Source organism: Pochonia chlamydosporia, chromosome 3 (assembly GCF_001653235.2).
Source record: "Pochonia chlamydosporia 170 chromosome 3, whole genome shotgun sequence".
NCBI classification, from domain to species: domain Eukaryota; kingdom Fungi; phylum Ascomycota; class Sordariomycetes; order Hypocreales; family Clavicipitaceae; genus Pochonia; species Pochonia chlamydosporia.
In genome coordinates, this window is record NC_035792.1 from 599,267 (window position 1) to 1,608,543 (window position 1,009,277).

The 1,009,277-nt window shown below is 49.9% G+C and overlaps 333 protein-coding genes and 3 non-coding genes across 336 annotated transcripts in view; 171 read left to right on the plus strand and 165 right to left on the minus strand.

The window, feature by feature from the left end:
• VFPPC_04090 (Pfs domain-containing protein) overlaps window positions 1-4,477 on the minus strand; it is a gene marked incomplete at both ends in the record, with an annotated part of 5,969 nt that extends 1,492 nt beyond the window's left edge. The window contains 5 exons of the mRNA XM_022428381.1: window positions 1-1,462; window positions 1,528-2,246; window positions 2,389-3,104; window positions 3,201-3,976; window positions 4,087-4,477. The exon at window positions 1-1,462 is cut by the window's left edge and continues 1,492 nt beyond it. Of these exons, the coding sequence (XP_022284446.1) occupies window positions 1-1,462; window positions 1,528-2,246; window positions 2,389-3,104; window positions 3,201-3,976; window positions 4,087-4,477 (4,064 nt within the window). The remainder of the gene's footprint in view (window positions 1,463-1,527; window positions 2,247-2,388; window positions 3,105-3,200; window positions 3,977-4,086) is intronic.
• Window positions 4,478-6,154: 1,677 nt separating this feature from the next.
• On the plus strand, window positions 6,155-6,803 carry VFPPC_04091 (phosphoglycerate mutase family protein; the record flags this gene model as incomplete). The annotated part of the gene is made up of 2 exons (XM_018283500.1): window positions 6,155-6,422; window positions 6,469-6,803. The coding sequence occupies 2 exons, from the start codon at window positions 6,155-6,157 to the stop codon at window positions 6,801-6,803; spliced, it is 603 nt and encodes a 200-aa protein (XP_018144591.1).
• A 1,158-nt stretch (window positions 6,804-7,961) lies between these two features.
• On the minus strand, window positions 7,962-10,101 carry VFPPC_15725 (maltase; the record flags this gene model as incomplete). Its single annotated transcript, XM_018293478.1, has 7 exons — window positions 7,962-8,384; window positions 8,437-8,530; window positions 8,592-8,933; window positions 8,990-9,407; window positions 9,477-9,606; window positions 9,668-9,831; window positions 9,903-10,101. 7 exons carry the CDS (start codon window positions 10,099-10,101, stop codon window positions 7,962-7,964), a joined length of 1,770 nt encoding a protein of 589 aa, XP_018144592.1.
• A 425-nt stretch (window positions 10,102-10,526) lies between these two features.
• On the minus strand, window positions 10,527-12,319 carry VFPPC_04093 (amylase cluster transcriptional regulator AmyR; the record flags this gene model as incomplete). The annotated part of the gene is made up of 3 exons (XM_018283501.1): window positions 10,527-10,844; window positions 10,908-11,430; window positions 11,505-12,319. The coding sequence occupies 3 exons, from the start codon at window positions 12,317-12,319 to the stop codon at window positions 10,527-10,529; spliced, it is 1,656 nt and encodes a 551-aa protein (XP_018144593.1).
• Window positions 12,320-15,313: 2,994 nt separating this feature from the next.
• VFPPC_04095 (FreB protein) lies at window positions 15,314-17,116 on the minus strand (the record flags this gene model as incomplete). Its single annotated transcript, XM_018283503.1, has 1 exon — window positions 15,314-17,116. One exon carries the CDS (start codon window positions 17,114-17,116, stop codon window positions 15,314-15,316), a length of 1,803 nt encoding a protein of 600 aa, XP_018144595.1.
• A 1,207-nt stretch (window positions 17,117-18,323) lies between these two features.
• On the plus strand, window positions 18,324-19,299 carry VFPPC_17765 (glycoside hydrolase family 61; the record flags this gene model as incomplete). Its single annotated transcript, XM_022429451.1, has 4 exons — window positions 18,324-18,563; window positions 18,709-18,877; window positions 18,962-19,200; window positions 19,255-19,299. 4 exons carry the CDS (start codon window positions 18,324-18,326, stop codon window positions 19,297-19,299), a joined length of 693 nt encoding a protein of 230 aa, XP_022285511.1.
• A 3,585-nt stretch (window positions 19,300-22,884) lies between these two features.
• On the minus strand, window positions 22,885-24,690 carry VFPPC_04098 (dextranase precursor; the record flags this gene model as incomplete). Its single annotated transcript, XM_018283505.1, has 1 exon — window positions 22,885-24,690. One exon carries the CDS (start codon window positions 24,688-24,690, stop codon window positions 22,885-22,887), a length of 1,806 nt encoding a protein of 601 aa, XP_018144597.1.
• Window positions 24,691-28,016: 3,326 nt separating this feature from the next.
• Window positions 28,017-29,666, minus strand: VFPPC_04100 (sugar porter (SP) family MFS transporter; the record flags this gene model as incomplete). Its single annotated transcript, XM_018283507.1, has 1 exon — window positions 28,017-29,666. The coding sequence occupies one exon, from the start codon at window positions 29,664-29,666 to the stop codon at window positions 28,017-28,019; it is 1,650 nt and encodes a 549-aa protein (XP_018144599.1).
• A 1,784-nt stretch (window positions 29,667-31,450) lies between these two features.
• Window positions 31,451-33,649, minus strand: VFPPC_04101 (ankyrin repeats (3 copies) domain-containing protein; the record flags this gene model as incomplete). The annotated part of the gene is made up of 1 exon (XM_018283508.1): window positions 31,451-33,649. The coding sequence occupies one exon, from the start codon at window positions 33,647-33,649 to the stop codon at window positions 31,451-31,453; it is 2,199 nt and encodes a 732-aa protein (XP_018144600.1).
• A 1,090-nt stretch (window positions 33,650-34,739) lies between these two features.
• VFPPC_13572 (ankyrin repeats (3 copies) domain-containing protein) lies at window positions 34,740-36,932 on the minus strand (the record flags this gene model as incomplete). The annotated part of the gene is made up of 1 exon (XM_018291347.1): window positions 34,740-36,932. One exon carries the CDS (start codon window positions 36,930-36,932, stop codon window positions 34,740-34,742), a length of 2,193 nt encoding a protein of 730 aa, XP_018144601.1.
• Window positions 36,933-38,816: 1,884 nt separating this feature from the next.
• VFPPC_04102 (hypothetical protein) lies at window positions 38,817-40,361 on the plus strand (the record flags this gene model as incomplete). The annotated part of the gene is made up of 5 exons (XM_018283509.1): window positions 38,817-38,936; window positions 39,024-39,159; window positions 39,226-39,904; window positions 39,953-40,278; window positions 40,336-40,361. 5 exons carry the CDS (start codon window positions 38,817-38,819, stop codon window positions 40,359-40,361), a joined length of 1,287 nt encoding a protein of 428 aa, XP_018144602.1.
• A 300-nt stretch (window positions 40,362-40,661) lies between these two features.
• On the minus strand, window positions 40,662-43,036 carry VFPPC_04103 (transcription factor; the record flags this gene model as incomplete). Its single annotated transcript, XM_018283510.1, has 7 exons — window positions 40,662-41,142; window positions 41,193-41,330; window positions 41,386-41,560; window positions 41,618-41,795; window positions 41,895-41,961; window positions 42,013-42,825; window positions 42,891-43,036. The coding sequence occupies 7 exons, from the start codon at window positions 43,034-43,036 to the stop codon at window positions 40,662-40,664; spliced, it is 1,998 nt and encodes a 665-aa protein (XP_018144603.1).
• Window positions 43,037-43,566: 530 nt separating this feature from the next.
• VFPPC_04104 (para-nitrobenzyl esterase) lies at window positions 43,567-44,901 on the minus strand (the record flags this gene model as incomplete). Its single annotated transcript, XM_018283511.1, has 1 exon — window positions 43,567-44,901. The coding sequence occupies one exon, from the start codon at window positions 44,899-44,901 to the stop codon at window positions 43,567-43,569; it is 1,335 nt and encodes a 444-aa protein (XP_018144604.1).
• Window positions 44,902-46,044: 1,143 nt separating this feature from the next.
• Window positions 46,045-47,448, minus strand: VFPPC_15726 (FAD binding domain-containing protein; the record flags this gene model as incomplete). Its single annotated transcript, XM_018293479.1, has 3 exons — window positions 46,045-46,370; window positions 46,430-47,155; window positions 47,205-47,448. 3 exons carry the CDS (start codon window positions 47,446-47,448, stop codon window positions 46,045-46,047), a joined length of 1,296 nt encoding a protein of 431 aa, XP_018144605.1.
• Window positions 47,449-48,038: 590 nt separating this feature from the next.
• Window positions 48,039-48,860, plus strand: VFPPC_04105 (Dioxygenase; the record flags this gene model as incomplete). Its single annotated transcript, XM_018283512.1, has 1 exon — window positions 48,039-48,860. One exon carries the CDS (start codon window positions 48,039-48,041, stop codon window positions 48,858-48,860), a length of 822 nt encoding a protein of 273 aa, XP_018144606.1.
• Window positions 48,861-50,036: 1,176 nt separating this feature from the next.
• On the plus strand, window positions 50,037-54,350 carry VFPPC_15727 (ribonuclease H-like protein; the record flags this gene model as incomplete). Its single annotated transcript, XM_018293480.1, has 6 exons — window positions 50,037-50,284; window positions 50,681-52,133; window positions 52,186-52,235; window positions 52,324-52,878; window positions 53,033-53,197; window positions 53,252-54,350. The coding sequence occupies 6 exons, from the start codon at window positions 50,037-50,039 to the stop codon at window positions 54,348-54,350; spliced, it is 3,570 nt and encodes a 1,189-aa protein (XP_018144607.1).
• A 1,641-nt stretch (window positions 54,351-55,991) lies between these two features.
• VFPPC_13573 (sulfatase domain-containing protein) lies at window positions 55,992-58,589 on the minus strand (the record flags this gene model as incomplete). Its single annotated transcript, XM_018291348.1, has 1 exon — window positions 55,992-58,589. The coding sequence occupies one exon, from the start codon at window positions 58,587-58,589 to the stop codon at window positions 55,992-55,994; it is 2,598 nt and encodes an 865-aa protein (XP_018144608.1).
• Window positions 58,590-64,296: 5,707 nt separating this feature from the next.
• Window positions 64,297-65,034, minus strand: VFPPC_04112 (amidotransferase domain-containing protein; the record flags this gene model as incomplete). The annotated part of the gene is made up of 3 exons (XM_018283514.1): window positions 64,297-64,719; window positions 64,768-64,963; window positions 65,027-65,034. 3 exons carry the CDS (start codon window positions 65,032-65,034, stop codon window positions 64,297-64,299), a joined length of 627 nt encoding a protein of 208 aa, XP_018144610.1.
• A 1,253-nt stretch (window positions 65,035-66,287) lies between these two features.
• VFPPC_04113 (CorA family metal ion transporter) lies at window positions 66,288-68,186 on the plus strand (the record flags this gene model as incomplete). The annotated part of the gene is made up of 3 exons (XM_018283515.1): window positions 66,288-66,880; window positions 66,973-67,989; window positions 68,042-68,186. 3 exons carry the CDS (start codon window positions 66,288-66,290, stop codon window positions 68,184-68,186), a joined length of 1,755 nt encoding a protein of 584 aa, XP_018144611.1.
• Window positions 68,187-68,307: 121 nt separating this feature from the next.
• On the minus strand, window positions 68,308-69,486 carry VFPPC_13574 (hypothetical protein; the record flags this gene model as incomplete). Its single annotated transcript, XM_018291349.1, has 1 exon — window positions 68,308-69,486. The coding sequence occupies one exon, from the start codon at window positions 69,484-69,486 to the stop codon at window positions 68,308-68,310; it is 1,179 nt and encodes a 392-aa protein (XP_018144612.1).
• A 762-nt stretch (window positions 69,487-70,248) lies between these two features.
• VFPPC_04114 (nad dependent epimerase protein) lies at window positions 70,249-71,061 on the minus strand (the record flags this gene model as incomplete). Its single annotated transcript, XM_018283516.1, has 1 exon — window positions 70,249-71,061. One exon carries the CDS (start codon window positions 71,059-71,061, stop codon window positions 70,249-70,251), a length of 813 nt encoding a protein of 270 aa, XP_018144613.1.
• Window positions 71,062-71,897: 836 nt separating this feature from the next.
• On the minus strand, window positions 71,898-73,579 carry VFPPC_04115 (choline oxidase; the record flags this gene model as incomplete). The annotated part of the gene is made up of 2 exons (XM_018283517.1): window positions 71,898-73,279; window positions 73,339-73,579. The coding sequence occupies 2 exons, from the start codon at window positions 73,577-73,579 to the stop codon at window positions 71,898-71,900; spliced, it is 1,623 nt and encodes a 540-aa protein (XP_018144614.1).
• Window positions 73,580-74,229: 650 nt separating this feature from the next.
• VFPPC_04116 (aldehyde dehydrogenase) lies at window positions 74,230-75,788 on the plus strand (the record flags this gene model as incomplete). Its single annotated transcript, XM_018283518.1, has 2 exons — window positions 74,230-74,395; window positions 74,470-75,788. The coding sequence occupies 2 exons, from the start codon at window positions 74,230-74,232 to the stop codon at window positions 75,786-75,788; spliced, it is 1,485 nt and encodes a 494-aa protein (XP_018144615.1).
• Window positions 75,789-75,921: 133 nt separating this feature from the next.
• On the minus strand, window positions 75,922-77,953 carry VFPPC_04117 (fungal specific transcription factor domain-containing protein; the record flags this gene model as incomplete). The annotated part of the gene is made up of 4 exons (XM_022428382.1): window positions 75,922-76,648; window positions 76,715-76,845; window positions 76,906-77,195; window positions 77,248-77,953. The coding sequence occupies 4 exons, from the start codon at window positions 77,951-77,953 to the stop codon at window positions 75,922-75,924; spliced, it is 1,854 nt and encodes a 617-aa protein (XP_022284447.1).
• A 530-nt stretch (window positions 77,954-78,483) lies between these two features.
• Window positions 78,484-79,882, minus strand: VFPPC_04119 (amino acid transporter; the record flags this gene model as incomplete). Its single annotated transcript, XM_018283520.1, has 2 exons — window positions 78,484-78,969; window positions 79,202-79,882. 2 exons carry the CDS (start codon window positions 79,880-79,882, stop codon window positions 78,484-78,486), a joined length of 1,167 nt encoding a protein of 388 aa, XP_018144617.1.
• Window positions 79,883-81,725: 1,843 nt separating this feature from the next.
• VFPPC_04120 (NUDIX domain-containing protein) lies at window positions 81,726-82,424 on the plus strand (the record flags this gene model as incomplete). Its single annotated transcript, XM_018283521.1, has 1 exon — window positions 81,726-82,424. One exon carries the CDS (start codon window positions 81,726-81,728, stop codon window positions 82,422-82,424), a length of 699 nt encoding a protein of 232 aa, XP_018144618.1.
• Window positions 82,425-83,368: 944 nt separating this feature from the next.
• On the plus strand, window positions 83,369-84,841 carry VFPPC_04121 (flavin-binding monooxygenase; the record flags this gene model as incomplete). Its single annotated transcript, XM_018283522.1, has 1 exon — window positions 83,369-84,841. The coding sequence occupies one exon, from the start codon at window positions 83,369-83,371 to the stop codon at window positions 84,839-84,841; it is 1,473 nt and encodes a 490-aa protein (XP_018144619.1).
• A 588-nt stretch (window positions 84,842-85,429) lies between these two features.
• VFPPC_04122 (hypothetical protein) lies at window positions 85,430-86,176 on the plus strand (the record flags this gene model as incomplete). Its single annotated transcript, XM_018283523.1, has 1 exon — window positions 85,430-86,176. The coding sequence occupies one exon, from the start codon at window positions 85,430-85,432 to the stop codon at window positions 86,174-86,176; it is 747 nt and encodes a 248-aa protein (XP_018144620.1).
• Window positions 86,177-86,682: 506 nt separating this feature from the next.
• On the minus strand, window positions 86,683-88,348 carry VFPPC_13575 (hypothetical protein; the record flags this gene model as incomplete). Its single annotated transcript, XM_018291350.1, has 2 exons — window positions 86,683-87,205; window positions 87,255-88,348. The coding sequence occupies 2 exons, from the start codon at window positions 88,346-88,348 to the stop codon at window positions 86,683-86,685; spliced, it is 1,617 nt and encodes a 538-aa protein (XP_018144621.1).
• A 1,803-nt stretch (window positions 88,349-90,151) lies between these two features.
• VFPPC_15728 (hypothetical protein) lies at window positions 90,152-90,452 on the plus strand (the record flags this gene model as incomplete). The annotated part of the gene is made up of 3 exons (XM_018293481.1): window positions 90,152-90,179; window positions 90,232-90,317; window positions 90,369-90,452. 3 exons carry the CDS (start codon window positions 90,152-90,154, stop codon window positions 90,450-90,452), a joined length of 198 nt encoding a protein of 65 aa, XP_018144622.1.
• Window positions 90,453-92,816: 2,364 nt separating this feature from the next.
• Window positions 92,817-94,991, minus strand: VFPPC_04123 (cholinesterase; the record flags this gene model as incomplete). Its single annotated transcript, XM_018283524.1, has 1 exon — window positions 92,817-94,991. One exon carries the CDS (start codon window positions 94,989-94,991, stop codon window positions 92,817-92,819), a length of 2,175 nt encoding a protein of 724 aa, XP_018144623.1.
• A 1,325-nt stretch (window positions 94,992-96,316) lies between these two features.
• On the minus strand, window positions 96,317-98,752 carry VFPPC_04124 (hypothetical protein; the record flags this gene model as incomplete). Its single annotated transcript, XM_018283525.1, has 4 exons — window positions 96,317-96,579; window positions 96,640-97,166; window positions 97,229-98,107; window positions 98,172-98,752. 4 exons carry the CDS (start codon window positions 98,750-98,752, stop codon window positions 96,317-96,319), a joined length of 2,250 nt encoding a protein of 749 aa, XP_018144624.1.
• Window positions 98,753-101,121: 2,369 nt separating this feature from the next.
• Window positions 101,122-102,339, plus strand: VFPPC_04125 (hypothetical protein; the record flags this gene model as incomplete). The annotated part of the gene is made up of 1 exon (XM_018283526.1): window positions 101,122-102,339. One exon carries the CDS (start codon window positions 101,122-101,124, stop codon window positions 102,337-102,339), a length of 1,218 nt encoding a protein of 405 aa, XP_018144625.1.
• Window positions 102,340-105,169: 2,830 nt separating this feature from the next.
• Window positions 105,170-108,717, minus strand: VFPPC_04126 (isoleucyl-tRNA synthetase; the record flags this gene model as incomplete). Its single annotated transcript, XM_022428383.1, has 6 exons — window positions 105,170-106,278; window positions 106,329-106,891; window positions 106,943-108,093; window positions 108,144-108,436; window positions 108,514-108,519; window positions 108,588-108,717. The coding sequence occupies 6 exons, from the start codon at window positions 108,715-108,717 to the stop codon at window positions 105,170-105,172; spliced, it is 3,252 nt and encodes a 1,083-aa protein (XP_022284448.1).
• A 1,235-nt stretch (window positions 108,718-109,952) lies between these two features.
• On the plus strand, window positions 109,953-110,492 carry VFPPC_04127 (hypothetical protein; the record flags this gene model as incomplete). Its single annotated transcript, XM_018283528.1, has 1 exon — window positions 109,953-110,492. One exon carries the CDS (start codon window positions 109,953-109,955, stop codon window positions 110,490-110,492), a length of 540 nt encoding a protein of 179 aa, XP_018144628.1.
• Window positions 110,493-112,134: 1,642 nt separating this feature from the next.
• On the minus strand, window positions 112,135-114,636 carry VFPPC_04128 (hypothetical protein; the record flags this gene model as incomplete). Its single annotated transcript, XM_018283529.1, has 3 exons — window positions 112,135-113,927; window positions 113,971-114,099; window positions 114,183-114,636. The coding sequence occupies 3 exons, from the start codon at window positions 114,634-114,636 to the stop codon at window positions 112,135-112,137; spliced, it is 2,376 nt and encodes a 791-aa protein (XP_018144629.1).
• A 1,498-nt stretch (window positions 114,637-116,134) lies between these two features.
• Window positions 116,135-116,380, plus strand: VFPPC_15729 (hypothetical protein; the record flags this gene model as incomplete). Its single annotated transcript, XM_018293482.1, has 1 exon — window positions 116,135-116,380. One exon carries the CDS (start codon window positions 116,135-116,137, stop codon window positions 116,378-116,380), a length of 246 nt encoding a protein of 81 aa, XP_018144630.1.
• A 1,203-nt stretch (window positions 116,381-117,583) lies between these two features.
• On the plus strand, window positions 117,584-119,462 carry VFPPC_13577 (hypothetical protein; the record flags this gene model as incomplete). Its single annotated transcript, XM_018291352.1, has 8 exons — window positions 117,584-117,867; window positions 117,999-118,225; window positions 118,282-118,341; window positions 118,436-118,579; window positions 118,641-118,736; window positions 118,792-118,832; window positions 118,900-119,063; window positions 119,135-119,462. The coding sequence occupies 8 exons, from the start codon at window positions 117,584-117,586 to the stop codon at window positions 119,460-119,462; spliced, it is 1,344 nt and encodes a 447-aa protein (XP_018144631.1).
• A 1,647-nt stretch (window positions 119,463-121,109) lies between these two features.
• On the plus strand, window positions 121,110-122,043 carry VFPPC_04129 (oxidoreductase, short-chain dehydrogenase/reductase family; the record flags this gene model as incomplete). The annotated part of the gene is made up of 2 exons (XM_018283530.1): window positions 121,110-121,216; window positions 121,284-122,043. 2 exons carry the CDS (start codon window positions 121,110-121,112, stop codon window positions 122,041-122,043), a joined length of 867 nt encoding a protein of 288 aa, XP_018144632.1.
• Window positions 122,044-122,275: 232 nt separating this feature from the next.
• On the minus strand, window positions 122,276-123,688 carry VFPPC_04130 (hypothetical protein; the record flags this gene model as incomplete). The annotated part of the gene is made up of 2 exons (XM_018283531.1): window positions 122,276-123,404; window positions 123,567-123,688. 2 exons carry the CDS (start codon window positions 123,686-123,688, stop codon window positions 122,276-122,278), a joined length of 1,251 nt encoding a protein of 416 aa, XP_018144633.1.
• A 450-nt stretch (window positions 123,689-124,138) lies between these two features.
• Window positions 124,139-124,649, plus strand: VFPPC_13578 (20S proteasome chaperone domain-containing protein; the record flags this gene model as incomplete). The annotated part of the gene is made up of 2 exons (XM_018291353.1): window positions 124,139-124,321; window positions 124,383-124,649. 2 exons carry the CDS (start codon window positions 124,139-124,141, stop codon window positions 124,647-124,649), a joined length of 450 nt encoding a protein of 149 aa, XP_018144634.1.
• A 1,135-nt stretch (window positions 124,650-125,784) lies between these two features.
• On the plus strand, window positions 125,785-128,738 carry VFPPC_04131 (importin beta-2 subunit; the record flags this gene model as incomplete). The annotated part of the gene is made up of 3 exons (XM_018283532.1): window positions 125,785-125,886; window positions 125,942-128,566; window positions 128,637-128,738. The coding sequence occupies 3 exons, from the start codon at window positions 125,785-125,787 to the stop codon at window positions 128,736-128,738; spliced, it is 2,829 nt and encodes a 942-aa protein (XP_018144635.1).
• A 9,544-nt stretch (window positions 128,739-138,282) lies between these two features.
• VFPPC_13579 (C6 transcription factor RosA-like) lies at window positions 138,283-140,506 on the plus strand (the record flags this gene model as incomplete). The annotated part of the gene is made up of 6 exons (XM_018291354.1): window positions 138,283-138,317; window positions 138,389-138,463; window positions 138,605-138,907; window positions 138,986-139,213; window positions 139,283-139,319; window positions 139,469-140,506. The coding sequence occupies 6 exons, from the start codon at window positions 138,283-138,285 to the stop codon at window positions 140,504-140,506; spliced, it is 1,716 nt and encodes a 571-aa protein (XP_018144638.1).
• Window positions 140,507-146,598: 6,092 nt separating this feature from the next.
• On the minus strand, window positions 146,599-148,230 carry VFPPC_04134 (protein SSH4; the record flags this gene model as incomplete). Its single annotated transcript, XM_018283535.1, has 3 exons — window positions 146,599-147,539; window positions 147,600-147,905; window positions 147,972-148,230. The coding sequence occupies 3 exons, from the start codon at window positions 148,228-148,230 to the stop codon at window positions 146,599-146,601; spliced, it is 1,506 nt and encodes a 501-aa protein (XP_018144639.1).
• A 1,268-nt stretch (window positions 148,231-149,498) lies between these two features.
• Window positions 149,499-149,783, minus strand: VFPPC_15730 (hypothetical protein; the record flags this gene model as incomplete). Its single annotated transcript, XM_018293483.1, has 1 exon — window positions 149,499-149,783. One exon carries the CDS (start codon window positions 149,781-149,783, stop codon window positions 149,499-149,501), a length of 285 nt encoding a protein of 94 aa, XP_018144640.1.
• Window positions 149,784-150,302: 519 nt separating this feature from the next.
• On the minus strand, window positions 150,303-151,406 carry VFPPC_04135 (endosomal SPRY domain-containing protein; the record flags this gene model as incomplete). The annotated part of the gene is made up of 1 exon (XM_018283536.1): window positions 150,303-151,406. One exon carries the CDS (start codon window positions 151,404-151,406, stop codon window positions 150,303-150,305), a length of 1,104 nt encoding a protein of 367 aa, XP_018144641.1.
• Window positions 151,407-153,583: 2,177 nt separating this feature from the next.
• VFPPC_04136 (hypothetical protein) lies at window positions 153,584-155,480 on the minus strand (the record flags this gene model as incomplete). Its single annotated transcript, XM_018283537.1, has 2 exons — window positions 153,584-153,675; window positions 153,743-155,480. 2 exons carry the CDS (start codon window positions 155,478-155,480, stop codon window positions 153,584-153,586), a joined length of 1,830 nt encoding a protein of 609 aa, XP_018144642.1.
• A 355-nt stretch (window positions 155,481-155,835) lies between these two features.
• Window positions 155,836-156,039, plus strand: VFPPC_15731 (hypothetical protein; the record flags this gene model as incomplete). Its single annotated transcript, XM_018293484.1, has 1 exon — window positions 155,836-156,039. The coding sequence occupies one exon, from the start codon at window positions 155,836-155,838 to the stop codon at window positions 156,037-156,039; it is 204 nt and encodes a 67-aa protein (XP_018144643.1).
• Window positions 156,040-160,908: 4,869 nt separating this feature from the next.
• Window positions 160,909-161,847, minus strand: VFPPC_04138 (endonuclease/Exonuclease/phosphatase family protein; the record flags this gene model as incomplete). Its single annotated transcript, XM_018283538.1, has 1 exon — window positions 160,909-161,847. The coding sequence occupies one exon, from the start codon at window positions 161,845-161,847 to the stop codon at window positions 160,909-160,911; it is 939 nt and encodes a 312-aa protein (XP_018144644.1).
• Window positions 161,848-163,258: 1,411 nt separating this feature from the next.
• On the plus strand, window positions 163,259-163,630 carry VFPPC_17764 (hypothetical protein; the record flags this gene model as incomplete). The annotated part of the gene is made up of 1 exon (XM_018283539.2): window positions 163,259-163,630. One exon carries the CDS (start codon window positions 163,259-163,261, stop codon window positions 163,628-163,630), a length of 372 nt encoding a protein of 123 aa, XP_018144645.2.
• A 2,805-nt stretch (window positions 163,631-166,435) lies between these two features.
• Window positions 166,436-167,188, plus strand: VFPPC_04140 (hypothetical protein; the record flags this gene model as incomplete). Its single annotated transcript, XM_018283540.1, has 1 exon — window positions 166,436-167,188. The coding sequence occupies one exon, from the start codon at window positions 166,436-166,438 to the stop codon at window positions 167,186-167,188; it is 753 nt and encodes a 250-aa protein (XP_018144646.1).
• A 5,117-nt stretch (window positions 167,189-172,305) lies between these two features.
• Window positions 172,306-176,358, plus strand: VFPPC_04142 (hypothetical protein; the record flags this gene model as incomplete). Its single annotated transcript, XM_018283542.1, has 1 exon — window positions 172,306-176,358. One exon carries the CDS (start codon window positions 172,306-172,308, stop codon window positions 176,356-176,358), a length of 4,053 nt encoding a protein of 1,350 aa, XP_018144648.1.
• Window positions 176,359-177,331: 973 nt separating this feature from the next.
• VFPPC_17272 lies at window positions 177,332-177,441 on the minus strand. Its single transcript has one exon. It is a non-coding gene; the product is annotated as a tRNA-Met (tRNA).
• Window positions 177,442-177,778: 337 nt separating this feature from the next.
• VFPPC_04143 (acetylornithine aminotransferase) lies at window positions 177,779-179,140 on the minus strand (the record flags this gene model as incomplete). The annotated part of the gene is made up of 3 exons (XM_018283543.1): window positions 177,779-178,280; window positions 178,355-178,947; window positions 179,003-179,140. The coding sequence occupies 3 exons, from the start codon at window positions 179,138-179,140 to the stop codon at window positions 177,779-177,781; spliced, it is 1,233 nt and encodes a 410-aa protein (XP_018144649.1).
• A 1,495-nt stretch (window positions 179,141-180,635) lies between these two features.
• Window positions 180,636-181,757, plus strand: VFPPC_04145 (fungal specific transcription factor domain-containing protein; the record flags this gene model as incomplete). The annotated part of the gene is made up of 3 exons (XM_022428384.1): window positions 180,636-180,719; window positions 180,988-181,670; window positions 181,724-181,757. The coding sequence occupies 3 exons, from the start codon at window positions 180,636-180,638 to the stop codon at window positions 181,755-181,757; spliced, it is 801 nt and encodes a 266-aa protein (XP_022284449.1).
• Window positions 181,758-187,273: 5,516 nt separating this feature from the next.
• VFPPC_04146 (flavin-binding monooxygenase) lies at window positions 187,274-188,758 on the plus strand (the record flags this gene model as incomplete). The annotated part of the gene is made up of 1 exon (XM_018283546.1): window positions 187,274-188,758. The coding sequence occupies one exon, from the start codon at window positions 187,274-187,276 to the stop codon at window positions 188,756-188,758; it is 1,485 nt and encodes a 494-aa protein (XP_018144652.1).
• An 895-nt stretch (window positions 188,759-189,653) lies between these two features.
• On the plus strand, window positions 189,654-191,840 carry VFPPC_04147 (fungal zn(2)-Cys(6) binuclear cluster domain-containing protein; the record flags this gene model as incomplete). The annotated part of the gene is made up of 1 exon (XM_018283547.1): window positions 189,654-191,840. The coding sequence occupies one exon, from the start codon at window positions 189,654-189,656 to the stop codon at window positions 191,838-191,840; it is 2,187 nt and encodes a 728-aa protein (XP_018144653.1).
• Window positions 191,841-192,977: 1,137 nt separating this feature from the next.
• On the plus strand, window positions 192,978-194,710 carry VFPPC_04148 (choline transport protein; the record flags this gene model as incomplete). Its single annotated transcript, XM_018283548.1, has 5 exons — window positions 192,978-193,548; window positions 193,601-193,934; window positions 193,985-194,259; window positions 194,308-194,541; window positions 194,604-194,710. 5 exons carry the CDS (start codon window positions 192,978-192,980, stop codon window positions 194,708-194,710), a joined length of 1,521 nt encoding a protein of 506 aa, XP_018144654.1.
• Window positions 194,711-195,070: 360 nt separating this feature from the next.
• Window positions 195,071-196,400, minus strand: VFPPC_13580 (glutathione s-transferase gst3 protein; the record flags this gene model as incomplete). The annotated part of the gene is made up of 6 exons (XM_018291355.1): window positions 195,071-195,307; window positions 195,376-195,400; window positions 195,460-195,722; window positions 195,812-196,026; window positions 196,098-196,185; window positions 196,245-196,400. The coding sequence occupies 6 exons, from the start codon at window positions 196,398-196,400 to the stop codon at window positions 195,071-195,073; spliced, it is 984 nt and encodes a 327-aa protein (XP_018144655.1).
• A 4,088-nt stretch (window positions 196,401-200,488) lies between these two features.
• VFPPC_13581 (fungal specific transcription factor domain-containing protein) lies at window positions 200,489-200,816 on the plus strand (the record flags this gene model as incomplete). The annotated part of the gene is made up of 2 exons (XM_018291356.1): window positions 200,489-200,715; window positions 200,786-200,816. The coding sequence occupies 2 exons, from the start codon at window positions 200,489-200,491 to the stop codon at window positions 200,814-200,816; spliced, it is 258 nt and encodes an 85-aa protein (XP_018144657.1).
• A 1,043-nt stretch (window positions 200,817-201,859) lies between these two features.
• On the minus strand, window positions 201,860-203,250 carry VFPPC_04150 (protein arg-6, mitochondrial precursor; the record flags this gene model as incomplete). The annotated part of the gene is made up of 3 exons (XM_018283550.1): window positions 201,860-201,915; window positions 201,970-202,019; window positions 202,070-203,250. 3 exons carry the CDS (start codon window positions 203,248-203,250, stop codon window positions 201,860-201,862), a joined length of 1,287 nt encoding a protein of 428 aa, XP_018144658.1.
• Window positions 203,251-206,793: 3,543 nt separating this feature from the next.
• VFPPC_04151 (metalloprotease 1) lies at window positions 206,794-207,802 on the minus strand (the record flags this gene model as incomplete). The annotated part of the gene is made up of 3 exons (XM_018283551.1): window positions 206,794-206,872; window positions 206,939-207,471; window positions 207,536-207,802. 3 exons carry the CDS (start codon window positions 207,800-207,802, stop codon window positions 206,794-206,796), a joined length of 879 nt encoding a protein of 292 aa, XP_018144659.1.
• A 992-nt stretch (window positions 207,803-208,794) lies between these two features.
• VFPPC_04152 (Mob1/phocein) lies at window positions 208,795-209,930 on the minus strand (the record flags this gene model as incomplete). The annotated part of the gene is made up of 4 exons (XM_022428385.1): window positions 208,795-209,341; window positions 209,397-209,508; window positions 209,565-209,857; window positions 209,908-209,930. The coding sequence occupies 4 exons, from the start codon at window positions 209,928-209,930 to the stop codon at window positions 208,795-208,797; spliced, it is 975 nt and encodes a 324-aa protein (XP_022284450.1).
• A 1,563-nt stretch (window positions 209,931-211,493) lies between these two features.
• On the minus strand, window positions 211,494-212,453 carry VFPPC_04153 (hypothetical protein; the record flags this gene model as incomplete). The annotated part of the gene is made up of 1 exon (XM_018283553.1): window positions 211,494-212,453. One exon carries the CDS (start codon window positions 212,451-212,453, stop codon window positions 211,494-211,496), a length of 960 nt encoding a protein of 319 aa, XP_018144661.1.
• Window positions 212,454-214,410: 1,957 nt separating this feature from the next.
• On the plus strand, window positions 214,411-218,126 carry VFPPC_04154 (tetratricopeptide repeat protein; the record flags this gene model as incomplete). The annotated part of the gene is made up of 5 exons (XM_018283554.1): window positions 214,411-214,535; window positions 214,640-215,457; window positions 215,530-216,216; window positions 216,274-216,570; window positions 216,622-218,126. 5 exons carry the CDS (start codon window positions 214,411-214,413, stop codon window positions 218,124-218,126), a joined length of 3,432 nt encoding a protein of 1,143 aa, XP_018144662.1.
• Window positions 218,127-218,549: 423 nt separating this feature from the next.
• VFPPC_04155 (phosphoesterase) lies at window positions 218,550-220,559 on the minus strand (the record flags this gene model as incomplete). The annotated part of the gene is made up of 4 exons (XM_018283555.1): window positions 218,550-218,928; window positions 218,978-219,501; window positions 219,568-220,416; window positions 220,545-220,559. The coding sequence occupies 4 exons, from the start codon at window positions 220,557-220,559 to the stop codon at window positions 218,550-218,552; spliced, it is 1,767 nt and encodes a 588-aa protein (XP_018144663.1).
• A 1,395-nt stretch (window positions 220,560-221,954) lies between these two features.
• VFPPC_04156 (nacht and ankyrin domain-containing protein) lies at window positions 221,955-226,510 on the minus strand (the record flags this gene model as incomplete). Its single annotated transcript, XM_018283556.1, has 3 exons — window positions 221,955-224,484; window positions 224,536-225,409; window positions 225,463-226,510. The coding sequence occupies 3 exons, from the start codon at window positions 226,508-226,510 to the stop codon at window positions 221,955-221,957; spliced, it is 4,452 nt and encodes a 1,483-aa protein (XP_018144664.1).
• Window positions 226,511-228,040: 1,530 nt separating this feature from the next.
• On the minus strand, window positions 228,041-230,047 carry VFPPC_04158 (amidase; the record flags this gene model as incomplete). The annotated part of the gene is made up of 1 exon (XM_018283557.2): window positions 228,041-230,047. The coding sequence occupies one exon, from the start codon at window positions 230,045-230,047 to the stop codon at window positions 228,041-228,043; it is 2,007 nt and encodes a 668-aa protein (XP_018144665.2).
• Window positions 230,048-230,654: 607 nt separating this feature from the next.
• On the plus strand, window positions 230,655-231,536 carry VFPPC_04159 (class II aldolase/adducin domain-containing protein; the record flags this gene model as incomplete). The annotated part of the gene is made up of 1 exon (XM_018283558.1): window positions 230,655-231,536. One exon carries the CDS (start codon window positions 230,655-230,657, stop codon window positions 231,534-231,536), a length of 882 nt encoding a protein of 293 aa, XP_018144666.1.
• A 3,934-nt stretch (window positions 231,537-235,470) lies between these two features.
• Window positions 235,471-237,545, plus strand: VFPPC_15732 (amidase family protein; the record flags this gene model as incomplete). Its single annotated transcript, XM_018293485.1, has 10 exons — window positions 235,471-235,737; window positions 235,821-235,922; window positions 235,973-236,093; window positions 236,138-236,250; window positions 236,308-236,584; window positions 236,615-236,703; window positions 236,757-236,880; window positions 236,954-237,073; window positions 237,123-237,314; window positions 237,370-237,545. 10 exons carry the CDS (start codon window positions 235,471-235,473, stop codon window positions 237,543-237,545), a joined length of 1,581 nt encoding a protein of 526 aa, XP_018144668.1.
• Window positions 237,546-238,217: 672 nt separating this feature from the next.
• VFPPC_04162 (pantothenate transporter) lies at window positions 238,218-239,753 on the plus strand (the record flags this gene model as incomplete). Its single annotated transcript, XM_018283560.1, has 2 exons — window positions 238,218-238,332; window positions 238,390-239,753. 2 exons carry the CDS (start codon window positions 238,218-238,220, stop codon window positions 239,751-239,753), a joined length of 1,479 nt encoding a protein of 492 aa, XP_018144669.1.
• Window positions 239,754-240,017: 264 nt separating this feature from the next.
• On the minus strand, window positions 240,018-242,453 carry VFPPC_13582 (fungal transcriptional regulatory protein; the record flags this gene model as incomplete). The annotated part of the gene is made up of 3 exons (XM_018291357.1): window positions 240,018-241,116; window positions 241,195-241,829; window positions 241,935-242,453. 3 exons carry the CDS (start codon window positions 242,451-242,453, stop codon window positions 240,018-240,020), a joined length of 2,253 nt encoding a protein of 750 aa, XP_018144670.1.
• Window positions 242,454-243,302: 849 nt separating this feature from the next.
• Window positions 243,303-244,956, minus strand: VFPPC_04163 (cycloheximide resistance protein; the record flags this gene model as incomplete). The annotated part of the gene is made up of 3 exons (XM_022428386.1): window positions 243,303-243,557; window positions 243,608-244,637; window positions 244,724-244,956. The coding sequence occupies 3 exons, from the start codon at window positions 244,954-244,956 to the stop codon at window positions 243,303-243,305; spliced, it is 1,518 nt and encodes a 505-aa protein (XP_022284451.1).
• A 1,556-nt stretch (window positions 244,957-246,512) lies between these two features.
• Window positions 246,513-247,305, plus strand: VFPPC_04164 (DNA-binding SAP; the record flags this gene model as incomplete). The annotated part of the gene is made up of 2 exons (XM_018283562.1): window positions 246,513-246,663; window positions 246,755-247,305. 2 exons carry the CDS (start codon window positions 246,513-246,515, stop codon window positions 247,303-247,305), a joined length of 702 nt encoding a protein of 233 aa, XP_018144672.1.
• Window positions 247,306-247,936: 631 nt separating this feature from the next.
• Window positions 247,937-248,101, minus strand: VFPPC_15733 (hypothetical protein; the record flags this gene model as incomplete). The annotated part of the gene is made up of 1 exon (XM_018293486.1): window positions 247,937-248,101. The coding sequence occupies one exon, from the start codon at window positions 248,099-248,101 to the stop codon at window positions 247,937-247,939; it is 165 nt and encodes a 54-aa protein (XP_018144673.1).
• A 1,469-nt stretch (window positions 248,102-249,570) lies between these two features.
• VFPPC_15734 (hypothetical protein) lies at window positions 249,571-250,041 on the plus strand (the record flags this gene model as incomplete). Its single annotated transcript, XM_018293487.1, has 1 exon — window positions 249,571-250,041. The coding sequence occupies one exon, from the start codon at window positions 249,571-249,573 to the stop codon at window positions 250,039-250,041; it is 471 nt and encodes a 156-aa protein (XP_018144674.1).
• Window positions 250,042-254,029: 3,988 nt separating this feature from the next.
• Window positions 254,030-258,139, plus strand: VFPPC_04165 (methyltransferase type 11; the record flags this gene model as incomplete). Its single annotated transcript, XM_018283563.1, has 1 exon — window positions 254,030-258,139. The coding sequence occupies one exon, from the start codon at window positions 254,030-254,032 to the stop codon at window positions 258,137-258,139; it is 4,110 nt and encodes a 1,369-aa protein (XP_018144675.1).
• Window positions 258,140-259,129: 990 nt separating this feature from the next.
• On the minus strand, window positions 259,130-260,432 carry VFPPC_04166 (tRNA (adenine-N(1)-)-methyltransferase; the record flags this gene model as incomplete). The annotated part of the gene is made up of 2 exons (XM_018283564.1): window positions 259,130-260,271; window positions 260,339-260,432. 2 exons carry the CDS (start codon window positions 260,430-260,432, stop codon window positions 259,130-259,132), a joined length of 1,236 nt encoding a protein of 411 aa, XP_018144676.1.
• Window positions 260,433-261,922: 1,490 nt separating this feature from the next.
• Window positions 261,923-264,823, minus strand: VFPPC_04167 (clr5 domain-containing protein; the record flags this gene model as incomplete). Its single annotated transcript, XM_022428387.1, has 3 exons — window positions 261,923-263,195; window positions 263,257-263,438; window positions 263,501-264,823. 3 exons carry the CDS (start codon window positions 264,821-264,823, stop codon window positions 261,923-261,925), a joined length of 2,778 nt encoding a protein of 925 aa, XP_022284452.1.
• A 2,041-nt stretch (window positions 264,824-266,864) lies between these two features.
• On the plus strand, window positions 266,865-267,242 carry VFPPC_04168 (hypothetical protein; the record flags this gene model as incomplete). Its single annotated transcript, XM_018283566.1, has 1 exon — window positions 266,865-267,242. One exon carries the CDS (start codon window positions 266,865-266,867, stop codon window positions 267,240-267,242), a length of 378 nt encoding a protein of 125 aa, XP_018144678.1.
• A 5,001-nt stretch (window positions 267,243-272,243) lies between these two features.
• Window positions 272,244-274,377, minus strand: VFPPC_04169 (CAMK protein kinase; the record flags this gene model as incomplete). The annotated part of the gene is made up of 2 exons (XM_018283567.1): window positions 272,244-272,803; window positions 272,877-274,377. The coding sequence occupies 2 exons, from the start codon at window positions 274,375-274,377 to the stop codon at window positions 272,244-272,246; spliced, it is 2,061 nt and encodes a 686-aa protein (XP_018144679.1).
• A 2,071-nt stretch (window positions 274,378-276,448) lies between these two features.
• Window positions 276,449-277,540, plus strand: VFPPC_04170 (protein kinase-like domain; the record flags this gene model as incomplete). The annotated part of the gene is made up of 1 exon (XM_018283568.1): window positions 276,449-277,540. One exon carries the CDS (start codon window positions 276,449-276,451, stop codon window positions 277,538-277,540), a length of 1,092 nt encoding a protein of 363 aa, XP_018144680.1.
• A 1,075-nt stretch (window positions 277,541-278,615) lies between these two features.
• VFPPC_04171 (hypothetical protein) lies at window positions 278,616-279,089 on the plus strand (the record flags this gene model as incomplete). The annotated part of the gene is made up of 1 exon (XM_018283569.1): window positions 278,616-279,089. One exon carries the CDS (start codon window positions 278,616-278,618, stop codon window positions 279,087-279,089), a length of 474 nt encoding a protein of 157 aa, XP_018144681.1.
• A 2,320-nt stretch (window positions 279,090-281,409) lies between these two features.
• Window positions 281,410-281,987, minus strand: VFPPC_15735 (hypothetical protein; the record flags this gene model as incomplete). The annotated part of the gene is made up of 2 exons (XM_018293488.1): window positions 281,410-281,688; window positions 281,862-281,987. 2 exons carry the CDS (start codon window positions 281,985-281,987, stop codon window positions 281,410-281,412), a joined length of 405 nt encoding a protein of 134 aa, XP_018144682.1.
• Window positions 281,988-282,462: 475 nt separating this feature from the next.
• VFPPC_15736 (extracellular membrane protein, 8-cysteine region, CFEM) lies at window positions 282,463-283,986 on the plus strand (the record flags this gene model as incomplete). The annotated part of the gene is made up of 4 exons (XM_018293489.1): window positions 282,463-282,594; window positions 282,657-282,798; window positions 282,884-283,565; window positions 283,632-283,986. 4 exons carry the CDS (start codon window positions 282,463-282,465, stop codon window positions 283,984-283,986), a joined length of 1,311 nt encoding a protein of 436 aa, XP_018144683.1.
• Window positions 283,987-284,307: 321 nt separating this feature from the next.
• VFPPC_13583 (F-box domain-containing protein) lies at window positions 284,308-284,991 on the minus strand (the record flags this gene model as incomplete). Its single annotated transcript, XM_018291358.1, has 1 exon — window positions 284,308-284,991. The coding sequence occupies one exon, from the start codon at window positions 284,989-284,991 to the stop codon at window positions 284,308-284,310; it is 684 nt and encodes a 227-aa protein (XP_018144684.1).
• Window positions 284,992-285,260: 269 nt separating this feature from the next.
• Window positions 285,261-286,929, plus strand: VFPPC_04174 (DNA primase large subunit; the record flags this gene model as incomplete). Its single annotated transcript, XM_022428388.1, has 4 exons — window positions 285,261-285,450; window positions 285,512-286,053; window positions 286,102-286,709; window positions 286,767-286,929. The coding sequence occupies 4 exons, from the start codon at window positions 285,261-285,263 to the stop codon at window positions 286,927-286,929; spliced, it is 1,503 nt and encodes a 500-aa protein (XP_022284453.1).
• A 2,044-nt stretch (window positions 286,930-288,973) lies between these two features.
• On the plus strand, window positions 288,974-289,267 carry VFPPC_15737 (hypothetical protein; the record flags this gene model as incomplete). The annotated part of the gene is made up of 1 exon (XM_018293490.1): window positions 288,974-289,267. One exon carries the CDS (start codon window positions 288,974-288,976, stop codon window positions 289,265-289,267), a length of 294 nt encoding a protein of 97 aa, XP_018144686.1.
• Window positions 289,268-292,437: 3,170 nt separating this feature from the next.
• Window positions 292,438-292,758, minus strand: VFPPC_15738 (hypothetical protein; the record flags this gene model as incomplete). Its single annotated transcript, XM_022428979.1, has 1 exon — window positions 292,438-292,758. The coding sequence occupies one exon, from the start codon at window positions 292,756-292,758 to the stop codon at window positions 292,438-292,440; it is 321 nt and encodes a 106-aa protein (XP_022284454.1).
• A 2,029-nt stretch (window positions 292,759-294,787) lies between these two features.
• Window positions 294,788-295,384, minus strand: VFPPC_17763 (hypothetical protein; the record flags this gene model as incomplete). The annotated part of the gene is made up of 1 exon (XM_022429450.1): window positions 294,788-295,384. The coding sequence occupies one exon, from the start codon at window positions 295,382-295,384 to the stop codon at window positions 294,788-294,790; it is 597 nt and encodes a 198-aa protein (XP_022285512.1).
• A 1,335-nt stretch (window positions 295,385-296,719) lies between these two features.
• Window positions 296,720-297,247, plus strand: VFPPC_17762 (hypothetical protein; the record flags this gene model as incomplete). Its single annotated transcript, XM_022429449.1, has 2 exons — window positions 296,720-297,040; window positions 297,101-297,247. The coding sequence occupies 2 exons, from the start codon at window positions 296,720-296,722 to the stop codon at window positions 297,245-297,247; spliced, it is 468 nt and encodes a 155-aa protein (XP_022285513.1).
• Window positions 297,248-297,480: 233 nt separating this feature from the next.
• VFPPC_17761 (hypothetical protein) lies at window positions 297,481-297,960 on the minus strand (the record flags this gene model as incomplete). The annotated part of the gene is made up of 1 exon (XM_022429448.1): window positions 297,481-297,960. One exon carries the CDS (start codon window positions 297,958-297,960, stop codon window positions 297,481-297,483), a length of 480 nt encoding a protein of 159 aa, XP_022285514.1.
• Window positions 297,961-299,328: 1,368 nt separating this feature from the next.
• VFPPC_17760 (hypothetical protein) lies at window positions 299,329-299,754 on the plus strand (the record flags this gene model as incomplete). The annotated part of the gene is made up of 1 exon (XM_022429447.1): window positions 299,329-299,754. The coding sequence occupies one exon, from the start codon at window positions 299,329-299,331 to the stop codon at window positions 299,752-299,754; it is 426 nt and encodes a 141-aa protein (XP_022285515.1).
• A 3,366-nt stretch (window positions 299,755-303,120) lies between these two features.
• On the minus strand, window positions 303,121-303,897 carry VFPPC_04175 (fatty-acid amide hydrolase; the record flags this gene model as incomplete). The annotated part of the gene is made up of 1 exon (XM_018283571.1): window positions 303,121-303,897. One exon carries the CDS (start codon window positions 303,895-303,897, stop codon window positions 303,121-303,123), a length of 777 nt encoding a protein of 258 aa, XP_018144689.1.
• Window positions 303,898-304,545: 648 nt separating this feature from the next.
• Window positions 304,546-305,418, minus strand: VFPPC_04176 (alpha/beta hydrolase fold protein; the record flags this gene model as incomplete). Its single annotated transcript, XM_018283572.1, has 1 exon — window positions 304,546-305,418. The coding sequence occupies one exon, from the start codon at window positions 305,416-305,418 to the stop codon at window positions 304,546-304,548; it is 873 nt and encodes a 290-aa protein (XP_018144690.1).
• A 751-nt stretch (window positions 305,419-306,169) lies between these two features.
• VFPPC_17263 lies at window positions 306,170-306,253 on the plus strand. Its single transcript has one exon. It is a non-coding gene; the product is annotated as a tRNA-Ile (tRNA).
• Window positions 306,254-307,173: 920 nt separating this feature from the next.
• VFPPC_04177 (EGF-like domain-containing protein) lies at window positions 307,174-308,379 on the plus strand (the record flags this gene model as incomplete). Its single annotated transcript, XM_018283573.1, has 1 exon — window positions 307,174-308,379. One exon carries the CDS (start codon window positions 307,174-307,176, stop codon window positions 308,377-308,379), a length of 1,206 nt encoding a protein of 401 aa, XP_018144691.1.
• A 265-nt stretch (window positions 308,380-308,644) lies between these two features.
• On the minus strand, window positions 308,645-310,767 carry VFPPC_04178 (aorsin; the record flags this gene model as incomplete). The annotated part of the gene is made up of 5 exons (XM_018283574.1): window positions 308,645-309,101; window positions 309,154-309,431; window positions 309,493-310,004; window positions 310,066-310,499; window positions 310,562-310,767. 5 exons carry the CDS (start codon window positions 310,765-310,767, stop codon window positions 308,645-308,647), a joined length of 1,887 nt encoding a protein of 628 aa, XP_018144692.1.
• An 816-nt stretch (window positions 310,768-311,583) lies between these two features.
• VFPPC_04179 (hypothetical protein) lies at window positions 311,584-311,889 on the minus strand (the record flags this gene model as incomplete). The annotated part of the gene is made up of 1 exon (XM_018283575.1): window positions 311,584-311,889. One exon carries the CDS (start codon window positions 311,887-311,889, stop codon window positions 311,584-311,586), a length of 306 nt encoding a protein of 101 aa, XP_018144693.1.
• A 2,734-nt stretch (window positions 311,890-314,623) lies between these two features.
• On the plus strand, window positions 314,624-315,373 carry VFPPC_04180 (polysaccharide lyase family 7; the record flags this gene model as incomplete). Its single annotated transcript, XM_018283576.1, has 1 exon — window positions 314,624-315,373. One exon carries the CDS (start codon window positions 314,624-314,626, stop codon window positions 315,371-315,373), a length of 750 nt encoding a protein of 249 aa, XP_018144694.1.
• An 883-nt stretch (window positions 315,374-316,256) lies between these two features.
• VFPPC_15740 (hypothetical protein) lies at window positions 316,257-316,489 on the plus strand (the record flags this gene model as incomplete). The annotated part of the gene is made up of 2 exons (XM_018293493.1): window positions 316,257-316,340; window positions 316,382-316,489. The coding sequence occupies 2 exons, from the start codon at window positions 316,257-316,259 to the stop codon at window positions 316,487-316,489; spliced, it is 192 nt and encodes a 63-aa protein (XP_018144695.1).
• Window positions 316,490-316,582: 93 nt separating this feature from the next.
• VFPPC_15741 (glycoside hydrolase, family 25, active site protein) lies at window positions 316,583-317,311 on the plus strand (the record flags this gene model as incomplete). Its single annotated transcript, XM_018293494.1, has 2 exons — window positions 316,583-316,732; window positions 316,778-317,311. The coding sequence occupies 2 exons, from the start codon at window positions 316,583-316,585 to the stop codon at window positions 317,309-317,311; spliced, it is 684 nt and encodes a 227-aa protein (XP_018144696.1).
• Window positions 317,312-317,591: 280 nt separating this feature from the next.
• Window positions 317,592-318,578, plus strand: VFPPC_04181 (Fructose-1,6-bisphosphatase, active site protein; the record flags this gene model as incomplete). Its single annotated transcript, XM_018283577.1, has 1 exon — window positions 317,592-318,578. One exon carries the CDS (start codon window positions 317,592-317,594, stop codon window positions 318,576-318,578), a length of 987 nt encoding a protein of 328 aa, XP_018144697.1.
• A 152-nt stretch (window positions 318,579-318,730) lies between these two features.
• VFPPC_04182 (nonribosomal peptide synthetase) lies at window positions 318,731-321,998 on the minus strand (the record flags this gene model as incomplete). The annotated part of the gene is made up of 3 exons (XM_018283578.1): window positions 318,731-320,882; window positions 320,930-321,005; window positions 321,050-321,998. 3 exons carry the CDS (start codon window positions 321,996-321,998, stop codon window positions 318,731-318,733), a joined length of 3,177 nt encoding a protein of 1,058 aa, XP_018144698.1.
• A 425-nt stretch (window positions 321,999-322,423) lies between these two features.
• Window positions 322,424-323,081, plus strand: VFPPC_15742 (hypothetical protein; the record flags this gene model as incomplete). The annotated part of the gene is made up of 2 exons (XM_018293495.1): window positions 322,424-322,548; window positions 322,796-323,081. The coding sequence occupies 2 exons, from the start codon at window positions 322,424-322,426 to the stop codon at window positions 323,079-323,081; spliced, it is 411 nt and encodes a 136-aa protein (XP_018144699.1).
• Window positions 323,082-323,263: 182 nt separating this feature from the next.
• On the minus strand, window positions 323,264-325,272 carry VFPPC_13584 (MFS transporter; the record flags this gene model as incomplete). The annotated part of the gene is made up of 10 exons (XM_018291359.1): window positions 323,264-323,381; window positions 323,435-323,519; window positions 323,598-323,867; window positions 323,929-324,025; window positions 324,089-324,218; window positions 324,270-324,397; window positions 324,458-324,543; window positions 324,601-324,869; window positions 324,922-325,077; window positions 325,142-325,272. 10 exons carry the CDS (start codon window positions 325,270-325,272, stop codon window positions 323,264-323,266), a joined length of 1,470 nt encoding a protein of 489 aa, XP_018144700.1.
• A 716-nt stretch (window positions 325,273-325,988) lies between these two features.
• On the plus strand, window positions 325,989-327,932 carry VFPPC_04183 (succinyl-CoA:3-ketoacid-coenzyme A transferase subunit A; the record flags this gene model as incomplete). Its single annotated transcript, XM_018283579.1, has 7 exons — window positions 325,989-326,229; window positions 326,291-326,575; window positions 326,636-326,822; window positions 326,882-327,189; window positions 327,242-327,471; window positions 327,521-327,742; window positions 327,798-327,932. 7 exons carry the CDS (start codon window positions 325,989-325,991, stop codon window positions 327,930-327,932), a joined length of 1,608 nt encoding a protein of 535 aa, XP_018144701.1.
• A 221-nt stretch (window positions 327,933-328,153) lies between these two features.
• On the minus strand, window positions 328,154-329,041 carry VFPPC_04184 (hypothetical protein; the record flags this gene model as incomplete). Its single annotated transcript, XM_018283580.1, has 2 exons — window positions 328,154-328,825; window positions 328,883-329,041. 2 exons carry the CDS (start codon window positions 329,039-329,041, stop codon window positions 328,154-328,156), a joined length of 831 nt encoding a protein of 276 aa, XP_018144702.1.
• Window positions 329,042-329,386: 345 nt separating this feature from the next.
• VFPPC_13585 (mitochondrial dicarboxylate) lies at window positions 329,387-330,749 on the plus strand (the record flags this gene model as incomplete). Its single annotated transcript, XM_018291360.1, has 9 exons — window positions 329,387-329,427; window positions 329,498-329,529; window positions 329,599-329,623; window positions 329,686-329,753; window positions 329,815-330,174; window positions 330,227-330,245; window positions 330,298-330,457; window positions 330,513-330,601; window positions 330,653-330,749. 9 exons carry the CDS (start codon window positions 329,387-329,389, stop codon window positions 330,747-330,749), a joined length of 891 nt encoding a protein of 296 aa, XP_018144703.1.
• A 1,069-nt stretch (window positions 330,750-331,818) lies between these two features.
• Window positions 331,819-331,986, minus strand: VFPPC_17759 (hypothetical protein; the record flags this gene model as incomplete). Its single annotated transcript, XM_022429446.1, has 1 exon — window positions 331,819-331,986. The coding sequence occupies one exon, from the start codon at window positions 331,984-331,986 to the stop codon at window positions 331,819-331,821; it is 168 nt and encodes a 55-aa protein (XP_022285516.1).
• An 894-nt stretch (window positions 331,987-332,880) lies between these two features.
• VFPPC_17758 (MFS drug transporter) lies at window positions 332,881-338,201 on the minus strand (the record flags this gene model as incomplete). Its single annotated transcript, XM_022429445.1, has 11 exons — window positions 332,881-333,566; window positions 333,621-333,694; window positions 333,744-333,823; window positions 333,885-334,023; window positions 334,074-334,598; window positions 334,652-335,188; window positions 336,308-336,492; window positions 336,568-336,710; window positions 336,758-337,079; window positions 337,129-337,646; window positions 337,712-338,201. 11 exons carry the CDS (start codon window positions 338,199-338,201, stop codon window positions 332,881-332,883), a joined length of 3,699 nt encoding a protein of 1,232 aa, XP_022285517.1.
• Window positions 338,202-338,895: 694 nt separating this feature from the next.
• Window positions 338,896-339,529, plus strand: VFPPC_04186 (protease inhibitor (Tfs1); the record flags this gene model as incomplete). Its single annotated transcript, XM_022428389.1, has 3 exons — window positions 338,896-338,995; window positions 339,054-339,458; window positions 339,522-339,529. 3 exons carry the CDS (start codon window positions 338,896-338,898, stop codon window positions 339,527-339,529), a joined length of 513 nt encoding a protein of 170 aa, XP_022284455.1.
• A 1,112-nt stretch (window positions 339,530-340,641) lies between these two features.
• On the plus strand, window positions 340,642-341,615 carry VFPPC_15743 (glutathione S-transferase II; the record flags this gene model as incomplete). Its single annotated transcript, XM_018293496.1, has 5 exons — window positions 340,642-340,737; window positions 340,786-341,007; window positions 341,061-341,118; window positions 341,171-341,338; window positions 341,404-341,615. The coding sequence occupies 5 exons, from the start codon at window positions 340,642-340,644 to the stop codon at window positions 341,613-341,615; spliced, it is 756 nt and encodes a 251-aa protein (XP_018144706.1).
• A 474-nt stretch (window positions 341,616-342,089) lies between these two features.
• Window positions 342,090-343,709, minus strand: VFPPC_04188 (phosphatidylserine decarboxylase family protein; the record flags this gene model as incomplete). Its single annotated transcript, XM_018283583.1, has 5 exons — window positions 342,090-342,760; window positions 342,813-342,984; window positions 343,050-343,128; window positions 343,204-343,566; window positions 343,654-343,709. 5 exons carry the CDS (start codon window positions 343,707-343,709, stop codon window positions 342,090-342,092), a joined length of 1,341 nt encoding a protein of 446 aa, XP_018144707.1.
• Window positions 343,710-344,815: 1,106 nt separating this feature from the next.
• Window positions 344,816-346,544, minus strand: VFPPC_04189 (TeaA receptor TeaR; the record flags this gene model as incomplete). The annotated part of the gene is made up of 2 exons (XM_018283584.1): window positions 344,816-346,312; window positions 346,443-346,544. The coding sequence occupies 2 exons, from the start codon at window positions 346,542-346,544 to the stop codon at window positions 344,816-344,818; spliced, it is 1,599 nt and encodes a 532-aa protein (XP_018144708.1).
• A 2,433-nt stretch (window positions 346,545-348,977) lies between these two features.
• Window positions 348,978-349,307, minus strand: VFPPC_15744 (hypothetical protein; the record flags this gene model as incomplete). The annotated part of the gene is made up of 1 exon (XM_018293497.1): window positions 348,978-349,307. The coding sequence occupies one exon, from the start codon at window positions 349,305-349,307 to the stop codon at window positions 348,978-348,980; it is 330 nt and encodes a 109-aa protein (XP_018144709.1).
• A 2,859-nt stretch (window positions 349,308-352,166) lies between these two features.
• Window positions 352,167-352,679, minus strand: VFPPC_17757 (hypothetical protein; the record flags this gene model as incomplete). Its single annotated transcript, XM_022429444.1, has 2 exons — window positions 352,167-352,566; window positions 352,612-352,679. The coding sequence occupies 2 exons, from the start codon at window positions 352,677-352,679 to the stop codon at window positions 352,167-352,169; spliced, it is 468 nt and encodes a 155-aa protein (XP_022285518.1).
• Window positions 352,680-358,698: 6,019 nt separating this feature from the next.
• On the plus strand, window positions 358,699-362,635 carry VFPPC_04192 (ABC multidrug transporter; the record flags this gene model as incomplete). Its single annotated transcript, XM_018283586.1, has 13 exons — window positions 358,699-358,936; window positions 358,987-359,220; window positions 359,269-359,803; window positions 359,861-359,984; window positions 360,046-360,208; window positions 360,269-360,536; window positions 360,656-360,778; window positions 360,837-360,908; window positions 360,961-361,011; window positions 361,094-361,158; window positions 361,210-361,828; window positions 361,888-362,310; window positions 362,395-362,635. 13 exons carry the CDS (start codon window positions 358,699-358,701, stop codon window positions 362,633-362,635), a joined length of 3,156 nt encoding a protein of 1,051 aa, XP_018144712.1.
• Window positions 362,636-366,011: 3,376 nt separating this feature from the next.
• On the plus strand, window positions 366,012-367,706 carry VFPPC_04195 (DnaJ domain-containing protein; the record flags this gene model as incomplete). Its single annotated transcript, XM_018283587.1, has 1 exon — window positions 366,012-367,706. The coding sequence occupies one exon, from the start codon at window positions 366,012-366,014 to the stop codon at window positions 367,704-367,706; it is 1,695 nt and encodes a 564-aa protein (XP_018144713.1).
• Window positions 367,707-369,538: 1,832 nt separating this feature from the next.
• On the minus strand, window positions 369,539-369,635 carry VFPPC_17271. The gene has a single exon. It is a non-coding gene; the product is annotated as a tRNA-Phe (tRNA).
• Window positions 369,636-369,909: 274 nt separating this feature from the next.
• On the minus strand, window positions 369,910-371,569 carry VFPPC_04196 (allantoinase; the record flags this gene model as incomplete). The annotated part of the gene is made up of 2 exons (XM_018283588.1): window positions 369,910-370,986; window positions 371,054-371,569. The coding sequence occupies 2 exons, from the start codon at window positions 371,567-371,569 to the stop codon at window positions 369,910-369,912; spliced, it is 1,593 nt and encodes a 530-aa protein (XP_018144714.1).
• A 1,279-nt stretch (window positions 371,570-372,848) lies between these two features.
• On the minus strand, window positions 372,849-374,269 carry VFPPC_04198 (decaprenyl-diphosphate synthase subunit 1; the record flags this gene model as incomplete). Its single annotated transcript, XM_018283589.1, has 2 exons — window positions 372,849-373,010; window positions 373,082-374,269. 2 exons carry the CDS (start codon window positions 374,267-374,269, stop codon window positions 372,849-372,851), a joined length of 1,350 nt encoding a protein of 449 aa, XP_018144715.1.
• A 702-nt stretch (window positions 374,270-374,971) lies between these two features.
• VFPPC_04199 (ATPase, vacuolar ER assembly factor, Vma12) lies at window positions 374,972-375,868 on the plus strand (the record flags this gene model as incomplete). The annotated part of the gene is made up of 2 exons (XM_018283590.1): window positions 374,972-375,262; window positions 375,326-375,868. 2 exons carry the CDS (start codon window positions 374,972-374,974, stop codon window positions 375,866-375,868), a joined length of 834 nt encoding a protein of 277 aa, XP_018144716.1.
• A 478-nt stretch (window positions 375,869-376,346) lies between these two features.
• VFPPC_04200 (zinc-finger of acetyl-transferase ESCO domain-containing protein) lies at window positions 376,347-377,181 on the plus strand (the record flags this gene model as incomplete). Its single annotated transcript, XM_018283591.2, has 2 exons — window positions 376,347-376,370; window positions 376,438-377,181. 2 exons carry the CDS (start codon window positions 376,347-376,349, stop codon window positions 377,179-377,181), a joined length of 768 nt encoding a protein of 255 aa, XP_018144717.2.
• A 2,534-nt stretch (window positions 377,182-379,715) lies between these two features.
• Window positions 379,716-380,588, plus strand: VFPPC_15746 (methylitaconate delta2-delta3-isomerase; the record flags this gene model as incomplete). The annotated part of the gene is made up of 1 exon (XM_018293499.2): window positions 379,716-380,588. The coding sequence occupies one exon, from the start codon at window positions 379,716-379,718 to the stop codon at window positions 380,586-380,588; it is 873 nt and encodes a 290-aa protein (XP_018144718.2).
• Window positions 380,589-381,111: 523 nt separating this feature from the next.
• Window positions 381,112-381,993, plus strand: VFPPC_13586 (spherulin-1B precursor; the record flags this gene model as incomplete). Its single annotated transcript, XM_018291361.1, has 2 exons — window positions 381,112-381,224; window positions 381,285-381,993. 2 exons carry the CDS (start codon window positions 381,112-381,114, stop codon window positions 381,991-381,993), a joined length of 822 nt encoding a protein of 273 aa, XP_018144719.1.
• Window positions 381,994-383,396: 1,403 nt separating this feature from the next.
• On the plus strand, window positions 383,397-384,152 carry VFPPC_04202 (hypothetical protein; the record flags this gene model as incomplete). The annotated part of the gene is made up of 1 exon (XM_018283592.1): window positions 383,397-384,152. The coding sequence occupies one exon, from the start codon at window positions 383,397-383,399 to the stop codon at window positions 384,150-384,152; it is 756 nt and encodes a 251-aa protein (XP_018144720.1).
• Window positions 384,153-385,139: 987 nt separating this feature from the next.
• Window positions 385,140-385,886, minus strand: VFPPC_04203 (extracellular soluble lytic transglycosylase; the record flags this gene model as incomplete). The annotated part of the gene is made up of 1 exon (XM_022428390.1): window positions 385,140-385,886. One exon carries the CDS (start codon window positions 385,884-385,886, stop codon window positions 385,140-385,142), a length of 747 nt encoding a protein of 248 aa, XP_022284456.1.
• A 651-nt stretch (window positions 385,887-386,537) lies between these two features.
• VFPPC_04204 (chitosanase) lies at window positions 386,538-387,342 on the plus strand (the record flags this gene model as incomplete). The annotated part of the gene is made up of 3 exons (XM_018283594.1): window positions 386,538-386,633; window positions 386,686-387,030; window positions 387,082-387,342. 3 exons carry the CDS (start codon window positions 386,538-386,540, stop codon window positions 387,340-387,342), a joined length of 702 nt encoding a protein of 233 aa, XP_018144722.1.
• Window positions 387,343-388,983: 1,641 nt separating this feature from the next.
• Window positions 388,984-391,173, minus strand: VFPPC_04205 (sugar porter (SP) family MFS transporter; the record flags this gene model as incomplete). The annotated part of the gene is made up of 5 exons (XM_018283595.1): window positions 388,984-389,343; window positions 389,407-390,457; window positions 390,527-390,928; window positions 390,997-391,089; window positions 391,160-391,173. The coding sequence occupies 5 exons, from the start codon at window positions 391,171-391,173 to the stop codon at window positions 388,984-388,986; spliced, it is 1,920 nt and encodes a 639-aa protein (XP_018144723.1).
• A 5,836-nt stretch (window positions 391,174-397,009) lies between these two features.
• On the plus strand, window positions 397,010-397,510 carry VFPPC_13587 (hypothetical protein; the record flags this gene model as incomplete). Its single annotated transcript, XM_018291362.1, has 1 exon — window positions 397,010-397,510. One exon carries the CDS (start codon window positions 397,010-397,012, stop codon window positions 397,508-397,510), a length of 501 nt encoding a protein of 166 aa, XP_018144724.1.
• Window positions 397,511-401,995: 4,485 nt separating this feature from the next.
• Window positions 401,996-406,170, plus strand: VFPPC_04207 (kinesin; the record flags this gene model as incomplete). Its single annotated transcript, XM_022428391.1, has 4 exons — window positions 401,996-403,079; window positions 403,261-405,650; window positions 405,730-405,890; window positions 405,960-406,170. The coding sequence occupies 4 exons, from the start codon at window positions 401,996-401,998 to the stop codon at window positions 406,168-406,170; spliced, it is 3,846 nt and encodes a 1,281-aa protein (XP_022284457.1).
• Window positions 406,171-407,939: 1,769 nt separating this feature from the next.
• On the plus strand, window positions 407,940-408,125 carry VFPPC_17756 (hypothetical protein; the record flags this gene model as incomplete). The annotated part of the gene is made up of 1 exon (XM_022429443.1): window positions 407,940-408,125. The coding sequence occupies one exon, from the start codon at window positions 407,940-407,942 to the stop codon at window positions 408,123-408,125; it is 186 nt and encodes a 61-aa protein (XP_022285519.1).
• Window positions 408,126-408,757: 632 nt separating this feature from the next.
• VFPPC_04208 (WD domain-containing protein) lies at window positions 408,758-412,208 on the minus strand (the record flags this gene model as incomplete). Its single annotated transcript, XM_018283598.1, has 3 exons — window positions 408,758-410,709; window positions 410,766-411,134; window positions 411,191-412,208. 3 exons carry the CDS (start codon window positions 412,206-412,208, stop codon window positions 408,758-408,760), a joined length of 3,339 nt encoding a protein of 1,112 aa, XP_018144727.1.
• Window positions 412,209-413,059: 851 nt separating this feature from the next.
• VFPPC_04210 (AMP dependent CoA ligase) lies at window positions 413,060-415,032 on the minus strand (the record flags this gene model as incomplete). Its single annotated transcript, XM_018283600.1, has 5 exons — window positions 413,060-413,446; window positions 413,495-413,983; window positions 414,030-414,278; window positions 414,324-414,704; window positions 414,751-415,032. 5 exons carry the CDS (start codon window positions 415,030-415,032, stop codon window positions 413,060-413,062), a joined length of 1,788 nt encoding a protein of 595 aa, XP_018144729.1.
• An 884-nt stretch (window positions 415,033-415,916) lies between these two features.
• On the minus strand, window positions 415,917-416,966 carry VFPPC_04212 (class II aldolase/adducin domain-containing protein; the record flags this gene model as incomplete). Its single annotated transcript, XM_018283601.1, has 3 exons — window positions 415,917-416,486; window positions 416,537-416,781; window positions 416,834-416,966. 3 exons carry the CDS (start codon window positions 416,964-416,966, stop codon window positions 415,917-415,919), a joined length of 948 nt encoding a protein of 315 aa, XP_018144730.1.
• A 41-nt stretch (window positions 416,967-417,007) lies between these two features.
• Window positions 417,008-417,208, plus strand: VFPPC_17755 (hypothetical protein; the record flags this gene model as incomplete). Its single annotated transcript, XM_022429442.1, has 1 exon — window positions 417,008-417,208. The coding sequence occupies one exon, from the start codon at window positions 417,008-417,010 to the stop codon at window positions 417,206-417,208; it is 201 nt and encodes a 66-aa protein (XP_022285520.1).
• Window positions 417,209-418,371: 1,163 nt separating this feature from the next.
• VFPPC_04213 (basic proline-rich protein) lies at window positions 418,372-420,405 on the minus strand (the record flags this gene model as incomplete). Its single annotated transcript, XM_018283602.1, has 1 exon — window positions 418,372-420,405. One exon carries the CDS (start codon window positions 420,403-420,405, stop codon window positions 418,372-418,374), a length of 2,034 nt encoding a protein of 677 aa, XP_018144731.1.
• A 3,867-nt stretch (window positions 420,406-424,272) lies between these two features.
• VFPPC_15747 (hypothetical protein) lies at window positions 424,273-424,473 on the plus strand (the record flags this gene model as incomplete). Its single annotated transcript, XM_018293500.1, has 1 exon — window positions 424,273-424,473. One exon carries the CDS (start codon window positions 424,273-424,275, stop codon window positions 424,471-424,473), a length of 201 nt encoding a protein of 66 aa, XP_018144732.1.
• Window positions 424,474-428,039: 3,566 nt separating this feature from the next.
• VFPPC_04216 (ERV2 protein-like protein) lies at window positions 428,040-428,781 on the plus strand (the record flags this gene model as incomplete). The annotated part of the gene is made up of 2 exons (XM_018283603.1): window positions 428,040-428,299; window positions 428,349-428,781. The coding sequence occupies 2 exons, from the start codon at window positions 428,040-428,042 to the stop codon at window positions 428,779-428,781; spliced, it is 693 nt and encodes a 230-aa protein (XP_018144733.1).
• A 446-nt stretch (window positions 428,782-429,227) lies between these two features.
• VFPPC_13588 (proteasome component PRE3 precursor) lies at window positions 429,228-430,234 on the plus strand (the record flags this gene model as incomplete). The annotated part of the gene is made up of 6 exons (XM_018291363.1): window positions 429,228-429,261; window positions 429,339-429,384; window positions 429,444-429,458; window positions 429,514-429,548; window positions 429,603-429,843; window positions 429,916-430,234. The coding sequence occupies 6 exons, from the start codon at window positions 429,228-429,230 to the stop codon at window positions 430,232-430,234; spliced, it is 690 nt and encodes a 229-aa protein (XP_018144734.1).
• A 649-nt stretch (window positions 430,235-430,883) lies between these two features.
• On the minus strand, window positions 430,884-431,321 carry VFPPC_15748 (hypothetical protein; the record flags this gene model as incomplete). The annotated part of the gene is made up of 1 exon (XM_018293501.1): window positions 430,884-431,321. One exon carries the CDS (start codon window positions 431,319-431,321, stop codon window positions 430,884-430,886), a length of 438 nt encoding a protein of 145 aa, XP_018144735.1.
• A 2,700-nt stretch (window positions 431,322-434,021) lies between these two features.
• On the plus strand, window positions 434,022-435,662 carry VFPPC_04217 (cyclin-dependent protein kinase complex component; the record flags this gene model as incomplete). Its single annotated transcript, XM_018283604.1, has 2 exons — window positions 434,022-435,434; window positions 435,495-435,662. The coding sequence occupies 2 exons, from the start codon at window positions 434,022-434,024 to the stop codon at window positions 435,660-435,662; spliced, it is 1,581 nt and encodes a 526-aa protein (XP_018144736.1).
• Window positions 435,663-436,460: 798 nt separating this feature from the next.
• Window positions 436,461-437,545, minus strand: VFPPC_04218 (hypothetical protein; the record flags this gene model as incomplete). Its single annotated transcript, XM_018283605.1, has 2 exons — window positions 436,461-436,954; window positions 437,056-437,545. 2 exons carry the CDS (start codon window positions 437,543-437,545, stop codon window positions 436,461-436,463), a joined length of 984 nt encoding a protein of 327 aa, XP_018144737.1.
• Window positions 437,546-443,469: 5,924 nt separating this feature from the next.
• VFPPC_04219 (threonine aldolase) lies at window positions 443,470-444,797 on the minus strand (the record flags this gene model as incomplete). Its single annotated transcript, XM_018283606.1, has 3 exons — window positions 443,470-444,286; window positions 444,367-444,625; window positions 444,707-444,797. 3 exons carry the CDS (start codon window positions 444,795-444,797, stop codon window positions 443,470-443,472), a joined length of 1,167 nt encoding a protein of 388 aa, XP_018144738.1.
• A 2,703-nt stretch (window positions 444,798-447,500) lies between these two features.
• Window positions 447,501-448,367, minus strand: VFPPC_13589 (ADP-ribosylation factor family protein; the record flags this gene model as incomplete). The annotated part of the gene is made up of 4 exons (XM_018291364.1): window positions 447,501-447,909; window positions 448,037-448,056; window positions 448,113-448,185; window positions 448,318-448,367. 4 exons carry the CDS (start codon window positions 448,365-448,367, stop codon window positions 447,501-447,503), a joined length of 552 nt encoding a protein of 183 aa, XP_018144739.1.
• Window positions 448,368-448,882: 515 nt separating this feature from the next.
• Window positions 448,883-449,239, plus strand: VFPPC_17754 (hypothetical protein; the record flags this gene model as incomplete). Its single annotated transcript, XM_022429441.1, has 1 exon — window positions 448,883-449,239. The coding sequence occupies one exon, from the start codon at window positions 448,883-448,885 to the stop codon at window positions 449,237-449,239; it is 357 nt and encodes a 118-aa protein (XP_022285521.1).
• Window positions 449,240-449,405: 166 nt separating this feature from the next.
• VFPPC_17753 (hypothetical protein) lies at window positions 449,406-449,771 on the minus strand (the record flags this gene model as incomplete). The annotated part of the gene is made up of 1 exon (XM_022429440.1): window positions 449,406-449,771. The coding sequence occupies one exon, from the start codon at window positions 449,769-449,771 to the stop codon at window positions 449,406-449,408; it is 366 nt and encodes a 121-aa protein (XP_022285522.1).
• A 2,288-nt stretch (window positions 449,772-452,059) lies between these two features.
• Window positions 452,060-454,729, minus strand: VFPPC_04220 (hypothetical protein; the record flags this gene model as incomplete). Its single annotated transcript, XM_018283607.1, has 2 exons — window positions 452,060-452,751; window positions 452,851-454,729. The coding sequence occupies 2 exons, from the start codon at window positions 454,727-454,729 to the stop codon at window positions 452,060-452,062; spliced, it is 2,571 nt and encodes an 856-aa protein (XP_018144740.1).
• Window positions 454,730-458,306: 3,577 nt separating this feature from the next.
• On the plus strand, window positions 458,307-462,062 carry VFPPC_04224 (DNA-directed RNA polymerase I polypeptide 2; the record flags this gene model as incomplete). Its single annotated transcript, XM_018283609.1, has 2 exons — window positions 458,307-458,777; window positions 458,838-462,062. The coding sequence occupies 2 exons, from the start codon at window positions 458,307-458,309 to the stop codon at window positions 462,060-462,062; spliced, it is 3,696 nt and encodes a 1,231-aa protein (XP_018144743.1).
• Window positions 462,063-462,324: 262 nt separating this feature from the next.
• VFPPC_04225 (trehalase precursor) lies at window positions 462,325-464,347 on the minus strand (the record flags this gene model as incomplete). Its single annotated transcript, XM_018283610.1, has 2 exons — window positions 462,325-464,131; window positions 464,178-464,347. The coding sequence occupies 2 exons, from the start codon at window positions 464,345-464,347 to the stop codon at window positions 462,325-462,327; spliced, it is 1,977 nt and encodes a 658-aa protein (XP_018144744.1).
• A 1,486-nt stretch (window positions 464,348-465,833) lies between these two features.
• On the minus strand, window positions 465,834-467,097 carry VFPPC_13590 (Inorganic pyrophosphatase; the record flags this gene model as incomplete). The annotated part of the gene is made up of 7 exons (XM_018291365.1): window positions 465,834-466,175; window positions 466,224-466,285; window positions 466,330-466,396; window positions 466,443-466,503; window positions 466,550-466,736; window positions 466,782-466,941; window positions 466,990-467,097. 7 exons carry the CDS (start codon window positions 467,095-467,097, stop codon window positions 465,834-465,836), a joined length of 987 nt encoding a protein of 328 aa, XP_018144745.1.
• A 506-nt stretch (window positions 467,098-467,603) lies between these two features.
• Window positions 467,604-468,215, minus strand: VFPPC_04226 (hypothetical protein; the record flags this gene model as incomplete). The annotated part of the gene is made up of 1 exon (XM_018283611.1): window positions 467,604-468,215. The coding sequence occupies one exon, from the start codon at window positions 468,213-468,215 to the stop codon at window positions 467,604-467,606; it is 612 nt and encodes a 203-aa protein (XP_018144746.1).
• A 581-nt stretch (window positions 468,216-468,796) lies between these two features.
• Window positions 468,797-469,319, minus strand: VFPPC_04227 (hypothetical protein; the record flags this gene model as incomplete). Its single annotated transcript, XM_018283612.1, has 2 exons — window positions 468,797-469,143; window positions 469,217-469,319. 2 exons carry the CDS (start codon window positions 469,317-469,319, stop codon window positions 468,797-468,799), a joined length of 450 nt encoding a protein of 149 aa, XP_018144747.1.
• Window positions 469,320-471,028: 1,709 nt separating this feature from the next.
• VFPPC_04229 (hypothetical protein) lies at window positions 471,029-471,376 on the plus strand (the record flags this gene model as incomplete). Its single annotated transcript, XM_018283614.1, has 1 exon — window positions 471,029-471,376. One exon carries the CDS (start codon window positions 471,029-471,031, stop codon window positions 471,374-471,376), a length of 348 nt encoding a protein of 115 aa, XP_018144749.1.
• Window positions 471,377-472,645: 1,269 nt separating this feature from the next.
• On the plus strand, window positions 472,646-475,059 carry VFPPC_04230 (C6 zinc finger domain-containing protein; the record flags this gene model as incomplete). The annotated part of the gene is made up of 3 exons (XM_018283615.1): window positions 472,646-473,854; window positions 473,919-474,030; window positions 474,092-475,059. The coding sequence occupies 3 exons, from the start codon at window positions 472,646-472,648 to the stop codon at window positions 475,057-475,059; spliced, it is 2,289 nt and encodes a 762-aa protein (XP_018144750.1).
• A 745-nt stretch (window positions 475,060-475,804) lies between these two features.
• On the minus strand, window positions 475,805-476,625 carry VFPPC_04231 (iron sulfur cluster assembly protein; the record flags this gene model as incomplete). Its single annotated transcript, XM_018283616.1, has 4 exons — window positions 475,805-475,941; window positions 476,013-476,078; window positions 476,188-476,396; window positions 476,498-476,625. The coding sequence occupies 4 exons, from the start codon at window positions 476,623-476,625 to the stop codon at window positions 475,805-475,807; spliced, it is 540 nt and encodes a 179-aa protein (XP_018144751.1).
• Window positions 476,626-478,324: 1,699 nt separating this feature from the next.
• On the plus strand, window positions 478,325-481,147 carry VFPPC_04233 (dipeptidyl aminopeptidase; the record flags this gene model as incomplete). Its single annotated transcript, XM_018283618.1, has 2 exons — window positions 478,325-480,971; window positions 481,020-481,147. The coding sequence occupies 2 exons, from the start codon at window positions 478,325-478,327 to the stop codon at window positions 481,145-481,147; spliced, it is 2,775 nt and encodes a 924-aa protein (XP_018144753.1).
• A 669-nt stretch (window positions 481,148-481,816) lies between these two features.
• On the minus strand, window positions 481,817-487,106 carry VFPPC_17752 (clathrin heavy chain 1; the record flags this gene model as incomplete). The annotated part of the gene is made up of 3 exons (XM_022429439.1): window positions 481,817-482,173; window positions 482,240-486,913; window positions 487,020-487,106. 3 exons carry the CDS (start codon window positions 487,104-487,106, stop codon window positions 481,817-481,819), a joined length of 5,118 nt encoding a protein of 1,705 aa, XP_022285523.1.
• A 1,538-nt stretch (window positions 487,107-488,644) lies between these two features.
• Window positions 488,645-489,713, minus strand: VFPPC_17751 (hydrolase; the record flags this gene model as incomplete). The annotated part of the gene is made up of 3 exons (XM_022429438.1): window positions 488,645-488,818; window positions 488,895-489,248; window positions 489,348-489,713. 3 exons carry the CDS (start codon window positions 489,711-489,713, stop codon window positions 488,645-488,647), a joined length of 894 nt encoding a protein of 297 aa, XP_022285524.1.
• A 1,243-nt stretch (window positions 489,714-490,956) lies between these two features.
• VFPPC_04236 (hypothetical protein) lies at window positions 490,957-492,347 on the plus strand (the record flags this gene model as incomplete). Its single annotated transcript, XM_018283620.1, has 3 exons — window positions 490,957-491,151; window positions 491,231-491,709; window positions 491,771-492,347. The coding sequence occupies 3 exons, from the start codon at window positions 490,957-490,959 to the stop codon at window positions 492,345-492,347; spliced, it is 1,251 nt and encodes a 416-aa protein (XP_018144755.1).
• Window positions 492,348-494,908: 2,561 nt separating this feature from the next.
• Window positions 494,909-496,902, minus strand: VFPPC_04237 (MFS multidrug transporter; the record flags this gene model as incomplete). The annotated part of the gene is made up of 6 exons (XM_018283621.1): window positions 494,909-495,453; window positions 495,516-496,016; window positions 496,061-496,331; window positions 496,381-496,432; window positions 496,477-496,553; window positions 496,600-496,902. The coding sequence occupies 6 exons, from the start codon at window positions 496,900-496,902 to the stop codon at window positions 494,909-494,911; spliced, it is 1,749 nt and encodes a 582-aa protein (XP_018144756.1).
• A 414-nt stretch (window positions 496,903-497,316) lies between these two features.
• VFPPC_04238 (RNase P, subunit Pop3) lies at window positions 497,317-499,212 on the minus strand (the record flags this gene model as incomplete). The annotated part of the gene is made up of 4 exons (XM_018283622.1): window positions 497,317-497,942; window positions 498,005-498,276; window positions 498,337-498,558; window positions 498,629-499,212. 4 exons carry the CDS (start codon window positions 499,210-499,212, stop codon window positions 497,317-497,319), a joined length of 1,704 nt encoding a protein of 567 aa, XP_018144757.1.
• Window positions 499,213-500,929: 1,717 nt separating this feature from the next.
• VFPPC_04239 (hydrophobic surface binding protein A domain-containing protein) lies at window positions 500,930-501,469 on the plus strand (the record flags this gene model as incomplete). Its single annotated transcript, XM_018283623.1, has 1 exon — window positions 500,930-501,469. One exon carries the CDS (start codon window positions 500,930-500,932, stop codon window positions 501,467-501,469), a length of 540 nt encoding a protein of 179 aa, XP_018144758.1.
• Window positions 501,470-502,554: 1,085 nt separating this feature from the next.
• VFPPC_13591 (hypothetical protein) lies at window positions 502,555-503,277 on the plus strand (the record flags this gene model as incomplete). Its single annotated transcript, XM_018291366.1, has 1 exon — window positions 502,555-503,277. One exon carries the CDS (start codon window positions 502,555-502,557, stop codon window positions 503,275-503,277), a length of 723 nt encoding a protein of 240 aa, XP_018144759.1.
• Window positions 503,278-505,286: 2,009 nt separating this feature from the next.
• VFPPC_04240 (spc97 spc98 family protein) lies at window positions 505,287-508,043 on the minus strand (the record flags this gene model as incomplete). Its single annotated transcript, XM_018283624.1, has 2 exons — window positions 505,287-505,619; window positions 505,680-508,043. 2 exons carry the CDS (start codon window positions 508,041-508,043, stop codon window positions 505,287-505,289), a joined length of 2,697 nt encoding a protein of 898 aa, XP_018144760.1.
• Window positions 508,044-509,892: 1,849 nt separating this feature from the next.
• On the minus strand, window positions 509,893-511,245 carry VFPPC_13592 (DNA mismatch repair protein; the record flags this gene model as incomplete). Its single annotated transcript, XM_018291367.1, has 2 exons — window positions 509,893-510,546; window positions 510,622-511,245. The coding sequence occupies 2 exons, from the start codon at window positions 511,243-511,245 to the stop codon at window positions 509,893-509,895; spliced, it is 1,278 nt and encodes a 425-aa protein (XP_018144761.1).
• Window positions 511,246-514,548: 3,303 nt separating this feature from the next.
• VFPPC_04241 (hypothetical protein) lies at window positions 514,549-515,719 on the minus strand (the record flags this gene model as incomplete). The annotated part of the gene is made up of 2 exons (XM_018283625.1): window positions 514,549-514,712; window positions 514,765-515,719. The coding sequence occupies 2 exons, from the start codon at window positions 515,717-515,719 to the stop codon at window positions 514,549-514,551; spliced, it is 1,119 nt and encodes a 372-aa protein (XP_018144762.1).
• A 3,033-nt stretch (window positions 515,720-518,752) lies between these two features.
• On the plus strand, window positions 518,753-519,064 carry VFPPC_17750 (hypothetical protein; the record flags this gene model as incomplete). Its single annotated transcript, XM_018283627.2, has 1 exon — window positions 518,753-519,064. The coding sequence occupies one exon, from the start codon at window positions 518,753-518,755 to the stop codon at window positions 519,062-519,064; it is 312 nt and encodes a 103-aa protein (XP_018144764.2).
• A 5,452-nt stretch (window positions 519,065-524,516) lies between these two features.
• VFPPC_04246 (2-ketogluconate reductase) lies at window positions 524,517-525,714 on the plus strand (the record flags this gene model as incomplete). Its single annotated transcript, XM_022428392.1, has 4 exons — window positions 524,517-524,560; window positions 524,647-524,861; window positions 524,911-525,314; window positions 525,373-525,714. 4 exons carry the CDS (start codon window positions 524,517-524,519, stop codon window positions 525,712-525,714), a joined length of 1,005 nt encoding a protein of 334 aa, XP_022284458.1.
• A 645-nt stretch (window positions 525,715-526,359) lies between these two features.
• On the minus strand, window positions 526,360-527,778 carry VFPPC_04247 (adenosylhomocysteinase; the record flags this gene model as incomplete). The annotated part of the gene is made up of 2 exons (XM_018283630.1): window positions 526,360-526,808; window positions 526,878-527,778. The coding sequence occupies 2 exons, from the start codon at window positions 527,776-527,778 to the stop codon at window positions 526,360-526,362; spliced, it is 1,350 nt and encodes a 449-aa protein (XP_018144767.1).
• Window positions 527,779-529,107: 1,329 nt separating this feature from the next.
• VFPPC_04248 (eukaryotic translation initiation factor 3 subunit H) lies at window positions 529,108-530,359 on the minus strand (the record flags this gene model as incomplete). The annotated part of the gene is made up of 3 exons (XM_018283631.1): window positions 529,108-529,669; window positions 529,750-530,216; window positions 530,306-530,359. 3 exons carry the CDS (start codon window positions 530,357-530,359, stop codon window positions 529,108-529,110), a joined length of 1,083 nt encoding a protein of 360 aa, XP_018144768.1.
• Window positions 530,360-533,042: 2,683 nt separating this feature from the next.
• On the minus strand, window positions 533,043-534,137 carry VFPPC_04249 (glycosyl hydrolase; the record flags this gene model as incomplete). The annotated part of the gene is made up of 1 exon (XM_018283632.1): window positions 533,043-534,137. The coding sequence occupies one exon, from the start codon at window positions 534,135-534,137 to the stop codon at window positions 533,043-533,045; it is 1,095 nt and encodes a 364-aa protein (XP_018144769.1).
• Window positions 534,138-535,823: 1,686 nt separating this feature from the next.
• On the minus strand, window positions 535,824-536,841 carry VFPPC_13593 (mitochondrial S-adenosylmethionine transporter; the record flags this gene model as incomplete). The annotated part of the gene is made up of 3 exons (XM_018291368.1): window positions 535,824-536,539; window positions 536,606-536,783; window positions 536,827-536,841. 3 exons carry the CDS (start codon window positions 536,839-536,841, stop codon window positions 535,824-535,826), a joined length of 909 nt encoding a protein of 302 aa, XP_018144771.1.
• Window positions 536,842-537,197: 356 nt separating this feature from the next.
• Window positions 537,198-538,322, minus strand: VFPPC_04250 (5-azacytidine resistance protein azr1; the record flags this gene model as incomplete). The annotated part of the gene is made up of 1 exon (XM_018283633.1): window positions 537,198-538,322. One exon carries the CDS (start codon window positions 538,320-538,322, stop codon window positions 537,198-537,200), a length of 1,125 nt encoding a protein of 374 aa, XP_018144772.1.
• Window positions 538,323-539,486: 1,164 nt separating this feature from the next.
• VFPPC_04251 (succinate dehydrogenase iron-sulfur protein) lies at window positions 539,487-540,491 on the plus strand (the record flags this gene model as incomplete). The annotated part of the gene is made up of 3 exons (XM_018283634.1): window positions 539,487-539,844; window positions 539,938-540,089; window positions 540,168-540,491. The coding sequence occupies 3 exons, from the start codon at window positions 539,487-539,489 to the stop codon at window positions 540,489-540,491; spliced, it is 834 nt and encodes a 277-aa protein (XP_018144773.1).
• Window positions 540,492-542,085: 1,594 nt separating this feature from the next.
• Window positions 542,086-543,593, minus strand: VFPPC_04253 (pH-response regulator protein palC; the record flags this gene model as incomplete). The annotated part of the gene is made up of 2 exons (XM_018283635.1): window positions 542,086-542,361; window positions 542,415-543,593. The coding sequence occupies 2 exons, from the start codon at window positions 543,591-543,593 to the stop codon at window positions 542,086-542,088; spliced, it is 1,455 nt and encodes a 484-aa protein (XP_018144774.1).
• A 449-nt stretch (window positions 543,594-544,042) lies between these two features.
• On the plus strand, window positions 544,043-545,878 carry VFPPC_04254 (glucosyltransferase; the record flags this gene model as incomplete). The annotated part of the gene is made up of 2 exons (XM_018283636.1): window positions 544,043-544,280; window positions 544,344-545,878. 2 exons carry the CDS (start codon window positions 544,043-544,045, stop codon window positions 545,876-545,878), a joined length of 1,773 nt encoding a protein of 590 aa, XP_018144775.1.
• Window positions 545,879-549,211: 3,333 nt separating this feature from the next.
• VFPPC_13594 (60s acidic ribosomal protein domain-containing protein) lies at window positions 549,212-549,609 on the minus strand (the record flags this gene model as incomplete). Its single annotated transcript, XM_018291369.1, has 2 exons — window positions 549,212-549,388; window positions 549,451-549,609. The coding sequence occupies 2 exons, from the start codon at window positions 549,607-549,609 to the stop codon at window positions 549,212-549,214; spliced, it is 336 nt and encodes a 111-aa protein (XP_018144776.1).
• Window positions 549,610-550,572: 963 nt separating this feature from the next.
• Window positions 550,573-551,740, plus strand: VFPPC_13595 (Chromatin SPT2; the record flags this gene model as incomplete). Its single annotated transcript, XM_018291370.1, has 2 exons — window positions 550,573-550,578; window positions 550,652-551,740. The coding sequence occupies 2 exons, from the start codon at window positions 550,573-550,575 to the stop codon at window positions 551,738-551,740; spliced, it is 1,095 nt and encodes a 364-aa protein (XP_018144777.1).
• Window positions 551,741-552,430: 690 nt separating this feature from the next.
• Window positions 552,431-553,583, minus strand: VFPPC_13596 (zinc finger domain-containing protein; the record flags this gene model as incomplete). The annotated part of the gene is made up of 3 exons (XM_018291371.1): window positions 552,431-553,289; window positions 553,352-553,497; window positions 553,566-553,583. 3 exons carry the CDS (start codon window positions 553,581-553,583, stop codon window positions 552,431-552,433), a joined length of 1,023 nt encoding a protein of 340 aa, XP_018144778.1.
• Window positions 553,584-555,065: 1,482 nt separating this feature from the next.
• On the plus strand, window positions 555,066-555,871 carry VFPPC_13597 (RNA polymerase III subunit Rpc25; the record flags this gene model as incomplete). Its single annotated transcript, XM_018291372.1, has 5 exons — window positions 555,066-555,077; window positions 555,140-555,238; window positions 555,296-555,392; window positions 555,443-555,593; window positions 555,649-555,871. 5 exons carry the CDS (start codon window positions 555,066-555,068, stop codon window positions 555,869-555,871), a joined length of 582 nt encoding a protein of 193 aa, XP_018144779.1.
• A 90-nt stretch (window positions 555,872-555,961) lies between these two features.
• Window positions 555,962-556,909, minus strand: VFPPC_13598 (hypothetical protein; the record flags this gene model as incomplete). Its single annotated transcript, XM_018291373.1, has 4 exons — window positions 555,962-556,140; window positions 556,191-556,352; window positions 556,403-556,797; window positions 556,863-556,909. The coding sequence occupies 4 exons, from the start codon at window positions 556,907-556,909 to the stop codon at window positions 555,962-555,964; spliced, it is 783 nt and encodes a 260-aa protein (XP_018144780.1).
• A 358-nt stretch (window positions 556,910-557,267) lies between these two features.
• VFPPC_04256 (signal peptidase complex component) lies at window positions 557,268-558,039 on the plus strand (the record flags this gene model as incomplete). Its single annotated transcript, XM_018283637.1, has 3 exons — window positions 557,268-557,304; window positions 557,367-557,650; window positions 557,701-558,039. 3 exons carry the CDS (start codon window positions 557,268-557,270, stop codon window positions 558,037-558,039), a joined length of 660 nt encoding a protein of 219 aa, XP_018144781.1.
• A 262-nt stretch (window positions 558,040-558,301) lies between these two features.
• VFPPC_04257 (DNA repair transcription protein) lies at window positions 558,302-562,065 on the minus strand (the record flags this gene model as incomplete). The annotated part of the gene is made up of 6 exons (XM_018283638.1): window positions 558,302-559,312; window positions 559,363-560,970; window positions 561,023-561,609; window positions 561,664-561,726; window positions 561,780-561,917; window positions 561,978-562,065. The coding sequence occupies 6 exons, from the start codon at window positions 562,063-562,065 to the stop codon at window positions 558,302-558,304; spliced, it is 3,495 nt and encodes a 1,164-aa protein (XP_018144782.1).
• A 593-nt stretch (window positions 562,066-562,658) lies between these two features.
• Window positions 562,659-563,642, plus strand: VFPPC_04258 (F1F0 ATP synthase assembly protein Atp11; the record flags this gene model as incomplete). Its single annotated transcript, XM_018283639.1, has 1 exon — window positions 562,659-563,642. One exon carries the CDS (start codon window positions 562,659-562,661, stop codon window positions 563,640-563,642), a length of 984 nt encoding a protein of 327 aa, XP_018144783.1.
• A 2,083-nt stretch (window positions 563,643-565,725) lies between these two features.
• VFPPC_04259 (hypothetical protein) lies at window positions 565,726-566,320 on the plus strand (the record flags this gene model as incomplete). The annotated part of the gene is made up of 2 exons (XM_018283640.1): window positions 565,726-565,741; window positions 565,794-566,320. 2 exons carry the CDS (start codon window positions 565,726-565,728, stop codon window positions 566,318-566,320), a joined length of 543 nt encoding a protein of 180 aa, XP_018144784.1.
• A 2,013-nt stretch (window positions 566,321-568,333) lies between these two features.
• VFPPC_04260 (hypothetical protein) lies at window positions 568,334-569,473 on the plus strand (the record flags this gene model as incomplete). The annotated part of the gene is made up of 1 exon (XM_018283641.1): window positions 568,334-569,473. One exon carries the CDS (start codon window positions 568,334-568,336, stop codon window positions 569,471-569,473), a length of 1,140 nt encoding a protein of 379 aa, XP_018144785.1.
• Window positions 569,474-570,845: 1,372 nt separating this feature from the next.
• Window positions 570,846-571,494, plus strand: VFPPC_13599 (hypothetical protein; the record flags this gene model as incomplete). The annotated part of the gene is made up of 2 exons (XM_018291374.1): window positions 570,846-570,861; window positions 570,914-571,494. 2 exons carry the CDS (start codon window positions 570,846-570,848, stop codon window positions 571,492-571,494), a joined length of 597 nt encoding a protein of 198 aa, XP_018144786.1.
• A 4,284-nt stretch (window positions 571,495-575,778) lies between these two features.
• On the plus strand, window positions 575,779-576,259 carry VFPPC_13600 (hypothetical protein; the record flags this gene model as incomplete). The annotated part of the gene is made up of 2 exons (XM_018291375.1): window positions 575,779-575,900; window positions 575,959-576,259. The coding sequence occupies 2 exons, from the start codon at window positions 575,779-575,781 to the stop codon at window positions 576,257-576,259; spliced, it is 423 nt and encodes a 140-aa protein (XP_018144787.1).
• Window positions 576,260-578,757: 2,498 nt separating this feature from the next.
• VFPPC_04261 (hypothetical protein) lies at window positions 578,758-579,621 on the plus strand (the record flags this gene model as incomplete). Its single annotated transcript, XM_018283642.1, has 3 exons — window positions 578,758-578,789; window positions 578,840-579,101; window positions 579,181-579,621. 3 exons carry the CDS (start codon window positions 578,758-578,760, stop codon window positions 579,619-579,621), a joined length of 735 nt encoding a protein of 244 aa, XP_018144788.1.
• Window positions 579,622-580,331: 710 nt separating this feature from the next.
• VFPPC_04262 (transposase protein domain-containing protein) lies at window positions 580,332-581,226 on the plus strand (the record flags this gene model as incomplete). The annotated part of the gene is made up of 2 exons (XM_018283643.1): window positions 580,332-580,363; window positions 580,416-581,226. The coding sequence occupies 2 exons, from the start codon at window positions 580,332-580,334 to the stop codon at window positions 581,224-581,226; spliced, it is 843 nt and encodes a 280-aa protein (XP_018144789.1).
• Window positions 581,227-581,464: 238 nt separating this feature from the next.
• On the minus strand, window positions 581,465-583,394 carry VFPPC_04263 (phenylacetyl-CoA ligase; the record flags this gene model as incomplete). Its single annotated transcript, XM_018283644.1, has 6 exons — window positions 581,465-581,799; window positions 581,852-582,026; window positions 582,080-582,499; window positions 582,549-582,692; window positions 582,749-583,221; window positions 583,301-583,394. 6 exons carry the CDS (start codon window positions 583,392-583,394, stop codon window positions 581,465-581,467), a joined length of 1,641 nt encoding a protein of 546 aa, XP_018144790.1.
• Window positions 583,395-584,804: 1,410 nt separating this feature from the next.
• On the minus strand, window positions 584,805-586,946 carry VFPPC_04264 (ab-hydrolase associated lipase; the record flags this gene model as incomplete). The annotated part of the gene is made up of 1 exon (XM_018283645.1): window positions 584,805-586,946. One exon carries the CDS (start codon window positions 586,944-586,946, stop codon window positions 584,805-584,807), a length of 2,142 nt encoding a protein of 713 aa, XP_018144791.1.
• Window positions 586,947-588,126: 1,180 nt separating this feature from the next.
• Window positions 588,127-592,462, plus strand: VFPPC_04265 (peroxisomal biogenesis factor 6; the record flags this gene model as incomplete). Its single annotated transcript, XM_018283646.1, has 3 exons — window positions 588,127-588,298; window positions 588,393-591,774; window positions 591,841-592,462. 3 exons carry the CDS (start codon window positions 588,127-588,129, stop codon window positions 592,460-592,462), a joined length of 4,176 nt encoding a protein of 1,391 aa, XP_018144792.1.
• A 211-nt stretch (window positions 592,463-592,673) lies between these two features.
• VFPPC_04266 (thioredoxin-like fold protein) lies at window positions 592,674-593,911 on the minus strand (the record flags this gene model as incomplete). The annotated part of the gene is made up of 2 exons (XM_018283647.1): window positions 592,674-593,600; window positions 593,666-593,911. The coding sequence occupies 2 exons, from the start codon at window positions 593,909-593,911 to the stop codon at window positions 592,674-592,676; spliced, it is 1,173 nt and encodes a 390-aa protein (XP_018144793.1).
• A 2,892-nt stretch (window positions 593,912-596,803) lies between these two features.
• VFPPC_13601 (hypothetical protein) lies at window positions 596,804-597,196 on the plus strand (the record flags this gene model as incomplete). Its single annotated transcript, XM_018291376.1, has 1 exon — window positions 596,804-597,196. One exon carries the CDS (start codon window positions 596,804-596,806, stop codon window positions 597,194-597,196), a length of 393 nt encoding a protein of 130 aa, XP_018144794.1.
• A 9,407-nt stretch (window positions 597,197-606,603) lies between these two features.
• On the plus strand, window positions 606,604-607,713 carry VFPPC_04267 (phosphotransferase; the record flags this gene model as incomplete). The annotated part of the gene is made up of 1 exon (XM_018283648.2): window positions 606,604-607,713. One exon carries the CDS (start codon window positions 606,604-606,606, stop codon window positions 607,711-607,713), a length of 1,110 nt encoding a protein of 369 aa, XP_018144796.2.
• Window positions 607,714-608,000: 287 nt separating this feature from the next.
• On the minus strand, window positions 608,001-609,500 carry VFPPC_04268 (argininosuccinate lyase; the record flags this gene model as incomplete). Its single annotated transcript, XM_018283649.1, has 1 exon — window positions 608,001-609,500. The coding sequence occupies one exon, from the start codon at window positions 609,498-609,500 to the stop codon at window positions 608,001-608,003; it is 1,500 nt and encodes a 499-aa protein (XP_018144797.1).
• Window positions 609,501-613,048: 3,548 nt separating this feature from the next.
• Window positions 613,049-614,836, plus strand: VFPPC_04269 (hypothetical protein; the record flags this gene model as incomplete). Its single annotated transcript, XM_018283650.1, has 1 exon — window positions 613,049-614,836. One exon carries the CDS (start codon window positions 613,049-613,051, stop codon window positions 614,834-614,836), a length of 1,788 nt encoding a protein of 595 aa, XP_018144798.1.
• A 222-nt stretch (window positions 614,837-615,058) lies between these two features.
• VFPPC_04270 (sugar porter (SP) family MFS transporter) lies at window positions 615,059-616,705 on the minus strand (the record flags this gene model as incomplete). Its single annotated transcript, XM_018283651.1, has 1 exon — window positions 615,059-616,705. One exon carries the CDS (start codon window positions 616,703-616,705, stop codon window positions 615,059-615,061), a length of 1,647 nt encoding a protein of 548 aa, XP_018144799.1.
• A 1,883-nt stretch (window positions 616,706-618,588) lies between these two features.
• Window positions 618,589-620,985, minus strand: VFPPC_13602 (alpha-xylosidase; the record flags this gene model as incomplete). Its single annotated transcript, XM_018291377.1, has 1 exon — window positions 618,589-620,985. One exon carries the CDS (start codon window positions 620,983-620,985, stop codon window positions 618,589-618,591), a length of 2,397 nt encoding a protein of 798 aa, XP_018144800.1.
• A 920-nt stretch (window positions 620,986-621,905) lies between these two features.
• Window positions 621,906-623,669, minus strand: VFPPC_04271 (aflYd/ sugR/ sugar regulator; the record flags this gene model as incomplete). Its single annotated transcript, XM_022428393.1, has 4 exons — window positions 621,906-622,238; window positions 622,301-622,751; window positions 622,804-623,416; window positions 623,492-623,669. The coding sequence occupies 4 exons, from the start codon at window positions 623,667-623,669 to the stop codon at window positions 621,906-621,908; spliced, it is 1,575 nt and encodes a 524-aa protein (XP_022284459.1).
• Window positions 623,670-625,967: 2,298 nt separating this feature from the next.
• VFPPC_04272 (cyclopropane-fatty-acyl-phospholipid synthase) lies at window positions 625,968-627,871 on the plus strand (the record flags this gene model as incomplete). The annotated part of the gene is made up of 4 exons (XM_018283653.1): window positions 625,968-626,084; window positions 626,298-626,784; window positions 626,844-627,595; window positions 627,653-627,871. 4 exons carry the CDS (start codon window positions 625,968-625,970, stop codon window positions 627,869-627,871), a joined length of 1,575 nt encoding a protein of 524 aa, XP_018144802.1.
• A 4,453-nt stretch (window positions 627,872-632,324) lies between these two features.
• VFPPC_04274 (O-methyltransferase) lies at window positions 632,325-633,107 on the plus strand (the record flags this gene model as incomplete). Its single annotated transcript, XM_018283654.2, has 1 exon — window positions 632,325-633,107. The coding sequence occupies one exon, from the start codon at window positions 632,325-632,327 to the stop codon at window positions 633,105-633,107; it is 783 nt and encodes a 260-aa protein (XP_018144804.2).
• Window positions 633,108-633,837: 730 nt separating this feature from the next.
• On the plus strand, window positions 633,838-635,211 carry VFPPC_04275 (acyl-CoA dehydrogenase; the record flags this gene model as incomplete). The annotated part of the gene is made up of 2 exons (XM_018283655.1): window positions 633,838-635,046; window positions 635,128-635,211. 2 exons carry the CDS (start codon window positions 633,838-633,840, stop codon window positions 635,209-635,211), a joined length of 1,293 nt encoding a protein of 430 aa, XP_018144805.1.
• A 1,045-nt stretch (window positions 635,212-636,256) lies between these two features.
• On the plus strand, window positions 636,257-638,820 carry VFPPC_04276 (cytochrome b561/ferric reductase transmembrane; the record flags this gene model as incomplete). Its single annotated transcript, XM_018283656.1, has 2 exons — window positions 636,257-636,410; window positions 636,482-638,820. The coding sequence occupies 2 exons, from the start codon at window positions 636,257-636,259 to the stop codon at window positions 638,818-638,820; spliced, it is 2,493 nt and encodes an 830-aa protein (XP_018144806.1).
• Window positions 638,821-639,651: 831 nt separating this feature from the next.
• Window positions 639,652-642,882, plus strand: VFPPC_04277 (phosphoethanolamine N-methyltransferase; the record flags this gene model as incomplete). The annotated part of the gene is made up of 1 exon (XM_018283657.1): window positions 639,652-642,882. The coding sequence occupies one exon, from the start codon at window positions 639,652-639,654 to the stop codon at window positions 642,880-642,882; it is 3,231 nt and encodes a 1,076-aa protein (XP_018144807.1).
• Window positions 642,883-644,253: 1,371 nt separating this feature from the next.
• On the minus strand, window positions 644,254-646,288 carry VFPPC_04278 (ABC transporter; the record flags this gene model as incomplete). The annotated part of the gene is made up of 3 exons (XM_018283658.1): window positions 644,254-645,709; window positions 645,761-645,998; window positions 646,096-646,288. The coding sequence occupies 3 exons, from the start codon at window positions 646,286-646,288 to the stop codon at window positions 644,254-644,256; spliced, it is 1,887 nt and encodes a 628-aa protein (XP_018144808.1).
• A 1,965-nt stretch (window positions 646,289-648,253) lies between these two features.
• Window positions 648,254-650,458, minus strand: VFPPC_04279 (C6 transcription factor; the record flags this gene model as incomplete). The annotated part of the gene is made up of 3 exons (XM_018283659.1): window positions 648,254-649,063; window positions 649,125-650,081; window positions 650,231-650,458. The coding sequence occupies 3 exons, from the start codon at window positions 650,456-650,458 to the stop codon at window positions 648,254-648,256; spliced, it is 1,995 nt and encodes a 664-aa protein (XP_018144809.1).
• A 1,726-nt stretch (window positions 650,459-652,184) lies between these two features.
• VFPPC_15753 (hypothetical protein) lies at window positions 652,185-652,385 on the plus strand (the record flags this gene model as incomplete). Its single annotated transcript, XM_018293506.1, has 1 exon — window positions 652,185-652,385. One exon carries the CDS (start codon window positions 652,185-652,187, stop codon window positions 652,383-652,385), a length of 201 nt encoding a protein of 66 aa, XP_018144810.1.
• A 174-nt stretch (window positions 652,386-652,559) lies between these two features.
• Window positions 652,560-653,345, minus strand: VFPPC_17749 (hypothetical protein; the record flags this gene model as incomplete). Its single annotated transcript, XM_022429437.1, has 2 exons — window positions 652,560-653,138; window positions 653,184-653,345. 2 exons carry the CDS (start codon window positions 653,343-653,345, stop codon window positions 652,560-652,562), a joined length of 741 nt encoding a protein of 246 aa, XP_022285525.1.
• Window positions 653,346-653,369: 24 nt separating this feature from the next.
• VFPPC_04280 (protein kinase, catalytic domain-containing protein) lies at window positions 653,370-655,384 on the plus strand (the record flags this gene model as incomplete). Its single annotated transcript, XM_018283660.1, has 2 exons — window positions 653,370-653,448; window positions 653,532-655,384. The coding sequence occupies 2 exons, from the start codon at window positions 653,370-653,372 to the stop codon at window positions 655,382-655,384; spliced, it is 1,932 nt and encodes a 643-aa protein (XP_018144811.1).
• An 862-nt stretch (window positions 655,385-656,246) lies between these two features.
• Window positions 656,247-656,468, plus strand: VFPPC_15754 (hypothetical protein; the record flags this gene model as incomplete). The annotated part of the gene is made up of 1 exon (XM_018293507.1): window positions 656,247-656,468. The coding sequence occupies one exon, from the start codon at window positions 656,247-656,249 to the stop codon at window positions 656,466-656,468; it is 222 nt and encodes a 73-aa protein (XP_018144812.1).
• A 2,103-nt stretch (window positions 656,469-658,571) lies between these two features.
• Window positions 658,572-660,379, plus strand: VFPPC_04281 (peptidase S33, tripeptidyl-peptidase; the record flags this gene model as incomplete). The annotated part of the gene is made up of 3 exons (XM_022428394.1): window positions 658,572-659,399; window positions 659,447-660,305; window positions 660,375-660,379. 3 exons carry the CDS (start codon window positions 658,572-658,574, stop codon window positions 660,377-660,379), a joined length of 1,692 nt encoding a protein of 563 aa, XP_022284460.1.
• A 1,699-nt stretch (window positions 660,380-662,078) lies between these two features.
• Window positions 662,079-662,872, minus strand: VFPPC_04283 (hypothetical protein; the record flags this gene model as incomplete). The annotated part of the gene is made up of 2 exons (XM_018283662.1): window positions 662,079-662,440; window positions 662,536-662,872. 2 exons carry the CDS (start codon window positions 662,870-662,872, stop codon window positions 662,079-662,081), a joined length of 699 nt encoding a protein of 232 aa, XP_018144815.1.
• Window positions 662,873-664,196: 1,324 nt separating this feature from the next.
• Window positions 664,197-665,862, minus strand: VFPPC_04284 (cytochrome p450 oxidoreductase; the record flags this gene model as incomplete). Its single annotated transcript, XM_018283663.1, has 2 exons — window positions 664,197-665,238; window positions 665,291-665,862. 2 exons carry the CDS (start codon window positions 665,860-665,862, stop codon window positions 664,197-664,199), a joined length of 1,614 nt encoding a protein of 537 aa, XP_018144816.1.
• Window positions 665,863-667,461: 1,599 nt separating this feature from the next.
• VFPPC_04285 (C6 transcription factor) lies at window positions 667,462-669,657 on the minus strand (the record flags this gene model as incomplete). The annotated part of the gene is made up of 5 exons (XM_018283664.1): window positions 667,462-668,008; window positions 668,064-668,405; window positions 668,463-668,785; window positions 668,831-669,379; window positions 669,463-669,657. The coding sequence occupies 5 exons, from the start codon at window positions 669,655-669,657 to the stop codon at window positions 667,462-667,464; spliced, it is 1,956 nt and encodes a 651-aa protein (XP_018144817.1).
• A 124-nt stretch (window positions 669,658-669,781) lies between these two features.
• Window positions 669,782-670,066, plus strand: VFPPC_15756 (hypothetical protein; the record flags this gene model as incomplete). Its single annotated transcript, XM_018293509.1, has 1 exon — window positions 669,782-670,066. One exon carries the CDS (start codon window positions 669,782-669,784, stop codon window positions 670,064-670,066), a length of 285 nt encoding a protein of 94 aa, XP_018144818.1.
• Window positions 670,067-670,605: 539 nt separating this feature from the next.
• Window positions 670,606-671,960, minus strand: VFPPC_04286 (hypothetical protein; the record flags this gene model as incomplete). Its single annotated transcript, XM_018283665.1, has 2 exons — window positions 670,606-671,582; window positions 671,669-671,960. The coding sequence occupies 2 exons, from the start codon at window positions 671,958-671,960 to the stop codon at window positions 670,606-670,608; spliced, it is 1,269 nt and encodes a 422-aa protein (XP_018144819.1).
• A 1,531-nt stretch (window positions 671,961-673,491) lies between these two features.
• VFPPC_04287 (NAK protein kinase) lies at window positions 673,492-676,648 on the plus strand (the record flags this gene model as incomplete). The annotated part of the gene is made up of 3 exons (XM_022428395.1): window positions 673,492-674,401; window positions 674,470-674,567; window positions 674,621-676,648. 3 exons carry the CDS (start codon window positions 673,492-673,494, stop codon window positions 676,646-676,648), a joined length of 3,036 nt encoding a protein of 1,011 aa, XP_022284461.1.
• Window positions 676,649-676,963: 315 nt separating this feature from the next.
• On the plus strand, window positions 676,964-678,418 carry VFPPC_04288 (MAK11-like protein; the record flags this gene model as incomplete). Its single annotated transcript, XM_018283667.1, has 1 exon — window positions 676,964-678,418. The coding sequence occupies one exon, from the start codon at window positions 676,964-676,966 to the stop codon at window positions 678,416-678,418; it is 1,455 nt and encodes a 484-aa protein (XP_018144821.1).
• Window positions 678,419-680,560: 2,142 nt separating this feature from the next.
• Window positions 680,561-682,075, plus strand: VFPPC_04289 (hypothetical protein; the record flags this gene model as incomplete). The annotated part of the gene is made up of 1 exon (XM_018283668.1): window positions 680,561-682,075. One exon carries the CDS (start codon window positions 680,561-680,563, stop codon window positions 682,073-682,075), a length of 1,515 nt encoding a protein of 504 aa, XP_018144822.1.
• A 948-nt stretch (window positions 682,076-683,023) lies between these two features.
• Window positions 683,024-684,531, minus strand: VFPPC_15757 (NADH-ubiquinone oxidoreductase b12 subunit family domain-containing protein; the record flags this gene model as incomplete). Its single annotated transcript, XM_018293510.1, has 3 exons — window positions 683,024-683,177; window positions 683,234-683,338; window positions 684,371-684,531. 3 exons carry the CDS (start codon window positions 684,529-684,531, stop codon window positions 683,024-683,026), a joined length of 420 nt encoding a protein of 139 aa, XP_018144823.1.
• Window positions 684,532-685,094: 563 nt separating this feature from the next.
• Window positions 685,095-686,638, plus strand: VFPPC_17748 (CCR4-NOT transcription complex subunit 7; the record flags this gene model as incomplete). The annotated part of the gene is made up of 2 exons (XM_022429436.1): window positions 685,095-685,541; window positions 685,613-686,638. 2 exons carry the CDS (start codon window positions 685,095-685,097, stop codon window positions 686,636-686,638), a joined length of 1,473 nt encoding a protein of 490 aa, XP_022285526.1.
• Window positions 686,639-687,518: 880 nt separating this feature from the next.
• On the minus strand, window positions 687,519-688,872 carry VFPPC_04292 (negative regulation of gluconeogenesis; the record flags this gene model as incomplete). Its single annotated transcript, XM_018283669.1, has 3 exons — window positions 687,519-688,145; window positions 688,203-688,742; window positions 688,822-688,872. The coding sequence occupies 3 exons, from the start codon at window positions 688,870-688,872 to the stop codon at window positions 687,519-687,521; spliced, it is 1,218 nt and encodes a 405-aa protein (XP_018144824.1).
• Window positions 688,873-692,098: 3,226 nt separating this feature from the next.
• VFPPC_04294 (Helix-loop-helix DNA-binding domain-containing protein) lies at window positions 692,099-693,085 on the plus strand (the record flags this gene model as incomplete). Its single annotated transcript, XM_018283670.1, has 2 exons — window positions 692,099-692,678; window positions 692,748-693,085. 2 exons carry the CDS (start codon window positions 692,099-692,101, stop codon window positions 693,083-693,085), a joined length of 918 nt encoding a protein of 305 aa, XP_018144825.1.
• A 5,250-nt stretch (window positions 693,086-698,335) lies between these two features.
• VFPPC_17747 (hypothetical protein) lies at window positions 698,336-698,677 on the plus strand (the record flags this gene model as incomplete). Its single annotated transcript, XM_018293511.2, has 1 exon — window positions 698,336-698,677. The coding sequence occupies one exon, from the start codon at window positions 698,336-698,338 to the stop codon at window positions 698,675-698,677; it is 342 nt and encodes a 113-aa protein (XP_018144826.2).
• A 2,428-nt stretch (window positions 698,678-701,105) lies between these two features.
• VFPPC_04297 (kinesin) lies at window positions 701,106-703,284 on the minus strand (the record flags this gene model as incomplete). Its single annotated transcript, XM_018283671.1, has 5 exons — window positions 701,106-701,890; window positions 701,974-702,204; window positions 702,276-702,728; window positions 702,818-703,001; window positions 703,066-703,284. The coding sequence occupies 5 exons, from the start codon at window positions 703,282-703,284 to the stop codon at window positions 701,106-701,108; spliced, it is 1,872 nt and encodes a 623-aa protein (XP_018144827.1).
• A 2,242-nt stretch (window positions 703,285-705,526) lies between these two features.
• On the minus strand, window positions 705,527-705,865 carry VFPPC_17746 (hypothetical protein; the record flags this gene model as incomplete). Its single annotated transcript, XM_022429435.1, has 1 exon — window positions 705,527-705,865. One exon carries the CDS (start codon window positions 705,863-705,865, stop codon window positions 705,527-705,529), a length of 339 nt encoding a protein of 112 aa, XP_022285527.1.
• Window positions 705,866-707,998: 2,133 nt separating this feature from the next.
• On the plus strand, window positions 707,999-708,163 carry VFPPC_15759 (hypothetical protein; the record flags this gene model as incomplete). Its single annotated transcript, XM_018293512.2, has 1 exon — window positions 707,999-708,163. One exon carries the CDS (start codon window positions 707,999-708,001, stop codon window positions 708,161-708,163), a length of 165 nt encoding a protein of 54 aa, XP_018144828.2.
• A 2,051-nt stretch (window positions 708,164-710,214) lies between these two features.
• VFPPC_15760 (hypothetical protein) lies at window positions 710,215-710,397 on the plus strand (the record flags this gene model as incomplete). The annotated part of the gene is made up of 1 exon (XM_018293513.1): window positions 710,215-710,397. One exon carries the CDS (start codon window positions 710,215-710,217, stop codon window positions 710,395-710,397), a length of 183 nt encoding a protein of 60 aa, XP_018144830.1.
• A 1,548-nt stretch (window positions 710,398-711,945) lies between these two features.
• Window positions 711,946-712,323, plus strand: VFPPC_17745 (hypothetical protein; the record flags this gene model as incomplete). Its single annotated transcript, XM_022429434.1, has 1 exon — window positions 711,946-712,323. One exon carries the CDS (start codon window positions 711,946-711,948, stop codon window positions 712,321-712,323), a length of 378 nt encoding a protein of 125 aa, XP_022285528.1.
• Window positions 712,324-713,850: 1,527 nt separating this feature from the next.
• VFPPC_17744 (hypothetical protein) lies at window positions 713,851-714,264 on the minus strand (the record flags this gene model as incomplete). The annotated part of the gene is made up of 1 exon (XM_022429433.1): window positions 713,851-714,264. The coding sequence occupies one exon, from the start codon at window positions 714,262-714,264 to the stop codon at window positions 713,851-713,853; it is 414 nt and encodes a 137-aa protein (XP_022285529.1).
• A 1,939-nt stretch (window positions 714,265-716,203) lies between these two features.
• On the minus strand, window positions 716,204-721,159 carry VFPPC_04300 (cadmium factor; the record flags this gene model as incomplete). The annotated part of the gene is made up of 5 exons (XM_018283674.1): window positions 716,204-716,529; window positions 716,596-716,664; window positions 716,718-719,844; window positions 719,932-720,747; window positions 720,848-721,159. 5 exons carry the CDS (start codon window positions 721,157-721,159, stop codon window positions 716,204-716,206), a joined length of 4,650 nt encoding a protein of 1,549 aa, XP_018144832.1.
• Window positions 721,160-723,035: 1,876 nt separating this feature from the next.
• On the minus strand, window positions 723,036-724,070 carry VFPPC_04301 (esterase/lipase; the record flags this gene model as incomplete). Its single annotated transcript, XM_018283675.1, has 3 exons — window positions 723,036-723,318; window positions 723,399-723,646; window positions 723,717-724,070. The coding sequence occupies 3 exons, from the start codon at window positions 724,068-724,070 to the stop codon at window positions 723,036-723,038; spliced, it is 885 nt and encodes a 294-aa protein (XP_018144833.1).
• Window positions 724,071-724,744: 674 nt separating this feature from the next.
• On the plus strand, window positions 724,745-728,001 carry VFPPC_04302 (HEAT repeat protein; the record flags this gene model as incomplete). The annotated part of the gene is made up of 2 exons (XM_018283676.1): window positions 724,745-724,792; window positions 724,861-728,001. The coding sequence occupies 2 exons, from the start codon at window positions 724,745-724,747 to the stop codon at window positions 727,999-728,001; spliced, it is 3,189 nt and encodes a 1,062-aa protein (XP_018144834.1).
• Window positions 728,002-728,067: 66 nt separating this feature from the next.
• On the minus strand, window positions 728,068-729,365 carry VFPPC_04303 (NADH pyrophosphatase; the record flags this gene model as incomplete). The annotated part of the gene is made up of 2 exons (XM_018283677.1): window positions 728,068-728,756; window positions 728,816-729,365. 2 exons carry the CDS (start codon window positions 729,363-729,365, stop codon window positions 728,068-728,070), a joined length of 1,239 nt encoding a protein of 412 aa, XP_018144835.1.
• A 1,645-nt stretch (window positions 729,366-731,010) lies between these two features.
• Window positions 731,011-732,459, plus strand: VFPPC_04304 (PQ loop repeat protein; the record flags this gene model as incomplete). The annotated part of the gene is made up of 4 exons (XM_018283678.1): window positions 731,011-731,069; window positions 731,344-731,366; window positions 731,419-731,561; window positions 731,617-732,459. The coding sequence occupies 4 exons, from the start codon at window positions 731,011-731,013 to the stop codon at window positions 732,457-732,459; spliced, it is 1,068 nt and encodes a 355-aa protein (XP_018144836.1).
• Window positions 732,460-733,790: 1,331 nt separating this feature from the next.
• Window positions 733,791-734,559, plus strand: VFPPC_13603 (mitochondrial import inner membrane translocase subunit TIM23; the record flags this gene model as incomplete). The annotated part of the gene is made up of 2 exons (XM_018291378.1): window positions 733,791-734,432; window positions 734,500-734,559. The coding sequence occupies 2 exons, from the start codon at window positions 733,791-733,793 to the stop codon at window positions 734,557-734,559; spliced, it is 702 nt and encodes a 233-aa protein (XP_018144837.1).
• A 1,039-nt stretch (window positions 734,560-735,598) lies between these two features.
• On the plus strand, window positions 735,599-736,797 carry VFPPC_04305 (hypothetical protein; the record flags this gene model as incomplete). Its single annotated transcript, XM_018283679.1, has 2 exons — window positions 735,599-736,250; window positions 736,325-736,797. 2 exons carry the CDS (start codon window positions 735,599-735,601, stop codon window positions 736,795-736,797), a joined length of 1,125 nt encoding a protein of 374 aa, XP_018144838.1.
• A 439-nt stretch (window positions 736,798-737,236) lies between these two features.
• VFPPC_04306 (glycosyl hydrolase family 47 protein) lies at window positions 737,237-739,077 on the minus strand (the record flags this gene model as incomplete). Its single annotated transcript, XM_018283680.1, has 2 exons — window positions 737,237-737,365; window positions 737,428-739,077. The coding sequence occupies 2 exons, from the start codon at window positions 739,075-739,077 to the stop codon at window positions 737,237-737,239; spliced, it is 1,779 nt and encodes a 592-aa protein (XP_018144839.1).
• Window positions 739,078-739,187: 110 nt separating this feature from the next.
• On the minus strand, window positions 739,188-739,484 carry VFPPC_15761 (hypothetical protein; the record flags this gene model as incomplete). The annotated part of the gene is made up of 1 exon (XM_018293514.2): window positions 739,188-739,484. One exon carries the CDS (start codon window positions 739,482-739,484, stop codon window positions 739,188-739,190), a length of 297 nt encoding a protein of 98 aa, XP_018144840.2.
• Window positions 739,485-740,082: 598 nt separating this feature from the next.
• On the plus strand, window positions 740,083-740,635 carry VFPPC_04307 (cyanate lyase; the record flags this gene model as incomplete). The annotated part of the gene is made up of 3 exons (XM_018283681.2): window positions 740,083-740,115; window positions 740,188-740,422; window positions 740,481-740,635. The coding sequence occupies 3 exons, from the start codon at window positions 740,083-740,085 to the stop codon at window positions 740,633-740,635; spliced, it is 423 nt and encodes a 140-aa protein (XP_018144841.2).
• Window positions 740,636-741,246: 611 nt separating this feature from the next.
• Window positions 741,247-744,684, plus strand: VFPPC_04308 (NACHT domain-containing protein; the record flags this gene model as incomplete). Its single annotated transcript, XM_018283682.1, has 1 exon — window positions 741,247-744,684. One exon carries the CDS (start codon window positions 741,247-741,249, stop codon window positions 744,682-744,684), a length of 3,438 nt encoding a protein of 1,145 aa, XP_018144842.1.
• A 1,538-nt stretch (window positions 744,685-746,222) lies between these two features.
• Window positions 746,223-746,726, plus strand: VFPPC_13604 (hypothetical protein; the record flags this gene model as incomplete). Its single annotated transcript, XM_018291379.2, has 1 exon — window positions 746,223-746,726. The coding sequence occupies one exon, from the start codon at window positions 746,223-746,225 to the stop codon at window positions 746,724-746,726; it is 504 nt and encodes a 167-aa protein (XP_018144843.2).
• A 1,714-nt stretch (window positions 746,727-748,440) lies between these two features.
• VFPPC_04309 (hypothetical protein) lies at window positions 748,441-749,607 on the plus strand (the record flags this gene model as incomplete). Its single annotated transcript, XM_018283683.1, has 2 exons — window positions 748,441-748,497; window positions 748,552-749,607. 2 exons carry the CDS (start codon window positions 748,441-748,443, stop codon window positions 749,605-749,607), a joined length of 1,113 nt encoding a protein of 370 aa, XP_018144844.1.
• Window positions 749,608-750,463: 856 nt separating this feature from the next.
• Window positions 750,464-751,557, plus strand: VFPPC_04310 (emopamil binding protein domain-containing protein; the record flags this gene model as incomplete). The annotated part of the gene is made up of 5 exons (XM_018283684.1): window positions 750,464-750,671; window positions 750,737-750,763; window positions 750,840-750,976; window positions 751,115-751,349; window positions 751,475-751,557. 5 exons carry the CDS (start codon window positions 750,464-750,466, stop codon window positions 751,555-751,557), a joined length of 690 nt encoding a protein of 229 aa, XP_018144845.1.
• A 1,269-nt stretch (window positions 751,558-752,826) lies between these two features.
• VFPPC_04312 (hypothetical protein) lies at window positions 752,827-754,112 on the minus strand (the record flags this gene model as incomplete). The annotated part of the gene is made up of 2 exons (XM_018283685.1): window positions 752,827-753,980; window positions 754,064-754,112. 2 exons carry the CDS (start codon window positions 754,110-754,112, stop codon window positions 752,827-752,829), a joined length of 1,203 nt encoding a protein of 400 aa, XP_018144846.1.
• Window positions 754,113-756,058: 1,946 nt separating this feature from the next.
• VFPPC_04313 (nuclear pore complex protein An-Nup82) lies at window positions 756,059-758,822 on the minus strand (the record flags this gene model as incomplete). Its single annotated transcript, XM_018283686.1, has 2 exons — window positions 756,059-758,404; window positions 758,478-758,822. The coding sequence occupies 2 exons, from the start codon at window positions 758,820-758,822 to the stop codon at window positions 756,059-756,061; spliced, it is 2,691 nt and encodes an 896-aa protein (XP_018144847.1).
• An 820-nt stretch (window positions 758,823-759,642) lies between these two features.
• On the plus strand, window positions 759,643-760,222 carry VFPPC_04314 (RNA recognition motif domain-containing protein; the record flags this gene model as incomplete). The annotated part of the gene is made up of 2 exons (XM_018283687.1): window positions 759,643-759,708; window positions 759,761-760,222. The coding sequence occupies 2 exons, from the start codon at window positions 759,643-759,645 to the stop codon at window positions 760,220-760,222; spliced, it is 528 nt and encodes a 175-aa protein (XP_018144848.1).
• Window positions 760,223-760,474: 252 nt separating this feature from the next.
• Window positions 760,475-761,002, minus strand: VFPPC_04315 (ribosomal protein subunit L31; the record flags this gene model as incomplete). Its single annotated transcript, XM_018283688.1, has 2 exons — window positions 760,475-760,649; window positions 760,698-761,002. The coding sequence occupies 2 exons, from the start codon at window positions 761,000-761,002 to the stop codon at window positions 760,475-760,477; spliced, it is 480 nt and encodes a 159-aa protein (XP_018144849.1).
• A 43-nt stretch (window positions 761,003-761,045) lies between these two features.
• Window positions 761,046-761,831, plus strand: VFPPC_04316 (trafficking protein particle complex subunit 2; the record flags this gene model as incomplete). Its single annotated transcript, XM_018283689.1, has 3 exons — window positions 761,046-761,051; window positions 761,095-761,426; window positions 761,525-761,831. 3 exons carry the CDS (start codon window positions 761,046-761,048, stop codon window positions 761,829-761,831), a joined length of 645 nt encoding a protein of 214 aa, XP_018144850.1.
• A 439-nt stretch (window positions 761,832-762,270) lies between these two features.
• VFPPC_15762 (histone H4.1) lies at window positions 762,271-762,834 on the minus strand (the record flags this gene model as incomplete). The annotated part of the gene is made up of 2 exons (XM_018293515.1): window positions 762,271-762,572; window positions 762,825-762,834. The coding sequence occupies 2 exons, from the start codon at window positions 762,832-762,834 to the stop codon at window positions 762,271-762,273; spliced, it is 312 nt and encodes a 103-aa protein (XP_018144851.1).
• A 1,463-nt stretch (window positions 762,835-764,297) lies between these two features.
• VFPPC_04319 (protein bimA) lies at window positions 764,298-766,849 on the minus strand (the record flags this gene model as incomplete). Its single annotated transcript, XM_022428396.1, has 2 exons — window positions 764,298-764,372; window positions 764,438-766,849. The coding sequence occupies 2 exons, from the start codon at window positions 766,847-766,849 to the stop codon at window positions 764,298-764,300; spliced, it is 2,487 nt and encodes an 828-aa protein (XP_022284462.1).
• A 1,358-nt stretch (window positions 766,850-768,207) lies between these two features.
• Window positions 768,208-768,693, plus strand: VFPPC_13605 (hypothetical protein; the record flags this gene model as incomplete). The annotated part of the gene is made up of 1 exon (XM_018291380.1): window positions 768,208-768,693. The coding sequence occupies one exon, from the start codon at window positions 768,208-768,210 to the stop codon at window positions 768,691-768,693; it is 486 nt and encodes a 161-aa protein (XP_018144854.1).
• A 223-nt stretch (window positions 768,694-768,916) lies between these two features.
• On the minus strand, window positions 768,917-769,613 carry VFPPC_04320 (hypothetical protein; the record flags this gene model as incomplete). Its single annotated transcript, XM_018283692.1, has 2 exons — window positions 768,917-769,425; window positions 769,481-769,613. 2 exons carry the CDS (start codon window positions 769,611-769,613, stop codon window positions 768,917-768,919), a joined length of 642 nt encoding a protein of 213 aa, XP_018144855.1.
• Window positions 769,614-770,303: 690 nt separating this feature from the next.
• Window positions 770,304-771,806, plus strand: VFPPC_04321 (lipase, GDXG, active site protein; the record flags this gene model as incomplete). The annotated part of the gene is made up of 4 exons (XM_018283693.1): window positions 770,304-770,430; window positions 770,535-770,788; window positions 770,862-770,940; window positions 771,031-771,806. 4 exons carry the CDS (start codon window positions 770,304-770,306, stop codon window positions 771,804-771,806), a joined length of 1,236 nt encoding a protein of 411 aa, XP_018144856.1.
• Window positions 771,807-772,097: 291 nt separating this feature from the next.
• On the minus strand, window positions 772,098-772,340 carry VFPPC_17743 (hypothetical protein; the record flags this gene model as incomplete). Its single annotated transcript, XM_022429432.1, has 1 exon — window positions 772,098-772,340. The coding sequence occupies one exon, from the start codon at window positions 772,338-772,340 to the stop codon at window positions 772,098-772,100; it is 243 nt and encodes an 80-aa protein (XP_022285530.1).
• Window positions 772,341-775,121: 2,781 nt separating this feature from the next.
• Window positions 775,122-776,015, plus strand: VFPPC_04322 (histone-fold domain-containing protein; the record flags this gene model as incomplete). The annotated part of the gene is made up of 1 exon (XM_018283694.1): window positions 775,122-776,015. The coding sequence occupies one exon, from the start codon at window positions 775,122-775,124 to the stop codon at window positions 776,013-776,015; it is 894 nt and encodes a 297-aa protein (XP_018144858.1).
• Window positions 776,016-777,907: 1,892 nt separating this feature from the next.
• VFPPC_04323 (phosphatidylinositol 4-kinase PIK1alpha (PI4-kinase)(PtdIns-4-kinase)) lies at window positions 777,908-781,130 on the plus strand (the record flags this gene model as incomplete). Its single annotated transcript, XM_018283695.1, has 5 exons — window positions 777,908-777,987; window positions 778,080-778,266; window positions 778,352-780,776; window positions 780,830-781,034; window positions 781,091-781,130. The coding sequence occupies 5 exons, from the start codon at window positions 777,908-777,910 to the stop codon at window positions 781,128-781,130; spliced, it is 2,937 nt and encodes a 978-aa protein (XP_018144859.1).
• A 1,140-nt stretch (window positions 781,131-782,270) lies between these two features.
• Window positions 782,271-784,927, plus strand: VFPPC_04324 (fungal transcriptional regulatory protein; the record flags this gene model as incomplete). The annotated part of the gene is made up of 2 exons (XM_018283696.1): window positions 782,271-782,428; window positions 782,563-784,927. 2 exons carry the CDS (start codon window positions 782,271-782,273, stop codon window positions 784,925-784,927), a joined length of 2,523 nt encoding a protein of 840 aa, XP_018144860.1.
• A 471-nt stretch (window positions 784,928-785,398) lies between these two features.
• Window positions 785,399-788,306, minus strand: VFPPC_04325 (pre-mRNA-splicing factor 38B; the record flags this gene model as incomplete). The annotated part of the gene is made up of 5 exons (XM_018283697.1): window positions 785,399-787,278; window positions 787,351-787,651; window positions 787,709-788,028; window positions 788,093-788,202; window positions 788,266-788,306. The coding sequence occupies 5 exons, from the start codon at window positions 788,304-788,306 to the stop codon at window positions 785,399-785,401; spliced, it is 2,652 nt and encodes an 883-aa protein (XP_018144861.1).
• A 1,032-nt stretch (window positions 788,307-789,338) lies between these two features.
• Window positions 789,339-790,204, minus strand: VFPPC_04326 (rab5-like GTPase; the record flags this gene model as incomplete). Its single annotated transcript, XM_018283698.1, has 3 exons — window positions 789,339-789,898; window positions 789,972-790,035; window positions 790,127-790,204. The coding sequence occupies 3 exons, from the start codon at window positions 790,202-790,204 to the stop codon at window positions 789,339-789,341; spliced, it is 702 nt and encodes a 233-aa protein (XP_018144862.1).
• Window positions 790,205-791,042: 838 nt separating this feature from the next.
• On the plus strand, window positions 791,043-793,045 carry VFPPC_04327 (ribosome biogenesis protein Kri1; the record flags this gene model as incomplete). The annotated part of the gene is made up of 2 exons (XM_018283699.1): window positions 791,043-791,214; window positions 791,277-793,045. 2 exons carry the CDS (start codon window positions 791,043-791,045, stop codon window positions 793,043-793,045), a joined length of 1,941 nt encoding a protein of 646 aa, XP_018144863.1.
• Window positions 793,046-793,838: 793 nt separating this feature from the next.
• VFPPC_04328 (C6 transcription factor) lies at window positions 793,839-797,253 on the minus strand (the record flags this gene model as incomplete). The annotated part of the gene is made up of 2 exons (XM_018283700.2): window positions 793,839-796,059; window positions 796,127-797,253. The coding sequence occupies 2 exons, from the start codon at window positions 797,251-797,253 to the stop codon at window positions 793,839-793,841; spliced, it is 3,348 nt and encodes a 1,115-aa protein (XP_018144864.2).
• A 7,260-nt stretch (window positions 797,254-804,513) lies between these two features.
• On the plus strand, window positions 804,514-804,756 carry VFPPC_15764 (hypothetical protein; the record flags this gene model as incomplete). Its single annotated transcript, XM_018293517.1, has 1 exon — window positions 804,514-804,756. The coding sequence occupies one exon, from the start codon at window positions 804,514-804,516 to the stop codon at window positions 804,754-804,756; it is 243 nt and encodes an 80-aa protein (XP_018144866.1).
• Window positions 804,757-805,110: 354 nt separating this feature from the next.
• VFPPC_04330 (hypothetical protein) lies at window positions 805,111-805,484 on the plus strand (the record flags this gene model as incomplete). Its single annotated transcript, XM_018283702.1, has 2 exons — window positions 805,111-805,316; window positions 805,400-805,484. The coding sequence occupies 2 exons, from the start codon at window positions 805,111-805,113 to the stop codon at window positions 805,482-805,484; spliced, it is 291 nt and encodes a 96-aa protein (XP_018144867.1).
• A 2,907-nt stretch (window positions 805,485-808,391) lies between these two features.
• On the plus strand, window positions 808,392-808,658 carry VFPPC_04331 (hypothetical protein; the record flags this gene model as incomplete). The annotated part of the gene is made up of 1 exon (XM_018283703.2): window positions 808,392-808,658. The coding sequence occupies one exon, from the start codon at window positions 808,392-808,394 to the stop codon at window positions 808,656-808,658; it is 267 nt and encodes an 88-aa protein (XP_018144868.2).
• A 1,759-nt stretch (window positions 808,659-810,417) lies between these two features.
• Window positions 810,418-816,803, minus strand: VFPPC_04332 (separin; the record flags this gene model as incomplete). Its single annotated transcript, XM_018283704.1, has 2 exons — window positions 810,418-813,571; window positions 813,643-816,803. 2 exons carry the CDS (start codon window positions 816,801-816,803, stop codon window positions 810,418-810,420), a joined length of 6,315 nt encoding a protein of 2,104 aa, XP_018144869.1.
• Window positions 816,804-817,171: 368 nt separating this feature from the next.
• Window positions 817,172-817,857, plus strand: VFPPC_15765 (hypothetical protein; the record flags this gene model as incomplete). Its single annotated transcript, XM_018293518.1, has 2 exons — window positions 817,172-817,604; window positions 817,664-817,857. The coding sequence occupies 2 exons, from the start codon at window positions 817,172-817,174 to the stop codon at window positions 817,855-817,857; spliced, it is 627 nt and encodes a 208-aa protein (XP_018144870.1).
• Window positions 817,858-817,912: 55 nt separating this feature from the next.
• On the minus strand, window positions 817,913-819,109 carry VFPPC_17742 (SIR2 family histone deacetylase-like protein; the record flags this gene model as incomplete). Its single annotated transcript, XM_022429431.1, has 1 exon — window positions 817,913-819,109. The coding sequence occupies one exon, from the start codon at window positions 819,107-819,109 to the stop codon at window positions 817,913-817,915; it is 1,197 nt and encodes a 398-aa protein (XP_022285531.1).
• Window positions 819,110-819,235: 126 nt separating this feature from the next.
• Window positions 819,236-819,676, minus strand: VFPPC_15766 (hypothetical protein; the record flags this gene model as incomplete). Its single annotated transcript, XM_018293519.1, has 1 exon — window positions 819,236-819,676. The coding sequence occupies one exon, from the start codon at window positions 819,674-819,676 to the stop codon at window positions 819,236-819,238; it is 441 nt and encodes a 146-aa protein (XP_018144871.1).
• Window positions 819,677-820,536: 860 nt separating this feature from the next.
• On the plus strand, window positions 820,537-822,468 carry VFPPC_04334 (cation efflux family protein; the record flags this gene model as incomplete). Its single annotated transcript, XM_018283705.1, has 2 exons — window positions 820,537-821,785; window positions 821,861-822,468. 2 exons carry the CDS (start codon window positions 820,537-820,539, stop codon window positions 822,466-822,468), a joined length of 1,857 nt encoding a protein of 618 aa, XP_018144872.1.
• A 273-nt stretch (window positions 822,469-822,741) lies between these two features.
• VFPPC_15767 (hypothetical protein) lies at window positions 822,742-822,927 on the minus strand (the record flags this gene model as incomplete). The annotated part of the gene is made up of 1 exon (XM_018293520.1): window positions 822,742-822,927. The coding sequence occupies one exon, from the start codon at window positions 822,925-822,927 to the stop codon at window positions 822,742-822,744; it is 186 nt and encodes a 61-aa protein (XP_018144873.1).
• Window positions 822,928-823,320: 393 nt separating this feature from the next.
• On the plus strand, window positions 823,321-825,124 carry VFPPC_04335 (D-xylulose kinase A; the record flags this gene model as incomplete). Its single annotated transcript, XM_018283706.1, has 3 exons — window positions 823,321-823,378; window positions 823,426-823,871; window positions 823,922-825,124. 3 exons carry the CDS (start codon window positions 823,321-823,323, stop codon window positions 825,122-825,124), a joined length of 1,707 nt encoding a protein of 568 aa, XP_018144874.1.
• Window positions 825,125-825,145: 21 nt separating this feature from the next.
• Window positions 825,146-825,987, minus strand: VFPPC_17741 (short chain dehydrogenase/reductase; the record flags this gene model as incomplete). The annotated part of the gene is made up of 4 exons (XM_022429430.1): window positions 825,146-825,199; window positions 825,254-825,427; window positions 825,476-825,907; window positions 825,955-825,987. The coding sequence occupies 4 exons, from the start codon at window positions 825,985-825,987 to the stop codon at window positions 825,146-825,148; spliced, it is 693 nt and encodes a 230-aa protein (XP_022285532.1).
• Window positions 825,988-826,965: 978 nt separating this feature from the next.
• VFPPC_04336 (protein kinase-like protein) lies at window positions 826,966-828,248 on the plus strand (the record flags this gene model as incomplete). Its single annotated transcript, XM_018283707.1, has 2 exons — window positions 826,966-827,148; window positions 827,226-828,248. 2 exons carry the CDS (start codon window positions 826,966-826,968, stop codon window positions 828,246-828,248), a joined length of 1,206 nt encoding a protein of 401 aa, XP_018144875.1.
• A 128-nt stretch (window positions 828,249-828,376) lies between these two features.
• VFPPC_04337 (major facilitator superfamily transporter) lies at window positions 828,377-830,141 on the minus strand (the record flags this gene model as incomplete). Its single annotated transcript, XM_018283708.1, has 4 exons — window positions 828,377-829,394; window positions 829,446-829,652; window positions 829,725-829,764; window positions 829,814-830,141. 4 exons carry the CDS (start codon window positions 830,139-830,141, stop codon window positions 828,377-828,379), a joined length of 1,593 nt encoding a protein of 530 aa, XP_018144876.1.
• A 750-nt stretch (window positions 830,142-830,891) lies between these two features.
• Window positions 830,892-831,258, plus strand: VFPPC_17740 (hypothetical protein; the record flags this gene model as incomplete). The annotated part of the gene is made up of 2 exons (XM_022429429.1): window positions 830,892-831,042; window positions 831,092-831,258. 2 exons carry the CDS (start codon window positions 830,892-830,894, stop codon window positions 831,256-831,258), a joined length of 318 nt encoding a protein of 105 aa, XP_022285533.1.
• A 1,091-nt stretch (window positions 831,259-832,349) lies between these two features.
• Window positions 832,350-832,733, minus strand: VFPPC_15768 (hypothetical protein; the record flags this gene model as incomplete). Its single annotated transcript, XM_018293521.2, has 1 exon — window positions 832,350-832,733. One exon carries the CDS (start codon window positions 832,731-832,733, stop codon window positions 832,350-832,352), a length of 384 nt encoding a protein of 127 aa, XP_018144877.2.
• Window positions 832,734-833,573: 840 nt separating this feature from the next.
• Window positions 833,574-834,866, plus strand: VFPPC_04339 (chitinase; the record flags this gene model as incomplete). The annotated part of the gene is made up of 4 exons (XM_018283709.1): window positions 833,574-833,653; window positions 833,720-834,006; window positions 834,060-834,283; window positions 834,348-834,866. The coding sequence occupies 4 exons, from the start codon at window positions 833,574-833,576 to the stop codon at window positions 834,864-834,866; spliced, it is 1,110 nt and encodes a 369-aa protein (XP_018144878.1).
• A 2,351-nt stretch (window positions 834,867-837,217) lies between these two features.
• Window positions 837,218-838,353, minus strand: VFPPC_04341 (short-chain dehydrogenase; the record flags this gene model as incomplete). The annotated part of the gene is made up of 5 exons (XM_018283711.1): window positions 837,218-837,324; window positions 837,375-837,468; window positions 837,515-837,586; window positions 837,635-838,228; window positions 838,276-838,353. 5 exons carry the CDS (start codon window positions 838,351-838,353, stop codon window positions 837,218-837,220), a joined length of 945 nt encoding a protein of 314 aa, XP_018144880.1.
• A 692-nt stretch (window positions 838,354-839,045) lies between these two features.
• On the minus strand, window positions 839,046-840,482 carry VFPPC_04342 (C6 zinc finger domain-containing protein; the record flags this gene model as incomplete). Its single annotated transcript, XM_018283712.1, has 1 exon — window positions 839,046-840,482. The coding sequence occupies one exon, from the start codon at window positions 840,480-840,482 to the stop codon at window positions 839,046-839,048; it is 1,437 nt and encodes a 478-aa protein (XP_018144881.1).
• Window positions 840,483-841,760: 1,278 nt separating this feature from the next.
• On the plus strand, window positions 841,761-842,709 carry VFPPC_04343 (3' exoribonuclease; the record flags this gene model as incomplete). The annotated part of the gene is made up of 2 exons (XM_018283713.1): window positions 841,761-841,924; window positions 841,992-842,709. 2 exons carry the CDS (start codon window positions 841,761-841,763, stop codon window positions 842,707-842,709), a joined length of 882 nt encoding a protein of 293 aa, XP_018144882.1.
• A 310-nt stretch (window positions 842,710-843,019) lies between these two features.
• Window positions 843,020-843,718, minus strand: VFPPC_04344 (ADP-ribosylation factor family protein; the record flags this gene model as incomplete). Its single annotated transcript, XM_018283714.1, has 2 exons — window positions 843,020-843,609; window positions 843,670-843,718. The coding sequence occupies 2 exons, from the start codon at window positions 843,716-843,718 to the stop codon at window positions 843,020-843,022; spliced, it is 639 nt and encodes a 212-aa protein (XP_018144883.1).
• A 1,598-nt stretch (window positions 843,719-845,316) lies between these two features.
• Window positions 845,317-847,601, plus strand: VFPPC_04345 (mitochondrial sodium/hydrogen exchanger; the record flags this gene model as incomplete). Its single annotated transcript, XM_018283715.1, has 5 exons — window positions 845,317-845,362; window positions 845,437-845,457; window positions 845,552-845,698; window positions 845,804-846,460; window positions 846,517-847,601. The coding sequence occupies 5 exons, from the start codon at window positions 845,317-845,319 to the stop codon at window positions 847,599-847,601; spliced, it is 1,956 nt and encodes a 651-aa protein (XP_018144884.1).
• Window positions 847,602-848,351: 750 nt separating this feature from the next.
• VFPPC_04346 (MYB and HSA domain-containing protein) lies at window positions 848,352-853,045 on the minus strand (the record flags this gene model as incomplete). Its single annotated transcript, XM_018283716.1, has 3 exons — window positions 848,352-852,579; window positions 852,754-852,906; window positions 852,984-853,045. 3 exons carry the CDS (start codon window positions 853,043-853,045, stop codon window positions 848,352-848,354), a joined length of 4,443 nt encoding a protein of 1,480 aa, XP_018144885.1.
• Window positions 853,046-854,370: 1,325 nt separating this feature from the next.
• On the minus strand, window positions 854,371-854,589 carry VFPPC_15770 (hypothetical protein; the record flags this gene model as incomplete). Its single annotated transcript, XM_018293523.1, has 1 exon — window positions 854,371-854,589. The coding sequence occupies one exon, from the start codon at window positions 854,587-854,589 to the stop codon at window positions 854,371-854,373; it is 219 nt and encodes a 72-aa protein (XP_018144887.1).
• A 678-nt stretch (window positions 854,590-855,267) lies between these two features.
• On the plus strand, window positions 855,268-856,194 carry VFPPC_04347 (DExH-box splicing factor binding site domain-containing protein; the record flags this gene model as incomplete). The annotated part of the gene is made up of 1 exon (XM_018283717.1): window positions 855,268-856,194. The coding sequence occupies one exon, from the start codon at window positions 855,268-855,270 to the stop codon at window positions 856,192-856,194; it is 927 nt and encodes a 308-aa protein (XP_018144888.1).
• A 316-nt stretch (window positions 856,195-856,510) lies between these two features.
• On the minus strand, window positions 856,511-858,391 carry VFPPC_13606 (yap-binding protein; the record flags this gene model as incomplete). Its single annotated transcript, XM_018291381.1, has 2 exons — window positions 856,511-857,491; window positions 857,549-858,391. The coding sequence occupies 2 exons, from the start codon at window positions 858,389-858,391 to the stop codon at window positions 856,511-856,513; spliced, it is 1,824 nt and encodes a 607-aa protein (XP_018144889.1).
• Window positions 858,392-859,038: 647 nt separating this feature from the next.
• On the minus strand, window positions 859,039-862,531 carry VFPPC_04348 (DNA polymerase gamma; the record flags this gene model as incomplete). Its single annotated transcript, XM_018283718.1, has 2 exons — window positions 859,039-862,298; window positions 862,363-862,531. 2 exons carry the CDS (start codon window positions 862,529-862,531, stop codon window positions 859,039-859,041), a joined length of 3,429 nt encoding a protein of 1,142 aa, XP_018144890.1.
• A 1,212-nt stretch (window positions 862,532-863,743) lies between these two features.
• VFPPC_13607 (hypothetical protein) lies at window positions 863,744-864,067 on the plus strand (the record flags this gene model as incomplete). The annotated part of the gene is made up of 1 exon (XM_018291382.1): window positions 863,744-864,067. The coding sequence occupies one exon, from the start codon at window positions 863,744-863,746 to the stop codon at window positions 864,065-864,067; it is 324 nt and encodes a 107-aa protein (XP_018144891.1).
• Window positions 864,068-865,493: 1,426 nt separating this feature from the next.
• VFPPC_04349 (hypothetical protein) lies at window positions 865,494-866,093 on the plus strand (the record flags this gene model as incomplete). The annotated part of the gene is made up of 1 exon (XM_018283719.1): window positions 865,494-866,093. One exon carries the CDS (start codon window positions 865,494-865,496, stop codon window positions 866,091-866,093), a length of 600 nt encoding a protein of 199 aa, XP_018144892.1.
• An 864-nt stretch (window positions 866,094-866,957) lies between these two features.
• On the plus strand, window positions 866,958-868,306 carry VFPPC_04350 (SLX8 protein; the record flags this gene model as incomplete). Its single annotated transcript, XM_018283720.1, has 2 exons — window positions 866,958-868,047; window positions 868,110-868,306. The coding sequence occupies 2 exons, from the start codon at window positions 866,958-866,960 to the stop codon at window positions 868,304-868,306; spliced, it is 1,287 nt and encodes a 428-aa protein (XP_018144893.1).
• A 408-nt stretch (window positions 868,307-868,714) lies between these two features.
• VFPPC_04351 (hypothetical protein) lies at window positions 868,715-873,951 on the minus strand (the record flags this gene model as incomplete). Its single annotated transcript, XM_018283721.1, has 5 exons — window positions 868,715-868,771; window positions 868,830-869,251; window positions 869,315-873,028; window positions 873,091-873,702; window positions 873,762-873,951. The coding sequence occupies 5 exons, from the start codon at window positions 873,949-873,951 to the stop codon at window positions 868,715-868,717; spliced, it is 4,995 nt and encodes a 1,664-aa protein (XP_018144894.1).
• Window positions 873,952-874,610: 659 nt separating this feature from the next.
• VFPPC_04352 (ataxia telangiectasia mutated (atm)) lies at window positions 874,611-883,781 on the plus strand (the record flags this gene model as incomplete). Its single annotated transcript, XM_018283722.2, has 8 exons — window positions 874,611-874,653; window positions 874,708-874,755; window positions 874,811-874,853; window positions 874,914-876,305; window positions 876,354-876,691; window positions 876,744-881,211; window positions 881,264-883,704; window positions 883,762-883,781. The coding sequence occupies 8 exons, from the start codon at window positions 874,611-874,613 to the stop codon at window positions 883,779-883,781; spliced, it is 8,793 nt and encodes a 2,930-aa protein (XP_018144895.2).
• Window positions 883,782-884,223: 442 nt separating this feature from the next.
• VFPPC_15771 (hypothetical protein) lies at window positions 884,224-884,406 on the plus strand (the record flags this gene model as incomplete). The annotated part of the gene is made up of 1 exon (XM_018293524.1): window positions 884,224-884,406. The coding sequence occupies one exon, from the start codon at window positions 884,224-884,226 to the stop codon at window positions 884,404-884,406; it is 183 nt and encodes a 60-aa protein (XP_018144896.1).
• An 855-nt stretch (window positions 884,407-885,261) lies between these two features.
• Window positions 885,262-886,095, plus strand: VFPPC_13608 (killer toxin, Kp4; the record flags this gene model as incomplete). Its single annotated transcript, XM_018291383.1, has 1 exon — window positions 885,262-886,095. One exon carries the CDS (start codon window positions 885,262-885,264, stop codon window positions 886,093-886,095), a length of 834 nt encoding a protein of 277 aa, XP_018144897.1.
• Window positions 886,096-887,089: 994 nt separating this feature from the next.
• On the plus strand, window positions 887,090-889,521 carry VFPPC_04353 (ubiquitin ligase subunit CulD; the record flags this gene model as incomplete). The annotated part of the gene is made up of 2 exons (XM_018283723.1): window positions 887,090-889,416; window positions 889,464-889,521. 2 exons carry the CDS (start codon window positions 887,090-887,092, stop codon window positions 889,519-889,521), a joined length of 2,385 nt encoding a protein of 794 aa, XP_018144898.1.
• A 358-nt stretch (window positions 889,522-889,879) lies between these two features.
• VFPPC_04354 (hypothetical protein) lies at window positions 889,880-892,204 on the minus strand (the record flags this gene model as incomplete). The annotated part of the gene is made up of 1 exon (XM_018283724.1): window positions 889,880-892,204. One exon carries the CDS (start codon window positions 892,202-892,204, stop codon window positions 889,880-889,882), a length of 2,325 nt encoding a protein of 774 aa, XP_018144899.1.
• Window positions 892,205-892,958: 754 nt separating this feature from the next.
• On the minus strand, window positions 892,959-893,111 carry VFPPC_17739 (hypothetical protein; the record flags this gene model as incomplete). Its single annotated transcript, XM_022429428.1, has 1 exon — window positions 892,959-893,111. One exon carries the CDS (start codon window positions 893,109-893,111, stop codon window positions 892,959-892,961), a length of 153 nt encoding a protein of 50 aa, XP_022285534.1.
• Window positions 893,112-894,194: 1,083 nt separating this feature from the next.
• VFPPC_15772 (hypothetical protein) lies at window positions 894,195-894,551 on the plus strand (the record flags this gene model as incomplete). Its single annotated transcript, XM_018293525.1, has 1 exon — window positions 894,195-894,551. One exon carries the CDS (start codon window positions 894,195-894,197, stop codon window positions 894,549-894,551), a length of 357 nt encoding a protein of 118 aa, XP_018144900.1.
• Window positions 894,552-894,662: 111 nt separating this feature from the next.
• Window positions 894,663-894,872, plus strand: VFPPC_15773 (hypothetical protein; the record flags this gene model as incomplete). The annotated part of the gene is made up of 1 exon (XM_018293526.1): window positions 894,663-894,872. One exon carries the CDS (start codon window positions 894,663-894,665, stop codon window positions 894,870-894,872), a length of 210 nt encoding a protein of 69 aa, XP_018144901.1.
• Window positions 894,873-898,983: 4,111 nt separating this feature from the next.
• On the plus strand, window positions 898,984-901,501 carry VFPPC_04355 (DNA repair and recombination protein pif1, mitochondrial precursor; the record flags this gene model as incomplete). The annotated part of the gene is made up of 2 exons (XM_022428397.1): window positions 898,984-900,142; window positions 900,195-901,501. 2 exons carry the CDS (start codon window positions 898,984-898,986, stop codon window positions 901,499-901,501), a joined length of 2,466 nt encoding a protein of 821 aa, XP_022284463.1.
• A 935-nt stretch (window positions 901,502-902,436) lies between these two features.
• VFPPC_04356 (FDF domain-containing protein) lies at window positions 902,437-904,794 on the plus strand (the record flags this gene model as incomplete). Its single annotated transcript, XM_018283726.1, has 2 exons — window positions 902,437-902,554; window positions 902,651-904,794. The coding sequence occupies 2 exons, from the start codon at window positions 902,437-902,439 to the stop codon at window positions 904,792-904,794; spliced, it is 2,262 nt and encodes a 753-aa protein (XP_018144903.1).
• Window positions 904,795-906,465: 1,671 nt separating this feature from the next.
• On the plus strand, window positions 906,466-906,838 carry VFPPC_15774 (hypothetical protein; the record flags this gene model as incomplete). The annotated part of the gene is made up of 2 exons (XM_022428980.1): window positions 906,466-906,494; window positions 906,547-906,838. 2 exons carry the CDS (start codon window positions 906,466-906,468, stop codon window positions 906,836-906,838), a joined length of 321 nt encoding a protein of 106 aa, XP_022284464.1.
• Window positions 906,839-907,346: 508 nt separating this feature from the next.
• Window positions 907,347-909,722, plus strand: VFPPC_04357 (pH signaling pathway protein; the record flags this gene model as incomplete). Its single annotated transcript, XM_018283727.1, has 1 exon — window positions 907,347-909,722. The coding sequence occupies one exon, from the start codon at window positions 907,347-907,349 to the stop codon at window positions 909,720-909,722; it is 2,376 nt and encodes a 791-aa protein (XP_018144905.1).
• A 1,768-nt stretch (window positions 909,723-911,490) lies between these two features.
• Window positions 911,491-912,819, plus strand: VFPPC_04358 (sphingosine N-acyltransferase lac1; the record flags this gene model as incomplete). Its single annotated transcript, XM_018283728.1, has 1 exon — window positions 911,491-912,819. One exon carries the CDS (start codon window positions 911,491-911,493, stop codon window positions 912,817-912,819), a length of 1,329 nt encoding a protein of 442 aa, XP_018144906.1.
• A 1,936-nt stretch (window positions 912,820-914,755) lies between these two features.
• Window positions 914,756-918,002, minus strand: VFPPC_04359 (heavy metal tolerance protein precursor; the record flags this gene model as incomplete). Its single annotated transcript, XM_018283729.1, has 3 exons — window positions 914,756-915,155; window positions 915,225-917,422; window positions 917,565-918,002. The coding sequence occupies 3 exons, from the start codon at window positions 918,000-918,002 to the stop codon at window positions 914,756-914,758; spliced, it is 3,036 nt and encodes a 1,011-aa protein (XP_018144907.1).
• Window positions 918,003-922,111: 4,109 nt separating this feature from the next.
• Window positions 922,112-924,125, minus strand: VFPPC_15775 (hypothetical protein; the record flags this gene model as incomplete). The annotated part of the gene is made up of 7 exons (XM_018293528.1): window positions 922,112-922,279; window positions 922,367-922,457; window positions 922,558-922,795; window positions 922,857-923,015; window positions 923,059-923,343; window positions 923,429-923,753; window positions 923,799-924,125. 7 exons carry the CDS (start codon window positions 924,123-924,125, stop codon window positions 922,112-922,114), a joined length of 1,593 nt encoding a protein of 530 aa, XP_018144909.1.
• Window positions 924,126-927,542: 3,417 nt separating this feature from the next.
• VFPPC_15776 (hypothetical protein) lies at window positions 927,543-927,821 on the minus strand (the record flags this gene model as incomplete). The annotated part of the gene is made up of 1 exon (XM_018293529.1): window positions 927,543-927,821. The coding sequence occupies one exon, from the start codon at window positions 927,819-927,821 to the stop codon at window positions 927,543-927,545; it is 279 nt and encodes a 92-aa protein (XP_018144910.1).
• A 3,955-nt stretch (window positions 927,822-931,776) lies between these two features.
• Window positions 931,777-932,314, plus strand: VFPPC_13609 (hypothetical protein; the record flags this gene model as incomplete). The annotated part of the gene is made up of 2 exons (XM_018291384.1): window positions 931,777-931,904; window positions 931,975-932,314. 2 exons carry the CDS (start codon window positions 931,777-931,779, stop codon window positions 932,312-932,314), a joined length of 468 nt encoding a protein of 155 aa, XP_018144911.1.
• An 880-nt stretch (window positions 932,315-933,194) lies between these two features.
• VFPPC_04361 (cell division cycle protein 48) lies at window positions 933,195-936,004 on the minus strand (the record flags this gene model as incomplete). The annotated part of the gene is made up of 6 exons (XM_018283731.1): window positions 933,195-933,787; window positions 933,852-935,343; window positions 935,408-935,657; window positions 935,723-935,778; window positions 935,839-935,866; window positions 935,961-936,004. 6 exons carry the CDS (start codon window positions 936,002-936,004, stop codon window positions 933,195-933,197), a joined length of 2,463 nt encoding a protein of 820 aa, XP_018144912.1.
• A 6,863-nt stretch (window positions 936,005-942,867) lies between these two features.
• Window positions 942,868-945,579, plus strand: VFPPC_13610 (protein kinase LKH1; the record flags this gene model as incomplete). The annotated part of the gene is made up of 6 exons (XM_022428884.1): window positions 942,868-943,908; window positions 944,064-944,142; window positions 944,212-944,559; window positions 944,682-945,144; window positions 945,201-945,288; window positions 945,352-945,579. The coding sequence occupies 6 exons, from the start codon at window positions 942,868-942,870 to the stop codon at window positions 945,577-945,579; spliced, it is 2,247 nt and encodes a 748-aa protein (XP_022284465.1).
• Window positions 945,580-946,746: 1,167 nt separating this feature from the next.
• Window positions 946,747-947,718, minus strand: VFPPC_04365 (carboxyphosphonoenolpyruvate phosphonomutase; the record flags this gene model as incomplete). The annotated part of the gene is made up of 1 exon (XM_018283733.1): window positions 946,747-947,718. The coding sequence occupies one exon, from the start codon at window positions 947,716-947,718 to the stop codon at window positions 946,747-946,749; it is 972 nt and encodes a 323-aa protein (XP_018144915.1).
• Window positions 947,719-948,095: 377 nt separating this feature from the next.
• On the plus strand, window positions 948,096-949,815 carry VFPPC_13611 (MFS transporter; the record flags this gene model as incomplete). Its single annotated transcript, XM_018291386.1, has 6 exons — window positions 948,096-948,316; window positions 948,364-948,447; window positions 948,495-948,678; window positions 948,727-949,119; window positions 949,167-949,222; window positions 949,275-949,815. 6 exons carry the CDS (start codon window positions 948,096-948,098, stop codon window positions 949,813-949,815), a joined length of 1,479 nt encoding a protein of 492 aa, XP_018144916.1.
• A 230-nt stretch (window positions 949,816-950,045) lies between these two features.
• Window positions 950,046-951,173, minus strand: VFPPC_04366 (elongator complex associated protein Kti2; the record flags this gene model as incomplete). Its single annotated transcript, XM_018283734.1, has 1 exon — window positions 950,046-951,173. One exon carries the CDS (start codon window positions 951,171-951,173, stop codon window positions 950,046-950,048), a length of 1,128 nt encoding a protein of 375 aa, XP_018144917.1.
• Window positions 951,174-952,150: 977 nt separating this feature from the next.
• VFPPC_04367 (transmembrane protein) lies at window positions 952,151-953,018 on the plus strand (the record flags this gene model as incomplete). The annotated part of the gene is made up of 2 exons (XM_022428398.1): window positions 952,151-952,949; window positions 953,014-953,018. The coding sequence occupies 2 exons, from the start codon at window positions 952,151-952,153 to the stop codon at window positions 953,016-953,018; spliced, it is 804 nt and encodes a 267-aa protein (XP_022284466.1).
• Window positions 953,019-953,641: 623 nt separating this feature from the next.
• VFPPC_04368 (Smr protein/MutS2) lies at window positions 953,642-954,524 on the minus strand (the record flags this gene model as incomplete). The annotated part of the gene is made up of 3 exons (XM_018283736.1): window positions 953,642-954,268; window positions 954,322-954,422; window positions 954,491-954,524. The coding sequence occupies 3 exons, from the start codon at window positions 954,522-954,524 to the stop codon at window positions 953,642-953,644; spliced, it is 762 nt and encodes a 253-aa protein (XP_018144919.1).
• A 5,456-nt stretch (window positions 954,525-959,980) lies between these two features.
• On the plus strand, window positions 959,981-961,360 carry VFPPC_04370 (guanine nucleotide-binding protein alpha subunit; the record flags this gene model as incomplete). The annotated part of the gene is made up of 4 exons (XM_018283738.1): window positions 959,981-960,098; window positions 960,260-960,602; window positions 960,688-961,244; window positions 961,317-961,360. The coding sequence occupies 4 exons, from the start codon at window positions 959,981-959,983 to the stop codon at window positions 961,358-961,360; spliced, it is 1,062 nt and encodes a 353-aa protein (XP_018144921.1).
• A 3,279-nt stretch (window positions 961,361-964,639) lies between these two features.
• VFPPC_04372 (hypothetical protein) lies at window positions 964,640-965,887 on the minus strand (the record flags this gene model as incomplete). Its single annotated transcript, XM_018283740.1, has 1 exon — window positions 964,640-965,887. One exon carries the CDS (start codon window positions 965,885-965,887, stop codon window positions 964,640-964,642), a length of 1,248 nt encoding a protein of 415 aa, XP_018144923.1.
• A 359-nt stretch (window positions 965,888-966,246) lies between these two features.
• Window positions 966,247-966,807, plus strand: VFPPC_13612 (pre-mRNA splicing factor CWC21; the record flags this gene model as incomplete). The annotated part of the gene is made up of 2 exons (XM_018291387.1): window positions 966,247-966,476; window positions 966,534-966,807. The coding sequence occupies 2 exons, from the start codon at window positions 966,247-966,249 to the stop codon at window positions 966,805-966,807; spliced, it is 504 nt and encodes a 167-aa protein (XP_018144924.1).
• Window positions 966,808-968,269: 1,462 nt separating this feature from the next.
• VFPPC_13613 (mitochondrial substrate/solute carrier) lies at window positions 968,270-969,181 on the minus strand (the record flags this gene model as incomplete). Its single annotated transcript, XM_018291388.1, has 2 exons — window positions 968,270-968,993; window positions 969,075-969,181. The coding sequence occupies 2 exons, from the start codon at window positions 969,179-969,181 to the stop codon at window positions 968,270-968,272; spliced, it is 831 nt and encodes a 276-aa protein (XP_018144925.1).
• Window positions 969,182-970,210: 1,029 nt separating this feature from the next.
• VFPPC_13614 (feruloyl esterase B precursor) lies at window positions 970,211-971,999 on the plus strand (the record flags this gene model as incomplete). The annotated part of the gene is made up of 5 exons (XM_018291389.1): window positions 970,211-970,553; window positions 970,603-970,738; window positions 970,798-971,344; window positions 971,389-971,876; window positions 971,933-971,999. The coding sequence occupies 5 exons, from the start codon at window positions 970,211-970,213 to the stop codon at window positions 971,997-971,999; spliced, it is 1,581 nt and encodes a 526-aa protein (XP_018144926.1).
• Window positions 972,000-972,727: 728 nt separating this feature from the next.
• On the plus strand, window positions 972,728-972,952 carry VFPPC_15777 (hypothetical protein; the record flags this gene model as incomplete). The annotated part of the gene is made up of 1 exon (XM_018293530.1): window positions 972,728-972,952. The coding sequence occupies one exon, from the start codon at window positions 972,728-972,730 to the stop codon at window positions 972,950-972,952; it is 225 nt and encodes a 74-aa protein (XP_018144927.1).
• A 2,851-nt stretch (window positions 972,953-975,803) lies between these two features.
• VFPPC_15778 (synaptobrevin) lies at window positions 975,804-976,917 on the plus strand (the record flags this gene model as incomplete). The annotated part of the gene is made up of 3 exons (XM_018293531.1): window positions 975,804-975,980; window positions 976,040-976,192; window positions 976,243-976,917. The coding sequence occupies 3 exons, from the start codon at window positions 975,804-975,806 to the stop codon at window positions 976,915-976,917; spliced, it is 1,005 nt and encodes a 334-aa protein (XP_018144928.1).
• Window positions 976,918-977,093: 176 nt separating this feature from the next.
• VFPPC_15779 (brct domain-containing protein) lies at window positions 977,094-978,346 on the minus strand (the record flags this gene model as incomplete). The annotated part of the gene is made up of 5 exons (XM_018293532.1): window positions 977,094-977,402; window positions 977,460-977,690; window positions 977,743-977,843; window positions 977,891-978,088; window positions 978,142-978,346. 5 exons carry the CDS (start codon window positions 978,344-978,346, stop codon window positions 977,094-977,096), a joined length of 1,044 nt encoding a protein of 347 aa, XP_018144929.1.
• Window positions 978,347-979,032: 686 nt separating this feature from the next.
• VFPPC_04375 (anthranilate synthase component II) lies at window positions 979,033-981,398 on the minus strand (the record flags this gene model as incomplete). Its single annotated transcript, XM_018283741.1, has 2 exons — window positions 979,033-980,995; window positions 981,079-981,398. 2 exons carry the CDS (start codon window positions 981,396-981,398, stop codon window positions 979,033-979,035), a joined length of 2,283 nt encoding a protein of 760 aa, XP_018144930.1.
• Window positions 981,399-981,935: 537 nt separating this feature from the next.
• VFPPC_04376 (nucleoporin) lies at window positions 981,936-987,605 on the plus strand (the record flags this gene model as incomplete). The annotated part of the gene is made up of 4 exons (XM_018283742.1): window positions 981,936-982,006; window positions 982,079-983,000; window positions 983,058-986,192; window positions 986,253-987,605. 4 exons carry the CDS (start codon window positions 981,936-981,938, stop codon window positions 987,603-987,605), a joined length of 5,481 nt encoding a protein of 1,826 aa, XP_018144931.1.
• Window positions 987,606-988,163: 558 nt separating this feature from the next.
• Window positions 988,164-988,527, minus strand: VFPPC_15780 (Tim10/DDP family zinc finger containing protein; the record flags this gene model as incomplete). Its single annotated transcript, XM_018293533.1, has 3 exons — window positions 988,164-988,352; window positions 988,401-988,470; window positions 988,520-988,527. The coding sequence occupies 3 exons, from the start codon at window positions 988,525-988,527 to the stop codon at window positions 988,164-988,166; spliced, it is 267 nt and encodes an 88-aa protein (XP_018144932.1).
• A 271-nt stretch (window positions 988,528-988,798) lies between these two features.
• Window positions 988,799-988,990, plus strand: VFPPC_17738 (hypothetical protein; the record flags this gene model as incomplete). The annotated part of the gene is made up of 1 exon (XM_022429427.1): window positions 988,799-988,990. The coding sequence occupies one exon, from the start codon at window positions 988,799-988,801 to the stop codon at window positions 988,988-988,990; it is 192 nt and encodes a 63-aa protein (XP_022285535.1).
• A 4,693-nt stretch (window positions 988,991-993,683) lies between these two features.
• On the plus strand, window positions 993,684-996,648 carry VFPPC_13615 (rho-GTPase-activating protein; the record flags this gene model as incomplete). The annotated part of the gene is made up of 3 exons (XM_018291390.1): window positions 993,684-993,834; window positions 994,071-994,229; window positions 994,298-996,648. 3 exons carry the CDS (start codon window positions 993,684-993,686, stop codon window positions 996,646-996,648), a joined length of 2,661 nt encoding a protein of 886 aa, XP_018144933.1.
• Window positions 996,649-997,399: 751 nt separating this feature from the next.
• VFPPC_04377 (GPI mannosyltransferase) lies at window positions 997,400-999,349 on the minus strand (the record flags this gene model as incomplete). The annotated part of the gene is made up of 3 exons (XM_018283743.1): window positions 997,400-998,797; window positions 998,859-999,089; window positions 999,158-999,349. The coding sequence occupies 3 exons, from the start codon at window positions 999,347-999,349 to the stop codon at window positions 997,400-997,402; spliced, it is 1,821 nt and encodes a 606-aa protein (XP_018144934.1).
• Window positions 999,350-1,001,571: 2,222 nt separating this feature from the next.
• Window positions 1,001,572-1,003,064, plus strand: VFPPC_13616 (ornithine aminotransferase; the record flags this gene model as incomplete). The annotated part of the gene is made up of 3 exons (XM_018291391.1): window positions 1,001,572-1,002,066; window positions 1,002,156-1,002,857; window positions 1,002,927-1,003,064. The coding sequence occupies 3 exons, from the start codon at window positions 1,001,572-1,001,574 to the stop codon at window positions 1,003,062-1,003,064; spliced, it is 1,335 nt and encodes a 444-aa protein (XP_018144935.1).
• A 3,126-nt stretch (window positions 1,003,065-1,006,190) lies between these two features.
• Window positions 1,006,191-1,007,147, minus strand: VFPPC_15781 (hypothetical protein; the record flags this gene model as incomplete). Its single annotated transcript, XM_018293534.1, has 3 exons — window positions 1,006,191-1,006,438; window positions 1,006,489-1,006,785; window positions 1,006,826-1,007,147. The coding sequence occupies 3 exons, from the start codon at window positions 1,007,145-1,007,147 to the stop codon at window positions 1,006,191-1,006,193; spliced, it is 867 nt and encodes a 288-aa protein (XP_018144936.1).
• Window positions 1,007,148-1,009,277: the final 2,130 nt, after the last annotated feature.

A 1,009,277-nucleotide genomic window follows, 5' to 3' on the forward strand; every position in this document is an offset into this window, starting at 1 on the left:
TGCTGCTTTGGAAGCTTGGCCCATTTCTCACAGACATTCGGGCCAGCAGGCTGGATAATGTCACCAAACCCGCGGCCAATCAATGTGACAGCGTGAATGGACCTCGTAAAATCGACCCATCCTCTCCCAGCGGCGGTTAGATTAGCCACGCACGGATACAACGGATCTCGCTTTTTGGCCAAATCCTCAAAATCCCAGCCCTCGAGATATCCCCGTGGGGTTTCACTCAGGTTTCGGCCACACCGTCCGGCAATATCCATTTGATGGTCAATCATCTTCTCCATCACGTTATAAAAGCGTTCAACCAGGCTCTGGAGAAGAATATGGCCATCCCCCTCGCGGTACAATTTCAGACCCAAATTAAGTGGATTGATTAGCACGTCAACGGCCGCGTCAGCTGTAAAAGGCCTAGGAGAGTCTTCAAGATCTTCCCCGCTACAAAGGAGCGCCGATCGGAATTTGCCCTTGCCAGTATACTCCAAAGAGGCTCGTAAGACATGTAATAATGCGCTTGCGCCGTTCATGAGCCATCCTCGTTTATCATCCTCGTCCCACAGGAGGACGAACTTGGTGGATATCCATTCAAGCCCAGGAATATACCCGCCTCGGGACACTCGAGCTGGCATGTCTTTATTACCGATACTAAAAGCCGGCCCACCTTGGATCAGTCGTCCTGCCGACACCTCAGTGTCAGCGAGTGCGCAGCCTTTATGAGGCTTGGGGAGCCTTAAGTAGGTGCTAGGAAACTCTGCTTTGGCCGAGCCTGTCAAATGCTTAATGTTACTAGTACTACTCAGATACATGTTGAAAAAGTTCTTACCAGCATAGAGGTTGGCTTCTGAGCACCAGCCTAAGACATGGCGAAGGGCATCCAGATCCGCACTGTGAACGTGCTGTTTTTGGTCCACATAGTCGTCTAGGTAGGATATCCGCCCCTCGTCCTCTTTGTAAATCAGATGCCAGTAAAGCATATTCCCATTCCTCTTCGTGGGAACTAGCATTGTTGAGAACCCCTTGATGTACATAAGATCTTTAAATCGGTCGAATCGCTCAGTTCCAGCCAGCCCTGCCATTATGTTGAGTGACACCTCCAGGCCTGTCTCCCTCTCAACTCTATGAGGAATGGGATAACCTTTGACTATTACCGGATTTCTGAAGATGTTGTGCCAGCACTGGCCATTGCCGTTGCTAGCATGCTTGGAGACTTCTTCCATTGTGAATCCGATTTCACATGTGATGTCAGCTAAAGTCTCCTCTTGCACGGTACTGTACTGGCGGATATTCGTGATAGTTGGCGTGCAGTAGACAAGCCCGCTCCGCCGTGGCGAAGCTCTAAAAGCAGCCCCGAGCCAGCCAAGCTGTTCTGCAGCCTCCACAACGGAAATATTATCCCCGTCAACTTCTACCACGAATGTCGATCTTTCGCGCCATGCGACAAGTATTGTTCCATCTGACATTTTGCCTATAGTCAGGTCAGATAGTTATCACGGCAGTCTTTTGATTCCTCGATACTAATCGATCACTTACACGAATGCGGACGGCCCTCTTCCTCCAGGAGGACCCCTTTAAGCAGCCGAATCATTGCCTCTCCTGTCGATGGCCAAGTCTGGCGTAAGTATTGCGCACAAGTTGCGGCCTGTGCATCTAGGCATGATCCAGTTAGGGTGATGACGCTCTCGAATACCCGGTATGGCATTTCCGAATACCCCTGGGTCTCAAAGAATCCAAGAATGTCCCACTTAAGCTCATATCTCGCATAACATCTCTGCACAGTCGTGTCTCCACCTATGGTACGATTGAATGGGAGCGATGACATAACCCCTTCCCGGATCGCCCGAAGGCTGTTTGGCTCTGTTGGACAGAGACGGTATTCGCTGTCTAGTCGCGAAAGTAGCCAGGCATAAGCCCTAGTCTTGTAGACAAACTCTCGCAAAGAGAGAAGCCAAATCTCAGGCATTTCCCCATCCTGGTTTTCGATCATTTCGATAGGCCCCTCACTTGGGGACCGATTAACCCTAGTTTCTGGGTTTGGTTGAGTAAAACTTATATGACTCTCCTGGGGGCGGGGGCCTTCTAGTTCAGGCTTATTTATCTCTTCCGTATGCTGGGGCATTGGAGGGTTATCATTCGTAAGCCAAAGGTTCTTGAGTCTTTCCAGGTAGGTGTCATCCGAGTCAACAGGGCCTGCCGCGGCGTCCTGCTGATCTCGTTCGAAACAAAACTCAGCAAAAGACTTGGCAATCTCACTATATAAGCGCATCAGTTAGCATATCTAAATCTAACATGCGAAAAACCCGGCCCGTCAGACTGGCGGGAGGTCCTCCGAAAGAACCGTAATCCCGTTGAATGGGTGAGAAGGGTTCAACCGCCTCTCGCAGATCAACTCACAATTTATGACAAAACACAAAATACGCGACATCTCGATGCTTTTTCGATGGGCCATCAAGCCCAAACTTTATCGCAAAAGCCACTAGCAGGTCGGGGAGACTCATAGAGACCCTTTTTCGTATCGCTTCATCCACACTTCCTGAACGGGTCCTGCAGAACATGTCGTTTGCTAGCTCCTGTACGAAAACCTTCGGCTTCAGAAATATTATACTCCACGAATCTGAATTCTCAGCAGTCATATGGTTAACATCTTCATGGATTGAAACTGGCTCCGGGTTCTCGAGCAACGACCTTGGGGTGGCTTGGGGTCCATTGCAGTGTGAAAGCATTCCCCAGTCAGCAGACGTGGTGCCAGTTGTGGGCTGGCGCTGTTGGACGTGTGTCGTCTGCTCTCCCATGAAGCTGCCTGTGAGTGTCTCCCAGTCACCGAATGAGAGTGGTTCGGGGCGGATCTGGGGGTATATGGGACATTCGCCGGCGGCCATAGCTGGTGGTATTACTGAGGACTGCAACTCAAGACTGCCATCTAAGCTCGGAGTTGACCCCAGCATTGGGGGTACTATTGGAGACCTGAAGCGGGAGTGCGAGATGCCGTCTGAGATAGAGTCTGGTGAGGGTTGCAACGTTGTGGGATATGGCTGCGAGGGGAACAGGCTACGGTCGAGAAGGAATGTCCAGAAGGGATCCTCCGGTGCCGAATCTGGTGAGAATATATTCTGTTGATCACGAGCCTAGATTAGTGGAGCTATAGAATGGACCGAGAACTCGAATACTTCCGAATCAGCATTAAGTGCGGGAGCGACAAAACTCACTGCTAAGTCGTAAGCTAGGTGGGCGACCTGACGGGCCTCGCTCTCGTCACCAGAAAAGAATTCAAGAATATCCTGTAGCTGATGGGGGCCTCCATTCTCAGAATAGGCACGGCGGGTCTCGCTGTATACCCAAGAAAACCGTTCTCGGTTCTCATTATGTTTTGGCCGCTTGCTCTCAACCAGGCGGTCCCAAGCTTCACGAACGAGAGGCTGATGGAGAAGCCCATAGATGACGCGCGAGTGCGTCCAGTCACCCTTGGTCAGGCCAGACTCGAAGTGACGGGCAACGTGCTCTACGTGACGTTCGCGAGCGGGATGCAGAGCGCAGCAGAAGCCACAAGCCCAGTACTTGCGCTTGCGGAGATATCTGACGATCTGTTCGGCATGGGTGCAAGGATTGCAGCCATGACAATTTTTGTGGTGATAGGAGAACGAGTTAGAATCCCAAAAGCTTCGCGTACAGTCAGGGCATGGGTACTTGCGCCAGCGCTCATGATACTCATCCTCGTGGCGCTTCCAGTCATATTTGCGCCTAAAGATGCACTCACAAGAGGTACAAAAGTAGATACTCTTTCTGCTCGTTGTGCTGGTGGGACGGCCTACGAGGCTATTGACGACTGAAGCTGGCGAGAGAGGGAGGGATGGTTGGATTTGGATAGTTGGATTCGAGTACCGCGATGTGGAAGACTGGCCGGAACTCGTGGACCAGATGGAGGCACGGCCAGAAGATCGAGATGAGACAGAGTAGATAGAGGCTGGGTAGTGGCTAATAGATGCTGATGAAGGCAAACAGTAAGTTACACAAACAGCCAGTTCATACCACAGACTTAAGACACACAGCATTAAAGACGAAACGGGGAAGTGAAGACAAGGGATCTCAACATACACGAAGGCCGCTCAGGCGACATCTCACTCTTGATCTCAGCTTTGGGTGTGGCCGTTGTTGAGGTGGCGCTGCTGCTGGATGCAGACACGGGGAGATTCGTGTCACTCGCAATTGCGGGTATCAGAGAGCCAGGAGCAGGAGGGAGCGGCGCAATATCTGACTGTGGTTGCTGAAAGGGAATCGGACGCGGCTGCAGAGACTGTTCTTGCTGCCACCCCGTGGCCGTGTGAGCTTCATCCACCCGACTGAGAAGCATATACGGAGAGACTCCCGAATCAAGCAAGGCCTGGAGGTTCTTTCTAGCCTGAGTGAGAACATCATGTGGATCATCATCATCTTGCTGCTGCGGTGGGCATGGCGGCGACGAACTCCGGCTCCGCCTTTGCGACATGTTCGGCGGCTGGTTATAGACTCTGGCCAGACTGGTAACCCACTCTGAGTGCTCAGATGGCGAAAAGGAGAGAAGAGATGGAGGCCACGTTGTTATGTTTTCAGTGTTTCGGGAGCCTGTTGTATGGATTTCGGCGTCTGCAGGATAGCCCAGCCAGTCGTGCTACAGAAGGCATCTTTGACTTATGTGGCTTGGTTGGGTGAGGCAAGCTGCGCTGCCTTGGAGGCAGTGAGAGCACTTGAGGCGCGAGTGGGGATATGTACATATGTAAGGGAGAACCCCGTGATGCTGGTCGACTCTCACCAGGCCAGTCGACCAGAGAATGAGGCGGGAGGGAGCCTGGAGCCTGGAAGACAATGCATGGCTGGGGGCTTAAACTCCAAACACACCAGACATGCATAGGTGACACATCGCCGCATGCCTCTGAGAATGCCTGTCGGGGCAGGATAGCAGGACTTCTTGCGTCCAACCAGACTCCTAGGACCCTGAGGCAGTACATATACCAATACCGGCACTTACCATCCTTTGGACTGTTTCCCTGGTGGGGAAGGCGACATGGAACATTGAAGTCATTCCATGCCCATCCGGCGCTTCAATGTTGGCCGGCCCGTGCGGGGTCTGGTCATCTCGGCGCTGATTAGACAACATTGAAGATGGGTGGTACACATGCATGCAACATTGAAATTTAGGTTCCAAAGAGGGCTGGGGGCTTTCCGCGCTTACAGCCTTGCACGAGTATGCATATGTATTTACGGAGGTTACCCTGGAACAAGCCCCATTTCCTAGCTGAAATCAGGGGTAAAAGTTTATGAAGCTTGATTGGCCTAAAACCTGGAACGGGGCGGCGCGTTCCAACCCACAATACTGGAGACGGTCCAAGCGAAAAAATGACCATGAGCTAGGAGAGGATGAACAAGTACCAGCAGCGATATCCAAAGCTAAGGAGGAAAGAAACAAGAGAACAAGAAAGGAAGAGCTAGCTATGTATAAAAGGGAGACTTAGTCTTAATTGCTGTATAGTGCATAATAGATTTTCGCTGCAATTTTACTGACTTATTGCTTTGCTTGTTAATTTATTACGTGTAAGACTTGCTATTCTACGCGCGGTACATTCTACATGTAGGAGATTATTTTAGTCTCTGTATGCTTCTATGAGCTTAAATATTACAAAAATTACTTCTAGGAAGCATTTAATCTTCGAACAATCCCGTACCAAGCAAAAGAGAGAGTCGTGCAAAAGCATCAAAAACTTGGGCCAGAGTGATAACTGGCCAAATGATGACGAAACTGTCTGGTCTCCCGGATTCCGAGTTCACACAGCGAGAAGTCGGAGTCCCAGCCCAAGGAGACATTTAAGATCTGCAGGGAAACACCCTGCTTGCGCTGCTGCAATTTGCCGACCGGATTTCGGACACCCAATTAAGGTTTTGAATACTAAAATAAACTGTCACTGCCACATGTTACTGTAATGCAGGGTCTAAAATTAGTGCTTGTAAGTACAGTAGCAAATGACATTTCCTTCACAATGAGGGTAGGAATGGCGTTAGAACCTTGGGGTATGGCGTCAACGGCGCCTGTGCCTCATATTATCGCCAGCGGAAGCGTTATTCAAACATTGAATGTAAATACTTTACGGTCCGCGCCTTTGGACGAGTTCAAACGTTGGATTAACACGAAATGGAACCTTTCATTTATCTCGTTCGCCACGCTGAAGCGGAGCACAACATTTCCAAACAATTTTCGCAGCGAGACCCGCCTTTAACTCAAGTCGGCATTGAGCAGGCATCATCTTTGGAGACGACATTTCCAGAGCCCCGCTCGATTGCTATTGTTCTTACGTCGCCTCTTAAACGCGCTCTACAAACTACATTGGCCGGATTTTCGCATGTCATCGCCCTAGATCGTGATGACACCGACAACGGAATCAGAAATGCCAGACCTAATGGTAGATCAAGACTTGCAAGAAAGAAGCGATCTACCCTGTGACACAGGCTCTAAGCGCGCTTTGTTGGAAGAGGCTTTCCCAAGCGTCGATTTCAGCATGTTGGACAAAGACTGGTTTCTGAAGACTGGAATTTACGCAGCAGATGAAGAGAGCGTTGCTCTAAGGGCTAAGGCATTTCGCGAGAAGCTATGGGGCCTTGCTGATTCTGTGCAAAGGGAACAGCCGATGTCTTCGAGCCACAGTGCAATTGTAGTTGTCACACATGGGGTGTTCATGAAATACTTGACACTAGATAAGAATATTGACCTTCCCAAGGCAGGGTGGCAAACGTTTCGCTTGGTCAAAATCACCAATGGCGAAGTGATTCTATCACCCGTTTAGAACCAAGTATTATAGTAAGTACTATTCCGGCATAAAATCTTTGCAAATGCTCGCGTGAGCAGCGCCAATAATAATATAGTACACAGTGCTGTGACTGCATATCGTTAATGGGACACAACGGCGTACCATAGTAATCCAAGCACGGCTCCCATAATAATTGCAACAGGAGGACTAACACCAAACCAATAGCCTCCAACATAACTAGACGCCGTAACTACCACCCACCACGGCTCCAGTCCAAGACTGGCCCCCTGTTGAAAACCTTCGTCAATGTATCCGATTTGCCAAAGTTAATAGACAGCGGTGTAGATGAGCCCAATAGCAGCAGCGTTTATACTCATAAGCAAAGATTTAACAGACCAAAGTCCACGTACTGCACTCCATATACCTATTGTGCTATGCACTATAACCAGACTAGGGGTAAAGATGGCAATAAACCCTAAGACTGCTCCAAGTGCTGAGTTATACCCGCCGTTTATGGCAGTAAGAGCTCTAAGATAGACCGCGAAATTGAAATTTAGTCTAGGAAAGCTCTGCTGAATTGCCAAACCAATCAGAAAATCTTGTGGACTTACCTAGTTCTTGGCCACTATATATTCGCGGAGAAGTGGAATAACTACTGGTCTACCACTAAAGATAATTATACCGGCCAAATACATATTAGCGAAGAAGCTAAATAGAAGTGATTTATATGGTAACTGTCACACGGGACGGTCCGAGAGCCTTTGAGGCCCTTGATATTGGTTACACAGGATAACCACAAAAGGAGTTGGTTACACAACGGCATCACGAGGACAGGATCAGAGCCTAAGGCAGGGCCGGAAGGTTGGGTATAAATAAGGATCCTTAGGAACAGCTAGATTAAACAGAACCAAGGACCTTTGATACCAAAAGAGATTATATCTGAATAGAGTCTATTAATTCCAAGCCTGAAACACTGCCCTTGTCACACATCGGCAGCTACTTTTACCACGAACAATCAACGGACTCAGCTGGAATTGGGTCGCTTAAGACGCCTCAATAATTTTCTTTATGCAAAATTGTCCGAGACACACAACAGTAGGCTAACAAGAATACTGTATAAGCAAACATTGCAAGCCGTCCTTCAACAGAAAGCTATGCCATTGTGTAACGTATGAAGTAACCAGGTGTCAGTTCTCAGCTTCCTTCAAAAAAGACCAAAGCCTCAAACGGCCGCAGCAGCATTTTCCCGGGTTGTAATGCAGCCTGAACTGGGTAATTAGACAGAACAACATCTTGCATTCTCCAAGACGGTGGTAATCTATCGAGTGTCTCCCATGTAAGCTGTTTACCAGTGAAATTTGTTACTACGGTAATCACTCCTTGACACCCTGTGCGCTGATAAGAGAAGACGGCATCGTGCTCGAGATCTAGGAGCCTGAAATCGCCGTATATAACAGTGTCACGAAACTTCTTGCGAGCCCGCAGCACTCGTTTCCAATAAGCCAACACACTACCCGGATCAGACAGTTGTTGCTTCGCGTTATGATGCGTGTAGTCGTCATTGACGCGCATCCAAGGTGTTCCTGTGGTAAAGCCTCCGTGTCTCTCAGAGTCCCACTGTTACCACTATTAATGATTGGCACTCCATATGGGGGATTCACGAGTATACCTGAATTGGGGATCTGCTGTGGTCTCTTGCTTTGAGCCTGATCTCGTTCAAGAGTGCGTCCAGCTGATTCTTTTCAAGGTCTTGCGCCAGCGCTCTACCACCGAATTAGTCAAAACAGCGGCAGACAACCTAGGTGACAAAAGTGAATTACTCACAACTGGTAGAGATTTTGTGTCTCCACGTCCTTGTATTCGTTCATGGGCCAAGAAGCTGGCAGGTTCGACATGCCCAGCTCTTGACCCTGATAAATGAACAAGGTGCCCGCTTGCATGCCGATGAAGGTAGCCAACATCGTCGCCGCGGCTGTTCTGTGAGCAGTCTTGTGCGGCGTAAACCTTGACACTGATCGGCTCTGGTCGTGGTTTTCCAAGAACAAGGCGTTCCATCCGTCATGGCGATACATGCATGTTTGCCACCTGTTGACTATCGAACGTAATGTGTCGAGCGTCCAGTCCTGAGGCGAGAATTTTCCTGCTTTGCCATTATCCATGGACACCCTATCTTGGAGTCAGTCATGACGTCTCGGGTCCCAATGTGATTTGCACCTACGAACATGTCAAACTGGAAAATCATGTTCAGTTCCTTTCGGTGGGAGGCTACAGAGCGGAGGACCTCTTGTTCGTCAGCTACAAAAGGCATTTCCCCGACAGCAAAGGCGTCATATTCGTCTAAAATTTCGCGGAGACCACGCAAATATTCGTGGAGACGGGGACCGTTGGCAAAGAACAGATCTGCTGGCTGGAAATCCTGCTCAGGAATGGTGATTGGGGCATTTGGAAGACCGGGCTCTTTACTAATTAAGTTGATGACATCCATTCGGAAACCGTCAACGCCCTTGTTGAGCCAATATCTCATGACTTGATGCACTTCATCGACGACGTGGGGGTTCTCCCAGTTCAAGTCCGGCTGCTCAGGGCAGAAGAGGTGTAGATAGTATTCACCTGAGATGTCATCGAATGTCCATGCGCTCCCTGAGTTGTGATGCGAATCAGTCAGACCAGATAACCCCTAAGCCTTACGCCGACATACAGCTGACATACCTCCAAAGATGGAAGCCCAATTATTCGGGGGGTGCATATTTCCTTCTTTGTCGATGACTGGCTTCCTCCAAATATACCAGTCTCTCTTGGTGCTCTGAGGCGATGAACGGGACTCTTGAAACCAAACATGCTAGTATTGTTAGACATGATTGGCCAAAGGTGTTTATTACAGAAGAAAACGTGTTTCTTACTTGATCTGACGTGTGATTCACCACCAAGTCCATAACAAATTTCATATCCCTGTCGTGCAAACCTTCAATCAGTGCTTCAACATTTTCCATGGTCCCATATGGGGCATGAATGGCTCGATAGTCGGCTATGTCATACCCCATGTCCACCTGGGGTGACTCGTATACTATGTGACGGCCCAGGCCATTAGCAAACATGAATCAATAACTCTCTGGTTGGTTGGGTTAGGAACTTTACCAGGGCATAGCCAGACGACATCCACGCCGAGATCTTTAAGATAGTCAAGCTTATTCACGATGCCGGGGATATCCCCAATGCCGTCGCCATTACTGTCGGAAAATGATGCTGGATATATTTGGTAGACTGACGCCTCTTTCCACCATACTCGCTTAGGATTCTTGTGGTTCCTTCCTGCTTGTCCAAGTTTTTGGGTCATTGTTGTCAAGAAGGGATGAAGAGCAAGGAATAGGTAGGTTTGTCAGGGTTGGCTATTACAATGTTTGATCAAAGCTACAGAGAAACAAGAATCAAGTTTCAGCTCCTTATGAAATCGATTTATATCTGTTAGCCATGTCGCTCCCGGGGTGAAGGATGCCGAGTCGGACTCCGCCGGCGGAACTTTGAATGTGGATCCGCGGTCAATTACTGAACTTGGCAATGCTCCCTCAACCAGACTGGTTTTCAATGTTTGCATTTTTAGCCCGGGCCAGACCCATTGAGGCGGGGTAACATTAATGGAAGTAGTGAGGCATTGTGGGGAACAATGCGTACAAGTACAGCCTGGGTCTGGTGAAATTGAAAACGTCGGGTGGTTGTGAAGAGCATCAGAACAAACCGTGCATTGATATATGACATTCAATGCTAACTGGACGGGCTAGCTTCTTCATCAGCATAAATCTGGCCGCCACCGCCGCCTTGACAATGTGGTGGCATCTGGTCAACTGAACAGTCATGCATTGGCAGGCACGACATGTGCAAGCCTTGCGTCAAGACCAAGCCGGCCTTTTGCTGTAATGGCTGGAAATATTGGCTTTCATGATTACGAAAGAAAGACAAGAAAACCATGTAGCGGTGCAGCAACTCAGGAGCACGATGGCTCATTTCATTGCTAATATCGCTGGCCGCCTGTCTCGTGAGAACGTCACAAAGACAATTTGCCGCGTCTGATATCTTTTGTTCCTGATTTTGTTGCGTAACTCGTAAGTGCGGATTCATTGTCGTAATCACTTGACACACACTTACCATGCCTATGCCGTGCGCTTCGAGCAACACTCTATTTGCCCTGGAGAGCACCTGCATCAAATTCTTGCAAGTATCGACAATGTGGCGATAGTCAAACTTGCTGCTAGCGAGCTTGGGCTTTTTCCCCCGTGCCTCGGATGTGTTTTGCTCAAGGTTGGCTGAAGATGAAAATGAAGATGGTGGTCGTCGGAGGTGGATCTGATACACAAGAATGCGAAGCCACTGTTGAGTGACCAAGACGTCCAACTTTTGCGTATCATCTATTTCTGATATCGAAAGAACGCCTGCTAGATCCGAGTCATTCAAGAGACTTGCCGTTGTCTTGTGATAGTCCACCACTTCACCACGGTGATGGTCATGGGAACTTCTCCACCGTGAAATGAAGTCGTCATCGATGGATTTGAAAACCTTTGTAAGCGCCACAAAGCCATATATGAGCTTTGGATTGTGTGAGTCGAACACCTTTGGGAAATCAATCGACGGCCGTAGCACAACTTGCCGTCGGTGTTGAATGGCAAATGCTCTGTGGAGAATATGGTTAGATTTGGTCGTGTTAGAACACCAGACATCTAAGATGGGTTGACATTTGCACCAGACCTTTCTGAAATGAATAGAAGCCAAAATAATCGGCATCTTTGCTGCTGCATTGCTGTGCTCAAGTCAATGTAGGTTTCGGGGTTGTCCAAACCCAGCGATTGGGCAAAGCCAATGGCTTCATGTAGATAGTACCAAGCCAGTCGACTTTGATCCAAGTTACCATAGTAAGCAAAGAGGAAAAAAGATGTCAGAATGGTTGATTCGTCCAGCTCTTGGATAAAGTCATATTCTTGGCGCGTCTGTCGACACTGAGAAACGAAAAACTGCGCCGACGACGAAGGCACTTGGATACCGTGAGAGCCGGACCGGTGATCAGATTCGTCACCACACGGACTAATAACTCCTGGTACAGTTGAAGAGTCTTCCATGTTGAGCTGTACAATGGTTGCGGCGGTGAGAGACGACAGGAGCGCATACTCGGCTTTTGTTATCGATGGTGGTTCTGCATTGTCATCTAAATGCACTACTAGGCCTAACAAGTACTGAGAGTCAAGGACGGGGAAAATTGGGTATAATCTGTCGACGAAGAGTCGCACATAGGGCTCAAAGAAGGTTGATGGCAGCTGAAGTGATGATGCTTCTTCCATACGTGGCCAACTTGATAGAGGCGTAAGGATGTTGCAGGCGCTGGCCGAGTCCGACCTGGACTGGAGAGCCTCAAAACCTCGCCCATCAACATCACCTTGATTGATCCGCATAGAAGCAGGGCTTTCATACGATGCTGACGATGCAGTGACGCTATCACTCGGGACAGAGGACTCCGCGGATGTTGGAAGCCCGTGCCAGTTTGGCGTATCCAGGTTCGCAAACGACATCTGATCAAAAGAGTCGGTTTGGACATCAACACAAGAAGCGTTGTAAATGGCGTTTAGAGGCAAGATGTCGCGTTGATAATAGTTAACATGAGTATAACCTGAGACTGCCTGTGGCTTTACTGTCGAATGCGTGTGATTGTTGCGCGGACGTGGCCCTCGTCTCTTTGGCGTTGCATGGTATGTGCAAGAGGACTTGGTCCTCACGCAAGTTCCACAGCCTGGGTGATGCCGATCGCATTTCGACTTTCGTTGGCGGCACTGGTCGCAAGCCGGGCCTGGTGCCTCAATCAAACTTGAATGGCCGTCCTCAGATTTCGTCTTCCAAATTCTGAACTGGGGCATTGCGAGTGTCTGCGAGATGGCTGGATTTCTTAGTTTCCGCGCGCATTGGGGTCAAGTAGTAATTGATAAAGAGGTAATTGGCCGTCAGTTCGTGTCAGCAGTGGCGTGGCACGGGCACTTGTCAAAGGCATGATTGATGAAATACATTATTATTATTGATGAGCTAGGCCTCATGTGGCTTGATTTCTGGTTCAATGTTGGACTTGCTACGCCGAATCGGCCCTAATGCTTGGTCCATGTCGGCCAACAGAACCTAAACCAACCAGACCAGACCAGACTTGACAAGAACGGCTAAAGCTGGAAATAACCAGACATCACAGGGCTCTTCCCCATGTTTCAGCTACGACCAGACCAGACATCGACCAGTCCATTAATTCCAGCCAGGCCCCATCAACTACACAAGCCACCGGGGAATTACCGGAATTGGAAGTGGGCGGCAACGAACATGAACCTGCTTGTTCAACAAGTACACCACCTTCGAGGAAGAATGCAAACATCTCACGCAGTTAAATCGACCTGAAGTCAAGACAAGCCCATATATCATGGTATAATTGGGAGGAGTCCCGGGGTAGGGAAATCAGATCATAGGCAACGCAAGCCACTGATTCTCTGTTCAGGGTTCAAATGTTCCTATAATCACACGAGTTCTAATGTTATAGAAATGCTGTGATTCTTCGCAAAAGCCACCGCCGATTTCTAAGAATGTCCGCGCACATTTGTCCCCATTGAAGGATTTCACTTTGTGCATTCCTTTACACAATGAAGCTAATTTCGAGATCCTGCGACGGATGTGCCTTCCGGAGAGTCAAATGTGATACGGAGAGACCCTGCCAGGAGTGTCGAACTCGAGACCTAGACTGTACCTCTCTTCGCGCGAAAGTCAAACGAGGACCTAAAGGCGGCCCTCGACCGGCCACACGCCGGAAAATAAAAGAATGTCAGAGATTTCTATTATTGGAACATCACCTCGATGGTTGGTCTATGGGGTAATTGGGTACTGACTTGACATTTAGCTCTCAGCCCATTGACAGGCAACCACGATATGCCTGCGGGCTTCATGGTTTCTGGATCCAGCCCCGAGTCAGCATCAGCACCTAGCCATGAATCCTGTATAGGGCCCGATATCATGGCGCCTACATGCCATCAAAGGCTACCTATTGATGCATGCTGCAAGTACTTGGAAATATTTCGGGAGCGCTTATACCCTACCTGGCCAGTTGTGAATGTTGATGACCTGATTTCAAAACTCATTTTCGATGTGAACGATCTCGAGTCGTACGCTTTAGCAGCATCGATTTGTGCGGCAACTATGGCGAAACTCGGACTATCTGAGTATGCAGAGCCTTGTGAGGCAACAATCACGTCCTATCAGTTCGCTAGAGGTGCTCATATCGTCCGTGAGCAGTATAACTACCAGGAGCGCCAAACAGTACCATCAATATTGATACCATTTTTCTTGCATATTTACTTTGCAAACACATCAAAGATTCAAACCGCAGCAGTGTACTTGAGAGAGTCAATAACTTGGGTGCATTGGCTAGGCCTTAATCGACATGAGACTTATAAAATCCTAGATCAAAAGGACAGGTCGTTAAGACTACAGATCTTCTGGATGGTCCTCATATCTGAGAGGTGGGAATTCTTTTCCATTACATGTTGCATAGTACTCATATTTTCCAGGACGTTTTGCGAGCAAAATTGGTTTCCGGCAGTCCTAGTGCCTATCGAGGAGATCCTACCATACAAAGAACCAGCCACCGCCTGTGTTCAATTGCGCTGACATTTTCTCATCTTATGGAGCAATATTATGGAGATATCAGCATCAAACTGGCCAGTCATAAACCCTGATTCAGTGGCCATTCCGTAAACCATCTTAACGCGAATACACGACATTCCTGTCCATCACCAATGCGCAATAATGGCCACGACCGCTGACATGAGTATGCACAGCGCGGACAGTGCACCATGTCGCGGGGATTCGTTAAATCGAGCGATTTCATTCTGGTACTAGTAACAATTGCTCAGGAAACCCTGTGGTGCAATGTCAAGTTACCGAGAATATAGCCTATGACATGGATTGTTACCTTGAAACTTATGAAGATGAGTAGGATTTCTGGTTTGTTTAGCAGTCAATGGAGCTTTTATGATATGGGGCTAGAAAGAAGCTGGCCGCTCTCACTTAATGCGAGAGTCATCTAGTTGACGATTATAATAGCTTCGTGACAATGGAAAATAGACCAAATAGAGTAGAGTACGGAGCGATCGAGCAAGCCATAGTCCCACTCTATCTAATGTTCCTTGTCTTCTGCATACTATTCTGCGTCCACTGCTTCCACATTCCCTTCTTGTCGCAAACTGGTATTAATAGCTTCACGATGTTTGGTTGAACCTGATTGGGTACGAGCTAAAAGTGCCTGTGCACAGCGTGCCGAAGAGTCAGTCACCGAGTGTATGCACGAGCCGTCAGTCGCAGCATTAAAGTGTGCCTTCAAACTAGGATAAAATGATACATATAGGGCTTGAAAGCGAACCTCTTCAACTCTTAGGTCTGTTTTCGTGCAAGTCTTGCATGGTTTGCTCTCCACGTCCCTGGAACATCAACTTTGTTCGGAATAATTCACGCTCTCACAACAGATTGGCTCGTCATAAACACTACCAGGTAAAACTTTCATCGCAAAAGTCAATGACTGTTTGCCCTTGCATACTTCTGACCGCTTGTCTCACTTCATCAGCCAGAGCACCAGGCCCACAAACTGTGACGCACATCGCCCCGATCTGCCTTTGGACCTCTCCTTTCAAGATACTCAACACATCCGGTCTTCCTTTGTAAAAGCTGATTCCAGTAGTGGATTTTGGGGGAGAAACTGCGCTCTCCCTGGTTTCGCGTGTTGTGAATACCTTGATCCTCAAGATCTCGCCACAATCTGGGACGCGCAACAAATCAGGCATGAAAGGTTTAATCCACTCAAAACACTCTTGCTTCCGAATGGCCCAGATTAGAAGTATACGTCTCGCACTAACCGTACCATCTCCGTAACCGTTCATGAGATGTCTTATGTAAGATAGCTGGTATGTTATCCCGGTCGATCCAGCGACGAGGACGACATGTCCATATGAATCAAGAGTACAAGTATTGTTATATGGCCCCTCCAGACCCACGGTCAGGGGTGTCGGCAGCTTAGACTTCAACACTTTCTCATAGAGCTGACGAGTCATGCCATTTCGGGCGCCGATAATGAAGGTCACGTCGGTCGTTAGCCTGCATTGGCCATCATTTGAAGATTCGACATGACAAGCGGGCGACGAGCTCTTGGCGCGGTTTTCGACCCAAGCAATAGAAAATGGGTGACTTTCCCAAACTCGCAAACTGCGGATGCGTAAATAGGCGTGTGATCCGGGCCTGACACGTAGACACCTTGGGAGTTGCGCTGTCACCTTGATTGCTTCGCCGGGCAATAACTCACATGACGCGATGGTAAGTTGACCGCTCCGCCAGTTCACGAGGACAAGCCGGACTACACGGATTAGTCTTTCGCAAAGCCACATGGCCGCTACCGCTCCAATCCAGGGCAACTGCGGTAATACTGCTGGAAGGTCTGCCGTTGCACAATGGATCCATGTGCAAGCCACGGCCATGAGCGCAAGTACAATGTGTGCAGCCAGGAAAGTCTCATAACACGCCTTACGTATCAACGAGGCACCACTAACGAATATGAGCAACATCGCAATTGCGCCTATTGAACCAGTGGCTAAGAATACGCCTCGAAAAGCTTCCTCTCCGAGTTTTCCCCAGCCTGTTTCAGCGGTGCTGGGAATCGCCCAGGCAATTGCGTGAACCAGGACCTCAGCAACTACTAACCTGCCAATCCATCGATGTAACAGGTTGTAGCTGTCAGAGTTGATTGCTAGCAGCCTGGTCAGGGGATTATTCCGACTGGCCATAATAATAAGGGGAAGCAGGTTAGCAGTTGCTAGCGTGCCCGCACGGCCGCGAAGCTCAGCACAAAGCGCATAGCGGTTTGGAACGTTCCAGTCCAGAATGCACATATATGCTGTGTTGCTACCGACATATAGAGCTATAATCAGAGTTTGTAATCGAGAAGGCAAGGTTCCGACGCTAACGGCAGATAACATCTGAATGTTCTGATGGTGTCGTTTCTTCCATAGAGGCGCATAGAGTAGGTGCTTTTTCAGTGGCGGCATCCAGGACCACTGCGAGCGTTTCCAGTACGCTTGATCTTGATGGTCATAATTGGGCATTTCCTTGAATCTGAGCCGTGTCATGGTTGATATTTGTCGGATACTGACCCACAAAGTCCCGACGACTCGGAAGATGAGGACGATGCAAGCAATGCAACCCAAACTCCACCACAAGGCGCCGCCAAGTTCCAAGTTCATCTTTTGATTCACCCCATTCAAGCCGCTGCGGTAAGGTGAGATTGTTGAGTTTTGCATTGTTGTTTCTGACAGGCACAAAAGCCAAACTGTATGTAATGACGCTACAGGTCTTGTAATGACACCTTCCAAGCGCCTGCGAGTGTCAGGTGTTGGGGAGTCTTGTGTGATGAAGGAGATCAATGGCAATATCTAGCAAAAAGCAGTCCCAAGTCGTCCCGGAAAGAATTATCTCCCCTAGTTCATCCCGGCAGTTTTGAGACAAGACACCCTTGGCTCAATATCACTGCTTCCCGCCTCCTTTTACCCCAAACAAACATGCACTACAATTACTTCATGTTGAAGTGATACTGTCAGCGAGGACACAATACTCCAGGACATTCCATGCGTAGATACACTTCCTCTTCGAACCTGTCGGTGAAATCGTGACCTGAAATGCCGCAAACTGAAACCAAACGATACACACCGATTAGCACGGATAAGGCAATTCTCCGATTCCATAGAACAGGTTCCCCATGGGGTTTGCCGCTTTCTGCAGACGCATCTCTACGACGCATCTCCGCACTATGATGAGCAAGGATTATTCTAATGCCTACAGATGCCGAGCCCTTGTCAGCTGGAGTGAGTTTATTGAACACGCGGAGCCCCTGACTGGTTGGAAGGGGTTCGAACACGGCGACTTACAATTGGAAGTGGCATAGTCACACAAAGGGGAATATAGGACTCTTACATTATTTGGGCAATGCTCCGAAGTCTTTGTTGGTGGCCTGTATCCTGTCAGATCGAGCGGGTGCCCGCTCGAATACAGTAGTTCGGTTACATTTGTCATGACATAAGCCTTCCATACGGAGATTTACTGGATGTGGCAGGGACATTCTCTTTTCCGGATGAACTGAATGGTTTAACTCTAAACAGGCTAGGCAGTCAGCGAATAAAGAAAACAGTGTCGCCATATACCGCGAGTAGAACACCACAAACAGCAAGCTCGACAAGGGACTGAAGACATATGCCCTAGAATACCCATGTAAACTACTGGATTATCAAACAGACTGACAAACAGCGACAAAACAATACCCCGCAAGCATTATGACGGTTACTTAGTTAAAATTATGCACATATAAAGCCGCTGTGCTCATCCTTGCCAACATGATAGTCTTGTGCGAGAGGTACATATCTATGACATTGGAGCCAAGAGTCCAGTACTGCAACCAACAAGAACCATAATTTTTCTGAAAACTAAACTTAAAAGCTCGAAAACGCAACAAAAATGAAGGCATTAACGCATCTAGTCAGACTCTTCTTCTTGTTGCCAGTTGTCTCAGCACATTACAAATGGCCAGCTATGATTATCAACGGTGAAGTCACTGGCGACTATGAATACGTTAGGAGAAACACGAACAACATTAACCCTGTCATGGACCTGTCCTCGACGGATCTTCGCTGCAATGAAGGTGGCCTAGACTCAGGCGCCGGGACTGAAACTGTCTCAGTAACTGCTGGATCCAAAGTCAGTTACTCCATCTCCAGTTACATACTAGCAACTCTGTTCCACTTCCCCGTTTCGTTTCGTTCCCGTCTCCAACATACATCAGATCCCCCAGTAAAAAGAAACTCTCCTTGGCTTTTTCTCCATTGCTGACAAACCGCGCCAGGTGGGATTTACACTGAGCAACTCAATTAGCCATATCGGGCCAGTGCTGGTCTACATGGCCAAGGCCCCGGGGGACCCGTCTCAATGGGACGCGGCTGGTGAAGTGTGGTTCAAAATCAACGAATGGGGTCCAGACTTCTCTACTGGGACCATTAACTGGCCACAGCTCGGTATGTCTGCCCTTTGCAGTTGTATCTGTGGTGCTTGAGATTGCATACGACGCCCGACTTCTAACCTACCTTCAACCGACACAGGCGTCATGAGCTATGAATTTTCCATACCCAGCAGTGTACCCAGCGGTAAATACTTGGTGCGCATCGAACATTTAGCCGTGCACAATGCTGCTAATGCTGGAGGAGCTCAATTTTTCGTTTCATGTGGTCAAGTGGAAGTAACTGGAGGAGGGTCAGGCACGCCAGGGCCGTTGGTGGCATTTCCTGGCGCCTACCGATCAGATGACGCTGGAATTCACTTCAATAACTACTACCCGCCTGTGAGCTTAGCCTTTCCTAGGGAATTCTGCAGCAATGCTGACTTTTAATAACAGCCAACTTCGTATAGTATGCCCGGACCCTCGGTTTGGACTGGATAGACTGACGAGACGTCGTTACATATGTACCCGGGCTGAATCGAACTTGCAGGGTCTTTGATGCTGACTACTGGGTCATGCGGCCTTCATTTGAGGTAGTCGATCACAGAGGCATATGCCATTCGGTTAGCTATGGGAGTTCACTTCTTACATTCATTTTGAGTAGTTAACAACTCGTTACTTGGCAAGCAATGTGTGCTCATTGTTTTCCCGTCCGTTCATACACAGTAGCACATTTATGTCTGAAAATATAAGTTTTTCTACCTTGAGTAAGTGGCACGGCCAAACCTTGCGCAGGATGCCCGGCCGTTGGAATATCAGCTGGGCCACCAGATCAATCCTTCATCATTATGCTTGTACACTACACTTATTTGCGAAACGTAGCAGGGGCTTTGGCCCTTCAGTGTCTAGTTGGAGTCTAAGATGCCTAATTTACCCCATTGGAGTCAATTCACAGCTCCAATACCTGATGGCGCCGCCATCCAAACAGGAGTCAATAATGTGGCTGGGAGGCAATGACTACCTACCTAGGTAACTGGTGACGCCGCCAGGTACCAGTTGACATCTTGTGGTACATATGTATATGTAGCCCCATGTACACGGGGATTTACTCAAAGCAGAGTAGTGTAGTTCCATGGCCGGCCATTGAAATGGCGCACTCTCTTCCCCCAGCGCCACCTTTGCAAAGTCTCACAAGTCAAAGTCATGCATTGGTGCGAAATGAAATATGCCGTGCTTTCATCTTGGCTAGACGCGAAGAGGCTCATCGCTGGACCTACAGTATAATAATACCTACTTGACGCATCTGAACACAGTCCTCCCCCCGGCCCCCAGATCCCCCCAGATCCATACAACCACGTTGCGACATGGCCCATCCGTTTCTAAATTTACCGTCAGTGGGGAAACTTGAGACCCTGCAAGGTCTGGTTGATGAAAAATCACGACAGCTGAAAGTGGCAAGGAAAGAAGATTCTTCACGAAACATTACGCTGCCCAAGAAGTCACTTTTTGGGAGGAAGAAGAAAAGCCATCTGCTACTTGACACAGATTGCATTGGTACGGAAGTAATTATCCCTGAGACAAGTGAAGCATCATCGGGACAGCCCTTCAGAGATGAAGCCCTTGTTGACCATGTGCCAATGGCACTACAATGCACCTCGCAAACTTCCGGATGTGCATATGGTTACAGAACGGGAGAACTCACCAACATGAGCGCTGACGATGAGACAGTTCGTGACAAAGCCAATACCACACTGGATTTGCATCGTGTTTGGCATGGCTAATGTGATAGCCAGAAAAATGCAGCGGACGGTCGGTTAGATACCCCCCGCGTAAAATCACCGCTGATCATCTCTCAATCCGTGTCTGAGATTTCAAAGACTGTGAAGCCGCAATTTCATGCAGACACGAATCACTCGCGACTGCAAGCTACTGATCTTTTTCGAGCTTGCGCTAAATCTCTTGTTTCTCCCTTTAGCCGGGAGTTTGTTCTTGATCCAATTAAGCTGAACAGTCCACAACTGCTGTTCACCGCTGTTGTTACAAGAAAGCAAAATACTTGTCAGCCACTAAAAATCTTGGATATTGGCGGCGCAGTCACAGGTAATATATCCCCCAACGGCGCTGTTGCTCGGATTAATAACAAGTGTAGATCGATACACGGCTACGCTTGCGGCAATTCAGGGTGCTCAGCTTCATAAGATCATTCCGACGACCAATAGTCAGTGTCTGAGTACGAGAGAAGTAAATTCAGGGGATGTGGTTGCTCCGACCGATGAGATTGGTTCTGCCGTTGGCGCTGCCTTTCCTGTCTTCACACATGACCTGGCTCGACTTCCATATCTGGACGCGTCTGTAGATGTAATTTCTGCTCGTTCATTATACAAAGGAGTGCGTGCACCGTTGCAGTTATCTACGCGAGATTTGACGTCCTGTTTGACCGAGTTCAATAGGGTTCTGGTGCCTGGGGGTTGCCTGGAATTCGTCTATTTCCAAAGCGAGTTGGAACCCTGCGGTTTGTTGACCTCCATGCTCGGGTTCTACTTGCTGGAACTATTTGCAGTTGAGGATATAAGAAACGAGGTACTTTTCTTCCCCATGACTCACTCTGGCCAGTCACCTTTCAAAATGCTCATCACCGCATCAAGGCATCATCCACCTCGGGGTTGGGGGAGTCCCTTCCCATCGCCCCAGCAACGGTTACCACTGCTCAGTTTCTGCGCATTTTGAGACAGACAGGATATGAGATAACCCAGCAAAGCATGATTCAGTTTGGCCCGTTCACATTGTCACAGTTGTTCGACCACAGGGGTAATAACCGGCCTGTTGCAGGTAGCGGCCAAGCACAAGGCCTAACTACAGCAACAGTTTCCATGTCGGCGTTTGCCCCATCAACATACCCTACGGCATCAGTCTCCCAGAGTCAGAAGCTCCTGGACCGGGTATACGAAGAGTGTCGTGCCATGAAAACCGGCTGGAAGTGCATTGTGGGCTGTGCCTCAAAACCTCACAACACATGAAGGACGAGGACGGTGCTGGACAACTTTTCTAGCGCGACAAATTGCACTCTGGCTGTTGGGTTATCATAATGAGGCGCATTCGTATTCTCAACCTCCTCAAATTTACGTCATCCCCTTACATTCACTCATTTATTCATTCTGCCTGCTCTCTTGCAGTTGATTCGTAACAATTGCAAACAAAATGGTGCCAAAGTTAATTCTGCCCAAATTGTATAATAACCATTCAACAACTGTGTATTGCATTGTACGTTTTGCGATGTACGTATTATTTTTTATTGCCGTAGTATTGACTACAGTACCAACCCCTGCTGTTGGTCAATTCATTAGCGGACCAAAGAGTTATATCATTAGTTGTATTTTAACCTGGTTGGTTGTTTTGGAAGTGGAAATACATAATCTGTATTTGGGATTAGCCGCCCGATGCTAGTCATCGCGTTTTTGACATTGGTCATGCGGTGGCACATGCTGAAGGTTGCCTCTGGCTAGAGTTGACACTTGGATGGTTTGTTGGTGGAGAACTAACCCCCAGCAAGTTATGGACAACCGCGACACGATTAAGTAGGTAAAAAGGTACAGCACTCATTCAATAACAAAGTTGTATTCATAGGCCGATTGGAGCCCTGAAGCAGATACTATCCTTCAATTTAAATCATAGTTATCAGAGTATTTATAAAACGCATCGCATAAAAAAATGTGTCTCGTACATGCTTGCCGTTCCGTCTGCGCATCACACTCCAAATTGGCTATGCAATGAGATATTCGGAAACCCGCAATTCCACTGACAGACGAAGAGGAACTTCAGCCATCGCACTTAACAAAGGCACGGGACGGTGTGATGTGGAGATTGAAAGACGTACTGCCAGGTACGCAAAGAACAGAAGGGGAAAATAACATGGTCAGGACTCGCGGCAGAAGGGACTGTAAGCCTGGTGAATGTATTCCATCGGGAGTGCTGGCATGTATAAGAAATCAACTAACTTTGACGGGGTGCCGCTCCCGCAACCACCTCAGTCAGACATTGAGCGCTCCTCACGCTGAGGGTCGTGTTTCCATGTGCTTGCTTGCTTGTTTACGTTATCTTCCACTGCCCCCAATAACTTCCGTCAATATTGAATTGGCCAAGCTGATCTGCCTGGAAGTTTTGCATGGTGACTTTCTCGCCACCCACAGTCCAGTTGTCAATTGTCACGTCCATGGTCACACCAGGTTGAGCAGGAATGATACTCTGTCCGATACCGATGCTATTTTTCTGCAGTCCGTCGGGGAATGCAACATTCTTGACGACAAAATTTTTGTAGTTTTGCAATGGAGTGATTCTCATCAGAGCAGGACAGGGTCCCTCGCACACAACATTGGAGATTGTGGCACTGATTGCCTTGCTCGTATCGGGCGTTTTCCCACTCATGTAGAATGGAGACGCTCCAATGATTGCCGAGGGCACCACAGTTTCCGACTTGTAGTACCGTGCGTGGATGACATTCAGCGTATCGACGTTGATGCCGTTTACGTTCCTCGTGTCCCAACCCATCTGAATGATGGGATCGTTGTGGCACTTCCAGATCGTTGCACGAGAAAGCGATACACCAGAGTAGTATAGCTTGATTCCATCGTCATTAACATGGTAGAAGATATCACGAACGACGCTATTCGGGTAGACCGCTGGGCCGTCCGTCTGGAAGAAGAATGCTCCTACTTGCTTATAGTCGGCAACGTCTGTTGATATGTCGGAATTTCCATTAAAGTCCATGGTATTGAATGGCGGCGCAGTTATGGTAGGACCCCGACATGTCCACTTTTGCCCTTGACCGATGCTGTTATGCCACCACATCCGGAGGCCATATTGATCACTCTTTTCTGCAACATAGGACTTTGCAGCATTGGCCATGTACACATAGTGTTCGCCAGAGAGTACGCCATGCCCGGTTGCATAGAAGTTCTGTTTTGTGAAGTACTCAATGGCGCCCTTGATGTACGCACCTGGTGCCAAGTGCACCCAGTATGTATTGGGTGACAAGCGAATGTGATTCGCACCAAACTTGCTGGAAGCACCAGATTGGTCTTGATTCAAGTAGTACACTCCAGGTGGGAAATACAAAATCGGCTTGTTCCCCCAATCGCCGTTGTTGATGGGGCCGGGCTTCATTGTTTGTGTATTGCTCTCGGTCATTTGAGGCACGAGGTTGGAAGGCAATGGCGGGCTAGCAAATACAACGAGAGCATTGCGCGGCTCGACACCAACAACGCTCCCTCCGGACGTAACATATTGATTGCCATCAGAGCGGAACGTGTACAAGTCCGAATCAAACTCAACCGAGATGCGTCGCCCATTGGTGTCCTTTGGAATCCGAACCGTTATGCCACCGTCATCAGACTGGGAAATAGCATATCCCGTTGACACAGGGCGGATGACGACCTCATTTGCCTTGAGAGACGTTCCATCTCTCCGGTTGATTTTCACATCAACATCCTGGCTGTACTCGAATTGTGTCCAAGCCATGTTGAGTCCGATGCTTGGCTCAATAGTAATGCCATCATCTACATCCCCTCCCAAAGTATTGCTGTTCGGGGCGTCTCCCGGAGCATAAATCCTTCCATTACCGTTTCTGGGAATTGCTTCGTAGACGAAAGAGTCAAAGAATTTGTTCGCGCCGGCCACGCTGACCTGCACCAAGTACTGGTGAGATTGGCGGACGTTTCCTGGTTTCACAGGAGTGGCAGTGTTAATCTCTGCTTCATTGTGCCACCAAGTGCAGAAGTTGGAGTCACAATTTGTGTTATTCGTGGCACGCGGCAAGCAATCCTTGCGAACCAGCTCACTGGAGGGCAATGCAAGGGCCTGCGTAAGGAGGATAGCGGTAATCGTTGCAGTACGCATCATGAAACAAAAGTCATGCGTTGGTTGACTGTAGCTAAAAAAACAACTTGAGACGATTGTGCCTCAATAGCCAAGAGGGTTGATTGCTAGGACAAGGCAACGTAATATTTGATAGAATATATAGACTGACGCAGTTGAACATGCCCCCTCAATGGTATGTTATTACCACCCTTGTCCGGTCGATTAGTCTTTTATCGGCAATTGCCCGCCCATCTTTACACCTTTCGTAAGTATTGAAAAGCTAGACCCTGCTTCGTGAGTTTTCTTCAAATTTTCGGTAAATTTTGTGAAACCAGGCGTGGACGGAGAGGAGTTGAATTGAAAGTTTTCCTCCTTTGCCGACTGGACCGTTCATGCACGCTTGCCTTGACCCCATGGGGAACCCCAAATCCGAATGTGGGATAACTAGATGGAGCCCCTCAAATTTCTTATTTGGAGTCTACCTTCTCCAATATTGGCCAGGCACCCCACATTTGTAGACTCTCGACCTGATTGGACCCAATTAGACCATCCAGACATCAGCCACACTGTCAGTCACAATATGTGGCCCGGACATTTACTAAATGCAGATGTAGTCGTCACTTTGCCGTGGTCTAGTCCTGTCAGTTGGGCGCAGCCAAGACTTCTCCTTTGCAGGCACGTTTATAATATAGGAAACATTGTGAATGAGAATACCGTAACACCTGGTCTGGCCATTGTACCCCCCCCCCCCCCAACATGCAGTCCTGATCCATATTCCTTGGAGCGAGGGATAGGGACGGGAAGAGCGGATTGCAACCATTTACCATAGTGTGCGCAAATTATTTCCTGTCGATGTAGCGTGAAGAGGGTTCTAGCTCCTAAAAAGAAGTGGCATAGACTTTAACACTTGATTCGCTTTGTACGCGTTTGCGAGCCGACCTCCGTCTGCCTGCTCAGAGGATGGAAGAACAAGCCAAGACTAATAGAAATTATCCACCGTGTCTTCAAAGTGAAGCTTGGCTATAGAGCTCGTAACCATGAGTTATGCTGACGCCTTGTAATAGGCGATAAAGAAATTAAGCCGTGTTTGGTCATCACGAAGCCCTTCTCCGGTAAGAGACGAAAGAAATGCCCTGAAACTGTAAACTTGTCAATTACCAAGGCTAGAGCCTTCAATTTCTTTCGGATTTGAATCTTCGTCTGATTGCACAATAACAAAGTCCCCAGCCAACAAGCGAATTGTTGGATGCTGAGATCCGTGGGTTGTTATGAACAGATGTTTACCCTCAGGAACATCGTGCCAGTTATATATACCCAAGCTCTGCAGACCATCTGAATCTACCACTTGAACTCGAATGTTTTCCTTGATGAGAACCACGCCGGTCGTGTGATGGAGACAAATCCTTGCCGTCCACACTTGTTTACTGTGCTTCCAATCGACCCAACGGCCACCTCGCGAAAGCTTTTCTTTCCATGTTGTGAATGACATGAATGGCATGAAATCCAAAATCTGGCAACGCACACGCTCGTCAAGTTGCACCAACGAAATAACCTCAAGCCCTTGCCTTCGTACACAATTCGTTTGTTTTTGCTCGCCTAACAGTTTATTCAAAGGCGCAACCCACCACGTTGGGTCGAATCCTAGATGCAGGTACCTCCAGCGACACGCCTGACCTGTGTACCTGTTAAGGATACTGGGTAATCCATCGCCGGTATCGCTTGGAAATACCCGACGCCCGCTATTGTTGAACACAATCAACTCTGGGGAGAGCATAGACGGTCGACAGGCCATGAGATAGCTTGTTTGTCTCGGTCGCGTAAAGGTGCCTGCTGGGTTGATGATAAGATCAAGTTCCCTTCCAGCATCCCATTGATGTTCCTTCTGTCCTTGCTCGGGTATTAGTAATTGCCCGTAATAATCGAAGGGTATCTTACCTCCGACAAGAAGCTTGGCGGCCATTTCAAGCGGCTGGTCGGTGCAAATACATTTCACAATGCTGTGTACATAAACCCTGCTTTGCGTACAATAACTTAAGCCATTGATATCTTATGTGTTCTCTGTTTGGATCAGAATGTTTGTTTGTTCAATATATACTAATATGAAACAACGTTGGCCCGTTTTGGCAGAAAGTGCGAGGAAACCTTGCCGTAGTTGGCAATTGGCCGCTACTACAGTCTCCGCCAAAGGGCAAAACCACTGGCTTTGTTTTGGGTGAAGTGCTGGTGCCAATGAGGTATGAAGGGTGTGTGTTACGCCTAATCTCTTCAGCATCAATCTATTGTAGGCCAGGTTTATGGGCATTATTTTGTTGTCCGTTCCTGATGGCCTGGCACGTCCGTTGGCTCATGGCGGTGGTGTCGCGCAGAAAGCTCAAAGTGAGATGAGATCGTAACGGGACGAACCCTCCAGACAGGGGTGTTAGTCTGAGCTAACCGGAGGTTTTCGCCCTTTCCCCATAGCTATTTTTCTCGCCAATTCCTCTGCCTGGACTTCCCCCTACTTTACCACTATTTACTGCCACCAGCCTCCGCAACAAAAAACCTGTAATCGTCTGCGTGTACCTATTTGTTTCAGCATACTAAGTCCCGAGCTCAGCAGACTGCACAACCAAGGCTGACATGCACAAAACAGCTCGACTTGTTCAGGTGAGCTGCTGTGTGAATGGAAGTTGGGGTTTATAAGACGCGATGTAGGACTTGTTTGGGACAACAAGAGGAGACCGTCAGTCTCGGCGATCCCAGCGAATGTGGTAAAACACAATGGAGTTCAAAATGCAGACTATAAATATTGGTATTACGTTACGAGCTAGATCTCTTTTGGACAGTGGATTTTTTCGGTCCTCCCCCGACTGTATAACTAGATGGAATCTTCCTTCCTTTTATAGTTGTCTTGAAATTTGGTGAAAAGGAACTGCCGAGACTTTCCTTCTAGTGGCATCCGATAGCCCCCTCAATATAATTGCTTTTGTAGTCAATATATTGGAGTTTCTTGTGCTAGAATTCCTGTATTCAGTTCCATTTTTATCCGAGCATTCCGTGTTGTATTTTCCTGTAATGACTGATAATGGTATTATTAGATGTCTGTTGACAATTGGTCTTCACATTTTTATGAGAAGTTCATTCACTCACCTCCAACAGGCAAAACTGTCACCTAATAGATGGGCACTAGAGTATATGATACCAACTGTATTATGAGTGGATATTTAAGTACTATAAAAAAGGAGGGCTTCTGCCTCTTTACATAGGAGGATTAAGTTTCTCGGTACTAAGTAGCCACAATATGGCATGTAATCCTGTCCTTGAAGCAACTAGTCCGAATGAATGTGATTTGTAGAGCCAAGACTCCGCACTCGCTGTCGGACACTCTACTCCTTCAATTTCTCAGTCGCATGGTCACCAAGATCAAATGGATCCACCACGGTAGTCCTGAACTTCCTTGCGGGAATTTTCTGTTCGAAGAGAACATCGAGCTCCCCGAAAGTGCGGCCCTGTGGTTCCGGCAGGCGAAAGAAGGTCCATACAACGCATAAGAAACAAAACCCAGCCCAGAAAAAGCCTGCCTTTCCACGCCAGTTCCAGGCCGTTGGGTTCAACATATAGGGGAAAATGATGGCATTGACGATTGAAAACACATTATACGCGTTCCGAGACAGGACGATCGTTTTGGTTCGAAGACGGGTTGAGGACAGTTCCGACACCAGAGAGTAACAAACTGGTCCCACGGTAGAGTCGTAGACAAAGGTATAAACCAAGAGCATAGAACCAATGGCCCAAGAAGCCCCTGAGTTATGATCACCAGCCAATGAGGTGAAACCAACGACTAAAAGGAGTACGTTGAGTGCCATCAAGCCACCTACGTACAGAGTTCGTCGCCCAAAATGTGTCATGAGGACCCATGAAAAGAGTGTGCCGAGAATGCCTATACCATACTGTCCTAGAGACATGCTGAACGAATTTGTTGCGGCAAGTCCAGCTTGAACGTAGAAGTAGGTCGAGTTGGCCATCAGACCAGCACCACACAGATTTTGAGCAACCCAAGTGAGGCAGACTATTTCGGTACGGCGGAGGTTGACGCCTTTGAAACAGTCCAGGTAGGTTGTACCTTCTTCCATCTGTCTTTCCAGCTCATTGGTATGCACCATCATGGCGACCGTTTCCTCGGCGCTGCTATTCCCCTCGAACACACCGCCAGTCAGCCGCTGCAGCGAGGTGATGGCATCCGCCTTGCGGCCTTGTCGAACTAACCACCAGGGGCTTTCCGGCGCTAGCAAAACTCCAATGATGATAGGAACAGGCCAGATCCACTGGATGGCAAAGGGAATGCGAAATCCCCATTCATCCGTCCTCTCAACGAAGCCTCGAAGAACGCCAGAGGCAATGAACTGACCAATAACCCAGCACAAGTTGACATAGGTGGTCAAATAGCAGCGCAAAACCACTGGACAAACCTCGGACGCATAAGTCACAGTAACGGTCTGGAAAGCGCCGAGTGGTATGCCCATGAGAATCTCGCCCACGAGAAGTGTTGGGAGGTTCTGGGCAAAGAAGAGGACGAATATGAATGCAATGACCAGCGTGAGGGATCCCAGCATAGACTTCTTGTAACCCAAGCGCTCAACAATGATTCCATTGACGAAGAGGCCCAAGATTTGGCCCACGTTCATGGCCATACTTAGACCAGCCTGCCAGGGAGCAGTGAGCTGATAGGATCCATCCGGCTGAAGGTTGCCAAACTTTTTGTTGAACTCTGGGTAGGCATAGAAAGAGCCCAGCAAGACGACATCGTAGCCTTCCATAATGATGGCGGTCGAAAAGAGAATTGACCAACCAATTGCGCGGGGATACTGCCTGAGGCCATGCCAAAGAGACATGGAGTGCTCCTTTTCTGTCGCAATTTTGGCGTCGAGAATGGTCGTGGAAAAATCTGCGTCATTCCTGCCCATGTTTTCCAAAGTTGCCGACTCAACGGTAACAACTTGCGCCTTGTCGGCATGCGGCGCGTTGACGGAAGTCATGGCGATTTGGAGGTGACTGGAAACGACTAAGAAACCCGCAGAAGAAGGGGATGACCAAGGTATAGGTTGAAGCTGTATTTGATATTGGATCAATGATGGACAACAGACCTTCGAAGCAGCTTTGCCCTTTGCCCGGTATTTATCTCGGCAGCACGGCTCGAGACGTCAAGCGACGTATACAATTAATTGACTCCATTTTAGCACCTAACTGTCTGGCTAGCCCCCATGGGGTATTTTGACCTTCTCCAGGAACCTGGGGATGTGCCCGTGTGTCTAGTTCCTAGTCTGGTAATTGCCCGGTGGCTCACATCAGCTGGAGTCGACGATAAACGCCACCACAGAAAACCAATTCCCGTTATAACCTCAAGTGCTCCAATGTTGGCCCACTTGGGCCAGGGACTAGGAAGCGATTTGCTGATCCCAGGACCTGCGTGCAAGGGGAAATCGCCACAGCGGGCAATTGCTTGTTGCAAATGTCTGATAGTACTCTTCGCTGAGTCTTTTCAAGCGCAGGACGACGGTTTCAAACTTGTCCACATTTATGCGCTGGTTCAGTGTTTGTCGCATGGAACCTGATTTTGGCCATTTAATTAAGTGCTAGTTAGATGTGTGACCTTCTAAGTAGTTAACTCAATAGCCCGAGTAAGTAATGAGTGTCCTGAGGTAAGACATCGTTTGGCGACACCAACAACACAGTAAAATCTCTGCACACGTCAAACAGTTGAGAGAATCCGACGGCATACAAGTAGTTTTAGGTAGAAAGCTCCATTAAAGCTATCGGCAGCTTTCTCATCTGTAATGATGATGTTATTCAAGGAATCATGACGATGTTGGATGTTACCAGCTTTGTGGAGAGTCTGTCAACTAAATCAACACCAGACATCAATAGAAGACGCCACCAACACAGGTGGATGTGCCACATTGAGCCACTCTGCACTTAAATTCAGTGTTAGATTCACTGGGACTCAAACCAAGAAGTGACTATTGCCCTGTTCGGGCCGACAAATGGAATCTGGCCAACACGCGGACAATTACCTCTTCGTCAAAATCTAACGGCGAAAGGCGATGAGACTGACAGACCATACTCATACTGCACAGTACGATCAAGCTCGTTTCCACTTCCAAGGCGGCCAGGCACGTTAGTATGTATTTCCTTTGTCGTGATGACGAAGCCGGATTTATTTTGAGTTACGATAAGCCAGAAATGCGGCATGGTTTGCCCGGCTGTCTTCCGACAAGTGTGAACTGGGGACATTGGCTCAGCTTTAGGTCAGAACCGTGTAATATTATTGGAGGCTGGCCCGGCAGATATACATTACCTGAGACTACTTCTCATATTTGTCGTGTTAACATTCTCGCAATTGATGTTTTCTTCTCGTTTGCAGTTCATACAGAGCTCTTCACGTACGGCACAATGAGACTGCTGCAAGGTTAGACGGCAATGACAGCCATACCATTAGCGTAATAAAAATAGTTGTATAATTTCAACCTTATCAGTCTAAAACCTTCGATATAAACTAGCATAATTCATGGACCGCCTTTAGAAAGGAAGTTAGGTCTATGAGGATTTATGTTCTGCTCAAGCCAGTCGCTTGTCGTAAATTCCACACGTTTAGTGCTACAAATATCAAGAAGTAAGAACAGCACTAGTGATTATGACTTCACCCTCGTTGGAGTCTGTGTCTTTGGTCAACCACAGACTTGTTGCGCCAAAGACGACAGCTTTATGCCAACGACTAGGTCAATTAATATTGAACTCTCCATGTTCACCAACAGTCGCTATCTCAGTTTACCATCCTCTCAAGAGCGTTCCGCATTCTCCCTTTGGGGTCCCGCTCTGCAATTTCGAAAAGGAAGGGTAGAATCTTTGGTTTCGGTTCCACACGACCCAAGTACAAGTACGCGTACAGTGTCCGTACCATCCGTATATCCCTCGTCGTTCCAACAGCGAGTTCCAGCCCCCTGCTTGCGTCTAGGACATTCACGCGTTGGCCGTCAAGTAGAAGCTTCACCATCTCAAGGTTGCCGTCGTATGCCGCCCTCGTAATCAACCCCCTATTGTCAAGTGGAAAAGTTCCCTGACCCTGTGTCACATGGGACGGTCTGAACACTTCCCTTGTCACACCCTGACATAGCCAAGCAGATACCGCCTCGGGGTCGTATCCCATCTCGAGGCATTTCCTGGCGGCGGCCACTTGCCCTGATGCGACGGCCAACACAAGTGGATGGTCCATCTGGAGGCGAAAGTTGGAGGTATCGTGTTTTAGTTGATAGTGGCCGTGCTTAAATAGGTAGTCCATGGTTTCTATATCTCCCTTGGCGACAGCATTCAGAAAATATTGGTCAAGACTCAGGTGGATGTCAAATTTTTTCAGTTCCTCGACCGCGTCACATCTTTTGGCGGCCCCATCATTAACACCCAGCCCAAGGGGTGGGATTGGGATCTTGAGATGCTCCAACATGATTCGGATAGCTTCAAAGTCCTCACGTTTCCACGAGGCATTAAACGCTGTGAGATAACTGCCACCCAACGGCTTCCTCACTGGTTCGGCTCCGTACGTTAAGAGCAGCTTGATCATGTCGTGCCCAGCTGATTCACATGCAGTCTGAAGCGGTATTTCGCCACGTTCAGACGGAGAGTTCGGATCTGCTCCATTCTTTAGCAGCAGTGCGGCTATAGCAAGATGGCCGGTGGTATTTGCCACGCACGCGTGATTCAGAAACCGATGCCTGTTAGAACTCTTGGTCACCGCTTCCTTGACCTCGGGGTCATTGTCAAACAAGAATTGAAACAGTTGACCTCGGCCAGATGTGCAATTAGATCGGATTACCTCCTCCACATCACACTGCCAGGGTGAAAAAATATCTTTGCTAGGCGACAGTCTTCTCCAAAGTCGTTTAGCAATGTCCACGGCGTCGTCGCCACGCCCGGAGCAAAGATCGTTGAAAAGGCGCTCAATTTCCATCGTATTCTTTCTATAATACCCTTTGTCCAACAGGTATCGAGAAATATTGGCCTTTCCGTCTCGCAAAGCAGAGTTGATCGGCAAATGATCAAAGTCATCCCCGATTTCCATTGGGTCGCACCCGGCTTCAACTAGCATCTTGACTAGCTCCGGGTCGTCGTAGTATCCTAAACAAACTTGATGAAGGGATTTTGGCCCTGAAATACTCCAGCGGCGGGTTTTGATGTACTCTAGGACCTGCTTCATTATTGACTTGACTGCGACGCTCTCCTTTCCCGGGGTGTCACATATGTCGCGAATGACACTGCCCACAAACCAAAGTTTCATGTTCCCTTGCACTTCTTTCACTGGTCCGTCTTTGTCTTCGTCCGATAGGTTATCGTAGTTATCTTTTAGGCGCTCTAGGAGTTTGCGGAAAATTTCGTCATGCCCCTGACGGGCAGCCACGACCAGACCTGGGAAGACTTGTTGGGTTGTGGTGAACCTGTCATGCTGTAGCAGGCTCTCAGCTATCTCGAGCTTACTATTCTGGACTGCGACTTCCAGGATAGACTCAAAAACAAAGTCATTTTCATGGAAGTGCAGCCACTTGTTCGGCCACCTGGGGACTCGCCACCACCGTGCCTCCGGCTGAGTAGCGCCGGCGTCGAGGAGCACTTTGACAATATCCCCGTGCCCGTGATAGACGGCATGACAAAGCACTCTCGAATCTAAATCATAGCATCCTTTTAGGCGGGGTAGTTCGTCAAAATTATCATTTACTGACGCCCCGGCCTGAATTGCTTTTGAAACTCCTGGCGTGCAGGCTGCTTGAACTGCCGAAGGCAAAGCCAGACGGTCGAGCTGGATCCTCCGCTGCTGGGGATCGTATAACACGGGGTCAAACCAGCAGTGAAAGTGACGATTGACTCTGCTGAGGTGCGCAATATCTGCTACAAGTTTGAGGTGGCTGCCAATCAGCAACAGTACCTCTCCTGGCATATGATGAAGCGATAGACCTTTCGTTTCGGCATCCATTTTCTCTAACAACATTTCAGGGACTGAAATAATGCCAGTGCGCAAAGATGAGGACGTGTCGATGCCGTGGCAATGAAAAGGTGATTACAAAATGCTAGAAATACCACCCAACATGGGCCATGTGCGGTACTTAAATATGAGTAGCTGACATGACGACAAAGAGTCACCGGGCAAACAGGGCAGTGAACTAGTCTGGCGGGATGTACACCATGCATGTTAGGTTGGCGCTTAGCGATGAAATAACCTTTGGTGAATGTATGTTTTGCTAGTGTTCGTTGCCTTTCAGTTCCCGCCATAAGAACACAAGCCCCTGCGGCGTGAACGGTTGTTGGAGAAAATGCGCTTGGAAGGACATAAGGGTGAGAATTTGTAATACGATGCTATTATTTACTCCATTTAACATGGGGGTTCCATTTTTCAGCCAGAAGGAGTACTTTTACCGGTGATCTTCAGCCAGGGATGACTTTGCAGCTAACAGTTCACGGGCGATTGTCAAACAACTTAATTTGAACTCTGCTTTGTAGTCATTTTGTGGCGTTTACGGGGTTTGTTCTATGTTAGTTTCCACACTTGAAAGACGGCAAGTAGGAACAGCTACTTCTGAAACGTGCATGCAAATTTCTTTATTGGAACAGAGTTCTATGACAGGTCCAGGGTTGTTCGAACAACATTCAGTGTTCCAGGAATCATATATCCACGACTCTATCACTCGAAAGGCGTTGCCCGAACTTCACTCCCAACCACGCCAGGCTCATCGTCTGCCAATTGTCCCAGCATTGGCTGTACGTTGCCAAATGGAGAGACTAGACGACGTAAATTCTCCTCCTGCGTGGCGCAACTAACAACCATGAAAATGGCAATGTCGCAAGGCAGCCATTAGCGCTGTAACTGAGAATCATATTTCTCGTCTAGTATTTACATATTTTAAGCGTATTATGGTGACCAATCCTGTTCCTATTCCCTTTTCAACGCCAATAACCCCGTCCCAACTAGAGATATACATTTAAACCAAGAAATCTGTCAAAGGGTATAACCAAAACCATCTCTCCGTATCTTCGGTTTCCTTTCTCCACACTCAATGACCCAGCAGTCATCTTCTTTTGGGAAAATCACACACATATTTCGGGTTATCATGTCTTTCCGACCACCAAAACTCTCCATCATACGGTGCCCCCATATCATCCAGAGCATCCATCATTCTTGCATTCTTACGCCCCCTTGCATAGTTAAAGATCTTCCGTAGAATAACCTCACCTGGATTACTCTTGACCAAATGCATGTATATCCTTTTCACCATCTCTACATTATTCTTGTCGATGGCGAGTTTGAGCCCTTCAACGATGTCGTGTTCCCGCTGCGGCATACGTAGTATGACATCAAGCACCTTAACGCTGTCTCTGTAGCAAGCCGCCACGATTAAGCCGTCTTCGCCTTGTGTCTTGTAAAAGTTGCTCACTGAAAGAGGATCATAGCCCATGTCAAGGCATTTTTGCACAGCCGCTGGATGGTTATTTGCGACGGCATTCATAAGTGGATGGTCGAAATATCTGTAGATCCAGGCATTTTCCAAGGGTGGAAAGATGCGCTTGTCAAAGAAGTCACTCATTGTCTTGACATCACCTTGACCTGCTGCTTCGGTGAAGTAATAGTGAGGGTTTATGATAACGTCGTTTGAATCAAGACTCAACAGTGCTTGGAGTCCGCCGGCTGGTTCGTCACCAGCATCCTGTCCACGGCGCGACTTCTCAGCTTTCGCATATTCAAGCAACATCTGAACCGTTTTCGAATCCCGAATCGCCAAGGAGATGTCAAGTGTGTTAAATGGAAATACGTCGCTAGCCTTCCCCGTCGGTTTACCCGTGTACTCCACCATGACCTTGATAGAGTTACGTTTTCCGCGCGTACATGCGAAATGTAGTTGCGGTAACTTGGGGTGTAAACGCGACCCAGAGTTAGGCTTAGCTTCCTTGTTGAAGACCACCTTCGTGAGGGCAAGATGACTGTCCGTTTCGTCTTTGCAGGCATACCGCAAGAGATTTGGTGACTTGTCCAAGACGACCCTATTGAATTCGGGGTCGTTGTCGAGAAGTAATTGAAATAGTCGACCATTTCCGTACCTGCACAATCTTCCTGCCGCATCCTTGACTATTCTTGAAGGTTCATGTAGTGCTGCCCCTTGGGCAAAAAGCCATTCAGCAATCGCAATATACTCGTCTTCTTTGGTGGGGTCCCCGAAGCAAACCTCTTCAAGAAGGTATTCAAGGTCAAATGGATGGTTGCTAAAGTGTCCCTGGTCGATGAGATGCTTCACAATCGTTGTGTTTCTGGTCTGCATTGCGGCAGCGATGGGTAGTCGATCGCGGTAATCATCGTCCCGTAGCATCGGATCTAACCCATGAGAAATAAACAATTCGAGCAGCTCAGCAGAATCCATATGCCCACGACAAACTTGGTGTAGTGAATTGTGAATGTTCATCTCCCAGTGCTCTTCTTTAATACGCCTTAGGACGTAATCCGCCATCGACATTACCTCGGCTAGTTTCTTGTTCTCCTTGTCAATTTCGTACTCAGGTCGACAAATATCGATTATGGCTCGGTTCACAAGCCAATCCTGCACCTCAGGACTCGTTTCGTCTTCTAGATGTGATAAAAGCTCAAAGAATATGCCACTGTGTCCATTGCTCGCCGCCGCTCGCAGAGAAGCAATAAGCGATCGCGTCGTAGTAAAGCCCCCATGACTTAGAAGGTCCTGTGCTATGGCATAGTGACCCATCTGTACTGCCGTTTCGAGAATATGCTCCTGATCAATCCGAAGATTGGGATATTGATGGTGATATGTGTCTGGTGGCGTGCGTCTCCTTTGCCGTCTTGATACGTGTGGATGTACAGCACCGGCATCCAGCAGCAGCTTCACAATACCACGATACCCATGAAAAACAGCATGGTACAGTAGGTTTTCATCCAGACCCGTGGAAAATCTCGGATTCCATCGCATTTCTGGGAAGGAACTGTTGACGAGTTCCCTCGCACCGGCATTCAGTGCCTTGACAACCCCAGCTTCGCACCCCTTCCGAACTGCGCAAGGTAGAGCACGTTTGTCGAGACGAGTTCTCAGTTGAGTATTGTATAGAGTGTGGTTGAATACTTGGTGAAAATGGCGATTTACCCTCGCTAGTGAACCTATATCCGCCACAATTCGAAGATTATTGCCAACCATCAGCAGTAGTTCATTCGGCATTCGGCTAAGCCAGTCACGGCCTTCAGATAAATGCGGTGTATCCATGACTGCAGGGTTGTAGTGTTGACTGTGTCGAAAATGGAATCTTCTAGTAAGCAATTGTTGAGCTGTATTACAGAAGTACAACTCGGGTTTGGCAAACCCCTATGGTTAAGTATGGGGTTACCGTAATTGAAGACGCAAAGGGGAATTGAACTGCAAAAACCATAACGGAAGCCACTCAAGACGGGCTTTAGTGGTGGAGTGAGTGGGAGCATTTGGTCTTCCGAACACTTGATAAAGTGATGTTCAACAGTACATTATAACGTAGGAAGGCTGAGAAACCTTCTGAATAAATTACATTCTCTGCTCCTGAAAGACAATGCCATTGAGAGAAATGGCAGTTCGGAGTGCCTAAGCTATGGCAACCCAGATGTTAGGTGAACACAATACTAGGAAAGTCTCTTGTAAATGTCAAAAACCCATAACAGTTCATTTTAACATGGCCAGATCCAGGTATTTGCTTGCCGCCTGTTCAATAGATACTATGGCACCAAGTTCGATATTCACAACCCATTTCTAAATGTGTGTAAGATGAACTGCAATAACCAGGAGATGGTGAGGCTGGCCGTTTAACACTAATTATCTGTCTGTTTGTTCTGAAGCGCCAGTCAAAGGTTAGTTTTTCAGTTATGCCTAATCAGCCGAATCTGAAACTTGGAATGCTCTGCACATCCACATACCAGCACTTAGAGCAACTCTCCATCCATACAAACACACAAAGCTTACCCCTGTTTGTGCCACCTCTCCAAGAATCGTCGGCACTAAGAGCAGTACTTTGTTCACCTCATCTCATAGAAGCCAGATTATAGCCTTGTCACTCTCTTGTTTTGAGCTGCAAGCGGCAACAAAGACGCCACATGCAGCTGCGTGCCCATGAGTTCCACTTGTGGCTGCCTCCTTATGTACTTACCCTTTCACTATCTCTTTCCAGATCTCCCCCGAACATAGTGGCGAGAAAGAACCTGACACGATGTGTATCCTTATTCAGCACTCAGGGGGATAATTTCATTAGTTCTTATTATTGGTCCCAAGAAAATTAGGTTACACTAGCCAGATTTGAAGAATGGCCACACAGGAGCTATTTCTCCGCAGATCGCCTGCGCCTAACGAACAAGGGGCATAAATTGGCACCCATGTGATTTTCTCCTTTACAGATCGTCTGATGTTGCAAAAACCGCGACCAGACAGCTGGTAAAAAGCCCTGGATTGTCAGAGCCAAGGGTCTCAGAAGAAAGCACCAGTTCAGTAAGGCTGAGAGGGATCGTCGTGGCACCGACTCGTGATTGCGGCATCCGTGCGAGTGCCACGCATTAGTTTCTTCACTAGACAGGGGTAACGGCATTCAAGAGTCAAGACTCAGTCTCGTGCTGACTGCATGGGAAGTGGGATTTATCAAGTAACAAAACCAACGCTGAGATGGGTAAAAGACTTGTAGGAGTATCTGCAGCAGGTTTAAGTAGATAACCTGAATTCACTTTTTTTTTTTTTTTTTGAGATTTCTGCTCAAGTTCCCAAACGTGGTGTCAACTGAGTTGAGTGTAGATGCGTTTTTTCTTTCCCCTTTCTGGACCCAACCCTCGAACGGTCTGTGGCTTGAATCATGGGTACTGGTTTATGGCTGTCGATATTTCTTAGCTTCCCGCACTGACACCATCCAATCTCCATCGTCAATTGGAGATTTTTGACAGCTAAACTGGGTATGTTGAAGCTAAACAAGCCACGAATTGCCGGCGTACAGATTCTCTTTATGTGAAGACAGTTGGGCGCGATGTGGCATTTTTCTTTCTTCCAACGTCCAACTTGTTCAAACCTCTTCTTCGTTCGACTTGCTTGCTAGTACTGATGCTGCTTTGATTGTTTTACCTTGCTTGATTTCGAACCGACAAGATGCGTCTCACTAGGTGGCTAGTAGCAGTGCTACCATTTGGATGTTACGGGAGCCAAATCGTCAACAGAGACGCCTTCGAATCCCCATCATCAGTTTTACAAAGGCTACCACCTTGTTCTGTAAGTAGACGCGTTGGTTTCCGCTATGAGAAGCAGCATGCAACTGGTGATTTATATATCTATAACTGGGCAACTAACAATACACAGGCTACTTGTTTAACATCAGCTGTTTTGAACTCGACTTGCTCTCCTATCGATGCAGCCTGCATATGTGCCAGCGAGGAAATACAAGCGTCTAGTGCTAAATGCATTCAAGCAGCTTGCTCTCTCAAAGATGCACTTTGTAAGTGCTCTGCAATTTCAGGGATAATAATTACATTGCGAAATACGAACTAACTACATACCGCAGCAACCAAAAACACTACATTGGCTGCATGCCATGCGCCCGTCAGAGACAAGACCGCCATATACAGCACACTCTCCATAACGTTGGGCACGACAACAACTGTCATGGTCCTTGCTCGCATCATCTTCAAACAGTTCTTTAGCGCGGCGCAGTCGTTAGCACTCGACGATAAAGTCATACTGGGCACAGTGGCGGTACGAATAGTCGGAACCGTACTTAACGTCGAGGGTCTCTCAGCTCATGGACTCGGCAAGGATGTCTGGACAATCTCTCCGGAAACACTCACGACATTCGTCATGTACTTTTACATTATGGAAATCCTCTATTTCGCAGAGGTGTGCCTCATCAAACTGAGCCTGACACTTTTCTATCTTAACATCTTTCCTGGCAAAGGAATTCGTCGCCTTCTCTGGGGAACTGCCATTTTTAATGTCATCTACGGCGTGGCTTTTGTTCTCACTGCAATCTTCCAATGCACCCCGATTAGTTATTACTGGACGCAATACTTTGGAACAACGCCTGGTCACTGCGTCAATATTAACGCATTCGGTTGGGTTAACGCTGCAATCAGCATTGCCGTTGATGTGTGGATGATTGCTCTACCCTTGAATCAGATTCGAAAGCTCAAGCTGCATTGGAACAAGAAAATAGGTGTAACCATCATGTTTTTGATCGGCACATTGTAAGTTTCAGTCTATCCGTTACAGTGAATCCTAGTTAACATGGGTAGTGTGACGATTGTCTCCGTGCTGAGACTGCAATCGCTCATCTATTTCGGAAACTCAACGAACCCAACGTGGTATCTATGGCCAGTGGCATACTGGTCCACTATTGAAGTTAACGTTGGAATGATGTGCACTTGCCTTCCTGCCATGCGCTTGATCTTGTTGCGCTTGTTCCCACAGTATCTTGGCTCTGGGACGACAAAGCAGAGCGCTTCTTACGGTGGCTATGTTAGAAGTCAGAGCAGGGTTCCTACAAAGGTGTCTGAATATAAGCATAATGACCAGAATTCGGAGGTGGAATTGACCGGGAATCCGACATTGACGCGCACAAGTAAGATACTATGCCTGCTCGATTTTACACTGAGGGTCGTTGCTAACTTTGTTTCAGACTCGGAATCCAAGTTTTCAGTCTAGAAGACCAGGTACACGGTACGAACCCGCAGATGGCGCAGTCTAAGAATGGTTTTGGTAATGGAGAATGTCTATCAGACCCAGTTTCGCAGGCGCGGGAGTGATGAAAAAATCTTGGACACAACATAATACGCACCGGCCAGTTGTCTGGCTTAGGTACAGCTCAATCACATAGCAAATGAGAAAGGGGCTAATAGTTCAAGATCACGACGGGGTATTTAAATACTATACAGAAACCATAGCTAATAAAAGGCTCCCAAGCGCTGCTACATTCCCCAGCCATTCTCAATGGCAAAGGGTCACTTACAAACAATTATTACTAATATCCAAGAGCCAAGCGTCCGCGTCAATGCCCATTTCCTCAGCTATATTGCCAAAAGAGAACAGAGGCATCACAGGTGTATGAAAGCCGCTCACAAAGGGGTGCGGCTCCAGATGTTCCTCAGCAGAAAGATAAGACGCGTTATCGGCGTGTGTTGTCATGCCTTCGCCAACAGCACTCGCACTATTATACTGTGCCATTGCAGACCTTCCAGGTTCTGCGTGAGTTATGGGTGGCGGTGTATGCGCTTTGTCTGTCTCTCTGGAGACATCACCGGATATACTGTTGAGGAGGGAGTCTAGCAGGTGGCGTGTGCAAACGACGAGAGGCCAGGAGTCTTGAAAACCCTCCAATATATGCATGGCTAGTCGTACTCGGTGCTCGCATAGAACCTTTGTGCAGTCATCGCCTTTGCGCATCTGAATTATGTGAATAAGTGTTGAAGCAAATATGGAAGGGAAACTAGGCACATTAGCTATGATGCTGTTTCGCGGATCTCAGTAGTAACATACATGTGGATGGGCGCTCTGTATAGCAATCCTGACGCAAGGACGTCCTCCAGCAGTCGCATGGCTTTACTTGCCAACGAAAATAGAACATCGTTCTCCGGACGATCACATAGCAGTCGGTAAAAGACTATTTGGTAGTCCCTATTTGGGTTTGTCAATTACTAGTCTCGAAGTGGTGATGAAGAGGAGGTCATACAAGTGATACAAGTGTATCAAGGCTGGCCAGAAGCCATGTTTCAATGTGATGCTGGACGGCACACTGGAGAACTCTGGCGGGAGTTGACTTCCAAAGTCTACCAGTTCCTCATGACGCCTCTGTGCCAGACTGACTTCCGTGGCTGGTGAATACTTGGTAGTGATGCAAGTAGCCGCTATAAGGACGAGTCAGTAACATGGCCGACGCAGAAATGGCCTGCTTGTCCACAAACCTCGGGAAGCTAGTTCAGCAAAATGAATGAGATAGAGTTTACTCTCATCTCGGGCACCGTTTATTGTTGCTGAGTCGTAGTCTTGGAAATCTTCGTCTGTCAGGGGACGAATATCGCAGAAACTAGGGTTGATGTGTGGAGGACGGCCATAAACCGCTGCGTGATGAACGTCATTTATCTAACAAATGTCAGAAGATCACACACAATTAATAGATCATACAGATTCTGACCTGTGGCACAAGCTGAGGGGATTTTGAAATGCCAGCATCACACTTACAAATAGAACCCACCAAGTCCGACGCCAAATCGTCTGCTGTGACCACGTCAAGTAGGAATACGACCGTCTAGCCATGTGATCAGCAGAATAACAAGCAATACGAATAGATACAACTTACGTCCGGTGCATCCCCAACGATTGTGCCATGGCCGACGCAACACCAAGCCAGTGCCACGTATCTTTTTGTTCCATCGGCCCACCACTCCAGTTTGACATCAGAATCAGAGCCTGAACAGTAGCAGTGCCATCCGGTTCATATCCCGCGTCATAAAGAGCCTTTGCCCGTCGGTGAAACGTCAAACTCGCAATATATCTAGACTCAAAGCCCATTGACCGCAGCACTGATGCCGGGCAATGTAAAACGGCCATGAATAACACCGCATTCAAAATAAGCGGCGACAAACGACCAGTTACGTGTAACTTCATGAAGTGTTGTCGGTCAAAAATCGGACACGCAGGGTGAGAGATGTCGAAAAAGCTATGAATCAGTTTATCTCGGATGTCCTTCTCGGGATAATCGAAAACGCCTTGCTTCCTCAACCATTCGTCTTCATCAGAACGCATAGCCCGTAGTGCTTTCTGCGCATCATGGCCTACATGGTCCATGACGGCTTGTTGCAGTTTATCGCCAAAGAAGGCCGGTTGTGCGGATGCCTTGAACGGGTTTCCAAGCTCACTTACGCAGTACTTGAAGTTGGCTGAATCACCCATGTAGATGACCTTTTCGCCAGCGCCAACGGGATCCTTTTGCACTGCAATTTCTGATAAGGATGGGCTGACATTTCGATGAAATTGCGGTACATTGTTTTGTGGATGGTGATTTGTCTGTTCTTGAAACGATGATGCCTCACTCGGCGTATCTAGTGCTACAACTGGCGGAGGCGGAGGAACACGATTTTCCAGCTTTCGACCATTATACTGTCGCTTATGCCTGACGAGTACCAGTTCAGATGAGCTTTTCAGTAAGTCAAGAATATGTGATGAGAAGCGACTTACTTGCCACGTTTCGAAACGATCAATTCGCAGGACGCATTTGCTAGTTGACAATTGGTGCATGCATCGGCGTTCCCGGGTCGATCGCAGCGGACGCGCCGTGAGTTGCAGAGTTTGCAGGCAACCCTCGCCCTCGCGGTGTTTTGCATGTTCTCTCGTTTTCAATGTCAACTAGATGGCTCAACGGTTAACATCAATAGTGGATGCCTTTACGTTCCCGCTTAGTGCATGCTTAACGTTGATGTTAGTGATCGTCGTTAGACCTGACATGCGCGATGGATGGTGTAGTGAGTTGAGCGTTGCGGTACAGAGACAGCTCGGCGCTCATTGTTGATGCCAAGTTCACAAGACAAGCTCTCCTAACAAGAAGATAAACTGTTGTATCTCCTGGCCTCATTATCTAATCTGTCCAGGCCGGATAACCCAAGTTCATAACCGCGGATGAGGGGGTGGCGGCGGGGATGGTCACTAGGTTGTTGGCTAAACTTTCCCCAGGAGTTGAACTACAGGGATCAGTGATAACAAAATTCCAGAGTGGTGTCAAAGTAGAGTCTTCTAGTTTCCGAAGGGTTCAATATGTGATTAGGTATTTCATTATTTCGAACCAAGGATCCCCAGCGTCGTCTTCCAAGCCGTTCGCCTTGCTCTCGTTCCACTCTCGCAAATGTTTGTTTACTATCTAAACACGAAGTCGGTCGCCATCTATGTTAAAATGTTCCCTGAATGGAGTTACCTCGCCACGTATAAAAGCAGCCCACAAGTCCTTGACCTGGTCCCCAACACGCTGAATCGTCTCTTGAGATCCCTCTCCTTTAAGCATGGGAGCGTCCTTCCAAGACTCCCATGATCCAAGAATAAAAGGGACATCGATACAGTGTACAGCACGCCGCCCACTACCACGAGGGTGCCATTGAAACACAAAAGTCGACGAAAGCCCCCCGTTTTGGATATACTTCTGGTGAAACTCCCGGGAGGGCCAGATGAACTCTTGCCCACCCGACCACCAAATCATGGCAGAGGCGAATAATGGCCCAAAGAGCGGCAACCGTGACCAGTAGGAATACGAAGATGCCATGGGCGCAAAGGCTGCGCCCTCGTCCTTCACCCAGCCGATCAATATGGGACATTTGGAGGCGGCTTGGCAGAGTTTTTCTTCTACTTCGCGCAACTCCGGGAGAGGATCTTGACCAAACCGTGGCCAGCAAGCAAACGGCACGTCCAAACGCTTCCCATCCATCATGACTTTGCCTTGAACCTCTAGCAAGTCTTCCATCGACGCCGAGTGGCCGCGGCCTGCTAACAATGAGCCCGCCGTCTGAGCTAGAATATCCGACTTTTCGTCCGGCACCGTTGGCCAGCCAAAGCATGCGCTATGCAGGATCGCACGCTGGAAAAGATTTCCCGCGAAGCCGCAGGACATCATGCAAAATATGCTGTATGCACCGACCGACTGGCCGATGATGGTGACTCGCTTCGGGTCGCCTCCAAGGTGAGATATGTTCCGTTGCACCCATTTCAAAGCCGTTATCTGGTCCAGGAGGCCCAGGTTCGGTGGACACAGATCTTGTATCGGGCAGAAGCCAAAGATGCCCAGTCGGTATGTGACGACGATGCTAACGATTCCCCTGTTGGCAAGGGCTCGTGGATTGTAGCAGTCGAGATCACCACCTCCGGAGAGATACGCGCCGCCATGGAGAAAGACCATTACCGGTAGCCGGGCCCCCGTTTCGATTGCATTGAATGGAGCGCATATTGAAAGATGAAGACAATCCTCGCTCATAGGATAGCCTTTGATGATATCCCCTGTGACGAAGTTCAGCCGCGATGGGAGCTGCGGGCACACTGAGGCTGGCTTGGTGCCATCAAGGGTCGCTTCCCATTTCTCAAGAAGTGCTGGTTTCTCAAATCGATTTCCAATCGCGTATTTGATACCTCTTGCGTGAAAGATGTTTCCCTCCCGAATTCCCTTGATGAATCCTCCGCCCAAATTCACCTCGTACTCTCCGTCGTCCATTGTCAGTAGATGGTTCTGAACAGCGGCAAATGGCTGCGGAAACGCAAGGAAGACCGGCGGTGGCGCTAGCTAGCGGATATATACCACCAGCATTAGCATTCAATGTCAATTTCCATTCGCCGATAAAAGTTGTGGGGAGTCTGGGGAAGCAGGATGTTATGGGTTCCGAAAATCCCGATGTGACACGAGTCGCCGAGTAAAGTTGACCAAACAAAGTCTTGCGAAATAAGGCCGAATCGGCCGAAGGGAGTTTGCCGACATTTTATTCAAAATTTCGAAAAGTTCCTGATCCCTTTCACCAGGAGAAAATATTGATAGTAGATAATGCCCCGTGCTTTATATGACTGATCAGATAGCAACATTATAGAATGGTCTAAGCACGCCACGTGGTGAGTCGAGCGAGGAGCCAGGGTATGAGGGACAATCATAACCCAATACAATTACACGAGATATCACAGACCACACGGAGAAGTCTAGTCAAATTTGTCCTGATATTTCAGCCAGTATTACAATGGTGAAACAATAGTACCGACAGGCTAGGATACGATAGGGGGAAGTTGAAGGGCATGAGCGACTGCTCTTGGCATGAGGAACATAGGATATCATATCATGCTTGTTGCCAACAGAGGCCCTTGCCTTGAAGACATTTCCGAGGTCTAGGCAATACATATACCAGAGTGCAGAAACAGGCTATGCTCTGCCTCGAAAGCTGGTCAGGGCGCGAATACTGTCGCAGATCAAACCGACATTATCAACAGTACAGTAATACATGATGAAATTGCGAATTTCATCCATTTCCCGACGCAACTACATCGCATACTATGCAACTAGACCAGTTACTGGTTTATTAACATGAGACGCGTCTAACATCGGCCGATAATGCCAAGGCTGATCCTAATTTCGGCTGTTGGGCAGCCAAGATGTAACCCAACCACTGTCTTGTTGCCATGTTCCAGAACAAACTTCCCCATTGGGAAGGATACTTAATGTGAACAGCACGTGGCCAACACGGGATAATAGGTCGTGGCCATGACTTGCAGCTTCGGCAAAGCAAGAGGCAAATCAAGAAGAAGACTTCATTCCAGAAAACAAAAACACCAAGGAATTTTAGTCGCAATTTCAGACGGACCACGAAAACATGGTCTATGCTGTCACACTAAGCCCGTGGTTGACCATACCGCTATCCACTTTCCGAGACTCCAAGACAAATGCAGGTCTGTCCTCTCTGACATTGGCATTGAACCCAGATACCTGAAAAATTGCGCTGCTAGCACTGAGGGTATCGATATCATGGCACTCCAAGCATGCGGAGCGACTCAAAAAGACTGCTTCGTACGTGCGAGTAACAACCTCATGTTGATAATCTTTCATGGCCTGCTCTAAAGGTTTGCCAATGTCCCTCCACTGAATAAGTTGGTATATCAGCCCGGCTGCATCGTAAATGCCATGATTGGCTGCTTCACCTCGATCTGTGCGTAATAAGAGTTAGCCGAGAGAAACTTTAGAATCAATGCAAACGAATCCTTACACATAGTCATTGTATGAGCGGCATCCCCGACCAAGGCGACTCGACCGCCAAGAGAGGGCCACGACTTGGACGGCCAATCCTCAAGCTTCAGATTTAGCATTTTAGAATCATCTGGAATTCCCAGAATAGCCTCCTTGAGCATTGGGAAGAATCCGCTGTCGGCCTGCACCGCAGCTTTCACCCGCGCTATCTGGTCTTCAGGTTTCGGCAGTGGACCGTTTCGTTCAATCAACCAGCTCATGTTAAACTGACCCTCGTAATACTCATCACCAGTTTCAACACTGCCATTAGATTCAGGGGTAGAAAGCATTGAAAAGAAGACATAGTATCCAGATCCCGGGTGCGTGCCCTGCCAAAGAACAGGATCGATGTCAATGAACGGTTGCATCTTTGCCTGCGGCAGACGCAACGTCATTCCGGTGAAAGCAACAGGGAGCTCATTAAGCTGTGTATTGCCCTCGCCAAGCAGTGTTCGTCTGGTGAGGCTGTTCTTGCCCTCCACTCCCAGAAGCATGGATCCTTCAACCCGCGAGCCATCGGCAAACTCCACCGTAACACCATCGTCGTGAATTTGAAACCCGGTACATCGCGATCCCCAGTTGACTTCTATATCTGTGCTGAGCAATTGGCGAAGTAGCTTTCGGTTCAGGCGCAAGTGAGGACCGGAAGGCACACTAATTCTCGTCTCACCAGTAGCCAAGTCCAGAAATTTAAAACTGGGATTTTCTGATTCCATGTTAGCTGGTTTTCTCGCCGTTTTCTTGAGTACACGTACCTATAATTGCTCCAGGATTCACCTGAATAGAGGGTATCTGTGCAAAAAGCTCAGGCGGCAAGCATGCCTCCAAGGCAGCGAAAGCCCAGTGCACAGTGATGCCCCATCCTGCTGGTCTTTCATCTAGGCTGTTGTCTCTGTCGTAGACTTTGAAATTGAAACCATGCTTCTTTAGGCCCTGCGCCAGTGTGAGGCCAATAAGGCCAGCGCCAAGGATGATAATGGGCTTGTCTTGGGACGGCATGTTTTGTTAGAGCTTGGATTTGGGGGAGGGATAGCGTAGAATACAGAGTATGTTGGTCTATTGAAACTGCCAACATTCTTATCTCATGTACTGAATCTCATGGCAGATAATTTAATACCGAGTCCCCTTGTGTTCTTTAGTTCATCGTGAGTCGGCAGCCATGAATGTGGCTTGGAAAGTCGGCGAAGTTGGGATTTAGTATATCGGCGACTTCAAGACCCACCACACGAAATAACAGAATGGGCAGTGATAGCTCTAATCGTCCGCGGAGTGTGATAAAGTGCTAATTATCGCCTGATACGCCAAGAATATCGGCTTTAGCAGCAGCAATAAAGTTCCGTTAAGATACTGGTCAGGTTCGTAAGTCGGCGAACCTGTCGATTTGCGACTTGCGTACACCAGTCCGTCCTCCACAGGTTTATTTGAGTCTTGTTGTCTTCCAATTAAGAACCAGTCAAGAGAAAAGACTGATCGCACCCTATTTCTGGTAAGACGTCTTTGTCTGCTCTGCTTCCCGTTCATCTCGCCTCTTTTCGTAATCAGCCCTGCCCAACCACCCCCAACAATAGTCTCCAGTTAGCCTCACAAACATGCTGCTTACAACCACGGTCAATGGCGTCGAAATCGCTTATGACCAGTCTGGCTTCAATGACGGCCCTCCGCTTGTTCTACTCACCGGATGGGCACACGACATCAACCTGTACGATCAACTTCTGCCCTTCCTGGCGTCAAAGCATCGTGTAATTCGCTTCTGCTATCGCTTACATGGCCCTACTCGGCAGCCATTTCACGAATTTGGCGTCGCAGAACTAGCAGATGACACTCTGGCTCTGCTTAAGACACTTGATATTGATGACTTCTACCTGATTTCTCACTCACACGGTGGCTGGATAGCGCTAGAGATCGTGGACAGAATTGGGCGTGAAAGAGTGCGAGCTCTGTTAATGCTGGATCAAATCATGACGCACCCGCCGCCAGAATTCGCTTCATCACTCCAGGCAATACAGTCCAAGGATACATGGATTACCGCCCGCAAGGAATTATTTGAAAACTGGCTATCTCACAGCACCAACAAAGTCGTACACGATCATCATCTTTACTCGCTTGGCAGTTTCGGCTTCGATATGTGGGCTCTCTCGTGTAAGGTCATTGAAGAGGCATACGCTACTTGGCGCAGTCCAATGGATCGAATGGAGCGTATCAAGAATCCTCCCCCAATCAGGCATATATTTTCGCATCCTTTGGACAACTCGGAGTATCGGCGCTTACATGAGGACTTTTCGAAGAAGCACAGCTGGTTCTCATACACAGACTTGAAGGGGGAATCACACTTTCCAAGTTTGGAGATTCCAGAGCAGGTCGCTCGGGAAGTTGAAGACTTAATAAAGTCAGCGTCGGCTCAAAGGGATTAGTGGCCATTGAGTTTATACGCAAGGATCAACTTTCTTGGCGCACAACGGGATCGCGACACTTGAAACTTGCGTCAGCGGCAACGACTGCCAGATGATCAGGACAAGGAAGAAGCTGAACTGTGTGATGAGGTACTAAGCTATCAATAGCTGGTAAGAACTAAAATAAGAAGTATATTGCGTATAAATTTTCATTGCTGTATTTAAAAGCGGTTTGCACTCTCAACATTTTTGGCTATTGTTGTTCACGGTTATAACCATCAACTCTCCGTTTGCAAACAAACATGGGAGGATTCGACTTAATATCGAAAGCGGATGCCAAATTTAGCTTGGCCGTGAGATAATCTGAGGGTAGCCTATTATTTTTGTTTCCAGTTTCAATCTATTTGGGGCTGTAAACTGTCAATCGTCCGATCTGGTGTCCGACACTCAGGAGTCATTGCCCAAGGACTTTCTCAACACGCAATAGTGAACGCATTATGAGTAATAGATCGATTTCAGCATAGAGGCAGGCCAAAGTACATGGAGTTACCCAAAAGATTTTCCTAGACTGGTCGTTGAACATAGACTTCATGGAGAGAAAACAGCTATCGCCCTCAATAATGTCTACAGTGGAGTAAATTGCCTCCATGCAACCATACTGAAGCACTCAAAGCCGCAAAACAACTAAAAAAACTCAATGATAACCATTAGAAACTAGAACATAACAGCGCATATACTTCCACAAGGAAAAGCAGCCTGAACATTGTGAAAGCCACATGGCTAACCTGTGGTTCGGATTACCGGATCGGGTGTAATAGTTCTGAATATCTACGAAACACAAAAACTTCTGCGCCAGTACTCGTCATGAACCACAACAACTCAGCAATAGTTAAAGACTGTTGGAATCCAATTGCTCCTCGGCTTCTAGTTCCCCTCAACAGCCTCCCCAGCCAAGATGATAACAACTCGTGGTTCATTGCGCCCATATCAATAGCGTGGACCAACTAACGCCACATTATACCTCCAAACTCCGGACGCCAATCCGATCCGAAGGCCCAAGTCGCCGATATGACTACCCCAACCAATTCTACTTCCAATAGCTGTATCACCAGACATGATAAGTAATTGATTGCGTCGCCAAACTTGAGAGAGGATGTTCTGACTCTCCCGAGATCTCAATTGATCTACTCTGTTACAATGGAAGAGAAAACCGCTCGTTCAAGTGAAACTGACTTGCCGGTAGTGCACGTCGAAAGCCCAGACAAGGGAGATGGCCCCTTTGAGGAGCCCCCTCGCAAGTCATGGTTCGGTACTATCGTGAACAAGCTCGTTTTGTCGGGTGTTGAGATGAGAAGCCTGGAACCTGTTCCGGTCGAACAGCGCACACATACAAAGTATTACAATATTTTGACACTATTCGGAGGATCATTCATGTCGCTTTTACCGTAGGTCAATGTGTTGCATCACGCTGCACCAAGATGCTAACTATTTGGCAACAGAATCAGCATTGGGACCAGGCTTGTCAGCAATATTAGCTTATCAATCAATATATTGATAACTATCAATATTTTCAAAATTATCAATATCAATGTTGTTCTTATCAATCAATACTTATCAATCAATATCATGTGACACCGCGAACTCGCGTTTTTCGCGTCTTTCCTGGCGCGTCTGAAGTTCTGCCTTTAGTCTCCTATCGTGTTCCTCAATCACCATAATTACTTCAAGCTTTTGCTATGGCTTCTGGAAATTTCTCCAATCGGTCTATAAGAAGCCCCTCTTCCTCCACGCCCTCCACTCCACAGACACTTAACTCCTAATGCATTCTCCTTCCTCAACAGCCGTCCTCCCAAACCTGACCGTGCTCGAGAAGACATCATCTTAAAACAAAGAAAAAGACGTGCTGAGGACGTCTGGGACCACTTTCGAAAGCCACAAGAGGACGAAGACAAGAGAGGAAAGGATGGACAGTCATTAATGTACTGCAAAATTTGCAATGGAAGGTGGTCTACTGCGATTACGACAAATGCACGTGGCCATCTTGCGAACAAGCATCAAATATACATTGAGGTTGCAGAGCCAAAGGGCAAGAAACCACGCCAATTAGCCCTCGATATCTCGTTTCAAAATGCTACACAGAAGCTAGCGGAAAGGGACAGTTTCGAGTTGAGAGAGAAGCTCCGCAACGCTATTGACAGGGACGCTTTTTATGAAGCACAGATCCAGCTCATTACTCGCCGCCGGATGGCCTTTAATTGTGTTGAATGGGCTGAATATCAAGCACTCCTCATGTCTATTAACCCAGAAGTCGAAAGCCTCCTTGTCGAATCACATTCAAGCATCCCAATCCATATTGAGCGCAGCTTCCGCAAGCATTATGGAACCGTCAAGAGCCGGCTCCAAAATGCTAGGTCTCAAATTCACTATAGTATCGATCTCTGGAAATCACCAAACCGCAAATCATTCCTCGGCATTTGCGCACAATTCGTTGATAATGAGTACGTTCTTCGAAAGGCGCTGTTGGCACTTCTACAGTGGCGCTTTTCACATAGTGGTGAGACAATGGCAGCCCACATTCTTGATGCGATCAAAGCTTATGAGATTGCCGAAAATACTGGATATATTGTTGGGGATAATGCTTCAAGTAATGACACTTGTGTTGCGGCCATTGGAAGAGAGCTTATCAAACTGGGAATTGAATTTGATGGGAAGAAGCGCCGTATTCGTTGTTGTGGTCACATCATCAATCTCTCTCTTGAAGCCTTTCTTTTTGCAAGCACTGTCGAAGCACTCGAAGCTGCTATCGAGGCTGCAAAGGAAGAGGCAGACCTCACCATTGTAGAGGCATTACAAGAACAACTTCGAGAAAAGCAAGGTAAGAAAGGCAAGAAGAAACGACTGGGTGATGAGGCTGGATGGCAGTCAATCAGTGCACTCAGTAATCTCCATACTATCGCCGTCTTCATTCGCTCCTCATCGATCCTTTCAGATGAATGGGAGACCTTAGCCGGCAAAACGTTAGGCATTGATAATGTCACCCGATGGAATTCATGGTTTAATCTCATTAAAACAGCGGTTGAGAAGCAAGCAAAGTTGATGATCTTCTGTCAAAACCATCATAAAGAACTTGGACCAGCAGTTCTCTCGCCTCAAGATTGGGAGACTCTTAAAATTACTCTGGAGTTCTTACAGCCCTTCTCTCAAGCGACGCTTATTCAAGAGTCAAAATGGTCATCTCTTGATCAGGCACTCTGGACGATGGATGTACTGTTTAAGCATTACGAGCAAGCGAAGGTACGCTGTAACAAGTATTAACTCATTAGTATGTTGCTAATAGATAATACAGGCCAAGTACGCCCATAACTCCCATATAGTCAACTCCATCAATATGGGCTGGTACGTACTTGACAAGTATTACAAATGTTCTGACGAAGCTCCCGCCTACACTACTGCTCTCCTCCTCCACCCTATGCGCCGAAAAAAGTATATTGACCTTCATTGGGATCCATCTTGGTGTGGGCCAGCCCTCAGAGCAGCGAGGGAGGTCTGGGCAAAGTACAAAGATCTGCCACTTCAAGACAAATGCAAACCGGGGGGCGAACGACAGCCATGAGCTCTCAGAGTTTGACAAGCTTGCGCAAGAGCTTGATGTTACTGAGGATGACGGTGAGGATGAATTTGAGAAGTTCGTTACATCGTCGCCACATAAGATTACCTGCTCCCCTTTACAATGGTGGTGTAAAGAAGAACAGAGATTGGAGTACCCTCGTCTCCACAAAATGGCTATTGACATTCTCTCTATCCCGCCAATGTCAGACGAGGCAGAACGTGTCTTTTCAGGTGTTAGACGTACAATCTCTTGGGATAGGGCAAGGCTAGGCGCTTGGATTGTGGAGATGACAGAGCTTTTAGGGAATTGGAATAAGAATGATCTTATTCGAGTTCTGCATGTACTAACTGGCGAAGATGATGAAGTTATTAGCCTTTCAGAGACTGGCGGCAATGAAATTGACATCGTCGGCGGTGACAACTCGTCACAGTAATGAATACCTGGACAGCTGCAACTGTATCGTGATGGAGGCGAAAATCACTGGCTAATTATCAATAATTATCAATATCAATATCAATATTGGGTAAATCTTCGTTATCAATATCAATGCTGCCCTTATCAATCAATATTGATTGCTGACAAGCCTGATTGGGACTACACCAACGCTTGTTTTTGGCCTATCGTTCCGCGATGCTGCCATTATGATTCCTACGATGCAGCTGATTCTGATATGTCCCACCCTCTACATCCTCACGCTTGCTCCTCAACTTGGCATGCGACAATCAGTGCAACTACGATACGCCTTTGGGTAAGTTCAGACACTGCAGATCATACGTACTGTATACTAACAAATACCTTGCAGGAGATATCCCATCGCTCTCGTCTCCGTCATAATCATCATAATGACAGGCATATTCGGCATCCTCGCTTCAGTCGGAGGAGCCGAATGTCTCTGGGCAGTCCGCCCAGGCACACTCCCCATCGAAGGTGCCGTAGGTATAATCTTCATCGGCGCCTTCATTATCGGCTTCATCGGCTACGGCTGCCTCCACTTCGTCTGCCAATATATCTGGATACCCAATATCATCGTCCTAATTGTTCTTGTCTGTTGCGCGGGACCGCACTTAAAGCATCAAGCTCCCGCAGCCGTCACCGGGGCAAGGCCCTTTCTTGCCACGATCTCAATCTGCGCATCAAACATGATCACTTGGGGAGTTCTTGTGGGGGATTACGCATGCTACATGCCTCCAAAGGCGCCCAGGCTTCGACTTGCACTTTACTGTCTTATGGGCTTGTATGTGCCGTTCTCGCTGCTCATGATCTTGGGAGCTGCCATTGGCGGTGCCATACCGGCTATTCCTTCCTGGACTGTTGCATATCAACAGGGGAGTTTTGGCGGCGTCCTCGGTGAGATTTTGACATCTCGAGTTGGTGGTTTCGGTCGGTTTTGTTTGGTCATTCTAGGGTTCTCAATTGTCACAACATCGGCTCGGGATATGTACAGCATCTCATTGTACCTGGCGTCAATTATTCCACGTCTTCATCGGGTACCGCGAGTGCTGGTCTTGATAGCAACGGCTGGAGCTATGACGGGCATTGGGATCGCTGCCTCCAGCTCGTTTCTCCCGTCGCTCAGCACGCTGGTCAGTATCGCTGGCTACATGACTGGTCCCATTGTCGGTTGTTTCCTCGTTGAGTATCTGGTGTTTCGAAAAGCATATCCCACTAGTATGAACCCGACTATTTGGAACAATCCCAAAGCTCTACCTACTGGAATACCTGCACTCATCTCAACATTGGTCCCGTGGGCGTTGATCGTTCCGTCAATGGATACGGTATGGTATTCAGGTCCTATTGCAAAGGTTGTAGGGGATTTGGCATGGGAGCTCGGAACTGCGAGTGCTGTGGTTCTCTATCTGCCGTTGAGAGCAATGGAAATTTCATTTCGGGGGCGCTTGTAACACTCTTTCTAGTCAAGCTCTGGACGATGGTGAATTGTGTTTGATAACTTTGGCTGCTGTTTTTATAGGGAAATAAAATACTAATAAGTAACTAGCAAGCATCCTCTGATATTCTTGAGCACTAAGCAATAAACTCGCCGTCCCCCCGTACTGAACTGAGGGAAAGGATGTTTACTCTGCTGCAATATATGCCAATAAAAACCAAGACTTACATGATTCTGCAATTTCCAGAAACAGTCCATTTGTTGGGGCTTTCTTGTGTTGGCAATTGGCACGCAGCTTTCAAAAAGATCATCTATCTGTGCAACACAGGAGCCGCCAAGCTGGCTACAGAGTAAACAACCGCAAATATAAACATATATGGTCCAATTCACGTGCTAGTTGTTCAGCAACCCGTGAAAATGACCAATAGTTTCATCCATCAAGTTAATAACGCCAACCAACAAAAAAACCAAGCCTCTTCACGGCCCAACATGAATTCATCTACAACTTTCTAGCCCACACGACACTGATAATTCACCAACCCCAATACTTCATCGACTTCCCCTGCAAGACATTCCTCCTCACAAGCATAGAATCATAATCCATCATCCTACCTAATTACATCCCAGAACCCAATTACAGCCCAGCAACCGGGTAACACAAACCAACAAACCAACCAGCAAAGCCACGCCAAGCAACACCACTGTCTTACACAGCCCGCCGACAACAAACCAACGTTGGTTCAGCCCTGTCACGTCTCACCTCCACGCAATGACGTTACACTCTGACCACGCACTGATCAAGTGTTGCCTATTTCTAGCGCGGGCCAACACGCGAAAATGCCATATGGATCGACACTTACTACACAGACACCTTTAGCCCGTAGTTGAAATACACTGTGCTCCACAGGTCACAGCTTCTGTTCCCTGGCAAGTTCCAGCATTCTGTCAAGTCCATGATGACGAGTTCTCCACAGAATATTGTAACGACTAACAAACCGGGCAGTGCATGTTGATCGTTCGACTGAGTATGAGTCTAACAGTACGACCCGGTAGGGGGAAACGGAGCGTGTTTCAATGTGAGCACGCCGTTGCATCTGCATGCGGTTTTGACTTTGATTGTCAACGTTGGTGTCCCAATCGGGTGGTATGCCTCACAATCTAAGACATGACCTGACCAAAGCTTATATCCGCATAATAGAGTTTCCACGTTTACTATTCCGGGCACAACCACACGACAATGAATTGCAATGAGAAATGATCGCTGAATGTAAGAGATGTGAATCTCTTACTCTGTATGAATTGACCCCGACTCCTCCATATTCGCTATGGTACAGTAAAATTGTATGAAACCCCGGTTTCCGCCAATACCTGTAATTCCCTGAACAAATAAACAAATGTCTTACAGCAAAACACACAAGTAAAAGCTGTGCCTGATTTAAACAAGGCCAAAAATCTTTGCAAAAACACACAAAAAAAAAAAGAGGGGGAGAAAGCCAATTAACCAGTAGATGCAGTGTAATAGGTAGCCAAGAATCAATTGCAACCCTCTCCGATGCTTATGACCCTCCTGCCAACGTAAGAAAATATTAATGTAGTGAGTAGCTAGGATATGAGAAATGGACTTTTGCAGCCATTTCCGAGCTGTGCTTTGATATAATCACGGGGTATAACGCCATCGCTTTGCATTTTCATCAACCCACCACCTCGTCATGAATGCGGCTTCTTCAGCCCACTTAGCCGCATCTGCTCCGTACTTCTTCTCTACGCTGTGTAGGAAAGTAACAAAGTCAAATGATAGAACACCATTCTTCTCATAAGGGTCCTTTTCGAGATTCGTGAATCGCCACTCAATATCCTTAATCACTGGAACAACCAGGCGCCACTTGGGATCTCGTGCACTTCGGGTCGCAATCTGCGCACGGCCAGTGTTCATAACGGTGAACTGCCAGTCAGCCTGGCCAGTGTGCTTGGACGAAGTTTGAAGCGGTCGAATAAGAGACTGGCCCTCATAATTGCGAACCAAATCCTGGGCTGCTTGTCGCTCAGAGTGGGACAACGAACCAGTCTCGATGAGCAAGTCCAAAATTGTGGGTAGGATAGCGATCGAGTTCACAGGAGTGTTGATGTCGATAGGAGGAAGATTCGGGTGCGACATGACCAGAGGGACGTGGAAGTTACCGACATTGGGCTGATAGTAAGGTGTGACAGCTCCTGTTTCGGGAACAGACAGGCCGTGGTCGCCTACCATGACGACCAAAGTGTTGTTTGTTGAGCCCTCTTCCTCAATAATCTGCAAAATCTTTCCAAGCCAGCGGTCGACGAATCCAATCGTGTTCACATAGTGGGAAAGATCCTCGAGTTTTCCCTCGGGAGCAAGGGGAACATACTTTTCTTCGTCGGGCATCTTGAACGGGTGGTGAGCAGTGCTGGTTAGGTGTGACAGAAACAGTCGCTCGTTCTTTTCGTTTGCGGTCTTGAAGGCATCCCGAATGTATTGCTCGACAGCTGACTCGGCCATGCCATAATAATTGATTTCTGGCATGGTGTTCTTTCCGAACTTGGCGTCCTCGCTCTGCAGGTACTCCTTGTGGACAAGTTCCTCCGTCTTGTAACCCAGCTTGGGCATCAAAAGATCTTGCTTATCATAGGTATTCGTAACCGACATCATGAAGGTGTTGCTCCACTTGTATTTGGTATATTCGTCCGTATTTTTCGCGGAGTCGTTTGAATGGTCCAGGGCGTTGAAGGCGTTGAAGATGTGCGGCAGACATGGTTGGTAAATATGGTTGGCATACTCGACGTTGAAGTCGGCAACCAGAGGCGTGATTCCGCACATGGTTCCTGGAAGACTCTTGAGAGTATAGGTACCAGTGGTGTGGTCGTTGTTTACGTTCAGGCCACCACGTCGTGTAGTAGCATTATGCTCAAATCCGTCATTATAGTCACCAGTCAAAAAGTTGGCGTTCTGTGTCAGAGTGGCAAGTCGCTCTTGCACCTCATCAGGTAGTGTGCCGTTTTCCCAGGTGTCAGCAAGCTTTTTCCAAATCTGTCCGTCCTTTTTGATGGGGAAAACATCCTTGCGAGTACTCTCAAGCTTAATTAGTACGACGTGCCGGATGTCGACGCCACCAAGCTTGCCTCGGAGAGGGGCCAGCAAGTCATCTTCCAGGTTGGATATCTTGAGAGGGTCGTGAGCGGAGTTGTAGTGGTCCTTGCCCGACTCGTACCAATCCTCAAATCCGGGAAGGGGGGTTTCCATCTTTGGAAGCCATTTCCAGCGGATAGGTTCGGCCAAGGCAGTCTCATTATCCCAGCCCCAGCCAATACTATGGCCATAGAACGGGAGAAGACTAGCGAGAGTGGGTGAGGAGTGGGCAAAATCGATGAATGGGAGCAAAATTGGAGTCCAGGACATGAAGATGAGCGAGCTTTCGATGGGCCGAACAATCGACAAAACTACTTGTGTAATCAAGAGAATGCCAATGACTGTGTAAAACAGCCACATGAGTTTATTCTCGCGGAGCGTTGCCGGAGCAGAGTTCTTGCGTTTTCCTTCACCGCTGATGTCCTCTTCGCCGTCCGATCCATCTTCAAGATCTGCTTCCTTTTGTGGAATATAGTCGTATTTCACCGTCGCAGTCGGGCTTCGGCTGCAATAGGGTATCTTGCTGAACAAGAATGTGAAAGGCAACTTGACGATGTCGAGAGCCATGCCGGCAAAGACGAAGCTGAAGTCCTGGAGAACCCAACCAATCACAAGTATAGCCATAAACGCAATCGAGCAGGACACGAGCCCAGTCAGAAGCACAGACCAGGACGATGAGTCGCCCGCCAGACCAATGTTTCGCCAGTGAAGCTCAGATCCAGCGACAACAAAGAAGGAAATATTGATCGCCGCCAGGGCATGCTGGAAAAAGGTGATGACACACGCTAGGCTGGTGGCCAAAAAACGCAGACAGCTTACAGCCGCAAACAATGGCAGCTCAGCATCCAGTAACAATCGGAGCATCAGCAATAAAGCTGTGTCTTGTGCGAAAAAAGACAGTCCCCATCGAACCATTTCTGTTGGCGGGAGCGCCGTAATATGGGCATATATGTGAATCCATTTGGCGCTCAGTATTGACACGGCAGCAATAGAGAAAACCAGCCGTCTATTGGCGAATCGAGAGGCAAAAGCCAAAAACAGGCGTCTATTGGGGAAGACGCATCGTCGGGAGGCCAGGGAGCCGACAGCGCGGCGAGTTGAGTCAATCATAACGGCGCGAATCCACGGTTGGAAAGGTATCTCATGCTCGAAAGTAGGAAAATTCGGAATATGCTTAGGTGTCAAGCGTGTGTGTTTGGCGATTCGAGGCCAGTCTGTTGCACACCAGTGCCGCTGTTGAAGCGGTCTTGCTTCGTTCGCTCGCTCGCTTGCTTGCTCTGTTGGAGCCTGTAACTTGCTGCTAGACAAAATAAGGAGTGGAGAACAAAGAGTGAGGATTTGCAGAGCAAGTCAACAGGACAACAAGAGACGTCGAGATTACAAGCAAGCCGTTGAGAGGGACAATGGGAAGGGAAGAAAGAAAAGGAAAATCGTGGACAAGGTGAAGATGTGCAAAGATGAGCACCAAGAGGGCGTGGGGAAGAAGAAAAGGGCAGAATGAAGGCCAGGATGACAAAAGTCAAAGGAGGGCACAAGACTCGAGAAGGAGGCGACGATGGACCAGGGCAAGTGGAGTAGAGTCAAAGGCAAGGTCCCAAGTTGCAAAGGAGGAGTCTGGTCTGGTCAACTGGTCCGGTTCGGTCAAGATTGCCAATGGAATATCGAGGGGAGTGCGAAAAGGGCATGGGAGGGTGAGACTACCAAGCAGGCCAAACTTCAGCCCAGAAAAAGAAGCTTCCACTTCCATGAAAGACCGGACCAACAGACATTGACTGGACCAAAAATCCGCAAATGCTTGTCCTTCCAGCGTCCAAACGATCCCAGCCTTACTCGTTTATGAATGAGTGAATCCACCCCAGTTTGCCCCGGTTCCCGCTACTCCACCAAGCCGTGCGAACTGCCTTTGTTCTTGGCGGAGGAAGATACAGCGAGAGAATGGTCAGGTCGGGTTGGCCGAACCCTCTCACCTCACAGCGCGACCTCAGACGCTTCAATATTCGTCAATCCGTCTGGTTAATCCTTCGGCTGCCTTGCCCTTAATGTCCCAATATCGCACCAGACAGCTCGCATCCACGGCCAGCACATGGAGCAGGAACAAAATGCTGTTTCGCGTCCCTTGCTCTGGTGTCAACCTGTGTGGGTGAAGGGAATGCAAGATCCAGACTACGGCCAAAACCAGAAATTGAACACACGATCCGTGCCCCCAAGAGGTTAACTGGAGAGGAAGCGGCCAGGCCAACCAGACTAATGTCTGCTGTAGTCATGATGACAACATGGAGGAGCGGGAGCGGCAGGCATGCGAAGTAACAGACCACAGGCACATCATATCTCATCCAACAGACAGTTGAGATCAACCGGGCGCATTGACGATTCCGTCCTGCAATGAAAAAAGTTGGGGGTACATGTACGTCCCAAGAATCCACCGTAGAGGATTCCATGGGTTCGCACAGTGTCGCGTGAGCACTTGCTGGTAGTGAAAGGACTGCTGGAGCTAACAATTTCTCTACCACACACCACCGGATATCTTCCGAAGCTCTGACAGCCTGGAGAACCATGAAGCTAGAAGAATAAAGCAGCACCAGTGAGTGGCGATCATGAATCTAATTGGCAATGTCCGGAGTGCTTTTGCTCCCTCCCGTAAATTGCAACCAACAGGCGGGTCAATTAAGGTCAACTGGTTCAATTGCATCTTGGCCTGCCTGCACTGCCAACCCGCTGCTCCTATCCCAGAATGAAAGGGGGGAGTGGAGACAGCTTTAGAAGATGTGGATGGCGGGAACAGGGGTTTGACATGCCTTCAATGTTCTTTGTCATTGAGTCTGGTCTAGTGCAAATTGCGCCTGGATGAGAAACATTGGGGAGCGCATTGGTGAGCCGCAACGAGACTGGAGGCCAGAATAGAACGGCCAAGTTGGAGAAAGCGCTCTTCACATTTCGCCAAATGGACACGCTACCCTACCCGCCCTTGAAGAAGCGCGCAGGAATGAAGACATCGACATCACGCTGGTCCATGCTCGCGTTGCAGAAATCGGCACAAGAATCACAGACATGACACGGAATAAGAGAGCAAACATGCCCTGGTGGCCATGGATATCTCTTGAGGAGAACAGAGGCCTGTCTGGTGTGGTTGACTCCGCTCAACAGTGAGCAAAACCCAAGGCTTCCGCCTCCTCCTGCTGCTCCCCCACAGTCTCCCGCACCGTGTCATGTTGAGGCGCCATGGATAACGTGCTGAGATCTCTCAGTCACCGTGGCCCAAGATGACATGACGGGCGGCGGCTGACGGGTGTGCAGGATTTGAGTTGATCTAATTGTGGCGAAAGCGTCAAGTCCGGAATGGTGCCTGCTGTCAATGTTGAAACCATGGCGGCGCCAATGTTACCACTTGCATCACAGCACCAAGTTGGGCATGATTTCGCCGTCACAATTGGCGCAGTGGCTTTTGAAGAGTAGCACTGCAAGATGCCAAAATGCTGTCGGGATTTCTGTCACAAATTCCTGGCGAGTGTGTGATTGCTGGGTATGGCACTGAAAGCTGGCTCACTACAGCGTAAGTGCACTCTGCATCTCCATCTTATGCGAATTCCTTCACTCTCGTGGCCGAGAGCCGCTTTCACAGTCCAGAACATTTCCACTTCTGATGCCCACCGGCATATCCAGTGGTGGATCTACCTTGGCATCACAGAAAGCTCCATATACCAGCGGAGATCAGAGTTTGAGACTCGTATCATGAACTCGAGTTTTCAAGGGACCATACTTTACATGGCACTTCCATAGCCAGACTTGCAAAATGGCCGAATATTCTGCGTTGAACTTGGATAAAAATGAAGCATCCCAAAGTTCTGTAGGCAGGGCATAGCTGCCTCTAATGTGCCCGCTCATTGACCAACTCGCCAGCGAACTCATAGCGGCAAGGCAGATGGAGTTGAACTGGCTACGGGACGAGAGACATCATGGACCATTCACAACGATAGCCGCGCTGTGCCTTGTGGCCCCTTTCCTCGTGTTGGATCGTAATGCAGGCGACCCCTGTGGGCCAAGGGTGTATCAGAAACCGAAATGACATTGAGCTTGAAGGCAATCCAGGCTATCAGTATTTCACCGCTCTACTGAAGAAAAGCAACTACCAAAAATCGGCACGATAGGGCCGGATACGACAGTCAACAATGCGAAACAACGGCACCAGGTCACAGATGAAAAAGCCTTGGAAAAATGCGAAATCCGAATTGGAACGCACCAGTCCGAGGTGGCATGGGATGATTGGAAAAATCAAAATACGAGCCACACTTGGGTGGCCAATTAGCCATCGACACCGATTCAAGCATGCCAGGGAGCCACAGGTCCATCTCACCACGTTGAGATTTTCCGCACTTGTCCGACTCTGGCCATTCAACACGCGACCCGCTGGTCCCCTTGTCACACATGCACAGTGTTGCGATCACCCTTTTTTTTTTTTTAAACAGTCAATGGCTCGACTTGATTGGTCACAGCACGGAGAGCATTGTGGTAAGATTATGTCCTGCATGTATGTCACCCCAACCCCGACCACGAGCGCAGGTGGGGTGCAGGTGCCAGTCAATCCAGTCCATCTGCTCTTTCTGCTTTTGCTCATTGCTGGTGATGCTTTGGCAATTGAGCAGGTTCCCCGCAATGTGCATCTCGCCCGAGCGGCTCAAATGCCAAGACAGCTCGGCAAGAGCCAGTGGTACCTACCTTCCCTTCAATGTCGCGCTTGGTCATGTCTGCCGTCTGGTCTGGTCGCCAATGGTCATGCATGACCAGACCTGACACCACCATCACGCTGATGGAATTTTGCACACTTGCTGACACATGCCCGTTGTGAAATTGCAGCCATGCAACCGACCAGTTGACACACCGGACCGCGATGCAAAATCTGGCAACTCGATACAAAGCTGGCGCTCTTTGGCAATATTGTGGCCGTCTGACGGATTCTTGTGCCCAATCGTCACCTCTATACCCCTGGCGGCTGAGGACCAGGTTCGGATCTGGACGCCGATTTTTGGACGGGCAACACGCCCCTTTTCTTTCTTTGCAAAGTCACCAACTGAGGCGCTGGGCAAAGTGCAAGCCATCACAGTCAGATCAAGCTGAACATGGTCCATAAACCAGAGTGCTGAGGCTTGGTCTCCTCAGACTTCCATCACGCGACCTCTTGCTAATTTGGCCCAAGGGAGCCCATGAATCCGCTATGTCGCACCTCCGCAGCCCATGTCTGAGGATTATTGAATCGACGGCAACCCCCAAACTCCAACCTACAGAAGAATAAAGATTAGCGCAGTCGTTCTGCCCCTGAGGCTAACCTTTCATGCCTCCCGCTTGCACTAGTCGAATAGGCAGTCCTCGACTCATCACAGCTTGGCTCTGATCTGTGCCGCCATGCTGAGCACCATTGAGCTTTAAAATTCCCGGTCACGATCAAGGGAGAGTCCCCTTCCTATTACATGGCCTTGCTTGCAGATAAGAATATGCAGCGGGAGTTCACTTGCCGAGTTTTGCGGTCCAGTCTCGGCGGATGCCTGAGAGACTCAAGGGCAGCGTGTAGGTGTGTGAGTTCTAAGCTGGTGAAGTATATTGACGATCCGTTGATGGATTTCTTGTGCTTCTTTCAGCCGTGCTGTGTTATGCAGATCGTGCTGTCTGTCCCACGTCGGCCATCAGGGCATTCTCAAACAGCTTGTCAGCATTATGTCAAGCATCAGAGTAACCAAGCAAGTCTCACACACTTTGCAGGGCTTTCTCAGGGCATAATCCTTCAAGCCAATATCACGTAATTGCTGTGAGGATTACCGACTAGCCTGGACTAGTTGCCTGCTGGGAAGAAACCTAAGCTTGCGCCCATCGAACTCCACGCCGTACTTGTAACTTCCAAACAATTCTGATGACTTCATCTGGCCAAGCTTGAATGGCTTCATCAAGTCGTACATATCTACTGGAGACCTTTGGCAACTTGTACTCACATTGAGATCCATACAACTAAAGTCTTTTTCGGGACCTTGGCCTTGGCATTCATCTTGCCCCTGGGCTACCCGAGTCCCGCCAGCATGCCACAAGCCACATTCTCAGGTGCCAGACCCTTCAAATACCTGACTTGACTCGATTGAACTAATTAACCCCTGGAAGATTCAGACCCAAGTCTGGGGCCGGCCTAGGCCATACTACTTTTGTCATGACATTTTTATTTTCTCGACTGAGAAGTGGAATAGTTCGATAGCACGGGTCTTGGCTGAAATGAGCCCCGTAATTTCATGCACCTGTTGCTGCCCGATTTCCCAGATGGGCCATCGAATGCTTCTTTGAAATCAGACGGATGGGGCCTTTTGGCTGAGATGCCGTTGGCGCCGAAATGCTTAATTGGTGCTGGAGTTTTGACCCGATTGGTGGAGAGAAGGCTCGTATGGTAGGTAGTGTCGTCCATGTTGAGGCAAAGTGACACGATGAGAAGCTTCATGAAATTGTCATCTTTAGTCTTGAACCAGAGGGGAAAGTGACATGCATTTTCTCCTGAAGTTACCATTCCCCTTTCTCTTCTTTACATACCAGGTAGGCGGATGAAGAAAAGCACTTGACCTATACCATACAAAGGGCATTAAGGCGGAAGCAATGGTAACTCACGTTTAAAAAGGTTGGTGCTATAACCACATCGGAAGACTCTTCACTCCACAAAACAGGCCCAGGAAATAACCTCTATGCACGTCAATAGGCATAAAATACATCCAGAAATAGCAAGAGTATATATTCGTATCTGTAACCGTACCAACGAGTAGAGAGCAGACATCCTAAAGCCATATCGCACCAACTACCTCCCATCCGTATAATCCACCTCTCTGCCAACCCAACTCCCTCCGTTGACCAAAAACCCAAGCAACTCCCTTCTATCCCCCCAAAACTCCTCCACAAACGCCGTCCCCAAATCCAACCCATTCAACAAGGCACCACTAGTCCAAAGCTTACCATCTCGCACCCACCGCTTCTCAACCCACTTCACATCCGGCGCCTTCTCCCTCAACATCTCCAGTATAAATCGCGGTCCCGTGGCCCTCTTTCCGGAGAGTAGACCCGCACGAAGGGGTACTTCCACGCCGCCGCAGACGGTGATGAATGCCGTGCAGGAGTCGTATGTCTGGCGGACGAAGGCGAGTTCTGTTTCGGACGGTTCGTAGCCGACCTTGTGAGCGCCGATAAGCGCTATATCCAGGGGTGGGCAGTTTGCAAAGGAGTGCTGTGGAGTTAGCTTTTGTTGCGAGTTTGTAGATTGTGGTAGATTTACAGTTGGTGTTATGTTGAGGCCGGAAGTGAGGCTATTCTGGCCGGGAGGTCCTTTTTCAGAAACCCATATGAATTCCATGTCCATTGCTTGGGATTTCATGGCTGCGGAGAATAAGACGTCGGGCATGTCTGCGGTGAAGGACTTGCTTAGGCCGTGGAAGAGGTCTACTGGTGCTATGTCGAGGAGTTCAGTGACGCTGTGTGCGGGATGTTAGATTTGATATGTTTGTTTGTGTGTGGTTGGTTCATGAGTTTGGTACTTGCCCATTCATGAGGATGACGCCAATCCGGATAGGACGATCGGGGTTGGACAAGCTGAAAGACATCTTTTGAATTTGATTTCAAATTTGATTTGAGTTTGATATGCGTGGGTTTTTATTGTGCTTGCGGGGGTGTTTTCAGAGTTGGTGGTGATGGCTTCATTTATAGATGGCGTACGGAGTACATCCGAAGTGTCCCGGTTATAGGTACCGCACGCGCGTCAGTTGCGTAGGTTGGGAAACTAGTTGTTTGTGCCAATGAGCTTATTGGTTCTGTTCTACTTATGGCTTTGATTCATTGTTTGGGCTTGCAGTTGTTTGAAAAGCTGGTTGGAGAGTGTAGAATGGTTGGCTTGAGATCGGTATGGGTGATGGGACGGCTTATGATGATGCGGTCAAAAGATGAAGGATATTCTAAAGATGACTATCATTCGAATAATGAAATTATATGAGGCTATCAATGATTTGAAACTGAAACTCTTTTGCAAATGTCCACAAAGATGTTAGCGTGAGTCGATGGAGTGTATCATGTAGCAGATTCCTTGGAGATGAAAGATACAGCACTTTAAGAGGCAACAAAACAAAGCAAGAAATATAACAACAGAAAAGATACTCATATAAATAAATACTTCTCTACATGCTTAAACTTAATCCATCTTGGCTGTCCTTCGACATTCCGCCCGAGCAGCAAAATACACGGCAAGTGTAGGGTAGCTAGTTTTTGACCAGCTGTTGGAGCTTGCGCAATCGACTTGAACTCAACAACAACAACACGACGGCACGACAGCTCTTTTTCTATCTTCCTTGTTTTGCCGGACAGTCCAATTCCACAGACATCATCCAATGCACATCATACGATCACACTCATAAATCACAAAGGCTGCTCTGCCACCTCCGACTGGTGACTACATGAGGCAGCCGTGGCTTACACTGACTACCGTCATTGGTGCGTGGGTCTGAAAACGTGGTACCTTCCTTAACGTCATCAATTGGTGTGAAACGCGGGTTGGAGATGATCAGGGCTGATCGCCATCCTGTCCTCGCATTTCAGCTTGACCACCACAAAAACAGGAACACGAGACTGTGGCCATGATTCCCGACTTACGTTGTCGAGGCGCTCTTGCGCACTTATAGCAAGCAGCCTGGACGAATTTAATGTTGCGTCAAGCCATAGCAAGCGCTGCGTCGTGATACTTCATTTTGAAGCTACTTCATCATTTGCATTGAGACTCAATAATTGCACCAGCATACCTACAAAGCCATGACCTCAGAGAAGAAATCCGACGAGGAAAAAGCCTCGCCAGACCCTCCACGACCTCGAACATCGTCCGACCTCCGCGTTACATACGACCTTGGCATCAACACGCAGAATCTCTCGCCACGCGGTGCCGAGACGCGCAAACGCTCATCTCGCTCCGACACGGACATCTATCGCGAACCGTTCTCACCTGTGCTTCTTCGTCGCCGCACCTCCCGCGCCGGGACATTCAAAACCATTGACGACTGCGATGAGTTTGACACATATGGCGCGTTGCCGGGCTGGCAGCCTGGTTCTGAGCCCGGATACGATCCCGAACTGCCTGATGGCGGGCACGCATCTATGCCTACACTCAGTGCGGAGTGTGACATAACCGTGGTGGACTTCTCGTTGGAGCGCATGGTGAAGCGGCAATTTGATAATGATACGTTTATTGCGTTTCTGGAGAAGCCAAAGGAGAGCTGGGCAAAGTGTAGGTGGATCAATGTGAATGGCTTGAGCTGGGATGTTATTCAGGCGGTGGGAACGAAGAAGGGGTTGCATAAGCTTGCGCTGGAGGATATAATGAATGTGCGGAATAGAACCAAGGCTGACTGGTAAGTTTTGCTGTGAAGGAAGTTGACAAGCATGTTTGCGAAACGAATCATCCAGTTTCTTGTGCCTGCTTCTAACTGCGAATGTGAGACAGGTACCCGAACCATGCCTTCATCATTATGACTCTTCAGAAGCTAGTACACATTGTGGACGATGACAGCAGTTCGACCTCTTCAAGCAGCAACCGAACTTACTCGACTATCAAGCAGTGGTTCAAAAGCCTTGGCCGTAAGCCGCCAAAACAAAGTGAAATGGACCCAGAGCATCACATCCGCGATGCAAATGGCGCCCCAATCCTATCAGACGGCTCAACTCTCCAAGAAACACACATGATGCGCTCCATCCAGCGGTACCACGCTTCCGGAAACGAAGCCCGCACCGAATACATGGAGCGTCACTCGTCTCTCGCACCGTACAACATGGCCGTCTCAGCCGAACAAGTCTCCATCTTCCTCACCAACGACAATACCGTGATATCCTTCTTCGAGACCTCCGCAGAAGACGTTGAGCGCCCAATCGTCACCCGTCTCTCCACACCAGGCACCATCCTCCGCGAATCTTGCGACGCCTCCCTTCTCGTGCAAGCCATCATCGATGCCATCATCGATCTCGCCATCCCCCTGACAGCGGTGTACACCGACATCCTCGGCGACATAGAGCTCGATGTGCTCACGTCGCCCAGCATCAGGCAATGCCGCCTCCTGTACATATGTATCAGCGAAATCAACAAAATGCTCCGCTACCTCAACCCCATAGACAACCTCGTCAACGTCCTCCGCGACCACCGCACCTACATGTCGCAGGAACAGGCAACCAGGGAATTGGAAAATCCAGCCAGCGGCGTCATCGTCACACCACTTACCCATACGTACCTGGGCGACGTGTTGGATCACTGCATCATCATCACAGAGGCAATGGGCCAGCTGAAACAGAGCTCGGAGAATCTGATCAATCTCATATTCAACACTATTTCAGCGAACCAGAGCTCATCGATGCAGCAGTTGACCATGGTGACCATCATTTTCTTGCCATTGACATTCATCACTGGATTTTTTGGACAAAATTTCGCAGAGGAGGGGTTTCCGGAGATTCATCACGGGATATGGTACTTGTAAGTTGATTTGCCTCCTGAGCTTTGTGAGTTGTTGCTGATACTGGACTAGTTGGGCGTGTGCTGTCCCGACCGCCTTGGCAACCATGATTATTCTCATGCGGGAAATGATTTATGCGTGGTTTGTAAAGGTTGTGCAGAGGCAGCGCATCTTGTCGAGCCGGAAGAAGAAGAAGAGGCGGCCGAGGAGGCTGTAGGTCCATGAGCAGATTTGTATATTACGCAGTATTTCTGAAAGCACAACTTCAAGCAATGTATAAATGTGAACAAGGTAACTATGTGATATAACGCTACACGATTGCGAACTCAGTATTGACACTACATTACCTCTTCCCCATTGTTTCTACACTCGATGATGATCTTGTCCCACTCTTTGCACAGTTCCTCATCCATCCCCAGCGCCTGCATCACCTGCTTCCGATGACAAGACTCATCCACGCTTTCATCCATGCGATAACTGCAATTCAGCCGATCAATCTCCCCTACCAGCTGCTTAAAAGGTTCGGGAGCCAACGACACAGCCTTTCCAAGCGCCAATACCAACTCCGTCCACAATCGCGACGTGGCCAACCCATCCTGAGGATGCAATGCGCATCGAAAAGACGCAACAGCACAAGAAGAGGCGTTGCTATCTTCCGCATCGTCATCGTCGTATATGTATAGCGCAAATGCCAGTGCATTTTGGTGTCGATCGCGAAGCGCACCAGGTAGACGGCGGAGGTTGGGACACGCCCACAGTCTGCGCAGACACCCGAGCGCGACGGTATCCTTCATTTCCGAGGGAAGATGTGAATTCATAATTCCTTCTAGTAGCGGATCTAGGAATATACTGGTATCAGTGTGGCGGAGGCGACATGTTGCTGTGATGGAGGAAGCCGTCACGGTTTTGGGGTGGACGATTGAGTCGCAGTCTTGGTTACGGAGAGGAACCAGCAAGTCCTGTTCGGTGAGCCATACCAGTGTTGCTAGTTTCTTGGCCTGGACGAGCGTGAAGGTGTCGCGATGGAGTGCTATTTTGAACTTGCACGTTAAGTTGATATGGATGCGGGTTGAGTTTCGTATGGTCTCGAGGCATTTGTCCATGGGGGAGGTGTTACGTAGTTCGTCTTCGCTGATAAGCGGACTACGCAGTCGGACACCACACCAGTCATAGTCTTTGGGGCTGCTTGCGGATGCGTGTGCCGTTTGAGAGGGCTGTAATACCCAGGAGTTGAAGCGAGCGGACTGCCATGATCGCTCTGTGAGGTGCGCTTCGTTGTGGCGGATGATGACGCTCTTGTCAGCTTTGGATAAGACGGCCTTGCATTGGTAGAGGGCCTCGGACGAAGGGTCATCGGTTTGGGACGGACATGCCCATTTGTGATTTGAGTCGATGTTCTCAGCATCGCTGGACGGGTTGCCCGTGTTGTAGATTTGGTCTTCTTTTTCTATGGCCACGAGAAACTCAAACTCGACTGAGACATTGAGAAGTGTGCCCCCGGTGGTTGAAAAAGTCATGACGATTGCGATTTATTGTGAATCTACGGGGCCTGGTGTGATTTCTGCCTGATCAAGATCGAGATGCTGGTTCTATATATGAATGGGGGGTGGTACAGACCCGATTGCGCAGGTCTGGTGAAACGCGAGGTGAACTGGTCGGCTTGGTAGGACAACTTGAATGGCTTGAGCTTATTGGTGAAATGGCAAAGTTGGTTTCTGTTGACGGTCTCGTCTCTGCGAACTGGGCAGCCTGGGGACAAGGATGACGTGAAATGCATGGCGTAGTGTGACAGGTGAGGATGGTGAATACGATGGCATCCTGGGCCGGTTTTGTCATGATTCAAAGATGGGAGACGCAATTAGATACGATATTGAGGTGGGACGGAGGCGTTTTGTCTGTTGTGGTTACGTAGAATGGGTGTATGGCGCCAGTCAAACGGGTTATGTATTTTCGTGTTTTCATTGACCGTGTTTGCATTTCGTTTGAAATGACGACGTGAACAAGGTGAATGGAAGGTGTGTAGGCATAACATATGGAGGGGGAACTGGGTCAACTTTTACCATTGACTCTTCACACGAGATGAAAGTCTATGCTGACTGAACTGAAGGAGGAAATTAATTAACCTCTCCCTACTCACCTGACACAGCAATATTGAAGGTCGGGCGACGACATGGGCATCACTGAGCAAGAGAGCTAAAACAACAACATCCTCGCACTCGCTTGAAGTGGCCAAGTGGAACGTATAACCACGAGAGTCAAACTCATCACAGCAATTCATCTTAGTTAATATTTAATCTTTTTGCTATTGCCGTTGTAACAAAGTTTGGCAAAAGCACCTTTCTTGCCGCCTCAAAAAGCTGTGACTTGAGCATCTGAACAGTCTTTCCTTTAAGTTCATCCGCTTCATTCACCCACGGAAACTCCATGTCTGGGACCGGCTTCCCCAAGAATTCACATAGAGGCGCCCAGCCATCACCCATCTTGTACACCAACAAGTTATCAGGCAGTACCATCTCTTGAATCTGGCGATGATGTCTGTCGTATACCTCCCTTGCATTTTGACGAATCTCATCCACGCTATTCGCCGCAAAGAAACCCAGAGCCACTTTCCGCGTCACTGCGATGCTGGAAACACCAATAGTCGGCTGCACATAGGAAGCAAAAAAGTTGGCTAGCGGGCTCCAAAGGCCTTTTAGGAGTGTTTCGTCTAAGCTTTTGTACCAGGCGTCGTAGTCGCGGATGACGAGAATCACCTTTGCCTCTGGATATGCTTGGATGAGCTGTGGAGCAAACAGGCTGGCGACCTCGGTTGCGGCTTCGGAATTACCAAAGACTTTATCCCAGTCACCTCGCGTCATCTCCTTCTTGCGGTCGTATGTTTTGAGTGTTGGGAATGAGCCGTCCGCGGCACGATTGATGATGGGGTGGTGGTCTTCGACATTTGGCGTTCGCAAAGAGTGGTATACATTTTGGTAGCCCAGTATTGTGAGAGCTTCGGCGATGGAAAGAGTAGCTGTACGTGGCAAGCCGACTGAGAGGACCTTCATTTCACGTTGGGCTTGCGGTTGAGTTGTTTCGTTTGAGGCTTCCATGATAGCGGACCTGGGCTCTATTCGTCGGTATTTCGCTTATGGGAAGTTTCGGATCAGAATTCCGAATTCTGTACCGCTTTGTTTGCTCTGTAACTAGAAGCAATGTGTTCCCTCGTTGAACGCCGAAGAAGTTGCCCGAGTGTTGTCTGGGTCTGGTGAACTTCTTTCAAGGTGACAGGCCAGCTTGATTATAAGCAACAGCAACCCAATTATGGTCGGTCGGATGGCGCATTGTACCTTGCAACGAAACACACAACCTACCAATGTAAAGTGTGTTCGTGGGCGCCTTTTACATTTGTAAAACATGTACATCACATTGTACGGCCCGTCGCTCGGCCCGACTATGTCACTATCCGCGACTTGTTCAATGAAAATAGTCTAAAAGAAACCCAAACCGCATCCGGGTATTAACAAAGGCCAGGCATCATTTCTCATGACTCGCTGGACTATTGGGTGGTCTGTGGAATTGATGGTTGCGGCATTCCTCGCGCCGTTGTGGCTTTGGAATGCGCCAGGGACTGAGCATCGTCACATTCCTCATGTCACGGTCTCCCGCTACTTTTCCAAGCCAGTGAAAAAAACACACACACAATCGAATTAAAAAGGGCATAGATATTCCCAGCGTTGTGTAAAAGCGAGAAACTCGTGGCTGAAGAAGCAGGGTACACGGGGTATGACACGCGATAGGTGAGACTTGTTTATTGCTGATCTCTGCATTCGGAAGTCTGCATGTAGGAGCCTTTGGAAGATTTTCTCTCTTTGATTTCCAGTTTACCATGAGGTAACTAATGCTGGATTGGCTAAGTAAATGAACCTGAATCACTCCATTCATGAATCTACAGCCGAGGGCTCAACCCAGTCCAGCCAGCATCCTCAGCAATCAATTCTGCCGCTCTCTCGCCAACCGCCAAAACAGTCAACATCAAGTTCACCGAGATCATGATTGGAAAGACACTAGCATCAGCAATTCGCAAGTTCCTGACACCACGCACTCTCAGTCGCGAATCAACCACCGCCATTGGATCCTTCTTGACATCGCCCATCTTCGCAGTACATGCAGGATGGTAAATGGTGCATGCAACCGACCGGGCATACTTGTTGAGATCTTCGTCCGAAGTGATGTGCGGCCCAGGAGCAACTTCTCGCTTGATGTGACTCTTTAACGGTTGTGATTCTGCCATCTTTCTCGCCGCCTTGATACCCGCCACAATAACTTCTGCATCGTAGCCTTCAGGATCCTCAAAATATTTAAAGTCGAGAGCCGGCATCTCCTGGGGATCATTGGACTTTAGATACAACCGCCCAGAAGTTTGCGTACGCAGCGCCACTGGTAGGAAACAGAAGGGATTCTTTGGTCTGTCATAGCCCAGCTTCGAGGTCTCATCGCACAAGTCTAGGGCCCACATGTGCAACAGGATATCTGGAATGCTTCCGTCGTCGCCAGCCCAGTTGAATGGCTTGTGCCGCAGGAAAGCTAACACGTCTGAGTGTGTGGCGGTCGTCTTTGGAGCCGGTTCATGAAGATCGTACACCACCACCGAACTAGGGTGGTCCTGGAGATTTTGGCCGACACCAGGGATATCCTTAACAACCGATATATTGACAGAATCAAGGTGTTCTTTAGGGCCGAGTCCCGAGAGAAGCATAAGCCGTGGCGTGTCAATGGCGCCTGCGCAAAGAATAATTTCTGATGTGGCGCGAACGGTATGCTTTGTCCCTGCTTTTGTAACAACGTCAACGCTTACGGCGGTGTCGCCTTGCACGTTGACTCGTGTTACCCATGAATTCGTCAAGATGGTGAGATTCTGTCGCTGAGTCTGCCCAGATAGAATGGGGTGGATGTACGACACACTCGCGCTGCCTCGCCATCCGTTATCCGGGTTGTAAGACAATGGAGTCCAGCCGACGCCTTGGGTAAGACCACCAGACGAGGCAATGTTCTTGTTGAAGTTCTTGACAAAGGGGAGATCAAGGGCGCGGTGTGCCGATAGAACCCAGTCCTTGCTCAGTTGGTTTTGATCACGGGGGTGAGCTGATGGGTATGTTCTAACGAGAAGTTGGTCCTGCAGACGATTGAATAGCTCGAATGACCAGCCGTCGCAGCCTAGTTTCTGCCAACTGTACGTGTCGTACTCTGGCGTTCGGAATGATACCATGTCATTGTGACTGGAACAGCCTCCAAGAATTTTTGCCCTTGAGTGGATGATGTTGCTATTTCCTATAGTCCCCTTAGTATAAGTGGTTGAATCTGTGAGTTTCTGTTGTGTGTTGGCTTACCCATTGGTTGCTCAACTGTCGTGTATCTCAACTCCAGGTCAGTTCCCTGCATTTGCACGCGATCTTTAAGGATCAATGCGCGATTGTCCCCGACATCACTGGGGCCGGCTTCTATGACTAGTATTCGCTTTTCGGGAACATAGCCTGAGAGGCGATTGGCAATCACGCATCCTGCTGTTCCGCCGCCAACAATGACATAGTCAAAGTGGCTTTGTTCAGGGAGACTGTCTACTGTTGTCATGACTGTAGGCAACAACTTTGGCACCAACTGTATTGGGCGGGTAACGAAATAATGCGTTGATATGATGATTCTTAGTTAATTATTGTCTAAATAACTGTCCTTATATTGCTAGTAGCTAGCTCAAGTGGTGTTGAAGCTGTGAGCCGTAAGCCACCAACTTTGATTATCCTAATGGGGAAATTTTGCCAAAGAGACGCCACAAACACCATTTCCCCAGAAGTCCCGGCAACAGGTTCCAGATCAGCGTCGTCATATGGCTCTTCGTTAATTCCGCTCTGGTAATATTGGATTATGAAGCGGGGATGTTGGAACTGCATGGAGAAAGTGAACTCGGCTGACCTACTTTGTTCCCTCTCAAGGATCAAACAGTAACAAGAAGATGAGCATCGTCTCTGCCCCGCCCATGGAAACTCCATCCACTGTCGACAAGATAGGAAAATCGGAGTTGCGGAATGACTTGACTGCAATCCGGGATGGATCGTTTAGCAAAGATGTCTTTTGCTGTATGGGGAAAGTAGAATGTAGGCTATGTGACACGACTGTGGTCGAATATAGTAATTCTTGCCGGCGAGCTATGTCTCGATAATACCCCATGTTTCCGCAATTCCATCCTCATGAAAAATAAGCCTTTGGTCAACTAAACCGTCATCATGGCGTTGTCTCAGACTATCACTACTCCCACCGTTACGTACGAGCAGCCGCTTGGACTGTACATCGACGGGAGATGGGTCAAGGGCGTTAATGGAAGCGTCTTCGAAACCATCAACCCAGCCACTGAGGAACCCATCGTCTCTGTCCATGAAGCCACGGCCGAGGGTAAGTTGATGGTGCAAAAAGTGCAGCGGTAATTGTGGTATAACTGGTATGATCTAACCTTCAATTGTATGTAGATGTCGACCTCGCAGTTGCAGCAGCCCGTAAGGCCTTCAACGGCGTTTGGCGTCAGACAACCCCAACGGCACGCGGCGTACTGCTGTCTAAACTGGCCGATTTACTAGACGAGCAGGCTGATACCCTTGCTTCCATCGACGCACTTGACAATGGCAAAGCTATCGCCATGGCCAAGGTTGATGTGCAAATGGCGTCTGGCTGCCTCCGGTACTACAGCGGCTGGGCAGACAAGATTCACGGCAAGACCATTGACACCGACCCAGATACGTTCAACTATACTCGACACGAGGCCATCGGTGTCTGCGGCCAGATCATTCCATGGAACTTCCCTCTCGTCTCGTGGGCGTGGAAGATCGGTCCTGCTCTAGCCGCAGGCAACACTGTCGTCATGAAGACGGCCGAACAAACACCGCTTTCCGCTTTATACGCCACCACGTTGGTAGAAAAGGCAGGCTTCCCAGCAGGAGTAGTCAATACTCTCTCCGGCTTTGGCAAGGTCGCCGGTGCAGCCATCGCCTCACATCCAGGTATCGACAAAGTGTCCTTCACTGGCTCGACAGATGTAGGGAGAAGCATTCTCCAAGCGTCTTCCAAGTCAAACATCAAGAATCTCACCCTTGAGTTGGGCGGAAAATCTCCCAACATCATCTTCAACGACGCAAACCTCGATGACGCCATTCACTGGGCACACTTTGGCATCTTCTACAACCACGGGCAGGTGTGCTGCGCGGGGACCAGGATCTACGTCCAGTCCGGCATCTACGACAAGTTCGTCAAGGCCTTCAAGGCCAAAACATCAGACATAGTTGTCGGCGATCCATTTAGCGCGGATACATTCCAAGGACCGCAGATTAGTAAAGCGCAGTTTGACCGGATTATGGGCTACATCCAAAGTGCCAAGGACGATGGAGCGACGGTCGAACTGGGTGGCCGGCGTCACGGGGAGAAGGGCTATTACATCGAGCCCACTATTTTTAGTAACGTGAATAGCGGAATGAAGATTGTTCAGGAGGAAGTGTTTGGACCGGTTTGTGTTATTTGCAAGTTTGAGACGGAGGAGGATGTCATACAGGCGGGTAACGATACGTCGTTTGGACTTGCGGCGGCTGTGCATACGACGAACTTGAAAACGGCGATTCGTGTATCGAACCGTCTTAATGCCGGGACGGTTTGGGTTAATGGGTATAATATGATTAGTTATCAGGTGCCGTTTGGGGGATTCAAGGAGTCTGGTATTGGTCGTGAGCTTGGGAAGTATGCCTTGAATGAGTATACTCAGGTTAAGTCTGTTCGTATCAGGCTTGCTGACGGGATGTAACTGGTTAGTGGGGATGTAGTACAAGACAGGGTGCAACACTGTTGTTAAATTTGTGCAAAGATGTGTTCGAAGCTTTGTAGGATCTTTTTACGGCTCGCATATGACAGCTTAGCAGCTTGACTCAATGCCATGTCTAACCAAACAAATATTCACGCCCATCTGGTCCCCAATTCCCAACTATACTCCCCCACCAAATCTTAGAATCATTCCTGCTCACATCCTTCATCGCCCAAACCTCATCCAGAACCCCAGCCGCCTCCCTAAACATATTATACCTACACTTCCTGTACCACTCCTCACAGTACTCCTTGACAAACCTCCTCGAATACAAATCCATAGACTCCGCACCTGCAACAAATACCGGAAACAGGAGCTGTTTCTGCATATTCGACTCTGGTCTACAGCAACGTACACTATCCAAGAGCAGTCTTGACAACGAGGTGATTTCAGCTAACGGCGCTTCAGTTCTTCTATCCCACTTGAGAACGCGGGCAATGTACAGCAGCAGTGCGTATTTCCACGCATTACTGGCATTTTTGTAGTCGTGCCAGATTTGGATGAAGTCGCCGCCAGCTTCCATGCCTTGAGGGGTCATTTCTTCTTCCGTGTACTCTTGGATGCACTTCTCGAGTTCATGCACTGGTTCGATGGCGAAGGTGGCGTATTTCATTCTTGCTACCTGCTCTTTTTCGGAGGCTAGTTGGATTAGTTGTCGGAGATATTGGAACAACTGTTTTGGCACACCGGAGAGTGTGAAGATGTTCCATGCCGTGTCGTCATCGCAATCGAGGACGTAGTCGTAGTATGAAGAAGGGAAGACGGATGACGATCGAGCAAGAAGAGCGATACTACAATCCCACCTATACATGATATGTTAGTATCGCAATTCTGAGCCGCTACATAAGAGAAGCGAGACATGTACTCACCAAATAAACATTGCTAGCTGTGCGCGAAACCTTTGTGAGGGCTGTATAGCGCTCAAGCCGCCAACTGATTCAATCTTGCGATGCGCACTCAAAAGCCTCTCGTTCCACGGTCCAGTAGAGGATACTAGGGTCTAACAATGTGTTCCGGAGTTAGCGATCTTACAATGAGAGAGACGGTCAGGGTCACCTACATCTAAAGAAAACAAGATAAGTATAGTGTCTAATACGAGGCCCTTTTCCTTCTCGGGCCCTTCTAGTAACGCAACCGCGTTTAGTTGCGACGCAGATTGCTTGTACGAGGCTATTTGTTGAGCCGTTGCCTCGGACTGAGTATCCTCGTTCATCCTACTGACATGCTGTATAGATATCGCAAGTAGAGCGTGTTCCAAGTATTTGGGTCCTTGCGAAACATACCGTCTGCAACGAAAGGGATTTGCATAGAAGTCAAAGGTCAAAGGAAGGGAGCATAGCTCCGTATCATCTGGGAAAGTCGTTAGAGCAGCTCATCTTGGGTTGGAGCGAGAATGACTCACAGAGTGTAAGTAAATCGGAAGGACCAGAGTCCGGCACGGAGGGTGTCAAGGGAAATAATTGTGGTTGAGCATTGTGAGAAACAGTCGTTGCGATGGGCTGATCCAACCATGATGCTTCAGACGATAGCGGCAACAGAAGATCAGTGCCGTCGCTCTCGGAGAGCGTCTGATTCTGGCTAAAAGACGGGTAGAAGATGCTGCCCATACTATCCACACATTCGAATGGGTTTGCGACATGGCCGAGATCTCGAATATCCGTGGAACTGAGGGCCGAGTCCACATCCGTGACCACTGCAGGTGAAGCTTCGACACAAGCGCCAGGACTACCATCTGGTGCAAGACATCCAGGTGACGTTACAGCGCGTGGGGATGCTCCTGTCGAGCTTTTTGTCCCTTGGTTTCGTCGTCTTGGACTCCTAGCCTGTTTAAATATGAAGGCATAGTTTGTGGGTGTGGTAGACTCCCATTCCCGGTTTGAAGCCTTGATACTAATAGACTGGCCTTTGCGCTTTCCGCGGGACGTCACACCGGCAAGCCATTGCAGTTCTCGCGGATATCCTTGACAAATTTCAGAGCCTTTGTTACAAGTGTTGCACCGATGGCGAGTTCTGTCACAACGGCGCCGCGAGGCAGAGCAGTTGAAGCAGTCTACTGCTTCTCTCCGCCTGTGGCTTTGCTGGCTTTGAGAAACTTCAACTTGGCTCATGGTGCACGTCGAGTGATGCTCCTGGTGAAGGTTAAGTTTGAACAAATGTTCCTAGCCATGTGTGGCCGCGATGTGAACGTGTAGTCGTCGTGATGGGTTGTGTTTGGTGTAGCTTGCGGTTTCGGCACAACCAGATTGTCGGAACTGCTTCAACAGCAAAGCTGGAGCCTGAATGACAAAACAGCGTTCATTTGCCTTGGCAATGCGCTAGCTGTTATAATTCCTGGCCTAGACCTGCGTACTTATGAGCTCTCCAACTTTCATTCCCCGCTTCTCCGCAAAGCCATGTGCCACTGTTGAATCCATGACTTGGAGGGTGCCACACAACTCTGACAGCGGAATATGCCCGCCGTAAGTTTAGACCTCTTAGGGGTGGTGGGAAGTTCCTGGGTTCTGGCTTGATGGCTGTCACACATGATTGAAGCACTTAGATGAAGCGAATACTGTTACAGTACCTAGAATGTGAACACAACTCATGCAATGGTTGGATAGTAAAGTGAATAAAATGACCCTAATTAAATATATAACCGTCACTCTCTCTCCGAAGTAGTAGCATTACTCCCCTTCAACTCGGACCTGGCAATGGACCCTGTCTCCGGCACACCAGCAACATCCAACTCCGTCTCCAGAGCCGCCAAGCGCCTCTCATTCATCAACTCAACATTGATGCTAGGCCCCGTGAATTTACCTCTTTTGGTAGTAAACCACAAGATTATTACAAATCCCACGAGTCCAACACATACCACCGACACGTAGCTCATGTTCTCCTTTGTAACGGGCATAAAGATTGGGAAGCAATAAACTACGTCGAGAAAGACGACCCAGGCAATGGCGGTACCATTGATAACGGCGCCAAACTTACCGAGGTCAAAGTATCGTCTGGGTAGAACTTGGCTACGTCCTCTATACAGAAGGATTGCCTGTGGGATGACACAGGATGTTTGGAGAAACATGATTGCCGCGTTGACCATGGCTGAGAATGCGGTTGTTGAACCGAGGAAGATGAGTCCGTATAGCTGGAGGCTAATGTGTCAGTTTGTTCAACTGTACAAGCATAAAGGGAGGCTAGTTACATACCGAGACACACGTTGCGGTAAGAAGCATTGCATTCGAGGGCATCTCAAACACTGGATGCACTCGACTCCAAAAATGCGAGTATGGCAAAGCACCATCTCGAGATACTGCCCACAACGTACGAGAGCAAGTTGTGCCTGTCTATAGTTAGCCTACCAATGTTGACTTAGAAGCAGAAGCAGCAGAGAACAAATACGCACCAACAGCCACCAAACACCCGAAAAAGCAAAACGCAAACAACGCAAGCAGCGCAGAGGCAGCAGCATAAGAACCAGTCGCCTGGTAGTAAATCTCGAGCAACGGCAAGCCCGTTGCCGTGTTCAGCACAGCAGTAAGATCCGTGATAGAATAGAGCAAAGCAGCAGCAAACGGAAATGCCGTCAAGAGGCCCATAACCAGCGGATAAAGAATAACCTTGGGTACGTTCTTGGACGGGTTTGCAATCTCCTCGCAGAGATGAGCACCGCAATCGCTACCCAGAAACCCGTAGACGGCGTTGCTAATCGCCAGGACGAATGCGAAGCCCTGGCTCGACCAGCCGCTCTGGCTGGTGACGTCGGCGAAGATGAATGACGCAGGCGCATGGTGATGTCGACCTGTGACAAAGAGGGCGATGACCGTCGCAGTGAGTGTGCCGATTGACAGGAGAAAGATGAACTTGTTGAAGTACGGTAGCCATCTGGAGCCTAGGATGTTCAGCGCTGCGGCGAGCCAGATGAGTCCGGTGTACACTAGCCATTGCTGCCAGTTTGTTGGTGTGTAATCTGGATGCCAGATGGTGGCAATGGTTAGGATCATGGATGCGATGAAGTTTGCTGCTGAGCCGGAGGCGAGCCACCATCCGATGATGCTCATCCAGCCGTTACTGAATGGATCAAACGTCGGTGAGTGTTTGCTGGACTTTTTGAGAAGGGCAACTTACACGAATGCTGCGAATGGCTTGTATTTTTCGCTGGCGACCATGAATGACCAGTAATACTGCGCCCCGGCAACAGGATACGCAGATGCCAGCTCTGCCATTCCTGCGGAGACGATGAGCGTCATGAATCCTGCTATGGGGAGAGACCATAGAGCTCCAGAGGATGCTTCAGTGATGCCAATGCCAATAGAGGACCCTGTTCCCAACCAAGTGCAAGTCAGTGTGAAGGACAGCGCTCCCAGTGACCATATCGAGAACCGGCGAGGCATGGCCTGCGTGTAGCCTGCCGCCTCGAGCTCGAGGTCGTCGAGCCTGTTGATGCTGCTGGACTCGTATGGACCCATGGCGATCAAATGTTATGCTGATTCATAAGTGAGATAGTGATGTGGTTGTGGAGGTATGGATGAGGCTGGTGGAGCTTGACATGGACAAGATGAGATATTTGAAGCTGCTGGGAGTTTCTGTTCCAATGTCCTCCTGGCTGTGATGGATTACACTGCCCTTATGCCGATATAACAATGGCGATGGGTTCAGCGAGTGGCATCAAACGGGACACAGCTTGGCTTGGCAATATCGGAGCGTAGCCTCGATCAACCCCATGGGGATTTAGTTCCATTGCTGGTCCAGGCCGTCACCATTTCCCCCTTAAGGAAATGAACTTGGAAGCCACATCCTGTTGCTCAAGAGATGCGGCATCAGGAATACTCGACTCAAAGGGATTCTTCAACATCATTTTGAACAAGTATTGACTCAGATGTTTTCTGGGGGTGGAGATGCTTGATCACCGGATCCGAGGCAAATAGCGCCAACAGTTGCTCCGCCAAATTGCCCAACTAGGACAATGCAGATACGCCACACTCTTGTTACCTCTTTGGGTGAATGAAAGAACGGAATTTGGTTGTGCACTTGAAACAGTTGGTATTGTTAGAGAAAGGCTTGGCATCTATGTATAGTGTAGTTGAGTGCCAACATTTACCTTTGCGAAGAACACAGAGATGAAACTTGGCCATTGTAATGACTAATGCGTCCGTGGAAGACGGAACTTGCATGACAGAGAGGCAGTGATAAATGAAATACTTGCATCCAAGTACTCCGTATAGACTGACACATTCGAATGTATTAAATATACCATGGTATATTATCCGATATGTGACATGTCATTGTTGGTCAAACGCCTTGACCTCCCACCATATTACGTTCAAACTCGGGCCTCATCGTCACAACTCAGGTGACAGGTCTGTCGTGTACACAATTTCTTGTCCGTCCTAGATCGTGAATGGGCCCGAAACCAAGGATGTAGTTCGGCTGTCTGACAAAAGGAAGCGCGAAAGTCGTTGTGATAGACCTGGGCTTCAAAGTTTGAAAGTATTGGAGTTCATGGAACATTGACGCATATCGTGGCATCTTCGAGCAGCATCGTTAGCACCAGTTTCAGTGGTCCAAACCTACTTTGCCCTGTACTTGCTGACTCTGTGCCCGAGAATTGGGGTAAGCAACGCCTCATGGTTGGCGTCATCCGCCACAACTCAAATGCCTCATTACCAAACATCTACGAGTAGATGAAGTCCTGGTCGCTCGTCACGCTCAAAAAGCTATCGGAGTCGCTGAACACGGAGTTAGCTGGCAATTTTACAACTGTACCAAAACGTCATTGGTCTATGTCGATGCTGAATATCGACGCCATATCGGCAGAGTAATCAGCCCTGGTTTGATGACCACCAAAACACTAGGGCCAGTCCCATCTCGCTTGGCCTTCAGCATTTGTCAAATCATCTCGAAATGCCCTTAGCGAGGAAGAAGTCGCTTCGCACATCTCGAACACCACCGAGCCTCATTGCTAATCAGTTTGTCTCTCGTTTCATCGCTTCCGAAAACGCCCTCATCTGCAGTGGATGTGTCGCAGTCGATCCTAAACGACACAAGGTCGCATTTATTCACGATGCAGCCAAGGGCATCAACCAGCTCCCCAAAGGTAGGAAGAACATCGGCGAAGACATCCATGCCGCTGCATTACGGGAGACGCAGGAGGAGACGGGCTTGACTGTTACGCCTCTTACCCTTCGGGCTGCCACTCGCGCAACACCCACAGAGGATATGCTACGTGAATACGTGGACCCAGAAGAAATAAAGCAGGAAACAACTGAAGACGAGGAAGGTTGGGAAGATGTACATGAAGACACCATGGCGAGCTTGCCTGGGGCCAGCGGTTTGACAAATTGGGTACAACACTGTGAGCCTATTGGCATAACTACGCATCTTTGTGAGGAGACTCTTGCGCACAAGGTGATTTTTTGGTATGCTGCACAGGCGGATTCGACAATACCTCCGCGGCAGGATACAAGGGAGCATTGGGAGCAGCAATATGAGTTGAAATGGGTAGATGCACGGGAGGCGGCAAAGTTGATGACGTTTGAGGCAGATGGCCAAGCGATTGAGAAGGCACTCTCTGATATGCGTCGCTCAGGATATGAGATTTAAAGAAACGTGTTTAGTAGATGGTACTCAACTGATAGCTCCGGTGTTTGCGTTGTATGACCAGAGGCGATCGCTATCTATCAACTGTGCCGCTTTTCGCACACAACCTGCCATAGAAGTTGGCAAGCAGTATAATGTCAGTCAATTGAAGATGTTCAGCCCCTCTGCGACAAAACCCCAACTCGAGGTAGGATGCTGCTGAGGCATTGCCAACAAGATGGTTGCTGTCGGATTGATCCCGACATTGAAACTCCACCGGGCAAGGAGCTTTGCAAGATTACTGAGCACAGCAATTGAGACTAGAGACCCCACGAACGGATCTTGCTGGGTAAGGTTACTAGGGCATTCACCATTGGGACAGGTGCGGTGGCCTGGGATGGTGGGCTTCTCGGCGCATGGGATCAAACTGTGATCCAAACTGGGAAAGTGTTTCGACTTGATTGCAACGAGGCTGGCCACGTAAACTAACTGACTAAGGAGACAAACATTACGAACAAATTAGAGATGTTTCTGATGTCCCGGTTGCCGACAGGGGCCGGACGAGCCTCGGCAGCGACTCCACCAGACAACTCCCCAAGGCTCAAGACTCAGACTCAGACTCGATAACTCCGCTTCATCAAGGGCAGACTCCATCCCCTTGCCCCAGAACCCAAGAAGAGTCAAATACATCTTGCGTCTGGTTGAGCAGTAAAATACCCGCTAGATACACGCGGTTCCCCGGACTCCAAGACCGGGCCGCAATCTGTCTCTCCGACTCTGACTTGATTCTGGTTGTGCCGGGTCCTTTCCGACTCCACCATTTGCCATCTGGGCTAGTTTGATGATTAACGTGTCGTTTGCATAAAGAGGTTGTTGGTCGCGCTTGCTCACAACTTGGCGGGCGACTTTCCAAACTTCGATTAAATCTCACCGAGTTCAGTCCCTTAAGTTCAACTTCAACTAGCAACATGACGGACGCACCAGACTTTGACGTCGTCATTATTGGCGCAGGCATTTCTGGCATCAACTCCGCATATCGCATCCAGACCAACTTCCCCAACTACAGATACTGCATCCTCGAGGCGCGGGACGCCCTCGGAGGAACGTGGGATCTCTTCAAGTATCCCGGCATCCGCTCAGACTCTGACCTCTTCACATTTGGCTTCCAATGGCACCCGTGGGGTGGAAACAACCCCATTGCTACGGGCGAGTCTATCCTCTCATACCTCGCCGAGGCGTCTTCAACATACGGCATCGACAAACACATCCACTTCCAACACAGGCTTCAACACGCATCCTGGTCCACGGAATACCAAGAATGGACGCTCTCCGTAACTCGTGGCAGCAAAGGCGAAGCCGCAACCATCTCCTCCCGATTCGTCGTCTTCGGCACGGGATACTACGACTACAGGACGCCTTTGGAGACGCATATCCCTGGGATCGATAACTTCGCCGGCCAGGTCGTCCATCCGCAGTTCTGGCCAGAGAAACTCGATTACACGGACAAGAAGATCGTCGTCATTGGCTCCGGCGCGACGGCAGTTACCCTTGTGCCCAAGCTAGCCGAGAAAGCCAAACTCGCAACCATGCTTCAACGGAGTCCATCGTACATTGTCCCTTTGCCCAATCGCTCTACGAGCTCCTTTTTCGACTATATCTTCCCGCGGGTCATGGCCCGACGACTCGAGCGGTTGCGCTGGATCATCAGGTCCCGCCTCTTCTTCCTATTCTGTACAACATTCCCTTCCTCTGCGCGATCGCTACTCAGACGCGGCATACTACGACTCCTGCCAACAGGCATGCCCTTTGATCCGCACTTCAACCCATCCTACAACCCATGGACACAGAGATTATGCGTCTGCCCCGACGGAGATTTCTACAAAGCCCTGCACACAGGACACGCCGACGTCGTCACCGGGACCATCAAATCCGTCACACCCGCCGGCATCCAACTCAACTCAGGCAGCTTCCTCGACGCGGACATTATCGTCACAGCCACAGGGCTAAAGATCCAGCTCATGGGCGGCGCAACCATGGACGTGGACGGGAAACCGGTCAGCCCAGGAGACAAGTTCATCTGGCGAGGCGTCATGCTGCAGGATGTGCCGAATGCCGCCCTTGTCATGGGCTATACCAATGCCTCGTGGACTCTGGGTGCCGAAGCCACTGCCACATTGGTTGTGCGACTGCTCCGAGACTTGCGGCAGAAGGGGTTCACGAGCATCGTGCCGAGGGTGCAGAATCCGGAAGAGCTGGACGAGGTGCCGTTTTTTAATCTGAACTCGACGTATGTGAAGAAGGCGACCGGGAAGATGCCCAAGGCTGCGACGACGGGAGCGTTTGCAGTGAGGTCGAATTATTTGGCTGATGAGTTGAAGGCTAGGTTTGGGGGTTTGGATGACTTGGAGTGGGTGAGTGGTGGTGGGAATGAGAAGGCGTGATTGCAATTAGCATGTAGTAACGAGATGTACTTTAGCTATGACTATTGATTCGGCGAATGCCAGTTTTGGAATTCATGGAATTTGATCTTGGGTGAGTTGGCGTTGCATGACAATCAGCCTATCCAGGCATATTCACACTTCAATGATCCTTCGTCCTCGCCGAGATTGCATCTCAGCCCTGCTGCATCGCCATGCCCAACGGCAGAATGAGATCCATCTGGCGCTCCATTTGTCCCGATTAGGTTTGGGGCCCGATGATCATCTTGAACTCTAGACCCTGATTAAGCTTGGGGCGTTGCAGAATGACGTCGCCGTAAGCAGCACCTACATCAAGTTGATGAGCAACCAATGAGACATGAGGAAATCATGATGAGTGGTATTGTTGGCCAAACCTTTTTGTGATATCTCTTGACGCAGGTGTACTTGAGATGACGAGTATAAAGTTGCTGATCGCCCATCACAGCAACACCAGACATTTGTAGCTCATCTCCAAACTTGTTACAATCTCATAACCACAACTGCTCATTGCCAAACCTGTCACAATCTCATAAACACAACTACTCAGTCTCATACTACCAGCCTCACAAAATGTCATCTTTAAGCACCGCGCCTCCTGCGTACGCCGAAAAGCCAGGCACTCACATAGCTCCCCCAACAGACATCAAACACACACAAGACTTATCAGAGTCTACTACCCGAGTCCCCAAGCACGACATCCCAGCCGCAGTAACCACCCTCCAAGTCGACTACACCTGGAAAAACCTCACCGCACGCATCTCCGAACCGTCCAATCCCTCCCAACCAATCTACATCGTCGACTACCGCACCTTCAAGTCACCCCATCTCCTCTTCAAAGACGCAGCCGACAACACCTTCGGCAGCGGCACCCTCCACGCCGTCTCCATAAATGCCGACTACGAACTCCACGGCCAAAAAGGCAAACTCAAAGCCCTGCGACACTTCCACACCGAGTACACCCATTTGTCGAGGGTGTACTCCAAGAACGGGGCCCCCGCGGCGATGAACTGGTCTAGCGACTGCGACTTTCGAAACTGGGACTTTACGTGCAAGGGTGAGGATGGCGTGCCGGTGGCGAGGTTCGTGTCGAATTGCTGGTCGTTGAAGAAGGTGGGCATGATTGAGTTTTACGGGCCATTGGGACAGAGCAAGGAGGCGAGGGAGGAGATTGTGGTTACGGGGTTGACTTTGTTTTCGTGCATGGTGCTGAGGACGACGAGTTTGTTGTCGTTTTTTGGTGGTGTGTTTGCTAGGCCTGGGCCGTTGCCTAATCCTGAGGCTGAGAAGGTGAAGGGTGAGGGTGAAGATGGGAAATAGAGGGAAACTTGGGGCTGATTTGTTGATTTAGTTTGAATAGCGATTTGAGTATAAATGACATTTGGATACAAAAGCTGGCTGTCGGTGATAATGTGCGTAACCATGTGGTTGGTCTAACAGTCTTCACTTTAGATTTCAGTTAATAACCGAACATCTTTACGTAACATATGGAATGAAGAGCAATATGTGATATATGTATCAACGGAATATAACGTAGACCATCTCTCTGCATCAGCGGATCGTTCCCTTTGCCTTACCGGGTAATCTAGCGGTCATTTCTTTGATAACATGCGGCCCACTGGAGAGACTGCGACCACTCCCTTCTAATTACCATCCGCCTAGGCCAAAAAAGTTGAAAGGCACAACACTACTAACCACGGAGGTACGTAGACCATCACAACTCACTCTGTATCGCTGCCGTCTCAACAGGGTCTCACTTTCTTCGGTGAGTGTGTCTAGCCCACAGTGAACGCGACCACCGAGTGCCTTTGGTGGTGCTAAGAGTATCATGAATCTGAAAACTCCGCCTCTCTCCCCTCGTATTCGACCCTCGGCTCGTCAGTCTCGGCCCCAGACGTTGTACTTGAATCCCCTGAGTTGCTGGCCAAGGACGAATCTTCAGGTAAGGATATAAGCGCAATAGACAGCATATGTTGGGCCATACACTGCAATGACAAATTGTGCAGTTGCTCCTCGTCATGGTTGAGTTCTCCCGGATTGTCGACACCAGCTGAGCCACATAGGAGACACTGGGTGAACTTTGCCCTTCGTTTCCAACTATCGGCCGTGACTTTTTCCATGTCTCCATCTGATAGCAACTCATCGTGGTACTCTCTCATGTGATTTTGAAACGCAGTTTCGGTTTCAAATTCGCTTGCATCACGACATTCCCGACAAGTCAACCTTGGTTGAATATGCTCAGCCTCTACATGACGAGTCCAGTCGTCAAGTGAGTGATACATGACATTTGGCGAAGAACACTGTGCGTAAAGACATATATGCGGGGCCAGATCGCGAATGGCATGCTTCCTATAGACTAGTTAGCGTAATTCAAGGAGAACAGAGACCGATGACGGACCTCCAGGATCGCCGGAGCTCGTCTTGGCCGCCAATAACCCTCTGAGGAATATGGCAAAGAGGACAGACGAATTCGAATGTATCTTTAAGGCACCGCATGTCAGTTGGTCCCGGAATGCGTGTTGAGTCGTCCATGGCAGCAACAGACGTTGGTGCTGTCAGTGCAGAAATTACCAACGGATTTGCTGTGTTGACTGAACATCTTAGTGTGGACGTCTTTTTTTCTGTCTGTAAAGAGGATTGCTTTTGGGGGGTTTCGCTGCAGGAGGCTTGCGCAGCCCTAGGCGTTTCAGCAGCCTCAATGAACCTTTCCGCTCGATACCGGCAATAGCAGAGGTTTCTCCATCTTTTCAAAATGGCATGTTCAAATCGAGCTCTCAAGTTGTCCGCCGTGGCGTATTTGGGATGCAGCCCTGAAGGCTCCGAAAGTTCCGAAAGCTTTCCATCTAGAGCCCTGCGAGCTGATGCCATGAAACTTGGGATGAGACTCTGCCCAGACTCGTCTTTGGGTTCATATCCGTCCGCTCTGAAGTCGTACAGCCACTTGTTTTGCGATTTGATGAACGCCGCGTAGCTGATTAGGCTAGCAAGAACATTTTCTATGAGGTCAGCAGTGTCTGGTCGACTCGACTCAGGTTGTTCGCCTTCACCATCCTGGTCGGCCAGTTCTCCCTCATTTTCGCTAGTAGAAGGTGATCCCGGTGCAGTTTGAACTCTTTCTGAAAGCTCGCTTTCATATTCAGAGTCCTGAAGAATGCCTAATGCATTGCTAGATAGTTCATCTAAACTCTCTGGATCGTTCCCTAGCGACTCATGTTTGCCAAGGCTTATCCATAGCTGGATTTTGGAAGAGACCGCTTCGAGAAGCAGAGAGAGAACGTATTTTTCGCTCGGGTTTGTGAGCAGTCGGTGTTCAACAGATATGTGGCCGTCGTCGCATACGCCAAGTAGGTCTGAGAATATTCGTAGCCTAAGCTGGCATCTGCGGGCCCACGAATATTGATCGTCAGGGAGCTCTGAGTTCAGTATATCATCGAGGTTCTTAAGGCACAATTGGACCAATGCTCTGATTGTAGGATGCCCTGGGACAGTCATGGCAACAGCGCTCTTGTCGTGTGTAGTTGGATGATGGCTCGAAATTCTGTAGCATGAAGAAGAATTGTCTAGGTAACATATTTTCCGAATAAGCTCGGTAGGGGAGTGAGAAATGATGAGAGATCAATTCGAGTTGCGGGAGTTTGGCGTTTCATTTCAAGAAAGAACAAAGGATACTGGCTGGTGAGGCTGCAAGACGGCTCCATGACACCTATGGAAGAGCGCTCCCGCGTCTTTCTTATACAACAAAAGGTGTCAACGGTCCTTTGTTCCATATTTGGGTGCTCCCGTAAAAAGATTGATTGTTAACGGAATAGAACTTGCAGTATTTCTCTGCATCAACGAAACGTCCCTTTCCATTTTACCTGGCCAAAATGAGGAAGCGGTCACTTCTTTCACACTGAAGAACTACTCGGTTCTTAGGATTCCCCCAAAGTTGGATGTCGTCGGACCGCGGAGAAATCAGAATTCGCGCTATTGAATGACTTCACAGCCTATGGCTCTTTCTGGATGCCATGAAGTTTACCTCAGATCAGATCCGGTCGCACAATCTTTTGGCGTCTGGTGGTAAAAGTACATGACCCCAGGAAGCAACTGTGTGTACAGTTGCTGTGAACGCTGGACTGGCCATAGGTAAGTCTCTTCGTTGCCGAGTGGCAGCCCAGACGCAACGGACTCAATGCTTTGCCGCTTGGCCGTGTTTTGGAGAAAGAGTCGTTACAATTTTCAACGGCGAAACAGAATGTTCATTCTGTAATTTTCTCACACTCGGGCAGAACCCAGTACCTCATCCAACCCGATTCCAATACTTGCTTGGCAGTCGGACGATCATTCGGCTTAAACTTGAGCATCCATCGCATCATGGTGAAAAAAGCATCCCTCTCCTTGACGTCGAGGGTCGCCATTTCCACTCGATGGCGAGGCTCTTGTATACTGTCCTCAAAACGTCGATCCCACGACCACACGGATCGACCTCTACGGGCCGGCCAGGATCGGCGGCCATCTTTCCCACCACTCCAGCGGAAGGCAGCCCAGACCTTTACATGCTCTACGATTTCATCGTGTAAGGGGCAGGCTAAAAACACAGAAATGGATAACTAAAGAGCGCCTTATACAAGTTAAATTACAGAAAGTGCGAAGCCAAACGACAGTCATGTTAAGAATTTGGTAATTTAAACGCTCTAGAGCTATGCAAACTATATTTTATAGTGTGTTTAGTTTATAGCTTTTCTGGGAAAGACAGCATTAACACAATCTAGCTACTTACTTTGTCTCAGACAATTTAACAGCAGCTGTTTTAAGAATTAACAGGTTAATAATACTAAACATTAAAGTTGTAAACATTAAAAAGGCCGCAATACTAAAAGCACAGACTAGACAATGCACACATCTATATACCTTGCATTAAGGTTTTGCGCGAATTAGTATTTAAACAATTAATAGTTTCTCTGTTAAATAACGCAACTAGCAATTACTATATATTAACATTTACATGCTAGCTGGACACACAACAATAATACTCTTAGCTAATGTAGCATAACTCTAAGCGCCCTATGTTGCCAGATTAGTAATAACCAGACCCTACAGCAATTACTAAACTAGACAATAACAGACCGCCGCGCATTCAAAAAAAAGTCCCACTGCGCGTTTATATAGTTAGGGAAAGGTATATAAGAAGTCTACTCTTTCTATACTAGCACTACATATTTCTTATGTAACAGTAGGAGCTTAATTCTCTTAATTAGCTATTATTAAACCTACTATACTAGTTCTCGACTTATCCACTGGTCTTACTACAACAAAATGGTCCGCATCGCTACTATTTTAGCTTGTAAGTCTTGGGAAAATATTACCTGTTTCTGTGATTAACACGCGCTGGATAGTTGCCCTTGGCGTCAACGCCTTTACAACTACGGTTGGGTTTCCTCGCAATGCGGCTGAGAAACTTACATGTACGGCTGAGAAACGTGTAGGTTAACTTTTGCTAGCAATTTAGCAACTATACTAATGGTTTACTTAGGTAGATACAGGCGATGTCAACTTTAATAAACAGAGTGAGATTAAACTTTTGGCATTTAATGTTCTTGTGAGTCTCTGCGGTTAATGTCGCTCTCTGCACGCTTTTAACACGTATTCCGAATTAGCGTTACTAATACTTGGTCTAGAAACGGGGACGGAGTGATAAGGTCAAGGCCGGGGATGGTCAACCGAGGAGAGGGGACCGGAAACACCCTCGTCCTCCCTCTTCTCCTGGCAATGGTGAACCGCCAAACAAGAAGCAGAAAAACAGATCCCCTTCCCCTCCCCCTCCCCCTCCTCCTCTGCCTCCTCCTTCCCCAGAGAGGAATTATCGCCGCCAGTCGCCGAAAGGGACCCCGAGATCCCCTTACCGCCCATATGAGATCCCCCCTTCTCCTCCTCCTCCAGAGAAGTATCGCCGCCAGTCGCCGACAGAGAGGCCGATATCCCCTTACCGTCCTTATGAGATCCCCCGTCCTCCTCCTTCCGAGACCTCGAGATCTAGATCCCCCTACCGCCCTTATGAGATCCCCCGTCCTCCTCCTTCCGAGACCTCGAGATCTAGATCCCCCTACCGCCCTTATGAGATCCCCCGTCCTCCTCCTTCCGAGACCTCGAGATCTAGATCCCCGTATCGCCCATATGAGATCCCCCGTCCTCCTCCCGGTCAACCTCCTCCCCGTAACCCTCAGCCTGGTCAACCTCCTCCCCGTCAACCTCCTCTCCGCCAACCTCCTTCCCGTAACCCTCAGCCTGGTCAACCTCCTCCCCGTCAACCTCGACCCCGCCAACCTCCTTCCCGTAACCCTCAGCCTGGTCAACCTCCTCCCCGTAACCCTCAGCCTGGTCAACCTCCTCCCCGTCAACCTCGACTCCGCCAACCTCTTTCCCGTAACCCTCAGCCTGGTCAACCTCCTCCCGGTAACCCTCAGCCTGCTCGTCCTCCTCCCGGTAACCCTCTTGTGCAGTCTCCTCGTCCTCCTCGTCGTCTTCCTGCTCCTGTTCGAAAATATAGGTATCGCAACCCCGACATGCCGACAGGGACCCCGACATTGATATCCCCTTTTCGCCCATTTCAGACCCCCGGTCCTCCTCCCCCACAGAGGGATCGTAGCGAGTCGCCGAAAGGGACCCCGAGATCCCCTTACCCGCCATATAAGCCCTTACCTCCTCCTCCCCGTCCCCCTGGCCCTGTTCGTGGCCCTTACCCTCCTCTTCCGAAGTATCGCACCCCTTACCCGCCACCAACTTCGCGCATCCCTCCTCCTTACCCTCCTCCTACGCGCGATGGAGCACGCGGCGTTAACTATCCCGACGGTATTTGCAGACCTTGGCCGTGCCAGAATGATAATGGGTGCAGGTACAAACCGGGCTGCCGCAGGTGTAGTAGTGGGAAGTGCGTAAGTTAACATTGAAGAATGTTATCTGCCTAGGCACTGGTGGCAAAAGCGACTTAGCTTGCGGTGTATTCTCCCGAGTACACTAGACTTTATAAAAACATTTGAAGTTATCCACACCCCTAGGTTGGGTAGCCAGCTTATGAGGATGGGGGATATTGCTCAGGTTGGATACCCTTTTAATATTAAGTCTTTGCCTTAACTATCGGGCCGCTCGCGCATGCGCACTTCTAGCACATTAGAAAGAACCAAATATTTAAACAGGAGCCAAGTGTATAGTAGCTATGGAAGTATCGCATAACAGCTATAGACACTTGGGAAATTAAGGAAGTTGAGAAAATAACTAACTATTTAACTATGTATCTAAAGAAATAATAGAAATAAAGGGGAAATAACTCTCTTTATAGACTAGTTTAAGGGATATTCCTAATGCTAAGAGAAAAGATAAAAGGAAAGTTAAAAAAGCAATAAATATTAAACCTTTTTTTGTTAGAAAGAAAGAACTATTAGAAAAGAGGTTAGGAAAAGGAAGCAATATTAAACAACCTCTCGTAAACACATTGCAATTTAACGTTGATGGCACTGGCCAAGAGGTAAAGTCATTAAGCATGCGCAGTACTCAAGCGACAGATTCAGCTGTCACATTAAACGTTGCAACGATTGTCACGGTGCTAGTAGAAGTCAACGGGGTAGCCTTTACTATAATCTCTTCAGGCGACGGAGCCATGTTAACAGTGTCATGGTGCATTATAACGGCATCAATACATTCAGTTCACAAAGATGCCACTGCCTTCTCCAACTTGTCTTAGTTTTTTCCGAAGTAGAGAAAATAGTATTAGAAGGAAATAATTTGGAGACAAGGTAGGTACGCCTGAGAAGGGTATCGCGGCAAGACTGCAGCTTTAGTCCATGTGTTGAACCTCTACAACCTCTTTGCAACCCCATCATCGTGGACTTGAATTCCGGGTATGCTGATGCTCCTCCAGTGTCTTCGCTCTAATGAGGCCAATACCTCTAAGGGTATTGTGTCCCCAGCAGCCCTGTTCAGCCTGCTATCCAGTCTCAACCTTTGCGTTCTGAAAAGTAAAGCCGTGCTTCTCAAAAACGGCACACTGCTTCGACTGCCCCGGATTATCCGTGACAGACGGAGGCATGCTCAACAATGCAATCTGTTTAGCGTTCTTCTTATACTGAGAAATGCGGTACTCATCGTGACCAAAAATCTCGAGTGTAGACGTATATGCCGGCCCCCTTATCTTGAGCATCTTAGTATCCGGGTTCGGATCGCCAGTCCTGATGAATGCGCCCCAGATATCATTAAGAAGCTGCGAGTGTAAAATGTCATCTTCACCAAAGTACGGCTGCACGCCTTTAGTCTTGCTGTTTAGATTGCCCCAGACAGGAAGAACGTCCGCCGAATGACAGGTAGCGTTGTAGTTGTCGTTCGGGAAGCATACGCTCGTGGTATTAGTCGACGACTGTTGATGCCCCTGGCCGATCTCAACCTCATAGAGGGACGAGAACGCATACAAGCCGCCATTGTCTAAGAGATAAGCCTGTGGACATGTCCACTGTGCCTCTGTAACCGCCTTGCTGACCATGTTGCGGACGGAGTCGGGGTCTTTCGGGTCAGTTTTAAAGGCGCCAGATGCAATCATGCTGGAAGCAAGATCCGAGGGGAAAGCAATTCCGAAAGTCGAGTCCAGCAGAGCTTGTGTATTGCCGATGCTAGATGTGAGAACGCGGTTCACATACATTGTTCCTTCGTCCTTGACCGTCGTAAACATAACTGGTACCCGTGAAGGCACCTTGCCATTCTTGAGGAGCTTGTCGAATTGGTCGTCAATGACACCCGTACCCTTATCATCAACCATTGGTAGAATGGGCTCCGTTTGAGCTTGGAACAGGCCAGAGTGAAAGTAGTTCTTGGCCACAACCTGGGCAATTCCAGAGAGCGCAGTAGCATAGTTCTTATTGCTCGCTATGAAACTGGTCGCAGGAACAGACTGCAGGCAAGAAACCAAGTCTTTTTCCGTCTTGGTGTCATTACATCCCACAGCAGTAGCCACAATAGGCGTGATCATTTTGGAATACACATCCCTAGTAAACCAAGGCAAGTCAACCGGGGCAGACTGAACAATAGCGCCATGAAAGAGGCCCTTAGCCGAAGACGACGACAAGAGAGCAATGCTGCTCTGCCCACCAGCTGACTGACCGAAGATAGTCACTTGCTCGGGATCGCCACCAAAAGCAGCAACGTGGTCTCGTACCCAGCGAAGAGCTTGGATCTGGTCTTTGATACCAAGGCTCCCGTCGAGCATCGACTCACTAGCCAGGAATCCCAAGGCGCCTATGCGGTAGTTGACCGTGACGATGACAACATCGTTACGACTGGCAAAGTTGCCTCCGTCGTAGTCGATAAGTGAGTTTGCGCCTACGACAAACGCACCACCATAGAAGTAGACTGCCACAGGGCGACGAGCCGAGCTGCGTGACACTTTGGCCGGCAGAACAGGAGTGAAGACGTTGAGGTAGAGACAGTCTTCGGATATGTTGGTCGAGTCGCCAAATGGACTGACGGGCTGAATGCACGGCGCACTCACTTTTGTTGCGTCGATACTTCTGGTTCCCGTGTAGTTCTGAGGTGGCATGAACCTGAGTTTCTGAACCGGCGCATCCGCAAAGGGTATTCCAAGGAAACGGAACGATCTCTTGTCTCTGTAGCCAGTGATCTTGTAGTCGCTGGAAGTAACCGTGACTTTTGAATCCTTCATAGGACTGGTATTTTTGTCGGTCGTCGGCGCAACTTTGGAGGAGCACAGCGAAGGCAGTTTGGTGTCACAGGAAACTTTGGACACCCGCCTAGATCGATAAGAGTACGCCATACACTCATCGTCTTCGCTGCTTTGAACCCATAGCGAGTCTCCTTTTGTAAGACCGCCCGTGGCAACGAGGTAGTCGAGCTCAAACTGAATATCAGTGACTTTGCAGTTGCTGCGCACCGTGGAGATGGGGAGAAGCGTCTCTCCGACGGCGGCGCAACGTCTCAATGCATTCTTGTGGTTCAAGTGATCGTGAATGAGCAATGCAGCTCCGCCGCTGTTTTCCGGTCTGAGATTGTTATAGTTGAGGACTTGGACAGTACCAACCGAGCTGCTGTCAGGGGATGAAGCCAAGGCAGCGTGTCCGCATAGCAGCAGCACGCCGCTGACGAACTGGACGTGCATTATGACTAGAATCAACGAGTGATGGTCAACAGTTTCCGTGTCGCTCCTTGAATAGGCGAGGGATCAGCCCGCCTAAATAGAAAATGAGTTCCTACATAGATAGCTCGCTTGGAAGAACAGGTATTTACCCCGGATCTCTCGGGGCCGAGGCAAGGTAACCCGTACCTTGCTCCCAGCATCACCACTTGCCTGTGATGTTGAAGGAAGGAATCTACAATTCATCATGCAACGTTCCCCGCCCCCAAAAACACAAACTTATGATCCTAGTGTTATTATCCTTGACATGTTGTCATCCGTCTCATGTCTGATTTAAACTCGCGTGTCAATGGTTTGGGTTAGCCTCGAATCCTATACCCGATCCAGTTTAGCATTTAGGAGCCTGTTCGATAAATTACCCGACAGCCAGTCTAGTTTGTACTAATTGGGTGGAAACTTGGGGAATAGCCGACCGTCGGGTACTGCCATATGGACTTTAATCAGGGCGAAATGGGTCAAGGTATCGGCTGCGGACAAAGGCGTTATGGCTTCAATAGGAAATTAGTCACTAGGCTAGCACGTAACAGTTACTTTATCACTGAACGATAAAGGGGAAGTTTTGTATTGATAACTACTGAAAACCCCGAACCTGTCCGCTTTGATGTCACTTGACTTGCATGTTTGTGCTGAAAGCCAACAACCCGACTTGACAGTATAGCCCTCAATGCCGACTTTTGCTGAACTTCCTTCAACATGTAGCCCTACGTCTCAACTAACTGCTCTGGCAAATGTCTACGGTCGCACATTAGCTAAGCTCCGCAATTCGCTGTCAAATTGATTTTGGCAAAAATCGCAAAATGCACTCAACAGCAGCAAATAGCCATATTCTTAACTAATAGCACATTCTATAGAAAAAGAGTTATAGTAAATATAGTAACCAGAGGCACGCAATAAATATATATAAAAAATTTTTGCTCTTAATTGTGGTACATTTTTCCGCCTAGAGGTATAGCCAGAGGTACAGCCATATATGTAAGGTGCAGCTAAAGTCTAGTTGCCTGTAACCCACCATATGTGCACCTATGCCTCTGTGCTTGCACACATGCATATACCTTTGGCTATACCTTTTGGCCTTAATGTGCCACCGTAAAATGTCCGGTAAGTTAACCTTCCCAGCGGCTCTTTCGGGGTTACCTCGTCTGGTGCCTGCGGGATTGAAAGAACCTTTTTGACCCTCTCGCAGTTTGCGCTAAATGAGATCAAGTCCAAACGACTTCTAATTTGAACGCTACCATCCACGGTCCTCATGAAGCATTTACGATATATCATTGTCTTCGGGCATACTATTGCTATCGATATTTCAGCCCCTCCTTCGGCATTCGTATCTCTACGTCAGGGGCTGTTGTGAATGCGCATTTTCCAACACCACCTGACCTCTTAACCACTCCCCATTGCACTGGCATCAAGTATCCATTTTCACGATCCTCTTCTAAAACATGGCACGCCGCGCTAATAGCCCTACTATTCGTTGCGACCATTCTCATTGTCCCATCATACTTTCGAAGCCCCAACAGTCCAACGGCGGCAAGCAGGCCGGCTCCAACAGCCATGGCTAATCTCCCATCAGTCAAGGAACAGTTCCAAACGGTATACATGCAGCTGTGAAACTCACCTGTAATCATAGCAATAGGGCTGTAAGCACATGTAGAAAATGTCGCATATCTATCCACAGTTCCATCCGTATACAGAGCAGTGATTCTTGCAAGAAAAAGACTCTGACTCAGGAGAAAGTGCATGACACCCGATGTAATATACAGCGGCACGCCATATCGCAACGGCAGTGATATAAAATAACTTGATCTCTGAATGCCAATGGGCTCAGAAACTCGTAGTGGCTTACGCTTAACGGTCTTGTATAAGAGGCTGAACTCTCGCTGCACCAGCATCGTGCTCATCATTGCGTTGTACATGACGTATACGATGGAGAGCACCAGCTGGGGGAGGTTGGCTACAAGAACGTTCGAAATCAGTCCGTTCGGATCACTGCGCGGCAGCGATGTTACGAGATATGTGTACGGTGTTAATGCGCCGAACCCTAACTTGACAAGATCTGATATTCTGGTCGGGATCTGTCGATGATGCAGACTTTTGAATGCCGCGATGAGCAATATCCCACCGATTAGGATGACAAACAGTCCCCTATATCGATGATTAGAATACCCGTAGCTTCAAGGGAAATATTTCCATGCCACAATACTCACGTAGCAATCAGTATGATCCATCTTGTCGTGCTCGCAGCCTGCATCCACATCTTCGGCTCATTGCGAAACTCTCTCGGCGCATCCGTCGGTTTCGGAGGCATCTTTCCAAAACAAACCCGCGGTCTCTTCCTAGAAAAGTCTTCCTTGGTCGCAAGGCACATATCAGTGGTAGTGCGGTCCGGCACTCTCATAAAGGAGGCAATAGCGTCGCCGAGCGTATACAGAGTCTGAGACTCAACTGGTTCCGTGGCCTTTGCATCTCTACGCCGCGCCACCCACGCCCAGAGCATGAGGGCCGCTTTGACGAAATTCATGAGGCATATCGTGACGAGGATGTGAGGGGAGTACTGAAACCGGCATGACAAGTTGATCTGCGTGGGATCCTGGACGAGACAGCGGGACACTTCGTAGCGCGGCGGTCCCAAATACCAATTCGTGACCGCCGGTTGAGATGGCGATGACTGTGCTACAAACTTTCCTGTGCCGTTGCTCAATGCCCACAGGTTCTTGCCCCAGTCGTCCCATCGAGGTACGACATAAACATACATTAAGAGACTGTCGGCTGATGGACTTTGAACGGTCTCGTTTTTGACGAGGATGATGACGTTTCCTTGGGGTTTCCAGTAGTCGTCATATAGGTCGAAGCAGGATGAAATGTTCATTTCTTTGTACGTGCTCGCTTCTCGTTGTATATCCGAAAAGGTGGTCAAGTAATTAACGTAGTCGGGATTGACGTGGGAGTAATCCCAACCGGGATCGTCGGCGCCGTTATTCGCCGCTGTGGTTAAATTAAATGGGCTTCCAGTCAGAAACGAGTCCTTCACCACAGCAACAGCATAATCATTAGAGGAAAGAGACTGGAATACTGCCGAGTTATACCTTGACATATATCATTAGGAGTGCCTCCCAAAGCTAGGTCAATATCTCTATAGAATGGACTCACAACAGGTGGATGGGAACTGAGCTCAGAGCAAGAAAAAGCCAGGTCAGAATCCTCTTTCGACCTAAATGCCTAATGTTTCGCAAACTAGGCACACCGATGTCTAACCATGTCCCCTTTGCATGCGCTTTATCCACGTTGGCTCTGGTCGGCGCAGCTTGTAGCTGCATGCAGTAGTTGCTGGCGCTGAGCATTCCTGTGCCAAGAAGGTTGATGAGGAGGTGAATCCAAAGAGAAAGCTTCTTGACGGTGTTGCAGTCGCCTTCATATATCAGCCCCACGCCATCTTGGCTACCATATTTAGACACTGCAAAGAGTGTCACGGACAGATTCGTGACTAGAATGATTCCGATGGTTAATATCTGAATCATCAAGGCGCGAGACCGGCGAGACGCCCAGATTCGCCATGACTTTGTCTCATCGTCGTCGATTCGAGGGAACCACCAGGAAAGAAGTCGTCTCTGAGCAAAGTGGCGAGCTCGGAAGCTTTCGGCTGCACTGGTAGTAGAAGGAGAAGTTGGCAATGTACTCGATTCGTTTGGACTCGGTATGGAAGGGGAGGACACCCGTCCGATCTCGTTCATGATGGAAACATAGGTTGCGCTGAGTCAGTAGAAAACTGAGGGAAGACAACACAATGCTGTATTCGACGATTTGGAGATGGGAGTATATCTATTGGAATGTTCTTATGTATCTTAGGGGCGGTAGCCAGGTTATTTCCCATCAAAAGTCTTACGCGAAAACGGAGTCCACCGGAAAGGCATAAGGATAGATCATTTTTTGACGCAGGACGTCGGACATATAGGCCATATGGGGATTAGTCTCTACACGGAATTATTATTAGGGCTGTAAAGTACCAGGCTCTTGGACATGAGAATCCCGTTGATTGCCTGAAGGCTTTCATACCCACAAGACCCTAAAAACCCCTCAGGTCTATCCTTGTCAACGTAGTACAGTGGGAGGTCAGAAGTATTTAAACAAGGAAAGGTATCGCATATCGCGTTGTGTGGTGAGGCATATTAAGCTGTGTTAGTGTATATTTGGATATGTTCAAATATCTTTGACCACAGACTGTAGGTATCTTAAGAAACTTGTCATTAGACTCAGATGCTACTACTACTGCAAGACTCAACCAGCAAAAGTTGTATCGATCTGCTAATGGCTCTAATGGCAAAAGCCCCTGAGGAGGCATTGCACAAGCAACGGAATATAGCTGAAGAGTTGCGGCCTATTTCAGACTGTGATTGCGTGGCCAACTCCTCATTGGTTGCTAGAGGACGGGAGTATCCTCGTCTGCGCTAATGAGCGCGTAATCCTTGCTCGATCTGCAACGTTCATTGCAGTTGATCCGCTTCGTTTCCGCTTTGTTTCCGCACTTGGTTGATTCACGGGAGCGTGTCAGCATAATCCTTGCATTTTTGAGAGCAGTTTGACAAATACAATAGGGTCCTTGGATGACAAACCCCCGTTCGGTTGTCGCAAAGGGTAATAGATTCAACCCGTCGCTTCGACATCCGGTAAGTGCGTCCTGCGCCTCTCGTTTATCTGCAAGCCTCTCAACGGGAGATCCACTCCTCTTCAGTTGGTTCTGTGCGAACTTGAGTTGCATTAGGGTTTCCTTCAATCTTGGTAAGATCTGATTTGTAATTATCTTGGTAATGAGATGGAATGGCGGCAGTTTGTGATTGCAGGGATTCAGCGGTAGCTAACCCAATCATCAACGACACTTTGGGGGATTTTGAAGCTGCAAAGATACAGTGGGGGGTCAGAGGTATTTGAACAGGGAAAGGTATCGCATATCTCGTTGTGTGCTGAGCCATATTGAGCTGTGTTAGTGTATACTTGGATATGTTCAAATACATTGGACCACAGACTGTAAAGAGTGGCTTGACATTTGAGAGAGTGAGGGCAACGCGTAGGTCAAGTTAGGTGTCGAGAAACCACTCATCCAAAGTGTTCCTTACTAGTTGCTATGTATCCAACTCCCACGCTCGCCTATGAAGGTTCCCACAATCAGGGGGAGACTACCCTGTGCTATGGTTGCTGTGGGATGTTCAGGCTTCTCATGACACGCAGATAGGGTTCAGGAGACTGCGCCCGGACGAGCTTTTAGACTGGGCGGGAAAACGTTGAAACCAAGGTTACGTTAAGGTTGAGATGGTGTAATACTATTAAAATCTTGCCTTCAAACGTGCATATAAGTATGCACACATTTGCCAATTGTGCATAGCAAAACAGGTTGAGCTTGTACCCAAGTGGAACAGCTCAGGTTTGCTGCAAGTATGGCTCTGCCACCGTATATCTTGGATCCCTTTTTGGAGGATCAAGGCCGCAGAGTATTGAGACTCGACAGTCCCATTTAAGAACTTGAGCATTGAACTCGACCGATAGCCAAGCTGAGCTGGCTGCGACGGGCCGAGACGGCCCCACCTCGACTGGCGCCTCCCGTCCCGTCCCGTCTCGTCCCCGTCTCGTCGCCGTGTTGTCTTTTGGGTACATGTACATACCTTGACATATCTTCCAAGTTCTCAACCGTTAGTCTGCATGCCTCATCAATCAACCCGCCATTTCCAGCTCTCATTTCGCATTTTCAGCCTCTCCTGTCTCCGTGTGTCTTTACACTCACTGCCCAGGTCTCACTCACGGACAGGATGAGCAGAGAAACTAGGCACCGAAGATCAACCCGATACTGGCAGGCAGCGAGAAACGGAAGTCTACATTGGGACCAATCAGTCATCCTTAGCCGCGTATTCCACCTATACATGTCTGTCACTCAAAAATGTGATGACGACAGACTAAATGCGATGCAGTTCGTGACTGGGCATTATATATCTTGCGACAATGACATTCCAACTATTGGGGGTCGTGTCCGCCTGCCACCTGTTCCTGCCAGCAAACAAACGTTAAATTGGTGAAATTTGCAGGCAAATGCTGGCCCAGAGAACCGTTTTCAATGTCTCGTGAAGAGTTTCCATGCTATTTAAGCGCTTTGGTGCCCGAGCTTATCGAAAATGTCCTACTACATATCGACTCAGTGCACGCCCTTGGCAACTTCATCCTTGCCTCCCGCTACGTCCGTCGAGCTTTCAAGACCCGAAAACGCCACATCATCTGGCGCGTTCTGCACAACGAAATCGGTCCTGTTTTGAAGGATGCTGCTTTCCTTGGCCTCTTCCCTTATGCTGACCCCGGCAGCAGCTTAGATGTAAGAGCGAAGTTGGATTATTGGGATGAGGTTCATGACAAGGCTGCTCTATACAGAGACATGTTAGCCACACGGGTCGAAGATATGACGATACCCAGTTCAGCGGAGCTAACCCAAATCTGCCACACACTCCATGACATAGATTTCCTTGTCAAAACTTACATCGCCACGCGTCTGCCCCCATTCAACGGCAAGGACCCGGCAACCGCGCCCCCATCCGGCACGGAGAGATTGCGGTTGTTTCGAGCCTTCTATCGGCACCAGATCATCTGCAATGCCTGGGCACCGACAAGGCGGGAAGCGAGCTGGCATGAAAGGGACACATGCGCCATCGGTAACACTAGCGAACACAATGGTCACCGTCTGGGTCTCTATGCAGCGTTTGAGACTTGGGAGTTACAGCAGGTTGACCACGCCAACTATTTCATTACGCAGCTGTGCGTGGCACTCTGCCTCGCTACAGATAAAGCAAATCAGTCGATGAGCGAAGCCACGTACAGTGAGATTTTCTCACACGCTGACTGCCTTGTGCAGTACATGCGAGAGCAAGCCAATATCACCGACAATGCCCTCCGCGCCCTGTTACTACCAACGCGGATACGCAGCCGACGAGCTTCCGGTCAAATCATTTCTTGTGATGAATATTACAGGCGCTATGACTTGATCTGTCTTGAATACGCCGTGCAGACCCACAGGCTGGAAATTTTCCCAGATCCAGAAAGGGATCACCATAACGTACAACAGCAACAGCAAGATGAGGGTCGGGCATCAATCAACTTTGCCGGGGACGCCTTGAACAGCCCGCCATACGGTTGGGTGGATGCTCTGGACGGACACTACGTGAACTTTTTTGGACAAGCACTGGTCGAACTCGTTTCGCCGCCACCGCTTCCCGGCCATGAAGATGTGTATTTCGAGCGACATTCGTTTCTAGAACTGTGGAGGGGTGCTGGATTTGCTCTTTGAGATGAGGGACGAGTTAAAGCTATAAAGGAGCTAGATCTGCTAAAGACTCTAGAGACAGGATGGCTTGTGTATTAGGCCGTTGCAGATATTATATTCCGCTCGACAACAAGTCGGGCTACTGTCGGACAAATGGTTAGCATTTTCAGGACGTCAACATTTACAATTTAAATCTACAAATCTGCATGTACCCTAGCGTAGGGGTCCCCCAACCCATATTAGGATTGCCGCAATGACAGACATCTATGCAATGGTTGCCATTCTATTGTAAATTCCTCGTTGCAGTCATGTCCGCTGTACCAAAGATAGCAACCGTAATACCTTTAGAGGACTCCCTAAGGATATTGTACAAAGTCTTCCGCAGGCCGACCCCTGAAATTCCAAGAAATTCCAGAAGGAAAATACACTTTAATATAGTCAATCAAGTCATGACATATCTGGTAGTATGAACGAATCCACCTCGCCTCCAAGGCCTCCCTGCAATCAAGTGTAAGTCCGTGGTCACATTAAATTCTTAACTCTGCGTTGACTATGCCATACTTATCTGTTTGACCCTTGAGAATTTTATTCCCAAAGAACTGTGCTGATTCGAGCGACTCTTCTACGCACATGAATGGTCGTAGTTGAATATTAATCCACGCAAGCATCCTAATGCCATCCGCTACAGCAGTAAGGTGCGTGTACATGGGGTCAAACCGATTTGAGAGCTGCATTTCCATCACCGCAGTGATTGCATCGGAGACAGGCTTGAGCATATTTTCCAATATAGACTGTGCTGGTTTGGTAGCCATTGTTGAAAGTACTAGGAATCGTCGTTGTTCTTGGAATCCTTTGAGAACCTCTGCAGCCTAGAGCGGCGGCGTCAGCATTTTGGCTACGTTCCCAGCTAAACCATTACGAACCTGTAAAGAGACTAAGCCGCCTAATTCGTCACTCAGATCAACATATTTTTGAACTGAGGAACTCAAAAAATTGTCAAATGCTACTATCGACTCGGGCAGCTCATCTGTTTGGTTGGCCGATGCAGTTGGAGGACTCGCCTCGTAGGCCTCACATATATCCTCTAAGCGTGCCACCACAGCCTCTAGCCTATATGAGGTCAGTCTGGTCTTTCTTTCGTAATAATGCGTACCGACCTTCGTAGCAGAGTGGGTAAGTTGTGTATTCCATCCCTGCCCGCCATATTCGCGACCCTTAAAACTATCGTCGGCGCAGTAGTACAGCACTCAATATCCGGAAACGTTCAGTCGCTTAGTGAAACTAAATCTCAATTATTGGATTTTTTTTTTTCGTTCGGTTTCTCATGTAAATCTTGCGGTGTTGTTTAACAGTGTCCACCATTTTAAATACTTCAAGTCAAAACAGTTCTCGTTGCCTGCTAGGCAACATTTTGAAGCATTTGTGGAGTCAGTCTTCCCCCTTCCCATCTCACTTACGTATCACCAAACTAACTCGATGTTACAGACAGGCATCTACGGTTTAGGAGCAGTCGAATCTTGCACTAACCAAGTGTTCGTCCAACCCTGCCAGGAGGAGCTCGTTCAGGCAACAAAGCCAGGTACACATTGCGCGGCAACTGGCTCGTAGTAACGACCAATCACATGCAACATGTATCATTGGATTATTTCCGAGGATTCAACATCCTTCTGTTGGCAATTGCTCGTGTGTTGACCTCACTCATCTTCCGGTCCCTTGCTGATCAGTCGCAGAGGTTTACTGTGCCTGAGCCACAGAATTCGACTACATCGAGAAACCCGTACCAAGCCATTTTAGCCATTAGCGTGACAATGGGATGTACGTTGGGATCCTCACTTGTGAATGCCTTATAGTTCGTATATGCTGCTGAATGAATAATCCACTGAATCTTTGCACACACTGCACCCACGACACCTGTTGTAGAACTCTATTACACTTGCCGATGTATGCTTCGAATCAGTCTGACACACGCCGTTCCACATACATAAACATATTATTTGACACTTACGTTAAATCTCACTTGAATCGACCACTACTCGCTGTGTATAATCACCAAGTACCGCCAACTTTGCGATATTCACTCAACCAGACCTCACACTCACCGCAACAGTCCATACCAATACCACACCATCCATTCAAACACCCCCAAGCATAGCAAACACATACCTTCCACTAAATCACTAACCCTCACCAGTCTCCTATCATCACCAGAAGCCCAACCCCAACACTGAACAACCTGTGCAACATACCTATATATTCCACCACCGCCCACCATGGTACGACAACACCACCCCAATACCAATCCCAAGCGCATCAGGCACATTCCCACTCAAATCCTCAAACCACAGCCAGAGCCACGTCTCACGCATCCACGATGGGCGACCTAAGCGGCCTCATCCTCCAAGCGCAAGCACGCATCGCCGAAACAACCCGCGAAAAAGACGCCATCATGTACAGCATCGGGGAGCTAGACAGAGAAATTGCCGAAACGACGAGATATCTCGCGCAGAAGGAGACTGACCGGGCGACTGTGCAGTTTGCGAGGCCGAGAAGCGCGGAACTAGACGCCGACCTGGAGAGGTTGAATTACGAGGTTACTATGCTGGTGGATGGTTTGAAGGCGTTGGAGAGTTCCAAGGCGGCTTGTTTGTCGAAGATGCAGGAGTTGGATTTGAAGTTGGCGGGGGATAGGAGGGTTGTTGAGATTTGTAGTAGGGAGGGTTCGATGATGGATCTGGGGGAGTGATGCGTGTTAATGCGGGGAGATGAGTATGAGCGTGATGATATTGAGATTCAGAATTGGTTCTAATCTACTCTTTGATTCTAACGCGGGTATTATGGCCTTGCTAGTCTATCGTCAAATCTTGAATAACCCCAGTTTGAGGGTCAACTCCCCAACTGTACTCTCCTCTTCCAAAATCACCTCTCTATTGTCAGTTTGGTCTGACATCTTTTCCAACATGCCACGAAGGGCACCCTCGAATAAGTCTCTTCTAGATGAGACTACCGCATCTACATCTATGCCTTCGGGGTTGGAAACAACAGCATACCCCATGTGGACATCATCGGTGGGAACCAAGCCTCCCTTCTTTCGAAGTCGCTGAACTCGGTTGATCATCTCTCTTGCTAAGCCTTCGTCAACTAGTTCTGGGTGCGGTGCAGCGTCAAGCAGCACAATAGCCTCGTCGGCGAATGCTGGCTCCCATTGAGGACCTGATCCGACAGCCGTAGCGGATGAGTCTTTGTCCATTATTCGTACAATCGTCAAGTCATTCTCGTCGAGTTCAATATTCTGAATGGTAATCTTCTTCTCACGCTGGTACATCCGCAGCTGGTCCTGTGACAATGTTGGCAGCGCCTTTCGAACCGTCTGTACGTCCTTCTTGAGCTTCTTTCCCAGAGTGGGCCAATCTACCCTAGCTTCAAGCGATATGCCATATTGCTCTTCATCGGTTGTCAAGATCACATCGCGGATATTGAGCTCCTCTTGTACATAGTTCTTCAACGAGTCCACATCAGATATGAATTGGCTGTCGGCGATCACCACAAGGCTCAGGAGCGGAGTCTTGAGGGACACATTTCGCCTCTCACGGGCTACGCGGCCCAATTGAATCACCTTTTGCATGGCTGCCATCTTGCGTTCAATATCTTCGTCAAGAAGCTCCTCTTGAGCAGTGGGGAAAGGTAAGAAGTGCACGCTTCGAGAGTCTTTAAATGACGCCAGGACTTCTCCCAGGAACGGCTTCAGCAAGCCGTATATGTGTTCAGTGATAAAGGGGGTAAATGGAGCCAATGCTCTAACCAAGGTGAAGAGAACTTGTAGCAGCGTGTTCAGACCGGCAGTGGTGTCGGCTGTTCCAAGTCCTGCGGCTCCCTTGAGTCGCTTTCGGTTGAATCTAATGTACCAATTCGTCAAGTCGTCAATAAGTTTTAGTAGTCGAGGCACCACAGTGTACACTCGGTATCCTATTCCATGTTAGAGCCCCATACCTTCGCGGAGAAAACTGTGTACATACCTCGCATCTCCTGCTCAATGAATTGGAGGAGACTTTGGCATTCGGCCAGCACCCATCGATCCATGACGTTGTTTAAGCCACCAGCAGAAAACTTGGCGTCCGCAACAAAGTCATTGCCAGTAGACTTCTTGTATAGAGCAGCTTGCTCGGAGAAGAAGCGATAACTATTCCACAGAGGAAGTAACACCTTGGAAACAATCTCTTTAACGCCTGTCTCTTTGAATCGAAGTGGTTCAGCCCTCACGACTGGGGAGCTGATCATGTACAACCTCAGAGCATCGGAGCCGTACTTTTCGAATATGAGACTCGGGTCGGGGAAGTTCTTGAGACTCTTGGACATTTTCTTTCCATCCTCGGCAAGCACCATGCCATTGACAAGTACATTTTTAAAGGGCGACTTGCCAAGCAGCTTGTTGCCTAGCACCGTCAGAGTATAGAACCAACCTCGAGTTTGGTCCAATCCCTCGGCAATAAAATCGGCGGGGAAGTGTCCCCCGTGAAATTCGTCCTGGTTTTCGAAGGGATAGTGTATAGACGCGTAAGGCATTGCTCCGGATTCGAGCCTTGGATGGTTAGCATCTCTTGATACTTGGCATGGTCTGTCCCTCACTTACCAGCAGTCAAAAATTTCTTCAACACGCTTCAAATCTCCTTTCCCTTTCTTTGAGGGGATCGTAATGTGGTCAATCTTATCCCGATGCAAGTCGTTGATCTCTCCAGTGTAGCCACTCAATCGTTTCAGTTCCTCCACACTTCCGACGCAGACAACCTCTTCGTAGTCGTCGCTGACCCAAAGAGGGATCGGAGTTCCCCAATATCGGTTGCGCGATACATTCCAATCACGGGCGTTGGCGATCCAATTCGCAAATCGCTTCTCCTTGACAAATGAAGGTGTCCAGCTCGTGCCCTGTAGGTTTTCCATCATCTGAGGTATAGAGTTCTCGACTTTGATGAACCAGGATGAAACAGCTTTTCTGATGAGCTGTGTATCTGAACGCCAACAGAACTTGTCAACGTGCATGATCTGGCTTTCGACCAGGAGGCGCCCGGTAGGTCTCAGGTCCTTCATGATGGCTTTGTCCGCAACTTTTACATGGACACCCGCGTATTCAGGTATTTCAGCAGTGAAGCATCCTTTCTCATCTACCGGGCATGGTGGCAGTCGACTGGGACCGATGAATCCAGCTGCAACGGCCGCATCATAATCTTCCTGACCAAATGCAGGCGCCTGGTGAACCAATCCCGTTCCCTCTCCTGCTTCCACGTAATCGGCTGCTATGACCTGGAAGCAATCGTGAAAAGTCTCGTTGAAGTATTTGAAGAGCGGTTTATACTTCCAACCCACGAGTTCCCTACCCTTGAGTTTGTTGAGGACCTTGTATTTGGCCTTTTTGAGATCTTTGTAGAGCATGCTGAGACCACTCTCCATCGTTATGTATTGGTTCCCGCTTTGTTCGTCGAGAATCTCGAGGTACTCGAAATCGGGATGCACTGCGATGAGCAGATTTGACGGCAGAGTCCACGGGGTAGTTGTGTATACCACGAGAGACGTGTTCTCCTTTCCCTTCACACCAACTACCGGAAACGAAACCAATATAGCGGGATCTTGTGTCATTTTCTCGTTGTCCTTGGACTCCATCAGACTGAGGGGTGTGCACAGGGCGGTGGAATACGGCATGATGCGATATGCTCTGTATACTTGGTCCTTGTCAAACAACTGCTTAAACACCCACCAAACTGACTCCATAAAGGACGGATCCATGGCCTTTAGGAAGGTTAGTACACTGAAACTGTTTCTTGACAAGCCCTACGCACCTTGTAATCGTTCTCCATGTCAACCCATCGACCGAGTCGTTCCATGATCTTCTTCCAGTCCTCGGCGTATGTCATGACGATGGCCTTGCACTCGGCATTGTACTTTTCGATTCCCATCTGTCGAACGGCATCAGGGCCGGAGATGCCAAACTTTTTGTCAATCTGATACTCGATGGGAACACCGTGCGTGTCCCAGCCAAATCTTCGCACGACATGGTATCCCTTCATGGACCAGTATCTGGGAATAATGTCTTTCAATGTACCAGTCAAGAAATGACCGTAGTGAGGGAGGCCTGTAGTTCAGTTAGAGGGCTGGTTTTGGACCAGAAAGCTCGAGATCGAAGTCTCGGAAAACTCGGCGAGCACAAACCGGTGGCTGCCATTTCTCACAGTCAGCAATTGTGTTTCATCGGTTGCGAAAAGAAAGACAAAATCGGTACATACCAAAAGGAGGACCATCGTAAAAGGAGAATCTCGGCCCTCCCTCCGTCAATCGAAGCTGGGTCTTGAAGGCGTCGACTTCTCGCCAAAAGCGAAGTGTCTGCTCCTCGAATTTTGGAAAATTGGCAGTCATGGTGACAGGTGCAATGAACCAGTTACGAAAGTATGCATGCAAAGACGGCGATTGTAGGCGTCTAAAGCCTCAAAATACGTGTTGTTGTTTGAATCACAATTTTGTGTTGCAGTCGTTGCCGTTTTCTTTTTTCTTGTATGATTTTGTGTTGTGTTGACATTGGGGTAGGTGAGTCAGACCAGAGGCGATTTCGCAGCATCGCCGACTCGAGAGTCAAGAAAGACTCCAGTCAGTGCTCAACATTACTCCGACATGGAGTCAGCGACAAGTCCCCCCAGACTAGGCCGCAACAAGCTTGGTATTGTGTCTCGAGATCTGGAGTCGTCCAGGGCACCCAATAGGAGATGCTTTCAAGGTGCCAGAACAGATTCCATGTCCTTCTTGGCTTCTGTTTTTAATCGGTTTGTGGGTCAAACCGACTGAGGCATAACGGAGCCGCAATCGGTGGAGGCGCGTGGCTGTTGTCAGTTGTAATGATCTGTGAATGTGCATGTGGCTTGTCAAAACAATCCAAGTTTGAGAGGTTGGACAAACAGCTGTCAAACTTGAGGCTCAGTCAGTGTTGGCCGTATATCTGCTTTCACAGCAACATGGTTGAAATTTGATGACTACCACAGGTCGCCCACTATGAACTGGTGTCTACATTGTTTCACACCAGCAGTCTGTGCAACCTCCAAAATGCCAAACTTCGCACCTGCAATTGCATGCTCAAAAGCGGCATTCGCAAATCAGGGGAACATGCGTCTGTAGAGATACCAATTGACGATCTTGAGATGTAGGATTCAAACGCACTCCGTAGAGACATGGCAATTGCCAGTCTCGAGTGCTGTTTCCATACAGTAACTTCCTGTGTTGACTCACCTACCCTGGGTTACATTATGTAGGGAAGGTGAATTGGTCATCTTGCACTTGCCATATCATCAACTTCTTCAGCGGATGGGCAAGAGCGAGGCCATCCCGTCAAACCAAAAACATGCAGCATGATCGAGCATCATTGCCGTTTGTCCCTTGCAACCATTTGCATCCTTCACGCAGGTTACATCCTGGAATCAACAACTCCAAACATTGCATAAATATTGTTCGCCAAGACCATTATCTTTACTTCACATCAAATACTTATAATAACTTTGGCAAGATCGGTGCCTGGTCCATACTCTTTGCCATCGTCGACTTCTCAACTCTCATCCCTCCAGTCCGAATCTCGTCTCCAGACTCACTCGGGCAACTCGGTCCTGATGTCGTACCTTTGTACTACCCTTCCAGCCATCGAGTCTAACAAACGTCGCGGCTGGAACAGAGGCGTAGTTCTCGATGAAAGGAGAGCGCTAGCAGAAGAGAAGAGGCGAAAGTCGATGCGCAATCAAGCCCTCTCAACAATCTATTCTCCGCCGGCAAGAAATGTAGATCAAGCAAGTCCACCGACTACATACGCCTCTCTGCCGTCAGGTCTCACAATCCCAAAATACATTGCACCAAAAGGCTATTTGAAGACTGACCCGTTGTCGGTGAAACCAGACAACACGGTCGGTCCCTCTCGAGCGGGCAAATTCAAGCCCGTGACAGTCATCGAGGATACTCCGTGTCAACAAAAGTCGGACTGCAAGAAGAAGCATGGAAAGGACGCACAATGCAAGAAGTGTGACCAGCAACAGGGCACAAGCGGCTCGGAATCGAAATCAACACCAAAACGAGCTCGAAGCTGGTTTTTTTGGTGGAGGAAGTCACCACCTACGGAGAATACAGAGGAACCCAAGGAGGGATGGAGATGCTTTTGAAGTTAATCCCATGTTGAGGGCATTCGTTACACGTCGACTACTTGACTTGAAGATGGGACATTACGGATCCGATGGGCGCCTACATTTGATCATGAGTTATTGAATCCTACTTGTCAGCATCCTTTTTAGTATAATATACTCTACTCCTTCGCTTTCTTACATTGGTGCAAAGTATGTGACTGGCGATGGAGTCTTTCAAATGAACAACTACGTAAGTAATCGCAGCTGAGCTTGAGTCTCTGCTGCCAAGATACCCAATGCAATGGCATGGCGCACCACTGGGACATGACGGAATGGCATGGGATAATATCACCGAGAGCCACGGAGATCCTTATTCCACCTTCCATCACCAGTCACGTCACACCAACTCCCACTTGCAACTTCACCCCCAGCTTCCTCATCGTCATTCACGCCAAAATACTTCCCCGCATTCTGGTGCAACATCCCATCAAGCAAGTTTCCATCTCCAGCATTCACAGCAACACCGATACGAAGTTTACGAGCCGTTGATGCCCTCACTACGCCGTCAGTTTGACAATACACTCAGTATCTTTACACTCAGAATCCAAAAACCGTCACGTCTACTCATCCACTTCACCTGCCCAGATCCGACCTCATACCAAAATCTTCAGCATTTATCCGATCCGACCCGAATAAATAACCTCAGTCATCTTTGAAAACGCCATCCAGACTCAAATACCCGAAACCGCCACCAATATCCCCCCGACGTCGATAGTACATGTGCGACATCACATGCCTCACCTGTCCAGCCTATGATGTGTCCTGCGCGGCCACCCTGGGCCAAGTAGCCGTGTATGGTATGAAAGGTGCTTGGGCTGCGAGTGTCACGGAGCTTTTTGAGCTTGGGCTGCGACCGTGACGCTCATTGACCGGGGCATGCGGGAGCTAAGGCGGGGAGGCGTGGCGGGCGGAGGTATGGACGCCATCGATGGAGTTGGGTAGATGTGCTTGGGGGCTGACTAGACGGGAGATATTACATTCGGAAAAGCGGAAGAGATTTAGAGAGAACAAAAAAAGTAATTGGATCTATAGATTTGTAGCCATTAAACACCGGTGTCAATCTATCGTGTCTGCCATTGTGGATGGCTGACACTGAAGGGTACCCTGAGAAACGAAGCCAGAAATTTTTGTGTCGTGAAAAAGAAAAGAAAATACAGGCATGCACACTACAGGTACAATGTATCCCAAAATTGTGAAAGATGCGAAAAAAAGAAAGAAAAAAAAGGGAAAATGAGAAAACACAAAACAACCCATGATTCCAGCTCCAACCAGCCGTACTGTTAAATAACATTGGGTATCAAATTTTGGAGCGTGTCGCAGACTCCTTCCTCTCCAGCTCGCCAACTCGTGTTCTGTTGATTCCAGGTTTGGGGCTGTGCAGTTTTGGGTATTCTGAACATCTTAAATGAAAATTCGTCGTAGGTTTCGTCGTACGGGCCGCGTCGCCAACCATCGTCGTGGCAATGAGAGAAATGTGGAAGTGAGAACTTCCACTGCAAGCATCATCCCAAGACGCCAGTTTCAAAATTACTCAAGTAATTTGAAGCTGGGATCGGCTGAGCAGCTGAGGAAACCTTGAACATTGTGTGACAACCACTTGGTGCGTACTCCGTACTTTCCATCAAATGAATCGCAGCATCTCGCTGCTCTTGAAGTGCCGCGGTGATTTGGTTTTGGGCTTCCAATGGAGCTCACCGTCAGACGCAGCTCTTGACTGTTGAGGGGTTCCTTGTCTTGCAGAGTACTCTGACATCTCGCTGACGTATTTCCCTTGGACGCCTTCCTTCTCAGCTGTGGTGTCATCCCTCCACCAGTAATACAAGACGTCGCATTGCCAGCGCCACAGATCACGGATCTTAAGCCCGCATTCTGACCCAAATACAGTCTGCAAAAGCAACACGTTCAAAGGTGACTGCCTGAGCTGCTGAAGTATCCAGCGGTTGACCAGGTCTGCCTTGTTGTCGGAGTCATAGCTTTGAACGAGAGTCTCGATTGCATATTCTTTAGCGGCAATACGTTGCTTCACTGCCTTGTTGGGGAAATCGTTTGGCAGCCTAGCTGCCGCCAGTTGGGCTTGTTTCGCTGTGAGGGGTTCTGAGCCCTCTAGCAGATGACTCTGTTGGGCGAGCAACTCGGAGTAACGAGGATGCGCCATAATTTTCTGCTTGGCTAGAATGTCGTGAGTGTCGCCCAGGGCCATGTCTTCGTGCGTCTTGTCAGGGTCCAGTATATAGGACATATGAATAGATAGAAACTTCTTCATGACACCCTTTTCGTCGCAAAGTCGTCTCAGTCGCGCAACTTCGTCTTCAAGCTTGCCAATGATGTCTTGCATCCGAGATTTCTCGCCGGGCAACTCGGTGAAGAACTCTTCGGCTTCAGGATTTATTCCGCGTCCCGTGCCCTCTCTGAGTTCTCGGTCCTCTTCATACTGAGAATTTACAAACATCAGATCATCGTACTCCTCTTTTGCATTCTCCAGCTCGCCCACAGCAGTCGCAAAGTCCTGGTAGAGCGGGTGGACATCTTCTAAAGGCTTGTCCGCAGAAATGCCTAAAAGATAATAGGGAGTCTCGGTATCAACGCTAGAGGTTGTCTCGGTGGTGTTCTTGCGGATCGGTACTGACAGTTCGGCATCACGATCGTGTCCCGCAGCCAAAAGACTGAAGAACTTAGTCTCCAAGCCACTAAGCTCCCTCTCTTCCTCATCCAGGGCAAGCTCTAGAGTTTCATAGCTTGCTTCTCGATAATGATATTCTTCCCTGAGCTTCAGCATCGCGTCCATTCGACTGTCGAGAAGCTTAAGCGATGATGAGAATGTGTCGCTTCGTTGGCTCACCAACAACGGACGAATAACCTTCATGAATGCATTATCAGAGTCATCCTTTCGAGAACGCAGATCCCGTAGATCTTGTCGAGTTTGTGCCATATGCTCCCTTATGTCATGTAGTTTGGCCCTCTTTTGCTTCAGCTGTTGCCATAGTTGCTCTACCTCGGCATGGGATGACACTCCTGATAGCTGCGATGCTGTTGCCTCGGACTCGGAATGGTCTGATACTTCAGGAGTAACCGTGTCTTGGGTCCGAAATCTAGCGGGACTATGCGACTTTTCATACTCGGATACCCAGTTCGTAATTCGATTTGTGGCGGACGACCGGCCTCGCCTTGTTGACAAATGGGTGCCGTGTTGAGCTGGAAGCTGAGGAGGGAACTGCCTTGCATTCCGATATGCAAAGGTATCCTCCTCGGAGCTATATCCAGAGCTCCACGACCGGTCGCTCTGGTTTTCAGATGATGGCACAAATGTGAGGGACTTTGTCAAATCTTGGTCCCAGAATCTTGGGGCCCGTGGTTGCACGCTGCTTCCGTTGGATGTGCCAATGCTTGGAAGGGCATCGCTCTGCAGCAATCTATCTGCATCGCAATCAGATTCTGTTTGTGCGCTTCTGTGCATTACCGGTAACGAAGTTGTGCGATGAGTCGACGTCAATGGCTCTGCGGGCGGCAATAGGCGCAATGGGAAGGCATGCGGGGAGGGTGCCGGTGGCCTTGAGTCGAGACGAAAGCCATCTGCAGAATGAAAAGACTGTGGTAGAACAGGTGTGTGGTCTATAAAATTGTCAGTTTGACGTTGAGAAATACATACAGGAGGCTGGGATCTTTGCGAACCATTGCTGTTGTGTATTGGGCCAGGAATGAGGTGGCTAGGAAACTCGGGAATCTTGCGAGGCTGATGGATATGTTGGAGGTACCGAGGGTATGGATGACGCGGTGGAAGAGGCGGTGGTGGCACGGCTCCAGGAATGGGTATTGCAGGCGTTCTGCTGACATGAGGAGTTTGAGTTTCCGTTGTGCTCGAAGAAAGAGGTGGTCGCGATCTCGGGGGTTGTGGATCTGGGGTAGTTACTCTGCTCGACATGGTTGACGCGTCGCTATGCAGCCTCCAACTATCACTCCCTTTCATATCATCATCATCACGCGACGATGCGGTGGTTGCCAGCTTCTCCATAAGTCGATCTGAGTTGACAGACATGTCAGGCTGGACGTCGTGATTCGAGGTAGTTATATCTACATGGTGAGGTGCCTTCGAGGCGGCGATGCCTCGAAGGGTGGCGGATTCCATGATGGGAGACAGGTCCTGATAAATGTTTCTGAATCACTCGCTCTTATTGCTGCTGCACCTCGCACTGAGCAGGGAGACTGCGTCAGCGACGGGCAGCGGCCATATCTCGCCTGGAATGAAGGCATTCGAGCCTGGCGAACAAGGCCAAGAAGGTCAAGAAACTCAAGAGCAGAGAGCAAACTTGATCCAAAATGCAGTTGGTCGCGCCGATTTGAGTGCGGACGTGGTCTCTCAGGACTCAGGAGTAGGGCTGTGGCCTCACCTCCTTTCGCTTGTTACTTCCCTTGTCTCTCAGGCTCATTGACTCTCGGCTCGTAAATAGGTGTCAAAGTGACTGCTCTGTATTGTGGTGTGAGGCTTCGCCAGCGTCAGGCATCATCTGCCCGCCCACTTACGGCCGCTGACACTTATTCCTGGTCCTGAATGTGACGGAATTTCGGTCAGCATTTGCTTTGTTTATTGTGCAACACTGGCATTTGACTCCTGGACAGCCCGGTCCAGTCAGGGCACATCTCTTGGGGAGTCTGGGACAAGAGTGTCTGGTCTGGTACCAATAAATGCCCGTGCTAATTCTGGTCGGTCGGAAGACAGCGTCTTCTTTAATTTGCGGGGCGTTTCGATCATCCTCAAAAGGCACGCTGTGTGGTAATGCTCCTCTGTATTCCATACGAAGCCAAGGAATCACGCACACACACCTCTCTGGCGCATCCATGTCTCTCCCGTTGAAGCACCTGAAGCTGCGAGCATCAGTGACTGGTTGCCAGCCATGGTCGGACAGCAGAACGAGAAAAGACGGGGGTCCCTGACAAGGGCTGCCTGTCCTTGGTGATGAATCCGTGCTCTGGTGGTGGTATGGTCTCCTGGTCTTCCCGCCAGTCTAATGTCCCCCAGACTGACACCCATGCATGCCCGATTGTAGTGGTGCATAAAGCTTCCTCCGGCCTAAGCAAAAGAACCCAGGAAAGAAACGTCAAGAGGTGGCCAGCGATGGCCCCAGTCAACCTTGTCCCTGGACAGACACACAGACGACCAAGACAGGTTGACATTCTTCAAAACGTGAGTTGACAAGATAGGCCGAAGAGAAAATGGGGCGTTGAGACGGATGGTCGCGCCGGTCCATTGAGGAGAGCGATATGGGTGCACGGGTTGTGGGTCTCCCGCCACCACGCCGCCAGGGGGGGAAGGAGCCAACGGGACGGTCCTTCCAGGACATCTTCGGCCAACTGTGAGGAAGGAAGGGGGGACCAGATTTCTGTTCTGTGGTCTGTCCATCTTGCCATTGTTGGAGGGAAGGAGGCAGAGGCGGGGCCAGAGCTGGGTGATGTGATACTTGGGGGCTATTGCTTCAATGTTCGTTCTTGGTCTGGGGGCCATCACCATCATTACCATCCTCACCTCTCACGGCCCTTGAGTGCTCATCTTCTCCAGCTTTGCGATGCTTCCCGAGCTTCATGGAGCTGCTCCCTGCCGGCAATAGAACTAGCTAAGTAGTCGGGCTATGCTTCCCTCAACACATCCCGTTCCCATTGCTCCGGTTCACATCCTTTCCATCTCGACCTCGCCAATCTGTGTCTGCACAATGGCCACCATCCCTGCCATTTCGATTCAAACGCAGGCCAACGTGTCCTCACCTAAACCGACGCCGACGCTCTGCACGATCACTGAGGCTCTGCAAGAGGTGCATTCACAAGGCTCTGTCTTCTCCAGACTACTCCGTACCCAAGAGGCGAATGCGATGCGGTAAAGCATGGACCGCTGAGTCACAGTCAATAAAATTGTTTCATATCTTTACGATCGATGCTTCATATAATCAATGCAATCCTGCATATATTTTTAAGCACATAGGTCCACCTAATGAGACGATTGCCCACCATTAACTCCTAAAACCCTCAGCTGTGGGCCATGGGTTCAACTTTGTCCAATACAACGAGCTGTGTCACCTGGATCCTGGAGTGTTGCTTCATCAATGTGGCTCCCGTAGGCCTAAAATGTGCCGGTGTACGACATCAGACGCAACCGCACCAGGTGCAGTGGGCTTGACACGGCAAGCTGGTTGAAAAGCAACCATCTGTGTCTCTGCGTGTCTGCGTCCACCACAAGAAATTATCGCTCAAGATTCACCCGCCCAGATGAAGAATATCCCCTGCACTACTCCATTGTTGACTTGCTTTCGGGTCAGCAACACAAACAGAGTCCTGTGCTAGTTCGTCAGAGTGGTTACACGCCTACTGGAGCATGACGAGCATCGTATAATACGATACCAGACTTGACCGGAGCATGCAACCTCCAGTTCACCCGGGTCCCATACTGGGCCTCAAGGCCGACATGTGCGTGGCCTGTCTGTCCACGTCCTGCACTCCACTCTGAGGCATCTCATCCTATCCTGCCAGGACCTTTGCTGGGCTTGTCTGCGTCTGTTTGGAGATGCCGTCAACCCACTTGATGCGGCACCATCAGATGCCAACCAACCCAGAATCGCGGCTGCATTGGCACCACCGCCGCGTGCGCTGAAAACGCCAGAGAGGGGAAACATTGGCCCATGGCCAGCCCACGTCTAGCGGCAATGTAGTTCATTTGAGTCGAATTCTGACCCGTGCGGCGTGGGATCCTCACTCTCTTCTGATGTTGTATCCCAAGCCCAGTCACCAGATTGTCAATGGCAACCAGAATGCGGGTTCACTTGCTCATGGCCTCCTCCACTTTGAGCCTTTGAGCCTTTGAGCCGCACACGCCCATGCGCCTGATTTCCCCTTCCTACAAGAACCCCTCTTGACCATCCTAGCATAGGTTGTGGTGTTTGTTGTTGCTAATATTCGCATTTCCTGCCGTGTCAGTGTTTGTGTCTCGCCCTGCTTTCGAAGAAGCGCCTTCGTGCATATTTACACTTCAGACCTGGGCAACATATCGGCCTAGAGCCTTTTCATATGTTAGCTTCCCCAGCGTCAAAATGGACGACGCATGGAGCCCTTGGTCAGAATGGGCCTACGATGAGAAGAATAAGACAATGTATCGAGTTCGCCAGGACCGATATGGTGTGCTCCCCAGAATCCCAGACTCAACCACCAAATTCAACTCCAATCCTAACCCGTTCCACAGGAAATTTAGACTATCAGACCAGTACCTCCACGCCCCGAGAGACTGGGGGTGTTGCAGCAATAACACAAACCTTGGGGACTACTACTCTGTCCTCCCCATCCTCAAGCTACGAAAATCCTCACTCGAGTTTACCAGGTCAGTCATACCACTCGACATGCTTTGCATTGGAAAGTATCCCAAGGCGATTGCTTCTTCTTTCCCACATTATCACTTATAGCTGATCATACGACGCCGTTGCGCCCAGCAGAAAACTACGTTGTTTCTAGTCACAAGGACAAGGACAGATCGTCCAAACCCTCCAAGTCCAAAAGCAAGGACAAAGACAAAGGAAAGGAGAAGAGCACCAGCAAGCACCATTCTCATGACAAGAGTTCCTCACATCGTAAGGGACATGTCGGCACCTCATCGGCGGCGGCGGCGCCCTCTGGACGTGGAAGCTCTTCCACTGCATCCTCGTCAAAACAGCATGCTGACTTATATGATCCGTCCCAACGTAAGGCCATCTACCACTGATGACCAATTACCCGGTTTCCATACTGACTGAAGCAGTAAGCATCGATCCGCAGACGGGACAGTACTTTTATCACCGTCGCGAATCAGTGGACTCGAGTATGTCGCGCCTAGAGCATGATTCATTGCACCCAACCAAATCAACCGGTGACACAAATGCGGATGTGGACTAGATTTACTGATAGCTGAGCAGCTGGCCAAGACTCTGAGTATCCTGCAACAGACGAACAACAACATGAACTACTGAATGCCGCCGAGAATGCAGAAGCTTCGGCATACCCTTTTGGTCAGGGTATTGCTGGACCTTCGGATCCGAGTTATTCTGCTTCGGCAAACAGTGCGCTACGGCCCTCTCTAACGAAACCCTTTGCTTGTAGGGACTGACCATGTGTCTGTAGCTTACGAACTCGAAGATGATGGCTCCTCCACTCCCCGGAACCACAATCACATTGCTGCTGACCAGGAAGATGACACTTTTGAGCAAATGGACCCACGTAAGACACCGTGCTCTACTCATCCTTTTATATTGCTCATGTCTTACCTCCTTAGGGTACCGCGTTGAACACTCTAGTAGATTTGAACCCGGATCGGTGAGTAATTGAATATGGGTCATTTGAATGAAAGGACAGCTGAGTGATGCTAACGCCGACTCCCTAGATCTTCAAGGTGTATTGGTCAGAGCCTCAAGGCTCCTCAGATAATCATAAACACCCCAGCGTATCCGGGAAGCAAGAGATTCAGGACAAATTTGGCATGCCGTTTTATGTGGGATTCCGCCGCTTTATTGTCATTGCTAATGACCAAGGACACTGTACCTGCGTGTAAGCACCCAACCCTTTGTGGATTAGAACTAGGCTTTTACCGGACCAGAGAATGTGCTAACGGGGTATAGACCGATTCTCACTTACGGTAGCAGAGGCTGCAGAAAGTCAGGTGTCAAGCCCAACAAACACGGAATTGTTCACGAGGTTGGGCGAAGCGCGCGCAGGGTCGATGGCGAGCCGCCGCTGGGATTTCCTCCGGTTCAGGTCCAATTGACCCAAGATGGCGAGAAACTTTCCAAAGAGTCCCGCGTGAACTATTCTAAGCTGGTCACGGTTGAGCACAACGTTGCTGTTTTCTTTATTGGATCTGTCGTACATGCCAGTTGGCCTATCGTCGAGGACGCCGTCAACCAATGCTGGGATCAGAAGGTCCATCACCGCCGGCCAAGGCATTGAGGCACTGTTACAGCCAATTCAGTCGCATTTGGCTCAGGTTTTTGCTTCGGCCAACCGACACGTTTATCTCGAAATCCTCTCGACTTACATATTCACTGCGATATTGCTATATGAGCGTCATCGCAAAACACAAATACGTTCCTCCCTGCAATCGTGCAACACAGCCGGATTGCATCCATACGACGGATATGCCCTTCATTATTTAGCTTTCGGTGTTACCGGCCGCTGAAAGAAGTGGACACAACCTGAGAAAGAATATTTGAAGTAGCATCAGGCAAAAATGCTAAGGGTTACCAGCGACTTTTTTTTGGTCGTGACACTTACCTCTGTTACGCCCCCTTTTTACTTTTCTTTTGCTGGTTACTCATACCGATGACAGGAGACAGTTTGAACAGAATACGTTTTTTTTTTTTTTTGTTGTTTGTTTTTTTTTTTTTGTGCATTCGGTGGAACAAAATGCAGTCGAGATAGTTGGTGATTATCTGCTGAGGGATTCATTTCATCCATCGTCATTCGTTGCATCTCCTAGCATTTCCTTGCATGCCACGGGCCGCATATGAGCCATCCGCTTTTCTTTACTTTTCCTACTTTCCTCAGGTTTTATTTCCTACTGTGGAGGTACAGCACACATAGGTTACGACAGCTACATGTTGGTAACGCAACGCATATTGGTAGCCGAGTACAGATGGAAGGTCGTGGTAGTATACCCCCTCTGCTGATTGTTTAAGATTTGGTTGGCATCAGACAGTTTGTTCTGGGTGGAATCTCCTGTGTATTTCTTAGCGCATCTTTCAATACACGTAGTTTATACCTTGGATACCAGTATCTTGTATTCATCTTGTCATTTCCAGTCTAGCCATCGCGTTGGGCTAGCATTTCCGATGGATCGATGGAATGACCAGCCACGCTTTACCAAAGTGCTCTCATACTCTTATCAATGCAGCACTCCTGCGCCACTCGGCCTGCACGATACTTGTTCGACGATCATGACACTTCACCGATATCTCGCACTACAAGATTCCCGAGCTGGCTGTATATGGACCATTTATATTCAACTTGACGATTGACTATGGTCTTTGTGCAGCGTGTCCCTTTCGTTCTTTCGGAGCTCACAAAGTCACGGACCAACATCTCAAGTTGTCAAAGTCCCGTCCCTCAATTTCTCCCCCCACATCGTTCGGCCCCATGCAGAACCTCGGCATCTCCCCCACAAACTCCGTGCATCATTGGAGAAGACCGACTCCATCAAGCTCCAACCCCAGCACCGAGGTGTGTTTCCGTCTGCCGTATCATCTTGTACGATCCTGGAGATTTTAGCCTTGAATGGCTTCCCATACCCAGGTTAGCCGGCGCCGGAGATTTCAGTAACACAATCTCAAGGCCACTGCGGATCCGCTCCAGCAAAGCACTGATCAATGTTTGCCGCCGTCCCAAAGTCCGCCCAGGCTTTGTAATAATCCGTCGAAGAAGCTCGCAAACAGCCGGATTGGACCGAGGAACGACCTTTGCTGTTGGTTTGGCGAATACTCCATACTTATACTAGCTTTCAACAGCTTTCCTGGTCGTCCACCATCCAACACCCATACCTCTATTGACTTCACCCATTTTCAACCCAGGAACAACTTCAAGTCAACAAAAGTAACCAACATGGCCGAAGCTCAATTAAACGACTTCCCCTCCCTTTTCTCACTTAAGGGCAAAGTTGCAGTCGTAACCGGCGGCTCTCGCGGTCTCGGACTCCACGCCGCATCTGCGTACGTTCCCCAACTCCAATTCTCCTCCCAACAACACACCACCCCAGCTAACAAACCACCCAAAAAGCTTCCTCCAAGCCGGCGCCTCCAAGGTCTTCATCTCCTCTCGCAAAGCAGCCGCCTGCGACGAGGCCTGCAAAGCCCTCAATGCCCTCCCCAACCGACAGCCCGGCGCAATCGCCATCCCCATCCCCGCAGACTCCGCCAACATCCAGGGCGTAACCCATCTCCTCGAGGAAGTCAAGAAGCACACCGACCGGGTGGACATTCTGTTTGCCAACGCCGGCGCCACATGGGGCGAGGCCTTTGACACGCACCCCGACCAGGCGTTCGCCAAGGTCATGGACCTCAACGTCAAGGCTGTGTTCAACACGGTCCGCGTCTTCACGCCGCTTCTGGAGAAGGCGTCGTCCCGTGCGGACCCCTCGCGTGTTATAATCACGGCTAGTGTTGCTGGTTTGGGGATTGGAACTATCGGCAAGCAGGGCACGTATGGGTATTCTGCGTCGAAGGCGGCTGTTATCCATTTGGGTCGCAACTTGGCTATTGAGCTGGGTCCGAGACAGATTACGGTGAATTCGATTTGTCCTGGTTTCTTCCCGAGTAAGATGTCGAATGGGCTTTTGGAAATTGCTGGTGGCGCGGATAAGATTGGTAATTCGAATCCTATGGGGCGGTTGGGCGTGCCGGAGGACATTGCTGGTGTGGTGGTGTATCTGGCGAGTAGGGCTGGTTCTCACGTCAATGGTGAGGCTATTGCTATTGATGGTGGTGCCTTATGGGCGAGGGGCGAGATGTCTTTCCACGGAGATAGCTCCAAGCTGTAAAGTTCTGTTGCAGGCAATGGATATACGAAATGACAGAATTTGCGGACCTACGTGCCTTTTTTGTACGCTCTTTGTGGTAAGAAACGAGATGAGCTGCGATATGAAAGTGAACCGCCATTCTATTCATGTTGATGCCTTGTCCAACCTATTAACATGTATGTCTACTAATACGTGCGTTCCTAAAACACCACCACCCCTGACAAGTCGTTTCTCATGCATACTATTTGGTCCTTTATTCCGGCTTCCTCGCCACCCATACCGCCGCCTCATACACCGTACGCAACATGCTATCCCTATCCTGAATATACGGTGCCTGCACCCCTGTTTTCGCCCATTCCACCTTGAACCCCATCTTCTCCAACAATGCCATCACCTCATCATTCGAAAGCTCAAAACTTCCGGGGTCAGCAATCCCAGACGAGTTGTTGAAATCGTGCTCGCCGTCTCCGTCGTCGTCATGCCCATGATTTCCAGGTGCCTGGTTCTCAAAATGCCATAGCAGAGGACCGATGTTAATGAGAACACCACCAGGTCGCAAGCAGTGGTAAATGACTTCCAAGTAGCGTATCAAATTCGGCGCCGTGTCCAAGAAGAACAGGCTCGCTACAGCGTCATACGTCTCCTTGTGCTCATCATCTGCGTAGAGGCACAGAAAGTCCGCCGCGCACATGGACATGCTTCCAATGGTGGGTGAATCGGCCAGCGTAGTGGCAGGGTGGATGTCGGGGACTCTGTAGCTGCGCAGGTGGTTTTCCCGTGTGAGGTGGTTGGAGAAGGTGTGCACCCATGGGTGAATATTGAACTTGGCTGCTCTCTCGCACTCGTTCAAGATGTATGACGACGCGAGAAGCTGGTGGTACGAAATCTCATTTCCCTCGGTTTCGTATCCCTTTCGACATAGCTCGAATACCAGTCTTCCTAGTCCTGCGCCAGGCACCAGCACTTTTGGCTGTCTGTCCTCTCCTATCCTTTTGCGCTCCTCGTCCAGGGTCGTCAAGATGGGAGCATAGCAAATGTCACGCTCCACGGCGCCTTCCTTGGTCCAGTCTCTGTAGAATTGTCTAATTGTGCTTCTGGCTTTGTCGATGTCGCCGTGTTTCGCTACGCCCGTCCACTCCAGTGGTATCATGGGCTCGCCTTGCGGTGAGACGGCGGCCAGATTGTGGAATGACCGTAAGCCATGAGACACAATGGCACGAGCTAGCTCAGCATTGGAGTCTATTGCGTCGTCTGTTTTGTCTAATGTTTCAAGGAAATTGAATGGCGGCGCTGCCAGCATTTTCCAGTGTGCTTGGGGGAGAGCGTAGAATGAGCGCCGTCGGAGGTGAGTAACATTGAAGTGTGCGACTTTTGGATATTGTCTGAAAGAGAGATTGATTGAGTCAATGACGGGAAAGACACTTCGTTAAAGCATATGGGTTACAGAAACGAGCGAGGGACTGTCATGAAATCGATCCAGATAACAATCCACATCACCTGCTCAACCAAAAGTGACTGTTGTGTAAGATGAGAAACATACGTACGAGAAAGAGTCGAGAGCACAGAAAACAACCTTCACTTCCTCTGGGTCGTCCATGTTATCTTCTGTTCCGCGCCAGGCAGAGGCATCCGAGTCTGAAGCCAACTGCTCGCCTTGAGCAGCCATGATTTTATGTTGAGATATCTAGGAGGACCCTGATTCCATGACAAATTCGGCGAAATGTGGCCACCGTCACCGAAGTCGGCCAACTTGGATTCTGAATACGTGGTCAAAAGGATGCCCAAGTGCTCACCAGGATTACAAGCCCTGAGAACAAAACTTACCGGAACAAAACGAAACTTTAATAACTACGGCTAGGAAAAGAAGCACTTAGCATGGTTTTTCTTTTGGAATCGCGGAGGGGGATGGCATTGATAGCGGAGCTCGAGATAAGTTCACGATCCAATCAGACACAGTTGCAGTTCGTTCCAACCAATCATGTGATTTGTCTGCTGTGCTCGCCTTCAACTCCACGGCTGTCTTCCATCCCAAAAGAATTCCAGGATATACTTTGCAAACATCTATTCGCAATATATTTGGGGTATTTTGCCTTTTGCTTCGACAACAGTCGTAACCATGGCTGCCGTTCAAGATGACACCCTCAACATATCGATACCCCTCCCCCGCTCACTGGACACCCGCATCTACATCCGCCTGAGTACTCAGGCCAAAGCCATCGTGCTGTCTCTCACAACATCAACACAAGACGACCTAGCGAGCGCTAAGCCCATGGGCTCCTTTGTTTATGCTTTGCCAAATGTGCGTCTGCTGCTCGCAATAGCTGTGGTACGATGAAATGATGGCGCTGACGGTGACGTAGAGATTCGATGACAAACAGCCCCTCTCGACTACACTGTTCAGCTCGGAATCCAGCGTCGAGATTACTACTCGGTTGGCTAAGCTGCTTGCACGGAGGACACAACTGCCTGTTTATGTGACCAACTCAATGAGTTTCGCCAACGCGGGCATGGGAGGCACCGTAGAGGAGGAGATGGAGGCCTTCAAGAACATAGTGTCGGTTACGGTCGACAAGCTCAGAGCCGCCAGAGTTGGCGCACTAGCTGTGAACGGGGAGCCGACAGTGTGACTGTCAAGTATTGTCGGGAGTACAGTGTACCCTTTGGCAGATGCATGGGCGTCACTTGAGAACAGCGACTCACCAACGCATCGGACGTTGGTCACCTTTTTATAGGAAGCATGTCGATGACGAGGGTTCGTAACCACCAAAAGAACTAAGCCAGTGAACAAAGTTACCTTTGCCTGGCATGAGGGAAGCAGGAACAGTGCATACGCAATCTCGAGGTGAGAGCTGATTCACACATGCCAGTAATGCGCTGTGAAGTTAAGGATGCAGCTCCAACAATTGAACCTCGGAACAATGGCGATGCCAGACTATGCAAGGTGTATCACTCAATCACAGAGAAAGGACGGAAAAATTCCAACAATCAATTCTACTTCATGTAAAAGGCTGCAATTAGCAAATATAACAGACTTCAAAATCTAGTACTCCGCGCAGTAGACAATAACTGCTTCTGAATGGATGCATGAGTGGATCGAACAATGGGGAAGGTGCGACTGGTGTTCTCCACAGAAGCGAAGAAAAAAAAACTTGATGCTTCTCGAGGCTGCCCTGGGACTCAGCCAGGGGAATGAGCCTATCCGGAGCCAAGAACGGCCCGGGTTATCGTTATCGCACCCCGCCACGCCGAAATTTGGTGTCTGGTGGCATGTCCACGACCCCAAAGACCAGAGAGCGCTGATTCCCCCGCCAGACGCAGACCAGCGGACCAGACACTACTTTGCGCACAGGTTGGATCTTTGCCGCGCCGTCTAGATTCGCAAACAGGCCTCGATCGTCGTTCGGCTTGCATACAGGCAGCGGAATCCGCAGGCGACTGCCCTGGCGCATCTGACAATTGCTGCTCAATACTTGTCCTCTTGCTGCATCGCCTGCGAGCTCTTGCTTGGGCCTTGAACTAGCCCTGACATCCCGCCCCACGACCCTGGTCCTTCGCGGAGGGGCAGCAGACTTTGGAAATATCGATGTATGTCATTAAATGCCCCTTCAAACGGCTTCGTTATTTTGAGCTAACCGGCTGCTTCACACCACAGACGTCTCCCGTGGAAAACCTTGCAGCAGGATCTGTTCTGCTGGCGGCTTCAATCCGTTTCTGACACGCCTCCGGCACTGAATCTATCTACCCACCTGAAAGCTCTTCATCATGTCGTGGCAACCATCCCAGGACTCTGTGAGGCAGCTCGCCGCGTGCCTCAGAGATTCCTTAAGTGGCTTTGACAAGAATGCTCAGAAGAATGCTGAAGTGGTCGGTACCATCCGCCCCTCGATCCGTAGCGAATTGATACTAAGTCCTTGACCAGATGCTTCAACAAGCAAAAAGCTCTCCCGACATTAACAATTATCTCGCCTATTTGTTCTCGAGCACCCAACCCCCAGAAGGTTTACAATGCAGCGACTCTGACTACCACCTCGTGCGATCGGCTGCCGGAATCATGCTGAAAAACAATGTCAAGTCTGAGTGGAAGAACATACCAGAGGAGAGCTTAAACTTCGTCAAGATGGCTGTCCCAATGGGCCTGCAAGATAAAAACGCTCAGATTCGCAATTATGCTGGAAATATTGCGACTGAGGTCATTCGCAGAGGTGGTCTTCTCACCTGGCCCGACTTGCTTCCCCAGCTCATGGACCTGATTGGAAACACAAGCGGCCAAGTAGCAAATGAAGGGCAAGAGGGAGCAATGTCGGCCATGGCCAAGATATGCGAAGACAACCCCCGTGTATTCTTGAGAGAGGTCAACGGACAGCGCCCATTGAACTTTGTACTCCCTCAACTCATTGCTGCTACCAAGAGCCCGCTACCCAAGGTCCGCGCTGGGGCGTTGGCGGCCATCAACGTCTTCACTCCCCGAGCCTCTCAAGCTATGCTAAACTCTATTGATGAGCTCTTACAACACCTCTTCGTCCTCTCCAGTGACACCAGCCCAGACGTGAGGCGACAGGTTTGCCGCGCATTTGTTCATCTCGTGGAAAGGCGACCAGACAAGTTGCAGCCACATATCACGGGCCTGGTAGATTACATCATTTCACAACAAAAGGGCGACGATGAGGAACTTGCTTGCGAAGCTGCCGAGTTTTGGTTGGCGGTAGGAGAACATGACGATTTGTGGCAAAGCCTGCAGCCGTATCTGGGCAAGATTATTCCTGTTTTACTGGAATGCATGGTTTACAGTGGTGAAGATATTGCCCTCCTGGGTGGTGAATCCGACGATGACGACGAAGAAGACAAGGAGCAAGACATTAAGCCAGCATTCGCGAAAAAGAACTTGAACAGGAATACCAATGCAAACGGCGACTCAGCCAACCAGCAGAACGAAGCGGCCAACGCTCAGGAGAAGCTCGCTGGCATGGACGACGATCTGGAGGAAGGTGAAATCGACGAGCTCGATGACGGAGATGAGAATCCTGACGAACGGTGGACGCTTCGCAAATGCTCAGCCGCTGCATTGGACACATTTGCCAAGGACTTCCGGAACCCCGTTTTCGAGGCTATTTTCCCTTACCTATCCCAAAACTTGAAACACGACGAGTGGCCGCATCGCGAGGCCGCCGTGTTGGCTTTGGGAGCAGTGGCAGAAGGCTGTATGGACGTTGTCGTACCCCATCTCCCGGAGCTGGTACCGTACCTCATCTCACTCTTGGAAGACCCTGAGCCAGTTGTCCGACAAATTACTTGTTGGACACTTGGGCGATATTCGGAGTGGGCAGCCGAATTACCGGATCAGAGCCAAAAGGAGCAATACTTTGTGCCTCTCATGGATGGCATCCTTCGAAAGATGCTTGACAAGAACAAGAAAGTCCAAGCCGCCGGAGCGTCCGCGTTTGCCAACATCGAATTCAAAGCCGGTTCCCACCTTGAGCCTTACTGTGGCCCTATTATTCAACAGTTCGTTCGTTGTTTTGCCAAGTACAAGGACAAGAACATGTACGTTCTCTACGAATGTGTCCAAACGCTGGCCGAGCGCATTGGGTCTTTACTCTCCACACCAGAACTCATGAACCAGCTGATGCCAGCACTCACCGAGAGATACAATATCGTCGCAGATCAGTCAAGAGAAGTTTTCCCGCTGCTAGAATGTCTCTCCTATGTAGCATTGGCTCTTGGACCCGACTTTGCGCCCTATGCGCCCCCTATCTTCGTCCGGTGCATCAACATCATCCACATGAATTTGGAACAGAGCTTAGCCGCCGCAAGCAACGGCGGTATTGATACACCAGACAAGGACTTCTTAGTAACGAGTCTGGATCTCCTGAGCGCAATCATCCAATCACTGGGAGAGGAAAAGTCGACAGAGCTCGTCAAAACATCTCCCCAGCCGTTCTTCGAGCTGCTTACCTTTTGTATGGAAGACCCAGCCGATGAGGTACGACAATCTGCATACGCTCTATTGGGCGACTGCGCAGATTATGTATACCCATTAATGCAGCCACATCTGAACTCAATCATGCCCATTGCTATCAAGCAGCTGGATTTGGACTCCATGTTGGACGATGAAGTCGGCGATGGCTTCGGGGCATACAACAACACGTGTTGGTCCCTAGGCGAGATTACCATGCGACATGGCAAAGGCATGGCACAGTGGGCTCCTGCTCTTCTCAAGCATCTGGTCGAGATCATGTGTAACGCACGTGTGCCCAAAAGCCTTGCTGAGAATGCTGCCATTGCTCTTGGCCGGCTGGGAATAGAGAACTCTGAGATCCTTGGCCCTGCTCTGCCAACATTCGCGGAAGATTTCCTGGGCTTGATGAAGAAGATCGATCCTACCGATGAAAAAGCTTCGGCATTCAAAGGCTTTTCCATGATTGTCGGCCAAAATCCACAGGCAATGGAAAAGGTATTGCTAGATTACTTTGTGGCAGTCGCTCAGTATGAGGATTCGGAATTGCAGAACCCGTTGAAGCAGGAACTTCACGACGTCATTCAGCATGTAAGTGTTTAACGGTCAGAAGTGCTCACTAAATCTCTGCGTATGAAGCTAACTATGATGCGAATTTCAGGTCCTCAACCAATACAAGCAAATGATGCCGCAATTCAATGACTTCCTCAGCCAGATGCGCCCTCACGACAGGCAAACTCTTACGAATAATTATTCTGTTTGATTGCCCTGAACTATGGCGGAACTTGAATCACAGGGCGGCTTGCGAACAATGTCGGTTGGGTTTTGTCCCTACATGGATATTGCACTACCCTGTACCTTGAATTTTTAATTCCACGCAAGTTCTGAGGCGCGCCAGTATGGAGAGAAAATGGAATGGAGAGTCGAACGGGATGCGAATATGGACGAAAATAAGATGATGAAGATGGACAATGATGGGCTGGGATCACTTGAGCATGTTTTGGAGGCTTATTTGTGCTATGGATGCAGGTATACCAGTGGTTATGATACATTGTGTGGAGAGATGGGTACTCATGGCATCGTCAAGTCTCCTGGGACTTAATTTTATACAAGCATTTGCGCGTCCATTTATTAGATAGCTTTCACGTAGATAGAGGCGTCTCATTCAGCCACGTAAACCTGAGCGAAATGAAAAGCCAAATTTTCTTTTTTTTTGCCCTGATTGATCACCTTGGAAGCCCAGATGACTTCCTGCTTTGTGTTTGGTGAAGTTTCCTCGGCTGGTTCTTTTGCCGAGCCGATCAGGGAAGGAGCGTTGTAGCACTTGGTTGTTTTGGGCCTTTTCCTTTCATCTTGGAAAGTGCAGGTTTACGAGGGAAGGTACGAATCCAGCACACCAGTTGGCAGTCTACGGCCATCGATGACCGACATTTTGAAACACATCAACTCTCAAATGCCGTATTCTGAAAACACGATGTTGCGGTAGAGGCTTCAGCACCGATTCTATTCTCATGCGATCTGAAACGTGTGTCCACTGAAGAAATCGATGTACGTTGTCCCGAGGCAGCGAATTGATGGGAAGGCGTACGAGACATCTGGAGGTGTGCTTGCCAGCGAAACCGTATCCCATCTGGCATGTAATGCCAACCAGACGTCTTTAGCACAAAGTAAGCTCCCACCGTGATGAGCTTGAAACTGTAAAATGTGTGCCCGACTAAGACACCTACCAGAGCTGTGCCGTAACACATCATACGTCCGAACCGGCCGGCTCAAGAGATCCACGACCTCGAAAATGTCAACCAAGCACGGAATATGCGTTCGATCGATTCGGTGCACCCAGTGTCACTTTGGCTAACTATTGGTATCTGTGGATGCCCGCTTGCCGCCGACAAATTGGGTCTGTCATGCATGCTGCTTGACGGAGGTCATGTCCGAGAAGCACCCTTCAATTGGCGGAAAGTGTGAAAGAGTCCTGTGGGAACACCATCATGCTGCTAGCACATCAGCCATATTAAGCCAAATTTTCAACAATGACGGACATCTTTACAAAGATCCAAGCCAGATCTCGCCTCAACAGTAACAGCTTCGCTTCTTAAAGTGGAATTTTCTTTCACACTCTCCCTTTCTAGATGCTTCAACCACTCGCCCTTATCCAAACGGGTCTTCAAACGGGTTTCATTACACCCTGGAACCCAGGCATCTCGGCTATCAGGACGAGACGGTCTCGGGGTAATTGCAAACGAGGGCTTGGCAGACACGCTGGGAATCAGTCGAATGGCCAGTCCTCCACCGTCACATGGGACATCCTGGTGCATTGTTGTGTGCCAAGCACTAGAAATTTTTGGGCAAGATGCCCAGTTCTAAATTTAGGGCTATATCACCTGCGTGCCAGCAAAGCGGACGAAGCTAGCTCTTCTTATACTAGCTTCTATCTTTTGTGGGTTCGGCAAACCGGCTCAATGGGAAAACGGTCATCGTCATATTTCGTCAGAGACGCCCATGGTGTTTCCCATCCAGTCAGCCATGCCATTCTTGCCCTAGCTCTGGCTCTAGCATGATGGAACAGAGAACCTGAGTCCAGTGATACCAAAGCCTTGTCTTGGCGTTGATCATCAACCACAAGAGCATTAAGGCCAAAGGAAATCACCAGCATAACCCTTCGTCAGCCGCAGATCACATCAGGGCAACAGTGGCCCTTGCCAGGACATCCACTGTCAGCTTTCGTGTGGTGATGTCGAATCTTCCACTAACAACCCAACTTGTGCTACGGCCGTAACTGACCTGGCAAGTTCAGAACTTTGGAATGTCCGACGCTGTCGTTTGATTGTACGGTAGTGCCGGATTTCCCTTGGGCGTCGGGAGCTGCATCAGAAACCCGGTGGCATGAGCGAGCTGAGGACTTCATAATGTTCATTGACGCACCATAACGTGGTTGCTATTTCCAGCCTGCGTGAACGACCCTTCTCACCGAATGCAATGCAGGGAGAGGGCAAACCACATCATGCATACATGGAACCATGCAGAGACACACTGCTGACCGCTACATGGTTTGACTTTCACGCCCCATCGGATGATGCCGAATACATCCATCAAGTAGGGCAGGGCAACTAGCCATTCAATGATTCGATTTGGTGATAATGTGAGAACTTTGCCAGTTTTGACACTTCGGCCCGTCAAACCACAACGCTGACAACCGAATCATTTGCTGTTTCCTCTTCTCACTTCCAGATTGAGTGGCCTGTCGGCCCATTCGGTAGCGTAGTTGACCCCTCTCCACCACCGGTTCAGTATGGGTATGTGTATTTCTTTGTTTTTATTGTTTTATTGTTTTTCTTTTTACTTTTATTTATGTTGAAATCTCATCCTTCTACAGTACTGGCGATACTTAGCTATAATCGGATCCCTTCCGAAACTGCAGAAAAGATCAGTGACTGTCACATAGTCCTGGTAGGCTTTCCAATCAGGCGTTCACGCCAGACTGAGACAGTGCGATGGGAAATCTGCACAGATCAGAGCAGCCTGAGACAAGCCGGACGTGCAGACCAGAACTTTTGGTGATGGCTGGGTGGTAAGTCAGCCACGGCTGGAGCAACGCTAGTGGCCATGAAACGTTGTATTTTGCCTCTGCTTCGCCCCAACAGCCGTGGCAACACGGCAGAGCTCATTCTTCGAAAACGCTTCTCGAACTCTCAAAGAGTTGGAGATGGATATGGAAAGAGGTATGTATTACCAACGTACAATTCACGGCAGCCTTGAAGCCGTCCACTTCTGCTCAAACTGGATCCGCATACCGAGGTAAAAATTGATGAGAGTGCAGATTTAGGGGGGGCGTAAACAATCCAGCAGTGCAGATCAACATGAGATGATGACTAGCCGAGCACAGCTGTATTCGGTGTTGCAGCTAGCCTGGGATAGTGATTGCGGCAACGCAGTCGTAACTGAAGCGGCTCTTGGCAGCAGATAGTCGCCCTCAAACAAACTAGCACACACACGGGGCACAAATATCTGAGGCTGGCAATAACACACAGGCAGTACTGGCGATCTGAGGTAACTGTTTACCCTATGCCTGCCTACAGCGACCTGTATTAGAGATTTTGCTTTGGCATTGGCCAGCTGTGCGTGAACCTATTGCCTAGATTTGGCTCAGTGCAGTCGGACTGGATAGTTGATCGTATGTTTGCACAGTTTACCACTCACAAAGAGCCTCGAAACCTTGAACAGTGCTGCTCTGGTTCTCAACCAGCCACTACGCCGTACGATTATGGCGGATTGAGTCACCAGGCGAGATTTGGTTCGATACGGTTTCCGCGGCAATGCCAGCCACCGACCTGAAGAGTGTTTCTGATAGGGCTACGCATTGTCTTGAGCAACCAAAATGGTGGATCAATTCGGTCTGATCCATACCCTTCACGGAGATATTTGGCGAACGCCTGCAAGAAGGCTAAGTGCACAAGAAATTATCATTAGCACGGGATAGAAACACCATCCATTCTGACAATAATCCTGGGCGAGAACAATTCATGGGTAAAAGGGGTCCTGGCGTCGTCATGCGGAGACATCCAGGGTTGGTGCCAATTTTGGACACGAGCTCTTCCTTCAGCGAAAGAAGCAACATGGGCAATGTGATACAGATCTTGGGTCATGCCCAAGTTTGGCTGCGAGCGACCAGGGTCATGCTGTGCTTTCAAGTTTGCATGGGTGCGTGGTCTGAGCTAGCTTCATGCGCCAGTAATATCCAGGGCCATGTTCATGTAATCAACCTCATATCCGGAGTACGGAGTACGGAATACGGAGATATGCTTCTGGTGTTTGAGAGTTTCGTCATTGAGTGTTTGTCGAAGGTTTAAACGAACAAGAGTGCGCCGCTTTTCAACGAGACAAGACAAAGCGCTGCTAAAGGCACAATATCCTGGAGAGATACAAATGGATTCCACATTGGAGAAGGAACAAAAAAAAAAATCATCGCTCAGAGGGTCCAATGTCTTTGTTCCCCGACGCCTCTTGGCAGATGATCTCATAGCGTCTTGGCCTGCATTTTCACTAGGATTACGGGAATCTGGGGCTTGTCTTAGGTCTCAACTCCACCTGACTGACTCTGAAAGGAAGCATTCCAGCGACAACTTGTTCCTAGAGGCGCATGCTGCTTTTTAGCTTGTCCCTTCGCTATACCTTTCCTTGTCGAATTTAGCGGCCGAACCAAGACTGGGGTGCCGCGGAACTTGGCCAGAACGCTGCCAAACTAATGTCATTCAGCGCTTGGCGATGGGGAAAAGAGAGAATTGTAGTGGGTGTTTGGAAGCGGCCCTGAAGCCGGAGATTGCCCCAAGGGTCCTTTTTGTCAATCACTCACAATATGTGACCTTCTTCTGTCTCAACGGTTACTGGAGCAGGCCTAGTGCTAACTTCTGAGTATGCACTTTTACATTTGAGGTAGCGATCAAAGAAGCAAGGACTGGTGTACGTGGCGATGATAACTGGTCCTACACTCAACAATAGCTGTGCAACAAGTCACGCTCATCCAAAGTGTTCCGTTCGGCAGCCCGACTGAAATGAAAGACCCTTTTGATATCCTCATTGGCACGGCTGGTAAAAACCCACAGGGCAGAATCGAGCTACCTAGCTACAGCCAAGCGGTTTTAGCTCTCAATATGGGTCGCCCAAACCACAAATGGGAAAGGGTGAGATTCCCAGATCAAATTCTCACGACGATCCACGGAACAGAATGCTGTTTTGGAGGGCTTTCGCCGTCAATTGAATACCTCTCAACGGACGTATCGGCAATATGTGGGGTATCAATCTCTGACAAGAACAAAAAGAAGAATATTGCCAAGGATGAAGCACCAGGCGCCGGGTTTGACATTTTCCGTCATTGACAACGACGATTGCGCTTCAGCAAGAAAATGCAAGTGTTTGTTGAACCCGCCATATGCTCCAACTCACGATGCCACAAGATGCCTGGATTGGGGGCACGCCCGGACGGAGTGAGGTTCGTCGCCGCGAATCATGGGGTGAAGAATAACACCGAGCGATGTGACGATGAGATGATCACGGCATTCGTTGGTTACTGTGATTGAGTCGAACCAACCTACCTGGCCCAAAGGATCTTCTGAAATGTTGTCTCAGTGGTGTCATGCAGGGCTTTCTCCGCAAGAGCCTATTTCGGGAGCAGTTGGAGGCATCGACTTCGGCAGTGCATTCCTAGGCGGATAAGCTTCGTCCACCAAGATAACACAATGCAGTGTATTGTGTCAGTGCCACTGGTCGTCAAATTGTATCACATTGGGTCGTCGGCGGAATACGTCGAGCCAGGTCTGACATAATTTGGTCGTTGACATGGACGGCGAGAATGAGAATGCGAGCGCACAGGCCACAAGAGTGATGAGATCTGGGACTAGACAAGCAAGGTACAATACAGCATTGGCTAGTCTCATGGCGTCTAGCTTGGGGCTGAGCTTCGTCTTATGTACTGTACACTGACTGAGGCCTGTAATTATCTGGTACCTGTTACGGGGATCTGCAACGGGGGCATGATACAGCAAAGTATCAGAATACGCAGCACTGCCGAAAGCTGTGCAAGACACTTTTTAAGTTTCCGTTCTGTGCTTTTGTCACCACGATATGGCTGGCTCAGTGGGGGCATGCATCGGACCGTCTCAAGACAACCTGAGTGTGTACCAAACAGGGTCGTCTTTCGACCATGCAGATGGAGCAAAAAAGCAAAGCGGGAGATGCTGCGATAGGAGCCACGATAATGGGGAACTACCATGCACAGATCCTTTGTTCCCAACCATGATGATGAGACGTCCAGAATTGATGACAACGGCATCTACCCAGAAGCAACATTGCCGGATCCGAGCTGAGTAATCGGGCCAATTGTCCGAAGAAATCAGGGTCCTCGCCACCTGCCGATGGCGCTCCAATGAAGCACGCTCATATTGTACCTTCGTTGGAGGAGGATGAGATGATTCGGTGTTTTTCTTGGCCCATCGTTTGGTATTGTCACTTTTCTGTTTCTGATCCAAAGCTACCCTAGCGTGATCCGTCGTGGTGGGATGGCATGACTGTGTGGATGCAAGAGTCACGGCATCCGTCTAGGAACTCTGCCCGGGACCATGAATGCAACAGACAAACGAGACGCATGGCGGAATGGAATTGATGGATTGGCAATCGACCTTGGTGGAACAATCGTCCCTGTGAGCCGTCGGGCATTCTGGTCACTCTGGTGCCAACCCTCCCCACCAAAGTTCCCCAAGGGCCCGAAACAAAAACCATGCTCCCGGCTTGCTCCAGTAGTTATTTTTACCACGACTTCTGTTTGGCTGGAGGATCCTTGTCTCGCATGCACCCTTCCGCCGAGCGATGTGCGTCATGGCTCCATTCGCGCACCATGGCGCCGAGAGAGGCATCGAGCAGGACAAGGGGGGTTGCGAGTTGCCAATCGAATCGCGTGTCTGGCATGGACACCAGACCACAGAAGCAACAGACAGCCAGCCTCTCTGATGAGAGCTAGTTTCTGGAAGCTTATTGGATGAAATGCGTCGTTTCTTGTCATCGCCGCCTGCATAGAGGTGGCTGTACAAAGGCAATAGTGTTAGGGTGTTGCCTGCAGCATTCCGGCCCATCTCTGAATTGAAAGTCTCCAGGACAGCTGAGACGAGATTGAAGCCTGCAGTCACAGCTCTGGGGTCTTTTACTCCGTACATTGATGAACGTTTGATGCCTGAGACTTGACCGCCGACTTCGCCAGCTGGTCACCTGGTTGCCGGAGGATGTGCTTGTTCTGCGAGTGAGAGGTCACCGCCCAGCAATGTACCAGAAACAGTAGTCCAGCCCACAGGACAAGGCGAATAACCCACAAGTCTGCCACCACCACAGCATGAAACCACATGGACCACGCCTATGTACTCCCTGACGTTATGACCGGGTTGGCGAAAGAAAAGGCTCAGATCGTCAGATGGGTAGCCGTCTGTTTCGCGCGGATAATGTGCGATTTGCCGTTCAGAATGGACATCGGCCGAGTGAAGGAGCGACAGCGCACTCGATCGGTCGATTCGCTGCAACTCTTGATGGGCTCTACTTGACAGTACAGTCTGGTGCTTGGAGGCTTTGAGAAGAAGGAAAGTCATTTGTGGTGGTCTCCTCGCACACACCCCTCCCCAGACGCAATGACAACCAGACTCGACCACAAACCACCTAAACTCCGCCCAACAATCCCTCCATCCTTCCTTCAATACATGTAGCGAGACACAGGCCGGTGGGAGACGGACGGCAGACATGCCGGCCTCCACTAGGCAGTCCCTTACCCAGGTATCAGACCAAGTCCAGCCTTGCGTGAAGCAAGGAGTGGCCTTTGGTTCCATTGTGCAAAGTCACAAATCCGCCAGAAAAATGCTCTTCTCTCCATGGTCATGGGTTTCTTCCTCCTCATGCCGTTCATGCCCTCACCATCCCCAAAAGGCCACAGGTGCTTGGGTACCTTGTAGCCATTGCTGGGACCTATATCCCCAGCAGGTGTCCAGCACAGTCCTGGTCGACCCCAGCCGCAGTCAGCGGCGGAATTTTCGGGGCCCGCAAGGCCAAGACGACTTTCGCACTTGGATTTCCATTCTGGGGCGGTTTGGGTGGTCGGGCAAGTTGACTAGCTGGTTTGGCCAGGGACCCCGTCTTACCCTTGGCCCTGTTCGCTGCGCCGCGTTGGTGTCAGTCAGTCATCCCTCGTCTAGGCGCTATGAGTGGTGTTTATGCAGTCAGTGTGAAGTCAAGTGGACGTGGATGTGGACGTGGACGTGCTGCTTCGATGTGGCGGACCAGACTTGGACATGTCTTGTCGAGTCCCAATGAATCCTAATGGCGTCTGGTTTGGTTTGGAAGGACTTGACTGGTTGCTGGAGTTGTGTGGTCAGTCGGTCGGCCTGGCTGTCGGACTGGCGAAGGCAAGTGCGCTCCGCTCGGCCCCATCCTCCTTCCTGCCCTACCCGTTTTGCCTTTGGTGCTAGTCTTACTGGCTGTTGCCCGTTGCCAGTTGGCCACTGCCACCCACCCCCCCTCCTTTGTGTGGTGCGTGCCCATTTGTGCAGACCGGACGGAGTGTTGTATATTTTATTTGTCCATGCATCCTGTCACCACGAGTGTCTGGTGTCTGGTGTCTGGTGTGTCCTGGTACATGCACGGAGTAAGAGGTAGTGGGTACGTACCGTGTACCCAGAGAGAGCATAGCATAGCATAACCCACCCCAGTCCAGCCCAGCATATCGACCAGCCAGCATCAGCCCGTCCACCGCAAACTGAACCGTTGGCCTTGCGCCGCCTCAGCCCATTTCCATCCGTCTGGTCATTCTGGTCAGTCCAGTCCGTCTATCCATTGTGCATCCCTCCATTTTTGTTGCATTGCCCGTTTTGCTGTATTTAACTTTCGCCGTTCCCCCCCATCTCAACCTTTTCCGTTTCCCCCGACCTGACATCTCGTCTCATCCATATCTCGACTCGATCTACGTACGTGCTAAACACACGCTCGCTCTCCCCAAACTCTCCCACTCTCGCTCTTCTAGGAAGTCCTCGTTGACTCCTGTCATTCGCTTTATCGGTGTTGTTGTGCTTTTTGCTACCACGCTCAAGTCCTCCTCCTACTACGCACTTGACTCCTCCGCATCCTCCGCAGTCAACCTACCTGAATCCATCAAACGCCCTATCAGATTTCGATTTGGTTTCGATTGGAAAGCTGCCTACGTATAAGACGACGTCGATTTAAATAAGGGTCTGAAAAAATTAAATAAGAAACCAGGCATAACACAGTTCAGTTCGAACGAAAGGGACACCGTCTATCAGAGAACGCTCGTTGGGCCACGACCCATCTTTTGATCGCCTTCCTCATCGACCGCCTGCTCCTCAAGAGGCGTCCCTCGAGAAACTGCAGAGTTTCGACTAAAAGCCAAATCTCAAAGAAACAGACACACGCATCCATGTTGCTGTGACCGTGTTGAATTGTTTTTTTCTTTTTCAAACCCACACTCGCTTCCAAACAAAAACCCACAATCGTTTATCTTCCAGTCACACTGGAAGATACAGAGTCTAGTAGGAGTTAATAGCTCAAGACACCACACCACGATCGCTACCCGTTGGAATATCAAGGAAACCACGACGCTGGCGGATTAACCCATCTTCGGTTTCTCTCGCTTCTTCGTATACTTGCTCCAACAAACGCATTTTTACGTTCGCTACGACTAATCACACGGCTGTTTACGCCTTGTGTGATTAACGTTTTACGACTTTCGCTTCTTTTTTCTTCTTCTTCAGATCCAAGCATTCAAAATGGCTGGCCCTGGCGGTGGTCCTCCTCGTCGCAGGTTGGTTTTCACCCGTCCTACCTCAAACTCTGTACTAGCATCATGTTGAGACTAACTCATTGCTCACTTAGCCACACCAAGTCCCGTAAGGGCTGTGAAACCTGCAAGCGTCGACACATTCGTTGTGATGAGAACTTTCCTCAATGGTACGTTGAACCTGAACTTAGTGTCTCTGAGTTTGTGACGCCATTTGGCTACACACAAAACGCTGCCAAGATGGGAGACAAAGATATACATATACACAGAAAAACACGAAGTTCCAGCATACTGACATTGCTTTGATTCAGCCGCAACTGTACCAAGCACAAGATCCGCTGCCCGTACAACGACGTACAGGTGCCCGACGCAGACCGCTCTACCACCCCCGATAAGCCCGATCTCATGTGGACTCCCCAGGTCGAGGCATCTATCGCCGAGTGGCAGGCAACCGGTGTCTTCCCATTCCCGTCCCTGCATGTCTACCCGGCGCCTATGCCGCACCTGTACTCGCTTGAGGATTTGCGCCTGATCTACCACGTTGCCAACTTGTACCATCAGCTCTCTGCCATTGACGCCAACAACTTCACTCTGTGGACTCGTCACATTCCAACGTAAGTGAGAGACTCGTAATGTAGTCTGTGTGAGAAGACGTACACACCTGACAGCGAGCTGACATGTGCCTTTTCCAGTCTCCTCAGAATCGGTGCCACCACGCCTTATGTGATGCACGCTCTGCTCGCCTTTTCTGCTATGCACATTGCTTTCCTCACCGACTGCCCTCTGGTCGGCAGCATGGCCTTTGAGCATCGTGGCATCGCCCTTAGCGGCCTTCATGAAGCTATTGGTACTTTCTCCCGGGAGACTTCGGATGCCATCTTGGCGGCTTCTCTTGTCCTGTCCTGGCAAGCTACGGATTGGTAAGCAAATAGTTTCCTGCAAGGTGCCGACTTGTACGTGCCAAATACAGTGTCTAACAACGTTGATAGGCGCAGCTGGACCCAGCTCATGCAGGGAACCTCAACGGTACGTAGCCAGAAAAACAAAAATGCAAGACATGTTGATCTTGGCAGCATTTAAGCCTTTGTGCTATGCTCGTGGCATCACCAGCTCTCGAGCTTGCTCTCTTATGCACTTTGATTGGACCATGACTAACACGACATGGTCACACACAGGTTATTGACGCCATGGATGCGTGGAAGCACGAGTCCCAGTTTGGTGACTTCATTGCTGAAAGCAGCACATTCCCAACTGCTCCGCCATCTCCTGGACCCGACCACAGGCCGACACAGCCTCGTGATGAGGACATTCAAGCCTTCCAGCGCACTCTCGAGCAGGTCCAAAAGGTGGAATCCCACCTCAAGCATCACAAGGAAGAGACCACTCAAGTCCAGCATCTCATTGGCTTCCTCAAGGGGTCTCGCAAGATCAGCCCGACGCTCTCCATCGCCCAGCAGTACGAGCGTCTCCAGCCCCTGCGCACCTGGCTCTTTTGGATGCCCGTTGGATACCTTCAGAACTACCACGGTTCGGCCAACTCGCTTGTCGTCATTGCCCATCTGTACACTGTTGCCCTCTTGATGGAGCGTCTGTTCCCCGAGATTGGTGCCGCGTACTTTGGCAGCTTGTGCATTTCCCCCATCGAAGAGATTGCCCGCCGCCTGATGTCCATCAGCGTCGCTGGCGGTTCCGAGGGTGGTGTTCAGCGTGAGACTCCTCTCACTCTCATGGAGTTCCCCATCAACACGGTTGGCGAGTTTCGCTCCCGCATGGGCTGGGTTCACCCAGAGAGGACGCGGTCCTTTCCCCAGTTCCATCCTCCCAACTTCCCGGTGCACGAGGAGTACTCTATGCCCAATGTGCCCTATGGCAACGTCGCCTTTAGCTATAGCGCCGAGGAGATGCCCATGCTCAACAGTGCTGCCATCCCAGGAAGTCAAGCTCATTCCGCCAGCCCACTGATGCTGTCCTCACCCTTCTCGAGCCAACAGTACCTCAACGTCCCGTCTCCCTCGTACGCGGCGGGAGCGTACAGCCCTGCCTCGTCAACCTTTGAGGGCTCGGTCACCTACAGCGACACGGAGGAGTATGGATCCTACGACTTGCGAGGAAGCCCTGCCTACCACACTTCTGGTCAGCCGTCCATGTTCAACGAAGCTCATAGCAGCTACGGCCTCGGGTTCGTCACTCCCCACCAGCCTGTGTGGATCTAGGCTCCTTTGCATGGCATAATCCTACACTACGGCGCATCACACATTCTCTGCCGCTCTTTTTCGAAGGGGACACAATCGGATTGACTCGTTTTGTTTTTCTTACCACTCAGGCACTCAATCACAAATACACCGACGTACCCGCCATCGGAAGACCCTGCGCTTTTCGCAGCTGGCCTCTCAGGAGCCCCGTCCCCGTTTCTCAACACGGAGCACTTCGGGATGCTTCCTATGCCAGAGTCACCGGTCCCCTCGCACAGCACGCCGCACTTTCGACACCGCCATACGACGTCGATGTCCTCGGGCCCTCATCCTCCGTCACCGCTAGCACAGGCTCCCCTTGTCCCTCCTCCCGACATGCCCTACACGGATCCCAAGGGCAAAGGACCGTATCATCAGGGGCAAGGCCCAGTACAGTGACTACGCGACAGCTGCTTTTGACGTTGAGACAAACAGACAACAATGACAACACAACAACAGACAACCTCTTTCTGCCTTGGATCTGAAGAAATTTTTTCTGCTTCTTTTTTACGACTGGTTTTGACTTTTATCAACGCTATCTGGTTTATTCTATTCTTTTTATTTGACGCAGACGCGCCATGTACACTACATTCCTTCCACACTCGCTAAACAACCACAACCACCAGTGATGGAGCACACTTTTCGTCAGCCGAGGCTGATGATGACTTGTACTTCCACCTGGACGACGACACTCCTTTATACCGAGTTGATCTCGACGACAATCCTTACGAAACTAATAATATCGACAGCCATCGACTACCTAATGTATTATACTTAATACGCGACATTCCTTTACGATGATGATACCCACTATCGACACTCCTTTGATGAAACAAGATACCCAACACAAATAATATAGACACTCCTTATGACGACCAACAATCATGACCACCTACAATCATGTATAGATATTCACTCCTTACGGAACATACAAACATTTAGCGAGAACACATGGCGACGGATTACCTCCCACTGCATTAGCGAAACACTTTACGGTGGTGCATCTGCACGCGCAGATTCATTGACCATTTTGGAACACAGCATGGAGTTATAAGGAGTTTTGATACTTGATTTTGATTTTGCTTTGAGACAAGAAGTTGATTTTTTTTGAATTTGGAAATACGAAGCTAGCATTTGGAACTGGAGTTTGCAACAAAGTACCTCTGGGTTTTTGTGACGGACGGAAAATTGGTTTTGTGCCGAGCAAGCTGCTTCCTTGCTCAGGCTTGCTGCGCAGAGTGCAATCGAGATAGTTGAAACGGTGAAGGGCAGGTTTGCCAGGATGAATAATACTAGTACGCTGCGTGTTGGCTTGTCTCTACATACTGCTCCCTTGCAAACTTTCCAAGTGACTGATGTTGTCTAGTATCTAGTGCTTAGTGTGATAGTTTGATTTTGAGTTTGGGTTTGAACCAAGTCCCACGCGGAGCTCTGGCCGAAGTCCCCGACCTTTACAGCCACACTTTACGAGGTACAGGTCGAACGTTCGATAGCCGTTTCAAAGTCTAAAATTCAATGGTCATGCTGCTATTTGCCCGAGTAGAGCACAACTGTGGAGTAAATGGGAACGGCATCCTACAAGCTTTGATCATCCCGCGAAAATCAACACCTTACAAAAACAGCTCACTGTCCCTGTTAAAGCCACCATATCCACCGCTCACCTGATTTTCCGTACAGGGCAGTGCAATTGCTCTATTTTTCGGGGTCTTTTACACCGGTGGCGTTTAAGTTGCACGGGATTTGCCGGCGCTTAAGGGAGCATTTGGGAAGGGTTGTGTATTTGGATGGAGGTGTTCAGTTTGTAAGGCTGAGGCAACGAACGGGTAATGTATCGTGAAGGGACGCTCGGGCTTGCCGTGGAAACGGACGGACGGTTTTTGATACTCAGAGCATGTGACGTCAGGTACATTGTTGTTGTTAGGGGGGGAATTTGGATGTGAATACGAGGTTTTAAGCGCTTTGCTGGGGTGGGGGCTGGCTGGGCTCGTACTGGCAAATTGCGATGGCCTGGGAGGCTGGGCTAGGTTTTTGGAGGTTGTGAGAGGGATAGCTTTGGATTGGGATGTGATGCGGTTGTGTCATAATTTGGAAGATTTATTCAGGGGTTTGGGAGTTGAAGGGATCACGACCATCTCGGACTATCTACTCCCTCGTCAAGAAAGGAGACTATCCACACGAATTCACAAAATTCACAATTTGCCCTGGCATCTTAGGCGGATATTGTCCAAGGCTAAGCAAAGATCATCACTCCACGCACACCCGGAGGAAAATATCAAAAGGGGGAGGTCTAACTGCCCTGCCCGTTGGCCAGGCTAACCGAGCCCTAAAGCGGATGGTACATGTATAGCAGGTTATCACGGCGGATAAAAACGGATAGAGGAGTCGGTGACGGTGAAACAGGGGTGAACACGAGGTTTGTTGTCCTGGGGTTGGTTGATCTGCGCTGATGGTGTGGTTGGGTGCGTGCGGAAGCAGAGGGGAGGCAAGGAGGATGGTATTCCAGCTGTGGTATTCCGTGGTTGACTTTTCTTAGGGGTAACAGATGTGTAGGAGCAAAGGGGAGGATGATTTCCGTTAGGTTGTGTTATTCCGGGTGAGTTTTAAGGGTTTAGTTGTGCAGGCGTGGCAGGAATTTTGTTTTGGAGGGCAGGTAACTTGGTACTTTGGTGACTGGATTGTGCGTCTGGAGGAACTTGATACTATGAGCTAATTGTTCTAGGTCAGAGTTGTAGGTTTCATACACGTTATGTCTCTCTAATTTACAGAAACTACTATTAGGAGTCTAGGACGATAACTACGTCGAGATAATGTAACGAGCCACGGACGAGACGAATGATTTTATATTGTGCTTCGAACTCGATGTACTCTGCAACTTCGAACTGCGTCGAGTGTCACAGAACATAAGGGGCTAACGCGCACAAGAAGGCTCGTTACCACCTTTTGTGTGACTTCGAGCCACCAGAAGCATTGCAAGAGCTAAGAGTTTCAGAATCTGTCATAATTGAATTGGAGACAATTACTATACAAAGCAATATCCGTTATGTTTAGTGAGGGTTCTACCAAGTGGCTTCTGGTGAATACATACTGGGCTGAAGTCGTCGACTGGGGTAGTCGGGACAGTTTGTGTCACTGCTACAACCAATTTCTGGCTGGAGTGAAGGTTCCTGCCGCCGATTCGGGTCTTGTAATGTAATTCGATCTGCCTTCTTGCTGAGGAAATCCTGTTGAGTATATAGGCCTTTGGTGTGCTAACGTGCCATGTTGTAATGCAGATCTACGATTCCAAAGGCGACTCAATCAGCTGACAACATATGGACAGCAGCGACATCGTCGGTTGCGACTACAATATCCCAAGATGCCTCTACTGATCGAATACACACCGATGAGCCTCCTGCTTGCGCTAATCGCTCCCCCTTCCGCGAGACGGTGCCCTTGACGCATGCCGTACTTTTTCCAAACTTGCTTCGTAAAGAAATTTCAGCGCGACGATCCTATTCTGCTCTGGATTTCAATTGACGTGTGTGTTTATCTGGCACATATTAATCCTGTGCCCTCGCTGAGGCTCGCTGTATGGTGCCTGTGGTGCCCAATATTGATTACCATGACACTCTTGCATGAAGTGCTTGGTCTTCTACTATTCGGCGATTGGAGACACCGGCATATCTCGTTTGCCCCCCCATCAGATGTATCTCTGGATGGCATGGCCTGCTGGGCACCGTAAGAATAGCATTGCTCTAGGGACATTTCAGCTATGCGATAACCAGTTGCTACGGCCAGCTTTCACGTTTGTCAGTGCGAGGCCAGATCTTAACTCGACGAATCTGTGAATTTGTTTTCAATCATCTCCCGGCGGCTTTACATACAATAAGGTGAATTCCTCGTTGTTTCACATCAGTGCCTCTTTCGTATTATGGCTACTTTCTCTTTAAAAGCGACGGCGCCGGATTCCAAGGCAAAGATATTAGTCCAGACGCGATCAACGGATATAACTATGACTATCTCTTGCACCTGTGGATCGTTTCCTTTGCCAGGTCGAATAAACCAGTGGTCACCTCTTTGATACATCGGAGCTGTGGCGGCGGAAGATTGCACACGTGCTCTGGAATTAGTGCTTTGACAATACCGTCCTCTGAGTTGGTCGGTAGCTTGGCGTTCTTTTAGGTCTGCTTTTGACGAAGCGCTTCTTGCGAGGGTTCAATCGAGCAATGTACTGGCCATTGTCCTTAACGCGATAGAGCTCTTGTTGATCGAGCTACTTGACAAACTGGTAATAGTCTCCATGTTGCACTAAGATGAATATGAAATTGCTTGGGAGCAGCTTTTCTCTGTGCCTTTGAAAGAGGTCGGAAGGCGTCTTGATTTTGCGAAAGCCGTTGATAGTGGCGCTCGTTGCTAATTCCGTGTATTCGACGCGGGACTCGGAAAGGGTGTTTGTTTAAAAGCACTGGCACATACCACTAATAGAATATTCTATAAATTTAAAGAAAGAAGTAAGCTAGCTCGAATACCATGCGTTACAATTAGGCTTACGATTCCTCCTAAAATAGTTCTTGAATTGTGCAAGGGCTCAAACGAAGCCAGGCCTATCTCTCCATCTTTCATCTCCGCCGTCTGTTTTCCATTTCGCCAAGACAGTGTACTTCTTGCAAGCCAAGTGATATTGCTTTCCCGTCCCGTTTCCCATTGTCATCAGTGGATATACACCAAACACCGCCGATAATATATCGCGACGTTCCCTGCTATAAACGATTCAGATCACACCTCCAACCGATCGGAAAGCAAACAAGAAGGCTATATCATCTACGACATACCAGAATATCCGTGTCAACTTGTGATACGAATACAGCAAGACACTAAAAAGGCCCCGAATCTTATAACTAGGAAGCTACTATACCCTTTGACTATTTCTATTGCATTTTCGTGCGTGGCAAGTATTCCTTCTACTAGCATCAGGAACACTTCAAGAAGAAACGGGTATAACTTTTTTATTTGATATGGCTATCACACACTTATGGTTATACCTCGCTCAGCACTCAGCTAGCCAAAAGCCAGGTATCTTTGCAAGTAAATCCCATTTAATTACCCTGCACATAGGCATGATCTTAATCACGTACATCATTCCCAACAATAACGACCTTGATGACAGCCAAGGGAACGGTGTTCCTCATATATCAGTCTATCTGTCAAGGGACAACTTTTACTCTCTGCATTGGCGAAGTGCTCCCTTTGTTAGACCAAATGACCTAGCGATGATTTCATATTAATATCAGCCTGATATTATTATCCTGATATTACCCTTACTTTTTTGTACAAGGATTACCAACTTCGTAGAGCAACAATCTAAACGAAAACAGACATCTCAGTATTAGCCATGTTTAGAAAGCGACTTGAGCTAACACAACCGGAACATACCAACTTCTATGTGGAAGTGGTCAATAATTCCAGTTTCCTAGCTCAGTATGGTTCCAATTACAGGTGTATGTATTCGTTCTCTACGCACCACTTCACACAAAACATGCACCAGTCAAAAACAGCCAAGCACATAAACATCATAGTTATTCATACCAACAGTTACCATCCATCCATCCCACCCAAACTCCTCAAGGAATGCAGGCAAGGCCAAAGGTATCACACACCCACCGCAATAACCCATCCGCAATCGATCTAGGGAATGCCCAAGGCAAACAAAAAAAAAACCCCCCAAGTCCAACGACAAGAAAAGACCGTCTGTACTGCTAACTGGATATAAACCAGCGAAACTCGATAACTGGTGTATCTGATGTAATTCAAAAATGCAAACTTGCTGATCCCAATGCTTATACAAAACTCCCGGGCGCCGAGTCGCGTCATCTGTCGTGATGCTGCACTCTGTGGAACAGAAAAGGATAAAAGGAAAACGAAAATAGTCTTCAGCTGGCCGCCGATTAAACACCCAACTTTTGAGTTTGGTCAAGTAGACCAAAAGTCGACCTGTTAGTCGAAGCTCGTACATGTTTCTCACTGTCTTCGCGTTGCTCAAGATGAAAGTCTGCGGATTGAATGCTGCGCTTGCTAAGTCAAGGCACGCGGTTTCGTCATGACCTGTTTGACGATTCTGATTCGGGGCTATCCCGTCGCTGTAATCCGGCGCCATCTCGAACTGCGTCACTGTAGCTTGGAACTGGTCCGTGATGTGGTTGCTGTTGCCCGGCGTTTTGTGTCCGTGGTGTTACTGTAGCAGACGAATCACCACGGTTCCGGTTCATTACTCGTATCAAGGGTGTATTCTCCTCGCTATCGGTGCTGTATCGTCGACCATCTTCGGAGTCAGAGTGTGTTGGGCTCGCATAGTCTGGAGGCGGGTTGGTGGCATCTTCAAGGTGTAAATGCAGAGGATTCTCATCGTGATATTCCTCTTGATGTTCGGTGCTGTTGCTAGCTTCGCCGCCTTCGTCGTTTGGAACAAGCTGCGCAAGGGAGATGTCCGTTGGGCTTCGAACAGGGCCAGGGCTTGTTGGTGGAAGGACCCGAAAGTTTCCGCTTCGTGTACGACCATGGCTAGGATTCAAGTTGCTGCTGCCGCCAGTGACCCTGTAGGGCGAACCGCTGACGGATTGACGATGGGGATGCGTTTGGCCTGACGTTGCGCCATCCTTGGTACCCGTCTCCAACAGAATGCTTCCCTGCTCTGAGCCGTACGGCGGTGGTGGTGCCAAACTACCAGTAACAGGAGCCAGACCCCATTTCTTAACGTTGGCCTCGATAAACACAAAGCCAGACTGTCCCAGGTTGACGTGCACGATGGCAGGGCCATTTGCACCAATTGCCGGAAAAAAATTCTGCGATTTTAACCCATGAACCACCTCTTCATATCGTTTGCCGTTTCGAGTGAAGAAGACGGCCCCAGTCCTAGGTCTGTATCCAACGCCAACAACATCGCCCTGGACCAGCTTCGGGGCATACGCCGTAGAGCTAAATGGTTGATTGTAGTGTCTAGAGCCGTCCGAGTGATAGGCAACCGAATACTTGTGATAACCTAGGAGATATGTTAACACATGACGACGATCAGTTAGGCAACATAGCAACTGAGACATACCAGGCAATCGGAACAGCGGGTAAGGCTTCGTAGCCATCCCGATGCTCAACAGGGTATTTTCAGGCTTCTCGTATATCTTGGCTTCCCAGTAATAGACGTCATTTTGCTTGGGAACAGGCAAGTTGCACATGACGGTACACTCCGAGTCAAAGAACTCGATCTCAGTACGCGCCTCGACGAAACAGTTGGCCACTTCCAGCTCGGGCTCAAACTCCCAAGCCGAAACGCCCTTCTCCTGAATAGCCAGATATTGCGAGAGCGAAATGTCCGTGGGAAGCGACTCGGGGGGATTTGCAGTGACAAAAGCTGCACAATGCGTCAGTTATAAGAACCGGTATGAATGCAAGGAGCACGCAGCGGAATACGACCTACCCTTTGCTCGGAGATACTCTGTCCGTGCCATGTCATCCATTGTCTCCAGGGCCTCTGCCTCTTCCCTCAAAAACGCCTGCTCGTCATCATATTCACCTGGTCTGCCTAGCCGATCGAGGATGATGCGCCCAGAGCCCGCACAGCCAGACGCCCAAAAGATGAAGACGACGAGCGCGATAAGAATTATAGACCCGAAGGAGGAAACCAGTCCGATGATGACGCCGGTAAAGGCAGAGGAGGGAGGATTGCTCAGAGTCATGATGGAGAATTTGATGCGACCACCAGGCCGTCGCCTAGAAGATTACGTCTGGCCGTGCAAGACGACAGTGGCGGTGGCCGCGGCAAAAAGAGAATAAAAAGAGAAATGTTTGCAGCGCTATTTGATTGCTAACGGGACGCAAGATGCACGAATAGGTTGGCAGAAAGGTAGGAGTTGGCCGGTCGAGTGACGGGGGGATCACGAGGCTGGGTCGCTGGTCGTCGTCACCCAACAGCTGACTGTCGTCACTGGCGGTGGAGAGTGGGTGAGGCAGACGTCGTTCGAGGACGGAAATGGATCGAAATTCGATGGCGAGCGAGGCGGAAAGGAAGATGAGGAATGAAGCGACCGCCAGCGGGATAAGAAGGAATCGGACGATTGTTGAAGGATTGCGAGTTGGAGTCTGGTGGTCTGAAGCGGATTGGGGATTGGGGATTGAGGAATGGAAAGCTGAGGTGAATGCGAGTGACTGGAGGTGAGGTGAGGTGGATCGTGGATGACGGAGGGCGGATTGGCCGGATTTGCCACAGACGAGACGAGTGGCAGAGCAGACTGGAGTCGAGGAACCAGTTGAAAAGGTCTGGCTGACTGGATGTCCGGTGGGCGGAGGCTGGTTCTCTAACTTTCCGCCAAGACTTAACCCAAGGGAGCACTTGAGATATGGATTGTGAAGCTAGGGTTGATGGATTGATTGAGTGACCACGTCAAATTGCAGCAGCCAAAACGAGCGACAAACAAAATATCAACAAAAGAAGGTTTGAAAGAAGAAGAAAAAAAATTGATTCAGCCAGCTCGGCAGCTGCACGGCTAGGTTTGAAGAAACAGGAGGTTGATGGAGAGACGAGACAATGGGCCAACATTGAGACCTGGACGCATTGACTGGAATGGCCAGTGAGGCTGGTGAATGCATGTGCAGTCCCAGCACCAGACCTCCGGCCAGACTCGGACCAGCCAGGCCACTCTTCAGCGCCCAACACACCGGCCGGGGCACCTGCATCCCCTAAACATTCCCCTACGGCTCCTGTATCCCTCCAATGCTCAATGGTTGGCCTGCACGCCCCGCCAGCCCAACAGCCCCAAATGTGGAACCCGGGAGCTAAATCGTCAAACACAACCCTCTCGATACATTCATGCCCCACTATCCGCTAGCACCACAATGAATTTACCATACATTCTCTATCATGTCTCCACAGCCACAAGTACCGGTAACATGGCCCTCGAAAGCGGGGCATCATCCATATCACTCCAAGCTGTGCCTCTTGCATTACTCAGTATGATGCCAACATGTCAATGAGATGAAAAGCCCTAATCAATATCCTCGCCGCCAACATCATCCCCCATCTAATAAACCCAATTCCAAGAAATTCCTCCCTTCCAAATGCAGCACTACTCGTGCCACTCCGTGCCAAACCGCTCCGGCAACAAACGCCAGACTCATGTTTCAGCAAGCGCCCTAGTTTCACCAGCCAGCCAACATGTTCGCGACCATGACAGCGAGCAAACTTAAATATAGAACATGTCTCGTTACATCTATAGTGCTGTCGACAATTCATGCGTAGCTAGATGTCCCCGGCTTTGACAGTGATTTGGACGACTGGAACTAGACAGGCCGTATGGTGCCAGCGAATACACCATACGAGCGTGGCATCTCCAGCACCAATTGACCACTTTGCTTGATACAGGAAAGCACCAGGACCAGGCTGTCGATACCAAGCAAGTACGTGGCATTGCTGTGTGGTCTAGTCCAAATTGCATTCATGCGGCACCATTCCCGCCCAAATTAGTTCAACTCCCGGGTCGGTTCGACGATAGTTACTTCCCCTACCATGTTTATCATCATGGGCGTCGGGCGAGATTGGTTGATAATTCAATTCACTAAATCTAATCCAATGCATTGCTCGTGCTATCGTAAAGCATTGAACATAACCTACATGGTACAAGTTCCCGTTTATGACATCGCCAATTTGATCCATTTCCGAAAGTAAATCAAGCAATGCCTGCCAATCTGTTGCAAAAGCTGCCGCTTCCTTCATCATCCACTTCTCCTTCAGCACATGCATTTCCCACCCCTCTTACAAGCCATCATCCTCCGTCCTTCCACGTCTGTAGCCACCACGTCTGGCTCTTCTCTCCTCACGCTGCTGCTCTCTATAAGCTCTGGAATCGGGCGAGTGGTGTGGCCTCACGCCCAAGTCACTTCCCTCCAACAAGCTTTCACTGGCGTTGCTCTCCGAGGCTCCAGGTCGATTGTAGCTGAAGTCCCGTCGTGAAACTCTGCTCTCGTCCCTCAGGCGCCGAGCTTCGGCACGGATACGTTCTGACTCTCGCTCAGCGTTGCGGTCAGCCGTAGAGTACACCTTCCGAATGGCCGCAGGCTTCTTGGTAGGAGTTGTGGTCGGCGTAGTTTGGCGATTGGAAAGCAGTTCAGATGAAACAGTCGAGTCCGTAGGGTTGGTCGAGCCGTCCCATTGTGAACCCTCCGACTCCTTATTCAACCCGCCAACACGGGCTGGCTTCTCGTGTCGGTAGCTACGCAGCTCCTTCTTGGCTTCCTTCTCAGCCATCTCATCAGTCACGCCTTCGTTGCCAACGTGACGCTTTGAACTGCGCTTCTCGCCCCGCCTCTTGCGGCGTTCCCTGTCTCTCTGATCCTGCTTCATCCTACGCTTTTCCCTGGCCGCAATATCGCTAGCACCAGCTGTGACACCGCTCAGTGCCGTGCTCTCTGTAACCACCGTAGTGCCATCGTCGTCTGCCACATCCTTGTATACGCTCCCGCCCCCAAGATTCGTGGACCGTGTGGCCCCAGACAGAAGCGTGCCGTTGGGACCCTTCCGTCTCAAAACTGTCGACTTGTATTCTTCCCAGTCATTTTCTTTGAAGTGGAAGCCGCCATTCTTAGCCCAAAAGAAGAACCAAATTCCCGTAACAACGAAAGCCACACCGATGAGGGCAAATAGAACAAAAAACCCAACGTTGCTTATATCATGAGGATCCAACACACCGTGCGAAGGATCTGTAGTTGGGGTGTGTTTTTCGTCTCTAGCAAAGACACGACGAGCCTCTCCAAGAGGGCCATCTACTGATCCCGAAGTGCCATCAGCAGCAGTAACGACATCGGCCGTAGTCGTGATCACGCTCCGGAGAGATCGCGCCAAAGTGAACACTGGAGCCATAATGCTATTCGTCCAGATTCAGGAATGTAGTCGTCTCTCCGGGTCGCAGGATTGATAGTCCCGAGTTGTCGGTACAGAGAGCCCCCCGGAGGGTGCTCTGGAATGTCAAACGAGGATCAGTCGCCGTATACCCTCGTCCGGAAAGTGGAGGGAAAATGTGGTCGATAAACTGGCTGCTTCGATTACACTTGTGGATTTGTGAAGGAAATGTTGATCGTGTTGTAAAGGATTGAACCCTCAAGTGTTCAATAATAGAATTGATGTTCTCGTAACATTGGAGAAAGGATGGTGCAGATGACCAGTCGCTCCTGCCTGGGGTCTGCTCTGTTCCTATAGAAACCGCCGGTGGTCAAAAGTCTCGGGGCTGGGGTCATCGGCCTGAGGAGGTTGGGCGCACCAACTTGCACGCGTCAAACTTCACCCACGCAACTGTACGCAGTGACTGAACACAAAATGAGCTATCCTATGGATGTATCATCTATTAAATGGTTGCTGTCTTTTTTTACTCTTCTTTTTTACTTTTGCCCATTGAAACTCCGAAGTTTACTACGCTGTGCAGCTCAAAACCGGAACTGCTCTGCCTGCCTTGCTGCATCTTGTGCAGGCTCATGGACCCACGGATGACGCAAAAGTAAACAAGGCAGGGGCTGACCGGGCAACCGCCACACCAACAGCAAGACATGCACCGTCAAAATGTGTAATATGCAAGCATCTATTCCGCACATGCACGGAGTTCGCTTCCAACAATGCCGCAGCAGATAATTAACACATACTCTTCATGCATAGGGCGTAGCGTGACGGTCTGGCATCTTATTTATCGCACAAAATACTTTTTCTACCACGCCAGCCGCCGTCCATTCTCGCAACCACCACTCCACAAACAAGTTCTTGCACAAATGGTATGCCATCTACCCAACGGGTTACCTTCATTGGCCCTTCTGCCCAAGACCTCATGGCAAACAGCTCGCTACTTTGCCAGACTTTGGTTTCAGCCATCGCCTCCGTGTCAGAGAATATGAGCAACCAAGGTCCGCCATTTCGCAAGGCATCCCGCCATTATCGTAGCTGCCAATGAATATCAATCTGAACCTCCACTGTATCTGACAAAATCATCTATCAAGCCCCGGAGCTTGGCAGCAGAACAATAGTAATAGAGAAACATGAAATAATGTAGATGGCTTCCCAGTTGTAGCAAAAACAAAACGCGCAACGGGCCCTAGAGAGTGAGAGGGTGTGAACCCCCATTGCCCATACAGTCTATATCGCTATGGTGGTATGGAGTGGCAAGGAAATACATAACGAGGCTCCTCACCAGAGTCTGCCGACTCTTGCATCGCATCGCATCGCATCGCATCGCATCGCATCGCATTGCTGCTCTCGCAATCTGACGCAAGCACACGGCCTGACTCTGGAGCGGTCAGAATTATGTGACTCATAGAAAAACAGGTAGAAGTAACAAAATGGTGGAAACGAAAAGAAACCAATCACGGCCAACGAAGCACCGCATTTGGCCACCAAGTTCCAGCTTTCCCCCGGGAAAGAGAATCGCCATGCACATTGGTGCTCAAACCATTACGGCTTACTTCTATCCGTCGTACAATCTGATACTCGTCGTACAATCAACCAAATCGCATATCACCCCTAAACAACCTGAGTTGTGTAGTGAAGACATGAGGGCGATTGACAGAGAGCGTTGCCGTACATGTCCAACATCTTTTTTTGATGATAAACGCAAAACAGCCAAAAGGAAAAGTGACAAATGAAGAAAATCAGACAATAGGAAAATATATACCAGAGGGTAGAAGAAAAAAAAACGTCCTCTTTCATTGCCAATAGTTGGGGTATCAAGCTTTCCTTATCTGCCATTAACGGTGCCAGGGAAATGGCAGCCAATAATATTATCAGTAGGGCGAAATCGTGCATGTGACAAGTGGCAAGAACCATTTGCTCGAAGACCAGCATCGATATCACAATCGCCGAATGCCCAAGTGTTTTGCAGCAGAAAAGAGAACAGAACCGAAGAAAATAGCAACGCTCGCTTTGGCTGAGAGTAAAACAAGAAAAGGGGGAAGGGGCATATCCCAAGGCTACCCAGCAAGAATAACTAGCATTGATGAAATCGCACAAAAGTGGAATTGAAGCAAGTCGCCTTTTGAATGTTTGAGTCGTCAACATCATCATCGAAATCGTAAATCGTCGTCGTCGAGCGGTTTAGTGTCAAAAATATCCCCCGGGAAAGTCATAAGGAGCATGGCTTGGCGCATATCCTCTGCTCTGCGAATCAGACTGGCTTGGATCTCGCGGGCGGTGAGGGAGAGCCCGATGATCCAACCGACTACGCGAATCCTCAAGTTGGGGATAAATCATTGTGGCCCTGTCACTCCCAGTGCGTGGGCCACTCTGCCGGGTGGTAAAGGTAATCTCGCCGCCGTCCTCGCACTCAATCTCAGCGCCGGGCACGCGAACCCGGGCACCTCCAGAGACTTTGATGGTGAAGTCGTCGCTGTTGAAGGAAGTCCGTGTGAGTCCGGTTGCGTTGCTTTGCCTGTACTCGCTGTCATCACGGCTAGCACTGCTACGGGTGGAGCGGCTGCTAGCTACTGCACCACGTTTGCTGGCTTTGCGCAATGTCTCAGCAGTTAATTTCACCGGCGCACCCCCACTGACGGCTTCCTGATACTTCAAAGCATCAGTATATTTCTGGTCCTCAAGACTAACACCACCAGAAGGCAGGGCGGATCCATACATGGACGCTCGTCGACCTCGGCTTGTGGCTGGAACGATGTCATAATCATGATGATCGTACGCCACAGAGCTGCGTCGTGAGCGAGGCCGAGGCACAACTGCATGCCTTTGATCGAACGAGGCATTCGGTGAGATATCATGGAAGAGACCGTCATCACCCAAAAAGTCGTCATCATCATACGGCGATTGGTCGACAAATCCTACGGATCTTCGGTGAGTCGGTGGAGGTCTAGACTGACTTTGCCGTGAAGGAGGACGTTGTGATGGTGGCGGACGATACGGTGTCGACTGTGGCATTGCAGACTGCGGGCGAATGGGAATATGCTCTGGCGGTGGCATACGTTTCCGGTCGTCTTCTGCCCGCTTTGCCTTTGACGGTCGATGAGTTACTCGGGGTGGGGGAGGCGTTTCGTCGAATATCTCTTCGTAATCATAGTAGTCAAGTGCCGGGGGAGGGGGTGGCGGCGGCGGTTTCTGATATGCCATCGCAGATGATGGACGAGTTTCAAACCGGGACCTCAAGTGACTATGAGGATTTGCCGCAACCCCGGCAGCATCAAAATATCCCGCTGGAGGCCCAACAGGAGATGGCGGAGGAGGCCCAGCGAAACCACCTGGTGAAGCTCCCTGTCCTGGCCACGGAGGAGGGGGATATGACCCGATGGGAAACCCCGCAGGCGGATGGTGCGAAGGAAACCAAGGCATATTCATAGGACCTGGTCGGGTAGGTTGGCCGGCATAATAGCTCGCAGGTCGTGTCTGCGCCCGTGGCCGATTGCCTGCAACGGCAGGTTGCTGCACACCGTAATTTGCTGGATTATCGACATGGCCTCGTTTGTACATCTGCTGGATGACTGGTTGCGTGGCGGTTTGCTTCAAGGAAGTTGGGCGCTGCTTCCGTAATGGTCGTGAGTCTTGATCTTTTGCCTTTGCCTTTGACCTTGCTGGGGCGGCGGCTCGCCTATCCTCTTCTTCCTCCCTCAATCTGCGTTCCATTCTCTTTCGTTCTTGGTCACGAGCTCTGAGTTCTGGGTCACCGCTTTCTCTTTCAGAGGGTCGCCGAGAAAGAGGTCTACCCTTCTTATCTGGCAACGAGCCGTGCGAGCCGGATTCGTCGAAGCTGACGCTGGCAGAGGAAGATCTTGAGTTGACCGGCCGTCTGTCGGAGCGCGATTTTCCAGTGTTGGGCTGAATTTTGATCGGGCTCATGCGTGCTTCTGACATTGCATATTTGCGAGTGGCTTCAATGCCATTGATGGCACTTCCCGAGTCGTCGTCCACGTCCTCTACATGTGCTACATGGGAGTGACTCCTAGAGCTCGAAGACATGATGAGGTTTTTGGGGGGTTCAGGTTGCGTCTAGTGGTCCCCCAGACGAGGCGTGTCGATGTCAAGACAGCCTGTCGACATGCAAGGGAGAGGGTTGCCGCACAGGGGCGGGAGAGGGGAACGTGGACGGTATTCTGCCCAGAATAATACAGTCGACTTTTTGGCGGTGGGTGTCGTAATAATGGTGGGACCTGGGCTACCTTTTTTTCTGCCCTTGGGCTCTAGGCTCCTTATGGTCCAGGTGCCTTTGAGTCGGGAGCGAGGGAGGTCCCGTGTGTGGGGGAGGGGAAAGTAAGAGTCTGGGAGAGTAGCGAAAAAGGGCGATGAGCTTTTGCTACCTTGTCAACAAGGGACAATGCCGACGTTGGATGACGACCCGCAGGTGCCAGTATCCGGAAGCAACGACGTACGAGTAAGAATATTAGGCGCAACAGCGCCCAACGGTGAGCGGAGACCCCAGTGGGCACTAGCAGTACTAAGGATGACGAGTGCTCTGAGATTTTGCTTCGCGGCTGGAGCAAAGACTGTGGTGGAAATGACGGGATTCTTAGGTTCGTAGATGTCTTGTCAACAAGAGGTGAGGTGGAAGAAAGAAGTGGGAAATATGCAGCTGGATGAGAATCAAAAATAGATTGCTCGATGAGTGATGACTGCTGCGCTGCTTCTCTGTCAGCAAGTCGGGGTGATATGGCCATGTCATGACACAGAACGGTCAAGGACATACCTTAGTGGCAGACGTGAGGTTTTATTAGGCGTGGGCACATGCTTCGTGCTTGGGCAGTCCAATCGAATGTCTGCCCGTCTCAGCACAATGCCTCCCAGTTCCCAAGGCCGATATGGCTGCCCGCACTCCTCAAGAGGGTGAATGGCAAGAGGAATGACTGGATCAGAACGGTGCTGCTACCACGCCGCGCATTTGAGTCGAGACAGGATTGACCAAGATGGAGGAGGGTGGACAGTGGTGTACTGGTGAACTCGTTGTTGTTGAGAGGGTGTGGGTTTATTACTGCTCCTCCCAGTTGCCAGTCTGAACTCCACCTTCAAACACCATGCAGTTCAGTCAGAGGACGCGAGGACACTGAGCAGCAAGTGTGTTGCCAGCTCAGAGTCGTCGTGCGCATAAATTGGTGTCTTGCAATTGTGCAGATGCGGTTTTGCCCTTGGTTGATCTCGGGGTTGAAACTGAACCTGAGCCATTGATCTTCTTTGGATCTTCATCAGTACTGTGATGCGGGAGAAATGGATATCCTCAATACTTCTATTTTTGAGAAGTTCGCCATCATGACTGTCGAATTGTCCGAGACATCGGAACTGGGCGGGAGATTGAACATTGGCCACCATTGAAAGGAAAAAAAAAAAAAAAAGATGCGCGAGTTCTCCGTGGTCCGAAGCTGGGCAGACTGTCGTCTTCGTCTGGCGGGGTGTGTTCGAGCATGGGGTGTGATTGCAGTGATTGCCAACGCACAGAGGCAGTTGAAGCACCAGCCTGTGAGAAGATTCCTGAGTCTTCGCGTGCGGCCATGCTCTCTCCGTTGACCACGATCAAGGATGTTGTGAGCTGCTGCTACTTTTCACGGAGATTAGGTATTGGGTGACTGGCTTGTGGTGATAAAGTAAGTTGACCAAAAAGAAGACCAGACTTGTGAACAACGGCCGAGGTGCTCCCAGGGGCGTCGTTCCTTCCGCATATGACGGTTTCGTAGAACAGGCAAGTGCGATCTGCCGAGGCGATGAGTCCGACACCAGACCAAGATCGCCAATCTCATCTTTTCCCCCCTCACATCTCGTTCTGCTCAACGAAAGAGGCATAGAGCCGCAGAACCCGGATCTGTTGCTTGCTTGCCACACATTTCTGCTGAGCTGAGTGCTCGGGCATCTCCAGACATGTTATTAGAGGTGTGATGACGATGCTGCCATGAGCTACCATCCGCAGAGCCTCCAATCTAGTCAGTCAAGTCTCTCGCTCTAGTGTCTATTTTTTGGCCATTGAGACTAATAATCCTCCTCTTCCAGACACGTAGTCCTCTTGTCATTCGCTCAAAAGCCAAGCACGAAGGCCCAACTGTGGATCTGTTGACGCAGCATTCAGTCCTTGTTTTCCTACGTCGATTCTGCTGAGCCGCTTGCCACATCATGCTTGGGGAAAAAAAAGCTCTTTGTTCGTTACAGTAATGTGCTGAATCGACTTTACCTTGCGGTCCGTGTGTACTGTATGATTCATAAAGGAAATATCGTCAGACGAAGGTTGGAGCTGCTGGCTGGGATGAGAACAGATGGGTACAGATGCTGCAAGGCTCATGCCAGTCGCAAACCAGGGTTTGCATTACACAATTGGCACAAGGATGCCACCACGAGCGCCAGCAAGTTCTCCGTCCATTCGCGATTGCCATCCCCAGCTGCCATCGGCTCCAAGGTTTTTGGTTTCCGCACGCCTGCGTTTATGTGTTACTTTCCTACTGTGGTACGGGAGCATGTTGACAAAATAGGGCTCCAGCAAAAATGTTTTTGCCACCGCGATATGCTGCACATAGTTGAACTTTGTTTTCGCCTGACCTTCGTCCTGTGGAAAGGACTCTGCTTTCCCTGCCCGACAGACTCTCTGCCACAATCTGGGACGTATCGGGTATCAATCTGATTCTTACTTTTTCCCGCAACTCTGCTTCATTTCCACGACACAACGATGGACCTTCACAGTGTGATTTTTGCGATAATTTTACAAAGAAATCTCCCTTGTTTAGATTAGAGAATCGCGTCAAAAGGCGGAGATCATCACCAACTACGCTTTGATTGGGAGCGGTCACGCAGCAAACGAAAAAAAGCCAACACCACCACAACTATCGTCATGAGCCGTTGACATCCAATCGTGGAAGAGCCTGCAATGCAAGCCCCTCCGTACCGCATAAACATCCTTTGGGGCACTGGCCCGGCCCCGTACTTATCCGAGTCATAGGCATCCTTGACTACTCAAAGGGTAGACTTCGTCTGGGACAATCCTACCGTCTCATGGCCAGTCAGAGACATTCATCTTGGCTACCTCCTGTCCTTCTGCGGCAATTCATCAACAATCAATTTTCAGCTGCACGTTTGCAACTGGCTCGGAGGACAGCTACGCACCCCGCCACGATGCTCCGAAGGCGCCGCCTGGCTGTTCGTGCAGGAGATCTGGAGACATTGTCCCCGGCTCATGTTGTTTGATGGCCCACCAGTGATATGTGTTTGCTCTCTCCCCGTAAATAACCCGAATACAGCGAGCTGGTTATGCATGATGCCTTCGACAGAAACTGATCCATACTTTAGCACTCCCACGCAAAGTCACATTGAAATCCATTGATCATTTTGAAACTTGAGTCAATTGGCCCGTTCTCGTGAAGGTGCTAGAGAGAATGCAAGCTAGTTGGCACACATTATAAGCTCTTCACGAGCTTCGTAACCCATGTATCTGGATAACTAATAAGGGCGGCGAGTTAGGTACAACCCCAGCATACACAATGATGGTACTCAAGTTGCCCGAGGATGCAGTCCTGTTCCACGGAAACTGTGGCCCCAATGCACTATTCCCGGCCAAAGATACAACTATAACTGCGATATCAGCCGATAAGCTCACTGTGTCTCTGGTAGGTCCCTTTTCTCGGCTTTACACCGTAATCCAAAGCTAGGAGTGATTGCATCTTCGGTAGAAGCTACTTTCCCGCCTAAAACTAGTCTGACTTCGGGGTCATGAGCATACAGTAGTCACAACTGCGAGGGCATACCAAGCCAACTACGCAGGTAGTTAGGAATCGCAACCTTAGCACATTGAGCTTCCTAGCTAAAGAAAACGTCAATTTGAAAGCATACAAACAGATCATTTTAAACGGCAAGCTCTTCAGGGAAACCCACCACGTGAAGAGCACAGAGCGGTTTCACCGATCTCAACGCCTCCATATCCGTCATCCCTAGACCGATGTACTAATGCATTCTGCAATATTTGCCATCCCTCAAACGAACTACATACTACATGGCCAATGTGGAAACATTTTTCACACATCATTGGTAAGGTTTTTTTTGTTGCCACTTTGGCAGCATAGACTTCCCTGTGCTGCGAGGCTGCACATCGACGCGGACCGCCAGCTTCATGTTGTGTCTCTGCAGTTCTCCATCTGTATTATTGTCAAATTCGGTCAAGGTAGGGACATCCATTGGCCAAGAGCAGTGTTCCGCTGTACTTCTCGCACCCTCATTCTTGCGGGTCGTTAATGTGGCCACGACTTCTTGCGTAGCCCAGCAAGCTAGTAGACGAGACTTTTTGGCTATGGCCTCATCTTGGAACGCCCACTCACTCATCGCCAGCTTCATATTCGGCTTGAGATGAACCAATACAACGGAGATAGATGGGAATTTGGTGGGAGAGGATCACCTATCTTGACGCATAAGAGCTGAAGCTCACCGATGAGAATGAACTCATATGGGGTGTCAAATAGCCGGACTCATCAGGAACCATGGTATCAAACAGTGACGCACAAATCAACTCTGACAGGCTTGAGACTACATATTTGACACAATTTCTCACACTACCATTCTCGAACTTATCTCCCTGCCGCAAAAAAACTAAACGTATTCTCATTCCCCGTCTCCCAGCAACGTCCACCGCAAGCGAGATAGTGGCCACGGTGATGTGTATTGCAGCACAGCGAGCCATGGATTAGTGCCCAACATGGTTACTCCGCAGCATTCCATATTATGCCAACTAGGTTGAAACGGATGTGAGCGAGTCTACCAAAGCAAATCTCGACTAGAAGCTATCACAGAGCAGTCCTTGACTCGGTTGTGAGCTCGCAACTTTTGCCACCATTTGCTTCCTGGGCATGGCATGAACACACACAAAACACTTGAGACATTGAAGACACTCAACTCGTTTTTGGCGCATGTTCACCGCTTCTTCAAAGTCCAGCACCTACTGTCGACGCGTCGCTGCATCTCGAGCGAACCATGCATTCGCACAATGCGGTGGCGTGACGCGAAATGGTGTGCAGGATCGATGTCGACAATGGTGCTAATGCAAACGCGGGAGGCACGCGGGAGGCTGACACAGCAATAAAGACGGGAGGGCATTTCATCGGACACTAGAAAGGGTGTTTTATGCACAACCAGGACGTCTGGATGTACTACGGCCGGCGTGCTCGCCGTCGTCAGGCCGTCAAATCAGAATTCGTATGAGACTGTTGCTGCAATCTTTGGTCTGCTCCAAGATGCAATCCTGTTCGTTTGAAACTCATGTTCAATGTAAATGCACATCTAAATACATACTTGCTATTCCCATAATAAGCGTTTCTAGCATCGATTCATAGTCCAAAAGCAATTACACGGTATTATGCCGAGCCGTATTTCACAAATAACACAAAGACCGTAGCAGACGCCCATTGGAGCAAGAGTTTCCCTACGGATGAATCTAGACTCGAACCAGCAAGTCACTCACCACAGGCCGATGATCAGAGAACCGGATCTGATCGTCAAAGCTGTTCGCCAGCACCCCAAACGTCTGCACACTCGCCGTGCGAGGCTCCTGGATAAACAAAAAGTCAATCCGCTGCGGATACTCATTCGGCTCCCCGAAACTCGTGTACGTCAGATGATTCCCATAGTGTTTCTCCTCGGGCACAAGATCCGAGATATCAGACATGCCGGACCCCGGCGCCGTCATCATCCTGTACGCCTCATCGTCAGGCTGGCTGTTGAAATCGCCGCCGATGAGAACCGCCGACGGCGGCACGCCCTTCCCGTGGCTCCATTCATCCGCAAACTTAATAAGGAGCCTGGCGCTGTTCCTGCGAGCCTCCACGCCAATATGGTCGAAGTGCGTGCTCATCACAACGACTTTCGTGCCGTTCCCTCTATGCGAGAACAAACCAATAGTGACGATTCTGTTGAGCGCGGCGTCCCAGCCGCGAGACGGCTTCTCCGGCGTGCTGCTCAGCCAGCGCGTCTCGCTGTGCTCGCAGGCCCAAGTATCAGACCGGTAGAAGATGGGTGAGAACTCCTCGTCTGTTTCGCCTTTCCCCCGTCCACGACCAATGTGAGCCCATGGCTTGCCGAGGTGGGACTGTATGTCGTTGAGCTGCGAGTACAGACTCTCCTGGAGACAAATGAATGGGCTTTCGTGGCCGGCAGAAATGAAGCGCAGCTGCGTGCAGACCTTGGGACAGCGCACCGGCCACGGCTGCTCGCCCAGAACCCTTTCGCTCTTGCCGGTCGCGTACCGGATATTGAAGCTGATGAGCCGCAGGGGCATAGTCGCATGTTTCGTTTGAATGTCCATCTTGAGTGACGACCCGGAAGAGATGTCCTGTTGCGGCTGAAGGTGTTGTTGCAAGCTCTGGGAGTCAATCATTGCGTTCTCGTGCTGTGAGACAGATCGTCGGGAGGGGCTTAATTGTGGGTGACGATGTAATCCTTCGTTGCTGGAGAAAAAGTGGCTACTACACCATGATAGAAGCACGCAGAAGAGGAGGCAGGACGCGATGCCGACTTGGAATGGGCTAGATGAGCGGGCTTCGCGTCTTCGTGCCGCCAAGCTGGTTGTCCTCATGGACTGGATGTGAGTGCAGCAACCGGTCTCATGACGGTGCCGTGAGTACAGGGTAGCAAGGCGTTGGGCTGCTTTTCTCACGTTTTGTCCATCACGTGGTGGCTTTGATGAGAGGGATGGGATGAGGCGGCTGAGGTTTGGAAATGCGCCGTGCTCCGTATTTAAAGACGGAGAAGTGATTCCTCATCCGTTTCGTCCCGAGCACACTCCACATAGGGGATTGTGTGAACTTGGCGATTTGTGGGTTTGGCTAGAAGGTTTAGGGGTCAAAGTCAACTGCTTGGATGCGGCCTAGGTTGATAGGGGCAGGTATGAAGGGAAAGTTATGAGCATGGACTGGAAATGTGTCAAGGCTTGTTGTTGGTTCATGGTGAACGTGTGATCTGGAGTCGTATGCAGTGTGGTTGTCCGTGCATGGCGCTGCGTCATTAAATTGGTTGGATAATCACAATCAGTCAACTCCATTACTGAGGCTACATTCTACTCTGTCATTCGACGACTAAGAATTGGGATTTTCACTCTAGAAATACCACAGGCAGGATGGGCGATTGGCCGAATCTGTTTGCTCTCCGTGGTGGAACTTGAGCCGTCGTAAAGATCTTCACGCCTCAAGCCACACCCGACAAGCCGTCGTCATATTTTGTCCAATCCAACTTATCCATGAACCGGCCGATAAACTGATGATGAACCATCTAAATCTGACATTAAGAAGTTGTGGGGTTCTAGGCATTTCCTGGTTTACATGGGCCATTTGACGTGCAGCCTTGAGACAAGAAGCATCGGCGCTTATCCATCAGCCACGGAGTTCCGTACAAGGCATCGAAGTAATGGACGTCTGGTAAAACATCAAATGAGAATGGAGTCGATGAAATAAAAGGCATGAATATTTGAACAGGGAGGCGGTATGCAACACGATATCAGCTTAGCTACTAGGTACCTATTGTTCGACTGACAATAGCTCTACTTTTATCGATTCTATCCGATCACAAAAAAGTAGAGTATATGTCGGATAAACTTAACACAAACAGAGAATACTTCCCTCACTTGTAAGGCACATGACAGCATGCCACAGCAAGTATTTAATTAAGCAGGGCAGCACTTTTAAAAGCTAAAGATATCAGCGACAACATGTCTCATCCAGCTACCTCTTCTCCATCAACACCAGCAGCACCGTCTCAAACATAGTCACGAAACTGCCAAACCTCCAAGAAAGATGTTCCGAGCCCCGAGCCAAAACAGCTGGTACTGGCGCATGATCGAAAAGATCTACGCCATACCGGTACCTGCTCCCCGTAAACGCACCAAACCCATGGAAGTGATATGTGTCGGCATGCCTCGCTCCGGCACAGAATCCCTTCAGCAGGCCCTTCTCATACTCGGCTACGACTACACCTTCCACGGCTGGGATCTGGGGTTTGAGGAAGAGATGCGTCTGCCGGGCTGGACGGCGCTGCTACGAAGGAAGTGGTACGGCGACGACTCGGGAACAGCGAGCATCAGCGCCGAGGACTTCGATGCTCTTTTGGGGCACTCTGTTGCTGTTACGGACGCGGCGGCTAGTTTTTTTTGCCGTGGAGCTGATTGATGCGTATCCCGAGGCGAAGGTGGTGCTGAATATGAGGCGGGACCTGGATGCGTGGCATCAGAGTGTGCAGGATACGGTGCTGAAAATTTGGGAGAGCAATCTGTTTTATATTGCTACTTGGTTTGACAGGGAGCTGTTTTGGTGCTGGCACAGTTGTTTTAGAAACTTACTTCCGATTCTGTTTCGCGCCCCGGATGGCGATTTGGGTGCTGCGATTAAAAAGAATGCCAAGTTGGCCTATCGAGGTGAGTTTTCACTGTTTCTTTCACCATGTGTCATGGCATCACCATTTGTCATGACTTGCAAGATGCTGGTGCTAACATGGTAGACCACTGCAACATGATTCTCGGCCTCGTCCCTAAAGAGAGACTGCTAGAGTGGAATATAGGCGATGGCTGGGAACCGCTTTGCAAATTCCTCGACAAGCCTATTCCCGACGTTGAGTTCCCCCACGCAAACGCCGTGGGTAAGGGGTGGAACGAGAGAGAGAAGCAGATTTCGGCGAAGTGGGTGAAGGGGGCGTTGAGGAATATGCTTCTTTTGGTGGCAACTATCGGTGTCACAGGCTATGCCATTGTGTATAAGTGGTATTAGCCAAGTGTGTTTGCATGTGTGTATCAGCTTGTACTCGCTGGTATAGATGAAGCGACAATACGGAACAAGAGTCGTAATCGCATAGTGCAAGTACGCAAACCGCTGAGCCTCAAAGAAAACCACGTGCAAGATACCAACGTCATGGTGCATTTCCCTCTTGCAGCCGACTTGGTTCAACTTGCAGCTACTGCACGTAACGCTCCCATTGTATAGGATGCTCACGCGTCACTCGCCGAGACGAGTTCATGCACCAGCGGCTGCTTCCTACCGTTGTTTCCATTGTTACGACATGATCCGAGCAGACCACAGATTGCAACGAGTGCCAAGTTATTGGGTGGGATTGTGTATTTGGAGGTGGGTGGACGACTACTCCATTGACACAGGCTGAGTGTGACCTTGCGGAGGTGGACTGGAGATTTGCCAAGGACGGGGATGGGGATGGGGAGTGCTGCCTTGATACGAGCAGGCATCGAGTTTTGGTATATTTTCGGGGCTTACTTGACTTGGAGTTGCCTTGTTGCAAGGCTGTGAGTCAAATGTCAAGGACCAATATTTGATGCCTTGTGGTCATTGATGGTCAAGCCTCGAGTCTTTTCAAGCGGCGAGCCCAGTCATATTGTTCAGGGTTCCAAACTGGCACAAGCAAGGCATATAGGCATATGACAACCTTGAGCAGACCATTTCTCTGAGGGACGGCGATGCAAAGAGTAGTCCAAACTCCAACGCCACATCCGGATAATGCAAGGAACATGGACACACGGCAACCTTGCATATTCAAAGGGGCCGATGCAGTCGGTTTTTTCCGATCCCGCATCCAAATCATGCAGAAAGTGAAAACCGCATGCAAAAACTCCAGCATGACCTTTCATTTCCCAGGCTCTGCGCGCATTTAACAAAATGAGGAATTGCATGCATGGCCATTTCTGCAAGGGCAGCGGCACTTGAGAGGTCATGCAAGGCCGCAGGTTGTAAGTTGTACCACGGGATTGGAGTCAGATGGTCGGGCCAATGGGGCTTTTGGTGGTGGTGTGTCTCACGGCGTACGAGACATGCAACAACTAGATCAGGAATAAATCAGCTCTAGCTTGGGAATACTCCAGCATCAGCTCACACTTGAATGGTTTATGTGGCTGACGGCACACCCACTTGGCTCCCGCCGCGGACGGGGCGAACGCCTCATGCAGCTTGGATGGAGTTGAGGATGAAGTGCGTCTGCGTCGACTCCGCGAGAACTGAACTCACCCGGATCGTCTGGACCTGCATTCAGCTCAAGATATCTTCTCTACCGTGTGGTATGCGGCTCGTCTGCTTCATGTAAATACTGCGCTTTTTTTTTTTTTTGTTGTCCTGTGCCTTCTTCGTATGTTGGGCGCTCCGGTTTGCTGGCACTTGGTCAAAATTGCTGCCTCTTTTGCCGCTCAACTTCTCTCTTTCGTTCCATCGACGAAAACCCACAATGACTGCACAATCTGAGGAGAACGTGCGGATTCATACTCATCCCGCAGAAGTGCCCCAGACAAAACGACTCTCTTATCCATCCCGTGCAGAAACCCTCCACTCTGCTCTCCCATTCGTTGCTTCACGTGGGCGCAGCTCTTCATCCACACTCTGCTCCTGACCACCCCAGCTTCCGCCTCACAAGGCCACCCTGGTCGGTAGCCTCCTCGATATGTGACTGAACTAGTTCAATGGCAGTCTACTAGCTCCTCGGTGTGTGGTGTGTGTGTTGCGTGTGTTGCGTGTGTGAGTCCTACGCAGGCTGTCGAAAACCATGGTGTGTGCAAATGGGCCTGTTGTTTCTTTTGGTTTCTTGATGTCTCTCCCTGCTTGCCTGCCTGCCTGGTCTCATACGCCTCAGGTGAGGCTATCAGATGTGTATATATGTGCTCGTCTCGCCCTCCCCAAACACGCATATTATCCTCCTCCTCCTCAAGCTTCTTAATACTTGGCAGCTTCCTCAGTTTGGACTTCTTTCCGCCTCACTGAGAATAATTGTCGCCGGCTTGGCCGGCTTGACTCCCGGAGTTGATTTAATTCTTCCTGTCGCTTCTTCTATTTTCTTCTCACGGAGCTGGCTGCCAATACCTTGATTGGGAACCCCATTCAGAGAGTATACAGCATCTCTGTTGGCTTTTGTTTCCATACCTGCTAAACAAACACAAACCGACACAGCAAAAAAAAAAAAAAAAAAAAAAAAAGGGACTAGCCATCATGCCCGCATCGGACATTTGGTCTCATCGAAACTCTTGGCCACCTACTCAGGTGCGCCTGGCTCGTTCGTCCTCAAACAAGAGCGAGCCACGTCCTCTTCTTGAAGATATTGACGAGAATCCACTCACCTACTTTCTCACGCCTGCTCCGGATAACAACGACGACCTCGACGACTTCAACGCCGACGATATGCTCTTTGATGCTGGTATCGAAGACTCTAACAGCCCAAAAGAAATCGTCCGCTCAGTGAGCCCTTCGACCCTCGATGGGCTATCCAAACTCCGAGCCAAGACTGTCTCCCCAGATTTTGATTCCGATGTCGTTACTACAGACGAGGAAGGTGACGATGAAGACTATATTCGCTTCTCGCCTCCTAGCTCCTCATTCCTCACCCCATTCAGGAACATATCCGTGGAAAACTTCAAGCTTCGCTCCAAGAGCCCGCCATTCGGTCGTGCCAACGGATTCTTGTCTCCAGCGGCCTCATTTCCCGCTCCGTCATCTCCGCCTAGGGGTAGACCTCGTCAGGCACTTACCCGGAGTTACTCTGCTGGAAGTAGGCTGCCACCACGGGCACGACGGCTCTGGCGCGAGCCAAGTCCAGATGTGTGGTCTATTGAGGAAGAAACTGAGGAGGACTTAATGGGCGTGTCGACTAAGACGCCCGCTTTTGCTCAGAATGCTATGGGTGTACAGAAGGAGGCTGCAAAGCCCAAGAAGAAGGTCCGATTTCTGCTTCCACCGAGGGAGTAAGTCAAAGTCAGTGCCTGATACGACAAGTATACACAGACACTCCACCTTCTTCTTGTCATTTTTATTACTGCATTTTTGGCGTTGGTGGGAGGATGTGAGCTTTCACTGATTCCAGCTTATTATTGCATTTTGTGGCGCTAGTAGGGCTGACTGTTGCATTTCTCTTCTCTTCTTTTGCATTTGTTGGTGGGCGTGGAGGATGATGGGTAATACTGCTCAAGTAGCAGCTTGCATAAGTGGTGTTGTCGGCGTTTCCCGGTGGTGGACTTTTCTCATTCCTCCTTGGTGGCTCTCGTGTGCTTTCTTTTGCATGGTCTGGTACCTGCTTCCCAATTTCTTTTCATTTGATAGCTAGGCAATAAAACCCATATGAAATACCATCTCCTTGACTGCTCACTTACAGTGATGCTGGAGTATATGTTTGTGGCCAAAGCCATCAGATCCACGGCGTGGCTTCGCTATCTGTTGGCTTGCATCAATAGATAAAGTCTACCTCGCTTCTTGTCATGGAAGCTGTCCGAGACGATGAGAATGTGACCTGCCCAGATCTTTTCACGACACATTGGCGGTTGGACATAAATTCCATTCACAGAAAGGATGTTGTGGCCAAGGCCAATATGGGAACAGAAGTGTGGGGCAACCCATCTTCTGCTGGTGGCTCACCTTTGCCTCTGCCCGTATTTGGTGGGTGGGTTTGTGACGACGACGCGTTCGCAGCAGCCATGAAGACCAATGTGGACATGGTGGGTGTGAGTGGAATTAGACCACATGAACGGGAATAGACGCCCGAAGCGGACGGTCCGGATCGTTTTGACAAAGAAGTGGGAAAGTAAATGGGAGAGGCGTCATCCTGCGGGAAGACTACCATTTGGTGCTGAAAATATTGGCGTCAGCTCGTGTGCCAAAGAGGGCGATTTGTTTGGAATGAATGTTCAATTTCAGCTGAAGCTGTTAGAATGCAGTTAGACTGCAAAGTGGTGAGATACGCCAATCAATATGACAGGGCTGAAAGTTGATGCTGTCGTCTCTCAAACCAAGAAGTGGCGTAGCTGCAAAGTCGCCCTCACCGAACCAATGATGGTGATGGTGATGAGACTGTCGGCTACGCAACCAAAAAAGCTCTCTCACGTCAGCCACTGCTGAGGAATAGGGGCCCGTTCGCTTTGATCACTTCAAGGAGGGACATGAGGCCAAAGCCTCGCCAAATTGGTCGCATTTAGTACACGAACAATGATTTACGCCATCGCCGTGCGCCGAACCACATCTGCGGGTTTGCCATGATCCGCAAACTCTTGGAGTTGGTGGATGGCACCGTGTGACCATTTTGGTGCTACACCAAGATCCTCTTGGTGGTGTTGTGTGGAGGCATGGCGCAAGCAAGCACTCAAGAAGAACACAAATAGACTGCTTGTGGCCCCCTTCAACGTCTTCTGGTGTAGAGAGGAGTCAGTTAAAAATATGAGACAAGGTGCACTGTTCGAGCATCTAAATGGTTGTCATGGCTGGAGCGATAGTCATGGAGGCTCGGAACATCCCCTCCCGGATCAAAAAGCCTCCTCGCTGAGGGCTGTCATTTGATGGCAGCCTTGCCCACGGGGTTTTGTTCGGGGAAGCCATCTCGAGCCTGGTTGTCAGCAGCGGGGAAGCTTGTGAGACACGAGGATGCAATATCGCCACAGGAAGCTGTGTGTGGGAGGTAAGACATATCACAGCCAGAGAGGCCATAGAACTGTTGCATTTTGCAATCCGAGTGGTGTCGTTGTGGGATAAGAGCAGTGGAACGTCGCCCAAGGTAAAGATCAAGTTGCAATATGGTCGAACTCTCTGTTGTCGCGGCACAACTTGAGGACAATTTGCACTGTCATCGTGCTCATGCACGAGTGATTTGGTGGACGTTGGTTATCAGCTTCAACATCCATCGCTTCCAAGGCTACTTTGGTGATTTGTGGTCTTTGGCGCTGCAGAGAGTTATCTGTGTCGGCCACTGAATCTCTGATAACAGAGCCAATGACATCTGTATTGGAGTTCAGGTGCATTTTCGTGGCAATGAGACCCATTCCCCCAACCCTTTGTGTAAAACTTGAGATGGTAACCAGTTCCTCAACGGGCCGCGAAGAGCCGGAACTCGTTCAGAATCACCATCCATGCCGGTTGAAACATCAGTTCTCATGTTTACAGAAAACAAAAAAACGCGACGCTATTTTTGCCATCATAGCCGTGAACCAACACAATATTGAAGCACTTGGGGCTGGCCAATTCCATTGATATGATAGGCCGGGAATGTCTTTGGTGACCACCATGGAACGCTTCGCCATGGCTAGTGGACGTCTTCGGCAAAAAGGCCGTAATGCAAGGTTAGCATGGGCTGATCCCCCACTACCGCTACAACTTATCTGAGATGAAGGTGCCGCTGGATGGTGAGCGAGTGGTGGTTGTCATGATTGACTGCTTGGAGCTTTGCCCATGAGCGGCCTGGTTGAAGTCGAAGTGGGTGGACCCAAGTGAGGAGCGGAGGGATCGAGGGATCCCATCATCCATTCATGAGATCCATCCATGAGGGTGTTGTTTACCTGCATCAGCACACGCATTGAGAGCTTGGCTGCACATGGGTTAGACGACTTGACAATGACATGGATGAGGGGACAAACGAACATGGGTACAGCCCGCCATCTCGCCCATCTCCAATCTGAGTTTTACCTTTTGGCTTGCTTCGGGTGCAAGAAATCCAAGACACCGACGCTAGCTGGCGGGCCCCATTGGTTACTCCGGCATCCAGATCCAAGCCAAACCAAGGCAGAGTATGATGGGCATGATGGGCGTCGCGGCTCAAGCTCGAGGTCATTCGCCCAGTCCTTCCGATTGCTCTTTGCGCCGCAATGCCATTCGCAATTCTTTGTCCAACAGCCGATTGAGACCTGTCACACAAGCAGATCTACTTTTTGCCCACCGCTGATCAGTAACATATCGTTGTTTTCGCAAAGATTTGGGGATCGAAACAAGTCGATTTTTGCAAAGCATCTTTGATCTCTCCAAGGAACGGTCGGACGTCGTCGAGTCTGGATTTTGGTTTGTTTTGGTTTTGGCTTGGCAGGCGCCACCGGTCGCTCCTTACCCAGTTGTGACGTCGCCCAGCCACTCTCCGTTGCACCCGACCCAGGAGCTTGAGAGTAAACACAGCAAGACAACGACAGCGAAAACCCGAGTTTGACTGTGAAAAGGACGACAAAAATTAAGGCACCTAGACAATCGCATGGCTGACATGCTGGCACGGTAGTGCGCATTGTTCTGCCATCGGCCCATCCATAGATGGCATGGTACTTCTCCCATGGTAAGCTCCTCAAGCTCCATGCCACGCATGTTGTGATTGCAGAAATGCTCCAGTTTGGGCTTCACCGATGCACAAAATCACTACCCAAAGTGCTTGGGACGAAAATCAGGGCCTATTACGCACTCAGAAATGGCAGATGCACTTTTGCCTGATTATAGCGTCTTTGCGCTGACCATTTTACATCAGATTGAACCACCATGCCACCATCAATACCTCCAGACGACGACGATGTGTCGCAAATCCCCGTCACTCCTTCCAAGACCAGCGGCACAAACAGCAATGCGACTGCAGAAACCCCGACGAGAGATGATTCGTGTCTTCCCGGAGAAGGCCCCGAATCCACACCCGTCGTCATAATAAAAGCCCGCGCCAGGTCAAATTCGAAAAGAGAACATACCTTGCTGACCGATTTCCTCCGTGGCAAGCAATCGCCAGCCCGTCTAGCCGCAGACCGCAAACGACGACAAAGCATCGATGCCGTCAGAGCTGAACTACGACAAGAAATGAGACAAAGCTCCGTGCGGAAGCTGCAACAGCCGGGTGGCGTAAGAGAACGGGTTCAAAAATGGCAAAGAGCCCATTCAATGGCCATGGTGGACGGAGATCCAGATGATGCGGCAACTGAGCCAACAGATGTTGCATTCAATGGCGAGGACGAAGAAAGCGTGACTGAATCTGACCGGATACGAATCAAATTCAGACAGCAAAGAAGAAGCATGTCAAAGCCGAAGTTAAGCCCTGCTGTTATAAACCATAGCGATACAGCTCCTTCGGGGACTAATAAGACTGACACTGATGATGTGCAATCTTCGTCGCCGCCAAAAAAGAGGGTTGTTAGCGATGAACACTGGAGAAAACCAAGAGCCCGCAAAAGTCCGCCCAGAAGAGTTTCTCCCTCGAGGAAGAAGGCTTCACCGGGCTCCAGTGGCCTTCCTAGCGACTTTGTTCAGCGATCTGGAGGAAATCCTTTGGTATCGAACAAGATCAGGGAATGGGCTGCCAAAGTTGACGTAGCCGACTCAACACCACCGCCGCCCAGAAGCAACCGGTCGTCTACATCCAGGGGCAGGGGCGCTCGATCTGATGGGGCTAAGAGCGAGGCGGGGGACTCTGCCAGTGATATTACCGCAAGATGGGTTTCCAAAAAGAATTCACGAAAAGATGACGGCATTCGTATCAAGCCAACTATGCCGAAAAAGCTGGATGATGACGGCATTCGAGTTACACCAATAAGTTCCACTGCAACAATTTATGATGACGGAATCAGGATCCGTCCCTTAAGCGAGACTCCCCAATCAACGGTTTCATGGAGAGATGGCAGGAAAACGTCTCGGTCGAGAAGCAAAACGACATCGGGCTCTGGTCGCCCAAGCTCGCCATCAAATCGAACCGAAGTCACACAAGACCCATCTGACCTCTCAGAGCAAACCGAGAGCCAAGTTCGCGATGAAGTTTGTAAAATCAAAGCCGACGAGGTGCCAGTCTCCGCACCCGAAACTCCTACCAGAGGCAAAGCGTCTCGGCAACTACGTCCAAAAACACAATACTCGGAACTATCGAAGGCTACCGATGAATCCTCTTTCCTGAGCGAGGAGCAGTCCAATCTCAGCAGTGCATACAATACAGCCTCGGATCTGGCATCCAGTCTGGCCAACAAATCTATTGCAGATATTCCAGGGGATATTCCGTTTGGCCACTCGGATTCAGTGAGCTCGACTTGACAATCGAGGGTCAGCCGAGGAGTCGCCCCAAACGCACCAAAGTCGACCGAACTACCAGCCTCAAATCTATGCCCAAAGTTTTCAAAAAGGTCGTTGAAGAGGGCAAGAAGATTATTCATGAGATGAACGAACCGCCAAGACAAGCTATTCCTAACAAGCCTCCAAGCATCGAAAAGTGGCTTAATAACACAGTCGACCCGTTTGTTGATTCACGACCTGGGAATGAATCCAAATCACAAGCTCCGACGGCAAACGATATACAAGAGAATGAAGAGCATGATGGAGCGGTGAAATCACGCAGGCGCACTTCACACAGCACCAGGACCTCGCCGCAGTCCACTCCCAGCGGCCGTAGCAGAGACGACAAAACAATCAAGGAACAGACAGTTGCGGACGACCATGAGACCACTGTGGCTGCCTCTGAGTCGACAAAGGAATCGATCACGCCAACATCTGCAGGGTTGAAGCGAAGCCGGGCAATGAGGAGCAATTCTTCACCGCTTAGAGCCGACAATGGCAAGCGGCAACTCTTTGGTGCTTTGAAAGAAGCGTTCCAGGGAGAATCCAACACAGGGCACTCTGTACGGCCGAAGAGCTATCAAAGTTCTGATCGAAAGTTTTCACACTCGGAAGATGTACCACAGCCCCTGCAAATACGAAAGTCTATGCCGCCACTGCCAGCTTCCAAGGCGCAGTTCGCCATCAGCTCGGCCAACGATGCAGGTGCTTCATCGCCCACGCTGGCAGCACCACGACTACCCCCTCCTACGAAAGGAGATCACGAGCTGTCAACTATTTTGTCAGAAGATAGCTCGAGCGTGATTGATTCTGATTTAACTTCGGATGTCAGCCAATCGACTCTGACGCAATCAACTATTCTTACAGGGGAGAGTGATTTGTCAAAGTCTCGCACAAATCATGCGCCGGGGCTGAAGAGGAGACTTACAAAACACTCTGATCTTGTGTCAGTATTGTCGCTGCCTGATGACTCAAGTATCCCAAACGCCGCGAAGAGCAATCGCTCCAGGCCAAGCTTGCGCAAGAGACGAACCGCCTCTGGGGGCGTCACCTCACAGGAGCTGTTGCGCGAATTCCTCGACGATGAAAACCTGTACATCCGGGAGCTCAAGACGTTGGTTGATGGCGTGGTGCCGGTTCTTCTATCGCATGTTGTCAATGGCACCAACGCGACGGAACTTTTTGGCCCGTCTCAGACAGGTAAAATACCAGATAATGTTGCCAAATCAGTTGTCAGTATGGGTGTGTCCTTGGAGAAGCTCAAACACGCCCACAAGAAGGCTCCGACAACGGACATTCGCAAAATGGCCAACTGGGCACACGGCGTGGTACCTATGTACAATAGCTATCTCAGCGCATGGAGGCTGGGTTTCGACGACGTGGTTGTCAACCTAGCTCCAGCAGCAGACGGTGCGGACGATGGTGATTCGCTTCTTGAGGCGCTACCGAGAAATGAGGATGGGGATGTTGTGAATAGCAATGGGGAGCGCGTGGCAGTAGCCCATCTTCTCAAACGACCCCTGATTCGTGTGAAGCAAATCACCAAGCTCATGAAGTGCGTTGACTCTATCATCGCCTCTAATGATACCCACGAGCTTCTACGAGACTTTGAAAATCTTCAAGAAAAGGCGCGTCGCCGTTACAGAGAAGAGAGTGCCAGGGTCGTCGACGAAGAGGCTATCAACACTGATACGTCAAGATGTCGGGACCTATGCAACTTGGAGAGTTGCCAAATAGTGTCCATTGACGCCCGGCGTCAAGTCAGCGCCAAGGACATATTTACTCTCAGTCTGTGTCATTCCAATAGCCAAAGACTGGATTGCCAGGTTGAACTCATACACCGAGACAACCAGAAAGACAACACGGACGAAGGTGACTTGTTGATCCGAGAGACTGGAGAGGGTCGTAAATCCTATCTTCTTTTCCCGCCTATTGCCATGTCAAAGATTTCCGCGCGAACTGGCGACAGCCATTTTGAGATGGTTGTCATGGTCCGAGGCACGAGCAATGGCAGGCTGTGGCGTGAGCTTTTCACACTCACAGCGGATGATGAGGACCAAATCCTCGATTGGCTTGATATCCTTCCACTACAGCCTGTTCCACCCCTCGAATTTGGTAAGTCCGTGGTTCTTGAAACTCAAGAGCCGCCTCAAGATCAACCGAGCACTCCGACACGCCGTCGGGAACCGTTGATTGCGCCTTCAACAGAGCCACCGACAGAAAAATCGCCTCGCTCGCCGATTGCTAAGGATGTGTCTATTTCTACACCTACGAGCGTGAACAAGAAGACGACCCCAGCCCGGTACCACGCTCGTCCTCCGACAGTTGGTCCAACTCAGTCCCCGCCGGTCACACAACCAGCGGAGCCCGACTTGGAAGATTTAGACAAGACGCCAACGAAGGATGACTACCATGCAGGCCCAAATCCTGAGAGCAGAGGTCGTCCTCTCAAGGAGAGCATGCGGCCGGATCCTACGTTGCTTCAACCTAAGAGACAACAAGCCCAGACCCCAAACACAACACCGTATAGGGAGGATGGAGCCCCTCCACCACCCATCCATAGAACCCTCAGCGCCAGCCCGAAGATTGCGGGAGGAGATGCCAACAAATCTACACCAGTCATGCAACCGCCAACGACAGAAAACCATGGCAATGATCGACTTAAACGGCGGGGCTCATCGCCATTAAAGCACGAGTATTTGCCATCAGACCAGTCATCAACTTCGGAGGCATACTCAACGGAAAACTCCGAGGCCGAGTCATCTGATGACGAGATTGAGAGCCTTGACATCCCAGAGACTGAGTTGGGCGTCAGCATCAAAGACAACGACAGTCGACGCCAGCAACCTCCGTCTGCTCTTATGCCCGAGTCTGAGTGCAGCCTCTCACCATCTAATTCCGCGTCTCAGGCCGGGCTGTACAAGCACAGTGTCTTGGGAAATGAACAAATTGCGCGATACATGGCTCGCATTTCTCGATGGTCAGACAAGGGAATGTGGAAGGACATCATAACAGACCCATGCTCCATCGTCGTTACGAATGGTCTCATTGAAGCATACGCTTTCCGTACGGTGTCCGACAAAAGCGACCTTGACCCTCCGCTTCTCGCACTTGACCTTACTCCTTTGGTGCTGATTCGGCAGAGCACCGCGGTCGACTTGGAGATTCGCTCCACCGTTCAGTCTCACTCCAAGCTCTATCAATCGCAAAGCGGAGGAAACTTCCGGTTCCGCTGTTTCGCCGCTCCTGACTGTTACAGCTTGTACATGTCTGTACACCAAGCGCGACTCCAAAACCAAAAATTCATTCAGCTTGAGAATGAAGCGAGATTCAAGAGCTTTGGCGAGCGACAGGCACCCGAGAATGACGGTGATACAAGTAGCAAGCGACGAAGCTGGTTCGGTAGGAAGAACAGCTATCGAAGCTCGGTCCGCGCCCCTTCACAGTCCCATGATGGAGCTAGTACTACACCTTCATCTACACCATCGGCGTCCAGTTTCCTCAAGCGCCTAACTGTGAATGGTAACATGTCATTCAATATTGCCAGATCATCCATTGACAGGCAAAGCCGGGCCGGCAGCGGCGTAAACAGTTTATACACATCGGGATCTTCATCAGCGAGCGGCACTCCTCCCCGCTCTCCTTCCGTTAGTGTGGAAAATAGTGGCCAGCATTCTGTCAATGTAGGTGCTGACATTATCCGAATCCGACTTCACCTGCTCGTAACTTCTGCCAAATGGGAAGACTACGGAAACTGCAGCCTGCAAATTAGGCGACCGCCGCCGGGCTGGCGTCAGGCGCTAAGGGCTGATCATGGCCTTGAAAAGCGCATTACGGTAACAACATTACCAAAGAAAGACTCAGAGGAAGCCAAGATTGTGCTAGACGCAGTCTTGGGTAGCGGTTGCTTCTCAGCGATGGGCAGTCGTGGCATTGTCTGTGGTGTTTGGGAAGAAGTAAAGAATGGAGATGGTGTGGTTGGCATGGTTCCAGAAACCGGTGCAACTGGCGGAAACATCAAGAAGTGGTGTTTCCAGTTTTCGAATGCTGCCGAAGCCAATGGTGTGCTCAGGCTTGTACATCAGGAAGTGTTGCGGGCCTAGTACGGAGTTTGTGGTGTTGTTGTCTTCTCATTTTCCTTGGCTTTATGAAGCTGTTTTGTCGCGCTGCTCCTGCAGTTGGACTATCCCCATTGTTTCTTTGGTATTATTTTTTTTTTTTTTTTTTTGATATCCCTATAGCGTCTGATACGAGATGCCAAAATTTTGGCAATAGTGTGTGGCCGGTGGAGATGAGAGCATGTAATTTACGGTGTTGTGTGGTCCTTGGACGTTTCAAGCGAAGCGGCCTGGTTGTATTTCTTGTTTATCATATAGGGATGCATATAGACAAGACGTCTGTGTTTATATGGGGCTGGTGTGAAACGGAAGGGGAGGATACTCACGAGCAGTAGTGTGCCGTGTTGATTGACTTAATACAGGTTCTGATGAATTGAGATGCGTGGAACTGAGTGCGACGATTCATGTTACCCTAGAGGGTACTTCATCTTTGTCTTTTCAATAGACATAATGCAACAAGACATCAAATATAAGGCAAATTCAAACATTTATGTCGGTTCACAGTGAATCTGAAGTCAGTGTAGCGTGTTTGACTGCTTTAAAGAGCTGAGAACGCCTTTGTGAATGCAGCAAGAGGGAGGTTAAAAATGACCAGTGTTCGCAAAGCTCCTGACGAAGGGGCGAAGACGATCACACAAGACATGACCGGTTAACCGAAACTGAAATTACATCAATTCCTTAACAAAGGAATCAAGAGGATATTCCTGATAAACTGAATGCTGGTTCTCATTTTCACACCCCTCGTTTTGTTGAACAGCACCGCCACCCAATACTTGCATCCACGAGATGGTTTTACAAGATAAGCAGGACAAGCCAATACAATGGATGAAGCACTGAAAACTAAAAGGAAAAAAAAAAAAAATTAAAATAAAAACAATTCCACGCAGAGAATCGCTCGTCAAAAAGAATGGCAGATAAATGCACGGTTAGTGCAGGCAAAAATGGCAAAAAAAAAACTTGTCCTCAGCGAGACTCGAACTCGCGACCTTTGGATGGCCCAGATTATTCATCTGATCATAAACAAGAATTTATGAGACCAACGCGCTAAACCAACTGCGCCATGAAGACTGCGCTGTTGAACGAGTGGAGTCTTATTTGGCTTTATACGGGAAGACAAATGTGGGACTTTGGATAATTGAGTTGCTAGTGGTGCGAGGATGCGCACGATTATGGATTGAGATTCTTGCACGTGTGAAGTGAATTTGAGGGGTGTCATGGCTTGTAAATTGTGTTGTTGGGTGTTTTGTGTGCTTCAAGTTCAGGGGATGCAGCGCAACTCAAATGACATTTGACTGTATGTCTGCCTTGAACCATTGAACTGAAAGCGCTCTTGTACATTACATTCTCTGGTATTCATTGGAATACAAGTCTTCATGACATAATAAGGCATTTCTCGACTGTATGGCTAACATGGGAAGCGTTCTCCAGCTATGCCATCATACTGATCAATCTCATCCAGTGCCTCCAAAATAATGGCAGCCCCCGCCTCCAATTCCTCGACTGTCAGAGTCATCGGGAAGCTAAGTCGAAGGCCATCCGGCCGCGGATAGGTAAATAATCCTTTGTGCATACATAATGCCGCAAGTCGTGACACATTCGTATCCTTCAAGAACAAGTTTGAGTCCGCGCCTATGGATGCAACATAGTTCACCTTGGGATGGTTCCAGCTCTCCACGATGGCTCTCCACCGTTTACCCAATTCCATTGCCCGATCCATCAAGTTCTCGTTGTCAATCATCTCAAAAGTTGCTTCGGCTGCAGCAACTGCCAGCGGTGTTGACGCATAACTAGATGCCATCTGGTACGGTCCCACGAGGGACATCACATTTGCAACACCAAGGACAAACGACTGAGGATAAAGCCCACCTGTGATGGACTTTCCCATAGTCACAATATCGGCTTGCAGTCTTCACCCAGGTAATAGTGACAAAGAAATTTCCCAGTCTTGCCAGCACCCTGCCGTGTTTCATCCGCTACAAACAGCACGTTGTGCTTCTTGCAAAGGTCATACACGCCCCTGGCGTAGATAACCTCCTCTTCCACAGTTCGAGACGTCCCGTGAAGGCACTCCATAATGACTGCTGCTACTCGTTGGTGTTCCTGCTCCAGGCACCGCTTCATCGCGTCTAGATCTAGGTATGCGAGACTCTCCCCAGTAGAGGGATTCACATTCATTGCAGTTTTGCTATTCAATCCGTATTCTGACCTCGAAGGTCCTGGATCCATCAGACTCCAGACCCCAGACCCGAGGCCGTGGTATGAGCTCCCAACCCCTAGAATGACGCAGTTTTCTGCATTTATGCCCTTCGACTGGATGCCCCATTTACGCGCAATTTTGCAAGCAGTGTCCACGGCTTCAGTGCCAGATGTCATTGCAATGATTTTGTCGTACCCGAATCTGCGACACATCATTTCGGCGAATGGCGGCCACGATGCATTGTGGCCAGCGAGATTGATCATGCTTGCTTTGTGCATTTGCTTGGTCATTCTTTCAACGATGTAGGGTGGGCTGTGTCCAAGGTTTGAGGCACTGAACATGGAGATGAAGTCGATGTACTCTTTTCCATCTACATCCTGGTTCAGAAGTTAGTCGCAACTCCAAGATATGTTGAGGGTGGGTTGACTTTACCCAGAGTTTGCTGCCTTGTGCCCTTTCGAACATTGCTGGGACTGGTTGGAATCCGCCCGCCGAGTAACTCATTTCTTGGTCGAGCAGATGACTTGTTTTTTGAGATAGTGTTAAGGACTTCATCGTATTGGAACCCATTGTGCTCTTGACGTATATGGATGTTGTGCTTGTTGCAGAGCCTGTGTTGCAGGGTTGAAGACACAGTTATGTATTGTAGCTGTGAACCATGCAGTTATGGACAAAATATCACAAACTAGCTACAGTACTGTTTGCATAGATCTAGTGCTTCTGAATTAAGTTCTCTGAATGGGCAGATGACTCTTTATAATTGAGGCGCGGAGACTACGAGCGGCGGTAGGTTAGGGATGGATGAGCCGCAATGCTAGAAGGAAGAGAAAAGTAAAGGCCACTGTTCCCGTTCACACGGGCAAATGGGGGCATTGGGGTGATGACACACGAAACAAATTGCTGTGCAGTCTTCATGATTTCTCTCAGTGTGTCACACCAGCACTTTGCGCCGACTCCAATTCATCCCCGCAAATCCACTTGCATCCAAGAGCCAGGTTTCTCAATGTTGGTGCTTCTTGTTTTGGATGGCAGGCTGCCATAATCTAGCCGCGATATCTATCCGCACTCTCCCCTCCCACCACAACACCCCGCGACAACGCGGCGCTGAGGCATCACGAGAGGTTGATTCTGCGAAAGTGCGGCTGTGGGAAAGGTCAACATCTTTCCTAGACACTGGTCGAGGAGAATAAAACTTGGAAACAGCCATCACCCTTATCCTCAACTCATTCTAATACATCTAGCCGCGCAAAGACTTCGGCCCGAGGAGGATTGCCGACTTGGGAAGTGAATGCCGACTGCCGAGATTTTGCTCCACAATCCGGACCTCCACCTTCGGCCGCAACACCTCCATGTTTACGGCCCAGGTCATGATTCCATCTTTGTTTTCTGCATCTCATTCATACGTCCAGGAGCTTATGCTGAATCATCGGGAAGCAAGAATGGAAGTTCCTGCAGGGGCATTGAAACAACACACGGCTGTGCTGAGCCGAACTTCCAGCCGAAGCATGACCTCAACCTACTCCGCGGAGCCCGTCTTTGAGTCATCGCATCGCAAGCCATATGATTACACCAAGTTGCGACCTCGTTACCATCGATCTAGAACGAGGTGTTTATCTTGCCGCTGTCGCAAGAAGAAATGCGACAATGCCAAGCCCGAGTGGATAGGCTGCTGTCGAAATGGTTCGACATGTAGGTGGCCGAGTGCCTCTCATGTTGCCGCTACCACCCCAGATCGGTTAGGAAGTTACCAAAGGCCAGCATTGCGAACCTCCAAATCTGAGCACGGTCTAAGGCATTGATTGAAGACGGCCCACCTGCTGTGCCATCCAACACCCCTTCGGTTCCGCATGGTGTTACCACTCAGTCCCCATGTACAGTGGGGGGTCAGAAGTATTTGAACAAACAAAGGTATCGCATATCGTGTTGTGGGCTACGGCGTATTGATCTGTATTAGTGTATGCTTGGACATGTTCAAATACCTTTGACCACAGACTGTACATCATCATCGACATCCTTCTTGATCCTTAGGCATTATGTGGAGCATACAGCAAGTCTACTTGCCACAATGCCTCTCGCGAAAAACCCTTTCATTACTGTCATCATGCCACTAGCATACACGGATCACCTCTTCATGAGTAGCATCCTTGCCGTAAGCGGAGCGCACCTGGCTTGCTAGCATGCTTCTGTCAAGTCTTTAGCGAGCTCAAGCTCACATTCTGCATTAACTGAAGCCGCCGTAGGACATTATGCGAAAGTAATTGCCGGGATCCGCGCTGAACTGGCTAATTTGGGCTTGCAAGATGCACCAGCATCACTTACACTATTCTTAATCTTGATTAGGGTAGCGCATTATGAGGCTTGTGGGACGGACCCCTTCTAATGCCTCCCGAGTACTGTTTACTGACGAGGAACCGTAGGCAATAGCAGGAAATACTACCGGTATGCTGCGTCAACATATTCGCGCTGCTCGAGAGTTCATCTCACACCTCCTCTTGCGGCCTAAAGATGTTGGCGTAGACGCTGAGAGCCTCGACCTTGGCCTTGAGCTATATGTATACATACACATGGTTAATCCCTTTACCTCATATGGACCTGATTCGACAAGGAATGCCCTCGATGTTCCATTGGTCACCATACTCGACAACCTACAGACTTGCTGCATTTTCGAACGCATGTTTGATGGTTGCTACTCGCTCTTTGAGTTTATACCACAAGTTGATGAACTTGCAAAATACCGTCTAAGAGAAGAGTATCTGTTTCCGGGAGATTCGTCAGCCAGTGAAGTGCTTGTCGAGAGATTCTGTGAGTTACAGCAACGCATTGAAGGCTGGAATCTCAAGCCACCGCGGTCGGCAACACAGAGCGAGTGGGATACAATGTTTGTGGCGTCTGAGGCTACTCGATCCTCGTTGCTTATATACCTACAGACTGCTTTGCCCGAATTAGTAGTCCGAAGAAAAGAGCCTCAGGAAACTATCCAAGAGCACGTAGATAGAGCTTTACGGCTGATAAACGCGACCGTGAACTCTAGATATATGACACTGACGTTTTGGCCAACGCTTGTTGTGGGGTCGTGTGTGGTTCAGGATGCTCAGAAGAAGTATGTGATAACATCTAATATAACTCTTAAGTCTGATAACCTTGTGTTATAAGTTTCAAATCGCAACGTTCTCCCGAGCACAGGTAAATTTGTGGGATTACATCACACCACCCTTATATTCTAGTGTAGCAGATACAAATGCAAGTCGATTTCCTATGCACTACTAACTGCCCTTAACGCAATGCTAAAACCTCTAACTGCATTCTGCGTGTCCCCCTCGCCAAGTACATTTATTCATGTCTGCAGTACACTAGGAAAATAAACTAGTTAGCATTTTGTAACTTTAAAATATATAGTTACTTATCTATTAACTTACAGGCGCATAATCACCACAAGTAATTTTCTTTAACTTGCCCCCTTTCTTTAACTTGCCCTCGAAAATATAACAGGTACCATATTTATCGTCCTTTGTAGGGAGAATGCATGTCTAGCGAAGCACAAGTTAGTTAGTTTATTGCTTAGCATTCTGTATTCCCTTGCTTAATATTACGAACCCATCTGCGGCCTGTGATATTCGTTTGATCAGCCAATAGGACGGTAGCAAGAATTGCGATTAACTTCATTTTTTGTAAGATATATATATATGTAGAAATTTAGTTCTTTTAGCTTAATAATTGTCTAGGGGAAGAAAGAGAATAATAATATAAAAAGAGCAAAAAACTAGGTTATTAGTTGTCTTTTAATATATACTTCTACCTTTATAAATAGCACGTAATATAAGAGCAAGCTATTATTTATATTATCTATTAATAGCAGAGGTAGTAAGCTATAAAGTAGCCTAGTAAGACATTAAGGCTTTACGAGTTAGCAAACACGTTTAATTAGAATTATTTATAGAGTAACTTAGGGAATAATAGATAGTTATTTTATATAATAGATAACAGATTAGCCTAAAGTTTATAGGCAGTTAAAAAGTATCTAAGCGCACACTAACACATTTTACTATGCCTAAGTATATAACGCAATATATAATAACTTTCGCTAGAGCATTGCTTGTATTGTATTTATTATAGTTTTTACGGTTTGCCTGTATTTGTATTGTGTTTTCTGTTGTATTGTATTATATTGTATTTATATTTTTACCTAACTAATGTATTGTATTGCATTAAATACAATACATTATAAAAATACAATACAATATAAAAGCCGGCGGCGCAGCTCAATCGCGAGGGCCGTTAAGATGAACTCAAAGTGAGCCCAAGGTGAGTCACACACAAACGGCTATCGTATTACGATCCCAGTTTACTGGCTGTGTAAAGGCCGCAGGATAGGCCAACTGGAAACGTCGCCCCACGCTAAGAAATAAATAGCGCGGGTAAAGGTTAGGCAACTATACCAATTAAGGGAGGATCACTCAGTAAACTAAGAATAAACAAGTGATCCTACGCGCAACTGGATTGTATAGATCACAGGGAGCATCATAATAAGCCAAGTAATCTATAGTAAGCTATACAGTATATAGGCACCCTAAATTTTCTCTTTCTTAGATAGCTCTTAGTCTTTAACTTTTAATATAATTATTACATATAATCCTAAGTAATACTTTAAGTAACTACACTAATTACTAGTTATAGTCTATAATCTATTACTAACATAATATCTAACCGCTTAGACTAACTGATATAATTATTTCTGCCAACATAAACCTCGCCTGGTTTACCCGTTGGGAACCCCACAGTAGTAAACCCAGAAGGGGTATTGTACGGTTCAGGAAAGTTGTACCATACAAGTCACGGTACAATTATTGCTGTACGGTATAGGTACGGTACAGAACCCAATTTGGTATAGGAAAAGTAGGGCATCTAGCTAATTAGAGAAAAGAGCTAACTTAGTCGCAGAAAACGGCAAAAAGGAAGGCAAGAAAACCGCACCTTCTAAAGGGAAGGAAAGGAAGAAAGAAAGGAAGGAAGGAAAAAAAGGTCAATTAGTTAATCCGGGAATTAAACTTGTAAGCTTACGGAATGGGAAAATTACAGTACGTTCTACATTACCACTATACTACGGAGTATCACGATTACAGCGCGCAATAGATGCTCTGTAATTCTACTATTATGTGGGCGGAATTGCTCACACCTGGTGGCTTGACAAGGGATAGGAAAAAGGGACTTGGTGTTTTCATTTGATCTTGTAGCTACCGCACAGATAAAAGGGAGGTTCTGCCCCCTCTAGCTAGACAACACACAATCAACAGACTTAACTGCGATTTTTCTTAACCAGAGCTATTTACTTGATGCATTTAATGCTTGTTTACTAAATCCCTTGTTAACTAAGAGCGCCTTCCTTTGCCACAGGTTGCACCTCACGGAGGTGCACCACCAAACGACATTAGGAAAGTCTTCCAGGAAGACTAAAGCAATTAAGGATTAAATACCATTTAATCTAAGCAAGCGGGAGACTTTTGACCACCCGGCCTAAAAGCGCCTTCCTTTGCTACGTGCTGCACCTCGCGGAGGTGCACCACCAAACGACATTGGGGAAGTCTTCCAGGAAGACTAAAGCAATTGAGGATTAAATACCATTTGATCTAGGCAATTGGAAGGATTCTGACTACTTGAACTAAAGGGAAGTGATAATCTAGACTGAATTGCTGACAAGTTGCGTGTAAGTGCGGTATTTTGCAGGGCGCTCTGAGCTCTTGGGTGTGTTCGTTTTGGGCCAACAAACTATATAAACCTCCCTTAAGCTCCCTATCCCAATTAGGGAATGCCTGTACTAATTAGCAGGCTTTGTACTGTGCCGCAGTCTCTGTACCATACGGTGGGCTCTATACCGTACCTGTACCACAAATCGACCTCTGCACCGTACTGGGACCGTAAAACGCCCCCCCTAATTTTTACTACTGCAGTCGTTACATATAGCGCACCGACCCTCTGCCGCCCCAACCACGCCCAGGCAGCCTCCTACAGCTGCAGGAGAACAATAAACGCGAGATATAGCCTACTATATATGCCCTGCCACCTATATGCTGCCACCGCAGTATTAGCAGAAAAGTAGCTCTTAAGGGACCTATTAGATAACCTGGGATATTACTAGCTATAAAGGCAATAACTTCTACGTAACAATAGAAGCCCTGCTTCTAGCTAGAAACTAGGCGCAGCTGTACTACTACTGTAGCGTAAGGGTTTTTCTTTCTATTATAGGTTTTCCCCTACAACTAAGCTAGAAGAAGTACTAGGTTATATAGCTTCAAATAGCTAACTAGGGTAAATAAATAAATAAATAATAATAATAATAATAATATAATATAAAAATACAATACAAAGATCAGAGCATTGCTTGTATTGTATTTATTGTATTTTTTGGGGGTTGCTTGTATTTTGTATTGTCTTTATTTTGTATTGTATTGTATTTGTATTTTTTACCTACTCTATGTATTGTATTGTATTTTGTATTGTATTAAATACAATACAATACAAAAATACAATACAAAAATACATTGTATTTTAATTAGAAAAAAGAAATACTAAAAAAATCCCTAGAAATTCTATTTTGTAACGGTCCAAGCGAGTATATTGACAACTGGCTAGAACGACTAGAACGAGTATCCAAAGCTAAGGAGAAAAGGAAAAGGAGAACAAGAAGGAAAGAGCTCGCAGGGCTCTTGTGGGCTTGTGAGCTTGCTTCTGCTAATCTCGCTTGTTGCTGGGGGTTACCAGCGACAAGGCTGGGGACGAAGGCGAGAGTGCAAGCCGAGCCACCATCGGGCTCAGCCCGTTACATATTTAGCTATAATAGTAGCTAAAAATAGCTAATAAATTAGTAATAGGGCTAGAAATAGCTATATTAGCTATAATTAGCTTCTAAAAACCTACTTTAAATTAGGCTATATTTTTGCATTACATGGAAATTAAACTTAGAACCTTAAGAAGTTACTATTAATAGTAACTACCTATAAATACAAAAATACAATATATTTAAATACAATACAATGTATTTTTTGCCTAGCCTATGTATTGTATTTTGTATTGTATTTAAATACAATACAATACAAATACAATACAAAAATACATTTTGTATTGTATTTTTTGGCAATGCTCTGACAAAGATACATTATATTCTAATTAGATAAACAAAATAGTATAAAAATTCCTATAAATTTTATTATAGCTATAATGGTGGCTAAAAATAGCTAATAAATTAGTAATAAGACTAGAAATAGCTATATTAACTATACTTAGCTTCTAAAAACCCACTTTAACATGGGCCGTTTTTTTGCTCTATTGTTATGGATTCGAGCGTAGTGCTCGGATCTTAAGGGAGAGGGTAGCAAGTGCGCTGACGGAGGGGCCCCTCTAAGAACCTGCCACGGGTTCCCACCAGAGCTTAGCTGGGTCCTATAAGGGCTCTCTACAAATCTCTCCCCCTCTTTCTCTCCTCTCTCTATGAGAAAAGTTACTACTAGTAACGCTAGCTCGCAATTGCCGCTAGGCTAGCCCCTTATATAATATTAGAAAAGATATTTATAAATTAGCACAATAGTACTAAGAGATTTAAAGAAGAAAGAAGATATATATACTTATAATAGAGCAGTAATAGTAAAGTTTCTAAGTATGTACTATTATAAGTAGAAATTATATACTAATTATACTTCTTTCCACTCTAATTTTCTGATGTATTTTATTGGAGTATTTTTAAAGCTAAGTAAATATTTAAAAATAGCTTAGAAATAGCTTAGAGTAAGTTAGAGCAAGCATATATAAGCTTCCTAAGCAGTAGGTAATTTGCGCCTAAGTTATTGTGGCTAAAAGCAGCGGTGCAACGCGTTGTGATTCCGGTTGTATAACACATCTGGAGACCAGTCGATTTCAGATGGGGCACCTAGCCGAGACTAGGGAGGCATTGCAATTGCTTTGGGAGGATGAGGACCCGAAGCCGTACGGGCCTTATGGATTTAATCTCATTGCTGAGAAGTATGGTTTGTATGTACCTATTTTGTGATAAAATTAGCTGTTCACGGTTTGGGCTAGGAAACAAAATTTGTGATCTGATTCGGCTACACGATGCTGGCTAGCCGCCATCTATGCCAATAGTCACGACCGATGCGTTTATCCGTGGCAGTGGCCAGAATGAAACTGTGACATAAGCCCGTCTAACGTCTACGTTTCGTGATGAGACTTCCCTCGGTAACTGGTGATTAGATATTCAAGGCAGTATGGTTATCTGAGTTGAGACGTGGACTGTTAAATTGCAGGAGCCCGCGGGTTACGCATACCGGATTGAGTCTGTCCAGTCACTTATCATGGCTTTCTGTATTGGTATCCGTGGTTGTTAGTTCAGCCACGTTCCGTAAGCCCGGCCCAATGAACGCAACAGCACGGCGATCGACTTCTCCTAATCTAGCCGCCGTGACGGCTATTCTCTCCAAATGCATCGGCAAAGTCCTTCCTGTCCGCAAAACACAATGATTGTTTGACTAATAGCTAGGCTTACGGATACAGCTAGCGTATTAGTGAGTGTATTGCAACAATGAGGCGAAAGCTCTGACTAGCATGATGGGAAGCTTTAAAACCTGAGTAACCGTTTCTAGCTCATTAGCTCCCATCCCGAAATTTTCTTATTTTGTAGTCGCAGCACTGATACGTCCGTCCTTCATATGCACCATCATGGCAAAAAGATCTTTTATAAGCTCATCAACTAATCTCGACTATGATGTGATCATAATTGGTGCCGGCATCTCCGGCATCAATGCTGCCTATCGATTACAAAACCAAGCTCCGCCAGGCACGACTTACATCATCCTCGAGGCACGAGACACCATCGGCGGTACCTGGGATTTATTTCGCTATCCAGGTATTAGATCTGACTCAGATATTTTCACTTTCGGATTTTCATGGAACCCATGGCCAAAGCAAGAGACCCTCGCCATGGGACCAGAAATCAAGCAGTACATGATTCAATCTGCCAAGGCGGCCGGGATCTACGAGAATATTCATTTCAAAAATAAGATGAGGTCGGCGAATTGGGTCTCACAAGATGGCTGCTGGGAGTTATCTGCCTGCATCAACGGGAATGAACGCACTGTGGTCTATCGAAGTCGTTTCATCTTTCTCGGTACTGGCTACTATGATTATGAACACCCACTCCAGGCACCTATACCGGGCATTGGCGACTTTCAAGGCAAGGTAATTCACCCGCAGTTCTGGCCCGAGGATTACGACTTCATTGATAAGAATATGGTTGTTATTGGCAGTGGAGCGACTGCAATATCTATTGTTCCTGCTGTTGCTGGCAAGACGAAACACGTCACGATGCTGCAACGGAGTCCGACATACATTTACCCGCTTTCTAATCGCCTCAAGTCTACCACTGTATTATTTCATATGTTCCCAAAGAGGGTCGCCGAAGGGGTAATCAGGATGCTTTGGATACTTGAAGGTTATGCGATGCTTGCTCTTTGTCGCAGCTTTCCCAATGCCAGCAGAAAGCACATTAGGTCTATCAACAAGAAACTGCTACCGCCTGACTTTCCAATAGACCCCCATTTCGAGCCGCGTTACAATCCGTGGCAACAGCGCCTCTGCGTCTCTATGGATGGTGATATATTTGCCGCAATACGATCGGGCAGAGCTAGCATCGTAACCGACGTTATTGAAACAGTCACCAAGGATAGCATTCGGCTAGCTTCTGGGGCCACATTACACCCTGATGTCATTGTAACCGCGACTGGGCTTAAAGTCAAATTTGGGGGTGGTATACAGTTCTCCGTTGACAACAAGCCTGTTGATCCAACTGAGAGCCTCGCCTGGAGAGCCTGCATGCTACAGGATATTCCAAACTTGATCTTTTCCTTCGGCTACGAGAACGCGTCTTGGACTCTTGGCGCAGACTGCGCCGCTCAACTTCTCACTCGTTTCATGTGGGAGCTTGACAAGCGCTCGCTTACGGCCGTGTCGCCGCATCTTAGGGAGGGAGATAAGAAGATGGAAGCTAGACCTTTGTTTAGTCTATCTGCGACGTATCTAAAGAATATCAAGGGTAGTCTTCCGATGGCAGGTACAGAGGGCCCTTGGAGACCAAGATCCCATTATGCGGCGGACTTTATTGCTGCCAAATGGGGAAGCCTTGAATCCGGTTTGCTTTGGGAGTAGATATGATTGTCCTGGTAGATTCATCGAGGGTGATGTAGGGTGTTTTATGTCCTTAGTATTCAAATTTTGCGGAACTGATAATACATTCCAACTTTTGTTTCAATTTGGCATTTCGCCCTTTTATCTGCAGCCCATTTTGGCCCCTCATAGATTGAATCTTTGATACTAGTATGGCCTAGAGGCATGTCCTGATTGTCAACTCTACTTGAGCATCCGGGCAGTTCTGTTGGAATTTAGCTGGGTCGATCGTTTCCGAGACTCTCAATAACTTTGTGAAGGAACCTACTTTTGAAGTAGGGCAGGACGCTTCAGGGTTCAACACACCGGCAAAGCCACACCGTTACTTGATCCGCACGATAAATTTACGGATATTGGGCAATTTGACCTGAGGCGAGGTCCCTAACAACTTCCAAGGATCTACACAAACACGTATTTTGACATCGAGAAATAATCTTGAGCATGAAATGCCGAGGTACGCAGCTCCCCACTCATACACCGTCCCTAGCGTCGTTTTGGCCAGTATGTGTCTGCAGGGCGAAATATACGGGACTCGGTGAAGCCTTCGGCAGTGATAAGGCGGAGTGGGTAGCGCGGCGGTTAGATAGTCGACTCCACGAATTTGCCCCGGGTTCTTCAGTCAGGTCCGAAATGTGCCTTTACGAAGCTTTCCCAAAAGGAAGTAGAGATGCTCTTTGCCATGTTGAGGCCAGACAGATCAAAATATCAATGGGGTTGGCCCCAGAGAGACAAGATCACTGGCTCTGAATAACTGTAGTTCAGTTACCCAAGTCTTTAAATCTTCCGCGCCGGCAATATTGGGAGTCCCAGGCTATCGGCTCATAAACCTGACACGCCTGCTCATATAAATTATATCATCAAGTCGAAAGACAAAGCCATGGTGCAAGACGTCCTTGATCTCTTGAATCAACCCCTACTGGACGAGCTGACAACTACCAACGATCAATTCAACCACATTACGCTGCGGAACGACCCAGAGCGCCAATACCAATCACCCGAATCTGAGTCCGACCTGCCGAGATATGCGGACTCCGTTAACTCGATATGTTCTCAACGTCAGGGGAATTGCCACCTTGACGCCGACAACTTCAACAGAAATATTCCAGCAGGCACAGGGGTAGGGAAGGATGCAGCAGCGCCAGAAAGCTATGTCCGTGGAGTTTTGAGAACAGGACCACTAAGGCGGCAGAATCACGCTTGCGACACCTGTAGGTCGTCAAAAAGAGCTTGTGACCTACCTGTTGATGGGACTGTCTTGCAAAAGCATGAAACTCGCCAGAGTTGTACGACGTGCAGAATACGAGGTGTTCCGTGCACCACCATATGGCTGTCTAAGAAGCGCTCACAGCGAGCCAAGAAGTGGGCACAGAATGCAGCACGAAACTCGGGTGTCAATGGGAGAAAGGCTGTCGAGTCCGTGGCTGTTGCTAACGACTGCCCTGTCCCAAAGTTTGGTACAAAGCAAAACGAATTGGCAACTACAGTACTGGCTGGTGCTCTTTGCGAAGAGCTCTGTCATGTATACATAAGCGTCTGGGATATACCAATCTCGCAATGTTTACTTCAAGGAAGCTTGCCACCTCAATATTCTCGAGGTATTAGCGCTTATGGTCCATTGTGCAGAGAACTTCGCGAGTCGGACCGTATTCCTCAAGGCAAAAGCTGGATCCTCACTCACTGGCCGTTGGAGGACTCCAATACTGCTTCACCCATGAAGATGGTAACAGATTCTCGCCCTCATCTATTTAACACCGCATACGTGCTTGATGTGTTCTTTTCTGAGTCAGGGCACAGTTCCCTCCCTCCAAATTTGAGATTGACGCGAGATAAAACTATCGACGACGCGTACAAATGGGCGGCCGTGGCAACAGCTGCCCAGTTTGTAGTGGGAGAGTCCGAGAAAACAAATGACCGCAGTGAGAGATCCCGCAAGAAGGCTCTTTTATCACAGAGTCGTGATGTCGCTGCCTGTGCATGGCATAAAGCTAGAGACGCTGCGTTCCGGAGCATTGCCGCTACCACATCATTTAGGCATGCTATAGCGCTCGTCATCTTTGGAATGATACCGACTTCGGGGAATTCGGCTCACGATGGGAGATTATACGAGCAGGACTCTGTTTATGCCCTTCGAGAGGGCTTGCAGCGCCTTTGCAATTTGTGTAAACGGGCACGACTACGTCTTGCCGCTACAGACACCACGAATAGAGCTCAAGATTCACCTCGCGATGAACGGAGTAGTAGCAGTCATGAGCTATTCCCAGGAGTGACTGAAAATTTAATCGAATTGCTTGGTGCAGTGGAATGGATGGTGTCCATGCTCAACTCTTTGGCCATCGTCACATCCAAGGGAAGTAATTGCCCTTTACCGATCGACAGGCAGCATACCGAAACTCCCTGGGAAGACAGTACCTGGTTGAATACCACGCCGATTAGTTGGCCATACGACCCAGAGATCGACCACTCAATTGTAACACGAGCTGAAGTACAGTCCACAACGGTCGCAATGTACCAAGACTTGGGATTTGACGAAGCCATGCTGCAGGCTGGTAGACAAACGACGTGCCTTGCTTTTCTTCTCTGGAAGCACGTGGCTCAATTTGTTCTGGCCACTAAAGAAATAGGAGATTCAACAAGGAGCTGCAACTTTGACACGCTTTGCCGGCATTACAAGACTATTGCCTCGCTGATTGCGCTTTGGAGTAGATCATTTGGCTCTGTCCCGCCTGGGACCAGTTTAGATCTAAAACAAACCAAATGCGGAAGAATGTTTGCATTCCATGCCAACACTGGCAATTTCGCGATTCTACTGTTCTACGAAGTGGCACGGGAGCTTGAAGACAGACTCTCTGCCTTGCCTCCTAATAGAGCAGGGGATGGTCTTACAAACGCTCTTCGATATGCTCGCACACGTCTTAAGAGCCAGCGACTCATGAGTGCAACAATGACTTCTATTATAATTTCAGGCTGCACTAGTGGCTCTGATCTCGAAGTTGGTTCTTCCACTCCACAGCTTAAGGGAGTACCACATATCCCGTACGTCTCCCATTCGACTCTGCGAGTTTAATCCATGTCTCTTTGGAGTATACGATTGACTAACTAGCGCAGTTTCCCTCGATGATAGTTCAACTGCATGGTCTTGCTGCCCAGGTATTCGCTGACGAGTTACGTACCGCCGACATGTATCCATGTGACGAGAAAGGAGCGAGGTACCTGGCGGAGAGTTTAGAAATATGTTTAAGTAGTGTGTACAGGTTACATAGATTGTGGTAGATCTCGAAATATAATCAAAAAAAAAACTAAGAGATGCGTCCTCAACCTTGGCATGAAGAATTACCTGTACTCTCGGGCGTTGCTCGCCTCAACTGGTTCCAACAACTTGTTCGGGCTCTTTCGGCGTTTCCATCCCTTATATGTGATTGGTATCGGTACTGGTACTTGATAAGCCAGCATGAGTAACAACAAGAAATTGATCCTAAGCCAGCATCATGGCATGTGATCAACGAAATGGCAACTCCGCATGCGACTGTTCCTCGATTGAAGCTCGTCATGAAACTCAGGGTTATGGATTGAAGCCACAGTTGAAGATGCTGGCTCATTACGTTCCGTTCTTTCCCGTAGTCTCATGCCGCAACCAAGTGCCTCAAGATTATATTCATGCTACTGCCGTCCTTTGCTTCGCTATCGTTGTGTGGCAAATATATGTTTCCTGTCGACCAGCCACCATATGAACACTCGCATCCATTGGCGGCGGTCACCTAGACGATTGAGTATCGAATCGCCCCTTAGCTTGTGTGAAATACCATTGATAGCTCCACTTAGTTGAGAAAATCTAATACTTTGCGGGGTAGATTGAGTTGAAAGCGATGTAAATTCGAGTGTTTGATCTTATCTAGCCGCGCAGGCGCGGTGGCGTACGATTTCTCCCCGCCTTTTATCAGAGCCTAGATTTACCCCGGATTCTCTGGTGCTCAGAAAGGAACACAGAGGAGTTGATTGGAGGTAACATTCTGAAGTGCTTAGACTATTGAATACCCGTGTTATATAAACATGTTGCAGGAATAAAAGATACATATAGGAAGACACATACCCAGAGATCAGAGTGCAATCAGTTCCTTGACCTCTCAAATGCGCTACTGTCTCTTCACTTAGCAAACTACTTCACTTCGCACTAATCTTCTCATTGACAATAATCCCTCCCATAATGGCCACTCCAATTGAGATGGAAGAATCCAACAACACTGAAAAGGAGGACGTACTCTGCCGGACATGTTCATCAGACAACGTGGCCATCAAGAAAGACCTCGGTATAGTAACAATGGTTGCTGTAGGCTTCAATATCTGCAACAGTTGGGCTGGCCTATTGGCAAGCACACAAGTTGCACTCGTTCAAGGCGGCCCTGCCACATTGGTATTCGGGCTCATCTTCAGCTCCATCCTGTACGTGTGTATTGCTCTCAGCATGGCGGAATTAGCCAGCGTCTATCCTACAGCAGGCGGACAGTACCATTTTTCATCTGTTCTATCACCGAGTGGTTGCAACCGAGTCATTTCATATGTCTGTGGTTTCCTGACTGTTTTCTCATGGGTTGCTATTGGCTCTGCTGTCGCGATGATCTTCAGCCAGCAAGTCCTTGCTCTCGCTCAGTTTTACAACCCGAGCTTGATCCTGCACCCTTGGCAATACTTTGTGATATATCAGGCTTTTGGGGTCTTTGTCTTGCTGTACAATATTTTGGGCCTGAAGAGGCTGCCGCGAACCCACGATGTTGGATGTAAGTGAAAGTAGTCCACGTTCATCATGTGCTATGCTAATATGCCTTCCAGTTCTGGTGACTATTGGCCTCTTCCTAGTCTCTGTTATTCTGTTCATCGTGCGACCGACTGAAAAAGCAAGCAATGAGTTTGTATGGACGACTTTTCTAAACTACACGGGCTGGCCAGATGGAGTCTGCTTCCTAAGTGCCCAGTTGACCACTTGTTTCATTTATGCTGGGCTGGATGGTGCGCTCCATCTTGCTGAGGATGCTTTGAATCCACGACTGGTTGTACCGAGGGCTACTCTGACTACGATTTCAATCGGTTTCTGCACTGCATTTGCATATACGATAGCTATGCTCTACAGCATCTCTGATTTTGAGGCCATCCTTAGCCTCGAAGGGTTCGTCGTCTCTAACCAGCGTTTCCAGAAATTGGCTGACGCAAAGACAGCTATTTCCCGTTTGAAATGAGTAGACAAGCCTATAGATCCGACAAGATAGCTGCAGGACTTCAGCTAGGAGGCATCTTCATGGCGTTCTTCGTTTTTAATGCTGTTATGCAAACATCATCGAGGATAACATGGTCACTCGCCAGAGACAATGCTATTTTTAAATCTCGCATACTGGCAGCTATACACCCATCTCTAGGTATACCTCTATGGTCTACTGTTGCCTCGTGGTTCATGATTTCCCTTGGTGGTTGTGTATTCTTAGCGTCGTCTACTGGTACGTCTTGGAGATTCATTTGTCTAACACTTAGCTTACCCCTATTAGCTTTCAGTGCTCTCCTAGCTTCCTGTGTCATACTCCAGCAGCTGTCGTTTGCGATCCCTTGCGCTCTCATCTTATATCAGCGTCGTTCAGAAGTCTATCTCCCCAAGAATCGCTCTTTCAGGCTTGCTCATTGGCTTGGTTGGTTCATAAATGGATATGTCGTCGTGGTGACGCTCGTTTTGACCATATTTTTCGTGTTGCCCCCGTATTTGCCCACAACTGCGTCAAATATGAGTAAGTTCAGTCCCCGATGGAAGGTTCTGACTCAGGGCTAATGTCTCTCCTCCTATCTTTAGACTACAGCGCAGCGATTCTCGCCGTTGTTGCAGGAATCGCTACAGTTAACTGGTATCTATATGCCCGCCGACACTATCAAGGGCCGCGTATACAGTTTCAAGACTAGATACGGTGGCTGCATGAGGCAACTGAGAAACTGACGAACCCATGAAATATGCCCACGTGGTTCCATATGAGACCTATCAGTGCCCGTAAGTAGTATTTAGCTAGCAAGATTACGTAGAAGCGCATAACAATGGAGAAGATGTTGATGGAGTACTGGAATACTAGCATTGTACGCCAATACGGCCACATTTCTGTATGTGCATCTCCGGCTTTCATGTGACTCCTGTGCTTAAATTGTTCGGAAGCTGTTTAACTCGCGAATCTTTCAAGATCTCGCAGCTAGTGAATCTCAAATACATATTATTGAAAGACTATACGCTCCGAGAAACAAATCGCCAGTCTAGAAGTTTCCAGGTTTTGTTTAAACGGAAACCTCTTCATCTAGCGGCAGGATATGAGGAAGCGGTCCCATTGCGGTAATACCCGAAGGATTAACCGGGACATGACTTCTGGTGTAGTGATACTTGATGTGCAGGAAGTCGGTCGTTTCTCTAAATGCAGGGACATTCCAGTAGAGGTTTCGTAGCCATTTATGTATATACGGGTAACCGGATCGGATATCGCAAATATTGCACTTGAAGTGCTGGACGTATACAGGCTGCATCATACGTTAGTCACATCGTTCAACAAAGCTCAAGATTACATATCTGTCCCGGGGTACCATACATCAAAGCGAATGATTGTGACAAACCTGTATGTAATTATCAGCCTTGGGCTCAAGTGGTGGAGACTGAAAGACGCATTACTTACAGCCGTATGTCTACTTCTGAGACATTCTTACCAAACCAGAATGGGCCATCGACAGTTTTGAAATGCGCCTCTACACGGTCGAGGGCATGGAAAAGTTCGGTGACAGCGAGATCATACATCTTTTGCGTACTAGCAACTCCGCATTTATATACGCCGTTATTAAGATCGGTATATTGCCATTCGTTTGCCTCATCAATTTCTCCTTGGAGGGCTTCGGGATACAGGGATATTTCGGGATGTGGATCGTCGATAACATTGTTAAACTAGTATTTTGTAAGCATAAAATAAAGATTATGATAGTTAAAAAAACATCACACTTAAGGAGACTTTTGTCTGAACCAAAGACACTCACCTCTGTGCCAAACATTCGAAGTATCTCGCTACTTTCATTGTTGACAATCACTTTGTTGACTGAATCATAGAGTGCTGGAACCGAGAATCTAGCTTGATAGGAAGGGTCCGACTCGTAATAGACTTGTCGGAGATGAGTGAAGCTTTGGTGATCCGGATGTGGAAGACGATGTCCTTCGTCGACGCCCTCGTCATCGAGGTTTGCGAATCGCCATCCTTTTGTGAAAGTGGTCAGCAAACCTGGCTTCCTTCTCATGCTTAGATACCAAAGAGCAAGATGAACATACCACCATCTTGAATATGCCAATGAACCACGGTATATGAGATTGTGTCTTCCAAGCGGTATAACTTTCGAGCAATTAGAACCCTGTGTGCCTAACGTGGGGATTAGCTCCATATTCTTAAACTCCAAGACCAAGGTTGAATTCGCGTACCCAAGGACAAGCATAGCTGACATAGAGATGGTATCGACCTTTCTCGGGTGGAAACCTAGATCCTGGCTTACTGGAAATCCATTCGTGGAAAGTCGTTTGCGGGCGTTCAAACTTTCCGGATTTGTCGACAAACTTGCTCCAATCAGTGACATTCATCCTGTACGGTTGCCTTTACAGTACGATCTTCATCAAGCTCTTCCTTGGATGATTTGTTTCTTCAGAGACAACAGAGTCAATTTCTCGAATAATTGGGTTTACGTTGTCGACAATTTATCTCCGGTTAAGTGAACACAACTTCTATCTGTAATTATGGGTACCCAGAGGGACTTTTAAGGATAGTGAAGTATCTTACAAATCGACTTTTGGCTTCTGCGGGAGATGCTAGGTCGTGTCATCTTTCATTTGGCCAAACTCGTCCACACAACCGAGTGGCTTACAGGATCACTCCACCCCATCTTAAGCTTCCCTGACTCGGGCTCCTGTAAATACGGGGACCTCAACCAAGGTCCATAAGGTAAGGAGCGGTTGTCAGGGACGTTCTGAACTGGTCTGGTTTATTTTTGTCGTCCGTTTTACACAGAAATGCATTGTAACAAGCTCGGCACCCAAGTGGTTTGGAGACCTGGGCCACAGTCAATCATTAGCTACAGTAGGTTCATTTAGGTGGCTGGCCACACATACAAAGCCCGGCTGAATTGGGACACAAAAAGATGCAAAATTACTGCTATGTATACTGTACTACACGCAGTGAAGGAGAATCGATTTACTCTCCGAGCACCCTCCGACTTAGCAGACGCTTCTTGGCTCCTTTCAGCAAATAGGAACGGAGCAGTGCCTTGAGGGCTGTAACGAACACGAAGGGTCACCGCAAATACTATGGAAGCTGTGCCTCGAAGCGGCGCCGTAGGGTGGTAACACTGCTTTCAGCTGCAAATGCGACGTGACTGTCCACTGTCACGACATAATGATGTCCAGTCCCAACATGGCCACCTATCATTATTAGTCTTACAGCCAGCCGGGCTACAAGCGGGAAAAAGCTGAAAGCGATAGTTTCACTGAAACAAGCATTGATCTCCGCAATTGAGGCCCTACAGTTACCGGTTCCCCTGTTTGACCAAGTCAAGGAGAAATTGTCACGAAATCCAGGACACGCCAACGTTCCACAGTAAGTCGTTAGACGACAGCTACTTGTGTGCTTTACCAAAACAGCTTAATTGCTCTCATCAAGTACTTCCCGTGCTTCCAGCATTTGCAGATACATTCCTGGATCTATAGTAAGCTTGTTGTCTCAACAAGGTTCAAGTTTGCGGCCCACCTGCTACTTTCCATCTCGAATCAAAAACAACCAATGTCTGCCGCAGTATGTTGAGAGTATCGGCAGACTCCAGTGTAGGAGTTTCCCGGTTAATTCTCATACATGTGACGCTTGCTTGGTATAGTAGTTGTAAGCCCCAGGGCGACAGCCTTGCCGTATTGTGCTTCAAATCGGAGAGGTGCTGTAAAGACTCTGCGGTAACTATCTTTGCTATTTCTTGAGTGACAGACTTTGATCGGGAATCATAGCCCGAATCAAGTATTGACGGGTCACTCGAGGACAGGTGGTGGCCATGGAGAGCCATAAGAGCGCTACAGAATGTCAGTTGAATCATCATATAGGCTCTGACTATATACCTGTAACAAATCCCTATCGGATCACATCTTGATGGCTTGACCTCTTCAGCGGCGTTTATTAACGCATGTAGAGTACGGTCTAGTTGGATGGCTTCCCTCTCTCGACGAGCCTGGTCTGGGTCACTCCGACTGATATGCCTGAGGGCTTGGCCGAGTAGCCCGGCTGCCTGGGCCAGTAAGGCGAAGTGGCTCATGTGGCTGCTTGACGGTGAGGATACCGTACAGGTATCGTGATACGGGACAGACTATGGTTCCAGTAAGCATCCTGGCTGCTGATAAGGTTAGTTTGTCTTACGCCAATGTCCCATGCCGCATCGTCGGTTGGTAACAGATCGTGGGGTTTTGGATCCTCTGCGGCAAAGCGCCTTCCTGGGCACCCGAGGCTTACGAAACTAAACGTACTTGTTGTTAGCTTGTTGCGCCCTTATATAGTGCTACTGTTTCGAGTTCGAGAATTTAGGGCTTGAACTGCAAACCATGCACTCCCACGAAAGCACAGAGGGTGTTGGCGGGAGGGGGTGTCCGCACCGATCAAGTATCACAATAGCCCACCACACTCGTCTCCTCTCTTCTTTCTCAACCCTTGTAAAAGGAATGCTGATTGGGATTATCGCACCCCCGTTGATACCTAGCGCGTAGGCATATCTAGCACACGCCCCGATGGACAAGAAAGCTGACGGATATATGGCATGGCCGAGCTCATAAAGGGATATCAGAATTCCGGCTTGTAGAACCTGGATTGACATGAATCCTGCCGTTTCCACCTCCAGGTAAAACTGTTTTGCGCTAAAATATTCAGAAGTCTGTGGACATTTTGTCTCCTCGGGTAGCACTTTAGAAAGCAGCCTCATGCAAAAGATGAGTAGTGCTAAATCTGCACGAGAAGGTGCTAAGGGATGGCGGCAGTAGTCGTAAAACCTCTTTTTGGAGATAACAGGCATCCACAGCTGGACCGTATCGAAAAAATGAGAGGCAATGGCGTGAACAGTCGTGGGGTCGCCGACAAGGCTGGCAATATGGTTTGGAATGGGAATACTAGGTTCCGCAGTTTCGAGCCTGTTATGCTGCAACAGACTTGAATCCAGGAAATACACGGTTGAGATGTCAATGGACTGCAGATTTCGTCGACTCTCTCTAATAAGCGAGGCGAACTGCTCCGACACTGAGATGCCTATCTTGTTTGGATCAGATTGTGTATAGTCGCAATCTAAGTGTTTTCTAGCCCATCATCAGCACTGTTATAGTCTTTAACCAGGCACACTAACTTGGCACATGAAGCACACTTCGGGAGCTCCTTGGTACACTTCTTCTTTCGTGCCTTGCAAAACACACACGCTTGTCCAGCGAGACTGCCGTTGGACGGAGGTGTGGAGCGCGGCATGGGCGGGATTGTTCCAGAACTTGGCTTCTGAAAGTTTGACAACAATTGTAATCAAAGTTGTGTAGAAGAAGAAAGATGATGCGGCCGACTAGAACAAGAGGCTCCGGTCACAGGGGCGGCGATGGCGGCCGACATGGCGGCCGACGATGTTTGCTGACAACGCCGGAAGTGGCGGCAACAGGATCCGTCAAATCTTGAACAGGTTAGACCGTGTAGGTCCCTGACCATCACAAAAGAAGCTTAAGAAAATTAAACCAATGAATACGCTGACTACTATGCCCCTGAGGTTTGTGGCGTTTGATACTAAAGAGAAGTGGGCAAAACGGCAGAAACGGGTGGAGCGGAAGTAATGACACCTGCAGAGGGCATTCAGTATTGAAGATAATTGAGAGATGAGAGATGGAGATTCGGATAGTTGAACGGCAGTGGTGAGTGGCAACTACCGAATGCGCCGGGATCATTGAATTCTTCCTGGAAGAGACATTCGATTGACAAACCCAATTTGTAAGCTGTCAAAAGAATTGATTATGCACCGAGGCTTTTACTCTTCGTGTGTGAGAGGCGTGAGAAGCGCCTCATCAACATGTCGTTACCTAAAAATGCTTCCTGTTTCACATATTCCATCATGTCCGAATATTGTCTCGTGAACACTGAGTTGACAAGGAAACACAATGTCTACAGCATCTATCGTCCTCCGTCGGAGTCACAGGAAGTCAACCCAAGGCTGTGAAAGCTGCAAACGCCGACGGATAAAATGCGACGAACTACGTCCCATCTGGTTCGTTTGCCTGCCCAGTTTCATACACGCACATACCTTCGTGTCATCCTAACGCGTGCTCCAGCCAACGGTGTCAGAAAGGGAGCCGGACGTGCATATACCCAATCCCAGAGAGAGTTCAGGGGGCGGGCAAGGTCTCTTGGCCATCCGTTATTGAAGACACTTGCAAGAGATGGAAGGAACATGGGCACTCCCCTTTCCATCTCTTGACGCTGACAAAGTCACTCCATTGGCACACTATATCCGTGGCTGAATTGAAGTATCTCTATCAGATGGGTCTGGTAGAATCCATACTTCGGTTAACCGGAACAAGCAGTCTCTGTCCCCCTTGGGATGACGTACCCGCGTAAGTCGTCAGAGCGTCATTGTACAAAACTATGAATCACTTTACCGTCTCTAAATACCCGCCTTAGTATGTTCCAGTTGGCAAACAGCTTCGACTTTGTTGCCTACGCTCTAGTTGCTGCCTCGGCGACACGACTCGCCACAATAAGCAAGTCCGAAGAGGCTGCTCAGGATGCAGAAAAGTATTCTGCGATGGCTATCAAGGGGATGCTTGCGGCGTTTCAAGCGCTAACAGAAGAGAATGCTGAGGCGATATTGGGTGCAGCACTCAGCTGCTCCTTTACGGTGTCGAACTAGTATGTGTCAACCAGCATGGCAATGTAGTCATACTAATGTGTTTATATAGCCGTTCATTAATGGTTATAGCGGAATGCAGTTCGAGGGCAAGAACAACTGAATCTCATGATCCATGGTGTACTTAGCTGATCAATATATCAGGTGTCTTTTGAAATGAGAAAATGGTCGAAACCCTTCCTATTTCACCATCCATTCCCCGATATACACGTCGATCACAACGTCCAAGCCCCGAAGCTCTCGCCGCGAACAGCATCAATACGATGGCGCGATAATCTCAGAACCACTGAAATTTCCAATCTTCTTACAGAAGGTATAAATGCATTGAACAGAGTAGCACGCTGTTTCCGAGACGACTTAAGCCATTCCGCCGTTATCAGGACCATGCGCGACACACTGAGGGTCGCTCAGGGGCGACTCCAAGCTGACATCACTCCAGCAGAGCAATACCGAATGATCCTCCCATTTACAAGCTGGTTCTCCAGAGATGACTCGGCCTGCTACATAGCTGTAGCCAAGAGAGATCCACTTGTGCTCACCTTTCTGTTGCACTTGTATGCTGTTATTCTGACGCTTTTGCTTGCCTTGCCGGCTACCGACGTATCATTATTTGCATCTGTTAGAGGGAAGGGCATTCTCTACATATGCGAGACACTAAAACAGAAGCAATCTTTTTGGTGTGTACCGTGTAATGAGTTTAATTCTGTCAATCGATTGACAGTGTTTCCGCTCAATGCTGTGAGGGTATATCAGCGACACGGAAGGGGATGTCAGGAGGTTGTTACTCTGTTCGACCGATGATTGTATATATTGGTGTTTCTTCATCAATCATGGCCGACAGGTTTGGCGCATACGGTACGAATACCTGCAGCTTCATCCGCACAAGTTACTGCAGAAGAAGTTCACACAATCCCGAGATTTTCGCATTGCATATGAAGCGGTGGCTCACAGAGGTCACTCTGAATGTACAACAGTTGTAAATATCAGATCACTTATTTCACGCAAAGTAATAGAATATATTTACCAGACCGTGGGGTCTGAACGACCAAGTCTTTCTACTTTGACCCAGAGATAGAACCAACCCACAGCTCTTGAATATCCGAGCCAACTCCATGGACAATAATCCGTCTAATATAAGTGGCACTTTTACATGGTGGGAATGCCCTCAAACTCCGCGTAACCAAGCGCAAGATTCATATTCTCTGCAACACCTCGTAAGCAAGCTGATAATATCTGATGAGGAGAGAGACACTTACGCAAACACTGAGTACTGGCTCCCTTGTTGAGGTTATCTATCGATGAGCAGCTTCGCTACGTTAGCATAATATGTAACCCCAAGAGTTGTCTATCACTTACACAACTACGCGCTTGCCAGTGCTGTCAACAGCGAACCCTCCAATCTCACAACCATGCCGCTTGTAGATCGACTTCACCAGAGGTGCTTCTCCCACAACCTTAACAAGCTTTTCGCCAGCATAGCGATCCTGATAAATTTGGCGGATGTCGCGTGAGTTCATTCTCTTGTTAAGAGGAATGTTGATAGTAAGGTGGATGCCACGGAACCAAGAAGCCACATGGGGGATAAATGCAACAGGCGTGCCAAGATGATGGCTAATCTCATTTTCATGAATGTGGCCTGTCAGACTATATGGCATGAGGTTATTTGTGAGAAGCTCAACATCGTTCTTAGGCGATGGCTTAGTACCAGCGCCAGAATACCCTGACACACCAAAGACGATAGGCTCGCCTCCGAGGTGGTCTAGTATAGGAGCAATGCCAAGCTGAGCACCAGTGGCAAAACAGCCAGGATTAGAGATTCGGGTAGACTGGTAGATCTCAGAGCGCTTGGTCAGCTCAGGAAGACCGTACGCCCAGGAGCTCTCAAATCGGTAGTCGGCGGAGAGGTCAACGATCACGCTGCCCTTGGCACCACCCTTCTGAGTTTGGACTTGGTCCAAGGCCTCAACGTAGGGTTTGCAAACACCATTTGGGAGCGCCATGACCCAGCAGTCGACCTTGCCGTCCTTGTCCAATTGAGCGACATCCTCGGGTGACAGGTTTTCGTAAATAATCTTGCGCTTGGTATATCCGGCGAGCTCTTGACCAGCCAGCTCTCGAGAGGATACGTGCCGGAGATCCATCAAAGGATGCTCATTGAGGAGATCGATCAAGGCTTGGCCAGTGTATCCTCGAGCTCCAATCAAACCAATGCGGGACGGAACATCGTTCGAGGCATTCTTCTTGCCCAGGGGCGGGTTGGGGTTGGTGGTCGCGGTGTAGTCTCGTCGTTGCAAAGACAAGTGCTGGCTGCCAATGCTTCCTAGGCTCTTCTGACCGATTCGCCTCGGGGAATTGATACGATCGCTACCGGGCAAAGCCGACAGGTTTCTTGTGGATGACAGGCTGCGAGCCGTGATGTGAGTGTGTCGTGAACTGGCGAGGCAAACATTCGGGGTTGGTGTAGAGCCAATTGGCGCGGTCAATCGGACAACTCGACGGGCGCCGGCGCGCATGGCCACGGGAGTCACTGAGGGCATGATTTCGAGTGTTTCTTGGCCCAATTGACTCGATGGTGAGTGTAGATTGATGTCGCGGTGATGTCAAAAACTTGAGTCTGCCCGAGATCGGCGATGGTTCTCTGAGTGGGGCACGTGACGAGAGATTCTTGTGTTGAGGACATCAAGCTCCGAACATCTTGGCAATGCATGTTTAGGCACATAAATTTGGAGTATAAGATGAGAAAGAGGACTCTCATTTAAATTAAGCGAAATTGAAAGGTAATGTAACTCAAGAGTTAATTCTACGATGTGTATAAATTTTAACGCTCCACACAACCCAGTATACCATTGGGAAATATTCATGCAATAGGGTGTAACATGTTAATACTACTTGGTTTAACAATTGACTTTAAACTCTAGATTCATTCTGGTTTGATCTTCATAAAAGTCTACTGCTGCCCTTGATATGTTGCTTAGTGCCTCTGGTGGTCTCGATATGACAAGCTGTCCATTGATCGAGGTAGTTTTCCAAATGATGCCTCTTGCCATACTTCTAAAATAGTTTGCTCATATACCCCAACCGCAAGCCTTCCTCGTGTTACTACTCACTCATCACGTACTTTTCCAGAACTTTCCAATGTCTCTGAGGTCCTCGGCAAGTGCAACAGGGTTATCAAGCGCAGGGAAATGGCCCCCAAAATCATGATCTATGACCTGGTTAAAATACATCGAGTTCTGTCTACGGAAGCCTCACTTACACTTATAAGACACCAGGTTTCCTACTTTGCCAACAAGTGCTTTGGGCCAGAAACCGACATTATAGCTGAATGTAGAGTACAACAGCGGGGCGTCCGTGTTAGCCTTCGTGTATTCAGTAGAAAATCCAGCCTGATTCTGGTAATACGTGTACACAGATGATATGAACGTCTGTGAGAGATAATACAGAGAAACGTGGCGAAGAATCTCGTGGTGGTTCAGTAATGACGGGCCAGTTCCTTGCCGGGGGTCAGACCCTTACAAATGACAACTATCAGTACTTTCGAGCGCTCGAATCATGCAATGCGATTACTCACAAAGAATCATCTTTTCCCCTATCCATGCAAGTTGACCGACGGGATTATCAAATAGGGAGAGACCGATGGTATTTGGCTGTGAAAGAGTGAGCTTCAGTCCCACCTCGCTACTCATCTGACACATAGTCAACTGACCTTGGTGGCCTGCTCAACAAAGTATCCGTTACCCGAAGTCTGCCAATCAATAGCTCGCTGCTCTGCCAAAGTCTTGTCCGGGGAAATTTTGATGTTCAGATCCGCTAGCTGCTTGAAGTTTAAGGGGTAGAAAGGTAGGAAGTTCAAATGCGCAGCGCGCACAGTTGTATTATACCCGTTGTACATATTGTAAGCGATTCCGCTTCCCCAGTCTGTGCCATGCACAGCGTACTTCTTGTATCCCAAAACGGCGTGCATAAGGTGATCAAAGATTCGCGCCGTATCCTTTATCGTCCATCCGTCAGGCGCAGGCGAGGAGAACCCGTAGCCGGGCAAAGATGGTATTATGACGTTGAAAGATGTTTTATTCGAGCCGTGACTCCTGATAGTAAGCAGATCTATTAACGGCTCCATTTCCAGAAAGGAACCTGGCCATCCATGGAGCAGAATAATGGGAATTGCGTCCGGCGCATTAGACTTTTCGTGGATGAAATGTATTTTCAGTCCCTCAATATTGGCGATATAATGCTTTCGCCTATTTGAGCTGTTACTGCGTTGCACTTGAATTCGCCAGAGTCCTTGTCACATACTTGTTCATTATAGCTTGTTCCTTGTTCCAGTCAAACCTTGTGATCCAGTCCTCTTTCATACTCTTAAGAGCTGATAGGGATATACCAGACGACAGACTGCTGTTCATACTTTCTTTCGCTGCGGGAACTTCTGTGAGTGGAAGCTGCGTCCGACGAATCAGGTCGAGCATATGAGGTACACGATCACTAAGATCGATCCTGAAAGGCTTCACAGATGGGTTCAGTGGTGTCGCCGCTGCCAAAGCCGGCACCAAGGCAATCATTAACAATGAAGAGTGCATCATGATGTTGCACACAGCTTAAAACAGCAGATAATGGCGAAGCCTAACTTGTTAGTATGTCATGAGTCTAGTCTGCAGGTTAGATGCTGGAGTTGGCGAGAGTAATATATATCATAACATAGCAAGAACCGAGCTGAAGAGTCAAATAAAGTCTATTCGCTCATAATTCCTACATTTTCATGTTGCATCGCATAATTAATGCATCTCCACGGACCTCAATGCACTAGAAGCCATTAATCAGCATGCTATTGATGACCAATTGGGTAGATGCATGTAAGCTCATGCAGAAGCCTGTGAGCAAGTATGACGCGCGCGGTAATGTTGGAATCGCAAGCATGGCCAAAATGAGCCAATTATGTACTAGTCCCGATATTCGGATACAATGTTCACCGTTCGCTAACAAAAAGAAAATGCCGAAATATGGCTTCTTTGTGATGAAGCAGTTTCCAGGAATCGGTCCACTGGTACACTTAGCTACTCACTGGGACAGCAAACTGGTGCGGAATACAGCACGATTGTATTTTTCGACTTCTGAGCCTTATGGAACCGGTACCTTGCTGCATATACAGATTCGAAGTGCCGGTCTGCGAGACGGAAATGTCCATTCGTCAGTAGGGTGTTTGCATTCAGACTATACGTGGTTCAATGTGTTCTGTCAGAAATCTCCAATTTGTCGCCGAAGGCTTTAGCAGAATCGAATTGAAAACAGTTCCATTTGTGTCTGAGCAGCACCCAGAAAGATCGATCAGTATCTGTCAACGGAATATAACTCATACCATCTCTCTGCATCAGCGGCCCGTTCTGTTTTGTTGGCCAAATGGGTCAGTCATTTTCTTGTACAGTATCTCCAACCGTAATGCTTCGTAGCGCGTAACTCTTTACTTGTACAAATCTGTCCATTATATGCGTAATGCGGCATCCTCAAGCAAGCAGCCATCTAATAACTGCAAAGCAGATCCCACGATCATAATTACTGCACTTCGCAAGACCAGTCTACTTGAAACCCGCTCAAAATAACGTAGTTCACATCGTAAAGACTACGCCCACCTCTAACACCTCATAAAATGACCACCGAGGTTCTACTCGAAGGATTGCCTCGCTCGTGGCCCTTGCATCTGTTCCCCGCAGTATATAAGAAGCACAGGCTCCTAATACCGCCGGGATCATTAAATTGACGCATACGTCGGACTTGGGACAGAATATCGGATACTTCACAAGGTCAGATCAACAGTGAGAACGCTACAATAGCAAGGAATCCATCCATCATTTTCACAAGCAGCGAACAATTATAATCACATAACGACCTCATCAATCGAGCGAAACTAGATTTTCTTTAAATGAGTGTGGACTATTTCACAAAACACCATCTTCAAAACATCGTCATCCAAGAAGTAAAGAATATCAAACGCAAGTTCAGGATCAATCTTCGCATTTGCCGCCAACCAAGTTCAGGCATCGTTATTGCACGGCCAGGTTCCTCAATCCGAGGTCCAGCCGGCAAATCTACATGCCCTTTCGCCAAAGGTTCCAGAAGCTCTTCATGCGGTTGATTTGGCCGACGGTAAAAGAATTCATGCACACACTACAGCATTAATTAGCACCATGTTCGTCCAGGGGTCTCAGTGCCCAAGAGCAGTAACAAACTTACTCGTCGCTATAGTCCATATAGTTGTGAATGGGATCCAGGCCTGGAAAATCGTCCCCAACGCAAGTATCCGGAACTTGCTTGGGACAACCGAAATTCGGGCGATCCTGAGCAGGAGTGTCATCCACAAAATCGCCCTCGATGCAGCCGCCCTGGAAGGTGTGCAAAAGACCAAACCAATGGCCAACCTCGTGAACAACAACGTAACCCAGGTTGACCTCTTCGAACTTGCCCTCGGGCAGCGTTTCAGCGTGCACAGTGCAGCCATCTACCTTAAACTCTGGGGTCCATTCCGCTCCATACGTTGGAAACGTGCACACACCGAGCAATCCGGGCATTCCCATTGGTGCCTGGGTAATGTATATGTTGAGGTCTTGGTACCTTCCCTTTCGGAGCTTCGTCTTCATCTCGGTGTCGTTTGAACCCATTGCCCAGTCTGGGTTGATAGTGTAGTCAATCTTTGGGAGGGCAAAAGACATCCCCGAGCCGCGGAAGGCAGCGTTGAGAACGTCATGCTGTCGACGGATTAAGTAGTCCTATGGCCAAATCCATATTCATTAGCTACTTCAACATGTGTGGAGCATTGGCAAGATCACATACAGGGACATAGCCATTCTCCTGGCTCTCGTCAATTGCGACAACGTGGTAGTATACTTTGACGATAATACTCCCAGCTGCGACTAGGTCCTGTGAAGTGAGGCTTTGTTCCGCGACTTGAAATGCGCTAGCTTGTTCGATGAGCGCCTTAGGTGGCTCTCCAAGGCCGCATCTTAAGAAGCTACCCTTACTTGGACGGCCATTATGTTTTTCGCGGAGTGCCAAGCTTAGGACTGCTAAGCTAGAAAGAATAAAGGATTTAATAAGCATCTTGTTAGTTTTTTATGTTAACTGAACTGAATCTGGAGTTGGATGATTACGTTGAATGATTGAGCTGGATGATTGAGCTGGATGATCCTTCATATCAAACAGCAGGATGAGGAATTAATGCCTCTTTTATAATTCGCATTGGCACGTCAACGTAGCACCACTTTGCCTCCCATCAAAGCGGTCTCTCGCCTTCCAGCTCGAGAAGAACCCAGAGTCAATTTCCTGATCATCCAAGAGCCCAAAGAGAGGAGGTGATGATGGCCAAGACATGATGCCTCACTTTTACCCCTCTGCAGCTGCGGCCTGAAGCTTGCAAATATTTCTTGGTTTTGTCCAAGCTTTCAAACAAACATTCTAGAACAGGAATGTGTACTTATTAACGACGTGATTTCCAGGTGTCACCATCTTCACCTTCCCGGTTAGACGGAATCGCTTGTTGCCGCGTCATCAGTGCAATTTGAATGGGATCAATTTGCAGGCCGTGCTTCCTTTTAAGCTTATTTTTCGTTAGAAAATGACTCTGCGTCTCGGTAAAGAGGACAGTGCTGATCCGGAGCCGAGAATCCCCCCGTCATGTCGTGCAGGCGTTGCTACAGACGCTTCTCGACCGGAACCTATAGCAGTCGGGCCTTCAGGTCGGCGAACGTTTCCAGTTTAAGTACCCTAGACTAATAGACATGTTTATAGTAGCAATTGGCGTGATGAATACAAGTTTCAGCTTGATTCACAGACTGTCTTTTGAAAACTGAACGGAAGCCGATGTCCCGACGACCGATGGTTTGACGTTGGTCCTGACATGATGCAAAGTTGACGAGGTAGGATTGGGAGTGGGTCTTCAAAGTTGACATGTCTGGCCAAAGGGTCGACATAGCTTTTGCATTAGAAGGAATCTATATCCAATGACCTTACGGGAAATAACAGTGGTGTCGCGTCATGTTCCGCCAAGGCGAACTCCGTACTATGTATAGTTCTGTCAATTATGACCGGCTGTTTCAAGCGCCGGCCCCCAATGCCAGAATATATTTTCCCCTCTCCACGTTTGCATGCGAATATGGCCTGGACGCTTGTGGGAATGTCCCGTCGGCAGCCCAAAGATCAATGAGGTACTGCATCGGCTCCAGCTCTTCAGGTCGTAGCATATCGAGGGTTGTTGCGGTGAGGACGAAGTGACTGAAGCAGCTGTTCAATTGTTTCTCCAAATTTAAGTGATAGAATGGATCAATGAAGTGGTTCCAGTATAGATGAGCATATACGCGGAAGATCTGGCGAAATATGAGCTGTGCCGTGGCTGCAAAGTGTTTCGGAAACCCGCTGCGGCTCCCGGGCCACTCCTCGCTGGGATCAGAAGGGAAGAGATGTGCCGCTGCTGGTGTGGAGTAGTCTTGATGTAGAGCAAAGGATACTCCATCGGGGTCACTGGGAAACATGCTGTTGTCGTCGATTTTGCCTGAAATCCAGCGCTGCATGAGCGTCATGTACTCGTGGGCAGGGAGGTCCACGGGCTCGTGGTTCTTGTTGAGCCAAGTATAGGACCGGTTTCTGTCTGTTGTTTTAGCAGAGGGTGCGAAGTGGGTTATATCTTCCTGATGCTTACGCTCCAGCTGACATCTTGGGACATGTCGACATGTTGCAAATGGTTTTGCCGTTGTCTTCCTTCTCGTGGACTACACGAACAAAGTTCCACAAGTTGCGATAATGTTCGACCACTACCCAGCATGAGTCATAATATATAATGACGAAGTATTTGACGAGCGATATCTACCCTGGTGTGCTATCCACTCGCCCTGTTCAACCGTTTTTGGCCGAGCGCTAAGCGTCATGAAGTTTCCCTTCACGATATGCTTCGAGTACGCAGCATTCAGCCATAGTGGTAATGGCCGAGGCCAATCGATCGTCGGCGGCGAGACACCGATAGATTCACTCAGCGATGGGGAGTGCGGTAGCGACACTCTCGGCGCTGAGTTGGACGGCGTTAGCCCCCCGAGAATGGGTTCATCGCCGGGGATAATGGGGTTTGCTTGTTCAGCTCGAGGGGTTGCCCTGATGCGAGCATTCCTGCCCTGGGTCAGCGGCGACTCTTACATCATGGCATGAAAGAAACTTACAGCCCAGAAAATAGATTCGACATAATGCTCGCTTTTGACTAAGAGTCAGTTGATAGCTTGGTCAAAGTGACCAAAAGGGATGGGAACATTGAAAAGTAAAACAGGAGCCATCTCGGAGCAGAGCACCAGCCAAAAGCAAGTCAAGCTCCGCGCAGGCCCGACTGAAAGATTGGCCATGGTAAGTCGCAATCGAGTCACGGAGGGGTAACGAGGGCCAATAGCTTGGGTTACGTTGTACGGCGTAATTTGAGACGTCAATGGGATTTGCCAGTCGTGACGGTGAGGGTACGCTAAGAACGTCGAAGGTGACGGTATTGTGCAGCTAATTAAACATGGAGGTTGCAATGTCGGCTGATGTCAGGACTGGACTCGGCAGACCAGAGTGGAAGGAGCGATTGGTGCTTGTTGCTTGGTGCTGGCTTCAAGGTGAAACAACAAGTCGTGGCGAATTGATAGGAATGGCATCTGCTGGACAGTGTATTTGGCGAACCTGAATCTCTCGCGTTGTAGCCATTTGTTTCGAATGCACACGAGCTGGTTTGAAAGGCAGTACATGAGAAGGCACGTCCAGTCTGGGGATAAATTGTTGACTGTCGGTGGAGCTCCAGATCGAGCAAGGTTTGTCCTGGGAGCCTGGGAAGGGTCGGATCGAGGGTGGAGCACAGGTAACAGGAGCATCTTTCCGCCAGGCTCTTACTGCCGGCACTGTTTCAATGTTGACTTTGACAGCATCTTCGTCATTGAAAAGTTCGGATTGTAGCATAATAGGTCAACACCCTGTATGCCAATTTGCTGAAACTACGGCGCATTTGGTAAAGTCTGGCTGTCTCTGCATCTATTGACATTGACATTTGTGCAGCGGCACTTTGCTTCTCGACTATGTACCTAGGTACGCTCGATAAGGGCTAGCGCTAATACGGAGAATAGTTTGGTCTGTGGTAAAATATTTGGTACCTGTGTTTGCTCATTTTCAAGTATGCACTGACACTTTTCAATATGTGTCAGCACATACTGCGATATGAGGTACCTATTACGAGTTAAATTACGTCTAAGAATGCAAATCTTGCTATATTTTGGCCATTAGATGATGCTAGCATGGTACATTTCCCATATGCTTGGAGGTATATGAAACTCTTAATTGCTGAGTCCTAGAGACACTGGCCAGCATAGCCATGACATAAACTTTACAGTGTGTAACCAAACTTCGTTCTAATTGCCCAGTGTTCACTTCTGTTAGTGATCGAGTCATGAGTCTCAATCAAAGGTGAATGTCTGGTGTAACACTATAGACATATGTTCTTGCCATGTAATCGCCTCTTTGTGTCTACAGCAGGGGATCAAAAGTAAGTAAACGCGAAAAAGGTATTACATATCGTGTTGTATATTAGAGTGTCTTGGTGTGTAGGCAAATACCATTCACTACAGCCAGTTATTGACGCGGCTACTTTGCTCATAATCTCATTTCAACCGTAATATATATCTAGCAATGTCCGTTCCTCCAAAATATCCTTCACGCGTAAATAAATTGGTATCTCATGCAATGCAAAGCAAAAAGACAGATGCCAACTCCTCCACAACCCCATCACTCAGCCGTCCCTCGACGAACCTCCTTGCTGTGCGTGGTCCCAGCCGACGACAGGGTCAAAGCCCAATTCCTCTGCTATCGCATCCATGGCACTTCCAAGCTCATTCTCCTCTCTAGCTTGCCTCTCTAGTTCCTCACGCTCCGCCGCTGTTGTTTCCTCACCAGGCGTCTTTGGTACATCCCCGAGGAACGGTCCGACAGTGCCTGGAACTGGGCCCTCGACCAGCTGTGGTGCATAGTCGTGTCTATCCATGATGGCCACTCCGTGCTTGGGGCCCTGGAACATGCGGCGCAGCTTGGCGCGGGCACCCGTCACCTTTTCCAGCTCGATCTTGCGGTATCCCATAAACACGATGGATTCGCCTTCGTAACACGCCGAGTGACCCTTTTCACGGAGAACGCCGAATTTCGCCCCGGCGCCGACTTTGATGCCCGTGCTTGGATCCACGGGTACTTGGACCGAGGCGCCTGCCGCCTTGCTAGAACCGTGAATCTGCGTCTCCTCAAGGTTGACCAGCGTAACGATGTCTGAAATGAAGTATCCGACGCCGTGGTTGCTCTGGAGAAGCTCGAATAGCTCGTCGAAGTACTGCTTGTTCCGCAGGAGATCCTTGAATTTCTCCCCCGGGGAGTCCATGTGCCAGACTCGGGCGACAGTGGCGACGTTTTCGTTGCTGTGCTCCTTGGCTCGGTCGACGAAGGCATTGATGATGTCCTGTACGGTGGTCTTCAAGGAGGCATCGTGGATGTTCCTTTCCCAGAAGCGCACATTCTGTACCTGCACGGGCTTGGGGTCCAAATCGGGCACGATTTCTTTGGGCAGCTTCGGAGAGCGATAGGGGATGCGGCGTTCGATAGGGAGGTCAGGGAATTTGACGACGCTTCCCATTAGCTTTTCTCTGTATTCTATAGCATCGAGGCGGGGGGAGACAAGCCAGAGCGGCTTCCCCGTAGCGTGCATGTCGACAGCGGTTGCTGATTCTGTTGTGGTTTGTGGTTATGTGCAGCTTGTAAAGAAGCGAATGTCTGGAGATGGAGGTTGGAGAATAAATAGCATTGAAGTTCACATGCAAGTAGTGAAAATATGTGGGGGCTGCGCACTTGACAGTTGAGCTGCCTTGCAAGTGGCAGTGCTGGTGGGCCTGTGACTCTTGCCCCAGCCACATGTGTAGTGTTAGTGCCTGGACCCTGAATGGGCTGAGGCCGGTTCAGGCCTGGACTGGACACCTCAACATTGAAACTGGACCTGGAGCGGTAGAGCGGGAGAGGCAGCCCACCAGCCCCAGCCAGTCCATCAATTGATGTCTGGTCGAGGCTGACTGGGCAGCCTTCTCTTGCTCTGTGGTTGCATGTGTGCTTCAGTCAGCGTGAATGTTGCTCTGTTGGTGCGGATGGTAGGGCGTCAAAGTATTTAAACCAGGTTCGTAAAGAGTCTGGTATGTCATGCCGTAGTGTATACTAACACATATTGAGATGTAATATGAATTTGATGTGTTGGTATATATTTGGATGTATTAGTGTAGACTGGAATATACGCAAATACCCTGTCCCACAGATTGGGACCCCAATTCTCAGCTTCACATTCAAAAGCTCCAGGAACAGCGGACGTCATCTATTGCCAACATTCATGACAAAACTTATATTTTGGGTGTAAGACTCAGCCTCATGGAAGAGGCGAGAAACTGGTGATGAGGAATCCGCGGATGGCGTTCGCCTGATCTGGAGTCATGTAGGTTGTGGTCACTGGTGACTGTGCCGACTACTTCTGATAACTAACCAACATGATCAGTGTATAGCTGAGTTGTTGTTGTGCAGTACAGCTTAGCGCCAATTCATCCACCAAGGGTATACACGACGCAATGACTTGACGAGGTTTCGCATGTCTTGAGGTATCAAGACACTGAGCATTTGGACTCGGCAAGACTGCGACCCTCGATGGTGCTGGCAGACAGCAAGGATTCTCAAATCGTCACCATGCTGTTAAAGGGGACAAGTTTCATTAGCCGTCTGATGTGTAATAAAGCCAAGATCAAGGCGGAGAAAGACATTGACGTTGTATGCACATCCACTTGCGCTGAAGGCCTCCAGAAAAGCACCAGACCAGACAAGTTACCCGGTAAATCGTCAAAGGACAAAAAATATGGCCACCAACCACCATTTCGGTGCCACATTATGCGAGATGCGACACAGAGTTTGATGTCCTGCAACCAACGGACTGGACTGATGTTTGCAAGTCTCAAGAGGCTGTGAAGCCACAAGCACCAGACCGAGCAAGGACTTGACGGCCTGGCTTCAGTGACCTGACAATCGCCCGATGTGTATGACGGCTGTTCAGTGCACCTCGGGGGCGGGTCTAGTGCACCAGACTCCAAGTCTTTCCACCTTTAGTGGGGGCGGGAGCCAATTTAGCGCCGGGCTTATTCATTTGGCCATTGAACTCAGGGCCTGACCTCTCAACTTGGTGCGACCAGCTTTGCCCCATAGCACCAGACCTCTCTCAAGCTGGTATATGTAAGCCCCGGACGTGCCCCAACCAGGCCAGACCAGACCAGACCAGACCAGACCAGACCAGACACAACCGTAGGCATCAAGGTCAGCAAAACAGCGCCACTGCATCTGTTGATCAGCCAGACGTTCATTCCCACACTCACAACCCTGGCTGCCACGAGCTGGCCTCGAGTCATCCTTCTACTTCAGCCGCTCCTGCGTGCTTGTCCCTTGTGATCCCTCCATTTCATACTTGACGTTTCTTCTCCTGCATCTACTTCACCTTTAATCCGCATCCTTCCTGCTGCCGTTTTTTGTTTCCGTCGCTGACGTCGCTTTGACGACTTTTGACATGGTCCTTCGTTGAATTTATCTGTAACCTAACAGACCAGACCACATCACCAACCAGACGTTTGCGACACTGGGTTTGAATGGCGGACGCGCTGGAACCCCTCAAAGGCATCATCCACCGCATGCGAGGAGCCGTCTCCCGACGCAGACCCGGCGAGATCAGTGGATTAACAGTAGTTCATGATCCCGCAAATGCAGAGATAGAGTAAGATTTCCCGCTTCCAAGTCTAGGCAGCCACTTCGTTTGCCTGTCGTCTACGGAGCACCAGTAGACCTTTACACAACCATCAGCTGATATATGCGAACCAGCATTGTTGCCGTTCATGGCCTTGGTGGCCAAGGCTTCCGTTCATGGATTACCTGGGACCCGAGGGGCGGCAAATCCAAGTCGTGGCTTGAGGAGCTGCTAGGCGCTGACATTCCCAATGCTCGAATTATGACCTATGGCTACATCTCCGATGGTATCAGCTATAGTTATGTCGTTCGCAATATTGTCTACGGCCGTGCGCTCCACCTGGCCAAGGTCCTCACCGCCAAACGTCAGCAGGACAAGGCTAACCGCCGGCCGCTGTTCTTCATCGCTCACAGCCTGGGCGGATGGATTGTGAAGCGGGCGCTTATTATCTCGAGTGAGGCTGCCAGCATGGAGTTGAAAGACATTGAGCTGTCCACCTGCGGCGTGGCCTTTTTCGGAACTCTTTCGCCTGGCCGTCCGTCGTCACCGTCCCCGCTGGCGAATGTTATCCGCAGAACCACTTCAAACCTAGCTGACTATGACGTCTCGCGTGCTGAGAAGGCTTCCTCATCTCAAGAGCGTCTTGCTAACGATGTCGAGTGGCTGGAGCATCAAATGGAGGCTTTTAAAGCCATCACGGCCAATTTACCTAGGCTATCCTTTTACGAAACCAAGAAAACCCAGGATGGATACGTTGTGGAACAGAGGCATTCCATGACTGGATCGGATGGTGCACAGATTGCGCTCAAAGCTACTCACTCGGAACTTATCAGGTTCCATGGGAGAGATGCCAACTATCAGACCTTTATCGAAAATTTCCGAGAGATGGTAGATACAAGCATCTCCTCCGGGTTGCTTGAATCGAAACAGAGGGCCTTTGACTTTGCTGCTGGTAAGTGAGCCTCTGCAAGCAAGCATATCCCCCTACCCGAGTTACCTGCGTACGGAAAACTGATTTTTGTAGTGCACCGTCTCGAGTATCTGGCCCGAGGTTACTCGATCCCCTACCGACTCCCTGGTGAGCCACGTGCCATCATTGCTCGGCAAGATCTTCTTGACAGGTTAGAGCACATCCTCACGCCGGATGTCGATCCCATAATTGTGAAACTCGGGATAGTTAGTCTTTGGGGCTTGGCAGGCACAGGCAAATCCACACTTGCCAGACATTATGCGGAGATCAATCGAGAAAACCTCTCCTTTGTCTTTTGGATTAGAGCAGAAAGCTGGCAAACCGCTGCAGCCAGCTATCTAGAGTTTGCAAACACCATCGTGGAACACTATGCCAAGGACACATCAAGAGGCCAGGTCGAGAACGACTTGGGATTCGCCGGCGTCGAAGACATGTTGAAGGTGAAGAGCATCATGCACTTGGACCCATCTCGCGTCAGATCTGTTGTGCGCTCTGTGAAGGACTGGTTGCTTCGCCCAGAAAATACCCGGTGGTTACTCATCTTCGACAACGTCGAGCCATCCTACGACATTTTCGATTTCATCCCGCTAACACTGTCTGGTAAAATCATTTTGACATCCCGGGACAGCAACTGTTGCTCCTGGGGAATAAAACTCCATGTTGACGCTATGGAGGAAGAGGAGTCTATCAACCTTCTAGATGCCATTGTGGGAGGCAATGCCTCGCAAGACCCAATTCAAGGTGAGAAAACCCATGTCCTCGCTTGTTTACGCATGAATCAAGACTAACTCCTAGTAGCCGAAGCAGCCTCTCGAGTTGTCCAGCACCTTGCGTACCACCCCCAAAACATAGCCATGGCGGCTTCTACCATTCGAAACAAGGGCCTGAGCATTCTAGACTACCAGGCCATGGTTGAAGCCTCAATGCCTATGACCTTGCTTGGATCCACTCTTCACCAATCTCCATTGACAAAGACAGTTTTGCAAATCAGCGCCATGCTGTCGACATCCATCATACCGGTTGCGTTGTTTAGTGCGACCTCGTATGTAAAACAGGTCCCAGAGCGATTCAGATCCATCCTTGGGGAAATGAGAGGTACTTTCTACCCACTACTGACAACGGTATGCCGGCTAACACAATTATCAGCATTCCAAGAGTCCGACCATTTAGACGATGTGCTACAATATCTTCTCGACCAGAATTTTATTCAAACCCCAAGCACCCCGTCTGACACGGCCTCGTCCCTCGTTCCTTCATCGCCATCCTCGCTTCCCTCTTCTCAAACATCAACATACTTTGATGCCTTTGTGGTCGATCCGAAGGCTCGAGACTTCGTTCGCGGGATGTTGTCAGATGAAGAAAAAGTCGATCATGCATGGATGGCATGTAACGTCTGCGTTGATGGGATCAGAAGAAAAGAAGCACAATCAACCAATGTCCAGGAGATCCATGACTTTGGCAGGATTATGGGTCCTCATGCCAAGACATGTTTTGACGACTGGTCAAGCATCCTAGAAGCGTCGGCTGATGAAGACGATGTTGCCTGGCACGTCCTGGGCGAGGTGTGCATGATGCAGGGAGCGATCGATCAAGCTATCGGATGTTTCGAGCTATCACTCCGACAACAGTCGAACCAAATGGACGTAAAAGAGCGCATTCAAGCTGCCTTGTTCCTGTCGTCTCTATTACAGCAGACGGGTCAGTACCGAAAAAGCAGTGATGTCCTCGCTGACATTGACATTGCCTCCATCGACCAGGCACTCGGCTTCAAGGTTGCGCTAGCTCGAGCATCGGCTACGGCAGCGCAGGGTGAACTAGACTGCGCAGAAGACCAGTACGAAACACTTGAGCTCGAGCAGGAAGAGGCACTCGGACCGCTCGATATTGCTACCGTGGGAACGGTTCATAAGCTTGCGTCGACGCTCGAGCGAAGGGGCAAACCGGAGGAAGCGCAGGCTCTCTACCGCCGAGTGTACATTTCGTATCAGAACATTTACGGCCACAACGACCGTATGACTCTGGATGCTTTAGATGACTTGGCCAACAGCTACAAGGAAAGCTTGGCTCTTGATGAAGCCGAAACACTATACAAGCAATCAGTCGATATTCGCACGCGCACCCTCGGGGCAGATCATCCCCAGACAGCGTACGCCATTCAAAACCTTGCCGAGATTGACGACCTTCGCAGTCGGTATGCCGATGCCAAGACAAAATACCAACAGACACTCGATATTATCGCCCCTACCCTTGGCAAAGCCCATCCGTGGTATACCACGACGCTACAAAAAATGGCATTTTCCTCCCGCCGGCGGGGACACTTCCTCCTCGATAGTCCACTGCCCACTCGGCCCCCCAGCTCGCGTACATCATCCATATCGGGGCGCAGTAGGGCAATCAAAGTCAAGGAAGAAGCATTATCAAGAGATGTTAGCTGTCGAAGAGCCTTTGAGGAAGCAGAAAAGCTGTACCTTGACGTCTTAACCATCAAAAAGTCTGCCAGGGAGCTCTACACTGAAGAGCAGGTTGTTGCTACGGGATCAGAACTAGCAAAGATGTATGAAACCGAGAGATTCTTTGACGACAACAGAGATGAGAAAATGGAGATGCTGAGGACCATGTTGAGAGAGAGTCGAAGACGGGGGACGATATGATTTTTTTTTTTTGTGAAAGGGTAGTCAAGGAAACATTTGGCGTTTTTGGTGTCTCTGTTACAACTCACGACGTTTAGCCATATACCCTAGCCTATGTTTCATTCATCGTATCAATCGGATTCAAGTCAGCAATCATATCGTATTGAGTTTGTGTTCCCTATCCTAACACTCCCACCTGAACCCGGTCCAACCAACCCAACCCGTGTGTGTCCTATGATACAATACAACCCCGCGTAATTTTTTTCTTTCTCGCCAACTCCTATCGGATATTGTAACAACGCCATATATGCAAGAAAATCAAGTCGCTTATTACACGTATTAAGAGGTCCGTATATCTAAATCCCATCCCGGTGATGCATCTTACACAGCATCTCCACAAGACGGCTCCGCAACCCGTACCACCGCAACAACATCAAATATTGTTTATTCATGAATATCTTGCACGGGAGGTGGTGGCGGCGGGGGCGGTTTCTCAGAAGGAGATGGCGGCGGTGGTGGTGGTGGAGGTACAGGTCTACCGCCATCAACGATGATCTGCATGTCAATCCTGTCGGCTGTCTTGCCGTGCTCGACGCGCTTCCATGTCGTTATGCTAGCTACGTTGGTGTCGATTTCGAAGACACGCAGACGACGGACATAGCCGCCGTAGCCTGCGTAGCCGCCGAACCCGACGCCGCCGGCGTAGCACATCCACAGAGCGGGTTTTTGCATCTGCGGCGGTGGTTGTTGGTCGGGATGGCCTTTGGAATCTGGCTTGGTGACGTTTTGGAGGGAGAGGAGGCAGTAGTCGTTGCAGTGGTCGCTGGGGTGTATTAGCATGGATGTAGATGTGAGAAGGGGGGAAAACGTACTGTCCTGCGCTGACCATGACGACGCCCTGCTCTACGAGGGCATCGCGGAATCCGGAATTGTATACTGGTGCTGTGACGCCTTCTTTCCATTCTCCTACGCGGGGGAGCTCGGGGCTCGCGTATTCGGTGAGGGGGATGTGGACAAAGGCAATGTCCATGTGGGCGTGGCTGTACTCAGAGTGAGCCTTTTTGAGGCCCGAGGCTGTTTTGCGGAACCATTCAATCTGGTTGGGTTTGAGCCAGTCGTAGCCGGGGTACTTGCGCTCGTCTGGGGAGTAGGAGTGCGTGTCCATGAGGTACATTGTTATGGCGGAGTGGGAGCCGCTGCGGGCGAGAATTTCGATGTAGTAGTTTCCTACGCCGTCAATGTCGGCTGGTCCTGCGCGGGACAGCGAGAAGGGGAGGGTTTCCATGAGGGCCATTTGGCGGGCGCGCGACATGGTTTTTTCGTCGTCATGGTTGCCGAATATGCCGGCGTATGGAATGCTGTGCTTGATGAGGAGGGATATGATTTTGAACATGGCCTGTTTTTGCGGGTGGTCAGTTTGAGTGCAACTTTGAGTGATGGGTGACGGATGAATGGAGCTTACGGTTGGTGCGTCGGGTGCGGTGTCGCCATTGACTTGATCACCGCTGAGAACGACGAAATCGGGTTTTTCTTCTTCGAGCATCTTTCTGACAAAGTCGAGGGTCCGGGGGTCTGCTTCGCATTTGCCGCCTGCGTAGCCATCGGGGACGGGCTCACGGCATTCGCCTACGCCGTTGCTGAGATGCAAGTCGCCAATCTGCATGATTTTGAATTTGCCATTCGACTTTATTCTCGGCTCGGGCTTCTTGCGCTCCTTGGGCGTGCCGCGGCGGACACTGAGATGGACGCTGAGAAGCGGTCCGCCAGTGTCGAGAAGGAGCGGCGTTCCGATTATCGACCATCCGTCACGAGCTTCGGCGGCGTCGTCGCCAAAGAGGACGTCAACGTCGGTGATGACGTCGTCGGAGTCGCTGGACTTTTTGCTGCCGGATCGCTTGATCCAGAGGCCGCCCGGTCGGGACTCCCACTCTTCAGCCTTGGGTGCCTTGCCCTCTTGCGCTTGCGCCGGGTTTAATCGTCCGACGGAGATGTCCATGACGACCTTGTCTTCGGACGTGAGATCCTCTTCATGTTTGCGATTGATGTAGAGATATGCGGTCGTCGTCCAGGCCCGTCCGAGGTAGAGTTCCTTGTCGATACGGTGCCATATGGTAGGATCGAGATCGCATGACGAAAAGACGTTTAGACTTGAGCATGTTACGACTGTCACGTCGGTGATGACGAGTCCGGGGTGGTGCGTGGGCATGTACCCGTGGATCGCATTGGGCAGAACTCGATAGTTCCTGTCGAGGAAGAAGATGACAACGAAGGTGAATGTCAAAGCAGCTCCAAGCTGTGTAAGGGTGCGGACCTGGAGGGCACAATGTTAGATACGGAAGTCGGCTGCGCAGAGGCAAATTGCAAAACGTGGCGGAAGATTTCAAGATTGGCCATCGCGCTGGCAGGAGATCAGGAAGAGTGAAAAGGACAGCAACGTACTATTCTTCGCGTCATCATGACGGGAAGGTAGACCACTGACACCGGCGGGTGCCTGCGGTTTCGTGTCTAGCAAGAGCAGCGATGGCGCTGATGGGTGTTTCGTCGTGCCCAGTGTTGAGAAGTGCGCTGATGTGGAGGTCTGAGGTCAAGTTGACTTTGTGGGCATCTTTCGCAGCTGCTTATGACATGTCGAGGGTGGATGAACAGGGTGTTTTGAGTCAGCCAGAGATGGCTGGTGTGTCGACTAGACGGCGCTGATATCGTCGACGGCGATGGATGACGAAAAGGTAAATGTCGATAGGGGTCAAGATGGAGAAAGATCTAGCTGTTGCCTTGTGATGGACGACAGGACAAGGGGTTGAGAAGCGACAAGGTGTGGAGTGGAGACAATTGACACGAGAGGGACAAGGAATCTGGAGATGGAGATGGAGTCTGCTTTGTATGGTTCTACCAGTAGTGGGGCGGGAGTACATGAGACGAATGGGCTGGCATGGTACAGAATAAAGTACCAGTTGACATGTAAGTTGTCAAGGAGGCCAGGTTTTTATTACTGACGATGCCCCTGTTCAATGCAAAAAAAAAAAAAAAAGAAAAAGGAAAGAAAAGAAAAGAAATTCACTGCACATACAAGATATTCAATCCTTAGCAATAGGAAGAATTATCTTTGGTTAAATTTTAGATAAGTAAATAGGTACCTTCAAACAAGCCCATATTGTCCAAGATGCAGCACGCCAAGTCCAAAGCCAAATAGTGATCTAATCGTGATCAAATGGTGACGGGAGTTGCATCGGACCCCTGCTCCCTAAAAAAAAACAAAATAGAAAAGCCAAATAGTTTGGTCGCTGGTTTAATTGCAAACTTCTGTTCAAGATGGTAGATTAGCAGCTCGTAGACCAGGTTTCGTGTATATAGTGTCTGCCAGTCAAGAATAAAAGAGGATATGCGTTTTAGAGAGTTTGCCATCCGCACTTTTATTATCTAAGTGGCTCTACTAGTTTCCGCCTATTAAGCTAGTCTAACAGCTGATAAATTCAAAGCTTAGGGGCCAAGTATTAGATAATAGTCTAGAAAGTATTAAAAGTGTTTTAACTTTCGTGTTTAAAGCTTCAAGGTTAACATCTAGAGAGTAGGATTATCTCATCATCCTTAAACTACAGACTTGGTATTTGCTTTTAGGTTTATTATATGGCTGATAAATTTTACCTCCTATGCGATTCATCTGGATGTCAACTACGTTAATCCCTTGCACGTATCTAGCTGATCTGGTACACATCGAATACTTGGGCAGCTATGAAATTTCAGCTCCCATGACGAGATGCACGATGTCAACTATCATAATGTTGTCCTTGTCATGCTTGCTGCATGGGAACAACGAATCCCGCCACCTCCCAGCTCTGTAGGGAGTCTAACTCAGGTAGACTCCGCGCCAAGTAACATATCTTTCGTCCGAAGCCAACGGCCCGAGTCATACACATGCGGATCATGTTTCTCAAGACTCCGCAAAGTCGCAAGATCGCGTGGTGTCATATCTCGAGCATCCTTACCTGCAATGGGTAATCCAATCTCATTCTGCAAGAACCGCAAGACAGGCAAAGTGAGAAAGCCTGATGCTGCAATGGAGTGTAAAATTGTACCATCATTTGCATCTTTGAGATGAAGGTCCACGCCGAATTCGGATAACGTGCGTAGGAGTTCCACATTAACACCAGGAGATTTGGCGGCCAAATGCCCCAACCCGATCTTTTTACTTCCCAAGGTTTGCAGCGGATCTGCACCTTGTTCAAATAGCTTGCTCACAACTTGAAGCTTCTCATCATCCCAACAGAAAGAAAACTGGCTCAGGTAGATAGCAATAGGAGACATGCCTTCATTGTCAAGATCTGCGGCGCTTACTTGTTCCTGACAGAGAAGATTCAAAGCGCCTGGATCAACGCAGATGTCCCTCTTGACCAAATGATGCAGCACATTGCGTTTCTGGCTGTCTGTGGATGAAATAACAGCTTCCAAGTTGTTATCTTGAAGTGCCTGAAGCATGTACTGGAGTACGTTCCGATTCCCACCTTGTGACGCATAATGGAGAGCATTGAGACCATCAGTATCGACATCGGTGACGCTCGCGCCGTACTCAAGCAGAGCGACAACAGCCTCAATATCTGTATTCAAACAGGCCAGGTGCAATGGCGATTGTCCTCGGTTGTTTCGTAGAGAAATTTTAGCACCTCTGTTTACGAGGATATCAATGGCAACTCGCGACGTGGCTTCCCCGTATCTTACACAATGCAGAGGGCTGGCACCCTTGCTGTCTTGCGCATTTGGATCGATGCCGGAATGGGCCAAAAGAAGTTTAAGTACGGACAGCCTCTGCTCATCCACGAGAGCTTTTGTTTCCCCATATTCGTCATCGTTGTCATCACCATCAACGATCGGAATCATTTGGACCGACACCTCAACCCTGTGGATTGAATCCGTCCAATGGTCGACAAAATCGGGATACTTTGGTCCATAGAGATCCTGCTTTAGTGCCAGATGGAGAGGCGTTTCTCCGAGCTCTGACTTGGCATTTGGATCAGCGTGACGGTCAAGTAAGAACTTGGTCATTCTGTAGGATCCTGACAATGTTGCAAAATGCAAAGCCGTTAGGCCGGTTTCATTTGTGGATACATTTTTGGACTGCGCGATGTACCTGCCTGGGCTGTAAGTGAGCCTGTTGTCTCGGTGAGATTGACGCCAAATCCTCCTTCTTGCCCGCACATCAACCCGGCATTGAGCATCCAGCAAGACTTTGACTATGTCCTCGTCATTTTTCGAGACTGCAAGATGGAAGGGTGTCATATTGTCGATATCTGTATCCATCTCCGCGCCGCGACTAAGCAACAGACGGCAACAACTCGCAGCGCTTGTTGTTACTGAGTGATGCAAGGCAGATTGCCAACTCACATCTCGTGCATTGACATCGGCGCCGTTATCCAGCAGCATCTCCACGATCCTGTCATGCCCTTGAATTGAAGCAGCATGGAGGGCGTTGCAGTATTGCCCGCCTTGCGCGTGAATGTTGGCGCCATTTTCCAGCAACATCTTTACAATCTTCTCGTGTCCTCCCCATGAAGCAGCCTGAAGGGCATTGCCGTATCTTCCTCCCCTAGCGTTGACGTCGACACCTTTACGGAGCATCTTCTGAGCGGAGTAGTATAGCCCACCCAGTGACATGTAGTATAAAGCTGAGGCGATATGGTTGTTCTCATTACGAGGTTGTGACACCTGTGGATAATCAGGGTCGTGTAGCTGATAGCAGCTCGCCCTCGCATTTCCACACGAGGAAAATTCCTCTATTAGCGCGCGGACTTCTGCACTGTGTTGTTCAGCTACCACAGCATGATCCACCCAATAGCTCGCCGCATAATGAGCCATGGGGAATAACCGTTGAAGGGCCGTCTTCGAAAGACCTTGATCCAGCTCGAGCAGATACGCAAGGCAAACTTGTGTGATGGAAACCTTGGCAGCAACTTCCCCCAAGTACATAGCGATGCCTGGGTGTAGTCTGTCAGACATGAGGTATTCCTGCACAGAGAAATGCGCAAGCTTCAACTCCTTCACGACCTGTCCCCCTTCTAATATATTCTTACTCAAGACAACAAGGCTAGAGCAGAATCTTGCTATCTCCAGAGGAACGGGCATTCTATTGCCGTGGTTAAAATGAGGTTTGTGGTCTAAGTCCACAGCAATCGCGTCAACGGCCTCCTCAATAAGTAGTGGTCGTTCAGAGAACGTAAGGAACTGCAAAATTCGCCTTGTGTCAGGGGCATATGCATCGGGCAAGTTGCTCAGAATTCGAGCATACGTCTCGTCCAGAGTTTTTGGCAGAGACGCTAGCTCTTTTTCCAAGACGGATAGGTTAAGACACTGAACAAGCCCATCGAGCTGGCAAGTGACCCAGCGAAACCTGCTTCACATTAGAAATTTAAGCACAAATACACAGAAGTTTAGAACCTACATTCCATTAGCTTTCTCATTCAGCACGGCTTCAATCTTTGCTTGCACGTCTGGCCGCGACCGCCACCTTTCAAGACCTTTATTCTGATGTACTCCCGTGTGGATATAATCACGTATGTCTTTGGCAACCAAGTCACTCTGGATAGGGAGGATATCTCGATCACCTGCCCAGTCCTTGATTGCAGACTCAATCTCCTGTTCAGGCCGGCTTGTCACGAGGAGGCGAAGTTTTGTGCGCTGTGGCTGAACCAACGCCTTCATCCAGGTCAACAGATCTTCATTCACAGATCTGTTTCGCGTCCGGCATTCATCAAGCGCATCGAAAACGATGTAGACATTATCAGTCTGCCGGATCATCTTCTGCAATGTCTCACATAGCAGATGAATGCTTGGCTGACGTTTCCCTTTATCATGGGACTTGTACAATGCGTCCAAGTGGACTCGGGCATTCTCGTTCTTGTGATAGAGTTGGACAACAAGCGAATGAAGTGACTTCTCAAAAGACTGCTTATTCACATCCGAAAAATCAAAGTAGAAGTAGAGAATGGTACGAGCACTTTCATCTCGTTGCAGCTCGTGGATGACGGTGGAAGCGAGAACCGTCTTACCGCATCCGGGGATGCCATAAAGCCACAAGAAAGTGCTTTCGCCTTTTTGTTTCCAATCTCTGTATCTTTCGCTATTGAGAAGCCATTGGCATGATCCCTCATGGCGTAGCTTTATTGCCGTATTGTAGTTCGTTGATGGGTTTGGGGGGGAGAGCCAGTGCTCAAGTTCTTGGTAGTGACAACTCGTCTCTAACTGCTGAACGGTGTTATGGGTTTCTCTATTTATAGAGGCCATCTGAGCGACTTCTTGTTCGACTGGTAAATTGTCTGGTGTTATTAACTAGCACAAAACGCGAGGTAAAGATGAATGTGGCACTAACGCTTTTTGATGGTTTCTTGCATTTCAGGCGTTCTCTCGACATCCACCGCATCCAGGTCTTCCAGCAATTCCTTGGCGAATGCGGCTGCCGTGGCGGCTGCGTAGTTCTGCCACTGGTCATTCTTGTGTGTGTCGGCATAGTCACAAATCCCTCGGATGACTAGACAAGGAATGTTGTTCATGAGACCCGCCGCTTCCATCTCGAAGCAGATGCACACCTTTTCCAAGCGCTGCAGAATAACATCACGGGATATACCGTCCTTCACGACGCAGTTCCCCGAGGCGATGACACCATAGTGGACGAGAGGCTGAGGCCGTCGGTCTTTCCGTCGGATTTCTTCAGTATCGTCACATTGTGCACATATCCTGCCCTGTTCGCGGCCTTCATTGTCAGCGACTGGAACATTTCTGTGGACAGTGGTCACTTCAAACAGTCTGTCATTGTGACTCCCCTGATAGACAAATGCAGCATCTCCATCTTGCTCTTCACACAATTTCGGATACTCGTCGGTCATTTCTTTCAGGATACTGGGTATTCGAGATCCCTGCAAGCGATGCGCTGCCCTTAGGAATTGCAACCTTTTGAGCAGGACTTCGGGAGGGGCATCGAGCTGACCAACTCGCTCAAACGTCTCACTACTTCTCAGTTTCCCCATATCATATTGAATCACGCCACCGCTCGTGCCAGCAGGATGACTGACGACGACATCCCCGAGGCGGATGTCACGATTTGGTCTGGGAATACCTGCGCCAATGCCGACCATGAGGCCAAATCGAAGATGCGGAAGAGAGCTCATCATGCTCCCTGCCGTCGTCGCTGCGGATACTGTACCATACCTACCCGCAGCTAACGAGGTAATAACGATATTGTGTTCTCCGATGCGGCCCCATGCGTAGGAGTTTGTGTCTTTTGCATGTTTCGTGAAGTTGAGCGGCTTTTCGTGCTTTTCGTCAAGAACAGCAATTGCTACCGTCAACTCCTTTTCGAGTGCAGTGATCCAGCCAATTGTGTACAATTTGGGGTCTGGCAGCTGCGTAGTCCGCTTCATGGTGTCCAAAGTTTGGAGGAATAAACGACTGTCGTTGGAATTTGAGGTGGACAAGTTCGATTATTTCACATGCCGCGTTAGTCATGAAGACGAATTCTCTGCCATTGTTTCTTGTCAGCTCGACACGACACGCAATGCAGACTATCGTTGACCTCTGATAGGTAGGGAAGCGTTGGTCAGTCCGTATCAGACCTACGTTGAATTGCTTCTTTCACCACTATACTCCAAGATTGCGAGCAGTTTGCTTCTTGTTGAGATAATTGAAAGGACATGGAGTGTGGGCTTTGGAGGTACTTGGCTGGGTTAGGCACCACGCACGCTACCTGGATACTTGACATTTTGTGCTGATGGAACATGGAGGCATGTCATGTTGTGTTGACAGGATGGAACAGAGTCCAGCCTGCAAGTGAGATCAATTTGATTGGCATCAAACAGATCAAGGATGCCTAGCACTTGACGCTCATTGGTGAGCCAGGCGCCAGGACTATCAGTCATACATGCTGGCATCAATCGACAGCGCTAAGGGTCGGACCGTTGCGTCCTTGAAATTCGTAGCTGTTTCAACAGCCCAAGCATTTGATGCTCGGGTTCTCGGCTGATTGGCCGTTGCAAGTTGTTGACAAATTTTGAAGGGTGTGTTGCCAAGGAGAGCCCGACGCAGCCCAACACAGCCTCATGTTTTGACCTGACCTGACCTGATCTGCCAATTGTCAGAGATGGTGGTGCCAGTTGTAATGCTTTGTAGCCCATGTGGTAACATTATCATCGAAAGTTGGCCTGTCGTTCGGCCACTCTGGATGCCTTTTCTTCCAACTTCCGCCATCTAACCAGACTCGATTGGTAGTTTAAGGCGCTCGACCAGTCCGACTCGATGTCGCTAGTTGGTTTAAAACTGTGACCAACAAATTCACACTCCTGGTTGAGTCTGGGCTAGACTGGACTGAACCGGCCCAAAGAGATTTGAAGTTGACAACAGTAAAAATAGGAGGGGGTCCCTTGTTTGGTGTTGGCAGGGTGCAGGAATCGTGAACAGTGCAGAGGTGGCGCAGAATAGGCTAAGCACATGCGCCACAAGACGGTTCAGGCGGCAGAGAGCGTGTGGGAGGTTTCAATACCAATATACGGAGGAATTACAGAGCATCTTCCGTGCGTGCTGTAATCATTGATCTGTGATATGCCGTAGTAGCAATGTAGATGTAATTGTTTGTAAATGACTGTAAGTCTGAATCCTCCCTGTTTTTCCGAACCCTTTTTCGGGCTTGGGACCTATCGACAACTTGACAGGCGTGGTACTAAAAAGCAACCAACGTTGACTGCAACTGAAAAACAGGAGCGGGAGAATTCGACTGTCTGGTTACCCAACAAATCCGCCTCGCTGACTCGTCATCTACGATAGGTCACTTGGGCGGTAACACTCAAATTGACACAATGGACGTCACAATATAACGTTGTCTCCGGCCATTTTATGCAGAATCTGTCTTAGAGAAGTTTATTTTGCTGAATATTTTTATTAAAACACCAGACTACCAGTTATCCCAACAGCCCATAACATCCCGACACCGTCCGTTGACGCCGCGCCAAAACAACCACCAAAGTTCGATCCGCAAGTATCACAGCATCCTTACCCTGCGGCCTGCCCTCAATGACAGGCGTGCTCTCGATACTTGCAGCCCACGCACCATTTTCTGTTCTTTGCACAAATTCATCATCAATTCTCTTCCCATCAACAAAAACTTCAAGCTGCGTCTCATTACCCGCACCAACATCACCACCAATACGTATCCTATAAGTCCCAGGAGCGATCTCTACTCTCTCACCCTCAACGCTAACCACCACTCTCTCACCTCCCTCGCTCACTGACTCTGCCATCCCCTCAATAACATCCGACTTCAAAGCCGGCGTCATTGTCGGCGCAACCCTCCGCTTTGTGCTCTCCTCAAACGCATACGCATACCTCAACAAATGTCCATCTGAATACGCCTTACCGGCAAATGTGAGGTTCACAGGAACCCCCGTATCATGCATCACGCCCATCGTCACACTCACAGTCGGTATGCCAAGGTGTCGTAAAGCCCGATTACCATTCGAGTACTTGACGCCATTGAGGTGTGCGAACCTGGCGCTCTCCTCATTCTCCTCCAGGTCCGCCATCCCTACGCCTCCGTTGGCAGGGAATATCACGGCATCGAGAGAGTGCTGGTCCATCCAATCTTCCAAGTCTCGTTTCCGTTGCGCTTCGAGCGCTTTGAGAGTTTGTTCCATGCCAGGGATGTCCAAAACAGGTGTTCTGCCGGCTTTTACAAAGTCCACTAGACCGGGGTAGGATATTACGTTTTTGGCTTCGACGAATTTGTCGGGGAGGTAGCCTGGTGGCTTGGGGAAGAGTTTGTTCCCCTCTACGGCGGATAACGTGCGTATGTCAGAGTCGTTGTTGGCGATGAGAAAGTCGTCCCATGTGTAGGCGATGATTTTGCCACGTTCAAGCTGGTTCCAGTCCTCGGGGGCGCCGCGTACATTATTAGGCTGGTTGGAGATGGAGTCGTCCTCGTAGTTTGTTACTACGGGGAAGTCTGTCTCAATCACCGTTCCGCCCAGGGCTTCAATGTCGGACTTTGCTTGAGAAAAGAGCGTCTTGACTGCAGATGAGACGTATGTTGGTTTGGCGTGAGGATCGTGTCCTCCAATGTACATCCTGGGAATGGCAAAACGTTTTCCCTTGAGGGAGTTTGGATCCGCATATGTAGAGTGCGGCTTGGTTGAGACTGGTAGCTTGACGAATGTTTGCTCACGCCAAAAGTCGCCCTTTGTAACGGCATCCTGTTTCGTCAAGACGTCCAAGATGGTGAGCATGTCAGACACTGTTCTTGTATGAGGTACCATGACATCGCAGGTTGGATACAGCGGCCACACGCCGCGACAAGATATTACTCCACGGGAGGGCGTGTATGCTACGAGGGCGTTATTCGATGCGGGTGAGCGACCAGATGATACTGTTTCTGTGCCGATGCTGAATGCTGCAAAGCTGGCTGCTGCTGCTGTTGCCGAACCATTTGACGAGCCGGACCAGAATGCGGCGGTGAGATAGTCAGGGTTATATGGCGATTCAGCACGTCCGTAGAGACCGCGTTGCATGCCGCCTGCTGCCATGGGCGGCATGTTTGTCTTTCCTATGCATACTGCGCCGGCGGCTTTGAGTTGCCCGGCGAGAAAGGCGTCTTCGTTGGATATTAGGTCCTTGAAGGCAGGTGATCCGGCGGATACAGTCATCCCTTTGTACTTGAAGCCATCTTTGAGAAGATATGGGATTCCATCTAGCGGTCCAAGAGCCGCTCCGTTGGCGCGTCGGTCATCAGATGCTGCTGCTTCCGCAAAGATGTTCGGATTAATGTGGACAATGGAGTTGAGAGCTGGACCACGGGTATCGTATGTAGCTATACGATGGAGATAACGAGCAACGAGGTCTGTCGCTGTGATTGAACGGGTGGACAGGGCAGTTTGGAGATCTTGGATGGTAGCTTCCACTAGGTTGAGCTGCATCTTGGGTGTGACTGACTGTGAAGTATTAGTTGCGATGTCTCGCAAGATTGACATGGGTCAAGACTTACTGTCATGATTGTGGGGAACGGAGAATTTGCCGAAACCAAAGCTTGTAATTGACTTAGTGGCGATTCGGTCAACTATCCATGTACTAGGTGTTGGACTTTCTAGAACAAAATATCCATTCATCCGGGCCATTTCTCGATCTTATACTGGCCCCCAAGTAAAGCCATTACGTTTCGAAATATCCTCCGTCTTGGGTCGACCGGCGCCCGCGGATGATGGGGAAAGTATTGCCGAAGTCGGGAGGCGTCAATGGCGGGTGGCTTCGGGAATCCACAATTTCTCCAATCTGAAAACAAGATGCACGTTCCTGAAAGGAAAGTGGAGGAGGCGGGATGAGATGAGGCTCGGGGTGACTTTCCTTTGTTGTGTGCGGGGAGGCAACTTACACCGAGTTGGCTGTGCTTTGCTATCCACGATATCTAGTTTATCTTTCGTAACATCTATAATAGGCACGAGTATTACTGTAACTACATCTCCTGCATCCCTTGTAGCTCCGGCTATTACAATTCCTGCATCCGATAACAACCGCAACACCAACGCCATGACGCCTCATTCCACAGACACCAAGACCTCAAACCCTACTCAGAATGAAGAAACCAAAGAAGTCAAGGCTAAAACAGCCCTCCAAATCATCTCCCATGGCCCAACCATCCCCGGTCCCCCATCCTTCACATCCATCGACAAACACCGCGCCCACATCCTAGAACACATGGCCGGCGCCTTCCGCATCTTCGCTCGAAAAGGCTTCACTGAAGGCCTCGCCGGCCACATATCCGTACGCGATCCCGAAAACCCACACACATTCTGGACAAATCCCCTCAACCGCCCATGGAGCCTCATCCGCGCATCAGACATGGTCCTCGTCGACTACACCGGCAACCTCCTCGGCGGAAATACAACCCGCCCCGTCAACGCAGCAGGCTTCCTCATCCACGGCGCGATACACAAGGCCCGACCAGATGTAAATGCCGCGTGTCACGCACACTCCCCCTACGGGAAAGCGTGGTCCGCGTTTGCCAAACCCCTCGAGATGATCAACCAGGATGCGTGTGTCTTCTACGGCAAGGCGCAGAGTGTGTATGCTGACTTTGGGGGCGTGGTGTTTAAGCAAGAGGAGGGGGAGAGGGTTGCCAAGGCGCTGGGTGGTGAGGGAAAGGTTATGGTGTTGGCGAACCATGGGCTTTTGACGGTGGGTAAGACGGTGGATGAGGCGGCGTATTTGTTTACGTTGATGGAGAGGAGTTGTATGGTGCAGTTGGCGGTGGAGGCTGCTGCTGCGAATGGCTTGGAGAAGAGGGTTATTGGGGATGAGGAGGCGAGGTATACGTTTGAGATGACGGCGGATCCGGACGGGTTGTGGTGTGAGTTTCAGGGGGATTTTGAGGTTGAGGATGTGTTGAGTAATGGGGATTTCCGAAAGTAGGCTGTTTCCTAGATTAACAATTTATATAAAGTATAAATCTAAACATACACCACGTTATAACCGTCACAACCATTATCAAGTCAACACCAACGCTGGCCTCACCACACAACTCCAATCCACACCCAAACCCATATCCCTCTTCATCGCCCACACACTCTCAACAACATCACACGCCACATCAAAGTTTCTCATCCCCGTAGCCCTCGCGCAGCCCCTCAACAACACCCTGCTCCTCTCCCGGAGTCCCTCGTCCAACGCCTCCGACGCAGCCATAAACCCCGGCCACACGATTCCGCAATTCGTCAAACACAGACTCCTCTTCTCAGTTTCAAACTTTTCCAGGCTGGATATCGTCTTCTCAGCGTGGTGCTGCAGCATCAGGGGATGGACGTTTCGAATCCTCCTGTAGAAGAAGATTATGATGGCGCTGTGGATGGCGCTGATGAGGTGTGGCATCATGATTTGGTTGGCGAGCAAAGAGAACGGGTCGTCTGCGTTGGTGGCGGTTTGTTTGGGGGAAGTCCATTCGCATATTTCGGATTCGAGGTGTCGGCACTGCTGGTCTAGAGAGGTAGATGGTGCGCAGGTGGTTGCATTAGAGAGGTACGTAGTTCGTGAGATGAATGAGACAAGTTGTTGCGGGAAGCCGTATATTTCGGCGAATTCGTCTTTCTGAATGTTGCTGCAGTCTCCGAAGAGTAGAGCTTCAAAGTTGCCGCCGCATAGGGTGTCCATGTCTCTGCCAAGCCGTAAACTGTGTGTTCGCAAAGATGGGTATAACATGTTTTCGGTTTCCAGAGATGGCTGTGCAGCTTGTGTGTTACCAGTGTATATGTGTGTACTTTCCTCAATGACCCGCAGATAAAGGTAAATGTAATGCAATACCCTAACTTTTCTCGACTTTGCCTTTCCCGCTCCTCTCTGGACTATGAAGCTCTCTGCTTGGAGCAGCATCGCTCGAGCATCCTCTTGCTGTCCACTCACCACCTACTCACGTTAGCGTCATCCACAAACTCCGCTCACAGCGACATACAGATATAGTTACCATCTTTAGCATCGCCATCAAAACATGCAGATACTTCCCTCGCCGGCTTCCTATTTCCGTTTCCGCCGTCCTCCACAACTCCGTCTGCGCCTGTCCCCGCAACTTATCGCCCACGACCCACCAGTAGTTCGTGCTGTCCATTTGCCCCGAGACTATTCTATCCAGGTTGAACGCGCTGACTGCCAGGATCGAAAAGAGGAGAGATGTTTTGGAATGTGTGGCGGTTTTGCAGATGCTCAGCTCGGAGAGTGTTGATAAGGCGAGGGGGAAGTGGAGGAAGCTCCAGGGGGGTTGGCGGACGCGGAGGGGAGAGAAGAGTGTTCCTAGTTGGGTTTTGTAGTATTCTAGTAGGAAGGAGGTATGTTGGGAGAGGGAGTGGTTTGTGTCTAAGCTGAGTTGGATTTGTAGTCGCACTGGTGAAGAGAGCTGCATTGATGCTTCCTGAAATACTGCCGATGAGGAGGTGGCTTCAAGCCCAGACGTCTCGGGCGTGTAAGAGTCTTGTTCTCGTGTGGCATTGAGCTCGTGAACCTGCGAATTCGAATCTGTCGACAATGTACATCCAGCTTCGGGAATGAACTCATCTTGACACACAGGTAGTTGCTCCGTGACGCCAAGAAACACCCCAAATGGACCACATTGGAACAAGGCGTCTGAAATGTGCATCTCTTTCGAGTCCAACTCACTCATCACCTCATCAATTCTATTCTCATCAATCAAACTCCGCAATTGTCCTGACATGCGAGCCCGTTCATCATCTACAACTCGTCAGCCGAAATTCCACCATTCACCCTCACGAGCTGAGACAACGAGATCAAAGTAGACTCACCTTCAAACAACACCCGTCGACCATGCCTATTCTCATCCGGAACAGATGCCCCCTTCCTCACCAACTCACCATTATCGCCATAAAAGACAAATCGCACAGTCGCCCCGTAGCCACCACATTCAATACGTGACCGTTTACACGGCGCACAAGATGGTTGGCCCTCGTCGCACTTGATCTTGCGTCTTCTGCAGGTAACGCAGCCGCCAAAAGAGCGGGAACGCGGCCCACACGATTTGCCCTTTGTCTTGGGCATGTTTGCGTGACTGGTGACACTGCCAAAGTGTCAAGTCGAATTGTGGATGGACGGGGGAACCAAAACCAGGGGAAACGGAGGGGAAGCGGAGAATCGCGGGGGCGAGCCGAAGACTTGGCTCTGCCGATGCCGGTGATAGACCCACTTAAGTCGGCTTTTGAGGGCTGTCTTGGGAGTTGCAGATGCCTTTTTGGGATGCAAGTCGGTCCGGGACGAGAGTTGCGAGGTGGAGGTTTGCTATTACTGACTATCGCATTGAACTATCTGGTCACCTAGCATATCGCATTCAGTGTATATACAAGTTCTTTCCCTCGTAGGAGTAAATGATCCCTCCTTTGGCTCTGTCACTCTGGGTCGGGCACCCTGACCCTGGTCCCTCCCATGTCTGGCCAGGCAGCAATTCCATCTCCGTTTGCACGAGGCGAAGCTTCCACAGTTCAGGAAGACCATTCACTTGGTAAAGCCCATTCAAACAAGCTTCTTTTAAGTCGTCATCGTTGGCCGTTTCAAATTTTCCATAACTCGCCTCTGTTTTCTCTCCAACACTGAATATTCAGTCAACTCGACGTCGCGAAAAACCCAATGTCCTCAACATTCCCCCACTTTCAAAAACTTCCCCCAGAAATCCGCCACGAAATATGGCGTATCGCCCTGTCACAAAGCTGGTCATTTGGCGCCTTCAAAGGTGGAAAAGGGCGGCGCAAATTCCGAGGCGTCATTCATCGTGAGGTTAGCCACTCGTGCCACGAAGCCCGGCAAGTCTCCAGAACAAGCGCCACCTATCTACATCCTCTCGACATCTTCATCGACTTTAGCAAGCTTCTCCTTGAATTTCGTCAGTACCTTTTCTCCGATATTTCTGGACAGGCGCAACATGTCGTCCTCAACCCTCGCGACTGGGAGGCCCTTTTTGCAATGACCCGAAGGGCTGTCATTCACTTCCGCAAATTGCGTACTCTTGTAGTCGTGGGCCCTTGGTTTGACCCAAAGCACATGTTTGCCACGAATTCGCGCGACAGTTGGCTATGGTCGCCTTGGGAGGATTGGAGTCCGCTTCCAAGGCGGTCACCTAATGGAATAGACTGGAAGGCATTGTTTGACGATGTAGATGCGGATGCAGCAGAGTATGAGAGGAGACATGCAGAGTATCGTGCGCGGGTTGATGCGGCTGTGAGGGATGCTCCGTCGTTTCTGCCACAAGATCTACAAGTGTTTCCCCGGACTCAAAATGCAATTGAGAGGCTTGAAAAGATGGTGGAAGAGGGCTCCTGGACAAATGGAGTAAAACCGAGACTCTATTTGTGTACTGTTGATCAAGAGGGAAAGATTTGTTTAACATAAGATTATCCATTGGATCTTGTTGGGAATTTTGGAAGTGAACTGGTTCTGTCTAGAGGGCGATCATGATATATTATGGCAATGGAAGTGAGACTTTAACTACATAATACAATACAAAAAGGCACAGATGAGACTCGGCTACGAAGTCACCGTGCATGGGCCAACACTTTCACACCACTGTTCAGCCACGGCCTTTGTTCACGCCTGGCCGCACTTCTAAGCCAGACTTACAGACTGATTCCACATTACCAGAACCGGTCAATTATCTACTGCTGCCCCGTGCCCAATTTTCTGTGTCTAATTCTGTCCCCGCCTGCTCCGGCGAGGTCATCGTTTTTGCACATTGCTCACAACCACCAGAGTAACTGCATCAAGCATGTTTCCAAGAGGACTACTTGGTTCACTAATTTTTGCCCTCACACTCTTACATTTATTTCTATACTACCCACACTTGCTCATTCCCAGTGCTATGAGCTTGACGAAGCACGATACGAGACTGGATCTTCTCGTTGCCACCGCGGCGGATATCCAAGCCCTTCTTCAAGCCGGATCTCTAACCAGTGCCGATCTAGTCCGTTTGTATCTCGAACACATCGATAAGAACGATGGCTATCTGCGCGCAGTCACTTCTACACCGCCACGAGAATGGCTGTTTCGAGAGGCTCGCAGACTTGATACCGAAAGGGCAACTGGAACCACGAGAGGTCCTTTACACGGCATACCCATACTGATCAAGGTTGGATAAGAAGACACGAGTTTGCCCGCAGTTGAAGTTTGCTTTCTCTGAAGGTCATGGCTGACGCTGCTTTTTGCTATTAGGATATAGTTGACACAGAACCCGCTCTCAACATGAGCTCCACCTGGGGTTCGTTGGCCCTCGCTGGGACACACCCGCAGAGGAATGCTAGAATAGTAGATCTGGTTTGATCTCACCGTTATTTGAGTAATTTTCCAGAGCTGATGTATTTCAGTTGATTGAGGCGGGTGCCATCATCTTGGGCAAGACGAGTCTTTCTGTGAGTCGTAACTTTGCTGCTGACAACGCGAAAGCAAGACTTGAGCTAAGTTACTGTAGGAATGGGGATGGTTCCGGTAAGTAATTTTGCCGCTTGTAGGAACAAAATACTCAATAACAGGGGACATGAGAGGGACAAATCTCCCATCCGGTTGGTGTGCCGTTAGTGGCCAAGGCCAGAGTCCATATGTGGATGGGGGATTCAAGAGTACAGACTCTCCTTCAGGCCACAGCGTGAGTCTTTCCATTGTAAATCTTTTCAATACATAAATTTTGCTAAAATAACAGCAGAATCCAGCCGGATCGTCGTCCGGATCAGCCATTGCAGTTGCAGCGGGCTTCGCACCCGTTTCAATTGGAGCGGAAAGCACAGGTTCACTTATGATGCCTGCATGTCGAACAGCGCTTTACAGTATCAAGCCAACCATCGGTATTGTCCCTGGCGATGGCTGTCTTGCGATATCACTTCATCATGATACCCTGGGCCCAATGGCCAAAAGTGCTCGAGATATTGCAGACTTACTAGATGTCATAGTCGACAAGGATAAAACACAGATACCTAAAGGAGGTTATGTCTCTTCACTCACTGGGAACTGAGGCAATATTCGCGTTGGTGTCATTGATCCCACGGACTGGATGCTTGGTCTGCCGTTTGTTAAGCCGGTTCAGGAGGTCAACAGCCAAATGGTAAGCTTCACTCATCGCTGACAACTTAGCTTGCGAGGCTTATGTCACATTAGATGGCCGGCTGGAAGGAAGCCTACAAGCTCCTAGAGGCGCACGCAGCTCGATTCAAGCGCATTAACTTGATTTCTGTCGATGAGGCCACTGCTAACGCCAGTAAAAGCATTCTTGACTTGGCAAGTATGATTGGTCTGGACTGTAGTTTCGCAGAAGCACGCGAGTTTCTCGCTAACATATTCTCGTCCAACTCTAGAACGCGACTTTAAAGTTCTCTTGAAAGAGTATCTTCGTGGAATCCCGGACTCGCCTATTCATGACCTGAGCAACATCATTCAGTTCAATCGTGATCACGCAGATAAGGAACTTCCACCAAGTATGACGCATGAGAAATTTTGAAGTGTAGGGGCTAAGAGTTTGAACAGATGCGAATAACCAAGATAACTTCCTAGAAGTCGAATCCTTTGAAATCACCGACGAAGAATATCAGAGTATTCTCGACTTCGGTCGAAGAAAGAGCAGGGATGAGGGTATTGACAAAACTTTGAGAGAGAATGATATCGACATTATCGTCGGCCCTTCAGACTGTTCCTTGTTCTTACTGGCGTCTCTTGCTGGTAAGTTGATGCTAGCACAGTCAACCTCCACTGCTAACACCGGACGCACTCGCAGCTTACCCCATCGCCGCCGTTCCTTACAGTAATGTTGACTTTGAAGGAAATAACCGGCCTTATGGTCTGTTTGCGCTGGCATCAGCGCACAAAGATGCCTTGCTCGTGGAGTTTATGAGCGCTTGGGAGCGGGTTGCTCCCCCGAGGCAGCCGCCACGAAAGAGACACTTTGCATGAGATGCACAACTTCGCTTTAGAAGCGATCGTAGAATTTTGCCATTTATTGACGGCATTATTGGGTCATGGAATTTCGTGCATGATAGACGGATGGAGATGAAGGGGCTGCGACCTATTTGAAAGCAGGTCCCCTACTATAGTAGTATAGTGTTAGTATGAGAAAATGAAATGTTGCAAGGGGATAGCTTCAAGTTTCTCCTCAAGTATTTTATAAAAGGGTCCTTGTTCTACGTCCGCGTAGATTCATCATATTCCGCCTTATCAATTCGTCCCCTCAACCTCAGATCATTATCAGCCAGCCCCTTACTTTACAACTCGCCGACAAGAAAACCGGGGAGCTTCGCCGACACCAGCGCCGCTAATGCCGCCGATGCCGGTATCAAATGGGCATCATCAACTCCAGACCCACCAAAGTTCGCGAAAACCTTCCCAGTTTCCAAGATTACACTACTGTACCCCACGTTTTGGATGGGACCTGATAAAGACTTGATCCATTTCCCTGACCGGGGTATCACTGCGGAGAAGTGTCGATCATCGTGTAAGACAAGGCATGAGATGGGGAATTAAAAAGGCCCCAATGTAACCAAACAGCAGACTTGAGTTTGTCATTGTCCGCTTTAATAGAGTTACTTTAAACTCAAACCCTGTGTATCTCTAAACATAACCATAATCATGGTGGAATCAACAAATGCAATGGAGACTTCCAAAGACCTGGAGGCCAGTCCCTCAGGCACCCTTCATTCCGCTCAAGTTACACCCATTGACGTCAATGCCGAGCGTTCATATGGTAACTAAACACACAAACTCACAAACACCCACACCCAACATACTAACAAACTAGCAGTTCGAAAGCTCGACACCTATCTCCTCCCTTTTCTTTCACTCATGTACTTTTTCAACTCAGTCGACCGATCCAACCTCGGCAACGCCAAAACAGACGGCCTAGAAAAAGACCTACACTTTGTCGGCAACGAATACAGCCTCCTCATTCTCCTATTCTACATCCCCTTTGGCCTGCTCGACCTGCCCCTCAACATACTCACCAAGAAATACTCCGCAAAATGGACCCTCCCTTCACTCATGGTCATCTGGGGCGCAATAGCTACATTGCAGTGCGCCGCCAAGAACTTCGCCGGAATGCTTGTCCTGCGCCTTATCCTCGGAGCCTGTGAGGCCGGCTTCTTCGCTGGTGTAGTCTTCTACTTTACATTATTCTACAAACGGTCTGAGCTGGGATTCCGCATCTCCGTGTTCTTTGGAACGGCGCTTCTAGCCGCTGCATTTAGCGGCCTCATCTCCTACGGCGTGTTTCAAATATCGAACACACACGTCTACGGCTGGCAGTGGCTCATGATGATTGAGGGTCTTTTGACCGTATTGGTGGGCGCCGTATCATTCTTCTGGCTGCCTGCGTCTCCAGCAACGGCGTGGTTCCTCACCGATAAAGAAAAGGCTGCGGCGGAGGCACGCTCCCTCCGCGACGCTTCCGTCAAGGTCGGCGTCAAGTTTAACCTCAAGGAGTGTTTCGTGACCTGGAAAGACTGGAAGTTTGCGCTCTGGTGCATCATTTGCTTCACGTACCCCGTGGCCTTTGCAACAACGTCGAATTTTCTGCCCCAAATCGTGGCTCGGCTAGGATACAGCGTCGTCAAAACAAACCTGTGGACAGTTGCTCCTAACGCCGTGGGCTTCGTGGTTCTTCTCGTCGTGTCCAAATCCTCGGACTACTACCACGAGCGTACTTTTCACATCTTCATTTCGCTGGCGATATCCCTGGTCGGCATGCTCATCCTCATCACGGTGGATGTGCTCAAGCAGAAGGGAGTCGCGTACTTTGCTTGCTTCCTCATGGCAGCTGGAGCGTATATTCCCACGTGTTTGGTACAGTCCTGGCACAACAACAACAACTTGAATGAGAACAGCCGTGCAGCCACGACGGGTCTGCTCGTTGGTTTGGGCAACTTTGCGGGAATCATGTCTGCAGCAACGTTTAGGACAGAGTACGCGCCCAAGTACATCCCGACGCTGATATTGACTTGTTGCTGTAATGTGATTGCTATGATTTCTGTGCTGGGACTGGGCGGCTGGATGAAGATGCAGAATCGGAGACGTAATCGGGAGCAAGGCGTGGAGTTGCGCCCTCAGGATGTAAATACGTCTGAGCTGGGAGACGGAGAGAAGTCACCCAATTTTCGTTACTTCACATGAGGCGGATTGTGGTCGCTGGCCAAGTGTTAGATGTTCTCTGAGGCTTCAGATACGTGTTGTTGTCGGTTATTTATAACCACAGCTGTGAGGAAGTTGAACGACATGTGATATCTACGGTCTAATGACTGTTCGCAGATCCCGCGGCTCAAATATAAAGATATGATAATAAAAGTCTACAAGTTTAAGTCAACCGAGACGTGATTTACCATCCGTCGAGCTTTCCAAGTTTCGCACTTCACCATCAGGGACGCCGCCACATTCCCGTTAGAACATGGATGTTGAGCTCATATCAGAAAATATATGATCCCACGGAAACCCATCAAGGTCCATCAAACCTCCTAGACTCTGCAATAGTGGATCGTAATAATCCGATACCTGTCCTTCTGCGTCATCCAGGCCACGCTCCGATACACTCACAGCCGCTCCCTCGCGCGGTTGCATTCTGAAATCACTCCCAGCGGCCGAAAGGGAATGCGATTGACACAACGGCGGCTCGGACGCCTGTGGTAGTGGTGCCCCCATCATTGTTGCAATTGGTGTTGCTGAATATGTGGCCTCCAGAGACTTTCCCGTGGCCAGCTGTTCCTTTTGCTCGTTACAATGCTTCGCAAGGATCTGCATCAGTGACTTGTGGAGATTCTCTGCTGCGAGTGACTGCTCTCTTGCTGCATCGATAATACGCAGAGCTTCGGTCGTTTGTTCACCATAACGTGACCCGTCTTGCTTCAACCTTCCATTCACGCAATCATCTAGCAGCAGCACAATGGCAGCCATGAACACGCCGTGAAGAAGGCCAGAGAACCTCCGGCGTACATGGACGAAAGGATGCTCCGAGTTCTCGAGTTGCTGTTCCCCACGTATTATCTGATTTGCTGACTCAAGACACATGCTTCGAGATGAAGCGTACGATCGGTCATCCTTTGGCTTGGATGTAAGATAACTAAGATGCAGTTTACATCGTTGAGTATGCATAATGGAATTGATCATGTAGGCCTGAACGAATGCGACGCTTGATGATGAGTCTGAACCGAGCCCATAGCTTTCCATGCAGAAGAAAGACGGCATGTCGTGGATCATCTCTTCCAGTTGAGCATTCATATACATCACATCAATGTCTCTGTGTAGAGGCGAGCCCTCAACTTGGTGGTGCTGCTGGTCAACATAACTGCGGGAGATCTCAGCCAGTCGGATTCTTTGAAGGAAGTACGACATCTCGGTGAGCTGAGTTGTAGGGAGGTCAATATTGAGCCCGCAATCGATCAAGTCGACGTCGTTGATATTTCGCGGCTTTCTGACACTCATATGAAGCGGGTTAACTTGGTAGATGCCCTCTCCGGCGCGACCATATCTCGCAGCTAGGAACCTGGAAAGCCGTCAATTCATGTCAGACTTCTCCGTCTGTCAGTTGTTCACGTTGGTAGGAAGACAGAAGAGGACATACCAATCAGTAGCAGCCAGGTACCACCATGCCCTTCGACCCATCTCAACCCGTACCGTATTCGGAGCCGGTGTATTCAAATCGTAGTCGGTGCGATGGAGGCCCATCTCACGACTCAGCAATAGCCCCGTAGAGATCAAGGAGCGATATCGTAACGAGACACCCTCCAGGTTGCAAACCAGAAAAGACAGGATGATGATCCCTTGGATTGCCTCCAGCGAGAGCGGCGGACCACCCCTGCCGCTATTGAGTACATCGTATGCCAACTTAGCCCAGAGGGATGTCTGTTCATTGGCTTGGGTTGACGATGCGAACAGACTATTTTCGGTGCTTACTTCGTCGCCGAGCCCCCAAACGTGCGTCGCGTTGGCAATAATGCTCAACAGTAAGACAAGGTGGCCTGGTTCAACGTGCTCCTGGTTATCAAGCTGTCGGTATACTTCTTCAACTATGCCCGGTAGCGAAGGATGATGCACTACATGATGGATGTAGCTGACGCTGGTGATAAATTTGTCCAGGAGAACTCTAGCCTCATCATATGGCGGGAGCATCACGCACTGCGGCGTATAGCTGTGTGTCTTGGGAATAGCCCTTACGCGTTTAACATTTACCATAAATTCATCAACTCGGATAGCTTCCTATGCTTCAGCATTAGCAGCGAGCTTTAATGAACGACGCAAGTGCTGTCAGTCCCCAGACACCTTTCCACATCTAGGGGGCGATATGATGTAGATGCAACATACATAAGAGACTTGACCCATGGATACCCGTTCAAGATGAGCTACCACATCACTTATCTGACCAAGGTCAGACGCATCCGCATCTGAATGTTGCGAGGCAAAGCCGGTAGGTGAGGTAGATGTCGACGTCGACGTCGGCAGCGAGGCGCAATTTTCATTCCTGCAACTGGGGACTGTGTTGGTTTGGTTTGCAACACGCCTCTCCAGGTCCTTTGCCAGTTCCTTCAGAGTTCTTATCTCTGCCAGCAAGCTCTCCTGGTCTGCAGCAGTACCAGCAGGCGTCGGAATCTGTTGCGAAGGAGACTCCCTGGGCGGAACATCAGAAACTGCTTGGACTTGTCGCCGTCGCTGCTGCCGACACTGCTCCTCGCCATCTGGAGGTTCGAAAATACACGTTTTCCCACGAGAGACGCAGTTGGTGCAAGGTAATGGTCTATCGCATCGGAGCTTGCGCGACCGGCAAAAGTCGCACGAATAGTGCCCTTTTCTATGGGAGCGTGTGCCGCCGCGAGGTGCTGGCATGATCAGTTGGGGATCTAGAGTCGGATCTAGACACAATTGTATGTAGTTTAGAGGTGACTGAGGAATCATACGCAGGGGTCGTGCATGGTTGTTCGTAGATTCCTTGCAGTCGCCTCTCTACTACGCTTCATGGTCGTTGTTCGTCAGTTCCTGCTGGGTATGTTGCAGGAAGACGGAAGAATGTAGATGCGATATGAATCCGCGTGAAATGCGGTGCCAAGGAATGGGTTACTAGTTTTGTAATACGCCGAGTTTCCAGAATTGGATTCCAAACACATTAAACTGATATTTAACGGCGGGCATGAACACTTGGATGTACGCGCCGTCAGCAGGTAGCTGCTCTCGTTCTTTGGCTGTGCTCTGCGTACGGATTACGTTATCCTTGTTTTTCATATCATACGTTGTTGTGCCATCATTCAACTTTGCTCTGTATTGACTGTGTCGTGTTTCAATGTTTGCCATATCGGACATTGGGCTCGGAGAGATCGGCGGCTTCGGATATGTATGTCAGCCCACACAGCGCCAATAAAGTGCATACTTTATGAACCATACGATTATAAAATTACCAGGTACAAGGACGGGGTTGCAACTGCAAAGAGCTTGCCTAAATTCCAACATTCTTGGCCTTACGCATAGACACGGTACATTACACAGTTGCCAACCCCTCAGCATCAAACATAACTTCTCTACAGTGTGAGTCGCCCATTAATTTGCACAAACAAACGCACTCAGAGTATGCTACTCTATATATCTTGCTAAATCGGCGCTCATTCTCTACAGTACTTGTTATATAAAGTGGCGTATTAGTCCGTAAGTTGCGTAATGCAACTCCAAACATATTCCAATAACTCAAAACTCAATCTTGAACCGCTTCGTCTCCCGAATTCTTTGACCATACACGTAAAAGAAGAACGGTAGAGGTACAAAAGCAACAGCAATGAAGCCGAGAAGCGATGTCCCCCAACCAACTCCAAGCCTGTCGTACATGGCAGGGCCGGCGAGCGGCAGAAACGCCGCACACAGACAGCGAAAAATAGTATTCGACGCAGTCACAGAAGCAGCATAAACGGTATAAGCGTCGACAAGATACAGCGTGGTTGCCATCTACGTATGTCAGTACTGGATTATTGTGTAGCGGAACAAGCGAAACTTACGTATGTAATAATCATGCCAGCGCCTAGGAATCCTGTTCCAATGATGGGCAAAATCCAGTGTAGCCTTTTCTCCGCCGTCCAGCCATACCAAAATAACCCAATGGGTATCAAAATCCCACCGATCAGAATGGTAGGAAGCCGATATTCTGGCTTGACCGCACCACCGTGTTTCTCGGCCAAGTAAGCAGACAACTTATCTGACACAGCGCCACAGAAAAAGACGCCAAAGAAGGAGCCTATTCCCATTCCAAGGGTCGCCAGACCAGATGGGCCGCTCCCAAAGCCGTACTGAATGCCAAAGACTCGAGGGAAGGTCGTGAAGCATAGGTACAAGTAACTGTACACTGTCGCTGTGTACAATGACAGTAAAAATACAATAGGCAACAGAAGCATCTTCAACGGGCGAAAGATGGAGAAACTAAAGAGCTCGCGCGCTGTTTTACCAGTATCAAGCGCTGAGCGAAGCTTCATATTGCCCGTTTGCCGTCGCAGCCGTTCCGTCTTTCGCTCGAGCAACACAAAGGGATATGACTCTCGCATGAACAGGACCACCACAATAGCAAGAGGCGACATGGTAATGGCCATCAGCCAGAATGCCCAGCGCCAGCCTGCCGCAGGAGTCAGGTAACCGCCCGCAATGGGCCCGAGGGAAGGTCCTAGGACGGCGCCGATGACATACGCTCCCATGGCTCCCGCGCGTTTCTCGTGAGGTACCATGTCGGCGATGGAACCTGTGCCTAGTGTTATTGGACATGAACCGGCGATGCCGGCGAGTAATCGGAAAACGATCAGTAATTCGAGGCTGTTCGCTACAGCGCAAGCGATATTGAAGATGATGAATAGGACGATGGAGACCTTGTACAGGATGGCGCGGCCGTACATTTCAGATAGAGGAGCGATGATTATCGGACCACATACGTATCCCAATAGGTAAACTGTTGTCACGAATGCCAAAAGCGTCTCGCTGGTGGATTTGAAGTGTAGCATGATATCTTCTGCGGCCGCGGAACTAATTGTCGAGCCGATTGGTCTGCATGTTGGAAAGGAGAGTCTCAAGTTAGCATCATTTTACTTTCGTTTCCGTTTGTGGGACAGAGTATACTTTGGGGGGCGTACGAAAAGAGTGTCATCAACGTCACCATACCAATGGCAGCTGCCTTTTTGCTTGAGGACCAGTTCATAGGATTATCCTGGTCGTTCGGTCCATCAAAGTCCACGATATCCGGGTCGGGGGCTATACTAGTGGACTTTTGTGCCTCAGCTGTGCGTTCAACATCGGCGGTGCCAAGATCCTGTTGAACCGGTAATGTTGCGCCGGAGGCTTGCGATGCCGTTCCCTCAGAAGTCATGGCGAAGCAAGTTTAGGCTATCAGGTTGATTGTTAGACTTGTAGGAAGTAGTAACTCTTCAATAGACGGAAGACTGGCGGCTGTTAGCACACGGGCCGGTGTATTTGAGCTTGTCGTGGAGTACTCTCAAAGTAACCTTCTTGATCATAGAGTCGGATACAAGGACGCTCTTTTAACAGCAGGCATGTCGGATCATATAATTCCTTTTAACTAGATTCGACGAAAGCAAGCAAATACTGGCAAATTGTGGTTGATGCCTCCGCGGAGCAGTCCCTGCGGTTTCCATGGCAGAGAATGAAGGCCAGGTGGCGAGTAAACTTCCCAGACTACTTGCAATACTTGCAACTGCTGCTATCATATTACAGTAGAGCATGTCTGGCTTACACTTCTTAGTCGACATAGTCATCCATATCGCTCGGGTCAAGCTTTACCTTGACCAGGGTGTGACTCGCGATTTGCAGTCATCAAGGAGGGACTAGTCTGCTCCACGGGAATCCCGCGGCGATATCATTCCGCGGCGGAACGACCATTCTCGCGCCAAATTAATGTCTTATGTGCACATATGTCAAGCAATCGTCCAAAAACGCTTAAGACAGAGTGTATTTAGCGGAAGATCCTCTAGAGCATCCTTGTTGTAGCCCTGTGAGTTCGTCCTTAGGAGTGTATAGCTGAGGCGACTAGCGACTTTCAGGTATTTGGGCTCATTTGCCTTTCTCGGTTGGGTTCAGTAAAAGAAATGGATCATCTCACGAACATGAATGAATCAACCCTTGCAAAAGGATTCTTTCATATCTTCGTTGGCCTTTGTGCGCCTAAATAACCCCTTTGCCACGAAACCAACGTACCATCCCCCTTTCCCAAAACCAACCTATTTTGCCTTTCTCGCATATCTACTGTCCCCATTCACTTCTTTGCAATCAAGATAGCTCCCAATAATCGTCGCCGTACATTTCACATGGTATTCATATTCACAGCCTTCGCCCTGTCAGATTTGCAATCTTTGACGAAGAGTTTGGGTGCGCCTCCAAAGACCAGGTCCCCAAACGAGATATACACGACAGTAGATCTAAGGAATACCATGTGATGAAGATGTTCAATAAAATGACAAAATGGCAAGGTAAAGAATAAAAGCACAATCCATTCTTTTCCCATTGTGTAAGCACAAGGATGAAGATGGATGACTAAGCATTGTACTCGGCCACTCAACGTCTATCCCAGCCACTTGCGCCACAACGCGCCAGGAACGCGCCCAACCTTGCGGAAGCTCCTCGAGCTCAATCATCATCCTTTCAACTACGCCCTCCTCAAACCAAGCACCTTTGTTCCATCCAAATTGCCCAGGGGCACGCCTTTCCGACGAAAGACACAAAACTAAGGTCCTCCATCCGCTGCCTAGCTGGTCAATCCGTTTGTCTGCGCCTCCCAGCCGTTGCGCCAAATATAACCACCGCCCGTTTGCACCGCACCGTTGCGAAACTTTCAGTTCCGCCATTCGGCAAAGTCAGTCTTGCGCATCCAGTACCGTAACCCAAATAGACAGCACGCTTCGTCGCAAGATGACGGATTACAATGCGCTCAAGGTCCCGGAGCTGAAGGCCATGCTGGGCCAGAGAAAGCTCCTGCAGACTGGTAACAAGCAAGCCTTGATTTCGAGACTACAAGAGGATGACGCGAAGGATGCGACTGGTGGTGAGGAGGCCAAGCCAGGTGAGTTGCATTGGCATCTTCTTTATGGCCTGCCAGCCAGAATGAGAGTAAAACCTTCCATCATGCCATAGGACTAACTGTTTGCCTGCAGACGCCTCCAAGGAAGATGAAATCACGTACAGCGATGACGAAGCCACGGCGTCCAAACCAGCCGCAGAGAAACCCGCCCCAGCTGCAACTGAATCAAAACCCGAAGAACCCGCCAAGGAAGAAGCTCCAGCGACCACAGATGCTGCCGCCGAAAAGACCGAGGCTGAACCCGCGCAGTCCTTCGCCATTGGTCTGGCATCCACTGCCGCCGACGATGAGGCTAAGAAGCGCGCAGAGCGGGCGAAGAGATTCGGTATTGAGGAAGACGACGATGCAGTGAGGCGCGCAGACCGTGCGAAACGCTTCGGTCTGGATCAGACGGAACTGGCATCAAGTCTCGACTCTGCACTCCCTGAGCGGCCACGAAAGCGCGGTCGTGGTCGCGAAGCCGACAATAGTCGCCCCGGAAAGCGACAGAGTCTTGATCGGAGGGGTCGCCATGGCAGGGGACCTCGCCAGGGAGGTAACAAGGAGCGCGGCGGAACCATTTTGGACGATGCCGGGGAGAGGGCAAAGGCCGAGAAGAGAGCCGCCAGATTTGCCGCTGCTTAAGCTTCAAGCATGTTCAAGACAGACTTAAGAGAGGAAATACTACAAAGCTTGAATTCGGGTTAGATAAGACTGGCTACTATGTACAACTAGCAATGGGGAAATGACACAATCGGGGACATGGCGTTGAAGGGGCTGGGAGGGTTGAAGCTCACTGACGAGTTAATGCTCAGATCGGGAATTAAAAATGACCAAGATTTTCAGACTTTCATCGAATACAGTAAAGTCACATTGTTCATACTGTCGTGGTACAAATATGCAAGTGATGTGACGGTGTTCATCACAGTGATCCAGACGCACCTCGGGATTCTGGCCATTCTTGTGATCCTTGCTGTTTCCTGAACGACGTCCTTATTAAATGTTTATAGCTGAAACGGGCCACCTCCGCATTATCAGCTAACGCTACGAAACTCAATCTATTATGACGCGCAATGTCCCGTCCCGCTCCTGGCCAAGGACCGCGTTCGACCGGCCGGCGAGACAAGTCCGGTCAGAAATTGATTAAGAGGTTGCCGAGAATGGTGGCGACCGCAGAGAAGCCTATAATATTAGATGCGGTATTATGGTTCTCAATGTAACTCCCCACGTTGCATTCCAGCCTTTCTGCCCAATGCTTCGACGAATTACACAAGTTTCAGGGATGAAATTTCCGGTCTGTACGAGGTTGCATTGGCTTCTCATTAAACTCCTTTATGCAGGTCGTGTGAGCATCACAGAGAGCGAAGAGCTTTGGAAGATCACAACCAAGTGCCGGACGAGATCCTTGATTCCATCGCAATACCTTTGCGGCTTTCAACATAGCCACGGTCAACCAGAGGCGTACTTGTATGTCGTCATCCTCGGACCCGTCATCTTTCCCTTGTCTCAGTCTATCGCAATGTTCAGGTCAGCTGCTCACTTATCGCCAAGAGGCAGCGGGACTTCTGTCAGCACGGCTACGGCCGTCGCTCCACTAGGAAGGGTATGACTTGGTTAGCGCCCGTGTGATCAAGGGGAGAAAGAGATTTCCGTATTAGTCGATGAAGCCCCTGGTCCTGACTGAGTTGCGATACAGCAACCCCTTCTCGCCAAGCCTGTTTATACAGGTTGCCTCTGCAACCGTCTTCAAAACAAGAGGGTTTTTTGGTGACTTGCCGAATTCATCACAAACAGGGCTGCTAAACAAGATGTCCCTGCTATCAATCTGGAGTTGAACAGATGGCCTTCGTGGAATGCCTTTCCTTGCTCTGCATCCAGGGGTGGTGAGATAGCCGCCAAGATGGAGTGGTGGCGTGTGATGAACAACGCAACCCACCAGCCAACTGGCCTTTCATGCTTACAAGGTGTTGCGAAAGTGTATTTGACGACATATGGTGGAATACGCAGTACGGATATGAAGATACTCAATTTGTCAACAGATGCAGTGCGAGTTTGTCCAAGCCTGGCTAGCACTGGTAGCTACGAATTAAGCGGGCAAAATGTCAGAGCCCGGGGCCTATCCCGCCTCTATGTCGCTGCCCAGGTGACCTATTTCTTTGGTCCTGTGTCAGTCCTGTCTGGATCATTCCATCGTCGCGACGTGCTTCCCATTTACTTACTGGGAGGCGCAGCTGGTCGTAAGATTGGTCTGTAAGCAGAAGCGCTTGTCTCGCGAGCGTCTGGCGCCAAGAATCCTGATCCAACAACAGACAGCAATGAGTGCGGCATCTACCCAAAGCGCCGGTAGCATCCAAGAAGGACAGATGACCAATTAGTTTCTCTAGTTGACCACTCCATCGAGCACGTGAAGACTTATGGATGTGAGGAACGACAAACAAGTCTCTGGCCGGATACCATTTAGGTGCTCCATGCCAGAATAGCAAGGTCGACTTGTTAGAAACGTTCAAATTCTTAGCCAATAAGATCAGCATGATCCTTGTTTCGCCGTCATGAACCCTGGTCCCTACCATGCCTTGACTTACGATTGGAGAAGACCTGGTGGGCGAAGGATGGGGACGCTTGGCGGGTTTCTCGCATTGTTGCAACATCAAGATGAATATCGCTGCCTCAGAATTATCTGGCTAGATTTCTTCGTTGGTCTGCCGACAACAATGTGAGGCGAGCCGCGAATGCACTGTCATCATAATGTACTGAGTACTTGGATCGCCAACATGAGATGCGGTGATCCGCACAGGCCAACCATGAGTGACATTCCCTGGTTAATTGACAGGGTTTGCATAAACCAGCCACAACGACGGTGAGTCCCTTGAAAAACTTGAAAACACATTCCGGGCTCCAGCCACAAGTTGTATGCCACGTCAGAGCCGCAACTTGGTTCATATTTGTGGCGAAGCGGAAGCAAAGCGACCAAAATCGCCTCGCTTCTGCAGGCTGCCTCTTGGGCTTCGCTTGCCACTTGGAATAAACGCCAACTGGAGTCCCAGAACATGCACGTCTCGCAGGAAGATCCACGGAAGAAAACCCTTCCTGGTGTCGTTGGCGTGCATGCTCCGTACGCATGAATCAATCGCCACTTTACCACCTGCATCTTTCAGCTTGGTCGGCCCTGAGGAGCAACAACAGATGGTTCGCATTGCCATGGCCATGGCCTCACCGGCGAATATGTCCGTGTCGAATGCTAACGTATTCTATTTTCGGTATATCAACACGGCTCTCAAAGATGCCGACAGGAGTCTCGGCAGATGCCAGCATGACAGGCTGACTCACACTGAGGCTGCGATGATGGCTAGCAAGCTCATCACGAGCAGGTTTGAAGAATGAACGAGGCCATCGGGATGTCTTGGGACAGTGAACGCGCGCGTCGTGGCCTCACCACATATGTTTCGGTGGCCACAAGTTTCAATAGTCTCTTGTCATCCAGGTACTGTCAGAAAGCCTCATGTCAGACGGGAACTCAAGGAGACGTATGGACAGAAACATCCTTTCATTGATACAAGGCGAGACATGCACCGGCACGAGCCTGTGGAGGTGGAGCAAAAAGTGGTGCAAAAGTGGTGCTTTCAATCAAGGAGGAGCGGGTGGGAGAAGCTGGAGTCAAGGCAGGCGTGAGTGACTCGGGACATGCTGGGGTATGGACTCTCATTGGCAGAAAATGAACAGCCACACCACCAATCAACAAGCTCAAAACCTGGACCGGGTCCTGGGTTGGCTGATCATGAGCAATATTGAGCGAATGAGCATTGTGCAAAGTATTCACCAGGACAGGAAGGAACATGCTGCAGTTGTAGCCAAGGCAGTACCAGGCCACGCAGCAGGGAAAGAGCAAATGGCGCTTGAGATATGTGAGACCTTCCAGAAAGTCATATCCGAGTACGGGGTTGTTGTTGGGGCGCTTTTGGCCACAAAATACGACAGACGACGGGAAAGGCACCAAAGATAGACAACCTCCTGAGCGTCTAACTCCGTCAACATGTGCGTACAACTGGTCGTCTGTTGCATAATGCATTGCTTCATAAGCACGGCTTTGATGGTCCGATTATTGATTACGCAGATCAGAAGGCCTCACGACCTCAAGAGAACAACAATTGGCTAGAATTGTGAGTAAATGTCGGTTCAGGAGTCGGGATGGTCTCCTCTGAGCTCCCAGAGCATGCCACGGAGTGATAGCAGGAAATAACAAGTAACAGCCAAGGAATTCGTGGCACATCATACCTTTCCGCCGCTCCCCTCATTTCCTACGATGTGGGAAATGTGTACTCCGTACGAGGCCCGATTGATCACCCTTGACAGAACAATGAATATGCTGAGACAGATCTTAGGCTTTGGACATTCCCATGATTTCATATTGCATCAAATTGTGGTCACGAGGAAGCTTGCTGGAATCTCATCGCCAATAATTCTACTTGTACGCCGCGGCACATGATACTTGTCTGGGGCTTTCATATGAAGGCTATAGGCATGGGCCTTGAAGACGCCTTGTCTGCTGTAGACACAAAATGTGTATGGTTTGGCCGCCACCAATGGCTTGTGGCGCCGATGTTCGCGACGCAAAGAGGATTGGCGTTCAAGGCGAGACATGCACGCCAGATCGCCCTCTCGGAGCCTGGAATATGAGACATGCAGGACACGCATGTCCTAGACATACAGCTGACGAACAATAAGAGCCATCCAATGGACAAGGCAAACGTGGGACCAGAAACGCTCAGCTACAGAAACGAAGGCCCCCTATCCCGTTTAGTCGACAGAGAAAGATCCTAACTGCCTCTAATTGGGCTCAAACCATCTTTATCTCTCGTGCTCAACAACTGAGGCTGGCCATGTTGAGATCCATGGCTCCTTTCTCTCAGCTCTGGGGTTAACCAATGTTGCTCAAGCAAACAAGATGCAGGCCAGGGGATCTATTGTTAGTGCCGCCACGGCAAGCCCGGTCCACCCTGGAATCACCTCCGCCTTCAATGGGTGTTGTCATGTCCATTGCCTTACCCTGCAGGTTGCACCCCCTCTTCAGCACATTCTCAAATAAAAGAACATGTTGCTTGATGGCACCCTTCGTACCGTATGGAGCTTTTCCGTCTCTCCCGGCCAGTCGTCCTCCTGCTGCTTGCTCGCTGGGGAACAAACCAACAGCTCTGCACTCCATCTTACATGCTCAAAGTCGAAGACAACCACTCATATGCTTGTTGCTAATTGATCCCCACAGAGGCTTGTCAAGCCACCAGACTGGTATTGCGAGCGGGCCATTCCTCCCGTTAGCATAGCTTTACGGGACTCGTCAAGTCCATACTCTAATTGACCTAATGCCGTTTTGCCCACGACCACGACTCACCTTTGTCAAAAGCCTGACGACAGCTGTTACTTGGCACTTAGTTTGCCTGTGGCTTCGGCTGGCCCACCAACCTGGGCGCCTTGACGGGGACACATCGCCGCAGTGGTCAAGACGCTGAGGCCAGATGCATGGCTGGTGCCAGGGTTTGACGCCCAATGGTAGCCTGAACGACCATGTCGTCGTTTTTCATAGGGCCAAACTGCATGCAGCTTTCTGGGCCATTTTCACCAGCTACATTGCGGCGCAGTTTGCATTTGCAGACGGTCATTCCAAGAACACCACCACTCACTTTGCACTTTGACGGTTCCACAAGATGGACGAGGGCACGGCGTGGGCTGGTCGTTATGATCTTCTCTACTGGCCCAATCCAATTCGACTCTGGGCTGTCCGAGGATGGCCACTCACTCACTGTTGGGCGACCTGCTCCATGGCAAGTACTTTGTACATGACCATGATCCTGCCCTGGTCACTTCATGGGCCAGGGGCGACGCAAAGCACCGGCAGAATATAGCAACGAAGGAACGACGTATCTGCATGTTGGCCTCCAAGTAGCTGTGACCCTCGTTCCCGCGTCCCACACATCGTCGAACTTGGATTTGGCGGAGATTCACCTAAATACCACGTACTCGTCGACTTCATTGACCCGAGGGTCTTGACACACATCTCATTATTTTGCTTCTGTGAAGTTCGAATACTGCCCTGGCCCTGACTCAGGCTATCGTCTCTTTTCTACAACGCTTCCTCGGTCGGTAATCTTGCCCCCAGCGCCACCAAGGTTAGTCGTCACGGCCCGTTTTCTATCCATCCTCGTCACACGCATAAATCCGACGACACTAATCCAACCAGGAAGTTACAACCAAGCCTCAAGAAATCTCTTCAAGCAGGCGGCAAAGTTCTGTCACTTATTAGACGCGGACCGTTCCCACCACCACCTCAACCAGTCACTGTTGTCGGACTAGCCTTTTCCGCTTTACCCTGGAAATCAGCGATTTTTAGTCTCCCCACTCATCCGTCCTTCAAGCCGGCCGCCCCCTCCACAGCGTCCACACCATTTCATATCCACCCGCTACCCCCATCCTCGTTCATGGTCTCGCTCGTGTAACTACCTCTTCTCTCTCGACTTTTGTTTTATAGTCATCTTTTCAAAGCTTATTTTACTACCTGCATCTTGTGTTTGGGGTTCATTTGTACCCAGTTTAATACTAGCGAGCGAGTTTTGCCACTCTCACACGACCATTACGAGTTTACAACTGCATCGATTCGGAATATACACGCTTAATAGCTCAACCACTTGAGGACCATACGGCATTCCTTACTACACGAGAGCACTAGTATTTGGCAGCAATTGTATTATGGCCTAAATATAGTTGGTATTTTCTTCTGTCACCATTTGAAAAGCCGACTGTTCTCGTTGGCCTTCGAAACGCTGCCAATTGGAGCCGATATAGGATCCATTGTCAACAGGCTGTCTCGGTTTGCCTGCACTGAGCCTGGCTTCCTCAAAACAGCAGTATGATCCCGGCAAAAGCTTAGAGGCATGTTTGAGCTATTAGAGTGTTCCATTCAGGTTGGAATAACATGGCATCCCTCAGGACGGGCTATGGCCTTCCGGCCAGGCCCTCAGATGGATATCGTCCACGGAGGAGCGACGATAGCGCACATCATGGGTCTATACCAAGGCCAATAAATCGAATATCACAAAGGGATGCAGAGTTACCTAGAGCTGCTCGGCAGGTGTCTTCTCCGTCTAAGATATCAAGTAGAGTGCCCCAACCTCACTCTGCAAAAGGATCCGTCCTGCCTAGACCATCCCCTAGGACAGCCCCGGAAACAAGCGTCAGGTCGCCTACGACAAGGAGCAGAACATCATCAGAAACTTCTAGATCGCATAATCAGACCGCCTCAAGTTCCTCATCGTCGGGGAGATCATTGGACATGACGTCAAGGACTACGCAGGCCTCACAGCAGAAACACAGAGTCCCGATGTCTAGAGACATGGGTTCTTTTCGCAAGGATTCGAAAAGTCCCAGCGTATCAAATTCCGCAAAGTCTTTGCAAAGAGCTTTGGATCCCGGACTTGGAATTCAGTTTGATCAAAGAGCGAGCCCAGCTCCTGACGAAGTACAGGGCGCGGAACCCATCGACATTGGAAAGTCTTTGGCACAACCACCAGTGATATACCCGGAGCTCGACCGCTATCGCGACTTTCAACGCCCAGACTATACGTTTGATCGACCTGAGATTGATGTCCCTTATCGTCTGGCAACACAGGATTTGCCTCCACCAACACCAATGTCACAACTCTTCTCCGGTGGGAGTAGTCAAGTTAGTGCCGTGAGTGGAAGCCCTTCAACCAAGTTTTCCGAGTCTCCAGGGCCTGGACCGTATAGTCGGGATACTACGCCAACGTCAATGTCATCTCAATCTCCAGGTTTTGCAACTCCAAGCCGAGCAGGAGTTCCGCACCGGAGTGGTCGTCAACACAGCATGTCAACAACCAGACCTCCTGTTACTAGAAGGCGCGCTGGAAGCTTCCCGAATGAGATAGAAACAACAATCATCGATCCTCATGGGCTAGCATCTGTTAGGGAGTCACTCACCTCCTCTTCTTCCAACTCTACCGTGAAAGATGGAGATAGGGCTACTAGAAAGGACAAGGCAAAGACAAGGCATTTACCGCCACCACCGCCCAGCCCGCCACCGAGAAAATCTTCCCAGAAGTTCCGAAAACCGAAAGAAAGCAGCGAGGATTCCAAGTTGTCAAAGTCCCAAGGTTCTGAGCAAAGAGAGAGCCCCGGGCAATCCAAGCCGCGAAGCCCAAGCCGCTCTGATCGATCGTCCCCGCTTCAGAATGGGCCGCCGGCTCGCCCGAGTCGGCACAACACCCCAGACATGAAATCACAGCTGTTTAGTCCTGTTCCCGTTATACAGAGCAACCTGATATCTACTATTCGGACACCGGAAGGGCGCGGAAACGGTCCCTTGATCAGCACTTCTCTTCCAGGGTCCACAACGTCTCTACCACACGTCCGACAGAATGCGTCGGCATCAAACCTCTCCCTTGGCCACGAAAGCTTTTCTACATCCTCACTATCCCGGTCCAGCCTTGATAAAGGACCCACTACTTTGAGTGAACCAAATTTGTCCGCCCAGCCAACACAGTCGAGTTCAAGATCGTCCTCGCGAAGTAGATTTCCATTCTTTAGCAGAAAGAAGGCTACTTCTAACACACCAAAGCAGGATGAACACATCGAAAAGAAGAAACTCACCCGGAAGGGTCCCGTGGCGGGGACTGGACATGAGGGCTATGGCCGAGTCGGTGCTGTCCGAAGGCGTAGCGGGAGTGGTTCTGCCTTACCACGCAGCGTCACAGACCCTGTCTCGTCCTACGACAGCTTAACAAGTGCAGATTCGTTCTTGACTGATCGAATGAACCCAGTCATAATTTCTGGTGGCGAGGTCATCGAAAACAGAAATGCCAGCGCAGAGCTCTCTCGTTCGGAGACCAATCAGAGCCTGCCAGGTCGTCCCAGCATAGAGTCGAAAGTTTCTTCTGAGGGGTCTTCAACATCCCGCAACGAGTCCAAGTCAGGGCTTCGGCCGTCTGCACTACCTCGGGACCAAACCTCCAGCCCTCGTCGACCCTCTGATAGCAGTGGCTCTGATGAAGTTGGTATGGAATCAACCCTAGCGTTTAGACGCTCGGTGCAGCGACTCCGATCGTCGCCTGATAGTCCCTTGCGACTTCCGCAACCAATTAAAACCACTCGGCATGGGTCTCCATCGCCGCTTACGAGTGTTGATACCAGTCTTCTATCAGATGAATCACAGGTGGATCTGCCGCGAGAAGTATCACAAGACACAACCGGTCTACATCCCGCCCCCAAAAAGCTCAAGAAAAAACCAAAGTCGCCACGGAAATGGAATTTGTTCAGCAGGTCACAGAGTCAGCCGAATACCAAAAAGAGCCAAGATAGCGATCAAGTTCAAGCTACCGTCAAAGCGGTGGACAAACGACCTGTGGCTTTCTACACAATTATGGACAATCCTGAGCAGGATGACAGCGGGCCCTTAGACATCCAAGAAGTTCTCCGACAAGCAGACGTGTACGGTCAGATGCCAGACAGGGAACCTGATGAGTATATGTATCCGTCGATGAATTCCTCAAGGTATCTTGTGGTGGACTCTCCACCTCAGCAGTCGTGGCAGGCATCCTCGGATACCCACTCAGTCACAACGATTGCTTCGTCATCCGCAGCAGATGTCCCTTCCCAAACAGTCACGAGCGATCTGACCAACAGCACGAGACCTATTCGTCTTCAGCAAGTCGGCCGCATTCCCCAAGTCATCAAACAGCGTACCGAGAACCCGTCCCCTCAAAGCTTCTCTCGCCCATTCCGAGCTAGCCTGCAGCTTCCAGCAAAGACCGCAACAGAAATATATGACCCGGAGTCTATTGCCACTGGCCCAACGCCGCCCAAGTCCACAACGCCAGTTCCAGAACTAATTGGAGAAGGCTCGACTTTGGAAAGTGGGACTAATATGTCTTCATCCCGCAACTCGATCTCGAAGGTATCACCAGAAATCGGCCAGTCCGGTCGGGAGTTTCTGTCTTTTTCTCCGCGTAAGAACTCTACCGGCACAATTTACACCAGTTCCAGCAGTTCTGGCGGCGCAAATCCGTTTTCCACAGCCACGGCGGTTATCCCAAGGCCAGAGGACCCCCCAGCCGAGGATGAAATATGGGATGAATACGATGACCTACTCGGTGATGAAGCTACGAAGGGACGCCAGTCTGCTACATCCTCGAAAGGTATTCCCTTTCACCTGGAAACCTACCAACAGAGGTTGGCAAGAGAGAAAGAGCTGGATTCCCCTACCGTTGCGGTTGATAGTCGAAAGGAATCGACATATTCAAGGGCACCTACACACTCCAGCTCTTATAGTGCAGACATGACAGAACGAATCCGTACCGCTTTCCAACCCAAACCGAGTCCTACGACCTTGGGTCCACTGGTTACCCAAGTCGCGGAAACCGGAGCTTCATCTAGCACGTCAGTCGGTCAAAAAGAGACAACTGGAGATAGACGGAATAGCTCATCTTCTTGTCATACTACATTCTCTGACTGTAGCTCATGCTCATCAAATGATGGGTCTCCGTTGGCTCAAGTCAACCTTCGTGTTGGATCCATGACGGTCAGCAAGTGGCTCACTTTCGGACACGTTCTATTCAGCGACATCCGCCACGATCTTGCTCCAGTCAAGACCTCCTTAAGTCGCCACTCTATTCTTGTCATTGATGGCCTGGGAAATGACGATTGGTCTTTCTATGCTGCCGAGACGTACCCAGCTACCTCTTTCTTCAATCTTTCGCCCCGGGCACCACTTCCTGCTGAACTTAAGAATTCCCCGTCGGGGTTCCCCTTGAGTCCCGCGAATCACCACCAAGTGCAATACGCCTCTCACTTGGACAAGTTTCCATTTGCACCGCAAAGCTTTGATGCTGTTGTATATCGATTCCCAACGGCAGCATCGGAGGCTCATTATCGAAACATTTTGAGCGAGGCCCGGCGCGTACTTCGACCGGACGGGTACATAGAGCTTTCGATTCTGGACTCTGACCTTAATAATATGGGCAATCGCGGCCGACGTACTATTCGACAGTTGAAGGAACGCATTCAGGAAAAGAAGCCGGATACGACTTTTGCATCCACAGCCGACTTGATTGTGCGCCTGTTGGGGAAAACTGGTTTTGCAAATATCAAGGCTGCTCGAGTCGGGGTGCCTGTTGCCAGCTCAATCACGAGATCCAGCAGTCACGAGTCAAAGAGAAGTGACAAAAAGAAAGATCCCCCAAGTTTGGCGGAGATGATGAGTGACAATAGCCCGTTGGCAGACCAGAACATTACGAAGATTGTCACTCGCGTTGGCCGCTGGTGGTACACTCGTTGTTACGAGAGTGCCTTCGGTTCTGGACCCAACGACAGCATTTGGAATGATAAGGCACTTCTTTCTGAATGCGAACAAGCCGGCACTAGCCTGAAGCTCATGGTATGCTGTGCAAGGGCGCCAGAACGCATCACCAGCTTCTGAAAATCCCGCGGCTTCCATTTTTGATTCACTACTTGTGTTGTAGAATTTCATCAGGACGTGTGGTTTCATTTACCCCTCTATCTAATGTATGACAAACAATTCTGTCTATTAGTTGGGTTTCATTTTCAAGATGTCTTCATGTTAGGCGCGAGCCTACCTGTGGTAGTAGCATTTCCCACGAAATAGCTGCTACCACGGAATGCACTCCACGAGCCGTGTTTGTCTCCGAATATTATATATCCGCTAAGCGATATCACGAGCTTAGCGATACATCTGTTTTTTTTTCTTATTACATGGCTATAGGCTCACGCCTGGGTCTCTTTTTCGTTTACCCCTTAAAAATTGTTACCATTCATTGCTTTCAGCCGGATTGAAGGATACTACTGGGTTGTTTTCATGATTTCTGATTTCATACCAATTTCTCACTGTTGCCGCGGGACGGATTGGGACATGACTGCACGAAGACACAAGTTGCATTTTAATAATTGCGATGGAAGGATGGATATAGGCAATGCTGGGCATTGTGCTCTCTCCTCACATATTAGGGGATGGCAGAGTGCAGGGAAGAAGGGCAGCTGGATATGTGGACAATGAACCTGGGGAAACATGTTTTATTTGGTGCTGGGCATGAATTGCATGAACGGGATGATTTGATGGCTGATGATGGCATTGGGAAAGCTTAATTACGATATGTGCATGATAGATACCCATCGTCTTTCTTTGATAGCGACAATAATTGGCAAGCGAAATAATTTGGTTCTTCAACAATGGCATTCATTTCACCGCGCCCCGAATTATACATGTGTGCCTACTATCGGACGACTAAGTAGGCGGCTGATGGAAGTAGATGCATCATGATTGTAGTACCTGTAACTATTGTGCGTGAGTGGTATTGTACAAAAAAGCAATTCTATGTTCTAGCTTTAAAGACCCGGTCATGGTGTCTAGATTGGGTATCATGGGCGTTGATGCAGGCTTTCGCCTCGGTCATCACTGGACTCTTTGTTCATTTTCCCTCTCGTCCTGTTCCGTCTCTACTTCCTGCTCGGCCGGTTGCTGATCAACAGGCCATTTGCGCAAGACAGCGACAAATCCTCCGCCTGCAATGCGGTCACCGACTTTGGGGCGCATAACCTGGACAGGCTTCCTATCCTCGCCCTGCGATGCCTTGGGTACCACCATCTTCACGTCCCAGTGCCTACCACCGCCAGCGTCGTGAACGCCATCAGAGGTAGTAGAAACGGGCAGTTCGAGAACTTTTTCCAATCGGAGTGGTTGGCTTGTTTCAGCAAACCACCTTTGAAACTCGGCGATTTGGCTAATGGATGGCTTGAACAGAATGAGAATTCCATTTGGCAACAACGATTCAATCACACGCTGTGCATTCTCGTGTGCTGATGGGAGATCCAGGACCGCGCGGGATAAAAAGGGTTTTCCGCCCGATTCGGCCAGTCGACCCGATAGATGTTCTTCGACACTGCCAACGTGAAAGTCTATTGAAGGTAGGTACTGCGCTCGTCGAAAGTTACGAATGAGCTTGTAGGCAGCATGCGTATGTTTCGGTCTCTGATCCAATGTATGGAGAATGGCTCGCCGTGATGCTCGGTAGTCATTCAACGCTGTCTCGGCTTCCTGTTCAAGATCAACCCGTGTCAAAGACGGGTTGCTCTGTGGTCGAAACTTGGCCTCGCAAATTGCACGACGTAGGGTTGAAGGCAGCGGCGGATTGGCCGCATGGATAGCCCGAGCAATATGAAGTGTCAGGCTGCCCATTCCCGTGCCAGCTTCGAATATCTCGAATGGTGGTGTTTCGTCTTCGCCCTCTTCATCCTCTCCTGGTCGCGACGGATTTAAATCCAGCAAGGCAACAATCGTGTTTGCATCGTGGGGGTAGATTGGCGTCGCATGTCGCTCGCTATGGACAATGTAGCTCGAAAGGGTTGGTTCCTGGAGCACGACGCGGTGACCCTTGTTGTCATGTACAGCATCGAGAATGTTCTTCCCAATCAAGTCTGCGGCGGGAATTGAAGCGCCATATGAGAGCTTGACATGACTGTCAGCGCGAAGGGGTGCTGTCAAGTGCCATTTTGGATATTTGCGGCCTTGCTGTCGAAGGAAAAGAACGTCGTGCTCTAGAGAACGTCGAATAGATCAGTAGGGATGCCACGTCTTGGACCATGAAGTGATGGAAGTGCCTACCCAGTATCTTGCGGTTAGAGGAAAACGTTCTGCGCCAAATGGTGTTTGCCGTCTTTGAGCAACAGCACAATGGTCGGTAATTGGCGCAATGCATCGTTGGGAAAGCGGAATTGAAACGTCGTCCATGCGTCGCAAGGCCGTCAAAATTTCCTGGCCCGAAGCAAAAATAAGTGACGTTGGACCGAAAGTGGGCCTGCCACACAGAAATCAAGTTTGGGATGTAGGTTAGGCACCGCACTGTTCAAAGAACAAGGTCGACCAATTCCAAAGAAACATTTCCCATGTGTTCAGTTCTCATCGTCGCCGGAAATGAATACTGGAAAAATTGAATCAAGCAGCTTCATCTGCTCGTGACATACGGCAGGCTCCCCGAACCGTGGAGACTTGAGGATGGTTCGTCCTGGTCGCTTTGCTGTGCCAACCGGAACATCTCCATTAAGATCGGTCTCAACGTTCCAGCATCGATGCCGAAGTGGCTGGTGTAATCTGTTTATCCCAGTGATGCGCGACTCCACGTGGGACAATATTGTTATCGAGATGAGGTTCCCCAGCCCGAGACCAGACTGTCTCACAATGCACGTGTGTAGTCGAAGTGGATATAGCATGGTTCAGAACGTATTGATTCTTCATTATATAGATAGGTTTATATGTCTGTAGAGAATTTGTAAATGTGGCTGCAGATAGAGATGAAGGAGACGACTGCCTTCAGACCCAGATAGATGGTCAGGTGGGAGTAAAAAGCCAGGCGACTAAGACGCAGTCACGGCCGTCCGCACCTTCCTCTTCAATGCCTGTCTGGCACAAAGCGTGAAGGAAGCTCCTTCCCATTTCTTTTCTGCCCCTTTTCCCAACCTGCCTTGTCCCGTTACCTTTCGTCGACCTCGTTATGATATTTGAAGACAAAAAATAAAACGCAATCCCGATATTCACTCCTGCTCGCTTTCAGTCAATGCCGCTGTGAAGTAGTTCTCGCTCTCTTCGGCCATCAATACACCCATCCCATCCATTTCTCTGCACAACCGGCACGACAAAGGGAAACAAAACTGAAATCGCTTCTAATGGTACATAAAGGGCATGTCTGATGCTGCCTCGATAAACTTTCATGTTCCTAACGCCAGCCGCATGAGAAAAACAAGGTAAAAATGGACCTTGGTGGCATTATAGGGGAATATTCAACAGAAACAGGATCCAAAATATGATAGCCTGCTGGGCCGACGTGGAAGCAGGTGGCCGACAGCAACAACGCCGAAACTTCGTCTGCCATGACAAAAGCAGAACCTCAGAAAAACAAATATTGCAAAATGAACAATGATGCCAAATGGTGCCAGTGTTTCCCTTGCCTCTCTTCCCAATCGACCTTTCTTTCGGGGTATAATATCAGCACTTTGGTGGTATATTGCGGCGAAATTGCCCAGCATCCCTCGTTATCCTTCATCTTGCGGGTCAAATTGGTATTTCACCTCCTAAAAGCCGTCCTGTGTAAGCCCATCACTAACAAAGCAGCTTTGTTCAACAGGTTGTTCAGCAAGTCTATGCAAGTCACTCCAGAGAAGGGCTAGACGCTCAGCGTAATGGCCGTATCGCTCAGAGAAACGCGTATTTAGCCGACCCCATATGATCCAGAGCCGAAGACCATGCCTCTTGGGCGTCAGGAACATGCACAGCATGGTGGAAGTCCTCTTCGAAGTATGGCTGAATCCTGACACCGACATGCTCTTCCAAAATAGCAACACCAGAATCGTATCGTCGCCGGCATCTCTTGGTCCAAGGGTCCACTTTGACCGGGCTGTGGTAGCAAAAGACATTTGGTTTCGCGTCTCGAAGTCCAAATACCACACCCATGCTCTTCAGATTATTCCACATGTCGTGTGCGGCGTGCCTAGTCATGTCTGACTGAGGATTTATCACATACAGCAACTGCAGAATTGAGTATCGCAGGGTGAGGGCGTCGGCGCTGTTCAAGCCGTACCTTTGCTCAACTTGCCGCTGCTGGAGTCGCAGTTCAGAGACCAGTTTTTCGAGGCGTTCAGCATTGATATGATTATAAAACAGGGCAAGATCTACCCAGGTCCTCGCGACATAGGGGTGACGGCGGCTGTAGATCGCTTCTAATTCCTCTGCAATCGTCGGTATGCTTCCCCATAGTAATTCTGACACTGTCGTTGAACCATGCTTCTGCTGAACCTCGTACAAGCAAGCGAATATTTGCCGGAGAGGATGCGATCGCTCAAAATTAGTTGAGGAATATGCGGCCAGATATTTGCAGAGTGCAGTCATCATGCCAGGATCTCGATGTACCATGCCGAGCAGAAGCTCGTTGATTCCTAATGGAGAGAGCTTCTTCAAGTCAAGCTCGAGCTGCTTGAAAGCTTTCATTAAAAAGTCGCCGCCCTGGTCTGCGTCTCGTGCTTCGAAGTAAAAGTTGGCTTCCAAGAGCAAATCACTGGACCCAGCGCCCCATACCATAGTGATGGGCCAGCCGATGCGAGCATCGGTCTCGACTTCGAATTGGCGACAATGCAAAAACGCTTTTCTCATGTTGCCGACAACAAGCTCCTGCGCGCGAAGCAGGTCGGGAGATCGGAGGTATCCAGGCGCCGGCGGTGGCGTTGGGGTTCGACATCGTACATGCGCTGGAAGATCGGCAGACAGCTCAAAATCAACCAGGTCATACTCAGTTACGCCTTTTCTCTTCAGGTAAGTGCCGAGATTCACGACTCTGCCATTGCGAACAAATTCAGACACCTTGCCCTCTGCATCACGCTGAAATTTCATGGACAGCAGCCTCTTGACTTCTTCCTCAGTATTGTTCTTGACGAACCCCCACTGAGAGAATCTAGTCTTGTACATTTTTGGCCTACAGAGGGTTAGCAGTCAAAATCTTCTAGATCAGTCATGTATGGAGATTTGGAGCCTACGTTGCTTGGAAGTTATATTTCTCTGCCATGATAGACATGACTTCCTTCAATGGTTTTCTCTCCTCCAGATACAACGACCGGATTGTTCCTTTAAACTGCTCCCAAGCCTCAGCAGGAACCTGTTCCCGTGACGGTCGAGTTCCAGCTTGGCCTCGAAGAGAAATCGATCCAGGCTTTTGATCCTGCCCATGTGTTAGAATTAGAATACATGTGGTTGACAACGCGAATGTGGTGTTTCACTCACCGATAAAGGTATTGATGGTGTTAGCGGAGCTGGTGTGGAGGATGATATTGCGGGCATTTCAGATGGTTTGGGTGTCGCCGGTTCTTGTTTGACCTCCGCTGCAAAGGGAGTCGGAACTGGGGGAGGTACACGAGGACGAGGCGGTTTCGCCGGCGCCTTTCCCTTTGCCTTGGCGGTCGGGTTCAATTCTAAAATGAATTGATTGCCAACACTGATATTAGGTTTGGGGGTTGTTGGTACAGGGGGTTTGAAGAATCCAGCGCTGTTAGTATTGCTCTGGTTGTTGTGGTTGTTGGGAGAAATGGTGTTATGAGTACTGCCGTTGGTGCTGAAAGGGTTGCTGGCGGAAGCAGACGTAGTGAAGTTGTTAGGTGGAGATGGGTTCATTTTGTTGGAAGAGGAGGCTGCAGCGGTTCCAGGAGGGCGCCATATCTCAAAGCCAGGAGTACCGCCAACGGGGGTTGCATTCTGATGCGAAAGAGTCTGGGCCATTGGCGATGCCATCATAGGAGAGGATGCCACATGTGAATTGGGCATTGGCGAATGCGCCATGGGGCTCTGCATACGATTTACAGACATGAAGTCATCCAAGTTCCCGAATTGCCCGGTGGAGGACCCCAAACCTGGACTCGCTACTCTGCTGTCGTGGAAACTCTCGTATGACATCGCAGGCGGGCTGGTAGCTATGGGGCTTGTTACCCTTTGCAGCGAGGTAAAAGATCCCCAATTCTCCCCGGGACTGGTAACTGGGCTTGCAATTCTGTTTGGGTTGAAGGCCGAGGTACCAGCACCACCACTGACACCATTTCCGCAATATGGCAAAGGATCGAAACTAAGGCTGGCCTGAAAACTGTTCATGCTAATTGACGGACTCTGCGCATCCTGGTGATGTGCCTGATGATGGCTTTGATTGTTCACCGTGGTGTTGATAGGTCGGGGCGGAAGAGGTGGTGCCGGCGCGAAAGACTTGTTCTCGAATGGATTGAATCCCTTGTTTTCGAAATGAGCGACTAAACGCCCGACACCTCCGCCATGTTGAGCTGAGCCTAGGGCTTCAAGTTCCATCTCAGTGTCGCCGTTGTGGTCTTGGTGTCCTTGGTGGCCATGGTGATAGTTGGATTGAACATCGGACGGCGTTGGGGCCCATTCCATTCCTCCAACATCATTGAATGACTGGCGAGTATCGTGGTTGTGCCCTGGCGCGATATCCGACGAGGGCGTGCCTTGGCCGAAATCGAAAGCTGCCCATCCTTGGTTATTGAATCCATAGGAGTCTGTGTTGAAGTCAGAAGCCCTCGGCTTGTCTGGAGGGATATTGAACATGGCGACGAGCAGCCAAACAGACTGAGCTTCGAGGCTCTGTCCGTTGGCTGAAGGTCAGGCAGTGACGGGGGACTCGAACGAGTCGAGAGCCACGTCTTGATGCTCAGTCACCAACACAAGGATTCATCACTCGTCGAAGTGGCGAAGGGTTGGACCAGAGTGAAGGCTATCACGAACGGGATGACGAGATAGGCGGCCGCTGGCGCCCATAATCGCCAGTACGAGGGAAAGAACTTGTGGTCGACCAGCCAAGTTGGTGCTGCAGTCAGAAGGAAAGCAAGGAGACGGTCAAAGGAAGGGAGCGCTTTGAGCTACTATCGATACAGTTCCCCAGAATCGGCTGATGTGGGTAATGCGTTGATAGGGCAGACTCCGGGTCAAATCGTGTGTCTCTACGCCGTTGCTAACACAGTGAGTAGGGGTCGCTCTTCTGTGGATGTAAAGCCACGCGCGTGAGAGAAGCAAGAGTGCAAAAGTTCCCTCGCCAAATTTTCCTGGAAGGGAAAGCCCAATGGATGGCTCGAGAGGCGTCGTCTGGGGAGGGACTTTGCTGGGGTTGGCTCCGCTGCGCGATAAGAGAGACGCTGAGACGGAGAGACAGCCCCAGTCACCACGAGGAGCCAGATGCGCAAGCGACAAAGAGACAGAACAGAGAAAGTGGGAGAGGGACAGGATGACAAGACGGAAGAGCCAAGTGGAGAGGGGAGCGCCAGGAGCTGGGGAAGAGACGCAGTTGAAAAGAAGAGGGGGATGTAACCTCATGCGGGCTGAGCTTTGGCTACAAGAGACTGGCGACATGGACTGGGCAGCAAATAATTCTGACCGCGGAGCAGGAATAGGGCTCCCGACTCTTGGAGCTGAGGGCTGTGATGAGAGGGGCGGATGGCATGTGTGGGAATGCGACTATCGGCCAGAAAAAGAAGGTGATATAGCCCCCGGGCCACCACACACGAGCAAAAACCGCCAATCATGAAGCCATGATACAAGCCCCTGCCACACTTTTTGGCTGCGGGCTGGACCAGAGGCCACCAGCAAGTCGACTTGCCAGCGGAATTGGCTGGGGAGTCCACGGCGAATTGAGTTTCTTACTGAGGAACCGACCAAGGTCCATGTCTCTGCTGGCCGATTCCAGAAGGATTCTAACTGTTCCCTCCTGCTTGTGATTCGCCCTCCTGGAGAATGAGGCGCCACAAAAGCAAGTCCTTGCGCCGGCCACACCGGCGCCATCGCGCGTGACGAGCAGCTCTGTGCTATGCTCCGCGGGCCTTTCCTTTGGTTGGCGTTGTGTCTGACCTGTCCTGTCCTGATGTTGAGGAAATCGGCAATCTGCCACAACGTTGAATCAAGGCACAGAGATCATACATGCAAATGTCAATTCGCAGTGATTTCCTCTCTGGAATAGTCTCTTCTATTTTGAGGGCTCCCAATCCTAATCGCGAGTTTCTTTCCCTCATATTGATCGCATCTGTTCGTGGCGGCGCCACCACGGCGCATGCGCAGAGTCAGGCCCAGCTTTTGCTTGCCTCTACCCTCTACCGAGGCAAAGGTGTGGCACGAAAGCACGCAGCAACCAACACATTGAGCACACGATACGGAGTACAACACAAATTGGGGGCAATCCGTTCTGGCATGGCAAATGGAGGACAGATATCAGTGGCCACTAAACACTCCGTGCTTCGAGGTGAGAAAAGCCCACTGCACCATGACCAATTGACCTTTCACAGGTTCAAAGGCTGATGTCTAGGATCAATCTTCAGCAGGCTCTGCTTTGCGCCCGTAATGTCTTCACGACACTTTCAAGATCAATTGTTTACATCCTTGATACAAGCCAGGCCCTCAATTATTTGAAGCATCTATGCGTTGACGGTGAGCAGGTTTAGCAAGACCCTTGATGGTGGGGTTGGATCGATTTGCACGACTCAGTGCCAGTGACAGCGTCAGTCAGAGTCGGGCGCTGAAGTAAGCCAGCTGAGAGAAGGACTGGATGGATCAGACACCAGAAACCGGACACCAGATCAGACCAGTCAGATCAGACACTTGAATGCATGGAAGACGTCGGCCGGCCATGACCGCCAAACTGGCTGGTCATCACGGAATTGAGCTAATCGCCAAGCCAACTACTTGTGGGGCTGAGTGCATCGGCACCAACCAGTCTCCAACCAGTCTCTGGGGGCACGACCCGGCGTCAGCGGACTCTGGGTCTGGTCAGCCAGGGTTGCCTGTGTTGATTACCCCGGCCTGTTCCAATACTTCCAGGGAGGACCAAACGAGCTGCCGTTTGACAGAGAGCGCACAGTGCAGATGTCTTGACGAAAGGGAAGATTGCTCCGGGCAGAGCAAGCCGAGCTTGACTAGCCGAGATCCTGCGACAGATGTCAATACATCTGAGGTAATGGATCTGCTCTCGCCAGATCCGTGATTTCGGGGACTTGTCTACTCATGGCAATGGCAGTTTCTCATCAGGCACGGCAATGATGATTGACCCATTACTGACGTTGGAATGATCGCTTTGGCAGCAGAGACCAGCAGATGTCTGGTGGGCCAAAACACCAGACAAAACTCCGGTTCCAGGTCCATCCAGTTGCAGTCCCATGGCGGAATCAGTGGGGGCGGGGATGTAGGGACGGCTGTCGTCTTGTGGTCAGCTCGTACCAGACTCCGTACATACAGTCAAGTATTGACATTACACTACGGAATACGGAGTACCAGCAAGCATCTTCTTGACCGAGCTGCTCCAACAGTTGACAGTCAGGCTTAGGTAAATCCAGACCATCCAGTAAAATCTCCCAAGTGTGCGATGAGGGGAGGTGATCGCCCCAGCCATGTTACCACCTTGGTGGCGTTCAGCCAGTCTCGATGAAGCTACGGCCAACAACATTCGCTTGGTCTGCGGAGCCGAAAATGGTCTTGGACTGCTGGTCAATGCTTGTCCGAATCTCCCTAACGAGGGTCATTGTCAATGGGCATTCAGAGAGCCGTGTCTCGACTTGGTCACATCTTGTAGTTGAAGACTCAAGTTGCCCTCGGGGAAGAAGTTCTGGACTGAAAGATGAAGAACCACAGGCGCCATCCAGTCCACACAAAAGGAGATCGTCGAGCAAACCAGGCTTGCAGATCTAGTGTGAGACTGTTGCTCAGAAGACTCTTTTTTTAGGCCCAATGTCTCGCACGGAGGCGCAAAGCTGACTGGCAATCAAAGTCAAGTCTCGGGAGTACAAAAGCGGGACATGCTTCTCATTCGCTCCTTCACCAGACGCCAACAGAGAACTACATATTATGCAGGTCTTCAAAATACTGTACGGTAGGTGCAAACGGTACCTTCTGACACCGGACAATACTCTGCAGCGCATGCCACGTTGGAAGTGAGTGGCAGTGAGGGCACGGATGCGAGACATATTGGACTCCGGTCAATACCTGGTCATGTCGCTCGTTTCGCGCCAAGAAGGGTCCTTTCTGAATATGATGCAACATGTTTTCATAGCTCTTGTATTTGTCCGGATACTCAACAGCCGGTATTGTTCACGATGAACTTGAGATGAGCAGGTGTGCATGCATTATCAAAATGTTGAAATGCACATGTAGGTTTCTGGACGCCACGATTCCACATTGTGGCTTTGCATAATACCTCCTTCACCAACAGCAAATGTCAGGGAGATCTTCGACATAAGATTCATCAAGAACATCTTCCCCCTGCATGTCTTACTCTTCGTTTGAGAGAATGATCCCTCATGAAGAGCGGCCTGGAATCCGCATGCATCATGCATGGGTCCGGTCTCCGAGCGACTGTTCATGATGGCCAATAAAACGTTCACCATCGACTTCGGTTTCATCGCCTAATGTCAATACCTTCTCAGGGGTAGGCATATTATCTAAGACTAGACATCGAAGGGCTTGCTCAGCTGCCGTCATGCCTCAGGTGCCTTGGTGAAGAGAAGCTGCTTGATCCAAGCTGCTACAGGGTGAGCTGGACGCCACATTCACATTGATGGCGATTTCGAAGTTGATGCGATCAAAGCATCGCGACTCCTTGCACGAGTCCGTTGTGATGTGCACCGTACAGAGTTGGACCAGTCTTGTTGGATCAAGGAAAGAAAATATTTCGCGGCTGGCTCCCATTTCCCTGTTTTCAGACGTTGCGAACTATTGGCAGTCCAGTCCTACACAACAGGCAAGCCGCCAGCCAACAACGGCCCAAGTATGCCGCCACATCTTAGATTTATTCGTGCAAGACAGCAGCAAGGCGCCACAACCAACGGCGGCTGTCGATTGCGGTTTCAAAGTTTTCTGCCTCAAGCTATTGTTTGACATGGTCCCTTGGCTTTATAAAGACGCCAAATACAACTACAGCCACCATTGAACTCGTTATGCAGTTCTCCGTATCATATAGCAAACCTTCGCTGCAGTTACCGCCACATATAGGCTACAGAACAACTGATATCTACAACATGTACCAGACTCTGGTCCATTTGCATCCACTGAACCAAACCAACATTGAACCAACAGACATGTGGCTCACATGGCCCACCATCCATCCCATCTACAACAGTTGCTCTGGGGTAATGCGACTCATCCCTGACCCGCAAGCCACGTTCCTCAAACACAACTTCATCGACCGTGTCGAGTTGAGTACCAAGACATGAAGCTGCCTCAGACTTGCAACTTAAAACAAAATCACATTGACTCCGGCAATAGCCGGTAGGCATGGCTGTGTATTGGACTCCAACGTCGACCTACCTTTCTGGGACAAAGCAGCAGCCTCATAGGGATGGTGTCTCCACAGGATTAGCACGAATTTGCATAACCCAAGGGGTCCTTGCCTCGCCTTTTGCATCAATTTTGCGGATTGTTCTGCAATAATGTCAATCATAACTGGGCCAGGGGGCGTTTCTGCCTGCTCTTGAAGAAGCCAAAGACTCACACGTACTGAAGCGAGACGAGATCCCTTCCTCATCTCGGGTTGTCATGAGATTCAGCCTACCTACCATAAGGCTGTTTCTGCTGGACAAAATCCCGGAACCTATATACCGACATCCGTCTGACCTCGTTTGGACGAAAGGGCTGGGCCTGTTGTTTCACCGCAGTCATCTCTAGATTTAAGGCTTGTGGCGAATATTTGATGTGAGCTGTGATCGACTCTCCATGGAGTACGGGCTGGTTCTGTCATGGTGCTTGGCACCTTGCTCATCGTTTCCATCAAAGCTTGGTATGATTACAAGTCTGGGGACAAAATGCCCAAGTGGAATCAAAAATGGAACCGGCTGTCGTCACATCTCTCCAGTTTCGATCACGTCAAGCACCGCCCGCTCCGTCAAATCGGCATGGACGATGTGCAAGGCGCAGATGTTGCCTCTCTATCCCGGCACACTACCTTAAAAAGCGCATGAAAATGTACGAGTAATCCAAGTTATCGCCACCGGCATAAAATATGTAATATTTCATCTGCAGGAATTAGCAAAGGCGGGATGGGATCTGACACATCCCGTTCCGTTTTCCCGACAGCCGCCAACCAACGGGTTCTGGCCCGGCCGAGGAACCGACCTCTGAACGATGTTGTTGTTTCGTTATGATTCACCAGCGCGTGGTAGGAAAAGTGAATGTCAAATTACGTACGAATGGGCGCGGGATGCTCGGGTTGCTGTGACTGTCCAGCATTCTACCCCTACCCAGCCAGGAGGACGTTTCCTGGTTTTCTGTAAGCATGAAGCTATTACGTACTAGGTGCCTTGCCACGATGTTTAATAGGGAGCTCGCAAGGTTGGACGGTCCGGTGCGTCGCATGGAGTATGTATAACCAGTGCTTGGCACCAAGTAGCTAATTTCCTAAACAGCCCAGCCCCCTTTGCATGCCGTGTCAACACTGACTGACGGAAAGCCAACAGGTTTGACACAATGAAAGCTGAAACCGCGTCGCGAAATACGGTTGTGGCAAACCATCATGCCAGTCATTACACGACGTGCCTGCAGAAACAGTATTGTTGTTGTGATGAAGCACCAACAGGAGGAATCCGAAATTCTTTGCCAAACCATCATCCATGCCGAGCTATCGAAATCTATTGGGGCAGAGAGTTATGCGCTATTATTCCGCTATTTTATCCGATATATCGAGATCCTACTCACGTTCAGTTCGCCCAGGTCGAGTATCAGCGTACATATCCCGACCCTCGTTTCAATGACCAGAGCAATCGATATTGACAGATTCATGCAAACTACGTAGGCACGGAGACAGCACGAGCCGGTTTACACATCACACGCTTGGACCACGCCTCTAGTTGTTCCTCCTGCTGATAATTATTTGTCTTGTCTGGGAACTACCCCAGCAACATATTTCTAATGCCAAGGTGGTCGTATTCTCGTGACTTGTATACGAATGGTGGCCAACCCTTCCTACTTGCTGTTGATCCAAAGAATTGAGGAATCTGGAGTACGGCTGCTGTCTTGTCGACTGCAACAAGGAGAATGAGCCAAGCCATACGTGGTCCTGTTGGCTTCTTGTGACATCCAACAAGTGCGAATGCCTGGTGGACCTCAAAATACGAAAACTGCAGTGAGATCTTGTGATGTTTACTTGATCCGATAAGATGTATTGGTGCAATATGACCACTTACATGATTACACGGGGTCAAGATTACAGGCTGTGTTAAACATCAGGGCTCAGGTCTCGGAAACATGTTCTGAATCATAGGCAATCAAATCGCCATGTATTTATCCACTCGTTGACACCACCTTCATACAGACAGGCTACTTTCAAAATCCTAATAATATTACAACAGAAGCGAATCTAAAGAAAGTTTCAAGCGAGTCGTTCCTGTGTCTCCTCATTTCCCGTGCCCAGATTCATCCCCGATTTCCGTTTACCTTCCTCTCCCCCTTCCCTGGTGCCATCGACCATAATCCTCTTAAGTTGACGTCAACATGCCGTTTCTGATATCCATCTTTGCAAGATTCGAGATTGGAAGCGAAAACGCCGTGCCCTAGAAAGAAATAAAAAAGAATTTCAAATAAAAGAAATAAAACAAACCATATCGGTTGAAGTATAGTGTAAAAGATATGCCGAGTTTAAGGATGAAATGTGCCAAAATAGAATTTCTCCCGCTCCTTTGGTGACCACGTTGAAAAGGAAGCAAGGTGTAGTTTGAACTTTGAAGTTGTGAAAATAAATGCAAGTGCGCCCGAGTCACATCGTCGTGGGTAAACGGTGGGCGATTTATCACCAGATCCCATCGCCTTGCCATATGCTCTCCTGCACAGTAATGAGCGCCGCGCTGTGACCTGTCTGTATGTGTCCAGCAATTAACGAGATGTGAGCAATTCAGGCACTAGCCCAACAAGAGCCAGCACTTCCCGTTGGATGGAATATTAGAAAGAATTTGCAAAGGTAGCTCTCTCAGGGAGGTGAGACCATTTGTTCGGGCTTCATGGTTTATACCACTTCTCCCTCGTCCTCATCTCTGAACTTGATACCGCCCTCAACTTGGATAGCATCACGGACCCAGGGTTGATTCGCAACAAGGTCCATAGTCCAACGACTTCGAGCCCGTTTCAGTAAGCCTTCTGTAATTTCCATGGCGCCGAGAAGGCCCTTCTCTTCGAACATGGCGTGATTAGCCTCATGGTCACCATCATCCCCGGCATACTCGACCCATCGCCATTCCACTCTTGCAATGCGATGACTAGTCCTACTACGCATCCGATGTGCATCACTCATGCCGGGATGTGGATCAAATGGGAGACGAGATTCCAGAAGGGCGTACAGAAGAACGCCAAGTGACCATGCATCAGTGGCTCGGCCATCGTACGGTTGGCCCATGATCACTTCAGGGGCGGCATAGTCGTCAGAGCCGCAGCGTGTTTCCAGCTTCTCATCATCAGCAATACGACGAGATAAGCCAAGATCGGCCAGTGTAATAAGAGATGTGGGAAATTTTGCCCAGTCCACAGAAGAATCAGCTAACTCCGTCGGGGTCAAATTGACCAAGACGTCTGTGTTCAGTCACATATTAGCATGGAACTCCTGGATTATAACGGCCTGAGGGGTATTTCAAGGGAAACTCACTCTCCAGTTTGATGTCTCGATGAACAATCCGCCGCTCGTGAAGATATTTCACTGCCCCCACGAGCTCGGAAAACACTCTGCGTAACAGAGCTGGCGTGAAAAGCTTTCTGTGTATGGTCGCCATATCAAACAAATCTCCTCCAGGGCAATAGCTGAGGACAAGAATAGCCCTTGTGGGTTCAATGCTCCATGCCTTAAGGTTAACCAGAGACGGATGATGTATGCATTGCATTATCTCCAGTTCTCGCTTTAGGCTCATCTCAATGCGCTCTTCACTGGCGCCACCACGAGGGCCGTGTTCGCAGACTTTGATAGCGACAAGCTTCTTCCGTTGCCCCTTATCCGTTACCAGAGGAGAAGTAGCCTCAATAGGCTGATCTTGAGAATAATCTAATGACCTGATTTGGCTACTTGCCAACATGACACGGCTAAAGGTTCCTTGTCCAAGGAAGCCAATAGACCTCCAGCGACGGCGCTTCTGGTCATGCCTGCCAAGAGCCTCGAACCATTCGTCCTCACCATCCTTGGATCTTCTGCCATCAACAGACTCTTTTGAAGATTCACTAGGAGGCGGGGTGGGTGGTTGGCCACCTACGGAGGTGATCCCTCGTGATTCGGCAAAGTTGAGTTCTCTCCTCATGTGTGAGTCGTGGCTATTTGGTGTGACATTACGATTCATATGGGACCCTGACACGATTACGGGGCGTCGGTGTGACGGTGAGGGCTCCGGGACATACTCGCTGACGCTGCGATTTCTGGTATGGCGAACAACTCGATTTTGGTCATGCTCCCCAGAGGACGCTGATGGCGGAGGGTTATCCAGTGCATCCAACGTACCGTACTGTTTTCTTCTGGTTGGGCTTCCATGAGAAGGCTGATCATTGGTTGGATCCATCCCAGTCTCGGGTGTGTCATCAACATTTTGGAATCTGCTTCTCGGCTGCGGAGGAGACGCAGAGCCGGCGGTCAACTTTCTCCATGGACCAGGTGAATCGCTGGAGAGTAACGGGCTGGGTAGTGGTGTCATATCTCCCATAGCCGTGATCACTGGGCTTGGGATGCTTCCGCTGGATCCTCCCAAGGAGCCGGAATAGTTGGCAAATGCCGCCTTGACGCTTGGAGTTCGAGAAATAGGGTGAAGGTTATTAGCAGAAGTCTTATGATTCAATCCTCGTGGTGGCGATAGGCCAATATTGGCAGCGTGCGGTTCCCGACCTCTTTCAGTACTTATAGGGATTGGGGTAGAAACGTCCGTTGAGATACGCAGAGGTGAGGCGAGTTCTTGTCTTTCGTCAGTCTGCTGGTGGAAGGTCAAATGTGAGGTAGGTGGAGATGGCGCAATTGTATTGGATTGGAACTCGACAGAAGGCCTGATCGACTGGGAAGATGGGTCATTAGAGGATTTTGAGTCCTGAATTCGGTAGGAGCCATTGTTATTGTCGTCGTTGGATGCTTCGCAGGGTAAAGATGCAGTGACATGAGGTACACCGGAGCTACTCATGGCTATCGGCCGAAATTATGTCTCGATTGTGTGGGCGTCGAATTGTACCACGCAGCTGTAGCTTGTGTCAACTACGGTCCCTTGAAATAACACAGAAGGCGAGCACCCCAAGAATCGTGTATCCATACCCCAACAATTGGTTCACGTGGAAATTCCAAGCATACAGGAAGTTGCACGGCAGGTAGTTCGTGATCGAGAGTCGTGAAAGTACAGATGAGAGGAAGGAACCAATTGAGGAATTGCGGTGGCGGCGTCACGGGTCTGCGGATTGAAGGGAGGGCGAGGGACAGGATGGTAGGCTCAGCAGGAACGGAGCAAAATTGGCGCCTCTTCTATAACGCGAACATGAGAGCGGTATTGTGCCGTGATGGTGTCGGCGACTGATTGTGGTGCTGAAGGTGGACGGCGCGAGAGGCGACGGCCCGTCGGGTTGAGTTGGTAAGACTGAGTCTGGAGAGATGAGGTGGGAAGCGAGAGGTGAGGTTGTCGATGGACTGGTCACAGGCAAGAGCACAGGGCGCGGCTGGTGGTTTCCCATTTGGCATCGGCAACAGCTACCAGGGAGTGGGGCAGAGACAATACAGCACGTCTCCAGGTGGCAGGAGCGATGCACGTGTGGGGCATTGGTGGTCAACAGCCGACCAGACATCTCGAATGCTGGCCACTTGGTCCAGCAGATAGTGCCCAATAGACTTTCAATCTTCATGTCGCCACGACGAAGCTTTGGCAGGAGAGTTTGAAACTTGACCCAAATGCATCATCCGCATGCTGACGTGACTTTTTCTTGGCTTGGAGAATTAAAATGCTTTTAACAAAAAATACGCAGAGTTTTGGACGTCATGCGCAGTCGGATGCTCTCTCTCAATCTCTTTCAAATTTACCGGATTTCCTCATTTGATCATTTGAAGGCCTGGGCCAGCACCTGCAACGTTCATACTGGCCCACAACAATCCAGGCGCCCCATACCAGCCAAACTCGACGCAATTCCATCCAGACGCGAAAGGAATAAATAATTCACAAATGAAAGCCAGACGACAACAATACCGCCCCAGAAAAGGACAATAACCATCATTACTGCCTGTCGCACGCCATTTCCCCCTGATGACTCTCATTAATTTGACACCAGGGCACATGATCAACTCGTGCCTGTTTATCCGTGGCTTGTGCTTTTTTTTTTTTGTGTTTTCCCTTTTTACTCGTCAATCCCCACACGGTGAGTGACACTTGCATGCAGATGTTACGTTTCCACGGGTCTCATGTTGCACGACGCATCTGCAGCAGATGGTATTACCCGAGAGAGATGAGGGGAGAACAGGCGACGAGTTCCAAAACCAGAAGAGGCCACATACGAGCTCAGCTATTCAAAAATAGAACACGACGCTATTCAAAAATAGAACACGACGCTAGAACAAACAAAAACAGTGTGGTTTGGGCCAATTGCCACATCCAATCTATTGAATGCCTTCCAAGTTGCGACATGGCCAAAGCAACGAACCATGGCTAATTGCTACGATTCCAGCTTGTAGGCTGAACCTTGGGCCTTATAAGCTACCCTATAGCTACATAAGATATAGGCAGTAATTCTAAGTTTATAACTACTTGAAGTAATTATATTAATCTCTAGTTATAATTTATAACCTATTGTTATAGTAAACCCGAATAGGCTGCTTCCGCCTTCTCCAGAGGCGGCACTGCAGTCGGGTTAAGGGTCGTCGCTGCCACCACCTCGGACTTTTGACCCTCTTCTGTGCATCTCTGTCATTGCCACCAGTACAATACACTGACCATCCCCTCTCCCAGCTGGATTCCTCCCGAACTAACCTTTGAACGCCAATGAGCCATCGAGGTCGAGTATACTGATTCTGAGAAGGAGCACATTCAAGATTGTCTGGTTGGCTGCACGATTATCGTCAAGTACGACGATGGGCTGACGCATAGCCGCCAGGGCACCCCACGGCGTGTGCAACAACAGGCCGTCCCTCCTTGATATTCTCTGCGATCATGGAACCTCTATCCCCTTTTCATCCTCTTCATCTCAAGCATTAAAGCTCGGGTCCCCGTCAAGACGGCCATGCAGCCCACGCTTGAACGGCGCGGCTATCGCATCTGTGGCTACCACCAGAGCCACGAACGGGATCATGGTAAATGGTTCACTCTACAAATCCGCCTCAACGGCAAATCCTTTTCTGTCCGCGTATCGCTATCCAAATTCTACAACTCACCAAGAAAAACGGCAGAGTTCAACGCATATTTTCATGTTCTGGAGGGCGGCACGGAAATTTTGGAAGATGCGGACGAAGAAGGGTTTGCCATGGGATCTGCTGATGCAACAGACAAGCCAGAAAATTGCGTCGAGGACTGCTTCAACTGGGCAGTCAGTCCATTTCTTCCGGTTTTCAGAAGACTTGCACCGCAACCTTTAGACAAATCGAAAATAACACTTCAGGATCTAGTCGCTTCAGAGTCATTTGAGTGCGAACTCGGCGCTATAAACGACGTCCTCGCACCATGGGGAATTGCATCGGCGGACGCCATGGGCTCTCGCAGCGTCCCACCTTTCAAAGATGCATCTACTCCATGGACTACGGTGTTTCCGTCATTCTCGCCATCTCAGGTTGAGATAATCAGTGACGATCTCGAGTACATTCTAGATGAAGAACCGACACAAGTCCGCGCAGATGGTATAGACCTCTTTTACAAATCTCTAGATCTGGCCGGCGAAGTGATGGGGAGAAGCGAGATCGAAAAATACGAACAAATTGAACGGGCCAATTTTGAGGCCAAGGTGCGAACGTCTCGCCTTTTTGGCATTGTGCAGGACAACAACACGCAGTTAGTAGGTCTGCTCCTCCACCCTATAGAGGAAGAGAATATACTAGCAGATGTCCTGGACTCAGCGACGCCAGCCATGAAGAGGGAACTTTGGGCAAAACAGATCCAAGATACTTTGGCAGCGTTACATGGAGCCGGGATTGTTTGGGGGGATGTGAAGCCTGGAAATATTATTATAGATGTACATGGAGATGCATGGATCATCGACTTCGGTGGTGGACATACACAAGGATGGGTTGACGAGGACAAAGCTGGGACCAAAGAAGGGGACTTGCAAGGCCTGAAAAGGGTGCTTGAGTTTATATCTAGTGGGGATGACGAGCATGAGTGATGATAACAATAGATCTAAGAAGAATCGCAGCGCCGGGCATTGTAACGAGGTCATATTCTGAAGTCATCCTCGAGGAATGTTGCTGTTCGCTTTTGCTATCACGGGCCAGACATAGCCACGTTTCTTGTTGGAGAGGCTGCAGTGCTACGGAATCACTTCAATGCTAGTTTACTAGCACCATTGAGGGAGCGTATGTAGCCGCTTGTACCGTCTGGTCCATGGAATTAGAAGGGGCTTCAATGTTGGTCTCTCTCGACGTAGTACTGCAGGTCTGCTCGCCCGCGGCCAAGACTGAAACGCTAATAAAATGACCAGGCGCGTTAGACCAATGCCACACGGCTCAAATGTCCGTGGTATATTCAGCCTGGCATATATGAAAGGTCCAGGGGTTACCAATATATTCAATGGAGATGATAGTCATACAGTTAGTTCTATTATCGAAGATCCTCTTTGTCATATCCATCATACAAGAAACAAAACAAAAAGGGAGTTATCGGAGGTACTGATGCGCGCACCAGAGGCTTTCACGATATGGGATATATGAAGATCCTCCTACTTATGTAGGCAGGACGTCACGACGCGGCAACAACTCAGTTCACTTCAAAAACCGAGGGTCATGTCAAGTGTCTAAATTATGCATTTTGTATAAATAGCTTAGCGACCTTGTATAAAACTTACTTTGACTTGATGTCATTTGACAGCTTTCACTCGGGAAGGGGGCACTGGCAGTTGGCAAGCCAAACCCACCCAGTGCCAGACTTGAGCGCACCAAATCCAGTCACGTACACGTTTGCTTCATCTACATCCTCCTATGTATCTCCGGCTTGGATCGACGTGGAGTCGGGGCTTTGCACCCTCATGGTCTGAATTGTTACAGATTCCTCTTTTCAAAAAGTATTTGGCCTTTCATCACGTTGAAACTGGTCGCATTCTATTTTGCTGTTGGAGTCGAGGTGCTGTATTCCGAAAGTTCGAAGGGAGAGTAGAGTCACTTGATGGTCTCCTCCCAACACTTTTGCACAATGCCGCATCAATACTGCTATCATGAGAACAACCTCAGTGCCTATTCTTTGTCATGAGCAGAGGAATAACAAAGACCGATCTTCGATACCCCCGCCTGCAACGACTCCGAACACCCAATCGGTTACGGCATCTGACGCGGGATGCACATGAAGACACGCCATGCCTTTACCATGAGTTTATCTTTATCCCGCAGACGCACTCTCCACACTCACTCCAAACTAGGGTCGTTGGCAAAGTTTTGAACAATAACAATGGTGTTCATAGTGATCTTCCCCTGAACTTGACTCCGGTTGCAGTGGCCAACGACGAGGAAACAAAGTTCTGTGGGAACTGTGCCTTTGAACCGACGGTTTCGTTCGATCCCAGTCAATTTCCAGAGAAATTAGAGCCCTCCTCAATGATTATTAATTCGCCTCGGATGCCACAATCCAGAGACGGTTCAACAAAGCAACAGTTCAGATGTCCAAAATGCTATAGAAGACGAAACTTCCGCACGAAACAAAGCCGAATCGGCAGAACTGTTTGATCTCGGTGGCGGGCACCTTGCTGATTGAGGTGATGTAGAAATGGTTCTCCTACATTTCGTGGGAGTGATGCTCTGTGCGATGTATTGGCGACGTTGCTGTCAATGCCAAGCCTCGAGCCGCCATTGGCCAATTGCGAATTGTGTGATATCAAATTATTCACTCATCGGCATCACTACGGATGCGACAGCACTGACATATTCTCCTGCCCTCAACGTCGGCAACATATACATTCACGTGGCTGATTTGAGGAACAAGACAGCTGAAGCGTCAGAGCGTTGGAGATTGTTTGCCCGAAGGCCCGTCCTCCCTGGAGACAATTTTTTTTTTGTCTCCGTCTGGTTTATGGCCAAAAGACCTCTCTTTGATCTTAGACACGAAGTGATGCAAAGCGCCAAGGGTTTAGGGGGCGAAAATTCCAGGCTAATGGCAGTTTAGGAATATCACTGGTGAGCATTGAGTCGTGCCTGCAACGGCGAATCCTTGGCTCAATTGCAAGCTAACTGATCACATCTCACATTTCAAGCGCTTCTAGAATCCAATTCATGGACGCCCTGTTGCTTCTGAATGTGCTCCGACCAGAATTCGAAGATGCTTGAGTCGTGCTTCTTGTTCCAATGAACATCACAGAAACGTCTCCCAGTTGAGGTATTACCAAATCAAGCGGGCGACTCCGACGGTGGCTTGCATGGGTTGAACCTGTCAAGTGACAAAGGTATGCCAACCCCGTTTCGAGTCATGGTGACCCTGGACGCAAGCCCATCTTTTAGACTTCTTCTGAGAGGAGAAAGGAGACATATCGCAGTTTCAGAACTGTCATGAGTGTGTGCGGGAGGGACAATGGGACAAGCCTTGCAGGGAATGCAGCACCTCGGTCAAGAAGCATCCAGCTTTGAAAGCCAGTCGCTGTGGCATATGGTGAGCTGTCGGAGCGTAGCCTCTCATATCAGGAACAATGGACGGATTCTACATGGGTTTTACAGCAAAGCCCCCTACCGTCAAGGGAACATCGCTTGCAATATAATGTGTCTGTCTCACGGACAACTGATCAGAAACCTCAATCTTTAAATGAGGTGGCACATCTACTCTGGATCCAATGGCGCCGCCATCCAACATGTCTTTCACACACAACGAAAAACGCCATGAAAGGGGAATGTGGAATGGTATCAGTCCGAAGAATTGATTGACTACCTAGGCTGGAGGTAGGTTGTCTAACGAGCCACTCTCCTTCCCTCCTGAACTGACCCTCCATCTCAAATATCCAAACGCACAAGCCTGCAGGCGGGCTCCGCCGCTACATCGACCGACCGCACATCACACACACCATCACGGACCCTACGGTTTGCCAAGAGCTGCTGGCCGGCTTGCTTTCAGTTCTCCAGTCTAGGCGATTGGACGAACGATGGTTTGCTTGCGGATTCCCTCGGAAGCAACAGAGGCTATTTTGTTTTGCATGGGCGTAGTTGGCTAATAAGATGCATGGCAATGCCCACTCCTGAATATTGGTTTCTTGGCTTGGATCCGGAGCCTTTCTTTAGGTTACGGCAAATCGACATGGGAAGCATGTTCAGCAAAGATTCTGCTGTGTGCTGCAACGCAGTAGGCCAATGCACTCTGGCCCGAGCGCTGCCTATGGAGGGGACGTCGAGCTACTCGAAGCTGCAGAGACACATTCCCAAGTATCAAGAAACTGGGTACGTATTCGCGAAATGGTTGGCCGACAACTGTGAGCCATCGGTCTGCAACATTTGCAGTGTACTCCGTATGCTTCAAAGAGTCTCCCAGTGCTGGAGTGGGTTCAACAGCCGCACCGCAATGCGCACCTTTCTCAATATCAGGGCTGGATTTGGGCTGCCAGCGGCTTTTCTGGAAGGTGAAGCCACAATCAAAAGGCGAGACATGCATCGAATCCATGCACATAGCCAACCTGTGTTATCCCCCTGAATCGGGGGCTGGCTGAGATGCAGGGCTGCGAACGACTTGCCGTTTCTTCCGCCACTTTTTTGGCAACCGCCCAACGTGGCAATCTTGCCACCGTGGGTGATTGATTTGAGTGACCAGCGTTGACATGGCCAACCGCGGCTTTGGATCGGGTAGCGTCGTATTTGGGTTTGGTAGCGGCGCTGTGCTAAGTCCAAGAGCCGTTGGCGCCACATCAAAACACATAAAAACAGCCGTGGAGGACGAGGACCCAGCGCTGCCTGCGAGTTGTGATTGACTTCACAATATGAACATGGCAGGTATAGCCAGATCTATCTGGGCGCAATTTCGACCCGGCGAGATGGGTGATGTCGATCAATATATCCTGCCCCAACCTAAGACCTACTTCACGTTTGACGTGAGGTGTATTTCCGTGTGACACCCGACACAGCGCGCCGGGTCTCCAGTTTCATTATGCTCGTTTTGGATGCTGTGGCTCTTCGATGACAAGACGAAATAATCTGTCACGCGTGGCTGTCGGCATTTGGGGACTCCATTGCACTGGTATCCAAAGCTAAAGTTCAAGGCCAGACTGCTTTTACCTCTGTCAGGAGCGGCTTGTTCCCTCAGGTTCGCCGACACTTGACGTCTCGGAAAGTGATTTGCCTCGCAGCAAGCCTGCTAAGTTGGGCCATGTCTGTGCGGAAACACGATGGCGGTTCCATTTCCCTTACCTTCGGAGCAAATAGAAACAGCGGAATGCAATGACAGAAGCCAGAGGGCTTGAGTTTCACATGGGTCCTGAAGATCTCCAAATGTCCATGCGGGCGCCACCAGTTAGCCATGACTCAAGCCACGAAGAGACTAGGGTTAGGCCCATCAGAAGCAATATCCCTCCGCTGTTCCGTTCCTCTACTACTGACTCCACCATATTGAGCAATGGGGTGGGTTAGGTTTTGATGGCAACAGACATTACACATGTTGAGCGTTGTGACGAGGACGTGCTTCTCAGACGGGTCCGATTTTGCCTCTCTTCGGGTTACACTCCGGAGGTTCTGGTTATATCAACCTTCTCCGTGTCGTACAACATACATCCACTTCATTATCAATTTTTGCTCTTGGCAATGCGAGAAGGCTGCGTGTAAGCGGTTGTGGCACTGTTGAACGCCCGCCAGCATAAGAGTTAAGGTGATCACCTTCCCCAAATACTCCATCTGTATCCCATTCACTTTTCAACCCCAGTCATCGACCCACGCAGGTGCATGTTCACCAGGGGAAGAGAGGCTGAAGAGAGAAGGTCAAGGTAGTTCAACAGTCACCCATCCATTCCCTCCCCTGCCAGTGTTCGATTGCTTTCTTTTTTCAACAACCTCAAAACGACGGTATCGACAGGACTGAGTGAATGGTTGTATCACTGCAGCGGTGAGCGACATTAGAGGCATCATCACCTCCATGATGAGATTGAAGATTGGGTTTGCTTTTCTTTCGGCCCTGACATTGCCATACCTTTGTCTTGGCAGCGCGAATACCTCGGTTCCGTCGGCAGCAGAGCTGGTTGCCTCACTGACGACTGTGCCGAAGTGTGCGGTAAGTGCAAACACTCGTCTTTCCGTCATTATTTCAAGAAACGGATGCTGACAGCCATCTAGCTTAACTGCCTCGCCCAGTCTGTTACCAAGGCACAATGTGGCCTTCAAGATCCACAATGTATTTGTGTTGACAAATATGTTGCTATTGAAAGTGCTGGCACGCCCTGCATCTTGAAGGCTTGTAACTTGACCGACGCATTGTGTAAGTGTGACCGGTGTGCCCTTCGCGGGTGGACATGGTGGTAAAGCAAACGAAAGCATGTTTCTAACACCCAGGCCCTAAACAGTCACCAAGAATGTCACCGAAAGTGTTTGCAATAGGCCGATTAGGGACAAGAGTGGACGATACGATGCCATGAACATCACCATGGGAGTCATCACGGCACTCCTCGTTGTGATTCGACTCGGATTCAAAAAGTTTTTCAGCTACCGGAGAGAACTCGGTGCCGATGATTGGGTCATTCTAGGAACTGTCGTCATCGGAATCCCTTGTACCATTATCAACAAAGTCGGCCTCACCGCGAATGGCCTAGGCAAGGATGTTTGGACATTGCCGCCGGACGAGTTGACCAGATTCGTCATGTACTTCTACATCATGGAGGTTTTGTACTTGGCGGAAATGTCCATCATCAAACTCAGCCTGTCACTCTTCTACTTGTACATCTTTCCAGGAACGACGATTCGCCGGCTGCTGTTGGGTACAGCTATTTTCAACGTCATCTTTGGGTTTACCTTTGTCACGACGGGCATTTTCCAGTGTACTCCAGTCAGTCGATACTGGACCCAGTATGTCGATAGCAACTCGACTGGACGTTGTATCAACATCAACTTGTTTGCGTGGATCCATGCTGCGCTCAACATTGCCGTTGACGTGTGGATGATTGCGCTGCCGTTGAGCCAGATTAAACGGCTGGAGCTTCACTGGAAGAAGAAGATTGGCGTCACTTTTATGTTTTTGATCGGAACTTTGTAAGACTGCTTCCTTCTCTTCACATCATGATGGATTTCCAGCTGACAAAGCATGTTGTCCTATAGTGTCACCGTTGTCTCAATCTTGAGATTACAGTCTCTCATCAACTTTGCAAACTCGACCAATCCAACATGGGATAACTGGATCGTAGGTTGGTGGTCAACCATTGAAGTCAACGTCGGCATGATTTGCACATGCCTACCAACTGTGCGCCTGATCCTTGTACGCGCGGCTCCTCGCATCTTCAGCACCAACATGTCTAGCAACAAGTCGCATCCAACGCATAATGGCACCCGCGACCGATATAGTAGGAACAGCAATATGATGGGCCACAAGCAGATTGAACTGGCGAGCATCGAGACGAACATAATTGACGTAGGAGAAAAGCCAAAGAAGGGAAAAGGGTTCTTTGGCGCATGAGTAATGATGATCAATGAGGGGAGGCAGGAAATGTATTATACACCATACCTTGAGTTTTAGCTTCTGGTTGAGAGATCTGGCCAGCTGTCTCACATACCATAATAAGCGAGCGTCAGAACTGTTTTTATAGTCGTATCAAGTTAAGACAATTGAGCAATCAGTCCCATTACCAGTTATCTTTTCCTGCATCTAAAATGCGCGCCCATGTGGTTCCCCTGTTTAACCAGGTATGTCGTCCATATCCTAGCGCGCTTGCCCACGATAAAATTCCATTTGACGACGCATCAAGGGTTCATATGGCACCGATCCCTTCTCGCCAATCTAGCAAGTACACATCGGATCCAGTTCGTCGGCAATTTCAACCATCGTGTCCTCGACCAGCCGACAAGTGGGACACTGTACCTTGACCCCGGCCGCGAACCATTTAACCGAAGCCTGCCAAACGTCTCCACGATCCATACCCCAGCCCTGCGAACTCAAGAGCCCCAGCTTGCGCGACCAGTACGCCTGCCTAGTCGGCCGATAACAAGCGCAGTCAACGCAGAGATTCCATGCCCGAGACGGTCGGGACTGAGCATCTCTCGGTCGAAACCGCGAAAGGATGGAGTTGAGGTGTCTGCAGGAACAGGACGATGTGCCGTAGTAGTCGGATGTCTCACCTGGTGTTGAGAAGAGAGCCCATGGTTGGCGGTGGATTTGCGGCGTTGGAACCCGGAGATTGCACAGGGTGGCGATTGACAGCAGGGTCTTGCAGGTCAGTGCGAGGATTACGGCGTCGGATGTGGGGGATTGTGAGAATATCTGGATGAGGATTTCGGGGGGCAGGTTGAGGAGCGGCGAAGTTGGTTTGGTCGTCGGTGTGAGGACCTGGGGTTTGTAAGTGATGAGGGTGATGATGGGGGGAGGGTGACTTGCGTCGGGGGGAATGCGGAAGGTTATGCTGGAGAGGCAGGGTTTGTCATTATGGTGGATTTGCGCGGTTCTAGTGCGGAGTTGGGGGGTCATGATATCTTATTTTGCAGTCATTTTGTAATATTGTAGAGCTGTTGTTTCATAGCTGGTTGATGATGATGATGGAGTCATTGAGTCTGGAGGTTTCGGCCGCATTGTGGTGAGGAAGATGAAGCTGTGATTGGTTGACTGTCTTAATTGATCGCCCCACATCGACGCGCCTCAACGCGTCTCCCAGATCTTCTTTCGTATTGGAGACATCAAACTCACATTTGGTGACAACTACCTCAGCAATTCCTCACAACAGCACACAAATCGTGACAATGCTGCGCCAGGATTATAACCGCATCGATCCGAAACGGCGAAATGTGGTGGACCACAGGAAGAAGCAATTCGCGACTCCCCAGTACAAGGACGCAAGCTACCCTCACAGACTGAACTTTTATACCGACGCGCCGACCGCAGACATTACGCTTGAGCAGTTTGAACAATGGGCAATTGACCGCCTGCGAGGTTCGCATTCTACATGAGCACACGAAAAGAAAGAAGGTTGCTAATAGGTGGAGCGTCGTAGTTCTCGGTGAACTGGAGGCATGTTCCTTTAGAAACCGCACGCCCGCCGAGACAGCATCGCACATGAAGCCCATTCTTGACAAGTATATCCCCCTCGACACAAATACCTCTTCTGCCGCGAGACTCTTTAGCCAGAGGCAAAAGGACCACTACAGCCACTTCATACTCAGGCTGGCGTTCTCCTCGACGGAGGACCTGCGCCGCAGATTCACGCGTGTGGAAACGATGCTTTTCCGCATGCGTTTTAACAGCGATGATATGTCTGAGCGGTCGGCGTTTGTGTCGAGTCTTGATTTGGACTGGTGGGAGGCTGTGACGGACGAGGAGAAGAGGGAGTATGCGGCGGACCTGGCTGCCATGGTGGGGAGTAAGAAATCCGGCGCCGAGGACGACATGTGGTTCAAGGTGGATTGGGAGAGGGTGCCGGATTTAATCGAGGGTAGGAGGGTGTTTTTGAAGCAGGGCAAGGCGTTTGTTCCTGGAAGGGAGCAGTCGAGTATGGTTGTGGCAGAGTTTTCGTCGCGACTAGAGAAGCAACTCGAGGTATGTAGCTCGTGCTGCACATCAAGAATCATCGCTAACATTTGACAGCTGACTGCACGAGCTTTACCACGCCTCGATGAAGACGACCGACTCACCCCCATCCTCAACCACCTCTCCAAAAACTTCATCACCCCCGACTCCGCATACTCATCCAACTCGTCCGCCCCGGCCGGCGCACAAATCACCGCCTCCAACATCGACAACCTCTCGCAGCACTTCCCAGCATGCATGTCCCACCTGCACCGCTCGCTCCGCCGCGACGCCCACCTCAAGCACTTCGGCCGCCTGCAGTACACGCTCTTCCTCAAGGGCATAGGGCTCAACCTCGAAGAGTGCCTCATGTTCTGGCGCAGCTCGTTCCACAAAATCACAGACGACCAGTTCAACAAGGACTACCGGTACAATGTGCGCCACGCGTACGGCGACGTGGGCGGCGACTCGAACAGACGCGGCGGCGGCTACAGCCCGTATAGCTGTCAGAAGATTCTGACGGAGCACCCGCCTGGCGCGGGGGACGCGCACGGCTGTCCGTACAGACACTTCAACATGGAGAACCTGACGGCGCTGGTGCAGGCGATGGGGGTGGCGGACAGGGCGGTCCTGCAGGGTGTGAAGGAGGATAAGGATAATCAGAAGTATCACATGGCTTGTAATCGGTATGTTTGGTGTACTTGACTGTGTGTTGGATGGTTTGCTAATTTGTGTGTGTGTAGGGTGTTTGAGCATTTGCACAAGATGGAGATTAAGAAGGCGAGGGATGAGAGTGTCTTGACGGCGAATCAGTTGGAGACGATTGTGCATCCGAATGAGTATTTTAAGAGGAGTTATTTGTTGAAGAATTTGGGGAGGGATGGGGATGTGAAGATGGAGGAGTAGTGGTGTTGGTTGGTATGATGGTGATGATGGGATTTGGCATGGTGGGAGTTTGGAGTTTTATGCTGCAATATAGCGTCAACTTTAAGTTGTTGTGACAGTGGTTGTAAGTGATGGGCTGGTAATTGCCAGCGCAGTCTACGAGAATGGGCTGAGCTAAAGAGAAGGTATGCCGGAGGAATATAGTTGTTTGAGATTATTAAATCTGAACTTTGTTATTTAGATATGACTGCTTGTCTGCTGGGATGGGAGTAGTCGGCAGAGGAGCAAGGCTCGTTGATTAGATCTTGCTACATGAAGCCTTTACTGATGACTGCTTGGACTGCTGGGCCGTAATTGCATCTGATTTCAAGGAGGGGGCCTAACTACTGTTTTCAAGAACTTGGCCCGTCAGCTTTGTGTAAGTGGTTGAGTAAAGGTGTGGTTGTGCTGTAAGTGTCCAGGAATAAGGCGCCTGCTTCGTCATATCTAGGTAGTATTGATATAGAAATGGTTGAATCTGTGGTAGTTTGAGAGTCATATGGATGATTGGTCGGCTGGAGTGTGAAGGTACGCGAGTGATATGTGAGGTTGCTGAGAGTTGAGGTGGCGGCATGAATCAGGCTGTATGTCTCCATTTCGACAGTCTTGTTACCGTAAGATGTTGTAGGTTCATATTAGTCTACCAGACTATGCAAAACGCCTCGACTTATGTTTACAAAAAGACAAAGATGTATTGGAAGCACGGTTATGATTGGTAGCGGCACTCATTGAATGCCTGTCAACAGCAGAGTGGTTGGCCGCGTTACCTGCGAGTCACATGGTTCAACTTATAGTCAGCTACTATTACGCTTCAAAGAGAGTCATGTTGTAAATATGGCCATGTCTGAAAGTGACACTACCTGCTTTGGTGTTGTGTTAGTGGCCGGCCGTATAAGGACAGGGCTCTGCCTTTTGTGATTTGGCTATTGTCAACGGAAGATAACTTGTACAATCTCTCTGCATTCGCGGAAAGTTCCCTTTTGCCGGGCTAAATAACCTAGCCGCCATGTTCTTTGACAGGTATAGATCGCGGAATTTGGAGTAGCGTTGTATATGGCAGTGAGTTGAACGTATTAAATGTGCTAAATGTCAAAACTGGAGACAGAGAAACGACTGTTTTGACACTTTGCAGATAAAAGCAGTGATCCTTTAGGAGCATAAAGGTTTACATGTTTTACTGATGCTCGATTGGTCAAGGGACGGTGAACTACCATGTAAACTAAGAGGGTTGTAGCTGTATGTCTGGTAGGGCAAGTTATCCATGGGAGATGTGTATGTAAATGAGCCTATTAAGTATGGCGGCACCCATCCGATTAAATTGTGTTTCCAGTCTGCGACGGATCGTCAGTCTGATAATTAAAGAGTCTACAATATGGTAGTAATATAAAGCGCTACAACGGTAGCATTCATCTCCCTTGATGCATGTTTTGTTGTTTTGCTCAATGGACGGTGGTGAGGATGCATGTTAGTTGGCCGAGATATCCCCGACATACAATACCGAGCAATATAAGTCTATAATTGCGATGTGGTAATTAATCATGCATGTATCGTCATTACACTCCGTATCACAAGTGAAATCAGCATCCAAAGTCCTATGCTCAATCTGCTCATCAGTCAGCGTCCATTACATTGCAACCCCGCACGAACAAGCCGCCATTCAACACCAAATCCACGCATATATTAACATCCCAACACCAAATGCAAAGCATCTGCAATACGAAACACCACCTCCTCTCACATCTCACGCGAAGCCATATACCACATGCCCAGTCGCACCTCCAAATGCAACCCCAACATGCAGTCACAGCAACACTAACGGAGGCATCTCCGTGCCCTCATTAATTGCATGTCACGATATCAATCAAGTGCACCGCATCTTGGTTCTGCAAAACGCGGTACGCGCTGCACACCCCCCTCCCTTTTTTGTGCAAACACGACCCCTTGGCTACGAAAGACCAGTTAAAAATGCAGGCGACGCGGTGCGGACTGAGGGTCACGATGCGCGATGAGGTCAGAGGGACAAGGGATGTGTGGGGTTTATTGGACTGTGAAGGGTTGCGTTGGCGCGAGGGCTTGGAAATTTCTTGGTGACATGGGATGGTGTTGGAGTGGTGATGTGATGGCTTGGGTTTTTGGGCTTGGTGTCTTGTTTTTGCAGGATTGTAATGATGGAGTTGAGCAGGGAATGAGTGTTTGCGCAATAGATGATGAAATGTATGCATGTGGGCGGTATGATGGCATCACTTTGGGAGATCGATCGATGAAATCAATGCAATTGGACCACTTGACACTTGAGCTCGCACGTAATTTTGTGATTTGATTGAACACTCAATAATAGCCGAATTGGGTCATCATTTGCGAGAGCCGCTGCGCCGGAAACTCGCCGGACATGTCCAACTCCATCACAACACTTCGTACATTAGATTACATGAGCTAAAGAGCGTCCTCGTATGTAAGCGTCTTGGCAAGTCACCCGAAAATAAAAAACTATTCATCGCAAGCGCGGCACCAACCCACAAACAGACATGTTAATATAGAGCCACATGGCAGCCGGCATCGTTGGGCCCGAAACAACTCGGGAGATAATCGCCCAAGTTGCAAATTAGGTGTCAAGACTCAAAACCGTCAGTCTGGTTTTGGCGGGGAAGACCTTCGTCGTGCACGGTCACGATTGAGATGCATGATGACATCGGCGGTGGTGCACAAAAAACGGTGAGCTGCAACAGCGCCGTAAGGCCAGCCACTCACTTTACATGGTGAATTGGAGTTGACGACTCGTTTGGTATGGCATGCTCAGCCTCAACTGAGTTGTGGATGCTGGGGGTGGGACGAGCCTGAATGGAAGAGGACTGATTTTCTAGAAGCTTGGAAGAAAGGTAATGGCGTGAGGAGTGCCAGGTTGGGATGAATTTGCGCAAATCAAGAGTTGGGAGAATGATTTCCGACAAGGTTGCACACGTGTTGAGGTTGTTTTAAACTTTGTCGCGAGTGTCGTGATGAGGTGTTTGTGACTTGTGGCCTGATTCTGGATTTGTGGCTCGGACACAGCGTTGGTTACCAGATGAGAAGCGACTGCATGTCACTGCGTCAGATTCTGCAATAATCAAACTTGGAATCAGTGCAAACAGGGCAAATCGTGATAGAGTTGTGCGAGACAGGGTCATCCATGCTGGCTGTGACCCAACGTAAGCCAACACTGAGCCCAAATTCAACCCTGGCCATGTAATTATCCCCCAGCAACTTTTGACCAAATTGACCCCCAAATAACTGTTCAAAACTCGTATTTGCCCACTTACAAGATGACGCTCATGCAAAAGTTAGCGAGCACTTCTATTTTGGGCACGAAATCTCGGCAAATAACGAAATATTGAAACATTAAAAAATTCCGCCATTTGTCTTGCCCGAATTAATCTACCTTCGTCTACGGAGTATGTGTTGACAGCATTGCCACAAACCTAGCAAGAGCAGTGCCCAAATCCAAGCCACCAACATTGAAGATGGAATCAACAAGGGCCCGTTTCACCAACCCTGTGATCTCCTCGATCAAGATGCCTCGCTGCACGTAATTCCATGCCCTGCTCGCAGGGTCCGACACGTTTTAATTATAGCAGGCACACACTCCGTATCAACACCAGGATATTTCCAACCGAGTGTTGATCACTTCAAGTCGTGCAATCACAGCCGGGACAGGAACCAAATGCAGAAGGTACATCTTTACTGTCCTCGTAATTATGTGAAGCGAAAAATATACTGAAACGTACCAATGGTCTGCAATTCTGCGTGATTTTAACATGCTAGTATGACACGAGGCTAAATTACAGCTATACTCCGTACCCTGGCCCAGCTTACTGGTAATTATAACCCACAACTATTTTGGAATTCGCGAGAGCCGGGACTTTTCTCAATCGAGACGAAAACGCGACTCAGTCCAGTTTCACATGAATGTCAACAGCTGTCATACACTAAAATAGAATAACAAAGACAGCACTAGAATCAATGCCATTGAAAACAAGAGTTATTAAAATTCATCACAAAAAACCCACTTTTGTCTTCACCCGCGCGTACCGACGCGAGGAATAAAAACTCCTATCCCATGCCACTTTTTTTTTTCCTACCTGTCGCGATGTGTCCTTAGACCCCACTTTTCCTTGGGAATCGACTCACGCTGTTTGGCTAGCGCCGATGAAATGGTTCGTTTCAGAGTGACCACAGCCCCACTATTTGTGCCAAGGAATCGTGGGCAACGAAGGAATTGACCAAAGGGAATGAGGTGAAAGAATTAGCCAGGAACCAAGACTCGTCGAGTCAAGTATGTGGTCTGATTAGTTGGGCAGTTGAAGATAGGGGTTGCCACATTGTTGTGATCGCCGTGTTTGCGTCTGATGAAGATGTGCGTGCTATGTTGTTGGTCTGACCTGCCGCCTTGACATGTGCGCCTAACAAGACATCACAGAACACCAATGCGCACAAGCCAAAAGAGATGAAAATGTAGGCAATCCGCCATGTGGTATCATTTGTGTCTATCTACCCAGTCCGTGTACATTCATGCTATGCTGCGCAGCAGCCTCCTCGTCCGTCTCGTGTCGGGATTCCAGCGCCCGCACTCATTCTGTGTCAATCCGCATTAAACGGAGTCGCCTCCATGCCAAGCAAGTCCTATTCACTGCCAATGCCGTGGCTTCTCTTTACCCAGGAGTGAAATGAAGTCTCTGAAGATAAATCCACTTCGTCGGACATATGTGACGTACTTCCGCCCCGCAAAACAGTAGAAAAATGGTCCGTCGCTTTGTTATTCATCCTGCTCCAAACCCATGCTTCAAGGTACCGTAGTTGGCGGCAAGGTTGCAACCACTCTTTCGTTGGCACTGCCAGAGTGTCAACAAATGAGGCGTGGTGCACTGCGGTGCCTTCAATCGATATCCATGGCGACGGGTTTCATAGTGGCAGTCATGGAAGTGCACCTAGAGCTGTTGTCCAACGTCCCAAAACGTCCATGGCGACGGTCTTGTTTTGTGATGCGAATATAGGCGTGTCTGCGGTGTTGAGCCGTACGCCCGAAGAGATTTCCCCAAGCTAGTGAAGTCCTGGCCATGGAGACCAATTTCCAGCTTGACAACATGTTGCAGGTTTTGAGTCCCCCGTGCTTCGACGCTCTCGTATTGCCACGACCAACATCCCAATTATGCCATGCAACGCAAATCCGAGAGCCGAGATGGAATGGAATTGATGTAGCGCCTTGACGCCAACTCGTTATCCGAGGGAGCAGTATCACATGTTGAGTGGGTATCCTTTCTATAGTCCGCTGGTGAAAACAAAAACAGGGCAATGGTGATGTATGTATAACGCATCCGTGCGCTGCCCGTGTACGCGCAACGGATGCGTTTGCCGAAGAGGAAAAAGTAAAAATAAAAAACAATGGTGGTCATGATTCGCTTCGCTCCGTTTTGAACGTCCAAATTGTGTGCCGTGCCTAGGCTTGTGTCGAAAGGCTTACTTGTAGCCAACAATCTTTGCACAACGCTCACAGTAGTAGAGGTTGTGGGAGATGCGTACCATGCCAGTCGAGCTCACGTCGTCAGTTGAGGTGGCTTCGACTGAGCGAGCACATCGCATGCAGCGCAGGACCTCGACGGAGGCCACTGCTGGTCGAGCGGTAGTAGAGTCCATGCTGTGTCTGTAGCCGGTAATGGAGGATGACTCAGTAGATAGTCCTGATTCGGAGGAGGCGGAGGAAGATGAGCCAAATCGTTGGGATGAGATTGTGCTGGCCGAGGACATGGCGGTATCTATAGTTGGGAGATTATGCCGCATATGTGAAGGCTTGTATATGTATATGGGACCGTGTGTCACAAAGATGCACGAGTCGGGCTGTCTGAAATGACAAAAAAACCCGAGTTTCAGTAAACCCCTGGACGACTTCGGCTAACGGTTCGTAGAGATTCTTGTAAAAAACCCCGAGTGCTGGATGAAAGGGTCGTTTCGTTGTTATTGAGGCTCAGATGAAGGGGTCCTTTAATCCCTGAGTCGTTGACGTGTCTGGTCAAGGGTGGGTGGTTTGTTGATGCTGGACAATCGAAGTGACCAGGGCTTGGGTTGCTTATATTTCTTTCAGGAGGAGCAGGACGAGAGAAAGAGGATCCTCGGGCAGCTTTAAAGTAAAGAAGAAGGCAGACCAGGTTCAGATCCAAGGAAAGGGGCGTGTGAGAGACTGAGGTGTGCGAGGGAGAGAAATAGTAAATGGGAGGGACGGCCTTGTTAAAGCAACGGCCGGGACGGATGGAGATGGAAAGAGCCTGGTGTTAAAAAAGGGTCTTGGTGGCACGGTTGTATGGCCAGAGAGGATCCAAGGGCGCTCCTCTCGATTGTCTGGCTTGATCGACGATGCCGGCCACACCCCAAGCCCAAATTCAAGTCCCAAGTGTCTTTCAAGGCAAACAAGGATCGGCTGTGGCCGCGTACGGGTACCAGACCGCAAGGGAAGTGAAAGTAGCGTGGTTTGCGGGTTTGTGGATTTTGGCAGGGCGAAGTTGCAGTTTGGCTGCTCATGCAGGTAGTGGGGGACCGGAGGGGGGTGGGAGTGGGGGCAGCAAAAAGGGAGGGGTGGCCAAGGAAGGAGCCAGTTTCTCATTCATGCATATATGCAGCATATATGCAGATACACGAGCTCGTGCAGCAGCTTTGACACCTGGCTGCCCAGAGTGGGTTCTGGTAGGACTTTGGTCCTTGGGTCTTTGGGTCCTTTTGGCTCCATGTCCAGGCTGGATCCTGGGCCAAGGCAGCGACTCTTCCAACTCTACCCCCAAAACAAGGCCCTGACTCAAATCGACTCACCACAGACAAAGCAGACCTGACGGTTGTTGCCCAGCCCGGATTCATGTTGGTAATTTGCTCCAGGCTCCACGGACACAACTCTCGGCCTGATGGACCTACCTGAACCCTGGACTGGACTTGTCCCCTCGCCTTGCCAAAATCTGGTGGAGGCTAGGCGGCTTCACACGAATTACCCAGGTCGGTACTCCGTACATTGCAACAATGACCTAAAGAAGAATTTTCCTAGGTGAGGCCTGGAGCATGTGATTGAATCTAACCGTGAACAACTATTTGTTACAAAAGCTGGCGGAACGATGGTGCTTCCAAACTTGGTCTGTCATGGCGAGCTATCAAATATAGGAATGCACAGAGTCCAACGACGGGGCTGTGAAAGATCAGAACACAGGGCCAGGGAACATGCCGCTGGACTAGTGCCAAGGTCAGGCCCGTGGGTTCCATGTTCCTTTCGACTTTGTCTCCATCAATGCACGCCGTACTGAGTACAGCCACAACCGCCATGGTTCTGGGTTGATTGTGCTGCTGGAGTCATCATGAACAAAACAATACACTCCGGAGTTCTTAGACATAAAACTTGGAATCATCAGCCCGTCTTCTCCCGCGGTTCACACAGCACAATGGCCACCTATTCACTCAGAGTGTTCTGTGAATGCTCTGTTTGAATAAAAAACACCCGAATTCACGGATACCTGTCACCCTACTTACGGAGTCTTGGACTTTCCCGGTGGTTCCGTTAGAACTAACGGGCTCCGGTCAGCACACTCTGAGCAGTTGTTTCCTTTGGCGTTTCCAAGCCACGCCCAAGGATGACGAGGCTAGTCTCACTGACGCGTAAAGGTAAACCAAGCCTTGTGCCCCCAAAGCAACACTCCCAATCCCAGAACCCAGCATGCTCAGCAAATACGCACAAAAATACCGAACAGGAGACACCGAAACGAAGGGCCCGGAGTGGGAGTGCGCATAACGGAACCGCTGTCGTCGGTATTGTCCACCTCCGTCGCCGGCGTTGGGCTCAGCCAGAAAAGCCATGCGAGTCACCACAAAGCCACCGTTTCTGCCCTTGCATCAAAACTGTTTTGGCACAGCTCACCATGGCGCAGCCCAAGGAATCAGCACGAACAACGTCGCGTTTGTTTTGTTCATGGCCTGCCACAGCAAATATACAGTCAGCACAGAGTACAGTACAGTAGTTGGCTGACGATACATGGTGCCAACAATCCACCATTGTGCTCCTATGTTGGCAGTGATAGGCAAGCTGCATGGTGTTGAAGACATGCACAACCCGCCACACCCAGCTCGTCAACAGGCACAATACAACTACCGGATTGGGCAGTATGGTAGCTGTGTAATGAGACATGCAGCAGCAAGCCGTGTCTCTGTCGGCATGCTGCAAGGACGGCCTGACATGGCAGCCCGCTGTGTAACGAGCAAGCCTCTTTTCTCTGCCTGAACAAATGAGATTGATATTCCAGAGGCCGTCAAAGACAGGAACAAGCGAGAATGCTGTTACGGCGCTTGAAGGCAAGACGTTAGCAGGTGCTACATTGTTTTGGTAAGACTGATGCCCCGTGAACGTATCCATGCCGAAAACCGACCAGTCATGACACATCGCCCGCGACAAGCCAAGCCTGATGAGAAGCCGAGAAGCCGCAAATACAAACCGGCACGGTACGCTATTTACACATTGTCATATGTTGATGGAGACGGAGGCACGATGTCGGCGGTGCAATTTCAATAGTCATTGGCCATGAGGCTTGCGGAACATAATATGCTCCATACATTGTTGTCATCAGCGTGAAGCAGTTCTCAAGAGAAAAACACTATTGACACTCGGCGACGGTGATCACGGTCATTATATTCTGATTACTTGACAGCTGCAGACATACAACACCAGGCAACAAGGTATGGCATGACTGTTGCCTACAATGTCTCGGTGTTTGCCAATCGAGGACAAGTTGCTTGGGAATCGGCCACCGGTCAGCATGTGAGTGATGGTTGAGACAACTGGGGCACAATGGACCTTGCTTGATAAATCCACCAAACGAAGACGCGAGCGCTTTGATGGCTGGAATTGATTTGCTGGTTCACAATTTTTTTTTTTCATTGAGCCTGGACGACGAGAACAGTGTGAGTCAACAGGTGTGAGCTTGTCATGGAGGCATACGCGGCAGACAAGGATATCATTGTCAACAAATCGCTCGGGGAAGCAAAATTTCCCTCTCTGCCGACCAAGCTCAAGCTTACAAGTGCCTGCCTGTGCACTGCAATCTGTCCATATATGTCCATTTTACGGAGTACCAGGCTGTGCGTACCTGTCGCCTCTCGTGCTCGTATGGAGAACGGCCCGCATCAACCGCACCAACTCCGTCCATGCATCCAGGACGCTTGCACTCAGATAGGACGACCGGCTTTGACCTCAAATCAAATCCTGCAGACGCTACAAAAACACAGTCCGACCCCCGTTAGTTGCATCACTCTCCCTTCATGCAAGCTCGAAGCATGTATCTGCAATTCCGTGTGGCATCACATTCTTAGTGCCAGCCTGCCAGCCTGTCTCCAGCCGAGCACATCTTCAGTACATGCATGCCCATGCCAGGCCCTGGTGAGTTTTTCCCAGACGCAGCTCTTGTGAGACCTGGCGGTTTGAGGCTGGGTCGTGAAAACGGGCTAGCGCCATCGGCCACTCCTGATGGCCCTGCAAATCTCCGATCCTGACTCTGCGTCTTTCTGACCTCGTCAAAGCAAACTGACTGCTTTGATGCTGGACATCAACCGGGAATACTACCAACCCGATCAAGGAACACAACATTTGCCACACTGTCGATTTAATCGAACGATATGCATGCCAATCGAGCATTTTCCTTGTCTTTGACGAACTCCATATTGACCGTGGTGGGTAGGAAGTTGCATTGCAGTGCTCATCCAAACTCTTCACAGCTTTGACATGTCCCTTTCCTGCAGGGATAAATCAACAGGCAGCGACGCCAAAACAGCCACGACAACAAAACTTCTGCCAGAACCGGGGGCACTGTATTTCCACTGGACCCTAATTCATAACGACAGCATTACTGTCCTGTATGGCTGCCGGTATTTGGAGAAACATTTGTTCAGAACCTTGCCAAGGCGGGCGAACCACCCATGGTCTCAACAGAGTTTACCGTGCACGCCTAGATGGAGTCGTATCCAACAAATTCCCACACTGGTTGGCAGTCTACCATTGGACGAGTTTTGCGGCGACGGCTCCGTGCCAAACTCAGCCTCTGCTGCAAGTTATGCCCAAAGCATCAGAAATTCAAGAGACCGAAACCTAACCGTGGCCGGCCAGTCAATAGCTCTGTCGGCATATGCCATGATCCGTGCCTCCGGCACCGGTCGACAACTTTACTCGCCTTGCTGGCTTGTCAACAAACATCGTTTCTCAAGCATTTGCCGCGGAAAGCCCAAAATGGGGTCAACTGTTATGCCCAGCTAGTGTCTTCATCTGTGACCGATCGAGCAGGGTATGCATTTCTCGCATGCAAAGGAACAAACCTTGTTAGGAGCAATTTTCAAGCGTTGATGCCCCTTGTCCAGCTCAATCGACAGGTGGCATGAGTCTTGGTTCAGCCGTTTCAGATTGACAGTTTGACCCTGTACGAAATCTATCTCTCACCACATCTTCCAACTAGCACCACCACAAGTGGGAAGCTGCAGCGGAACTTAATACTATTTGGCGATCTGATCAAGCAGTTCAGGTCCTTTAAACTCCATCTTCAAGGGCTCAATTGTCTCAATCCCCAGCTCAACCCACGTTCTGGTCTCCACAGATCGTCGGGGGACTTTTTGGTTCCTAGGGAACATTTCCGAGATGGAGGTAAGCTGTGGGGCGTGAGGGTTTTCGCTCTCGGTGCGACGTTTCGCAAAAAGTAGAGTCAAGGCCTGATATTTCCTCCAAGCCAGCAATGTACTGTCACTGTACTGAGTAATACGTGGCAACTTCACTGAACCCCTCGACGTCTTCTGATGGCAATGAATTACAGATAAGCTACCACAGGAGTTCCATTGATCATGCAGCATCGTCGTTGCATATTCCGACAAGTGATGAGCAACTGCTGGACCCCCCTCCTCGACTACACGCCAGCAGGGATTTGCTAGTGGCCGTGACTGATCGTCGATGTGAAAGGGATCAGCGGATTTTTGACACATTCCAACAACTATCGAATGGAACAAAATGTAACATGCGGGGTTCTTTCTGCCCAGTCATTACCAGACAGCCTCAAAGAAGAAGAAGAAGAAGCAGAGAGGATTCGACAAAAGACGATTTGCGAAGCCTGCACATGAACGCTGCATGTCTTCTGGGATGGATAGGCAGCGATACCCCTTTGAGGGTGCGCACGCACAGAAGATCGCGATGTGAACGTCAATAAACAGATTCCAAGCTAGTTTCCCGATTAGCGACCAGTGTCTAGTTGGGAACCAGATGCTACACGAGACGCTGATTACTTAGCTGGCACAATATCATTCACGACTCAGCTAAAGCTGATACGGTGAGTAGAATCTGCCCCATTTCCAACCAGCTTTAAAAATGTACCTTGAGCTATTCGATTTATGGTTCGCTCTGAAAAACAGTCTGCAAAGGTTTGAGAGCAGAAAGGGCACTCAATAGACTCGGTGCCTCTGACCTCACCTTGAGCAAACAGCCCTTAAAACATGGAATGCTGCCTTGTTGAGAATAGGCTCAAGAGCAATCACCTACGGGGAGAAGCCGGGTCTCGTTGAGCCAAACAGGCGCCTCTGTCGCTGGTCATTGACTGCACCTTGCCTCAGCTTCATACGCCTGAGTCGTAATACATGACACTTGACACGACACTTCAGCCGACTCGGCCGACCAGACACATGAGGGCATGATCCGGAGCAAGTCTTCCCACAAGTCGACCGTCGAGTGTCAAAGTATATTTGGGAACTGAGCTAAGAAATCTGATAACGTTTTGATTGCCGCCCGTCCGTTACCGCGGACCACAACAGATCATGAGACACAATTGTAGTGTGACTTATACGCGCCGTATTGATTCAGGTATCAATCAGGATTAACACCCTACCAGGAATTGTATCCCAACAAATCCATCTTTTCCACATTGCCAAATGTCACATGTTGGAAAAGGCTTATGGGCTGTTTCGCAAAGCTCGTTTGAACCGGAGCATCTTAGCAAACGCTACACACAAATACCGTTAAGCGCATACTCAAACGCCATGAATCGCAACTTCCTTGTGGCTTTAGCTCAAGCTCCAAGCCATCCGGCATGCATCTACCATCCACTTCCCAGAACTATTGAAGCTCTTTAACACCTTCTGGTGTCAACCTCACGGCTCAAATTAGCCAACTGCTGTGGGACCTGGTGACGGCATGTACCGGCTATCAGCAACAGCCGAAGAAGCGCCAGCCATGTGTTCATCTTCTTTCTTTTACATGGATTTTCCTCTCATTATCGTGACAATCCAAGAACTAAACACCACCGTGCGCCACAATCGTCTGGTGGCCCGACGAGTCTAGCAGAAACGGACGGCAACCCCCAGATGACTTTGAACTCCTCAGCAATACACTTTGCCTCCGGTCACGATGATTGGTTGGCAACAAGTACTGGACCAGGGCGTTCCTGGGTTGGCCAAAGTTTATCGCTGAAGCCGGCAGGTTTTTCGTCTGTTAGTGGCTCGCACGGGACTCTCAACCTGGACTTAGAAAAACTATTGAAGGTTCACGAGCTTCTACGTTCTTCCTTTATCCTTAAGCTTGGCTTATCTTTGGATCTCGGTCTTGGTGGGGAATGGGTTGAACCTTGTTGCAGGGAATCGGTCCATCCTAAGAAACGCCGTGGTGCCAGCCGACATCGCGATAGTCTCTGGTATGGAAATCGGAGTGAGCTCCGTGAAGGTTTTGAAGAGGCTCTCCCTCAGGTGGCACGACGCTGCGTCGAGCCACATCCGGAGATTTCGGCTCCTTAGCTGGGGACACCCATCTAGCACGCAATAGGTGATGCCAGCTTGGTGCATCTTTTGGGCTACTGGGGATTTGCCGGTGGATCGGATTACGGATTATCTGACTTTGGCACAACCTTGATAATTCTACTGTATCGCCAAACCGGCAGTCCAAAAGATGTCTTGGGCCACGCCAGCTCGCGCTATCAGCCACCTTGAGCCCGCCCGATAAACGGATACCAGTTGACATTCAATGTTGGGGAACACCCTGGAGTACTCCGTCTTGTAATTGACCCCAGGGTTTGATCACTGTCAGGCACCAGCCAATGCAACGCTGACCTAGAGCTCATAACTCCAGTCTGCAATGGCAACATCGGACGGAGATATCCCAAATGCTCTCGGATCATAAGTAGCAGCGCCCCGAACTCAGAGTCAAGTCCCGGAGCAAAATCGCCAGCCACCAGCACCAAGACGGTGTCCGATTATCCACCTTGGACATCTGTTTGCCGCTGTCACTCCAGATTTGCAATCATTTTCAGGAGATTCACCCCGCCAGCACCCGCCAGCTCAGACAACAAGTCCCAGCGACGTCGCGGCGACTCAGTTTGTCTTCAGCTAATCCGAACTTGACGGATAAAAGCACATGAGAAGAATGGTTGAGCCAGAACACCACGAGAAACCAAGGGAGACCCGCAATATTCAGCACGCCCTCTCCCTAACTATGTTCGATGTTCTAGAATCCTCAAAGATCTGCAGGTCTCGCTTCACAGCCCAGCAATGTCAGGCCACCCACCGCACAAGGCTGCATTGTTTGAAGTAGAACGAATGCAATTTCCGCTTCTTGATGGGATGGGAAAGAAGGCCCTCGCACTTTCCCATGTTTTGCCAGCCCGCATCGCCATGCCACGATCTAGGCCTTCTTATTAATCATGCCTTGCGTGCTCCCTTTTGCAGGATCAACCACGCCAGCGTCCAGACCGGCCCGTGGCTTGTGAAACTACGCCCCCACAGTGCCACTTGATGGGTTTGAGAGCGGCTGCGACAACACATGCTTCCCTCATGTTGGCTGCGTTTGCGAGGGCTGTAGCACTGTTCGTTCTGGACCTCGTCTCGGCCTGGAGCTAACCCAAGGACAAGCTCCTTTGGCTCTGGCACCTTGACAGCTCGGCGGAAATGTGCGGTCCGGGCAACGCCTTGGCGGTTTGCCTTCGGCATGTTGCCGAGCGCAAGCTCTGCGGGCACGTACTCATTGCATTGGCACTGGACGGCTGAGGATTAAATCTTGTGTACTGTACTCCGTAATCCGTACGGCATTCATCTAACGAAGATGAAAAAAGAATATGGCACTCAGTTTCGGCCGTTCGATCACCCACACGCCCCTCCGAGTTATGAGGGCAAGGCTACTTTCTGCCCTTACCCCTTGTCTTTGGTGATGGGGGCTTCTAGACCTTTTGGTCTCGGAACAAAAAGATAGGGCTGCCGGAGCCGATTACGGAGAGCTCGGCAGGCAAGAGAAAGAAATGAGCATGTCACCGGACTCTGCTGGATCTTACTGCATGCATGGCACCGCTGCAGTTCTGTTTTTAAAAAAGGTCTTGTGCGTGTTTCGAGCCAAGGCTAGCCAAGCCAAAGAGGGAGTCATCCGGGCTTGGGGTTACGTGAACATGGCGCAATGTCCTCCGTACAGAGGCGCCAAAGATGTGTTGGGTTGCGTTGTATCTGCAACGGGATTCAAAGGGATGGATAATGGTTCCAGTCGTTGAAATAGAGTACGTTTTGGTCTGGTCTGGTGCGCAACCTTGGCCATCCAATAATCGTGCCAAATGTTTCACGCATAACGAACGTCTGAAGCAGCAGCACGACGCATAGCGTAACCTCAGTGAGGCATTCGCTGATACTCAGGAACATCTGACACGCAACAAGGCTGTTTCAACTTTGAAGTCGGGTTTTTCGCATAAGGCTGGCGATGTAGATTGCCACAGGGTTCGGGATTCAGGAAATATTGAATAAGGCTGCGCCACGGCCTGAGCGACGTCGCCCATGCATATATGCGAAATGAAATATAGCTCCAGTCGCTCCACGCTCGGACGGCTACTTGCTCCGCGGACTATTGCGGTCGTGGCTGAGATTCAAACGCGTAAGAAGTTCTTGTCTGGACTTGTCTGTGCTGTGTGGTACAGTACTGGTACCGGAATGATTGCAGAGTCTTGGTATGTTGCGATGCTCCGTACCTTTGTGGGAAGTATCCCGTCTCGCAGGTCTCCGATGCTGCACTATTGCCAAAGCGACCAATAACCAGCGAGACCGAAACCGATCTCTTGCCCTTGGACGGATGTCTTGAAATCGCAGTCGGTCCTGCGGAAGAACCTATTTTCAGTGATATGCAGGGTGCAAGCCACTCAATAAATGGCTGCCTGCCGTTCATGCATGGCGTGTAATTTCACCCTCGCGTGATGAGGCCTGTCCACACAGGATCATTATTCAGAAGGGCATCGAGGAAGGGCCAGAACGCTCGTCTGTGGTCTGTGTGGAAGGTTATGAATGGACTTTGTTAAGAACATTTCTGGCCGGGGACTTGGGTCTCGTCTGGTCGGTGGTCTAGATGCCCTGGTTAGGGCTTGAGGGTTTGATGACTGGATTGTACTGTAGGGCTAATTGACTTTTTTCCTTTGTGGCCCATGGCTTTATTGAGTGCCGTGGAGGAGCATCTGCCATGGTTCATTTGCTCCGGATAAAAGGTGCGGTCTGATGGGCTTGTTTCACGGCTGCTTTTATTGAACTTTTAGGATGGAGGTCTGGATGTGGCGAGATGGTCTCGGTCGGGATGGCATGTAATACCGGCGTAGGTACTCCGACAAAACGTGGGTGCAAAGCAGCTGCAGGTGAGAGCTGACATGTTGCGACTTGAGGGAGGATGGTGAGAATTGTCGGGTGTGTTGGCTTTGCATCGCGTTTGAATGTGGTGGTGGTGTAAGTCTTATGGGGTACATGACTTGAATGCGAGGAACGCGAGGACTGTAAGCGAACTGGATGGCCCGAGACATTCGAGGCTGTTATGAGATGGTAGGGGTGTTGAATGCTTTCAGAGGTAAGTCTGCGTACGATATCAGGATATCGCGGAAATCGTGAGCGTGATTTTTGGTGTTGAGATGCCAGGTTCCATCGAAACTGAACCGCAACTCATGACCGGGAATCCAAGATGCATCGCAAGGTAGTGTATTTGCATGTCCAGCAAATCTCCTTTATTCTTTCGTTGATATCATGCTGTCCTACCCAGCAGGTCTCAATATTCGCTCGTTCACCGAAGTTGTGAGAGTTTGCTCCCCATAAACGTCACGATATAATTCAACGAACCGCCTCCTCACAGCCTTCACCATCCAGCCATCGTCCTAATCAAAACCTCTCCCACCGCTGATTCACAAAAGCAGTATTATACCAATTCCAATCAAACCTCCTCGTCCCCGCCGCGTCCCCATCCTCCATATCAACCAACGCATCCAACGCTTCCCTACAACTCTTCAAACACGTCCCCCTCCCCAGAACATCCTCCGCAAACAGCCTCAACTGCGTCGGAAACGTCGCATCCTGATAGTAATCCACCACCATCGCCTGCGTGAGCTGCTCCCTCAGCGAGTGAAACTGCCCGCCCACCAAACCCAGCTCACAGCACTGCTGAAACGTCTCCCCCGTCCACCAACTCGGCAAAAGACCCCTCCTACGCACAACCTCGAGATACTGCGCGAACGTGGTCGTCGAGTCAGCGCACCCGCTGTAGATTGTGCCCGGTTTTGTCTCCCCCTCGAAGAGGAACGAGTCGTGGAGGCGGAGGCGGAACGAGTCGATGAGCAGGCGGTACGTGTCTTCGCTGGGACGGTCGAGCAGCCATGTCTGTTCGAGGAGCGCCGTAAATGGTCTTGTGATCGGTTGGACGAGGCCGTTGCGCGGGGAGAGGATCGCGAGGGTTGGGTGGTGAAGCGGTCTGAGGGCCACGGCTGGGTTGTTGGGGAAGGTGAAGCAGTCGTGGATGTGGGAGTGGAGGCCGCCGGTGAGTTCGCATTGGCACCGGAGGCAGGTTTTTGTGAAGCAGGTGTTGCAGCGGGTGAGGGCTTGGTTGGGGTATGTCTTTTTGCATTTGTCGCATTGGTTGGGGTTTTGGGGTGGTGATGCCATTTTGTGGTTGGTGAGATGTGAGGTTGTGAATGGTGGAGGGAGAAGGTACCTAGCTAGGCAGCGGGAAGGATTGGAAATGTGAATTATGGCGAGTTGCAGAGATGAGGATTTGTTCTGGAATTGCGGTTGGGTAGGTTGATGGTGAAGTGAGCGTGAAGTGAGTTGTGGGCTTTGAAGAGTGACAACGCAACCGTCTTGACTGATGACTGAACTGATGGTAGACGAACCAGTTCCTATAGTCCGGTATGTGTAGATGAGACTGTGGGATTGTCCGGTAATCTATTGTTGTGGTAGTTGGTGGCCTGAAGTGTTTGCCCATCTTATATGAGAAGCTATTGTTGTTGATATCTGCAAACAGATACTCTATTTTCCGACCCACTGAATAGACTGATTCACCAACGTTCGATGACCACTTAATTTGAACGTCAATGAGTTGTGAACACTGGTAATACCTTTGGTTAGACGATGGAATGCCTACCCTGCGCCTTGATGAGTTTATTACAACGCAGTGAACATGACCATTAAGAATGAAACAGAATGAAGACGATAATGTACCAGATATAAACGTTACATAATATAGAAGTATGTATTATTATAGAATTAAATGCCTAAACTCTAGAAGCAATTCCAGTGTTTTTTGTCTTGTCCTCAAAACACATTAAACTTCTCAAAGAACGAAACAATAGAATCCGCAAATTCCTGCTCATTTGTCTCAATCGCAAAATGCCCAGCATCCAGCAACTTCACCTCCAACTTCTCAACATCCTTCCTAAAAGCCTCCGCACCAGGCGCCACAAAAATAGCATCGTTCTTCCCCCAGATAGCCAACACGGGAACCTTTGAAGTGCGGAAATACTCCTGGAACTTGGGATACAGGGGCACATTGTTGCGGTAGTCGTAAAACAGATCCAGCTGAATCTCCTTGTTGCCCACACGATCCATCAGCGCCTGGTCAAGCGCGTACGCCTCCGGCTGGACCTTGTCCGCGTTGGGCGAGCCAAACGTGTACTGCCACTTGGTGGCATCCATCTCCAAGAGGCCGCGGAGAGATTCTCTGTCCTCCTTTGCTCCCGAAGCCCAGTACTTGCGGATGGGGGCCCAGAATTCCGCGCCGAAGCCTTCGTCGTAGGCGTTTCCGTTCTGGCTGATGATGGCGACTACTTTGTCGGGGTTTTCGAGCGCGAGGCGGAGGCCGGTTGGGGCGCCGTAGTCGAAGATGTAGATTGCGTATTTTTGGAGGGAGAGCGCAGAGGTGAATGCGTTGATGGTGGTGCCAAGGTTGTCGAAGGTGTGGGTGTAGGTTGGGGGGACGGTGGTGAAGCCGTAGCCGGGGAGGTCGGGGGCGATGACGCGGTAGCCCTTGGCGGCGAGGAGGGGGATCAGGTTGCGGAACTGGTGGGATGAGGATGGGAAGCCGTGGAGGAGGAGGATCGTGGGTGTGTTGGGTGTTGTTGGGCCGGCTTGTCTGTAGAAGACTTGTGCGCCGTTGGCTTCGATGAAGGCGGTGGTTGTGGAGGACATGTTGTTTTGCTGGTGTTGGTGTTTGAAGCTTGTATTTGAGGTGTAGTTATGATGAGGAGGTGTTTATATTTTAGATCTGTTGTTAAGCTTGTTGTTGGTGGTTTTGCTTGAGTGTTGTTGGTGATGAGATGAATGCATTTCTTCACAGAAGACAGCTCATTAAATATACTTTATTGCACTATTAGAAGCAATTGCATCATTAACGTAATTCTACGAGTTTGTAATAGCTGAGTGAGTCAAATTGCCGATTGTGTCAGCGAGTGGTGATATCTCCTGTCCCGATGCCTTGGTGTTGAGACGGAATGTGGAATCGATAGAGGGCAAACGGCGTTTGAGAGGAAAAGTGGGGATTGAATTAATCAGTGTATGGAATCACCGGGAATAAAGCCTAAGACTCATACAACTTGGGATGTTTATTTCCAGGCCGGTTTTCGAACTGTGTAATACCGATGGGGATTTGTCAATGCTGCGGCCATGTGATTGGCTGAAACGGCGATTTGACATGCTTGCCCCGCTGCTGAATAAGGTTCTGGACCAATTGCGTGCTTCGGCAATGAAGGACGGAGAAACTTTCTTGGAAGTGAGGATGCAGAATAATTTCGCCTTTTTGAGGGGAGTTTGATTGAATTATTTTAAATAGTGACTAAAATCAAGTTGGCAGAACATGTGTGGTGACGTAGGTTTACTGTTGCTTGACGCCGTAAGCCCTCTTAGTTAACAATAAGCCATGGTCATTCAACTCAGCAAGAAAGCTTCCGTAGCTCAGTTGGTTAGAGCTTCGTACTAATAAACGTTAGTGATGCGGAGGCCGCAGGTTCAAGCCCTGCCGGGAGCAAAGATCGTTCCACGATGCTTTCTAGCTGTTTTTTTTTTTTTTTTTGCTTTTCTTTTCCCCGTCTATTTGTGCTTGCTATTATGCTCGCTGCTTTTTTTTGTCGGGTTGACTTCGTTTTGTTGCTGTCAGTTCATCTTTCTTGAATACACACGAGCCTTTATCCTAACATAAATCAGTGCATAACCGGGCCAGCCGCCGTCGTCAATAATGCCAGCTTAGAGCCTCTTTCCGTTGTTTTAGTGCAATGAGCCGTATACGTCATGGTTAAGTGAAGGGGTGCTGTTGCTGTGCTTTCGCGTTGAATCTCTCAGATGTTGTGCTGATGTTGGATTTCGACAATAGCTTCAACCTGCTCACCTGTTGCAAACTAATGCGATTCCAAGTTACGCGTACATTATAAAATTTACTTGCCTAGCTGATCAAACTGCAGTCACGTTTGCATACCTGTTTATTTATGTCGTTTGACTGACCCGTAGATTACCAGCATCCATGCCAGACCTCTCTGCAGACATCCATCCGACGTCACAGACTTACACCAACTCCAAGCATCCGAAGAACTGAACAGCCGTTACAACACTCGCTTGACGAAAAACAATCCAAGGCAGCCAATTAATGGTTCCAATATCATCTCATTCATGTCTACCCCACACTGCAATGTTCCTCGATGCAACATCCTGGACCTTCCCCGCACTATGTCTCCAACATCAACGACGATGTGTTGCACGAGTTTCTTCATTTGGCAAGGCTCGACGACTCTAATCAGAGACAAATATCCGACGGGTCGACTACGTGCCATTGACCCCCACAAAGTGTGTCAACGAGAAGATATAAGAATCCGACTTTGACATCTTCTCTTCAAGCTCCCTTTAGGTCCTGAGCATTACCATCACTTTGAGTATACGTGAGAAGCTACACTAAAAATGCTCACACTCCAACGAGCTGTCCAGATCCTCGCCGTCTGCAGCACATTCATCAGTCTCTCCCACCAGAAATGCATCAAAGATGAAGACTGCAGCTTAACCGGCATCTGCAGTAGCGGCGTCTGCAAATGCGATCCTGGCTGGATCGGAGACGACTGCGGCGTTCTCGACGTCCGCCCTGCCAAGCGAGACAATGGCTACAACCAAACTGCCAAAGGCACATCATCCTGGTGCAACAGCATCGTGAAGGACCCGAAAGAGCACAACCTATATCATCTATTCATATCTGAGTTCAGTCACGGCTGTGGCCTCGACTACTGGGCCCCGTATAGTCGCATCGTCAGAGCAGAGTCTCGTTCCGGCCCAGCTGGTCCGTACGCATTTGCCGCCGAAGTCCAGGGTACATTTGCACATAATCCTACCGTTGTGTATAGTCCCGCTGATAAAGAATGGCTAATGTACCACATTGGGTGTCCGACCGAGGTGCCGGACACATGTCAGACCAAGCATTTTACCTGTGGAGCAGGAAACACGAATAATGGCGAGAGCGGAATCAGCGTCATGGCCAGCAGCGATCTGAGGACCTGGAAGACCAAGGGGCAGATATTAAAGGGGAATGACGGAAGTGGCTGGGACGCCGATGTCACGAACCCGTCTGCATTTCCGCTCTTCTCGAAGGGAAACTGCGGGAAGAAGCATCACGAGGACACGTCTGCGATATTGCTAGCCTACCGCGGTTGTCCGTATAATTGCTCCGGAGCAGAGCTCATCAACCTCGCTGTAGCAGAGAAGGGGTATGCGGGTCCGTATAAGAAACTCCAGCAGGATCCAATCTTTGCCAACGTCAATGAAGATCCGTTTATCTGGCGTGACAAGCGGGGGAATTACCATATGCTGCTGCATTCTCTGGAACCGGAGGGTGGATTTGGCGATGGGCCCAAGGTCGGGCGTCATGCTTGGGCGCGTGATTACACGGGGCCGTGGACGTTTGGAAGCAAGACACTGGCGTTTAGTACGGAGGTCAAGTATGATGATGGGAGTGCGATTGACTTTTATCGTAGGGAGAGGCCGCAGTTGTATTTTTCGGAGGATGGGAGCATGACGCCTTTGTTTTTGGGGACGGGCGTGCAGCCTAGGGATAGTCCGATGAGTTATTCGGTTATTGTGCCTGTTGGGGATGCGGGTGTGCGTGCTCAGGGGGAGTAGTCAGATTTTGTAGTTAAGAATGTTCTTGTTGCATTTGGTTCTAAATAAATGAGACGGTATACTGTGCTTAAGGGTTGTGGTTGCACGGTGAGTTGTGAATTTTGTAAGCAAGGTTAGGGAAGATACATGATCATTTAGTAAATACTGGTTTACATACATTGGAAAGTACTACGGCAGAAATGCGCATGGCACCTCTACCGTTAATTCAATTTTCATCCATCATTCACCATGCTTATATACTGTTCCTCCACCATACCCAAGTCACCTAAAGCTTGAGAAAGTACTCCAGCATAGCAGGGTAAATAGGCGTCCCCAACCCAGTAACAGGATCCCAGCCCTGAACAGCAGAGAAGCCCTTATTACCACAAGCACTCGGCTGACCATCGCCGTTAGGACCACCCTTCGACTGATCCCCCTTGACGACGTCAGTGAACATAGATGGGTTCTTATACAAAGCAGGGTTAGCAAAGCCAATAGGCTTCTTGCCAGCCTTGATACGCTCGTCATTGATACGCGTAAAGATGGCAGCAACAAGAGGGCTGCTCATGCTGGTGCCGCCTGAAGTACCGGACTGGCCTTGAACCACAACGACGCCATTGTCGCCGAGGGCAGCAACATCGGGGTATCCGCGGCCGGCGCGGTTGTAGATGCCGCCGGTGGTGGGGATGTTGCCGTCCTTGGTGGTGTAGGACTTGTATCCGGGGTCGTGCTTGGAGAAGTAGCTGTATTTTGTTAGTTACACGATCCAAGGGAGCAGTCTGAGGGAAAACTCACGCGGCGACGGCGTCCTTTTGGTAGTCGGGAGTAGTCCAGATGTTGCTGAAACCACCTCCGGACGAGAACGACTCGGTGGCGATTTCTTCGCCGGTGGACAGGAGGACGGTAGATCCTACGGCGGTGACGTATGGGCAACTGGCTTCCTGGCCGGGGGTGAAGATGTTTTTCTTGGGGCCGAGGCAGGCGCCGCCTCTTCTGGCGACACCATCGTCACCGCTGGAGAAGACGATGGACGTTCCCTGAAGGCCGAGCTTCATGAACTCGTTGCATTGGCGCTGCAAGTTGGAGTTAGTACTGATCTGGAGTGGGAAGTAGTAATGTGGCAGAGCTTCGTACCTGGAGATACTTTGTGGGATAGTCGACCTCAGCGGTACCATACGAAAAGGAAATAACATTAGCGGCCTTGAAAGTGCCGCACATTTCGTTGGGCGTCTTTCCGTCAACAGTAGGGTCGTCACCAGGATTGGAGCAGTAGCTGCCGTCAACAGCGTCAAGGAAAGTGTTGAAGATGTCGTCCCTCTGTGTGGCGGCTTCGTACAGCTCAGTGCCCTGGGGGTAGATGATGGGAATGGCGATTTCAAAGTCGAGGTCTGACTCGCCGCCGGCATCTGACTGATCAACAGGGGCCTTGGCGCCGTCAATCAGGTCCAATTTGGGGCCTGTTCCTTCGGGAATGTTGGTAGCGAACTGGGAGTAGAACGAGTCCAAGTCTTCCTGGGAGAAGACGTCAATGGACATTTCAAAGATGCCCAGGCGGTTGGATGGGTCGTGCAAGGTGCCATCGGTGATGTTGTACTGGGACTTGATGCACGCGGGAGTGATGTACTGGGCGCAGTTCTCGGTAGAATCTACGTAGATGTTTAATATTGCCGTCTGTGAGTAAGAATTTGAGGTAGAGGTTCTTCATACCAGGGTTGGCGGCCAACATCTTGGCAACCTGCGCAGGGAGGGGCTTGTGAGCCCTGACGATACGTCCATCCTTTCGCTTCTCATTCCGTGAGGGCTGGTTGGTCTGCGACATGACAACAGCGGGGGAGATGAAGTCGACGATGCCGGCGATCTCATTGGGGAGGGAGTACTCGTCGGTACCAATGTGAGCGTTTCGGGCCTCGACATGGTCATACATGTGGTACTTGGTCTTGAGAATAGACTCGAGCTGCCCGACAGTGGACTGGAAGTCAACCCAGCCCTTGCTCTTGGGGAAGGTGATTTTGTCGGCAGAAACGCCAGACTTGATCAGCCAGCTTTTTATGGAGTTGATGGAGTTCTCGTCTGGGGCGAAGAGCTCGACAACTTGATCCTTGGTGTAGTGCTGGCCGTATTTGTCTGACGAGGGATCAGAGCTATGTGTCTATTAGCATTTTACTCTAGGGTTGAAGATTGGTTAATGTTTGCGTTTACTTACACCTCAAGCAGGTAGTCCATGCCATTGTCCAGGTTCTTTTGCTTCAGGGCAATTCTAACAGGGACCTTGGTATCGGCATTGGCAGCCTCGCGCTTGATCCATCTGCCGTTGGAGACATCACGCTTCTCGTGGACGGTGTGTGAGCCAGTTGGGACGGCAATGGCGCCGGCGAAGAGGCCATTGAGGAGTACGAGGCTGATCTTCATCCTGGGGACTGATATGAAACTGATTAGGGGTGGTGTTGAAGAGGATGCTTGGGAGGAATGGACTTCAAAGTGTGAGCGATTCACCGTATTTATACTCGTCTGTGTGATCTTGAGATGGACTCATGATGATTCTGAACTTCTAGGTTTCTACATGTACGTAGCCTCGTGATGATGAAAGTCCCCTTACCCTGGTATACATCCATCGACGTTGCTACACTGTCTCCACTGGGAATGAACCGGACGATGTGCCTTGAATTCAACATCCGCATGTAGCAGATTGACCTTCCCAGTCTGTTTAAGAACATGAATGCCATTGTTAGCTTCCGTCCTTGGCTAGCAGTTGATATGGAGTGTCTGTACTGCAACACTAGCGGCCTGTTCTTCAGTGAAGTGGGAGAGTAAGACTCTCGTATTGCAGACATAGTCTGAGCGCAGCATAGGCATTACTCAGCCCGCCAAAACGCAACTATCTCTGAGTACACAGAATGGTCAGCAAACAACCAGCATGTGCTGACAGATGACTAGGGTAGACGACCTTCCAGGTTGAGAATGTCATCACTTCATGTCCTTGCAGACACCCACGGTATAGGCTTCCTTTCTATATGACTGCAGAACCTAGACGGAATTCGTATAATGTCATACTGCTCCAAAAAAACGAGTCAACCCAATAAGGCGGGAGGTTGCAGTCAAAACCGGACCAGCCAATAACATGCATACATTAGTCTACGAACGGAAGGGCGGCCGAGATGGCCATACCGTGTGCAGAGCCGGCCGTCGGCCGAAATGAAGTTTACCGAGGGAACGGGTGAGACGGTGTCAGTATCCGGAAGCTGCAATGTAGATTAGCCGTACGAGGTGTCCGATTCGGGCATGTGAGTTATCGCGATAAGTGATGGTGGTGAGGCAATGTCTCGAACCCCTGTTTGTCCAAACGGGCGGACGGAGTGCTGTTGAGGGGGGGAGGTTGATTAGCCGGATGGTGATTTTATACAGATTGCAATATACCCGCCCTATGGTCATGTCGATCTCAGGTTGAAACTCTGGGAAGAGTTGGAAGTGAGTGGGGATGGAATTAACCTCATGACCTACCTTAGTTGTATCGTGCAGAATACTTGCACTCATTATGGTGCGAAGTTGCAAAGTTGAGATAATATCTAATCTGTCTAGTCAAAGTGCTGTTGGGTTATCCCACAACTGCCACGGTGGATGACTCGTTACGCATTTGAAGACGTCTGAGCCGCTTATCTTTATTATCGCGTGGGACTGATAACACAGTCATAAGCTACTTTATTCAACCCAGTCATATTAGACATTAAAGGCTACCAGTAAGCTTTCCAGCAACCTTGAGGGATCAGTCGAGCAACATGGATCAACATGGAGACCAACCGAGACAAGGGCGTGTCAAAAGCGCCACGAGCAGGCTCATGATGCACAATCGCATCACTCTACTTCCCATCCATCAGTCATGAAATTCCGACATGTATGTCCCAAGGCATAAGTATCCGGATATCCAGACGGCGTTCTTCCAATCCACCACCGCAATTAGGAAGGTATACCGGATAACTCGGATTACGTGCGCATACTCCAATGTCATGGCGTCCACGATATCTTCATTCCCCATGTTCAGAACGGCTACGCTCCATTGAGCAAGTGGTCGAATGGGCCGTTGCGCACAAATGCCCCCGATGCAACGCTGTCTGTACTCACGATGCCGGATAGCCGATCAAGATGTGGCTAAGTAATTCTCTAAACCCCCACTTGCGTGGGAGTCACAGCCAGGAACGGGCACATCTGGTGGCTTTGTTGGGTATGGTGTTATGTGGTGTTGCGAATCCTCCTTCTTAATTCAGCCCTAGACGCTGGGGATGACGATCTGTGATCGGCATGGCAGGGCCCGTTTGTTGACGACGTCTACCCTGTTGGCCTCGACTATGTACGAGATGGTGTAGAAAGGGATATGTTTTGGTTGGAAAGTTCCAAAGTTTGAGTTACGCATTCGTTAGACTTGATGCCGAAATGAATGTGTGCTTTCTGCGTAATTCTAAACTTAATTAGGCTGGGCCGGAACCTTGCTGGCTGTCGTTAAACCGCCGGATGAATGAGCTCATTTACCAAACTGATATATAGCGTAGTTTGGATTTGGAGAGTCAATTGCTACGCACTTTACGTAGTGATTTATCTTGAGTCCTACTGTAATGCCCATAGACAAGTGGTGTTGCGCTATCTGATTGGGGATTGGGGATAAGTAGTTAAGATGTTGGCCTGAATACACTATACGCTCATTTCCATTATGGCTACGAAAACTAGTCACAACACCTGTAAAATGGCAATCGGTAGCCCACTGTAGACATTAAATCGAGGCACCCGCTGCAGATGTGCCCAGTGGCGCTGTCTTGCTTGGATCGGCAGATGAATACACTGACGATCTGTAGATTGGCGAACGCCACGCCGGCACAATTTGCCTCAAATCGCGAGGTGCGAGTCTGTTTTCACCCTTTATTGCATCTAGTTTAACAGGACTGTGCGATTGACGTGTAAGCTGAATACCGAGCATCCGATTTTGCCACCATTGTACCCCAACACTGTGTGGCCGAATGGGGTAGTCCCAACACTCACTCACATAGTCGAACCCTGCGGAAGCCAATAAATACGACGCAACAATACCATTATGGAAATGACCAGGAATTTAAATAGTATCATAACTATGCGACTGAACGGGAGATGCTCAATTTGGATGGCGACCTGACAGATTTGCGTTGAGTATTGACAGTGTCAAACGTTTTAGCATCAACCCGGCTTCCAACACACACACGGTTGCTTCGACCATGATCAAGTAGCCTTTCTGGGTATCCTGCAAAATGCGTTGACTGCTCGGTACATCTACCAAGATAAGCTCCCATGTCGCCAACTCCACCTACAAGACGAATAAGTGCGTCGGGGGTAATGGGTTGAAGATCTGGTCCGACGATTCCTCCTTTAAACTCAATTCACCGTAAAGGCTTGCTTATAATTTCTTCTACTGTGTCACAGCAGTGATCTTCCTCCGAATTATGCTACGATTGTGTGTATTCAAAATCCCTGTTGTTTTGTTATACGGTTCATATCGGCCCTTGGGACTATCGAGCTTGCCCTTGTGGTCAAAAGGTGTTTGGCCTATAAGACCAACTGTTCGTTGTCTGACAGTTGAAGATGGCAACTCCACCACTCACGCCACCTGATTTGTGATATGACGGTATTGTCTCTGAGTTTGAACAAAGGACATTTTGTATCAAATAGCACAATTATGCGGTCATGTGAGCCATTTACTTGTTTGTCCATAAAGCGCCGCCGAACCCATAGCCAACACGCTGACGATAGTTCCGGAATAAGCATGTTTTAAAGTGTCAGTCACCATTGCCGGCGAAAGTTCCACCTATCGTGAAACTGCCCAACGCAACTCCCAAATCTAGTTTCCGAATCTGGTCACTTAATAACGTCAAGCTGGATTTAACCAGTAAGCCTCGAAAGGCGCCTATTTAATGCGTCGTCGGAATCTCACAAAGGTCGGGGCATAATCCGGTGATTGCCGGGTGCCTAATTGCATCTGGATATAAATCTGACGATCATCCGCGGGGGAGGGGCTATGCAAGGTGCGATCAATTGGCGGAAAATTATGCCTGGGGATAGTGAAACAGTGGCAGGATGTCAATATATTCTAATACTTATGCGTATTTCTTGACAGGGGAGTTGATGCAATTACAAAAAGGGCACAATTGGTCGCTCAGAGTTCGTGTGACATCACGAGATACGTCTTCATCGGCAACTTCATCTATCTTCAATCAGACACTTATTCCCAAACTTGAATCACATTTACACCATGGCTGTTCAATCACTTCTACGAACTACCCTCATAAGCCTCCCTCTTATTCTGGCTGCTCCCAACCCTAGTTGTGCCCCAGGTGGAAACTTTGATCTAAGTGTCTGGAGCCTGCAACTCCCCACAGGAAGCGAAGGTTCCGTCGACACCATCAAGAGCCAAGAGCTACAAGGCTGCGATGGCTTCACCGGCCCAACTTTCTTCAGTGATAATCCCACTGGTCAAATTGTATTGACCGCACCTGGGAACCCCGAACTCACAGGCTGTGCAACAACCTCAGGCTCTTCCCACTGCCGAACCGAGCTCAGGGAAGTCAACAAGGATGGTCAAAACGCGGCCTGGCCACCGACAGGAACGAATGTTTTGACGGTGACCATGACGGTCGTGAAGTCTGACGATGGAAGTCATGGTACTGCAATTGGTCAGGTGTTTGCTGCCGAGGCTAGCAAGCCTCTTGCGGAAATGTATTACAGCCGAGAGGGCGAGATTGTTGTTGGTGTCAAGTCCAGTCCGGATGGTGGGCAAAAGATCACCAAGCTTGGGTCAGTTCCTATTGGGACAGAGTTTACTTACGAAATGTCGTATTCGAATGATGTTTTGTCAATAAGCATTAATGGAGAGAAGACCCAACTTGATACGTTTGAGTGGCAGTCGCCGAATTGCTACTTCAAGTCCGGTAATTATAACCAGGGAAAATCTGCGGACGAATCTGAAGTTCGCATTGCAGCCATCAGCATCAATCACTCTTGAAGCGTTTGAAGCATACAAACGGGCTTACAGGCCACGTTGCTCCCTGGCGGTAGGGTTGTAATTTTTGCACATACTTATACAGATATGAATATAACTATCTCGACATACGCCTTCCATCGTGCCATAGAGCGTTTATCTAAGTGTCAAAGCTCCCCTTGCCATGAGTTGTGCTTTGGGGGTTGAGATACCACTCGATGCCAACTTCCACGGACTCTTAATAAACACTATAACTCGTTCTTAGCAGTCGATCCTTCAACGTAGTCAATGGAACTAAAGAACTTTACAATGACGCAACATTGCCCAAGTCTGTACCTCGCCTTTCCAATTGGCTTCGTCGGTTTGAACGAAGTGCAGCGGAGGTGTCCCAATCACACACAGCCTTCGATGCAGATATCCGAACCAGCGTTGTAACATGCGTCCGTATTATCTAAGATCTTCATGACCAAAAGAAAATTAAATGTCCAATTTCGGATACGACTTACACGAAACACGATGCAGGTACGAGGCGCACTGCCGATGATCTCGATCCCAAGCATGTCGGCCAATAGCAAGTTGACACCATGCGTCACCTCTAATAATTACAAGAACACGGACAACTTTCCTTTGAAGGAAACGGTTTAAACTATGCGTTGTAGCCCTACTAAAGATACTCTTGATCATATAAAAAGTAGTAAAGAATGAGGCTTAAACCTAGATATACAAGCCGACGCACTAGGCGTGTGCGATCTGCAAACTTTCATTCAGGCGCTTACACCACCAACCTCGTACTCGTGATCGGCACTCGGGGAGATTGTGCCCGTCTCTGACATCGACTGTGTCCGAAATGCCCGATTTGATTCATCGCCGAGCCGGTGTTTCTGATGATCATACCATCTTCGTCTAAATGTCTATGTTTTCATCTGATGAGCATGTGTCACGGAGACGAGCCCGTATTTTCGGGTTGCTAAATGCTTTTGATTTTGCGATGGCGAACTGATTTCTCGATGGACCATCTCATGTTCACCTCAGCTGCCACTCTGGTCTCAGGAAGGCGGCGGAGTGTCTTACAATGACCCGCTTTGTAACTCTTCGGAACGCCGTGAGGTCATTGTCTTGGAAGCTAGCCAATTTTCATAGTATAAAACCCCGTCGTTCGCTCGATTTAACAGATTTTCACAGAACGTATAAAATAATCGAATACAAATGACTTCATAGTAGTCCAATCGCAAAATGAAACTCACCAACTCAATCACCATCACCACCCTGGCACTCGCTTCCACAGCATCCGCCGACGTCAAAGGCTTCGACGTGTCCAACAACCAAGAGTCCGTAGACTTCAACAAAGCCTACGCCGACGGCGCTCGTTTTGTCATCATCAAGGTCAGTACCTTATCCCCAATATTTACATCATCTAACCGCCCCCAGGCCACACAAGGCACCGACTTCATCGACCCCAAGTTCAACAAGTACTACACCGATGCCACCAACGCGAAGCTCATCCGCGGTCCCTACCACTTCGCCGAGCCCGGTAACGGCAAAGGCGCCGACCAGGCCAACTACTTTCTCCAGCACGGGGGCAAGTGGTCCAACGACGGCATCACCCTCCCAGGGATGATTGACCTGGAGGCTCTCAAGAATCACCCAACTTGCTTTGGTCTATCCCCAGCAGACATGACGGCGTGGATTACCGACTTTGCAGAGACGTACCACACGGCTACGAGCCGATATCCCATGATTTATACAAACCGTGGGTGGTGGCAGTCCTGTACGGGTGACAGTAATGCTTTGAAGGATAAGTGTCCGCTTGTGTTGGCGAGTTGGGGTTCTGAGCCGGGTGCTATTCCGGGTGGTTGGGGCCAGCTTACGATTTGGCAGTATAGTAATTCTAGTGCTTGGGGTGGTGATGCTGATTCATTTAATGGGGATGAGACGCAGCTTAAGAAACTTGCTACTGGGTGATTGTTAGTTACAGTTGACAAGTACTGGATACAAGATCTTGAACTCGATCAGCTCGTGATGACTTGGTTGAGAAACTGCAATTATCATCATCTTCATATAGTTTTAAATGAAATCTAGTTGAGTTCCAGATCTACAAGTGGTTACACGATGTTGCGCTATTTCCATGTTGACCCACTCATTCAACAACATTTCAACATCTCAAGTTTCAACCACCACTCATCTCAAACTTGACAAACTCACCCACAAAGCAAACACCATCCACTCAACCCAGAATCACAAAATGTCAGAACCAACAGCCAAACCCTTCCACACCTGGTGTCAAACCTCCCACACCTCCCACCCCATCCTCCGACAATCCCTCATCCCAACCCTCCTCACCAGCATATCACAAATCGGCACCGCCCTCCGCACATCTCACCACGTCTCCCTCGCTGGCACGTCCAACCCCTTCGGCGACGACCAACTAAACGTGGACGTCACCGCCGAAACCATCATCCGCGCCGCCCTCGCGAAATGCCCATCCGTCATCACCGCCAGCAGCGAAGAGGACCCCCAAGAGTGCCCCGTCCACAAAGACTCAAGCACAAACCAAAGCGAAGCATACACCGTCGCATTTGACCCCCTCGACGGGAGTTCCATCATCGCACCAAACTGGAGCGTCGGCACCATCATCGGCATCTGGGAAGGCAGAACTGCATTGTCACGACTCCCATCAGAGAAACAAGTCGCTGCTATATTAGGCGTCTACGGGCCACGAACCACAGCCATAGTAGCTATACGAACGCCTGATGCTGAGCCTGTATGCTTCGAGGTAGGCCTCTCGGATGAGGGCATGCAAAGTTACGAAATGATTCGGGAGTCGGTGCGGCTGGCCTCCCCGCCGTTTAAGACGAGATACTTTGCGCCGGCGAATTTGCGCGCCGCGGCTGATGATGAGAGGTACATGAATTTAGTGGCGCATTTCATTCAAAGCAAGTATGCTTTGAGGTATAGCGGTGGTTTGGTTCCGGATGTGGTTCATGCGTTGGTCAAGGGGCATGGTGTGTATTTGTCGCCGGTTACGAAGCAGAGTAAGGCTAAGTTGAGGAAGTTGTTTGAGTTGTTTCCCATTGCGTTGATTGTGGAGGCAGCTGGGGGAAGGGCCATTGATCCTTGTAGTGGGAATGATACTCTTTCTGTGGGTGTTGAGGAGTGTGATGAACGGGGTGGGTTGATTTGTGGGAATGTAGAGGATGTGGAATATGTGAAACGTGAGCTGGGGCTTTAATTTGCAATAATCACGAATTCATTGCAAAGTTTCCAGGAATTCACTTAAGCAGGAAACTAATAGTAATAAAAAGTTTAATTAAGCGGCAGTCTGTAAACATTTGTTCCGTCCCATCCACCATCGACAAACAAACAAGCTAAATAACCCATCATCTACAGCTCCCACTGCAAACACCAATTCCTCATCAACTCACCCGTCACAGGCCCCAACTTCGCCGCCGTACCGCTCTGCCTCGCCGTCCTCTCCATATCGAGATACACATGCCCCCGACCAGCCTTCTTCGCCGCCACAAAAGCCCGATACGTATCCAACAACTTAACACCAGGATTCCTATCAATATCACCCCCATCAACACTCTTCTCAAGCTCACACACCCAATCCTCCAGACTAACAAGCTCCCTGATCCGGTCACCATAGAAATCCTTAACCACAGCAGCCAAATCCATCCACGTCGTCGTCCTAGGATTAACACAGTGGAAATACCCCCCAATTTCAGAAACATCCTTCCTCTCCTTAACTCCACTCACATCAAGAACAAGCCCTGCCACATCCTCAATGGCCATCCAGTCAACCACATCCTGGGCACCAAGATCGGCCGGAAGAACTCCCAGATAAACAGAGCTCGCAATCAGACTAGGCAGAAACTCCTGCGGATTCCATTTCCCCTTGACGCCACGGGGACCAGCGATTTGGCCCACGCGTATAGAAGCGCTTGGTAAGCCGGACGTTTCTGCCGCGTCTAAGATTAAACTACCTGCTAGCTTGGATAGCCCGTAGCCCATTTGTGCCAAGGACAGGTCTGTTAACTGCCGCTCGGGAACTGAGTCTTGTGATTTCCAATTTGCGGTTGTGCCGATGCTGGAGAGGAAGATGATGGGGACTTGTTTTGACGCTGCGGCAGAAAAGTTGACGAGGTGTCGGACACCACGGATGTAGGGCTCGAAAGAAGAGACGCTGATGTTGAAGTTGACTGGCCAGGCGTTGTGGATTATGCGATCCGCAGTAGATAGAAGCTCTTGGTACTTTGTGCTTTCGAATCCAAGATTGGGCTGGGAGAGGTCCGCGCTGAGGAATTGTACCTTTGAGAAGTCGGTGCTGAGTCCTCGCGTGGCACTTATATCCGGTTGTCGGGATTTTCCTCCATCTGTGCCCCGGTTCAGAGCAATAACTGATTTTACATGAGGGGATTTACAGAGTCCGTCTAGCAAGTATGCGCCAAGTGAGCCCGTTGAGCCTGTGAGAATAATAGTCTGTTCCTCATCCAAAGGCTTTGGCTTATCAGGCTGATGCGTGGGGAGGTCTTTGGTGTATTTCGATACCAGGCCTTCAACAATGGAAATTTCCTTGTCGACTTCTTCATTCTGTGTACTGTCAGTCGTATGCGTAGCTGTGTATAGGTACGATGCCAACTGCCCTAGTGTTGGGTTGGAATAAATAACCTTCGGCGCAACAACTACATCATCAACGACCGCACCTGCAGCCGCAAGACCGGCCTTCAAATACTTGGAGATGCTCAAAACTTGCAGAGAGTCAATGCCAGCGCTGAAAAAGTCCGTATCCGGTTCCATGTCTTTAATACCCATTCGGTCTGCGAGGAGATCGGCGATGGACTGCAGTGCAGTGTCAACACTAGTCAAATCAAGAGGTGCAACATCCGTCGTGTCAACCACTTCAGCCCGTTTGTAAATCTCATCAATCAACAACCTATAAGCGCGGACGGCCAAGCCTCTCTGCACGGTTCCCTTGGACGCTCTCGGAAATGGAACACTTGGATCAGACAACGCGATAAGTTGCCTGGATATACGTCCATGAGCGACCGTTTCCCCATTTAACTCGTCTATCAGCGGCCACACAGAGTCAATAATGGCCTGTGATTCCTCTTTCGTCTCAGGTGGCGTTGTGGGTTCCAGTATAAGTGCCGGCTGGAATCTATCCTGTCCGACGACCAAGGCTCCCTTAATAGATGGATGTCCCACGATACTGTCCTCTATAGTAACCGGGTTGAGCTTCTCGCCGTTCGAAAACACAATAATATTATCCGCTCGTCCGTGGTACATCCAATGGTCCTTTAGCGTGGGATGAGCTCTGAACAAGTCACCGGTAGACCATTCCGTGCGTTCAGGGAACGTGTAAAAGACAGGCTGATCAAGCGGCTCCTTGGGGTCTTTTCGTCGCACCGCAAGCTCATAGATGCCGTTCTCGGGATCGTGAAGTCTCCATTCCGCACCCATTACTTCACTGTTGAGAATAAAGTACTGCCACAGTTTGGGGTTTGGCTGGAAGTATACAGCATATGGAACAAGCCTGCCAAGGGTTAGCCACCACAAACAGACTTACAAGACTATACTTACTCTGTAGAAGAGATGGAGTTGTTCAACACCACCCCTTGAGCAATGAGGTTATCGCCAGCCGTCTTGGACAAATTACCTAACTGGTTAGCTATTGCATCTCACCATTTCAAGTGAACATACCTCCGCCAAACGCAACAAACGCAAGCTTCTTCAACTCCTCCACCCCATCCTCCATACGACTCAACTCTTCAACAATCGACGGCGCCAACAACGCACCACCACACCCAGAATACCTCAAACACCGCACAATCAACTCCGGCGTAACCGGCTGATCAACCAACGGCAACGCACACGGCACACCATAGTAAATCGACAACGCCAACAACCCAGCAATAAGCCCCGCCGCATGGAACAACGGCATCGGCATAAACACCCTCGTCGCACGAGATTTCCAAAACTTCCAGACAAACGTCCCGCCCATATACTCTGGCAGATCTCTAAACGAGTCCACGGCCGCGAGACCACCCTGCCTAACGACAATCGGCTTCGGATGCCCCGTCGAGCCGCTCGTGTGCAGAACAACCAAGGGATCCCAGCGCGCTTCCTCGAACGTCTTGCCGTAGGGGAAGGTGGGTGGTGAGGCAGACAGCCATTCTGTCAGGGGGGGAACCATCCAGGAGTTCATTTTGCGCTCGCAGAGCCATGTTCGGACGACAAGGTGGAGTGACTCTGCGTACCAGATGGTGGTGCAGTTTGTTCGTTCGAAGAGGGAGAGTTGGCCGTCGATGCTGTTTCGGGGTGAGATGAAGAGGGCGCGGCAGCGGGCTTTGACGGCTGCGAGGGTTATGATGGCGTAGCGGATGTCGTTGGGGCCGACGTAGGCTAGCGTGGGAAAGGCATCTGAGTTGTTCGTTTTGATGGTTTCGGTGATGATGTGGGCGACGTGGTTGATGGCGTTGGCGAATTCTTTAAAGGTTATTGGGACCCAGCCGTCTTCGGGTTGGCTTGACTTTGGTTGGTATATGTAGGGGCGATTTGGTTCAGAGGAGGCGATTTCGTCGACTATGTTGGGCAGCAGGCGCCGGAGAGGAGGTCCTGACTTTGTAGTCGTGCCGTTGACGTGAGCCATGAGGAATGTGAGGATATGGTATAGGATATGGTAACCTTTCTGTTTTAGACTGATATGTCGAAGTTGATGAACAAGTACCAGGATAATGTAGATATATTGAAATAATGATAATGGGGTGCCTTTATATTAACATATAAACTCGCGAAGCAAGTCAGTAACGCTCCCATCATGTCCCACACTACCACAATAGCACCAGTTAAGCGATCATCTCCCAATACATGCCCAGTAAATCGTGCCAATCCGCAACATCCGCGTCACTCTCAGCTTGAAATCGACAACAGGAAACCAAGCCCAAGCTGATCTGCAAAGGCCAGCATCTGACCGCCAAAATGTAACCCTATAAACACTTATTACCCAAAAGAAAACCGGAATAGGTGTGCCGGGAATTAAAGAAGTGTAACACAACTTTCAATGAAACCCCTTGCATGCACCTCATAGGCCATCCTGCGGTCTGTCATGAGGGGGCGGTGGGACTCTCGGTGCTTCGCTTGACTATTGCAGCCGTTGAGGACAGGCCCGTGGATTCGGTTCTCTCATTTCGTCATGGCAAGCTTCCCGAATGATCGTCTTGGACAGGCCACCCTTCGAATGTTACCCTTTTGGGTTGGGCGCATGTGCAAGTACAAGTAGTTCGGTGCCGACCTGGGGCCGAAACCACCGAGTAAAGTCAAATGATTCTATTTTCTGGAAATGTCTCATAACAAAAACGATGTTGACTAAATTGTCCTTTGCTTCGAGTAAATTGCCCGGCGTAGTTGTATTCCACGGCCACACACGCTAGGCTAGAATCTCGTCAGACGTGCATCGGCAGTTGATGATGTCCATGGGGGCCAGATGCTCGGCCGAAAGGGCCTGGCGCGATGTGCTTATTCCCGCATTCTAGAACCCATACCAGCACAATTGCTTGGAAATATCTTTGGAAGAGAAAAGTGCCCATTGAGACATCTTACACCAGATTTATGCGAACGGACCAATCATGCTCTAGTAGGCTTCTGTTCTGCGCGGAGCTGCTCTGCCTTCAAGTCGGGCGAGATCGGCCGGCAAGGTCGGGATATGGATCCATACTGGACAGGCGATATATAATCATTCCCTTTCATTTCTGCCGAGCTAAACAACCCATCCAACTGCCGTGTTTGCGTCATGTACGCCATGTCTAGCAGTAATATCAGTATAGCCCATTGAAGTCAGGCGTAAATCTCAATCGCTATTCGCATCTTATATGCCTGCATAAATACACCATCTCATCCAGGATAATTACACATAGTTTATAAAACCATTCTAAACTCCGGATCACGGTCATCGCCGTATCCCGTGTATTGGTCGTGTTTGCCTGATCTCTTGTCGCGATTAATCTTGGCGCACCACAAAACATTGGCAAGGAGTCTAAAGTAGAAGGTTAGCTTGGAAATCGCCAAATTCGTCTGTATTTCACTCACGCTACCCATGCATAACATAAAAGTCCCATAATAATGGTGTGTCCACGGTGATAGTTTGGGCCATCTTTGCTTGGATATACAAATGCTGCGGTAAGGGAACAATGTTAGCTCTATATTTGTTTGTCGCGCCCATGTATCCTTGAAGCAATGCAGTTGAACTTACTGGCTACAAATCCACCACAATTCGCGACGGCCAATTGGAGAGCCGACGTTGTCGCTCTTTTATAATGGCCTGCTGAATTATTTGAGTTCCAAACTAGCACACAGGGCACGGAGCAGTAAAGACCGATAGCCATCAAGCACGTCATGGCAAATCGGACTGAGGGGCCCGTGGTGTTGGCAATAACTGCATAGCCTACGATAGCTATTGGAAGAATGCAAAGCATCAATGCGCCTCTTAGTTTCAGGCGATCGGACAGAAATGCGACCAACACTGCGGTTTCGTCGTCAGTGGAACGATTCATGCATGCAGACTAATAGTGGCCATTGCGTACCTGTAATTGGAGTTGCTACGGCATACGGTATAACTGTCCAGAGTTGTGTTTGATTGGCGCTGCTTGTAATCTTGAGGGCATTGACAATGGTTGGCAGCTGCTGATTGTCAGCGTGTATTCGTCTTCGCATGTAAAGTGGCATTTAGTAACAGTGACTTACAAAAAGTCCAAAAGAGTACAGTCCCGAGAGAATGGCAAAATATGCGGTGGATGTTAACCAAACTTGGAGGTTAAACACACCACGTCGAACTTCGCTCCAGCTAAACTTTTCATCTTTTTCTTTCGCGAGACTACAGACAGGTCAATACGTACTATCCATCACGTCGAGCGCGGGCACTTACTTAAACCGGCCGTCCGAGTCCTCGGCTAGTCTCTTCATCGCCCAATCCCGCTCCTCCTGAGTAAGGTACCGTGCAGTCGCTACATTATTGGGAAGACCAAGAAATGCAATGAAGCCTGCAACTACGGTCTAAATTATGCGTTAGTACCATGTCCATGGCAGATGTCGTAAATGAGGTCAAGCGCATACCAAAAGGCCCTCAATAATGAGAATCCAACGCCAGCCTTCGATGCCAGCGCGTGGCCCGATTGCCGAGAGTCCACGAGCAAGGAGGCCTAGTTATATCTGTCAGTAAATATGAGTCGCAGCGTTGAAACAGGAACTACACAGACCTCCGAACGCCCCGGACAGAGACGCGGCCGAATAGAATATGCCAATTCGCAGTGCTAATTCTCCACGTGTGTAAAGACTTGACAGGTACAATACCATGCCAGGCAACAATCCACCTTCAGCGATGCCCAAAAGAGCACGGACTGCGATAAAGCTGCCAGGCCCAGTCACGAATCCGAGACACATGGTGATGATTCCCCACAGAGCTGTCAGGCATGGCAGGAGAATTTTAGGGGAAACCTTCTTGAGGAGCAGGTTGCTTGGCAGTTCGCTGCATCTTGTTAGGTACCACTGCCAAGACGCAAGCCAAGATTTTGACGTACCTAGCGACATAGGTCGCATAAAAGACGGCCAACCCGGTTGTGTATTGTTTATCGGACAAGTGCAGGCTGTCTTCCAAGCCCAGAATCCGGGCATTCCCAACATTCGTTCGATCTAGGAAGGAACAAAGAAATAGGAGGGCCAGAATAGGGAGAACGCTAGGAGCGCAAGGGTGAGTAAAAGGTCCGTGGTAACACAACATGAATGCAATGCATCACATACCGAGTGTCAAGCTTTAATAATAGCCGTCTGGTCAACTTTTGATTCTCCATGCTTTGCAATGGCGGCGATCCGCATTCCTCATGCTCGGCTTTGCCGTCCATCTCGAGATCCGATTGTGATTTGGAGTTCATTTGAAACAAGTTCAAAATAGAAAGACTCTAGCGCAGGATGGTGCACAGACTTGGATGGAATGCAACCTCAATTGCTTGACTGTCAATCGGCCAGGAATTCGAGTTGAATATAAACCCAACCCAGGTAAGGGTAATTGTAATTCAACAAACTAGGAACTGGATCCTGGGGAAGCGGAGCTGTGGGGTACAGAATTACCCGTGCATCGTTGAGATGGTGATATGTTGTCCCGTCCGTCATTGTATTGGACCAGGGCCAAATCTGACGTAGAAGTCGCTCTGCTCGTCATCTCATCCGCACGGTTGTCAGTTTTGGGTGCCGACCGTTCAACCGCCACCCGTCATCGCCGGGGCCACTTTTGACCCCGAGCAATTGACTTGACTCTTGGTGCCAAATTGTTGGCGTTGTGGCTGTCGGATCGATGGGAGAAATGATGGAGACGCAGAAGACGAAGGGGAGACTCAGAGGAGACGTGGATGGAGAATCAAATGGAGATGCTTTCAACGTCCGACGAATCGCCGGTCTTCAGTTTTAAGTTCCGCCCTTGCCGAATACGGACCTGTCATGATAGTGACGGCATCAAAGGGAAGCTGCGACCCATTGTTCAGAATTTGGTCCTGCCCTTTGTTTCTGCCATAAAACTGAATCATGTAATTCTTTCCCCTTCAATGTTCTTACTCTCAAATGTAGCTCTGGAAAGAAGGTCGAACCGCTCACCATGTTTACAATCACAGCTTCCATGAAGCAGGCTGGCGCTCACCGGACAGCTACTATTACCGGGCGGATACTTCGATGCCAAACTAACTTGGCAAAGCGGACCTTTGTCTCAACAACCGTACGACTGTCACAACCGCAGCAGAAATACTCCAAAGTCTACGGAACTGCGGATGAGGCTGTTGCGGATGTGAAGAGTGGTTCTACAATTCTTAGTTCTGGCTTTGGACTCTGCGGAGTGGCTGGTACGTCTAAAGTGCAATGCCGAATTTATTGTAAGAGAAATAACTAACTCATTTCGATCAGAAACCATAATCGAAGCGCTCAATCGTCGAGGCGCCGAATCTTTACATTCACTCACTGCAGTCTCGAACAATGCGGGGATAGAAGGCAAGGGTGGACTGTCAATACTTTCTAAAGCCGGCCAAGTGAGCAATCTGGTCTTGTCCTATCTCGGGAACAACAAGGCATTGGAGAAGAAATACCTCAGTGGGGAGTTGGCAATTGAGCTATGTCCTCAAGGAACGCTCGCTGAACGATTGCGAGCCGGGGGTGCAGGCATTCCCGCATTTTACACCCCCACAGGTGCACGTAAGTTCATCATCTGTCCAAAAAAGAAGAGCTGGATTCGTAGGCTGACATGTTTTCAAGATACATTGCTTCAAGAAGGTGAAATACCCATCAGACTCGGACCCTCGGGGAAAGCCCTCGAACGAGGCAAACCTCGTGAGACCAGAGAATTTGATGGCCGCGCCTTTCTGCTGGAGACTGCTCTCACAGGCGATGTTGCTATTCTACGAGCATGGAAGGTCGACAAGGCTGGAAACTGCGTTTTCAGGTATGTTCCCCTGCCGACTATTCGAAGTCGATTACAGGCATCATTTCTAACATTTGCAGATATACCACCAAAGCCTTTGGCCCACTGATGGCCAAAGCCGCCAAGGTCACCATCGTCGAGGCAGAAAACATTGTTGAAATTGGCGAAATCGACCCCAATGATGTCGACTTGCCCGGAATTTTTGTTGACCGCGTTGTCCCCGCCACCGCTGAGAAGAAAATCGAAGTTCTCAAACTGCGTGATCCAGCTGAGGAAGCCGACGTGAAGAGCTCATCACCCAAGAATCTGGCACAGGAGAAGAGAAACCGAATTGGACGACGAGCGTCAGAGGAGTTAAAGGAAGGGTTTTATGTGAACCTGGGAGTTGGTATGCAAGTTATATACCTAAAATGTGACCTATCTTCACTAACAAATGACAGGAATCCCAACTCTGGCTGCCACATTTATCCCACCCGGTCGAACAGTCTGGATCCAATCTGAGAACGGAATCCTCGGTATGGGTCCATACCCAACCAAGAGCGAAGTTGATGCCGATATTGTCAACGCCGGCAAAGAGACCGTCACACTTGTCCCTGGTGCGTCTTGCTTTGACTCGTCAGAGTCATTTGGCATGATTCGCGGTGGCCATGTGGACGTATCCATTCTAGGGGTATGTATTCACCTCCAATCGAACTAAACTGCGCTGACAACATGCACAGGCTCTTCAGGTCAGCGCAAACGGTGACCTGGCCAACTTTATGATCCCAGGCAAGGTCTTCAAGGGCATGGGCGGTGCTATGGACCTCGTTGCCAACCCGGACCAGACCAAGATTGTCGTTGCGACGGAACATGTCGCCAAGAATGGCTCGTCAAAGATTGTTGAGCAATGTAATTTGCCATTGACGGGTGCGAGAGTGGTCAGCACCATCATCACTGATCTCGTAAGTGGATCCTGGCCTTTGTCTGTTCTCCTATAATTCCTTCTAACGAGAGCAGTGCGTATTCCAAGTCGACCGCAAGAAGGGCGGCTTGACTCTAACGGAACTAGCTCCCGGAGTGACTGTCGACGAGGTGAGAAGCAAGACGGATGCCAAGTTTGAGGTGGCTGATGGAGTGCAGACGATGGAGTAAAGTGTCATGTACATGTACCATAGAACATAAATACTAGAGTTTCAAGACCATGCTCATATCTGTCCTAAACCCATCTATGCCTATCTTTACCTCTACTCAACACAGCGAAATACGCTCACTACCATATATCACGAACACCTCATCCCATCACATATATACACTTTCTATATTTCTATCATGCCGCAAAACACACATCAACCCCATCTCCCCATCACAACTTCTCACAGCTTCACCTCCCTCGCACCACTCCCCACCAAAATATCCGCAATCCTATCCACCGTCCTCAAAACCCATTCCACGCCCTCATCCCCAACCAACCACTCCACCACCTCCCCGTCCTCCTCCTCTCCATCCCCTTTCCACGTCCCATCCTCCCACCCCTTCCTCAACCCAAAAACATGCGACAAAACCTGCGGCCCAACCCCCCTCTGCGCCCTCAAACACGCAACCGCCACCAAACTCGTCACCACCCTCCCCGTCCTCGCCAACCCTTCCCGTTCTTTCGGATCCGCCAGCAACGGCCCATAATGACTCCCCAATATATGAACCGGCAGATCTGGATGCGCCACGCCCAACTTCTCAACCAACTTATCCTCAAACGGCGCGTATATCGAGTCCCACAGCTGGCGGCCGCGCTTCGCAATCTCCCCCAGATTCTGCGTCGTCGCCCGTCGCGTCGGCGTCGTGGATAATTCAGCGGTCACATGTTTCGGTAGGGAGGCGTGAAACGCGTTCAGGCAGTTGATTGTGCGGGGGATGCCGTTGAAGCTGATGCACTTGAGGCCTACTTCTCGTATAAACTCTGCGGCTTGGACTTCGTTTTCCTGCTGGGATGCAATGGCGTGGAGAATGGGCAGCGAGTCCGGCGAGTTGAGGGTGAATGTTGCGGCTGCCTGGGATTTGTTAGACGACGCTTCATACTTTTACAAATTGAACGGGCTGTAACGTACGGATATAGCTAGCCATGGCCGCGTGCCAATCTTCTTGTCCGCTGCGTCGCGCGCAATCGCAGAGAAGACATCCCTCATGATTGCTGGCGCGGGCGTGGGACCCGGCCGCGCAAAGGGTGCGTTGATGAGCGCCTTGAGTGAATTGGATAGCTTGGCCATGTTTCTTGTCGACTGCCGAGAGTGAGAGGGGGGAAGTTTGCCCATTTTTTTGGTGCTTCTGCCAGTTGGGCGATGTAGCTTTTGTTGGCGATGACGCATGAATGTTTGGTGATGATGATGGCCTCGGTCGGAGACTAGTTCTGGGGTCCGAGGCGGGCGTTTCGGCATGCGTTTGACAGGGGGTGGTTGATGATGCGACGGAGGACAGTACTGAGGCCGAGAAAGCGTCTGATGGGAATAGGAAGCGATGGGGGAAATGTTGATGAATAAAAGCCGTGCAATGGGGATGAGTCGTGGTGAATTGGAAGATTGTGGTGTTGTGCTTGCGAGGTTACAAGATTGAATATGTCGGCTTCAAAGAATCGCAAAGAACCATTCTGGCTGGGGTACGTATCTTAAAGATGTGAGCTTGTTACCACATTAATGGATTTTTACTTATACGAAATGACAATTCAGCGGTGCTGCAGCTTGCATGGCCGTCTGCTTCAGTAAGTTCAAATGTTGCCAATTGGAGCCTTGAACAACTTCACAGACTGAGCCAAGACTGACTTACACAGCCCACCCACTCGACCAGACGAAATAGTACGTCTGTCAACAACCACAGCCGGCTAAACAATCCAATTACTAATTTACCATATTCTCAGCCGCATGCAGGTCCTCAAATCCAGCAACTCCATGCTAAGTACATTATACAGATTTGGGCTCCGAGACGGTACGCCACTCCCCCCCCCGGTTTGTGGCTGTTGGTGTCAAACTGACCAGATCTTCCCCAGGAATCCCGTCATTATGGGCTGGCCTATCGGCTTCTATCCTGCGTCAGGGTACATACTCGACTGCCCGATTCGGCCTCCACACCTATCTTTCAGCACAAGTGCTCCAGAGGTCCGGGAGGGACAAGCTCCCGGTCTCATGGAACATTGCTTGTGCCGGCGTTTCTGGTGGAATAGCCGGGTTGATTGGCAATCCCACCGAGGTTGTTCTCGTGCGTATGTGCGCCGACGGGGCTAAGGCTGCGGGAGATAGGTTCCGTTACTCGAATGCGCTTGTTGGTTTGTGGCGGGTTTGGAAAGAGGAGGGTACAAGGGCGTTCAGTCGCGGTATTGGACCAAATGTGACGAGAAGTGTCCTCATGAGTAAGTTGTTGCAGCTTCGCGGTTGGTTTTCTGGTGCTAACACAGTTACTAGATGTATCACAGATCGCATCGTATGTGGCTACATCCCCTGATTGTAACCATGGCTAACACACTCCTCGTCAGGTATGCGTCGGCAAAGCAATACTTGCTAGCATCAGGCAATATGTCAGATAACATCACTACCCATGCAATTGCTTCACTTGTAGCTGGTACCGTGGCCACCACGCTCTGTGCACCGGCAGATGTTCTAAAGAGCCGCATGCAGTCAAGTGCAGGTCGAGACGTGAGTTGACACCAGTTGAATAACCCCGTGGTATGGTGTAATTGACAATATGTAGAGCCTGCTGCAGGTTGTTCGAGATAGCCTGAGGGACGAAGGGCCACGATTCTTGATGAAGGGTTGGACACCGGCTTGGCTGAGACTAACGTATGTCGCCTCCAACACTCATAATTGACTTGACATCTAACACCAAGGCAGCCCTCATACGGTTTTAACGTTCGTCTTCATGGAACAGCTCAGAAAGCTCTCTCAGTTGAGTTTATCGAATCGGCAGGTAGAGACTGCTAGATTGTAGCTGTACACATCAGTATATCATGTGAATGTTTGCAAAGTAGGCAGACTAGACGCTGCTGTCAGGACTCAGGAGCACATCCCGCGAATTCTGGCCTAGGTAACCAATCAACGCAAAGACTGACGCCGAGGGAAACAACGCAAGCAATAAAAAGCCGAATGTTTTTGGCGACTGGAAGGGGAACATGAGGCTGAGGAACTCACTATTGACTTCATTGTTGTCAAGGAGCGATGGCGTGGTGTAATCTGGCGCCTCTAGACCTCAACTTGCTTGCTATTCTCGATGCCAAGGTTTGATTGTCGCGATGCTTTTTCTTCAAGGCTAGATGCAGGTAAGTATTGAAGAGTAAATATTACCATAGCAAAGACTTGAATTCTTGACGCAAACGAAAGCGTATTTGGTATGTATACTTGCCAGGCACTTTCGTCCTTGGCATACTGAATTTGTTGCTGTGTCTGTGGTGATTCTGCTGTATAGGTTCAAGATCTTCTGTGACTGACCGATGCTGCGGGCGACCCCTGGTGGCTTGCCGGTCTGGTGACAGACTTCGATTTGGACTCACGAAAGAGAGTCTGGTGTCCTGTTGGCTGACGCCACATGCTTGTTAGGGCGAACTTCATGTTGGCATTGAACCTTCAATGTCTGGTTGACTTTAGAACGTCACTGGTGGCACTGGGTGCCACAGTGCACATGTGAGTCAGCGGTTGCCATTGCCTAAGTATAAAAGCTGGACGCTTTCGCAGCACTGCACTGGACCTGCTTCTTCCTGCTACAGCCCCTCACCAGCATCTGTTCGAACACGGCCGATGAGACGTTCACCATCGAGATTGAGGTCAGAATAGAGGGTTGCAAAGGGGCGAGAAAATATAGCGGTGGGGGTTAACATTTCTATCTGTTCTTTTCAAACTATGACTAATGATGATCCGCCCAACAACTGAAGTCATACAAAATATCCTTGCGCCAGTCTACCCGCGCTGTCAAACATATTGAAATCGAACCGGTACAAAGCGCAATTGAAAGAAAGGGTCCGAAACTTCTCTTCTACATGGTCAGCTGTCATTCTGCGAGCTTGTCAAGTGACAAGCGAAGAAGTACCTGTTTGTCCAATACTTATATCCCATGATACAAGGGTTAACCAAGCGGCCAGCTCAAAATGCGAGTCCTGCGGGTGAAACGTCAGCTTTAAAAGCTGACGACTTTGTGGAGGGCTCTCTTTGGCTGTTCTCTTCTTAATAGTCATCTTGCGGGAAGGGGACGGGCAATCAGTGTAGTGACGGGGAAGGGGAAAAAATGTGACGGGGCGCGGTGGGGGTGGGCAATCATCCTTTTTTTTTTCTCAGCACCGAGAACCACCCACATCGTTATGTATGTCCAATCTGACAGTCATTTGTTTGGAAATTGAACGTGAGGAGGTGAGCGGTTTGTGGTGGACGATTCACCTGAGCGGCTGCTGGCGTGGTGGTCTTGATGTTGAAGGCATGTTGACTGTGAATGTCCATGGGTATTGTGGTTACAAAGGCATGGCATATGGCCAGAGGAGATGGGAAATGTTTGAAGACAATGTTGGAGAGGAGCAAAAGAAGCAGAGTTATGAAGAACATGGCCGGGGCCATTTGATATTTGTTACCTTGACAGGACCAAGCCTCTAAACTAGCCACTGCCACCGATGTAATAACAGTGGAAGGATCTACTTTGTGCTATATCATTCCTTACTTAAGTAGCAATTCTACGCCAATATCGCAGTCACGGAGCTTGGTAGGTTTCTCGGCTACGGCCACGGCACCCAGGATACTTACTCACTGATGGCAACAGCGGGAAGGTCAAGTTGCTCCGGCACCTCCACTGAGCGCGCTCCTGCCTACCTTTGGCTTTGATACACAGAACTGCATAGAAGTTGCGACACTGTCCGTATTACTCACCCCACGCTGAGAGGCAGGCTCGGCAAAGCAAAGCGAACCTGCCATCGCCACCCGGGCAGCGGCGGTACGGTAGAGCACAATTCGAGCTCATGCGTGGGCATCGAGGAACAGAGGAGGGTGACACCGGCTTGGTTGAGACAAACCGATTCCACCTCTAACACGCGTTATAAACTTAACGGCTAACATTAAAGCAGTCCTGATACTGTTCTATTAGCCTATCCCACGAATTCTGGCCAGTGCAGCCAATCAAAGTTGTTCATATCCTCCCAAGACAGCCCGCCAAACGAAGGCTCAAACTCATTGCCGGGCTGGTTGAGCACCTGGTCAATCTGATCATCTGACATTGCAGAGAATTGAAGAGGCTCGGGCCACAGGATTTGCTGATTCAGGAAGCTGGTACTGTTTGGTGTGGAAACTGGTGCACCCATAGATTGCACTTCGGGTACAGCAGGAGAGGTCAGGTTTTGTGGCGCAGTGGATGAAGTTGCTGCAGTTTGTTTGGCGGCTTTTCGCACAATTTGTCTCAAGTATTTTCCGTATAATGCCGAAAGACCGTTTCTATGTTGCGTTATGGTACCTATTCGTTCAAGGACACCAGCAGCTTCGTCGATAAGTTTCCGAATACTCGGCGCCAAAGTAGAGCCACCTGAAGTGTATGCGCTGAGTGTCAATGCAAAACAAGCAGCGAATGAAATCATAATGGCGGTGTTGTTCGGCATGGAATGTAATTGGGCCTCGCCCTGGATGGCTGCCCTCATCACATTCAGAGCCGACGACAAGCCGGCCGTACGGAAGAATCGTCTGACTTCGATGGGAGCTGTGGGGTGATTGATTACGCCGCCGTACGTTGAGAGCCGGGTGTGAGTGACGAGGATGTCGACATATGGGGGCAGGCGGCGCTCTGCCAAGTGTTAGATTGTGTATTCACTGCCCTGTCGCAGAATTTGCTACTTACGTGGCCCAATGCCAATAGACACTCCCCATTCAGTATACCACTGGTCGAAGAATCTTTCGATCGCGCCTTGGATTCTGAAATATGTTAGTGCGAGCTGAAGAGTGTTTGCGTAGCGATTCATACGATTGAGCAATTAGAGATCCGTCGCTAACTGGATTCTGTGACCCATCACAAAGGGCTCGAACTGTTGAGAAAAGACCGTCCTAGCATGAGATGAGTATATGAACTTGAGTAGCAAATCAAAATTCCGTAGACAACACATACCAAGTCTCGTCGTAGCACAGCCATTGACACCAGCGGGCCATCCTGAGGGTCGCCAACCGCGGACCGATACCAGCTGTCGCAGTCCTTGACTAGTCTTGTGACGGGCACGACGAAAGGGCGGCCACGAGCTAGAGACATGCTGCAAGGTTGTCAGCGCCGTTAAAGTTCATTGTAGGATAGAGCACGCACCCTCGCTCGAGAACGAAAAGAGATATCCAGCAACGTTCCCTATTTCGCAGTAGACGCTTGGCCTTGTCCGTCCAAGGATCTAGATCCGGATACCCATCCATGGCCAGGGCTGTTCGACTGTCCAAACACTCGCCTCTTGCGAGGGCCAAATTTGAGCCCTGCTGTAAAACCTCAGTAGGAACAATGACCTTGTGCAGAGACAAATCTATGGCAACGCTGGTAGCCATGGATATGTATACGCAAGCCTCGTCGTCGGTACTATGCTGACCTGGAAACATCCATGGGATATTGATCATGAATGCTAAAACGATTTCAATAGACTTGTGTCTGCGCAATATGACTCTGTGTGCCAACGTATTTACATGATTTGACAGTCGTTTTGATAATGCCGAGGCCGTAGGTAAGAACAACGCAGATGCCGCGAGGATAGAGGTACAGAGAAAGGCTGATCTGGAGCGGGTGTAAGCCATTGTGTGCAGGGTCGAATCGAGACCCCAACGCGTATGAGCGAGATTCGCATGAAAGCTGCGTGGTTTAGCACCGTATCAATAGGAGAAAGAAACATGCGTAGAACATACTAGGTAAAGAGAGAATCTCCCTCCTCCTCGGAGATCAGTCCTAGCTCAAAGGGGTCGATATCGCTGCCCACATCAAGATTCACCTTGGCTCCCGAGAAGAAGGCCTCCAGGCTCGACGACTCAGTGCTTCCGCCTGAGGTTGCGCCACCGCGTCTTCGCGAGTTCTGCGGTGAGCTGCGACTTGGAACATCTCGGGATGGTTGAAAATAAGATGCCCGGGCAAGCAGCTGGAGCGGGTTTTCGGCGTCGTCAACAGCCAGGCTCTCCTCTGTGCGTTGTGCGAAATCCGACATGGACGTCTGGTCAGTGGTGTCCTCTCCATTTTCGCCATCGTCACTCGATGAAACTTCGGCTTCGGCGCTTCCATGGTTATTCGATGCTTGACCTGGTGACCACTCGTTGCCATCCAGTTGTCCCATGAGGGCTCTCATTTGCGTTAATGCCTTGTCATCTTCATTGCTTTGCTGCCGGCCACTTCTGGCCCGCTTGACAGCCTGCTCTACTTGAAATAAAGCCTTGTCAAGACCAACTCTCTTACTATGGATCGAAAGCACAGGAGCGACATGTTAGCTGAAGCTTTGCGGGTGGAATGGGAGGTTTCGCACTTCTTGATGCCCTTTTGCCGGCCAGCATGGAAATCAGGGCGAATGCATTCGGTGCCTAGTTGGATACATCTCTTGCATCGACCTTCTGGGGCAGTCCAGTCACACTTGATCTTGCTACGGCGACACACCAGACAAGCCGCTTGCTTGGGCCTGGGTGTCTCACTCATGGCGGTGGATTATGCCGAGCCTTGGTCGCGTGGTGGAACGTTCATGATCGGGGTTCGTGTGTTTGTCGCAGATGCCTCTGAGCAGGCGGTCATGAGCAGTCGGAGATGCAGGTCTGTAAGATGGATATGAAATCTGACGATTCGGCTCGGCCAAGTGCCGGAATTTGGCGAAGTTGTTTGATGATCAGCTCACTGCATTTGATGAGATGTAGCAGGATGTTGATTAGCTTGGTGTTTGTCGTGGCGTCGAAATGGGTGGGGCTTTAGCACATGCAGTGATCTGAGCAGTGACATGGAGGTCAGTCACCCAACAGAACCCGATCCTCAAGTGCAAGTGTGTCTGGAACTTTGGAGAGCTGCATCATGGCCAGGTCTCTTCCGCTTCGAACTAGCAGACAAGACACCATCCAGTCATGACGAAGTTGCTGATCCATGCCGACTCAATTGCTCAATGCTACCCAAATTCCAACTGTGCCTTTGCCTGCGGAATTTCAATGCTGTCATGTTGCGTCAAGTGTAAGCTGAGGTGAGGCACTCACAAAAATACTCAAGTACCTCGGTAATTGACCTCGATGTGCACTTCGTAGGATCAAATGAAATCTGGTGTCAAATCGTCTCCGCGGCCGTAGATGTACAAGGTACTTAGTTTCTACAAAGTGCTAATGCCATGGACCAATGTATACTTATTAGTCCTATGCAACGCATTGCAACTTGAATGCATTGCACAAAACGAACACTTGCGAGGAAACAAACTCTCTCTCTCAGACTGCAAACCATCGACGTGTTCACTACAATGGTGGTCAAGCCTCGATTGAATCTACCATCTAATCTACCTCCCTCTATACGCTTACGTCTGCATCATCATTAGTAAACATTAAACTTACCCATGCGTCTTACGCAACTGCCTCCCATTCGCAACAAACGCCGCACAAATCCCCAGCACCGCCATCGCCGTAGACGCCATAAACCCATACCGAATCCCATCATAGTACACATGTCTTGCTCGAAGCTGCAACTCCGGAGACAACTTTTTCAACGCATCCACAGAATGTCGTATCTCGTCAATGACCTATCATCCAAGCAAAAAAGTCAGCATCATTTCATCAATCATTTAGAATAGCAAAGGCAGATTATTAAGCCCTACGCTCCTTTTATCTGATATCTCGCCCAAAGCATCCGGTAGCCGGACACTGAGCGTGGTTTGCACAATGGCAGAGGTTACAGAGACGCCCCAGACTGTGCCGAGGGACCTGATGAGATATGTCGTTGATGCCGACACGGCGTGGTCTGCATATGTTAGAACCAGTCGTGTAGATTCAGCGGGTTGTACGGACCTCCGTGGGGAAACGAAGCCAGCGAAGTGAACAGGATGGCAGGGTATACAATGCCCTGGCCGAGGTTGGCGGGAAAAATGTACACGATGTACTTCCACGCTGCGTCTTCGAATCCAAATGACGTGACTAGTGCGTTTCCAAATGCCATGAGGAGTACACCTGTTCGCACCAACGGTATGAGTTGGCCCCAGCGAGACATGACGATGCCGGCGATGAGACCTCCTATCGGTGTAGCAAGTGAGGGTATGGCAAGCCGAGCGCCAACCTTGGTCGCAGAATCGAGTAAGACCACTTGAAAGAAGAGAGGGAGCATAAACAGATACTATACTCAGTCAGTATACTTCACATTTCAAAAATAAAAGATTCCTTACCCCAAAGGCAGCCATCCCAGCACACACATTGGCGATTTGCGTAAACACCGGCAATCGACCTCTCAGCATACGCAGTGGGATAACAGGCATCGCACCCGTTTCAGCTTCCACCTTCAAAAAGGCAGCAAACAAAGCCACACTCACGATCAATGAGCCCACCACCCAGGGACTCGTCCAGGGAAGCTCGTTGCCGCCCAAACTAAGACCCAGCAACTGTATCGAAATAGCTGCCACCAGCAACAAGGCTCCGGAGAAATCAACCCGTTTCCACGCCGTACTTAGACCCTGGTCGATGGAAAACGAACCCTCTTGGTCCTTCAATACATACCAGCCTACCACGAACGCCATGACAGAAAGAGGGACTTGAGCGAGAAAACACCACCGCCAGCCAATGTGGTCCGCTATGGCGCCGCCGAACGAAGCACCTGCAATGGAACCGAATCCGAATACGCCATTCTGCATAGCTTGGTACATGCCTCGCTTGCGGAAGGGGATCATGTCCGAGTTGACGATTGTTGCTGGTTTCATTAGCACTAACATTGGGAGGCAGAAACAGCACTGAGAGCCATAAAGTGAGACATACCCATTGTCATTAGACCACCGCCTCCGAACCCTGTCAGCGCACGCATCACATTTAGAAAGATGATGTTTTTGGCTATCCCGCATCCTAGACAGCCGGCTGCAAAGGTGACGGTGGACGTGAAGAAGCATATGCGTCTGCCGAAAATGTCGGAGACACGTCCGTAAAGGGGTTGGAAGGCGGTCGCAGTGATGAGGTACGACGTTGTTAGCCAGGAGGCAGTGTTTGCGGCGTCAAATTCAGAGCTGATGGTGGCGTAGGTGGTAGCCGTGATGGTGTAGTCGAAGCCGTTGAGGGAGACGTTTGTCATGATGGCGGTTTGGATCCATGCGAATCCGGGTGGGGGATGCCATGAGTCTTCGTCGGGGGCGATGAGAAAAGGTTGATCTGGGCTGTCATTTTCGTCAACTGAGTTGCGGTCTGTTGAGGTTTGGATGGTGAGGTTGTGTGTTCCTAATTCCATGTCGGCGGGACTGTCGATGCTTAGTGACATGGTGGGTGGAAAACGGTGATGTTCTCAAGCTTGAGATTGGAGGTTGGAGGTTTACAATCCTGGGATGCGAGGTGTACATGCACGAATTTTGATGTCGATCACGTCTAAAGGTGGAAGAATTGGTTATGACTAACACGGCGACTCTTCCACAAACATTTCCCATTGCTTCAATAGACATTTGATGGACCCTCAATTCTGGAGAAATGACGTAAAACTACTTCAACATCTCACTAACACTTGTGCGGGCTACATATGCTACCCGGTAGTCGAGATACAAATCAGGAACTGGTACGATCACGAGAGGCCAAGTTTGCAAGTAAATATAATAAAAGTTGGATCAGCTTCGAATAAAAATATGTAAAGAACCTTCACTTGTCCCAATCGCAGTTCAAACTCATCTCATGTCATGTTTAACTCAAGAAGAAGCAGCAGACTTTCCGTGTCGGCACCTCGCCGCTCCCGGCCCGAAACCTTCGGCCAAATCGCCAATGTCTCACGGTTCGTCGGTGCTCAACCGGCACGGGCTTATCGTTTAGTGGATCACTAATCGCCGATCAACCAGAATAAGCGTCAAAGATTCCAATTAAAATATTTATAAAGGTTCCTGAGAGCCATTGAATATTTTTTTTACAGTATAGAAAAATAGACAGGTTGGTGTCCAAGTAATTCCGTAATGCCCTCCAACACCAACGCCATGGCGGCCATCGCCGCCCTTCAAAACGACAAATCCAAGATCCTGGGTGTAAGCGTCGGCAAACACACTGTTGAACCAGGCTATCACATTCCCAAAGGCGGTATGAAGCACAACTCATAATTTCAGTTCCCGTATAATGAATGCTAATCTCCTCAAAGATGCACGAGATACACCCGTCATTCGCTTCGACGCAGCCACCCCATCAACCAAGTACATAGCAGTATGCCTGGATCTCGATGCTCCCCATCCATCATTTCCATTCCTCAGCCCTATTCTCCACTGGATTCAGCCCGGGCTACAAGCATCTACGCAAGATGGACAGACTGTGATGAAGTCATCTGAAGCATTTATTTGCAATTACGCGCCACCCGGCCCACCACCAGGCAGCCCGCCACATCGATACTGCTTCTTCTTGTACGAGCAGCCAGAGTCGTTTGATGGGAAGAAGTATGCGCCGAGTAATGGTGCTGAGATGGGATTATGGCCGAGAATGCGGTATAGTCTTGATGAGTGGGAGAAGGAGGCTGGATTGGGGCCGATTATTGCGACGAATTATTTTAATAGTAATTAGGTGGCTGCGAACACATGATACCATGCATATTGTGCTTACGTTGTTTTACTAGTAGTAAGATGATTTGGATTTATGAATAAATTATGAGGTATAGAAGTGCCTGCATGCATGATGATGCCAGAATTACTTGGTTGAACGCCATTGAGAGGCCAGACTGAACTGGGATCTAGAGACCTTCCAATGGCATCTTGAGAGCGGTATTGCAGCCATACCACGAGAGCCATTCACACGGTAGATGCAAAGACAATGGCTCACTTAGCATAACTGCGAGATGCATCCCGTGACGCCAAGATGTTGCCCCAACACCTGTCAGACGGGAAGATCGAAGATCGGGGACTAGCCGCCCTGGTGAGATTTTGGCCTCCAATTGCCGCCAAACCCCACTACTTACTTGCACAGTATTCAAGTATATAGGTTTCGCATTGGTAATCCTGTGAGTTGGTTGAAGTAACAAGGGTGAGTTGGTCGATACTATGCTGCGTCTCGGGACAACCAAGATATCACATCTCACCATCTCGCAAGACCATAACTTCAAATTCATCGCAATGAGTCAATCATGTCCGAAAGCTTTGAAATCATGGAACATAGCAATGAAGAGAGTGAACCTCATGCGTTATGTTACTGGCAGAACCCATCCTCAACCCTTAAGTCACCGAAGTTATTCACACCAAACCCCCGTAACGACCAACCTCAACCATCTCAAAGCGTTATGCCCTCAGTAACTAACTCCCAGCTAAATCCCCTGATATCCCGTGCAAACCCCAAAAACACCTTCCACCCACCCAGCGCACCATTGTCTAGCTAATCCACTCGGCACAATCCCACCCCGACCAAACTCCGCAAAACTACCACTTAAGTACCTAAGAGAGTGTATCGAAACCAAATAAGTCTGTACTACCAAACTACCCGCTCCGCCCTCCCAAACAGCCACAGGTCCAGACCCAGTCCGCGGCATCGTACATGTGTACCCTCACCCCTGCCAATGGCGGGGGAGGGGAGTCGTGACGTGATGCAGCAAACCAAGCACGATTTCTAAGCAACTCCCACACGCGAATTACCAAGCGCTCAAACCTCAAGCCGATTATCCCTCTATACCATAAATATAAATCTCGCGCACTCCACAATTCATACTCATGACAGCTCGACTTCGCAAATTAGCCTCGCAATTCACAAACATGGCCACCAAGACCGATATCGTTCTCTACACGGCGCAGACGCCTAACGGAATCAAAGCGTCCATTGCGCTCGAGGAGCTCGGTCTTCAATATGAGGTACGAGTCTAAGTGAATAACTTTTCGGGATAATGCTGATAATCGCAGGTGTATAATATCAAAATGATGGACAATGAGCAAAAGGAGCAATGGTTCCTGGACATCAATCCCAATGGCCGAATTCCCGCTCTGACAGACACATTCAACGGCAAGAAGATTCGGGTTTTTGAAAGCGGCGCCATCTTGGAGTATCTCGTGGACCGGTATGACAAGGACCACAAGATTTCGTATCCCAAGGACTCGGCGGAGCATTGGGAAGTCATCAGCTGGGTGCGTGCCATCTCATCCATTGCGAACTTTAGAATACAGCTAACACATCATAGTTAATGTGGCAGATGGGTGGTCTTGGGCCGATGCAAGGCCAGGCAAACCACTTCAAGAGTACGCTCACCCACCAGCCTCATACACAATTCCTCACCACTGACAATAACAGGATACGCCCCCGAAAAGATTGAATACGGCATCAACCGCTACGGCAACGAAACTCGCCGTCTGTACCGCACCATGGACGACCACCTCGCCAAGTCGTCCCACGGCTTCCTGGTCGGCGACCGCGTCACCATTGCGGACATTTCATGCTGGGGATGGGTCGCTTCTCACAGTACGTTTCCTACAGTTTCTCTACGTCTTCTACAGTGACATCAGTAATGTGCTGACAATTCACAGCCTGGGCGGGCGTCTCGCTCAAGGAGTTTCCCCATCTGGAGAAGTGGCTGAACACGCTGCTGCAGCGACCTGGCTTTGAAAAGGGGCGCCATGTGCCGAAGCAGCATACTGCGTTTGACAACGACAAATTGAGTGAGGAGGAGCTGGATAAGAAGGCTGAGTCGTCGAGGAATTGGGTGCAGAGCGGGATGAAGGCGGATGCGCAGAAGTGATTGAGTTACGACTATGTTGTATGAATTGAACCACGTTAAGGCTTCGCTCATTCACAATTGTGAAATATGTGAAAACAAACTTCAGATTCATGACCGTATTTAAGTACCGGCAAGCAAGCAACATCGCGACTTGCACCAATTTAGACGATAATCTCCATTAAAGACTCATAAACCATAACTTCTTAACATCAGCCAACCTCCCCTCACACACAATGGTGAAATATAGTGAAAGCCTCCAGACTGACTCCTTCATATTCCTGTGAAGCAAAGCAACATCGCGACTTACATGAAATCAAATGTTAAATCTCCATTAAAGACTCATATAAACCATCACTTCTTAACATCAGCCAACCTCCCCTCACACACAATGGCGAAATATAGTGAAAGCCTCCAGACTGATCTCCTCAAGTACGGTGAAGCAACATCGCGACTTACACCAATTTAGACGATAATCTCCATACAAGACTCAAACAATCACTTCTTAACAACAGCCAACTTCCCCCTCACAGGAACATTCTCATCCCTCCCCACGCCCGGAAACCCCTCAACCCTCACCCCCTTCCCAAACACCAAACAATGACTCGACCCCCCAAAATGAAACATACCCAACTCATCCCCCTTCTTCACATGCTGTCCCTCCCGCACCGTAACATCACACGTACTCACCTCGTCCATCCCAATCCCCACAAAGCCCACCAGCCCAATCGCCTTCTCATCCGCCTCCAGCACAATGACCGCCCTCGTCGCCAGCGCCGACAAATACCCCTGCGCAACCGTAATCCCCCTCGTGTCAATCTTGACGTCCGTATCCCCGTCGTCTTCGTTGAGCGGCTCGCTGAAGTACGTCCCGTCCTGGACAAACGCGCGCTTCACTGTCCCCGAGACGGGCGAGTGCCAGCGGTGGTAGGACAGCGCCGACAAAAACGCCTGGTAGATTGTGCCGCCGACGAATTTGTGCGCGAGGGGGTCGTGGGCGAACATGTCGACGAGGGAGTAGGGCTGGCCCTTGGCGAAGAACTTGTCGCGGAGGTTGATGTTGTGCTCTATGTTGAAGACTTTGGATTCGCAGGCGTTGGCGATGACGGTGTCGTCGGTGGGGGAGGCGACGGGGCGTGCGGAATCGTGGAGTTTTCGGGTGAAGAAGTCTGCTGTTTGTTTAGTGTTGAGGCGGGTTGTGTGTAGGGATGGGAGATGTACCGTCCCAGGACTTGAAGCCCATGTGTTTTGCGGTTGGGTCGCAGATGAACATTTCTTCAAACTTCATGTTGGACTTGTAGGGGGCGTTGGCGACTTGGACGAGGTCGTTGATGCCGGTTTGGCCGAACCAGCCTAGTTTGTGGTCGCCCAGGACTTCTGCTGATGCTGGTGACTGGCAGAGAGGTTAGAGTATATCTCAGACATTTGTGCTTGAGTTCAATGTCAAGACAAACTCACCTGCAGATATTTCCCCCATTCATTCAGCACCTTCTTCAACGCTCTGTTTACATCTGGATCTAAAAACGCCGCATGTCCACTAACCAACATCAGTATTTCCGCTTACCACAACTTAACGTAGAAGTGTCGTAAACATCCCAAGAAAAATACATACCTCGGCGTACCCATCGGGTAATCAAAAATAGCACACATTGGAACTCCCACTACGCCCACACTCTCCGCTGCCTCCGTCCACTCCGGCGCCCTCGTAACAATATGATTCAGCACCTGCAGCATATGCTTGTAGTCGCGAATCTGCTTCACCCCAGTTGGATCATGCCAATATGGGTGCTTCCGGGGAATTTCGTCAAACATCTGCACAAAGTACATGTACACACGGGAATTTCCCTCAATGAGCTGCTTGAATTCCTCGAGGGCGGGCGTGAGCTTTTCCTCGGGGTGCGAGTCGATGTAGGAGGTTATGTTGGAGAGGTATTGCCGATGGACGCGATGGTCAGCAGGGAGCCATGCGCCGGGTCTGAGAAAACATGTTAGCAGTAGTTTCAAGGCCAGAATGAAGGGCAATGGCTCGGCGTGGTCGAGCTTCATCTGCTGGCTCACTTACTTATGGATGCGGAAGTGGGCGGGGATATGATGGTGGTCGCCATGTTGAGTAACCATCTTGAATGAATGAATTGATCAAAACCTGCGTATGCACCTCAATTGGCATTCAATCGACCTGTAAATGACTTGTCAAGATGAACAGGAAACAATGAAAATTATTTGGCAGAGCTTACATATATGGCGGCGGATAAACTTTATGAGAGCTCAGCTCCCCACAATCGGCCGATGATGCCGCTTGCAATGCAGCTCAACGTCGAAGCTGTCGGAGCTCGGCACGGCTCCAACACGCCGCACCGTCATCGATGATGTAAAGCAACGCCAACAATCCAGTCAGAAAACTCTCGAGCACCATACCTTCCCAAGGCAAGGTCCCATCTCAATGCAATATCACCCGATTTGCGACACCAGCCATGTTAATAATGTCTTTATTGATATCTAACTTGGTCCATCATTGGTCGAAAAGTCCATCCTCAGGAGAGGGGGTATCTATACACTCAAGAATCCGAAAGTTCCTCCGTCAAGTTTTTCGATGCGCTCCAGGCGTAAGTCGCCATTGTAGAATTGCTACTACGCAACAAATGCTCCATAAATGAAACAAACAGTGCTCCCGGACGTCCTACATCGGCCAATGCCCAATGCCAACAACAAAAGTGTTCCACCAAGCTGTGAGATGAACATGGCCATTCATATTCCAATCAGAATGGCGGCGTAGGCGAGTACTCGGATGCAGTAGTATGATTAAACGCGTATGTTAAGAAACGTAGGCAGGATGCCAAAAGTCTGACCAAAAAAGGCCAATAACTTGTGATCATTATCGCTGTATCTGATCAAATCGTAGTTGGTATCCCATCGAATCGAATGGAGAGAATCAAAAAATCTCCTCGTTGAATATCGTCGCCGTGTTTCACCTCGATGCGACGCCGTGAAAAAAAATATAAAGGTGACAAATGAAACCGTAAGAGTCGCTAGGCTGGATAATTGGGATGAAAAATGGAATAAAATAAAAACAACAAAATGTACTTAAAATAACACAAAAGGCTGAAAATCGGTATATGTAAATCACGATTCGTAAAGTCGTAAACGGTCTCGCTGAAGGAAGGATGCCCAAGGGCCAAGTGGCAACGGAGAGAGACCCTCCAGGCCGCCGAGGCAGAAACGTGCCATTACATTATCACGCAGCACCCGCATCCTGCCTTCTTCTCAGCTTCTTCCTCTTCCTGTCTCATTGGTTCGACCGTTTGGGGTTGGGAGACTGGTTGCATTGGTCCAGGACCCTTGGAACTTGCTACAGGGCTGACCGGAGGCTTGTCCGAGATCTTGGGCATTGTAGAGTATGAGCTCTGCTTTGGACTCTTCGTGATACCGGGTTTCAAAGGCCATTCTCCCGCTTGTTGAGCATCTTCCTCCTCTTGAGGGAGAGGCTCTTTCTCCTGTGGTTTCGGAAGTTCGTGGTCGTTGAGCGGTCGGAATTCCTTGTCATAGACGTCGCCAAACTTCCCTTCCCTCTCCCACATTTCTTGTCGCAGGCGTTTGGCGACCGTGGGTAGCAGCTGTTGATCCGGAGGCAACCGCGGGTCCGGCTTGTACGCATCGAACATCCACGGTGGGTCGCCCTCGGGTTGCTTGCTAGCAGCAGATGGTTCTCCAGATCGTGTGGGTGGGCGGTTTCCACTCGCATCTCTGGTAGGACCGGATCTAGTCTTCGGCCGACTGGCTGTGGTGCTGGTCTTTGATGCCGTTGAGGCCTTTCGCACAGTGCTTTTCTTTGGTGAACCCTCTGTGACTGATCGCTTTCCATTGGCAGGTCGGTTGCAATTGTTCACTACTTCGAAGTCCTTGGTAGAAGCACTGGCACTTCGAGACCGAGTTTTGGTGTAGGCAATGGTATCGCCATCCATGGATTCAATGCGTCGGACAGAAGGAGATCCGCGATCCAAGTAATCTTGTGGGATAGGCGCGGGGCTGATCTTGGCTACCGGGATTTTTGTGCCTCCCTTGAGACACTGCGAGGCAAAATAGGCATTAGCCTCCTCTTCAGCAATCTCTTCTGGCGTCCTCAAGTCCCAGTGCTGGGCCGGGGGTTCTTCCTCGCCAACATGATCCATGTTGGCGGAATCATGGCGCTGTCGCTGTTGATGCTGATTGTCAAAGTCCATGGAACTCTGATTCCGAGGGCGTTGCTGGTTGTCGTAATCGACGGAATTTTGCCCCCTGGGACGTCTTTGCCTACTCGAGGCTCGCACCTTTGGTATTATGAAGCCAGCGGCCTGGAGCTCCTCGCTTTCAATCTTGGCTAACTTGTCCCGGTGAATCCATTTGGAATCCTCCTCACTGTATTCTAAGCCCAAGGTTTGTTGAATCTGCCGTCTGCGTTCATCCAAAGCTGCTTGCTTTCCGAGCGACGTACCATCCGAGGCGCTCGGTAGGGGTTGTCGGGGCTCAATGGCCAGAGCAGGTGATAGTCCTGAAGTTCCATCTCCTGACTTGGCCCATCTGGCGGAACTGAGGTTGTCGACAGAGTGCATTTTGCGAGCGGCCATTTCAAAATGGTTGCTGGTTTGGCCATACGAGGAAGACAGTGCATTGCCATTCTGTGAACCGAGGGGGCTTCGCAAGGGTTTTTCTAAACTGGGAGCGTCGTTCTTGTCTTGCATCGTGTTCTGTGGGTGGTTGCCATTAGCCAAACTACTGAGCCACTAACAATGGATGAAACCTCCCAGCAATGCTTGCGTTTCTGTGGGTAGACACTCGTGGTCGAATAACTCTGGGGTATTTCGGACTTGGTCTTACCTCTGACTGTCCAGCGGAAAGCTCCCACATGTTTTCTCCATGGCTGCTGCTCGGCGGTGTCAAAGCCGTAGCTCCCGTGGGAGCTGATGAAACGGCGGCCATGGAATGTTGGGTGGCTTAGGGAGCCGGCTACCCCTTTCTCGAGGTTGAAAAGGTGAACACCAAGAAGATAGGTGGGGGCACGATTCGCGTCGAGGTGATTTATGTGAGGCTTCGTATGATAATTTGCTCGAGAATTATACAAGAACAGTTTCGAATTTGGTCGTCGCCAAGTTTCGGTCGCGTCGATCGCAGAGGAGGGAGGAGGCTGAATGTTGTGGCGCTGGAGTGGTTCTTGGTCTGGTGGGAGTTGTGTGGATGGATGCTGGGCCAAGTGCAAGAGTCACAGAGAAGGGAATCTTCTGGACGACGTGCAATGAACGATTGGCACTTGCAGACCAACAGGCAACGTCGGCCTGAAGCAATTCATGCAACAGCACGATGGCCAAGAATGTGTCGAGAAAATCAGTGGGGAGAAAGAAGGGAGATTGGGGAGGGGGCGTGGGAGGTGAGGTCTGGTGAGCTGAGGTGAGCAGAGGCTGGCTGGCACCTTGACTTTTTTGAGATTTGGAGAGGAGTTTGGACAAGGGAAGCTTGCAACTGCAGGGGTAGTGGCAACAGCGTGTCTTGCCGTGCTGTCTGATGCTGATGGTCTACCAGCAGGCTTTGACAAGGGACATGATGGCTATAAGAAGAGTCTGGTCCGGATGGGGATGGAAAGAGCAAGTTGTAAGTTACTGCACGAACTGGTGCTTGGAATTAGGCCTGATGATGGATGTGATGATGCTCCGTGTTGCAGGTGGAGATGGACGGACGTGTGTCTTGATGTCGAAGCGGGTGAAGACGCGCTTCGAGGAGGCTGGGAACAAGATGATAAAGCGAGCGACAGACATCCGAAGCTCAATGCACACGGACACCAGCCAGTCTAGATATCTAGATCTTCAGTTGGACTTTGACCTGCAATGAATAGTCTGATCCGGTCTGGCTGGTCATGATTGATGGGTTGAGGCCTGCTGGGGATAATTGGTGCAGCGCATTACAGTGCCGTCAAATTGGTTCGAGCTTGAGCGGGTCGACAGGGTTCATGATGCGCCACAGGGCGGAAGCAATCTGCTTGGTCATGGGTTCAGCTTCGTGCTTGCTTATTCTGGTCAGGTAGCCCGGAGCACTGGGGATTTCATTGATGATAATTATTGACGGTGGGCTGCATTCAAGTTGGTGCAGTTGCCAAGAGGCCATGGATGCTGCGGCCTCATTCGATGCGGTTGAGGATCCAATATCTGAATCTTCAGATGTCAATCGACATCGGGGTGACTCCGGACAAGAAGGGACTGGAGCGCCTGGTCCGTCCAATTCTGCTACATGAAGAGACATGGCACGAGCATTGACTTCCAGATGCCAACTAGAGCCCCTGGCTCTCCATGAAGCCCGGCGCTAATAAAAGCGCTGACAGTCCAGATGTCCGGTCTCGTCTGGTGCCAGTGGGAGCTGCTCTCGCTTTGGGCCTGGGGGCGCCGGGTGCTCCAGGTACTGGCTGGTCCACTTGGGGCTCTTCCCGGTGCCAGAATTACAGGGGTCTCAGGGGGGCACAAAGTGCGCAAGCTTGCCACATGCAGGCTGGATCCAGTTGTTTGGGTTCAAATGGCAGGAGCTTTTCCAATCGGCAGCTCCAACCAGCCTCCTTGAACCTTCATCAATCATTGAGGCTAATTTTCCACTCACCAAATTTATCATCTCTCAACTGCTGTGTAACCTTCGTCTCCAGTCCGTCCCAGCTGGTCCGTGTGATATCATCTCGTTTAATTTCGCCACGGCCCAACCAAGACAACCAAGGCCCATCCCCGTGGGTTAAAACCACCAAGACTCCAAATCGGGCTTCTCCGTACGGTGCACCGTGGTGTTACGCAAATATCCAGCAAATTATCACGTCTCGTCTCGTTCCATCAGATTTCAATTGTTCTGTACTAATTTTCTCCAGTTTGGCAACTCACCTATCGGTGTGGCGTCGATGGACGCGGTGGCACGAAGAACACGGCATCGTTGCAACCCTGCCAGCATCTCGGATCAACGACATCTTATTGCCATCTGCCGATTGAAAGCTTCCACGAGGGGCATGCTGTTGGGTGGCCCATGTCGTCGTTCTTGCGGCATTTTCCCTCTTTTCTTTCTTCCCTTCTTTTGTTTTTATTTTTTATTTTGTCCTTTCCTGAGACACCGCCTGGCAAGGTGCCTGGTTCATGGCGTCGATATTCGAAACGCCGCTGACGGGGCGTTTTTGTGTCAGCTATCGTCTCCTCCCGCAGGATGATGAACCGATGATGTTTGACTCGACGCATTTTTGCAGAACCACGATTCCGAATGCAACCTTGATCCTATTAGCACAAATTTGTGACAGTGACGGCCTGTCCGGAGAAAACGGTAGCAAAGCGGATCAGCTTCATTGGAACTTGGCAAGGACGCGTCTCATGGGCCAGATTAATTATCCACAGATGACCGTCAAGGTCGCGGCTTTGCTGTGCAACCACTTATTCTGCCCGATACCGCGTCAACCCAACTACGCTGAGCTCTCAGCAAGGGCATATCGCGATGCTTCTGTGCAGAGCGCCCATCGTGAACATCGAGCATTACTGGCCATAGATCCAACAGCCAACTTTGACTTCTGCCAACACGCCAAACAGTGCGGTAGCACTTCCTTCCTATCCCAACAACCAAATTCATCGTCAAAGTGTACTCTGCAGAACCTGTGCCGTTCCTACCAGGGGTTGGTAGCCAGGCGTCCGTGACCACCATCCGTCCAATATCACACCAGTCTAATCGCGCCTTCATCTCGCCAATTTTGGAACCATGAGCCGATCAGGAAGCCGATGCTACCATATGCAGGGACCAAAATTGACCAGTTGCAAAGTAGGTTCTCAATTGGTAATGAGCTAAAATGGCCTCTTGGACCTCTTGGACCTCTGTTTATCATGTACTTCGTACGATGTTGCCCACGTTGACAAGAGCTGTTCCAAATTGTGATAGAGCCATGTAATCTGAGGGTGGTTCAAATTCAAGTCAATGAGATGAACCTTAAGAAGGACTAAACGCTTCCAAGTGAAGGCTTTGAGAGTACTATTCCAATGGTGCATCCTGGATCAACCGCTTTATATTTTGGAATGTTATCACGATCTCATCCGGGATGGTGACAATCAGGACGGCTAGGATCAATGCCATGCTTTCCCATCCTTGATCCCGCATCTGCCAGTCCTGGATCTTTGCATCGACTTGTTACTCCGTCATTTATGCACCCAGCCTTGTGAGACATGTAAGCTTCCATTACCTAGGCAGTTGCCTTGTATCCAACGATGGTAATCCTCTTTTCCGTGTGCAACCGTGCGGACGGAACGTAGCACATGTCGCCTTCAAACCACAAGCGGAAGACATGTTTCCGATTCTTGCTTCTTCACCCCGCATCAGCTTGTTTCACGAAGAATAAAATAAAAGAAATTCTAGTGCTGGTCGTACAAACAGAAAAAGCAAATATACACTGCAAAGATTCCTCTTCGGGGCTACTCATCTTACCAACAAGATGAAGTTTACTTTTGGAGACGGCCAGGTTTAGCCACAGCCAACCGATGGGCTCCATAGACTGGCCAAAACGAGCCATGGCACACAACGTTGCCATCCTGACTCACTCCCAATGTGCAATTCAGTCATCACAATCGTCCGTCAGAATGCGCCATCGACCAACCTCAGCTATGGCCACATCATCAAAAGAAACACTCCTACCACATCCAAAGCCCTTTCGTCAGTCGGGCCGCCACAGCGCATTCCAACGGCTATTCTTGGATACATGGCACCTTGTCTGAGATCTCGATACACAGGCATCACCCACATTCCGCATCTGCAACTCGATGCAAACTACTCTTTCATTGGCAGCACTTTAATCCCGTCGGTATTGGCGTTTGGCCATCAACTCTCACAATGGCAGAATCAAAACTCCGCCGAACGAGAATCGTTTGCATCTCGGACACGCACAACTGCACTGTGAAGCTTCCAAAGGGAGATGTTCTGATTCACGCTGGGGATATGACGAACCAAGGAAGCTACTCAGAGGTATGTTTTGAAGACTTGTATGTAACACAACTCAACATGCTAAGTTATTTATAGCTCTCAAAGACAGTCAAATGGCTTGAAGAAGCCGACTTTGAAGCTAAAATCGTAATTGCCGGTTCGTAGATCTACTCTAATGCTGCGTATATCAAACTAACCAAAACACAGGGAACCATGACTTGACGCTAGACACAGACTTTTACGCACAGCACGGCTCAACATTTCACAATCAACATCCCCAATCTCCCTCGAAATGTCTCCAACTACTCACCTCTTCTCCATCAATAACATACCTCCATCATGAGGCAACCACCATTCAGCTACGTTCTCCCCAAGGACCACACACACAATTCAGAGTCTTTGGATCACCATATTCGCCGCGATACGGCCTCTGGGCATTCTACTACGACGTCCCAACTGCATCTGACGATCACTCGGAACTTCCCAAATTGTGGGACGACATCCCACCTCACACTGACATTGTGGTGACACACACGCCGCCAAAGGGTTGCTGTGATGAGGCGGACACTTTGCAAACTGGGTGTGAAGCTCTCAGGAGAGCACTCTGGCGAGTTCGACCACGGCTTGCCGTCTGTGGTCATGTGCATAGTGGACGGGGCACGGAGCGTGTGACTTGGAACCAGGACAAGATGTTTGATGTCTTGCGTGTTGCGCCTTGGGAGGACCCTGGTGCTGGGAATAATAAGCTGAGTTTGGTGGATCTCAGCGGGAGGAAGGGACCGTTGTTGGAAGAGGGAGAGACTTGTGTGGTGAATGCTGCGATTATGAAGAGCAGTTTTCCGCATGTGGGTGGGAAACAATTCCACAAACCGATTGTTGTTGATGTGAACTTGCCGGTTTGGGGGGAGTAGTTCACAGAGCATAATATGGGATATATCTCATGCAGATGGCAGGTTCGCGGTGTTGTGGACAGCAAGGCGAACTCAGCAGCGGCAAGATCAAGATCAATTGCTGTCTGGATGATCGTGAGGACGGCGTGTTATCTTAAGGCTCACTTCTGACGTTTACAACTCAATGTTGCTATATATGCGGCAGCAATAGGCTCTGGTTTGGGACTTGTAGCAACACTCGAAAGCCGATGCTCCGGTTCCGTAAACAACGGCAATAGGATAACCGATTTGGGAGTCATTGTCACAGCACAAGCTCCTGAATTCACTCGGGAGGGTTGGATGGTCCTCAATGGGACGATGTCTCCAGAGATATTGTTTGACGTAGGGGCAGCAATAATACCAAACCAAAGTCCCTTGTAGCTAGTGATTCGGACAGGGGAACAGAGAGTCACTCATCGGATATTACCCAGGGCCAACAGGAAGTCCTTCAAGCACGTGATTGGTCCCCTTTGACTTGCATCAATATCCTGGGCCGTCATCTCCTACTTTATTTACATCCATTTATTGTAAGGCGTCCCCATTACAGTCTCCATACTCTTAACATTGGGAACACGAGCGCAGCAAATTGTATTCAATGATACCACCTGAGAAACCCATCTCGCCTCTCGGACCAGGAATCAGCCTTCTGACTTTAAAGGGCAGCATTACCTACAGTGAAGCTGCGGACCAAGAGAACTATGTCCTACACCGACTTACCTATTGGCAGAAGAGGGAAGACTTTCTCAGATATCTCTTGCAGCATACAAAGGAAATAGAAGATATTGTGACATGCTACCTTCGACTGAGCAGGGCTGAGAAGTGTCGGCTTTCGTGTTCCGAAGAATGGGTTCACGGCAGCTTCAACGTCTGCCTGCCGGTATATATCGATAATTGGAGACACCGACCAGGCGGACGAGTGATGATTCGCTTTCCACTTCCATTCAAAGTAGGCGGCTCTGGTAATGCTGAGGAAAAGGTCCGCTGTGAAGCGGCCAGCTATGCCTGGATTCGTGAGAACTGTCCAGAAGTTCCAATCCCTTACTTGTGGGGGTTCTCCTTTGCTGGTCATACAGAGGGAGCAACCGGGCTGAGTGTAAGTGATCCTCTACACATAGAGGCAGAAATATAACTTGGCGAAGTTTTCATGCTCATCCCAGTTCTCCGAGCTTAGTTTCTCACCTTGGAAAATGCACCCTTTCTCGTCAGACTCTTCCATGCCATTCGACGCCGTGTCTTCTCCCTGTTTGGCAGCGCCACTCCTAGTCAATATATCCGTTCAAGTCGTCCTTACACTTTGGATACAGGACATTTGGTGATCGATTACATCGAAGGAGCCGATGACAAGATGTTATCAACGACTTGGGAGGAGCAGCGGCATGACAAGAACCGTAGGACTAATCTATTTCGGGGCCTATCGCGCATCATGCTTACTTTGGGGAAAATCCCATTGCCACGCATCGGTTCATTCACGATGGACGATTCCGGAGTGATTAGCTTGGCAAACCGCCCTTTGAGATTTCAGCTGCATCAACTGGAAAACGAAAGCATCCCAACAGGTATCAACAAAGACACCACTTATGTTGCAACTGAATCCTACCTGTTAGATGTGCTCGCCTGCCATGAGAGCCAACTAGTTCATCAACCAAACGCCGTTAATGACGAAAAAGACTGTCGTTCACAAATGGCCACCATTGCCACCATGAGAACACTCGTTCCGCACATGGTGCGTCGGGATTTGCGCCATGGCCCATTTCTCTTTATGTTGACTCACCTTCATCAAAGCAACATTTTTGTCGATAATGACTGGAACGTTACGTATCTCATCGATCTAGAATGGGCGTGCTCATTACCTGTCGAGATGCAGCATCCCCCATACTGGTTGACTAGCCAAGCCGTCGATTGCCTAGTTGATGACGACCTCGTTGAATTTGATAAGATGTATCGAGAATTTCTAGACGCCTTCTCCCACGAGGAGACATTACTGCTTACGACTTTCCGAGACCAAAAGTCTGCGTTGTCTCGGACGCAAATTATGAAACGAGGCTGGGAAGATGGCAATTTCTTCTATTTTCTAGCTTTGGATAGTATCTCTGGGCTTTACGGTATATTTATGCAGAATATCCAGCAGAAATTCGATTACCCCGTCAAATACGATGACTTTCGCCGCATCGTCGCTCCGTACTTTCGGCGGCAGAGCGAGGAATTTGTTCGGGCAAAAGTCCAGCAAAAGAACGAGTATGACAAACAGCTGAAGGAATGTTTTCAGGTTCAGCTTTAATTCTTAGAGTCATGTATTAGACAGTCGCTACATGAGGCCTTCTGCTTTTGTCCTTTCTCGACATGCGAGCCGTTCATTCGGCTTGAATATCCCACAACCAGGGCTTTAGAAGCAATGACTCTCTCATATTTAGAGAAGCAAGTCAAGAAATGCAATATAAACTGGTTGTCTCATATGTCCCCAATCATTTCCCTATCGGCCAGCCGAAAATCATAGTTAGTCCCCGATTTCGTGCTTGTTTCCCCCTGTGCCGTAACTCTACACAGGCGAGGCCCGACAAAACAGCCGCATGGAAATATTCCAGTTCGAGGTCATTCGAAACGCTCAACATTCCCTCGCTGATGCAGCCAATTTGCTCCTCGCTCTTCATATCGATAAGCTTGATGGTACTTGAGAATGTCTGCCCTTTCCAGGCCCATCTACCACCTGTGCCTTTTACCATGAGAGTGTTGCCGAAGTGGCCATCTCGATACATAACGCGCCGTGAAATTTCATTTCCCTTGATCTCAATTTCGCCAGTGGCCGTTTGGAAAGTGATTTCGCCGAAGGGGTTGTCAGTTGTATGCTGTGTTGCTTGGCCAGTGAAGACTGAAAGTTTGGGATTGGCAGTGTCGCGAATCGCGATGAAAGATGGTTGTGTGGAATTTGGGTCGCTGAGTTGGTAACCAGTCTTTGTTTCTGTGATGTGTAATTGCCTCATCGGGGGTTTGAGGGTTGATGTCATCGACAATATGTCGCTCTGTGACATATTTTACTGAGAGTGGAATTGGGTAGTTGCGATAATGAAACACTAGGGAATCCCAATCGTTTGGATGCTTTCGGGGGGGGTTGCTTTTTGGTAAGTTTCGCGATATTGTTCGACTCCAGATTCATGCTTTAATACGTCAAATTACTCGCCACCAGCATTTGCCATGAAAATGGTATTAATATGCTATACAGATGCTAAATTGGCTGCCTGGCTTGGTGTAATCTACCTTTTGAAACCAACAAACTGCGAATTGTTGCAGAGGCTATGCATGTTAGCTCGCTGAGACGAGGCAAACTAGGCGTAGTCGAATAATCTCACTTGCAGATCTGCCATCTTTTGGGATCACTGCCCTGGTGCAGGCATTTGACAGCCATGGATTGACAGGCTGACAAGGTATGACATAATGTCATCTGAGGACGCAACCAAATAGAAACTTGGAAATTCGGCATTTTATCCCTCTTGTGTAAAGGGCTATGAGCAAATCATGTCTCTGCGTTGTCAATTCCTCCATACTGAGTGTGCTTCACTAATATTGTAAAGTCCATAATGCCGACCTGCTAAAATAACTCGAAGGGAGCAATTTATATCAATTGTTCAAAGGGTCTGCCGTTAGAAACTATGTCTCTGCAGTTAGTTTTGCCTCTCGTTGGTTGTGCTGATAGCTCCAGAACACCTTGGGTAGCCTGGCAATACTCTTTATGCCATGGCAATTATAGTTCGAGTACCAAATTTCCATCGTTTTTATGCATAATCAATTACTGCAACCTTGCTAGCTCTTTAAAACATGTCTTTAGAGCGTAGAGCAAAGCCGACCGTACCAGTTAGTGCTGGTTTGGCCAGAATCAATTACATAGTTTACGGGGATGTCATTACACCATTCAGCCATCACTATTTCTGGAAAACTGTTAGTTTCCGATATCATAATATATTGGCTTTCGTTCAATGTCACGGTTGTTAGTAACTGATTTTAATGTCCTGCTGCGCAACTCAGTTCATGTCAGGATGGATAGTAAAACAACTAGACGCAGAGTCCCGGATGTTGGCGTACATTCAGCTCTTTTGAACAAACTTTCATAAATGCTTGACGGGTTCCCTTTCGCTCAGGCTCAAATGGTAAGACGTCAAATCACGGCAAAGGCCACATCTCGCCGTGGTGAGGTCTCGGCCCTACCGGACAGGCTTCCCATCAGTTACGCACTTCTTCAAGTTTCCGTCAAACCGGGACAGATTGCTCCCGCACTCGTCTCGATAGCAAAACATGGTGTCATTTACAGGCATTTGTGCTCCCGGATTTGGCAGTGACTCTAACGGGAGATAGTGACATCCTAAGAGCCAAGAGGTCGATCGCTCTCGTGGGAACACGTCTGACTATCATTATCTTCATGTTTCTTTGTACGAGCAACGTTGTTGACAGGTCATATAATGCACTCAGCTGGCCACATCAGGCTACATTTTGTCCTGTTCGCTTTAGTGTTCATATACAATACGCAAGTTGACGGATGCTCCAATATCTTGGTTGAACTATATTTAGAGCTGAGTTCATACTTTTCTAAAAAGAAAAAGAAAATTGAGATGATATAGCCATTTACCGCGTAGACATCTTGATTATTTGTAGACTCGCAAAGTCTGTGTTGCGTTCAACTGCTTGGAGAACTGGTTGATGACAGAGACTATTGGAGGTCCCTGCATTTGTCGATGCTGTGGGTGTGCGAGATGAGCATGATGGTTATGTCCTCACATGATCTGATGATACGAACCAGTACGTACAGAATGGAAACCCAGCAGCGCTTGGTGGCATTCATTTATGAATTCTGACAACCAGTTACAGTAACCTCGGTGGCTCTCTGGGCACTAATAGACAACTCCCTCGACCTATGCTATTGTTCAACTGCCGATCAACCAACAAAAGCTTCAAACACCGATCCGAGTCGCATCACCGGACATAAACCACCAACAGTATCCATGTTCAACGTGGCTGATCAATGGACAACTTGGACACGATCACTGCCCAATGCTCGCCTCGTATCGAGCCACGTCTTCCACGACACTAAAAGGGCCCTATCGAGCGGCCACTAGTTGCTAGCCAGACGATGATCCTCTCGCCTGATATCTCTTACCTAACCTGGCATCAGAGCTACCCCAAAAGAGTTGCTGTTGAGTTGGTCAGTGAAGCTATCCTCCCCATGTCAATGGCGCATCATGCCCCCAACTCTGGCCAGGCACTATTCAGCTTCACTCTTGGCCCTGGCCAGCACAGCCGCCCTCATCATGCACATGTCAAGATGCCCCAGGCCATTCATTCTCGTCCCGCATGAGAAAGCTCCATACCGAAGCTGGGGAAAAGCCCCTCATGGCCTCATCTGGCGGCCTCAGAGAAATCCAATCATTCTCAGCCACCGTGGCCGCTTCTCGGGGACGAACCCGTTGTCGAAGCCCTGTCGTTGACCCTGTCATTGAGCAAGCGTGAGGCGATCCCATGCAGCATTTCAGTATTTGCCAGGGGTCCGTTCGCCCTGAGAGCATTTCATTGACACAAAACTTGGTCCAGCTTGTGGTCCCATCTTTTGTTTTCCCCTCATTCAAACCCCTGGCCTGTTGTTTTTATCTGCCCCTCCATCAAAGTTCGAGACATTTGGCGGGGAAGAAAGGAAAGCATGGGATCAATAGGACGACAGAGCTCGCAAACAAATCGGCCAAGAGGAGACTTTACAGATCCACCGTTGGCTTCAGCTTCTCCATTTGCCGGAGGAGAATGAATGCTCGAAATCCTTTCCCCCCTGCAGTGCTGTCTGGCACAGCTCCGCGATGCAGGTCCATGTGGTCGCGGAAACTGCGGCCATGTCCACCAACGAAATGGCGAAATATGCATCGTTGTTTTGCCGAACGAAGCCAGCATGGTAAGCCCTTCTCATGCAGCCAGCGGGGGGGCCCATCATGCAATAGAGCGTGTATTATGCTGCCCGAGCATGATGCTTGCTGGGCTCCCGCTCCCTCTACGTGTAGGCACGGAGGTGTTGACGTGAGCACCAGGCTGGTCAAGTGGGAATTGTTCATCCAACCAGTACAGGTGAGGCTTCCCAGTTTTGAAGATGCCGATGGCCCTCAGCAACCAAGATTCCGGCAGGCTTTGGATAGTTGGGCCACAAGGCATCTTTTCCAATGTCCATCCGCTATCGTGGGTGATTGATCACCAGTAGCCTGACGAATAGACGGCAATGCCCATGCGCCCGGCAGGGAAGCAAAGCTCCATGCAGTGTGATAATGTCCCAGGTTGGGTAGCTGTCGATAGTCGAGGAGAGACAACCATGAACGACCACATGGTGTGGCTGCCAGCCAAGTCAGTTTAGCGTCGTCGCTGCTTTTGTATTGTGAAGGCCAAGAATTAGGCCGCTCTTTTGGCTTTGACAGAACCCAACAAACGGAAGCCCTTTTGGGGAGGGTTTCAAACGGATGAGCTGAGCTGCCAAAACGGTTCTTCAAGGGCGAGATGTGAGTGGGCTTGAGTCCACTAGTTTTCTGCTTTACCAGACGGGAAGTTTGGAGCAAAGTCCCTGCCATAGACATAATTGAGTCCAAGAGTCTCTAGACAACTATTTACTCTCATCAGCCTATCTTCATTGACACTTTCGTTCTCTAGCCGGTTTTCAACCCATTGCATGGTTTACGTCTTCTCACCTGCCTAACCAAAGTCGCCGATTTATTGAAGAACTAGTTGTAGTAACTAGCAGGATGTCAGACCTAACAAACAGGCAATCACCAAGATACGTACGTAGCAATAAACCATTTGAATAAAATTTGTCTCTCAACTTGACAACTTTCAACTCCCAGACTTGATGTCAACAATCCAAAGTATGATTCGGCATCATGACGTGTCCCAATGGCAGCGACTGGTCCTTTGGTCCAAAAGTACATTCTGCGTGTCGGCAGTTTGACTTTACCTCTTACTTTGAAGATGTCGTCTTTCGGTGCATTCCGGCATCACTGTTTATCCCCGTATCTTGATAGTCGTGTATCAGTTGAATCGCCACTCTAGGAAGACTCTACGACTGTGGGATCGGTCCCTCACTATGGAAAGGGACTCATCGGAGCGTGGGCGTTGGCTTATCTTGGGATTGCAGTAAGTTTTCCAGCTACATGGAAGTAAAGGCACTGATCAACCACAATTAGGTGACAAGTTCTATATATTCGTACCAGAACTTGAGATTCATAATGCGAATCCGTGGCGGGCTCACTGGCCTCATTTACGACCACACTCTGCACACTAGACGGGCAGACATGGGCGACATAACAGCAGTGTCTTTGATGGGCATTGATGTCGAACGAATTGCTTCCGGATTACAAATGTTGAATGAGACTTGGAGCTCTTTACTAGATGTAGCTATTGGATGCTGGCTTCTCGAGCGGCAGTTATCTCTAGCATGCCTAGCACCAGTCATCCTCATCATGTGTAAGTCACCAGAAATTAGAACCGCGAGTCCTCAAAGCCAACACCGTCAGTATCCATCGCCGCCACCTCCAAAGTCTCAGCAAACACAAGTTCGGCTCAGCGCGAATGGATTGAAAAGGTGCAAGAACAGCTCAAAGTCACGTCCGCCATGCTGAGTGACATCAAAGCGGTTAAAATGCTGGGTATTTCACCAGTCATGTACACCAGTATCCGGCGTCTACGCACAGATGAGATCAGGACCTCGGGAGTATTTAGAAGGATACTTGTCATCACTATGCTACTTTGTAAGAGAACTCAACCTCACTTGACGTCTACCTGCTAATACGTGCCAGCTCTCTCGCCAATCAATCTTGCTCCAGTTGTGACTTTCCCTGTATACGTCATTATTTCGATGTACTGGAAGAATGAGACGTTATTGACCGCTCAGGCGTTTACGTCAATATCTCTCATCACGCTACTTACCACGCCGGTTATTACTTTTATTCAGAGTATGCCGCAAGTGGCGCTGTGTATTGGCAGCTTTGACCGGATCCAAGAGTACTGCAACTATAGCAGTGATCCAGACGGTTTGGATGAGCCTCTGAGCGGTTCCGAAGTCCGACTTGGAGAATTGGATGCGTCTGTTGCGAACAGCAGTCTAGTACTACAGGGCAGCTATGCCTGGGATAAGACAAGCCCACCCTTTCTACAGGATATAGATATAAGCATTCCACGAGATACAATCACTGCTGTTATTGGCCCCGTCGGAAACGGAAAGTCAGCCTTTCTAAATGCTCTCTTGGGCGAAATGGTCGCCTCGCCACTAACCAGTAAAAGCACCAACGCACCCATCCGCGAACCGATCGCCTACTGCACCCAGGAGTCATGGTTAGAAAACAAGACGATTCGCTAAAACATCACAAGAGCACTCCTTCATGACGACAGGTGGTACAGGACCGTGAAATGGGCATGTGGTTTAGATCTGGACGTCTCCTCGTTTGATAAACGTGACGAGACTCGCGTGGGGAGTCAAGGGCTCAATCTAAGCGGTAGACAGAAGCAAAGAATTGTAAGTTACCACCCTCTTATACAACCTGGAAAGCCTTGTTCTAAGAGCTTTTTTCCATCAGTCATTCGCCCGGGCAGTCTATTACAGGGCACGAATAGTACTCCTTGACGATACGTTCAGCGGTATGGATGCCACGACCGCCCTTCGATTTTCATCTCGACTACTTGGTCCGGGAGGATTGTTGCAGAAAAACGGCTGTACGGTTATTGTGGCAACTCATAGCAGTTGGTGTATCTCACTTGCCTGTCAGGTGTTCTAGATCTAACGCTCCTCGGACGCAATAGTACAACTTGCCGATCGTGTCATCGCCCTTAAAGACGGCTGGGTCGTTGAAACGGGAGGAGTTGATGACATCATACGCAGTGGTGCCTCTTCTGATATTTCGACAAGAGAACTGTCGCCTGGGGACACCGCTCAACAGACTCTTGATGCAGTCGATTCCAGCAGCCTGGCTGGCGAATCAGCTGCAAATCTTGAAGATAGCGGTGAAAATGATTTGAGACGCAAACATGGAGACTTGTCCATATACAAATACTGCATCACCAGCTCAGGGTATGGTGTGTTTGCGTCAACCATGTTCTCAATGGCTGTTTGGATATTCTGCACAGAATCCTCAAGTATGGATCGGAGCGGGCTTCCCTTGTAATTGTCAATAACTAATAATTGTTTAGCATATGGGTTAAGTGGTGGTCCGAAGCAAATAGCCTGCAGCCTAATAAAAACGTAGTCATGTATTTGGGAATTTACTCAATGCTTGGAGTAATGGGCACGCTTGGGGCGACTTTGGCAGCGTGGTAAGATGCCATATATGCTAGTGTGATGTTACAGGAGGACTGGCTGACATTCACCAAGGACGACTATTATCTCCATCATCTCAAATTCTGCAGAGTCTTTACATTCGGATATGCTCCGCGTTAGCTTGAAGTAAGTGCCCATTGCATCTAGAAACTCAGTGGCAACTGACAAGGAAAAATAGAGCCACTCTGAAGTTTTTCTCGGCTACAGATAACGGAGATATCTTAAACAGGTGAGCGCACACGACCGATTCCACGTCTTTTGTAGACGCATTTTGGGACTCTTTCGACGGTGCTGGTGCAATAGGGTTGCAGAGTCAGCCAAGACATAGAACTGATTGACATTGATCTGCCTTCGAATTTGATCAACTATACATCCAGTGCGTCACGATTCGTTGGGTAATGCTGTGAAAAGGCTGACAGCTGTATAGCTGCGATGGAGTGTCTCGCCAAAATAATCATCATAGCTGTCTCCTCCAAATATCTTGGCATCGCTTTACCTTTCATGGGTGTCACACTCTACTTCCTTCAGCGTTTCAACCTGTACACTTCTCGACAGATTCAACTCTTCGGAGTTGAAGCTAAAGCTCCCCTCTACTCCTCTTTTACCGAAGTGGTCACAGGGGCGCCTACAATTCGAGCATTCGGTTGGCGGCGCGAATATAAGGAGCGTACCTTTGACATGATCGGTGCCTCGCTTCGGCCAGAATATATGCTCAGCTGCGTACAAGCCTGCTTGGCTTTCGTATTGAAAATATTGACTACAGTTCTTGCGGTTGCCTTGGTCTCTATTTCAATCACACTAAAGGAAAGCTTCAGTGAAGGAAGTGTAGGTGTCAGTCTCGTCATGGTTGTAGGCTTTGGTGAGACCTTGGTTCGGCTTATACAGAGCTGGACGAGACTTGAGTCCAGCATAGGGGCTGTGTCCAGAGTGAGGCGCTTTGTAGAAGACACGGAATCGGAGGAAGTTGGTTCAATGCCAATTTCCAAGCCACCGAGCTGGCCGCAAGCTGGCTCAGTGAACAGCAGCAATTTTACTGCAACTTATGAGTATGCGGGTCGCGAAGTTTTAATAATCACACGAGGGGCTTACTCTATGCGTGACGTAGGGCCGGTTCTGCGCCAGTGAGTCGGAACATTTCGCTTTCCATTCAAACTGGCCACCATGTGGCAATCTGTGGTCGATCTGGCAGCGAAACGAGCTCGCTGCTGTTGAGTTTTCTCAAAATGGTCAACGTCACACATGGTAGTATTAGTATCGACGGTGTGGACATTTGCAAGTTGGCCAATGAAGACCTCCACTCGTCGATTAGTGTTGTCACTCAGGAAGCCTTCTTAACAACAGATTCTCTACGCCAAAACGTAGATCCGATGAGTATTGCGAGAGATGGTGAAATCACTGAGGCTTTGAGCCGTGTAGGAATCTGGCCAACTGTGAGAGATCACGGCGGCCTGGACCCAGCTCTGGATCATGCTTCATGGTCTACAGGCCAGAAGCACTTACTCTTTTTCGCAAGAGCCATTGTAAAGAAGTGAAAAATTCTAGTCCTTGACGAATGCATGAGCCAGTAAGTTTGATGCCACGGACCTGAATGCTGATTCTGGCTGTGCTGCAGCGTGGACTCGGTCACAGAGGTAGCGATGCAAGATATTATTAACACCGAATTCGAGGCATACACTGTGATATCAGTAGTGCATCGACTCACCAATGTTGCTGTGTATGACAGGGTTGCGTTGTTGAATAATGGCTCACTGGGAGAGTATGACGAACCTTCCAAACTTCTAGCTCGTCCTTCGAAGTTTGGAGACCTTCATAAGAGCCACGAAGCGGCCAATGATGACGGCAGGCGTATGTAAGAGCAGTTGATTTCATTGATTTGATTTTTGAACTTGTCGGCGCTCGACTGCTATGGCAGGATTGAATACTTCGCCGTTTTGGCACCAACGACTGCTTCTGGTCCGTCAGATACGGTGTTCATGCCATGGCTAGTGTGTGCCTAACGAGTCGTACCTTGTCCAAAGCCATGACGAGGGCTCTCCGCTGTAAAAGCGGCATCAGCCCAGGCACCCATCCAATAATAGTTTCACCACCCTGGTCGTCATTCTGCATCATAATGGTATTACTGAACTTGTCCAAGTGCAGGTGGTCGCTCAAGAAGGCGCTGATCCGAGTGGAAGAAGCGGGCCAGTATTGCAGATGGCACTCTCGTGACGAGCGTGGGCATGACAGCTGATGTCCAAAGCGAATCTCGTTGTGGCCAGGGGCGGGCCGGGACGATGTTGCGTTGTATTTTGCTTTCGAGACGACGCCAGCAACTCAATTTGGTCTATGCCGATGCCCACCCTGAGGACGTTGAGTGGTCCAACATGAATAGCCTTCTGCGCGGGAAGCGGTCGAAAAACCAAATGGGTGCCTGGATTGGCCTGGCTCGACTTGACTCGCCCTATCCTTTGCAAGGCTGTAGTTATTCGAGATACTCCGTAGCTTGATGGTGATTGAGAGGCCGTCTTTGGAGTTTGACCCGTTTGGTGTTGCCGGAGCAGGCTTCCCATTTTCAAATTCAACCACTCAAACAATTGAGGGCAGGTTCCTTCCGTTTCTGTTTCGCACGACAAGCACACCAGTCGTGCCTTCCCATCGAGCTTCCTCAGCCTAATCTTGCTTGCTTGCAGTTTTGGGTCGTTGGTCTTGAGATTTTCAGTTTCCACCTCCTCTTCCTACTGCCAGACTCTTCTTCTCTTCTTCTCCAGCTGCGTTCCGTCGACCCCAGACTCCTTGAGCTCGCCGCCATTATCGACGATATAATCAATTCTCAATCTGGTTCCTCTCTTCTTAATCGAGACTTTCTCCGTTCACCTGGACCTTGCTCTTTCCCCACCAAAGACGCCATTCGTGTGGAGAGACAAGACACGGTCGTCTAAACCGGCTGGAGCAATTGGATCCCGCCTCATTGCTGTCGACTTTGTTCCCCATACTCTTCTCACCGCTTGTCCCTACGTGCAGCTCAGTCCGTCACCGGGTCAATCATAAGCTGTCCCTTCAAGCAACAGATCCGACAACATAAACAATTGGCATCAGCATCGCGTTTCTTTTTGCATTGCGACTCTATCATCGTCTTGTTTTACCTCGACCGGTTGTCAAGTGCTTGGGCTGCTGAAAGAAGTGCCTGGGCTACCTAAGACAGGATCTGGTTGATCCGTTCTTACACGCAGGACTCGGCAGGCGAACATTGATTGGATTCCACATTCGACTCTGTTTTCTGACCACTTGGGACTCGACTTGCCACCACCATCTTCCGCGAAAACGGACAACATCTGGACGCCAACTCACCAGCTAACACACCACCAACACGCACTGGCTCAGGACCACATTGTTGGCTGCCAATTGTCTCCGACCATCACCAGCCACACAAGCACGTTCTGGTGACCTCCAGGCGTCTCCTGCACCTTCGTTTGGAAGCCTCGGCGGCAATCGAACACCAACGAGTTGTTTTCGGCTTTGTCAGGCCATTACCAAAGTTTCGACTGTGCTGACTCTCACCCCTTCCTTCGGTGTCATCGCTTTTGCTGAGTCACCTGTCATTCGCTGCGGCTTAGACATCAGACATCACAGCATCATCGGGTCATTTCATCTTGGTTTTGGGACAACATCCGCTTGGATCGGCAGCCCCATTTGGTTACCTTCTCGTCCCTCACTCCATTCGAACGACTCGCACTGCTGCTCAGTGCTCCCACAGGCAACAACAGGAACTGCCGGGTGCGATTCCCTGCCTGCAGGCTCTGCTTCTGTTCTTTTCGTTTTCCACAACGCAGGCCGCCCGTTCTGAAAGCTTTGGCTAGCGAGTCTAGCCCGCTCCACCACTGGAGACAGCATCCAGGGGTACGAGTTCCGGTACATCTGCAGCCACGCGTCTCGCCACCAAAATCATCGTACCCCTCGTGTCTCCGCTTTTTCGGACCGCCCGCGCCACTTCCGGCACCCAAGAAAGGACGGAAGCCAAGTGTGCGACGTACCACGACTAAGTTGACCATCTCACTCAATCCAGCCACGCTCCTTGGCTTGGCTGTGCTGTTCTGAATCGGTGTGAGAGTGTCAGGGTGTGTGTGTGAGTGAATTCCTCTGGGTGAGTGCTCTGATCCCCATCCATGAGTCTGCGGCCATTTGTGTCAGAAAGGATACCGCGGGAATCAACGGGCTGCTTTCTGTTGCAGTCAAGACTGTCCCTCTTCTTCTTTCCTGTTCCTTGAACTGCATCTTTGGCGGACCAATCATTGACAATAGTGATTTACTAGGATTTTTTTACGTCTCTGTCTGCCTTTGTCATTGCATTCTGTCGCCTTCTCCGACAGAGTCCGACGGCGCCGGGCAATAAATCAGTCGGAGACGGCGTCCCTACAGTCATTGAACTTTCACAAAGGCCAAACTTCGTTCAACCCACCATTCTCGTGAGCGTGAGCGAGTGAGCTGTTACTTACGCCAAGCGAAATACAAACAAGCTTTGAACATTCCCGTCACCGCGATCAATTCGACGGCCTCCGCATTTCACGGTCTCACCCACCGCCATCAGCTGAGCACTGTGACCGACTTTGCGTCTTCACTGGACCACCAACAACCCTCCCAGTCTCCATCCAAGGACCCTCAGTCCTGCCACCATCCCACTCTGCAGGGTGGACCGCTTCCTCGCCATCCACTGGACAGGACCGCCCCGCCTCACCAGACTGGTGTCTGATCCTGCCCCCCATCCAAGTCCACTGACTCTCCGACGAATCGCAGTCGCTGAATCCCCCTGGCCGCCCGTGACCTCATCACCCTCTTCAAACGGAACTCCAGTCGAACACCAACCACCAGAGACTTCCGTGGTGCTTGCGCATCTCGCAACGGAGACCCAAGGTTGCGGCCCTGCTCCTTTCCTCACTCTCATCCAGGACAGCTGGCAGCTACTTTTCGGTATCATCTGTACTTCTATTGGGACTGTGAAGACCGCTGGCCTGTCTTAACTGCACAGTCGCTGGGGTTCGACAGTGAACTTGGCCGCTAGCTGAACAGAGAATTCACGCTCCTGTGAACTGTTCGCCACCGCAAACAGCCGAGGATATAAACACAGCTTGCTTCGGAGAACCTGCCGCCCTTTCGATGCTACAGAGTCTACTCTTCCACTAAATCCCGATTCTGGACGGTAACGGTCATCTTTGAGGATTCCTTCTCAAAGCTCACAACTCTTGCTACTTCACCATGAGTCCCCCACTACCACCTGACCCGTATAAGATTCTTGGGGTATCGAAAGATGCAAAAGCTCCAGAGATCCGATCTGCGCATCGCCGCCTCGTCTTACAATGTCATCCAGACAAGGTTCAAGACCCAACGCTCAAGGCCCAAAAGCAGGACGAGTTTCAGAAGGTGCAGCAGGCTTACGAGCTGCTCACTGATGAACATGAGCGGCAAAAATATGACGACAAGGTTAAACTAGAAGAACTGCGCAAGCAGTTCCAAGGCAAGGCCAACATCTCAAGTCCTCGAGCTGCGAGATATTCCACTCCAGACGAGGCCAGGGGCACGGAATCCCGGGCTTCACCCTTCAAGGCCAGTGTCAGCCCTTCAGGTGTAAAGTACACATACACCGGCCTCTCGGACGAAGATCTTGGTCGAGGGCCGCGCATCTTTGAGGCTGCTCCGAGATCATCCCGACGTGAAGCAAGCTACACAGAGAAGCCTTCAAAACGAGAATCGGAGAGAGAACGAGAACGAGAAAGAGAGCGTGACAAAGATCGAGACCGAGAGCGTCGACGACAGCAGGAGGACGCTATCAGGCGGGCGGAGAAGGACGCAAAAGAAGCCCGCCGGGCTGAGAAACGAGCACGAGAAAAGCAAATGGCCAAGGACATGAAACGACAGTCGGAGGAGAAGAAGCGACACGCGAAGCCTTACATCGAGCCGTTCGATGACGAACCCCCGATTGTCAGGTCTGACAAGAAGAAGTCTAGCAGCAGTAGCAGGAAGTACGATGAGAAGCGAGATCGCTCGTCTGGTAGGGAGGACATGCCTTCAGTTCCTCCTCCGAGACTTCAGCGGTCTTGGACTACCGACGTTGAATATGCCACATCGTATATCCAAGCTTCAAAGGCCAAAAACGCGCCAGGTCCGAAGCGGTCGGCGACCTACCATATTCGAACAGTCCAGCCGCCAGCTCCTACTCCTCCGCCCATCCCCGGCCAAACTGCGCCCTTCCCAGCTCCTGATGATGATGCTCGCCGGTCATCCGCTAGAGCACGCCGCGGCTCTGAAGATGGCCCAAGACTGTCCCGGGAACGATCTTATCGTGTGTCATCAAGGGACACACTGGACGATCCCCCCATTATCAGCGTGTCTCCCTCCACGCGACACGCCCCTCAATTTGCGTCGCCTAGCTCTCCCCCAAGGACCGATCTGCCCCGAACAAAGACGATGCCTCAGGAGCCAGTATCGTACTCCCGTACGCCGCCCGGCCTTTCAAGGTCTCAGACTTTTAATGTCTTCGAGTCCGCTGACCGCCCGCGTGGACGCGATCGTTCGCGTATGCAAGCTCAAGTCGAAGAGTCAGATTCTGAGGACTATGAGAGGCGCCGGGATAGGAAACATCGAAGCAGTAGGAGACACCACTCTCCAGAGCAAATGAGAACTGAAAATGTCTCTCGTTACCAAGTCGATGGAAGTCGCAGTAGACTTCACAGCTCGTATAGTCGTCGCATCGAACCCGAAGTGGTCGATTCATACAACTACTTTCACCCCCAAGAGGTCCGCCCTCCGATGCCAGGTCGTGAAACCAGTTACAGTACCTCGGCCGGCAGCAAGTTCCCCAAGATCAAGACGTCAAAAGCCTACGGCATCGAAGACGTTCAATACAGTTACTATGACAGGCCATCCCGCGAGGAGTATGTGGCATATGCATGAAACGGCGTTTGTTTACTTTCTAAGCTTGTCTTCTCTCTCGTCGACGAGAAAACTCAACAAACTTTTAACATACTTTCACATTTAATGTGGCTATCTGATTTCGGTCATGTGGATTACTGGTGCGGCTTTTGTGATTTATCTTTGGGTTCATATGCTGGTTGTTGTTTGAGCTGCCTTTTTTCTGGCTTTTCTGTTTCTTTCTTTTTCCTCATTTCATGAAATGAATTGTGTTTTTAACGACTTACATGAACCCACGGTTCATAACGTGTTACGAATGTCTTTTGAGGAAGGCGAGCTCATTATGCTTTTGCTGGTTTGGGATCATGGCACTAGGAGTTTGGGCTTTCCCACAGGTCAAGCAGGCGCAGTTTGTGGCATGGCACATGTCACTTCTCACCAACAGCTGACTGTGAGGTACAGCATGCGTTTCTCCATCGTTGTACATTTTGAGATAAGCAGGCGCGTGATGCTGCCTATGCGAGTGGTTGGCATTATACTGAAACAGATTCTAGTTCCCTTGCGGTAGTAGCCAGGGGCGTTGACAATGTTCGGATTTGCGTCGAGTTGACTTATCACACTCATTTGCTAGAGAATAGAAGATGGTCGAGCACTGACCGATTGAAATCTGCCTGATCTTCACGTGTGTGACAGTTACGCATTGTACGAGGGACGCCTTTGAAGTGATGTCTGGCCCGTGATCCTCTGCCATCCTATCGTCAATTCGTTATGACTGGATGTGCACACTCGCACAACATGAATGCATGGCGGCAACGCAGTTCTTGGCCAGTTCTTTGTTTCGAAGCCGTTTGCGGCCAAACAGATGCATTGTGCACAGAACAGAAGCAAACCACAGCCTATCGGGCGGCATGTGAGCTCTCGTCTCATGAATCTCGATTAAATGCCGCGGTCTTCCGTTTGAGTTCACATGCCAGGTTGTAGTGACGTCACTGACTTTAATGGTGGACTAGGATCATGGCTAGCGGACATGCATGGAACAACATCAGCGATCCTTGCTAGATGAATCTTGGGGTATGACGGGGTGTGTCTTGGGTGCTTGCGTGAATAAGTAGAGTCGAGTTCAGAGGAATGGTGCCTTGCGTGCTTTATCTGCGGGAGTGGTGTTTCAAGCTGAGAATTTTGGCGTTGTCTTATTGTATGGGCTGGCTGTTGGAGTTGGGTATAAATTTGGGGTTTGATCTTACTTATATTTAGTTTTTGTATAGAATAATGTCACTGTTGTCTTGTCTGATGGTTTGGATGCCCATTTCTATGTCGTCAATAGTTCACATCTGTTGTATAATCCTCCAAGCGGCATTCTGAGTAGCCTCACACTTGATCACGTCTCCTACTAGCGAGCTGTTCACACAACAAGTTCGACCTGCGCTGGCATATTCAACCAGCTGAACATATCTGGACACATGCTCACAAAAATCTCTGAACATTAAGCCTATTCAGTCAAGGGTTGAACTTTCGTTACTCTTCGCCCTTTTCTACCCAAGATATCTCAGAGACTCAATGCCCCCGGGTTCTCTTGTAGCGGCTACTAACATGAAACAGGAAAAAATACCAAGGTGAGGTTGTCAAAACTTATCTAGATAAATACCTCAGTTACATTTGAATATGATCAATTTAATAAATCGTCATGAGAAATGGTCAGTGCTGGTTGCCTGCTGCGATGATAGTTCCAATGGACGAAACACCATATTGCACGACCACCAGCAATTAAATGAGAGTGTCTTTCGCAGCAAAAAGAATGCAACAAAAAATTAGAAGAGACTTTACTTCCTCTCTCTATCCGCTGGTGGATAACTGCAAAAAAAGCAAAAAATAAATGCGGCCAGTGTGACTCGAACACACGACCTTCAGATAGGCATCCGTAGGATTGAAGTTAACTTCAGTCTGACGATCTCCCAGCTAATCTATGGCCGCAGATATTCCGATTGCTTTTATTTTGCATTATATACCTCCTCCTGTACCTAGACACGTAGCTTGCACTACACACAACAATTCACAATTCCTTCGACTGTTTGCCGCCATTAAAGAGTGTTTCTCAAATATCACAACAATGTGCAAATAGTGGCAGTGCACGTTAAGAAATCCGTGTTCCGTGAATTTATCTACTACATGTCTAGATTGTTTACATATCGTCTTGCGATTCTGAGACTTCACTTTCAGACAACTCATCTACCTTGACCCTCATCCATCATGCTGTCCTTTGCTCCGTAATGCTCTCGCCAACAGGTTTCATTCCAACAAACCCGCCATTCTGGGCATCCAATTCAAAAACTTTTCGGCCGCGCAACCAAGTCTCCTTCACTCTACCGGTGAATTCGTGGCCTTCCCACGGTGAACACCTGTTCTTCCACCGCATATCACCCTGTGAAAATGTCCACACTTCCGCATCGTCAAAGACACAAATATCTGCGTCCATGCCAACCTTGATGGACCCCTTACGATGTGAGAGACCTACCTGCTCAGCAGTGGCTTGGCAGCAAAGTCGAACGATGTCGGTGATTGTGGGAGTTTTGGATGTCTTGCTTCGCTGCTTGGCAGTTGAGTAGATGATGGGCAGGCCGAGGCCAACTGAAGAAATGCCGCCCCATGCGGCCATGAAATCTCCCGCAGCGGTATCCTTCTTCTGTGCTGGAGCCGACTCCGTAGCTGACCAGAGTTCCTTGGGAAGCAGTTTAAGTTCTGGCGTGCAAGGCGAATGGTCCGACACGACGGTTTTGATGCAAGAGTCCTCCGCCACTAGTTCTTCCCACAGGCCATCTCTGTTGCGGCCCTCTCGGATCGGCGGACAACACTTGTGCCTAGTATCGCCCTTTTCAATCTCTTCTGCTGAAAGCCCCAAGTAGTGGAAGCAAGTTTCTGCGGTGATTTTGACCCCATTTGCTCTGGCTGCTTTAAGGAGGGGAATGCACTGCGTAGCTGAGAGATGGACAATGTGCAAGTTCAAAGATGGTGCAATGTGCGCCGCTGACAGAATCTCTTGAACTGCAGTCGTCTCAAAAGTTGGTGGTCTAGAGTCGAGAAAAGTCTGGTAAGCCGTAACATCACTTGGTGTTACATGGCCGTTTGTTTGTCCATTAGTATGGCCATTGGTAAGCCCATTGCTCTCTCCATTAGTGTTGCCATTGGTATGCCCATTTGTGTGACCGTTTGTGTGGCCAGCACACGGTTCCATCTCAGCATGGAACATGAGAGTTGTGGCACTATCCTTGAGCGTCTCCATCGCCAAGGCCATGTCCTTGGGAGAAATAGCCGGAAACTCGTCCACCTAGTTCGACAACATTAGCACCGTGTTTCTTCCTAGAGCCTCAACTTGCCTGGCACCGCAAACTTACACCTGATTCAATCAAGAACCCCTTAAAACCTCTAACTCCCATCTCAACAAGTGGCTTCAGCTCATCAGCGTTTCCAGGAATCACTCCTCCATAAAAGCCCACATCCACCCACAACTGACCCTCGCTAGCCGCCAGCTTCTCTTTGAACCCAGCAACAGTAGTCGTAGGAGGGATAGCATTCAACGGCATATCAATCACCGTCGTCACGCCACCGCTAGCAGCGGCTCTGGTTCCCGTCCAAAATCCTTCCCATTCCGTACGACCAGGCTCATTGAGATGTACATGGGCGTCGACCAAGCCGGGAAGTAGCAACTTGGGCGAATGGTCCACATATGTCGTGTCCGCGGGGAAACTGCTCTGTGGAACAATCTCTGGTGTCACAGAGACAATCTTGCCCGTGACTGATGAAATGGAAATAGTCGCAGGTGAGACGGTCAGTGAGTTGTCGGGCTGGCTGATGACAGCTCGACTGGACACCAGGACGGTGAGGGGTCCATGAGAGTTGCTCGCCGTCATGGTGAAGTGTTGGCCAAAGCAGAAACTGGAGCTGTGGCTTTGGGCAGCAATGCGACGAATATGCAAGTGTAAAAAATTGAGAATCAAACAGTTCGATGAAGGAAAATGTATGGGGGGGTATAAATGAAAGAGAAAAGTTGGAGTGTGTTCTTATTGGGTCTGTCGGCTGAGATGGGCTTCAACGGCTAAGTATCGTTCATCGGCCGGCGCCGGTCACAGAGACATCGATGGCCACGCAGGATTGGTAGGGCAGGAGCAGGCGGCACATCGAAGATCTCGGCTAGGAAACAGCCCTGCATTAGTTCAACGTAAATTTATCTATCAAGGGCCACGAGTGCATATTATGGAATTGCATCTGCTTCCAACTTTGAAATTTGTCCGGAGGTGTTCCCGCATATTGGGACTGAACATGGTTGTTCGTTGCGTTTTGAAGCCATGAAGCAGGTCAACTGGTGCTCCTGCCATTCGCCGTCCAGTTCGGCGATTGATGGTGGGGCACGAGGACGGGCTGGACCAAGCGGGGCAGTTTCAAGCGGAAAGTGCTTGCAAGCACAACTCGGACTTGGCCGGCATTGAAGACTTCAGATATCGCTGGGACACTCTGTTTCCTCCAGGGTAGGATGGGTTGACACGTCGCAAATATTTATCTGCAACTTCATCCCGAGGCCAATTTAGGAAAAGCTTGTGAAAGTCAATTTGCAATGGCTGATATAGATTGAGACATTTTCTGCCATGAAAACAAACTCTCCTCCCTCAAGTATATCTTTACCTGTCGGGGTATTCCGTTTTGTGTCGTACCTGATGGTCTCAACCCGTCTTGGCTATAGCCTTTCCCCGTTCCTAACGCAACACACATGTCACATCAGCACAGTTTATACACTTATCAAATAGGGAAATATCCTGGATCGCCTATCGATTCTTTAGGCTTCAACAAAATTGGAGCGGATATGTCTATGAGAGCTCATGCCTGTTCGCCAATTCCCACCCAGCAACGTGTACAAGACTAAACAAAGTGAACAGTACCGCCTCTTACCTTGCCGTTCTATATGCATCCGGATCATAAACCTCATTGTTTAATTCCCTTCATCACCTTCCTTTACATTTTACCTTGCCACATTTTGCTTATTATCGTCAAAGCGGACGGCCTTCTTCCCCATTGAGTGAATATCCCCTAGTACAAACAAAGTACAAGTAATCCTACACAGCAAGGGAGACCGCTCGTCGAGTTTGTCCCTCTGCTTATCCCCCAGTCCAACACATTATAGTGCCACGGTTTATTTTACTTTTGTCGCTTAATCGTCTTCTGCGCCATCTCAATAAGCCCATCTTTGGCTTCACTCTCGGGGAAGTCCGCAATAGCTGCAATGGCCTTCTCCGAGTAGTCTTGTGCAAGCGCTCGGGTTTGCTCGATGCCGTTGCTCTTCAATACTAGGTCGCGCGCCTAAAACACAGAATCCATTAGTCAAGGCGAACTCAAGAAAGAATGACATGCAGTTGTCTCGTGGTATTTACCTTCTCCACGTCGCCCTCCCTCTCAAATTTGCGACCAACCAAAGCACCCAGTTCGGGGTTCTCCTTCCATGCGAAAAGTAGCGGTGCCGTTGCCAAGCCCAGTTCCAGATCTGCACCTGCAGGCTTGCCTAGATCCTTCCCACTTCGAGTATAGTCGAGCATATCATCGACGAGCTGGAACGCAAGGCCCAAGTTTCGACCGTATGAATAGGCGGCGTCGACAGTAGTGGCATCTGCGTTGCCAAGTAAGGCAGCTGCACGGCATGACTTGGAAATCAAGCTGGCTGTCTTGAGGTATGTCTTTTGCAGGTAGTAACTCAGAGTTTCCTCAGAGTACTTGGGACTTCGTTCGTCGCGTTCGGTATTCTTCAATTGCATAAACTCTCCCTCAACCAGATTGGCAATAACTGTAGCCAGCAGTTCCACCACTTCGACGTGCCTTAATCTCGCGAGGGCCACGGAAGCTCGTCCGAGAAGAAAGTCGCCAGCCAAGACGGCCATTTTATTGCCAAATTCCAAATTGGCAGATGGAGAGCCACGCCTTGAAACTGAATGGTCGATTACATCATCGTGAAGGAGAGATGCGGTATGGATCAGCTCTGTGATTTCAGCCAGCCGTCTTTGGCTCGGAAGAATGTCTAGAGTTCCATCCCTCATTTCGGGTTCGTTCGAAGTCAGCGGCATAGCTGATGGGTTTACGTCCGCAAGGATCTGAACAGGAGAAATCGAAGAATCAATGGCTCGTGCGCTGTGTACCGTTTCAGGTTGGGGGTTCTTGGGACAAAGATGCGTAGCCCGACTCATGAGTAGAACGATGAGCGGACGAACATGTTTGCCCTCTGCTTGAGTGTAGTATTTGGCCACTCGATCGAGCGACGGATGACCTGACCCTAGTAGCTTGCGAATGTTTCCTGTAAGAAATTGCATCTCTTTGGCGACGGTTCGCAAAGGGTCAATGGTCATGCCGTCTTTGGCCGCCTTCTTGACCACATTCCCAACAACGTTGGATGCCACCTGGACGGCCGCGGCCCAGGCGGAATCGCGCCTATGACTTGTGTGTATGCTCGTTCTGTGTATTCTCGAGTTATCGAGACTGACTGCGGGATATCGACTCAGCGTACAGCTCGGCGCTGTGATCCTTCGAACCACGGCATCGCGAAAGACCGTGGCTCCCGGCCGGAGCTGCATCATAGATATGCGGTAGCGCTGTGATCAGGATTAGGTAGGATGATCGTATGCCTCCAATGGAATTGATATGGTACCTAGTCGATTCAGGGTCTGATAGAGGACGATGGGGATATCAATTGAGTTGAGGGGGCTGGACGTTATGTCTTGAGGCGAAACTCTCTGTGACCTTTGTGACAGAGCCGAAACTTTTGCTCGTTCCAGACCAGACGCTTCCCAGTCTTGCTGTCCAGAAACGGCTCTGACGGGTCAGTCCGGAACCTACCCGACTGCACGGAAGAGCCTCGGGGGTCTTCACTGGCTGCGTTCGACGCTGTCATTGGCCAATCTGCCCCACAATATCCCTCCACAGCACAGATCCAGCAAATGACGCCGCTTGTCATTCGCTGGACATTGACAAACGTGCATTGCTGACAGGGCCTGAGGGCTGTGGCCATGCGCCTGAAGCAGCATGTGGTAGCCTGGAGTCGACATGACCAGCTGAGACCAGACAATCAAGGTGGATGAGGCAGGCAGCTACCAATATCTGGAGCTTCAACATGCGTCATGCCACCTCCATCCAACCCTCGAGGAATAACGAAGCTGGCGCGCCCTCCTACGCTTCACAAGAGGTTTATCTTTTATTACGAAGCATAGCAAATACCATCCCTATCTGAAGCTAGATGGTATTCTTGCCAAGCTGCTGCGAGGATGGTGCTCCTTACGATGACCGCCTCCATCGTGGACGGCTTGACGAAGCTTAACGAGCTTGACAATCTCGTGGAGGGTAGCGATGCCCAGCAAGATACGGCGGACGATCAGACTCTCGACCAGCAACAGAGCCTAGATGCCGGGCCATCGCTTGCCGAGCCTTCAGTTGGCAAACCCATCTCGCACGGCCAGATTGTTGACATCTGGAAGAAGCTTCGAGCCTCAAAAGAGACTAGCTACACCTTGGAAGTGCTGCTGCGTGGCTCGCAAGTTTACATCCCACCACCTCCGCCAAAACCAGAACCAGTTGGTCTCTCCACGCGAGCACATACGAAACTTTTCAGTTGCTAACACATCATACTCCAATAGACGGAAGAATACAAAGCTCTAATGGCCCGATTACGGCACGAAGAAGCGCAGCGAGCCTACGAACGCATGGTGAACCCACCTCCGAAAATCGAAACTTTCAGCGACCGCTTCCCTACATCCGCACAAGCTTTTTCGCAAGTGAATCGACCGATTCATGCATCGGACCTGGGTGACGATGATGTCACGTTGAATGACGTCCATCGGCAGGTCATGCTTATTATCAACTTCCTCGTCAGCATCCTGGGCGTTGCTGGCACGCTGTGGGTAATATCACGGTGGTGGAGCTTGCCAGCAAGGATATTCCTCACAATGGGGGGAAGCATAGTCGTTGCTGTTGCTGAGGTTGCTGTCTACTCGGGTTACATGTGGCGGATGGATAAGGCGAAGCAAAAACAGAAGACTGCTAAGGAAGTTAAGCAGGTTGTTAATACGTGGGTGGTTGGTCAAGATGAGAAGGATAATGATGATGATGCAGTGTTATTACGACGGAAGGAGGATGTGGATGGATCGGTTCGGAAGAGGATAACGAAGCTAGCAAGTTGAATATGACACGAATTGATGGATATGTCTCCAGTGGTCCTTGTTAGGCTATTGTTTTGACGGTAACTCTTTACACTCCGGCCTTGCTAGGCAGTCGGGCATTTCACGGCAAGAAGCAAAAATTCGACAACGATACGTCTGGCTTGTTTGGCATTCATGCAATGCGAGTATCTGGTTGCGTGCTTCAAATGCCTGCATGTGATGTCGCGTAAAGTGGTTCTGCGTCGCCATCACGTCGCGCGTCGCGTCTCCGAAAGTTGGCGTGGGGCCATTCAACCATCCATTCACGTCCACATTCACGATCTAACATAACCCAACTGCACTCTAGGACATAATTTTAAAGATATTTTTGAAATCCTTCCGAAGAAACTCGCCATAAATTGGTAAACGAAATTTCAACAATTGCTCCCTGCATGGTTCTACGGTCGTGCTCCCCGTCGACTCTACCAGCCCAGTCCCGTTCCTTGACGTCGGCACAATGATGATCAATTCTTCACCAGAATATGCTATGTATGTAATTCCCTTCCTTTGCGGGGAGTAAACTTGAGACGCTTATTCTTGGTAGAACAAAGCCGGGGATGTCGCAATACTTGTCGAGGAAGCGCGAAAAGCCGCTCCGCACGTACGGGAGGAAGTCAACATCTACGCCAGAACCACGCGGCGAACCACCGTCCAAGAGAGCGCGATTAGAACCAGATACACAACTAGAAATAAAAAAGAGCATTTCAACAGAGTCAACTCAATTACCGAAGGAAGAGGAGTCAAACTTGGACAAAGACACACAACCGCGGCCCAGCACAGAAGCTGCCTCGCGATCGTCCATTTTACAATACTTTAAGCCTTTAACCACGGACACAAAGCCACAGCTACAGAAGGAAGATGAGCAAAGTAATGAAAAACCAATTATTTCACAAACGGTGCGAACGCGACGGAAACCACGACTGCTACGAATCCGAGCAACCTCCTTACCGTCAGACGAGTCCGAGGACGCGGTGAGTCTCTCTGGCAGAGACGAAACCGACAGCAATGCCTCATCGCCGGACAGGAAGAGGAAGACGCTACATGACGGAGGGGACAACTTACTGAATCAGGGGCGGAGGGAAAGTGCGTCGTCGGATGCGAAGCCTAATGTTAGGACGAGGTCGAGGCGGTCGCCGGCGGTGCAGACGACGCTGAATATTTCGTCGAAGGCGGCGTTTGCGGAGTGTAAAGTGTGTGATACGGTTTGGAATCCGTTGTATCCCGATGATGTGAAGTATCATGAGAAGAGGCATAAGAGTGTGGTTAGGAAAGCGAGGAGGGTGGATGATTTGTGAAATGATACCCAGTATACGCTGATAGATATAATAGACAGTGAAGATCTGTTATTTTTGGTTGAGCGTCGTGTGTGTTGTTGTTTGAGTTGGTGACGCCGGTTGGAGAGGGTTGAATTATGGGCGAGAGACAAGACAGCTGAATGGAAGGCGATTTTGACGGCCAGTTCAAGGCTGGGATTTATTGTCTATGGAAGTTGGAAGATGATTTTGCTCTTTTCACTGATTGGTTTGGTGCTACAACTTGTCAACTCTTGTGTGGGGGTGTCTTGTATGACAGATGGGTGCAGTTTCTATAAATGCATGGTGAGGACTTGCCAAGGCACGCCGTTCATTCTTCTTCGGAAAATACTGCATATGATCATAGCAATATTTTCTACTCTCGCCAAAGGTTGGGGATCCCGCCATGCGCTCCTCCAACGCTGATGTGACGGAAAAGGAGGCGATAGCACAAAGGGCAAACCGAAATAAGAACCTTCGCAGAGCTGTAACAGGTGCGGTAGACAAATCGGTGAAGGAAATGTCCGCTTGGCTGAGGCAAAAGAGACGCGGACCTGCTCTTGTGGGCAGAAGGTTAAACTCGGTGCTAGTCGCAACCCAATCAGTACGTCACAGACCCTTTTTTCCTACAATACCACTTGCTTCGAGTTTGAGGAGAATAAGTACTAGTTAGTCTAAAAGTGTCCTTGAAAAGCTGGATTCTGCTGCATCTGTGGAGCCTTATGGAAAACCTGCGTCTGTCCTAGACGTCGTGGATCGGATTCCGACCCAGCCGTAGTTGGGCTTCTGAACGGAGGGGGGCGATAATGCTAATTCAGGAGGTAGAAAGCCGCAGCGTCTCAATCAAGAAGACGGCACTCAGCAAATAGACCGTCAAGAGAGCACCATACAGAGTGAGCGGTCTGGATGGTCATCATGCGTGAGAGGTGCCACGAAGTATTGAAATCTTTTGTCTATGTTTAAGTGCGAAGTAGCGCCTGGAACGGCCCAGCGTGCCAACCCTGCCTTCGATTGAGCCACGATACGGGCGTATGGCCTAATACGAGTTGTGCATGCGGTACCCATGGGAAGAAGGTTGATATCCCCAATACGGTGGTACTTGACGGAATGGCTGGACTGGTCACCCGCGTTTACGAAGTACATAATTCTAATCGACAGCTTGAAACGGACTATCAGTGTACATCGGAGGGATCACCAGGTGTTGAATTATTTTTCTATAGAAAATAACAGTTTGATACCCAGTCTACGGCTCTATCTTACCAAGTTACAATGCCTGGGGATGCAGCTGTCGCATGATACTTTGCAAATTGGATTCTGCGCCGTCACTCTCAGGCTCCATTGTAGCCGCTGCATCCGTTGATTCCAAAGCAAAAATTTGACAACGGCCCACAGCTCACTTATAATTCTGCAAAATAGTTATATCAACCAGGACCAGCCATGTCGTTGGATGTGCTTTGCAATATCACAGCTGCTTATTGATGGTGTTCCCAAAATAGCTGGGCCCATTAATTAGTTCAAAGTTGGTTTAGCTTCTGAAGAGCCAAGTGGCTGCGAGCTAGTCCTAATCAAGCGTTTCTCTTAATTGCCTATCTATTCAAGATCCACCAACGGCATTCATTGTTTCCGTTCTATTTTCTCTTGGGAGTTGAGGCTGTGCTGCCTTGCCAGCGAACCTTGCATCTGGGCAACATCTCTCGAGATGCGCCCGATCGCACGCTATTCCCGTGCCGCGCATTGAAACATTGGGAAACGTGGAAATGAGGAAGCTTGCCCGATCATGTGGCTGGCTGCCATGTGCAGCGCATCTGACTTGGTGGTGAACAGGTGAACGCCATCCACTGACTCGGTCAGCTCGGGCGACTGGCCGGATCAACTTGACGAGGAACTTCATCTTGCAATTTCTTTCAGCTGACTCAGAGGTCAAATCTTGACCTTGAAACTCATAGCTATTAGCAGATGAGTATCACCGAATTCGTGCCAGCTAGGGAAGTTAAAGAAGCTACCAAAATCTCACTCGAGGTTCAGTCAGCAGTCTACTCTCTAGACGCGGACAACTCTGCAGAACCTTATGGAAAAGTATAACCTCGGCAATATCCCGATAGCGCATGACCAAGCGACCTATAGTAATTTCTGTGCCCGGCGATCCGGGACATGGACCGGGCAACAAAGACATTTTCCCCAAGAGCGCGGCTATTCATCTTGCTGGGTCTCAGCCATCCCGGTTTTAGACGCGGTGAGACTGAGCCCCAGCTGTCAGCAAGCCACCCCGGCTAATAAACAAATGTAACCAATGGGAGCTGCACCGATATTTTGCAGGGCTGAATTACTGCTTTCTCGGGAAGGGGGCTTGGCAGGTGCTCCCATGTGTTTGTTGTTGGTTGTGGGGAATGAACTAGATGCTGTGCTGCGGATGATGCCCATTCCGGATGAATTGACTATATTGAATCGATGAAGTAGTAGAACTGTGTAAGTCTGTGGAATCATTTTGAGAAGGAATCAAGATATAAGGATGCAGCTGTTCCCATGAATCTAGAGAAATGAAAACAGACTCAGCAGTACAAACACCATCTTCTCACCACTACAACACATACAACCCAACTCTTCTCTCTCACTTACACTTCTCAAAAATGCATCTGTCTACGATCTCCTCTCTCTTGCTCTTGGCCGGCGCCACTGCCGCCGCTCCCTCCAGGCGAGACACCAAGCCTGACGCCGACCTCCCTCCCGTCGTCAAGGTCAACACTCGCGCTGACAACGTCGACCTCATCGCCAAGCTCATGACTGCCCCAACACAAGCCGACCGCATCAAGCTTCTCAACCAGCCTGGCGACTTCGTATTCGACTTCAACCCCAACAGCACCGTAGCTGGCTCCGAGTCCAAAGGCAAAGGCGGCGTTTCCGTCGCCGCCACATCCAAGACCTTCCCTGCCCTCGTTGGCAACGGCGCCTCCATGACAGTCGGTTTCCTCGGCCCCTGTGGCATGAACACTCCCCATGTTCACAACCGTGCCACAGAGCTCAACTTCGTCGCCGAGGGCCGCCTCGTCACCAACTTTGTTGAAGAGAATGGCGCTGCGCCCGTCGCCAACACATTGTCAAAGTTCCAGATGGCTGTGTTCCCTCAGGGCGCCATCCACATCGAGTTCAACCCCGACTGCACGGATACCGTGTTTGTTGCTGGCTTCAACAATGCCGATCCTGGCGTTCAGACTATTGCCCAGAGCTTCTTCAACCTGCGGCCTGATATTGTCAGCGCTACGCTCGGCGGCGTGCAGTCTTTGAATGGTGCTGATATCGAGAGCTTCCGGCCCATGATTCCTGCGAATATTGCCCTGGGCATTGATTCGTGTTTGAAGAAGTGTGGTATTAAGCGCAATGCTAAGCGTGATATTAATGAGCTTTTTGCATAAATGCATGAATAGAGTGGAGGAGTCAAGTACTTGCATTAGAGTGGCGTTGAGTTTGGCTGGGTGAGAGGTGTCAATGGATTTTTTTCTTCTTTTTGCCGACTTTGGCGTTTTAGAATTGCATAGAGGGCGTCTTTCTTGGGATACATGGTAGATTCACCGATACCTTGGATAGATTCGATTAATTTTATCAACTTTTATAACATGTTTCGAACCTCTTCAGATTTGTGATGACGTTGTGGAGCTGACGCGGTAACAGGGGGCAGGCATCCGGATTCCGAACTGTAGCTCTCCATGTTGCTTGAGTTGTGCATTGTCGAGAGCACCTCAACTTTGCGATTCAAATATAAAGACGATTCAAATACGTATGAAGATTGACCAAATCTGGTTGTTTGTCGTCCTGATAGACAAATGACGAAATGTTTCAATCTGCCACCTTGGTCTGAAACAGGGGTCTAGTCTGGTCCAGTCCTTGCATGTGTAGACGCGGGGGGAAGGAGCTTTGGAGCTCCGCCACTCCACGTGCATGTCACAGGCTACTGCTCAGCTTGCAGCTGTCATCAACATCTTGTCAACACTTCGGCCGTATTTTCCTCAAATTGTGCAGCTCGTTTCACGTCATGAGACACCATCCACCATGTGAGTGCCAACCTGGTGGTAGTTACCAACGCAGCAACTAATCTCTCCTTTGTATTTCAGGATCGACCCGGCCATTCGTCTGAGACGCGCTATTCATATCGGTGACAACCTCTTAGCCAAACGAATCCTCGACTCCCATCCGACCCTTCTTCACAATCCCGATTCATCATTGCCCGGACTATCCAATTCAAACCTACACCTAGCCGCATCCCTCGGCCACCAGGAAATATGCGAGATTCTCCTGAAAGCCGGCCATGAAGACCCCTGTCCTGCCCTCAACGAGAATCACCAGACGGCTTTGATGCTGGCGTCATCTGCCGGGCACTCCGAAGTTGTACATTTACTCTGCGAATACGATAGAAGCTGCATTCTACGACGAGATATTAGGGGCCGTGATGCCATCATGGAAGCCAGCATGGGCGGCCACGACACCGCTCTTCAGATCCTCTTGACATACGTGCCCGGCGGCCCACGTGAGGCCGTTCAGAGGGCCGATTTAGAAGGCAATACGGCATTGCACTTTGCCAGCAGCAATGGGAATTTGTTGGGGCTACGTACATTACTTGCGGCTGGCGCCGATGTAGAACGGCGGAACATTTGGAACTGGACTCCTGCTGCTTACAGCGCCACTGTTCAGGCTGAGGTGTATCTCAAGGGCCTGGTGACGGAGGTGGAGAGACGACAGCAGCTGAAAAAGGAGATTGAAGCCACCAAGAACAGAAAAGTTGGCACGGTACGAGTGGTTGCTGCAGACAGCGACGATGAATGATGGAAGACTTTGTCCTCCGTCGCAGAAAGATGCATTCTGCTGGCGTTTGTGGGCGATGCAAAATATAATGGCAAGCTTGGCGAGGTGCAAGCTCCCCAAATCAGCCTTGCATACAGGGGACATATCCACTGCTTTTGATGACGCATTTGGCATGGGCGTTACCCGGCTGAATTTATATGGCTGAGTCAAATTTGCCTCGCAATCACTCTACAGCCATGAGATATGATGACACGATGCCACGACGGTAATACGGCAACTTTAGCTGGCAATTCTGACCTCTTGCTTTAAGTAGCCTCATAGTTTCTTGCAATGGAACTTATGGATCCATGTGTTGGCCACACGGCGTACAGAGCTATTGTTGGCAGGAATGCCGTTGGACGAGCCGTCTGATCTATTCCGACCAAAGGGTCTCATGATTGATCACTCATTCTTATTTTGTGAAATGCACTTGCATCACTGATTCACGTCTTGCACGACATGATTGTCATACATGAGCTCTGGGCCAACTGTCAGCATCCCGCCTTCATCCGACTATAGTAACTGTTGATCAGACTGTCGACATTGTTGGTATATTAAATTGATAGAGTGGTCCGGATGCACGACCTGGACTTTTGTCCCTTTTTCAACCCTTCCGAGTTCCTTTCAGCTGTGAAAACCGTCTTACCTCGGACATGCAACTTGCTTTGGAGTACAACTATTTAAACCCCAATGTCTGCTTCTCCTCACGTCCAATACAGCACCGTTGATGTGGAAGAAGACTTCTTGCCACCGCCTGCAGTCAAACTCATTGTCACGCAATATCTGGCCACCTGCGACGATAGCTCGACTTGCGGGTTGATCATTGTTGGTGCATTTTATGATCGCCAAGACCGACCACTCTGGAGCACGGAGATACTGATCAGCCATATTGAAGACGATTCGGGGTCAGATAGTGGTGACTCAACCAGTGACTCTGATACAAACTCTTGTCACGAAACTGAAGAAGGCGAATCAGACACTTGTGAGTAGCACCGAGATACTAACGCGATGGGACGTTTGCTGCCTTGGCTTGATTACGATCTTGCGTTACCAGCTGCCCATTCTTTGATATCGGAGTTTGCTAATCATATATAGTCACCATCCCCTTGGAAGACCCAACTCTGCATTTTGAACCATCATCCCATCACGAAGAGTATTCTCATCCCTTCCCTGTCCCAGTGCTGACAACACCGAATATATCGTATATTCATCCACCCGTTTGGAATCCCGTTGTGCAAGGTCCAGTCCCTGGACACTGGCAAGCAAGCTTCGACGTTGGTTCAGGCCGTTGGGTTCACACCTGGCAGCCTCTTTTCTGATTACCTCAATACCTCGTTTTATCCTTGCTTCTCTTCAAAGCCACGTCTCGCAAGAAAGTTTACGAAATGTCTAGCGGTTGGAACCCGATTACCGGCCGTGACCCAAGCGGAGGCCGTCCAGCTCATGCTCCTTACGGAGCCCCTATTCCGAGCCAAGGCCAGCCCTACATCTTTCACTCTGGCGGGCCGGGATACAATTTTGGTACAGTGCCTCACTACAACACCTGGGGAGGATTTTCTTACACCATGAACCCATTAGCAAACCCGGGAGTGTACCCTGTTGGCTATTCGCCTGCGCCTTCAGCTGGAGCTACAGGTGGCTACTACACTCAGCAGACGTTTTCGTACCAACCCAACGGAACGGGCAACATCCTCCCACGCCAGCCGCAGCCTTGGCCTGCGATCGACCCTACGATGCCGGCGGCCCAAATGACTAACTCTACAGGAGGCGTGGGTTGCGAGCCCGGTTACAACCTGTTCTTTTCCGCCGAGCACACGAAGGCTCACGTTTTTCGGTCGAACACGCCCCCTTGGCAGTTGCCCGCAACTGCCCAACTTCCCTTCAAAGCCGTCCATATTCCCTGCAATACTACCCTCGAGGAGCTGCTCAAAGGGTTTGGATGTACGAACCCAGTTCCGAAGAAAAACAAGGTGTTTGAGATTCAGAGCGCCGGAGGAGGGAAATGGTACAAGGGCTTGGAAGTGAATGGTGGCAACAAGGATCTTATCAAGAAGACGATCAAGGATATTGGCTGGGACGCGACGAGAACTGGAAATCCGCGTGAAAAGCCAGTCGTGTGTTTGTGGTTTTGCAAGGATTAAGGTGTTTTTGCCAGCTGATGCTGATGGTTTGTTGGGCGCACTTGGTTTGCTTGGTAGTGGATATATTTTAGTGGGATGAAGGCATAGGGGGGATACGACTGACGACATCTTCTTTTGCGGCGGCATGGTGTGCAAGGCTATTACGGTTGAAATTTTTAGTTTGGGGCGAGGGTAGTAACAGGGAAATTGGCTGGACTGTTGATGTGTTGATGGGGATATGAGTCTTTTGCGGACCTTTCGAATAGTCTCACTCAGTAGCAATTGTGATTTAAATTGGCATGACTTTGAGTTTGAAAGCATGATTGGTGATGATGACCTGAACGATCAACAACGAGTTGACAAACCTATGAATGACTTGGTGTCACACACTTGGACAAAAGTCGATTTCAGAGCCCAGCGTCTTCAAAATTAAGTGTGACTTGGATTATTCACACCAGTCCATTTGCTGCTAGACCGCCAAAATAGCCGAACGCGAAGGCATTTAGACTTGCAACGAGTTGTGTCGATCGCAGGTGCTATTCTGCCTAAACTCGTGGTTGTTCGCTCGCTGCAACGTTTTGGTGCAACAATCCATTTGCCATCATCTCCGGTTTGTTTAAGACGGTGTGTATAAGAGTGATAGCCATTCGAATAAGTTGGAAATGAGATACTTGCTGGCTTCGGGAACTTTCTACGGTTCTCTTCTGCCTTTGAATTCCCGACTTGACAAGCCTTGCTAATCAACCTGGACTTGTGGGTGTAACTATTTAGCTACTCAGACAACAAGCTGAGGTTGTAATTATCACCGGCATAGTAGACACTTTGCCGGAGTGTTGGCTATAATGGTGCTGTTATAGTTTATCATGCAATGTTGAGAGCTCGGTAAGCTTCCGAGCATCAAGATACGCCACAATGTTTCTATAAACCAATTCACATTGCAACTATCCAAGACTTGTATGAACAGGCTAAACTGCATCACAAGTTATCCTATCCACCCATCATACACAACTAGCAAATATTGCCATTGTTACAATTCTGCTGACAGTTGTACGCCCCATCCAAACCCCTATCCTTCCCATACATATCATACCCCTGAAACCACCCATTCAGCGTCTCATGTAAATAATTCAAGTTCTGCGGCACCCCATGATCCTTACCCTCCTGCGAGCACGGATAACCCTCCGTCAGCCCTTTCCCGCCATTAAGTCCCGTGCCATCACCCGCCGTGAACCACCCGTTATACGAGCCCAGCGCATGAACCGCATTCCCCTGCGACGAATCCAGCGCCGCGCGCAAGACGTGCGCGCCACAGTCGACGTTATCCTGAATAGGGTACTGGCAGCTATTCTTGCCGTTTTGGCAGTTCCCAGGGTCGCACTGCATGAGGCCGGGCGTCGGACCGCCCTCGTCGGCGTTGCAAGATGATTCCTGCATGGCGATGAAGGCCAGGATCGCGGGGTCGATGTTGTACTTTTGGCCGGCGCTCTTGAAGTACTGGTCGTACTTTTGGCAGGGTTTCCCGACGCCGTTGTAGTAGTCTGAGAGGGAGATGTGCGCCAGCTTGTTGATGTCTAGGAAGGGGGGCTCCCAGCCGTTCCCCTTGACGCCCGTGTTGAGCCATTCCTCTGAGCCGTTGGGACCGCAGGCGTTGGAGCCGCCGGTCGTAGGTTCACATGCGCCTTGGGCGTCGGGGTTTGTTGCCGCGCTGGCTAGGTTGGCGAGGAGGATGGCCTTGCTGGTGTTTGAGAGATGCATTGTGAAGATGAGATGTGGATCGAAACGAAACTCGTTGAAACGCGAAACTCGTCCATTTTAAATAGTATTTTCTTTTCTAAACTACCTAGTTTCTAAGCAACGTGAGAAATCGACGCTTGAATAATGTATCCTTCTTGAGTTACTCGTGTCTTTGAGTTGCGGTTCACCAAACATGATAGGAGGACTTAAGTTGGTCCGGCACATTGCCGATCACCAGCTCCCAAACAGGGACTCAGATCGACAGGGCCGACCACAATGCGACCCTCTGACAGAGGCTACGGAGGACGAATTTGTCCTAATTGGGCAACTGGCCTGGTTTGTGGACTAGCCAGAGTTTGGGGGTTCGGCCCGTCTGGTATTCAGGACGGGGGCGAAGAGCTTTACGGATCTCTTCTCCACCGTTGAGACACGCTTTCCGGGGATGGGGGCTCCATTCCTGCAACTTTGTTCTTGATCCTTGGTATTTTATGCTTGATGATGGATGGGGTAGGATTTGCGGTGATGGCGCCGGTGTTTGCCGGTGTTTGTTTCAGAGTGAAGAGAAGATGGGATACATATATAAGATATCTCAAGTTTATCAAGTTGGCAAAACAAATCGAGGAGATAAAAGTAGAGTAGAAACACAGTTTAACCGCAACTCTAATTCCCACAATGCTCTTTACAGTTTCCACCGTCGCCGCCCTCAGCGCCTTGGCATCCGCGTACGATCTCCCCGATAATCTGCGATCAATCTACGATGCTCACAAGGTTCGTCTTTTCCCACGTACTAAAGTCACCATTTCATGCTAATTCCGTGTAGAATGGTGACTGCAACTCCGCACTATCCGGCGCCATGAACACCGGCGCCGTCTACTGCGGCGACATCCCCAACGCCATCTTCCTCAAGGGCAGCAACGAATACGACAACATGGACATCGACTGCGACGGCGCCAACAACTCCGCCGGCGACTGTGCCAACGACCCCAGCGGCCAGGGCCAGACCTCCTTTGTCGATACCGTTTCGCAGTACGGAATCCAGGACCTGGATGCGAATATCCATCCGTACGTGGTGTTCGGCAACGAGGGCGGCTCCCCGTCGTTTAACCCCCAGGACCATGGGCTGCAGCCGCTGAGTGTCATGGCCGTAGTCTGCAATAACCAGGTGGTGTGTGCTTCCATGACGCGTGAAGAGTAAAAACTAAGCTGACGGACGTAGTTCTACGGCATTTGGGGTGACACTAATGGCGGAACTTCCACGGGTGAGGCGTCCATTTCGCTGGCGAAGCTGTGCTTTCCGAATGATGGGCTCAATGGGGATAAGGGCCACGGGGAGAAGGATGTTTTGTATATCGGGTTTCCGGGGGATGAGGCGGCTACGGGGAAGGATGGCGCGAATTGGACGGCGGGGAGTACGCAGGAGTTTGAGGACAGTATTAAGGCTTTGGGGGATAAGCTTGTTGCTGGATTGCCTGCGTAGGGGTTGAATTTGTATAAGATTGGGTGTATTTCTGACTAGTATATGATCTATTTAAGTGTATTTACTTCTGAGCGTCTCGGTCATAAGCAGTGTTAATGTAGATTAAGATTGACACAACTGCAATATATCCATACAGAGCCTATTCTACTTCTTGGCAGGTAACGTTTCAGGATTCAAATATTCAACAACTCGGCAGCACCGAGTCCAAGGACACGAACAGCTGCAACCACAAGCCCTTCCACGGCAGCATATCTTTCGACATGCTCATCCCATCCATGTCAAGCTTACCCACCATGTTAAAGCCCGTAAAAGCGACTCTCCGCGACAACACACATTCAGAAATATGGATGACGATCTTCCCCCAGATCCACACTACTACGACGCCAATCTCACCCCAACCTGGTCTCAATACTTTCAGACGAATCCTACCGGCAATTAAACCGGTCTTTTCTTTACCAAAATCTTGGTCGGGGGGAACGTACGTCACAGTTGTCGGGTGCAGCCGTGGTTTGTCGTGAATGTGTGATCTTGTGGGTGATGAGAGACAAGATAGATGCGTGTCTTGGATTCACTTCATTCCTGTTTCGCAACTTGGCGACCGTTTCGGCAAAAGTTAATCATGAGGATTCCATTTCGGATCATTGAAATATTTCAGTCTAACTGTGCTATATTCTAGGATGGATGCCAGCTTTTACTGGTTGCTTAGTTGGTATCTGAGGCTGAAAAATGGTGAGCTTTTATAAGAGGAATTTTCTGAGAGCTGCACATCAGATTACTTCCGAATTCGAAACTCTTTGAGACCGTCATCAATAAGAAACATATCGAAGAAAGGAAATACACGATGAATGAATACCAACACCATTATTCAAGAGCTAATCCTAAGAAAGGACGTCACCTACATCGATCTACTATGTACCCTCCGCATGCTATGCTCGCCCAGTCCTCACTAACACAGCCCAAGCCTCATTCCAAAGAACAGAAACACCAATTCAGCAGCAGCATAGTCCCGCACGAACAAACCGCCTCTGTTGCAGCAGCCTTCAGCCCCAGCCAGCTTCACGAAATACTTAAAAAACGCCTGAATCCTGAACGAACAAGACTGCCCGGTTCTTGACGTATCTTCCCAGAGGACCGCCCAGCACCACCATCATCCGCATGCAGATGATACTTTATCGCCGAGCAATATATTACCACGGATCAGAAGGGTCGGCGCTGCCTTAGTCAGGGGAATATACCTATGGTATTAGAAAGTATACATTGTTTTGTATATTCGGGGACAAGTAGGTGCTACTTGGGGAATATTTAAGCCTCTGTTCAGACAAGGCAATGCTCATAAGAAACTTGTCACTTGCAGATCCAATTAAAGTCCCAGTTGTCATCTATTCATGTACAGTTCTAGGAGAATAATACTAACAAATGAATTCTACACCAACATGAACAAATACCTCCTTAAAAGATCCGTCCCTTATACAGCAACCAACATCAAAAACCTTGTACTTTATATGCTCCTGTCATCTTAAACAAAGCAAAACGCTCATCTGGCAGCTCAATCAGATACCTGGTAAGTATCAGTGCCAAGAAACTGGGCACTCGCGTACCGTATCCAATTGGCAAACATATCATGCCCACACATAGGCCAACTTAACGAGAGATTTCATCGTCCGAGCTCTGTACCATGTTCTGATGGGCGATGGAGTCCTTTCGAGCAGTCATGGCGATCTTCTCAAAGTGATATAATGGCTTGAGGGTAGCGGAGCGCTGGAAAAAGACGTATCTCTTGAACCACCAGGGCAGAGCCTGAGTGAGCTGGTACTTGGCAAAGGTACCAACTGGAACTGCAAAGACCCAATCAAGCTCCTCAAGGGTACGCTGCATGGTCTCGGGCACCCAGAAGAAAATCATGACGAAGGCGACGAGGTTGAATCCGGCGTACAAAGCAAAAGAACCGAACGTCTCAAGGCGGCCGAGAAGGAAGGGAAAGGTAATACCCAAAACGGCGGCCTGGGTTGGAAAAGTTAGTTGATTGAACTGCTCTCGTTACACAGAAAAGGAACTTAAACATACAAAGAAGAGACATGTTGCTACGGCAAAACTCATGCCAGTCTCACGATGAGACAGTGGGTATACTTCAGCACTGTAAGTGTACGGAACGGGACCTTCACCGGGTGAATAGAAAGCGCCGAAAAGGAAGACAAATAAGCACACCAGGCCAGTACGAGCATTGGCCATTGATCCATTAGGGTCAATCAGAGTGCAGAGACCGGCTGCCAGAAGAGTCCAAAACATTTGAGGAAATGTGAATAGAAGCAAGCTGCGTCGGCCAAAGGTGTCAATGGTAAAGAAGGCAGGGAAAGCGAACAGCCAGTTAACCACACCAAAGCCAAAGGATCCGATCATGGCCTTGAACTGTGGGCTAGGATCGGTCTTGAAGGCCTGTTCGAAAATCGATGTGGAGTAGAAGGCGATGATGTTGATTCCGCACATTTGCTGAGCAATCATGACAGTGAAAGCCGCCAAGTTGGCTCGGCGAACTCGAGGTACGGTGAAGAGCTGGCCGAAGCGGGTGGCATAATTGGTAGTGCCCATGACCTCCCTCTCAAGCTCGAGTTGTGCGCTGATGTAGTAGATATCACGCGCAACCTGGATCTCATTGCGGCGAAGGACAGCCATAGATCTCCAAGCATCCTGAAAGCGGCCCTTCTTGATGTACCAACGGGGAGATTCAGGGCAAAAGAAGATGAGCGCCATCAAAGGAACTGCGGGGAGGAAAGGTGCTCCCAACATGAGGCGCCAGTTGAGGGGTTGCGCAATCTGATAGACAGCCAGGTTGACGGCAGTTCCCAACATGATTCCGAAGGCTGTCCACATTTGCCAAGACATGACCAACGCGCCTCTGATGGAAGCGGGAGCGTTCTCTGCGGCGTAGACGGGCACGGTTGATGCTTTTGAGCCCATGCCAATACCCATGAGAAGACGACAGGCAAGCTGTTGCTGCCAGGTCCTGCAGAAGGCGGATCCAATAACAGGCCAGATACAGAATTGCGCAGCAAAGAAAATGGTGCCTCTGCGTCCGAGTCGGTTGTTCAATGGATCAGCCAGCCAGCAGCCAATGAGACTGGTCAGGGTCAGCAAAACTAGTCTCACGAATCGGTGGAGGTGCGTGCGGCTTTGAGGGTGTACTTACGAAGCGCCAATATAAGGGCCAGCATTGATCAGACCAACAAGTATATGATCCAAATCAGACTTTGACCCGATACCGTAGGCTGCAGGAAAGAAAATCGTGGCTCCGTTGCTACCAGTTTGATCCCAGCCTTGGACGGCGGCGCCAATAGAGCAAGTGAAAATGGTCAGGAAAAGTTTCATGGGCATACGCCATTTGTGAGTGACTTCTTCTTCAAGTACTTCAATTTCGTCAGAAGCCAGCTTCTCGGGCCCGTCGATATTGCGAATATTGCCAGGGTCTTGAGCTACCAATGCACCCTTCTTCAAAATGGCAACATGTTCTTGTAGACCTCTGCGCAGCGCAAAATTCTCCACATCTGCCATCAACTGAGACCGAGGAATCCCTTGCAAGGGGTTGCGGATTCTAATAGCACGACCGTTAGACACGCCGCTAATTCGTCATCATAGAGGAAATTGCTGTGCCGCCCTTACCTGGCCTCGAGGTTATGAGACAGGCTGGTCTCCTCTTTAGGGCTGGTGCCCCTTTCCTCCAGGTGCTCATTGCGAACGGCCTTGGAGTCGTTGCTAAAATGTCCTGTTAGTGATTGGTAACAGGAGGCACATCGGCATGTGTGCCAATGCGAGTTAAACTCACTTCGTATTGGACATTGTGAGTGCCTTCACTGCCGACAGAACCGAAATGAATCTTAGTCCTGAAGTTTGGTCAAGATTAGCTCAGAAAGGGTCACCACGCTGGGATGAATGTCCAAGACCGAGTTAATTCGACCTTTCCTGACCTAGAAGCAATTGGGCCTATAGTAGTTGAAGGTGAGGATTCAACATTGGAGCTCTAGAACGGGAAATGAGGGCTATTTGAGTCCGGAGAAAAGGGAACAGCAACGCCTCTTCTCTGCGATCGTGCCCGGAAACCAAATGGCCATGGTGACTCGCAGAAATGTGGTCAACCAACAGTTGAATTGTTCACGGACCCTTGGCGAAAGTTCCACCCACCAATGTAGGTGGCCTAGAAGCATGGACCTAAAAACAGACAGCTCAGAACGCACGTTCGCATGCCGGAGCAAGCATAGTGTTCAACTGCGCAGGTGGGCAGCCTTGAAAGCTGACTTGGTGAACGCTTGTTGCAGACAACTCCAAGGGTAAGAGACGGAACCAACCATTCCTTCCCCAGTCGATGCTAATAAGTGTCTCTCCGCGCTCCCCGCAAAGTTGGCCGTGGATTGTACTGGGGGTTGATAGAGGATGACGAACACAGCTGAAACAACCCAGAACGAAGATGAAATCGGACAAGGTTAAGGTGTGGCGGGGCATTAGTGTGGCAGATCGGATCCCAACCGCCTCCACACCGCACTTACCGTTGCTTCGGAATGGACTACATTTTGGTGAGATGTACGCTCAATTAAGCCCTGCTCATGACCAAGATGATGGGCAAATATGATACCTCATCAAACTTAGCCACGAAGTTGAGGCTCGGTCTTGGGGGCCACCACCAGCGACGTAGCCTGTGCTGTTGCGGTCTTTGTTGGAGTTGGCTGTATGAAAAGCGACGAGCAATGCATCAGATCAACTCGAAGGATTGCCAAGACAACATAGTAGCGGAATAACTTACATTTCTCCTCTATATGGCATTGCTTCAAAACCCCTACACGCATGGCGAGAGCACCCCTAGATTAGTTTGCACACACCCCCTCCCATCTATCAACTCGACTAATACTGTGCCTGCGAATTGTCAGTGTGATTACAGTAATAATTAGTTGGTGATGAAGTAAGTTGCAAGTCGGCTACCAGCAGCGATGGGTGCCCATAGACACGAAACCCGATGCCGCAAGCTACGTACGTCAACCGAGACACCCTGGTCACAAGCCTTGGCAATCTTGTACTCCATAAATGACAGGTTGACTGACCCAATCAGCCAGTTGCCAAGCCATTGGTTCTTTTCGACATCTTGGCTCTGACTGGGAGCGGCAGTGCCACAGTACCACAGCTGTCCATGTCTTGGATGAAAAGCTCAACGGCTCCCCATAGAATGGAGCAGATGGAGCCGGATGCAGCCAGGCAACGAAATTCGCCTTCTGGTCAATGGATGATACCGTGCAACGACCTACACGACCACATATGGCTCAATTGGATCAACAGGGTATTGAGAGCTTGAAGGCGAATACTGCCTCAATTCATTTTATTTTTGTCGGGGCTCATTCACTGCCAAGGTGTGTACGCTCCTTAGCGGTGAGAGTGCGAGCTTTGCCTCCGTCGGGTCCAATGATGTAACCGTATTTTTTACAATGACTTCTGTCATCGCAGGTGACAAGATCTCAACATTGTCGGCTGACTAGAAGAAAATGGTCTGTGCTCCTTGCGCGGAAAAATAATCGTCGGAGAGGGCTTACTGTACTTTGCATCCCTAGAGTAATTGAAACGCGGGTAGAAGGACGGTGACATCTTTCTTCACTGATTGAGCCGCAGTCCGTAGCCTTAAGGACAAATGTAGGGAGGATTTGCGCTACCCCTCCCTGGTCTCTCGTCTGTCTTTACAATTGTTTCCTTGTACCATCTCAGCGATTGTGTGACGTTGTCTTGACAGACGCACGTCGTCGGTCGGTTTCAAGATCTTCTCACTCAAAATCCTGAGCGGGTGTAGCAGTCGACGATGCTGGCACGCATTGGCCACCAAGCTCTTCTGACCCGTATCACTCGAAACGGTTAGGTGGCGGGTTCCATGTCTCTTCTCTCTGATACACGTATGCCCCGTGGAAGAAAATGCCTTGCTCGCTGTTCCCGGCCATGTGGTAAAAACGAAACCTCTCCACGCCATGCAGCAAGCCACCCTGAGATTTCACGCCACCATTATTTTCTGCTGCCTGATCTGGTCAGTCACCAGGATATATCATCCAATGAGGTGACCTGGCGTATGCGCAAATGTCGTAGCACAAACGGCAGTGATGCAGCCTCCCGGCAATTGGCAAGGGTTCAGCCATGGATGGAACCTGCTCTGGTTGGATACCACAAGAGCCAAGATGCGCCTCGAGTTCAATATGAATTTGGTCTGATGCTGGGACGGACTTCGCCTTGGTGCAGGAAGCGACTGCTACTCTCTTCTCTCTCTTCACTACCAAATATTCCCGCATTTCGAGCACCGCTAGTCGCGCGAGAGATGGCAGGCCAATGGTGCAGGAGTTTTCAGGTCTGTTGAAAGGTCCCGAGCTGGACTGGCATTTGCAAAAGTCATAGGAGAAGTGGAGGTGTGGACATGCCTCCGAATGGCAAGAAAAATGAGTGATTGTACTGCGCAGTACGGTGATTACGAGGTGTTGATCTGGAAAGTTGAGACCAGACTCTAGATGGCTCATTGAAAGAATGGCATGATAATTTGAGACTGGAGCCGCAAGCAGCGGTGCAGAAGCGACTCGCCAGTTGCTCAAGAGGTCTGGCCGTGCCTTCTTCTTCTCCTCTTCAGTTGTTCGCTTTTGGAACGCCACGTGATGCTCGTCTCTTTCCTGACTAAATTTGACAAAACTGAACCCCTACTTGGTTGGGGATTTGCAGAAACAAACACACAGATCACGTCGTTGGTCTCTTTCATCTCTTTTTATGTACAGTACAGTACATACAGGCGATGACCGAGAAATTGAGATTGTCGCAGATGGGGCACCAGACGTCACAAGAGCACCAACTGTAGCCACGGATCAGCCAAATGACGACTTTACCAGCCCTGTCAAAGCCCAATGTCCGCTTGGGCAAGTCTGTTGATGGAATATAGATGCCTCCACGGCTCCGAGAGTTGTTCTTCGTTTCAGAGTCAAGTACTCATAAACAATGCGCCGCACCCGCAATAAACCCCCAGCCTATTGAAGCATTTAGTGCACGAGAGGGACCCGTTCTGCAGTCAAGTTTCCCAACTCTCGCCAAGCATCTCTGGCACATTGACGCGAGCGCCACATTCCAGGACGCCAACGGGTTGCTGCGGAGTCCGTGGTCTACGCTAACCAGAATGCATTGTCGAGATAATCGCATTCATGCGGTTCTAAACAAAGCTATGTCTAGCTTGTATCAATGGGTTTCCCCAGGGACTGCATCTAGCTAGCGGCAACACGACAATCGCCCTCACCATGCACGTCAAGCAAAGCCAAAAATATCACAGACTGCGGCATCCTAGTTAGTCATGGCTTTGTTTTCGGCATTTCTCTGCCCAGCATGTGGTCAAATTGAGCTGCACAATGCCATCAAGATGAAGCGTCAGTGTCTCTCTGCCCGCTACGATACCGACAACTCTTGCTAGACCCAACAGCACTGTCTGACCAACAATCAAAATCTAGGCACCAAGGCCGTCCATTATCTCCATTCTTGAGCCAGCCGGCAAACCCGCGACAGGCTCACATTTACTTTCAGCAGACTAAAACTCGAATCACTTACAGAAGTTTGGCCAATGCTTCTTACACTCACACATCAGCTAATTCAGTTCTGGTCCACCGTCTGTCCCTTGCTAACTAGTGTAGTGGATAGGAGTCCTTGCTCAATGTCCACATGTTTGCTGGGTCCAACGGAATGTTCGAACCACGGACCGTCTCACCGGAAACACCGGTGCCTGGCGATGGGAATTCTGGTGCCTACTGCTACCGCTCATAACATGGTTCCATCTGAAATCTGCATCAGTACGATATGCCATTTTTCTTTCTGCTACACCCCAAAGAGACTATCTGCATGCGCCTAATGCAGTACTTGCGCTAAGCTATGACTCCTGCAGCTCAGGAGCAGGTCGTCTGAGCTGCAGGTCGTGATGCAATTCCTCAAATGGCCAAGGACCCGCCATGCGAAGATAGACTCAGAACATAACCCGACAGCGAGAGTTTCTGGCTTGATCCTAGGCCTTCAAGGTCATGGCATCCAATGTTGCATCTGTACTTTACGTGTGTCTCACGATGTAGCAGCACGGCAAGTGCCAGAGGAGATGACGTGGTCGACTGGCATGATATTCCGCCATATCTGTCTAATGAAAAGCCCATTGTCTCCCAAAACTCTTTCAAGGGATAATTTCAAACATTTCTCTCCTAACTTGTACGCATGCCGAACAAATTTCGACTTTTGGGGCTCAGCATGAGATAATCAACAGGTCATAAGAAAGATCAGCATCTTACTTCATCTAGGTTCATTACTAGCAATGGACATGCGCTGAGGAAGTAGGAATGCTGAGATCTAAACTCAATCCATCTAATTAGTTGTCTCTATGCCATTATTTGTTTCGTTAGAGCTTGTCGTGGTAATCGTACTAGGTAAGGCGCAGCTGAGTAGTCATCTTGTGAGCGGCTTCCTTGGACTACACTCGCTCGCGGCCCTTCAAACAAATGCAAAGAGAAGTATATTTGAGGGAACACTCTTGTGGCCACATGAAAGAGCTTCATGGAAAGAACTTCCATAATGGGAGTGGGAAGAGATAATGGGTCATATGAGAAACACAAGACGGAGCTTCGGAGTTGATTTCGCCGAGACCAAGCTGGAAATCCTTCAAAAAAAAAAAAAAAAACAGGGGAATTCTAGGCATAAGTAAGTTCTATTGATAGGAGCACGTACATGTTGCATGAATGGGATGATGAGTTGCACGAATCGTTGGCCATGGAGATGATTGTGGTCACATATATGCGACACACCTCAACAGTCATTATTTGCACTCTTACCAGCTGCGCATCTGACATTTTATGACTTTAAGCCGTTTAGCAATCTCCGCATTTTGGTAAGAGTGAACTAAAGACTGATACAGATTGGAGCTCATCATGGGCCTTGTGGCAAACCCAAGACCAGGCGAATGCCAAACCCCTTCGAGTACGTACGGCGAAACGGAAGTGGAAGTTGTTTAGTTGGGGAAATAGTGTGGAGACTAGTAAAGTTTACAGTACGACTGATCAGGAACTAGATGAGCATACCGGCATATGGCTCTGCTATGGGACTCTCATGGGAGTGTTCGAAACAGCAGATCGAACCACTGCGCACGAGAATACCTCCCGCGAAGTGCAACGACGATAGCGCTTGTCTTTCTGGCGTGTCATACAGAATCAGAAATCGGAGAACACAACAACATGCAACTTGCAACAATGAGCAGTCTGTCAATCAAATTTTAGTCCAGCGCAAAAGCCACACATTTGCCCATCCGAGCTGTGTGATGTGGGATGTCCAAATGGACTGCACCAAAACATGACACCATGGGGGCGAGAAGAGAAAGACAATCCTAAAATATAAGGTTACGCAGCATGCATATCAGAGGAGATACAAAAGAGTGTTGAATCTGTGTTCCAATATGTGGCGAGCTTCGGGTCAGCGGGTGTGATCTCAAACCCGAAACATAACGCCTGGTGGAAATAGGCACGGCTATAACTACCGAGCAAGAGAAATAAAGCAAAAGGGAAAACTCGCAACCCCCAGCCTTCCGAAATTTACTCAAGCCGGTAACCACTCTCTGAGTTATCTAAAGACTATCATCCGCCCTTTATCAGCCAACATGTCTGGAGGCAAAAGTCCTCCGCTTACAGTCATCACGAAGCCTCTTTCGAGAGTTACTCGTGATCTCAACACCGTGGAGCCGATTAGCTACAGCGACACATTCACAATAACCGGCCTACAGGGGGAACCTGAACAAGCGCCCGCCGAAGAGTGGGCTCGCGCAGTCCTAGGCAATGTGCCAAACTTGGCAGAGAACGTCATTTGGTCTGGTCTGCTCCGGTTCAAGCTGCATCGTCAAGTGTCCCAAAACACAGTCGCTGGCTGGCAGATTGGCGGTCGCGGCGGCGATAAATGGGTCCGTCTCGAAAATAGCTCGTGGTTAATGGATGCGAACATTTTGGTGTCCAAGGATCAAGGACAAGAGGTTTCATTCTCGACATTATTACGGTACAAGTCTCTTGCCGGTCGACTCGTATGGTCTGTTTTAGGGGTTGTGCATCGATGGGTTTTGCCAAGATTACTACGCGCTGGCGCTCGAAAACTTCAAAAGGATGAATAAGCCTAAAATGGTAATTTTTGGTTGTCGCAGTACTCTGCTCTGTATTATTTGAGAAAATACCGTCGAACCAGCCACGATCGGTGTATCTCCAATCTCAACTGCCAGTGTTGGCTAAAACACCACGCAAAAACGTCCGTCTGATCTAGAACAGTGTGTTCTAGAAGACACAAAAGTGCACCATCCACGAATGAGTCAGTCAGATCACTGCCCTTATCTCTCGTGATCAGCATCAGCATTTCTCAAGACATACAGTCGTCAATATTGCAGTACGCATGCGTTGATGATCACAACCACAATCAGCCTCGTTTAAGCCATCATCACAATCTCGATTAGGAAGGCTAGCATTGAATATACCTCAAGGCAAGCTGTTTGTTATCCAGCGAAGCGAGTACATCTTCCCGACCAATAAATCAAGCTCGATCGTTGCATTCCCAGAATAGGCCGTTCCAGATGCAGCAGGTGGAAACACTCAATGGTCGATCAACCGTCACATCATCATTATTCTCGGCACAATCGGCAGTCAAGCCGTTGTGTGACACGAATCACCGAATCTCTCTTGCATAGCTTGGCGATCGCTCCGGGCAATGGCCGAGTCGTTTGCACACTAATGCCAAGAATAAATTGCTCATTTGGCCATGGTGCCCCTACGCATTTAGCTCTGGCATTAAGAATAAATGAAGCTTATGGTTATGCCCCAGATTTGTCAAACCATAAAGTTGTTCTAAATTTGGCAACTACTCAACTCCTTTGTAATGGCCTTTTCATTGGATGGCAAAACATGGAGATCATCTGCATAAATTTCACACCGCCGACATCAAACCGCCACGTCTTATGAAACCACGGTTCCCAGATATACTCTTCACAACCCAACCGTGGTCGGCGTTGGTACAAATAGGTAGGTGGCATCGCGTAACGCTACCATGAGAGGCGCGTGCACAAATTTGAGATGGAATATTGCGACCTCGAATGCATGTATCTGCGAGGCACAGAACCCACACAAACTTGGTTAGATGGCTGTGACATATCTTGGCATCGCTATCGCAGCGTGTCTCTATACCTTCCCAATACAACCTTCGTATCCGAAGCTATCGTGACCTTTGTTCAGTGTTGGACGAAAGTTCCTGGGGGTCATGAGCAATGAGGCAGGTAACTTGGGACCTCTCGGCCGAGGGCCATGCGGGACAGAGTGAAAGCCGAAAGATATGATTCTGGGGATGGCGGCATTCAACGTCCAACTGGCTTGGGTATATATTTATCGCCATCCCGTTGTATAAATTGTGTCGTTTTGTTGCGATACGTAAAGACCAGTGAGCCCAACTCTACCATCTGGTCTCTTTCGGCATTCAGTATCAATAAACATGGTCAATTCCTTGCTTCTTGCTGGCCTTGCTGGCTTTGCTGGCACTGCCCAGGCCCATCCTCATATTCTTCCCTCCGAAAACACGGGGTTAGTTAGCCGCAAGGTTGATCTGAACCAGTTTCGCATGGCCGAGACCGGCAACTATGTCGCAGCTCACAAGGTACAATCCGATGTACATATTGCCCAAATCAGCAAGCGGGCTAGCTATCTTGATACGGCCAAGGAGCTGGTAAAGGCGGTTGCTCCAGACGCCGAGTACCGTGTTGTCGAGGACCACTATGTTGGTTCTGACGGTGTTGCCCACGTCTACTTTAAGCAAACACTTCACGGAATCGACATTGACAACGGCGATCTCAACGTAAACGTACGTATAATCTACTTCACCCCACAGCTATCTCTCACTAACAAGCACTAGGTCGGCAAGGATGGCAAAGTCTTTTCCTACGGCAGCAGCTTCTTCAAGGGCACCAAGCCAAAGGACAGCCCCTTCACCAAGCGCAGCTACTCCGACCCTGCTGCCGCTCTCAACGGCGTCATCAAGAAGCTCGGCCTCAAAATTACCACCAAAGACATCAAAGTTGAAGCCAAAGAAGGCAAGGAGAACTTCGTCCTTACCGGTACCACCGGTGCCGTGAGCCATCCCAAGGCCAAGCTAGTGTATCTTCGCAAGAAAAACGGCGACCTAGCACTCACCTGGCGAGTGGAAACTGACGTCCGTGATAACTGGCTGCTGAGCTACGTCGACGCCTACCAATCTGAGACGATTCACAACGTCGTCGACTACGTATCCGACCTCGCAACATACCAGGTTTTCCCATGGACGATCAACGATCCCACCGAAGGTGGGCAGACAGTCATCAAGGACCCCTGGAACACCGCCGCCTCCCCGTTTACATGGTTAGGCGACGGAGAGAACAACTACACCACCACCCGTGGCAACAATGCCATTGCGCAGGACAATCCCAGCGGCGGAGACGACTACGAGAACAACTACCGCCCCGACAGCCCCGACGACAAGTTCGAGTATCCGTGGGATGCTTCGGAGACCGACCCCACGAAGTACAAGGACGCATCCATCACGCAGCTCTTCTACACGGCAAACAAGTACCACGACTTGCTCTACGTCCTTGGCTTCGACGAAAAAGCCGGCAATTTCCAACAAAACAACAACGGCAAGGGCGGCCAAGGCAACGACTTTGTAGTCCTGTTCTCGCAAGACGGCGGCGGTACCAACAACGCCAACTTTGCGACACCCCCAGACGGCCAGTCCGGCGTCATGAGGATGTATCTCTGGGATGTGGTGCAACCCCAACGAGACGGGTGCCTTGACGCCAACGTTATTCTGCATGAGTACACTCACGGCTGTAAGTCCCATCCCCCTTCACTATTTGAAGTATGCACATCTAACTATCTCAGTGTCCACTCGTCTTACAGGCGGCCCCGGCAACTCAGGGTGTCTCGATGGCCTCGAATCAGGCGGCATGGGCGAAGGCTGGTCCGACTTCATGGCCACAGCCATCCGTCTCAAGACAAACGACACCCGAAACACGGACTACACCATCGGAGCGTGGGTCGACAACAACCCCAAAGGCATCCGCGAGTATCCCTACTCGACCAACATGAAGACCAACCCCATGACGTACGGCACCGTCAACAAGCAGAACGAGGTGCACGCCATCGGAACAGTCTGGTGCACTGTCCTCTACGAAGCGATCTGGAACCTCATCGACAAGCATGGCATCACGGCAGGCGACTTTCCCGAATTTGATGGCGCGGGTGTGCCCAAGGATGGGCGGTATCTCGCCATGAAGATTGTCATGGGGGGCATGGCCCTGCAGCCGTGTAATCCGAATATGGTGTCTGCTAGGGATGCGATCATCGATGCGGACAAGGCGCTTACGAAGGGTGCTAATGCGTGTGAGTTGTGGAAGGCGTTTGCGAAGAGGGGTCTTGGGCAGAAGGCCAAGTTTGGGGAGCGGAAGAGGACGGAGGACTTTACTGTTCCGGCTGGGGTTTGCAAGTCGTGAGGGTTGCTCAGTTTGGGGGATGAGGTGTAGTTGGAGTTTTTGGTGTGGTTTGTGAGGGTATGGAGGTTTGTTTCTTGTATTTAGTTGGATTTGCAGAGTGTGACCTCGTATATATTGATGGTACGTAAGTTCAGTGCCGTGCGTTGGTTATTTGTCGTTGCAGCGTGATCTTGCCTAGTGGTATCACTGATATTGAAGAATGCAGCTACGCGTTTTGTTGCAGAGAAGTTATTGTTCCCGTTGGGTTACCTAGTACTAACCCATACAGTAGCGTTCCGCTTGATAGACTACATCTTACTGGGGTCACTGCCTATCGACACAGCTCAAGTGAAGGACATATCACCCCAAAGCACGAAATATGTGCCTTGCTGGCCATTTCTATAAGATTACAGCGCAAACTCCATCTCACTGTGTTACATTGCGTTGCAGTGCCGCATCACGTTGGACTCCGTTTGTTTAACATGGCGTCTCGTCTTAACAAGGCCATGGCTGCCGACCAGAAAGGATGAGTCTCACCTGAAGCTTTACATACTGTACAGGCGTGACTGATCGTCAGCTACGCATCGTGATACTGGACCGCCTACCACTCCGGTGAGCGTGCTCGCACACTTCCATTCACACGTAAAAAGCTCCGGATGCATGAACGAAACACGATGTGTCACACGAGTTTGCCACTGACACTGCACGCATTTCCAATTGCCCCGGTCATTACTGCCCTGCCCATAAAAATGGCCGACGTCAATGTACAAAAGTCGTTCTGGCACGGGCTACCCTAGCCACATTGTGGCTGCCTCACCGTGCTACACACTGTTTTGTATGTAGAATCGAGGGACGATGTCGCCTGGTATTACTATTATCCGAGTTTCTACCGTTGCATCGACCTGTGTTTGATGCCCTCAGCCCAAGAGGAAGTGGCGGCTGTGGCCCTGCACGAGGCTTCGTTTCTCCTGGCCTTGCAGCCAACCCCGCAGAGGCACCAATCCAGGACGTTTGCGTTAATGTGAAATCGTCCGGTTTTCAACAGACTGAAACTTCGCCTGTAAATGAGCTACCCAGGTCGTGCGTCACTGTTACAACGTCTACCTGTCTCTCCAGACAATGGTCCGACGACCGTCTAGCCGAGATGACTTCCGCTTCGCCATCATCTGTGCACTGCCACTTGAGTATGATGCTGTCTACGACTCTTTCGATGAAGTTTGGACAGACCATGATTATGGAAAGGCTGCCGGCGACCCTAACCGTTATCTCACGGGATGTATGGGAAACCTTCCTGTCGTCCTCGTTCTCTTGCCAGGGATGGGGAAAGTTGATGCCGCGAGCGCTACAGCAAGTTTGCGCTCCAGCTATAACAATTTGAGTGTTGCTTTTGTCGTTGGAGTCTGCGGTTCTATCCCAAAACTCCAGGATGGAACTGAGGTGCTGCTTGGTGACGTTATTATTAGCAAATACGTGGTTCGTTATGACTTTGGTCGCCAGTATAGGAACGGGTTCGAGCCAAAGATAACGATCGAGGACACACTCGGTAGACCAAACAAAGAAACCCGGATATTGAGTGCTCTACTTGAGACTCGCTTCGGCCGGGGTGATTTGGAAAACAACGTCATGAAACATTTACACCAGCTTCAGGCAAAGATGAAGGAAACCAAGTCCAGCGGCATATATGACTATCTTGGGACAGCACATGATAAACTTTTCGACCCAGCGTACCGCCATAAACACCACGACACAGTAGCGTGTGATGTCTGCCGTGCCTGCCGCAACGATGCTGACCCAGTGTGTGAGATTGCGCGTGAAGCGAAATGCGCAGAGCTTGGATGCGGCGATGTCGAGCCTGTTCGAGACCGGTTCACGCAGCGGCAAGGAGCGGAACAAGGAGGCAGTGCTGACATCCCAGCACCTGCTATTCACGTTGGAGGAATTGGTTCTGCAGACACTGTGATGAAATCAGGGAAGGTACGTGACCAAATTGCCAGGAGAGACGGAGTTATAGCCTTTGAAATGGAGGGAGCAGGTGTGTGGGATGAGCTTCCATCGTGCATTATCGTGAAGGGTGTATGCGACTACGCCGATTCGCACAAGCCAAAGGGATGGCAGCACTACGCCGCGGCAACGGCGGCATCGACAGCGAAAGCCATGTTGAAGAGCCATTTTGAAGACAAGCAGATGAGAGGACAGACACAGTGTTAGTTCATTCTTTGTGTGCAGTGCATCTTCTACGTCCGCGACAAACGGGAGCATCGCGCTTGCAGGTCACTTTCCAAATCTCAGCAGCGTGGCTATTAACCCTCCAGAATGTTAACATCCTATAAGTTCATGGGAAGACTTCAAGTCTGTCAGGGCTGTCAGGCTAATTCTCCATCTAGCAGACCACCCCGAAACGCCGCCGAAGCCATACTCCACCGTTCCTTTCCGAAGCGACCCCGATTTTGTCGATCGTGACGACCTTCTCTCGCAGGTCGACCAACGATGCTCACAGCCCGCCGGGAGAGCAGCGCTTGTCGGGCTGGGAGGTGTGGGAAAGTCTCAACTGGCCATTGAATATGCTCACCGTACCAGAGATCGCTCCCCGGATACGTGGGTTTTCTGGGTGCACGCAAGCAACGCGGCTCGATTCGAGCAAGGCTATCAAGACATCGCAGATGTGGTCAAGATTGCAGGACGGAAGGATCCGAAGTTTGACATATTCAAGCTGGTGCATGATTGGCTTCGCGCGAGCGAGAGACAGTGGCTGATGATTCTGGATAATGTCGATGATGCTGGCTTCCTTGTCAATCATCAGCCAGTCAAGCCTAGCGGGTCCAGCGACTCCAGCAGCCAAGTTGCTCGACCGCTTCGAGAATACCTTCCCCAAAGTCAGAATGGGTCAATTTTGGTGACAACGCGGTATCGAGAGGCGGCGAGGAAGCTCGTGGATATGAACGACATTATCTCCGTCAACCCCATGAACGAAACAAACGGCGCTGAGCTCCTGAGAAAGAAACTCGGGTTGAGCGTGTCTAAAGACGACAAATATACCACAGAACTGGTGACAGCGCTGGATTTCATGCCGCTAGCCATTGTTCAGGCAGGCGCATATATTTCTAAACGGGTGCCGCGATACTCGGTGCGGCAATACATCGAAGAGTTCCAAAGGAGCGATCGAAAGAAGTCAAGTCTCTTGAACTACGAAGTGGAACAGCTCCGCAGAGATAGCGAAGCCAAGAACTCCATCATCATCACCTGGCAGATATCCTTCGATTACATCCGTCAGACGCGGCAGTCTGCCGCAAATCTCCTGTCACTCATGAGCTTTTTTGATTCACAGGGCATACCAGAGGCACTGGTTCGAGATCAGCCCGACGAAGCGGAAGACGAGAGACATGGTGACGAAGAGGACAATCGAGAGGACAGCGACAAAGAAAAGGATTCAGAGTTGAGTCAGGATGATGGATTTGAAGACGACGTGCGATTGCTGAGGGACTTTTCTTTCGTTTCGTTGACCGCGGATCCGACAATCTTCCAGATGCATAAGCTTGTGCAGCTAGCTACGAAGAAGTGGCTAGAGGCGAGCAAGCAACTGGAGAGATGGAAGCAGCAATATATCCGAAATCTCTGCATCAAGCTCCCGACTGGCGAATACGAGCACTGGGGCCAATGGCGGGTCCTGTATCCACATGCCAAGGCGGCATTAAACCAACAACCAGAAGGCTTAGTACCTCAAACAGAGTGGAGTACTGTTCTATATCGAGCAGCGTGGTATGCTTGGATGATTGGGAATGCTGGTGATGCGGAGAAGCTAGCGCTGCCATCGCTCAGGCTTAGAATGTGTGTATTAGGCGACGATGACACTGACGCAATTGATTGCATGACGATGTTAGGTCACGCATATAGAGACATGGGTCGGTGGAATGAGGCCGAGCAGATGGAAGTGCAGGCGATGGAGATTAGAAAGAGAGTGCTTGGCCAGGACCATCCACACACGCTGAGCAGCATGAATAACCTAGCATCAACGTACTCAAATCAAGGACGATGGAAGGAGGCCGAGCAGCTGCAGGTGCAAGTGATGGAAACTCGCAAGAGGGTGCTTGGCCAGGACCATCCACACACGCTGAGCAGCATGAATAACCTAGCATCGACGTACAGCTATCAAGGGCGATGGAAGGAAGCCGAGCAGCTGGGGGTGCAAGTAATGGAAACTCACAAAAGAGTGCTTGGCGATGACCATCCTTCTACGCTGACCAGCATGAATATCCTAGCATTAACGTATATGTGTCAAGGACGATGGAAGGAGGCCGAGCAGCTAGAGTTGCAAGCGCTGGAGACAAGCAAGAAAGTGCTTACCCAGGACCATCCAGACATTCTAACCAGCATGAGCAACCTAGCATCGACGTACAGCTATCAAGGGCGATGGAAGGAGGCCGAGCAGCTGGAGTTGCAAGTAATAGAGACACGCAAGAGAGTGCTTAGCCAGAACCATCCAGATACGCTAAGCAGTATAAATAACCTGGCATCGACGTATATGTGTCAAGGACGATGGAAGGAGGCAGAGGACATGCACCGGGTTGCGTTGGCGGAGAGGGAGAAGATGCTTGGACCTGACCATCCTAACACGCTGGAGAGCGTATACTGGCTTGCACGTCTCTCAGAGGTACTCCGGTGTTACCAAGAGGCAACACATCTGTACCGAAGAGCATGCTCCGGATTCGAAAGTCGGCTAGGAGCGTCTCATTCAACAACTATAGCCTGTCGAAAGGACTTTACTTCGATGCTGTCGGTAACATCTCATAATACAAATCTCAGTGGCTTATCAGTCGCACTGCAACGGGATGAAGAAGAAAGTAATAGTTGAGTAGTTCACAAAGGGTGCTCGAATAAGATGGTTCGCGACTGTCGCGAGGATTGTCGAAAATTGGAATTCGTCGATCAGAGTAGCATGGCAATTGGAACGAACTGCAGCCATCTGGAAGGTCATCCAAGGGTTCGGCAAAGTAGCAAGAGGGGATATCGAGCGAATGTTCGTACTCAGGATGCCTGCACCCCCGGTGTGGTTGCCTTGTACAAGCGCTGACCACATAGTTCCCAGCTTGAGCACCTCCACTGTCTCAAGCTCCGCCCGCGAATCCGTGCAAAGTGATCCGGCTTTTCCTCGAGTGCGTAGATGGCATGTGCCCACCAGTCACAAGGACAAACTTCCTCGGAAGATCAGTTTTACCAAATGGCGGGCTTGGGCTAGGTCTCTCTTGCAAGGTGGACTATACCCTACGCCTGTCATTGAGGGCCAGCAGCATGAGTAACCCCAGCGTCGGCATACCAGGATCAATGCCGCTGGCAAACCGTGGAATGGCTAGATATACAAGTACTGGAGATGTTCAAGTAAAAGCTTGGGGCAGAACCATCCAGGTCCATAAGCGGAATTCATGTAATTGTCGGATAAAACTACCTCTGTTGATAGAACAAGCAAACTTGGTGTAATTGCTGGGTTTCATGCTGTCGGTTATCATGATTAAAACTTAACCGAGAAACAGATTCGGACGAAGGGAAGTTGCTAGTATTAAAAAGAGAACTGCAGACTCTGTCTGCAGCATGCTGGACAACAAGAATGATAATTTTGGGAAGAAGCTTGGTTAACAATGAGTCTCATAACGTGACAGATTCACACTGAGTCAACAGGAATAACTCAGCTGCTGTTGGCTTAGAACGTCCTCCCAGAAAGTGTAAAGAGGAGTAACGCCCAAAGCAGGATGATACTCTATGGCATACCGGTCTGGATATGTGAATGAATGAGCGCGGACTATGGACTTTATAGATAAATTTTGGAGGCTGTTCATAGGCGAGGAAATTACATAGAGGACCATATGCAAGAAGTGGGCCTGCCCAGCCTGACACGTCGTTTTGAAAGGGACTCGAGAGGTACATGGCAGGATTTAACGCTAGGTCCGTTTTGGATTAAAAGGGGGACTACTATTTATCTTATGTACCAAAACCGCGACGCTCTTAACGCCTTCTATTGTACTGTATTTATCACTTATATCATACATGTCGTCGTTGGTTTGTGTCCTACTTACACGGATTGGGCATCGCGCAGATATAATCTGAGCTGAATGGGCAACCACACTGCGGCTGTGTTTTCCATGACAGATTTGTGAAATGTTTGGGTAGTATTTCCTGGTTCAGCAGTCGTTGCCTCTAATACACCCCAACTTAAATACACCGATTTGATGAGCTTGGCAACAGGCACTGGCTCCCAGGGATGGATGACTGCCTGCCTGCTGAATGTGAAATGAACGAATCATCTTGCGTTTGTTGAGAAGCACGAAAGGATACATGAACAGATCGTGTGACAGACATTCTCAGCCCACGCATGTTTTTATGTTTTGAGACGCCTATTGTCTCTATTTTAGTGTCTATGCATTGGAGGAGTTCCCATGAGTTTAAACAAGCCGGCTTGTTGGTCCATGGTTGATCCGGGCGGCGACCATTTCATGTAGGGAGGCTTGTGGCCGCTATCGCTGGCAGGGATAAAGATGAACTAGGCTTCATAAATTGATTCTAGTTGGGGTGTAATGGTCATGAGTTGCATGGATCTGGATAAACAGGCTGGAGTGCTACAGGATGAGGGGAAATGTAGTTCCGAATTATCACTGACAGGTCTAAGTTGACGGGGGGGAAGCAAATTCGTGACACTGCCACCAGTCACCGTTGGGAAGGAGCGCTCCAGCTTCTGCCGCTTATTACTCTGAGCACAGTTGCTTGATCATTGCTTTGCATTGCAGTTTAGTGCCGACTCCACTAATTTCCATATTTGTACAGAACGGTCGATTTCTGTGACTTTGATTCACGGGTCAGCGCCCCAGCAAAAGCCCCACAAGCGCACCAGACATCGACACCAGACTCTTTGAACGTTCATGCTTCTCGCCAAATCATCCCGTAGGCCAACTTAAGGAAATCGTTTTCCCTGGCCGCCCCAAATCTGTTGCTTCACTTGCACCAGCTTGAGTACCGAAACGACCACTGGAAAAGGACAAGTTACGTGGCATAACGTGACGCCAAACGCTGTAGGTATATGCCTAAGGTGGCGATACCAAAGCAAGGCATCACTGAGGTGGTTGTGGTTTCTCCTGACCTCCACAGCATTACCCAGCCAAACCTATGTCGGCAGACCAATCCCATTAGCAACAAAATATCCGCCTACTCAGCGACTTCCGGTTTTTTTTGGCTCTTCACCAAATGGCTAGCGAGCATATGCTGAAGTAGGGTTCGCTGCGTTTAACTGGACCCTTCAAGCGCAGTCGATTCTCGAACGTCTTCCGCCAGGTCCAGGTGGCACAACCGTTTCTCCTCACGTAACAGGTCTCACAGTGGCATGTCTCAAAAGGCTATTCAAAATGGAAGGTTCTCTCAGGCGCTTGTCTTGTTTATATTCAAGATCATGACCAATCGGATTTCTCAACGATGGCTCCGTCATCCCAGCAGCGTCGTCTTCGTGGCACCAAACATCTGCATCAAATCCACGCCCTTCACAAGCCTTGCCGAGGCGGAAGCTATGAGATTCATCTCAAAGTCAACAAAAATTCCAGTCCCAAAAGTTGATCTCGCATTCGAACGCAAAAAGAAGGTCTACATAGTGATGGAGAGACTCCCTGGCCAATCTCTCTCTGTTGGCTGGGCCCAAAGATCAGCCGAATCAAAAACCAAAATATTTGACCAGCTTCGTTCAATGTTATTAGAGATGCGTACTCTTCAACCACCGCAGGATCTTGGCGTGTCGAATGTTTGCGGTGGGCCAATATTCCTTATGTATAGGCAAATACATTCTACCACAGGCTGTATACTTGGAAATAGGCAAACACATTCTACCACAGACTGCATATCTCATGAACATTAGATCAGTTCCGCGATCGGTTGGGGAAGTGCCTCCTCGGGCGCAACGGGACCTCGCGGGTGCCGTTCAGGTCGCTCCGTGCCAGGGTCAACAGTGCGTAGCTGCAGTGGAAGTGGAGGCTGCATGTGGTTTGTTGGATGGCAACTCCTGTTGAAGCCATCGGGAAGAACTTCACCAAAAATGAGGACCGGCTCGCTGTTGTCGTCATGCCCTCGCAGTCCAAACCCTTCCCCTTGCAGCAACCACGTCAGCTCACGGTATGGTCTTCCCTGTGCCCTCTTGATTTTTTGAAGCGGGTTGCAAATTCCTGTGCGACAGGTTTGAAACAGGCGAGACGGGCCTTCTCTGCATTCATGCTGGGGTGAGAGCTTCACAGGATCCGTCCCGTGCCTCTCTGCCAACGTCTTCAAACAAGGACGAGTAGCGACCAAGTAATTTTGGAACGACGGCGGGTGTAACCAGGTACTGCACATCCAAAAGTGAGGTGAAATTGGCGCTGGGTCGAGATCATTGCAGAAAATTGTAAGAACACGATACGGCCTCACGTCTTTCCAGTTGCTCTTCAACATTTGTGGCCATTCCCCAGACACATTGGGATTAACAGGCACCCGGAAGATTGAGTAATCCCTGGGTGCGAGGGCTAGGTTGGCAAAGTCCACACCTGCAAGCATATTGGAAGACCTCCTTGCAGGCTTCAGGTCTTCATCATCTTGTAGGCCATCCAGCGTTCTGCAGTACCACAAGAATTGCTGCTTAAAGTCGATGTGAGGGAACTGGGACCATGCTAGTTCTAGCGCTCTGAGCAGCTCCCCAACATTTGTAGTGTTTTCGTCAAAGGGCGGATAATCCACCTTCGCACATTCAGCTGGGTAGTGTAGCTTCGTCCACGCTTGCACGAGATACAGCACGACGCGGATATGAGGTAACATCCAAGCAACCTTGGTCCTGGTATCGTATAGTATAGTAGGCTTCGTTAGAGCATCTTGAATGATACTGTGGTCGGGAATAGATTGTGCGAAGCGCATCTGTCGCTCTTTCCATGGACGAAAACGGACACCTGTTGATATTCCGCCTGATAAGCCCATCCCACCGCCACCCAGGCTGGCGGTAATGGTTCTTGTCCACTCAAGCAGACCTCGGGTACGGCTTTCATTGAGAAGGTGGTCGGGAATCGCGCGAATGTGATCTGCCCTAGACGCATTGGTGCCGACGCGAACTGTGGCCCTCTCATAAAATCCCAAGAAGTGGCGCGGAATCTGTTCAATTGTCTCTATAAAGGCGGCCTCATCTGGTTTTGTAGCCAAGGGTTGAAGATCTGGTTCTTCTTTCTTGACTGTTGTCATATAAAGCCGCTCTTGTCCGCCGCTATAGAGGTGCCATTGCAAGCTTTTGGTTGATTTAGACAAACCTGACCAAAATCCGGCGTAGATGGGGATCAGAGCATTGTTGTACCCTTTTAGAACGAGTCCTTTCTTGTATCTCACAGGGTAGCTAACACCCGCAAGATCTGCCATCAAGGTCAACGGCAATTCCAGACCCAGCATCCCGTCCGGCGGCGCGGGGACCGGAAAGCCGACGGCAACATTAGTACCAGAAAACAGACTGTGCCAGCATGTCCCTTTACTGCTGTTTGAAAACTCAGCGGGGGCTTCGTCGTGCGTGATCCGAAAGCATAGCTCGTAGTCTTCTTGGAAGGGGTTATGTTCAAGCTTGGCCTTGGTGAATGAAGGCGAGGTGTCACCAGGTGTCTTGAATGTTGCCACGATCCATGACAATTCAGATATCAATTTGGCAATCACATCATCAAATCTGAACCTCACACCGCCCATCCGGCGAGCCTGATATGCTGCCAGTGATTGCGGGATGCGTGCAGTGGGGGTACTGTTCAGGCGACGAAGTTCGACAATTGGCACATCATTCGGAGCGTCGTTTTGTAGAAATGCGGACATAGCTGTTTCTCAAGTTAAAAATGAAGGACTGGATTACTCAGAGAGATACAACACCTACATAAGTTTAGTGCTGAGGATGCGGTATCCGAATGGTCTCTAATCAACCAGCGGACGATGTCCCACCCTACCGTTCCCCAACGCCAGGTCACGTATTCTCTCATGGTGTTTGCAATCGCATTCGTAGGGGAGTTGGCAGTCAGGGTGAGAAAAGATTCTAATGGCCCATCACTGATACAACGGAAGAAGTCGTCAAAGTCGAGGGCAAAGTAGACAATATTCGCCGCTCTCGCCCTCAAGGTCGCCTCAACCTCTTGCACCTCCGTCTCGATCCACCAACCGACATCTTCCACGGCGACTCGGTCCATTCGGGCGGCTCCTGGTCCTTGAGAATGCGAATTTTCGGTCGGATGTTCTTTGATTCCTTCGCCTTCATAGATGCCTTAGCTTGGCCATATTCGTAGACTTGCATAGGAGGAAACTCACCCAAGAGACTATCCCCAAGCTTTCTTTCCGTCTGTAGTTTGCCAGGATAAATTATACCCAACAGGTCTTTTGCATAAGCAGCCGCTGTCATTGATGCATAGCCCTGCCACGTCTTGTTTCTATGGGTGTCTGAATAGTCGCAAATACCGCGAATAATAAGACAGGGAAAGCGGCTTATTAGTCCGGCGGCCTCTGTCTCAAAGCACAAGATGTTCTCTTCCACTGCTAGCTTGTCTCGGACGGAAGCATCTGTCATTAAGGAGGATGCAGAGGCAATTATACCAAAGTGAATTGCAGGGTTGTCTTCACTTATATTTCGTTTAGCTCGCAGGACAAGGTTCGGCCCGCCACAAGTGATGGCACAGTCTGATTTATCGTTTGTAGGATGTGCGACACTGCTTTGATATAGCCTGTCGCTTGTATGGTCTGGGCGCTGATAATCCTTCTGTAGCCTTGGATTTTTTCGCAGTGTGGTACGTATAGAGTATTCAAGTTCATGACCGTTCGCAACATACCGTGCTCTAAGCCCGGTTACGGCTGCTTTCAGGATTCTGGGGGTTTGACTGAGGGACCTTGTGACATGGAAGTCGCCACGTATGATGGATTTGCCAAAGTCATACTGTAAGGTACCAGCATTCGCACCGCAACCTACGCCGACGACGACGTCGCCCAGGCGAACATCATGCTTTGTGTTCGGGGCGCCACCGCCGATTCCGACCATTAAACAAAGCTTCAGATTTTGGAAACTCTTTAGTATATCTCTTGCGACACTTGCTGCCTCGCCACATTCACCGTCGTCGTCACTGTCGTCGGCACCGCCCGTTAGCCCTTTTTGACTCCGTTGGGCGATGACGACCTTGAGGTTTCCGATTTCGCCAAGTGTGTACAAATTACCATCATGGTGAAATTCTTCCCGCAATTTGTCGAGAAAAGCACATGAGGCAATGTATGTGGTCTTTGTGCCACATACCCAGGCGACCTCAGGCTCGGTACGTGATGGAGAGTACATAGCCGACATCGAAATCGACAGTCGGTTCAAAGGCCAAGCGATCGTGGTTAAGAGAACAATTCATCAAGGGGAAGGATATCCCAGCCTACCGTTTTCCAACTTCAGGTCACACATATTGCCAGCAGAATGAGGGGGACTCGAGGGTCTGGTGCATAAGCCATCGCATGATTGGTGATGGGCCTGCAACGTAGCCTCTTGAAAACGGCAAGACAGCGATATTATTGGGCGAGTGCTGTGTTCGTTGGCTTCAAGTAAGCACATGCATGCGGCTGATGATGGGAAGAACAAGTTCTGGTTGAGATGCTCGAGGTGATTGTGTAGGCTTGGTAGATGGATGGAGACGGAACAATAAAATGGAGTCAACAAACGAGGAAAAGACGACAGCAGGTACAGTGGGGAGGTCAAAAGTATTCAAACAAACACAAGATATCGCATATCGCGTTGTGTGCTAAGATATATCGCGATGTATTCGTGTAGACCTGCATATGGGCACATACGTTTTACCACAGACTGTAAGACTTGACGATTTGGCATTCCATACCTTCTAAAGTTGGCGACCATCACGATCGGCCTGTGAGTCGGCCACTCGATCATCCAGCTTCGGACAACATTGTTGTTGACAGTTTGTTCCCACAAGCTTCGCTCAGCTGACGTTGACGTTTGCAGCAAGTTTTGAACCTCACCATGTCCTTGACCGGGTTGACAACCAACGAGCATCGCGGGACGCGGGCTTGTGCTACGGGCAGGCCCCATATTGCTTGTCATGTATACCTACCTCTACTCCGTACCTTCGTACATACCAAGAAGGGTACCATCCAGCCCCCCAGCGTAACAAACAAAATCACGTAGACACACCACACCTACTCATCTTCATCCTCATCATCCTCAGAATCAAACTCGAACGTCTGCAAAATCACCGGCCGCACCCTCCTGGCCTCATACATGTCCCTCGCCCTCCCCTTCATATCACCCCTCTTCGTCTTTCCAGCCGCCGACTTTGGCAACGCATCCACAAACTCAATCCCGCCCGCCAGTCTCTTAAACTCCGCCAATTCAGTATTCGCAAACTCATGAATCCTATCCTTGAGATCATTCTCGTCCTGGTCCTTCGCCTCCGGCGCTCTCACTATAAACGCAATGGGTAGTTCACCAGCCGCATCATTCGGAATAGGCACGACCGTGACGTCTGCAACGGCTGGATGACGAGACAGAAGAGCCTCAACCTCTACGGGGGATACTTGCATTCCCTTTCTTTGTTAGCTTTTGACGTATCGCTGCAAGTGCCATGTACTTACTCTAACTTTGATGAGCTCCTTCACCCGATCCACAATGAAGAGGTGCTCATACCCCTTCTCGCTCTTCCGGAACTCAATCAAATCTCCTGTCCTTAACCACCCATCTTCTGTGAACGACTCCCTCGTAGCTTGCTCATTATCCAAATATCCCAACATCACGGTCGGCGATTTCAGCAACAACTCCCCAGCCGTATCAAGAGCAGTAATTTCCCCCCCTGCACGATCAACAAGTCGCCCCTCAAACCCAGGTAGTAAACTCCCACAAGATCCAGACATGATGTCCGCCCTATTCTGCATACACACCGCCACAGCCGTCTCTGTGAGTCCGTAGCCCTGCACGAAATTGCAGTTCGGCATCAACTTTGTAAACGCGGCGGCTACCTCATCTGTTAGATTTGACGCTCCCACAACCACTGTGTCCACGTGGCTGAGGTCGTGTTTCTCAACAATGGCTGCTGCTTTGATCATTCCTACAATCATGGGAGGGACCTAGACGTGTCAGCTTACATACGTCTCTACGTGGAGACTAACTCACCATCCAGAGGTTTTCGATCTTGTAGTGAGAAATGGCATGTACCACATCGTGAATGTCAAACCCCGGAAGGACAAATACCTCGTGTCCTCTATAAACGCCAAGATGGCCCGTCACTATCAACGCATAGCTATGGCTCATGGGTAGGACTCCCAGGTTTCCTTGTGGTCCTGGGGTGCGGTAATTCGACTCATACACAGCAAGTTGCATGACATTCGCAATGATATTTCGATGCGAAATTTGCACATTTTTCTGTATTTATTAGCATTACTTCAGGTATGTGAAGGTCACACTTACAGGTAGACCAGACGTGCCGCTCGAAGAGCACAGGAAAGCCGTCTGTCGAGCGCCCTGGCCCTCTGTCCACTCCAGCTTCGGCAGTTTCTCAACTCCTCTCCCCGTTTCAATGAGTTTGTCGACTGTCAAGATATCGTGTGGGAGTGTCGCTCCCTTGGACACCTTTTCCGGGACTTCAAGAAGGTATACTCTGTTTTGGGGGATCCCAGCTGCGTCAGCCGCCTCCAATGCAGTGTGCAGCAATGTAACACAGGTGAAGAGTGCTTTTGCCTTGACGGCCTTGAGCTGACGAGTGAGTTCTGTGACAGAGTAGGAGGGACTGATTGGGGATGAAACGCCGTTTAGTCTGTGTGTCGCCCAGGATACGGTCATGGTATCAATCTGTGTTGTTAACGCCCATTCCTTGGAATTTTGTGAAAGTACATACCGTATTAACACTGAAAATACTAATGACCTTGTCCAGTTCAGGACTGTTCACCTCAAACCTAAGTTCCGTAGCAAGAGCCGCGGCAAGCAGGTCAATTCTCTCTGCGACTTCCGCCGCGTCATAACCCTTCCCGGAAATGCCACATGTAAACGGTGACTTTGACGACGACAATGGATAGCGACCATACTTGTCCTCTTGGCCAAAGAGAAATTTATGGATGGGAACTGAATCTGGTATTTCGCACGGCAGCTTCTCAGCATAGTCAGGAGTTGTAAACGGCATTTTGGCAACACTGTAACCAGCTTCTCACGTTGAATAACGCAAACTTCAACCGAGGAGAAGTAAGGGCAAGTCGATGTGAAAAAGAACAAAATGTCTTCAATATGCACCGCACATGATTACCTATCCTTCGGGCACGAGTACGGATATCGGCTTTTCAGTCCCCGTTTCTGACACAAGCAGGTTGGCAAGTTGAACAAGGGTCCTAAAGTTCCCATCAGCAAGCTGCCAAACTTGGAAATGGCGGCGTGTGCTAAACCCGCGATTGTATAGTAGTGCTCACTAGGATTATGTGCCAGTTTAGCCGGAAAATTTTGTAATTGTTCATTCGGACACGTTTAGGAGGGGATAGCAAACAAGCCATTATTTGGACTGTCATGTATGCAGCGTGATATGGATAACTGGACATGAAGGATGCTTGCCCTTCTTCAGGGTGAGGTTCATGAGACAACTTGGGCTGACGATGTCATATTGGTTGGGTAAGATGAATCAAAAGGGCATAAGCCGCCACAACTTTGCCCCACAGGATATGAATCCTATCAGCAGCAGACTGTTTCGAAATGTCAAATTATTCTTTGCTTACCGTTAAGCAGGGAGTGGCAACCAGGTGTTCCAAGTTGGATCCTATATTCACTGTCTGTCCACAATATCCACTGGGAGGTCAAAAGCATTTAAATAAGGAGAGGTATCGCATATCGCGTTGTATGCTGAGGGTTATTGAGCTGTGTTTGTACATACTTGAGTATGTAAATACTTTTGACCACAGGCTGTAAACCTCCAAGCCGACTTCAAAATATCACACTGATCAATACAAAAGACGTAGACTCAATTCATAACTTAGGATCCCATCCTCAACCTTCCAACCAAATCACATCCCACATGTCCATCTACCCATCAACATCAACCCTCATCTCCTCCAACCCAGACCCAATAACACCACCAACACCACCCGCCATCTCAATCTCATACTCAATATCCGGCTGCGCCTCCTCATACAACCAATTCTTCTCCCCCGCCATCCTAAAATTATTCACCGCCAACTCCCTCGGAATGACACTCTTCCTCAGCTCCTCGTTCCCACCACAAGCCGCCTCCACACGCAGCTGGATATCACAACTCCGATCCAGCAGCCCCAGTAGAAACGACGCCTCGTCCACCGTCTCCCCAACACTGATAAGCCCGTGGTTCAGCAAAATCGCCGCCTTGCCCTTCTGTCCCAGCGCCCTGGCAATATTCTGCCCCTCCTGCTCGGCCGTCACTATCCCCGCGTACTCGTCGTCCACCGCCAACACGCCGTACAAGTCGCAGATATCCTGCTGGATCATGTCGAGGGGCTTGCCAAACGCCGCCCAGGCGCGGCCGGCGATGGTGTGCGCGTGGCAGATGGCGTGGATGTTGGAGCGGGCTTTGTGGATTTCGGAGTGGATGTAGTACCCTGGTGCGTTGTACGGACGAGTCTATTGCTGTTAGTATGATTTTGGATGTAATTTTTGTAAAGTGGACGTACTCTGTTGCCGCCGACGACGGCTCCGTCACTGATCCGCAGACACATCATGTCGCTGCCGTTGAGGAGGGCAAAGTGCCGGCCGATGGGGTTCATCCAGATTAAACCGTCGTACTCGGGGTCCCTGACGCTAATGTGTCCTGATATGCCTTCTGTGAAGCCTACGCGCGCCCAGTTCCGGAACACGGCCGCCATGTGGATGACGATGTGTTTGCGGTGTTCGTGAAACGACGGAAACTTGGGAATACCTAACTTGCATCAGCTTGCATCACCGGAAACAAAAGACCATCAAACCCATACCCTGCAGTTGGTTCGGTCCACGACTAAGACTATCGACCTCAAACTTCAACTCCTCATCTTCCACATCCGTGTTCATCTTGATGACGCCAGTGTGAGCCGCCGTCTCCGTAACAGTAGCAGTAGGTGGTGCCATGTTGATTCACAAATGTCGACAATACTTTTCGTATACCACTAATGGATAGTCAGCAAAATAAATACACTCCAAGCATCCGATTCATATTTATACCGTCACAGTCAGTAGATATGGCAAACTCCACTTTGCACGTCTCTCCCCGCGGCGGTCATCATCCGATCCAGATCCATCCAATCCAACAAACATGCGGGGAGATGTTGCGAATCGGCCGTCAGTGGCGGCGGGAGGGCGCCGACCTGTAATCAAAGCATTGAAAGGCCCAAAACTTGACAGAAACGATCAGTGCAGGCAAAAGAGGAGTATTTCTGATCCGTTTTTGGATGCGATTTAGACACTGTAGGCCCGCCCATGTCCTGACTACCGTTATTTGGAGATGCAATTGACATGTGCGACTTCACTTCAACACACTGTGAGTGTTGGTTGTGTGCCACTGTGTATACAGAAGGCGAGAACAATATAACTGGAGAAAATTATCTCGCCTTGATTACTTACTGGACAGCAAGTGTCGATACGATTTAATGGTGTAACAGCATGAGAGCAGAAGGCGCATTATGTATATTTTTAGTTTTGTCATGCCTTGGCGGCGATAAACCAACAGACTCCGAAGCAAGCATTTTGATGCTAGTTCATCACTTAGAGCCATCACGTCACCACCATTGCAATCAGCTTTTAGAAGATGTCATTATTGTCTATACAGGCTAAACTGGAAAGTAATCCTGGACAACCACAAGACACCAAGTGTGCACCTCATCCTCCACACATCCAAAAGTGCACACTTCTCTTTTCTTCCACATCTGCCAGAATCATCTGCCGTCGGCGCTAGACAACGCGATACACAGCAGCTGCTCCGCAGATCACATGCCTTCCTGTTCCTCATACTCCTCCCGAGATAGAAATATTAAGAGAAAAGAAACAAAACCCAAGAAATTGGTGTCACAGTATCATAAAAACTAGGCCACCGGAATAAGAGCTTCAAGAATAAGAAACCCGCAAGATGCTGCTCTATATTCCATGTATTGGTGTCCCAAACACGTTGGTAAAAAAATCGTCGGTCGTCGAGGCAGGCAGAGAGCAGTCTACTGCACATTTGGGTGTGAACAAGAGGCCGTGATGCCATGGTCAACAGGACGGAGACACATGAAAACACGTATTCGAGCGGAACCGAGTCATAAATGCGCCCTTATCACGTTCATGGCAAAACGCTGCCCTTCATTATGAACCCCAAACTCGATAATTGTCGGTGATCCAAAAGAGTATGAGACACATGGTAAGCTCTACTCCAATCGATCCAGAACGATCTCTCCCCAGAGGGTATCGAAGTCAAAAAGTAAATAGCACAGATGGCATAGATGGCATAGATATGATGGATAATAATATCAACAAGATTTCGTGCCATTATGCCTCATCAGTTCCAGCCGAGCGAGTTCTCAGTAGCCACCGGAGCAGAAATGCCAGCAGTGCGTGCCGAGTGTCCGCCGCTGGCGTGGGAGTCCCGACCTCCAGCGCCGCCGTAAGTCGAGGTATCGCGGCTCATCAACGCGCCGCCCATGAGAGCAGGGCTGCCATTGCCGTGGTATCGCATCTCTGATGAGGCTGGGCTGCTGGTGATGGAGCTGGCACGACGATGGCCTTGTCGCTTGCGCTTGTAACGTCGAGCAACAATGAACATGGCAGCGCCATACGCGGCACTGAGACCGACGGCGGCTACAGCAATTCCGGCAGTGGTAGCCTTTTGCTTGGAATTCTGGTCACCTTGGTTGTTGCCAGAGCCAAAAGCGTCATTGTTGTTGTTATTGTTGTTTCCGCCGTTGCCACCAGAGCCACCGCTTCCAGGGGCACCACCAGAATTGATGTTGCCGTGGAGATCAATCTGAATGTTGATAAATGAAGTCAAGTTGCGAACCATGGGATCGGCATTGTTGTAGACCGCTGAGTTGGGAGTCCACAAGTCCATCTGCAAGGTGTCAACCAGAGTAGCGGGATAGCTCAGATTTGCAATGGTCGTGATGTAACCCCAGTTGGCCTGAGTGTTGAAGGGAACCAATCCATAGATTTGCATCTTGTCAACGGAGACACCGCTAGCATCTGAAAGAGCTCGCGGCAGCAATTGGAAAATTTGTGAAGCTGCGGTCGGGTTGCTAGCAACGAACACATAGTTGAGCTGCCAGGTGAAGCCAATCTGAATAGGAACAGTTCCACTGGGGGCAGGCTTGGTGGGATTGTCGGGGTTGATAACCTTGGGAATCGTTGTCGGCAGGCCCTGTGATGTGGTCTCAGTCGGGCTTGCGGTGGGCGAGGAGAATGAGAAGGTCGTCGGCTCGATGACAATAGTGGTGGGAAGCCAGTTGTTGGTATTCGTCAAGGTGGCAGTAGGTCGAATGCTAGTCACACCAGCATCCGTGGTCGTCGATGGAGTCACTGTCTCGGACGTGGTTGTGGGAATCAAAGTCGGTTGAGAAGTAGTGGAAGGGACCACAATCACCGTTGAGTTATCACCAGAAATCGTAGACGTGGTGGCTGTGCCAGTTGGGGGCACGGAGACCGTTCCGTTGGTGACGGGAATATCAGTCACAGTGGGAGTCGAGATCGTGCCGGTCGTAGTCGACGTGGTGTTGCCAACGGGGATATCTGTCGTGGTGGTTGGGACATTAGTTATGGCTGGGCCCGAAGAAGTCGTAGTGGTCACAGGAACATCGGTCGAAGTCGCATTTGGGAGAGATCCATAATCAGACGTCGTTGTCGAACCTCCAATGGGGAGCAACGAGGTCAGAGGCGGCAAGAGACCAGACTTGGACTCAGTCGGAGCTGCAGACGTCGTGGAGTTTTGCGAGATGGGCTGCTCGGGGGAGCTGGTGCTCTTGCTCGTGGGTTCGGGGATTGGCAAAAGGCTGCTGAGCAAAGTGCCAATGGGATCCAAAATACCACCACCGGTCTTGCTAGTCGTTGTGCTTTCAGATACCGTGCTGTTGCCAACTGGTGGATCAACCGAAGTGACCCCCGTGGGCTCGCTGCTTGGAGACGACGAAACAATGCCCGTGGGGCCGATGACAATACCGGACTCGGTGGACGACCTAGTGCGGGTGCCTGACTTCTTCTTCGACTCGGTCTTCTTTGTCGTAGGGAGGACAGTGACTTTGGGTAAGCCAGATCCGGAAGACGGACCGCCAACGACCACAGTGCTATCAACAATAACAGTGGTCACAGGGGGCTTCGGCTTCTCGGAGGTGCTTGACTTCGGGGGCCATTCCGTGCCGAGAATCTCGGAGATCAGATCGCTCAAAAGATCCCGTTTCGTCGTAGACGGATCGGTGGTCGTGGTGACATCGGGTGTTGACGACGATGACTCTGGGCTTGTGATGGTCGAATTGTGGTATTCTCGCTTGATCTCCCGGGGGAAGTAGATGCGTGGGTGTTCGACTGCGACAACAGATGCGGCCATGGCCACGGCCGAGGCCAAGGCTGCAGATTTTGCATACATAGTGTTGGAATGTGCCAGACGCTGAAATTGACTGTTGCTTCGGTTGAAGTGTGTTCGGATGAATGATATTTTGCTTCAAGCAAAGTATGCTGGGTCAACTGTGAGTCGTGTGCCGCAATTCCAGTCGTGGAGCAGTGCTTACTGTCAGGAAGAGATGGAACGAATGTACTTGACTATATGTCAACGAGCGTAATCTGGTATTCCAGTTAGATGCCAACTCTCCTTTGAAGTCTGGACAGAGGCCAGGTGGTCTGGGGATGGATGGCTGGAGTGGTAATCGGGAGGCTTCGTCGCACAACAGATCAAGCCAGAGAGCATGAGCAATCCTCTGCATGTAGATGCTCTGCTGCCTCGCGTACGTTTCCAAGAACTGGTACACAACCAGCCTCCCTTTCGACATGAGGAGATCCGATAGCATTTTCCGACTTACATCTATGTTCGATTGCAAGCGATATGTATATTTGATGATAAAGCAGTAACGATGGACAGCGATTTGAAGCAAAAAAAGAGTGACTAGACGATATCAAATTCGTCCAAACATTCAACAAAAGCAAACAATATCGTAAATCGACGTCCGTAACGGCGTTTTGTCGTGAGGTAAAGGGCCTGGGGTAGTTGAAGACAGCGATCAGTCGTCAACCTGCATTTGTCGCCCTTTGCCGCCCGGAAACGAACGGATTCTCGAGGAGAGGAGAGGTTAAAAGGATTGAACGCGCGGCAGGAGCGCAAAGTTGTCGAGAATCGCAAGGAGACGACGTCGCCTAGGAGCGCGGGTGACGGGTCGATGGGCGAGGATTGAGAGGTGAAGGAAGAAGAGGGCAAGGAGGGTAAATGAACGTGGGTAAGAGGTGAAGCAACACGGAGAAACGAAGGAATGAGAGGAGTGTGCAAACACGAACAAGGACTGGGCGAGAGCGAGGGTGTGGTTGATGGGCGTGGGTGTGGGATCAATCCATGATGGGGGCCCGTTTGTATCCCAGGTGGACGAGTTGAGTCAAGTGTGGTGAAATTCATAGAGAGAGCAAAGAAGGGGGGGCATGGGCACATTGAGAGCTCAGATTTCAAGTCTGGTGTGTGGTCCAATCTGAGCCAGCCTGAATTGCTGGCCTCGCCAAGGAACCAACGGTCCAGGTCAAGTCTGCACTGGGCGCTAGGGCATGAGCTGGACCTGGCAATTGCCTGGCCAGCCCTGGCACTCAACCACAACCACGACCACAACCACCCTGCCAGCAGTCCAGTCCAGTCTGGTCTCGTCTCGTCTCAAGCTGGTGCCATGCGTGAGAATCCGGCCAAACTGGCACTGGGCAAATTGGTTCCCCTCCCCTTCCCCCGTTTCCCAGAGTTGAGCCACTGAGGGCCTTCCTGGGAGTGGCTGCGCGTACCTGGACCGCTGTGGGACTAGTGGACCAGGCGCCATGCGAGAACCCCAGTGGGTGGGGCATTCCAGAGCCGGCCGTTGGTCCTGGTGATGTCTGGGTCTGCTCTGGTAAGATTTACTCCATGTGCGATCCACGTCTGGTGCAATCTGGTCAAGTTGCTGCTCAGTTTGGTGTAACTTCAGTCCTTTCTCAATACGGGAGACTTGACATAAAGCGACGGGCAATTTGGTCTTGACTGGGCAGGGCAGGGCTCAGATATTGCAAGGGCATTTGCACCAGACACCTTTAGGCATCATCCAAACTGGCCGAGATTGACCCTCCTGGGTTCGGTCATGCATCAATGAGCACAGTCAATCACCAAGAAATAAGTCAGTGCGTCACTAATCAGTACACCGTTCTGTATCCGGCGCAGGTTGCGCCAACGAACGAACGCTTCCCGACTTCCATCTCACTTGGCGTCGTAACGCTATTCCACCTGCGCTATCAAATCCTCCATGTGTATGGTCAGACTGCTACCTGATGATCCTGGTACAATATTGCACAATGCACTAGATAACTCTGTGCTTCGGTACTCCGTTTGTTCTCAGGGATATGCAAGTTTTTGCAAGGCCCTCAACGCGACTGTTGTGATGCGTGCAAATGTCAGGTTTCGAGACGAGGCATGTGGGCTCCCTCCATTGGCTTATGGCGCTGTCGATTCTCATCTTTCTTGGTCTTCATGTACATGCTTGCCATTGAAGGTACGGAGTGCACAACCAAACAAAAATATCGCATCATGTCGGTGTGTCCAATCCAGGAATGGATATGCACAGGTAGAAGCTGATGCTGTGGTACAGATACCACCATCTAAAAGTACTACCCACATGGCGGCCATTGACCCAAAATAACAAGTACCCGCAGGAGCCAATTCTTTGTTTCGAACTATGCCCGGCGACTTTTTAATTTCGTGTCCGCCCACATCCAAGGAACAAGGTGCAAAGTGGCAAGGGGTGCGTGTGCGTGTGCGTGGGTTGCAAGGATGTGGGTGAGAGAAAGAAGAAGGTGGAAAGGCAAGGCAAAAGTCAAGGAAAGGAAGTCAAGGAAGTCAAGGAAGGCTTGGGTTGTGCCAACACTCGCTGCTTGCTCCTTCCCAGCCATTCACGCCCCGTCTCTCCCTCCCTCCGTTCCCAGGGACCAATTGCCTCCCTCCCCATCTCATCTCATTACCGCGTATTTGCACTTCATCTCTCACACAACTTCACAATGGGCATAAACACCAACGAGGCGACTCATCTCATTCCCCAGCAGCCGAATGAGAGTTGCGGACCCTGACAAGGCATTTCTGCAACGGCTTTTCCGCTCCCGTATCAACGCTTTAGCTGGTGGGGTGTAGTGGAAACCATCACTGAGGTGGAAATTACCTGTTTGCTGACACCTGGTAGCTCAAACTCTTCGAATCTTCCATCGCTGTAGTGGCCGTGGAGGCCGTGGAGCATTCTTCTTGCCTTGGTGCTGGTAAAATTGAACACTTCAACGGGATACCCGGCTCGATGTCCTCCTCCCTTTGTCTGCGTATTTCGCCCCATGCTGAGAGCAGGCCAAGCCCGCCCTGAGCAGGGGCCTGCTCCGGACAATCGAGGGATGCAGCTAGCGGCACGTCAGTCCTGAGGGCCACCTCGCTGGTGCGACAAGAGCCTGTCTTTTATCACGACATCGGGGACATTAGATCTGAACCTCGACCCTCGTGGCGGTTCTATATCTCACAAGGTATCTCCAGAACACAAAGCAAGTCCCTCACCGGCGCTGGAGTTCATCTCCCTTGTTCCTGGAGCTAGATGGCTTAAGCGCCACAATGGGGCTTCCGACCAGGGACACAATATTCATGATTGGTTGGTCCCTTCCAGTGGCTGCCACACAATGGCAAGGATCTCATTGAAAACCCAGTTGCCAACAAGCCACTGAAAATGTGATTGCTTGCAGCAAACAAAGACGAAGGGCTATTATTACCGACACCGACATTCGAGCAAGAGTTTGAAGACAGAATAACGGCCCAGCCGATGGTTGCTCAAGTCCAGGGCCACTCATGATGTTGGGGAGGCACGACTGTTTGTTCAAATTGCGGAAAATGAAGTCCCAAATCTGAGTGTGGATAAAATCGCACGCTGGCAAGACAGCGGCGATGCTTGATCAACTCTTTCACTTCTGGATGCTGCCGTCATCAAACTTCCCATCAGGCTGTTGAATCATCACTCCGCTTGCTCCCATGCAGTGTCTGAGGATAAAACTCCCTCCCTGTCTCCTCTGCAACGGCCAATATGCTCGGTTGCTAGGAGCGAAGGACGGAAATTGTTCCCTTCCATCAGAAATTAGAGCTCTGTGCTCTGTCCTACCCGATATTCCTGTCCCAACCACTAACACAAATCAATAAAGTACTGCATGTCCGGGTCCTTGAGAGACATATGACAATAGCATGTGTCTTGCTCTTTCACGTAAGAAACTCGTTGACTCCCGTGTCTCATCTGCACAGACGGGTGGAAATATGTTTGGTCAGTTCAGTCACTGCTTCATGTCGCCAATATCTCCGATCAAATATGTAGTTACTGTTGGGTTGCGCCGACTTTACTGGCTTCTTTCAAAGCAGAGCCGCAGGCCGCCAGTGAGTCGCCGGTAATGGAAACCATCATCCACTGCACGGCTAGCAAGAAATATTGATTCAAACAGGCAGGACATCATCGTGGGCCAAATCGAAAAAGATGGGATGCACCGCGAAATATGGCACAAAGGAGGAAATTCCGCCAACCCCAATCAATGTTCTGACGCCAAGAGCCCCCAATAGCTCGCAGTCTGTATGCAATTACCAACGAGGAGACGGGGTGCGGAGTACGATGCTGTATTCAGCTCCGGAACCATCCTGAGCGCGGGATAGTAATTCAGTGTCTCATTCAGGTACAACCATGAGCTGGATTCTGTGTGTGTAGGGCAATATCACCAACAAGCCATCCTCCCTAACGTCTTACATCTGACCGTTCGACGATACCACCACGCGCTCTGACTATCACCGTACATGTGCCATTGTGTTTGCGTTGATCGAAGGAAATTATCGATCCACCAATGCTACACAATCTTGAGCACAATCACTTGTGAGAGCAGCCTCACTCACGGTCAGCCGCTTTCAACTATGAAACTTCTCAATCAGGACCAGTCATGAGATTCGATAGACGCAAGCCGCACCGCTAGGACCGATGACTAGAACTCCATTCTACGTCCATTTTTCGGCCACCTCCCTCGACAGAGTTTCTCGTATCAGATGCGAGCTACTGTGGTGTTTGTAAAGTGCACCAGGAGCTCCACTGAACACCACGCCTTGCAACTTTCTTCCACATTTCCCCGGCGTTTTGCTGTCGTGAGGCAGGGACCCGCAGCACATCTCCCGTTCCCAATCGGAAACACCAGGAGACCATTTTTTTGCTTCGTTGCGAACTGTTTCTGTGGGCATCCTTTAATCACAATGTATGAGTCGGAGGACCGAGCCAACTTCAGGAGGGTCCCGCTGCTTCAGGTTGGAGTCCAACACACACCACTTCAGCCGCAAGCCGAACTTTCTCACATTCCTTACCATGTCTTCCGCCACACCGTTCCGACACCAGTTCGTCTCTGCTTTGGTGAAAGCTGGGCTGCAGAACATCAGATCATGCAATCCGGGAGGGTTCGCCAAATACACCATGTAAGTTTCCCGATTACCAGTCTGGTGCTCAGACGAAGATTCCACGGTCATGCTCGTTTTCACTTGGGGCTGCAATAGCATCTGTTGATCGCATCGGGCTGAAGATGTTTGCGTAGCTGACATCCAACACCAGCCCTTTGCATGCTCTGGCTCACCCTTTTCAAGCTTTTTTCTTCTTTCCAGCGCCATGTTTCCAAGCTCTCCATAGTTTCAAACTAGCCCGTCTATATTGTCACGTACGGTTACGCGCAGAACATGCGCCGCATTCCTCGCAAGCACAACATCACCAGAAAAGAAAAGAATGCACAGTGGCCTTCGTGATGGCGTTCTGTGTCTCGCCTTATTGTCTCTACACCACGTCAAACCAAACCTGCAATCTCGGCACAATCGATTTGCCACCCAAAAATAACAATGTCTGTACCCTGAGCCGCTCCATGTCTTAGCCTCTCAGTCTCCAATCTAATCGAGCGTCAATCGCGCCGTGTTCCTGCCTTAGTTCTCCAGACTCCGTATGCTGCCTCCCAGTCAAGAAAAAAAGCAAACATACTCTCTCCGAAGTACGGAGCACGGAGTACATGCGTGATATTGATCATCCGCATAGTCTAGTCTCACAGAGTGACCCAGTATTATATATTTGGAGTACAGCAGAAGGAAGAAAGATCCCTCCTTGAATTGAATAAACAACGAAGCAGTCTAGATCAGTATAAAACGTATCAGGTTGACCAATATCGGTGTCCGCTCAGCCTTGCCTTGTCAACATCAAAGTGTCCCGCGGTCATTGACCCAGAGCCTGATTCAGTGACATTTTGATTTTCACAGGTGGCTGTTCGTTTCGTCAATGTTCATCCATGCCCACTATCTTCGCGTTGGATGTCTAAGACAATGCCACAAAATATCGAGAAAACGCCATCCGATCCAGCTTCCAGGCGCGCTGGGGAATGTGCATGGATAATAAGTCGCGAAAGGTTACGGAATATTTGAGCACTGTGAAGGGTGAGGAATGCTTTTTTTTCCTCAGCCACAATTGCTCGCATGAGGTTGAAACACGCCTTACCTGTGGTGTTTCGCGGCACGAACGGCATGTGAACGGCGTTCTCTTTTAGTACCTGATTCGCGTTCAGTGTTTTAAGTTCTTTATCGGGATTTTTGATGCTGCCTGTTTCAATAAGCTGCTTGGCGCGAAGATGACGTCGATTTGAGACCAAGTCTTCGTTCTGAGGGCTAGCCTGGGAGGCATCTCGGATTTCACTTGCATATCCCTCAAAGCAGCAATGATGGCTTGGTTTCTGACGTAGGAATCTACTCTGTGTCGAATTGGTCAGTTGCAATGACTGAATCGAACTTGTGGTCTAGTCGTCAGGTGTGCAGAGGGATAACCAGAATCGTAGAGTATTCAGGATCAAGGGTCTGGTGAGGCGTAGGGTAAGTTGGGCTCTACAAGAGTACTTGAGTGATATTGAATCACGACGATCAAGCAACGAGCCGAATTAGGTGACGAGGAAGGTCCCATCACTGCTTGCAAACTATTCATTATGACTGCATTTTCTGGTTATCTTGACGTTTATCCCGGATCATGTTGTTTAATCAGCTACCTCAATTGAAGAATACATACAGGGTACGATGATGTGCTGGATGTAGCGCAGCAGGACAACATGATTCGAGGGGAGCACGGGTCGAACGGGACTAGCGAACCATAAACCGTACGCCAATATGAAAGATTTTGGTTGTTGCTGGCTCATATATGGTCTTCCTGAAGAAGACAAGGACATGTGATGTCTTTGAGCGCAAACCAAAGGACCCAACTGACAACCCATCCATGACACAAGCACAGCAAACATACGACACACCATTGTGGTTATCGATATTCATGAGTATAGTAATTTCCACTGGACCAATTGGGAGAATACTAGACTATCTCGGGTGAAATTACTTCCCAGCCCTAGTTGCGATTACAATCCGAAGCAATCACGAAATCCAGACGTTGTAGGGTAGGCTTGATGTCGATGATGGCCAGCAAGCTTCGGACCTCGCCTCTCTCCCGTGAAATGCATCCCGCAAGGGAGAGAGAAATACGTGAAACGGACACGGAAAAGGATATACAAACTTCCTGATAATGAAATCTGGCAACTTTGTATGTGCCACTGAGTAGGTATTCAAGTGGCGTGTTGATGGGCTGATTGTCGAGAAATTATTCTTGCCGATTTCAGCGACGCCATAAGCTCAGCTGAACGTTGCGACCACTAAAACTTCACCGCGGCAGTCGCTGGAACAAGCTTTCACAGCGCCTCAATTTAGCAACGGCAGCAGTTGAGCGCCATTGTCACTGGCTAGCTGCCAACGCCACAATTGCTCCAGCGCCCGTTTAGCGCCCCGCTGATCAACCTCCGACACTGATCAGAGCAGACCAGACCCTTCAATTGATCCCCAATCTCCAATTTATCTTATGACCACATGTCATCGCCAAATTCCCAGAACCTCATACGTTGTTGTCCAGCAACTCATCGTCAGCAACCATGGCGCGCAGGCAACATCTAAGCCTCACAGTTGCACTGGTATTCATATTCATCTTCACCATAACATACCTCTTCTCCGGAAGCTCCAAGTCCAGCCGCATTGAGCCGTTGAAGTCCGGGCGCGACGCCCAGGTCCCCGTCGATCCCAAATCAACCACCACTTCAGAAACCAAAACCGACTTCAAGATTGACCTAGACGCCATACCGAACCTCTCAGAAGGAGATTCCATAGCGCCCAAACTGGAAAATGCCACGCTAAAGTGCGTCTCCCCCAATTCTACTTCTATCTAATACTAACAACCACTCCAGAGCAGAACTCGGCCGTGCAACTTGGAAGTTCCTCCACACCATGGTCGCCCGCTTCCCCGACAAGCCCACAGAGAGCGATCGCAAAACTCTCGACTCCTTCTTCCACCTCTTCGGCCGGTTGTACCCCTGCGGCGACTGCGCCCGCCACTTTCGCGAGATGCTCAAGAAGTACCCGCCGCAGACGAGCAGTCGCAACGCTGCAGCAGGGTGGTTGTGCGCTACGCACAACATGGTGAATAAGAGGCTTGGTAAGGAGCAGTTTGACTGTACCAAGATTGGGGACTTTTACGACTGCGGCTGCGGCGATGATAAGGATAAGGGGAAGGGGAAGGGGGATGAGAAGAAGGCGACGAGGGATGAGGGGCATGATGTTGATGTTCCGGGGTTGGGAGGGCTGGAGAGACAGAGGAGTAAGGCGATTGAGGGTTTATAGAATTACGGGCATGGATTTATTGGCGTGCTGGTTTGAGCATAATTTTTGGATATTGGAATATAGCGACAGCGATTGTTTGGAATGGTTATGTTGGGCGTGTACAGCATTTTGATGGATTATAGTGGGCTTGATTGACAGTCCGCATCGAAATAAAGAATATTTACTACATTTTCGGCCTTTGAAGGAACTTTGTACTCAGAAATATGTGTCAATACGGCGGATAGCTGTCAATGTAAATTGGTTGTTGAGAGTCACGTGATATATCAGGTGCACCAGATCCGCCTGTCGCGGCTGCGCGTTCCAAGAGCTGCCTGAGCTACGACGTATGAGCTCCAGCCTTCGAATCATCCATCATTGACGACGCTGTACCGACACTCCCCCAATCTCTCACCAGCGATCTTTCGAGTCGGACGGGACACCACATTTGAACCACAGAATCAGTAATTATGGAGTTTGGCCAAAAGGGTGTATTGAATGAAGGTGAGCAGCACGATTGGAGCTACACAACGATATGGGCATAGCTGGGCAGGGCACATGATGCTGATGCAATTGGATAGATGGCATCCATGTCGACATGGACCGCCTCAAGAAAGGAGAGGTGAAGTGAGTACCGAAGGTTGACGACTGCATCTTGATATATGAGTCTAACAATGGCATTTCAGCTTGGGAACGTCGATGTACGAAACCCCCCTCCGATTCCGATATTGGCGAAGCGATCTAACAATAATATAGCATGGCTGTCACTTTCAAAGATGGTGTTATCCTGGGTATGTCCCATGGCTGTTAATCTTGCAGGTAAACGACTGAACTGACTCCTGCAGGCGCCGATTCTCGAACCACAACCGGAGCCTACATCGCAAACCGAGTCACCGACAAACTGACCAGAGTACACGATACCATCTGGTGTTGTCGATCTGGCTCAGCAGCCGACACACAGGCCGTCGCCGACATTGTACAGTACCAGCTTGGTTTGTTTGCCATGCATAGCGGCAAGCCCCCCATGACACAAACAGCGGCATCCATCTTCCAAGAGATTTGCTACGCCAACAAGGACCGTTTATCGTACGTTGCCTCAAACTATCCTACTGGGACTGCTGGGTAGTCAGTATTTATTTATTAACTGTGTCTATACAGGGCCGGCTTGATTATTGCCGGTTGGGACGAGCGATTCGGCGGCCAGGTCTACTCGATTCCGCTGGGCGGTTCGCTGCACAAGCAAGCATATGCAATTGGTGGCTCTGGTTCCACATACATCTACGGTTACTGCGACGCCAATTGGAAGGAGGGCATGGAGAAGGAGGATGCTGTGAATTTCGTCAAGGGAGCGTTGAGAGAGGCCATCAAGTGGGATGGCAGCTCGGGTGGTGTCATTCGCATGGTGGTGTTGACTAAGGAGGGAGCTGACCGACACTTGTACCTACCCGATACTGATTACAAGGTTCGACATGATTAGAGGGCGAGAAATGAGCGGGAGGTAGGTTGATATCCAGGCGACGTCATGGGGGTTTGGGGGCTGCAATATGGCCTGCAGGACGGTGATTTGAGCTTGCGATAGACAGAGATGGCGCATCTGTATAATAGGTAGAATAACGAACAAGGTACCAATTCGGAACACTCCTGTGCTTACATGGAAATGCCTGTTGAACAATATACACAAGTGGCAGGGTCGGTGACTTGGAGGTACGGGAACGGGCCGAGGGTCGGAAAGGACGGGAGCACCAAGCATGGTCAGCTTCGACAGGGTTGACAATACCATAATTTTGGCATGTCGAGGAGCGGTGAGGGTATGTGTGAGAGATGTAGTTGATCACTTGGAGAAGAAGCCAAAAGTCCGAGATGCGAGGTGGGTACAGTACATGATTCGAAAACGAGTCTATTAGTATGTGGTAGTTTCAGTAGTTGACATACTCGAAAACGTGAAACTGATGTGATCCTAGAATACGTAGAGAGTACAGCAATGAATTGAATTGTCAGATTTTTCTGTGCATACACATCTACACATCATGGGACAGGCGGTGACCGACCATGTTGAGACAACACAGCGCTGATATGGTTATGCAGCTGAACACTGGTTGCAGGCTTCGTATCGCTAGGGAGAAAAATTAAGGGCACAGGTAAAAGGGTGTGGTCGGCTGCACGTGGTTGGGACTGAATGAGGGATGGATGCGCAGGGGAGATAGACAGGCTGTGACCACGGGGCTGAGATTCATGCATCTATTGTATTGTAGTGAGTGAGTCGTTGAGGATGAAGCGCACGAGTTGAGGAGGCGTGACGTTGATGGATGCTGTTGGATAGTCGGTGCTGTACTGCTGAGTAAGATTGTTTGTATGCTCTTGATATCGTTGTGTTTGTGGAAATTGATTGCAGCGGACATTTGCAAGGTTCTGAACATTTTCAAGGTTGATGCTTGTTCGCAACGATGAGCTGAGTGCGTACCGTACATCATCGTTGTGTGCCGTTGAGCGTGAAAGTTGCAAGACTTCAGCCTCAGCAGGGCTGGACAATAGCATTCATCTCTCTCCATTACATGTCCCCTCATCCCCACCCGTTAAGCTGACGTCGACGCAAGAAAACTAGGACAAAGAAAATGGGGTATCTGGTGAGGAGAAAGTGGAGGAAGAGGAGCAGGATGCAACGAAATGGCACTAGGTGGCGATGCCGTCCTGAAATATCATGTGCTTAGAAACAGGAGTGTATCAAACACAACTCCCAACATGGACAAAATCAGCCGTAAAAGGAGAATGTTGGGTTATTTAAAAATCCCTGCAGCACACGAAATGGCATTCGTCAGACTTTCTCGAACGCCATTTGACGTGACAAGAAAAAAACAAGGGGCAAAGACACAAAGAGCCCGACAAGAATGAGGTATCATCTGTAGGGAGTACCTGCACACTTGCAGCCCGACTGCACGCCACAGGTTTAGACGACACACCCACGTGCGGGATGCCTTGGCTGCGATTTGCACCGATGTCGAGACAGTGTACTTTGTTCGCTGTGGGCTCTGCACCTGAATGCCTTGTACTATGTTCTTGTGCCGGACACGCCGTCGACGAATCAAAGCTGCGACTGATGAGCACTCGGTTGACAATTCGTCTGGGCGGTTTTTTCAATGGTAATGCGTTGCGCTGCGTTACGAGTCAACAGTTTCTCTTTTCCCCCAGATTTGCTTGTTCTACCCCCTTTGATCTGCTTCACCTCCTATTATTCGGCGTCGTGACTCGTTGTGGTTGCCTTTGGGTTCGTCGCTCGTTTGGTCAAGACGGTTGACGCCAGCCGGCCAGGGGAGAACGACACTCCCGTTTCCGTCTTGGTTTGCCCAGACCACCGAACCTAAAACCTTATCGCATGCCACTTTCTTCCACTGCGGGTGTCTGCCTCTCTCCCCTTTTGCACATATTATATCATTTCATTTTAGAAGAAAAAGAATTCGTCTTGCTTTGAAAAGGCTGAAACGTGGCCGCATTTGAAATCCATTCGGTCATACTTGTATCATTGGAGTTGGGCCGGCAAGAGGCTCTGTCGCTCCTTCCTGCTGTGGCAACGACTTGACATCGACCCTTTGCCACTCAACTGCGTCACTTTTGGGGCCGTTGAATCGCATTTCATCTCCTCTTTTGACGACACTTGGTCCCTTTCTTAGACTTTGCTTCGACATCCTCTGATATAGACGAGCAGATATACCCTTGTTTTATTTTTCAACTGCTACGCCAAGCGACATTTTAACATTTTGTTTTTCGCATCGGCAAAGTACGACGAAGCGTTGGTAGTCTGGATTCTTGAGGCGGACCACAGCATAACTGATAGCTGCGCAATTTGAGCGATTTGAGCTGGTTGCGAGTCTACACGATCGAACGTCCTGCGATAACGGATTGGGACAAGTGGCGATTATTTGATAAGGTGAGTTTTTACGATTTGTATCAACCGTTCTGTTTTTGATGCCTTCGCCGTTGGGGAATGCTTGCTCCGAGTGCAGCTGATGGCCGTAAAGTTGCGGCTACTTACTGCAGGGTCGTATCTCAAATTTGTTGTATTTGTTTCACGGCCATTATATCCCTGAGCGAGAGAAGCACCACTTTTTTTTAATAATTTGTCGTCTCAATTCCCGGGCGTTATATGTGCGACGTTGCTGCGAGATGCTGCATGCAGTGAGCCATACTCTCAACCGCGAAAACCACAACCAGTTACATCATGGAGTCCACAACAACCACCAACCGGCTTTTATTATCCTGATTTGATGTCAAAAAGGAGTGATGGGTCAGCAATACAACTTTCTTGTGCGACACATTTTCGCCAGACAAGACGACTGCCCGATCCACGGCCGGTCGATGCGACTGTACGGAGGCTATCTTCGTGGAAGGTCGACATGCTGCTATTACTGTTTCACGCCGCATCTGGACCGGGCTGGACCAGCCAGGACCGGACCAAGTGATTGAGCTACGAACTGAGCTTCATGGTCTATCGAATACAAGTTGAGGTCAAGTGTCGTTGGCATCGTGCTATCATGACATGGTCTAGCCTGGTCTATTTCTATTACAATTTCATCCGCCCCTAGTCAGTCGGTCCCCTCATCTCATCTCATCTCCCCACCAGCATCAGCGCCGTCAAAAACGCCCGCATCATCCGCCAGTGCCACCAGACCCGAAGCCGACCACGGTTGAGTCTGGTCTGGTCGATCTGTTGTTCAGCCCGAGGAATCGAGGACCACAAAAGTCAATCCAGTCAAGTCCCCTCTTCTCCTTTGCGGTGGTGCAAATCCACATTGCTGGGACTAGAGCCAAGAAATCTGCTCTGCGGCTTGACGCCTGGCACCAACAAACCAGACCAGACCTGACCACACCAGACAGACATTGGACCAGACTCCATCTCCTTCCTTGGCTCTTCCCCTCCGTCAAACTTCTTGTTTTCGGCGTCATCCTAGACCCTGACCTGAGCCCATTACGTTGCTCTGCTTCGTCTTCGTCCCTACCAGCGCTTCTTCCTCACGGTCCTCGCTCGCTTCACTTGACGACTGTTTATGAATTTTTCGTTTTGATTTTTTTCTTGTTTGCGATTTTGTTGCACTTGATTCCATTCTTTAGCTAATGCATTGCGCTCCTCCTTGCAGCCCATCCGCTGCCTAACTCCCAAGAAGTAATACTTATTTCGTTCTGCGACGCACGCACGCAAAACACCAACGCCCGACCGCACACGCGCCTTGCCCGTCGTTCACCTTACCACCCTCGGCTGTCGTTACGATGCAATGGCCGCTTTAATCGGCGACTTGGTACCTGATATCTCTCGATTTCATGATATGATTGTCAACCCGTCTTCACGGCAGAACCACCGACAGCACCAATCCCCACCTCAACGCCAGCGCTCCCACTCCCGATCGCAGGCTCAAGACTCTCCGCCACGTCGCTCTTCGAGCCGACCGCGCGCTGCTGCCTCGACTCCACGATCCCAGAGACGTGACGAGATCGAGAGCTCGGCTACCGACCGACGCAACTCTTCTGGCGCTGCGACGCGCTCACCCACGCAGCAGAGGGCACGAAAGTCTGCTGCAACCGACGGCACTTCATCGGCAGACGGAGCTTCTTCCAAGTTTCCCTCCCCGCCGCCGTCCTCATCGCCCCCAGTTGCCAGTGGTACGTCGCCGGTCGATGATGCGAAGGAGGCTTCAATGGCATCACAGACCGGAGACGTTGTCTCTGCAGCCCATCAGCCTCTGCGCAATGCCCCAGGCTCAATGAACGCGGCTGGACGGCATCAGCAACCGTCGCCGCCATCCAGCCAAAGTTTTCACATACCCGACTCTTCGTTAGCATCCTCATCTTTTAGCCACGCTGGGCCGAGCTCAACACAGCAGACATCGCAAGACAGCCAACAAACAGTCATTCATGTCCGGGATTTGGCGCATATGCAGAGCTTGGCAGATGCTCAGATGCTGGGGGGAAGCAGCTCTACATCATTGGATCCAAATGCCCAAATCAAGTATGAAATCAGTGGGATGCCCATCGCTGATATTATTGAAATGGTGGCTGCCTTGCTCACCAAGATAACCACCACCAACGACCTGCAACACGATGCCATGCAGCGAAACGTTGCGCACCAGCAGCAAGCTAACCAGTCAAGCGACTCTGGTTCCCACATGAGTCCCCTAAGTCATTCTGTGTTGGCGTTTCATGGCAAAAACGTTCCTGCGATTACAATCTTGAGCTACCTCTCCCGCATACACAAGTACTGCCCGACGACCTACGAGGTGTTCCTCAGCTTGCTAGTCTACTTTGATCGTATGACGGAGCGTGTCAATGAAATCGTCATGAAGAGCGAGCAATCGCGAAGTCGAGCGGCATCACAATCGCACCCCCATCCTTCTGGGACATCGCGCGGAGACACTACGATGCACGACAATGCTCACGAATCTGACGAGAGCGATTCGGACTTGGCAGACGACGATGACGATGACGACGCCATGGTAGACTCCCCTACAGCATCAGGCGGACGAAACGAGTCTGGAAAGGCTGCGACTGTACCGGAGGATCGAGTCCCAGTTAGTCCCGCAACATATTTCGTGGTCGACAGCTTCAACATCCACAGATTGATTATTTCTGGGGTGACTTGTGCTAGCAAGTTCTTTTCCGACGTCTTTTACACCAATTCTCGATACGCCAAGGTATGTTGACCTTTGAATGCTCGACTACATGTGTTTACTTATCTAACTGCTGTGCGTCAGGTCGGAGGTCTCCCTCTTGCTGAGCTGAACCATCTCGAAATTCAGTTCCTCGTCCTCAACGACTTCCGCCTAGCCGTCCCCGTGGAGGACCTCGAAGCATACGCAACCATGCTGGTTGAATTTTATGCCCGTGAAGTAATGACGCAAAAGTCGGCAACAGGAGCGTAGAAGCCCTACAATACGTCGAGCCAAAACATGGACGACGACCATTGATCCGAGTGTAGTCATGGCTCGCGTGACAGTCAAACTATACATGACTGCGCCAAAGAAGGCCCGACCACTGGACAATGGCTAGAAATCTGCACATCGCAGAATGACCAAGAGCACGACGCAAACCTTGGAACGTAGCTACATAGCATGCCAGGTTTGAACCACATCAGCATGTTACACGATGCATGTACACAATCTAATGAATAGGAACGGAAGACGCCACGGAATCAAGGGCTGTAGAATTTCATTACACGCTTGGTTAGATACCTAGGTACACGGCGGGTATAGCTCACTGCAACTGCAATGATAGGGAATGGAAATGGATTGGGGGGTAGGGGGCCATGGATGCATTCAGTACTGGCGTATGGTGTTTGAATGGATGCTGGGAGCAGTTTTTTTTTTTTTTTTCGTCTTCTCAATTTTGTATTGTGCATTGGGGAGATGGAAAAGATATAAAATAGATTTTTGGTCATGTGCTGACGTGGTAGCCTGTGAATCTTGTTACTGTTTACTGACTGTCCCTGGGTATAGGGATGATAAGTTGGGTGAGATGGAGGTTCAATGGATTTACACTGTTGTCATCTACGAGTATGTTGTCAGGAATCAGGTCACAGTGACAGCCAGAAGGAAAAGAGGAAGTTGAATATGTTGAATATAACTATCATACAATCTTAGGTCCAAACCACCAATTTTGATCCCCATCGTCAACAGAACTATGTTTTTGCGTACGAACATAACAGGTGGGAAGAACGACAATTACAAATGAGCCCTCGGCTCCTCCCACAACTCAACAGGGAGATCGAACCGAAGATCAGCATTCTCCATCTTCATCCCCAACTGCCACCGGCCAAGGCCCGGCCAAAAGTTTTCATACTTTCCGTTGACGTTCCCCTCTTCATCTCGCTGGGAGATATCAAACCACCCTATCGTGGTACGACGACTGTATTGGTTGGGGATGAGGGAGCACCATGTCTGAGTGCCAGGTAATTCGCCTTGACTGCCCTGGCCTTGCGGCAGCGGCGGCATCACCAGCTTTGTTTTGAGGCCGAGGTAGTTGACCCAGCTGGTTGCGAATGGGAAGGAGGGCACGAAGCGAACCGGCGAGTAGGTCGCCTGGAAGAAGGGGACTGAGCTTGGCGCCGACTCTGTAGTATCACCCTCGGTGTCGTAGGGGAATACTTTGACGGTGACGGAGCCGTTTGGCGCAAAGTCCCAGTCGAAACGTGCGAGATGTTTGGGAGTGTTCCAATCTAGGAGGGGGTCAACTTGTTTCTTGCCCGACAGCCCCGGTAACATCGACGGATTACACAAGATGTAGTGATGATGAAAGGGGTCAGATGAGTCAACATACTTAAGCGGCCGTTGTAGCAGGCATGCTTTTGAGAAACATATATACGCGAGATGCGAGGATTGCGTCCTACCTCCGGGTATCCGGCAGTGCCTCGAGACCAGTCGAACGATCCGGGGACCACTAACATCTCGTCGTACGGACCGACGGGTGAGTCTTGGTAGCGCAATATCTGGATCATGCCTAGGCCACCGACTGGTCGACTTGTTGGGGATGAGGCAAACTCGGCTCCGGCTTCCAGGGGCGAGTACGCATGATCTGGGAGGTTCCGCCCGGCAGACAAAGATGTCCACCACGAAAAGAAATAGACATCACCACTGAGGCTCCATGGTGGAGTGGCGAGTGATATCGAGTCAGCAAGTGTTGATGTTGAGCCTTGTCTTGACGGCCTTGGTTCAGACTCGACCGGCAAGGGAACTGAAGTTGAGATTGCAATGTGGTGCATTGGGACACTGGAAAGTGCAAGATTCTCAACAACTGCTGTGTCTGCCATTTGTTTAACACACAGGTCAACAAATATGCTAGAGTCGTGAGATTATTGAGAACTTAAGCTCACGTATGTGTCTTTGGCTGAGATGTTGCATTTTCATTGCAACCGCGGATGCCGCATAGCCAACGAAATCACAGCATTGCAACCGACATGTTCAGTAACTATTCCCAAGGAAACAAGGATACTATCCATCTGAGAAGTCTTTGGCAAGAGGGGACCGGTGGTCCAACCATCAACCCTTGTTAAAAATAGACTCACACAGACGAGCGACATATCAGACAACCGGGCCGGGTCTTCTACAGGTCCACTGCCCGACGATTCTGGATTCTAATCATGGGAGTTTCGCCCAGCGTTTTGGAGCGTGCGTGCGTGCGATTTTCCTAATTGGATGGTGTGATTCATTGCTGAGGAGGGTCTTTGAATCATACGTCCGGCAGTACCACTAAAATGCGATCTGAATAGCGGTATATACCGCCAAAAAATGGTGTGATGCTCTTCATACTTCTCCTCGGGTCGTGGACGACAGGCAGCAGCTTCCACATTGCCTTGCCTAGTAGAGATAGGCGAGCTTAAGGCTGGTCCGTGTGGCCCAGAAACATAGTGCCCATGCAGTTGAGGTGGTTGGCATTGGCATGCAATGCAATGCAAACTGACGTATGCATGGGTGGCCACGCACATGGCTCGTGGCAAAGACCAATAATCTTTTTGCTTGGGATCGATCTGCTGGAGCGTCTTATTTCGGCAGGAGAGGTAGCAGGAGACAGATGTATATCGAAGCGCAGAGGTATCGGTATGATAGTTGACAACTATGGATGGCTTACACAAGGGTCTGATTCGTGCGTGAATCAAAACGGCGGTGTTTGTCATCGACCCTCATATCTCTTCTTGCCCTGAGTCAGCCTGTTGCTGTGTCTTCTTTAGGGAAGATCTGATCGACGCCTGGGTAAGTATGTAATCACTTTTTCTGGTGAAAAATCAAGGTGTCCCAGCACAAAAATGGCCGCCCAATGCCAAGAGGCCGCTCTCCTAATGGAGTTTCTGATGGTTGGTTGCTGTAGACCGCCATATGAATGGCTTCCCCCTCCTCAAGGCACCCTATCAACAAATTAGTAGATATTCATATCTCTTGTATCTCTTGTTTATCGAATGACTTTGCCAGTACCTAGTTTTTCCTTGTCAGAAATTGTCTTCAAGCTCGCGTAGTAGCCTCACCAAACCCACAGAAACTCTTAGCCCATTAGTCCAGTACGACTCACTGCACGAACGCTGGCCGATTGGCAAAAATTTCATGGACCTTGATGAAAATCATGGAGATTGTGCTCCATATGATGAACCATACAAGAAACCACTGGCGAATCGCGACATAGGCAATGTCTCAGTTCCAGACGGTGGCACCTGTTCCATGCATAGAGACCCGGGCTCAAGGCAGCACGCCATCTGCAAGACATAGACCTCAGTCTGTTCAAGAACGACATCCACGGCGCCAATTGCGGCAACTTACAGGGTCAACCTGGCTGCTCAATCAATCCCTGCTCTACTGCTGAACAGGCTAGAACCAACATATCCCAGTGGTCACACGTGGCATGCCGCATCAACAAAGTGCTTCGAGTGGTACCAAGGTGGTGACATTCGTTCAAAACTCGTTGGCGAGCCGGGATGTCATGAGGACACCACGAAGCCTGGCGACTTTTCATATGTCGGTACTTTGCAGTCGCACGGAATCAGCCACAAATTTGAGCTAAGAAAATTGTACCAAACTGAGGCATTAGAATTGGTTGGAGTATTATTCGGCCGAGTGGCTGCTGTTGCCTATTTTTCTGTCCACTGACGAGCAGTACATGACATCCTTGGCAGAACATCATTGTTGAGCGGTTCATAATAATGCCCTTCAATCATCTCGTTTCGATTATTTTCGTCTTCTACTCCGTAGATGGTGAAGAAACCTTGCCCAACGTGATAAATGTCACCCAGTCTTGGCAAGTTCTGCTGAATGAATATCAATGTCGCATAGAATCAACAAACTTGCCACTTGATGGGGGGTTGTGATGCAGGCGAAATGTGATACAACCCTCTGAGCCTCCGAGCGATTTACATCAGTACCCAATGCTCGGGTTAACCGTTGGGCAACCAACTTTAGATTTGCTCAGACCTCCCTTCTGACATTTTCACAGCCAGTACAATTTTGTTTAGGCCAAGCTAAGGGGCGGTCTATAGCTTGTGCTCGGAGACGACAAGGTGCTTGATGTTCGATTTTGTGTAATGAGAAAGGTCAGACCTTGAGGAGTGCAGCTTCATCAGATGTCGAGACCTCACTTCATGTAGACTGACAGTCCACTTGCCACTCTGACCTTGCTCGCCTTTCGGCAGCCCTTTCTGTGAATGATTGCGGTTGCGTTGAGGAGCCGCTTCTTTTGCTTGCTCTACCATATATCCCTCCATGTCGTGCATGCCACACACAAAGGGTAGCGGTCCTTCGGCAGCGCCGTGCTCTCGCTCTCGCACCGAATTAGATGAATGATTCCATTACATTTGGGTACGTCTAGCCCAGTAAACTGTTTCGGTTCGAGTCGGCCAGTTGTGTTCAAGTTGCTTGATAGCAATTTGCAAGACCTGTTGTCCTTTGCAGCGACAGATTTTGGAGTTAATCGTTGACCAGCAGCCGAATCGCTTCAAATACTCGTGGAGTCACTTCATATGGCCGTGTAAGCACCTGGTTCTTAATAAATATTGAATACTCATTTGGTCCATCGCTTTAAGGAATATATGGTGGCTACGATGACCTGGTTGATCGTTGTGCATGTTAATAAGGAGCCAAAGTCCTCGAACCTCGTACAAGCTTCGTTGCATTGGTATCTGCCTTACTCCTTCCGAGGTATTAAATAAGCATGTGCTAAATACGCAGTATACTTTCGGCTGTATCTCTCGCCTTAGGCGTAGAAAGTTTTTCGAGCAGCTTGCAGTGAGGCGTACAGGACGCAGACTTCGTGCAGGATTGAAGATAGCCTTTGTGGTGAGGTGAGAAACTGCAGTCTCGGGGTCCAAAGGGGTGCCGGACTCTGTTTACATGAGAAATATGTGCTACATTAGGATTTTTAACCTCTGGAAATTAAAAAAATGTATGTAAAATTCCAAAGTTGTAATAGTAGGTCATGCCTAGACTCAAACCACAAGAACAATCCATAGAATACGTTTGTGTCTTTTTAAGGCCACAGTTTCAGCCTCCCGACCACCGAACCCCAGACTGGTAGTTCAAACTCATTTTTTGGTATCCGGACGCTTGCACTCGTCACTGAAATATGGAGGCCATCCACCAGGCTTGGGTCGACCCGCGAATTATTGCTGGACTGTACAGCAAAGTGCAAGACCTCGGCTAGGAAAGGTTGAACCACGCGGGGACTCAAGTCGTCAATCTCTCCAGCTGCTACCATCTTCATAACTGCCCATGTCAAAGGCACCGCTCCGGATATCTTTGACTGAGATCCAGTCATTCGATTCATTGCGAAGACGGCTACTGTGCCGATGAGATTTGGTGCGAGATGCCAGTTAATTGCGTCATCTGGGGGTGGACCAAGAAAGACGTGAACAACGAACGAGCCATCCAGAGCTTCTACATTGACGCTCACGCTTGCAATCCATTCCGTATAGTGATCTCTCTTGACAATCTGTGCTGCAGGAGGGTCTTTTGCATCGTACCTGATGTTAGGTCTTAATCTAGATTGTTCGTCATCCGCTGTCTCAAGGCCCTCCGCTGCGATATCGCTCGGTCTGGTGTCCCTTTCTCCCGCCATCAAGCCGACTGGGCTAGAAGGGCCATACCAAGCGTTTATTTTTTGGATCAACTCATCGCGCAGTTCTTGATCGGATCCATGTTTTGTAATCGTATCGGCGTAGGCATAGCCAAATGCCCCCGTGGTTCTCGCCATGTCAGAGGTCCAAAACGTGCCGTCGCTGTCGGCAAAGAATGGGGTGAGGGCCGTTTTCGATGACTGCATGGTCCCTTTCAGAGCCGTGAAGCTAGTTTCCCCGGCAGCCATCGGGATAATCCAAGCTGATGGGTTTAAAATTTGCCACATTGTTATCAGTCGGTCAGTCATTGTATGATGTAAAAAGAAGAGAGGATCAAACGAGGACAGTGGGACATAGGTCAAATGGCCTTTGGAACCTCCGTATATGTGAATAACGTCATGGATGGATTCGATGGAGTCTAATAATGAGAGGCCTTGCGAAACAGCCCAGGCTTTATTGCTGAATGAGTTGAACTCGTGATAATCAGAGAACAGTATGTATAGTCTTTGCTGGAGCTCTGGTAGTTTAGACAGCAAGGCAGTATTTACCTCATCATTGTTTGACGGCGGCGAAGTGAGACTAATTGTGATATTAGGTGCTCGCTTTGTTTCGTTCCATTGTTTTAACTGATTCTGCGAGTGAGCCTAAGTTTGTAAGTGCGAAAGACTGCACCTACTGGGTTCCATATTAAGGCATCCTTATCTAGTGGATGGAATTGGTACGAGTAAAGGGGATTTCGAATATTTTGTATACCATTTGGGCCATATTGTAGTACAACAGGGCTCCAAAAAACATCAGGCAGATGCGTTTCGCCACTCGGTGCTGGGAGGGACCAGTCCCAGTATGGAATTCGGAAGTTGGACGCCGCTTTTTGATACAATCGCCTCTCAGTGACATTTGGGAACATGATTGCAATTGCATTGACCATTTTATACATTTGTTGCTAAGTGACAAGTTAGCAAGTCACAGACGTGTTTGAAAGACGCTTCTGCTTGGGCCGAATATCTACCTCAAACAAGGCGAGATATGGTCGATGCCACATTGGGAACAAGACAGAACTATGTGTGCAATAACCAGACTGGTTGGCCCCCGAAATAGGTTCAACCCCGTTCCATGTTGCAAATGGCACTCCGTGTATACCTGTGATTAATTAGTTATAAGACATGTGCCCGGTGTTCAGACAACACTTGCCAGTAATTTGGTACCAGGAGAGGGGGTCATCTTGGTCGGCATACTGAAACATGCTCAGTGCCAGAATATAAAGATCCCATATGTACTTATTGTCCTTCAACTTGCGGATCTCTAATCTCAATGGCATTGTGCTATTTCCTGGGGACGGTAGGCGGCCGACGACAATAGGCGCTTTCGAGTCATCTCTCCGAGTAAGCCTGGATAGGTCTGCGCCAAAATCGTATGAATTCGAAACGGCTGCTGAGAGCGAGAGTGTGGACAGAAGCCACAAGAACAGTGGTAGACACCGGCAGAGATGAAGTGACATGGTAGATTGACGGACTAGGCATAGAAAAAGGGGAAGATGTTTACTCCCGTGGTTGGTGTAGAGGTATCTTTGAGACTGATTCAAACGATGTACCTAGCTTCGAGGCGGCGTGGAAAGGTCTAGCAATAGAAGTTGGCATCAAAAGAGTTTGCAAACCGTCTCCTGAGTGAAGGACCTTCAGAATAGGACACGAATATCCATCAATGGCAACATTTGCTGTGCGATGATAGGGAAGTGTCTGAGGTGGCGGTGATTGGTAGAATGTCTTGTGTGTCTTTGGGCACATCCATTGCTCAACATGAACATTTGAAGCCGTGAGGCAACCAGAAAAATGATGACCAAAGGACCTACGACGGCTTGCCAAGTATGTTTGCAGGCAAAAGCACGTACGCAGGGAAGGTGAGCTCCAGCTCGTACATGTGGAAGGAGCCACCGACGTAAGCGACGAAACGGAACAACAAAAACTCACCATATCCTCGCTCTGCCTTCACTTTATCCCAGAATGTGCGCATATTGACAAGGATGCCTTTTGCACCACCTGGTGTGGATATTATACCTGACGGATGAGTTGAATCCTTAACTATCTGAATTGTACTGTCGCATTGTTGAAGAAATATGAACAGTAGGGAAAACGCAGACAAAATTATGTCTTTTCGTAAATGCTCTTGACGCCCGCCTCAGATGTTACCTCCTCTGGCTGTGCGAAGACCTTTTGGAAAACTTTCTCCAACCTTTGCAGGACTTCTTCCCCGTTTTGGGCAATTTGGTAATGTGTTACCAGCCGACCTCCAGATACGGTGAGACCAGCAGCCCGACTTAACTCGATGAAGCGGTCGTCGCTACACTTGGCCGAGTCGAGATCTATCCAACACATGTTCGTGTGCACGGGATGAACGAGTTTTCCGCCCATACCGCTCCACAAAGCCTCAACTTTCTTGGCCATGTCGTGTGACACTTTCAGCCAGCCATCACTGCCATCTGGTTTTCTGCCGAACGTTTCGTCTACGGCAACTCGCGCACACGCAGTGATAAATCCCGGCTGTCTCATACCGCCGCCTATAGATTTCCGAACCCACCGAGAGTGGTTCAAAGTCTCCTCCGAGCCGACGAGCAGGCTACCAACAGGTGCCCCTAGACCCTTGGAGAAGCACAAGCTAATTGTGTCGAAGTGAGCACAGAACTCGGGTAGAGTACCGGCGCCGGCTGCCACAGCCTCCCACAACCGAGCGCCGTCGCAGTGCATTTTGATCCCGTGTTGTCTCGCAAATTCTGAGATTCGCTTGACTTCAGAAAGTGGCATAATCATGCCATTGAGAGTATTCTCTAGGCTGATTACTCTTGTTGGACAAGCGTGCACATCGGTGCTGAGTACAACATTTTGTTTGACATCTTCAAGAGTCAAGTGAATGCCGTTTTTAGGAACTACTGTTCTCACGAGGGCACCAGAGAGCGTTGCCACTCTAGAGGAACACGATCAGCATGAGCCTTGGCACCATTTGAGATAAATGGGAATAGGGTTTAGGGCATGAATCTTACTAACCCGCCAGCTTCATATTGGATAATATGTGAACGATGGTCACACAGCACAGAGTGCGGAGGTTGAGTTAGTAAACTCCTGAGAGCAAGTTGATTACCCATCGTTCCGGACAGAACGAAAAGCCCTGCTTCCTTGCCTGCCAGCGCTGCAACATGAGCCTCTAGCTCCATTGTTGTCTTATCTTCACGGAAAACATCATCTAGAAGTGTACACGATTGGATAGCAGCAAGCATAGATGGTGTCGGTGTAGTCATTACATCGCCTGAATGATCTCTGGTCAGCTTCCATACATTTGTTGTATTACGTCTCGCTGAAATCACCATTGACCCAGTTAGCAACTTACTTCTCAAATCAAGGGCAGAAGGGCCTTTAGCTCCAATCCAGGCATTATGTACACCAGCATCTCCTTGCGTTGCCATACTGTCGACGCCCATTTTGGCCGACGTAGATGATGCAAACTTCGCCCACTGCTGAAAACCTATGGTTTGTGAAGCAATTCGAGAGCGGGACGAGAGCCAACTTCTGGTAGTTTGGTGAAGATGGCGGCTGAATGAGTTCCTCATTGCCCAGTTGTGTGAAGCCACCTTGGTATGTAATATGTAGCCTCACTGGCAGGACAACAAGAGACCTTGATCTCCAACCCGTGACAATGGTCTCCACCAACAACAGCAAAAGGTTGGTGATGGACAGCCAATTGAAGAGGGGTCAATTACTCGGAGGGCGTACCTCAAACTGTCTGTAATGGTGGCTTGAATGGAGAACAAGTCACTTGTCCTGGGATACGACGTTCCGAGAAGAGCAGTCAATGCGGTGACGGGTGGTTACGTTTGGGCTTGCCTCGGTGTTCGGATGGCCGACGTCGGTTCGAGGGAGACAATGAATGGATCAAATGGATTGTGGGGGCAAGCCATGAGGCTAGAGGCGGCTTTTGCCCATGAGGGTATGTGAAGTTCCAAATTGTGACGCTTCTTGTGCAAAAATATTCGACACAATAAGAAAGTGGCCATGTATTCTGCGTTGCATGGATCTGAATGTCCCAGCTGTCGGAAATGCACCAACATCCAATGCGAGGTCTGTTGGGAGTAGACACCTCTGCTTTATTATTTCGTGCTCAGTCATCGAAGCTTAGGTACTAGGTATGTGAGCACTTTGCAATCTTCGCAACACAATTGCCAGATGCAATCAAACATTCCTAGGGCATGTACTTAGGAGTCTCCATTCAAAGTTTCTTCATGTTCGATGTGGTGGAAGATGTCTGGTGGGAGGCAGTAGCCATCCTGACTTCCCCTCACTGCACCTTCCTTGTAGCAGCTGGGGCACTCTTCTCCAGATGTTTGAAGCTCGCAGAAATTGGCCCAACTTTGCTGTTCTTCCAAGCCATCCAAACCATTCCATGGCGAATCGAAAATCTATACTCGAGATCCAAATTATTGAGCCGTATGAATATCTTTTTGAAATCGCCACTGTGTTCTTGCCAAATGCTTGCCTCTAACGCATGGCTGACAACTTAGACGACCACTAGTCAGGACCTATCATACACATCCAGGCGACCAATAATACCAGAACCAGATCATCGCAGGACTTCTAGCTGCTCCAATGTTGACAGCATCTCCCTCGACCGTCATCATAGTGTGTCTGCACCAGCACATCTTCAAGTCGACTTGCGTAGGGACAGCGCAATCATCACGACCATGACGGACATGACACTGAACTGACCAATTATGGACGACCCAATCTTACTGCAGGATATGCTCAAGCTACCTAGTGCCTAGGTTTGTGCAGAAACGCACTTGACACCATTTGGCGTGTTGGTACCAGGTCCATTGGTCGCTTGTTGCATTGACCCAGTTGGCTGCAAGCCGACTATTTGCTTGCCAGTGCCTTCGATTCGATATCCAACAATTTCCACATATTCAAGAGTTGCTGCTGCAAGATCTCTGCCATTTTATATGGACAAGGGCAAGGGCACCAACTAATTCTGCTCCGATCTCATGAACAGGAAAAAAGAAAAGAAACGGTGAACAGGGTGAACCTGGTAGATGACAAGGAACACGCAGATACCATGCCTGGACCAGGACGTCGCTTGTGGGCAAGCTGCAATGATGAGTTGGCCAACGCACCAAAGTGGCCCGTGTGCAGCGACAACACAGCACCTCTCAGCCAGTAGTAAGGTGCCATTGAGAAGTCGTTCGTTGTCATGCTCCCTCTCCGCCAGCTATATCGGAGTCGTACATCTCTCTGATATTTTCTACCTTTCACCTTTCATTCTACCATACTGTAAGGTTCTAGCCCAGCTATACGGCCGCCTTTTCGCAGACATCAGTCGTGGGCTCACGAGCATTCCGCAAGCCATCAATCAACACATGCTGGCGGGAGGATCTCCTCCCCTCAGTGGGCAATCATCGACACACGGCGATTCTGATTTATTCCGGGCTCGCATATGATCAATCACAGGGACGGGCTCTTTACCGGTTTAGCAGATATTTGGACGGCGTCTGCTACAAGTCGGTCCGCAAGTATTGGGCTTTCGGAGATCTGATGTCCCAGCCAGGTGGTAGACAGTCTCGATACCTCCCCTCAAGGTTGTCATTCATCATACTCTGTTCTGCCACATACACTACCTCAAGCAGCAACTTACTCGCTTCAAACGAGCAAATAAGGCGGTTGGCAATGAGAAAAGCTGAAGAACGAGAAACAAAATAATCGACATATTGGGCAAGTATCTGTATGCCGTGTGGCCCAAGCCCCAGACCCTATTCTACTCCCGCTCGACAATGTTCGCTATGTCCCCCAATCAATGGCAACGGCCAAAATACACTAAAAGTGAACCCAAAGGTCAAACGAATCGCTAAAAAATTAAGTACTACCCGGCAACCCGTGTTCATGGAATCGTGAGAGAACAAGAAGTTTATATCGCCTTGTCGTTGAAAGATGTTTGGATACCTTCGCAAGCACCGGGTGGCATGACTGTCCACGCTGCCTTTCGCACCAGCGGAACATTATCAAATGGCATTACGTGGAAAGCCCGGGGCGCACAATACCTGTACTGCAATCTGTCATTGTCGTTACGCGTCATCATTGCCGTCGGAGAATCATTTCAGCATCGGATGTCTGTACGAAGAATGGGATGGGGTTGATCATCGGCTTGCCCATTTCACAAGAAACTGAACCACAGCATCGAGGTTGGTTTCTTCCTTGGCACTGATACCGTAACAACAGACTTCCCGGCCTTGGATCAGCTTCAAATCCAATTCGTCGATAAGCTCATCCACGGAAAGTTTTTGAGGCAAATCAGACTTATTGCCCAGTACCAAAAGGGGAATTCCGGCCAACGTTGGATAGCTCATGAGAGAATGGAGCTCATCCTTGGCCTGGGGAATGAGATCTACGTCTGCAATGTCTACGATAAAGACAATAGCATTGACGCCGCGGCAATATCTCTCCCACATTGTTCGAAACCTGGGCTGGCCGCCGATGTCCCAACACTTCAGAGTCACATGGCCCTGTTGCACACGCTTCATATTAAAGCCGACCGTTGGTATTGAGCTGCACGGGAAAGGTTGGTCAGTCAACGTCTCTGTCTCTTCAGGTGTCCAACGTCGAGGGTATAACATGCTCGACCGAGAATGAATCCCAACCTTCGACCGGACGGAAAGGGAAAGATTTTGCTTACTCGAGGGTAAATTCACCACCCTACCGATGCGCTCTGTCAGCCAAGTTTCCCCAGATGCTTGGAATGTCAGACTTACGGCAAGAACTCTTAATAGTGACGTTTTACCGGCATTCTGCAAGCCGACGAGTGTCACCTCCATCTCCATCGCCCTAAAACGATCTCGTTAGCACGACCATACACCAGTTTCTCGCCGTTGGCAGGTCGCAAAGTGGGCAAATGTGGCCATGGCTGTGCCATGCCAGGTTGGAGGCCGCCCGCAATGCTTGGAAAGTCCAACTCACCAAAAAGTCCGCAGAAGCCAGTCGTACACCTTTTTGAATATTCCGGCCATTTTGGTCTTGCTTCTTTCTTTCTCGCTGATGCTAATCTAGTCAACGGATATCCGCAGAGGGGCGGACTCAGCAAACTGCAGCGTGCCCCGCCCAGCTCGACGAGGTCCTGTGATGAAGGAGGCGAGCGAGACCTGGTATTAGAGAAATAAATGCGCCTCGTCTGGAGATGACAGAAGTGTATCTTGCCGCGAGTGAAGACCTGGGGGGAAGACGAAATAGATACAAGCGGCCGGTGCAGGTAACAAAATGAGGTCGGTCGGTGGGAAGGTGGGGCTATGAACCAGCTTCTCAAGTGCAGATGCACACAGGCGATGTCTCTGAGGTCTGGTGCGCGTGTGGACTTGGACAGATGCAAGGTCTAAATACGTCCTGGATGCCAAGCGGCAAGTGGTGTTGCAGCGCCGTGGGTTGGAAGAGGAAGAGAAAAAATTAAAGAGAGGCTCTCACTTTCACGCCACCAGAGCTATGGCAAAGCGATGGATTGCGCAGACAGAATATCCAAGAGCAACGGCGCATGGCATGGATGAGCAAGAGATGCCTTGGGGTTGACGCAGGACCGCAAGACGAAAGGACAACAGACCCCACCCAAGACGGGATGGCGGGCACCAAGGATGCCGGGGTACAAAAAGTAGCAAAGGTCAACAACAAGGTACGGTGCAGTAGCGAGCGAGTGACTGGAGTCAAGTCTGGTCTGGTCCAACTGCTCCATGTCCGTACTCCGTACCTAGGTACCGGACTGACTGTAGTAGACCAGACTGCAAGCATGGGAGCAGAGTCTGGTGGTGCATGTGTAAAGTCTGGTGTCTGGTGCGTGTGGGCTCAACTGGACTTGGGGGAACATGGACTTGAGCGGGGACGATCCGTGCCTTGATGGCGTACTCAAGCGTCCATGTCAAGTCAAGGTTTGTCCAGGCTGTGGTCTACGGCCAAGCGGCCCATGGCCGGATGGTGGTGACCTGACTTTAGAGCCGCTCGCTGGTGAGTTGAGATGAAAGGTCTCGGTATGTGATAATTATGGTGAATGGCGCGGGTTGAAACTAAACATGGTGAGTACAAGAAAAAGCACCATGTCGTGGATGTGCAGCAAGGTACTCTGTACTGAGCATGACGAGCTGATGATGGTGGTGCGGTAGAGGTACTTTGAGAGGTCTCCACGAACCTGGTCCAGTCCAGTCTGCATTGCGACTGTGTGTTGGGTCAAGTCTGGTCTGTGTCTGGAGCCTTGGTGGTTTGGGCTTGCTGGGCTGGCCGCTTCTTACTTTCGGGCCAGATCTGTTTGACTTCACCAAATTCCATGTCAACAGTTGCGACTCGCGGTGTATTTCATCAAACCATGACCAAAGGCTACAGCCACAGCCATCAATAAATAACCCACGCAGCCGCAGGCCACAAAGGCGACCCATGCGCGGCTCTGGCTCCTTTGAAGTCAACAGGAATCAACAATCGTGCACAAACGGCCGGGGATGCGCGAATGAGTCTGGTGAGTGATGTGCCAATCTGTCTAGTGTCTGGTCCCCCATCAAGATGAAGTCACCAGACCATTCTGCCAATGAGGAGTAACCGCTCTGGTCCGTCGCCATCGAGTCGTGTATGTATTAGCGTTTCATCAGTCTGCCGAACCAGGATTGTGATCAACCACGGCTTGAACTTAGCAGGGGTCCCTTTTAGCTTTCATGAGATGTGAAGCTGCAGACAGCATTCCACCAAGCCTGCAAGCCTGCAAGCCTAGCCCTAGGCAGTTCAGATGCCTGCCTGCCTGTCCGTCTGCTCAAAGCCATGTCCATGCCCACCAGGGCGACTGCAAGGGCAGACAGGCACAAGGCAAGAGCAAGACAAAAACATCCATGGCTGTGCCTGATGTGGTTTGCTTTGTTGCATCTATCTCCAGCGGCTACAACTGCTGCATCGGACATGGACATGGACTTGGACATGGAAGCATCAGTTTGCTTTGCAAGGTGCATACATCATGTACGCCCCATACATGAGTATCGGCCGGGGTTATTACCCAGATGCGGCAGATAATGACGCCTGTGGCCAGACAAACACACTCCAGTCGGTACATGGATTGAATGATTGATGCTCACTGTCGGGTGCAATCTTCTCGAACGACTGGACATGCAAGTGTCTGGTCCCACAAAGGCTGTACTACAGCAAACCAGGAGATTCCCGATACTGATACCGAGTACTTCGTACACAGACGCAAGTTCGACTGCAAAACTATGATGAGCAATGCAAACACGGAGAAATACGTCGCAACGATTGTCGTTCAGCTATGTACGCCATCGCCTACCACTTCACGAGAAACTTGGGCCGTGTGCTCATGGTGGCGTTCCATGAGCGATATCACGAGCAACAGCATAAGGACTTTACCGCCATCCTACTTCAACGTTGACGCGGAATTCAGTCTCATCCACATCATACCCACCAAGCATCTCCAACACACAAAGAAAACGACACGGAATTCTAGGACGCCGCCTTCCACGGCGCTAACCTCAGATTCTCGCAGGCACAGCACAGCGCACAGTCATTTCTTGTTTGTGAATGTGCCAGACGCAACACCGGAAACTGGACCGGGTCAAGCCTCAGCGGCAAATTGAGGCTCAACAACCCTCGTAACCACTCAGCTCAACAGCTCTTCGCGCCGCCTCCGTCTCCCTAAATAAAACGCAATAATAAGTAGGCTGCGCAGATACAATAGACGTGCCCTCCATTTGACGCGATATCAAATCTCAGCCTCCACAGCGCCATCGAGCAGGATTCATCGCGCGCGGGAACACGCGGGAGCTAATTGGCGGGCCGTAGCTCCAGTTTCCAGCTCAAGCCAAGGGCAAGGCGCTAATTTTACCATCAACAACATTAACAAATGAGGTTCATGTTGCTCCTCCATCTGTATGTAGTAAAGATATGCGCCCTCAGCAGACACAGGTAGTGCATCTCCCGACAAATCATTCAAATCCTTGAAAGTGTCTTACCTGAAATACACGCACAACCCTTCCATATCAAGACACGCAGTGAATTGGACAACAGCATGTCCGGTGCAAACTGTTCTTTGCAAATGTAGGGTGGCCAAGCTGGGGCCATTGCACACGTCTACTTTACAGTGTAGATTCATAGGCGAAATATGCTCCATCGTCAAATACATACGACCACAGCCGCCAGCAGAGCTCAGGATCCCGTCTGATCTCCCAGGAGAACCTGGCGAGCGCTAGATTAGTAGTTGGGTCGGTGACGACCAGCGAATACCTGGTGTTGTATGTTTTTTTTTGTATGGTTTTGCTCTTTTCTTTTTGGGAGATTGGCCGTTTTGTCTTTCCATTGTGAAATGTCAAAGGTGTCTGGTGTTCAGTATTGGTTCAGGCTGTGTGGATGATGGTGGCCGCCTTGCTTAGACCCAGGCTGTGGTCCGTATAAAACGGCTACGACCAACAACTTTGGAAGACTGAACCCGGATATGGACATCACAAAATCATACAATGACAAATGTGCACATGGGGAATGCTCAATGACTCCTAACAACTATTTGATTCAATTCAATTATTCCATACATTCTTTCCTTCTCATGCTTAATGTCTATACCTATGAAGCTAGTATAGACCCGACGCTATGAATCGCTATAAATCAATTCGCCATGCAATGAAAACGCCCCTAAAACCCCCTTCATACAAGAAATATGACAGAAACGATTACAAAATTAGAAACTAAACAAGCCACTTCGTCTCTTGCCCAATGGATAAATCACCACTGCACTGATAAACAGTCCCACTGCAATACCGATCGCAATTTGGATCATGGACGCCGCGACGTTGAAGACAACGGTGTTCAGCGACTCTCCTTGGTTGAACCTCACCGTACTCGTTCCATTGATAACCGTGGACGAGTTGGTGAGTTGATTAGCCGTACTCAAACCGCTTAGCAAACCTCCAGTTGATGCCAAGCCACCAGGAACCTGTGCAAATATTGCTGGAATGAGAGTGGCAGCCGCGACACCGTGGCGCAAGCGAGAGTACAAATTGGCTAAAATACCCACAGACAACGCTCCAAGTGTGTTGGCGATTTGTGGACTTGCCACGAATTTGATGCTGCTGAAGAAATTGACAATATACCCGGTAAAGGCGATGAACACCATGACCGGCATCTGACGCCATTTAGCCTGATATAGAATGCTGATGCACAGCACAAAAAAGGGTACAAAGATGAAGCTATAGAGTGATGGAATGGGATTCTGGCACGTTGTTGCCGAGGTGGCGTGGTTGTCGAAGAGGCCATAAAGTGCAGCGCCGACTGTGATGCCGAAACCAAGAAGAAGCGAATAGATGATGGCGTACACTATGCGGATAGATCCAGGGACAATGGCGCGAGATTGAAGTTCGAGAGCCGAGCACACTGCATACACAACATTAGTATCAAAACGGCAGGATGACGACGTGCAAGATGCCGATGGCATCATCAGCAAATTGGCACATGAGGAATCAGGCGACTTACAAACAGAGTATCCAGGAAGAAGCATCACAATTCCGCTCTGCGCCAACGCCGAAAAACAGAACAGGTCCCCTCCTCGAATACTGCCAAATGCTCTAGCCAGAAAACTAACCACAATAGTAGCCGTCACCTCAAACACATTGCTGTACATGTTTGACTTGGGTGCTACTATCAACTGCAGCAGTCCAACCAAGCAGCCAAAACAAAACGCCAAAGGCAAATCGATAAGTCGTGCAGAAAATGAAAACGGTGCGCACGTCGCACTCGTCAGTCCAAATACAAAAACCCTGAACCAGGATCGAAACTTGTCCTTGGCCGCCATAAGATCATCCAGACGGCGAGTACCTTCTTCTACACCGATGACGTCGTGCATGACTTCTTTGTAAATATGGTGTACATCCTTCAACTTGCCCAAATCGATGCCTTGGGTAGCACGCACAATTCGGACCTCAGTCGTGTGGGTCGACCTATCGTCAAATGATATCAACATACAGCCAGGGAGATACAAGAACTGCCCATCGATTTCAAGCACGCGAGCTGTCATGGTGAGGTACTCTTCTAGTCGATGGGTAGGTGCACCGAACATCATAAGTGCTCGGCAAAGCTTGATGATGTATCCTTGACGGGACAGCGTTTCAGCAATATGTACCGTAATACGGGCCTCTTCTTTGTGCCAGTGGCCGCTGAGTCGATTGCTGCTGCTGGTTCTCCGCTTGGTGTGAGGTCGTTTTTTGCCGGGGCTTTTGGGCTCCGGGGCTTGTTTATTTGGATTGGCAAGACGAGTGGAAGCTTCTACCAGGTTTGCTAGTGTATCCTGGGAGCGATTGACCTCGTACCACTTCTTGCGAGAGCTGGTAGGTGTCGCAGTGCCAGACTCCAAGCTAGGAGGCGTTACCGCACCTGCGGACGACGAGCTCCAGTTTCGGGAATGGTGACCTCCATGCAAGCCGGGGTCGGATGGTTTGTACAGCTTCAGGAGTTGCGAGAGTACACTGCCTCGATATTGCTGAGGCGCGGGAACGTTGTACACGCCGTCATAGAGTCCTCCATTCATGTGACTGGGTTCAACGTTTGCTGCGCCTATTATGGCTTCTTCATCTGCTGGAGAGTTGTTTGCTGTGGTGGATGCAAATCGGCGAGTGTGCGATCTGACAAGGTCGTACGCTTCCACCTTTAGTGCACTCTGGTCAGGTTCGTTCTCGGGAGTTTGAGTCTGGCTGTCTGCAACTTTTCCATTGGCGGCAAGGTTCCGCAGAGGAATATCAGAGCCATTCTGGAGCTGATCTCCTTCGCTAGCGACAGTCGTGGCAACAGATTCCATGGAGGCTCTGGATCCTGGCGGAGAGTCACGCAAGACCCTGGCCGCAACCTGCTGAGCTCTTGCTTGAGCAACAGCCGCCGAAAGAGCCTTTTCCGAGGTAGAATCCAAATCAATACCAAGATCTTTGGCAGTAGCCACGGACCCAGACGAGTTTGCTCGCAAGATAGATGGCCGCAACTTTGGAGAAGGCGTATCCCTACGCTCCGGTACCCTTGGAGGAGGTTCAAAGTTGATGGCGGGAGGTCTCGAAGCTGCTGCATTGCTGTTGAATCTAACGCGTCCCTTTTCTCGCTTTGCCGCAGCAGCAGCAGCAGCAGCAGCTTCAGCTTCAGCTTCATCTGCTCCTCCAGTGGTATGCAGATGAGGTGGACTATTCACGTCGAGAGCTGAGGGAGAAGGACTGGCAGAGTCGGCGAACGGATTTTCGAGTAAATCATTATTGCTGTCAGCTCCCTCAGCCGAACCTTGACCTTGGTCATAAATGTGGTGAATTGCTGGACCTGGTCCATAGCCTGTATCAGACTCAGGGTCGTCCTGAGTAGACCTCGACGGCGAGGCCATTGGCCTTTAGAGAATGAGTAAGTACGCTCAGAAGTGGCAGAGAGACAGTAGACGAGAACAAAGTGTGGAGGCCGAGACAAGTTGTCGGATTTGTATGAAATGGTGGGAGGAGGCAAGATGGCGAGCGGGCAGAATAAGAGAGTTTGTCTCGCGGTAAAAGTGGTGATCAAGCAACAGTGCCAAGCACTAACACCGCGTCAGGTAAAGCTCTTGTCCTGCTACAAGCAAGGGAGCTCTATAGATAGGATAGGATGGCCGACAGGGTATGGCAGGGCAAGGTAGAATAGCAAAACTGAAGGTAGAAAATGAAAGGCATGTGGAAACACACAATTTTGTCTTGGAACGAGACGGATGGGAGCCGAAAGTGTGAAGAACCCCCCCATGTCTCGTCTGAGGCCCCTCTTGCCTCTTTTACACACCTCCTCCTCCTCCTTCCCTCCTTCCTCACTTCCTTCCTCGCTTCCTTCCTTACGTCTAGTCAGTCTAATCCCGCCTGGTCGTCTCGTCTCCTTTCCTCTTCTCCTCTTCTCCTCTTTGACCCTCTTCTCGGCTCCTCTTTGTGTTCAATGATCCTTGGCTGGGACCTCGCGATAGCCTAACACGTAGCATGGGGATCGCACGACCCTGGAAGTCTGAACTCACATAGTAGATCCGCACATATATGCACCGTATACTCGGGACTGCCGTTGCGGCGAATTTGAATCTGGACAGGCCCCAGCGCCGTGTCGTTCTAATAACAGCACCAAGCCCAGCGCGCACCGAGCCGCCGCATAACCGACGAGTCATTGGTCCAAGCCGCACAATCCGATGCCACACTGCACTTGGGAGCCCTTGGGAGCCCTTACGAATATTCAATCAAATGAATTTTATACTGGGCTCATACTGTGGTACTGTGTAAATCGCCTGCAAATGTGTGTGTTACCAGCACAATGACGTCAAACTGTGTGGAGGCGCGGAGTAAACGGCCTCGTTCCAGACCAAAGGATGACAAGATTCGCTTCCCATTTTGCAGCGAGAGTTAGGTAATGGAAAAAGGATGTTGATGGGTGTGTATTCCCTTTCGGATGATGGCAACAAAACCAAACCGACGGTGCCTGGCCCTGGCTTGCGTTGAAGAAACTTTGGACAACCACCAGTGACGAGTTTGGAAGCGGGTGTGATAGCCACAGTTCAGTTTTAGTTCAACGTTCCGCAAAATTCCCCAAAACCTCGAGTCATCGCTGCTGATGCCCCGCTTTTCCTGGTGATTTTTTTCCTTAGTTCTTTTGCCATTGCCTGCCTCTGGCTTTTGCCATCGCGGCAGTGATGAAGCCCATCGTGTAGTCAAAGGCAAGGGTCTCTGGCTACCTGCTGTGCATTTGCATTGTGACTAGATGCTTTGGGCTGGTGTTTGCTCAGGACGAAGACTGGGGGTGGAAGCATGGAGGCGCCTGCAGGTCCAGTCGCAGCCGGGTCTGGGGATCAAGCAAGTTGATGCAACCTGACCGATCAATTGATGGCCTCGATCACTTTTTTGGACGAATAGAGGAGCTCCGGCGATCTCTCTGGGCAGCTTGGTAGCTTGTGCATCAGACCAGACTTCTTTGCCTGGTTCAAGCAACAGCACGAAGCTAAACAGAACAGCTTTGGAATGCAGAGATACAGCCTGAGCCGTTGCTGAAGCTGTCGCACCCTCGTTCCGCCTTATGCTCACTTTTACATGTCAGATTTCTCTCCATTTGTCTGTCTCCCTTTGGGACATTTCTCATCTTGTGTCTACCAACTCTGCGGCCCAGCCACACCTTCTCTTTTGTCGGCACCAACCAGATCGTCGCTTGATTTCTTTCGTCCTCAAGTCTTCTTCCCCTTTTAGTCTCACGAATGGGCCGTGAACAATAAAAATCGGCAGCAAGGTGCCACAAGGGTAGCTTGTCGTAGCTTGTCCTTTTAGATTGATTACTTAAGTATTGCACAATCCATTTCTGGGCTTCCATCCCAACCTGACTGTTACACGGCGTGAACCACAGCATCCGGCACTGTGCATTGCTAGTCCTGGTCGAAATTTGCCCCCGCCGGCATCCCAGAGAGGAAATCATCATGCAAACATTACATCCGACCACCGGCGCCTCGCTCCAGTTTGCCCAGCCCTCTGCCAGTTTCGACACTGGCCAAGGGTGGCACGATCTTGATGAGAAAGTGGCACCAAGGGGCAAAAGCAGCCACATCAATGCCAGTTACCACGTTGGCATTGCCATGGGGAAGGGAAATCTTCGGGGGCGTCTCGTGTCCGGGATGAACGGAAAAAGGGAGAGATGACGACGACAAATCCGCCCACAAGTTGACGAGCTTTTGGACATGTGTTACCATATCCCAGTTCCAAAGAGGGTCGAGTTTGACATCTAGACCCTTCCACCAGGGACACCTTTAGCTCGCCTTGGTGCTCAATTGGGTCAGTTGGTCGTGTGCGAATGTGTCACTCTACAGGTCATAACTACTCTGCTGGCGTGGTTCGCACCAACGAAAAAGGATGTGCATCCTTTGATATGAGACGGCCACATGAAACAAAAAAGTTTATCCATGACGTGACGCTATACTTTCCTTGCCTGGTAATCCATACCTCACATCTATGGCGGATGTCTCACTTGGCATCAAGTGCGAGTGTCTGCAAGCACCTGCAAGCACCATCTGAGCAATCTGAGACAAAACCGTCTTGCAGGAGAGTACTTTTCTGTATTACCTGGAGCTGGCAATGGCATGAGACACCGTTTAACACGTCGCTATTGGATGTTCACGTCACAGCACCAGGGACCAGCATAGCATAGAAACAGCGCTGCATAGCTTTGCAAAGTTGAAGCATAACTAACCCAGAGAAAGGAATCACATTTGAAAGCTCAGTGCTTCTCGGCATTGCTTGGCTATTGGCTGGCCTGCAAGATTGAGAAAATGACATTCGGGGAGCATGACCACTTCCATCTTGGTGGCTTTCTGAAAGGTATGGGGTTGAATGGTTACCAGGTTCGTCCCTTTTTGTCCAGATGACCTCTGTTGAGCCTATCCCGTCTTGCCCGTCTGGCTTTTGTCAGATCTTTCGAGCGCCCCCGAGACCCTGATATCCCAAACTTGACCAGACCAATCTGCAGCCTCCAAACGTCCCAACTCGGCCATGCAGTCCTAGCCACAGGGGTGTTGGTGCGGGTCAATTGAATAAAGAGCAATCTGCGAGATCTGCGGCCCACTGCTTCTGTGCTGGATGGTGGAATTGGCACCGGCCATTTGGGGCACCCTATCGATAAGCACCACACGTGACTGTCTTATCGGCCAAACTTTTTTTTTCTGATGCGATAAGCCTGAGCTTGGGTGGTGGCGGGCTGTAGTGGAAATTTTGGATGGCTTCAACTTTTACCATAGATTGCCAACCTACGAGAAACGCCCGCTTTGGAGGTGTGTGCGCCGGAATACTTCCGGTAATCATCAATTGCATGCTGTTGAGGCTCCCCACGTAGCTTTGTTCAGGAAGAACGCTTCTAAATTACGAACTCGCATTCACAACTGCCAACGACGTTGCAGCCCGTTGCTGCAAAATCAACACATCGCCGCAATGGCTCCCTCGGCGACAAATACAAAATGGGATCACCAATACGACACCCTGCGACGTCAAAATCTCTTCCAGAACCCGCCCAAAGACCATTCTGCATATCCCGCTCTTCAATTAGCCGTCAACCCTCACATCGAATCCTTCAATGGCATGTTCCGAGATGACGGAAAGAAAGGACTTCTCGCCCACGGAGTGGCAGACATTGGAACAAAAACTTTTCTCGATGGTGATGATAGAACTGGTCCAGAAGGCAAAAACCGACTGCATATTCGAATCAAGGACGTGAGCTTGCACAAGCCACAGGTTCCTCCTTCAAACAAGATGGCGCGAAACCGTGAAGTCCTACCCGCCGAGTGCAGAGAACGGCACGTCACATATAGGGGTCGGCTTTCTGCCACGTTTGAATATACAGTCAATGGGGGTGATCCTGTTGAGTTTGTTCGAGAATTGGGGCAGGTACCCATCATGATAAAGGTACGGCTAGGTTGCAGTCCGTGGCGCAAAATGCTTGCATGCTAACAAATCTGGTTGCAGTCAAATCGATGCCACTTAGAAAACAACTCGCCTGCTCAGCTGGTGCAACGAAAGGAGGAATCCGAAGAGCTCGGCGGCTACTTCATCGTCAACGGCATTGAAAAGGTGATCAGATTACTACAAGTGAACAAGCGAAATTTCCCGATGGCTATCAATCGACCTAGCTTCCAAAACCGAGGCTTGGGATACACCCCGTACGGTATCATTTTGCGATCCGTTCGCCCCGATGAGACCTCCCAGACCAACGCACTTCATTACCTTAATGACGGCGGCGTCACTTTCCGATTTTCATGGCGAAAGAATGAGTACTTGATTCCTGTCGTTATGATCCTCAAGGCTTTGGTGGAGACAAATGATCGTGAAATTTTCGAAGGACTGATTGGACCCATGGGATCAAAGGCAACGGAGAATACCTTCTTGACGGATCGAGTCGAGTTACTTCTGCGAACCTACAAGGGTTATGGACTCTACAGCAAATCACAGACCCGAGCTCACCTCGGAGAAAAGTTTCGAGTCGTGCTAGGTGTGCCGGAAAGCATGTCAGACTACGAAGTTGGTACTGAGTTTTTGAGACGCATTGTTCTGGTTCACTTGGGCAACATCAACGTAACTGAGGAACAGGATGCCGACAAGTTTAAGATGCTGTTGTTTATGACCCGCAAATTGTATGCACTGGCCGCTGGCGAATGTGCTGTTGACAATCCTGATGCTCTTCAAAACCAGGAGATTCTTCTGGGTGGCTTCTTGTACAGCCAAATTCTAAAGGAGCGACTTGATGAATTCCTGAGTGTTGGTGTCCGCACATCTCTTCGCGATTTCCTCAGGCGACATCCCGAAGTCTCCTTTACGTCAGAAGATTTCAGAAAGGAGTTCCCAACTGCGATTTTCAGAAAGGCAAATGAAAATCTTGGCAATGCGCTTGAATACTTTTTATCTACTGGAAACTTGCAAAGCCCGTCAGGATTGGACCTGCAACAGACTGCTGGTTTTACGGTTGTGGCTGAGAAGCTCAACTTCCTTCGATTCATCAGCCATTTCCGCATGGTCCATCGTGGTGCCTTTTTCGCTCAATTGAAGACGACGGCAGTGCGAAAACTGCTCCCGGAGTCATGGGGATTCATGTGTCCCGTTCACACGCCCGATGGTTCGCCCTGTGGCCTGTTGAATCACTTGGCTCACAAGTGTAAGATTATGACGGATCACGTTGACGTGTCCAAGATTCCGGCGCTTGCCAAGGAGCTTGGTGTAGTGGACGCGTCTTCTGCTCTTACGAGCGAGAATGTCGTCGTTATGATGGACGGCAAGATTCTCGGGTGGTGCAGTCCGAAGGAGTCACTTAGAATAGCAGACTGCCTGCGGTACTGGAAAGTCGAGGGTACTCATGGCGTACCATTGCAACTAGAGATTGGATATGTGCCCGCATCGAATGGAGGTTCATACCCCGGTGTCTACATTACATCGACTCCTGCACGCATGGTCCGACCCGTCAAGTATCTCCCTCTGCAAAGGCAAGACTTTGTCGGACCGTATGAGCAGCCATACATGTCCATTGCTGTTGTCCCGCAAGAGATAGAAAACGGCTTGTCCACCCACGTCGAGTTCGATCCCACCAACATGCTGTCCATCCTGGCTAACATGACGCCATTTTCCGATTTCAACCAGTCTCCCCGTAACATGTACCAATGTCAGATGGGTAAACAAACCATGGGCACACCTGGCACAGCAATACGGTACCGAACAGACAACAAGTCGTACAGAATTCAGACTGGGCAGACTCCAATTGTCCGCGCACCGTTACACAATGACTACGGGTTCGACAACTTCCCCAATGGTATGAATGCCGTCGTTGCTGTCATCTCTTACACTGGCTATGACATGGACGACGCTATGATCTTGAACAAGTCAGCACACGAAAGAGGCTTCGGACACGGTACCATTTACAAGACCAAGAAGATTTCACTCAAGGACGATTCAAGAACGCGTGCAACAAAGAGCGTGACCAAGGCCTTTGGATTCGCACCTCACAGCTACGTCAGCGCTTCACACCAAGGCATGCTTGATGACGACGGTCTTCCTCATGTAGGACGTCTGGTTCAAGAAGGAGACGTCATATGCGCATGGCACACCGTCACGCCCGACTACAACGGCAACCTCGTCAACCTGGACGGCATCACCCATTACGAAAAGTACAAAGACAGCGAGACAGGTTTCGTCGAAGAAGTCCGGCTCATTGGTGCGGAGACGGGCAATGAACCCCTGCAAACCATCTCCCTCAAGTTCCGTGTCCCACGATCCCCCATCATCGGAGACAAGTTCTCGTCTCGTCACGGTCAAAAGGGTGTTGCGTCACAAAAATGGCCCGCCATCGATATGCCCTTCTCGGAGAGCGGTATCCAACCGGACGTCATTATCAACCCGCACGCTTTCCCGTCGCGTATGACGATTGGCATGTTTGTCGAGTCCCTCGCCGGCAAGGCCGGTGCCCTCCACGGCCTTGCCCAAGACTCAACCCCGTTCAAGTTTGACGAAGAAAACACGGCGGCCGACTACTTTGGCCACCAGCTCATGAAGGCCGGGTACAACTACCATGGCAACGAACCCATGTACTCCGGCATCACGGGCGAAGAGCTCGGCGCCGACATCTACATTGGTGTCGTCTACTACCAGCGTCTGCGTCACATGGTCAACGACAAGTACCAAGTGCGAACTACTGGTCCCGTCGTCCCCACGACCGGCCAGCCCATCCAGGGCAGAAAGCGCGGTGGTGGTATCCGTGTTGGTGAAATGGAGCGTGACGCGCTGCTCGCCCACGGAACAGCCTTCCTCCTTCAAGACAGACTGCTCAACTGCTCCGATTACACCAAGTCGTGGATCTGCCGGCGCTGCGGGTCATTTTTGTCGGTACAACCGACGGTTTCGCAGTTCGCCCCCAGTAAGAAGAAGGCGCCGTCTATGGTGCGGTGTCGAAACTGTGCCACGAAGCTGGATGAGACGGATGGAATTGACCTCACGGAGATTCAGGGCGAGATTTGGGAAGATGGCCAGGGTAATTACTGGGTTGGCGGTGACGAGACGACGCAGGTTGTTGTGCCTGGAGCGTTGAAGTACCTGGATGTTGAATTGGCAGCCATGGGAGTCAAGTTGAAGTATAAGATTAACAAGGGGGATGAGCCTAGGAAGGGGGTTATGCGGCCGATGGGGAGGCCAAAAGCTATCAAGGCGTAGATGTGGAATGAATTGGATTGTTGGCAGTTGCATACCCGTTGTATATAGCATGGTTACGTATAATTGCGCAGTATTACACTTGGTTCATAACATTTACTATCATCTACTCGCATGACTGTTTAACCTGCGTCATATCAAAGTCTACCCCTTTTATGACCAACTCACTGTCCTCAACATACCATTCCTCAAACAGGATATACCAACTCACACGATCCCATTGTACGCATAACTATTCACACTCATCCACACATCTCAAACGCCATCACATCCCGCCAAACCTCTTCACCCTCCTCGCATCCCCAACATCCAACTCAACCGCACTCCTCTTTCTCCCCTTCTTCTTCGTCACATCCCCACAAACCGGCCTCGTCAACTCACCCCCAAACTCATCCACCGCCCAAATCAACACCCCGTTCGTCCACCCAAACCCCTCCACGACCTCATACTCCCCCCCTCCCCCCGCAACATTCACCGCCTCATCACTATACTTTTCAAACATGACGCCCACGCCCTTGCCCGCCTTCGGTGTAAGCGACGTACTCCCCCCCGTGGCCAGCCAAGTGCAAAACGTCGAATCGAGATATCTCTGCGCCAACGCCACCGCCAACTCGCGAACATCCCTATACGCAGGGTCGTCCCTCCCAAACGTAGCAGGCGTGTTGAGCAGCCCCTTCATGAGGATGTGCATCAGGGGCGGCCACACGTTCGGCTGGTCCCACTGCTGGTTGGCCTTGACGTTCGTGGCGGGGATGCCGCCCTTTCGGAGGGCGAGGTAGCTCGATATGCGGGCGTATATCGTCTTTATGGTGTGCGGGTTGTGCTTGAGGTGTGCTGGCGCGGAACCCTGCCAGAAGGGGTAGAATTGACCGACGTGGAAGAGGACTTGGTGGCCTGGTGGTGCGGTGCGCGTGTCTAGTGGTGAGGCGTCGTCGTCTGCGTAGATGTAGATGTTTTGGGTGGATGATGTGGTGTTGTAGTCGAAGTAGCTGGAGAGGGTGTCGTTCCACATCACCGCGTGCATGGCTTCGCTGCGTTGTTTTGCGCGTCGCATCCATTCTACACTCGCGGTTGTGTTGCCCGTATCGTTGAAGAAGCCCGCGATGGCGACCTCGTTTCCATATAGAATAGAGTTGAGACACACGGGCACAATGTTCTTCGCATTCATACTCCGCAGGGGAAAGTACACTTCCCGCCCTGAATCAGCAGGATTCCTCAACCAGCGCGAACTGAAATCCCAGCCGCTCTCCGCGCTCGTCGCTATATTCGCATATAAATCCTGGTACTGCGACTCGTTCAGCGCTTTTCTCTCGGGGTATATAATCCCACTGGGAGCGTAGTACGACGAATTCCGCGCCGTCTCATAGTCCTCTCTGTAGGATTCCGGCCGCGGCTGCGTATTATGCACGGCATACCGATTCAGCGTGTACGTCTTGCCCCGGTGCAGAACATCAATCGTGCGGTTCACCATCCAGAACTCATGCTCCTTCACGAGAAGCGGGATCGCTCGCTTGAGAATGCTCGTGTCCTGTGTATGCTGCACGTACAGCTTCACCATTTGCGCGAGCATAGGCGGCTGCGACCTGTTGAGGTAGTATATCCGCGCGCCGTTGGGCACAATCCCATACTGCTCCACGAGATCCAGAAAGTTCTCAATCGTGTTCTTGGCGATTTCCGTGAACGACCCCCGCGTGCGGAGGAGGCCCTCGAGGATCCAGTACGAGTCCCAGTAGTAGGGCTCGCGGAAGCGGCCGCCTGCCACGACGAAGGGCCGCTTGATGGGGATGAAGCTGTTGGGACAGGAGGTGCAGTTTGTGGAGGGGCGGTACGAGCGCGTGAGGGAGGGCCAGATGTCGATTACTTTTTGGGTGAATTCCCGGATGACGGTGTCGTTGATGGAGGCGAGGAACTGGGCGTCGGTGTGGAGTTGGGACTTGGGCACTTCTTGGAGCTCGTTGCCTGCGTCGGCGAAATGTGTGGCGAGGAAGTCGTTTAGGGCGGTGTTGTTGGTGATGGGTCTGGCGAGTTTGGCGAAGGCGGTTTGTATTTCCTCGAGAGGTTTGATAGCCGGCCTGGGGGCGTTAGTTGGATTGAGTCAATTGGAATGGGGGGACATACATATCTACAAAGGTTTTGGAGTCGGAGAATGGTCTGGCTAGTTCAATCTCCTTGAGGATCTGGCCGTGGCAGTAGATGGGGGAGTCGCAGGGCGCGACGACAGAGCCATTGATGTAGATTGCTGTGGCTGTTGCCGCCAGCGAGACAGCAAAGAGCCGTTTGTTTGGCATTTTGGGAGGAATTGGGTTGATGCCAGTGGTGGAGTGAAGCAATTCCGACTTTTGGTGAGGAGAAGATATGCGAGCACGAGCCCTTTTTACTAATTGTGCTAAGCGAGCTTTTTATATTGGTATTATGTGAATAGTAATAGCTAAGCATTGGCCATGTTTCTCTTACTGTCGAGGTGGTATTTCCCCAACGAATCTAACGGTGATGTTTGATGCGGGTGACGACGGCCAAGGACATGGATCACTTTGTGGAGTTGCTCGGCTGTCGATCACTGGGGTGGTATTTGGGTGAGGCTGCTGGTGGCGTCAAGCCATTGTAGTTTAAAGGATAGGTTAATTCTGGTGTGGTCAAGGTTAAGTAGGGAATTGGAAGCTGGGCATTGTGGGTAGACTAGTTGGTGATGGCTTCTTATGCGGAGGAATGACTCGCTGGGTTTACGAACTGATGTGCCATGGAAGTGAATTGTGCCGGAGTTGCTAATTGTTAGGCGTGTTCAAATGTTACATATGTACTTTATACTGCAATTGGATAGTTGAACCTATGGCTGCTGGAAATTCCCTTCAACGGTGTAGCAATTAAAGGATCAACTGCTTAAATGTAAAATAAGAACTGTCATTGTTGATTAGCCGTCACTGTCGATTAGCCGTCACATTTAAGCTGTCTTCGGCTCTTGGCCTGCTGCATCCTTGTCTGATCCACGCCGCTTGGCGCCGCAGTAGAGCCGGAAACTCAACAAGTTCAACAGCAGATTGGTCTGTGATCCTGGTCGTTGTCGATTCTTGTAAATGTAAAGAGTAATAGTATGTTGATTGAGCAGTCGACACAGTCAACTTGCGAGACTCAACTAGACACAATTAAGCGTTACCAATCAATTCTTTTCACAAAAATCAGAAACAAACACCACGAGGTGAAGGATGTGAAATTGATCAAATCACTGCGCACGCACCACAACTCAATCTGTCAACTTGGAAGCAATCTATCACATCCTTCACCCCAGCTCCTTGGCAACCCAACTCCCCCAACTTCACAATCACTTCTGATACCTTCAAAGGGGGTAAATAATCACATCCAACCTCAAATGGGGTAAACCCGCCAACATCCACAGTTTGGCCGCAGCCAAGACGCCGACACCGACCGGGCTCACCGACAGCCTTCGCAGCGAATAACCACAATACTGACAGTCAAGGCTGCGCCGCTGTTGCCAAGGCCAAGCCTGAAGCTGGGGATCCCCAGAGTCAATATAGCTCGGTATTGGTTCTGGCGGGGATCTGGGGCGGGAAATGTGGGAGAATCCACTGCCGGGCCGAATGTTGGTGATGTTGGGTTTGTGCGTCGTGGATATGAATGGCACGAGCTGAAGCGTTCATGCAGAATAATTTATCTTTTGAGATGGTCATGTCAGGGCTGTAAAGTCAGCCGCAATACCCGACTCGGCAATTAACCCTTATACACCACATATCTACAATCGCCATCCACTCAGCCAGGCAACTACTCAACCTCAACCACATCCCCCGGCACCGTAATCAACTTAAAATCCCCATCAACATAATACCACCTATCATACGGTGCGGGCCTCCCCGCCGCCGGCAAAACATTCGCCTTCGCCGGAATCTTGAACCTGTCCGTCGCCTCCTCCGACTTCACATACGACTTGCACGCGCGCGGGTTCGTAGTCTGCCAGATATTAATCTCCCCGCGCTCCTCCTTGCCCAAAACGAGGTTCCGCCAGTGCTCATGGCTCTCAGCGAGCTTGGCGTTCATGAACCGCGCGTTGACGTAGTTGTTCCCGATGATGGTGTTCAGGCCCTGACCGCGGGCGACTTTGTAGTACTTTTTTGCTTGTTAGGTGGGTTTGCTGGGAAGAGTGAAACAACTTACGACAAACCAGTCGTGGAAAGACTTGGTTAGACCGGGTCTATATTTATCGACTTCTTCGACGGCTGCTTCTGTTAGTGGATGGGATAGCTGTAGGGGTAAAACATACAGTTGACGAGGTTGGCGAGCGGGTCGCGAACATCAATGGCAATGACCTTCCAGTCCGTCGTGTTATCCTACTCCTCTTAGCTGACATCTTCACAGTTTGGTCAAAACACGCACGTCAATCATGGCTAGGCCCCCCAGAATCTTGACCTGCCTCACCTCGCCTGTGTATCCGGGCCTACGACCGTCAGCAGAAACCCAACTCGGAAGGGCGTGCAACCTACGAAATGGAGCTAATGTCGAATAAATCAACTGGATCGTTATCTCCCACAAAACCTGTATAGTTGTCCTTTTTATTGGAGTTCTCCCACGTCTGGGGGATGGACCCGTACAAGAAGGGATACGACTTGTGCGGCCAGAAACTAGCCACGAAGCGAGGTTTCTTCTTCTTGGTGTCGTGGAAGAGGGGGTCTTCGCCTATTAGCACGGGTTCAGTTGTAGGGTGGTATAACGTACTGAGCGGCTCATTGCGCTGCGTCTCAATCTTGCCGTCGGTCCAGCGCGGGATTTCAACTACAAAGTTGACAATGGGACCGGGCTTGTTGTCCGGGTATAAGGGGACGTCGTGCCATGGGGAGATGGGGTTGCCGTTTTTCTCGAGCCAGATTCGCCAGTCCTGGATGGTTAGCTTCTTTTTCTGTCTTTGGTGTTGCTGGTGACTTACAACTGTGTTTCGAGCGCCCACTTCTCGAAGCGTGTACGAGGAATTCTGCGCAGCAACACCAATTACTCCCAGCGGCAGAAGCGCCAAATGCATCAATGTCAAATACATCTTGAAATCTATAAACGAAGGAATTTGATTGCGTACGATTTCCACCACGGGCATTCCTCTTTCTATACCATCTGCAATCTCCACATTGGCCACCGACACAGATGATTAGCGCCAAAAGTATGCATAAAATGTATTTTAAACGTGCATGTTGTGTAGCTAGTTTTTTAACCTCAGCAAGCTATCTGTTTGGAGCCGCAAACTAATGTCGGTCCCCTGACGGTATTGTATCTTGGTGCCAGTGGCTACTGTGTAAGCACGCACGTGGGTCTTGGCGGTTGAGGATTTAGATGATGGACAGGGAGCTTCACCGAGCACGTGTACGGAAGGCGATTTTATATGATGTAAATGTAGTAAGTTTATTTCCGGATGAATGATGGCGTTAGGATGGATATTTTATTTGGTGGTGTTGGTGGAGTTGATGTGATATTCGTAGCTCACCAACCAACAATTACGCTTATGCTACACTTGTAAACATACAACTTGACCATATGAAGGTCTTCTCATAGCTAACCTCCAAATCCCCCCCTCGCCTTAGCATCCTTCGCAACCCTCCCAATCAGCACCCTAGACTCACCAATCCTCACTGAGTGACCTCTCCTCCTCCCCCCACGTAACCGCTGCAGCAAAGCCTCCAAAATCCCATCCTTCTTCGCCTCCTCCATACTAATCCTATGCTCATCCTTGAGCGTATAAGCCCGAAACGCTTCAAAGTCCCGCCACACCTCCACCTCCTTAGATGTTCTCCGCGCATCAATCAAGTCCACTATATTGACGAGCGTCTTCTTCAACCGCCTCTTGCACTCTACCAGCGAGTCTTGCGGGGCGATGCCCACCTCCCGACATAGGGCTTGATGTCCTTCCAGGGTCACTTGCTCAGGGGACTTGGGAGTGTCCTGCGTTGAAGGAAAGTAGTGCGTTTTGATTTCCTCACGCATCGCTATGGTGCGCTCTTCGGTGTAGGTCTGGGAGCCGGGGATCCATTGTTGCGAGGAGGCGAGGCGGTTGAATTCGTCGTCGAATGAGGCGTCGGGGTTGGGCGTGAAGTTTTCGAATTTGGCGAAGTGGGATTGAGATTGGGGTGGAGGTGTAGGAGCTGGTGATTCCGTCTTGACGGGCATTCTTGTGGGTGTTGATTAGATGAAGTGTATTGTGATGACTTCTGGAGGGCTAATTGGGTTCCGGGCACGGTTGAAGCTTGGGATGTTGATACAATGGCTCTCCTAACGTCTGGCCTACGAACACTACTCCGTAGAGCGTGTACAAATGCAGAAAGGGGGGAATGAACGGACATGATCTCATAGGTTGTGCAAAAGGCTGTGCAAAAAGCATGGTTAATTAGGTGGCGGCTTGGCCGTGGCACTCGACAGATTGGATTAATCTTATCTCAATTGTATATTTGATGCTACACAAGGTGGGCCAACAGCGTGCGTGAGTGAGCATTGAACGCGGCTTCATAAACACGCAAAAAACCTCAAGGCCATCCATCTCCGAAACCTAGCTTCATAATCCCCAGGCAGTGATATCACAGGATAATACTGCGACGCACGTCTCGCACTGTTAATTCTCATCAACCCGCAACACCACATCTGCATTCCCTAACTCTTAAGCGCCCAATTCGCGGGGTATCAATTGTATTCATATCAATCTATCAAAGTCAACATTTCTGCGCCCACATCAAAGCTACACTCCAGCGACCAGTCTATGCCTTCTTCTCCAGCTGCGGCGGAGACTTGACCCTCTCGTCAATCTTCTCCACAATACACGCCGTCCCGTACGCCGCCGTCTGCGCAAAGCCACCCATATCACCGGCATCAAACCGCAGGCAGATGATGGCATTGCCCCCTCGTTGCTTGCATTCCTCCACCACGCGACCAATCGAGTCGTTTCGGCACGAGTACAGCATCGACGTAAACCAGCGAAGTTCGCCACCAGCAAAGCTCTTGAGCACCATTCCAAGACTGGCCGCGAGATTTCGACTGCGCACTGTGATGCCGTAAACAGTCCCGAGCACTTGCACAATCCTATATCCAGGCAGGTCCATCATAGCTAAGAGACAAAGTATATTAGCCAACTGACACGTACATGTTTGATTCAACACCTGTGAAGCCAAAGACCGTACTGGTTGTGATGACGCCTTCCGTCTCAGTGAAGCAGTGTAGATCGGAGAGCTGAGGAGGGATATTGGCGACCTCCTCCGCTTGCTTTTCCTTGTGTCCAACCATCTTGAAGTTATTAGAGTAGTATAGGATTGCAGAAGTTGGTTTGGGCGGGCGACGTTTAGCGTATTAGGCGTTGGTGCTTGCTTTCTTTTGCACTCAGATGAGGGACGTTAAAAACAAACTTGACTTGGGATTCAAAACTGTGATTAACTCCCCATGGGCTGCTGAGAGAAGCGCTTCCCTACTTATACTCAAAGGATAATCGGCACAGCATCTTGTCAAAGCCGTTATCCTCCTCGCTGCGTCTTGCCATTTCTGTCACTTTGTGGCTGATGATGCACGCCAAAGGCTGGAAGTGCGGTTCAGTGGAGTTGAACAGCTTCTTCTTTCACCAATCCGACCAATGGCCAGCCAATTGGTAGTACCGCCCGGAACCACTGTGGCCACCTTCCATGGGACGTCTGGAGGGAGCTGGGGTAAATCGTCACGTCTGGTGACGTTGTTAGCGACCGGTACGGCGGCTGAGCCCACGTATTCGTCGTATCAGAGCGAGACGGCTTCACGAGCCGTTCAAGTGGGGTCTCCGGCATCAAACAAGTGTTAGCCAGGAGAAAGTAATATGTGTGCCTAATTTGATGTCAAGCAGATCAGTCATCCCATCCCATCCCATCCCATGCGATGCGATGCGATGTGATGCCCAACACGTTAAAGTCTTGGTTCTCCCTCGCCCATTCATCCTGGTTCCAGGTGGCGCCTGGATCAAACGCTGAAGAAGAGCTGTGACGACATCCGTGTCATTGCTCAACCCAAAGATACCAACACAGGCGGAGGGATCACGCGGTCCTAGCTGCACCTGGATAAGATTCCGGCTGTCGCTTTGGTCTCCTGGGTTGAGAATATTAAACCAACCAGACTTGGTCAGAGTTCCGCTGTATAACCCACGCGCTTCGTCAACGCACAACAACGGACTGGTTCTGGTTGCCTCATCTGGAGTAACCTCTCATGGCTTTCAAGGTCTAAGCATGGCGCAATACATCAGATCAAAGAGGCATTGTTGGGTTTCTTGCTTGTCAAAGTTTCCTCAACTCTCGAGTTGTTCCCTATTCGACAGAGGGCAGTCATCGGGAACGTTACAGCCTCTAGTTGGATGAAGCTTCAATCCAAGCAACTTTTGGTTGGGCATCGTTGTTCCAAGGCAATGACTCTGGTTGGGATTCGTGCATCCTGGGTTTGACACCAGGCGTGAAGCGCACCGTGATTTTCGGTGTCGGATCCCAAACTCCCAGCCGCAACTTGGCCCAGAGCTATCAACTTTGTTCACAACTGCTCGAGCGCCAAGACTCGCTAGGCAAGCCCAGTCAACCTGGTCGTCTTTTGCTCGAAGGCGACGGAAAATTTCGTCCTCTAAACGACATTTGGTCAACCAACGGAGATTTCTTTCTTCTCGCTGATTGAACAACCCCAAGACGTGTCAGTCCTTCCCGATCGGAACCCAGCAAGCGCCCTGCATGGTGCATGGTGGGATGGTCTCCCTGCCCAAGGGTCATTGCCATGGTCACCAATCGATTTGATGACAGCCTCAAACTTTGGATTCATTGAACACGGAAGTATTTAGCTGTTCAATACTCACCGCCAGTTTTTGTCCGTTTCCTTTCGAGCAAAATTGCCGCTGTTCCATCCATTTCCTCGGACTGAGTTCTTCGAAGGCGACCAAGCTATGCACATGAGCTGGCTGTTTGCCTTTTTCCAAACCCAACCGATCCAGGCCTGAAATGGATCGGGATGCTAACAGGATATTTGAAGATGCGGCTCGGGAAATGTGGATGAAATGTACGGAACGGGCGGGACTGATTGTCGGTGACAGCAGCGGCCACCGACTCTCCGAAACTATCACCAACCCGCCAGTCGAGTCGCTCCGTCGTGATCTCTCGTTGTCTGTGTCTAAGCAGGTTGTTTTCTCGTGCATCTTGATGTTTCAGGATAATTTCGGTGACTGTGGCTACCCTTCAACCCTTGTCTGGCACTTGTTGGCCACGATGGTGCCACTCAATCCGAGAAACATGGAGCCAATGGTGTGCATAGAGACAATGGCTGCGCCACTTCCGAGCACCACGTTGTGAGCACGTCGTGACGACAAAAGTGCTGAGAGTCGAATGTGGTGGTGTTTGTGCAGAGCACGGAGGGCAGAGGGCAGGATCAATTGATGCGTGTGGAAGACATTCTGCTCATCCAGATGCAGTGCGGTGCGTTCAGGCTTGCGTCTCGTCAAGTCTGTATCTGTCATGGCCAGTCTCATCATCAGTGCCCAATGCTTCAAACACCAGACCATTTTCACAATGGATGTTCTTTCCGCCCGAGGGTGGATTTGCACCTTCAATGTTCCTTCCTGACTTCAACATCACTCACTTATGCCACTGGTTAGTCTAATAGCTTAGAGCCTTGCTCTCACCAGTTATCCCATCCCGCATCTTGGTGTGGCTCGTTCCTTCCTTGCGCCGCATTAGGCCCCGCTGCTCCAGCCAGTCTTTCCCTGTTCTGCTCCTCCAGTTGTCGAGTGGCCCCGTCTCCCCAAGCTGGAGCATCACCACCATCACCATCACCGCACATCACCGCCCTCAGCCCCAGACGTGCTCTGCTCCTGTACATATGCCAATCTCACACCGCTTTCAATTCATGTAAATTGATTTGCTCATGGCTGTCTGCACCGATGAACGACTGCAACTCAACTGCTCTGCCACCGCAACCACAATGGACACGATCACCACCGCTGTGTTGCTGAAACCAGTGCCAACAGACATGCTCTGGCGACCCGAGAATCGGGAGGCATGCATGGTGATTCTTTGAGCTGTTGTCATATCAAGTCTAGTCATGGACTTGGGGTCAAGTGGCGTTCATTGTCTCTCTAACTGATTTGCTTTGGATGGAGGCTAAGCTGCACCAACACAGGTCTTCCGACTCCACCGACACCGAAAAGTACTCCGTCTCCTGTGCATGTCCAGGCCCATTGCCTCTGCGATTCAACCAGCTCAGAAGTGCGGGAGGTGCCTGATACCAACAAGCCGTAGCCGGCATGCTTTGGGAAGAAGGCTGCGAGCACCAGCAATAAAACGAACCCAATCTGACATCGGCGCAACGTCACAACTTTTCCACCTGCTCCAGCCTCTCAAAAACTCAAATCAACTCCCCTTCCTTCACCCATTTGTTTTCTTTTCTTGTTTTTTTCTCTGCTATATGTCTTTTCTCCTTCGAGTTGTTGCATTGATTTGTGACAGGACATTCGAAAGCAGGACTTACACCACCAATCGGACAAATCCACAGTCGACCTGCCCCATATTTGAACGAGCCTCCCACCAAAGTAAATATCCGTCTTGACTCTCGAACCTGTGACTATGAGCTACGGAAACGGTGCAGCTGAAGGAAACAACCAATTCAATTTCAACCTGCTTGCCGGCCTCGAATGTGATCCCACTGCTATTCCTCTGGCCGCACGCCAGAATGAAGATGGTGGCAGCGAACAAGACTGCTTGACACCACATACCGCCAGCAACACTGCCTTTGAGCTTCAACCGTCTACCACTGTGGGCTCGCCAACTCAAACACAACTTCATCCAGATATTGCATTGGACTTGCAACAACCCGGGTCGCGCTTATATTTTGCTAAGCAATTGACAGATGGCGTTACTCAAGTATTTCCCAATAACTTGAGCCACATTCCTTATCGACACCAAGACGCCTTCATCCCTCAGGCGGAGCTCTTGCTTGCGAGCTCTCCATTTCACCTACCACACCAACCACCACCACACCAGGCCCAATCTACCGACATCAACTATGTTGGTCGGGATTGTTTTCTACGAGCGGGTCCTGCTGTTGGACAAACGGCAGCTGTCAACGACGAACCGTTTTTAGATCCCAATCTACTGTCACACAATACGCTTTCCGAGGTGCCGCCCTGCAATGTTCAAATTAGCTCCGGTTCGCAATTGAACGCTCAAGCGCCCGCCTTCCATCCGCACCAACCTCTGAGAGATTTCGAACACCCAGCAGCACAAGATATTACATGGGACGCATCGACGGGTAATTTTTTGCAAGGCAATGTAAATGAACAGAACATCCCACCTCACATCCCTGCTATCACCTTCTCCGGGCCAGAAAGCAACGAGTATAGTGGCGGCGAGCCTCAACAGACCACTACACCCAACTGCTACAGCGCTCTAGCATTCTCTCTGGGCCCTCTCACACAGCCCTCGACTTACACTGAGACAATCGACACTGGGTCTCATTTCTGGACAGAATTTGGCAGCCCGGCATCAGCTTCCGCATATTCTCCACTATCTACATCAATTAGCTGGCCTGCCTCTCAGCACGAATATCCTATATCCAACCCAACGCCCTCAACCTTTAGCGGACCCTCTCGTAGAGGTGCCGTACCACTATCTCGTTCAACGTCTGCCCGCACCAGCGCTAGTCACGAAACGAATGAATCAGGGCCACGGAGGGGCCGGCGCACAGGTCCAATGGACCCTACAAGGAACAAGCAGGCTCAAATTTCTAGATCGCAAAAGCTCGTTTGTGCGATTTGTAAATTCCGAAAAGTTAAGGTTTGTGTTTTGCCATGGTTTGCAGTGCTTAATTGTCCCAAAGATACTAACTGGCTTTCCACAGTGTGACAGGAAAGAGGTTAGAGGTATCTGTGGCGAATGCAAGAAGAGTGGTAAGCCATGTGTTAGCCACTTCTTCTTCCGTGACCTCAGTGATCTACCCGAGTTTCATTTTGGTGAGTCGTCTACGTCTTCAAAGGAGAAGGGAAGCCCTGTAGCTCATACTATTATATGCAGGGCAATTCTTGATAAATTCAGCCGTCATTCCGGACGTGCTCAAGCCTCTCTTGACCCACACGGTAGACTTCACAGGAATCCAAAACTGCTTAGACATCTTCAGTCAAACCCATAATATTCGTATTAAAGGTGACGGCGGAGTGTGGTTTGACCTGGACTTAGCCGCATGGCAACAGGGTTGGGCGGAAGAAAAAGTTGAATACGACACCTGGGGCTGTCCTTGCACTGTAGATGACTTCGTCACCAGCAAACAAAGATGGCAAGACATCAAGCGATGGCGGGATCTTCTGGTAGTATCAAGCCCACACCAAGGGAACTGGGACGACCCATTAGAGGCCCTCAACGTCCTCAACAAGATGTCAGGTTGCATGACATTTTTTCTAATTCCCAAATCAGAAGTAGTTGGGCCTGCAATTGGATACGAAACCCTCGACCTTCAGAATAACTCGCACGAGATATTGATTTTCGTCGCGATGCTCACTTTTGAACGAGTTCGGCATCAAATGCAGCTTCGCGCCTATAGCGCCTTGGAACAGAGGCTGAGTTGGGGATTCCCTCGCAATATCAGAGCGACCGAAAACGCCAAGACTGTGAGAATCCTGGGTCACATTTTACTCTCGCTGCGCCGTTGTATTGCAACGTGCAAAGCGACTCGAAATTGGAAAACCTTTCACCATGGTCCGCTGGCCGAACACCTAGGTCAGTGGGGGCAGGCGAACTTTGAACCTCCTGCCGTAAGGCGTGTGGTAGTGTTTTGCTTCCAACTCTATGTTCATTTTTTCGAGCGTTATAGTAAAATGAGCCCGGATGCGAAGCAGTGTTATCGACAGGATGGACCACAGTATATCATACATCCCTATACGAGAATTGTTACGAGAGAATACCCCCCGACGGACACGGACGGAAGCAAAGACGCTTTCAACGATTGGATGAAAGAAGCCGACTGGCCGTTTCGATTACTTGGATGAATCTAGAGATGATTTATATGTATGTTGTACGCTTTCAATGGCGGGTTTCAAGAGTCGCTGTACGATGATGGCAGAATTGTCACATTTCCGGACCGGAGATCAGGGAAAGAGGTATACAGGCTCACGCCAGCATGATTGGGTGGCATAGCATTGCAATTTTATATATCCAGTATAGCAATGATCAAATTAGAGGTAGACAGATGTAAGAGGTAGCTGTGTACAATGTCATGCATTGGAGAGAGGCGTTTGTTCGCTGTTTTCATTGCAAAACTATATCTCAGATTGACGATATCTGTACACAATGAATTCACCCGCATCAACAAACAGCATAGGCAAAACAAACGAAAACCACCGCCACATCGGGTACCCACCCCAACATAACCATTCTTTGGATGCCAGGTAGACAAGGTCCAGTGTTTCCCCAACCTCCATGTGGTCGGGTTTGAACGCGCCCAACCACAAACAATGGGAGAAGGAATAACTCGAGGTTTCCTTTCAATCTCTCTCAACCCTGCAAATCATGTAGTTCCCCTGCTATTCGTCAAATCCCTCGGCAAATCATGTCTCTGCCGGTATCACCTGCCAGACTCCCGTACTCCTTCATGCATTTTTGTCATGACCGGTAGTGAAGTATTCCGCGCGACTAGTTGATTGTCTGCGGTATTTTGTAGATTTTGTGATGGTATTTTTTCCACTTCTGTTTCGTCGACCCCTTAATTGTATTATTTCGGATAATTTTACAAATTTAAGCAGCTTGCTGCATAGTCTCTCGAATCGTCTTGGCGGTGCCAGCCAGATCGGTGATCTTGGCCTTGGGGTTCTTGCCGTGGTAGTCGGCGATGGCGGCCTTGATAGCGTCTTCGGCAAGCATGGAGCAGTGGACTTCAAAGAGGTTAGACTTGTGGTTCTAACAGTCTACCAGGTTAGAATCTGTGGGTGGAGTTGAGACTTACGCTTCACGGGGGGTAGGCAGAGTTCCTTTGAAATATCGACGTTCTTGATCTTGGAAGCGTCCTCCACTAGATTGTTGGTCAGTAATCTGTATCTCCCATTGCCCGAATCGGCATGCCGATTCGAGCGCGGCAAAACATCATCGGGTTGTCCATCACAGACTCGGATACAACTCACATCGCATCCCCTTTACCAGTTCAGTCAAATAGCTCGAGCTGGCGATTGCGGAACCGCATCCAAACGTCTTGAACTTGGCATCGGTAATAGTGCCCGTAGCCTCATCTACTCGAATCTGCAGCTTCATGACGTCGCCGCATGCAGGAGCGCCGACGAGTCCAGTGCCGACAGCGGGGTCCTTCTTGTCCATGGAACCCGGGTTTCGGGGTCTGCTATAATGGTCGAGCAGTGCAAAACGACAGATGTTAGCGGAATGCACGAGGAAATACAAGGCATAGTTCGAAATGAAATAATGTTGCCACGCGATGACGCATTATCCCAGGGAAACTTATCTTTATCATGGTAGAATCGTCGACCAGCCATTTGGGGAGCGACCGCAGCGGCGATGGGCGAGGGCATGGCCCGGATTGTGCGGAACGGCGCTCTTAATGAAAACATTTTGATTGTGATATATGTGTGCGATGCGTTCGACTGCGATGATCGATGGCGCAACAGGTGAGTTGTTGTGTGTGTTGAGAGAAGTTGAAAATAAGAGGAAAGAGATTAATTGGAGCGATTATGAAGGTGGCGACGCCGGACGGAGCAAAGGTCCATGTGTGTGGTGGACAAGTTTAGTGAGCACAAGCCAAGCACAGCAGCGCAACACACAGCGAGATTGATAAAAAAACGCCGAGCAAGTCCGGACACCGGCTTTCGTCGACCGTGGTGACCAATCATGTGGCAAGGAAAACTAAAAAGCCGACGCTGGGGAAGGCGCGAGTCAAAAAATGGCTTGTGTCATACGGTATTAATCGCACTGTATGATTTCACGATAATGCAGGCCGTCGAAACAGTGCGGGTATGACCTAAGTTTACGCAACTAGCAGGTTTTGAGATTATCTGTCTGGGGGAAGGAGCCAGTACCCAGCACCAATGGCAAGGGCGCGACAGTCAGGCAGGTATTGTGCAGGAATAAGGCAGTACGTAAGAGAGGAGGACTTGCTCTCGATACGCTTCGTATGTACGACCAAGCGTCCGATTCGGCATGAGGGAGCGGACAGTTTGTTCATGCCGCTCCATGGTTACTTGGTGTTTGGTCGGAGTAATGCGCCGTTATGCATTTGATGGACGAATATTGAGCTGTTGATAAGGAGCCATGGAAAGTCTTTCTTAGCTTTTGCATGCATTTTCTGGTATGGATTCTTGGGCTCCATCACATCACAAGGAGTGCAGATTATGAGATGTGCATCTGCAGGTTTGAGCGGCGTTTATCGGGCCCAAAGGATATGCGCTTATCTGCGGTCCACTCCGGTCTCCGGCCTACCCTTGACTTGGGTGGTGAGAACAGAGCGGTTGGTTCCGATTGAAGGTATGTATAATCACGTGTGGTGGTGATGTACTTGAGTTGACTGTTTGATTTTAGATGTTTACGAGTTCATTTAGAATGTAAGAAAGCAGCCGTATATTTGATGGGCTGTGGTGGTGGAATGTCAAGTCCGGCGTAACACCCTGCAACTTCCTAGCTCTCAACCATCTGAGACGAGGATACCTGCACCCAGAACTACATTTGTACTATGACAGCAGCCTTGAAACTATGTGACGATGTGTCCATGCTGAGAAAGGACGAGCATAGCTGTCAAGTTCAAGAACATGACTGTCGCAGAACAAGCATCTTGTGCATGACTCCTTACTGTGTCCTGAAGCACCAGACCAGGTGGTGACATCTACCTACTAGGTACTCCGTAGGTAGTTTGTTGGACGACGCCACAGCACTGCGCCACATCAGCTATTGAGAGCTCAAAGAGGATAAGACAACTACAGCACATGCCTTGAGCCGCGCCTAGAGCCACGTATTGTTGGTATCTCTGAATAAGACTCAAGCAAACAGTTACATCTCATATCCGCATCCTCCGTACTCCGTACAGCCTGCGCAATCGCCATAATTGCCGTCTCGCGCCGCCAAAAAAAAAAAAAAAACATGGTGCCATCGCCAATGTGAGAAGCGATTCCAAACTTGGAACTTGACAGCCAAAGTCCATCCATCCAACAACCTACAGCTACTGTCTCACCCACTCACTCGCCCTCTTGTGGATTAGCCACGTCGCCAATCCTCCCTTTGGCTTTTGGTTACCTGTGCTATTGAATTTGCCAGTTTACCATGGCGGCATCCATTATCGATGACCTTGAAACTCAGGGGCTTTCGACATCTCGTCGTTCCCAAGATTCCCTTTCGTCCGTTTCAACCACGAGCCTCGTCTTCGATCGAATCCAAGAAGAGATGGATAAGGACCCTTCCGACCGCAAAACTGGCAGATCTGACTATCTGGCGCCGACGAAAGATGAGGGAAATTACGAAGACGTTTCCGAGACGGGGGCTTTTCTTGGAGAACCGGGTGTGCCGTTGCAGCGCAAACCAATGGACCGGGGCTTTCGCAGAGTCTTGATCATAATTGGAGCTGTCTTCGTTGCAGCCTGGCTTGCAGGACTTGGAGTGTTTGTCCTGACCGGCTCATACAAGCACGAGAGCGACTCAGAACACAATCCTGATGCGAACTCGAGGGGGTCGGGCAAGGCCGTCACCATGGACCAAGTATTCAGTGGCTTCTGGTCTCCCAGATCTCAAAGTATCAGCTGGATAGAGGACCCTGACGGCGACGATGGCCTATTGTTTGAAGTGGGCACTACAAAAGGTTTCTTGATTGCTGAAGACGTTCGCACCAACAAGGCCGGCAAGGATGCTGTTTCTCCCCAAACCGCCGACACCAAGCTCGCCAAGTCGCGAATACTGATGAAGGACTCCTTCTTCATGTACAAGGACGAAATCAAGAAACCAGAGTGGTATAAACCTAGCCCAGACCTGAAAAAGGTCCTGTTGGCAGTAAAATACGAAAAGAACTGGCGCCATTCATTCAAGGCAACCTACTTCATTCTCGATGTGGAAACCGCAAAGGTTGAGCCTCTCTTCCCAGATGATGCCAACGCCAGAGTTCAGCTTGCCAACTGGAGCCCTAAGAGCGACGCTATATCATTCACCATGAACAACAACATTTACATCCGTCGACTAAACCAGGCAAATGATGTGGTGCAAATCACCAAAGACGGTGGACCAGAGTACTTTTACGGCATTCCCGACTGGGTCTACGAGGAGGAAGTCCTGTCTGGTCGAACGGCCACCTGGTGGTGTGAGGATGGAAAATATCTCGCCTTTTTGCGTACCAATGAGACGGCTGTGCCTGAATACGCTATTGAATACTACATCCAACGTCCGACAGGAAAGAAGCCCCTCAAAGGCGAGGAAGCGTATCCCGACGTTCGCAAGATTAAATACCCCAAGCCCGGCGCACACAACCCTGTTGTCGATGTCCAATACTATGATGTCTCCAAGGGCGATGTATTCTCTGTACCTGCTGCCGACGAATTTCCTGACGATGACCGCATCATTACCAATGTCCTTTGGGCTGGCAATAATGTCCTGGTCAAGCAGTCCAACCGCGTGGGCGACTTCCTCAAACTTATTCACGTTGATCCATCCAAGCGAGAAGCAAAAATCGTCAATAGTGTCAACGTTGCCGAAATCGACGGCGGGTGGTTCGAAATCTCCCACACAATGACTTACGTCCCAGCCGACGTCAGCAAGGGCCGCCAACAAGACGGATATGTCGACACAGTTATCCACGAGGGCTACGAGCACATTGGCTACTTCACACCCATCGACAACCCCAAGCCAATAATGCTGACATCCGGGAAGTGGGAAGTCGAAGATGCCCCATCGGCCGTAGACCTCACCAACAACCTCGTGTACTTCGTTGCCGCCAAGGAATCTTCCATTCAACGCCACGTATATTCCGTTAAACTCGACGGTTCAGACCTGACTCCCCTGACAGACACTACCTCAGAAGGCTACTACACCGTCTCCTTCTCATCAAAGGCCGGATTCGCCCTCCTCACCTACAAGGGTCCCAAAATTCCCTACCAAAAGGTCATTTCCACACCCTCCACCACCGCCAAATACTCCCGCACCATCGAAGACAACGCCGAGCTGGCAGACAGGGCCAAGAAGCACGAGCTCCCCATCCTCAAATACGGCACGCTCAAGCTCTCCAACGGCATATCAGTAAACTATCTCGAGCGCCGCCCTCCCCACTTCAACCCCAAGAAGAAGTACCCCATCCTTTTCCAGCAATACTCGGGCCCTATATCCCAAACCGTCACCAAGAAATTCACCGTCGACTTCCAATCCTACGTCGCCTCCTCCCTAGGCTATCTCGTCGTGACCATTGACCCCCGGGGAACCGGCTTCCTCGGCCGCCAGCACCGCGTCGTCGTCCGCTCCAAAATAGGCGTCCTCGAAGCCGAAGACCACATCGCCGCCGCAAAGCACTATTCCTCCCTCCCCTACGTGGACCCCTCTCGCCTCGCAATATGGGGCTGGTCCTACGGCGGCTTCCAAACCCTCAAGACCCTCGAAGTAGACGCCGGACAGACATACTCCTACGGCATGGCCGTCGCCCCCGTAACAGACTGGCGTTTCTACGATAGTATCTACACAGAGCGATACATGCGTCTCCCGCAAGACAACTCCGCAGGCTACGAGGCTTCCGCCATCACAAACGCCACCGCCCTCGGAATGAACAAGCGTTTCCTCATCATGCACGGCTCCGCAGATGACAATGTCCATTTCCAGAATTCTCTCAAGTTACTAGATACCTTGGACCTAGCCGGGGTTGAAAACTACGACGTGCACGTATTCCCAGACAGTGACCATGGCATTGGCTTCCACGGCGCCAATAGGCTAGTTTACGACAGTAAGTTCAACTCTGCCCGTGTCAATGACGATGTACTTACGTTTTTAGGATTAAATAATTGGCTGATTAATGCATTTAATGGGGAGTGGCTCAAGATAGCTAACCCCAAGCCGATCGATACGAAGAAAAAGAGGGATACGTCAGTTGTGATGGAGCAACGATGTTTGGAAATGTAACCATATGTACTGCCATAGCGTCGCATTCGAGGGATATTACTTTATTTAACTGTATGATACTAGCCGGCGTTTAATTTGGATCTGTAATACAATACGATACGATACGACAGAATTGCCATCATAATGTCAATGTGCTTGTGGAATGTCCCTGGGTTTAAAGTAGGATGACACGGTCGAGGATATGTTACGAACTCAGCGTCACACACCAACAATCATGTAGAACAAAAAGCAAGTTGATTACTATCATACAACATACAATAGCTTCGGATCTACTCCCAAGCCTTCATCTGGCTCCATATGCCTGGCTCCAGTCTAGCTGTAGCAAGACTAATTACTAACCATGCAAGATTCGAAGTCGCCGATTTGCTGCCTCGAACCTCTTTAAAGAACATAAAGCCAAAAAAAAAAAAGGAGAAACACGAGCCAAGCTTCCCTCCTTATATATCTGGCACCGTCACTTTTCTTTTTCCCATCTAGCCACAGCGCGAAAAAAAATAATGGATTACAGTTTCATAAGCTCAATGATATCCCCGAATCACCGTCCATTTGTGGTATTTCCCCGAGTACTTGCATGGTACTCCATGGCATGCTAAAAGATGCAGAAGTATCATCTACTGGCATGTGCGACATGGTGCGCGCAGGAAACCAGGCCCAGACCGGCACTTGCATCTAGTATCCGTAACCGGTGGGTTGCGGCGCAAAGCCGTTTTGCTGCTGGAATGGCGTAGGCGATGCACTGCTCATGCCACCAGCTCCCGCGGTAATCATGAGGCGGTTACCGCCGAGAATGGGGGTACTTTCTTCAGTCTTCTCAGTCTCCTTCTCCTTGGCCTTGCGAGCTTCATTGTCGGCCTTCAGCAGTGCAATCTCCTTGGTCTGCTGGGCTAACATGTTAATCATGTACGGCATGGTGAAGTCATTGAGGCCGTTGCGCCATGAGAGCTCCAACACCAGGTCGGGTCGAATGAGATCATTGCAAGCGTAGAGCATGCCGGTGTAGCATTCGCGGTGGCCAATATCGACAAACTAGTGGCAAATTAGCAAAACAATACATGGTGAAAGCTGCGTGCATGAGCGGGTCTGAAAACTTACGTATCGCAAAAGATCGTTGACGATATCTTCTTTGCTTGAGATTGCTGCAGTCTCAATGGCGTCTTTGAAAAGTTTATCCTGCTTCGACAGGGCGATAGACTTCTCCCATCGCTTGTTCTTGCGGTAAATATTGGCCGCAATCTGGCGGAAAAAGATAAGGTCGTGCTTCTCAAGACGACTGGCCAATTCAACGGCATCGTAGTTGTCGTAGTTCTGCACCGAGTCTCTCAGAGTCTTGTAGTCCTCTTCTTCAATGAGCAAGTCGTTGACAGCTTCATTGACAATGCGCTTGTTTTGTGACTGGACATTGAGCAAGAATGGTTTGATCAGCGGCAAGCTGTCGTTCTTTTGGAACATCTTGACGACACGGTTGACGTCGATGCGAGCAGTCAATGCAGCCAACAGATCCGTCAGCAGTGAAGGGTGTTGTTCGACGTAGAACTTTATGGCACGGTAGTAAATTTCCAGATTGGCAACCTTGACGACGATCTCCTTGAATTGCTGGTGGTCCCACGAGTTCTCGGGTCGCTCAATGACCGCCAGGGCGGCATTGTCGAACTCATCATAATGATAGTAGCAGAAAACTAGCTCGGGCCACAAGTGGGCTTCCTCGCAGGCGCGAATCATCTTGGGCATATTCATTCTTGACCAGAAAATCTTGATGTGCTCCATTAGGCGCTCGGGATGGTACTTGGAGAGAGCGATGCCTAATTCGGTGAACATGCCCATATGAGCTCGCTCAAGACCAAGACCTTGCTCAAGGAGGCTGATGAGCTCATCAAAGTAGCCGTTGCGCTCATACTCCTTGAAAAGAGTCTGCAATTGCTCAGCATCTACAATCAGGTTGAGACCGCAAATCTGGGCCAGACGGAATTCCTTCTTCTGAACACAGGCCTCGTGCACCTGCTTCCAGACCTTGATATTGTTCGCCTTGCGGGCACAGTCAACAGCTGCTTGGTAGTCTCCGAGATGAACAAGCGTGGTGGAAAGCTTGGCCCAGTTGGAAATGCTACTGTAGAAGATCTTGGAGGCCTCAAACAGACCTTCCTCATAAGCTTTATCACCAGATTCCTCAATATTGGCAACATTGGTGGCTCGGAGAAAGTCCTCAAGCTCGGGGAGCTGATCAAGGCGCGCGTAGCAGAAAGCAAGGGCGGTGTCGATGGGGGGTTCTCGAAGGGTCTTGCGGGCCATGCGGAGATACTTGACGAGTTCCTCGTTCTTGCCAGCGTGAGTAGCGATTTCGATAACCTCAGCGTGATTCCTGGGATCCTCAGCCTTGATATAGGAGTCAATGGCATCGGGAACGCGGAGTCCATCGAGCTGCGCCTTGGCAACCTTGCTCCAGACCTCAGGAATATCAACCTCCTCGGCGTATGCCTGAGATCTGTCGATGCTCACAACATGGTCAACGAGGACGTCAACGGCAGCCGTCTTGTTGTCGGCCTTCTTGTAGATCTCAAAAGCTTCCTCAAACAGACCGACGTCGATGCACGATGTAGCAATCTCGTCAGCATTGTAACCGTCGAGTTTGTGAATGTAGTCCATTACGCGACCCTTGTCAGCCTTTGCGGCAGTGAAGAGGAGAAGGTTCTGCAAGTTCTGGTTGTCACTGAAAGGAGATGGCTCAAGCACAATCTTCTCTAGAAGCTCAATCAACTCCAGGGGAAGATCATTCTCAAGGAAGGAGGCCACAGCGACTGACACCTTGGCAGGATCAGTTGACTCGGGAACAGCAGTGGCCGTGACCTGATCGACAACAGACCGGCGATGGATGTTGTTCTCGCTGAGAACAAAGTTCCAGAGCTCGTTGTCGGATCGCTCTAGGAGGTAGCGTGCCTGGGCACGGTACATGGAGTTCTCGTTGGTTATGTTAACCAACTCCAAATCATTCTGACCCTTGGAGTAGGCAATGTACGCCAAGTTGGGGTCTCTCTTCTCACAGTATTTACCGACTGTGAGAGTGTCATACTGATCGTTCTCCTTGAGGAACTTCTCGGGGTTGTTGTTGGAGTCGATGTAGATCTTCGCTAATGCGTTGTAGACGGCCTGCTGCTGGTTACCGGCCTGGAGCGTTGCCTCCAGGAAAGGTAACAGGAGCTTCAGGCGGTTGCGAGATTCGACTTCGGACACCAACTCGTCAATATTGATCTGCTGAGCATTGACTGTTCCGAGCAGTTGCTTAATGATCTTTTCATCACAGTCGACATCGAGCAGGCCACCAACGACAGCGGGCGTTCTGCTGGGGTTGACGCGTTGAACGTACGTCTCAATGGATTGGAACTGCTGGTTCTGGTACAGGTACAGAATGAGATCATGAACAAAGTTGAAGCGATCGCAAACAATGATCAGAGGAAGGTGTTCCGACAGTTTGGCCTCTTTCAAGAAATTCTTGACCTTTTCGGGGTTGTAGTGGTCGCTGTCACGGCAGATACGCTCAACTTCATTCATTTGGCCGGACCTGGTTGCAGCTTCGATATACTTGAAGTGAACATCGGGGTCTTCAGAGAGGTTGACAATGCTACCAAGATAGTAGAAAAGACCTTCAGCAGTCTTGTATTTCTCAAACAAGTCAATGAGACGAACAGGGCCGAGGAGTTCAGAATATTTGGTTGCGATATTCACAACAGACTGCAGGTTTTGGCGAATATTGTGCTTCATCATGGCATCAAGGCAGTCAAGAGATTGCTCGACTGACAACTTGCCAAAGAAATTGCTCAGCCACTCAGGGTTGAAATTGGGGGTGCCAGGAATATTGACAATAACACGCTTGATAGCCTCGGGATCCTCGTACAACTCAAGGGCCTTTTGGGGAAGCCCGGCCTGCTCACAAAGGTTGGCAATGCGAGCCTTGTCAAAGTGAGTGAACATGTCGTTACCCAGAATGGCCTCAGCAACCTGGGGAGCATTCATCAAGTTCATTTCCAAGAGTCTGGTTTGAAGACGAGCATGCTCAGGCTTGTTGTCCTTGAGGGCATCGAGCAGGAATGCTGTCGCCTGCTGGATCATGCCCTGACCCTGGAAGATGTCACACACGCGCTCAAAGTCAACTAGAGGGCCTTGCTCACTGTTCGCCAAAGCAGTGGCAAACTCGGCACCCTTCTCGGGGTTGCTGCGGATGATGTGCTGCAGGAGCTGGATGTAATCAGGCTGATAGCCGGTCTGAGCAGCATAAGGTAGAATCTTGTCGAACTGACCAGTTTCAGCGAAACCCGGGACAACCTTGTGAGGCACATTGGCCTTGAGGTAGATGGACAATGCCGCGTCAACATCATAGGGTCGCACCATGTCACCAAGCTGTTCAGAGCAATCCAGCTTGCCCTCCTTCAGCCACTTCTCCAGCAAGTGCTTTCGGCCCTGCTGAAGCACTGGCTGGGCAAGTTCGAGTGTTTCATGTTTGTTCAGGACACCCTTGTCGAGAAGCATGCCAAAGTATTGGAGAGTGAAGGCCATCTGACCAGGCTGGGCTGGGAGCCTCTTGAACTTCTCAATCGTCTCGGCAGTACGGAGGAAGCCACGCGGGGAGTTGGCAGCAATCTTGGCGGCCTCGAGATAGTTTCCAGAGTTGAACAGCTGGTCGAACTGTTTTGCATAAAGGTTGTCCGCACCAGGCAGACCAGCTCGTGAGGCCAACTTAATGGCGATCTCTGTGTTCGCAGGATTCTCGAGAAGATAGGGGATGACGGTGGTTTCATCAATGGTGACAAAGAGGACTTGACCTTTGCGGTTGATGCTCACAAGACCAGAAGAGCCATCATCAGCACAGCTGGTGAAAATGGTATCGCTAGAAATTCGATTCATGAAGATCAAGGTACCGGTCTCGAGGTCGTACAGGTGAATGAATCCATATTTGGTGACCATGAAGATGACACCATATTTTTGAGAAATTTGGAGGGCAACGGGGAAGTCGTTGGTGGCCTCGGGAGGGAAGAAGATCTCGACAGCTTTCTTTGCGAAGACCGGGTTGGACTCGGCATGGTCGACCTCAACAACATGCAATTTGGCACCAGTGGCGGTTCGAACTGCAAAACTAAAGAGTTTGGTGTCTTGTGGAGCACCTTCCAGTCGCAGAGATCCGAATGACGCGGCATGTCCTTCGATAGCCTGGCTGATGCCACGGTCTTTGGAGTACAGTTGCATGGCACCGACGACACGGCCTTGCTGCGACGAAATGCCGACAACCACCATCCACTTACCGTCCTCATTAGCACGGTAGTTGATGATTTGGCAGCCCTGTTGCGCGATATATGTTAGCTCAGATGCACCGCTCACGCGGGAGGGGTAATGATTGATGCGACGAACATTCAAATTGGCATTTCGCTCAAAAACCTTGGCAGGCGCATCCTGTCCGGCATCGTAGACGTCCCAATGGTACACACTGCTAGTGGTGACGAGGCCCAGAGTAGACTCGCTGATCCATTTCCAGAACTGGACATCCTCGTTCATGGTGCACGACTTTAGTTTTTTCTTCTGCTCCAGGTCGAAAATCTGCAACGTCCGTGATTGGGCTTTCAAGGCGATAATCTGCTTATTCCAGTGCATAATGGCACTGTCGGCCTTGATAGGCCGTCGCGTGACGTTGTTGCCATTTTTGAGCTCGACGATGACGACTTCTGGCTGGGCTGCTTCGCTCTTCTTCTCGCGGATACACACATAAGAATCGGACTCGAGTGTCTAAAAGAGTATGACAAAGGTCTCGTTAGCTCATGATGCAATACTCGCCATTATCGATTCTGTTGGTGGCCCATGTAGGAGGATAACGATGCAAGGTGGCACTTACGCAGGAGTTGAAGCCGATTGATTGCGTGTCCACTCCGACGTTGGCGAGCTGGACCAGCTCCTGAAACTTGATGGGCAGAGGCGCCATTGCGCCTGGATTTACCTGCAATGACAGGTTGCACCAGGCAGAATATTAAATTCGAAGTCTCGAGATACGGATGCAAGTGATCTCTGTGGCAGATCACTATTTCGTGGCCGATGGCCCGAATGACGCTTTCAATGCGGGTTCAGCAACGACGTCAGGAGAAGTTGGTGGAAAGCTCCCATGCGCCAGACGGCACGAGCGGAAAAGCAGTTGCAGGACGGGAAAACCGGAGCAAAAAAGTACGTACTAAAGGATCGATAGAAGCAAGAAAGAGAGGGGAGATGATGGGACCCGTGAGCTGCTGGTGGGAAGCAGACAGCGGTCGTGGAGAGAGATGAAGTGGTGATGATTACGTTGTTTAGAGAGGGTTAAAGGAGTCGAAGGTCAGGTCCCCAGTTTGGGCTATCTGTTCCCTTCGCGAAACCTGGCAGGCCAACAACAGGCAGGTGCGTGGAGGAGGAAGCTTGGAAGCCGACCAATTGGAAGCTGATGGATCAAAGAAGTTCCGTTCCAGTCATCAGCCAAGCGGGCCAGGAAATCCGTAGCTCGTTCAAGCGCCCTGATTGGCACGTGCATGTCATCCCACTTGTGCATGCCAGGGGAGAAGGAAGTGACGCTTTTCGAGAGGGCCGAACAAAAAAAGTTGGAGTCAAAATATGTCTGCTGCATCTCAAGTTCATTCCTCACGTGTAGATGCAACCCGATCAATTGTACAGCCAATCTTGCTGGCTGCTTGCTTCCTTCTCCCTCAGTGGTTGCCCTTCCACTTCTGGTTGCTCTCGAGGGTCTATCTAGCACTGTCACTGCTGCCTAAGAGATCTGGCTGATATCGGGTGGAGCATGAACTGGCTTTGTGGGCATCTCAATCATCCAAGCCCCAAGATCTGTCGTCCATATGAATCCATTCACCAATTGGAGGCAAACATAGCAACCGGCCAGCGTCTGCGGAACAAGTGCAAAAAGCCTCCGATCCCCCCCCCCCCCCCCCCCCCCCCCCTTTTTTATATTCATTCCTAATGTCAGCTACAGTCCATGACTCTTGCCTGGGTACGTGGAAACCGTTTTTGTATCTGATCGCCTTTGCGTCCATGATGCTGTCTGTTCTTCAACCCCACAATCTCAACTTGCTTTGGCCATGCATGTTTCATCACCCACCCCAAATGACTGAGAAAGGTGGCTCGAGCAACCATCACTCTGTAAGGGACTCAAGTACTTTTCAATGTTATTTGTACAGCACTGCATACTTTCTGTCGAAATTTAACTGACAAGATGCGGCTCTGAATATTAGTGTTTTCCCTCAATATCACCAACTCAACAACATACACTTGTGTACAACCAAGAACAGAGACATTGATTCAATGCATTTAAATCGGCACGTAGCTACAGGCATGACAACAAACTCTATGTTGCAGAACCCACGTCGCCTAGATCAAAAGCCAACACTCAATTTCGACAATTAAGAACAAGAATAAAGACTTGAGCGCCTCTAGTAGTCGCAAAGCGTGGACGAATCAATTGAGAGCCCATCCGCAACTCGCCATCTAAGCATACGTCTTGACCATCTTCAGCAAGGCCTCATTAACTTCTTTGGGGCTCGTAGCGTTCAAGTAGTGACCACCGCCTTCAACAAATGTCAACGTCGCCTCTGGCGAATTCGTGAACAGCTTAATGTGTTCCTTGGGTACAATGTTGCCGAATACGGGATCCTCAGCACCCTAAAGAAACAAGGACCAGTCAGCTTCTCACCAAAATCGTGTCGGCAACACAAAGAAGAAACAATTGAAAACATACCTGGAGCCAGTACACAGGACATTTGACATCCCGAAGTCGGAAGAGCAGACCATCTCTCTCCATCAAACAGGCCAATGCCATGCGCAGCTTTCTACGTCCTTCGTCCCCAGAATAGACCTTCTTGAGAGTTTCATCCCAGAACGACAAGGTCTCTGGTGTGATGGTACCAGAAAAGCCCAGCTGAGCAACCATGCCACGCCACACTTCGTCTACAACAAAGTCAGGAGTTGGTGTGGCGCTACACCAACTGTCATAAAAGGGGAGGAGCTGAGTCTGAGGATCCCAGCAGCCCTTCTCTCGGGAAGCAGCTGATTCAGAGTCCATCGAAGTGCCGAGGGGAAGTAACCCAAGGATCTAGGAATATTAAATTAACAAACCGTTTTTTGCTGCAGGCTTAGGATAAAAACGCTGGAACTAAAGCCAGGGCCTAAGATGGGGGGAGGGGAACCATACCCTGTCTGGAGCCAGCAGGGCCATGCGAACGACCATCCAGCCGCCCTGACTTGTTCCGACGGCAAATGCCTTCTTGACGTTGAGAGCGTCCATTACCTGGAGGGCCATGATGGCAGTGTCCCAGTAGGTGAACTGCTCTGAAACAGAGCTGGTTGCGCCATGGCCCAGAGGTTCGATCGCCAACAGATTGACGGTATCCGTCAGCGTCTTGTTCTCAAACTGGACATTGTAAAGAGAGGAAGTGGTGCACATGGAATTGATGAGCACGACAGTAGGCTTGGCAGCGTCGATTCCTCCAGGAGAGAGCCTATATCCTGCGTCGATACCCCCTAGATGTGGGACTTTGGTGGTAGTAGTTGCGGCCATGGCGAACGATGAGGTTGTATTACTGTGCGGGACAAGGGAAAATGAGGTTTTGTCAGGGACGGAATATTCCTTCCAGGAACACAGCGACGGGCGGCGGTCCGTTATTAACCATCCCAATTGCCGCTCCACGGCGACGGAAACTCATTACCAAATGTGGTGACCTCGGCATTTACCCTTGATACAGTTCAACAAAACGTGGCAAGGTGTTCGACAATAGTCTATCCAGCGGGTAAGCATCTTCCGTTACCCCGCGCGAGGGTTTGATTGTTGGCCGACGGATCGTCTCTGTCTGTTATTCGACAATCACGGCGGTTACTGCGTCTAAACTAACGTGGGCGTCGGCCGTATTTCCTGTCTCGTAACAACAAAGACAAGGGCAAGTTCAGAATCCCCAGTAAATGCGTCCTTTTCTATCTTGCATCAGTAGCCACCAGATCAAGGGGTTGTTTTGGAACCTGTTTGGCTGCATTTAGCCTAACCACCAAACCGGGATACACCAAAGCCATGACTAGTGTCATGGCCATGGACCTCCACATGCACTGGGTTTTTCTCCGTCACAAAGGCCAAACACGGGTACGGGCCGCACGCACCGTTAGCGGGCACCAAAAACGATGAAGAAGTGTGTTGCTGGTTGGCGAGTGCGCACTTTCATCGGCTAGTTTCCGGTGCTATTAGCTGCACGTCGCCAACGAGGCTTATCTTGGAGGGCATAAATCACCATAAGCGAAACTCGACACGCCGATAAAACGGTTCTCCAGGCGCCACGAGATGTGCAGGATCCTTGTCTATAAACCAAAGAAGAGGAATACTACTGCAGATGTGCCACCAGAATGCCAATTCTCATGCCATACCCAAGAGGGCCAAACAAAATGACGAGTCAAGCCCAGAAATATGGGTCGCCTGATGATCTCATGATATTCATAGGCGGTGCTTTTATGGCGGACAGGGGATTCCTCGCCCTAGTTTGTCGCTCAGTGGAGGATGTGGCTGTCCTAGTTACCGGTCCCGGGACACGCGAAGTGCCGTTTGACAGCCAAGAGGTGCATCCCTTGCACCAGGATTTGCTTTTACAAGCCGGGAAGGGGTTAAAGAAAGAACGAGAACCTAAGAAAGGGAGTCCCGTTCTTAAAATAAAAGATGGGGGCCATCTTCAAACGTTTTCTTTCAATTCCCGTCATGTCCTGTCATCCCAAACACACGACACACGCATTCTGGCGTCTGTAGCTGTTGACGAAGGTTTGTCATGGCATCAGACGATTCCAAGTCCCAGTTACCTGGGCTTCCGGGCTACGATCCGCAAAACTTGCAGCCGTGGACTGTGCAAGTAGTTGTTGCTGTGACCGTTTTGGCACTGGTGGCCGTTGGACTTCGCTTGTTTAGTCGTCGACTCAAGCATCAGCAACTGTGGCTGGATGACAAGATGATCATGTTTTCAATGGTAAGGAGTTTGGCGACACTGCAACCAAGACGTTACGCTATCGACCATGGACGACTGTTTTCTGACAACAAACTCTTAGGGCTGGAACCTGGCTGTCGTCGGCTTCATCTTCGCCATGTATTCCGCTGGAATGGGTCTTCATGCAGACAAGGTTGATCCCAATAGCATTGTTATGATGGCCAAGTGGTTGGTTGTGGCCGAAGTTCTCTACGCCTGGAACTTGGGCTGGACCAAGATGAGCCTGTTATTGATGTACTATCGCATCTTTCGACTACCATATTTCAAGAAGATGGCATGGGCTGTCGGAGCCTTTGTCTGGGCCTGGGTCATTTGCATCACCTTCTTGTTCATCTTCATCTGCGTACCCGTTCAGAAGCTCTGGTACCCGCAGATTCCTGGAAGATGCATCAACCAAGTTGGTACCTGGATATCCAACGCTGCCTCGACCATCTTCACCGATCTGGTCATTCTATTCATGCCTCTTCCTCAGATATGGAAACTTCAACTGCACAAGACCGAAAAGATTGGTCTAACCCTAGCCTTCAGTCTTGGATTCTTGTAAGATTACCAACATGCCCTCACAATCCACATTGATAACCAAAACTAACACCACCTCCAGCGTCGTATTCGCCTCCGCCTACCGAACAAGCGTCCTCTTCACATACACCGCCACAGACCCAACCTACACTCTAGCTCCCACCGTCGGCTGGACAGCCATCGAAATGTCAGCAGGCATTGTCTCAGCATGTCTACCTACCCTCCTTCCCATCGTCCTATGCTGCGCTCGCGCATTCGGAATCACACGAACGTCCAGCATCCCCAGCCGGGACTCCCATGCGCCCCCGACATTTGGCGGCTCCGGCAGCAACAAGACCAAGCTACGGAGCGGACCAAACACATTGACCAACTTCAGCACCCGAGGCGAAGACGACGATCTGCACAAGGGTGCAGAGAGCCCTTTCTACCGCTTGCCCGATAACACGGAGTCCGACAGCGTCATCTCCCACCCAGTCGACTCAAGAAGTCTCACCCCAGACGCCAGTCTGGAGCCACATCTACGGCCAGATATGCAAGGATACGGGCACTCCGTGAAGAGTTACACGGCCAAGGGGAATGGGAGCAACGATGATGATATCCCGTTGCAGGGCATCCGGGTGCAAAAGGACTTTAAGAGCTCAACATCAAGGAGGCGGTAAAAATTCATGTGGAAAATAGCACTGTGTTTTATGACGGCATTCGAATCGCGATTGCGTTTATTTCTGGACTGTATTTATTTCAAAAAGGATTAGCGAGTTTTGTGTAACAAATAGCTACTTAGCCTCCGAATTAAGAAGATGAACTTGACATGTCAGACAGGCTTATGAAGATTAAGGTGTGGCGCTGAAGTCTGATACAAGATCCATGCGCCAGAAAGTGATTTCGATCCGCCGCACAAAAAAAGATGACCAGTCGTCCTGGATGATGATGTTTCGCTCACTCATCCAAACCTTGCACTGACATCTTCCTTCATCCCATATCCCGTCCAACAAACCTTTAATCCCAACGCGGCTGATTACAAGGCATCCTAGGGTCCGCTATGAACCGACCCAGAAACCGCCAGCCGCGTCCCCCGCGGCAAAATCAACCAACCAACCGCTCCGACCCTCGAAATTCACGAGGCTCTCCCGCAACACCACAACAAGCCGCCGGCACTGTACCCACCATCCAGCAAGTCACACCCGGAGCATCCGTCTTCATAATCCTAAAAGAGGATCAACCGACGGGAAGAGAAACCGGCGGCGTGGTCAGCGAACTCCTCACCAGCGGGAACCACCCGCGCGGCATCAAAGTGCGCTTGCAGAGCGGCCAAGTCGGCAGGGTTCAGCGCATGGGCGGCGGATCTGAGGCTACGTCGGGACCTTCCAGCAAGCGCGGGGGGTTTAGTAGTCGATATACTGATGTTCGGAATGATTTGGACTATCCGTCTGAGCCGCCGCCGAGGAGTTTGGCTGATTTTCTGCCACAACTTTCGGGGGAGGTGGCGGATGTGAATGACTTGGAAGGTGCAAATTCTTATGTTGAGGTGAAGTGTCCGTTTTGTGAGTCGTTTACGGGGGATGAGGCTGCGGTTACGCATCATATTGACCGGGAGCATTTGACTTGAGTGTTTGGCTGGGGGCTTAATGAAGCATCGGTATCGGCTATATTCTGGATATGGCGCGAGATTGAGAACAATTTTCGAAGCTACGTGCACGGGATCTGGGAATGATGTATATACGGCCCATGAATTCGCTGGAGTTTTGGTCAGGAGAACTGGTTTACACAAATCCCGGGATGGGTAGCTGGCTGCTTACTTGAATGCGATGACCAGGCACCTCTGAGTGATGTGCCATCAGAAAACGAGAAGGGATTTCGTGTCTCTTCTGTAGGATGTTTTGTCAAGCGCAACGCTTTTGGTAGCCGGATTGAAACGGCAGAAATCGGGGGATCCTCAGAACCCTCAGAATTCGCAGATTCGACTGCCCTGTCAATTCAAAGGGAACCCTGCCTACTGAGGGATTCCTTTATGCTTGAATCAGGGCCAAATATCTCATGTTTGCAATCGAGTCGAATCGATCGTATGGTGGATTTCCAACCAAATCCAACAAAAGAGGTCGTCTTTACAGGTTACAGCAACCTCAGAATTGAAGGTTTCGGATACGTCTTCCGTCGAATTGAAGGAGGGTTCTTCCAATTGAATGCTATGGCTTGTATATCGGATCTCCACGCATATACCGTACCCCTTGATAATTTTCTTCAAAAAGGGTACAACCGAGCTCATAACTATGCAAGATAGCAATGGAATTCGGGGAGTGAAGCCGATTTTGATTGGATTGACTGACTATCTCAAGGAAGGAAGGAAAACATGACTCGTTTTATAGGCGTTTTGAGGGATACAATTAACAACGAAGGAACAGCCGGGAATGGAAGGTCGGAGCAAAATGGTCATACGTCGGAACAGGATGGTCGGTACTGGAACTAAAAGGAAGGTCAAAGTAGCTCTCGTTGACAGCATTCTTTTCTCCTACCGCGGGATTATATAAGGAGACGAACACAGGTCTGTAAAACTGCTGCTGGCGTGGAGGCTGCTGGAGGCGAGGGTGTCCTTCCTCGCTACGACACGTAATGGCATTAATTGTGGGAAGTCAATTTAAAAGAAGTTTGGGTTGCGTAGCGGCTTGCTAAGTAACAACGGGAGCAGCGTCTAGCCTTTTCATATCTTTCCTGGAGCCTATAAGCTACGATGGTGCAATACGGATCCGCAGGTTGACATACAACTATGACAAATTGGAAATCCTATGCTGATGAGGAATATTGAGTATTCCAACCCCAACCCCAGAGTACCATTGTTTTGCATAGATGAGCTGATCAGTGAGCAACGTCAATCTTACCACAAGCAGGGCATCGCGATATCTTATGGAGGCTACTCAGCAGCCTGTGGCAAGATGTATATGAAACAGCCAGTAGGGCATAATCGTATCATAGTATATGATTAGTTGGTATGTAGTATTTTCAGCAGACCAAATATTTTTGCCGCCGGCTTTACACGAGTCCCCAAACTGTCCCAGCGATCTAGAGAGTAGAGGTCGTCCAAAATTAACACTCACATCATGAGCGCAACACCATTCGACCAAGTTGAAAAGATATAGACGTATACACAAGATACACATGTAATACAAAGTAGAAGAGAGCCCATCACACAAATACCTCACACACAAATACCTCACACACAAATATCTCACACTTCACGCCTCTCCTTTTGATCCCTCTTCTTCTTCCTAATATCCTTCCACCCAATCCCCCACGCCACAAAAAACATACAACCCGCCAACGCAATAACAAGATAAAACACCGACTGAAACCCCTTTGCATACGACATCTCCGCAGCCGGCAACAACTCCTCCCGAACCACAGTCCGCACGCCCGTCGCCCCAGCCCGAATAATCTCATCCGCATCCATACTCGGAATCCTCCTCGTCAACTCCTTCTTCAGCGTGCTATTAAAAAGCGTATTCGCAACAGCAATGAACATTGCCCCGCTGAACGTCTGGCAAAACACCATGGTGGCAGTTGCAATGGCAACCAGCGGCGAAGGAGTGTTCGCCTGGATTGCAATCAGTGCAATCTGCATGCCTAGCCCGCGGCCGGCGCCTACAAAGATCTGGTAGCCGACCCATTTGGCTGTTGGGGTGAACGGATCGAGAGTAGCGAGGAGGCCGCTACCGATGGCGACGATGGCGCCAGAAGCGACTGCGAAGGGGAGGTAGTATCCCATTTTTTGGACTATTGACAATTAACATCACACAAAGGTAATTGGAAATCGTAAAATGAGAATCGAAACATACCTAGAAACCCGGAAATTACAGCAAACACAAGCTGCGTTATAAGGCTTGGTAGGATATATACTCCGCTCAGGAACGGACTCGCGCCCTTTATGCTCTGAAAATAAATTGGCAGGTAATAACTCGCTCCAAACAAGGCAGTAAACAAAAACACCATGAGAAGACAGGCCGTCCAGATTTCCCGCTTACGAATAATACTCAACGGGATCATGGCATTCTCACCAACCCGCTTCTCCCAATACACAAACAGAACCAGCGTTGCCACACCACCTGCCAGTAAGCCAATGACGATGGGAGAATTCCAAGGGTACGTAATGCCGCCGTACTCAACGGCGAGCAGAATCATGATTGCCCAGGGGGCGAAGAGCACGAAGCCGGGGAGGTCAAATCTGCTGCGGATAATATCCCATGTGCCCCCGGGGATGCGGACGCGGCGGTCGGGAATCGAGACGAGCGCGATGACTAGAGCTGCGAGACCGCCTATGGGGAAGTTGATATAGAAGCCTGGATGAGTTAGCAGTGTTCTGTGAAGGTGAGTTGCGACTTACACCATCGCCAGGTCGTGTATTCTGTTAGCGCTCCGCCGACCAAGGGTCCGGCTACAAGTCCGATCTGACAACCGCCCATGACCATGCCCATTAGTGCTGGCCGCTTTTCGAGCGGTGCAGCGGCGACGATGATTGTGAATGCGCCGTTTTGTAGACCGGCGCTGCCGAGGCCGGCGACTGCTCTGCCGAGGATGAACATGGTGGAGGAGCTGGCGATGCCGCATATTAAAGAGCCGATTTGGAATAAGAGGAGGAAGGAGAGAAATATCCACTTCACACTGTAAGTTTCAAAATATGCGAAATTACATGGGTATACATACCTTGGTCCGGAAGTAGGTGTAGAATTTGCCGGAAAGTGGTTGAAGCGCCGCACTTACAAGTTAGTCACATCACCAACAAGCCAGGCGAACGCATACCTTGACAAGTTATAAGCAGCACCATACCAACCCACGTCGTGCAAGGATTGAAAATAGGTCGTTATTCGAGGGATAGCCTGAGAGAGTTAGCCATTACTCCCATTTAGCCTCCAGGCCACATACCGTCACAATGATAGACATGTCCAGCAACACCAAAAACGACGCCAGTGTAATCGCCACCATCAAGCTGAACAGCTTCCACCCCGTTACATAATCATCCTCTACATCCTCCTTCTCTTTTGAGTCGTAATCCCGTATCAACGACTCCGAGGACGTTGAGTTGCCCCGAAGACTTGCGCTGAATACCTCATCGCGAGCGATTGCAAACTCCAGCGTCGGCAGGGCGGATAGTCGAAATTTCTTGTCTAGGTATTCCGCGATCGGTAAATGAGCTGGAATAGGGTCCTGTAGGGCATGTGTCGCCATCGGGAAGTTTGAGCCAGCGGATGGTTATGTGACACGGTCAACATCGCCTTCGGTCGACATCGTGGGATTGTGTGAAGGAACTGATGTGATAGGGAATATAAATTGGATGCCATGTGGTGTTGTACGGTTCTACACGGAATCCTTCCGAGAGACAAGACGGGTACCTTTTTAGGGTGTAGATTGAGTGTAGTCTGGGAGGTTGTATGCAAGTGAGATGATCGTCAGTTGGAAAGGGAGAATCCTGCCCCCACCGTCTGACGGGCACGAAGGATCGCATCCCGGGCCATGGCGGACGTGTATGTGAGATATCGCGCAGAATGACAAATTATTTAACAAGTCGTTAAATGTGCTCATGAATCTTCATTCTCAGTTTCTTGCGTTAGATCGTACACTCATCTCCCATTACATTAATCTTCAATATTCCCATGGCCCAAATATATCAGACATCCAAGTCAAGTCACTCAAGTCCAACCCTGCAGTCGGGTCGCCAACCCCATCAACCACCAATCCCGCATTTGAGGGTGTTGTGTCCATGGGGTTCATCGCCGTGTTAACCACCTGACCTTGACTATTCGGCGTAGGTAATGACGCATCCCGGAGGTACGGCCCCAAAATTGGCTCCCATGAAAGTCGAAGATTTCTCAGAATCTTAGCTCCCTTGGTGAATAGCGTGCCATCCTGGTCATCTGTTCTGACGGCATAAACTTCATCAACCCTGTAGAACAGCTCAATCGTCTTGTCTAAATAGTATAACAAGTCGACCGTGCCTTTCAATATCTCTTTATCCCACGCCTGGTCCTCGACCGTGGTGAGTCTGTAGAGCGTAGCCTGCATATGAGACATTTCCACATATGCAGCAAACGGCAGTCCGGCCACTTCAAGAGCCGGGATGGCGAAAAACGTATCGTAAAACGACTTCGCCGCCTTGGCACTAGAGTACATGCCGTTGATGCGTATGGATTCGGGGATCCCCTGCTCGGTGAACAAGCCAATGGAGTGGACCAGGCTTTCTGTACTGTGGAAGAGCATGAGAATATGCTCTACCAGGTGTCGATCCTTGCGTCAGCTTCTGGTGTGTAATGGGGGGTGGGATTGCACATACGGTTGTGGGCTAGGCGGTCCGATAGCCGACTTCGGATTTCATTTAGTCGTGTCACCAAGCCCGGTTTGAAGATATAGGTTGGGTTCTGGCTGGTCTCGGTAATTTTGCTGCGCATTAACCTTTGGACTTCTTCCCCGACGAGCTGAATCTTGACCATTGTGACGAGAACAGCATCCGATGGGTACTCGCTTTCCCTCTCAAGAACGGCGAGACAGTCCTCCATGTGGGTTGTGAAAGCAAGTGTCTCCATTTTCCCAATAAATGAAGTGGCTCTGCATGTTTTTCTTTTTTAGCACGGGTCACAGTCGAGGTTTGGGCTGTAGTCTACTTACAATGATATCGCAAGCCAGAGACCCAGGACGACCCTACGCTCCTCATTTGTCCGAACTCTTGCTGGTGGTGGATGACGCGCACTCCATATCTTGAAATACATGGTTGATTGTTGCTCTTCAGCAGGAGATCTCGTGAGGCCCATGTCAAATACAATGGACTGAGCCAGGGCGGCGTACAATATTAAAAACGGCTTCATCCCTGGTCCGGTATTCATAGTTGCCCTATTATCGACACCAATCAGCCGGAACTGCCCACTCAGCAACACGACCAACGCAATGGAGCTCTACTTACCATGTTAAAAAGGTCACCAACCCCTGCAGCACGTCCATGCTTCTGTCGCCCCCGAATACCAGTCTATCAGCAACCTCTTGCCGAACCTTTTCCCTCAATATCCGTTGCTGTGGATTCGACATGGACGTCAAGTTCATAATACAGGTCCACAAAAATGGCTTCTCTTTCCTCAGTTCCCCCGCTGTCACATCTGCAGGTATATGCATAAACGGGGCTGCCTCTAGCCAATGTCTAAACTTGGCCAAATACGCCTCGGCTTCCTCTGCTGTTGGCTCTGGCCGCCTATCCACGTCACTTAGTGTCGAAATGTTCTTGCTGGGTGGTAAGTCTGACACCATACAACTATGTGGGCAAAAAGGAGATTTCCTTTGAGACTGATTTGGATCTGCCGTAGCAGCGGCAGCCAACGAATCTAATCGGCTGGGGAAGGTCTGCGATGGCGTGTTTGATAATGGAGGGTATGAGTGGACGGTCCGTGGCCCAGGATCATGGGTAGCCCTTAGCATGGAGACTAGATCTTCAATCTTCTCCTCTAGCTGTGCTGTTCGTGACGATGGCGTCTTCTTAGCTATGCGCTTCCTCATGGTGGCAATCTGGTGACATTCCTTCCCGAGGCGATGACATCTCTCACAGCTACCGCCACCGGGCTTCATGATGCATCTACATTTTGCCCGAGAACAGTTAGTGCATGAGCGGCCGTATCCAGCGGGAATACCATCGGCGGAAGTCACTTCAGAGGCTGATGCAGGCGTCATTTCCGTGAATTGTTCCTAACGGCGGCCGCTAAACCCGGACCGCGCGGCTTTAGCGAGCTTTAGCGACAGTCCTTATTCAATCCCGGTCTTGTGCTAAAGATGAAACCAAGTATGGCGTAGAGAATTGGATAATGAATCAACACATGGGGCTGAATCGGAATTGAATGCATGCAGACCATCTGAGACGGGGCGATTTGGGGGTAAGTTGGTGAACTTGTAGTGCGGAGTTCAGATCCCGTCCAGTGCGAATGCCGGTCGCCCGCTGAGTCAGCCGCGTCTTGGCCTTGGGTAGCGTGTTGATTCCGGACATTACTTCCAACAAGACCGCAGCACTTCTGCAGCAACGGGATTGGCTGAAGTCCGAAGTCCGGATAAATTGCCTATTTGGGCGGCTATGGTACCCCTGCACCAAGGCTGAGATCTGATGACGAGTTGCAAAGAGGGAGTTTGATTTGCCCTTTACATTTTGAAGAAAAGAATAACACTCTGGCAGCATAAGGCGAATTTTTTATCAAAGTTTTGTAAATGGAAGCCGTGACGAACGGAGATTAATATGTTGAGCTTTATGGTGGAAGTCAGTGTTAATTGGTGGCTGATGACTGCACACTTTTCGACATGCACGCTTGTACTCGGTAGAAAAGACGCCAATGGCTGAATATATCGAAATTATGTAGTTTGCTTTGCTTAAGGCACGAGGGTGGCATCTGTTTTGCATGCTACTACTCATTGGCATTATGAACCCGGCCCATGACACCTTACTATAGGAGCTCATTATGAAATCGCAACAAGCAGAGATTTGCAGATGGGTCAGCGAAACCTGCATCTGCTTCACACTTTCATTCCACCACTCATGGAGAATTTTTCTCTCCCCAAGTCAGATTGACTTGGAATCTGTAAGTTATAACCACAGACCGCCTTGGTCGTCTCCCAGACGATGCAATTCCTGCCCCTGATTCACCACGGGGATCAGCAGCATCGTACTACATCGCACTGCGACTCGGAAATACATTCCGGGCAAATCATTGCACTCTGTACTCCGGTACTCTATGAATCGGACGTAAAGATTCAATATTCTAGTACCGTCACCTACCACCAAACAGCCACATGATATCTTTGCCCCAGCTCCGTTTCCGCGGATATCAAGGCGTCCCTGCAGCATCCAATCCACCCTCGCGGATGTCAAGCACCAGGCCTAATTACGCTCTACGGAGTACCTTTTGTCTAAATCTCTCCAGATGTCACCATAGTGCTACCAGATGACTGATCGGAAAGACAAAGTTGGTCTTTCTCCACTCCGCGCCTTTGGCTCGTGAATCGTCCATGTGCTAAAATGTTCTTGTAAGGGCCATGGAGAGGTCGAGAAAAGCTTACATTCAAGGTCCTACGCTGGCGAACTTTCCGACTACAGTAAGAGAGGAAAAGAAAGGTATATAAAGACTACCCCGTGGCCAACACATTCGTATCAACATGCTGCATTCTCATCCAGACATTCTTCTGCCATTAACTTCACTCAAATATTGGAAACCTTACCCGCAAAGCCGCCACTATGAAGCTCACCACGCCTCTAGCCCTCCTTGCCCTCATCTCAGGCGGCCACTCCCTCATCATCAAGCGAGATCTCCCAGTCGCGTGGGTCTTAACAGACGTCTTAAACCGCACAATCGAGCTAGATTACGCCGTCGGGAACTTCACCAACAAATTCAAACCCGTTGCAGACGGCGCAGACAACCTCATCAAGTCGATCGACAATGCCCAACGCGTGGCGAACAATACTCCCTTGAGGATGAGTCATTACGAAGTGACGCAAATCATTGCACCCTTCAGGCTGCTCCAGGGTAAAGCTGAGGATCTCTTCGACACCTTCGAGGACCGCAAGGAGGATGTCGAGAAGGCCAAGGCTTGTGGCATCACTCACAAGAAACTCGGCATCATCGGTGAGACAATCAGCAAGATGATGCGTACAGTTACGAACAAAGTCAAATTCCCTTGGCCGTTGTTCGTGGTGAAGAGACACGCCAAAAATATTAGGAAGCTCTTGGCAGATACGCAGAGTCTTTTTTCTGAGACTAACTGCATTGATGGATAGGCGTGAAGCTAGTTCAATGGATCAGGGTGGTGGATGAACATGGTTTCCATGGCTGGAAATACCGAGAGCTAGTCTAGTTGTGTCCAATGATAACAAGTTTCATTGTATGTAATCCTTTCTCTTGACAAACACCAGACCCTGAGTGCTTAAATCTCCAGCCTCTGCCTTTCCCGTAAAATCATCTCTCCGTCTTCGTTGTCCTCTCAATCAGCCGCCAGCATTAAGCAGTTGCACTCGAAATGATGATGCAAACTGAACCGCCGTTTGCGCCGATCCCTGCGCCTTCATCGCGCCGTCCTACCAAGATGAAATCCAACAGAGTCTCGAGGGAGCACGACAAGGCCGTAATTGGGGTGCTGGCAAACCTGATGAGGTACATATGTAAGCAAGCGCCCCCCGGAATGCAATGTGTAACAAGATTCGCCCTCACGCAATTTGCTAATTATATGTCTTGTTGACATTGTCGCTCAGGTGGGTAGCCAAGCACAGTAAGATCGGAAGTTGTCGACTTCCACCCGCTCCGAGTCAAATATCCGCTGCTCTAATTGCTATACGTACGTACGGATATTTCTCCGTCGATTTCGGGCATTTTATTTGACGAGAAATCAAACCCCAATACAAAATTAACTGCTGTTGTAAAGGCTATCGCGCATGCAGTCATTCAGTCATGCCAACGTCACGACTCACTGGACTCTGGCCCTCCACCATCTGCTTCGCCGATCGGTGGAGGACATCTATCAGACATCTTCGCTGAAAAACAAATTTTACCCAAGTGCCGCAGATCTCGGTACCCAAAGTATCACAGATTGGTCAGCGCGAGTGAAACATGTCCATACAGAGAGCTGTCCTGTCGTGGAACCAAGGAGGGAGGCGTCTAGTAGAATCGCAATCTTGACTTCGCTCTGACCTAGGTGATGTTGTGGCCGGATTGCAATCGCAGGAACAGCTATACTCAGGGGAAGCTAAAACTCTCTGTGTTTACCGATATTCCAAACTGTGATTCCAGCGTCTAAGCTCATTTACGTCTTGGAAATCGGCCATATCAGTCTTCTCAAGCAACAGCATCAACACCAGCAGCCAACATCATGAGCCCCTTTACGTCATCCACCATCCTTTACTTCCTACTATTCCTCTTCTCCTTGGCCGTTGCAAGCGACAAGATCAGCGTCCAATGGGCCATCTGCGACCCCAGCCCGCAGCACACGCTCGCAAAGCTCGGTCTCGACGCAGCAACACCGCCCTACAAAGAAAACCCAATTACATACTACGACGAACTTCCACCCATCCACATCTCCTCGAGTCTGATGTTCCGCGCGAAAACAAACAAAGGCCAGCCGCTGTCCACGGTCAAAGCTCGCTTCCTTGAGGAAATCTCCGACGTGCCAGATTTCGTCGCATGTACATGGAACCGCTACGGTGACAACCGGCCGACATATACCTGCGAGAAACGCTGTCCTCTGAACATGGTATTTCCAGAAGAAATCTGGTGCGGAGAGCAGATAAAATTTGCGCAACAGTATCAGCACGTTGACTGGGCTGCGCTACGTGCGTATGGTCCGTACCAAAATGCGAAGTGGAAGGTGGTGATTGAGGGACACAAAGCCAAGTTCGATGATGTCGTGGCTGGGGATTTGCACCTCATGGAGATTGAGGCCAAGGTGCACAGGAAGAAAGCTGATGAAGTGGTTAAGGCGACGACGCAGTATCTGAGAGATAGGGGGGTTGTGCTTTGCGAGCCACAGGAAGGAAAGACGATGCGACTGTTTCGTGCTATGGGGTATATTAGCGATGAAGTAGAAGAGCTCTAGCGTGTAGTGAGAACTATTCAGCTGTGCTGTTGGAGGTCTTGGGGGCATAGTGTCCCCTTGTTGACTGGCAAACCGGCGAGTAATCCTAAAAGACCGCAAGAGATTCACTAGGAAGAAGAAGAGGGGTAGAGAATGATGAGTAACGTAAGAAGGTTTAGCATTACTACCTGAGGACAAGTCTGTCAACATACAAGATATTGGCGTGTCACAGAATGGTGATGCAGAAGTCACGCCTGCATAACCGCAGGACCCTCATTCATCGTTGAAGCAGACGGCCGCTATTCTTTCCTAAACCTTTATCGTACAACCTTAAACTTCAATTTTTTGAAGTGGAGTTTTGAGCTCGCCCAAAAGCATGTATGTTTTATGCAACATTGGCGTAGTTGTTTAGATAAACACTTGCCTTGGTCGTCCTACGCTAAGATAGTATTGATATATAGTTCCCTTCGGCATGCTGTCTATTAAGCTGACTATCTGTGCATAACAGCAGTTTGGGATGTTAAGTAGGCTGCTGTTGTTGCCGACTCACATCTCCTCCTCGTATATATTTACAAGCACCCGCTCTGTCACGCACATATTCGCGCAGCGTAACTTTCGTTCTCGGTTGCTACTTTCTGATAAATTAAGCTTCTGCCACCAATGCTTAAAGCATTAAATGCATACGGGGGTTGGTAATGCTATTACATGCCCAGGCATGGTAATGCCAACACCTGTAGGCATCAGGTGTAATGGCGATTCTCGATGCATTAATATCGGGTCTGGCAGGGTTTAGTCATGTTTATGGGTCTAGTTAAATTACCTTAGCTGTCTATATGCGTTACTGCCCTGCCCTACGTCCCAACACTTTTGTGGACGTCAAACTTTAAAACTCAAAAGGCGGCAACATGACACTCTGTATAGCAAGGTACCGGACCTATCGAAGACGCCTCTTATCCTGGCATGACATTTACGTTATGAGCATTGATTCCAGGGGCACAGCCTTTAGTGATTGCATTGTGTACCTTGAAAAAGGCCTACTTTTCATCGTCTTTTACATGCTAGCTAGCTGTATTCCAAGGGGATCGATCTGCGGATCATGCAACAACATGCTAGTCATCCTTAACCGACAGAGAACATTGAACTGTACCACCACAGTCAAGACGCGAGGCAATAGTATAAAAGTCGAAGCTTCTCACCCCATCTCTTGGTATTTTTGGACTCCATACTATACTGTAAAAAGGAAACTTGGCATAAATGAAGCTTTCATTGATTCTTACTGGCGTCCTCGCTGGCAGCTGTACGACGGCCTTTCGGCTTACCGCATGGCAGAAGACTGGCTATACAGGACGAACATTCAGCGCCGTAAGTAACCCCCAGAAACAAATCCGTCAGCACTCAGGTTACTAAATGCAGACTATAGACGTCACGGTATGCCACCTCTGGTCTGGTGCCCTTTGATCTAAGCACCCACTAATTTAATGCAGCGGAGTCCATCGTTTGGGATTCACAGCAGCGTCGTACAAGTGGGAAAGTCCCATCTTCGACAAATGTTGTATCAAGTTCTGTCGGGGCGGTAAGGCAAGTATTATACCCATGTGGTTGTGTCTATTTCCCTAATCTAACAGGTACAAAACCTAGGAAACCGGTTACCGCTGCCCCGGCCGCAACAATGCAAACGTGGCTCCTACTAATCGATTCAACAAGGTCGTGATTGGATGCGGATCTGATGTTTTGAATTGTTAGAGGACAAGTACGACTTTGCTGTGTGCAGGCCAAGTCTAGCGTTGCAGCCCCCAACTACGAGAAATATCATATTTGCTGCTAGTAGTGTTGTTTAATACATTTGATCAACGATAACTGCCGTGTAATTAGCATCAAGTCCCTGGCTTGAAGATGTTGACAGAGCCCTGATGGATAATGTTTGTGCGGTTGGGATAACCACATGCCAACTGCTATTCCGCCTCGAGGTCTGTCTCAGACGAAGAGGTCCATCGTTGATATCTGGTCGCCTACAAGCACTTGACGGGGTTTTACACGTCTGGATCTACTGACTTTGGGCTCAAGTGACGTAGACCAGTCTGTAGCTTCTCGAAAACAGGGACCTGGCTAGTTTCACGACCAAGCAACTCTAGCATGGTTGCTAAGTGGTCGTTGAAGCTGCGTTCCAGCACCTTCAGCTCACTGCTAAAGTTCTCCATATTATTATCTGTAGAAGGTCCTTCCGACGACAGGCCTGTATAATTCAATGCTGGGGAAGGTTCGTCCGTATTGAACAGCTCAGAAGATCGGCTCGTGGGCGCATGAATGAAGGATCGAGTCAATGTAACGAAGTCAGCGCCGCACTCAACTGCCGCCAGAAAAGCCTGCATTATTTAGCACACAAAGATTGCGACCCTTCGAAATTCGCAAAGTCCATTACCAACCTTGGTAAGATTAACATGCATGAGAAGACACTCTGTCATAATATTTGTGATGACATCACGGTGCTCTTTCCAAAGGTCACGCACAGTTATGCGAGCCTGAATCGCTGACTCTCTGGTCAAATCGAATAGACGAGAAGAAAAAGGTTCCCACCTAGGCTCAATCACCTCCATACAGCAATACCTAAAGGTGATTTGTGCGAAATGCAACATTCGAGTTTGAAGTGCGGACACACGGGATACCCGGGTTAGCAAAACCGCAGGGAGGCCGAGGAACTTGTTTTCGAATTCTTGCCACGTATCTACAAGATTGAGCTCTAGGATGCGGAGCGACACAAGAATTTTAAAGATGCACTGATATTTAGTTGAGCCAGCACGGCCAAGGACGATGGACGCCGCAAAGGGAATCTGACGATGTAATTCCAGGAAGCGATAGCAATAGTCCTCACTTGGTGGTCGACGGTTCACCCTGGTTGCGGCATCCAGATCACGTATCATTTGCTCCAGGCATTTCTCACCAAAGCAAAGCGCAACGTCATGTGGGTAAGGGTCGAGAAGTCTTACATATTCTGGACGGCACTTCTCTTGGAACCAGGAATTCTCAATATTAGCGTCCTTTTTTTTCTTGATTAACTCTGCTGCTCCGGTTTTAAGAAAGCCGGAGTATTCGGTGACTAACAGACACAAAAAGTGAAGCTTCAGTGACTGTAGTACCAAGAAAAGCTGGTGTTGTCCAAAAAGCAAGTCCAGGAGTATTTGGTTCGCCCGAGTGTAGGCTGTGCGAATTGTACTCGATAGAAGAGAACTGTCGAGTGTTTTAGGAAAATCTCCCATCTCCAACGGCTCTTTCGCTCCCAATTTTCGAGCGCAGGCCATAATCTTTCCTGTTTCTCGGATTATCTTCTCCTGGCCTTTCAACTGTGTAGGGATGTAGTGCGTCTCAATGCCAAACTGGTCAAATTGGCTATACCTTTCATTGAATTCGGCCCAGAGAGCTAGTTCAAGCACGGATTCAGACACATCTGGAGGTTTTCTAATAAAAGTCTCCAGATGTGGATCACACAAGTCACCAGACTGCAGCCACCGGTTCAACATTGCCATATACGGCTGGCTCATGTCCTGGTAAATCTTGTTGAGAAAGGCTGCGGCCCTTGGGTTTCGTGGCTGTGATTTCAGTCGCCTAGAGAGGAAACTCAGCGCATTGCCTCCTCTCGAAGGAAGATCGAGGGTTTCTTCATTCCATATGCTGGCCAGGCTATCCTTATTATTTGATATGAGAGTGCTCTCAAAATCACCTGAGAAATTCGAGGGGATGTCCGAGTATATCCCTGAGGATGAGTCTGTCGACGAGTGTGTGGTAGATCTCGGCCTTGTGTCTTGCGCTCTAGCACTAGTTGTCGTTCCGCAGTTAATAGCTCCTCTCCCCGTTAAGTTCTTTGGTATCAGTAATCTCGCGGCAAAATAGTAGAGCACCGCTGCTTGGACCTTTGCTCTGCCTAATCTACCTTGAAGATCGTGTATTGTCAAGGGTCGCAGCTGAAGTTGAGCAATCTTTGACCTCGTCTCTTTCAGAAACACCTTTATAGAATTACAAAAAGCGAGGTTGACCTGACCTAGGTCGTTCAGCCAAGTTTCGCCACAGCCGTCGACAGCATTTTGCAATGCGTACAACTGATTTGCAATATTGAGAGTTGGTCGTATGACGTGGAACAGGCCCTCGTTCGGTGTCATGCTCCTGAATCTTGGCCGATGCAGTTGGTAGTACCTTTCTTGATTGGTGTCGTAATTCGCAGTAAACCTTACATGAGATGCGCCTTCAATACCGCTAAGGGCCTTCAGTAAGTCCTCCACAACCGAAGGATCTGATGCTAGATTCGACACGCTCTCCGACGGTGGTATTGACAATCGCACCACTGGCTGAGATTGCTTCGACTCGCTGTGTACCATATTCAATGGAATTAAAAGGTATAATTTTTCGATTTCTTCGCCAACCTTTTCCACTGCGTCACCAAGTTCGCCCTCTTCCGGACATGGCATGTTTTGTAGCTTCTGTCGCCATTGGGCGAGACGAGATGTTCTCCGCGCGTGGCTTCTAATAGCGATGCATGCTTCTTGAATATTGCGCAGGGCATTCTCAATAGCCGTTCTGTTTCTGTGAACTTGAGAAGAACCACCGCGGGACCCATGAAGTTGAGGGTTTTCCGCGCTAATCCCGACTTCGTTTGCCCATTGTTCGAGTTTTGTTGTATGGGAGTAAAAGGAAGGTGCCTCGGATCGCGAGCGTCGCGAAAACTCTATGCTCTGAATTGTTTCTAAGCAAGCCTGCCACAGTTCCCCCAAAGAACCGTGTCTGTTTCTGGACGCCATTTTGTAGGCTGTAGCGTGACGTGTGCTTGCGTAAAAAAGACAGGCGAACAACTGATTTCTTCTGAAACAGCGAAGCTCCTGGTACATATCAACTAACTAGAGAGTCGACATGTTTATTACTAATACATCTTGTACTACTTTGAAGGCGGGGTTCATTTGTGTCTCTCGTCTTTATGCATGATGAACTGGCATGCATAGAGAGGATGGTGTAAAGGCTCAGCTCCTCTCCTACTGCATCCAGCAGCGGATAAACTCGACAAGACGTCAACCCGGGACATGCGGAGGCATACGAGGAATAATTAAGACGCTATTCATAGGAAGGCATCTTTAGAGGACCGCCTCTAAGAAAAGACTTCTACTTTCTAGCTTTGAAGTTGTTTCCCCATGTTACTAAGGGAATGCAGTGGACGCCCGGTCTCCAGAATCGTGGTGAACTGCGATGGCACCTTCAATCACTTAGAGTCCCAATTTAGTAATAGCCGCCGAGCACACAGTAGATCTCGGGCTTAAACTACCGTCCCGTTAGTCCCGTTAGGGGCTCAGAATCAGTAAAATAGGACATACTATTTATATGTTATATGCATGTGCTCAACCTATAATGTAAATAGTAATTACATAGTATGTTCCTTATTTATACTACGTAAAGATGGCTAATGAACGTGTAATGTAACCTGTATTGTAATGACAATAGTTATAAGTTACGTAGCAGAAATAGGGGCGTGGTACTCAAGACTGAAGCTTGACACCACGCATCTAGAAGCAGGCGCTGGCTAGTCGTGAGATTAAAACGGATTAAACGATACTAATGTATTGATTGACGCCTCGGGAGTAGGTGTTACTTTTTATTAATTTTATCGCACTGTCTCATTCTCTTCAGGATTTAAATCCATCTATATGCCTCTAAGTATATGTATTGACCTAATCGAAACTCAATCAAGCAAAGGTGGCTAACATTAGCTAGCCTTCTGCTTCCAGGCCAGGAACTTTATCACTGACCCTAAATTGGAATCTCAAGTGAAAGCATCCCTTAAGAGAGCCAACATGCTCTGTAGCGACTGCACCCCCTTTCCGAAGGCTGGCGATAAATTTTGCTAATTTAGTTTCAGTGCCGAATACTTTGTTTAGCCAGTCTCGGCACTCGTCTTCGCCGTTAATCTCTTTAATTTCGTTAAGGTTTGTGTTTGAGCACGAGTATCTTTTACATGTCGATGATGGCTGCATGTTTGGAAGTAATAACTGATGACAGGTGGGAAAATTTGCAGTCTGGTCGGTGTAATTTGATCGCTCTAAACTACCTCAAATAGTTGAGTAGCGGACAACCATTTGCTGCCAACAATATCACAGTTGTAGTGTTGAGAAGTCTGTGTAACGGGTTTAGACTGAACTACCATGTTCTCGCCTGCCCTGTCCCAATTTATGCCTGTGGCTGGGCTTTAACTTCTTTTTCTCCTTCCGTGAGCAAGACTATTATGTCGCGCTGCGTACAGAAATAAGCACTAGATAACTATCTACAGGTCTCCTAAAAATGAGAATACTTAGTACAGTAAATAGGTAGCTTAACATCAAGAAATAATCTACTAGTAAGTATCTTGGGCTTACATAGTAAATGAATAGGAGAACTAGTATTTATTATAGCTTATTACCTAGTGCGTATAATCTTAATAGTAGATAACCTTTTTATATAACTTAAATTTGGGTTCTTATGTAGACAGATTTCTAATTTATGTAAGACGTAAGTAGAATCGGATTTAAATCGCTCTGTTTACTTGTCTCTAGAAGACAACCTACGTTACTCTTGCCAACACCAGGTTAAATGTATAGAAGACCAATGTTGTTTTTGTCAATTGCTTTATTTATCAGTCCATCCCAATTCCAGACCTGCATTTGCACCAATATACCTCAGTTCCTCTCGCCTTTCATCCGCTATATCCCCATATTCAAGGGGACTCGGCAGGATAATGCGACGCGGTTTCGTTAAACGCAATACAGCCCGATCCTCAAGCCCAGACTTGACCGCAGACACGATAGAGTCGTCGTCCCATTCCCAATCATCATTATCGTCCAAGTTAGCCGTCAGGATAAGCAGCTCAAGACTCAGAGGGAGCGAATCCGCCAGTTTCTTCGCCGACGGTACCGAGAACCCCATCAGGAAGACCCACGGGACAGATAGTCTTCTCAGCTTGCCCATATGAACTAAATCATCTAATGATGCTCGCATCTCTAGTGTAGGGGGGTCATAATCCCCAACTAATAACTTGGGACAGGTTTCCGCGTCTATTGTCAAGTCTGTAAGCGTGTCGCGGGCTTGATTGAGTGCCGCAGCTATTGTATCTAACTCTACAACATTCCTGCTCACGTCGGGGTTAAGGTCTAGCTGGTAAAACCAGTGCCAGTGCAGTTTCTGGAGCCCTTTTACAACTGAGAGGAGTTGCTTGAGCTGTGCCTCCCGTAGCCTATAAACTTCCAGCGATACGAGTGATGATGGAGTTGGCGTATGTGCCGGCTAAGTGAATTCAAGTGGGTTATCAATAGAGACTGATAGGTACTGAAGACTTGGGAGATAGAAAAACGGAAGGACATCGGCGGTATTATTAGCGGTGAGGTGGCGGTGTTCTTTCGCTCTGCGGCAGAAGGTGATGGAGCTGAGGTTTTCGAAGGTAGGCAGTTGATATTCTTTTGATGGCTTGCACAGGGCATATTGAAGCAGATTTCCCAAAAGTCGACTATGAATGGTGAAATTGGGACCAAGATGAAGGGATCTTAAATTCGGCAGCAGTAGTAGGAGGACCGCGACGACGGCGTCAACGGTGCCAGATTGCAGCTCGTCTATCCAAAGCTTGGCAAATGGCACTCGCGTGCGTTGGATGAGTTTCGATGCTTTACTAAGCGAAGACGTGGCGATAGGGCAAGCGGGTGGCTCTTTGAGCCCAGGATTCTCGTGAAACTCATGTCCCACCAGGCGCAGACTACGCACGTAGCTGGACAGCTCAGGTGCATCGAGAATGCTTCGTAGCAGCAGCGAGACAGGCGGTGTGTGATTTAAGGCCCAGGTTGTCTTGACTTTTGAGTACAGATGAGGTCGGGTCAGAGTGTGGATATATTTGTTGACAATGCTCATGGAGAGCAAGTCGCCAAAGGAGAGGAAGTCCAAGACGGAGAGAAGTAGGTCCTCTGAACAGTCTAAAAGCGTCTTGGCTGCCATCTTTCACGCCTGCTCTCTTGAGATGAAGGCATTCGGAGGCGACAGGAGAAATCCCATTTGATATCAATAGAGCAATAAAAAAGATAGGTCGTCTGTCAACATGAGGGGAAGACTGCTCCGTCTTGAGCTGAATAAATGCAAGAGATCGTTCCTTCCTTTTTGGGCGGAGCCGTCATTCGGCAGCAAATCAAATGACATCAAAGCTTGAGCCTTATGGGGTATGGCACGCCACGTTGCCTACCTAGGTCTTTTTATGAAGTCAAGTCTGCATATGCAACCCTGAGAAACTATACATTTGTGTGCATTTGATGCAGGCCTCCGATGTCAGTTTTCCACATTTTGATCGTGTCAGGTCCATTTGGTACCTGGCAACGAGTCAGACCAGAACACCTAACCCTCAAAAGCTGCCAGACATCCGGTGAGCCTCATCCCACGTGAGGGGATAGATGAGATGACGAACAGGGCAGACATCAATGCATGCATATCTCATCTGGTCTTTTTGTGCAGCGTTAGGGTAGAGCCGGACCCGCCCAGAAACTCAAAAACGTCGCATTGTCAACAGTGAAGACCAGTTCCCTATTAGATAACTGTGCGCAAGAGAGAGTCATTTACACTGCCGTTATTAAGCTTAGAATCGGAGCTGCCGGTCACGGGCTCGGCCAAATAGTGGCTCGACTTACACTCTCGCACTTATCTACGCCCTTGTTGCTGGCAACTCCCAAACAAGCCAAATTAGCAGAAGCAAGCTCACAAGATGACAAGAGCTCTATGATCTCGTTCTATCTTGTTGCTTCCTCTTTTTCTTCTTAGCCATAGTTTCTTGTCTGTAGCCGCGTAGCCAGTTGCCAATATACTCGCTTACACTGGGCAGGCCCGCTGCTGGTCGACAGCCAGCTCTAATTGTATTGTTCAAGCCATGTAGTAGAGCAATATACAAGTACTATAGAAATTATGCATGTATATCGACATCTTAATTATAGCATACGATGATGTAGTCTAGTGCCTAATCGGTACAGTTTGGCATCAAAGTTGTACCACGCGACAAAAAGATCTCAGAGAAGAGCAACCTAATAGTCGCACCGTACCCTTCTTGGCGCGATCGATAAGAACACCTTCCTTGACAGGGAGTTTGCTGTACACGGAATTACTCACAAAGTAAAATGACACTGCCCCACGAGCATGACAGAATACAATGCTCCCCATCTATGTGCACGTTCGGTCGTCCATTCATGCATAGTAGTCTAAGCCAAGCAGCGGGTCTGATGGCAAAACGCAGTCGACTCCAAAAGCTCAAATCTCAGATCATAATGGGATCGTAGCTACACGAGAATTAACAGTCTTCCAAAAACTATTTAAATCGAATGATATCGCACTGCCGAACATATTACAAGCATTCCCCAAAGCAAACGGATGACAGCTCATATATGCCATCTCGTCTAAAGCTTAAACACACCATAATACTTGGGGATTCTCGTCCCTTATAGTCTCTTAGTCTCTGCATATATTGACTTCTCTTTTCAAATTCTTTATCCCAACCAGTTTTACATGAATTTAAGGCGAGGTGGGATGGCAGAGTCCATCGGGACATCACTCCCCAATCCAGGCACATAATGACAATGGGAGCAGTCTAAACGCCATACCAATGAGTGGGTCTATAATGGACGGTATAACCCGCAGAAGAAGAACGTCGGGGAGCTCCTTTTCTACCGTTGAGGCCGCGGCATGGATGAGTCGAGTTCGAAACCAGAAACGCTGTCGAAAATAAGAATCAGCACTCATCCCCACACAACCAGGGTATATCAGCATACTATATTCTCTGAGGGAAAAACTTCTGGCATGGAAGCAGGCCAGAATAGTCTCGTCGGGGGTCGTTCTTCAGCCTGGTGTGGCACTCCATGGTTCAAGGAGCTACCACCAGACACGGACGCTGATTCTCCCAACTGCGGCTGATCCATCACGGTCGGCTCACGCAACTTGAAAGCGGCCGTAGTGACTCTTTGCAACTCATCAGGTACAGCCCACGATTGAAGTTGCAACTCGTTGTGTTATGCTAATGTTGAAGAGTGAGAGCTGGGAAACCAGACTCATTTGCGGCACAGCCTTTGGCCCCTAGCCAGGCTCCACTTTCTATATATTAACTTATCAAACGTCAATTGAAGGAACATCCAGGTCATTTGATCCAATTCTAGTAGCCATCTTCTGACTTAAGCACCATTGCATAACATTGACATTTGATGTCTAACCAGCTGGTCAGCAGATTGGAGCAAGGGTTGGCCAGCCAGTATAACCATGCGGATCTTGTTTTTGTGCATACCAGCCACAATAAAACCATATTAATAGTAATTTCTTCAACGAAAGTTTTCATTTTAGTGCGCAACTAACATGCTCTTTACAAAGATCATTAAAGTTCCTCCCGTCCGTGTACCGGTAAATGCTTAAACTGTCGTCCGTGTACATTGACAAAACAGCATGCGTGCGAGGCCAAGGGAAGCTAGAAGCGCATCTATCGGGCATTAAGGCCTATCCTTTTCATTAAGCACTTTACGAATTTAAACAAGGACACTCGAAAACTCGTCCACGAGTATGTAGATAACGAACGATGGTGACATGTCAAGCTCGCAAAGGTCCCCCCCCCCCCTTCCCCCTTTTTTTTTTCTGCCACTGAGCTGCATTTTCGCGTCTCATCTGGACCACAGGCTCCTTCGTTGTGCATTCACACGTCTCGATCGCATAGTAAGGCACCCCATTTAGGCTTCCCTCCGTGCAAGTTTGTTGCGTGACAAGCCCGGAGGCGTCACCATAGTACGCCTTAATGTGCATATATTCACAACTCTCCCCTGCGCTTGCTAGCTCCCCGTTACACGTATAACTTCGTGACAGCCTCTGATGCTCGCTGCGGACAACGCGTGATGGAAACCGGCCTGAAACAACGTACTGAACTGGGCCAAATCCAACCAAAACACCATACCAAACATGAGAACCAAATACAGCGATGAAATGTATACTGGTACAGGACCTATTTATCGACCTGTGTCTAAGCAATGGAATGAAAGCGGCATACTTCGAAGAAAACTTACAATAAGCCAAAATGCACAAAACGCCTCAACGATTGAAGACGCGGGAGAATTCCAGGCTACTTTCTGTCGGGACAATACGCACATAAATATAACCTATTTCCGGCTAAAAGGGGCATCTCTAGGAGCATATCGATCAATTCAAGAAAATGTTATGACAAATCTCGTGGTCAAAACCATGGCTGAAGGACGGGACCACAGCAGAGTGTAGCTTACGAGCAATGCCGCTTTAATTTGTAGCGTCTTTCATGGATCTCACCGAGGCATCGGCGCATTCGGCGTAATAGTATCTGCGAATATCACAAACGATATTCCTGAAAGCCAGGACCTCAGGGATGTTTTTATTGGCCACAACTTTCGTGTCTTCAGACGACAAGCTGCGTATTAGCTCATCTACCCAATGATTAGCAAGTAACAACAAAGCTGCTTTAGGAAGGGTTAGTACCGGAAAAAAGGTCTAAAATCCGAAGTAAGATTCCGAAATCCCGGGGCATGCGAGGACGCATAGCCAGCAGATTCGCAAGTATAGGCAGAAACCACATCTTGCCGTATTGTAATGCTATCATCACTGCCCCCTCGAATTCGGACCCGTTTGTTGAGGCTGGTTCCTCAGTCCTGTAGAACGACTCTCGAAACTTGACCACTGCATCTGCCCAGTACGCGCGAGGGTCTTTCAATTCGACTTTGAAGGACGGGATCAAGGAAAATAAGTGATCATTAATTATCCTGTCGCAGGTCACCGTGCATGACCGACCCTTGATATTGGTCTGCCCTTGTGAGAGGTACTCTCCGAAGTAGTAAACGCCAGAATAGAACTTATGTTGCTTTTTTCGCAAGTGACAAAAGTCGTTGAGCCCCCTCTCTTTCCACGTGTGCTTTCTATCTTTAACCACGATTGAATGATCGCCAGGGACCTTATCATGGAATTCCTCCATCAGATCGAGGTCTCGCATGAACACTCCACTGCGGAACAGCGTAGTGTCAATAATGCAGAGATGTATTTTCCGCAACGGGGTGGGGTCCTTCTTATGCTTGTAGATGGCGTATTGGATCGCGACTAGAATCGAAGTTGTCCAGGATATAAAAGGATCGCCGTATGACTTTTCCTTCCACCTCAGATGCTCATTGAGGGTCAAGGCGGTCTTTGAAGCATCATCTCGTGCAAAAATGTCCGTCAAATTGTTTTCTAGCGCGTCAATCGATTTCATGCATTCGTTGGTGTTCTCTCCCGCAGAGGCTTTTGAGTAAACACGGAAAAGATAACGGGGAGTGTCGTGTAATCTTGATGTGAGTTCGACTGGTGGGCAGAACGGAACTTCATCAGGTAGTCCGTCAGCGAAACCAATGTGGGTTCGTGGGCCAATGCTTAGTTTATTAAGTCTCGTGGTAAGCCCGTCCATGGCTTTGTGGGTCGATATGACCTTTTTAAAAGAAGAGATGGTTCGCTGTTATGTATATTTTAGAGGATGCAGTGCCACCAACAGCCGATGTCAGGATGCTGGGTAATCAGATAAACCATACGGTGATGCTTATGATGAGGAAAGTGGGGAACAATCTTCTGTATTCTTACGAGGGAAAAGCTAGCTAACTCTACGGAGGGGCGATCTCCGGGTTATATGTCAAAGTCCTGAGACCAGTGAACTTGTGCAACCAAGGGAGCTGTGAATGTGTGCAGGTTGAACCATTAGACATGACCTCCTTGGCAATGCTCTGCGCCAGTGCCCGACCAACTTGACCCAAGTTTGCTGCCCAAGCCACAACAGCCAGTCGAAATCCAGCCTCAAGCGCTGCCATGGTTTTGTGCAACCGGGCTGATGACCAGACTTGACGTTCGGTGACAAACCCATCTCAATTCAGCCCCGACGAGCTACTGTGCGTGATGTGACTTGACTTTTTAATGGCATTGAGCATATCTCTATATATATATCTGTTGTTTCGCGTTCGTCCGTTGTTGCTGTTCAGAATACAAAAGATTTCCCTGTGTGCGGCTCATTCTTTTAATATCTGTTGCTTTTTATTTTCATATATGCTAGGAACATGTGCACGAGCGGTTTTTCTTCTGGCCATGCATTTAGCAGGCTGCTCGGTCGTGGAAGGCATGTCATTACGGTTTGCTCTGATTTCTTAGCTAGACTGTATTGCTACTTCTAAGAGAATATACCAAAATTGATTAGGATTTTGTAGTCTTTTACTTGCCTGCCTTAGGCAAAGAAACGTCTTTGAAACTATACGCGAACGCCAGGAAATTTACATCACTGATATTAAGCGATCATCTCCATCCCAGAGTAGCACTCGTGGCAGTCCTATTCCCTTTGCTTAGCCTACTGCTACCATGAGAGGCGCAGAGTGGAGGAGAGGGTTATCAAAATGCCTTTGACATATTTCGACCGGGTATGTATACCAGTGAGAGGGGGAATAAGACACTTACACGCCATACCAAAGTCATTAAACTGAGTGAGCAGCTAACCTTGGTATCATCTCTAGTAATACAAGGCCATGCGGACGCGGACCTCAATTGCACACTCTCACAAGATAAGCTTCGAAAAACGATAGAATATTGCCTGAAAGCAATGACTCATGTATTCGGGAATGACAGCCTCATTGAAAAGCTTAAAGATGTCAGGAAAAGCGGCCGAGATGCCAATGAGTCGGTTGCAGATGCAATATTGGACATGGAAAAGGGCCTTTCAGGCGCAGAGCTGAAAGAGCTGCGGGACATACGAAAGTTCGTGGAAGATATGTTCACTATTGACAACTTTGAAACGAATGCGATTCATGGATTGCTGCCGAACATGGAGTATGGTAAACTTGGGCTGGTACGAGTGTAAAGAACAAGTAGTGCTTAGACATCAGTTTCTATGTCAAATATCTGTCACATCCAGCTCATTCATTCAATCTTGGGGCCATCTTATTACCATTGCAGAGCATTGACATCTAATGTTTAACGAGATAGTCAGCAGGTTGGAGCAAGAGTAGGCCAGCCGGTATTGTCAGACGGATCTTGTCTTGGTACAAGCCGCTAGCAACTCAATTTGACTGAAAACATGCATCACGAAGTAGTGAGCTACCGCTCAGATTGCCGCCAAGTTCAAACATAAACCGGTCTGGTTGGGCTGAGCAACGGTGGCAGGGGCTGCATGGCTGCCTCATTAATTAATTTGTCGTCTGGTTGCCTTGAGCTCAAATCAAGCCCAGTGAAGTACGCACACCTTACCGAAGACCAACAAAAAGAGACAAACCCTCGCCACCGCAAATTCGACATCACAATGGTCATCACCATCACATCAAACGGAGACCTTCCAAACTTAAACACCGAAGCAAAGCAAGCAAAAAAGGCCAAAACGGCCAAACAGCTGGCTCACCTGTACACGGATGTGGCGACCAGATTTGGGGTACTTTAGATAGCCTGATAAGCTGGGGTTATTTGACTATATTTATTAACAGTTTCCATAATTATTAGGAGAGAAATGTAAGTTTAAAGTTGTAGAGTTCCATTTTAGAAGTAGAGTGTCCAGCTTACTATGCTGTCCAGTTCACTATGCATTCACGTTATGGAATACAAAAGTATTCCATACACTAATTTATAGGCGTATGGATAGAAAGCCTGCACCCAATAAAGAGTCAACACGACAAAGCGAAGATGTGCACAAGTGGCTTCCGGTCCGGACGGGTCACCAGTTACTTGCGAAAGTGACTCGTCGATACGCTTTATGCAGCTAATACTGTTGCCCAAGACTGGGTTGGTTAGATGTTTCAACGTTAGGCAGCAATGCAGTTTAGCTTTCTGGAGTATTATTGAGTTATTTGTTGATAAAGACGCAGCCTCAGACTCGCATTTAGCCGTCCGGTTTGTGTGAGGGGGAGACAACAACACAAGATCCATGCAAGCTCCCACCAAAAACTATGGCTAAAGGAACAGCTTAACTCTAAATTGGTGAGACTGATAATTAGCAGTGCCCTGCCCTTTAAATCGTAAACACTCTGCCGTAAAACTAATCTAGTCGTCAAACATTAGAGACCGTGCTCGACTTGTGGTTCTTCCGGGAATTTGTTAGAAACTGTCACACGGGACGGGACGGTCCGAGAGCCTTTGAGCCCTCTGATGTTGGTTACACAGGATTGACACAAAGAGAGATGGTTACACAACAGCATCACGAGGTCAGAATCAGAGCCCAATGGTTGGGTATAAATAAGCATCCTCAGGGACAGCTAGATTGAACAGAACCAAGGACCTTTGATATCAAAAGAAGATATATTTGAATAGAGTATATTTGATTCCAAGCCCAGAACACTGCCCTTCTCACAGAAACACTTGACCGAGAAACGCTCATACTCACTCTCACTCACCTCGCCTTGCCTCCAATCCACCTTTTACTATTCCTACTCCTGAGGCGAACACTCGAGCTCGTTCGAGATAATTTCCATTGCCTATTATGACTGATTGTCACGTATGCCTTTCGATGAGAACCCGAAAACCAAGTCATGTGCAGGAAGGACTTTCCAAAACCTGCATACTCTGCTGCCGCCTATATTGTCCAAACCACGCCGCCACTAATGGTCCTGCTAACGATAATAATGTCTGCGAGATCAATCACCAAACCTATTACAGGAATCATAGGCAACAATCTAAAGCCGACATTTTTCCAAGCCTTAGTGCTAGAGCAGAATTTTACGGAACAGAACTCGACGTTGCAGGCGGTAGGGAAAAGGGGGCGGAGAAGTATCGCGAAGCCACAAACAAATAGCTCCAAAGGGCTTTCGTGATTACATGCTACTGGGTAGCTGCCATCGTTGTGGCCCTTAATGAGTATTGTCAAATCATGATCTGCGGCAACGGACGCTTGGGATGCCTATGACAACGAATTTTAATAAGCTCTAGTACTTTGATGATGCTTCACGTCCAATTGACGCTTCCATGAAGGGGGTCAACATGCAGACAGGGCTACAAGCCATTGATGAGAATTGTAAGCTGGGTAGCGTTTATTCTTCAAATATTTAAACCTATGTAACTTATGAGTTGGAAATGTCCAGCCTACCAGACTTCACTTGGCATGTTCCTACAGTGGGACATGAGGAACTGCTGGCGTGGTGATGCTGTTTTTCGAGGCTTGGTTATATTTGTAACAGATATTGCTGTTGGAGATAAGGGGGGGGTCGAGGGGTGAGGATATGATCTGGTTTGAGTTTTTGTTCTTTCTTTCTTTTGCGGCTGTCTTTGTAGGACAATGAGTTGTACGGTACTGGGTGTTGCTCACGTTTTCTAGGGTCTCTTGATGCTGCCCAAGTGTTAAATCAATAAATACTGAAGTAGATGTGATGCTAGCTTGAGGTTTCAATGTTGCTTGTCACTGACACTGTCGCCTGGGACGCGCCGCAAGATGTTGGGCAAACAACATTGACGGTGCCCGTCAAGAAACGCCACGCCACGCCCTCATTCCTCAAACCAGGCATGGTTGGACGGCCCGTCCCAGTGGTCAAATTAGCCAAGCTTTGATGTGTGATTCCTAATGCAGACGATACTGTTGAGCAGGACTAAGCTCGGCGAGGTGGGTGTGCAGCATGCGTCACGCAACAGCATGGTTCAAGACTTTCCCCCAGGTATTCATTGATTTAAGACAGGATTTGCACTTGGCATCAAATAACTCCATGTCATCAAATCTCCCCAGCCGTTTGTGTGCGGGGGAGACGACAAGGCAAGAAGCATGCAGCACGCCAAGCTGTGATCCAGGGGCTGACACTCGGAGCAATTGATCACATGCAATGATATTGGCCAGTGAGAAGATCAACAGTCCGTCTTAGTGAGGCTGTCGACATCAATTGATACAATCTGCAATGCACTGCCCACCAAGCCAAGGAGGCTTGAGCCGCACAACCAACCACCCTAGTCACAGTTGATGACAGCTAAGAAGGAGAATAAGAAAGGCATATAAATTGATATGAGACCTCGTCGTAGGGTAGCCCCGTTCACGATGTTACGGATAGCCACGGGAATCTTCCAGGGGTCATATCAGAGACTTTCGCTTTTTCAACTCCAGATATCTTAATAATCAAGCACGTTCATGCTTAATAACGTAGCCCTCTTCAGCAACAGTCAATACCAGTGGTGGGATGCGCATCTCGTTGAAGGGACATCCACACTTAGACAAGAACCGCCGTGTTAGAGGCCGCTTGCTGCAACTCGTTCGAAGAGACAATAGGATGCACTGCACTCACAAAATGAAATAGTATGCTGGCGATACCGTCTGGGTGGAAGGTTTATCGAGCAGAAATCTTTCTATCGCGCTGTAACGATGCGTCGTTATGGTCATTTGGATTTATAATCATGAGGTTCACGCATTACAAATGCACGACATGGGCGCCACCAAACAAATTATTTTAAAAAATTTAGGCAGTGTGTTCTTGAAATGCCCTCGTATAGGGCAAGATTGTATCTGAGGAATACATTCATCACCTTGACTCGGTCAGACTGCCACGTCGGAAAAAAGAGTTGATCTCACACAGCTGATTTCGATCACATCCACCATCTTGAGCAGTCTATGTACGAATCAGCAAGATGGGAAGCAAACGCATCCTTGTAATTGGAGGAACCGGTGCCCAGGGTTTTGCAGTCATCAAAGCCCTGCTCGAAGCCAAAGATCAGTTCACAATCCGGGTTCTGTCAAGGAACCCCGAGTCAGAGCACGTAAAAAACACCTTCAAAAATTACCCTCAGGTCGAGTTCTTCAAAGGGTCGTTTATGGACTTTGCAGCAATAGAAACGGCTCTCCAAGATTGCTATGGAGTGTTTGTCAACACCGACGGTGGGAAACAGAAAAAACTGTAATCAGCGTTTAGAGCATGGTATTAACCAGCGGTCAAAAGGGTACACCGTCAACGAAGCCGACGAACTATGGGCCGGCGTCCGCATATTCGAGATTGCAAACACCATCCCAACAATGAGACACTTCATCTACAGCAGCATAGACTACTACCTCCGCTTAACCAACTTCAATCACAAGTACGCAGCTCACCATACCAACGGAAAGGGTCGTGTGCAAACATACCTCGACGGCATGACTTCCCCCGCGCACCCAGACTCCAAACTCATCTGGTCCACACTCATCACGGGAGTGTACAACGAGGACTTCATGGGCGGACCTTGTGTGCCGCACAAAGCTGCAGACGGGGCCATCGTCTTCAGACTGCCTCTTGCGGACGGGTATATACCGCTCATGACGCTCAAGGACTGCGGTGCGTTTGCTCTGCACCTGTTTCAAAATCCTGAACGTTGGTCCGGTAAGACTCTTGTGGCCGCAAGCCATTTTGCAAACGGGAATGAGCTTGCCGAGACCTTGTCCAGAGTAGCTGGTGTTGATGCTCGGTATGAGGCCGTCTCGACTGACGAATGGGTCAACACTTTGCCCTTTGCAAATGAACCCATGTCAACAATGTATCCGGATGGAATTACGATGGGTGATAATTTCCGTATGTGGTGGAGCGGCTTCCAGGACAGTATTTTGCTCAAGGCTGGGACTCGAGATTTGGATGAGTTGAGGCGCATCAATCCGAACTTGCAGAGCCTTGAGGACTGGATACGGGATACTAAGTGGGATGGTTCGCCTCGGCCGGTACTGAAAGGACTTATAGATGCTGGCATTTCCGCAGATAAGCTGCAATTGAGGGTGGTGTAGATGTCTTGGGGGCCGCTTTGGTTATTGGAGCTGTCTTGGCGAGTCTGCACAGTGGGTGTTCAGTACAATGAAGTCTCTTGGAAGTCAAGGTCTTGAGACCAGCAGAGCCAGAGTATGGGGTATTCAAATGTTGAGTGGTAATTCTCAAAGTTGACCACTAGGTCATCCGGCCGGCCAAAGGGGGCGCTCCACTGCTGCAAAGTGAGAGTCAACTGGTCTCATGTACATTTGTTGACAGTGATAAAGCTGCTTTGTTGTGCCACAGGGTCCCTGCAGGGATTGCAGGAGGGTTCGTACTTGGTTGTGTGCGTAAATTAGTCAGTAGGTACTTCGAATCATCGGGCCATTCTGCATTGCCCACCAGCTCAGACCGCACGATAACCTCAGGACTGTACTGAGATGAAAGTCTTCGATATTATGCGGCGCGGAGGTTGAAGAAATGGACATGGAGCGTTTGAAGAACGGTCGCCGTAGGGTAGTTCACTGACATCAATTGATTACAAAAGACCAGGAAATGGTAGTAAATTTTGCTACAGTATGCTGTGAAGTTAGCACATCAGTTGATTATGGGCAGTTTCGAATGTAAAATTCAATAGCCAGGATTTAAATTTAAACTCCGGCACATTGTTCGCCATTGCACCGGGTATGAAACTATTCACTGTTCAGCATGCACTTGTGACGTAGACAACCCTGACAACAGGGGTCTTTGCCAAATTCACTGTGAACATTACACACAGTGTGGCTCATTCTGTCCTCAGGCTAAGTTTCTTGCGCGGGTAAGAAACGCAATATGAGAGTCTCATGAAACCTTATTGTGCACGATTGGCTTTCTTACTCTTAAATTCTTGGTTCTCTTTCCAGCTCCCCAGTTTTGGACGACCTCCCAAACCGGCAGTTGGACCCTGATTACGTAAAGCGCAGCCAATCATTGAACCTCATCCACCATTCTTATGCCGATACGTTCCGATATCCATTGTGTCTCAGCCAGACCCTCAACCTCAACCTCGACAATCTCCCAAGCTCCTCAGATTCACAAACCATGACCACGCCGAGCGTCATGGCCGCCGAGATGCTACCGCGATTTCTGCTACCTCGACTGAGCTGGGGAACACCACTCACGGTCACACGCGCAGCTCGACCTTTCGCCGCCCTGCAAGCTACCACAAACACACCGCGATGGCAGAGCTCCCTTACGCGAAGCTTTAACGACGAAGCGTCACCTCGACGCCGATCGCCAGCCAAGCAGAGCCCCGTACTGACTCGCGCTTTTCACGCGACCGTTCAGCGACAGCGTGACCACCATTTTGACACACTCAAATTCGTGAAACGCTTACAAGGCGAGGGCTTCACCGAAGAGCAATCTGTTGCCATGATGCAGATGTTGAACGACGTCATTGAAGAAAGGTGAACACCTCTCAAACTCCCAGCGAATCATGTCCACACTCTAACCGTTCGTGTCACAGCATCCAAAACTTGACCCGAACAATGGTCCTCCGCGAAGACGCAGCCAAAGCAACCTACACCCAAAAAGTCGACTTCGCCAAGCTCCGTTCCGAACTCCTCTCCGCAGACAGCACCGAGACAAACACCACGCGCAGCTCCCACGAGCGGCTCACCAACGATATTGCCAAGCTGAGCAGCCGATTGCGCGACGAGATTTCTCGCACGCAGGCTAGTGTCCGGCTGGACTTGAACTTGGAGAAGGGCCGTATTCGCGAGGAGGCTGTGGGCCAGGAGCTCAAGATCAAGGAGACGGAGACCAAGATTGAGCAGGAGGTCGCGGCGCTGCGGGAGAAGTTGGAGCAGGTCAAGTTTCAGACGCTGCAGTGGTTGATGGGTGTTTGTACCGGTTTTGCGGCGCTGATGTTGGGTGCCTGGAGATTGCTTATGTAGGGGGTATATTTGCGTTGTTACGGTGCAAAGGGGTTGTGAGGGCTGGGGTGCATTGGGATAGATGGCGATTTGAGCGCCGCGGTTTTGACCAGGCTTACATGCACGACTGCATGCTTTCCTATGTTATGAACAATTACAAGTTAATTATGTACAGCGAAAGCCAAACAGATATAAATTTCAAGAACACCTGGACATTTAATGCAACAGTGATGACACAAGCCATCTCCTCTGCTTGCTCAAGGATTGCCATGCAGAGCCATTTCCCGGCTAGAATACCGCCGAATCAATCTACAAATCCTACTACCGCTTTTAGCCTCCCTCGCCGCCAAGTTCCCCTTCAGGAACAGCCGGCCGTCAGTCGGCGACCGCCACCATCCCCCTCCGTCCAGGAACCAAATACCCCGCCGAAGACGGGGAAGGCGCGGGGCTCACTTGCCAGTCAATTAATGGCGGAAGAATTAATGCTTCAACGTCATTAGCATATCTTCTGTCTACATTTTTTAATTTAATTTTCTTCCAGACTCGCATTCCCATTCTACATGCTCTCTCCATATATACCACATATTACCTCTCCGTCTTCATATGCAACCTTCCTCACAGCACTTCTCCAACAACACCACCAATCATCACCACCATGGCAAATAAACCCAAGGTCCTCCTCCTAGGCCAAATCGAACAGTAAGCACCCCTTCCCAACTCAACCCTCTCTGCCTCACCACGTCCAATTTCTCCGGCACGCAAACCACAAAACTAACCCCCCCCAGCGCCCACGACGCCTGGTCCCAAATCGCCTCCATCGCCACCGTCCTCACCCCCAATGCCACCAACCGCCAAGAATTCATCGCAGAATGCCAATCCGGCCGGCTGGACGGCGTGGTCGCCGCCTTCCGCACCTTCGACTCCTTCGCTGTAACCGGCAAAATTGACAATGAGCTCTGCGACGCGTTCCCCAAGTCCCTAAAGTTCATGTGCCACAACGGTTTGTCCCACCATCTCACTCATCTCAAACACTACTGATTATCACAAAGGCGCTGGGTACGATCAAGTCGACATCCCGGCATGTACATCGCACTCCATCCGCGTGTCCAACACCCCTACGGCCGTCGACGACGCAACCGCCGATATAACCATGTGGCTGCTCATCGGTGCTCTGCGCAACTTCCCCGTGGGAATGGCCGCTCTTCGCGGAGGAGCTTGGCGCGGAAACCCCCTACCGAAGCTGGGCCACGATCCGCAGGGCAAAGTGCTCGGGATTTTGGGCATGGGTGGCATAGGACGTAATGTGGCGACCAAGGCGAGGGCGTTTGGGATGAAGATTCGGTATTATAATCGGAATAGGTTGTCGCCTGAGCTGGAGGATGGGGCGGAGTATGTTAGTTTTGAGAAGTTGTTGGCGGAGAGTGATGTCTTGAGTCTCAATCTTCCATTGAATGTAAGTTTCTCGCCAAGTGTGACCTCTGCAACGTCTGGAGATGAACTGACTGTGATAGCCGAAAACTCGACATACTATTTCTACAGAGCAATTCGCCCTCATGAAGCAGGGTATTGTAATTGTCAACACGGCACGCGGGGCGGTCATGGACGAAGACGCCCTTGTCAAGGCCTTGGATGCAGGGAAAGTCGCCAGTGTAGGTTTGGATGTGTACGAGGAAGAACCCAAGATTCATCCTGGCTTAATTGACAATCCGAATGTGTTGCTCGTCCCGCACATGGGAACCTGGACGGTTGAGACGCAAACCAAGATGGAGGAGTGGGCCATCAGTAATGTGAAGCTGGCGGTTGAGCAAGGCAAGTTGAAGAGCATCGTTCCCGAGCAAAAGGATATGGCTTAGATGGATACATGTATTGGGGTAGGCATGACCACAAGCTGGTCTGGCCCAGTGCTGTTCAAAGTATACACGTTGATAGACTTGAATAGATTACATATGCAATACATTCACAAACAGGTGAAATTAAAGACAGGAACATCATGTTCAGCTTGAAAGTCTTGGTTTGAGACTTGCTGTTCTTATTAACGAGACCAACTAACATCTATTGGCCACGGTTGACGGGCCTCTTTCCGCCAACACGCCTCGAATCCGAGACTTTTTCTCTTCCAATACGCGTTTCCCGTCATATGCTTTTCTTTTTAGGACCTCGCCATGGGGGGATATCATATCTAGCAAAAAGAGCCAACGCCATTTTGTTGAAAAAGCACATCTTTTTTTGCCGCCTCCTGTCCGCCCAGCGAGATGAATCTTCCTTCCCTTCTCCTTCTATGAAAAGAAAGAAAAAGGCGCGAGGATGTCAGATAAGCAACAAAATATCATAAAAACACAAAAGAAAATCCAGTATAACCGAAACTCTCCCAACCCATATGCCATGCAAGTTTATGCTGTTGAATCCACAATTTTGCCCCATTGCCATCACCGAACAACGGTGCAAGTCATTACACGTAGGAATCCAGTTGAAGGACCCTTGGGATGAAATACATTAAATTAGTAGCGGTAGATGTCAGCCTTGTAAGGACCCTCGGTGGTGAGGCCAAGGTATTCAGCCTGAACCTTGCTGAGGGTGCTGAGCTCAGCCTGGACATGGTCGAGGTGAAGACGGGCGACTTCCTCATCGAGGATCTTGGGCAGGACATAGACACCGACGTCGAGCTTGCCAGTCTTGGCGAACTCAACGTACTTCTTGCCGAAAGCCTCGTCGCTGGCCTTGTACAACATGATCTGAGCAAGGACCTGGTTGGTGAAGGAGCAGGACATGACGAAAGAGGAGTGGCCAGTGGCACAGCCAAGGTTGACCAGACGACCCTCAGCCAGCAAGATGATGTGGCGGCCATTCTTCATCAAGAAGCGGTCAACCTGGGGCTTGATGTTCTGGACAGACTGAGCGTTGGCCTTCAACCAGGCAACGTCAATCTCAATATCGAAGTGACCAATGTCTGTGTATCGCGTCAGTGGTTTTTGTTCATCCAATTGGGGGGTTGAAATGTTGGTATAAGACAACTTACTGCAAACAATGGCATCGTTGGGCATGGCCTCGAAGTGCACACCAGTCAGGATGTCACGGCAACCAGTGGTGGTGACGAAGATCTGACCAATCTTGGCAGCCTTCTCCATGGTGGTGACCTGGTAGCCAGCCATGGCAGCCTGCAGGGCGTTGATGGGATCAATCTCAGTAACAAGGACGCGAGCGCCCATGCCGTGGAGTGCCATGGCACAGCCCTTACCAACATCACCGAAACCAGCAACAACAGCAACCTTGCCAGCAATCATGACATCGGTAGCACGCTTGATACCGTCAACGAGGGACTCACGGCAACCGTACAAGTTGTCGAACTTGGACTTGGTGACGCTGTCGTTGACGTTGATGGAGGGGACAAGCAGCTTGCCGTCCTTGAGCATGCGGTACAGGTGGTGAACACCAGTGGTGGTCTCCTCAGAGACACCATAGCAGTCCTTGAGCATCTCAGGGTACTTGGTGTGAACAAGGCTGGTCAGATCACCGCCATCGTCGAGGATCAGGTTGAGCTTGGCACCATCCTTGAAGGCAAGGAGCTGCTGCTCGAGACACCAGTTGTACTCCTCCTCGGTCTCACCCTTCCAGGCGAAAACGGGAACACCAGCGGCGGCAATGGCAGCGGCGGCGTGGTCCTGGGTGCTGAAGATATTGCAGCTGGTCCAGGTGACTTCGGCACCAAGAGCAGTCAAGGTCTCGATGAGGACAGCGGTCTGGATGGTCATGTGCAGGCAACCAGCAATACGGGCACCCTTGAGGGGCTGGTCTTGGGCATACTTCTGACGGGTAGCCATGAGACCGGGCATTTCGTTCTCGGCGAGCTCGATCTCCTTGCGGCCAAAGGCGGCGAGGGACAGGTCAGCGACCTTGAACTTCTGAGCGGGGGCAGCCATTGTGGTGGTGAGAGATATTGTGATGTATGGTTTGGGGGAGGAATTGGATGGAAAACGAGAAGGAAGGAGGAGAAAGAAGAGCGGAGAGAGGAGTAGTGTATAAGTAAGACTCGAGTGAGGGACTGGCAGAAACGACCTCGACCAACCTTTTTGGCCACTTTTCCTTCGAGGTACGAAAACGAGGGGCCGGAAGTCAAGCACAAGGCGGCGGGGACATTTGGAGGGGTCAAGTCAACTCAGAAACTTCAGGGTGCCTGTCCTGCATGTGTGTGGGTTGCTGTGTGGTCGCTTGGGGAGAGCTGGTTCGCTGGCTGCGTTACCTGTCGTCTCTCAACTGGGCTGGGCGGTGAACGCCGCTCATTGTTTGCTGATGAGGGGCAAATTTTTCAACCCAGCCTGCACAGACTTTTGCACACGGAGTAACTACAGGGCAGTTTGAAGCGGGGCAGAGCTCGTGGTGATCATCGGGCGTGTCTCGCAAGTGGCCATGGTAACAACAATGTGAATTCCGATCGGTATTCAGCACGGATTTAACAGCGATTTCCTTATAAAATTCATCAAGAATATTTCTGAGCTGTCTTCTGTGAATATTAGTGCAGCATTTTGTGGCCAATTTGATCTCCTGCTCCCTCAATTCGGCGTTTGTGCCACCCTGTCAGCTTGGCCGCAAGCAGGCTGCCAACATTTACTCCGAGCTTCTCCCACGCAAACGGCGCATTTCGGACATTCGCGGCTCCGTAAAACATGGACGGAGTTTCACAGCCATGGCAACCAGAGCATGCGGCTGCGTTATTGTGACCGACTCGAGATTAAATGCCGTGCTTATTGCCACCCGATCGGAATTCATTTTTGCTAATAAATATATTACGCTGTAGAATGGTTATAAACTTAGTGACGCCTCCTCAGAGTTTGAACTGTGCACAAGCATCTTAGTGCTCAAACAACATCCAAGGAGTCCGATTAATCTGTAGCCGATGTTAGCCAGCGGACCCCAGTCTCAGTCTTCACTTCTAGACTTACAATTGAAATCCGAAAGTTGAGCCAATCAGTTCGTCGGGGACGTTACTAGATGATTTCACGATATGCATTCACAACACTGATCGAAAATATACACTCCAGTATCATGCTGCAATGACCATCAGAAAAATGCATCAAATAAATGGTTCTCTTGTCGCTAAGTCTAGACATAGAAAACTTCATTACATTCCCAACTGTATCCGGAACGCCGCTAATGCTACCCGCCAAAAGGTGCCATTTGCTTCCCAATGTCTGCCACTTGTCATTCACAGTATCCCAACATGACTTCCTCCCATTTTTCCTTCAACCTATTTACTGAGGCATCAAGTTTTCCCGGACAGCGAACATCTTGGCCGTAACATTAGATGTGAACCCATCTACTTGCTTGCTGTACTGTTCAACCTGCTTGGCGTTCAGCATGCCCTCTAGGCGGCTAGGCTCTTGGGGCATTTTGAATAGTCGCTGCCATTCGTCCTCGGGCAGAGGTGGCTGCTTAGCAACGACTCGCTGAGCATTCTCGGCCTTTCGCTTCGCTTGCCACTGAGAAATCTTGGCCTGTTCACGGGTAACCTGGCGCTGGTAGAACTGGAAGTTGTTGAGGTCGGTATAGTGGGACTCGATGCTCTCGAGGAGAAGGTCGCAGGTCTTCTCAAGGAAAGGATCGATGGAGAGGTCGAGGCTGTCGATGGATGGGTACAGAGGAGGTTTGACAGAGTCTCTCTTGAGGTCTGACAGCGAGTTGGGTTGCTCAATCTCGTCTTCCTCGGGACGGGCGGGGATCTGGTGGAGGAATGAAGTGAGGAGATGAGAGTTGTGCACATTGATGGGCAGCTCGGCCAGAATATCGCGGAAGGTGAGCTTCGACTTTTGAAGACTGTACGCTCCTCGTTAGTACCTTCTTGCTATAGCTTTGTCTTGGGGGTTCATGAATCATCATGCTGGGAGTAGCCATACATCTCTGTGGTAAACTTGCCCTCCTTGTAAGCAGTCATAAATGCAGTAGTAAGACGGAATGCTCGCAGAGTCAAGTTGCCCTGAGAACTCTTGCTGGTATCGTAGACGAGGGCGACGGCTCGGTCGTTGTCCTTTTGGTAGTGATACTGATTCTCGATGAAGCCCATGTTGACAAAGTTGCCCATGGTGGCGCTGGTGTACCATCCAACATTGTTGGCATCGACGTTGACTTCCTTCAAGTGTCTGATCATCTCATTTTGATAGGAAATGTTGGACTTTTGCCGGGGAGCAGCAGCGGCGATCTGGGACGTATCGTTTTGGTGGCCGTCGGTAACAGCGCCTTCGACGGTGGGAAATTGGAAGGTGTTGGTCACATCGAGGACATCATTCTGGTCCATACCAACAATAAATCCAGTCGCCACGGTGGGAAATGTCGAGGAGCAGTGCTTGGCAATCTTCATAATCACCTATTTCACCCTCGGTATGAGCAACCCGTCCAGCATAAAACCCAAGGGGGGGTTGAGGAGGTGGGGCACTCTGGCGAATTCGAACTTACCAAAGCCTCGACCTGGACGGCCTGGAAAGGCGCATCTTTCAAAGCGTCGCTCATCTTGTCCGATTCGTCTGGAAACACTATTCGGTGCCGTAAGTGCACAGGCTGGAGCTGGCGCGAGGATGCGGTGGGATATATAGCGACGGGATCGCTTTCGTGGTTTGAATATCGAACTTTTCGCGTGGCCGATTTGTGGGCGTTGTGGGTTGAAAGCGGTGACAAGTGGCAGAATTTGGTGGGGTGCTACAGAAAGCCTCGTCTCGTGCAGCTGTCATGGAACAAGCTTGCATCTTTCACGTCACCCGCTCAGGGCACAAAAGAGACAGCAAACTGCGGCCATCAAAATGAATCACAACATTTGCTGCAGATAAGTGTTGCCATCAATTTCTGTTAACTTTAGAACTATAGGATGTCTTTTGCTATCAAATATACATCAATTTCATCTCAACAAGCAAGTTGCTCAATGCTGCAGTCGATGAGAACGCTCACAACAGTTACTCCAACCATGATCATCCCAAAAAGAAAAAATTGCGCTGAAAGTTCATCGCAGACGCCCGCTATGTGCAATAAATCAATCTCTTACTTGTGACGTCTGCTTGGCTAACCTCAAAAGTTCCATCACCATGCCTTACCACGAAAGTTTTGTCTGTGTTGCAGGTGCACCAGCGACACGGAAATGCAGCGTCATTTTTTGCTTACTCCCACTCGGTGATTTCCCAGCTATCGACATTGTCACGTACGGTCAAACGGTGCTGGTCAATTTTCCAATAAGAGTACAAAGAACGCGTGGCGCCAGCGGCTGTACGATGAGCCGGACCCCTCCCACCATCAAGTGCATCCTGTCGGGATCTCCAGACGCAGGTGGCCAAGTTTCGCAATTCGGCATCAGGTGATCCAAACCAGTATCTTCACTCAGTCAGCATTGGGAACGAAAGCCAACAAGCGGGGTTAAAAAAAAAAAAAAGCGAAGGAGACAGTCGACGTACTTGAGGAAACCACCACTGGCGACCGCCTCGGCATGTGCAGCCTTATCCAGTTCACCAAGATGACTGTAATCCGTACTGGGTTTGATCTGAGAGCGAAAGGCGACGATATAGAATGAGGTTTCTTTGAAATCCTTGCCAGATTTCTGAACGAGATGCTTCAACTCGTCGAGAACCTCTGACCAGTTGAACGACTCAGCATACGGGGCGGTGGCATAATCCTCACGAACAGCTTGGAGACGCGCCAAAGCCAAAGTAAGAAAGGCATTCTCATTGTCAAGCGTTTCCAAGTCCAGAAGATGTTCTGGGTCGACATAAGGGGACTGGACGATGAACCGTTCCCCATTCAAAGCTCCAGTGCGCAGAGCAGTAAAGGCATCCCGGTCTTTGGTGATGCTAGGAACGTCAGCGGGGATGGCAGTCTGAACTCCTTGTGTAGCCATGTTGACGAAAGCGGGGTGATCTAGCCGCGACTTGTGCAACGTCGTGTCCTATGGGAATAGGCAGGAAATGATGCGAGAACAATTACGCAGGGACAGACACGCTGGTACGGGCTACTAAACGAATGGTCTACAACGAAGGAAAAGAAAAAAGGCAACAGTTTTTCAAGCGTGTGGGAAACAGACCTGTCAACAATTTAAACAATAGGAAAGAGGGGATACCTGGGTACCAATACTTGCTCGGCACACCGCTTTGGTATGGAGAATCCTTCTGAGAGATTGCGACACAAATGCAAAGGGACAGAAATGCCAGCAAATCTGCGGGTACTCCGTATCAACAGGCAGGCATGGCGCTGGGGCAAGGAGTCAAGACTGCATCAGCTGACCAGTCACAGTGGCTGGATGAACCTTCTCAGCGATGAGGCAGTCGGAGCAGAGTATTTCGCAATTGTCGGATCAGCAAAGTCAAAAACATTGACCCGTGCCGGGTGGCTTGGCGGATCCCCCCGTACAACTTTGGGAGTGCTGGCTGGCTGTCGGTCATTGTCACCGACTGGTGGGAACTAGCCTCCGTGCCCGACACCGGCGAGAACGGCCATCGGGGTGGATGGAGGGTCACAATACACCCTGGGACACGTTATCTTGCATGCTCAATATGCGTTGTGGCTCACACATTTTTCGACTGAATGCAGTTGATTTCATCCCACAGCAGTTATTCAACTTCTGGAATGGCAAATTCGGATCAGATAGAATGCGTCAAGCCCACTGGCCGGGTTCCTGCACATCGGCGTCTTCGGCTCCATGCCCCAGACCCAGTCAGGCATTAGATCTCGGACCACTGTGGGTCCGGCGGCCGGCACGACACTTGACCCTGGATGACACCATCACACCATTTCACAATGAGCAAGGGAGCCAGCATGCGAACAAGCCACTTGGGTGACTCCAGGACGCTTGGTGGGCACGGGAAAGGTGTTTGAACATATATAACTGTGCCACGCGAATACAACGCAGTCTATTTACAATAAATATCTTGGAACACGATAGCTTCGAAGAACAGTGCCTAATCTCTCCGTCGTTTCAGTCTACCATTACCAACACCTTCCATGCAGGGTATCATCAGGTTAAACAACATTCTCCGCCTCCGATTCGCCATTCCAAATTATCGCGATTACTCATATATAAACCTCGACCCCTCATTATTGAATTCCGCTTCTCGAAGCTTGTCGAGCGACGTTCTTCGGGAACCCTATTAACCTTAAAGTCAGAACTACCGAGATATCCGACCAAGATGCAAACGACCCATGCGAGGTCCAATGTTTACGCAACCCGAGCGGCTGCAACCAGAGCATCTAAAGCGCTGCCGTGAGAGGCACCATTAGCAGCAATTACTGGGCCTGCCCAAGCTACACCCATTCTATTCTTGCTGTCACGATCCTTGCTCCACACAGAGTCGGCGTTTCTCGTGATGAAGGCTCTGATATCGCCATCGTTGATGATTTGGTTGAGATAGCCCAGATTTCGGATGAAAACACCTTTGAATTGTTTCGCATCAAATCCGCACGCGCTGGACTGAGTCTCGCATTTATCAGTCTCGACTAGGATGCCGTCTTGATTAGAGAGCGCCTTTATGGCCGCCTTGGCCAAGTTTCTGGCTGTGTTGAGGACACCACCCCCAAGCAGGGAACCCTTTGAGAGCTCAGCCAGGGCACCTAAAATCACACCCTGGTTTACCGACCAGGTTTGCAGGCCATTATTCTTGCAGTTGCCGTCGAGGCCGTCGTTGATAAGATTCTGGCGGTTGATCATACCACTGTTTTGGAACCATTTCCATTCATTGGTTGCGATCTGCGCGTATGTTCGATTAGATGGAATTCGATTTGCCAACGCTGCGGCTACTGTGAGATAGAGTTCATTGGCGATGGCATTAACGTATTTGCGATCCTTGCTCCAAAATATTCCGCCTTTGCAGGGTGTTCCGCCACCAGTTTGCATGTCTTGGAAGATGTCTGCCGCCGCTTCGAGGTAGCTCTCATCCTGGGTTGCGTCATAGGAGTGAATAAGCCCCATGGCCCACCAACCTTCGTCGTCGTAGAATTGGTTGATAAAGCCGGGAAACTTTTTGGGTGCATTTTTAACGGTGTTTTGTATTGTATTTGTTATGCCCAAAGAATTTGCTGCTCCAGGCTGCAAGATGGCAAAGTCAGCAAGGGTTGTGAGGGCGTTGGCGCTCTGCCACCAAGCGCCGTCCCATAAGCCAGTGTTCTGGTTATACCAGTTACTGTTAAGAGCCTTGATAGCAGTAGATGCACCTTGTGCATACTGCGCTTTGGTGGCACACTCGACTCCTTCAGCGAAGAAGGAGAAGGCGAGAGCAAGGCAACAAGCCCATCTTGTGACAGAACTCTTTGGCATGATGTTGACTGCTGACGCTCCTTTCTCGAAATAGCCGGGAGTGTAAGAGACTATAACATGTACTAGAGAAACTGGGACGCGGCGGGAACGAGCACTTGGATCTAAAGATCCAGGTTGACGGGCGTACCTGGCTATATACATACATGGCTGCTAGACTCTCAGAACATCTTTGAGCACAACATGGATCAACAACCCTACTCTTAGCCATGCCTGGCCTTATTCTAAAGCTGCAAAAGTTGCATTTGGGGGCCACGTCAAGGACAGGTTACTGGACCATATCGGCCGATTCAGCTTCGCCGTGACGGCACCGTACCGACTGCCGTCCACACCCGGCCAGGATACCATCAAAAGATGGCATATCCGTAGCGGATAGAAGTACATTGTCCAAAGCGGGGGAAGGGATACGTGCATCATTGTTTAATTGAGCTCAGCAACTGGCGAGAGGAGACGGAAGGGGGCTCATTGCCAAGCCGCTATAAGCGAGACCCTTCAAAGGGCGGCGTTTCCAACAAAAAGAAGTCTTACATGAAGGGTACTGTATTGGTAGGCAACTCGAATTGGGTCGTGGGGGAACTCCTCCGAGAAGGATGATCACAATCACCCTTGTGATCGGTTATGGCCAGCGAACTTCGGCAAGTGCGTGGCGATCATGCCGGACGAACACACGAATGTCTCAGTTTGGCCCGATTTCACGTCTCGGATAACGGATAAAATCTGACGAGGAGCATGAGCATCTCATGATGGACAATGAGAAGAGACAGTGTCTTGTTGCATTTCTGGCATTCACCTGCTGAAAACTTGCCGCGTGTAGTCCCTGAGCTCTCAATATTGGGCATTTATGGTGCACAGGACATAGTATCCAGAGATCCCTGGCTGTGTTCGCCGTTTGAAGTGCGAAATTGACCGCATGGCAAAACAAACAAAGGGCAACAGCCTTATGCAAGGACGTCGGGCTAATTTGGCGGGGCGTCAAATCATTTCACCTCCAGAAAGAAGCTCCTCAAAACAACGTTAGCTTGACCAAGCGCATCCCAAGTTTCACTCACACGCATTGACAGCCAGTTGACAAGTGCAGACTAACTAATGCACAATGACGGGTCCATTCTAATTGCCGGAGTCACCCAAGTCTTCTCGATTTCAAGTGTTGCATTTCATGCATAGGCACCTTGAACCCGTGACTGGAAACCGTCCAGCCCAACTCAGTCTCCTTTCGTCTTGTGGCTACATGCAACTGATCGGAGGACACCAGAAGCAGAATACAAAGCGACAAAAATTGTCGTTGATCGACATTTACAGTACGTGAAGACATGGTCTCGTACCATGATTCGAGCCACCTCACACAGTTGAGGGGTTCTAGGGTAACATCGCCAGATGTTGCAAAGTAGCGGGTTGTAGCTGTTCAACATTCCACTGCTCTATTTGTCCTTCAAACGAACTCGAACTACTATAAACAATGGGTCGTGTGACCACCTTTGTTTCCTCACTCGATCATCACAAAGACTTCCACGACCATTTATGTCCGGATATGGATGAGAACCCACGTCATTCTTACAGTCTCTCAGACCAAACTGGACAACAATTGGATCTCATCACATTTATGCATCTTTCTATACCGCCTCTATGGGAAAACAATGCGCCAAGATCCCGAATCAGTTCAGCTCCCCGAGCCCAAACATCTACATGATATCACAACGCCGAATCATCTCCATCCGCCTCATTCTTCCTCCTCCGCAACCACAGCTTCGCGGCATCATACGTCCCCAAGTACAAGGAACTCCCCAATGCCGTCCACCCAGCCCGGAACAGCCCGCCTCTAAAGAAGCCCACGAGACCTCTCTCCTTGTAAATAAGCCTCGTCACCGCCCACGACGTCATCTTCCCAGACATCTCACTCCCCTCACCAGCCGTGAGCATCATCCTCGTCTTCACAACATCACTGGGCGTGGTAATCCACGCTGCCACCGCCCCGGCGCTCCCCGCGCTCCCACCCGCTATCAAGCCCGTTTCCAAAATTCCCTTCTCTTGTCCTTGTCCTTGTCCCTGTCCCCTCTTTCGTAGTCGTCTCTCCCAGGCCCAGGACCGTAGGTGCTCAAAAATAGGAAACTGCAGCGCCGTAAATGGCAGGTTTCGCGCCACCAGCGCCGTATACCCCGTGAATAACCTCCTCGGCGCATCCTTGGCGGCAAGTTGTCGCCATGCCTGGAGGGAAGTTGACGCTCGTGATTGGGTAGCATCTTCGCGGAGCATCTGGGCATTTTGCTTGACGACTTCCGCGGGGGCAAGGACTAAACATGATGCTAGTTCTGCGGTGGCAGAGGCTGATGAGTGGACGAGGGATTGGTGTAGCGGGAGGGTGCCGATGACGGATTTGGCTTTTTCGTAGGTCGAGAAGAATAGACCGGCTGTTGAATGTGAGTGTTTACTTCATTTCATTTGGTGTTGGGATTAATGTGATGGGATGGAAGTACCTGCCGGAAGGGTAGCCAGCACCACACTCCCTATGCCTTGGTATAAACCTCGCAGTGCCAACGCTTTCTGAGTGGACTTTCCGTATGTCGAGATGTAATCTTGGCTTTGGTAGCGCGTTTTGAGCGTATCAAGCGGGTAGGCGAGGACGTCGACGGTGAATGCGGCGACTGCGCCAGCCTAGTATTGTTAGATTGAATGGTCATACAATTGGGTGACATACTGCGTAAATCTCCATTATCAGGAAACTCCTTCCTACGCCATGTTGTTTGATGATCAATTGTCTCGCAGGTTGATAGACTGTCAATGGTTCATCAGGTTGGGTACCTCCAACGATGACATCATCCACTAGCACACATATCAAACCTTGTTAAACACCAAAGTTCAGCAATAATGATCATTTAAACATAATGTATGCTAGCTATGCCCAATATGCTCGCCTCAACCATTCGAACCTCATGCCCGTCCAGTAATCCGTATTAACCAACGGTTATGTTGCATTGCGCACTCTTCTATGATAGCTCTATGCCATGCCCAAATCCAGAACAAATAAAATAAACACCATACAAATTAAACATGTAAATCTCGACAGAATTACAGCTTGCTCCGAGAACCACTCGAGTCCTCTGAGACAACAGCCACCACCACACAAATGTCGTCGACTTTGCCGCCGCGCCACTGCTCATGCGGATAGTACTTTTGAACTTCCTTTGCAAAAGGTCCGTCCATCTTGGTGTTGACGCTGGCTGCTTTGGCAGCGCCGACTAGTTCCGTGGCAAGCAGACTCTGTAGAGTTACCGCTTTGGAGGGCTTACCCTCCGACTCGCCGTCAGGTAGATTCGCGGGCTTCGTTAGTGAATCGATGGAGTCGGCGACGCGGACGCCGCCAGAGGGGGTCATTTGCCATGCGCCGCTGGAGACCATCACGCGGCTTGCGATTTTGAGAATGTCGTGATTAAAGAGATTATCTAGCACGCCGTCTGTAGCGAAGAGGAGAATGTCGCCGTGGCGCACGTAGTGCTGGGAGACGTCGGCGTCGCGAGGCAAGTCACTTAGTTGGGCGCCTCCAAAGGCAGCCATGCGCGCGGCCACGCTCGGCGGCACGAGGGATAGTTGGAACGGGGTGTTGAATGCATGTGTTTGCGGCTCAGAGTAGGCGTTTACAGCATTGAGGCGGAGTTGCAGGAATCCCGAGTCGCCCAGGTTGGCCACGTCGAATGTTCCGTCTGGTGCTGCTATTCCCACGCACGCTGTGCTCCCGCCGGCGTGTAATGAGCGGTCATTGCAGACTGCATCGTAGCCCTTCTGCATGAGTCGTCGTGCTGTGAGTGGGGGACTGTTGGCCGGGTCGTGCTCGTACGCTGAGGCGGCCATGTAGTCGCAGAAGCCGTGGGAGAAGTCGGCTGGGTCGACGCCTGAATCAACCCAGCCGCCTACACCGTCTGCGACGCCAAAGGCCACGGAGCCAGAGTCGTTGATGCGGCTGACGAAGAAGGCATCGTGGCCGGAGTCTGGGCGGGAGGACGGCCGGCGATGCCGGGGCGGTTGGATTCGGTTGTATGGATTGAAGTGGAAGATGTGGGTGGACGGGTCGTACGGGCGGTCTTTGCCGATGAAGGAGGCGGCGATGTGGTATGAGAATCGGGGGGATGTTGGGAACGGTGTTGATGTTGAATATTGTCGTGCTATTCGCGGAGGGTCGGATTTTTGTTGGCGCATAGCTAATGCGCGTGTTGGTCTGGTGTAGTAAAATGACGAGACTGATGAATCGGAGGAATTGTCAGCTGGGCCCATTGCACGAGAGAAGTGTCTGTAGTCTGAAAAAGTTGGCTACCTCTAAGTGATGATGATGCCCGCCATGGTGTTGCGGTCGCAACCCTGGCTCTCGACGCAGCCATCTGGGTTCGGTAAGAAGATTTTCTATGCAGGAGAGATTGAGAGAAGATGCGACGAAATTTGAAGCGCTTGGAACAATATTAAGGTTCGCGCGACCGCCCAACTACTGGGAAGCATTTAGTTTGATAAATTCGTCATGATGGGGTACGGTGAGAATTTGCATCGACGTCGCGCGAACAAGGGCCAAGAAAATCTGGGGTTGTAAGATTATTATCTCCGACGCTATCCATCTGTTTGTTGCACGACGGCGCATTGCAGCATCAAGAATCAAATTGTGTTGAGCCTGGCATTGACCAGACTTGAGTCAGTCCAGCGCTGTAGTCCAATCAAGGTGCGCTGACGCCTCAACACTACAGGCAACGGTGGTGTGGGATAGGGGACTACTGGGGAACATTTTACAGGCTTCGTGCTCACAGACCAGATGAACAAGGGGCATTTTATGCAGGCTCAAGCATGCTGGAGTCTGGTTCGCGTTTGCAACTGCACCAGTTGACCTGCGCAGAAGACCAAACCAGTGAACCAGTCAGTCTGATCCAAGAACACGCTGTGCCACTCACTCGCCTTGTCCCTTTGTCAGATGGCAGCTCCCTTACGTAATGCCAGTCCTCCAAAATCAAAGGCGTAAAGTGGCGATCAAAATTGTTATCCGTGCTTCTCCCGACAGTCACAAGCGTCTCCCGGCTTTCTCCTTGGTAGCCGAATTGACAATGTCGCAGCTCTGATTGGCTACCGGATACTTTACGATCCAGCGTCCCAATAGCCGAGGATGGTTACTACTCCCAAATTCATGAGCAAACACACACACCAGCATCCTACGTCTCTGCATAGCTCCAACGACGCGATACAGTGGCGGCAGTCCGGCTTGATTGTTGCTTGGCCAATTGAACAAGTCCGTCTTGATTCCAGCAGCGCCCGCCGCTCGTCTTATTCTTCCCCGTTATCCCTTCTCGTCGCCTCCTCGACTTGGTCCTCACCCGCGTCGCGAAAATGGCTGCTCTCCGCTCTACCTCGTCTCGAATCCTTGGTTCGTCCCTCCGGACGGCCATGCGACCTGGCGCCGTCTTCACACGCTCAATGGCCTCTGTGAGCGAAGCTCCTCAGGAGAAGGCTCCCAACATGAAGACTTTCCAGATCTACCGATGGAACCCCGATACCCCTACCGAGAAGCCTCGCATGCAGTCCTACACCATCGACCTGAACAAGACTGGACCCATGATCCTGGACGCTCTCGTCCGTATTAAGAACGAGCTCGACCCTACCCTAACTTTCAGAAGAAGTTGTCGTGAGGGTATCTGTGGCAGCTGTGCCATGAACATCAACGGCCAGAACACCTTGGCTTGCTTGTGTATGTACCACGTGCTGTATATAAGACGTTGACCAGCGCCGGCGTCTGCGCTGGGAGCGTAAAAAGGATGTTTGACTGACCCTAAATACATAGGCCGAATCCCTTCTGAGAACGCAAGCGACGTCAAGCTTTACCCTCTGCCTCACACCTACGTTGTCAAGGATCTCGTGCCCGATTTGACCTACTTCTACAAGCAGTACAAGTCAATCAAGCCCTACCTGCAGAGAGATACGCCCGCTCCTGATGTATGTTGAAGTCTTGCCTCTAACAAGCATAACCCAAAGACAACAGAAAGAAAGGCCGGTTTGACTAACTTTGTCCAGGGCAAGGAATACCGTCAGACCAAGGAGGACCGCAAGAAGCTTGACGGTCTCTACGAATGCATTCTCTGCGCCTGCTGCTCAACCTCTTGCCCCTCATACTGGTGGAACTCGGAAGAGTACCTCGGACCTGCTATTCTGCTCCAGTCTTACCGATGGCTGGCTGATTCACGAGACGAGCGCGGAGCCGAACGCCGTGCCAACCTGGAGAACAACATGAGCCTGTACCGTTGCCACACCATCCTCAACTGCACCCGTGCCTGCCCCAAGGGCCTGAACCCCGGCAAGGCCATCGCCGAGATCAAGAAGCAGATGGCGTTTGCGTAAACCTTTTCGAAAAAAAAAACTGGCCCTAGGATGGCCATGAATCGGTGGAAGTCTCGTTTAATTTCTCTTTGTTCTGGTGTCCAGGAACGTTTGGGAGGTATCAAAACAGGTGTAGATCTAGGGGGAGGGGAGGAAGGGGACAACCAACGCCCCTGTGTACAAGCATGAGTGGTGTACAACCATTTCGATAGGAAGTAGTAACATGAAGACTTTTTTTTTTGTTCAAATCACAAGAGTGGTTCGATTTTTCGTTTTTACATCATACAACTGCAAGCACGGCAGGAATTCGTTCTAGATGTATGTGAATGGGCCGTTAGTGGCGGCAACCAGCCATTTGAGCGACTTGCATGTGTCACTGTTTGCCGCAAGTAGCCACATCCATGCCAATACTACTCAGTGAAAAACGTGAAAATATGCATAAGCAGGCAAGCAATCAGCGACTTTTGTGGCGATACCAAAGTTCCCGTCTGCAACCGTGCGTTCGTCTTCCCAAACAAACGTGGAATGACCGACAGATGCTAATGATGTAGTGCCAAGATGAAGGCGAGACTACTTCTATCCCGTGCTAGTTAGTATCCATCTCCAAACTAGACTGGAATGTCAATCGATCAAAAGGCCACCAACGCTCAAAGAATAACAAGCAAAATAAAAGCACAATTCATAAATGATAACCTTTATTCAGTAAGCTTTTTTTAGAAGAACAATTGTGACTATCGATTTCGGGCTAATCGGGCCATCGGTGGTATTGTCATGTACGTCGCCGGTTTAGGAAGCGCCAAGTAGGTGAGATTGCAATGTCTCGGTCGACACACCACCTCCTGGGCCGTGAGTTGGCCCTCGGATTGCCGATTCACACAATACGAACTATTGATTGAGTGCTAGTTTTTTTTTTCTCTCTGACTACGCATTAAAGTTTTGTGGTGCGTGCGGGCAGGTCTATAAGTACTTGGGGTGGGAATGGTGTTCCCTCGCTATCAATTACTCGTCATTTTACTTACAGCTGTATCTTTTAACTTTTATACAATGAAGTTTGTGCTTGGACTTTTTGCCCTGTGCGGCGTTGGTGCTGCGATGCCGTCGGGCTGTGACACGATTTGCATTCAAGCTGTGAATGAGTGTGGCGAGCGGTACGGAGGGTAAGTTTATCTCATGGGTACTATGCCATGTTTTACTCTGGTGAGACTGACGGTTATAGGTGCTACAATCCGTGTGTTGATAAACGACCTGCGGCGCCGCCGTGCCCGCCTAAGCCGACGCCGCCTCCTAAGCGTACGGTCCCTGACGAGGACGACTGCCGCACGAGGACTGTGTGTGTTGATGCCGTGAATTCATGCGGTATTCCGTATGGAGGGTGAGTAATGCGTGCTGATTGAAGGGTTCGTGGCTAATGAGGTAGATGTATTCCTGATTGTCGGCCCTGGGCGCTGTCCACACCGCCGTGCCCTAGCTCGACGAAGAAGGCACCAAAGGCTACGGCTTATTGATGCGGGATGTAGGAGAATGTGGTAGTGACGGAGACATCAGCTTCATGAATGTATTTAGTAAAAGTAATGATAAGGAATTGGTAAACCTAATTCACCTTATGACATGGTGACTAGTAGTATGCATTCCCACTGCCGCTCCGACTCACACCATACTCTGCAGACGTTCCTGGAAATGCGCCAGCCGGAACAGACGACCCGCCCTTGGTGTCGTCATCCGAGCTCAAATCATCAACGACATCGTCCTCTCTGTCTGGTAATGAACGCATTGCTTCCAACACGTCTCGATCTAGTGTGGGTGGCTGATATGCCTTGACGGTGTGGATTTCTCGACCAGATGGCATCTTGGGGAGAAGCATGCTAACAGGCGGGATAGCTTGTGTGTTCATCTAGAGAGTATGTTAGTTGGGGCGGAGGGAGAACGGCCTCGAATCATACATACTGTATCATTAATCTTGTTCCATTTATCATCCAGCAACTCAATAATCCTCGTCTCCTCAAGCCTTCCCGCATCTGAACCCCAGTCCGTCTCCTTTTCTACACGACGATCCTCTCGCTTCTCACTTATATCCTTCTTTAGCTTGCTGAAGCTGAAACCTCCTTTCTTGGCCTCCTTGGCTTCTACACCTAGTTCTTGCAGGCCAACTCGAAGCCAGCCGATACCCTCGGCAGTCTGTCCCCCCAGCTCAGCGTCAATACCGAAAAATCTACAAGCCTTCGCTCTGCTTGTGCGGCGCAGATCGTCCAGATATTTGAGCAACACTGGGTTTACCTTGTTTGTTCCAGAGCCAGCAGACTGTAACAAGGATGCCGCTTTGGCTGCATGCTCAGACGCAGCGAGACACAGTCGTGCAAAAAGGTGAGCCCGTACTTTGGGGATATCGGGGGCTTTGAACATCCATTCCTTGTCAGTCTTATTCCTGTCCTGCGCCACGGCCGCAGGATAGGGGTCATCTTTGAGGACTGCCAGCAGCGTGGCTTCTGCTAGTGCCAGAGAGTAGAGTGCTCTAGCTGTCGTGGGTGCAACATCTGCGCAGGGTGCCGTGCTGGAAATTTGCTCGCTCCGCAAGGACAAGTAGTCATAAATCGAGGCCGCGTCAAGGAGATACTTTGTGGCGGTGGTGATGGCCGTGGTTCGCTCCTTGGTGCCGAGGAAACTCGTCGTGGTCATGTACAACGGCTGCAGAGTCGATCTGGCCGTCAAGGTGTACGCATATGCCAACGAGGACAGGACAAAAAATATCTCATATTCCAATGAGGTGATTTTCACGCGAGGGCGTTCTCTGCCCGGAACAATGTCTCCGGATAATGTCGGTCTCCAGGTAATAGATGGCGTCGTCTTTAAAACCACACTGATAACTTCACCACCCTCCAAGCAGTGTGAGCTGACGCCGGCATCTACGGCGAGGAGATAGGGTAGGTAGCCTTCGATGCTGGAAATGACGGTGCCCAGGCTGCCGATGCGTGCATTCGGCGGTAGTCTCTTGTGCTTCTTTAAGGCATCTCTTACTACACCTCGTTGGCCACTGGCGGTCAATGGAAGAGAGGGGTGTGAGTCGCAGTTGAAAGAGGATGAGAATGAGAAGGCTGATGTTGTGGGCAGCACAAAAGGGAACGGCATTTTGAGGTCGGCGTTTGCTGACGGCTATGGAGGCAGCTTCCGCTGGTGTTTATCCAAGTGTATGAGATTCAACAACATGAAGGCAAAAGGTCAAGATGGATGGCTGCCACGCGGTTGGAGTCTAAGGTCTTGGCTGTATTCATGCAGTGCTTTGGTCCACAGTTTTCTGCAGAGAAGCACATGAGCTTGCTTTGCGTCGATGGAGCTCTGAGCTTGACTGACGTCGGAATTGAACCAGAGAAAAGCCCCACCGAAGCCAACCACAAATCCAATCCAGCTATCTGTTCAATGTTCAGCGTTGTCCATCCCTGTCCACTTGAGCACGACTCCAGAATTCAGGGTGCTTCAACCACCACCACCATCCTTCCCCAGACTCTAGCCAATCCCCAAGTCAATGGGCATCACGGGCACAATCTCGCATTGAACTCGTCCGCTCCGCCGTCGTCACAATGGCAGGGCCAAGTCCATCACCACACAAGCCCAGGCGCAAACTGAAGACTGGCGATGGCAATGGCGGCGACAAGCTTACACGAACGCGGTTCGAAGCTTTGGTGCGAGCTCCATCCTTCCCCTTGGCGGCGTTCCTGTGGCCGGCCCGGACCTCGTCTACTCAATGGGAGGTGTTGCCAGCAGTTTTGATGGTTGTCGGGCTGTTTCGATGGGCAGCAGGCTTTTGGGGGTATTCAGGTGAGTGCTTCTTGAGCAGATTACCCAAATCCTTTTCGCAAGGCTAATCTACTATGCGCCAAGGTTTCCAACGTCCTCCCATGTTTGGCGACTACGAAGCACAGCGACACTGGATGGAGCTAACGACGCATCTTCCCATCTCACAATGGTATTTTCACGATCTTCAATGGTGGGGGCTTGATTATCCGCCTCTCACGGCATATCATAGCTGGGTCATGGGCAAGATTGGAGGCTTAATTGAGCCCTCCTGGTTCGCACTCTTTACCTCTCGAGGCTCCGACGATCCGACCTTGAAGATTTTCATGAGAGCCACCGTCATTATCTCTGAATATCTCATTTACATCCCGGCAGTTGTAGTGTTTGCCCGACGATACAGCAGGCTGAATGGCGTGTCTACTTGGACCAGCTCTGTAGCTCTTGTTGCCATTCTCATGCAACCGGCCACGATCCTCATCGACCACATTCACTTTCAGTACAACACCGTTATGCTTGGCCTTGTCCTCGCAAGCATCAACAGCATGCTAGCCGAAAGATACAAGTGGGCTGCCGTCTTCTTTGTTGCCGCCCTCGGATTCAAACAAATGGCACTGTACTATGCGTTCACTGTCTTTGCCTACCTGCTAGGAAAGTGCATGCAGCCACGTATAAACATCACCCGGTTGGTTGGCATTGCACTGGTGACAGTTGCTTCATTCGCTGTTTTGGTGTTACCTCTGATTATTGGCACTCTGTATGACAGACACCAAGGAATCGATTCACGACCAGACCTGGACGGACCTCCACCACCGCTTCCGTTGTTCCCGTTTGTTGCTCATTATCTTGATACCCGCTCTGCTCTTTATGCCGTGGTGGAGCAAATGATCCAGATGGTCCACCGTATCTTCCCATTCTCAAGAGGGTTGTTTGAAGACAAGGTCGCCAACTTTTGGTGCGCCTTGAATGTTGTCATAAAGCTTCGCAATTTGCCGACAGACCTATTACAAAAGGCAGCACTCGGCGCGACGCTCCTATCCATCATCCCGCCGAATCTTGTGCTCCTCATTCGACCAGAGAAGAAGATTTTGCCTCTAGCTTTTGCGACCACGGCTTGGGGATTCTTCCTGTTCAGCTACCAGGTGCATGAAAAGAGCGTTCTTCTGCCCCTGATGCCAATGACTCTGTTGCTTGCTGGAAAGCAGGGACTCAATGGTGATACACGATCATGGGTTGGATTTGCCAATCTTCTCGGAGCGTGGACTATGTTCCCTTTGCTGAGCAGGGTAGATCTCACTGTGCCTTATACTGTCCTGACGCTTCTGTGGGCGTATCTTGTGGGCCTGCCTCCGTTGTGTTGGACTGCCCCCTTCATGGAGGCAGGACCTGCACCAAAGCAGTGGGCGACGGCTATCATTCATGGTTGTTTCTACGCTTTTATGGGTGTCTGGCATGTCGTCAATGCCTGTGTGCCCCCTCCTGTCGATAAGCCGGATTTATGGGTGGTGGCCAATGTTGGCGTCGGTTGTGCTGGTTTCATAATGTGTTACTTGTGGTGTTTCTGGAAACTGCTGGTGGACAGCGGCCTGGTGGCGTCCAAGTTGCCAAAGTCGAAAACGCAATGAGTGTGTGTATTGTACAGATATCATAGACAGTGGTGAAGGGGGTTGGTCAACAACAGGTATAGAATGCGACTGATTCCCAAGGGCATCGGCAAGGGCATCGGCGAAAGAGATATTACCCGTATTCATAGTTGCATGGGCATTGGGTTGCCCTGTTAAATGTATATTAAGTTACGAATCGCGGCGAATGAAAAGTGTCGACCAATTTTGTATCCCGTTGAGAAACATGTCTAAGCCTGCCATATGGACAGAATGCATCATCCAGTGTTCACTGACTATCCCAACCATTGACGTCAACGCTGCGATATTCCTAATGCTGCCCTTTTCTCAAAAGTTCCCACCGAAGCGTCTTTCAACACTCGGCTGCCCTGCGGTCATAGTTCTCGTCTACCTAATCCACTTCTAGAAGCATCACGTCGTCCTAGCTCAACCACGAGGCCTGCACGTCAGCTTCAAACCCCCCCTTTGTAAACATGCAAAGAACCCGTCAGGCACAATCTATAAGTCCCCCTTCCAACAAAGAACTTTCGACAGGCACCATCACATGAAGACCCATCATCACCACGTTCAACGATAACCGCAATCTCGGCTACCTTCTTTGAGTATCACGCACGTAATATATTTTCCTCCTGCAACGTTCCACGCTACCGGGCCGGAACCTGATCTGAGCACCTTGCGTTATACTACTTGCAGCTTTCGGGCGGGGCCTGTATTCGAAAGTGCATTGTTTCCTTCACCGAGATGGATGATGTTTTTGTATTTTTAGCGTTGGGAAAAAATGTCCACAGTGGCGGCTTCTGGAATGGAAGTTGTAGGGTTTGGGCGTGACGATGAGGCGTGGAAGGCTGGTTTATGCGTGGGGGGAGGTTTTGAGGTTTTGGGGAGTTTGTGTCCACCTTGGTTTTTTCTTTGTTGGGAGGATGAAATGCTTCTTGGTTGCCTGTTTGCGGGTTCGTTGTGGTTTGGATGGAATGTGTGGGACGGGTTGGACTTTGTGGAGTTGTGTATGCGTTTGTTGGTGTTCATTGGTAATGGCATGGTGTGTTTAACTGTTATGGGTTGGGGGGAACGGAGATGAGTTGCGAATTACATGTTGATGGAGTTATGAACCCGTGATGTTGAATACTCCGGGCTTTGGTATATGCCGTGATGTGAACTCTCACGATGTTGATATGATCTCATGAAACTACCAGTGGAGAGAACTACAATTCCGGCCATTATACATATCAAATTACAAACTGAAATTCACTCAACTCCATTCCCTTCAAACTCATAAAACCAATCAGCAGAGTCCATCACCACGAAAAAACCCCATCAACCCACCAGAAACACCAAAACCCTCATCCGGCAAACCACCTCTCCCCCGGCCACAAATCATACCCAATACCACATCAAAACCCTCACCCCCATCTTCTCCCCACACGGGTTCCTGCCTCGCCTCGCTGCCCGTGCCGCTACATCCCGTCACATTAGCCCGACATCCTCCATAACCCTCCGTAGTTCGTATCACCATCCTCCCCACAGTGTGTGTCAAAACTGCCCACGCGGGAACTACCCTCACAAAAGCAAGTGTATCATCTACCGTTTCCGGCTTTGTTGAACCGGCCCTCCTGGTCCAAGCTCCTCCCAAGGCTAGAACCCTCGACCCTAACAAAGAAGCGCGCACCAGAAAAGCTTGCCCCAACGGGTGTCTGCCTGTTACATCCTTGCCAGAGAAAAGTTTGGAAGCGTCGTATGGATACCACTGGAGAAGTTGCCATGAAACCAATTAAAGGTGTGAAACTTGAGCGCTGACCAAGTCGTACTCTTTTTTGTGTGACCGTGGGGATGTGAGGATGAGTTTGGTTATAAGTGGCCCCTTTGCTGCGGCTTTAAGGAATTGGCTCTTGTTGTTTTCTCGTTGGAGTATCTATGATTTTTGGTAATTAATCTTGAGCAAGACTCAAGTTTCTTTTATTTCCGCTGTTAACTTGGCGCGGGACGCAGAGCATCATGGCGACTTTTATATTCGTGTTCCAGGTGTTGTTGTCAATATTGGTGGCGGCCACGGCCCGTGCGGACAAGTTAGCTGTGAGAGATGCGTCGAGATTGCCGAGTATATTATCGTCGATACAGCCACCAGAGACGACTTTGGCGGCTTTGCCTCGTGTTGAAACAGGAGATGTGGTTAGTAGGGTTTGGTTGCTGAGTACGGACAAGATTGCTGATTTTGGATACAGACTTGGGTTGATGTTGTCCTTCCAGTTACTACGACTACACTTCCTGAACACACGAATGGACCAGACTCAAAGTCATCCGCGACGAAGTACAGCCGAGAATATACGACTAGCGAAACCAGCGCCCAACTATGCCTCGTTGTCGTTTTCGTAACAGTAGGCGCTACTATCGTCGTTCTCATTGCAGTATCACTCGCCCTCTTCTGCAGCAGACATTGGTTCAAGTGCAACCGCTGCATGGGAGACATGTTATCTGCTGTGGAGGAACAGAAATGGGGAAGAAACACGATGATACACGATGGACATCACCAGTGGTTGTTGAGCTCGCCCAACCCCCCTGAGCAGCAGCAAGGTGTGCAACAAACATCGCAACCTGTTCTACAAGAAGCCCCAGCACTGCATAGAGAACACTCTTGGTCATCAGATGCAACCGCAACTGTTGTCAATACTCACAACGAGCCTGTTTCTGCAGTCGACTCCGAAACTTCGTGTGGGACTCAACAAACCTTGTATGTTGTCCGGTTTATTCGCTTATGCTCAACGTCACTAACACGATAGCAGCCAAGTTTCCCCTACAAGTTTACACCTCTCACCGATAATATGTTCCACACAAGGCAATCAAGTCGCTCCGCAGTGGCAGTTTCCAGTAGAATTACCAGCTTCGCCAGACCCAAGACATACTCTGCTCCCGAGTTATCCAGCAGCCATGGCGGACGCTCACCTGTCGCCGAGGTTTTCGTGGACCGGAGAAGAAGAGGCGTCTTATAGGCCGTCATCGTGGATAAAGCGGTAATACTGCTGGGTTTAATATCGAGAATAGTTTAATTCTGTTGCATTAGCGCGGCGTTGGGAATCTGTTTCATGTAGCTTATACCACAATGTTAGACAATAAAAACATCACAAAAACATATGAGCCAATATTCAGAAAATTGCAAGTCGTAAATTTCATGGACCGAGGTCTATCACGCCTGTTACTAGACAGCCCGCCAACCCAACCCATGAGCAACCGAGTCTCCTACGCCCAGTACAAGACGCTGAAGAGTCGTCGCACAACCAGACCAGAACTTTTCCGAAAATTCGTGGGACGTCATAACCGTGCAAGCTTCTCCAAGGAAACCGCTTAGTCGAAGAGACCGAAACCCATGTCCTCATCAGACTCCTCCTTCTCCTCCTCCTTCTCCTCAGCGGGAGCATCAGCGGCAGCACCACCGGCGGCAGCAGCGCCACCAGCAGCGGCGGCACCGCCAGCACCGCCAGAGGGAACGGAAGCGAGCTTCTCGGAACCGGCAGCAATGAGCTGTTCAACATGTTAGCATTGCAGATGCGATTGTTGTGTTCGGAGTGTAAGTCGGTTCATACCTCGGAGACGTCCTTGCCCTCAAGCTCGGAGAGGAGAGCCTTCAAGCGGTCATCATCGGCCTCAATACCAACGGCAGAGAGGACGTTCTTGATGTCCTTGGCGGAAGGGGAGTTGTTGCCGGCGAGGCCGAGGAGGAGGTAAGCTGCGAGGTGCTTCATTTTGAAGGTGGTGACTGATGTGATAAACAACCTTGGTCAGTACTGGGGTCACGAAACAAGGTGTATCAATATTCGGGATAAGGAATGCGCCAGAGTCGGTGTTACAGCCGTCAAGACAGGGACTGGTTGCGCAAAGCGAAGAACGCAAGAATTGCTACTCACAGTTTAAGTGTAAAGAAACACGAGAAATCAATCAATTTAACCGCAAGTTGGGCGGAGACTGAAGACTTCGAGTTCGGGTGTGGTGGTGGTTGGAGATGGAACAAACTGAAAAAGTTGGCGGAGCTGCACAACACAAAAGTGGCATGCCAATTTTGCAATCCTGTGGGCGACAAAAACGTGATTAGCGAGGACAATCTTAGGGCGGAGTGTGGTTCAGAGTGGGGGCTGAAACCGGTACGTACCTTACAGGCGTCATCTTACTAGCCACATTACACAGCCACAAGGGTCTCCTTGTCTGGCAAAAAAAAAGTTGGGCATCACGTGCCCGATTTTGCTCCGAGTTCTTGTGGCGCAAGTCTGGCAGCCCGTTTGCCCAAAGCGCAATGTCTTAAGGTGGCCACGGCACTCATGCCAACGCGGCTTTTCTGCTTCGTTTATTCCATCTTCACCTTTTCTGGGAGAGTGTAGCAGGCTGTCCTGGTGTCTGTAGCGCTTCTGCATCTTTCCCTACTGCAGCAGCGCATCGTTATTTTGATTTAGAACGGTTGCTAAACGCCCCGGCACCAGGTTGTCGCACCAGACAATCGATTCACGATAACCATCGAGATAAGACCGCTGCTCCTTACCATCTATTCCATGCCTTGCGTTGCATAAATACCAACGCCTGCCTGCTGCGGGAGAGAGGGAACCAGAGGAGCAGAGAAACGCCAGCCAAACCACATTTTCCCATTAATATCAGTCTTGCTCTGGATTACTGGCTGGGTGCTATCCACGAAGATAGCTTGCCAAAAGGCAGCCACAATGCCGGTGCGTGCTCACGCTATTTCACTCAGGGTACCTTCAACTTTCGCCTCTTTTGTTTTACTAACATCAAATAAAGATTGGAGATTTGTTAGCCCAAATCAGCGGCGGCGACAAGTCAGCCGCTGCGGCAGCCGCAGTACTCAAAAGGACAAACTCGATTCCAAGTAAACGCAAACCTGACGACGATCTACGCGGCGATGCCTTGAAAACCCCTCGTCGAACGACACCACCTGGGGTGACTGGGCAAGCACCACGGCCAGGTACCAATAAGTCAACTCCTCTTCAGCGACCATATACCGGCAGCTCCCGACCTGGCAACACACCTGCCAGCAATGTGAGTTCCACACCGAAAACATCGAAACCAGGACTCGCAAGTCGACCTGCTCCGGCGCCTGCCCCTGCACCACCAAAAGCGCCGCCAAAGAAGGGATCATTTGCCGAGATTTTGGCTCGTGGACAAAGGGCCCAAGCCGCGATGGGCCAAGTCGGCAAAATCCAACACAAGAAGGTCGAGAAAGGCACTATAAAGAAGACCCGAGACGAACCACCAGCTGTAGCGCCGTCGAAATCACGAAATCCAGTCGCATACACGGGAACATCAAAACCTGGCCAGCGGAACGGCATAAACGGACACAGGCCGCCAATGAAGAACTCGAAAGATCCCCGTGGAGGTGCTGGTGCCCGACCACCCGCAGGTCGTGGCAAAGTAGCCGCTTCCACGGCAGCAGCAGCAGAGGAAGAGGCAGCCAAGAAGATTAAAAAGGCAGCACAAGCCACGACAGGTTACACAGGAACGGCGAGACCGAAGCCAGGAAACCCAGTCCGGAAGGACGCACCTCGCGGTGGAGCGTTGCTCAACGCCCCTCGGCACAGCACATCCAAGAACTCCCGCTACGAGGACGATTACGACGAAGAGCTGGACGATTTCATCGAGTATGACGACGAGGAAGACGAAGGCGGTCGCGGTCCCCGGTACGACTACGATTCAGAAGGATCTTCGGACATGGAAGCCGGACTGGATGAACTTGATCAAGAAGAGCGCCGGGCTGAGTTTATTGGCCGCAGGGAAGATCAAGAGGAAGAACGCATAGAGAAGAGTCTCAAGGCCGCCAAGGAAGATCGCAAGCGCAAGGCGTTCGAAGCGTTACGCGCAAGGAGACGTTAGGCTTTGCTCCATGCAATGAGCACTTATTTTTCTTCATGACGTTAATGTCGTTTCTTTACCTATTTTCAGGACGAGGAAGTGTGCAGATTGGCAGTGGCAGGAACCGGCGTTTCAGAAGGTCCTTTATAATGTGCTTGGAGAGATATAGTCATTAGCGATGGAGTTTTGTATTGCTTTCATTCATTCGTCAACACTTTAGGCGTCATTCTTTCGTAGCTAGCATTGATGAGGTTTTGCCATCACAGCGTGGTTCAGATAGTAGAATGACAAATTTTGGACATCCCGAAACATGTTTCACCCTGAATGCTTTGGTGGGAGATCACAAGCTTAGGAAATAAGTCTCGTCTAGTAACAAAAATCAAACAAGAATATATCTCTGCATTATACCGTTGACAATTTATACAACGGCCAAGCAATCGATTCCATTACCAACATGTCTCAATATTGGAATCGGATTCGATCGCTTTATAGATATTTAACCAAGTCCATCGCAAGGGAACGCTCCACAGGTGCCGAGACATAGTCTTGTCATATCCATTCACATAAATAGACACTGGATTGAAGCCCCAAGTAACAAAATGCCTGGGCTGTCCACGTACACAGTCCACAAAACCTCGAACGTGGAGCTCACTGGAGAATACAAAACAAACAAGTTATATTAACACATTTTGTTGACCAAAAATTACAACATCAAGGCAGATCATCAGTCTTCGACTTATCGCCATTCGCACTACCATAAGGCTGCAACAACCACCCCTCGTAATGCTTCACCCCTGAGTCGCTGGCACTATCAGCACTAGGGATACTCGAAGGCTGGGAATTACTCTGATGCGGCGTGTTGGATTCTTTCTTCACCGGTGGAGGTGGTAGAGACGGTGGAGCAGCAGGGAGAAGACTTGACCGAGACGTCGCGGGCACTGGCGCCACATCCGCTTGGGTGTTGTCCTTGCTCTTCTCTGGTCCTGCACCTTTCTCCTCTTGTCCTTCTTGTTCGTCCGTCTCATTACCCGTAGACGTCATGATACCCTTCTGCCGTAGGTACTGGATGGACTGAAGAACTGTCAAGTCCTCTTGTTCCTTGTCATTCAGAATCAGCCGTTGCTGAATCGTTAAGCGGCCGTTGTTAGCTTCACGTTCCTTGATCGCTGCCTCCCTAACCTCAGGATCGTGAACGAAGCGGCACTTGCCCTTCTTCCCACATGTACCGCCAGTGGAATAATATTTGCAGTGGCGAGATACATCCGCTTTCTTGGCAGGAGGGGGTGGTGGTGCGGTCTGTACACGAGAAGACATGACTTCTGGCTTCTCGTCGTCCGAGCCCTCAGATGGATCTCTCATTTCATCTCCTTCATCTCCCTGCTCTCGCTTTCGCTTGATGGAGAATTCGACCTTGCGAAGTTGCTTCCGTAGCTTGTCTGCCTGCTTTTCAAGCTCAGCAGTTTTGTCTTGGTCCTTTTTTGCCACTTCGACAGCCTTCTTTGCCTCCACACGAGCCTTTGTGGGATAATTCTTTCGTCTTTCTGCTAGGAATGACGCAACATCACTGATTCTGACGGTAAAGTTAGTACACGATCCTCGATTCGTCGGCACAGGTGCGTTTGGTTAACTCACTGAAGGGTTTCAGCACCAATCAAGTCGGTGAGTGCCTTCTCCTCGCCCTCGTCATCCTCAGATTCAGACTCCACCCCTGGAGTTAGGCCGAGAGTGTTCACCTTACGCTTCTTCTTCTTTCCAACTGAGGGTGGGTCTGCTTTGGGCTTGTTGTCGTTATTGTGTGGCTTGTTATTGCGATTTTTGTTATGGTGGTGATTGTTGTGGTGGCCACCACGGCCACGCACGGCATCTCTGTGCCCGCCACCTCGGCCGCCTCTTCTCTGGTGATGGCCAAAATATCCATCATGACGTGACGAAGATGGCGGAGGAGGAGGACCGGAATAGGGAAACGAAGCTGGGGGAAATTGGGGAGCACGGGGGTCATGAGGATACGGCTGGCCGTATGGCGCCGCTGCCGCAGGCGCGGGCTCATGGTCATATCCATGACGAACAGCTCCTCCTATATGTGACTTTGAACCGCCACGATCGGCATACCCTCCCCGACCGCGAGTATTTGAGTAGTGTGGAGGCTGCGGCGGACCTTGGGGAGTCCAATGTGGTGCATTTTGAGCTGGATGCCCCTGATATGGCTGGCCGTAAGGTTGTGTTGAACCATACGCCGGTGGTTGCGAGTGCTGAGCCGATGGCGGATAGGCTTGGGGACCATAGCCAGGGTGATAGTTGGAAGCAGAGAGCGGTGCAGGGGCGTGGGGATGTGTGCCATGGGGAGCATGAGCGCCATGATCTGAAGGCCAATGTGATGCTTGAGGCGGATAACCGCCTACAGGAGCATGCGACCCGGCGTACGAAGCTTGATGATGTGAGGGATATGGTTGGCCAGCATATTCGTACTGAGCCTGGGGAGGACCATGATGATCTCGAGAACGGGGATACTGGCCGCCGCGACCCCGAGAACCTTGAAATCCCCCACCTCCTCTGCTTTGTCCTTGATGGGGATATGAAGCGGCCGGATGCGAGTAGCCAGAACTTGGCGGCGGTGGAGGAGGCGGCGGACCATAGCCATAGCCAGACATGGCGACTGAGAGAAGCAGCTGCTGCTTGCGGTGCAATAACGGAACACTTGTCCGTATATCAAATAACTGAAGGGCCAAGCACAACTTTTGTGTCGTATGTATTCAAACAACCGCTTGGAGCAGACGAGGTGCGTGGAGATGACAGATCTCGAGACAAGAAATATGCAACAGCAAAAACAGGTTACAACCCCAACAAGGACTCAGTGGACGAAAACCAAGAACGCAAGTACAGACTGGAGGAGGAGAAGCTGGAAAAATAGAAGGTGAGAAGAGAAAAAGCAACGGGAGGCAAGCAAACTCTTGACGGCGGTCAGGAGCTTCCCGTCGTTGACCTTTGCGTCGGAGTACAGACGGATGGACGGACAAGACACGAGAAAAGGTGCCTGGCTGGAGATTGTTTCGGTGTTGGGGGCCAGTGAGTCTGCATGGTGGAGAAGGTGTCTGGACACAGAAGGCGGTGAAGGTATTTGGTCGAGGTCGGACACGGCAGAATGCAGCTCCCAACTTTGCGATTTTTGACCTTCCGGCTCAAGCTCGAGTTGATTGGTTGAACGGAAGCGAGTTCAACATCGAAACCAGGCGTTGGAACTCCTCAGATTTTGAAGTATTTTGATCGAATACAAGTGGTTTTACTACAAGGATTACCTGATTGGGCTTCTTTTCTCCCGTCGGGAGCACCAAAGAAGAGTCCATTCACCATGTTCATCCTAGTGAGCCACTGCCTTGTCTCTAGGCTCTGTCACTCAAGCAACACTAACAATCTCATCTGCAGACCAAAATCTCAGACTTGGTGCAAATTGCACCCGAAGACTTTTCAAAGCACAGTATAGTCGCTATTGAGGATAACATTAATGCCAAATATTCCAACAAGGTATGCCTTCGTTTATCCCTGAACCGGCATCGTTTGCAAAAGTTAATCCTAGACCAGGTCATTCAAAAGATCGGACTATGCATATGCCTTTACGACATTCTCTGGTCCTCAGAAGGCCTAATAGGTCATGGAACAGGTCTAGTTAACGTAAATGGTATGAAGCCCGGAATCCGGTGTCGTTAATAGCTTGAGCTGACGAAACAGTCGAATTTCGAATGGTGGTCTTCCGTCCATTCAAGGGTGAAGTCATGCTCGGCAGAATACGTAGTTCAACTCCGGCAGGCATCAACTTGAGGACGGATTTCTTTGACGATATCTTCATTCCCTTTGAGGAATTGCCACAGGGTGCAGAATAGTATGTGCTTCGGTGCGGCTGGGTCCATGAGATGGTTTTGCTAACAGGCTGGCAGTAACCACAGTGAGCAGCTCTGGATCTGGAACATTGAAGGAGACCGGCTGTTTTACGATAACCACGAAATGGTCCGGTTTCAGGTCATTGATGAGGAGTGGCATGACCAGACACCAGCGGGACCAACGCAAGCGGAGGATGCGCCGGCCAAGACTCCATACAAGATCAAGGGCAGCATGGCTCGTGAGGGCTTGGGCGCATGTCTATGGTGGGACGGCGCTTAACGCGTTCAAAGGAGGCATTATTAGGCATTAGTAGGCGCAGGAATGGGTGGCATTGGATCTTGTACATTGTTTTGTCTATCTAGCATGAATCTACGACTTGATACCCTGAAGAAGGCGCTCTTCAACGTCATCCAACACCGAGTAGTGCTCGATGACGGCCAAATTCTCAGCCTCAGCCTTGAACTGCTTGTCGGGGTCCTGGCCAGGGCCACCCATGGGGTTCATTGGCATTTGCTGGGCGGCCATTTGTTGAGCCATCTGACTGGCAGCTACTAGAATGTTAGGGCATTACAATGAAAATGGGGAATGAGAAACTCACCATTATCGCTTCCGAGGAGAAAGACGTAGACAAACTGCAGACCAAAGATGCAGAGGAAGTACCAACTGATACTCGACATCCAGCGGGGGTCCATATCCTTGGTCTGCACACCAGCCTGCAGCATGCTCTTGAACTTGATGGTGATGGGGAATGGCAGTTTCACTGTCTCCGGTTAGCCCGCTGTAAAGTTATGGGTAATCCACCAAACATACTAATGACATAACCGCTGAAAAATGCATTAATCCAGCTCATGATAAGCGTATTCGGGATAATCATAGCCATATTGTTCTTCATCATGCCCATCATGCCATCCATCGCACCGGGATCGGTGAGCGGGTTCGCGGGTGGTTGGCCCTTGCGGTCCGGCTCCTTGAGGTATGCGCCAGACTCGTAGCCAGCGCAAAGAGTCTCGCGACGCTGCTCAAAGGACTTTTGCGAGAGAACGTGGTAGTTGGAACGGAGGGTCACGCCATGAGCTAGAGCCCGTTGCTCCCGCATGCCCCTGGCGTCGAGCTTCTTGGGCGCCGTGGCCATGAGGACGGAGGCGTAGTGACGGAGAACACCAGTGAGAACCATCACGACGGTAATGGGGATCAGGATCCAGTAGCTGAGGCATGGTTAATATCACATTGCGGGCTTGACGGGTGAAGAGTCGCGAATTGTCGGACGTACAATAGCTGGGGATCCCGATGGAGGGTCTGCACGGGGAGTTGCGCCATCGTGAAGGGACTTGAATCGATGTCTAGCAGAAGCAAAAACAGAAGCCAGAAGCAATTGAACGATTCGGCGCGCTCGTCGGCTGTCGATTCGATGGAGGAGGTGATGGTCGGGATGGAAGCAACTTACGCACAGGACAGCACCAAGCTCACCCCATCGTGGAGCTTGGTTGGTGCCGCCACCGCCTTCCCCATTTGGATCTGCACCACATCAAGAACACCTGGTAAGGACAGCTCTCCCTTCCAGCCCCACGGTTGACTTACATACACGGACCATTGCCATCTGAAGGACACTTCGCCTTGCCATTCTTTCATTGACCTCTAAGCAAGCAGCCAGCAATTTGCCAATTCAACCGCAGTCATGGCTACAGAAAAGATTAGTGTGTACAATCTCGCAGGTAAGTCTCCTCTAGTCACAGTTAATCTCTTGGCGGCGACATAAGGTGGCTAACAACCGAAGATCTCAAAAACACCTCCGATGATGCGCTCCCCAACTACCTCAACTCCCTCAAATTCAAGCAATCTCACTTCCTAACCGACGTGCGACTGGCCCTCGGATACGGCGCATTCCTCATCGCAGCCGCCTGTTTCGGATGGGACTACAAATTCGGCTTCGAAAACACGAAATACTACACTGCCGGAGCAGTCGCCATATACGCCCTGCTCAATGGCTTCCTTACCTTTTGGATGTCGATGGTAGAAAAGGGAACTGTCTACCAAGGAAAGGCTCCTTCAGGGGAACAGGTACCTCGTGATCACTTCTTTGCCATCCTGCGCAACACTAACAAGCGTAGATTACAATCCGCACAAATACCAAGAAGAACGACCCGACGTACTACGTAACCGTCATAGTCGAGGGCAAAACCGGCGAACCTCAATCCATTGAGGTCTCAAAATCCTTTGCGTCATGGTTTGACGAGACGGGCCGCTTTGTTCCCAAGCCGTTTCAGGAATTCCTGGCTACGTCTGTGCCGGCTATCGGCAAGCAGGACCCCAAGAAGGTCAAGTCTGCGTCGCAAGATGTGTATGGTGCGAACCCGGACGTTTTAGATGCCATGTTGGCGGGGGCTGGGGAGGGTAATTCTACGGGTGCTGATGCTGCTGAGAAGAAGGGCAAGCGGAGAAAGGCTTAACTGTGAGGTTGACGTGTTGAGTTGGAGATGTGACTGGGAGAGGTTGAGAAGTTGACGTAGCTGGCGTTGGAGCTTGTGGGCAGTCAAAAGAGCATGTCTAGGGATATTTGGATGTTTAAAAGCGTGTAATTCCGTTATATGTAACCTGATAGTAAAATCATCACCAAGTCCATCTATATGTCACTAAGCGAACCCTCAATCGATCTCTAATGCACCTCGAATCACTATTCAAAATCCCACCAAACTCCCTTCATGCAAGAATCTATTTCACATCCGCCCATGCACCACGAGCCAACCTAGCTGTGCTTCTCAACTCACGCACCCGATGTCCACACGCAGTCGACAAATCGCGCTGAACTTGTGGTTCATACGCCAGTAGATATCGAGGCTCAAACATTCGCGGTAGGCCACCCACGATTTCCAATGCTATCTTACCACAACCGGCCTGCACCTCCAACGTCGCAACTACGGCTCCATATTCTGCAGGCAACCAATCAGGCCTACTTGAAGATTGGCCCCTGTTTGTGAAGAAACCCGTACATATCTTGACCAAACTACGGATGTGGTCTTGCGCTTGTTCTGACGCCTCCACAAGAATGTTCTTAATAACTTGCAGAGCTGCCATGCCGTCTGATCCGGTCCCAAGATTCTGCGCAATAGCGATGGCGATGCGTAGAATCTTATCTGCGTCCTGTTCGTAGATTGAAAAGTTTAGGTGTTTCACCATTAGTAACACTGCCAAGCTGTAGTTGGTCTTGATTACCGGATCAGTGATGCTGGCGTCATTGCCTAGTGCGACTTCTAGCATTGGTTTGATGAGCTCGACGTAGACTTTCTGCAACCAAAGGAGTCTGACCACGGCATAATTTTCCTTCGTGAGATATCTTTGAGGGGCAACGATGATCTCAAGCCCTCGGGCGAGTTGGTATCCGAATCGGGCATCGTTGGGGACGGTACGCAAGACCTGGATCAGCGGTTGGACTTTGCTACCACTATATCGCCTTAAGAGCCCGCCAATCAAGGAGAAAATGGAGAAGCTAGTTTCCAAGTTTGCCACTGAGAAGTCGTCGCTGCTGCTTGACTTGATCTTTTGGAGAGAATCTTGCAAACTAGCCTCCACGTTTGTCATGATGGGGTCGAGAGTCTCGATATTGTGCTTGTTCGCGAGGACGGAAAGGATAGATCTCTTTACGGGCCTTGAGGTGATGTCGGTAACGGAGTCACCAGGAGCTGTACCTTCTGCCAAAATTTGCTGCGCTACGCCAGATTCGTACTGTAGATTCATGTTAGCTGTTGTAAGATCATTGACGCACTTGTACTCACAAGTCTGGCTATTCTGGTCGGTCTGACGGCCTCCAATACTCCGAGTGACAGCACGCTCAAATCCCCGCGTGTGAGCCAACTCCAAGATGAGGATTCGGATAGCTTGATCTCTTCTTCTCGGAACAGATTCAAGGCGTACTTCTCGACCTCCAGTGACGCCTGTTGAGATTCACTGAGCTCGTGAACAATGAAGCCAGCAAGTTCCGACAACAGGTAAAGATACCTGCGTTCATGTTGGGGTTCTGAGTTCTTGAAGTCGTCACTTAACGCAAGGTAGCTTCCTGTTTCAGCTGTTTTGGTCGTCCGTCTATATAGCGAGCCGGTAATATGCAGGCCAATCAGTAAAGCGTCGCTTCGAGCTTCACTGACAGAACTTAGACTAGGCCGACTAGATGATGAGTCGGCCTCGCTTGAAACATTCTCAGAGGACAGCTGTGGATATTTGACAGTGATGGTGTCCAGAGATAATAATCCGTCCACTGCACCAGCCTTTGCGTCCCGTTCCAAGCAGGCGTCGTTGAAATATCGCACAGCTGAGTGGATTCCCGCAATCAAGGCACACCATAATCTTGGGCTAGCTGCTTGATCAATGGCTGCCAAAAGTTCCAGCTCTATAGCCATCATTGTTTGGATATATTGTGCCAGAGACTGGGTCAAATTTTCCGAGAGCGTGGAGCAACCAACATATGCCAACAGGGGACCAAGTGATTGGATGGTGTCTAGAGAATCGTGGGTGAAATCGGTGACAGAGTGTCGAAGAATAGAGGAGCCTTTGGAAATCAACGACTGAAATCCTTCTGGATATGCCTGGATGATTCGTTGTAGTGCCTTTGTTGATTCGTTCACTAAATCATCAGCACCCATTCTCCTGGCCCTTTCATTCCAGTGTATTGTAGTTATGTCAAATAGCGTCTCACAGCTCTCAGAGCATGTTGATGCAGGAAGCAGCAACTTCGCATCTGAGATGCTGGGTGCCAAGGATTGTACTTCCTTTTGTCCTGCAAGGGCCCCAACACCTTGGGCCGCCTCTGTCGAGAGTTTGAAGTCTTCGTCTGATGCATCAGATTTCTTCGACAGTTCCAAAGGGCTTTTGTAGACATCAGAATACAGAGTCTTGAAGACACCATCCACCGCCGCAAAGTCGTTCCTCTCTTGTTCCGACATCTCCACACCTGTGAGGAGCAATCTAGTTTCCAAAACGATTCGCAAAATTTTGAGAAGATCTTGGCTATGAGTTGGCGACTTAGGGTGGCGCAAGTTCTCCTTGATGTGCGTGATTATCGGCGCAACCATAAGAACAAAGGTGCTAGGATTGGCACTGAGTACACTAACAAGCAATCGACCGGCTGCGGTGGTATACATGGGCGTTGCCAAATCAGCCACACAATCTCTAGTGACTGTCAATGTGTAGTCTCGCAGGTCGTCTCCGGTCAATCGCGTAGCCAGAGTCTTCAGGACCTCGAGCGTCGCCCAAATCGTATCCTCGATTTCCCCATTCCTAACTTCATATTTCAGGCTGGTCCATATTCTATTTGTGTAAGGTATAATTGCTTCTTTTGAATCTCGATATTCTTCTAGACACGCTCTTATTGTTCGCAAGACATCAACCTGCAATATTTGTAAGCACGAGAACAGTTGCTTTGGGCCACTTCAGTCTTACCTTTACATTGACCGTAACGCCGTCTCCTTGGTCCAGTTTGCCAATTAAAAAGGGCAGGGCCAGGTAGGCGAGGCTGTCGCTTGACGAAAAGCACTTCCGGAGCTGTAACTTTAGTTCCTCTGGCGTCACACCACTCTGTGCAGTGCGAGGCAACGTGATAGGAAAGTATGCCTTGAATGCCCCGTACACCTCTTCCAAGGTTTCTTTTGATGACGAAAACCTCGACAAAAAGAGCCTCAGGACGTCAAACCAAATTATTAAGCAATCTGGATCCCTCTCGATCTGGCATAGGTGCAGAAGCTCCTTCATAAATGCTGCATCATCGCCATCACGCTGTTTCAAGGATATGGCAACTTCTTTGTTGGAAATCAGAGACCTCAGTAGCTCATAAACGGCGAGCCGCGTCTTCGATAGCTGTCTGGGGAAATCGTCCTTCAGCGCGCAGACCTTTTGAATTATATCCTTGCCGCTGTTTGGGTGGAACGACTTCATCGTAATGATTCGTGACAATGCGGTTGCTGAAGGAAGGATGCCGGCTTTATGGTCGACATCAAACATGGCTCCGAAGAAGGTGACTAAAAGATTGACTGTGCAGTGTCAGAAATCAAGTCACAGTTCATGCTATTGGGGCCTATACACACCTTGGCTAGGTTTGAGGACATCGGGGTTGAGGTAAGACAACGTCATGGACAAGAACTCCAAAGCTACTTCAAGTTAATACGGGGTGGCACATCGGATTCCATGGTGAGAGACAAACCTTTTGATCTCGCAGACCAGTCTGGTGTGTCAGCAGCATCCCGCATCAAGTCATCATCGTTGTTGCCGGGCATCCAGGGTTGGACGGACTCGACCCATCGCGCAACTGGATTTGAAGTTGGGGCAGATGCTTCGATCTCTGCGGATAGTTAGATCTCGCCGCACGCCACTATGTCCGATGTTAAACGGAGAAACGTACCCTTGGCAGCTTTCTGGGCGATGCTAACTGATTTCGTCTTATTGTCCTCGAGAACGAAGTCGAGGGCGAGCTGCCGGAAATCAGCCATGCTTTCGAACGTGCGACCGTCGCACGAATTTCTGCTCTGGCTCTATGAAGCGACACACGGTGGCTGGCAATACAACTGTATGCTCAAAAGTAGGTTTGTGTTCAAGTTATACGGCGGCCGGTCGAGCAATCGGGGACCGTGATCCGAAGTCTCGAGGGCGACAAATCGCGAGATGGAGGGGCAATCGACGACAGAGAGCAACCCAAACAACGCGGGCGGACAACTGAAGCTAAGCAAAGCGAAGCGGAAGACCTGAGGCAATACCTGTCAGATGTTCAATGGAAGTCGAAGCTTGAGATCGTAGCCAACAGAAGCCCGCCTATTACCAACCAGGTTTTGAAAGTTCGACGACATGGAGCTTGACCGACGTCGGGATGGCTTCTGATGGTGGGGTCAACTTTTTGTGTGGAAGTCGACAAGCGTCTGGTGAGAAATCAATTCGGCCCCACCCACTTTTTCTAGAGCTGCAGGGATCTCGTTGTCGATGTCATGACGGAATTTGTGTTCCATGCTTGCATTTCTCCTGCATCAACTCCATCAATTTGCGCCACGACAGCATCAAACTTTGGTCGCGGACGCTCCCAGCTTTCATAATGGCTTCTGTAAGAATACCAAGCCTTCGCCATTTGGCCATACATCCCATCAGGTCCGCAGCTCGTCTTCAATCCCAGCGCCGATGGGCTCAAGTCCATGATGTCAGATTCCTAGCGACAAAACAAACACCCCAAGTGGTGCTCGACAAGTATCGCGAAAAGCTCAACCAAAAAGCCAAGAAAGAGGGACACAATAGCATCGACGATTTGAAATCCGCGTACGCTGATAAAATCGACGCCGAGCGCAAGAAGGACGCCATCGAATACCCAATCCCTACTATCCCCCAAGCTCCCGAAACCCCTGTTTCGCAGCCGAACCGAGGGCCGGCTCCAGCCCAAAAAGCAGCCAAAGCGACATCCGTGCCTCCTAGCGCAAGTGGAAAAGCTGCTATACAATCATTGGACGAGATTGTCGATGTCGAAAAGATTCGTGAGCTCCCAGAGAAGGAGCTGACAGCAGTTTGGAGGCTGCGCCATGCCAATTCACCTCACAAGCTATGTGCTGTTATTCCAACAGCGTCATATAAGGCTATGGAAGAGATGGCGCGCCAGTCTCCTCAATTCGTTTTACCGGTTCCACATGAGAGCCAAGGTGCCGAAATTCACTTCTTGCAATGGACCTTTGACCCGGCATCCAACACCAGCACAGTTCTCTTCACCCAACTGGCCGAGTTCAAGACACGGGGTGAATTTGCCCAGCCACATACAACCGTGACACATCATCTTGATTTGGCTGATGATAAGGGCCTCGTTCTGATGCAAGGCCAGACAATGGAGGATCGAGGTGTTCAACCAGAGCACGCCAAATGGCTGGTCATGTGCCTTCAGCGATTCTATGGAGCTTGGGAGAGCACAGAGTCGGAGCTTGAAGGTGCGAGGAAAGAGAGGGCAGATGAACGAAAAAAGCTGGTTCAGTGGTTCGGTAACGGCGACTCTAGATTCAGTGTGGAAAAGCTGCTAGAAGAGGCAGAGAGAATGGGATAGACACGCTACCCGATTGTACAATGTGTATACTAGATTTAGACAACATAGGATATCAGCTGGCTGGGGTGAAATGACCAGCAAATCACGGACGTTAACAATGACGTCGATGAATCTCGAAAACTACCCCTTACGAGCTTCAAGCACATTCTCTGGCACTCAGTTAGGGCCAAATGAATGCCAAACCTTGTAATGAAGTAATCGCAATTCTTTCAGTGGTCATTGACCATTGGTAGATTCGTACTATGTGTTTGCATTGTCACAATAAACGGCTTGGAATTTTTGTTGCCTCTTTCCACGCTCGAACGTGTCGCCGACTGCCCCTGATTATTGCCATACCTACGATTCAACCTTGGTGCAAGTTGGAAAGTATGGACTGAGCCTATTACTGAACGCGATCTCATAACAAGCTTCGGCTTCAGCGAATCCAGTAATAACACAAAGACTGGACAAGACGATCTCCCTTCCAGTAGTATTCACTTTCTCACCAATCGACATACGTAGATAGAAACTATTGAACATCTAAGATTTAACATGAAGCTTTTGGCAAGCCCTCCACTTCCTATGAGTAACGCTTCATTGCGATTGAACGTATGTGACTTCAGTCCGATTATAGCAAAACATTCTATTGTCCCAGGTTCTTTCTGAATTCCAACCATTAGCAGTGGCAGTGCCTCACTGGCCAAAGAAAGCTAACGTTTATTAGAACCCTGACCCTTGCTTCATTTTATTGTGTCCAGCGTTGCGGCTGTCAGAGTCCGGGAGAGGGCGGAAACGAAGAGATCTGTCCGCACCATGCCAGACCCCCAGGGGCCTGGGCATCATGGGCCGTTCAACTATGCGTTATTATTTTGAACAAGAGTCAGCGGCTGTGCTCCTGAGCCACGGCGTGCGCACTAGGCGTTTTATACTGCCGTGGAACAAAGAACGCTAGGGAATACGACCATAGGTGGCAAGGACAGGGTCGCCTCAGTTGAAAGAACTAGACAGATGAGATGGAACGGACACTGGTAGTTCCCAATCACTTTTAGCAGAGGCCATGGCGTGTTTCGGTCATGTCGGGTGTAAGGAGTACGCGAAACAAATGAATAGAATGGGAATTTTCACCATGCGGTGTTCCAAGAACAAATAGACGAAGCCTGTTTCAAGGCTTGTGGCCCTTAAAACTCCAGCCATAGCACATGTAAAAGTGCTACTATTACTACATATAGTGCTAATGCGTCCATTTAAAGCTCATTTATGCCGTTTTCAGTTCAAAAGACTACTGGTTCATTTGCCGTAGTAGCTTTCCCATCTCGTGAGACAAGTAGTTTTTCAGTTTAGAACGAGCAAGCTTACAGAGGTGTACTTTGAGGCGTCTCTCAAATTTGCCTATTAAGAGAAAGAGATCGCTATAGTAAGTTGCATTTCTTGAGAAAGTACCAGAGCGCTCCGTATGCAAAGTCTTCCAGCTCAGCCTCAAAAAGCTTTGAGAGTAATTTGGCAGTTGTATCTTGCTTGTAAGAGACGACCCTATGAACAAAGGATGACTGCCACATGGACAGTTTAAAATTATAGGTGCACCAAATAGAGACAGTTCTGCGAAGTCCTCAGTAAGCACAGCCCAGTGGATACAACAAACGCTGAAGTATAGTGGCGCTCATCACGAACAAAGAAGTTCCCAAGGTATTTAGAACATATTGCGTGTAAAGGAAGGTAAAACATGTACAAGGGATGGCAATCTAGCAAATCTTTAAGCCTAACTACCGCCCTATTTAGAACAACTCTCAGACCTCTCAGGGGACACTCACGAACTCGTCAGGAACATGAATCGTGCCACTGTTCTTGATGTCTTTCTACGTCTCTAACAAGGTTCGTCTGTCAAACGACTGTGCTCAACACATCACATTGAGAACTACGGTCTGCTAAATTTAAAGCAAATTGGCTCGTATCTTGGTCCTAATGCCAACTATTTAACTTGGGTCTCCCTTCCTCCTACTCCTATAGAACTCCAAGCAGCAATCAACAACAACATCTTCAACCACAACCTACTATACAACCTTCACTCAAACTCAAACACAGACCGTCAAGTCTCCAATCAATCAAAATGTCTCAGGATCTTCGTAAGTTACCACGACACCCTAGATCTTACAAAGCACTCCTGACCTCATGCAGGCACTCAAGACAACTCAGCCAAGTATGACGAGCTGGATGATTATGTGAAGTACAAGGTACGAAAGGCACTGGAGCTATACAGTGGGGCAGGTGCAGACGCAGCGATCAATTACTTTGTCGCCAATGGCGTTAAGGATGAGGAGGTCGCGAAGCGCACTTTGCCCGACTACACTTCCTCTCTAGAGAAGTTCGAAGAGGGTCTTCTCAGGGTCATTGTGGATGAAAAGGAGCTTTTTGACGAGTTTAGCAAGACTGTCCCCGTTATGGCGGATAACTTTTTCCTAATGAAGGATTGGGAGAGAGAGATGGCACTGGATTGTGCCAAGTTGGCAGACGAGGGGGACTATGATGGTGCGATGAACACCTTTTTCGAGACATTGAGGAAGCATAATGAGAAAACCGATGAGGACGAATGGAGACGGTCATTCAGCCATAATATGAGCTCTCCAGTGCTTTTTAAGCTCTGCTTGATGAAGCACTTTGAATTCCTGAGCTTCAACAAGAAGATGAAGATGTTCATGGGCTAGTTTGTTCTGCTTAGCAGCTTCGGGCAGCTTGCCTTTGAGACGAGGTCTTAATTGGCCTGTAGATAGACTTGAATTTGAAAACCCATTCCGCTCGTTAATTTCGAGTCTAGGGTCCAAAAACTTTTTGTGGTATGCTTACTTGGTTGAGAGAAAGACGTCTGTAGCAAGTAATATCGGAGGATCTCCAGCTGTCAAAGAGTTAGCCTGTTGCAAAGAGATTTAAAGCGGGAGTCATCAACTACCAGCTACTTCTTTTGCCTTCCTTAAAGTTTTCTGTGTCCTTGTCTTCTATCTCTTACAAACCACGTTCTCTATTAAAATTGGCTGTATTAGTCTGGTTCTTTATGTAGTCTGGGAGGCGCTGTTTCCCTCGTCCACTTGGTTTGCAACAGAAAAGTTTAAACTAGGCTAGCCCGTCTTGCTCAAGTACTATGTCTAAGTGGTCTACAATACTAAGTAGAACCGGCCTTCCAGATTTACTTGTTCAATGGTTGCTACAAGCGAGGCAACACGAGCCACTCATGGCACTCCGCCTCAGGACATTGATGCATGGGTTAATACTGTCGAAGATCGACCAAGGATACAGAAACGATGATTTTGCTAAATAGTTTCTTGCCCTAACCGTAAGGTCACTCCTCGTGCAGTTGGTTGAATCCGACGACGACGCTCCTTGCGAAACCACGACAGTGGCATCGAGGCATAGCGGTCCTGATGCTAATATTCCCCCATTAGTGCTGAATACACTTCACAGCCAGATCATAAAAGGTTAGAGTTTATCTCGACAAGAGATAGCCACTCTCCCTGCAAAGCGAAGTAATTTTCGTTGCTAACATCACGCGCGCTCTCTAGTCGGTGAAATAGCCTCGCAAACAATACCCCCTTGTGGCTCTCCAACAACTACGCTAACTCAGGCCGTTTTTATAACCTGGGGCTGGAACTCCCCCGCACTGGGCCAATCTGGCATTACAGTGTGGTGTTACTAAGACGCGGCTGTGTTACATATGTAGGCAGCACGATCAAGTGTTCTACTCCAATGTCCGAATATCCAAAACCCGAGTCACAACCTTAGGTTGGTTGCACATTTCCTGAGCACACCAGGCTGTCGCGATATTCAAGTGCAAAAAAGTATCGCAAAATGGCGATGAGGGATCTCGACATTTGTCACAATTGCCTAGACCTAATAAGAGTATCAACAGATACAGTTTTGTACTCGTCACACCCAACGAGGTATTCCACGTACGGTTCCCTACGATCTCCAAGCAAACCATGTGCTTTGTGCGATTTTATAGCTTCACAATGGCCGCACTTTGAGTCTAGTCTAAGGAAACACGGAGCATCAGACGAAAGCATTCAGAGTTCTCAAGATGGATTCCCAGTTACGATCACGGTGAAAGCAGCCCGAAAAATGCAATCAGGCGCCTCTTGGACATTTTTGGAGGCAAAACTACGATCCACAAACACTGTGATGGCATTTGTCACCTACTTTACACTCGTGGCTTGTCGAGCAGGGAGTAAGAAGCTATATACCACGCCCTTGGTAAGTAAAAGCACTGACACTCTCTCTTTTGAGTAGGTTCAGCGTCGAGTTTTCCAGTATGGAGTAGCTCATCGACGACGTTCGAAGAAAAGGTCGCGTATATCCGATTAAGGATGCATGAATGCCGCTCCAAAGATGCATGTGGACACAACAAATGCAAGCCAATTCCTTTCGCCCCCCTCCGGCTCCTAACTGTTGGCCTAGATGGCAAACCCTGCAGGCTCGTTGAACGAAGTTCCACAACAGTTCAGTCTGAGTACGCGACACTTAGCTATTGCTGGGGTAGTTCGCCGGGACTACGCACCACAAGGAAGACGATTTTGAATTATTGTCAAGAGGTCCCCTTAAACCTAATGCCTAAAACGTTTGTCGACGCTATACGTATATGTCGGGCTCTTCAAATCCCTCATATCTGGATTGATGCGCTATGCATCGTGCAAGATAATAATGAAGAGTGGCAAAGTGAAGCCGCCAACATGTCAGAGATCTATCAAGGGGGTCAGTTGACTATAACCGCGGTTCAATCCGCAGACAGTTCACAGGGCTGTTTTCTTTCAAATGAGAATATTGCCAAAAGTGATCAACTCTTCTTCCACACTCGACCAGGTACCTCAGGGGGCCATAGCAGCATGGTCCGTGTCTACCGCGGCGATATCAGGACTACTGCTATGACTAGCAGTGTGATTAGCACCCGTGGCTGGACCTTACAGGAGCAGCTGCTCTCACTTAGGAATGTCTTTTGCATGGATCCTGACATTCACTGGCAATGCCAAGCCGGATATCAGACACAGACTGGTATTTTGTTCGAGCCAAATGGGTCTCTTAGCAATTGGGATATTGCTATTCCATTGCGAGGGCCTCCCTCGGCCGGGGGGTTATACCGCACTGCCTGGCGACGTATCATCGAAAACTACTCACTGCGCGAGTTCACCCGTGTTCACGATAGGATTCCCGCCATCGCGGGTCTAATACACCATTTCGCGTCCACATTGAAAGATACACCAATACTAGGGCTATGGGGAAAGTCTTTCGCCAGGGACCTGGCCTGGTTGCGCGGCCGTGGTAGACCTCAATTATCCGGCATCTCAAAATTTCCCACATGGACATGGTTTGCGTGTCAAGGGTGTGTTTTGTACACTATAGGGGATAAGTATGAAGAGGAGCCACAGCAAACGGGAAGTCTAAATCTCTTGGACTGGATAGTGGAATGGGACAGCACGTCCTACACATCGCCCCTAAGGCGGAGCTTTGTACGTGTCCAAGGTTCAGTGCGGGAGATCCCAATAAGGCCATTTGCAGATGGGAACCTTCATGTACCGCCATATTTTCAAGTATTTAACGAAGACTTGCAACGTACATCGAAAACCCGCCTCCCTTGGCGATGCGCTGGGAGATTCGATGGTGGCGACGAGGTTGCACCGGCTACTCACTTGTGCCTCCTTTTGTTTTCCGAGACCCGCCGTTCTAACCCAGGATATGTGTATGAGACATTTCTGATCTTGAAGGCGGTCAAAGGACAATGTACTGAGATATACACTCGTGTGGGATTGGCAAGAATATGGGGACAACTCCCAACTTTTGACTCCACCAAGATAATGACGATTGTTTTGATCTAATTTGATACTGTAAGGCCTATCTAATTGTTTATACTTTCTCCTATTATCTAGTCTAGATCATATGAATATAGGGCCGAATGCGATGAACTGTTCAAAACTTAAGTGCCGGAATTGAGGCTAGTGGCTGCCCTGTTACATTGGCAACAGGACGTAGCACCGTAGCGGCTCGCACGGCTCGCATGATGGTAATGGCGGGCTACGTGAATCCAAAAATCATAAGGCACTTGAATTATATATTTACCTTTACTGTAATATGATGGCCCCTCATGCTGAAGACATTGTGTCAAGTCACGCGTTATTGCCTCCTTTACTAAACGCTTTCGTCCACGGGTGGGAAAGATTCATCTATATATCAGTATCAGCAGACTTCCAGGTTCATTATAGTCCCTTCTGCTTCGAAACATAGTAGACTATAACAAAGGATTCCCTAAAGAGGCTCGCTTGCGAGTAGGATGGAAGAATTCAACAAGGTTAGCATATGTTCATTTACTAGGAAGCTTATGGCGAAACTGCACATGTTGTAGCTCACTTGAAGCTTCTGCACTTGAAGTCCTGACCAAACCAAGTTTCATGAACGGTTCAGCGACAGCTGGGTTTATTCGTCAATTCCTATCGCAGGATAGCTACGGATTTGAGGGATTGAGGGCAACAAAAGACTGAATTGAATGATTTCTACTTGACTGACTATCTAACGGAAGGAAGGAAAGGAAGGAAATTATGACTCTTTTTATAGGGCATTTTTGAGGGATATTCAATGACCCAGTTGAATAGAAATATTCAATCCTATTGAATGACTCGGTTGACTTGGTCCGTGATGACCCAGAGCAGTCCAGAGCAGCTCTCGTTGACAATTCCAGATCTGTACAAATGGCTTCCATTGACTATAAATAGTGAAGATGACACTTGTTCATTGGTGGAACGACTGTGAAACAAAAGGTTGCCTGAACAGCTATCTACAATATTCGTTATTGCCAACATAACATTTTCTGAAGACGTTGCCGACAAAGGAGTTCGGGACTATCGTCTTGCAGGTATTCAACGCATGTATTGAACATCAATACGCTCCAAGGAATATAGCTGACACAGAAATTGGATGTCAAATACTCGTGTTCACGCAATGAGTCTCTACTAAGAATGGGTGGATTCATCTGGCGAGCAACAAAAGTTCTGCACTAGTTCAAGTCAAGCCTCTCCCCTACGCCATGGAACACCAAGCAGTAATCTATATAATCTTCGACTAGAGTCCAACGTTTTCATCACAGGTCTACTATATCCCTCATTTTAGAGTCACTATATTTGCACTCTTCTCGCTTTTCAATTCCCACCCTTTCTCCGGCTCAAGTAGGGCCAACCCAATCTTCAAGCAAGCAAAATGCCACAGAAATTGAGTAGGTTTACCAAAGCATACCAAATCCAGCACGCATTACTAACTTTGTACAGCTAAAGACGAGCGAAAAGAGCTGAGCAAAACACTATCCAGCACAGAGCTGCAGTGTATTGAGGAGGCGATGAAGCTATATCAGAAGAACAATGCAGACCCCGCGATCGAATATTTCGTCGAATACACTGGGAACATGGACACGTCCGTCATTTTGTCGGACTATTCTTACAGCGAGGATATCTTTAAAGATGGTCTTATCAGACTTCTTGCAGGTGCACAAGCTGACAAGAAGATGGCCGCGAGAGAGAAAGAAGAAGAGGGGAAGGAGGATTTCTGGGAAGAATTCGAGAAGTACGTCGGGAACAGCCCAGAGGACCGCGCTCGCGAGCTTTTTGACCGCATGCACCGTTGGGAGGTTAAGCTGGTAAACGAGGCCTTGGAGCTTGCGCACCAAGGGAACTCAGCAGCGTATGAAACTGCCAGCTATTTGTGTGTCGAGACAATGGCGAAAAACAAAAGCGCCTCAACAGACTCGGACTTTCCAATCTATTTACAGTTCCCGACGTTCAGCAAATCCAGCGATACTCCAGAGAAGTTCAAAAAGGCATTACTTGGGTTCTATACCTCTCGACTCCGGTAAAGTTATTTGATTACTCTGAGTAGTAGCTGCAGGCAGCTTGCATATCATCAGGCGTTCCGATTCATCCTCCAGATAGCTTGAAATCCGATCAATATTGTGCTCGTCAAAATTTGACTCCATGGCTAGCAACTTGTGATAAAACCATTTCGTTGTCAAGTGGGCAAGACTGCTCTGACCGCTCAGAGTCGACCATGTAACTGCAACTGGCACACCAATAGCTTCAAGTCTATTGGAATTCCTCTGTCCCTTAGACAAACCTAGTATTGACTAAGTATCTCTTTAACTGTCGGGACTTTTAACGCCCTGCTGTGATGGGCCATTTCAATAGGCTATCCTCTATCCCAAATGGCTGTATGAAGATTCCTAGCGTTTACTATAGTAGGTGCGTGCAGTCTTTCACCTTAAAGGTAGATGTCACTTAAAATTATTAAGTTAAGTGGATGGTCTTTAGGACTAGATAGAAGCTCTATTCAGAACGTACTTTAACTTTATTTACTGCTACTATAATAACTATGAAGACTATTGTGTAATGTCCCAACAGTGTCTTTGGAACTTGATACGCAAGAGTATACGAAGCGGTGGGAGTGGATCTTCTTCACAGAATTTCACGTCTGAGAAGCACAACAAAGAAAGCGGACTGCAAAGCAGCAATTGCCGAGCCAGTAGCCTGCTCAAAGAGGTCGAAGGCTAGATCCTTTAACCACTAGCATCTTCTTTCATCTTCCAGTTATTTTCCCATGCCATTGTGTTATGTCCCTTGAAATCTGCAGCCTCCTTTCAAAGTAACTACATTGACTCATTTCGTATTCACTCGCTACATTGACCGCTGTCAGAACACATCATTCCACAAGCTTTGGCAGCAGAAGGTGGCCGGAGGTATTGGAATTTTCATCCAAGGAAAGAAAAAAAAAAAAAAAAAGACAAAGACGTTTTTTAGATAAAAGCAAACATGAGATGTTACTGGGTTAAGGTTGGGCTGTTCAAGGGACGTTTCCAAACTGTGTCTGCTGTCATTGTTCAGAGTTCACAGGCCTTTCTAACGCACTGAGTTTTACATGTACTATTGCAATGAAACAATGGTAATGAAATGGCAGTGATTCTCTTGTGAATAGTAATTGTATAGAATGGGAGCCAATGCAGTGACCTGTATCAATCGTCTCATATAGCACGGGCCTTTTGGTGAGTGTTGACAAAGAATTTATACCTGAAGTGTATTCACAAGCTCGTTAATGAGCTTGCTTGATTCACAACTGATTGAACAACTCGCATCGCACAACGCATGTTCCTTGTGCCTTGAGCATGAACTGACTCTTCTGTCTCTAACAGGGCTGTTCGTTACCGCTTCCAAACCTATGCAACCTCTAACCAGACAATGTTCATGACCACCCACGTTGCTCAAAGCAGATATTGTTCTTCATCTGATCGAACGAAAACTATTTAAACCCCACCATCTCCAATCGATATGCACGCAGGTTAAACCAGAACCAAACTCCTGTAAATTGACATAAGCACAGAAACAGCCATGCCATCCCGCAGCCGCCACACGTATGTCATCTCTTCATTACTGCAATCAACTGAACTTTTTACTAACACTTTTGTAGGAAGAAGACGAAGATTCGCTTCATTTCGCCCCACCATGAGCATGTTGTCGAAATTTCAGAAACCCTTTTTAGAGAGAGCTTACGCGGCAGACGCCACCACCATTACCAGGAGAGACATGAGATGCAGTCACATTCACCATGGTATAGTACCCGGGAACTTGAGTGTTGTGAGCGGTACCGCCGCGAGGAAAGCCACACCTATATTCCGTCGTATCATCGGCTAGATAGGGACGCTTGGGGGAGAAGGCCAAGCTTCCACAGTCACTCGCACCATGGTGGGCATTCCCACGTGCGCGAGGAGCGAGAGTACGACTCTTTCAGGGAGTGGAGGATTGAGATTGACGGTAGACCGGAGCACTATCCGCCGGATATCATTGAGGACCTTTGGCGGACACACGCGAGCTCCTTCTACAGTGGAAGTTCAGAGAGATATGTTTCCGAAGGAATGAGGAGGTCGTCACGAGAGCCTGAACGGTATGCGGTATTCCCTCCGTCATATTCTAGGTTTCCTAGCAGGTTGGAACTGTGGAGGCACTAGGGTGAGATGCTGGAGAGACAGTGTTATTTGAGTATGGAAGGATCGAAAAGGTATATAAGAATCAAGATGTTTGATTGGATTTTGTCAGAGCTAGCGAAAGTGAATGGGTGCGAGTGTTTTATGTTACCTTAGGAAAAGCTGTACTACGCGAAAAAGTGGTATGGCAACGTGAGTTCAAGCTCACGCATGGCACTAAACTGCCGAAATGGAAGCCTGTTGCAGCATCAATGCAACTTCTGTTCATGCTAGGCGATGTATTAATAGTTTGCTCGAGAACAGTAGGCGTGTGCCATCTGTCCTCAACCAGCAATGCAGGAGCCGGTGGCTGCAGGTGCTCCGGAAGGTATGCAGCAAGGCAATGGCATGGTTGGGATGCCACTCGTGAACAAGATATGAACGCGTAACGCTTTTGAGGTTGTTCAGGACTTGCCCCTGGAAAGTGTTGAACTTGATGGGAAGACGCTGCGTTCCAGGCCGTACTACAAATCTACTGCGTCATATAGCTTGCTCCAACATGAACCAAACAGTTCAAGTTGCAACTGGTCTATTTAAGCCCTTTTCGTAAATTCTACAGGGATAATCCTGCAAAATATTGGCTAAATTTGCACTAAACAAAGTTTCCATACTGAACGAACTGACAGGCAAGGTTTCACCCTCACCTGGGAAGGGTGATTGTGCCAGTCGCAGTTCCAACTATTTAAAGCATCTTAATCCCCTTCCTGTTCTCTTTCCTGCTCCTTCTCACCAAACACTACTGGATCCCAGTCTCAACGTCTTAAAGTCTCAAGTCTAGCCAACACTCACAAAATGGCGGCAGTACCAGCAAATCCGTAAGTCTTGACTCCTCTTTCATCAGCTCCCATCTCCTGTCACGCCCGCCAGTCATGCTTATGCGGAAACATTAGACCCATACAGGTTGTCATTACCAATTTAGAGTTCGATGAAAAATACAGTATTTCAATGGAAACCTTACACCAACACTGTCCAGGGTTATGCCAGTGGATGGCCCAATGTCGGTTTAACCCCACCACGCATAACATCCGTTTCCAGAATACTTCGGCATACGTTCTCGGGACCTTCGAGACATGGCTTCAGGACAATACGTATTCTCCGGTGACGCCCTGGTCTATAAGGAAGCCCAGTGAATTCGGCAAGACAGTGATGTTCGAGCTGGATGTATGGGGACTTGCACGGAGGTGTGGAGTGGGAAAGTTGCAGGAAAAGGTTGAAGATTCACTACGCGAGAAACTGAGAGAGCCTGTCTATGATTACACAAGCAAGGCACTGAAGCTTTTGTTAGAAGAAAAGTTCTGCTCACTTGAAAACAAGTGGAGGCGAGAATTGCTATGCCACTTGATTCTCGACATCTTAGGTGATGATGTTGTGAACCTGCCTCCTGGTTTGGGGGAACTTTACAAAAAGAATTCAAGGCTTTGGGAGGCGCACAGCAAAACTTGGCGTGAAAGGAATGCTACAAGGCCAACCCGTCACGTTTCTGACGAGCCAAAAGAGCGTGGCATGGACTTTTACACATCCCAAGTTCCCAAAAGGCGAAGTTAGCGGAGATTGCTTGGCTATGGCGAGTGAGAGGGGTGGCAGAATGCCAATATCGAATCTTCAATGTTGGTAGGATTAATTGGATTGTTAGGCATGGCGGATTCTGACGACGTGGACAAATTTATTGAAGACATTTGCTTAGAGCCTTGGTTGATGCCGTCGGGATTCCGTGGCCTGGCACACAATTTAGTTGACTCTCTAGCTATTTCGAAATTGCATCAACATTTCTTTGTATTTGAGTTGCGTTTCTCCCCTCCCGTGACCAAAGATGAGGGCTTGTGTTGTCGGAAAGGCTACAGCACCTTGAGGAGCCCGAACATCGGCCACCCAACCGGAAAGTGTTCAAAGGCCGATACTATCTTCCTTGGCAAATTAACCATAAATATGACAGGCTGGTCGATATTGTAGTAAACGTGATTTCCGTCTGTGCTAGTGTCTAGTGTGACTGTAAAGACAGCTTTGACAGCTGGCAACCACTTTGGCTTGCTCAGAACATCTCCCAACCCACAAAGTCTTCTTTCGAGATTCTGCCCAGTCTCCTTGAAAATACCAGCAACCAAAGGTTGCCTTACATTAAGTCACTTCGAAATGTCTTCCAAAAGAACCAAAATTGGAGACGATGGCGAAAATGAAGACGAAAACCCTTATGCCTCGCTCTTACCAGACATGGCAAGCAGCCTGCTCTGCTTAAGAAACACCACCGCCGAAAGGTACCAGCATCTGGTCTTCATCGTCTTCCAAGAACGCTAACCATCCATAAAAACATAGCATCTTTTCGTCACGGCCCATCAAATTCGTTGTTGGCACCAAGAGAGCAGAATTCTGGATTCACTCCTCCCTCGTCACTGGCCAGTCTCCCGTCTTGGATCGCCTCATGAACTGGAAGACAAACGACACAGTGTTCTTAGACACCGCTGACGAGACTGCCTTTCTGTGCTTCAGCCTCTACGCCCATACGGGGTTCTACGATCCACGAAAGATACTGAATGCTGCCCCTCCTCAGGGAAGTGTTGACGAATGGCGCCTTCGACTGGCCTGCCACGCCAAGACTTACAATTTTGCAGATTAATACGGTATCAAAGGCTTGAAGAGTTTGTCTTGCAGGTTACTGGAGATACTGTTGGCGTATGCGAAGCACGACAAGACTGTTGCGGCGGGTATGCCTGCGGTTTTGAGGCTGTGTTGGCAGGTGAAAACGCCTAAGGCAATCAAGAAACTGCTCTTGAATCATGTTGTTGCTCAGATTTCAACACTTTGGGGGGATAATGAGTTTCAGAAGATCCTCAGGGAGAGATCGGATTTTGCTTTGGATGTTCTGGCTCGGCTTGCTACGACTTGTAAAGATGGACAGACGAAGGAGTAGCTGACGTTCAGGGATAGAGTAATGTATGTGTTTCTGTGCCTTTGAGGCCGTGAAGAGCTCTTCTGATTTGCATATTTAGAATGTGCAATTTTTTTTTTTTTTTTGGCAATCATGTGGTGGCTCGTTTGGCGATGATTGCTTGCTACCATTGCCATACTCATGTCCATGGCTTCTTGCTCTTCTGACGATTTGACATGTTTGTAATTGTCTAAAGTGAATTGCTATCGAATCAGATCGTACTTGATTATCGATAGCGGGTCATCCAGTCAACAAAAGTCAAGACTGTATGTGTCCTCTCAACTTGCAGCTGGCAGTGTCAACAGCTGTCGAACAATCCGAAGAGACCAGGGCTCGCTTAACATTCACAAATGACGTTTGTCTGATTTCTTTCTTCTTCCAAGCTACTTCCAACCTGTCTCTCTGGCAAAATCGTACAGCAAACAGATATCATCTGCTGACAGTGCCAACACCAGCGTTTAAATTCGCGATGGTGTCGATGAAAGTCATCTCCTTCACCGAGTAGGTTTCATCCTTCTACACTAACGGCTCAAGCGTTCGTCCACAACAGCATCTCTTCCTCATCTCTCATTTCTTTCGTCGTCGGAGAGTGTGGACGGCCGTGCACAATTCACAAGAATGCACTAGTCCAGCGTGCTCCTCATCTGCTGGAGCTTGCGGAAGCTCGAGAGGGTGGATTGCGTCTCGCCCGCTGGCGTATGAGCTCGGTTGCTCACAAGAAGGGATCCAATTTGAATCGGGGGAAGTACTTTGAAAAAGCATTCGAGAGCTTGTTCTAGTATATATATACCGGGTCATACGACAGTCCAGCACCAACACCATCTCCCGAGGGGTCGCCAGGACCCAGACTCCTTCCGAAGACGTCAACTTGAATGAAGTGTCCTCGGATGGGTCCTGGAAAGACCACAATACAGAGCTGGAAGAAATTTATAAGCTCAACAAGTTACGCAGTGCATTTATGCTGCGGGTGTTTCAATCGACTACTTCAGACCTTCAGCCTCCAAACCAAGTGCCTCACTATCCTGGAGCCGCCCTTGCGAAGTCTAAACTTTGTCAACAGTTGGTCGCTTTTACGATGCACGATGAAAGATTAGAAGACATTATACGCCTCATTCGCCATACCCACCACTGCAAAACCAAATAAAGTCATTAGTGATTCAGTTTGCCTCTGGTCATATAGAAAGACCCTGGCTCCAGAAGACATTGAGAGAATTAGCAAAGTCTACACAATTCGGAATGGATCTTTTGGGGATTTTAATCAAGAATGAGATTGCGTAAGTGAGTGCACTTGATTCTCTGTACACCTCCAGGGTGAAAGGGGTTATAGTATACTTTATGTACTTTATGCCGCTATGCATGGAAGTATTTTGACTACGAACACGTCGCAGCACCAGCGACACTGTTCGTCTTGGGCTGTCGTCCAGACAGAGCTCGAATATATGATGAGGAATTTCCTCCAACGTTGCCGTTTCTGAATACATCTTATCTACTCTATAGGACAGCACCGCAAGCTGACAGCCCAAACTACCTACGTAGTCCACTAATAGCGGTCACTAACAACGAAGCTAGAACTGTCACAAGTAAAGGTTTCAGAAGAGGTGTCAACGGACTTTGACTTGAACTATCTCTTTGCAGTACCGCAAAGTGCCATTCTGCTGGTTAAATAAGCTAGTGGTTATTTTCTTTGTTAGACTGTGAGAAGTATGATAGGAGATTTCAATCAGAAACACAAAGAACCCCACGTCGGTAAGCCGGTAAACGGGGGAGAGGACAAGCTACATGTGTACAGCTGTCTTAATGAAGTGGCTCTAGGCCCATCTGGCTTTTGTTTTCACCTTTGATATAATACCCCTGCTAATTATTGCCGTAGTTAAGATGACTCTACCGGCCCATGTTATCGACGATACCTGTTTTCCTACTGCTGTCTCTGCAAGCCCAACATATTATGAGGCGGAGATCTGTCCAAAGTCTGAAGTCTGCGTGGCAAGTGAGCCCACCAGATTCATTTTTGGCAATCCCGACCAACAGCTGGCAGTATCCCCTGAACCTGTTTGAGTTACTCCTGCCGCGACATATTTCTATCATACCCTCACCTCTCCCTTCTATTCCGCAACAATTTAGCTCCTTTGAACTGTCTCACTCTCATTGCGAGTACTTGAGAATCAGTCAGCGAAACCTAGCTCACCATGGCTGCTACAAATACCTTTTCGTTTGCAAAGTTAGCAACTCACCTCACATTATCGCCTGCTTGTACTAACTTTCGAAAAGTGTTTCTCCTTCACAGTCGTTGGTATTTATTGTCAATGAGCAAGCAGGCAGGTACACGATCCATCGCGACGCCTTGTTCCAACGCTTCCCTCTTCTCCAGGATACGCTAGACGCTGTCCCTGAAAGATGTGATGTCTACCCTTGGTGGAACTACGACCCCGAACCAAAGGGTTCTAGGGCAAATATAACCGAAAAAATGTTCCAAGTCTTCTTCCAGTACACGTATGCTGGTACCTATGACGCTCCTCAGCCTGTGCAGTCGGTAGCTCAGACTGTCGAAGTCGAGCATTCTCTCGGGTCTTCAGCACCATTTGCGGCTAAAGATTGCTCAGACGGCATAGAATGTGAGAATTTTAAAAAAAATCCGTCGGGAGTTTCTGCGTGAGAGCTTTATCTCCAAGTACGCTACATTTAACGAGGCTGTCCACGTTGTTCCTCATGGATGTCCGCCAAGTGACGATGGCACTGCCGACTTTGGCGAAGTCTTTAAGTGGCACGTCGACATTAATGCATTTGCAAGTACATTCGATTCGGGTAACCTTCGCCAGGTAGCGAAATACAAGCTTGCTCTGACGCTCATGGCCGTCCGTCCGAGTACGGAGAGTGTCATGGACCTCGTCCAATACGTCTATCACAACGTTTTCTGCGCCGATTGCGAGTTGTTAGTATCTCACTATGTTGCTTGCCGCTTGGATGAGTTTCTGAAGAACGAGGACTTTGTGGAGTCTCTTCGAGACAACTCAGAAGTCATGTTGGACGTTATTGAACTATTATACAACTAGCATCCAGTATGTACTTGAACTAGTGGCCATAAGTTCCCCTACACGTCTGATGCCCCCGAAGGGTTTAAGTACATTAGTGGAGATGATGAAAAGTTCTATTAGGATACACATGGTTTGAAGTTTAAAAGGGTATTCATGGATATATAGTGCTCACGGAAATTTGCCGGTATTGCAGAGAATAGAGTAGTAGAATAGGCATCATCAAGCGTAAAGGCTATAAATCGCTGTTAATAACAGCAATAACCATCAAGAGTTTCTATTAATACCAAAAACCGAAGCTATAATGTTCCTGCACTATTCCATCAATTTATAATCCTTCAATTTCCCTTTCTTTACCGGCGTATTGTCGTGAACTTGTTGGTGTTGGCCAGAGTTCCCTGTCACGTTTCTTAAATCGTACTAGCTAGCGTCTTTCTTGCATCAAGCAATTATTTTAGGAGCATAAATGATAACAAGAAGGAGTTAAACGTGATTGAATTAAGCCGATATGTCTAACTCTCTGAGTAGTTTAGTGTCTCGTTTGCCCGAAATGCCCGTGGAATTGTCAAGGCAGTGGCAGCAGCTGGCGGCCGGACCGGCAGTCATTCTTCATGGGTATTTAATTCCGGAAATCTGCTTCCTCGCAAGATTGAAACTCAACTCTCTTCACAAGCTTTCCGCAACCCTTTCCAAAACTCTCGGTTCGATACCCCAACTGTGCCTAAGTCACCATGGCATCCACAAGCGAGTTCCCTTTCGCCGGGTAGGTGCTGAGGATTCTCTTCTTGTCTGCCGCATTACTGACTTTTCATTAGAATATACGCCTCTGAAATGGTGAAATTCACTGTATCAAACGATCTTTTTAAGTGCAGCATCCATAAGAAAGCATTGATCGGCCGGATCCCAGACATGGAACACACATTACAACGTACGGGCCCGACCGAAAGTTCCCGGGAAAACAGGGGTTACAACCCTCAGGAGGGAGTATTTAACTGGGAACATGTCGAGGTTTCCTTTTTTGACGGGTTTTTTCAATACGTTTATACTGGGTCATATATTGCTCCAGCTCCAGAACCCGTGAAGTCACAGCCTTTCCGGCGAGAGCCAAGTGTGCCTCCTCACGATACTCAGCACCCAAGCGAGTATTTTGACGAACAACTGGCCCTGTTGAAGAAGGTCAATGAAGCACGACGGTTTCTCTTGTTGAGAGTATTTCATGCTGAATACTTCATATATGCAGATGATGATGCACTGCGTCATGACCTGCCTCTGAACAATGACCAAAGTGAGAGCCATGCAATGATTCTGTATTATCATATGAACATGCATTGGTATGCCACGGGGTTTGATCTTCCGGGGCTAGCTACTTTGGCAAACGCCAAATTATACCAGACATTAGTCCAATTTGAGCTGCACGACCAAGGAGTTGCCGATTTGGTGAAGCTTCTCGAGTTGATCAATGACGAGGAGGATGACACGGCGGACTCTCTGTGCGTGTCTATGCTCCACCATTTTCTGGTTTGCCATTGGGATACGCTTTGGCAGTTTGTCCCGTTTCGGGAAATTTCTTTTTACGAGAACATTCAGGCTTGCCATCTTCTACGCAAGCTCTCAGCCAACCTCTAAGTTGAAGCTTCAGCGGGGTTAGAATTGGCACTGGTATCTGGACATGGAAGGCGGGACATTACTTTGGAGGATATCCCTTGGAGCAGGCAGACACATCAACGGGACTTCACATCAACAACAATTAGCTTTGCTCCATCACAAGTAGTGCAGCAACCAGACACATTCACTTTGCAAAAGACAAACAAGTAGCTCAATACCATCACTTCATATCAATACACAACTCCCCAATTTTCCTTCCTCACAACTTCGCCCTCGGGGCAGCACCCTCCTCCTTCTTAACCTGATCCTTCAACACTCTCCTCAGAATCTTACCAGACTGTGACTTCGGAATCTCCTTTACGAACCGCACACCCCCGCGCAATCGCTTAGGCGGCCCGACCCTCTCGCCCAACCAGTTGATAATATCCTTCTTCAGCTCCTCCGTCTCCTGGACGTCAGGACGCACAACGACATAAGCACGCGGTACCTCAGTATGCTGGTCGTTGTCCCAGACGCCAATGACACAGACGTCGTTGATGTCCTCGCGCCCGAGCAACTTGGCTTCCAATTCGGCAGGTGGGACTTGGAAACCCTCTGTGAAACAATTAGTAAATGTTTCATCTGGAGTTGAGATGGTGTAACGTACTATACTTGATGAGCTCCTTCATACGGTCGGTAATGTAAAAGTGGCCGCGTTTGCAGGCGTAGCCCACGTCGCCGGTCTTGTACCAACCGTCCTCTGTGAAGGTCTCTTTGTTCAAGTCGGGTCTGTTCCAGTATCCGTGGAAGACGTTGGGACCCTTGAGGAGAATTTCGCCAGCCTGCAAACGTTAACATTCTGTAGTGGGAAGTCGGTTGAAGACGACAAACTCACCTCCCCTCGAGGCAACTCCTTGCCATTCTCATCCACAATCTTCGCCTCAACCAGCGGCAGCAAACGTCCCACGGAACCTTGGAACTTCCACCACTCGTCGGTCAACTGCGAATGCGTCGCCGGGCTGGTCTCCGACAAGCCGTATCCTTGCTTCACACCGATACTGAGTCTCTTCCAGACAGCTTCGACGAGATCGACACCCAAGGGCGCGGCGCCAGAGTTGATCCACCGGATGGACGTCATGTCGTACTTGTCCACGACGGGGTGCTTGCCCAGCGCGAGGACAATCGGCGGCGGGACATACATGAATGTGATGGAGTGCTTTTCAATAAGCTTGCAGGCTTTCTCGATGTCGAATTTCGGGAGGACCACAATTTGCGAGCCTGTTTGCATGGTGACGTTCAGTGCGACCGAGAGACCCTACGAATGTTAGTAAAAATGAGATTAGGTTCACGAATGTCACACTCACGTAGATATGGAAGAATGGCAAAACACCCAAATGTCTATCTGAGTCCCAGTTCATAGTCTTGGCATCAAGTCGCGAGAATTGATACGCATTGGAAACGACATTGTAGTGAGTGAGCATTACACCCTTGGGCAAGCCCGTAGTTCCCTGTTACAAAGTCAGTACTTGCTGATAGAACGGACGAAGCCAGCCGGTAAACTCACAGAGCTGTACACCAAATACGCAAGATCCTTCTTAGGATCCAGCATAGTCCGCTTGGGTTGGAACCAAGCGCCTTGGGCTGTAATTTCTGTCCAGTGCTTGTGATTGCCCGTCTCATCTCTCCCATCGCCCATGAGAATGACCCTATCGAGGGGAATCTTGGCCTTTTGCGCGGCCTGCACTGCTGTCTTGAGGAATGGCTTCTGCGTGATGAGAGCCGTGGCCTTGGAGTCGAGCAGCTGGCGCGCAAGTTCGTCTACGGTGTACGTTGGGTTGGCTGGGCTGGCGATGCCACCCGCCCAGTGTAGACCATAAGTTACGATGGGTGTGTCGATGCAGTTCGGGGTGAAGAAGCCCAGGACGTCGCCCTTGTTCCAGTTGAACATGTGCTTGAGGCCCTTTCCGAATGCGATGGAGCCATTTTTGACGTCGGAGAACGTATATGAACGGTCCGTATCGCCGTCAATGAGAAGAACTGGTGGGTTGTGTTAGCAAGAGTTGGTAACTATTTTGCAGTAGGTTTGGGTCGCTGGATGAAGCCAGAGGAAACGAACCGTGGTTGTCTGGATACTCCTTTGGCTGCTCAAAGTACATTGACCAGATGTCTATGACGGGAATGTCCACCGTCCATTCTGACTGAATCGGCATCTTGACTGGCAGTTGGCAAGCTGTTTGCGAGATAAGTTTGAGGTCGTCGAGCGGTTTGAGATGTAGTCTACAATCGCAAGCTAAGCAGAACTGTGTCGCTTATTACAGTCGTAAATGAGGCGGGAGTAGAGGTCACGAAATCGCAAATCACGGCCAAACAAGAGGAAGCATGAGATGAAGCTCCCGGAATCCTACGGGGGGGTTGAAGAGTAATTATACGGGATCGTTGTCTCGAGTACCTTATTGAACGCCACTCCAGATGCGACAAAGACAAGCTGAAGCGCCAGCTCCAGCTCCCCAACTCCAACTCCAACTAACTTGCTCCAGCCCAGCTATGTCACCGGCAACGGCGACGGCGCAAATCCACAATTCCGGCCAGCCCAAAGCGATGAACCCTGCCGACCAGACACAAAAGCAGGCTGGTCCTTCCAATTCATTCCGCGTCCCCAACAATTCTAGTCATTGACTAGGTTGCTCTCAGGGCCCGATTTCTGTTTATTTTCGTGGCAACGGCGCCGACGAAGCCGACACTCGGAGTTTAGACAATTCAAATACCAAATCTCCAAGTTGTCAATGGTCGGTCAATGTGTGTTGCCCCATTTTGGACCGAGGTGCAACTGCGTGCTTCTCCACACCCAGCGGAATATTGGCGCGTGGAGTTCAAATTGATGGCGGATCCGACAGCATGGTGGGCAGAGTGTCTGGAGACTCCGACTCTGGACAACTGAGACAAGCCACCAGACAATTCAAGCCTTTCCACCTTGTGGGGGATGGCCCAGCCGCCCGCAAGGAGCATGATGGGGGAAAGGGGATGGTGTGTTGGTGTGGTGTTCAAGATTGGCTTGCTGGCGAACCCGGTCGCTTTGTCCCGGTAGTTGTGGATGTTGCCGCCGTACTCACTTTATTCTCCACGGACTTCGTTCCTAGGTCGTTTTATGCCCTCCACCTTCAAGTTGGCCACACGTCACCAAGCTCCACATACCGCGGTGAGATGCGTGAGTCTCCGAGGTCAACCAAACAGAATGGTAAAATTGTCAAGACTCCGTAGTTGGCCCGTTGTGTTTGAAGCTTCCGTAATAATTTGACAGGCTGTAGTCTCCAACATTTCAGAGCCAATGGTATCTTCCTACATGACCATTAGCACCTGGGTCAGCGCTGTCAGCCATGGATGCTGGATATTCTCTCGTGATATCCTCAAGGTCACCCTTACAGCGATGTGCCGGTTGCTGATTTGACCATTGCATATCATTAGGCAAAGATATTATAGGTTTATTAATTACATTTTGTTATGCATGCCGCCCGTGGATTCGTGAGGTGACTGGTGGCTCTGGATATTCGCCATCATCGGCGCACCTTACCCATCGCAGCTAACGACGAGTCCTATTGTCGATAGACGATGCTGGTGCTTATTCATGAGCCACTCGTGAGTGAATCCAATTCAGGGGACCATGTAGCTACTGCTTCACACCCCTCCGGAACTCGATATCGATCTCTGGCATTACACGTTTGCCAGAGGACTTCGCGAATCTCAATAAAGACTTGTTCGACGGCATCGATGGCCCAGATCACATCCAAATGCTCGTAGTCTTTGATCACCTTGCTGTGCACCATTTTCACATGTGGCTCTCGTCCTTTCGTGAACCGTTTCAACAGTCGCTCGCCATCCACGAGCTGGTCATTTCCACAAACCCACAAAGCGAAGGGTGGAACTCGTTCGTTGTACCATGGACCGCTTGTTGGCAAATAGCCATTTTGCGGAATATTGCCCGGTTCGCCCTGGTTTGTAGTCATGGTGCTGCGTTCAAAGGACTCTTCTATAGTGGTCTCAACAGCATGTCCATCCTCTCGCTCCTCCCATTTAACGACCTCCTTCGTGGACAAGATGCATTTGTGTTTAGCGAAACCGTCCTGGCCGAGCCACCACCGCATTGTTTCTGCACTGACATATACCGGAGCGAATTGGAAGAGGCGGTTTCTCAGCCCCCTATCCCACCTTGCGTCAGACCAGTCGAAAAGAAAAGAAAAGACCTTATATCCCAGCCAGCCATATACCTTGGGGTGTAATATTGAGTGCATTTGCATCATGAACGGTATGAAAGCGTGTATTCCAAACATCATCTGGAATAGAAATGGCGAAATATTGCGCATAAATTTGAAGTAAAACTTCCCTATGAGCGGTCCGGCATAGGCTGCTGGGGCTAGACCACAGAATACTGTCAATTTCTCTCCAAATTCTGGACGCTGATCCTTTGATAGAGCAATCAATGTCTCAGCGGTCCCCTGTGAGTGGCATATAAGCCCGATCTTGTCAAATCCAGTCTCTTGGAGGACGCGTGATGTTAGTGCTGGCAAGTCGAAGACGCCCATCTCTCGAATGTTCCAACACCACATTCGTGGATCAGTTTGAACGAATGATTCATGGGCAGGGCTAAATCCGCACCGATTGTTGCCCAGCCAGACATCAAATCCAGATTTGCAGAGCCAGAATGCCAGTGAGTCATCATCGTTGCTGCAATAAGCTCCAGAGCTTTGCAATAGACCGTGCATTAAGAGAACTGGAAACTTTGGTTTCTTCTCGTTGGACTTGAAGGTTTTCCGCGGGCCGCTAGTATTCGAGGCCGCATTGGCCCTGGATGTGGTGTACTCCCTAGGGTCGTACACATGCCAGAGGTCGATCAGAAAGCCATCGTCCGTGCGAACTTGGAACATGTCAACATCAAGTCCAACTCGCCTCGCATAGTATCCAACGTCGCACACGATCTTATCGCGGCCCCCCTCCGTTGGAGGATATTCATCGGCAGTCCCTTCTTGGTCACCGCCAATTTTTTCCGCCGAGGTGCGGTGCTCCCATGCCTTTCTCTTCTGCCTTCGAATGTCTGCCCTACGGCATTCCTCTTCATAAAAGGGTCGTTGCCTCTTAATATCTCGCAGCGTCAACTTGTAAAACAACTTTTTGGTGACCCTCGGAACGCTCGTTATAAGCGAGGCTATCACAATGAAAACGAGAAATGAGAGGCTCAAAACAAAGGCAGAGAGTCTAAAAAGTATACACCGAAAGCGGCTTTTGAGCGATGGAGGACCATAGAGTGGCAATGAGGGAAATAATGGGCTATTTTCCGACAGAATTTTATCTGGTTCTTCGTCATGTTGGAAATTTTTGCCGTCCGTTTCTTGGTTCGACTTTTCGGGAACCACGTCAAGCTCCCCGGCTGGGCCGGATCTGGAGAGCAACTTTGAGTGTTTCTCCGTCTCTCTGACCACGTCGTGGTTGCCTACCTGTCGCACTGAGTCCTTTGTCCTATCCTCTATCACGATTTCATCTCTTCCTAAGTCATTGTGCGATGAATCGCCGTTAGAAAGTGAGTCAGAACATCCATCATTCGTCAAGGGCGTTGTTGCACCATTGATAGAGCCTGCTTGTGTTTTGGGCTTCGAATGGACGGTTTTGGTAATTTGGCATTTGATCTGGACATCAGCTTGGCTCAATGCATGAGCAGTAGTTTTGCTTTCATCATCGCCGCTAGGCTGTTTCGCTTCTGATGGTTTAGCCATGTGTCCTCGGCATTGGTGAACGACAGGCTGATGTCAAATTGGGATTGAAGGTGCACTCAAGTCATGTTGAATATCAACGATGCAGTGCAGACAGCGATCAAGACCAGGGACGCCACAAACAGCTGCCAATCGAAACACCCAGAGGTATGGTGAGATTGAATCAACACGCAACAACTTCACGATATCTGTGCAGCTTGAGGCAGACGCAAGTCGAATAGGAGTTGAGGTGTGACGTACATGATTTGAATGATCCCTCCTGAACCGCCTACAGGGTTATCTCTGTGGCAGACTCTAGAACATGTGGAGTTGCTGCCCGTGGGGTCAGCCACACAGACATGTGAAATTAAGTCCATGGGTGATGTCCCCAGGTCTGGGGAGGAAGGGAGGGATTCAAGTCGAATTGAGTTTGAATTGGTCGCTGTCTGAAGAAAACCGCGGAATCGGATGATGATATGGGAATAATCATGGCTCGAGTGTTGTGTTGCAGATTTATCAGGCCAAACCTGTAGTAGGGATGGCCCAATAACCACTTTGCGGAAGGCGCGACCCATGGAATTGGAGCAACCAGTGCCCCTTTGTTGGCACAGGTTCATTGCTTGTTCTGATGGAAATCAACCATTTTCCTTTGCATCATGACCCTCCACCATTTACCGACACCGAATTCCCCCTTCACCTGTCAAGAAGGGTGTACCACAACACTGCTGTCTGACCTCGGTGTGTTTTGCATCACCGTACCAGGGGCTGTGACTGAGGGTTGTTTGAGGTGGATCCAACCAAGCCGCAATTGCCTGGTGCAGCGACGCCTGACACCGAAGCCGAGGCCTACCATTTGCTCTCAAGCGCCGTGACCCGACAGAGCTGCCAACGGGACCAGGGATCCGTCCGTTGCCGCAAGCCGACCGAGCTTCAGTTCCTTTGCGACCCTGAGCTTTTGCTGTTCCATTACCTCCGCAACACCAAGCCATTGAACATTGTATCAGGCGTTTACAGTGCCAACAACTGGCTCGGAACTTCAATCTATTTGACGAATATCCCCGGTATCAAGCTTGTGCCCTTCGCGCAATGGTCTTGTGATTGCGGGGTGGACAAGCTTGATCACGTCTCAGCTCCAAGCTCCGTTACTGCTCCGACCTCCTTCTGCTCGACGATAGCCCGACGACCTTTCAACGACATCGCCGACATGGCTGTAACAGACGGGAAAAGGGCCACGTCCCGGAAACACGCGATCCGCAGGCGACGACAAGATAAACCAGCCATATCGGCAAGACTCATCCTGGACGATCACATAAAGAACGATGTCGGCATACTCTCGGAAGACCTCTTCTCCGATCTCTTTCCATACCTCCAAGGCAGTAAGTTGACCAAGAAGCAAATGCGACCTGACTACTAGATGCCTTTGGTGTGTGTATTTGCCAACAGTGCTAACGCCTGATGTGTAACGGACAGGCTCCGAAGACGACCTGCCGGACCAGGTTCACCACGTTGCGCTGTCTCCATGGGCTCCCAACGCTGCCCCTGCTGAGATGGCTTGGTCCATAGTTCCTGTGGTGCGATCCTCTTCGTTGGCACATTCTACCGTGCAATTTTCCCCGTCGTCATCAGCCTTGCAGAGCTTTGCCGTGGCATTGCAAGAAGTTGCGCCATCCAAGTTGTCCAGTCATAGCCGAAGCGGCATAGAAATATTGGTTCTGGACGTCGCTCCTGTACCTCTTGAAACCGTCTTCGTCAGCTTAGAGAGCGAGTCAACTAAACGGTTAGAGAATGGCGAAGGCACGTTCTTCAAAGAACACCCGTCCAGCCCAAGAGGAAAGAACATTGCGAACATGAGCGCCGAAGAGAGGCTCACGTTTGCGATTCGAACTTCTCTAAGCAGTCTTAAAGTTGCGCATGCGGGCGACTTGTTTGCTCTACCGTTGGCACCTCATCATGTCACCCACGTGCCACCAAACCCAGGAAAAATCATGCTATGCGAGCCAGTAGCTCAAGGGATTCTAACGGACACGACAAAAATCGTTCTCATGCGCGGGAGACATACGAAACACGGCCGAGGGCTCGCGTCCATAGGCACCGGCCATCGACTTAATGGTGTAGGCGAGGAGGACGAGGACGGCAATACCGACCAGTTTTTCTCGGCGGCTGAAGAGCGTTATCGAACCGATGCGAAAGCGGACGAAACTGTGACCGAAACCGAGACGGAATTTTCGGCAACGGAACAAGAAGATGAGTTGTCTGACGATTCAATGGATGAAATGATCACTCTAGAAACCCCAACGCTCCCTACTACCAACGTGAGTGGACTCGGCACAATGCAACCTGGGACTCCAATGACGATTGGAACGCTCCGTGGAAGAAAAACCAACGGGGCTGCAACACCTGGATCAATATTTTCCAATTTCACTTCAGCCACAGCTCGACCAGATCGACCACGGGGCCGACTGTTTAAAGCGCATGGCCTTGTGAAGCCCATTCCATCTGATCTGTTGCATCCCAAGCCGGCTCCAGAAGACGACGAAGAGGCGCGGATATACGTTGATATGAGCTCTTTGCCAAAGATTGGTTGCTTTTCGGGTGATTGGGCGAGAATTGAAGTGGCCGAGGAGCCGCCATTGAACGGATTCGGTGCGTTTGGATTAGGAAGCTTTGGCAATGTGGAAGCCGAGGTGTCAAACTGGCGCCCTGTCAGAGTCTATGGTCTACCAGAAGGATACTCTCAGCGACCGGTTACTCGCATCCCTAGTTCCAGAGCAGGCGAAAGGAGGATGTCCTTCTTTGAATCACAAGTTCAGCGGCCGACCAGCCCTGTAGCATACGCATCACCGCTTTTGCTTGCCAATCTAGACGATGCTACACATTTACGCATCGCGGCTCTCAAACGATCAGCCTATCAAGGGAAAGGCACGCTTCCTCGCTTTACCAGTGCATCGCACCCACCATACGCAAAAGACATTGCCATTCACCATATCCGCACGCCAATCTCGGCTGAAAGGTCGTACCAGACTGCCGTGCTAGGTGGGTTGAAACGATATTTTGCTCAGAAAATTCGCCTAGTCCGAACTGGAGATTTGATCGCGGTACCAGTAGATGCTCAACTGGGGCGAGCGCTACAAGAAGCAACAGGCGTGGGAGGTTCAGAGGTAGATGACGTGATGGCATTGACAGCTGGTGAGACCACGCCGGGGCAACCGTCGACTCGTATTGATGGCGTTGCTTGGTTCAAAGTTGGACACATACAAATTCAAAAATCTGACGAGGATGAAGATGGGACGGCTGAGGCGCTCTGGGGTTCTGTTGCATGCATTGACAGCTCAACTGTAGGCATGCACGGATCAGGGTTCGAGACGAGCCGCATACCGGGAATGGGCCAGAGCTCTTGGCCGTATTACCTGGGGCTGAAGAAACCTCCGAGGAGGTCGTCCGATGCCAGTCAACTGGCTGTATCAGATCAGAAGGAAAAGTTCGTGTCACCGCTGAGACGGCAACTTCGAGAGCTGCTTGCTGCAGGGACCAGCCCTAGGGCAATTCACCTCAAAATGCCGCCAATTGCAATTTTGTTGACCTCCACGCACCGTAACATTGGTAAAGCTACTCTGGCAACAGCAGCCTGCGCTGATATTGGTCTTCATACGTACACCATCGATGCCTATGATATATTGAGTGAAGGCGGTGGAAGTGGAAGCGATGTAAAAACTGAAGGATTCCTTCGAACACGGGCAGAGAGAGCGATTAGCTGCGGCCCGGACTGCTGTGCTCTTCTTATCCAGCATATCGAGGCACTTACAGCCGATAGGATCGAGGCTACGATGAAGGAGATTCTGGAGGACACTAGGGTTCTAATCGCTACGACCAACGAAGTCGACCAAGTACCAGATGGCGTCCGAGCCTTATTCACGCACGAATTGGAGATGGGTGCACCTGACGAGTCAGAGCGCGAGGCCATTCTGAGAAATGTCGTGGACGACCGAGGTGTCACTCTCGAGCCGACGATTGACTTGAACTCAATTGCACTAAAAACCGCTGCTTTGGTTGCTGGCGACTTGGTCGATGTTGTTGAGCGGGCATCCTTGGCCCAATACGCCCGCCTCGAATCACTTTCCTCAAAAAATACACATGATGGTGCTGTCGTAACTGTCCGAGACGTTCAAGTTGCTGGAGGTCCTCTGGCACGATCTCTTACAGCTGCTGACTTTGATGTTGCCGTTGAGGCTGCTCGCAAGAATTTCTCTGATTCTATCGGCGCACCCAAGATTCCCAACGTCACCTGGGACGATGTCGGTGGTCTCAGCAATGTCAAGGATGCGGTAACCGAGACAATCCAGCTGCCATTGGAGCGCCCTGAACTGTTCGCTAAGGGCATGAAGAAGAGGTCAGGCATCCTTTTCTACGGTCCTCCTGGCACCGGTAAGACATTGTTGGCAAAAGCCATCGCCACAGAGTACAGCCTCAACTTTTTCAGCGTCAAAGGACCAGAACTGCTGAACATGTACATTGGTGAGTCGGAAGCCAATGTACGAAGAGTGTTTCAACGTGCACGAGACGCACGCCCTTGCGTCGTGTTCTTTGACGAGTTGGACTCCGTCGCGCCAAAGAGAGGTAATCAGGGCGACAGCGGTGGTGTTATGGATCGTATTGTGTCTCAGCTTCTGGCTGAACTTGACGGCATGTCTGGCGGAGACGACGCTGGTGGTGTGTTCGTCGTTGGTGCGACCAACAGACCAGACCTTCTGGACCCTGCCCTCCTCCGCCCAGGTCGTTTTGACAAGATGCTTTATCTCGGGGTATCTGATACGCACGAGAAGCAGCAAACCATCCTGGAAGCATTGACGCGAAAGTGAGTAACTTCCTGTTTGGACCTGACTGCGATTGTAGTTGTGTTTGGCTAACTTTTATGATTCAGATTCACCCTTCATCCCACAGTCTCGCTGCGAAATGTTGCCCAACAGCTTCCATTTACGTACACTGGCGCCGATTTCTATGCCTTGTGCAGCGATGCCATGCTCAAAGCAGTTACACGGCAATCATCTGCCGTGGACGCCAAAGTCCGTGCCATCAATGCTGAGCGCGCAGGCAAATCTCAGATTTCCACTGCATACTTCTTCGACCATTTCGCAACCAAGGAAGATATCGCAGTCATGGTTACTGAGGCAGATTTCTTGGCTGCCAATGACGAGCTTATTCCAAGTGTAAGTGCTGGCGAACTAGCCCATTACGAAAAAGTTCGTGCGACATTTGAGGGTAGCCGGGATAAGCAGCCCAAACCCAGTACTGCAACGCTGGACCACAGACCATCGTCAGCATCAAGTAAAGGCAAGATGAGCGCAAAATCTTACGGGAAGTTGCCCGCGTCCAACAAGGGCAAAGGCAAAGCTATAGCGGCAGATATGGATAGCGACGACGAATATGATGAGGACTCAGATGCAACGCCCAGTGGCGCCGTTAATGGTCGGTCAAAGGGCAAGGGAAAGGCGGTCATGGGGTTTCAAGATGGGACTGCCAGTGATGATGACGGGTTGTACTAAATGGCACATGTTGGGGGCAATTGAATGACAGGCATGGCATTTTGTTTAAACCAATATCAATACCTTTCTGGCGGGGAGTACGCCTACGGAAGAAATGTACATCATATCATATCACCTTTCGTGTTATATAATATTGGCCTTTTTGGCAGGCAGAATTACATGGCAGATCTGCTGTGAAACTGAATTCTCGCTGAGGTGAATGCGGTGCTAATTAAGTCGCCGGTTTCTCTGTCTTCTCCTTCTTTGTCTCTTTTGCTTCATCCTTCTCGTTCTCTTCCTCCTCGTCTTCGTCCTCCTCATCTTCATCGTCGTCATCATCTTCCTCCTCCTCTTCCTCATCCTCATCGTCTTCCTCGTCTTCATCGTCATCTTCCTCGCTATCCTCATCTTCATCGTCATCATCATCCTCTTCCACCTCCTTCTCTTTTGAACCCTTATTAGTTTCCGCGGCCTTTTCTTCCTCTGGATCCTCCTTTATTATCAATTCCTCCTCCGCCTTCTTTATTTCCTCGTCACTAGCCGTTACGGCCGCCCGATTATGCGCAGTTACTCCGCTCATGTCCCCTGACTTCGGCCGCCATTTACCACTTGTTGGACTCTGTACCGTCTCACGAAGAGCATCGTCACCAGACTTATGCTTCCAGGCACCGCTAGTAGGGGACTGCAAACCATGCGGCTTCTCCTCTGTGGCACCGTCTTTATCTTCCGCTTCCTTTTCAGGCTTGGCTGTAATAGTTTTGCTTGAAGACTCCGACCCGCTGTCTTCTGCCTTCTTGCCGTGGACCTTCTCCCGCAGAGTTTTGAGACGCATCTCCTTTGCCTTTTGTGCAGCCTCGTCGGCGACAGACCGCATCGGAAGTGTAGTCTGTTTTCCCGTCTCGACAGGACCATCCTTGGGTTTCGTGGTAGCATCTGTAGCTGCTTTGGACTCTGGCATCGGTGGTGCAGGCGGAGCTGGAGAAGCCTTCGAAGCAGCAGCAGTGGTGCTGGCCACGGCTGGTTTTGCAGCTGGTCTTTGCGGTTTCGGCGGCTCGGGAGGTTTATTGTGGATGTTAGGGATGGTGTGTTCGTCGTAGTATATTTTGACGTGTTGCTTAAGTTCGCCGTATTCGTTCCAGTCCTCAATCTCAACCAGGTCCTATTCTATACATCAGAGGCCCGTCACACGACAAAGGCGCGTAGAGCATAATTATAGCCACTTACACCTAGTACCAGTCCCTCCTGCACCAAACCAGGAAGTTTCCTCAAGCGCCCTCCATCATCCTTACCGGCCCTCCGGCCCCAAAGCATACGTGCCTTTTCATCTGTCGCAATGTCAACTGCCTTGAAGGGAACTCTATTGGCTCGCAAGATAGTTTCCAGCCGCGATGTCGCCGTCACGATATGCGAGGAGCCGGCGGTGAGAGAGGTGAAGATGTACAGAGCTGGGTCGGTCGAGTAGGTCGTCATGGTGGCTGCGGCCGGCCGAGATACGAGGCTCGTACAGGGAAAACGGTTTGTCTCTGGATGGCAGCTAGCGGCCTGGTACTTTTTGGTGGTTTGGGGTTTTTGTCGTGCTTAGTCTTTCTCTTGGCTACGAAGGAATGGGTACGGGTGCTGCATGCCTGTGGAGAGCAAGGATATGGGGTTAGGGGATAGGGGGATTGGAGTTGGGAAAGGGGGTTTTGAAGGTGATGCTGTGTTTGGAGTTTCACGGCCCAACTGCGGGGGCGGGGCAGCGATTGAAACCGAAACAAGCCTCATGGCGTCACTGGGCATGGTGACAGAGTTACATGGATGGGTGCCTGCTGAAGAGACAGTGGTAGATTGAGAAATGAGTATTATTTAATGCGGTAGAAATATTTCCCAGTGGACAGTTGGTTGGCTTTCGCGGATCTTGTGGTTTGTGTCCAGTTGGGGAAAGCATGAACTGTGCAGGCCAGTATTGGTGGTACCTGGGGTTTTGAATTCTCAATACCTACAGCATATTGATTTGTCACGTATTACGACAGATGAATGTTACATGTATTTGCAGAGTACAGAGTGCCGTTAAAGGGGTGTTTGGCATGGTCCGTGGTCAAAATGCGCTTGACTCGCACCATGGTGAAGCGGTTGATGCCAGCCAGAATGAGGTGTAGTAGCTGGAGTTTGGCTTTGCTGCGAAAACATATCAAGTGAGACCCAATCTGTCGTCAGTCCTGTTATCAGCAGATATCCAGTAAACAAGATAATACAGCTTTACGTGCCGGAAATGGCGATATAACGTGCAAATTGGACCTCGCGCCAACATTAGCTTCGCTCTGTCGCCGCATCAGCCAGTTCAGTGCCGGCCAACATGTACTACCCCAGCTCAAGAATAAATTCTGGCATGCGTTGAAATGATTCAGATTTGGTAGGCGCTGTAAGATATCCAGGAGGTACCCCCTGGATTTTCGTTTGCTGGTGAATTCTTGCGGTGCCCATCCCAGGTGGTCTTCCATGGTCCGATACCAGGGTGTCCTCTATATGAGAGAAATTTAAATGAGATGCAAAGCCATCAGAAAAAGGCCAACTATTAAAATTCCATGCTGGTGTGAAAGACTTCGAAACAATCTGAAAAAGCCGGTCGGCAGGCAAGAAAGGCTTTGGCCACTTTGGCGTATTTATGCGCCTACTAGGCAGGTAGGTACTCAATCCCGCGCACCGATCCAATAGGCAATCCATAGCTGAAGCGGCACTCGGAGTATATCGACAATCTTGTACGCATGGTTCTCAAGCTTCACAAGGGTGTTGTTGGAGTTGTTCCGTGTAATGTGCGCGACAGGAAGAAAATTCTTTATTCTGTCTCGTCCCCGTCAAGTGAGTGATGGACATGAAGAGGAATGTCGAATCTCAGAAGACGCTAAGCCGAATGCGGATTGTTAGCAGGGTTTCAGCCACAGGCACAGCTCTGAATTGCTGGAACCAAGATTTGGCAAGCTTTCAAGAACAGGGTATCTGCGACATCTCAACACCCTACACACCTGAATGCTACGATTACGCCTTGTCTCTCATTTCAATGGGTCTGGCGTGCGAGGTGAGCCCTGCAGACCATGTGTCCGCCGGAGGCTTTACCCGCGAACACAATGTGTTGGTTTTTGTTTCTCCGCAATGCCACGAGGCTCCCAAAGACGCCGAGGCATCACCCGAAGACGAGACACTCCGTCAACGAACGTATTGTGAATCTCGTATCATCAAGGCATTAATTAGGGACAGCACATACCAATCCTCTCCGGTTTCCAATGAATAAAAATGTGGCTGAACCGTGGCCCGCGGGGTGACCCGTGGTCAGCGGTTGCTCAAACGTTCTCCCCCTCAATTTGCCATATCGTCACAGGAGCGTCACAGGTACCTGGCAAGTTTCACAAACCTACGGAGTAATCACGCTTCTATTGTGACAGGGAATAAAATGCGAAAACAGGCAGCTGTGAAAATCAACGGGAAATTAGACGAACCCTCGAAACAAAGGAAAATCTGGGGACCAACACGCACAAGCAGTGTGAACGGGGTTTGGGAAAGAGGAACAAACAGAGTGACGATAAGGTGCGGGAAGGAATTGCTTGGCACCGATGCAAACGGACATCCGTGGAGTCAGATCTCAGAATGTCCCTCTTCTTTGGCCAACGATTCCACGACTAATGGCGTCCACTGTCTTCCGATGGCGACACAAGAAGAAGCAGAACTAGCCGCCAGTTGGCCACTTCAAAGGTCTTTTCGCGACCACAACCAGGCCAGACCGTTGATGTTGGCCGTCAGGCACAAGAAAAACTTCAAGGGGCGGAAGCGGGCCAGATGCAGGTACCACCACTCAGACGACTCCACGGCTTCTTCTGTGACCCACTCTTGGGCTGCCACTGAGTCAAGATCCAATCAGAAATGGTGCCTTGATACGCCATCAACTGTTTGCTATCCACACCGGTTGAGCGCCATCCGTTCCGAGAGGGTGAACATGGTTGTTGGTGAGGCTTTTTGCAGCTCCAGACTTGTCAGAGTTTTTCCCTGGACTTCGTTTTTCTCCCGAAACAGTCCCTCGGTGGTGATAAGTGCCTCGTCGTCGCCGCCCACCCTGTCTTTCGTTCTCTCGATCTTCTCTCCTTCACACAACTGTCACTCGCGTTTCTTCACTCATTGTCTCGACGACAAGGCTTGTTTTGCTTCACTCTCTCACAATCTATCGCCTGCGATATTACGATTACTAGTGCTGCGCACGCCAAGGTCATTCTTTCATACCAAACCATCCACTTTTCCCTTAGACGGACAACGCCGGTCACTTGCCTGTACCCACCTTGTCTCAAGCTATACACTACTACCAAACTCGTTTGCGATATCTCACGATCTTTCAACATGCGTTCTGGAGCTCTCGTCACCCTTCTCGCAGTCGCTGCTTCCGTTGTGACAGCCACTGAGCCCGACACTGTCACACAAACCGCCACCACAACTCACACTCTCACCGTCACTCGCTGCGGCTCTGCTGTCACCAACTGCCCTGCCAGCAAGACGTCCATTGCCGTCACCTCAACCCCAGTCCAGACTTCTGTGGCTCCTCCATCTGTGTCTAGCTCTACTTTCTACCCGGCTTCCAACACCACCGTTCCTGTTGTCCCAACGGGAACTACCCCCGGCCAGGGAACTACCACTGGACCCGTCGTCGTCCCGACCGCTGCCGCTAATGGCCTCCAAGCCAAGACCGGTGCTGTTGCTGCTGTCGTTGCTGCCGTCATCGCCATGGCCTACTAAGCTATGCTCGCGGTGGTGTTAGGTCTAGAGGATGGCTCTGACTAACAGTCATATTGCCTCGTTTTCGCTTCATGTCTTTCACTCATACCTGTTATATACTTCACTTCTTCATCCTTTATGGATCTACATTTTTTTATTTTCTTGAGGGGACGGACGTTTGGAGACCATTCAGTCTTATTAACCGGATCTTGGGAACAAAATAGAGGGACTTTGTTTTTATGGCAGCCCATTGAAGACTGTGCCGCATCTTGTGCCAGTTCAAGGCTCGCCAACATCTGAGACATGGCGCAAAGATACCAAATTGGAAAGGAGTTTTCTGTTATGTGGCAAGCCAGCTGTCGACAATGGCAAGCAAATCCACAGACCAAGACACGGAATGATTTATATGAGGACTTATGACAACAAAAAAGCTACATAGTTGTTATACCAAATACAAATATGCAGTCTCAACCCTACTGCAGTGAAGTCGGTGAACATCGTTTGTAGTGAATCAACAACGTTAAACGTCAGACTTTAGCGCGCTGGTCCAAGCTCAATCTTGTCCAAGATCAATCCATCGCGCCTCAGTCTATCGTTTGGGAGACGACGTGCTGATCATGTCACGTGGCTTAGTTCCTTCCGTTTGAACCCTGCCTGGATGTTCTTTCCCTTGCGACAACGTGTGGACTAGTGGGGTGAGTGGTCGATAACTCCTCATCAGTCGCGGAGGGTGTGGTGCCACACCTTCATCTCCATTTTGCCAGCATCACTTTTATGTTGTTGTTTTTGCTTTTTGTTCGCCTTCTGCCTCCTGTGGCCGATCCAGGACATTTGGTAGCCTAGACTAAGGTATGGTTGCAACTCAGTCCAGAGCTTGCGTTGGATGCACTAACCCAAATCGTTGGTCTTAGGTGTTGTGGTGCCATGCTGGCTCATGTTTGTTGGCTCGAGGAGCATTTCACCCGCCTGCATAATCTACATCGTGATCTGCTCAGGTGGTCCCACTGCCGCTGGCTACCCCCAGGGTAAACTAGTTCCCATTGAAGGAGACACAGAGGATAGGAAAGTCGAGACAACGAAGACTCCGGCGGTGCCCGTTCTCCTCGATTCCTTTCGCTCACTGCGTCCATTAGGCCGATCCCGTATAGCAGAGTGTCCGAATCGCACCAATCTCTTTTGAATTTCCTATCATCTATCTTACACCCACATTGAAGCCAGCGCATTTTGGCTCTTCCCTGAAGCATTACTTGGCTCCCATGATTCAAAATGTCATTGGCCTCCACTTCCTCATTTGCCCACTTTCCCTGGTACATGGTACGCCTGCTCATAATGCTTAGTTTTGGTTCCGTGGGGGGATGCGAACTCTATCGGTGTCTGCCGCCGCCATGTTGCAAATTCAGCCAGTTTACGATCCCTATTCCCTTCACATTCAACGCCGTCTTGCTGTCGTGGCTGCCATTGCTCAGTGTGGATGTGGGACCATGCGTATGCTGTCGCCGCTGGAAAAAAAAAAAAAAGAAAAAAGTGCGCTTCGCACCAAGTTGGTGCTGTGCCTAGAATTCGACCACTCGAGGCAGAGGATGTTATTGCCGTACTCATCATAGTCCAAATCACATATGCCTCTATGCACAAGGCTGGCCATTTGCCGCGGCCACAGCGCAAGGTGCGCAGAGACTCGAGTTGGAGTCGGCAAGAAAGGGACATTCATGCGTCAGAGCATGAGCACATTTCTTGTTCGATAGAGATATTAGACCTGGGACGCTGTATATTTGTATTTGGTCCACGCCAAGAGGTGGCAGCAAATTGTCCATCGAATTCGTTGGCTTCACCATAATCTCAACCCTTTGTCTCTGCAGCAGACTTCTCATCATGGCGAGTTATTGTCGGACCCTGATTAGTCGTCTTCCTCCGGAGCCCGGGAAACGAGTCGTTTGTTGCAGTCGAGGGACAGAGTGACTCTTCGTGTTGTTTCATGCGTTGAAGGTGTGAAGGTCGACAAGCTACTTGTGGTACATGGCGTATCCGCGACCCTATCATGGATTGTGAGAGTTGGTGGGAAGGTGGCGGGTAATTTATATATGGTATAGGACGGGAAAGATTCCAATGAACGTCCAGGAAGTCATAGACGATCGCAATAGTCGTCATCAACAAGGACGCAACCCCGGTTCTTCTATCAGTCTAAACGGAATGTTTCAGAGCGCCGGTTTGAGGATCTGGTGGGAATTTCGATATGGGACCTCGATATGGTGAGGTTATGAGCAATTGCCATACCAACGTCTCACTGACAAGAGCAGTGGGTGCATAAGAAGGAAAAAGAAGAGAAACCTGGCTCATTCCAACTTTCGTCATATTTTTCATTTTATTTTTTCGACAGAACCACGCCGTTGGCGGCCACACCTTCAACGGGGGGCGTGTTGGGCGCAACGGTGCAGCGGGCGGGTGTGTGCTAAGCGAACATTCCCGCAGATGCCAGTAACGGATTCACACCGTTATCCCGAGAAGGTGGCCTGGTCTGTCAGCCATGTCTCGCGTTACCCTTCTAGAAGGGCGAGCCCAGCTGAAAACTAAGAAGGGAGGTTTCTGAATCCAGTAATTGCTGGCCCTACGTTGGCCGACGATGAGAACGAGCTCTGAATCACACAATGAACCAATTTCGGCACTTCTGCAGCCAAAAGCATTCTTTCTACTGCTACAAAGATGCTACTTTAACCCCCAATCGCGAGTTTCGAATTGATTGTTGGCCCACATATCTCTACCAAGAGCTCAACCCGGCACCCTCGTGCCACAAGCGACACATGCAATCATCGATTGATACGCCGTCGAGAGAGTGTTGTAGGTGGATAATTTGCCCACGGGAGGGTAAGAATGGCTTATTTTCCCAATATTATTTCCACTGCCACGCCCCGTACATGACGACGGCCCCGCTGGGCACCTTGTTCGCCTTTGTCTTTCACCATTTCTCTCCACCAAGAGCAGCACCACGCCAACTAATACTCTGGTGGAGTAGTCCAAGATGTGGCATGGTGGGGATTCCGGATATGTTTCATCTTGTTCTGAGTGCCTGGTGGACATACACAAAGCTCAATCTTGCAAGACGCCAAGTACACAGCTTCCAAAATAATTGTCACGAAGGAGTGCTTTACAGCCCGATCCTTAATCACGCTGCCGGTGCATGTAAACATCTGTCGATTCTCGCCCAATCATCGACCATACCATCTGTACGAGGCTTCACATACTAAGAAGATACTGGGGAGGGGACACAGAATACTCGGCTGTCGAGACACTGGGACAACAAGGTGTCTGAAGCTTCATCCCCTCTCCATCAATCAGTCAATCAGGACGTCGATGGCAATGGCGCATGCATATGCCAATGACTTGTGTGTGTGCTTGGCGGATACCGAAGGAACCACCTGGCTTCCAGGGCGGCCCTTTAGCATGGGCAATGGCAGACAACAGACTATGCCATTGAAATCACGCATCCGTCACTCGCAGCTTTTCCTGTGAGCTGCGGTCTTTCAACACTGATCCTCACTCTTGATTATCTTTATTTGCTCGTCATGTTGACTCGCATCAGGGGAATCCCAGCTTCATCTCGCCTCTGGCCCTCCACCAGTGTCATCTCAATGAGGGGACCGGTTCCTCCTCAGCAAGGGCCACCAAAGACAGCTGATAAATGACCTTTTGATGGCCATGCCATCTGCCCAAAATGTTAACTGATTGGATATTCTGGTGGGGGGAGGAAAGCCTTGGTGCAAGTCACACGGTCCAATCCATATGCAGACTGAGACCCCTCGCTGACACTTGGCAGCACACCCGCCGCCTCTTGTATGGCTTGTTCATCAAGCAACCCATCGCGTCTTTTTCCATTCAAAGGCACGGACATCACAAATGCTTTCTGAGAAGAGCAATGGACCAAAAGTTTCTCCTTAATTGCGGAAGGTCATAAGAAAACTTGGCATATTATCACGCACCAATTGATTGAAGGATTGACGGCCGGGATTACGACGGTGTCCAAGGGTATTCAGTTTCTCTTCAATTGACCACGCCCCTCCACGTTGCGGGCGTAGTTCGTGGCTGGCGGCAGGCATACGAGGCCGTTGTGCCTGTGCGACCTGACCTGGAGTACAGAGCAGGCACAGCGACATACGAAGCACATGCACCAGGGTGGGAATGTCGCGTGGCTGCCTTGCCCTGTGCGCTGTGGCCATGACATGATATGACGGTGATTTGGCTATTCATCTGGTATGGGCAATCGTGGGTACCATGCTTTGCAACGAGGGGCAGCCACAGCCAGCCCCAACATGCCGAAGTAACCTTATGAAAAGTTCTTGCTATATTTCTGCGGTGCGTATGGTCAGATGCGCACGGTCAATTGAATATCTCAAGCCTGCCTGCAGATTTCGATCCTCCGCCTACCCTGCTGTACAACAACATAGCCTTTCTAGCTCTACATGCTGCAAGTGCCTTGCTCTTCCAGTAGTAAATGGTGTCCAAGGTTTCATGCTTGATGGTTCAATTCTTAAACTAGCAACGTAAGACCAGTGGATGCTTGATTTAGAGAACGATGGCAATCTTCACGGTGTAAAGGTATGTTGAGATCAACACCTCACCTTGCTTTGGTAGTTTTTGGTTTCCGAATATGATGTGAGCAAAAGAAGTCAACGACATGCATTGGAGGCCCATGGCCAGTTGCTCTCAGCCGATTCCAGCACCAGAAAGGACAGAACAATGATCAGCCATCTCGATGAAATTGTTGTCGCCCTTTCCTACTTTCCTCTCTGTTTTCAAACCCGGCGTGAGAAGTTAGCCACAACAGACGCCGCATCCTGCAACTGGTCTCATTCGACGGGTGTCATGGCGCCTTGGCTGCTGGAGTTTGTTCCCTCGTGATCCAAAAGGGGCAACAACACCTATTCGCAACCCAACTTGCTTCCGCCATCACGATCTCGCACACTAGAACTATAGTCAATAGATCGGCCTCTTACCCAGCCAACTAACAACAATATATCAATAATTCGCATACCAGGAGCCCTACTCACATAGAAAAAAATCCTATGCATTGGCACCACATTCTCCGGGAGACAATGGAATTTCTGGGCGGGTGGCGGACCACTACGCCCAGCGGATGAGGGGATGCTCCAAAAGACTGAGCCATCTTCATCCACTTCCTTCTTCTCAACCCAAATCCTCTCCAAAACCGTTGGTGGGAAGACACAACGCGCCAGAAGAGGGATTAATGCCTGCAAGCTTGCGCAAAAATCTCCGGTCATACGCCTCCCCCCTGCGGCTAAAGAGTCAAGAGCAAGGCTGGTTGGAGGGTATACTTTGTCTCGTCGGCCACGGAAGATCCAACCTTGCCGTGGGGGCTTGGGATGGCTGATCCACCAAACCGGGAGCACCCTTGTTGCTCCGCTCTTTACGACGCACTACACAGACGATCGAACTTTGGGCAAGCTGTGAGACAGCCTTGGAGATTTTGGGGCTGTGGAGCGCTGTGGAAGGACGGCAACTCAGGCCCTCATCAGGATATATGCCAGGATCAGTCAACCTGCAAAACAAGATTTCAGATTAGCTGGATGCCACTTGAGAGCACACTTTGCAGGCATGTTTTGTTTGAGAAGAGGGGATATTTGGATGTTTCACTCCATCGAACAGCTCGACAGGCTCTGAGGGCCGCAATTTCACCTGTCGGGTTCAATTCGACCCAAAGGCTGCTCTCACCCAACGGGCGCCTCTCCACTGCAAACGCATCCCAGACGTTTTTCGAAAAGAGCAGGACCTGTGACCACATCATGGGCATGAGCCGGCTACAAATCTAGTGATTTTCAAGTACGTCAGCTCCCTAGCCAGTGAGGGTACTTTCCAATGGAGTGGTACCCCAATTTTGCAGGGCACTTTTGCCATTAGATTCGATCTTACAGGCCTAGAACAAGAACTGCATCAATATCCGGAGTACGGCCCGAGTTGTGCCAAGGTGGTGCCTTGGAAAAGCAGGTTCATGATCAACTGAGCCTACATTGTTGCCAAGGTAGGACCATGTCATGCTAAGAAGTGGTGTCTTTGACAGCCACAGTTGTTCCATGCTGGTAATTCCGCTGTTTGCCTACTTTGATAGGCCATCATGCATGCCGGAAGCCTGCTAACTTGTAATGGCTTCCACCGCCCGTTGCCACGAAATCAGACTTGTTTTATGCCAAGTCTGCATTTCCCATGTTTTGGCATCATATACGGGGTAAAACCACTCCTGGTCCGCCAGGCCATCGTCACGGACATGTGATACAGAGTCAATGTGGAAACCAAAATAAAAAGGCAAGGATTCCCTCCACTGTCGATTGCTCGGGGACTCTTTCAGCTCCCGCGGGAGTGAGGCGAGGCCGATCAGCCAGATTCTACGAATCAGGGGCAAGACCATCTGCGGAGGTGAGACCGTGAATATCAAGCCCCAATCGCGAGACTTCCTTAAGGAGGAGCATCTGCTCCAAAGTTGTTTCCGAAATCAATGTCCGTCAGTGGCTTGGGCTTGGCTTCAAATGCCAGTGGTCGAGTGCGACATTGTGCAGGCTCATTTTGTCTTGCAAAGACTGGCACACTTCACCTTGCGACCCCTGCTTGCTTCGCCCTGCGATTTCTCGGTGCAGCGCTTGAGCGCCTCCAATGACACGTCAGGGTTAAAATTGGAAATAATTTTCAAAGATTGCTGAGGAAGATCAGCATTGGAACGTCATCCAAAGGAACTCCAGCTGGTTTTGGGTTGCACGTACGGAGTACATGTAACCAGCCAGCATTGTAGAAACGGCCGAACACGCCCATGTGGCATCTGTCACCATTGCATAGGAGTGAAGTTTGCCAGCAAGTGCAATCAGGCTTGTGACATCTTTTTAGATGCCGCTTGACTCGGATGCTTTGTTCACGACAGCTTACCGATATGTCATTGATTCATTCATTCATTCTCTCGGTTTTGTGTCATGTTCTAGAAACTTCATCCCTTGTTCAGACCCAACCCTGCAGACCAACCAGCTCGGCAACATGGATGAATACCGTTGACATGCAGCGCACTGATTGGCTGTCAGGTCGGTGTTTCTTCTCCAACATTATCATCCAATCATTTTGGCAATGCTTTTCTGGGTCTGAAGCGTCAATTTCGCATCAGACAACAACGAGCCGTCATCATGAATAGCTTATTTGAAAGAAATTGGCGGTTTTCTCCAATCAATTCGATCCTGCATTGACTTGAGTTTTGCTTTTGGGCATGGCAACGTGACTCCAAACGATGAGATTGCTTGACGGTAACCGAATCCAGAGACGTTTGACATTGCTTGGGATGGCTTTTTTCCCTTTTTTTCCTTTTTCGCCATTTTTTTCGGCAAGTGCTGTTTCCAGTGATTATTTCCGTTTTTCCCCTTCAATGTTCGCATTTTTCACCGCTCCGCTTGACCCAAGCACTGCGTCGAACCGCGGTTAAAATATATTCCTCGCATATATTTACTAAATGCAGGTCATGACTTTCAATAGTCGGCTTACCGGTTAAATGACAAAGGTGGAAATCTGCGCCGCCCAGCCCGGGAGTATCCGACCAGGCTCGGCAGATTGTCTCATTGTTCTTATGGGCTGTGTTGATTTCAAAACCTCATCCGGTATATCGCAAGCTGAGGTGGACGGCCCGCTCCTTGCACCCCTTGCAAGGGACTACCCAGACAGGGTTTGTATACATGGTGTCCCTTGATAACGGATGCAGCCCGCGGATAACAGACCTGCGACCTGATGTGACTTGTCCCTTGCTGAGGTCATGCGTTTCTTCAAAATCCTTCTTTTCGTGCGCATTGGCCAGATTATTTGCGCCATGAATCTCCATTGACGTCATTAAACCAGCACTGACTGATGGTCAACTTAGTAAAACCCGTCTCCTAGATTAATGTTACTGGTTCTTTGGGGACAGCAGCCAGGAAGGAGAAATTGTAAACCAATGAACAAGCGTAACTGAGACTCAATCCTCAAACGTGTACCGGGCCACCGGAACCCTGGATGCAAAGAGTTTGAGATTTCGCCATGCTCTCGTCATACAGAGAGACGATTGCCGGGTTATGACCGGAGTGGCCACCAACATAATTCTACAGCCATGCGGGCTTTCTGTCACTATTGGCTCTGAGATTTTGTGCTGCATCTGTCAAAGTACTCAGGACGGAAGAGGAGTTGTGACATGTTACCAGAAGAAAGACAAATCCGACAATTAGAACTACCGCCGTGGGTGCCTAATCATTGGTATGCAGCCTGGTTCCTTTGAATTGAGAAATCTAGATGTTTGATGAGTTTTCAGAGTAAGTAGAATACGCTATTCCACTCAGATATCGTCGAGACTCTTGTTCAGTAGCGAAATTTTGATCAAGGGACGATTTACAACACAGTTTGGCTGGAGGACATGTTGCTGTTGACGGCTACCCTACATCAGAAACCACGGATGTTGGCCAGATCTAGAGGATGAACAGCCTACAACTCAAGTCTGGTAGGTTTGTAAGACCATCGCTAGAAGCAATCCCACTTCTACCTGAATTCTAAGGTTTAATGCAGTCGACATTTTCGGTACTGACTAGTGGAATCGCAAGCAGGCTCTCCTGGGTTTGGGCGTGAGGCGCATGTTCCAAGCACAACCGAGGTCTGGTGAGCGTTGACATCGATGAAATGAGTTCGGAGAGGTTCAATGGTGGCATGGCAGGCATCGGCACGGGTCGGCCCGATGACATATGACCTCCTGCTCCCTGCTCCTGGTCCGCCTCACCTATGCTTTTTTGCGAATTTCTGCCTGTTCACGTCTCAATTCAAGTATTACATCAGTTCATTTTGCACCTCTGCCATTTAAAATGCACGGACCGTAAGCACCGGATTATGCCTTTCCAATGGACAACCCGGGCTGTTCACTGGTACACGTTTTATGGAGGTCCCGATCTTCGTAGCATCTCTGACCTCTGACCCTGATCGGAACGACTATTGCAATTATGGCGGCCGCAAACTATCTAGGTAAGCAACCCAACGGGCTGTCCAGCCCGTTGGGCAGGCAGAAGCTTCACTGTCAGTTTCCCAAGAATTCCTTCACCAGGTTTCCTTTGACCGCAGAGCAAATTGATCAGCGTGTCGACCAATTCATCCAAAACATCAACGAGGAGGCTGTTGGTCGCTAGCCTCACGACATAACGGTCAAATATCATGGAAAATTGTTGGACGTGAGAATGGAAGCTTTAATGTCTGTTATTTTGTGCAATTTGACGATGGGATTTTGTGTGTTGTGCGAATAACCCTTAACCCGGTCGTCGAAAATCCTTGTATGAAGGTCTAGAGCGAAGTTGTCACGATGCGGTAATGACCCTCCTTGTGACCATAATTGGTATGCAAACGTCTAATAACAGAACTTCAGTAGATACATTTGCGGCAAGACGATGATTCCTATTCCCCATGTTTGGGCTTTTGGGGAAGACACATCGTTGACGAAGAGCGGTGATGAGCCGTTGGCATTCATAATTTCTGATCATGTTGCCGCCAAACTCCTTAGTTTGCAGGCGTTACAAAATGCCACGGAACAACAGCGACGACATTTTTTCAACGAGCTCATCGATATCTTGGTCCAGCTACGCCTCTTGGAATTCCCCGCCGGCGGCTCTTTAATGCCCAGCCCTGGCCAGCATTCTGAGCCTATCGTCAATGGATTGCTTACTATGGCTGCGAATGAGCTGCAACGATACCAAAGTGAGCCAAGGAACCCAGGACCCTTTCACTTTACAAAGGATTTCATGGAGTATCTGTATTATATTCTACTAGAGACTTCTCGGCTCCCGCTGGAAGATTTGGAGCGGGCGCAGGCACAAGAGGAACTATTTGCACTCCTCGACTTGGCAAAGCGAATTCCTACAATTTGTAATTCGCAGTCATCAAATGGCCCCTTTATTCTCTCCCACCTTGATGTCAGATGTGGTAACATCATCATTGATGCAGACTTCGGTATTGCTGGCATAATCGATTGGGAGTTTTCTGGAACGATACCCTTGGACTATTTCACACCTCCTTTGTGGATTACAGGTCACGCACAGAATGCATATATAAACCTATACACGGATACCGTCTCTAATGAATTCTACACGGCTCTCAGCGTAAAGGCTACTACCTCGAGAGATTGCGCACGGCTCATGCAAGAATGGGGCTCGCCAAGACAACTCAGGTTCCCAATAGTCCAAATATTACGCCAGCCTGAAACCCTCATCCGTGTGTTTTATAGCTTTATTGTCCGCAAATTCTTTACTGGTGATTGTGAACAGCTGATCTCGGAGTTTCTTGCACGAAACGGTGAGAATAGAACGCTAGAGGAGGAGATCAGGCATCGTGTCGAGAATTCCAAGAACTACAGTCAGTATCTACGCGAGCATGGACTGCAAATTATTGACGAAGAGGCACAAAAAAGACAAAAAGAATTCCCTGCGAATTTCAAGGTCGAGATGGCAAAGCTAAATAAGAACTATAGATCTACCAACCAGACCAGGGGTTGTACTCACTGACTTGTATAATGTTGCATATTACTCTCCGGTTGCAGGTTGAAGGGACCAACGGCGACGACAGTTCAGGCGGCAATGCTGGGTCAAAGCCCTCCCTTGAAGTAATAAGGGCAGACGAGATGTCATCAATGGTGCAATGCAAACTGGCAGCTCAAGTCTTCGCCGACATTGCAATGCGTGACAAGGATTTGGAACATGTGATGTCTTCAATTCTTTCCATCAAACTTGCTATGCTAGTCACACAACATTGAACTAAACCCGGGACATGTAAGAATCACGCCTCTAAATCTTCATCCCTTGACAATGGCCTCTATAGCCGCATCCAGGTCCTTTCTCGCTTTGAGTAGTCCCGCCCACCGCTTCTGCACCCACCTCCTGTTCTCGTTCAACAGTGCTTCAGCTTCAACAAGGAGTACATTGACCTCTGTTGGGCTAACGCTCCCTGCACTAATACGAGTATTCATAAATGCTTCCGGATCGAGAGCAAGATGTACTTCCTCCTGCGACACAGCGGCCTCCTTGCCGACAACTTGAACGCTGGCTTGCCTGACCAAGTCTGCTGTGACTCCTGATCTGGGAATATTTCTTTCTCGACATGTGGATACCACCTTTGAAACCACTGCGTAAGCTTGCCGCATAGACAGGCCATGGTTTTGGATGAGTCTGTCGGACAAGTTGCTTGTTGTAGACCAACTTTCTGCGAGGACTTTCTGAATCCGTTTCTCATTCAATTGGAAGGCTTCGACGGAAAGACTGGCTAGAATTAACATGCTGGATGTCGTGTCAAGTGCTTGATCCATGTTTGCAGGAATACCATGTAGGGAATGGTCGCCTGTTCCAGCAGACCGACTCGTTGAGAGGACGTTTGTGAACCACGAAACGCTAGGACCAGCAGCCAATTTGATGGCCTCTAGAGTTACGGGGTTTCGTTTCTGAGGAAATAAGCTGCTTTTCTCGAGAAATGTATCGGGTAGTTGAATGAAGTCAAACTCATTAGTTGACCATAGTTGAAGGTCAGTAGCCAAGTCGTTCAGATGACACATGATGAATGACAAAGAAGCCATGACATCAGCAGTGTAGTCGGCATCCTTGCCATGGAGAGAGTTCTTCACACAGCCATCAAAACCAAGTAACTCAGTTGTTCGATTTCTGTCGATACTGATTCCCGTTCCGGAGCGACCGACTGTTCCCAACGGATTGCGATTCAGTCTCGCATATGCCATTTGGCAACGCTCAAAGTCATCTTGCAACTTGGACGCGCAGGCCAGTAGGTAATGCCCCAGATTGCCAGGTTGAGACTGCTGCATATGTGTGTGGTAGGGGAATACCGTAGAAACATACTTGTTCGCCGTTGTGATGAGAATCTCTTGAAAGTCGTGGATTCTGCTCATCAGCTGCAGGAACTGAGTCCTGTAAAAGATTCTTCCGACTGTTGCTCGCTGATCTATACGGCTGCGCGCTGTGTGCATGGCGCCAGCAACGTAGTCGCCCAACTTTTCTGCCAGAGCGGCTTCGATCTGGTACAGGAGGGATTCTTTGGTTGGATCAATGGCCAGATTCTCGTGGCCGGCTTGGCTGATTTCCCGGATCGCGGGAAGTAGCTTTTGGCCGACGTCTCTTGCTATGGTTCCGTGCTCAACTAGCATGACTACATGGGCGAGGTCGATCCAGCAGAATTCGGCGAGCTGGCTGGTTTCTGTGCGTTGTGTCGGCCAGCAGTGGTATAGGAGGACTGGGGTGCATGGGATTGCTGGCATTCCCGGCTGGGGAGAAGCTACGAGGCTTCTCATGGTGAGCGGTCTTACAGAAAGAAGTGTAGTTGTGAAGAGAAATCTGGAAATAGGAAGATTGTGGGCTAGTTGCAAAGAATATGGCTGGATCTGTTGTTATGATATGGATTATCGCAATGGATTAGCAGAATGAAGCAGAGCCTTTTAACCAGGAGGCCAAAGAACAGCAACATAAAGCTAAGAATAGCCCTTTGAAAGACTCTTCCATACAGATTCTTGCTGATGTAAAAGCCTATAGGTGGTAAGAGTGTCATATCAAAACTTTCCGGCAAGGTTGCATGCTAGTGGAGATTACGAGATGATTGTTCGGACTATTTCTGCTCATCCACGACGCGTCATCAGCATTGGGGGGCGATTCTCATAATTCTTTCCGCGTCAACCGCTCAGGTTTCTTTGTCGAGATGTTGATGTACAATGATGAAATGAGGGTCGGCAGTGCCGTGGCTGCCAAGAACTCCCAGATGACTTGTTCACATGTGTTCAGGATATTTGATACTTGGTGTTGAAACCAGTTATATGCAGCTGCGAAAACGGGATTTGATGATCCCTGTCTGCAGATCCGGTCCCACTACCGTGATATTCAAAAGCCAGGCTCAATTGGGAACCGGTAAACTCTGAGGATGGGCCAGCATGATCCAGGATTTGCCCCTTGCTGCGGGTTCTGATGACGTGGAGGGTGCCGTTGTCTCGGGCTCATCTTATTAGATTTGTGTAGCACAGTATGATCTTGATTCGATATTGGACTAGTTGATTGCACCCGGAAAAAACCGAGCAAATGGTTTGGAGCGTTCATGGCTCCTCGTACGGACACGGCAGTGCTCCGAGATTATCTTGAAGGCAGGGTGTCGTCAAGTCCCTTGTGCTATTGAAACGGAGCCGACCTGTTTCAGGGTTAGACAGTCTGCGACTTGTCATTCTTCTATACATGATCTCTCAGAGAGGGAAAGGAGAAACGAACAGTACTGCCACCGCACAGTCCCAAGTTGGCTCTTGCGCATCGTTGCGTTGCGGTCTTCTCGTGGGGGTCGATCTCGACGATGACTACCAACTATGGTATACTAGTTTCACTGGAAATAGTCGTGTGAATAATCCAGAAGTGTGCGCATACTTGGCGTATATCCATATTTGCCGCATACCTGGGTACGTTGGCTCAGCTCACTTGCCTGCTCATCGAGTGGCTGGATGTCAATAGGGGTATCGCGGTGAGTAATTGGTTCCAGGGCAATATGTTGACAAGGCTTTACTGTGGTAATAGAAAGCTGCATGACAAGTGTTATATCACACTCGTAGCTTATATCGGTAGTCGTCAAACTTGACCATGTTCCAACAATACGCATCAATAATGGTAGGAGGAGGGAAGTTGATGTGGTTAGGAAGGAGACCCACACATTGTCCAAACTTCAGACTCCACATTTGGTCACCTCAGTTCTACCCACGCCCTGTTTCCAGTTTCATACGCCCCCAACAGTCAAGACTCAAGACCTGTCAATAGTCCAACACAGAACTCCATCTACACTTACAAACGGTTATGATACCCATTATTGCATCCATTAGTCCGGCACCACAGTCCGCTGCAACAATGATAGAGAATGGAGTTGATTGCGTCCCAAGGCTAGGGTCTTCTGTGAGATCTGAACGGAGGAAGGAACGATTCAAAGCCACCCTGCACGGATGGAACAGAGGAATAAGGCGGGGGAAAGGCTGAGCGCTGCAACCTGTGATATTGAAAATTTTCCTCTTTGCCAGGCAACACTTCGCGATGAACACCAATCCTCCAATGCGCTCTTATGCCCAATCGTGGGGTGAGTTCCGGAAAGCAAGGGAAGCAGGGCGTGTGTCACAAGTTACAACCCTGTGAACCCATGCCGAAAACCTACATATGTAGGCTGTGCCAGGACAGGCCAGCCGAAATATCACCCACAAATACCACAGGAAAAGAAGTTGATGTCCTCGATCTTCACAGTTGAGTGTAAGCAGGTTCCCTGCATGCACAAAGGTGGACATCTCTTGAATGCTCCGTGCTCCGGTGCTAACTAGAAGCTGATGGCAGATGTCGATCATATCGGCGGAGCCGCTTGGTTTTCGGACATCAAATGGAAAAGGACCATGCGGACTGAACGTCAAAGCGCATCATGTGGCCAAGTATGGCGTATGGTGCGAATACACAGAAGTGCCGTTGATCGTTCGTCACGCAAATCGCGCGGCTCACAACTGCACTGTGGAAGACCAAGCACATTCAAACTCCGCTTTATATCCGAATGCACACAGCGGGAGGCTTGCACTATGTAATCGATCGCAGATTAACCTTGCAAATAGCCTTCAGCCTATTTGCTTTGGGGGCTGGAATCGCGCAAACTTGCCCCTGGCCCCGACAGCTCGGAGACTACTCCGCACTTAGGCGACGAAGATGGAGAAGCCGGTGCCATCCTTGCTTCGTCCGTAGCTTCTACGGTTGTTGACTGTGTCTCGCTTACCGAAGTAACACATCGATACGACAATCAATTACAACACGGTCAAGTCATACCGGCAAGGGAACGGTCTTGGTAAGGGGAGAAAGGTGTCCATGAAAACTGACTGGCCAAGGGCCCGATAGTAACCAGTTCAAGTGATGATAGTCCGGCAAGTGTAACCAAATCCGCTGCCAAGATGCCCTAGCCTGTATTTTTGCTGACTAGTCTGCAGGATAGACCCCATTGCCGACTGGAGGAGCCAAACGTCGGCCGATAGTTTGCACATGAGTATGAATGATCGTCAAACAAGTTGATTGCGCAACACTGCCCCGATCTCATATCCATCGGCAATAATCCGAGGGTTGGGTCCGTCCGGCGTGGATTATGTGAGCTTTCAAGTTCACATCTACGCACACAGCCATGTGAGATCGCCTTCACCGACAGTAACCAATTCCGCAATGTGAATCAAGGTTTCTTGTCCGATGTTCATTGAACTTGTGCAGAGGAGATACTACTCTCCCAAGTTTGTTCCCATTCCAGGCGTGTTTCCGGTGCGCCAAGAACATCTTGAACCGGGATGTTATGTGCAGTTGGTCACATTGCCAAGCATGTGTGTGATACACCTTGCCACGAGTACCCTTCCCAACTTCAGACTGGTTAATTTCTTGTATCGGCTGAAAGAATCGCCCTGATTATCCCCCATGTACGCTCATCTTTAGGCCACGGTGGATCCTCCCAGGTAATGCCAGCGCCCTGCCACTCCTTTGATGCAACGGGCTCCGCCTCAGACGGGAAGAACTCCCAGAGAGAACAAGTGGAAATGTTGACGATGATGTATCAAGGGGCGAAGCTGGCTGGGATCAATCAATGGCCCCTCAAGGCGCAATTACTCATACGAGATGTACAAGAGCCAACGAAGGGCACTGTCTGCGGCTTGTCGGATACCGCAATCCATCGATGCAAGTGTCTCATACTTTGTTGCCAAACGCTGAGTTTGTTTTATATTTACGTTGCTTCTGTATGACCGGAGCAAGACAACTGTGTGGAAGCTCCTGAATCGTTGATCCCCTGGGTAACATTACGTCGAGGATACTCAAAATGCCAAGCTCAATAGCCGGGCTGACCAAGTCAGCCATCAGAACATTCTGGCAATGGTCTGTTCCGTATAAAAGCAGCCACCGTCCTGAGGACAAAGTCTATGTTGCAATTTGGGACTTGGCCATCGATAACGAGACGACACTCGGTGTTCTTGCAGAGATATTTCCTGATATTCCTCGCCAAGACCTGCCGAGTGATGAAGAAGAAATCCGTCATCTGGTCCGCAGACGACTGTTCACGTTAAAGCCAGGGGCGCACCCACAAAGAGCTATGAAAATGGAGGATTCCGATGAAAGTGGCAGCGATACTGCATCAGAGATGTGGGATACTGACATCAGTCTACTGCAAGAAGTCACAGAGGAAGCATGGATGCATCTGCCGGTTAAGCTACGGTATCTGCTTGCAGCGGTGAATGCACGGCACCTACAACAGAAGTTGGAATTCATGTCCAGCGAGAATTTTCATCCGCCAGCCGGTCAGAAGGGTATTGAAAGGTGCGTTTCTGGCATCAACAAGACCTTCAACATGTGGAGAAACGGTTACAAGGCCGCAATAAGCAAAAAAGAGCGCTATTTTGTCAACTTTTTCTTCATCTTCCTCGCTTTTAGTGCCATATACCCAGACGTTGCCGCCGGTTTCTTAGGGGAGCGTTCATATAACCAACGTTCCATTGGCATGAGAATCGCCACATTGTGGCAATTATTCTACCTGTGGACATTTCCATTTCACTGCTGCTGGCTTCTCTTCAATTGGAGTCTGGAGAGGCTGTTGGGTGCCTTTGTTGGCAACACTGTGTATGCTCTGGCTGCCATTGTGCCCGTCATTCGAGCAGCCTATTTACAGTCGTGGTTCAGAATCATGATGCTGGTCATGTCCCTGTGCTGGCAGATTAGTGTGCAGTTCTACTCTACAACACGAGACTATATCATGCGGTTTATCACTCGTCGGCAGATGAAAGGGTTGCGTCAGCAGGCAGAAACCGAGCGTAATGATTGGAAGGCTGTTGATAGAACTATCAACCATGAACTCATGACTCTTAAAACATTTCTCTATCGCCAATCGGACGAAGATGACCACATTTGGGATTCCGAAGCTATTCCCATGAGAGTTCGGACGGAGCGATACATACAATTCACCAGCTGCTTCAAGCTTGGACGGCCGGCAGACCAACTAGTCGGTTTGATCAAAGACGACTTTGAAGGAATAATCAACACATACGAAGACTACAGACACACTGCCCCTGTCGCAGACGGCCAATTCAGCCGGGATAATGGCCATGTTGAGCCGCGACTCCCCAAATTCCTGTTGGTTCTCTTTGACATTGCCATCTTTGCATATGTCAGCTATTCTTTCTACCCACAGCCATTTACGTTCAACACGGTCGTTGCATACGGAACCGTCGTCACCATCAAACAGGCCATTGTCGCGTGCAAGCGCTACCAGACGCCGAAAAGTGCGAGACGTCTCTTTACTAATATGTCAGCGGTCAACATTATCGGCGTCTTGCTCGTGTCAACGCCAGTAACGGTTGATCCTCGTGTTTTGGAAGACAATGGCAAATTTATTGCGCTCACGTTGGCCATGACTTTTGCGACGCTGTTCCTGGCGGAGCCTATTGCGCCGCTGCTCCTCTGCATCACTGAGAGAGGCATTGCGGCATGGACGAAGATGACCAGCAGGTCCGCGTCTAAGAAAGCCGCTACATCAGTTCACAGCGATGCAGAGGATTCTGATACGACTGAAGTAGGAGAAGAGTCGTCCTCAGAGAAGGGTCGGAGTTCAATTTGATGTTCGGTGAGGAATCAGCATTGGAACTTGGATGTAGGTAGACAGGGAACAAAAGGTGGACAGGAAAGGTCCTAGTATAAGAGTCTACGCGGTTATATAGTGTTACAAACTTGCTCGAAATAAAAGTTTTATTCGCAGAAGCTACATTTCAGTACAAGACTTCCGTTCATTCAAGTTTCATTCCGCTAATGAGCGCAACGCAGCTTAATACCGACGAGCACTTCAAGACTTCTCAATGTCCATAGGCACAGACTTGACAGGGTGATCCCCATCCGCCACCAAATCCCTCCTAAACGGCTCGACATAATGGCCACCAAACTCCCTCGCACTCACGCCCTTCTCAAACAACATGTCCAACTCGGCGGGTGATCGGCCCCTACTCTCAGGAAGCCTAAAATACGACCACACCAGACAAAGCAGACAAAACGCAGACCAGATGAAGCCGCCCTTGCCCCTCAAATTCCACGAACTCGGGTTCAAAATGGGCGGATTCAAAAAGTTGGCCCCAATACACGCAATATTATAGCTGTTTCTCGCCAAAACCACCGTCTTGATACGTAATCGCGTAGACGGAATCTCCGCAACGAGACAGTAGCACACAGGTCCAACAGTCAAGTCATACGTCACCACGTACACCATCATCAGGGCGCCGGACGCCCATCCCAGCGCGGGAATCGGATCCGGAATGCCCATGAATCCAACCGCCATGAGCACAACCAGCATTGTCGTCAGACCGACGAGATACAAAGCACGGCGACCAACGCGCGGGAGAACAAACCACGCGGCGATGGTGCCCGCCAGTGCGATGCCGTTGGTGCCCACGCCAAAGGAGAATGACTTTTCGGAATCAAAGCCCGCCTGCTGCAGGAAGTAGACTACGTTGCCACCGAACCAGACGCCGCAGAAGACTTGGGCGACCCAGACCATGCATGCGATTTCGGTGCGGCGCAGATTCGTGCCCTTGAAGCAGTCGAGGTAGGATGTGCCCTCCTGGAGATGTTTCTCCAGTCTATCGGTGTGGGAGATCATGGCAATGGTTTGGTCGATTTCTTCGTCGGTCGAGCGGGTTAGTTCGCGGAGAGCCTTGCGCGCATCCTCCACCCTTTCCTTTCGTACGAGCCATGTTGGACTCTCAGGCGCAAACAGCACGCCTAGTATAATAATGGGCGGAAACACCCATTGTATCGCGTAGGGGATTCTCCACGCCCAGTCATCTTCTCTCTGCAGCATACCTCGCAGGGTTCCCGTGCTGATCAGCTGCCCTATAACCCAGCACATGTTCACGTACGTCGTGAGAATAGGCCGCAGCGGAATAGGCGTCACATCAGCAGCATACGTAGTAGTGAGTGTCTGGAACGCACCCCACGGCAAACCGCACAGCACCTCCGCCGCAAACAAGTACCCGATATTCTTGGCGAAGAAGAACAGGAAAATAAAGGCGATGGTCATGAACAGCGCCCCCAGCAGCGTCTTCTTGTACCCGTACCGCTCGGCGAGGACGCCCGCAATCATGAGCCCGCAGATCTGGCCGACCTGCCCGCCGTTCTGGAGGCCCGACATCCACGCCGATGTGACTTGGTAGTCTCCGTTGGGGAGCTGCTCGCCGAATCGTTTGCGGAACTGTGGCAGACCGAAGAAGCTGCCGAGTAGGGAGACGTCGTAGCCTTCCATGACGAGGCAGAAGGATAGAATCATGGAGTAGAAGATGGCCTTGGGGTACTTCTTCATGGCTTGCCAGATGGACATTGTCTTTTCGACTTCGGTCCGGATTTGGGCGGCGTAGATGAGGTCGTCTATGTTTTGGTCGGTGTCGACTTTGCTGAGCGCGACACCATGATGGTCGTCTCCATTGTGGACGGTGGACGCCATGGTGGTTTAGGGCAGTGGTGAAGAATGAAGTGAGTGAGAGTTCACCGAGGCGGTGGTGAGCGAGTTGGTTTGAGGGTGAGTAGGCGATGAGGGTAGTTTATATGCATTTCAGGATGAGGTCCGACGACGGGCATTGAACCCTGGTCTTCATTGTCGAATAGCAGGAATTGCGGATGGAAGAAGAGGCGTTTGCGGATGGGAGTTGTCAAACGGATGCAAGTGAGGGAGTGGTTGTGCCGTTGCATTTTGAGTGTTTGTGGCGTTGGATTGAAGGAGTGGTAGAAGCGAGAAATTTAGCCGGTTGGTGGTTGTTTTTGGGGACCAGACATGGAGTCAAGGAGTCTGGGGAAGAAGGGAAGGGTCAATGCATGTGGGTTCAAGGGTTCCCCATGTTGTGGAAGTGTGGAAGCCGGATAGATGGAGATGGTGTGTGGATTGGACTGGATCTGCTTATGGTTTGCCACTTTTGGATGCGTTTGGATGTGTGACCCCTGATTGTTGATGAGGGGAGTTTTTACGATGGTGGTTGATGGTTGGGTCCACAATGAGTAGTGATGAGGGACCAGACCTCACTTGTCAGGAGCATTGAAAAAAAAAAAAAAATTTAACCAAAAAAAAAAAAAAAACAGGAAATACAGTGAGTATTATGCTACAGAGCTTTCTTAATGATGAGTGCATATTAATGGAAATTAAATACATCCTACTCGAGAATGAGCATACCGTTGTCAACGTAGTAGACGAAAATGTAGGGCCGTTCAAGCTGATCACTGAGCGCCAAATCCTCAACAACATCAATATCAACCTAAGAACGCCGAGACACTAAAGCCAATAATACCATAACTCTTCATCCATATTTGGTGTCCTCGTGCTTGTTCTTGGCTTACAATACGTGTGATGTCTGATTCGACTCACAGCCTGTCAACCACGATGAGCTGCGACTTAGACCCAACCTGGCATACTGTAAACACTCTATACCATATAAATTCAATATCAGTCTTTACTCTGCAGTAATTAATCCTGCATAATAAGTGAAGGGGCTGTATCAAGCAACCTGGATACATTAACGGCCACCAGTCAGACTACCACAGCAGACACTCACCAGAATACAGCAACCACTCATAAAATTTAAACGAACAAAAATTCTCTAGCTCGCGACTTGCAATTCCAAAATACATACGTCCCATCATGGATGTCATCTGTCATCACCACAACCTCATCTCAACCACCACATCAACCCCCCAACATCACGTCATAACTTCTCCCGTTCAACAAATAAATCAATGACTCAATCCACATCGCCAAGACCTCTTATGTCCTCAAAAGTTAACCGATTCAAATAGTCTCAAGACTATACGCTCAAATTCTCCGGATAAATTTCTCGCTTAAATTATTTTCAACATCATGATAGTTCATATCACAGTGAACTTGTACGGAATTATTTTTCCGAGGGCGGTTCTTCTGTGTTCTATTTTGTACTAATTTCGTATGTATTAGGTATTAGCCGCGACGAAGTTGGATGTGGTGTGCGATGAAGAGATGGTAATGCCGTAGAGTGACTGCTGTGTCATTGAGGCTTTTCTGCTAGATGGAGATTGGTAGGGCGAGGAGTGAGAAGGCGCGAACATTGCGTCTGAGGCGATTATGAAAATGAGCTACGTGCTTTCTGATAATAAATCCACTGATGGAGGTTACACGTCAAGTTTTACATCCATAAACAGTCTGGTAAAAATTATACGTCCAAGTCACTAACACCTCTCAATGTCTCAGCATACTGCAATACGCGATACCTTTACGAGGTTCACACATTTGACCCAACCACATACTGCACCACAAAATCAAATCACAATGCATCATCAACTTCACAAGTCAAGCACTGAATTGCCCTAAACACGACTATCCCCCGTCAACAACTCCACCACCGGCCCCGAAACATCCCCCTCCAACCCCAAACTCATCACTCCCCCAATCCTACTAGCAAGCGTCTTCCCCTCCACCGCCGCAAGAATCTTATCCTTCACCGTAAAGTCCATCTGAAAATCCAACAACCACTTCGTCAAAACAGCCAATCTATCCAACACCCCCAGCTGCGGCTCAGGACCCAGCGTGATTTCCACATCCCTGGCTTCACTCTGCGGCGGAATCTGCACCACCAGACCTGGCGAAGGTGTAGTATCCACGTGAATGTTACAGTTGGTAATGACGTCTCCGACACGCACTTCCAGTGTAGAAGGGATGTTAGTCAGGGAGAGGAATTTGAATTTCCAGGTCTTGTTTGATTCGGAGACGCGGAGTCTTCCCGTGGATTGTTTGTAGTCGAGTGTTATTTTGCGGTGGTTCGAAGCAGTGCCATTGACGATGGTTTTGTCAGCGCCAATATCATCGTTTGGATCTTCGAGGATGGTGAATTCCCCGTCTTTGCCTACCACGATGATGACTTCCAGGGCAGTGGGGTTCTGGCACCCGTTTTCAGGGAACGTATCCGCATCAAGTGGAATGATGGATCCCTCGGGCGTGATGACGGGAATCGTCTCGATAGGGCGGTACATTTGAATTTCACGGTCCCCGTCGTAGATCTGCCCCGTGAAGATGTCGACGTGTCGACCTGGCGGGACCCAGACATTCACACTGGCCAGGTTTGTGTCTGGATTTCGCTTCGTAACGATGGGGGCAACGATGAGGTGCGAGCCGAAGAAATACTCGTTTGGCTTCTCGTAGGCTTCTTCCCGGGCGGGATATTCCCAGTAGAGAGGGCGGACGATAGGTTCGGCGCCGCCTTGCAGATTCACTGTATGTAGATAAGGCACCATTCTGTGACGGAACTGCATAAAGTGCTCCATGGCCTGGCAGTGTTCTGTGCGGAACTTCCACGGCTCCTTGGACGTCCACTGGCTGTTGGACGAATGGAGGCGGAAGATGGGCGAGAAGACGCCATATTGGATCCATCGAGTGGCCATTTCGTCGTCCCGAATGCCGCCCATGTGGCCGCCAATGTCGTGACTCCACCATCCGTAACCGATGTTAGAGGCGGTTGCTGTGAATTCTGGTTGGAACTGGAGAGATTCCCATGTTCGGATGGAATCTCCGGAGAAGCCGACGGGGTATCGATGACTCCCTGGTCCTGCGTACCGCGAGAATATGATTCCCTTTCCCTCGCCATTTTGATTGACGTGGTCCTGGAAGTGGAAGTAGTTGAGCAGCCAGAGCGGATCGAGACCTGGGATTCGGGAGATAGGACCCTGCTGCCAGTCGATCCACCAGAAATCGCAGGCTTCTTTTTCGATACTGCGATGTAGGACACTCAGGAAGGCGTCCATGAATTTGGGATCAGTGGGGTTGAATAAGATTGGAGCCTTTTTAGACGTATCATGTCCGATGGCCTTGGCCATGGTCTCGTAGAGGTCTTCGTGGTGATGAACGCCGCCGTGAGGATGGTCATTGAGCGTTATTTTCAAGCCACGATCGTGAAGCGCTTTCCCAAACGCAGCAGGATCAGGAAACAGTTCCTTGTTCCAACTGTACCCCGTCCAGCCAGCGTGGGGGATGTGGTCACCTTTGACCTGATGCCAGTCCATGTCCACCACCGCAACAGACAGCGGCACATCTCGCTTGGCAAACGTATCCATCAGTTGGATATACTCGCTCGCTGAATACGGATGATATCTGCTCCACCAATTCCCCAGGGCCCAACGCGGAAGCGCAGGCTGACGGCCAGAAATATCATAAAACGCCTTCATCGCACCCTTGTAGTCGTGTCCGTAGACAAACATGTATCCGTCGATACGATCACCGCTTCTCCTAGGCGCAACGAACCCCTGTCCGTCAAAGAGAAAAGTCTCGCTGTCGTCAAGTGTGGTAAATCCAGATCGCGATAAAACACCTTCTCCCATATCGCAACGGCCATCAACCTCGTCTAGAGTTCTGGCCGTGCCACCCAGGTTATCTTTCGCCGTCTCGCCATAGCGCCAGTCGGCTCCCCAAAGAGTCACTTTGCTTGGAAAACCAACAATGAAGCCGCTTCGACTGAAACGCTTCTTATCATATGTGATGTGGAAGTTGCGGGCAACCACCTCAATCTGCTCGTCGCCATCATTGACAGTAAATGCTGGCGGGGTAAAGTTGCGGTTGATGGCAAAGGCTGAGGCACGGTCTTCAAAGACACCGTCTTCAGCCCATTCGTATCGTAAAACTGTCTCGCTGAGCAGTGTGAAGCGGTATGTTGGTCCTTTTACAACAGCGGCTGGGTTGGCGACCGGGTCGCAAGGGAATGTGTATTTATCCATGCTAGTGACCGCTTTGGTGGAAGATCAAGACTCTTGAGAGATCGCCACTTGCTTCAATGCTGTACGAAAGGAGTATTAAAACACAGAGATCAAAGAAGCGACTAAAAATGAACTTTCCGAAAATGAATTTGAAGTGGCGAATTGAATAAGCTGAATGTTTTTTTGCAGAAGATAGATGATTGTCTATTCCCGAAGAATATGGACAGCTTCACGGCTGATTTACTCGTGTAATTAGCTTCTGTGGATCTGACACTTTGAAAGTTGGAGCTCTGGTGGGGACATGACAGGACCCCAGAGAATCTGGAAAAAAGAGACAGACACAAAGATGAATGCTGTAAAAAAAGAGCCGCATTCTTTGTTGAATGCCGTATAACAAGGCATAACATGGTGGTGGCTGTTGATCTTCAGCTGCATCAATACTCTCATGCAGATTTGATGCAAGCGGGGTGACAGTCTGTGGCTTTCACAAGGCCTCGACCACTCAGGACAATTTAAGCGAGTAATTTTTCCGCCACTTCGACTGCTGTCTGTTGTCAGTGAGTGGCAATGCGTGGTCTCATGTTTTGTCTCGACAGCCTTGTTTTCTCTCAACAAACCACCTTGCATGCTGCTTTGCATATCGAATGACCAAACCTGGCCACGTGCGAGGATGAGAGAGCCCATTGCCATCTTGCCCGAGGTTGCATTTCGCCTCACAATGCAACAGGGCAATGAGCAAACAAGTGTGATGCTGTTCCCTACAACCTGTCAAGCGTATCTTGCATTAATACAGATTTGCCGGAACCAAGAGTTAATTTGTTCTGCATGCATTGCCGCGTCACGTTTTTAAAGGCCAACTGAGACGACTTTCACTCTAGAGTGAGGCTGTCTAGTTTCCCATGTTTTCTGTGATCCCACTTATCCAATCCGTCAGCCATTGACTATTGAACTGGAGAAATATCCAAATCATCTGCCTCAGTCTCAAGGTGACCATCCACTTCGTAAACCACATTCTCGTCTGGTCGCGGAGCCGCATTCTCTGGAAACTGCATGCTGAGATACGGCCACGGTCGCTTCCCCAATTCCGAGTTCGACATCCGAATCTGGAGCTTGTCGAGAAAGCCAGACTTGACTCCTCCAATATCCAGTAGTACGTTTTTGAGGGAATAAAGAATATCACCCATTCCCGCACACATTCCACCTTCTCTTGTGGATCCTGGTGCACAAGCCAGAATATCCAGCAGGGCATCCGCCATCCTAAACACTTTGAGTTCCTGGGTCCGGAAAAGTCAGTTCTATGTACCATGTACCATGTCAAGCCGATGTTTGCGCTTACCATTCCGTAGCCGTGGGCATAGATCGACTCTGCCGACACAGAGGGGAATAGACACAGGAGTTCCCGTGCAATTGTCACCGGCAACAGCAATGAAAATGCCTGGTTCGACGAATCGCGAGACATTTTGTAGTGCCGCATGGTGTACTCCCATATGAGCAGTCGTATCCATTGCCGCGTGACAAACAAGTCCACTTGTTGCACTTCAGTGAAGGAAGAATGCTGCGTATGCGCACAGAGGTCGGTTTGAGCAATGGCCACTTTATCGGGGTCCATCACTGGCCGACGTGATGACGATGTCTCCATGATGTTGCTTTGCAGATGTGAAAAGAGGCGGGTAAGTGACGAAAATGCCTGCGTTATCGAACTGAACTCGCTGTCCGTTTCCTCGTATGGCGGCATTTCGTCAATCGGCACAAGCACTGCTGGGAAACAGTTTTGTGCGCAAAATGTCCTGGAAAGACATGAGTACTGGTCAGAATTCAAGTGACATCACAGTCTCGTACCTCTCAGATATGAACAGCATCCAGAATATCCGCAGTTTCAACGATCGCTCTTTTCGATCCAAGGGTTCATACGTTTCTTGTCGATCAAGGCCCAGCCAATGCACTGACGCTATCGATTCTCGTAGGTACACTGCTGCAGTTCGAATCTTCGATGCGTTGGCAAAGTAGATATGTAGGAAGAACGGTGTCAAAATAGACGATAGTTTGTGGCATTCCCGGTAGTCATACTGCTCACGAACGGTTTGGGCATCCTTGGCAAATTGATGGGATGAGATTGCTGCCTCGCATGACTCTGTGTGTTCTGGTAGTCGAAGTTGGGCGATGGACGCTGCGCACACAGATGCTGCCAAAGCATATGACTCGAGGTCGTTGATATCGAAAATGAGTTTCGAAATCAAGTCATCGACATTCACGACGGGCCAAACAGGATACAATCGATCTCGAAATATTCCCAGGTACTTGCAATATGCGTCAATAGGTAGCCTCCGAGGACACGTGGGCACCATGAAGTCGAGCCCTACGCCAATTTCATGGCTGGATGCCGATTCAGGACTTGACCCAGAAACTGTCAGAGCCCCAGGTGTGTCGTGAGTCTGCGTCAAGCGGCCGAGACCTGAACATCAACGTCAGTGCTAAAATTCCCCTGAACCGCCCATGCAGGTGTTTTCCATTCGTCTTCATCCCTAACCTTCTTTTATTTTCCGGCATGTTGCCGGACGAGGACCCTTGGGGCCTCGTTTGCCTCTTGTGCGAAGAGAAGTGCAATCCAAGCCTCGAATTCGACATTCACGGCATGGTCTCTCAGCGTCACACTTGACTCTTCGGAACGCACATGCGTCACAGGAGCTTGAAATTCGCTTCTTCATTGTCTAGCCACGCCGATATGCCAATGAATGCACAAAGCCAAGACTTTGAAGAGGATAAAAGTATGCGTACATTGTGAGAAAAACGTGGTGGCTTTCTGGGGAACCCCGTATTTCTGTAGCTGTTGAAGGATGGTGGGGCCGCGAGCAGCGTATTCCGGCCTGCGGACGCTGCGGAGAAGAACAGTCTCCGACGATTGCCATTTCAAGCTGATTTGGCCGAGTGGCGGACACACATATGGCCAAGCAGACAAGGCTGGGGCATATCCTTGCCTCTTCAGCCCCCGGCACAGCGCTCTCCATCATGCCGTGTCCCTGTTTCCATGCTAAATGCCCTGATCTGCCCGAACAGGTTTGCGGAGACAGAGAAGTTGGGCGTGTGCAGACGCAGATTTCCAAGCAAGTAATTGACGGATGAGGCGCTCCCGAAGCTGGTGGGCTACAGTCCAAGTGACGCAGCTGAGGCCCCTGGGCGTCGTCGAATTCGGACCTTCTGGGACGAAGGCTTCCTCAACTGTCAACTCGGTCACTACTCGGCACTATTTAGGCGCCACCACTGCCGTAGATGGTGGGCGACAAACACCAAAGAGAACAGCCCGTGAAGTGCCCATGGGGTAGCATCGGATGGTCAATGATCTTTTCCACTTGTAGCTACCCTTTCAGGATATCCAATGGCGTCCAGCATGCTTAAAATTCACCATATTCCGGCAAAAATCGAATCGGTGTCCCGTAGTTAAATACGAAGGCGGTTGCCATGACGTCTGAGGGTGCTTAAGGAATAATATTCACCTGCAATATCGCAGCGATTCTCATCGTCTTCAAATATGTCCCACCAGGGACTGCCATCCTAACATGCAATTAATAACAAGTTTTGGTGCCAACTCAGGGGCTGTCTTGTAATCACCAAGTGGGATACAATTTTCGCCCACCATGCTGGTAACTTAGAACAGGTGTCAACCAGGGGTGTGTGTTGGACCGCCTAAGATCAGGCCCAGCTGTTCGGACGGAGCCGCTTGGGGGCGATCCTGGCCAGGCACGGATTTCACGTTATGTTATGATGCTGACAGCAAGCGTTGGTTATTGGCGAAGCATGGCGTTTGCGTCCTGCCTCATGATTCGTTCCTTTCGATCGGTTCGCGGCACTGCATGAAGTTGGATTACGTAGCGGGGTAGAATCCATAATTGAGCATCATGACTCTCCTCTGCAAGCAGTTCCCTGATCAGAGAGTCGATCGCTTCGAACACTATCATGTGCCCGCTGTGTTGCTCCAAAAGTACTGGGTAGTGTTGCTGGTGCTGTTAGCTGATGTTTCGGTGCAAGGAAAGCAAGCTTCCAGGATTAGTATTGGGCGATATTACCATACTTTAGATGAAGCAAAGATAGAATGATGATGACGAGTTGCCCGATTGCGAGTCCCCATCATCTATCTCGAAGGCTAGAGACGCATCCTCAGGTAATTGAAATCGATCCGGTGCTATTGCTTCATTGGTCCTTCATAAGAGACCTCAATGGCGTATTCCAACAGTCGCATTGACCATGAGGCAGGAATTAAGTTGGGTTCATTGTTCTGGTATAGGGTTGGCCTGTAAACATTCAGCTGTCGCAATCATAGTTGATAAGCACCAAGATCGCGCCTGCCCTTAATATTAGCTTAATGAACCAAAAAAACAAGAATGAATGGCGATCACCATACTTTGCACGTGGCAAGTAGAGGGTCTATCGCTGCATTGGCTACATGACTTGGTGACCTGATGCACTCTGTGGAAAATTCCCTCTCGAAATGAAGGACCCTTGGACGAAATTATGTCTTGAAGCCATCCTGGCTCATGCAGGCAACCTCGAAACCCCCACAATTTGGTTGGTGTCACAGCAGAACACTGAACCCTGAGGATCCTCTGCAGCAGGCCACATGCAAGCTCGTGCAAAGCCAGGTTTCACCGCCAACATTTACTAGACTGGAAACCACAAAATCTCCTAGTCGTTGGAGTAAAAGGGGTACATGGGGCCAATCAGCCATCTCATATCTGTCCACTTATTTTATCAATTCAACACGACTCTCACAACTTTTTTTGCTTGTGGGCTCATGCCATGTGGAAAGCCCAGGTCTTGGCGTTTGCCCTTGCTGTGACTTTGTGAGCTAGCTCCTGGGACTTTGGCTGTGCTCAAAGCGGCTTAGGAACAACCACAACTCTTTCGACCTCTTGTCGCCTCCACTTGTTCTTGAAGCTTGTTTCTTCACACCTCCTTGCACTCCCTGGAGATTCCCAATTGGCCTTTTGGGAGCAGTTTTTCCTGCAGAGATGTCGAAACCAACGAGCTTAAATGGCAGCGAGAGCGAGTTCGAGTTCATCGAAACTCCGAAAGCTAGCCCCCCTTCACTCGAGAAAGAAGAAGAGTGTGGTGTTCGCACTACCAAGGTAAGCTTTAGCGTCGATTTGGCCTCTACTGCAACCCCACGATGCTTCGGTATTACTTCCAATTACCGGAGGAGGGGGAATCAATGGCTTTTTAGCTTGCTGCCCTGGATTAGTGGCTATTCCTTTCTGCATGACAACAATTGCAACCAATTGCACTCTCCCCATTGATTGAATCAACTTTGCGGCTCTGTTCTAACTTTTTGTCCCCTTCAGTACCCTTCGATCAAGAATGCCCCCCTTCCCGCCGAAGGACCCGGTTCCGACTCGTTCAACAACAAAATCCTCATCTCTATTCTGCTTGGAGTTCCATACTATCTGAAATGGAAAGTCGGCGGCGGCTTGAAGACTTTCATCTTCTTCGCCCTGATTGTTGATCTCCCGCTTCTGGCCGCTTGGTGGCTCGTCGTTTCTACGATTAGCCCTCGCCGCAATGAGAAGGCCAAGCTCCCCGGCCGCCCTGTCGAATTCTACCTCGATTTCAAGAAAGATTCTGATCGGGCCAAATACCGTGGATCGAACAAGATCCCCATGGAGACGTTTCATGAAATGTACTTTGATGGTGACGTCGATTTCAAAGGCGACTGTCTGGAGGTGATGGAGTACCGTCACGACTGGGCCAGCTTCAGGTTCACCATTAGTCTGATAAAGTTCTTTCTTCTTGGCATGATACCCGAGCTCATTATGCACACTCGCTCGCAAGGTATGGCGGACCACTTCCGTTCTCACGTTCTACCTACGTTGTATGCTAATTCAACACAGATGAGGAACAAGTCCGTGACCACTACGATCGTGGTGATGACTTCTACGGATGGTTCCTCGGTCCTCGTATGATCTACACCTCTGGTATCATCTCCGACATTGAAAAAGAAGAGACTCTTGAAGAGCTCCAGGACAACAAACTTACCGTTGTCTGCGAGAAGATTGGCCTCCAGTCAGGTGAGAGAATGCTAGATATTGGCTGTGGCTGGGGTACCCTCGCCCGCTTCGCCAGTGAAAACTACGGTGCCCACGTTACCGGTATCACCCTGGGTCGCAACCAGACTGCTTGGGGCAACAGTGCCATGCGCAAGGTCGGCATCACTGAGGAGCAGAGCAAGATCCTCTGCATGGATTACCGTGATATCCCCGTTCCTGAAGGTCGCTACAACAAGATTACGTGCCTTGAGATGGCCGAGCACGTTGGCGTCCGTCACTTCTCCAGCTTCCTCACTCAGGTGTACAACATGCTCGACGACGATGGTGTCTTCTTCCTTCAAATTGCCGGACTTCGTAAGCCTTGGCAATACGAGGATCTTATCTGGGGTTTGTTCATGAACAAGTACGTTTTCCCTGGTGCCGATGCTTCCACGCCGCTAGGCTGGGTCGTCGATAAGCTCGAGGGATCTGGCTTCGAGATTAAGGGCGTTGACACCATTGGCGTCCACTACTCTGCTACTCTGTGGAGATGGTACCGCAACTGGATCGCGAATCGCGAAAAGGTCGAGGCAAAATACGGCAAGCGGTGGTTCCGCGTAAGTTCACTTGCACCATGGACACTTTTGTATCCCTTGAAGCTGACATTACAATAGATCTGGGAATACTTCCTTGCCTACTCAACCATCGTTTCCCGACAGGGTAGTGCCACCTGCTTCCAGATCACTCTGGTCAAGAATATCAACTCCACCCACCGCGTTGAGGGCATCGACTCTCAATTTGCCTTGTCTGGTGGTCTCAAGAGTTTCAAGGGCGACCTTAAAGCCTGGGCTGCCAAGAACAATGTCGCCTCGTCAACTGACTTCCTCTCCTGAAGCCTGTTGATGAGCTCACAAGGAATACTCTTGCCATAACCGTCGCAGGAGCCAGAAGCCTTGAGTAGGAACCTGTTGCAGAAAAGCAAAACAAAATGGTGCGAGTTACAATGGAATCTTGTCACAGGCCCAAAGAAAACGGCGCGTGGACGCTAGTTTTCTGTCGAAAGTACTATTTGCATGGTAATATTCGATTGTCATCAATTAGCCGACTTGGTTGGATGAGGGCTTGCTACAAGATGGTGCATTACCCAGTAATAATAATCAGAGTCAATTGAATGTCCTAACTACGCGAAAAACTCCTAAGAATTTGCAATAAAAATGAACCGCAAACCCGGTCATTGAAGTCCCGTTTTACGTCAACTTCTAATGTATTCTCCTAGTGCATCCCCAGCATGTTGTATTCTCACCATGATCAAGTTGCCACACACTCAAACCCGTCTAGTCCCGTTTCATCCAGACCACCGCCTTGGACCAGCTGCGAGCTGGCACCTTTCTTTCAAAGAGAACATCCACATGTGCTGCCGACCGATCCTTTATTTCCGGGAGCCGGAAAAAAGCCCAAATCAGGCAGAGTGTTGCGGTTGCAAACCAAACAAAATGCTGCTTTGGCACCAAGACCCAAATCCGGCTGGTGCGTCCTCCAAAAGCACAGGAGCGAGGAACAGGTTCACTATCGATATAAGAATGTAAACCCCGTGGGTGAGGGAGTTGGTGGCGGCTTTCAGTCGAGTTGTCGGCGTCTCAGCGACAATTGCAGTCTGGGAGGCAAATGTGTAGGAGTAGCTGTTTATTTCCATCCACATGAAAGCTGAGGTCCTTCGTCAAAACTAGCTCTAGCGAAAAGAATTGATCGAGTAATCGACGGCTGGCAAATCTGGGGCTTCATGTGAGGGCCAGTTGCCCCCAATGTTATTGCATTCGCGGCACGTTTACTCGAAGTCAGGTAGATTGAGGAGTTGAGAAATATCCCAGTTCATCAAGTCATCCTGATGACCTCTTGTTAGCGAAATCGACGCGGAGAGCCAATCGATTTGATTCATTACGTACCATGAGGAATTCCGTCGACAACCCTTCAGACTCGGCACTCACATCCTGCGTGGGGGCAGCATCATCCAGAATATCGGCATCTCGTTTCAAATATTGCTCACATTTCGTCAAAGCCATCAGAAGATCTGTGCAGACCTGACGCCTAGCTGGCAATCGTTCTTCCATAGCTCGTGCCTGTGCTAGTAGTCCAGTGAGAAAGAAATACGCCTTCATACTCACACTTCCGAATGCAAGACCCTTATCCCAATGCGCACATATAGCGTTCAGGCGATTTACAATAAACATTCGCGACTCTTTACGAGACTTGTCTAGTCGGTCACCCTCTTGGCCATCCCCTTTCTCTTCTATTTGAAGGAACAGTTCAAGTCCAAGAACTAGAACTACATGGAGGCTGAGAGGGCCTTTGAAGGACGCCCTTCCCACATATGCAAGTTGAAGTAATAGCTCACAGCCGTCTAACCTTACACTACTCGGCGTCTCAGAAACGTAGGATGAAATTACGAGAGCTGATTCTACGCATGTAGTTCGGGCCAGGTGATATTTGGGATTATCTCTAGCCGCAATCATGTGCCGCTGATACAGCAGCATGATGTAACGATGGAAAAAGATATCAACGAATTGGCGATGAAACTCACTAATACCAAGGCTATCATCACCAAGACTCAGTACTCTCTGCACTTTCCGTGCTTCTGTCCTTATTTTGGTAGCAAGATCAACAACGTGCTCGAATTTGACGTCGTGGTTCAAGCCATTCAGGAGCCGGACGATATCCAGCCGAAGTGAAGCCGACCTGGCCAGAGCTATTTGAAGCGAGTTTTCCGTGGGATTCTGTGGCGGAACAATAGTAACCTCGCCTTGTTGGCACAAATCGTTGACGCAGTTCGAGGGCGGACCCGAGTCGTAGTCACTCCGTGAAAGGAGTAGGGGCATACCACTATCAAGATGGTGCTGTATAACTAGCTCCAACGTGGTAGCCCACAATCGTTTTCGCATTTCTTGTTGACGTGGCGATAGTAAAAGTAAGTATTTAGGGTCTCTGTGAAGCCCCATAGACATGGCCGAGGTCAACAAACTTCCCGCAGAAACCCAGGTCGGGCCAGGGCAATGGAGTGTCGTTTGCTTAGATAGCAGCAATGCACAGAAGACCTGAAATCCTTCGATATTCATGGTAGGCTTTTCAGACGACCCCATGAGCCACGATTGAGCAAATTGGTTCCATTGTGCGGCCCTGTTGCGATGTTTCCTGCCTTCAGAGCCTTGGTGGAAAGTACTCCCAATAGCAAGGAGCACAACAAATAATGCCAAGAATTGTATCCTTGGAGAGTTCAAGCTAGTTTTGGACCAGAAAACATCGTATTCCTCCAAAAATGATGGTGTATCAACAAGGCGGTAGATTGGCTGAAGAGTTCTCAGGTAGCACTGGATTAGCTCGTCGCACGCCGTCTTTCCGGGCAAACTGGCAAGAATATCAGATTTGAGGACGTCTGTACCGGTACTGAATCGGGATTTAGTCGCATCTCGTGATTTGCGGATCTGTTTAGCCAATTTCAAGATTTCAGTCGTGTCACCATCGCGACTGTCCACCGCAAACTCTACTTGGGGGTTGTCAAAGTTCCCTGGCGCTATTGGCTAAATCCCAAATCAGCGAGTGTCGGCCATACCATGGAATATTAGAGTTTGACGTACAATGAGCCGAGCTACATGCATCCAGTGGGTATTCCCAAACAGTCGTACTTTCTCCGAGCTATTTCTCAGGGGAAGTTTGCCAGTCGTGTCTGGCAATGGGCTTGTGTTTGGAGAAACACGCTCAACTTCATCGCCGCTGACACGTTGCCGAAGCAAGGCTTCAAGCCTTTCAACTCTCTCCTCTAAATCCCCAGGCTGCTGCCGATTTCTGTTGTGTAGCTGCGTCGTAGTTTGAGCAACACTCTGTGCCAATGGCTCAGTTCGTGCAGGAGACAGATCTGTAGGTGAAGGACGGGAGCTTCCACTTCCCGTAGCGCCATGCAAAAGAATCGGTTCTGTCGCATTATTCCGATAAGATGTAGATTGATGTCCATTCGTTCTTACATCCAATCGGTAAAAGCAGTTTGTTACTCCTCGCGATCTCTTACATCTGCCACAGGGCTGCATCTTATCACACCGGAGTTTACGCGCCCGGCATGGCTCGCAGGATGTTGCAGGTCGGCGCCTCCTACGGGGTGTGGCCGAACTATGTCCGTCCATTTCGGCCTGAGGGACAGAAAAGAAGGGTTGATTTTCGTTGGTGTGTTGGAATGATGGGAAAGGATTCAAAGGAATAACCTACGGCCGGGAAATTCATGGTTATCCCCGAATGTGGTGAATTTGCCGAGCTAAGATGTGGCTCCAATTTTGTGGGGCAAGACAGGTGTAAGTGAAGATGTGCTCGTGGAATATCCAGCTGGTCCAGCTGGACGGTTCTAAACTGCTTTTTTTCCCCTTTTTTTAATAAAAAAAAAAGAGAAGTTTAGTTTGTTTCTTATTGCGATTGTATATTATATGGGATTGCGTGTGAGCAGGATGCAATTTTTCGCCGCCTCTGCACAGAGCAGGCACAGTGAATCCATGGATCTACAGAAGTTGCAATGCTAGTATGAAAGCTCCTATGTCCGACTCCGACTTCTCCATGGCCGAGGCCGAGTTGCATCTACAGATCTGAGGCAACGGCCATAATGTCAAAATTGTATAAAAGGCGTTTATGCAGCATACGTGTTTCATGCTCCATATCATTCGCAAAACATTTGACGGTTTCCCTCTTCTCCCTGTCTAATTCTTGCTTCTTTCCAAAGACACCCGGACATCACAATGGCCCAAAAGTCCGAACAAGCAATCATCTTAGCCGATAAGATGGAGGCCTTGGCAAAGAAACTCACCTCCTCGGTTGAAACCATCCGAGAGGATAAAGCACAGGGTGCTGCCCGTGACTTCACTGACATTATTGAGTCTGCAGACGCCTTGCTCCTTGAGCTCAAGGGACCTATGGACCACATGATGGATCTCATGGTTGGCCTGTCCAAGTTTGTTGCAATGCGACTATTCATCAAGTGGGGACTATTTGACAAGATTCCTGCTGAGGAAGCCATCTCGTATGAAGACTTGGCGAAGGGCATCGGGGCTGATACGGGACTCGTTGGTTCGTATATTCATATGGCGTTGTAAAGGGTAAATCCTTTTTGTCTTCCATGCTAACTTTATATCAGCTCGTTTTGGAGCAGCCCTCGTAGCAAATGGTGTTTTACGACAAGTTGACGATGCAAAAGTTGCACACACAGCACAGAGCAAGGCCCTTCTCAATGACAGTCCGTTGAAGGGGCTCGTCTGTCTCGGGTATGAGGCAATCCGTCCTGTTACCATTCTTACCACTCGTCCTCTGTACTGATGGATGAACCGAAACAGATACGACACCCAGCTCAAGTCCATGGCCAAGCTAGCCAGCTACTTCGATACCTTTGGCCTCCACGAACCAATAGGCAAATACAACACTCCCGTTGCCTTTGCCTCAGGCGATGCCTCCCTCACCATATGGGAGCACGTCAATAGCAACCCCGAGGAAAAGAAGAACTTCATGCTAGCAATGGTTGCCATGGCCAACAAGCACATCACCATTGGCAACTACGACTTCAGCTGGGCAGTCGCCAAAGCGGCCGAGAATCCGGATCGCCCTCTCGTAGTAGATGTAGGCGGCGGCCAGGGCCACGCTCTGCAAGAAATTGTGGATGCGAACCCAGGTCTAGCCATGGAGAGATGCGTGCTGGAGGATCTGGCGCCTGTGCTGGAGCAGGCCAAGGCGAATGCCAAGGGGTCGATTCAACGAGCGCGGTTTGTGGCATTGGACTTTCACAGTGAGCAGCCAGTCAAGGGGGCTCTGGTGTATTATATTCGGCGGTGTCTGCATGACTATGGAGATGATGACTGCGTGGATATCCTGAAGCAGATTTCAGACGCGATGGCGGCAGATAGTCGTGTTTTGATCGTGGAGAATGTGCTTGGTGTGCCGGCGGCCCCGTCAGCGGTTGGAAATGATATTTTTATGATGATGCTGGGTGGGAAGGAGAGGACACTGGAGGGTTTTGAGAGTATTATGATGAGGGCTGGGCTGGTGGTTGAGAAGTTGTGGAGGTTCAAGGGGACGGAGTATGCTGTTGTTGAGGGACGTAAGGTGTAGATGATTGTAGAGTCTGGTCTGTGTGAGCAAGAGCAAGATGAGGAAGTGAAGTCTGGTCTGGTGGGGTGGGTTGAAGTTGTGTAGCATGTTAATCTTCACTCTACAAAATTGTGTCCCTCATTTACCTTTAAGACGCATGTTTCAGATGTTATTGCTTAACACAATCTGTAGTCAAAGGTTTTAGATATACCCAAGTATGCACTAATACAGCTTAATATGCCTCAGCACACAACGCGATATGCGATACCTTCAATGTTTCCCTCAATGTTGTTCCAATACTTTTGACCCCCTCCCCACTGTTAGTCGAGCCTGGGGGTATCTTGGAACCGGTGGGTCGCACCAAATCCAAATCTGGGGTCAATCAATCGGCGCCAGCCAGCAAATTCATGTGGTCCAAGACATTCGAGCTCCCGATTGACATCTGGCATGGAGAAAGCAGGCGATTCAAGATGCACCGGCCCCGAACCTCGGCAACCCCCAGCTTCCCCATCTCAAACCACACTTTCAACTTGACGACAGGGATAATTTCTCCAACTTTGCCGACTGGATGCCACCAGTAAGCTTGACGTCTTGAAGTCCCTGGCTGGTATCCAGATCGGTTAATAAAGCTACATGTCGTGCTAAACATCAAGACCTCACACGCACTCAGCCTCTCATTACCACCAACTGCCTCACGTCCTCAGCCTTCTCGCCTCACCTCACCCCTCCCAAATATCCAACCACCACCATCATGCCCGTCGACCCCAAACTTCACATCGACGACTCCATCCCCTGGAGCGAGCCCGCCTGGCTCCGCGGCGTCCACTCCCCATACTACACCTCCACGCATCGCGACCTCCAGCGCACCATCAGGAAATACGTCGACACGCACCTCCTCCCCTCAGCACTCGACTGGGAAGAGAAAGGCGATGTCCCACCCGAAGAAGCAGACCGCTTCTGCAAGTCAGGCATCCCTTTTGCCGACGTCCCAGCTCCGTATCGCCCCGCAAACATCCCCAACATAGCTGGCATTCCGCACGGCGACCTCGATGCCTTCCACTTCCTCATCATGAGTGACGAAATGTCCCGCGTAGAAGGCGGCGTGGGCATCGCCCTCGCCGGTGCTTCAGCAATCGGTGCTCCTCCCATCGTCAACTGCGGCACGGAGGAGCAGAAGCGGAAATGGCTCCCCGGCCTGTTCACCCGCAAGACGAACTTCTCGCTGGGCATCACAGAGCCATCTGGCGGGTCGGACGTGGCTCGTATCAAGGCCACGGCTGAGAAAACACCTGACGGCAAGTACTACATCGTCAATGGTGTCAAGAAGTGGATTACCGGTACGCCATGGGCAACACACATGACCACAGCTGTGAGGACAGGCAAAGCAGGCATGAAGGGCGTCTCATTGCTCGTCATCCCGATGGACTCACCCGGCATAGTGCACCAGAAGATCCAGAACTCGGGACAGAACGCGGGCGGCGCCTCGTTTGTCTACCTCGAGAATGTGAAAGTACCCGTGGAGAATCTTATCGGCGAAGAAAACGAAGGCTTCATGATCATCATGAAGAACTTCAACAAGGAGCGGTTCCTACTAACGGTCGGGTGTAATCGTAAAGCGAGATCCTGCCTCGCCATGTCCTTCCAGTACGCCATGAAGCGCGAGACGTTTGGGAAGCCCTTGATTCAGAACCAGGTCATCCGGAGGAAGTTGTCCGAGCTGGCGCACAGGATTGAGGCGCACTGGGCGTGGTTGGAGCAGCTGGCCTACCATATCAAGTGCTCGGATCTGGGCTGGGAGGATCCCCAGATTGCGAGTAGGGTTGCCTTGTTGAAGGTTCAGGGCGGGCAGTTGATAGAGTTGGCGGCGAGGGAGGCGGCGCAGATTTTCGGAGGCGCGGGATACATGAAGGGCGGGCCGGGTGCGACTGTTGAGCAGATTAATCGGGATTTGAGGATGCTGGTAAGTTTTCTTCTTTTCCTTGTTTTGACTCGAATTGTGTGTTTTGGGCGTTGAGGGGAGTGGGAAGCTAACTTTGTGTAGGTCGTTGGTGGTGGAAGTGAGGAGATTATTGCGGATTTGGCGGTACGATTGGAATTGGCTATGATGGGAGCGGCTAAGCTGTAGATTGTGTGATGAAGACATGATGGAATGGTATGTAAATATGAGTATATAGAAGCGTTTGTTCAAGGATGAGGCATGTGAAGGACAGTGTCTTGCTGATGAGGAACAATACTGTTTTCAGATTGTGAGTGAGGCTGCGTATTCACCTGCTTCAAGAAAAGTAGAACCCGATTATCAAGACAGCACCACAAATTCATCTGGAAAATAGAAATACGACTTTTCTTATCCAAAGTGTTAACAGGTAGGCTGGTACGTGTGCTCCGTGTTCACGTATTTTATGCGTCCTCTGCATGAGGGCCACATGCGGATGCGTTGGCAAGATGACACCCTCACGCCAAACAGCTATTCAAAACCACATTAAACATGTACACCACGCGCAACTCTAAACTCTTATACCCTATTCTTCGGCTCTTCATCCATCTCATGGATAATTCTGTTGCAATCTAGGGTAATCTACGCAGCCATGTACATGCAATTGCCTATTCTGGCTAGTGGGTCCTGCCAACACACAACCTCCACAACCACCCAATACGCCACTCCCATTGGCGCGTTGACCAGGATCTGCCTCGTCACCCCGCGCAACCAAGCAGCTCCAGAACTGCTGTTGGGCATGGAAAAAAGCTCAAAGCTGCCTCCCATGTGCTTTGCTTTGGTGCTGCATCAATAGTACAGCCCTGGGTCTTTTGGTCTGCCAGAGTTGCATGTTTCTCCTGCATGCCTTGGTGAATCGTCGATGATCCATCTTGTGTTTTCCCCCTTACATTCCAAACAAGAATATTCCAACATTTATTTTCCTTTGGACCTTTCGAAACCTTCCATCCTGTGGAGTTGCTCCCAAACAAGCGGTGTCCGTCCGACTTACACCCTCCCGCATACCAGAGATATCTACCACCATCTTGGTCCCGTCGTTCCCGCATTCCAATCCGCTCTCCAACTGTCGACTTGCCCGGCTGGGCGCATGCTTGAAAACCGGACCGTCCCGAGAGAACCATCAAAGAGGGCATTTTCTGGATAAAGTGTTGCGGCTTGCGTTGCAGCCGCTGCCGTCATGGCGCCTCAAGGAGACCAGTTCTCTGCGCCTGGCTCAGCGAGCTATGGATCCGGTACCATGACTGTTGGCGATGGAACGTGGGAATTCTCAAAGAATACCTTCTTGCTTCCTAATCTCCAGGGCGTCAATTTTGATACAATGCGGTACAATGGTAAGCTGCCGTCACTCACCGTCCTTCGTCTTGCTGTTGCAACCCAATTTAACGTTGATTTGTTCGTCCAGGTATGGGTAATCGTTTCGCCACACTTCCTCAATATCATCGAATCGTCCTAGCCCACGGAATTATGGGAGCTCTCATTTTCCTTCTCTTAGTTCCCGTTTCGGTCATGCTGGCCAGGTTCTATGCTCGAGAACCGGGTTACGCAGTCGTATATCATGCACAGCTCCAGGTCTTTTCTGGGCTGCTGCTTCTTGCTGTCTTTATTTTGGGCTTCTTTGCCGTTGGCCCAGAGCGCAATTTAACGAACCCGCACCACGGAATTGGCGTGGCCATTTTCGTCTTATTTATTCTTCAGCTTGTTGGCGGGCGATTGGTGCGACACATCACCAAAATGAGGTCTCTTCGCATTATGATCCATCAGTGGTCCGGCAGAGCAATTGCTCTTCTGGGAATCGTTCAAGTACCTCTTGGCCTTACCTTGTATGGTTCACCAAAGTACTTGTTTATCCTCTACACTCTCTGGATGAGCTTCTTACTTCTGGTCTATTTTATTTTGAGCTACCGCGCTGAAGGTCGCCGAGAATTTTATCATGGTGGAGCTCGGTCTGAAGCTGGCCGCACCCGGGTGACTGAGTCTGAATATTTCTCCCAAGAACCAAGACATGAAAAGAGTGGTTGGATGATATGGCTCGGTCCTCTTGCAGCTGGTGCGGGTATCTGGGCCTTGATGCGTGGACGGAAGAAGAATAAGGAGCGCGACTATAGCCCCAGCAGGTCCCGGTCGTTCATTAGTAGCCGTGGGCCTGAAGTCCTGCCTTCTCGTCATGGTTCGGCAAGTTATGTCAGCGAAAAATATTCCGAACCACCCAGAAAGAGCGGTGGCGGCTTCATGAAAGTCATCGGAACGGCGGCCGCCGCCATTGGCGCTGGTAAGCTCGTCTCTGGCATGATGAACCGACGAAATGATAGACGCGACGAAGAATACTCTGCCGTTTCAACCGAAACTCCACGTCGGCACAACTCTCGACGAGACGGGACCACTCTCAGCGAATTTAGCAGTGATTACACCGATTATCCTCGCCGACAAGATGAGACCCAGACATCGTTGTTGCCCCCTTCAGCACCGCCTCCTGGAAGAGGTGGTCCTGGACGGCCCGTGACCCCCCAACCACTCCATTCTCGTGGCCGTGGCGAATATGAAGATTCTGATTACTCCTCATATGTTAGCCCATCACGACGCCAACAGGATGGCGGACGCGGAGGTGGTTTGGCCAAGGGTATTCTGGGAGGCCTGGGAATGGGTTGGTTTGCCAAGAAGCTTGCAGATAGACGAAGCAGAAAAGAGGATGACAGAATTCGTGATGAAGAGGACATGAGGTCCGGGCTTTCTGGTTCTCGCTTTACCGGCGATGGATATCCATCCCCATCCAGAAGAGACTCTCGACGGCCACCCCCGGTCAGGCGAGCGACGGGACATCCTGGAACTTCAATCTTATCGGAGACGGACATGACGGAGTCGTCTATCGAACCACGAAATGTAGGAAGCTCGTATACCGCCGGGCCTACTTCAACACACACCGGGACTGTTCCTCCCATTGTTCCTGTTCCGGTTCCCGGTTCAGGTGGTCGTTCCAGATCCCGATCCCGATCCCGCGCCAGAAGTGATTCTGTGTCCATGCCTCCAATGCCAGGCGATCCTCATGGCATTTTACATTCAGAGGCAGATTCCCAGTCGCAAATGTCGTCAATAGACAGTCATCCTCAACGTCGTCCGTCTGAGAGGCGGAGGCGTGCTGGTGAACGCGCAGCAGCAAAGGCGGCCGCTCGTGCCGGTGGGCTGGCGGCTTCGGAGAGGGAACGATATGGATCACCCTCCAGCCAACCAGTCAGTGTTAAAGTGAAGATGCACGACGACAGGGATAGGAATGTAACGCTGCGTCGCTTAACAGAGGAAGAACAAAGAGCTGGATCAGCGAGGGCCCGAACAGACTCGGAGAGCAGCGAAGCAGGACTGGGTTCGCCAAGCAATGGCCGTGGCTACAGGCGAGACTCCAGCCAACGAAGAGCAGAGCGTTCAGCAGAGCGAAGAGTTGAGAGCGATCAATTCGCTCCCTTGTCGCCACCCCATCCGGCATTTGCAAAGGGATCTAGACGACCGAAGGACTCAGCTTATTACTCTGGACAACCACAGCCAGGACAGTTGGGCTCATCACCAATGGGTCCTGAAGCAATGTCCAGCATGGGAAGTGGCACTGGCACCTGGAGTCAGATGAGTCCGTCACCTAGCGGGCCAGGTAAAGGCACCGACTCGGTGGCTGCAGACGATAGGCGGCGTCGACGTCGACTGGAACGACGAGGTGCTGGAAGCGCCCGGCCATCCGAGTCGGACATGTTTGATTAGAGATGAATTTGGTTCTCGGATGCGGCGAAGGGCACAACTTATGCTTGGAGGGCTGCCGTACAAACTCAGGTGTTATGAGTCTGTGACGCAATGGATCTTTGGACGAGGTATGAGTTAATATTGTGAATATGGCTGAAAATCAACGCAATGTGTATATATGTTGGATGATGCCGCGGATATGTTTGGCGTTTTTGGCGGAAACTCTACCGACTTCTTGTTTATGCACTTGACGCGTTGGAGGCATTATATTATTAGACTTGGAGGACTGACCATGCGGATGCTGGAGGGGTCTTCTGCGTGACATGTTGTCGAGCCGAAAGGGCAAAGCGAAAGATGACCCGGGATGGAATGATATGTATTTTTGACCAAATAATGGATGCTATGCTATGCTATGCTATGAAATGAGGTAGAACGTGAAGCCCAAAATTAAATGAATACAAGATACAAACAATCTCTCAACTTTGTGACATGGAGGCGTAGGTGATGAACGGCAGGCACAACCCAGACATGGAGTTCGGCAGTGCTCAAGCCTGGCTGGCGGCTTGGTGTCTCTGGTCTGGTGGATCCCCATCATGTCTCCAACGGCGAAAGTTGCTCCATGTCGTCTTGAGCTTGAACTTGACGCGCTGTTTAACCCACTCTCCACTGATGGAGATAGCTCGCGCCACCGGACTTGAAAATTAACCAATTCAGCTCCACCCACAAACTCTTTGTGAGCACAGCAGAGCTCTTCAGCCCATTGCCGACAATTCTGACGTCTCCCATACGTCTCCCAGAGCTCCAGGACAGCCAATGGCTCTGGGATTGACACGCCGAAGTCGATAAACCAAGATGCCACATCGGAGCCCCAAGTCTAAAGCAAAGGCCACGTCGCCATCGCCATCACCCTCGCCAGCGGCATCACAAGATCCCAACACCGACTACAAGGCGATCGCGGAACAATGGGCTAGAGCGAAGCGCATTCAAGCAGCTAACGATGCCGAGGCTGAAGCACTTGGCCAACCGAGCCAGCGTGAGGCTGCCAAATCCCTGGAGCGACAGCGGGAGAAGCTCAATGAGCGACGGCAAAAATCGTATGAAAGACGGTGGTGGTGGACTGCCGCCTTTTGGGCGTGGTTGCTGGTGATTCATGCTGTGGGCATTTGGCTGTTCACGAGTGGTTTCCTCCTGACTCGATTGGTGCTGGAGGACAAGTCGAATTGCACAATACCCCCGATTGAAAGCCGTTTGGCGCCATTGGATGTTGAAAAGGGTTGCTGGCATCCCAAGACGTTTGATCGCGCAGTAGTGGTAATCATCGATGCTCTACGATACGACTTTACCATACCCGAAGATCCGGCCAAGGAGCAAGAGTTTCACAACGCTTTCCCGTTCTTGTACGAAACCGCCGTCAAGTCACCTCGCAATGCGTTCCTACGACCATTCATCGCTGACCCCCCGACAACGACCCTGCAGCGATTGAAGGGAATGACGACCGGTACGCTACCCACCTTTATCGATGCAGGGAGCAACTTTGGAGGTTCAGCAATCGATGAAGACAATATCCTTATGCAGCTCAAGAATGCTGGCAAGAAAATTGCGCAGTTGGGAGACGATACCTGGTGGGACTTGTTCCCCGGCTACTTTGAGCCCAATATCAGCAAGGCATATCCCAGCTTCAACGTGCCAGACTTGCACACGGTCGATAACGGAGTGATTAGCAACATCTTCCCGCTCATGGACCCTAGCAAAAGGGGCCAATGGGACTTACTTATTGGTCACTGCCTAGGTGTTGATCACGCTGGCCATCGATTTGGACCCAACCACAAGCAAATGAATGACAAGCTGAAACAAATGAACAGCTTCATCCGCAACCTCACGGCCACAATTGACGATGGTACGCTGCTGGTGGTCATGGGTGATCATGGCATGGATGCGAAAGGTGACCACGGCGGCGAAAGCGACGATGAAGTGGAGGCTGCGCTGTGGATGTACTCGAAGACACCCATCTTTGGCCGGACTTTGCCTGAACATGCGACGCCTCCAGCAACTGCCAAGATTAGACCCGTCAACCAAATTGACCTGGTTCCGACGCTGTCTCTACTACTGGGCATTCCCATCCCATATAACAACTTGGGCCGCCCTATCGAAGAAGCCTTCTCCGGCCCGAAAGGCGACAACTGGGCAAACCTTGCCGCGGTGTCGCGCATGGCATCCGCTGGCATCGAGAGATACCAAAAGTCGTATTTCAAGGCTCGTGGCATGACTCAAAGCGCAGATGCCAACTCTCCTGCCAGTCTGTGGACGGAAGCCAATAAAATCCCAAGCACTTCGCAGCGAGATGCGTATAACGCCTTTACCAAGTTCCAGGAAGAAACTCTCAAAGTGTGCAAGGATCTCTGGGCCCGGTTTGACGTCCCTCGGATGGTTTCAGGCGTGGTTGTTGCTGGAATTAGCGTTGTTCTTCTCGCAATGTATGCTTCGAGAACCGAAGACGACGAATTTGTTGTCATGAATGACGTTGAGCTGGACTACGCCGAGAAGAAGTTGGAAGTTCTGGGCTTCAAGGACGAACCTGAACCTCACGTGGACCAGTACTACCATAGGGACATACTGCGCGGCATGTGGGATACGCGCTTCTTGTTCGTGGTCGGCACATTGATTGCTGCTTCAGTCTACAGACAACAGCCAATGGATCGGCTGGCTACTCTTGTCATGGTTCTCATGATGACGGCAGTCGGCTCCTCACTTCATGAATGCGGAAAGACGATTCTGAACCTGCTCCCCAAAACGCCATGGGGCTGGCTCTCTGTATTGTTTACGCTCAGTCACTCAATTGGCTTCGCATCCAACTCATACACCATATGGGAAGACCAGATTCTTCTTTTCTTCGTCGCGACGTTTGGTCTCGCGTCGGCGGTTTCCTCCTTCCGCCTCGAATCCAAGGTTGACCGCACAATGGCAATCTACCACTCGGTTGTGTTCATTCTTCTCGGACGGCTTGCGTCTTATTCCAAGCTCTGTCGCGAGGAGCAGATGCCCTATTGTGTGTCTACATACTACGCTTCAGGGACCTCAACTGTATCTCCCTGGCAGCTCATTGTTCCCTTTACCGTCTTCATTGCCCTTCCCTCCATCATTAAGTCTTTCCTTACACCTACACGATCGTACGAAGGCTTAGCGCCGACGTGGATCGGATACGTCTTTCGAGTCGGACTCTTCATTTCAGCCATGTACTGGACCATTGATACCGTAAATAACGGTGGTTTGCTTGCCGGCAAAATATCCGAAGATGCCCTCAAATCTATTGGCGTGTACTTGGCCCAGACGATCCTGGCGCTCGCCCTTGTTGCTGGCACAACAGCATTCATATGGGCACCGCCCAGCGTCTCCATTGTCTCGACAGCCTCAAAAACCGGCCAAGCACGAGTCGCTATCCTCGGATACAGTAACGCACTGGGCTCTCGCTATCTCCTTTTGCCTATCAACATACTCGCCGCTTGTCTCCTCCTAACAAAACCCATGGGTTCCGGAGCCCTCGCTCTCATGATGTGGCAGATCCTGTCGCTCGCTGAAATCATTGACCTGAACAATCTGAAAAACGAAACCATCGGACCAATCATGCTTGCCATCCTCGGCAACTTTTACTACTTCAAAACCGGCCACCAAGCTGTCCTATCCAGCATCCAATGGGACAGCGCCTTCATCCCCCTCTTCACTGTCCGCTACCCCTGGACGCCCATCGTCGTCACTCTCAACACGTTTGGGGGCCAAATCCTCGCCGCCGTATGTGTTCCCCTCCTCGCGGTATGGAAAGTTGGTCCTAAGCAAAAGGGCGTGCTGGAAACCGTCACGCGCAGCCTCGCAGTATTTATTGCGTATTTCGCCGTCGAGGCGTTGGCGACGATGAGCTGGGCAGGCTGGCTGCGGAGACATCTCATGCTGTACCGGGTATTTAGTCCGCGGTACATGATGGCAACTGTGTTGTTGCTGGTGCTCGATGTGATCGTGCTGTTGGTGACGTTGACGGGAGTAAGGAGCAATACGCTCTCTATAAGCGAGGTCTTTGGCTGGGCGGATTAGATTTTAGATAGTCATGTACTTGTAAATGGCGTTGTGCTGAATCATATAATAGTATCTTGGTATCTAAAGCTCTATATCTTGGCAATGTACACAAACCATATAATCTACCTCACCATCACCGCCGTCCCCTTAACAGCTAACCCCCCATCCGGCCCCTCAACCCAAACATCGCAACTCCCATCCCCAGCCGGCCTCCTCACACAAACACTCAACTCATCACCCACATACAATGGCGCATAATTCCTATACGATATGCTCTCCACGGCGCCTCCCAGCGCCTCCAACATGAGAGCTAGCGTCAGCGGCCCATGGACAAGTAGATCCCTATGCCCATCCGTTGAGCGCGCATACACCCTATCAAGATGAATAGAATGCGCGTTAAACGTCAGCGCCGAAAAGTGGAAGAGGTGCGTAGCCGTGGGAACAAGCGTCTTCCTCGACGTAGCCGCATGGGGAACTACACTCATTAGCCATCATCCTATCCAACCTTTACTGACAAACTCACATTTTACAGCGCGTCTAGGCGCAGTAGACGGCCCTTCATCCCTCATGAATACCAGTGTCCTTCTCTCTTCGATATCCCACTCCCGTCTCGCACCATACCTCCTCCACACGTCAACAAACACCTTCTCCTGCCCCGCGTTGCCCTTGATACGCACATCCCCTATCTCCTCTTTACAATGCCATGGCCTCCCGTCCATGAGGAGATTCTGCTGCCAGCCTTTGTGGAAGGTGACTTCGCCGCCGGCCCACATTCGGCGTGGGAAGTTTGGCCCCGGTGAGTGGTCCGGGTCGGCGCCGTCAGGGGCGAGTTTTGAAGGCGGTGTTTGGATGGGGAAGTAGACTAGGTGGTGGCCTTGGGGGAGGGTTTCGGGAGGAGATTGTATGGTTCGTGAGGAGGTGATTGGGAGGTGAAGGAGGTCGGATATTGTGGTTGTGAGGAGGTGGGAGGGCATGGGGGTGAGGTAGTCGGGGATGAGCTTGGGGGGACGGCTTTGGAGGGTGGTGATGATTTGGGAGGGGGAGGGGGATGAGAAGAAGCGGCGGTGGGGAGGATGGGGGAATTGGGGTATTGACGGGGGTTTTGGTAGGCGTTTCATTTTGGTGGTTGTGTTGATGGTGTTGATGGTTGAGGGTGGAAAGACTCTGGAGTTGAGAGTTTGAAGTGGTTGATGAGATGAGATTTGCCCCACATTGATTGAGTTGGACTTCATCCAGGATACGTAGAACAATTGAGAGAAAATAAATAGTGTTTTAATTATTGGCGATACTGACATTTAATTTTAGCGAATATATTTGTAAACTACTGTCTCTATTTATTACCTAGATACACCATCGCAATGTACAGTCTACTAAACACATACTGCGCCTCTATCTTCGCAACTTCAAAACAATCCAAGATGCAATCCTATACCCAGCAATTATAGAAACCATAATGCCAACATTCTGCCCCAACTTCCCCGTAGAGTAACCATACTGATCCAGTACAGCCTGCCCTGCAATCTTGCACTGATTCGCCAACGGCGACTCATACATGCATCTACAACCCGCACCGCACGAATACGTCCTCTCCGCAAACTCATTCACCATCATCCCCTCAAACACATACTTCTGATAATCCCAGTAGTGAAAGACATATTTATAAAAGACGTTCAAAATCGTCGGCGGGACCATGAATCCACCCACCGACATCCACAGGCCATTCGCAAAAGCGACCAGTGCCAATGCGATGACGAAGCTGGGCACAAGAGAACTCATGAACACGACGAGCGATTCCGCAGCCAAAAGATCGAGGAACAGCCACATTATCCATGTGAAGAATGCCTTTGCCGTGGGCTGAAAATTCGACAACCAGTACGAAATGACGGAGAAGACGACCGATATAAGAAACAGGTACGGGATGCCAATGAAGAAATTGGAAACGATGAACTCGGTGGCGCCGTAGAGGCCGTTGTGCAGGTCCTTGACGTACTGGAGACGGTCTTCGAGGAAAGCGGGAACGTAGGCGACGGCCATGAAGGACATGAATGCCGAGCCGAAGAAGATGGCGTTGATGAAGGGCTGGATGGATTCCTGGTCGGGCGAGAGACGGACCCATACTGTGCCCATCATGATGGCGAGACCGGTGTACATGGCGAGGCGGATGCCGTAGGCTACGACGTCGCGGTAGGATTTGATGAATGAGCGGTGGAGGAGCGTGAGGATGAGGCTTGGCGTGGATGGTTTTTGAATTTCAGAGAGATTGAGGGGGTGTGAGGCCGATGAGAGGGTGTTGACGAGGGAGGCGGTTTCTTGCGATTGCGGCGACGAGAGCCATTGCGCTTGGAGGGCGTCAAGACGCTCTGACGCGGACGAGACGTCGTTTGCAAAGTCGATGTTGACGAGGTCGAGGAGGAATTCGGCTGGGTTGATGTAGTTGGGCACCTGGACACCGAGTGATTGGAAGTGTGGAACGACGTTGGACACCGGGCCAAAGTAGTGCGTCTTGCCGGCGGAAAGGAGCATCAGCTTATCAAACAAGTTAAATGTTGCCGTCGAGGGCTGGTGGATCGAACAAATGACGATGAGGTTGTGTCGCTTGGCCACCTTGCGGAGGTAGTTTACCACTTCCCATGAGGCAGCTGAGTCGAGGCCGGACGTTGGTTCATCGAGGAAGAGCACCTTCGGGCTGGTGATGAGCTGGCTGGCCACGCCAACACGGCGCTTTTGTCCGCCGGAGATGCCTTTGCGGATTGGGGTGCCGATGATGGTGGAAGCTTGTGAGGTGAGACCGAAGGAGGCGAGAAGTGAGTCGATTCGGAGGAGGCGTTCTTTTCGGGGCAGTGAACTACATGGTGTTGGTACTTGTGCAAAGAGTCTTGGAGGGAAGTCATATTACCTGGTGCTGGCGAGGCGGGATGAGAAATCGAGGGTTTCTCTAACGGTCAGAGATCCGATGAGAGCGTCTTCTTGTTCTACGAAGCATGTGATTTGTCGGAAGGCAGACTGGGAGACTTCGGTGCCGTTGATGAGAACCTTGGCTTGGACATCACTGGCATTGGTAGGTCGGCGGGCTAGGACGTTGAGAAGAGTTGTTTTACCGCAGCCAGATGGGCCCATTAGCGCGCAAATTTCGCCTGAAATAGGAATTAGATCAAGTTCTGAAGTTGAGGGGGAGTTGTAGATAGTGGGAATGTGGGTTTGCGAATGTAGTTTCACAGGGTTTATACTCACCAGCTTCAACTGCGCCTGCTGCCTCATCAACAATATTCTTAGGCTTCTTCGTCTCTCTATCCTTCACCGTAACAGTTACCCCGCTCCAAGTAACGCTCTTCACTGTCGAGTTATTCAAATGCGCGTCGGCGACGGCTTCTTGTTCCGGATCCTTCGTCATGGCGCCCGAGGAGCCTGATTTTTCAGAACCCATCTTGCCCGTTCTTCAAAACCAAGAAATTGAGATTGAAGGGCAAAGTCTCGTTGGGCAGATGTAGGGTTTAAAGAACGACTGATAGGAAAAGACTTTGGGCTTTGTCAGACGTAAACTTGCTGGCTAGCAGGGGTGCTGCAGGTCGCCGAGCTATATATGCAACTTGAGGTGAGTTGGCAATATTAGGGGTTGTACGGCATTCACGGGCCGCTAGTAGTTACTCGAGAGTAAATATAGTGCTTGGAGGGAGGTTGTATACGTTTCACAGCCTGTTTAAGGTGTGGTGGGTGGTTGGCGATGAAATTATTGATAAGCACCGATTGTGCAATCGTGATGACTGGAGTTTAGCCTTTTCACCCGAAGTTGTAGGAAGTTGCGAAGTGAAGCCAACGGACTATATATTGTATATGAGCAGAAAAAAAAAGCTCAACGTCAAGGCCCTGCATTTTGTCAGCAGTATTGTATCCAAGTGAGATATAATATTGATTGAGGCTGGTCGCCGACAACCTGTGCCTGAAGATGACACGCACAGCAGGGCGGATTGTGGATACAAATAAGAACAAGAAGCCTCGCACTGAAGTATTGTCGGGCGGATGGTCGCCGTCTCATCATCCATTGCGGCATTCTCCTACATGGCCGCCCGATGGCCCGTTGCTCCATCAAATGCTAAATTCAGGTTCCCTTGAATGGCATGACATCGGGAATCCGGGGTCCACCAAAACATCCCATCTCATCTTGACCGTTGCATGTCTGGTTTGTTCGGGTTTACCGTTGACGGCTGCCTGTCGAACTAGTGGGGGGTAAGACACCGATTGGCTGCAGGTGAAGCGAAGTCATGTGAGTGGCTCGCCAGTCGAGTTGAGTCCTGAGTCCGTCCTGACATGTCTGGTGCGAGAAAATTGAACCAGTTGACGTCTGGTCGGCGGTTGACAGCCGTGGTACGGAGTCAGGGTATGTACATGTATGCTAGGTCGCCGACTGCAACCTGGCACCCTGACTAGCAAGGAATTAGCACCCGCCGTCGGCCGCATTGGTCGCCGTTCACTAGCGCTCAGTTCAACGTTGGCATATTATTATTAGATCGTGTGAGCATGGCCAAGAGCTTCGAGATGCCCGAGTACCCGATATCTAGACTCTGGTCAATACCAACGACACGGCACAATCTACTACTGGAGTAATGTATTGCATCAAGTACTTACCGTACTCGGTGTCAACAGCTGCATGGCCGCCGCATATACCGTATGTCATCGCCGACCATTCCCTCTCATCCCAGCATCATCATCACCGCCTGGCCACAGCCGACTCATCGCCCACTTCATCCACGCCGGGTGTTTGGATTTTGTGAAACCGCCACAACCGGTCGCCGATTGCCAATGCGGCCATCACGTCACCGCGATACCCATCGTTCGTCCCCATGTGCTCATATGCGAGATATAGTGTCATGTCCCAGATGTTGGTCCGATCCGTCCCCTGGATGGAGGCGTCACAGGGCTGTAGGGCTGCATCCCATACCCCCTACTCATCCACATCTCGTTCTCCTTCCCATGCCATGCAGATGTTTGAAACGCCGAGAATTCGTATCAAGTCCCACTTCCATGTAGTACAATAAGTTCCAGGCCAGGCCAGGCCAGATGCCGTCCCAAAGATATGAAAAGCACCTAAGTGTTCATCAATAAAATCCGAAAGCGCTTCATATTGAATAGCCTAAAAGCTCTTCGTCTATCGTCGTACAGTACATCGTCCAAAGCTTTGAATACATACACTTATGCAAAAAACGCCCAATTTTCCCAGCTCAATTCCACAACAGATGCTTCCCAAAACGCCACCAGAGTACCTCAGTGGTAATGCATATTAGCATGGCTTTTGGTGTCGTATTATAACTTCGTGTTGGCGTTTCGTCTCTTTTTTCAACTGTATGCCATCTTTGGCTTGCCTCCATGGCAAAACACGTCATCTCGCACTCCTTCACCCTAGAAGATTTGGCATCGGCTCGAAGTTTTCAATTTCGTTGATAATGGAGTCGTCCGTCGCAATTGTATTGAGCATCTCTTCCTGAGAAAGACCCAGCCAAAACTGAGAGTTTGACCGCTGCTGCTTCTTTACCTTGTATATTTCCTGCGCCACCGCCTTGACCTGCCCTCGAGCTCGATCAGCAGCCCCCCATACCTCGGAGAGGTGGTTTAATGCACCGATGTTGAGCCGTATTTGCTGTCGAAGATCGTCGTCGTCGTGAGGAATGAAGAATAATGCCCACCTGCTCAGATGCACGATTGACGACAGCGTGATGACACAAGTAAAGAAATGCGTATGCGAGAGAAGTGGCACGCGGTGAGTAATCATTGTGCTGATGCAGTTGGCGGATTCTATAGTGTGTCTGGTATGCGAGTTGAACAGATCCCCGGCGGGTATGACTTGGTGGGGAGCGCACGAATTGATATCTTGCGTTGGGCTCGAGTCAAGTTGTGAATGCGGTTGATGAAGCATAATCGATGTCGCCTGGTTCATCATGTGTGCCTGGAACATCATTTCGTCCAGCTTTCCATTCTTTTGTAAAGCATCTCGCTTCGCCGAAGGTAGATGAAGCCGCCAGTTGGTAAGGAGTGTTTCGATCTTGCCAAGATTTTCGTCTTCCGGTCCGAAAATTGGAGGTGCTCGCATCAACTTCCCCAAGTTGCGCGCACATAATACGCGATAGGCAAAAGATGAAAACTCGCGGTCTTCACCGGAAAAGTCTTGGTCCTCAAGGTCGTCCAGATATAGCGGGATGGGTATTCTCTGCATATGTTCCATTAGTTTCATCGCGGCAAAAATGGCAAACTTCGACCGTCACACTCACCGCCGTTAAATATTGGTCTTCTTCACAGGGAAGTGCAGCTCCAGCCGGAACGTCGAAGAGAAGAAAGTTGGTTACACGATGGACACCAGCCACCATCCCATCAATAACGAACAAGTCCCACCAAGTGCGACGCCAGCTTTCTTCCAAAACAGCAATGCCACGTCCGTGTGTTGTTGCAAATTCTCGAGTGTTGAGTCTTATTTCCAGCGCCAGAGCCTCCACGTCGTTGAGGATGCCTCTTGCCTTGTCCTGTTGACAGCTCCCATCAAGGCCAACGATGAGGAGCATCATGGCTTGCACCAGGAAACCATCCTTGGACCGTCCAGGGGCATAAATGAGGCTAAACGCTTCGTTGAACATTCGTTCTCGAACAGGGGTAGCAACATCGATGAATATTGATCCAACCCATCTCATGGCCGCCGTTACCGGATTCAACGACGGCTCCTTCGATATCTGGAGGAGAAACGGTTTAGGCAAAACAAATGGGTGTGAGGCGTGAAAGTGATGATAGAATGAATCGAAACACCGCTCCTCCATCGTGGGACCAGGAATTTGCACGGCAGCTGGGTTTCCAGTCTGGTTCACCACCCACCCTGACGGATCGATCCCATTGACGGCACAATACGACTTGTAAAGCTGCATATTAGTAGGCTGTTGGGACGGGGCGTACCCGGCCGCATTCACGTCGTGCGAAGGCATAGTCGGTGGACCAAATCCGCCGCCAACTACTGTAGGCATATTAGTTGACCCCGTTCGTGCTCCGAGGAGCATAGGGCAATCCGAGCTGCCGGGGCTCAAATCAGGTGGTGAGGTAGCCTGTCTCTTATTGGGGTTTTGGACTGTGCCACGACGAGGACCTTTGTAGCCCCTGCGAGATGCAACATAAACGCATTCACTTTGTGTGCTGATACAACGGGCACATGGCGTTTGCCCATCGCACTTGAGATGCTTGCTGCGCTATACATAGAGACAAATTAGTACGTGTTACCGTCTACTTAGATTTATGGAGTCCGCCTGGTTTGGCGTAGTCAATGGAGGGAAATAGGCAATATCACGCCAACGCAGATGCCAAGGTGCTGGGTGGTAAATTTATGATGCCGACTTACGCATGCCAAACAAGCTGCAGGCACCGTGGATTCCCGCGAGCGTCCATCATTGCTCATATCCGGAGTTGTGTTCTTCTCCGCATCGACACCAGTACCAGAGGAGGCGGCGGGGGTGGTGCTCTGCGCCTGAGAGTTCGGCGATGATGTGGAAGACATGGAGCCTGTCCGGGATTGAAATGCAGGAAGAGGGACGCCATCCGGCTCAGGAATTGAAGGGTCGACGGCCATTTGAAAGCTGCGAAATCTGAATCTCAAAATCTCCAAGACCAGAAATTATGAATATAGGGAGAGGACAGGAATATCCACCCGGCTCCCGGCCCACAGACGTTGAAGGCGTCAAGTCGTCTCTGGCTGAGTAAAGACTGGCGTTAAAAAGAGGAGACAAATGGCCAGGCAAATACACGACAGGATGGAATTTACTAGTCCTGATGAAGGTTCAAGTGTGCGGTCTGATGTGTGGTTTGGGTGCTCGCTCTGTGAAAAAGTATGGCTCCCACAAAAGGACGCTTCAAGGTTGTGATGGGTGGGGAACGTTTGCCAGCAGCAAAGAAGCAATTTTGTGGCGGCGGAGTCTTTACTGGGCAGTTGTGCATCACAGCATCATCTTGCTTCCCAAAGTCGCGAGTGGTTGTCTGGGCTGTCTGGGATGTGTGCATGCAGGATGCTCAGGTCGTCTGGGTTGTTTGCCCTTCCCATGAGCTCGGAATCGTGGCCTGGCTGGGCTGATCTGAGGCACGGGGAAGTGTTGTGACGCAGCCGGAGCGGAGGATTTGCCTACTTGGTACTCGGTACTCCTGCTATTTTTGCTTGCGATACAATGCAAAAAAGGTATCTGGTGTGAAGAGCTGGCTGGTTGTCCGGCGAATTCAATGCTTTGCTGGACGCCTTGTTGCTGCTCTGCTCGGCAAACGTGAGTATTCAAGTAGCACGGAGTAGATGATGTCTAACCCTTGAACGGGGACCAGTCGGAGTCTATCAAGGGCAGGCGGGAGCCTGTGCGTCGACGAGGGCCACTGGTGTAACTCGAGTAAAATCAACTCAGAAACTTACAAAGAATCGATTGGTGATGGTGGTGTCGAGTATTCTGCACGGAGCACTGAAGCAAGGAATCAATGAGTTACCAGACCAGACAATGGGCAAATGGGCAAATGGTCAACTCCACCGGCTCAACTGGCTTCCTCCATTAAAGTTGATTCCAGCATCTGAAGTGGTTGCCTTCACCAATTTCACCAATGTACCCAGGTACATTGATCGAGGCGTTCATTTGCACAGAGCTTGGAGTACCCCGTGTTGCTAGGCCATTCTGCATGCGGCGCTCGCTCTTTCCCAATGCTCAATCTCCCACCACATCGGCATCTGATGACAAAACGGAGAATCGGTCCTTCCGACTGGCAATCTTGGGTGGGTGTTGGCTTGGCATATTGATGCTCACCGATGAATCTCTCATATCTGGTCAAGGCTGTCATTTCTCATCAATCTTTCATCACGCAGGGCCTGTTTCAATGTGTCTTCGTCAGATGCACCCAACACCTTTTTGCCCACGCGGACCAAAGATGGCCCATGCTGTTATCCACCTGAGACGCCTGTTATCACTGTCTCTGTTGTCTCTGTTTGCCTCTGTTTCGCTTTCTTTTTTCTTTTAACCTCGCCCCTGGTTCCCTGCTCTCGTGCCTCCATCACTGAACATCAAGCCGACCGGATGCACAAGAGCGGATTATCTACACCACAGTCGCATTGCCTGCGATGCATAAAATGAAACACTAGAACTTGTTTTGGCGTCAGCTTGTTTGCTTCCGTGCAGCAGCCTATTGCGGCTAAGTCTCTCCTTTTAATGCCTTTCTTGACAACTTTGAAAACCTACTCCATACCCTGCTATGGCTTTCACATACGACGGTGGCGGAGTGAGATCTGCCAAACACATTAGATGCGGCGGCATGTGTTTGAACCCTAACAGATGCAGCGAACCAACAGTGAACCAAACCCTTGTTCACATCTGACAATGAATTGGCCACTACTCCTCTATATACTTGGCAGTCCTTCAATATCTGCCTCGCTAATGCCAATCAATGTAGCTGCTATTTCTGCTGCCACCACTGTCCATGCTTCCTGTCGTCCACGTCGACATCATCCTTTTACTGTGGACAGAAGTGGCTAATCATTGAACCGGATGATCGAAAAAACTGCATTGGTTAGGGGTTAAATTTTTTTCAGAGATCAATTCATTTCGTTGCTCGGCCATTCTATGTCACCTCAGCTTCACAGGCCTGGAGTTTGGTCTCTGATGACAATTTGCCCGCAGGGATTTGATCCATCTTCGCAGGCTGTTTGGCTAGCCCATGCACATGGGCCACATATTACCCACAGACCTGGGAGGCAAGCAGAAATGACATGAGCATGAGCCAAAAAGCTGGGTCTTTCTTCCCACAACAGCATGCCTCGCCTGCGATTGGGGGGCATGGGGAATGAGGAATGGGAAGATGGGGGCTAACTTGTATTTGATGTTGAAAGCCGTCATTTCAGCCCAGGCAGCGAGTGGATGTGTGGTTACTTTCAACAACAAAAGGTTTGGCGCGGCGCCTTCCAACACCCAGCGATGCCAGTACGAAGTAGCATCATCACTTCGTCGAAAGGACAGTTCAGGCTTCAGGCCCTCCCGGTCTTCAGCTGGCAATGAACTTCTATATTGGCAAGGTTTCTGTATTGTGGCAATTCTGTCTCCTCGCAACTGTCTCGAAGCAAACAGAGTCATGAAAATGCATACAATATGCATTAGTGGACATGGTACCGGCTGAGTGGCGGATGGTCCTCCATGGTTGGTGTTGCACATCGGAATATGAGATATCACCAGGGGTCCAGACCACCTGCAAGTGCTGACACCATCAAAAAGCCAAAACCCCATGCTGAAATTCTACCCACCCCTCTGCCTTCTGCCCCGCGCCACGACGAATCAAGCATGGCGACACCATTCCGAATTTCTAAGCTCCAACAGCCCTGGCGCATATTTATTGAGCACCTTTACAGCTTTCAGCTTGCCAACGCCGGCACCCATGGTGCATTGAGAGGAGGCAAGGAAACCACCCGAGAGCTGATCGGGGCCGTGATATATTGAAGGCATTATCGACTCGTCGATGGGCCAGTCATGGACCCGGTCTCTGTAGCTGGTCTCGCGCTTGGCGTAGCATCACTTGGCCTTCAGGTGTATACTGGTTGCATTCAAGGTATGAACTACCGATTCGTCGTTACAAATCATTGGTATTTAGAAAAGCAAGCCGTGGCTAATATCGCTTTTTGGGTCATCCAGGTATACAGCTATTGATTACGGCACTGGGCTACGATGATGAGTGCAAGTACCTTAACTTGAGGCTTCGAATGGAGCAGCAGCGTCTTTTCGCATGGAGCGAAACTTCAGGGCTGCTGGATCTGGAGGCCAAGAATCATGATAAGATTCTCAACTCAAATATCTTCAACCTACACCGCCAAACGGTGCTGGATATGCTGGTGCAGATTCAATGTCTCTTCGATGAGTTCACACAGCACCAACGTAGACACAACAACCTCAAGGCTGATCGAGATGACGACGGCTTGCTCAGTGCACCAGAAAAGGACGCCAAGCTAGCCAACTTTCCCATGTCAGACAGAAAGCGAGACTTTATCAAGAATGCCATGGCCAGTCTCAGGGCTAAATCTCAAGAGGGGTATCAACGCCTTCGATGGGTGTCTTTTGATAAAGTTGCTTTTGAGCTGCTGCTGTCCAAGTTTTCGGCTTTGAACGATAACATGACGAACATTTTGGATCACTCGCTGCAGGTAGAAATCCGTAACACCGTGCAAGACACGAATAGGGGAGTTTTGCTTTTGCACCAAAAGATTGCCGATTTGGGCCACCTCGTGCTGGCATTGAAATCGCAGCTAGCCGCCGGAGCCGAGTCACCCTTGGGTTCCTCACGCCTATCCCAATCGGAAAAAGCAGCGAGCATTGAGGCTTTGATGCAGTTATCCAAACTTGCCAAGTTCAAGGCCTTTAACGAGACAATTGACCCCAAAACAGGAAAGCTGACTCAAGTAGACGAAGCGGCGGTTAAATTTCTTGAGCTTGCCAAACCATCAGAGCCACACAATGTCCAGGTGCCGCGTTATCTGATAGAATTAGATGCTAATGTGGATGAATCGGATGAACCCCGCTGCGAAGCCATTTTAAAGACTGCAAATGGCAAGAAGAAAGTATGGATAGAGTGGAAAGACTATGACACGGTGGGGTTGAGCCCTGATACACTATTGAAGAAAGATATTGTTGATCGGGTGAGGAAATTAGCATCTTTACTAAATCATAGCCCGAAGCCGGAAGCCTTCAGGACACCACACTGTCTCGGGTTCTTCGATAAAGCGGACCCCGATATCCCCGCAGATGATGTTGATGTCCTTGACAGGCGGCTAGGTCTCATATTCGAGCGACCCAACAACGACTTGCTGCATACTACTCTTCCTCCGGTGTCTCTTCACGACCTCCTGCAAGATGATCGGGTTAGGAAGCCCCGCGTGACGGAACGAATCCGATTAGCAAATGCCCTCAGCAACTGCGTGTTATATCTACATGCTGTCAACTGGTTGCACAAGGGTCTTCGGAGTCACAATGTGCTGTTCTTCCGTACGCGATCTGGGCACGTGGACTACCGTCAACCGTATCTCTCGGGGTTTGACTTTTCACGCCCAGGAGGGTCAGACGAGATGACAGATGTGCCGGGGGATGATGCAGAAGAGGATTTATACAGACACCCCAATGCGCAGGCAAACAGGAAGCGAGAGAGGCAAAGATCCAAGAAGAGCTTTGATATCTATAGTCTAGGCGTTATATTTGTGGAATTGGCTCACTGGAAGACAGTGGACCAGGTTCTCGGGATTGATATGCGACGAGCCAGAGGGAAGCCAGAAATTTTGCGACAAGTTCGGGATAAGTTGCTTGAAGATGCGCAAATCGCAGATATTGGTGCGGAGATGGGTGAAAAGTTCGAAGACGCGACCAAGACGTGTCTCGTTGGTGAGACGAGGTCCGATGTTTTGTCAGGCGATGACAAAGACACAGCGGGAGTTGCTGAGAAACTGTCGGTAACATTTTACGAGGATGTAGTGAAAAGGCTTGCGCAAGTTGTAGTATGAGCGGCACACACCTCTTGGCAATGCATGAGAATACGAACCGACTTTGCAGTTGCAGAGTCCGTGTGCTGTTTTACATCTCAGTCGAATGGGATGTATTTCACAAGGACGATGTCGCAGAAAGCACAGTTGATGAAGTTCCAAATTGCTCGTTTTGCGACCAACAATGCACCGGTATGCCAGAGTCCGAGGCGGCAACTTGGGAGGGGATTCGTGGGAAATTGCCATGCGGATCGTATTTGCGAATTATGACAAATTGGTAGAGGAAGAGTCTTGGCATTGATGCTACACGAAAGAATCTCCATTGGGTAATAATAATTTCATGGAATTGCCGTCCTTTCGGGGTACAGAGTTACAGACCAACACCAACACCATCACCAACAGAACACGTGTGGTGGTTTTTGTTTGTTGGGTTGAGTCAAGTAAGTCTGGTCTGTGTGACGTCTACTTCGTACTCTCTGCCCAGCCAACGACGTGATGACTTGATCCAACCTTGACACCAGCTAGACCTTGACTTCTCCACATGCCGTTCTTGCCGACACCGCCTCGCTTACTCTTCATTGCCATCCGTCTCACTTGCATGTTGGTATCGGGACGGAGTCAAAGGGTGAGTTGGAAGTGTGGGTGAGGGATTAGCAGCAGCATTCGCAGCACTCGAAGCAGCAAAGGCCGGCGCAGATGCCACAGCAAATTGCCTGTTTTTGTGTCCTGTCAGCGTCGGCCAATTCTCTGATACTTCAATAGTCGTGGTGGACCGGCATGGGGGGGCGAGGAAGTAGCTCGGAGATAATGATGATGATGAATAAGTAGTCTTACCTCGCCTTCACCGTTGTGGCCGCCTCGAAGGCGCATCGCATCGGTAGACATGGGCTCAACCGGACGCTGCGAAACTCATGTCAGTGGAGGCACTCCAAGCAATGTACTGATTGTGTGGTCAATTATTTCAATGTCGCGAGTGCTGCCAAGAGGCGACTCCTCCACGTGGTGTAAGTGGTTGCGGGTGGGAGCCTCCTTGGTGACAAGTAACATCAAATGGCGAACAATAGACGAAACAACTGTCAAACGAGTTCGTGAACAGGCCAGGTAGGTAGTGCAAAACGTACGGGCTGCTCGGTGCTAGTTCGGGACTCAGGAACGACAGCAGGAGCCGGCTCCGAGGTTATCTGTTGCTGAGTAGCAGGCATTGTTTGATACGGGCAAGTATCGAAATAACGATGTTGAAGTGTTGAGAGGCTGTAAGGTTGGCGATGAATACGGATGTTTGAAGCTGGATGCGACCTTTGCGACAGCGGGCAACTACAAGCCTTTTAAAGAGCAAGCCAACAAAGAATTCGGGAAGCAGGTGAAGTCAGCTCAGCTCAGGGTTCTCTGCTCTCCTTGCCAACGACGTAATTCGACGAGGACATTACCGCTCTTGGACAAAGCAGCTACAGGTACCCATTTTGTGGCGTTTCTCACGAAGGGGATTTGTCCGTCGAGATGGGTCGCCCTGGTTTGCGAGAAGATGTGAGAGGGAACTAGTGCCTGGATCATAAGATCAGAGCGGCGCCAATAGTAGAGGCGAATAGATGAATGATTGGCAGTGAGATGGGTTTGATGAGCGGGCAGTGTTGTGGCGCCGGCACGGGACTGCCGAGAATGTGGTGATGGGACGGGATTATTATGGAGAAGTCTGGTACGAGTAGTCTTATTGAAAGTCGGCATGTTCGAGGATTACAGTAGTTACATGTTTGCTTCATTCAAGGGTACAGGAGGGTGGTGTAGATGCGTGGCGGCGATTCGTCCAGTTGCATCATCAGGTCAGGGCACGCTGTGTGTGATGCAAAGTGCCAATAATGTTGGACAAGTTACTGTCACGGGGCTGCCGGGAATGACTGTTGAGGTCTCTCGTTGGGCCAGGGACTGGTACTTCGACGCCATGAAGAATGAAGCTCGATGGGGGATATCGTGCTTTTCGTGCTTGGCTGACGAAGATGTGTCGAGATGAAGTCGAACTCGATGCGATCCTTGATGTTCCATGTTTGGATACTCGACTCCCCCCACAGTGACATCTCACGGTCCCTGTTTCTCGGAATATCGGCATCGCCAAGCCTCCCCCTTAACCTAATTCATCATGGGGCCCAAAGCCATTGTGGCTCGTACGGTGACGATGATGGAGCTGCACGGCCTCGTTTGCTAAACGTCGTTTGGACTGGCTGTACGAAGAAGCACCGAAGTCGTGAACTGCTCGCGTTGCGCGACCTGAGTCGGTGATGGCGGTGCAATGCTACCACGTTTTTTGGGCACAGGAGTCGCCGATGCTGGACTCAAGATTACTGCGTGGGTTGGTGTTCACTGCATCTGGCGTCATTCGGTTTGGTTCCGAAAGTGTTGCGAGTGTGGCTGTAGGTGGTCGATTGCGGGTATGTTGCGACGCGATGGCTGAAAACAAGCTTTTCGTGTTTCTCGCTGCAGGGCTTTAAGATGTGAGGTATGTGATGATGAGGTTGGATCTCTGGTGTGCTGACTGGCGATGGATTGCATGGCGACTCCTGTGCAGAGTATGATGTGAGAGAGTTGAGGGTTCGTACTGGCGACTTGTGTTGCGGAGAGAATTATGTGAGCGAGTTGGGAGGCGGACATTTGACGTTGGGCCATGGGGAATATACAACATGGCATTCGTGAATGGTTCTCTAAAGTAATTATTACATGTAGATGCGTGATTTTCTTCATGTTCTCACATGGATGAATGCTCTGTCTTCGTGGCTTGGGCTGTGCCATATTTCAACAAGCGCCACCCATCCAGTCACATCACATCTACGGAGTATCCAAAGCAACATGGGAACATTATTTGCGTCCAACTTCTCATCCATACTCGCCATCATCCTACGTTCCTCTTCTCATCCAAAAAGAACAATGGCCCGTGCAAGCTCATTCACAATGTTCAGACCAGCGCCTTTTGGTTTATTAACTGCATGCTCGGGTATGCTATCCGGCGGGGATGACCATTGTTCTAGACTTCGGGTGAATCGAGTCCAGTCCTTCCAACCTCACGCAACGTAGCCATTGCTTCCATTTCAATAACATTCGATCAATTGGGGTACATAGCCTCCGCTGATACTTAAACTCTAGAGGTCATGTTTCCATGAGCACAAGGAGATTCGCGTCCACTCGCCAACATCCACACACGCGTTCACACCTCAACATAAAGATGAAGCTCTCAATTAGCCTCCTAGGCTACTCATCCAGCCTCTTCACCGTCTCTCACGCCTCAGCCTTCAACTGGGACGCCATAACACCAACATGGGACCTCCGCTACACCCAATGCTACTCCAAATTCGAGTGTGCCCGCATCCTCATGCCCCTAGACTATCTCAACACCACCGACAACCGCACCGTCGCCATCGCCGTCCTCAAAGTCCCAGCGACAGTGGACGTCACTGACCCAGCATACGGCGGCACCCTCATGGTCAACCCCGGCGGGCCAGGGGACTCTGGAATCGTGCACATGCTCAAGAACGGGCGCTACATCCAGCACCAGATTGACGGGCACAAGCACTACGAGGTATTGTCCTTTGATTTGCGCGGCGTGGCATACAGCACCCCCCGTGCGGACTGCTATTCCAACGAGGCGGCACGAGAGGCAGCGACATGGCAGAGCCGTGGGCTAGGAGATCTGGATTCTTCTGACGAGGGACTGAAGAAGCATCTTGTCTTGTCAAAGGCGTATGGGTACCAGTGTGCACGGTATAGAGATGAAGGTGTGGATTTTAACATCCATGAGTATACGTCTACCGCGTCGATTGCAAGAGATATGCTACGATTGGTGGATGAGACGGAGGCATTAAGGCAGAAGAAGCTCGAAGTGCGGACAGCGGCTCAAGTGCCTTTGGGTGGTGGCAACAAGGAGCCTAGATTAATGTACTACGGGACCTCGTACGGGACGATATTAGGAAATACGTTTCTGTCCATGTTTCCGGGGCGAGTGCGGAGAATGATGCTAGATGGTGTGGTCGTGCCAGAAAGCTGGATTGATGTTGTGAGTTTCCCCCTTGGCATTAGACTCAACACCACTGACGGTTACAGGACTGGAGCGGCAATTTCAGAGATACCGAAAATGCAAACGACTACCTCTACCAGACGTGTTTCAATGCCAAATCAAACTGTACCCTTCGGAAAGATACCGATAAATCTTGGCACGACATCCAACGCCGCGTCGACGAACTGATTGAGCGTCTCAATGCGGATCCTGTACCTGGGCCAACTGACAATGGACCTGAAATCTTCATCACCGGCTCAGATATAATGGGTCTCATCTTTTCGCAGCTCTACTCGCCATTGGACTTCTTCGAGGGTCTCTCTACTACACTTGCGCAAGCCATCGACGGGAACTACACACGCGTTATTCGGAGCCTTGTGCCACCCACACCTGCAAAGAATGGTGAGGACGAAGAGCCTGCAGACGGGATAATCCGCTGGTTCACATGGATGTCCTCGACATTTGCGTCCATTGCGTGTGCCGACGCCAACGACACGACTGGCCAGCCCCTCCAACACTGGAAACGTCTCCTTCAACGACTGGAGAATCAGTATCCGAAACTAGGCGCCATGACGGCATCGACGTCAATCCTGTGCTCTGGTTGGCAGTCACATCCCAAGTATCGCTTCACCGGACCGTTTACGTCTCCTGAGCCGGATGAGAGGGAGGTTGAGGGGCGGCCGTCTGCTCCGCTGCTGCTGCTGTCGAGTTTATATGATCCTATTACGCCGTTGGCTAGTGCGCGGACTGTTGCGAAGGGTCATCCGGGGGCGAGGGTGGTGATGCAGAGAGGTGTAGGGCACTGCACCTTGCTGGCTGGGCCGAGTAATTGTACGAGGGGGGTGATGAGGGCGTATATGGCGACGGGGGATGTTCCTGCGGAGGGGACGGTTTGTGAGGGCGATTGTAGGCCTTTTGAGAGTTGTCCGTTTGAGAGGGGGAGGTTGCCGAGGTGATTTGACGTGATTGTGAAAGATTAGCGGGCATGGATGAAGACTGTTATCTGAGTTTGTGGGCTTGGACAAGTATATCAAGGCTGATTCTACAATGGGCCAAAAACACAGATCAAGATAGTGACACCCAGACTCAGTCAGATCCTCCAGGAGGATCATAGTAGCGAAGCTAATTGTATTCTCTGAGGCTATCACTACCTCTCATCGTGTATAGTGAACACATCCTCTAACAGCACTCCTCGCTACATCCGCAGCAGCAGAAATCGCAAGAAGCCTCCTCTCCGCCTCGAAGTCTAGCAGCATCGGTGCTCATTTCCGGCTCGGCCACCTAACAAGTCAGCATCAGTATCAAAACTCAAAGCTCTAAGCTTAAACACGCACTGGCTGCTGCGACTCGGTCACACTCGCAGGATTAACAGGCAAGTTCTCCATCTTGGTAGAGGGTTGGTTGACAATTTCGCCGGCCATTTTGATCGTAGTATGTTCTTGGTATTGCACTTGGATATTTAGTGTACAACGAGAAACTTTGATACATATATATACTAGGCAAATTGTTATCAGGTAAATAGCGATATTTAATTCAACCCCCGGCCCGGCCCCTGACCCAAAAAGCTCAGCCACGACAATGCATTCCGGCTATCACGGCACCGGGCTGCAGGTTCTTTGTTCGGACGTGTTCCGAACGCTGAGCGCGCCCAACTAATAGGATACAATTACGGTGCCACCTGTTTCACCTTCCAGGCGCTTTATCACTTTCCGGTTTGTTTGTCGAGGGTAGCAATTGGGTGTGATGATGTGGTTGGGCTGCATTTACCTGCTGCTTTGGCGGGCGGCGACATGATCAGCTTGGGGCTATGCAATGGTTGTGGCCGGATAATTTCGTTTTGTGGCCAGGTTTAAGCGGTGAATGAGGTATTTGGAGGCCGTAGAGTTATTTCCATGGTTAATCTATCCGAGTTGTTGGTGAGTATGGCGGGATGGCTGTGCGATGCCGCGATCATTTCGGTGTGGATATCTGAGGCGTGAGTATAGGTTTATTGTTTACTTGGATGTTTTGAAAGGGTTAGGTTATTGGTGCCCGTTCTGTTATTAGTTTGAGGGCTTACAAGACTGGAGGTTGCTACTGGATACATGGATGTGAACGGATGTAGTTGTAAATGCGGTTCACCGCTTCCAGGTATTGAGACTCGAGGATGAAGACAGGAATTAGCCTGTAAGTCAGCAAGCCGTGAAGTAGCTCGGCTGTAGACGGAAGGCTTCAACAAAGAACACCTTTCAGGGGCATTTGTGAAGCACCCTGGTGTCAGTCTACAGCCAACAGCATGTACTGCTGAGACTGAAGCCAGGGTCTGGTCTAGATTGACGGCAAGCTGTGAACGAAGAACAGAGCGAGAAAGATCTCCAGAGGGCAAATCTAGACTCTGAGCGTTATGTGCTTGCAGCTCGAGCCTCACACCGTCAGTGTGTCCTTCCTACTCACCAATGTGCAAGATTGTTTTGGCTAAACTTAAATGGGACCTTTTCTCTTCATGAGTTGTTTTCAACCTAAAAGCAGTTACAAACTAGGCTTAACCCATTTGGATAGCTCATTGCACATTGATACGAAGCTTCTCCATGAGCGAGCAATACAGACATTTTCACAATGAATTTGTATAACTATGTTACCAGTACATAAGCGAGATACGCTTCCCTTATATGAAATGGCAAATGGCCCTGTCATTGGCCCTCACATCTCCCTCAAGCATATTAGACTCTCCATCTCATACCCCGAATGCCCATTCTGCGTCTCCACCGCCGTATACACTCTAAACCCAAACCCGTCCAAGACCTCCAACACACTCATGACCAGGAACTGCGAGCGGACAGCATCTTCACCCGCCGCCAGCCATGTATTCCCATGCATTTTCAATTTCACCCTATCGCCAGATACTTCCTGACTTGATACGCGAATACCAAGGGTCTTGACGAGGGTATCACCAAGATTCGGGGGTACATCGCCCACAATTTTGAGTTTATTCAGGTGGTCAAACGACACTACTATGAACTGTGCTGGTGGCGGTGGTGATAGTTTGCGAAAGAAGAGCGAGCCTTGGCAACGTCAGCATAACCTTTAAGGTGTGTAGCATGAGAGAACAGCATACCTTTATCAACAGAAAGTCTGAGAGTAAATCTCACAGACGTGCAAGTCACCCAGCCCATAGTATACAGCTTCTCCACAACGACTAGTATAAGTTTCCGCGACTCATCATCACCCTTTATATTAGGAATCCACGGCGTCCCATTGAGTTTGATCTCCTGCGCGCCCGCCACGGACTGAATGCTGTCGAGGCCTTTGGCCCAGGTGTCACGTATAATGGCGTGGATTGCAGTTACCACTGGCTGCGGGAACCCGATGAGTCTGAAGCGGTCGTAGGCGCTTATACTTAGGCATGCGAATGGAGGCTGACTTGGCCTTTGGATGTGATTGTTTACTGCTTCGGAGTATGGGGGTGGTTCTTTGTGTTCTTCTGAGGATAGCATTTCAATAGATTATTCCCGCGAGTTTGAGTTGAGCTTATGGCTTTTTGGTATATTTGCCATTGATGATTGATGGTTTATGGTGACGTTCATTGTTGATATAGATGAGATGTTGCCAAGCATGCTGACGACAACGTTGCCTGAATAGGAAACCGCCGTTCAATTGATGTCAGCCGAGTGCGAGTGCGAGCGTGTAGTGAGCGCTGAGCCTGCTATGCATTAGGCTCGAATGAGTTGCCCTAAGGAGCTGTGAGTTGACGGGTAACCTGTGATGGCATCAGTTTGGGTATTTACATTCTGGGCATGAGAAACGGTTTACAGCCGTGTTTTGTAAGTCGACCGAGTTTCATTGACTTCCATGGACGCGAGTTATTGTGCAATTAACAGCCAAGCAACTGAAGGCCTTCATACGGTAAGTTGGGAACCCAAACTGTGGTATGTTGTTGTACACTTGCCTACGAATAGATGCAAGTTAATGCAGACGGTATAAGAGAAGCGTGTTCTGTCTTTCCAACATGTTGGCTCATTGATCGAGCTTTACCGTGGAAGTGATGACGCCTCAACAACTAGTTCATCGTTTTTGCAACGAACTTAGTTGGCGCTTATTTTGTTTTTTGACTAGCCAGCACTACATATGCATGTAAAGATTTAGCAGCTCAAGCTAACTATGCCGCCTACGCGTCAATCAGCCAAGTAAGCATCAAGCAACCACTCAATCTTAAGTCCTCATGGCATCTACTTAATCAATGCAAGTGTTCTTCGATCTACGAGAATGATGTATCATTATGTAATAAGTCTAAAGTGCCACACTCTAGTCGTTATGAGCCCCAAAATGCTGCGAAGACGTCAGCTAGCTTGTCAAGGGCCTTATTCTGTTTTAATAAAACTCTTCCAAGAATACGTAAGCACTTTAGAGCGGTTTCTTTCGCCATTGGACTGTGATAGATTCAACGTGACAGGCATGCAGTTCTCCCTCACATGAACCGAGTTCTTGAAATGAGATCGTTAGTCGTCCACAACCGCTAGCAGCGACAAAAGCGGCAACTATACAAGTCGAAGCACATCATTACACGAATGAAAGATATGATGTACCCGTGGAAACGTAGCCATGTGCAAAGAAAGCCGCCAAAAAGATCCATGTTTGAATCTGCCTGTTCTGCCACCCACTCACCCATACACTCACAGTTCAATTACAACATCACGCAACATACGTCACGCCTACTCCTGGGTGGGAAATATGTAGTCCATTCGAGTTCAAACCAAGTAATTTGACAAAAGCCTCCACTATCCCATTGTCTCACTCACGAACATAAACTAGCCCTTTCATTCATCGCGAAAGAAGCCCAGAGTCACCCTTCTCCCACGGTACATCCCTTTCGATGGCCCTCACATACGCAGCATGCTTCTCGCTCCTCGGCGTAATCTCATACGAAAACTCAGCCGGATGCGCAATCAGTCCAGGTGTAAACACACGTTTGGCTTCTCCAGCGCCTTTCCTAACTGTAAACGTAGACAAAAGTCGTGCTATTGTTATGAATAAACTCTTTTCGGCGACAAACCGACCAGGGCAAATTCTGCGGCCGAATCCAAACATAGCATTGGTAGGCTCCGGCTCGTTTCGCAACAGGAAGCGATCGGGGTCGAATGCGTTCGGATCCTGGTATACTTGCGGATCATGAAGCAACCACCATGTCGATGCGAGTATATACGATCCTTTTGGAATACGGTATCCTCCATACTGTATCTCTGCATCAGTGGCATGGGGGGTATTGACCGGAGCGATTGGAAACCAGCGCATCGCTTCCTTGACTACTGCCGAAACATAAGGCAGGTTGTTCTGATCTTCTGCGTCGGGGAGCTTATCGCCGAGAACCCTATCGAGCTCCTCTTGCGCCTGTTGTTGGACTTTTGGAAACAGAATCATGGCTAGGACAAAGCCAGTCAGGACGGCGACGGTAGTATCTGCGCCGCCGCCATACATGATGGCGGCGACCACCTTGATGACGCTTTCTGCGTCGTGATCCGTGCCTTCTTTCCCGTTGCTATGCTTGTTTTCTGTAAGGGAGCTCGAAACAAAGGATGGCCGGTGGGCGCCTTTTGCCATCTCCTGCTGAACAAATTGATAGGGAACGTCGGTGACTAGATCATTGATGGCGTACGCTTCCTTGGCTGTTTGCTTGAATGATGTGCCGGGCAAAAAGTTGGGTAGGAACCTGAGTGCGGGAATCACATCGACTGCCCATGACAGAGGAACCGTGGACTTGGAGAGATTGTTCATCATTTCTTCAATTGCCTGGACCAAGGGGTCTGGAGAATGCGGTTCGATGGCATACCCATACGTTGCTCGTAGAATAATCGCACCGGCTTCACTGGAGTCTCATCAATACTTTGTCTTCACGTTGTCACGACTTATCAACTTACGTTTTAAAATGTTGGACGAGGTTCTCAGGCGAAGTTAACAACCGGAGGAGAAGTCGTCGCGACTCCATGTCTTGAACATCGTCAAATCGTCTCGCAAGCTTTTCTGTACCAAGATACTGATGCAGAACCTTACGGTGCTGACGCCACTGTGCACCATATTGCATGTTTACAACGAATCTATTAAATCCAGACATGTTGGAGAAGGTGTTTTCCGGCCGGGATGATGTCTTGGTAGACATTTTCTCGAGGAGCTCGTCAACCGCTTTTCTGTCATGGAGAATAACCAGTGTTCGGCCTAGTACGGTGATGGAACTAATCGGCCCGTATAAGTCCTTGAATTTGAGCCAATGCTCATACTCTGGCACTCCGTTCGGTGGCAGAGAGAAAATGTTGCCAATGATGGGGAGGCCTTTTGGGCCGGGGGGCAGCGGCAGTCGAGAATATGTGCGAGTATACTTGTGAAGAACTAGGTAGAAAACCAGAGATAGAAGTGCGGATAAGATTAAAAGAGCCTCCATGTTGAGTGGAAACAGCGAAAAGTAACGAACGAGTGATTGTATATTTGGAGACATGATGAACTGTGTCGGAGTTTGAAGAACAGATCCTTAAGGAGCTTCAACAAATACCTCTTTCAAACAGCAAGTGTTCAACTTTAAAGGTTTGCCTCCTTCCATGTGATTCAATGACTTGTATACGCGTATTGCGCCGTACATGCCAGCTTCGTCCCATTCGGCTGTGGGGGACGCGAGTTGCACTGAAACGGGAAACAGATACAACCATCGACTAGGTCCAACATATGACATGTCGGCTCCACAGTTAACTGAGTTGCATGAAGAGAGGGGATAATACGATTTCAGCCGTGGATGACTTAGTATTTGGCCTATCGATCGCCTATTTTATCTCTCGATATCACCTTGGCTGCATCAGAGGGGGTCGTCGGGCAATGGGGTCCGTTGATGGCTATCAGTTTAGGCTTTCACGCCAAGCGAAGCGTGGAAATTTCCGGTTACAAGTTCTCGCGCAGTATATACTCTTTTGTCTGAACTGTTACTTCACCTGCAGCTGTTCGCGGTGGAGGATTGGGAGCCAGGGTCGACCGATGAGACGAGCTACTTCCGACAAATTCCGTCTTATCTTTCTGCGTTGCTAATGTTAAGCCCATAGCCAAATATTACTTGAGTAATGATATTTGGAAACTCTTTAACGCAGATAGCGGAATATGGGTGCTGAGAGGAGTCTAAATTTAAGAGGTATCGCTACATGAACAGATTCCACTACATCCTACAGCTCTATATCAACTAGTTTAATGATTCGTATAGTCCTATGTCAAAGGGACAAGCTAAAGGTACCTCAATTACAAAAAACCGTGGTACGCAACTCATATCAGAGCCAGGCACCCCGAAATATCTCAACACATTCTGTTCGCCACTCTCAAATTTACAAACTCACTCTAGATTACCATCGACTTCAATAATCTTAACTCCATCTCACCTGCAACATCCATTTCGCCGTTCGAGAAATCCATAGCTAGTCCAATCACTTAACAACTACAATCGTATGCAGTGAAGCAGCCAGATCACTAGATAAACTCATTCTGTAAGACACAATTCTCGACCAGCATCCGCCCAATCATGGACATGTGTCACTGCCGAGAATAGTTTCATCCTGTTGAGCGCGGTTGAACTGACTCACACGACCATGCTGTGCGGCCACTAGATCTGACAAGTCTCTTACATTAATACCACCAAACTCTATCTCATATTCAATAGCCGGCGTGTGGCTGGCACGAACTAGAGTCGTCTCTATTTTCACCGTGAGTTATGGTCCATGCCACTTAAAAGCCAGTTTACGTGAGCAAATCCTCATGTCGGTATGTCAATGGCCCTTTTTACCGTCCAACTCGACTTGCAAGCTGTGCGGGTCAACATGCTTCGGATGAGCAATGCGAATTCTACCTGTATTTGTACCCATACGGCCAACATGGCCAGTGAGATCAGCCTTAAAGAATGAGTATTGAATTCCTGATGTGATGCTGGCTAGCACAAGCAACTATTTCGGCTTGCACAGTATGCCTCATGTAATGCCATTCACGCATAAACGCCACTTTTCTAGGACAAACACAGTTCGAGTGTCCATCCATCTGATCGTGTACAGTGCAGCTAAAGCTACAGCTATTGCATCATACCCCACCTCTCAATCATAACTCCGAGTTGATTCTCCATATCCTCTAAGCTCGAAAGACTTCCCCGCGCAAAGGCGTCCCTAACTTCATCCTGCTGCGGCAACACATATCCCATTGATAAATCCGGCTCGATTGCCTTGGCACCCCAGCCTTGAAGGAACGGCTTCGCAGACTCGGGGATCTTCTTCTTCATCGCCCACGCAAATGTCTGTACCGCCTGTAGTAGGTATCCCATGACCTTCATGTTGGTTGAAGCCTGCTGTGTAATCATGCAGGCTGTCGCAAATGACGAATGGACAACCGGATCTTCGAGCATAGGGATAAGAATGTGCAGGCACAGGTGTGCATGCCGTGATACCAGACAATCTAGTGATTTCCAATTCTGTACATAACACTGGAGGAGCTCGACGTCAGCGACACAGCGTTGCCGGAGAATGTCCTTGGCAGTTGTTCCAGGGTGATTGTAGAGGGTGTGGAATGGTGTATCTAGGGGGAGGTCTCGGAGGATTGTGAAGATGATTTCCGTTTCGTGCATCCTGTAAGTGAACTCAGTTGAGGGGGCTTCCTGTAGGCTGATGGAATCTTACACACCTTACTAGACAGGTTGTTGGGGCTAGGTTATTCTTGAAGTGAAATCTTGGTGGCAATTGTGCCATGTAGTCCAATAATTTGCAGTAATATGTTTTGCGAATGCGTAAATCGTTATCGCTGCCTACAATGGCGTGGTCGCAAGTGTACAACATTACTTCGTTCCAAAGCTCTGTCAGATCGCAATTTACAGTGTTTACACCTGGAACCAAGGGGATAGTGCCAGAGGACTCGGTGTGTAAATGACCCAAAACGTCGACATTGCCCATGCCAGGTGTTTCGACTGGTTTAGGGACCCTCGGTACAGGTAGAATAGATGGCTGCGAATAGTAAAAAGCAATGCGACTGGGGAGTTCTGTTAGCGTGGACAAACCATGTATCACCTTTAGAAGCGAACCTCACCTCTCCATAACGAATAGTCCCCAAAGAGCGCGACTAATAATATCCATTTCCACTTCACCACCAGGCGTAGCCTCAAGACACAGAAACTTTTCCTCCAGTGAAAGTCGGTGGAGGAGTGCGTATGCCGCATAACGGTACATTCGAGCCGCCCTGTCTTTGCCCGTAATGGACATGGCGACGTACATAAAGACGAGGGCGACGACGTTTGGGATCGATGCTCGACCTTGTTCTCGCTCCAACAAGCCCTTAGCCTCTTCGAAGAACCGATCTGGAAGATTCTGTCTAGTCATGTCCTCAAATTGCCTTGCGGTATGCGAGAAGTTCTAACCGGTTAGTTTAAGGTCTTGCCGCGGAAATGGCAGACTAACACTTTCCACCGCACAGATGGCATTGACAAGCAGCGGGGTGCAGTATCCAGGGCCATCTATATTCCCAGACCGCATGTCCTCGATGAATGCGGTTTGGTTGAAAATGGGGTAAAAGTATGTTCCATTCAAACTGAAAAGATTGGTTATAAGCTCGGAAACCAGGCCGTCACCTACAACAACTGTCCAGGGTCGGGCTGGAACTTGGATGGCGCTGGCAGCTAGGGCCTCACAATCCAGTCGTTGCATTTGAGAGACTCGGTCCAAGTCTGTCGAGGACAGGTTCGGGAGAAGTGTTTCGGTTTGCATCGCAGTCTCAAGAATGATTTCGGGTTCACTCGCTTCTCTGATAAACTGTAGCATTTCCAACGCCTCGATCTCGGGTTTAGACCGCAAGAGGTGGAAGAGCTGCCGGTACTGGTCATTCTCCCGCATCAAGTCACCCTGCTTCTGCTTGAGCACGGTGGTTAATGCCTTGCCTCTGTCCAATTCATAGACGCATTCATCCCCTCTGCTCTGGCAGCGCCTACACACTGGCTTGGAGCCATTGCACTGTGTCGTATGAGCATCCTCATCTGGTCTTGGCCTTCTTTGAAAAACAACCAAGCTTGCAAGGTCAATGTTGGGTAACCTACCTTGGCTTTCCGTCGCCTGCAATTCTCACACGCGATGCTGATTGCTGAGCGTTTTGGCTTGGTTGGTGCTCTGGATGACTGGGAGTCGTCGCTACATTGACCATTGGACGGCTCAAGGAATACAGGAGGAGGAGCGGGCGGAGGTCCGGGGAGGATTGGCGTCAGAGTTCCTCCAGCTCGGTGCTGATGCTTCATGATGCCAGAGTCCCATGTCTAGAAGATCTAAAGAGTTTTAAGATGACCGGGATAACATTGTAATTGAATGGTGGGGCAAGGAGTGACAGTGGTCAAATTATAATCTCTGCCCCTGGGAAGATAGATGTCTTCTCATCCCCAGTCAGCTCAGGTAAGGTCTACAGTGGCAGCCATCATTTCTCCGCATACTTTTCATTTACATCGGCGTTGGTACGGAGGCACTGCTCCGAAAGTACCTGGCTGGCTGAACAAAATGTCCCGACATGGAGGAGAGAGCGATGACTTCAGAAACGCCGTCATTGTCGTCGGTGGCGAATCATCACGCGGCGGACCAGCCCTCCGTTGTTCCCCCTCGTGTGGGGGGTTTGATGATTTCCTGTTTTGTTGCCAATCACATCAGATCGCATAGCCATGTCAAAATAGATTGGCGCAACGGGCCAGCCCAGTTAAATCACCGTGTTTCACACATTAGGGTGTGTGGTGTGGCCGGTGAGGTCGATCTTGAACTGTTGTATCATGCTGCATCCCGCAATCACAGAAATGTTATGTCGGCACAATGGTTGAACTGCAGAGCAATGTAGTCACATACCCTGGGCTGGGCTAAGGAGGTAGTTGACGAGGGAACACCGCCCGCCGCAGCAATGAGGCGCGCATACCGCGCAAAGCTCTATTAATTATGTAAAATGTCAGTGTGGATGATACTTGACATTATCAGGGAACGAATATACCTTGCTGCAAACCAAAACCACCACTTAAAACCCAGGTGTTAGTAAGCTAGGCAGTTGGCCCGAGATGAGAGTTGTTTTCTCCTTCACTAGGCACTTTTGTATGTGTGAAATCAATCATTTCTCCAACATGTCGCATTCAATGGCACAGAGGAAACTATCGTCATCGCTCGTCATAGCAAATCTAGGTACAAAATCGAAAATCAACCATCTCCGGCGCAACTTAAGACAATTCATGCATCTGGCCGCGGTGGTTATCATGCGTCTGCCCGGGAGCCTCGTAAATTATTTGTGACGCAGAACGAGGCGAGGCCAGGTTATTAGGTGGCGGCGGAGATCCATGATTACTCGCCCAAGCCGGAGGAGGACTGACAGATGCAGTTCTCATGTCGCTCACTGCGGCGGGAGAGGTAGTGTTACTGGACCCGTACCAAGACTCAGTGTTATGGCCGACTGCCATATTCTTTTCATACCCATGCTGCGGTCCGTAGGGTTGATATTGTTGATATGGTTGCGTCTGCTGTTGTGGGAAAGCATGTTGCTGTACTGATGGAGGTTGTGTTTGCAAGCAGTCGCTCTGAATAGCCCCTGGTGGTTGGGCAAAGGTACCTTGGCCCCCTTGATTATTCTTCTTCTTGTTTCGGATAATGAGAAAGACGGCAAGAATTCCAATAGCGATTGCGGCTATGCCTCCAACTGTACCTCCGACGATGGCACCAATGTTTGTGCTGCGTCCGCCTCCGCTCCCTCCGCCGTCGTTTCCAGTACCGCTACTGCCACTACTTCCTGTTGATGTAGCATGGCCGTCACTTCCGGTTTGGGTTGGGAAGTTGTTGCCTAAAGTTGTCTGAACAGGGCCATCTGTACTCTGTGACATCGACGAAGTGCTCGTGTATGTCCTTGTCGTGGTACTACTCGTGGCATATGTCGTGAGGCCGTTTTGGACATGGGCCGTGCAGGCAGAATCCGTACAGCACACTGGCCGATTCCCTTGAGATGTCAGGATAAAGCATTTATTGCCCGGCTCACAAGAACTCTCGTCTTTGCAGCAATCGCCACCAATGGGGCTGCAATGTGACTGGCCACAGCAATATTTTGTCGCCATGTCGCAGGGTCCGGCAGGGCAGCATCGCTGAGTTGTTTGAAGACAGTAGCCGTACGTGCAACATTTGCCAGAGGAAGGGCAACACCTGTTGAATGCTACGAAATTCATGTTAGTAGCATTCATGGAAGTGAGATAAGAAAACCATGCTTCCAAGGGTGATGAATGGTCGTCTTACACGCGCACAATCCGTATCCAGGTTGACAAGAGAGCCTTCTGTTCAGCAGTACGTCAAGGACGCCATTGGACGTTAAAACGGCGCGCACATCAAGATCCCCACCGGTTTCGTTGTAATTATTGGGATGATGTGTAGACGGAAAGCCGACCTTCCCCCAAACCAGCTCTATTTTCTCGTAGGTCACAATGCGCTCGGCAAGATTGTTTCCAGGATTGTTATCTGATGATGACAGCCCATTTGCAAAGTTCGGTATGGAAAACCATACCAATGCTGGAACAAAATTAGGCTTGAGCCTCATGTTGTTGCGTAGCCGTGTTCCTGAGGCTACCCGTGGCACAGTTTGATGGTTGCTATCTTGTTATTCACGATGACCTAAGTTTAGGATCAGTTGCAATGAAAACGAAAAATGCTTAACGACAGAGACTCGGCGCGTCAGACAGAGACTCTGGCCATTTTATCTCCCAGTCATACTTGGTATCCGTGCGAATCAATACCAATATTTGGCACCCAGCTGTCCAGGGTCTCAGGTCGAGGCAAATCCAGCCGGAGCCGCAGCTGGAAAAAGCATCCACAAACCCCTAAAGTTGCTACGGACTTCTGCAGGTTTCCCGAATGACCAACCATGCGGCTGCGTGATCATTCAGGCTGGAGATGCAAGTGCCGATATTGGCCCCGTTTCTGTGGACAAGAGCATGGTGTTGAGTCCCTGACCAGAGCAAATATTGACGAGGCGTCAGCGCGACGAAGCGAGTTCGACGATCATCACACTATGGCTGCAAGGAGGCGATTGTGGCGGACGCAAAGCTGCTTAAATTTTCTCTTGGGGTGTAAAAGTAAATAGATTCAGCCTCTTTGAGGTGTGGAGAAATGGAATCGTTTGTTTGGCAGATAAAACGCGGATGTTGTGAGAGGATTCTTTGCCGAGACAGACGGGAAGAGGCGAGATTCAGAAACGTGTAGGCGAACTACTCCGTAACAAATCCCATACTTTGGTCCTTGGAGTTGGACTTGACAGCACGAACTGGGACATGCCCAGGGTGTGAAGTTCAAGGCAGGCAGGAACTTCACCGACTGGCACTTTCCCCGTTTGCTCCGTGTTCGCTAGCAGAACAAAGGTTGATTGGGTCTTGTCGAGTTCGTACCCAGGAGCTTGGCTCACGCACATGGCCAACAAGATTGATCAGAAATGTCTAGTCTTCGGCCAAGTCAATGTTGAAGGATGTGCAGGTTGCACCTTGAAGCGCAATACTCCGCAATACGATCCATATCTGCGTGGAACTGACGACTGCCGGGGGGGTAGCGCCCGACAGCTTGGTGCCTGGCCTGTGACACAGTCAAGTATGGTTGGTGTTCCCTGTCATTCCGACCTTGAATTCAGTCAAGTGGGCCACCCAAGCCCAAGGAGTCCAGTCCCTCTATGTCTGCACCCGATATGCTTATCGACATGTGGCTCACCAGTGGCAGTGACCAAACATTTGAAGCCAAAATGGAACGAGGCTGAGCTGCGTCTGGTCTGGTCTCTCTTGTGCCAATCATGATACGCAGCCTTCAACTTTACGCCTACGTCAACACCCTCCAATTTGAGTGGAAACCGACCCCGTGTTGAAAACACCACACATATTGTTCTATCAAGTGCTTTCGCCAATGTCTTGATCGACCATTTGCACAATTCGTCGCTTATCTCCTAGCACTACAGGGAACTCCTCGCCAGCCAGACCGCCCGCGCGTCGTCATCCTACCGCTGGTCTGGTTGAGCCACCCTCGTCCGTCATCTTGCATTGTCTGTCGACTGCCCAACTTGCGACTTGGCTTCCGCGAACCTTAACAATATGGCCTCCTACGGTTATCAAGCGGCTCCTCACCAGGGCTCGAGACATGCGCCGCACGCAGGATACGCACCACATGCTATGCCGTCGCATGGAGCTGTGCCTGCTGGCACCTTCTCCGCTGGTACCAAAATTCAGGTTGGGAGCCATCGAGTCATCATACAGAAATACCTATCAGAAGGAGGATTCGCACATGTCTATTTGGTTAAGCTTTCCAAACCCATCGACGGTACTGATTTGGCAGTTCTCAAGCGCGTTGCTGTCCCCGACAAGGACACTTTGCGGGGCATGCGCACCGAGGTTGAAACCATGAAACGCCTCAAAGGGCATCGACCGATTGTAACATATATCGATTCCCATGCCTCAGAGCTAAGAGGCGGAGGATACGAGGTCTTTCTTCTCATGGAATACTGCGACGGCGGTGGCCTGATCGACTTTATGAACACCCGCCTGCAACACCGCTTGACCGAACCTGAAATCTTGCACATCTTCGCCGATATCGCAGAGGGTGTCGCTTGCATGCATTATCTTAAGCCGGCTCTGCTACATCGAGATCTCAAAGTTGAAAATGTCCTCATTGTGAACCGGGGCTCGTCAAAACGCTTCAAGGTGTGCGACTTTGGATCCTCCGCCCCTCCACGACCAGCGCCAACTACGGTGGTTGAGTGTCGACTCATGGACGAGGACGTCCAAAAACACACGACGTTGCAGTATCGAGCCCCCGAGATGGTTGATGTATATCGAAAACAACCACTTAACGAAAAGTCAGATATCTGGGCATTGGGTGTGCTGCTTTACAAGCTATGCTACTACACAACACCTTTCGAGGATCAGGGACAACTGGCTATACTGAATGCCAGTTTCAAGTACCCAAGCCACCCAGTCTTTTCAGATAGACTGAAGAAACTAATCGGTATGTATTCTTGCTTGCGTCGCAGGATCCGCGCCCCAAATACAAAAAAAAAACTGACAAGTCTTCAGCATCAATGTTGAAAGAAAATATGCAATCTCGACCCAACATATACCAAGTTCTAAAAGAAGCATGCGCTATGCAAGGGAGACAGGTTCCTATACACGACGTAAGCCCGCCTTTCTTGCAGTGTGACTTTCTTTGTGCTAACCTGAGCAAAAGATATACTCTGGACAAGCAAAAACAGAATCGAGGCCCTCAAGTCAAACGTCACCGACCAAGACGCAACAAGGAAAACAAGGAGCCGTTGTTGGGGCAGTATACTCCCCACAGTCACAAGAGGAGCAAAGTATCCCTAGCATTGTGCCTATGCGGCGAGGTCGTCCTGCAGCATCTCCCGGGCCTCAGAAGCAAGAGGCATCACGAAAAGTCACAGATGGCGATCCATTCGCAGCTCTTGACGCGAACAGTGCCAGAAAAGCAGCCGTCGACACTGATGAGTTATCTTCACGATTCCCAACCTTGGATCAATTCTCTCTTCTGCATGACAAGGGATCGAAATTTGATTTCGACTCATCGGCTAGATCGCCACAGTCTCAAAATGCTCCTGCCATCCAGCACATTGCCGAGCGTATTGCCGACGAAGCGTTTGCCTCGCTGCAAAAGCCTTCCGTCGAGCAAACTCCATCTTCACGGCCACATTCTGTTACTCCCACCACGCACCACCCCAATCAAAGCTCATCTCCAGCTGCTGACAGACCACCATCGAAAGCCCCTTCCGCACCCGCAAAGGCAGAACCCAACCAACTCAGCCGCGCATCTTCAATAATTAGTAGCAACCCCGAGCTGAGAGCTCTTTCATCCCAATCTAACTCCAAATATGTCTCAACCGGAACGATGACGTCCGAACTTTCTTCCAGGACACCAACACCACAAATTGAGAAGCGTCCAGAGCAAAGGGGCCCTGAACGAACTTCTTCCCATGCAAACCTGGACACTTTGCCCATTCATGCCCGCCCGGCGCACCTGAGGCAACCATCCCTCTCTTCGCGCCCGTCCCTGGAGGATCAGCGTAGCCAAGTTCACACAGCGGATTCCGCACTGCGGTCAGGATCACCCCTCAGCCGACCACGTCCAGCAAGCACCAGTTTTGAGTCGAGCACTTTGGACTTCTTGAGGGAAAAGGAGTTGGCCAGGTCAACGAACCTGGCAGCGCAAGCATCGAACCAGCTTCCGCAGCGAGGGGGTGTTGTAACCCAGCAGGATAAGACAGATGCCAAAACGCGAGTGGACGAGGACCTATTGTTGGATATTGCCGATTCACCAGTAACAACACGAGACGAGCAAGCCGATATCAGTCGGAGATCAACCGTAGCTGCTGCGGCACCAAAGAAACTGGCTGGCAAGTTTGGTGATGCCTTCAACCGATTTGAAGGATCGACACCCCGTGAAGCTAGTGCTAAGACACAACCCGAATCCTCGCAAAAGGCAACCGCCCGATCTGATAACACCGCCGCGCCTAGACCAGATCCTGCCGTCGGTGGCCCAAGTACCAATGCGCTAATCGATATTGATGAGGATAATATGACACCAGAGATGAGGAGGGAGCTGGAAAGGCAGAAGCTTGAAGAGGAAGAGCAGCGAGTTGCTGCTGCTCAAGCTGAATATCGAAACCGGGCTGTGTCTTCTGGCAAGCCTGTGCCCGGGCCAAAGAACGTTAGTGGCACGCCGCGGACAACGAGTACGATCCAAAGCCGTGTTCAGAGTTTGCTCAGCGAGGACCAGAAACCGTCCAATGTTCAAAGGACTGCACATGGTTATGGTAAATATACGGATGATCAGCCTGGAGGGTCACCGTCTCCTAAACCAGTGTCAACTATTACCCGCAAGCCAGTGGCCACCAAGCCAAAAGCTGGTATCCCACTCAATGGCACTGGATCTACGGTCACAACCTCGTACTCAATGCCAGCACCGTCACAGCCAAAGTCTACAGGGACAAAGCCGCCTGCGCCAAAGAAGAAGCCTACGCATCTCAACAGCTTTCCAACTGGAGCCCGGCCGCCATCACCAGTTCAGCACAACCAGACGGCTCAGTCCGAGATTGCCATGGACCTTCCTGGCCAACCAGTTCTGGAAATGTCGGCCCAAGATAAGCAAGACTATATTGAAGATTTCACAAAGCGATTTCCCAGTTTAAGTTCGATAGAGATGGAATCCCAAAGGGGTCGTGGAATCGGACCACGACAATGAGCAACGTGGGCTGGGTGGGCCATGTGATTTATTGTCATGATAGCATAAGCATATAAATGAACAAAGTGCCTCGCACATTTACGACTCAATCAAAGTTTCAATTGCTAATTGATGTTGACTGGCCTTCTCTCGTGAACGACGTTCATACACCACAGCTCTACTGCTATTATAACATGGGTCGTGGGGTGAGTCGGTCACGACCCACACAGCCTTATCTTATCGGTGGCTTTCATACTTTTTTTTCCTTTGCACTTGACAGCATCGACGACCATAGCTTACATCAACGTCCACCATTACTTACAAGAAAGTCACAAAATGGCCAAAAGAAAGAGACAAGCCGTCAACGGCAGCGAGCCTAGAGTCGCAGACGCCGCACCGTCCAAAAAATCTAAAGCGACCGCGCCCACAACAAAATCTAAGCCATCCCGATCCCTCCAGCCAGAGACGCTGCAGATCGTGGTAGGATCCTACGACCAAGTCCTCCACGGCTTAACCGCTACGGTGTCCAACGAAAAGGCCGAATTCGCAGATACTTTCCTCTTCAACGCCCACAACTCCGCTATTCGATGCGTAGCTGTATCCCCGCCGTCAGCGCCTGTCCCCGGCCAAACGCAAAAGGTGCTCCTAGCCTCGGGAAGCACAGACGAACGAATCAACATCTTCAATCTATCAGCACACCCTCCGAGTAGGAAGAACCAAGATCTTCTAGCCAAGGTTGCACCACGGCCGATTCTCGAGAACCCCAAGAACAGAGAACTGGGGACGCTGTTACACCACACGTCAACGGTGACGGCCCTTCGATTTCCGTCGAGATCAAAACTTCTCACCGCGAGTGAAGACTCGACTATTGCGGTTGCTAGGACGAGAGATTGGTCGGTATTGAGTACCATTAAAGCGCCTATTCCACAGCCTCAGGGGAGACCGAGCGGTGATACTGCGCCATTCGGCGGCACACCCTCTGGTGTGAATGACTTTGCTATTCATCCTAGCATGAAGCTGATGATTAGCGTGAGCAAGGGAGAAAAATGCATGCGGCTGTGGAACTTGGTTACGGGAAAGAAGGCTGGCGTTTTGGGTTTCAGCAGGGACATGCTGTATGAGATTGGGGAGGGACGACACTCTACTGGAGAAGGGCGGAAGGTTGTCTGGGGAAATGTGGATGGTGCGGATGAGTTTGCGGTAGGGTTTGACCGCGATGTGGTGGCCTTTGGGATGGACAGCGTGCCCAAGTGTCGCGTTATGACGGGACAAAGAACAAAGGTCCACCAATTTACATATCTTACGGCCGATGAGACGTCATTGTTGGCAGTTTCCACCGAGGACGGAAGGATTCTATTCTTTTCTACAAAGGAGGATGATTTATCACCGCCTGAGGAAGCCAATGGCAAGAAAGGAACGCTACCTAATGCCAAGTTGGTGGGCTTTGTGGGTGGGAAGCCAGAGGGAGTGTCCGGACGGATAAAAGATATCGTTGTTTTACCAAGCACGCTTAATGAGGGGGTTTTGTACTTGGTCGGAGCAAGTAGCGAGGGCAAAATTCGCGTTTGGACGCTACAAGCAAAGAAGTTGGCTGCGGCTGCTACGAAGGGGAACGCTGCTGAGAAACCGATTGGAAAGTTGGTTGGTACATTTGAGTCGGAGAATCGTATTACGTGCCTAACTGGGTATGTGATGATTCCTAGGCCAGAGGGGGCAGAGGATAGCGAGGATGAGGTTGAGGTTGTGGAGAGTGAGGAGGAAGAGGATGATGATAGTGAGGAGGATGAGTAGTGTAAATGTTACAATACCAGATGTTACTATTGCGTGGATAAGAATATGCTGCTATACTTAAGCGTGTTTCTGAAAATTCATGTATTCGGTTGGATTTACAGATCTGGAAGTGCTATAAAGGAGAAACACTTCTACGTCAACATTATGCCCAACAAGTGAGGCACATTATGGCGGCGAATATTTGAAACAAAGGGGGAAGTTCTCCTTTTTTACCTAATATTCCTCAAGATTTAGCGTTGTATCCCCTTGGATTGTTGTACAGATGCCTTTACCTTGCCATGCACTTGCCAGTGCGGACATGGTGCTAGCGTTGTGTTGTAATTTCGCGGGCCGGTGGGTGGTTAAAATATATCAATTTACGGGCCGTCGCCATATAATTACATACATGTACTAGGCTCTATTGTTCTCGGACGATTGCCACGAGGCAAGTTGTGTCATATAATCATTAAAAGTCGTCAGACATTGACCACAATGGCATTTGTTGCGACATGATAGGTGCCAGCCATTTACATTACTGTGCTGAGAGTTGTGGTGGTTGGAGAGTGCACATGTGTCTGATTACTTGGTGGTTGGTGAGGTTCTACGGGTCAACGATAGATGTAAACGGAAACCCGTCATTCTGGACTCATTGGTGAACTTGTTGCCCCGGATGTGGCACAAGGAGCCACTGAGGGGCAGTTACACATGTGCAGTTGAACAGCGAGGGAGTAAACGCCGGACCAGACCTCGCCAGGACTCATTCCAGCTGATTGACATCAAATTGGAATATTGCCAGGAAGCTCGAGGTGTCAAAACAGCCACAATCAAGCCGTACAGCCACTGATCTGCTGTTGTCTCTTCAACAAGGTCCAACCACGCACCACGAGACACTCAGGGAGCTGCAGTGTCATGCAGCGGCGTCCAATCACAGCCAGCAGAAGGCGGGAACTTGACAGAGATTCGCATGTGTGCCCACCATCTCTTTCTGTTCGCAGGCTTTGGCTGCATTGCATTTCGCTTCGACTTCAAGAGTCACCAATTCTTTGTTTACACCAGCCTCTGTTGAGTAGCCTTGAGGGGCTGGGCGAACTTGTCCGGTGCTCGTTTTGTGGTCAACTGTGCTTGCGTGAATAGGTACCGACTGAAATGGGTGAGAGAGTGACTGCTCACTTGTTCTTCAAATGTTGACTTTCCATGACCCTTCTTTTCAACAATTCAATCTTGACAAGTCAATAAATGCCAAACGTCCACTACGAAATCTTCCGTGTATATTTTTTTTCCCCTTATACCCGCCCTTGGGTTCATTTTACGTCTCTCGACCTGGTCCGCGTCCAAGGAGCTCTTGAGACATTGACCTGCTCTCTCCATTCCTCGACGGACGAACGAATGGTAACATTTGAACCACTTCCTTCTAGACCAACCAAACATCGACGGAACCGGGCCACTCCATTCCTCCCGCCCACACACAACATACCAAACAAGGTTGGGCTGAAGAGGTCAAGACCAGACCACACTCCGCACAACAACAAAGCTGCCCAGCTATTTCCACCTCATCATCTCTATTTTGAACTGTTCTCACACATCACGGCCTCTGTTCAATTTACTCTACCGTCAGCCAACAAACACTGCCTTGTTGCCTAGCCTTGGAGCTGAAGTCTACGGAGTACCACGCCCTTGATTCATGCACCATCTAAAAGCGGACCATCCGATGCCCATCCGCATTGTTTGACAGCCAGAGCTCTTATGAAGAGGGCAGCTTGCAACAGGGTTTAGGTGTTTCACAAAAACCGCCGCCTCCACGCCGCCTCTCTGTGTCGGATCAACGTGGGGACGTGCAAGAGACATTGACGATATAAGCAAAACTCATGATTACCGCCTTGGATATTTGACTTGCCTTTCGCTGACCGCCCGGGGCTTTTCTTCTCTGCATTCCTCGTTCTTCTCTTTTCACCTGCTCTTTCCAAGCACCTACTCTCTTTTACGTCAAGAACCTCAACTCTTGTCGAAATCAAATGCTCCGAGTCACGCCTCCTTCAAAAGACGACGCATAACACTCGCCGTGGACCTGCGCCCACGCGCCACATCAAAGACCCCAAAACGGCCGGGGTTGCGACGTCGATTTAATCAACCAACCATCTCCACTCCCAGCGCCTCAAAGCAACCATGCTGAGCTCTCCGTCCCCGGTAAACGGGCAATCTTCCCCATGCCGAACCCCCGTCCAGGGGGAAGATGGGTTCTCCAACAGCCCTGAGAGCACGCCTCGATCTGCTTCTTCTGCAGGCGTAACCAGCGTTGGTAAAACCAGGTCTGGTTCGAATTGTTCACCAAACGCAGCATCCGGTGGACGACAGGCGTGGGTTGAGCCAGCTTCGCCGACAAGGCAGTCTCCGTTGCGTAAATCTACGGTTCCAGGAGACGACGAAAGCTCGGACGACCAGGAGTCGTTGGCAAGTCCTTCGCGATCTACCCTCGAATCTTTGCGGAGACAGCGGGCGAAAATGTCTTTGACGGGCGATGGGAGGTCCAGAGGGGTACCAGAGGGATCTCATTCTCGGCCTGGTGCGTGGTCGATGAGACGCAATAATAGGGTCGTTGCAGAGAGTCCGGCGGAAGTCCAGACGACATCACAGGAATCCACACCAACCAAGTTGAGAAGCTCTCCCGCCACTGCAAATGCATCTTCAACCGCAGCGAATACTGCCCGGTCAAAAGTCACCTCTCCGGCGTCGGCATCCCGATTTTCCTTCTTCAACATGGCATCGACGTTGAAGGGTCTCGCGTCAAGTCCGGTCTCAGTGCCAAAGGACGATGAGCTCATGAACCTCGACATCGATGCCGCGCTATTCCCCGGCGGTCCGCCTTCCGACAGTGAACCCTTCTCACCCGCTGCATTCAAGAATTTACAAATGAATGCCACGGGTCTGCTGCGAAAATTCCAAGCAGCCTACCAAGACAAAGCCATTGCGTGCCAGGAGCTCCGCGCCGAGCGAGATGCGCAAGAAGACGAGAAAATCGAAGTGCAAACCCGGACAGCCCACCTAAAGATGCAGCTAGAAGGCATGGCACAAAAAGCCGCAGAGACAGAGGCCATGATGCAAGCACTCATGGAGGAACTTAATCGGGAAAAGAGACTTCGTGCTGAGGAAAAATCAGCTCGAGACAACGGCGTCATGTCCTCTGGCATGTCGACCATATCCGAAGACCTAGGCGTCGAAGACGACCAAAGGAAGAAGTACCGCCGGCGAAGCAGCGGAACGACCAAATCTGATGAGGCGGGCTTTGATACCGATGACGAAAGTATAGATGAAGTCAGCGTGTTTTCGAGGTCGCGCAGTCCTACACTCGGTGCAAGTATATCTGACGCCAACTCCGAGATCCCAAGCCAAAGCTCGGCAACAACTCCCAATCCTAAACCCGCTATGCTCGAACCGCCACGTCCTACGCGCCAATCACAACCCCAAATGTCTGCTTTTCAGAAACTCTTCAAGGGTATATCTGGTGAATCTGAACGGATGGGTGTGCAGACCTGCCAGAATTGCAAGGGCCAAGATGCGAGCGTGGCGTGGGACACGGTCGGCCTGCTGAGGGATGAGAATAGGGGGTTGAAGCAGCGGGTTGGGGTATTGGAGAGTGCGGTGGAGGATTGCCTAGACGCGGTTATGGGGGTGAATTTGTAGCGGTGTCTGAAGATGTAGGCATTATAGATTATTTGTTGCTGTCGGTCTGGTACTTGGCAGCTTGGGCGTTTCTTCTGTTGCTGGAATAGATTGGATGGATGGGGGACTTGTGATGATATCATGATTGTAGATGTGGTGCATATACCCTATGATAAATATTGAGGTTTGTTTTATTCATGTGGCATTGAGTTGTGCTTCTATTATTGCGTGGCTTGTTCAGGTGTCTGTGTTTCTCAATCTTTGGTCAAAGCGATGGAACTTGGCAGGTATAATGTCCACCGTCAACTATAGTAAAATATGACTCCTAACAGGCATTCTCGGTATGAGGGTGCAATTTGTGGATGAGTGTCTTTGTAGCCATGGAGCAAGCGCAAAGCTTGGCAAAACTCAAAGCCTATATGCTCATTCGTACTTTGGCATTGCCCTTACGTGAGAAGGACCTCAATCAGAGTGTTGGTTAGCTTGTAACTGAGAGATCATGAGACCTATGTACGCGGTAATCATCTCTAGCATTTGTAGACACTATTTTCAGCACACGTGTCTCGTGTGAATGACCTTAATCAGAGCGTTAGTTTGGCCCGTAACTGAGGGTTCACCAGGCGAATACACGCGCAAGTCATCTCTACCAGGTGTAGACACTAATTTCCGCATGCATGTCTCCAGGAGACTATCGTCCCAGCAGACGAAGCCGTGCCAAACACCGTATATTTCACAAAGAGATCGGACAGCAAGTACCTCTCAACATTTGGGAGTATTCGTCAATATTTCTATTGTTCAGCTCATAACCCCGAGCCAAGGGTAAACAAAGAAAAAGCCGGCTACTCTGGCCGCCATATATGTACATGATTCCTGGTCCTCCGCCCTCATTTCGGGGTTGTACACATTCCCTCCTCTCTCGAGTTCGATATCGCCATTGCCCCGTCGCATCCATCTTTATTTGTTGTATAGTTAGTGGTGAGCCTCGCCGTGATGCTCGTCCTGCATGAAAAAGTGCTCGTAGACGCAGTACCCGGCAAAAGCGACGGTGGCTGTGCCAAGGCCAGGCAGCGAGCCCTTGAAGCGGTTGAATCGAGAGAAGGTGCCGGTGTATCTCCAGGCCTCACTAGATCATGTTAGCATTGCATTGTCGCTTCGTATCGATGCGGGCATGTGACGCACGCTCGCTCCCAGGGGTCGTATCGCGGTTGGCCGGCAGACTCTTTGAACGCTCGCATGTTGAAGCCTGTGATGTTGGCCTTGGAGCCGCGGGCCGCTCGGAGTACTCTGTTGCGCGATGTTAGCTCTGGTCAAGTCGGACTGCCTGTGGGCAGCTGGGAGGCTGGGGTCGACGGCTCGCTCCCATAGACAATCAATTGTAGTGAGTTCGTACCGTGTAGGAAGCATCGTTTCCAATTGAGTCGCCTACGACCTGTGGTGACGGAATTGGCGAGTTGATGAGGAAAGTGGTTTGGCTAGAGGTTATTCACAGTGCTCGGTGGTTTGCTTGGGATCCGCTGGAATACACGGTCGCTCATTCGTCGTTGGCCGGAACAACGTAGTTGCTGCTTTCCGGTTGTCAGCAACCGCCGCATCTGCCAAACTCCAGCTGCCGCGCACGGACCATCTGCAATTGGGCTGCAAGGCAAGCGTCAATTGGATCTTCCAGTCGGTCTGGCTTTAGCCTTGCCTATCGTGCAACCAGAGGAACCTTGACCACATCAACCTCATCACATCCAACCCAAAACTCAACCATCCCTCTCCCACCCCGGCTCTCGGAGGCGTCTTACGAAAGGTATCCTGCCAACGTCTGCTAGCTCGGCACCGCTGCAGATAACAAAATCTACAGGTGTTCACATTTCGACCGTTTGGCGACCACAGCAGCGATACTTTTCCCTTGACTCCGACCGATCGAATCTGCACGAGCAGGCCCATCTGAATCCTGTGTGTTAAACACCTCTACAAAAACTCAGATTGTGCGATTTTTACGACAGCGGACACGCAACTTTAACTCTCTTCCTCAGCCACCTTTGCGGCGTGTTTGGAGTTTTCAGACCTGGGAGATTTCTCTGCCGTCCAGCCTTGGAGCAGTTGTAGTCCTCCCTGGACACTGCTTTACTCGAATCTCGCGCTGTTCTCAATGAGCAGTAATCCAGGCCAGTAGGCAGGGCCAGGGCGCCAATCATCTAGGCGAGAACATCACGTTCAGCAAAGGATCGCACACAGGAATCATCGAGAGATACACCAAGGGTGGACTGAATTAGAACGCCTGCAAATCCAACAACAAGCACTTATACGTCGGCTTGAGAGACAACGGACGCAGTCTCAACGACAACAAGATCGGCGACGACAGCAGCAGCTTTCGCAACAAGGAAGGGAACCTCCCCCAGGATAGCATCCGCTTCCACCACATCACCCTCCTTATCCACATCGTCCTGTTCCTTTCCCGCCGAGCGAAGGGCAGCAAACAATTCCGTCATCTTATTTGCACTCCCATCCCCTTCATACCCCTCCTCACACTCCTCACGCAGTCGGACCTCCTCCTAGTCTTTCGGTCCAACCAGGAGGTGCATATTCATTGTGGCAGCAAGTCTGGCAACCGGAGAGACAACGATCAATTGCACCCCAGCCGACAAGACCTCGCCACCCATCAACGGCCCGTCTTCGTCCAGGAGTCTCGCCATTCAGTCCCAGTCGACCGTTAGTGCTTCCTCAGTCACGAGCAACGTCTGGACAGAATCCGCCTCGACATCGAACTGGTTGGTCGACGCCAAATCTGACACATCCGACATCATCAAATCATCTGGATCCACCACGAGCCAATCCACTTGTCCTCGGTTACCGTTCAGGACAAGAACAGCCGACACACACACACAGCATCGCAGATTCGATACATCTTCTTCCATCTCGTCAGTTTCTGCAACAATCTGACTTGACACCACCCCCCGACGATCGAAACGACGGCTAGGGCCCGTACTATCAACATCCGTTCGAACCTCACTCCGCGTCTACATACAATATCCCGCCACAAAATCTGGAACCAATGCCGCCTCCTATCCGGGGCTTTGGCGCCGGGCCTGGTGTTGGCGTTGGCGTTGGCGGGCCATTCCATCAGCCCGGATTTCCTTCTCATGGCCAGCCGCAGGGCGGGCCAATGGGTGGCAACCAGTACCTTAATGCCAATGCCCAGATAAGTCCATTCGCGGGAGCCAACGGTAATGCCTTTGGTGCTGCAGGACTCAACGGGTCAGGATTTGCTGATTCCGGTTTCGGCAGCCAGAGTGCTAGAATGGGATTTGCACATGGTCCTAACACGCCAATGCAGCAACCCCAACACGGAGCACAGGTGCAACATGGTGTATTGATGGAGCACCCAACCATGAGGCCCCAACCTAATAAAGGAAGGATACGAGAAGTTTGGAAGCAAAACTTGGAGGAAGAAATGGCAGTGTTGAGAGAAGTTGTTGATAAATACCCGTATATTGCTATGGTAAGCATTTCTCCTTCAAATCATTACCGTGTCAAACTCTTGTTCGCAATGCTAACGGTACTGGACTCAAGGACACAGAATTCCCTGGCGTTGTTGCCAGACCAATGGGTTCATTTAGAGGGAAGAGTGACTATCACTATCAATGTCTGCGAACAAACGTCGACATGCTCAAAGTCATTCAAATCGGGCTGACGCTATTCAACGAGGAGGGCGAGACACCACCTGCGCGACCTGGGCCAGATGTGGGACTTGGGCCCAAGGCCATGAAACTTGCGAGCCAAGGGCCGTTCCCGTACTCTTGGCAGTTCAACTTCAAATTTTCACTCAAGGACGACATGTACAACGAGAAGTCTATTGAATCACTACAGCAGGCCGGTATTAATTTCGAGCAGCTTGAGCGAGATGGCATCGACCCCAAAGCCTTTGCTGCACTTCTCATTCCCTCAGGTTTAGTCTGCTTCGACGAGGCCAAGTGGATTTCTTTCCACGGTGGATACGACTTTGGGTACCTGACCAAGTTGCTGATCTGCACGCCATTGCCGAATGATGAGGCGCAATTTGACAGCAAGATGAAGCTGTATTTCCCTACAACATACGACGTTAAACACCTTATGAAACATGCCATACGCGTACATACGCAGGGATATCCCAATGTTAATGACCCAGCCATCGTGGAGATTCTAAATAAATTTGAGCACAAGTCTGGGCTGGAGAACATTGCTGAGACCTTCAAAGTCAAACGCATTGGGTCGGCGCATCAAGCCGGGTCAGACTCCTTGCTTACAGGCAAAGTCTTCTTTCAAATGCGGGATAGGATATTCAACAGACAAATCCCGGAAGACCACATTGGCAGAGTCTGGGGCCTGGGTGTCCCCGAAGGTCCCTTAGGCCCTATCACACAGCAAGGCGGCAACGAACACGGGCAGAATGGCGGAGCTCCCAGCACACCAAACCAAGTGCCTGCTGGTCTTGTGGCCAGTCCTGCAGCTACACTGAGCCACAACTCCAACGGAGCTATGTCGCAGATGGGTCCCATGACTCCCGGAGGAGGCGGTGGTGTCTTTGGAAACTTTGCCTTTGCCGGCAACAGCAGATAGGGTTCTGCACACGGATGCCAACTGCCTCCTATGTCATAAGATTTGAGGATCTGACGCGCATACGTGTGTTGCCAAGGCGGTATATGCGTTTGTGTGTCCCTTTTTTTCGACACGTTTGTCGATAACGAGTTATATTGGTTGATATTAGTTGTTCCGCATGCATTTGGGGTTGGTCGGTCAGGTCATTTCATGCTTGTCGTCTTTTCTGCCACTGTTGGTACCACCGCGTTTAAGAGTCTCAGCCATTCCGCTGGCTTGCCTCCATTCTTTTAAATATCACGGCCTTTGGAGGTATCCCTTCCGCCTTGTGGACGGATGCGCGACAAGTGAGGTAGTATTTGAAAGCTACGGCAGAGAAGCAAGTCCCTCGGAAAGGACATTGGAGGAAACAACCGGTTTCGGAAGTACTGGGACTAGAAATTTCTGGGAGTTATGGACGGAAACAGGGTCGGTTAGGACAAGGAGTGGACGGCAGCGAAGGGCTGCAGCATTGGTCAGTGGGATTTGTTTACCGCCAAGGAACTGAGCTGAGAGATACAACTGGTCAGGGGAAGTTTGACTAGTGTTATCTATTTTTTTAGTTTCAAAGCGAATCATGTATTGTAGCGTCCTGTGTATACTTGGGGTCTCAATATCCCCGAGTGGACTTTCTTACTTAGCTAGTTGAAACCGGGGGAAAAGGATGTAGTATTGTTAAGTTGAGTGCATTGTGCGACTCTGTGCTCCCTCGCTAAAAGCTGGATACTATAAAAGCTGCCGGAAAATCCGAAAAACGCCTGCCATCCCCCTAGACGCCATATAAAATTGAGCGCTACGCCAATACACTTGGATCCTGCGCTCAAAGCAATGATAACAATTTGAACAGCCACAATAAAACAGTCTACGTGATGTAAACCTTCTTCAACCCCTCGGCAGGATAAATCTCCCCAGTTTGGATGTCCTTCACCAGCGTTGGTGGTAATCCCGCCTTCTTCGCTTGATCCTGCAATCTCTGTGATCCGTACACTCTCCCATTCGGTAAGAGCATCAAGTCATGTTCCACGTGACTCTTGGTATGGTGTGCGTAGGGCACATTCCTAGCCAGTTCGTTCAACTCAGTCGAGCAAATAGGGCAGACGCCATGTCCGAGGGTCGAAGTGCCTTCTCCGTGGTGCGCGGCCGACGAGTGACAGGCCGGGGTTTTCAAAGCAGACAAACCCGAGGAGAGGGCGACGTGGAGGAGTGGAACGGACGGTAGGGCGAGGAGGTTGTTGTGGGCGGTGGTGAAGAGGTCTGCTAGGTCGGTCCAGCGGGAGGGTTTGTAATAGCTGGCGTAGGCAGATGATGAGGGGCCGTCGGGCGGGAAGGCGAGCAGGCCGCATGATTGGGATACTTCCTTGGGGTAGGTCTTCCAGTAGGGGATGAGATACTTTTTGGCGTGGGCGATGGCTTCGAGAAGCTTGGGCTCGGATTGCGTGCGGATTAGCTCGACGTATTGCTGGAGACGGAGCATGAATTCTAGCTTGCTCTGCGGGTCGTTAGTTTTTGATATTCGGGGTGGTTTGTATGTGCAAAGTGTGCCTACCTCCATCTTTCGCAGCTCTTTCTTGTTATCTGTACACCAGGCGAGGGCTTCGGTGACGCTGCCGTTTAGGAGAGCCTGTCGAATACGGCTCATGTTTACGAAGGTCTCGACGTCGACGAGGTCCTGCATGTCCTTTTCGTCGGCTAGTTCGCTGGCACTCTGGTTGAACCCGTGTCTGAGCAGGTAATCTGCTAGAAGACGGTCCAGCCGTCGTCGACTCCATCCTTCGTACTTGACGTCGTCTACACTGCGCATGGAGTACAGTTCGTCGAGGTGTGTGATGCGTGCGGCCGTCTGATGGTGTAATCTGGCCTCTTCTTCGGCATATGTGGTGAGTTTACGCTTTACTCCCCGCATTCGGGTAATCATTGCGTCGATGTTTCGGAGGACATCTTGCTGTGAGGCTCGGCCGGACACGGCGGCTGTTGCGGAGTCTTTGAGCAGTGTCTTGAGTGTGGATGTGTCTTTTTCGATTATGAAGTGGGCGGAACGGAAGTTCTTGCGGAGGAGCTCGTGTGGGAGGCGTAGGAGCGGTTGGTCCTGTTTTGATGATGATGTGTTAGATGTGATGTGTGGTGGATGGGTTGGTTTGTGATGTTGCGGGGTGGCAGTTACGGACCAGCAGAAGATGCTCGTTATGTTTGAGCGTGGATTGCTCGTAGTCGGCCATGATGGGTGCGGGCGATATTACTGCCTCTGGTGTGAAGGTGTCATTGAAAGAAAGGGCTCGGTGCAGAACCTGGGAAGCGAAATTCGAAGTAGGCGTTTCACCCGGCCATGATGTGATTTGATGTTGGAAGTCTGGGGTTGAGGTCGGGCACTGGTTGACCCAGGCCGATTCTAAGTGGTTGGAGCTATCAGTGGGTTGGTTCGGCATTGGTGGGGCAGGAAGCTTGCATGTCCTGCCTGCATATTGGGAACTTGGTGAAGACGAAACAAACACAATGACGTTGCGATGCAGAGAAGAGACAACACGGCTATGGACGAGTTGGACGCCCAGCATGTTCAATTGTTTGTTCTTTGCTTCCGTCTTGCATGCATGTGTCCTAAAGCATCAAATCAATTCACTCCATGTCTCACAAGAGGATTCGACCGGTTTGAGTTTCGCTTCATCAGCAGGTACAAAATCACAATGAACTCGGGCTGAATTATCACAGGTCAACCACCAGGATCGTACCAAACCAGTCGAGAGACTGCTTATCCATCAGCCTGAGACCCAAAAGATTACAAAATTCCATGACATGGCTGGCGGCTAGTCCCAAGCGAAAGAAGCCTGATGCACAGACAGATTACAAGGCCTCATCGATCGAGTGAAATATGATAGAAAGGTGATGGAAAGATAGCAACCCAATACTGCTGGCCAATTGCATCTTGATATTGCACTCCATATGTAGGCAAGATGTAAATTGCGCAACTATTCACCGGCCAGCATGAAACTATGACGGACGGCAACACAATTCCCTCGTTGTCGTGTCACCGTGATTGCGACATGCAGCGATTGTGTTCGTTGATAGAGAGTGGTTTGGCTGATTTTGTGGTATGTATTGTAGGTCGTACAACCAAGAAAACCCGGTTCCCGAAATAGACCAGACTGTTTCACTCCGGTCTGCTTACCGCTTCTCAAGTGATGTAACTATTGATGAACAAACTTTCATCAGCTGGACATACAGTACTCAATCGGTGGATTACAAACCATCGGCAAGTTTTTGAAGCCTTCCTCAGCTTGGCCAGCTCTTCGAGATGCCGCAGGTATGGTCGCACGTCTCCAAAGCCAAGCCGGGAGTTGCACAAATTGGGCATTGGTCCCAAGCCACCAGCACTTTGCACTTTAGGCAGTGCTGTACCTGAAGGCAGCAACATGGAGCCTTTTTATTGACATGGTCGAGAACGCATCTTGCCTGGCACGTCAAAGGAGAAGACAGAGACGTCACGGGGCACGTGCAGCAAGAAATAGACAGGCTCGGCAAAAACAGACCGATTGGATTCAATACATTTCTGTTCAGGAACGGGTGTGAGCGGCTGAATATGGCTGCAGTCCTGTGATGAATAACGTGAGAAGAAGCAGGATACTCGTGATTGCCTGTGAAGGGACTACTGAACGGCTGGGGAAGAGAACCATGACCGGAGAAGGACGATTTGAATGCGCTTGGCCAGACAAGTACCGCGAGTACCTAGGTACCCAAGTACAATTGGGTACGTACTGTAGTACCGGTACCCAACGCCCTCAATAAGCTTTGTGTTGGTCGTTGGAAGTGCTCAATGTGCGGCATGGCCCCATTCGCCACGAGTTCCTATTGGACAGGGCAACCACAATGTGTCAAACAAGTTCAGTTGATTGGACAGCTGCGTTCATGCCTCAGGCATAAATGTCGACGAGTTGAGCAAAGCGTCCCCCCTCCTATTTATGACTGACCGTCTCCCGGCTGCACGTGTTCCACATCCCTCTCCGCCGCGTGACCCAGCAAATCAACCAGCCGCCTGCTTGCCCACCCACTTTGAGGACGAGGAAGCAAGTGACTCCGAAGTGAGTGACCCCAAAGCAGACAGAGAGTCGACCATCTGGACCCCAAACCCAGTTGAGGACCCCGGCCCAGAGCAAAAAGCCAGCAGCAGAGCACAGCCAAAGCCAGAGACGCCAGACCAGGCCTGACACACTTGAACCAGTCCAGCAGTCCCCACCCCCCAGACAAAGACAGCCAAAGCAAGCCAAGCCAGTCAGGACCAGTCAATCCAGTCGAAGTCCAAGTCTGGTCCAGTCTGGTTGCCGCCTTGCCTTGTCTTCCCTCTCTGGTCTCAGGCGCGACCTGCGCAACTTGGTCCTACTCAGATCTATCGCCCCTTGTAACTAGAAGCATAAGAATCTCGTCTCGGAGCTCGACGATTACACCGTCGCCCATTTTTAAGTCTTCAATTTTATTTTCCCTTCCCTTGCTGCACGTACCCGGCTTGTGTCCTTTTGTGCAAACCAAGCTGCGGGTCTGCCGCGACTTACATTCGACGCCCGGTCGGCGCGATATCACGAGATTCACCAAAAACACGTGAGTTGAAAACCCGTGATCTGGGAGTCTCCAGAGCACATGATCTGCGAGGTATGTCTGCTATATGCGCCTTTTCATTAGTCTTCACGATGTCCGTTTGTCGCTTTCCATGGAGTTTTTGATGGAATTCCAGGTCCTTTGCGTCGATTCTGATGGGTAGAACCTCTGCCGCGAAAATTACTCGCCGTCGCCACCGTGAACCTGCTCTGGCCATGAGATTCCATCTCACGGTGGCGCCAAGTCATCAAGTGACGACTTACACGCATCTCGAGGCGATGAGAGTGATACGGCCGACCACGACGATGGACTAGCAACCCGCTCGTTCATCTTGGTGACGATGCGTGTTGTCGTTGGTTTTCCCCGCATCGCGTCGTGATTTCCGTGGCGAGGATGCGTGGCTTCATTGACAGCACCACCCAACAACAACTGTCATTCTGCGCGACAAGTTGAATCTCAAACCCCAAACGGCACTCATTTCCTCTGTCGATACATGTTGCGTGTGCTGTCGATTTTGCCAGTTTGAGAGCACTTGTTGAGGGTGCTGATGACTGAAGCAAGCGCTTTTGTCTATTTGGTTGCCGTGACCGTGTTCAAAATGAAATGAATGCGCCCACACAAGGCTGGTTGCCATTGTTGCTTTGCACAACCATCAATAGGAATGGCCAACTTGACCAGAATTCTTATTATCCTGTTTGCATGCTTATCATTCTGCACGTCGCATCTTGTTTCCATTAGATGAGCTTATTCTGACCTTTTTGTGAACCAGTTGTGAGGCATAGACCCAAAAGCTTGCCAAGGTTATTACGTCGAGGGCCACAAGCCCGTTCGCTTGACATTGTCACAAGTCTTTGGAAAGCAATGTCTGATTCCATTGCGATTGACCAGCCTGATTTGTCCAGTCTCACCGGCTCTCCCGGCTCTAAGAGAAAGCGTGAACTGGACAGCCCAGGTGCACAGCGTGCTAAGCGTGCTTCTGCTGCTCCCCCTGCAGCCATGACTGCTGACACTGCTGCATTTATTGAGAATGCTATTGAAGCAACTCACGCCGCTGCCGCAAACGGTGTCAACGTAGCAGACTTCAATGCCTTGCAACAAGCTGCAGCTGCCGACCACACAGATGCATCTGATCCCTCAAATGCGACGAGTACCGCTCAAGCTGCACTTGGCATGTATCCTACACTTCACGTCCCTCCTTCGACAGAGGAGCAGTTTGCAGCTCAGGCAACCGCTGATGGCGAGCACCATCATCACGATCAAGCATTCAACCCCGACGTTCCCCAGCCTGATATGATGGACCCTTCCGCAGTCGGCCAACAACCGCCACCAAATGGTGTTCAACCTGGACATCGATATTCTACATCCTCAGCTACTCCAAACCCCAAGCCTACCGTCGGCTCTGAGGAGTGGCACAAAATGCGGAAAGACAACCACAAAGAAGGTGAGCAGACTATACACATCCCCCTTTCGAATGGACTGGGCGGAATTTGCTGACATTTCAATTTATTAGTTGAGCGAAGACGGCGTGAGACCATTAATGAAGGCATCAATGAGCTAGCTAAGATTGTTCCTGGGTGCGAAAAGAACAAGGGTTCCATCTTGCAGCGCGCCGTCAGCTTTATTTCACAGCTCAAGGAGAATGAGCAGCAAAACATCGAAAAATGGACACTTGAAAAGCTGCTCACTGAGCAGGCCATTACGGAGTTGAGTGCCTCCAACGACAAACTCAAGCAAGAATGTGAACGTCTTTACCGAGAATTGGAGACATGGAAGCGAGTTGCACAGAATGCTGGCCTAGAGCCTCCTCAGCCTAAGGAAGAGCCAAGCACGGGGGCGACGTCAAGTTAGGAACTGGACAACGATTGCGTTTTGATTGACTAAGGGTGGGCTTTTGGGGACAGAAACCAGCCTACCACGGTGGAGATCTAAAGACGGCCCTGGAAGAGGCATTTTACTTTGTGGCGAGCATGGCATCTCTGTGAAGACGCCCTCATCCATTGGGATTATTGGATTGAGGAAACTTGGAATTGGCCTTTGTTTTGTGGTTATTGAGAACCTGGGAAGAGGGCTGAATGCAGGAGAAGCCAGGACGGTGGAGAAAGGCGTTCTGTTTCCTTTGACATGGCATCTCTAGAACCTGAGGAGGAGCCAGGTAGTGATTTACCGGTCTGTTGCAGAAATTGGTAGAAGGAAGCTCCGCCAACTTGCCGGACGGAATGGAACGGTCCCGAGGCAGTGGACGGTTATGCGGCCAAGGAAGAATCACTTGTGTATGGTTGGTACGGACTTTGATATTCAAGTGTTGTATCGAGAGGCGTTGGTGCGTTGCTTGCGCCGTGACAGTTTGTCTGGCACAGCTGCTGCTTTGATGGTGTATTGGCGCAGCGTGATTGTTTTGTTATACCTAGGTACCTAGGTGGTTATGTTGCACGTATTCGCTCTGGACAGAGACTAATATATCTACCGGCTTGGTTGAATAGCAGCGAATATGTGTATTATTGCGCCATTGTTGACTCCCATGCTGCGGTTGTCACCTGGATGATATGTAGGACGAGGCCGTCAATGGTTGTTAACATGTATCCTTGTAGGAGGGTTTACAATATGATATTAGCAATAGTGTAATGCCCAGCTTGTCGAGGCATTCCGATATCCACGAGACTTCTAGTAGCCTAGAAGCCTTGATCCCTTGTTCTGAAACTAAAACAACCGTAACGGCATGTGCCTACTTTGACTCAAGATAACAGTATCGGGTATTATGGTGTTGACTCTTGCAACATAAAGCTACCAGCTTGTATGAACTTGTAAAATGCTAATCTAGGCTGGCCGACTTTGCAGGGCACAAGTCGTTACTATTGCTTGGCTGTTGCACCATTGGGTCTGGCTATTACGCCGGTTTGATGTCATCAGGAGATGGAAACATAAGGCTGTGTCTGAACTACAAATTTAGACTTAAAGATATAGAGAAAATATAAGAAGTAGAAAAATCTTTTCAAAGCAATTCGCTTTCAGATTCACCCCCCATCCGTGACTGGAGGGCTGGGCATTCACCACGACATAACGAAATGAAAATAAGCTTTCAAGTGTAGGACTTTATCACACATAACTCAGATACCGGACATGTATTACTAAGAAGTATTGAGTATGCTTCCAAGACAAGAAATCGCCAAAGGTTAAATGCCAAAAGCCTAGGGTAGCTAGTCATCGCAACATCAACTTACCCTAAAGATGTGCAATTGCCAGCTGATTTGCTACATTGCAACTTCAAAAACATCATCCATTGCATTGAAACCAGTTGATAGTAATTACATTACATTAAAAATAAACTCATTGCTTTTACTTATCCTGTCTTTATGATAATAGTCATGCGGACAAACATGTTCAGTCTTCACCAAATTCATCTCATCATCAGAGTCAACGTCACAACCCTCAGCTCGCATCTCGTATCTTATAAACGACCATCTCGGCAACTCCCGCCATGCACGATATCAAAGACTGTTTCGTCAAAACAACCTAGTACCCATAGGGCTCGGCCATTTCCTCATTCATACTGTACATGCCACCATCACATGCAATGTAGGTTATATTGCCCACATCAAACTAGTAGAATGCGTGCCCGGCTCAACCCTGGCGTGCCATATGTGACTGACGGAGATGGCAACTAGTTTGAATCTGTGTTGTGCACCATGACATGCCAAGATTGGGTTGGGTGCCTGGGGAAGGGTTCTGGGGCGGCATGTAGTTATAGTTGGTTCTGTTGGATTATTTGCTAGGGTTGATGAACGAATGCTGCATTGAATGTACGGAGTAGAAGGCGGAAATTGAGATTGATCCTGGTATGTATTGCCTAAAGGGTACTCCGTATATCCTAGCGCTCTTAGGTCTTCGTCTAATATTGACGGACATATGTAGGGAGTGAAGTTCTATCACCTTGCTGCTGTCCCTGGCCTCCCTTGTATTTGATATCCCGTTTAGGTAACACGATCTTCTAATTCAGCAGAGAGATGAACCTAAATTAAGTTCACTTTACCCAAGACTTTCCAGTCATGAAGTTACCCTTCATACTGTTTGCAGCTCTGGTCATGTATATCAAATAAGTTAACCCTCCTCCCAGCAACATACTTACCCTTATCGAAACAACTTAACATCTGAAAACCCTGCAGCGGCCCAATTCGGGCCTTTTGCCTCCTCTGTCTCGAAATCGCATTTCCAGCCGTCTTTAACCCGTCAACACCGATACATAGACGGACTTCTTCCCATCCCACGACCCTCGTGACGCGGGTGCTCGCAATATAAAATAGATTAAAAGACCCAATGTTGCCCAATCACCAGTACGTGCGTGACCTTATCTACAACACAACTGTGCATCCCCAAGTCAATAGCCTCTTTTTCCCATCCTCCGACCAAAGTTCACGCTCTCACCTCCTGTAACATATCAACTTCACCATCTAACTGATTTGCATACCCCGTCCTTAATCCCCTCTTATTCCCCAGCACCCCTAGCATCACGAAGCTCCCGGACAGGGGATTCCAAAACGCGTTACACAGACAAAACGCACGCCAAGGGAAATCAATGTCCAAGGGGTGTGGGCGTCTCGCTAACCAGGCCTGCGGATGGACAAAAGGGGGAATAAGGCTGCTCGCTTAGCTCTGGAACCTTTGTGATTGTCTGACAGGTTTTTCGGAATTCTCCGGACGGAGGGGAGAGTAAGAAATGCCAAGGACTTGTCTTATGTTTTTTGTGTCCTTTGTTGGGTTGATGCTCCGAAATCTCGTTTGATTATCCTCATGCGACGTGATCAGATCGTAAACATTGAGCGGGATATTCAGGTAACGGGCGATTTTCTGCCGATGAGGTTACACAATAAGCATATTTCTGTAACAAGTGACAGGATTCTCATCGGTTAGGTGTCATCTATTGAAACCTTTCAGCATGGGAAGAAACAGCTCACTACCGACGGAGAAATAGCAACTCGGCGGATAATCGGCGTCTAATCAAGTTGCTACTGTTCAGGTTCATGTACGGAGTATGTTTCGCCAACTTGATCCGACGGACATTGATCAGCGAGTGCATTTTCCCACATTGTGGTTCAGCATGACACAGTGACATTTGAAGGACTCGTGAATGGCTCGATCAGAATTGTCTCGAGCTCACACTCTCCAGATTGATGGGACAAATTAATTTGTACAGAGTTTCGGGCCGTTAGACAGCACGCAGAACGGGCAATTTATCTCACCCATCTATTACCCGTGTGTAGTTGAAATTTTCTGATCCCCAACAAGGTTGTGGGATGTGCGACCTCCATCAGAGATTGTTTGGCGATGTCGACTTCAAAACACCTTGTGGTATTCAAAGACAGGAGGCGTATCATGGGACCGCACGACCGGGAAATGAATGACATGCCGTTGTGCTCTCCCGCTCTCTTTTCCCCTTCGTCTAAACTTGCTCTACGGCGTATGTATTCTAGTCCCTTGCACGGAGTATCTTGTGGCATAAAACACGCCTCAGCTGACCCCAAACTTGCCAGCCAGTGGACATACTCCAGACTGTACAGTAGTTAACTAGCTCGAGAGAAAGGAAAAAAAGGCATTCAGGCGACCCAAACCAGCCAACGCCAGAAATCTCTCCGAAATTGCTTGCCCGGCCGTTCATTCCACCAAAACTCAAGGTAAAACAAGATTGAAAAGCACACACCCCCCTCTCTCAACAAGAGGTCTGTGCCGTACAGTACTGTACAGCACGGAACAGTTAGCCAGCAGCCGATGCCTCCATGTTCATTCAGCGTTGGCACGGTCCATCCTGTCACCGATGCTTCTCGATAGGCCCGGATGTCGTCCGGACGGGCTACACAGCAGCACTGGCGTTTTTTTTATTTGACCCTCATACCATGCCGGGGCGTTGGTGGGAGATGTAGCACATAGCGGGCAATGCAGCCAAGACGACGTCGTGTTTTGTACTGCTCTTTGCAGGGCACTGGTTGGGATTGGTTACGAAGGATAGGAGTCTGAGGTTGGCGTGAAGCATTCAAGTCAACACCTTTTGCGCAGCACTAGTCTTGAAAACGCAGTCAGCAATGAAAAGGATACACTACATGTTCTGTTCTGCACTATCAACGGCTAACACTAGCCGAATGACCATACTGGAGGAAGACCATGAAAGCCATCACCACCCCATTCAAAACACACCCTGTCTTAGGTATTAGACTGACATACAGCCCAAGGTCCGCCGTCAAAGGAAAGGAAAGGAAAAAAGACAAGCTTGAACATGAAAACCACCCCTGTTGGCGCACAGACTCAAGGCACAGGGGAGGGGGATGGAATGGGATGATGTAACTGTAACAGTCGAGGTGGACCAACAACCGGTTGTCGCCTTGTCCCACGCAACACGCAACCGTGCCTCACGCTCAAAGGGAACAGGGAACAGGGAAGATTGAGTTGGATGATGGGATGGGATGAAAAAAAAAAAGAGGGAAAGAAGAGGGCGAACAAACAAGTGGTGAATGGTGAATGCTTGGGCAGCGCGTGCCTCGTGAATATACGGTGACAAGGGAGATTGTAGCCAGGATACTGGACAGTATACGATGGATGAGACAGCACGCTGTCAATGTACGGGGTATGTATGGGATGAAATGAAACAAACGTTGGGCAGTCTTGAGCTGCTGTATTATGTTGGGTGGTTCATACATAGTTTCCATGGCATTTCCGAAGGCCCTCACAGATACTACTATTTACCAAGAGACATAATCCGCTCAATATAGCGTAGAGCACACATAGAGCACTCTGTAGATACACAAAGCAACATGAAAGTTTCACATCTCCTCTTTCCGACTTTCTGGGCCGTGGCGTCCACACACACACACACTCACACATCTCACCGGCTTCACATGCCCTTGTCCCGCGCAAACTCTCACAAAGCCACGACTCATTGAAACCTGCTCACGTTCCCCCCTTGGTAGTATTCCAGAAGTCATTCTTCGCCGTGCAAATGCAAGCCCATTACTCGAATGATAAAACAAAAAAGTCAACTCACAACCCCCTCGCCCACCCATTCAATCTTGTGCAAACACATCTAGGTCTCAAAAAGCAACAGCCTTCAGCCACATGCCCGTCGGTTCACTCGTCCAATGGACGACTCTGTTTTCGCCCATTCAACGCATGGTTAATCAATGCCCTGCCGGTTCTCGGGTTCCAGACCGTGATGACGAGTGGGACCCTGTAATGTTCCTTGAAGCTCAGCCTACCACGATTTTGCTAACCATGACACCATTGACGATGGGAATGCGTATTGCAGAGTGCGTCTTTGTGCCTGTGGCGGTTGTCGCGGGTTCGTTTTGTTTCTGGTCTGGGATTGTTTGGATGCTTGCAACTTGCAACCCACTTTACATGGTCAAGATTGGGAAACGTGTGCGCGTGTACGGAGTATCGTGGAGACATTATACATGAGTCAAGGTACGGCATGGGTTTTGATGGGCCATTGTCCAAACTCAATCTGTGCTGAAGATGACAAGGGCCGCGGGGTGCATGACAATGACAACGGTGTTGATGTGAGTTTGTGTGATGGACATGATGCTGATGATCATGGTTGAGTTGCCTGCATTGCAAATCGTACATGACGAACTATGACTTGAGTAGGTAAAGAGGTACAATACTACTTAGAACTCATATAAGACAGCAACTACTGTACTAGTTCATAACAGCCAAACCGGAAAGTCGCACATCATCAGGGCTATTCAACAAAAGCCACAGACTCAGATCGCAAGCCAAACAACTTTAGAACCCCCCTTATAACACGGGGCCACAAGGACTTATTCCGAATACATCCTGTCCCTTCTGCTATTCCTACGCGCCTGCCAAAGCCACAGTGCCACCGAAATATGCGACTCTATTCCATGAGACTCTGACCCTTGCTGCAGCCGGTTAGCCGTGTCGCCTCACCACTCGATGACATACCTTGTCGTTTCTACTGGTTCATGGGAAATGCAGCTGCATCTATACCTAGGCACGCAACTTTGTCGTCCAATGGTTTCGTACCGAGTATGCTATCGCTGCTGGCGAGAACCGATGCGTGGCGTTGCCATCCTATGTTGGCCGTCCTTCTCTCATCTCATCTTGTTGAATAGATGATCTACTGACACGGCGCAATACAATACAAAACGCAGTTGCGTTTGTAATAAACAAGGATATTCGAGCACACACCATCTACCTGTTGTCACGCCCTTGCCTGGCTCAACCGTCGAGTTAAATCGGACAAAAACCCCAAATGTCTGCTCAATTGGACCAAAATCTCGTCTTGATCACCCACACCTCGGCCACCATCGAATCAACATGCCACATCACGGAGCTCGTGCATCATGCTGCAGCAAGAACGTCAGTGCTCACGATTAAGTCCTATCCTAGTCTGCTTCTCCATTGTTCCCACTTCCGCCAACACGTCAAGTCCATACCGCCCCTGCAGCACTTGTATCCCTGCCATTGACGTCCCAAACTCTTTCCAAAAGATTTACTTGAACCCAGCCCCGGCTGGCTGGCTGGCTGGCTGGCTCCCACCGTTGGCCGTTCGTCACCTTGTAAAGGCTGGTGCTCGTGGCCGCGGATCTGGCTGTCTCCCATACAAACACGGAGTACAGTGCTCCGTACAGTCCTTGCCTCTCCTCGACGTCAACTGCAACCGCAATTCCAACTGTGATCCACCAACCATCCAGATCTTGCTCTTCCTCATTGGCAACGACTGTGCCGCATCAGTCAAGAGATCTGGTGGCCCTGGCCATAGCTTTCCAGTCCCGTGCCCTGTTGGCCCGACCACTGTCTTGTCTTGTGTGTCGTAAACCCGCCGGCACTGAGATCTCGGCGCCCATCCAAACACTCCACAACCATGCAGGCAGGACAACAGGCGGCAGCTACATTCCTCAAGATAGGAGAGGGAGTGGAGAGGCAAAAGTAGACAAGACAGCAAGACAATAAAACAAAACAGAACAGGAACGGAGAAAGGGGTCATGAGTCGTAGATGAGCGGGAATCAAACTCAGTTGCTAAACACGCTGCGTGACGGATGAACCGCCAAATACGCCAAACAAAACTGCCAACCCCCTTTTAGAAAATAGTCAAGTCAATCCTCGGTAACCAACCAGCTTCGCCGCCAATTTTTTCTCCCAGTGCCAAGCCATCTGAGCACTGCCCGGAGTTGAACGTCCTTGTGTGACAAAATAACCGACCAACTTCCAAAGCAAAGAAATTATACCCGCCCAACGCCACGGTCAGGTGGAAAGGATGTGCCAATTGCATTGCTGTGGGAATATCATATCGGGCCCCCAACATGCGCAGAAAGAAAGAGCTCAGTATCCTTCAAGCTGAAAAGAGCCAAAGAGTCAAAATGCCTGCCGCCAAATATGTTCCTTTTTGGTATAACACAGTATAACACAATCAGTCCCCTCAAGCACACCAAAATGTAGTATTGAAACGAAACCATCCTGACGCTTCCGCTCTCACGCCACCTGGCTCCTCCAGTTTACGCATTCCATGTCCAGGACGCGTGTTGCAAAAAGGCACAAGAAAGCCGGATCAATTCGGCGTTGTAGCATCGGTGGTGGAGCTGGTATATAAAACATGTCCGCCGAGGATCCCTCCACTGCTTCACCAAAACACCAATCGTGATATGTCCCTTAAAACGCCGTCTTATTCGAGTCGGATGAACACTTGCTAGGGGGGTATCAAAATTCGAAGAGATCTTTGTCCGAGACCAAGCGCTGATTTTAAAACGTTGTCGTGTGTTTATTTTGCGACTTCTGGCCAATATTCCATGCTTGCACCAGATACGCTTGCACCTTGTGCTCATCTGCTTATGCTTTAGCCCTGTTTCGTCCCTCTTGTTGAAATCATTGCATCTGGCTTCTGGGCACACTGTCTACCACTTGGGCCATGACCCGTAATCCATTTCTGTTGTCGTTAGGAACATAATAGCTCTGTGCTTGATTGACCGGTGCGTGCGATATTTCTCCCGTCCGGAACATAGGAGCCCCATTAGCGTCATACTCAGGCCGTGGTGATCCTTCGAACGTGCCACCCATGAACGGCTGATTTGTGTTCATGGGAACCGACTGGCTCATAAATGGAGGCTGCTGGGCGTTGTTTGGGGCAGGGGTATATGCATACATCGACGCTTGCCCTGGGCCTGTTGATCCAGTCTGCTGCCACTGCTGAGCATAGATATTGCTTCCCCCTGGACTGGTATACTCGCTGAACACTGAGGCACGTCGGCTGGTGTCGTGGGGGCTGGTCACCATGTCTAAAGTCAGAGCTCCATTAGGGGCCGTGACCGTCGCTTGATCCGTGACCGTGATACCACTGCTGTCGACAAAGTTATGGGGCTGGGACGCCAAGTCTGCAGGCAACATGGTTGGATTGAAAGATGTTCCGCGAACAGGCAGCTCACCAATAAATGGGCCATGACCACCATGCAAGGACTGTGCTGAAGAGGGGCCCGTCGTTGGGGTTTGGACCACACAGTGCTGTTGCTGCTGCTGCTGCTGCTGGGTGTTGACCTTGGGTCGTGGCACTTCATGATCATCCTCTTCCTTTGGGAACGCTGCATCTTCGTTGTCGGAGGCATAGTTCTCGGGAACTTTGTCTTCAGCCATGACGTATACCTCGGTGGATCCGTCTAAACGATGGGTTAATAATTTCTACGGCCAATAGACATTTGCAAATGGCGGTTTTCATTTTTTGCACCCGCAACTGACTTACCGATTTCGCCATTTTTGAAACGTTCCTCCTGCCTTGCCATTTTGAAAATCTCACTCAGGTACGGCCGCTTCTTGGCGTTGGTGTCGTTGTCCATGAAGAACGACGAAAGAGCCTCATAGGTTGTTTCCTCCAGTTTCTTCACATTGAGACCGAGTTTCTGAATGTCCGTGTGCTGTTTAGCATTGGGCTCAACGACAAGCCTCAGTATGTGAGCAAGAAGATGCACGCGTTCTATTGTGGCCATGTGAGCTTGTCATGCACGATATTTGCCGACTTGATGGGAAAAGTCAAGCCAAACCTACCTCGTTTATATAAGTGATCGGGCTCCTTGTGCCTGACTTTGTCATCCTTTGTAGGACCCCATGGCTTGGGCCACCAGTCCGGAGCCTTCTCATCGCTGCCCGTGTACGGATGAGTTGATTGCTTCTTGGGCTCGACAGCTTTAACCCATGCTTTGGCAATCAGTTTGCAAGCAGTCTGCTGGCAGTTTTTGAAGCGTTGCTCGTAGAAACTCCATACTGCATCCGCATCGCCTACTTTAATGCCCTTGCGTGATGACACAGTCATTGGTACGTCGTCTTCCTCGTTGATGGGGTGTCGAGGCCGAGGTCGTTTCCGTGCAGAGCGTGTTGGGCCTTCCCAATCATCGAAAATCGAGCTTCGACGTCTATCTGTGGGGCGCATACGCCCAAAGCCGGTTCGGTTGAATGAGCCATCTTCAAATGCCAATCCGTCATCCAACATCGGATCAGCTCCTGTAGTCAGTGTGATATATGGTTAGTACCAGCCTGAGATGACAGCTATGCTTCTTCCTTTTCCTGCGCCAAAGACTCTTGAAACTTACCAGCATCCACTCGAGCCATTACCTGTTGAAACTTATTCATGTCAAAAAACTGCCGTATCGTAGCATCGTTCAACTTCTGAGATGGACTGAGAAAGGTCATTGACTTTCCGTCTTCGCAGAGGGCCGCCACAAAGTATTGCTTTGCGGCAATACCGCAATGTGAACGGAGCGCTTCATCAATTTGCTGATCCCATTCATCCTCATGTCAGTGATGGAGAGTATTAAGGGTTGTCTGAGGGGAATCTCACTATTGGGGGCTGACGACGGTGCAAGTCATAAGCCTCTTGAAAGCGACCATCTGATGGATCAATACCGTAACGATCCTGGGGGAAGGAATCAGAGCGTTGCACCGCATCGCCTGCATATCTTTCCTGTGAGAATGAAGCATGCCTCGTGGCAGGAGGAAAGCATTGCTGCTGGAACGACGGCTGGCGTGGGAACTCTTCCCGCGGGTACGGTCTGACCATGGCTTGTTACTGGAATTCGACGGCTTCGAAGCGAATAATAGACCCGAGTCTGTTACCGTTAGTCAGCCTACCCCGGCGGGTTGTTGATAAATTGTCGGTTCGACAAGTCAGATGGAGGACTGACACACAACTGACAAATAACTATGTTTGGCTTTTCTTTTCGGACACAGTCAGTGGCACAAAGGTCAACACAAGTAAAAGACAGGCTGGGATGTGTTTGCCTTACATGGCCGGTGCACTAAAAGCGGCAGATAGTTCGGAGCGGAACGAACAGGCCGTGAATCAGTTCCTGAAGCCGGTGACAAGAGCAAAGTGTCTGGAGGAGGATGCAGTCAGCGGGCGGGTTAACGATTGGCCCGTTTATCGCATGTCGTGTAAACGTGTGCCTGGTGATCCGGTACTAGCAAAAACGGCCGAGGCAGTTGCTCTACTCGTCGTGATAGTGTCCAGGGATGTCGGTTGCTGCGGTTTGTGGTTGTACTGCAATGTGGACAAGCACTAACTTGAGCGGATCGCGTGTGAGAATACGGCACAGCCAGCAGTATCTCTGTCCTGGTCAGTTCAGTCGTACCGTCTGGAGACCACAAGACGACGGCCGTGGCTGATGTCGGGTTCAGATATCGCCTCGAATCCACGCAAGTTGCGTTGCCCTACACTCGCAGCACCGCTTCAGAGAAGGAAAACGGACAGAAAGCTGGTGCTATCAATAAATCTCGAGCCTGGTTCCGATGTGGCCACCGAGATGGCAGGCTTCAAAAATGGGTGGATTGCCCAGAATGTGTGGTGCCTCAGATGTGTTTAGGACTGAACAATAACAAGCTGTGTAAGACGATGCCGTGCTGCTTGATATACAATGTCTCTAAAGCAACGAAGAACAAGAAGAACAAGGCAAGTAATCGCGGCGTGAGCTGACTTGCAACTCGGACTCACGATTCTGTTGAAGCCCGATCCCAAGTTTAGGCTATATGTAGCTCAGATGAGAGGTTCGAAGAGCTCAGAAGCTTGGGGGTGTTGATGTTACTGAAAATGGCTCTCAGTCAAACTACAACGGCCAGTCTGTAAGCTGGGATGAAGTTTGAATATCCGAATTGTTTGATATAGAGCTATCATAAGCGTTTAATATCGATGAGTGCGTGGATAGAGTAAACCTAGAAACCACGGGTTCGCCCAAGAGGACGAGTTAAGATAGATGGGAAGAGGGAGAGGAGAGAGAGCGTCAACCAAAGTATGGGGGTGGAATGGCTGATAATGAGATGGGTGGCACAAGAGTGGGCTAGCACCACAGGGCCGGTATTCGTATGGGTTGGTCCTTTGCTGGCTGGGAGTGTGCTCCGTACAATTAATGATGAGACCCCCCCGCACGGGACTCAAGCGGACTGTCTCTGTTCCAGCTCTCCGACTCGTAGATGATCTTTGGCCAGATTCTGTGACAGTCTGGCCTCAACACGTCGTTGATGGCCACCAATGGACCGTAAGTCCGAGAACTAATTTGAAAGAGAAAAGTGATGAAACTTTCTGGCGGTATGTGAATAGCTAGAAACTTCCGATGAGTGCGTTTGTGACAGAGCTCGACAATGAAGAGGAATCAGAACAAGATGGGGAGAATTGGGAAGAGGGAGAGCGAGCAAGCGACGACGACTTCAACCCAAGCGTCCTCCCTGGTGTAGCTAAACGGGAAACAGTTGGATCATTGGACGCGGCCGTGGGCAACACCTACCAGACAGCACAGCACAGCTGGGACTGTCTTTCTTAGCTCACCACAATCAGTCTGGATGGGGAGAGGTGAGCGAGACCGTTGGCAGAGGGCAGTCTGGTGGGCAGTGGCACCCTTGGGCTGTGGTCACAACTAGGACCAATAACGCACTTAAGGTATGATGGGTGCCAGGGTTCCACAGAAGCGAATCCCTGCGATGGTGGATGTCTTGAGTAGCGCAAAGAGTGGGCGACGAGAGACGAGGGTGTGGCAGAGCCCTGAGAGCTTGTGTTCCCGTAAAATACAGGAAGTGTGCATCTTGTATGAACATGGCACAGACAGGGCAAGCCATGTTGAACAGGGCTTTCTTCCGCAGGACCGCAAAGCAGGAGTGACTTCTCAATGGCGCGGGCTAGACCAACTTCCAGCAACGGCACCTGGACGGCATCGCACGGGTGAGGTGGTGTGGTACGGGACGAGCCAGTCCAGAGAGCATTCTGATGGGGTGAAAAACGAGGGGCCTTGTCAACGGTCCTGGCCACATCCATCTTAGTCGCTTGAACCTAGCCGGGAATGGGGGGGAACATGGGAAAGGACGTGAGGGTGAAGGTGAAGTACGGCCGCGAGAGCCAGAGGGGTGTGGTAAGACAAACAATCCGGGAGAGTTGGAGCTAGAGATCTCAAGTGCGGTCTTGGGGAGCTGGAGGGTCGACATGGACAGGGGTGGCTAGGGGACCAGGGCCAGGACGAGGTCGACGGGCTCGGGTACGGGAGGCCGGGGCGTTTTGATGGCGGCATTGATGGCGGGAGGCGGCATGCAGCGCCCGCAACATTGTCAGTGGAAGAAACCCTCAGTAATTTGCTGGAGCATGTCGATGAAAATCTCATCCTTGAGTAGGTCAGTGGAGGGGGGGCAGCACTTGAAGCATTTTGTTGCTCGCCATTCGCTGATCTAACCTCATGAATGCCAGTATAGTGTCAAAGGTGCAAGCTTGTGGAGGCTTCATATCGTATGGGGAACAGGATACAATGTGGTGAATAACAATAAGAATTTGGGATCCGATAGAGCACGGAAGAGTTATGCCAACCCTGGACGTGGCCAATACGCATGGCTTGGAGTTGTGTATTGAGCATACATAGATGCAGTCGACCCCAAGTATTATTTAGCCTCGGATTGAGATGACAGTCTGTCCATGGCCTAATTTGAGCGAGGCCCCAGGCTCGTCTGGCACTGCGATTGCTGACAATGACTTGAAAGCCGAGTGCCGCGACTTTGGTTGCGCAAATTGGACAGGGAACATCACGATATCGAAGGTACCGTGGGTCTTTGAACGCTTGGTGTCCGACACTGGTCTTGGTTTCGTCATTTTTCTTTTAAGCACGACCAATCAACGTAGATCCAGCCTAAACGTTTACTGGGAGTAAGTTGGTAGCTCCCTAGAGAGGCTGGCTTGTGGAAAGACTCTTTTTTTTTTTTTTTTTTTTTTTTTTGGTCTTTTGTGGCCGTCTGGCATCCCCGTAGCCTGTCGACTGAGGCCTGGACAGTGACGAATAATAAGCCCATGGTCTGGGGATCAGAGGACGGCAATACCTTGAAAGGCATGGGTTAAGGCTCATTGAAAGGTTAGCTACATATCCAGGCACTCGGGCTAAAGAGGCAATGCTATATCAGGCTAAACATACCATTCAGCTTTGCTCGGAAAAAATCGTGCCCACCAGCGAGACCAGGACGGGAACGGAGTCGAACGCTGAGTCTCAACACGCTGAGTACGAAGCTGATGAAACCTATCGGCCGGAACCTTCACCGTGCGAGGCTCAGCAATGAAGTTCGGTGTTTGTCCTGTTCTCAAAGGCCTGATCTTGGAAGAAAGAGATGAAGCTAGTCGTCCAGGCTTGCAACCGGCAAGGGACGACTCATGGGCTTACTTTGATGTAATCGATTCTGAAGACGGGACGGAGAAAGCTCCGGATGCTGCACACCCCGATCCATGATGAGTCGATGACAAGCAAGTTTGGGGGTGCAAGGTTCAGATATCTAGATTCCCAGCTGCTGAAATCAAGATTTGACGATCTCATGCACTTGCCGTGGATGTGACCATCGCTCCTTCCTCGGCTATCTTTGCATTTCTACTCTGTGTGCAGGGTTCGAGATTTGCAGGTTCGACCAGACGACAGCATCACTCTGTGAAGTTCCCAAGGAGCATGCATCACCTGACTAATTTTCATTGTTATTATTATTTTATTATTATTATTATTTTTGCTGTATTGAAGACTACGCTGGCAGATGTGTCGCGATGGGTTGATGCATTGTTTTGGATGTTCCTGCGGCGTGCTATGGAGGCAGACCGCAGACCAGCCGTTTTCATGGGGGGGTAAGCACCAGCCAAAAATGTTCACTTCTCTTGCTTTTTCCATGCACGTGTTGCCAAAAGATTGACCTAGCCAGGTTTTGCCGAACAGCCACCAAAACCACGTTGGCAAGCTGCAACAAACACAGAGCAGCAGAAAAGCGTTACCGACGATGAGGTATTGTCTGGGGTGTCGGAGCCGACAATTCAAGTGACAATTCGCCTTACAAGACGAAACCAACATCAACCGCGGGGGCAGCCTGTGGTCGGAGCGCCAGAGTCGACCAACAACTGTCTGGTCCTACCATGTCACCAACGAGTAAAGGGTTGCATCCAACGTGCCTGTCACAGCGCCAATTACCCAGAGTTGTCCGTCCCGCTGGAACCAAACAGCCACCTAGTTCCCTGCTGGAGCTCGCCATGCCCAGCTACATGGGAACTTGCGGCAGAGTGGTAAGGATTTTAATCGTCGGGAATTGGCCGGGGTCTATCCGCGAGGTAGGTACCTACATTCGCAATGCAATGCGGGCCATCAAGTGTCTGTTGGAGCACCCATTTGGGACCAATCATGGACACCTCAGCTGCTGGTTGGAGAGACTAAAACAAGTAGCAGGAGGCAAAAACAGATCCGGAAAGAAGCAATGAGACAGCCTCGGGGTTCAGAAAAAGCAATATGAACCATAAGAGGGTGTCAAGGGTCCGCCAAGCACTCCACAGCATCAGCCACAGGCATTTTGGACGACAATCTAATAACACATCGATGAGCCAAAGTTTGAGACATTGGTGGAAACCCAACACCTGTTCCTCTCAGCACTGTCATGGATCAAGCAATCTTTGATTTGACCAGGTTGCGTCTGTTGGCTGTCCCTGGTTTACACTGAAAGAACTTCTCTTGGCTGAGTCATGGAAGCCATCAAATGGTTGCTTCAACCGCCGCAACATTCACAATCTCCTCATCTGTTCTGCATGATACAGCACTGTCAGGAGGAGTGCTACATCGATCGAATCAAGGCATCACACTACCAGAGAACTCCCCATTGCTTTTGTCCTATTTCTCAGCCGCTATTAATATTTTATTATTTCTTTTTTTGTTTTACCTGCCTTCTTTACCGCTCCCTTCCCCGCTCCAAACTCGGACGCAATGTTCGCCAGCCAGTCCCTTCGTGATCAGAGAAGCTTACCCTGTGTAACCTTCTATTTGAACCCATTCAGCAATTCAGTTCTCTCCACTAGGCAGTAAGAAAGGTACCATTGTCTGGGGTCGTATGCCGGATAGGCGTGAACAGTGCGCGGAGTAAGACCTGAGACATGACCAGAGTTGATATGCATTGCATGGTTTGGGATCATTGGCGTGCCTTGAGGTCCAGTTCGGTAGTCTGTTTCTGGCATACTCCGCATGTGAGCAGACTAACGACTCTCTTGCTTGAGCATCAAGGGCGCCCCGGCCACCCCAACCGAGACATGCCTGGCATGGCGCGGCACGTCTAATTTGAACAAAAAATGTCGCGAGCTTGGCTACCTTGACAGCTTCGTGCTGGGGACAAGCCATCCATCGACTCTGCACGACGCACTCGTGCAAAGTGGTACTAATACTGGCTTGCCTCTCACAGGCAATGCGCGCCTGCACTGGTGCATAGAGACTATAGGCGTTTTTGATACGAAGTGTTACCAGACCACTTGACACAGGACTCGTTCCCCGATTGGAGCCTCAACTTTTCTTCTTTGGGAACAGGTATCGATGAAAAAGCATGGCAAATGTCATGTCTAGCATACCGCCACTTGTCAATTAATGACAGACTTATAATTGGAAAATGATATGGGGCTTTTGAAGATGTCATTCTCGAAAACCAACCGACGTTGCGACATGGTCTGAAGGGTCAATTCTTTTCCTGCCGGTAATAATCAGCCCAGAGCTTTAGTTCCACAAGCTACAGCGAGCATGATGGCTTTCCTGTTCCAAGCCACAAGACAGCTTGAGGTCTCAACAGGGAGTACGAAGGACCACCACGAGAACATCGATGCCAACGTCTAATCCAGCGTTCCTACCGCACAACATCCAGATCCAAACTCTTGCAATGATGAGGCAGGGGGACGACATTGGATTTTCAGCAGTTGATGGAGCGTCTACCTCGTCTTTGTGTAAACTTCCATAACCCCATAGCTGGTGCTGAAACCTGGTATCCGCTGATTAGAATTCGCTCTGATACTGGAACAAAAGAGCACGCCAACGGCCTGCTCTGGCCAGAGAACCGGCGAGGCTTGGGTCATCAACTGGAGTTCAACTGGAGTTCGTCCAAATTGTGGATGTCCTCTCCTCATTGGGGAGCACTTTCCAGACTACTCTGTGTGTCAACTTTGTTTTCCACTTGTTCCGTTCCATAACCAACCAACCAGCTTTGTCAAGTCACACCAAGCCACACCGAAACTCCTGTTGTGGGACGCGGTACGGCGCGGCCTTTTAGCCTTGGCCAGGTTTGTTGTTTCCCATGACCGGGATGCCGCCGAGGGTAGCACATGGACCAAGCTCTGATCCGCTTGGTCGGCGACCTTCACCCAATTCCGCTATGGCTGTTCATGTGGTCATGATGAGAATCGTCCAGCGCAGTCTTTGTTTAGACACCATGAGTCTCCTCCTGTTCAAGATCACTGGGTTTCCTACTCCGTACGGTAGATGAAGAACTGCATGTCCTCTGCCCGGATCTTATGGTTGCAAGAGCTTCCATGTCCCTTAGACTTCACTCAAGTCGCTGCAGCAGACAATTCAATATCCTGCTTAGAAGATAACAATACTAGTGAAGATGGTTTCGGTTAGTTAATTAGTGTGCAAGAATATCCTGCTTCGGCGTCAGGAGCTCCAAATTCTGGTTTCTGTCCAGCGTGGAGATATCAATGGTATTGTCAAATACGCTTCGCTGGGGCATGTCCTCGCCGTCACAACTATTACATTGGAAACGTTGTTTCATGCACAGAGGGTTAGGTTGTTGCTGCGACTACTTCACTCCAATACGTAAACCGATGGCGACAATGACAGGACAATTGTCACTCGACGAACTCAGCTTTCACCGAAGTTAACTGGCACAATAGTATATACAACTACCGTGTCACCCTAAACACCTTGTGCCCTTTGTTGTTTTGCGTGGGACTGGGTGAGCGTGTCTCAGATGCAATTGTGCCAAGTACTCAACCACAATGGACAATCGGAAAGAACATGTCAGGCAATGGAACAAAAAATAAGCGGCTGCCATTGTATTCCAAATACTTTACAGCCTCAGTCAGCATTGGGCATTGTCCAAGCAGAGCTTGGGTTCTGCCAAAGTCACCAAGACCTAGTATGCGAACAGAAACGCCTAGTTCTGAGCCTCCATGGGAAGAATCCATGATCAGCTACATGCTCAGCCGCACCTTCGACCTCCCGAGTACGAATTACAACACATCTTTTCACACGCCGTTCTCGGCGTGGATTTGGGTGATAAATTTGTGTGTTGGGGCGATGTTGATGACCCTCATTGGGGAGGGTGTACTCCGTGCCAAAAGAAGCAATTATAGATTTCTCGGGAAAACTGCACTACCTGGTCCAATGCAAGCCAGTGGAAGAAGACCTGGCCGCGCTAATGTAGGGAGTACCACTTATCCCAATACAGTCGATTTCCGCACCTCCCTTTGGTTGCGGAACCTGCCTCAGAATGGCAAGGAGGAGTGCTCATGTACAGCGCCAAGTCAGAGCTAAGCCAATGAATATCTTGGTGAGAAAAGTTGGCATCGCAAAACTCAGAAACAAGTGGCTCGGATTGCTTGCATAGTTGCAAAGCCTTCTCTATGGGCCACAAGACTGCCAAGCCCTACGAGTTTACACGTTCAGTATTTGAAGGAGAACTCGTGGAGGTACCGTGGTCGCAGAAATTTCGACGAGGTTATCTTTGCTATGCTTCGAGCAGGCTACGAAAGGTAGACTTGTTCGACAACATCATTCTCAACGAACACAGACCAAGGAAAGGGTATGTCGTTACACAACCTGGTGGTAACACATCGTGCGTGGCTCTCCCCTGCAGGTGTCTTGAGTCTTGACATCCATCTTCCTCTGTCGATCACTTGCCGGCAGATCAGTGGTGCCTCTGAGCCCTGCCTTTTACACAATTGATTGGCCAAGTCAGGCAATCTGCATAGCTCTCCAGACCGATGCTTACATGGCGCTTGTATTGAAGTTCAGCACTCAAGCACGAAGATAAGTGGTTGAAATTCGTGGCTTGCAAGCTGATGGCGACTCGGGCCACCTTCCGCCTCCCCACGACATGCAAGGAGCTAATGTCAGAGCTCAAACGAATCTCAGCGACCAACAATGTGCCAACATACAGAGTGCAACCATTCAGTTCACACGATCTCCGTCCTAATCGGGACACAATTTGCTACCAACATGGTTTGTGTGAACCTTTATTGCAATCATGCCGTGGCCGTACGATGTTGTCACCCGAAGTATGCTCGCCAGTGCCCGGTACTCCTTGGTGCTTCAGATTGTCGTCGTCCAAACATCAGCGTGACTGGGTGGAAGGCTAGTAATGTAGATATCAATGAGCAATCTTTGTCAAGAATTTTGAGACCCAAGGGGACAAGAGTCAGTCGAATATGTGTTCAGGCAGAAACGAGTCCACTTTCGGTCAAGACGTTTTCGTATTCATATTGACACACGTCTTGGTTATCAGCACACTCCGTAGTGTTGACTCAGTATCCGAAGAACAATCATGTTCACGAACAGACTGTGTCAATTGTCGGGAATTTTTGCTGGATGCAGTTCTCGCTCCGATGCCACACGGAATTATGCCTGATATCTGGGGTGTTCGGCAACATCCGGACCCGGGTTTAGGAATTCGGCACCTATGCCACAGCAACACTGATTTTGCGTCACATATTTCTTTTCGCTTCTCCGTTTCTTCGAATACATCCAGGTTACTGCACTACCGGACCTCGCAACTGAAGGCAGTTTCGGCTGATAAAGTTGGTTAGCATCATACCTGGCTGACCTTGGGAAGAAAGAAGGGCAGGAGTTGGTCACAGCGGCAAAACAGCTATGAATGACCCCACCGAGCGTTCAGCATTGAAATGAAGAGTTGGCTATTGTCAGAGCGAAGGAGTTATTATGGCAACCAACAAGCATTGGTCTTGGAGCATTGACAGTTTGAGAACAGGGCTGTAAGATGATCATTTCGGCCGAGCTTGGATTACCATTGCGCCTGTTGATGGCTGAAAAGTCTGCATAGCAGCATCCTGACCACAATTGATATGAAGCAATCTCGTGCAACACGATTATGATTGTCAGGGGAAGCTTTTGTGTTGGGGCCAGGATGGAATCGGCAACTAACAACAATAGTGTGTACTCCAGAGTCGGCAGGACCAATATGTTTCATACCACACCCCTTGTACGGAGTATTGTAAGTTTCTATTTATCCGTATTGATTCCTTTGTGGCACCTTAGGCGAGCGAATTGTCATGTAAACTAGCCTCGAATGACGCCAGAGTTTCCCGTTGTATCCACCGTATCAAAACCGATGGAGTGGAAATAAGAAGTGCGAAAAAAGGGGACGATCAGCAATTTTCTTCTTCTCCCACCTCGGAACGTTCATAGAGCGGTTCCGACTCTCTTTGACGACTATTATGCAATCACTTGGCCTCTCGTACGAGATGGGCTTGGTGGCAGGTACCCTAAGTGGCCCTAACACACAACAGTAACGTGGCTGGGTATGTGCAGTATTGTTCAGTTGGCAAGCTACGCGGAGTATTTCTGTCCGTTGAACGGAGTACGGAGTATGGCGTTGTGGAGAAATCATGATAACCAAAAGTCGCAAGGTGACTGTGAGCCGTGAGGGTCACTGTCAACTGTATGTAGCATACCTCTATGCATATGGATCATGACCACCACGTCCAAAGGCATGGGCATCGGTTTTTCTAAACAAGAGCAAACACCATAGCCCACGCTTTCGACATCCCAGTGAACCCTGAGACGGGAGACGGGACGTATCCGGCTGGATCATCCGCGAGCGGGGGGGTTCGACCAGGCACAGGGTTCATAACGCTTCTCAAACGTACCGAGGACGAGACTGGAACAACAAACTACTCATTGAGGCAAAGGGGAAAAAAAGGAATTTCATGTCCAATATTTTTGACATTTGGACATGCACGGGGAATAACGAACACAGCCAGCCAAAAGACCTCCTACCCAGGGCACAATAAACAAACTATGGAGTACTCCGTACGGACCAGAGGAAAAGCCAAATGCTGCCGTGGCTTATCCAAGGCTGAGCGAGTCCAACCTCCAACCTAGAAAGAACAAGAAGAGAAAAAGCAACGAGCAGTAAGTGGTGGAGCACATGAATCCTAGCTGGTACCAGCGTCAGATGGATACATACACGACCCATATAGCTCCAAGAGGCACAGAGACAGCCCCCTCCAAAAAGCAAACACTTTTGTAATGCTGTGTCTGCGATACGGAGCAGCCCTTCTCGTTAATTTAGTAAGTTCGTGACTCTCTGATTATTATTTGCATTTAAAATTGCGCCTTTCACAGTCCTCCTGTGCCACCCTCGTCATGTAGGAGAGACCATCCCGCGGGCTGCCGTTTCGACTTCCTGTTGACCTTTTGTTGCTTTTTTGTACATAACACCCGAGACATGAGCACTCCGCCCCCAGTGCTTGTTCAAAGTTTGAAAGCTTGCCACCCCTCTCTCGATCGGTGAGGATTTCTCGGACTTGGATCACCGGGTGGTCCGCTCCGAGACGTTGCACAGATTTCACTGTCTCTGCTCCTTTTTGTTCCCCAACTGTTTTCTGTTGTGCTCCGTACATACTAATCTGGTAAGCGGCATACTCGAGCACAGTTGGTTTTGCCAAATGAGAAAGAGGGTGGCCGGTCCAGAATGTCTGTTGGTAGGACCCTGTTGACAATGCCATGTGGTGATACCGTGTGACATGAAGGAAGCTGGGCTTGGGAAGCGGAGGCACAGGGCAGGGCCGGGACCGGGTAAGTTGAAGCGATAATTTACGGGACGTGGTGTAAATTGCTGTGGATTGTTGTACGTGTGTCAGTGACTACAGCCACGGCGCCTTTGTGCTCTTGATGCCTCTTGTTCCATTGAATTAACACCATGTCATCACGGTCCTTGACAATTTCTGCTATTCTGCTGGCTGTTTTGAAACATTGCTTAGGACGATGGTGAATCTGTGCTTGCTTTTTACAATGAGACTCGCTTATAGAGGGCATAATCTTGCATAACTTGAAGAAGTATTGGTCTTGTTTCTGCAAATGCAATGGTTTTGATGCAGCTGTGTGATATACACCAACAATACAACTGGAAATCACATAATTACGGAGCAGAGCAGTTCATTTCTGTGTTTAACCCAAGTTGTGTACCGTATCAAGTTGGTAGAGTCCAAACGTACTTCATCCGCATTATTCGTAGGGACATGTGCTGCAGTGATATGACCAGTTCATGAACAGAATACATAAACGAGGCACAATACAGAATTAAAACACCACAAATACAGCCGGAGTCACAATCCAGACCAAACGGCTTCAACAAGTTCAAAACAGACATACCCGTGATTGCTTCACTGTCATCCTCGTCATGATACCCATCTCAAGCATCTTCGAATGATAACACCATCCACTACGACACCACGCATATCCCACCCCAGTCCCGAATCTCAAGCTCCCAATCTTGCAAATAGCTTTGCAAATAGTCTTGCTAAGCTACACTCAACCACCACTTACCATACAATACCACAAAACTACTTCAGAGCCATCAAGCATACAACCAACATGGCACTCCTCTCTCACCGCAAGCTATTCAGTTCCGTACACCCTTCTTCTATAGTTTCACAAAAGTCAGTCTAGCACACAACCCAGCAAAGTGAACTGCGTATCACTCTACGCAATCCAGATAGACAAGCTCATCTTCATACCCTGTTCTTCACCCACAGCTCATCGTCAGGGTAAAAGCACTACCCACACAAATCAGCTTCACTCAGAATCACTCAAAAGTACCATTCAACTTACACTGCCGGGATCTCTGTCCCTTCTTTTAGGGATACATCTTTTCACCTTCGCCCCCCTCACCTCAGTGTCTCTAGCCGCCATACCAGCTGGTGCGGCAACTACAAGAGCGCTCAACAAGCCGGATAGGGCCAGAGCGGTAGGCAGTGAAAACTTCATTTTTCCTTACAAAGCGAGGAACTTGGTGAAAGTGTGGGGTTGGTGCACGATGTGGGCAAAATCTAGTATTTATATAAATTTGCCCTCGTAATAGGCATCATATATCGCATCGCGAACCGAATCTTGCCAAGATATTCCGAGACATCGTGCTTATTGTGTCGGAAGTGCCGAATAGTCAGTGTGGATATGGAAGAACAATGCTTTTGATATGGAGACTTATTACTAAATATTCTCTATTCTCAGGAGCACAGATGTTGAAAACTTGCACGGCCGTCTTGTAGTGATTGTCACAACGTGTCACTTGCCACGTCTGACAACAGGCAAAACAGGCAAAACATGCCAACTACTGTTAGAGGTTACATATTGTTGAGAAGTGGTAGTCGTCGCTTTTTGTTGGGCCATTCAGTCTGCCAGTGCCAGGCTTACAGGAAGTACTGGATCGGGAGTAAATGCGTTCTTTTAGTTCTCGTAATGAAATTGCGGGATATGTGAACATGTATGTGAAATTGCCCCGACCGATAATAGCTACAACGGCCACAATGAGCTTTATTCGCAGGCAAAAACACAGTCCTCATCATTATAGAGCTTCCATATTGCCAATTACCTTTGGCTAAATCCCTACATAAATGGTGTATATAGTCAAGGCTAAACAAACACTTTTATTCTGTACATTTATATTTACTCAATTTCCAAACCTGCCTGCTTCATCAGGCCGTAAAACACACCCTGCTTCTTAAACAGTTCACCCGGCGTATCAAACTCCACCACCTCGCCCTTATCAAGCACCACGACGCGGTCGCTGTCCAAGATGGTGTTGAGACGGTGGGCAACGGTGATGATGGTGCGGTTGGAGAACAGGGGTGAACGAAGGGTAGCTTGCAGCATGGCGTCGGTTTCGACGTCAACAGCGGCGGTGGCTTCATCAAGAACGAGGATGTTGGATGGTGTGAGCATGGCGCGGGCAAGAGAGACGAGTTGGCGTTGGCCTTGGGAGAGGTTTGATCCTGGGAATGTTAGAATAACGCTGAGTCTTAATGATACGGATAGAGCGTGTTGCGGAGTGGACTTACCTCCTTCGTTAATCTTTGCCTCGAGGCCACCATCCATGCTTGAAACCTGATCCTTGAGACGAGCGTGATCTAAACAACAAATTAGCATCATGAAAGGTGTTCATCGCAAATAATCAACTTACCCAGGACACTCCAGAGTTCCGTGTCATCGTGAACATGGCCTGGATCAAGATTATCACGAACTGTGCCCTCGAATAAAGCAGCATCTTGAGGAATAATGGCAAGTCTACGTCGAAGGTCTAGTAATCCAATACTTGACGTGTTCAAGTCGTCTATGCCAATATGGCCGGTCGCTGGCTCAATCAAGCGGAAGAGGGCAAGTGTCAATGACGACTTGCCAGCTCCTGTCCGGCCAACAACACCAATCTTCTCGTGGGACTTGATGTCCAGATTGATGTTCTTGAGAACCAGGTCCAGACCCTCACGGTACCTGGTGCTGTAATTCTTAAAGTCCACCTCACCCTTGGCAGGCCAAGAAACAGGGGGGCGTCGTTCGGGAATAATCTCTGGTGCTTCGCTGGGGAGTCTTGCATATTCCAGAACACGCTCAACCGAGACAATGTTGGTCTCAACTTCAACTGTTTGACGGACGATCCAGTTGAGCGAAGTCGTAATCTGGAGGGCATACGACATGGCCAGGCCAACAGTACCCTCAGTCAAATCAGCGTTGTTTGAAACGGCGATGATGGCAAGGCCCGCAGCAGCTAGAATCACCACGGCGCCCATAAACTCAAGACGGACAGCAAGCCAACGATTGGCGCTGATTGAGGGGAAGTAGGCGCGCAAATTGGCATCAACGCGCCACTCATTCTCCAGCTCAAATCGCTCTCGCTGGCGGAAAGCCCGAATAGTCGTGATGCCACCAAGAGACTCTTGGAAGTGAGCATAAATGGGACTGCGGCTGACACTGTCAAGTCGTTTGAGTTCTCGAGATGTGCGGAGATAATAACGCTGGATCCAGTAATATGTAAGGGCAAGGGGAATGATGAATGCGATGAAAGGGGGTGTGGAGAAAGAAATGACGCCCAAGGTGAAGCAGGATCTCGCCGCATTAACAAACAACATGTTGAATACTCGTGCCAACACTTCGTCAACGCGGTAAATGTCGCTGGAGAATCTGTTCAAAATTCGCCCGGCTGGCGTAGTGTCAAAGAATGACATCGGAGCCCTGAAAATCGCATTCGCCATTCTTTCGTGCAGCTTGCGGGAAGCCTCGATGGAGCAGAATATCCAAAGGATTAGGGTTTGACCAACAGTGAGTAGGGATGAGCCAATACCAAATACGAAGTAGATACCGATATACATGCCGATATTTTTGTTGGAGCCGTTCCTTTCATTATCTTCGGACCACTGCTTCAGCCAGACGGAGCCACCAATGCTGGCAGATTGTGACGCCAACAGGGCAAACATGTACACAGCCACGGCAGCCAGATTGTTTTCCTTGGCATATTCGCCGTATACGGACCACTTGACCTTGCCTTGCTCTACGAATTCTTTTGCTTGCTTGGTTCGTGAGGCGCCGGCAAGCTCCTCGTCGGTTAGCTTGCCCCGGGGTCCTCTAAAGCTTGCTGTGCTAGCACGTCGCAAAGTTGCCATGCTGCCAGATCGGGCTTTCTTCTTGGCACCTTGGCCGGTTTTGATTGGCTCCATCTCTGGGACGTCCTCGAGGGCTTCGTCGACTTCTTCCTTGTTGTGACCGGTGCTAGATTCGCCTTCAATGATAGTCGACGTCTCGCTGGACGGTGGGCTAGAGCTGCCAGAGGCATTGTTCGAGTCATGCCCAGCAGTCCTGAGCAAATCAGCAACCAGTCCCTTCTTAGCAACGAGCTGAGAGTACGTTCCCTTCTCAGCGATTTCACCGTCCTTGAGCATAGTAATGAAGCTGGCCTGGCGGAGAACAGGAATCGAGTTGGTTGCCAGAATTCTGGTCTTTGTTGAAAGCAAGCCACGAGGGCCAAGGACATTATCAATAATGTGGCGCCCAACGTGAGAGTCCACGGCAGACAAAACATCATCCAAAAGGTAGATGTCAGCTCTGGCATATACGGACCGAGCAAGAGATACTCGTGCCTTTTGTCCACCGCTAAGCGAAATGCCTCTCTCTCCGACAACAGTCTCATCACCATCAGGGAGCTGAGCAAAGTCATCCAAGAGTGCACAAGCCTTGATTGTCTTCTCATAGAATTCGGAGTCATATTTGTACCCAAAAACGATGTTTTCCTTGACAGTGGCGTTCAAGATCCAAGTCTGTTGAGATGCGTATGCCACAGTGCCTCTGACCTCGGCAGATCCCTTGACCTTCCACAGGTCGCCGAGAATACTCTGCAAGAAAGATGATTTGCCGGCACCAACGCGGCCGACAATGCAAGACAGTTCACCCTTGTACGCAGTAAAGTCGATATCCTTTAGAACGTCCTTGGTCTCATGACGGTTCCAGGAGAACGTGCCGTCACGGATGAGAACGGTTTCTTCGCCCATTTCTTTGGGTGCAGGCTTGATGGTTACCGAATCTGATTGCAATTCCTCGGCCGTCAGGAAGTCAGTCAAGCGGCCAATAGCGACAGACGCTTCAACAATGGACGTGATGACCATGGGCAGGACTGCCAACGGGAAGGTCAACAAATTGAAGAGAGCCAGGGCGGGAAAGATGATGTCGGTTGTGAGAGGTCGGTCTTGTGTCAGGACAAATACGGTGAAAGTAGAGCATGACACAAAGAAGGGGGCCGTGTTCCAGGTAAAGTTGGCAAAAGCCTGTGTCGCGCCAATTCGTCGAAGATTCTTGAGCTCTTGCTCATTACGAACATAATTCAATTTGTTCATAAAGGCAGCTCCCCAGGCGTAGAGTTTGATGCTCTTCATGTTGGTGATAATTTCGTTGATCAGCCTGCTTCTGGCGTCTTTGTTCTTCATTTGGTCTTTTTGCAAGCTTTTCATGATTCTGGCAACCCATCCTTGAGCCGGCATCATGACGATCATGACAACGATACCAGCCATCATGGACCAACCGACAAGATTATAGAGCGAAACCATGCAAATAATAATTTGAAACGGGGCAGACCAAGCTTGCTGTAAAAATTGCGTTAAATCTTGGAGACGCTGGGCATCGACAGCCATATAATTGACAATATCACCAGTGGTCTTGGTTGACCTTCCCTCGTTGGATAGCCTCAGGGATTTTCTGTAGATGGTGGAAGAAAGTCCGCCCTTGATTCGCATACCGGTTTCAAAAGACATTTGAAAGTATTGGTGCTGCAGACCACATTAGCAAAAATACGTACTTCCAGCGAAAATGAAGATGAAAGCAGGCAGCTTTGTCACTTGAAGATATCTACATACCACCATGGTAGTTTGGAATACGGCGCAAGCAAACATGGCAAACGCAATTGCCGCGCCCTTAATGACGGGCTCAGCAACCACACCATAGTCGGGGTTATAAGACTTGACCCATGTCAGGAGCAAGCGAAGGAGCTGTGGCTGAATGTATTGTGCAATGTCGTTGCCGATTTTGAAGAAAGCAGCAATGGCATAGGGACCGCCATAGGCACGGAACATAGCCAACCAAAGAGACGGAGACTTCGGGCGATTATGCAATTCATGAGCCCATGCCTTCTCAAAGGCTCCACCCGTGGTTTTGGTCTGGTCTGGTTTCGCCAGGCCCCAGAGATCACTTTCGGTAAGGAAGACCTTGTATCCGTATCGCATCATAGGTGTCATCCAAGCAAAGGTCAGGCGAGAGAAGACGGTGGCGTATTCGACGGGGCACTCCTCATCCTCAGAAATGGCTTCATAGCCCGAAGGGACATGCTGACGCGGCCACAACCACTCCACCAAGAATTCAGCAACTGTGAAGCCAAATCCAATGCTGTATGTAATGAAGTATGGGAGGTTCGCTTCATAGACTTGCTGTGAAATCAAAGATCGGAGCTTGACGGTGAGCGAGATGATGAGGAGGAGCCAGTAGAAAAGGACGACACCATTGGCGTGCCTCAGCCGGAAATGTTCAATCCATTGAATCGAGAAGATGACAAACATGGAGAGGATCGTAAGAAAAGTCGTCAGGACACGGAAGTCTCCATACCAAATGCCGGGCATGCCAATGATCTGAATAGCGAGCTGAACAGCGAAGTCGGCGATGAGAAAGGCGAGAAGGGACTAGAATACGTGTGAGTGATGATGCACGACCAAATATCTCGGCTGGGAAAATGCTGGACAAAGGAACGTGAGGAAAAATTGGGAAAAGTCTTCAGCTCACCTGCTTGATGTAAAAGTGAGCATTCTTGGTGGTTCCATCCTCTAGCTTCTTCTTCTTCCTCAACAGCCACCAGATGGCGATAGGACCTAGGAGGAGGGCGTAGACTGAGACAGTAGCTACCCAGACATCGATGAAGCATGGAGTAAAGTCATATCTGTATTTGCTAATTGGGCCCCAACCCTCCTCGTTGCCACAGAGCGGTTGGCGGAAGCCCGAGATGGAAAAGTAATTGCTCCCGAGCTTCTGCAGCGGGCGGAAACCCGTGAAGGAGCCGGTCTGCAGGAGAACCTGCTGCTCGCTGTAAGGATCCATGGTCCTAGATGACGCGAGAGAGTAATGGAGGCAGTGTTGAGGCAAATCACCGCATGCTCAGGCCGTGGGAACCGAGTCGGGTCGTCGGTGAGGCACAAAAGTTGGACGAGGTTGCGGTTACCGGAGACTTTCGATCAGCAGAAGTCGACGGCGTTGGTACATGTAAAAACTATGGGTCCAATGGGACAGTGACGTCGGAGGCGAGCAAGATCCGGACATTCACGAGATCGCAAAGGCGCTGTGTCAAAGGCGACGAGAGGTGTTGGCAGAGGGATCACAGGTTGGAGAGGATGCCGCCCGGACAAAAGAGGTCAAACATTTAAAAAGCTCGAGTCTAACATGTTAAATCCGATGACCGAAGAATACGGAAACGTCGATTCGCGCTCGAAAATTGTTGTGTTTGTCAGCGACGACGCTAAATGGCCAGGGATGTTCTGAGCTTTCCCCACTTCTAAAGTTGTCAAGTGAGATCCATGCAGAGGGAACATTGAGGGAAGGAGGTCTGGTGCAGGCGGCGAGACAAAAAGATTCGTTGATGCACCAGACCCCCAATATGCAAGACGGCTGCACCAAGCCAGCAAAGGATGACTGAGGGGACCAGACATGGGACATGATGGGCATGGCTGCAGCTGGGGTTCACGGGCGGTCGTTGAAACATGCATGTGGTGACAGAAAAGGACCAGACACAATCCGTCAGCCCAGTGCCCCCAGGCAGCCTGCATGACGACAGCCTCCAGCTTGAGTCTTCCATGTCACTGAAGAGTCAACGCTGTGCGTTCACCATCTTTGGCTGTTGGAGAAGCTGAGCCTCCCCCCCCCCCCCCCCAAAAAAAAAGATGACCAAAAATTCTAGGTCACCGTAAGCTGACGGATCGATTGGACATGCACATATAACATACTTTTAAGGCTTCGTTTGAGTTGCAATTTCGCATGATAACCGACCATCTCACGAGACCACAAGACCGATGTCATCAAAGAACGGTCCTCAGTTGCCGTCTCAATCACAATTGCGTGAAGTTGGTAACTCCTGGTGCTTGAGAAGACAAGCTTTACTCATCTGAACTTAACGGATTGACATCCTGAAACAAGTTTTCCAAACAAAGATATCTGAGCGACACCAGCCTCACTAGCAGGAGTCTAGTCCAAACCAACTGCTCAACTTTGTGAAGTTCTTTGTCTCGATCAAATACCCGTGCCAATTCTCCCAGCACCAGAGTAGGACTCATGAAAAGTACAATGTAAGACATGATTACGTATTTAATATACCGCCGCAAGCAGGCAAAAGCCCCGGCAAAAAGAAGGGTGGCCGACAAATGTTACACTTGGGCTGCCAAGTCGTGAAGTCCTATCCAACAGCTCGTACCATCATGTCTGGTCCTTTGCACGGGGTGCGGAGTACAGAGCACGAAGAACCCTTTTGTGAGTTGTGTCAAATACCAAACCCCGCAGGCAAGCATCTCAAAAATTGATGCATAAATTTATCTCGGGTTTATCGGAGCTGCGTGTCTTACATCCAGGTAACAGCCAGTTAACATCTCTCTCACGGCGCACAGCCGTTATAAAGCAGAGCTCTCGTGCGCCTTGTATCACAACTGTGGCGACGAGTCGGCCACAATCTTCACCGACTTCCACACTTGATGACCCAACATGGAGTGAGTGGCACGTCGCCTGCTTCATACTAACACCGGGTCGACTACGATCAATTAATAATGCTTCATGAGACTGTACGCAACTCACACCAAATCCCCTGTCTGTCGTTACTATTGATATTACATGTTGTCCGCTCTCAGGTCTACGTAACACCCCCTTCCATACTCCATAAGTGTGCCTGTGGCAAGTCCATGGCATCACACGAAGTTCGCACGTCTTCGAGCTCCTAGTTCTTCAAGGTTCCCAAAAATTCCACCACTTTTTTGCCTAGCCACTCTCTCGCTGCCTCTTCCTCAACCGTATGGCCCGCGTCGGGAATAAGTCCTGACAACGGACTAACCATAGGACTTGCCCCTTGGAACCTCTTATTCTGATCAGCCTGGTCCACATGTTCTGGCACAAACTCGTCTTCGTCTGAGTGTAAGACTAGAACTGGTTTGTTGAACCGACTCCAAAGTTCGGCCAACTTTGTGTCGTCAAAATCTGAGGAAAAGTAGTCATCATCTCCGCTAAAGAATATGAAACAAACTGATGGTTAGCATGACATCGTGAGTACGGTCCCTCCTGGGCTAATGTGTGAGTGACATACCCCTTTGCTGCAAGAGATTTAAATCGATAGGCAGAGATGGGTGCTGCAAAAGCCTTTGGAATTTTGTCGCCTGGGAGACAGTCGCCAGCCTTTCCAGCAGCGATCATTGAATCTGCTAGCACGATGCTCTCTTCATAGCTCGGGAAGATGACCGACATCGCTTCCCGGTCCGAGACGGGACCTTGCATAATGAAGGCATCAACTGGTGGGTTGCTGTGCTTGACATAGTCGCTGTACTCCATGCAATCCTGGATATCGTCAGCGATGCCGTAGACACGAGCGCCAAAATTTCACGAACAGAGAAGAGCTGGAACTCACCTGGCAACCTGTCGAATGGCCAAATAAGACAATATTCTCCTTGCCCAATCCCCGCAAATACTTCACCAAAGCGGCAATATCGTCAACGTCGTTGCTGAGGCTGGAGGTCCCAAATCCAATAAAGGAGCTTCGCATCCGCAGCTCAAACACAGAATAATCGAGCTCTTTACCTGCGCTTTCCAAATGCTTAGCCACGGTTCTGATGTATGGTACCGTGTGAGGCCCATCCCCCAAACCCCCGATGAAGACCAATGCGTTCTTAGAATTCGTATTTCCGAGCTCATAAGCGCAGGCACCTCGATTAGGTGATGGGTGTGGGTGGACGGTAACGGAGAATGCGTTATGTGAAGCCATTTTGTCTGGACAGAACACACTGAAATGAGGTCTGTGTACGTTGGCAGAAAGAGGAAAGAGGGAATAGTATGAAATCTGACTCTCGACTTGGCGGATATACGACACGACATTGACAGCGTAACCCACATTACCCAACCACTTGCACACAGGCACAGCAGGTTCATGTGCCCCAACCGTACAGTGCGAGTTGTGGCATGGTGTAGTTCTCCGCAGCCAAGCGGATTACATGAGATTCAACCACGTAGAGCGGGCGAAAGTACAGACAGCCGACCAACAAAGGCTACCTTGCATTGCGAGGTACGTCATTACTACTTCCATATGTTTCTTGCAGTACACAATCGTATACTGGATTTGTTCATGTCTTCGTACGGATTGCGCTGGCTGCCTCTCTGCATTGCCAACCCGTATGCCCCACTAACAGTGCGTATTATCTTTTCACACAGTATTTCTGACTGGTGGTCTTTTCTTTTGGACATCACTGACAGCCAACAATCACAACATGTGGATCTGATGACGATCACAAGCACAACCTGCTGAAGACATCACGACCGGGTCTGCCCACCTAGCTTGCTGCGGCCTGTTCCAAATCAAGACTGGCCTGTTCATGAGCGAGTCCTTGGGCAAAGTACAATGACAAGGTAGCTGGTACAATTCCGTCTGGGAGGTCCTTCAAAATGGACAAGCAACCAGCAAACGTTGAGAGGAACGAAGTATTCCAAAAGGTATGCTTTGTGCTCACCGCTCCAATTATTCCACATTTTACATCGACAGATAGGCTAACATACCTCAGCTTAAACCATGTTGTGTCAAGATTAGCCAACTGGCTATCAAGGAGACCGAGTCCCCCGCGGCGTCCCGTGAGCTCCTGGGTCTTACATCGGAAGTCTATAATATTCTCAACGACCAAGTCAAGAAAAGCCCGCTGGCACTAGATGAGAAATTGGCTGAATATGTCTTCTTTCCATTATATCACATTTTTCGCCAACTGGACCAGTATCCTGCCCGCCTCACGGAGAATTGTCTCAAATGTCTACAGCTGCTCATCACGCATGGTTGGAAGGCAAAGATATCACCGAAAATGGTCCAGCAAATATTTAGCTTATTAGTGTTTATTGTTGACGGCGTTCCTGGATCCCAAAAGAAAGAACGAGACTTGCCAGAGGAGCTACAGCTTGAGGCTTTTCGGACGCAGCTGACCCTGCTCACTACGGCAGGCCAATCCGCCAATGCTATTTCTGGACTAACAGAGGAAGACGCAATTCCAGCCTTGGGTCATGGTATTACCGTCATACTTGACACCGTTGTAGATGGTATTACGCCACAAATCCAATTGGAAGCGCTGCTTGTGTTGCAGGCAGTCTTTACCTCTCTGCGGGAGCATGCTGCCTTGGCGAACTTTCTCCCCGGAACCATCTCCTCCTTGGCCAAACTCATATCCTCTCCCAATAGGCACAAAGCAACAGTGTTGGCTAAAGGGTTAGAGGTGGTGCAAACGGTCCTCACAAAAGTGTTGGGCGATTTGCGAACGCGGTCAATCTTGGCGAAAGACGACAGCGAGGCGAGTCAATCGGAGAGCCCTGAACAAGGCAAGGTGTTGACACATGCATGGCTCAAAGCGACGGCCGCCCAAGTCAAAGTGGCATTGTCCAGCATGATGAAACTGCGCACACATTCTTCGCAAAATGTCCTGGAGGCACTTGAGAGGCTCTGTGTTTCGCTGCTTGATGAATGTCACAACTCACTTTCGAACTGCACCACCATATTGGTCGAGACTGCTATTGTTCTAGATAGTGGCGATGATACGGGAATGCCTTCTATATCCACGGAGACCAACATCCGGTACTTGGTCAACATATATCCTGAACTTGGCGATGCTGTCAAGACGACAGTATACAGTTGGATGTCGAGCCTGGCTCGGATAATGCAAGTGGGAGACGAAGAGGTTAAGAAAACAGCGACATACAACTTATCCAAGGGAATAGAACTCTTTCACAGCCTGGGGATCGAATCATCCACGATGGAAGACTCGATGGGCGACGCATTGAGAGACAGTATAGTCTCAATCATTCAATCTTCAAAACAAACACAGCCGACGACTCATTTGCAACTTTTAGACGGGTCACAAAATCAGAGAGAATCTGCCAACAGGCCATCTTTTGAACCAGTAATAATGGCCAGTGAAAGCCAGAGGATGCTGAGACAAGAAGTTACCAACTTGATAAGCCGCATTGGCTCGACGTCTGTAAAGACTAGTCTCGCTGCCAACATGATGGACCATGTGCGCGGATCAGAGTCCACAGACCAAATTGCATCCCTGTGGCTCTGTTATGAACTAGTCAAAGCTTCTAATGCCTCAAATGCAGACACGGATGACTTTTTAGATCTCTCTGCATTTGCGGGCTCCTCAGACGATACTGAACTTATTTCCGAAGATCTCTATTCCCACTCGGTCCAGATACTTGAATCTTACGCCGACTCAGACCTTGTCGATTGGCGATTAGAAGCTATTGCGCTAGAAGTCGCCGCCTACACTGCAAGCAGGCGTGGAATATCATTCCGTCCTGATCTCATGGACGTTTTATTCCCCGTTACGACATTCTTGGGCTCAGACAACCCACTTCTACAACAGCACGCCATCGCTTCATTAAACAGCATAGCTCTCGCATGCGACTACCCCAGCGTATCAGAGCTAATAATAGACAATGTCGACTACATGGTCAATTCTGTCGCCCTCCGCCTCAATTCCCTCGATATATCACCCGCATCCATGCAGGTCCTCACGATGATGATACGTCTTTCCGGTCCCAAGCTGATACCATATCTCAACGATGTTGTCGAATCTATATTCGCAGCTCTAGACAACTATCACGGGTACACCTTTTTCGTGGAAAACCTGTTCTCTGTTCTTAAAGAAATCGTCGACCAAGCTGCCGCAACAGACCACCGCTTACTGACTGATGGCGAGAAAACAGCAATAAATCATAAAAAGCAACCTCAGCCAATCCTGGGACTAGACGCACTTCTTGAAGACTTGGACAAGCGAGAAGCAAGACGAATTCGGGACGAAGAAGAGGCGAAATCTTTTGCGCAAATAAAAGGTCATCCTGAAGCACCTTGGAAATCCAAATCCAAAGAGGAAGAGGAGGAAGAGGATCGACCGCCTCCTGAGCCTGAAAAACCACCAAACTCGCCCACATACCTGCTGCTCATGCGTATCGCCTCCCTAACACAACACTACCTCACTTCTCCGACGCCACAGCTACGGCGTTCCCTCCTCGAGCTCCTTACCACCGCATCCACCTTGCTTTCCGGCGATGAAGATTCTTTCCTGCCCCTCATAAATTCCATCTGGCCAGTGGTGATTGAACGTCTCCGCGACCCCGAACCCTTTATCAACATCGAAGCATGCCACGCACTAGTGGGTCTTTGCCGCGCAGCAGGAGACTTCCTCAGCACACGGTTCAAGACCGAATGGGGCGACTGGCTTCGAGCCTGGTGCCGCAAGATCAAGGACAACGCCACGGGGCGCAAAGTGCCAAGTCGTCAGCGAATTCCAGAAAAGGGGGAGAATATCATGATCCCCATTCGTTCTGGAACTGGACTCGAAATGAAGGGCGTGGTCGTGGAGTCCGCAGCCTCATCGGGAAGCTTAGGACAGCATGCTTCCCCGGCGAAGATGTGGGAGGCGGTGGTGGATTTACTCACTGCCATTGTGGAATATGTGCGTATTGATGACGATATGTTTGACGACATTTTGGATATCTTGGTGGACGTGATGGAACGGAAGAGTGAGGTGCGGGAAGCTTTGGAAGTGATCAATGCAGATGCTGTATGGTTGGCAAGGTATGAGAGAGGTAGAGTGGAAATACTTCCTACGCCTGTGATGGAAGGTGTGAAGTTTGTAGACATGGAAGCTTTACCTCGGTCTTAGAAAATGAGACTTCAACCACAGATATGACAATTTTGTAAATTTTGTCACCCTCTATTTCTGTGTCTATTAAATCTTAGGATTCCCCGACAAATATCCCTCCACCACCGCCGTCATCAGTCTATTTGCAATGGCCTGCGGCGGCGGGACCCTCAAATCACCCTCCTTATAGTCATTTGGAGGCGGCGCACTCATAGTACCTGGTGTTCGCGCAAGTGCCTCCCTGACCTCTTCAATGGTAAACCACTTTGCGCTCTCCAACTCCTTGTCATTCAAGTTGATATTCTCCGCATCACCTGGCAGCGCCTGGGCAATAGCACCAATCATGAGACTAGAAGGGTACGGCCAGGGCTGCGTAGAATGTACCACCACTCGTCCAACACGTACACCTGCTTCTTCCCAGACTTCTCTGCGTACAGCTTCTTCAACGGATTCACCAGGTTCCAGGAATCCAGCTAGTGCGCTGTACCAGTTGGGCGGAAAGCGGGTTTGTCGGCCAAGGAGCATGCGCTGGCCGTCAGCGGACACTATGGCCGCAATCATGGTTGGATCAGTGCGTGGGAAACAGACGTTTGATACGCCATGGCGGGTAGGACAGTCAGGCAGGTCGATTGCTTCAGAACCGCCCTTGAGGTCGGTTGGGGGGCAGACACGCTTGTAGCCTGCCTCGACGGATAGGTTGGGATTGCCGCAGCCTGCGCAGAAGCCGTGGCGGGTGTTCCAGTCTATGATTGAGCGAGCTTGGGCAAACATGGCGGCTGTGATTCAGTGAGCAATTTTCCTCTGGGGTAGAGATAAGATGGAGAGTCGCGCATACCAGCTTCGGAATGTAACGACAAGCTTCTTGTGTCCGTTACTATTCGCAGTCCCTTCTCCTCCTGGATCTTCAACCACGACTCCACGGCATCCTTCTCCTGTCCCCTGGTTGTGATGTCAATTGCGAAGAAAGGCTGGCCCTTGACATCCCCATGCTCTGAGGTCTCAAACGTCACATCGTCTCCATCTATCGTGCCCAGAAAGACAATCAATATGGACGGTGCTCCAGTAGAATCGTGACTCTTGATCCTCTCCTTGTCGGGCCGTGTAAACGGCTCACTGATAAGCGGCTTGACATCCTCAAAGGTCAGTAGTGCAAGCTTCCGCTTATCAACCACAAGAGGACTGAGGTCCTTCAATGCGACAAAGCGTGCAGAAGGGTCCGTTGCAGCTTTGTTGAGAAAGACGGCATCGGAGCGGAGAAACGAGTAGCGATTAAGTCGACTACCCGCGAAGTAGTTGGTGACTTCTTTGCCGAAACGCCTGGTGAGCATGGAGTCGTCGCCTGTGAGAGCAGCAAGCTCGGGCAGTAGAGGTGGAGTAGCTGTCATGGGCGGCTGTGGCAGATGCGAGGAAGTTTATATTAACTTTAGGATGATGCCGAGGTGAGAGTGTGGAGTTGATTACTATGCAGAGTGTATGAGCCGAGGTGTTGATGTCCTCGGTGAAGATGGACCAAGGGGTTGAAGTAAATTGGATATTTTGACAGTTAATGGCAAAACTTTTGAGAGGTTGAAAGTTTGTTACGAGAATCAACCCTATCGTCAACGGTTAGGTAGCAATACTTGTAGTATCAGCCGCGGAAGCTGAGGACAATTCTGCGGAGGTGATGAGTAATGTCGGTGCGAAGTCGTGATTGATGACCCGTTATGACGGCCCGCCGGCGTCGGCCCAATGACCGGCATTGTACAAACCGCACCTTCAACGTAATGTATCTAACAAACGGTCAAATGCAAATTATGTGTCATTCTACTCAATGTGGATAAATCACCGGACCTATGTTGCGATAGACACAGAAAGGCAGCGATCCTATTCCCTGAGGCTTTGCCGTAGGAAAGGAGCATTATTTCGATATCGGAGACAATTGCAGGGTAGAGACATGGCCAATTGGAAGGTGGAAGGAACCACCGACGCCGTCACAATGGGTGCAAGAAACTCAGCTTCTATCTTTGGCAATATCTCAATTGCATCGAAATCGAAATCTGGTGTGAGCGGCATCAACTTCAGCCAAATTTATCCCCTCGCTCTGATCAACTATTGGACCGTCACCAATCAATGACGACGCCAAAGCCTCTTCTTATATGAATCTTGGGTGGTTCGAGATGCCCGCCATGCCGCATCCGTTTCGGGCACCGTCATGGTGACAGAAGCACAAGAGGATGATTGCTCGGGGTGCGCAACGCCCCACTAACTACCACTTCCAGATATCACTATATACCTCTTCCTTGGAGTGCAATTACCATGTTCGCTCGGGCCTTGCCCTCACTTCCCAGTAAATTTAGGGACTAAAACTCTGTCCTTGCCTGCGGCGCTGCGATTACAATTGCCAATCCGGCAGCGCATACGCTGTCCTGCCGGACTTAAGGAATTCAGTTGGTAGCCAGGTGCCTTGCAAAAAAGTTAGTGGCCTGGAAGGGAAGTTAGTGGGGCGTTGCGCACCCCGAGCAATCCTCAAGCACAAGCCACCGACTTGGCTTTACCATTTACCCACCACCAGAATTCCCATGGCACTCAAATTGGGTGCAACAAGCTCGGATGAAACCCAGTGGCCCCCGGTGTCAGGTCCCCCCCTGCCACAGTTCACCAAATGCTAGCAGACAGCTGGGCCAAGATCGCCTCGCTGAACCCAGACAAGGAAAACCATGCTGCAAGGCGGCAGGCCCAGAAAAAATCTGATTCCCATCTCGATTTTTGGCTTGCCATGCCTGGCCTCGGCAGCCCCGTGAAATTCTTCACTCTCCCACCATCACTTCCATTTTCCTTTCCTTTTTCATCAAATTGTTTCTGGTCAGATGGGGAGAAGGAGATTTGGAACACAGTCATCGGTTTCTTTTGTCTCGCCTGCTAGTCTTTAAGTAGTCTGGCATAGCATCCCTGGTTTACAACAACCTGTCGCTCTTGACGATTTATTCGGCCGAATCCGACGTACTCAGATTGATCCTGGTCGGGACGTCAAACAGCTGCAAGCTTGTCACCATGGCTCCTCCGTTGGCCAATTTGCATCTGGATGTCGAAGCTATTTCAGGAATCTGCGGGTAAGTTTATTCCTCGTGTGTAACCTTTTCGCTCTGCAGCTTGGTTGGCCTGTCTCATGAGCTCGAGCTCAGTGTGACGTATTCGGAAGCTTGATCCGGTGGGACCGTGTTCATTGCTATGCAATGTTGCAATGCGGCATCCACGAAGTAAAAAGCAACACGTTCAGCCAAGCAAATCATCGGACGCATGTACCGAGCACACAACGTCCTTTGATTCCTCGAAGTTATCGCTTGCAATGAATCGTTGAATGCTAATTGACTGTTATCAATCCAGCTCAATCTCAATCGCATGCTGGGGTATGTTCCACCATCAAACTGAGCTTTGCGCTTCGATGCTAACCATCCCAAGTCATCGTCTTCACACCGCAGCTGATCGCGAACTGGAGATCCAGCTCTGCTGAAGCACTTTCTATACAATTTATTATCGTGTGGTTAATTGGAGATGTCTTCAATATCGCTGGCGCCGTCCTTCAGGGTGTTCTGCCGACCATGGTATGTTTGGTCATTTCCCTTCGAACTCTACGTAAGCTAATGGTGCGTACCATAGATTATCCTTGCCGTGTACTATACATTGGCCGATATAGTCCTTCTAGGCCAGTGCTTCTACTATCGAGGATTCACATGGCGTGACGAACCCGCAACACCTACCCCCAAGCCAACCCCTCAGCTCAACGGCCACGCAAACGAACGAACCGCTCTACTAGGAGACCATGACCACAGGGAGCGTCGCGGGTCTGACTGGACTGGCTTATCACTTACCGTTCCGCACATTGCTCATACCGAACCACCACCGCCTCCGCCGAGCACGCTGCAGACTTTGATATGGAATGGTTCGATTGTTCTCATGGTCTGCACTGCCGGCATCTTGGGCTGGTGGCTTGGCGAGTCGGCCACTGGTAGCGACAAGGCACCCAAGGCTGGTGGAGAAGATGCCATCGAATTCAACGTACTGGGGCAATTCTTTGGCTACCTATGCGCCGTTTTCTACATTGCGTCTCGTGTCCCACAGCTCATCCTGAATTACCGCCGCAAAACTACAGAAGGCCTTAGTATGCTGTTCTTCATATTTGCATGCCTGGGAAACGTCACGTACGTCTTATCGATCTTTGCCTATGAGCCTCAGTGCAAGCATGACAAGTGCAAGCCTGGCGAAGCAGGACGCATATACGGTCGATATATGCTCCTCAACCTTAGCTGGCTGGCCGGTGCGTTAGTAACGCTCTTTATGGATCTCGTCGTCTTTTGCCAGTACTTCTACTATTCAAAAAATGATCTGGAAGAGGAGGCTGTATTCTCTGAAGAAGCGAGGATTTCAGGGGAGCATGAGAGAGAAGAGAGTCACTTTGACCACCGACCATTGCTTCAGCGAGGCGACTCAGAGAATCCCTAATTTAATGATGACGAAAAAAATATGGAACACAGCACAAAAAAGAGGAACGAACTGGAAGTAGCAAAAAAAATAGTACAAACGGCGTTTGGGCATTCAAAAGGAGGCCACTGATTTTGCTATGGCAAATTGCCATGGAGGGAATGCTTGATAAATGCTTGGCGTTTTGTTTGACAAAGGGACAGCAATGCTGCACAACATTCATTTATGGTCATCATACACTGTATATTAAATGGGCCAAATGGTCATGGAATATTAAATCCCGTAATTTAACACTTCATACCCGGAAAAATAAAGATCATGCCTTGAGCAAGATGTACATTGTGAGCTCTTTGATAATTCAGTTGGTGGTCTCTTGGCAAGGACCAGGGAGCTTCAAGTGCCAACTGCCAGGTCCGAGAACATGGGCGACTCAGGACACTCCAACCTGCCCCACCCAAATTGTGCCCCACATTGATTTTTTTTTCTTGCTCCTATATAAGGCGTGCCACCCCAATCAACTCTTTTTCCTTTCTCCTTTCTTAATTCTACATCATCAGTTGGGATTGAACTATTAACCGTCATGTTAATTTTTTAATTTCATACGGAAGACTTCGCTACGGCGACTTGCTGCTAGGCATCCTCCCAAGTGGGTGTTTGGCCGTTCCCGGTCTCCCAGAGTAAAGAAGCTACCCACCTATCACGTACTCTCGATATTCTTGTTGCTGTCCGTGTTGAGGTAGTTGCGACATACTTTCATGGAGAGTAGGACTTGTTATTTAATGCAGCGTAGAGGTAGGAGCCAGCCGAAGTGGTTTCCACCGTACTTAAGTATCAGTTCAAAAGCTCGTTCGGCCTGGAATGGCCTGTGTTTTGACTGCATCTGGGTCAGAATCGAAATCGTAGACATCACGTCCCAGGCTGGGAATGAAGCAGTTGACGACGAATCTTGCAACGAACACAACAACCGCGTAGCGGGCCTGGACGAATTGTTCATCCCAATTCTACGCTACATCGTTCGCATTCATAATGAGCATGTTTGATTCACCCAACATTGTCAAATTTGTGCGAGAGTTATCCGCGTCGTTATCGGGCGACAATCCGCAGTGATTTTCGCCCTCACATTCAGGGACTGCACGTGACTGTCGGAATTTGTAGCTGTGCACGGACCACTGGGTCGGAAAGCGCGACTGGCCGCAGAGAAATTTTTGGAAAGTGTCCGTCATTCGGGGAGTGTTCCAATCTGCGGCTTATCACCCTCTCCTTGCCAATCCGTCCTTTCCAACCCCACGGATAGCTATCTTGTCCCAGGCGTAGCTCGAACAATTCGAATATCCTGCAACGAGCGATTCGACATGTCTTCGCTTTGGAATGCCTTCACCGGCGGCAACAAGCCGCGCCAGCAGCAACAAGAACAGACACATGTCTTCGATGCGCCGGCCCCTTCATCGCCGACTGCCTTCGACCCGTCGCAGGGCCAGGGAGTTGAGGCCTTCCTCCAGAACTCTTCATTCGCTGATCCCTCACAACTGCATCCCCTTGCCGGACTGAACAAGGACACTCTCGAGTACCTGAGCCTCGAGGATTCTGCTCTTTCCGAGCTCCCTGGTGGCCAGTCCGTCCTGCCGTCACGAGGGTTTACCGATGATCTCTGTTACGGTACCGGTATCACATATTTGACGGCGCTGTCGATAGGAGGCGCTTGGGGTCTGCAAGACGGCCTGAAGAAGTCTGTTGGACAGCCTCCCAAGCTGCGAATGAACGCTATTCTCAATGGCATGACACGGAGAGGACCCTTCCTGGGTAACTCGGCTGGTGTTGTCGCCATTGTGTACAACTGCATCAACTCGTTGATTGGTAGCCTTCGTGGCAAACATGACGCTGCCAACACGGTTGCTTCTGGTTTCCTTAGTGGTGTGGTTTTCAAGAGCACCCGTGGTGTTCGGTCAATGATGATTTCTGGTGGTGTTGTCGGCTCCGTTGCCGGCGTCTGGGCTGTGAGTCAATTACCATTATCAATGCGCTGAGATGAGAAATACTGACAGGTCTTCTCCTTGCTTCAAGATTGTACGACGATCATTCTTCCCTATTCCTGAGCCTGCGGCTCCTATTGAAAACCTGTGATTTTAATTTCATATGTTTGGACGAGTGGCATCGTCATCAACCACCTCGACATTTACAAACGCCCCTAATCTAGAAAACACCACGGCCGGGTAGAAGGACATTCAAAAAAGCAAAAGGGACAGAACATGGATGACGGATGAGAAAATTGTACGGATATGGCGGCGACCGATTATGCCCCTTGTATATGCCGAAATAGCAGATTTCGGCGGAGTTTTTCTTTACGGTGGCATTTGTCATGGATGATCTCTCCTCCCATGAACTCAGTGTACATTATTACATCAGGTAACCAGCGAGCATTAGACCATACAGGAAGAGGCGTCTGGTCTACAATTTATATGATTGGATTATAAATGTGTGGGCTGATTACAAAAGTGAATTGAAAGGGGAATATCTCCACTAGAGAGCAGTGAATCTACATCCGGCAAAGATGGGCCTTGGATTTTGTCGGTGTAATAGGATCAAACAATTGCAGCTGGCAAGCTCTAGGCCGGCTATACTACGAACAGTTTCCGAATCACACGGGTTGCTCCCTTTCCTCTCATCATTGCGGTCTACCAAGTCTGACATTGTCGATTCCTGTCGCCCACGTCATACAAACTGTTTCCCAAGACATCTTGATCAGACAAAAGATCGAAATGTGCCTCCCTTGCTTTCCTTGGACGTGGACGCAATACGAAGATCCTCTGGATACGTTACCAGAACAATCTGTCTGGATACACGATGGCAATGCTTGGGCTTTGCAGCAAATAGTAAGTATCATTTCTCTACGATTTGGTTGGTTGGCAGTCTGTGTGCAGCAACGGTCTGGCTGGCAATAAAAAAAACAAGGTGAGGTGAGCCGAAAGTGAGCAGTGAACCTCAGCTCTCGCTTCACAGTGCATCTTTGTTTACACCAGACCATACTTGAGTACTTGACCAGATTTTCGTTGTTCCTTCCTACCTTCTCCTCCTCTCTTCCTCAACATTGCTTCTTCCTTATTTTTCCATCTTCACCCTCATTCCGGTTACAAATGCCCTCTACAACGGCCACCTGCTAGCCATGCCCGAGGCAGTGGTCGACTCCAAATCTCCCAAGCCTAGTCGTCCTCTTTCCAAAGGCGACAATCCTCCTCCTCGTCACGCTCACTTTGACCTCCCCAACCCGAAAGCAAAACCCTCCGCAGCCAACGATATCAATCCTGAAGAAAAGGCTCCGAAAAACACACAGCCCGACTCCCACCCACAAGTCGGTCAGCCGCCTCTTCCCAATCTCAACCGTCCCCCTTCTGGCCAGTGGTACACAGCTGTCGATCCGACTCGCAGTGTAAATCTTCCTGGTGCGCAGCCGGCATACGCACAATCCTACTTTTCTCATCCTCATCCTCAAGGTGGCCATTTTCAACAAACTTTTGTTCACGGAGGGCCTTATCAAGCTCCCAACATGGGTGACTATCAGAATTGCGTGCCTCCTCCTATGGGGGTGAATTTTCAGCCTCCTGTGCCGGATACTACTTTTGGACCGATTCCGCACGTTTACGTGCCTAGGTTTGATGGTGTTCCCGTGTATGGGGGCGGTGTTCAAGTTTGTTCTCCTTCGTTTTTGTCTTCTTCCCCTTATTTTGTTTCTGCTCCGCCCTCTCCGCCAACGATAACCGTGGTTATGCCCAAGACGTTTTATCTCGGGGGGTACAACTATGCAAGTGCTCGTTACTGTACAATCTCTTACTTCAAAATTATGCTTCATACTCCGTCCTTGATAAACAAGCTAACATCGCGCAGCAACCAGTGGCAGCTACGCCGGGCTACGTTCTCCAACCGGGCATGATGCCCATGCAGCAGCCCGTCATGCTCAACGGCCAAGCCTACGTGCCTGCTCCTAGTATGCCCAGCCAGCCCATGATGAGCACAGCGGCTGGCATCCCAGCTCCCATGATGGCCACCACCGCCCCGGGAGTAGCTGGCCCCGTCCCCATCATCCCAGGTAATCCCCCTCCTTCCACTGCCATGCCCGACGTATCTGGCATGGGGCGCACGCCCAACGAGGAGATGCTCCGCCAGGTTGAGTTTGCGTACAGCAACCGCCTGTTTGAGCCGCAGGACTTTAAGCCTGCTGATGATGATCCTTCTCGTTTCTACTATGTTCGTGAGGTTGACGGGAACTGGACCCAGCGCAACCGTTTTACTATTGATCACATGGGAGATTGCAGATGGTATGTCACTGATGAGGGGTGGTTTTATGCCGTGAGATTGCCAGATTGAGTAAGTTTGACTTGAGATGTTATTGAATCTGTGTAGTTGTGTATTGACAAGGGGTAGTCGTTCGTTTGGGGATAGATGACGAACAGTTTTGGTCCATGATTGATATGTGAGTTTTGTTATAATACATGTGCGGAATCTCGCTAACTATAGCCAGGCTGTGTCGGAACCAGGAACAATGGGAATTATGGCAGGATGTTACTTTAAGCCGCGTTGCAAGATACCAAACTCGCTAGACTATGAGAATGCAAATTGGAACTTTTTTCAAAAACACCTTCATGTTTTTATGTGTATTGTCAGCTTTGACAACCATTGTATCCAGGTCTATGTTTACAGTACTATACAATACCATCGCTTGCTCACACAGAGCACGATTAAAGCCGCTTCCATTCATGTCCTTTTCTCCGCATGCAAACATCACGCTCTATCAAATTCTAAAAAGTTATGTACTCGTAGCGGGTCTTTTCAAAGGATGTGCTTCCGTATTAAGCACATAGTCGTCCAAACTTATCAAATCTGGTGGCGAAAAGATGAGATAAAAATACTTGAGTGTCTCGGCTAGCCAAAAACTCTGCACGCATATTAGTATACTCCGCACAAATCATTCTGACGCCTTAAAAAGAAATGTCTTACCTCCATTGAATCAACCTTTTTCGTCTTCCCCTTTGTCGTGACGTCCGAAATCGACGAATATGCAAACTTGGTCTCTGTGGAGGTCAGAATCGCCTGGAACATGTCCCATGCAATGTCCTGCAGCTCCTTCTTTCCTGTGATTCTGTACAATATGAAGATACTCTCGATTGCCTCTGGGCGCAACTGGTACTGCGGATCTCTGGCGTCGGCAAATCCCTTGGGGAGGTGTTTAGCCCCCTGCTTGTTCCAGATTGCTTCGTCCCAGGGACATTTCTTCATGTCTTTGCAGGGGATGAGCCTGAAGATTTCGGGCATCACACCTGTTGGGAAAGCGCTGTATGCCCAACCACAGCCTCGGGCGAGGCGTTCTCCTAGGGAGACGTGTTCGTCGATGTTGAATAGGCGGCCGCCGAGACCGAACATGCCTCCTACGAAACAGGTGAGGTGTTGGCTTTCGGGGACGAGTTTCTCAGCACTGCTGGCTTGGTAGTCGCCGGAAAAGAGAACATCGTTCTCATTGGGGAGCATTGGGCGGAACAAGAGGTTTTCGCTGGCAGTGTCCATGGCTGTTCGGTACATTTGCTCGTAGACAGGGTCAATGCCGCCCATGAGAGCGTGCATTTTGGGGAAATACTCGTACAGGGAGTCGGCGAGTGCGCCGAGGGTGAAGTGGGTGCCCCGCGCTGCTTGGTTGCGAAAGTCGAGCGAGACGGGCCACATGCCGGGGAGAGCAGTGTCGTTTTGAGTCTTTTCCAGGAAGCGTGTTACGCGGTCTGTAGCGTCATAGTACTTTGGGTCGCCTGTGATTTGGGAAAGGCGGGTGAATTCGACGCAAAGAGAGGCTGGTGATGCAGAGGGATCATTTGTCCCGGCGACTAATTCACCCTTTTGGGCTTCTTTGTAGTTGAACCAGAAACCGGGGAGTCGGTTGGGTGTATCGAAGCCGTGATATAACATCTCGCCTAGTTGGACAGCCTTGTTCAGCAAAGCTTTGTCGCCGCTGAGATCATAGGCACTGAGTAAACCGCCGAGGTGTCGAATGGTGGTTTCAAACATATTCGCGGCACCGTCCTCTGTAACGGACCAGTCAATACCACTCACGGCCTTGGCTGCTTCCCGAAACTCATCGCGCAGGTCCATGATCCAAAGTGTGTCAAGCGCATCAACCAAGGTGGCGGCCCAGCCTCCAAATGGATTCTTGAAGCCACCAGATACAGGTGTGAGCTCGTCCTTCATCCAAGCATATGTTCTGTACGCATTGTAGCTCCTCTTGAACGTATCACGCACAACTCTCTGCCGCTTTTTCGTCTCGTCTGTATGGGCGAAGGCGTCGTTCGGTGCTTGGACTCGTCCCATCTTTCGTGGGGCACCCGTTGGCATAGGCTTGATCGATCCGGGAGGATGGAATTGTTTCGCCTTGGACCAATCGAACTTCGGCTTTGATGGTGACGAAGCTGCATCATCTTGTGATGGTGACTTGGACCCCCGATCTCCAGGAGCAGCTACAGGTTGCTGTTGTGAGGCCGGCGCCTGTTGCGACCGCAATGGTGAAGGGGATCCTTCGCCTGGCAAGAGGTGCATTACCAGCATGACGACCAGCGCGATGCCAGTAAGCAGAACTAGCCGCGACATTCTCCGTGGAAAAGCCATGGTGACGATGGCATTGGCATCTCCAGCTCTCGAAGCGTAGCGATGACAAGTCGAGCGAGTTGGGCGGGATAGGAGATGGTCGTGGAAAGTTGGTGGGATACCAGGCTTCTTCAGATCATTGCGGTATGCACCACCAACTGTCTCACTCGAGTCTGCAGTCGCGTGCCAGGGGTTCGGTAGGCTCTCTCCCGTTCAGATGGAGTTGGAGGATGGAGTTGCAGCTGATCTAGTGAGATTCGGGCTACCTTTCCCCGTAAATGTGTGGATTCGACGCGGGCTTGGTGGGCAGATTCGTCGACGCCTTCCGGGTCCCATGTGCACCACCATGGTCCTCGCTCCATGACAGAAGCATCCTCTGAGACCAACAATGGATGGACATGTGGGCGGTGAAGTTGGTTCATTTGCATCAGCTGGTTTTAGGGGTGCAATTTTATGTAAGCTCTTCTTGCACCTTCCTGGGCAAGCTGGGTACCTACCTAGTAGATCATTGGCAGCCTTTTCTCCGTTTGCAAAATGGCGGGAAGTGGAGGAAGGGGCAACCACGGTTTGACTTAAGCACTTGCTTCGCTCTCCGCGCTGTTGAATTCTGACGCCTATCCATTGACAAAACTCACCTACACATCAGCATCACAACATACAATGGCGGCAACTCCATCAAAGGGGTCCATCAACACCGTCTTGCGTCCATATGCAAAGCATCATCTCATGTGCACAATATGCTCACCAATGTGGTGCCACATTGGATCATGGTTATATCTCCTCCGTCCATGGTACACCAAGCCTGTTGCACGGGAATGCCCCGCGCTACAGCGACACCTTTCCATCATGTCAGGTTGACGTATGAGGTGCGTATGGAATGGCACACGTTCGAACGAGATGCCGAATTATCTCCTCTATTTGAGATTCCCCTCATTTGAGGATTTGATCGTTTCTTTACATCTTTGCAATACCGAACAACTTCACGAAACAATAACGACCAGCCACCTATCACGCACTGCATCCACAATGCCTGAACAGCAACGCCTTGCCTCCATAGGTGTAAGTGTACAAGGCGCCCAAATTTCAATTCTCACCTCTCCATGAAGTCGAACCCGCTGTTAACCATTTCAGGCCAACGTCGACACTCGCCTCCCGCTTCATTGTAGCCTCCTCTTCCAGGCGAAAACTTCCAAGAACCTCACCTTTGCCCAAATCGCCGAACACCTTGGCCGCAGCGAGGTCGCCTGTGCTGCGCTGTTCTATGGCCAAGCCCAAGCTTCCAACGGAGATGTTGACAAACTAAGTGAGCTTCTGGGCGTAAATCGGGACGATCTCGCTGAGCAAATGACCGCTTTTCCGAATCGCGGTATATCAGTGGAGATGCCACCCACTGAACNAACCGCTTATCTATCGCCTTTATGAAGTTATCCAGAACTACGGTTATGCATACAAGGCTGTTATGAATGAGAAGTTTGGAGATGGCATCATGAGTGGCGTTTGCTTCAAGACAGATGTCGACAAGGAGGTAGATGAAAATGGTGCAGCATGGGCAGTTATTACAATGAAAGGCAAATGGTGAGCACTTTTCGGAGCCCCTTTCTTCCCCCTATCTGGCAGATTTTGAGTTTGACTTGACTAATTATACCGGCAGGTTGCCATTTACTCGATTCTAGTGGCCGACCAGGATAGTCTTGGTGATTTAACCCAGATTGAGAATGCAGTCGCTCTTATAAAATATTGTGCGAGAACTATTGAGTAAATTGAACACTCTGAGGAAGAAGTAGCTCCTTTCCACTTGGCCTTTTGCCAGTCTTTCGTACAACTTACAAACCGGCGGCATGCAGTATTTCAAGATATGGGTTTTGGTACTTCCAGAGACGGGCGGAGCATCATTAAAAGGCCAAGAAAACTGCGCATGGTCCATGACTCCATGTATGCGGACTGAGCCACCCCTCTCACAACTCAATGTTTTCCGCACTTGATGCTTATGTGCAGCTCGCCAGAGGGAAAATGACCGTGGTGTAACACAACATGTACTCGGAAGAACAGTTGGTCGCCTCGTTGGGCCGATATCAGGCCACAGTTTCCATGATCTCCCGTTTTGACCTCATTAACTCAGTTCAGTCACATCATCTTGTAATGTGCGATGTATTGTAGCTCCAATCTACGCTGCCGGCGTCTTTCTTCGCCATGTCTGGATTAGAACCGTTGGTAGCCCTTGGTGTCGCCTCCAATGTTATGCAGATCATCAGTTTTGCCGGCGACTGTATTTCTGCATGCCGACGCATTTGCGAATCTGGGAGCCCTGAGCCCTGTTTAGACGATTACAGCAAGCGCCTTTCTGACGTTTCAACGAATCTGAGGAAGAGGCTTTCACAGACCAAAGGGCCTCTGGCAAACGACACCAAGGCTTTAATTGCTGTGGCTGAGAAGTGTACTGATGCAGCTCAAGCGCTCAGAATAGAGATTGCTAGCCTGTCGGCACAGCAGAGGCATCGCGGCTTTGGAGAGGCCGTTTTGCTAGCCGTCAAGAGTAGGGTGAGAAAGAACAGACTCAAACGCTTGGAGCATTCTCTGGATTTAGCACGCAACACTATGGAGAGCCATCTGTTGGTGCAAATGACGAAAACGATTGACTCCACGAGTCTGTTGCAACATGAAGCTTTTGAAAATTTGGACCATGAATTGCAGCACTTTGTTCGCCAGTTCGTCAATGGTCACAAGAGCCTTTCCGAACTTGTGGTGCGAGAGAGGGTATCCATCAAATTACACGTTTCGAAAGAAACGGCAAATGTCCAAGATTCCGTGAAAGCGCACGTCTCTGGCGAGTTGGAAAAGAGCCAAGAAACCATCGCCAGGCATATGGATAATGCCACTGGTCATATGCAGGACACCCTCTTGTGCCGACTAGACTCTGATACAGCATATCGATTGCGTAAGCGCCTCCTAGGTAGTCTTAAGTACGTCGGTATGAACGAACGTACAAACAGCATCTCTGAGGCGTATCCGAAAACATTTTCATGGTTATTTAGGAGCCAAGAATCCGACAGTCAAGCAAAGGGGGATCAAAAGTTAGACCAAGCCTCAGTAGATGATGCAGTGGGTTCAGAAATCGGAAAGATGGATGATTCCGCTGACGTAACGCCAGTATCCTCGGCAGAGGAGATAGGGCCTAATGTGTCAAGTTGGGCTGATTTTACCGACTGGCTTTCATCAGACCAGTCTATGTACTGGATAAGTGGAAAACCAGCATCGGGGAAGAGTACACTTATGAATTTCATCCTCTCACATCCTGACACTCTGCCCTTACTTAGGAAATGGAGACCGAAGGTGTCGTTGCTTTCACACTTTTTCTGGAAGGCGGGAGGAATCCTGCAGAAGAATATCAAGGGCATGCTATGCTCTTTGGTCTATCAGATATTCGACAACGATGACAACCTCGCAAATAAGTACATGATGACAATAAAGGGTCTGCAGCACAAAGATTCTGAAGTGGACTGGGGCATTGATGAACTCAGAAGGCTTCTTTTCGACTGCCTAGGTCGGACGGATCGTTCCTTTTGCATTTTCATGGACGGACTGGATGAAGTCGAGCCAGAAATGAGCATGTTCAACGTCATGCGTCTCATTGAACAGCTGCATGCCAGCAACCAAGTCAAGATATGCTTGTCCAGTCGCCCGGAACAGGTATTTGAGAATCATTTCGGACGATTTCCGAGTTTAAGGCTGCAAGACCTTACAGCGAGCGATATCAAGGACTATACCATTGGTACTCTCCATCCCGGACTCAGGTCCCACGCGTCTCTTGTCGCCAGCATAACGACCAACGCGGAAGGTGTATTTCTATGGGCGGTCCTAGCCATCGATTCACTGAACAAAGGATTTGAGAATGGGGACTCTCGGGACCTCCTTGTGAAGCGGCTTGAGTCAATGCCAAGTGCCCTCACCAATCTGTACCGGGATATGTGGTCTAGACTGGGTGAGGATCAGGATTTATACCGGCAATATGTAAGCCTATACTTGCAAATAATCCTGTGCCAAAGGACACTTCTCCGGGTACCGCAATTTCGCTACGACCAATTCAAGGGCGGCATGACCGCTCTTCAACTTACAGTTGCCTCATGTGATGTCGTGAGAACTAGCTTGTTCAAGAAGAGGGCGACTCTTGGTTCAATCGATGTCCAGAATCACTGTGCGAATACTGTTAGGATTCTGAAGGTTGCCTGTGGTGGATTTCTAACTGTCATTCAAAAGGACCGGGGTATGAGAAATCTCGGACATGCTTCATACGACGCCTTGATGCCTTACATGGATATGCAAGTTGAGTTCATCCATCGAACTGCGTATGACTTTCTTATCACTACAGAAGAAGGTCAGGACCTACAGAAAACATGCCATATGTCGGTGGACGACAAGTATACAAGAATTTTTGAGGCATACCTAGCTGAAACACCTATTTGGTCTTGGCTCTTCAACAATCCTCCCGTTTGGCCCAAAGACAGAATGTGGTATATACCTATTGGCCTACTGGATTCGTTTATGGAGTTTCTTTCGGAGATGCGAAGAGAGTTGTCCGAACAAGCGCTGGCGTGGTTACTGGGCACTTTGCAAGAATATAGTGATCGAGGGCATTTAGCCACGGCAAGGGAGCTGGCTCTGGCCCATCAAACCAGGCAGGGCATGTTCTGGGCTTCCGTGGGCACATACGGTTTCGCTGAATACGCCTCCTCTCGGCTAGAAGAAACAGGTCCACATGATTTCTGTGGTTTGAGTATGCTGCTAAATGCTTGCAGACATTCTCTGGACTGCATTGCGAACGCGGAGCCTGGTTTGCCTAGGCGTTCTGAAGGCTGTCTTCGAATAATTCAAAATTGTCTCAAGTCTCGCATCCCTCCATGCTCCATTCTGGATGAGAGTAAAGAGACAAGCCCCTGGCTTTGCTTCTTGGCCCACGTCCTTGGATCCTGCACTTTCAAAGCTGAACTTGAAGAGCTCTGCATGGTGCCGAAACCAAACATCTTAGACATCATTCGGACTTTTATCGAGACTGGCGCCGATCTTGACGACACTACCCGCGTTGTTTGGAATTTCCATGTCGACAAGGCAGAAATGTTCATGTACATAAGTCCCCTTTCCACGGCTTTTTGTGAAGAGGCCACAGACTTACCATCGCCATTCGTGGTTTTGGAGGTCAACGCGTCCAGTCTGATACGCGCTATTCTGAGGCTCATGCAGAAACACGTCCAAATAACGAGTTGCCTTGGCCACGAGGAAACGCCTCCCAAGCAAAAAGTAGTGATGTTCTCAGCACACATTTCTGCCTGCGATGAGATTGGGAGAGGACCTCTGTTATATGCACCTGGCTCCCCTCAAGACTGTGAGCTTTTGTTGAACTTGGTGACGCCGTGGGCTTTGAAGCCTTACGGACCATTCAAGAACGTTTATGAGACTGATGAGGTGACACGACCAGCAGCGACGGGGATCAATAAAGTTTTGAACGGATTAATACCATCTTCAACCCTGGTGGGTGATATGTCGCATGCTGCGAATGAATGGACTCGAGAAGGTTTGCTTTCAGAACGTTTCAAATGGCCCTACTCCAAAACTAAATGGCATTGTTGTGATTGATTCTTAGGGTTATCGTTAATAATATCAACGAAAATAGCACTAAATGTGTTGAGGAGAGAACTTCCAAGCAGGATCATCACTTCCTTGCCGTATATCAATGTCGAGCCTTGAGGTCAAGAGTGTCATAATACCGCTTGATGGTTAGCATCGTATTGTTGAACCGGTTACGTTTCACAGATACACCCATGAATTGTAATGACTCTGGTGTGCTGCCTGTGTGTGACGACGTTAGTAGCTGGCAAGCGCTTAACATGAGCTATCGGTCAAGAAACCGCATCCTGACCCCCATCCGTTGAAGATCAGCTCATCGAATAGCCACACACGACAAGTGAGAGTAAACTTGATGCAGACGTCTGGTTTAAAGGCCTGGTTCGTTTACTCACGACATTGCACCGACATGTACTAACCTAATGTGAGCTGGGACGCCTGCTCTGCCAGCAGGGCCGACGTTTTCCGATATCAAGGAAATCTAGATTTGTGTACATGGCCAAAGAACAGCTCATCCTATCAGTAGCGACAACAATGATCATCACTTCCCATTTGTGGAGTTGTTGACTCATTCAGCATTGGAGGGACCGACCAAACTCATCCCACTCCCTTGACAAATGCTTCCCCCACACCGACGATGCCTGATCCCTTCCGCAGATCTCAGTAGCATATTTAATGATGGCTGAAACAATGAAAAGGGACGAGAAAGGCTGTTCTCGTGGCAATTGATGGGCAGGGGCAGTCGCTAATGGCGTCATGATCGTGGCGTGGTGTGGGGAAAAAGAAAACATACTGGAGATCATGAATCAAGTCTCTGTTCGCTTGAAGCGCCTCGGAGGAGAAAACACCTCATGTGAAATCAGTTACACAGGTGCAGTGATTCGAACGCTTTTGTTGACAATAGTTGCTCTTGTATGGCGTAGTTTTTGCTGGCTATTCCAAGGCATACTAGTTCGGATGGACTTTATCCTGTACATTGCATGGGAAACCTTATAGAATATGCCAGTATTTAATTAATATTACCATCCAAATATGCCGCCGAGCTTATGTCGAGCGGTGTCACCACGCCAAGCAGCATTTGCGAGATCGACAAAGCCGAATACCTACACTGACATCAGAAAAAGGAGGGCAAAAACAATGGCCATTGGCTGCTATCGTTTCATACAGATAGTGTCGTCGTTTCATACATATAGTGCTGTTATTTTATGCATATAGCGCCATCGTTTCATGCATATAGTGCTTTCGTTTCATACATATAGCAAGACAAGACATTTACCAACAACCACAGAGACAAGATGCGACTGAAGGGATGCCGATCTAAACACTTAATTAATATGAGGAGGGAGATTTCCAAAGCATGGTAAATAGAAGGTTAAGCACATGGTGTATATAAGCATTCTGTTGTAACGTAAATTCGCAAACTGGGCTTAAGAATCCATTGTCTCTTCGTTCTCTGGCAACTCACTCGCTAGTGCCTTGCCTATTCTACTCCATTCACAGACAATACTACCACTTTCTTGTTTTTATACAACCAGGTTGTTATCTTCACCATGAAGTTCATTTACACGTCCCTCTTCTGTGTCTTGGTTTCGGCTGCGCCGATGACCGAGAGTAAACGCCAACTTACTGGCGCTGGAGGTTTGCCAACTGAGGTGTTGGGAGATGTGATCAACGACCTCCCTGGAGCGACAAGCCTCCTTGGTGGTAACAGTGGTGGTCTGCTTGGTGGTTTGAAGGCGCGAGATGAAAATGGAAAGGTTGCAAAACGCCAACTCGGGGATATAACTCAACTTCTTCAGAGCCTTCCTCAACTTCTTCAGAGCCTTCTTGGGAGTTTACTGAGTGGTGGTGGCGGCAGTCCTCCTGGCGGTATCAGTCCTCCTGGTGGTATCAGTCCTCCTGGTGGTATCAGTCCTCCTGGTGGTATCAGTCCTCCTGGTGGTATCAGTCCTCCTGGTGGTATCAGTCCTCCTGGTGGTATCAGTCCTCCTGGTGGTATCAGTCCTCCTGGTGGTATTGATCCCCCTGGTGGTGGTAATGGCACTGGTGGCTAGGAAGGAGATGGACAGGTTGGAGGTCCTCCTGGAGGTCCCCCTGGCGGATTGCCTGGCGGAGAAGGCGGCAGCAACATGGGAGGGGATTCCAATGGGAATTAGGATAAACGTCAACTTGGTGATGGTAGTGCTCTTATTGAGAGTCTTGTTGGTGGTGTTGTCGGTGGTTAGGACGGCCAAGGTGGGCTTCTGTAAGGAACCAAAACCGGGAGTTGATTCATGAGTTGCAGATTCAATAATCAATTTCCGTTGTCGATCGAGGTATGAGGAAGCGGTCAACCTGAGCGACAATGAGAGATGCTGTCAGCTACGTAATGGCAATCTGCGGTACAATGGCTCCAGCTATCTTGCAACTTTTTACATCAAATACAAAAATAAATAGTGAATCTGGCAGTCTATAACTGTAACACGATCAACATGATAAATTGTCCTTCTCAAAAGATCTGCACGACTAAATGTGGTTGAGTCCAAGGTTGTCTGCGAAGTCAAGAGCTTAGCTAACACGATGGATATCAACATTTCGAGATGTGACGATACAAAAGATAAAGACACCTACTTTGACAAAGCCATTGTTGAATGCGGAATAGTTTGTACTCTGGACAATGATGCCGGATTCGACATGGAGATCTATGCCGTGTCCGGGGATCATGAATCTAGCTTCCGAGGATCTCTTGTGGTTGCATACCTCATGGAAGGCCTGCCATTACGTGGCTGTGTTTTGTTCCCCAATTTGATCCAAACTCCGTCGGACTTGACAATAGTCTTGAAGAAGGCATGTATATTTACACTCAGGCCTCCAACACCCTCTGCTCACACAGCCAACACATCACAATTATGAGTATTGATACTCGGTAGAAGTCCAACCATCGAAACTAAATTGAGCATTAGCGGTCAAGCCAACCGAAATTGACACTCACTTTACTACTAGATCCAAATGGGCTGTTGCTCTCATTGTAATTGTTTCCGGTTAGGCAAGCATTGTGTTATTGCTCCACCCATGATTCCGCGTGCAGGAAAAAAGAAACGATAATAGCTCTGTAAGTATACTGTACGCCCTTGTCGTAACGTGCTGCGGATGAACGATGGACAAATCGTTGGTTTGACAGATAATTTCACAAGAGCAATGGGCAACGCGGAGGCCATTGCAGTCATGCGTCAATAATCAGCTTCTGTACTTCCCGGAAGGGAAATTTTGTCTCAAATACAAAGACACAATTGATTGGTCGAATCGTACGCTCTTTTGTGTCTTATTGAGTGCTGTTGGTAGCGTCAGCATTTCGCATGGCAATTTCCTCGCTCTGTTTTGAGTCACGGAGCGAAAGTATCCGTTAGGCCGTTGGTCCATATCCTAAGGAACACATGGTCTCGCTAAACGTCGATCGAGCAACTCCTGGTTTTCGTGTAATCGATCACGGACCACTAGTTGTGAAGGAGCTCTGAGACACAGTCAAGCGGGTGATTACAGAAGCAACAGACAAGTTTGGAATTAGTTATCGCGAGAACTGAGCGCATATCCTAGCTCGCAGCTTTGACCGTGTTTATGGTATCCCCATTCAGCCAAGTTGGGCGGCCATGGGAACGTTGTCTATATATCTGGACGAAAGTGTATCGCATCTGATTCCTTCTTCAGCTACTCCAGCCAACCCACCGTCATTCGTTGAACCCAAGTTGCGAAGTACACTGCAACGTCCATTCTCTTCGTGAATCTCTCATAATGAAGTTCATTGGAATACTGTCATTGTGCGCGGCTGCGGCTGCTGCACCCCTTGCTGTAAGTCGTCTCGCAGTTATCAGGACGTGAGCTACAACTGATCATAACGTCTAGAGCGAAGCCAAAGACTCTGCACTTGTGTCAGCCAACGTCAATGTAACCGTTGGCGGCAGTGACAATACCGTCCCCAGTGCGCTTCTGTTAGAAGCCGAATTGCTTATCGCTCAAGCTCAGAAGATTGCTTCTACCCAGGCTACAAAGGCCTTGCAAACTCGATCTACCAAGAACCTTGAGGGTATTGCGCCCGAAGTTGATGGTCTCGTTCAAATCCTGAAGACGCCAGGAGTGGACATCAACAAGCCTATTGACGAGCTGCCTGAAACGTCGCAGAAGCAGCTCAATACAGTCCTCTCCCAACTCACCCAGAAGATTGAGACCCTGCAGGAGACTCCCGTCTCAAACACTGATGTCACAAACGAAGTCGATGAACTCGATACCCAGATCCTCAACCTTGCGAACAAACTCCAAAGTGCCACTGTCAAGCGGGAAGATGAAGAAGATATCATCAGCGTTGAATTGGTTGTCGAGTTGCTGGACTTGCTGGTTGTCAAGCTTGAGGCTGAGATTGAGATTGGAGGCGTCGACAAGCGCACGGTTGACCAGGATGCTGAATTCAAGAAACTTCTTCAGAAACTGATTGATCTGCTGAGGCTCCGGACTGAAGGCAACAAGAATGTCGACAAGGATATTGAGAAGGTTGTCATGGATGTTCTCAAGATCCTCAAGATCAACGACAAGGGTGATATCATGGGCAAAGGCAAGGGTAAGGGCAAGGACAAGACCAAGAAGGAGAAGGAGCGCCGAAACGATGAAGTTAATGAGTTCACTGCTGATGTCACCGATACCCTTGAGCGCCTACACGGTGAGGTAGAGGAGGTTACTGATGTCGCCAACACCCTCGAGCGCCGCGATGAGCAGGACCAGGAAACGGATGTCACCGTCACTCTTCCACAGACCAAGGTTCCCGACGGCAAGGCCATCAACTTTCCACTGCTCAAGGTTCCTGACGGCAAAGCCATCAACCTTCGTGATGTCAGCGATGACGCACATCTCGACAACCTCCTGGACCTCCAAGTCGACATTGATGTTGACGCCGACGTTCAAGTTTAATTCCAGCAGGAACATCCCAGACTCTTGACGCCGGTGATCCTGGTGCGTCTGGTAAAAATGCCATGGCAGGGTCGACCTTTTGACGACTACAGCAATGAAGATGACGTCTGTGGCGGGTGTCTTTAGCGGGGGATCAAAGATACCAATGAATTACTTTTGAGATGGCGAGATTTATTTTTTTAGTGTCCCAATCGCGTAGAATTGGTTATTTGATACTTTATGTATATACATTAATTTTATTCTCGCATGTAATGATGCAGTACCTGGTGATGTTGAACTGGTAGCAATCTTTCCATATATCTTAGAGGCTTTTGATATCTCTGAACAGTCTCTTTTTTTAAGTGAAGTTGTTAATCCTTGGCATGGAGTCGTGAACAGTCAAGTCTCTAGTTTAACATGTACCACGTGGCAACTGAAATGTTACCTCGTTTCTCAGCTCTCAACCGCCACAGCCGAGTCCAAAGTCGCATCTGTATCACCACTTCCGTCAGCCACTGCATTCATACCATCTATTCTTACAATATTCCGTTCAGGGTGCCATGTTGTCCTGTCGGTGTTGTCCATGGATTATGTCCAAACCGACTTACACAGACCGGCCCTTTGCGGTTAGCCTGAATATCCGAAAATGGCAGCCCCACAATCATTTCGGCCAACCAAGATCCGCCCCACATCCTCGGCCGAAATGGCCCTGGGGCCCCCTTTTTGCTTCTTCTCAACCCACAAGAACCGTGGTCGTCAAATTTCCATCTGAAATTACTTGGTACAAGCGCTTTTGTTTCCTTTCTCTGTTGCACGTTTCAATTTCTGCAAAGTACAGAGCATCGTACCAGTTGCTCGTCCGCTCTTTCATTCCACAATGGACGCCGCCACCCCCACCCACCCGTATTACCCCCTGACAGCCTCCATCCCGAGCTATGTCGCCAATGACTCGTCCGTTGTGCGGCTGCTCGTTACCTTTGGAGTCATGGTGGGCGTGGTGACAGGCTTAGCTTATTGGCAGACTCTTCAGAGTCCATTACGCTTGCGGCCCATTGACCGTTTTGCTGTGGTGTGGTTTGCTCTATGTTTGTGCTTCCCAAGGGTATGCTTCGGTATTCGTGAAGGAGGCTATACTGACATATTGTACCAGGTGGATTCTTACACGTTGGCTTTGAAGGTTTGTTGAAATGAGGCTGTCGGCGAAGATGATGGTCAAAAAAGGGTGGCATAAAAGGCTAATGGTGAAATTTCAGGGTATTATCTGTACCACCGCACCAACATCCCGCAACTGCAGACCGTCTTTGGCCAGCTGTGGAAGGAATATGCGCTTTCGGACTCTCGTTACCTGACATCTGATGTGTTTACCGTTTGCATTGAGACCATCACTGCGGTGAGTCGATTCTAGACCAAGGACCATTTGTTGATGCCGCGTCATGACACCAATGGCCAAACCCCCAGCCCAATAATGCAAGGCTCAAATCTCACGGCTATTCGTTCTTGAAAGTGTCGCTGACTCGTCCCTTTTCAGTTTGCCTGGGGTCCTCTCAGCTGGCTCACCTATTTTGCCATCCTGACCAACTCGCCCTACCGCCACATCAACCAGGTCATTGTCAGCACCGCGCATCTGTACGGCGTGGCTCTCTACTACGGCACCAACTTCGGTGACTTTCGCGCCACAGGAGTTTCGTATAGCCGGCCTGAAGCTCAGTATTATTGGATGTACTATATTGGTCTCAATGCGCCTTGGGCCGTGGTTCCACTTTGTATGTTGTTGTCTCTGTGCCTTTTTAAACTCTCAGCAAACATGCACAAAGCCATCCTTCATGCAGCCCCGGCATATCATCTCCCAAGACTTCAGCAGAGAAATGTGCTAACGGTGTGCCCTTAGTCTTTCTCTACGACAGCTACAAGCAGACAGCCAAGGCTTTCCGTGCTCTGCAAACGCACGAGTCGGAACGCAAGACGCAATAACGAACATGGCATTAACTCATATTTTCCTGTCCACAACTATGCCATGTCGTGTAGGTTCTATCATACAAGGGGACCGTTGTCTGTACCAGCATATTTGTACATGTAGCGGAATTGCAGATCTTTCCTGCCGGATGCTTGAACGTCTGGTTATTCGCTGCAGCTTGGGCGAATTCAAGGCAAACAGTCTTGACTCATGGCTGCCCAACGGGGCAAATACTGCAACGTCAACCAAAAAGTGTTCATTTCCCATTTTCCCCCAAGGCAAGGTCCCATCTGCCGAGTCACAATAGCAAGGAGTTTCAAAAATGAAGACGCAATGACAACACTACCGCAAAGAAAATACAACCAAATGCTGTCCTACTTTCCACGGCGCCGCCTCACTGGCTCTGTCACACCTCTTACAAACCAAAACCCGCCGCCATTCCCGCACTCTCGGGTGGCGCCCTTGATCCTGGCCTGTCGTGAAATTTGTGCTTCACCCAGCTTTTGCTACATGTGTACCCTTGCATACTGTATCTTTTCTCGGCCGTGAAAATCTCTTTTCCAGTTACCCGTGTGCTACTTCCGCGGGCAGTACGCATTACCATGGGCATGCCAGGTTCCGAGGACGACTCTTGGCATGAGCAGACTGGCTGGCCCGGAGTTCGCGCCGGGCTTGCAAATACCGTACATATGCAAGCCACTTTTGCCCCTTTTACACTGTACAGGATACAAAGACCTGCCGGATTTTTTTTTGATATCACAAAAAAATGTTTGCTGCTCAACTCTTTTTTGCATGTCTTGTATGGAGCGGCGGCGGATTGTGGCAAGTGGTCGTGTGCTGGCTTGGCTTGGCTGGCGTGGGTTGTGCATGCACCCGAGGTGCAGGTTTTGCGTTTATTGGCAACGTGCAGTTTGTGTGCGTGCATGCCGTGCCTGCTGATATGTGAGTCTGCTTTGTGATATTCAAGGGGAGGTTGTGTGGATGGTGGCAGAGGATGGCTGTGGTCAAGTCTTTGGCTGTAGTTGGTGTTTTCTGGACGTACATTTTCGTGTATGAGAAGATTCAAGTACAAGCCAAAATAATGTAGAATGTCAAGATACTAATCTATCCTATGGAGATGCAAGAACAATCAGAGCTAGCTAATGTCAATATGTCACTCTTGGTAACCTGATGCCAGACCTTCAACATCAATCTCTGCAAATTCAACACACCACCACATATCCCATGCCACTCCAAGCAAACAAACAAGCAAACAAACAAACAAACAAGCCATATTCACACCCTCATCAGCTATCCCCCTTCTCAACCGAAACCACAACACCCACAGTCTTACTCGCCGGACCCAACGGCAGTGCCGACAGATCCCTCGTACTCTTCCCAATGACATACTTCTCCCCATTCACCGTCACACTCTCAATCTGCAGACTCATCCTGCGGATCTTATGCCTAGAAGGCACCACGACGGGAGCGTTCGAAAAGTCCTGAAACCTCTCCATCAGAATATCACAGACTCGCACAAGAACCAGCCCATAGTCCAAGGTACACTTGTCCAACGCCATGAGCTCGCCGTACACGGAGGACCGAAGCGTAAAGATTACAGGTCGCATGAGGCCACTATTTGCAGGAGGATACGGATACGCAGCCGGCGGTGGTATCGGCACTATGTGCGTCGTAGCAGCAGAAGCAGAAGCAGAAGCAGGCTGGGCCATCCGAACTGCAGGAGGTGGCGGCGGTGGTGGTGGCGGAGGAACATTAGTTGCATTGCCGTGACAAGGACGCGCCGGTATCGCCAAGTTGCGTCGAATAGACCATCCTGGAGGTGGTGGCACCGGTGCGACCTTTTGCTGCGTCGGCAACGGCAGGGGATTCATGTTGATGTTGTTCAAGCTGTGGTTGTTCAGGTTGTTCAGGTTGTTCAAGCTGTTCATGTTCGTGTTCATACTCATCAGGGGCACGGAGCACTTGTGCGTAACGATTCTCGCCGGGGACGGACACGGAATCCTCGACGAGTCCATCGTCACGGGCGTAGGCGGCGTCAGGATCGGCATTGTCACCGGCCTTCCAAACGCAGACGACGAGCGGCTGTGCGTGGACGCCGTCGAAGCGTCAGACATGTTGTCCTCGTCGTCACTCTCTGAAGACGACTCCGGCGGATCTGGCATGATGACCTTGTCGTGCTTTCGCTCGGTCTTGTTGTCGTGACGCACGCTTTGGAAGCCATTCGCGTGGATGTAGCTCTGGACTTGGCGGGCAGACGCATCATGGAGTTTTGTGAAGGCCTCTTGCTTGGTGTTTCCGACGGCAGACAGCACGCAGGTTTGCTTGTCAAAGTCGGTTTTTAGGACGTAGGCTGCCCAGGGGTGAGGGTGAGACATGCCATCGTCACTTAGAGCGGTGACAATGTACAGATTGGTGGTGCCGAGATAGAAGCGGCAGTTATCTGTAAGATGTGAGCAGGCGGTCATATTATCTCAACATTTTGGGGAACAAGGCATTGTGATATGAATCCAGAGATGTACGCACTTATAACCTGATCTTGGTAGTTGATGCCAACAGCACTTCCTGGAGCCATTGTACCAGAAAACACAGACTGAACCGAATAAGAAGCAGAGTAAGACGGTATCAAAACCATCAAGTAGACATAGACGGCGGAACCAAACTGTCGATTCAAGCCGTAGTGAGCAAAAGCCGGAGCAGTTTACCAAGATCTTTATGCACAATCCAAAGAGCAAACTTCCAGCCCCCCCCCTTCTTATATACATTGCCCCCGTCGCCATCCGGAGCAAAACCGACGCAACTATTCTCGGACCTCACCCCGTGAAGCCTTGATCGGAACTTCAATTCAGAGACTTGCGTGTCACCGACTGAATAACATGTACCTCCATCCTTCTCACCTCGGAGCGGCACGCAACTCCCTTCATGCACCCATGCCGTGGGATGAACAAAGGAAAAAACATTTCACCCTGTGCGTGTGTTTGTCCAAGGGCTGCATAGGGTTCATCGCCAATGAAAAAAAAGAAGGCAACCAATTGGGACTAGAAATGATACAGGTACAGGCACAGAATAGAGACCATTGTCACACCCACGGAAACAAAGACATGGGGGTGTGGACTAGCCCTTCGGAGAGGTTTGGTCGAGCCCATTTGGCGTGGAGAGATCATTTGCCGGATTTAGTGATGGAATGAGTCTAGTTTGTGCTTTGTTTTAGTGTTATCCCGAGATGTTCGTGGCCAGTTGATGAAGCCCATGTAACGGTAGCCTTGTGTTTGCGCCTAAAATTGCTGCCCAGTCTAATGTTTGAGAAACATGAGGAGGATCAAAATTACAAGAGTTTTATGGTCTCCTACAAGGATGGATGTATTCTGCTGGGATGAACGGAGTATGGTGGGAATCTGAATGACTGACCCTGGATGCCGCCTCCAGTTCTACACCGCAATTATCAACAACGGCATGCATGTATGTCCTGGCCCCAACATGACAGGACAGGACATGGCATGACAGGGCACGTCGGAGTTTACAGGAGAATGGATAACTTCGTCGTGTCCGTCTTACCTATCCCATGTCTATTCCTTTTCCGCCTATACCTCCGAAGCTTCCTCTTCCCGCCGTACCACGTAATGTAGTCTTGGCTCCAACGCCCATCCAAGTGACGAACAACCACGTTCTAAGCCTCCGAATCAAATTTACAGCTAAAAATTCAGGCGGCAATGCTTTAAGCAGTAAACTCGCAAATCATTCCATTCACATCATATATCCTCAACGCCCGCAAAGCACATCAACATCGGCATGATCCACGCCCCAGCCCAACCATCGAGTCCTCTTCACACTTGGCTAATAAACCGTGTACTAATGCTTGTAGGTAGAACACGCCGGTATTCAATTTAGGTACATGGCATGGGGGCCATTCCGTACAGCCCTGTTCAACCAAACCGATTGGTTCAGCGCCTGTGTTTTGTTCATGCCGCCAGCCTCATTCTAAGTCTGCAGTATTACAGGCTTGGAGCCGAAACCATGCGAGTCGCGTCAAGTTGCCTGTGGGAAACAAATGGCTAATGTGCCCGTCTTAGCTTTATTAATAATTCTTTGCCAGCTCACCGTCTTTCGGGATCATGGCAAGAATGTTAGCCCATGGACAAAAACATGATTTAGCCAGAGTGGCAAAACCAGCCTTGCAGTGTCGGTCAATTGGTTCAAATGCCACGACAACTTTGCTCAAACCTCATGCCGAAATCTGTTGCCCCGTGACATGGTGTCGTACCGCACCATAGACGACTCGGATGTTTCTTGCTAGACATGCATCGTGTCTCTGCATGTGTATGTGTGGATGGCATTTTTGTAACTCGTCATATCCGACTCACCCACTCTTCGGTAATCGTCATCAACACACGACGCAATCGTCGGCCCTGCAAGCCACAGACATGCACTTTTCGCCAGACATACTCCATACTCCGTACAGAGCACAAGTCTTCTTGTCCAATCCATCATTTTCATTTATACTACAAGAAATTCATGTCTATCCTACACGCTCGTTTGAAGTCGCTCTAAGCGCGACGTCACTGCCTCGACCAACGCCGTTTCTCTCGCTAGTAAGCCTTGCACTTGTTGCAGTTTAGATCGTCGGATATCTTGCGGGATTCTCAATTCCCCCGATGCTGCGACATCCACTTCCCCCGATTTTTTGATACTTTCCACATCTGCCATCAACTCTGTCTGTAGCTTCTTCACTTCCTCCAACCGCTTCCATAGCTGCTTCGACTGCTGAGCAGCACTCGATTCCTGTCCTCCTCCTGTCGTTGTTGGTGATGATGATGACGGCGACGACGACGGCAATGACCCCAACACATTGGCCTCTAGATTCTTCACCTCGTCCACAAACGCGCGTTCCTTGGTGCTGAGATCTCGCGTCGTAGCCTTGCCTACAATCTTGCGCAGGTTGTCTACACGATTGGTCAGGCGCTCCTGTCGATCTCTCGCCTCGGCTATCCGCCTATCGTACATGACATTCTCAGCCTCGTTGTTTCGATCCACACCGTTGATGGTATCAATCTTGCCCTTCACCTCGTTGGCTTTCCTCACTTGCTGGTGCAGTTCCGATTGGAGCAGCTCGCATCGCCTGAAGACTTCAGCCGCCGCTACGCCCAGTTTATAAGTCTCGTCGCTTAGCACCTTATGCGCGTCTGTGAAGATCTGAAGCGTCAGAGGGCTAAGCCTCACTTCCTGGTTGACCACCGTCTTGTGACGAGATGTCCGCAGCCGCTCCAATAGCGCTGGCAGCACGGATCCCTCGTCAAACACATGGGGCGGGTTGTAGACGGGTCGTGGCTCGTAGAAGTCGAGCGGTGCCATGCTGACCTCCCGTTCCCGAATAGGGCTCTCCTGCCTGATCGGGGCGAGATCAATCTCAGGGGTATCAAATGTCAGGGCGATCGGCTCGTAGGGCGTCGCCGAAAGGAGAAAGTATCCCAGATCTGGGTCCCTGATTGCCACGCATGCTGCAAGAGCCACCGACACGTCGGCACTTGGTTGCGCATAAATCCTATCCCTAGTGGATTGTGAGTTGACCAATAGCCCGATTCTAAAGTCTGTGCCAGCCTCGTGGTCTGCCAGGAGCTCGCTTTCAAGGCGGAAAACCCATGATGTGAGAGACACAAATGTGATGCCCGCGTGATGGGTAACGTAAAAGTTATACCTGGACATGACGTCGTGGCTGAACACTGGCCAACAGTCCTCGCTCACCTCAACGGGGCTCATGGTGTCGATGGCTTGGAAAGCGAGAAGTGAGGGAGGGCTGGTCGTTGTTGGCAAGCGACCAACCTTTGCCTTGTTCTTTGGTGGAAGCCACTGCGCCTGAATGCCCTCAAGGTCCAGATACACCCTAACCTGACCGCTTGTAGAGAGTAGACAGATAACGGGTAGGGAGAGGCCTTCTTGGTCACCGTCGTCCAGGTCGAGGTCCTCGTCCTCTCCCATCATCAGCTCATCCGTCTCCGTCTTTTTGCCAATCACCAAGATATCCGTAACGGTGGTGTCCAGGTCATCGCCAGTTTCGGGGTTCGAGTCCAGATAGAACGGTCCCTGCAATCGGGGTACAACGCCCGGTCGAGTTGGTCTTGTAAACACCTCGACAATGGGCTCCCCTGGCAGGCTCTCCAGAATTTGAGGTTCCTGAGAATCCAACTCTCCCATCCACTGCAGCTGCTGCTGAGCCAACAGCTTCTCATTCTCGTCAACTTCAGGATCGTCTTCGATACTAGCAACAGTTGTGACGATGGAAACCGACAGAGATGGGATCAATGTAGGCGGAGGTGCCCATCGCTGCGGAAGCAAAGGACAAAGAGCATAAATATCTCCTTCTCGCATAGCAATCCAAAGAGTCATTGGGTTCCAGCCGCCCGAACCCTTAGTCGCAAAGCTGGCTGAAGCCACTTCCATTTCGAATGAGTCGGGTGAAAATCCCTTGTTCGTTGCTGACGTGGATGCAGAAAAGTCCTGATCCAGACTCGTACCATCTGCAAGCTTCTTGAGGTCTACCGAAGTTGTTGGTGAATCGTACGACCACCGGTCTTGGGTGGACAGTTCCCAAACACGAACAATCGCGTCCGCAGTGACAGTGACAATACAAGAGCCGTTGACACCTAGCGGGTGCCACAGAGCTGACATTATGGGCGATCTTGAAGTAACATGAGTCGTCGGGCCGAGGGTGTAAATCTTTGGTCGCAGGGGAGAGGTATCGTCGCTCGTCAAATGCGATGAGTCAGGCAGGGCGCAGATATGAACCGTGTATGCGGTGAGAATGGCCAGATAGTTTGAATTCGGTGAGATGACTAGCTGTCGGATATCATCGGCGACGGGCGTTTTGATAACCTTGTGGTTCAGTTAGCAAAATGGTCTTTCAGTAACTTGAAGCACCTTCCGACTCCAAAAGCAGACAACATACCCTCAAACCAGGTGCAGAGTCTGTGTCTCCATCTCCAATTGACTGCAAAGAATCCTCTCTCTTGATGCGGACTCCCGTAGACCCGGTTCTCCCCCTAGACTGCCTGGTTGACCACTCATCCTTGAGGTAGGCCAAGTCAGCCCATCGAATCTCCTTGCCTACAGCAGCAAAGACCTCTGTGCCCCGTCGGGCAATCGTTCTCCTCGGGCCCAGGATGGATCTGGTTTTAGACGGTGGTGAAAGGGTCCTTGATCGGATCGTCTCGGACGAAGGCTCAAAAAGCTGGCGACCCGGAGCATTGCTGTCGGACAGCCAAGCCGCCGAGTATGACTTGACCTTTGGCATTCTGGACTAGCAAAGTTTTGGTAATGCCAGCCTGACGGGAACACTTAATTGCACTGTACTGGCAGCTTCAGATGTCTTTGTGAGCAAACCCCGCTGCGGTTGCGTTCAGACAGAGAGCGGACGAGCAAAAGTCGTGGTTGAGAGCTTCCCTCGATGGAGGTCACAATCACAAAAAGTTGACAAAGGCTGGCTGGCTGGGGCAGGGAAGCGGCTGTGAAAAGCGCGAGGTCCTTAGCGCGCGTTTGCTGGCCTGAATGCTGCAGGTATCCACATGAACTCGGATCGAGGACGAAACATTGCGACATGCGACTTGCAAGCGAGCTGCAATAGATTAACTAAATATCTCTGCTTTATAGCTTTTATTGATCAAGCTTTGTCCCAAATTGTAATTGAGTTGCTACGAATATTTGGTGCCAAAGTTGGCGTGCAAAAGAGACTGGTGCTCTCGGCCAGAAGCTACATCTTCGTTCACAACTGACGGCTACGATCTTGCAATCGTCCAGAATCTCATTCCAGAATGGCAGATAAATAAACTATTTAAAACTAGCAAAACTCTCTTCTCCTTCGGGCATATTTTACCCATTGCCACTAGCATATGAGCTCAAAACTGCCATCACATCACATCCATCCTCACACAAAGCACGTGTGGGTCCTCAACCTCCAGAAACCAACTTGACCAGCCTTTCCTTCAACCTCAAAATCTACAATCACATCACCACCTCACCACACACAACCACACCGAATCCAATCCTACTCCTACTCCTACTCTAACTACTCACCTCACCCTCCCACAATCTCCTGCCACAAACATCCACCCAAAATGCGCCACGACATCCGCAGCACCGTCGACCGTCTCGACCGCCCCAGCGCATACTACAACAGCAGAGTACGTCGCCAACCCATCCAATCTCCCATCCTCCAAGCTAATCAACCTCCAGAACAAGCGCAGACGCGACCGAGACGAAGACACCGCCAACGGTGACCACCCCGCCGAACCACCCGTCGACCCTCTCGCCGACGCAACGACCCTCTACGTCGGCAACCTCTCCTTCTACACCACCGAAGAGCAAGTCTACGAACTCTTCTCCAAGTGCGGCGAAATCAAGCGTCTCGTCATGGGCCTAGATCGCTTCCAAAAGACGCCCTGTGGCTTCTGCTTCGTCGAGTACTACACCCATCAGGATGCGCTGGACTGTATGAAGTATATTGGTGGTACGAAGCTGGACGAGCGTGTGATTAGGACGGACCTGGATCCGGGGTTCGAAGAGGGCAGGCAGTATGGTAGGGGGAAGAGTGGTGGACAGGTGAGAGATGAGTATCGTGAGGATTTTGACGAGGGGAGAGGTGGTATTGGGAGGGCTTTGCAGCGGGATGATGAGGAAGAGGATCGGTATAGGTGATGAGCGATGGATAGAAAGATGGTGTTTGAGTAGGATATCGATACCCGGTAGATGGGCGTATGTACGAACAATAATCATGATTTGAAGCATCACACATTTGGTCCTGTGGTCACATAAGCGTAGTTAGGTGTATAACCAAAGTTGGTCGGAATTGTTACAAGAGCGCCGTCATTCTAATAGTACAAGTGTTGCTGCTGGTATTCCATCTATTCCTCACAGCATCCGTCTCGTCCCGCCTGTTGTCCTAACTCTTTATACAAGGCAATTCCACTCAATCGCCAAATTCCATCCCTCAACACTCCGCAATCGATGGTTGTCGTGATACGCTGGCGAATTGACCTGAATCCCATCTCCACCAAGCATCCGAATCGATCGACGACGTCGTTTAATAACCAGGAGGGTTAACCCGTTGCGAAACCCTCGTCCACTTGGGCAATTCTAAAAAAACAAGTCAGCAAGCCAAACACCCACTTGCCATCCTCCCATCCCCACAAACATACTGTGAATCCCCTTCCTATACCGCTTCGCCTTCCGATCAAAAATTGTATATTTATCCTTGGGCAACATCTCCGCCTCAGTCGGCATCTCAGCCTTCCACCTCTCCAGCGCCTCCAGCGTCTGTCCCTTCTTCGCAAGCGCCGAATCCAACGTAGCTACCACGCTGTCCACCGCCCGGAGTCGTAATCTGTGTCTTCGCTTCTGGAAGCGCGAAAGTCGCCACGGGATCTTCCACAGCAGTCCGCCCGACAGGGGATTCGTTATTCTAAAGGGTCCGAACATGGTGTAGTGTCGTTATCTGCGCGGACGGGAATTGCAGTTTTGAATGTCCGCTCGCTCGACGGGTTGATGGGTCGAAACTTTTTGGGTGGCAGCTGTGGAGCGGAATAATTGCGGCCCCGCTGAGCATCAGCAGCACCAGGGGAACACGGCATCTCCAGCTTTCGCATGTCGACACAGACTACAATAACTCGCTGCGCAAAGCTCGATTGCAACATTTCGCGCCGGTCGCGAATGCACCGCCCATAATGAGCTACTACTTTGCCATTGTTGGCGCCCAGGATAATCCCCTGTTTGAATACGAATTCGGTACATCGAAACAAGGCGGCGATGGGCAGTCCCGATTCACAGACCAACTCCGACACTTGAACCAGTTTATTCTGCATTCTAGTCTCGATATCGCCGAGGAGGTGCAATGGTCACAAGGGCAAATGTACGAGTGTCCTTACCAGTTCCTTGCAGCCGCGCTTGTGCCGGGCAGGACTGGCTATGCTTGACATGGTGAAGCATTGCTAACGTTAAAAGGTATCTGAAATGTATTGATAAATTCTTCAACAACTACATATCGTGCTTCGTTACTGGAGCAAACGTCAAATTCCTTCTCCTACATCAACCTATTGTTCCTACGTCCACGAGCTCGTCGAGATCATCGACTGCTATTGGCGCAAATCCCACGAGTCCGGCGACAGAGGAGGCAATCAAGATGTTCTTCACGGAGGTATATGATAATTGGGTCAAGGCTGTGATGAATCCGTTCTACAAGGCAAATACAGAGGTTACGAGTCCAGTGTTTAGGGCGAGAGTTGCGGCTGCAGGACGGAAATATTTGTAAAACAGCCAAGTGCTGGGCTGCGTAGACAGGCAACATCACGGACTGGGAGATCACGAGGCAATGATACCAAGGTAGAATAATGACGCATCTGTCGGCGTAAAATTAGGCAGCAACATCCAAATACACATGGGACATGTGATCATTCACAATCATACAGTGAGCAAAGAGCAAATGTTGGCAAATTTCATGTTGGTATTTCATCTCTGAAAAAAGGTCGTCCATCATCCATTCGGGACGCCTCAGTGATTTCTCATAAACCCAGTTCGTCCCCCAACGCCATAATGTCAAATACCCATGCTATAACCCGCCGAAATCTGACTCCCATTTCGGCACCTAGTCCCTTTCCTTCCACCACGTCCTCGTGTAGTATATGATGTACAAAGCCCAAGCCAGTGTGTAACCGTAAATGTAAAGTTTGGGGCAAGGTTCATGGTTACATTTAACCACCGAAACCGTACAGGGTGCGGCCCTGTCGCTTCAGAGCATAGACGACGTCAAGAGAAGTGACGGTCTTGCGCTTGGCGTGCTCAGTGTAGGTGACGGCATCACGGATGACACCCTCAAGGAAGGTCTTGAGAACAGTACGGGTCTCTTCGTAGATCATGGCAGAAATACGCTTGACACCACCACGACGAGCGAGACGTCGGATAGCGGGCTTGGTAATACCCTGGATGTTGTCACGAAGAATCTTTCGGTGACGCTTGGCACCACCCTTGCCGAGGCCCTTGCCGCCCTTGCCGCCTGTTGAAAGCATGTTAGCATCGATGCATCATGAAGTAGGGTATTGGGCAAATGGTTCATGATGCCGTTGGTTCATGTTCATGCAGGTACGCGTCTGTTGTTGATGGAAATTGTGATGAATGATCGTCACCATCCAACAGGATCTTTTCCAACCCCAGAAAACGCGCACCATGTTTGAACTAGGATCTCGGGACCAAATGGACACCACATGGATTCTATAAAAAGAAAAATCAAAAAATAGAAGCTACTTACGTCCAGTCATGTTGATGGATGTAGATGTGAGGTCTTGAAGATGTATCTAGACGTGTCGCGAAGTCGCGTTGATGACGTTGAGTCAAATGCAGAGTAAAGTGTCGAGTGAGAGAGGGTGTGCGTAAGAGGGAAAGTAGAAGCGGGGGAGGCCAAGGGGGGCGCGCGAGGGGGATGGCAACATAAATACGTGGATGAAATCAGTCAGCTCAGTCGCGCCCGAGGACTTGCAAAAACACTGGATCAGTAACGTGGAGCAGGCGAGGAAAACAGCGGAAAATGAGGTGGTGTTATTTTTTGTTTGGGGCCAATTCGGGAAATGCGTTTGGCGCTAACCCTGATTTGGGTGGGGCGTGTGCCTGCGCGTTTGAGTGACTTGGGAGGGATGGACGGTCAGCTTGTGTGAAAGTACCTGGTGATCTGGGAACTCAGTCGGCCATGTACCTCTGTTATTGTGCAGGAGAGAGAGCTCCGCATTACCTGGTGTCTGGTTGTGTTGCAAAGTGGGGCGGCCTTGGGAGTGATCTGTGTCTGATCTGGCTGTTGTGCCAACTTGGGGACTGATCTGGAGTGAACCAGTTGGCACCTTGCCTAATGCCCGTTGGAGTGGTGCCTGTGAGGCCGAAGGATGCGCCACAATACAAACGCCACAGCTGCCTGGACTTGGACGCTCTCCAACATTACCACCAAGTACATCTTCACCACATGTAACAGATCTTAGGCACTGTGCTTCATCCCAAGGAGAACATGGATCATTGAACACACTGTGACACCAGTTAACGCCTTGGGGCTTCGAGTGCTGGTTTGTTCGCATGCTGTTCATCACTACACCAAGTTCACACACTCGGCAGGCAGGAAGGTGCAGTGGCAGCGTACAAGGGAAGGAGCAACTTAGATCGAGGCTCTCCAAACACCTTAGGTACCTATAGGAAGTCACACAGGCACAGATGAGATGGCACAGTTAGGCTTCATAATAAGTTACACATGGCGAATAGTAAAGTCGCACCTCATGATGCCTCGTCTATCACTGGTCAACAATGTACAATTCGTTGATATATACCCTACAACACTTAATGATACACACAACAACCTGCCACCCATTCCTGACTGTTCTTCACTCCTTGTGTTCAGTCCCTTATCCAAGCCGACCTGCTGTGACTCCAGCCAAAATTAAAACGTCCAAAGAACCAAAAGAAGCAAGTACTTAACGCCGATGCCATGCCAGGCCATGCCATGCAACATGCTCATTCCGATCCCGATTCCGATCCGCTGCTACCATGTCAAGCTGCAGCCAGTCTATATTCCGGCTTGCAGCTCTATTTCCATACTTCCTGTTCATCAGGGGTCATACTTGATAAAGTCGCAGTCGTTATCGTTGTTGTAAACCCTGAGCAGAACGCCCCTGCTTTTCCCATGACTATAAGTAATAATCATCCACAGAAACCGCTGAAAGCTCCATTTCGATTACCCGCGATATCATGCCATCATTGAATCGTCCATCGGTACATCTTCTTCAAAGCTTTCAATCGCTTCTTTAATCTTTGGTCCAGCCTAGAATCACTCAAGTCAGTCAAATGATCACTAATCAACGAAACGGCGGTAACGTCTCTGCTCACCTTTGGATCTAGGGCCAGCGCAATGGTGAAGTGCCGTACAGCCAACTGCCTCTCATTCGTATTCCTATACAGCGTTCCAAGTAGGAAGTGAACAGTAGCCTCGTCGGGAGCAAGGTCTTTGAGTATCATCAGCTCCTTCTGCGCTGCCTCAATTTGTCCGACAGTGAGCAGTGCTCGGGCCTTCTTGTACCGAGTTTGTGCTGCTCTCGGTGCAAGCTCTGCTGCCTTGGAATATGCGTGCAGGGCTTGTATCATTTGTTTCTGCTTCTCCAACACACCTCCCATGCAGCATATCAGCACGGCATTGTTGGGATTGATAGTCTGTGCGGCATAATAGTGGTCGTACGCCTTGTCATAGGCGCCAAGCCTCTCCTGTACTCTACCGATGCCATAGTAGGCGTTGTAGTGTCGTCTGTCGGCAGCAATGGCCTGACGATATGCTGTGAGTGCCTTGTCGTACTCTTCATTGGCGACGTGCTCATGTCCTTGTAATGTGAAAGCGTATGCAAACTTGGGGTCGAGTTGAGTTGCACGTTTGAAGCAGCGAAGCGCCTGTTCTGGGTCTCGAGCCAGAGACCAAGCATTACCCAAAGCACACCAAGCCTGCGGCGAGTGCCAGGCGGAATCGACCAGTTCATGTGCCAGGAAGGAGAGGTCAGTTTCTCGCTTCAAGTGCCACAAAACTGTCGAGTACACTTCCATATCTTGCAGACGAGATGGAGCTTGGACACGCATTCTGCGGAAGAACTTTTCCGCTTCCGCGTAGGCTGCTTGCTCGTAGTAGGATCGGCCCATCTGAGAAAGAACCCACGGAGTGCCTTGCTGGGCAGACGGGAGTGAGCCGAAGGCTTGCAGAGCCTCCTGACATTGGAACCTGGAAAGCGAATAATATCCATTGCCCAGCTTTTTCATGAGATCCAGTGTCCATTTAAGCGCTTCCTCAACTTTGACAACATCAGACTCGACCACTTTGGGCGCTGCTGGCTGTGGTGCCGGTTCTCTCGTTCTTGAGGTCTCTCCGTGATCGACGTCGGCTTGGTCATCCACAGGTTTTCTATTTCCACTGACAACTCTGCCGACGCTTGAGCCACTAGAACCAGGTCGTATGATACGTGAGACCGGGGGCCTAGCCTTTTTCAACTCACGTCCAGCGGACGCTCCTATCGTCGCTGCCCCTGCGTTAGCCTTTGTAGAAGGTTTGAACATGTTGAGCCTGGCACTCCGTCTAGTCGCATGCTCGTCTGTGTTAGTTGATCTTGGAACCGGGTGGCCTGAAAGCGTTCGTTTCCTCTCCACTGCGGCTATGTGACCGGTCCTCGCGCCTCCACCTGCCGCTGTTGTGGTTGCTGTTGTCGGACCATCAGGCAATAGTTCCACAGGATGGTGCTCCTGTCCAGGCCGAGCATTCCTCTTCGTTGCTAACCTGTAATTCATACGTGGAGGTCCGTCGAGCCCAGTATCGACGCCCTGAACATTCCTGGCTCTCCTCGCTGGCGCCTGTGGTGGCTCCTGTCCATACACCGGTCTCGCAGCTGTTGCGTCTGCCAAGCTTTGAGGTCCGGTCGGAGTTTCCATTCCTTCTGCAACAGAAGTCGGTTGGCTGCTCGTAGATGCCGCAAGTCGCAAGCGCGCATTCTGGATTTTGGACATGAAATCATTCTCGGGAGCCTCCGTAAACATGTCCACCACAGGGCTGCTTGTTTCCGCTGATGAGAAGCCAATATTGAAAGGATCAGATCCCAAATCCGCCGGCACGTTCCTCGTGATTGCTCGTTTTGACGAAATTACATCCAGGGGCGCTTCTCTCGCATACTCCGCGGTGTTTGATACGACATCTGATTCAAAGCTCTGAGCCAAGCCTTCGTTTGATCTAAATATGTTGGGGACACGAACGTTGATGCCCATGTCGCAAAGTGCCGTAAACGCATCCCACATGAACGGATTTTTCTTTAATGATTCTTCGAAACAGCTCACAGCCTTCTTCTTATCCCCATAGGCACGATGCAGCTTTCCGAGCAAACAAAGAATAGCGGGTGTGTCCGGGAATCCCGCCCTCGTCGTAGCCGTGTGCCTTCCAACGCTGCATTTCTGCGACCACAGGCCTTTCGACTTCTCAAGAGCCACGATGCCATCCTTGTTTCGCTCCAACGCTAGACAGGCTTGAGCAAAGACCCAAGCACAACCCAGGTTGACCCCACGGTATCCCATGGGCTTGGAGATATCATACGCTGATCGATGGTCACCAAGTCGCAGGTGGCAAAGCGCATAGAGGTACGCAGCATCTGCGGCCTTGGGATCTTGGGCGGCGAATCGCTCGGCAAAGAATAGCGCGTTGTCGTAGGAGGCATTGTCGAGGTGATAATGGATCACCTGTCGCAGGAGGCCCCCGACAGCGGCCGGGTTTGGTGCCATCCTGGGTTAGGCCACACTCCCAGGTTGGCGAAAGGAAATGGGCTCGTCAGGATATTGTCAATACGCGGAGGGTTATCAAGACGGAGGTGCCATGGGAGCCGCGCAAGACAGGCTGTTAGAGGATATGTTGAACGCGAACGATTGGGTTCGGATGCCGCAATCAAAGCAGGCGGTCGCTTGATGGGTTTCTATTTCGTCTGTCAAGTCGTGAAATGCGACGGCAAATGTGTATTGCCGTTGTGGTGGTGCAGCTTCACGCTGACGGTTTGTTGTTGTGACGAAGATGCACAGATGTGCACCTAAACACACGCCAGGAGAAATCACACGGCGTGATTTGCACTGTCAGCAATGCGGAAGCGGCGGTCACATCCGGTCGTTCCAGTATTGCCAAACAAACGCTTTTTCGTCCAAGCCCAGAAATATAGAGGTGATGCAGTGAGCAAGGTGATAAGTCCTCGAAAATTTTGGGTTGACTCGGCTCCGTGGTGAACAAGTGTGTAGTGAGTGGATCCCCAGCCAACGACTTTAGGCGTGCAGTGCGTTCGAGGGACGATTCCGGCGACAACCCATAACAGCACCGAGTCAATACAAGGGAGAGAGGTAAGAAGACGGAATACTCGTAGCTTGCAGTAGACCCACGAAATTAATCGAGCTTGGCCGGATGCGCTTCTTCTGTCAGCAAAACCGTCACGGCGCTGGTGAGCGACCAAGTTCCGTGAGGCAGAGAGGATAAGAGCTGGACCTTGAAATGAATGACCAAGGTGGCAGAGTGGCGATGAGGCGACCAGACATCAGCCAGCCAGCCTCCAGAGTGCACAAAGTCCAAGCGACTGCTACCCCTGCCAGGTACTGAGGTGAGTAGAGGCGCGAGGAAGACAGTTGTTGACGATGGCCGGTGCTTGATTGGATGAGAGGCACTCGTTGCGTTGCTTGCCCAGCAACAGAGACAAACAGTGGGTCCTTCCTTCTGTTCCCTGTCTCTGTCGAGTCCGGTTGAGGTTTCCTGCCGCCCGCTTCCGTGGCGCCGCAATCCAACCACTGACCAGCTGCAGGCGGAGAGCAGAGCACCTTCTGCGCTTGAGCTGTCCTGAGCCCTCCTGACACAAGCTTCACATACTGGCTTGTCACTGACATGCAAAATCGGCATCATTGACATCTCCAACATTCCTCGGTCCACCGCCGACGAGCAACTAATTGTCGCAACCCATACCACATAATTACAATAACTACCCATCCTCATATTCAACCTTGCAAACACAGCGTCGCTCATAAGCACTCATCCGATTATCAAATCGCTATCTATTCGGCCCCTCCTCCAAGAATAGCATCACATTGTCTCGCCAGCACACCACCACACAATGGCGCAAAAGGCAAAAAAGGACCGAGCCAAATCCAACTCATCGGCTCTCAACACTCTGCACATTGGCTCTCTCACCGTCAACGTCCTCTTCTTACTATCCCATTTCCTCTTCCGCCCTCGCTCCCTCGTGACGTACGGCCTGTTCGTCACGCCCAGCATCATTTGCGAATACGTCCTTGAGATATCGGGCCGGCCCAAGTATGATGCTGCCACGGGGGCTCTCAAAACTGCCGGGGAGGATCTCTCTAACGCAGGATTGACCGAGTACATGTTTGACGTCATCTGGGTGACGTGGGCAGCTACCATTGTTGTCATGCTCTTTGGTAATTGGGGGTGGTTGCTGTGGGCGGTTGTTCCAGCCTATGGATTGTATCTTGGCTCAGGACTCTTGGGAATGGGCAAGCAAAAGATGGCGGAATTGCAGGGCGGAGGGGATAGTGCGGCTGCTCCTCAGGGAAACCGGAGAGCACGGAGGGCTGCGTAAAGAAGGACATACGTCATATATAGGGCTGTATTCTACGTGACTATTTTTGGCTCGTAAGAAAGAACAAATGTATGAGTGACGAAGACAGATAAGGAGCTGTATTCTAAATGTGCTATTTCTTAACACTTGATATCTCTCAGCCCAATAAGCTTATTTATCAGGGCTTCTATGAAATCGAGAAACCATCCCTGTCTTCAAATTCCAACCACGCACACCAGTTTCCTCAAACCATCCTCTTAGGTCTCTCCCCAGTCCACCGCTCCAACATATCATCATCCACATCTCTCACCAACACATGAATATGCTCCAGCGACCTAACGCTCTGCAACGCAACCCAATTCTTAAACCACAGCACCCTATCCTCACCACCCTCCCCCAACGAATCGACAAAATACCTCTTCACAAAGTCCCTAACAAGCTCTCTACTCTCGGGCGTCATATCTCCTCGCTCGCCATCCGTGGCAATAAACGTACGTGTCCACACCACAATATGCGTGATATTAGGCTCCAGTCCATACGGCCAGTCGTTCAATAAGACTTTGTAATCTGCTTCCTTGTCAAATGGCACAGTGGATTCAGGCGTGAACGGCGGCTGTCCCCATGATTTAGGAAGTCGATTAGCGAGGAGATACTGTGTCATGCTTCCGTACTGGGCTTTCGTCTCGGCTGTCCATTTCATGTAGCGTTTTAAATCTGAGGGCACGCGCTTGAGAACTGAAAGATTGTTGGATTCTGAGGCAGGTGAGTTAGCTACATTGGCGTCTGCTGCAGGATTCGTGAATCTTACCAATTAATTGCTTCAAGTCCTGCCAGTCATGTTTTTTGAATTCCTCGTCCGTCTGTGAGAGCACCCACTTGTCTACGTCTGTGAGAGGAAAGGGTGCTTCCTCCTTTATCTCGGTGGTGACATTGTCGCCCATTTTAATTTGCGTCGTTCACAATCCCGACAGAACAGTACACTTGTCCGCTTTGCGAAAGGAAGAAACAGAAAAACTAAAACGATAATCCCGAATTAAACAAAATTTTAATAAAAATCTAAAGGCGTTGTCGAAATGTCACAATGTATCTGTCAAAATCGCTCTGCGGGCTGTTCACGCATCTCTGCCTCGTAAATGGAGTAATTAGGTGAGCGGTGAAAATGAAACGCGGCAAGGCGCGTATTACCTAATGTTACATCATTTCCCCAACGACCAAATGAATTGGACAGCTCTCAACTTGTGACAGTCATTTTCATTTCGAAAAATTTACACAATCGATGGACTCTTGCTCCTGCAAGTTTCAATCCGCCAATGCCCGGAACAAGCACACACTTTGATGAGTAACGCCAACCAAGTCGCCATTGCTCATCTCAGCGACATTTTGCGCCGACGGTCCAATTCTCAACGCTCCTCCCCCGAACAAACATGTGACTGCGTCGATAGTCCCTGTCCGCGAAGCTTAAATGAACCGAACCGAACCGCCATGATCGTCTGCAAATTACTCAATTAATTCTCATTTCCACTCCTTCTTGTACATGTAGATAGACACCCGGCCAGCAAATTCAGTCTTTTTTCCAAGCAACCGCCTCCCTCGATATGGTCTGATCCAGGTCCCACTCCACGGCCGTCACAATGCTCCTCGGCCCCGTTTCTGTCTTGGACTGCCTCGTCGCAGGAGTTATACTCGCGCCCCAGTTACTATGGACTGCTGGACTTTTCGCTACACTGACTGTCGTCACTAGAGGTCTCCCATTTCTTTGTAAGTGCTGCAAGCTGGTGCGTGAAGAAACGCACGGTTCGGCTCGTAGACACTTGGTGTTGGTAGCATGTGTATGTATGTGCCAGGAAGCTGACGATGCATAGTGTTCAAACTCCCTTTTCATTTTCTTGCTCGCTATGTCAAGGCGCGGGATGCACAGCCGTCGTTTATCGCCGAGTCTACTGCTTTTGAGGACATGGTCATTCGAATTGTGAGATATGGCTTCATGAATTTCCCAGTCAAGACCATCAGAGTCTTCTTGTCCAGGCAGTTTGCCTATCCGTTTTTGAAGTGGAGGATGTTTAGAAGTGGCTATTTTTCGTTCCCGGCTCAATTACAGGAGAAGGTTCTCGAACAGGTATGCTTTTCGCGACGGTTTGATGTCGATATGTCCCCAAAATGTTATATGCTGACTGGTGTTTGTGCTACAGGGCAGTACTACTACCACCGGTCTTTGGATCAGGCATAATCCAGATCGTGAGCCTGATGTGGTGATCTACTATGTTCATGGTATGCGACCCATTATTCGTATTTGAAAAATGCAGTATACCAGGTTTGGCTGCATATGATATCTCGTCCCCTATACTGACCAGTCTTTAGGTGGTGGTTTTGCGTTGGGATCGTGCTACTTTTACCTCGAGTTTTTGTTGGCTATGCACCACTTGCTACTAAAAGCTGGCTTTGAGAATCCGGCCATCTTCGCATTAGAGTACACCCTCGTCCCCGAGAAAACGCACCCAACCCAGGTCAACCAAGCTGTCCTTGGTTACAAGCACATTTTAGAAGAGATCAAGGACGCATCCAAAGTGTGCATCGCTGGAGATTCAGCTGGCGGACTATTGACGCTAAGTCTTCTTCTAGAGCTGGGAACGAAAGCAAAAGGGCATCAAATGAACGGCATTACCGCGCTTGCCGTCCCTAAGTTGGCTGTCCTAATTTCCCCTTGGATTACACTAGTATCAAACATACACTATCCATCAGAAGTGGACTATCTAGAAAGGGAGACGCTGTGGAAGTACGGAAAGGCATATGGCGGATCCGCGGTGCATGACTCTGCAGCATCGCCGGGGCTATGCGAAGACGGAAACCTCTGGAGAGCAGTTAGTCCACAACGGGGATACTTCATTGTATATGGCGGGGAGGAGACACTGGCGCCGGACGCCGAGGCCTTCATTCGTCATCAAAGGAAAAACAAAGTCGAGATCGATGCCATGGAGTTCAAGGGTGGCATCCACGCGTGGCCAGTTGCGTCCCTCATGCTTTCTGGGCCTTGGGATCGGCGGCTACAAGGACTCGAGTCTATTGTTGGACAAGTTAGAAAGAAGTTCACTAATGATACTGTCGCAACTAAAGAAAAGGTGTTATCGTTGACATAGAAGTATCAGATTAGATCAAGTTAAAATTAATTACAATCATAGACTCCATGGTATGCGCGGATCGGGAACCAGAGCGGCCACCCAAGGATGTGCTCGGCTTCGTCACCGCCATGTTGCCTCTGAAGTTTATAAAGCTCATGATTTGTATCATCACCAAAACGAACACGTGCAGACAAATGCCATGCATTGGTTTCTTAAACAAGAAGCAGTGGGGAAACTCTCTTACCTTGTGGAACTAGATGATTACTCGGTCTGTTTGCTAACCTAGGCACTTGATGCCTGTGTTAGCACTCACCGCGCACGACAGTCGGGCGATGCTTGACAGGGATGCCACTTGTCAATTGGCACGTTTGGAATGGCACTTGCTGTCGTGGCCATCGCACCTCTGATGTCGCAAAGAGGCTCAAAGGCGGAGAAGTAGACGTCAATCCAATTGTGCCAGGCGCGTGATATGTGGCATGCACGACAGACCGACGGCATGCATTCTCCCTCGTGCAAGACACAGGTCGAGGTGGCTAGAACGGGAAAGTGCATTGGCAAAATACAAACTTGGAAGTTTCGGAGGATGTCGTTATGTATTCAAGACGACGATATACTGAGCACCAGGCCCGTGGCCAATGTGAGGAGACGCGGCTCTTCGAAGCTTCTGTCCAGACAAGATGAGGTGCAAGAGCGCCAGACAGCACAGTCTCAAATTCCACCGCGGCAAAGGGAGGAGTGGGGTCTGGTAGATTCGGCTCCGGTGGATTGTCTGTACGGAGGGAGTTCCTGATAACTGCCTACCTACTAGGTAGTAGGTGGATGTTTGGAGCCGTACAACCCAAGACATTGCCAACGGGGCAGCAACAAAACAAACTGAACGGTGACGGGCTTCAGCCAGTTCCACCTGTAACAGGTCATGGCTCAGGCGCGAAGGCTTTTCAATCTGGCATGGTTGCTCAGCTAGACGAGTCTGGTGTGAAGAGCGCAAGGCGTCCAGTGATTACCTTAGCTAGAAGTGCAAGATAGGGAGAAGTGTAAGATGGAGTTTTAGTTCATGTAGAATACATGTATCCTGTTGGGATCTGACATGGGCAAATTGAGCCAGGGACCAGGGTAGGGCAATCTTGGCCAAAAAAGAACTTTGAATCCTCCCAGGCACAGTCAGTCGCACCTGCTCGCGCACAAAAAGCCTCGCAATATGACAACAGCAGGCGCAAGTCAGCACGGAAGCCGCAAGTGAGGATGCACAAAGGCCTTACCGTTTTCGGCACCGTCGTGTGTAACCTGTTCACCCCCTCCGCCATTAAGCCCACCCCCACCCGTTGCTTCGTTGTCCAGTCAGGACGTCGGATTCAGTTGTCGGAAGGCATGGAGACAAAGTCAAGTCTGGTCGCACCAGGCCAGAGAGCTCCAGTCGCCAAAGGCGAGGAGGGGGGGAGGAGGAGGCAGCAACAGATTGGGCCAGGCCAGGTAAGGCCAGACATGTTGAACTCGAGCTCCCCTCCTTGCTCCAGTCCCTCCTGGCTGGACTCCCTCCATGTCAAGCTGTCCAAACTAAACTCCCCCAGGTGGCATTTGAGATTTCAGACGACGCACCCCCCCCATGATTGCGCATATAAACGGTCGGCATTCCCTCAGCGTCTCCAGGCGCAATCTGTGCTATGAAGGATCCCGCCATGGCCAGCCAGCAAGATATTCGCAATCGCGACCAGCTCAACACACGCCGTCTTTGCATCAGCCCAACCATTCATCATCAAATCTAGCGACTGCCTTGGCAAAAGCTGGTCAGCCTTATTTGCTTACTCCAGTCTGGTTCAGGTGAGGCAACGAGCAGCAAGACAGCCGGTGCCGCACAAGTCCAGATCTGGCACGAGGTGAAGGCATCATCGTGCATCTCGTCTCGGCCAAGTACCACACGCCCCTCATAAGCTCCGCAGAGCTGGTCTGGTCTTGCCTGGTCCAAATCTGCCAACCAAATCCAGTCCAGTCCACCTCCACAGAGGCTCCCAGCTTCCAGAGTCGGCTCATAATCCTAGCACAAGCTCAACCGCATCAAAGCACTTCACCCCTGGTGCCTTTACCCTTTCTGTTCACTTTCTTCTTGTTGTTCACCCCTCTTTGGGCTATCATTTCGTTTATCTTCAGCCTTCCCGCCGAGAACTGCAACACACCATCAGCTACCCAGAGCTTACAGTGCTCGCTTCGGCCCGGCTCCTTTGCTCATGTTGCTTTCTGGGCAAGTCGCAAAAGTGTGTCATTGTGAGCTTTGAGGAGGGTACAGGTTTCATAACCCACGTACCATTGAGACGAGGCCATTTCATTTTATTTAATTTTATTTTTTTTGTTTTTTTGCCCATCCTAATCCACCGACTCCGGGGACGGGCAAGTCTCCCAAATCGAGGATACAACATCTATCTGCCAGCCTTGGCCTGACGATTGAAAGACGTTCCCTCCGTTGTATCAATCGTATACTTCTCAACCTCCTACCATATGTCCGGCAGAATATTTATCACCTATCATTCCAGAACTACACCGTCCACTCGCAATATATAAGTGCATTGGACTATATATCCTGTGTAGTCCAGTACTTATTGTCATCATCTCCATCTTGGTACCTTTTGTCGCTTCACACCGACGTGCGATTATTCGGCGGTGTCTAGGTGCCAGGTTTCAGACACCAACCGTTGATGCATACTGCAAGAGTACAACGGAACGCAATATACAACAGGGCAGCGAGATATTACAGATCACAACGGCTTGTTGCAATTTACAAGGTCCCTGTACACGAAACTGCATGGTAAGAGCCTTCAACGGACGCCAGACTATTCGCTTTCCCAGCTTGCTATTGGTGGAGACATCCTTCAGTAACAAGGGAACGCCGTCATAGACCAGTCTATTCAGCCAGTACCCATCAACCATTCACGAGCAAACAGCCAGGATCGGAGAAATAGACCTGGACATTCGTCTTGAGCGTGGTTTATTGGCCATCAATTGTGTAGGGTGTTGTAATATTGCATGCACGCCTTCACAAGGATCAAATTGGCATCATAAACCCGCTGCTCCATACATCAAGACAGTTAGTCCTTGGTGGCGCATACCTGACGTGCCACGAGCTCAAGTTGCAGCGTTGGAAGGGGATTTTTTGTTTTAGTCGTCGGCTTCGCTGACGGCTACCAAGCCCAACGACGGCAAAGCAATCGGAGTCATAAAAAAAGCTCGCAACGAAAGAGGGAGCTTTCGGCCAGTCCAGTTGCGAAACTAATACTCTCTATCACTCTTCCAACGACCGGCCTGCGTCAATTCCAAAATTGAAGGCGGCCCCCACCATTCACCATGTCCCCAGACGATTCCACCTCGACATACGCGCCAAAGTCGCCAGACCTTTCTTCCTTTTACTCCAGCGGCGGCCCCACCCAGCCTGCATCGCAACTCCATCCTCCAAGCCAAGGTCCAGGCCAATATAAATTGCACCCTCCCGCCTACGCCTACGGTTCTTCCTACACACCACCACCAATGCCGCAGGCGTCAACCTCTGTACCGCAACAACACATCAAGTCTGAATTCTCATCATACTCCCCGCCCCTGCAGCAGCAATACTCTCCGCCGGGACTGAATCCAAATAATTTGGCACCGCCAAACATATCACAAAATTCATATAGCCTGCAACCACCAGTTTTCCAGCAACAATATCCGGATCAGCTATACCGTGGACATATCCCTCAGCAGCCAGGGCTGCAATTCCAGCAAGAATACCCCCTAAAGGCATCACCAGAGTCTCCTGGTGCGTCAACACAGGCTAACTCAGAAATGCCTCCACGAAGAGCTGCGGCACAACCGCCACCACCCCCGGCCATTGAGCCGTCACCCGTCAAAACCAAGTTTCCAACAGCACGGATTAAACGAATAATGCAGGCTGATGAGGAAGTTGGTAAAGTTGCACAGCAGACACCCATTGCGGTCGGCAAGGCGCTTGAGCTCTTTATGATACAGCTTGTCACAAAAAGCGCCGAGGTGGCCAAGGACAAAGGATCCAAGAGAGTCACAGCACCAATGTTGAAGCACGTTGTTGAAACCGATGATCAATGGGATTTCTTGCGAGAAATTGTCGGCCGTGTCGAAAATGAGAAGGAGGGTAGCAAGTCGAAAGCCAAGGCCGAAAGCGACAGCGACGAGGACTCGGAGCCAAAGAAGAGAGGTAGAGGAGGCGGTCGCAAGAAGAAGGTGTAGAAGCGGTTGGTTCTACGGTGTATTAGATCATGGGCATGCATAATGACTGGAAATGAAGGTATCGGTGTTTTGATTTAAATTTGCCTTCTGGTGAATTGGCGTTTGGTAGGTCTAGCATAAGAATCCTGGGCGTCTGGAGCAACGAGTCAGCAGTTCCAGCAGCTGCATCTTGGACGCGACATAGTGTGGTAGCACCGCGATATTTGGTGTTTGGAGCGGTAAATAGTATTGTATAAAGTTTTATCGCGGCATCAACGCCTATCCAGCGATGCATATTGTCTAAATTGTTTGGTGTAAACAAGCCGTCGCGTTCAACATTTCCCGGTCATTTGAGAAAAGGAAAAAAAAAACTTCCCAGCCCTTGGAGCTACCCTAAAGTCAGTCGACGTGTCTTCAGAATAGCTTGCCCCCTCCACAAGTCACGATGTTATATCAGTAATATAAGGATTATCGGTCATATCGTTAATTATCTAGCTTCTCATGCATGGGTAGTTATTTGTTTTCCTCTCGTGAGTTTTATCCGTGGCCTGGTTGGCAACATCCAACTTTCCAATGAGGGGTCCCAACCAACCTCATGCCACTTGACTCTTTTCGCCCACTGTAACCCGGCCTTGTATACTCGGTAGTGCATAACGGCCATAGGATAACCATGACAGCCTAGTCCTGTCCACATAATAAAACATTCGTTTTATTCGCATATGTTCTACACATTGGTCATCGCAAATGCCACATCACACAGGTCAGCGAGATCTGTTAATTTCTCCCTTCACAAATGGCTGAAACTCGTGCTGATCGTGTTGGCGCATTTTTTTTGTGGTGCCGGGATGCACAGTTTAAAGGTGGGGAGCAGTGACCTCACCAGAGGACAGCTCCCCGAAGCGCAGCTACTTACTGTGCTTACCTGCTAGGTAGGTGCACTACTACTATTTGCTAGCACTGGCCTCTTGGGAAGCTGTGAGGAACAGCCTGAGCTTAATAAAGTGGCAGGCGGGTCGTCTCGGCGGCGGCGGCAATGGTGTTGGGAAGGTGGGAACTTTGAGCCAAGGAAAGTGCGAGTGGGTTGCGTCAGGTGCGAGTCTACTCATGTACTCACGGTGCCACAGTCCAAGGAGCAGTCCTACGACGTGTTCAAATGAATTAAGCCGAGTCAAGCTGGAAAAAACGGAGCGAAAACAATACACCAATGGATATATTGTATTCGGAAGAATGCCTTCTGAGCTGTCGGGAATTGTCTTTCAATTCATGTACCTTTCACGGCAAAGTGATGCGTGAACACAGGGGTTTAAAAACCGACAACCAAAGGACAAGTAAACTGTACCATTGTCCTGTTACATTTATGATGGCCAGTTTGGGCAAATTGCAATTGCTCGCATACAAGTATTCATTAACACATTATAGTATTTATAATTATATTATGCGGTATGCATATACATGCACGCCATATTGATTTGATGCTTTCCAACATCCACTCGAACCAAAAATTGAAACCCGCGACGCAATGCACCGCAATGCACCAATGTCCACATGCCCCATGCAAGATCCCATCCCCATCTCCATCCACCCATCCCTCCAATCCGCGACTCCATCCTCCAACACCATCCTCCGCCGGTCCGCCTCTTTTGATCCCGTCCCCCTTAACTGTACATACCACGGACACTATCCCTAGATGTTACGGTTCGAGAATTGTACACGAAGCAACAAGAACAAACCCTGAATGTCGAACTCACCAAACGAGCGAGCTTCAATCCTGACATCTGACGTCGCCTTACCCCCCCTAGCCATGCGAACAAGCCACCTGTCTACCGCAATCTTTGCCAGCTCAAGCTAGATGAGGCAACTCAGCCAACCTACTCACTGCCACTAGCTTGTCGCCTTTTAGGAACGAATACCAAATGTCGTGGGACCTGCTTCAGCGATTTATCGAATCCGACGTTTTCAATTCGAACCCCTTTCTGCCGGTCTCGTATCTTTCGTGAGTTCTGATCGCCTCGTGAACGACATGATCATTATGTACCCCTCCCACCGTGGGATTGGATGGACTGACGTGGTCACTTTTTCGTGCAGACGATATGCCGACCATGTGGGCATCCACTATGTCCTGTGCCAGAAGTTGCGGCAGTTTCCGTACGAGGATATCGAGTTCTTCCTACCGCAGCTATGCCACCTTATAATCAGCGTCGATAACGAGTCAATGGCCCTCGAGGAGTTTCTGCTGGATTTGTGCGAAGAATCTGTGACTGCTGCACTGTTGGTACGTGCCCTATCTTGGCCACCAAAAGGAAGGATGGAGCGGGGTGAGAGCGTAAACTAATGCCACGATTTGAACAATGCTGCAGACTTTCTGGCTCTTCCAGACCTATCTTTACGATCTCTCATCGAATCCGCAGACAGGAGCTTTCCAAACATGCCGCAGAGTATACAACAAGGTCCAACACATTGTGTTCGGACTCGCTGATAGGGCGCGGCATGAAAAGATCAAGGAGAATGTCTTGCCAGTGACTGTCCTGTCCAGCTTCGTCCTGGCCAGTGTCGCGATGCCCATGATCCCGAAATGGGCTGGGCCACTTGCTGTAGCCCAGGCTCGAAAGCCCCAACCGGCTGCTGAGCTCAGTTCCGAATCGGACGAATCAACCAAAACTCCAACTCCCACGAGAGCACAAACGGTGACGGGAGCAACGTCGAAATCGAAACGCGCAAAAGAAGCTAGAAACTCCCTAGCATCGCTACCTGGTGCCAATGGTGTGAGCGACGGACGCCCTTCACCCAGAAGTGTGCCTCATCTGCCAACATCTTCTCCATCACAGAGACCCAAGCGGCCATCTGCATTGGAAATGAAGTCTGTGGAAGCTCGTCTTAGCTCTGCCTCGCTGCCTCTCCCCTCACCACAGACGACGAGCCGTCCTTCAACTCCGGTGTCGGCTGGCTTAACCCTTCGGCCTAGCGAAGCTGGTATTCATCGACGACACTCGCACAACACAAAACCAATTGCCAACCCCGCCGACCTATCTCACAACCAAAAGACGAAGCTTCTGAGGCAGCATTACTTCCGCTCCCAGACTCAGTTTTTGACCGCTCTCGAGGGCATTTCTAACCGCCTGGTTATAGTTCCCAAACAAGCGAGGATGAGCGCCCTCCGAGCTGAATTGGCGCTCATTGCGCGAGATCTGCCGGCTGAGATAGATGTTCCAGTTATCTGTCCCCCGACTTTGGTCAATGGGTCACCTGGCAAGAGTCGCCACCACAGAATAGTACGACTCAACCCTGCTGAAGCAACCGTTTTGAACAGTGCTGAGAAGGTTCCTTACCTCATGATGGTCGAAGTTCTTAGAGAAGACTTCAGTTTCGATCCTGAGACCCCCGACAATCATCGACTTCTCACCAAACTCTTGGACTCTAGTGGCAAGTCACGCAGACTTTTCGACCTGTCGTCAGAGACACCCAAGATCACGCCTATTGCACGAGCCCCTGAGCCCGTTGTGGACAGCGTTTTTGAACCTACTTCTGGGGACCTGGGTAGCTCTCCTTTGTTAGTAGCGGAAGACGAGACACCTCCTAGGCCAACCGCGAAACATCACCAGCTCCACGGCTCACAGCGATTGTCGAGTGGAGCTACGACCTCTTCTACGACACTGGACGCTGTCACGCCGCGTACATCTGGGCAATCGACCTCAAGATCAAGCAGCCCCGGGTCGAGGCGCAAGATGACTCTCACAATGCCAAGGAATCCCTCTGCCGACCAGCCCGACTTCTCAGCTCTGGCGACTCACATGCGAACTGCATCTCAGATGCTGGCGCAGCTTGACGCAACAAGCGGAAAGAGGCCTAGGCAAGAGGTTGCTGCTATTCGTGCCAAGATTATCGCCAGCATGCAAAGCTTGGAAGAAAAGAGCTTCGATATGGACGAGCAGGGACCAACTTTTGACACCATCATTGCCAAGACGAACGCAGGCGCACCCTCGACAAGTAATCCGGATCTGGAAGAGGACGCTCCGATCGACCCTGCAATCAATGCCAGCGCAGGAAGGGAACGAATGGAGAACGACATCAAGACTGGTGGTGTTCAGCGCCGTGGTGACCGCGACGACCCAAGCGCGGCTGTTTTTGGCGAGGCATGGGAGGCTAAGAAGGAACGTATCCGAAAATCGTCTCCTTATGGCTGGATGAAAAATTGGGATCTCGTCAGTGTCATTGTCAAGACTGGCGCCGATTTACGACAGGAAGCATTTGCTTGCCAATTGATTGATGTTTGCCATAAAATTTGGTTGGAAGCAGGCGTCAATGTCTGGGTCAAGCGGATGCGAATCTTGGTCACAGGAGAATCGTCGGGTCTAATTGAAACCATTACGAATGGTGTGTCACTTCACTCGCTGAAGCGAAGTCTGACGCTTGCCTCGATAGAATCTGGGCAAAATCCTCGACATCGAATTGCCACCCTGAGGGACCATTTCGTCAAGGCCTTTGGCCAACCGGATAGCGAACCCTACAAAGCCGGCGTAGATGCCTTTAAGCGATCTCTGGCAGCCTACAGCGTCATTTCCTACGTCTTGCAGCTAAAAGATCGACACAATGGCAACGTGTTGATTGATAGCGAAGGTCACATTATTCACATTGATTTCGGCTTCATGTTGTCGAATTCTCCTGGGTCGGTCGGATTTGAGGCAGCTCCCTTCAAGCTTACACATGAGTATGTCAATGTTCTAGGAGGGTTGAACTCTCCAGATTACGAGGACTACAAACGGTTGTGCAAACAGGCATTCCAAGGTAAGTTCCACTACACTCGATTTTAGCTTCGTTTTAGCCTGACATTCTATTAGCACTCCGACGGTCAGCCGACAATATTATCGACTTGGTGGCCATGATGGGGCGAGATTCAAAGATGCCTTGCTTCTCTGTCGGCGTGGCTCAAGTGACAAATACCTTGCGGCAGCGTTTCCAGCTGCACTTGAGTGCCGACGATGCAGAGCAATTTGTTGAGACGGATTTGATTGCCAAGTCCTTTGGTAGTTATTATACCCGCCTGTACGTTGTGACACTGCGATTCCTGAGACATTACCCCTATTAACAAAGTATTTTAGTTATGATACCTTTCAATATCGAACACAGGGCATATACTAGAGATCTTTTCTTTTCTTTTAGGTCATTTTTCATTAAAAGAAGACGTAGAAGTACACTTCAACACTGACGCGACATCCCCTCTTCTGGATTTCGTAAGGGGAGGACATTTGCCGCGGAAAAGTCAACACAGGGCATATTTGGGATTTTCTGTTTATATCTGCTGCATTGAGGCATCTGAGTGGCGTTGACACATGGTGAACTTATGACTAGATGGTGGCTACGACATAGCCAATACAGGAGAGACGAGCAGACCATGCGACATGATATCGCGGAACTATACAAAGGAAAAAGAAGGACAGGGAGTATTCAAGAGTTGAACGGCCAATAATAGGTTCAGGCTGCAAAGCTGGCCATTTTCAATCGGCCGCCTTTGGGTCTCAAAACTTTGGAGATATGAGGACCACATGCGAGTATGCATATCGCATGATATGAAGACACTGATGACCAGAGGATCTTAATGGAACATTGAGTGAATTCACGGTGACTATAACGTGTAAAAGCATTCTATATGAGCGACTTTTCGGTCTGATACATTGACTTTGTTGGATGGCTTATTGGACCCCGACTGAACATGTCAGCTTGGCCTGACTTGACTGATGATTTTATGCACAAATGCTGTGCATAAGATGGCAGAATAAATCCCAGACGGCTTGTAGTGACAAGGTCCGTACTGGGTAAGGGCAGTGGCTGTCTGTTTCTGTTGAGACGCACCTTCCTTCACTATCACACTCTTAAGACCAATCAGCAATAAAGCTGAATCATGGATTGCCCGACATTTGGTTGGTGGGGGCGCCGACCTCAGCCGCCATGACCAGCTCCTGATCTCTCACACTCGGATATTGGCCATCAAACGAGACATCTTTATGCTACTGTCTTTTCTGGTGTTTCTCGGGATAGATTTTGATTTTGCCTGTCCGCTGGGAGACACGCCGCAGAATATCCTCGAAGTCACTTGGCCTTCATGACTAGCCTTAGCCTGCGAATCAGAGCCACGATGGACCGTATCCCGGCTCATAGCACGCCTGATATTCTACATTGAACTCACTCTGCATGTCGGAATCCTTCAAGTCGCGTACCCTTGGCCAAAAAGACCACTTGAACCCCTTACAATAACAAGCCCTTCAGCCCAGAAGATCAGCCATGGCGGGCCAGCGAAAGGACATCGCCCGCAGGGCCAGCACGACTGGATCAGCTGGCAACACTGCCGTTAGTGGCTCAACTGGTGATGCAGCAGAAGTGCCGGGCCAGAGAGTCAAGAAGTGGGCCCCCAAGGTGCGAACGGGGTGTCTTACCTGTCGGTTGGTTTTATCAGATTTCCTACCCTGTTACGGTATTCGACATTCCTTTGTATCGTGCTCGGGCGCGGTGTAACCTATGTCGGTACTGAATTACCTTTGAAAGATGAGACTGACTGCTGTCGGGTGAGTTGTAGGGCTCGGCGTGTCAAGTGTGATGAAGGGAAGCCGGGGTGCCATCGATGTGTCTCTACCGGGAGAACATGCAAGGGCTATCAAGATGTTAGTCCCAAGACTGGGAAAAAGGATGGCGAAAGTTCAAGACGTCGATCTAGTCATGGCGTAAGGTCGTCACGGCCAAATATTGATCAAATTGTACCCGCTGGGTATGCCGACGACCGCAGCACATCCGATGGCTCTTACGGTTTCGACCGCAGTCTTTCTGCGACATCATCGATGAACCATGTGCGGGAACGGGAATCTTCGTCCGAGACACTCTCTACTGACCACCATTTATCGGATCTATTAGGCGGCTTGAAGGTTAACGAGCAGGGTATTGCACCATATTTGCGGCGGAAGCCACCGGGCGATGAGCATCAGGTGGACGAAGAAGAAGTAGACGATGACGACGACGACGACGACGAATCTGAGTATTTGAACTTGATTTTGCCAATGACAAAGCTTCCAGGGCACAGAGTTCGGATCCCCCCCCAGCTTATGCCCTTGGACAGCACTGCGCTTCAATATTTCGAACTCTACTTTGAACATGTTCATCCTTATGTTCCGGTCCTGGACAAGGTGGCTTTCTACCGACAATGGAATACTGACCCGGATTCTATATCTCCCTTAATTCTGGAGACTGTGTTTGCGATTGGAAGTCGGTTGGGCGAGGAAAACCCAAGAGTCAGCAACCACTGGCTGGCGCTGGCTTCAAAACACGCGGATGACTTCATGGATGTTCCTAGGCTGAGTACCCTTCAAGGCTTGCTGATCATGATCAAAGCTCGCGAAGGAGCTCCTAACCGTGGTTACTACTATCGTTCGTGGATGATGGTTGTCCAATGTGTCCGAATGGGTAAAGATCTCGGCTTGGACGAACACTATGAGAATCATGAATCCGGGGAATTTGACTCATGCAACTTAAGTCCTGCCGAATGTCAACTTCAAACAAGACTCTGGCAGGTGGTTTTTGTTTGTGAAACCATGATTGGAACCCCCCAGGGCCGCCGTGACTTGTCAGTCAACGTTGACACAGTCGATTTCAGCGAACCGTCGCCAAATACGGCAACCTCCAGCATTGCAGATGACTATGAAAGCGAGCATCGAGTGTCGAGAACCTTTGTCTACATGGCACGACTTGTACGGAACGTCCGTAAACTCAATGCCCTGTATTTGGGATTGAAGAAGAGGAAGAACTGGGGCATACAGCCTGAGTATTTATCATTTGAGAAGACGATGAAGTCCTTCCTGTCAAACCTCCCGCCGGATCTGACGATTGAATACCATGGAGATAGCACATCGCTGTCCTGGCTACCAAGTGCATTTCTTGGAAACCTACACTCATATTACTACCTCTCTATTATCTTGTTTCATAGAGGGGTACTCGGCTTTCTCGATCCCTCCGTGAATGGCTCGCTTTGGAAACGACATATGATGGTTTGCTACGACTCGGCACGGCATCTGTGCCGGCTGCAAGAGGCAACCAAGAAGGAATTTGGCCTTGTCGGGCTCCAGAGCATGCAGCGTGGATTCAGTTTCACTGTTTATGCCGGATTGTCCTGCGTAGTACTGCATTTGGTGGCGATTGTCTCTCCCGACCCGGACTTGAATAGCGATGCCCGCGAATATTTTGAGCGTCACATGAGAGTAATGGAGGAAGTTATGCAGGCGTGGCCCATGCCTGACTTGCAAAAGCAAATTGATGCCTTCAGGGAGGCATTTTCAGCCGATTTGAGTAAGCCTTTTGTGCTGAGACCAGAGTTTCCATATATTCGTCAGGGCAAAGAGCCATCAAAGCAATTGGAGCAGCCGCTCACAGAAATCACGGCAGAACCGGCGCATGTTGAGGGACCAACTCAGTTTGATCCATCCACGAGCCAACAACCACAACCCTCGCTTTTGGATATATCAGCCGGGGACGTTGGATCCAGCATCACAACACATCTCGACTCCCACAACATCCCGTTATCATCTCCATCAACACATCCGAATTGGAACCCAGCGCCCATTTTTAAAACGTGGAACTCATTCTTTGCTCCACCACCGCAAGCAAGACCTGTTCCTGTTCCGGCTGTCCCCCCACAGCCTCATCTCTCTAATACCATGAACAGCTATGCTGTTGCAAATGTGCCTTCAGGTCCAGAGGATTTTCCGCTGCCCGACACGCAGACTGTGGGGCCGTCTTCGCTTTTACCGAACTATGAGAAAACACCGCAGGTTGGGCAGCAACAGCATGTTGCGCAGCAGTATACTTCTACAGAGGTGATGGGGTTCATCACGCCTGGTATGTGGCAGGATTTGGTGGCGACTGTTTATGAAGAGGGGCAGACGCAGCATTTTTAGATGGGAGATTCACATATGGTGAAATTATTCCGTTCAGGGGTGGACGTTGCGTTGGTACATTGTGTGGATGGAGGTGGTATACCTGGTGTGAGAATACTGTGAAATTGCTGAGGGAGTGAACCTGGATATGATTACTCGGGAACAAACTTGAATAGTGTAATAGTCACCCACAGAATACAATCATGTTGATTGGCCAAATGACTTGACGACATTCACCTTGCAATCAGCCCAAAGTAGAGTGAGGCATGAATTATGCTACACCAACTATAAGTAAGTACCTAGGTAGCTACCCTGACATTTTGAACGCCTTTTCTGGCCCATGTTTGGCTATACGGGCTATACATTTGTACATTACAGACCTTGCTCGTCCAGATTCCCTGGTACACCGATCACAGGACTCACGCCGCAAAGCCTCTGCTTATTATACAAGTTTATTCACTTTCGAGCTCTCTTGCCAGTGAATGAGGAGCCCTATCCCCAACGTCCACCTTCCCTTTCAGCTTCGAGGCGACGCATGCGCTCTTCCTCGTCCCCGCCGTCACGGGCCTCGCCTCGCCGACTAGTTCTCCTGCCCTTACGGGTACTTTCTTCGCTGGGCCCGTCGTCGCGGCTTCGTTTCGAACCAGCTAGGGATGAGAGGCCAGCCATTCTCTGGGCTTCCTTGAGCAAGCGTTCGCGGTTGCGGGCTTCGCGCTCGAGAGTATGAGGGTCAACGGGGGTGCTGGACTTGCTGCCTTTGTCGCGGCTGGATTTGTCGCGGGTGCGTGAGCTGGACGCTCGTGCGGAGGTGTGGTCCGCGGGTGTTGATCGGCCGTCTGTTGAGGCTCTTCTGCTGGTGCTGCCGTGTCTGTGGTCTCTGTCCCTGCCTCTGTCCCTGTCTCTATCGCGGTCTCGGTCACGGTCCCTATCTCTGTGACGCTCTTTGCGATCCTTCTTGTCCCTGTCCCTGTCGCGGTCTCGATCGCGATCCCGGTCACGGCGATGTGAACTGTCGTGGTCTCTGTCTCGATGAGATCGATGACTTGATGACTTCTGACGGTCGTCGTCCCGAGTCTTGTCCTTGTCTCTACTCCTTTTGCTTTCGTAGTCTCTGTCTCTGTGACTACGGTGGCTAGCTCGCTTAGAGCCGTCCGGGGACGCAGATCGAGACCTTTCAGCATTTTTGCTGTCTTTGGAATAATACTGCTCGTCTTCATCGTAGTGTTTTCGGCCACTGCGATGCTTCTTCCGGCGATGAGAATCATCATAGTCGTCGTCGTTTACGGACTCTGAGCGTTGGCGTCTGCGTCGGTTCGAGCTTCTGTAGCTTCGACTCGCGCTTAAGCTCCTACTACGGCTTCTTTCGCTCCTTGGTGACCTTGAGCGTGATCGGTTACGGCTCCGAGGTTGGCTGTCAGCGTTCGATCTCTCACGTCCGTCGCGATCCTTGGACTGCTCCCTACTCTCTTGAACATCTTCACGAGTAGCATCTTGGTCCTGCTCACGGGCAGACGATTCACTGCGACCGCGCATTTCAGCCGCTGGACCAGATGGTGGTTGTGGCACAGTTGGCGACACCTGTGGGTGAGCATCATTGCCAACCTGGAAACCTCTGGCTCGCAAATGGTGAAGGCTGGTATTAGGCAGCCCTTGTCTCATAGCTTTGGGCCCAGTTGGGGCATTGATAGGCACATCTGGAGCTGACAAGACGGAACGAATGGCTCCCGGTCCGCCTTGACGGGCCATATCGCCAACGGCTTCATTACCTGGAGTGTCACGGGATGATGGCTCGCCAGGCTGAGCTTGTGATGCGGTAACATTTTCGCCATCGTGTGCGCCTAGATCCTCTGCTTGGGTCACATCTTGTTTATGATCCGTTTCGGGTCCGTTGGTGCCACTGGCTTCGTTCTCTCTCTCCCCTTGGCTGCCTTCGACCTGAGCCTGACCTGGGTGGTTATATCCACCTTGCTGTGAGTATTGTCCGTGGCCTTGGTCAAGGTGATTGGACATGTTGTTATACTGGTAGCCTCCTCGACCGTAGCCGCCGTAGTATCCACGGCCACGACCACGGCCGCGTCCGAAATTATTGCGGCGATAGTCATTGAACTGACCATAATTACCTTGATTGTAGCCTGTCTGGAATCCTGAGTTAAAGTTCCCAAAATCACCAGTGCCCATGCCGATACCATTTTGATTGTAATTATTCTGGTCGAAATTCCACGGCTGTGAGCCGTTCCAGTTATTATTATTGGCGCCTTGTCCAAATCCTCCTCCAAACCCGCCGCCCATGCCGTTCATGCCCATGCCTGAGAAGCCACCGTTCATGTACATGTTCTGCATCGCCATTGGGTCCATACCCATCCCCGGCATACCTTTAGCAGAATTCAGTTAGCAAGTTGATCCATAAAAAAAGACAGATCACTAGGCAGGAGTAAAAGTCATACCCATCATCGGGAAGTTGCCAAAGGTGTTCGAACCCATCCCGTTTTGCATGGCCATCATCATCTGCATCTGATTAAAGTCACCAGAGCCTGAAAACATCATGTTGGACATGCCGCCGTTCATTGATTCAGATCCGTAATTTTCTTGGTCATCACCAGCTTGCTCATCGCCTTCGTCTGCCTCATTTACGCCTTGATCTTCGTCCTGATCAGCACCTTCTCCTTCGGCGTCACCGCCTTCACGACGAACCAATTCGCCGGGACCGTCCCGCTTTGCCAACTCAGTGCTGTTGGATACATCGATCTTGTGAACTGTTAGTTCATTGCCTGGCGACAGCAGATAATCTTTGTCGGCTCGTACCTGTTCGTTTTGTTGCACGCTATCTGGTACCGAGTTTTCTACAGCCCTTGTAGCAGCCTCTCCTTCATGTGCTCCGCCATTGATGCCCTGATTCGGTGCTGGGACAACAGTGGCAGACTCGTCCCTGTCCCCAGCTGGTTGTATGGTCTCTGCTGCTACTGCGGGCGCGGGCTGTTTGGGCCGGCTAGCCTCCCTCTTCTTCTCAGCCGTTCGAATGAATACCTTGATGGTAGTCCTCAGAGACTTATTGGGGTTGCAATCTTCGGCCGAGAGAGGTGAGTGCTCGCAGACGGGGCAGGAAGATGGGAGGTTCGATTGACCTGATTGATGTGTTAGACCGCTTCTCCTTCATGAATGAACGCTTGACATGTCTAAAAGGCTTACATGTTTCGCAAATAGCTTGCTCACAACAGGGCAACCGAAACGCATTTACGGCCAGTTTGCCACAGATGGCACATCGCAACTTGATGGGAATGTCGTCGGGCGACAAGGAGCTACACGGCCCAGTTAGCGTTGTTGAGCTTGGTGACTTGACTCTGAAACCATCTCCATCATACCTTATAAGCTCGGCCTGAGCCTCAGAAATGGACGAAGCCATGTCGTCGACACCCAGGTTAAAAAATTCTACCTTGGCTGCATCGAGGAAAAAGCGAGATCGGAAGTCTCAAACGTGGTCGAGGTTCGTGATATAGGAGGAAAGGAGAACAGAAGAGAAGAGAATGAGTGGTATACGATGAACCACTTTTCGGTTGGCGACAGTCGCCGTGAACTACGGCTGTTCAATTCATAAAATTATTAGAGAAAAGTATAATGAAGATTTGCCCAGCGGTCTGTTTTCAGGTAGAGACACCTGCCTGTGAGGAGTTTTGACACGCTTCTTTGAGAAAAAAGTGGAGCCGCACTGCGCAGTCAAGAAGGAACTCACGTGATCATTGAGGACGACAATGGAACGTGGACTACGTCTTTAGTGGCGCTTGTCTAGGCTTAAAATGGAGACAGTACTGAGAATTGGATAGGATAGGTTCATTAGGAATGAGAGGATTGGGAGCTGGGAGTCTGATGTGGCAGTGTCTGGTTGCCAGGCTCGAGTTCTGCATCACAGCTTATCCCCGAGCACACAAGACAAAACCGTCGGTACCATGTCACTAGGTCTCTACTCCGTAGATGTGTGTATGACATTGGAGGTATGCAACAGCTGAGCTAAGAACAAGGTTAATGGAGAAACGCCCGCCTGATCCCTGCAACTCTTTTGCAGTTGACAACCTCGTCACCATCATCATTTCACAAAGTACGGAGTATCGAGGACCGAGTTGTAGTGTTTGTGAGAGATTTTCAGCGCGCAGTCAGCCTCCCTCCCCTTGCAGGCAGAGTGACGCTGTGATGAGGACGACTATGGTCAAATATCTAGATAGACAACGGCGTAGGATAAAAACAAAAGGACAAGAATGACCCCAGTACGTAAAGATAAAACGACAAAGTGACTCCGAATTGCACGCCTTTGCATCAGACAAAAAATCAAACTGCCAGTACAGAACAGAAAAAGGAAGCACAGCTTGAACATTCCCCCTGCATGCATCCATCAACCCAATGATATCCCTCAATGATTCATAAGGGCCCTGTTATGGCCCCTCTAACAAGCACACCCGTCCTTTGCACCAGCATCCCTCGGACCACCCAGGTTTACCCGTTGCTCCTCGCCGGCGCGGCTGGCAGTACCAGCGGCGCCGGGGCCTCTGGCTGACTTTAGAGAAGTTTCGGGAATGGCATTGGCGATGGCGGTGAAGACTTCCGTTACGTTATGACCCGTCTTTGCGCTAGTTTCGAAGAATAGCAGGCTTTCCTCCTCGGCATAGGCCTTGGCTTCTTCTGTAGACACCTTGCGAGCGTCGCCAGAATCCTCACCATCGTCGGCGCCTTCATTTTCTCCTGCAGAGTCGCTAGCCAGATCTAGCTTGTTTCCAACGAGGGCAATGACGATGCCGGGGGACGCTTGCCGTTGCAGCTCGGCGACCCAGTGCTTGGCTTTGATGAGAGACGTAGGCTTGGTCAGATCGTAGACGACAAGGGCGGCTTGTGCGTTTCGGTAGTACATGGGCGCAAGTGACGCGAAGCGCTCTTGACCTGCGGTATCCCAGATTTCGAATTTGATTGTGCGAGTAGGCAGATTACATTTTTGTGTCAAAAAGGCAGCTGTAGATGTGCGCATGCGTTAGCTGGCTATGGCTTCAGTCAAGTGGTTACGGAAATGACGGGTCAAGCTAACCTCCAATGGTGGGCTCCTTGTTCTCCTGGAAGTCGTTGTTGACGAATCGAAGGACCAACGAGGACTAAAACAACAATGAGGAATTAGTATGCGTGTCCCTCAGCGGTGAATTACGACGATAGAGGATGAAGGAGGAAGAGGCCGAGTGTGTGTACCTTGCCAACAGCAGCTTCTCCAAGAAGAACCAGCTTGACGCTGCTGCTCGGCTTGGGAGCATTCGCAGAATCGGCCATGGTTTCGCTGTTGGTCGAGATTACTTGTGAGATTTTCAAATGTCGAAGAATTGCAAAGAAGTGTTGGTGGACAGGTGTCAGTTCGACCAAATGAGAGGGAATCGACTAGGTGATGTCTGGGCAAAATCCGGTTGCCTTGAAGAGATGAGGTGGATTTGACGGAATGGCGTTTGGAGTCCAGTGGCGGGAAAATGGTTGCAGAGAATCGACCGGACTGGAGCGATGACGAGGTCAAGGTCAAGGTCCAGTCAGGACCGTCTCAAGTGGCCAACCAGACCAGACTGTGCTTGGCCTGATCTGGGTTCCAGCCTCAACCTAGCTGTGCTCCAGCTGTCCAGTGCATGTGTCTTTCCAGCGCCGCGCCTCCAGTGGCTTCAGCGTCTGCAAGCGGCCTGGTGCTCCCTGGCCTGGGACATGCGTCAGATTGATCAAATTATGCAGCCTGGCAGTCCAATAACTTGAGCCAAGGCCAGCACCCAGCCACAATCACAGCCACAGCCACTTGCACCAAGCAGTCTGACTTACTGGCGGGGCATCTCAATCCGGCATAAAGTTGTGCCTGGCCCGAACTAGCATTGAATGGTCATCCACCTAAACCTGCCCCCACCAACCCAACCCAGAACTCGGGCACTGGATCTGCAACGGCAGAAAAAGATTCACCGCCAAAAATTCTAGATGCTGGGTTCAAGGTCAAGCAACCCCAGCCGCTTATTCCTCTTGAATCTGTCCACGAACACTCTCCCGGCGAGTCGAGTCGGGAAAAAGTAGCCATTTACACACGAGACAGTAATACGCTTGAATAAGACCCAGTTGCGGAAATACTCCCTCAAACACCATCATGGCTCCGGGAGCATCCAAGAACCCGAAACCCCCAAAGCGCAACCTGCTAGATGACAGCGATTCCGATTCCGACGATGGGGGTGCTCAATTGGGCAAAGCCGACTTCAAAGTAAATGAAGAGTATGCTCGCCGCTTCGAATACAACAAAAAGCGCGAAGAGAGGCAAAAATGTGAGCAATTTATCGCCAAATCTCTGCATTATTGTTCCTTACCAAAACTAACATGTCAAAAGTGGAGGAAAAGTTCAAAGCCGATGGGAAGGGCCGTGGCGACGACCAAGATGGAGACGAATCGTCATCCTCAAATGAGACCGAAGACGAAGACGGCTTTCTAGCGACCGAAGATTTAGATGCCCAGATCTCGGCTACTCTCAGTGCTATCCGCAACAAGGACCCTCGACTGTACGACAAAGACTACAAGTTCATCAACCTCCCGGATGATGAAGCAGCAGGACAAAGGGAAAAGAAAGAGAAGCCCGTCTTTCTTCAGGACTATCACAGGGAGAAGCTTCTGCGTGGCGATGTAGGTGCCTCGGACGACGAAGAGGACACCGCTCCGCAAACCTACAACGAAGAGCAAGACGCCTTGAGGAAGAGTTTCGTTTCAGAGTTTAACATGGCCGGCGCCGCCGACGACTCTGACGACTCCGATGACGATGGCTTCATGAAGAAAAAGACACCAGCCAAGCCAGGGAAGACGGAGAGCGGGGTGAATCCTGCACGAGCTGCCATCATCAAAGTTTCTGAGCTAGACGTAACGAATGCTGAAAAAGACCCTGAAACCTACCTCTCCAACTTCATGTCTGCTAGAGCCTGGATTCCAGAGGAAGGTGGAAAGTGGAAAGCCTTTGAATCAGACGAAGGCGAAGACGATGCCGATCGCGCCGACGAATTCGAGCAGGCTTACAACCTGCGATTTGAGAATCCGGAAAAGAGCAACGAAGTTTTGCAATCCTACGCCCGTGACTTTGCCGCTGCTCGATCTGTGAGAAGAGAGGAAAAGTCCGGCAGAGCGCGTCAAAGAGAACTGGAAAAGCAGAAGAAAGAGGAGGAAAAGCGACAAAGGCGGGAAGACAAGGCTCGTCTACGAAAGCTCAAGCTCGAAGAAACGGAGGAGAAGCTTCGCAAGGTGAAGCAAGCAGCTGGTTCCGTTGGCAAGGAGTTGACTGAAAAGGAGTGGATGACGTTCCTTGACGACGCTTGGGAAAATGACAAATGGGAGGAGGAAATGCAGAAGCGATTTGGCGATGAGTACTACGCCATGGATGATGATGCTGTTGTGGGATCCGATGAAGATGGCGAGGAATCCAAGAAGAAGAAAAAGAACCCCAAGAAACCCAAGTGGGATGACGACATTGACATCAAGGATCTCATCCCAGACTTTGAAGACGAGGAACAAGCCAAGCCCGGCATCAGCCTCAGCGACGAAGAGGACGAAAATCAAGACGAGGATGCCCCTCCTTCCAAGAAGCGAAAGACATCAGAGCACAAACGCGCACGTCTCGAATCTCAAAGGGAAGCCCGCAAGCAGCGTTCCAAGCTCGAAGCCCTCGTCGACGCCAAGCTCGAGCTCACCAACCACGACCTCCTCAACTCCAACTCAGGAGCAGGTTTCCGATACCGCGAGACCTCGCCCCAGTCTTTCGGCCTAACAGCCCGTGATATCCTCCTCGCCCCCTCGGACAAGGACCTCAATGAATTTTTCGGCCTCAAGAAACTCGCATCCTTCAGGGATCCCGACAAAAAGCGTCGCGATAAGAAGCGCCTTGGAAAGAAGGCCCGTCTTAGGGAGTGGCGAAGAGGCACGTTCGGAAGGGAATTTGAACAGGAAGGCCCGACTTATGGGTTTGAGAGACTCATGGACGAGGATGTCCTTATGAAGGAGGCGCCGGAGAAGGCTCCCAAAGACGAGTCCAATGTATTGGGCGATGTTGGCGGCAGAAAAAAGAAGAGAAAGAGGTCAAAGGGTAAGAGCAAGAGTGTTGCTGTCGAAGCAGAGTAGGTTGTGCTCTTGAAATGTTTCTAAAATAAGGGTTGAGTGAAAGGCTGTATGTGTTAGGGAGGTGGCATGGCATATAGATCGGCGTAATGATACCATTTTATCGCATGAATTTCCAACATTACATCGCAGTGATTCACAATCGCATAGAAACTGGCCAGACTTGCTCATTCATTTGCATTATATTATATTCATCTTCGGGGCAGGGGGTATATTTGATCGAATAATATGCGCCATCGCACTCGGGATATACACAGCTTCAAACCAGACGCCAAACTAAATCCATATGTACATGCAGCCCTTTTGTTGACCCCGAACGACATTGTAGATGTCCCATCTAGACTCCGAGTCACAGCCCAATAGTAGAATCAACAAAAGACAAAAAAAGGTTATAAAATAATTCTTCGCTTCCGAGTCCTTGGGCCATACTGCTGTCGAAACTTGCTCACTCAGTTGCTCATATAGAGAGCACGAAACACAAATCTGATCCTACCCATTTGAGAGTGTTTTCCGAGTAATCATGCCGATCAAGGACATAGTAATGTCCATATCAAGACAGTAACACTCCCTTTTTCATTCCGTCAACCAAAAGGCCATGGAATCATGCCGCGATTTGCCCATATCCTCTATTGGGAGTATTCAGAATATTTGCTTTGGGCGATGCTTCCGTTCATAAACCAATAGAAACACGTCAAATCTTGCAAGCCACCGCGATTGTGACAGTAATGTTCAATGTGTGTTCAGCATTGTCGCGCGAGGTGGTCGGTAACATCAAACTGCAACCATGTAAGCAAGACTACAGCGTGTGTTGCAAGCCATTCATCGCATTAGGCATCATCGTCATACCATTGGTTCCAAACATGGAGCCGAATGGATCCATGCCAGTGTTACCGCCGACACCTCCATGGCCAGAAAGATTTGTTTCTTGTGACTCGGGTTGTTCCATGCCAACAAAGGGCATAAACCATCCCGTGGGAAGGTCGCTTCCGCTAAATGCGCTGAGCCCGTCAGCGCCAATCTGGCCTTGGTCGAGTGACTGCCGAGGCAGTCCTTGTCCACTGTTCATCTTCAAAGCACGCTGATCCGAGTTCATCATTTTGGGCTGACCCTTGACCTGCCAATTCGGCGCGCTCCCATCTAACATATTCTGCCCGGACGAGGATAACGAATACCCAAAAGCGCTTAGTTGCCCATCTAGGTTCTGTGATATATCGTGGGTTTGTTGCCCCATATTATTCATCTGAAGCATGTCCGAAGAAAAGAACGGGGACTGGCTGGTGCTTTGATGAGGAAACGGCGAAACCTGCACGGGACTCATTGGAGACATGGCAGTGTACGATTGTGCCTGAGCATGAGAAAGGCCAACTGGACTGAATGCTGTTGAGCTCGGCCCAGTCGTCTGGCACCCTAGCGACGTTGGGGGTTGTTGTTGTGAACCAGATATTTGGGTTTGAATCCGCGGAGGGCCACCAGTGTGTTTTCCCAGGGTCGCTTCGTTGGACTTGATGCTGTCTTGGCGGTTGGCGCTGGCGTCACTACCCTTCTTCGAGACCTGCTTGCGCTTATTGACAGGGCCCTGAGAAGCTGCTCTACCCTCTGTACTGGATGGGGAGGCCAGGCTGGTGAAAAAATCTTCAACCGATTGCAGCTCTGGCTTCTGCTCCAAGACTGCATCTTCGCCCTTTTCTCTCCTTCGCTGCGAGGTAGGTTCTACAACGTCGAAATCGCTAACCCCGTGAGGATATCGGTTGAACCAGTCCGAATACTGCAACACCGGCCAGGCAGTGGACCCTTGCGTGCTGACCTTGCCAGACCGAAATGCTTCCAAGGCATTTCTGTATTGCGTCCGGATGTTTTCCACCATCCAGTGGAACATACCCCAATATCGCATCGTCTTCCGTAAAAATTTGATGTTGATACCTGCATTCATCTCAGCAGTCGACTTGACCGTTGCATTGCTTGAGAATATCCCGAGAATGTGTATATTCGTTGCAGAAAAAGCACAGTAGCCTGCGAATGGAGCTGTCACACTACATTTAGCTAGTTCTGCATCTCGCAATATCTCGGAGATATGGTTGGCTGCGATCACCGTCTTGGCACTTGCTTGTGGCAGAAATTCTGGTGGTGCGTCCTTGCTGCCTGTGCTGCTTGCCCATGCAATAGCCGCCTTCTGCAAGAATAGCATGTTTTGCTGGATTGATAGATGCATCAGTAGAAACTGGCTGGCGGTTTTCTCAGTCGTATGCAAGTTCAAGTTGCTTGTAGAGTACTGTAGCGAATCTGGTAGGGAAAGGAGTAGGTCGTCTACTTGCTGTACCAGACTCGTGTAATCTGATCCCTCACTCCACAGAGGATATGGGTCCATCTCTTTCCCACCTTGATGGAAATATGCAACGATTCGGCCCCAAATGGCAATAGCACGAACTGTATACGCCGCGACGCCCATGTTATCCCTAGCCAGGGTCCTGTCGTCGCCATCTGGAGAGCCAGACAAAGGCGAGGACCCGTCAAGAGACTCTGTTTTCGCCGGCATATCTAGCTGAAAGTAGCTTTCCTTAACGGGTAGTTGAATTCTGATGGATTCTTCCTTGATGAACATTGGCCGATCAGAGCCGGAGGAGTTAAACCGATCCATCAAGAAGCATGCCCACATGATGCGCCGCCTGATTTCACGGTCAACAAAACTGAGTGGAGTTTTACTGCCTCGTCTGGATGGGTCGTATTCTAAATCTTTGTGGAGTTGAAGGGCGAATGCCATGCGAATTGCTTGACCACCCAATGCCCAGCTTCGCCCACCATGGCAGGTTCCGAACTCATGTAACCCTAGGATAAGGAGGCAAGTCAGGACAGTCATGTTTGGCCACTCGTACCGCCTTGTGCAGATATCTCGGGCACATGAGGCCCACTCCTCACCACGAAGGAATGGCCGTGTCGATGATCCAGTATTCGACTGCGGCGCGAAACGTGCAGCAACTGCACAGACAGAGAGAATTAGGACCGGAGGTAGCGTGTTGTTTCTGCAGACGTGGTGTCAGTATTAGTTCATTGGGCCATGCAACGATAATATCAGCTTGGAAGGCTTACTTTAACTTGCGCATGTAGCTTGGTTTGTGAAGCAGGTGATATGCTTGCCCATACACATTGTCAAAAAACACCTCCGCAAGATGTTCTTGGATCTCCTTCGGCGGAAGCGCATCGGCACCCTCCTGAAACAACAAGTTCTCATCGGACTCAACGTCTTCTTTAGATGGTGAGGCGTGATCAGCCCCTTCGCCGCCCCTGATCTTTGACGGTCCCTTTGCCCACGCTTCCAAGTCGGTACCAAATGCTTCATCAGCGCCACGCTTTTTGCAAGCTGGCTTGTTTCCTTGATTTGCCCCAGGAATTGATGGTTTGACTGTAGCCCGAGTAATGGATGAGGTGGTGTCTTGATCTGGTTTGGGGATAATTTTGATAATTCGGTCTTCCATACGCTTCAATCGCTTATCCAACATTGCCATGTAATCGGTCCGTGGTGCGGCTTTTCGAGTTGTGACTTTATACACGCAGGGAATGCGTGACCTTAGGCAATGCTTGCAAGCAGGCTTTTCTCCAGAACATCGGATCTTCTTGCGTCGACAGGCAATACACGCGAGAGGAAGACGCTTACGATCCTTCCCAGCCTTCGTCTTCAGCTCACTCCAGGCTGGCGGGTGTCCAGTTTTATCGTCCTTGTTCTTGCCACCCAGGTCTGTACCATCAGCTCGGTGGTTCCCTGGTAAGCCAAATTCATCAGTGCCAGCATCGTCGAAAGAATGATCGATTGGCGAATTTCGGTCACGTATCCCATCCTCCGTCGCATCCAAACCTGTCCTTTGATCAATTTGCTCGGGGACAAAGTTTGCCCCGGGTATGCCGGACACGGCTGACATGGCGTGCACGACGGGCGGCCCGGTGCTACTTAGCCTCTGGTGATGTGAGAAATCTGTGCTCTGCTGATTTCCAAAGCCAACTTCCGACATGCCCATCATCTGGCCCTCCTCTGACAAGTTGCCGAAAGGAAAGGCAAATTCCGGGTATGACGATCCGTCCATGATGGCAGGCGAGCCGCCGTTCAAGGACACAGCGTTTTGCTGGTGATACATGCGGTGCAACGACGCAGCGGGGTCAAGGAGTGGTTGTTGAACATGCTGATTTTGATGCGGGTTGATGCGATGCTGGCCGCCGGACATGATTTCGCTAGCTCCTTGATACGCAAGCCGCGGAACGGCTCCGACTTACGTATAATCAGGCAAATGTAAACCCAGACCCTCAACTGACGATGTAGCCTCTCTTGTAGGCGAGGATAACGATCGCACGAAACGAGCTATTTGAACCAAAGCTGCCCGGCAGCGCCTCCGATGTTTGCAGGCTCAACGGGCATAGCCTGGGCCGTGGAGCCCGGCAGGTTCGCAAACGAGGTTACTCGTTGTGATGTTGGTACAATCAGTTGAGTGCGCCTACGACGGTCGACGCGATGGGAAGGAATATCTCCACGACAAGACAGAACCGGCCGGATGAGTTGACGATCCAGAAGAAGGAAGCTGCATGTAGAAAAGAGGGAAGCTTGTTCTATGCACTGAGGGTTGAAGAGTCGAAGGTCAATGGCGGAAGTACCAATTTAAGACATTGAGGGGACTGACAAGGACCAGACCGGTATAGAGCAAGCCACGGTTATGGACACTGCCATGGCCATGACCACAAAACATGGGAACCGGAGACCAGAGGCGGCTGCAGACTAGAGGCTGGAGAATGCAGAAAGCCCAGCGGACAAGTGCAGGAGCAATGACCAGCAGCAAGGCCCAGTAGGGCTAAAAGACTGTGCTTGACCAAAACCTGGCCAGGGCTTAACAAGACGCCATGCAATGCTGGTTGGAAAGTCAAGGGCCTATCGACAGACATATCCTGGGGCGTCTTGGGGATCTTGCTAGGCTGATTTTGGTGTAGCGGGCGGTTGGTGGTGGGACTGCACCCAAGCTGCTGGGGACCCATGGAGACGCCACAGAGGGTGGGTAAGTTGTTCGGTTGTCTGAGAGGATGGGGGTGGGTGTCATGTCCACCTGGTCTGGTCTGGTTCAACGCCGTTCGAGGAGCCGACAAGGCGTGCAGGCTGGAGTTGCATCTTGAAGCACAGTATGGCTCGACCAAGTAAGCTGGTAGTCATGGCAGGTCTGGATCGGGTGGCGACGCCAATTTCCAGGCGGCTGATTATTTTTGGTGTCAGTGTTGCATCGCCTGCATCAGTGAGCAGTGTCTCCAGACTGGCCTTGCTGGATGCTCTGGAATCTCGTGCTAATTTTCTCCAACAGATGTCCCCGCATGGTCGCCGTCTTGTTGAGTCTTCCACCCTTGCGGCCTTGCTCCTGGAAGTTTGGCCCCAAAGCACCCCCGTCATTTCCCTAGCACGGGGGCACCATCGGCGTTCTTGAGAGTGCTGGGTGATACGAAGTCACCACCGTGCTTCGTCATTTGGGTCAATTGTCCGGAATTGACAACAGTAGCGGACGAGTGACGAAACCGAATCTTGTGCATCTGGAACTGGTTTGCGGTGTTTTACCATATCAGAGGTTATGGCCCAGTGCCAAACATGAGGGTTGGATTCGAATTTACGGAGTATGTGGAAGAGAGTTGTGTTGCGGTTTGGCCATCCCAGCCCATCATAGACTGCCGGAAGTGAATGGTTCAGGGTCTGTGATATGCCTCCTGCGTGACGACTTGCTGAAAGTGGACACAAGAATGGCGTTCTAAGAGCTAAACGCGATAACTTTCGGTAAGACCTGTGCCATATGCAATATGCGCATAATGAGCGAAGCATGCAGGATTCCCAGCAGTACGGCGTCCGGTTGAAGGCTTCATATTCACCGGAGAGCACGGGGTGTACCAGTGTTTCGTGGGTTGGGGGACCTGTTCCAGCCCGACGGCAAAAGGCTTTGGGCTCCACATACTCCCGGCCTTCTCCATGGGAGAGATGTAGCTGTGCCATATTTCGTTGGCCAGGAACTCGGTATGTGAAGCTATGAACCAGCAGCATCTGACTGGCCAACTTTTTATGCCCAGTGGTGGCATTGCAACCTAGGGGGCTTTGGAAGCACAGTAGAAGAGATGACAAGAAGTGAGGTCTCCAGCTGTCATCCAACCCAACATTCCAGAGGTGCTCTGGCGAGTATTGAGATAAGGATTGGGATGGAGAGAGAGGCAGAGAGAAATGTTTACCGTTTCGTGATAATGTGCTGAGTCATGCTATCCTTTGTAAGGGCCGAGGGCTGGTTGGGTGATACGTGGTTCGCTCGCACATATAGGAATTCGCCAAAGCTAATTTGTGTAATATTGGGACTCCGTTTACGCGCTGATATTGTTGAAATAGCCTCGAACTGAATGACCGAAGATATGCCTGCAAGACGCAAAACCTTTTTGAAAGTCTCACCAGGCCATCTGCGATTACCAATGCGGCAACTCAGGTACTGGTACGTTTTGGGTACCTAGGTAGTTTGATAGTGCTCTGTGCCACCCCTGCCCACGGCCAAGCTGTGAGAGCTTGCGTTGAGTTCGTAGATGATAAATGTCACCTACGGTCCTTGTAGCACTATTTTGATGGAGTTGGCTGATGATTTGCGTTTGGCGTCTATCCCAATTCGGCCGCAGGATCTCTACAGATTTTTGTGCCAGGGTTGAGTGCTCTGGTGTCCAATTGGTGAGCCTTGTTAACCATCTCGGTGCAGCCAATCTGTTCTGCATAGTTGTCCATGCAGCCATGACTAGCTCTTATTTGATGGCTGTCGAAATGCTGCAGTTGGTGGCGGAACTAGCGGTGATTGCCTTGATGCGGACGATTGTCCATTCAAGGACGACGTGCTGCTCCGAAGTCTCTATTCTGATTTGCTGAAGATCAACGGCTCCGACGAGGACCAGGTGTTATATGGGTGTGGCGGTCGATGCTAGGTGCTTGAGTGTGCTGTAGCTGTTCTATTACTTTGACGCCGCAAAATATCTGAGAGTCCCAGTGCTTGTAAACTGGGGAGGTCCACATGTCCGTTCTGCCCCAAATTCGGAAAAGAGTCTCTAAGAGCGGTTGCTTGAGAAGGCGCAGGTCATAAAGAACGCCAGAATAAATCCCCAGGTGGCATTTTCTCGGAATGCGAAGAGATGATGCATAAATGTCCTTTTCATTGATGGGGAGAGATGTTATAGAGCATGTCAATCTTGCTCGTGCAGCTGTAGGGAAGGAGCCACCGAGTTCGCGAGCACTGTCTGGTATGAGCACCTACCCGGTCCTGCCAGTACCTGATGCAAACAAACGCCAAGCCTCATTTGGAGGTTGGAGTCAGGTTCGAACAGATCCTTGGACTTATCCAGATCTCTGTTCCCACTTTCTCACCTTGATGCCCAACGTACTATTTCGCCTTTGAGGGCTTGATACTGGCCAAGACAAGACCAGCTGTTCATCTTCTACACAGGTCTGCCAATCCACCAGTTCGATGGCTTCAAATGAGGCAGTAGAACGCAAGATTTTGGGCCACAGCCATATGACTGAATAAGAACTAGGGTAATATTCTCGATTTTCACCTGCCTCTCCAATGACAATGGATGATGGGCCTTGGCAAACTGGCAAACTCGACATGCAGCATTGTTGCTGATGTTCATACCCAGTACACATTGAGCGTACTGGTAATCATCACAGGTTATTGAAAACGCATGACTCCCGCTTGTGAACTGCTACGAAGTTCCATTGTTTCCGTCGACTGACGGCATATCTTTGATAGAGTCACGCAATTATCGTAACCTCTCAATCACTCGCAACGGCGGCGGCCTCAAAAATTGAGATATGTAAAACTACCTAGGTAGTGGGATAAACTGGCGAAGGAGCCACCTTGAGCTTGCTTCACATCCTGCTGGTTTCCTACTTCACCAGCATGAGCGCACCTGGGTTGCCCGACATGGTGCTTCACGGCCAAACCCACTTCACTGGCAGCTGACGTGATGAGGCAAGTGTGCCGAGGACGAGAGGTTTCAAGGTTCAATGGCCACACCAGTTGAGCCAACACCACAGAGCTGTTTTGGTGGTCCAGAACGTAACGACCCGCTGCGGTTTTCATTTGGTGGCAGCTCACTCTGCTTGACTCTTGTTCTGCGTCCAGAACGCTTGGGTACAGCAGGAGGGTACTTACCGGTGTGGCGATGGCAATTGTCTGGTCTGATCCTGATTGCGTCGTCCAACACCTTCAGGTCAACTGTCAATGGATGCGGCAAGGACAAAGATTCGACGTAATGGATTAAGATAGAGCATCAATGAGGCACCGTATCCAGGGCCAGGGTACAGGGTGCGAAAAAGGGATGAATGATACCAGTTGACCACACCAACCATTGCTACATAGTCTGTTTGGAGCTCCGTGTCACAGCAGACAGAGCAGCGTGGTGGAGGACCAGCCTTTACGGAACCATATGGCACTGATGCAGCAACAACAATGCACTCCACGAGATGGGATACTGGATACCCCTGTGTTGAGGGGCTAAAGGAACCCTTGCTTCTGACCACTACTTGGTGTTCAGAGCCTACTTGGCGCAACTCTGCGAGCTCTTCACCGATAACATACCAAGCGGGGCCGGCCCAATAATTGCGAAAGCTAGAAGTACTTTGACATTATTACTCCATAGTGTTCCAATGGGTCAGACTAAGACCGGTGCCGCGAACAGGATACGAAATACCGTTTCGTAGTGTGGACTCGAAATTTAACCTCATTGACACCTGGGCGTCGGCTGACACATGACTTGACAGCTATATTTGTGGATATCAAGGGATGTTGGACATGTTTTGAGCCTTATAAATGGTATTAGTGACCTCGACAAGGCACATGGGCGCAGCCAGAACGGTCGGGCGGCTCAAAGATGCATCTGCCAGGTCGTCCCACCTCAACGAGTCCGGTGGATGGCGAGAATCTGAGTAATGGTCTGCTTGGACGCTCGATTTGGCTTGATGCACAGAGCACAACCACGCCCACCTTCTATGTGTTTTGGACCACCACTGACACAAACGTCAGGTATTCAACCTAGCAAAAGCAACGCCACCGTGGCTGGCTCGTGGACCAATTGTGCACTAGCTTTCGCCAAACCGAAACATCATTGAAGCGATGTGACCCTACTCAATCCGTTCAGAGTGCAACCAACCAGGTTGCCACGCTCATGGTGATGGGTTGGGCACCTTGCAACAAAATGGGCAATCGCGCCAATCTGGGGTAGTGAATGAGAGGGCAATAAAAACAGGGTGCGTAGCAAATGGAGATTTCGCCAGCTCTGCAACCTGGCACTGGATGACATTTTGTGTAGGCCATGCATTAGAGATCGCGTACTCCACGACTAATGACAGCATGTCACCGTAACCATGCTCTATCTGTCATTCTTCGGTGACGGGACAAACAAACAGTATTGACTTTGGTCATCCCAAATACAGTATGGCGATGGATGCTTGTTATTCGAGTGTTGCACGTCGAATATCAATTATGCAACCTCAGGACAGTCCTGGGTAAGAGACGAAAAAGCGTACATATGGCCCGTACTTTGGGATTGCCAAGGGGAAGCATATTTTGACGAGCACTCTATTATTCAGGCAGGGGCGGATTTCACGTAGAGTTCCACCATTCCGAGCATCAACCTGGGAGGGTATGTGCCGATGGTCTTCTAAGCTTGCATGGCAAAACTGAACCTCATCAGGCACATTTACCAGAGACGGAGTATCCTGACGAGAGCGAAGGGTTATACAATGCAACAACGGCATTTTAGTACACAGCAAAATAAGGGACATTAGAGGCCCCGAGAGTTAAACACATGCCTTGAACAAGTCATGTCCATCCTTGCTGTCTGTTGGCATCATTACTGGGCGATCTGACCAAGGCTGCTCTATTGCCAAGCTGCCACTCCTCTAGAGCCTGGACTCAACACAGCAACAATATAGAACAAAGGCAACGATGATGGCCATTGCGATGGAGAGGCTCGGAAGATTTCCGCACCTGGATTGTTGGACAATTGTTTCACCTGAGCGTGCGAGGCTCCAATGCCTGGCCATGAGGAAGCGATCTTGTAAGTGTGTGACCTTTGCTTCTTATTCTGGACGGCAATTTTGCCATAGTTTGAACCAAGGCAGTTACAGCATAAAACCGTCGTCATCCATACAAAGAATATTGGCGGGAAGCTGCAGCCTCCACTAGCTAAATCCACGAAGTCGATGAACGGAATGGAGACACCAAACTAGAGAAGCAAGCGGCCTAAAATAGTTAGTCTGGTCTTGTGGAACACCGACTACCTGTTCTGGTACTGACAATACCACCTCCTGTCAATTCGACTCTGATGTGTTGACGGCTGTAACGGCCCGGACGAAGCCGTAGGATTTGACCGTTAATATGGAATAGCAAGGAATATGTGAGGAACAAATGTTTGTCCCTCGTAGACTCTCTTGCAATGGATGACGAGACGCGGCAGCTTGGGTTGTCTGGACCACCGATTATAGCTGTTTTGCTGCGTAAGTGTCTTACAGCGTGATCTGGTTTATGTGTTTGGTTTTGACCGCACGAAGCAATCATTGCATCTCGCAGAGATAGATTCGCCGCGTCTTCGAATTGCTTATTGGTTCATGTGTCCACCAAAAGTGTTCAAAGGGCAAGGAAGCTCAAGAACCTATGCAGATGGTCCTCGGCATATTCACCTTGGCTTGCACATCGTTACCTAAGTGCGTGCGCCTTTGACAAGGTACTATTGGGCAACTACATTCGCCATCGCGATCAGAATTCGCATAACTCCTGTACAAGTAATTCATGCGGCGGAAAACTCTTCGTATCGCCATCTGATCAGGCAGAATTCCCCTTTTCTCTCGGCAATGCGCGCAAAACTGTGATACGTCCACCAGCGCAATATAACCAGGACGGTCAACATGTCACCTAACATCAACCATAGGCTATGGCTTGTGGACACGGAACATCGCTCGGACTGCATGTATTTGCTCCATAATTCCAGCAGCGTTGCAATTTACAACAGCAATCTGCTCTTCATTATCATCCCGTGTTTTGAATTGCTGCCAAGTCTCAGTCGGCCATTTTGGGATGGCGGGAGTTGTCTGAAGCCAGGCGCCTTGCCCAACGAACGACTCGTGCAAATAAAAGATGGGAAAGGCTGTTCGGGCCAAGGAACTGTCCTGTGGGAAGACGAATGAAGTCGAGCAGACCCCTGCATCGACACCGTCATTCTGCAGCCTTGCGATTGCTCACTGGCGTCCGGTCTTTCCTCAGGAACTACCAATACTTGGAATGACCTCTATTGTTCTGTTTTCGGAGTATCAAGCCACGCGCCTTTCCGGTCACTGAGCGTGAAGAGTTGGTGCATGGTAATGGTCACCGTCATATCCATATGCCTGATCTTTATAACGATTAAATTAAATGTTTAATGAAGAGCTTCGTCTTTCGTGAGCCATGGGTAAGTGCTTCAACGTCAAGTTTTTCATCGATGACAAAGAGAAGACTGGTTTATGGTGGCGCGTCTGTGTTTTAACATCTCGCTTGCAGACTAATCCCGAGAATCATTTCACCAACTTACGCCACACAGACCCGATTCAGAAAAATCCTTTTCGAGTTGTCATGGACACCACCGCTTTTCTAGAAGAAAGACCGTGCGCCGTGGCTTGTTCCAGAGCGTTTTTGGACGACTATCCTTGAGAAAGGCTTGAACCCGCTTCACCATCACCGACTGAAGCGGGATCCCCGTTTCCGTGGTTCACCTGGAAGCACTGCCAACACATTTCCTGGAATTGATTGATACCGCCCTTTTCGCCGAGAGTGGACCTTCTCTGAACTTAGCGGATGTCAAGGCCAGGCTCAGGACTGGCCATGCACTACGGAGTAATAAACTGCAGATACCACATTTTGGTGGCCCAAACACAAGGCTTTTGGCGACTCAACCACGACACCTGGAAGCTTGAAATGAATCACACTGTTTGATCCGTATGGAGTAAGTTTTGTAACATCGACCTACTAAGTGATTGGCTGAGCCACAGGTGGACTTCATTTGTAATGTCAAACGACAGTTGTGCTTATACACCCATTATACTAAATTTGGTAGGAGCGGGATCTACTCATGATGATGCTTCCTCAGGCATTATTGCTTGTTTCATACGGCACTATCTACAACAACGTCTCATTTATGGACAGAGTTCAGACATCGGCACGAGCAATCAAAATGGTCACATGGTTCCTAATTTCAATAAAACTTTGATGAAGCAAGGTGCGTTGGCACCATACCTGGAACTCCTTCCCCGGCACACTTATTTCGCTTTTTTGAAGCCTCCGCTCAAAAATACAGTTACACGTCAATGGAGCGCGGCAAACCTTTATTCGCAATGCAAGGCCCGAGGGATAGTTGGGTGCAACGTGAAGATTTGGTATGATCTGTTTCGCCAGGGCAGAAATTAAGATCCCACATGGCTCAATGTTTTGTGCCACATGGTATAACTCTAATCACCTTCAATGGGAACCCATTTTTACTTTATCATGTCTATGATTCACTTGTGTCCGACAAGAGTACCTTGGCGAGAATTTTGCCAAGTCGAAACAAGACAATTGGGGCTGATTCTCCCATCCGGCCGGGCATCACAGGCAAAGAGAACCGTACATACCGAGTCTATCTATGCACGTCTATTACGAAGAATATCGCACATGCAGGGGGAGAAGCAAGTTGGGGCAGCCGTCTTTCATGTCCTGCGTACAGAGTATTTGTCCGAGATAATACTCCGCATATCAACTCAGTAGAAAAAGCAGAAATTAATTGAGCAGCGGAATTTCAAGTTACCAGATACTGAGGGGTTTCTTTTTATCAGTCTGAGTATGTCTCATCTCAGCTTCTAGTTGGCTCCTGATACAGTATCCCACTTCACGGTACTCCGTACTCCGTACAGCGAGACGGGTCTGTCAATGTTGACAGATTAACCTTTGCTTGACCAGACTCTGGGGAACACAGCGGTGGTAAGAAAGCCACAACTGCGAATGTTACACGTTACTTTGACAATATGGAGAATCAAAGTCGGCCCATGATTCCGAATGACCGGGTGCATGAACAGTGGTTGTGGACTTCTGCATTTTGAGATTGGCATATGTATGCATGGTCCGTCTCTTTTTTCCTCATCACATATCACACTCGACATCTCACTCGTCCCAGTGAAAAGTCTCTCTTTTTCCCTTTTGTGTTGGGCCAGAACCACAGAAAGTCATAGCTATTTTTCACCAAGCCCTGTTCTTTGTCAAGCGTATGCACGTGTTTCAATGCTCATCATAGCCGACACAGGCTGAGATCAGCACTTTGATTGCTGGCTCGGCGCGCGATGATGTGACAACAATGTGCTGCCAGACAAATACCCACCCTAGCCCAGGCCTGAATCTTGCCTCCCGTTTGGCGCATCAGCTCTAAAGGATGACAATTGGAGAAACGGCGGGTCGTTACCATTGATCGACATGGACTGAGGACCCGTGCAAGGACCCGTGCAAGGACCCGTGCAAGGATCCTCACCCTCCCAGGTCTGTGAGCAAGCGGTAATGTCGGCCGACACCAGGATTCCCAGCTCTCTGGTTGCGTCGCAAGACAACGTTGGTTTATCCTCAAGGGTCAGGATTGCCTATCTTGTAAGCTTGCCTGTTTCACTGACAGAAACAAGAGGCTCGCCATGTGGATGACGTGGGAGAGCAGTGGCCATCGCCCACATCGCGCTTCGAGCGCAATATCATTAGCTGTCCCGAAACCAGCGCAAGTGAATGTTTCGGTTGCTTGCCTTTTTGCTTCGTAGCAAGTCTTCATATCTTGGCACAATACTGGAAAACACCTCCCTGCATGGGGAAGACACTTTGGACCAGCCCGCCGGATTTGCTCTTCGAAGGGTCCGACTGCCCGTGTTCCCGGCAAGGATTCCCCTGCCACGGGCGTTCGGGAGCGGGCCATCCGCTTTTCATGCTTTGAGATGCGCCAGACACTTCAGCAACTATCCCGATATTGAACAAAATCCAATATTCGAGCGCGGAACACTCCGTATTTGCCAAAGGAAATCGCTAGGACGGAGGTTTGTCGACCTACGAGGGCGATCGCCACTCGCTAACAAGCGAACAGGCCCAACCCCTATAAGCGCATAGCTTGGCAGGAGACATACTTGGGGAGCTCTTCTCAGAGGCTAGACAGAACAAATTAAGCACCGACCTTAATCTTTATGGTTATAGTTGAAACAGCTGAGCTCAATACTTTGGATGATTGCAGCTCTCATTGACGATTATCGATTCAATGACTCAAGACCTGAAAGCCCAAAGCGACTTGATCGTTGTTGTTTCTTGATGGTTCGGTTTGGCATCATGCCCCTTGTCTAAAATTAGCTGAGCGAGACTTCAGAACAGAACGAGACGCTGCAACGGACGGCCCAGGAACGGACTAATGATCAAAACCAAACCTGGTCATCCGGCATTCCGCCTGCCCGGTTTGGTGCTCTTCGCGCATTGAGGAGAAACCACAAGGTTACGGCCAGTGCGACGCTTTGGATCAAAAGGGATACATTGTTAACCCGAATGAGTATCCCCGGCTGTTCACTGTCGCGGAATCGTCGAGTCAGTCAAACTGGAAGCATGGTGGCCAGTACGTAGCAGCCCATGCAACGCACCAGACAAGACCATGATTGAACAGAGAAAGTTTGGAGAGCAAGTTTGGCAAGCAAATGGCAATGTAGGGGATAGGCAGTTCGGGGCCCCACTCTTCCCAGGTCAGGCGAGAGCAGGAAAGCGGAGAATCTCTCCAGATGTCCTTGCGGTGCCTTCCCAAGTTTCTTCAAATGCCGCGCGATGTCACACAACAAGCCAATCACAGCGAGGTCCGGGGCCGAACAGGCTCACATCCGTTTGGACGCACAGACGGTCTCCCAGCCTGGTGTACTACACTCGACGCCACGCCATTGAGGCTTGCTGATTCGGAGCAAGGCCCTTTCTGCCTCATCAAGTTGTCAACATTGACTGACACCTCGACACCCTCGTTCATGCCTTGGCTTCCCTTGCAAACCTCCACCAGCTCACTCTTCGCCCATATCGAGCAATTTTTTCACAGATTCCGCACTTAGACCCATGTCATGCCCCCCCCGCTCGAGTGATGGGATGACGCCTCCTGCTTCTTGTCATCGAGATGCCATGTCCATGTCTCATGATTGACCGGCCTCCTCTCTGACTGCACGCAAACCTTTAACCAACAGGACTCCTCGCGTCGCTAATCTTGACGATGCAGCTACGCAAGCACAAATACCGCATACTCCTTACATCCTCATCGATATGGAGTGATGGCTGGTCAATATTCCGTACATAGATGGGAATCTGGGAATCTGGGAATCTGGAAATCTTTCTTTCTTCGAGCCATATATCATATCTTGGAGCTGACTGATCTCAATAACCAACAATCGATCTACCCGTTGATAGATCACCTTCAGGTTCCATTGAATTGCTGCCTTACGTACGGGACTATTACCAATTATACCGCTGGATTTACTGGCGATCCCTTCGCTGTACAGTGTCCCTCTCATCAACCTACCTGGCCCATCATCGAATGAAAGAGGCTCGTCACCTCTTGATAAGTACATGAGTGACAAGCTAGCGGTGTCGCCTCACCACATACTCCGTACATACATAAAAGAAGCAAGAAGCGTCTGGTGCTGCAAACCGGTTCAGTTCGCACCATACTAGCTCAGCCCGACACGCCAACAGACAAACCAGCACCCCGTCTTCCTTTTTTTTGCTGCACCGATGCTCTGGTTCAACGGCTTTGTGGTCCCATTTGGCACATCTGGCTCGGAGATCCTCTATACCATGTGTTGATCCTCGGCCGACTGCTCAGAACGCCGTCTGACCGCCGGTACTCACCCCCACGCCCTTTGTCCTTGTCTACCGTCTTTCTCTCAAGCTCATGTGCTGCTGCCTCCGTGTAAAAGCTAAACAGAGCTGGCTATATGCCAAGCTAGACGGGGGGCATGATCCAGACCCCATGGAACCGAAGTTGACTACTAGGGACGATGCTATGCTCGTGCACGACATTCCCAGTTGCAAATCTTTTCGTGGCCCGACAAAGAGCAGGCAGCAGTCAGTCAAACGTGGCGTCTTGCCCGGATGGCCACATGCTTGTTCGTCGGGCGAAGCTGTCTAAGTTTCTTTAGAGGCCGCAAGCTTCAGACAACGACCCGGCCGACTGCAACCCTATCACCTGGCTCTCGTCTGGCATTGACCCGACCCGCTCCAGTGCTGCATCTACTGCTCCGTACTTACATTTTAGTTGGCTGAGAAGTGAGACATTTCTATCACACCATCATAGTGTGCCCATGAATACGGCATCGTTGGCTATCCTGGACACTTGGGCGGACTTTTGACGACGCCTTATTGCCCATTGGTGTTCCTCTGCAAAGACAGAAGCGAAGCTCGGAGACGTAGCTTTCCGTACGGCAAACTAACTATGGTCCTAGCACCATGTTTGCTGTACTTTTATCAAGGCAGGCTCGTAGTGTTCCAAGTGTGCCATGTGCCTAAGATGTCTTACTTTTTGGAGAAAGGATCGTCCGGGACAACTAAAAGCGGATGTTTGACCAAGCCACGCGGTCTGGATCACCTACCGTTGAGGGCGGACAGGAGTCTGCACACCAAGTAATGCACCCTGATATGCTGTGATATATTACTCTTTCGGGCTTTGAGAAAGAAAAAAAATAAGTTAGCCTGTGTGCATGTCTCGCTTAAACCGAAACGTACGGCGGTGTTTATCACAATCCTTCAGAAAACACGCCCATCAGAGTAATAGTATGCAATATAATAAGATAGTAAGCGTTTCGTAAATGGCCCTTGCGGTTCGGGGGAACTACGATGTTACCTTCATACGTGGTAATCTAGTTTGATATTAAGGACGTTATTGCAGAATTAGCAAAACCCTAGGGGAGCATCCTGTGGAGTGGTCTGGATTGTGGTAAACATTCTCTACTATTGCCATTTACGTACACCACATACAAAACCCTGCATGTATGTCGATGGCATGGATACTCTATACGGAGGAATGGCTGAATATTTCACAATAAATTGCCTCATAGCTACTGTAAGCACAGTTGTATCAGCGGGATTGTATTCACCGACTTCCACATCACGCTGGCAATCATGATATACACGAATCAACCTGAAATGTGCCTAGACAACAAAACTACAAGTCAAACAAGTTTGATCTATAATCAGCGCCGTCGCTATGCAACGTATTCTCTAAACCATTTCCATAACATTTCCAAAAACACCCAATGTCAAGTCAAAACAGGGGTATATGATAAAAACAAGACCAACCTCCTACTCCTCACGATTGATATACACGGGAATACCGTAAACGACCACAGCCGCCGCATTCAAATACTTGAACTTGCAAGCATCTCTCGCCTTGGCCACAGCTTCAGGCAATGAGGACGCCCAAGATAGTGCTGGTGATGCCGGTCGCGACCCGTCTGAGGCAATGCCATCATCATCGCTACCATCAACATCCACGCCGCCCTTTTTGCTGCGCCCCTTCTTCTTCTTCTCATCCTCTTTGAATGTACCTTGGGGGAATAGACCCCACTCTTCGAAGGTCCGTCCCGCAAATCGGTCAATATCACGATCAGTCACGTCCCACAGCGTGCCTACCACGGCGGGACATCCAGCCATCATGTAGTTCCACACAGCGCCATAGCACTCGAATTCCCCGGCTTCTGTAAGTGCGGCTGAGCTGCATCCCATGAGGAATGTTGCCGGTCGACATTTCTCGAGGCGACGAACAGTTTTGCCGCGGATATATTGAGCACCGCTACCATGACCAAAGTAGACTAGTATATCTGACTTGGAGAGAGCGTCTTCAAACTCAGACTCTTGCGGAGACTTGTTGACAATGCTGTTCCAGCTCTTGAGGGTCTTGAATGTAGGCTGGAAGAACGCTTGTGTGTTCTTTAGGTCGGATGATGGGTTGAGGATATATGTTCCGAGTGCTGGGGAAACACAGTGACCCTCTGGGACGCTGGTGGAAGCAGAAGCACTTCTCATGTTAGATTCCGTAATAAGTCGTCGTAGGCAAGCTAGTGATGGGACTCGTGATACGGCCAGCCCTTCCATGCAAGGCAGTGATTCCCATGGAAATGCATGGAGCGCTTTGTCCAAGACGAGGATGGTATGAGAGCCTGCCTCTCGCTCCGATCCTGCATTTAGAGCCGCATAATATCCTCGCAGAGCATCGTACGTCTCAACAACCATGGCATCGAAATCAATCTCGTCGTATGCGTTTCTCTCTCCGTGAAACTGTAAAATATCCACAACGAAATAAAGCAAATCGTTGAGCGCCTCGTCAAAGTCACAGTCCGGATCCGTCGGGTCGCCAAGGCCAATAAAAAGATCGAGGATTCGTGGATCAAGATTAACAGACGATGTCTTAGCGGACTTTTTGCCGCGCAATCTGTTTCGGGACGGAAGGCTTCCATCAAGGATCTGATGGAAACTCTTCTGGAAACGCGCCAACAAATCGGCTCTTCTCTGATGCTGAGAAAAGATGCCTTTGAAACCGCCAAGCCAAGTTGTCTCAACTGTCAACAAGAGGTCCTTGAGTCTGGTGTCCAGGGATTCGCGTTCGGCCCACCACGCACTTCGCTCGCCCTTTGCTGAAAAGTCTCGCGCGGAGTGGCTGGTCTCATTGGCTAGTTTAATGATGTCAAGAAGTTCTTCACGTCCATGCTGGAAATTGAATACTTCAGCATCTGCGTCGCGTGAGTTGGCTCTTTCGAGCGGTAAGCGCAGGATGAAGGGAGAGTGGCCGGCTTGCAACTTGGTAATCGAAAGATCATGGCAACTGTCACTCAAAGACAGCGAAATGACACTCCAGTTTTTTGGCAGCAAGTCGACGTAATCCGTTTGAAACCCTGCCATGTCCGGAGCAAGGCTCGTAGCAGGTCCCTGGACGCTTTTTGGCGGTGCCTCAGATATAGATGATCCATTCGCAGAGGCACCCGACGAAACCATAAGTGTATTTTGTTCCCGCATCCAGGTAATATTGCGGCCCAAATCGACCGCCACTATCGCAAGACCAGACGAGAGCATCGGCTTCGCCTTGGAGGCCGATGTTGCCGACAGCAGTATAATGGTATTTTGTAGCAATGTTGAGAGTCGGTGGACCATGCCACTGTCAGCCGTCGACAAGGTAGATCTATGGGCTTCTATCAATATATCCTGAGCTTGCCTGAGAGCGTCAGCAAATGCAGGACCGGTGACTTTGTCCTTGGTAGTCTTCTTGTCACCGGCTGCGGCGCGTCCGCGTCGGGGAGGCGACGTAGCCAAGCTATTCTTGTCCATTGATGCCCTACCCACGCTGCTAGCTATAGCGGGAAACGAGATTGTAGAGTCTTGCATAACGGAGAACACTGGGTCCGAAATCATCTGTTCCATGCTATGGCCGATGAGTGATGTTGCGGTAACAATCTGTTCCAGCGAGAGAGTGCCGAACAGTTTGGGCAGCTCCTTTGCCTGTTGCAGAGTTGACAAAGCCAACGACCAATCCTTCCTCTGTATGTATCCAATTGCTCTAGAAAGGAGAACGGCTGCAAGCAAGGACGACTGATAGACATCCTCGGGCAAATGAGCGACAGCGTCTGCTCCTGTCGCTTTGGTTTTCGCTGCTGTGACTGGCCGTTTTGTAAGTCGGGTAGCTGCGGCAGGCTTGGCTTTGGTCGTTCGTGCAACTCGTACAGCTCTGGCACCTGTTGTCTTTGTCTTCGCTGTTGGCGCCGTCGACCTGTCTTCGATGGAGGAACTTTTGGGAGTATCACCCAGTAGCTGAAGAGTTTCTTCTGCAATTGTAAGATACTCATTGGCCTTGTCCTCGTCGCCTATTTCAGAGTACAGTTCGCCCAGTTTTCGGGCAAAGTGAACCCGAGACGAGCAAATACTGTTAGGAATATGGTTCTTGGCTCCGGCCAAAGTGTCAAGGGCTTTGACTAGATTGCCCGCTTTGAGGTATACGGACCCAGTCCATGCAGTGACTTGTGCGCGATACAGCGAGGATTGGGTGCTCTCGGCTATTTTCCATGCAGATTCGGCATAATAAATGGTCTCCTGGAACATTCCGATATGCGCATACACGGATGATATATGTAAAAGACAGCGGAGAAGTGGCACCGCAAGTCCCCAAAAACGTGGACCGGCAGTCTTGAGTTTCGATTGCTTCAGGTCAAGAGTGGTTGAGCTGATTTCGGATACGCTTGAATCGGAGTTTGTCAATGCTGTCTCCATTCTGGTCCATTCATGAGAAAGCATGCGAACACCAGTTCGGATGGATGATAGTGCTTCCTCAATATTGCCAGTCCGGAGAGAAATTGTAGACTGGATGAGGGCGGACATGGAAATCATCAAATTGGCTTGTGATTTCGATTGTGCCCAGGCTGAATACGATTCGCCACAAATGTTATTTGCCTTGTCGACGCAATTTAATCTATGAACTGTTAGCAGCAGTACTCGAAGCATTCGACAAGGACAAAAGGAGAATCTGAAAACTTTACTTACGCTTCATCTAAGCTGCCGACGCCTGCGTAGTACTCCGCTTGAGACAGGTAAAAGTCGGCAACAACCCGCTGCGACACTCCCTCATTATGATCAAGAAGTTCTTTAGAAATTTCCAGCGCACCAGACGCTTGAGCAAACTTGCCGATGCTGACATACTGTGTTGCTAGGTGGCTATTTTGGAGAATCAAACCATCATGAAATGATCCAGAGTGTGCCGTTACGGCTTTGGATAAGGCAATGGAAAGCTCCGAAATAGAGATCTGAAGCTCAGTCTCGCCACGGAGATCAGCCAGGTGGTTCAAGGTCTGCAAAAATCCAATTAATGTTGTCGGGTTGTCGATCTTGGTGTATAAATCATCCTTCGATTGATGCGAACCGAGTATCGCCTTCCAGCAAGAGATATTATCCTTAATCACCGCCACTGGGAATCTGCTGTCACTTTCGGCTAGAGCTTCCAGGGAAGAATAATATGCTTGGAGGTGGGGGATAAATTGTGCTAGGGAGCCGTCTTCACCCTTGTCCTTCTTTTGAAGTTGTCGAGAAACTTGGTCCAAGTTCGACGCAAGCTCTTCTAGACCTTCATCCTCTCCAATACTCTGATAGAACAGGTGAAGTAAGACTCGGAACCGCCGAATCGGATATTTATCAAGGGAGTATATTCGAAGTAGCGCTGCTGGGCTCGGGTCTTGGAGTCGGAGAGGCTGCCCGTGACCTGGTGCTTCAGCGCTCAAGTGCATGAGATGCTCAAGCACGGCGGCTCGTTCGGTTTCCGGGAGGAAAAACGTCCAATCATTCCACGATTTATCCAGCTTGGCGATTGACCGCAAAGTACGTGAGAGGGAAGCGGACTTTTCCGTCATGGCCCAGGCGAGAGCGGGAGGTAGATTTGACAGGGCCATGGCAACGTCAGAGAGGACACCATCCTCTGCCATGTTGGTACATATGGATCGTAGTGTTCCAACTGCATCTTCGCTTCTGCCAGATCCCTTGCATAAATCTGCGAAAAGCTCCAGCTTCATGGACAACTGTGCCTTTTCTTTCTCGGCAGAAGATCGTTCCTTTACAGCGTCAATGGAACGGCTTAGAGACTGTAGGAGCTGCTTGTTGAGGTCTTTAGTCCGATTCTTAATCTTGCGCAGCTCCACAAACTTGGAAAAGTACAACGTAGATATCTTGACATGATAGGTGCCAAGTTGCTCCATTCTCGCGGAGGAAAGTGATGGATCCGATACGGAGCCGAGTAGCCCGGTGCAATGCTGAAGGACATCGTCAATTTGATGCCATTCGAGAGCGCCAGATTGAATCTCGCACTTGACAACCATCAAAGTTGCATCGAGTACCTGATTGATTGATTGCATGATGACTTGTTTGCGCTGATCAAACTGCAGGATCTGCTTTGCAGGAGCATCCTTTCCAGGAGGCGTTCCCATCCATCGTCGCAGAAATCGCGGGTATCGAAGCACAAAATTCTTCAAAAGAGCACTCGTTGTCTGAGGCACTGGTTCAGATGCGACCTTGTTATCGAGCTCCTTCATCAACAATCCAACGACAGATCGCCTCGTGGCCGACAGGCTGTCCAGTAGCTCGTTGAGCTCAGTGACGGTACCACTCAGGCTACCCCCCAGGCTGTCAGTGACTCCTTGAATAGCTGGTTCAATGTTGGCCTCCAATTCTTCCTTCTTCAACGCAGCAGCAAGAATCCGTGCAGAGACCGAGCACAACACCACCACAGAGTCTGTTTCTGAGCTCAAGGTGGCCTTCAGGCTCTCAAACCAACAGCACGCACCATCGTACTGTCGTGCAGCATGAGCGGCGGATCCGAGAACTTGATATATGGAGGATAGCGGTGACTTGGAGGTTGCCATTGGCTCCAGCTTATGGGAGCGAATAATTTGCATCAATTCTTCATAGGATGCTGCCAAGGATCGGTATAGGAATTTGTCGTCGTGCTTGTGGCGTCTTGCGAAAGCACGCATGCAGCGGCTGAAAGGAGCCAAAACTTCGCTGTCAACGTCACCTTGGTGCCGAGCCCATCTCCACCACTTGAGCTGTGTTCTAAAGGCCAACGCTTGAAGCTCAAATGCAATATGAGGAATGGGGCTCAATCGAGGTTCGGCCGCAACCGTGTCCTCCTGACTAGAGACACTTGGCAGCATTGACAGAAGAGTCTGTGACAGTGAAGCCATTTGTCGGGCAGCCTTTTGAGCTTCTTTGCCTCCTTTATCCGCAAGTTTTGACAACAGATTGGCCGGGCAGGATGGGTTCTTCTCTAGAAGCATCGGCAGCAGTGCCTCAATATGGGCAGGCTTTTTCGTGGCGCCGACAAGCTTGAGGATTTGAATTTGCAGTGAAGTAATGATTGGAAGCGTTTGCGTCGAGACTTTTTTCCGAAACTCAAGCAGATCGGCAATTCCCAGGGCGGTAGATTTATTTTCAGACGTTTTCGCGGCTTCGGTGCTAGCAGCAGCAGGCTCTAATCTTAGTTTTAGTATTTTCATTTCCTTTAGCGCCTGGTCATGCAAGTTTAAAGCCAGCAGTTTCCCGATAAATGCGGACATGCCATTTTCCACCTGGAAGTCGTACTGGGCGTCCTGCGTGGATGGTTTCAGTGAGCGCAGGGAAGCAAATGCTGTTCGCGCGCATTCGACAATCGCCAAACATCCTGTCGATTGAGCAGGCAACGGAGCTTTTGCTTTGACTATAGACACGCTTGGGGAGGTTGCTACGCGATTCAAGGTTCTTGGTTGCATTGGCGACAATGGTGCTGACAACGATCGCCTCAATGTTCGTTTAGAAGCCGCTTGAGGAGCATTCTCGACTTGTTTGCAGGGAGTCGACGGAGGTTGGGGTTTTGAGGCTTCCGCAAGTGCCTTCAGCGCCGCATTGATAACATGCGTGGCTAAAACAGCCTTATCTCGTGAGTTGAGTCGCTCATCGCGTGACTGCGCGGTGGCAGATTTCCTTGTCGCGGTGCTGGCTTTTGAAGATTTGGTCGCAGTTGCAGCTTTGACTGCTCTTGATCCTGGTTTGCTAGACGGTACAGGTGATTCTGCCTCGATAAGAAGTAGTTCCTTGAGAGTGACAACGGTCGCCGGGGTGCATGTCGTGATGGATGACACTGCCGCCTTCACGGTGTCGGCTGATGCTTGTAATGAAGCCATGTAGAGTATTATGTGCGTAGCCTTCGAATCATATCGTCGCAATAAAAACACCACAGAGGCAAAGAGACAAAACAAATGCAAATATCGCCCAAAAACCAAAATGACGAGATGTAATGCCGTGGACTATGCCGAAATGCTGCATGTAATGGTCGTTGGAGGTTTGCTTGTTGGTGCTACCAATCATGGTTCCAGTGAGTGGGGCTAAATATCGGGAGTTGTCTGGGGCAACGGTTTGCAGCCACTTTTAGTGCCGCCACGGAACAAGGACGTTCTGGAAAAATCCACATGCCAGAAAGACCCCAGATTTCACTGACGGTTTGCATGACACTCCTTTTGATGGTCGGCACCCGGGCAAGGAGTCTTCCAGCATGTCGATGCAGCGACTCTCAACGCGAGCATTTGGCCTGGGCCGGCCAGCGCTTATGTCCAGAATACCGGCGCAGCGAAATTTCCCCGTACGGCGGTCCAGCACAGGGCCTGCGACAATTGTCGATACTGGGTTCTGGACGTCCTTGATCCCCAAGCCCTTGCGGAGAGAAAGCCGCAAAGGCACCAAGGCGAAGAAATCGAAGGAATGGAACCCGGCAACCTTTTTTATCGTCATGTTTCTCTTTATTGGGTCCATGTCGATCCAGATGATCGCACTGCGAAACCAGTCCGAGCGATATAATCGACAATCAACCGTCAGAATAAGTCAGCTGCGGGAGGCCATGAGGAGACTCCAGAATGGGGAAGACGTCAATGTGGACAAGCTATTGGGGAACGCCGACGAATCCCAAAGAGATGTTGACTGGGAAGAGAGTGAGCTCCACCGCATATTCAGAAGGATTCTTTGAGAGGCAATGCTAATCGTTTCCAAGTGCTGAAAGCAATTGAGCGTGACGAGAAGTCACAAGCGGATCAAGAAGCAAAGGAGCCGTCACAAGAGGAGGTTCCAGTGAAGACCATAACATCGAAAGCCCCAGTAACGGAGACGAAAGCGACCAGCGAGCGGGTGAATGCCGAGATGGAACCAACGAACCCGAAATCTGCTCGCCTCGGGAATTTCTTCTAACAGTCTATATTCCAGATATGTATATACATACGCCACTTACATAATTGTAACATTATCAAGACAGCATGTCCTTAAAGACGGTCGAGTTCTCCAAGCGGACATTCCCGGGTGGGTGGTGTAAGGACGCAACTCCAGTTTGTCTCAGTCGAGTAACAAGGCCCGGGAGGAGTTGGTCTGTCAACAATTCGACTCTTACTCCTTGTTCGCCCGTTTGCAGCGGATCTAGATCCGCGAAGAAGTGATCCTCTCCTCTCACACCGCCCATATTGACAATGGCGATGGGCATTCCTCGATCTTTGGCCCGTTTGGCCAACCGCCAGGCCGAGTAGGTTGCGAGAGACGTTCCTAAAACAAGCAGCCTCCCAGCTCCGTCAATGGCTTCTTCGGCAGCAGTCTTGACATGACTTGCGATACTCTCTCCAAACATGACGACGGCTGGCTTGAGAATACCAGCTGTGCTTGGTGCTGCCCACGCTCCATCAGAATCGACCTCGACAACATGTCTCTGACCGCCGACACTTTCTGGTGGGTCAGCTAAGCATTTGGGGCAAGGCGGATATCTAAAGGTTGTGTAAGGCGCTTCTGGGAGGTCGACATCGCCATCGGGGTTTGCCTTCAGGCCCTTGAATCTCCGCTCTTCGGTACTCTCCGTATCCAAAGCACCAGAGGCAATAGCTTCTTGCAGGAGAGCGTCCCACCGCGGATTGAGACGGGCCAGTTGGTTTTGAAATTCATCTCGTGAATATTCGGTCTTGCAGCTGGTGCAGACGGTGGACCTCAGGTAGCCATGAAGCTCGAGAGAGGGTATTTGTGGATGGGCTTTGGGATGGAATGAATCAACATTCTGTGTAATAACACTCCGAATCAAACCAAAATTCCCTAAGTCTCTAATTGCATAATGACCCGCATTGGGTGCTGCCTTGTGAAGCGTTGACCAACCCAGGAAGCTCCGGGCCCAGTATCTCTTGCGTGCTTCATGGTTGCTAACAAACTCGTAGTGATATATAGGACGATAAGACTTGTTTACTCGGTAGGTACCTTTGACGCCGCGGTAGTCTGCAAGGCCAGAGGCAACCGACAACCCCGCGCCTGTGAGAACAACGGTTGAGTCTGGGAGGTTGTTGGGAGGCGGCGCCTGGAAAAAGTTGACCAGGGCAGCTAGGCCACCCTGAATGGTTGTGGCAGAAGCTGGGAGGATAGTAGGAGATGCTAGTATGTCCGTATATGGAATCCGCATAAGAGGTTTCCGCATTGGAAACGTCTTAGTTGCCAGTGGCTGCTCGAGCCAGCCACGGCATAAGTGATGTGGCGAGAAGAGATGGAATATCTGATTGATCGAGTCCACAAACAACAGAATAGATCAATTTGCCAATTTGCTTCACCAATTGGTCTCCTTGATGCTTCGGACAAGTGCCAGGGTGTAGAGATCGTATTCGGATTGGAGTAGACCTGTGATATGCTGATATCTCGGGACCGGCGAGGATGAGATCAGGCCACCAAATCCAGCTCCTGTTGGTGACGTACAGTGTGGTTGGTGAAACGGAAGAAAGACCCCACAAATGGGAAGATTGGGGTAGAAATGGGCACAAGAGGCTCTGCTGGACAGGGGGTAGAACCTGGTCGTCGTTCGGCCAGGTGCTTGTGAATATCTTTCTGGCCTTGGTGACTGACTGAAGTTGGGAGCTCGGAGCTCGGCTGACGGTGAATTGCTGACAAAGGTGAACTTCTCAGTCTGGCTGTATTTCTGATGGGTGGTTTTCGTTTTAGTGCGGGAAGGTAGGTCACCCCGCCACCAGACAGCCGTGGTGCCAGGAACCATTACGTCAACTGAGATGGATGCAGGAAGCCGAACAAGTAACTAGAAAGGCGCCAGGAACGAATCATCAAATGTTCAAGAGTTGCCAACTCTGTTTGCAGAGCTCTCTTAGAACAAATTGTATACTATGTACAAGGCATCAGCCGAATGTAGGTTTGTATACTCCGTATTATGGAGCTTGGGTGGTTCCCGGCGCAACTACCGTCTGGTACCAGACGTCATTTGCCTATGCATCACTTGGACGGAAGCAGGCGGAGACCGAGGCGCATCTCGTGTATTGGCGAGGAACATCTCAGCCGGATATAAAAATTCCAACCACTCGATAGTCCCCGCAGAAGAAGTCACTGCTACTTGAACCACGGTGGGGACGGAAGCAGCAAACAATGCTGAATTTTTACTTGAATATGGAGTAGTGCTGAAGGTACCCAGTCTGGTGTGAGGAAGTGCGTGATGTGACTTGACTTTGGTGCTGAAACGGCCGAGACCTCGCTCCAAATGGACCAATTCCGAGCTCCAGCTTCACATCGCCCCATCCAAATCCATCAATTCCCGACCCGATTCCGCCGTTGTCGCTCTTCACCACATCACCTCATACTCTGACCAACCTTGACTTTTATTTTCCTTTGTGAAGCATAGGACGGGTTTCATGCCACGCCAATTAACGCTCAACCAAGACAGCTGACCGACAGCTGCATACAGCTCGAACTCGATACACACGCAACCCGGACAGCCCGTCGGCAAAAGCGCAATTGCAAGCGCCAGACAAGCAGACGGCAAAAAGACCAGTTGCCTAGCCATCGATTCGATCAAATGACATACACAGATACAGACGTGCGAACACCACCTAATTCCATATTCCGCGCATGTCTGCCCAGGCCGGTCGCTCCACCGGCCTGGCCGTGGCCGCGTGTAGAGCGCAACACATACAGGCACATTGGGCCCGCTCCAGGTGGTTGCCGGCGACACCAGCGGGCAGCGATTCGCCGTGGTTTAGCAGGGTCAGCGGCAACTCGGCCACTAAAAGTGCGGGCAACAGCGATTTGAGCTTCAGCAACCATGAAAGAAGCAACCATAACCTTACCCCCCATCAATGCAGCCCGGACCATCGTCGCACCAGCTACATCCACGCCGATGCAGCTTCAGCCCACATCCACATCAATGTCCTCCTGAGCTCGCAAAGGACACATCAACCACCAGCTGCTTTGCGGGTGACGCAGCGTCCCTCACGGTTACGGCGTACACATACGCATACACCTTTGCACACACAATCTCGCTTCATTGTTCAAAATTTGTCACTTTTGTCCTCAGCCGCAGCTACACTTCCCTCGTCGAGCTCGCCCTTTTCCACTTGCGCCTACTTGTCCTCAAACACGACACCCATTTACACCACCCCCAACTCGCTCTCCCAGTTCGCGTGCTCGCCGTCCTCCTCGCCGTCGATAGTCGACCCAACGTATACAATTGCAAGCACACGCTGTGTTTTACTTAACCTCGCACCTGTCCGCGGACGCATCCGCAAGCTGCCTACAATCATGGGCCAGGCCGTGAAGCAGACCCGCGATCATGGTGACCATGGTCATGGTCACAGTCACGGGGGTCATGGACATCACCACCATCACCACGACAGCACATATCTCACATCCGCCAATAAAAATGACCCTGGCGTACGGATCACGCGAATTGGCTTGTTGTCCAACTTGGGCATGGCAATTGCCAAATTCATCGGCGGATGGGCGTTCAATTCCAAGTCCATGACGGCAGACGCCTGGCATAGCATTGCTGACCTCGCCTCCGATATCCTCACATTGGCAACTGTCTCTTGGAGTTTAAAACCGCCAACCGATCGATTCCCCATGGGATTTGGCAAGGTGGAAAGCTTGGGCTCTCTGGGTGTTTCGGGCATGCTGCTGGTTGGCGGCTTCTACATGGGGTGGGAGAGCGCAATCAGCTTGTACGGTCACTTCAACCCCGAAGGCGCCCATCACATTTTTGAACACATTGGTCACGGCCATAGCCACTCCCATAACCCCGCTGACCTTGGAATCCCCAATATCCACGCCGTTTGGTTGGCTGCCGGTACCATCTTGGTAAAGGAATGGCTGTATCACGCAAGTATGTCACCTTCCCTTTCGGTGCAGTATTGAAAGATGTGTGTCTCTTGGCCACAGTTACTAACGTAACATGCAGCAATGAAAGTTGCGCGGGAACGCAAGTCGTCTGTTCTCGCCTCCAACGCTATTCACCACCGTGTGGACAGTCTCACCGGCATTGTGACGCTGGCTGCTATCCTGGGCGCCAACGTTGTCGAGAACGCTGCCTGGCTGGACCCTGTGGGCGGACTCCTCATCTCCATTATGGTTGTCAAGGCCGGGTATGATAACACAAAGGAAGCCATGTACGAGCTAGCAGACCGCAGCCTCGATGACGAGGTCAAGACCAATGTCCGCAAGCAAGCACACCGGGCATTGGCCAATGTTAGCGAGGGTCATGAAGCCGAACTCCGTGACATTAGCGGCACCAAGTCGGGGCAAAACTACCTCGTTGATGTCGAATTGGCCGTGCCCGGTGCATGGACGGTAGATGACGTCAAAGACCTAGAGGATGCGGTGCGCATGCAAGTTGGCAGTAAAGTGCGCGGCGTGAGACGTCTTCGTGTGCGGTTTGTATCGCGCGACAAGGCGGTAAATGAGAAGTTTGATGAATTCATTTCAGGACAGGACGCTCTTCAGAAGCCGGAGCCGGAGGAGGGAGAGAATGGTGACGCTGTGAACCACGACGAGAAGCATAGACATTAGAGCGTATTGTCTTTTGTATTGACCATGAAGAAAAGTTGGCGAGGAGTTGGTAAATATAGCCTCGACATGATGGTACATTTCTTCGCAGTAGATGTTTAACGACAATATATGTCAAGATATGACGTGCACAAATGTTCCGTGTGGGTTGGTGGAGGTGGATTGGCGTCAATCTGTGAAGCACCCATATCTTCTTGGCAGGTAACTGCAGGACCAATGCAAATGTACCTCCGTACCAGCTGACATCAAAGTAATCATACTTTAATACAATCCGGTCTATCGTAAATGTGAAATGCTCCATCCAACATCCCCACCGCCATAAACACAAGCTCTATCATCACTCTCCATTGAATGCCAAGCCATGAATACTATTGAAACAATCCAATATTGCCGTCTTATTGCCCCGCCAGAGCCTCCAAGCGCGCCTACCATTTTCTTGGTCGGCTCTGATCCGCACCTCATTTAGCCTAAACTGAACCTCTACCGGCTGTAATGCAACACTATTAGATAAACTAAATTATACTCCGATTTAATTGTAAGGTATGCTCGTCCTCTGTTGAAGAGAGAACAACAATAAAAGTCAAATTAAAAAATAATCTTTCCTGGTCCAGTCCGGTACCGGCAGCCAAAGGATAGATTGGCCAACAAGCTCCCAACTCAATTCGACACCATCCATCAGGTTGAAGTCATAGCCCCGCAAAAAAGTGGCAGCTTGGATTACCTCTCAATTGCGTCAATCCTGTACTTTGACCTAGCAATTACACATATATCGACCTTCTTTCTTATTTATTATATTCAAACATTCGCATATCAATCTCAAAATCCCAGATCACTGCGCCTCGAAATTGCAACAAAATGAGCGACCAAGGTCCCCTATACCTAGGTTTCGACCTCTCCACCCAACAACTCAAGGGTAAGTCTCATCCCACTTCACCTCACCTCACATACTGACACGCCCAGCCATCGTCGTCAACTCTGACCTCAAAACAATTGCGCAATCCAAGGTCGATTTCGACGCTGACTTCTTTAAATATGGCATACAGAAGGGCGTCCACGTGCGTTCCTCCACGGGAGAAGTCTACGCCCCAGTGGCCATGTGGATGGAATCGCTGGACCTTGTGCTCGACCGCCTGTCGAGGGAGATGCCCGTGCCCATGTCCCGGATTCGCGGGGTGAGCGGCTCGGGACAGCAGCACGGCAGCGTGTACTGGAATGACGGGGCCGACGATATCCTGAAGGGCTTGGATGCGGATAAGACGCTCGTGGATCAGCTGGCGGGGGCGTTGGCGCATGAGTGGTCGCCGAATTGGCAGGACCAGAGCACGCAGAAGGAGTGTGATGCGTTTGATGCTGAGTTAGGCGATAGAGAGAAGTTGGCTGAGGTTACGGGCAGTGGTGCCCATCACGTACGTGCTCAATATGATGCTGTATCTGGATATGGACTGACAGAGTGTAGAGATTCACAGGCACGCAAATCATGAGGATGCGCCGTATTCGACCAGAGGTGTACGCACAAGCATCTCGCATATCTCTGGTATCGTCGTGGCTTGCCTCCGTTCTGCTGGGGTCCATTGCGCCGCTGGATATAAGTGATGTGTGTGGCATGAATCTCTGGGATATGCAGAACCAGCAGTACAGCCCTGAGCTGCTGGCTCTGGCGGCTGGTAAAGACGGAGCTGAGGAGTTGCGCAAAAAGCTAGGGGAACCGCAAATGGACGGCGGTACCCCCTTTGGCAAGATATCACCCTACTTTGTGAAGAAGTACGCCTTCAGTCCTGAATGCCAGATCGTCCCTTTTACAGGCGACAATCCCGCCACCATCCTTGCCCTGCCTCTCCGTCCCCTCGACGCCATTGTTTCGCTCGGCACTTCAACGACCTTCCTGATGAACACGCCCACCTACAAACCCGACGGCTCATACCACTTCTTCAACCACCCCACAACACAGGGCCACTACATGTTCATGCTGTGCTATAAAAACGGTGGACTGGCACGAGAAAAGGTGCGCGATGAGTTACCCAAGCCAACGGACGGCAAAACCGGCTGGGAGACGTTCAACAAAGCCGTTCTGGACACACCACCTCTAGACATTACAAAGGACAGTGACAAAGCCAAGCTCGGACTGTACTTTTATCTACGGGAGACGGTGCCCAACATCCGCGCCGGAACATGGCGATACACCTGCGACGCCAACGGCACGAACCTCCAAGAAAGCCAGCAAGAGTGGTCAAACGAGACAGACGCCCGCATCATTGTCGAATCGCAAGCCCTCTCCATGAGACTGCGGTCGCAGAAACTCGTCCACAGCCCGAGAGACCAACTCCCCGCGCAACCTCGCAGAATCTACCTCGTCGGCGGAGGCTCCCTCAACCCCGCCATCGCACGCGTAATGGGCGATGTGCTCGGCGGCGCGGACGGCGTGTACAAACTAGACGTGGGCGGGAGTGCGTGCGCGTTAGGAGGAGCGTACAAGGCGGTTTGGGCGTTGGAGCGCAAGGACGGCGAGACGTTTGACGAGGTCATTGGGAGGCGGTGGAAGGAAGAGGGGTCTATTGAAAAGGTTGACGCTGGATTTAAAGACGGCACGTATCAGACATATGGTCGTGTGCTGGGGGCGTTTGAAGATCTGGAAAAGAAGATTTTGGCAGAGGAAAAGTAGGGTATCTTTCTTGTATCTTGTCTATCGAACGTATTTACTCATGAAGCGTCTGTGGAAATCGGACCGCAACATATCCTGCACTGATTAGCATGGTGTCGTTGATAAAGGCCAAAAAAAGGAGAAACTTACATTTACAAACTCCTTCTTCTTATTCTTGTCCTCCGTCCCACGCGCCTGATTCTTGAACACCACGTCGTCGTCCCAGCGTCTCTTCATCGCGTAATCCTGCTTATTGAGGAGTGGATTGCCCAGTGCGATATTGCGCTCCCGCTCTTCCTCTTCTTCTTTTGCTTTTTCCGCCTCCTACATCGAATTAGCATAGATAAAACACTACAACAGGGGAGTATTCACCTCTCGCTTCTTCTTCTCCTCCCTCTCCCTCCGCACGCGCTCCAATTCCCGTTGCAGTTCTGCATCCTCATCATCACTGTCGTCGTCGCTATCTTCCTCCTCCTCCTCGCTGCTATCGTCGGCGTCTATATCTCTCGTCTCTTCCAGTATCCTCCGCCTTTTGGCCTCGGGGTCTTCATCCTCGCCATTGGAAGAAGGCAGTTGTCGCTTTTCAGCTACGCTGTGGTCGTCATCGTCATCGTCGACGGGGATAGAGCCCTTCTTCTTGGAGAAGTGGGCTGCTTCGGCGGCGAGAAGCTCAGCTGCGAGGTCGCGCTCGGGTTCGTCGTCTGCGTCGCCGCCTTGCCCGGCTTGGCGGAACTTGAGTTGTGTGTGCGCGGGTTGGAGGCGTTGGTGGTAGGCTGGGCCCCGGAGGGCTTCTTTGCCGCGAGCCTGAGACGGTTAGTTTGCGGATGAAGTAAGGGGTGCGGTGTGCTTACCGGATCGAAGGTAGGTCTGTGTGCGGTGGTCATGATGAGGGTGTTTGGGGTTGAGATGTGAGGTTGACGGTGGGATTTTGGATGTTTGATTTTGGCTGGAGTGGTTTTGAGTGACGATTTGCGTTGGCCAATCAGTGTCTGTGCGTGGGTACACCAACGGCTGTGAGGTCGACTTGGGTAATGTAGATCATATTTGGAGATATCCTGGAAATTAAAATAAAACCAGAAAATTAACTTATAGTGTTAGATGATGTATTTTTAATTGTAATTACAAATATGTACCTTGACATCTTTGTCTTAGGCTGGTGTTGATGGCTGTCCATGTTCTCAAGTTGAAGCATGCTGACGACGCGACTAAGATACTATGATTTACAACAGTCAATGAGCTAGCTTGAGGATGAACCAAGTCGGAAATTTAGGTGTAAGAAGCCAAGTGAACCAGGGATGATATTGCAGGGTACACATAATTCGTTCGAAACGGTTCACTATCGTGGCCAATCTCCCAGACAAGGGAGATGGTTCCTGAGGGTTCGTGTGAGTTGTTGCATCTTATCAGCCTTTGCCTCTGAATTCGGCGGCTTTACATTACAGCAATTGCCATAACAACACATTGCAACTCGGTTGCTCAACTTTGACGAAAAAGAACTTGGCATGCTATGTCCGCAGGTTCATGATGATAAAGGGTATTTTTACAGTAATTGTGAACCGGAAAGGGCGCGGAGGCTTGCGCAATTCCCCGGTGACTCAATCCCTGATTCTATGCAACATTTGAAGCAAATGGAAGTCTGAAGAAACTCAGCCGCCATTACTTGACACTAATACTGCAACGAAGTGCCGACATGCGTTTATATTAAAACATGGCCTCTTCATAGAAATAACTCGTACTCTCCAAATTCATCTTGAATGTTCCGCTGCGCATTTCTTTGTTGATCTTGCACATCTCTTGCCTGCATCAGTGTTCCTACTCAGCTGGTTTCCTCAACCCTCCCACTGTGCCACCACAACTTCACAATGACCAAAATGAATTACGAAGCATACCTTCTGTTGATTTACCCAGGAACACAATGGAAACTCACACCGCTCCTACAAGGGTCCGTCAATGATACACTGCGTGCTACCAAGACAGCTGGCCAGCAGGGCCCTCAGTCTCTCATCCTGAAGCATGCATCTGGCACTTTTGAAGACGAGGGTCTTGTGAGGCACTTTTCCATCAAGAGACAGGCGCGTATAATCCTGTCGATTCCTTCTCAGTTCACACTGACCTTATGTAGGAGGTTGAAGCAACCGTGCTTCATCTCTGGGATACGCATGAGCCATTACACCAGTTTAAGTTGACTGGCGATACGTGGATGCTGCCGAAATGTCTACGACATGACCAAGGAACGCAAGCCGAGCTACATCTCTCAACGAGCAGTGAAACCGCCTCCATACTTCTACAGCAAGATCTAGGTGACCTCACCGATATTTTCAGCTGCATCAAGTCTTTGTCTGAGAAGCCAAAGCCCCAAGATACAGCTCACATATCAGCTCTGGGCAATACTCTGGGACGATCTCTCGCAAACTTACATGATCCAGCGACACTTCGCGCCGTCCTTGCCGAGCCCAGACTTGAAAGAACCCTGACTCAAAATCTCACAAATGAAGTAATCTGGTCAGCAACAATGGAACAATTACCAAGCTACTTACAAGATTTTCCCAACGGCGATGCCCTCTTCCAACGAGTAGCAGAAGATATCCGCAACCCCAAATACACATACCCAGCCTGTCTTGCCCACGGTGACTTTCACACCGGAAACGTTGCCGTCTCTGCATCCAACATACAAGAGCGAGATCAGCAACCCAAAGTCATTGACTGGGAGTTTGCAACAGCGAATGGCCGAGGGGTCAACGGTGATGCCGCTCAGTTCCTCGCCAGTTTGCACTGCGGAATCATTGCCTCCAGACAAAAAGATGGGAGTCTGGAGCTGGCCAACTTGCTAAGACATTTCTGCAGGGGGTTCTGCACGGGCTATCAACAGAGGGCACGTCTTGAGTGTACCATGGAGTTAGATGATGTGAACTCCCAGTTGTATCGTTCGGCTTTGTTATTGCATGGTAGAGATATGATTAATTATGCGCGTGACTTTTGCGAGGGGCATGAGGCAGAGGAGGAGATGGTTCGAGTTGGGGTATGGTATCTTGAGCGGGCTGGGAAGGATATGGATGACTTCTTGGGGGGGTCTAATATGTTGGAGTTGGAACGTGAGGATGAGTTCCTTATTAGGTCGCTTTTCTCCATTGCATATGGAGGATAAACGAACTAAGTTCTTTAAACTATGCTGCCTGTGCTGCGTGCAATATAGAAGTGTACATATAAAATTTACGTTATCACGTACGGAAATACGGTCATCTTTTTTCATCAAGGGTATTCAGCATACAACAACTAACTCCTCGCCCTCTCAGGACCAACCGTCACCCTCGACGGCATAGTCCCATGCGACGAGAAACTCCTCACAGAAGCAGTATCCGCCGCCACATCCTGCATATGATAAGCCTCGTCCCCGATGAACGAATACGTCGGCAGCTTCACAAACAACAACGCCGCCGCCGTCACAAACAGGTAACCACTCATAACCACATACGGCAAGCCCATCCACACGCCCCCAAACTTCATACCAATAGAAAACATCCATGCCAGCGCCGGCGCCGCCACAAGCAAGCCTACCGTCTCCGTGATGCCAATCACAGTCTGCAGCTTCGACGTATTCTGCACATTCGTATGATACGCAGCAAGTGATCGACACAGCGAGGGTAGTCCTGCTCCCAAAGTCTTCACGATGAGTCCAGTGATAACAATTGGCATGTTTGTCCCCGCGAGGAGCAAGAATCCTGCGGCGAGGGCAAACGCAGAAATCTGGGCGAGAAGACGGTCTTTTTCACCGGCCGAGAAGCCCTTGACGAAGACCCCTGATACGAGGAGCTTGGATAGGCCGGGGATGACGAGGAGAACCACGAATATGTTCACCATGCTTCGAACAGACAGAAGATAGCCCGCCGCGGCCATGGACCAGTCGAATCGCTTGCTGACGTATTGGATGAAGAGGGAGCTTGTGGCAATGCCTACCGGGACGGGACACAGAAATGCGAAGAGAATGAGACTTAGCGATGGCTGCTTCACCATGCTGATAGCCTCGTTGATCTGGTCTTTGAACTCCCAAACATACGAGTTGATGGCCCCGTAGAGGGAGTCATCTCGCGACATATCCCAGTCTTCTTCGTGTTTTCGTGCGGGCAATGTCTCGGGGATAAAGACCATGACTCCGATGGCGAGCATGAGAATGAGCAGACTTAGCGCGATGGGGGTCCAAGGCGATGATGTCTTCATGAGGGACGAGGCGGTAAGAGGGCCGAAAAGGCTGCCGACGAGACTGCCCAGTGAGACGGTTAAGAAAGCTGATACTCTGGTGCATGTTAGTCTTGTTTGTGATTTGTAACCTGGGTGGTGTAAGTACCTGTCTGCTTCGCTGACCACGTCCGCCACAACAGAATAAATGGCTGATACTAAGACTGTGCTACCGCCGCCGACGATAGCAAAGGCCGGTGAGATGAGAATGACGTAGATGGAGATGCGTTGGCCGAGGGCTAGGACTGCAGCTATCCATAGGCCGGAGATGACGATGCCAATGAGCGAGAGCCATAGGACCGGTTTGCGGCCTTTTCTACGTCGTGTTAGTGCCATGACTTGATTTTGTAGTCTCTTGAGAGTTGTGAATTGGAAGTCAAGGACATACTTGTCTGCGTATGCACCGTATGGAAACGCCACGAATAGACCTGACGTCGTCAGTCTATATCCATCCCTGAAGTATAAGGACAGACTTACCAATAACAGCCTCAATCATGGGCAACCACCCATTTAAATACGCCAATTGCGACTGAATCTCATCAATCTTGCACAAACTCTCATCGATATCATCCGCAAGTGCCTTCCCATCCAGTCTGGTCAAGTAATACCTCCGGCAGAGGTTATCCTCAGTCAGTCTCGTAATGGGTACTTCACCCAGCGACCCTGAAAACGACAATCCAAACACCATCAACGACAACAGGAAATAAATAGTTCTCGGCCGCCGCGCCTGAAAGAAAGAAGCGGCTCGCGGGCCTCGCTGCTGGCTGTCGCCGTCCTCGGGCAAAAGTGGTGTAGTCTCTTGCATTGTGTCCTTGAGAGCAGAGCGGTGCACTCAGCCCTACATTGCAATAAGAGGACAACCATGATAGATATACCGGTTACAAAAGGGGTAAATCTGTTTGGTTAACGCCCCGCAGGATATTTTATTTCCTTTTTGAGATGTTTGAAATGCCAATTGGTGCAAGTGACGCGTCACGGAGACTGGGAATGGGGATGGTGAGATGAAACTGGGTTATCCACGTAATGGTGTACGCGCCACGGGTACGAGATCCATGTAAGCAGGACGACGGGAGGAGCTTTCAGTGTTCTTTACTATGTAAGTAATGTATTTTTAAAATATGTGTAGAAAGTCAATTGAAGATGGTAATTGAGTAAATGATTTATTTCGTAGTACTTTGATGGTATTGTTGTCGAAATAATAAGCTGTTTTATCTGAAGCCGGGAATAGTTACGGGTACAATATCCACCAACTTGCAACGCGGCTACTTCACCCAGTCGGTCCGCTCCGGTCTGGTTGCGTGGTACGATAAGCTCAAACCAGTAAGAATGCACGGGTACCTAAGCCTTTCGAAACGTCATGTACTACAAAGCACGACGATCTTACCAATATGAATCGCCAACGGTACGTGGAAACACGGCCGTTTCCCAATACGGGGTTAATGATTTTGAGATTCGTTCATGATTGCGCATTTACGTCCAGGTAACGAGATGGGCAACAATGTAGTTTATATACTTAGGTATTCGGCAATAAAGTAAATAACAATGGCCAACAGAAATGGGAATGATATCGGCAGAAGACGTTTTTGTTTGCATACCACCCACAATGGCTCTCTTCAATTCCTCAGCACAGCCATATGTACAAGGCTTAATGGATAAGGATTCAAGAGGAACTGGAGTTGAACATCGCAATCTAGGTGGGCATTCAAGCCTCTTAAATGTCAAAACATCATGGACGCTCGCTAACTAGATGCACAGCAGCGGAGACGAAACAGAACAGGGAAACTCACAAAGACATGAAGCGGCGAGATGCCCTCCAACAAACAACCATTTCTGGACAGTCAAGTCGCAAACATCAAGGTTACGCAAATGACGGTCCAAAGTTGCAATCTGAGAACCTGAGACGCCTTGCTCATCGGGTGTGACTGCTGTGCCTGGATGCGTTGCACGGAGACGTAACCATGAAACGAACCTGAGAATTTATGACTTGCTGGTTTAGCGAAGAATTGCCAATTTTGGCAAGAAATTCTCTTCGTCTGGTTTGCGGTCACCATGATACGGTATTTCGATGTTGGTAGGTTGAGAGGCCCATACAGCATTATCACAAGACGGATGGTAAACTGCTTTTATTTATCCTGTCTTTAATAGTAATAGTTGGCTCTTTGCATCATGGAGGACTTACAGAGTAGATACCCACTGAATGATGAAAACATTGATGTTTTAATACGGTATTAGAAACGCAGGCAGAGTAATTGCAAAAGGTCACCGGCAACTTTGTGAAATGCTTCATGTTCAGTCTTTATTCTCCATATAGAGCAGACTGAGAGACTTTGTGAGTAATAATTTTTAATAGTACGACTTCCCCCGCTAGACCTTGATTCAGCTCTCAGGTATGCAAGACGATTGAAGCCCAATGGCCTGACAACTCATGTAGTACAAGGCCCGTCGTGAGGCCGGACTACAGGGTTTCATATCCATCTGTCCGAAGGAATCGGTTCGCAGGCGGGAGAGCAAAAGGATAGAGGTAGTGATACATGAACTATCTGGGGATGGGCAACAATGGCCATACGTAGATTCGTGTACGACTTACATGGCTGCGGCGCTTGCCCACGCTTGTGTTTGGAGGAAGTCAAAGTTGGCCGTGGTGCGACCTAAGTGTAGTTTGGTGCTATATTAATACGAAGTGAGCTGTTGTTTGAAACAAGTTGTCAGCGATTGAGACTCAACAACAGGTGCAAATTTAGCTGTCAAAATTCACAAACCAATGTCTGTGGTTTTGTATCATATCACTGTAGCGCAACAGCCAGCGTGTATCAAAATCAGGTACTTACATACCAATCAAATGCGATTACTGTCTCAGTGAGAGCAGTCGGACAAAGAAGGCTGCTCTTGATCGTGTGTTCAATGTTGCCAGGAAGACCTACGACATCTGGATTCTGGACACTTCACTTGGCTCCGCGTTTGTCCCTCTAAACCGCAACTCTTTGTCTTCAACATCTGATATGCGACCAAATCACTAAACCATGTGAGCCATGTTGCATCCATCCCGGCAGCTTTTATCCCGAGGCATCGAACCGACTATGCGATGGCGTATCCATATCGAAATCTCCTTCATGCCGCCTGGCTCCTTCGCTGTCAATCCTCGACCAGACAGCCCATCTGCATCCCCCATCTTCAGCTCGGCACCTCGCCGACACCAGATCACAACATCATTTGACATCATTTGACACCCCGCAAATTGCCAAATCATGCATGCAACATTCGCAAGTGACAGGAACCGGGTTCCAAACATTGAACGGGGGGAGAAATGACCTCGTGGGGGTCGCCGACTGCCCATGACAGGCAATGACAAGGTGTCAAGGTCCGAGATGGATGCCCATGATGCAGCCATCGGAGGCATGTTTCACGATGGAAAAGAGCCATGCCACCAGCCTTTTTCAGGTCAGATTGACTTTTGCCGCCGCCAGCGACAAGGATGCGCTTCCCAATCTTATCATGAAGTCTAAGGGCCACGGCCAGACTAGCTTACGTCCTTGGCGCACGCCGCACAACCTGACAGCCCTTTGCGTTCTTAGCTGCTCGGAAAGGTCAATGATCGTCAGTCACCATATCGCCAGCGTGGCCGGGGCAGAGCGCCGATCTCCCACTAAAGAAGTGATTTAGTGCCCATATCCCCGAGATATCATGGGAAAGCAACCGGTGCCTTGCTTCTACTTCTCAATGTGACTCCATCGCCGCGAACTAGCCTGCTTGACAAGGACAAGCCTAGCCGGCCGGATGCCCTTATTGCGTCTGGCACAATATGCTGTGACGGTACGGCACCGGTGTGATTGCGACGTTGCACGAGATGATGGCTTCTGCCGTGATGGCCTGTCAGGACTCAGGACTCGGGACTCAGGAGGCTGATTGTCGCCCTGTCACAGCGTTTGCTCACTCAACGGAGTACGGAGTACGGCGTAGAGTTGGGATGAAAAGCTACCGGGAAACCGTGAGCTTGGTCATGTTTGTTTGGGGTTTCATCCCGACGTGCCATGTGGTCCTTGCAACATTCCTTTGTACTACTTGACCGGTTGTGATTCACGTCCTCATTAGGATAAACTATGAAAATGACATTTCCAGCGTTTAAAAGCCGGCGTCTCCCCCGGATCTGTGTCGGTACTTGACTTGGTTGCCATCAACTTTCCTAACTTCTTCTTACTTCACTACCTGTTTCATTTCTCGAATAGAGCAATTTTTTATAATGCGTTCTTCCAACTTGGCACTCGTGGCTGCTGCCACTGCTGTCTCAGCTGCTCCAAGATATGTCATGTATTTTGACCAGTATGTTCAAGCTTTACATTGACCCATCATCATGAACTAGCTAACTTTACTTCTTCTTTCACATAGATGGCACACGGCAACTCTGCCCCCCAAGGATGTTACCGCAGGAGTAAACTATGTCATTACCGCCTTTGCCCCTTCAACCACATTCACCTCCGGCAGCTGGTATCAGCCCTTCATGCCTCTCAGCCAGGTTCGAGCCTTGTTCGATCAAGGCACCAAGGTCTGCATGGCCATCGGTGGCTGGGGCGATACCTCTGGCTTCAGTGCTGGCGCCGCAACCGAGGACACCCGTAAAACATACGCCAAGAACGTTGCTACTACCTTGACCAACTTGGGATACGACTGTGTTGGTGAGTACAAGATTCTCCCCGAGTGATGAAAATATAGCTTACACCATGTGTAGATGTTGACTGGGAATATCCCGGCGGCAATGGCCAAGACTACAAGCAAATCCCCAATGACAAGAAGGTTTCCGAAATCGAGACCTACCCGCTCTTGCTTCAAGAGATCAAGGCCGCTATTGGCGACAAGGAGCTGTCTATTGCTGTTCCCGGTAAGGAGGGCGACATGATTGCCTTCACCGCCGAGCAGGTCCCTAAGATTGACAAGGCCGTCGATTTCGTCAATGTATGTTCACTCACTCTGATAGAGAGATAGACACCATCCGGGCTGTAAACTAATCTACCAACAGGTCATGACCTACGACATCATGAACCGCCGAGACAACGTCACAAACCACCACACTTCGGTCGTTGATTCCGCCCACACCATCGACGTCTACATCCAACGCGGCATGACCCCCAGCAAGATGAACCTCGGATTCGCCTTCTACGCCAAATACTTCACCACCAAGGACGGTGCCCAATGCACCGGGCCCACTGGCTGCCCTACCGCCGTCCTCGAAGCCGCCGACGGCTCGGACACTGGCCTCTCCGGCGCGGTCACCTTTGAAGTTGAAAACTACAACAACGCCAACTTCCTCAAGGCGCTGCAGAACGGCAAGGAAGACTCCGACAAGGGAGGACAGTGGTACTGGGACTCAGCTACGAAGCAGTACTGGACTTGGGATACTCCCAATCTCATTGCGCGAAAGTTCAAGGAGATTGCGGCGGCTAAGAAGTTGGGCGGTGTGTTTGCCTGGAGTTTGGCTCAGGATAGCCATGACTGGAGCCATTTCAAGGCTATGCAGGCTGGTGTTAAGACGCTGTAAGCGTTCTTACGGTTTGCCGGGATTCTGGGGTGATAAACTGTATATATTTATTGAGATTGTAAATAGTGCCTGCTGTGCTTGATGCACATTGCATGGACATCTGTCTAAGGGGACAGCTGGAGGGTATCCTGGACTAGATACCGAGATAAACAAACAAGTTAAATGAATGAATTGAAACGGACTCGGTGATTGTAGCTTTCATGAATATCGATTTGTAGGAATGACGTGAGCTTGCCAATGTGACATCCGTTAGTAAGCCTGCATCCAACCAACAACCATGGAGCTGAACCTCGCCTCATCTAACACATCACATTGACACACAACAGCGTGAACATGACTCCATTATAAGAGATTGAATGAAACAGACTCATCACCAAATCTATAAATCTCATCAGAGTCACCGCAATGGTTGGCATCCGCGGCCTCGGCTGTGAAGCCTGTCGCACCCGCAAAAAAAAGGTAAAACACTCTCACTCTCCCTCTCACTCTCATCGCCCATTAACGCCAACGCAGTGCGACAGAGCAAAGCCATCCTGCTCACGATGCACCCGCCTCTCCATACAATGCATCGGCTCCGGCGAGCGCCGCCTCCAATTCAAAATCACCACCTCTACATCCCCATCCCTCGTCACGCTCACCCATACCGCGCCATCAAGACCCCCCAGCAACAGGACCTCCATCGCAGCAAGCGCCTTCATTTCCACCCTCGTCGTCTCAGACCCTAGGTACTGTGTTCTGTGTTTCGGCGGCTTTCTGGAAGACCTGCCCAGACGGTTGGGCAGCTGTGATGCCTTGGATGCGGCGGCCCTGGCGTTTGCGAGCTGCGTTAGATGGAAGATTGACACGAGGAATCTCGGGGTGAGGGCGTTGCGAGATTATGGGACGGCGCTGAGGGAGGTCCGGCGTGGATTGGAGGGGGATTTGGAGGCTATTTGTACGGGGCAGATGCTTGGTGCTGTTTATTTGTTGGCGGTATGTGAGGTGAGTTTCTGTGCTTTGACATGCGCTTTAATAGAGATGAATATTGCTCACTGAAGCAGTCCCTTATAAACGGAGCTCACAAACAAAGCATACACATAACCGGTCTCCTACACATCATAAACACTCCCCATACAAGCGGATGGAAATCCGAATTCGACAAACAAGTCCTCGTCGCATCCACAACCCTCATCGTACGTATCCTACCACACCCCAAAGCCAACTCTAACACAACCCCAGGTCTCAGAAAGCATAACAAACCCCTCCATCACGATATCACCCCTTCTCGCAGACAACAAACCCCCCTTCGGACCGCTCCCCGATCCCATCGCCCATCTAAGCTGCAACATGCCCGAGACACTCACCACAGCCAACCTCGTCCACTTCCCACGGTACTTCCACCAGGCCCGAAACCACATCGACGCCCTCAAAGCAACTTACCACAAAATACGGGTAGAAACACAGTTCCTCATAGGGCTCGTTTCAAACATGGACTTTGCGCTTTCGAGGGTAGCGAATCCCGCGTTTGCGCCGCCAGTTACAGGGATGAGGGTGTATATGCTGTGCGAGGTTACTGTGCCGGTATTGCTGTCTCTTACGATGTTGCTTAATTTGATTTTGGGGGCGGTTGAGCCTACATGGGATGGGGACGTGGATAGGGGGTATTTGGTGGGGGAGGTGCTGAGGACGGCGGAGAGGGTGAAGGGGTATATGCCGTTGGGGACGATGTACATGCCGTTTTGTTTGTGTGTTGCGTTGGCTGTGGCGGAGGAGGAAGAAGAAAGGAGGGAGTTGGAGGCTTGGATGGAGTATTATTGTGATGGGGTGGGAAGGTGGAATGAGTTTAGGGGTTGGTTGGAAAGGTTTGTGGAGGGTGGTGGTGAGGAGACGGGGAAGATGGAGGGTGAAGATGGGCTTCGAGGGTTAGATACGAGTCCGGAGAGGCCTTGTTGTGTCATGTAACTGTAGAGGAAAGGTTGTTTATACCACGGATGATATAAGAAAGACGGAGTACGAATGACGTTGGGATTGTCCAAAATATGCTATGATTATGTACAAGTAGTTGCTTGACGGCTGCTATCATAAGCAAGGAATAAGTATATTCTTCCTCAGGCTGAGATTTCAAGGCGTTGTTCAAATTACGCCTGGCTTGGCATATGATACCAACATAGCATCCGTAACGCACAGAATATCACCTGGAAGCTTGCATTCAAATGATATATCCGCAGTTTTAGTACCTGTATGGAAACGCTCTTGCACATTCAAATCCCTTTGTACTGTCACTACATCATCCATACTACCTATTCGAGTACACAGCATCGAGCAAACATTCGGCAAACATAACCACATCTACACATACACACATTCAGTAGCTAAACATACGGCTTAACCTGCTCCTCCGTCCACTCCCAATACCGCCTCCCCAACGCAGGATCAAAAAGGTCCTTTCGAGCCTTGACAATCCTCCCCCACGGCGCAACTACACAAATTAGCAAATCATCACGAACCACTTCTTCCAAATTCACTTACTAAACATTCCCGATGTTTCCAATTTGACATCCGGGTGCAAACCGGCGAACAGCTCCGTGTAGGCACCAAACTTGGCAGGATACGCAAGAAGTTTCTACAACCCATTAGCAACTCTCCCAACTATTAAGGACACAACATACCGCCCAAACATAAGCTTGCCAGCCAGGCATAGACCTCTGCAGATCCGTCGCCAAATTACCCGGGTTTAAGCTCTGTACACAGTTAGTTATGACCTCTAGTCTTATAATCCAAATACTCACCACACTAACAATGCCCTCGCTCTCGGTCCTCCTCGCAAACTCAACTGCATGCAACACATTCCCAGCCTTACTCCTGCCGTACTTGGTCCATGCCCTCTCATCGCGCTTATAATCCATATTCGTAAAGTCAATCACACCCGAGGGCGCAACATCAATAGCACTAGACGAAACCCAGATTACACGCACAGAATTCCTAGGGGCACTAGCAGCAGTACTTTTTAAAATAGGATGTAGAAGCTTCGTGAATAGGAAGTGACCGATGTTGTTGGTGCCAAGCTGGAGCTCATAGCCTTGTGTTGTCTTCGACCCAGCTGGGGGAACCATCACACCGGCATTGAGCCATAGTACGTCGAGGCGGGATTCTTGACGGAGAAACTGCTCTGCAGATTTGGGAATGGTAGTGAGGTCCCCGAGGTCGAGGTGTAGGAAGATGAGTTGGCCTTTGGATTTGGGGTATTGCTGCTTGATGGAGGCTATGGCTGCGGTGGATTTGTCTTCGGACCGAGCGGCGATGTAGACTTTCGCATTGTGTTTGTAGACCATGGAGGCGAGCTCTTTGCCGACACCGCCTGATGCTCCTGTGATGAGGAAGACCTATTCTGTTAGAAGGGGCTTGGATTGTATTTGGTGGTTGTAATTACTTTGCCGGTTTGGTCGGGGAGGTTCTCCTCGGTGAGTCTAGGCTTCGGAGGCCGAATACTGCTTAATGACTGACCCATCTTTAATAGATTCACAAGGTGTTTGTATTGTATTGCCTGAATTTTCTCGAATATCCAAACGCGAGATTCCTTTACTTAAGTATATTCCAATTTGTACCTATGTCCTTCCTCAATCGTTACACAGCTTCCTGCCATCAGCCACGCAATCGCCACGATGCCTCACAATTACCGCGTTGCGACAAAGTTTCATATTTCGGACTTTAACCTTATCTCCATTCTTGAACTTGTTGTACCTTTCAGTTTAGGGTTTATTTGAATGTCTGAGCGTCTGGGGATTAAGACGGCGGTAGTTGTGCAGCGGTGTTCGGTAGCAAGATCCGCCGTCGGCACCGGGTTAAGATGTTGTGGCGCCGTGGCTTGGGGTTGAAAGTCCGGAACTTGCCAGAAGCACTGTGCCAGCTGAAGTGGATGTGCGGACCTTGGCAATGCTCCGGTGATGGCTTTTCATCCGGGTGCGGAGTGCAAATGAGTCGTCGTGTTCAATTTGCGGACTGAGAATGATACTCGGGGTTGGAGCGGATTCCGCCTGAATCTGTTGAACCGATGCCTTGTGCGTGGTCTCAGGGAAATACGAAAACCCGTTGAAGTCTCTCCCATGTCAATGGTGATGTCCAAAAATGAAACATGTTCATGGAGATTTGTATCAGCTATTGGAAAGGCAACTCCTTGCATATCTTAATCCGCTAATTCTTTCAACCCGATGATTCGCTATTATCACGAACCGGCCGGATCCATGGCTCCCATTCAAACCTATACGTTTTGCCCGGCAATCCTTTTGCCATGTGAATAGTATTGAGTATCCGCATGTTTACGGCTTCTTCCTCCGAGAAATCAAGAATGAGATCGGCGAGTTTATGGGTTTGGCATACAAACAGTCCTCGAACGCAGTTACACTGTGCAAAATCTTCGGGAACCTCTGTATTAGCATGTTCTTTGTCGAATGCCATTTTTGCTTCGATAAGGAATCGAGATAATTGTCCGTCCAGGAACCCATCTTGTCGCGGTAACTCTTTCAAGATGGTAACAATCCTCCTGCGGAGGTGGATGCTGTTTGTTGTAAGTCCAATCATCCGGAGTACTTCGCAGATAGACAGAGAGAAGGAAAAGACAGGTGAGGATCCTTGGTAGATGTCGCCAGCCATGGATTCTCGCTCGAGGATCTCTTCCGCTGCATCCACGAAAAGAGCCATCTTTGGAATACTTTTGATCAGAGTTTCTGGTGTTCTATTGCGGCGTACACTGACACAAAGGTCCTCGCAGTCAACTAGCAGTCGCAGTCTGTGTAGGGCTTCCATATCGAGCTCTGGAGAGCCCTCCTTGGAGCCCTCCTGCGACTTCTCGAGCGCGAGGAACTTATCTCTCCATCGATTCCAGCAAGCTGTATAAGCCATAGACTTCTCTCGCATTGGATACAGCCCCTTGTCGTTGTCTGGGTGAAGCATGGCACGGCCGAAATGAAGATGAAGATACTCAAAGTACGCCTCTGTTACTGTCGTAAACGGCTTTGGAGAAATAGTAACTTGAGTCATGGCAATCTGCCGTTGCACCGCTGCTGATTTGGCACCGCCCATATCGGAAAGCTGATACTGAAATGTGGTGACCAGTTGCAGGAGAGACCTAGGACGCACCACGGCGCCTGGTGAATCTTCATATTGCCAGAATTCCCACTGGTAGAAGAGTTCCACTGCGTTTTCTATGTGTAGTTTGGCGTGCTTTATATTTCGCTGGAGACAGCATATGCCAACAAAGAGGACGCTGGCCAGCAGCACGGTTTCCTTGTCGGCATAAGTCATGTGCTTCTTGCTAGTTAGCGGAATCAGGTGTTGGATGGCCTTGTTGTACTGTCTCAGGGCAATCGTATAGTAGTCTTCAGCCATGGTCATCTTTCGATCTCCTGGCAGAGCGCCAAGCTTCATCTTATGATGCATAGCCGAGAAAGCAAGGCTGGCGTGCCATATCAGAGGGGAAGACTGCGTGGCTTGCATGACATCGCGAGTCCAGAAGCCTTGATCAAACGCCCCTGCCACTTGAGTAATTGTGAGGTTACGTAGCAAGTCGAATATCTGCTTCTCGCGAGCGTTAGACTGCACGCCCACGGGTGTCTGTGGAAGAAACAATGGTCGATTCATTGTCGGGAACGATGCTTGAAAGCCTTTTGGCCGATTCAGCCATAGGCTGCACTCTCGTCCATTTATGAGACAGCGCTTGCATGCAGGCTCTCCTTCATCGCACTTGACACGACGAATCCTGCTCGACCCAGGAAGGTGCTGTTAGCCAGCGGCAATTAAGATTGGAAACCGAAGATCCCCCCTGAGTGCGGAAACGTACCGACATGCCTCGCATCCTGTCTTTACCTTACTATGCCATCTCTTCTTCCTTTCCTTAGGTTGTTCGGGCATCGCGAAAAGTCTTCTTGTTAACACTGAGCATTTGACGATGTGGAAAGAAGTCCCGTGGGATATGTTGTCTGGTGTCTCTAGTCCTAGGACTCAGGACTTCTAAGCAGCAAGTTACATCGCTCACGGCAGTCCAGGAATAGTTAACTAAGTCCGGCTTCGGGGAATCATATACCCCGCATTTTTAGGTTTACCATGGATGGTTTATCTTGCATAAATATACATCTCACGTTAGGGAACACGATCCGTACTATTTGTCGCATTGTAGATCCAGGAACACAAGAAAAATGTAGTGTAGAATTCTCGTGTTACCTACACGAGCAGCCAACAGTTCTGTACTTTATGTATGGATCCACCTTACGTTGCCTCTTGGCGTGTCTTAGTGTAACTATAATTCATCTGATGTCTTCAACGCAATTGACTTCTCTATGCACCTGCACAACTTTGTGCAAAACGACATTGCCATCTGGTTGTGACGCAGAACCCAACGGTGGTGTCAGGAGGGGAGTAACGTTCTAAAGAACGGCATTGTTTCAGAATTAGTTCCCTGGAATTCCTCTCGGTACTTGACACCCCTTTCATCATCATCAGACTAAAAGGCTCGAAGGATTCAGTTTCAATGCCGAAGACTTCAATGGATCCACCAGTGCTGACACTCCTGAGCAACTGGCTCCTTGCGCATTCTCAAACCGAGAGCCCACCTCTTATGCCTCCAACCATACGAAAAGCACCCGCAGCAACACTGCAAAATGCACTGATTACTTTTGAATTCCACAATAATGTAGTGTATTTGTTATTCATTTTATCATCTAGTTTAAATGATCATGATATGAGATACACGAGATACTAATCCGACGGGCAGCCTACACAGGCAATTGTAGTCCCACCGCCCGGCAGAATTTTCCACCCCACGTCACTCACTGGACAACACCAAGAACGACCATTGAAAATCATAGACCAAACATAAAGAAGTGCTTGCTAGAACGCGGGCCTTCTCAATTTACATTCAAAATGCCCCGAGATGCAGAGCCTTCCCTCAGCGAGAAGACCTTTCTCACCAAAGCACTAGAGGAAGGCTTGCGCCTGGACAATCGCAAGTTTGAGCAGTTCCGGTCCTTGGAGCTCACCTTTGGGGATGAATTTGGCGTAGCAGATGTCAAGTGCGGAAAGACGAGGTATGCGACATACAGACCGAAAGCACCATGTAACACCTCATTTCAAGATACTAATATAAAGCTACAGAATTGTCGCCAAAGTCTCTGCAGAAGTAACCGTACCCTTCACAGACCGTCCCTTTGACGGCATTTTCACAATCTCCTCAGAACTCAGCCCCATGGTCGCTCCCTCATTCGAAGTAAACCGTCCCACAGAACAAGAAGTTCTCCTCTCAAGAATTCTCGAAAAGACCATCCGCCGGTCAGGCGCTCTTGACACCGAGTCCCTCTGTCTCATCGCCGGACAAAAGTGCTGGTCCGTCCGCGCTGATGTTCATGTCCTGTCCCACGACGGAAACCTCCTCGACGTGGCGTGTTTCGCCGTTGTCGCCGCACTTCGTCACTTTCGAAAACCAGAGACCACCATGGATGGCGAGACGCTGACCATTTACACACCGGCGGAGCGGGAACCCGTGGCGTTGAGTTGGCTACATTCGCCGTTTTGCGTAACGTTTAGCTTCTTCGGGGAAGAAGGGGACACGGTGTTGATGGACACAACGTGGCTGGAGGAGCAGTTGAGGGTGAGCAATTGTACGTTTAGTTTGAACAAGCACGGGGAGATATGCCAGGTGTCAAAGCTGGGAGGGGCGGATGTTGATGCGCCGATTTTTGTGAGGTGCGCGCAGTTGGCGCTGGAGAGGGTCAAGATATTTACGGACTTGGTGGATAGGCGGTTGGTGGAGGATGGTAAGAGTAGAGATAAGGGCGGGTTGATGGTGGAGTTGAAGGCTGATAATGACAGATGATGTGACTGGGAGAATAGGTAGGGAGATGGGAAAATAAGGTGGTGTGTATATACTACGGCGCATTACGTTACGGTACGGCAGGATAGAAAAACAACGATACATCTTGATACCCCAAAGATTAGGACCATTCAGATGCGTTCCCCATTGCAGAAAAAAAGTTTGCTGATCTAGGCATAATGCCGCTAAACAAAGGTATGATAATGTCCAGATCTATCCAGCCCAAGACGCCGTGCTAAACCACACACTCTACATACATGGTTCGTAGCTCATAAAAAATGTAACAACAATCCCTTCCACAGCTAATAACGACTCACCTCATGACCGGTGGTCTCGACTCCTTATTCCACTGCACCCTTGTCCTCACCCAGTCCACTGCCTCTCTCACGCCGTCTCCCGTCAACGCGCTCAACGACAATACCCTTGAATCACGAATACTGCTAGCCTTATCACCCTCCATAACCTTCTTCACCAACCCTTCCTTGATACGGATCGTCTCCACGCAATCCTCTCTATCCTGCTTATTCGCAAGAATCAGCAGCGGCACGCCCTCTGTCTCTGAATGCTGCAAAACATCTTCCAGCACGAGTCTACATTCTTCCAGCCGGCCGTTGTCATCGTCCTCGAGCGAGCCGTCGCCGATGTCTGTGCTGTCGATGATGAAGACTATCGCGTGACAGCTCGCGTAGTAGCTTTGCCAGAGGTTGCGAAGGGACAGCTGGCCGCCGACATCCCATAATTTTAGATACATATCCGGTAGGGTTATTGTAGAGACATTTTGGCCGACAGTGGGCACGGTTTTGAGTTTTGGTTCGGGCCCGTTGGGGAGGTACATGGATTTGACCTGCTCGTGGAATGTGGTTTTGCCGGCATTGTCGAGACCTAGCAGAATGACCGAGTATTCTGTTGGATACATAGATTAGTTCGGTTCGTACTTGTGATTCGTTTGGCGAATGTACTGACCTTCTTTGCTTGTCGCATACAGATACAGGCCTTTGGCGAGGTGGTACATGTTTTCTGGACTTTGACGGGGTCGTCGGTTCGTTTACCCCAGCTCAACTTGTTTGGAAAGCAGTCGCGTGCATTTGTGGTCGCGGACAAGAGGCTCGGCGCTGATACTAGGGTCGTAGGTCGCGATAATGGGGAGGTGTGGTTTGCGGTTTGCGACGCGAGCCAAGTTCTGAGTTGGTGTCGAGGTACACTTTGGAGATGCTGTCATTTGAACATTGGAGGTTTAGACCTGGAGTCCAACAGTGGCCAGTAGCAGCAGCGCAGTGGGGAAAGGTCCCAGCTCCCAGCCTTTGACCCATCAAACAGCATGAAACTTCAATGTTGTCATTCTGCTTACAGATTTCAGTATAGGCTCATACAAGGTAAGTTAAATTCATATGTGCTGTACTGCGTGTTTTGCTTTGCATGATTTCTCGTCTTGTGTGCTTATTGAGAATCAAATCATTCCTGGTTGGTGTACCTTTGCCGGAAGTCTGGTGATATAATATCACCGGGGGCTGCCAAGTGCAGCTGCATCCAACGTCTACCACTCAGTAGTGTGACATAATGCACGGATACTTAGGCATACGACCAGACAATACGGAATACTGACATGGACAATAGAGGAAGAAGCAATGCCCGAACTTGTTAAAAGCTGTGATATTGAAATTGAAAATTATGTGTTGTTTTTAGTATCCGCCACACACAATACCAGACACCTATTGTTCACGGTTCTGCTGATTGGTTGGTCCCCAACAAGCTCAAATGGCCCGCGGAGAAGATAAACACTTTCCATACATTTGGGTTAAGCTCGAGTCTACTTGAGGTGCGAAAAGGGAGAGTAAGTTACGAGCTTCCCAATGTAGGAAAATCAGGCCCATATATGCAGAGTCAACTCCATCACCAGACATTCTAGTTCGACGTTGATGTGGGCAACTTGGAATCTGGGTCGTCAGACTTAAACAGAAGGTGCCACCAAGGGCGTCTGGTATGGCCAAAGTAGCTGGTTCGATGCTTACCATGTGGGAAGGTGGTGGACTGAAGTAGTTGGTACACCAGGCAGTATGCAGATGCCTGTTGTCTCCTGTATTTTCGTGTGCACTTGCAGTTGAGCGGCTGGAACCTCGGCCACAGGTGACATGGAGTTCCAGTAGAAGGCCAATGGTCCAGTCCATCTCAGCAAATGGCGGCTTGCCGTAACTTGACCGCGAAGATTGACCGCCGCGCCAAGCCACTTTGGGTTTTCCACGTCAGCCTTGGAGCCAACGTTGGAGCCGACTGCTCTAGTGCAACGTCAGTCACTTGGGGGACACATTGCGCCTTGTCTAGCCCGTCGGCATCAATTTCCATCACACCAAACTTGGATCTGAACTCGTTCCAAGTTCCCCATCCTCATCCTCTCGGCACTGGCATCCCTCGCGCTCGCGATCCCTTCTACACCAAGCTTCGGCGCACGAGCAGCGGACTCATGCTCTCCTTGCCCCCGCCGTGAGGCTCGTGTACGAGCTCCAAAGCTCCAACCTCCATTTCCGTTTCCGTGCCTGACTTGACGATCGTCCGATTGACTCCCTCTATCAGCGTCTCAAAACTCCTGCCCGTACCGGGCCCTAAGAGCTGACAATGGGGTTGGCAACAGAAGTCGCCGACCTGGGGTTCAAGCTCCTGAGTATGTCCCAGCGCCGGGAATCCTTCCTGCCATGGAGAGATGCGAGACCGTTAGACTGACATGGTGTGCCACAGGGCGAGAAGACAGTGACGAAGGTTCGTTCGACAAGCCAGTTTCATGCGATTTCCCCCGACGCACCCTCGATTCGAGATTCATTTGTCGGGACTCACTGCTGACTTATGCCTTTAGAAGGCGATGGCGCGAAGAAGGAATTGTACGCAGCATGGACAATCTTCATCGCCATTTTACTGCTCATCGCGGCCTTTTTTACGAGTTACATGCTTCAAATCAAGAAAGTGACTGCAATCCATGAAACAGTCATTTCCATTTTCGCAGGTTCGCAATTGAAACCTCCCTGAAGCAACCATCTGGCGTTGCGCAGTCGCCTGTAATATGTCGTACTCTGGCCGCAAAACTAACTGGAGCCGCGCGGCAACTTAGGCATGACGGTTGGATTAATCCTCATGATTACTTCGGGCGATTCGATACGAAGCTTGATTAATTTCGACTACCAAATCTTCTTCAACCTGCTACTGCCGCCGATTATCCTGTCTTCCGGCTACGAGTTGCACCAAGCCAATTTTTTCCGCAACATTGGCACAATTCTCACATTTGCCTTTGCAGGAACGTTTTTGTCTGCCGTTGTTATAGGGTTAATTCTTTGGCTCTTTTCACTGCTCCCCGGAACTCTTAAAATGACATTTGTTGACGCAATTTCTGTTGGTGCCACTTTGTCAGCTACTGATCCCGTCACCATTTTGGCTATTTTCAACACCTACAAGGTCGACCCTAAGTTGTACACCATCATCTTCGGCGAGTCAATCCTCAACGATGCCATTGCTATTGTCATTTTTGAGACAGCACAGAAATATAACAAGGGCGAGGCAACTAGCTATGGAATCCTCAGTTTCTTCGAAGGTGTGGGCATCTTCTTGCTGGTTTTCTTCAGCAGTTTGATGGTTGGCATTGTTGTCGGCGTTGCCACCGCTTTGCTACTCAAGTTTACGTATCTCAGGAGATATACCAAGATTGAAAGCAGTCTCGTTTTCTTGATTGCCTATGCCACCTACTTTTTCTCCCAGGGTGTGCACTTGTCTGGTACGTGCTACTTTCTATAGCTGTGGCTCGTGTCTCGGTTTGCTGACGACCACTAGGTATCGTATCGTTGCTTTTCTGTGGTATAACGTTGAAGCACTATGCTTATTTCAACATGTCTCGCCGAACTCAACTCACGACCAAGTACATCTTCCAAGTAATCTCGCAACTATCAGAAAATTTCATTTTCATTTATCTTGGACTGGCGCTGTTCACAGATAGTGCGCTATCATTTCAGCCGCCTCTTATTATGGTCACGATTCTGGCCGTTTGCGCTGCTCGATGGGTCGCAGTTTTCCCTCTCTCCAAAGCCATTAACTGGTTCATTTGGTACCGTGCCAAACGACGTGGCATTGAAGTTGGCGAGGAACTACCGTACAATTACCAAGCAATGCTCTTTTGGGCTGGCCTCCGTGGCGCAGTCGGTGTGGCTCTGGCTGAACTTCTCACTGGAGACAACGCCCTCGCCCTTCGAGCCACTGTGCTGGTCGTGGTCGTGCTCACCGTCATCATCTTTGGCGGCACCACTGCTCGTATGCTGGAAATCCTGGGTATCCGGACTGGCGTTGTGGAAGAAATCGACAGCGACGACGAGTTTGATATCGAGACACTAGCTGGCGGCCTCCATGCCAAACGCTCAGGCGGCGGTATTGGCTACACACCCCGGCGAAACGGTACAATTGCTCTCAGCAACCTAGAAGAAGGGCGGTCCGCCAGCTACGTATCGGGGCATAGATCACCGCACCTCCCAGGAAGTGGCCAAAATACCCGAGGAAACAGCCTCAGTCGAAAGAACTCCACCCGCAACCAGGAAGACCTCGAAAGGACTGATCTACTCGCCCGCAACGGCGACGACTCCGATTTCGACACCGACATTGACACGTCTGACCTGCCTCCTCCCGCTCGTCGCGCTCGCTTGAGCCCGCAGCCCTCTCCTCAGACAGACAGTGCCTTTATGAGCCCAACTGGCGAGCCGTCACAACCGGCTCCCATGACTGCTACCGGAGCCATTCGTCAACTTTGGAGTGCAGAAGATCCAGCAGGTCTGTTCAGGCAACTAGATGAGGACTTTATCAAGCCGAAGCTCTTACTCCAAGGGGATAACAACAAGGGTGGCCATGGTGGCTCTGGTCCATCGACCTAGCTGGATTATGAGGACAGGTAGATGTTGACAAATACGGCAATGAGTGTTGGCGTGTGCTGGAGAAAAAGATGAATACACGGTTGATGGGCTGGGCTGGGCTGGGCTGATGAGACAGACATGATGTTATGGGAACCATGTCTGCTGGGTATTTATTGTACATTTTTTCATGGCAAATCATGTGGCGTTTTTTTCTTGTATTTTTATTTCGTCAGGTCCCTAGATGTTGGCACTAGAGAGGATGGCTTGGCAAATGCTTTCCAAATGTATGCGGAACATCGTTGAGGAAATACACCAGTTGCAGTCTACACCTTGCACACGACGAGGACGGAACATGTTAAACACGGGGAGACGAGTCACCCACTGTGAACAGATATAATTATGTGCGTGCCTTCTTTGGGCAAATCGTTTTACGTCGACAAGAGCTTCCATGCCCCGTTCCGACAATATTAGCTATATACAATTCAACCCATCAATAGGTTCATCTCAATCCTCGCCGGCTAATTCCACCTATTCTGCCCGATTATCCGTAATCGAGTCGCAGTAATTCTTCCTTGAAATATAAACTCCTAACCATCCACAAAACATACAACGTGACTGTGCAAATGAGGTGAAAACGAGATATGAGGAAGCGGCACTCAGCCTAAATAGCTTCCTGTTGCACGACGTTTCCGATACAGAGAGAACATAGTAGCTAAGCAGTAAACGCGAACAAGCATTGCGAAAAGTCTTCATCTGAAAACAAGAAGCACCTTATTGGCCGGCTGAAGGCGTGGCGCTGCCGCTGGATTGGCGTTGATGAGACTGTGCCGGGCTTGCAGTCGGACCAGGTGTAGGAGAGGCTTGGCTTGCTGCGCGCTGTTGAGCTTGTTGTTGTTGAGCTTGCTGGACTTGCTGGGCCTTTGCTTGTTGCTGAGCCTGGAGGGCCGCCTGCTGTTGCTGTTGTCGAAGCAGAGCTGCGTATTGGTGAGGACTGGTTGTTGCCGCAATGCTGTTGGCGAGGCCCGGCTGTCCAGTTCCACCAGCAGCAGCATTCATCGCAGATTGGCGCTGTGCCATCATAGCCCTGGTAAGATGTTCTGTTGCCACTTGACGTGCTTGCTCCGGTGTAAGATTTGGGTTCTTAGCCTTGAACTGGGCTTCCAGTTGAGCAAGCTGAGCTGCGATACCAGCGGGAAGTTGCGGATGAACTCGTTGGCCTGGTGAACTAGCATTGACAGAGGCAGGCATATGTAAACCGTTTGTTGGTGGTGACGTGTGCCCGTTGGCATTGGCGGCTGCGCTGTATTGAGCCATCATGGCTTGCGCCGTGGTCATGAAGTTCTGCTGGTTGATTCCATTGATGCCATTACGCAAGGGAGGCGAGCTGTGCTGGCCAGGCGTACCAACTGTCGTCCCGTTGACCTGTTGTTGAGGTTGATGCTGCTGCTGTTGTTGCTGCGGTTGGGGCTGCTGTTGATGCTGTTGGACTTGTTGTTGTTGTTGTTGTTGCTGTGGGTGATGTTGCTGCTGCTGCTGAGCCTGCTGGATCTGGACTCGTTGCTGCTCTGATATACGTTGAGCACGTAGCATCAAGTTGGCGTCTGGTTGCTGGTTAGGCATAGGCATTCTTTGCTGTCCTTGCAGGGCAGCTTGCAACTGGGCTTGCTGGATGGCAGTCATTTGGTTCGGAGCTGAAAGTCCACCATTCATCTGAGCTTGGACGCCAGCAACTCCCACCCCATTGACTGGAGCTTGCATAGGCATTCGAGGCCGTTGAGCTGCGGCGGCCGCGGCGGCAGCCAGTTGACTTGGGATAGCTGGACGAGCACCAGCCGCTGCGACATTGCTGCTCGGAAGATGGTTTCCATTTTGCCCCTGAGCACCAGCGCCGGCTGCTCCGGCTGCTTGCGCCACCTGACCCTGAGCCCTGGCTTGCAAAGCAGCTCGTCGCTGAGCCTCTTGTCGCTGCGCAAATTGCGCCATCTTCTCTGCCAGAGCCTGGTCGCGTTCCCACCGCAGGATGCTGTAGTCGCGTGGTGTCTTCTTTTGACGTTGTGCAATGGTGTCGTTCGTCTTTTTGTTGGCTGAGTTCTGCGATGCTGAGTGTTGCTGTTTTTGAATGGTCGTCTCTCTCTTTTTGGCGAGTTTTCTCATTGCATCAATAAGAGTCAAGTGCTTCTGGTTCCGGCGTCTCTCGACTCGCAGTGGCACCGAAGGTCTCCTGCGCACTGGGGTCACGGCGCTGCCAGAAGCGCTGGCCTGTTGCGCAGCTATTTGGTTTTGTTGAGCAATGACTCGCTGTGCTGCTTCGATCCTGCTGTTATATGCCTTAAAATACTGAGTCTTTTGCATGTCTGCTGGGAGGCCCTCAAGATTGATCCATCGCTCAAAGCATTCCCAAGGTGTTCGTCTCTCAGCTCCTGACTGAAACCTGGATTTGGTCGAAAGCATATTCGATATCAACGACCAGTTGTAGGAATACTCTCGAACAAGACCTCGGAGCTCGTCATCCTCCACCAACGTCCATTGTGAGGGACCGCGGCACTCGTAGAAGCTCTGCACAGGCATTGGATGTTCAGAGGGTGGTCGGAACTGATGGCCAGCATGTAGCCTATCTCGGATGTGCTTTGAATCTGGGTGAAATAGTGCCACTTCATCCGTTGAAGCTGGAAGCACAACATTGTGGACGGCTAGATCGGCTACAAATGCACCTTCACGCTCGTCATCTGACTCCTCATTCTCGTAGTTGAACCTGCTGCGTTTCCGTGGAGGTGTATGAGTCACAAGCTTCATGTTCCCCTCAACGTACTTGCTCAAGGGCAGAGCAGGGCGCCGCCAATGGGCATCGGGATCATACTCGGGATTCGTGACATCCGCGTTGAGCACTTTCAGGGGCGACCCATACATCGGAAGTTCATCCAGCAAGGCATCTGAAGCAGTCGTGCGTCGCAGTCCAAAGACAACATCGTCTTCCTGTAGAGTAAAGATTGCTGATGGAGGTACAGTCTCCACAAAGTCGTCGGAAAGTTCGTCCACTGGTAGCGGTGAGTCTACATCTCCAGATGATACGAGATCTGGAGTCGGCTGATTGTCGGCGCTGTCTCCATCCGCATCGGCCATTGCGACATCAGCTTCAGCTGCTTCGGCTTTCGGAGGAATCGTGGCAGGAACCTGCATCTGCTTTCGCTCGTCGAGGGTTGCTTCATGCCATTCTGCACAGGCATAGGCCAGGTTTCGTGCAACCGCCATCTTCCATTTACGTTCTTCACGGAAATCGGTCCGCATCCATTTCATCTCCTTCAGTAATGTGTCCCACTGGGTTGGGGGTCTTGTCGGCTCCGGGCATCGCTTCAGCTGTCGCATGGACCACTTATCGTGTTGTTGCAAATGGTACACCCGCCTGAGCACCCTACATGCCTGGTGATCTTGAATAACCAGGTTGGCATCTGGAGTGGCGATGGTCTTGTTTGCCTGGAACAATATTTTTTCAATAGGCTGCATCCAGTTCGAAGCACCGGTGAAGTTTTGTACAAAGAGTGGAGTGTAGTAATCGTCTGTTGGTTGCATAGCGTCCTTATACCCTGATACGATGGATTTCTCATCGACCCGCTTGGGCTGCTTACCAAACAAAACTGTTGAAACCTGGCCCTTGGATCGGTCTCGTTTGTGTCCGTTTCTTATCTTGGATGCAGGAGATTGAGGAGTGGAGGTGACAGGTGTGAGTTGATCGTGTGATCCTTTTGTCGCATCTCGATCTAGGACAGTAGAAGGACGGGAGATTGAGCCACCCCCGACGATTTCGGTGACGGATTTAAGTCGCATCGCACCAGATGACACACGAGTGACAGCTCTTTCCGGTGCTGGAGGATGCGCAACCTGTTCCTTCTTGACAGCAGTAGCAGGAGCTGGGGATGCGCTATTATTTGTCGGTAGATTAGCATCCCGAGAAGCCAATGCCTTGTTCGTCTGCGGTTGAACAGCCGGTTCGGGAGCATCAATGTCCATCTGGTCTGGGGTATTGCCCTCGCTGTCCGGAACTTCAGCAACATTTGGTCTCGTTGGCTCATCGGTCTGGATCTCTGGCTTCGGAACGCTGTGACTTGCTGATTTCGTAGCCTCCTCGGCGGCTTGCGGCGTAGCTGATGTCGTGGCGGATCGAGCAGATTCCTGCAAAAGTTGGTCTTCAGCACCAGAGCCTTGATCCTGGCTTTCTGCAACTTTCGGTTGCTGGTTGACGTTGTTGACATCCGGTTTATCCTGTTGTCGTGCAGCGTCAACAAATCGAGGAGCCTCATTGTCCGGGCTGGTATCTGTAGATACATCGTGTACTGCCGGAGTCGTCGCGGTGTGAGTAGTCGATGCTGGTGATGACATAGCCTCAGCGGCCTTCACAGCATCAGAAGGGAACTTGACGGTGAGTGGCACGCCTGTAGAGGTGTCTTTGAGCGAGTTGGCGGTTGTTGGTTTCGTCGGATTGGTGCTTAGCGAAGCCGGATCTGGAACTGTGTCGCCTTGCTTGGCAGAAGCGACGGATGCCTCCTTTGTCCCTGGCGGAAATGTGACATGGGTCTGCCGTTGTCCTGCATTATCAGTGGCCGAGACGCCATTCGGCATTGGTTTGATGTTGGTTGGGGGCTCAGCAGCCACGGGAGATACTGATTTAGAGGGCGTTGCCTTCAAGGGAGATGCTGGGCTTCGTGATGGCTTCTGCGCTTTCAGGGTCGGCGTTCCTTGTGCTGAACTGGCTGGTGTTAAGGTCGGTCGGCCGTTGGCCAGAGCATCACCAGACTTGGATGCAGATACATCGGATGGCTGTTGTGCAGGCACAGCTGCAGGTTCCTTCTTGATGGCCGAGGGAGGTATAGGAACGGGAACAGGCGTGGGCTTCGAGGAGGGTACATTCGTCGGGACGCTAATCTGTAAAGCCAGCGATCGTTTCAATTTATCCAGCGACTGCTGTTGCCTCGCAGGAATGTGAAGTTCGTTCAGCGGCTTGCCTCTGCAGAAAAAAAATATGTCAGCAATTTACAAAAAAAAAAAAAAATGCAAAGTTATGATAAGAGGATGTGGTTGCGGGACAGGTAAACAGGAAGTGCCAATTGATGCACGGGGTAAAAATGCGAGTATTGATTGGGGATGCAAATAATCGGCAGAATGCATAGATCAGACGTACTGCAAGATGTCGTTTGCTTGCAAGAATTGCCATTCGGCTGGTGTCGCCGCTGGCGCGTCGGGATTGACAAAGGCATCGTTCGGTAAAGTGTCGATTTGGGTCGCGACCGCGAAGAGCTCGCGCAGCTTCCTCTTTCTCGACGTTACGATTGCACTGCGGCGTGTAAGCATCACAAAAATTATATCAGGATGATCGGAAAAAATCGCTCTTTCGAATGAGGCTATACTTACTTGCACTCGTTGCGCTTTGATTTAAGCAGCCTCGATAAGTCGGCGTGCCCGACCTCAGTCATAGCATCGGCGATGACGGCATCCGTTTGAGGGCCAAACGGATGCACTGGCGGCCAATACGCGGTTGACAGAAATGAAAAATCGGGTGCGCGACGATGGAAAGGGTGGTGGTTGAGGCCGTGTTGACGAAAATTGGTTTGGCCTTTGTGAGGGAGTCACCAACTTGAGAAAGGGCGTTCAAATTTTTGTCGGGCGATGATTTCACTTCTGGGGGGGAATCTTAGGGGGGAGGGGGCCGGTTAGCGGTGGTGGAAATTTTTACTAGGCAGAGCGGGCAGGCGCCGGGGCGAATGCACGGTATTGACAATGGAGAGAGGGTCTGGTCTGGTGTGTCTGATCTGATCGGGTCAAGTCCAACGTCGAGTATGGGTGCTAGTTATTTAGTATGGGCAGGAGCACGGTGCAACTTGACCTCGATTTCTTTTTGGGCGAGACTTTAAGAACCATACAGGCAGAGAGACCAGCCAGCACCGGACTCGAGTCAATGAGAAGCGATCCGGTGGGACATGGCACTGACTGCGAGCAGCATGGGAAACCGGTGTGCCCAAGGTTTGCCCAAGGTTTGGCCAAACAGCGAGTGACATGAGCCAGTTGACAGATGGCTTCTTCATTGACTCCATGTCTGCCCGGAAGAGAGCGGCTGACCAGCGGAGACGCGACATGAACATGTAGGCACCCACCAGCACCAGACTTGAGTCGACTTTTCACAGCGACCATACCACACCATGGATGCCCTCGCTCCCCCTTCGCTGGCGCCTTCGACGGCCTGCTTCTCAAGTCTCTGCCTTCGGGTGCCATCGCCATGCTATTTTCACACTAGCAGCGCCTGCCTGGTCCATCGTTGTGAGGGAGTGGGCCGACAATCAGAACAGAGCGCGCCAGTTGATGCGTCCTAGCCCGTCACTCGCTAGCAACAGGTCGAGGCACGCAACCAACACCAGGTTCAATACTGGGGCATCCATCCTCCATGGCAGCCACCTTGGCCAATGACCCGCACTGTACGGAAGATGCAGTGAAATGTTGTCCAAGCATAAAATGCACATAAACAGCGGAGCTGTCGCAAGACAGACAGTAGCAACAGTGTCACTAGGTCCTGTCTGCGCACGGTGCCGCCAGGCCATGGCCGCCTCAAGTCTTGATTGCAAATTTCATCACCCACCGCATCCGGGGTGCATTCAAATCGTCATGGATTTCCGGTCGCTGACAAGGCCAGGCAGATTAAGTCTGCAGTAGCTTGTTGAATCCCCTGCTGGTAATCTTGGGCGGCTTTTTCCTTGCTTGTTTGCCAAAGAGCATATTTGGGTTAGCTTCTAAAAGTTGATAGCTGCTAATAACAAACTCTGCCAGAGACTCCATACTTTCTGCAAATATTACGAGGCCTGCGCGCACATGCAGCGATAAGGTGAGATGACACGGCAACAACCAGTTGGACCAGTGCAAAACTTCCCGTGCACAGTGGTGAATGCAAAGGCAAAGTCCCTGCTCTGTTTTGGCACACCCTGCATAAAAACCTTTCACTACAGCTCAAGACCAAAGGCGGCTTCATTGGGCGAGACTGGTCGTTCCTCAAGACACGAAAAAAAAAAAAAAATTGCAAAAAGGGAGAGACACGGGCTGATCCTTGCCTATCAACTGAATCAGGAGGAGCGCAGCCACACATGCATCCATGGATCCTGGGCCAGAGGCCTTCACATGTCAGCCACAGTTTTTGATGTGTGGCTTGATTGTGCATGCACTACAAGTTGAAGTATGATGCTCAACACCCAACACTGTTGTAAATGCTTTGTATGTTGAGATTTTATTTGACAAATGTAATCGGAATACATCTGGATTCTACATGACTAAGACAAGCATAGATTTGAATTTTATCATGCAAGTTCAAGCATTGCGGCGGACCGCGCCACATTCCATTATGCATATCTCAAGGTGAAACTGTCTGGAGTTTGCGGCCCTATCCACCTCCATAGAGATTCTGCTTGAACACTCTAAAACGTTCAAGGGCCGGCAACTAGCAACACGCCCATAGGTTAGACTTGATTCTAAAAATCGCAAGCACCTACCTAGGTACCTGGGTAGTTTGGCCATCCGCACCCACTGGGAACCTGCTATGACTTCAAACCGCCGCCCCACAGTATTTCAATGTGGGTCTCACTGCTGCCTCAACCTCAAGCATCACATCCATCACATCCCATCAACTTCAACATCACATCTCAATCACAGCACCATGTCCGAACCACCCAAAGGCCGAATAGCCATAAAATTCGGCTCAACCGCCTCCCAAAAAACCTCAAAACCATCCCGCACAGCACCATCCTCAACCCTCGGCAAGCGGCCGCGCTCGCACGCCCTCGGCGCAGACTCCGATTCCGAACCAGACAATGACCACCACCACCAGAAACACGAAGCAATAACCGGCTTTGGCGCCAACGGCGCAGAATCAAAACACAAGAAACAAGTCCCCAAGAAGGAATACGTCATCGCGAAACAAGCAAACCGCGACTGGAGGGGCGAACTCAAAGCGCAGCGCAAACCCACCAACCAAGACCATGAATCGACGGACAGAGAGCCTGCCGATCAGGATAAAGGTCTAACATGGGGCCTTACCATTAAAGAAAAGACAGATCAACCTACGCCGGAACCTCATGAATCCCCAGAGCCAGAAACAGCGCCAAAGCCCCGATCAGCAGATGAGGAAGCCCTCGACGCACTACTAGGCAACAAACCCAAGGAGACAAAGGTCATCACCACAGAAGACGATGTATATAAGCGGGATGCTGAGGCCGCAGGCGTAGCATCCACATTAGAAGACTACGAGGCCATGCCAGTCGAGGAATTTGGCGCGGCTCTCCTCCGAGGAATGGGATGGGACGGGGAGCACCGCGGCCCAAAGGTCAAGGATGTGAGGAAGCGGCAGAATCGGCTGGGTCTGGGGGCGAAGGAGCTGAAGGGTGTGGAAGATCTGGGCGGCTGGAACCAGGGGAGTAAGAAGAGGAGGCCGCGGTTGGATGAGTATAGGCGGGAGGAGAGCAAGAGGAAGGAGGGGAGAGGGAGGGAGGATAGTTATAAGAGGGAGAGGGAGAGGGATCGGGAACGAGATCGGTATAGGGATGATAGGGGTAGACATAGAGATGATCGGGATAGGAGGCGGTGATGGCAACTTTGATTGTTGATAGAACGATATATCGTTTGGTTGGGATTCGTGATCGATGGAGCCTATTGTATGGGCTGTCGTTGATTCATCATATAGATTAGGAATTACCGTCAAGACTGGGCTTGAAGTATGCGGTTACAAGGGCATCTGTCACCTGGGTATGATAAACAATGAATTAAAGACAAGCAAGCATGCGCATTCATAAATCAGCCTTCACTCCATACATAATTCCAAACAATCCAGCCCAACTAACCAGGTCAACGAACCCGCCGCGACCAAATGCCCATACAATTCCCGTCTCGTTACATATCCGATATCACTGCAAAGGAACCCTCTCAAGCGTATCCTTCAAGATTCCCAACTCCATAACCGTATTCTTATGATCCTCAGGCTTTTCAACCTCTCCCTTATCCACCGCTTGCGCCAACGACTTAGCCGCCTGCAGAAGCGGCTGCACATATCGATGCTCAATGGCGGCCGCCATCCCCGCCGGTGCGAGGTCCTTGTAATCTTTCCCAAACAGGAACAACGCAAAGTTTGCAGCCTGCAGATGGAAAGGCGAGCCTTCGGCCCAAAAGTCCAGCATGGTGTCAATATCCGCCTCGTTTAGATACGTCAGGTCGGGGAATAGTGTGTACTGAACGGACTCGAAGCAATCGGGACTGCTGAATCGTCCCTTTGAACCGGCTTTGCGCGCAGAAATGACTTCTTCTCTGAGCCAGGTTACTGCGCAAGCCTGAAGGGACGCAAACATGCAGTTCTCGAGGAGGTCTTCTAGAATGGCTAGTCGGTCGTCTTCGTCCGGGTCTGAGTGTAGGACCGCTCCAGCAATGACTGTGGCTGCATTTCGAACGCGGATGTTGGGATGGAAAACTGAGACGAGGGTTATCAGGTGGTGGTATGGCATGTAGTTGTCCTTGGCGCTTGCGTCTGCTGCGCCGCCAGGTGCGAGTTTCTTCTGCCCGTCTAACCAGATCGCGAGTACGACCAACGACTCTATTGTTCCTGGGTTGTTTAATATTTCTGACTGGGGATCATCTCCGATGTAATGCTTCAGTAGTTGCTGATGGTCCGGGAACATGTGCATTTCGGGTCGAGGCTGGTCGGCATCGAAGACGTCTCCTGCAAAGACCCAATAAGCAATCAAACACAACAATCCACCCCCTGAAATCTTGATATCGTCGATGTTTGCTGGGTCAAAGTCGATTGCCAAGGGGTCTCTAACAATCGGCGCTTGAAGAATCTCTCGAAGTTCTGGAAACGACATCTTGGCAAAATCTAAATCCCCAGCAACTGCCTAACACCAAAGTCAGCTCCCATCGCATGCCAGAAAGTCTGGAGGGCACAAACTCACTGCTAGCTGGCCAACCAGTGCATCCTTTGCCTTCAACTCGTCCACTTCGTTAAATGCCTGCATCATGGTCTTTCTCCCAGGGACTATCCTCTCCGGATACGTGTACTCCAACGTCCTCGCCGCCCACTCCAAACTGTTGGAATTGACAAACGCCTCAATAACGCAGGTAATAAAACAGCGCAGCAAATGTGACATAATCTCAGGCTCATCGGCACCGGGCTTATCAGAGTTATCAGCCTCCGGATCTGGCGCGCTCTTCGTCTCATCGCTAGTATGTACCGCCGTCTCCAACAAGGTGCTCGACTGTCGCGAGGGCAAGGGAGGCCGCTTCTGCGCCGAAATCGATTGCATCAGCGAAATAATAGCGGCGGTAGATTCGGCACTTGTCGGGTCGTAGGATCGATATACAGTGTCCAGCGTGGTGTGTAAAAATCGAGACGGCGTTTTCACCTGCAGTCGCTTATACAGGATGCCGAGCATACCGCAAAGAGTGATGAAGTACTTGTTCCCTACCGAGCCATTTTCCCCTTCGCCAGTCACTGATTCCATGACTTGCAGGACCTTGAGGATAACTTCTCGTGGGTTTCCGAGGCGCGCGATGGTTTCCAGACAGCTTTCACTTCCGGGAACGTGGATGAGCATCTCAACGAGGTCCCATCCAATATCGCTGGTCAACTCTACATCTTCTAGGATTTCGTGCAGCGCCGGTAAAATCTCAGGTGACATGGACTTGTCTATGATGGTGAGATATGTGAATCTATCGGATGCCGGGGGACGAGATTCCTTAAGTCGCTGGATGACCTCTTCGGTGGTCGGTTCCTTGGCCGGTTCGTTGGTAGCCATGATGTGGCGTTGCTGCAGCTTGAGCTGGAGCCGGACACGAAGGGATAGATGGCAAAGTGGGAGTTGTTGCAAGGCGAGGTTATATCTGGATGATATTTGACAAACGAGCGGTCTTGTAACAAGTCCAAAAAGGTAGGTCTCCGTGGGAGACACGGCGAGTCAGGCGGATGGAATTGGCGAGGACCTTGTTTGGTCTAGATGACTTCATGCAGGAGACCAGACAGCTTAAGCTCAAGCATGAGGTCTCATTCCAAGTCAATGCTTAGCTTCCCCGCCTGCCCCTCGCAATGTCAGAGCGCCACATGGCCCCGCACCTGCCCGTTTGTCTGGGCCCTCGATGCAAGCCGATCTTGACCATCAGTTTGCACGTCTTTGGACAATCGCACCACAGCGAGCATGTAAATTAAATCATTGTTCCATAAATAAGTGGTTAAGCCAGCTGCTAGTCAGAGAAGCTGGTATGATCAACATAACACCAACGCCGATTGCGGCCCCTGTCTTTCCTAAACTCATTAATAATACTCCTATCAAGCACGCTCTTCTCCCGCCCATACATTCAAGCCGTTCAAAACCCAATTCATAAAATTACAAGAGCCAGATGCCGTCGACGGCGAGTCACAGGATATTATGATACATGTTGTACAACGTTACAACCTCGTGCTTGTCCTTGGGTTCTTACCAGTAGCTCTAGTCCACGACCATTGCTTCTTCCCGTCTTGCCCATTCCGATACTTGGCGCTCAAGGCCTCAGACACGGACATGGGTTCTTCCATAGGGATTAGTTGTGGGTGTGCGTGATATGGTAGCACATTCTTCAGCGAGCTTTTGGTCACTGGCCTCTCTTTGGCAGCAATTGCTGCCTCTGCCTTTTTCATATCCTTCACCATATCTCGCAGTTCGTCATCGCTGTCGACGATTTGAGCTTTGATAAAAGATAACTTGTCTCTCGAAGAGTCTTGGATGGTCTCCATCACAGGAACACGAGCTGTGTATTCGTACAGCTCAGGTTGTGGTGCAAATCGAGACTCTGGAACAATTGCAGGGTCTAGCATGGCCTCCGATCCCTTTCCTAGTAACGTGTTGATGTCCAAGCTCTCTCCATGCGCGATGGGAGTAGGATGGCTGGGAGTAATACAGTCCATGTCGACTTCCTTACGGAGCACATGGTCGATATCGACAGCAGAAAAGTACGCACAAGATTGGGGCAGGTCGTTGATGCCAACTTGCTGAGCAAACATGGCTCGTGTCCAGACGTTGGCCACCTGGAGAGCCATGGCGGCGCGGTACTTGTCCTCCTCTTTGACAAGGTATCGGATCTCGTCATGAACAGTGATGGCCAGACGAGCATCAATGTTGAATCTCCTAATGAGGAAATCCATAGAAACTATAAGCAAGTGGAGGTAATCGACACCCGAAGACTGAATGGCCCAGTTTATTCTTGATGTCAGGTAGCCACCCTTGTTGATAAACCGGCCCATGAGCGCCTCAGTGATTCCAGCCCCTAGAACTGGCGTCCGTGGCCGTTCTTGCTCGGCAAATTCTTCAAGCTTGTTGAAGACGAAGGATTCGGTCCCGCCTCGCCAAAATGGCTTGTTGTGGATGACTTTGCGACTCGTCTTCGTGCCCTTGGTATTTGCGTACAGCTTCGAAGCAACTTCCATAGTCTCTTTCTCGGACAAGCCAGGGTTGAATTGTCGCAGCAGAGTGGCGGCAAACTTCAAGCCAGCGCCATATATTCGCCCATAATTGAAAACTTTGGCATCATTTCTGGTGATACCCAATATACCAGCAGTCCGTGAGTGCAAGTCTGTTCCTGCCGCTTTTGTGCCTTCGAGTGTCATGAAGCCAATGGCATTACCACCGTGGATCTTGAATGTAGCATCACCAACCAAGCTAGCAATCCAGAGCTCCTCAGAGTCGACGTCAGCTCCGACGAAGCAGTAGCCCTGGGGTGCCTTAACCATGGCCTTGAGTTCTGAGCCAACACGGTTCTTCTTTGCGTTGCTGGCGGTCAACCATGTATTTTCGACGGCACGGCGCGTAATGGTTCCCATAGGAATGACTTGTGGCAAGATAAAGCCCTTGGAATCTGCAGTTGACTTGGCTGCTCGTCTTTTACCTGACTTCTTGCCGGAGATGTCTTCCTCATAAACTACCATCTGAGACATGATTCGGTCTCTTGCGCTGATCCAATATGAGCATGACGCATTCATTTCCAAAGCCTCCTTGGCATACTCGTACTCTGATGAGAGTGTGCCTTTCTCGAAATAGCTCAAGTATCCCTTCGCCATGGGATTTGCGCATCGGGCCGTAGGCCCATCTTTGTGTGGAAGCTTAAAAAACTCGTGTTCTCTATCATCACGAAGGGCTGGTTCCGTTTCATCAAACGTACACTGAATCATCTGTTTCGCAGTGTATTTTTCTGACTCCCCACGGGGAACACGGAAAGTCCATCCGTATTTGTCTGACCAGAACAATGGGTGGCCATCCCAAGCCAGCCTGAGGAGCAGCGGCGCTATCCGAGTGCGAACGGTGATGCTAATAGGCGAGTCATTCTTTGTAAACAGATCTTTGTACCACTGTGGCATTCCTGGCTTCTTCTGTCGGGCTGCAGGCCGCGGCGGATCGTCTTTGCGTTTTCCTTTGACCATGCGAACTTCCTGTCCGGACCAATCCAGCTGCTTCATCCAAGGGTCGTTTTGCCATTTCTCTGGGTTGTTCTTGATTTCGAGTGCCTTGTCCGTCAAACCAACAAGTCTTTCTTGAACAGCATCGGATAGCTTGTGGTATGTTGCTTCAGAGTTTGCTATATATGCGTCCCACGATTTGTTGACCGGCAAGATGACGGACGCAAGGTGCCGCAGAGCTGCAAAGCTGACTGGATGTGGGCATACCTCCAGAAAGTTGGGGAACACAATCTGGTAGATACGGTGTGTGATGGCTACGTCTGCTGCACAATAATCCATCAGTTCGTCCAACTTTGCCAAAATGCCTTGGCGATCTAATTCGCCAAAGTCGTCTCGAACCGCTTTGTCGATAGACACGTTGAGATGAAACTTGGCTACATCCCGCAACGAGTTTACTGAGCTGCGCTCTACCCATAGCTCTTCCTCGTCGTGCATACTCTTGTTGCTCAAAAGCTCCGCAAGATCATTGTCAGGTGTCTGACTTGCAATACGTTCTCGAAGTTCCCGATTCTTCTTGTGCTTCATCCATGTTGGCCTCTGTTGGGAGCACATGCCGTTCACAGCGACGTGCAACGACATGGTATCTATGAAGGCATTTCGTGACTGCTTAATGTCGTACTCTTCTAGAACCCTGGCACGGTCGTAGCCAACGTTGTGACCAACAATCACACGATCCTTGGTCGGATCACCCAGTGGGATGAGCTGGCGGTCATTCTTTGACTCCCCAAGCAGCCATGGAGAAAGCCATGCGTACCATGCTGTAGGGCTTGAAGCGCACGCCATGACAGCGAAAGGGCTCTCTTTCCACATGACTTCAGTATCGAAACAGAGCATCGTCTCGTTGGGAACATCGACAGGTTCGCTTCGCCCATCTGGATAATATTTTGTCCACCCACTACGTCGCACCCATTTTCTCGGTTTCGGCGGAACGCTCGCTCGGGCGAACTGTTTCGCGTTTGACAGATACGGCTCTGCGCAATCAGATCCAAGTTTGTAGAAGTGTTCATCGAGGGTTCGCCCCTGCAGCTGGGGCAGGTCAAAGGCGATGGGTCCGGAATCATCGGTATTTTTGCCAAGGAGGTCATGGCGCTGTAAGTGGTCTTTTGATAGTTTTACGAGTTCTTCGGGAGGCGGTTTGCAGCCGTCAGGGAAAATCTGGCTGAAAACATGGGAGCTTAGTTGCTGCACGCCAATCTCGTTGTACCTGGATTGTGATGCAACTTTAGACGCTGGTTAGCAATGTCATTATAACCCAAGCAGAGAAACATAATCCATTACACTTACTCGCCAGGCTCTCGCGACGCTTGCCATTCTCTTGCTTGGCGATGTCCGACAGCCAGCGAACATGTGCACGCCATGCCAGTCGCCGGTATGCATGGTGGCGAGCTATGCGCACGAAGCTGGCTGTCGAAGCGCGCTGGACGTGGCCAGCAGCAGGACAGAGCGCATTCATAAGCAGCAGCTATTCATTACGCAGTGTTGTCCATGCGCACTGAAGTTGTGGTTGTAAAGAGTGAAAAGATGAGAAAGCGTGGCGTGAAGATGTCGAGAACTGAGGGGAAAGGAGACGCGGTGCGTCTGGTCTGGTGTGAAGTCTGTCTGTCCAAATGGAAATTTGGCCGTCATGCAAGGGTCAAGCTGGATTGGGTCGGTCAATTTGATGGCTGGGGTCATCAAGTGGAGAACTGAACGGGAGTCGATTGTGTGTGGCGTATGCAGGCAAGAGGCTCCAGAGTCCAGATCCAGAGTCCTGGGTTGGTGGAGACACTTGGACAACTGCACCGATTTACATGGATAAACGAATAGGTTAAATTGAAGTGAAGCCTCGTGAATGGATCATTGAACAAGTTGCGAATAGCAGAGTTTGACGAAATCTACAAGGGGAGTAGTCATGGCACAGTTTTTTGACATGTACTCAAGTATCCTCGAACGAGTGACGTCACTCTCCGAATTGAATCGCGTTACAAAATCGTACATCGTGCTGTTCAACTCTCACCCAAGGTTTGCGATATACTCAAGTACTCAAGGCTAACGAACAGCTTTAGCAGTTCAATTACTGCTTTCTGGATGTTTTTGACCTAAATTGACTCTCGAGTTGACCGCAATCTGGTTCTGATTTTAGATGATGAATTGTGTTGAAGGGAACGAAACTCCTGAGTCGCGGACCACCCACCAGTAGTATGTTTCGGAATTTCGGAACCGTTCTTACAGGATGCAATACAAATTGTTGTTATGTTTGCCAATTATTATTTCATCAAACTCGTGTACTTGATGGAGGCACAACAAGTCTTGCAGCCTAGCCACAACCAAGTCTGTCTCAAGAGTAAGTCCATTGTTCCGAAAGAACAAGGCACCCACAAGGAGTGTCAAGTGTACACTTTGCCCAAGGTCACGGCTACAACTGTTTATACACTGTTGGTCCCTGTTAACGAATAGTCAAAAAACTAGTACCAGGGGTTCTTAAACAGAGTTAGTTCATCCATCTCGAACACCTAAGCACTAGGACAAAATCTATTGACCCAAGCTACGCCTGTGGTAGCCACATTCATGCCCAGGCCATATAATTGTCAACCTCTCCCTCATTATTGTCAATCTATTGTGCCTCACACCTTTCTTACACAATCTACTTCGGCTATTAAGTGCACTCAATGCCTTTTTCTTCGCCATGGAAACCCCGGAAAAGTGCAAGAAGTTAGTTGACGCACTTGCCGAGGGTGGCCGCGGCTTCCCGACCTTGGAGGTTACGGAGACCTTTGTTTGGCCTGACGAATTCGATGCAAACGAAGTAGCTAATGATGGGAAGAAGGAAGTGGAACTCCTAACCTCTAAGGCTGAGGCTGTGTCGATCAAACTGGCCAGCGTTCTCTACCCCGACAGGGGCTATGTCGACCGGAATGAAACTCTCGCGAACCACTTGCACGAGGATATCTCGAGAATACGCCAGATTATCGACATTATCCTTCTACACACGTTCGGGGTTGAAGCCTGACCAGCGCGACCTGCCTCTTTTGGCCAAGTATGCGGCTGCCAAACAAGAGCAACGCTGGCTAGGTTTCGCTATGGATGCGTGCACTGCGCTAACATATCTATACCACAATATGGTGGAGGCAGACGCCGCTGATATCCTCCAGAAGCGCTCAACCACGGAGTGTAGCTGTAATGTGGAAATTCTCCAGAGATTCTACAAGTACTGTTGGATCTGCCTAACCCGAGGAGCCGGAAATTGGTCCCGAACCCGGCACCCGGGAAGGGACCTTTGTCCTCCAGGAAATGAACTCGAAGACATAGTGAGTCGGTCGGATCATATTAACCGATTCGAGAACGAGTTGGACGGAATTCAAACAGAGTGGGAGAGAGGAACATCACTGGGAGGAATCATGGGCCGTCTAGAACGGGGGCCAATTGATTGACGTGGGGACTGTAGCTACGGAATCAGGAGCCTGTTGAAAGGGTGGGGAGGTTGATGTGAAAGGAAATCACTTTGGTGTGACGGAAGGCATCAAGGCTTTGTAGTCGACAGCAGGCACGACGTCGTGATTGCACTCATTTGCAAAAAGGAAGATGGGGAAACGTCCGAGCAATTGTGGAGGGTATGCTCCCTAGGGTCCAGACATACATAGATACGACTCATCGTCCATAGCAATACACATGTGCTATTTTTATACATAAAAGTTTTAGAAATTCCAAGTTCAAGTTCTGCTGTTGCATTTCAACTTCCTCTCCTAGACTCTAGAGTCACAGTAATGGAGCAACCACCAAACAGTAATAGCCCCGGCCATTCTATACCAACAGCTCCTCAAAGAGAGTAGAGGAGAAGAATACTTAATCCAAACGGAAATGGTATCCCCTATCGCGCAGCGTGCAGCTACGCATTATGATCTATTCGAGTACACTTGTCCGTGACAGATAATGTTATGTTTAGAAGGAGTTATGACTTTGACGATTGGCGAACTGTTGCAATGCTCCATACAACTGTTACGTGCAATGCATTCCTTTGTCATAAATGAGCTATTCGTGCTGAAGAGATGGACAAAATACTTGTAACCATCTTCTTCGGCAACTCTAGTAAGTGAGAACAGTTCAGATCAAAACAACAATGCGCTGCATTTGATGTCTTTCAGAAGAGTATGGGAACGCTCTCCTAGTGTCTAATGTACAACCTGTGCCAAGCTGGATTGGCATCACGAAGTAGCAGATTATTAGCACAATGCACGTATTGAACAGTTGTCACACTTTCGAACACCATGGCTCAGTCGAGTCAAGCTGGAAGCAATGAGCCTCGTTTTTGGGCTTCTCAGATCTCCCGAAGGTTATAAATGTGGTTGCTCGCCGGTAGGTTCGTCGCATTGCCTGCTTGTTAGCACGTCTCAAAGTCAGTCACGGGCTGTACCATCGCATTTATCCCAGCATTCGCCATGGCATCTATCACTCCCGAGACATATCGGAAGTTAATCAAAGCAATCAAAGGTGAAGCAACCGCCGATAGGAAACGATGGTATAGGACCTTAGTCGGAAGTGACCCCGACAAGGAGTCCCGCCAAGTACAGGACAAGCTGAAGGCGGCCCTAGGTGATCTCTATGAAGGAGACAAGCCGGACCAGTTTGAAAACGCGGATAGACGTCCGAAAATCAAGGGACAAACCCGCGGGCGTGTCGCCTCGTTCGAGTGCGAATGGATAGATCACGCTTCCGTCGCGTCCAAGGCTCTTGAGTGTCTATCTGAATGGATGGCAACCAACGACATCGAGAAAATTTGGTCCAACTCGAGTAATCGCCCAACCAAATTGGAGATTATCCAGGGATTCTACGAGTACACCTGGATCTGCCTGAGTCGAGGATGCAAGGAGAAAGACAACATTTGTCCAAAGAATATGAAGAGACCACCAAAAGATGTACACAAATCCGATATAAGTGCATGGTACGCCTCTGAATCTAGAAGGGCGGTGGGCATAATCAAGGCTAGATGGGAAGACGGAGAGCCTTTGAGAGAGATCATAAATCGCTGGTGGAATTGATGATTCTGGTGGCATCTGTTTATCACAAGAGGCTATAGAAGGAATTTGAGGAAGGGGTTGGAAACACCCGGTGTTGATGGTAAACTTGAACAAAAATCTCATCATACTTTAGTAAAGGAATACTCAGTTTGGAGAATTGTGTACTCGTTGTGCTCCTGTGAATGTGAATTGGTTAACGCTTTGAATGAGGTGACTACATTTGAACTTTTAAACGACTTACGTATTCGACAAAGCGACCAGACCCAATGAACCAGACTAGACAGCTGCTGCAAGCCACACAATGAACGCGCCTTGTACAGATTTGCCACAATGAAATCTGGAGTATGCAGAGTCTAGACTTTTGGAAGTTGGGAGCCTAGCATTATGTCCGGCCGGTCTGATGGTTGTCAAGCTGTGCAAGAAGCACAATGCCTGCACAAACACTCATGCAACAAACCAGAATCACTTGTTGAGGAATCAGGCCGCATGCACCAGACCAGACTCTTTGTTGTCAAGTCTGATTTGTTTGTCAGCCACGCTACATATGTACGGAGTACCAGACCGTCAAATGTTCGGTCCGCCACCAAAAACACGCCAGAAAGATCCACTGTTCCAGCTGGACTCCAAACTGCCAAGTCGGCATCCGGACAACTATCACCGAGCCCATGAACGCATCTTCACATCGACAACCTCGATTCCCTCTTTGTTCAACAGCAGACTTTTGGTCCAAATTCACACTCTCCGATGCAGTTGACGACCTTTTCATCTAATGCATTGCCTCACTTGGCCCATAGCAGCCCGTCTAACCCGTCCAAGTCTGTCCTGTCCTGGTCCGTCCCAGGCTTTTGAACACGGCCGATAGACCTCAACATCTGCGCGTGCACCATGTCCTCGCCTCCATCCCATTCGGAAACACCAGCTGCAGGGCCAGAACGCAATCCAGGACAGAGTAATCGCACCCGCAGTGCACCAGGACGACATACTCGACAACTCCCGCCGCTGCCGCAAGAATATTCTCATCCGGCACGCTCCTCCTCCCCTCGCCACCACACTTCCGCATCCGCATCCGCTTCTGCTTCTGCTTCCACCCCGTCATCTACGTCTGCCAGAAGATCCTTGCGAGGGTTGAATCCACCGACACTTTCGAACTCCCCGTCAACACCTGTTAGACAAAGACAACAATCACCCTCATACTGGCCCGCTCTGCGTCGTGCCAGCACCAACATTACCCTTCCTGCTCAGTGGGGCGACGACACCTTCGCGAACAACCTTTCTCTTGTCGATAGCACAGCGACTTCGGGCCGTTTGGGCGACGACGATAATCTATTTCTGAGTTCATTCGTCGACAACGACTTCTCCTCACCGTCGAGCTATCCTCTGTTCACGACAAATCTGCCCGCTGGCGAGTCATCACAGGCAGACCAGGCCACATTTCAGCCTCACCAGGCGCCTCCCAACAACCCTGGATCAGCGGCCCCTCCACGCCGGACGTCAGCCTGCGGTCGAACATTCGGTGCACCTTCACGGTCTACCACGCAAATTAGTTCTTCGAGCGTGGGAGATTCACAAAATACATCCTTTACAACAGACAGCGGAGAGGACCCGCCATCGCAGAGTTCACAACAATCGTTTTCTGCCAAGATGCCGCCACCGCCTCGTCTACGGAGCTTGCTTAACGATGTTGATCCGTCGTCGAATAGTAAACGGAGCAGAACATCGCAATCAAATACCATTGCGGTAAACACAGCTGCCCCAGAGCCATTAGCGATGCCATCGCTTTCTGACGACGACTTATTCGGCGAGGGTCTTTCACAAGGGCTAGAAGGCGAAGACCTCACAAGGATAGACTTGACAAACGCCAATGCAGTCCCAGACGAGTTAAAGCAGCCCGCAGTAGATAACCGCACCAAGATTTCCAAATTCCAATGTGCCATCTGCATGGACGACGCCACAACAGTGACCGTCACACATTGCGGTAAGTTTCATCCTCTCTACATTGCTCATCTGAGCTCCACACCATACTAATTCACCAACCAGGCCATCTCTACTGTGCGCAGTGTCTGCACTCGTCACTCACAGTCGAGTCCACCAAAGGCAAATGCCCCATGTGCAGAGCCAAGATAGACATGAAGCCCCGGAACTCATATACCCTGAAGACAAAAGGGTACTGGCATCTTGAGCTCAAGCTCATGACGGCGTCGAAGGGGAAACGAAAGGCAGATGACATATCATGACCTGGCGATCCGTGGTCCCAATGTCGTGGGACCTTTTTGTATACTCGAGATGATTACATGACTGTCTCACCTGCATTACAATTACACTGGTCCGATGTATATTAGGCGTGGCATAGTCTATTTGCGTGCGATACACTATTACGGGACATGCTTGAAGTAGAAGCATTACACGGTGACACGACTCTATAACATGCATAAACGTACATATATCTTTCTATTTCTAGTATTCTCACTTCATGCTGGCTTGATATCCACTAATGATATATGGGCTGTTTCCAAGTCTGCATTTTTTATCTAGCGACTTAATCCCATCGATACTTGATACATGAATCCCTTTCCCAACGCCTTTTCTCGCCTCGTGAGACGAAGATCTACCATGTTAAATTCCTCCTCCTGGTATCCGTGCTCTCAATGGAACAATGCTTGATTCGGCTTCATAGTCTCAACGACCGCTTCATTCTCATACTACATTTCGTTAGCACATGTCAACAAGTGTGAAAGAAGAGAGACAAAAAGAACATACCTCCAGGAACCCAGTTGCAGCAATAACAACCACAAGCGCATCAGCAAGATCGCCAACCTTCTCATCCAGCGCCTCGTTGCTCACACCACCTCCAATACCCGCACTCCTCTTCAGAGTATGCGTGACCAACATTCTGTGATCAGTGAGAAATTTACGGCCCTGCACAATATTGTGGCTGCCCCTGCTGAGAAGGGCGGCGCCAATGATACGAACGACCTTGGCTAGGAGGTCGTAGTGGTGTTCCAGGGCACGCGGGTTTTGTGCGTCGCTTTGTAGCTCTGGATCGGCGGTAAAGAGGCCGCTTGTGTCGATGGCGCGGAAGAGGTTGGCGTAGAGGATGTATTTGGCGCCGTGGCGGGATTGCGCCATTTGGAGGAGGAGTGCGAGACGGGCGTTTTGGTAGTTTTGCTGGTCGGTGTGGCCTGTAGTGGTTGTTAGCAAAACGAGGTTCGAAGTGAAGATATGCAACGGTGGAAAGGACATACCAGATGCGTAGGCTTCGTGCCATTCTTGCATAATGTTGCGAAGAGAATCAACTAGGATGCCAATAAAGTTGAGCTTGTTGAGGGTTTCAACGACATGGCTGTCGCTTTCTTGTCTGCCAACATTCACGAGGGAGTTCAGAAGAACGAGCGCTGAAGCTTGGCATGTGGGCTCGCCACAATAGGCATCATCACAGATCACATTGATCAACCTCTCGCCGTAAACTTGGATTGTCTTGGTTGTCTTGGGACGGGTCGGGCTCAGGGCACCTTGTTCAGACATGCCCGTGAGGTATCGGTAACAGATTTCGTAATAGACTGATCGAAGTTCGGGCGTACCAGCCCACTTGCCAATGGCCTGCAGACAGATTTGGAATAGCTGGTAGAGTTTGTCGCTGACCAAGTTTCCAATCGATTGGCTGTGTTTGTCTGATAAGTCCTGGCTACCCAGGTCGAGCTTAAAGAGCAATACCCGAGCCAATTTGGCTAACTCGAGAGCCTCGTTGGGTCGATCAGACGCGAATGCCTCCAGACTTGGCAGCACAGCTTGCAAGGCTTGGAGGAAAAAGGATGTCTGAGCAGTGCCCTTGAAGTCGTTGCACTGAACCATGACAAGCAACAGCCTTGTCCATGACTTTAGCACCTTCAAACACTGGGTCGCAATTTGTTTTTGCCGGTTGTTCGAAACAAGGTATTCCGTGATCATAGCCTCTTCCCTTTCAATGACGGCGAGATCCTGCACAGATATCACAGTTCCTTGGGTCTGAGATTCCCCCCGCTTCAAAATAAGTATCTCCCTGACACGCTCTATATTGTGAATGGAATTTCCATCTGCGTCGTTCTCCACGCAAATGGAAACGTCCAGTTCTTTGTAAAACTGGATTGGAGGTGGCGGGATGTCCCAAATGCCCTCGGGGATAAGAAAGTCGAACAGGTCAAACACGGTTGGTGTAGGGATAGGCTGGTTGCCGTCTCCGATGACCTGGCCATTGAGGGCCTCGAAAATCCGTCTCTTCGTGCTGGGTATACGCCCCTGAGAAATCATACACAGCTCCATGGCCATATATTCCAAAGTCAAGCTCCTTAATGTTAGAAAGTCCACGAGAGTCGAGGCCCCATCCGTTACGGGGAAGTGTATTGATGCAACGTTCTGCCCTTCCCAAGGAAGATCGGGTTGAATGACAGTTTCGCGAATGAGAAGGTGGAAAAGAAACTCGTTTTCCCTCAAGTCCTCAATCACTAGAGATGCCGAGAGGGGCGAGCTCCAAAGAATATGGAAAATACGCAGCACCCTTGACTTGATCGCGATCAACCATTGCCTCATGCCCTCGGCGTCTCCAGAGGGGATTTCCATCAAAAGTCGAAGCAGCGTGTGAAACAAGGAGGTTTGGTTTGCAAACGCACTATTATTTTCAATGGTGACCGAGTCCACGCCGCACTTGAAACCGAGCAGCAAGTGAGCAATGGTTGGTTCTTTAGGTGTTGTAGAAAGGCACTGGAGTAGGAAATCCAGAATGTAAATCTTGGTAATGTAATTTGGCGACTCTGCCTCACGGCCAGCCTCCAATGGAGCCATGAGCTCCGAGGTGAAAGACCGTGATATCGATTCATGTTCACCGTTTGCTTCCATGGCCACGATTGCTTTGTTCCGGTGCGACTGACGACCAGATCCTGACCAGGTAGCCGCAATCTTCGATGATGAGGCCATTTTCTCAAGGAGTTTAAGGCATGCTAAGGTAAGATCTGGATGTCCAATACCGCAATAATTGCCGAGGTCCACGACAAGGTTGAGTCTCGTAACTAGCCCATCCTGGAACGAAGCATAGGCGGCATTGGCAACAGGATGTCGTCTAGTTCCAGTTTGCGTTTTAATAAGTGGTCGTACCAAATCCAAGTAAGTGGCCTCCAGATCAAGGACTTTGGAAATGACCTCGACAGCTCTCAGTATGCCGAGGATCAAAGGTGAATCTGGCGCGGCATTTCCCACATCGGCGGGCTCTTGGTGAATTGTGTTGAATAGCGCCGTCATTACCTTGTCATTAAACATCCATTCCATGACCCTAGCGAACGGATGTTTCCGAACATATGTCGCGAGATCCGTAGCTGCAATCACAGAGTCAATCATGATTGTGGTCTCGTTTGCAATCACAATCAGATCCTCATTGAATGTTGACAAGCATGTCAGCATGAAATCCAGGCAGCTTAACCGCAGCACCCGTAGCTGGTGCTTGTCCTGCAATTCTTGTGCTTTATTTGCAAAAACCAGCCCCATCACGAAGTCAACATAGACCTCCACGCCGGGATTTCGTGAATTTGATCCCAAGGTCTCTGGGAACGGTAGAGAGTCGTTCAACGAACTACTATCTATTGCTGGAGAAACAAGCGACAGAAGCAGTTGGATGAATGATTCGGGATCCTCAAATCCACTGCTCATCTCATCCAGAATTCGATCCATTGAGATAAGTGGTGCAGGTTGGGCTTGTCTCAAAGGTCCGGCACCTGTTCCCGCATAACCACCCGTGATCCAATTTTCCAAGCAAGTCCACATCGTATGGCCCTCTTGAGCCGTCTTTCTTGACATCAATGCCTTGAGTGCCATGAAGACGCAACCCCGAAGTCTGGGGGGGATCGGGCTGCTGGCTAATTCATAAAGCATATCCACCAGATTATAATTTGCGTTTTGCAGTAGAAATAGTCTGGTTGTCTCGCTCTCAGTAGCCAGCTTCGTCATTAGGCGTAAGTAGCATTCGAGCATCATGGCGGATTCCGGCTCGGTCTCGACATGCTCGTTAGCAGGTTTACCACTACGATACCGCGATGTCTGTGTTGTCGTAGGCTTCTGTCTGATCTTGTCAGAGAAGAAGTCTAGCTCTCGGAAGATTTGCGTCCAGGTCAATGATTGAGACCTCCTCATTTTCCCGGATGATTGGTGTCCATCATCCAGAAGGAACTCGTGTGCGGCTGTGGCGCAATCGTCGTTTCCAGATATGGCTTGAAGCATTTCGCAGAAAGCTGTGACTAGGGGAGTCGAAGCTCGTCTAGACGCCCAATGCATGAAACCCGCCAAGTTACTGTCTGGATCTGACCAGAAATTGGATGCCGCCTCTGAACGACCTTCGTAAGAGTATGCAATGATGAGAAGGAACCGTTCCAAATCCAGGTCTTGCTCGTGAGCTTGACTGAGCTGTCTTTGCTCGTCCTCCTCTACTCTGAGCTTCCTCAGAACGTCGGGGAGGTTGGATATGAATGCATCCACGAATACCTCGATCTGCGACATGAGGCATAATTGGAAGAATCCTGCGAATTGTACTGAATCAGCTACGAGAGCCGACGACTTTCTTGTGAGCCAATTTCGCATGCCCACCCGCACTGAGTCGTGCCAATCTGCCGGCTTCACATCACCAGCAACTGAGAGCAAGAAGTCAAATGCTCCATCTTTTAGGGCGTCGAGAAATTGTTTCGATCGTTGGCGATCTTCTTCATCTAGGTCAGTTCCGGGAGGGATAGCTGCCTCGGGAGGATCATCGATGTAAAAGCCGCTGTATTCTGCCAGCCACCAGGCTCTAAAAGCTGCATGAAAGTGAGGCAAAGGCCAGGTGGAATCGTCGGCAGCCGGAAAGAGTTTGCTATGTATCTCTCGGACTTTGATCAAATCGTATCCTCCTTCGGTAGATCCAAACACTGATATGTAGGCGCCCATTGCAGGAACCAGATGTGCTGTCTCACGTTAGAAATGGCAACAGAGTTGGTAGCGGAGACTTGGGGGTCAGTAGACGAACCTAGAAGATTATCATACTTGTCCACTTTCTTCAATGTTGAGACAAAATCGGTGAAATCTGATACATCTGCTTGCCTCTTCTCAACGCAGCGGCATAGTATAACTCCCAAGAGCTCGTGCTGTTGTATCAAACTAACTCGAGAGAACTCGATAGTTTCCATCTCTTCAGAGAGCTGATCCGGCCTAGCTTGGCTGAGCGCTTGCGCTGCGGAAATCTTGTCCGCGAGCTTTTGCAGCCAAACCTTGATTTTTGCCATTGCCGCCATACAACGTGGCACGTATCGTTTTGTGCCTCCTGGTCGAGACTGAAAAAGTCTCGCTGCAACAAACATTTTGATAGTTTCGAGTGCGCCTGCTTCGTCGGGGTCGTCATCAACGCTGTCTAGTTCCAAAAGTAGCCGTAACGCGTCTAATGTATATTTTCGCTGCTGGTGAAATCGGATGATGGCGCATTCTAACAGTGATCGTCCCAAAATGGACGGGTCTTCTTGTGATTCCAGGAGGCATTTCGCAGCTTCGATTTCGTCGAGGTCGAGTTCATCTGACAGGAGTAGCGCGTCTTGTTGAAATTTCTCATTGATGGTAAACTCTTGTTCTTCAACCGAAAGTTTCCCTGGCCAACGTTAACATATGCGACACGGAATTCGCGATAATGGATGACTCGAAACCTACCACTTTTCAACACGTTCCGGCTCTTGTCGTTCTTCGCAGGGCACTCCCACAGCTTGTCTAATTCCTTTTCAAATGTCTGCACAAGCGTTTCGTTATTCAGGCTCTCGGTAGCATCTCCAAATCCAGCACTCAAAGCCACCAATTCGCGGTGGAAGGCTTGCAAGGCATCCAAAATTGTGACTTCGGCCATGGTAGCTGTGGGTGCTATCGCATGTTGGAACGGCCAGAATTGCGTGCAGCTGGACAGTCGTCACCGAATGGCGACAAAGGCGACTTCAAATACTCAGACGATAGTTGTCGCGTGTCTAGTCCAGCCCTCGAAGGTTCACAACAGGTCTTTTTTGATATTCTGCAGCCTTGCTGCTCCCATCCCTGCTGGCGGCAAGCAAAACCATTGGCGACTGGATGATGGCAGAGCTTCAAAAAAGATGCGGGTCGCAGTAAACATCAACAAAGGCGGTGTGGATTCTGCCGGAACTATTCCACGGAGCTCAGCTGTGGGAGCTGCCAGCTTCCCGCAACTCAATGCGACGCCAGGCACCAGGAACCGTCAGATGTTGCCAGAAACACGGCGGCGAGGAACGGGTCTTCCAATTTCAATCAATTCATCTCAGAGGGGACAAAAAGTGTCAGACCAGCGAACCAGCGGTTGTTTCAAATATACCATGACGGCGTACGGCAGAGGAAGTTGTTGCATCTATCTTTACATAAGCCCACTGTTACTCTCGGGGCTACGCGCAATCTACCTCTCAGACTGAAAGTGTCGACAGGTCGAGTTTCACTGCTCATTTTACTAAGCCAAGCAAGAGAAGGAGTTTCGATCTGTATTTTCTCCCGTATTTCGGCAACATGGCTTCCTCGCATAAATTTACGATTATGAGCTTAACGAGTAGTATTCCCCAGCCAAGACCTCAGCCCAGACATGCATTGCTAACCCTTTGTCTAGGCGACGTCAAGTCTGGCTCTATCAAAGCTTGTGACAAGGCCGTAGAGGGTACGTGTGCGCAAGTGCCCTCCTTTACAATGATCCGTGCTCTAACGTGTAGAAGAGTTGATTTTGCTGTTGAATCCTAGGAACAGAACTGTCAATCTGTAGGTGTTCCTTGCCAGAAACACTTGCGTGACCTTTACTTATCTATCTTAATCCGGAAGTGGCGATCTAGGGGACAAGAGTTATCATCAAATATTTGAGGGCCTTTTCAATGTTGTCATCCGCGAACGGCCCAATTTATATGACAAGAGGAAGAAGGAATCTACTCGCAAGGCATCAACTACCCGCCTGGCAAAATGCGCCTCGGCAGTTCGAATGGCCGCCGCCAGAGGAGCCCCAAAATTAGGACGGAAGACATTACTAGCCCTTATAGACCACATCACTCAGGTTCTTCCAGACCCAGATGGCGATTTCGTTGCGCCATTGATCCAAGACTATGTCAAGGCGTTATCGGAAGTACTATCCCGTCAGCCGCATGTTGAGTATTTGGCTAGACAAGATGCGAGTGCCTGGGAAGTTTGTGTCGACTTTTTGCTTGATATTGCCGCCTACATTGTTCCTACCGAAGCTCATTTTAGCTTAACATCTGCGCCCCGGGCTTCTCCCGCCCCAGGCACTTCGACACCAAGGTCAACCCTTCGTTCGAGTAATTCTACTCAGAGCCAGAAGCGCGCGGCTCTTGTAGAAGGTGATCCGCTCAGAGACGCTCTCGAAGGGTTGCAGTACTTGATACAAGCATCAAATGCACCCGTAGCTCGACAAGCACGAAATATTACGGATATGGCTGTGCGCGTTCTGAACATGAAGCACCTCAGTCTAGGATCGATGCAAGCCATGTGTTTCTCTATTTGCAACTCGGTCTTTGCCCGAACTCATGCTGAAGATCTTGATTATGGACTTTCATTGACGAGGAGTTTACTGCCATTAATGAGCTATTGGTGGAGGGCGGAGAAGGTCTCACAAGACGAGCTGATAAAGGGATTACGAAACGAAATTTCGAAGGCAATATATCTCGCACATCCGCATATTGAACACATATCGAGTGACTGGAATGATGAGATTCGAACCGAAATCGAGAGTCTCGTGGATCCTTTGTGGCAGGAATACTCCAAGAGAGGTGAACCGTTTCGCCTTCAATTACACGATCTCACCTTCAATCCTTCAACCCTTCCTAGCGGCGCCATGCAACTCAGCTTATTTGGTATACGTAACCATAATTCAGAAGGAGAAAGTCACTGGGCCCTTGTGCAAAATTTATCCTTCTTAGAAAGTATCCTTTTGAAGCATGATGGCAGCGCGGCTAGACATGCTGTGGAAAACAGTGAACAACCACGAAAGCGGCAGCGAACCCGAGAACATCTTAGCCGGCTCAGATTGAAGCTTAGATCTAGGGATATTGGGACGCAGAGGACTGCTCTTCAGTTGCTGGCATTTTTGACCCAGGGATTTGGTATTGCAGCGGAAGATCTCAACTCGGTCTTGGATGATCTTGTTACATATGTTTCCGATAAGGATCCAATTACAGCATCATGGGCATTGGTCGCATCAGCCTGGTAAAGTTACTATGTTCTTCTCCGCTGCCAGTAGCTAACACTCTTTAGCTGTGTGTCACTGTCTCAAGCAAATGATTTCAATGGAGATCACTGGAAACAGCTGTGGCATCTAGCTGTCAGATCAGTTAGCATCCCAGCGACTTGCCGGGCCGCCTGTTTGCTTCTCCACCGTATCATCGAAGTCGATTTAATTCCCTACAATACCATATCCGAAGATATCGATGGCATTGTCACAACAGCTGACGTCAATGGGCCAGGGTTGGTCTGTGATACCTCTCTCGTCCTAATGTTTCATCTTTTCCACGCTCGGAATGCGAGACTGCCAAGTGCAAGTCAGGCAACATCCAACCACATCATAAGATGGATATTTCTGAAATGGAACCCAAGTGAGTACCCAATCAAGAAGCTACTGTTGAGCATATTTAACTCCAAGTTTAGACGAGTTAGCTTTCGCATCGTCCGTGTCGTTCCTCGTTCAACCTCTGGAGCTCGTCAATTTGCTCCGTGTATGTTGTGGTGTCCAACCATTATCCTGGACAGAAGCAGACGCTGGTTCAGGAACGTCGCTGGGGGAGACATGGAGGATGCAGCAGGAAATGGCCAAGTTTAACGAATATTTACTACTCCTGAAGCGCAGAGAGTCGCCAAGCATAACCCAATCATGCAGGTACATCTCAGCCTGCGGCCGGCAGCTCCAATCTGCGTCCGATCCGACCAACTTTTATCCGTCCAAGAAACTTGCCTTTGAGCTGTTCTCTCCAAAGTTGGATGATCTTGTTGAACTTTGCAACACATGGACTAAAAAGCCCAGCGAAGGTGGAACCCAAATATCACTAGACCGATATCAAAGCCTTTTGTCTGCCTGCATCATTGGATCATTACTTCTTCCTCAGTTTGCTGATCTGAACACCTCTCAGTCAACATCTATGGAAGCTAATGTTGTAAATCTTGCAGAAAGGAGTTTAATGGTTGCGTTGGAATCTGTCGAGCCGGTAGCCTTCGTGAATTCCACAATGCGGGTGCTAAGACCTTGTCTGCCTGCTCTGAGAACTGCCGATCTGCATCGACTGCACTCACATCACTCGTCGTTCCTCCGCATTTTGACAGCGATTTCAAATTTAATTGATCAAAAGCACTCTGCCACAATCGCGGCTACCGCCTCGGATTTGATGGATCTTGACGATGAATTCGACTCACAGAGCAGCAGGGCCACGTCCAGTTCAGTCCCCATGCCCGTGCCGAGGCAAAATGTTCAACTGTCTACGAGCCCTCGAGTATTTCATTTGGAGACAAAGAAACGACTTGGCTTGCTTCGAGCCATCCATGATGACTCGAGTCAGATTGGCCTGCTCCCTGAGGCATGGATTGACGACCTGTTGTTGATGTCCGACGATGACCTATTATGCTGCCAGGCTTTGCTCCTAGAAATTACAAGCTCTGATTTGGTCGTCGGCTCTGATACTGCATTGAACATTATTCGAAGACTGGGGTCAATTATCTCCGCTTCTGACTACCAGTGTTGTGAAGTTGCACTTACGACTTGCATGGATGTTCTGGATGGCCTCCATAACATTTGGTTGAATGATAATCAAGATCTGGCTGAGGCAGTTGGTGATTTATATAATTACTTCATCAAGGCTTGCTTGCCTTCCAATTTGTTCTCTGCCAAGGCTCAAATGTCAATGGCACGTCTACTTTTCACGCTGCTGAGCGCTAATCCCGGTTACGGTACCAACTTGGGCTTGGATTCATGTCGCACTTCATTGCTCAACATTCTCAGCAGTGGCTCCATGCAAGTGAAGTATTTTATTGCTGATAGAATAGCTGATATTTTCGACCTGTTCATATTAATGCTTCATGACGAGATATTTGTGGACGTGCTGGCAAGTCTGCCAACAAATCCCGAAGACACATCTGGTATCGCCTTCAGGCTTCTGGCTTTGTCCAAGTTGGCATGCCGATGGCCAACACTACTGCGGCGATGTATCTATCATATTTTCGAAACCCCAGGAAAAATTAATCGGTCCATCGATTATGCAAAGTGGTGTCTCGCCGACATTTCGAAAACCCTCAAGTTGAAATCACCCAAGGAGCTTTTTCGACTCTTCTCGCGACAGCTACTCTACACCTGGATGGAACATGATGCGATTTACGACATTCCTTTTGCTATATTTGGGTTTGAAGACTTGAAAGATCTGTTACAATCTGCGCAAGCAGAGGCTATTGCACTAGCAATAATGCGGACCCAAGAATCAACGATTACTTCTCTCGGTACATCTCTTGGAATAAATGAGGGCGACTTGATCAAAAGAAATTTTGCCACAGCTCTATCATACAGCATGGCTTACGGGGACGCATTCGGCGATACTGGGCACGGAAAAGGCGAAGACCATATACGAAAAAAGCTCGGAAGTAAGAACTACGTGGAAGCAATATACATCAATCTTGTCGATATAATTGCCACCTTCTTCGATCTCATCGACCAAGAAGACAATCTCGAGCGGATATTTCGAAAACATGAGGACCTCGCTTACGCAGCGGACAATTTGGATGCCATAAAGAAGCTCTCACATTCCTCAAACAAGCTTCCGCCGAACCAGCAGCCCATGTTTCGGGCCAAATATATTATTCATGACATCTTCAGGCTCTGTCAGGGTACCGAATTTCAATTTCAAGACCTGTGGACACCGGCCTTAATCCTGTCGGTGACAAGAAGTTTGTTCAACACCGTACATTCAGCACTAGGTTCTCTACACGCTTGCTCCGTACTTCGCAAGGTCAGGCTGGTGATTTGCCTGTCCGGGCCGGTGGCACTGGAATCGTATTGTCTCGAAATGCTTCTCAATTCAATTCGAGGTTTCATAGTTGACCCAGAATGTGCCGACGACGCTCTGGGTTTGACCCAGTACCTTTTGTCTGGTGGTCGAGGGTATCTGGCACAGAGGCCGTCGTTTCTTGCAGGGTACGCCTTGTCTACTCTTGCTTCTCTTCGCGTGTTTCTTGAGTCAAGTCAGTCCAGCACAACTCAGGAGAGTCAATTCAAAGCCACCATGAGTAAGGCGCAAAAGTTTCATGAATGGTTTAGCAAATATCTGTCTGACTACACTTCGACTGCCTTCCATGACAAGATTCAGTCTGATTTATTCAGATCCATCACGCACTCTGCAGCCAATATAAGATCATCTGGAAATGCAGAGAAGGGTACATCCGAAAGCAAGTTACTCCTTGATATTCTGAGAGATGGTGCCACAGGGAATCGCTTGCTGAACGAATCATCTCGTGAGCTTGCATTAAAACTACTTTGCGGAGACTTCACTATACCCGCAACAATTGCAGAAGACATTGTCGAAACTGATTCTGCTGCTAAGGATCAAGCATCAAGTGTTTGGAAAAGCTGTCAAGCGCAAGACTTGAGCAGAACCTACCTGTCTTGGGCGGGACGTGTTGTTGGCCGCTCTTTTGCCGCATCTGGGGACATTCCAGATGGCGTTCTCAAGGAATCGAGCCTCAGTCTATACAGCAAAATCGCGCCTAGTCCCAATGGTTCCGAAATGGGGTTATTGCATCTTCTACAAGATCTCACTGCGGATCAGGATTCAATCGTTGCAGGCTTGGCAGAGGCCGCGTTACGAAGAGCAATTTCGGAAGCTGTTGAGCATGAGGATGAGCTTTTGGTTGTGGCATGCCAAAGGAGTCTGTCCGAAAGCCTTTTCGAAGCCTCACAATGGGGCAACTTTCGTTCTCCGGCTTTAGCCAGAAAGGAGACTTCTAAATTAGACAATGATCGATCCGTCTGGGAAGACAGCATTGCTTCTACCGACTGGCTGCAGAGAATCAGCACCCATCTGGTTTCAACTGTTTCGGATTCGATATTGCTCTCAGCCCTGGCGCCGATTGTGACGCAAGTGCCTGGATTTACTGAAAAAGCTTTCCCGTTCATTGTACATCTTGTGTTGTGCTTCCAGATTGAGCAACAGCAAACAGTCAAACGACAATTATCCACAGCAATGAGGGAGTGGCTGAGGAGCGATTCGCCGACTGCTACGCATAACCTGAAGTTGCTGATCAACACAATTCTATATCTTCGAACGCAAGAGTATCCCAAGGAATCGTCTATCGCAGATCGACTGCACTGGCTCGACGTCGACTACGCAGCTGCCGCCACATCTGCTTCTCGATGCGGTATGCACAAGACAGCTTTGCTGTTTGCGGAGTTGACTTCTACTGAAGTATCGCGGTCTTCTCGGAGATCATCAGCACACAGGGAACAGGACATCAGCAACACATTGCTGGCCATATTCGAAAATATTGATGACCCTGATACATATTATGGTCTACCAGAGGACGCTAGTTTGTCAAAGGTTCTTGCACGTGTTGAGTACGAAAATGAAGGCTCGAAAAGCCTCGCTTTTCGGGGCGCACAATACGATAGCCACATACGCCTACGTCGCCGAGAGGCAGAAGCAGACGGCCAAGCTCTCGTCAAAGCACTAGGGACACTAGGACTGTCTGGCTTAGCTCACTCGATTCTTCAAACACAGGAAACCCTTGGTGCCAGTAATCCATCTGTTGATAGTACGTTTAACACGGCTAGGCGATTGGAAATGTGGAACTTGCCTGCTCCGGGAAACAGCGAGCATCACGCCGTCATACTGTATCAAGCATATCAAAGTATGCACAACTCGACAGATTTGAAACATGTTCAGAGTGCCATATATAATGGCTTTGGGAGCATTATGCAGAACATCTCCAAATGCAGTCTAAATGCGACGGCTCTTCGCAGTCGACTGGCGGCGTTGGCTGCTCTGACGGAACTGGATGATATTCTGAATATTTCTGATTCATCCGAAGTTCCGGCCATGCTGAAGAAATTTAGAAATCGCTCCGAATGGATGCGCAGTGGATCGTGAGTTAATGAAACTTTGTGCTACTAGGCTACGCCATGCTGATTTTCACAGATACGGAGATGTAGGTCAAGTTTTGTCGTGTAGGGAAACATCAGTCAGTATGATTTGCCAACATATCGGCTTGTTGAATCATGCCAAGATGACTGCGGATGTATTACGGCAAATGCAAGTGGAATCAATGATCTTATCGTCTGGCATCTTCCGATACCACCAAGCGACACAAGAGTCCCTCAATGTCGCAACTGCGCTAACGGACATGATTCCGTTGTGTGAAGGGTTAAATCTGCACGTCGATGCAGCTATCAAGATTGAGGTCGCCAACTCGTTATGGGACCATGGAGAGATGGGAACGTCTATTCGCATGCTTCAGGCCATCGACAAGGAGTCGTCCTTATCAAAGCAGAGCATACGGGTCAGTCGGTCCGATCTTCTCTCCAAGATTGGCCATAAAGTCTCCCTTGCCCGATTAGAAAATCCGCACGACATTCAGAAAACCTACCTTGGCCCTGCTCTGAAAGAACTGAAACGAGAGAGCAGCACGGAAGCGGGTTCAGTTTATCATCAATTTGCTACCTTCTGCGATGAGCAGCTGCAGGACCCTGACGGGCTTGAAGACCTGGCAAGACTACAAAACTTGCGCAAAGCCAAGAACGATGAAGTCAAGGATCTCAAAGCTTTGATCGATTCGACCAAGGAATCGCAGCTGAAGACCAGATATGCCCACGTCCTTTCGAAGGAAAAACAATGGCTAGAACTTGACGAAAAGGAGCTGAAACGCGTGGAGCAGACACGGAGTGAGTTTGTTCAACTCAGTTTAGAAAATTACCTGCTATCACTTGTCTCGTCCGACGATTACAACAACGATGCATTACGATTTACAGCATTGTGGTTGGAGCGATCTTCCGAGGACGCAACCAACAAGGCCGTCATGAAGCATCTATCTCTTGTGCCTACAAGAAAGTTTGCCCCCTTGATGAACCAGTTGACTTCTCGACTTCAAAGCCAAGAAAGCACGTTCCAGAGACTTCTGTATGAGCTCATCTATAATATCTGCGTTGATCATCCCTACCACGGGATGTATCAAATTTGGTCTGGTACGAAGGCAAGAGCTCAACAGAAGGATGAGGTAGCCGTGCAGAGAGTCAAGGCGACTGAGAAAGTGGCACAGAGACTTGCAGCCACCAAATCAGTGGCAGATATTTGGCTGTCCGTGGACAAGACTAGCAAGTACTATCACGGACTCGCCATGGACCGGAACCCTGACAAGTACAAGTCGGGAGCCAAAATTCCTCTCAAGGACTCTACAGCAGGGCAATATTTGGTTAGTTGCCTCGCACGGTATCGAATACCTCCTCCAACCCTGCACATTGAGGTCTCGCCAACGAAGGATTACTCCCATGTTCCCTTTATATCGAAACTGGAGCCTACAATGACAATTGCATCGGGAGTCAGTGCACCCAAGATCATCACGGCAGTTGGCACCAACGGAGTCCGGTATAAACAGCTCGTCAAGGGTGGTCATGACGACCTTCGACAGGACGCAATTATGGAGCAGGTATTTGCCGCCGTATCGTCTTTGTTGAAGCTGCACCGAAGCACACAGCAGAGGAATTTGGGCATCAGAACGTACAAAGTATTACCGCTTACAGCATCATCTGGCTTGATTGAGTTTGTTCCAAACACAATTCCCTTGCACGAGTTTCTCATGCCAGCACATGAGAGATACTATCCACGAGACCTGAAAGGCTCGCAATGTCGTAAGGAGATATTCAACGTTCAGAACAGAACAACAGAAACGCGCCTCAGCACGTACCGCAAGGTAACGGAAAGATTTCACCCGGTGATGAGGTATTTCTTCATGGAGTATTTTGTCGACCCCGACGAATGGTTTGTACGAAGGCTGGCGTACACACGAAGCACAGCGGCAATTTCTATGCTGGGACACGTACTTGGTCTCGGCGACCGTCACGGCCATAACATTCTCCTAGACTCTAAGACAGGTGAAGCGGTTCACATTGATCTAGGTGTAGCTTTTGAAGCTGGCCGTATTCTTCCGGTGCCAGAGTTGGTGCCGTTCAGGCTGACGAGAGATATTGTGGACGGCATGGGAATTACGAAAACGGAGGGCGTATTCCGACGCTGCTGTGAGTTTACGCTTGATGCGCTGCGAGAAGAGCAATACTCGATTATGACCATCTTGGATGTCTTGCGATATGATCCTCTGTACACCTGGTCAATATCACCGCTTCGACTTGCCAAACTGCAGAAAGCCAGAGACGACGAGGGTGGCGGAGACGACCCTGAACCGAGCGAAGCAGCAGCAGCAAAAAAGGCGAATAAGAACAATGGTAGAACAAATGAACCTTCTGAGGCAGATCGAGCTCTCGAGGTTGTGAGAAAGAAGCTGTCAAAGACTCTAAGTGTAACGGCAACTGTCAATGACTTGATTAATATGGCTACAGATGAACGTAACTTGGCTGTATTATACTCTGGTAAGAATCCATCATAACAGTATCTACTGGACAACGTTACTGACTTTACATTACCAGGATGGGCTGCATACGCATAAACTGTTTGGCTGTATGTAATGATAGAAGCAACAAAGCGAGCGTGTTACGAGATACCCACTCTGTTGAAAATTGTATTTTAGATTTGAAGATAGAACATATACAAAGTACATTACGTCAAGAGGACCTTTGGAGTTATTCATTCCCCGTCCCCGAAAACTATTCATCCGAACTCCATGATATTCCCACAACACACGCCGCATTTGGAATCCAACCAAACTCTTTCAACATCACACGCATCACCGTTAGCCAATCCAAAAATCAAGTCAGCACTTAGCCCCCTGAAAAATATGAGCTCAGCACTAACTTAAGACAGCGGGTCTAGGTTCCGAGAGAGCGCTAATTACCAGATCTAACACCCAAAGCAGGCGCGGCAGACGCTGCCATTAGTGGAAATACCATTGCCCTGGGGGCCAGAGATCGGCATGCAGTGCAACATGAAAAATGAAAGATGTCGACGGGGATGCCGTGTCGGTGTCAGTGGCTGGGATTGCCGACAGTGGACTGGTTCGGTACTTGGAGGCGGGATCGGCAGCGGGACGGAACAAGCCATGGCGCGCATGTGCCTTAGATGGAAGGGAATGTGGTCACATAATTAGAGGAGTGCAACGTCATGCTGGCTTTTGAGTTTGTAGAGTGGTGAGAGTTGTGTATTGTGGTGAGTTGAGGTCTCTCAAGAAATGAATGTGTGGCGTTTACTTTTTGCTTAAACGGGAATACTTGGCAGTTACCCTGAATTTCATCCAGAGTTTCAGTCCCTCCACAAGGAATAGCACAAGCCTTCACAAGACTTGAGAACACAGCATACATTCCTTCATGCACCGTATTTGACGAATTTCCAGATTGAGCCAAACGCACCACATGAAACCCATGCGTCAGCGTCACACCCATCTAGCATACACATGACACTGACGGAAAATTTATCTCCATGTGCTACACTACACGCCGTCAGTCCGCAGCAGTACTGTAGATCATTATAGGCTTTGTGGCTTGTCGGCAGCGGGGCCGTCTAGGCAGACGAATTTCTTGAGCTAGTTTCCTTGCGCCTTCTGGAAACTTACTGGATTTGCCTATTTGGTGTTGAGAGAATGGAGCTGCTTCGTAGGCTTGGTGTGTGGTGTATGCAAAGTGGCAGAGTGACGGATGTAGCTAAGAATGGATCGTGATTCGTCTTGGAAAGCCGGTTGAATTGAATTGGAGGAAAGAGTCTTGATCGTCGTGTCTAGGTTGTATCCACTGCTGACCGGACCGAAAGAGGTTGGATTTGTGATGGTGAAACGGTCAAGTTGTTTACTAAATGGTGTGAAGTTATGAAAAGTATGGTGTTTGATGATGCGGCCTGGGTCGTAGAGTCGTAAATGTCCAAGTATATAAAGTGCCTTCATCATCCTCAAGTTCACCGGTATCAGAACATTCAAACTCATCATCGTTCTTACAATATTCCTTTCATACTTTTCTGAGAAAACTCACCTTACAACCAACATGGTTACCACCACCACAATCTGGGCTCTTGCCGCAGCCTTGGCTGGAACTTCATCCGCCCTTGGTATCAACTGCCGTGGCAGCGGCCTCTGCGCCAGCAACAAGGGCATCTTGGGCCAAGCTCAAGGCCAGCTTCGCGGCTTAGATCAGAACAAGCAGTTCTCCGACGGCGAGCACATCACCTGCGTCAAGTCGTCCGTCACCATCGGCAACCCATCCCTCTGCCTGTTCTACCAAAACACAGGACGTAAATGGACAGTAGCCCAAACCCTCACATTCACCCAGCAAATCATTGACCACGGGTGCGCTGCGTGTGGTAGCGTTCCCACCGACCCCGGAAACGATGTCAAGAACGGCCAACTTACCGCCAATATGGTGACGAACGCCCGTCGTGGTCTCGACATGGCTAACAAGGTTGCCAAGCGCGAGGAGGTCCGCGAGAAGAGAGAGCCTGAGCCTGTGACGGCTGCTGAAGACTCATTTGCTGTGCTTGAGCGTCGTCTGGGAATCAACTGTCGCGGTAGCTCGACATGCGGTGTCGGCGGTATTGGACACAGCCCTGCCGGTACGCTGGAGAAGGTTCGTGATGCTGTTGCTGCTGGCCCTGATGGAAGCTGGACCAATGGACAGCACATTGCTTGCGTGGCCCATGTTACGGGTCAATTGTGTGCGTTTTACCAGAATATTGGGGGTCGGTCGTTTAACAAGCAGCAGAGTGTTACTTTCCTGGACCAGCTGAGGGATCACGGGTGCAAGAACTGCGGTAGCATTCCGACTGATCCTGGAAACAACGTTGGAAATGGACAGTTGACTGTCAACTTTGTTGCCGGTTAGGTAGATTATTTGGCGTAAATTGTGCGAAGGATATAGGATTGTGGGTCTAGGGTTGGATGCATAGACTTTGTGTTAATTTGAACTATTTCTTGTTTGGCACAACATGATGTTGCGAAACATGTGAGATACCGTTGTGATTGCTCGCCATTTTTGGTGTAGATGATTGATGGTCCGTTTGGCAAAGTTGATAGTTGGATCCATATGTTGAAGGCTAACGGTTTGGTGCCGTCAAGGCCAAAGCTGTATAAGAGATCGGGGAGTGATGTTGGGTCGAGGTTAGACTGAAGTTGGGATGAAGCTTTCATGGAGCAATTGAAATCATCCCCAGACATCAACTGATGGACTTGACAGCTTGGAGCAACCAATCCCAACGGCATGTGGAGTCAAGTTTGGTGGCAGGAGCGACCTTGGCCACTAATCATCGCGGGTATACTGGCCTGGGCTCCTTAACTCCGCCATCTAATCGCTGATGTCCCGCCATCATAGAACCCACCCGACCAATCAGGGCCGCTATTGCATCCAGTCTGGTGGTCTTGTCAGTCATAGCTTCAACCTTGCATCACCAATTCAGAGCTCCAATGCTTCCGAGGTGACATATCATCCAGCTCCCCCGCCTTGGACATAATCCCAACCTCATTCCGTGTATTGCGCAATCGTCGACTACAGTGTTAAATTTTTGATTTTCCGTCTTTGTAACGATCTCGACAAAACATTTCAATACGAATCGCACCATATCGCGTCGCACTGTATCACGATACACTGCCATCAAGTTTCATTCTCGTCCAAACTCGTACCAAAATCTTCCGAAACGCAGCCCACCAAACGCGGTCCTTTTGCTCCCCATCTCTGACGGATCTGAGCCGCGCCTCTCCGATCCATGCAATCCGGGACGCCCGATTCGAGCTCCTCCTCCCGCCGTCGCCAGCGTTTATCTACATCTCCATCAGCTTCACCCTCGAGTTCCAAGAGACCTCGATTCGTCGACTCTCCCGCAATGGCGACTGCCAGGGCGAGGGGCAAGATGCCCGAGACCGTTGACCTGACCGAGAAGCCGTCCGCCTTTCAGCCGTATAGTGGTGCTAAGAAGCTCGTCATCAAGAATCTGCGAGCACCAGTCAGTCGCCAACCACAAATAGAGGAATACTACGCGAGAACGGAAAAGGACCTCGAGGAAGCCTTGGATGCCATCTTTTCCGGGAGGCGACCAGCCGTGCCCTTGGAGCGATTGTATAGAGGCGTTGAAGATGTGTGTAGAAGGAACAACGCCGCCAAAGTCTATCGCTTGCTCATGGACCGCATTGATAGCCACCTGCGGACGGTCGTCTTGCCAAGGATAAAAGGAACCGGGCGACCGTCAAATATGGTTGTGCTGCGAAGCGTCAGAAGAGAATGGGAAGCATGGAGCGCACAAGCAATCACCATCCGATCAACATTTAGCTATTTGGACAGGACCTATCTTCTTCGAGAATCGCTACCGTCAATCAACGACATGACCATTGCCCATTTTAGAAGAATGGCATTTCCAGGGTCACAGTCGACGACTAAATCACTTGGCGAAAAAGTTATTGCCGGAGTGTGCGAGATGATTGAGTATGACCGCCGAGGTGATGAACGGCTGGACTCAGTTCTGCTCAAAGAATCGATTCGCATGATCCACGTCCTGGGTGTTTACGTCAGACACTTCGATCCAGTGTTCCTGAAGCAGTCGGATGCTTATTACAAGGAGTTTGGTGAATCGTGGAGCGGATCCAGTCTCAAGGATTATATCTCAGCATGTGAAACTCTTCTCAAAAAGGAAGAATATCGGTGCATTGCATTCAACTTTGACAGCACCACGGAGAAGCAGTTGATGGACTCGGCCCATAAAACCCTCATCGAGCAATACTCGGAGAAGTTACTACACAGTGATAGCCTGTCAAATCTGCTGTCAGACAAAGACACCAAGTCTATGAAGGGGCTTTACGATTTATTACGACTATCCGGCATTCAGAAGAAGATGAAGAGTCCTTGGGGCGATTATATTCGACAAACTGGCGCTGACATTATATCGGACAAGGAAAGGGGCGACGAAATGGTTCTGCGGCTTTTAGAACTTAGACGATCATTAGATCTGATGATTCGAGACGCGTTCCAAAAAGACGAAGATTTCCTATGGGGCATGCGCGAGGCGTTCGGCAAATTCATGAACGATCGTAAGACCGCATCATGTTGGGATACAGGCACTTCCAAGATTGGTGAAATGACTGCCAAATACATCGACATGCTGCTGCGAGGCGGTTTGAAAGCGCTGCCAAAGGATTTGCTGTCCGATGTCAAGGATCGAGTTGCAGCGGAGAAGCAAGGGCATGCAAGTACAGCAGACGAGGATGCCGAGTTGGACAGACAACTCGACCAAGCCCTCGAGCTTTTCCGGTTTATCGAAGGCAAAGACGCGTTTGAAGCATTCTACAAGAAGGACCTGGCGCGAAGATTATTGATGGGTAGAAGCGCAAGCCAGGATGCTGAGCGAAACATGTTGACAAAACTGCGCGGCGAATGCGGATCCAACTTTACACACAACTTGGAGCAAATGTTCAAGGACCAGGAGCTTGCCAGGGACGAGATGGACTCTTATAAGCAATGGAGCGAGTCAAATCTGGAGCGCAAGCCGCCGGTAGACCTGACAGTCATGATATTATCTGCCTCTGCCTGGCCGACGTATCCTGATGTGCGAGTCAACCTGCCAGACGAGGTGGCGACGCAGATTGAGCGATTTGACAAGCACTACAAGAACAAGCACACGGGCAGAATACTAACATGGAAGCACTCCTTGGCGCACTGCTCCATCAAAGCATCCTTTCCTAAGGGGACCAAGGAGCTCTTGGTGTCGGCCTTCCAAGCCGTGGTTCTCATGATGTTCAACAAGGAACCCGAGGGCGGTTTCTTCACCTACCAACAAATATCAGCGGCCACCGGCCTCCAAGGCGGTGACCTGGACCGAACGCTACAATCACTCGCATGCGGCAAAGCTCGCGTCATCACTAAGCACCCCAAGGGTCGCGATGTTAACTCGACCGACACATTTACGTTCAACAAGGCATTCAGCGACCCCAAGTATCGCGTCAAGATTAACCAGATCCAGCTCAAGGAAACCAAGGAAGAGAACAAGGCTACGCACGAAAGAATTGCGCAGGACAGACGCTTCGAGACGCAGGCTGCGATTGTGCGAATCATGAAGAGCCGCAAGTCGATGGGACATGCGGAGCTCGTGGCTGAGGTTATTAATTTGACCAAGAAGCGCGGCAGTGTTGAGCCTGCCGCCATCAAGAAGGAAATCGAAAGGTACGTTGCTTGGGTTTTAGTGGTCGTGGCGTTGCTAACTGAAGTAGCCTAATTGAGAAGGATTATCTTGAAAGAGAGGATAATTCGTATACGTATCTGGCGTAGTTTCCGATGTCGAGCTGCGTGGCGTATGGGTTGCTTGTAGAGTTGGTGTATCATTAGTTGTGACATCTGGGCTGTGGGCGGCAATGTTAGTATATGGACGATATAATGACCCTTCAAATCAAACTGTGTCTGCACCCTTACACAAGTATACCGCAGACAGATTTTCAAGCAATTCGTGTGCAAATTCAGTATCTGTGCTAATTATCCGTCTAGTTTCCCGCCATCACAATACAGGATATACCCATCACATACCATACAAATTGAGAATCCTACACATTCCCTTTCTAACCCAATACCCAAGTACATCAGTTACTCGCTATGCCAATCTCACACAAGTGTACAAACAATCTACACAACCCTAATACCGCCTCCGATACCCCGCCGGCATCATAGGATTATACCTCTCCCTACTACCCTCCCTCCTAGGCAAAAAGTCCCTCGCCCTCCTCGGCCCCCAATTCCTATCGCTAACATCGTCGTCATACCAATCATCTACTACCTCCCGCCTGTACATCCTATCACCCAGCAGTCTGTCCCTATCCAAATCATCATCCCCCCTTGCATAGTGATAGTCCCTCTCCCGTCTGTACGTCCTCTCCCTGCGATTATCATCCGCGATCCGAATCTGCGCCAGCGTGTCCTCCAGATCTAATCTATCCTTGTGGAGCAGCTGTCTCCCTCTGTACGCGGAGATAGCTCGCGGCGGGGTACTGGCCTGCAGTACTAACGGTCGAATGGCGTCTTCCTTGCCCGCATTGTAGGCCCTCTGGATGGCGGAGTCAAAGTCCGGACCGGGGGCTCCGATGGTGGACGGCGGCGATGGAGGGATGTTGTAGTCACGGGTTTGTTTGGTATTTTGCCGGGAAGATTGGTCGACACCGAAGTGCTCGGGGCGGTCTCTGTCTCGGCGCTGGCGTGATTTGGAGTATCGCTTGCGGTAGTACCGGCTGCTGGAGCTGATGGATGATTCGGGTGTCGTGTACTCTGCTTCGTCGGAGTCCCACGAGCCGGAGGAGGAGAGGGAGTCGCGGGAGCTGCGTGGGCTGCGGGGGGTTTCTTTGTAGGCGCGGGGAGTGCGTCTGCCGGCTGGGGTGAAGGGGCGTTGGTGTTGTGTGGACGTGGACGTGGACGTGGGCATGGAACTGGACATGGAGCTGGGGTTTGTTGACATGGGTTGGACGATTGGTCTTTGTGGCACTTTTGGTGGAGGAGGTGGTGGTGCTGCTTGAGGGATCGGGATCGGTATGGGTTGCTGGACTTGAGGTTGGTGATGCTGTTGTTGGTGGACTTGAGGTTGGTGATGTTGTTGTTGTTGATGGAGTTGAGGCTGCATCTGCTGTGGCATCATCGCGGGACTGTGGTTCATCTGCTGCGGCATGTTCTGCAAGTTTTGCATATTCTGCATTCTCTGAGCGTCGGCCATTTGTCCCATGGGCATGTTGTGCTGTTGTTGTTGCTGATGATGCTGCTGCTGCAGCTGATGATGATGCTGCCGCCTCTTGGACCTCGATGCAATCTTCTGATGCAACATCTCCATGGCATCTTCACTCCTCTTGGGTACCCTCCTAAAGTAAACCGTCACGCCAGCCCTCTCAAACTTCTTCGACTGCTTCGCCTTGTCGCCCCTATACTCCTTTTCACCACGATACTCCTTCCCCTTGCGGCTCCTATCCCTATCCTTATCCTTGTCTTTATCCTTATCCTTTTTATCCTTCTCTTTCTCCTTGTCCTTATCCTTCTTCGCAACATGAACCTTATACAACGGGCTCTTCTCATCAATCTCCGCAAACTTACACTCCAGCTGCGCCAACACATACTCATACCTCCCATCCTCCTCATACCGCTGCAGACTCTCCTGCGCGCGCTCAATCTGCCGCTGCACAATCGCCGGCATGTCGTCCTTCTTGTTCATCGCCGTGTCCGTCTTCTTGTTCAGGTCGCGCACCTTGCGGGTGGCTTCCTCCTGCGAGATGTCCGTCTCTTCGGTCTGCGTGGCGCGCTCCCAGCTCGGGACGACGGGCTTGCCGACCTTGTCTGTCTCGTTGGGGTTCTGGGCCTTTTCCATGCGGATGACGATGTAGCTGGATAGTTCTTCGCGGGCGTCTGCTTCGGTCATGTTTTCGTGGCGGAGGTCGCTGATGTGGATGCCGTGTTTGGGGCGGCGCTCAGCAGGGGGTTGACGAAGGGGCATGCCTTGGTTGGGGAGGTTGAGGTGTTGCTGTTGTTGCATCTGAGGTTGATGGTGAAGTTGCTGGTTGGGATGCATTTGCTGGTTCATGGGTTGGTGTTGTTGTTGATGGTGTTGTTGCTGCATCTGAGGATGCTGTTGGTGTTGTTGTTGCATCTGAGGATGAGGTTGACGTTGGTATTGTTGCTGCTGCTGCTGCTGTTGCATCTGGGGATGAGGCTGGTGTTGATATTGTCGTTGCTGAGGCATAGGCTGTTGGACGGGGTTGGAGTTTGCCATGCCGTAACCATTTGCAGAACGAGGCATTCCATTTTGTACCGGTTGTGCTTGTTGTCCTGCTCCTGCTCTTTGGCCTACACGGATGGGAGGCAGACCATTTGCTGGAGGAGGTTGAGGAACGGGAGGTGGAATAGGAATTTGCGTATTCATGGGAGCACGGTTCCCGGCGTTGGTGTTGGCGTTGAGGTCGATAACCCCATGGGGGAGTGCAGACATGTTGGGTGTTTCTCAAGGCCCAGCCTTAAAAGAGGTATGATTTGAAGGATAGTGTATGTGAAATGGAAAGATATCTTGTTTGTGTTGGTGTAGTAAAGTGGTGATAGTGTACAATGTAAGAGGAAGTGGAAGTCAAAGGTTTCGTGTAAGTCGAGAGCGAGCATCAAGAACAATGAAAGCAGGCATCATCTATAAGAGCGGGGATCAAGCATCCCTCCACGCAAGCAGCAGAGCCTCGTCCCTCATTACCGAGACAAATATGCAGTCACCTACCTGACTGTTCATGGCATGCAAACGAAGTGAGGCGGCTGTCGTGTGGTCTGTATGAACACCGGCCGCATGGATCGGTCCCAGAAAAGGTCACGAACTCAAAGTGTGCCTCACCTTGCAACACAAGCAGGGAATAAATACAAGATACCTCGGGTGTGGGAGGGATGCACCATCCGCAGCAGCAACTTTTCCTTGAACAGCCCTGGTGTTACTGCGGGGAACCAAGGTCTGTCTAGTTCATCGGATCTGGATGTCGTTCATCCAGAGTTCAGAGTTGAGTCGGCAAAACGAGGCGGATTTTTACAAATTGAAATTTCCTAATCGGGACAGCTGGATTACACGCTGCAGATAATCAACACGCCACCTTGCCCATACGAACAGCATTCTTTTTCACTTATCATGTCTCGACTACATGATCAAACTTTTCATTACAGCCCTTTTTCGCTTTGAGTCAAACCTTCAAGAGTCAAGAGTCGTAAACACATCAAACAAGGCAACCACCGTACCAACAAAGACCAAACACAGCTTCTCGCAACTTCCTCATGCAAGCCGCACACACAATCGAGCCAACAGTCCGCCACGGTGAGGCGACGTGCAGAAATCCAACGCGTCCGCTTGGTCCAGCGCACCAATACATAAGTCCGGAGGATGAACTATCTGGTGGTGTGCAGAAACGCCATCGCCATTGGATCGTGGAGCAGACAGTAAGCAGAAGATGGACAAGGGTACGCCTTTTTTTTTCAATCAAGCTCAGTTAGCTAATCAACGGGTCGGGACGAAGGTCGCCATTTGATGTGTCTTTTCTGAACTTGGAATGTGTGGCGTGATAATCTGGTACTGGCCGCAGCGTGAATAGCCTCAATGGCCACGTCTACACACACTGGACATCGAGATGCCCGTTTCAAAAGAGCGGTCTGCAAGAAACTATATATTCTGGTGGTGTACGACGTGCCAAAGGTGTTGCACTGCAGTTGAACGATTGTTGTGTCCAAACGCCAATCACAGCATTTTGTGTTGTGAACAAACCGCCATTACTTGGTGTTGGTGATGCATTGATTCCTGCTGACTCCGATGCCAGCCTTGTTTACGAAACAATTCGAGTTCAACTGCATGAAACAAGAAGATGCAACATTTGAAAATTCAGTCACGCAATTGTTCATCTAGGCCGTCGTACAGCCCAAGCCTCGTCTGAACATGTCGACAAAGCCCAACTTGGCCCCCATCACTCATGCCTTCTTCAGCCATGTTTCAAATCACAAATTTTCATTGTCTCTCCTCGTAGAATCCAGAATTTTCAGTTTTTTTTTTTCTTTTTTCTTTCAAACCCGTCGTAATCAATGCGCCGAGCGGCCCCCATGCAGGCCACGTCTTGTCTTGGAATCCCATTCCAAAATGAGGCTGCCGGCATGAACATCCCTCTCACTCGATTCGGAAGCCATGGCTGGCCATGTGATGTCTGCATGGCGTTTTTCCACTTCACAATTCCAGATAACACCAAGAATATATTGATTTCACTGTGGCGAAATTCACCTGCAAAAGTGGCAGCCTGTCCGACGGCTGAGTGGAACGGAGAAGTGCGACTTGTCTCTCCTGTTGTGTGACGTGCTGCCGCGTAGGTTCTCACGGGTATCACGCTTGGTGTAAAGTAAATAATTACCTGGTAATAGGAAATGTCACTGAGTTACACCCGATTGAGGCATGGAGAAAGCAGCCTTTGCATATGCAGCCTCTGTTCTCATGCACACAGCCCGGACCGGACGCAGGTTTCTGTGTCGATTTCGTGCAGCCGGAACAAGGCGGAGCATTCTTGGTGGCAAAAAGAGCAAGAGCCGCATGGGGAACCGGATCTGTCATTGGACTCTACTGGCGAGGTCTTGTGGTCTGTGGGAAGATATGCATCTCAGACCGGGGAAGAGTTGACGTGCTGCATTTCACCTGCGTTGACAAGGCCGGCCAACATGCTTTTCTTGTCTCCCGCATCGTCTGTGCTTTCATGTCCATACTTCCGAGACTGGTACCGTACAGGCTCTGCCAATACTTATGCTGCGGCCAGATTATCCGTCGGAAACCACAGTAGACCTTGTTCTGGCCCTTGATGCTGCCTTGCCATCGTGTAAGTGGCCTGGATGCCTGCCGACGTGCCGATCGGCCCCAAGTTGACGGTCTGTGCAGCATTACTTGCCTGAGGATGTGGTGTTCTGGAACGGGTAAACTGTCTTGGGAGCCTGTGATGTCCTTGCCAGGTTTTGTCCGTTACGTGTCGGCTGAAATGCTACGTTGTGGTCACAGAAGGTTGACCGTCTTTTGCGTTAGGTTTCAGGTCACAGTTGAGGCATCTGAAAAAGGTTGTTCCAAAAAAGAATTCATCCATCTACTCCGTAAACTTGAGGAGAGATAAAGAGATACAGTCCGTGGTCCAATGTATTTGAACATATCCAAGTATACACTAATTCAGCTTAATATGCCTCAGCACACAACGCGATATGCGATACCTTTCCCCGTTCTAATTCTTCTGACCCCCCACTGTAGGTGCTTCGTAGCTGTTGGGCCAAGCGAAATGAAGTAATTACAGTCCTGGCAGAGCTGGGTCTCAGATCAATATCGGGTGCAGCCGGTGAAAATGTCTGAGCTGTCCTGAACGGAACGAGCAGCTCCAAATCGTCATTCATAAATTCAAGGAGAATACGGAGTAAACATGCCAGAGACGATGAAAGAGCCAAAAAGACCACCCCATGCACTACACCATCAGTATAGAGTGTTGCTCCAAGATTTGTCGATATGCCTCCTTCGACGCTCCCCAAAACGGGGGTTGAAACGCCAGCATCTCAATTCAACGAATATGTCGGCCACGTAGTATACTCTCCTTCAGACCAGAAGTGTATTCATATCCACCAATACTTGGCCAATGTGATAATTGAGCAGCACCTCGCTACGTGAGACATTCGAACCACCGCCTCACATATATGTCGCTTGGACTCCCTCCGCAGCAACTCACCGGGGGTATACGGAGTACTCCGTACTAGAGACAATACCAGCAATTTTGTGGGCACAGTCTTCGTATTGCTTCTGCCGGATATCAGAGTATGTATGTCTAAGACTGCTATTGCTGATATCCAAGTTCCGTGGTCGGTATTCAGTAGGAGAAAACGGCTTGCCCTTTCAGCTCATACATGTTTGACGCAAGGTTCTCGTATAGGTCTCAAGCCTTATTTATTTACATCAATCACCTGAATTCTGTATATTCAAATCAGATTCAGATGAATGACGCAATATCCCATACTCCCTTCACGCCATCACTAAGTCTGCCCAGGGTGAAAGTTCTTACAAGACAGGTCTCAAACTATTACACCTTGTATGTAACTCTAATCAGTCAAATAAAAGGTCTGTTAATCTGTCTTCCTGTATCTGACGAGTGAGATAAGTATGGCCAAAATCAGGGGTTGCGGAAGGATAGGTGAGAGTATAAAGCTGCGAGGTACCTCAAAGTTAACCCTTGCATTTCCCTCACTCAAGCCCCTTTGACGACTCGAGACGACGCCAGTGTATTACAATGCCAGCTGTTACGCCAATTACGCTGACATTGCCACCTTCTCGGCTTTGGGTATCGTCCACGCATGCGTAATTGATCCCAGAAGTGTCCCTATGAGTACGAGGCGTGAGGCCAATACCTCCTCATAGCGCATGACACAAACTGACACCGCAGTAGAGTCGTGATGCTCGAGTGAGAGAAATACATGCCACTTGATTTGCCAACAGGGAGAACCCGGTACGACTCTGGTAAACACCTCCAATCCTGCAAGTATCTTATCAACCGCCGTGGGAGCCCATGTGTATTGACATCTGACAGGATCAACTTACTTACCGGCGCCTCTGTGGTAACCACGAGGAAGCCGACGTGGGTGATTATACACCAACCCTCCCTTACTTCATATGCCTCGAATGGGGTGACCAGTGTGTCAAGACCTGCGGCTCTGAATGCTGTGACAAGCGTCCTTGTGGAGGGAGGAGCCCAACCATCCCAACAAAGGAGCACAGGGATGGGTAGATGGAGATCAAATAAGCTGGAATAGCCTTTGTTTCCATGTTGTTGTGTTTCTCCGTTAGATGTACTGGGCTGAGTCCCGGCAAGGAAGTCGAGAGAGCCGGTCGACAAGGAACTCGACCCCAGAGTATCGGGTTCGGCCCGTCGCAGCTGACTTGTCTCTGGGGATAAGCAACTGGGCAGTATAGAGTTCAGTCGGGCGAATAGATATCCGCTGATTACATGTTGAGAGCCGTGTGATGCTACTTGCGCTGCCGTGTCTGACACGGCAAATATGCACAAGGGGCGAGAAACAAACAGTGAACATGGATATTATAATTATTATCTAGCATTTTTGCTCCAATTGAAAGCTGTTTTGTTAAAGACAAAAGTAAGCTAGAACGCAATACGTAAGTGTCCAACTTATCTCCAAGCTCTGTAGGTTGATATATGTGACCAACATCACAATCGAGCATCCTACCTTGCATCTACAAACAGGAAGTGCGCAATGGTATGTTCTTACGCTTCTTACTCTAGAAGGTATCGTTACATTTATTTCCCCACGATGCCAAGAAACGGCCAGAGCTAACGAGCGCCTCAAGATATTTCACCTACACTCCCCGAACCACACTGCAGCTCATGGCACATATGTCACTAAAGTATAAAAAGCCATCTCAATCAAACCATTTAGCCGCCAAACGGTCCGATAAAACACTGCTAATTTCTTCAATTTTCTGCAACAATAACTCGACACATTCATATTCGCACCGCTCATGGCTTTCGTAGGGAGCCATCCAGGAACATGGCTTGGAAATGCCGCCAATCCAAACGCCAACTCTCCCGCCACCAAAAACACTTCCCATGCCAGCACGCAACGCTGACCAATAATGCACTATACACACATTCTGCATAGATATAGCCATAGTTTGTAGATGTCATCCACTCGGCCGCATTGCGTATTCGCCGTCAAAAAGAAATACGATGTCACGAGCAGTGGTTTCCGGAGTATATAAGAAGGTGGTGGTGAAGTACATGAAAGAAGCTGTGATTTCGCCATCCTCCAGACTAATCATATACACTTACATTACCACCAAATATGCGCTTCGCTCTCGTGACTCTTCTTTCGATGGCATTGGCTGTCACTGCGGCCCCAACGGACGCAGAGCAGGATTTGGAGAAGCGATATGTGTGCCGTCCCGAGTATAACGATTGTCCTAGACAGTGTGCTGCGGGTTCTGTGTACATAAATTGCTCTGGCTCTGTGGTATGTCGGCTTGTAGGTTGTTTGAAGTGTGCTGATGATGCTAATTGTTTTAGTGCTCCAACTACAAGTGTTACTGCAACTGCCACTATTAGTGATTCTTTGAGAGCAATCATTTGTAGCTAAATTCTGGTTTGAATGCAGATCTGCAGGAGGTCGGTGATGAGAGATGTGATATTGGACTGGTGGCGAAATCTGAGGGTAGCGGACGGTGCAGGCAGTCCTCATCATTGACGAAGACCTTGGTTGATGAGAAACTCTGTCTGTGATTGTGAAGTCAATATAACTACCGCTATCTCTTTACCGAGTTTCTTTGGTGCCGTTGTTAGTTGCGTTTATATGGTGAACCTTTGTGTATGTGTAAGTAACGTCGCGGCCTTCACGAAGTCATGGCTAGAGGCGAAGAGAATCGATTAGATATTCTGCGTGGTTTTCGCACTATATGCCAACTCTCTGCTTCAAAACTTAGAATTTGCATTAGTCTCTTTGTTTTGATCATGATGCTCTCCCCCTTCGCATCCCTAGTATATGCAAGGTAAGCTAGGCATGAGCTTGGAAGCAGACTTACTTGAGGTGCTCCATACGCCAGACCATGAAAATCTGGCATCTCACCACAATGTCGCCTTTTCAATAAAGATGCATAAAATATCAACTGTCACATTTTCTTCATGCTGACCTGTAGTTTGGGAGCTGACTATCAGTTGCAGCGACTGGATCGTTTTCTTCCAACGGCAGATCAAGGCAATCGAGTGGAGCATGTCAATCAACAACAGCCAATAACTGACCGGTGCTCAACCGGGATACCAGTCGCGCGCCTTACTGCCAGAGAGACGCGCTTTGGTAAAGTGCATGTCCCGCCCACATGCGTGTGCATTCATCACACACATGGTTGCAAGGTTACACCACACATTCTCATCACAATTCACAGCCGTCCTGTGTTCACGCCTTCACATTTCCGAGGCGGCATGTTTGAGTCCCGTTAATCGCGTCTCCCCTCGACCGAATCTGCGGCCATTGTTGTTGTTGTTCACTCCTTGACACAATACAACCAGCCTCCATACATCAAATACAGTGTCTTCCAATTCACACCTGTTTATGTCGGCTGGCCTCACCAGCCTACCCCTACGTGCCTCGCCGACCTCGCGCAGATTGCTGCAAAGAGCAAGCCAATTAATACATGTTCATGTCACTTCCGCAGCCTCAAGTACCGCTGCCGGCCCTGGGACAATGTTGAGCAGAGCCAACCAGCAATTCACGGATGCTGGCCCGACCCAGCGACAGAATCCGTCCTTGGCAAAACAGCTTCTTCCCTCAAGCAGTCCTAATTCTTCCATTGGCGATATTCGAGATCAGTTCAAAAGAACAAACTCGACGAGCTCTGCAGCCGCATTTGCACCTGTACCTTTGCCGGCACCTGCATCTGCGTCGGCGAGGACGGCACTAGACAATCGATCCATCAACACGGCACAGGGGGCTACCAGCCGAACGAATACATCCAAAGGGTCAATAGCGTCACTATACTCAGCCCAATCAAACTCTTTCAAGTCGGAACCAAGTTGTGTCGACCTCACAGGACCCGGATCTCCCCCTAAGAAGAAGACTCAGGTGCCTGTTTACTTTGCGGAAGAGGACTTTAGCGATGATGATGCCCTCGACCTCGACTTTGAGGCCCCTGCAGCTCTTCCCCCACAGCCCAAAATACAGGAGGTAGAAATTTTGCCCCCTCCCGCTACACCGGCTCATGTTGAGGCGGCGATACCGTGGTCCTCCTCTCCCGCGTCGCATTTCCTACCTCCGAACCCACAGCGAACTGCCTCCACAAATTCCACCACCTCTCAATCTTCACTGAAACGAGAATCATCTGGTGATGTCGACTCAATAGATCCTCCAGTTCAAAGGAAGGCAAAAAAGAGGGTTTTGCCAGCTAGCTTCCGCACAAACGAAGCTGATGAGGCAGACGAGGAATACAGAAGGGGTCCGGATGCTTTGAAAACTCCAGCACAAAAGGCCAAGGCACTATGGGATTCCAGCGCTAGTGCCATAAAAGAGCAGAAGAAATTGCTGAAAAATCAAAGGAATTCTCGAAATCCTGAGCTGGACCACGATGTTGTCCCAGAGAAAATGCACGATGTGGAAGCAAACGCCTCTAAATCTGTGGCCATTTCTCTCAGCGGCGAGCAAGAAAACGTACTCGATATGGTCGTCAATCAAAACCAAAGTGTTTTCTTTACTGGCCCCGCTGGTGCCGGAAAGTCTGTCCTCATGCGTGCCATTATTAACGAGTTAAAGAGGAAATATGCCAGAGATCCGGAACGGGTTGCCGTCACCGCCTCGACTGGTCTCGCTGCTTGCAACATTGGAGGCATTACACTGCATAGCTTTTCTGGTAGGCAGCTTGCAACGTACTCTTCGCGATCCTTATGCTAACGGTAAAATAGGTATTGGTTTGGGGAAAGAAGACGCCTCTACTTTAGTCAAGAAGATCAAGCGAAATCCTAAAGCCAAAACTCGTTGGCTTCGGACGAAGTGTCTAATTATTGACGAAATTTCCATGGTCGACGGAGACTTGTTTGATAAGCTGTGTCAGATTGGGCGTACAATTCGTAACAACGCCCGGCCTTGGGGAGGCATTCAACTAATCATCACTGGAGATTTCTTTCAGCTGCCCCCCGTTCCGGATAACACCAAGAATCGCGAATCCAAGTTTGCATTTGATGCGGCAACTTGGAGCACATCCATAGATCACACCATTGGGCTAACCCAAGTATTCCGCCAGCGAGACCCAGAGTTTGCTGGAATGCTCAATGAAATGCGGATTGGTAAAATCAGCGACCGCACCGTACAGGCATTCAAGGCGCTGTCTAGACCTCTCAACTTTGATGACGGCGTAGATCTGGCTGAATTATACCCGACACGTGCTCAAGTCGAAGGGTCCAACGAAAAGCGGCTGCGCGAGCTTCCAGGCAAAATTCATCGTTATGAGGCCGCTGACACGGGCGACCCTGCCATTCGAGACAAACTGCTCATGAACATGATGGCTCCAAAGGCACTTGAGCTGAAAATTGGCGCTCAGGTGATGCTAATAAAAAATCTGGACGAGTCTTTAGTGAACGGATCGTTGGGGAAAGTGATTGCGTTTTCTGACGAAAAGACATTCGAAATGGGTGGTAACAACACTTATGACGACATGATGGAAGATTCCATGGCGAAAGCTAAGCGGAAACTACAGGGTTTCAGGCGCGACTCTGATTCTGGCTCGAGCAGTCAACAGTATCCCGTGGTCCAGTTCATCTCAACAGGCGGCGTTCCTCGTGTCATTCTCTGCCAGCCAGAGGAGTGGAAGGTAGAACTACCAAACGGCGAAATTCAAGCGAAACGAAATCAATTGCCTCTGATACTGGCGTGGGCATTGTCCATCCACAAGGCGCAAGGCCAAACGCTGGAGCGAGTGACGGTGAACCTAGGCAGAGTGTTTGAAAAGGGCCAGGCGTATGTGGCGTTGAGTCGAGCTACTACCCAACATGGCCTTCGTGTTGTTGGATTTGAGAGGTCGAAAGTAATGGCTCACCCAAAGGTAGTCGAGTTCTACGGCAAACTATCCACGGTGGCCGGCGCCAGGGGGATGCCACGAACCATTGCCGACTTTATCGCGAATAGGAAAGGCGTGGCAGGTCGACCAAGCAAGGAAAGGGCAGTTATAGACTTGGATGATGAGGAAGAAGCAATGGCAGCATATGGGCATTGATGGGCAACTACGTTTCAGCAATGAAAGGAAAAGGCAAAGTAGTTTATTGTGGCCGAGACTCTGGAATGATTACATGAAGCATTTGCGGCTGGCGTTTTGGTGAACATGATGGTGGATTTGTACAAACATCTCAGAATAGGACAACGGCGATTGGGAACTTACTGTGAACATCCCTCTACTACACTCAGAACACTTAGATACATCAGATACAACGGAGTTCAACAATCATTATGGAGTAGTCTCTCAATTGTTCAAGTCGAGCCTCAGAACATGTTCACTCTTTGCTTATGTCAGCTCGGACCAAGGGTTTTGGCGGGTACCCTTATCGATAACGAATGTTACTGGCGGCGGGAGTCAGTCGGCGACGGACGTTGTCTTGGCTTGACTTCACAAAAGCCACCAACCTGTATCGCACACGGAGGACGGGTTCTTGGGGAAATATCGGTGACTTCATCCACCAAAACATTGCCAGCAAGTAGGACGATCCGACTTGATTCCGATTTGCGACCGAACTTAAATATTGTTCAGCGTCCAGGGGACGCCAACACCGACCGTATTCCCGCCCCCGAGCAACATTCGGCCTGTCTCGTGCGCCAGCAAAGACTTGGCCGCGGACTAGGAAGCAGAGCGAAATTTCCGAGGCGCGAAGGCCAAGTTGGCTCTGCTACCGAGTATTTCAGGAGCGTCGCACTTTTGATCGGCACTCTATTTGGGTTAAAGCGAGTCAAAGCAGCCGTTTGTCACGATACGAACGGATAAACCTCCCTATGCCAGGCCGCTCGTGAGGTGTGGTCAAGAGCAGGGTGTTTGTTGACGCCAAGAACTCTCAGGAGCTGTTGAAGCGACGCCTGGGAGGGCAAAGAGCAGTTTGCCTTGTGATTCAGGGGTCAAGAACTTTTGACCTCTGAGGGCTGCTTGGACGATCTCCTGTGACTATGGCGTCCCAGTTTATTGGGCTGCACATGAGGGTTGTGCTCCGTGAGCCGTCGGGCTATCGACTCACGGGATTTGTTAGCGATGTCGAGGCCGGGAGTAGCCTGACTTTAACGAACGGTACGTATCGCAAGCCTTGTTTCCTGTTGCGCAATTTTAGGGGGTGGCGGGTGCATGTTTGCTTGGGTGTGGTGTGACTGACCTACTATCTTGCAGTCTATATTGCAGCAACCAAGGAGAGGGCCACGCAGATGAAGATTGACGCTGCTAATATTGCTGATCTTTCTGAAATACCCTTCGAGCATGCCTCCCCAACTAAATATGCGTCTCCGGCGCTGGACCCTGGCCCGCCTTCATTTTCACAGCCTGCCCAACAGCAAGCCCAGCCCCAACAGCAGGCTTTTGTTGATCCGGCAATTCTAAGCGTTGGCAGACGCCCGGCATCTAATACTCCCGGGGCTGCGGCTCCAGGCTTGCAGCATAAGTCTGACAACGGAGATGCGGTGACCAGTGGTATACCGAGTATCCTCACCTCTGGGACATCCGGGAATCTGCCAGGGAGGATACGTGAGACCGACATTCTGGATTCCATTCAGGGCTTGAAAGTTGGCCGGACAAGCAATTCAGGCACGCAGACGCCTACACCGGTGGCAGCCCCGGAAACACCTTCACAAAAGAAAAAAGGCCGTTCAAAACATTCGAAACAAGCTAGGGCTAACCATACTGCTCATCATGACGGACAGGAGGCTGATGGAGCTAACATGAGTGGGCATGGCAAAGGCTGGAGACAAACACCCATCCTGCAGAGCACATCATCCTTCCAACCATTCAATTCGTTAAAGAAGAACGGCAAGAGCCGAAAAGGCCTTCCCGATAACGGCTGGGCTTCCGAGGATGTCACCGAAGAGATGGGCGACTTTGATTTCGAAAATAATCTGGCCAAGTTCGACAAGCGGACCATTTTTGACCAGATGCGCAAAGAGGACGAGATTGATGAGGCCGATCGCCTTGTATCACACAATCGACGACCCAAGCCTGGTACAGCAGGGGGCAAAAATCTACACTATACGGAAATGGTTCTCGATGTACCTTCGCCTATGGGCGGACAAAATGCCGACTTTTGGAACAGTGAGGCAGAAGTTGGAGTGAATGAGTCGGAGAGACCGAGTGGACGAGAGGCGAGGAACGGCGCAGCGTCTGCTACGGCTGCAGCAGTTCCTCTGAAACCACGAGCGGAGAGCAAATCGGGGCTTTCACGACGTTCCCAGTCCCGCAAGGCGAGTGGCGTCGTGACCAGCCAGCCGCTCAGCAGGGTTAACTCCTCTGTACGTGCATCCCAATCTTCCACCCGCTGGCCGACCCCTAAATCAGGCCACCGTGATGCTGATACCATCCTGCAGCAACGGATCGAACAGCCCGGTCTGTACCTCATCCCATCTCTCCGCCGCCTCGAAGCTATTTCCACTCTACAAATGCTCAACCTCGAAAACATTGCCGCCAACGAAATCGGCTTTTCAGAGGCGCTCATGGCAGAAAATGCCGGCCGTGGCATCGCAGAAGTAGCCGTCACAGCACTATCCGATCCGGCCATCAAGGTCCGATTTGAACTGGCGCTCGCCGCTTCACTCTCAGATACCTCCTCATCACTGAGTACTTCCACTATCGTCGTCCTCGCCGGCAACAATAAATCCGGCATCCGCGCCTTGGCAGCAGCACGACACTTGCGCAACAAGAACTTTGACGTGATAGTATGTCTCGTGGGCTTCGAGCGCGAAAAAGACCTCTTGGAAGATTTGAGACGGCAAATACAGCTGTATCGTGCATTCGGTGGTAAAGTCCACAATAAGAACGACTTTTTCGAACACCTCCGCAAATCATCCGCCTCTGGAAACCCCGTCTCCGTATCCCTCATCATAGACGCCCTCCTAGGATTAACAATATCATTTGAAGAGCTCCGGATAGGCGATCAAGCTACCGTCTACGAACTAATGGAGTGGGCGAACCGCAACGACGCATTCGTCTTGTCCGTCGACGTTCCCACGGGCATTGATCCTACATCTGGCAAAATCGCTATCATCGACGGCGCACATCTGTATGTGAAGCCACGCTATGTGGTCGCCATAGGAGCACCGAAAAAGGGCCTCTTAGAAGCTGTTACTCCCCCTTCAGATGGGGAGCCCGGCCCATTGCACAGCGGCGCTCACGAAGATGAATGGCGGTTGTTCATTGCGGATATGGGCCTTGGTAGTGCGGTGTGGAGAAAAGCAGGCACCAAGGTTCGAAAGGGCATCGACTTTGATGGTAAGTGGGTGCTGGAGATGCGATATCGTGGGAGGGAAGTTGAGTACGAGGAGGACTGAGATGGGGAGGTGTAAGTTGCATGAGATTATTCACTTTTAGCGGGAAGGGAACGGGCTTTCGGAGCGAATCTTTACTTTATGGGCTTCTCTTTTATACTATACTGGTGGCTTTGCTGCAAGGGTTGCATAGTTTGGCGTTTTATGTTGTTTAGCTCGTCGGGAGACGATGTTTCTGTACATAGTCTGGTAAATACCAATCGAATACCCTTGAAATATCCTAGCGTAAGATACCAATTGGGAATGTAGCCATCGTGGATATCTCAAGCACGGTCAATGTACAGCCGTTCTAGACATAGCATCTCATGTCGCTATATGCAATTACATCGTATCGTAGCGGAAGTCGACTCGAACTGTACATCTAGTGACTGGAAGAGTCTGTCATCTGCGCTTTTCTTATTATCATGTCAATCTACCAGCGGTGTAACATACCCTGCCCACAGTTCATCTGGTACCTCGTCTCCCCAGAAAACCAACTCCAGCCAAGACACGTGGACCGCAGTCAAGCTTTGCCAAGCAGCTGATCTGGGCGCCGAGACTTATCCCACAAAAATACTATACCAAGCAATCAACAATATCTAAATCGTGCATAAACCAATGCCAAGGGGTGCTCGCAAATACAAATACAAATAAAAAATACAAATAAAAGATGCCGCGACAAACGTGCCGCATCGTACGTGTCTCGCGGGTAAGTGTGGCGCCGCAGGAACCCAAGTTTAAATGTTGGGCAGCAAATCACATTGCCCTGAGGCGTTTTTTGGCGGCACGATCAGCGCCTCTCCGCCAGGGTGCTCTCTTTCCCCGTACTGCACATTTTGCGGTCACGAACGACTAATCTGCAATGGAGGAGGCGGCAATGAAACGGAGCGTAGAGTCGCATGTCTCAGCCGTTGTGGTGCAAGTGTATGAACCATGTTGGAGTTGACCCCGCGGTTGTGTACCGTGATGTGTCTGATCCTCGGGGAATGTTTGAGCAGAGGGTGGGAGATAGACTTTGTTCGAGAAGAGGTCCATGGGGTTTCCCCTGCGTAGGGTGCATGATGGTCAATATTGTGCAACCAATGGAGGTGAGTGGGAGGAACGGGGTATGGCCGTCGGATTGAAATGATGGATCGGAATATGGTCATGCAGGTGGTGCCAATAATAAACAATGGAAGTTTGGATGCTGTTGGTTCAATGTTCAAACATTTGCAATTGCGCATTCACCAGTGCAGGACATAAAGGCGTCCAATGGACTTGCTTGGTTTGAGCGTGTAGTGCGACGGTGGGATGCAAAGTAGGAAGGAAGGACCAAGATGCGGCATCAACTGACTGCAAAAGTGTGGACAAGTGTTTGAATAGGCACTGTACGCAGGCGATGCCATGGCTTTTTTTCACATTCGTAAGGATACTCAAGGTGAGTGAGTTAGTGATACGTCGACTACGTAGGTAGGCGGACGTCAAACGAATCCATCATTCATCCAACCACACTATTGTCTCTAGACGTGCAGGATAAGTGTCCAAAACGACAATTCGCAACAGATAGATGAGTGCTTTTTGGGTGTGCAACGCCTCCACAGTGCGGAGTTGCGAGTCGCCTGCAACGAATCAATACTTCCTTCCTCCCACCCACGACACCTTTTCTCCAGACCTAGTGTGCTCGGCGTACGTATTACACAACATGGCTTGAGGTGAATGTCGTGGGAAACAATAAGCCTGGCACCGCAACGACTTACCATCCAGGGCCTGTCTGTCCTCTTTCTTTGTCTAAGCAAGCAATGCTGGATCTTCATGCAAGCTGCAAACATCCTCCTTTGATCCCATCGGCGTGTGGTCTCGCAACGACAAGGTCTCCGTTCACGCATGGCACGGGACGCCATCTCCACAAGCCAAGAAATCCATTTTAGTGCTGAGTTCTGGTGCAGCCTGCCGCGGACTTCATACCAGCTTCAGCTCTTCGCCCCGCCACCATTTATTTGATTGGGGACCATTTGGGGATGCGAATGTCGCTGGCGTGTGGACATTTGTCGGGGCATTTCTGCATTGGTACAGCGTAAGACCAGGTTGACTCTCTTGACTCTTGAGCCTGGCTTGTCTGGTGCTACATGACCAGACCAGACGGACCGTTCATCAATCAACGACCCCAATACCACCCCTGGTGTACAGCCAGCCATTCAGCCATACGCGCAATTCTCTGCAAACCCCAAACTACAACTTCACCACAACTCGACCCGATTTTCGATCGTCGATATCTTGCACAATACGGCATACGATCTACCGATTTCTTTTGTTCAACTACGCCATCACCAACCAGCTCGAACCCGATAACGCTTGCGCGACCAAGAACAACCACGACCCGGGTCAATTTGCGGGCTAAAGCTGGTGCCGCAGGCCAACGAATCAATCGAGCCTGTCGACAATCAGTCAGACTTCTCGTCTTTTCTGTTTCCATGGCGTGCCTTTCATAGGACCAAGATACCCTTTCGTCTCTATCACGTCGACTACCGTTTACCACGGCTGTGCCGCCGTGAACCTGATCTGGTGCCAGCGCCAGTCGGGCAAAGGCAAGGCCAGCCATGTCGACGTCGACAACGAGCATCGTCCCGTCGGAGACGGGGACGGGGACGGTGATGGGGAGTGCATCCCCAATCACATCGCTCGTCTCGACGGTCCTCATGACGACTACATCAGCCATTCTCTCGGCAACGACCACGGCGCCTGATCCTGCCGATGCCACCTCGACATATTTGGGGGATGCGAGCCTCAACTCGCACGACCAGGCAAACTCACCTATGGTATCAAACCTTCGCGAACCCTTCTATGCAACGACGGTACCGATGTGTTATGCCCTGGCCGCCACGACTGTCACCGCATACATGCTCCTCATCATGCTCTTCATTACCCCCAGGTCCTTCCTGGACGGCGGGGTTGTCTATCTCGGCCGCCGATCTGGCTTCACTCACAGCTCATCCGGGGGAGATAATATCGGTGGTCGGCCATGGTTACAAAAGGTCGCTGCTCTCACCGTGGCAGTATCACTTACTATCGCAACTTACGACACATTTCATTTCGTAGCGGAGCAATATAAAAACGGGGCTCAGAATGCAGCTGTTTTGCAATCCGAGGTTATGGGCAGCATGGAGCTGAGGGTCATCCGGCTCGTGTCCAACTTTTTCCTCTGGTTAGCTCAGGCCCAGACGTTGATCCGCTTATTTCCACGTCACCGAGAAAAGGTCATCATCAAATGGGTGGCTTTTGCTCTCATCACTCTCGACCTCATCTTCTCCGCCATCAACAGCTTTAGGCATGGCGATGTTCAAAATTATAATCCTATGGCCGGTGGCTTCACCCAACCTATACCAGCTCTGAATTACATGTTTCAGTTACTCCTGGGAGTTTTATACGCAGCTTGGGTCATATACTACGCCCTGATGAAGAAGCGTTATGCCTTCTATCATCCTCTGATGAAGAACATGTGCCTTTTGGCAATCATATCCTTGGCGGCCATTCTCATCCCCATTGTTTTCTTCATTCTCGATATTTCAAATCCCACATTTGCCCGTTGGGGCGACTACGTACGATGGGTTGGAGCCGCCGCGGCAAGCGTCATCGTGTGGGAATGGGTGGAACGGATAGAAGCACTGGAACGCGAGGAAAAGAAGGGGGGAATCCTTGGCAGGGAGGTTTTTGAGGGAGAGGAGATGCTTGAAGTGAGCGCGATGGATTATCCATGGGATAGGAAACGAAAGCATCGAAAGTCTGGCAGCTTTGGTGGTCTAGGTGGTAGAGGCGGCGGAAGAGGTCGAGGCAATGATGGCCACAGCGACAACAATACGAACGGGAATGCTCCCACTGGCGGGTATAATCATACACAATCCAACGGATGGCCAACTGTGTCTGCCATTACCGGCCGGCAACGCGGACAAGCTCGCAGCACAACCCAAGGCGCGACTCCTGGGCAGACGGCACAAAGGACGGTTGGAGACATATTCCGGCCACATTGGCCTGCGCGACCCGCTGCAGCAGCAACACCGGTCAGCAGAACGGACACGCCAAGCGCTGCAAGCACCGTGTACGCTGTACGGTATCAGCCTTCTTCGGAGACGACTGGACGGACGCCCGACCCGTATGCTCGAACACCACCGGATTTACATTCTTTGCAGGTTGAGCAACAAACAAATTCGCATACCAATTCGCAAACACAACCACTACCTCAGCAAGCAACGTCAGAACTAACCAGACAGAGCAGCTCGCCTCAAACCAGCCAGACCCGCGTGGAGAGTACGTCACCCAGGCAGCAAAGCACACAAGGGGCACGACCTTCAACAAATAGCACAACAGACTTGGAGGCAAACGCTCCAATGCCGAGTCGAGCAGACCGCTGGCGAACATTTACTCACTCATCCAGTCGTCGGTCGCCTGATCGGCAGCAGCATGTCGCACCTGAAGAAACGAGCCGGCATGACACACTAGGCAGTCGGTGGGATATCAAGTCCAGGCTAGAGATGTTTGCAGCAAACCAGGCAGACAAGATTCGTGAAAAGTTTAGGCCAACGACCGATACGGACAGCCTACCGGTGACATTTATACCAGCACCTGCACGGCAAGGCACAGCTCTTGAGCAAGTACTCGAGGAGGAGGGAATAGCCCGGCGGTCAGAATCGTCAGACTCGGATGACGGGGAACCACGAAGTGCAACACAAGCTGGACATTTAGGGGTCGGCCAAAACGGCAGCGTGCCCGGAGGTCCATCGTCGGATTCAGTAAGCCCTCCTCTTTGGCCCGGAGTCAGACGGCGGTTGGTGACGTACGAAAATGATGACGAGTATTCGTACACGGACGAATCTCTAGAGGGATCAACCGACGAAGAAGACTCAGGAGAGCGTGAATCCGAAGAAAATCCCGGGCCATCGAGAGGTGGTGGCGCCGACGAATCAGTCCGGAGAGAATAAGTGCCACTTGACTGAGGGTTGCTTTCCAGCGCGGCGTTTGGGGACCAATATTACAGCATAATTTGAGGTTGAGATTGAGTACTAGGTGGGGTGGCTTTTGAGAGGCTGTTGAAGTCGGCTGCTATAGAGGAATGGCGTATCACATACAGGGCGGATCTGGACCACGGGCATGTATATTGCATATTTCTTTTTTATATGGTTGAGTCGGACAGAGAGTCGTGTCATGTTTTTTGATATCAACGGCTATGATGATGGAATCTAGCGGGCGTCTTGGAGTTTATGCACCATTGGCATCAGGGATTGGGAGGGATCACTACTGTACATTTTGTTTGTATTTATGGATGCACGGATTAGGATAGGCAGCATGTGAATTCAATTATGACAAATCTGGCTTTCGTGGTGAATCCGGTGATGACGCCAAAGTGGGACGTACAGTATGGTGGGCATGTGCCACGTTCTTGCTATCAAATGAGGACCTACCTGTACCTACCTAGTAGTAAGTAGGTTGGTAAAGGCCATGTTATCAATGACGCAAAAGTAAATCAATACACTTAAAATTGACCAGTTCAGCCCAAGCAATACATACATGCCTAGGTACACAAGAGCTCGGTAGTTCAACACAAGCAAGACACCACACAGCCCCATCAAATAAGCTCACGACAACAAAGAACAACCCAGACCACTCATCATATCCAAGACAAAACCATCGATATACGATGATACGACCATCCAGCCTATCCCTCCACACGGCACACGGTGCTCTGTGCTGCACTCGCAGATATTCAGACGAAAACCACTTGACGTGTTTTGTATCTAGTCATGGACATCCGTCTGAGCCGTGATGCGCATCTCCAGCTGCCAGTTTGGACCCCTGTCTGGGCATCGATTTTGGTCTTGGCATCGCGTATGATTGGCTAGTGCGGTTGGGTTGGTAAATTGGATGTGGAGGTCTTCTCCTTTTGTGTGGGTGAGATTTTTATGTGCCATGCGACTTGGGGGTCCGCTGGTGCCGGATGGTAGACATAATCGAAGATGGTGATTGAATTGGTGATGTTGATAGTGCGTGTTGAGTGGTGACGTGTTGGTTTATTATACTTTGTGGGATGGGATGGTTTGAGGACGGCAGATGTTTAGTGTTGAGACTTGGCAGAATGGGATGGGATGTACTCCGTAGTCTGGTGTGATGTCAGTTAGCCGCTTGTGGCTGGAGTATGGATGGGATGAATACATTGTTTGCTGATGAGGAGCTGAAACAGTGTTGCTTTGTGATGGAATACTAGATGTTTATATTCGACGACTAGTTGATAGATTCTTGATATTCCTGCGTTTATCTGGTCTCCGTATTACATGTCGTTGCTGGGTATCTCACTCAGCTCGCTCATCAACCAGGTCCTAGCGTCCGTGTCACTTAAATTCAGGGGACGAGGCTAAAAAGAAAAAAGTCTCAGCACTTGACTCCATGTCCCCAGTCCATACTCCATACTGTCTGGTCTGGTACAATAGTCGGCTTGACGTTCATCAGCCTCGGCGGCGCAAATTTAATCTCCTTTGCAGAGAAAAAAAAAAAGAGGAAGAACCCCACCGACGCGGGATCCTCTCTCCTTTGCTCTTACTCTGTCAAACCTCCATTGTCTAAATTTCCCACACCACACACTCACTCCTTCCCTATTCCATCTGCTACATCCGACGGACGAAAAACGACGACAGCATCACAGGCACAAGGTGCTGCAAACGCACAACGCACAATTCATACACATACACAGACACCATGTCGGAACCGTTTCCGCTGCTCAACAGCCCCGCCGAGCAATTGCACAGTCTGGAGGCAGAGGGCACGCGACGGCGCCGGAAATCCAGCGGCCTCGGCGGCGACATTCGCGCAGGCGACACTGGCGCCCCGGCCTTTGCCTCGAGTAAAGTCAGTCTCGACCAGACTGCCGCCTCTGCATCCTCGTCGTCATCTTCTTCCAACAATGCCGGCAGCAATTCCAAGCGACTATCCAAGCGTCGTCGGGCGCGAGGCTTGCTATCCCGCGTGCGCCAAACCTGCGTCAAGCACACCTGGGTTCTGCCCCTGGCCATCCTCTGCGTCTTCCTCTCTGGCTACGCCATCAATCCGACCGACGCGAACCCCCTCCACAACTTCATCTTCCTCTCGTACCCGTTGCCGCAAGAGGATGCCTCGAAACCGATCCAGTACGGCAAGGGGAAATGGGACATTGCCTTTGTAGCCTTCTACACCGTCGTCCTCTCCTTCACGCGCGAGTTCATCATGCAGGAGCTTCTTCGGCCGTGGGCCCGCGCCGCCGGCCTCAAGCGCAATAAGCAAGCCCGCTTCATGGAACAGGCCTACACGGCCGTCTACTTCTTGTTCCTCGGCCCCGCGGGCATGTACGTCATGTCCCGCACGCCGGTCTGGTACTTCAACACGCGCGGCATGTACGAGTCCTTCCCGCACAAGACGCACGAGGCCCCCGTCAAGTTCTACTATCTCTTCCAGGCCGCCTACTGGGCCCAGCAGGCCATTGTCCTCCTCCTCGGCATGGAGAAGCCGCGCAAGGACTTCAAGGAGCTCGTCGGCCACCACATTGTCAGTCTTGCGCTCATCGGCCTATCCTACCGCTTCCACTTCACGTACATGGGCATCGCCGTCTACACCACCCACGACATCAGCGACTTCTTCCTCGCCACCTCCAAGGTCCTCAACTACCTGGACCATCCGCTCGTCGGCCCCTACTTCTTCGTCTTTGTCTGCGTATGGGTCTACCTCCGCCACGTCATCAACCTCAAGATCCTCTGGTCTCTCTTCACCGAGTTCCGCACCGTTGGTCCCTTTGAACTCAACTGGGCGACGGAGCAGTACAAGTGCTGGCTCTCGCAGTACATCACCACCGGTCTGCTTGCCTCTCTGCAGGCCCTCAATCTCTTTTGGCTATTCTACATCATCCGCATTGCCTACCGCTTCATCCGGGATAGTACCGCGGATGACGACCGCTCCGAAGACGAAGACGAGGGTGACGAGTCGGAGCCTGTGCGCGAGAAACCTGTTCCTACATTGGAAATCAACGGCAAAGCTATCAATGGCAATTCTCACTAATTTAATCTTTACCTTTTTCATCAACAAACTTTTAACCGTACATTCGTTTTTTGAGAATGACACGAGCACGAATAGCATGAACAATCTGGAAAAACGGGAGCAACATATCAACTTTTAAAGTCCACACCTTGGGTCTACCACCAACAAAAACAGACCAAGTAATAGTTTTCACCCCCCGTGGCAAAGCATGAGACGGCGTTGGAAGGGAAATCACTCACACTCGCTTAGAGAGCTTTTGCATGTACCAACTTGGGCATTGCATCCCATAAGAGGCATGGTCCTTTTTATTTCTCTTCTTGAAACCTTTTCTTCGCATTTGGCGGCTTGTACGTAATGTGGTGTATGTATGATATGGATTGCCGCGTTTAATATATTTTTTAATGATTGTGGGCTTTTGATGGTTTCGTTTCATGTTGGCATTGTGATGTATGTATGGGTGGCGCTGGAACTGTACACCAGGGTATTGTTAGCAATATGGTATTCAAGCAGATACCTTGTCCCGTCATGCAACTACGACACCGTCATTATCTACAGTTCTTACTAGGTAACTCCGTCGATGGCATGTACTGCCATGCGGTAAAGGTACGGGTGAAACAGGACTAACATGATGTACACTTACCATCCACAAGACCATTGCCATGTCTCAAGGAAATCTCCTCGACTACAGATACATATACACACATATATTCTGCCACTCTGCCATACACACCACTGGACCATACTATCGTACCATGATGCACTCGTCTATATATGTGCATCAAGGTGCCATAGGTATTCAACTGGCGTTGTCGGACCTGAACACGTTCAAAAACTTGACCCTCCCACTATACGCCACAGTCACAATGTCCATGTCAACAGGTCGACTTGAAAATCTTCGTCATTCCTAACCTTGGTCTCTACTTGCAAGCTAAACATAATACCAAGCCCAAAACATAAAAATTATCAAGACCGCTAAACTCCGCTTGTGAAAATGTTGCCCCATTTCTTTCCTGGTACCCCTTGGCTCCCTTCCCCTTCCGTGTCCTGTCCCTTTCGTGAGCCATGCCTGTGCGTGTGCGTATTACTTTATTTTCCCCGCCCTTGCCTGGAGAGAGAAACAGGAGCAGAAAACGAAAAAAAAAAAATGGGCTAAGACCGTCAATTGCAAAATAACACATGCCATGTCTGTCCACGCTCTCTGCTTCAAACCCCTTCCCCACCCAATTCGAACCCAAGCCGTTGGTTAAGCAGCGTTCCGTACCTTTCCACGTGCCCAAAGGCACTATTCGATTCTCGAATAGAAGCAGTACACACATGTCCGGTTCCATGATCAGTACATACTGTTAGAAGGCTCAAGCTCCCGCAATAATTCGTCGCCGACACCTGTCCGCCTCTCCACCGCTCCTCATGAAGCACGCCGGTAGAACCTGGCGCGAAAAAAAATGGCAACATGTCTGATAGTCGCTGAAATAACAACCAGAAGGCCAAATTGGAAAAAAAGAATTGAAATGAAAAACTTCGTCATCGCGTCTCTATCTCGCGGTCGTTGCTAGATATGCAGTGAAAGTATTAAGTTGGATAGAATGTGGAGCGGATATGCTCAAATGTTCCCAGAGGGCACGGGGAAAAGAGTAGCTGAAAGAAAAAGTAGATTTGCTCCAAACGCCGTTCCTATGCAGTCCTGATGCGGTGTCGATCGTGATAAAAGCGAAATAATCGAGAACCTGACGAAAATGACGTCGCACACATGCATCGAAGGTATCGAGTACCTCGTCAATAGTTTCAAAGGCTGGGCCGTGGCCAAAGCCTTGCACGCCCAAGGGATATTAAAACCTGAGGCCAATTCTCGCAGATATGGCTTCCTGTACTCAATCTTCGTTTCTCTCCCACAAATCACACTGATGAGAACGCAGCTTGCGGAAACAAAGTCCCATCAGCATGAAATCTCCTTCTAGTTTTAATGTCGGTCATCCTCATGGTCGTCAGTATGAGTCGACTCAGCATCGGATGATGCTGACGACGCCGATGATGAAGCTGAGGTAGAGTCCCCTCCGTTATTGCCACGACTGGTGGCATTGCCAGAGAGGGTTCCTGAAGAGCCAAGGCTCTGGTAGTCCTCCATGGTAGCCTCCTCAGGCGTTTTCGAGCCCATGTTGGCCCTTCGCACTGCCCGTGCTGCTTTTAGATGTGCCTCTCGGGCTGCGTCCAAGGCCCGTTCAGCCCGGATCTGCTTCTCCCACATCGAGGCATAACGTCCATTGGCGTCAAGTAATTCATCATGAGTACCTCTCTCCACAATCTCACCAGCGTGTAGCACGATAATCTGGTCAGCATGAGTAATCGTGGAGAGTCGGTGTCTGCCGAAATTGGTTAGCCAAATTGAAGCTCCAGGCACAGATATCTCCTCCACATGTGTCATAACTTACGCAATTATTAGGAGAGTTCGCCCTTCTCCTATGTTCCACACATTGTCCTGAATCTCTTGCTCAGTATGGGTATCCAACGCCGATGTAGCTTCGTCCAGCATGATGATTCTAGGGTCCTTGAGGATCGTCCTAGCAATGGCTACCCGCTGCTTTTCACCGCCGCTGAGTCTCAAGCCCCTCTCTCCAACTTGAGTGTTGTATTGATCCGGGAAGCTCATGATTCGATCGTGGATGCTGGCAGCCCGGCACGCCGCATAGACTTCTTCCTCCGTGGCAGATGGATTCGCATACTGGAGATTGTACATTAGGGACTCGTTGAAAAGCGTTGTGTCTTGGGGGACAACCCCAATCTGTCGGCGCACAGACTCGATTGTCAGATCCTTGACGTCTATACCATCGAACTCAATGCTGCCTTCGTCACAGTCATAGTAGCGAAACATGTGGCGAAACAGCGTCGACTTGCCGCCACCCGATTCGCCAACAAATGCCGTTGTTGTGCCAGGGGCACACTCGAAGCTGATGTTGCGCAGGGCTGGCTTACGTCTATCATAAGCAAAGCTGACATTCTTCCAGCGGACATGACCATGGAAGTCTTCGAGAGGTACTGCATGCGGCGTATCAACCACCGTGGGCTGAATCTTGAAGAGTTCCAGCAGTCGTTCACCGGATATCATAGCTTGCTGTACCGTTCTGTAGAAGGTCCCGAAAAAGTTCAGTGGGCCCTGCAACTGGGTCAAGTATGCCACCACAGTAAACCACTGTCCCGTTGTCCGAACACCCACCGCTACTTGCCAGCCACAGACCAACGACGCGACGATCCTCCCCAAATTGAATACCAAGGTTTGACAGATATTCATCAGAACCATGCCCATCTGGACTTTAGCTTCGGCTCTCTGGAACACGCCAACCTTGTCCTGATATCGTCTGGATTCGAACTCTTCAGCATTGAAGTATTTCACAGTCTCGTAACTAGAGATTGAATCGTTTTTCACAGCCTCCTCTTCTCGATCAGCATTCGTCATTTCCCGTCTATGATCGGCACGAGTCGCCGCCATCTTGATGGTCATGTACAAATACCAACAGGTATTGACCAGGTTGATTTCGGCGTAGAATGCTCCAAAGGCCCAATAGAAGAGAATGATGGAAAGGAAAAGATCAAAAAGCATCGGAACGACTTGAAATGTCACCTGCTCAAGAAACTGGTTGATGGCGGAACCCTTGTTCAGCGCTGATAAAACTTCTCCAGTTCGCTTTGACAAGTGAAAGTCGAGGCTGAGGCAGTGTACGTGGTTAAAGGCTGCAGTGGTCAATCCTCGATAGGAGTATTGCGACACTGGAATCCAGAGAAGTGATCTCAAAGACCCCAGTAAGCCGGTTTGGCCTTGGAATATCCACAGGCCGCCCAGTAAAAGAAAATCCTTCAGAGGAAAGGTGTCGGTGGTCAGTGGTTCACCACGCTGTACACTTCGAACGGCCTCGGCGAGACTATCGACAACACGTCCAATCTGCCAGGGAACTGCCACGTTCACGCATCTTTGAACAATCACCAAAATAAAGCAGAACAGGACCTGCAACTGTAATCGGGTCGAGTCCTTTGGCCACAAATACGGAAAGAACAGCGAGTATCCGCGGACATACTCCACCCAGGTCCGGCGAGGGAGTTTCTCTGGGCGGTAAAACGCAGCTTGCTCTTCTTTGCGGGAGGTGCCATAACCGGAGGCCCGTGTGGCGCTCGACAATGTCCGCTTGCGAGATCGTCGTTCTTGTGAACCATATGTCTGACCGTTGCTCGTCTCATACGACCCATTAGCTCGTCCATTGAGCAACGGTGTAGACTCTGAACAAGGAGCTGCCGCCTCAAGCCCATGGTCGTCATGACGGACTTTCATTATCCAGGCAATGCAGAAGAAGCCGATGAGGGCCAGGAGGTGAAGAAGCCGAACAAAATAGAGAACTAGATCAATCTTTGCCCAGTAATCCACGCAACTCTCCTCATCATCGTTGGCGGAATTCGCTGTTCGAACCGAGCGAGCAAAGTGGCAATCGGCAGCCGCAATAAAGGTGGTGACGAAAAGTACAAGTTCACCACAGAGTCCCAAGACCCAGATGGCAAGATGCACAATGTTTGGGCCTTTTCTCCAGTCAAACAAGGAGAAGAGGATATACAAGTAGAAAAACGTGGAGCCGGTGACATGGACCTGTAGATTTCGTGCAACGATTAGTCAAGAAACTTCCAATGCCGCGAAGCCCAAACCGCCGGGGTAATGAAGTCCAAAGCGGGCCAAGACAACATCCGGGGTAAGTCGACTTTGTGTGTCTGGATATCAATTCGTAACATACCACGCTCCACTCGCCTGCCCACGGCAGGCCTTCTCTTGACCATTTATAAGGGTTCTCATGCCAGAAGGCATGAACAAACATTGACACGCCTGTACCAACATAGCTCAAGAATAGAATAGCCGCTAAATAGCGAAAGACATTCTTGGCTGCCGGTCCAAAGCGAGGTCCCAACTTGCGCTCGCTATCATCCCGCTTCTTACGCTTCGTAATGGGCAGAGGCTTCCCACCTGGTCCCTTGACTGTGGGTTGGACCAGGTCCTCTTCTTTCTTAGCATTGTATACGCTATACCAGGCCGCACCTGTCACAAATGCAACAAGAAGCACCAAGGAATATAGAAGTTGCGTCTGGCGAAGGATGGTATCAGTAACGCTGGTATCGTCGAACGCAGATCTTAGGTCTCTCGGATCGGGAGGCTGGTTCTCGTCGGTGGCTCCCATGGCGGACTAGAGCAAGAAGATCAGCATGTTAGCCAAAAGTCAAGGTGATGTAAGGCAAGAATGCATGTTTGGGTTCGCGAAAGTCAGAGACAAGATGCCGTTCCGGAACAAGACTGAGTCAGCCCTCGAAGGGAGGGAGAGGAGGATTCAGAGACCGCCTGCAAAGTATCCGTAATCATTGATCCAGAACTGAGAGTGATAAACAAAGAGATTGGTAATATGCTGGTTTTCGTAAAGTGTTCGATCACTCCATGTTGGTTCCTCGTACCAGTGTTCCGGTAAGGCGCGGTCGACAATACGGCAACAAAACAACTAGCAGGTTTCTTGGCCGAGACAAACAAAACACGAGTGATGGTGGGCGTTTGCGGCTACTTACAGAGAGAATTGGAGAGTCGTCAAATCACCTAGAGCAAATCATGGCCCTGCCCAAGTCAATTGGCAGCAGGTGATGATGGGCACTCGCAAATGAGCAGAGAAGCGGGTTGGGAACAAGAGAATTGCTCTCTACGATGTACCCGCAATGACGAGAGGCCAAGAGGCGAGGAGGGGGAGAAGATCGGGAGAGGAGGGAGAAGGGGACAAGAGGTTAGAGTTGGAGGAGATGTGGTGGGAAAAAAAGAATGAATGATGATGTTTGGAGAAGTTGATGTGCGGCGTCTTGCAGACAACATGTACAAACCGAGAGTCTTCTTTTGTCACTGCCACCTCAGAGGCGTCTGAGGGACCAGGTATGTCGGGTCATGCCAGGCGGAGGTGCAGTACCAGACCGTACCTGGGTACCTCGCATGTGGTGCAACGTACAACACGGTACATCAGGTGTTCTACACCAATACAATACTGACCAGGGCAGGTGCTCCCCAGTCGTAGTGGCCACCGACTAGCCCAGTCAGTGCTCCCAGGTGTCCGCCAGATGCCAAACTTGGCCACCCAGCTGGCACACAGCTGCAAGCATTTTTTTTAAGGCCTGCTCAACTCCTGCACATGTCTTGGAGCAAGGTGCACCCCCTCCACCCACCAACAGGAGGGTGGTCGAGTCTAATTCGAGCAGTCAGTCAACAAGTTCTTGACATGTCCAAAGTCATGTCCTAGCTCAGTAAGGAATCAGGTATCATGTGTCGCATTGTATGTACTCGTCTTCTTCAAGCTCCGTGTACCCGGGCACCGACACCGACACTGACACATGGCATGTCTGTCAATGTTCCGCTTGAGCCATCGAGTCGACAGGATCCAGTCGCACCCTTGGACGGATGGCTCGAGCCAGGCATTTGCTGGGAGGAGCAAGGAGCACCACACAGCACTTATAACAGCACACAATGTGCTCCGTAAGTATGTGTGTTAATAAAGTATGCAGATACTTGACTAGACTGCTCCCATCTCTCATCACTCAACTCCCCATTTTCTCACCAGACTCCTCCTCCACCGTGGTCCACCTGCACCTTGGCCTGCACCTGCAGACTGAGAGGCAAGGACCCTCGTCTCTTCCTACCCCCTGGTCCCCGGCGACCATGTCGCCGATGGGGTTTACGGAGTACGGACTGTGCGGTGGGTGTGGGCAAGGGTGTGGACCAAAGCCCGGACCAAGATGTTGGAGGGGAGCCTGGGCGTCTTGGGCGTGCAGGTTGGAGAGAGCGACACTGAGCAAGAGAATAGGGTGTGGATGGCCATCAAATGTCATGGGCAAAAGGTGAGTGCGAAATACCAACACCAGCTCTGTTCGGACGACACGAAGTCCGTTGCATATGAAGAAAAGTTTACTGATGTTGCTGTATCATGCGTACACTACAACAGGCTGAGTGAATGAATAAGTCTCTCTCTTGGTCAACAAGAGTCAACTTCTTCAGGGTATTTTGACATTGGGTTCTTTCATATTGGGTGTGTGTGCCAGAGATGGGTGTGTTTTTCAATGTCAGTCACCATCCAGAATTCGACGGGTTCACACGATGGACATGGGGGTAGGTTCTTTGGGTCCCTCCCTCCCTGGCTCTTGGGACACGCCTTGTGTAACTTCAACCACTGGGGACTCTGGGCTCTGGGCTCTGGTTGATCTGGGCATCAGTTCGGGTATGGAGACTAGGAAATGGCATGTCAAAGTCCCCAAGATTTCCAAGGCCATAATTAAAGTACTTGATCCTGGTATTCAAAGTCAACATTGAAGGAGCCGAGTGGACACATCAGGTCATGCCACGACATAGAGTCGTTGTAGTGTTCCTATCATGGCGATTAATGCTTTGTCTGTGGCATGACACGTAAACCACATTATCTGCATCGGTTTCCAAAGAGTTTATGCCCGTCATACACTTCAGCGTCCCAGTGCAAGAATGCAATCTGACTGGTAGAATCGTTCTGTAAGCGTTTCTGCTAGGCCCGGCACCAGCGTCCTCCGACCTCGAATCTTTGCCGTTTATCCACACTCCATCGCCAGGATGAGGGTGGTGCCACGGGTCCCAGGGCTCCAGTGCCCACCGTCCACCGGAAAGCCATCGTGATTGCATGATATCTTGCACAGTAGTAGTAGTAGCAACCATGGTCTTCGTATGTATGTTGTAGTATGGAGAACAGTCATCAATCATCCATCATTCGCCATTTCCAAATCGCCATTGCGTTTGAAACTCTGAAATGGACCCGCTGCGGGCGGCTGGTTGGCAACGGCACCCAAAAAGCCCGTTGGTCTCTCGCGAGTCCCTGCCTCATAATTTTCTTCTCAATTTCACGTATGTTCCGGCACGGCACTGTCTTGCTGCACAGGACATGGCTCCGGCTCCTTGGCTTCATTGAATTCGTGCAAGAGCGCCGCCAATGTTGCTCGATTGGCCATCGGGTGCCTGCTGATGTCTCCTGGGCGGCGTGTGGTGCCGCTTTGTGGAGACAAATCTGGACACAGTTACCCTCTTGGCGGTAGCGTAGCTTGATTAGCCGCCTAGTGGGGCAGCTGACTCCTGCCTCAGTCGCGCCAGAGGCCAACGGGTTGACTGGCTTGACTGGCTTGACTGCATCCAAGGGTTGCTGTTGGGATTGGTGGCAACCACAAAGGAACGAAAAGCCACGCCCGAACAGACACAGAAGCCCAGCCGTAAGAAGGAAAGTCGATATAGCTTGTTGTTGATCTCTAATGATATATCATTGTTCATCTAACACCACTGAGCGAGAGTCGCCAGGACTGCATTTTCAGCTATGAAGTCAACGAGTATGGAGAACAACGTCCCCTCACTTGCGTGAACGGCCAGATGAACGGGCACGACATCGAAGCGGCCCAATGGAGAATAACCACCGGAGCATTTGCATGACTGGGTTTAAAGAACAAAAATACGCCACTGCTCTCGCCTCGGGCACACTCAATGTCGAGAACTGCCCGGTGTACGAAGAAATGTGCACGGAATACACAGACTTGCGACCTCAGAGTCGTTGGACGACGGCATCTTGTCGCCACCTCTCAAAGTGGGCACCAACATGCGGAGCCTTCTCCCCTCCCATAAGCCGCCGTATGGACCCTAGTTGCCCAGTAATCCAAGAAATCAGCCATGGTGAGGATGGTGAATCTTGATTCAACAATGGCATGCCCTCGATCCAGCCTTGCACCGTCTTGCCTGAAAAAGTCGCCCCTCAAGTGCGTCATTCAGCCGCCATTGAGTAGAAACAACGCCAAGAGCTTGACAGGAACGATGAGGCGGCCTGACGTCCCTTCAGCCTCGTGACATTCGTTGCCCCATAACGTCAAGGTCAAGTTTGTGGGGGACCCTTACATCGCTGAATACTGGATGGTGGTAGGATGTGTGAGACCATGTGTGTGCTAGTCGTCCAACCAGCTCGTGATCAAAACTATTTGTGCAAATGCAGCGTAACCACCGACTCTGGGGTCGAGAGGGTTGTGCGCCATGACTGAGACAGTAACAGAGCCTGTCCAAGATGTTGGACAGCACCTGACGGACGCTTGTCATGTATCCGTGCAAGGTTTTTGTCTTTCTTTCCAATTATTTAAATTGTTCTTTCCAGCAAAGACAATCAACCTTCGTCAAAAGAAACTCACATTGCGCCCCTTCGTGGGAAGTAGTGAGCCAGAGAAGCCGAATGGAATATATCCGCGGTAGTTTCGTTCAGTGGAATGTGACATATTACCTGGTGCCACTGTTGTTGACAGACAACGGCAAATGTCTGACTCTGGCTGTAAGGTGGTTGAGTGTAAGCATTGCAAGCGGAGTCCGTAGTTGAGCTCCAGCAAAAATGATCACGGGCTTCTTCTTATGAGCCAAAGCTTTGTGCAATGCGCGGCCCATTTGACTCTAAGACGGCGGTTAATTATGTCAGGGCTGGCTACAAAAGCTTCATTGTTTTGAAGAGGTGACTGCCGGGGGCAAATCTTACCTTGCCTCGCTTCGTCTTGTATTGTCTTTAGGGGTCTTGTTACTAGCCAAGTGGGTTCGAAACGCCCAACCCATTCGCACAGGGTTCAAGGATCGGCTCTCGAAGTTCCGTTAAGCGATTCATGGCTTGCTTGCGAAGGCTTTGATACATCTAACCAATTAATTCAATCCTTCAAGAAATAATCAAATGCAAAGGCGGCTTCAGTCGGCCTGACACTGTGATTTCAAGGGTCGAGCGATGTATGAAGTGCGGAACTGTCTGGTTGTTGGGACGCTTAAGTGAGCGGCAATGTGGAATCGTACCAAATAGCCTTGTGTACCCAAGGAGCAGGGCTATGCCATGGTCAGAGTTTGCATGTGGTTGTTGCAGGGCCATGTAATTATAGGTTTGTTGACTGTATCTGAAATTGGAAACGAATCTCCGATAGATAGGCTCTTAGCCTAACACCATGTTAGACGGACCGAGCAGGTATTTATGAGTCTGCACCAACCAGGCCTTTTCGGGTCATTTGTGAACCCTCGAAATGGACATAGATCTGAGTTCGCTTTGAATGCACCAAAAATTCAAAAGCATGACATGGTAGGCTATGAGACAACAGCACAAAGTGAACGGAGGAATAGGTATCGAGTGCTTGACAATAATAGCCAGCCACGTCTCACGACAAATCCAAAATCAAGAATCAAACTGAACAGTCGGCGGGGGCGTGTCCACTGGCGATCCATTGGGAAGGAACAAGCAAATGCTCTTGCCGATGACCTCTTCTGACAGACGGATGGATACACACAGGTCACACCCATTGCTCTTGCCATGTGGTCTGGTTGGCTCTCATCTGTCATGTGTCTGGTTAATGGTGGTTCACGTCTCCGGCTTACCGGTTCATCTCCATGCTTTGAAACACAATCAAGCTTGAGCTCCCTGCATTCACTCCGCCATCCCATTCTAAAGTTCCCATTCGCACCAGGCCTGTCCACGCAACCCAATACTCTCTCCGCATGCGCGGCAAACAACAAACTACTACTACTACTACTACTACAATATTGGCCAACTGCAAGGAACTCACTCGACGCTACGGAGTACCATGTATTTTGTCGAGTGGCCCTGCCTGCTGTCTTGCGTCCAGCCACCTCGTCTCACATGGCACCTCTCCCTGTACGCTGTCAACCGGTCCCAAGAGACTGGGTCGACCCTGCAAAACGTTTTCCCAGGTGCAACTTGGCCCGAGCAAGCAGAGTAAACCTCTGCACACCCCAGACCAGGCTCAACCAGCAGCCAGGTTACGGATTCAAATCCAACCTTGTGTCCCCAGGTACGGAGCAGCCAAGCTGGGCCCGGGCTGAACCTCAATTCGAACATCCATCCACGTCCCTGGCTATTTCGACTGGGGCTTCGGCTCTAGAACAAGGCCTTCCAACAAGGGTGTCTGCAGATACTCAAGGCGTCCTTGGAAATTTGGCATCCTGCTGCATGAGTGCACATGGAGGAGCTATGTCTCCAGGTCTGGTAAGAATAACTTTGCACCCTGCACACATACATCTCCAACCCGCCCTCTCTATTCACCATATTGCCAGATACGGAACGGGACATGCCGCCAAAGGATGATTTAGCGACACGTGGATAATGCTCGATTACCTCGGCGCCACAGCTTAAACACAATTCACAAGAGAACTTTCGGCGACTCACAAGAGACACCAGGAGCACAGACATGAGGGTACAGAGTAGATACCTCCAAGTTTCCAGGGTGAACGAACATGTGTCCGAGCACATGGACAAGGTTACAGCAAAAATGGCTTGACCATTCTCCCAATTGGAAAACTTGTGGCACCTAGTATGCCGATGAAGAAGGGAGCAAATCTACACTATTATGCGTATTATCTCAATTCTTCACCGGGTACCGGACACCAATTCATCATGAGATATTTCACGATGAGCAGTCGTATGCATCTAATAAAGATGGGGGACGACAAGATGGGCAATCAGTCCATGCAGTCGAGCGGCGCGACCGTGCAGGTTCCCCGGAAAAGCTGCTGTGAGAGAAGAGACAACAACATGCAAACAAGGATGCATCCCTTTGTCGAAGGCATGCATGCGATTTGTCCAACGAGAGACGGCAAAAGCTAATCGGAAAAGGTTGGCGGGATTCCAAATTCCATCTATCGTCGCTTCTCCGGCGCCGACGGCATCGGTTCCGTCACCCCACTTGTCCACCACCTACCAAGGTACTGTTCATCAGTCAAGTCGAACAATAAGAGCGGCGTATGCAGAATCTTGTTCCGAGTCGCGGATTACGTCTTCCGGCACCGCGGCAGTGCCAATGAGGAAATCGCGGCAATAGGTCGGTGTAGTTGCACTATTCCATCATTGGGGGAATGAAACAGGCTACTCATGTATGAAACAAGCTCTATTTCCTGACCGGTTCCTCTTTCAGCATTCGCGTCCACATTTCGGATGGCCAGGTACAATGATATCATGGTTCGGCCATTGTATGTTGGACAGGCGATTGTCACAACAGTTGCTCCATCCGCAAGCCACGTTCAAGCTCCGTCTCCGTTGTCATAATGCAATTTCTGAACCTCTTTCGCCGTCTGCTCTCCCCTCACGCCAATCAGCCTTCGCTGTCGGCAGGTGTATAATTCGCTCATTTTGAGTTATAACTCATTGCTCATTTGTTCACCGCTCTTGGCGATCCATTGAGAACAGCTCCCTGGCGACAGGGTGGCGCTGAAAGCTGCACTGAGATGCTAGCCCTGACAGGCACCCCAGAGTGAGTTGCCAACTCGGGATCTGTTCCGCCAACGCTGCCCACACATCTCTCACCTCTCAACTATTTTGGGGTAGCAGAATTCTCTTTCCGGCAGTTCAACCAGGCCTGGGGACTGGGGCCTGCACCTCCGCCCCGACAGTCTGAGCAAGTGGGATCAGATGGCCTGAAATGAAACCTTCTCTCAACAATGATATACATCCAAACACTCCACATAAATACGGAGTAAACAAGCATTCATTTTGCAAAAGTAGAGCTATTCCTCGTCACACGTGTCAGGATTAAATACTTTCAGTGTTCCTTTCACGTATTCCACCAGCAGGTTATTCTAACTTTGACACAACTTGTCGGGGCAGAGAAGTCTTTCTGGCTTTGAGGAAACTGTGGCGATTACCAGTCACAGTGCCTACTGTGGCTGCATCTTGCGGGATCCAGTACAATCGGACCACGACACAGAAGCTCCAGTAACCTGGGATTCGGGTTGATTAAGCCCTTGTCATTGGTACGTGAAGGACTGCGTCAGCCAGCCACGCATATCTCATTACCTCCCAGGACAAAGGGCGAGCTGTAGCCATGCGCAATTTTAAAGGCAGTTTCAACATTGGCCAACAAATTGATCATTTTGTCGCAGGACTGCTCTGGGGAAGTTTATGCACGTAACACCTAAAGACTTGTTGATGCGGGGAGAAGGCGGCTGATGTAACTTGACGACTTCGAAGCCCTAGGAGGTTGGTTTTCACTCAAATGTTGTCTGCCAAGTTATTACTTCGTATGTGCACCTAAATTGGTTTCCTTACTTCCCCGCTATCAAACCTAATACTAAGAACCACAAGCGCATGGTAACCACTGAGAGCAAGACAAAGGCAAATAAATAGGCAGATGCAAGGCGGAATGATTGAGGCTTGTGGCCTATAAGCACACTGTTTAGAGGCTGTTTTGGAGAGTATCTCTGGCAGATTTTGGAACGTCAGGATTTTGGTTCAAGGAAAGTTCCAGATCTCCACCTCGCTCCAACTTGACACTAACTTCAACGCCAACAGCGACGTCTCCTGGACCACATCAACTTTGTTCCACCTTGGCTGACTGTTGTGGGTTCTCGCCGAGATCTGGGGCTCTGGCGTTTCTTGTTGTCACACCGTCCATCTTTATGGGCCAGATTGGAGCCGCCAATGCCTCTCAAGGCTTGACAGGCTACAGGCCTTCTTGGAACAAAGACGACAAGGAGGAACCTTGCATCCAATTCAACGCCACTTGGCGGACCGGTCTGCACTCCAAAAGCTTCAGGATTACCGACGATGGGATACAGCAACGACAAAGCAGTCCGAGACGTTCAGGCCAAACATTTACTTGTGTCCTTGCCGCTCTCCAATATTATTACTTTTCTGCCTCTTACTTACATGCCACTCAGGCATACTAGTCTAATACGCCAGGCGTCCCCATTTTTTATTGTTTCCCCCTGCCTTCGCAGCAACAAAGGATTTTGTATTGCAACTCCTCAACCAATCCCTTCGCCATGAAAACAGGATGACGGTATCTTGTGGTGCTTGGCTGAATACATCGGCTTTCTGAACAATGCCAGTGGCAGCCCACCTCTGTACCTCTGATACATTCGACGCATTGCGGGGGAGACAGGAATTCGCTTCACCAAAGGTGTGGACGTACTTATTAGTCGCCAACTTTCCTCATTTTCCACTGCAAGCTAAGCTCCTGGAGTCCTTATTGAGGAAGGGTCCATCCGAGAGAGATTGGAGGGATCGGATGGTTCAATTTGGGTAGCAGCTGGCCCGTCAAGCAGCCGTGAGCAGCTTCTTGTAAGAGCAAATATCTCCGATTGTGTGTCGATTCCATGAGCTGGCCAAATCTGGCCAATCGAGATTCTGGGTCCCTTGTCCTCACATGTGACGACATTCTTGGAAGAAGGGTGGGGGACTGGCTGCTCGTCCTGTCTGGCTGAACAGCGTGGTGTGTGGAAGTGGTGTGGCTGCCAGTTGTGGCCTATCCCACATCTTTTGAGGCATCTTGAACCAGCATTTTCATGCAGCTGCAGGAGCTACCGATGCACGATATCGCAGGCTCATTATTTGCTACAACTCGGAGCTATCAGACATGAAGGGAGAAAAAAATTTTACGAACAATCTTGGCCTAAATTGGCTCATGAATTTTTAGATCGGCCACGCCAATGCGTCTCCCCCAGGGACTGGAGCAAGAGGCAGACAAGGTAATTGCTTAGCCAGGTCACCCACCACTTCAGCAAACATCACATTACACTCGGTTGTCTCAAAGTGAAGACGTCATTGAGGACAAGGTGATGCGACGCCGCTGCTGGTCATATGCTCTGCCGCGCAGGCGGACGACCCTGATTTCGATCTCGGCTAGCTTTCAACTAGCTATTGTACAACCACAGCCACTCTGGTGTTCTAATCCTAGATACGGAGTCCGTTGCAGGGCGGGATGTACGACATGTACCTCATGTGCGCACGCATAACTATCGTATCTCCTTGTTTTACGCGCGTTCTCCAACGGGACAAAGGCAAGTGACTGGAGCACGATACACCATCAAAGGTCAATTTGGATGTTTGAGTGTAGCTCCACAGCTCTGGTCTTGTTAGTCTACTCCACAGCCAAGAGATCTCGACCCTGCCGGGAAGGTCGAGTATTGGCAAAGAGCAGAAAACACATTGCGACTCAGCCTCATAAACCATCTGGTGCTTTCGTGACTGAGTGTTTGTTGTGGGAAATGTTCGCACCCTCTCCACACCCCATGATGAATTAGGGGCAACGAGGCTGGCCGAGCCATGCAGCTAACTGCCAAAAGGTCTCCGACTGGCAGAGAAAGCTGCTGGGCTGTTCGATCGATAGTGCCTGGTCTAGATTTTACTGTTGAGTGGTGGTGGTGGGAGGCCGCTTATTCAGCTGAGATGTCTGGTGGGAAGTATCTGATCATTTTCCAAAGACCAACATTCCCGGTATTGACAAAGACTATCTATAGTCATAATTATTATCTACCTTGGTAGATAGTGTACCAAAACTATCGACCGAAGCATAATGCACCATACGGGCCAGGCTCCAACTACAAGGTCGAGCACAAACTCAGCAATTGGAACGGCTGTTTGCAGATGCGTGCACTGCGTACAGGCACCTTTGCGCTTGCGTTGACTATCCAAAGAGCTTTTACGATCACCTTGGTATTGCAATTATCCGATGCTTCAGAGCTCAAGTCGTACTTTGTTATCATAGGCTTGTCCATCGACAGGGCGTATACTCGCTCCTTCATCAGCCGAACTCCGTTCCCCCATTCAACTTATACTTGGTTTATAAGTCACATAGTTCCAGCCTCAGAGAACTGCCGTTAAACCCACCTTCGCTCATCTTCGTTTTCGGCTTCTGTGTTTCAACTTGCAGGGACACCGTTCTCCCAGGCGTCGTCTTCTGTATAACCACGTCAGACCGCGAACCGGCGCCTCCCTGCTTTCCCGACGGGCATAGCTCCGTGACCAATACAGAGGAACCATGTAGGTTCTGTGCACAACAGGATTTTGCTGATCACTTTTGCACTAGGGTTATCAGTTTGTATTTTGAAAGTATCCTTTAGCGAAGGTAACCATGTATATATGGGGTGAGACAAATAGTCAACCCTTTGTGGGTTCACGGGTATCGACGCCGGGAACGTGGCTTCCTTCTGCTGCGTGAGGCCTGACGATCAGGCTTGTGCATGTCTTGTGGTCCTTCAATGGATATATCTCTCTGTTGAATTAGATTTTGGGGTGTTTCGTCGCCAGTTGGGCCGCTTGGCATCCATGCATTCACGTCCATGCTTTCCAGTTCAAAGTGGGAGACGGTGCAAGGAGTTAAGCTCAACTCCGTACATCAGCCATGGTCAGGCTTGGGCGCCAAGGGCTGCTATTTCAAGAAATGAAACCCAAGATCGAGCGAACATATCAATATATGTTTCCAGGTACCTAGGTATGTGGCACATGACTATGTTTTCGGGTACCATTTCGTCCTTCGTGGACCAATGTTGTGCCCACAAGACTCCGAACTAAAGGACTTTGACCCAGTCGGCTGGATAGTTTGCTTTTTATTTTATTTTTCGGTTTTGTTTTTTTACCTTTGCTCTCTCTTGCGATTGCCTGCGTGGCGCCGAAAATGTCTCGGTTTGTGCATGGTAAGTACATGCTCTTTTCGACAAATCAGCCTCTTCCAAGGGGGTATTCGTTTGGTTTGGGTATGTAGAGTGACATCACACTGAGAGCCACGAAGTATCCCTTGGCACGATTCAGGGAATAGCACATGGCGGTCACAAGTGGTCGCATATGGAAGAATCACTGAACTGTGAGCTAATCATCATGACACAACTTCAACTATGGAGTACCCCAGTTTGAGATGTTGATCCGGCCCGGCGCCCCGAAATTGATCTCTCTCGGGTAGAGAGAGAATACATAAGATGTACGGAGTAACGAATGGGCGGACAACTGGACCAGAACACTTTTCTGACAGTACGGAGTAGGGTATGGCTGATTCCTTCCTTGCATAGCAGGGGCCTGGCCTGGTTGTTATGGTCTCCCCTTGACAATGACAAGGACTGGTTAATTAAAGACAGGAACGCGAAAGCAACCCATGTGTCAAAGTCGGTGAGGCCCGTAAATTAAATCCCAACACGCTCTGTCTTATTTATTATTATAGCAGAGATGAGATAACAAAGAAACATTTATCTCATATTCCAGAAGCCTGCTATTATTAACAACCAGGTGCCGACAACACACACACGCACACGCACGCACACACATTCACTAATGCGGTACGTGACGCAACTTCTACGCAACGCATACATATTTATGATATCTGACCACTTCAAATTGCCATGCTACCTCCCATCCAACCGTCTTTCATGGCGTTTACAAACATTCCCGTTGGGGCGATATCCAGCGCCCAAAATCCCACGAGCAAACACAAACATTTTCTCTCAATAATGCCATGCCAACCCTGCTTCCAACGTCATCGTGTCTTTTGTCGTTTCCGGAAACCAATCAAATCCAGTCTTCATTCTTCAGAAATCGTCTTGTTTGCCCTCTTCATCTAATACATACCCCTGCAAGGACACGGTAGTCCGTCCCGCTTGGATATGATAAGTCGGTGAAGAGTAAGGCCATTCCGTGTTCCGCGATTCACCAACCACCCCCCCCCCCCAATGGCCTAGGCTGTGATCTGACCGTGTTTGCGCTGTGTAGAAGTATGTTACCGTTCCGAAGCCGGAGGGTTTTGTTTTTTGTTTTTGGGGGAGAGAGAGAGGAGGTAAGTTTGGGGAGAGTTTGGACAAGGAACGGCACGGGCCGGAAGCCAGTGGCTTCGTTAGTTTGGTCTTGGGTTTGGCGAGGGGGCATGGAGTCGGTGTAGATTGGACTTTTTGTGAGAAGCGGTTGGGGTTGCGATTGGTTCTGGGGTGTTGATGTTTCGTGTTGCGGTGTGTTTTGGAGGATTTGATATGAGATGTGTTTGATGTAGGGTAGTTGGTGTTTGGGTTTGTGGTTGTGGCGGCTTGCGGTATGGGATATGTTTGATCTTGGTAGATTGTATACCGTGATGTTTCGGTTTATGTGTAACTGTAGTGTGTTTACTGTATTTCAATGGATATCTGTCAAATTGTATGTTCATACTTGAGTTGCTGTCAGATGGGTCCAGGAGTACTTTGTGATGCCTTGATGTACGAGTTGAGATAAAGTCATTGTCATATCAGTGCTGTACCATACATTCGACGATGTACTTGACTAGAAGGAATGCAGCTGTGTTTGTGTCTCCGAACTCGAAATATACTTTGATAGTAGCTATAGCCTGACAACCTGATGGTTTGACTTACACGCTGATTCTTGGCTAGTAGAGCTAGCAGGAAGGTTAGCGCTCTACCACTCTTGAAAGACAACACAATGCAGAGTCAAAGTACACGTCTAACCACACATGGCAACTATTATTTTAAAATTTACATTTAAACTTAAAACCCATCGCCATATATACTCATACTATCCCGATACACAACACAACACACACCCAACTTCTTTCCCCACGCATTCCAACTCAAGGAGGGGCTCAATTCAAAAACGGACCAACCACAAACCAGCAGATGCAGCTCAACCTCGAGCCTCGCCGCCCACAACCGAACCAACCCCAGGAAAGCGCCACCCAGCCTCAGCCTTGCCTGCCAAAGCCAACATCGAAAACCAAAATCGAACAATTGCACAAGACAAAAACGCCCATCGATTCAATCCTTTGCTTGCACCAGGTTATCCAACGACGAGACTTGCCATCAAACCTGCACAGCAAATACGTCCGCTGAAGTATATACTTTCGGCTATTTACACTGCCAAGGTTCGTATTTGATGCGGATACAGCGACACTCTGTGCGACTCTCAGAGCAAGGCAGCTAATTGGGATAGCTTCAGCTACATCAGTCGACTTTCGCTCCGTGCCAGCTTCATCGACGAGAGACAACGCGAACCGCAATAGCAAACGACGGCTGAAAACACACCTACGAACAAAGACGGTTCTTTGATCGCATTGAAACCCGCGCCCACACACCATCTTGGCGCAACACTATATCGTTGCTTGCCACATCCGATCAAAGACCAACCCTCCCTTCCTCTCCCCATCACAACCTCACCAGCCATGTCGCAACAACCGTCCACACCAGTCAAGGTGCCCTCCTCGGCTGCAAACAACACACCAGCCACCCTGGATCCAGATCTGCGCTCGCAAATAAACACCGTCCTCCTGCGCGACGGCCATGTCACAAAGTAAGCCAACCAACCCATCATACAAAACCCTCCAAACAACCACACAACTAACACGCAACCCGCAAACCAGAATCCAAGAAGCCCTCCTCCACGCCCTCAACTCCAACTCAACAAACTGGCCGACCCAGATCCAAACCCACGCCCTCACCCTCCTCCGCTCCGGCGAAATAACAACCTACCCAGCCCTCCTGCGCCGCGTCCTCGACGACGTCCGCGAAGCATCCTCCTCAACCTCATCATCCACAAACGGCAAAACCCCCAACGGAGACGCCAAAAAGGTCAACGGCTCAACCACACCCTCCGATAAACCAAACCTAGCTGTTCCAGATGCCGTCATCGAAGAAGCCCTCCGTGTCACGAGGGAGAGCCTAGAAGCAGTCTGTGAGATTGACGACCACGGAGCAAGTTGACTCATTGCCCCGGCGTCTGGCCACTAGGCTTGCTGGGTACCCAAATACACACGGACAACAGACACGGCGTCGAGGCAATACTAATACAGTTGCTGTATTACAGACAACTGCCCTATTAAAACCACCAATGGCGATTCACAATGGAAAAGTGTAAGCCATGTCACTACTGGGGGGAGAAAAAGGCGGAACAGGATCACATTCATACCCTTATTAAAGTAAAGTCATTTTGAACAAGTTATGTATGGGGGCGTGGAAAGGAACGGACGGTACTGGAAGCATTTATAGACAGTTATTGCATACATAATACCATTGGGTATATTTCACCTCACTACTCATCATGATCCTGTGACTACCTACGTAATGTTCATTTGGTATTTATCAACACTGGATCTCAGCCACGTAAATTTGAGTCTTTGATCTTAAGCACAGGGTTATGGCTGCTGTCTGGCTACAGTGAACAGTTGACAAGCACGACTAATGCATTCACATCCTCGAGGCAATCAACTTCGAGGGTACAACAAAATCAATTCCGTCTGACAATTTATCCCCACCAACTCAGTCTAGTCACGCACTCAAAATAACATTATTTAATCAACATGTTACGTGCTAAAGCAAAAGAATTGGCCATCTAAGTGCCACTAAGTATCAAGTTCGTCATGTCAAAAACTCTCCAGCCGCCCTCTACCATCTACCGTTTCTACCAACTCCCAGAGTCCCAAAATAGCAGACACACAACAATCTTAGTGAGCCCGTCATTTCAACTAGTGAATATCGGTCCACACTTTGGCTGCGTGCAAATTTTGATGCAGATATGCGAGTGAGGAATCTAGAATACAGGGACCGGCATTGTGTCCTTCCTTAATTATCTAGCCAGGCTAGTTTAGTCGTAGAGATCATCATCATTGCCAGCATCACCGAAGCCGTTGCCGTCGTTGCCAGAGGCCTGGCCGTCAGCACCGCCCTCCGGGAACTTGAAGAAAGCACCAGGTCCAGCATTCTTCATTTGCTGGGCGAAGGCCTCGTACCGCCGAATCTCAACATCGCTGACAGACTTGCGGGCCATTTGCATAGCTTCCTCAAAGTGAGCCTTGGTCAGTTCAGGAACAGGGTCTTCGCTGTCCTCATCCATGTCCATCTCGTCACCAGCAGCCTCCCGAGCCTTGGTGCGCTCGATGTCGGCGGAAATGGCCTCCTTGATGGCAATCTTGACAGCACGCTGAGTGATGAATCCAAGATCGGCACCAGAGAAACCGTTGGTCTTGCTGGCAATGTATCCCAGATCAATGTCAGACGACATGGGGGTCTTGCGCAGCTGAGCCTTAAGAATGCTCAGACGGCCAGGCTCATCAGGCAAGGGCACATAGATGAGGGAGTCGAGACGTCCAGGACGGCACAGAGCAGGGTCAAGCTGCTCAGGTCTGTTGGTAGCACCAATGACGAAAACATTCTTCTTGGAAGTCATACCATCCATTTCTAAGGAGATATGAGTTAGTGACCAAAACTCTACACGAATTTGAGATACGCTTCAAAAACTTACCCGTCAAAAGCTGGTTAACAACACGGTCGGAAGCACCACCGGCATCGCCAACGGAGCCACCTCTTGCCTTGGCAATGGAATCTAACTCATCAAGGAAGACAATGCAAGGAGCAGCGGCACGAGCCTTGTCGAAGATGTCACGGATATTGCTCTCCGATTCACCAAACCACATGCTGAGCAATTCGGGTCCTTTGACAGAGATAAAGTTGGCGGCGCACTCGTTGGCAACAGCCTTAGCCAACATAGTTTTACCAGTACCAGGAGGACCATAGAACAAGACACCTCGAGAGGGAGAAAGACCAAACTTGAGGAACTTCTCGGGATGGTCGACGGGGTACTGGACCTGTTCTCGGAGATCCTGCTTGACGGCCTCAAGACCACCAATGTCCTCCCAGCGAACGTTGGGAACCTCCACAACAGCAACTTCGCGCAAAGCAGAGGGGTTGGAAACTCCAAGGGCAAAGCGGAAGTTCTCCATGGTGACACCAAGAGAGTCGAGGACTTCAGCGTCAATGGTATCCTCATCGAGATCAATCAGATCCATCTTCTCACGGATCTGCTGCATGGCAGCTTCGGAACAGAGGGCAGCCACATCAGAACCGACGTAACCGTGGGTCTCGGCGGCAATCTGCTCAAGATCAACGTCATCGCCGAGCTTCATGTTCTTGGTGTGGATTTGCAGAATCTCAAGACGACCAGTTGGGTCAGGGACACCAATGTCGACCTCACGATCGAAACGGCCGAATCGTCGGAGGGCGGGGTCAATCGAGTTTGGTCTGTTGGTGGCGGCCATGACGACAACGTTGGATCGGGCCTTCATGCCGTCCATGAGAGTGAGAAGCTGGGAGACGACGCGGCGCTCGACTTCACCATTGGTCTTCTCTCGCTTGGGTGCAATTGAGTCGATTTCGTCGATGAAGATGATGGCCGGGGAGTTCTTCTCGGCTTCCTCAAAGGCCTTTCGCAGGTTGGATTCGGATTCACCAGCCATCTTGGACATGATCTCGGGACCATTGATGAGGAAGAAGAAGGCGCCAGTCTCGTTGGCAACAGCACGAGCCATGAGTGTCTTACCGGTACCGGGAGGACCATACAGCAGGACACCTCGAGGAGGCTTGATACCAATAGACTTGAACAGCTGAGGGTGACGAAGAGGCAGCTCAACCATTTCTCGGATCTGAGCCATCTGCTTGCGGCAGCCACCAATGTCGTCATAACCAACCTCGTTCAAGTTGTTTTCCTCTTCATCTCGCTCGATGGGATCTCCCTCGCAGTGAATTACTGTGTCTTGCGCGACAATACCGTACTCCGGAGGGTCGACTTCTACCACCTTGAACTCCACCTGCCGCATACCACCACGTACTATGAAGAGGTCGCCTTGGCGGACTGGTCGGTAAGCCTCACGGAAGTAAGGGGCGAGGAAAACGTCGAAGAGAGAGCCAGTGATACCCTCGACGGTATCCGCGATGGGCAGGACAGCGATTCTCTTGGCCTGTTGGGGGCGTCAGTAGTTTGCTCGGCAGGTTTATTCTACCCGGCTTGCTTGATAGACTTACGTATTTAATATCAGGGCAAGGAAGAATGGTGATCATATCACCGTGCTTGACTCGGAGGTTGTGGCGAACGACTCGGTTGATGCGGGCACTTCCGTCATCGAGCTCCTCATCGGCCAGGACGATAAGAACGGTATCCTTTCTCTTCTTGCCTCGGACCAGAACTGTGTCACCTCTGAATAATTGCAGAGCGTCCATTGTAGCTTCGGACAAGGCAATGATGCTGTTGTCATCGTTGACGGCATCGGTGACCCTGGGAAATACCGGGTTAGCATGGCGTATGCAAGCCAGATCGACAGCGGGGGGAAATACACATACATCAGCTGGTTGGGCTTCTTCTTCTTTTTGAGAATTGCGGTCGCGGTATCATCCTCCTGCAAGGGGTGGTTAGTTGTTGCGGCGTTGGCAGGTCGTGGCTTTGGGGTTCGACAAACATGTTTGACATCAGCACCAGAAGCGTCGCTGCAACAGTGGTTAGCATCGTCATGATTTCCTCTCAGCCTCGCACAGCAGGCGGATCTACGCGGAACGCATCGAATCAAGCGGGAAAACTCACGTCAAGTTGACCTTCTTCTTGTGCTCTTCAGGCTGGGAGGCCATCGTATCTGGAATGCTTCGACGAAGCTGGTCCTGAGTTCCGAAAGGTGTTGGAAACGTGGCCGAGAGCGGGCGAAAGTGGTAGTTACAATGAGCTCACGTCTTTCGGGGATTTGCTCCCAAAAACGTGGAATCGGTGGGATTAGAGGGTATATGAAGGGGAGAAAGTGGTTGGGAGATGAAAATGTGGGAAGAAGAGGGAAGAGGGTGAAAGAGACGATGTGAAGTATGGACAAAGTCGAGATGGCAAGGTAGAGATGAAGGTCGAAGCACAAGCCCGTAACCTTGTTGGAGGCGGCGAGACTGGCAGCAACGGTATGGTACAAAGGCGAGGTGTGTAGGTACCTGACTTTGCGGTGATCTCACTACTGCAGACCGGGTACCCATAGACTTTGCTTACTCACACAGGTGCCGCAGGACTCTGCCAATTGCCAGTCCACCAGGCGACCAGTGGGCCAATGAGATCACCGAGCGCCCTGACCGGAGGCGGAAGATCGATGATGCATGCACTGAAACAGCCAAAAATCAGGCGGAAGCTTCCCGCTAAGTGGCCTACAGTGAAGTCTGGTGCCAGGTGGAGGCAAAGAGTGGAAGCTTCTGTTGCCTTCCACAACAGAAGACGCCGCCGCAGGCAGCTGGCAGTACGTCACACTCAATCAAATATTCAAGTGTCTGGATGAGAGACCCGCAATTTGAGATGGTCATTTGAATGTTCCAGTCAGTGTCAGACCGCGACAATGAGCAGCCATGGACGAAAGGCCTATTTCCGATGGTGCCGCCTGGCCTTGCTAGATTCAACTCTACAGAGGAAAAAAAGGCAAAAAATATATTCGTCTTCTTGCCACCAAGACTTACATCATCTGATGGTGCCTATCGTTTTGAGCTTTGGCGTGCAGACAACTTTTATCTTAATTGGTCAAAGTGTATTACTGAATGTGATAATTGTAACTCTTACTGCACTGCTTTGTAATCGGCTTCTGCACTATGAGTCCGTTTGAAGCCATCATGTCCATTCTTGAACACAGCGTCACACGCAAATATGTGACGGAGCGATCAGATGTACAAGTACACAAACCAACCATGAACATAGTAGGGTATCACTGGAAAGCACGGTTTGGGTGCGAATTGGCATAGTAGTCTTGTGGCGGATTGCGTCTGGCGTAGATATAGCATTACACGAACTCACCTTTCACGCATACCGCTTACAGCCCTCCTGCACCAAAATGGAGCAATATCCTCCTCTAGCCAACGTATATAGCGATTTTACCTAAACCAAACGAGTAAATACCTCGTCTAATACATTTGCCAGTCAAAGTCGAAAAATCCTGTCCAGTCAGCTGGCGAGCCTGAACCGTAGCCAAAAGACCCAAACGCCGTATCCAAAATGCTCTGCCCACGTACTACCACACATGTTAGCAAAGCCACCGTTATAGTACCAATAGCACACTTATCTTGAGCGTTTGAAGACCTTGAATCTTCTTCCCTCTGTGCACTGGACTGAAACTGCTTCCGCCATATCCACAGCGAGTCATACACAACACTCATGCTGAGTCGATTTTTTACTTCACTCAGCACAATATCCTCCATCTTGTCTCCCCCAATAATTTTCGCATCTGGCACCGTACAAAAGAACCCGATGACTTCACCCAGTCTTGCTGGCAGGTCATTGTTCACAACCGACATGGTTCTCAATGCGAGTATCGCCGATTCAAGAAGCTTCGTCCCGGCGGCCACATCGATTATCTTTGCAAAGTATTCATTCTTAAGAATCTTGAGAACAGTAAATGCTGCGCAGATGAAGGACTGGCAGCCAAAGAATGGACAATGCTCAAACGAAAACTTGTTTATGGAGTTGCCAAACTGTTCACTACACTTGATATGTAAGTATGCGGTGTTGTATAGTTGCACAATCCGGTCTGTAAAGTCGATAGAGGCTGGATCGTCCAAGAGGTAGAAGCTCTGGAGGTGGAGGCGAGCTGAGGAGAGGTAATATGAAAGAATTGCTATTGGTGATGTTAGCATCTACAAATCTGCTTTGCAATTTTGCAGGGCATGGAACTTGCGAGAGCTAGAAATATTCATATTCTGTTCAAGTTCTTCGAGAGCTGTATGAAGCAGTTGATAAAGGGCCAACCTCTCCCGTGATGACTGACTATCTGGACCAAGACTCCCTAATGTGTGGGATACTTTGTACCGGAACCGTTCAATCATTAGGTGGACGTCTATTGAAAAATCTGCTGAACCATGTAGATTTGCGTCGGGCAACATGGAGTTCCTGTCTCTCTGCGCTTGTGGCCAGTCATGGCGCTGGATAAGAATCGGTAGACCGCAGCCTACACTAACACTGCGATACAATGAAACCGCAAGGTTTAGCTTGGGTACCACTATTTAGTCCATTTTTTGATATGCCTATCTCTTACCTGTGAGCAACAATATTGCAAACTTTCCAAGTTCGCACCCATTCCGCAAACTCGGGTTCAGTCAGCTTCATGGGTACTTTGACAAAGTCCTGAGCATTCAGCGCACGATGCAGTCCCATCTGGGTGCCAACCTGTAACATCAGCCCTGCCAACATGAACGTCGGGTCTGCTGTGCTACTACTTGTTGGGAACGGCCATGTACACAAAATCGCCAAGGCTTGCACCGCTGCTAGAGAGTATGGTATGGAGCGAATTGTCTTCCATTGTAAATCTGAGACGGCCCTGGCTAGCCTCGCAAATAGCGTCGGATGCGTTCGTAGTCGCCGAGAAGCTACTGCGATAACTGCCCAGAAGAGTAATTCAGAGGATTGGTAATACTGGTGAGGCGACCTGTTCGGGTTGATGATTGGCAGAAAGGGATGATATTGCTCAAGGTAGCTTGTTCCATCGAGGTCAGGCCAATTATATCAAACAAGGTACCCGGAGGAATATTTCGTACTTACATGGCGAATAGCTGTTCAATTTCTTCAACAGATATGACTGTGTTACCTAGTGCGCGAGGGCGGGCCACTGGGTTGGAAACCAATCGATCACGGACAGGTTCATCTACAGCAGGACGCGTAGTTACACTTGGGGCAATAGAAGGCTCCCCAGCAGATTCGGGTACTTCAGACTCAGCATCCGTTACTGAAATGTTAGAGACGGGACCTGAAGGTGTTATTGTTGAGTTTTCGACTTCGCGCGCCCCTGATGATGGTCGACGTGGTACTGGTGTCGGGAGCGCAGCTGTTTGAGACTCGAGCTGTTGTCGAAGATCATGAACTTCCTGTTCTAGTTCAAAGGAACGCCTATCATCCTTGGTTTAATACGAATATATGTATATGTATATATATATTTCATGGCATCGGAAGTAGCATACCTCCTCTTCCTCGTGCGCCGAAATCCAGCTTCGACCTTGCATTCTAGAGAGAAGCGTTGACAGCGGGAGCATTTCTCGCCAGCGGTAGCATCGGCATCCGATGCTAGCAGGCTACATCGTAGCTATAATTTCTGTCAGAATACTCGCTTTTGCATGCTGGAATGTTGTTACCTTCTGTTGTTTGCATTGATTACATGCATTTCGCCGACCGGCGTTATCGGACGGTTGGCTACCTGCTCTTCCGATCGGACTTGTCAATGTCGGAGTTGACAAATTTTCGCGATCTACCATTGGCGTTGAGATTCACTCGAGATTGTTTGGGTTGCCCCTTATAAATGATGATCAGATTGAATACGTTTCTAACAGAATGGGAGAGCAGCTCTTTCGTTCAAAGGCCTCATGACGATGAGCAGGCGAAGAGTCCATGAAAGCTGTTGGTGGGCATTGGTGAAGTTGTTCAGGTGGCTTACACCATCAAGCATTTACCAATTTACCCACCCAATCAGTAAGTTACTCCTCCGATCGGGAAAAAAGCTGGGGAAGGAGGCACTGGCGACTCACACTTGGGACAAGTCCAACACGGCAGGTGCGACTTGATCGTCCGAGCATAGGAAAACAAGTAACCAAGAGGCAGGACCCCCCCCCCCAATGTCTATTCAAAGTGCTTTTGTGGACTTGGATCTTGATACCGGTCAACAAACCATGAAGCAACGTTTTTTTTTTTTTTCCTTTTGTTTCTTGAAGAGGCGGCCAGTAAGCTCCTGGGGGCCTACAGTTAGGTGATCAATTTGCCTGCCACAAATGGACACGTTAAACGGCGACTCCGAAGGTTCGCGAAAGAATATTCATAATTATGGGCATATTTACACCAACGAAGGATTTCACCTTTAAACGAGAGGCATGTACGCATATTGTAGCTCCAAGCTCCAAACATTCTCTACTCGTCATTGTGCAAGAGCGACGATTTTGTTGCAGGCCCAAGCTGATCCCGACTGTTATACATGTAGGTTCTCGGGATGAGGCATTGCAACATGTTGCCCCCTCCATGCTCTGGGTCTGTTCAGCTCCAACCACACCATGGCAGTGGCATGGGTTATTGCTACCGAGCCTTGGCGTGGCTGTGGCTGTGGGACAGCAACGGACATGTCTCGCACATCGCCGAATTTGCCCTGCCCTGCAACGTTTCGACTTTTAGGCTCCTCCCAGGGCGGGAACCTGCTGCATGGAAGAATACAGATTGAGCTTGGCTGTTGCCCGTGCTAGTGCCGCAATACAAGGCACTCAATGTTTTGACGAGGGAGATGGAGATTGCTTCTTTGCCAAACGTAAAACGACGGGCACATGCAGCATCAGTCTCTATTTGCAGTCCTGTAGACATACCCTACGTGCCCTTGAAATGTTGAGGGCATTACAGACTTGCCCCTTCTTCCCCTTGCGATACTGTTACTGTGGGATGCGGCCAGGGCTTTGGTTTTGCAGTGAAAGAACCATGTTTAGGCCACCAAATGTTGGGACATGGCTGCTGAAAGCTTGTTTTAGCCACAAAGGGAATAAGTTCAACACAGCATTGGCGATTTCACTTTGATAAAAGGCACAGCGTCGCCTGGACCACTGAAACGCGAGTATCTATTGCTGGCTGTATGCAAGAGATTTTGCGGAACGTGGCGGGGACGGTGGACGCAAATAATGGCGATTGCAGGTTGCAAAAATGGTTCCACAAAGTCGGACGGCTTCAAAGTAAAGTTTATTGCGGTTTCTTCTTCTTCTTTTTTTTTTTTTCAACTTACACTGTCGGCCGTTGAAGAGAAAGATGACTAGCAGATAAACACTGGAGAAAGAGAAGTTTCACACGACAAGATTACTTATCATTGACAGCGGCAGCAGCCACGTGAACCTTTCTTCGCAAAGGCGGAGCAAATAGGCGGAGTACAGTCAAGTACTCCAGTCAGACATGCAATCACTTGAGCACCGAGTGGCCCGTAGAATGCCAGGTTGATGGAAGTGCCTTTGCTGGGGTCGTTACAATCCCACTTTCACTCTCCAAGAAAGGTGTGTCGGGTCGGGTCTCTGACAGGGCAGAACTGGTGGACTGGGTACAGTGTTTGAATGTTTGGTAGACAAGGTCGGAAGTGCTACTTTTACAGACAAAGGTCCGCGGTCCTTGTTCCATGTCGACTGAAATAGTGCATGTTGTACTCCGTCTGCGCCCTGGTGATACACACGCTAATTAGCAAGAGCCATCAGGAGGAGCAACCATGACGGGAAACCAAGAAGAAGGGTAAAGCTGACCAAGGCTGACGGCACCAGACCAATCTCTGGCCACTTGGTAATAAAGACGGGAGCGAGTGATAAGAAGTCGGTGGAATTGAAGGAATGGGGGGCGCGTGCAAGGGTGAATGAGGCAGAATGAGGCACGTTTCGACACCAGTCAGACTTGACGGACCAGAGACAGAGAGACGGAGAGACTTGATGAACTTGGAGTGACTTGCATGACTTGCATGACTTTAGTGACTTCAGTTGCCCCATCTCTTCCCGCTCAGCCAGTTCAGCCCACACTTTGCACTTTGCACAAGATCAGGCGAGAGTTGTCCATGTCCAGTCTGATGCACACATGCAATGTGCACACCAGACATGGACACAATTACAGTGGCATTTCCATGGGCTTGACTTGGGATCAGACAAATATTGAACCAGACCAGACAGAACGAGACTCGACGCCCAAATCCACACTCATGTGTTGAAGCAGTCATCAGCCAGTTGGAGATTTATTGGCAAGTGCCAAATCCTGGTCTGTTTGCGCACTGTACGGAGGTGCTGCAGTGCCGCCAAAGACTTTGTGAATGCCACCAGACTACCAGACTACCGTCAGGCTTTTGGTAAGCCCATGATGGTTGGCCAGCTGATGATTTGACAAACATGGACTAAATTTGATGCTACCAAACCAGACCTGACCTGACCTGACCAGGCTTGACTACATGCCCTCCAGTCTAGTTCGGCCATTCACCACCGTGCATCTCAGGTCGACCGCCCACTCCCAGTGCTAAAGTCCTCCAGTACCCAATTGAAGGCCAGCCGTCAGCCCAGTCTGGTGCCTCTTCTGTTCTGTTCCCCAGCAGCACCGTCTGGTCTGGTCTGCTTCCCTGTCAGAATCTCGCAACTCGCACCACACTCTGAGCCAAAGTTGAGAGTGACGAGTCCAGCATTTTGTGGCTCCATGCCCAGTCAGTCAACCAGTCTCGCATTTACGGCCATCCAGTGCAGACCAGACTGGTGCATTTGATCCCAGCCGTTGATTGCTGCCGGGCTTGGCTCAACTCAACTGGCTTTTGAGTCTGTGACTACCCACACTAATTCGCTTTTCGCTCCCCTCGTCCTCGTCTTCGTCTTTCGTCTTCGATATCAACAAACATCATCGTCGACCCCGACTTTCCCCTTCAACCACTCGACTTCAACCCCGACCACGACCGTCATTGCTTGAATACAATCTCGCATTACCCCCCGATTGCTGGGGAATACACCCAAGAGGCATGTCGACGCCTACAACGGCCGTGGCCACGCTCCCTCATTATCACCTCGCCCACCAGACTCACTACCAAGGCCACCACCCGACGCACCACTCGGCTCACCATCATCCGTCGGCGTCCTCGTCAAATTATCGCTCGACTGCTGCCAATTCTTTGCTCTACGCCTCCAACGCACCGGTGCCTACATCATCGTCGTCCTCCAACACTGCTCGCCATTTACCTTTTGACCAGCCTGGGAGCCATGATGCTGGTTACCACTCGTCGGATGTCGTAACCCAGAATCATCATCATCAGCCCCAATCGCCACCACCACCAGCACCACCTCCCCACGGCCACTACCTGCATCGCTACGACCATCTCAAACCCTCAACCCCAACAACACCGAGACACCATATTGATCATAATTATTCATCCACAATAGCTGGTACATCAGCAACCGCAGCGGCTGCCGGCCCTGCCATTCACAACCATGACCACGACGCTCCTACGCGGAAACGCCGTCGCTCCCGGGAACCTGACTGGAACAACTTTTATCGCAATGGCTTGCCCAAAGAGATCATTGTCATTGACGACACACCAGAGCCCGAACCGGCCAATACCAGTCGAAAATTAACTGCCCCAAATACAAATGGCGATGACGCTGCCGCTGCCGCTGCTGCTGCCGGCTCGTACAAGCCCGCTGCGAACACCCGTCAACCCGTTAAGCGTCGACGTCGGGATGCTCCTCCTTCAGGCTACCACGTTCAGTATGTCGGCTCCCGCACAAACACGCCTCTGCAACACGCAACACCCATCGGTTCTACCCTCTCTAGTGATCGCACCAACTCGTTTCTGAACACAACCGCCCCGACTTCCCTTTCTTCGAACAGCCAATATGACGAGGCGCCCCTTCCTTTAAAACGAAAGCGGACAACCCGTCAACAGGCCGCCAACGAAGCGAAACGTCGGGACGTCGATGGTCTAGGCGGTGGATTCCTCACATATAAGCCGCCGCCGTTGCCTCCGAAAAAGGTGTCTGATGTTCACGTCAAGGTTGTTCATGACGTTAGTATTCCCCCTCTCGCCGTCATTTCGTCCGTCCTGCGTTGTCACCTGATATTGAGATTCGCGCATCCCACTTGTCTCCAAACACATTGAATTCAATAAACTGCATTTTCCTGGGATATCAACGCTAATTTGTATTTGTTTGACGCAAGCAGCATTACTCAAAGAATGTCAAAGTTGATGATGACGATGGCCACTATATTGTTGTCCCCGATGCAGAACTAACGGATAAATGTGAGTGCAATATCTCCTCTATAGGTTTATTCACGCTTTCTTATATGCGTGGCTAACACACCCATCTAGATCAAATTACCCGTTTGCTTGGCCAAGGAACATTCGGCAAAGTAGTGCAAGCCCGTGATAAGAGGCGAAACCAGTCTGTTGCCGTCAAAATTATTCGATCGGTACAAAAGTACCGCGATGCATCAAGAATTGAACTACGGGTGCTGGCTACGCTAAAGGCGAATGACGCTAGTAATCGATATCGATGCATCCACCTAACAGATTGCTTCGACTATCGCGGCCATATTTGCATTGTCATGGACCTCTTGGGCCAGAGCGTCTTTGACTTTTTAAAGGGCAATAGTTTTGTGCCTTTCCCTAATAGTCATATCCAAAACTTTGCTCGACAACTCTTTACGAGTGTAGCATGTGAGTACAGCCCTCACTTTTTTTTTCCTTTTTTATTTTTATTTTTATTTTTTTTTTTGGCAGAACTGCCATATCCATTGCCTTGGGCGGAGGAGAGACATGACATGCTAACGAAGAACCAGTCCTACACGATCTAAACTTAATCCATACCGATCTCAAACCAGAAAATATCCTGCTCTGCGAGGACTTGTATCAGACCTTTACATATAATCGAAAAATCCCGTCATCGTCGACAACCATCAATAGGCAATCCTCGCAGCGACGGGTGCTACTGAATACTGAGATTCGGTTGATTGATTTTGGATCCGCAACATTCCACGATGAATACCACTCGTCTATCGTATCAACAAGACATTATCGAGCTCCTGAGATCATCTTGGGTTTGGGTTGGTCATACCCGTGTGATATCTGGAGCATTGGGTGCATCTTGGTTGAATTCTTCACTGGTGATGCCTTATTCCAGACTCACGATAACCTTGAGCACTTGGCCATGATGGAAGCTGTTGTTGGGTCGAGAATAGATAGCCATCTTGTCCAGTCCGTGAACAAGATGTCTACAAGGAGCGGCGGCAACCCGGCATCCAAGTAAGCTTGTGTCCTTTTCTCACGCTACACTTGGTTCTTTTTGCTGACATGATTAGGTATTTTAAACGACTTAAGCTTGACTATCCCACTCCGGACACAACACGAGGATCTAGGAGATTTGTCAAGGCCATGAAGCATCTTCATGTGAGTGCCCTTTCTTGCTGCCCAGTCATGTAAAATGTGCGCATATTCTGACCAACACAATAGGATATCATTCCGTCGAATAATCAATTCTTCAAGCACTTTCTTGATTTGCTCCAAAAGATTTTTGTATATGATCCTTCAAAGCGTATTACCGCCAAGGACGCTTTGAAACATCCTTGGTTTGGGGAAATTGCCCAACCAGATGACGGTACAGAAGCAGCCAAGATTGGATTGGAAAGAAAACGACAGGAGCAGGAAAAAGCTCGATCACGCCAACATTATGTGCCATAACGGCAACGTGCTGACCGAAATATCATCGTCTACGACGCAGACTCGACCGGTTCCCTTTGATCTGGGTCTCGTCTCTATTTTCCATTTGTTATAACGACTATCTATATATGAGCATGGTTATCGGAGTTGGTGGATCTCATTTTCTTTTGTTTTGAATTTTACCTGCCCCCGAAGTACAGGTGCTTTGTTTGGTAGCACGAGGTTCCCGGGCCACTCGCTCGGAGGGATTATCCTAAGACAGGAAATGTTGGGGCATTGTGACGTATTGGATTAATGAGAGATTGAAGTCAGTATGGAAAATGAAGCTGATTTTCGGGATGAACTGCAGCCTTCATCCCTTTCAATTTTCCTTATCATGTCAAGATCCCCCTCCCACCTTCCCAGTTACTCTGAATGCCCATGACGGTGAGAGTATACCGAGGAATGCTGCAACCCTCGTTTCACAACCAATGACACGGCGACTGTTTGGTGCCATTATTTGCGAAGGAATCATTTGGCTCATGGTGCTGCAGACCGTTATGGTCTGTGGCAGCGGTGTATTAAGCCCAGAAGCGCTGCGGGTGTCAGCTGCAGTACATAGCGTTGGATGGTTATCTTTTACTCAAGACTCTTTTGGCTAGCATGTATTGTAGCAACCTTGATCTCATCATGTCTCTGTTGAGTATTATCAACATAAGTTTCCGCCAAGTATCGGAGCAATGTTGTACTTTTCCCGAAGTATACGCTTTTAACTTCAAACATTTAGTAGCACGAGGAATTTTGACGATGAACTGTTCGGGTGAATAGCCCCTGCAGATTGACCGGTGATCAGCGACCAATGTCAGGCTAGATTAGTTAGAGCAATGACTTATAAATCGCCAGCAGAGCACATGTTTGGTATGCCTTGAACCACTCAACGCATGGGAAAGCATGTTGGCCGTTGATGTCATTGAGATATCTCATATATCTAGCTTTTTATATGTCCATCAGTCAAGTCCACTCCACTCTTTTGGATATCGTTTACAGTGTACTACTAGTTAGAGCTGGCCGACATAAACCATCATAGACGAGGCAGCGACTTACACAGCAGGACAACATGACGACCACAAATACCACTGAAAAGACAAGTTTACTTTGAAATCACCCAGTCCTCACTGTGACCATGTCAACTACACTCACATACACAACCTACACCTTATGATACAACCTCCCGCCAGCCTCCTCATCAACCCTAACCGCCTCCTCCAAGCCCACAACCCCAAACAACTTCCTCGGCGTAAACCCCCCATCCAGCCCCGTCCTCCCCGTCTCCTTGATCCTCACAAACGCCTCCCTAATAGCCTCATACGCCGGCCCAATAGACGCAAACGGGAAGATGATGATCCTGAAGCCCATGTCCCTCGCCTCCTCCGGCGTCCACGACGGCGTCGCCCCATGTTCCACCATGTTCAGCAGCACCGGCATAGGCGCCAGGATCCTACACGCCTCCCTCGCCTGCGTCTCGTTGTGTATCCCCTCTAGGAAAGCTACGTCCGCGCCGGCGCCCCTCGCAGCCTGCAGCCGCGCAATCGCCTCGTCGAACCCATGCGTCTGGAGGGCGTCTGTCCTCGCAATCACGAGGATGTCGGAGTGGAGGTGCAGCCGGGCTTGTACAGCCGCGCGGATACGCTGCACGAAGACGTCTGTGTCGACGACAGTCTTGCCGCTGAGGTGGCCGCACCGTTTGGTCTGAATCTGGTCTTCGATGTGGAGGGCTGCGACGCCGCTGCGGTGGTATTGCGCGACGGTGCGGGCGACCATGTTGGGGCCGCCGTAGCCGGTGTCTGCGTCGGCGATGAGAGGCGTGCTGGGGTCGAGGTTGGCGATCATTTCGGCGTGGGTGCGCATGTCGTTGAGGGAGGCGAAGCCTAGGTCTGGCTGGCCGAGTTTGGAGGCGCATGTTCCGGCGCCGGTCTGGGATGCGTGAGTTTGGGGAGAGTAGAGGGAGGGTGTGTTACGGACCATGTAGATGCATTGGAAGCCTACTTCTAGGGCTATTCTGGCGCTGAAGCCGTCGTATACGCCGGGGGCGACGATGATGTCTTTGGTGTTGAGCATCTCGCGGAGTTTGGTGGCCGCTGAGACGGGGGCCTTGAGGCCGTTAGTTCCGTTTGTTGCCATGACGAGAGTTTTGATGTTTGTCTTTGAGTTTATTTCATTTTGACTGAGATGAATGGTTGGCATTTATATAATCCATCGTCATGGTGGTTTACAACATCGGCGCCGATCGGAGTACAGAATGTTGTTCGCCACACTCCGATCGGACAGCCGACATTGTCAAAACTCCAATCGGATACTGCATTGGTAATAAAACGGGTAAGCCATTGACTTCATATCTACCAAGGATCCGGACTTACCCCAGGATTTCCCCCGCCGATTCGGCATACCCCAGGTTTTTGGAATCCCGTCAGACGGGTATATAAGACGGCAGACATGACTTGTTTCCCATATCCGAAATTCACAACTCGGTGGTCCTCTTATTGAATCGACTCTTCATCATGGCATTGGAAAAAGGTCAAGAGGCGTCTCTTTCGCGCCATGTGGAAGAGCCGTTTGACGACATCTCCACCACCAAAGCTGGTGAGACTATGAGTGACGAGACGGAGGGTCCTGAGTGGCTTGCTACGGAGAAGAAACTCGTCAGAAAGCTGGACCTGACGCTACTGCCGGTCGTGTGGTTGTTGTACATGTTTAATTATCTGGACCGCAATAACATTGCGTGAGTACACGGTCCTGAGTCTAGATACCGTTCTAACAACATGGCAGTCAAGCCCGGCTGAACAATTTCGAAAAAGACCTCGGTCTTGTTGGCGAGCAGTTCAATGTTGCTGTCTCCATCCTCAACGTCGGGTATTTTCTCTCCCAATCCTTTTATTTAACCATACTAACCATGTCAGCTACATGCTCGCTCAACTTCCATCCAACATGGTCCTCACGCGAGTCCGACCCAGCATCTATCTACCATGCTGCGTGGCCATCTGGTCCTGCGTGTCTGCTGCCACCGCCGGCGTAAAGAGCTACTCTGGCCTGCTGGCCGTCCGCTTCATGCTCGGCATCATTGAGGCGCCTTTCTTCCCTGGTGTATGTACACTTCTCCCAGGGACAAATATCCCAGCTCACGCTTTTTAGGCATTCTACCTCCTCTCCTGTTGGTACACGCGGCGAGAACTGGCCCTCAGAACGGCCGTCTTGTACTCTGGCCTTGTCATTGCGACGGCCGTATCGGGACTTATTTCGGCGGGTGTGTTTGCAGGTCTGGACGGCTCGCGAAATCTAGCTGGCTGGCAGTGGCTGTTTATCATTGAGGGGGCGGGCAGTTTTGGAGCTGCGCTGATTGCGTTTTTCCTGTTGCCAGACTATACTGATTCCACGACGGGTAGCACCACGTGGTTGTTTTCTGAAAAGGAGCGCCGCGTTGCTGCCAGGAGAATCATACTAGATCGTGTGTCTGTGCCGGAGGGAAAGCGTTCTGTCTGGAGTGGACTTGGAACGGCAGTCCGTGACTATCGGACCTGGATATTCGTAAGTGACCTTCATTATACCATCCATATCGACAACTAACAAAGTAGGTTCTCCTCCTATGTTCAAACCACACAGCCTACGGCTTCAACAACTTTCTCCCAACGTAAGTCCCATCCACCATGTACAAAAGCACAAATTCATCTAACAAATCCCAGCATCATGCAAGGCTTCCACCTCGGCTCAACAACAACAACCCTCGCCCTCACCGCACCGCCGTACCTCGTCGGCGCAATAGTCTCCTTCGCAGTAGCATACTCGAGCGACCGCAACAAAGAACGCGGCTGGCACATCTCCGTGCCCATGCTGACCGCCATGGTAGGCTTCATCATCTCCGTGGCGACGCTCAACGTGCCGGCGCGGTACTTTGCCGCGTTTCTGTACTGCTCGGGCTGCTTTGCCGCCAATTCAATGGTGTATTCGTGGGCGGCGTCGGTGCTCAACGACACGCCGGAGAAGAGGGCGTGCGCGACGGCCATTGTGAATCTGCTGGCGCAGCTCGGGAATATATGGAGTCCGTACTTCTTCCCGTCGACGGATGGGCCGCGCTATGTGATGGCCATGTTGTTGATGATGGGGTTTTCGGTGCTGAGTGTGGTGTCGGCTTTGTCGATGAAGATTATTTTGAGGAGGGCGAATAAGAGGTTGATTGAGGAGGGGGAGAGGACTGGGCGGAGTGTGAATCTTTACACTTTGTAGGTTTGCGGTGTGGTCTGTAGCGGGTTGGTTCTTCAGTTTTCTGTTGATGTTTTATCGTCTTGGAATTTCGAATATGATTTCATGCCCTAGGTCGTGATTCTCCATGTGTGCTGGTGCTGCTCCGTGTAACCAAACGCCGTGTATGCCCAGCTAGTTTCGTCCTTTATCCTTTCGCCATTTCATCCCATCCCAGGTATGCCCGTGAAATGCCTCCCTCCAATATCATCCAATCACTCATCCTTCTCAAAAGCATCATTCAAATACCTCACAAACACCTCCCTCATCCCATCCGCCTCCATATTCCCAACACTCTCCAGCCCAATACCGCCCCTATTCAACCCAACAAACGCCCTCCTCAACCTCTGCAGCTGCGGCAAGCCAACCTTTTTCCCAGCCGGCAAATCCACCACCAAATCTTCCTTATCCCCGGTAGTAAGCGGTACTTTTACCTCGCCGCCCCCCTCATCACCCTGCTGCTCCAGTATCCTCTTCACAATATCCTGTGTCTCCCGCTCAAGCACGTACAAGTAATCACCGCCGGCGTCTCGGCCTCTCTGAATGGTAGACTGATTCGGCTTGACGACTTTTCGTCCCTCCCCAGCCATAGCATCCCAGAGCTGGTCAAACGTCCGTCTCGTTTGCGCCTCGTCATCCTCCCACAGCACAGCGAAGAGGGGTGAATCCCACCGCGTCATAGGATTAGGCTCCTCATATCGGAAGACGAGATTCTCCCAGTTTTCGCTCGCATACGCTTCCGCCACTTCACTTGCGCTTTGCTCGCTATTGTCTCGCTCCGTCTGAGCAGTAGCGTCTTGTTGTAGTCGCTCTTGGTTGACGGCTCTCGCCTGCTCTACCGAGCACGCAACCCGTAGTATGCAATTCGGCGTCCTCATGGCTTTCGCCTCGCAGTGAAGTTGGTACCGCCACCCCTTAATGTAGTTCAGCCCATCGAGGATGACAAAGTCCTTGTCGGAGAGGACGCGCTTCACGGCGCCGTACAAGGCGGCTCGGGCATCCTTTTCGGAGGAGTTCGCTGAGCGGGTGTGGAGGCGGACGGTGTCGGGGGAGAGGTCGTAGACTGCGCGGGATACTGAGAGGGAGTCGTCGGATATGAGGTGTAGGCGGTACTTGGGCGGTTGGGTCTCCGCAATACGGGTTGATAGGTAGTCATAGAGTTGCTTTGCGCGTGTGGTTTTGCCTGATGTGGGGAGGCCGGAGACGATGATGAGCTGAGAGAAGGAGGAGTGGTTTAGTGGATGAGCTTTGGACGTCGAGTAGGACTTGGGGAGCTTACTGGCATGGCGGGTGAGGATGCGAGGCAGGACGTTGAAGCTGCAAGGTGAAGGTGAAGATGTCATGTCAACTTTTTTGGTGGGGTTGAACGAAAAGTGGGAGGTTGTCAGCCACGTTTGCCCAGCTTGCGACGATGTATTGCATTGCATCGCCTTTGAATTGGGAGAGAAAGTAATTCGAAAAGTCAAGCATAGTATAACCAATCAGTAAACTCAATTCCTGCAAATCCATCAAGGAGGCAGCCCAGATCTGCACTTTGCAATAGTCCCCAAACCATCACCACGCAATCACCTCGTCCAAAACGTCGTCATACCGTAAGCAGGGCCCAAAAAGGGAAATAGCACCAAATGGCCAAAATGAAAAGCCTCATTGCATATCCCGCCCATCTACTCTCTACTGACTCGGCCGGGACTCGCATCCGCATCTGTACCTGCAATATCAGCACAGCCTCGCACACCTCGAATCAACGACAACATTCTCAAAGCAGTAAACCCGTTCGAGCAAGCCCCCTCCGAATCCTCAGTTCCTGGGTGCAATAAATCGGCGCCACGACTCCCTCACCACCGACCAGCCAATCACCATTGAGCATCCCGTCCCATCAGCCCTACACAGCAAATCCATTCGAAGGCCACTAAACCCCTTTTGGTAACTGTTTCGACGTTTCGTCACTCAGCTTACAAGCCACGCACTTGAATCCATGGCCATTAAAATCCACAACGCAATCGTTTTCTCAAGTTGCCTGTTTGGCGTGTGTTGCCGTCCGATACTGGCTTAGGATTGGATGGTGATGTTACCGGGCTGAGGCGTCGGGTCTCCCGTGGTGCCTGGGGAATGGGCTGTGATGAAGTTTTTTGCGTGCCGTGATCCGAGTTTGATGCTTCGAGTGGAATGGTCGTGAGATATAAGAATGTGTGTTTCGTCTGCCAAGAAGGGTATCTGGAAGTCAGACAAGATTGAATATACATACATATTACAACCAACCTCACTCCTATACATATTCATCTATACCTTGACTTACACGTCCTCTCAAAGAGTCAACACCATGCCTCACCTAGACACCTACGATGTCATCTCCGTCGTCGGCATCCCCATCTACGTCGTCTTCCTCGCCTGCGCCATCTTCCTCTCCATAAAGCACGGCTTCACCAAGTCCTCCGGATGGCGGTACCTCATCGTCCTCGCCCTCGCCCGCATCATCGGCTTCTCCTTCCGCCTCGCCATCATGAACGACCCCACAAACACATCCCTCTGGATCGGCTGGATGACCGTCAACAGCCTCGGTCTCGGGCCCCTCATCCTCGTCCTCCTCGGCCTGCTAAGCCGCGTCTTTGAATCCATCAAACGCCAGGGCCACATCCTCCTGACTCCCACGCACCAGCGCCTCATCCAGCTGCTCGTCGTGGTGGCCATCATCGTCACCGTCGTCGGCGGCACCCAGTCGTCTTTCCATATTGAAAACGGCTCCGTAAAGGTCGACTACGCCACCGCGAGTGAAGTCGGTGTCGGCCTCATGATTGCCGTCATGGTGCTGCTCTGCATCGAGGCCTTCATCGCCTTCCGGAACCAGGGATACGTTGCGCAGGGCGAGCACCGCATCTTGCTGGGTGTTATTGCCTCGCTGCCCTTTGTGGTTGTGCGTGTCGTGTACTCGTGCTTGAGTGTCTTTGCGGGCATCAATTCTAATGTCTGGCTTTATCTGTGTATGGGAGTCTTGATGGAGATGATTGTTGTGTTTATGCTGGAGGTTTTGGGATTCACCCTTGACAAGGTGCCGGAGCAGCCTAAGAGTGATGATCCTGAGGCGTTGGCTCAGCGAGGCGGGCAGCAGCAGTATTACCGACGTTAGTGCATCTTTTGACGAGTTTTGAAGTTTGTTTGGTTGTTGGGAATACTGATTTACTCTAGAGTAGTTTCGCGGGTTTCAGCATAGCGGCATCGGTTTATACCCATCGTTTGGTTTTTAACTCCTGTTTTCTCCTTAGTCAAAGTACAATATAGACCAATTGATCAGTTTGGAATAAACGTCTTCTTTTGTGTAGCCGAATAGCTGGCCTTGTGCCAGATCGAACTATGTCACTTCAGATCAGCACCAACATCCTCTCTTCCTCGAGTTCTTCCACGGGTGTCATGTATTCACTCTGGTGCCAACTATTTAAATACTTGTCTCGGTATCTTGCACTTCAATCCCATTAGTAGTATCCTACACCTGACCATTTCCACTCAACGATGTAATGTGCAAGTCACACATCCGTCTCCCAGGCGGTATGTCAACATGTCAGTATAAACTGTACGCTACTTGACAAATGGGTACCACTGTATATACAAACAACTCTTTCGAGACCACAGCAACTTTCATGCCGTTAAAGTCACCGGATCGAGGTATGTCAATCCTATCTAAAACACCTCCAATCCCATATATCCAATACCATCATATAAACATCTAATCCAACAAGCCCACCCTTTCCAACGTGGTATCTAAAATCAACATCCAGGCCGAAACGCCTATTCCCAATATCCCATTCACCCCAGCCCTCTACATGACAGTACAGCACGCCTTCTCCAGCTTCTTCAAAACCCTAGGCAAAAGCTTGCCAACCAGCTCTTCCATCTCATCCTGCTGCTGATTGCCATGCTGACCTTGTCCCTGTCCCGGCGGCTTTCCATGCTGTGGCTGCCCGCCGTGATATTGCCCGCCGTGCTGCTGTCCGCCATGGCCAGTCTGTCCTCCGTATCCACCGCCACCACCATGCTGGCCTGGCTTCAAGGGCTCTCCACCCTGAAGGTTGATGTATATTCTCCCGGCATTCTCTTCAGTCCTGTACTTGAGTCCCAGTTCCCGACACAGCTCTTCCACCTTGGGCTTGATCTTCTGCACATGGCCCGCGGAGTGGTTTCCCTTGCCTACAATAGCGTGGAGGTGCTCCTGGCCGCGTCGCTGGTCCGAACGGATACGCTCCTCGAGTATGCGCTCTGCCTCTTCGACGTACAGGCCGTGGAGGTCAATTGAGTCTCCGTCGACTTTGCCCTGGGCATTGTTCTCCCGGAAGATGTATTCGGATGCCTGGCGGTTATAGTCGTCACGCTTGGCGTAGTGCTGTTTGGACTCGCGGGAGTACTTTTGTGAGGTATCATGGTCGCCGGCGTGGAAGGCTTCTTGGGACTAGAATGGCATCAGTGGAGGTGTCGCGAATGATGGATGCTTTTCGGACCTACGCGTTGGGATGCTTGGTGAGCTTTGTCGTTCTCTGCGCGAGCCATATCACGGAGTCTGTCGTATTCACGCTCTACGTCGTCATTGTCGGCCGAGCGGAGGGCTGGGAAGCTTCAATTAGCTTTTGTTGCATTGTAATGTGGTTTGCGACTCGGTGTCAGTCGGTCTTACCGCGCCCGCCTAGTTTTTCCATGGGAATCGCCATTGCGTCGCCTGATATGGGTTTGGCGTGGTGTAAGAGTTGCAAAGACAAGCAATGAGATGGGATTGTTAATTTCGCAGCGGCTCTTTGAGGGTACGGCGCGGCAATTGATACTCTCGATGTGAGAAGTCGAGGGATGATCCGTAGATCGGGCAGCGGTTTGTTGAGTCAGGAACGCGCCAACCTAACTGGTGGGGTTCAGGAACATTGAACCTTGGTGTCACCAAGTCCATCCACGATACATCTTCTATCTACCTGGGTACTCCATTTGAACTACACTTCACCTCGTAACGAGTGTTAAGCTGAATTGTTAGGAACTTGTACCAAGAGGCAACGTAGTCTGCGCGCAGAATTACGCTCACCACGTTTACTCAACAGGCACCGAATCCGTGTATCGATGTACTAGTTGGGAAGTGGTAAGTCTACCATAACTTTCATGTCAGAACAGAGGACTGAATATCCCAACCTTGGCACAACACCATTTAGTACTCACTGGCTCATAACTTGCCAAGTCAAGGTATATCATAGACTCAGAGACTGCATCAATAGCGCATGAATGAGTTGAATTGGACAAGAAATGTCCAAAGAACGAAGGGTGTAGGGTAGGGAAGTGTTCCAGATTGGGTGGTTGTTGGCCAAGTTGTCGGACCAAAACCAGACAGCGCGTTTATCTTCTCCAGCCCAAACTACCCATTGAATACGAAAATCTGCTGCAAAATGGACACTGGTAGACAGTCAACCGCCTTGATGAATTTTGCTTAATCTCGCATTGCGAATGGTAAACTGAAGATACTGCATCAAAAGCAAAGAACGTACAGGACTAACAAATATTGACTATAAAACAGTGACTATAACTTACATGTCAACAATAACGCCGCCAACCATCATACTTGCAAGCCCCGAGTACTCTATTGAAACGGATTTAGGGTTCCGACAAGCCCAATGACATGAACATGTGACTGATCATCGTCCGATATTGACTTGGTTGTCGAGTCTGGTTTCGGACATTACCTTTTGCCTAAGCGGAAATTGGAGACAGTCCTTTGCCATCTGGATCAACCACATCACCCCCGGTTCTATTGTTCCAAGGGCTCCAGCAAGTGGAAACACAGAATGCTTCTGGAAAAACTGAAACTTGAATCCAGGAGGCAGCCGCATGTCACATGAGAGTCATGGTGCCTGGTCGAGAAGCTCCTCCTGCTCAATCCATCCATATTGGGCATTGAGAATCAAGAAATGTGGCGGGAGTATTAAAAAGCACTGACCATCACAAATAATGCTGGGGCAGGGTCTGGAGCAGCAAGGACCCCCAGCAGTGTACCCGCAGCACATCAATGACGCTACGCCGCCAAAATGAAGAAACTTGACAACTCGTCTTGCACCGTTGTCGCCACGTTGTTTGGTCACAGATGACATAGATTTGCCGTCCTTGACAGATGTTGGACTCGGAAACGCTTGGACTGTTCTTTGACCTGGTGCTGTCCACCTTTCACCGACCACATCGCTTGCCGTTCTGATGACTCTGAGCTGTTACGACGGGAACTAGCCATTCTCATTCAAAGTGTGACACAGCGCGGCTCGCTCCCGCCTTGGCCTAATTTGGCGTGGAAAAGAAGTTCCGTTAGGTCGACGAGATGAACTATGGAGACCTGGAGAGGAGGAACTGATAAGTATTATTGTTGCCTTATATTCCGTATTACAAGGAAGCAAATGACTTCCCCGACCTTTTTCGTTCTTGGGGTCCAATTTCGCAGTCCGATTTTTTTTTTGATTTTTCTGAACACAGATTAATAGTTACCGATTAGGATATCCCTGTCAGGGGACAGGGTCTCACGGACATGGTTGTGGATACCCTTTTCCTGATTGGCGGCACGTCAAATTGCCTCTCAACCACAAACGCTGACTTAGATCTTTATCAAGAGTACCTATGTTGTTCACAGGTATAAGCATCGTCTAGGTATGCAGTTGGTGTTGAGAGATTGCACTATCCCTTCGTGATATGACGCGTGTTAGAGGACTGGAGCCAGCTTCATATCTGCCGTCGAGCCTAGTTTCGCCTCAAACACCAATCTGAAAGAAGGCACTGGGGATAATAGTTCGTGGTGGAGTTTGCGGACCGTGGACTCACGCAAGCCGGGGTAGGGAAATTGCATATCTGGTACAACCACCGGAGTAAATTAGAGCCACTTAGCCAACACCATTTTCTATCGGTACATGTCATCCGGTCTCGATTCTCTGTGGTGGCATGGTGCATGGTTTGCTTGCCATCCTAGCTATGTGCCGATAAGTTGGCCCAACACCTGAAGAAGTGACCAGTGAAGTCGCTCGCCTCTTGGTGTTGTAGGTTCTCAAGCACGAGCGTGTCTCGCGTTCGGAATATGAAGTTTAGTGAGAACCTCGTGCATGGATCGGAGACCTTGCAGTTACACCTGGTGCAGGCCGATCCGGCGCAATGGAGCGCTCATCCGTCAAAATGTAAAACAATGGCACGGCTCCGGCACCAACGGGTGCATACGAAATCTGAAATCTGAGGCACAGAGGAATAGTTGAAAGAATGCACGTCTGATATATCGACTCGGCTGTGTGCTGGAAGAAATGGTATGTCTTGGGCTAGCGACTGCAAAATACGCCAGCCGCAGATCACAGATTCTACAGAAGCATACGCTCTTATGCACGGCCATTGTGGTCGAAACACCAAGGCGCCGTCAATTCGACACCGTGTTGTCTGGTTGGCGTCCATGTCAGCAGCCGAATCAGACGCTGACCTGTGAAGGCAACTTTCCATAAGCAAGATTGCATTGTCTGGTTGCATTGATGGGGGCGGGGTTTGTCAAGTTAGGAGCCTCGCCGGTTTTGAGAGGAGGAGAGGATATGACGAATCGTCAAGGGCAACAGCATATTGGTTGTAATACCGAAAGCGTCGCTCAGCACAATTGTGTACGACATGCATTTGATGTTATTCCGGAAGCTGGTAGAAGAACCAATGCCAAGCAGCAAATCTGTAATTTGTGCCATGGTTTTTCACTCCATGATTCCCGAAGAGGTGGTTCAAATGGGTAGTGTTGGGGTGCTGGTCCTGGCCGACGATCGTCAACTGCTTGTCACACAGCACACGAGACAAACCATGGTGAGGGTCCAATTGAACAACACCGTCATAAGAATGCCTCCTGAGGAGGCAGCGTAATTGGTGGCTGGCCAAGAGGTGACAAGGGCGAATTGCACGATTTTTGACCTTGTCACGCAGCACGGCCAGCTCGGTACCATTTGTGCGACGAAACCTCCCAGTCGGAAGCACCAACACTCGAAACGGAGAGGCACAGGTCGGTCTGGCCCTTCTCGTCCAGGCCGTTGGCGTGGTAGGATAGGTCTAGGTCTTTCAACTCAGAGATCTCTTGGTGACCCTTGTCTTTGGTTGTTCTGGTTTCGTTTCAGGTACCCCATTCAACCACAGTTCGAAGGTCAAGTGAGTTGCATGGAGCTTCCAGTGCCGGCTAATGCCCAAGTCCGCGAAAAAAAGTACTGAACAATTTACATTAGCTCGGCTCTAGACCAGGTTGGTCAGGGACTATGCGACTAGCAATGGAGTCGAATTTCCCCACTCCAACACCGAGCCAAGCCTAACATGGTGGTCCGGGGTGGCCGCGGGTCCTTTCAGGGGACGGTCAAACTTCAAATGTTGTCTTAGTTGTCTTGGTCGGCCAGGTGAGCTGTAACACCGAACATAGCGGGTGGACAATCATGTTCGACCACACCAGACATTTTGGGTCAGGGCCAGCGTTGTGAGCACTTTGACCCCCGCCGAGGGTCCTTTCGATGACGAGATAGAAAGATACACCGGACGGTGTGGCTAGCGATGTCAAGAGAGAGTATTGGTGAAGATTGAAATCGCAATGTGTTTGGGAAAGGCTCAACGGTCTGTTGGTTGTGGCCTCTAGGAAAGGAGTGAAATGTACAAAGAACGTGTGCGCGAGTCCGTCGTACTGTGCTCGATTTTCAACCGCAGTCAAAAGGTGTGAAAAGTGCTACCCCTTTTTGAGGATCCTCAATGGAAGCACAGTGCGTAATGTGCGCTCCCAACGCCTGTCAAGCAGTCTCTTCATTGCTGCCTTTGGAGCACTTGGAGTGCTGTTGGACGGCCAAATGCAACGAGAGGAGGGACTAATCGTATTAATGGCCTCATTCCGAATCGTTTGCACTTCCAAATACATGCCATGGGAGCCGAAAGCAGGCACCGATGAGAACTGGCGAGTGGTTGTACAAAGGATTCGTACGGAGTACATGGTACGTTGGTCTGCGAGCTCTGAGCGTTAGTGTTGGCCATGATCGCTGTGATTGCCCCTGCCAGATCCGTCTGGTGGATGTCCATGTCCGTGTCCATGTCAGATCCAAGCAATATCCTATCGGTTAGGCAGTCTGCAGTGCTGGAGCCACCAGACCATTGACGATGAATTTGAACATTGTTCGCTCAAGTCTCCGGCCCATCTCTGTCCATGTCTGGCCAGGTCTGGTTCGTCTCCTGCTTTGACCCCTCCCGGCTTCTGGTTGGCTAATCACCGGAGCCCCGTGCCTCTCCTGCTTCAGCATGCAGGAGCCGCCCACTTGCACCTGCTCGTCCCAATCTCTCCAACCTGGTTGCCAGTACAGAGTACCCAGAAGTAAGGGAAGGAAGGAGCAAGGACCCAGAGCCAGAGCCAGAGCCAGAGCCCGCCCAGCCCTTTCCCTTTTCCCATCTCAGCTCTCCAGCTTTCCCAGCTTTCCCAGCTTCTCAGCTTCCCACCCCATCCGTTTGATTTGATCCATTCTGCAATCTTGACAAGACGCCCTCTCCGCCCACGACACACCTCCCTTTGGTGCCTTCGCATTGCGCTGCTTGTCTTCTCTCCTCCTCCAACCCTTTCTTCGTCTATCCGCGGCGATTGTATTCAATTGGCACTCCTTGTTGCCCGCAGAATATATCTGGTGAGTCGATGCTGTTGATTCCTCAAACCCCCTTTGCCTTCTGAGGGGGGTAAAAAGCAACCATACATTCAATCCGCTGCTTTTTGCGCCTTAACCCCCGTTCCGTCCACGTCTGGTCCCAAGTCTCCATCTTCGCCTGCCCCTAGGAGGCGCGAACCAGTATCCCATGCACTCGCACGACTCGTACCATTTCTTCAAATAATACATACGCCCCTGGCCCCAAATCGTCCACACTGGAATCTCTTGATACTTCTTTCTCCCCTTTTTGCATTTTGTCTGTTGGGAGGTTGTTGTCGACACATCGTCTGATGTCCTTGCGACCGTGTTTTGCCTTTCTGTCAACATAGTTCTCCCCCTATTCGCTAACCCGACAGTGTTTGCAGCACCTCTTCCACCCGCGGACCCTGTTTCATCACGTCAAACAGGCTAATTGCGAACTCGTCGAACCTTGCGGACTGTCTTTCTAGCGTCATCTTCGCGATTTTTCAACAACCACCAAAATGGGTTGCGGAATGAGCACAGAGGAGAAGGAGGGCAAGGCCCGAAATGAGGAGATCGAGAATCAGTTGAAGCGGGACAAGATGATGCAGCGCAACGAAATCAAGATGCTACTCCTCGGTACGTGAGACGCCAAGTTCAATTCGTCGAAAGAAATTTGGCTACCAGAGCCCGGAGAATCAAGCAATCGCAGTTCCGCTGTCGATTCGTTTGTGCTTGGCTGGTCGCCAGGCAATGCCAATTCTGGGATCTTGCATCTTGGCTAACTCAACCTTCTACAGGTGCTGGTGAATCTGGCAAGTCCACCATTCTCAAACAGATGAAGCTCATTCACGAGGGTGGCTACTCTCGTGATGAACGCGAATCTTTCAAGGAGATTATCTTCAGCAATACTGTCCAATCAATGCGCGTCATCCTCGAAGCTATGGAGTCCCTTGAGCTGCCACTGGAGGATCAGAGAATGGAATACCATGTCCAGACCATCTTCATGCAACCCGCTCAGATCGAAGGCGAAGTTTTGCCTCCCGAGGTTGGAGGTGCCATCGAAGCTCTCTGGAAGGATCGTGGTGTGCAAGAGTGCTTCAAAAGATCCCGTGAATACCAACTCAACGACTCTGCGAGATAGTGCGTCATCCCCTCTCGCCGGTCCTTACGTCGTTACCCGCTGGAAACTTGATTCAAGGTGCGAATTATGCTGACTGTTGCGTAGCTACTTTGATAACATCACTCGCATTGCCGCTCCGGACTATATGCCCAACGACCAGGATGTTCTGCGATCACGAGTCAAGACTACTGGTATCACCGAAACTACCTTCATCATTGGAGACTTGACCTACCGCATGTTCGATGTTGGTGGTCAAAGGTCAGAGCGAAAGAAGTGGATTCACTGCTTTGAGAACGTCACCACCATTCTGTTCCTCGTCGCCATTTCGGAGTATGATCAACTGCTCTTTGAAGATGAGACTGTCAACCGCATGCAGGAAGCTTTGACATTATTCGATTCTATCTGCAACTCAAGGTGGTTCATCAAGACATCGATCATCTTGTTCCTCAACAAGATTGATCGTTTCAAGGAGAAGCTACCTGTGAGCCCAATGAAGAACTACTTCCCTGACTACGAGGGCGGCGACGACTATGCTGCAGCCTGCGACTACATCCTCAACCGCTTCGTCAGCCTCAACCAGCATGAGACGAAGCAGATTTATACTCACTTTACCTGCGCCACCGACACCACGCAGATCCGCTTCGTCATGGCGGCCGTCAATGGTATGTCACTCTGTGCAAGACTTGTTCCAAAACTGGATTTTTGAGTGAAGTGCTAACATGCAACCGCTACAGACATCATCATTCAGGAGAACCTCCGATTGTGTGGTCTGATCTAAACGATTTGTTTCATTTTTGTCTTAAACACGAATACCCTCGAGTTCCATAACGACCACCCGGAGGGCCACGGAGACACGGCTCATGATATTTTCTTTCATTGTACTCGTATCAGCGAAAGCGAGAGACTTGATGTCGCTCGTTAGTTCCCACCGCCAGTGATCATCGTCAGAGTCGCATGCTAGAGCACAACGTTTTATGCGGTGAACCACAGGGCGACGTTTGTTGGCTCTTGTGACAATCCAACCTGCCGTCTCCATGCACATGGTAGGGGAATGCGATGTACCACTTACAACACGATACCTTTATCGAAAGACGGCAGAGAATGGGCTCAAAAAGGAAATGTGCATTGACAGGACCTCGAACGGGGAGGGAGCACTATACGGCATCGCGAGATACTCGATGCATTGGCACGGTGGTCATCTACTTTGTTTAATTATGAAAACTATTACTTTTTTTTTTTTATATTTTCCCTTGCTTTTCGGCACTATCGTATCCCGCTTGCGTGTGTTAGTTATTTTTTCTAGTCTTTTTTTTTCTCATTCTTTCAACTTTTCCACTTTACCCAATTTTGGGGAAATGACCCTCAGGACAGACCATAGGGATGAAGTGGTGAGGAAGGATGGACGTGCGATGCGGCGGTTGGAAATATGGATGGGAATGGGTGTACAGTCGAGGGTAGATCAAGATACACATATACTTGCATAGCAGATTCTGAGTGACCATACATTTTCCCTTTTCACAGTGTTTGTGTCCAAATGCATCACTATATGATGGTGCCGTTAGATGGTATTGAGTGGCCTCTTATCGTGCATAAACTTGAGCTAGCTCTTTATATACTACCTCTGAAGGATGTCTCGGCTATAAATGTCCCAAACGTGGGAAGTTTGCGTGCTCAAGTACCACATGTCCAATAACCCTTCTGACATAGCTTTATCGAGCTTGCTAAAGTCGCCTGAACGGAACTCTGGTTATATAGAGCTCATCATGAGAAAGCGTCAGTGGTGAGCAAAGCATAAAACAACAGATGCGCAAATGTATGCGAGAAAATAATGAACTAGTCCCTGAGATTCAATCGAAATAAGAAGAATGAAATCAACAGATGAGGCACGTCGGTGTAGAACTTCGACGCGAATCCCTACCTGACCTGTCCAACTACCAGTATTGTTGCCAACCATTTTTCCTGTTAATACTGCAGTTAGGTGAGTGATACTTCCAAGTTTGTACCCACCAGGGACGGACTTACCCTTTCTCTATCTTCAAACCAGTTGTCAGCTTGACCGCGTGCTCTCAGAGAGAGAGTCACTTTCTTCATATTCAGTTACTAATGTGTGCATTTATAGATGATGCCTAATAGATAGAGCATCGATGTCTCATGACGACAATCTCCACGTCATGTCAAGGGCCTGCTAGACGAATTTTCATCCACGGGAACGTCCCCCACTTGATTCTGATGCGTGAGCTGCGCTTGTTCCATTCTTTGCTGCTCAGCGATGCCTTCAGGCGTTCGAAGATACTCATCATATTCTGCGATACGCATGCCCAGTTCCTTAGCTGCGGCCTCGATTCTGGCAATATACCGCCCTCTTTTGGACAGGAACACAATATCTCCCATTGCCTGGCTCAGAAACTGCCTAGTATCATCAGCCGTGGCCCACTGAAGAATGTCAGGTTGTGATGGCGCAGCCGGTGGTGTTGCCGCGGCAGAAGAGTGCTGGTATGCAGCTGCAGGCTGTGCGGCCTGGGCGGAGGCAACAGCGGAGGCAGATGATGCAAAATGAGGTGGTTGAGGGTTATTGTTCTCTGTTTATGACAGTTCTGTTAGTGTTGGAGACACAAGATGAAAGGCAGAGGCAAGACTCTGCAGCCAAACATATCAGTCACATACCATGAAACGTACACCTCGAGCCACTCGCATTGAACCAGCAGTTGGTGCAACTGCCACACATCTGGCCGTCGTACACAACACATTGTGTCCATGGGCCGTGACCTTTGTGGCAATTCTTGCATGCGTGGATTGCGACTTGACCTGTGATGTGAGCCAACAAAGCCTCGACGTTGCTACGCCTCTCAATGTTTAGCCTTTGGTCGCTCCGTCGCTGTGTTGGCTCACGGCGTGCGTCTTCTCCGGCGAGCTTCTTACATAGCGCACTGTCAATCCTCAGTGAGTCGCCATATGCATCCATTGCCACATCTGCAGCTGTCCGATTTGGCATGTACCCGTCCATCCCCTCAGACAAATTTGCATTATTCGTTGGAGCTGGTGAAGGGCTATGGTGACTGTCAGAGACATAGTGCTGATCTAGCCGCAGCCCTTCCCTCTCTGCGATCAAAGCCTGCTCGATTGATGACGGAAGACCCGTGGTTGAGCCAATGCTATTGCCGAGTACACCAGTAGCCGCAAGCTGAACAGCATCGTCCAAGTTATTATTTGCATCAACCGTTGGGGAACGGCCCAACTCTGTGGTGTCTCCGATGACGCTTGAGTTTGAAGGCTGATGGACATATGCTTCAAGTTGTTCATGAGCTGTACTCGACAGAGACGAATGCCGACTGCCACGCCGAGGAGCAGCGTCGGCCTTCATGACCTTGCTAGCCTTGTCTCTCGCCGGCATGGTTCTTGGAATTGAGTAATTCACCCCGAATATTAAACTTGGCGGTATTGACGCAACTGGATCCGATGTAGGATGCCCATGTCTGCTAGGCGACGTGAGAGCACCACTTGGTGACAGTTGGTTTAGCTGACCGAAGTTGCTGAACGTGTTGAGGGTCTGGTCGCCGCTTTGCATCCCATACTGGGCAGCCCAGCGGCGATTCATGGCCCAATTTGATTGGCCTGTGGCCACTGAATGTGTTCTGCGTCACCTGGGCCCAAGTCCTGAAGGTAGCCACAGGTTTTGCGTCTGCAGATGTGGTGTAGAACATGAAAGTATAGACTATTATGAATTTGTAAAAGAAAATGCATAGGTAGGTAGATTCACAATTCGTCTTTTCAAAACAATGAAGACGACTTTGAATTGGAAGGAAGGAGCGTGGTAGGTGCCTGAGGCCTGTGAGAGGAAGTTCCCGATTGAGAAGCCGCAACTCACTTCTTGCTCACTTTCAGTTCACTTTGTGACAGGGGTGGGGAGAGGTCTAGTGTCATTCAAGCTCACAGGCATTTCAGCCAAACACTTCACCAGCCATCAACAAGCATTCTGGTACGTCATTTATGTCGTGTGATGGGGTTTATTTCTTTTGATATACTCTTTAATACCTAACTTTTCTACTTATGTTTTCCCTCAGCGCTGACCACCTTGCTTGTCCCACAGCCCGTCTGCTCTGCCCTCAGTGATCTCCTTCCACTGTTGGGCAAATTCTCTGAGTCCTCCATCACCAGCAAGACTGGCGTCGACAACCTCCTTTGGCAGCTTGTGAGCAGAGTACTGCGGAGTACTGAAGTTGAAGGCTGCGGGATCGTCTTTTTCGACAATTCTTAGTTCAGGAAAAGCATCGGGCTGGTACTCCAAGTCAGCCTCGTCATCGGTCACATCTGCGCCAACATCATCCACACCGACATCAATGCCAGTGTCGACAGGGACTGAGCCATAAAGAGGAGTTTTGACGTCCATATCAAGGAGTTCTTGCCATGAGAACATCAGGGGATCGGTGCGAGGAGCCCATGGGTTAATATCTATAAGACGAACTTTGCCTAAGCCACCTTCGCCCAGGGAGTCTTTAGGGATGTATACATCAAAGACGAACGATGCATCTGGGAAAGTAAGTCTCATCTTCTCCTTAAAGAAGAGATTGATTTTCTTCCAAATATGTGGGCGAAGTCCCCGCAAAAATTCGTAATAATTCCAGTCCCGCTGTGAAACGCCAATAAGCGTCCTATGCTTGACGAAGCAACGAAACTCCATCGAAACGTAGGGGTTGAAGAAGGGTCTGAGTACCAGAACTGGAGTAAACGGTCGAGATGGCGGCGCGGGGGTGCAATCGTCAAAGGCGTGATTGAGGTCATGCGCAATAAACGATGATGACTTGAGTAGGAGGTAGATATCGTTTGGTGAGGTGCATTTTAAGGTGTTTTGATGTGGTGACATCCATTTCGCATCTTTTGGGCTTGACCAATTCAGCTTGGGAGCAACCGCTCCGCCGAGTTCCGCAATAGTTTCTTTGATTTTGCTATGCGTCTCCGGGAATCTCTCATTTGGAGGCAGTCGAGGTGGCTGATCTTCATCTTCATCGTCCGAAGATTCATCATTTACTGTCGGTTGGTAACTGGCATTTGCGCCGGCCGAGTGCCACTCAGTATCAGCTGGAGTCGAAGCGACATCTTCATCAGCTAACAAGATCCCGTCCTCTTGTAGGTATGCCACGAACGACTGAGGCAATGGAATGATTCTCGATTTCAAACAACAGCTTTTGTAACTTGGGAACCACGCATCGTATGAGCAGTTCTGGATGTGATCTTTGGTAACTGGAGAGAAGACAAGCTCCCCACCATCAGACGGGTTTGCCTCAGCGCCCGGTGGTAAGTGCGGCATGATTGTGAGCAGTAATGGTGCTGTGGTGGGCAATACGTTGAAGGAAAAGTAAAAGCGCCTCAGGACTTCTGGTATATATATGACACCTGAGAGTTCTAGCAGACAACAAGTCCCGCTAAGTCTTGAGGCAAAACTCAAACTATTTTACATGGCTCATATCAGCAGCTAGTAAAGTTCCATACCGGAACACCCCACCATTTATCGGTTCTGCCGTTTTCCGTCACTGAACCGGGATTCACCGCCTACCTCATGTGGTTAATATCTGTGGTCGAAAGACTCCCCCCACCTCTTTGGAGCTGGTAATCTTCGAACTTATTACACTTGAACCATCTACCATTCCATAATTAATCAAGTTAAATATGTCAGAAAATGTTGGTCTATCTACACCGAGAGGTAGTGGCACCTCAGGATACGTCCAGAGAAACCTTGCTCACCTCAAACCTCGCGACCATGGAGCTCCATACCCCAAAGATCTAGATAGCTTGCGTCACAAGCAGCGGCAGCCTGACAAAGGCATCCTGGAACATGATCGCAAACGACAAATCGAGGTCAAAGTATTCGACCTTAGAGATAAACTAGAGGAAGAAGAGTACGTAATCATTATGTGGTGGCATATATGAGACTTCATTACTAAAAGTTTATTTAGAGTCGACGAGGAAGAGATTGAGAAACGATGCGACGAACTGCGCGACAAGCTTCTTGCGGAGATGGAGTCAGGTAAAAAGGGCTCTGGCCCAAGACGAACATTCAAAGAGCACCAAGTCCATGAAATGGCCGACGCGAAGATCAAGGAAAGCGAACGCTTAAGAAGGGCGCTTAAGATTAGCTCAGACTATGAGGAAGGCAGTCACTGGAAGAGACAAGAGGAGAGACTCCGCAATGCTCTCGAAAAAGATGCCGATGAAAAGGAAGGAGAGTGAAATTGGAGCCCGGATTAAACGCAGCCGGGTGGAAGGCTACGAAAGATATGATCTATTTGATGTCGACGACGCGCCATGATGTGGCATTACGGCAGTGACTATCTTGCCCGATTCCACTGTGCTGGCCGAGAAAGATACGACAGCGGATACTTACGTACATTTTAAGGCTGAGAGAGCCTTCAGATGCCAATATGGTGAAAGTCAAACAATCACGATGACGGAATATGAGGCCATTACGGAGACACGAACGTGACTGGAGAGAAGCCTGCAAGAAGGGCCGTCCGACAACCATCAATGTCGAGGATATCACAAATCACTCTATGTTTAATACTGAGCGAAATCACAACGTTGCAGAATGAAAGCGACGAGCAGCGCAATCGAGACATGATTGGACGTCCCAGAGAGCTGGGCAGCGCAGGTTATGACCATATTCATGATTAAGTAGGACAATAGTGTTGATATGAAAAATCTACTACACTAATATTGTTCAACTCACCTGAATTTGACTTCATGACGATGAATTCAATTTACTGACAGCAGCGCCTTCTTGTTGAGCTGTTTCGTCCAACCTCATGCGTCTACTGGACACCAGAATATCCGCTGACTAGGGCTTTCTGGTTCAAATCTGGCATGACAACTTACTGACATCAAATTGAAGTTGCCACAATCCCGAAATGCAAAGGACTTTATTCAATCCGCTGTTAATTGGAACCAAGTCCACTGAGACTTGCGGTTAATGAGCGGATCCGGCATGGGGAGTGGTGAAGGGGCTTGCTTTCGCTGCGGTGGTTCCGGATCGGTGCGCAAAAGAATTGACGTGATCTAGATTCTAATATTCAAGATGTTCGCAACAGCAGCTTGTGTCTGGTCCTACCGCAGCCGGTGCAACGAGGAGCTGGTTCGGGAAAGAGGGTCGATCCCAGGGGCAGGACTTACCAGACCCTTCATCTTCGTCGCAGGTAATTAACGCTTACGGCATTTCTCTGCAACTTCGGTTACTTTCCACCAAGCATTCTCGTCAAGATCATAGGCGAGACCTTCATCTTGCGGATAAACCATCAAATGTCGTTCGTTGTATCGCTCTGCCAACTACCAATGTCATGAACCATGACATCTAAAAGAATAAGTGGGGTACTTGAGAATTGTTATTATACAGGCCGGTTTTGAGTGACTCGAGCATCCTACAGGACCAAAGAACATCTGACGTTTTACAGATTGCAGAGTCTCAAAACAAATTCGTACACACCGAGAGTGATGACAGCCGAAGGGATCGACCGTGCAAGGTGAGGGGTTAGGCCTCCATATAACCCGCCGAGCCCTTCCGATTTCCAGACCAAATGAAAACAATGTACAAGACCTTTGTATGGGGGCACTCCGTTCTCTAGAGGTGCTTGACGTAATCTGGTCCTCACAACCTACCGCCAAGTTAGCTTCAGCAGAGTGGAAGGGCGGGCTGCATACCTCATACCTCATGAGGGTAAGTGAGAAACACAGCAGCAAGCTTCGCCGCGCCAGCGGCTCCGCTGGTACTGATCCAAGTCTCGAGCTCTCCCGACGCCCAGCCACTACCCCCGAGTCCGTACTGTATCATGACCTTCAGCCGCTCGTAAATGACAAGATGCATCGCTGTCTCGATAGTACCCAGGTAGCTGGCGCTCAAGCCTCGGTAAAGTCCACGCATGCCCTCTGTTTGGACAACCTGACGAATGCAGTCCACACTATTACGGTATTGTCGTGCAGCAACACCACTCGATTGCGTTCTTGCTTTGTCGAGCTGCAGTCTCGTCTTGACCAGCCAAATAGGATTGGTCAACGTTGCTGTAGCAATTCCAGCTGCGACCGCAGCTTGCGCGTGGACGATGGAATCGGTCTCGGGGCGATTCAACACTGACGCACCCAGATGTTTGCAGTTGCCATACACATAGAACTTGATGGCAGAGGCGGGAACGACACCGGCAAGGCTAGGACCTAAACCGCGAAAGAAGCCACGCCAACCTTCGCCATATCGTATTGAACGGATGATATGAAAGGTTTCGCGAACGTGAGTGAAGCCCGGCCACACATGGTGGCTAGATGGAGGACGTAGCAAAGGGCCACGGTTCGTGTTTCGGTAAAAGTCGGATTGGAGTCTTGTTCGAAGAACGTCAAGGGGTGAGGTGACAACTGAGGTGACCAGACCCCCGGAACTATGCGCAAGTCAAAATATGTCATGTTCCCATGAGTTGACGCAAGGTGGATGGATGCTGCAGAATGCAAATGGAACTTACGCGCCAGCAACAAGATGTGACCAAGGCTGGCTTGTATGAGGGTTCTGGCGAATATGGGATTGATTTAATACGACGGTCGATCTTTGAGCTGGTGAGGCTTCTTCCATGGTGACCCGTCGGACGACGCGAGCTGCTTGGAGTTTTCACCAAAGTTTGGGATCCCAAGGCCAGCATGGCTGCTTCAAGACCATTCAATGTAGTGTTTGCCTGGACCGGGCATGTGCATAAGGTGTGCACATGTACAGATAAGTCGTGTTTGGTGTCACACAACCAATAGGTGTTTAATGTTACTTCAAGCAGACACGGATTGCATGGGCCGAACCAGTGAAAACGTTAAAAGTCAATGGGCTATGAATTTGATGTCAGTTCAATGTGGTCAATGGCGTCTGTCGGATTTTACGACGCCTCACTTGGTTCACGACGTTTCAAGTACATGCGGTGATGTCTTACATTTCAGGCTCACAGAGTATCTAGGGTTCAAGTCTCTTGGTAGGACATGTCGGCACTGATAGCTTTACTGGCCTCTATTAGCATCAATGATGACATACTTAAGTAGACATACGGAGTAGTACATGCCTAAAATTCGCTGTTGCTGCACTTCTATGCCTTCTAAGTTGAGAAGTCTGAGTCTGGCACGGGACGGAAATGACCTCGAATCCTACTCTATCATACTTGAGTATAGACCATTGACGAACCAAACCACGTACCACCCTTTCCATCGTGATCTGGCTGAATCAGGCTGCTTGGGTCTGAAAAGAGGAGACACATAGACTTTCTCAATGTATGTCAATTGACGATCGCCTGCATTCGCCCAACAGCAACAGGGTATCTCAGCGTCGCATCCCGTCGGTCAGCATTTGCCATAGTCTCTCACCCCAGCCTTGTTGATCACCATCCTAGTCACCACCAACATGAACCCGGCAAGTTTGCACAGCATCGGCCGTCCAACCCTACAAAACTGCCAGATGAATGGCAGCCCCATGAGGCTCACAGAGCTCTAATGGCACGGTACGGGATACTAGCAAGACGAGATATTGTACTCCACCGATAGTAATCTACCTCGCATGAGATCGTCCCCTCACCACCACTCTCAGAAGCGACAACAGCGCGAGCAACGCATCTCAAGTCTCTGCATCATGCTGTCCGTGCTCTCAGCAGTATTGGCTCTCTCAGCCGTGAGCTACGGCACCACAGGGAACACCGACTTCAAAAACCGATGCCTTTCTCTTGAGCCAGAGAAGCTGGTTGACAACTCGCAGCGCATGCGCCTCGAATATGTCACCAACGGCACAACCCTCGAGTTCCCAGACAATGACGCGTCGTGCAACCGAGCTACGCAACTCGTGTCGACCAACCTGTGCCGCATAGCGCTTTACATTGCCACGTCTGAGCGCTCTGGTATTACCTTTGAGCTTTGGTTGCCCGAGGCGTGGACGGAGGCTAGATATATTGCTACTGGGAATGGAGGCGTAGATGGATGTGCGTTGGCGTCTCATTTCAACATTGACATTTACTAACCACTGCGTAGGCGTCAAGTATGAGGATCTGGCGTATACGACTGCCAATGGTTTTGCTGCCATGGGCACGAACAACGGGCACAATGGCACAACGGGCGTGGCATTCCTAAATAATCCTGATGTTGTCGAGGACTTTTCATACCGAGCGTAAGACATTCATCCACCGCAGATTATAATGACCATATTGCTAAATCGGCTGTTCAAAGTCTTCACACTGGCACCGTCGCGGGCAAATTACTAACCAAGGCGTTTTACAACAAACCACCCGCTCACTCATACTTCATCGGCTGCTCCCTCGGTGGGCGGATGGGCGTCAAAGCAGCAGAAGCATACCCAGAAGACTACGACGGCATCGTCGCTGGCTGCCCAGCCGTCGACTTCCTCCACCTCCAAGGCGAAAGAGCCATGTTCTACCCCATCACCGGCCCCGTCAACTCCCCCAACTTTATCACGCCAGACCTCTGGACGGGCCTGATACACAACGAAGTCCTCAAGCAGTGCGATCTCCTAGACGGCGTGAAGGACGGCATCATCGAAAACCCGGGCAAATGCCACTTCCGGCCTGAAACTCTACAGTGTCCAAAATCCAAGACGTCAGGCTGTCTCAACGCACAGCAGGTCCAGCAACTCCGTAGGATTTACGCCCCGTACACATTCCCCGACGGATCCCTCATATTCCCTCGCATGAACCCCGGAAACGAAGAACAAGCCGTAAAGAAGTTCTTTGCCGGTGCACCATTCAGTTACTCGCAGGTACGTACATCCACGCCCTGTAACACACGCACTGACATAAGCAGGACTGGTTCCGCTACGTCGTCCTCAACGACTCAACCTGGGACGCAATAAACTACAACTCCTCTCTCGCGGCCGTAGCAGACGCCGAGAATCCCTTCAACATAAGGACCTTCCCGCGTGCGTTGCCCTCGTTCAAAGCACGTGGCGGCAAGATGATAAGTTACCACGGCGGACAGGACAACCAAATCACCATGTTTAACACGGAGCGATTCTGGGACTACATGGCAAGTGAGGATGAGGATTTACACGACTACTATCGCTTCTTTCGGGTTTCCGGCATGTTTCACTGTAATTCTGGGCCGGGGGCATGGGCTTTCGGACAGGGAGGCGGTGCGCCGGCCGAGGGGATTCCGTTCGTGAAGGAGAGGAATGTGCTTGCTGCTATTGTTGCGTGGGTGGAAAGAGGACAAGCGCCGGGGGGTTTGGAGGGGACCAAGTTTGTGGATGATACGGTTGAGCTGGGTGTTGATTTTAAGCGTGTTCATTGCTTGTGAGTTATCAACTGGTGCTCTGAGTTCTGGTGAGATGGGTGCTAATGTGATGCAGATATCCGAAGACGCAGACTTATATTGGCGGGAATTACAAGCATGCTTCGAGTTGGAGGTGTGTTTAGCTGTGAATATCATTTAGCATGGACAGGTAACGCCGGTATATATAACACATCGACTCGGTAGATATCAAATCTTGTCATCACTCTCTTCTGAGCATGTGTTCCGTGCTCCTGTTCCGACTTTGCAGCTCAATATCCGTTGTGACCATGATCCTGTTATCTGATTTACTCCTCGAGCTGTGAAACGTCCCGTCCCGCATGCACAATGGACCCTTGGTGTGCACCACCTCTGCCGACTTGGCTGTTTCTTCGTACGGCGCAAAGAGTCTGGTGATTTTGCGGAATAGCATGTGAAAGCAGGGCCGCATGACGATGATGGTTGCAGCTATTATGCCGATGAATTCTTCAACCATGGCAATCGTGTTGGGGAGGGTAGAGTTCCCTGACCACCAAATTAGTTGAATGTATTCGCGCGCTCTTGAAACGAACTTACAGTGAGGGTCACGGTTCGCCTTGCCCTTCGGAAGAGGCATGTACATCAACACGAGACGCCATATGGCGCAGCACGTATGCCTACGAATGTTAGCAGGGCAGCGACAACGATGCTGAAGTACTTACACAACACCCAGTGCCACCAGGAATAGAAACTGCAACAACTCTCTCTTTCTGTGTTCCACGCACAACAGCGTCGGAAAAGGCATTAGAATGATCCACGCTGATGTGAGTATGTTGATGTACGCGTTTGCCAATCGGAATAAGTCGTTATCAATACATGTTCCAGGCGTGGCTTTATGCCAAGCCTTGCGAGTCGGCGTGCACTGGAAGGTGGACACAAATGTTGCGCCGATGTAGTAGCCTGCTACTACGAAGGTGAGGATGTAGTTGATGAGTTGGGAGGCTCGCACACCGCGGGATATGGCTGTGCGGAAGATGCTCATGTAGATTATGCAGATGGACAGCTTGGTGCACCCTGTTGCGAGTTTGAAGAAGATTTGGTTGAGATAGAAGAGCTGTAGGGTTAGTCTTGGGGATATAGACCTGGAGAGGGATGAGATTTGACCTACGAAATTGGGGATATGAGATTTGCGTATGGCGGGTGGGATATCAAGCTTGTGGTAGCCATAGCCCCATTGGGTTGATGCTAGAATAGTTAGCAATGGGTTTCGAAATGGCATCTTAACGTAATTTACCTCCGATGTTGAAACCAGCTTGACAGGTTGCCAGCACCTGTAGTTGGTCAGACGTGACGGGTGTGTCTTAGACTGGACATAGGGCTCACCAATGCTGTCATGAGAAGGTAATCAGAGAGACCTAGGACCCTCTTTGAGCCGCGATATGAAAATCTCCATATCGCCAGAAGGCCAGCTATTGTGCAGAGCGTGACCGTTGTTGCGATAAGAGGCCCAGAGTTGTTAGGTCCATTGTAATACTCGGACATTCCGACGGCCTAAATCAGCGTAGATGAGAGGCAGAAGCAACAACGGTGCAAATCACCTCAAGTTGTTGCCTATCGCAGAAATTGAGTGCCATGAACATGAGTTGAGCAATTCCAAGAGCAACGCCGAGTGTCTGGTAATGGGATGGGCACTTCCTCGGGGTGTTTGTCCGGGCCGTTGGGACACTGTTCTAGTTGGTGTTGCGCTTTTCCCCAGGACCTGGAGCAAAGCTGACGAGATCAACATATCTCGTTCCCGAATGAGTTTCCCCCTTGGATGGCAGTCCATTCCTTCCTTGGCCGTGTGGGGGTTTGACTGGGATGCTTCGGATGTCGCTGATCGTGAACGCTGCCTTTTCTCTTCCTGCTCTTACTGATAAGTCGAGGGGATGGTATTAAGCAAAGAGTTTGTCCAAAAGCATTTCGACTGCCTCTAAACTCAAAAATCTCCAAGCATCAGGCTGTTTGGCAAACTCTTCCTTTGGAACTGGGATGCTGTACGATTGAAGATGCATGGGGGTACAACCCCTGTTGGTTGCGTTATGCAGAAGTTCTTTGGATCGTCCCAACACGGGATAAAGCAGGACGGCAGATGTGATCCTCATTTATGCGCTTGCTCAAGGCTGGGTGTCAGCAGCCATGTTTGCTTTAGGACCATCTGGCCATGATTCTCCATGATGCATTGATAAGTTAGTGCTTCTTCAGCCACCGGTACACCCGGTCCGCAATCTCAAGGTTATTCTTCTCCATAAAGAACATATGTCCGTTGCCATGAATGCCCTCCTTGCCTAGATCTGCATACTCTACATCTACGCCAGCCTGTTTTAGATACTTGACGGTGCAGTAATCATATGGGGCGTGAAACGATGCTTCACCCGTAACAACAAGTTCTGGGATTTTGCCTAGGTTGGTCAGTTGCTTCGCGGGGGCCTTTTGCATGATGCACTCGTTGTGATCAGCGTCGATTGCCGGCTCTATGATTGTCTTGATGTTTTCTGCGTTCTTTCCTGCGGGCGGTTTGTATCCGATGGCAAGGTCAGTGAGGCCAAAGGCGAAGGCCGGGTCGTTTCCAAACGGTGGGCGAAGCATGAATGGCGGACCGGACGGCTCGAGCTGGATGATGCCCTTGATGTGGTTTGGTCGCATGTCTCCGATCCTCCAGCCTATCTCAATGGTCAATAAAAACCATATCTGCGAGTTGCAGTATTTGGTTGAAGATGATTACCGTATGCACCCGCCTGGGAGTGACTGATGATATAACAGTCGCCTACAAGATCTACCAGAGCTGAGTATGCCTGCGCATTCTGTTCCTCACTTAGGAAGCGATCAGTTTGCAACTGCACCTGGCTCCTGTAAAAGGCGTCAAAGGTTGGGTCGCCCATACGACCAGTGCCGGGCCATTGAGTGTGAAGCCTCGCCTGCGGCCATTGGTTACCGTTGTTTGCTACGTTGGTGAAGATGTCAGAGACGGAATCGGGTGAGCCAATTGATCCCATGTTCCCCTGTCCAGGAGACCAAAAGGAGCGCCCGCGTGAAGGCTGATCAGAGAGGTAGACTGTGTGACCTTTGGAGATGAAATAGGATGCCCACCCTGGCCGTCCATCTGGAGTATCGAGAAAGTTGGTGCCAGTTTGAGCTGCGCCAGCAATGAAGATGATGGGAAGTGATGACTTCGCTGGAGCTGGATTGGGGGAAAGCTTCTCGACATAGATTTGCCCTATGAGAGCCAATGATGTAGAATTGGTTGTTTTATCCTGGTTTACTGTATTAGATATGCGTGAAAATAGTGAAAGGTGAGACTTGCTGTCACGTTTGTATATTGTCCGCCAACGTAGAGAACCTCTCGCTTGGGAACAATGTCCAGGAGCTGGGAATTGTTGATTTGAGCATTGCTTCCTAGAAAAGCGATCTGCGTCAAATACGTAAGGGAGGCGAAGGAACCGAAGTTGACCATGGTAACCCAATGCTGTAAGTACTGTAAAGACCGTGGGAAAGAGACGTGGTGTTTTTGGGAAGAGAGGAGGTTAAAGATGGAAGGAGCTGCAGGTTGGACTTGTAGATGAACGTGGGGCGGATGCAGGTAAGAAACTAGTATGTCTTGACATTGAGGCTCACATCTTCCCTTGAACCACTATCAGCATTTGTTTGACAAAAATGATTTAGTTCAAAATCCGTCATCACTCGTTTGTGTCGTCCAGACTTGAGATTTGGTAACTTACACGATACACTGCTCGCTGCATCCTACCTACCTACCTAGGTAGGTACCTAGTAGGTAGTTTGCGGGTTGACAGCTCAACATTCGTGTGGCGTTGAAGCTTCAGCCACATCAACCCACCACCACCAACTCGAGCTGCCACATCACACGTCACTGCTTCCGTTGATCAACCCGTCAAGACTTCATACTTACAACCTGCTTCAACATTGTGCACAACATGGCCCGTCTATCGCAGGGCCCTGTCCAGGGAAGCACCGCGCCTGCGTCATCCGATGTCGCCGTCGCGGAATTGACACAGTTGCTCCTACGCTTGCAGCACAACCTCCTCCATCCGAGCCCAGACCGCGAAAGACGGCTTCGAACAAGCGAGTACGAGAGAGCAAAGGTCGAAGCTGTAAGATAGATCTGGACCACTACATACAGGTAACAAGCGACTGACATGGTATCGTACAGAACCTGGAATACGCCCGGGCCGTCTTGACGAAGCTCGAACAAGATGCCTTACATGTGAAAGCTCCAACCAGAAGGATGGAGACACAGAATCTCTTGAACGTGAACCGGGAACGACTGGAGACACTTCTGGACAGACTGGAAGATCTAAGACACGTTAGTGTTAATTCCCTGTAGAAAGTCATTAGTTCTAACCAGTGCTATAGATGGCTGTAGACGACGACAACAGCTCCGAAGAAGAAGACCTCCTGGGACACATCATCCCCACACCAAGCGAAAGCATGGATTCACGATCCTCAGACACACGAGACGATTCACAAATTCTCGAAACGCCCCCAGCTCCCCCGACCCCGGAACCCATCCCAACACAAGAACCCGTTCCGCCTCCAGCATCTACCATTCCCACAGTTACACCAACGCAAACCACACAAACACTCCGATCCCGCCCCTCTGTACAGCCAACGCCATCTCCACAAGCATCCTCATCACATACCACCGCCCGAGCAGCCCTCTTCGCAAACCGCCAAAAGCCCTCTGAACCAGAAACAACCACCGCCACAGCCGAAGCCATCATCGAGAACCAGAAAGCAGAGCAGGACGATTTGACGAATTCGATCCTCGAAATAGCAAGTGCCTTGAAGGAGAGCTCCAAGAGATTCGCATCCACGTTGGAAGAAGACATGGTTACACTGCAAAAAACCGATGCGGGCATGTCCAAGGCGGAACAGAGCATGGAGTCGGCTTCCGGTCGGATGGGCACATTACGAAAGATGACGGAGGGGAAGGGCTGGTGGGGACGTATGATATTATATGCGTGGGTGTATGGCCTGATGGTTGGGTTAATCTTGTTGGTGTTTGTGATGCCAAAGTTGAGGTTTTAATGCGTAATGAATGGGTCATGATGGAGATATCAGTTGTATCATGTATAGCCTGTAAGGTAAATTTGTATTAATTTATGAGATGATGAATTAAGTTCTTCTTTGGCTCGTCTGTCATGTGTGATATGGTGTTTGTAGCTTCAGTTGCTGTATCTGTGTGCATCCTTAGATGTCATTCATTATTTGCAATCTGCGTCCATTTCTTCGTCATCCGTGTCAAACTCCGTCATGGGCGTATCAGCCTCGATTACCTCCATCTCATTATTCCCCTGATCATCAGTTGAACTAACATCCATCACATCCGTAAATTGTCCCTCCAAAGCATCGCTCATGTCGTAACCAACACCTTCGTCCTGCGTGTCTGTCGTACCCTGGGCTCTGTTATCAACCACATCTTCTTCAGGAGAGAGTCCCCTGAGAGCCCTATTCAGCTCAAAACAATAATCCCGAGAGAACAATTTATATCTCCCGGTGGACTTTCCCCTCATCTAGCAATATTTAGCAGCTATTTTCACCGCGGCAACCCATCCTGCGATATAACTTACCGGTGGTGTGTACTGAAACTTATCAGCAGGCCTGGTAGCAAATCTAACCAACCGCTCTTCATATTCGATCCCAGTCTTCTTTTCAAAGTACTGCTTGAGAGCACTTAGCTGAATGTCATAAGTGGTGGGATATTCAGTCTCCAAATGATAGTGCGGCCGTGAATCGCCTTTCCGTTTCGAGAACTTGGCTCCGAACCAATATAGATGCGGTCTCGCATTGGATTCATAAAGCTGAACACATAAGCAACTTGACAAACTTGGCCAATTTGAGTGAGTGACGTACGTAGAGAGTATGCTTTTCCACATGACCTGTCTCTGGAACAAATCGAGTCAATTCAATTTCGTATGGAAATAGCAGGTCATCCACGTATACATGATACAGGTCTAACAAGAATTAGCGACTTGTAGGTACAGCCACCTGATATACATACTAGGGTCGATGAAGCGCTCTCCTAGCCGTTTTCCGTCTTCGAGGCGCTTCATCTTACGCTCATCTTCTTTCTTCTTGTCATACTCGATGCGAAGATTATGATAATATTCGGGACGACGAGATTCGTGGCCACCGCCCATGGCGAGGAGGAACCAGTCGTAGTCGACTATGTAGCAGCCGCTTTTGAGGGCATGTTTGACTATTACCAATTAGCAAGATAATATATAGGCGACGGAGGTAGGCTAAGCGTACTAATGGGACCATGGGCTTCGAACTGCTCCTTGGAACAGAGTAGATGAGTGACGCTTTCGTCAAATGTATCCAAAAACACGCCTTTGCGTTGTCTAGCCCAATTCTTGAACTGCTCGATTGTGTTCTGCACGGGGAGAGGTCCCGCCGCAGCCATGACTACCCTCTTGAAGATATGGCTGACATTGTTGAGTGAACCTCTTGGCATGTTGAAGGGTTGTATACGTTCAAACCATGGAAAGGGTAGACAATAGATTCCAAAAGCTGAACAATGGCTGGGATATTTTGGGGATTATTTGCGGGTATTTCACAATAGAGTTATTGGTAATTGTGAATTGATCTTACATCACAATGAGTGTGCGCCAAGTCTTTCGGTTTCGGTTTTGAGGTTGTGCGAGTGAAATGGAAATGTAGAAAAGATGCAAAGGTGAGGCTAGTTATAGTCAGTCTGGTGTAAAATCCTAGCAAAAGAAGTAAAAGAAAAGTGGTCTGCAATTGCAAGATGAAGTCGAGGAGACCATATGGATAGACCTTAAAAGTCCAAAGATTATATGTTTGACCAGGAATAGACGTAATAGGTAACTTGGAAAGGCATGTGGTTTTTCGTTTAAATGCTCCGGATTGTGAAATCCGTGACACTTGGCGACGGAGAGAACATGAACTGTTTGGACAACCGGAGCCGCTCGCTGGACAAGTGCTAAGCCACGAGTCCATGATTGTCAAAATACTCAACCTACACTAGATTTTTCAGTATTCGACGCAGTAAACTGTTCGATTATGCCGTTCTAATCTTGTAATTAAGCCCATTCAGCAGATTGGGAGCTTGTACCAGGGTTGGAAAGGGGAATGTTTGCCATCCAAGCAATAATTTATTCTCTATGCCGCATCTATACATTATCGAATCGCCTTGCCAGCCTTGACAAACGCATCAATTTTCGTTAGGCTCTGTCTTCCGTCCTCTTCAACACCGCTGCTAACATCCACGCCGATTACACGATCGTTGAGGTCTCCAAGCGCATGGACGGCTTCAGCAACGTTCTCTGGGCTCAACCCCCCCGCAAGGAATATCCGTAGATCAGGATCTCTTGTCAACACGTCTTTGACTTTGGAGACATCCAGCAGCTTTCCGGACCCAGCACCTGAATCAAGCAGCGGAACGGTATGATAGCCACGTTGTCCGATTCCAACGTGGTCCGGTTTAAATGACCGTATGACGGGGACTGGAATCATCTTGGCCCACTCGAGAGGTTCCTCTCCATGGAGTTGCACAGCGTCCAGGTTATATAGTCTCTGCTTTTCTAAAATCTCATTTAGAGGTTGGTTTTGGAAGACTCCCACCAACCGCGTTCTTGCGCTTTGCAGACGAGCCTCGGCAGCGGCGAAAAAGTCGGTGGCACCGTCCTTTGAGATGGACTCTTCCGGTCTGTTTGCCAAATTGTCATGTACTGAATGAACAACTTCCGAAATGGCTAAGGCAGTCTGATGCGAGACGCATCGCTTGGTTCCAGGTACCAAAATGATTCCCACAAAGTCAGCTTTGGAATCCACGGCTTGCTTTGCTGCCTCCGCGCTTCGAGTCCCGCAAACCTTTACAAAGAGTGGCTTTGTCTGTCGTTTCTTTTCCGCCGGTTTGGACCCTGAGCATAACTCTGCGATAAACGATGTCGCGTCTGGTGCCCGCATGATTGACTCGCCAACAAGAACGGCGTTGACACCGTCATTCTTGCAAACAAGCACGTCTTTGTAACTGTTGATACCGGAAAGGGCGCAAATCAATGTGTTTTCGGGCACCATTTTACGTAGCCGGCCGGTTGTGTCCATGTCCACTTCGAAGCTTTCCAAGTTTCTGTTGTTGACGCCAATGACTTTCGAGCCAAGCTTGACAGCAATTTCCATTTCCTCTGCAGTTTGTACTTCAACCAAGGGCTCCATTCCCAATGAGATGGAGTACTTGTACAAACGCTCAAGAACCTCGGTCTCGAGCATTTTGACAATCAGCAGCACTGTGTCTGCGCCAGCGAGTCTTGCTTCCAGAATTTGATACTCGTCAAAGATAAACTCCTTTCGCAGGATGGCAGGTCGATTTGGCATACCATCAAGGACTTGTCGGACGGCGCGTAGGTCCTCAATGCTGCCCTTGAACCATTCCGGCTCGGTAAGCACAGAGATGACACTTGCTCCAGCCAATGCGTACTTTCTGGCCTGCACTGGCGCATTGATTTCAAGTGCAAAAATACCCTTTGAAGGAGAGCCACGTTTGATTTCTGCCATCAATGCTACGTCAAATGGTGTCTGCTTCAGGCGAGCCACAAATGGTACCAAGGGAGGAGCTGCATTCAAGTCATAAGCTGCTTGCAGGTCAGACATCCTCTGGGAAGGAATCTGTTTTTGAACCTCTACAGCAGCTCGTCGGTTTGCATAAATCCTTTGAAGGATGTTGTTCTTTTTGGGTGCAACTGTTGCAGTGGTGCCGTTTGTGGCCGCCGCCTTTTGCAGCTTGGCGTTCTCTTCCCAGGTGCCGCCTTGCATGTGGAGGAAATTTTTGATGATTGTACGACCATGAGCAGTAAGAATGCTCTCGGGGTGAAATTGTACGCCTTCCATCGCAAATTTCTTGTGGCGGACACCTTGAATGATGCCTTGTGAGCCGTCATCCTTGGCTACCCAAGAAGTCACCTCCAAGCAATCGGGCAGTGTCACACGAGCTCCGGCCAAAGAGTGATATCGAGTGACAGGCAGATCTTGTTCAAGTCCGGCAAAAACGCCCTTGGAATCATGGGTCAAGGGCGATGTCTTCCCATGTAGCCATTCGCCGGCAGATCCGACCTCGCCACCATATACGTCAAACATGCATTGCCTAGGTAACGTTAGTATGTGTTGTCCTTTTATTTCACCTTGTTGAGTATACAACGACAAAAACAAACAGTGATTGCAACTTACAATCCCATGCATACGCCAAAAATGGGAATCTTGCCGGCGAAGTGTCGGATGGCATCTCTGCTGACACCGGAGTCGGTGGATGGGTGGCCTGGACCGGGGCTGATGATAAGCTGAGTTGGGTTCTTTTTTACCAGCTCTTCAATAGTGATTTGATCGTTTCGGAAAACATGGACTGTAGCACCTTCAAGTACTAGGTATTGATAGATATTCCAGGTGAACGAGTCGTAGTTGTCGATAAGAATGAGATTAGAAGCAGTGGCCACTGGAGGTGAGGGCTCTGGCTGGTGGGGTGAATGATCAACAAGAGCAGGAGTTGACATCTTGGCGAGGAGTCCAGAGAGTCCAAAAATTGATGAAACTGGACAATTGAGAAATACCAACGATGCCAGCTACCTGAAAGGCAAATGTGCTGACAGATAATGGAAGTGTCGGCTTGTCAGCGTGGTGAGTCAAGGTGCGCCCAAAAAGTGATCTGGCAGCAGTTGTAAAGAAAAATGGCCGACAAATCAGATAATCGCACTGTGTGCACAAGGGTATCGGCAGGGTTAATAGTCAGTGTAAAAATACAGTGCACAATCTCTGCCTCACTCCGATGTGACTCCGGCAGTTGGCAAGCGTTGCTTCCTGACTGTGGCTTGATCAGGTACCTGTCGGTTGAACTTCGGTGCAGCCACAGGCAGCTCCAACCAAAAAAGTTGATTGCAGGTGCGGCTGCAGCATACAGAGAGCGAGAGCTCTGCTAGGTCGACGTCGATTTGTAGGTTCGCGACCACTGCGCGTCAACACCAACATTTTATCACCAATTTTCCCCAGGTGATGCATCGCGTGCCACTGCCACCTTACTGACGCTCGTGGCAATGGCGCCGGTGTCTGATAGCAATTATTTTCCTTCCCTGGGAGACTGCTTGTCCGGGGAACGGGTGCTGTTGTGAGCTTCACCACCACCTCTCAAACGTGAAGGCGGCAGATGGCCTGTTACTAACAATTGTGTTTATGGTAGATCTTGGAGGCATGTTGCTACAGCTTTATCAGACGAATCTGGCAGGAGACAACGAAGCACGGAAGTGGTGAATCTCTTGTCCGACGAATATGTCCACGCACTCTTGAAGGACCCAGCTACTGCGTTTGCGCCACCGAATGATGCTACGAAGAAGGACTTTGAAACAAAGACGGCGCCGATCAACGTTACCTCAGCATCAACTGAACGATACGATATTAAGTTGCTTAAGGAGGATGCCGAATGGCTGAGCAAGAGCGCAAAGCTGAACTTGGTCGCTGCCTTACGAATTGTTGTTCTTGAAGTGCAATCCCGGCCGAACCGCCATCTTTTGGGGCAATTATCAGCTCAAGATGCAACAAATCTCCAGGAAGCAGCCGGCCTTCAAAATGGACAGCGAACTTCATTCATGTCTGATTTTGGAGCCGGTAACGCTATAGATGCCGATAAGATCTCCGCCGAGTTCGATAATGACGATTCGAGGAAGTGCAGACTCTTCAACATCTTCCTCGCCGAACGAAGATACTTTGTTATGACCATGGACTACTTGCAATCAATTAGGCTATACGGAAGACTGCCAATATTCACCTCTACCAGTGACAAACTGGTACCGCTTTATAAACTGAAGACTTCGTCAAATGCCAAGGACGAGAGCGTATCATTTCTTTCCGCCTACCTCAAAGTTATCACATCCAGCATGACCAGTTTGGAGGCCGGTTTGAAATCCGTAACCGACGACGCCGTACTCCTGAGAGACGACATCGAATTGGATTGGCTGGCAACCTTGGTCACCGAAGTTATCCACTCTCAATCTGTGGTTTTCCAGCTGGTTGACACCCTTGGCAACGACTTCCCACCTTCCGGTGTCATCAACCAGTGGTTTTCGCTGATGGATATGTATAACTTCTTCGACAACATCCAACCTGTTCGTAACAATGCTCGCGTTCTTTTCGGGGTTTGCTTGCTAACAGAGACTTGCTAGATTAACCAAACGATTGGGGAGCTGGTGCAGCCATTAAAGGCTTTGGCAGTGGCTGTCTCCATCGGCCTTCTTAAACCCGCGCAATCTCTCACCTTCTTAGCTGAGAGAGAAGAAGAGCCAACACCCTCTGATGATATGTACGATTCATACCTAATCCTGTCAGACGTCTTGGAGCAGGTCCATAAGAGCGTCATCAGCGCAGCCAGTGTGGATTGCGAAAGCGCTACTCCGGTCATTTTTGCCTGGACGCTTCTTCTGCACCGAATGAACGTGTCATACCAAAACCGAACCGAAAAACGAGACAACCTACTACAACAGAACGCAAGAGAGACCTTTGAATCTGGTGGTGTTGTTCGGCCTATGGCTCGGCGCAACTCGGCTGGTAGTATATTCTCCATCGAGTCTTCCAAGTTTGATGGGTTTCTTGAGAATACAACCACTGCCAAGGATTTGCAAGTTGTCGAACAACTTGCATCTGGAGCCACAGCACATGGAAAGGTGTTTGATATCATTTCAAACATGACAGCCTGCCTAGGCCCTTCTTCTGAAGGTAGCATGACACCGTTGCTTAGTTCTCGCATGCGAAATGCCTTCCTCGAGCTGCTTAAAGTTTCGTACCCTATTGTTGGCTACCAGTCTGAACCTGTTAGCGCCCTTATTTCACTACTCTCACCTGGTCGTGAATACTGGCAACTTTTACCTGAACAAGACCTCGACGTTTCACAAGATGTCTTGACTAGCATGCTGCAAGATGACTACACCATGGAATTTTACTTCCAGCAAGCCTTGGATCGCTACCCGTACGAGTTTCTGCCTTTTATCACGATGTGCAAGGCCCTGTGCACCGCTGCTAGTGACGCGAGCGACCAAGATCGTTCTGAATTTATTCTTACTCTGCTAAGGAGAACACCAACCATAACTTTTACCCTCCCAGACGCCTTTCAAGCATACGAGTTAGTTCAGGAAGACGAAAACACAAACTCTTTCTGCTTGTTGGAGGAGTTTCCGTTGATATCATTGTCCTCTTCGTGGAGAAGGAGATACATTGAGGACGACGCGTACAGGCTTCCTGTTGGAAGCTATGGGCGATTCATCACTGATACTGGCAGGGTGGTGCTGATGGAATACCCTCACTCATCTTTGTCCCTCCTTGGACGCCAACTGGAAATCAACCTGATGAAGGAAGGTTATCGATGTGAATTGGGAATGCTGCAACCTGACGAGATTGCCGAAGTCATTTCTCTTTTTGCGACACTCTTTCGAATGGAGCATCTCCATGCCGGGCCGCGCTCTACCACCACTCTCGTACATAGAGACAGCGATCTCTTGGCAGAGATTAGCAAACACATCAGCGGTGGTAAAGATGTTGTGACGGTCGTTTGCGAAACAATGGACTATTACATGCAGGATGAGCTTGCCATGAGCGAGGAGGCTGCGATCAACGTATTGACTGCATGCGTCAAGTTTTTGGATGCCATACTAACTTCGCAACCCAGCCGAGTTTGGTCCTACCTGGCAAGAGGGGAGCTTCTCAACTCTGAGTCCAGGGCTGGTAAGCTGGCCAAAATCACTGGTAATCTCGATTTGGTGTCTGAGAGATTTGAATTCCTGAATTCCTCGCTCTTGTTGTTCTCAGGGTTGATCGACACAGCCATGACCTCAGCTGTCCAGCGCCGTGCCGGCAACAAGATTGCTTCCAGACAAAAAACAGACCTGAACCCCTGGTTGGGAACTGCGGACAAAGTGCTGACCAAAGTGAGCCTGTCCATTGCCCACGCGTCTGTAGATGTGTTTGAAAGCACCTCGACTTGGCGGTTCGATACTGTATCAAATCGTACGCTATTACTGGATAGTGTTGTCCCTGTTCTGAATAAGTTGATTACATACAGTTATAGCATGGGAGAGTCGCCTACATCAGATAGCTTGACTTCTTGCCTACGACCTGCAGCCCTGTATGTCATTGACTGTTTTATGACGCCAGCGAGCGGAACTCTGCGGTTCCAGCCGATTCTCTCCTCACTTATCAACGCTTTCACCATGCCCGAGTCAACTTTGTATTCTACTCGCAACACCATTGCTCGACGCCAAACCAACTCCATTTTGCAATTCTCCACCACACTTCTCAGGGCAGCCAACTACCTTGAGAAGTCCTCCACAATGATCGAAACTTACCTTTTCAAGAGCTCTACGCTCCTTGCTCGGCTGTGTGCGGTATCTGATGTATTCAGAGCCGGTGCCATCAGTCTCCTTGAGTCGCTCGTGGTCAATGCTGCATCTGCAGCTTCCGAACCGCCATCCCTTCTTGGATATCTTGGCCCTCAGATTTCCAAATCTTTCCTTCAAGTCTTGGCGCATCTTGGACGACCGTTTAATTTGACATTGGAGGTTGGTACCATCTGGAAGTTTTTCTCATCTATCCTCCGCAACAGGCAACAGTGGATGTCAAACTGTCTTCTCACCGGACAGACACCTAGAGAAGCCATGAAACAGGAGACAAAGAAGGGTGAGCTCTCAGCCGATTCGGTTTTCGCAACCGCTCTTGCAAGATTGAAGAAGTTGAAGGAGCTTCAGCCAAAGGAAGCACTTGCTATTTTAGACTTTGTGGCATCTGCTCAAAATTACTGGCCGTGGACAGTTTTTACGCTTCTTAAAGACACCACATATACTGATGGCTTGCGGGCTTACGTCCGTGACCTCAAGCCGTCTCATTTGACGGTCAAATCCGATGCTATTCAAACGAGCGTTGATGCCAGAGTGGCAGCTTATGTTGCTGAAACCTTGGCTATGCAACTTTATCATTCGCGACATCAAGGAGCTTCCGACGCTTTAGCCAAGAGCCTGCTCTCCGACCTGGATTACTTTATTCGGGATGGCGTAGAGGTGGCCGGCTACAACAAGTCTTTACATAATAACTTTGGGAAGAATTTCGCCAATAAGTACGCTGGTTGCTCGCTAGAAAACTTTAAGCGTACGGCACTGGAGCCCCGTGATTTGGGAAAGAATTACTACTACGACTTGGACCGTGCTACGGATATGTTAGCTTTTGATCCTGGCTGGCTTGGACGAAGGGACAACGGGTTCAAGAATGAAATGGAACTTGCAAACGCCAACTTGTCGCTGGTTGACGCTCAAATAGTAAGTAAAAGCTGAAGAGATGACGTTCAAGTGGTATAATGAGGCTAACATGAACTAAAGGCTCTGTTCCATGCCTGGGAATTCTTATTGGTAGAGTTGAGTACGACTTTACCGAAGAACGAGACGGTAACGAAGCAAATGCTGCAAGTAGCTCAACAATGCTTGAATGCAAACCAAGGCGCGCCAGGGTCTGAGAGCATCTTTGTTAAGCTCGTCGATGCCAGAGCAAGTCTGGCACTCGTCTTGGTGCAGCGCCTCGCCAAGGTATCTGTCCCAGTGCAGGATATCAACCAACTTTTAGGTACCCTCACAGGTACTATTCACAGCGTGGAAGAACCATTCTCCAAGGAGTCAATTGCGTATTATCGCACACTTCTTAAAGCACTCTTTGTCACCCTTCGTTCATATCACCTCTCTGAACACAAAGTGGTATCCGAGACTGCAGTAGACCTTGGTGGTTCGACAGTAACGGTCACGCAAACCGTGCTGAATCTTGTTGACCACGTTGTCGCCAGAGGATTCCGCTCACTCGTGAGCCTTATTCACGATAGCGACTCGGATATGTCCCCCGAAGACCTTGCCCTTTTGACTGCAATTTTGCAAGCTTGTTTGAGCATGCCCAACATGGACCAATCGCAGACACAGATTCTCAACATCATGGCCGCACATGATGTTGTCAATGCATGCATTTCCTTGTTTTCCTGGGCGGACAAACTGGCATATCAAGGCGACCCTGTATACGGCGAACTGAGCATTTTATTCTTGCTCGAGCTCTCAACCCTGCCGCTTCTGGCAGAACAGCTAGCTTGCGATGGCGTTCTCAGCAGTCTCCTCTCAGCCAACCTCTCCAAGTACATGCTCAGATCCACAATCTCGCCCTATGCCGACGCCCCTGTTGCCCAGCGATGTTACACGATTTGGGTCAAAGGCTTCTTGCCTCTGATGTTGAATATGCTGGCATCTCTTGGCACTACGCTGGCTCCCGAAATCACGTATGTGTTGAACCAATTCTCGCATCTTCTGGAGGCAAGTGTGGACAGGTTTGAAGCCCCGGGAGCCTCTCGGACGAAATCTAAGGCCACCTCGCAGTATCTCACGTTGCTGGCAACGTCTGAGATTCATTCTCTGGCACTACTTACAAGAGTTTTGTCTGCTATGCGGGTTAATAACAACCGCGATATTCCAGTAGTTGAGTGGGATGCCACCGGCCTCTTGGAGAATGTTGAATTCTGGCTCTCCAGCAAGCGACTACTTAAAGAGCGTTTGCTGCCCCTGGGACCTCGCGAAATGGAATGGAGGAACACGCGGAAGGAGATGGCAATTCCCGGTGGCACTGAAAGCCTACTCGAGGAGAAGATTGTTTCGCAGCTTGAGACTGTGCGGGACATCTTGAGCGAGGAGCTGGAGACTTAAAAAAAGACGGTTTGGTTTGGACTAATCATCGGCACATATGGCTCCTGCCTAGTCCATCGTGTTTTGGCCCAGTGGATATTATGATTAAATTTTGGTAGTTGACAAAGTATTTTGATAGATGGCGGGACGTAATAGGCCCTGGCGTTGGAATAAAACGGGCTTCAGATCTCATGTGTAGGACAAGGTTGCATGGTGTGGATATGTACTATTTGAAACGCGGTCAGTAGATATGCATAGTCTATTCTACAGATTGTAGCAAGTTGTTTTTGACGGGTGATTTATTTGAATATTTCAACATGGGATGGGAGGGAATACATGCGCTACACAATCCTCATCGCCTCACCAACGTCACATACTCCCCCTCTTTATTCCTTTCGATACAAGTACACGCCATCCAATTCAATGAATGCCCTTGGCGACACCACGATATTCAATCATGGCGCTTCAATTCCCCATATCATACATATCCCATCATGCTTCTCCAGTACCCTTTGCTACGTCACGCCAACCACTTCACCTCCGACGCAACGACACCAATCTGCTTCCTTGTTCTCGCTCTTATTTATTCTGCATCTGCTGCGTGAGCTGCGCATTATGCTCCTGGAACCGATCGCTAACACGCTGCTGCGTAGCCATCCACTTCATCACGCAGCGGTTGATACACCCATTCTCCTTGGTCGACACAGCTTTGGAAGTGAAGTCGTCGACGCACGAGGTGAAGCAGTGCTCTACAAGGCCGCCGAATGCCTGCGCGGGTTAGCTTGGTCGGTCGTCGGGCCGAAGTGAAAAACGTACGCCCATGAATTCCTTGACTTGGCGCTTTTGCATGCGCTGCTCTAGCGTGCGCTGCTCGGCTTGTGTTAACCTGTTGGTGTTAGCGGTGCGTCTGCTGGAAGGGCGGGTTGGGTGCGTACATGTCCATGGTGGGTGGTGATGGGATTGTGATGGAGGTTGGATTTGTTGATGAGGTGAGGCGCGGGCTCCTGATGACGATGGGTGAAATTTTGGTAGGGAGTTGGGCGATAAGGAATTGAGCTTATCGGTGGGTCCGCATTATTGTTTTGCCTTGTGGTGGTGATGCTCAGTAGGATAGAGAGGCAGCAATGCTTGTCTTTTTTTTTTGTTCTTCATTTTTTACTTAAAAAAAAAAATGAATGAATTGAATGGTCATTTGGCTTCAGTTGTATGATGGGATGTTCTGTGGTATTGTTGTTCAATTGGAATGCGTGATGAAATGTATTGGTTGGACAGACAATCAAGATTCAACACCGAGGTACCGTCTTAACTGGCATGCTTGGTTCCTCGTCATGAAACTTCAGCATGATCCAAATACCTTAATTCACGAGAGAAAGCTTAAATTTCACCATCAATACCAAGGGACTTAAAATGAGGAATAATAAAAATTCGTAATTGCGAACTACAGACCTGCCAAACAAGGTAGGTAGAAAGGTACAAAGCTTTTCCAACTGGACTCGACCCCCAAACCCTCATCTTATTCAACAACGCGCAACAGCCCGAAGTTCGTCCACGATGAGCCAACCCGAATACTGCTCAACATCGCCCTACTTGTCCATGACAAACTCTGGAGTCCCGCCGCATTCTTTCATAGTTCTTCTGCACTCTTTGCGAGTGCTAGCGGTCCGGCAATAATACGATGGCTGTCAGAGCCAAAGATGTTAGTGCGTCGTTTGCGATATATATCTCGGGCATACACTCACCCCTTCCTCACAACCGGCCTACAAGAGCAGTTAGCACGGATATTAAAGTAGTGTTTGTCAAGTTGTTTAAGCTTGGTGAAGCGTGGACATACCATGCACACTGCGATGAACAGAGTGAGAACGCAGAGAACCTTCATTTTGAACGTTTGTAAAGTAGGTGATAAGATAGAGTACAAATTCGTGGGAGTTGGTGGAAATAATTTTGAAAAGAGTGAGCGGTTGAGTAGCTTTTATGACCCTCTGGAAGCTGCTTATTACTATAGCTATTACTGTAGAGTATTATATCTAGTAGCGCTTTTCTGTACTTGTGAGGTGTCGTTTTTGAAATTTCGCATCTTATTACTAGATATGAGTTCACTATGTCATATATCAAGTCTATTGTTCAACTAAAGCGAGTCTAGGTTGTATTGCGATCTGAGCCAACAGAGTTTTTTAACTGGTTAGCGAGCCGGGCATTGATCACGATTGAGTCAATTTGCACAGGCGATAAGATTGCATTGCATGCGGAATAAAATGATCATTCTGGTCTTTTTGCGGAGATGAAGTGATTGCGATTTTGTCCATTCTTCTGGCAAGAGTTTTCCCACACGCTCAACGAAGAGTGACACGCGCGGTCGAACCAAATTGGGGTCTCAGGAGTTAGGACAAAACACTTTGACCTTGACATAGGAATCATTAGGAGGCGCAACCATGTTTCGGACAAGTTATTATTCCACCTGTGTTCGTACCGAACGGCGAAAAACCTTCACGTGGTGGTCAATAATACATCCCACCCTCAGTCATCAAACTCCTCTACCCCACGGCAGGCGAGTGATGATCCCCCTCCCTGTGGCAAGGATCGATCGTCATGTGGCCGGATGTACCTTGTTGCCCTACTCAGACGCCGCGGCCAGTGCAGCTTTGGGCTGGCCAAAGCTGCACAAATGGTTGGTCTCGTTATACAAAGTATAAGTGCCGAGATTCAAATGGTGTTCTGGCAAATGAATGCCATGGCAGGATCTCGTTTATGTAGCCTTTGTCGTATTTGGGCTGCCAAAGACTAGAGGCTGCGGCGCTGTTCTTTGGCGAGTGGCTTGGGCCACAGTAGTCAAATCGACATGGCTTGATGGTCGCCTAGAATAATGACCTTGGCTTGGTAGTTCTGACGATGCCTGCAGAATCTCAAACGCTGGAGTTTCCAAGGCGATCTTCAGGGTTCCTTTCCTGCCCAGTCGTTTGGATCTACCAGAATTGTGGGCGGAGACTGCCGCAAGGTGACGTGTGAACCAGTGAATGCTGCATGATCCAAATTTGGAACAGACTAGGGAGGGCTGGTGCAGTAGCCGTGCTCAACCTGCTGACAGATGGCTAAGAATGACGGAGCTTCATCCTGCACCCCGCTAGGAAATCGGTTGAGAAGCTCTCAGACGGCTGGAGCGAAGGTATGACTGGGGAGGATGAGGCACGGACGTTGCCTTTTGAAGCTTGCCGAACCACGTTTCTTGTCCCGTTTTGAACCCTCAGTGTGCTGAGGACGTTAGTTGTCCGAACCAAAGGTGTAGGTGAGGAGTTGCACAATACTGCCATCAACAACTGCAGGTTACTCACATTGCATCATACCCATTTTCGACATGTAGCTGGTCGCATCCAAGACGCCTCAGCAAAGTGCCTCATCGACCCTAGCCAGAAGCTTTATCGGTTTGCGAATCTTCTATGCATGTCCCCTCGTAAATGCTGAACTCAATGAATGCGGGCTTGGCCAAGCGACCAAGGGATCCGAATTGTGTCCCATTGCCAGGGAACGACTGGCTGTGACAACAGCAGCTGCAAGGTGTGAGTTTGGTGGCGGGACAAGGTCTAAATTGTCTCACGATGTGATTCAGGACGCGCTTTGGTATGAAGAGACAATGGGCCGATGGCAGTAGCTCTTATTAGTGAGTCAAACAAACTGGGGAATGTGAGCTTGCCCATCGGCGTCCACAAATGCGATGGTGCTTGAGAAAGCGTCATTGTCAATTGCATCAACAGCCCTCTTGCGATTGTGAACCCGTCAAGAGATGGACAGAAGCACTTGGTGCAATATCAAAGAAGATGTGGGCTGGATGTTGATAGGAAGTTGAATATTGTTATCAGACGAGATCAGTTGACCTCTGCGTGGGAATACAGCCATTCAACGGACGCTCCTTCCCCGATTATGCTGGCTGAGGCCAGACTCCTTCCCTTCGTGTTGAACAAGGGCGGATGATAGACCCCAAATGCAGCCCAGTTCAACTTGACCCCAAGATGTCTGGCGTCAATCTTCTATTTATCTATTTGGCTGTGAGACTTGTCTCTTACGTTGTATGAAGTCTTGTGCGATACCATTGGGCTTGCTCGTCTTTGCCTAAGAGTGAGACTGAGTCTGCCACCTCTGGAACACCAAAGCAGGGCGGCAATACCTGTGTACCCTCATCACCACAGACTGCAAGCCTGGGTCTCGCCGTTGTACCAGTGAGTTATTTCTATCCGCATTACCAGCCATAAACGTAAGCAACACATGTTCGGCCTGCTTAGCTCGATTCTAGGAACAAAGGCGATAGCCGGTGGTTCTTCGTTCCCGTATTATCTTTCTTGGCTCTCGACTTCTTGTCGCACATCGCCGAGCTAGACAAGGGCTCGGACTGAACCCAGAAAGCCAGTCATATGAAGGCGTCGTTGCGTTGCCGCTTGTTCGTGCTGCATTTCGGGGCGACTGCATCCCATAAAGCTTCAGCGGAGCTCCATGACCACATTTGATGACCTTTTTAGGCGCCTTGTTCATTTTCCTGGTCATGATACGAATCCGTAAACAGGCCCTGACTGTCAAGAACGCCCACAGCGAGTTACAAAGACACATGGCCCACGACGACACTGTGATGCTGGACGCCACCAACAACGAAAAGTCAAGGCACACAAACCAGACGGGAGTGGACTTCTGCCTTCCTATTGTTGGTAGTAGTTTGATGGGGAAGACTGGGCTAGTCATCCTTCTTTCCAACCATTCTTGACTCCGAGGTCTCTTCTACCACCGGCGCCTGGATGAGAAAGGTTCAACCATCACAGCCTGTTTCAATAAAGTTCGTCAGTCAATGTCCGTCCCTTCTAGTTTGCTTGGGTTCCAGTTTCTGGTCACCCTTGTTGTCCTGCAGGGACAGGCGCACACTTGAAATTTCCCAGGCTGGTCCGTCGCTGCTCCGTCGCCACGGCCCACATCTCTGACCTTGGTTTCGAGACTTCCTGCTGCCACAGCACCGCCCCGGCCTAGACCAAACCAATCCAGCCTTCTGTTGGTCGTGGTGACGCTCACACAGTTGACGCCAGTTTGCTCGTCTCCACAGCAAAACTGACTGGAGCTTCCAAGGCCGGAGGCTCCAGTCATCGTCTCCAGACCTTAGGCGACAGTCCAGTCTGGTCTGGTACCAAGCGAGCACTGGAATCTGTGCCAAAAATCGCGTACTTTCCTCGTTTCGACTCAGAGGTCGAAGATCCTGCGCCTGCTTCCCAAATCCAAGCGCTTCGTACGAAGTATCCTGGGGGCAAATACATACCCCCCGTGCCTCTACAGAGTACTCCCCTTCCCACTGGTACCCTACCACACATCTTGACACCTGTGAGTACCCCAGCACATGTGCTTTTTGTTGGCCTCGACGAAAAGGGCCTGACCCAAGGTTGAGCCCAGTGTCCATTGCCACCTTTCTTGTTGCCCATAAGGTCCTGAGGGTCTTCCTGGCTTACATGTCCGTAGCATTGTGGCCAAAGCTGTGTCCGACTCGACGACACCTCCACCAAGCACCGCCCGCACCAGACTGCCCGCCTTGCGAATCCCTGTTTCATCACCATTCCCATAGCTTCCGCGCGCCAAACATCTCACGCTCCTCCTGCTCTTGCCTCGAACATCTGTCCACGCTCTCGGCGTCGCACGCATTCGCTTCCTCATGTTTCTGACGACAGGATCTAACGCTCGGCCACTCGTTCGACCCTAGATGGTTTCCTTCGACCCTCTTGACTCTCCTACAGCAGCCGTGTGTTGTTGGACATTGAACACTCGGTCGACTCCAATCGATCTCTTATACTCACCCGTCGCAATTACGGAACGAAGCTGCCAGAGTCTTCGTAATTGATAATTTCTTTGCGATTGGTGGCGAATGTTTTTTATTGTACTCTAGCCGTCATCCAACTCACTATTGACGACGGCCGCTGTCGCTCCTCCGGGCGGAATCTCCTCGCCCCGGTCGCCTGCCATTCCGGCGTTGAGCTTCGCAAGTTCGACTTTGGCACGTCGGCGGACATCGTTGCACAACTTCTTCGACTCGACTTGCGCTCATCATATTCCTGAGCTGTCCTTCGGCCGCTCTCGGTCACCATGGCGTCACCGATGCCAACAGCAAACCAGGCGAACTCGTCGCACCACGCCTCACCACTGGGGGCCACACCAGCTTCGCCGCCCAACAAACGTGACTTGAAATCATGGTGGAAAGGATTCAAATTACCATCAAAGCAGCAAGACCCTCCAGGTACGACTTAGATTTATTCCGGATGACACTGTCCGATTTGTGTATTCTGGCTTGGTTCCCGTGCCCTTGATCCCAGACCTTTCTTGCGGAGCTGTCGATCGCACATTTGGTGGCCCGTTCGTCAGGCTGGAAGGGACAGGGAAGTTCCTGGCTGCCCCACGGCAATCCTGTGTCTTCCATCACTCATCTCTCTCTTGTTCTTCCTGTCAATTATAGACCTCTAATATCTTTGGCAGCAGAACCGAAAGCACCCGGTATCTTTGGTATTCCATTGCGACAGAGCATCACATACGCCAATGTTGCTATATCTCTAATTGATGAAAATGGACAAAGCTACATCTATGGATATGTGCCCATTGTGGTCGCCAAGTGCGGCGTATTCCTGAAAGAAAAAGGTATGCTTGCCGACAGCCCGCCCTCCCCCTTGGTCCTGTCCGCTGCGCATCACTAACTATTATTGCAGCCACCGGAATCGAGGGTATTTTTCGTCTAAGCGGCTCTGAAAAGCGAATCAAGGAGTTGAAGCAAATCTTCGACTCGCCTGACCGATACGGTAAAGGCCTTGTCTGGGATGGATACACTGTCCATGACGCAGCCAATGTGCTCCGCCGCTATCTGAACGATTTACCTGAACCTGTCGTCCCTTTGGCGCTGTACGAGAAGTTTCGTGATCCTTTGCGCGGAGCAACCAAGCAGCCCACTGGGGATGGCGAGGGACCGCAGTTCGTCGACAGTTTTGACGAACGAGCTGCTATTAAGACATACCAGCAACTTATCACTGAGCTACCGCCTCTGAATCGACAGCTCTTATTATACATCCTCGACTTACTGGCTGTGTTTGCGGCCAAGTCTGATGAAAATCGAATGAACTCGCAAAATTTGGCCGCCATCTTCCAACCCGGCATGCTCTCGCACCCCAATCACGCCATGGCCCCAGAAGAGTACCGCCTTAACCAATGCGTTTTGATCTTCTTGATTGAGAACCAGGATCATTTCCTCATCGGCATGCAAGGCACCGCTGCTGATGAGAATACAAAGAAAGAGGTGGAATCGGGAACACCGACAACTCCAAACGTGACAGGGGTCAACAGAACCGCATCCAATGCAAGCGCTGGTGCCAACAGCGTCAGAAAGGAAGGCCAGCTTCGCCGTAATAGATCTGTGTCTTCTAGACATTCGAGAGGTGAAGGGAGTGTCGGCTCTCACAGCCCATCTCATGCCACAACTACCACGGGTGGTTTGGGTCGGAGTAATACTGTACCGTCAAAGAAGTCGCCTGCCTTGGCAGGAGGCAAGTTTAGAAAGACGGAAAGCCCTGGGCAACATTCTCCAGCACGCCTAGAACCTATGACGCCAGTGAGACCGACGATGGTGTTGGATGAATCGCAAGAGTCAAGTCCCACGCCGGCAGCGATAGGCGCCACAAACCTACCCACTGGTGCAGCCCAAGCGTCCGGTCCGAGCCAAGAGAGATTACTAGAAGTCCCCCAAGAATCCTCACCAGCTCCTACCAAGGAACGAAATCTCCAAAGCTTGTTTCAGCGATCACCCACAGAAGGCAGTGAAAAACGGCAACCAAACAAGCTGAAGAAGAAGAGAATTCCAGGAAGCGTCAACATTAGCGCCCAAAGTTCCAACGCCTCACTTGCACACTCGAACGCCGCACCATCCCCAGGTTTAGAGGCGTCGAACCCAATGGAGTCGGTTCAACCCAATCAAGAAAAGACAACGCCGGAACCAACAAATGCAACAGACCCGGAGCCAGCCCCTAATACCGCGCAGGCTGCTGCACAGAATACTACCCATCCCGCTGAGAGTCACGGAGCACAAAAGCCATCGTTGCCACACCAAACAAGCGACATGTCATCAGAGCCGACGCCGCGTGCGTCACAAATTGTTCCGAGCAACACGTTGCACCCTGAAGATAACGTCGCGGGAAAGAAATCGCCCCCAACGTCTCTTCATTCATCTTTCAATGAGGGCTCCGATTTAGATCAAGTAGTTGAAGGCCAGCCCGCTCTACAAAACGAACATGCTGACAAAGAGAAGAAGCGGCGCTGGAGGCTATCTAGAACTAAAAAGGACGATAACGGCGGCTCTTCTGGGTCTCTCGTGACTCCCTCACCTGGAAATATTGGATCAAATACTGGCGCTGAAACAAGCACAACAACTGTTGGCAGCGGGGGCAGCAAGCCTCGCAGAAGTTTTCAACACGATGGATCTGAGTCACACCTCACTGACGTTCACAGCGGCCCGGAAGGCGAGAGGGACGACACAAAAGAGGACCCAAAGGGGCCTCTTGGTTGGATCAAAAACAAATATCGCGAGGCCAAGGAAAACGCAGAACAGAGACGGAACAAGTCGCCACCAGCGGACCGGCATAGCGATCGACAGGCTCTCAGTGCAGCGCTGCACTCCCGCGGGAAGAGTCTAGACATGAAACGGGAGAAGCAGGAAGACGAAAAAGCGCCTGAAAAGGCCCCCGAGTTGGCATCCGAACAACCTGTGGCAACAGCTGAGGAAACCACTGCCCAAAAGGATGTTTCTCGAGAAGCGGCGACTGCCCCAATCGTACACCATGAAGGGCCCAGGTTCATTGAAGAGATCAAGCCCTCAGCTCCGGAAAAAGCCCTTGAAACCGTCCACGAGGTGCCCAAGGATACACCAACGAAGCAGGGCTACACGACTGGTGAGGAGCAGATGTCGAAGGTCTCAGAAGGCCAGCCAGCTGCGGACCATACCCCTTCGGATGAAACGAAGGTCGGAGAACCCAAGCCTGCTGATGCACCGGTTGAACCTGCTGTGCATACATAAGTCTTTATTCCGCCGGCTTGGATGAAACTCTACGGTATTATTTTTGGCGTTTTGGATATGGCATGAGAACAGTCTCCCTGCCTCCTACTTCGTTATGTTTTATGTATTGCTGGATGTCCTCACACCTACCTGCACATCCTTTACAATACCACTTGTTCATGGAATTGGGCCTCTGTTCTCTGGCGTTTGGATTTTATTTGGCAATTGTCAGCCTTTCTTACTACTATCACTTACAGAATTTCCGCTTGGCCGCCCAACATGGCTAATGTGAACCCCCCTTTTCAACTTGTTTGCAATCACACACCACCGCCCCATATTTTACACCGTACCACGACAACTCAGAGCAAACTATAATTATACAATGCCGTTTGATCATTAGGATGGATGGAGAGGATGATGTTAGGATGATGACGTTTCTATGCGATGTACAGGAACACAACAAAAAGAGTTGGAGGTTTTCGTCGCAGTTTGGTTTCATGTAGTGGTCTTGAATGCGCCCCCGATTTCCCCCTTTCCACAACACCAGTTCATTTCGTGAGCGAAGGGACAAGGAAGAGCTGGCTTGTTTTTTACGATGGAAGTGAATAGAGCCGCCTCTCTTCCAATGATATCCCAGGATAGTTTTGGTACCTTTTTTTTATTTATTTCCAGGTCGACAATATATACAGTATATATTACGAGCTTCCTTCTATCGGTGTTTGTGTATCGCCAAACTTATGTTTTACATGTCCCAATTTGAACCCTCCAGCCTCTATGGTGGATGCTTCGGTGCTGGGGCGTTGTCATAAAGACCAGTGTCCCAGACCAACATCCGACCTGACCTTCGCCAATCCTCGTTAAAGAAGCCATTAAATCCCGACCATACAAGGCGGAGCTTGATTCCTAGCGTCTTCCCCCTTTCTGTCTCTAAGAACTTGAGCAACCATGGCTCGACGCCCTCGAATCCAACAATGTAGCGGGGCAGAGGAATGTCTATTCTACGCTGTGGTGTAAACAGTTCATCTGTTAAAAATCCTACAGGATCATCATAGAACCGGTCTGCTTCGTCGCGGTAGTTGTCCCTCGCAGGTGTATCAGGTTGTGTGTCAAGCGGTGGCTCGCAGGTCAGAGCATACGCATCGAGGCCGGGGTAGTACAAATGTGATCGCCACGGCGTCGAATGGCATGGCATTAGAAACAAGGCAAATAGCTCTTCGTGTGTCTGCGGAGGTTGATGCGTCTTGTGGGCAAGCTGCACTGAGGTCCGGTGGATGCGTTCGTATTCCTTGCGGAGGTATGACAGGACGTTCAGTGGGGCAGGTTGGTGGAGGAAAGATAGATAACCCGCGAGAACGAGGTTGACGCCGAGGGCTGCTAGGAGATATGGCTTGTTGCAAAGACGGGGGCGAGGATTGGCCGATTTGGATGTCCGTGCTGGCGGCGAGGTGAAGAATGAGGCGGCTGCCGGTGCCGCAGTGATATTGAGGATTGGTAAGAGTGGGTAGATAAAGCGAACTTCTTTGTGAGAGATGAGGGACAATGCGCCAACCGTAGTGAAGACGGTATAAGATAAGACGCGTAAAATGTTGCTCTCGTTTGTGGAGGAGGTAGCAGGTTTGTAGAGGCCATAGAGGGCGAATGGTAGGCTGGTAGTGCAGAGAAGCGGAATGCCCTGAGAGAGGTAGTAGTGCCACGGATTTCGGCCGTAGAAGACTGCGAGAGATTTCGAAATATTGAAGTTGAGCCAGTTGTAAGGAGGAAAGGTCCAGAATCCAAAGTACAAATAGTCAGACACGGCAGACATAGCGAGGACGAGCGATCCACATAGTAAAGCTTCCCTAGCAAGCAGGGCGATGGCGGACCAAGTCAACGGTGACGAGCCCTTCAGGGACACCCTAGTAAAGGCCATGATTGCAGTAGTTGCCCAAATGAGAATGTTTGTAGGTCGGAGCACCACTGCAAATGCAGCCAGACAGAGGGACGCTCGAAGGTCCCAGATGTTTCCAAGAGGGTTTGCTTGCTTGGGGTTCTCCTTTGTAAGTGCTGCTGCTTTGAACATTCGCCACGGCCAGTAGTACAAGGCCATGACGGTAAGGGTTGTCTCCAAAGAGTTGGAAAACGTGCGAGTAGAGCAGTACCATTGCCAGGGACTAAAAAGTTGAAGAAAGAGCTGCAACCGCGTTAGTGAAATAGATCAAGCTTATGGATGCCGTTTAGGCATGGGCACGTACGACAAAGAAAGAAGTGTTAGAGTCCGGACCAAAGATCTTGACTGCCAGTTGCCACGAATACCAATCGCCTAGACCTGCAATTATTGCCTGTAGAACCTTTGGTGAGCCGATGACCACGGCTGAGCGTAGCATGTTACCCGCAGGTAGAAGCTTAGATATCCAATCCGCAGCCACGTAACCCCCTGAGAAGAGGAATGGGTGAAGAGAAGATCTTAGTTGATATTGCCATTCCTACATATCGAATGTTAACGCTGATACAGCCTCTTCGCAGCCAATTGTGTAAAGAGATAGATACGTACCCAAGTTAGCCACGCACCGCTATTAGGGCCGAAAGCTAGCCGCCATGCTGGTTCAAGAGATTGAAAGAACTCATCCGGCTGAAAAAAGGTAGCAATCCACCATGCATTGATTAGACGAATGATGATCAAATCGCGGAGAAATTTGGGACGATTACGCTCATTACGGCGAATATCAGTAGTCGTGGTGGCCATGGCTCAGCTGTTCAGCCTTGCTCAAACCCTGAGGCGCATGGATGTCTCCTCTTGGGAAAGGGGCAAAACCGCGTCACGAAATCATTTGATAACGATGGGTTTCTAGAACAGCAAATCTGGGGCCAAAACGGCTTCCAAGCAAGACCAATGTCGCTTCAACTCATCCGGTTGCCGAGCTAGGCTAGTACCGGCAGTGTTGCTGGGATAAGATCGATATGCCTTTGTCGATGGATCTGCCAGGCAAGATGGTGTCTGGTGTTTGCCACGATGCACCAACCACTGACAACCAGACACACGTCAAAGCCCAAGCCAATCACAACCACGCACGAGATGCCGCCAACAAGGTCGGGTGTCGGCGGTGGGACCTTCCGCAGCCTGTGCCGGTCTCGGGGCTGGCGGCTGCCACAGACAGCGGAATGGGCTGGTCGCACCTGCCGCCATGCAACACCCGTGGTCCGACACCCAAGAACCATGACTGTGCTCCGTACAGAGTACAAGGCAAGACTGGGCAAGACCGGACTCCGGTTGATCGATTGGATTGGATTGGATCGCCACCAGACCACCACTTTCCTTCTCGTGATTAATCAATTGCTTCACCCGAGTACTGACAAGTCTCATGTCGCCTATGCAAGTCGACGGGGCCGGCTGTGTGTTGACGCACCACAGCATTACATACAAGGCTACATCCACGAGACGCATTGGTCGTGCATGGCGGCCAACGCTGAACCAACCGCAGCCGCTTGTCGAGGCGCCGCCTACGGCATGTCACCGTCTTGCAGCATCCGACACTTCCCACGACGACAGATCGATCCGGTTTGTCTGAGGTCGCCTGGCTTCTGTCGCCCCCGAACCACGGACATCGTCGCCGAGATCTTCATAACTTAACGCCCTGGGATTCTGGGGGCAGGTAGGCACATGTCACGTAATGGTTGATTCTTTATTGGTTAGCTGTCATGTGGTTTACGGGGCTGCATGTCTTCCCCGTAGGCCATTCCGGGGTTGACAGCCACTATGGAGCACGGTCACGGCAAGAGTCAGTTTTTCGGTCTTCAACGGTAGGATTCAATACTGCACAGAGTCTACGGAGTAGAGCCAGAGCGTTGCCAGAGTAAGTGCGGTTGCTAGCCAGTTACAAGACTCAGATGACCATCCTCATTAATCGCCGGTCAACCACTATTTATGACTGAACGGCATCTGGTGGAATGTACGGAGCACACAAACCTGGCAGTCAACAGATGTGGACAGATCGAAGCGACTATTGAATCTGGATGGTTGGCCATGTCCATGACCAACATTATGGATAGGCAGCGGTGGACACCGGTTGGCTTCGGCATTCTTCAACATCTTCCACCCAAATGGTCACGGAGACTCCTACAACTGCTCCGTACAGCCAGCAACTGCTAGTAACATCATCTCCACGCCTGCCAGGATGGAGCATTGACGGCCGGAAGCCAAGCAAGGTCTCAAGTGCCATGAAGCCCCGTGTCCGCCAAGGTGTGGCACCACTGATGTTCCGGGTCAGCAACGTTCAGCCAACGCCTTCTCGCCTTCACGACGCCGGGCCTCCGCTCTGCGCGTCCACTTGCACTTAGGGGTATAGCGGCGGGCAAACTTCGTCGGAGGCGATGATGAGTTTTTCTCGTCTTGTGCCGCATATAAATTGGAAGGGGATTGCCTTGAGAACCCCGCTCAGAGAAAATTCTGTTTCGTGTGTTTCTCTACGACCAAGACAGCACCTTTTGACAGGAGTCATCATCTCGACTTTGACAAAGCTTAAAACCCTTTGCCCAAACAAGCAACTGCTTTTCTTGGTACGTACCCTAGCCGTTTAGCAAGACCCCTCCGAATCCCCAAATAATTCAGACCCTGGACCGCAAGTGGTACTTCTGGATAGCATTGGCATCTCGTGTGGTCACGAGGTACCATTTAGCTTGTTCCACGTTTGTGGCTTCTACGTCACCGTCTGTTTGGCCACTCATTTGGTGCAGTTGCCATTTATCGCCCCTCCACAGCATGTCTTGCAGCGTTTGGCATGCCACTCTTCAGCTCTGTGCTTGACTTTTTTCAACCTGTGATCTTTCATCCTTTTGGACTGACACCTCCGTCATCACAGCAACCGTACAACGCAATTCTAGCGAAATTTTGACGTCTCCGCGAATTGATCGAAGAGACCGTCTGACTACCTTATTTTTATTTCAATTGGGACTCTTTTTGCCTTCAAAATGGCTCCCCATGCAGAGGCCGGCGCCCCCGCCGTGTCCGGGACCAATTCCCGGTACCACGCCGTTTCGACCGAGGCCGCAATCAAGGCCGAAAATGAGTTCGCCGCTCACAACTACCATCCTCTCCCCGTTGTCTTCTCCAAAGCCCAGGGTGTGAATGTCTGGGACCCCGAGGGTCGCCAGTACCTTGATTTCCTTTCTGCCTACAGTGCCGTCAACCAGGGCCATTGCCACCCTGAGCTCGTCAAGGCCTTGACTGAGCAGGCAAGCCGCCTAACTTTGTCCTCGCGTGCCTTCCACAACGATGTGTTCCCTAAGTGGGCTGAGAAGATTCGCCAAGTCTTTGGCTACGAGATGGTTTTGCCCATGAACACTGGTGTTGAGGCCACCGAGACTGCAGTCAAGATTGCCCGAAAGTGGGCTTACAAGGTCAAGGGAGTTGAAAAGGACAAGGCTCTGGTCTTCTGTGTCACCGACAACTTCCACGGTCGATCGGTACGTTGCAACTGAAACCTTTATTTATGCTGTTTAAGCTATATCATCCTATTAGTTTGTCAATTCGTTTTCTAACTCGGTTTCCGCAGATGACTGCCATCACCTTGTCGACCGACCCTGAATCCAAGGACAACTACGGACCTTACATTCCTAATATCGGCGCTGCTAGCCCTTCTACAGGCAAGCCTATCCGATTCAACAACGTTGCCGACCTCGAGGAGGTTCTCGAAGCTCACGGAAAGCAGACTGCTGCTTTCCTAGTCGAGCCTATTCAAGGCGAGGCTGGTGTTGTGGTTCCCGATGAGGACTACCTTGTCAAGGTCCACGCTCTCTGCAAGAAGCACAATGTTCTCCTCATCTGCGACGAGATCCAGACTGGCATCGGCCGCACTGGCCGCATGCTTGCTTCTGAGTGGTCTGGCATCAAGCCAGACATGGTCACCCTAGGCAAGGCCATCTCTGGTGGTATGTATCCTGTCAGTGCCATCATGAGCAGCAAGGAGGTGATGCTGGTCGTTGAGCCCGGTACCCACGGTTCCACGTATGGCGGCAATCCTTTGGGTTGCGCTGTCTCTATCCGAGCCTTGGAGCTTATTGAGGAGGAAAATATGATTGCCAACGCGGAGCGTCTTGGTAATATGTTCCGTGAGAGTCTTGCCGCGCTCAAGACGCCAATCATCAAGACCATCCGCGGCAAGGGACTTTTGAACGCTATTGTAATTGATGAAGCCGCTGCTTCCGGCCGCACCGCCTGGGATCTTTGCATTCTCCTCAAGAACAAGGGTCTGTTGGTAAGTTTTGTGAACCGAGCGTTCTGGTGATTGAGGGCGTATTTTGATGCTAACAAATTTCCTCTGCAGGCCAAGCCAACTCACGGGGATATCATCCGCTTCGCTCCTCCCCTTGTGATTTCCGAAGCCGAGCTTCGCAAGGGTCTGGGCATCATTGCCGAGGCCATCAAGGAGCTTCCCACAGTTGAGAAGTCTCACGGCCATTAAATGCTGAGTGAATAGCAAGAAGCTACTTACCCGGTAGCTCAGAGCACAGGCTCGGAGATTTGAGTCGCCTACCTGGATCGAGAAGAAAGTGGAATTGGAAGCATACGAAATTTTCTTTGATGTTATTTTCTTTATCGTACCACAGATACCCCCCTTGGCTCAAAGAAATTGGGTCAGGGCTTAACGGCCGCCTTCATAGATAGCCGGCTGCCATCATGAAGGCGCAATGGGAAACGGAATACGCGATATTTGGATGGACCATTGACATGAAACACCGGCTCTGTTCGAACATCGGAGGAGTAATAGAGGTCTCCAGACTGGCGCGAATGGTGTTATTTTTCTGTTTTGGGATGTGGTATTGGGACCATTTTGTAGCATGCAAATTTACTTACCATTTGCAACGAGTTTTTGCTTGCTCCTCTTGACAATGTTGGTGATGGCATGACGAGATTCTCATCTTGATGAAGTTGTTCTCAGAGAACAAATGGGCTGGGCTAATGAAAGCTGGAAAGCGAAATACTCCTGGCGAAGGTCGGGCAATTCCGTGAGTTATGGTGAGTAAGAGACGTTGGCCTTCACCTGTTTCTGGGCAACCTTTCATTTCCCTCAAGAAAGAATTGGTTAGTCGGTTATCCTTTACTATGACCGGGGATGTTGCCTATCGACAGCGACCTTGCAGGCCGTTTCAAAGCTATTCCCGCCATAGGGATGGGATAAGGGCTTGGTAAGTCGTTGTACTCCGTTCCTCAGCTGGCTTGCGATGTGGGTGTCCCAAATGGTACGGGTGAGTGATCAGAATACGTGTGACATGTTTGCATTATTGAGATATACTCGATGGGAGAATGAGATTGAGGGCTCATAAGATTGAGGAGACTTATACGCGGCACAGGCGGCCGATTCATGCCCAGCGAACGACCCGACAAGCGGCCACCTTCAGGCTTCCTGGCCAGGTGGTAGGTACGTGGGGGGAACATTCTCCAAGCCTGCATGCGATGATGACGTGGGTGCCACAATGAGAGGGAATCTATGTGAATACCGGCCATCCAATATTTGTATTCTGTTTTGCGGGTGGCCTGCGTCGGTGTCCCAATTAGACAAAGCCAAGTAGTCTGTCACATATCACTGCTGGGACGTAGCCTCTGAGGCTGGAAAGGCAAACCAACAATGGTGTCTGGCAGCCCATCCATTGTCGGGAGTGAGCTGGCGATGCGTCTAGCCTAAATTGATGCTTCGATGTTCACAAGCCATTTGGCGCTGGGAACGACATGCCAATTGTAGAATTTGATCTCGGATTTAGGACATTTTAGTTGCACGTGGCCAGACAGTGGAGTGGATTCTCCCTGGAACTAAACGAGACTGGACGCAAACTTATTGGAGATTGCACATCCCCGTGTTGAGTTGATCAGGTGATGAATTTCTCAAACGCATTAGCTTGGGCCGGCTGGGGGTTTGATGCTTTTTTTTCGGTGATGTCAGCAGCAGGCGGGATGGCGCCAAAGTTGTGGCGGATGGGGATAAGTGTCACTTCTGCGATTGCAGTTTGGTCATGACGTACATGATTTGTTGGGGCGCTGAGAGTGATTGAACTCTCTTTGATGACTTTTAGACGCGTTTGTTTTTGTTTTTGGGGGGTTTCCACCCCTTGTTTGTTGATACTGCGGATGGATCATGAACTAGAGCTTGAACAAGAGGTCGGTCAACCTTTGTGCAACTTGAAAAATCATTGAGCGTCTGGTACGGAGTGAAATATGGCACTCACCCTATGTACCAGAGCCAGCTCCAAAGTGGTGTGGTGATGGGGGTTTGTACTTCATTGTACGAAAGAGTAACCCAACCAGCCTCAGGAAAAGGTACATACTTCATGCAGAGCTCTCTGGTAGCAAACGTGGCTGGCTGGTTGGAGACAAAACACTTTCCAGGCGCTTAACTAGTAGTATGCTGTGATACACACATTGCTCCGTCACTCCAATGGTGTGAGGAACGATTGACGTTACACATGTATGGAGTGCAGAATGCCTTGAGCCGGAACAGGAGAGTTGTTGGACAGAGCAGATGTTGGGAGCTAATGAAGTGAATATCTGAGATCTAGGGGCTGAGAAACCTTGACTCGATTGGTCTGGCTCATCGCTTCGACCATGGAGTAATGAGGCGACTTGCATATGTATCTCGGCGGGGGACCGGATCGCGTCCGTCCGTCTTCCAAATAGCCGGGGGAAAACAAGGGCAACGACCTTGTGCCAACTTTGGGTATTGCTTGACCATTCCTGATGATACTTTGGAATGAACAATTTAGAATAATGGCCCATCTGTGACTCGTCAGCTGGTAAATTGTGCTCCGTCAAAAGTTTTGAAGCCACTGGGCCACCAAACCTCGGCAATCACAATCATGCAACTAGGAACGAAGTCAAAACATCATGATAATGGGTTCGTTGGCACCTCGGCGGGCTGCAGTAGCTTTATCAAGCTGCATACTGCATCCGGCACGTTGACAACAAGAACTACCCGGACACTCAGTGGCTGGTCACCGAATGTCCAGCATAGTTCCTCAGAGTGCATTGCTCTTGACAGCCAGGGCAACTCCTGCCAATCTGGATCAGGCGATGCATGAACTCTTCACTCCGAGTGTTCCTAATGCCATCCAGTTCTGCTTCATACATGCGTAAAAACCCGAATCTGATCAACGGTTATCACCTACCTCGTGTTTGATGCTGCATGCGTGACGACAGGCTAGACGGATGTAACTGGTAATGATGCGCAGGGAGGTTGCATGAATAGAGACAAGCAAAGTCGAAAAAGGATATCCGAGGGACGAGGCATCCACCACGAGCTAGGCATCTTTGATGGTGATGGAAAGGTAAGGTTGTCTGGCTTAGACTGGTCATGGGCTCGCTGGCACCTTGTGTCCTCAGGTTGTCTTTTGTGATCAATGCCTGCCAGGTTCAAGTGCAATCCATCGTAGGTGTTGATTGAAATACATCTCAGAGCTAATGGAGTTCGGCGTCTGGCCAACCCTGAATGCTTCATCGCCAATGCCGTTACAAAATGGTCTGCACTGTACGTGTGCTTCTTGCACGTTGCCTCAGTGTGGTTTTGTCGACGAACGGCTTTGTTCAACTATAACATTCGTCAGCTGTTGGCTTCATGGGTGCCCGGTTGGAAATGCATGTTGATGGAGTCAGGGTCTTCCCACCTCCATCCACAAAAGGACTTTTCCCAACACACACTGCAGCCTACAGCCCATCCCGCACTAGGACCTGAATAAAGGAAAGGACCGACCAGGAAGGCGCAAGAATATTCAGACAGCATTGTGTGACAAAAATACGGGGGGGAGGACGAGGGCGCCAATACGCGAGTCTGGTGTCCTGGGTGCGGAACTGATGACGGGGATGTGTAAGAGTCATGGTCCTGGAGACTTAGTGCTAGCCTGCATCAACTGTGCTCTGAGTGGTGCACGCGATCAGTGCGGTTGATGCATCAGCCGGACATGCAATCAATACATAATGGATGACAAGTATAGCGCGATCATGATGACGAGAAGAGGGCCGAAGATGATGCGAACCAAGTTTTTGTATGGTTGAAGAGTTTATTTCTTGGCCTGTCTGCAGCCTGTCTCTGGATTTCGAGTTTGTGATGTCTGTAACAGGAAGGAGCGGGCTGTGGCAATTGCATCTATAATGCCCAGTATGTTGCCATATCAAGTACATGTACCTACATCTGGTGGCTACTTCACTTTATGTACGTGTACCAATCGAGGTAGGTGCAGACAGGTTGCAGGTGGTAGTGGCAGTTGCCTTCTGGGCCTGTTTCGCCTTTGTCTTTGAGAAAATTCACTTCCATGTCAATGTCTGGTTTTATTAATACCACATTCAGACATTGTACAGTACTGTACGGGGTGCTGTATCGTGCAGAACCTATGCTCAGCCTCAGCCCACGCCCGTTCCAAGGTGCTTCCGTTCGAGGCCGATGTCGAAGAAAGGTCACCGTCCATCGGCTTATCGGGGTGTGACATTCGAGTGCGAACGGTATCTCGGCGCTACGTCCTGGGCTGTTTGCAAGACAGAGACAACGCAGCCATTGTCCCATCAACAATGTTCTTGGGCTGGATGGAAGGGATGGCTTATCGGTGCCTCAGAGCCAACCTCGAGTGGTGGATGGGCAATCAGCTTGACCTGAGAGCACTCAGATTGAGCACCATGTATCTCTGGGCTGGTCTCAGATGGAGGTGGAGGTGGATCCGAGGACAGCCAAGACAAAGGCATCTTGTGTCTGGTTGGAAGCCTCGTCAATACGGGCATGGCGGCGCGCACCAGTGTTGAGCGAGCTTGCCTCTTGATACTTGGACAGGACTGGCCTGCAGCTCCCTGATCTTCAATGGCCAGCCAAAGAAGGCCGGAGTAGGTTTGGCTCTGCAGCAAGTATTGTGCCAGCCATCATGGGGTACCTGCCATGTAGACCGATATTAACATCTGGCGGTGGTAGATTGCGAGCGTGCTAGTCAGGGACTTTACCGCCACAAAGTCAATGCTTACGAAACCAGTCTGGTGCTTGTTACCGAAGGACAGAGATGCCGTGCTTGTATCAGACGGCGCTACCTCAAGTCCAGCACGACATCTGGAGGCGGCGCGCAGGGCGCTGGAGGCTGGATGCAACGGAGGCGTAGCTCCAGTGAAGCGAAAACAAGGCTCAAGTTCGAATTAAACGGAATCAGGCCACTGAGAAACCACTCCTCCGTGCTGGACTTCCAGCTTTAGCGTCGCCATCTCATGCTGTCGGTGTTGCAGGTCTGTGTCGGTCCATGTCGACTTGATGATCAATTGATAACCGCAAGTCCCGGCTAGGCTTTGATCCAGGCAACCCAGGCTACTGGACTGGACTCAACCAGACTCGCCAATGGCCTGGTGCGTGGCATCAGAATGACCGCACAGGACAGGACAGGATGGATTCGAGTCACGCCTGATCTGTGAGGACTGGACAGCTATACATACAGCCGTTGCTGGTCGCCTCTGAATGGCTGGCGGATATCCAAACATTTGCCCGTTGATAACAGTATGCAGCAAAACTGGCTGGACATTTCGAACCTGGCTGGCATCTACTCCGTACGGGGCACCAGACTGCTCGGATGGACATGAGACGGCCGCCTGTGCTGCCACAATGGCATGCATTGTCCCAGCCTGTTTTCAATGTTGCGACTCGCTGGGCCAATGCCCAAGCGTCATGCTCCAGACCACGCCAAAGGGGCATTGGGACATGGATCAATACAACCAGACTTGACAAGACCTGTCACGGGTCCTCTGGTCGCCCCAGTCCCCCATCACGCTGTGTTGACATTTGCCAGGCCGACATCGATGTCAATCAATCAACGTCTTCCACCACACCAAACTAGAGCCTCGGTGGGGACTAGGAGAATGCAGTTGACCACCCCGGAACAGACTCCAAGTCGCTGGAGCCCCTCTTCCTCCCAACATTGATGGGTTCTAAGTTCCAAGTGAAGCACTTGTGGTCTGGTGAATCAAATGCCCAACTGCTCAAGTGAACAAGTGAGCACCTCACTTGAGTAATTGCGCTGACCCTGCTCCTGCTCCTGCTCCCACTCCTGTTTGTTCCGTGTCCACTCTCGATGTCGTCTTCAAATGTCAAGGTGCAACAGAAGTCAAGGTACTTTAGTACCAGTTGACGACTTCGCTATTGCAATCCACGCCGTGCTGGCTGTGCCTCATCTCTGCCTCTCCTGTCGTGCTCTAACATTCTGCTTCCCATCACTCTTAACCTCATCCACTCCACATCCCCTTTCGTCCTGCTGCTCTATTTAATATTCACTATCCATCATCTTTTGTCTCCTTCATCTTGGCAATCCACGCATCGCATAATTTTTTTCTCTTCTGTCTCTTGCACCATTCGGTAGTCTCTCGGCTTTCGACGACTTTGACGTTTTGAGTTGGCATCAATGGGAGTCACACAAGCATCCACCCCCGCCATCCGCTATTCGATCAAGTCAAGTACAGGGGGGGTCAGAAGTGTTTAAACGGGGAAAGGTATGGCGTATCGCGTTGTGTGCTGAGGCATATTGAGCTGTATTAGTGTATTCTTGAATATGTCTAAATACCTTTGACCACAGACTGTACATGAGTGCCAATCTTGAGGGTCCAGATGTCATCTCTCACCAGACTGCTCAAGTGGACTGTACTGGACTGGACTGGACTCGGGCCATTCTGA